The sequence below is a fragment of the Onthophagus taurus genome, chromosome 10 (genome assembly GCF_036711975.1).
Source record: "Onthophagus taurus isolate NC chromosome 10, IU_Otau_3.0, whole genome shotgun sequence".
Taxonomy (NCBI): Eukaryota; Metazoa; Arthropoda; class Insecta; order Coleoptera; family Scarabaeidae; genus Onthophagus; species Onthophagus taurus.
Genome location: NC_091975.1, coordinates 2,950,191 through 4,071,121, shown reverse-complemented (window position 1 = coordinate 4,071,121; position 1,120,931 = coordinate 2,950,191). Strand labels below are relative to the sequence as shown.

The window sequence follows — 1,120,931 nt, the reverse complement described above, 5'->3', positions numbered from 1 at the left end:
TAGAAATTCCGCCGATGTAGCTCCATTTCCGATTACCACCGAAGATGTGCTGATAGAAATGGAGTGAAAAAACATTACGGGAGGGCGAGTTAACCCCATCTCCCTCTAACTTCCTTAGTACGTGAGGCACTCCCACTGCAGCGTTTCTAACGCCGCAAACCAGCTCCTGAGACGAATATTAACCAAGTTAAAGTTTTGGACACACCAGCAGTGTATGACAGTTTTAAACTTCGTTTAGCTTCGTTTCTGCAATTACTATTGTTAAAACTCCATTAATTAGTGCCGGATTTTAGCTTGGATCGATGTGGATTTGGCTGGGAATTGAGCCGAGAGTAGCGTCCGCCCCGGGCCAATAATTTTAACCTGTCCAGGCGGAAACAGGCTCGAATTAAAATTTAATTTTCGACCGGAATATATTAGGCGTGAAATATTCGCACCGACTTCCAGCGTTTCGCAGTTATCCAGAGACTAATTGGCACCGCTTGTTAATGGTTTTAGCCAGTTCGTTTGCGCGAGTATTAGCTACAGTAAAACGACGAAAAATAAACAATTGTACATTAAAACAAAATTAAGTGCATTTTCATGTTTGTTTAGCACACGAAGAATGAATCTATAAAAAATTACGACATTAACTCATAATTTTAACGACATAATCTCGTATTAACAATAATGAATTCTTCCACCTTTGAAACAATGTTTAGATGAATATCTGAGTTCCAGCTGCAGTAAAACAAACCCAGACAAATGTATTTCAATTTGTTTCGCTGATTGTGCTTAACGACTGCCTTCGTGGGAAACTGGACCATAAATCGTAAGCAGTAGTCCTATGGGGCTTCAAAGAACGACCGGTATCCCTTATCTGCTCCCATTTCGTTCCCCCGTTTCCGTTTTTAATTAAAAGATGCATGGGTTTCTTGGTACAAAATGGACGAATATCGTTTGCGAGAATTTCGAAACCTTGTAAGTCGTTATTTGCACTCGGCAACGGTTAACCTAATCCTATCTGGTTCCTTTCTCGAGGAACCCGAACTTAGAACGACCCAATTCTTTGGGATAACGAGGAAAAATCTCTCCCCTTACGACTCAATCCGCTTCACCAACGTATATTGAGTGTGTCTTATATTTTTCAATAAAAATCTACTAAACTTTGGATAATATTGTAATCAATAAAGAAGTTGTACCAATAAAACCACATTGTTTACGGTTCATCGATTGCCGCATTGTCGTCAAGTAAAGCCGAGTTTGTCTACATTGACGAGTGTTTATCCAATAAATCATCGAGCAGCCGTCGACGAGATTAGGGCATTAACCTAATGGATTTGTGGTCCGGCCATGCATTAGAAATCTTCTAAAATCGATATTGTAAAGGAATTACTCCTACTATATTTTATACTTTGAAATTTCTCCTTTGCGGTGAAACCGATATTAAAAATACGTTGGGCCGGATATTAAACGTCCGAAACCCCTACAACGGCGTGTTGACATTCGGTGAAGTAGACACGTGGCACTTGGAAGTTAACGCAAAGGCAATTTCGAAAATTGTTGGGGCAGCGGCAGTCGGATTGAAATGAAAAACGCTTGCCTAGGCTATATCTTTTGAAAGGCTGCAAAATCGTTTACGATTTAGTTTACGTCCGATTGCGTTTAAATTATCCGAAGAGATGGCTCTTCTCTACAAAAAGAGATTTTCGACGCAAGATAACACAACATAGCGGCTTCCAAAAACTTTTCAAGCGAATGCACATTGCGGTGACCTATCCCGCCGCACTTTGGACACATTGGACATTTTAGACAAGCAGTACGTTATCTCGGACAAGTATAATTAATCACAGAAGAACAAATCCACGTTGCCACCAAAAATAAGCCGTGACAAATCGTGCGACGTATTTCAACTGAACCTGGAGGCAAAATTTAATAAGCGAAAGGTCGTGTTTATATATACTTCCCTCGTAGGAGGGTTGGTTTCGTTATCCTTTAGGGTGGAAATACGTCCATCATATCTTCTATACTAAGGTCCTGTATAACGTTTCCTTTTTATCGTTTCATTTATCTTTTTTTTTGATAACCGAAAAGAGCAACAGTTGTGCATGACTTTAGATGTTCTTCTAGACGAAAGTGGAAGGAAAAAGCTGAATTCGGAGGCGAGATAATTGCGGGTTATAATCCAGTTATCTCTTCTCTTATTTATGTTTGGGCTGGTGGGACGGTAATTCGATAAGAACGGGAAATTCGCGGGTAATCTGATTACGAAGCTCGAGGTCTTGGAATTATTTCAAAACGACGTAGGTTCTGACGTCTTCACTGTTGTTGGTTTTTTCCCATAATATTCAATGAAAAAACGAATTAATCGAATACAATTTTATTTATGACAGTAAAGGATTGAAATATCATAATGAAATAATAAACCATGTGAAGCGTAAGATTTGATTATTAACATTAGACTGTAGTTCTTTCGCTCGTACCAAACGATGAAGCGAATTGTTGTTCATTCCATTAATGGAAACCGAATTCGAAATTGTGACTAATGTATATCGGATAATCTGACATTCATTCTAGTTGTGTATAATTTATTTTAGCGGGTTCAATTATTCAGGCTGGCCGATGAGTTTATTTGTACAAAAGGGTTGCGCAAAAATAAACTTAATTAAAGGATGTCATGCAAATTCAAACCCTCCTTGAATATGGAGTGGTTGGTCGAATTTCGTTCCACTCCTCAAAGTTTATCCAGGCTTGTCCGAATTGTTTTAAATTGTTCTAGGAATTTTAAGCCACTAAAAGTTTCCGGGTAAATAGTTTACAAGTTTTAACCACTTTCAGTTTACTTAAAAATAACTTGTTAATTACAGTTTCAATGAAATAGATTAACAAGAAAATTATTTTATCACATTATCCCGGCACCTCCACCAATATTTAATCTTACCTCAAACTAAAACTTTATACCTTGAATTTGATCAGATCAAATCCATTAGTCGAAGTGGTCTACTTTAACGGACTATCGAAGTCAGGAGTTACAAGATCAGGATGCAGTGTTCAACAACCGGAAGTCAAGCTGGGAATTAGCATTTCAAATCGATCAGGCAAGGTTCCGTGTATTTACAGCTGTCGACTTTGGAAAATGGACTTGGAAATGCTTTTGCGAAGTGCCTGAAATCGCGTCATCTTGCGATTTTATTAAATTTCTAGTCTCGATAGTTCGGGATGCCGGAATAACAAGTCCGGACACTTCGACATCGACGAGGGCGGACACTCGGGGATGTAATTCTATTTTCCCTATCGATCGAACCCAAAAATATCTCGAATTTTCGTGTAGTCATTTTTAAAGTTTTAATCGATTTCGAAATTTACGTGTAATTTAATATCGTCTCCTTCTAGTGGTAAATGTTTAGTCGTTAATGAGAAATTCCTCCCCCAAACAAAGGGTTCGGTTCACTAACGGAGATGAGGTGGTTAGAATTAATGGCAAAAACAAATTATAAGACGTTGTGGAGGATTATCTTTACCCCAGGGAAACCGGAATCCTTAATGATTCTTCCTTGTAAGAACACAATATTACGAAAATGTACATCCATTTTGGGTCACTCTGAACATATATACGTATTGTTAAAGTAATTGAATCTAAAAGATGTAATAAATCCGTGAAACCGTTTAGCAATAAACTGGAAGCAATTGTCGCGTGCTATTTCGAAATTTTCAATTCCCAACAAAACTGTTTCAAGTAATAGCCCATAATATGGTGGAAAGCAAATTACTTTACTTTTTTTGTAACCTGTAAAACTCATTCATTTATCATAAATTCGATCAAAAAAGTGATGATTTTTCTTTATCTTTTAAACCTCCTTTTGTGTATTTTTTTGTTAAAACAGTTTAAAGGATGGTTGATGAAAAGCTCTTAAATACATTCACCGTTTACTACCCGCAATCTACCGTAAGCTCGCCTCACTCGTCTGAATAAATGTATGAGCGTCGATTTGTCAAAAAACGCATTAAGCTCGAAGCTTTTGGGGTTTTTCTCTTGCCGTAGTTTTCGTGGTAATTTATTTCCACTCGTTTGGTTGCAATTTTCCCCGGGCAACGACGCAACGACGTGCGAGGAGCTGCTTTTTTTAATTGAACCCATTCAATTTTCGACGCGGAAAAGCGTCCGGTTTTTTCCAAAAAACGCGCCGCGCCGCAAAGACATCTAGGTAGGCGTGGTTTGACGGTTACCCAGGCAACCGCCTCCGTGGGGTTAGAGCGAGCGACAAGTCAGTATCGCCGGAGCTTTCAACTGGAAAGCTTCCGTCTCCGGCCGCCAAAGCTACTACGCGATCCAACTCTCACAAAGCTCTTCGCTTAAAGCTCGGTAATTACAGTAGAGTGCACCCCGTTGTTCTTCCCAATAAGACCTCGAGAATTTCTCATTCATTTCAACCCGGTAAGTCTCTCGTTTCAATCTTTTCAATTGCAACACTTTTTTTCCCTTCACTCCGATCTAATTAAATTCATTACCACACGCTTAACAGGTGGCTTAGAATTATTTTTAGATATCCTTTTTTTTGTTTTCGTCGAATCGATGAGATAGAAATCGTCATCAAAAGATTCAAAACGCCAAAATAATAAACAAAAGTTGCTTTTTGAAAAAGGAACGGACGCCAGAACTACAAAAGGGCTGGTCGCTAGAAATAACTTTCCATTGATTGCGTTTTGCTGTCACATATCTCGATCGTCGTAAACAAACGGGCGGGGGCTCCATGGCGACAACAATACCAACATCTCTCTCCATTAAATTCACCACAGCAAATTACGAATAATCGTACATCCATTTATTTGCAATGACTCTGAGGTCAATGAACAAAAAGTCTATTAAATATGCATAAGTAAAGTGTTTGATTATAATTACGTTGAAACTTTAAATCAATTATGTAGATTACATTGTAGTGTAAGAGTAATTATTAATTTTTAGAATTGTATTAAAGTTTTTATCCAACTTGAACAACTGCTTATTTTTTGAACTAGCCGAATTATCTTTTATTCCCTGGAATATGATACCATGGCATCTTATATCTTTTGCCCTCAACACTGCCGTTAAACAGCTCTTTCAGGTTCTGACACTCTTGAGTCCTTGTGTGTTTTTCATCAATTTGATGAGAACCTACTTTAGAGTACCTATTTAGAGCAAAAACAGATTGATTACTATTGGTAATAATCATAAAGATTTTATGACGGCTAATTTCGCATGTTTGACAGCTTCGAAGCTAAGGTTCTTCATAGCATTGCTTCGTAGTGCTTCATGGTGTATGTTCGGAAACATGAGATGGCAGAACATGACCAGCCTAGAATAACTATTACTACTTTGGAACCAAGGTGGGTGAAGAATCTTACTTCAAGTAATAATATGTAGTTTTAAATGTGATAGGTTTAGCTTGATTTTCATAACCAACCCAACCCAAGTCTCTGGGTAACGTTTTAGACAACCCCATTACTTCGGCGTAAATGAGAATTGGTCACATCATACACGAGTAAATTTAGAGAACATTTTTGAGTGTCTCCTTGTCTCTATTATTTAGATGTTGTTTCCACATCGTTTCAGTTTGACCTAGAATATCCTCAATGACATGGTCCATCTCTATGAAATAGAGTTGTATTTAGCTTCTACAAGTTCTTGTGTTTTGGTTCTTATTGTGGTATAACTTTTGTTGGTTCTACAGCTTCAAAATTTTAAATACGCTATTCTGTGTTACATCGATATTAGTACTTCTTTGAGGTGGTGTTTCATAAATATTGATAAGGATTATGTTAATTAATAATTCAGTATATCCTCTAAATACTATCAAAAGTCACAAGATTAGTCGAAAGGTTACCTTTAAACGTTAAACATCTTTACTTGATGGTTATAATTACGTTGTAATACCCACATAATCTGTTAATCCCTGCCCATATTTTAGTATACAGACGAGTATGTTTCCACAAGATAATTTAACATAACCATTCTGTAGCTAACCGATGCTATATATACATGCGATTGTGTATTCACACATTCACAGAGTTTCCGTTGTAACAGCGGACATTACATGACTAAACCTAAACGCACGATAGATCAATAGCGATGGATATTGGACGTTCACATCATTACCCAGCTAATTCTCCCGATTGCTTTCAATGTTTGAACGGTCCATTTCTATATTTACTAAGCTTTCGACCTTTTCAAATATCCAATTTACCATCAATGTTAGTTACAATCTCGATGAAAGGATTGCGGTAACAAGGGACTACTGAGTGTTAAGTTATTGTGAGTAAAAATTGCGAGTGCACGTTGTAGGTCCGGTGGGGCGATAACTCATACTTAAATTGGTTATGGAAAGGTTGGGTAAAACCGATTTATTTCCGAGTCCCCTGTCTTCGCGTATAATGGAATTGCAATACACAACCTCGATTTGGACAGGAACTTGATTCATTTTAAGTTGAAAAATCCAAGGGTAGAAGTTTTATTTCGTATTACAACACCCAATGGTATTAACTCTAAAATTTGGGACATTTTTAAGAATCTTTTCTATTTTTTAAACAAAGTACTTTATGAGAATGAGCACATATGACATAAACCACGCAAGAATTGCGGTTAAATTTATATTCCAACTTCAGCAGACGTAGCCGTTCCAATAAATTCTATGCAAAATGCATGCCGTCAACTGATTTGCATGAAAATTGCATTCCACGTTCAGCTCGGTCCGGTTTATTGTTTATTTTTAACGGCCTGGGGTTTAATTGCGTCACCATTGTAGTTTGTGGCAATGATGCCTTGTATAGCTACCTTGTCTTTCTAAAAAGAAAGTCGTTGACACTGATGGAGAGACCGAAAGAATCGCGAAGAAATCCTCAATGGTATTGTGCTGTACCTCATTTATTTCAGGGAATGCGCCTCATTGATTTCCGTTCGTTTCCTGGCTGGAACAAAGTGGAATTCTGGAAGTAATGACTTCACATATTGTTGAAATATTTTTCAAGTACATTAATTTACTGGAAAAGAAGGATGTCAAAAAATTCTCTCTATCTTTCTTCGACACCCAATAATTTACCACAGCAATATTCTAGGTAATGGTTGTAATCTAGGTAATACCGGGATTTAACGATATCCTTCCCCGATAATAACCGCGCCCCAGAACGGCAATTATCTGGTAACGAGACCCGACATAGTAACATTTCCTTTACGGTGTTAAAAGGATAATTAACCAGAACGAAGCGAGTGTGTTACAGTTTCGAACTTTCTATATCTTCGACTTTAGATCCGAAGGACCCGAGGAAAGGTGTCCTTTGTGGATCTAGTCGTAATTCAGCCGTGAGTAATTTTACAACCCAACTCGGAGGAAACTAATTTAAAATTATCCCAACGCGGCCTCAACGTCAGCCTAACAATATATTATCCTGAATACCCTGAAACCCTCCAAGAGGTTGCGAACAAAAAAAAGGAATCAATCAATTCGTCCCGACCTCTAATTTCGCAGTTCAATTGGTCTCTTTAGTCCTCTTTCGCTCCTTTTATCTTTTCCATTTAAATGTAAATTCTCTGGTTGACGCAAGATGGAGTTATTTAAACGTAGATAAGATGATGTTTCTCCTTATTTTCAACCATCCTTTTCTTTCTCCCTAAGATGATGATAACGCAGCATTTTGAAAGGAATCTTTCAGTTTCTACGACGATCAATCATCTCAAAAAGGATATTGAGACGTCATCCTCTACCAAAAAGCTCTCGTATTTGATTTAATCTCGACTTTCGTAAGCGAAAGTGTTTTGCCAAGTTGTTGGTGACGCTGAAAAAAGAACTTAAACGGACCGCTTATCGACTCGTTGATCCTGTGGGAATCCTCCTGATGAAATTCCTGCACAAATCCCGTCGGGGTCCATCAACCGATCGACTTTATCTTACAATCTCGAAGATACTCTTTAGTTGGCCAGAAATCGGTTCGTTGCTTGCTTCCGGTCCTTTCAAATAAATTCGAATCGATTCTAACTCAATACATGCCCTTTAAGGCAAAAGCAAGGAGACTACCAGTCCCGTACAATTTACCCATCAAATTCGGGGACAAATCGATTATACTCAATCCAATTGTATCCTTCGTGGTTTGAATAGGAAACGATTTCATTCGCTTAGTTGACTAATACTGATTATTTTGATTGTGAATATTTGCGGTGGAGTTGAATAGAATTAGATTGAAATAATGTTTGGTGTTGTGTTGGTTTAACTGGTTGAAAAGAAAAGTGATTAAAACTAACAAATTATTCGAATAATATGTAAATAAGTTTATTAACTAAGTAAGAGTCTCCGTCAAGAAGAAAATATGATCTTCTAATTAGTCTTGTTAACGTCGTAGTGGAAGTTTTCACAGAAACCACTTTAGAAATACACTCAGCTCTTGCGTGATGAAATTGTAGAACTCGGCTAAGTGCCCGTACATCTTTGATCTAAAATGAACTGGATGCTTTGATACATACAATTTCGTTCCGATTTGGATTAAGTATTTTCGTTACTCTATTAGTTTTTGAGATAATCATTTTTGAATTTAACCCGAATTTTGATTACTTATTAAAGATAACAATTTTTTCGCAAAAAATCGAAATCTTAAGATATCACGATGAAATGTCGGCGATTTATAGGGAATATTCTAATATTTAACTAGGATTTGGATTTGTGGAAAGAAAATGTGTCGGAATCCCGTGGAGGGAAATCAGAAAGGATTTTGCCTAAAAGATTGATTAGGGAACGAATGCAAGGATTTTCGTTTGTTCCGGAAGGATTTCTACAAAAGGGGATTTTGTTTTTTTGGGATTATCTCACAACCAAAAACCTGATGGCGAGATTCGAAGAATCATTGGAACAATAAATCTTTTTAGTGTCGTTATTTCACCTTATGGTAGCCTCACACGTCAAACGCAGTATATGGTTCGGGATTTATGCGCGTAATTATCTTCACTCGGAAACAATTACTTCGGCCCTTTGTATATCTGGAAATGTCACTTCCATTAACACAGATTTATTGCTGTATTTGATTTGTGAATAAAATGTTCTCTCCTTCAAATTATTTCTCAATCCGTGTGATGCTAAATTAACACATTCCTAAAATGGCAATCGACCCAGACCTAGATGCTATCTCGTAGGGTAGAGTATACATTGAATTTTCCCGTTCGTAATAAAGGAGATTTTAAAATTAATCCACGAGTTAACGTGGTTCGCATATGCATGAGGTTCATTTAGCATTTGTATGCAAATTTCACGAAAGCAAACAGTACACGTAGCGCACAGCCACGTATTTTCGTGTGTGAGTGTGTCTTAACCACATTTGCATTACTTTGAATTCAACAAATTATGTAATGTATTTACCCCCGAGGGTGACAACAGAAGGTCCTTGAATTTATTAGAAAACTCGTTCTGTTTCCATTTGTGTCGTTACGACACGTGAATCTATTAATGAACCTGACCGCTTTATTAACGCTTGGATCAATTTTCTAGTTTAGAAATTTACATCAAACTTCCACGAGCTCTATGAAGTTTCGTAGAAGTTGTCGCTCGACGGAACGCGCTCTCTTTATTCTTCGAAATAATTCAACGGCAACCCAGATATTAACTGGAAATTATGTGAAAAGTTTGTTTGTTATACCTTAAGCGTTACTCCTAGTCTACGTTTAACTCGGATTTTAATTAATTTGTGATTTGAATTTGTAAATGGAATTTGTAAACCGGCGCCTCCACCATAATTTATATGCATGTTGGAAATATAAAAAATATCAACACCTATAAATTCTGATTTAAAAATAAACCCACGTCCTGATTTTTGTTTATTTATTGCTGCAGATAGAGTTACGTCACCAACTCCCTGATCACGGAATGCATGACTAGTCACAATAAGTACAAGCATGACACATAATACAATAAATATCTACTGGATACGTGGGGAGTTGATGCTATCAGAAAATTTTCTCTGCAATATTTAGGTGTACGTAATAACTCTAGTTGCTTGCGGATGTTTATTTTTATATACGAAGAGTTAATGGAAGTTCTGCGTATGGGGAGTTTAATAACTCGAGGTTGAGTTTTATATTGGATTTGACATGCAAATTGCGGTGTTTATATGAAAAATTTCAAGGAAAACATATCTTGAAATTATTTATATGAATAAAAGAATAATTTTTATAAATTACTATGATATGTACGACTATGATGGAGAGTTACCCAAAGTGGGGTATACTTTTGGATAAGATTTACTCGTTATGTTATCGAGAAAAGTAATTTTGCCTTCTTTTTTGATTACGTTATCAACAGTTTCATAGTTATCAACTTTGTCGAAGGATTGGTCGACATCCAAAAATATCACTGAGCAAACCTACTTTTTTTCTAGATGATTAACCTTTTAAGTAGTTATAAGGTCAACCAGGAGGTATTTTCGGGTTAATATTGGTCATGATTTCATTTATGAGTTCAGCTGATATTACTGTGCTTTTCTAAACAATGATATCTGGCAATGGGCCAGACTCGTTCCATAGATTAGGTTAAAGTATCTTTTCCAGATAGTTTGCAAATCTTAAAGCCTTTTGTACGTTGTTTTTGGGACAGTTTTTCCGATCAAAGGTGAATATTCGGTGCTGGAATCATTAGTAAGTCTGTTACTCTTGTTAATTTCATTTCTCAATTGAGCTATAAAATTGTTAATTGTTTTAGTAACTTTTTGGAGCCTTTTTCTTTCAGATATCAGTTATAGGATATTTTTACTGTACTTCCTGCCTCTTGGATTTCCCTTCATTTCTGAGATATCTTTCAAAATTCTTTCCAGAGATGATTGACATTTACCAACAGAGCTTTAAGTGGATAGGACCAAAGATGTTGTTTACCCATTGGCTAAAAAGAAAACGGGTGACCCAAGCTTTCATATTAAATTGCTGAGCGATAAACAAACACAGATTTTAATGTCATATCTCCTGAATAAATTGCACTAAAAAGAAATATTGCCCTATCTTTGTTAGATTTATGACCTGGAAGCGAAAATAATTTCGCTTATTAATTAGATTTAAAAATATTATTTCATGATTTATTTCCAGCTGCTGTGTTTTGCCGGAAATTCATCAGAAACCGCTGACAAAGCATTGTTATGACGACACTCGATAATACACGTTTTATAATTTATTGGAATATAAACCGCGCTTTTTATTCAGCGATATTTTATGTTTAGCTTCGATTTTCAGTGAATATTATTATGAAATTGAGTGTATTTGAGGGTTGTTGGAGATTTTTGGCATGGTTTAACCAGCTCAATTGCCCTATTAAACTAGCAATACTCGTTTTTTTTTAAGATTGTAGCCAAATACTTGCTCCACTTTAGTAAATTACGAAAATTATCGAAACATTCTTTCGATTTTTTTAAGTTAATTTAGGTTGCTTTTATATCCTGTAAGTAAACCGGCTGTAAAGGTCAAACTGAAAATATACTATAATATAGGGATTATAAAAACCCCATCCAGTTTTATTATCAATTAAACTCGAATATTGCTTTACGACGTAGTTACTTTTGATGGTTTCTGTTAAAATTTTGTTTTTTTCCGTTGTCTTCGTGCGGGTTTTATTAAACAATTCAATTTTTGAATAAAAAAAAGCGATGCGGTTTTGATTCTTATCATATCATCTCATTTCCATATTTATTATTTAAGAGAGAAACGAAAATTCTCTCGAGTAAGCAGATGTGGTTTACATACGGATCACGTAGATGAGAATGTTTTGAATTTCCGGTATATTTATTTTGTGTGATATCAATTTCGCATCATTTTCAAGGTAAACTTTAGTTAAGTCCTGACTAAATTAAACTATTTAATGGCATTCTCTCAAGGATGTGAAATGAGAAAGGAAACGTGCTGTTATGTAGGTCGATATTGATAAAGGCTCGAGAAGGTCCATGAATATGAAATGGTGAATCGCCTGTCTATCTGACGAACAGCCTTTAGATAATGGAAGACCCATGTCCAAGAATGAACCAGTGATGTGAAAAGGGAACTATATTTGAGAAATATACGCCTTCCGGTTTACCTAATATTACTCAAGAGAAACTTTGAAAAGGTCGCGAGGTTTGTTTACACTACGAAAATTGGGAAAACAACGGTTCGCGGTTGGTAAACTTCATTTCCTTTCTGAGGCTTCTCGAGAAAAACGGAAAATTGTTGCCGGAATCAAGGTTAAGCCCTCTCTTTTCTAACAAGCTGAGAGGGTCGGTCCTTAATTACGAATTCAAGGCGCTTTCTGACGGAGTTGGAAAAGCGCCTTCTTTTCATTCCCCAACCGTCCAAACGGAAAAAAAATTATTCAAAGAATGCTTTGAGATCCCTCGAATGTACTCTAATCTACCCTTATTTCCACATTTTCGGCGGAGATTATCTGTGCCCACAATCTCAAAATATTTTATAGTACCCGGCTTATTTTATAACTGCTAGGATACAAGATACAGCGAAAGCCCGGAGCATATATCCGTAAATATTGAATGATGGCATCCTCTTCCATTTCTCTGTTCGTATTTGCGTGTGTATCTCGATCTATCGAACGTATATGATACATGCCTTTGTAGCCGGAGGGATTTCATGAATATTGATATTTGTCCTATATTTATATCTCGAATCTTTTCTTTATTTCTACAAACACAATAAATTTTAAACATTTAAATTATGGCGGAGGCGCCGGATATAAATGATATCTATGATATCTATTTGAAGTATTTTTGTATAAAATTAAATTGGAATGATATTTCATCTTTACGCCTCAGTATGTTTCACAAATACCGCAATTAGCATAACTTACCCTAGTTTGGTTCTATTTAGAATTTGCATATTTCACACGTTGCAGGATTCCAAAGATAGACATGCACGTATTAACATTTAAATTTGTGTGCGCTGCAAATGTTGGTTTTAACGCAAAAAGGGCACCTTTAGAAGTCGTCGACGAAACCGATTAAGGAAAAACGTCTCTTTATGTTCCACCATCCCGAACAAACAATACTCTCCCTATGGACACTTTTCCGTGCTTTTCAGGGTGAAGAGGTCTATCCCATAAACAACAGTAGCGTGTTCGTCGGGTATAAAAAAAGCCTGCCTGTTATTAGGACTCGTGGAAGGACAGTAATAAAGTTTTATTATTACACAAACCTTAAATATAAAAGGACACACACAAGAAGTACTTCTTTATGTTAAGGAATTTATGATCTATAAGATATTTTAATGGTAACCTAACACTAAATATTTGTGTGAAATTAACTTATTTACACTCTATTTTAAATTAAACGTCGTGGGAACGCTTGGTTTGGGGGAATCTTAAACATTCTGATCTAGTACATCTCCTTTAATACAATTTCCCTACTGTAAGAAGTTATTTATTTATTAAGAAAATTAATTATTTAGAAAATATAATTATTTCTTCTAGAAAATTCTTGAAATATATCTAGATGATCTAAATATAATTTGAATGTAGAACAAGAGACTAAGTTTCAGGATATCCTGAATTGAATTGATCTATATTCTAACAGGGAAGAAGTGGAGTTATTGTCGGATTATCTCCTGATTGCATTTGATGAGATAATCCCACTTGGCAACAACTTGTTCACGCAACAGAAACAACTTTGGTAATTGCTTTAATAGGAATTTGTGAATGTTGTGAAGTCAATCTTGGAATTAAATCTGAAGAATTCGATAAAGAGTAAATGGAAAAAGCAATCCAGCAAGTTTTTTTTACAACCTTGATATTGCAATTGATTGTTGAGATATTCTGAAATAAGATGAGGTGTAATCATAATTTAATAAATGAAATATATTCGTTGCATGGTGCAGAAACCATCTTACGTATTATATTTGCTGAAACATTTTTGTGGCACAACCTACAGGGGATGGAAATAATCAGTCTTATTCTGTAAAAAAATTTAAATGACGTTCATATGACCGCTCTATAAATGCGCCACGTGTAATCTCATACGAGGAACCTCTCGGATACGAATTTAGCTCGAATTTACGATTTTGTTTTCGTTACAAAACGAAATTCGAAAAATAATCGTCCTTAAAATTTTAATAACATTAAGTTGTTTTATTGTACAAAGCTCCGAATTAGATCTTGAACATTTCGGTTCAGTACATCTCCTTTAAGAGCACATACCCATATCCCCATTTATTTAACAAGACATACGTCTTATGTGAAATGTCTCATATCGAATACATTTTTAAGGCGCACCGGTTTCAAAATGGCTTTCGTTTCACCCGTGGGATATAAATTTTAATTTTTTAGACGTGGTAAGGCGTCGTGCTGAAATTTCATAACAAAATTTCGCAAGGGGAAAGAAAAATAGACGCGCTCGTTTTTTCCTTATTTTTGTTATTGTCTTTTTTTAAAGGAAAAGAAGTGAATGAAATTGTTGCAGTGGGAACTTTCATTAAAAATTTCTTTTATATTACCAACAGCAACATTTTTCTTGAATATTTATGTTTATATCAGGTGCGTGTTATATAATTTACAACGGTGGTGGTTATTAATTTCCCAATTAACGTATTTGCGAATGAACCCTCTTTACATGACCCGCGGCGTGTTTGTACTAGTTCTGACCGCGTAATGAACACGTAGCTTTATTAGGTTAGATGGTCCCTGTACGGTTTCCATAAATTAAAAAAATGGAAAAATGCAATGAAACCCGACGTAATTAACTGATTTAACCGATTCGTTTCTTTACTAACCTTTTTTCATTTCTTTTTTATGTATTTATTTAAAATAAAAAACGTTTTTGCGTAAGTCCGTTTCGATTTTTATGAACTTGTTAGAAACAAACAAGAATTGTTACTGTAGTTTTGCGTCACCATCTTTTTTATGTGTATCAAAAGTGTGGTAAACACAACGGAATTAAAGCGTGCTCTAAATATACTTCGATCGGTTTACGTTTTCGCTTCGACTTTATAGTTTTCGTCCCGTTGTCTGGCTATTTATAGTGTACGGGAAACCACTTTGCCCGAATTATACAACTTCTAATTACGACGTAGACAACGGTTGTGCAAACTTGAGAACCGCATAGTTTAATCTAATATTGTTCTATTCATCGAACCGAATAACAAACATACTATTGTACATACATACAATTCGTTGAACCTAAAACTGTTAACGATAAAACACACCCTCGTTGTAAACAGTTTTAATATTGAGTATATCTTTTCATAAATCGTTCAATTTCAATCAAATGAGGGGCGTTACTAATAACGAACGACGTAAGAAGATTGAGTCCTAAACTAATCTTAGTTTATTGGTTTTCCTCTAAAAGCAATTGCGAACGATGTCCGTTTTATGAATCACGTACAATGTTATCTTTATAGACAATAAATTTTCAAGGATTGTTGACTATTTATAACTAAAATTACATTTGTAAATTTTGTGTTTTAGGAACTTGAGGAAAATGTTTCAAAATTATGCCAAAACGTTTTTAAATCTTCATCAAAATTACAAATAATCTATCAATATTTACGAATCTAGTCCGATTTTTTCGTTTGATCCTGATGGTTTGCGTTATGGCTACTCTACAGGAACTGATGTAAGGTAAATGGCTTTGGGCTATCGATTGTCTCATTATTCGAATGGGCGAGGTATTACACAAGATCGAAGTATGTCTGAACATACTCTGCGAGTTTCTGAAAGGTAAAATGGTTTTTTAACTTACCAATGTGGACTGCCTGATAGTCTAATCCACACCCGACGTTTTCTTTAATATCAGGTAGGCAGTAGAGTTTGTTTTGGCACTTCTTACGAATTGTTGGGTATTGCAATCTAACCCAGTCTTAGCATACACGACTATGTAATTGTCTAAATTAGTTACATTGGTAGTAACTTTAAGGCAGTACTCATTCATTGCAAACTTTTCCCTTAAGGCACATGGCAATATCTGATCCCAATATGTAGCTAACTAAGTCTTCCAAACCCCATTCCTTTCCTTAATTTAATTTTTTTTGATATTATTTGAAACTATGACAGCATTGGTAACCATTTCTTCACTTTCGATCTTTCCTCAAATCATGACCATGCTATCTCCTGTGTCTCCTTCCCCTAATGCTTTTATAATCCTTGTTTAAAGGAATTATGCGTCAAATCAAATACTAATTTAGTTATTTTTGATTTGAATACCATTGATTTATTTTCAAATTAAATTCAGTTTTATAATTGAGAAAATCAACTATAAAAAGCTTTAACTTTCTTTGAATATGCATGTTGGTAAAACCTGGCGAAAGCTTAGAGCGGAACTGTTCCGATTTAAAATTAAAATCGCCTTCAAACTTCCCAACCCGGAATACATTTCAAGATTTTCATATTCCATCATTTTTTTTCTGTTTGCAGATTAACGGTCTAATTTGCCCACTAACAGAGTCCTGCTTGAAACCCCACAGATGCGTAATCCAGATACCATGTGATCATATGGCTTCAACGGCTGCCCTAAAATGCAGGGTGCATGATGTACCCCATGCCACAAAACCAGCGGGGAAATCAGCAGGTGCAGCAAGCGCCACCTCAGGTGCAACCGTTGCAAATCTTGCAAGTTAGCCAACCGCCATTAAAACATCCTCAACCACCAATTAGAATTCAACAAATTCAACAACAAGAAAAAATACAAGTTCATCATCAACAACAACAAAACAAAAAGTTGAAACAAAGGGAGGTTAAAGAAGAATTACAAGAAACCAAGGAAGAACAAGACTGTAAGGAAAAAGAAGAGGGGGAAGATCAAGAGAACCAAAAGGCTAAGAATAGGACTTTGTTTAAGAGGTTCTATAATTACGTCAGGGAAGCTTGGACTGGCGTAAAGTCAGCATTAGGTAAAGGATTTTCAGATTTTCAGTTTCATATCGGACGTCGTTCAGTGAAGTTCGAAATCGTTTATTAAACTTAATAAATAACTTGTGTGGGATTCGTTGAGATGAAGCTGTTGGCTCTATTGAACGGTAACAAAACAAATTTTTGTGAAAACACGGTTTTCCATCATCTCGCGTTGTTAAAAATACCTCTTTGTTTAGATTTTCCGCGTTTTTCCATTGGGAATTTTTATTTCGACACCGAGGGCTGTTTACTTGACGAGGTTTTGTTGTCGGTGTCCGCCTAAAATTAATTATACTTCACGTTTGTATCTCAAAGCCGCATTTCAGCCTCTACTTCATGCGGTTTATCCATTCCAACATTTCCTGTGTTTATTTGTAATTTAACCGATCGAAATCCGTTTACCCGACCATGCGTAAACACAATTTGTATTAATTTAAAATATTAAAGTTAAACACAACGCAAATAATGGTTCATAATCTATAATGTTTTAGGTTTAATTAGGCTTTAATCGTGTTTTCGTTTTCGAAAAATAATAGTTTGTTAATTTATTTGGCAACACTTCAATGTTTATAATTTATTAATAGCTAAGACACGTTTGAAAATTATTTAAAGGAATCATTCTTAATATATACGAAACTAAAAGATGTTTCGAAAATCCGTTTTTTCATTCGAAAGCATATAATTTGTACTGCAAATGCTGGTAGTTTCATAATGATTTATTTAAATTCCAATTTATTACGGTTTTTTGAAATTGAGTGAAAATAGTTGGTGGGGAACAATTTTTTTAATTTCCTAAAAAGTTGTCATAAATTATTATTAAAGTTTATTTTCCCTCCAGCGTATAAATGTATAATAAAAAATCCAATATTATTTTTTAATTTTCCTCCCGTTCCAAAAGTTAGAATCAATAAATCAATAGATTTTTATGAATAATTTTTGGTGTACAACGTAGTTTTAGTTCAAATTGGTTCCTGTTGGTGTGTTTCCTCGTCCAGAAAAAATAAAAATTGTTATTCGTTTACTTTCCTATTTGAAAATACGCCGCCGATATAAAAAAAGCCCTAAAAAGTATAAAAAAGCAACCCCCGTTCTAAAGGTAAAAATTTCCATACGATAAAGTCGCGGGGATGCACCGAAATGGAAACTCCATTATTCCCGTTTATGTACGCGAGTGCAGATCGATAACATTCGGCCGACAATGTAATTCGATTGTCCGAACCCTATCCACGAATTACACACGACTTTTCCCATTTCAAAATACTGCCGGATTCGAAACATTTTAAATCAGCTGCAAAACAAGCATCGTAAACCTTTAAAGTTTACGTGATTCGATGTTAACGTCTCATTCTTGATTTATTATTTTTTTCTTTTATTTTTATAGATTCAGAATTAGAAGATCTGGAAACTCCGCCTAGATATAGACCAGATAGTTTAGAAGCTTTGTGTAGGGCCACGAGATTTACCCAAGCTGAAATAAAGAGGATATACAGGGGGTTCAAGGCGGAGTGTCCCACGGGAGTCGTCAAGGAAGAAACATTCAAGATGATTTACGCTCAGTTCTTTCCACAAGGTGGTAAGTCTAAATCTATTTGTTCGCTTTTATTTCATTATTTCTTACTTTTCTTTTATTAAATATTATTTGAAGCTTCTTTAATTTATTTTTTTTAAATCTACGGTGCAGTGAACCCTGAAATCGTTAAAATGAAACCCAACTCGGCGTTAATTCTCGACGTTAAATTGGTTTCGCAACTCGGATTTCAGCTAAAAAAGTAATTCACTTTTAAACAGGAAGTTTATTTCACAATCCCGACACCGAAAGCGATTATACTAACACATATTGGAGAATCTTTTTGTGTTGCTATTAAATTTTTCTATAATAACGAATAATTCTTCGATGACAACAAACTGCGAATGCAATTAAAATTTTAATCAAGTGCAATAACCGCAGATGAGAGAATTCCCAAGGAATTTAGTTTCACGCCTGGCACGTGAATGGTATAGATGTTATGCTAATTTACAGACAAGGACCTAGTTCAGTTTATTTCAGCAATAATACTGCGGAATATTTATTTAAATTAAAATTGCGAGATAACTCATAATAATTATTTATGTAGCTTAATGAAAAGAAATTTTAAAATGAGAATTTAAAAATGGGGGGGCGTTATCTATATTTTTCGGCTACAAAATGGCATTTATCAACATCGTTTCGCTGTCGGGCATTAATCTGTTGTTGTTATGACGCAAACCGAACGGCCTAATTTTCAACGAAACATTATTTTTTACGACATTCGAGAATAAAAAAAAAACGATGAAGTTTGACAAATTGCGGTGCGATATCGAAACCATAACGAATCGATTTAACTTGTAATGACAGTTTTTGGACAATATTGCGAAAATAAAACCCAATATTTCTTTCCATCCTTCAAGTTTTCCAGTTTTCCATTGAGGATTGCCATTTAAGTGCAACCATCAACTGTTAACTTTTCATAACTATACAATACAATAGAAAAGAAAACAAAGTTGTAGAAAGAAGTTTTCGGTTCCAGTTTAAAAATTGTTTTCAAACCGATATAATAGAGAAATAATTGGGTGTGTACAAAAAAATAAACAAGAAGTTTTTAATATCTTAAAAGTAGACGAAATTCTTCAATAATAAATATTGAATTGAAACTGAAACTACGATTCTACCACGTCCACTGAATTGTTGAACGACATGAAAGGGTAATGAAGGTGCCACCAGACGACATTTCCGGTCACACATGAATTTTACATTCTCGGTCCACCTCTTTTGGCGTCGTTTGAACTGTACATTTTAACATTTAACAATTCGACAAGTTGAATAAGAAATTAGAAGTAAATTTTGAAGTTTCATTCATCTTTGTGTATAAGATAGTATACGTTTCATACTTTCTATAAGATATTGGTTGATAATATCATCTATAATAATAATAATCTTTATTATCCCAACGGATTTATAGTCCAATAAAGAGATAATGTTACAATAACCAGATAATTGATTCCAACAAAAAAAAACAAACAAATAAAGTAGAAAAAAATTAAAAAAAAACTGAATTAGCTGCACGCATTGTCTGTTAATCGGGGAATTTAGACCTATATACGTGTTAGCGCAATTCGGCATAAAGCCATTACAAACACGTGCATTAATCCGTGGCACTCACACATTCAATTGTGCCAAGACCTCCGATGCAAGCAGCACTCCCGACATCACATCCTCTACAAACTCAGCAGACAGCACTCATCTTTGATTCTCAAGAGTCTGGATCACTAGCCGATGTTCTGTCGATATGTTCAATAAAGGACAAACCATCATCAAACCATACTCCAAGATCTTTCGCTATTCAGATACGTGATCCACTCCAAGCACATAATCAAAGTGTGATGTTACGTTTCTGACTGTATGTCATTACTTGGCATTTGGAGGTATTTAAGGTTAATTTGTTCTCAGAACACCACAACTAAAGTCTGTCTAAATCTAACTGGAGTAACTCACAATCCTGCTCACAAAAAATAGCCTTAAACAGTTTCAGGTCGTCTGTGTATAGGAGTGAATTTTTAACTCAACGTATTGTCATAAGATACCAGAAGTCATGTGAGAAAGTGATCACAACCATGGTCTAACTTGTGAAACTACGAATTCTTCCAATTTTTATATTTTCGAATATTTCTCTACATTGATGCATCTGCGGGCAAAAGTGTTACAGAGCAATGTAAAGGGTAAAATTTGCTACAACTTTCATTCTAAAAGTTTTTTTGTACAATATATTATATATCTAGGTTGGCTCCAGGTTGGCCTCGATTATCTTTAACAGTAGGCCAATTTGAGTCGTAACGGAGTAGTAAATCTTCTGGATATATAATAGCACCACAATCGTTTGCTCTTTTCTTTTCTGGGTAAGTTCAAATGTGTTAATAAGATTTGTTGCATCGGATAAAGCTCGTCTACATTCTCTGAATTCTTCGAATTCAAGTTGATTCTTCGGAATCTTCCTTTCTACTTTTTCTTACAGTCGTTCCGTAATCTAATTTCCGTAATCTTTTCTCAACCCGGTTAGGAGACTAATCGCATCTTCAGTGTCTTGATTCAGATGCCATCCATTCTTGCCACTTCTCTTGTTGTCGTAACTTAGCCTTATCTTTCTACAACTAATCGATTCTTTTTTTGCTACCTCCAGATAATCTCCAAATGTTTTGCAATGTATACAGCAAATAATACTCGTTATGTACTTTATATCTACTTTATAAGCATAATAATTAATTGTCTCAAATTAATTAGTAATGGTATGGTGGTGAATTGATCAAACGGTTTCTCAACATGAATCATATCCAGTTTGACAGTTGATGTACCGCTTTCATCCATCAGCAAGAATATATCTGTAATTAATCAAGATGTATAGGCCTAAGTGTCCACGGGGCAAATAACGGATCATTTCCGTTTGTTTTTGCTCGGTTTAGCGAGAAATTCGCCCCGACAGTAAGGACATTACGCTCTCAACGTCGCCGTAGTTGGAATAAAATACACGGCGCACGCTAAATGCATAATCGATAATGGCTTTTTCAATAAACTTCCCCCATTATTCATCTAGAGACGGAAATGCGCCTCTTCTTTATACCACCCGGTAATATTAATTATAATCATTTTTACATTGATCTCATAATCAATAAAACAGATTAAGTCGAATGTTTAAATTTTTTTTCGGGATACTTTTGTTCATAAAAAAAAATCGCACTTTGATTGATTGAAAAGTAATTAAACGTGCTCGAAACATTCCGGTAAACATCTCGAAGCTCGGGTCGTTTTTTATCGAGGGAATTCCTTTAAATTAGAACCGGAGTCTCATTACCGAGTGGAGAAAGAAGAACTTTCAGACGAACGCTTTGCGAAAGTTCGCCCCTAATTTCGGGGCATCAATTGCCTACCCTTAAAGTCTCGTCTCGGTTCTATCTGCCAAATTGAATTACGCTCCGCCCAGCGTCGATTAAAACTTCTACTTCCAGTTACGGGCAGGTGATCCAAACTGAGCTCGAATAATCGCCCCATCTGGCGGTAATAATTCATCGGTGTGTCGTAAATTCCGGATTTTTCCGGGTGGTGTCAACGCCACCAAGACCATAAATTAATTTATGGGTAAAAATGTTTTGAATTTTTGAATTTTCACGCGAGGATATTCCAGAAAATGATTGACAACCGACAAATTACCATTACGTTTTGTTTCGAAAAAAGTATCCATTAAAAATTGAAAGAAACCAGAATTGTTCCAAATTTAAACAAGAAAATATGAAAAGGATAGGGTTATTTTTTGCGTACCTATAAAATAGAACTGGTAATGTTAAAAATACCCTTACTGTAAATATTTGCGCCCCTAAGGTCGTTAAAGTTGGGATGCGAGCTTCAGCAAAGGCCGGTGGTAAACAAACAGCTGATGTTATACGTAAAGGAGTCTGGGACTTAATCGATTTTTCTACCGCCCAACCTATTACACCTCATTAAAGCGACATCCACTTCGTTAGTTCTCTGAAAAAGGAGGGTTGCGATGTATATCTTATAGACGCTTTTGGGATTACAGAAATGATCCCCTAGGTAATCTTCAATGTTTTTTATAACGCTGATTAGAATTCTCGTTCCTTTCTTGTGTATCGATATTTTCAAACGACCTCCGCGTTTATTTTTATCCCCCTTCTAGATGGGGATAAAGAAACGGAATCATCCATCGGGACCAATACAAGTTGCGGGATTGTTTCGAATAGAAAATAAATCAAAGAAATGTCAAAATAGATGTTTTTGATGAATGGATATTTTTTGGCAAGATTTTACTTGTATCAAGATTCTAATTTTCTCGTTCTTTATAACTGAATCTAAAACTGTAAAGCCACGTTCTCTAAGATAATCCCGAAGTTGCATCGTACCCATTTCGAAGCAAATGAGTGCGATAATCCGAACCGCGATAGTCACGTAATAAAGTGAACAGCTGGCCTGAAGGCGTTCCCGGAAACCAATTGAACATGCGATTTGAGTATAATCGTGGAAGCTTTCATCCCGAAACTCCGGCCAAGTTTTTAATTTAAAAGCTGACGGTTGCATAATCCCATGCTTATTCGGCCCTGGAAAATTGGAAGCGAAATGTAAAATCGTGAAAAAAAAGCATTTCAATTTGAGTTTATTTTACCAACGATCGTATTCTATTTTTTATTTGTTCCATCGTACCTTTAAAACGTCCACTTTATGATACTCCAAAAATAACGAAATCCTTTTATTTTCTTGTAGCCAATACCAGCCAATACGCCCACTATGTCTTCAATACTTTAGATCAGGATCACAGCGGCTTAATAAGTTTTGAGGTAATTTTATTTTTCGAGCAAAAGTACGATCAACTTTTTTTTAATCTATTTTATTTATGTCACAGGATTTCGTTCAAAACCTTTCAGTTTTATCGAGAGGGAGTTTAGACGAAAAATTAAGGTGGACATTTAATCTCTACGACATCAATGGAGATGGATACATTACAAGAGAAGAAATGACCGATATTGTATCTGCCGTTTATGATCTTATGGGAAAATTAGCTGAGCCGTGTATCGATGATGATACTGTAAAAGAAAAAGTAGAAAGGATATTTCAGGTATGTATCATAAATTATGTGATAAAATAAACTTCCTTATTTACGCTTCTTTTTTTATTTGGAACATAACAGCATTTCTCCTAGCTTAATCGAATATTCCCTAAAGGCTTCGGGTTTGCCCGATTATTTCCTGCATCTCGACCACCCCGCTGGGCATTCGTCTCGAATATCCATTCCAGACAGATATCCGTAGTCGTTCAGTTATATCCAAAGTTGGATATTGTCAGCACCGGTAATGGTCTGTCTTGTTCCGGAATGATTCTTTTTACATCACATTTATCAGGAACATATATCGTGGTCCCGGTAAACCCGGTATAATTATAATTATATAGCTGTTCCTCAAGGGAGATTCCATAAATTATCATAAGTATGCACCAAAACCACTATGAAGTACTACTACGTGTTCAGATAAAGTTCATTATTTACGCTTTTTATTTTATTTGGAACTGTTTATAAAAGTGGTACAAGTTTTTCATCACTCCCATAACAGCATTTCGCCTAGCTTAATGGAACATTCTCTAAGGGCTTCGAGTTTGCTCCGATTATTTCCTGCATCTCGACCACCCCGCTGGGCATTCGTCTCGAATATCCATTCCAGATAGATATTCGTAGTCGTTCAGTTATCTCCAATGTTGGATATTGTCAGCGCCGGTAACGATCTGTCTTGTTCTGGGATGATTCTTTCTACATCACATCTATCAAGAACATATATCGTAGTCCCGGTAAACCCGATATAATTATATAGCTGTTCCTCGAGGGAAATTCCAGTATTGATTGGAGAATATCTTATGCCTTCATCACTAATTTACAGTCACAGTAATAATAAGGATTTGAAGAAAGGATTTAAAGAACACTGGGGATGAAGGTTGTTGAAAGTTGGGGAGAATAGTCTTGCTTCGATGTTCGTGCTCTTCAACAACTGTATGATGGATGGATTCGATTTCGGATTTAGACGACTATGAATGGTGTAGATGAAATATGTTGTACTCAATGGTGTGTTCTGCTCGCTACGCTGCTAGTTGCTTCAACATCATTTTAGTTTCAGGGTATTGTTCATTTTTGCAATGTTTGGACATATTTGGACTTTCTCCAAATTCTTTTCCTCTACACTTAACTCTTGCAACTCATCTTTCGGTTGTTATCATCCTCTAGTATGTGATCCAATTTAGGACCTCATTTACTCTTTGTCAGAACGAAATACTTTCTCATGGTCATTGCTGCTCATTGCAGAAAAAGTTATGTTTATTGTTAAAATCAACAATAAAATAACCTTATCTAATATATAAATTATGTCTTATTTTTTTTGTTATAGAAAATGGATAAAAACCAAGATGGTGTTGTGTCATTTGAGGAATTCTTGGACTGTTGCCAAAAGGACCAGGACATATCCACCTCGATGACAGTGTTCGATTCGTCAATTTGACGTTCAACCGTCGATGTTCGAGTGCCCCCTATCCCATGGACTTGACCGAACGTCGACAGACTGGCTAAAATACGTGAAAGAGCCTCTACAATATAACGTTATATAACAAAAATGAAACTAAAAAAATATTATAACAAAAATCGACCAAGAACTAACTAAAAATAAATAAAATACGAGAGCAGCCCTTTTAAACGAGTGCTGCCACCCCCGTTAAACAAAAGTGATAAGAATCGACACATTTTAATTTGTTTTATTTTGATTTGTTAAAATAAAAAAATGTTTTATTTGATTTTAAGGGAGAAAATGAGATGATAATAAGGGAAATGATAAAAAGAGGAAGTTCGGAATCAGAAAACAGTTTTTTATATAATCTGTAGATAGAAAGAGATATTTATGAAATAGATATTTATATTTTAAATATATAGAGGTTATTAAAAATTATAAACGGGTGATGTGAAGTCGAATTTTAATTTTTTTTTAACGAAGTAATTTTTTTCAAACATAAAAACACAAAAACCTAAGCTGATCTTAGCAACCTTTAAAAATTTCCATTTCAAAACTAAAATTAATGAAAAATACTCTTCTCATAGCTTTATATTAAAAGACAAAAATAGACTTTGAAATTGTTCTTATAGAATTATTAAAAACAAAGCGTTATCCTTAAAAAATCTAATAGTACATTGTATATCTTCCAAAAAAAAATTCTTTAATGTTATTCCCCTTTTACAATAAAATTTCTATATCGAATAAGCATTTGTAAATACTTTCAAAATCAAATTTATAATCTACACACGAAGAAAAGACACAACACAATACACTATTAAATTTTTATGTATGTATTTATTGTTATAAAAAAATTTTGATTTATTTTTTTGGTTATTTTGGTGAAATAAAAGATTTGAAACATATCTAAAAAAAAAGAAAAAAATATGGAATTAAATGCACCAAAAAATTCTGAAATATATGAAATATAGATATATTAAATTTATATTTATTATAAAAATTTATGAGTATATGTCGAGGTAATAATGTTAAATCTGTATTTTTATAACAGTACTAGATTAAATTGTTTTGAAATTTTTCTCATTTTATTTGAGATATACAGAACGTTTTAAAACAACATTCAAAGTGAATCAAATACACTATAATGAAGTAAAAATTTAAAAAAATATGGGGATCCCGGGAATGCTCATCAAGTAAAGGAAGATATTAAGTATTAAACACTTAATCAGTCCCAAAAGGAAGTACCTAAATTATTCTGACAACCCCGTCTATATAGAATTAAGTAATTATTGTTTCAATCTGTACCAATCGCATCATGCAGCTAACATTGAATCGTAGGAAATGATGGGGCTAGATTATCTTACTGAAAGTAGTCGGATGTTATGATAAAGAGGTTGCAATAAAATTCTGCAACATATCTAGGTAAGAATCCTGTTACAGTCTAATCATTAAAAAGTATGGACCAAGTACTTGGAGATTTTCTATACCCTAATTATCAGCATGAGATCATATTGGCCATCTTGTTCGCAAAACCGTGATATTTTTTTCCCTAAACAAACTGTTTTACCCAATCTGTCACCCTCGTTCTCAAGCAGGGAAAAACTTTTTGTACTTTGGGGAATAACAACTATGCAAAGTGTTTAGTAATTCTAGTATATTAATAAAAATATCGTATTGATTTTCATTATTACAGCGACATAATAAATTATACTATTTGTACATCTTATATACGTACCTAAGGAAGTTATTTTTTATCAACTTAATCCACCACAAAAATAAAATTTTTACAAAAAAATCTATAACCTATTAAAATATTCGGTGTTGAATCGTTATAAATCTTAAGACGTTATTCGGAAACACAGAGTAATAATTAGTAGATGGTAGTTATTTGATGTTGCTTCTTCATTGACATAAAAATTTAAAATAATATCCCCTTTAAAAAAATATTTCAGAATTTTTTGTTAATTTTCTTCGTTCTAATTTCTTTTCAACCAAATAAGAAACATTTTTTCACGAGCGTCAGCATGGTGCTAATAACTTAATAAAAAAAGTAAAAAATCTTATGAATAAAACTCATAATACTCAATAATTCGAAAATCTGGTGTAGCATTTAAAAAGTGCCAAAAAAGCGTTAAATAAATAAAGAAATCTATAAAATTTTGTGAACAGCACGCTTAAGCTTTTGGAAAACGTTCGTTTTGCAGCCACTCGTTATGAAAAATATGAAGCGATAAAGATTGAAGCAAAATAGGACAGAGACAATATTTGTACCAAATAGATTGGCTACTGAGGACCCTTGTAAAGACGACCAAGAACTTTAGACGTTGATGTTTTAGAATTTTAAATAAATAAAAATAAGGAAAAAACGATTTTTGGGTGTACGATTAAATGTTAAAACAAGCAGACTATATTATGTAAATAAGTCCAAGAAAACGTTGCGTGTAAATTATTTATGTATAGGAGAAATTCTAAAAATATATTATGATGAAAAAATTTGATTTTCATTTCAACACCCAAAATAATATATACAACCCAACTTACACCACTATTTAAAAACACAACTTGATTACAATTTTTAATACAAATAAAACAAGTTAACCAAAAACTTATTTATTTAAAGAAAATAACCTAAGAATTAATTAAATATAAAAATTCATTATATTTTTGAATTTGCAATAATATTTTTTTAAAATCTACCAAACATCAATTCTATTAAACCGGTAAAGTTTAATCGATCGAATACGTCAACGTGACATTTAAACGTCAAACAAAAAATGAGTGATTCAAGTGAAGAGGAAGTTGAAACGATGAAATTCGTATTTTATCGTGATAGACCTGAATGGAAAGATGTAGAACCGATACCCCAATATGACGGGGAAGATCCCGTTGTATCAATAGCGTACTCAGAAGAGTGTAAGTTACATTTTTAAGTACATAACCTCAAAAAATTAATTCCGTCAAAAACACACCCAAAATAAATAATTTATTTTTTATTTTAATTAGTTGTTGATGTCTATAATTATTTGAGAGCGATAATGAAAATGGAAGAAAAATCAGAAAGGGCTTTAGAATTAACGGAAGACGCTGTTCGTTTGAACCCGGCTAATTACACGGTTTGGCAGTATAGAAGGGTGATTTTAAAAGCTTTAAATAAAGATTTAAAAGGGGAATTGGCATATATTGAAAGGATAATAAAAGGGAATATGAAAAATTATCAAGTATGGCATCATCGAAAGGTTTTAATTGAATGGTTAAACGATGGTTCACAAGAATTAAATTTTACAAAAAAGATTTTGGAAGAGGATGAAAAAAATTATCATGCTTGGCAACATAGACAATGGGCAATTAAGACTTTTAAGTAAGATGTTTTCATTACATTTGTAACAATAATTTTACAATTTCAATTTTAGTTTATACGAAAATGAATTGGAATATATTGATTCATTATTAGATACCGATATTAGAAATAACTCAGCTTGGAATCAACGATATTTTATTGTGAATAATACAACTGGTTTTACAGAGGATGTTTTAAAACGTGAAATTGCTTATAGTTTAAACAAAATTCGGATTGTTACTGAAAATGAAAGTGCTTGGAATTACTTAAGAGGGTAAATACGAATTTTTTTAATTAATTTTTAATAAATGTTATAACTTTTTTAGTCTTCTTCTACATGATAAAGCTGGTTTAAGTAAAAACGGCGATGTAGTCACTTTCTGCCATGATTTATATGCCTCAGGAAATCGTTCTCCATTCCTTTTAGCTTTATTAGTTGATATGTATGATGAGCAAGTCTCTAAAGAAGCAGGAGATTGTGCCGTCGCTATGGAAAAAGGAGTTAGTCTCTGTAAAGATTTGGCAGAAAAATATGACACTATTAGGTGCACGTATTGGAATTATATGGCAACAATGATTGAGAATAAATTAAAAATTAATGAAGAAACACCAGGAACCAGTGCCAATTAATAAAAATCATTTTACTTTTTATTGCTTTTTCCATTGCCTTTTAATAATCTTTAAGTATCAAAGCGCATTTAGTTTTGTGTCTGTTAGTCTTTATCACGCTGAATTTGTGATATTTATTCATTAATTAGAGATAAATATGATCTTTTTGTGTCAAATTGTGAAATTAATTAAAAATATTCAATATAATTTTGAACATTTAATTCAACATTCTACTTTTAGTTTTCCTGGTAGTTCTACTTTTATATTAATATTTATTGAAATTGTTGTTATTGCAATATCGAATGTTTATTATTACGGCAGTGAATGTGTTAAAGTACAGATTTCGTTACACAAAAAGGTTCCTATAATCTTCCTTGCCTTCCTTGCATAGATGTCGCTTAATTCCAATGAAAACTACATAGAAAAATTAAAAATATTTTATTTAACCATTAAAATCTTAATATATAAAATAATTTCGATAACGAAACGTTTAAAAACATATACAAATATCTACAATATTGTTTTTAGGTAATGGGGCAAAAATTTTTCTAAGATTGCTTTCGATGTAAATTACGAGTTAGTTGACGTAGGAATAAAACTAGCTTTAAATACATTATTCCTAAGGTCTTAATTAAGGGGAAGCGATTCGTGAAGCCACGTACATTTCCCACCATCGGCAAAATCGGCGGCGGCATGACCATCTTCTGAGGTCAGCACCCATTTGGTGGTCAAAAGACCTTCAACTCCAACGGGACCTCTAGCGTGAATTCTGGCGGTACTTATACCGACTTCAGCACCTAATCCAAATCTAAAACCATCGGCGAATCTTGATGAAGCGTTATGGAATACGCAAGCACTGTCGACTTTACGTTGGAAATCTTGAGCTCTCTCTCCTATTTAAAACAAAAAAATTATTAAGTAAAGTAATCAAAAAAATATTACAAAAATCTTACTATTTTCGGTAACAATAACTTCAGTATGACCACTTCCATAAGCATGAATATGATCAATAGCCGAATCAACATCTTTTGTTACTTCAATACAACATTCCAAAGCGCCATATTCATGTTTCATCGATTTAGCTGGTGGTGGTCCAAAAGTAAGAAGTTCGGCAAGTCTTGGCCCAGAATTAATTTTAACACCTTCCTTTTTCAACATATTACAAACTTCAGAGAAGAAATCACCTTCCATTAAGTCTTGATGAATGAGTAAAGTTTCCATAGCATTACAAGCAGCTGGATAATCACATTTAGCGTCACGGATAATTCTCAAAGCTTTTTGTAAATCGGCATCTTTGTCAATGTAGACATGGCAAATACCTTCAGCGTGTCCCATAACTGGGATATGTTGACTTTGAGATTGGATGCTTCTGACTAATTCGCTGGATCCACGTGGAATGATCAGATCAATATGTTGTTCCATGGAGAGTAAATCCCCGATTTCTTCGCGGGTTGAAATTAAAGAAATCGCGTTGTTTGCTCCAACGGTAGCTAAAGCTTCTTTTACGAGTTCCATAAGAGCTCTGTTGCTGTGAGCAGCTTCTTTACCACCTTTAAGAAGTAAACCATTACCGGAAGCAATGGCTAAAGCTGCTACTTGGGGTAAGGAATCCGGTCTGGATTCGAAAATAACCATCAAAACACCAATGGGAACTGTAATTTGTTTTAGTTCTAAACCATTAGCTAATTTGGTTTTTCTCAAAACTCTTCCTACGTTATTATGACTGTCATCTGCGATTTGTTTCAAACCAACAGCTAAATTCTTAAGTTTAGCTGGTGTTAATGAAAGTCGAGATAATAAAGGTTTAGCTAAACCTGATTTGGTGGCTTCGTTTAAGTCTTTTTGGTTTGCATCGAGAATTTCTGATTGTTTCGAGACTAATAAATCAGCTAAGGTGTGAACGCAAGAAGCTCTTTGTTCGGGCGTTAAAGTTTGAAGGACTCTTCCGCCTTTTCTTGCATTTTCAGCAACAACTTCTGTTGGAACGGTTCCTCCCAAGTTGGTTTCGGTGAAGAATGTGCCAATTTTACGTCCGCTAAGAATCGTTTTGATTGCTTTTTCTTGCATACCATTGCAGATAACCACGCTAACACCTCTATCTAAAGCCCACGTGGCCGCGTTAACCTTTGAATCCATTCCACCAGTTCCAACTTTTGATTTTTGACCAAATTGAATATTATTTCTCATATCGGATGTGAAAGTGTGGATTAATCTTGCTCCTTCTTCCCATGGTGGTTTATTATAAATACCATCGACGTCAGACATTAAAATTAAGAAATCAGCTTGAACCTCAGCAGCTAACATAGCAGCTAAACTGTCATTGTCTTTAATACTGATTCCTCTCTTTCCGCTTTTTCCTCCAATTGGTTCGTCAACTTGAGGTGGTGGAGATACAGCATCGTTGGTGTTAATAATTGGAACGATGTTTAAGCTGATCAATTCTGAAAGAGTACTAAACAAATTCCTTCTAGTTTCTTCATTATAAAAATCGGGTTTTGTAACCAAAACTTGAGCTATTTTAACACCGTATTGGGAAAACATAGCGTCGTAGAGCGACATAAGTCCAGATTGACCGACCGCCGCTGCAGCTCTTGGTTCCAACATTGTTCCGGCATCCTAGAAAGTTTTAGTAGTAATTATACGGTATTGTAACAATACAAGTGCTCGACTTGTACAATTTAATTAAGCGACAGAACTTCCTCAGATTTGTTTGACTTTAAAAATTAAATTAATTCAGCTTACCTCTCTTGTATGGTCCGTTGGCGATAAAGTTTCTCTCATCGACAAAGACATTAATAATTCTTGCGTTAATTTCTGTTTTCCGAATGCTACAGCACCACTGGTTACCATTATACATTCACGACCTTCGTTTTGACATTCAGCAACCTAATTGAATAATGAAAATAAAAATAAACCTTTATCATTAGGAGAGATAAAATTTATTAGAGTAAGGAACTCCAAATAATTAGCGCGTGACACCCGCAGAAGTTTATCATCGCGTCTTTCATCGAAAAGTGGAAGTTGGGAACATTTGATGAAAAATCTCCTTAATGCAAGATTATTATTGTAGACTTATGATGCGATTAAATCGTACACATGATGCATATTGAAAAACAATATGTACTTCTTTTGAGTACTCATTGTGAAGAAAAAGAGTTAGGTGGAAAAAGTATGATAGATGCAGAGAATAAACCGAAGTAGCAAAGATTTAAGCAAAATTCAAATGAAGCCATGTCTCTGCCAAGTATAGTGATAATTTAAGCATGGAGTCCATACGCATATTGCAACTCTATCAATTGTGTTGACAATAAAGGATACTGGTGGGTTTTGTGTAAAGTAGAAGGGGAAGAAAAAAAGTGGATGAAGGCCAAGGCGAACGTGGTATTAGATTAGAATTCAAGAAATGTGAGATGTGCATCGTATCTGGACGATAATAATTAATTAAAGTCTAAAAATTTTCTAAAAATAATAGTTAAATCAATTTTAATCAATTAATTTTCCAAAATGAAACTAATACAATGAAACAAACGTTCTTAACACGTCTCTAAAACGTGTTTTCAAACACATCACACATTACTATAAACAAGGTCAAAGGCTTATTTATTTATTCATACACGTGGAGTATAAATTATTGACATTATAAGGTAAAAATGATTAAAAATCATTAAAAGATATATTTCCACGTGTCTTTTTTTGTTAATTCCTTTTCACTTACTTGTTCAACAATTGAAGCCAATCTTCCAAGAGCAAGTCCATGTTCATCTTCCCTGGTGATAACGGCACTTCCCAATTTAACAACCAACCTTCTTGCATATTTCAATTGGCTTCGATCGGTGAAGGTCGATTGGCGTTTATCCGTGAATTGGAGCGCCCTTTTTTCGTGGTTTTCCTTTAACATAACGGTTGTCGTTGTTAGAGGAAGTTTGAATGTTTTAGTATGTTGAGCGAACATTTATTAAACGAGTTAACACATTGAATGATTGCGTCGTTCGTGGTGAAACGATTTAATATGCAATTTTTACTTGGTTAAGTGGTGGTGGAAATTGCAAGTTGTTGGTTTATAATAATGCAATCAAGTTTTTTTTTCGCGTTTCATTAGGTTGAAATGGTCATGTGTAATTAACGTTTTTTAATTCAATATCAAAGAATAATCTCCAAAATGTGAGGATGTGTTGTCACACTTAACTTGATTGTTATTAATTTTAATTGTTTGTTTATCTCATAATAATTAGTGGTATTATCAAAAAATAAATAATTGTTTGTACTAATCTGCCCTTAAATAATGTATTAATAATGGTATCTTGTTTTTCCTAATCTAACCTTTATTTTATTTATTGATTCTTCCAGTAATGTTGTGGAATAATGAATAAGATCGTAGTTTCTGCATCAATTACAGCAGGGTTAAGAAGATTGCCTGAATCTTAAGGAACATTACTGCTACTTAATGAATATACGTCCGATTGTGTAGTTCTAAGGGTGAAATCATTGACACGGAATATCTTTCTGTTTGATATTCGTTTGGGTAGGTATTCCTTTTCAGTGTTAGCATGTTCCACTACATAATCTGTCATTCTGTAGTGCGAAGCAGTTACGCCCAATGCTTTGGGCAAAAAACATCAACAAATTTTTTTTTGTAACTTCCAGATTAATTGTAGTTTTATCTTTATTGAATGCGTAACAATTGGAAACAATTAAGTTATTATTGTTATTAATAATAAATAGAATAAGTAGTAATAAAGTTTTTATAATTTGAGTGATAATTTATAATTGAGTATTTCATAATTCGTAAAAAGAAATTTTCCACTTTTTAATTAATAAAATAGGAAGGAATTTTTTTTGTTATCATATTTGAATTAGTTGAAGGTCAGATATAGTTCCATTTAAGTTATTAACTTGACCATTGACTTTATTTGAACAAAAATAAAAACAAGACAAATCACGAAAGATAAAAATCTGAATCGTTGGAAAGTTTTAATTAAGTAACCTCCTTTTATTAAGATTATTTTGATTGATTCTGGGTTTGATCATTTGAAATTTCGAGTGTTATTGTACCGTTTGAAAAAGAGAGACGATTTTAGACCATTGCAAGTGTTTGTTTCGATAAGGCTTAGATAGCAAAAACAAAAATTCCACGCGGACTTTACATCGTTTACATAACTTGGGCTGTTGTTGATTCAAAATTTGGCATCGAAAGATAAAAACGCACATTTTTTTTGGAGTTTATCCTATTTATATAATAGTCATTTCGTTAGATAACAAAGTGTTGTTTGTTTTCCTTGTAAAAGCGACCTTTAATCGACTCAATCACCTGTTTATAGCATGGACTGGATGACGCATGATCAGAAAACAATGAAGATTTAAAAATAAAATAGGGCGATGATCCGAATCAATCTTTTTTTAATGTATTTTTGATTTGAAGAAATAAAATTGGATTTAGTTTTTTTGTGGAAACAAACAAGGTTATCTTTGTTTGGGAGCACGTTTCCGATTTTTTTTAATATAAACAGACTTTACACTTTGCATCGAATCTGACATCTGACCTTCACCGTTTAAAACAAATCAGTTAAAAATTTTCTTTGTCGGTTTTAATTTTCATGTATCCAAGAAATTTATAAATACAACGATTTCTTTCTATATTACTTAGATAAAATTTTACACGTGTGAAATGAATAATAAATAAAAATTGTTGCACGTTATAGATAAGGGGCCGGATGAGTGCAGTTTATACTGCAGCTTATTTATAACATTATTGAGTAACAATTATTTTACAAAAATATATATATAAAATTTCTCTTACTTGTGTTAATTTAGGTAACCAAAGTCCTGAAGTTGTCGAAGCAGCTCTGGCAATTTCAGTAGGTCTCAAGGCAACCACTTGACCTGGAATCCTATAAAACCCGATTCCATTAAAAGCCAATAATCGGCCTGATCTTAAAATTTTCGGTCCCAACATGTTGGCTTCTTGCAGACTGGCTTCTAATCATAAACTGATTTGGTCTTTATGTATTCTTGGTGTAAACTCGATGACGACTGATTGGATGGATTTGGTTGTCGACGACTTGTACACGTGATAACAGACCGTCAATTGCTGATAAAGAGACTTGAATCGAGTTTTGTATTTCGCGTGGATATTTTATTAAGAAATGCATCTCGCTTCTGAAAACGTTGTTTTGAACCCGAGGACTTTGCGACGTGATTTATTATACCCAGGTGATACACGATGTTAAGTTGCAATCTTATCTTACGATGAATAAAGTTGTTAAAGTTTTGAAATTGGGAAATTAAAAAGAGTGGTAGTAAATTCATCATGGATCAACTCGGGAGGGAAATTTATTTTAATACTCGATGACGGCGAATTTTCGCCGGTATAAATACATTAGCACCCGAGTGTTTTAATAAAATTTATTACCCCGAAATGCAATTTAAAGCTGCATACAAAAACAGCAAGTGCAGCATTTCTGTATATATAAGTAATACATTTGTACCACGATAGATTTACAACTTAAGACCTGTTATCTCACCTCCTCCACTCGTTTAGGTTCATTTACTTTCAGATTTAACTTTTCAACGCTTAAAAATTTTCAATAAATTTCATTCTTTAATTACATTTTGAACCCGTAATAAAAATTAGAACGTCTTTTAACAATTTAAAATGCTTAAACAACGGTAATCTTAAAATAGGGGTTTTTTAGTTTTCGCTTCGTACATAAATCACCCCTTAACTCTGAACGTACCTATTTTTTTCTTGTAAATCCTCTCGTTTTTCCTACATTTAATCTTTTTTTGTGAGAACTGGTTTTCAGAAGAAATTCCCTACTTATATACTCTCAAAATCGAAATATATGAAAAATGGATGTTTTTGCATTGAAATTAGGTTATAACTCAGGAATGAATAATGATGGAACTAAATGTTTTTTATCAAAAGTGTTCTATATTACTCCGGAAAACATGTCTATTCATTGATTTCATCCTATCCATTATGTTATGTAAGTTATTTCCCGCCAAAATCGAAATATATGAAAACCGAGGTTTTTGAAAATAAATACGTTGTGACTCTTAAATAAAAAGAGATGGAGTAAAACTTTGATGCAGAAAATATTGTATAATAACCCAAAAATGAAGTGCTATAAACGATTTCATTCCATCGAGTATTTTGTCCAATTTGGATACTCTCAAAATAAAAATATATGCAAATTAATACTCTTAATTATTAAAAATTCCCCTAACGATTTAAATCCTGTGACGATTTTTAGGTTTTCATTTTTTGTACAATATAATTTTTCATTTTTATTATTCACATTTTTCATTTTTTTAACCCCTAATAAAAATAAGACCATCACGTTTATACTTCCATTCCTTTTGTCTGGTATGCGTAAATTTCGGGAGCATTCATACAAAAATAAAGGACTCTCATCTGTGCTGATTAATGGCTAGGTCCGAAAAGTTAAACTCGCGGCTTTTTTTTTGCGTTTCGGGATTACTTTGATTTATGGCCTCTGAATCGTCCGGGAATCGAGCATCAGGTTGATGTTTTAACGTTAACTTTCTTCTTTGCTTTTCCTACGTTTTTCGAAGAGTAAAGATCGACGAACGAGTCATCGTCGTCGCCAAATTCCCGGGCGATTGTTCAGGATCAAGCTGCATGCTAAATCATGGTTCTGGACCCTTTCCCCAAAGCTAAAAGCTTTAGGTAATTTCTCCAATTCAACCGGGACAGCCCTTTGGCGTGAGAACAAACGGTGACCATTTGTCTGTTGGCAAAAGGTCCTTGGACGTCATCCTTTGGGAATATGATCTTGGAATAAAACTAAATCTACAAACAAATTTGATGTTACGATCTTTACTTTAAAAGAATCTATTAATTATTTTTTTCTTTGGCCTATTTTTGACCAAATAAATTCAAAACATTGCGAATTCAACTTTTACAGTCTGTCCTGTGTCGTTACAGGTCTAATATATCAAGAAAAATAGCGCCGTTGCCTCCCTGTAGTATTAAATCATAGAAACAGCGAAATATTTCGTACTTTTCCGCCGTTTCACTCCTTTTTGAACAATTTCACGATGTTTTTCGGACGTAAATCATGCAAAACGCCTTTTAAGCTCTCAGCTTCTTAATAAAAACGGTATTAGATCCCTTGGGGATGTCGATAAAAAATAAAAAACATTTTATAAAGATTTATTTACTTCGCGGGTGGTGCGTGTAGGCATCGAAGAAAACATGCGTTAATAAACACGTCACGTTTTCGCTAGTACGCATATTGCGTGATTTATCTTTTCCCAAGACGATAATAAAATCCATAAATATTCGAAATGGATATTAAATAAAATTCGGAAAAAAAATTTTAATAAAATTTACACCATTTGTGATCTCCTCAAGATTTATTACTTTTCCTTTATCAATTTTATTTCAGTAAAAGGATATTTTACGTTATTACTTTGTGTGCATAGTTCGAAACCATCGTCAACGTGTATGTGGAAGATTCCTTCTTGGCGATTAATGAACCGAAAATGAGGTCATCTCCTCGAATTCAACTGGTCAACATCAAGTTGGAAATGAACGTGCTCAACGTAGAAACGGGAATTTGGCAATTTCGTTCCAATTCGGTTAACTCTTAACGGACCAATTTACTAAAGAAGCTTTAATAGTTTATAATAATAGTTTAGAGAACCATAAAAATCTATTTTATAATGTATTAAGATAATAATTTAGAACCAAACATTATTTCACAATTGTGGTGCTTTGAGTATTGTGGGGTTTATTTGCATATTTCCCATTGGTTTTTCTATTATTAGAATGCGGTAATTCGAGTACAACGAAAGCGGAAATAGCGGAGAATACGTTAAACTTTTAAACGAATTAATTACAAACCGGATACAAGTCAAATTAATAGCGGGATTGCACGAATTGGACTGCGCGTAGGTATGTTTCAAGTTTTGCGGTCAAAGTCTGAATAATTCGTGAGCGACAATTACAATGTCGTTGGATCCTGAACTACAAATTGTCATGTACATCCCCTGTACCGTTTGTCATTTCAAGTTACACTTTCAGTTTCAAGAGAGAACCACAGATGCTCCCATTACTCGGTATAACTAATGGACAAACTTTGTCAACTTTGATATCAATTATTAACGTATCACACCGACGCGATGATAGCGACGTTGGTAATTTGAATCCCCTTTAAATTGAAATCGGGACAAAGCCAAAGCTATTCAAGACGGTCTCTAAATTGAAAACTCGGAACCGGACAATTAACAATTCAACGACGCCAACCCCTGAACTCTGTACTCGGACGATTTACATTTATGTAAATATAAGCAACCGCGAGATCGATTTGAATTTTAAATTTGGCAACACTTAACTCCAACTTCCGCAACTTCTACACGAATAGCAGATTTCTTTTCGTGTTTTATTCCAAAATAGTTTTATGTTTATTTTTTATCTTCAATATTCTAGATACTTCATCAAATAAGTTATTTATTAAAAAAAATTTTCGTATAGATAAACGAGAAATGTATCAAGAATTTATAATAGAAATGAATAATTAGAAACATTATTATCATCTCCTCATCCACATTCACATTTATATTTCATTTATTAATCCCTTTATTGTCGACAACAAAATTGTTATTAAGGTTGAAGCTGCTCTATTCTATGATAAGAAGATAATTTAATTCCATATGATCGCAGAAGAAACACAAAATTCAATTTTAAATTGTCTAATTTAAATAATTTCTGGCTGTTAAACTCAATTAACGTTGATGAATCTTCCTTGAGTAGTTTCTCGAATACAATTTAAACAATATTGGGTTACATATCTGGCATAGATCACAACAAACGCATTTATAGCATGCAGATTACACTGCAAAGACGTGAGGTTATACCTAAATATTAATATAATGAAGGAGCGAGTTCAAATATCTTTTGTTAATACAATTTGCAAATTCTACTCTTGTAGCGTGTGGATAGTAGATGATTTGTATGCATACAACTGTCTCGTTAATTGACATAATAGACGACGTCCATGATATCAGACCTTTATTGTTTCATGCATGCGACATTTTTATATCGAATTTAACACCAAAACTGCTTGTTTATTAATTTAATTTAATAGTAACAAAATGTATGCAATAATTGAAGCATAAAATTTAACATGGAGGAAAAGATGACTTAATTAATAACTTAACATATATTATGTGTGTTAATCTGTAAGTTCTAGGTAAATAGAAATCCCAAAAAATTTAAGTATTAATGATTTTTTTTTTTTCATTAATACATCAAATCCTAATCAAATCAATACTTTGATTATTATATTTGTAGTTAGTTAAACTTGATGTTGACCTAATGGATAAATCGCGTGATGAAACCAATTTTTCCCTCCAACATGTCTCCAAACATTCAATTAAGCGTGTATATCATATGATATATAGCCTAATAATTATTGTGTTACAGTTTTTTCCACTTAATTTTATTCAATTAATAATTAGAGATTAAAACTGAATCCGTAAGGTCATAAAATGCGCTTGCGTCCCTCAACATCCCAGAGAGAGCTTTTTGAGGTTGGTTTCAGCGGAGCGCGCTTTCAGTGCTTGCTTGTTTTCAGCCGGTTTCGGTCGCGAACCGGACCTGGTTTTCAGTACTAGCCGCGATATATCGCGACTCGTAAACTCGTTCATCTTTGGCAGCGGAAAATTGAAATGGTCGGCGTCCAATCTTCAGGATTGCCCCCATGAAAAATTACTAAACTCGCACAAGATGTGAACTTGCTCCAACTTAAACTCGAAACTCACTCCGTTTAAGGTGAGTTGGGATGCTTTTCTTTTTAATTTCTTTTTTTTTGATTTTCCGAAACGTCAAATTTGAAGTTGTTTTTGAAATTGATGTATGTAGGTAATATGTTAATACATTTCGGTATTGAAATTTTAGTTTGAAATTTCAAACTAGTTTCTTAAAGTTTCTCGTTAAAGTCCGTGTTAAACAGCGCAGTTGAATTTCGTCTTCTCAAACTCGCTAACGCTCGGATTCAATTATTTCCATTCGAGTTCAGATTTGGAGTAGTTCGGAAAATTGTTTACCAGAATTTGTCTCATGTATTGTGTGTTACCTAAGAGCTTTTAACTTCATTACTTTGCTTCTAAGGTACTACTACAATAGCTTACACAGTGATATCAACTGTACAAAAGGATCTTAAGATATTTGATACGTCACACACTCGACATCTAAAGTATCATATATCGTTTATCTTATAAAATTAAATCCTCACTTAGTATCCAGTTAATAATTTGATTGGATCAATTTAAAAAAAAATGTTGTGGTCTATTTTCACGGTAAAACGAAACGAGACTTATTTCCAATTTTTCTTATCTACGTCTATATTTTCCTTGAAGTCAAGCGAAATTGGCCCAATCATTTCGACTTACGTTTGCCTTTTCCACCAAAGGTAAGCAACGTACAGAAATTTCAATTCGTAGCCTACCTCTCTTTGACCAATTTTACCGCAACAGTAAATTTAGTGAAGCCTTTAAAAGCACCAAATTGAATTTTAACCTTAAGCATTCACAATATTCATATTCTTTTGATAAAACCTAAAATTTTTATAACGAGTAACAGACGAAGAAGGAAACGTTGACTTAAAATTCCCACTTTTACGTTTTGTGACGTTTTAAAAATGCGACGTTAAACCGACCATCTTCGCCAATAATGGCTTGTCTTTTTACTAGACGAGGCATTACTAAAAATGGCTACTTTCGACGCTGAAATACGACGGTTGCATTCAACTGTCACGTATGCATTAGTTGGAGAGCGTCGCGACGTATTCAATTTTCAGTTACGCGTTCAGTGGTTCCGCAGGACCGGATCTGAGCCATTTATAAACGGACGAAGTGGATTCCATTTCAAGTTATTATAGCCCGAAATAGAGGTTATCTTGTAATAACTGCTCGTAAAGGTCGTTTTCATCGAATATGAAGCAACAGTTAGTTCGATGTTCGAGTTGAAATGGCGATATTAAGGTTATTAAGGTTTGTGTTTCATTTGGGAGAATAAATCGAAAGCACCGCCCTGTAAATTCAAGGCGCGAGCTCGAATAAATTCAGGTGGAATTAATGAGGAGTTACGTCGCTAGGAAGCGGCCCACGGTTGGACTTAAAGAGATTTATGGACGGACATTAAAGAAAAACTACAACGAGAGGAAGGAAGGAACTTGTGATGATTTCAGTTATTTATAAGAAGTTGAGTGCATGTTGTTTGGAAATTCTCTGTATGGTAATCTTTAACACATCAAGGTTAATTATTTACTTATTTTTAAAATCTTAAAATTTGGAATGCAACACTCTGCAATTAACTAACATGAGTTTTGAACTCTTTGCGCCTTTGTGTCAATAACTGAAGCTATGTGTTGTTGTAGTCGATCCGAGATTTCATCCGTTCTTCCTGTTGGTTCTCTTTGGAAAGGGACAGACGTTTCGCCAAGATCTCACCTGGGATCTCGACTCCTGTCGGCAGACTACACAACGCACTGAAGATGCTAGGTGAGATCTTGGCAAAACGTCTGTCCCTTTCCAAAGGGAACCAACAGGAAGAACGGATAAAATCTCGGATCGACCACAACAACTCATACTTCTCCATCCGTGAAGTACTACATACTACACATTACCAACTAAAGCTGTTTGTCAATTTTTGGTATTATCTAAAACCAGTGATGGAACAGATAGTGATTTTGCGAAAAGCCCGACACCGGATATTCGGCATCCCCTTCGGCCGGATAGATATACCGGTTATTTGGTAGCTATCCGTTATCCGGCCGGATTTTAAAAAATGGCCGGATACCGGACAGTTGCCGGATATCCGTTCCACAATATTTCCAGGCGGAGTCTTTTTTGCATCTAGTGACTTGTTTTAGCTTTCTATTTTATTAATTTTATTGTCCACTAACTTTATGAGGCATCTTTTGTTTGACTATACAAGCCATCTGGGGAAACAAAGAATGGGTATCAAAGTATGACAACGATTTTCGCAACGTAAAATTAATTATGTTTAATTGGCGTTAAAATAAGTTGTGTCTACCAACTTTGATGTTGATTTTATCCATTTACAAGAGGCGTATCACGACTCTCTCACTACTCTCGATGCAATTTGTTGTAGTCGTAATTTGAGCCAAAATAGGGTTTTATTTATTTTTAGAATGCAGTAAAACTTCCTGGGGCGAATTACTCGGGTTGAAAGTTGAGGCAAAAAATTATATAATATTTTCGCTTATATCTCAAATACAACAACTACGTTAAATTATGGTAAATATAAAGTTAATTAAAAAATTACTCGATTTTTTTGCATTTTACGGAGTTTGGTACGCTTGCAGTAAATAAATAAACAAATTAACGAACTGAGTAACATCCCGAGTTGTGTATACATTATTTTTCTAGGAATAACCGAATCTTTAAAAAATACAATATTATTTTGATAAGAAAATAAAATGTAATTTTGCTTTATTTAAATCTGTGGAATTCTTGGAACCATCCCAGCTTTTCCTGCTTTACATATGAATGTTTTCAATCGTTTTGATTCTCGAAATACATTTGTTTCAAGAAAAAAACTATAGATGTTTGGTCGATTTGATCAAATACATCGTAAAGTATGTTTCCATTCGGTTGGCCACGTTGTACTTCGAAACAACCGGCCGATAAATCGAGTCGAGCTTTACTGGAGTTTACACGGTTGCCAGGTCGTTTATTATGAATTTTCCAGTAGATTCGAGGTAACAGTACCCCAGTTACACATCCCCTGCTGGCAGTAAATCGTTGATCGCGCTGAAGAGAGGATTTTAAAAAACCACATAAAAATTTTCTTCTTGCATTTATGCACTTTTATACTTTACTCAAAAACTATTTTTTTTTTATCATTTCGTGCAAGTTAAACACTATGTTGTGGAATTAACTGCGCCCAGTGGATATGAGAATACGGCGAATATGTTTAAAGATAACAAGCACGAGAGAAGAAAATTGCTGCATCAGTGCCTCTTGCACACAATCGGGTGACTATAATAACTGGTGTAGATAGGATTTTGGGCACCTTCCTTAGCTTTAGTAGTAAATGTTTTGTTTCTATGTGAAAATTTCAACAATTAAAACTGAAACGTCAAGTTTCGTTTAAATCTACTAATAAAACACCTGTTTGTAGTGTAAATTGAAAAAATGAACGATTTAAATTTGTCGTCGAATGCAATGAAATCACGTACTAACTCTCGTTACTCGAAAATTTCTATTTTCCTCGTGAAATGGTAACGGGTGAATGCGTTGAAATTAATACTGGGAGTATTGGTACGATTTGGACGGAACCCGGCAATTTAGAGGTACGTGTCACAAAAAACAGCACCGAATCGGGGACTTTTTATAGTTCGTTCCGGATATCTCTATTGGACGAAACCAAAAATCCCGACGCAAGTTACCAAAAGCCGGATAAATTGAGTCGTGACTCGAAATGAATTTCGAATTGTACACTCTGGTAAATTGCCATTATCTCGGTCCAAGTGAATAATATGATCTCGCGCACGTTGAACTTTGTGGAGTTTTGTCAGGAAAGTTCTCGAAACCGTCCCAGGAATTAGTTGGGCTAACGATGTAACGCAATTTTGATGCGCCCTTTGACCTGTGGCTCGATTTGTAGCGAACCACTTGATTAAATTATTTCAACGTATTACGACTTTTAGACGACTAAAATCCTTTTATTACATTTTCTTTGATCTATATAAATTTTATATAAATATTTTAAACAACTAGTTATAACTTAAACTAATTTTACTACAATTTAACATACACTTCATGACTATGTTTCATTGTAACACACGCACAGGAGTCATTATTTACATTTTAATCGACCCGTTTCAGTTTCCAAAGTGCTTCACTCGGCAGGTTTGCGTTAATCGAAATGCAATTATTGACATTCTCGGTGAGGACGGAATTTTCCTGGATTGTGCTGCGCTTTATATTTTCAACGTATTGTACTGGAGACGTTATCTCGTCCGAATTTCCACCAAGGTATTCGAATGCCTAAACCTACAGGTTCCAGTGGCACTTAGGAAGCATCACCCTGCGGTTTCTGTGGGCATCAAAGTTTACGTCTTAGAACTGAAATTATCGATTTTTAACGCAAAGTGATTTGACATTTAGGGACTTGTTTAAATTAGTTGAATACTTAAATAAAATAATAATAATATTAAAATTTGTCAGCGGGAAAAAATACAATAACGAATAAATGAATGAGGCTGTATCTAGGGAATAAAGCAATAAGGAAAGGTTTTTTTAGAACCAATATCTCTTTAGCCGAAGCAGTGGCTCGAGTATTATAAAGTTATAAATAAAGATATCTTTTGAATATGAATTAGAACCCGAGGCAGCTTTGCTGCCGATGCAATAGCTGGGGTATTGAAAGTAATAAATTAAAGTTTCTTTTTATAACTAATATCCCATTACAAACCGATGCAGCTTTGTTGCCGAGGCTGTAGCTTGAGTGTTACAAAGTTATTAATAAAGCTTTCTTTACAGTAGTAATATATCATTAGAAGCCGAGGCTGCTTTGCTGACGAGGCAATGGCTCGAGTATAATAAAGCAATAAGTAAAGGTTTCTTTTTAGAAACCATATAGCTGCCATATAGCGAGTTCAAAAGGTATGCTGCTATTGGTGGTAAAGATTTGGCGGGATACCGCCAGTGTCACTTCTGGTTATTCTGTACCACTACTCTTACTCCTACTTAGAAGCCGAAGCTGTAATAACGGTTTTATAAAGTAATAAGTAAACGTTTAGTTTTTTAGAACCAATTTATCATTAAAAGCCAATGTAACCCTGTTACCGAGGAAGTGGCTCAAATATTACATTTCCTCTCTTAATTTATACAGTGGTTAGCGAACTCTTTATGGGGATATTTGGAATATATACTTGACCCATTTGAAGAAAAACTTTAAAACCTTTTATACTTGAAAGAGTCCTTATTAACTTTACACAATTTTATATCCGAATGATTATCTTAGAAACCAAATATAGAAATTAAAGATTATTAAGTTGAGACAATTAAACTTTTTCACTATTTTTCTAATCGTATTTTGAGTACTATTTTATTTTAACTTTAACAATGATTTTTTTTAACTTTTTTTTATTAAAACAACTACACCATCCGTCAATTGATTTTCGTGGGGACGACTTCCGAATAAATTTAATTAAAGGAGAGTTCAAACGTTTGCTTGCACGCACTTTGAATGTTAAAGAGTCTGAAAGGCTTGAAGAGGCGACGACTACAAGAACCTCTTGCGGAGACTTTGGGAGAGTCTGAAAGGTTGATTTGTGTGCAAAGCTTTCTCTTTAGATGTGGAGTCGGAACTGAAAGTTTGTTAGAATATAAAAAATACACTTCATTGTTTTACTGCTATCAAAAAGTAGTAAAAAAGATAGCTTTTTAAAATGTATGAATTTTTGATAATTATTGTTTGTGTGATGCGTTTTATAAAAAGCTAAACAGTTTTAACGTTTATAATAACTTTTTTTAGGGGTACATAACCGCAATTTCCATATAAATTACCAAGGGGAAAAGCGAAAGCCGGTTTTAATATGCAGGATAGCGCTTGAAGTGTTTCTCTGAAACATGGTGAAAAACGTGACTTGTGAACGGTCGAAAATTTTCAATTTACAACAGTTGAAATTTCTACCCTCTCTAAAAACAGATACTTGTTTAATTCTGTGCCCATAACTCTAGAAATTTTTTTAAATTAAACTTTCCTTAATCAACGGTTCAATCTTTTCATTAATATTAAATTTAATACGTCACTGCTCTTTTAAACAAATTAGTAATAGTAGTAAGGATTGAACTTAATAGCTTCGGAACTAACTCACTCCAGGAAACTTCGTTGAAACTCTTTGAAAGAGCACCAAACTTTTTGATACCAAACCTCTGCTGAAACGAGACTTCCAAAGCTTCTCTCCTTTCGTGTTAGTTTATTGACAGGATGCCGCCGGTGTGATATACACAAGATCCAAAAGTTTCATTTGAATACCATCGCTTGAATGACAAAAAGAAACTTTTCTCTTTGGTGTAATTTAATCTAAACGAATTTAAAATAATCAAATAACATCGAAATGGGTTGAAATACACTAAAACAGTAACATTGAAAACTGTTACAGTTTAAACGCGAACAATAATAATGCCGTACAGCTTTATTTGGGCATTGTTTGGCGCTTTCATTGCGTTGGTATTTTGACAACAACGCCCAATCAAAGCGAAATTGTACCAAAATCCAGCCGTTACATTTATTTTTATTACAAAACCAGCTATATCTATGTATAGATACGTCACACAGCTTTAATGGGACCAGATTTTAAGCTCTATAGAAAAACTTCATATTCAACTTTACAATACAAATTATTTCAATTTGTGGATATACAGATATATATGGATTAATTCATTGGAGCTTAATTTCAGCGAATTTTTGATAACTAGCTTTTATATATTACTCCGCCGAAATAACCAAAAAGTGCTTATACATTGATGTTAAATTGTTAATAAGCTGTCCGTGTTCGAAATGCAACTAAAATTTTTAACACTGCTAAATATGTAAAATGGAAATGTCCGATTTGGCAGGTCATGTTGAACTATAGGGCTAATTTAAATTAACATTACACGATTGTAAACAATTTCTTTTTTAATACTCACATAATCCGTTTTACTTTTTCCAGTGAGTGGTGTATAAATACTAAAGGACACCGAAATTTTTACAAATCGACCTGACAAAGTTATTTTGTATAAAAAGTCAAAACGCATAAAAAATCTACGTGTATTTCAGCGTTAGTCAATCGTATTAAAGTGAATCGATTGAATTTTATGGTCCTCTCTCGATGGTGACTTGTATGCTCTTTACCGACTCCGAACGATTTACTCTTCGAGTTAATCGTTCTCTTTGCGGCCAACGCCTCTGATCCTGTAATCCTGTTTGTGGACAAACCGCAATCGCTGTTAATCTCTTTGCAAAGGCGTTGGTACGCTAGCTTTCGCAAGCTTTGAAAAGCTTTCAAATGCTTACGTAAACGGGAGAAGGAGAAATAAACAAGAAGAAAAAATAAGTAAACATAGAGTTTAACTGAAACGTGACTTATCTTAAATTTGTATTAAATCGAGTGATTTGATTTTTTGTTAAAAAAGTCGGTTTTAGAGTGTAACTAAATTGTAATGCTTTTAAAGCTGAAAACAGAGAGAATTTACAATGAAAGATGCTTTGATGTCCGACAACGGTTGAATTTTTTTTATATATATTCACACCCAAAGCACCACTTTACATTACAACGAATTGCAAAAAATTCCACTAAGCTCCAAAGTTGCCTGTTATTGCGAGGTCGCTTTGAAGTTTAGGGTTAGGTTTTGGTGGTTAAGGTAAGAAACGTTACCCAACAACAAAACCAACCCCCGGTATTCTCTATTAGTTTCTAACAACTACACATTAGTTCTACATGTTAGCGATTTTTTCTTTTAAAACGTTTGTACGAGAAATGGAATTGGTAGTTAGGTTCTTTTAAAGTGTTTTAGGGAGAAAACAAGTGACCTATTTTAGTTTGGGACCGTGGAAATGGATCGTAACTTTAATTTATTGCTAAATTAATATTATAAACTTGCCCGTGTGAAAATTTAATTTCAACGTGGTTCTTGGGAGTTAAACATGTTTTGTTAAATTACTCGTGTGGAATAATTAGTTTCCAACGTTGATGAAGTTAAGTTGAGTACAATAGCCAAAAGGATTACATTTTAATCTTTAGTATTAACTAAACCATCTAAACGGATTATAATTTATCAAGTGGAATTAAAAATTAAACACAACTATCATATTTGGATTTTATTTATTATTCCATTTTAGTAAAAGATCCAGCTTTCCGGTAGAATTTTATCAAATCCCGACGAGTGGAGTTTCACGATTCCACCACCCAACGGATTTACCACCCCCCACGAGTCCCACGTTGTATGCAAATTCTCTGAGAGCGGGTAAACACACGGATGTGGTTAAATCGGTAAAAGAAAAATAGGAAAAATAGCGAATCGACTCGCGAATTTATGTGACCAATCGCCAAGTTCCGCCCTTCCATTGTACCAAAATGCAACGTGGCTTCTCCATTAGTGATTCAACAAGGTGCTTTTTAAATCCCCAATGTTTCAGAACCCACTATCTATCTTTCGTATTTTTTTTATATCTTTTTACTTTTACTTCTTGTTTAAAAATCTAGATGGAATCGATGAAGTTTTCTTTCAAAACCACACCTCGCAGATGATGGATAGCTTCCTCTATTAACTGACTCCCAGTTTTCCGAAAAATTAAACAAAATTTAATAACCTTAATAATCAAAAACCGGAAATAACTGAAGAAAAGATTGACGATATTCCTTTAACGCGGCATTAAGCTCATAACAGAAAATCAATAAATAAATTCCGGAAGCCAGAGGAGCACGTTGGAAATGAAAGAAAATGGGGGTGCTCGGCCCCAGTTTTTATTAAAATCTTGGACGAAGCGAGAGATTTTCCTTAAGCTTTGAACGCGTTCCTTTTCAGGGGAGCAACAAAAATCTCTCCATCCCTGATCTTGTTGCAACTCGTTTTGAAACGAATAACTGAATATTTCAAGGGGTGGGCACTGATTGAATTTGTTAGTTAATGAAAAATCTACTGCATCGAAGCAATTATTGAACGCATATGGAAAATCATATTGTAAATAATAAACGGGATAGTTTTGATTGTTTATTTTTATAACAATCCTATAGAATTGAGTAAAAATTTTATGTATAATAAAAAATATAACAACGAATTTGTTATTTTATTAATAAAAGTACTATGTCCAAATCTGATTTTTCACAAAACTACACCCTTAAAACTACAAAACATGCAATAAACAAGATACGAGTTATTATTTTTGACGCCACATGTTAATTCTCGTTCTCACTCATATATACTTCTATCATACTTCCCGAACTAACGAAAGCACTAATAATTTACACATAACATCATCGAAATCGTTGATTAAATAAACATTAATTGCTTATTTTGATAATCGCTGCAGTAGCAAATGTAATTAAAATTAGGGTCATTTATACAACAAACTCTTGTAACAGTTCTTGTATACTTTATCTTTACTTACACTTCAAATAAGTTATTTAGACATTCAAATATCTTAGTGACATCTTAGCGTGACGACAACTCCAGTTTTAAAGATGGAATGAAACTTTGAAGTTGTGATGTTATATAGAGTCGCTTTAATATTTAGTCGCTTCAAAGTTAAAACCGAAAACTTTATCATCAACGTGTCAAAAGTAACATTGTAACTTGCGAATTCTTATTCGAAGTTTATTAATAATTTTGAACCAAGAATATTAAATATTTTCACATTTCTTATTAAAATATTTCATTAATTATTTTAATTTATTGCACCTAGACTATTTTATTAATCCTTCTCAACGCAGCGCTTCCCTCCTAGTCGTAGACCATGCACTCTTTTCAGACATTTCGTCGACAGATTTGATTGTACAGATTTGCTGATTGGAGCAATTAAAACAACGTAGCTAATTCCAACATTTCTTCAGCAGGTAACAGTTTCTCCGCTTCTTATTTATTCCCTTGTTTAACACCAACCCAAATCTTTGAGAGCTTTAATTCTGTTCATCCTTCGGTTAGTCGTTCGCTCAAATATTCAAGTTTTAAGCAGTGTTCACTAATGAAATTTCTTAAACAAGTATGCAACACTAATTACTTCTAACACATTGCTTAATTACTAAAGGGAATTCCTGTTTCCAATCTTGCAAACATTCGTCCTCGGGATTTTGATGGATCTATACGTCTTTAAAGTTCTTGAATCCATTTCAACTAATCTTAGGATTACTTACTTCTTGTCTCGTGGGTTGCGGATTACTTCCCGATGTTGCCAATTAAGCGCAAGATGTAGGTTCTTAAAATCTCTAGTTTGATGAGGATTAATTATTGTTATAAATTACTTTGGTCATCGATAAATTAAATTTTATAGTACCTAAAAAGAGAATCGATATTTTGAACGTCCGCTGGCCAAAGAGTGCACACAAAGAACTTAAAAACTACAAACTTGGAGCTTTGGAGTTCTCGTTCGAGTCAAACCCCCGCAGCGCCTATCGCGTGATCGGATTGCTTTATACCCTTGGACAATGAGTTAAGGGACGTGCGGGTGAATCAGAATGCGAACCTGAAACCTCGTGTGTGTAAGGTTTTCGGACATGAAAGACGCTTTCTAATGCAGTTGCCGTGTAAGGCCGAATTTGCGCTTGGAATAACTTTCAAATGTAATAAATTCGGAAACACCCAATAGAATTATTTAGATAGAATAGATTTTGATAAAGAAGGATGTGGACTATATAGGGATGAATTTATTTAATATCGATTATAATCATACGTTTTAATCATAATTGAATCAAAAGCTAATAACGTCGCGTCGGTGATAATTAGTACTAATTTTCGCTGATTAAATTCTAATAAAGTTCAGACCACCGTGAACCGCGTGGATGATGGAGATAGCATAGTGTTTGGGGGTGGGGTGGATGTCCTCTCTGCATTTATGGAGGAGTCGATATTCTCCGTTTTAATCCCTTAGTCGTTCAGTTTCGGTTAAAGATTATGCAAATTTTTTGCACACCAAGTTCTTTAAGTATGTTCTTTTTGATCGTGGCTCGATCGTTTTTCAGCTGAATTTAATCTAAAAAGTTAACCCAGTTTTTAACACTATTAATTTACAAGTACACGATTAATAAAAGACTATGTTAAGATTTATAAAAGTACATTTAATAAATCAGTTGAGATTTTTCAAGCACAAATTTGGTGATTTTCGCAAATTGAATTTTAAAAATTTGTCTGTGACAGTTCGTATGACTTCTTTCGATCTGCAATGGTTCAATGGGAAAAAAAATAAAAAAGGCTCGAGTTCCATCCATAAACATCCGTGTAAACAATCGAAAACGTACACGACAACGTGAACGAGCTCGAAACGAATATCGACACATTCGAGTAGAAAACGAAAATTAAACAAAAAATAGCTCCGGATGTACCCAATAGTTGACATGTTTCCGACAGTTCGGTAAATAAACCGTGAATAAATAACATTTTAGATTTATCACGATTTGTTAATGATATACAACCCAAAGAATGTTACAAATATCTTTGTATCCATTTGTGAAAGGGTAAATCCGGCAAATTGGACACCAAGAATATCCCCGGAGTCCACAGTCTTGTTTGCCCAGGACGAAGTACGTGTTTCAAATGCAGATCAACCATCAGATTTTCCTATATCTATTCAGCTGAGAATTACGCAGACTGAGAGCACTCTGACGATATCTTATTAATAAATAAAAACATAAAAATATAATATTGTTAGCAAACAAACCAAGCGTTATACTTGTACCCTTTGATCCCCAAAGCCTTTTGATTGGGTTCGGTGAAACGATGTTGGAGAAAATGAAAATCGATTATTTTAGGTCGGATTGTCGGTTTCTGATCCCCGAGTTTGTAGATATTTACGATCCGGAAGATCGTGTAACGTCCACCTAAATAAACTTCAATTAACACTAAGTCTCGTTGTAAAATTATAATTTTAGTTAATTGGTGGGTCAATATTGATCGCGAGATTCGTTTGATTGCGGAGCAAGCGGCATTCTCCATTATGTTTGTTTTCCGGGCGAAGTTTGCCCGTTGCCCGGTACCCAAGTGATTAATGCGTGCCAGTGATGAACTGGTACACAGGAACAATTAACTCTTGCGTGGTGATTATAGGGAGGACTGTATAGAAGGACATCTTGAACACGTCTCACTAGAGAGAATTTAGGTCGAGATTTGTCCCCAAAACCTCATCGATTGTACGTTCAAAAATCAACCGTGATTAATGATCCGATAAACGACGTCTTCGACGTTAACTGAAATGTATAGTGCCCTTTATAACCTATGTCTTTGAATCACGTACACGATAATCTTATTTTTCAATTTTTTATTTAGAGTGTAGTACGTGTATCCGAGTAGGAAAAGACTTCGCGGCGATCTTCTGTGGCAAAATGTACGAAATGTCTGAAAATGCAATTTTCGTCGACAGATGGCCCTATGCAGCCCCCTCAGGTGTTCTTGCCTTTCAACTGGCTAGAGACGCCTTATTCCTTGGAATTCTCTTTTCTGCCTTTCAGCAATGCACGTTGAGACTTTGCTCCTACACAGAAAGGGATAGAGAAGGGATTAAACTCAAGAACAAGTCAGCAATTTGGCCGTGAATTGGTTACATAAGCGTTACAGTTCTCTATTACTTCCTTAGAGAAAAATCTTTTTGTAATATATACAGTGTCTTAATTAATTATCGTACCCGAAGTCATCATTGCAAGTATGCAACCAATATCACAAGCAATACGCAAATCCAAAGTATAATAAACTATTACTTATTAACGTATTTTTTAATATAATAGAATAAAAACGTTCAAGTATTTTCAGCTTTAATTTTACACGGTTCCGATTTCAGTGAAACCACGGCTAGTTTTAAATAAACCCTCAAAACGCTTGAAAAATTTTAAATAAACACTTACCGTGGACATTTTTTAACCGACCCCACGATTGAGTACTTGAGGAATGAGCATCTACCAGTTGGCAGTCGCCAGCGATGGATTTAATTAAGTCCGTGGCGAAGAGCTCGCGCTGTTAGTAAACGCAATTGGCGTTTTTATCTCGCTCTTCCCCTTCCCGTTTGCGTAGGTAGGTACCTTTTTGCACTCTCTTCTTCGTCCTCGACTCTACGACCCAGTGCGGCGTCATATTTCACGACCTTAATCCCGACTCTAATTAGGAAGCCTCTAGTCTACCACCTGAAGGTGACTTTTCCCTTCTCTATCAACGGTTTGAATTGGATCGGGGACCCTTTTTTCTTGTTATAATTACTTTTTTTTTGTCGACAACTGGTCTTCCCTTGTTCATTAACTTTGTTGACATCGGCGATTGAAGATGTAAAGTATTGTAAAAGTTAAATTTAATTTTGAATTACGCAAAGTTAATAAACATAAACGTAATTTAACGCTTGATTGACTCCATTATTCACCCAAACAATCATAAACTTCCTGAGTTTCGCTCTTTTATTGACAGAACACATACCCCATTAGAGATGTTAGGATCATTGATTTTGATTTATTATAGCTAGCTAGTTATAATGGTTATCCTATTATTATACACAAGATATAGATCAATATCTATATAAGAAATGATAATTTATAGGGTACAAATAAAGAAACTATGAAGATTTATAGATATCAATAGATTCCTTGAGGAATATTAGAGCAAAGGTGACACATTTGTCATTCGTTTTACTTGTTCCTTAATTACCAGAGAAAGCCACATTGAAAATGCAAAAATACTGTTCTGCAAATTTCTTGGATTCATTAAACCCATTTTATTAGTTTTTTACATCTCAAAACTAAAACCATGAAATAAAATGTTTTATGTAAGCCGATGCAGACACGAAAACGTTCCTTGAAAATTTACAACATTGTGGTGACCAACACTTACTATTTAATAAACCCTAGGAGCATTGCACAACGTATACTATATACGTGATCTCGTTTCCCCGGAAACATTTTGGGAATATTTGAAATTTCAGCAACCCGGTATCCGTTAAAATTTTGGAATTTCAACGGGTAATGAGCGAACCGCCGGGGTAATTTGCATAATAAATCGCAGGAAATTTCGAGCGTGTCATTAAGAATTTAAATTCCATTTTATCGAAACGAGGAGCGTTCCTTTCTCTTTCGTTTTCGAAGGCATCCGCCTCAAGAGGACGGCAAATAATGCATTGTTAAAGACGAACATTAGCGGACGGAGAACGCGGAGCGAACTGAAACGGGGGGAAATACTGGGGTGTAACGAAGTTCGCACACATTACCCCCCCTCCAACAGGTCTTAATACGCAATTTCCTTAAAACCCTTCGATTGAATTGCCTGAGAAAGTCTTTTTCTTAAAGAGGCAATTGGTTTGTTACGCTTTGTTTGTGTCTCTCGAAGAAATGGGAATTGTTCTCTTTCTTTTTTTTTCTCTCTAAAGGTTTAAAAAATATCCTTAAAACGTTTTCAAATGGTTTAACCTCAATTTACGATTTTTATTGATTCTCGCTTACCAGAGCATTGGAATCTAAGAATTTCCTTATTTTATTGCGTCATAAACAAGCAAAAAGATTAAAAAGCTGAAATGATACGTAAAGCTGAAGTGTTATATGTATATGTACTATATATCATTTGAAAGAGGACATCTTTTGCTTTATTTTGATATAGCTACTATGATTCAGCATCGCAAATTTATCCCAAACCGATTTTTTCAATTTTGACAAATTTTTTCTGAACTTAGGTTGTAATCTAAATTGTTATGTACAAAAATCTTTTTTTTTAACAATAGTTGAAATGATATGGTAAAGTATTGTATATAATTTGAAAGAGGACACTTTTTGCTTAACTTTGATATAAAATTTGTGACTCAACACCCCAAATTCAGCCCAACACGTTTTTTTTTTTAATTTGTCAATTCTTTTCTTAAGTTACGATTTAAATTGCAATCTACAAAATTTGAAATGATATGATGACGTGGCATATATGATTTGAAAGAGGAATCTTGTTGTTTTATTTTGATATATCTATTGTAATTCAGCATGCCAAATTCAGCATAAATCGATTTTTTTGAAATTTGACGGATCTCTTTTGTAACGTTAGTTATTATCTAAATTGCAACCTACAAAAAATGTTTTTGAAACAAAAGTTGAAGTGATATCATGAAGTGTCATATATCATTTAAAAGAGGAATCTTGTTGCTTTATTTTGTTACATCTATTGTGATTCAGGTGGTTTTTCTAATCGATTGACCTTAACGGCTCTATTCTCCTTTATTTTTGCTGTTTATATTTCAAAGTTTATTTCCAACTGTAACTCAATTTTTCTCTCGATTCGGTCCCAAACCAATCTAACTACGCAAAAAACGACACGCAGCTATACTCGCTCCAACTTGACACCGGAAAATAATTAAACTAGAACTGATTTAAAACAAAACATAAAACTATCTACTGATAATTTCCCGTAAATCTGCAAAATATTTCGGATAAAATCGTAATAAATAATGATGGTGTGTATTTAATTCCGAGTACACATCCCTGGTTTGCGACTCTAAAATTACCGATGTATTAATTAATACGCCGGTTTTATATGTTTGTTCGGCCATTAATTCGGAATTTATTGGGACAAAATTTCACGCTTCGGAAAATCCGTGAATATGTATCGATTTCGCGGTGTAGAAACGAAATGGAACTCGTTGTAGTTCGTTATGACTCTTTTCAGACAGCTAATAATTGATGTATGACTCCTATCCGCACAAAGATGCTTCAGGTATCATGTTATTTCAGAACGGTGATTGATGGATGTTGAAAAGAACTCAAATGTGTGTGTGTTATTTAAAGTACTTATTCAAACATCCTGTCGTGTTGTTATTTTTTAATATTTTTAATAAAAAAATTATTAACACGCTTTGATAATAACCGATAAAGAAAAATGTTTACTCATAATCCCCGGGTGTTAAATCTATGTTGAGTTGTTGATAAATCTTATCTAAACACCGGGGGCACTGTTTCATTCAACATGGTTTTATGATTTATTATCGGAGAATCCAAATTATAAAAAACGATGGGAATTCCACGTAGACTTATCTTCAAATAACCTCAGCTTATTTTTAGAAACGACACCTCGCGTGGAAATGCGTTCCGAAATTAGCACCTTATGAACAGAAACGGCCTAAAATTCGCTCGGTTCAGTGGCAACCGGCACGCATTGCACGAACGATCAAAAAATTACGGTCTGACATTGGGAACAAAAAGTTTTACAGTGAAAGTTTTAAAAGTTATTTTCAGTTGAATGTGTTATAAGTGGAAATTTTTTCAAGTTATGATGTAAATTTCAATAGGAGATAAGGTAATTTTATTACAGAATTAACGATTAGTAACTAAGACTTTGTTTTTGTATGAAATTAATTTATTAGTTGTCAGAAATTCATTGTAAATTTATAACAGAACATAAATCAAAGTGGATCCGAAAATATTTTGATTCTCGAAATAAATTGTTGCTATTAATTTGATTGTCGTTAAGTTTGCCTCTTAAAACTATTAAAAGAAAATAAAGTAAAGAGGTCGTTTATTTTTAATTTTTTTTTGTGGTGAACGATCCATTAAATTCTCATGGTTTTGTCGTCCTAAAATTTTCAATGGAGCCTTATATCTGGACGAACTCCACTTTGATGCGGAGATCAAAGCGCGACGGTTTCTTGAGTTTTATTTTACTGTTTATTTTGGATTGCGGACCCGATCAAATAGGGTTAAATAAATGTATATAGATACTCCCTTTACCCTTACTTTTTTTTACAAAAAATCTACTTCATTTCTTTTTTTCGGTATAAAACGCTAATTGTAAGTAAACAAATCGCAAGGATAAGAAGGATAAAAATGATTTTTAAGTGAAAATAAAAAAAGAATTCTCCTTAGTCATTTCCTCATTATTTTCGGGAGATGAGGGGAGAGTTTCCTAAAGCTTAAGTAAACACGTCAACTCGCAACGGAGGACGTTTTGAGTCAGAATCGCAATCCGGAGGGCTTATTCCCATTCCTGGGGCATAATGGGCCCGGCAGGAAGTTTAAATTGATTTCCTGCTCTCGCTCTTAGCGGAGGGCGGTTTTTGGCAGGTCTCTAATCAAACCACTCGATCCTTAACTGGTTTCCTGGAACCAACGCGGTCATTTGACGAGTTAATTTATTTACTCGTTGCAAAACCTTCGTAATTAACCAAAAAATTGCACCATATTCATCGTAATTGAAATCCTCAAACATAAATTTTAATACGTATTCATTATCTGAATAAACTTAACCTTCCGGTCTATAGAAAATATTATTTGCCCTGTGGAAAACACGAGCGTTCGATGTTTATTATAAATAGGCAGGCCCCGGCGCTCGTTTCGTAAATAAGATTTCAATATCCACTCACATTTTGGACTGGCGCCGCTTTTATATAGGGAAATCCTCTAAACTTTACGGTGCTTTCATATTAAATGGTCCCTTTATATTCCTCGCGGTATAAACACACGTGGAAACCAACTCTATTCCGGAACGCGAAACCTATTTTATGACCGCGAGTGATATTTTGAAATTTTTTTTATTAAGTTTTATAATATTTGATTTAACTAATGGAAGTTTAAATATTTCATATCACGATAAATTTTACGATGTGCACATAATAAACACGTGTTACGATTCAAAGAAAGCTAAATATATTAATTTATTGCGCTACAATTTTTTATGAACCGTTGTATTTTTTAATGGTTTATGAACAAACTTGGTAATAATCTTTTATTTTTAAATTCACTCGATAATTGTTGTATTAATATGCAAACATTCTTGTCCTATGAACAGCGTTGATTGCTCAAAGGGGGCAATTACAGTTTCCCGGTTAATATTTTGTTGTGGTTTTCATTAATTATTTAGGTTTATAAAGGGAATTAGTTAGCCGACAATTATATTGGACCCGGGTTATAATCTGATACGTTTCAGATCTCTCCCAAACTTGATTTAAGTTACAAGGGTCGAAGGTGGTTGCTTGAAAGGTAAACTTAGTGATCCGGGCCCAACTAAGTTCCTGATACATAAACATGCCTATTTACAACACAAGTTCAAATTTCCATATCGAAGCACTAATTGCTGGAAATTCTCAAGTTTTTAAAGTTATCGAAGCTATGCGGTTCCATTCCCCATTCACCGAGTAAACACAAAGAAATATCTAGATCGGTCTCGGCGATATGAATTTCAAGGAATCGCTGAGAAACCCGGAAGGATGGAAGAGATTAAAAATGAATAATGCATGTCCTGTGTACGATATCGATTAGAAGCGGATGAAATATACGTTTTTCTATTGAGTCCGACTATGGAACCAACCTCATCAATTATTAAAACCGTCTAGTAGATTCACCTATATCATTCGACCACATTCTAGTTACATTGTTATGTAAATTCCTTAACGCAGGATAATAACGTCGCGGTTTACGCAAGGACAATAAGCAATCTCAACCGATTAAAGCGAACAAGAGACAATATCGCCTTTGAGCCAACAATCGTCGTGCTCCGTGAGATTCCAAAAGCTTAGAGGTCAAAATTTAACCCGTCAAATGCACCGGATTAAGTTTTAAATCATTCTCGCATATCATAGAGCTTTTGCATGTTACGCCGTAAAGAAGATCTCGTAAATCTTCTACTTATTTCATACATTACCTACATCTCAAGATGTTTTCAATTTTTATTTTTCAGAACAAATATTCCTACTTTATACGAAAATAATAATCTTTAATTGTAAAAAAGTTTCTTAAAAGATATTTGTCAATTTAAGATATCCTGAGGTTGCAAGTGATCTCTAGGTCCAATATTGCATTGATATGGTTTCAATTGTAGCGCCTCGGTCTCTTCGAATTATAATATTATAATATTGAAACATTTGTTTCTACAGTCACTGATATTTGGTTCCACTTGATTGAAAGAATATATTAAAAGAAATATTTTGAGTTAATAAAAATATGTTTAAGAAAATATGTGAATTACACCGAATTGAAGCTTTCTAAAAATCCTATAAGTATCCAAATCGCACACAAAAAAACGAAAGTTATTTCTAGAATATAAACCGTTTAGTATTCGTTTGTTTAGAGTTCTGCACGTTCCAGCATCACATTGACGTTAATCCTGATGTAACGTCCCAATGTTTATCGTAAAAAGTCCAAGAATAATCTAATATGCGAATAAAACTTATCCTTCTAAGATTAACGTACCGGAAGGATGCACGGTACATAAACTCCTATAAACAGGGATGGTTAAATGAACCCCAAGAATACTGCAACGAGAATATTTAGTTATTACGGTCCTCTAGGCTTTATCTAAAGATTGAGGAGGATTAATTAATATTCTCAACATTTCTAAAGACTACATAGGCGTGGTTAATTAATTAAATCTTATATCTTGGAACGAAGGAAGTTCAACAACAAAACAGAGCGAAGTGAGTAAACTGACTTTGATGTTTTTTCAAAATAATCACAAGTTAAAGGAATAATGGCTTTTAAATGTAAATATTAAGAGATTTATAATACCCCTGTAATTAACTAGAACGTGTTCGTTTGAAGTTAATAATTCTTGATATGATTCACTCAATATCATTGAATCAGTCATCAATGTCAGGATGAAATGAAATATGTTCATAAATCAAACCGAGTATAAAGAGTTATCGCGCTCTTGTATTGCGAAAGGGATTTGTAGTGGTATAAATGGTTGTAACAGAAATTGTGATCGGCTTCAACAGACTATTGCCAATTATTGATGGTCGAACTTTAACTAATCATGGTGCGAACCGAACACACAAATTCCTACGATCGTAACGGGAAGTTAAACAACGCTAACTCACGCCTAGAAACTTAGTACGATCTTATCGACCTCCAGGCAAATTTACCAATTCGGCAGAAACCCCTATTCAACGCAGAACGATAATGATAATCATAACTGCAATAATGTTCTCGTATCGTTTTAGCACCGTCATCCTTTCAAAATTAATGCAAATATTACCACTCCCGATTTTAAATCGAATAAATCCCGGGGTTTTATTACTACCCCGCGAATATTTTACTTGCGATTATTTCGCACACGTTTCGGTTATAAATACGTAAACTGGCTAGTTTAATTTATGATGGAAATTCTGTTTCGTCTGCACACAGCGGGATCGTTTGAGCCGATTAATAGGTTTATTATTTATACAAATCGCATTAGTCAAAATGTAATAACGAGTTATCCCACGATGTGATAGATGGAAAAATTTAAAAAAAATTAGGGTTTGTTTATTTATAGGATTGGTTAAATCTAATTCACTTTACTTGTTGCTTCATAAAATCAAATCGAATCCTACTATTTATAATAAATTTGAATCAATTACCAAAATAAATTTGTGTTTCAAATTCTGATAGATAACTCACAAACTTCCAAATAAATCGTTGGAGTGAAATCGAGCTTATAAATAACGTTTATCCGAAAAACGTGCGAAAATTTCCATAGTAAACGCGTGGACGTGTTAAATCTTCGAAAACACCTGCGGGCGATGGAAAGGGTCCATAACATTGAGGTAAAATTTTCAAACTCGGCTAAGTTATTTTTAAAATTTCAAATTAAAATTCGATTACGCGTATAATTCGAATATAACCTTATTTTAATCCGAAATTCGTCAACGTCCAACGTGACACGGACGTGTAAATGAATAAATAAACTGAGAAACTCAATAACCGTGGCTGAAGCGTGAATATAAACAAAATCCTCAGACTTCCGTCAATTAGCCTTTACTAATTCGTGCAAATTTGATGCAAATTTATAACTGTAACACCCTGGGGCTAATTGCGACAAACTGATTCGACGTTGATTTGTCATACACTGAATATTATCGGTTTGTATTCAAAATTTTAATTGAGATAATGATTTATTGAATTAATAAAGTACTCGTTATCAACTTTAGCGTTATACTGGATTTCCGCCAAACAATATTAGCACAGTGACTAAATAGGTACAACGATAATAAAAACCAACAAACACGTTAAGCGAGCTACCTTAGTTTGATTTGTATGGTTCATATGGTTTTATAGTATAAAAATAAAAGATACGACCGGATATAGCGGTTTCTGTTTGCGTGTTCGACTCAGTTTTAACGAAGGCGATTTCGGTTACTTTATAATTTATTTTTTAATCGTGGTAGTGTAAGACTGCATTTTCTTTTTATATTATCCTTCGGTAAGTCACGTTTAATTAAATTTTCGCTCAACTTCATTTAATGGAGCAAGCTCTATAATAGAGGCTTTAATAATTACGGAATTCTATACTAATTGGAACCAGATTTTGGTATTTCAATTAAATTTTCAAAAAAGTCAGAATGAAGTAATCAAAAAAGTTATTAATTATTTTTTTTACGAAAGTTTGTTTATGTATTCACATCAACTCAGATCTGAGATATACTAACATGATATTCGTTCTCAAAATAAACAAACTTTTAGAGGATTATTAAATAAATCTTTATTAATGTGACTTTGTTAACACTTAATTGAGATAGGCAAATATCTCAAGAATGAAGGTGAATATCAAAAAATTTTATTCTTATTTATCGATTTAGAAATCATTTTTCCACATAATCAATTTATACGATTTTCTTTAATGATAATTATTAATGAGCACCATCCGCAAAAGCGAATAAATTGCAAGATTTTCAGGTTATCTTTTATTTTTCACCTCCTAATTCGTTGAGATGAATTGTTAAACACCGTTATGTAGTTTTTCTGGTGCAAAAATAAATTTAAGATCAAAAATAAAGAATAACTTTTTATCCTATCGTCTTTCGTTCTTGAGTTATTGCATTTTGAATTCATCAATATTCGCTCGAGGCAAATATCTCAAAAACGAAGATAAATATGATAAAATTTTGTTCTTCTTTTTCGATTTAGAAACCATTTTTCTATATAATCAACTTATACGATTTTCTTTAATCATGATTTTTATCTATCCACCGAGCCATCTATTGTAATCTGTTAAGACTAAAATATCACCACCATATTTTGTTCATCTATTAATTTATTATGTTCACCACCTATTAACATGTTCTCTGTTAATAGCTATAAAAAATCATCAATGTTGTGTATATCTCGGCCGTGATTAATTTTAAACGGTCTCAAGATTGAACATTTCAGCCTTAATATATAAATAACCATTACACAATCCAGGAATATATTTAGCATTTTGTGAAATTCTATTTCCACAAGTCCTATTCGAAAATTTGCTTTGTTGTTTGAATGGCCTTTGGCAATCTATCCTTAAGTAATATGAGATTGATAAAGTAACATATGTAGTATTCGTGAGTAAAGAGAAGAATAATTACCGCAACAACAAGATGTTCGACCATGTTCGGGGAATGGACCGAATTCCTCGAACTCTAAATACAGTTCTAGAAACATAAAATCAGGGCCAGGTTCAACATATCCAGTTGTCTGAAAGGTGCAGGTATTGAATCAAACTTTTGCCAACTCAAATATACTTTTCCATTGTGGTAATATTTAAAGCAGAATTTCGACTACTGAATGTAACGTGTTCGGGGTATAAATAGAATTGTAAATAAAATTCAAATTTTTGGTATCAATTTTGATAAGATAACTAAAATTGCTGTAAAGTATTTATTGAGTTGACTAGCAGTAACTAATATTGCGTATAGCGCGTGTCGCGTGTCTATTAGATCATGATAAAGCGGCCCACTTTCAGTTTTTTTGCCGTACTCATCTTTAAGTCTTTAAGTTTGATATCAGGAGTTTTATTAGATGGGTAAGCCTTATTATTAAGTTCATAATTTATTAATGTTCTAAATAATCTACTGGAAATAGTATTTCGAAATTTGTACTAGATGTTTAAAAGCAGTTTCTTAGTGTCGTTTCATCTCAATATAGTTTTATTTTGGGTTCTGTGATAAAACTGGGAATCCCATAATTTCTTCTAAATTTGTCCTCTAAGAATTGGTGGGTTATTCCAAGAGTAAAAACTTCCTAGCTGCAACTATCTCTCCAAAGACACTTACTCGTCACCTATCTAGTCATTGCTGTAGTTTTCATTATTTTGTTAATTTCCATTGTTTAACACAAACGCCTGTTTAATTTCATTAAACCAAATACCATTTTACTATCTAAATATTATATCAGGCAAGTGCTGCTACATAGTGGATGCCTTGACAGACTTCCACTATTTACTCTTTCAAGCTGCGTAGTATTTCAGTCTTTGTCCGTGAGCAAGAGAATTATTACAATATATTTTTCTAAGTAAATTTTTTTAACCAACATCCCTTTTTTTTTATTATGTTGTAAAGTATCAATATTTTTTATTCCCAAAGATAAAAAGTTGTTGGATTAAGTGATGCATTAACAAAATAAACACTTATTGGTCGAAACTAAATAACACAGTAGATAACAATTTCTTAGTAATCAATGTAAGTTATGAAATCGCCGACTTTGTATTATCATTAAAAAAACTTGACATTTTCCTTTGGTAAGTTTTGTTTAATTAAATTTTCGCTCAATTTCCATTTAAGGGGAAATAGAAGGTTCTATAATTAAATAGAGCGTTTAATAATTACGGCGAAATTCTACTAATTGGAACCAGTTTTTGCCTTCCTTTTTACTTAAAACAACCAAACAGGATCCTCGCTTTAGCTTTTATACACAAACAGAAAATATCTCCCTTTCTGTATAAATTAATCCGGCAGGATTTCAAGAGACGCTTTAAATCCGAAGTAAATAACACGGCTATAAATTGACCACGGAGTGAAATACAGTGCTAACCGAAGGTTCTTCAAATATTTATTCGAGGAAAAAGGTTTCTTTCATTTTATAAACACCATTCAATATCGAGATTTTCAATATTTTCAAAACATAACATATAAAATTATATTTTACATATACCGCAATTTGTACGAATGTTGAAAACCTATTTATTCAGGAACGTTTGGGTATTAAACGTTTTCTGATGTCGCCTATATGTCTTTTTGATGATCCTACTAAAGTTGGCAACAGCGCCAAAATCCGCATCTTGCGACCATCCTTTCGCTTGATTTATTCTGCGTTGCTTTTCCTTTTTGATCGGGATTAATGATGTTTACAAGGGAAAACTATTTTTTATCTGTCAACGTTTTATTTTGAGTAACTGATTTTTTTATTGAAAGGTAAATTGTGTTAAGTGGGATAAAAACCACTTAAATTTAGCAGAAAAGATGAGAGTTGGGCGTTACAAAGCCATGAAATTGAACGGATCTCATTATTCGGTACGATAACGATCCCCACCCATTTGCCCCTTCAATTCCATGCCAAGGTCCCATCGTTCTCCAATATAATGGCAGTTACCGGCCTCAATAACCCTTTAGAAATATGTCCTGCGCCCCGTAGAAATTGTTCGTAAAAAGATCTTCCAGAAGAGACACAAAAGGACAACAACGAAGCTGAAGTTTCCTATTTTATTCGAACTACGTGGGTTCGATATTCGCGGGACGCCTTATATTCGAAACTGCTTGGAAACAGGGGGGACATAAGACGTAAGGACCCTCGAGAATCCCCGGATATCCGGGACTTACGTGTAACTTGCAGCACATCGACGATCGCTGATGGATGGAGGCCCATTAAACAGTCGATCATATTGCAAGATAATCTGCTACGTTAAATGCACCGTGTGATTGATTGAGACTATAGTCGATATTAAATGGACGATGGAAATTCGTTTTACATGGACGGCAACAGACAAGCTATGGGACTTTGTATTCCCCGAGTATCTATCCAATTTGCGTCCGACTCCGAGACGTATATAAGACGATCCAATTTGCGTATCTACAACGCCTTCCATAGAGAATTTAAAATGAACGATGAAACTTCCTTCTTGTATACTTAATTCTCTGCAATCGATCATTTTTCGATAGACTAAATGCTAAATCAAAAATGGGGTCAAATAATGAAACTAGTTTATACGATCAAAATGTCAATTACTGAGGATTGATATCTATTCTATTAAAAGTATTGATGAATCGTAAAATCTTAATTTCATTTTTATTATCATTACAATTTTCTTCTCTACAAGTCAACTATTTTAGTAAATCTCTGAATCAATACTTAAGTGTTGACAGATATCGCCGGTATAACTCCTTTAGTTCGCCGGAAACGGTAAAATAAACTTCCTAAGAAGAGTTATTGGCTTTGCTTTCATTGTGCAAATAGAATTTAGAGTTGTTGGTTTTAAAATAGTGGGCGTTAAAAGTTCTTGCATAACTATATTCCTCTTTGTCCCTTATTTTCACTATTAATTCTACAACCAAAAATATTCTGGAAAAAATATCTAGTGCAAACAGTTACTTTACAGTTACATATCTAAACCTCTGAAAGCATTAATGCTGTGTATTATCTTTTGCAGCAGTATCTAACTTCTATCAGCAATATTTAATATTCTGCCAGCAGTATCTAACCGTCTGCAGTATCTAGTCTTGCAGTAGCAGTTTCTAGACATCTACCAGCGATATGTAATCTTCTACAGCAGCATCTTGTCTTCTGTTTGCAATATCGAGTGCTCTGTTCTGCACTAATCTAAAAACTTGATTCTGTCTGCACGTTTGATGAACACTTGGTTCATGTTTCAAGTCACATGAATTAAATCTCGACATCAGATTGTATTCGAAAATTTGTATCTCATAAACTAAGAGAGATGTTTTAAATTGGACTTGATCTTATTAATTTTTGTAAAACTCTAACAAAAGGAAAAGATGTGAATACCGTCGTAAATCTTATTAACAAAGGTCTAACCAAATAGCTTTTTTAGAAGCTTAGATCCTAAAATAAATTCGAACGTCGGGTATCAACAACTCCAGCGAAGTCGAAATCGCAATATCCTGTTCTTATCCTTCGATTTCAGCCATGGACATAAAAAAATAAAAAATGAGAGCGAGAAAACTGATTTGAAATTAAAGATTTTTTTATATTGAAATTATTTAATTTAATGAGAACGAAAATTATTACTTAAAAATAGAAATCATAAAAAGAGAAACACAATGAGTAATGATACCGAATCCTACGTATTCAACGAAAGCAATTTGTGCTGGTAATAGCGGACAGCTTGCTACCAGAGAGCATCAATCGGATTTGAACGAAACGATCTGTCAGAAAACTAGACCAAACAAGCAAGCTACCACACGAAAGAACATATCGACTTAACAATCCTCAACCGCGAATATAAACGGAACGACATCTTGTAGTATAAAGATGCTTCTAAGGTCTCTCTTTGGAAAGGCGGAATACGATGATAATAGGACCTCAATTAACGTTTCGCATTCGCGTTCTATTAGACATTTCGCGAAATTTCGTGTTCGTGCATTTGTTCGCCACACAATTGCCAATAATTGATGGCGGGAGATGGGGTTTTGCTTTTGTTTCGAACGTTCCGAGCACTCTCGGGGCATTATGCGCACTGTCCAATATAGTTAGGCGTCGATTGGAACAAGAACAATGCAGGTCGACGTTCTAAAATCAAAAAAAAAACGGACCAACAACAAAAAAAAATATTTCGATAAACTTGTAACTACCATTAATAATACAGCTATTAAATTTCTTTATGAATCCATTATTGAACGTTAACAAAACAATAAGATATTAAATATAAAGACGAAATTTATTTTCGTATTTTATGATAAAGAAAAATGAATTTGTTGATTAAAATAGCAGTTTTGTTTTACTTCATATCAAGTCTTGAAGGGGTTTTAGAGGTAAATTGTTTTTGTAACAGTCGTTTCTTAGATATCATTTTTAGGAAATAAACGACATCCAATGCGTTCCTTTCAGCACAATATATAAAACGTGTAATCGTAAATGTACATGTCCAAAAAATGGGATAAGAGCTTTTATGATTTGTAATAAAAATCAATGTACATCATCGGAAAAAATGATGGAAAAACACTTGTAAACTGGTAAATTTTGATTCAAAAACAGAAATTTTAATTATATATTTTTAGGGAACCATTAGATCAATGTTTAAATTTAGATTATAACATTGAAAATCCATCAAATTGTGAATTATGTAGCTGCAATGAAGATCAGACAGAGATGGATTGTCAAATTCGCACATGCCCAGTGAACCAAAATCCTTACAACGATATCTGAAAGGCATCTTAGATTGCATCGTGCTAGATCTAGTTTAGAATAGGTTCATTAACTCGCCCTGTTGAACAAATCCCATTTCGTTATAATTCGCTGCAACGTCGGTGTAAGATCAGGCGATGAGGAGTTAATAGGAATTCCACAAAATCCTATTAAAGACTTATCAACTACAAAAATCGATTTCATGTATTTACACAGCGTAATAAACGAAAATCATTTCCATCTGAAAGCACGCAGGGTCTTAATTCAATAGAATCCCGTTTTTTATCTTGAGGGGATAACTTGTTTTAACAAGTTCAAAAGAAATTGCATTAAAACTTGCTGAAATTTTTCGGAAGTTGGTAAAATTTCATTTTATAATTGCCAAGTTTTACTAGCTCCTTTAGTGTCCTTTAATATAAGCAATAAAATTACTTGCAACTACATAGATATAAAATAAACGAGTAATCTTTTTTTAATTTACATCATGTATAATGTGAACTATTAGGTCGATAAGCAGTGTTTAAGATATCGAAGCAAAAAATTATTCATCATGAAAGATTTGTTCACAGCTTTAAAAAATCATAACTACAATGATTATGGAAAATAAGAAATTCTTTATGATATGTTAAATCTACATTAAATTTGCTTTAAAATGTTCTTTATTTCATGTTGCTACCTCAATTCGATCTTGAGATACGATTTCTTAAATTTTATATATTAATCTATAATAATCAAACAGAGTTGGATTTAAAAAATCATAACTACGATGTTTATGGAAAATGAGAAATTATTTATGGTACATTAAATCTTCATTAAATTTGCTTTAAAATGTTCTGTATTTCATGATGGTATCTCAATTCGTTCTTGAGATACGATTTATTAAAGAGAATATGGTTGTGTCATCATTAACAAGATGTGTTCTGCTACATCATTTAGAAAAGTGTTTGTCTACAGATATTTATGACCTTAATATGATATATTATGAACTTAATTAATTTGAATGTAGTCCTCGATCTTAATATGTGACTAAATTATTTTCACTAAATCCAATATAATAATATTTTTCGCCTTTCAATTCGTTTCTTTCTAGTGGCAAAAAATGTCAGTGGGATTTTGCAAGTCGTAAAGGAAAAAGAACAAATTTATGACGCGAACTTCCTGCAATTGACCCGTTTCAGTGTCAAAGAGAGCAGTGTAGTTTGAAATCCCTCCATTTTCTGTTCGAGGTAACTTTTATGCAAAAGTTTACTAGTAGTAAGGTCGAACGAATTCTTAGTCGAATAAAGTAAAACTCTATTTCAACTTGAGCAGTTTTTTAGTTCTTGTAAATGCTAGCGTTAATTAAAAAAAATTTAGAAAAAATCTTTCGTGTTCATTCAAAACTAAACGAGCCATTGAAATGTATTGAAACCTATTGTTAATTCATGCGGTAACTGGTATAATCCCCTTTTGTACATTGAAAGTTGAACTATTTCATAAAAAAATCCGTTTGTAACTAGGAATGAAAGATTTGTCTGAAAAAATGATGATCGATCAATTAATTATCGTTAAACAGATTTTGCGCAAAGTTACTTCGTAGTGGAGTTAATTAAAGGAGTTATGAGGCGAGATAACTTCCATTAAATCTTCCAGCTTGCGTTCTCCCACAGTTTCTCAGAAACTAAGTCTTTAAGTCAAGTATGATATTGCCAAGGCTTTTGTTCACCTGCAACCCTTAATAAAGATAAATACACATTAGTAGGTTAGGCACTTCCACATCTGGCCAGTTTAACGACTCATTAAATCCTGAGATACTTAATTACTTGAGTAATGGTTTACTTGCAACAATAAAACAACTGAAAATGGGTAAAAAATTTTAAAATGTTACGAAACTAGAATATTTAAACAAAAAAAATATTTGTTTTTCTATTTTTATTTTTAGCGGAACCGATATTTTGCAAGTTTATTTTTTTTGTTTAATATTGGATCCCGATAATAAACAATACCACGAACACCTAATAGTCTACAAATACGCTTTCAAATTTCGAATCCCAAAACAACAACAACAGCTTGCAAATGCCGTCGGCAATTAAGCTCTCCTCCTTTGAACCATTCGAGTCTGGATTAGTTATGCGACTACCAGCATGGTGTTGGTGACGCTTTTATGTCGCTGTAAACAGTGTTAATCCTTCGTTGGCAGGTGCTACGTATCCAAATCCAGAGGCATGTATTTACATGAAACGCGATGGAAACGTGCTTCTAATGCGGTTTTTCCTCAAACAAATTTCACCTGGGTTCAAAATTTGTTAATACTCACAAGACGTTTAGACGTCTCTAAAGGACTCAATGCAACAAAATTGTTTCAAAACGCTTTTTAGATTGTAGTTGCAGTTAAAAATTGCAAACGATCTCAATTTATAACCCCATAAGCTCTGTATTAATGGCAAATCAATAGAGAACCGCTTCTATGTCATCCTGTGTCCACGCTTCGAAAATGATTGATGATCGAAAGAGCAAATCTAAATTGATAACTGCATCAGTTTAGTTTTCAGAACGAATCTTAAAACTTTTAGATGCAAATAATGAAAAAAGAAACTTTTTTAAATGGAATAAGAAAGAGGAAAACATTTTTCAATAGTTTTGAAACGTTCGCGTTGCAACGACATTTTAATGCCATCTAATGCAAGTTTTAAAAGTTTATCCAAGTGGATTAAAATTGAATCATTCGTTTCGAAGGCGAAATCTGAACGTTTAACTTCCGATTGCGAGAGAGAATCTAAAGAATATCTCCCCCAGACACGTTGTCGAGATGTTTCTGACTACACTACAAGTTTGTCACTGTAGAACGTGACTGGAAAGACATCATCGCGTTTGAAATAGCTAAAAAAACGAAATAAACGTGTTCAGTTGGAAGAAGAACTCTCGTACAAATTGCTTCCATTTAATGCCTATAAAGATGCTCTTTTTTATCTACAACTCGTTATTTGATTTTATTGATTTAATAATAAAATAATCAATAAGAAAATTTAAGAGCGTTAATGAGGCCTTTTTAATGTTAAAAACCCCCTATTTTCTTGTTCCATAAAATAACGAGCTCCTGTTTCGTTAAAACAAATATAAGGGCTATCAACGAAACGAACAAAAGACTCTACACGAATAAAGACGAGATCTGGTACTCTTTTTAAAGAAAAAAAGTTAAATTTACCGACGTCAAAATAACCATACAGCGAACAAAGAGGTTATTTGTTTTTCCAAAATATATTACACACTAACTAGAGGTTTCTCTCTCTTTTAAAACGGCAAATGTCCGCTTTTGAGAGAAGATAGGTCCGAAAAACGGCTTTCTAAATGCCATTAAGCCCGTTTTAATTCGCGCTAAATTGGGTAAAACGCGCGAAAACTCCGTCTATTTACCCGGCGGCGGTTTCCACACTTTAGAAACTCTAAATTTAAACGCATTTCCCGAACGTTTTAAAGGCAATTAACGCGAGAAGGATTCACCAAAATAACACCAATAGGATTGAATAGATTCAAAAACTAAATATAATTGAATTAATCCTCTCTTTCTATTTCAGGAAATGGATTCGTTCCAATCATCGAAACACTTAATCTTCAAAGGTCCAGATGTTAATTGAAACAACCCAAAACAAAATTCAAGTAAGTAGTGATTAAATTCTTTGTTAACAGTGTTCGTAAACGAAATAACAGAGTAAATTGAAGCGAGGTTGGTTAAAATTAAATAGTCTCTAAAGTTTGTTTGGGAATATGTTTCAAATTTACTCGAATTCCTGTGGACAATGCATACTGTAATAATAGGTTGACATAGTAACTGAATAAATAGGTCCTATTTGAAAAGGATATTGTTGTTTAGAGAGGATAGTAGGGTTAACAATAGGGTTTAAATAAATTCTAATTAAGTTATTTTTTTTTATCTTTCTGATGATTTAATTTTTTGTTCTAAGAAAACCTTTACTTCATTTTCCGAATAATCTTTCCTTTTTCTCTGCTGATCTTGACACAGGCTACACCCCATTTTGTCAACTCTCAGCCGATTTGGTCTACACCTGTTCTTTACCCAGAGATGAAGAAGACAGATGAGTTATTTCCCCTTTATTATAGGTGGTACAAGGTTTTTAAGGTCTTTAATGAGATGGTTTTTAAATCGGGCTTTTATGTCATAATCTCAATCCTATCCCAAGTACTATGATTTTTCTGTAAATATTGGAAAGTCTCACCACAGGTGGTCATCTTGTCTACGAAGAAGAAAAAGCTTGTGATGAATCAGACGGTGCTCAAAGTAAAGAGTACAAGTGTTTTGTCAAAAATTAAAAGTAAAGTAAAGCTTTTTGGACGACTACGTCGTTATTCAACCCGTAACAAGTTATGAATCATTTTTAGTCGAAATTTTTATTCTAAGCTATTCCAGTAAGATCCTAAGAGATAATATCTGAATTTGGGGAAATAGAATATATATAAATTGGTAAATTGGATAAAACTCATAATTGGGATCGATGTAAAAACAAATGAAATAAAAATTGCCAATTTACTTCATATTTGTTATTCTCCTTTCCAAGTTAAGTTTACTATTAATTAATTTGATGTCGATTGTTGATTAACATCATCCTACAAACGAACTTGAGTTGTTTATCCTCGAAACTATATAAACGCAAATGCAGGAGGAGATATATGGAAATGCAGAGAGAATTTGTGTTTTACACTAAACTGTCTAAAGACGCTGTGTTAGTAGCAATGTTAAACATTTAAGTAAATGAATTGCGTGGTGTAGAGGCCACAAAAACCACACATTTACAAGTTATAACAGATTCATAACACAATGTAGTTTGGCTACTCCAATTCGTGTAAATACTTCATACGTAATATTCGTAATTTCTATTTAAACACGTTCCCATTATCGTAATAAACTATTAATTCATGAGGAAATTTTAATAATTAACGGTAACATATAGTGAATTCTAGGAGTAGGATATTTGCACGAAACTAACAGGGATTATTTGCTTTCAATAGGGGTTGAATGTTAGCTGCTGAATCAGTCAGCAGAATTCGCCTATTGCAAGATCACATGCTCGTAATGCAGGATTATATGATCACGTAGTTTCGTGATAGGAAACGTGCCTCGGTAACATCAAACATACAGTTCGTATAGAAGTATTATAATTCGTGGTTGTTTGTTGTCGAACTATTCTGATTGTGTAAATTTTCTAGTACGTAATTTTGGGCGTCAATATTAACGTTTTTGCCGCAACACCGTAACCAAATTACCCAATTACGAGCGCGTAGCCGTGGAGGAAACCAACGGAATTTGCTGCGTTTAAAAGTTTATGTTTACGTGCACACTTTTGACCTGGACTCGGCTTAATTGCGAAACAAAGTTTGGTCCGGATCTGAAATCTCTGGATTTTCAACTTCGTTATCGTGGTGAATTAAGATGGGAGTTTCAACAATAACCTCACCATTTCAATTAACTCTGTTAATTAATAAAGATAATTTATTGAATTAAAGTACATAATAGAACTGAAACATAACGATTCGAGAGGAATATGAAATATAAAGGACACTGAAATGTTAAGCATGTGCAGCTATTACCATTTCACTCCCAGAAAGTTTAAATCCGTTCAGAGTTCCAAACGTTTTTGCTGTTATTGCACTATAAGTGTCGCTTCTCTCTTAAATCAACCAAAATTTACGTTACCACTAAAGCATAACACTTCCCAACAAGCGATTCTGGAAACATCTATTTATAACAGAGATTACTTTTAATTATCGTACCCGGAACCCAGTCTCGCGCAATTTTAATCGCGTTAACGTCCGAGGTGAACGATCTCGCGCTCCGTTCTAAACCGATCCCTATGAAGGAAATTGCGCCACGATGCTCATTTGTTTCCATTTAGCGTTGAGTGCATCCCAGGACTGATACTGGATCGGCAGGATCCTGGTCCGATATTGCGGTAGCCCTCGTTAATTTTAATTATGGTTCCCGAAGCCGTACACCACTTTAAAATATTCCCAGGTAATTGATATTATCCACTGAGTGCCTGCTCTACTTCACGTTGAAGGAAATTTATGTCAAAAGTACTCGCTTTAAGAACCCAACCAAGTTTCACGAACGATGTTTTCATTCTTAACTGAACTATCCAATTACAATGGAAATCTGATTAACACTATCAAGTGATAATTGAAGTTGAAACGGATAGAAATAATTGATTAATTTTATAATATCTGCCTCAATATCTTGATATAAAACACTCCAAGTTTTCATAGCAATGGATTATTCCAGTGAAGATGAAGCCAGTACACACTGTATTTCACATCCACTCCTCCTGGAAAAGTTTAAGGCGAAAATATTAATAATATTTATTTCTTTGTTACAGATATTGAAACCTGTATGTAACCATCACCCAACTCATCATCGAAAATGAACAAATCGAATGGAAGTTACGAGACATCACTCGGTGTATTAGCAGTACCAGAATGGGAAGCAATAATAACAATACTAACTCTTTCCCTAATAATAATCTTAACGATAGTTGGAAATATCTTGGTGATACTCAGCGTTTTTACTCATCCACCGTTACGAATAGTTCAAAATTTCTTTATCGTTTCCTTAGCGGTGGCAGATTTAACCGTAGCCCTTTTAGTGATGCCCTTGAACGTCGCTTACTTCATAATAGGTAATTGGATTTTCGATATTCATGTGTGCAAGATGTGGTTGACCGCTGACATCATGTGTTGTACCGCTTCGATATTGAATCTATGCGGTATAGCTCTGGACAGATTCTGGGCGATTACGGATCCGATTAATTACGCTCAAAAGAGAACTTTGAAGAGGGTTTTGTGGATGATTTTCGGCATATGGGTTTTGTCGTTGTTAATTAGTTCTCCGCCATTAATGGGATGGAACGATTGGGATCCGAAAGATTTTGAAGTAAAGAAAATTTGCAAATTAACGGAGGAGTGTGGTTACGTGGTTTATTCTTCATTGGGATCGTTTTTTATCCCACTTTTTATTATGACAATTGTTTATGTTGAGATTTATATTGCAACGAAAAGAAGGTTAAGGGAAAGAGCGAGGGCTAGTAAATTAAATGCTTTGGTGACGAAGAACCCAGCACCGAATTATAATAAAAATCATGATAGGGAGTCTGTTAGTAGTGAGACTAATTATGAAGAGGGAGGTGAAGAGAAGCCTGTTAATGGGAAATTTAAGGAAAAGAGGAAGAAAAGTAAGAAGAAAAAGAAGGAAAAGGACGTTGAAAAAGGTAATTATTTGAAACCGGTGTTGGTTCATGAAGATTCTTTTACTGATAATGCCGAAAATACTTCTGGGTCACAAAGGAAAAATTCGATTCCTTCAACTTCTGATTGTAAAGAAGCTCTCTATATTAATAATCAAAATAAACAGCCCACTGCTCCTCCTCCAGTTAAAAAGCCAGGTATGGTTTATCAATTCATCGAAGAAAAACAAAGAATATCACTTTCAAAAGAAAGAAGGGCGGCGAGAACCCTTGGTATCATAATGGGAGTATTTGTTATATGTTGGTTACCATTTTTCTTAATGTATGTTATAGTGGCATTTTGTCAAAAATGCGAACCATCTCCTAGACTATCTCAATTCATAACATGGTTAGGTTATATTAATTCTACATTAAATCCAATAATTTATACGATATTTAATTTGGACTTTAGAAAAGCTTTCAAAAAGTTGCTTAAATTAAGCTAAAATCTAAAATGTAATAAATTAAAAAAAGTCGATTCGTTTACATTCTAGTAATAAAGAGTTTGTAAATAAACCTTTGTACATTCCAATTTTTGAGCTTTCGCCACGATTTCCTAGAGCCCAGGAAGTCGTCGCAAGCTGTGAAAGTGTAAGTATTTCGTCGTGATGTCACAAAACTATTAAAAATAAAAATACCTATTTAATTATATAATAAAAATACCTCTAGGATTTAAAAGAAATATGCTCATTGTGAAACGCTTCAAGAACAAAAATATATATCATACACTGTGATTAAAAATAAATAACATTTTTTTTAATACTTAATAAATTTCGCGTGTTAATTTATTTTTTAGGATTAAAAACTTTCTGAACGAAATCGATGTAAGATTTATGTGAAAATCTACTCTTAAACTAGTTTTAAAAAAATAAAGACTTCCAAACTAAAAATGTACATAAACTGAGTTATGGAACTAAATAAAGTAAACACGTTCGAATCTAAAATAAATGTGTTTTGTTGTTTTCTCTTTTCATACTTTTTACTTGGTGAGAAAATAGAAATATACGAGGGTTATGAAAAGAAAAATAGGGTAGAAAAATAATAGTCGCCCTGAAAGGTAATTTTTCAGCGGGAATTTTCTGAATAAATTATCCTCCTAGATAAATATACAGTGCCCACCTTCACGAGTACTCCTCGTATATCCCCTTAATATACGAGATATTTACACGTTATTTTTCATGCGCTCACAGACTTTTGATGAAGATACGTCATAGAGATTAACGTAAAAATATTCCCCAACTTTCGCAAGAAAAAAAAAACAAAAACATCTATCATTCCTTTTACAAAGATTTATGATTCGAATGGAAAATGGAAATTTAGGTCAACCCTTAAAGCCAGAAATTTCCCATCAAACCTAGCAATTTCCTTGTGATCCCAGAGAAAACTTGAAGCGCAAAATACATATTGAATAAAATATGCGGGTATGTAAGGATACATCGCGTTTAAGGGAATGACGTTCCTTGAGATCCTTCGGGACTGTTTCCCTATCTCCTAGCCTTTGGCTGTATACAGACAGATTGAATTTTACCCAAAGGTCAGATACTTTCGTTCTTATGAAAATGATATGAAAAAAAATGACCATAAAGATATTTTAAAGAATACTCCAAAGGTATAAAGAAAAAATAAAATAAATGTAGTTATTCAATTTATTGTAAGATTATGACTATTAAAATATTAGTTATCGCTTTAATATTAACAAAGCTTTATAACCATTAGGCATCGGAACTGAATTTAGACACAGAACACGAAATACATTTTCCGTGCACATAGTTTTCAATTTTCCTTAATTACGAGCATTAATTAACACGGGTCTTTAATTTACCACCGGAGTATCAATGGCAATTGGAGGTATCGATGATTCTTGTATTTTAACGCATGATCAGCATGGAAAAAGTAATTACTCTATTAATTAACTTACCTTAATAACTTCAATGTTCTTCATCTATTTTGATACAATTCTAACATTTTGATCTGCTTTACATTTTTCTCTGCCCTTGAATCTACATCATAAAAGAAATAACAGAATGTTTTAAAGTATTGATTTTAATGACATATATCGAACGGTGATTTGGGTTGTCTATATGATGTTTGGGACTAAAATAATATAACGAAGTTACTCTTAAAATTATTCACACCCAAAACCCTACCCAACCCAACAATCAATCCAAATTTAATCATGGAGGAGAATCTCATGTGATCGTAGGTGCTTACGTAAAAGGATTTTGCGACAATTAGACATTTAATTTCTTTCCCGCTGATATCCGTTTCTGCCACTGAGAGGTTGATCCCAATGGTACGGCCACTGGTCAAAAGCACGACTTGGATTTATCCACTGGCATAGACCACATCAATGCTTGTGAAAAGAGACCGATCTTCCATCATGGTCTTATCATGGTCTGGTAGCGTATTTAATAACTTCTGAACCATTGCTAATTATAGAAGCTGAAACATAAATGGTAACAAAGGTTGCATCAACATCTGTAACAGATATATCATGAAAATCTGCAGTACATTAAGAGCAAAATATAGCCTTAATATTTTAAATTAAAAAAAAATTGTAAAAATGTTCAAAGATAAAAATGACAGCAGCTAACCAAATAATTTAAGAGCAAACGAAGTTAAAATGGTCTAATGTTTGACCTTTTGAAAAAAGGTCACGAAGCTTTCCGCCCCTTTTGAATTTTAATGAAGTTCAGCTGTCGTGATATTTAATACAAGCTTCCCCATTTCCGTCTTAATTATTTTATTTCAAGCTTTTTCGCCTTTTTCTCTTGCCTGGGTATATAAAAAAAAACCTGAAAATAGTAAAATGTAACATGGGTATTTTCAAATTCAATATCGAACGCTGTCGCTTAAAACGTTGACATCAATTTTGAATTCTAGCTAAGCGATAGACGTTTAGCGGAATTTTTAATAAACCCCGCGGCTTTTCAACGTTCCGATCGAACGGAATTTGCTATTTAATACCGAACATATTCGTTGTTTTCGGTTAACGCAACCGCGTTTCCACACACTTTAGTGAATCGTTTCCCCTTTGAGTTGCTTTCCTTTCGCTTAACGTCGAGTGCAGGGTTGTTGCGTTTCCTGAAAAACTTAAAAGCCTCGGACCAATTCTACGCCACTGTTTGCCACGCAATTTTAATTAAAAGTTTCATTTGTCTCGCTCCAGGTGGGTGGAGCAGTTTCGTACAAATTAAAAAATGTTGCACAAGTTTTGTGTTACACTAACAAATATTCACACTTTTCTGCGACTTTATTACCTCCTTTGCGACCCAATTATGTTTCAAAACAATCTATTATCACCGCTTCCAGCAAAAGACACTATGTGTAATGGAAAAACGGGGCAAAAGTAATTTTATTAAAAGCCCAAGTAAAAGTAAGATCACCTCGGGATATAAATATTTTCTGATTACATTTTTTTCTGTAATTTGCTAAATTAAGCTAAAAAATAATTATTTAGAAATTTCTGGGCAAATATATTTTCCCTTCTCCTTTAACAACCCTTATTTAATTATTTATACCAAACGTATCCAGAAGAGAATTCCTCTAAATTATTTACCCAAAACATTAACGAGAGGATACTGAATTTTGTATATTTCCCTCCTTTCCACCTAATTCCCCGATCATTCTCTAGATGCTATCTTCTAAGCAAATCTGTGACAGTGCATTCTCTATTGTATTACTCCAGAACACAACATACTGCAACCCCATAATTGGCTAATTAAATAACCCGAAACCGAGGCATATTAATGGCGAATTAGTACCGAGGAAATTACATGTTGCAATTCCCCAGTTTGGGGACTTGGACCTTTAAACAAATTAAAAATTAAACAAATTTAGCATATTTGAATACACCATGAAGGTAATAACAACGAAATATAAAGTTTTCGAGTTCGTCTCTTTACAGTTCAAGACACCACCTGAAAGTTGAACCACCAGAGGATACGAACTTTAAAGCTTCTGCTCGAAATTAGAACCTCGAAGGTGCAATCTTGCATAATACATGCGGATCTCTCAAGCATAGACTAGTTCATCAATGAACAAAACGAAAACGCTGGCAACTAGTAGTTGTCTAACGCATTTTTAACGAGTTTCTATTCGACCTACTTCAACGACACTCAAGAGAAAATCTAATATTTCCCCGGAAGGAAGCGCGTGTTTATTATATTCTGAGAAATTGTCAGTCAAGCGTATAGAAGTGTCTTGAGATTCTATCAGGGTACGTATTCCTTTCATTTGATAACAAAGGAATAAAAGTCCTTTTTCGATTGAGTAATTTAAACACTAAAACATATTAAAATTAGATTTAATATTATTAAAATAAAGATGACGATCGATTTATGTTCTCTTCATGATTAACCTTCACTTCCCAAAATCTTTTTAATACCAACGTACTCTTCGCGATTGCGTCTCACCTCAAGGATTACGTCAATTTTAAATTACATCATCCAAAAGAAAAAAGAACGGGCGTCTAATTCTTTTTTTGGCAACTCAGCAAAATTTAAATGATATACAAACAGAACGACAAAAGGTAAAGGTAATAAGACCTTTGTCGTGTTAATTAGTATTTTAAATCAATCTTCAAGATTCATTAAAATTAATGAAAGGTTACACTTTCGTATTTGTTTAAATGATAATTTTGATGGGGTAAAAGAAATAAAAAGTGCAAATGATATAATTTCATTTTATAACATTTACTATTCTCTTTATTTCTTGTCCATTTTTTGTTCCAAGTATGATCCAAGGATGAATTTAGAATCATCGGTGTTACGAAGATAAGAATTTAGATCGAATAGTTCGAAGACGGCCGTGATTAGTTTTGCTCATGATTTTGCATTCTGAATCATACTGGCATCGATGAAAATGAAATGGCATGTGAGCAAGTACAAAAGTGTTTGTAGCTAGCTGTACAAATTATTACGATAAATAATGTAAAGGATGTAAACCAAAAACGAACATAACATCTAAACCTAATCCTAATCTAAAACTTAGTATACTAACTGGTGTAAATGAACTTGCAGAAACTAATCATACATAATAATCACTTTATTGCAAGTTTCTAGGAGTATATTTACAATACTTCATATACTGCTCTCTGGTGAGTTGTTTTATTAGACTTTGGTGGGGTCCAAATCTCGTTTAAACTTTAATATATTTATTAGATGTCCACTTACAGCGGCGTAAATCCCATCTGAGCCACCTGGTTGTAGGGAAATTCGAAATTAACGTCATAAATCCTGGTGTGGTCCTGTTCCGGCCGCCTCCCGTGCATAAAACTGCACTGTGTTAAAACACCACCACGACCTGGTGACTTATGTCTATAAAGTATTTTTTCGTGGATAACTCTAAAATTCAACGGTAATTTCCGTTTGTGTGTACTTACATGTAACGTAATCGTTTTATAAATAGAATTTTCTATATCCTCGATCGCGCGGTTATATCAATTAGCAGTAAGGTTTCTCTCAATGTCCGTTTTATGTACCTTCTCCAGCGAGAAAATTGATCGAGAACGAGAAGCACGAATTTCGTCCGCGACGGAGACTGATTTATTGAAATGAACTTCGACTGGGTAGATTGGTTCATTAATATCGCGGAGTAATTTATGTGGTTCGATACAGAATATATTTCAATCAAAACTGGGGTTGGGTTCGCAAATAACGTCCATTAATTCGGCACGCTTTCAGTATGAATTTAGTTATTATAGAATATGATTTAGATGACTGTTTAGATAAAAAAATATAAAATAGAGAACATAAAACAATTTCAATTTAAATTTAACATCCTCATTTTTTCTAAAACAAATTGAAGGCGCTTGCAAAATGAAGTGGAAATTAACCCCTCTTGCTCGCTAATGTATAATTTGCCTTTGAACTAGTTCAGTAGCCTCTCGACTATAAAGCCCGGCTGATTACCAGCTTTCAAATTCATGAAAAGACACCACTTAGTTTCTAAATGATTTCATTAACAACACACATTTCCAACTCAAATAGATATATTTTTTTTCAATTATCATTTTCAAACAGTAAATTATTTCAATTAAAACCGTCATCGGCAGAACAATAATTATAGTAAATCCGCGTGCATATGAGTTTTATTGCATATAAAAAATGTTAAATTGATCTCGTAACAGCATTTACATCATACCGTTGAACAGAAAATTCAATCTAACGAAACGAACAAATTGAATCGTTTCCCTCCAGGTCGAAATCAATCGGAGTAATTAAACCTGTCGAGTTAGAAAAAAAAATGTGAGGCCGCAATTCGAAGCCTCCATCGGTAATTCCATACTATTAATTTTATAATGGTGCCTTTTTCCCGGTAAGGTCTCGATCACCAGAAAAACGATTTGAGTCTTTTTTACGCCCGGATCCTGGTTTTTATAACCTTGGAGTCGAGTATGTTAGGAATCACATCATCGGCTTTTCAACGTTTACTATAAAAACAAGTTGATGTACTCTAAACTTTATTACTTTAACATCAACTGCCAAACAATGATTGTGGTAAGTTATTTTAATTATTCGAAGAAATTATTTTATTTTGATAATTTACTTTTTTGTTTTAGTTCGGATTTGTATTCATATTTACTTTGGCTTCGGCAGCAAGATTAGATCGTCAATATCTTCCACCTCCCGGTGCTTCTTCTGCTGGAGGATCAGGAAACATTTTACAATCACCAATTGGATCAACAAGTTCAACATCTCAATCGTCATCGTTTCCATCAACTTCTCGACCATTTTCTTCTTCGGGTCAATTTCCTTCTCCTAGTTATCAAAGACCAGGTTTGCAAAATCAATTCCAGTATCAACAACCTCAACGTTTTCCACAAAGTAGGCCACAATTTAGACCACAAAGTTTTGGACAAACAGGATCTCAAGAGTATCCGCAAGTTGCTCCACAAAATGTACCACAAAGTGTTCCGCAAGGAGTACCTCAACAATATGGTCAAATCGCTCCTCAAGGATTTGGTCAAATAGGATCAGCTTTTCCACAAAGTAGACCACAAAATTATCCACAAGGAGATTCTCAAGATTACGATTCAGGTAGACCAGGAGGATTTAGAATACCATCTCAAGAATATGGTCCAAGCCCACAAAGTATTCCTCAAAGTAGACCACAAGGATATGGGCAAAGTGCAAGACCTCAATACCAACCACAAGATGTTCCTCAACGATTCCCAATAGGAGTACCACAAGTACAACAACAACAACCATTTGGAAATGGTCCAGGTTTATTCTCTTCCCCACAAAGACCTTCACAATCTGGACCAAATCGCGGTTATTTGCCACCCGGAAAATAAATTTTAATTTAATTTATTTTACTTAATTCATGTATATTAAAATTAACCACTTGAATAAAAAAATATTGCAGAAATAAAATGTAATCCTTTGAACTCATCCCGCTTTAAAAAGTTTTATTCGTCAAACCCTGGTAAATTGGCCACCTCGTTACGAAGTTTCTACATACTTCATCCAACCCGGAGAAGTAGCTACACCTTAAAAATCCTCTTTAATGTTACACTTACAACGAGGTTCATAACCCTTTTGCGCGTCACCCCTCCTTTCCAATTCCCAAGTTTAAATTAGTTCCTTATTTACACCACGCCGCAAACCCCATAAATGTCGTGAACTGAGAAACGTGTTTCGACACGTCTTCAATTCGATAACTGATGGTTTGTTTTCGAAATTATCGAGAACCTCGGCTACTGAACAGCAACACAATAACCTATTGTCCACCATCGACCCGATGATGTACTGTTAATGGAGGATATAAATTATTATGTTGTTGGAAATTCGTAGTTCTCACAAGGGAATGTTACTTCTGAATCAATAATAAATTCACTTAAATGTTTGAATTTATTAAAATATTTTTATTTATATTTTTTTATACATTTTGCATACCAAAAATATTAATTTCTATAAAGGATATTTTAAATTACTTAGTATCTATACCCTCCATTGTTGGTTCCTTGATTGTAGGTTTGTCCATTAAATTGGTTAGTTCCAGAATATCCTTGATAACTCTTGTAAGCTTGTTGAGAGTTATAATTGTATCCTTTTCCTTCAGTAATGGCACTCTTAGCAGCATCAGAAGCAGTCATTGAAATAGCTTGATTAATGTGTTCCCCGATAGGTTGGAATCCGTTTTCATCAGCAATATAGTTAACTGTGTAAACTTTGCCATCATCCCCAGCGTAAGAATAACTTCCTTGAACAACGGTAGCTTCACCTTCAGTGACTTGTTTTAATTGGCCTTGCTCATTTTGGCTGATTTTGTTCTCAGTTTCATACTCGAAATGATAATTTCCAGATCCGTCATTAGAGTTGTCAGCTCGGATGATGTTGGCCCTAGCTTCTGGGTTGTTAGATCTAAAGTCAGCTGGACCATATACAGGGGATGGGGCAGAATGTGCTGGAGTCCCATAAGAAGTTACGGGAGATTGATGGAAAGCTGGTCTTCTAGCTTGGATAATTGGAGATCCATATTGAGTGGATGGTTGGAAAGATTGAGATGGTTGGAAATGCGATGATTGAGTTGGCCCATTAAAGGGTGTAGCTAAAAATTGTGCACCACCAGCTGTTTTTGAGCTTCCCGGAGGAAGATAAGTATTTTCCAATCTTCCTGCATAAGCTAATCCTGCTAAAAGTACTACGGCAAACTAAAACAAATAAAATTTATTAAAAAAAAACAAGTTTAATTAAATCCCCATCTTACCACTTTCATGATTATTTGTCGTTGTGATGTTGTTCTTGTATAAGACACTGAACGATTGATGACTGTAAATCAATTGGATCGCTTTATATACCATCCGAAACTGGGTGATCGTCTAATTAAGAGATGATACCAGACGCGTTTTTCTTCTCGGTCGCCGTCTTCAAGGTAACACGCGTCGGCGTATGTACCCGAAATAAAAAATGAAAGTATTGAGATCGACTCCAATCCAGATTACCTACTCGCATTTACTCTATTCGATGCATGCCTAAAGATCTGACGCAATCCGATAAAGATAAATGGCGAACGAAAGGCTAATTAGAGAAGAAATTGAAAGATGAACCTTGATGAGGTGAGAAATCAAGTTTATGTAACGAGGTTTCTTTAGATTTTTGAACGTATATAAAAGCACTAAAAAATTTTAGGTTGTCAGTTCAAAAAACATCCTCAAATACAACAACACCTAATAAACTAGATCAAAAAAAATCATGAAAACCATTTCGTGTTTAGCACTCTGTTTCATCTCTACAGTGATTTGTGGAAAATTAGATAAAACTTATTTACCACCAAACTCAGCTGGGGGATCCGGAGGAAATGAAAATATTCTCAACACTCCAATTAATCCGGATGAGTCTAAATACACCATAGCTTCACCTTCACCTGTTTATGGGCCAGCTCACCACGATGAAAGACAAAGCAACATCCAAAGATCCAATAACCCAGAAGCTCGCGCTAACTTAATCAAATTCGACAACAACAATGATGGAAGTGGTAATTACCACTTTGATTTTGAAACTGAAAATAGAATTCGCCACGAAGAACACGGCCAAATCAAACAAGATGGTGAAGCTGTGGTTGTTCAAGGAAGTTATTCTTATGTTGGAGATGATGGAAAAACGTATACTGTAACGTACATCGCCGATGAAAATGGATTTCAACCAGCCGGAGAACATATCAACGAGGCTATAACCAAAACGGCTTCCGATGCGGCGAGATTGAGTGTTAATGATGTTCATAGCGGATCTAATGGATACGCTAGTAATAATTATGAAGGTGTTAATGCGAAAAGTGAAAATGTAAATGGTGGATATCAATATTAAATTCTTTGATGTAAATTTTAAAATGACCGAGTTAATTTATTACTTAATGGAAATAAATAATTTAAAATTTAAATTTGTTTTAATTATTTTAAAATTTCCAGAAAATAAACACATTTAGCAAGCAAATAATAGAATTGAAAATAAACATCCGGGAGTTTTATTACTACCCATTTGATGCTTTCAATTTTATTGTTTAAACTATTTTTATTTGAATTTTTCGTTATAAAATTTACTCGCAACATCGAATCTACAAGGCGATGCATTCAGTAATTGTGTTTTCACGTACTAAAGGATTCCGTTTGGTAAATTATTCACTTCAGAATGTAGTTTCGAGTCGTGACTATAAGTTCAGTAACCAAGGGAATTCCATACCAAACCATTCCTTTGAATCGAAAACATAACTTCCGCCGCGTTTCGCCAAGATATAATAAAAGATTCAAAACTAAAACCCGAGTTCTTATGGTTTTCTTTCAATACTAAAAAAAAATGATGCCCCGAAATCCATTTCAAATTACGAAACAAGAACACTTTAAGGTCGATCGTTATTTTCGATTTTCGATGGTATTTTAATTACCAATTTACCATCGTATATGATGTGGTGAGATGTTCGAAGCCGCGGGCAATTCTTACGAAATAAGAACGTATTTTCGTACGTTAAATGTGGGTTAATTTTCTTTTACTATTGCAAATCATTTATTCTTTAAATTTTAACTAATACCTCCCAATAGGATTTAAAGTGTATAACAACTAATAAATCTCGATAAACGACAATTTGACGATACGTTTATTGCAAAATATTTTACACGAACGTACATTTCGGTTTTGTAAATGCGTCGATAATTTAAAAGTTATAAGCAATAAATTACTCGAACGTTCGTTTCGAAAATGTATTATCGTTGTAGTAATAGTTGTTGTTGTTGTTGTTGGTAGTGGTTTTGGTGGTGAAACAGTAACTCTTTCATAGAATAATTATTACTATCGCGTAGAAACTAACGTGTTTCCGTGAAGTTTCCACGTAGTCGAGACCAAAGTGACTCCTAATGGTGGTACGCTTTTAAGCTTATAACCGAAAGAGCTTCTGTTAAGGACATAAAGAATAAAAAGACCTTATATTTGCCGAACGATGCGACACCGGTTAAACCGCTAAGGAGCAAAACCTGCGCAAATGCAATACACTTTAAACTTTTGTCTCTCTTATGGTTGTCGACTGGGAATTAAACTCTACCGCCAGCGGGAACTACTTCAATTAATTAGTCGCGAGCTGTTCTTGTCGTGTTTTCAAACCAACGACAACGGTGGCTTCCGTTCTAATTTCCAGCCGAACCACCATGGAATAGGAATCCTTGTTGTGTCCCAAAATGCTTCTGGTAGGTACGTGTTTTCTGGAAAAACACAACAAAATTAATTCCGGTTAGGCACCTCAATTCAAATTGTTTGTTGTTGTGTATGTAATAAAGGAGATCTGAATGGAAATCCAAAATGGACTATACTCTGGTCAATCAAGTAATAAAAGGTCAATCTGGTGACAAATTTAAAATACTCCTCCTGGTTTAAAAACAGAGAATTGCCAAAGAAAACTTCACGGTATAATTAATGTTTGTAAACAAAACTAACCTTACCTCACATTCCTTCACGCTATAATCGACATTACAAAAGAAAACTTCACGCTATAATTGCCATTACAAATTGCCAAAGAATACTTCATGGTATAATTAATGTTTGTAAACAAAACTAACCTTACCGAACATTCCTTCACGCTATAATTGACATTACAAAAGAAAACTTCACGCTATAATTGCCATTACAAATTGCCAAAGAATCTTCATGGTATAATTAATGTTTGTAAACAAAACTAACCTTACCGAACATTCCTTCACGCTATAATTGACATTACAAAAGAAAACTTCACGCTATAATTGCCATTACTAATTGCCAAAGAAAACTTCATGGTATAATTAATGTTTGTAAACAAAACTAACCTTACCTAACATTCAGCGTCTGAAGACACAGGGCTAAACCCGAAACTTAAAAATATACAACTTAGCGCTGAATAACAATTAAAACTAGAACTAACACTTGCACTAGAACTATACTCTGTTTTTAAACCAGGAGGAGTAAACGCGAAAGTCAGATTTACACTGGGAAAAATCACCAGAAAATATCACTAGATATTTTGGCGGTAAATTTAAATTAATAATTATTGTTTATTTATTTACTTATTATTGTATTTATTTTCGTTTGTTATCTTGTTATTTTCGTTTAGTAACATTTTCAGTAACTAAATAGTTGAGGTTAAAATACTAATAACTTTTTAGATAAATACGATTTTAACGAGGTACATATTTATTGTAAAAACGTGCTACAAAGTAATTAAATACAACAAAACACCTTTTCTAGGTAAATAAATGGCAAATAAACACTCCACAACATTTTTTGTGCACTTTTTCTTTTTGAATAACGAAAGCTCAAACGTCAGTGTGACATATCTATTTTAAAACATGATAAAACAAAACTCTCTGTTAATTTTGCCAACTTTACAACAATTTGACAGGTATTATAGAAAAAAAATGAACTATACAAATTAACATTGAAGTTATGAGTGTATTTATTTCAAAATATAATAAAAAAGGGTTTAAGAACACAAAATATACAATAATAACACGAAACTGTCGAATTATCAATTACCTAACCTTCAAATTCAAAATCAAAATTCAAAATTGCCTGTGTGTGAACCTTCCTCGCATTCAACCAATCACGTGCAAGGTCAATCTGGTGACAAATTTAAAATACTCCTCCTGGTTTAAAAACAGAGTATACGAATGATGCTAGTATTAGACTAGTATTGCCCAAATGCGATGAATGCAAAGGCAGTATAGAAAAGACACCAGGATTGTGATTCAATTGCAGATTTCTTAATAACATCATTAAAAAAAATCAATTGCTTATTAAATTTCAAAATTACCGCGGTTTTAAAACTAATTTTCCTGAATTGTCCTAAAATAATAAAAAAAACTCGAATATCATTAAGTATTACTAATTTTAATCGTGTTGTTGCAAATTTATTTTTAAAAAATTAATTAAAAAAACAGTTTTTGACAATAAAAATTAATTAATTCAAACTTTATACCAACCTGATATGAAGAAAAAACAAAAATCCCCAAGATAAACGTCAAATGTCAAAACAATGTTTTCCTCATAACATTTCCGAATTTTCCTCGTCGTTCGTTTTAACTTCGATCTTATACAATTCAATTTACCGCATTCAATACCTAATAAATAATGTTAATCTAACATTTAACTTCAACACCTCTTTAAAACAGAGTGAGTAAAATTTGTACTTAACCTCAAAAAGTTTCAATATTTTCATTTTAGAAACAGATCTGTACTTTTAAATATATAAATAAATCAAGAAATGTCCTCGAATTGCTGTTCAAACACCTTCCAATGGTTGCACCCACACAATCAAGACAAAAATGTGATCTGTGCTATAGTTCACATGATAACGATTACACTCGTTGCAATGTCTATGGTTAAACTGGATTGGTTTGTTATTTCCGGGGGTGTTTGTACCCCCAGCTTATCTCTAAGCTTATTTTTTAGCTTTGGATATACTTATCAAAAGTATCCTAATAACGGTACGTCGATTTTAAATGTAGGTGTTAAATTAATTTAAGGTATGTGGTTTTTAGAGTACAATTGTATAAATGAAACTATCGTAAATATGATGAGGGTTATTATCTTACTATGTTTTATGGCTATTATATTTTCTTTGTGCGGATATTTTCTTCACATAGTTGGACCAAAGAGTAGTATTTATAATTTTATGCGAAAATACGCTATGGCAAGTACATGTACTGTTCTGTGGGTACTTGCAATTATAAGTACTTGTTATTACGTTGCTATGCTACTTGATGATTCATTAGCTGATCTTTATCCATCTGTGGAAACAGTTGTTTCTTATGGATATGGGTTTTATTTAATAACAGCAGCAGGTAAGAAAATAAAATTGTTTTTAAAAGACTTTTAATGGTTATTTTATAGGTGCCGTATCTGTTGTTGGAACATTCTGTATCTTAACATTAATGAACACTCCAACGCCGATATACAGGGCGGATGATACGTGCCTAATAGACGATTTTAATGAAAATAATATGGATACTTTTAACTCACAAACACCACCACCTCCTTATAGCGCACCGCCCCCACCTTACACTCCATAAAAATTCCATTAAAATTTACCTTAAACTTTTCATTATAAATTCGCTTTAAATTTGAATTTGACTTATTGTTGTTAGAGTTATTGTTAAGTTGTTTTTAAATTAGACTAAGATAAGAAAAAAAGTTTTAAATAAGAAGAACTTTTATCGTTAAGGCTTCGATGTGAAACCGAATTTGAAACGAAAGCAAAGATGTGTTTTGTCGTTTATTATAAATATGTATTGTGATATCAGAATGTTTCTAGTCCGAGTCAGAAAGCGGCGAGAGCTGTAGCTGTCACGCACCAAAGATTTCGACCTCCTAAAGATTATTAACAAAAAAATTGAATAAAAATATAGAAATGATGGTTAATACAAAAACATTAAATAAAATAATAATAATAGGACTTTGTACGTCTACGTGCTGTCTTTCAACGTACTTTAAGGAAAAAATTGAATCATCATCAATATTTATGTATTTACCAAAATATAAATTATATGTCAGTCTATTTAAAAGAAAAGAAAATACATATTTTACTGGTTAATTAATCTTTTATTACTTTTTATTTATCCGTGATCACTGAAACAAAGATTAGCAAACCATGTACTGCAACCTCTTTTACGCAAAACAAAAAACAACAAGTGTAATATCCGATAATCTTGGTTGCTTATGTTTTTCGCGCGAGTCTGCCATGCTCCATCCTGTGTAGATGCCCCAGTTATCCTCGCCTGTCTTCCTCCTGGATAGGGCAGAAAATCTTACGGAGTATCTTCCCCTGAAATCCTCTGGTCTTTTTGCGTCATCGACCACGTTTCAGCAGCACAAGTCTTATTTGCGTTTTATAGTCTAAAATCTATAGACTATAGTATATTATTATGTCATACTGCAAAAAAGTTAACGGAAGTTATTTTGACGTAGAAGGCTTCATAAAATCTAATAATGTCTGACGAGTTAAATTTTTTTTTCTTCTTGCGCAAAATTTCCTCGTAGCACGCTAATAAATTTTTTATTCCCCGTTTTGTAGTAGAAATACGCATCTCGTTGGAATCTAATTTTTCAATTAAACTGAGGCCTTTTGTCAAGTTTGCAACCGTCATTAGATCTTCTGATTGAACCGGGTCTAAAGAATTAGATTGTTCAATGTCTTGATTAATAGCTCCTGATTGTGTGAATCCAGCAATTCTTGAACGTCATCACCATCCACCTCTAAATTTAAGTATCGGGCAAGATCGACCACTTATTCAATCACATTGTTAATTTGGTCAGGATCTGGCGTTGATTCAAAATAATTGCGATTCAACATCATTCGAATGGGATTTAGAAAACTATCTGCCTTTATCTATGATAGTTCAAATGCAAAGGTGTGCCAATGAAATGAACATAACACAAGAAAATCTTGGAAATTATGTTCGAATCGACAATATTGCATTAACAGAAGATGAGTTTTAACATTGATGATGTGAAAACATGACTGAACATAATCCTGCACCAGTAGGAAAAGAAGATCTGGAGTGTGACACTGTTGAAAGCAGCAACACAATTACTACATATAATGAGGCTTTCCTTTACTTTTCCTATCTTGGTATCATCACTTCCTGTTGGGAAAAAAATCAGTAAAAACTGATTTTTACTTGATGAGGAGGAAAGGTTGAATGTGAATGAGGATTGAATTAGATGACTTACATGGTCCTATAAAGCTAAACATGTCAAGGATATCCATAATAGAGAATGACTGGACTTTGTGTGGAGAAGTAAGGCGTATTCTGCATAAAGTTATTAAATTGGATTGCAAAAACACCAGTTAATAAAACATTCCTTTTTACTTAAATATACCTTTTATTATAGCAACTGAAAAAAATAATATAAAAATTTAACCCTTTGCAGATTAATTTAATAATCATCCCAGAAAACCCAAGAACTTCAATTACTTTTAATTACAATTTCAAATTTAATTTATTAATCTGCATCATTGAGTTGAGGATACAAAGTAATTCTACAGAACAACTATTTGGATGCTTTAATAAAGGGCGTTAAAATAGTAATCTTTTTAAAACAACCTACAAATTATAAATAAAAGTAAATTACAATTCTTTTAACTATACACACATATATCACAGTGCGAAATTTTTTTTAATCCACTTTAGATAGTCATTATTACGCAATTTTTTTATATACACATATTTTTATTAAATTAAAGACACACTCCAACATGAAAAAAGGCTGTACATAATTATTGAAAAAATTTATGTACAATGCCATTCAAAAAGCTTGATTTAAACAAATTCTTGTTTAAATCTAATTAATTTTATGAGTACTTTTAATGATACTAGCAAAATCAAAACTGGGCATTTCTAAGGGAGCTAAAGCAGCAACCACCGACGAAGTATCTTGAACTTCGGGGCTCAGTTCACTACATGGTGATACAATAAATGGGGAAGTACCCCCAGATGAGTCTGTTATTACTTTTAAATTATTCGATGGATTGTTATTTTGAGCTACAAAAAAACAATCGTAATCTCTTCAAATCATTTTTTAAAACTCTTTTTACCTTTAACATTTTCCAATTGCTTCACTCGATCTCTCAATAAAGAAACTTCTTGTTTACTAGCATCTAATTGAGTAACGAGTTTATAAACCAAAGTATGTAATTGTTCATTTAATGTACGTAATTCCTCGATGACTTCTGTTTCATCTTTGGGTCTTTTTGATCCGATTACATCAACATCATTTGCAACATCACTATCACTGCTCGTTCCACGATTATCTAATAATGTTCCCAATAAAGAATCGGCCATATCCATATTTTTATAAATCGCTACTTGTAAAGTAGTACTTTCATTTTCATGAGCATTTTCAAACTCATTTGAAGTGTTACTGTCTCTCTTCCTATTAGCTAAAGCTTTTTTGTAATTTTCAAATTGCTCCTCTTTAATTGCTACAATTTGCACTTGTCTTAAAAAATGTTCACGTTGTTGTTTTAATGAATCTAATAACTTCTCATTTGTTGTTAAATTTAAAGCTTCAACCATATGTTCCGCAGCTTTTTTATAACATTCAATTGAGTCTTGGTATCGCCGAGCTTTTAAGTGAGCTTCAGCTCGCCTTTGAAGTGTGTGGGCCTTGATTTTTTAAAGGAAAATTTTTTTTAATATCGTTTGAAAAAACGTTGAAAATTATGTAATTAATGAAGTTTTGAGTTACCTGGACTAAAACTGACGTTTCCATTTTATTATTTTCGGTCGGTTTATGTGATTTTTTTCAACAAAGAAATTAGATAGCGAATCATTTTTTTTATAAATCTAAAATCTGGCACACATCGTGCAAAAACTAACAATGAGTCTTTAGGGAAAAACTTTAAGAAATGAAAATCACTATTTGACTTTGACAACGTTTTATTTTCATTATTCGCTACGAGATGGCCATAAAGAAAGTGATCTTGTTTAAGTTACTCAAAACTGTGCTATTAATATCCAATAGATGGCGTTGCCACTAAAAACATCGAAAAATTGTAAAAAGTTTCATTTTTTAGATCAAAAAGTACTTCAATATTTCGACATGCAGAGTTTAAGACTTAATGATCTGATAATTCAACTGGGTATCTAATAAACTCTGATAAACCCAACTATGAACGATGTGATTTAATCATCCCACCTTTAGCTTGTAAATCAGCGTCATAAAAGAAAACACCAGAAATCCTTTTGTACACAAACTTTTAATATCATAGGCTATGCTAACTGCATTAAGTCCATCGGCTAAATTTGACACCTTTTTTATGCCTATATTTATCGTTTCACTTTAGCCTTAGACTTTAAAGACAAAAACGGAAAAATTAAATATTCCAAACCCAAATATATTTCGTTCCCTCAGAATGGTGTTGTCGAACGTTTGCTCGAATTAGTCTTCCATTGGCATGGGGGTTCCACAGGGTTCAATTTTGGGGCCTTTGCTATTCATACTTTTTATTAATGACCTACCCGGCTTCCTTGAGGATTCTCATTTGGTTATGTACGCTGATGACTCATCTATTACAATTGCAGATGCGAATCCAGATCGGTTGAATATGAAGTAGGGAAGCTTTCAGGACTCATTCGATACTCACCTTGCCATATATTTATTTATTGAAGGCTTTGGTTTATGTAAAGACTAATATAAGCCGTTTTGTAATTTTTACTCACAAATATGATACCCGTGATGGAGACCTCCACATGTGAAAGAAGTCCCTTTTATGACTTTCCAAGACTTTCTAATAAATTACCCTGGTCGATCCCAAAAAATTGGAACAACTTGTAAAACGGTACCTCTTAGACTCTGTGTTCTATTCAAGCCAGGAATTTTTAAATATTAGAGGAGGATAATTAGGTTAATTAAATATTAGGAGGAATATTAGAGGATATAGAGAGATAGCGAAGGTTAGGTATGGTAAAGGAAAGAGGAGGGAATATTACAAAAGGACGGATTATTCGTAGGCAGAGATAAACAACAGAAGAAGGGAGGTAAGCGACAGGGACGACAAAGAACGCAGATAAGAGAGGGAAGGTACAATGAAAAATATGGGAACATAATGACGGAAGGGCTTCCAAAATACTTGGTGAAGGAGGGAAGTGAGAAAAGGAAGAGGTTGGTGGCCAGATTTCGGTGTGGTAATAAGGAGAGAGCGAACAGGTACGGGGCGAATAATGTGGAGAAGTGGTGTCGGCTGTGTGGAGAGGATTGGAACAACGCTAGAACATATGTTGAGGGGATGTAGTGAGCTGAGATAAGAAGAAAAGAACCGCTGGCAAATTCTGGAAGAAGGGGAGAACCTCTTTTTGGCCAAAATCAGAACAGAACAGGACCACAGGAATACAAGTACGAAGCGAGGGATTGTGTTATGCAAGAAGAGAGAGTATTTCAAGAATCAAGGGAATTCAGTGTCTGCGGGAAGGGAAAAACTACTTCACCGAATGTTTGCTGTTTCTATGTTTGTCCTTCTTGTCTTTAACAACTCTCGACATTGTCCTACTCTTAGTATAGTTCCTAACATATTTTGTAGCCTCTCTCAGCACCATACTTGACATCTTAAACATCGTTCTCTACCTGTTCTCAACATAATCCTTGACATCTCTCAACTCCATCGCTAATTTCTGTCAATGTCATCTCTATTTTTTTCACTTTAAATTTGTTTGCTTCATTTCCTAAAAGTTTTTCTCGGTGAATAAAAATAGAATGTAGTAAAGACGTTTTGATGAGATCATGTTGTATATAGATGGATATTTTCTGGATGTTAAATTCATGACTCAGACATCACTTCTTTCGTCAAAGGGCAGGAATGCAAGTACGAAGCGAGAGATTGCGCAAGAAGAGAGAGCATTTCAAAAATCATGGGAATTCAGTGTAAGAGGGAAGGGAAAACTACTTCAATGAACGTTTGCTGTTTCTATGTTTATCCTTCTTGTCTTTAACAGCTCTCGACATTGTCCTACTCTTAGTATGGTTCCTAACATATACTGTAGCCTCTCTTAATAACATACTTGACATCTCAAACATCGTTCTCTAACTATTCTCAACATAGTTCTTGACATCTCTCAACTCCATTACTAATTTCTGTCAATGTCATCTCCTTTTTTTAACTTTCAATTTTTTTGTTTCATTTCCTAAAAGTTTTTCTCGGTGAATAAAAATAAAATGTAGAATGATGAGATCATTTTGTATATGTATAGATGGATATTTTGTGGATATAAAATTTGTTGAAACGTAAATCTTTTGTTGTCCTAGATAATAATATCTTGATTGGAAGGAATTATGGTAATAACTGAAAGCGGTTAGCATATTCTATTACCGCTAACAACTTGGACAATATAGTCGATCGTAAAGCGGTTTCAAAAGTATACGATCCGGTGAGGTCCACGAAGTTACATATATGGGCGTTTATTGTTTCTGGCGGGCCGTAAGGTAATTTGGGGAGTAAAACGGCCGCGCGGGCCCCGGTAATTGACCAATTATGGCTTGTAAGCGATGTCGGCAATAATGGGAATTTATTTATGATCCCCGGCAGTTTGAAAACAAACATCGGCTTTCTTATTTCGTTTTATTGCGTTTTCACGCGTCACGCCATCAAAGAAAAAACTTTTACTGCAGTATACTTTTATACGAAATCGCGTTAAAATAGTTTTCTCTTTACATTTCAAGATGTTTAATGACAATTAGGATAACGGGACCGGATGTCTTACCCGTGGTAATTGAATGATAACACTTTAAACAGAACCAAGCGCGGAATTTAATTAGAACTTGTTTCCTCATTTCGTCTGGCGAGACAATGAATAAGACAATTTAACTTTGGTTTATCAAAAAAACTACGTCTAATTCTTAAATTTTTTTAAATGATTTCGTTGTCAGCCATATTTGCAAAAAGATTTTCTCGTTATAGATTCAAAAAGTCGTTCCCTCTCAGTCGCCTATGACGCAATCTTGGTGATTGTTGTTATTGGCCTTTCTTCTTTGGTCGGGGACCAGTAGAAATGATTGTTCGTAGGTGTTCAGCCAGCCTCTTGCTCCCATATATAAACCAAGACGGCGTAACAACTTTTGCCTGTTGCCTTTTTTTTCAACCAATCGACTTCCCCTTCCCCAAAAACAGATCTTACGATGTAATTAATACCGCCTTATTTGGCAACGATCGATCGCAATCAGATCCGCGCATCGATTAGGGATACTTCTCTTTTTGGCAAACGAACCAACCGTCTCCTCTTAATATAAAATCATCTCATCTCAATCTCTTCGAAACGGGAGGTTGTTTTTTCAATTGCAAGAGACGTCGTAATAATAGAAATCTGCTTATGATTCACCAGAGTAACCGTATTTGGGCCTTTGAACGGCGTGTTTACGTGCGAGTGCGGGCGAAGAACTGTTATTAGTTAACGGAGGGGCAGGGAAATTGTAACAGCCCGCCCGAAGAAACTGGCCATTAAGGCCATGAGAGACGTGCATACGCGATAGAGCCCTCGGGCCTCGCCTTTATTAGCTCGGATGGGAAAGTTCGTGCCCGGGAAAATTAACTCTGCGTTTCAAAAAAATTAAGAAAAATTATCCCCTCGTCGAGAGGTGCCCTATCACGTATAAATTTGCTTCTAGGATTAACGGTTCTTTAACCAATTAACTAAAATTTTCAACGCTACATAAACAACTCTATTAACTTTTTCTTCTTAATCATCATCGAAGCTATAATCCTACTTTTATAACCCTATAAAATCCCATTTTTTTACTCTAAGTGTTTTTAAGATTGGATATTTTTAGAATAAAGTGGACAAAAAGTTTGAAGAACCAATCAATGTACTTTGAAGATATAACCACCAAAAAGTAGTACATCATGATTTTTGAGGAAACATGATTAAATTTATTTTTAAGTAGGGAAAATATTCAGCATTTTCCCGGAAGAGGTTTTGTACAAGTTTCGACACCCAAACCACGTTGGTTAACTTCTTTTCGGCAGAAGTAGCTCGATCTCCATTCGATGAAATTATAGTCCTATATACAAGCATCTAGTGATGTCCCACTCAAAACTTGTAGAAACTAAAACAAGCCACCATGCCGGTCGTAGCTAAAGCAATAACTTATATTCCAGGTGGGAGCCCTGTATAGAGCGATACCATCCGGGCCAGGTACTCTTAGTTTGCTGCCATCAACCTAGGCTCCTGTGAGAATCCCAACCCAATCCTTTCTTGTTGACATGGTAAAATCCTTAAAAAACGACGACAGCCAAGCTTTCATCGAGCTGTAGTGTGGGCTTTACCCATCAAAAAAACTAAAGAACCACTCTCTCAGGTTTTGACGTTAACTTCAACATCACAAGCTATGGATGTACCTCCGCTCTCTATAATTTTGTGCTGGGTTTTTCGAGCTAATCTACGACGAATTGTGAATGATCCGTGGTGTACTATTTAAAGCCATAGTCCAAATTTAAACACATAGAGCAATTTGATTTGTAAAAGAACAAATTGTATAAGATGTTATCCAATGCTACCAGCGATTTAAGCCTCGTTCCAATACCTACAATATGGGTCTTGTTTATTGAGCTTCTACCATGTCAAATCCATACAACCACTATATTTAACATCCTTTATATGCTTATGACATATTTCGAATGATTTACAGGAATTTTTCAGGCCATACAATAAAATTGCTTTTGCCATAATGTATTTATGGTTTGATTTTCCTTGCTGACCATTGTGTTGTAATTTGGAATAAAGATATACTAATGTGCACTTAAACAATGGACTTTATTTATTACTAATTGCGCCTTCCCGTTCAAGAGCATCCATAATTAGAACTTCGTTTCTGGATCCATATTGAATGTTTGCCAGTTTTCCTACAAAACTTTCAAACATTGTTTCTCAACACTATTTCTAATATGTTGGCCCAATTGACGATGATCAGACAGAATCTAAACCAACTTCGTACTCATTTCGTACTAGCTTTCTTTTTCTATGACTTTCTTGAGCAATTTCTGAGTGGTGTTGTTAGTTAATCTTATAGGATGCAGATCATCTTAAAGCCGATGTTAGCTTGCAGTGTATTATGACAAATTTTCCCTTCAACTATCGGGCCACACTTCGTGGCCTCCCATCGGAAGTGATTGGTGTAACTTTAATCTGTATCAAGTACAGTTGTTGAAATTTAATTAATATTGTTTCGATGCAACTTAGAATACAACTAATTATTATCATGCTCGTTGAAAAAGAGAAAAGAGATGAGAAAGAGATTGAGGCGTGAATTACGAATTGCGAATTGTTGCGGTTGCATGAATGGAGTGTGTCGCCCAAGTCGAGGCAAACGCGGTTATTAAATTCTGAATGATGCTTGCGTTAGCAACTCATTTGAATACTGAAAGTGGTACACAACGAGACCATATGGTCCGAGTGGGTTGGTAAAAAAATCACCTCGGTCAATGAATTTCATTCAAGAAAATAACCATCTACTAGAATAAAATTTAAAGATCACAATCTCATTGTTAGATTCTTAATCACTAAGAAGCAGTATTAAATTACCCAGAAATACAAGACGACTCATGGCACGTGTCTGGAATGAAATCGAATAAAAATAATTATTTGCGGTTTCCGGTGAATGTCTGTTTTATTGAACAAATGAGGAATCGTTTTATCATTTTATAAAAATAGTTTCTTACTTGAATAAAAGAAAACGACATTACATCGTCTGAGACGTCAATTTGTCAGTGAGAGCTCAAATCTTGCTACTAGATTTGAAGCGAAGTCGTTTGAAGCAAAAGCGGCTAGAAATTATTAATGATACCATCACGAAGGGATCATTTTTCGCCGTTGAAAAGATGAGTTGTGCACTTACCTTTTCAGATGCAATTAATCATCTTGTCCGTTTTCCTCATTCGGTCATTATAATCGAATCTAGACAACGGAAAAATCGAATCGTTTTATAAAATAAATTCTTTCTTTCGAAATACAAAAATTGTCACCTTCATTGTCATAAATGGTGTCGAAGTAGACGTAATTAAAATTTTAAATCGCTTAACCACCTGGCGCCAGAAGTTGATATTCTGGTCCTTATTAAGTAGTCGAAGTAGGGGGTTTCGCAACACCATCAATGGTGTCAGGTGCGGAGAAAGACGGAAAAATCCATTCATAAGCGGATAAGTTCGACGCCGTTCGCTGCGGCAGGCGTTCGGCACGTGCACAGGTAAAAGTTACGGAAAATAAGGTTGGCGTGTGGGTTTTGTGAATGAACGGGCCCCAAGAGTGGAGAGGGCCCTCGTAGGCGTTTACTAGACGGGCCTTAGAATATAGTGAACCGAAGGTCAGCGGACGTTTAGCGTGGGCCACACGAAAATATTAGCTTTAGACCTGTTGCAAAACCAACTATCATGAAATAAAACTTTTGTAACATCCGTATGTTTCGTTGGATTTGAATAAAGTCGAAAGAGAGTTGCAACAAAAAATCTTGTGTTAGATTTTTCTTTCTTTTGGTTTCCTCGGGAAGATTTATGATGATGAGATTGATGTTTCAAGACATGAAACACAGTAAGTGGACTGACTTGTATAAGCCACCAGATGGACTCGCGCTTTTCTCGCGGTCTGCTCCCGGGACATGTGTAGAAGATGAAATCTGTGTTAGGTATTGACAACGTTCCTCCGGGCCATTCTTCAGCGCCCACGTGAGCCTCGGGGCTCGACAGCGCCACGCCCAGAACCGGCCCTGATCATACGTTGTGCCGGGCACGAGCCGGCTTACTTTATCATTCATTCATGACCATGTGTTCATTCATCAGTCGACGCGGCTTGCGCAAGTGCGCATTTGCATTTGAATCGAACAGATCCGGACTGATATCCAAATAACTAAAGACTTCCCTTTAAAATTTACCCGAAACAAACAAGATTTTTGCCAAAATTGAAGAAGAGAGTTAAAAACAATTATTTATTATAGAAATTTGTTTTTAATAAAGCTGTTACGGATCTGCGTTGGGTCGCCAGGTTATTTCCTGAACCGCACCTTAACAGTTCCTCTTATAGTAATCCCTAATCAAGAAAGCGCGGGCGGACGGCGTCGCGACGTCCCCCCAACCGAGGATGATTTTTTATTAATGAACCCGATCGCACCTGAAGATGAATCATCATTGCGTGGGCGTCGCGACGCTAAAAACGAGGATAGTCTATTCGTCCGTGAGCGACGAGCCCGCAGGACAAAGGAAGAACTAACGATGCAATTAGTGTGTAGCTCTCATGGTGAAATGAGCGCGTATATACATTTTTTACGTCTCAAATCCACCCACTAAACGAGATGTTGAGATATAAGAACCATTTTCAACTTGAAAAATTTGATTTTGATAGGATGTTTAAAATTAATAGTGCCATAAATAAGAAAGAATCCAATTTAATGTAATCTTTTTTTATCAATTTGATATGATATTTTACTCTAATGCATCTTGCAATTGGATATTAAGATGGGTTGTTTATTAGGATGGGTTATTCGGGGTAAGGTTGGGCCTTTATTTATTTTATTACTTTTCTCAAACAACATCTTGCAACTTCTTTTTTTTTTCAACAATTAGAAAGAATGGAATTTAAAGTGGATATTCAACATTCGATTTCGCAGGTCTTGGTAATGAATATTTTAGTGTTGCTAAGTAACGACCCGACGGAATGTGAAAGTTGTGAACACTCAGTATATAAACACTGCAGGGGACGTTTCTAGTCGTCGGCTGGAAGCGTTTCGTAGCAATTTGCAGACGGCGGCCACGTGCTGGCTCTCTGTCAGACCAATAAAAAGACAATCCGGCGTCGATGGCACACCAGGCCAGATAAGGCAACGCCGGACAAGACACAAGGGAGGCGCAAAAACGGTCCCGCGGAATCTGGTCTGGGTTAGGTCCGACACGCCGTCGACGGCCAATTATTCCTTTGCTCTCTCCACCACGGCCCCGAACCCATTCGTACACGCCTTTCTTCGATCTATGTTTCCGCTCTACCATCGTCAGATAACTCCAGATAGGAATAAAAGTTATAAAACAATCCTTTAGAGTTAATAGTTTACTAAGAAATACAAAAGTATGTATATCTTCATCTATACTCTTAACTCCATACTTCTTTAGATATGAAAATAGAGCGTCAATATACTAAAAAGTATGTTAAGATCTATAATTACAACCAATAAGTGTCTTGGTTTTCTATACATGTAGTAATGCTTAATTCTGCTCAGTGGAAGGGTTTGTTAGAGCTTCATCAATTGGGTTATTTTGAAATTTTAGACCATTTGGATTGGTAATACTGAATGATGGATTTACATAGTGTATGGTATAAATTTTTGAGTTAATTTAGAATATCTTTTATCTGAAAAATTTTCTTCAATCGTTTTTGATTTTTGAGTTATAATCGATTTTAATACCGAAAATGTTAAAATTGCGCATTTTGTCTTTTTTATCTCTTAGGTTGGTAATACTGAAAAATAATTGAATATTATTGTTTTTCGGCTAAACTAAGACATTTTCTGTATGAAAGATTTCTTTTAATCTTTGATATTTTTTGAGTTATAATCGATTTTGTTACCGAATCGTCAAAATTAGATATATTGTAATTTAGATCATTTGGGTTGGTAATAATAAATGTTGGGTTAAAATGTCTAATGGTATTAATTATCTAGAATCTAGATAATTAGAATATTTGTTATCTGAAAAGTTTCTTTCAATCGTTTTTTATTTTTGATTTATAATCGATTTTAACATCGAAAATGTTAAAATTGGGCATTTTGTTTTTTTTGTCTCTTAGGTTGGTAATACCGAAAAATAAGTGAATATTATTGTTTTTCGGCTAAACTAAGACGTTTTCTGTATGAAAGATTTCTTTTAATCTTTGATATTTTTTCAGTTATAATCGATTTTGTTACCGAATCGTCAAAATTAGATATATTATAATTTAGATCATTTGGGTTGGTAATAATAAATATTGGGTTAAAATGTCTAATGGTATTAATTATCTAGAATCTAGATAATTAGAATATTTGTTATCTAAAAAGTTTCTTTCAATCGTTTTTTATTTTTGATTTATAATCGATTTTAACATCGAAAATGTCAAATTTAGGTATTTTGCCTAAAATTTTCGATCTCTTAGGCTAATTTAGACTTTGAATTAGATTCTTGTCAACAGATGGTAGTTATTATAAAATATTTTTCAGAGTTTTCTAAGAAGCAGCTAAAGGAAGTGACTCTTCAACCATATTCTTCTCTACTCGTTACTTCCACAAGAAGATGTCATCAAAAAGATAATCTAGAGGTCGAAGGTCGCTCACCACATCCGTAATCCAATCCAGTCTCCATCTGGTACGTGAATCGCATACAAAAGCGTGTTGCTCTTATAATAACCTAGAATGATGTTTTATTAAACGATATAATTTCTTAATCTTCATTGAAGGAATATCCTATAATCACGAGGAGAACGATCGCACCTTCTTTCTAAAGCACCCAAACATCGCTGCGGTCATCAAGCAATTTGCGATTACAGGCAGAAAACCGCTCCCGAGTTGCAACGGATAATGATGAGGTATTTGCGAGCTCCTTCACCGCTAGCGACGTAATTAAGTCATTTCTGGTTGTTCGCAGCGTAATTGTTTGGAATTATAGATCGAGTATCATGGCAACTTCGTCATCAATTAGGTTTCACCGATCGTGTTATTAACTCTAAACCACGATTACTACTAAACCAAAAAAAAAATGTAAACCTATAGATTCAGTTTGTAATCGAAGGATTGAAAATAAAAATAAGAAAAATGAAATAAAATTAGAAAGGGTAGAGCTGATGGTTGCGTGCTTATCACAATGATTTTCTGATGAATTATGGGGTATAATCTCAGGGAGATGTTATCTTCTGTCCCCCCGGCTTCGGGTATCTCTTAAAACTATTAACAGGCCTCCAAAATTACTAAACGAAGCGATATATCAACCAGACGATCGACCGAGCATTATTCGGACCAGAGTCCTTCACCTGACGTCGAAGCGGCTCGTTTCGAAATGATGTACGACGTATAAACACTGGCTTTGACCGTGCCCGAGGATTACCCAAAGACTTTTTACCCAATTAACGCCACTTTTAACGCGTAAAATCGATTTTTACCTCAAGCTCGCTACCTTTCTGATATACTTACGCTGTACATTTTTTTAATAATTCATTCGATGTTTTTTTCATAAAAAATGAATAAAATTGAAATATTGGAATTTGAAGTATTTCAACTATTAAGTTAAGATTGACAGTTTCCGAAAGCAAATTACCCAGAAAATAAGCCACCATATCCCAAGTACCCTCGGGACAATTTGCAGCCAAGCACGCGCTCGTACAATTACTAACATTTCTTAACGTTTAGAATGTCGAAACGAAATTTACACCCCCATTTTCGACTGAATTATTAACCGTCCTTAGCGTTCTCGCTTAAACACCTAAGTTAATTAGCATAAATCGCCTTTCTAAACGTCGGTTGTACATGTTTGACGGTCTTGTCGTTAAAGTACGAATACCGCTCGTATTTGTTACCTACTTTATTTATAACATAGGGGGTTAACAGGCCCATTATGGCCCATAATCGTCGATTAATGGGACCGAACGGGCGGGAAGCGCATTGTTTAATTTTAAATAATTCACCGCACCGCGGGAGGCCCTCGACCGAAAGGGACGATACAAATGAGTGTCTGAGAAGAACCGCGGGATGAATAATGAACCGGAGCGTTAATGAGTTTTTACTAATGTCTTCATATCTATTACGATACACGGGGCTCTTGACGCAGGAAACGATCGCCCCCCTTCTTATCTCGCGATCTGCCGAGATATGAGCTCTTCGGCTCGTTATTAATAACGTCGACTCGCGTTATTAATTCGAACGGACGTTCGGTGTACGCTTTAACATGTAACGTTATCAATAAGAAGCCTGCTGCTTTTTAGAAGAAAAAATAAAAACTCCTTTGCGAGCTTGTACTTCAACTGTACACCATCATTTACCTTTAAACTTAAGAAAAATCGTTTTTCTTCTTGTATATGTTGAGTAAAGTGGAATAACGAACGTGATGTGGCACTCTTCCTGTTTGCTGTTTGATTAAACCAGCTAAGTAATAGATTTGCCTTGTTGCAATCACGTTCGCTTCCTTATAGAGTTCCACCGAAGAGATATGTTTTACGTTATTTCGATATGTCATCGTTATGTCACGTTGTCTACTTTGACTATTAAAATTTATTGTTGGAAGAGAAAATTTTGTTTGCAAAATAAAAAATCAAATCTGTTTTGATTTAATATGAAAAGAGAATCACCACGTTGTATAATAAATTTATGAACTTTTGTTGAAACTAACAGAATCGTTCATTTCTTTGTCAGTGTCAATGTCAGATTTGATCCAATGAAATCGCTTTCGACAGGACAAGAAATGGAGTTGGGAAATGAAATATTCATTAAAGAGGTTCGGTCACGTGGTGGTCGACCATCGTAGCTGTCAACGAAGAAGGCGTACCAGAAAACGCGACTCCGCATATCGATTATGCTATAAATACGTAGCGAAATAGTGAAGCGGTTGTAACGTAAAACGTGACGATGGCAAGGTCTTTCCATTCATTACCCTATTTCGAGATCGATTGAGAAAATTTAAATCTCGCGCAAAATTAGTAGTCTAAACTTCCGCCTCCGTTTTTTGTCTTAACGAAGGAAAAATCGAGAGTATTTCGTCGAGAACCTCGTTATTTCCATCAGATGGACCGTTACTAACGATGAAAAACAAAAGATTTAGCGACACAAAAGGACGTACATCCTCTTCACCCGCGTTTTAGGAATTTTCTGATACTCGTGGGTCGATGTCAATAGATTTCCCGCTTTAACCTGTTGCTGTGAAGCTGATTCGGTCCTTCACAAAGGTCAAAGTTCGCCTGCGGCGTCCCGGTCCAAACTTGGACTCGACCGGCTGTAACCCTCGCGAGATCTCCCTGCCAGGGAAAATTTCCCAGATTTTCCATCAAATATCAACCGCGATAGGTGTTTAAAAGTTAACCGATTGTGAGTTTAGTGTTTATTAAACAACATCGGATGTTAAATTTTATGTTTTACGTTCTTGGCGGTTAAGGTTAAAGGTTAAAGGTGGCAATTAAATTATCCAGGAAAAAATTGTTGTAATGGAAGTTGTTATATGTATAGCGTTTGAAATAAAAGGGGAAATTGAGCAAACCACCCACTTTAAGTAAATCCTACAGGACAAAACACGTGTTTTTGGCGATTACCCGATTCTAAGCGGACTTGTACGAACACGACGGCCACCCACGCTTCTTTTACCATCGACAGTATATATAAACATGTCCATAAGGAGCCCTTCAAATACAATTCTAAGGGTGTTCTGAAGTATTTTGTGTATTAAAATTAATTTGTGCAAACCTAATTAATATAGAAAGTGATTTTAAAAATTATGTCTTACAATTTAATAAGGGTGAGTTAATTGTTAAAATTAAAATTATGATGGGTTTTAAGATAGAGAGCTTCTTTTGTATTACGCTTTCTCCCCCTATGTTATTTATGCTCGTACAGTTACGACAAGTCTAGCACGTTATAAATTTCCCGAAGCCCTTCTCGCTAGTTGGAATTAATCCCAATTAAAGCGGAGAAGTGCCCGAAGGGCCCGCGCTAACTCGTGTTCTGCAAGAACGCTGGCGCTGTCCGCATGCATAATTTATTTCGTCGACCGAGGTCCATTACAATGCAATTATTATCTATAAGGTACCCGCGTACACTCAATAAATCACCTTCTTTCGCGTTTCTTCGCCCCCTCTTTACCCTCTCTTCGCATTGAAACATTTTCTTTCGGCCAACGGTCGACAACGACGATGTCGTCGTTGTAATGGTAATAAAATCGTTCGCGGACGACCTAATGCGCCCTAATGCGGTAATCGCGGCGGAATTACACGATAAATCCAAGTGAATGGAGAAGACTAATCGCCCATTGTCCGGAATTATTTATAAAGGCTAAATTGTACCTGTCTTCGGGCGTTTGACGGTCGAACAATGGTTTTGTAGTTTTTAAACGCCGGATGTAAGATTCAAGCCTTCCTTGGTCGTCTTCTGATTGAAACCGTTTTGCAGGTGGATAAAATTGATGTATTTTCTTTAAAATATAACTCAATTGGATAGTTAAATTTAAATAACTGTTTCAAAATTTATAATAAAAGGAATGCTCATAAACAAGCCCTACCCAATTAAGGTTTTCGTTCAGAAGCTAAACTTAGGCACCAAAATAAAACCATGATAAAATCAAAAAAATGAGAAGAAAAACTACTGGACGATCAAAAAATTAATGGGCGCGAACGAAGACGCCGATTCGAAGCTGTCAGCGTAGCGGACGATTTATGCGCGAGTCCGTCGATTTTCAAGAAACGACCGCAGCGTTAAATATCGGCCGATTAGCGCCCCCAACGGCGCTTCGCCCTCAGGGGCGTTTCGGTAATTTCCCGGGCGGTCATTGTTTGTAGCCCCCCCGTCGTTGCAAGACGTAATCGTCGTTAATCTGAAGATACCGTCGCATCGCATTGCCTTTTTCAAAACCGAATGAGTAATTCAAAAATTACTTGATATACAGTGAAATTTCCCTAACTAGAATCGCTAAGGGAGCGGAAGAAAACTTCGAGTTAGAGAAAAATTAATTGAATTTCAATTCTAAAGAAAACTTTTCTAATACGCATTTTTAACTTTTCAACTACTTCAATAAAAATATACAACAATATAGCGTTGAATAACAATTAATACTAGAAATAGCACTAGACCTAGAACTAGGAACGTTCGGGTTTAACAGTGTTAAGAGACGCAGGGCTAAACCCGAAGGTTTCTAGTTCTAGGTCTGCTACAATTTTTATTCAGCGCTAGTTTAAATCATAAAATCACTGGAATAAAAAAAAAATTGCCTTACAAAATGAATTCAAATAGTTTATTCTCTGGAAAATTCAACATATAGAAGTTAAAAGTGAAATAATTCCACAGTAATGCAGTTCGAGTTACAAAAAAATAGGAACACATTTGAAACCTGGTAAAAACGCTTGAGCTTAGGAAAATTATTCGACTTGGGATAATTCGAAATACTTAAAAAATTATTAAACTTCGTGGTTGGGTGTATCATAATCCTCGAGGCCTTCATGGATATTTCATATTGTCTAATTATTAATTATCGCCCACCTTTAAACTCTAACTGTGCGAATATGAAAGTAATTAAAGTTCTCCTATTGGCACTGCTATGGTCAGTTGATGGATAACATAGGGTCGTACCACGGCCCGGAGCGAGTTGATGATTGACACTCACCCACCCGCTGGTCCAACTCGCATTAATTCTGGTAATCGTGGCCTGGAAATCTCCGGCTCATCCAAGTGGTACTAAGATTTCGTTCTACACATAGACATCCATATAAGGAGGCATCACCCACGATTTTTTCCGGAACATTTGCATTTATATTACGAGGAATAATACGAGAAGTCTGGTTCGAGGAATCGTGGCCCGCGGAGCTCAGGCTAACTGTATGTTGGGTATTAATTAGCGCAATTTACCACTAACGACCCCAGGCAAAAAGGCCCGAGTGGATATGTAAATTCTGCGAAATCTGCTAGACGAGGTTATAAATAGGTGCTGCCGAGTAGCTCTTCGGAGACGTCGAATACAAAAATAACTTGGAACTGGTTCAAAGATATACTTTGCCATAGTTTTAATAGGTACTTCTTGTGTTCTTTGTGAATAAACATAACTTCATATTATAAGAAGATCCTGAAGTACGCATCAAAAACGCCTGAAGAAGTAGGTTTCCCCTTCATTAACGAATATAACCAGTAGCTGATTAACGAGACGAAATATATCACCGCTCCTTGGACCACAGGAATGCGCTCCCAGCGCCACGCTTATATCGAAGATCAATTATACGACTGCGCCGCATACATATTTATGCTTCGTAATTTTACCCCGGGTGCAATGTGTTCTATAAATAAAATAATCGCGGCCCTATACGAAACCGGCGATTAAAGGCATTAATCGATGTGATCCACGACCGAAAACTTATCGCCTTTCTTGTAACAACAGCTCAGATTGAGATAAATCGATTCGCGACTTGCTCACGTTCTAACAACGATTGTAAATTATTATACCCATATGAAATTTAAAACCTTACAAGTTTATTTTGGTGTTTCTATAAAAGGTAATAAGGAAATTGAGTTTTGACATACATAATCATTAATTCCAATACATATTTTAACATTCCACTTTTAATTTATCATTTATAACAACTGACAAATTAATGGAATGCATCCACCCGGTTCAACCCTTTTAGCACTTTATAATCAAAAATCGTTCAGCCCCCAAACGTTAATAACCGACGAAAACACGTGGTCAACGAAGCTCCAAAAACGGTTACCGCCTGATCAACTGTGCGGGGATAATTGCTGGTTACTTCTAATTGGTAATTTGCCGTGTAAAGCTTCTCGGCTACCGGCAGATAATAACAAGTTCGGTCGACTACCGGCCGGTTAATTTCCATCGTACACGATTTATCCGCGCCCTTCGACGCCCGTTTACGGAATTATAACGTCCAGCAGGTAGCTAAAGAGAGATCCCGGCGAAGAACTCAACACTTCTGGGGACCGTAAGACGGGGGGGCTGTAAGTCAACCGATGGCGAGATAACGCTTCTTCTTCTCTTGGACTGTGGCACTCGGTGCCTGTAGTTCTTGAATCAGATAGGAACGTTGGTTGGCAGTAAAGCCGTCAAGTGGTGATAGTGGACATCCGAAGGACCTCGGGGGTGGTAACTTGCGACCACAGCTTAAGACAACTTGCGACTTAAGACAAGCAAATGGTGACCAGATGGCCGCCACCGCTATTAAAGGAAACGCAACGTAATCGATGAAACGAATGTTGAAAGTACTAAGAATAAAAGGCTGAAGGATGGTGTTCAAGGGTCGTTTTCTTATTCTCGTCTTATGTTCGGGACGAGCGAATGTGCGTGCAACGCTCTTCTTGTAAGTTATGGCCGGTATTTTATCGGCCGCTGCGCGTCGGGCGTATAAGGGCCATAAAGACAATTTGCCATTTTTTATGAGCGACTAAGGTTTCAATTCGGGCCGCTGTCCCCCCGAAATTTGTCGCCGTTCATCAATTTAATTGGTTCGTTTGCCTGGCCGTATACAACACTCCAAGCTACGACAAGATACCGACCAAGAACCTTTTCTCTTCATTTACCACACCAAACCAATTTACATACCAGTTTTTCCAAAAATGGTTTTATTTTATTATTCCATTTGTATTTTCTATTAACGAGATAAATTATATAATTTAAATATTATTAATTAAGTTAAATTTTGCTTAAAAGAAAATTCAAAGTACTTCATTTTTACCTTATAGTTAAATAAGCAATAAAATAATCTTGTGTTATTAATTTATCGTTCGAGTTGAGTTAAAAGAGCTTAAAGATTGACTTACGCAGGCTTAACAGTCTTGAGAGACTTCTTAACTTGAATTCTTTCGATCCTCTGAGGACAATTCACGACCGTCTCGATTACAAACGGGGCCTTAAACTCGTAAATAAAGCTCTCGGTAAAGGCGTTTCAATCCAAAAACCAGTCTACGCTCCTTCTTTCTCGAATAAAGCTCCGGGACGTCCAAATTTGGACGCGCCACCAACGTCCGTCCATTGGCCGTTAGGTGGAACGCGGATTTATCTTATCGACACGCAGCTGCGCAATCGACATCCTTATGAATTATTAATACGATACAGTTTCTTTACGACCGCGGTTCCCGGACCACTGACCAAATGCTACCGCGTTTCAAGTCTCAAATATGTTTTAGCAAATATTTATACAGAAATAAACTGAAAAAAGGTAATAAAGAGAGTGTATAAAACGGGGAACCTGGTTAAATAAAAAGACGAACGTAAATTGTAAATTTCTCTTTTTAAAATCGTTGATATTAAAGAAGTATTTTGACTGCATTCGTGCAATTAAGACGAACGCGCCCGAGGAAAAACTGCAAACCGATTATTAAATAATTAAGCCGGATCGTAATTACGACAAACCGACGACGGCTCCTCGCCAACGTGCCCCTTTTTTAACACTGAATATTTTAACTTCGAGTAGGGTAATTTATCATGATCAAAAGTTTCAATAAAAACAGGTTAATCCGCCGGAACGAGATATATCTCGTTTATATTATTATTATTATACGTTAACTATAAATCTTAAATTATTTTGTATCGAATTATAAATTATACTATACAATTAAACTATAACGTGAAATTGAAAGTGATTAGGTATTGCTAGGAAGCGGGAATGTGCGGCCATGAGCTTGTCAATGAAGCAGCAATAAAGGTAATTGTGAAGGAAGTGTTCCAAACACACGATAATCTTCTACTTGTTTCATGGAAACAAAACAATTTCCTTGACATTTTCCAAAGCTTATTCTCTCACACATAAATTGCATTGTAAATTGTACGATTAATTTTATGAAAATGGATTAAATTTTTAGCATAGATAGTATTTAGATAAACGGAGTTGTAATTACAATCGATTTCTTAAAAATATTCATTTTTTTCTTAAAATTATAAATATAATTCATCTTAAGTCATTGAAAATGATAAAAATGATCCTGTATATTATGTAGGTGAAATTAACACGTCGAATCGGCGCTGAAATAATAATTGATTCAAATTGTTACTTTCATCGTGGGATGAAGAATTAAGGGTCGGGTATGGTACGGATCGGCGGAAACACGATAATCAACGTCTATAACTCGACGGAGATGGGCGATAATCGGTCGAAAGCGTCCGGGGTAATAACACCCCCATTTTTCACGGATTTCGTGCCCTCGAAAGTCCTTATGGTCGAGGTGACGCTGAAAGTGGAATAACCGATGGTTTGCGCGCGTTTAGAGTACCATAAATCCGACCGGCAAACACTGACGATAAATTACATTTGAATAATACGCACGGTCTTATCGGCCGGACCATTAAATCTATAAATAATAACCAGCCAGACGTGGTTTACTCTTGAGAAAACTTTCTCACCTTATACTTTTTTTTTTAAATACCGAACCATTTCGTTTTATTAATTTAAAAAGCTTCTTATAATGTTGATTAAATTTTCTTTTCTAACCACAAACACGGTTTTTTCTTTTTAACTTTTTAACACAACAGTATAAAACACGTACTCGTGTCTCGTCGGTCGTCGATATGTCCTGCGATCGGCGAGCAGCAGGATTTACGATCGGAGCTCGGCCGGACAATGGGCCCTTCGTGTCAGGACAAAACGAGAACCTCGGCTCGGAACCCAATAAAATCAGTCACGTCCGCGAAGTGTGGCCGGGTTTATCTTACAAATTATGTGAAAGCTACCATATTACGCCGAACGGCGTCGCAGCGCCAGTTTAAGCAAATATGCAACGCCAGATCCCTTATCTTCCAGCAGGATGTCGAGGATGTATTGATGTTGAGGGCGGTCGTCGCCGCGTCGGGAGCTACCCATCTCCCTCAGTAAATCCTGCTGGAAGCGCGTTTATCTACATCTCTGGGACGTCCGGGAGTACCTGGAAGTCGCCACATGTGTCACGATCTCTTAGAATTCTCGATCGAATTCACTCCCTTGGTTATTTAAAAGGAAAAAAGAAAATGTTTACCGTTAAAGAATTTTCTTTTTCGTTACAAGTTCGATGAGAATTTCAAGATATCCATTTTCGTTGTCGAGTTATGATTTTTTCAAAGTCTTAAATATCTTGAAAGGATGGACGCAGAAACGTAACTCATCCGAGTACCAAAAATGGAAGAAAGCTTCGAGTGGATTGGTGTGGTGAGGTGATGAAGTGTCCCTGGTATCAGATCGAACCGTCCATGTACAGGACGGCCGAAAATCGCTACCTGCTGGTTCTAATATGTACGGAGTTCATCGCGCAGCGGGAATCGGTTATTGTTTGGGCATATATCACCTTTTCTCCTACGAGAGGCCGAAGATGAAAACGTTGTACGTCAACGGGACACACGATACCCGGGCTCGATTTATGTGAGTCAGCAATTTGGGCGGGTTTACTCTCGTCCTTTTTCGGGGCCGTAATTATTATAATTAAGCCGCTTTTATCTTGATCAAGGACTCGTGTACTTTGTAATGGGTACTCTTACAAGGCGCCTCCGATAAATAATCTATTAACTCTAAAATATTCTTAATAACTTTTTATATAAACCTTGTATTTTCTTGTTTTATTCGTAGGTGGATGAGATTACAAATAGAAACGTCCCACACAATTCTTTAAAACATCAATTAATCTCCGCGGTAGGTATTATTATAGAAAGTAATAATTTAACAAATGTTGTTATTGTACGTTTATTGCGTTTGACAATATTTTTCGATTCAAACAGTTCGAGTTTATCCAATAGATAATTTACTTATGCTTTACTACGGCACAACGTTCATTGTAATTTATTCGCGGCGTTTCGAGACAACGGGAATTTATTTGCGTTTACACGAAATTTAATTGCCTGTCCCGCTTAATGGCTATATATCGTGGTCGATGAGTTATGGTGTAAAATACGCCTTTACTCGACCGTCCCTGTATACCGTTAATTAGTACTTTGATCATTAAAAAAACGCCTAGAATAATGCTATGAGATAATTTCGTAATAACACATTTAATGTGTAATAATTCCTAATAACAACTTCTTTCTCTATAAGAAATTCTTGACAATTTACAATATAAAATTTTATATTATATGGTTTTTATGTAGATAATAATCATATTTAAAATTGTGATTACTTTTTCATTACTTGCATATTACATTATTTGTAATATTGCTATCTAATATTTCCAACCAATTCATTCTTCTAGTAACAAATACGTGAGGAAAAGAATTAGTAATAATATTTTTTACATTTAATTACAAAATAAAATTTACGATACTAATAAATTACAATTTTATAATTAATCTGCTTAGCTCGCGGTTATTACAGGAGCGTCTAATTAGGGCGATTCCACGATCTACTGATCTAATACAAATTACGGGCTCTATGTTGGTCTCGGTTCGGCTTCTACAGAGGCAATTACCGCTAGTCGGTCCATAAATAATCGGTCCTCGATTCCCCGAGCAATCGTAAAGAAGCTCCTTTTTAATTGATACCGAATCCCGGCGTTTCGGATCGAAACGAGCCCAACGAGGTCGATTTAGACGCCTGGTTCCAGGCGCTTTGCGAAACGGGACTGATAAAACGGATTTATGCCGTTTTCCAGACCCGCACCGGCCACGCAACAACAACAAGTAAAAGAGATGGGGCACTTCGGGCTTAACACCTGCACGAATTTCTTTAGCCCAAGGCAACCCAAGCACTTCCCTAGCAATCAGTATTAAATAATATGATAAGATCTTCTGGTCAGATGAGAATAATCACTGCGTATTACCAATACTTACAATTAGACAAGCTTGAAATTTCTTCTATTATTACTGAATGAAACAAAAATGATGATAAAATATTGTAAATAAGTGATAACCAAAAACGGTTTCGATGTGCGATCTAAATCTTTCACGGTGTTCGTAGATGTCGCTTAAAATTCCAACGGGGCAGCAGGATCTCGATTCCTGCGGGTCTCTTTTTATTGAAAACAAGCCCCATCGTTCTGATCGGAGATACGGCGTCGATGGGCGATAAAATTTCGCGAAACTGCGCGCGTAAATCGACGTTCGCACGCGACGTTTATGAAAGCACTATACCCGTATAGTATACATATATACATACAGAGGTGTACAAAAGTTTTAAATTTATCGTTAAAAAAATAGTTAAAAGCTTGATTTTCCGATGCAAACGATTTTGATGGGAATTCTTGTTCAAATAGTGTACATACATAGTCGGAGTTGTGATAGGCAAATGAAAACGAGAAGAACTGGGCGGGCGTTATGTAAATCAATGGAATATCTGCTACGTTTGTCGGTGATTGATTTAGTGGTCACGACGTTATGGAGGTCCCGAGGGCGCAAAACCGGGCATAGGAATGCGTCCGGTGGCATTCCAGGTATTCTTGGACACAGATTCCTATCGGCGCTGTCCACGCCGCGGTAGTCTTCAAAAAGAAAAATAACCAAGCCTAAGTATTTATTACAGGTGTTATAAAACTTACAAAAAATTTTAAATTCGATTTAAATGTTTTCATTTTTACTTACTTTTTACTTCCTCTATGTGAAAATAATGTTTAATATTTGGGATATCACACGTCAAAAGAGAAGAAAGAAGCTTTATCTATTTCTTCATCTAAAAAGACGAAATTTTTTTCAACAAAGCGACTCACAGCAAAACTGGACGACTACCAACCAGTGGCACAGGCTGGCAAATAAATAATCCGAACACTTATCGAAAAGACAACAGAATACAACATCCCAATACACCTAGCATTCATAGACTATCATAAAAGATAAATCTGAATAAAAGGGTTGAGACAAACGGACCTCCAAACTCTTCAACACAGCCATAGAGAAAGTTTTTAAGCAACTAAACTGACGTAGTTCTAATAACTACCGACATTGAGGAGCTCAAAACCATGATAAAAGAACTAAACAACCTCTCCAAACAAGTAGGGCTAAAAATGAATCTACATAAAACAAAAATTATAAACAACAGTCAGCAGGAAATGTCTGGGCATACAATTAAGTTGTGGAAAGAAAACCTAAAACGCAAGATCTATGACAGGTGCGTTCTTCCCAGGAATACCCAGCATGCAGTTCAGAAACAATGGCAATGCTAGGAATTACTTCAAGAGAAAAGATGAGATTCAAAGATATTCTGAAGGACTAAAGAATCTATTTAGTAAAAGCTGATATATCAGATAGTAGCTATAAAGCATAACAAATCCATTTGTTACAATTAAACTGAAATAATTATTTATCTTATTTTTGATTTCGAGGAAACCTTATCTATCTAAAGAATTAAAGGGTTGTAGAAAACACAATACTTATAAATCGCACAAACAAGAACAGCCCTAAATTGCGCCAACGTATATGGTGAAACCAATTTGTTTCGAGCTATTCCAAGTCGGCCTGCAGCCGTTGTTTATAATCCGAGGCAACGTTTATAAGTAACTACCAGTAAGTGGCTTGTCTACGATCCTCTTCCAAACTCCATTTATTTCTTTATTTCACTCTTATTATCCCTACCCGCTTATGCTTAGTATAATGACTATTACAGTTTCATCATTTACAACTTTTTGTTTTTTTTTTGTAAATATGAGTAGCGATTATGTAACAAGTAACAACTTGTGTTGAGTTGATATAATCAGATTCCACTCACCGTTCACTTTCGTGCACTAATTGCGCAATAATGGGTTGGTAACGAAGCGCGAAAATCGTTTTGGCCTTTGCGTCTTTACAAAGTACCACTTCAACTTGAAGAGTTCACGCATCTTTAATCGACAATTATTACACAATCGATAAGATTAATAAAAACGAAGTTAAAAAAATTAATTTACGAGCAGGTAATATCGATATTAGTAATCTGAAACCTGATATTTACAACCCCGGTTTGTATCGGCGTCTTTCTTTTTGTTATTATTATTTATTTTTTTATGTTTCTTTTTAAGTCGGTCGCCGCGATTGTTTGCAATTCATTTGAATAAAAGCCCCTAGGGCGGATACGTCGCGAAACAATTTACCGCTGGCCCCCGGAACATTATGGGCGCTAATTATAGCGTGCGCTCGTTAGATTTATTCAAATAATCAATCGACCCGATCGCCATCTCTCTCGCATTTAGCGATAGCTTCGCTGTCCGCTGTCAATGCAAAACCCATCATTAAACACAACCACAAACCCTGCGATTCCATTGATATCACTTGGTTTATAGCCCATATCGATTCTGAATCGATATCAAAACTTTTAGATTATTATTACGATTATTATTTGTAATTTTAATTATAGCTTATACTCTATTTTTTAATTCGGAGGAGTAAATCTTAGTTACGAATTTAATTACTTATTTGTTTAAACATAATAAAAACCAGGGCGTCTTTGTCCCACATAAAATGCAACATGTCAATATAATTTGTCATTACACTAAATCCTCAATATAACGGATTAATACGAGGAAGGCAGTGTCAATACAAGTACAAGTCAGTGTAATTTTTGCTTAAAACTGACCAATAGCAACCCTTCTTTTTGGCGTTTCAATTTGAAACCAATCCTCCGAATTAAAAAATAGAGTATAGTAAATAAGTTTAACACAAGTTTATCTTATCAAATAAAAAAACGGATTGTTGGTAAATTTATAAGTTTATATAGGTGGATTTGAAAACATGGGGAATAAATGACATCGTTTTATTCAAATCTGAGGACCGATTACAGAAGGACTACCGGTGTTATCTGGAGGTCCGAAACGCGAATGGAACCCTACAAATTAGATATAATGAATCACGCGCCGTTGGACGTGGCCGGTTAATGCGGCTTCTATCGCAAGCATCCGTCTTTGTCCGACTGACGCGTTTCTTTCCGTATGAATGGCCCGTGCTCGGTATCAGGTTAACCCACGCACTGCGTCCCTCGAGGACTGTCCCGGACTCACCGGAAACGCGTGTCCGACGGTTTTTTCCGGACATATCGTCCCGATCGTCTTAAACTTTACACCCATCAATAGATTACGGTGTCATCTAATGATTGAGAAAGTTTGGCGCGATTTCGTTGAAAAATTGGCTGGAAAATGAGCCTCGAAGGCAGCAGATGGCGAGGAGATTTTTGATAGATACGTTTTAGAGGCAGTATAATTTAAAGTTTAAGACCATCGGAATTAAATCCTTATCCAAATAGTCGACGGCCGCGTCATTAACGGTAAACGTGGATTTATATCGGCTGTGGCGTTAAAATGCCGTATTGGGTTTCTCTACGCGTCGAAGAACGAGAGACGTTTTCTCGCTGCGCCCCAACACTCTTAAATTGCCTGATTGATGCGACATCAACCTGTCATCGACAATGTCTAACCCCAATTGTATCCACTATTTAAGTGTTCCTAATTCGACCTAAACAACGGATAATCACCAACGAAATTAGATGGTTTTAATTGAAATTAATCACTAATCGACAATGTTTTTAACAAGAACAAGGTTAATTGATTTTGATTGTAAAAAAGTGAATTTGTATTACAAGTTTTAAGTTATAATAAGGAAAAGTGAAGAAGACGCCGTCGGCGCGTCACCGCATAATTACCAGCTTGATAAACCTTAATTTGCTTTTGTTCCTCTCCTATTCCACGAAAACCACAACAATGCCCATTGATTACACGCGCCGGCGCGGAGAGGTTCTATGCTGGTGGTCTGAAAAAACTCGAGTATCGCGTTGAGCTCTCGTGGTGAATTCTTTTTTTATCATTTTTCGGCTCGATAAAACCCTATAATTATTTACAAGCACTTCATTTATCCTCTTTAACTAATGTTAAAAAATTATCCTCATACACTATTATTAGTATATTTACTATTATAACCACTCATCTCAACGTTCTTCAATATAGTTGAGAGTTACTTGACGCAGCTACAGTTAAAGGGTTGTTGTCAAATTAAAATTATGACTCGGATGTTTTTCCAAAGAAAACCTGACATTGAAGTTAAAAGAATATTAAAAATGAGTTGTCTGGTACTGTGAGTGCAATATCCTTTCGGGAAACGTAATTATATTTCTGGCCTCGCTCTGGAGCTTTCGTCTTTTTAACCTCGCCGTCCGGCTATTAGCCCGTAGGGCGTCTCAAGTGAATAAATTAAAATCCCTCCTATAAATCGTACCCTCTCCGCAATCGTCCCGCGGTCCTTTTTCTTTGAAAACGGAGTCAGGTGCCGGTTGGCCATTAGGTCAGCGCTATTACCGAACCTAATCATGACCATGTCACCCTCGGCGTTTCACTCTGATACCCTTTACGTTTAGCAGGAGGATCCTCTTTCCTAACGCCCTCCGAAGAAGGAAAAAAGAATTATGCGCCGCGCCCTCTATACGCGGACCTGGTACGCAATAGGGCCGCGCCCAACCCAAGCACGGATCATTGTTGGTTATTCAGCTCTAAATCATCACGACGCTTGTGGCGTTTCTCGCACGTTATGTATTATTCCATTATGCAATGTTCTCGGTAATTCCTGGTGGAACCATCCATCCCCAAGTACCTAGAATTTAATTTATCTCTTTAAATCAACAGGACAATCAAAAATAAAAAAACAAACATTCAAGATCATAATACAAAAATTTTGAAGCTTCTGGTTACTTTACAATAATCGAGAAAGGAGAATTGGTGTTCTCGGTTGGTTGAGCACACTTCCCACCAGTACCAAGAGAGAACAGATTAGGCGATTACAAGCGACGACCTTTGACCCGAGAATCAATCAGGAGGGCAGCTCCCGTACGCGAGGCGAACTTATCTTAATTGCACGTTGCAGCTGCTCGGCGGCCGTCCTCCGAGGCCGCGGGGTCTTTATTAGCGCCGGAGACGGTCGAATTTGTTTAATTAATATCCAAGTTAATTGAATCTGGCGCTTCCTGTAACGTTAACGTAATAATTATCGTTTAATTAGTAAAAACCGGGAATTAAACGTAACATATGGTCGCGGGAGGATTCAATAAAAAAATAAAAACTTGAAAGGACGTAAATAGAGGAAGGAGTGTCCCGTGCAGGACCAGTTTGCTGAGGCCGTATATGGAGCAGGAGAATGATTTACGCGGGGAGATATTCGGAGCTTGTAAAGGGCCCCGTACACCGGTTCGCTCTATATCTTATCTCTCTGTCCGACGCGTCTCGGTGACATACCGGCCACGGACCGGGACGGTACAACTCCGGACGTCTCTATTTCGGTCCTTGTCCATTTGAGAAGGGTTCGTGTTATTGAAAAATGCTAATTTACGACGCCGCCCGGTAAATAACCTCCGACGGCCGTAAATTCTTCCTTCGGCGACGAAGACCTGGCAGGCACAATGTTGTCGGACAACGTCTTTCGATTTCTTTTCTTATAACTTTTGTTCCACTTGCAAAAATTCTCAACACATCTTGTAACTGCTTGGAGGTCCTAATCAACTTTTATTATACATATACCGGGAATTTCATTACTCTCGCAATATATGAATGCAGTAACCATAGTTTAATGGCACAGACATTAGGTAGTTTTGCAAAGGAAAAGTTTTGCTTGCAAAAAGTTACGTGCTTATGATAACTCTGAGTTTCCATCTTAAAAGACGCACGGCTAAACCCGAATGTTTCTGGTTCTAGGTCTAGAGTTAGTTCTAGTTTTGCACTAGCACTGCTACTATATAGAACTAACACTATATTTAGAACTAGAATCATTTGAATTTGCAAAAATATAAAGAGTGTTCCATTAAAAAAAAAAATCATTTTTATGTCAATAACTACAAAAATATTGCTTTTAGGGAAAGCTAACTTATTCCATCAAATTCTACATAAAAAATTGCTTCGGAAATGTTTTCACAGAAAGAAAGATTTATCAATAAGAAAAAAGTTATGACGACTTTTCGAAAATGCACTTTTTTGAAGGGAAGAGATATCGATATGCGGTTCCCGCCATTAAGTTTCTTATAAAAATCGAGCCTCAAACACTGATATCATTTTTCCTCTATCTCTTATAGAAAGAGGAGTTTCCCTTTAAAAGTGTCCAATTTGGCCCACCTGTACATATTAAAAAAATTATTTTAGCCTTAGCGAAGACTGTATATGTATATATATTTGGTTTAAAGTTGATGATGTTTACATTTGACTATGAGTAGAGATGATTCATATCTTGGTGGATAACCGTACCAAATTGTGTCTCGTTAGGTACAAACGGCCGCGTGCGGCTTAATAACGGCCGGGGTCTCGAATTCCGAGACCGCGATAAGTGGCGTATAGTTGACGTTGTCCGGGATGTCGTGAATAAAATTCGCATTACGTTCGCGGTCGGTCGGAGAGAACGGCGCCGTTGTTGCCAGATCTCGATTAGATCACGTGACGCGACCACAGTCCAGGTCTCCGTTTTATTTACAACAATAAGAGTCCCTAAATCACATCGCATGAGAGCGTTCTGCCCGCGGCCACCGTAAATAAAACCGGCCCGTAAACATGCCCCGTGCACGTCGAAACGCACACGCGGGGAAAACGACGAAGACTCCGCTGTGCCGCTCTACGTTTGTTGATCGAACGTCCAGAAAATGCGGTACGTCTCTTTTGACGTCTCTTTGGCGGTGTCCGCCCCCGCGCCGCGTCAAGAAAATTATTTAAGACACGGCCTGTATTCGCCGCTCTGCCCTCAAGCGAAGAGGTAACAATTGTTAGACAGGATGACTGGTGTACTCAAGAACAATACCGCCGCGGACTTCCGACGGCTAATTTTGATTTAGACATAATTGACCGACACTCGCTTCCTTCTAATTCATTTTTTATTGGATTTATCTCTTTCGGAACTATACATTTCCGTCTTTTACTTATAAAACACTTAAGATACTTAAACTACGTAATTGATGGTTAAATTATTTTATGAGAACCTAAAATTACTTATATCAAGTTATATCAAGTATTTTTACTTTTATTATGTTATGAACCTTAAGATAAACTTTGTGAAATTGCTTAGAAATGCATCTAATCAGCTTTTCAACTCCACTGGAGTATCTCTTCATTGAGAGATACCATGTATATATGTAGTTTCACGTGGGGGTGAGTTATTCACAGCACTTAGGCCCCAGCGGACCCTTTGTACGTCCCCACAATTTACTGTTCATTCAAGGGTCAGAAAACCAGCCCAATCTTTTCATGAACGTTAATATAGAACAGAAAGGTATGTTCCTTATATCCGAAATTTGGAGCCATGGTACTCCGAAAATAGATTCCCTTAAGTACACAAGGTTTGGACAGTCACAAACAATATGACTTACCGTCTCGTCTTCCATTTCACACCCTCTACAGAGGGGTGTATTCGCCAGCTTCATGTAAAACATGTGCTTACGTAACCTGCAGTGTCCGGTCAGGAATTGGGTGAGAAGCCTCAAGTCACTTTTCGAATTTCCCAGAAACTGAGTGGATGTCTGAGTGGACTATGTTAAACGTGCTGCCCCTAGATATTTTTATCAGGGAGGTGGCCGTGATGGCATTGCTTCGGTTGCGATCAGTAAATAAAAAGCAGAGATACCATGTAATAACAGTAACATTAGGTAATAACAGGAACGAAAACGAAAATTCTCTGGTTCAGGCAGATATTTGCATGTTATATCTGGATCCCAGGTCACTCTGGGGTTGCTGGTACTGAAGCGATAGATGAGCTAGCACGAGAGGGCGGCGCTAAAGCGTTTATGGGGCCAGAGCCAACAGTTGGTATATCATTTGCGATGACCAAATATAGGATTGAACTGTGGGCTGAAGAGAGACTTCGCCTACTGTGGATCAATTCTCCTGGAATGAGACACGCTAAGTTATTTATTAACATTGCCACTGTCAAACCCGGAAATATTTTGGAACTTACTCGTGGCAGCATTAAAATTCTAATGGGTGTTTTTACTTGGTACTGCCGATTAATGGCACTGCTCCACTTATTGGGCCTAGCCGACGTTTGAGCATGTTTTTTACCACTACCCTGCTGTTAATCATATCAGATTCTCGATATTTGAAATTTGATAATGTTATCTATAATATTATGTAATCTATGTAATATAATGTAGACGAATACGTAAAAGGTTGTTGATTACAAAAAAAGATCCAAATGGGCAAGTGGTAATAGATTTAGTGAAGATTTATAGTATTAAGAGAAGCGTTTAAATTTAAACTTTAATTTGAGTAACAAAAGTAATCTCGGAATTCAAGAATATCTACATCTGGAAGAATCGTAAATTGAAACTGACCAGAACGATTCTTTTTAACCCGTTTTACGAGTCGGTTTGAAAATTTACGCGCGGCAGCGCCCCTGGCAAACGCACTGGCAAACCGCGCGCTTGGGCCGTCGGTCGCATTCCTGCGGCTCAATAAAACTCCATCGTCGTTTCCTTCCATTCTGTCCACCTCCGGCGGTGGCGGCCGCCAGATTGAATTACAACGCGAACGGCGCTTTATTCGCCACGGTTTCCATTTAACGGGTGAACGAGGGTGAAGGGAATGACAGACGTGTTTTAGTTATTTCTTTTTTTCTCAACCATCAGGTAGCTCACGTCCTCTCCAGTAGCCGGCGCCGGATGATTGAGCTTCACGATCATCGACTCTGATTGTAACTTATCGCCGTCGAGCGATTCACTATAGATCAAAGTCGGGCGGCATGTTAGTAGCTTTTGAGCACGCGTGCGCCCACCTACGATAACGCATGCGCAATACAATCAATCACAAGAATTTTTTGCCATTTCAAATCTATTCAGTATTAATCCTAAGAAAACGATTTTTTTTGTTAACGGACGTTGCGTGAGCGTTTTGTTACGTCGGATTTTATCGGGAAGCCGATCCTCCTTGGCTGGTTGTCACGTTGCCCCCCAATTACCAGCCAAGACGTAACTTAGCGCCATCTCTTATCTCGGCGTTGCGAGATGGCTATCGGACTCGCGCGGCTCGCTTAATTGCCCTAATGAAGAAACGCGAAAGGGCGCTCCGAGACCCTCTTCTATCAGCAAATCTCTTAGCTCTCTCAAATTAATTAATTGCCCCGACAACTTAAATTTCCTTTAAACAAATCAAAAAGCGAAATTTTTTGGTCAAGATAAATTACGAGTGAAATAAAATGATTAAACGGTCGTATTATGTTGTTAGTGTTCTTTATCGGATGAACGGAGGCCCGGGGCATTCCCGAAAAAAATTTACATGCGGTCCACAATGGATGCTCGTAAATAACGCCCCGCCTCGGCGGTTTTTATTGCGCCCGAATTTATATTCAATTACCGAAAACGGAGTCGTACGGTGGCGCGGGCTCCGCCCCAGGAGTTTGTTTATGTAATCGCCCCACGTGACGCCCGTCTCAAATTTATCGACAATAAATTAAAACGACAACTTTTCATGGTGGACAATCGCCTAGACCCTAGACAAACCATAATAGAATAATTTAATTTATTCTATAATGATATAAATTTCTCTTTATAACGGAATTATTTTTTGATTTTATTTCCAAGATATACTATGTATAATACAAAGTACAAACCAATTTCTATCGCACCCAAACGCAATTTACATATTTCCCATTAAGATCGCGGATTTATATTGACAGTGAACCAGACTGCAACGCGATAACTTCACTCCATTACCAAGACTATTCAGTTCTTCCTTATCCCGTTACCAGAGGGTATAGGCAAAAAGTGAAAAAAAATGTTTGAAGCGTCCCGTCTCTTTCAGAGATCCTCTTTCACGAGTAATATTCAATTATAGAGATTTCATTTCAGATGTTCTTGTGCAGGAAAGGTATGGAGAGTTCGATGAAAGATATAGACGGGAACGCGACGAAATCCTGCTTCGTCGAGAGTCGATTGCGTGCGGCGTACCACCTTTAATAAACATAAAACACCGGCTGTAATGAGAGAGGCATAGAGCACGTGAACGGATGTGGTCTACTTGCTGCAGGCGCCAGCAGACGAACAACAAGACGAAGAGGCGTTGTTTCGAGAGACGAAGAAAGAGTACTCCCCCGCTTCAAGATCTGTGTAGTTCGGACTGCTATTCTTCTTCTTGAAGGGAATGGACTGGGCGCACCTTCGACCTGACTCAACCCCGGCTAAGAGCAACTCTCGCTTTGTTACCGAGAGCTATACACAAAGTTTCGATTTATTAAGTATAAAAACAATCTCGGATATTTTTTCACTTAAACTTGATTTCATCTGGATGAATTACCATATTAAAATTAGTCGCCGCAGCAATCTCTCAACACGTCCAAATACGGAGATAGCAGGAAAACACACCATACATAATCCAGCCATTAATTGAATTAATATGCGACTCGAACGCTCGCAGTTCGTTAGAAGGCACTATCGGTTGCATAACGATGTCGCCTGGGGCTGCCGAAGACAGATGGCACTTCCCTCTTTTACAAGGCAACAAAAAAAAACATTCACAATTATCGAGCAATTACTGTGAAGATTTAATTGGCTCGACACCACTTAACCTCTCTATACCATCGGATCGCGATGACCTAACCTCTAATAGAAGCGCTAACCCTGTGATGGCAACGTCGTCGTTGGCGACGAAGGCAAAAAAGACAAAGTTAATAATAGCCGACGGTACAATCGATGGTCGGCCACGCCCACTATTGTTTTAGGACCGCTGTTGATTGTCTTCAGGTCCGCGCGCCGTTGAATAATTGCAGAGGGCTATCTGGGGCCGCATCTATCGGAGATTTATCTGCTTGGTCCCGGCATCAACGGCCCCATCCGATGGATTCAAAAACAACCCGGCCATTGTGTTCACGTCGACATCTCGAGCCCTAACAACTTTTTCAGTCTCTACACCGTTTTTAAATTTCGTACAAATTTACTTTAAACTTATTTATTTTAGGAAAAAGGTTAACATTATAAATTAATTGTCGAAACGTACCGAATAAATACGATAATAAAAGCAAGTTATTGCCTTGACTGGGCAGCAGAAACAATACAAACAAGAGGACTTGGCGTTAATTAATTATTTCTGCCGTCGTTGGCGCTGTGGGGCGACTCGATTTAAAAGCTCGAAGCTTTATTACGATCTGGAGAGCATTAATTAGCGATCCCGGTCTAAACGCATGTGGGAATTGGGTTTCCGTGTAGGGCTTTCTGCTTGATTTTAGTGTTCTTCGCGAGATCTTTGACCCCGCCACAGGCGTTTCCAACTCGATTACGAGCGAATTCACACCTTTTGCGACTCGTTTGCCGGACGGATTTATTGTTTATTGTCGGCTGCCGCGCACAATCGCTGATAATTCAAGCGGCCCGCGCCATCTGGCGGCCGACACGCTCGGTCCAATTTGTACGGCCCATTCATTTGTACACTGTAGATCATGTCGCATCGGGCCCTGATTGGCTCCTAATTTATCCATCCGCGGCCGCCGGTCATAAATTTCAATTATGATAGCCGCGGAGATCTATAAATAAGCCCGGAAAAACGAGTTTAGGTCGCGCATTTTAATAAACCAGAAACCAGCGCACCAAAAAGACACCAAAGAAACTACTCCACAACAAGAACCAACTAGTCACAACCGTCGGAGATCCTTCCACTTCATGTTCGCCGTATGGCGGTACTTTTCCAACACATAAACTTGTAAAATTATGATGTGTCTCAAAACAATCCCGAGCCGGAGTACCTAAAGTGTATATTCTACTTTGATTGCGGTTTCCATTAGGTCCGTAATTACAAAGAATATTACAAGCATTGGTACTAGTTGCTCTATCAAAATAGTTCGTTAAAGCACATCCAACACTAATCGTTCTACCCCAAATCATTTGTGTAAATCGTCCGACCATTTCCGTATCACAATTAAATGTTATGATGGCACTTCTTCCTTGTGTCATCAAATCGATTTCATTATACCACATTTCTACCGTATCTTCTAATGTTGAACTGTCACAATCGTTTCCATCAAACCACACAAATTGATTTTGGCCGGAACTTTCAAACTTTGGCGTTCGCCTACAAACATCAGGTTCATCATTACATTTATGACTATAACACCAAGCCAAATATTCGAGATCTGTATCATATTCCAGCATCATCATATCAGTTGCACCAACATTACCAAGTCTCGTTTCCTCACCTGAAGCGATACCTTCCCTGTATTTATTGTGCAAATCCACAACAATATTCATCAATGTTTCATTCGAACTTAATTTTGTTACTATAGGCGAACCTCCACATCTTTTTTCATTCTCAGCAGGACACTGACAGGCAGTGTTTGGAAACACACGGCTACGCACCTGGCATTGCAACTCTTTTTTGCAATAATCTACATGTGATGCGTTAAAACTTTGAAGTAAACTATGATGTAGATTTAAGATCAAAACGTAAAAAAATAAATTTTGATACAGTGTTTTGACAGTTATAATGCATGACATTGTCAAGTTTGAAGTTGAAAACAAACAAATTAATTAACACTTTTGAGTTAAGTTTAATATATAATTAAGATAATTCCAAAGAAAAGAAAACGTTGTAATTTAATAATCGTTGCTCCCGCCTCATGATTCCCTGATATGGGTAAATCCCCAATACATAAACTGCTATATTCGGGATGAGTTTGTTTGCAATCACGTGCGGATCTACCCAAGGTGTATACCCTGCTTCCTTGCCAATTTCCTGCTGGTCCATAATTGCAAAAGATGTTACACGTAATCGTTCGGGTTCTAGCGTGCAAGTACTTAGAGAAAGCGCATCCAACATGAGTAGTACTTGCCCAAACAAGTTGTGTCCAATGTCCAACGCCGTGTAAGTCGCAATCAAAGTTTTTAATACATTTTCTACCTCTTTTGTTTATGCTGATTTCTTCGTACCATTTATCCACGGCGTCTTCCATCGTCGATTCATCGCAAGGTTGATTATCGAACCACATATATTGATTTTGGCCGGCAGTATCAAACTCTGGAGTAATCCTGCATTGGTCATGATCATCAAGACAATTATGACTCCAACACCAAGCAGTATATTCAAGGCCCAGATCATATTCTAGAGCCATCATATCAGTTGCGCCAATATTACCACCTCTTCTATCATCCCCCGATGCTAATTTATCTCTATAAATATTATGTAATTTTACCATATATATAGGATGCTTGGGATTCTCACTGAATTTTATCATCCTATAATCACTACCACATCTATTTTTATCCAACTTAGGACAATCGCAAGATGAATTCGGGAACTCTTCACTACCAAATTTACAGTTGAGGTTACAAAAATTCACCTTAGAATAATCTTTCGCAGCTAATACCTTACCATTCTTGTTAATTAAAACATACACCATGAAAATTGCTTTAATTATTTTTGACATTTTTATTTTAGACACCTTAGTTACAAACATAACAACAGGATTCAAATTTATTCGATATTTTCGAATTTGGATTCGACCACCATGGTTGTTGTATATTGATAAAAACGTGCATTTCAAAGTGGAATACCTCATTTAGCACATTCTATACGGCCCTAACGTCGACGTCCGCACGAAAACGGTTCCCGGAGACCAGAAAACAGCCAATTACCATTCATATACTGTTATATACGTCCTCCATTACCATTTAATATCCAATAATCTCGAAGTGAGCCCGTCGCCGGAATAAATAAATATTAAGTAGCGATTAATAACCGTTCGAAATTATCGAACCGGGTCGTGAAATAAAAAAACAATAAATAAATAAAAAATAAATAAAAAACGGGTGGTGAATGAAGTTTGAATTCTATTGTAAAAATAGATATTTATAATATAACATTTACTCATCGTGGAAGAATTCGATGAATATTAATTGAAGGGACTTAAAGGCGCGCAACTCGTAATAGGAATTTATCGACTTGTTTATAAATTCGTTTTGGGTGTGCGTAACAATAATGGCGATCGGCGTCCAGAGAATACCACGGCATAATAGACAATAAATTCCGTACCCATAAAATCCGGTCTTACCGCGTCTATACACAGAGAGATGGTTATTCTATGCTAAACCGGAATAAGGCACCAGCGCGAGAATAAAATACTAAAGTTACGACGTTACCCCCATGTTTACGCGGACCACGATTGTTCACACCTTCCATACTCACCTTATGGTCACTCTCACCATAACTTTATTTTTATTCCTTCTTAAAACCGCAATCACTTGAAATTGTACTACTCTATTGGAAAAAAGGCAACATCACGTCGACGGATTTAATCGAGCAAATTGGCGTCAATCAGCATTCTTCAATCTTAGTAGTGGATCAACTGGTGCTCCGGGTCGCAAATTTTCTCGTTACAGTCGGCGCGCTATAGTCACAAAAAGAGCTGCCCACGCGCCAAGCTAAACGGACACGAGCTGCTCCGTCAAATTATCTCATGCTCTCCGGCGGCAATTCTGATTTGTGTAACGAGATAAACATTTTATAAGGTGACCGCACGCATCCCGTTGTTGACGGCGATCATTGTGATTTATGGCGCCGGGCTTCCTGCTAATTTCCGAACGAAATCATCCATTTTTGTATTATCAGAACTACTTTGCCATTTTTTATTAAAAATTCAATTGTACCATTAAATTAAATCATAATTTATGCTAATTTTGAGTAATAATGTTCGTAATAGCGAAGCAATTTTGTACCTAACATACCAAAAAACTTTACTGATTTAATAAGTAACTAACTGATAACTAGATATTACTGTAATATAGGGGCAGATATCAATCTCAAGATATACCTCAGAATGTAAGGTACGACATGAAGTATGTTAATAAGATAATAAACACTTAATTTAAGGTAGATTAATTTAAGTTGTTAGAGAGAGAGAAACCTAGGTCCCTTGCAGCTGAGCTGCTTCAAACGTTAGTGTCAAAGGTTTTGTTTCTTTTCTTCAATAGCATCACCGTACCAGTATCTAGGTTTAGATCTCAACATTATCTCAGTAAGACTAACTTAGATCTTTTATTCCTATTAAAGCAATATACTATATGAATTCCAGACTTTTAAAGTACACCTCACGTTTTCCGGGTAGACACTAGAATTGAAGGATTGGCCATCTTCCGTAATATACGAAACTTACTGAGTGACGGAGACTTTGGTATCATTCAAACAGGATGTTTTCAAATTCTCTCTTATTAAGGTGAAATAATGAGATTCCGTGGTCATAGATTACAGTCATAGACTACAACCAACTTAATCTTATAAAACCAAAGACCCAGCCCAATCCAAAACATTTTTGATATGGTAGACAAGTTACGGAGCCAAACACCATGAATAATGCACTCATCATCCAGAATTATCCAAAGGTGATTTAAGGTCGTTCTCAGGTTACCTGACTGCCCATACGTCCCTACACTACCATCTCTTCAACATTGGACAAGTTGAGGATCAAACATGTGGACTTTGCAACGACAAGAGGTCGCCTAAGACACAAAATTTTCGGAATGATTTGCCTTATACCTACTGACGTAAAGAAAGAAGACTTTGGAGCAATAGTAAGGTTCATCAGATCATTCAAAATTTAAATTCATGTCAAACAAAATAGAACAGCATTATCCTAGCATTATCAGAAAACATTCCATTATGCCTATCTTTAGTGTATCGAAAGTCTGATGCATATAAGGAGCGAAATTAGCATTCAAAATTACTTAACACAATTTCTTATAATATTAACCGAACAGTAGAATTAAATTCTTAGTATTTAAATGAAATTATCAATATATTTCAATTTTCGTTTAAAAATTGATTATAAACAAGCAAAATGATTAAGATATTCCATTTATCCGTCTCGTAAATTCCCAATAAAAGCTCTTGGTGCGGAATCTTAATTAAATCCCATTTGTCGCAGCGTGAACTCAGCATCGATTCGCAAACACACGCATATCAACACGTGTGCGAATTCATGCGACCAAACCCCAACCAAATAAGCGTAAAGTTTATTGCTAGCGGTATATTATGAGTACCGCTGGATGCCGTATTAGCTCGTGTTTTGATCGCTCTTACACATAATCCTTTAATTAGTCTCTGATTAATTTACAGGTGTGAAGAGAACAGCGGGACGCCAACGAAGACTGAGAGAGAAGTACGTTATATGGACGACGACGATTCCGCGTCCTTTGACCTTGAGGAGGAAAGACGTGTGCGTATAAGTATTTACACGGTTCATAAAATTTTCTATAGAAATTTAAGTTGAAATAACTTAGAAATTGTATAACGCATATATTTTTAACGTTAACATGACGTAATGGTTGTAATTTTTAATTACAACTACAATTACGCGTTAATTAACACAAAAGATTTCCGATTCATTTCACTTTGTTGGTAATAAAGTTTGATGAAAAAAGAAGAAGCCAAGTTACGGTGCGTAATATTCAATCGAAACAATAAGAGGTTTTTATTTCGAATCGTTTATGTATTGTTCTGTGTACTTGACGCGTGGATTTATTCTATAAAATTAAACGCGACTAATTGACAATGCCGAACGAGATGGTTAGATTTGATGCGGTCATGTTTTATGATCCGAAAATCTTTCGGTCGGATTTTAAAATCTATTAAATCAGATTTAGCCTCGACTGCCTTAGAAAGCTATGAGTTATGACCATAAGTGGTTTAGCATAACCGAAGGAACGACGCGAGACTGGTTGTTTTGAGTGAAAATTTATCAAAAAAACCTAAAGCTCATAATCCCGAAACGGAGATTTTAAGCGAGGAGGAATCAATTTAACGATTTTAATGTTTATATTTGCACGACAAACCGCCCACAATTTGCGTTTGTGGTTTTCATCCCACAAGAATCACCTTAAATGCGTTAAGGTCGATCAACTTTGCGCGTTTTTACCAACTTTATATTCGGATTACGTAATAGTCGATAAATTTAACGGCCCAAACAATGCGTCAAAATTTACCCTGAAGATCGTCGAGTAAAAGCAGTAAAAAGCCGCGGGCGTCCCTTCGGATAGTAGCAGCTGTCTTTTCCAATATTTAATATACGCCGTATGTAAATGTAACACCACAATGGCCAGGGCATACTAAGGCCTATTAAGGCATAAAAGCTGCGCCTGAACGGGTATTGTTTGCGCCGAGTCGGCCGGCCATAAATTAGCCCATTTTTCCGATCCGAAGCCCGAACGGGGTCTCTCGGAAAAATAAACCAGAACCGCTAAAAGCGAGGGGCCTTTATCAGATCAAACTCGCATACCAGAGCTCTTGGCGTACAGGGACACAATATGGTAATAATGTACAGGGCAACACCGCCTCGTTCAGATGATTATCTCTACCATCGGGTATTATACCATAACAGGACCAGGGCGCGATTGTTTTTCAGCTTTTAATTGCTCTGCCCCGTTCGTGATTCGAGATTCTCTTTCAATTTTACTAAAACGGCGAGAAAACCATTTAGAAGGACTTCGCAAACAAACTTACTTAGTTCAAAAAATGTGTCTCTAAAGAATGAAGACTTTCTATAAAACCAATATTACTTGTCCTTTTAGTTATTTCACATCCATTAATTGATGAAGCATTGCCTATCGCGCCCAGTTTCTAAGATAATCGCATGCGAACGTTATGTAAAACGAGTAATTTCACGCATAAGTTTAAAACGAGATTCCTTTGGCTTGAAACTAGCGGATGCTAAGCCAGTTTTTCGACAACATCCAAATAAGTCTTGCATAGAATTTAGTTTTATCCTAGGTGTGTGCTAATGGAATACACTTTTCTCAGATAGAAACCCATCGCGAAAAATTACTATTCATCCTATCTTTTTATGTATTTATGTATACGTTACGTGAGTATTTTACATCGTTTTATATAAATGTTTAGAACGTTAGCAAGTAATTGTTTTTGATTCGATCTTTCTTTTATTTGTATTTATATGAAACTTGCTAAATGTTAAATTAACAACCTCCGTTGTAACCGACAATTTGTATCAGTATGCAACAACGAGGGAATGGCTGCGGGATACCGAACACTGAATTGCAGATAATTAAGATAAACGCTACTCGAGAGTCGAACCTCGAGTAATAATGAGCATTACATGTAACGTGTCTTGCGTCATTTAATAAGATTGAGTGATGAAAATAACAGTTGTACACTATTTTAAAATAATATGTTTATACGGATTATTTAATATCCCTTTTGCTCTTAAAGAGTTTAATAACAAGTTTATAACTCTTTCAATTGTAATTAATTACTGTATGATGATGGAATACACCTCTATTATGAAAAAGGCCAACACAGATTAATGTTTTGACTGAACATGAAATTTATCTTTATTTCCAATATACATCAGATCACCTCGGCGACTTCATGTATGTTGTATCATAAGAATGAAGACAGGTCGAAAAGTATTTGCCACCTGATGTATGATAATCACAAAAGAAATTAGGTTTAAATGGTTTATTAGAGAGTCATGTATTCTTCTAATTGCTTCTATTACATATTCCACGGTTTATTCAAATGAACCTCTATTATACTGCACCTAACAAATGCATACTGGATTAATCTATTAGATACTGGAGTCGTCCACTAATGTTGAAGACATCTCCTGGGTACTCAGATACAAACACTGAAATCATCCATTAGATTCTGAAAACAACTACACTGGAATTAAACACTAGACTTCGGTCTTAATTGCTATGAAAATTGTATCCAACTTCTGGATACTACAACAAATCAGTATAAATACATCATTCATCAACCCAACATTGGAATCATCCACTAGTTACTGAAATCTGCTACTAAATACTGGAATGATCCATTATGATGTTTTTTTTTTTCATCTATTTATCCTATTCCGCCTTGCGCAGCCCTTCCTCCGTAATATTTTAATATCATTTCTTTCCTCTTTGAATATCACCCCTTACATTTCTCAACCTTGTCCCCGACCTCACTCAGCAAAGTTTATAAAAGCATTCAATAACATTCCTAGCCATTCTCAACATAGTCCATCACATCAGTTCACAACCCAACACGAATATTATATTTCTCAATATCATTACGAATTTGTGCATGCCTATTTAAGAAGATGCCAAGAAACATTTTACACTCATTGTGTAAAAAGTCGAAGTGTAAACCATGAATCTCCTCAGAATATATGTTGATTCTGCAAAATGGCATCGTTTTTGTGTTTTTGAAGTCCCAAAACTCCAATAAAACGTCCAATAAAAATTATCCCATGCAATAATAATGAATCGTGTTAATAGCTAGTTTCTTCAAAAATATCTCTTAGTCCTATCATTTTAGAAACTTAATATCCATGTTTACGGAACACGTTTACTTCTTTTTACACACAACACCTGTATAAAACTTACTTTTAACATTGGTCACAAGAAAAGGATAAAAAGCCGAGATAAGCCATACATGATACGTCAACGTCTTATTGCTATGCCTATAATCCTACGACGTCCTATTGTTGTCTAAAAAAGATTTCGACCTCCTATTAAATCAAAACGCGACCATCAATCCGGCATGGCTCGGATTTAGATACCACGGTAATTTATATCCCGCGGTGTACGTTTTGATATCTCCCAACAGCCAGCCGGGGACAATCAAATATGGTAATGCCTCCCGATCGCGAACAATCGATATACGGTAGACGCGGATTGCGTCAATCAAAACCACAGATGAATATCCAAGCATGAGATAAAATCTTTACAAAGTAAATATGACGTGCGCTGCTACTGTGACAGTAACTTCGTTTCATTCCTTTTCAATTTGGATTTTTGAAACTCATTTCTTACCTTAATAAAGACGAGTGTTTTGATGCATTGTTCTAATTTGTTGTTTCTCTTTCAAATTACTTGTTCTTCTTATTTTCGTTTGTTGTTAATAATAATAATAATAATAATAATAGATATTTATTAACCCCATTATATGCAAAATGAATTACAAAAAAGAACCTACAAAATAAAAAACAACAATAAAAAAGTAACGTAATCGAACAAAATATCAATTAAACTAAATTTGGAGCTAAAAAGGACCAAGTCAGTTAAATAATAAGAGTTATCGTTGTGTAGCGGTTGAAATTCGAGGGAAGAGATGGATCCCGTTGATACGGAGCCCCGCGGCGCAATTTGCCGGGGCCGGGGCTACCTAAAAATGCACGACGTGCACCGACGACGACCACCACAGTCCAAGAGATGCTGGGACTCTGCGATTCAGTTCGTGTCCGGTGTGGAAAGAGGCTGCTGCAGATGCTGCGGGACCTCTCTTCTCGGGCTTTAGTGGTTCTCGTTACGCTGTAAAACCGAACGGAAGAAAACCAAATCGAGATGACCCAAGGAAAAACCCAACCAAAGGAGAAATGAGAGAATATTTCCGATTTGATTTAAACCAAGAGGTAATCTTATTTGAAATCTCTTCGCAAAATGACTACTTTAAGAGTACTTAAATAAGTATCGTTGAAGATTTTTTGATTCTCCTCGCCTTGTCTAGCATTGAAAGTCTGATTCATAAATGTATATCAAATAGATGATCTTTTACAAATTAAAATTCTTTTTGGTTTCGGTTAAGCTCTATATTTATTCTCTTCGGACGACGCGTCTTTTGACAGATGCGTCCTTTTTCGGTTGATTTACTCCGTTCGTGAAGCAATAACTTATCCTCCCGCTAATTGGTGGCGCGGGGCGACGTGGTGAGGTCAGAACGATCCTGAACGCGGTTTAATGGAGACGCGTTCCTGCACGACGCCCACGCGGCCTCGCGGACACGTGTTCGACGCCCGACGACTTTCCGAGGCGCCATGAAGTGTTTTGTCGAATTTCTTCATATGTACAAATAATGTACATAAACAAATAGAACTTAAAATTTATTATTATTAATACAGCGGATTAAGAAAAAATGTGGTAATTATTTAATTTGGTGTTTTAGTACTACATTTTAAACATCTCATTCTTGTATATTCATTGCGTTCGTCACTAACAGGATAATTAACGCTTGCTGTCAGTGAAAGACTAATGATACCATCGCGTCCAAATATCAGCCAATTAAGCCGTTGCCGGTGTGTCCTAATGGTTTTGGTAAACGGATGGGAGGGCGACCGATCTGTCCGTCACCGTCTGCCCATATTCGGAGGGTCATCTTTCTGGACGACTGGTGCTACTTACTATACTAAATGACGGGTCGGCGGGAGGCCACGATTAGCGCCGAATTTCTTAGCACATTATGCAAATCCGAGAAAGAGATGAGGTCCCTCTAAATCAACGTGCCGAGAAAAAGCTTATCGCGGTTAATTAACGTGGAGCCGTCATAGATATGCCGCCGTCGCCGTTGCCGTTGGTATAGTATAGATCGCTATCGCGGACGCGCTTAATCGATTAACAATAAAGCTCCCAAGACGTCGCAAACCACGGAGTTTCTAATTGGCGTCTCGTAAACCTACATTTCGTGATGCGGCAATTACCTAATAAGGTCGGTTAAGTCTACTCCGGGAAAAGACATTATCAGTAAATCGGAGTCCGTTTTACATCTCGTTGGGAAATTAATCCAATTTGCGTGCAAACTGAAACCACGACTTTTAAAAATCTTAAACCATCTGGTGTCTTTAAGTAACAAATAGGTACTTTCATTCATTTAGGTATAAATTAAATATAAAATACTTGAAAGTTTTTCTTTCTTCGTTTGGACTGTTTGGAGTTTCTCTCAAGGACGATGAGAAGGACCGTAGTCGTCGTCCGGTTCGGGCACGGCTTAATTAAAAATAACTCACTCCGGGTCCGGGGGCTTATCACCGTTTCTTCGGACCGAACGAAACAATGGCGTTCGTTTCGAATGGGGCTGCTTTATTGTCATCGCGGGTCCGAGTGCTATAAGTGTCAGCCGAGAGATAAGTCAATTAGGCGGCAGCCGTTTTGTTTTGCGCCTCGCGTCCGCCTCAATTGATTGCGCTTCTCGGTAATCGTATGCGAGGAGCCGGTTTTACTCTCGGACAACCAGCAGCACCACCAACGGCAGCGCAAACGGCCGCAAATTTTCCTGTTTATTTGGCGTTTTTATTGGCGGGGGCAGCAACACCACAAAGCTTACCTTTATCATCTTTTATTGACATTATAATGTAGTGTCTTTACAAAAATATACGAAATGAAGGTTATTCCAGAATTAAGTTGTTACTAATATTAGATACCACCAAGGAGTGGTCCAACCATTTTTGACTTACAAACCAAACGATTTGATCATATTGGATTTTAGGTTGAGTTCGAAATAAGTTAACAACCCATATTTCAAAGGAAAACAATCCTTGGTTGTCTTGCCACATTACAAGTTAGCACACCGATTCGGAATTAAAATAAACTTCAAAGTCCTAAACCATCAATGCACTAGAAACATAATATCTGAATCTTTATAATGATTATAAAGGTGTCACTTTGTATGAAGAAAATTGGATGCTTTCAAAATTTTGTATAATCATTTCTAAAAAATTGTATAAATTTAGATATTTATAGAGTAAAGTATGAACTTTTTGATGAACCAAATCGTATTTGCAAATCTCTATTAGTTTTTGAGATAATAATTATTAAATCCAATCTGAATTCTTACAACTTTATCCATTCAAAATTTATACAATCCTTTTGAAAAATTTGTGTAAAATTGAATTCTTGAGATATTTTGATGAATTTTTCAAGAACCAAAACCTTACTTAAAAATCTCTATTCGTTTTTGAGATAATAATTATTGAACTCAACCTAAATTCTAAGGAAAATGCAAAATCCAAAATTGTGGGCTTATTTCTGGGATCTAAGAAATAAGTTTTATGTTAAAGTAAAGGTCAATCTTTCTAGTTTAAGGTAGCATATAATCTAAGAAAAAATTATTGTGTGTTTATTTATAAGATCTCCTTAATTTTGATGAGCTATCTTATACAGGAGCTACGAATGTCTTCTTTAAGAAATGGTTTGACTTACTATCTTTGCATCAGGCTGCGAGCAGTTATATCTTGAGCTGTCAAGATATCTTAACAATATCGTGACTTTCAACTTCTTAAACAATCTTGCCTTATACATCAGATAAAAGATTTTGTACTGAGTGTATAATTTACGTGAAATTTGCGCGAAACTTATTATAATTAAAGATCTAGTGGATGTAAAAATTAATTATGATCGACAGTTGAGAATAAAATGGGAGTGTATCAACCTCCTTCGATTCCTTCCGTTCTCATTTTAAAACCACGTGCCAAGACATAACATGATCCGCTGTTCAGCATACAATAGTAACAGAGACACCTCCGCGTACGTATGTATGGACACGTGCACTTGTATTGTGTACCATTATGCGTAGATACAAGAAAAAAAAAACTCATTTCACACTCGACGTCCACAAACACCCAATTCAACACACCGTTGCAAGATGTTGCGTACCAACTGACGATTTCACATGTAGTAATTGATTAAAGTCAATACGTGCGCGTCCATTACGAACAACGTCCTTACAAATTCAAAATAATAGTTTCCGATAACCAAATCAATCAACTGACAACTTAAGAATAATTAATTTGTTTTCAGATTGAGTATGACGACACTGCACAAGAATCCTCTGACGTACAAACCGAAGAAACCAGCTTCGCAACCCCTTGAGAATTACTATTTGTTGAGCGTGAGTATTTTTGCAAAAAAAAATAAATGAATAAATAATCAAGTCGAAAAAAAGAACAATATAATACGAGTTATTTATAAACACCGAGGCCTAACACGGTTTTTAACGCGCAATCTCTCTTCCCGGAACTTTATTTCCATAACTGATAGAGTATCGCGCCCTTCCAGTACGTATGTTTCTCTCGTTCGTTGTATCGTTCTTCGTCTGGTACTCAATTTATCTGGAACGTCGATCTCTTTCTCTCGCGCTGAGCTCGTATTTTTTATTTTTCGACCGTTTGCCGACGTGGCGGGCGAATTGCAGCCGATAGCGATCTGAAATGAATGACTGGTCATAATTTGTAATGGAGATGATAAAGGCACAATCTCTTTGGACCGGCTGCTGTGCTACGCTATCGTTCGTTCTGTGTGTTTGTTGAGAAAACGACCGCAGCTTTAGGACAACGTGTGATAACTTTGAACGCGATGGAATGTTAAAAAATTATTACATACACTTATATAAATAATATTTTAATAGTCCATAAATGTCATAAACATGCAATTACTTCTCGAAGATTATTTTGAAACTGGTCCAAAACGACACGAATTATTAAATAGTTGACAGGTGCGTTTCCACAAATCCCCAATCTCTAAAATTGTTCTCGGTTATTTTTAAAAACACAAAGCGATTTCGATTACATAAATTCAACCCGAAAATAATGAAATTTTCATAGCAACAACGATTTACGATTGACGATCGATCTTATTTACGACCATCCAATGATGTTCGCAAACATTAATTCAAAACACTCCCTTATGCAAAATCTTTCAGAATACAAACGACTGGCATAAAATTATCAATTCAACGTCGACGCGAGCGTAAAACTTTGATTAATCGAATCGTGTTAGCATACATAATTTTTTCCCAAGTGTAGGCATTTAAGGCTGGACGACGATTCGAACCAACCGCAAGTTTCTTTTTCGTTTCCAAATTGGATTTAGAACGGAGATTAGTGCAATTATCAATTTTTCGAACAAAATTTCCTCATAGACACAACCAACCATATTTGGTCGCCGGAGACAATACGATCTCTAATGGCCGTCTGAAATGATTCATTTGACATTTAGCAGCAGCAGTCTACCCACTGTATCTTTTCCTTCTGCCTTCTGGCTCACTGTTGCTCTGAGGTTTCTACTGGACCATTTTAGGATTTTTCTTCAACGGAGCGGTTACGTAACCGAAATGGTTCGAGTAATAAACGGTCTATTATCTGTGACGACACCGCAGCGTACCCAGAACGTAATAACTCAGTTTTATAGTCGTTTACCGTAAAACTAAATCAACCTTGTAGATTATCAAATTTTTTTTTTATAATAATCATCACTCATAAATAATTAAATAGAATAAACTTACATAATAATTATTGATTACTCCAAATTTATTTCATCCATCGATTTTGAATGTACATTTTGGCAAGCACCTATAATAATCGAAACAATACGTGAGATAGGAAGATAGGAATGGCCACTTAGCAGAAATCTTTGTTCGTAGATATCTTTAGAAACTAGGTAAATGAGCAACATTAAAATAATCTTATTCTTATTTTGCCCAGCACAGTTATCACTTCATATGTATAACCAGTTTTTTTCTTTTAGGAAAATTTTGATGGGAGAAAACTTTCAGCAGACAAGATGCTATTTCATTTCCACCCCTCCCAGTAATAGACTCATCCCATATGCACATCTGTATCAGACAAATGAACCCTGAAGTTAAAACAGGATCAACAGCCGATTTTAAAACATATCCGAATGAGTCAAAGTAGGAATGAATCTTCACTATCAATATTTTCTGAGTTTGCGATATCGGTATTCATTGTGGATTTTGCCTTTTCCACCTTACGACGGTGCAGTTCCAATTTTTGCGCCTGTTATTTCCTTTCTGGGTTGGTCAACGGAATAGATTTGATCTTATTTTGATAAACACTTTGAACATGTATCTGACCTAGGGCGTCCGAATTTGAGATTTGGTAAGTCTTTTTTGACCACTAGTGATTAATACTTATAAGTAACTACTGAATTTGGATTTTTTCCTTGTACGCCAAAAACGTGCAATTGAGATTTAACGATGTGTGCCGGCTGTAGTGATTTTGCTTTGGATATGATCCCTAACTTGCTGCCGGATTTCTGGCAAATACTTTTTACTTTGGTTCTTTTACCACGTTTATCTGTGTAAGTAGTTGCTCCTGATTTCTTTTTTCCCACAAGTACTGTAACTACTTGTGGCTTAGCGCAAATATATTAGAAAAGGTTTTTTGCAAACCTGTACATGCTCTCTACTACCCCTCTGGTGTATCATACGTACCATGTCTCCTACGACTTATGTTTATAATTTGAATCAACCCCAAAAGAAAAGTACTCTGCTTATCGTGATTTGTAGCTTCATAATATTGTTGAAATAATGGTTCTATACAGATAAGAAATGGAAAAGATTGTCCAAATAGTCATTCAAACCCAACCAGCCGAGGTTACAAAGAGGCTATTTAAGAGATAGGGTTGGGTTAAACAACACGAAGAATCTCCCTAACATCTCGAGTATCCTGGTTTATAAAATACTTAGGCCAAATGATGTTAGGGTTTAAAATGAATCAAAATCGTTTAATTCCAAAAAGCTTATGACATAACGAGTTACGAATCATAGATTGGCTCCAATCCATTATGACCACTAGTTTATTGTTTTTTCCAAAACGGTCTTAGCCCAGCTAAATAAAGAGAACGTTAATAGTAAGCGTCAACGTTAGTCAACTGTTGTTTTTATGTCCGTTTTCGTGTAAATCGATTCTACAACTCGCGATCGGTCGACTACGTGGTTATTTATAGACCGACAGCAGCGTCGTGACGCTCGCTAACGTCACGTTACGGCCCGTTTCGACACCGTCTCGCACACCAAAAATGGTCAATTTTCGAAACGTCAAAACCAAACTTTTTTTTACTCGGAAATTAACTCCTACCATATTTAGAACTGTCGCCTTTTTCACCTTCGTTAAGGTGTTTATTTATAAGAAAAATCCTGATTGAAAATTGTTTTAATTCATTACCTAAGTCATTCAGGTGTCTTTAAAAGAACCCACGCTATTAGCCAAGTTCATTTCGGGTAACCGTCACTTTAAGGTCCTTGCGTAGGGAGAAATTTGCGCAATTTTGACGTATTAATTTGATAATAATATTGATTTTAGTAAATCGATTAGATTAGAATCTATGTCGCCAAAGAGATCGCAATTAAGTTGTGTCGACGGCTCGTCGTCGACGTTTCGCAAGCGGCGGTTTCATTCACGCCGAGGAAAGGTTAGAGGTTGCCAGTCAATGGACGAAGCGGGATTCATTCATTATCGGCGAAGGTTTTAACTTTGAAGGGAAAAATGTGTTTTAATAGATTTCGATGATTAAGTTTACTTTGGATTATTTTGTTTTGTTTGATGACAAAACAAAAATAACAATAATAGTATACAGGTGGGATGTTAAAACCCACAACATGATTTTCAGTTCACGTTTTTGAAGTTTGAACCCTTACGCAATGTTTATTTGGATCTGGTTTTTGAGTTGGGTTCAAACACACACATATATCGAGAACCACCCCCGTACGTCGACGACCGTCGAACGAGCGGACGGTTGCGGAGATATCTTTGTTGTGGGCAGTACAAGTAGTAGTAGCGTTCGGGTTTTCGAAGTACTCGCGACGTTTCGCGCTCTATTTTTAGTTGGACTCCTCGCGAAAACCTTCTCAAACTTAAATAGCCTTTACGGGAGCCGAAGGTTTCGGTGACGTCGCCGTCGGAAGGTTAGTCACCGTCGATCCTCGGCACCGGGTGACGTTTCGCGTGACGTCACGAGGGCGTTTCGGGCGAGAAGGCGGAGGCGTCGTCGTCGTCGTCGTCGTCGTTGTTGCCGCACGTTGGCGTTACCTGATGCGGGGCACCGCGTGTCCGCCGCTCATTCACATCCAGATTACCGTAAGATCGGGACGGGCGGTGCGCGTCGCCTCCTCAATCGGGACGTTATGGCACCTCGGCTGCTCGTCGGAGACGCGCGCGTTCTGCAAAATGCTCACACTGGCTATGCGGAGGGAGCACGAGGATCGGGCCGCAAGGGCTGGTGACGCTTACGGACGCCATCAGGGGGTTCATTCTGGTGGTAACGGGGTAGACGGTATTTCCGGAAATTCAGGTGTTGTCGGTGTTAGTGGTGGTGGTTTCGGATTTGGTAGTGGTGGTGCGGTGAGTGGTGACGAATTCGTAGACATCCTGCAAGTGCAACAATTATTACTCGACGGGGGTTCCCGTGGGAGATCGGGAATCGGAGGAGTTAGGGAGCCGGTGACGGCGCCGGACGCTGTTTCACCCTCCCCTGCTCCTTCCAGACTGTTGGACGCCGTCCCGGCGCCCTCCTATTATTACGGAGGATACGGCCAACACGGACCTCCGACCACCAGCGTTGATGACTTGGTAGCATTGTGGTTTGCTGGACCTTCCGCTCCAGGTTCGTTTAATTAATACATTAAAAAAATGTTGATGTTTTGATAAAAACTTACGTCCAAGATACCGTCAGAGTATGACTCAGTACAAAATACGTAAAGTACTCGTATATACAGAGGAAGCGATATCACTTTTTTTTTGTAAAGGTCGTATATCACCACGCGTTAATTCAAACATAACTAGTACAGATCGATACGCTTTTGTAAACATTGCGTACCTACGCAATATGAACCTACGTCAGGTTGTATTTGGATTTAAAAATACACTACAATTGCTAAAAGCGTTTTCCGTTTCTGAAGGATGCATCATTTAGAAATACCAAGTCTAGAAATAGAAATCGATTGAAAGCTTTTGTTGCTATTTCCGTACGGTTACCCATCAAATATTTACCGAACGTCGATATTTTCGGACCAGAAATGCTTCACTTCTAAATTTTGATTTTTTAATCTTAATTTTTTTGATAAACAAAAGAACGAAACATAAAATAAATTTATCGTCAGTAGTAAAACGGCCGGCTTCGGGCACTTCGGGCGCCGTTGTCCAGGTATTTTTATAGCGACATATTTGTTAGCGTTTGACATTTAAGACGTCGAGAGAATTTATAGAAGAGACCGTTGTACACCCGAGGTATGGAAATTCGGCGAGTTTTCGGCGTTAAATTCGACCAACAATAACAATAAAACAAGTTACCTCCACAAAACTTCAACCTTAACCATTGTTATTTAAATTTATCAGTTTTGACCTTTAAAGAATACACCGATAAAGAATTCTTTATTATTTTTCATTTAGAGATTTTTAAAGAAATAAAAAGTTTAAATCGCCATTCAACCTAAAACTAGGGGGTGGGATTTAAAATCATGAATGAATTGACGTCACGAAGAGGGGTTGTGCGCAAAACCCCCACTACTCAACTACTCCCCTTACACTACACTATCAAGGGCACCTGTGGAAAGTCAATATTACCCTTAGGAGGGGTCATCGAGTTCATTCAACAAATTTTCACATTAAATATATAAATTAAATAATGTTTTTTAAATAATTTTCGAATAACTAAGTACTTCAAGTTTCATAGTTGGCGCCACATCTATTTTATTTTCCACGATTTTATTACGTCTGTCGAAATCGTCGAAATGGGACGTTATTTCAGCGACGACAACGGGGTCAGTTAATTCTGGAATCACTTCGGGTATCTTTCCGATTGCGCTTTCCCCCGCTTCCGAGAGAGGGAGATCCGTCTCTTATTTTTCAACGTAACGTTATTGTTTGCCAAACCAAACAGCTGCGTTATCAAGCGTTTTCGTAGTGGTCGTCGCCTTTGATGTTGGCGAACACTTCTTATTTTAGAGACGCATAAATCGCGTCGTCGCGGACAAAAATCGCCCTCCACGTTTATTATTTTCGATATCTGATGACGACGCTTGAGGAACCGCGACGGTCCCATGTCTTCCGTCGCTGAGATATGGCCACACCGAGGCCATAAATTGCGCGAACCTAATTTACGGTCGCATTGGTTGAAAGAAAACCAAGAAGGGATACAGTCAATTTCAAAAGTCTTCGTACACTTTAGTTTAAAAAATTATTTACTAAATTATTGTGTCAAAAGTAAGTTTTGCAAAATACTAAAATTATTTTCTTCTGAATACTAGCAGTTACATTATGGAATATCAAAAAAATTCATTTCTAAATACAAAATTTTTGTTTTATGTTTTCAATTCCCTCTGAACAGTAGCAGTGCAACTCAATGCAACTCAATGCAACTCAATGCAACTCAATGCAACTCATTGCAACTCAATACAACTCTTTGCAACTCGATGCAATTCATTGCAACTGAAATATACAACAATATACAATCAATACAAATTATGGCATAAAAAAATACAATGAAATTCTAAATTATTTCTGTACAAATCTGAAGTTACATTAACACAAGAACCTCTCTAAATTCATATTTTTGCATTTCCTGGTAATTTAAGATACACTTTACTAGTAACAAATTTGTTGTGTGAAAATGAAATGGTTCTTAGATGAAGATTTGCAAGCGTCGCGACGTTAAGGTCTAAGTTTAGCGTTCGATGTGCCCACGTAAAGCTACGTTTGCTAATTATAGTCGTCGGCGGAAACACCGAGTGAGTTCCTGCGGAATGGTGTCACCCCGCTATTCGGCGTCGTTATGTAACGGACCACGAGGTGTCGACGTCACGACGCGCGGCGTCGGTCGCCGGTCTGACTCAAACCGTCGGATCTCTCTGCCAGCTGATGTTCAATAAGTATTTTGGGCCATGACCCGCACGTTCTCTGTTTAAACATATGACTCTGTCCATCGCAAAAATTAAGTTGCTACAAAGTATCGTCAAAAATAAGTAATTTGATTAATTTCATCAATAAGGAGTTTTTGATGCATTTGATGATGGTTAATTAAGTCGAAATCAGTTGCAATTGGAATGAAGGTAAATATGATTATTGGTTGATTTGGGTTGGGTTAAACTATAAAGAGTGACTGGTGAGAAAGAAAGAGAGTGGGCTTGTCTTGGTATACATATACATACGCCCCTTGAGAAGTGAAAATAAAAATCAAAAACATGAACGAAAATAAAGCCCGTTTCGCACAAATCTAATTTGGCCCAAAAATTTCCATTGAAACGATTTAAAACTTATATCAAACGATAGTTAACGCCGTAACAAATCTTTTTGTTGTTTTTTTTGTTGATAAATCGTAGGGGTTGATGGTATACAGGGTGGTTTTGAGAACATGTGGGCCTAACTATAATTTACGATAGCGGTGAGCAGCGGAGACCTTCGGCGATCGAAGACGCGGTTGGCGCGAGCCGCGTCGTTACGTCACCGCGACGTCACGCGACGTCCAGGTGGGGGTTGTGGTGGGGGCGACGCGGTTTCTGATTGGTTGAACGGCGTCTCGGCGGCCAAATATGGCATAGCCGGTTCATTCATAAAGTAAAATCGACCGCGCTCGGCTCAGTCCCGTTCAGAGAGAACTCGCGGTGTCGCCGTCCAACATTACGGAACTAGCGCTAGCATCGCGACCAAAAACAAATATAGTACATATATACAAATGTGTCCTCGCGGGTGTTTAATAACAATAACATAAAAATCTTTATATAGAAGTGAATTAATTTAAAATAAGTTAATCATTTTTGGGGGTTGTTTCGTTTATTGTTGGTTGTTTCAATCTTATAACAGGCGTTCCACAAGGGACAGCCCTACAAAACACCCCGTCCACCATGACCATGGACGCATTGGACACGCTGCCAGCCCAGCACCATCACCACCATCATCATCACTCCACGTTCTTGCTGACGGAGGCGGCTGCGGCCGCCCACCACTTCAACGTGCTCAGTTTTGAACCCTGTTTGTATCGGGGAGCTGGTTCTAGCATAGAAAGCGGCGGAAGTCCCGTTCCGGCGGCCACGGGGGTGGCCCCCGAAGACCCGCAGCCGTCGGAACCACAACCAGGAGATTTAAACACCCCCGTAACCACCTCCGGGGATATCCCTACGTTCTTCGGTCCCACCACCGTCGTGGAACCACCACCCATCACAGGTGAGTGATCCCAATGAATTTTTCGAGTTTGCGCCCTTTCAACAATACGAACTTATGAATGGAACTCGCGTATACAGCTGACCAGAAAAATCGATACAAAACATTGTCTTATTTTAACATCACTTCAAAATAATATGATTCATCACTTTTAAGAATAAAACACAAACTCATATTTCCAGTTAAAAATATATTTAACAAAAAACTTAAACACGAACAATAAGATTCAATAATTTTATGACCGTATTTTATTACTTCAGTTCAATTTAATGGTTTATTAAATGAGATTTTCTTTTGATAGATTTTTTTATTCTTATCGATATAGTCAATAAAGTGAACGTCTTGGGAAAACATTAGAAATTCGCCATATCACCAAGATAAACCAGGGCGATTTATCAAAACAATCCACTTTCTAGAATATCACTTTCTAAATAGAATAAGCCTACAGCTTTAAGATTAATAGTAGTCAACATAAATCATAAATATTTCAAGTTACGTGACTTATATCGAGATGATGATAATAATAAACTGGAAGTACAAATTCATGGTTAAAACAGGTGGAGTTCAACACCTCCTCGTATAAATATAAACTTGAACACGTTACGTCATGCCACCGAAACATGTTATGTCTATACGATCGATGGCAGCTGGTCAAAAATAAGCGCCGCTCGATACAGCGGCGTCGCGTCCTTGACGTCCGCAACAAGTGGCTCCCTCTGCTGTACCGATCGATATCAACTCATTCAAGACTTCACACTATACTATTTATTTTAAATTTTTGATCACAACCCCTTTTTCTCTCCTAAATTCTAGGTTCCCTAGAAGGCGAAGAACTCTCTTTAGAGCAACAACAACAACAACAAAGTCCTAGACAGTCGCCGGCGAACAGTCAAATTGGCGAACGTGGTACACCCCAAGAACCCGCGATAAGTCCCGGCTTAAGAGAAGAGGATTGTAGCAATTCTCTCAGCATGTACCCATCAGGAGTTCCAACCAGTTCTAATAATAACAATGTTCAAAAAATGAGATCGGTTTATTCGACATCATCGAGTCCTATGTCTTCGGGGATCCAACAGCAGCTTCAAACGAACAGTCCTTTGAATGTGTCCCAATCAATGTCGCATTCGCCCCCTTGGATTTTAACGAATCCCGATAAACCTTTATACCCCATGTTTATGATGGGAAACCAAAGCCAGTCACCACAACAGTACCATTCTGCTACGCCGAGTCCAGCGGGAACCCAATACGATGATCGATCTCAAACGGAACATTTAATGTTAAACATCGAATCTAATATTACCATGAAACAACCTCCGTCTTACCCGAGTTGCACATCTGCAAGTCTACAATTGGAGATGCCGCAACAAGATTTAGTGTATTCGCGAGTTACCCAACCGTTGGTTTCGAACGCTAAATACCAATGGGACTCTGATTACCAAGGATCCAGCGGCCTAATCGTGGCGGGACCTTCAAGTTTAGTGCCAAAACAAGAACCTTCGTACAGTGGTGCGTGTTCGAGTGAGGGAGGCTCGCAATCTTACGGGGTACAATTAGCCGAATATAATCCCTCGACGAGTAAAGGACATGAAATTCTTTCGCAAGTGTACCAACAATCCCCGGTGCCCTTAAAACTCGTCCCCGTTAAACCAAGAAAATACCCAAATAGACCCAGTAAAACCCCAGTCCATGAAAGACCTTACGCGTGTCCCGTCGAAAATTGCGATCGAAGATTTTCAAGATCCGACGAATTAACCCGACACATAAGAATCCATACCGGACAAAAACCTTTTCAATGCCGAATTTGTATGAGATCATTTTCAAGGTCAGATCACCTAACAACGCACATAAGAACCCACACCGGAGAAAAACCGTTTTCCTGCGACGTTTGCGGGAGAAAATTCGCGAGAAGCGACGAAAAGAAACGACACGCCAAGGTCCATTTAAAACAACGAATGAAAAAAGAGAACAAAATGAGTTCGGCGTCTTCTTCGTCACAATCCGCTTCGCAACAAAGCCAACAACAAAGTCACCATCATCATCACATGCATCCACATCATTTACATCAACCGCACACGGTGACCAGCGAAGATCCGTTATCACTTCCGGTGGTTACGACGACACTGTGAGAATTGCCCATAGCCGAATTGGCACCCGGCGAATGTGTGCTCTTCATACGTGAAGATTGTGACTTGAATGCGGCCGATGCAGAATTGATTTATGTACGCATTGAGTAGCGTGAAAAAGTCTGATGATGGACGAAACCTGTACTCAGCTACCTGACCATGATCTCTAGAAGCCCACGTCTTGTGCGCAGCGTGCCATGTTTCTCTTCAGTTTTGGTGTAAATATATAATAGAAGAGAAGGAGTTGTTGCTGTACAGAGTGTACAGAGTATACAGAGTGAGAGTGAAAAATATGAACTGTTAATACCCTTTTTCTACTACCGTACTTCTACCGCTATTACTGTTAAATAGTAATTAGGGAGAAAAATGTTTCGAAATTTTTATACTGCTCTTTCTTTTTTTGAAAGATTAAAAAGAAATTGCCCTGTTAATAATTGTGTATTATAGTTTTATTGATAGTTTTTTCTCATTTTTTTGTTATCGTTGGGAAAGCTCAATCACGTCTTTTTTTTCACTTAAATCTCCAAATTGTTTCTTTTTTTGATTAAATTAAGGCTTAAATCATGCTCAAATTAAAATTAAAAAAAGATGTGCTTGATCAAACCATCGACTCAATAAATAAATTTAAAAGAAAAATATTTTTTTATAACTTAACATGAAAGCTTTAATCTATTAATACTGTTTTTATTTTTTAATTTTCTGTTTTTACCCTAAAAAAAATAATTAATTAATCGAAATTTATTCGAATAATTTGGCCTAAAATTTACGCATTAAATTGAATCTTCTAACTTTATTTACTCTCTAAGAAAAATTACTAAAAAAAAATGAAACACATTCCGTACCGCAACGTATAAATAAGATTTAAATCCGTGTTTGTTCTGTTAATATTTTTTTATAAACATTTGTAGAGAACCGGTCTTGTTAAAAAGAGTCAATAATAATTAAATTAAAAATAAATAAAAGAGAACGCAACGAGTATTTTGCGTTTACGTTTCCGGGGAGTTCGAAATCTGCCTTAAAAGAAGTGTCTTGTCCAAATCAAAAAAAAAAAATTAAATAAAAATAAAACGGAGGAAGTTATTGGTGCAAATAGTTACCCAAAGCAAAAAAATTCTAATGTTGTTATCACTGACAAGGTATATTTTTCTACGGCAGGAAATCAGGATTAAAAAATTAAAAAGCATCATCTAGGACAATCTTGGTTGATTTATGGATAAATTAATAAAAAAATAATAGGCCTAAATTCTTGTAAATAAATGTATATACAATAAAAAAAGATTGCAGCACAAAAAAGAAAAGAATGTTTTTCTTAAACCCACCTCAAGCACAATCGATTCTAATTCTATTTTTGTAACTTAAAAATCATTTATAAATGTTACCCATTTATCCAAAATAAAAAAAAAATGCTAGGAGGTGGTAAAAAAAAATCTGGAGACGGTAAACGACTCATGAGGCTGTTGTATCGTTGATTGTGATATATTCGAAGATATAAACGGAACTTATGTGAGAAGTTATAGAAAGAGTATTTATTTGTACATGTTCTCAGAGGCCGATTTCGCGTAATTTAAGCCTTAATTAACTGTTATTGTCACCGTAATACGAAGGAATACCGTTCGAGTCGATGTAATATATTCGTTTCTAAGTGGTTGTGCCCTTCGAAAAAAAATCTATGGAAAGTCTCAGACAAAATAAAAATGCTGATTAAATTTATTTTTTGCGTTTTCTTTTCCCCCTTTTCTACTTACTTAATTCTAATTAAATCTTATCCACACCAAAATTTTAGTTTAAAACTAAATATGAGTTGAAACCACAGCAGAAGAACTCTCACTACAGACTGAACCAAACAGTCTCGCATTCCCAAAGAATATCACCCACAAAATAACTTTTTATTGCAATCCTACGACGATATCCTACATAATATTGTAGGAGAGAAACGTTGCGCCTACGATTTTATCAACCTCCACGACTTTCAATTTATTTAAAATTTAAAACAATTTAAATTAAATGTGTCATTTGAAAATATGGGATGATTGTTATTTAAAAGAGGACCACTTAATGGTACTAAAAGTATCAACAAAGCGAAAAAGAACAACCCACGCACCCTTTCTCGTTTAGGAAAAGTATTCCAAGCTTCTATGACGTCATTTCAATTTAAAAATCTAAACTTAAAAAGAAATTTTTATTATAACGTCTTTTAACAATTAATTGTTATTATCAATTTGAATAATGCTTCATACAACTTTCATTATAATGTTGATATCTTGTGGTTTTGGATACAAGGTCGAATAACCTTGTACATTATTATAAAATTAATGTCACTTAATAACACTTTCATGTCTAACTTAAAAATAAATTATGATACTTGAATCTTTTCAATCTATTAACTAAGAAGCACAAAGTAACAACTTGGAAAGGTTAAGTAATTTTCATTATAAAAATCAAACATAACTCAAAAACTATAAGCGGTGGGGAAAAATGTCTTGCAGGTAAATTGTTCATAATGGACCCACAAGACTTAATCTATAACCAGATGCACCTCAGTTATAACCATATTGTAGCTAGTAAGTGGAAAACTTAAAAATAACAAAATTAGGAATATTCGTTAATAAAGTCAATCGTAACTCAGAAATCATCACTGTTGGAGAAAAATGTCTCGGATATAAATTGTTTATAATGGACCAAAAAAACTTAATCTATAACTAGATGCACTTTATTTATAACCACATTTTAGTTAGAAAATGGAAATACTCAAAATATCAGTCAGTAATTTTTCGTTATTATAATTAATCATAATTCAAAAGGTATAAACGGTGCAGTTGGAATTTTGATGTTGATGTCATGATATTCCCACCAACACTTACACCTTGTCTTGAAAAATTGTCCAGATTTTTTCCCAATAGAAAATATAAAAGGGTTTAAATGTGCACGTTCAAAATTCCAACAAAGTTGTAATGACTTTACAAATACCTCAAAAAGTTCACGTGAGAAAGATTTTTTCATCTTGAAAAAACTAATTACAACATGGTGAAGCAAGTAGAATATATTATAGCATGTGGAGATGACATTGATTAGCCTGTTCCATTTATCACACTAATTGTAGATAAAAACTTAAATTCATACATTAAATTAAATAAGCTTAGTTATTAATTCGTTTGTGATTAAGTTGTTTCTTTTCGAATACAAGAGTCATCAATGTGTTTGAAATAATAAATTTGAACAAATCGTTTTATACTAAAACGGCTATTTGCGACCAGATGGTTCAACTCAAGTCCCCAGCTCCCGATTAATACGTCGCGTATCTGCACTGCGAGAAAGTCAGGCACAGGACGAGCGTGACTGCATAATATGTTTGCTCAATAGAGGGACAGTCCGATGCGGGCGCGATAAGAACGCCGTATTTGTTATTCGGCGACGGACCGTTTATCATTTTGCACCAGGCAACGAAGAAGAAGCGGTCTCCAGAAGAGCACCAACCATATATTATGGGTGTCGGTAAGAAGATATTGGGGTGGTGGTGGTCCAAGTTGCATTTCCACTTTTCGCGTCTCCGGTTTATTTATCTTGAGCAATCTTGGGACTATTTAAACAAATATCTTCGCCCACTTGACCCACTCGGACACGGCGCCACTCCATTGGGAGTGTCCGTCACCTGTTGCTCTCGAATGGGGAAGACTCTGTGGTGAAGACGTGGGAAGTAAAAGAGTTGCTTAACGAGGCGCCTCCGGCTGATTTTCAGACAAACAAGTTTAGGAAAGGAACAATTAGCCGCAAAGGGCCGAAACGCGCTTTATTTCTGGAACGAATCCCGTAAACACCGTGGAAATATCGCCGCTCGCGGACGTGCCAAAAACAAATATATCTTCGTTAATTCTCCCATTCGAATTGCGACACTTTATATTTAGCCGAACGTTCTATTTCTCTATAAATATACGACTGAAGATCGCGCTCGGAGACGTTTTTATTTGAAATCCAACAAGTTTTAAAACTGCGCAATCGAAATGTTCGATTTGAAACCCGACAAGTTTAAAATTTTAAAACTCCTCCAACGTGATCCTTAACAAGTCATTCCTTCACCTCCAAAGAAGGTACCCCTTGGTCTCTATAGTTCCAGTGAGGCCTCGCCCACAAAGACACGCATATTTCGAGTCGGACGGACGGCTCTTCAGGCCGCGGGGCTTGTTGAAGGTGCGGTTGCGAGCTCGAGATAACCAGTTCCTAATCGACGTCCAAGAGGTCGGCCGCATAATGCGACATCTATCGACCGCACGGCCCCACACACCGATTCCCTTCTTCTTCTTCTTCGCATCTGAATGCAAATCCTCGACGGCTCAGCACTCAATTAGGGGCGAAGAGGGAAGCGGTTAATTGCTACAGCGCCTTCGAAGGCGACAAAGTGGACGAAGAAAAGGATATCGAAGAGAAACTAAAGAAAAAGGGGGAGGCGAAATTGGAGGCGAGAAACTGTCGAGATGTCGTTTCGCAAGTTCGCGCTTGTCGCGCCCCAGGCTCCGAACTATGTCCGTTATAAATCATCAACGCCACGCGGCTGCGTTGTTGCACAATTCGATTCGCTGTGGATTGGAGTGCACCTATAAATCAACTCTTAACCTGGACCAATGTCCAAATGATCCAAGTAACAGACGTATGTTTTACGCCATCATTTCTGCTACCTATCATAACATACATTTCTTCTAAAACTCCATCTTTTACAATTATTACATTATTGTCGCATAATGATTTAAACAGACTGAAAAAAAAATTCTGTTTAAGTAATTATTAAACAGCTGCGGTATGTTACTTCAACGTCGCTTCCTCTCGAAGCAGCGGCAATGGTAAGCCACGCGAAGAAGTAGGTCAGAAACGTTTTCTGCATCAGTTGGCGTCGGAAATGTGTTGCCCTCTACCGACCGTTCTTGAGCAAATAGCTCAGCGAGCAATAACTTGTCTATAACGTGAATTATGAAAGTCGCCGTGTATCGATGAAGTCATGACGACGTTCTTCTGTGGTCGCAAAACCGCAAAAACTTCAATTTGAACGAGCCATATAGATATAAAAGTTTTAAAACAAATCCAATTTTAGCGTATTTCAATATAAAGAAGGCGAAGAGTGGGTGGCAAAGATAAGATTATTTCCCACGGAAAATTACACAATCAACAATTCATAATAAGAATTAAGACCGTTTTGTATTCCCTTTCTTTTTAATGTGGTAAATGTTCATAATAAATTTCGGATCATTAAATTCATCCTTGTACTTTTTTACATGATAATAACGAAATTAATCGTTACATGTAAGGACCAAATGACATCATTACTTATTTCTAAAAGAAATAATGTAAGAAATTGTAATCCAGAAATAGTAATCAAATTGCCTTAGAATTGAAGCCTTAGATTCTTCTGGGACTAAAACATCGAGTGTCTAGATTAAGCGAGTCATTTTGATGATTATTTTGAGTCTTTCGTAATGCAATGAGTTTACGAATCCCATGCATAAAACGTGGCGAAAAAATATGCATCAGGAAACACAAGTTTTATGAAGAACAATTTTTATCAATATCTCTGCTAGATTTTCAAGGTTATTTTACTAATTGTAGTTCGTATTAAGAAATGTTTTAAATAATATTTATTTCAAATTGGATGGATAACAATTTTTCTTAATAGAATTTTTCAAATTCTCCAGTAGATATCGCTGTATACTCGTATACCAAACAAGTTTTGCAAGGTTATGTTATTAATTATAGTTTGTATTAAAAAATGTTTTCAATAATATTTATTCCAAATTAGATGGGCAACAATTTTTCTTAATAGAATTTTTCAAAATCTCCTTCAGATAACTTTGTATACTAGTATACAAAACCAGTATATCAATAATAACACTTTATATCAAAGAATCATTTAAAGGGTGGTCGGTTGCAGAGATTACATTTTGAGATAGCTTTATCTGTTCCAAGAAGTATTTAAGGCTGTCGATTCTGTTTGGCGATTCCTCGCTAAATGTTTGATGCAACAAACACGATAAGGTTAATTCGTATTACTCAACATTTAAAAAAAGTCATTTTATTATTAAAATAGATTTATATATTAAACTTTTCGTTGTCAGATACTTATAAACGTGTATAATTATTATCATAAGGAAATTGACGTTGGGTATCAAAGAACATTCTGAAATTGACAACAAAGAAAAAAAAGGAATCAACTTTCACATTGTAAATGATTCGTAATAAATATATCAGGTTGGTTCGACGGGTTCTATTCTAAATCGGACATCGCCGTTTAATTATTCATGCGAGAGGCTGTAAGGAAAGAAATCATTTTGTCACGTTGTGGCCGCGCAGCAATTACGACTTTTTGTCTTCTTGGCCCGTGTGTTCCCGTTGGAGGCGTTCCTTTCGGATTTTTTTTAAGGCACAGCCGCGTTTCGCCGACACAATGACAAGAATTCTATTGTTGTGACAGCTGAGATTAATGTAATTTGAGTCCCGAGCACGGGTCCCGGTTAAAAATTCTCCGCGAGGACAATTAACATATGCCATCGAAACAATAGCTGGAATGCCACGCGAGGAAAAATTATCGACTCGTAAGTTTTAATAACACTCCTTCTATGATCTTTCGGCGATCATTAAAAATTACATCAAGAAAAATAAAGACTAATAGTTACAGAAAAAGAAAATAGATTTTTCTTTCAGGATGGTAACCTTTAAACTTTTTCGTTATACAAAACGCTAACCATTAATCCTGCGACTCCCTCCTCTTCTATCTGGATTGCTAAAGCTATAACCAGACGCACTGCAGTGACATTTTCCAGGAAGCCGTACTACTACCCACGCTTGTATCCTGCCGCTGCAGTAATTTCCCTCTCCACAACCACCATAAAGGGTTCCATTCATGATTTTAAACAAGAAACCGATCGAATGAACGCTGCATCGTAGAGACAGGATTATAGCCGAGCAAATGGGCGATCAAGCGCGATTTAGGGGTTGTTTTTGACCTAAATCCTAAAGTTCAAAGTTCACAGTGGGATTCTGCCTCCCTGAGACGAAACCGCATCGAATAAACCTGATTGTTTACCGAGACTCCTTCATATACGTTTGCCATATTAAACGTCGTATTTACCGTTCACACGCCCGCGTGTTTACCCAAACTATTACTGCCAGTTCTCAAAATGTTCCGGGCTCATCTTTAAACTATTAAACGTTTTTAAATTTCCATTTAAAACCTGTTAAAGACTTATGACACAAAAATTTAAATTAAATTTAAAAATTATAATGAGATTTTTATGAATGAACGGTTATTCTAAGAACTTCATTCATTCTAAAAAATTATATGTATCTTTTCCTAAAAATCTTCCATCGTTGCAGGCGTCGCGACGCTGCATGCAACAGGTAAATCGGTCGCTATGGTTACGTTTTCCGCCCTGGTCGATGAGTGCAACCCTGACTTTACACGGTCAAGGTCATTAGGATGTCTAGGATTATAAAATTAATATTGAATAAAGTATTTAATAAAAATCTAAAATACGAATTGGATTAAGAACTTTTCAAAGATATTACAATGTATTTATTAACAACGTGTGAAGTTTCTGAATGAACAACCCACGCTGTATGGCGAATAAGGTTCGCTGAAATGTCAGGAGAAACTGAATAATAATACGGCTAATTGTTGATTTCATAACGAATAGACAAAGATGGAAAGATTTGAAACAGAAAAAGAAAAAGTTTTTAAGATTTAACCTTCTGGTTTGTATTCGTCGACGGTGTCCGAGAGGTAGACGAAGATTAATACAGGTTTAATTGTTCGTAAGAAAGGTTTTAACAGCGATTTAATCGACTGCGTTCTTAAGACGGCGGATAATTAAGGAATGATCATTAAGAATTGCAATAAAAAAAAAACCAGACACAATGCAAGTTATGTTTATGGGCTCGCATGTTAATAAAAAATAAAGTTTGTTTTTTTAAATAATTCTCTTCACGGTTTCAGCTACCGAGTTACGCGCGAGGCAAAATTATCGCTGACACAAACGCGTAAACGCGACAAAAGTGAACGGTACAAAAGGCTAACTGGCCGTTAATTAATTTTATAATGAAATAAAAAAAGGCGGTTTTTTATGAGTCGATACTGTGTCAACGCTATTTCGAAAGCAGAGACAACTGGCAGGAAATCATAAACAGCTAAAGAACGCGTGTTAGGTGTATTTTTCGCAGTGACCCGTGACTCATCTTCAATGTTTGAGCCGGTGATGTTACGCTGCTATGCTAATTGACCCTATGTATTTGTCCATCGTCTGAAAATGAATTTACACTGAAAACAACAGGGATATTGTCTTTATTTTGTCGCAAGCAAATGTTGAAATGCAAGTTGTAATTTTCAAAAAGACGCTATTTTTAGAAATGATACCTACATTAAGTTTAAGCTGAAAATATATTTTTCTTTTATTCTTTATAATAAATTATTTGTTGAGGCCAAACTCTTCCTGTTGTAATGTTGTTCACCATTGGATGAAAGTATATTTAGTTTTCTCCAAGTACAAACTCAATACGGACTCCTTAGACCTGAAGCACGGCTACTCCACATTGAATTCATACCATCAGTGATAAGATAGAGATGACGAATTGAAACATCGCAAAATATATCAACCCAAAACTAATCAACACAATGCAGCGATTCGGCCGTAAGCCACCTCGGCTAAACTTGCGACCGAGGTATTGTAGTAAATATCATATCAACCCAAAACTAGTCAACGCATTGCAGTGCCTCGACCGTAACCGACCTTGACTAGACTTAGAGTGTAGTATCATATCAACCCAAAACTGGTTAACACAATGCAGTGTATTGCAAATTTCAGAAAAAATACATTATATAAAAGTTGAATTGAAATTCTATTGGGCAAGAGGAACAGATTGATAAATAATCCCATAATGCAACATTAACCAAGAAGATAAGAACACAAACTGTTTAAATACCTGAGTGTCCTATAGAAGGAAAAAAGGTTCTACTGTTTCAGATCAGTTTCCTATTTATTTACCTTCCTATGTTGTGTGTAGTCATCATGAAACTTTTATTACTTTTAACGCTACATCATATCCTGAAAACAACATAATATTGCCAATACAATATTGAATATATTTGTAGTCTCCACTTGGTTCTGATTATTATAGGGATTAATATTGAGCTTAAGGACTTGTAACAAGTATATGCTTATACAGACATTTATGTATTGTTATGATAATTCGTTAGAATATCTTAAAATCAATAATGAAAGTTGTAAAGTTAAATTAAAATTAAATAAAAACAAATATTTCAAGTAGGAATAAAGAAATAACTATAAAAAAGGTAATACTTGTTGTTCAATATCTTGTGTGTTGGCAAAAACTGACCATCAACAAGCTTAAAAGACCACGCCTCGTACTCTATGCCCAACCCATTTCCATTTCCATACGGCGTCCTACTATGTTAATCTTTTAGAGAATACGCGGACATATAATTTGTCAGCCAGATGTTGAGCTGAGATCGAAGCGTAGGTGACCGGTCCGAGAGATCGAGACTTGTGGTGGTGCCCTTTTACTGCTATTTTTAGACGGTCACCATCGTCGCCGACACCCGTCGCCGTCCAGCACCTTTGGTGCATAATCGAACCTGATGCCTTCACTAGACTAACCCACTCATCCTCCCGTCTCTCTGCTATTTCTGGCACCTGAGGCGCCTGAACCCGCTCACCGTGTTTACAAACAATATCTTTACCAATCATTTTCCTCATTTTATTCGTTACTTTCAACTTCACTAATTTCAAATTGTCTTAGTTCAAAGGTCTTTTTACATGATGACTCCACCTGACCCAACCAATTGCATCCAGTTAACCAGCGCGAGCTTAAGGTCAAGGTTGAACATAGAACGGAACGGACAAGAGTGCCGAGTGCCGCAACCGCGCCTTCCTTCCTCATCCCCATCGCGCTATTCCATGAATTCTATCCCAAAGGACTCTCGGTGGATGGTTTCGTGACGTCCGCGCTGCTTACGTCAGCACAATCGATCCCCGTGACGTACTCGCGTTTATTACCATGGCAACTCCAGAACTTATGAATGAATTCGGCGGTGGGGATTTGGATGATCGCGGGGATGCGGGATGAAGGGAAAGCACTTAACCTAGACATTGCCACCACCTCGGGGCTTTCCAAGGAAAGTGAAAATTTTATACTCTCATTGTCGATCGATGAAGCTATCTCGCTATCTGGTGTTTATTGTTAACCTACGTGTGTTCACTTTTTTTTTGGTGTTATCTTTTTTTTGTGTGATGATGTCAGAGTAATTATTACGTGGATAAACGTTTTTTGAATGTGCTGATTATCTATGGATATGTATAAATTATATATTTATAAGTAATTTTAAGATATGTTTTTTTTTCGTTTGGAAAATATGTTGCAACATTTTGTGTCTAATGAGCTGTAGCAGAATTAATAGAAATCGAATAAAATCATGGATATTTTTTTTAAATAGTTTTAACACTGTTTTTTTTTCCTCTACAAACTAATACATTAATTACTTAAATGATTCACTATGTTAATAAATAGAATTTATTCAACTATTTAATTAGATTCAAAATGTTTTCCATAAAACCAAATTCCTACGTGTATAGACAACCAATTTTACTTTTAGTGTTATTTATTTTTAATCGTTTAACACTTAACCAACTGAATATGGTTTTCTTTGCTGTTTATTTTTGGCATGACAAACACAAAATAATCTATTAGTATAATAATTTAATTTAAAATATTTTAATTAATAATTTTACGCAAGTACAAAATCGTTGAAATAGGCAACTAATTTAGCATGAATGTAAATAATGTCAACATGTAAATAATTAAAATATTAATTAATTTATACAGGTTGTTATTATAAGTCGTGGCTTGATTTTAATCACAAATACTAGAGTTAAAATGATGATGATTCGTATAAAAATTTTTGGTTTAAACCCATAAATGGCTAATTTTTAAACATACTCTGTATAACTTCAATGCAATTCTATTTCTTATGGTTTAATTCAAAATCAATAATTAAAGTATGAAAATATATTTTATTAGAAAGTAGCTTCAAACTTCATAAGAATTATTACACATTACTCAATAATTTGACAATTAAAAACAATCCTTTATACGTACAAAAAAATACATACATACAAATTATTTCTCGCGTAAATAAACAACTGCCTACAAATAAACTAATACAAATAACTATAGGTACACACAAATTTGTGTTTAATTGAAATATAAACTCGCGATAAATTATTTATTTTTGTTGAGCGACAATACATATACGTATTTCATTTGTTACATTTATTTTTTGTTTATTGCGCAACGAACGAAATCAATTGATAATCAAAATTATTATTGCGATGTACGATTATCTAAAGATGGTCTTAATGATAAACAACCTTCTACCCAGAAATTTGGCCTCTCCAACATGTTTTTCCATAAAGATATTTCTTTTCCTGTTGCATCCATCCAATCAACAGTTTTACCGTAATGTTTACCTGTAAAAAAGTCACAACTTTAGTTGAATAAAAATTTTGAAATTTAATCCAAACCTGTTCCTAATGAAAATCGAACCCCGCCTAAAAATTCATTGCTAGCCAATCGATCATGATCCCAAACAGTCAATTCCAAACATCTCTCCGCGAGTTCTTGTAATGTGACGTCATCGTAAACGAACGTGTGGTTCCAGGTTGGATTTACTGTTTTCTTAATCACAGACGTTTTTTGCTTTGAGCTTCTTCCTTTATCGGGTAAAAGGTAACTAAAAAATTAAAAAGAAAATAGTTTTGATCGCGTCTAAGTGGTGAATTAGTATAAACCTTTTGCAAAATGGATCAGATGTTCCGTTAGCTTTTATAGCTGTAAGACTTTTCGCCTCTTTAACTAAAACGTGTAAAGCTCCCCTTGATCGCTTTCCTTTTTTAACAATGGTCATGTCGGGTGGTACAAATTTTAGACCAACTAAAATGTCACCCTTGAATGAGAGCATATCATCGAAAGGTTCAGTCTAAAAAAAAATAACACCATAAAACATATCTATTTAGCAATAATAATAAAGACTAAGAAAGACCTAACAAAAACGTTAAATTCTGTACATCAGCTTAAAGAGGAATGTTTCAGCTTTAATTTGATACCAAAATTGTTTCATAATTTTCATAAATAACTTCTCCAGGATTTTTTTTTAAGTTGAGTTGATATTTTGAGATTAATTTGAAAACATATGTAACAAAAACCTAACTTTATCAAATAACTTTTATGATGTAATGTTACATTACATCATCATCTTAAAGACAATGTTTCAGCTTTAATTTGATACCAAAATCGTTTTACAACTTCCATAAATAACACCTCCAGTTTTATTTCAAATTTCAATTGACATTTAGAGATTAGGTTCAAAAACGTAACTTTATCTAAAATTTTCATAATATAATTTAATATGTTTCATACATCATCTTAAAGAGGAATGTTTCAGCTTTAATTTGATACCAAAATCGTTTCATAATTTTCATAAATAACTCTTCCAGGATTTTTTAAAGTTGAGTTGACATTTTGAGATTAAGTTAAAAACAGGTAACAAAAATATCATTATATCTAAAAATTTTTTAAATCTAACATAGAATGTTTAATACACCATCTTAAAGAGGAATGTTTCAGCTTTAATTTGATACCAAATTGGTTTCATAATTTTCATAAATAGCTCTTCCAGGATTTTTTAAAATTGAGTTAACATTTTGAGATTAATTTGGAAACATATATAACAAAAACCTAACTTTATCTAATAACTTTTATAATGTAACGTAACATGTTTCATACATCATCCTAAAGAGGAATGTTTGAGCTTTAATTTGATACCAAAATTGTTTTATAACTGCCATAAATAACAACATCAGTTTTATTTTAAGTTTCAATTGCCATTTTCAGATTAGGTTCAAAAATTTAATATTATCTAACAATTTTTATAATGTCACCTAACATGTTTCACACATCATCTTAAAGAGGAATGTTTCAGCTTTAATTTGATACCAAAATCGTTTTATAATTTGCATGAATAATAAAAAAAAAATAGATTTCAAATAAACGTATTCTTTTTGATTAAAAATCGTTTAAAAGTATTTTAAAATTATAAAATATTTTTACCCTTTCTTGTAAATTATACCACTTCGGTGTAGGATCATCAAAAACTTTATTTTCTAAAGCCATCATGACCTCCCCCAGAAAATCATTTCTACCAAACATATCAGAATGCCAAACGGTCAGCCATAAAGTTCTCGTTTCCAAACCATTCAATGTGATGTGGAATTTTAAACACTCATCGAAAACGGGGTTCAAAGTGTGTTTTTTCACTTTCGTTTTTCTTTTACCACTTTTTGATTTATCAGGTAACAGATAAACTTTCACGTACGGATCCGAACGGTTTCTTTTCATATCGATAGCCGCTAAATCTCTACATTGTTTCACCATGATTTCTAAGGCGCTCGTCTTGTAATTGTATTGCAAACCAAATTCGACTTGACCTTTTACAGCTACGGTTCCATATCGACCTTCTCCGGCTCCAGAATAAACACTCGCCATCGAATCAGATCTCAACTAAAAAAAAATGTTATCAAAAAAAGTTTCGCTTTGTTAATCAAATTTCAAACTAACACTTACTCCTAGACTAGATAAACTACTTCTATTGTGATGCACAGTTACTAATTTATCAATATCATCCTCGTTACTTCTCCATTCTTGGCTTGAAACCGATCCGGTTGTTCTTCGTGAACTGGGAGCTATCGGACTTTGAGATGCACTTTTGATTCCACCCCTAGAAGCCAACATTGGCGAAGAATGTGCTTCAGAAATACTTGAATCATCTAAAAAAATAAAAATAAATTGAGATTAAATATTAAAAATAATCAGAATGAATTATACTGTTCAATTTCACTTGAATGTAGCCAAGTGTTAAAAACATATTAAAATTTATCTGTTCACTTAAAATATCACCCATTTTTAGTTAATAGTTTTTAAAACTTTCTGGTTGTTGAACTGTTTCTTTGGATCCGGTTCCGCACTACTTAGAGTTTGAAAAGAGACTTAACGGATGCCTAACAGAACAAATAAGTGGATCACTAGAACTTATTACGTAATAATGGACTTTAACGACTGCTTAATTGCAAACGAGCGGTTATTAGAATGAAGATCAATTAATAACATTTTAATTGGTTACCGGGTTTTATCATTATTTCGTTTTCCTTTTATACTTTTTTTGTGCATCATTATATTTTTAATTAGAATTCTATTCCATGATTTGATTGTGTAAGACTTCGATGAAATAAATTTTAAAAGGGCAGTAAAGGTCTAAACAAACTTGTTGGCAGATAAATCTCAAGTGAGTTGACTGATAAAGTGGCTGGATAATAAATAAGTGATTGTATTTCACAAAGTATTACAAAGTGTGTTTAGCAGCAGCAAACGGAGATTGTGTATAAGGTCAGGTATCGTTCCGTTTTCCTAAGCGCGAATAGTTCATAAAGTTCCCAGGGCTTTTGAACCCATTGTGTTTGTCGATGTGGCGCGATGCTAAACCGTAACGACAAAGAAATAGCGCGTGTATTTGAAAGTTACCAACTTTCTCTTTTATTCCACCTTTAAATGTTTATTAACAAAAATAAAAAGTAAACTACAATCTTAAATTATGCTGGAACATGTAAGAAGAAACTTTAAAAAATCATCCTGACTTTGCTTTTAGGATTTAAGCGATCATTTATGTCTTAAATTGAAGCAAAAAGATTCTTTTTTATGATAACTTTTAAGATACATGGGGTTTTATAACAAAAATTAACAGAAAAAAATTTTAATGAAAAAATAGGCAGAGGAGGTTATTTTCGCAACTAAAACTTTAAAAACTCATTACAGCTGTGTTTTAAAGTGCAATGCAATGATTTATGTTTTAAATTAAAGCAGAAATATCCTATTTTGCGGTTGGATTAAAACATCTACTATTTTTTCTACGACTTTTTAGGAAGAAAGTTATACATTACATAATTTTTTTATATAATACCTTGTGAACTTTCGTATTGAAATGAATCATCATTTATGTAAATTTGCACCCGTGTTTTACCACATAAGGATTCAACTTCCGGTTCCACTGTCTGGTATTGGTTACATTCTTCCTCTTTCATAGCCACACTTAAATTACCAACACTTAAACGTTTGCCATCCTCTAATTTATGAACGTTTAATAATAATACTTCTTTTTGTTCATCCTCTAAAGTCTTTTAAGAAATAGAAAGTAATCGAAGTGAGATTTTGAAATAATATTATTTATTACCTCGATGTATTTAAACAATTCCGCATCGATATCTTCATCATAATCTGATTTATTATCTTCACAACAACAATTTGAGCAGCAAATATTATTGAAAACGTTTGATTTTCGCGATTTAGATTGATTTCCTGTTGTGAAAGTGTTATATTTTGTTTTAAAATTAATTAACCGAGCCATTATGCATAAATATTTTATGCTTTCACTACTGGAACGATTAACAAAATAAACTCAACTATTTTAACATGCAGGAAGTTGTACTGGATTCCTGCTTCCCTTTTTGCGATAACGATTTTTTTTAACGAAACCAATTAAAATAAATTATTTATTTTTAGAAAATTAAAATTCAAATAATCCGATTTAAAAATTGAAACAAATCGATAAAATGATTTGTTTAATCTTGATTAGATAAAAGTAAATATAAACTGTTAATTGAATTTAAAATATAACAACGTTTGTATAACTTCCACGATAATTAAAACAAGTTACGCCCACTATTCAATAACAAAATAACAATAACAAAAACCTCTGGATGTTATTATTTTGTTCGCGTAATGGTTATCAATTATTAAAACGCGATAGAAATATTCAACACAAAGCTATTCAAAAAAAATCCAATTTAATTTTGTTTTAAAAACAAATAAAAGAAAAAAGTGACTAATTGAAATTGTTATTGCGTTACTCATTGATGTACTTAGTCAATTTACAGTGTAATTTATTAATAAAGTTCAGGTTCTCTATCGATAATAATCAAAATTGTGCGAAACAACCGGTTTCAGTTAAGAAATAGAGAGGTATTATTAAATAAAAAAAAAGTGAAAATACATTGAGAGTTAATGTTCTAACAGTTACGCAGCTAAAATAAAGGTCTTTTTTATTGTTGTCGACAAAGAAACAAAGAACTTAAAAAGGTTAAAGTTTTAAAACATTTCTATGTAATACTTTATTTATAATGCTTCTAAAAAAGTGCTATATTCTTTAGTTCAATTTGCAACAATGATGACTCAATTTCTATTTATAAAACAAAAAAGGTAAAAAAGCAAAACATAAGAAGAAGATTGAAGAGGAATCGTGCCAATCGCGTGACCTTGACCCGGATTTCAGCATTACATTCGCGCTAGTTTTCGCGTTTTATAATCCGTGTTACAAGTCTGTTAGTCTACTTTCACTATGATCAATGCAGACAACTATTTAGATCTCGTCCGGAATTAAGAAGATGGCAGAATAATGGTGCAAAGAGAAAAGCTCTCTTTTTAGAGAAACTATCCCACATCCTAGATTATATTATTATTGAAATGGTTTCATTTGCACAACTGAAAGAATGTGTTATAAAATTTAGCAAAGATTAGAAACAAAAGATTAATTAAGTATTTACTATTTATCAAGTAGTAGACACTAACAAGTTCAAGGCACAAGACCCTATCTGAGAAGTGATAATAACTAAACTGAAAAGCAGCTATCTAAGTGAATCTAGATCAGCAATGATTAAAAAACTCATCCCACAATTGCCCTAAGATTAAGACTTGCATTAAATGCAACAATGTAATAAATTTGATGGGATATCCAAACCTGATTCTACAACATCATGGCAAAATCGCATTTCATTCCATACAGGTTGTCATGTGACATTCTCATTTTGAGGCATCGATAAAAGTATGGGAGGAAAAAAAATATGATGAAATGCGAATTTGATGAAAAATTGTGCCTAATTTATCACCCTTCAGCATTATGTCTTAATGATGTCTACTATATCTTATGATGATACCAATAAGAACTTCTTAATAAAACAAATCCTAATAAAGTCAATTAAAACAACCCAAAAATTAATTAACAACTTAACAAACTCCAATTGACATTTTACGATGAATCTCGTGACAAACTCGTAATAACCGTGAGTATATAAAGATCACAAAGAGAGTCGTGGGCGTGTACAAACAGTTTTTCCCAACCGATTATCTCATTATAGAGAGTTCGTTTATTACCACAATAACCTTTACGTTACCCTCGTTCCATTCTTTGAATTTATTTCGATTACATCTTGTATTTAATGCTTTCCTCGGCGTAGTTTCGTTCTCTTGATCTTTTGAGTTTCTTTGCCTTTGAGAGTTCGCGTTCCGGTTTCTACGGTCCGCAGAAGATCGAATACGCTTTCATTTTGCAGTTCAACGATTTTTGATTTATTTAAAATAAGTTATTTTTAGATCTTATTTTTTATGGTATTACTTTGAATGAAAATCATAAATATATAATGATGCTAAGTGGGTATTAAATTTGAATAGCAACTTTCACGGTTTCTACTTAAATAATAATTAGATTTCGATCATAAACGAATTACGCGAATGGTGATTAAACATTATAATATAAGAAGAAAAATTTATGTTAAACTTTAAAATAATAAATATAATTTAAAAAAATACAAGTCTAATTAAGACTCGCGTGGGTCCGGAATACATTCTGGCCACACCTCTTGGTTCAATTTAATTAACTCACCTAACAGTTCTTTGTGGATATAGTTCCATTACACTAATTAATTTGTACCATCATTTTTAATCAATTTTGTTTACTCACCAGTATTAACAACAGCTTGTTGAAATCTTCTTCCCCTTCGTTGTTGTTGAGTAAGTTGTAAACCAGGTGCAGAAACAGCTCTTTTAGGAACAGTAATCCTGTTAAAACCCGGTGGACGATATCGCGCACTTTTAACATTATGTTGTAAGAAATGATACATATGTCCTTTAGGCACCGTTAAGCTATTAGTTGTTGTATTATTAGTTGGAAGACGCGGTAAAGAATTCGTTGTGGCAGGCCCATTTTGTAAACTTCGAGGTAAAGTGGATCTATTCTCTAATTGATCCTCTTCGTCTTCGTTATCTTCTTCGTCGCCGGAATCGCCACTTCCGCAAGTTGTATCCGGAACGCTCGATCTTCGTTTCGAAGAACTTGAAGGTTTGGTGACCCAAAGTTTGTCTTCGCTATTTCCACCTCCGATTGAACCGCAAGATCGAACGCGATCGAGTTGTTCCCGACTCAGACTTTTGTGTGAGAATAAAAGATCTCCAGCTGAACGTCTTTTCGCTGCAATCGCTAAAGCTGAAGCTGAGTTTGAGTGTTCACCAATTGACGAGAGTTTGTTACGAGAGTCGGTAGCTAAAAGAGCCGATTCAAAACTTCCTCTCCAACTAAATCTTTCGCAATCACTCGTTTCTCGTTCTTCGGTGATGTCAGAAACGCCACTATTTGATTGATGCATTCTACTTTCGCTTAGAAGTAAATCGTGAGATCTACTTCTGGGTAAAAGATTGTTGTGATAACTTACTTCTTCTAATGTTGATAATTTATCGATGTTGCTATCGGATGTTGAGTCATCATCTTCAGAGGAGTGTAATTTATTGATGTTATTGATTCGTTTATGATACCTAGTTTTTGGGCTAACACCACTACAATGACTCTCACCACTACTAACTTCATGCATTAAAGCAACCAATCTCTTGCCGATGTGATGCATAACTTTCGCGATTAATGGTGGGGAATTATGAGGGTTGCTCGTTTTTTCGTTAATATCATCCCCAGCGGCGATTTTCTCGATCGATGCAACAAGTTTTTGATAAACAAAAGCGGTCTCTTTACTTAAACCTTGATTATCAATTCCTCCATCGCCTTCATCTCCTTCTTCATCTTCAGTGCTTTTATCGAATTTATTAATTATTTCTTGGCAGCTATCGGAAATTTGTTGTTGGAGTGCCGATTTAGATGATCCTTCTAAATCAGAACTTGTATAATCTGAAGAATCGTAAGAATCGCTCCATGTGTCTTCGCTACTTAAATATTCAACAATTTCTCGGACTTGATCATCACGAATACCAGGAACGGTTTTCATCAACCTGGTTAATTCGTTTTCGAAGTAAACTAATTGGGGTGGTTTGGATTTTTTCATTCTTGGACTATTTCCAACGATTTTTGGTGAATTAATTGGGGTGGTTGGTTTTGAGTTTTGATTCACCATCGTTTTGAAAAATTGTCTCATCTTGCACATCATCAAATTGGTTTCTTCATCAGAACTCCAATTGTTAAAGCTGTCTTTTCGTGTCAAGTTCGTTACCGGAGGCCTTGAAAATTCAAATTTGGGTTTTTCTTGTTTATGAATATTTTCTTTGTTGTTAGATTCGGTGTTGGGGTCTTTGATAAGATCGTCGAAACTACCCACAAAACCGCTATCTCTTTGTTGTTGTTGGAGACGAGCTCGTCGATCGTCGTTTTCTTCTTGGGGTTCTGTATCTAGGGGTTCCTCGATGATTTCTTCGGGTTTTGTGGATTTGTTATCTTCGGTTTTTAACTTTTTCTTTTTTCTTTTAACCGTATCGAATTGCCCATCGGATTTTTCGAAGCTGTTTTCGTCGTAAGTATCGGAATCGGAATCTTCGGAGTTTTCGCTTTCTTTTTGGGGTTGTTCATTTCCGGATTCTGGGTTTACTAATAAATTATCTAAAGAAGAGGAATGTGATCTTCCGGTTCCGCGGGCTCGCACCAAACGTTTTCTTCGTTGTTCCGGGCTGGGTTTACCCTCACTATCACTACCCACACTTCCATCGGAATCACGTCGTTCCTTAAAAGTCATGAACCCGCTGAGAAAATATTGTTCAAGTCGGGATGATGCTAAATCAACTGGGTCGTTGATTTCGTTCGGAGGTGTTTTATCGTGTTCTTTAAATCCCATCAATCCACTAAGAAAATATTTTTCGAGTCTCGATGAAACTAAATCGGCGGGGTCTGTTTCATTTGAGGTGGCTTTACCAACCCCGCTAGTGGTTGATTCAGGACTTTCACTACAAATACTACTTGTTTCTGAGAAAGCATCTTCAGCTTGATGGCGATTTATGTTACCATTTCCAAGTCCGTAATAAAAGTACTTTTCTAAATCGGTGGCGGAAATTGGTCGTTTCTTTGGGGTTTGTTCAACATCGCTTTCTTCACAACTCTCCTCAACGATCGTGTGGAGGGTAAAATTAATCGCAGTTCGACGATAACCTCTCAAAACGTCTTCTTGATCGGTACACATGTTGGTTTCTTCGCTCGATGAGGACTCGTCGAAGTCTTCATCGTGCGATAAATTTTCCACCCACGAGTCATCGTCTGCGAGGCCTTCTTCTAAACAAACAACAGCTGAGAGAGTATCCGCACCCGTTATAACCGTAACGTTCTCATTATTTAAACACTGAACGGAGTTAAAAAAGTCATCTTCGCGGGGTAACTGCGAATTTGTATGTTGAACAATTACCTCATCGGATTCGTTGACGATTTTCGTCGTATCTGAAGTAACAACACTAACTTGGGGGTAAACAGATGGCTCTTGCGTGATCATAACGAGAGACGTATACCGCGCCGCATGTTTTCCTTCACTGAGAGTCTCACCTGACCACTCACTCGATTGTTGCGTCTCATTCCCCACCACTTCGAGTTCATCGGTGCGTTCAGTGTTGTCACAGTCTTTATCATCGTCTCCGTCTGAGGAGGAGGAGAAAGAAGATTCCGCGCTAACGTCTGATAAACGCGGGGAATTATATTCGCGAAGAGATTCACGACTTTCCGATAGTTTTTTAACCGTTTTTAAAATAATCCCATCACTATCATCATTATTGTCTTCATTGTCGTAATCATTATTATCCTCATCGTCACTATCATTTTTATTTGCATCGTCTTCGTTATCTTCTTGATTCACAACGTATACACACGAAAACTTTGTTTTACGATCAGCTACGGTTCCGGTATCATCACTATCGGTTTCGGAAGAACTTCCTGAACTTGATGGTTCTTTAGAACTATCACTAACTTCACTGCTGGGTAAAGCATCATCATCGGATGATTTATAATCGTCACTTATGGTCACATTATAACTTTTTACAACTGGTTTATCGTCGTCGGAATCGTCTGATGAACTGACGAAATTACACTCTGATAATAAGTAGCCGAAATTTTCGGGATTCATTTCTTCTTCATTTTTTTCTTCGTTTGGTGTTGTTTCGTTGTTAACACTCGGACGTTCACTGGTACACTCAACGTGCTCGTTACGTTCTGTTGGTTCACCTGTACTATTCGACGTTGGTGTTTCGCTCGCTTGGTTCGCAAACTCAGTTTGTAGTAAGGCTGATAACAACTGGGTGTTATCTACATCGTTAATCAACGGCCAGATAAGCGCGGCTTGGTTGAATATGGGTAATATAGAACGCGGACACCTCATTCGCGATTTTAGAAGGTTGTCGTAATTTTCTTTAAAGAAAACTAACGATTCTTGTGGAAATAATGTCGGTATTGGTACCGGAATTGGAACTGGAACCGGAAATGGAACAAATTGGGTTTGCGTACAACCACAACTCTTACAAGAATTTATACATTGTAACGAAGAAACATCACCCATTACACTCATTTCTTCTTCAGTCTCGATTTTTTCATTTTTATAGTCACTCGAAGGACTTTCACTATCGATTCTTCTCTCATCGTCTGTTGTCGTAGCGGAACTCCTTCTGCAAACCAATGGGGACTCAATGGGTGATTCCAAATCTCTTCTATAAACACTTGGTGAACCGAACGGCGAATTCCAACTTAAAACTCTTGATGTGCTTACACCGGGTTCGAAATAATCCCAATCGCAATCGTCTATAGGAAAACTGGATGCCGATGAAGAATCATTATCGTCGACGTCTTCTTCTTTTGACGAACTGTCTGAACTGATGAAGACTAATTTGTAATCGTCACCCTCGGGAAGTAAAATGTCCAGGAGATCCGCATCCGGACGTCGCCAACCTGAGAAACACACTGAAGGTGAAGTCGAGGTGCCAATTTCTTGGACTCGAACCCACGCGATTGTTACGAACCACCTCCGCACCAAAAGCAGAAACCGTTTCAGTACAGAAAATCATACAAAAAATTATACAAGCGTTGTTAGTCAAGTATATTATTAATTGGTATTATTAGTAAGAGAGATAGATTAAAACGGGATAAATTATTGAATGGGCATTGTTCCTGAATGGATAAAATATACGATTGAGTCTATATATAGAACAATTTTTTCTTTAAAAAAAGAAATGAGGTAAACCGAGCCAATACATTATGTATGTGGCCTTTGTCGATTTCCGTCGATTTACTTGAAGCAATAACAATAACAACACCAAGTTTATTAAACGAATTTATAAACTTTCAAAAAAACAACTTCATTTCACTTTTTAAATCGTGATAATGAAACGACGTGTTAAATTACAAAATTAAAAAAAATTATGGAAATTTGTGGGTGCTCAGGTAGTTTTTATGTTCCGAGAAAATACAACAAGTCCCACCAAATAAACACGTGACTCATAGAGTTTAGCCTGTGGCTCTTCTGGCAAGGTTAGTAACCCGGATTTAACTTTCCGCGTCTGCGAGCACTACTTCGTTTCGCGTCGTTTCACTTTTACCTGTTCGCTTTGTTTCGTTCCTTTTTTTAAAGTTTACTACTATGGAGTTTAGACGATCATTTTGTTGTTCTATAGGCAACCAAATATACTTCATAAAAGCTTATAAGTTAACTTTTATCAAAATAAATACTTCTCTGATTGATTTTTGATTGACCTATCTTTATGTATCACACTTAGTATCTATGAAGTGAAGAACCCAATAATAATACAGAAGAAATAAGCCCAGACTGGACTTAGAGAACGCGTTTAATAAGATTAAAGACTAAACCAGAGAAGGCTTGAGCAGTTATGAGTCTGTTCCTTTTTATGGTGATAATGGATGATATAATGAGGGAATGTAACAAAAGAACAAGCAATGGTCTAAGGTCTAAGGTTGGGTTATAAAAATTTGGTTGGGAGACGCACATTGTGGCAATTACAGGGAATAAAGTGGAATTCAAAGAGAGATTTGAGAATCGAAATTAAGAACAAAGTGTTAGAGTAGCTTGAACACTACAACTATTTGAAACAGGAGAAGAATGTAAACGAAAGAATAGAGAAGACTATTAAAACATACTTTGCACCAACGAAAAGATTTATTGGGAAAAAAGACGTTAAGGGAAGTACAGTGGAAGACTTCATCATTGCAAGTATGCAACCAATATCACAGTATATGCGATTTGTATATTGCAATACTAATACTGTGATATTGGTTGCATACTTGCAATGATGGCGTCGGGTACGATAATTAATTAACACACTGTACTAAAACTAATGTATGGAAGCGAGTCGTGGATATTTACAGAGAGGAACAAACCCAGATCCATGCAATGGATATGAAATTTCTAAGAATTAAAAAAGGTTAGAGAAGAAGTGGAGGATGGAAAACATTTTGAACTACATCTATAGTAAACAACTGGAGATATAATTAGGCTAAAAGGAACAGCAAGTACAACAAGTTTGGCAGATACAGATACAGGTGAGGAGAGGAAGAATGATGGATAGAAGCTAAAGAAGTGGTGATGGATAAAGGATAAATAGTAAAAAACTAAATAATCTTTTTTATAACAGAACAAGTTTTTCAAAACTTCCCTATATGATTGAATAAGTTCACCTATATGCAAAAAAGTTTATTTTACAGGTATTGTACGCGGTATAACCGCAACTTTCCATCCACTTCAAGCAAAATATGCCCTGAGGTAATTTAAAGTTTGAAATTGTGCTCTATAACATGCATGGAGTTTGTAAAGAGGTTGTTCACACAAAGGTTAAATTATAGTTAGTTAAGTTAGCGTTTAGTAAGCAAATTATTATACACCAATTGATAATAAAAGTCTAAATTTAAAAATTTCTTACCGTTATCAATAGCTTGCATCTTTCTCATATCTTGTCGTCGCCTTCTCACAGTAACTTTTCGAAAAACGGTTCCACTTAAAGGTTCTATATCGCATAATTCAACAGGAACAGCTTCGTCTTTATTTTCTTTATTAGAATTAGCATCCAAATCGTTATCTTCGGGAATATTTAGATTATTTTTATCGTTAACTGTTTTCTCCTTATTTTCTAATAATTTTCTTTGAAAGTGGTCATCGAAACTAACTCGTTTTTCGTTTACATTTTTCTCTATTAATTCTCGTTGATTCGCAATGATATTGTTCTCGTTCGGTATTTTTTCGTTTTTCGTTTCTTTATTTATTTCGTTTTGTTCAACATTTTCACCACTTATTATTTCATCGTCCTTTTTATCCGTTTGAATTTTCAAAAATTTCTTTTTTGTTAACTTTTCGCTTTGTCTTCGCTCAGCAAATTTAATCAACGGGTTTACTCTCACCGGAGGCGATTCAATTTTACTTTCTTTTACGTCGTCGATAACATTTCGATCGGAATAAACATCTTCACTATGGGATCTTTTAGCTGGGGAATGTTTCTTTGAATCGTCCTGATTTGAATCTTGATTTGAATTTTCCGTTTTTTGATGAGCTATTAACGATGGATAACTTGATATATCCTGACCTCGGGGTAAACTGCTGTAGGGGCGCATTTCTGGCGCTTCTCTTAGATTATTCCAGCGCGGGGTTGGATCTACAGAAACGAATTTAGTTTTAAGAACATAGGTAGAAAATAATGTTATATTTACTCGATATGGTCCAAGATCTTCTTAAGGTTCTGATAATGATGTCAGCTGCAGGAACGTAAACTCGATTGTCGCGACGTCGACTTGGACGACGAACGAATTCGTTCATCCATTCCCCCGAGGCTGCTTGAATTTCCCTGAAAGATATAAAATGGTTGAGAGGAAAGATTGAATTATAAAGGGGTAATAAATTTTACTTTGTGGTGGACGTGAAAAATTAACTAAAGCGTTCGCGGTTTAAAATGTCCCTCCTTAAAACGTAAATGACAAAAATCTTTAGCATTAATGAAAAGATATACATATACAAGAGGTAAATTGAACTCGATGTACATATGCAATTTTAATCAGCTTTACGGGGAAGGTTCCATTTAATGCGGTTTTAGTTCGAAACACCTGCGCTAAAATCGATTTTATTGAGAGGTACTTACTGGTTAAAAATATCTTTGTCTTTTTTCATTAAAATCGTTGTTTATTTTAATAAATACAAGTATCTCTTTGTAATTTTAACTGATAACTTAAAAGTCATTTAAATTATCTTACTTTAATATCTCTAATATCTACTACAAACAACATTTCTCTTAATTAAAATTCCTTGTCCGATTCTTTCATTCCATCTAGATTTTCAACATCACCTCCTTTAATTAGTTTGTCCTCTTTGGAGAGTACTCCAGGGAAATAAACGAGAATAATACAAACCTGATAAGATCCGAAAATGAGAGAAAAAGGAAAAGGGAGAAAAATGTAAAAATTTCGCGACTCAACCAAACAGATTTTAATCGATATTATTAACTAATTTAAACGCGAAAATAAGTACTCCAAGATATCTTTTAATTTAATCTCGTTACATCTATCTCGAGTATTCTTTTTTTAAATAACATTCTAATAATGAAATGTTTTCAAGAGCGAGCTGATAACACAACGGGTATATTAAGGAGAGCACCAAATCGAAGGTAGTTGTAAAAAAGACGAAAATGTTGATGAAAGCTTTAGTTTTTGTCGCAACGACGTTCGTTGTTGCTAATTGCGTTGAATTCCGAATTCGCAATAACGAAATTGGGGCAATTTGGGTTGGTATTCTTGGAAACGCTAATAAAGCTCCACTGGCCAACGGAGGATTTGTATTGGAAGCTAATAGCGAGGTAATATTATTTCATAGAAATTCATAATTACGCTCACAACATTATTTTTGTCACGACAGAATTTAAAATAGTTGGTAAATTAAATCGTATCTCAAAATCCAATTGAGATGTCATTATGAAGTAAAAAGCAATTTAAAGCAAATTTAATTAGTATTTAGTGTGTTGAAGATCATTTCTTCAAATCTTCAAATTTCGGAGTTATGATTTTTTGAATACTACTCTACATAAGAATAATTATACATATTATATTAAAAAACCGTATCTCATAGAGAAAAATTTTTCTACAAAAGCGGGTTTCTAAAAAACACTTAATCATCGATTGGTTACCGAAGGTTTGAAGCTAACATGACGCAAATCGAGTTTTATAAAATTGAGGTGATCTCAATTAAGGTGATTAAATCGATGAATGTTCTATTAAAATTTTACAAAACTCGTTTTTGATTTATTACCACAACAACTCAGAGTTAACTCTCGATTAATGTTAAGTTAAGTGTTGATTAATATTCGATATATAAATTTAATAACCATTTTAGACAAGTATTCAAGCTCCGGATGATTGGGCTGGCAGATTCTGGGCAAGAACTTGGTGTAATTACGACACTCAATATTGTGAAACAGGAGATTGCGGTTCTAAATTAGAATGCAATGGAAACGGTGGTGCTCCCCCAGTTTCTTTGGCAGAAATCACTCTTAGAGGATGGGGTGGTCTCGATTATTACGACATCTCATTAGTTGATGGATATAATTTAAAAGTCTCGGTATGTATTTTATATGATTAACTGTTATTGATAGAATTAAAATTAATGAAATTAATTTTAAATATAGATGGAACCAATAAATGGTGGTGGTGTTGATGGTGACTATGGTTGTAAAAAAGCTTACTGCGATTATTACATAAATAACGATTGTCCAAGTGAATTACAATTGATTGGAAGTGCTGGATATGCTATTGGTTGTAAATCAGCTTGTTTGGCTTTCAACACTGATCAATATTGTTGTCGCGGAGCACATGGAACGCCTGAAACTTGCAGATCAAGTGATTGGCCAGTAAATTATCCCCAATTTTTCAAACAGAGATGTCCTGGGGCTTATAGTTATGCTTATGATGATACTACAAGTACTTACACTTGTATTGCAAATGGTTATTACATCGTTTTTGGTTAAATAATAATGATGTGAGGAAATACAAATAAAATTTCATACTTACATGTGTTTATGACAAACTGTGCACACCCAATCGGTTGTTCTAAGCGAATATTCCCTACATCCTTTGCAAACTTTTAATCTGCAAGCTCGGCAATAAGCTCCCCTGTTTATAACTCGTCCTAATTCCACCCTGCATCTCCCACAAGATCTATCTGGATCAGGTACTGTGCTATCAAAATCGGTTGAAGTTGCTTTTATGGCACCTTTTCTTCGTAAACTTTGCAACTCCGCTTTTAATCTCCTAAAAAATAAAAAATTAAACTAAATCTTTTTATATAGGCAAAAACAAGTTTTTATAAGGTGAACGTTTTTAACCAAAAATCGATGTGTACGTGATTCTTAAAGTTTTCCAATTGTACCTTTTATGGGGTCTTATCGGTTTTCACATTTCTATTATAGATTTTTATCCGTTTACGTCTTTTTAAGAAAGTATCGGTCTTAACAGTGCGCATTTAAACCGTGGTAAACGGTTTGATAGATTGAAAATTGGATAAAAAATTAATTGGAATGTACTACCTAATATTTACAATAAATCTCAATTTAACCAATAGTGAAAACAGAAGAACCGGGAACTTCCGCCTTCGACCAAAAACCGTTATCGTTTCCTTTGTTAAAACGAGGATTGCGTGTAAATTTCAAAAAAAGTGTTTTCCCATAAGAGTTATAGAATTAAAATTGCCGGAGGTAATTTAAAAAGAAAAATCTGAAAAAGAATTAAAATTAACATCCGGGGTTGATGTTCTTTAAGATTTCTATAAAACGTGATTTTCATTTTCTTTAGAATCTTTTGTCAACTAAATTATGCTGTAAAGATTAAAGAAATTGTATTACTCATCTCATCACTTTAAACCGACTGTTATTGTTATTCTTTGTTTAACAGAGCATTGCAAAAAAGTCAAGGTTAACGCCAATTATGTAATAAGCGAAATCGTTTTATTTTAACACGATTTCTAAACATATTTCCACGTGAATAAATGACAAACAATAACAATTCGTAAAAAAAAATCATACTACCTCAACCTACGCTGTCATAGCTAAATTTCCTTTGATGTCCAGAAGTTGAATGGACATCAAAGGGTCTGTCGAGATATCAAGGACCAAACGGTGTGTATAACCCCGTAACCAACAGAAACACATTGCTTAGAATCCGCATCATAACACACATGGTGATTTTATTAACATTTCGCAGAATGTTTACATAAGTACGACACATCATTAAGTCACGTGGTTCATAAAATTTTCAAGGATACCAGCACCAATCGATTTAATTATATTCGCCATTTACGGTTAATTATAGACGGTGGCTTGAGATAGGTGATATTTTTACGTATATCCTATTCGAGGAATAAAGATAATATATTGATACATAATAATGAAAGAAAAATGATATTGTATATTAAAGTTAACACGATGCAAACAACGTGATTATTTTGATATTGGTATATTTTGTGTTATCGTGTTCAATTTTATAAAGTGGTTTTATAAAATCGTCTTCAGTAATCAATCATAAAGTTTACATGAATTACCAATTTAAATGTTTATAACATTCAAATTAGAAAGTAAATTTGTAACAAGTTGATGTTGATGGATCACATCTGATAAGAATATATTATAATAATTTGTGAATATATTAAAGTTTAAAGTTATAGCAATTTTTATTAAAATATCTCGAAGAAATGAGATTATTTTCAATTTTATCAATAAATATAAGAAATAGAAAAAAAAAGTTAGCATAAAAGATGCTGTATTTAATAAGAAATCTTTTTTATTAAACTCATTTTTTTCCATATCTTTTAGTTTTTGAGTTATAATCAAACATAGTCAACAATCAAAATTGAAAATAGTGTACAATACTATTTGATTAACATCACATTTTCATAACCGAAAGCTAATATAATGCGCAAATCAGAAAGCCAGAATACACGATTAATGTAATGTTATAATGCGTTAGTAGCTACCTACGTGCAATACAATAATAATACAAAACATGAATTGCTTGAAGCTTGAATCGAGCTAACCGCGATAGGATTTAATAATGCTTTCTCACTCAACCCTCCGCAAAAGGTTTTGGAAACCCATCCCTAATTATGATTTAATTGAGGATAACCAGAAATGCATGTTTGATTTCCGGATAGGATTTAAAATCTTTTTTTTTATTATCGATATATTAGATATTTAACTCTAAACTTATAAAGTAAATAAACGAAATGTGTAATATAACTGCGCTCTATAAGGGATTGTTTAGTCGTTCAAGATCAACAACTTGGATATTTCAGTTAGCTTTCAATAAATAAATACAAATAAGAAATCTCCGTGATATACTGGGTTTGTAGGAAACTAAATATCCTCGTTGAGAAATACCTTCAAAGTTTTGACAAAGAGTTTTAAATGTTTCATTGAGAATGTGGGCAGTTTCAGACATGTTGATAAATATCAAATCATAGAAACTGTTTCAAACTATTAATACATTACGGCATATATTCAATAGGTCTTTCACACGATTTGATTTTTGATAATGATTCGCACATTTCTCATTGATTCGCATATTTATAGTGTAATGGACATAGCAGTCAGAAATTCTGCATCTGCAATGGGACCAAACACATTTTTATATATTCTTAAAGGTTGGTGCCTTGATAAGAAATCGATAATGGATATGAATTTCGTAGTTCATTTAGAGAGATTAAAGAGTTTAATGGAGATAGCAGTCAGAAATTCTGCATCTTCAATGGGACCAAACACATTTACATATTCTTAAAGGTTGGTGCCTTGATAAGAAATTGTTAATGGATTTGAATTTCGTAGTTCATTTAGAGAGATTTGAGTATACCAAATTTGGAAAAATTTTGGGATTTCAACTCTGTTAATTTGAGATTTAAAATATTATTTTAAGATTTTGTATTTTTTTTATAACTCACCCAGTATCTTCGGTAGGAAGGAATGCTGTCACAGCCGCCATAATAACAAAACCAGATAGAAATTATGACATTCTCCACAATAACTATATCCTGGGGTACGAAGAAACGAGAAGTATAATAAGAAAACTGCCCACAGAGATCACGTTGACATACTTTCCCCGTGCGAACACACGGACACACACAGTCACTCACGGAGACACTGTGTAGTTGTTGGGTACCTTTCTATGCGAAAAGAAACCCTGTTACGCAATTGTTACACTTAAACCGTGCCTTTTGTCTCTCGGAATCGAACGTGTTTATAGACTTGATAGGCGCCAGGTTCGAAAGGTCAGAATCGGAACCAGAAGACTTTCTTAAAAACTAAAAAAAACCATCGCCGGAATAAGAGGGTTATAGTAGGATACTATGTTGTTGCGTTTAAACAGTTTGACAACAACACGGGTCTTCTCTTCGGTGTTTCCCACTTGCAGTGCCCATCGACTCGCTATTTCCACTTAGTACACCATTGGGGTTATTGAACTTGGCTCGGTTGTAAATCTCTATAAAGACTTGTGTTTAAGTTGCCACTCTCCGCAGATTTTCCCTTTTTTAAACTTCCTTCATTTTTAATAATGTCTTTATCAAAGAAAACAGTTTGTTGGAACTTGCCAAAAGAACTTGTAATAGAATTCGAAGACTTTTTCTTCTTATTTCACTTGGAGAGCTCAACGGTAGGTTGAAACGTAAACACGATTGCGTAAAATTTAAGTCACCACATCAAAATCGTCCATAAAATTCACTGAATTCACATAGAAACAAAGGGGAGATTCCGTAGTGTGTTCACTTTTCCTTCTTTCGCTCGTAGATGGGATAATAACAATGGTCGTTTGTCGGGTTTCAGAAGAACAACACTGGCGTTAAAAAGGAGATTGTGCGCGGCCGCTAAGGCGATCTCAAGGCGCACTGAACGACGCATGCGTCTTAATGGAACAGTTATATTCAAGTGCCCACGAGAAAGGTTTACAACAAACCAATCTGACAGGTGGTTGGCGGATGTTAAGTTGGCGTTAAATATCTTTGGCGACTTTAAGAAACATTAATGGTCGATTATGATACTATTTTCTTTATGTCATAAATTATTAGTACTCAGTACTGTTAGGTTTCTTTAGTTCCAAAAACAATTACCTAAATAGAATTACATCTTTTAATCTTGATGATGATATTTAATGATTTGAATTGGCTAATTTACAAGTGATGTATATTACCAAATGAATAAGAAAGAAAAGACTGAGAAGGGAAGTAATAAAGGTAATTAGGGATGGGAGTTGGAGAAAGAAGCATTGGAATGGAGAAAGTACTACAATGTTATAGGTTTGGGGTCAATGATATTGAAGAAGTTATGAGGGATATTTAAGAGTGAATCGAGAGGGGTGAATGAGTGCTGCTTGAAGGAGGGTGTTTATCCGAGGTTTGAATGTTGGAAAGAGCTGTCAAAACTGATTGGTTTCGATAGTTCGCAAGATTTTAAACAATGGAATGGAAGTGCAGAAGGATGTGTAATTTTTCCTTGGAGTGATTGTGGATCCAGCTATGTAAAGTGTATCTCAAAAATATTACAAACAATATCAATTAAAAATATTTTGTTATTTCTGTTATTTAGTGTTATTTGTATAGCAGCGTCCCGAAGTTTTATCTTCAAAAGCAAATGTCAGATCTTGCTAATAATATGTCTCTGAACAGATGTTAATGTTTCCAAACGATGACCAATAATCGATATCCATTACCTCAAGGTTAATTTTTAGGTTGACCTTTGCAGAAAACTTCACCTTTTTTATTCGCCTTCTTCGAAACACCAAAAATTATTTCTCAAGGAATATTGTTCATGTTATTTCGAAATATTTATTATACCTAGAAGATATTTCTTAATTAACGCTTCAATCAAAGCATTTTACAAAGAATTCAAGAAACTTTAACCGTTTCAATTAATTTTTCATCCTCATTATTAAGTAGACCGGTATTAATTCTTGTAAAATTTTATTGTTGCAATAATTTGTTTAGTATAAATAACAAAATGTTTTATTATTTAACGAATATCTTTAAAATACAAACACAACGAGAACAAAAAAAGAAATAGTAGTCGTCGTAAAAACGTGGTCCAGGGGATTAGAGCTGGAAATTTAAGTAGTGGAAAATGGCCTCAGTAAAAAAACGGCTTGAATATTGTATGGCTGTATCGAAGCTTTCATTATGGGAAAAATCAACGAATAAATTTTGTTCTTTATCGCTTAAAAGACTAGATTTAACTTTATTTTGGTGTACAATACGTTTCATTAAATTCATAAATAAAATCAGGCGATTTTTAAAATTTAATCTTTTAATTGAATCATTGAATTTATTATTTAATCACATTCTGTTTCCAGCTTAAGAAAATACTCTGGTTTTACATTTTAACAACTTAATTAAGCAAATTTATGCACAAAACATTGTCTACAAATACCAAATTTTCCACTGAAAACCCACCTCCGGTGACAATTTATCTTTTAGTTTAACCACTTCTCTCTATCTCTTTTATGACATTGGATACTCACTGCAACCACAGTTCTGTATTACAACGAGAATGAGCAAAACGTGGAACACGCCTACACCAAGTGTTGGTCGACCACACACATACTGCGTCTCTGTGTTTGTCCGTCAAAGGAAAGTTTTCATCATCTGTTTAAACTCTTTTGAAATCTCATTGTTTCATGACTAATACCGCGGGACTTATTTAGTCAATTCAAGTACGACGCGGTAATTAATTCATTTCAATAGAGAAATTAATAACAAGAGGTTAAATCATGTGTTAAAATCGAATTAGCCAACTAAATTGTTTAACGCAAATTTGTGATATATACAGAAATGTTTTAAATAAAATTAAATATACTTACAAAACGCGTTGTTGTTGCTCCCTTTGGATTTGTTCATTTCTTCTTAACACTCCTAAAATAATCTGTCGCTCTTTGTCCGTTAATTTAGCAGCTTCTTGATGAGCGGCGGCGACAATCGCATGCGAACAAGCCGGATCGAGACAACACTTGTTCATACTTGACAGAAGATAAAACGTAGAATCGATTCAATTTAGCTTTAAAATAGAACAATGACGAACGCGAGGTTTATAATGGTAGTGGTAAGATTATTATTTCAACTTGACAACTCGACCTAAATTCCAATTTTGAACGTTGAAAAAGCATTGTTTTGTCATTTACCAATTCTTCGCGTGTCTTGAAGGGTGCGAAATCCGGCGAACGTTATCGGTTTATGTCAAGTTCAATTCTGCTCCCGCTGGTTATGGAATAGTACTTCCTGAGTTGTTTGACAAAGTTTACGTTTCGATTAGATCGCATCTGAAACCGTATTCAAATACGAAATTCTGCTGTATTATTCTTGACGGTGTATGAAATGATATGGATTGGGTTGAAACTACATGCTAGTTTTAGTTATATATTTGTTAAAAAATAAAACAAAAAAAATTTGATAAATTAGCGAAATTAGGTTGCATTGTATTCCAAATATTAAAATATATTCTTTTCGTGGACAACCTCGAGGAGTAAAAAGCATCACATTAAACTTGAGAAAGTGGGAAGTTGGAGAAAAGTGTTGGTGAGATCGATGAGGTTGGTAAAGTGTAAATGTAAAGTTTTCAAGATAAATAAAACTTTTCTTCTGGAAACAAAAGAAAACTTGTACTAACTATTATGTAAATATTTAGTTATAAATTTCCAACACAATTATAAAGGGTCACCATTAGTTCGAAGATGCGATCGATAACATGTGGTTTTCCCCACGTGTTCTGTGACCACTGCAATACAATTCGGGTTTTGATCGCTTAGTGGTTATCTCATCATTGCCGGTTTCTATTTCCTTAAAACTCAGAATATCTCAAATTAACGCTACTTTAAAGCTTAAAAAGGTTAATTACATATCCAGCATCTCTATATATACCACAAGCGACCTCGGCTAAGTGAGAAAAACAATTTCTCATTCAAGTGTTGTATGTTAGGCTAAACAACGCTAAACCTAATACTTTATCGCAGCTTTATGTTAATAAGGTTACATACCTCGGCGGAATGTTTACAAACGATTTCTCATTCAAGTGTTGTACCTTTTCACGACATCAAATGAGCGATATCATCTAACTCCGCCGAGGTGGCTTGCGGGCGACGCGCTAGAACTAAGTTTATACCAGCTTTAGGTTGATATAACTACATATCCAACGTCTCGAAGTGATTATAAACGATTTCTCATTCAAGAGTTGTACCTTGAGTTCACTTTCGAAGACATCAAATGAACCAACTTACGTTCATATAATTAAATTTTACGATTTAATATATAAATCGTTTATTAACGATTCGTGAGACCCACGAGAGATTAAAGCGAATTGTTTCAGCTTTTCTATGTCCGCAATGCAGATTGTTACTACAATTTTTAATTTTTTTGCTAAACGATGAGCGTAATCGAAATAAAAGGGCATTTAAAAAAAAACTACGTTCAAAATTCACATTCGATTGACTTTGTTATTCGCGAAACTATGTAACAAAATAACATAACAGAATGAAATTTTTTTTGTGCGAATTGAGGAAGAAGTGAAAATACTTGCGCGATGAGTTTACGGTTAGGAAACAAGTTGAATCTGATATCTTACTTTTTCCCCTAGGGATGGATATCATCGTTAAAGATGGGATAATTAGAAAGAAGAATCAGTTGTATTTTGAATTGAAAAGTTTTGAATGCAATCTAATTTCCCCAATCTTTTAATTAAGCTAATCTTTTAATGCAAGTTAAATTAAGTTCTTGTGTATTAAGTATAATTTAAAACTAAATTCCACATACAATTGTTTTTCGACATTTTATAGTTCCAATTTCCACTTAATCACCTTTCCAAAAACCTTAATTAATTCAATGAAACAATACAAAACTATGTATTTCTCTTTTCGAATCGAGAATGCGTGCTTATTTTCGCCGCGAGGCGTTGTTTAAACTTCGACCGCCAGCCAAGTACTAACTAAAACGTACCCTCTCAATTTTCCACCCTTCTTCATGTTGGCGCATCCATTTCCATGGCGACACGAGGGAGGAAAACCTCATTCTGACGTCATGGTATTGTCCGCACAACAGGTGTGTTTCCCCCACTCCAAAACAGTTTGTCTTTTAAATTTTTTTAAATGAAATATGAGGGTTTTTAAAAACGATTAATTTCTTTATGGTTTCATCTATATTTTTTAATTATAATCAACAACTCTAAGTACAATTTGCATTCCATTTTTAATTATATCTTACACGATAATTATGTACATATAAAGTGCTGACTAAATGTTTTGTAAAAAAAAATTGGAATGTTTAGTTCTTGTAAATGATATACACTCTATACGTTACGCGGAACAAAAATATACAAAAAAGAATAACTTATGTTTTTGAAAACCTTACATTTAATTGTTTAGTTTTAGTACCATAACATGCTAATGTAAAAAAAAATTCGTTTAGATACTTACAAAATAATATTAATAATTAAATTCTCTCACAACTTTTCGTGTTATTTTATACGATTTATATTTTTGTAAATAGCTACCACATAAATGGAAAATTAAGAGCTAACAATTAGTACCTTGGAATAGACCGTTCTTTTCTTCAAATTTTATATTCTTAGATTAATAATACTTTTTAAATATTGGTTATTCTAAATAATATAAGACATGTGACGTTATTTTCTGCAATATTTCAATACAATTTAACACGAATTTAATCCGGTTAATCATTTCTTAATTTTTGTTATCAATATTATACTTTAAATAATTCAAATTTTCATCTTTATAACAGAGATAATTTATAATTAATAGGTTTTGGCTATAAAAATACATTCTCATTCATTTCGGGATTTTAGCGTTTTTAGTTTATATATATTATATTATTTAATATAATATGGTTTTATATATTTTCACATCTATACGCACTTTACTTTTAATACTAATGAGCGTTTCTTTAATACATAAAAAAGACATTTAAAAAGAGTTATTGTAGTAAGTGAATCATAATGATTGTGTAAAAATTATTTGGAATAATAAATATAAACAATTTAAAATAACCAACAACAACTGATATAATAACTTGTCTTTGTTATTATTTGAATACATGAGACTAGTTTCGGTCAAATGTAGCCATCTGCAGCGAAATAATCGAATGTATAAAACACCTATGCGGCTATTCGGCACCTTTGAGAGGAAAATACTGCGCCATATATACAGGGAAGTGTTGGAAATAAAATGTGGCACAGAAAATTAAAAAACAGTTTAATTATATAATAAAAATTAATAAGATAAATTAAACAGATGATTAAAAAAATAATAACAGAACCAAAATGCAGTACTTGCTTTAAAAATTGATAACCAAAACAAAAAAAGATCTAAATGGTCCAATTGAGTAGGGCAATAACAAATACAGTGATTTAATTCATAACAGAACATTTCCAAGATTCAAATTCAATGTATCAAAAATTTACAGTAAATCTATACCCTTTAATTTTAAACATTATCGATTTTTATTAGCTTATATTACCGATATTAATACTCCAAATAATTTAATTACACATTCTGATTCACTCTAAACATTAAAAAAAAAAGAGGAATAATTAATCACATTTCGGTTACATAGAAGCCTTTTTAATCGCTTTTTAAAATCATGAGATGCGAGTAGATTTGTATGGTTTTATAAGATAGATATTATTATCAGGTAACAGGATTATTATTTAAAATAATTAATCATAACGCATAATTAATAAAAAAGTTTTCGAAAAACTTTCGGTATTTCCATTAAATATTTGTTTATTAAATTGATATTTAGCGCTTAATATGTGTGAGAAAAAGATAAAATAGCTGTAATATTTAGTGTTTCATCATCAACCTTCCAAAATCACATAGCTTGTTTAATTAATAATTAATCAATTTTAAGCACTTCAGTATTTTAATTTAATGAATAAAAAAGTGATATATAAATATATAAAAATATTTACCTGAAATATACAAAAAGTAATAAAAAATTGCGGATTTTTACAAATTCCATTTTAAATATTTAAATGTTCCCGCGTTAAAGTAATCTTTTCAAATTCGCCCTCAAGAATCAACCTTTTTTTAATTTCCGCAGACAATTTAACTCGCAATTCTTCGATTTGCGTTTGATGCATTAAATGATGTTGGGCGATCATTTCATTTTGTTTTTCCACTAATCGTTCTAAAACCTCAACTTTTTGGGCTAACTCGATGTATTGTGTGAAACTTATCGTCGTCTCTCCATTATTCGCAACATTATTTGGTGGTAATTCCGTTAACTTACCGATTACTTCCGATTTCTTATAATTTACGTTATGATTTAAATTGTTACTTAAATTAGAATCTGTGTGGGAAGATGCCTCATTTGATTTTAGTCTTGGGATCGATGGTTTTATTGCGTGATGATGGTGATGATGATGATCTTTTTGATGATGATCAGATTTTTCAATTTCTATTTTTTCTAATGGCGATTTTATTCTTTTTGAACTCAATGCGGGCATTGATTTCGACATATCTTGAGGACTTTCTCTTTCTGGTACCACTTTAACGTCCTCCATTTCAATGTTTTTTCTAATTTCTGGTCCGGGAGAAGTAGATGATCTTTTCGCTTGGTTTATCTTCATTTCTTCTAACCACGGCGCTTTGTGTCGCTCCCATTCCCTCACTTGAGGTTTAATTTCGTGTGTTTCATGGGGGATATCATCATCATTCAAAATTTCCTTGTTTTCCTCCTCTTTATTTGTGTTCGTTGGAGGTCGTCTCGATGGTGGTTTCGCCCTTCCAGCTCGAACATCTTTTAAAAGAGAATTCCTTTCAACTTGATCAAACGCATTTTGATTCTCATCCTCCCGTTTTGCTTTGTTACTATTTTTACTCATCTCCAATTTATTTTTGCTGCCAACCCCACCATCTACAACATCTTTTTTATTATCGATTCCTTCCAATGTTTTTCTAAGGGCTTGAAATATATTTCCACCTCCAGAACTTGGACTTTTCTTAATGGGAACATTGGGTTTCTTAGCTGGAACTGGGGGATGTTTATTGGAAATATCACCCGCTTTTGAATCTATTGAAGATCTTTGGGATATTGGTTTTGTAGAATCTGGCGAAATCCATGGCTTTGAGATGACTTCTTTCTCTTTTTCATCTGATGGCATTGTTGAAGTTGTCGACGTTGTTGGGATAATAACCACGAAATTATCGGGGAAAACACCAACTCGGCCATTTAGCTCGCCTCTCCACCAACCAGCATCAACACCATCTTTTGAAATTAACGTGATCAAGTCTCCTTCTTTTAACGTTAATTCGTCATCGTTTTGAGCTTTATAGGTGTATTTGACTTCGCATAGTGTTTTCACTGCAATTAAACCATTTTTTATTAATCTTATTATTTCTCTTAATTGGAACCAAAACATAAGAGTTTTGGTTTGTTATTTTAAAGTATTCATAAGGAAATCATAAAAAAGTTCAACATTTCCAAAATTCATAGGAATAGTTCTTACTCAATTATGTCATAACAAAGTATTGCACTCAACTGATCGATTATCACCGAATTGTTAAATTACATACAGTGTGTTATTTAATTATCCTACCCGACGTCATCATTGCAAGTATGCAACCAATATCACAGTATTGCTATTACAAAGATATAATAAGATAATTAATTAACACAGTGTACTTGAGGTTTGTGAGTCTAGGGCTCATTTATGAACCTCCTAGGTTTAGAATTAAATTGTTTTAAAACTCCAAGCAATGTCTATTAGATGAGATAATAATACATTGATAAGAAGGTACTTAAGATTGGGGAAGAAAGATGTAGGGGAAATTAAGATGGAGGAATTGTTGAAGATGCTGATATGGTTGAAAAGGGGAAAGCCAGCAGGGAAGACGGCCTTTTTTTTTGGTTTACAAAAAAAAAACTCGTGGGGACAGAAAAGACACAAGATGATGGAGGAGAATATTGAAGGTGTTTTGGGGTTAAGCAAGGAGACACCAGGATATAGATAGTGAGAGTTGAAGCTGGAGAAGATGAGAGTGGAAATAAGTAGAGGGTGATAAAGTATAAGGATAAGTTGGAGCGGAAGAGCAGTTTGAAGGGAATATTATTGGGGAGAGTATGAACAACAAGAAAGAAGGGAATATTATATCTGAGCAAGATACTCAATAGAGGATATACAAAAAATGAGGAGGGAAGGGTCAATATTGTGGGAAGAGTTGGACAGTAGATATAAATATGTGGAAAAACAAGAACAGCGTGTTTAGGTTGAAGAGGTATGATTGCGCGATTTCGATGCAGGAATGAAGAGAAGGCGAATAAGTATTGGGTGTGTAAATGGGAGAGCATAGATGGTGGAGGTGACGAGGGAGAGGAGGAAGAGGGGGCATTAGTGTGTAAGTTGTATATTATGTACTGTATACTGAATGGGACAATAAAGGATAGTTTATAATCAATACTTAATTAGGTCAAGCTGTAAACTTAGTTTCGAACGCAGTTTTAACATGTCGTACAACGACATTATGTTGTATATTTTCGACGTCCTCTTCGAAACACAACCATGAAATGTATTATACATTAATTAGTAGCCATATGAATCATACAATGAGGAAGTAGTAGATAAATTCATAATAAATGTTTTATTACAGAAGTAGAAGCTACTCCCTTCCAAATTCTTACGGTCATTAGTTGTTGTGTGTCTTCCCATTGTTTTGATAACCTTCCTCTTGGTCTCTTGCTTTGCATTCAAATAATACATTAATTTAAAGAATACAAATTGTCAAAGAGTATAACTTAAATATGATCTGACAGATATGTGCTGGCGAAACAATGTTGAACTTGAGAATGGAGCTTGATTAGAAACTAAAGGAATTTGGTGGGACTTCTAAATAAAATAAATATTAGTTCCATGGGTTGGGTTGCTCCGTCTTTAAAGATTCATTTGTCTGGATAAGCTCGGGCAAAGAATATAAAGTATATTTGGAAAATTTCCTTAATAATCAAATGATGGTATTTTGGGTAGTGCTAAAATTATTTTAACCACAAAATAAATCTAAAAATTAATTAAAACATCAGTTACAAAAGAATTAAACAATTCAAATTAAATAAAATAATTTCTTAAAAATTTAATTTATAAACTATCTATTTATTTATTTTTAATAGAGATGAGTTTTGTTAACATTAATATTAACAAAACACACTTTATTCTCTCTATCTTTTTTTATCTTATCTCAAACAAATATTAATTCCTAAACTTATAATCCAAAATATCAACAAATTTATATATTCTTATGGTTGACTCACCTGGTTTGGGAGGTAACGAAGGAGATTTAGCCTCTACTTCTCCGGCGGTTGATCCAATATTTTTTTCTGGATTACCCATCGTAGGTATTTTGATTGGTTGTGATATCTCTTCGACGAAATTTGAGGGAAACACACCCTCTTTTCCATATAGAACTCCTCTCCACCAACCCTCTTCTTCCTCGCCCAAAACATCAATTACATCTCCCACTTTTAAATTTAACTCGTCCTCATGATCTTGGCTGTAACTAAAGACAACTCGACATTGCCGACTGCCAGATTCTTTTTTGTGATGACGTAAAATAACGTTGTCTTTTGAATCTTTTAATGTGGACACACAACTTTTTGGGAAAAGACCGTTTTTGTTGTTTATAGTACCTTTATACCATTCCGGGGACCATTGTATCACATCTTTAACTATATCCCCTTTTTTTAAGGTTAACTCGTTAGGTAGTTGACCTATATAGTCATTTTCAACAAGCATTTCACCTACAATAATTGATTAACATTTAAAATCGTGTAGAATTTAGTTACAAATATATTTCTTACCCATTTTTTATCTTATTGTATTCTTCTTCCCGAATTTTAATTAAAAAAAATATGTAAAGATTATTTTTATTGTTTGATTAAGACGATTCTTTTTTGACCATTATTAACATAAAAAGGGGAAATTTTCTTTGTTAATAAAAGAAAAGTTACGGTGATTTTTATCGTGGAAAAACCTTAAACATTTCACAGCGAAATAAACCAACCTTTATTACTACGTACACCTATTACCAACTGAACGTCTCTGAAATGATAAAAATCACTAGGTTTGTTGACATTTCGCTTTTTACCGGATGACGTAACCTGTCATCATAATAACGGTTTCTTGGAAACGTTCTGCGACGAGTTTATGGGTTTGTTAATCGATGTGAGTCATTTTATAAAATCATCTTTTAGTTTCAGCAAATAATTGAAGAATCGAATTGCGGCTTTATTCTCTTTCGTTATTGTTTGTTTAAGAGAGGAGATATCAAAGCTTTCCTTCATATAGTTTATGTTTACTTTCAGATAAAAATTACATTTTGAACAGTTTATTACGCGATTTGTTATATTTAAAAGGAGTGTTTATCAACAAACTGAGATATAAATTGAAGGATATTATACATTTTTCTAATCACAATAAATACACTGAATTTATAATTTCGCATTAGCGCCATCTTTTGATGGTTACCTGTTTCAAATGACAATATTTAAAAGAATACAAACTTGTTTATAGATACACATATTTAGGTTGTTGTTGACAGACAATAATAAGAATTCTATTAAATATTAATATTTGTGAAATGCTGTATACACAATACAGATAACTAAAAGCCTGTTTAACTGTACGACGAAATCCAAAACTTTGTAGATCTAGTCTAGTGCAGTTTTAGTTCAATATAATACATTAATAACAATAAAAGTACAATATTTTATGATATTATAAAGTTTAATTCTTAAATCATTAAAATAATTATTCAGATCATATTTTCCAGATACACTTTAACTTGCAAAGTTTAAAACCTAAAGATCATTATTTGATATGAAACGATTTCCTTCGGAATGTTTCCCTGTGTATTTATATTTACATTTACTGTACATTCCTTTATGGTCGTTTGGACTTCTAATGGTTCTGGGCAAAGGTGTATAATTAGAAATAATCGGGCTCAAATTGTCTCCACCCAATTCGTTTTGTTTCGGTTTAACAATTTTCATAAACTTTCCCCTTCTCGAAGCTTCGATTCGCTCCGAATCATCTACTTTGCTTGAATCTAAAAACTTTAATTTTGGTAGATGATACAGAACGTGATATCTAAAAAGATGAATAAAAAATTGAAATTTTTATGATTCATTTATTAATTGACCTGTATCTTTGATAATCCTCTTCATCGTTCGATATATCCGAAAGCTGGTTTGGGCAAGCTTTATTTCCTAAAAGGCTCAAATAATTTATTGCAGGAAGATTGTGTCTTATTTTAATTAATAATCCTTCGATATCAGTGATCTACATCAAAAAAGTAAAACTTATTACGAATTAATATTTGTTTTTATAATAATTACTTTATTTTTATTGATGGAAAGAGTTTGTAAATACGGCATATACGGTAAAATTATGTTGTCGGTTAGTTGATTATTATCCAGAATCAACTCTCTAAGGAGAGGAAATCCTTCCAAACCACGCAATGTTACTAATTCGTTGAAACTTAGGTCCAATGTGTACACTTTTGCTCCGTACAACTTCACCAAAGTTTCTGGAATTTTATGACATTTTTGACCACTGTAACATAACTAAAAACATGAAAATTAAAAACTTAAATAATTAAATCTAAAAATAAATTATTTTTGTTCCAAACGAGAGATTTATACAGAAATATATTTAGTCCATTATCGAAGACAATGTCGATCTTGGATATGTACCCCAACATAGAAGAAGGTCAGATACATCCTGAATTCGAAGGATCAGACACACTGTTTCTAATCGAGTCTTAACAGAAGAAGGATAGAGAAGAATAGCGATCGAAATGCAGGAAGAAAATGTATTTGAGACATCGAAATTATTTTGGGCAAATTGAATTGTGCCAACAACTTCCTTGATATTATTCGTATGTAATAGTATTAGTATCATGCCTCAAAGCCGAGGTCGCTTGCGGCCGAGGTAGTATTCGTTTAATCAATATTTGGTTGCGATTACAACCTGAAAAATTGTGTATATACATATCTATGATATCATTCGTGTCAAATAAGCTGAAATCTCATGCCGCGAGGTATCACTCCCTATTTCAAAGCCGAGGTTGCTTCCGGCTGAGGCAGTATTTATATTCAATATTTGTTTTCAATAATACGCACAATATTTGAACGCACGAATAATTGTACAGCATATAGATTTAAGAATATAATTTTACATTCTTAATGTTATAGATAAGAATATTTAAAACTCAATAATCTTTACCCTTTCCTCGGAATTTCCATTCGTTACCTCCATTTTATAACTTAACAAACTTTGTTGTCTACGTAAAATTGAATTATTATCACCAACTTCACTCACGACATTTATCGAATAACTCCTTCGCAGGAGAACTGTCTGTCTTCGATGACCCGACATTTTAAAAAAATTGATAACGATTAATTAGTATCAGAAACGGGATTTTATATTTCAAAAAAAAATTTATATCTCAAAGACGTTTATTGAAATTTATCCTTGGATTAATTAGAAGAATTGTAATAACTCGTTGATAATTTTGATATCGTTCAAGATTAATAACAATAACAACTTCACTTGGTAACAAGGTTTTTATTGTAAATAAATTTTTTTTTGTGAATTATTTTTCTTTACGACTTTATGAAGAAGTTCACCGAACGACACTGACCCTTTACATTGCATTCAGTGCTGGTATTGACTTTACTCGTCTTTATAATCTAATTAAAAGAATTCTACAATTTTTATCTTTTGTTATTTAGTCATAGAAAATTTTATTTTCCAATATTATTTCCTTTAGTTGTTTTATATGCACTTACCCTTGTATCCAAATAATTAATTCCTTCACGTATCATCGTAGCGTCAACAATTTCCTTCACATTGTAGAAATTCACTTTATATTTACTCCGTCTATATCACTACTGCTATTATTACTATAAATTTGTAATAGATATGATGAAATCGATCTGTATTGAAAAAAAAGTTGTTATTAAATTTCAAAATAAAACAAAAAAGTTTTAATGGAGTTTTAAACAAAAACGGAAATGATGGATTGGATCGTTTTTAGTTAATGAAACTAATGAAAGGCGTTTAAGTAATTTAATAACATTTCTTCGTAAATCTTCCTATCCGATAAATATTATCAGTAAACGGGTATGAATAAACATTGTTCTAATTTGAGTTAAGATAAACACAAGGTTTATTTTTACAGTTTGTTAAGTAATAACATCGTTACTTGGTACGTATGGTTCATAATTATTGAGTCAATTAATTACTATAATTAATAATTTAAACTAACAGGATTGCTTATAACGAAACGGCTAAGGAATGGTAACCTCTACAGAAGAGTAAACATTCACAAAAACATGGATCTCCCCAGGTAGAGTAGCCACCTATCAGATCGATCACATCCTGCTCGATAAAAGTATAATGGATGTGAGGAGCAGGAGGGAGATGTCATGCGTATCAAGCCATCTCTTGGTACAGATCAAGTTTAGATGCAGAATTAACACACAAAAATTAGAAAAAAGGAAAATGTCAAACAAAACTAAATTTGGAAAGATTAAAGGAGCCCGAGATACCAGAGATCAACGAAAATGAAGTAGAAGAACACTGGAACAAAATAAAATTACATGCTACATAGAAAATATGTGCACCAAAAAACAAGAGAAAGGAAAGAAGAATTCGAAGAGGCGAGGAAAAAGCTAATAAGATATGTAGAAGAAAGAAACGACAATATTTGAACCATCAGGTAGAAGAGATGGAAAGAAATTTTAAAAAACCCCACATCACATTGATGAGAGACAAAACTGGAAGTATAATCGTAGATATGGAAAACACCAAACAAGCATGGCAAGAATATTTCCAACAACTTCTCGGAAACCCAGATAACCCAGAAGAAATTCCCCACCAACAAGAACAAGAGCAACAACAACCAGAACAACAGCAACAACAGGCGAACCGTCCTCTGATAGAACTACCTACATTATAGGAAGTCGAGCCAGTCCAAAAGAACAATAAATCATCTGGATTTGATGGAATAGCTATAGAACTATATAAAACAGCCTATATAGAACTCTTAGCATCTTAATATGTAGTTAACATATGGAACGAAGAAAAGATCCCCAGGACCGAAAAACGAGTGTTATCATCTCAGTTCACAAAAAATGAGACAAACTAACATGCAAAAACTATCGCGGAATCTCCCTAGTGTGTACACGAATACAGATATACACGGAGGACATCATTGGTGATTATCAAGCAGGTTTCAGGTGAGGCAGATCCACTATTGACCAGCTATTTATCGTCGTCATGGGCATTCGGCAAACCTATGACTCCATAAAAAGAGATAGGATATATGACATTATAAACCAAAACCCGGTATCTTAATTCTTTCAACAATTATGAGGGGTTAACTACCAAATGGGAAAATAAAATGTTTTCATGTCTTTTTGCTCAGAGTCCGCTACGTGTGACTGTATAAGCGCGAGTAGTGGAAGGTTAAAAATATATTTTAAACTTAGCGGCGTCATCTGTTTTTCAACGGCACAATCATAATTAGTTACGTTTTGTTTGCAAGATTAAAATTAATTTCATCAAATCCACTAGATGGCGATATACAATGTTGGTGCTTTATTTTGTTTTTTTAAAAATAATTTTTTAGGGAAACAATTTTTTAATCTTTTTAGTAAATTATTATTTTCATTCTAAAACCTATATCATTACTAAATCAAGTTGTGTGGTCTCCAAAGACGACAGACACACGTTCGATTTAGGCCGGCGACAAAAAAAATCCACAAAAAAAATCGCACTATAATGAAATGTCTATTTCCGGTGTGCCATTTCGTCATTGGAACCGCAGGCCAAAATAACACGAATTTTCTTCTTCACATCGCGTTCGTGTTCCTCTTCGTTTTAATCTTCTCCTGCGTTGTCTCGTCGTTTTCTTGGATGGAGAGGATCCCTCAATCAAAAACTCATTTTAGGGGCGGTATGGCACGAGATTGTAAGTTTTCGTGTAACCGCAGATGCGAAAATAATCGCGCTCGGCTACCGAATGGAAAAGTCAAACAAAAAATTTAATAAAAATTTATTATTACAATAATTTTTAAATTCGATAACAATTTTTTTTAAATGCTCTTCTTTTTTTTATAATTTTATTGTTTTGGTTTAAAAAGTCGTGGTTTTTTGATCCAACTTCCCGATCGTGAAGTTGAAGGTGATGTATCCCCCGAAGATGATCCTCTTGAATCGTTCGGAACTGTTAAACTATCTTTTCTTAATTGACCAGCGGCTTCTTCGGCAGTTAAAGTTTCTTGACTACCCAAACTTGGATTGATATCAACGACTAAACTTTGTCGGCATAAAGTTGAAATTGTATTCATTTTATTTCCTTTGGTATCTTTGGTTCTTCTCATTTTTACTTTTCTAAATTTTGATGCTAAATTTGACATGAGACCTTCTTTTCTTTTTTTTGTATCTCTTGGTAAAGAAACATAACCCCCACCGTGAATTTCAGGATTAATTTGGCGATAAGTTTCCGGATCAACACTAATCATTCCAACGGAAGCTGATTTAATTAATAATCCTTCGATTACTTCTGAACTTGATTCACTTTCAACACTAATTTGACTTAATCGATTTCTTTCGGGATATTTTATTTCTTGTTCCGGGTTATCTTGAAGTACAGGAGCCGACATTGGACATAAGGGGGCATTAAAAAAGTCTTCTTTCGCTTTTTGCAATTTATAACTTCGACTATCTTTAGAAATTATTTGATTGCTTTTAGTTGTATCTAAATTTAATTTTAATAAATTCGGTTTATTATCGTTTGGAGATAAAGCGCACGCGCTTACTGATTTTAAAATGTTTTTTGTTGTATCTTTTGATTGAAGATCTCTTTGGATATTAAAAACGCTAACACTCGCTGATTTTTGTACAAAATCGCCTTTATTTTTTATTAAAGGCGATGATAGTCGTATTAATTCTTGTTGATAACGTTCAGTTTGATTTTTAACTCTTCTCTCTGTAACTGGTGATCTCCAAATTGGTGATGACGATCCACTGCTTAAAGATTTTGTTAAATTTGATGATTCGTGTTCGTGAATTTTTTGATTATATCTCGCTAACATTAATTTAATATTTGGTGAAATTTCTTTGCTGATTTTTCTTTGGGTTGTCGGTGATGGTAAAATTGGAGGTTTTGAAGAAATTTGAGACTCATCTATTTTTTCTTGCACACTTTGGGGGCTCACATTTTCCCCAGCGAATGAACTAGTCACTAAAGGTGTAAATAGTTTGCGTGTTGTTTTAACAAAAACTTGAACCGGAGTTGTTGAACCTTTTTCTTTCTCGTCATTTTGATCACTCTCAACATTTACGTAATTTGTGTGTGTTGGAACGGCAACTTTTTGAATTACGTCCAAATCTAATTTAATGCCATCAATTTCGCGATTTTTTTTATTATTTCTTTTTTGTTCAATCACTTCATCATCACTTCCATCAAGAGTTTTCGTTGAATAACCACGCTGTTTGTACCTATAACGTTTCTTAATAGCGCCTTGAGCTATTTGTGCGCTTAAATCTTGATCGCTGTCATCAACAGTTTCTTTTAATAATTTTTTATCTTTTAATGATAATTTACGTAAAAAACCTTTTGAACTTCTTTGAAACTTTTTCTTTCTTCCTGGAGCTGTAGAATCTAAAATAAAGTGAAAGAAAAATAAAAAAACACAGACAAATATTTACCTGAAGCTGCACATAAATAACTTAAAACTCGTCTAAGTTCCAAAATTTTTCCATTCGAACTTTTCAACATTAAAAGAATATTGGGATAATTTTTATTTGAATCGGTTGGGTCATAAACAGCGTTTCTGTTCATAAAATCTGTGTGTAAATTTTCCGCTAAATGTAACACGTCAACCGAAAGATCTTGTACGGAATCTAAAGTTTCGTTCATTTGATGTCCTTGAGATAAATCACCGTCTTGCGTTGTTGACGATGATATACTCGAGGTCACCTTGTTGTTGGCTTCTTGTAATCTTACGAGTTTTTCAATCAATCTTCCGGAAGTTTCTGATTGAAGAACGTAAAGACTTTTTAATGTTTCGATTTGTAGGGGATCGTCTGATTCTAACTCAAGTTGATTTTCACGAAATCTAAAAATAATTTATTAATAACATTTCAAATTGAGATGTTATATTACTAAAATAAGACCTTATGTCATCCTCGTTTTCACTTAAGAGTTTTAACAGATCGATTGCGTCTTCGATTAAATTATAATTATTTTGGGCTCTAGTTGATTCACTTCTTCGTACTTTTGGTGCTATTTTGGATGCTCCTTCACTAAATAAAATTACAGAATTTATTATAATTCATAACCTAGAAAAGGAAAGTTACTTTAATTTTTTATTTTTAAAACATACCACATCAAAGGTTTTTCTTGATGTTGATAAACCGGGATTTGCTTCTTATCCATAAAAAATTCCAACGGGCTGGCAGTTTCTTCGATAATATCCTCAACTTCAACGATAACAGCCCCCGGTTCGTCCGTTTCATCCAAATGATTCAATCTTATATCAGGTACTGATGAGACGTTATTTAGAAGACATTCTTTTTCTAAATTTTCAACGTCGTTTAAAGATAAACTCGAAGGTTGTTGACTTAGAAGTGGATGAGTTAAATTTAATTCAGAGTTCATTACGCTGTCCGCCGATTTGCATTTAATTAAACGAGGTGGTGGTGCATCTGCATTGGAAAAAGATTATTAAAAGGAATATATATTATTTGAAATATTTTTTACGTTTATTAGATAAATTAATTGTTGGTACGTATGCGTTACTTAATAACGCAAATGTTGAAGCTTCCGGTCCAATTCCTTGGGCTTTCTCCCATTCGTAAAGTTTTTGGGTAAATTTTCTCGAAATTCCTTCAAATCGATAAAAACCACACGGAGTTTGAACCAGAATATTTTGTTTATTATTAGGTCCCATAACAGATCGACGAAGTTTACTTAATCTTTCTTCACGTTCCCAAAATTTTTGTCGTTCTCTTTCCAATCTTTGTTGTTCCCGTTCAATTTTAGTTAACTCCTTTTCAACCCATTGTAAACCTTTGTCAGTTTGTTCTTTAATCTTTTTACTTTGCCGTCCAGATCCTCCATCTTTCCTCATTAATTTAGGACTGGGTGTTTTATTTTCTTTCAAATCATCTTCGTTTGAATAACTATTTGATTTTATTTGTTTCCAGGTTTCTAATTTTTTCATAAAATCTTCCGAGAGATGTTGTGTTTCGAGTGGACCAAGTTCTGGCGGTCTTTGACCACTCACTGATTTCCATTTTGGCCAGTCTCCAAGTTTTTTCTTTGGACTACCAGAAATGACTGAAGAAGTATCACCTTTTTTAATTTTTTGCCATTCTTGTAATTTTTTTCGAAATTCCAACGGGAGATGTTCTTCACTTTGCAATTGAATACCGCTATGTTTTGATTGCCCTTTAATTTTTTCCCATTCCTCCATTTTTTTCTTAAAAGCTTGTTCCTTTTGTTCTTCTAACGATAACGTGGCTGAAGTGTTATTTGGTGAATTCGAACAACTTTGTTGTTGCTGATGCTGATGTTGTTTTGATTTTTCCCATTCGTTCATTTTATCCTGGAATTCCAAACTTAGTTTTGTTTGTAATTCCCGATAATTGTTTTGGATTTCCTCTTGGATTTTGCTTAAATTTTCAAGTTTTGGAGTCGTTTGCTCTGGAAACAAATTTTTTTTGAAACGTTTATTTTTTTAATGATATTTTTAGCGGGTTGTTTTACTTTTAGAAGGTCACATAGGACATATTTTTAGACGGTTACAATAAAATCTATACTTATTTTTACCTACATAACAACTTAATCCGAGATATTTGTCTGCATGTATTAGCAGGATTAAATAACTAGGTCAAGATTTTGAGTAAATGTATTTCAGGGAGATAATTAAATAATAAAAATTATTTACCAATTTGATGTTGATCATCGTGAGTTTGAACTTCAACGAAAGGAAAATGTTCGACTTCAAAACCTGGGGTGTTTAACGATTTGGGACTTGGAAGTGGACTTTTTGAATCTTTTGATTCAAACACATCTTCGTCGCTAAGCATCGCATCTTCTAATCTGGAATCGTCGCTTTTAACGCTTAGACGTTTTCTTTTTTTCAAGCTATTTCTTGGTTGGATGATGTCTTTCATTCTGGCCCACGTCGTTCGGTGAAGATTTTTTCCGGGTGTTGGAGACTTGGATTGGTCGTCCTAATGAGGACGAAAAAAATTAAGTAGTAAACGAATCTAGAAGTGGAGTTAAGTTTTCAGTTTTTGAAAGGGAAACAGTGAGCGTTCTATTTTTAGTTTGTTGGGTCCAGAAATAAAGTGGCATTCATAATATATGCGTTTACGTCTTCCGTTACTAGGCTAAGTAACACATGGATATTTTAAACATTCTTTTCGTTTTTATATTCGTTGATTAAAATAATTACCTTTAAATTTGGAATGTAATCTAACGTAAAAGATTGGTCATCATCTGAAGTATCATCTCTTGGATCGCGACGCCCTAAAACGAAAACAAATGTTTAGCAAGATTTTTTTGAGTTTTAAAATTTGTGATAGGTAACAAGAAGAGTGGTGCGGGTGTATTTTTAAAGTCCATCGTATTCCCGCTAAAATTAGCACCGGGCCAGCGGCAACTAGCTGTCTCAAATGCTTTCCTGCTGAGGTTCCTGCTTGGCACCGAAGAATGAACCGATTCGGGCGCTGATTTAACGTCCAGGAAGCTCTATTTCTATTCCAAATGGAATTCGCCAAAACGTACAAACATCTCACTCTCTTGGTGACCCATAAAGAGTTTCAATTTAAATTTGGTAATGGACCTTTGATAATGAACTAAAAATTCCAAACTAAAAATTACTTTAAATAAATTATTATGCATACTCTTTTACATAGTAATACTTTTTAATTTTAATTTTGAATAACACACTAAACGTGCCTTTTGTAATCGCACTTGGAAAATTATTAATAACCTCAACCGTTTTCGTTCCGCGATTTTATACGATAATTATAGACGTGTTTTCGTCTTTGAAGCTAGTATCTGGAATTCGACAGCAGCACGTTTAAAACGCAATTAAACCTTTTCTACATTTAAAATTAACCTCTATTTATAACTGTACTTTATTATTCATCTACACTTTGTTATTCTTTTTTGGGCATAATGCATAACTAAGTGTAATAGATTAGAGTTGAAAAATAAATAAGTGAAAAGTAAACATCATCAACTAAACAGTATGTTTGAGAATTAGTCTTGCGTTTATTACACTGTACTTAGATTTAGAGTGAGATTAAGGCTACAATTTCTCTGTCAGTCATCGAATCTAATATTCAGGAAGTAGTGAAGTATAGTTAATGTGATATGGTTATGTCATGGATCGGCTAACGAATCAAATCATAGAAAACTATATAAATCGTGACGTTGACGTTTATTACCTAGACATTGTTTGTCTAGCTCAGGCATAAAATTGGAGGTAATGTACTAATTGCCAAAATTAATTTTATTATGTATGGCAATGTTGAAGGAACATGAAGGATGTTGATAGATGATGGGGAAGGTGTTGAGGCCAGGACAGAATTAATAGACCTAAAAAAGACAACATTCCAAAATCCCAATCTAATTCTTTCAAGATTTTGCAAAGCATATGCTCACTAATTAGTTAATGTAACTTAATTTCTGACCAAGCAACACGCTTTCATTACGTCTATGCTATATTCCTCAATTTCTCCGAGAATCGAGATCAACCTCATCATACTCCTACAATTACATTCAAAAATAGTAATAATTGTGTAAATAATATTGATAATAATGTCCATTCATATCTGAGGTTAATATAATTGCAATATTTAATGAAATACAGTGTCATAAATAAATTTTACCCGGACAAAAAACATCTTCTGTAGAAGATGCCGAAGATATAGTTCCCGGTGTTGAAATTTCCGCAGCTCCCGAATCACACGGACTAATTCCCGGATCTTCAGATGTTGACGGTACCCTTAAATACCTGGTAACCTCAAAATTAACAGGTTGCATCCCTCCGATCCCGCTATCCTGCGATTTCACATCGCTAACCGTTTGGCTGGCTTTTTCCCACTTGAAAGCGGCTTTGACCCTGGTCCATTTCGAAATTTTCTTATCCGGTCCACTTAAAGCTGAGGATCTTCTATAAGAAGCCCTCAATCGATCCATATCGATGTTTTTCTCCAAAGTAACCGAGTTACTTCGGTTTCTCTGACGACGCAATAAGGATTGTCTAAATCGAAATTGGTTTTGATGGTGGTGGGATTTTGGCAGTTTCGGATCTCTTTTGGTATCGCTTAAGATTGTGTCTAAAAGGTTTTCTGCGAAAGCCGTATCGACTTCGTTAAATTCGTTTTCTTCCAGGTATTTCTGCATGTTTTGAAGGTTTCTTAAATGTTCTAAATCGCGCACTCTCCGGTAAAGTTTTGCATTTTGATCTCTTAACAATATCATTTGTTCCATTAATTTATATAACTTTTCTAGGTGATCGAAAGCGTCTTCGGTTGCAATCGCTGGAGTAAAAATCGAATTCACCCTCATCAAGTTTTGCGCGTTCGGATTAATCTTTTGCAACGTTTCTAAATATTCCAAAACATCTTGACTTTTCTTGTAATCCCCTTCGTGTTCTTGATGTGGATCGGGTGGTGGCGTTGGTAATTTGATTTTGCTGTATTTTCGCTTTGATTTTTTGTGGTGGTGTTGACCCACGTGTTCCATGGATGAAGATTTACTCATGGAGCATGAGGGCGTGGTGGACGTTTCTGGATTTTTACTCATTTTTTTGAAGTGCTTACTTTTTCACATTTTCTACACAAACTTTATCAAGTTCACCAACATTTCCTTTATTTACAATTATTTTTGATGTATTTCTTAAACATAAATCGCCACGTAACCGATCTTAACAGTTCTTTTGAGACACCAGCAACTTGGATGCTGCGGTGGGAGGCGTCGGGACGCTACTGGCATCGCGATGCTCACCAACGTCTCGATCGTACCGATATAGAAACGACGAGTAGTACTCAACATTTTTGCAGAAATACTACTACGCTACTACTAAAGGATAATATAATACTTCGTCTAAACAATTAACGTTGTATTCGAACACCTTGCTATTCTTCGCCTTTTTTATCTAAAGCCCTATCTCCTCCCTTCTCGGTTGCAGTTTCAAAAATGCGTTAGAACTCTTCGCTTTTTGTTCTCGCCCTTGTTATCAAGATAGACAAGCGGTAATTACAATAGCCTGTCAATTGGATTGAAAGGAGTTGGACGTTTAGAACGCGAATCAAGCGATATCCGTTTTGGTTCTCCATTTATTTTTTTACTAATAACAGTGATCCTTAGTCCAGGTTAAAGCCTCTTTAAGTAATTGATAGCTCCTCTCAGGTGGGCGGAGATCGCATTTTTAAGCGACCCTTTTTCTTGTCTCTTTTAGACCTCTTGAGAAATATGAAATTTGATTTTTGAAGAATTTTTTTATTAGAAGTAAGAATTTGTTACAGGAACTTAGATAAATTGGTCGAATTAAAACCTCAAAAGATCTCGAATCTTTTTAGAAAATGAAAACAATACACCCCGGTCGCGTTTCTTTTATTGTCGATTCGCCACAATTTTTGGCACTTAGCATGAGGTCTTTGAAATTTAACATCGAGATCTTCGAGGGTGGTTCACCACAAGCGGTCAAAAAAACTAATTCATAATCACTCAGGAAGTCAATAATAACACTCCAATAATCAAAATCAATTATATTCTTTAAATTGGTGCTATATGATGCTTTATGATATTTAATTGATTTTTTTGGTAGCAGAAACGGTAGCAGCTTCGAACATCGCGTGTGGTCTATTTTTTTCCTATTTAATTCCGATTTCAAAGAAATGGTGTAGAAGTTTGATAGAAATTAATTTAAAAAAAAATCATTTTTGAATACGATGATTGATTTCGCCGTTTAACTTTTTAACCCTAAAAGGGTAAAACTCATTTGTTTTAGTCGACGTTTAAAATTAACCACTAAACTCGCCCATCCGGGGGTTCATTAGTCCATAGCTACCGATGTTGTTCCAAGCACCCTTAATCAATCAAAAACAAGAAATCTCTTCGATGACCAAAAAAAAACTCAAATCCAACCCCTTTTTATACATTATTCATGTAAAAAGCAAGGTTAGACAACTTCATTTTCAATTATTTTTTGCGAAACTGTGTTATTATCTTAATGTATTTTAAAGTCTTGTTTTCTGATAATGAGTTTAAGAATATTGATTATTTTTGACTTATTTCAAAAAAATGACAATGACGCATTTTGTATCAAACTTTTATCTTAATAATTTTTGTTCAATCAAAATTTAAAAACATGACATAATTTATTTTTAAAAATGAACTCTGTTCAAGTTGTTCCACGCGATATCAATAACATAGAAAAAGCAATCCATAAAACTGGTAAAACAAACATAAATATAATATTTACAAATATTAATTAATTTTTTTTTCAGGATTTGGTCTTTATTCAAAATTCGCAATAATTTTAACTGGATTATGTAGTTTTTCAGAATCTCTAATCTTAACCACGTTTTTTCTTTCGATACCATTAATGGCTTGCGATTTACCTCTCTCTGAAAATATGATGATTTCAATTGGGGTTGTTTACTCGATCGGAGAATCAGTTGGGAGTTTTGTTTTTTTATCAGTAAGTGATATCTTCGGGAAGAAACCTTTAATTCCAGTTCTTTGCGCTTTAATTTTTGCTAGTACATTAGCAAGTAGTTTTGTTCATAGTTATTTATTCCTAAGTTTTTTTACGTTATTTTTGGGATCATCTCTATCAACGAATACAATCGTAATGAGAGTAAATCTTGCTGAATCATTATCAAAAAGGCGAAGAGGAGTTGTTTTAACGTTATTAGATTTGTGGTGGTCATGTGGTTATATAGTCTCAGTTGGTAAAATAATCTTACAATTTTATTTATTTTTTAATCAGTTTTATTATTTAATAGTTGGTGTTTGGTCTTTTACGCCGCTAGCAATAAAATTTTATTCAAAAGACGCAAGATTTTTTACTTGGAGAATAATGATAGCAATTTCGAGTGTTTTAAGTATCATCATAGGATGCATTTCGGGTTTGCTGAAACCAAGCGTTCGATATTTATTGTATTGCAAAAAGAACAGGGACGCTTTAAGTGTTTTAAAAGAGATATACGCAATTAATACTTCGAAAAATTCCGAGGATTTCGATATAAATGAAATTAACCTTAATCAACAAATTACCGATTATGGAATTTATAGGAATATGCCTATGAGGATTTATATGGAACATGCTTGTGCTTTAATGAAAACTGTTTATAGAGGTTTAGAAATTTTAGTTGGAAAACAATTTATTTTTCGACTTTTAACTCTTTCTTATATGAAAACGGTTACTTTTGGAGGGTGAGTTAACGCGAATTTATAAATCTGTATACACTAAGTAGTATTCGAAATTCTAAAATTAAAATCTATCAATCTATACGATCAACACTGTACGTCAGCAAAATCGGTTTATTTGGATTAGCAGCCCTCATCGGGAGGGGACTTCACCGTGCGAGACCTACATTTCGCGCGTGTACGTGCACGTTCCGTGTTTACGTGTTTGCGTTTCGAACAACTTGCGCAAACAAATCGACGATCCCGGAAAAGATAAGTGGTTGTTTTCGAATTGAAAGCGAACGCGCGTGTTTCTTTTTTTCAGCATCTTCATCACGCACTTGTGGATATACAAGGTGATCTCGCAAACCCATGGTTGTCAATTGACTAAAACCGATATGATTTCTTTGGAAAACTTTACTGCAACGGGAGATTGTAATGTTAATTTGAAAAGTGCTGTCTTCAGAGATTTTCTTTTATTGATTCCGAATATTATTTTGGGACAAATATTTGCCATATTTTTAATTGACAGGATTAAAAGAAAATATTTAATTGGTAAAAAGTTTTATTTATATATATTTTCATGGACAAGAAGCTATTACGTATAAATAAACCAAAATGAAGCATGTGGAGCTGCATTCAGGCACTTCAAGATCCGCGCCGATCCTCAGATTAGTCATCTGTGAGTTTCTGACTTTTACTCTTGGATGCAGAAACCTGGTGACGTTGTAATAGTAGTATTTTGGTCCCTGACATACGTGATAGCTCCATGTGCATGAAATATTTTTTGTGGTTTAGATTTTAATCAGAAAACATTACTAAGATTCTTGCCAAAATAACACAATGATGAATAGCAAAATGGACAAATGCACAAAGCAAACCTGGTGATGACTAATGCACAAGTCTGCGCTATGTTTTTTATATATATTCAGCAAACAAATTATGGGTTATGTTCATTAATTCTTTAGCCACCATAAAATCCTATCCGGTTAGCAACTGCTGCCTTATGGAGTTTAACCAAGACTTCCTTGTCGACCTGGTGTGATCGCCACCATCTGCGACGACATAAAGAGTAGCGTCCCTTTGGTGTTAAATGGGCTAAGTTAAAAAATGCTCTCACTTGCTTCAGTCCAAAGAGTGTTTGGAAGATTGGTGTTAAATCGTTGTCAATTGTACGACTTTTTGATATAGAGGTATAAACAGTTCGTGGTGGTTGGATATTTGGCTAAAATATCTCTCTAAAGTCGATGTTTTATCCAAATGATGGTCACTTGTCAGAGTTCCAGTCAGCACCTTTGTAGGTTTTTACATTTATGATACTGTAGGCTCCTCTTTTGTTTACAAGAACATGGTCAATAAAATGTGAAAGTTTTTTGTTTGAAATCTGAACCATCCTAGATATATATATATTGACATATTTATTTTGTTATATTTTTAGCTGTTTCTTATATAATATCTGGATCATGTAATCTTGCAATTGGTTTTACAAATAATCATTTATTTATTAAAATTGGTTTGGGTTCAATTTATTTAATTTCATCAAGTTTTGGAGACTCAATAATAAATGTAGCTATTATTGAAATGTTTCCGACGGCTTTAAGGTAATCTTAAATTTTTTTTATTAATACCTCTTTTTGATTTATTATAAATAATAGAGGAACTGCAATGGGCGAAATACAATTTATAACAAAAATCGTATTGGCTTTTATAAAGCGATATTTGGACCTACCTTGTAACACATTTATGATTATGGCCGGTGTTTTTATGGAAGGTTAGTAAAATTAGTAAACCTCTGGTTTTATATTAAATTAAAATTGTAAGGCCACGAGGCTGTTGGGCTATCAAAATTTGTGATGTGTATAAAATTCTGGCATAGTAACGGCTCCGGACGCTATTTTTGGCCCAAAACCAAACAGACGCTATATATTATACACTAAAACGTATATGCACGAAAAATAACATTCCCTTGTTTATATACTCAAAAATTTTAAGCGTCCCGATCGGGTCTTACTTGATATAATATTGTTTAATTTTCACAACTTTCTTGTTAAATCTATAAAACATCGATTGTATTTTTGAACGCAATCGACTGTTTTCAATCAAACTTTCAACATATTACGGTCATAAAAACAACAACAACAACCGTCTCATTTTGAACATGTTTTTCAGTTGCAGCAGTATTAGCGTTTTTCCTGCCGGAGTTCAAAGGGAAACCGATGATGGAATGACATCTGAAATGCATCTTAATCGACGAGGGAAAAACGCGAAAATATCCAATCCAGAAAGACGAAAATAATTTTCATCATGTTTTTCAGTCGACGACCTAGTTTTATTTATAAAAAATGTATTCGTAAACGATTTCTTTTCCTGGTGTAAAAAAAACGAATTCTATTTAAAAAATTATGTTTTATTATTTTAATAAATTAAGAAATATTTTAACAAAGAAATTAATTTAATTTTCTTAAAAATAAATTATAATTAATTTTTTTTATGATCTAGTAATTCATATAAAGCGTTAATGTAACTTTGGGCCATCTGAAGGGTTTCATATTTTGAAAGTTGCTTATCTTGTCCTAATTGCGGTAGAAAAGTTCTTAATCGGTCGAAAGCTTTATTTAAATTCTGCATTCTTCTTCGTTCCCTAGCGTTAGCTGCCAATCTTCTTTTTCTTAAAACCACCGGAGAAACTTTATTATTTTTCGCCCCCAATTCGGTAGAATCGTTTAAATTATCTTCCAAACTATCGTAACTTTTCACACTTGAATTTTCAAATCCTTCCAATGAACTGTTGTTCCAATCCAGAGTGTTGGCTTCAACGTACATGTAATTATAACAACTATAAACTTCTTGTTGATAATCCATTTTTAAAAATTTAGTTTATGTTTCAAACTAAGGAATGAGTAAAAATCTACCCCGAATTTGATTTTATACAAGATTTTCTCCCCCACTATTTTAAATTGGGTTGATTTTCTGGTGGAGTTGCGCACGAGACCTCCAATGGCACACAAAATGGCATATGGTCGGCCCTCCTCCGTATCATAAGGGCGTCGTCTGTGTTGTCCTTAATCAAAATTTCACTACTTGACAGATGACCAAGAGGACTACGGTGGTAATAAAATGGTGTGTCCGAACCGCAACTTCCGATTCTTGTTTGCCGAGCGAAGAAATCTCCAGGTCAATTAACCTCAAACCCTGTCACTGGACTGATGACCGTCGCAAACTATCAAAATCTTCAAAGGACACCGTCTTCTCTTTTACAGGTACTTTTGTGTGGTTCCAACATTGGCGACACGGTGATGACAAGGCACATTATGCTTCTAAACTAAGAAAATTAACAAATTACCCACTTTGTTTGCGACCCCCACAATTTAAAAAATAATATTTCCGGAAATTGGTAATAAGGTTATTATCTAACTATTTGCTTGAAACAACCATAATAACAACAAATAACAAAATAAAGTTTAAATTTTTAGATAGATTCCTATGACAGAAGGCGCGCGCACTTCATGACCCAAATCCGGCATCAATTGCTGCTCGAGGGTTGGTCGCGGGGTGGTGCTCGTCTGCCACCTGTGACTCTAACTCCCTCTAGAAAACGGCACGTGCCGCGCAGGTGACGTCGCGCCATAACATGTGCGCTAACTACCGACGAAGAAACCTAATTGGCGAACGATGTACGCGAATCGAAAATTAGTTCAACAAGTTTTAAATAAATTCCGACAAAAACACCAAAAATGTTAAACGAAAATCTAAGTTGAAAAAGAAGAGGGCTTTGATCGATAATTTGGGGAAAGCACGCGAAAAGACTGAAAGCTGCCCATCGTAACGAAATGATAACCGAGAATTAGGCGATCGGTTTTTGGCCGACTTTCTTAATTGCACTCCCACGCGATCTCAATAATTATATATTCAGGAGCAAAACCACCGGTTACAAAACCCGACGAAAAGGAGTAATAAAAAGTAAGAGATCGTGCGATACTGTTTAAATTTAAAGTTATTTAAGATTTATTTATGCATATTTAATACCGTCTTAACCTAGAACTAGAAGCATTCGGGTTTAGCCGATTCTAGTTCTAGGTCTAGTGTTAGTTCTAGTTTTAGTTCAATAAAAATATGCAATATAGTGATATTTTCTGCTAACTATTCTTTGTAGTTGTAGGTTGTCTTAGAAATACTTTTCGTTTTCAGTGTTACATTGCTGCCTAAGTGCACTCTGCCCAACACGATATCTCCGTCTCTTACTCTGGTTTCGATGTTTTCAAAACTTTGGATGGACTTGTTCATCAAAGTTGCGTTTGGATGGATTCCTGTTCTTCTCATAACATATTTGAGTGAGGTGTTGAAGAGTATAACGATATCATCAAACTTAGGTTGATTAACCACCCTCTAAGTTATATCTACGAAGAAAATTTTTGATGTGGCATAATAAATTTGAAACCTAAAACTCTCAAAAATATTCTCTTTATACTCTTTTTATTTTCACAATAGAATTTTTTTCCTCATAAAAATTACCCTAATCTATTACACCTTAAATAGGTAAAACGATTTCCGGCGTTTTATCTATTTTTTCCCTTTTATTTTTTGTCCAAACCAACGTCGTCGATTAATATAATCCTTATATTATGCATCTCGACTGGTTTTACAGCATATTAAACGTCGGCGCGAGGTCATCTCGGCTCGGTTCGGTCCGCATATGGCCTGCGAGGGTGGTTCTTCTTCTCTGAACAACCCCCTTCCGGACGACATAAAAGCTCCTTTTTATGAAGTTCCGACTCTCGTCTTAGCTTTTTTTTCCTTAAAGATTTTTTCTCACGTTAAAACACACCAAAAACTTTCACACTTTAAATATTGAAGGGTTGAAAAAAAATCTATAAGTTTTTCTTCATCGTCATCAAACTCACATTTTGTTTAACAAAAAAGATTATATTTTATAACGTCATTTTCGAATGTTTTCGAATCTTTTCGAATCCCAAATTCGTGACGCAATCAATCACCCTTTATTAGAAGGGTCAGTTACACAAAAGAGGGACGGACTTGGTTTCGTTTTTTTATTCATTTTGAAAGGGCTCCCTACCACACTTTGTTTATTACGTCGTGCGTGTAATTTCAACAATACCCTCGACCACTCGATAACCTCTCGCTAATAAATGTCACGTGTTTGTTTATGAGCGGACATTATTGTAATGGAGAGAGATTTAAGTGCAAACCCAAAGGAGTTCTTAAAACCGTTTCGAAAGCTCTCGAGTCTGCAGTAATGTATTATTAAAAATGCTGGGGATTAAGTATGAGATGTATATCAAAATAAATTCACACGGATCCTTTTTTTTCAATTTATGTAATGTGAAAATTTTAAAGACACCTTAAAAATTGATCATAATAAGTTAGTACATAATAATAATCAATATAGCGTGATACTGTAACAATAGTTTTGTATCGATCTAAACTGGGTGTTTTTTAAGTGAGATCCCGGGGTTTAATTTTCTTGTTGTTGGATAAGTTAGCGGTCTGTGGGGGTTTTTGTGTTGTTGAGGTTCTCTTTTATGTGAACAAGTGGCCGTGTGAACCGACCGGATATTGGTAAATTTTGAATCGTGATCTTTCACCGAAGCAAAAAGACCGCGGCAAGAACATACGTGGGCGATGAGAAAAAACACACAGAAGGCCATAGGAAGCGCTCAGGATACCGCCCAATCCATCATTTTCACAAGATCTTCGTACCTGTTACAACTTTTTTTTATATTTTTTTTCTTTAGAGTTTACCCTGTGTTAATTTACGTTAAGCTTTTTTGATGATTAACCCGATAATGTGTGTTTAAACCAGTGGGAAACAAAATCGTTTATTTTTCAATTGCAAACCATTTTAGAGATAAGTTTTATAACCTTCAATCTGGTTTCATTTATAAATTTCAATCCATTCCAGAGGAAATAATTATCATTAAAATTATAAAATATTTATAAAAAAAACTGTTCATCCCGGAAACTTAAAACTTAATTGTTGTTTACACACAAAGTTAATCCTAAAAATAGCCGAAATGGATGGACACATCAAAATCAAGGTCAAAAACTTTCCTTAATTAATAACAATTACCGACAGTAATGGGTAATCATATACGAATTATTTGTGAGTAAACGAAACGAAACGTCTCGTAACGGTTTATTCTAAAATTTGCATACGACGAGTTAGCTGTCAACTCTGACCATGCCACACAATCAGATAGGATCTTCAGGATGAAACGACGATGGATTTATGGGATGGAGTGCGTGGGCAGGTGGGAAAGATCCAGAAGTGTGTGCACCTTTCGATGAAATAAGCAAATTTTTTTACAATGCCATTCCTTAAAATATCCAAATAATAGTTATTTACGTATCCAGTTATGAAAAGACTAATTTTGTGTGACGAACGTAATATTCGTGAGAAATTACGTGAGTTAAACAATTTGTAATTAAAATTAATATTAATTTGTAATTAATAAATGCCAATTTGTAGCTAGGTAATGGAATTCATTACATCACTAGTGATGTAATGAAATCATTACATTACTAGTTATAAAAAAAGTGACGTTACATAACGTTAGAAAAACATGTAAAATTTAATTTTCATAATGGAATTTTTTGTGATAATGTCGAAAGTATCCCATTTATTTGTAAAAAGAGAAAAATGTTAACATATCTTGACATTTTGACCCAAAAATGGTGGGAAGATTGTATAATTTATAAGAAACGACATTTTAATAGATGTCAACCGTCTACTACGACCCTTTTTTGTAGTTCTAAAAGATACATGGCTTTATTAACATGCAGATCCCTTTCATCGCGACAAAAAAAAACGAGTGAAAGGATATGGTAAAAAAAGTTTTACGCAATTTAAATTACAGGGTTAATAAATATAAAGTTGAATAGAAGTCTTTTATGTAACGTATTGTTAAATTGGTTTGTGGTTGCGTAATCAAATGAAAAAAAAATGTATAGTGACGATATATCATCTTTTAAAAAAGCATTTAATAATTGATATGCTCCGAATAATGATGGTATCTCTATTTTTTTTTTGTAAGAAACGATATCATCTTTTATTTATGAATCTCGGCTTTGTGAATCATATTTACATTTGAAACCGCCGCCTACCAAAAACGACCGAAGGCGAAGAGGAGGCGAGGATTTATTTCATTTTAATAACAAGTTAAATGTTACCTGGCGTCAGAGTTCGCTTCCCCTTTGACGACTTTATCATCATCGACCCTTGTTTAGTAATTTGTAATGTATATATTCAATGTTTTTAAAATGGGATTAAAAAAGGTTCTATGAATTATTTACTATTTGTTTTTATAAAAAGATTTTAATCGGATTAAGTCATTACGATGCTTGGTAATTTATTTAATATAAAATCGCCGAAATTACAAGGCTGCTAATTCGATAATTTTTTAAGGTGATCTATTTTTTGTCTTATATAAAAAAAGTTTCCGAAACGTTTAGAGGTAGGGTTTGTTTACTTTAAAAATTATAATTGCTTTTCGGAACTACCATTTAGCTAAACCTAACCATAGGTCCTGGGCCGTTTAATGACCCGGATTAGTGATTGAACTATTATCGGTCGATCGGCGCCTCCTACAGGCACCTTTTTCGTTAAATCTCGCGCAGAAAGCGACGCAGAAAACCGACGAAATTATGTAATTTGGAACCATAGAGAAAATTGCACATTCTAAGATCCTATCTTCAGAAAATTGGCCCCTTCCTTTTTCAATAAAAAAAACATTCCGAATTTCTAAAGAAACTTGTTTTAGAAATCGAAAGGTAACTTTTTAGCTTGTTAGCGTTATAAAAGATTTTACTTGCCCTTTGAAACGTCCCCTCAAGTCAAGAATTATCTAATTTAATCGAATAATCAGTGGTCGGTTTCGGATAAAAGGGAAAATCGTGCATATTTATATATTTAACCTTGCTCTTTTGGGTGGTTTAAAATTTAAAAGGTGTTGTGACGTTTATAATTTATAAGAATCACGCAAAACTAAAGAATAGAAATAAAGACGAAGAAAAAAACTTACTAAATCACCCACCCAAGTCGTTTTAAAGTAACCCAATCCCATCATGGGTGTTACATACGATGGGTAATTCCAAAACGAGGAGTGATCGTCAATTTTAAGGCCTGGACGCAGCAACGCGTACTAAAAACGTTCCAGACGGTTCTCACTTTACCGAATATAAACACCGAGCATGTTTTTTAACCACATAAAACCCCTTTTAACCCAGTACCATACATTCACTCTAATTCGCTAAATGACGCGTAAAACGAGCGCGTTTAGCAGTTGCTAAACCAGTTGCTCGACACGCGACTCAATTTTAATAATTTTTTTTAAATAACATTTAAAATAGACCACCCAAAAAGGATTCATTTAGAACCGAAAACCATCGGTTTTAATTAACAACGATTTTGGTTCGTTAAAAATTCAAATCGTAAATGTATTTTTTAAGATATATTTATTACATAAATATTTAATTAATTTTTGTGTGATAAATTAACAGCTATAAAAGATAATTTAAAGTAAAATTAGTTAAAATAAAATAAAAACTGGGCTTAACCCGGGGCGTTTCTAGCTCTCCATGATAGATAGTAGAAGTTCGTGGGTGATTTAAAGGGGCGCCCTTTAAACGTTGCAAAATGAGCAAAGGCCGCGAGCGAAAAATTAGCGCCCTATAATCAAAGAACTCCTCAAAATTTTCGAGTCAATCCCCACATCGTAAAGTAGTCTCGGCATTTCAATTTTTCACCGAAATTTATAACTTATTCGGTAGGTCTGGGCGGATCCTGAGGCTACATCTTCGTCACGGTTAATTTATTCGGTGAACTATCCGGGTTTTTAAAACTTTTACGGAATCCTCCACCCACCCTATCTCTTTACCTGACTCAAGATAATTAAATTCATGTAAACAGAATTGATTAACATCGACGTTGGAGACTGTGCATTCAACGTATCACATTTCACCCTTTATTTCCTTTTAAGATTTAATGTTAAACCTTCATTAATGACTATAAAGAGTTATAAATTTTCAAACTTTAACTGTGGGACCTATACGAAGTTAGCTCCCACGAAAATAACACAAAAATGACCTTTTTTAGATGGTCATAACTCGTAAACGATATACTCGATTATCAAGATCTATATTTCATTCGATTCGCCATAGTTTCTTTTATCAAAATCACCCCCCAATCCCCTTATCCTTGTATAGGTCTCAAAACGACACCGTATTCGGTTCGTTGTTTATACAGTGTGTTGTACGTATTGTAATACCAATACTGTGATATTGGTTGCATACTTGCAATGATGACGTCGGGTATGATAATTAATTAACACACTGTACATCAATTTAGGTAATTGAAGTACGGGATTCGGAATGTTTTTAAAAAGAGTTTTAAAATAAAAATTGTACAAAATTTAATTCTTAACAATATATTCTATCTAATTGGGGCTGGAAAATCGAGGACTAACTTCGTATAGGTAACTGTGGGAAGGTTATATTTTTTTTTTGAATAATGATTTTGTTATCGAATTCCAATCGAATCGTCTTCAATACCTTCAACGTCAAAACATTTTTCTTTCGTTGGTTTATTTTCTTTTTATTAAACACCGATTGTCACGTAATTATAATAATCAGGAGTTTGTATTGTGATCGAAAAGAAAAAAAAGGTAAGAAGTTGATTCCGATCATCTCTGGGATAAGAAGCCACCGTGTCTTCGCATTTGAAGAGCGGTTCAATGTTTATACAGGTACAAGTGAACAATGAGTCCTTCAGAAAAAGGTCCCAGGAGCCGCAAAGGTAGTGATTACGACCTTTTTTCTCATTCTCCTTTTAGAAAGATTCTAGAAAACGTAAATTAACGCAAAAAATATTTTTCTTTTTGATGTTTCTTAATTACGTATGCAATTCTTTTTTCGGCGGTGCTCCAGAAAAGTTATCTTGTTTTCAGATCTCCCCAGAATGTCACCGAATCCTCAATTTATTATTCCCTTTCAATATAAAGGGCAGGTGAATTTAGGTTCATCTACATACATAAAACATGTTTTACATTTTACAAACAGAAACTTCTGTTTGTCTGCCTATTTTAAATAAAAAAAACCTTTAAGGGATTATTTTTAGATTCAAAAATTAATGTTTTTCTTTTTGCCACGTGCACCAATTATTAAAATATAGTTTTGGGTGTAGGCCGCGTGCCGTTATCCCCCCCAACCTTTATGAAACCCACATGAATTATTGAAGAACAATAAACGAGGGCATATAGGGAACATATTTGTGTAACTGATTTGTTTGCTGAATCACAAAAGAACCTCGGTTCATCCCATATCGATTCTTATTGTTTACGCAAACGTTTGTCCCACCACACGGAACGTTTAATAGATCCAATTATATTCGTAGAATGCACAGTTCAGTTGATTTGTTGACTTTCACAAATCGAATTGAATTTAATCTTTTAGGTCTTTACAAATTGTTTTTGTGTGATTTTTTTCTAATCAAAAAATATTCATTAATATCGTAATATATTACTTTTAGTTAACATTAAAATCAAGCCGTTTCTCCTGATGATGATCCGAAAACGTAGAAACCGGTGGAGAAGCAACAATCAAAGTTAACCATAACAGAATAGTCTGGAACACTGTTACTCGTTGAACCCAAAAAGGAGATATCAAAATGGAGAAATCAACATGGAATAAAATGTTAGTATGGTTGTTGCAAAGTACTATTTGCTGCTGTCTCATTATTGGCGCGTGATTTAAAGTTATTAAGACGTTTTATACTGCTTCTTATTTGTGAAAGTTACACGGATGTATGACAGGTGAAATATAACTTTAAAAAGCGTATCAGAAATGTTACACGTGCCGAAGAGTTTTACTTCCGCGAAGCACCCTTTAGGTTGGTAATCGCGTCTTCTGTCGGCAGACGTCACAGAACACGAGCCACCTACGATTACACGGTCGAAATTCGCCGGCAGACTTCCACGACGACGACGAAACCCCAACCATCTGTTCAACTAACTCCATATGTGCCCCCTTCAATAACAGCAGTTCCTTTCTCAGTTCAAGAGTTTTCTCTTACTTCCAAAACGTAATCAACAATTTAATGTAATCAGAAGAAATAAAAATTCTTTCAAATAAAATTTATGAAATGAGGTTGAAGTAAAACATATATAATTTGTGGATCATTTTAATCCTTTTTTAAAGGTAATTGTGAAAAGAAGCAACTGTTGTGTCGTTGAAAAGGAATACAAAAGATTACAAGAAAGGGTTGCTATTTTAATGATTTCGCAAGTTAATTTTCTTTGGTAATTTTTATTCTCGTGTTCGTTTCTTGCGGTATCCTTGACCAGGTCAATTGCGGTGATGCCAGAAGGTTGGGAAACGAAGAAGAATCCATCAGACAGATCTCCGTTCGGCCCTTTTACTAAAAACCGACGATCAACCCCAAAGGCACTTCTTACCTGGGGTTTTCACCTTAGTTTTTAGTGAAGAGGGAAAGGGGTAGAAGTAGTCGTTATTAGAAGGATAATTTCTTACGGTCATTTTCTGTTGAAATCACACGGAGGACAACTTTTAGATTTGCCGAAAGCGATAAAGAAACCAAATTTAAAAGATATCTTAAAAAGGTTAATTTAGAAATTGCTATTTTGATTAGGGTCGCGTGGCACTATGAAAGAAGCACTTCCGCGCGAACCCCTAAGAGTCAGTTGGCAAGCGTGGACCGGAACCTTGGCAGATTTAAACTTCCGACGGCTGTCCACTCCAAAGAAACTTTCGCACACCAAACACACTTTAAAAACTAACCGGCCAAAAATAAAAAAGCAAAAAAGTAAACGACTTTTTGGTTCCGTCGAGTCACCCAATAACGAGCTAATCGCATTATACAAGGTGTTAAGTCAATAAAGAGCCGTAAACAAGCGGCCGAAACAAAAAAGCCTCCACCACCGAAACAAAAGCTATTGGAAAAAAAAATCTAACGAAACAACAAAAGGTTGCGGCCATTGTTAAAGTATTTAAGCGTGGAGAGTGGGCAGTGAAGAGGCGCCAGCGGAATCAATTATCGGCGATATCGTTGGCTCATCGTTTTTTTTATCTCAGACTTCTAGTTATCAGATAGGTGCCAAAGTAAATCTCGGTCTTCGGCACCTTCAACATCATTTCTCGCCAAACTCGTAAATAAGTTTGGGTCGACTTATTTATGACTTTTAAAACACTTTTAGTTTTATTTCTGTTTATAATTTGTGATGATGTAGTGTCTCGTCCAGAAACGACCTTGACTTAATTAGGCATGATATCGATACTAACTGGAATACTTCTCAAGGATGTATAACTTTATAAAATCGAGGTTGCTTGCAAGCGAGGCGCTACATCAATACATATACTAAAAAACTTGAGATTCTTGCACATTGTTGAGAGGGGTCGATATCTGGTTATCAGATAGGTGCCAAAGTAAGTCTTCGGCACCTTCAGCATTATTTCTTGCCAAACTCGTAAATAAGTTAGAGGACGACTTATTTACGACTTTTAAACCTGAACTACATTTCAGTAGTTCATCCTGCAAATGAGCCGCCTTTTTGTCGATATAATCGATTGGTGTTGTTTATGGTCCAAGTTTTTAGCGAAAAATTATTGTTTGGAACTATTTTACGACCCCAACTAAAAGTTTTAATGGCTTTAACAAGAAACAATTAACTAATTTGAAAAGTTCTTTATCTTAGCATTTAATTTTGAGATTTTTTATTACAAATTCTTCAAAAACAAACATTGGCGACAGGATGATTTGTTGGGCGTGACGTAATTTACTTCCAAACCAGGTTTCGAACCGTGCTTCTGTAAAATGACATTTCTTCTTTTTCGATTTCCAATACATCAATGTCATCGGGGATTTCGATGGGCGGAGAAGTTTTGTCTCTTTGTAAAAATTCTCTGTTTAGTCTGTTTAATAATCTAAAGGGAGGCAGTTTCCAAGAATTTACCCGTTTACGCATTCTTGGAATCTTTAAACCATACTTTGTTCATAAGCAAAAAAAATCTGGTGTATTGAAAACCCTTTCGTTAATTGTAGGGTTATTTTGCGAGATACATAATTTAGTCAGATAATAAGTACTTAATATTTTTAAAACCTTTTAATTTAACAAAATTCCTCTTTTTTAACGAAAAACATCTCATCTTTCTTCGATGAAGAAAAAAGGGCGAACTAACAAGAAAATAACAAACTCTTTTATAATTACAACTTCTTTTCTGGTTTTTGGTGGGATTTTGATTTTGATATTTTTTGTACTCATTAGTTCCTCTAAACGCGAAACATCTCATAAAAGAAGAGACTAAGTGGAATCGAATGACATACCACAACGACGTCTTGTTATCATCCCCAAATTCGGTTGAAGTCGTCAAAAAAGGGCTGGGACCGTTTCGTTTTTTCTTTACAACCTCCTGATCACTAATATTACGGGTTTTCTTTGACAAGAAACGCGCCCGCCGAGTTACGTCACAAAACACAAAGTCCCTTTAGCGATTGAGCAACACGACGACAAGTTTTCTTTTCTTCAATATTCCAAGAACGTCAATTTCAATTTTTTTTTCTTTTATTCCAAATTATATTTAAAGGAAATCACGAAGAAAAAAAACGTAAAAATTAAAAGGATTCGAACATAATTTAGGTTTGTCTATGATTGGCGATGCATTATCCAGAGGTGTCCAATTCGTTTTAGTCGAAAGAGGTGACCCTTTTTGAGTCATTTTGAGAAATTGTTTTTGGGTCGACTCCGGGTTGCCCGGAGCAAAACGCAGTTTAAAATCCGAACATCTCGGAATTCTTCGAATCTCGTTGCTGTTACCATTTGAATCTCCGGGCAAAACTGTGCGTGTCGTCTCTCTTTGAATTTGCACGACTACAATTATATATATATATATTCTTTTTTCTATATTTCTGAAAATTTGTTATCTTTTTATTTTCAATCTTTTTGGCTCATTTACCATAACAAATAAAGTTACTAATCAGACTAGAGTTATGCCAATGTGTATAACATTATTTATATTTAAAGCGCCGAGGTCGCTTGTCGCCGAGACGCTACAATTGAGATGGTGTTGACACAAATCTAGTCAGCACTGTAATAAAACATCAAATCGCCAAGGTCGCTTGGAAGTTTTTACGGCCAGTGATATTAGAAATAAAACTAAAACTACAAACTTCCGGGCAAATGCTTGTTTCATTTCATACATTCTTGGGCAATAAGAACCATATACTTATTCTATATTTATTTATTTACTTTCGTTTTAAAGAGACTACAATATATCTTTCAACACCTCAACTTTTTTTTAACTTTACAAATAGTCATTTAACCCTTGAACAAAATAATTACTACCTGTATCTGAAGAACGTCCCGTTTCTAATAAACACGAGTCACTTAAATTAACACCTCAATCCGTCACATTTCTTGTTGTTGTCAATGGTATAAATTATCGTATCCGTGGTACTGGGAATGCAGTAACGGTACTCCTCCGGACCCTCTTTGCCTGTTGCCTCCTAAATTATAAGGTCCCGAGACTGGTCCTCTACCACTATAAGAGCTGTCGTATCCGCCGTAACTGTTCAGATAACTGCCTGCGTTGTAATCTCCCGGAAAATAATATCTTCCATTATAATTATATCCGGTATTTGGATTATTATAAAATTGTCTTATAGGTCTAGGTGTTGTATAATAAGAACTTTGTTGATAATAAGGATACGGCGTTGATTGTTGATATTGGTACAACGAAGAAATACTTTGGGCAGGTTGATTTACAGTTTGTACAACTGGATGAAATCCTGTACTATCAGCTGTATATTTAACTAATCTGGTTGATCCATCGGGTTGCAAAACGGAATAAGCCCCAGAAACGACTCCGTTTTCACGTTTTTCCCAATGGGATTTTTGATCACCGGTGTTATGGTCAGATACGCCATAAGAAAAGGCATAATTTGATTCGGATTTATCCTAAAATATTAATAATGTCAACAAATTATTTTGAATCATGCAAACTCAAGGAATAAACAACTCAAGGATAAGTTCAATGTGTCATCAATTAACTTGAAATTGGTGGAAATTAAATAAAATTGATTTAGAAACCGTTAGAAACTAATGGATTAATTAAACTTTATCGCGTATTTTAGAAATTTCAACACATTTTATTTTTAACTTAAAAGTTGAGAAAAATTTAAAAACTTACCTGATCTTTATTTAATGCTTCGAGTTGATTTTCAGTTGTACTAATTCCATTATTATTATTCACTTTTAAAGTTACCCCAAAAACAAAAATTGGTAATAATAACAAAGTAGAAAAAAAAGTGATCATGTGTTCATTTCGGTGAAGATCCATTTCGTCTTATTTAAATTTTATTTTCTTTTTATTCAATTAAAAAAAAATTTGTGAATATTGATGCAAACTTTATCGAATGTAAACGCAAAATGTACAAATTCAATGTAATTGACTTCTATTTATCGTAGTTTTCAAAGTCCTTCAACGTAATTAAAACTATAAAAACACCGTTAGGAAATTCACAAATTTCGAGAACACAAAAGTGAATCATTTTCTTAAAAAAATCAAATTACAGTACTAAATTTGCATATAATGGGAAATAATTGTTTAAAAAAAACTCTTTACTAAAAGGAATATTAATTAATTAATTATAAGAAATAAAAGAGCTAAATGTTGAAGATTTTTTATTTTATTAATAATAAAAAAGTAAACATTTGGCACGATATAATTAATTCACAGCATAAATTAACTTAAACGTTTTACAATAATTTTAGATTTATGTTAATAATACTGATAGACGGTAAAGACTAAAAATTAATCAACGATATTTACAACACCTTAATCGTTATTTTATACAAAAAAACTTATTCCTTAAATTCGACTTTGGTTTCTGCGATCCTACTTCAAAATTAATAACATTAAAAATTAACATCTAAGGACGTTGTTCTAACAAATCATAAAGAGCAGCGATATAAGTTTGAGCCATTTGAAGAGTTTCATACTTAGATAATTGTCGATCTTGTCCCAATTGTGGCAGAAAAGTCCTTAATCGGTCGAAGGCTTGATTTAAATTTTGCATCCTTCTTCTTTCCCTTGCATTCGCAGCTAATCTTCGTTTTCTTAAAATTAGGGGAGTTACCCTTGATTTTCTTCCGTCAACGTCAGGACTTCCGCCAACATAATCTTCTGTACTATCGTAACTAGCTGTTGAGCAAGACCCCCAATCTGTTGGTGATCTTTGCGGAGTTGTCATCATGTAGACATATCCATATTCTTGGGAGTCCATGATGAAACACTTACGACTTTTTTAAGTAAAAGTTAAGGAAACTTCTGGAGTAGGAACGATGAACTTGAAAGTTGGATTATATCTGAGGGTTTAGCTACCTGTTGGCCCTTTTATAGGGCTCAAAACCCTCTGGGAGAACCGCAGCGCGTGCCATTCGTCCAATGGTAGCCGATGGAAGCCCACCGATCGAAAAAAAGGACCGGCAACCGGCCACCAATAATCATACCGAGGGGGTTTTGAACATATGTTACCCCATCGACAACTACTTCTTTCTTTTTATTTAGTTTTTTGCTTTAATTTTTGATACTAACATGTGTTTAACAACAATTAACTTTAAAAGTAATAAAATTTTAAATTATTAATTAACGACTGCTTGGATAAGTCATCATTCCACACTCATTTGAGGTGATTTGAGTTACATAATGAAGTTCATTACCGCACTGACTTAATTTATTGAAATGAGCAACAATACAAAAGAAAACCTGCTACCTATTTAAAAAAAAGCAATACTATTTATTATAAACATTAATTGTTATGTTTTTACATTTCGAAACACTTATTCCAGATGAGTAAACATGTTATTGAAACAACATTAATTCAAAATTGTCAACAATGATTTCAAAATATTTTTATAAATATCAATATAAATTGATTTTTAAGTAATTTTTAGCAGTCGTAGATAAAAGTTGTATATCACATGTATGCTATAGCATAATTACAGTACTAGTGTGATTATGTTTCTAGCGCACTTGTAATATAAATAACCATTTTATTCTTTTCTTTGTTAATTTACATAAAATACAAATATTTCCCCGAGGCTAAAGAGCTAAAATAATAGCGGCTTTTCGGTTGTTGGTAAAAAACAAAACGACAGTTACGTCGAAAGAAGGGAAATTGTACGCCCGAAGCTGATGCGGTCGTCTCTCCTCTAAACAATTACCCGAAAAAACTCAAACCATTTGCCATGTAAGTGCCCCGGGGTGGTGATGCCCCAGCAATTCGCTAAAATATGCTAAAAGCAACCCGAAAAATTACCAATTTCTGTTCGAACAAATTTCTTGAACTTGTAATGAACGATGGCAAATATAATATTAAATGAATAAATAAAATAAGTTAAACTTTGTTAAATAAGGAAGAGAGAGACCTTCTAATTTCACTGTGAACTTCCCGTTTCCCTTTAAAATCATATGCGAGCTTCCGCTTTTTAGAAATTTTAAACACGAAGGAGAAACCCAATCCTTTGGAAGTGGAACATAAAAACCTTCTCATTTACCTGATGGCTCTTTGACACTCGCTAGGAATTCTCTTTGCCCATACTCCCGTCGGGAATCCCAATCGAACGGGGTCTAATCGAGATTTTTTCGGTCTGTCTAATCAATTCCCATTCTATGATCGACTAAGGTGGTCCAAAACCGTGTCCTTCTGTTGGCAATAATTGCGCCCCGCCGAGCGATATATGGTGCCATTATTCCCATCACCGGGTTAACTTTTTCTAACCATTAATTTGCTCTTTCTTGCTTTCTTATTCTTTTTTTGTTTCTTTTAAATTTGAACATCCGGAAATGATTTTCAAAAAAAGAGGTGTCATCAAATAAATCGAAATAAAAAAAAGAAAGAAAATAAATAAAAAAGGTGTTGTATTAAAGAAATATAATCGGAGGTAATTTTTGCTATAAGGATATCTTAATTTCAACCTTGGGATAAGTTAAGGGTTTTTAAATTACTCCCCGTTGTGTGGGATTCGAATAAAGGGTGCCAAAAAGACTATTAGCGATTTCTTACACCTTTAAGTTATTGCAAAACCACCCAAAGCGTTTTATTCTTTTTGATTAATTTTATAGTAAGATTTTTTAGAATTTTTTAACAAAAAAAAACACATGTTATTATTATCTTTCTCAACAAGATTCTAAAATTGAATTAAATCACCGCTTATAATTGAGTATTATTATAACGGATCAAATTATAACGGAAATTCAAACCATAAAATGAAACGTGGATGTCCCCGGGGGTGGGTTTTTGGAATGACACTAATGAAGTAAAGGATTTTGTCCTAGACGTCATTAAAAAGGGATGAAATAAAATGACCGGCGAGAATCGAAACGAAACGGTTTCCTGTTTCTTGTATCATCTAATTATTTCTTTTTGATTCTTTTTATTTTATTTTTTCGAAAACTACATGCGATATACCGGTTCCAACTCTTTAGCGAAGGCACCGTGTTATTTTGGCCTGTTCTTAGGATGAAAATAAAGAACGGGTTGCAACAATAGCTCACGGTTGGGTATTCGCGTGTTGGGCATCACCTCGACGAAAGAAAATATCATCTTTAAAATAATTTATGGTCTACCGGTACCGAATTTTTCGACAAAAGCCGCTTTTGTATTATGTAAGTTTTTCAGGAAATGAATTGCACCATTTCGGTTAACTTTATTATTAAAAAGATGCACGGTTTTTTTGATTACAATTATTTTCTACAAAGTGTTTTAAGTGGAAAATTTGCTACCTTTTTTGGACGTTAAAAAAGAACTTGTTTTTAACAAAACGACAAGTGGGGAAGCTTTTTGTTTAAAATTTTTCTGGGGGCGAAATCATCATTTCGAAACGAAATTACTCCATCCACAAATACGAATTTAATCAGCGTTTTCTTCTTTAACTTTTGTATTGTCTTTTTACTGTAATTTACATATGTAAACAGCGTTTTGCATCTTTAACTTTCAAGATATCTCGAAAAGACGTGATCATTTTTACTTTTTTTTTACTAATATAACATTTTGTGTACAAAATTGAACTTAATTGAATTATCATAAAGTGTTTGTCGATGGATGACGTTGCAAAAAAGTATAACCAAAAAGGATGAATTGGTTAAACGGTTCTTAATTGATGCTTTGAAAACTTAATCGTTTCCTTAAAAATCTGTGTGAGGTCTAAACGTTTTTTTTTGTGCGAAATCATGATTTCTTTTTTAACACTTAATTAAATTAATCGAAAATCGCAATGATTTTGTTCTATTTAGTAGTTTTTAGTAACATAATCTCCTTTTTAATCGGTCCATTACCCCAGTAAATACGGTTTTACGGTAAACTGAACATCAACCTTTTTATTCTCCCTATTTTTTTCTCTCTCGTAAGGTGAGATCTTCTCACCATTCTTGTTCTCGTGTGGTTTAAGTATCGGATTTTAAAAGGTGTACTGTAACCGATTAGCGCCAACAGAGGACAATTTGGGTGTCCTCGGAACTCACAATGAAAGTTAATCGAATAGGACGTATGCAAATTCTTTTAGGAAGAAGATCAAATTTTAAATTGAAAGAAAATCGAAAAAAAATTTTTTTAGGTGGATTTTTTTACAGAAGCCTATCGACTCTAATGAGCCGTTTGATAATTCCATCAATCAACTTTTGGGGACAGTTTGTGTGGGCGGATCGCATGCGGAACTAAACGTAGCCCACACAAGAAGAATTTGATTGCTGAAGAAACCGCAACAGTTTTTCGAATCCTTTACGGTTTCGGCAATTAACTCGAATTTTTTCCTAAAAAATTTTTGCTTTCAAGATTAATGAATCCAGATCTTTCCCAAAGATTTCCCATATTAAGATATCATTTCTTAATCGGTAGCTTTAAACTATTAATCTCCATTAGATTTGGAACATTTCAAAAAATATTTCTATAATTCTTTTCATTTGAATTTTTTCTTACGTCATCAAGCGATGTTTGGTTAATCGATTATAACATATTTTTCTCTTTTTAGCGGGATGTAATCGCCCCCGTTGAGTCAATTAAGGAATCAAAAGCCGAAAAGTCGATTCGAGACTGATTGAATAATTGACACGCGGGAGTTGAAAAAATTCGATTTACAAAAGATCGACCAGTAGGGGTTGATTTATTCATTAACCCCGTCTACCGTTGTCTGGAAAAGAACCGGATTCGGTTGAATGGAGAATAGAAATCAACGAAAGAATCAGCTCAATAAAAAGAATTTACAGTTACTAATTTAAAAAAAATTAAACAGTTTTGAAACTTTAATAAAAAAACATACTCAACAAAGATGTACAACAATAATGATAATACAGGGTGTTTCTGTAAGTCGTGGCATAATTTTAATCACGATCGAAGGAGTGTTCTCTTCTTTCCCGGTCTCGTGGATGTCCGTGGTCGTCCAGAACGTTTCTTGTTGACGTTCTGGACGGTTCCATATGCTTCAAATTTGTCCCTGATGCGTTGGTGGTGGTTTTGCGAATTCTCTTTTGAGTCATCTTTGCACTTCAATGACGTTTTCGGTCTTCCAATAACATTTCAGGACAAACTTCCTCTCTTCCAAACTAACAATAAGTTGATTTTCTGCCATGTTGTGATTAATTAATTACACCTGCAATACTAAAAAAGCAATATGTTAGCGATAGTTAAAGTGTGAGTACATTTTTTTGAGACATAAAGCTGCAGGGGAATGTAAAGAACAGCTAAATAACAAGCACAAAGTTTCTTGTAAAGTATTACACATAAACAATATTGACAACATTTCTCAACAAGAGTATTTTTATAAGCTGGAATGATTGGCTTATTGCAACTCTAAAGATAAATTTTGATTTCCGACAAAATTATATAGAACTTTTTTTTCTGTTGATTTTGATAACTTTATAAGAAAAACATTTAGGAGCACATAAAATTGATTTATTGTGTTAAAATAGAATGTTGAAAATGGGGTTTGAATTTTTTCACCTTCCGGTTCGGACTATGATTAAAGTAAACGGAGGGCACAATTTATGGTCTTTGGGATGGTAAAATTGCAACCCTCTCTTGAATAGTACCTGTACAAAATTTGAGTCATTAAGACGATTTAAACCCTTAAAACCTAAACAAACTCATATCACCGGAAAAAAAATTTAAAATTTTCTTTCATAAAACTGACAAACTTTGTGACAATCCTAAATTAACCGGAAACAAATTTCTGACCTAAATCTTCGATTCTGAAAGGAAAAAAAATGTAGTTCAAAATTAGATTGCGTGTTGGTGAATTGGAGAAATAACAAACGGAATTAATGAATGAAAGAAAATGATTGGGAAAAATAAGGTAATAACCGACCGCACAATAAAGCCCTTTTTTGTCTATAATCAAATTAATTGTGATTGGTTGGGACCTTTTGGAAGTATTTGAAGAGTCATCGAGTTCTTCCAATAACGCGGCTTGTTTGTTTTGCCACTAAACTAACGAGGTGATTTCAGTTGAGGACTTCGAAATTTTTTTGCCATTGATAAAATTGACATCAGTAAAAACTTGAAATAAAAATACAGAAAAAAAGAGAAAAAATTTATTGAAAAAACAGTTAATTTAAATTTTATTATTTTCCAAGTATAATTTTTCTTGAAGCACCAAAGTTTTGTCCAGCTTGACTAGCACCTTTATTTGTACCAGCTTGAAGTCCAATAATAGCTTCCCCAGCTCTTAATTGTTGTTCAGAAAATTCTCTTTTATTTTCTTCTGAAGGTCTTGGTCCCAAAAATGGCCCTTTCCACTCAGGATGCTTATAAGCTGTTCTCCCAATTGCAAAAATCGTCGTCGTCACCAAAGCAATATTTTTATTATCCCACAAATCCGTGGTTTGAAACAAATCAACATCTGCAACTCCATACTTTGTACAAGCTTTTTGAAACCTAAAAAAGAATTTAATAAATATCACATTTCTGTTATGCTCTCCTGGTTAAGTTGAGGTATATTGTTGACTGTTTTGACGAAGAAAGGAAGGGGTAGTACGAAAACGATAAAATCTGCTCTACATAAATCATCCAGTATGAACGTCTTGTAACAGGACAACAGAAGTTTGAGAGACGTATTCAGAAATTTATTTGAAGAATGTATCTAACATACACGAATGAAAAAAGGAATTGTGCCAAGAATTAAATCGATTAACAAGTACAGGTGTACTTCGAACAAAAGAATGAAAGAAGTTTGGGATCATCAAGTAGTGCAATTGCCTGGAATTTTATTAGGAGAATATGTCTTTAAGGAGGTTAAAACAATCCGATTTAAATCGATTAATTTTAATTTAAGTAGGCAACCAAATTTGCAAGTGTGTAAAATCGGTTGCCTATGTTGATAATTAAATATTTATTTTAATAAAATGATAATTTTGATATATTAATTTATTAAAATAGTAATTAACTTAATTAGCTTAAAAGAAAGTTGTTTTGGTTAAATTTTGTTAATTATTAATTTCATTGTTAGTTTATTGAACCATTTATAATCAAGAGACATAAATAATTAAAATTATTCATATCTAAAGATAATAATCCATTTAATCCCGTCAATAAAACATTCCAGAAATAGCTTGATCTCGATTCGAATATATTTCATCATTTGGCAGCAAACGAACTCGTCACCGCCTAAAATAATCTCCCGGATTATTTCACTGTTTACGTATCCGATTATGATATTTGGCGAAAAGCCAGGGTAAACTGAATCCGACTTGTTCTATCTACATCATCTTTCGTTTAAACATTAAATAAAATTTTTCTTTTGTAACGATTTCCGTTGCAAACAAAGCGGGATTTCGAGGGAGAGAGCTTGCTATTCTGAAGTTCGGGATATCTCCAGATATTCATGTTATCCTGGTCATATGTGAGATGTCATGTAACCCTTCCTTTCCATATCAACTTAATATATATGTGGGGATATTTTATTTTACATTAAAATAAGTTAATTTTTAACTTACTGGCTAAGATTGTCCATTAATTTATAATCTCCTCCTGATGTATTGATTTTGGTGATAATTCCTGGTTGTAAACGGTTCATTAATTGACAAAGAATAATACCGTCGCGCAAAACGTCTTCGTATGGAACTCCTGGAGGAAATTTCATACCGGTTACGGATTCTATCCAAGCTTGAGCTTCTTTTTCTTGTTCAGGATCACGTTTTCCAGCAACCTAATACAAAAAAAAGAGAAATAATTTTTTTTTGTCATCTTAATACCGATAGGATTTCAGAAAGGAAATTTTTGGGGGTGAAAAGGAACGTTTTATTATGATATACCAAATTTTAAGTTTAAGATATACCAATTTACCACAACGTGTTTCATAAATTTTCCAAACATCTTGGTTTATTTTAAAAGCGAGTTAAAATTTATTTTTGGATTATAATTTATTACTACTTTATACATAGAAATATATTTATCAATTATTTTTTATAAAAATTTCCATTTAAATGACTTAAACAAAGAGTTATTCTTAAATTGCAAAGAAAATAGTCGAACAGACTTTCTGTTTCTTTCCAATAAAAATCAAGCATTAAAAAGGAGTAGTTTTTAGTATAAATTTGAAAAAAAAATTGATGAACCGATAGGCTTATGATGTCAGCCAACAAGTGTTCAACGCCTCCACACAGAACGTTTTCATAAAGTCGAACGCGTCTGGCACAAACGCTTCAGTGTATCGAAAGCTTTTCAGCCTTCAGTAACTCTCTAAATTTCACCCCAGGAAAAAAATTAATTCAAACAATGTCGGTAAGTTAAACAATTGATAAAAATAAATGATTTGAAATTATTTTTTATAAGCCGATTTCTAAATTTGCTAATTATATCTAAGCTAAAAATAGTTTTTGAGATGCAACGTTCGCGTTAGTGATAGTTTTAAAATTAGAAATGACAGCAAAAAGTTTTTTTCCTTCAACTTTAATATTTTTCAGAAACGGAATAAGGATTTAGAATCTGAAGTTTTAAATTGGATTTTTGCGTGTTTGGGGGAACCAGTTCCAGCTGGCGAATTTGAAGATATCCTCAAAGACGGAGTTGTTCTTTGCAATTTAATCAATAAACTTCAACCTGGATCCGTTAAAAGGATTCAAAAAAAAGGTACCAATTTTCAACTTATGGAAAATATCCAAGCTTTTCAAGCCGCTGTGAAAAAATATGGAGTTCCTCAAGAAGAAATCTTTCAAACAGCCGATTTATTTGAAAGGCGTAATGTAGCTCAAGTAATTATTTTAATTGTTTTCTTTTTGATCTTTTGTAACTATTTAATTAATTTTTTAAGGTTGCTCTTTCATTATTTGCTTTGGGAAGATTAACTCAAAAGCATCCTGAATGGAATGGACCAACTTTGGGACCAAAAATGGCTGAGAAGAATGAAAGAGCATTCACTGAAGAACAATTAAGAGCTCACGAAGGTGAATTGAACCTTCAAATGGGTTATAATAAAGGCGCCAGCCAATCTGGACATGGTGGATTTGGAAATACAAGACATATGTAAAAGAATGAATAAGATTTTCATAAAGTATTTATATTTTTTTAGATAAAACCTAACTTTTTAACTTATTTCTTAACTTATTTTTGAACTTATTTTTTAACACCATTCATTTTTATTCTATTTTTATCTATATTTTAATTTGTAACTCTCTCATTTTATGATGACTCTTCTTAAGATGATAAATAAAAAATATCGCTGTTAGAAGAAAAAAATTGTTTTTATTATTATTTTTGACTTGGGTTCGTGTGAAAAACGTTTTCGTCAGATTTACATCACACAAAACTTGACAAAATCGGCCTCGTCGAGTGCACACCAATTCTATTTTAGCCGGACTTTGTGAAAACATATGGGGGTTCCAAAAATAAAATTAGAAACGTGTTTGTAAACGTCGTCGTGTATTTTGGACGAAGTTCTCTAACTCTAAGAAACTATTCCTAAAGATGAAACGGTCTATTTTTATTTTATTTTTTCGTTTCTTCCTACTTTCTCGCATATATCTTACAATTTACTTCGCTTCTAAGATGAATTTTTATCTCAAAACTTTTTAGAATAAATATATCGTTTATTATATATCATTTTAAAGGTCGAGATCTCAGCTTTAATTTGGTATATAAATCATTCCTCCAATATCATAATCATAGTAAGTGTGTTGATTTAAATTTAAAGTTACATTTGACTGATTTTGTAATTTTCATTTTAAAGTTAAAAAATAGAGTTTTACTTTTTATTTTTTATATCAAAACTTTTTATATCAAACATATCACTTATTATATATCATTTTAAAGACCGAGATCTCAGCTTTAATTTGGTATATAAATCGTTGCTTCAATATCATAATCATAGTAAGTGTGTTGATTTAAATTTAAAGTTACATTTGACTAATTTTGTAATTTTCATTTTAAAGTTAAAAAATAGAGTTTTACTTTTTATTTTTTATGTCAAAACTTTTTATATCAAACATATCACTTATTATATATCATTTTAAAGACCGAGATCTCAGCTTTAATTTGGTATATAAATCGTTGCTTCAATATCATAATCATAGTAAGTGTGTTGATTTAAATTTAAAGTTACATTTGACTAATTTTGTAATTTTCATTTTAAAGTTAAAAAATAGAGTTTTACTTTTTATTTTTTATGTCAAAACTTTTTATATCAAACATATCACTTATTATATATCATTTTAAAGACCGAGATGTCAGCTTTAATTTGGTATATAAATCGTTGCTTCAATATCATAATCATAGTAAGTGTGTTGATTTAAATTTAAAGTTACATTTGACTGATTTTGTAATTTTCATTTTAAAGTTAAAAAATAGAGTTTTACTTTTTATTTTTTATATCAAAACTTTTTATATCAAACATATCACTTATTATATATCATTTTAAAGACCGAGATCTCAGCTTTAATTTGGTATATAAATCGTTGCTTCAATATCGTAATCTTATTAAGTGGGTTGATTACAATTAAATTACAATGAAGAAATGTTTAAGATTAAAAGAAAACTAAGTTATTTAATTTTTTTCTATATTACTGAATGAAAACTGGCCTTTAGTCAATCGACACAGTTCTTTAAGACCGCGACGAAGAGAATTGCGTAATTTTGGGCACCGTACCGGTCGAATGGATGTAGTGAAAGTGTACCCCAAATGGACCCACCAAGAAACGATCAGAAATGTTAACCAAAACAGACCGAGACGGTCAGTTCGCAAAGAGGAGTGTTGAGAAAACGTTAAAAAATAAAAATGTTGAATCAATCATCAATCACTTTGTTGTTTTTTTGTGTAGCTTTCATAACGAGTTTTTCACTTTCAAATTCAGTGTCAATTATAACTGAAAAGCGTGAGTGATGATTATTATAAGATTTTTGATGAGACAAAAAATCTGTTTTAGCTCATTATGTAAATACGTGTAAAATTAAAGAAGAAAATTTTATTAATTGTTCAACTAATGCTGTTCAAAAACTTTTTGATGAAATTCCTAATGGTATATCTGACATTGGGTTAGAACCGTTGGATCCATTAAAAGTTCCAGTTATAAAGGTAATGTTTTTCAAAGATTTATAAAAAAAATAATTTCAACATTTCCTCGTGTGAAGACATAAAATAAAAAGTTACGCAACATTAGTAAAAGTAGGCGATCTTATAGAAGTTGTTGTGCTCAACAGATAATCAGTCTTGTGTAATGATGTTGTATGGAAATTTAATTGAGTAAATGAGGAAAGAGTTATTTTGTAGTAGAATCGTATTTTTCAATTTATTTTTTGCCTTTAGTAGTAGGTAGTGTTTATTACCCACCTTATTTTTGGCTAAGAACCATGTTTTTGAGCCAAAAATAAATTTTATAACTTCACGTTCGACATTAAGCAAGTTTTTTTTTGTTGTTCGTCTACGATTTTCTGGCAAAAGCTTTTTGGCATAAATTTTCTACATAAAATGTGTTTAATATTTAACAAAAGGAAACATAATCATAAAAAACTTTTTCATTCATATTTCAGATTTTACAAGGAACCGGCCCAGTAAACGTAAATGCATCTTTAACAAACGTCACAGTTTTGGGATTTGGAAATACTCATATTAAATTAAATAACGTTGATCCTAAAACTCACGATTTTTACACTGAATTACATTTACCAAGATTAAGAATTGATGGGAATTATAAATTATTGGGTCGAATTTTGTTGATTCCTTTAAGGGGAGCTGGAACTTGTTGGTTTGATGCTAGTAAGTTTAATTAATTAATTAGTTTTATGGTAATTTTAATTTTTTTAAGAAAATTTGGATATCGTTGTGAAAAATTTTGTTGAATTAATAAAACACGATGGTTTTCATTTCTTTAAAATAACGGGGATTCAAGTTAAATTTACAATAGGTGGACTTAATTTGTACATGGGAAATCTTTTTGATGGAATTAAAGCTTTAGGTAAGTAATAATTTTATTTATATTTATTATTTATATATTTTTAATTTCAGAGGAATCAACGAATCGCTACTTAAACGAAAACTGGCAAGTATTAGCAGATTCTTTAAATCCAATATTGACCAGGACGATTGAAAACATAATGTTTGATATTTTGCGTAAAGTTTTCGATAACATTCCAGCGGATTTCTTCATAAGTGATTTGGCCTCATAAAATAAACCTATTTTATAAGTAATTATAATTTGAAAGTTTCTTAGTTAATTTTTTTCTAATTTACAAATCGATTTTATTAATTAACTTATTAGAAGAACAAATTAAAATGTGTTAAAAAAACATTGCGTTTAAAAATAACCCGAATCTGACACATTTTCTTTACACTCAAAAATGTAAACACTCCCGAAATAATCCCCCTTGAATGACTCACTTTACACGAAATTATAAAAAGCGTTCTCCTATTTTGGTAACGCTAATTAATTTTTAATACAAATTAATTATATTAGTCGAAAGGTAATTCGTTTTCAAAATAGAATTTGTGTTAGCCAAAAATGACGACGTGGATTAATGGTGATAAATTACTGGTTTATAATAAGTAAATTACATACCTGCCATAAAGGTCTGCTAGGTCCAGGCATTTTCAATTTTTTTTATTTACACAGAAAAATGTCTTTGCAAAAAATTGTGAATTAAAAGTGACGCGAGTAACTCGTTGCTCTCCACTGGTTTTTAAATACAAATGTGCTAGCGTATGGCAACGCTTTCTTATATCGTGGCGCAAGATGACCTACAACGCTTTTCACGGGGTCATCTGAAAACAGCCCACACCGTTTTTTTTTCTCAGGGTGACTAACATCCCAAAAATGCTTTATTTACGCACTTTATTTTCAAAATGTATCATTTTGGCAAAGAAAATTCATTTGAATCAACATGTACATGAAGTTATTGTTAATTTTGAACAACTTTTTGAAACAATTTTGATTAATCTTTTATTATAATTATAATAATTTTACAACAATATTTCCAATTTAATAATTCCAACTTATTTTTGAAGAAGATTGCAAAATAGAAGATTTGGATTAACTTGATAAGACATTTTGCAAGAAAACTCAATTATATAGATCAAAACGAAACGAATTTATTAATACAAATTAATACAAAAATAATAATAAAACCAATTATTTTTAATTTTTTATGGATTTATTATATTATAAAGGTGGTGAATGATTTTCTTGTTGAATTCTCGTCGTTTGCATATCATCGTAAGCAATCGTAAATATACTTTTCTTCTGTGTAGCAGCCGGTCTTGTTAAAACAATACCTGAATCAACATCATCTTCCATCCTTTTAGGATAAACCATTTCAAATCGATTCTTTGAGTGTTGTATCAACGGGTGATCTGGCCCATTTGACGATAATCCTTTCTTATCAACGCCGTTTCTATTCGATTTAAACATCGTTTCAGAAACAGGAATTTTTTTAGTAACTTTCGTTGTTACACTACTCCTTTCAGATCCAGTATCTTTATCTTTTTTCTCAGCTTTACCTTTTTTGTACCATTCCATGTATCGAGAATTAGAACCTCTTCTTTCTTTCAGTTTATCGCGTCGATTTTTTTCGTTAACGTAAACATCTTTTTTACTCAAGTCTAAGTTACTTTGAGATCGTAATTTTTCATTTTTTCTTTTTATATTACTAAGATCAATTTGTGATTGATATTTTATTGGTTTCATTTCAACTTCTTCTTCTTCTAAGGAATCATCTGAAAATGTTTGTAAATCACTTTCAGTTCCTATTTCACTTTGTAATAAAGACGCTGAAATTTCTTTTAATACTTCTCTTCTTAAAGCCGATCTTGATATTTTATTTGATCTTGAATCACTTTTTGTTTCATTTCTTAATTCATTTTTTAATTCATTTCTTGATTCATTTTTCACTTCCATTTTTGATTCATTTTTAGATTTTTGTTTTTGTAAATCTTGATTTTGCGATTTAACCGATTGTTTTTTCCTTAATAAACTAGTTCTTGTGTGTCCAAAACTTAATTTCCTCGCATCGTTAATCGAATTTTTTTCGTTATTATCTAAGTTATTTTCAGATTCTTCTTGAATTGGGGTGTTTATTTTTCTTCTTAACGGTATCTTTCTTTTCCTTCGATTTTTTGTTCTTTCCTCGTCTTCAGAAACGTCGCTAAATTCATTATCGGATCGCGTTTTTCTTTTTGGTGGTCTTAAAAACAATGGTTCCGTTTGCGTTTCAACGTCATGATCGGTTTGTGTACCCGCTGGTAAAGATTGCGTTTCTAAACGAATTTCTCGTTCTCTTTCGGCTAAGAATTGTCGTAATAAAGCGTTTTGTGTTCTTAAACTTTGTTCTAAAACTTCGTTTTCCGATTGTAATTTAGCCGCGATGTTCAAGTTTGATCGATTTATTTCTACGTTTTGTTGTTGATCAATAAATCGTTTTAATAAGATATCTTTTCCGTTATCAATTATGTATGGTTGTTCTTGTATTAAAGTGATTGGTCTTTGTTGCTCGTTTCCCCTTGTAATTAATCTTAAGATATCAGCGTTTCCTTCGCGAATATATAATTGATCTCTTGGTATTTCTAAATTGTTATCGATTACCTTTTGCTGTTTACGGTGCCTTTCGACGTGATCAGATCCTCGATCAGCTTCGTGCCTCCTAATTGATTCTGTATCCACTAATTCCGGGCTCCAAGCTTCGCGGCGTCCAAACCATTCGGCGACTTGTACTGATTTATTTTCGGTTTGGCCAGAATTTTCAGTGATTAACTGTGTTTTACGTTTCTTTGTATTCACATATAATGGGCATCCTTCACAAATGCAACAAAGCAAAGCAATAACTAAAATGATTAAAAGAAGAATTAGGATTACCCAAAAAATCCACCATAAATTTAAACTTGATTTCACAATCTTTTCATCTTCATTAATCGTGCGTTTATCTAATATTTTTTGCACTTCCTTGATATCGATGATTGACGATTCATTCGGTACCGTTACAAATATAACGCTTCGATCTTGATTATCTTTGTAAGGGCGAATATCTTCGATATTAACTTTTTGGCCTACGATTGTGCTTAAAGTCTTTTCAAGTTCATTTCGATTTGGGTTTCGGCCGGAAACGACAAACATCATTTTTCTGAATTTATTTTCCGGTGGATAAATTCTTATTTCAACCGTGTCGGATCGTCTTGGTATCCCACCATCATAAGCACGACCGTGTAAAGTTACCAAAGTATTAAAATTCCATTTTTCAACAATTTCTAATTCACCATTATCTTGATTCAAAAATAACCCATCAATCGATTCTATTAATTCATATTTAACAAGATTATTAGGCGATGTACTGTCAAAATCAACTGCTTTTATTATCGCTTTAACCGTAAATTTTTTTCGATCATCATCAACGATAAATTCGTAAGGATTTCTTTCAAATCGAGGTGAATGGTCGTTAACGTCGATTATTTTGAATTTTATTTTTGCGGTTGAAGACTTATTCGATGCTTTCGAAGTAACTTTAACCGTTAAATTAATTGAATCATCAATTTCTGAATGAATCATATCCGGTTTTATTAATGTTATCACCCCGGTGGTTTTATCTAAAGAAAAAGCGTCGCTGTTTTTACCTGATAACCCGCTGTATTCAACACCATCTTTATTAAAAGCCTCAATTTTTAAAATTGACGTCCCAAAAATTGCGTCTTCAGCTAAATCAGCTTTCCACTCATCCATTCTAAACCTGGGTTGATCATCATCAACATCTATAATCCTTATTTTAACACGAGCTAAACTTGAAGATTCTTTAGAATCAAATTTTCTTAAAGAAACTTCAAATTCAATCGACGTCTTTAACTCATAATCTAATAAAGAATTATTTTTTACTTTAATTTCAAAAGACGAAGATTCGGTGATAACATTCGGAGAAATTTCGAATGTTCCATTTTCTTTGAGTATCTCCAAAATGAAGGCGCTTCCTTTTGGAATCGTTATAAAAGGGGATGATTTTAAAGATAAAATAGTTCCCGGTGGTGAATTTTCTTCTATTGTGGCAGTGTATTCGGGTTGGTTAAATTTAGGAGGAGTATCCTTTAATGGATTCGGAGGTAGAAGAGCTAATTGGACGTCTGTCGATTGAGATGGAGCATCGTTTTGGTTTCTGCGAAGTTCTTTTGCTCGAATTGTTAATAACAAAGGTTTAGAAGGAGAAATCGTTGATAAAAGATCTTCAATTGGATGAATTAATTTTAATTCACCTAAAAAAATATTAATTTTATTTTAGTTTTGAAGTCATATAAAGAAAAACTCTCCAAGTTTTCGTAGAATCATGTGCAACGCCACATATTGCACAACAACACATCGTTTAGATGTGTGTACGTCAACAAAGTATGAAACTAGAAGAGTTTTTCTTTTATTTGGTAAAAATTTGACATGTCTATCTTGCTTTATTGCTTTCCTGTGATCGGTCAAAAGTGCACCATGACTTTTTGGACACTGTATATTGAAAATTTCGATTCTAGATTGCTCTAGATTAATTTTTTTCTGCTGTGCATGGATCTGCATCCAGTCTATCACCATCAATATGATTAAAATATTTATGAATATGATAGTGACTATGATTTTCTGCTTAACATTTTTGAAAAAGTTATCATACGAGCTAAGAAACAATGAATATTAACTTAACTTGAAAAAACTGCTCTAACAACTGCATTGTGACCATCAACGAAAATCATAAATGATTAATTTGTTGTCATCGTACATAAATCCATAAAAACTTATTGATTTCCAACTTTTCTATTTTTATTTTATTACTCACCGGTTAATTCCTCGATTTCAAAGAAACCATTTATAGAAGAATTTTGATGGTCAACCAAAAAATAGCGTAAATCCCTGGGATTTCCTTTATCACCATCTTCAGCTTTTACCGTTAATATTGTATCGCCAATTTTCAAATTTGGATCTAAATCGGTAGTCGGTGGCGCTAAAGTAAAAATTGGTGGCGAATCTTGTTCGTCTAAAACCGAAACGAATAACGGCCAAGTTGCAATGTTTCTTGTATCCGTTGATCGATCAGTCCAAGGATCCTAAAAGAATTTAATGTCAAAAAAAATGTGTTTGTGAAGGTCGAAATTAACTTAAAATGGAACGTGAAGACATGCAAATGGGTAACGTTCATGATGTCATATGCAAATATGAGATGTTTTTGAAAATTATGTTAATCATGATCGATCAAAATGCATCATCACGCAAACGGAAATATTATACCGTTGATGTCCTCAAAAAGAAATTTTTTTCTTGGACACATTGCGTGTTAATTTCCAATTAAAAAGAAATAACGGCGAATAAGAAATAAGGTTAAAGACCTTTTCCTCTAAATTTCCATTTAATTAACTTAATTCTTACATTTGCATAAACAAGAAGATGATGTGACGGTGATTTCTCATAATCCAACCGCGATACAAGCACAATTGTTCCTTCAACATCCCGTCCATTCACGATTCTTTGCCGCAATCCGAATTCCGGGGGTGCAAAAAGTTCCAAAAGAACTTTCTTTTTACCCCACGTATTTCCTTGAGCTCTCAAAGTAACCACATCTGAATTTCTATGCGATAATTCGCTAATCGAAACCAAAGAAGGTGCCCCTAAAATGTTTTAAATTTATATTGCCGAAATTATTATTATTATTATTACCCGGAAAAATTTTTTCAATAGGTGTCGTAGCATTTGTTGCTTTAAACGAACATTCCATCGTTTCAACATCACCTTTACCATTTTCAACAATAACCGTAAAATCATAAAACCTTTCAGGAACAAGTTTACTTTTTAAAACAACATTAGCTTGGCAAATTGAATTAAATTTCGTACAATTCAACGTTTCCAACTCAACCACATTGTTAACAGTCGCTAATTTAAACACCAAAGGATAATCAAAACCCGTATCGTACGCTTTCAACCTGTAGATAACCGATTTAACCGCCGCATCAGCCGGTACAAACACATTTCTCATCAAAGCTGTGCTATCAAATTTCGGAACCCCCAAAATTATTTCAAAAAATAACCCCAAATACAGCCAACAAACGAATTCCTTCATGGTGTTATCTCAAATTTTTAATGAACTCTACAAAATCTCGGTCTTTTATTAAGACGCGTTTAAGATTTTTCAATTCGAACACGTTCGCGAACATCGCACGGTGGAAAACTGAACGTGTTACGGAGAAAGAGGCGAGGAAGGCGGTGAAAGTGGAAACTTGTACCCTAGGAGTATATGGTAATGATGTCACGGTGGTCAGTTAACCCCCGGAGTGGTCGCTTGGAAACCGAAAAGGAAAACATACACGTGAGAAATCGATTTGGGTAAAGGGGCCCACTTTAGAAAGGTGGCGGAGTGCTTGACCACACATTTTCTTTTTGAATGAAGCGGGGGCAATTTTAAGAATGAAAAACAGGGATTTCGAAGAATTTATGATTTCTTCATATTAATTTTAATAAATTCATTTCATTGATTTAAAATAAATGAAATAAATGGATGTTATTGAAGAGAACTGGATGATATAGATGTGTACTTTAGCAAATTCTTAAGATCTTGTTCTCAAAATTTGTTCGTTTATAAAGAAAAGCATTCTCTTTTAAGTGGTGAAATCTAATTTGGAAAATACCTTGTAGTTTTGAAGATATCAATTTTTAAACATGATCAAAATTTTAGTACTCGTTCGTTTCTTGGATAACTTTAAAAATTTCTAAAAAATCGGTTCCTTAAGAGCTTAACAACGTCTTCAAAACACTATTCTTCGCGGACGATCAAATAATTTTTGCTACTTGCTCAATAGCATAAGTAGAGATTACAACTGCGAAATCCCTAAGACAAAAACAAAAACAATGGCATTCATAGCAAATGAACCAATAAGAACTAAGATATATGAACACGATAAGGAGATACATCACAAATGGGCAATCTTCACAAGAATGGAACTATTAGAGAAACTTTGGGTAATAAATGTAGGAAGGATACCCAAATGGAATTTTATAAGACAATGGCAATACCGACCCTGATGTATGGCAGCGAAGCATAGGTGATAAGGAAAAAGGACTTAAGCAAGATAGAGTCCAAGGAAAGGAAGTTTCTAAGAGCGACCAAAGGCTATAACAGATGGGATCATATTAGTAACGAAGATATTAGAAGGGAACTGGAAATATTCGCAGTTAACGATAAAATCAAAGAATACAAAGAGAAATGGATGGACCACGTGCAGAGAATACAGGATGACAGATTTAATAAACTGTTTCATGGATAACTTAGTAAATTTCTAATCGTCGGTAGCGTGGCCGAGCGGTCTAAGGCGCTGGTTTAAGGCACCAGTCTCTTCGGAGGCGTGGGTTCGAATCCCACCGCTGCCAAAATCTCTTTTATTGTTATTTTTTGTCATTTTACACCATAATAATTAAAAACTTTCAAGCAATCATAATACATTTTGATATGAAAAGTTGTGTATTAAAATTAACAAATTTCTTGTACATTTTCAATGGTTTTATTGATCCAAGTAAAAAATTTCTCTCTCTCCATGCCTCTTTAGTTGAACGTGGCGCCTCCAATAACCCGCGTTTAACCAGGAGAACAGGAACCCTGAGGAGATATCGAGAAACCTGCTCCGTTCTTTTTGTATGTAGCGAAGTGAAAGGAGAATACAAATACAAAATACTCGAGTTCGCTCTGAGAATTAATAAAATACCGGATGACGTGGTAATGTTCTGCTTGATTCTTGGCGGAGTCGCCAAAAATGAATAAGAGACACATACAACAAATTTTCGCAAATTTTCGATTGGAACTAGTGGAATATGACTTATAATCAGAAGGGTATCGACCACCTATCGGGGCCGATTGGTTACCTTCCGGGTTATTCTGAACTCCTGGTATTCCAGATCGGGAATTCGAAGCGTCCTGATAGATTTCCGAAGTCAATTGAACTTCCAGGTTCGATTTTCGGTATAAACTTTTAAAATAATGCGTTTCTACTTTACAGCAAAACTTAAGATTGCTATTTCAGATTCAAAACGCTTCTAGAATAGTTTAAATTGCGTGTACAACCTCAAGATATTTCTTATGTTTTCATAAATTATTCATTCTCTTTAAATACCTTAACTTTAAACAAAAATATTTTATTTTTCAAGAATAAATTTATTGAAAAAAAATTAACTATTTACATACAAATCACATCTTAACAACAACATACGAAAATATATCACAATGTTTTTATGATAAAAAATGTTTTAAACAACAAAAAATAATAAAAAAGTAGTTATAATCTCTCAACGAATTTCATTCGAACAGATCCTGAAGGAGCCATTAAAAACTGACATTCCATATTAAAATTAGGATCTGATTCGATTATAAATCGACGTAAAATCTCGTCTAAAATAACTGGTAAAGATTGTTCGATAAATCTTTTACCTGGGCAGGTTCTTTTACCATAACCAAATGGTAATACTAAAAAATTTGAATTTTGTAAAGTTTTTTGTCTTTTTTCTTCATGAATCCACCGATCTGGTTGGAAACTTAACGGTTTCTCGAAATTTTCTTCATCCAAACAAGCCACTCTTGTATGGCAAACAACCACGCTCCCCGCTGGAACATCAAAACCGGATAAAACTAAATTTTTAGCGGTTATTCTAGCCAAACAATGAGCTGTGGGATATAACCGAAATGATTCGTTAATACAAGCTCGAATTAAATTAAATCTCTCAGTATTTTCTAATGAATTTATACGTTCTTGTAAATGTTTATCACTTCCAATCAATTGTAAAACAAATATTAATGTATTTCCTAACGTATGAATACCAGAAGCTACAAAATCAACAATTGCAGCCGTTTTTTCCCTTGTATCTAAATCAGCTTTTAAAATCGATTGAAAAACAGCACTATTTTTTGTAGAATCATCAGCCGTTTCAACTAATTTTAAAGCAATATTATAAATATCTTCTTCACTTTCTTCAAGAAGTTTATAAGCTTCAGTTCTAAATAATTTCCAAAACGGTAAACCATAATAAGTATCTCTGCAAGCGATGAAATGTTTTTGTACAGCTTGGGCCATTTTTGTTGAGATTTTATTCGTTACTTCTGGTACAAGAAATCCCATTCTTCGTGCTAAAACCAACGCACACATTGATTCCAAACCCAAACGTTTCGTTAACGTTTCAACACTGAAAATATTTCCTGAAGAATCTTTCGAAAATTTGATTAATTCACAAAAATCTTGAGCCATTTCTTTACATTCAGATAAATATTCTGAGATTGTGTGAGGACTTGTTAAGGTTGATGTTAAATTATTTCTTAAATGATGCCAAGTTTCACCTAAAACATAAATTATATTAAAATTTTAGATTAATAATTTAATAAACATAAAAATAATTTAAATTTAATAAAAATTTCCGGTATTATATATTTATTTATATATATATATCTATATTTATTTAATAATTCTTTTTACCTTGTTCATTAATAATTCCCATACTTGAATATCTATCGGGTCGACTTTTTCTGTAATAAGCAATAACTTCCGTTGGTGGTCTCATCGGATATTTTCCACTACACTTCAATACTTTTTCAATATCTTCCTTTTTAACAACATTAATAATCGGTATATTCCATAAAGCTTCCTCTTTAGCGATGCTGCCGTACTTTCTAAACATATCTTCGTAAAATTCGTGTACTTTTTCCATTTTGTAACCACCCAGTTTCGAGAAGACCCATCTTGTGCCCAAAACGGGTAACGAAAAGGGACCCGGAATCGTCCGCGAAGAATTCTTTTTTAATTTGTTTAGTTTTTTCGAATAGTTTACCCAAAATAATATTAAAAGTATTAAAAAAATTGTGGGAGTTAATGAAATTGTTGTTAAAAATGTCGCTGCGTAATGTCGCATCTGAAAATAATAAAAATTTTTATTTAATATTTTTAACCGATTTAAACTGGTTTAAATAAATCGTGCAAAAAGAATATTGTTTAGTATTTGGTTTTTTTATTACTTTAACTTTTTAATTATCTGTTGGCCTCCTTCAGTTTATTAAATCACATCAGGGTTCACTGCACTTGACTCGCATTAAGTGATACTTGTAAATAAATAAAACTTACGTTGTATTTTATTTCATTTATACTTGTTTAACGACCGGACGATGATTATAAAATTACAACTTTAAAATTAATTAAAAAAAATACAATAAAAAATTTCGTTATAGTCATGTTGGAGACGATGAATCGACTAAATTTTTATGTTTTTCACTTTAATGACTATTTTTTTTAATCTGCTATATTATGTTTACTGATTTTGATAAGAATGTTTGAATAACTTGGAATTTAATATGTTTACGAACATTTTTATCAAACATAGAGTTATTAAAAAAATGTAATGTCATTCATCAAATCCAGTTATGTTATTCTTATAAGGATAAATTTCTATGGTTTCTATCGAAAGTTATTTTGTGATATCGTTCGATGTAGTAATATTGTTTTTCTCTGGTTTTCGTAGCCGTAACTTTGGTTCCCAAAGAGTGGTCTTTAAGGTTGCTTCTTCTCCCTTGGGGTAGCCATAGTCATATTGCTAATAAGTCGCAAGAACTATAAATTTAGTAACCTATACACACAAATTTGTGTTCAAATTGATCAAGTCGTTAAAAAGATTTCTTCATGTTTTCATACTTTACACGCGCATGTATAATAAGTTCTTATTTTATTATTGTCAGATTGTTTAATTTTTTAAATATAAAAAATTGATTAAAAATATCACTCGGCGCGGATTCGTTGAGTTAGAAGTTATAAATAACCAAATGTTTTCTCTTTTTATCGTAGGTTTATTTTAAGCCATTTTTCTTCAAGGATCGTTTATAATTTCTTAATCTCATATTTCAATTTAAAAATAACTCCATTTTATGAAAGATTCATAAAAACCTTATTTTACTTAACAATATTTTTTAATTCACCGACAAATGAGTAATAAGTGCGTATTGTTTGTTTAAAGCGAAAAAGGCAACCAATAATAACAACAATCAAATTTGTATGTTTATTTTTTATGTTGAAATCAAAGCAAAATACAAATCAAGGTAATTTATGAATAGTTAGTGTTAATCGGAACTCGTTAAGTGAAAGACAATGAATTTTTTTTAGTTAAATAAGAAAGTTGTAAAGATACTTTCTACAAGTCGATTTTGATTTGATTAAAATAAGTGAAAGGTTTTTGAAAACGCGAGTGATATTAGAAAAGAATGGTAGGGAAAACTGAAAAACTTACCTCGCGAACAGCATCGCCTGCGCCACCAACGGAAGCATTCATCGCGGAACGACTCCGAATCAGCTCGAAACAACTTCGCGTTATAAATACAACGATATCTTCGTGTTTGTTTTTGTTTCTTTCATTTTTTGTTTTTACGTTGCAACAATAATTGTTTTCACTTTAAACATCCAAAATTTGTTTTAAATTTACACTTGTCCTCTTTATTAAACAAATCTTTTATTTTGAAAACTCAAATTTGGCGACACTAAACTTGTTTGATATTTCGAAAATTTATTTCTTCGAAAATTTTCTTTTATGATACAATGGGTTTTAAGTTGTTCTTCTTCGGTGTTCGTAACGGTTTGAAAATCATGTATTAGATGCGCGATAAACACGGTATGAAGCCAGTTTTATCTAATGGTTCGCTGACCTCCGCGTTGTACTACGTACGAACTAACTATATACGCGGATATCGGCGAGGATTCAGGTTTAAATAGTTCATTGGCTTGATTTTTTTATTCGCAAAAATTCGAGAAGAAAAGCTTTTGATTGCGCGACGTTTTAATATGGAATCTTGTTGAAAATTAAAAGTGGTCTAAAAGGAAATTAAAGAACTACTGGCGACAAAATATTCAACACATTCGATGGCTCGTTTTTCGCTTAAGCAAGCAAGGCCGACGTGAACCCGGCGGCGTGCTCAAAATATCGTGCTAATAACTTGTAACACCTTCCCATCTTCTGGTTCACCTCGAACAGAAATTTGCGGAAGAACAAGGTTAATACAAAAAAATGATATATAAATCTCCTTTTATTTTAGTCAATTATAAATTATTTTAATTAATTACAACAATTCTTCTTCAGCTCGAATATATTCGCCAGTATCTGCTTGATGGAAACAAATAGAAGACATAGGATCGGCATGTTTACATTCGGCTGTGCTTTTAGCAGCTACCCCAAATCCTAGGGGTAAATCAGACATACTATATACAAGAACTCCACTGTATTTCATAACATTTTCGCTTATTCTCCCTAATCCTGCTTTTGTTATATGATTTCCATACAAAAATTGTTGTTCGGCGGAAGGTTTTAGCCAAATTTTACATTGAGCGTAAGGTGCGAGATAGTTTAATGCTGTTATATGCATTCTAAATTTATTAGATTTTGTGAATTTTCCAAAACAAGTCCCCGCACTAATTAGTTGTCCAGGTGGGAACGTTTCCGCTAGTTTTAAAATCTTTTCTGATAAATAATAAACTCGATCTTTTTGCTCTCGGAAGCAGTAGAGTCCATCCGGTCGTTCAATAAGTAATTTTACATTATTTCCAATGCTAAATTAATATAAAACATAAAATTAATTTAATCAGATAAAAATTACCGCCATCTATTAGCAACCAATATGTATTACTAATTAATTATGATTATTTCCATTTAATAATAATAATAACTTACTAATTGGCGAGTTTTTCAAATAAAATCTTGGTACGTTCTTCCGATAATCGCTTCATAGTTTAATTATTACCAAAACTAAACGAAATTATCAATAAACAATACACGTTTTTTAATGTGTTGCTTTAGGTTATGTTGTTCAACCATCAATTCATTAAAGCGCCATCTAGTTTTATTATAATTTCTTAAATTCTAAATGTTTAAAAAGATATTTTTAAAACCTTCAAATAAAAAAAATAATTATAAACCACCAAATTATAGTATTTATTTATTTATACTATAAAAATAAATAAATAAACAAATTTTTATTTTGTTTGTATTTAATTTTCAAGCACCATCTCTTAACTTATTCGAAAACTTGAAATGTCAACTTGATGTATACACACCACATGTTCCATAACATAACCTCAATCTTTTTTAAATCTCAATTTTAAAAGTTTTGTGAGTATTAATAAAGAAAAATGACTCCAAACGAAACTAATACTGACTTAAAACGTCTATTATGTCGTTTAAAATCGGATACGGGCGAAACTGTCGGAGATATAATGGATTTACCCACAAATGTAACTGTGGAACAGCTTTCCTTAATTTGCAACAAACTTTTAGAGCAAGAAGAAAACGTGCCTTATTTATTCTTTGTTGATGAAAAAGAGATTAAAACAGATTTATCAAGTGTGATAGATTTGCAAACGTTAAACACAGAAATTGTTTTGGATATTGTTTATCAGCAACAAGCTGTATTTAGAGTTCGTCCAGTAACGAGATGTACAAGTTCTATACCTGGGCATGCCGAAGCTGTTATTTCAGTGAGTTTTAGTCCTAATGGAAGACATTTAGCAAGTGGTTCAGGTGATACTACTGTGAGATTTTGGGATATCAATACACAAAGTCCTTTATATACTTGTAAAGGTCATAATAATTGGGTTTTATGTATTGCTTGGTCTCCAAATAGTAAAAAGTTAGCTTCCGCTTGTAAAAGTGGTAAATTAATAATTTGGGATCCAGAAAATGGACAACAAATTGGAAAAGCAATGACTGGGCATAAACAGTGGATAACATGTTTAAGTTGGGAGCCCTATCATTCAAACACAGAATGTAGATTTATTGCAACTTCATCAAAAGATTGTGATGTTAGAATTTGGGATACCACTTTAGGTATAACCGTACGTACTTTAGCTGGGCATTTGAAAAGTGTAACCGTAGTAAAATGGGGTGGATCAGGATTAATTTACACTGCATCTCAGGATCGAACGGTTAAAGTTTGGAGAGCTAAAGATGGGATATTGTGTCGCACATTAGAAGGACATGCTCATTGGGTAAATACTTTAGCATTAAACACGGATTATATACTTCGAATTGGACCTTTTGATCCTGTCAAAGACCCCAATGATACAAAACAAAACGATGGTGTTGAAAAATTGAAAGAATTTGCTTATACAAGATTTAAAAGTATAGTTCAAGTTTGTGGGGAAAGATTAGTTTCGGGTTCAGATGATTTCACATTATTTTTATGGGACCCTGAAAAAGAAAAGAAACCTTTAGCCCGATTAACGGGACACCAACAACTCGTAAATGACGTTAAATTTTCTCCAGATGGTAGACTCTTAGCTTCAGCCTCATTCGATAAAAGTATAAAATTATGGTCTGCAAAGAATGGAAAATTTTTAAAAACTTTACATGGGCATGTTCAAGCGGTTTATATGGTCGCTTTCTCGGCAGATTCTAGACTTTTAGTTAGTGGCAGTGCTGATTCGACATTAAAACTGTGGAATTTAACAAGTTATAAATTGGAAAGGGATCTTCCGGGACATGCCGATGAAGTTTACGCTGTTGATTGGTCGACAGATGGATCTAAAGTTGCGTCTGGGGGAAAGGATAAAGTTTTAAAATTGTGGCAAAATTAATTTAAATATATACAATATTGTATAAGAAAAATTAATCTTTTATTTTTAACCTAAAATGTTTAGGCTATTAAGGTTATGTCAACCTAAGTTGTTGATTTAATTATTTATACTATTTGTATCGATTTTTTAATTATTCTTTATGGATTGAGACTGAATTAAAATTAGAACTGTTATTCTTTTTTAATAATTTAATTAAAATATAAAATTATTGCAACTTTTGTATATCAACGTTATTTGGGTTGCCTAGTTAATTTAAATATGTCAAATATAAACTCTGGTGAAAGGTTATGTTTACCAACAACGTTCTTTCTGTTATAATTATCACTTCTTTAACAATAACCTCATAGAATTTATACTAAATAATGTCTATACCATTATTATCCACAACTAGATTGTAAGTGCAAAAATAAATCTACACAAAATTTAATTATTTTAATCCTCAGATTTATCGTGAAAAATGCCATTTATTACCGTTCAAAATTCGTTTATACTCGCAATATTAAAGTAAGATATTCTACAGAAGCCACTAGTCAACAAGAAGATGGTAAGGTTTTGAATAATAAAGAAGTTAATGTATTAAAGTTGTTTGATGAGTAGGTTGGACTAAATGGAAAGCAAGTTTGAAGGGATTTGTCCCAATTGGGCTTTGTTTAGTAGCTGTTATGCAATGGAGATATTATCGAAAACGGATGTCAGATCGAACAGCAAATGATTTTGAAGTAAATTGTTATTGCGTGTTACCTTTAAGGATGGTTAGTCGATGGTGGGGTTGGCTCGCAGGTGGATTATGATAATATAAAGCTTTAAAAAGATTAAAAACTACATATTTTTTGTTTTAAGATAAACATATGCCAGAATTTGTTCGTCCCTACATTTATGGTTTATACGCAAACACATTTGGTGTTAATTTATCAGAAGCTGCTAACGATGATTTAAAATCATACAAAACTTTATCAGATTTCTTTTCAAGACCTTTAAAAGACGGTGTTCGTACGATAGATAAAAATTCGTTTTTAGTTTCACCATGTGATGGAACCGTTTTACATTTAGGAACTGTTCATACAAATCATGTTGAACAGGTAAAAGGAGTTACATATTCTTTAGAAAATTTCTTGGGGGAAAACACCTGGAATAAAAACAACAAAAAGGAAGATTATCGCGCATCACTTTTACATAAACAGGAAGAAAATCACACTTTGTATCAATGTGTTATTTATTTAGCACCAGGAGATTATCATAGGTTATTTTAAGAGTTTGTTTTTAAATTGTTAATTAATTTTGAATTAATTAGATTTCATTCCCCAACTGATTGGAAGCCATCACATCGAAGACATTTCCATGGAGAACTTTTATCAGTAAATCCCTTAATAGCACAATGGCTACCGGGGTTATTTTGTTTAAATGAGCGAGCTGTTTATCTTGGGGAATCACAACATGGTTTTTTTTCTTTTACAGCAGTGGGTAATAAAATTCATTCTTTATGTAATTATTAATCTTAATTAAAGAAAAAATTTATTTATTAAAATTTAGGGGCTACAAATGTTGGAAGTATAAAAGTAAACTTTGATAAATCTTTACAAACAAACAGGCCTAAATCAACCCAATTAACGAAAGATAAATTTTTGGGGAGCAATTTATCATTGAAAAAGGGCGACCCCGTTGGAGAATTTAGAATGGGATCAACGATCGTTTTGGTTTTTGAGGCACCACCTAATTTTAAATTTAATATTAAGTGTGGACAAAAAGTTAAAATGGGACAAGGAATTGGAATCGTTGGTCAGCAAACTTTTACTGAGAGAGTACAACAACGTGAAGGAAATATTTCTAAAAATGTTTTGTAGGATTTATTTGTTAAAATAAGATTTTTGCACATTGTGATAAAATTTATTAATAAATTCTATTAATTATTCTTAATTTATATTGCATTAGCAAGATATTATTAAACTTAAAATTTATTATCCGAATTTTATTATTTACTTTCTTTTACTAAATTGCACAAATTGACAGTAAGTAATGGATTTTTTTGGAAACAGTTTGTGAAAATGGAAGTTTAATGGAAACATGGGATAAATAAGCTGAAGGATCATATATGTAGGCTGGTGGAACTAATCTAGAATCACTTAGAACTCTCAAAAGACTAGGAACATAGGTATAATAGTGCCTACACATAAGAAAGGAGACCAAACCTTATGTAACACCTACTAATTACTCTCCTCAATGTGGCATATAAAGTGCGAACCATTACTAATAGAAGCTTACAGATACTAGCATACGCCGACGACATACAGTGAGTTAATTAATTATCGTACCCGACGTCATCATTGTAAGTATGCAACCAAATACGCAAATCGCGTATTGCAATACGCATACTGTGATATTGGTTGCATACTTGCAGTGATGACGTCGGGTACGATAATTAATTAACACACTGTACATATAATAGCTAGAACAAAAAGGGACCTCACAGAGGCCTTCAAGGCATTGGAAGGTACATGAGGGAGACAAGGACTACAGGTAAAAACTGGAAGGCCAAGGCAGAAGACAAGAGAGTGAAAGCTGATCCTAGAACAGGCTAAGAGATGAATGGATTTTTTTTGTGTTGGGGCAATTAAAGATTTAAACAGAATTGATGTGAATTGTATTTTTTTGATAATGTTTTTACATGTCATAACGGTTCCCATATCAAAATAATTTGTACATAATATCATTAGATTCGTTTTTATTTACTTATATATTAGACATTAATTTTGTAATCAAAAGAAAATAATATAAAGAAAAACATAAAAGTCGCTCAGCCTTTATAGATAAAGAAAAAATTGTTAACAAATTTAAATCATGCAACATGATCGTTTATTGATTATAAACGAAAAGAAATTATTTACAACTTTTTATAAAGTATTTAATTAATAATAATTAACAAACTCTGAGTAAAAATTATTCAAAAAAAAGGCACGGTTTTTTTTCCAATATTTTTAATACCATTTATATATTTTTTCACAAGTATAAAACTACCAAAGACTAGATTTACTTCTTTAGTTAAACAAGACCTTGTTGATAATCAAAATCAAAAAAAATTGGAATGGTTTTAATGAACTTTGAAGCTTAATCACCAACAAGAATCTTGCTTTTTAACTAAAAACCCATCTTTATTAACGTTCTTTATTTCCCATAAGAATTAAGAGATTTTGTAAGACAAAAAGCAAAGAAAATACATAACAACTGAGCGACACCTAACCCTATTCCTACCCCAATAACAACATTAATATGTGCTAAAATCCAATCAAGAAGAACATCATAACAACCTTTTAAGAAATAAGAATTTGATTCGGTTGGATTTGAAGTGCACGATGGGTCCATTGGCTTAAAAAGGGATTTATCACCTTCCAAAACGCAACAAGAAATCGGGATCTTCTTATCACTATTCGTTGTATTAAAATCTTTGTAGTTATCAACCCCACAACATTTTAATTGAGCCTGAAAATGGTTCCACATTAAAGTGATCGCATTCGATTCTTCCGACGCAGCGGTGTATTTTTCGATGGAATACTTCTTTATTGTCGTTTTTAAGAAGTTTCTCGTTTCAATTTCAGCCTAAAAATAATTAAATAACAAATAAATTAAGAATCAAAATCAATATTTACCTTTCCTCTGTAAGCAGCCGCTAATCCCCCGGCTGTTATTTCAAGTATTAGAATGAGTAATAAACAAATTCCGTACTAAAAAGAAAAACAAATAAAAATTGTTACTGTGTGTTGAAATTATTAAAATTAAAACTAAAATTGTGTTAATAAAACACGTGTAGTAAAAACAAAATTAGTTTAAACAAAAAATTATTGTTAAAATCTACTTGTTACAAAAGGAGTGTTAAAGAGTCTAAATTGCAATTAATTTAAGGTTCAATCAACTCTCTTTATACGCACAATTAACTCCCACTTAAATTTAAAGTACAACTTACCGTTGTTAACAAACATCTAGATTCTCTTAAAGCGCCACAATACCCCAGGAAACTGACCAAAAACATAAAAGCTCCAGCTACTATTAAGATGTAAGAAGCTTGTTCGATTACTGCAGGTTGTGTAAATTGCTAAAAAACAAAACAATCATTTGAATCAAATAGATAGTAATTTTTAGTGAAACCCGGTTGTTTTGTGACTTCGATACGGGTAAAGAAACGATAAAAAGAGTGTAATTTCGCTTACAAAAGAAGCATTGGACCGTGTCATGGGCAAATCGAAAGTTTTACCCTACGGGTTACTCGATAATTTCACATTGGGGTTGTTGACCCAACGATTCTTACATTATTTTCCTTACAATTTCTTATCTTTTATTTTCCGCGTTGGGTAAAAAAATTTAAATCAATCAAGGCTTAAAGTAAATGGATTTATTTTTAGCGAAAAGTTATTTTTAACAAAATCGTAGACGTTCAATGAAACCAAACCTTGCTTCTCAAGATACACGCGTAAGAAAATACTCGGGAGGAAGCATTGGTTACAAATTAATGATTTGAAGAGGAAAATTATAATCGTAATAATAATAAATTATATCAAATTATTATAAAGTTGGTAACATCAACAGGGAATTCTATAATACGCTATCACGTTTGAACTTTCAACAATCAAAAAGAAACTTTAATTTTCAATTTTATAATTACACTTAAATAATTGAAATTTGATATGTAAAAATGAATGTATTCGTTTTTTAGCCTCAATTATGTATGTACTACATACTACATAGTTAACGAAACAGAAAATGACATAAATGTTATAGGAACCCCCAAGAAATCATAAAAATTTAATTTGACAGAAAATTTTAAAACAAATATTTTTAATATGAAAACGAACGATTGTTTTAACCTTGTTAAATCTATATTTGTTTTAAATTGCGTCAGAAAAGGTCGCGACTTGCATTTTAAAAGATGATACGTTTTTAAATTGTTTTATAAATAATGCAAATGACAAGTAAACAATTGTGTCATTGCTTAATTTAAATTAGAACATTCTAAATCTCAATTAAAGCAAGTTTAATATCTGTATACACTCATAAATAAATGCATTATTTATAACATTCCTTTTAAAATAATAAAATAATAGATACACACAGTTTGTAACGCATTTCCTTGAATGCATGTAATTACTTCGGAATTTCCTTCAGGTTAGTTAATAAATTAAAATCCAACTTTAAAAGGGCACGCTCTATCTTTTTTTATCACCACGTTTTTCTTTATGAAGTGATTACGACATACTTATCAAAGAGAAATACAGTTGATTCACAATTTTTTTAGTCGATTATCGAAAATTTGCATACGTAAGTACCCAGACATGTAACTCGAGGTTAACGGATCAAAAACTGGGTCTCTACGGTGAATTATTTAAGCGGGATGTCAACGACCACATCTCATACATTTTTAATAAAGAAACCGAAATCCATTGATTTCATTAATTCACTATTCCACGAATCATATTGAACCATGATTTATTTAGTTACTTTTTGTGATCCAATTACTTAGAAAAAGTAGGCGTGGTATTATTGTTTTTCGATTCTTAATTTGGGTTAATCCGGCAATAATTTATGTATACGGCCAACATCTTTCTTTAGAACCTTTCGCTTCTAGTTTTAATATTTCGTTATGTAATTATTCTTAACTATTAAACAGATTTTTTTTTTGGGGTAGACGGTGAATTAAATTAGGTTAAATAAATTGGGGTCAAGTGGATCCATCGATGCTAATATTAACTTCATTGCTCATTGCCATTTTGAAACTGCCGTATGGCAAGTTTTAAATTGCACTTACGGTTATTTTAGAAACTTAAGTTTTAACATTAATTGATGACTGGTGTAATGTATGTAAAAATATAATTAAAAATTAAAACTTATTTGTGATAATAGAAAATTAAATTTCTCCGCAACAAAAAGCAATGAAATTTAAGTTTATCAATGGATTAATTAATTATTTGAATTAAATTAAATCGTTGCACGATGCAAAAATACGTACAAAAACAAGATAATTTATTTAGGTTGGTATTACTTAAAGAGCCATAAATGACATTGACAAGTCAAAAAAATTTTGTTGTAATTATTTGACAACTTTAAAATAAACCAAGTCAACAAATGTACCTACATGAAACATGATTATAAAATGTAGGACATAGTACAGTTTCGTAGTTAAACTTGACAAACAGTCTTTTTATCACATCGTTAAAACGTTAAAGGGAAGTGTGTTAATGATATATTGTTGGGTTTAAAGAAAAAGTAAAAATGAGGTTATATCTTATGAACAATTTTCTTTTTGATATATTTAATATTCAAATGAAATTAATTTAATTTTCACGTCACGTTTCGTTTCTTTGAGTTTTTGATTTCAAAATCAACAAATCGCTTTCACGATTGTCAACCTAAAAATAAAATGGGACTTTCTTTCGAGAACGGAATGCATAATAAATTTTCATTCGTTCAACAGGTGCGCGCAAATATAGAGAACGATCTCTTTATAAAAGTGCAACTCTATAGAAGAACTTTCACTCGAACAGATTGGGAGTTTGTAATCTTTAAACAACTATTTCCACTTTGTTAGTAGAGATTTATGCAGTTTTTGTGGTTCGGTTACGTAAAATAGATTAAAAGGATTTGTAATAAATTTGTTAAGGTGATTTTTTGTTTCAATTACTTACCGGTAAATGTTCGTTCGGGACAGCCTTAAGTAGTCCAATAAAAGAACTTTTATCCACAGCGAGCCAAACTCCAACGGATAAAACTACAGATCCCGCGATCTAAAATTAAAACAACATTTTAAACTTTTTAACTTCGATTTTTGTTGGGTTTTAAAATAGGTTGTAGAACAAGAGGAAAATTTAGATTGTGGTAGTAAACAGATTTCAAGTAAAAATAGATTTTGCTGGATGCAATTTATATAAATAAGCTTTAAACTCTCTTATACTTATGTATATCGATTATTAATTGGACCTTAAATAATAAATATGATAGCGTGCTATAAATTCGGAGTTAAAATATCGCATGTCTACTTAATAGAACATATCCTGCTTAAATCCCAATGGTTGATGCGAACTATCATTACTCCAATTGTTTATATCATCATCCCGCAGCTTTGATGGTTATTAAAGGACGATTTCTAATTAGTTTCATAAAATTTTTAAACTGAGAAATACTACTTTTAAATTACAACAAGTTTATAACCAAAATTTCTTAACCGGAAATGTTATAAGACGGTTTATGTAAGAATTTTACAACAAGAATCAACGCAAAAGAGTTCGTTTACGGTCGAAAGAACCTGGGGCTAACGATAAAATTGAAGGTGTATTATTTTAAGTGAAAGTAAAAAAATAAAGACAACTTGAAATCCTTTCTATTTGAAATAAATATTTTAAAGAATTATAATCGAAGTGATATTTTTATACTTACGAAAAATGCAAAGTTGAATAAACATAGGATATACTTTGCTAAACACGATCCGCAATCGTAAACCATTGTGTAAAAATGACTTTTTCTCCTGAAATTAAAATAAAAAACATATTAGCGCCATCTTTTGTTGGGTAGCTATTGCAAATGACAATATTTAAATTAATACAAACATTCAATATCGTTGACATGCAATAAATAATAACAATTCTAATAAATATTTATATTTGTGAAATGAAATTCTTGCTTTAGTTGTTATTCAGCGCTGGCTAACCCCGAATGTTTCAAGTTCTAGGTATAGTGTTAGTTCCAGTGCTGGTGTTAGTTAAAGAAAAAGATTTTGCAATTTTCTTAAAAGAAACTTTCTATATAACTATATAACTCAAAACTCGTTGATTCTAAATTACATTGTCCTTGACTTACTGAACCTGCTCAACTAAACGTTTTACACTTAAAAATTACTTTTAACCATTAACTTTTACATCGTTAAAATTTCTTTCAATCTTTTTGCGATAAAGAAAGCATGTTTCTAACTAGGTATTATTTACCTTTGCATATTGTAAGATCTGTTATTAGATTGTTCCATAAACGGCATAAACCTATATCTTTCCATTTTTACTAAAAAATTTTTTTTGACTTTTTTAAGCCGTCACAGTGATTTTTTAAGATTAAAAAATAAAATAAGTTACTTGATTTAAAACACGATATCCTGCCTACCTTTAAAAGGATGAACAGGAAGTAATTAAATTGTGTAATCGTTTAAAACTGTACCTTTCTCTTTGAAGACAAATAGCAACAAAATAGTACAATAACATACATATAAACACAAAGGATTATCCAATTTCAATTTCACTAAAATCCTTTACATTTCTTTCTTTGTAGATTTTTTACAAAAACGAGAATTTAACGTATAATACTAAAAACGTAGTTGAGGTTAAAAAATTTTAAATTTAAGGTTATAAATAAAAAAATTAAAAATTGTGAAGTTGGCGCAAGCAAAAATTTTACTTAAATGGAATTAAATCTAATCAATAATTGTTTTTTTAATGTTAGAATACTAACGTGATAGATTATATAGTAATAAAAATATAATATAAAATTTAGTTAATAAAATTACCAAAAAATTAAATATTTTTAAACATAAATTTTTAGTTGGTACTAATGACATTTTAGACATTGACATTTAAATTTCAACATTGACAATTCAAACAAAAATTATAAGATTACAAGTACGAAATTTAACAGCAAGTTAGATTCAGCATTACAAACTTTATAATTAATTCCGTGTTTTAGGGATTCAATATCAATATAGAAATTGGTTGGGAGGCCGAAGAGACGATTTGTGGATGATGTGAAGAAGGGCCTAAGAAGGCCTTCCTTAGAAAAAATTTATAAACTAATATCGAGTTTTGAATTCGAAATTTGTCGTGTGTTCGACCACAGGTATGTGCCCTTCCCTCAGCATGTTGCATAACAAATTCGTTTCTCCAAAACATGTTTAAAAAATTTTATAAAACAGCTATTAATATGAATCATAAGAAAACAGTAAATCTAGATGAGATAAATAGTTATAATCTTTATAATACGTTATGTTTGTTTATATGTTGGGTACTTATTTGCTTTGTAAACCTAGGAATCAAATCTTATTGAAAAGGGGGAACTCGTTTTAGAAGTATTTAGAGGGGGTTATTATGAAACACCTGCATAAAACCTGTTGTTGGTTATAAAGATTAAATCGTTGGAAAAGGGTTGGTTCGTATATCATGAAACCTTAAGTTTTTAATAAAAATGTCGTTTATTACAAAAAAGTGAGTTGGTGTTTCCTAGAATTTAATAATTAAATGTGTAGTTTATGAAACATTTCAACAACACTACATTAATTTATTATTACCAAGTTAAATATTAATTGTGTCAATAGTTGTATTATTTTGAAATCGTTAATGTAAAAATTGAGTTATAAAATTTCGTAAGATTTATATCGAACAGTTTGTTTTAATTTTTTACTTAAAAAAATTACAAAGAACGAGATTGATAATGGTACTTTTAAAGCACAACGCGTAACCTTGTCTGACCCTAAAACACCTGCTGCCTGGGGACCAGAAGAGAAAAGAAAAGAATTCCTCAGCAATTTTTTCTACTTCGTTTTAGATAACCATCACATCATTTTTTATTTAATTTTATTTAAGAATTTTAATGTTCCAATCCAAACAACAACATTAATATTCAAGCAGTTAAAACGGCAACAAAAAATGATTAAATAAAAAAAATCTTACCTTTTTATAATTGGGATAATCTCTTATTTAAAAAAAATATCAACGTTTTTACGACTAATTCTTAAACACAGCCGTTTAAACGATAAGAAACTTTGTACGTAAATTGCACGTGAACGCAAACAAGTTTACTGCGCGACGTATAAAAGCGAACTGAGACCTCAAACGAAAAGAGCCTTTAACAAGTGCATTGGACGTCTCGTTAACGTCGCGTTTGTTGGGATGGGGGACAATTCACAAGGATCCGCATCTCTCGTTCTTATTTTATCCCAACTACATTTTTGAAATTGAAAATTCACATTATTAATTAATTTTTATTTCCTTTAAAACCAACAATACACAAATTTTCCAACGAAACATTTGGACTTACATAATAATGCAATTTACAATTAAAACCTAATTTGTCCATATAACTCATTCGTCCATAATTTAAAATAATTTTACATTTTTTCCCGATAATTTCTTTTTCGTGTCTACTTAAACCCAACTCTTTATCTCTTTCACCAACAGTTTCCAAGCTTGTCATGTAAAATTCATTGTTAACCTCGCGATTTTTAACGCGGCTAAACCCAGTGCCACAAGTACTCCAACTCACCATTCCTCTCATAATATCAAAATCGGTTTCATTTAAATCGTGTTCCTATTAGAAAGAAAATGTAATGATTTTAAATATTAAATTAGTTTATTTACTTTAAAAAATTCTTTTCCGGTATAAGGGGTCCAACTACATCTGTGATGACAACAAAAGGCCATACATAATCCCAATGTTATTTTACCATCATCCTGATATTTCTTTAAACATCGTAAAGCTAAATCTGTGGCATCCCCACATAAATGTTTTGTAATTCCAACGACTTGTTTTGAGTTATTTAATGCATCAACTTTACTTAGAACTAAATCGGCGATATCAGCTCTTATTCGATAAGTAACACCAGTTGATTTATCAAATTTATTATCCATTTTGTGTCTCGGTGAAGCTCTTTCCACCAATAAAACTTTTGTATTTGGAACTTTCTCTAAAGCATTAGCCAACCAAAAGCTTAATTTACCTTTTCCAGCTCCAAATTCAATAAAAGCTGTATCAGGTTGGATTAAATTAAATTCTTTTAAGTACCCCAAAATTGAAGAGGTTTGATGAAGATGTTTTTTAGTTTTATCACCGTACTCTGGTTTAGATATTTCTTCTTCTAGTAATGGGTGTGTTAAGAATTTATCGGTTATTGATAGTTTTAAGTCATCTAAACAAATAAAATTTATTATATTATATGGGATTTAATAAGACTTACTCTCATATAAATTAATGATTTTGTTTATTGTTCCTTTAATTTCTTCAATTGTGTAATTATCTAAAGATTGTTGTTTAATAATTGATGTGTTATTTAAATCTGGAATTAATTCTCCCGCGTTAACCCCTTTTAAAATATACTTTTCGTTATATTCCTTCCGAGCGTTACATATCTTTAAATGTTTGGCCAACTTGCTGGCATAGCATGTACTAAAATAAACATATTACACCCACAATAAATTAATTATTATAATACAGAACTGTTTCGGATCTAACGGACATGTAACTCTTAATGCATCCTCGTCTTTGTTATTTTCTAAAACTTGGGGCATATGTTCCCCACAATACTCATTTCCCGCTTTTACCGTCATTTTACAAAATCTTTTTTTTCGCACTACAAAGTGTTTACACTGTGGAATATCAGATTCTAACTTTTCAAATTTCTTATCCATTTTAATCTTAGAAATTAAATCAATTTGAAAGTGAGGTTAGCAAATGACATTTAGAGTTGTCATTTCTCACATTTCATAACCTATAAAAAAAATTCCGGTAAACGTTTTTAATTGCGGTCTCTTTTGGATAAACTTATAAAAAATGGCATTATTTAGAGCTAAACGATCTGAAATGCCTGCTGATGCTGTATTATTAAGTGAGGAGGATGCCTTAAAGTATCAAGTTAATATTATGCATAAATGGAAAAATAAGAGTGAAACGTAAGAAGGGATGAAGGTTGATTAATTTTGATTTGATTATTATTTTTTAAGGTTTTGTTATCGTAAAGGAGTTCTACTTCTTACAACTTTTGGGGGATTAGCTGGGATTTATATTAATAATTATTACAGAAATAAATTTCGATTACGTAGAATAGGAGCTGCTACAACTTATATACCTATTGTTGCATTACCTGCAACTTTATCCTTTCTTTTTCATGCTCAGGTATAATTCTTTAATCCTTTTACTATAATTTAATTATTTTCCTTTTTAAGTTTGTTTTACCTGATGTTACATTACAAAAATCTTGTGCTATTTGTACTGAATTAAGAGCAAGTGCTTTCCAAGCTTTCAGTGGTTCATTATTACCAACAATTTTAGCTCCTTTATCAGCATTATCCGTAAGATTTTCTTTTTTTTTAATTAATTTGGATTAATTAAGTTTCTATTTAAGCTTGCAGTTCAATATAACACCTATGATGTTCCCTACATCACAAAAGAACCACTAAAAGTTTTAAAAATTATTCAAAAATTAACCAGGCCAGCTGCAAATACATTATTTGGAATTTTTGTGGGTCAAGCTCTTTTAGCTTCAATTGTAACTTTTTACGAGTCAAAAGATGTCTTTAAAGTATCTGAAAAATTGGCAAAATTGGAGTTCGAACTGGAACATGGAGTGCACCCACCCTCAGTAAATTAAATGAATATATTTATTTGTTTAAACGTAGAAAGAAATTGTGTACTAATAAAAACAATTTACAATAATCTTTTTTATTAAACCTGCAAACCCGACTACATACATTTTTTACACTAGGTTAACTATTCAAAAAGAAAAAATTAAAGAAATCAATGCAAAGTGCTCCGGTTTTAGAGGGTCTGATGCTGGGAACGATCTTCCAGGCCTTTATAGGCACGTGTTCTTACTGTATTTAATTACAGTTTACACTATTAACCCAATTTTTTTTTAATAAACAATTTAGAACGAATAATGTTTGAAGGTCTGGTGGATTTCGTTCCCTTCTACAGCCCATAATTTCTTTTTTAAATTTTTTTATACCTGAGAGAGACACTGATAGTAGTCTATTAATTTATAGTTAAATAACCGAATTTATTCCAATCATTTAAATAAATTTTAATCCTTTTCTTTTACGCCGTTATAACTTAAGTTGGCGAATGTTTTTTGTCGCGTGGTGTACCGTTCGATCACAGTCTTAACAGAAAGAGATAAAACTAAGGTTTTTTCACCCTATTTTAATAAATCTATTTGATAATCATAAAATTAGATCTGATGTTTTAACGGCACCCCAACGAAACAAAGAGATCAAGGAATATTAATGTTTTTTTTTTAACATTGGAGTTCGTTTTGAGCGTCGTCGTCGCAACGAATGATTGTATATAATATACTCGAGATGACGAAAAAATGGCAGTGATGTCGTAAGTTCCCGGCTGTGTACTTCATACAGCTACTACACTTCTTTCCTGCCACGGTCTATTCTTCTAAATAGAAGAGAAAACCGGAAGCTATCTCTTATATAACAAAATTTATAACGTTTATAATAACAAAAATCAACTTGTTTTTGTCAAACTTTTTGTCCGGGTATAAAACTAAAATCTCTTTGAGATGTTTCTCACCGAATATTTACTCTCATATATTTAAATATATTTATATATTTGCTATATTAAACTTCTTTTTAATTGTTATTGACAATGCACCTTGATAATAATAACGTAATAGAGTTATTAAATACAAAGAAACATAACCATTTCAAAATTAATTCACGTTATACAAAAAAAAATTTCTTAATAAACTTAAATTGAGGTTAGAAATGGAAAAAAAATGAAATTAATAAATTCTAAATACAATCATTGTAAAAATAATAAAACAATTATACTTAAAACGCTAAAAAACAATGCTATCCTGTGTCAAGTGCTTGGATGTTTAGGCACGAGTGTGTAGCTATGAGAATGTTTTTTATTATCCACGGAACCCATCCGCTGAGGAAACGCTCGTCACTTCCGTTTGCGAAATGGTGGCGGTGGCGATTGGTAACCATTTGCGACGTCTCGATCGTGGAGGGGTGGTGGAAGTGCAGGAAATTCGCGCTGATAGGATGGGCCTGCGTAAGGTCTCTCGAACCATACAGGACCGGGTGTTGTGGGGCGCAAAAATCCGACACCGCCGTATGGTACGACTACTAGTGGCGGCGGTTGATAAGGTGGTGGCAGTTGTGTTGACAGTGGGGACGCTCCGACGACGGCGGTGCGCCCCCACGCTAGCTGCTAGCACCGTTGACCATTCCAATGATTCATATAGTCTTGATAAGAAATGGTTATCTTTTCACTTTGGTAACGTGTTAATTTAATACCTTTACGAACTTCATTTGAGATCGATGCCTTATAACCTCCTTTGCGTAACAATGAATCTATTGTTTGAATTTGGGTCCAACCTAAAAATTAATAAAAAGTTTTAAAAAAATGGAAAAATTCAAGAATCATCATGAGCCTTAAAAATCGACGATTTTTTTTTAGTCAATGTGAAATGACCCAAAAAAACACGTTAAAAATAAAAAGAAAGTGCGGAAAAGTGGGGAACATACCGAAAAATCACATTAAAGTTTTGATGTGACGTCACGTTCTGTGTGGCACGGCTAAACCCGAATGATTCTTGTGTGTAAGTGATAGTGTAAAACTGGACCTAACGAATGAAACAACCGTATTTTACCCGAAAATATGCATTTTAACCAAATTTGCTAACAAAATGGTATATGGTTAGCATAGTCGATGACGTCACAAAAAGTGACGTCACATCGAAACTTTAAAGTGATTTTTCAGTATATTTTACACTTTTCCACACTTTTTTTTTAATTTGTAACAACTTACTTGAATGATTACCTGTGGATTAAAAAAAAAATTGTTGATTTTGAAACGAAATGAAGATTCTTGAATTATACCAAAAAAATTATTAGCTAACTTCATAGTGATTAAATAAACGTCATATTCAAGTCAAATTAAAGGAGTAAGTTTCAAAAACATTAATACCCTGTTCTGGTGCCACCTCAGGTAAATAAGTAGCGGTCCGTTTGTTTCCTTTTTCATTAACAAATTCTATTCTGATACCGTGAATGCCAATTTCCCAATCTAAATAATCATTCCCATCTTCAAAGTGACGTAAAATAGAAACGGAGACGCTAAGTTTGGGAAATTCGTCCCTGGAGATCGGATTGAATCTGGAGTCTTTAAAAGCGCTGGTTATAGCATATTCCCTTAATCCCGATTGAAGATTCATGGCATTGAACGTCCCAATACAGCCTCGTAGTCGTTTGTCTTTTCCGATTTTCCATGTTACAAAAAGCGGACTAAAATATATAAATTTTTATTTAATAAAAATTAAAGAGTTGGATATAAGAATTTGAAAATAATTTTAATTTTAATAATAGAATTCCAAAAATAATTATTTTTTTTAGTTGGCAGACCTGGAAACGAAGGTAAGAAGAATAAAGAAACAGAACAAAGAAAAAAACAGAAGCGAAAAGATCCAGTTGAATGAACTCAAACAAACAGGAGTGAATAAAGCAATCGGTAATCAAATTAACTGAATCGATTACTGCTAATTAATTTGAATGTTATAGAAGCTAATTGATTTTAGTGGGATTTTTCAGATTACTTACTAGGCGTCGTTACTGAACGATGGCGTTTTCGGCGGATCGAGGTTATAGAGGTGACAGTACAGAACATCAAAGCAAAAGAAACACATCTCCGGTAACGCTACCATCGAATTCGAGACACCGTTGGACAACATCGGGCCTCCGTTACACGACGGTACCCCCGTCGAATTATTTAGCTTTTGCTTTTTCGTCCCGCAACAGCCAGCGGCCATCCTACGTTTATTCAAAACGCACAGCTGACTGAGCCAGATGGCAACGGAAACGGTGCTTTTCCGCGCATGCGCTCCTTCACCTGCCGCAACGCGTGACGTCATCTTCGGGGGGCCGATGGATGGTGGGGTCGCCCACACGCACCCGAACTCCTCCACATTTCATGGACAGGTCAATTTTTTTAACATTTTATTATTTTTTAGTTTAGTTTTCTTCAAATTTAAATAATTTGATTTTTCATTCATTGATTTTTTCTCATACTATTTTAAATTTAATGTGGGTTAGGCAACCAAATATACACATCATTTCAAAACGTCTCATCAACATGTTCATCAATTTTTGATGTAATAATATCTTGATTATAATTCTATTTTAATTATTTTGACTGAAGTCCGATTAATTCATATTTAAATTTTTATGATTGAATCGATTTTTATTAATTCCAATTAATTTTTAGTGTTATTGATGTATAGGCAACCAAATATGCTCAATTCTCAATGTGCATTCAAATTATTAACTTATTTTCTATTAAATCTTTTTAATACGCAATTAACACAAAATTAATGAATTAAATAAAGAAAAATGTATTCAAGAATTTATTATAAATTGAGTTGATATTGATATTTTGGTACCAAATACAGTTCTAAGCATCTAAAACATGATTGTGTTAAAAGTGTTTGTAATAAAATATTGATGTACAGCGCAGAATCGTCTCAATCGACCGCGAAAATGGGAAGTTGCATAAACCGTGATTACCTCATAACCGTTATAGTTCGGCCCTTTCACATCTCCCCCGAGATTTCTTCTAATTTCGTTTTTATGCTACTTTTTTTGTCTGTATTTTTCTTTTTTTCATTATTTCCAGACGTTTTAATCAGACTTATTACTAAAGTGATATTGATGGGAAATTCATTATAAACTTACCGCGTCGGGTTTTAGTAGTGCGAGAATTCTCCTTTTTTGAGTAACTGTACCTGCACAAGTTGCACTTACAGGACTCGTTTTGCAATAACAAGGAAGTTATGCATGGTATATCGAGCATGCAAAGTAAAAAATAAATCCGACGTTAACAGAAAAAATAAAGAGAAGAAAAAGATAGAGAACCCGCATAAATTCCCGACCAATTAAAGCCGTAATTTTTTATGTTTACGGAGCGCAACGTCGTGGACGTAATCCTTTTATTAGTTTTATTGCCTCATACGGAAATGAAATAGCAATGTTTAATTATAGGTTAAGTTAAAAATGTCTTTATATGTTAATTAGTTATTCATTCATACCGCCAATGAATAATTTCCTTTATTGGATCAAGAACCAGAGAATGCAGAGCAACATTTCTTTAAACACTCAATAATATTGATGTAACAGTAAACGAAGTTAAATCTCCAGTGCCTCGGTCACAAGCGACCTCGGCTAACATTGGAACGGAGCTCTACCATTAATATATCAACCCAATACTGGTCAACATATTTTAATGTCTCGGCCGCAAGCGACCTCGGCTAAACTTAAGGAAGAGAATCTGACAGTCTCGATATACACTGCACACTTTTCTAATGTGCATTCGCATTATCTATATATTTACATATAATTATTACTTTATATATATTTTTTTGTGATCTATAACATTATAAAAATAGGTGGTATTCTTAGATTTTAGAAAATAGAAATTCTTGTTAAAAGCGTAACAAAAGCAGTGTGGCCGTATTACTCCGCTGCATTAGCATATTTAATCAGACCACGTTTCCATTAACGGACCTGAATTTAGAATGTCAACGTACGAACATTTCCCGTTTATCATAGAAACGCACGTAATAACACCTGATATTACTTTATTTATATTAAAACAATTTGTGGAATTATCGTAATTACTAATGTTATTTAAAGTTGTGTCGATTTAAACCAGACTTACGGGAATTCAAATGAAAGAAATAAGTCGAAAAAGTTGACTACTTCAATATTTAGGTGAGAACGTGTCTTTGAAATCTTATTGAATAAATTATAATTAACGTAGTTACCATCTCCCACCAGGAGTAGACGCCTGCATTGTGGAATCTCTAGCAGCAGGTTCGTCCACGTGCGAGTAACCAGAATGTGTTTAGTGTTCTGCGCGCGTACGGAAGAGGTATTCGCGGTGTTTCTTTTTTGGTTCGCGTTGTTGCGGTTACAGTCGACACAGTTGAGGTTTTACTGGTTCTTTGTGCCTCGTTCTCATAACTATGAACTTGGATGAAATGAAGAAGCTATGATAGATGAGCACAGTAAGAATTTAAAATGTATTTAAAATTTCTGTTTTAACTTCAAACTGGTGACCATAAAGAACGTTGCCGGGAGATTTTATATCCACTTTGGGCATAAATGCAGATTTATATAGGAGGGTTCTTAAACTGCGATTTTAATTTCGATTTTATGCCGCGTCGCGACGAAACCCGTTTGTAAGTCTTTTTTGGCGAGAATTTTTAGTACCTTTATAAAAAGATCGGTGGGTTTTAATCGTTTCTTTTACGGTTCGTTATAAAAGAACCCTTTTTTACTCACTCACGTTTATTTATTTTTTTTATAAAAAAATAACATTAAATAACATTAACTTTACTCACAGGATAATCGATTAACGGTCGTAATAAAATTAATGAAACGTATCTAATGAAACGTCATTAATCAAGGTTCTCTTGAACAATTTCACCTACTCTAAATAATTCTGAAGCAATTATAGATTAAATTTATTAATTCAGAGATTATCTTATGTCTATTTCCGGAGTGATGTGAGCTTCGGATACATTTCTCAAGTAATTGAATGTTGCAATTACAAAAAATGACGAAAATTTTGGTTCGCATCCGTAGAGAAACCGCAGTTACGTTATATTTTTTTACAATTAAGTCTAGTGAGGTAACCGTTAATCGTACCTACGTTAATTATCTCGTTATAATCGAGTGAAAGTCGTTGAATTTACTAATCAAGTGCATACGGATTATTCCTATAAAGGAATTATGCAATGTTGTGTTATTGATATGAAGTGTATTGATGAATTATCGATAAACACAATGTGAAGTGGAAACTAATTTATAAGGAAATGTGACACCTAAATCGATTTATCATTAAAACTTTGTACGGCGGCGAGGCTTATTAAACTTATTAAACAAACGTTAACCCTAAATTTCGAACCTGGGTAGGTTATGTGTTTCAATTTCGTAGTGTTACCTTATTCAAATAAATGGTTTATCGATGCGTAAATCTCAAATCTAAAGTTTACATTGTTTAAGTGGAATTGTTTGATGCCCTGCTTGATTTGGCTCTTTTTGCAGGTGTTTGTTCCAACATATTTGTTGTTGTAGATTTTCAATTTTAACTCTGTCATGTAGTGATATTTTCAATACTTCGCATTGTTTGCTCTGTCTTGGAGATTGAGAAGCATGGGACAAACTGTAAAGAAGTAAACTCCAACAACATTATGATAAGAAATTGACAGAAGACCACAGTTCCTAACAAAATCAGCAACACATAGAGAAGAAAAGCGATAAAAACAGTGAAAAATAACAAGTGGTCTAAACTCAGTGCTGGAAAGGCTGACAGTCGTCTTTCCATACTTTGTGAATCCATAAAAAAGGCAATAAGAAAAACTGTCACTACGGATGTCTAACAATCCCAAATTCACTAAGTAGACTATATGGCAGAATATTGTGTTCACAGATCTTCTGGACATCTTCTATTTGTTAATCGAACCAAGACATCATCCCTCAAAAAGAAACTTGGCAAGTTCTGTTGCAAAAATCAATAAATGACATATTAATTAAGACAGCACAAGAATTATGCAGAGTATATAGCTTTAGTAAAGCTAAGCAACCAAATATCATAAAGCATCAGCATCACAAAAGGACAAAACACAGCTTTAGATGAAGGAAAGAAGCTTTCAAGTGGTGTAAAAACCAGGGTAAAAATTTATTTCTGTCACAGCATGAGGTTGAGTGTCTAAGTTTTAGATTAAAATTATCAAATTACTGTTTTTAGAACTACGTATGCATATAATAAAACAAATCGAAACAACCTGCATGTTATAATATGCAAGATAATTATTAATTATTAAAATATGATTTAATAAAATACTGAAACATCTGTTAACCCAAATTTTCGATTATGTGGTTTTAATTTTATATTGCCAATAAACACAAATTTAATGCTTTATCGAAAAAACTTTAATATGCCACTTCGAAATTTGTTACAAAACCTACGAATATTATTGGGGAAATAAATTATTTAATAATTTACTCAAAAAGAGTATATTTTTAAGATATAAATGTATAAACCTGAACCTGGATATATTGCGACCTTAGAATTCTGTATACTGTTACATCGCACTTTGCGTTCTAAAAATACACGTCACGATTTTTAATACCGACTCGACAAGTAATAGGTGTTGAATCATAAATGAGTAATTTTTTTTTCAAACCGTGGGATACCCGTATAAACAAACGCTTAATTTTATAATAATAACTTTTCTATACTTTGACAATAAATCATATTTAATAAAAAAGAGGGTTTTTCAAATAGATTTCGTAACAACCCCTGAAAATAACGGGAAAATTCTCAACGCCACACACGTTTCTCGTGAGTTCGCGCCTCCTGAAACGAAGGAAAGTTGGAGAGAACAATTATTTCCGTCCCTTCAAGGACCATTAGCGTCCGTCCCGGTCGAAACAGGCGAGTGAGTCCCGTGAGGAAAAGTAATTGTCCGTTTACAGGGAAAAGTCGGACTTCACTAGAAAATATTATAACAACGGAAATTCGATATCCTCGGGGAAAACTCGATAATCGCCCTTAGGTTTTTTAAACTCGTTTCAACCCTCAATTAAAATTTCATCGAGATCCCCGATTATCCTTTTTTCTCGTTGGGGTCTTCGTTTGCGATTCAGATCCTTCAACCCTCCCCACACCCCTTCAAAATTAAATTGAACCGCGTATATACGATATTCCGAATTTTTATCTCCACAAAAAAAAAATAAAAGGAGATGTAAAATTTAAAAGACTTTGAGAGAAAAGTTTATCTTTATTCTCTTAAGTGCTTTTAGTCTTTTCGTTATACAAATCTCTTAATTTGTTCTAGCATCTCTCTAACAAGCATTGAGTGATACAGAGGATTCAAAACGACGCTACAAAAGTTAAGTGTGCTGTAGACCAAGGCAAAATACAGATTTCTAATTGAATCATTATTAGAAAAAGCTACCGTGGATCTCATAATAAATCCTAACAGATATGGGGCGGTAATTGGGTATAACAGCACAGTCCCCACCAAGCTCGCTTGGACAATGAAGAAAAGACACCCATTATCAATGAAATAGTTAAAAAAAGAAACAGAGAGTATGAACATTTTTTGATTAAAATTGATGGAATAGCATCAGTACCAATACTAATTAACCCTGATGTCCAAATTGCCCAAACATGCCCAAACATCTGACCCAAAGGAAGGGTATCCGTTTCCACACAATTTACACTCTGCTGGATTGGAGAAGGATCAACAAAAATCAAAGAAAAGAAATCAGCGAACAATAAGCAAACCCCGACAACAGCTCCACTCCATCACATCGTAGAAGGATCCCTTCTTAGAGTTAATAAAAGCGCAAAACACCTTTGGGTTAGATTGGATATTGCTTTCAGCTGTTCTAACATACTCCATATAATTATGATGGATTAGATGCACGACCCCTTAGAATTGAAAAAGTGAGGAAATCAAGTCGGTTAGTAAAACGTTTCCATTTACAGTGCGCCTTTCTTCCTTTCAGTTGTAGTTGTAATAGTTACTCAGCGCTAGATCGTTGTATATTTTTATTGAACTAAAAGATACAACAAACACTACACCTAAAACAAAAATTTGAGATTATTTATAATACAAATGGATTAAACATAAAAAATCTCTTTCTATTGATTCGCTCAGTTAATTTGCATTTGTATCTTGGAATTAGAACGAAGCCATTTCAACTAAACAAGACAACACTAACAACATTGTGGTTACAACTACAGAAATAACTAATTTGGGGTGAAGTTGTCGTACTTATAGTGCATGTATTTGGAATTGAAGTGAAAATTTATTTTCGTCTTTGAAAATGGATGAGGAGATATTTTTGTTTTTCTTGTTTGATTTAGTTGATCCTTGTCAATTCGACCAGATAAATGGAATTACGTATTATTTCCGAGCGAAACGTGTCGTTCAAACTTGTTCTCTAACTGAAATCGGATTGAAACGGTCAATTCGGCTTCGCGGAGGGTATAAATTGAATGATTGGACGTTCAAATTTATTTTTACAGTGAAAAATATCTTAAAAATTTATGTTAATCGATAAACAAAGTAATTGGCGTTGAGGTAGTGGTAACAAAAAGGGGACTTCTTTGGTGGGTGGTGGTTAAAACGGATAACCTCGGGGGTATTGTATAATTCCAGATCGAGTAATTTTCTAGAGCATCCTCTTCCAGATAATGGCACGGCATCGATCGCGCGGTTCCAGACGACGACGGGAGCGCTTATCTTTCGGGAAACAAACCCGAACGTTACAAACAGCGGTGTTGATGCGAATTTTCGATTACAAAGCCATATTTAGGAATCCTCCACCCAACACCACGTCAACTTAACACGTTGACAGACAGCTCTTTTGTGTCTTCATAATGTTCTTAGTATTCGATACCTTTGTTGATAACATCCTTGTTTTAAAATTAAACATTTTGATTTTATTTTCATACTGATTGTGAGATAAATTTAAAAAGAATTTATTTTTGGGAAGGGTTGAAACGGTTTTAGGAGAGTGAAAATTTTTGGTCGACCTCTAGCGGTGGAAATCGGCATTACAGATGGTGGGGATGCCAGTTCCTAGGCTGCAGCCAGACAGAGTGGCTTTAGTACGACAGCGACGTTCGTGTTCACGACGTGCAACAATAGTAAAACTATAACAATTTCGGTTTAATTTTTTGTTTTAATTAAATAATAAAATAAAAGGGAGAAAATAATGGTTGGGATGAATGATGACGGTCTCGCTATTAAAATTGATGCTTCATATAAATTATATACCGGGTTTCCGGCGCGTCCTGGTGATTAAATTAGTTGACGAAGCTGCCGAAAGTTTACAACCATGTTAGGTAACAAAAAACAAAGCGGATAAGTTCGAAGAAGTGCTTGATTTTTGCAATACTTCATTAATTCATTTCGGAAGGTGGACAAGGTAAGAAAATCAAGAAATTTATACCGATATTGAGATCACAAACTTCACAGGCTATTACCGAAGCGTCAAGAAGATATTCATTATTAAGTGAACATTTCACGGTTTCAATCTCCCAATGGAATTGGTGAACTAAAGTTAAATTTGATGTTTCAAATGCAAATTATTCATGAAAACTTTTATTATTTCCTACATCTCAAATTGTTTTTGAAACAGTTTAATTAAACACTATTTTTATTTATCATTTTCACATTCGCATCTGGGGGTTGAAATAACATAAACAGCTTTTAACAAGTTTGTTCTAGTTAATTAATTACCTTTTATAATGCGATTTGTTTTAGGTGTAATATTTACATTAAATTAAATTTTATCTAAAATTGTTGTGATAAAACCCGGCGCCTCCGCCAATTTCATTTGTGATAAATTTATAAAAAAACAAATTAAATTGAAACTTAAAGGTTTCTTTTTAAATAATATATTATAGTGAATTTCACTTAAGATGCAATATACAAAAATATATTTTCATAGAAACCAGGGCATAGCTACATACTTACTTTGTCCCACATAAAATGCAACATGTCAATATAATTTGACATTACAGTAAAACCTCGATATAACGGATTAATACTGGGAAGGCAGTGTCTGTTATAGTTCAATAAAAATATACAATAATGTATAGTGCTGAATTACAAATAAAACTAGACTAATACTAGAATACTAAAATTGCGGGTTTAGCCGTGCGTGAAGACGTTTTACACTGTATGTAGAACTAATACTATACCTAGAACTGGAGTCGTACGTCTCTAAAGACGGCTAAACCCGAATGATTCTAGTTCTATGTATAGTGTTAGTTCTAGTTTTGCATTAGTACTATCACTAGGACTAATACAAGACCTAAAACTAGAATCATTCGGGTTTAGCCGTCTAGAGAGACGTGCGGCTAAATCCGAATGTTTCTAGTTCTAGGTCTAGTGTTAGTTCTAGTTTTGCATCACTAAAACAAAATGTTTCTGCCTTTTTGGGCCCAATCTCCAGGACTGTGATGAACAATAAAGTTCACCACCAAATAAGTTTGGTATATCAAGAAAATATATTATTCAAGAAAATCCAAAAAGCAAAAAACATTTTTATTGGCATAATTCGAGTATTTTCCATGAAAATATAGCTTGTGGGGTATTAAATTAAAGCATTTTCTTTCAATTTTACGATTTCCAAATTATCGATTAAGCACTACCTTTAATTTTGAATTGAGCATGTAAAGTTAATTTTTAAACATACACATTAATCACAAAAAGTGACCGCGTCGCGATTAATTTTAATTATAATACCGTGGAACGGGCTCGCCTGGAATTCGATCCGGGGAAGTCCCGTCTCCACGGCCGAAACATAATACACCGCGAAACAATGCTCCATTATGCACGAGTTTGAAAATACTATTTTCGGGGTAGACGCGCACGCGCGGGCGAATTTGTGCACGATCACGTGACGTGCGATGGTTTCGTAAAAATACCATTATCAAAGTTGCATTGTTCTCTCTTCGAATCCACCGAAAAGCCCATTTTACATGCGTCTCATTCGAAAAACTTTAATGGAATAATACAGCGGTGGTAGCGCGAACTAATTGTGGAATGCAAACAAATTTAGATGTAAAGTGTGTTTCGCGTATATTATGTAATCGAATTTCGTAACAACCATTTTTATTTTCCTATTATTCCTTATCTTAATGGATTGGTTAAAAGGAAATCAAAGTGACTGATTTTCGTTAATTCTTCGTTAAATCGATTCTCCATTGCCCTTTTTACCATTCCCATCGAGTACAGAGGTTGTTGTTCATTCACCAACACAACAACAGCAACAACTTATCGTGGCTGACGCGTTTTCCCTAGCTACATAGAAACCTACTTATCCTATCCCGGACGATTCTCCAGAGTCTTTTCTTTGTCTATTATCACAAATAGTACGCCAACCAGCCGCGCTCGTCTTTCGTTTCTTTACGTTTCCTTTGTCAACTTGCCAACTAACCAGTTTGAACTCGCACGTTTTCACGTTGAATACGATTTACAGCTTTTTCCTACAGTTTTTGAACTAGATTTTTATTGTTATTAGTCGTGTAATCGCAATTAATTAACCGGCTCCGCCACCAAAATTTTAACAACACGTTTTACCTTAATTAATATTGTTCTTATAGGTGTAATACTTAATTAAACTTGAAAGCAAATTTGATATTTTTCGATTTCACACAAGTTTTAAGATCTTATTACAAATTTCCACGGCCGGGTTTTAATTAACTGTTGCAATTAAAAGTTTTAGTTGCAAAACGGAATTGGGTTGTAAAATAACGCCTTAATTACATTCTGTACAGCTAACAAACCAAAGTATTGAGAAGCAGATATCGTAAAACGAAGAAGACATTGAAATTTAAAAAAATTTTATGGAAACCAAAACAAACCTATATCCTTTAGGTTGGAATAATTACTGGAAGATGGCATAGCGTCAGAAAAAGGTTACAAGATGAATATGATTGATACAAGATGGTGCTCAGGTATACAAATTGTTGGGTCAGCTCATGGATGGTGTAAACAAAGACGTAAAAGCACAAAGAATAGCATGGTTGGGACATCTAGAAAGGATGTATGAAGACAGAAGTGTGGAAAGAATTGTAGAGTGGACACCACAGCGACAGAGAGCTAGTGGAAGGCCAAAAAAAGCAATGAATCCTAATATCCTCCATCATCATTGTTAAATACAGTTGTAGATCTAATATTATCTCAACCTGAAGCTGGTTATCATATTACAGTGTTAGATTGTATATTTTTACTGAATTATTCGGGGAGATTCTTAAGAGACATACGGCTAAACCCAAATCTTTCTAGTTCTAGCTAGTTTCTAGCTCTAATGTTAGTTCTAGTGACAGTACAAGTGTAAAACTAGAACTAACACTATACCTAAACTAGAATCATTCGGATTTAGCCGTCTTTAAAGACGTGCGGCTAAACCCAAATGATTCTAGTTCTAGGTATAGTGTTAGTTCTACATAGTAACAGTGCTAGTGTAAAGTTAGAACTAACACTAGACCTAAAACTAGAAAGTTTCGGGTTTAACTTGAAATGTGAAATTTTTTTTATTAGCTAACTTTGTAATTGTGATACTTATCGGGAGATAATCTGATAAGGAGTTTTCTACTTGTGGACCTGGTAGATTTTATATTTTTTTACGACTGAGTCTCAGTGGGGTCGTCGTACTCCCGCGTACTACATAAGATATCGATTTTACGTTGAGAATTTTCGGCTCTGAGCCAACCTAATTGGACCTTCTTCTGCGTCGACAGAAAATCATCACCCAGTTTATAATATTCTTTATCTTGAAGTTTTATTAGCTAACAAAAAAAAATTAAAGGAGATAAAAACGTCCAAAATCTTTAATTTAAAATTTGACGGGATGAAAATAAAGGGTTTATAATAGGGTTGTCGTTAATAGAGAGAAACGTTTCGATCGTAATTTTAATCGCACCCCGAACTGATGCGTGTTTTATGGAAGACACGCTTTCCCCATTAAACGGTACTCGGATCGTTACAAGTTTAAAATTGATAACGCAAAACGGTAACACTTTTTTTTTTAATCAAATGTTATCACGGTGAAAGTTACTACTAGACTTTTTGAAGTGAATTTAGGTCGCTTGTTTGTTTGTTGTGTTAAAAAAGCATTAAAAATTCAAGTTATTTATTTTATTTATTCAGATAATTTTTTTTATTTTTTGTTGTGGAAATTTCTAAGTGAGGAGGAAATGTTTCAAGTCAAAAGTTTGCACGATATCTCCGAGGCAAATATTGATCGATTTCACGAACTTTCCAGTGTGTAGTGGTACAAATTTCGTTTGACAGAGACGACTTTAGCCCTTGTCTTATGTAGTTTCGGTTTAAATTTGAAAATTTAACATGCGATATTATTTAATCATGTATCGGAAAATTGAACATGGCGTATTTGATGTTGTTTATTTTATTTTTTTTGTGGGGTGGTTCTTTCAAAAAACACCTAAAAAACGTCATCCAGGGAAAATACGGAAGATTGAACGAGCAATCTACGTGACAGCTGCTACCGTCACGACTCTAATTTCGTAAATTTGTCACCCTCTAGTTCCATAGTTTCGAAAACTAGGTAGCCTAGCTATATGTATACGTACGTTTTTATTGCCGTCTCCGAAAGGTTTTAGCTTTAATTTCGAAGCTTGTTTAAAATATCGCTTTTCTGTATCGATTTCCTGTACTGTCGAGTTTTCGTTATTTGCAAAACGGAATACGTCAGAGATGTAATTTGTTTGGGGTTTAAATTGATTTCTTCATTCGAATCTAAGGTTTCTGACTTTCCTCTTTGTCCCTTACTTTGATGCGGAAATTGACTTTCTAAGGAAACGACTACCTTTGTGTTGATCCTTAGAGATGTTTAAATCTAATTTTGTAGTTAACGTTAATTTTGGTGGTGTACATAATGGTTCCATTGAGCGTATTGACTCGACTAATGAGATAATTATATCAGCAATTGTTAACGGGTTACATAGCACGGTATATGAAATGATCAATCGCTTTAGTCTATCGGGACCTGCTATTAACACGTTTACATACTATTGTTATGATTATATTACAAGATGTTATATATAGATTAATATATAAACAAAATTGGGATATAGAAAAATTTAATTCTTACCAATTTAACTCTATACAAAACAAAATTGGATCAAATTCCACAGCTTTCAAGACTACGTATCAATGTAGCACCGAAATTAACTCTTGATTCACGTCAGTACATGCCGATAAAGCCACATAAATGAGGTATGAAGCTATTTGTATAATGCGATTATAGATTGCCTTATTATTTGGAGTACCAACTACGCCTAAGATTCAAATTTAATTAATGGTTCATTTAAGCGCTCTAGGAATGTATTCACACTAAGAGTGTTAGATGCCTTAATTGGTAGATATTATCATAATCAAAACAAAGTATGTTTGTATTCAAGTATTTTACCACTCTCGCGGTAGTGCTCTAACTTTCTGATTTCTAAGCTACAGTCGACGCCCAGGGTGGTCAAACAAAAAATGTAATTGGTAGATGCCAACATCAGAAAAATAAATTTACTCTTAGTGCAACTAGAAAGCTCAACTTTCTACGCCTAAAGAAGTAGCAGATGCGATAAAAACTTGAATCCAAAGAAAATCCTAAAAAATCTTAGAGCACCTGCCTAGAAAATTTATAGTCATGCTGACCAACGCAGCTATTAAATTGAAAAATATATCTGCATGCTGGAAAATTGTAGAGGTTATCATGTTACAAGAGTCTTTCCTTCACATCTCTCATACCTGTATCAAGTTTGTATTTGCAAGTTTGTAGTTGAGACAACTTTGTAAAAGTCTATATCATCTTTGTATCAATTTTTCGCCACCTCTAGCATCCAGCAAGTCTGAAATAGCTCTGTACATAATTGAATCTTCATCAGACTGCATCATATCTATGCTCTCTTGCATCAACTTTAGTGTACCCTTTAGCGGAGAATTTTATGAACTTATTAGTCTTGAATAAAAATGAAATAAATAAAACCCGGATATGTTACAATATACATTCATATCGGCAAAAAAAACCAAAGGGATCCTGATGACCTAAAAAAAAGGGACGAAGAAGAACCTAAGATCTCCATTTATTATAGAACCAATATTCGAATATATTTCCCAGTAGAAATACACCGAAATTTGTCGAGAATCCCGGAGATTTTTGACCGAAAAAAAAAATAAAATAAAATAAAAATCGACCATTACAGACATTTTTGATTATTTTATTTCGCCGCGAATGCTTTTATGTGACGCGTCGTTATTTTCAATTTGCGATTGACGCTTTAAAATTTATGAAGACGGATTATGATCGGAAATGGCTTGTATAAAAAAATTAATGTGATGAAAAGTTAAAAAAAATACAAATTTTCAGTTGTTTCCCCATAAATATATGGAAAAAAGAAAAAGTTGTTGAATTTAAACATGAAAAAATCGCAAGTTATCGAACGTCTACATCTAACAACGGTTTTATTATCCGAGTAATAAAACAGTTTACGGTTTCGAGCTGTACGTTATGGGAGACGTGTTGATCCCTACCAAAAAATAACTATACCAACGTTCGCTTTACGATGGAACCGTTAAAACCAAACCGAATTAAACGATCCCCTAAGGTTTTCCCATCTGAATCGAAGTCGTTCATTTTTTTCCGAAATTTTAACGATAGAGTTCTTGCAATCACAAACTTTATTTCACCCCCTTTTGTTATGTTTCAATATCGACGTAGATTGCAGTTTATACCTTCTGTTTGTGATTGGTGATATTATTCGTAATAATTTGATTGACGTTTTATTTTTGATTTTAACATAATTCTGTTAATATAATGGTTTTATATGAGACGGTTTTGTTTAGCATGTAAACAAGCTTTCGTAATTCGTTTCCAGCTTATTGGGCTTTGGGTACCCGGCGCCTGTGTCTTAGATTTAACAGACGAATGGCTCAATAAACCGTGGATATTGGATCGGGTAAGAAATTACAGGTTCGGGACATTGTAGTTTTATTGTCGTGGTAGTACGCTTAACAAGACAATTTTATAGTTTTCTATAACTGAGAAATAATAAAACAAAAGGAAAATATTAATCAAAAAGAAATTGAAATGAATACCTATTGTTCGAAATAACCATCAAACAACCATGAACATCACGTTGCTTTATGAAACGAGTGGCCATCAATCATCCTTGATAATGTCCATATCTCTTCGTATCACACTCACCGCACACGCACAGATTTTATTACGAAAGTGCCCCAATCGTGATTTGCAAAGCAAAATGAAAAGGGTGTATTTGCATAATGATGGAATTTTGGACGCGTAAATTCACATTTATCCATCAATTTCTATGTGCCAATGGTGTAGTTTCCAATTCAAAATTTTATGTATTTAGGGTCTAAATTGACGTTTGTTGGAAATGAGGTTAAAAAAGTGAGGTGTGTTCTCCAAAATACAGACACACTTTCATCGAAAGCTCAGATAATTGCGGAACAACTAAAACTAGAGCTAAGTCTAACACCACTAAACCTAGAACTTGAACCATTCGGGTTGGCCCGAATGTTAAACCCGAATAATAAACGTTTTATTGTTTATAACTTACAATTTATAATATTTCTCCAGTACTCGGCTCCTCGCCCCAATCACCTCCCTCATCCATCTTTTGCTCCTACCCCCTCTCCAAAATCTGCTTCCAGTCTATCGCCTCCTACTTTAATTCACTACACTCTCTCAGCATATGTTCCTTCCGTCTCTCCTCATTGCCACAGCGGAATTTGCCCACCAATGGCAGTTCCTCTGCCACTATGTCCCCATATCTTACATTATAATTTCCATAACTGTCTCTGCAATCTTATCCTGCGTCTGTATGTCCCTGTCCCTATCTCACAGTTCTCTCCACTCTTCTGTCAATATTGTGATTTCTAAATAGTGTCAGTTGAAACAGCTAGCCAACAAGAGATGGCGCTAGTGTGAAATAAATAATTTCTTATTTTCCGTAAACGTCGTAGTTATACTTGAATAAACTCACCTCGAAATTTATTCACTGTTTACTACTTAAAGAACTCAACTTCCTACGTCGATGTGAAAAAGTAAAAACCAAACTTTGAATCGATTATATTATCATAAGCTATATTCGCGACCAAAAAGTTTCAAAAACCTTTTAGACCTAAAATTTTTCTATATATCTTTGGATGGTGGGCTTAAAATTTGCTATTTTACATAAATTTACCAATCGATTCGAACCCAACTCGGCGGAGATTTCGGTTTAGCCGGAAGCAGTGTGTGAGAACGACTCGATTTACGAGTCGATACGAAATCAGCTTTCAAAGCATTTTTATCATTTTGCATTTCCAACTGCACCAACCAACGTTTACGTTTATTTTTTGCAACGGAAATCCAGTCGAAACCGAAACGAAATTTTAAATTTAAAATTGTCAAAACAAAATAATTTGTGATTTTGATTTTAAAAAGTTAATTTTGTTGGGAATAATTTATGTTGCGTTTTAACACTTTAAACCTTGACCTCGTTTCTTGGGATTTATTTACCGTACATACTCCGTAATAGTGACAGATAAGCGTGGTACAGTACAAGATTGCCAATTTAAAAGTTTTATCGTCAACCGAGAAAATCCTAGCGGTAAATCGACCACGTTTATTTCAACTACTAGATAAGCATAAAAATAACGTATTAAATCTACATTACATAAACCTCTTTACAGTTGAGCTCTTATTAATTACTAAAAATTAATTAATTACCGTGTTAAGTCTCATAATAACGTTGAAACAATTTTGATATTTTAACGAGTTAAAATGAAAATTTAATTGAATTACCCGCGCCTCCACCAAAAGTGGTCAGGCGAACCGTTTCTAAAAGCGAATCAAATTGAACGACATGGAAACAAACAAATTGAATTCCATGGAAAACTCATTATCGCGAAAAGGAACCCTTTCTCTAATTACGCCCGTATTGTCTTCAAGTAAAAAGAGATCGATTCAAAGATAAGGTATAAATCTGTCTTCATCAGAATTGTTTCGTTAATTGATAACAAACAAAAAAGTTTATACCGAATACAACAATGTTTACTTTAAGGTCCCCCAAGGAATTCTAATTACGTAAATTCCAAGAAGAGGTAAATTAATAATCTCGACATTTAATATTTCGAAAGCATAACTGCCAGTTTCAGCTTTAGCTTCTCGTAATGATCCCATATTATCTGTTTAAATCTTTACCCAAAGGAGCAATTTAATTTAATTAGACATCATCTCAAACTAATAAATGTCTCGTTGTTAATAATTTCCTAGATGAGTCGACTAAATCATTAATAAGATGGAAATCGAGGGTTTAAAACGAAACGGGAAAGAAAAGATTCTCGTTTCCTTTAAAACTTTTAAAAGGGATCTTTCAATTTTCCAACTAAGTTCGCCTTGATTTAAACGAACCGTGAATTCTTTTTGGAAAAATCAATTTTATTAAGAGTATGGATAGGATATACAAGTTTGACCTAAATCCAAAACGGGTTTATTTGAAACCAGAAAGGCTTATTGCGTGTCCTGAAGCAGTATGGCACTCGGAGAACCGAAGGAAACCAAGCTAATATTTAGTTTACATCAGCAGTTCGGTCGGATATTCGCTATGCATACACGTGACCGACTGATTCTGACGTTTATCTAGTGTTATACGACCTGTGAGAGTACGTGTATTAACTCGATGAAAACTCACTTAGTGTCCAAGACACACAAAATTTGGGGTTAAAAACAAATTTACTCAAAAAATTACGCAAAAAAATACGCTCACGTATCTAAATGTAAAGGCAATGCTTAGATTAAAAAAGCACCACCATAAATTGTGTAGCAAAACTCATTGCAGATATCATCGCACAAGTTTCAGATTATAAGTCATGTATATGATAGTCATCTAGGATCGTCGAGTATATGTCAAATACGTTTAATTAATACTATCTCACCGTCCTCAACACAAAAAATTATAATCCGAAAAGATAACCTTTTAAGAACCTTAACAAAATCGTTTCTACATAAAATAAGTTAATGTACTTTTGAAGGAAATTAACGGATTTGTTGAGTTTAAAATCACATCATCCAGATTATCTCGAGCTTTTGTAGATTCTATGTGGTTGTTAGGATAGATGCGCCATGAATAAACATCCTACGACACTAGCAGAGGGTTTCTAGGGGCGACTTCAAAGTTCTTGATTACACTTACCCCATCGTAAATGTGTTTAGTTTAAGTTTGCGGTGCATTTGCAAATTCGCTCGTTAGATCTAGGCAAAGCAGCTGCTTCTTTAACAAATTTCATGTTTTAAATTTCATTTTAATACTATTTTAAACTAGCGATTTTTCCAATTTGTGATCTGTCAGATTTGTTTTTCGTACATATGTTCGTCGGTTTAATCTGTTTTATTTATTTAATTTAATTTTTTTTTGTTCGTTCTGGAATTTTAAATACAAAAGAGGATTTTCGCTTTCGAGCTTTTAAATAAAATATCCCGGCAACTTTCCGGGGGTCTAAACGGGCAAAACATTGTTGGTGGAGACAAAGGGGTGGGTAAAGGTTTTGATTAAATCCTGAAGATGGAAGAACGTGAAAACGGTCAACGGATAGGAATATTTGTGAATATTACGTATTTAAACAATAGGATAGTATGTTGTATGTGGAGTAAAGATCGTTTCGACCCAAATCGACGTTTAAATGTTTAAACCCGGGGCGCATCTGAACGTAATTTACATCGCGGGCGGGACACAAACCGCGACCTAATTTATATCCTATCTCATAGGAGTCATAAACTCGCCCCAGTTTGGATCTAATCCAACCCTGTAAACACTTACACTCGATAACGATAATCAAATAATCATAATTGAGTTATCATGTCAAATTAACTAAGTTTTCACATTCCTGTGATATGTCATCGGGAGTAACAAAGAGTATTCAATTACTTAGCATATTTCGATGACAAAATGTTAATACGGCCTCGTCCTAGAGTACTTAAGGTTGGTTATATAACCCCTGAAAAGAGGACCATATCGATTTTCCTCTTCGTCGTTTATAAAATATGCACGCCTCGAGTGCATTTTGGGCCTGATAAAAACTTCAGGCGCGTCCATGACCGTGTATATCCGATAAAAATTAAAGCGTAACTAACCAAATAAAAGCAACCGACACGAAATCCAACGAGAATAGATAAGATGCGTTCTCCTCTTTCGATGTTAACATCAACGTTAAAACTTGTAAAATACGAGCGGATGTCGCCGTCGCATAGAAGTACTTTTACCGTTGCTTTTTCACGTCGTCAAAGTTTGCACTTAAAATTCAGCCAGCAAAGTTGGCGAAGGTACGATAACTGGAAGAACTCTTAGAAAAGAAGTCAAAGAACAAATAGAATCTCACTTTTATATAGTAATATGATACTTCCTTTCCATAGTTATAATCCAGATGAGGCTGACGAAGAGAGAAGAAAAAATTAAATCAACTTTCGTATACGATACCCTTTTAGGTATACACAAAAGCTCGGCATATCGAAATCAAACAGTTTATAAAGATAGCAACCGTCCGTATAAAATAATGCGTCGAAACGAGTTTCAACACGTCGAGAACCGGGTCGATACCAGACCGAAACCACACCACCACGCAGTGCCTCCCCAACAGCGAAAATCCGAGTCCGCTTCACGAATCCAACAAATAATTCTACCGTCCGTTGAATTCCAATGCGAACGAACAGATCCAATCCGTGCGCATAAAGTCTCCTTTAAAATGTCTAAAACACAAGGATAGGTCGTTTAAAAACAAACGCTTTCACGAAGTCTTTCGAACCAGTTGCGCGCGTCTTTTAAGATGAACTGGTGAAAACAAGTGGTGTGGAGGCGGGTTTCTTTTTGTGCAGTCGATTTTGGTCAAAGCAAAGTTGAAAGTGCTTTGTATAACCCACTTCGAGGTTGACGAACTTTGCACCCGGCACAATACTCGGACCACTTGGAATTACACCAGCTGTAACCCAACAATTTTTAAATTCAAAGAGATAAAACCCCCGGGTGATGTTTTTTAACTTAATAAATGTTGAATACAAAAATAGTAACAAAATTACATGAATTGTGAGAGGTAAAAAATAATTAATAAATTTTGGCGGAGGCGCCTCACAGTCTAATTAATATATCTACACACCGAATAACTATAAAATGCTGTCAAATAATATGCCCATTAAAGCATACTGATTATTAGAACAAACTTTTTTGATACTTCATTGATTACACCCAATAAATTTTTCCTTTTAGTAAGAAATTCATTTTGTCGATTCAATTCACACCTCAAAAGCTGTTATCAAGCCGAACCAGACGGCCAAAGTAAAGATATTTCCCCTGGGATACGATTCAAGGGTCACATAGGAGGGATTGAGGCTTATTTGATAACCTGCTCTTCAAGAAACTAGTTCACCCCAATTAATTGATTAACTTAGGCGCTCGGGTAGACGCATGCAAATTGGACCTTTTAAATTCGAGCGGCCAATTGACGGTATAAATCGTTTAAGCTCGAAGCTTGAGGGGAAAACGGAAAATTTGTATGCAGTATGTCTCGATCCTGTCGTGGGAAATTAACTGTACTTCGTCATGCAGAAATCAATAGCGAAGCTTGGGTTTTATTAAATGACGTTTCGATTTCCTAAGCCTTTCACCAGAATCCTATTTACCATCAATTCGTTTACGGAAAATTTAACATGATGAAATAAACTTAATCTTAAAGGTTTTTTGAATTTCTTTTTCTTTTAGGTCAGAATAATGACTGAAGATCCAGAACCGGATAAACCTGCTATAAGGGCAGGTTTTCACTGACATATCTTGATTCTCGGCTTTCGGGTGTAAGAAAATGAGTAGAGACGAGGTCCACGTGCGAGATCGATTGCTGATGTTGGCCGAATCAACGGGATCGCATAAACCGTTCAACGTGAAAAGGAAACCGGCAACGTTGAAGGTCGCTTCGAAGAACGGCCCGAAGCTGAGCGTGCAAGATTTCGTGCGTATGGATCCGGGTTATACACCGGATATCGAACATTTGGTGTTTCCTGCGAGAAAACGGAATCCCCAGCAGGTGGCACCACTAAATCCACCGACCGGAACCAGCAGTCAACAAGGAAAAACTAGATCTAGATTGGCGGAAATGTTCGCATTAAGTAGACACCTTCAGCAAAGATCAGTTGATAGAGATTCGAAACCAAGAAGTAACGTTGTAAATGTAAGTTTTTTTTAAATTTTAATTTAACAAACACATTTACAAAATTAACATGTCAATAGCAAAATTGGGTAAAATTGAATTTGCTGCTTGACCGAAATTGTTTTTATTATTTTAGGACAGAATGCGTTTTCAAATAATAATTGTCATTATGTTCAACCCGGTGGCTACAAATTTAATCGATTAACCTGCGATATTTCATTGAAGCGAAACGCGTTGTAAATTTTCCGATTTTATTACGACTTAAACGAGGTCCGAATACGTCGTAACTTCCGTTCGAACGCGGTTAAGTTCGAGGCGGAATTCCGACGAAAAATATGCAAATTTAATTACGAGTTGCCGATCTCATGCATACCTAATCGCGTGGTGATGGCACGGATTTCGAGCTTTCCACATAACGTTATTTATTTCTTTCTAAAAGAAGTTAATATTTAGAAAGAAAATCATTCCATTTAATTTAATGGACACAGTCCAAAGACACGCTTTGATGCTATTAATGCAATTAAAACCTTACCTGGAGCTACAATCGCTTCCGTTTGAACGTTTGTAAAGTAAATAATCGGATGTTTCAGGTGGAGAAAGCCCTCAATCTAATCGATGGTAGGTAATTAACTTCTCCGCTTCGATACTCGTAGTGATCTTAAAAGATATTTCTTTATTATTGTACGATTAATGTATATTTTGAGTCTTTTTGTACCCTTTTAGGATTTTAGGATAAGTAAACATTGAGTTAACAACCCCTAGCGAGCTTCCTCCCCCAATTTACTTACTTCCTAACTTAAACACACGTAAAATCCGATTTTCTACCCATTCTTTTCTTCATTCCATCCAATTTAAAGGGAATTTCAACGAAGTGTAAAATTTACTGTAGACAAATCAAATTCAAAATTGTACAAACTACTTCATGACAGATTTTTTAACTTAATCCTATCAATAAAAAAAATCATTCAAAAATAAGATTCAAATAACATATTTTACCAATTCAACAATGGTGGATGCGCATACAAATAGTCTAGTAAAGTGCACCATACAGTGAAAATCTGAAGATTATGCAATCAGAGTTGCAGACAATGAGCTTTATAATATCTTCATAATGCATTATAAAGTATACTTTATATTTCCAAAAAATTTTTTTTCCATATTTAATCCATATAAATTACAATGACAAATATCGACTTAAACTTTACGAGAGAATTCTCTTATCCTATTTAAAAAATCGCGCTCAGCTTAAAGGCTCCTGGTTCACTCTAATGAAGACGTATAAGACGTAGACGACGTTGCGCCGCTGGCATCGTCCGAGTAAAAAGCAACCGGAAGTGAGGGGCAAAATCGTCGTCGTCGTAAGCTTAACCAAGTCATCCGTCGTAATATATCCGGACAGTTTTATTTGTGGTGTTCTTTAAGCGTCCTTTCTATAATTCTACACCAAGAATACCGATTGTGGTATTCTTTGATTCTTTGACACAAGTTTACTTTTCTGAAAACAATTCCAATCAACTTGACGATTTCCTCTAATTAACTAGATTGCTTACGAAGAGGAATGAAGTTGAGATAGAAATGGTTGTGCTTGTTATATCAAAAGATGACTTATATCTTATATTCTGTAATAAAGGTAAAAATAAATATGAAATACGACGAAGACACCGCTTGGATATCGCTAGGTAATATTCGCTAGACAATAAGCGAGGAAATGTAAAAGCCGACGGTGTCAAACTCTCATAAATATTTTACGAGAGAATCGTGATGTGAGTAAGAAGTTTCTTTAATGTAGTAGGCAGATAAATTCTAAATTATATCGTTCTTAGCGCATCTCGCTACTTAATTACGTAACAAACACCAAACTATTTCCTTGCGTTCTTCGCATAATTGCGGACGAAATTATTCAACTACGGTCTACATCAAAGAGTAACATTAAAATTAATCATGTGCGGGAACACAACACGCTGAGTTTTAGAATGTAATTGCCCGAAACGTTCATTTCTGCGATCCCACGGTCATCTAATGCACTTCCTAGTATACAGGGTGAAGTGAAGTTCTGAACGTTCGAGTATATTGCAAAGTCTTGTTATGATTTTTTTTTCAGCGGAGCGTGGACAGTGTTCTGGAACCACCGAGGTTGCAGGCGCCAAGAACCAATCCGGACTCCTCCCAGAGGTGGATTGTGGAGGAACCGGTTCGACAAAACTCTTCAACTAGCAGAGTCAGTCCGGCGAAAGACGTGGACATGGCTGCAACCAGGTGAGTGGTTTTATTTTTAAACAGCCTTTTAAATGTCTATGTTTAGATTTACTTTTACTTTGGTAAGCATTCGCCGTTTGACCTTAAACATTTTTTTTTGTAATTAATTGTGCAGGAAACTATCTTGGGTTCAATTTCTAATGCGTAATTGAAGAAATTTACTTTCATTTTCTAAAACCATATATTCAAGCCTGATTCAATTTATTAACAATTAAATCAAATCTTGTTTTTTGAAATATAATTTCGAGTTAATCAATTTAACATTTATATTAACAAATTTTACTGCGTAGAAAACTCAGGAGAGATAATTCAAACCCACACGAGTTCAATGTCCAGCTTATGCAGAGTTGGATCAAAGCCTCAAATTTTTATTTAAATTTAAATTTTATTTAAATTTCATAAATAGTGGGACGAAAAAAAATTGCGAATAATTAAATCGATGTGGGCAACAAGTGTTTTATAACACATTTAAGATAACTGTTGGTATTTCCTTCACGTACGCACAACAAACGCAAGGTTCTTGTACTCGGGTCCTCCGAGGTCGAGATCCAAATATGGCAACCAGACGCTCGTAACCACTCCTTTTTTATTATTTCAGGGGCCCCAATGTGTCGGTGCTGCACCTACGCGGTCCCTCTGAATGGGATACCAGCCCCACAACGGTTTTTGCCGCAACCACCACAACGGGAAATTCAAGAAGTTATAATAGGAACAGTACCAGCTGTGCCCCTTTAACGAAACATCAATCTTTAGGGGGTTATAACCAATATAAATATGGCCAACAAAGTTTTCATTCATCCGGAAATGATAGTAGCTCTGAAATTTATCTGGGAAGTAGTTGTCATAGAGAATTATCGCCTGTGAGATGGTGTGATAAAGAAGTCGATGGGGTTTATTTGGGAAGATCAGGTTGGGTACAGGTTCAGCAAAGATCTTTAGACGATAGAAGGACATCTTATGCCACATCAGATTCCTTGCAATCGTCAAGAAGAATCGGGATTAAGTTAGCTGATTATCACTGCAAAAGTGAGCCGGGAAAATGCCCAGAAAAACCAAATAGTAAAGTCGAAGCGCAAAGACCGGCTTATCTTCCTTTACGAACAAGGGATTACGAGATTATTCAACCATCAAAAACCCCTTCTCCGAGAAGCGTCCCAGAAAGCTTTTCTCCTCCTTCAATAACACCCATTATATCACCTCCCCCTGCTTTCCAAGATCGAAACCAAAAAGGGAAGTCGAGAACGTTTTTCGGAAAACCCCCATTTCTTCCAAGATCTAACGCAATCGTCGACAGCGATGTTAGCCCCCCACCATCACCGCAAGTAACATCAACTTGGAACCCCCCTCAACGAAAATCAAAGAACGCCGATTTAAGATCTTATCCAAGAATCCCTCAAACGAAATCCCTTGAAGATACCACCGCAAATAGACGAACCCAATTCGTTCAAAAATACGGAGAATCCTCATCTTCGAGCTCATCATCAATGGGATTTAGAAGCTTAGACAGCTACGTTCCTAGAGTAGCAATGCCAAGATTGTCCGAAAACACGGACTCTTCAATCGATGTTTACGAAGACGCCGATGATGAAGACAATAACTCCTCTTCAGTTATGAGTGTGGTGAATGTCGAAGTTCATCGTCCGAAAGAAAAAGCATCACCTTCAAGTCGCCCACAAAGAAGCACTTATAGAAGTCAAACCAGAAAATCACCAGCTGGATCTGACTCAAATAGACATAGTGGGTGTCCATCTCCAACATCTTCAACTAGTTCTAGCGGCGAATTTCCATCGGGGACGATGCAACAATTAAGAAGATCAGCTCCAGCAAGGCAATATCAAATTCAAGAAGATCCATCTTTAAGGGTGAGAAGATCGAGAAGTTTACAACTTCCAGATAAAAAAAATAATTATAGAAATCCTGTTAAAATTTCACCACAACAATTACAACAACAACAAATTCAACAACAACAAATACAACAACAACAAATTCAACAACAACAAATACAACAACAACAGATTCAACATACAGAAAGTCATCGTGTTGTGGTTAAAATTCCTGAAAGAAATAAAAGAAGTAAAGAAGAAGTAAGTGAAGAGATGATAAGAGAAGCTGAGGTGGTAACTGGATTTATTTATGGAAGTAGAAGTCGCGCAGCTGCTCAAGCTTTATTAATGCAAAGATACAATAATGCGAGAGATGAGAAAACCAAAGAACCAATTAAACCCAACAACGGATATAACATTTATATCGTTGGTAATAAAGATAAAAAAGTTTTGCAAAGAGGTTCAACAACCCCTAATCTAACCAAAGTTAAATCAACAACAACAGAAGTAAAAAAACCTTGTACTTCAGATACATGTGATTTTTGGCCCCATTGCGCACATAGAGATTCATTAACTAACCAATCAATGATGAGAATATCTCATAGTTATCCGACTCATCAACGATCCCTTGAAAAAAGTAGCCCGGAATCAACGAAACCGCAACCGAAAAGGTTATCTAGGGCGGATACGGACGTCCGTTATCAAAGAAGACCAACCCAGCAATTTGAGACGAAAAGATTGAGTCCCATTAAATCTAGTGTTGTTCAAAACGACAGGAAGTGTTCGCCTGTGAATGTAAATGTACGCGGGGTGTCGCCAGTGTCGCGTAATCCGAGTAGTTCTTCAACAAGTAGTGATTTATATTTAACCACTTCTGATAGGGCTTCATCTAGGAGTCCAAAAAATGCTAAAAGTTCCGGTGCGTCAACTCCTTTAGAGGATGTGCCGAAAAAAGATGAACCTATCCGCGAAATGGTCCTCACCAGACCTGGAAGTGCGCCAAATGAGGAAAAGAAAAGCGTTGGTTTTGAAGATGCTCAACAAAGATCGTTGTCACTCCCTAAATCTTTCTTATCAGGAACTTACCAACAACAAGAGTAAGTAATTTTAATTTGTTACCATTATTAATTATTATAAATACATAATCCAATTTATTCAGCATGAAGGATTTGCTTGATTTACTTCAGATTTAAAATTAATTTTAATTAATTTAAACTATGCCCGTTATCATAATTTCACACCAACGTTATACTAAAAGCATTAAAATTTAAACCCACCATCCCTTAATAACATCTCTAAGGATGCTCCCGACCTGTCTCATCCGGAACGTTGTGACATCCAAAACTCGTAATTAATAATGATGAATCGTAGTTTGTTCTCCAGGGAAATTGTGTTCTCTCAAAATGTTATTAACGCTATTATTGGAAGTTCGCTTAAATTCTACGACTTATCGACCGAGAAGAAGGTCGTAAAACCCCCCGTGAAGAGGAGAGGAGAGTCATAACAGACGTCGCGCGTCCCTACTTTGCCCAACAGGTATGTTCCATCCTAAAATGGAACATCTGCCGTTTGCAGCATCCTCCAGGAAACAGCTGCCCTTCACTTCTAATTAGAAGTGTCTGGTTTGCCTTCCTTTTTCTACGAAATCCGGAGGGGAAAGGATAGAGGAAATGGGTTTTGTCAAGAAAAGAGCACGTGTTACATAAAAACCGTCCAAATTTTGATACAGTTTTAAATTACATAAATCTAGTAAAAGTATTTAATACCCTTTTATGTAATCTTCATTTCGTGATGTGAAAGTGTACAACTTCCTTCCAGGTTATTCTGACAATGAGTGAGCCATTTACGCGTTTTATAAACTTATCTTAAAAATAACTGAGAAACGGATAAAAAGAGATTCATGGTGTAGCGTTGGAACGACTTGGTGCGACGACGCCGGCAAGGTTACCGACCATATGGTGCCATATGATGCCATAAACGGATTCTACCTTTCGAAAGAATTAAAAAAAGTTTTACGCGGTCAACGCGCATATTTTACATTCCCAATAAATTATTTCGCAATCGAGTGAAAATAAATCTTAATCCTTACCTAGTTTTATAAAACAACTTTCAATTTCTTTGATAATATTACAGTAGAAAAGTAGAAGTGCGACCTTGAATCTACGAGATCAGGAATGGCACGATTTTCACATTCCTTCGTCGCCCATCTCGTCAGGTAAACATTCTGGATTACCGGGTACAAGATATTCGACCTTCACATTTCAATATTAACACGGATTTTTTTTATTTTCATTTTCTATACGGTGAATTGGAAATCGTAATTCATATTGATTCTCTAATGAAGTAGTAAGTCGTGTACTTGATAAGGAAACATGGTCGGGACTTGGATAAGATCTTCGGCGATGTACCCTAGCAGGAAACTAATTTATCGTCCAACCAGAAGAGGCGGAACTCCTTTTACCTAGTGATTAATGATGGTTTTAACTTGGACGTCGCGGTGACGCCATTTCATTAGTTAAAGTTACAAGAAATGTATTGTCAGCGGTTTTATATGCATACAAAAAGGTGTGAATGCACCAGCTTTCATGTTTTTAGTGGTGCTGCTTTACCAGTAGGTACTATTTACGATATCATTTGACAGTTCTATAAGATATCAGAATATTTTGATTTTCGGCTACTAAAACTGTTTATGATGTACTATCATCTGCAGCTAATGAAAGAAATATTAAAAGGGGTGAAATTTACTAACAACAAAATCGTATAAATACCATTTTAAATTATTTGAAATCCTAATATATTGATTCAAAACGAAGAATAACTTAACCTCACTTATAAACGTCAATTTGACTTCTAGAAAGTAATGAAATTACTCTGTCACGGTTACCAACAGCTAATATAAAACATTCCTACGTCCTAACCATTTTTGAGAAAATTATTTTTTATAACTCAAATTTTAAGATAACTTTTGTTTCACCGTATATATACATTTTCAATCTCAGAAAATTACACGTACAAAGAATGTAATTCAAAAAATTAATAATGTATTGAGTTCACACTAAACCAATGTCGTTTTTGTGGTTAACAAAACGTTTAAATGTTTGATGTTATTCGAAAATGTCCCAGCACGCAATTTCCTCTCTAAAATTGCACGAAAATTAATCGACGTTCAATAAATTAACGAGAAACCACACTACAAAGCGGTTTTCACCGAAAATTTATCCACTCTCGTATATAAACAAAAACGACCAATCAACTATATAGTTACATGGTTAGTAATAAACTTGATAGTTAAACGAACTTAAACATCAAGTTTAAGCATCAATTTACTTACGCCCACTCCTGTACACACCTCGTGGTATTTCGCCCCCCTTCTATTGACGTCGAAATAACCCGAATGGATCCGATTCAAACGACAACGTACGCGTCATGTTGCACGAGACCAGCTCTTATATACTCAGACAATAAGGTCGATTTCCACGTTTCAATCGGTTTTTCTTTAGTATGTGGTGAGACTGTAGTGGTCTGTAGGTGCAGTTTTCTGGTAGCAGCCAGACGGTTTTAATCGAGAACGTTATCGGAATTTAAAAAAAATGTGTTCGTTAAAACGCACCACGCGACACAGTTGGCATTTTTCAAGCGTTGATTGTCTCATAACTGGATTTTGTACACCCAATAAATCATGGGATACTTCACTGACTGACGACGATGCAAGAAAACCCATACGAAGAGCTACTTTGTAAGTTCTTTTTGATCAATTTTAAAGTTTGAATTTGTTACCTTCTTCTAAAATTGAAATCCATCCAGGAGGTCCATTTGAGTTGTTGAAGCTTTAAAATGTTTAGTAGCGGAACGTGACCTTTACGAGGTCGACTGTATATTATCGATTTTGTGTTATTTGCGCAATGTGAAACAGCTGTATACATTTTTTTTTTTGGAAATTAGATGTAGTAATAAAGAAGGAATGTTCTCAATCTCTTAAGTTGTGGCCTTTTCCTGTTAGCGACCATCGAACCGTTGCACTCAGAGTTCCACTTCACCTGTCAGAAGGTCTTTGAACTTTTTTCGAATCTTCCCAGACGAAGAAGAACGCCAATGACGATCTTGAAATAATTTTCATTTACCCTTTTTTTATTATTTAATGAGGTTTTAGAACAGACGGAATTCATCTTTTTTTCTACTTTTGCGGTTGCATTCTTTCTTTGCAATATCGTTATTCATCCGACAAATGAGAACTGACGGGTAATTTGTCCTCATTCTTTTGAATAACGACCCTAATTGGATGCACCGTGCTACAATAACACAATTAAGTCAAGTTCAGTCGGACGTAAATTTAAAATTGGGTTTCAGTTGGGTTAATTGTTCTTGGGGGCCCTAGCTAATTGGATAGAATTTAATAACGAAAGAAATAAAATAATAAATCAACCAGGGTAGAGGATTTTTGTTATTGTTTTTGTTTTGTATTGGGTTTCACCTAAAAACAGGGTTTAGTTGTTGTCGTTTCATCACAGTTTTGTTGTTTTAGATAACAAGAATGTGTTTGAGTAAAATTGTAAACAAGATCACGTTAAAAAGTAACCTCTATGGAAATTAAAAAAGAACATAAAAAACGTTTCCCAAAAAAGTTTATAAAACCTTCAAAAGCTCATATTTATCAAACGGAAACTTCCGGTAGACGGGAAACTGTTAATTATTGCGTTCGCGAGGCGAAACTTGTCCTGAAAACTTTTAATTGACTTAAACTGTCTACTGAATTTTGCAAAATACCTTCCTCAAAAACTACGGGATCCTTAAATATTCATCCCCACATCCACGACATTTTTTTGTATAACCAACGAAATCAATAAAGCCCAAAGAGACAAGAGGATGAAGAGATAAGTCCAGGGTCTTATAATTTGAGGTCCACGAGGGCTTTAAAAGGGGATTTCTGTGGGGACCCAAATCTCCATCACGTGATGCAAAGTCGTCAGGAACATGCCTTCGGGTTTATCGGTGCTTTAAACTAAGAAAAAAAATCGGATAAAAAATATACAATTTAGAGATGTTTCAACAAATTGTAGTTTCAAGGATTTTTAAATCTTTCAAGTCACGGAGTTACCAATGGTTGGACAATTGCCGAGGACTGCAGATAAACTCCACCCCCCTAAAAGAAACCCGAAAGTAATTCCAGGGGATTTTCACGGAAATGGAACAAAGCATTAACGCTTAACGAACCGTTGAAATGACACGTTTACTCTATTGTCTATCTAAAATCAATAACCCACACTTCTTGTAATTGTTATAAACTTAAACCCGTCAAAAATTTATTAAAACGGAATTTCATTGTAAATTGTTTTAAATCACATTTTTACCAACTCAACCTCGAAAGTATGTATATAAGATGAAATTTGCTATAAAATGGTTTTTATTTCATATTGATATCTCGATTATCAATATTTTTTCTTTTAGTTTTCTTGTGCAGAAATCCTTCTAATACTGGATACAGCATTTTCATCAATTCTTCTCAAAACTGTTTTTAAAGTCGTAAATATAAAATTGTCGATTTTTAGACGATTCTACTATTCTTGAATAATATCACTGCTTCTTTTAATTCCACCAACCTTGTGTAATGTTTCTCCGTGGAATGGCTGTGGATTACGCTTCCTGTTTCTTTTAATCTGAAAAATAGTCTGCTAAAGGTGTGACTATTAGGCAATCGTCTGTTCAGAAATCTTTGCCTTGAAATCCTTTATAACAAAAATATTCAATAATGAGATATTTATTTCTCTTTCTCTCAAACAATTTTTTTTTCTTCAAATATTCCTTCCCTTTTAATAAGGACACGTCTTGAATTAAATCCCCAAGTACCAAGTTTATAAAAACTTTGATAAAAAAAAATAAAATATAAAGAAAGAAAACAAACTCTCAGGCCCCCTCAAAAAGCATATTTGACTAATTCCAAAGAGATTTACGTCGCAATAAATAATCCTCGAGAGGGAAAACGAGCCCCGTCTGGGCACAAGTTCTACTATTTCTACAATACTCTACTCATATACACACTCACACACACTAAACCGTTTGTGTGTATAGTTTTTTGATATTTCCGTAAGAGATAAGCTTCGTTGGCGCAGATGCAGCTTCCGCCGACATTCGCCGTAGCGGCGGCAGCTGCGATAAGGTTCTTGTTGGGAGCCGGGTCTTTGTGCCACCAGATTGCGCCCATTGATCTCTTTGACTACGTTTTGCCGCACCAGGTGCTTTTTTTTTTGGTAAACGTCCGAGAATGGATGACGAATCACCTGCTTAGACTATAACAAAATATAATTTTTTAAAATTTTATTTTTCAAATGTTTATTTAAAAAATATTTTGAAAGGTTAGAAGTTCCCAATCTAAACGACAATCTACCCTCAGCTCTTCAAGGCCTTTTATGCGAAGAGGGAAATATCAATAACCGCGACGCTATGATTGACAGGATAATCGAAGTCCAGGTCCAAAAGGAAATTCTAATCCCATTCTCCTCACTTCCCACCATCTCCTGTTTCTTTTTAGGACCATTTTAGCTTCCGAGTTTCTCTCCCTCCATCGGATTCCTTTGTTCGATACAGAGTGAAGAATCATTCTCAATAAAGAATTCTCCGAAAAAGGTCGGGACGTCCAAGAAGATTTTTGATATCTCGCCCAAAGTTTAATGGTCCCAGACGATAAAATACGAGGGACCTTAAAACTCGGAAACGATACACCTTAACGACCTTTTATTGTCGGTTGTTTAATCTAAAGCTTCTTAGGTACGACATCAATTTAAAGACTCTCTACATTAAAGTTATTTCGTATCGAAAATGACGGTAATAAATTTTCGTTTTGAGTTGAACTTTCGCATCCAGAATATTTCATCCTCCAGGGAAAACGTTTAAATTAGAATCGAGGAAAATTGTATGTACGAACGAAGATTCTGCTATCTTCTCATACGAAAATCTCATCGGAGTTAATATTAAGTAGGATGAAACTTAAGCTTTTATTTTCAATAGTGAAAACGTCTCTCGTTACGTTAAATTGCAATCTCGACTTGGAAATATCGTGGCATTTCACGACTTCGCGAAGAATCTTTAGAGAAAGGATATCATTTTGATTAAAAATTGTTGGATTCACACTTTTTATTATCGCCTTAAAAATATGATTGTGCGTATTTCAAAAAATATGTGGGGGAAAACCTTTAGACCGAGTTTCTTTTCATTTCCACGACGAAAAGCACGACCAACTTGACAAATAGCTAAGAGGTGGGTGAAATAAAAATCCATTTAGAAAAGCTACACTTAAAGTTGTACTTAGTAAAGCGCATTCTGGCGTGAATGTAATCCGTTGATTAGTGATGTGAAGATTTCATTGACCCATTAGTTAACCTTTGCCCTAAACTGCAACACCGAGAGCGCTAACTATACTTTGAGCTAGTTTACGTCCTAATTGAATAATTTCTCTGCCTCTATTGTTCTTAATTTGATTCTCATTTTCAATCTTCGCCCAGTTAACAAGATTTAAACTAAAACTTAAAATTAAAGGATTAAACAAATCGTTTCAGTGTAAATCATTTAAAATTATGAATCATAAAATAACCTAAATAGTTCCAAAGAAAAAGTAATTTAATAATAATTTATACTTAAATCGTTTGTAATTTCTCTAACTTATTTTTATAGATGTCAAATTCCTTGGAGAAAGAAAGGGGCTGAAAGTTTGACAACATCGCCAGGATTAAATCGCAGAACCCAACCGCCGACGAATAAAGCCCAAACAGCTCCTGTAACGGTAAGTGAAATCCTAATTAATCCTGTTATTTACTGATTACTATTACTCAATTATCTTGAATTATCGATCCGAATAGCGCAACTCGAGTTAATTCGAGAAACTCGGCATAGATGTGAAAACGAGACGGGCTGGGATCATCTGCCAATCGTCAGTTGCGTATACAGTATGCACAATAGACTGGAGTTGTGTATTTTTGTTTATCCGATCGTTATACAACAATCCGAGCGCGAATTGGATATTTTAAATATAGATGAATTAAATATAGGATGGTGATAAATTTAGATTTTCTACCTTCATGTGTTCGTTGACCTTTGAAAATCGATTTGTACATGTAGTTTTTTCTCTCAAACGTTATATTTCATGTTAATGAATACATTCTGCAAGGATATTGGGTTTCTAAAAGCCAAAGGGGGTTCCCATCGTTGAATAGTAGTAATGTTAACAACATGGTACATCAATTACAGTTAGACGAGACACGTTAGATGATCAACCGGTTGTCGTCATAGGTAGTCGTCGTCATTGGTAGTCGTCACCGGCAGATGTCCTGAGACCATACCAGTAGCAATTTCTGTCGAGATTTACGATCGTTGCAACCGACAACGGGAGCAACGTTTACAGTAATTATCCGGTTACGCGAACCCTACTAGTAAGCACGCAGTAAAACGATCGATCGGAGTCTCTCAAAGCCGGAAACGAGCGGGGCATTTTATTTGGAAGTGAAGAGAAATCAGGGCTAGAAAAATGATTGTTTTCGATTAACATGAAGTGCTCTTTGCTTTGCTTGTCACGTACAACACTCATCCACTTACCCAGTTGTACAAAGTAAGAATTTAGCTTCGACTCAGTTCGTCTTTAAATCCTGTTGAGAACACACCAATAACTAAGTTATTTTGAAATGGTCTTATATTTTAGTGTAAGTATCCATATTTCATAATTATGGGATTCTCATAATAATTAAATACCGTGATTGTGGAACGCATTTCTCGTTTTCAACCTTCTCTCTCTTCCTCGTTAGTTCTCTTGAGTTTCCCCGGCTTTGTGCGAATCCGGACGAAATTCCGGGTAACTAACCGGACGGATATTTAATATTCTCCCATCACATTCACGTCGTAATATTCAAGCAGGATGTAGACAATGGGTTTTTTATGCTAAATTTGTACTTCGGTAAGCTTTTGTATTGTTAAATTTGTGATGTGAAAGTCCTATTTCGAATTAAAATATTTATTTTTGGATGATTTTTACTTGCATTTGCTGTAGTTTTAGATCAGTATTGTCTTCCTGAGATCTCTTGGAGTCTTTGGTATTATTCATCTTGTAACTGCCTATCTCTCTGTATGCAAAGATATCATAAAAACTTTTTCATTCATTGTCAAATCCAAATAAATGATCCTGTTATGATCGTGATATAACCTAATCCTCAATCGTTTTTTTTCTCATAGCCTTTACATGATGGTAACAGACGTCGTTCACCGATAGGAGGTGCCAGCAGGAAAGCGAAAGCCACATCTACTCCGCAGCTGTTAGATCCTGCGGATGTTGAGAATAGGTAAGAAATGTTTATAGTCTTCGATAATAATTAAAAAGATCCTTATTTTTCTATTAATTTGTTTTTAAAGGAAGTGGGATGAGAAACAAGATGTTTTAATTGAAAATAGATTAAATCCAAAGGAGTATTCAACAAGAAGACACACAGCGACCGGTGAGTTTCTCCTTTTGTTATAGCAAGGCGCAATTTCTTTAATTGATTATTGTTCCCAAAGGTCAAACTACAGAAAGTGTATTACAAAAATTTCGAAAAACCTTTTCGCTACGTTTTCAAAAGAAAGGTAGCAAAGAAAGTTGCAGCACGGATTTTGGGGAGAATCTTCAAGAAGTTCAAGATCAAGAAGAGGAAACCATCCAACAGCGGTCTCATTCGGTATCACCGTCGGGGAGCCAATTAGTCGAAGTAAAGGATGAACACCCCGAACAGAAATACAAGTAATTATCTTTTTGAAAGCAATTTAAAATTTATTTTTACTATTTATTTTGGTTGTGTCAGGTTCGGTCCTTTGGTTTGGCGGACGAGTAAAGAAAGAAAAAAGCTAAACAAAGCCGCACGAAACGCGAAGTGCAACAGTGGCGACAGCGGCATCCAAATTGAGGTAATTTTATTTTTAATCTCGTTGTTTCACCCCGTTTTTAATTTTTATTTATTTTTTTTTGTTGAGGAAATTTGTTTCATCGCGATTTTTTTTTAATTATAAATTCAAAAACATAACTCAACATGTCTTAATAACAGTGCCACTAATTATCTATGAAATTTTTAATAGGCTGCGAATAGACTAGTTTGGTAAGATATTTGTTTTAATAATTCTTGAGTAAACCCTTTTTTCTTGTTGCTACTTAACCACACTCTTCTTCTATTATTAATTTATTAAATGCTCATTTGTGAACAGTCCACAACCATTTATAAATTGAGATAATTCCAATTCCGTTCCCATTCGGAATCGGAAATTATTTAAATTAATAATAATTTCCGAGATCTAAATAGGTACGAAATTTGAAATAATCTTTTGTAAGTAGAAAACGCTTATCCATTTTTTTTTAATTTGTTTGAAAGGAATTTTGTTGTGTATATAAAAACGTAAACTACCTGTAGAATTAATTTGATTTGAACCAACTTCATCTGGATGATAACAAAACCCATTTGGGAGGTGAACCACAAAAAATAAAACACAAAACCAGGTTACCTGGAGCTGTATAATATAATTTATAGCAACCCTCCCGTTTTCAACGAGCGGTTTCGAATACCACCAATCCCAAAAGTAAATTTATCGTCCATTTCGTGTCGTGTACAAACGGTTATTGCGTTTTGAACCCCGTAATGGATCTCTGCAATACTCCACACTTTTCCACGCGTGATTTCGTCGCAATGATTTATTATTGTTGGTAAGATCCCCCATTTCGATTACATCTTTACATTTATTTATTTTTTTTTATACTATTTTTAGGAGAATTTTTGATTTGATTTCAGATGGTGCCTGCGTGCGGAGGCACAGGAGGCGATAGTTCCGAGTCCCATGATACCGATCAGCCCTGCGACGACCTCGACAGCCCACCAACGGTGCGTCGCAGGGCTCCAAATCGAGCAGGAAACGGTAGAAGCGCCAGACCACACTCTGACCTCATCAACCAAATTCTTATTGATAGGTTCAAGGTAATTAATACGTATTTAAAACCAATTTAAGCAATGGCATAATAACGCATTCCAACCACGTATATTTTAATAAACTCACGAAGGAGTTTTTTAAATACAAAGAAAGAGTTGGTTTAAATTTGGATATCAACAATTTTTTATCAAAAAAAGAAATCGATTTTAGCCCAAACAAATTTCTCAAAGGGGGTTATTTAGTTACAGACAACGCCTTCAAATCCTATTGTTTATTATGAAAAGGGGAGGTGTTTCCGGTCATTTTCGAAATAGCACCTGTGTTCCAGTCGTCTTTGTGGTTTCAAAACGAACAGGTGCGTTGTATCGAAAAAAAATCGTGTTCCAGGAAATTCTTTTTTTGATAAGCGCGACCCGTTTAATCGGCGCTTGCGCGAAATTCTTCTAGTCGCACAGCATCGACTATTCCACCCAGTAAAGATTCAACCGAAACCCAGACTACTTCCTTGTTTTCAGTTTCTTTCATAATTTCGTGTTATTAAATCGTTTTTAATCGACGAAATGACGTCAATTCGTTAAAAAAATTTTTCGTTGCATTCCAAACAGTGTTGTTTATTGATTTAACTTGAAGTGTTATAAAGTATGAATCACGAAAACGTAATCTACAACGTAGAGAAGGGTGTTGAAGTAAAAAAGGGGTGGATCGCTGGGTCCTTCTTTTTAGTGACGTGTTGAATTTTTCTTGTTTATGTTTCATAATCATTGCATCTTCCTGTTTTAACTCTTTTTGCGAGTGCTTGCTATTTCCTGTGTTGTAATTCTGTGATAATTATGTGGTTTAAGAACGTCAATCGTATTATTGAATAAAATAATATTTAAATGAAAATTTAGCAATTATTAAAATATTAATAAGCGGTGAGTAATAATATATTAATTAAAATAATTGAAACCATTCAAAATCAATAACATATTTGTATGGTTATTATCAATGCTTTTTCTTGCTGATTATAAATTTTAAAGTTTATCGACACCAAAAACACAAACCTGCATAAAACACAGACGACTTAAGATGAAGAAAAAAACAGGAAGAGTACCAAAGTTAATGGATAACCTAATTACATTGGAATAACAAGGGAATAGACAAGATTGGAACATATACCTGAAATGGTAAAAGGTAAAATAAACTAAAACTGTTAATTATCAGAAACTAACAAGATGGTAGAACGACGCAGTAAAAGACAAGGTACAGGAGAAGAAATGAGCATGGATTAGATACAACCAATGTAGAACGCAACAAACTAAACAGGAATATCACAGAAAACGAAATGACACAAAAGAAATTATAAAGCAAGCAAGATTCCTGGGAAAGATTTGCTAAAAAGTTCGAAGATGATTACAAAGGTAATCAGAAATAAATCTGGAATATGATCAAGATTGCAATAAACTTTATTCTTAACAATGTTGCTCTTTAACACTTTTTCTGTCAGATGCATAAATATCAATAAATAGACCTAATGGACAAAATTAGATGAAATCGTGGTTTTACATCATTTTGTTGGCAGAGGATAAATTTCAAAACGTTTTAGAAAAAAAGTTGCAGAAAACTTTATTTCTAACAATATTGCTCCTTAACACTTTTTCTCTTCTTCATTGTTTGTAAAGAATACAAACGCTACATGGAAGCGAAGCGGGAGAAGAAGATGAGGGAGCTAAAGACAATCAGAAATGGAAAGGCGGGGGGAATGGAAAAATAATATGATCCTAATACATAAGAAGCCACATATATACAATGAGAACATTAATAGATAAAACAATGGAAATGGCTAAGGACATATACCTAGCATTTGTGAACCTAACAGCAGTCTTTGATACAGTACCAAAAGAAGATATATGGAAAGCCTTACGAGCGTTATATATAAACAAAAAAGTACAAAGAACAATTGAAAGTGTATATAGTAAGGTAAAAGAGTGCGTCAGGCTAAATTGAGAAATGTTCGAAAACTTTAATATGGAGAAGCCCACTACTATTTGTGATTTTTATGGATCAAATAATTAAGAAGTGTAAAACAAGAACAAGACCTTTCACAATAGGTTGTTACAAATTAACACCAATGGAGAGCTTTGATCTAGTGTATGCAGACTATATAATGCTGATAGCAAGTACTAAAACAACTACAAAGAAAAATTGCCACCTAGAAAACTTGTTTGGAAGAAAGGGGAATGCAAATAAATGTAGGAAAACCAAGATTATGCATATAACTAAAGGGGAAAAGGATAAAAACATAATGATAAATGGGGAGGGACTGGAAATTGTGGATAAATTTGAATATTTGGCCACCATTATTACTAAAAATGGAACAATAGACAGAAAAATACAAAATAGAATACAAAAAACAAGTAATGTATATCAACAAGTATGTTAGAACAAATACAAAATACCGCTGGTAATTGAAATAGAAAACAGCTGAGCTGGTATGGACACCTAGTCAGAATGCCAGAAGAGAGAATTCCTAGAAGAGTAATGGAAATGGGAATAGTTGGAAAACAAAGGAGATAGTACGCAAAAGAAGTCTGCAGTTTTAGAAGATTGATAGAAGATCCCAACACTGCGATCCAGGGAAAATGATAAAAAAATTTATTGTATGATTTAACTTATTTTGAATGACAACCTAAATAAGCGGTTTTCGCAAACGATTAAAAATAACAAACGAATTGTTTAAACAGTGTATCGAGATCAATAATTTTTATTTTATTTATAGGCTGAATTAAAATCAAGATCACATCGACGACCGTACGTAAGAAGAACTCATTCCGATCTTGGTGGTCAACGTATTCTTCACTGGGAGACGAGATCTTCGCATCGTCGCCTCATGACTTCGCCGATAACCGTCAAGGGACGACCTCAAAGTCCCAGAAAACGACCACCAGATCTACCGGGGGCCGTACAACTTCGCGGCGGTCCGCAATATAGGCGCGGACAACTTCGTCGATCTCTAAGCCAACCTTTAGACATCGACAAACTATCACCTTTAATGAGACTGAAAACAACAAGTAATAAAAAATTAATTTAAGAAATTAATTTATTAATTAGAAACAAATTTTGTTGTAGGTTTCCGTAATGGTGGTGGTAGTAGTGTTGTTAGTGAAGACGAACACGATCGTGGAACATCTGATGATGATATGATGTCGGATTCGGAATCTTCGGTGGCTTCGTTATCAGAAAACCGAAAAAAATCCTTAGATTTAGCGATGGATTTGGAAGAGATGGTCGTTTTAGCTGAGGCTGTTTTCGATCATGTAGCAATCGAAGCTGAGGAATTAGCATTTCGAGCCGGGGATGTTATCGAAGTGCAAACGACGTCAAATAAAGATTGGTGGTGGGGTGCTTGTGATGGAAAAACCGGGTGGTTTCCGGCCGCGTTCGTGCGTTTAAGGGTTAGCCAAGAGGACACCGTTGAAGATTGTCTTGCTGCGATGGCAAATGGAAGATCGGTTAGTGGCCAAATTAGGCGCAGAACTAGTATTTCTTTGTTATCGAATGATCAGGTTCGGACTAGTGTAGTGCGGGAATTGGTGCATACCGAAAGGGATTTTGTTAAAGTTTTACATGACGTTGCCGAAGGATATGTTGCCGAGTGTCGAAAACGAACTGAAATGTTTACAGAAGAACAAATTGCGAGTATTTTTATTAATTTGGAGGATATTTTAAGGTTTCAAAGTGGATTTCTTAAAGATTTAGGTATAATAAATAATATTTTTTTAAATATTAATTAATTTTTTGCATTTTTTAGAATCTTCAATCGACTGGGAGGCACCCCATAAAAGTTGTGTGGGTACCTGTTTTATAAAACACAAAGAAGGTTTTACCATGTACTCGGATTATTGCAATAGTCATCCAATTGCGACAGCAACACTTCAAGAACTTTACCAGTTTAATAGTTATAGTAAGTTTTTTGAAGCGTGTCGATTAATGCGGGGATTGATTGAGATTCCTCTTGATGGTTATTTGCTCACACCAGTCCAAAGAATATGTAAATATCCATTACAATTGGCTGAATTGCTCAAATATACAAAAACGGACCATGAGGATTACGAACATATTAAAGAAGCTCTCGCTGCGATGAGAGGTGTCGCTATGTTGATTAACGAGCGAAAACGAAGAATGGAAAGTTTAGAAAAATTGGCCGCTTGGCAGCAAAGAGTTGAAGGATGGGAGGGCGAAGATTTAATTGAAAAAAGTACCCAATTAATTCACCAAGGCGAAATTATTAGAGTTACAACGGGTGTTTGGACGTCAAGTTTAACGTTATTTTTGTTTGATCATCAATTAATTTATTGCAAGAAAGATATTTTAAAAAGAAATACCTACGTTTATAAAGGAAGGATACATTTAGATACTACGGAAGTTATTGATGTTCCTGATGGTAAAGATACGCATATTGGAGTTTCCGTTCGACATGCGATTCGTTTATATAGCGTAATCAGAGATAAATGGCTTTTATTTTGCTGTCGATCAGCTTCTGATAAACAACACTGGTTAGAAGCTTTCTTGGAAGAACGTCGACTTGTCGCGAAAGATAAATTAGATGGAACCGAATTCCCTAACGCCGCTAAACAACTTGCTCGAATGGCTGCGAAATGTCAAAGAAGACCACCAAGAAAACCAGGTAATACAAATTAATATACAAGCTGTCTCAGCAAGACCAGTCATTAGACGTTTCTGGAGTTCTGGCCAAAATAAAAATTTGAGAATTCAGATTTAAGTATTATATCTAATGACCGTTCTCGCTGAGACACCTGTATAACAATAAAAACTACTAATTTTTTTAATTTTAGGTGGTAAACACTACAAAAATGACTCAATTTATGTAGGCTCAATGCTTCAATTAAACTCGCAAAATTCAAATTCTTTGGGTCGCAAAGTGGGCACTTGGTTTACATTTGGTGGTAATAAAAAGGCTCGACATCATAATAGGGACGTTTCCTGAGATAAAACGACGTTACTGTAGCAGTAACGTGATGTGACTAAACTAATTTGGTATCTCACCAAATTTAAGAATGAAAATGAACACGCGGTCTAAATCTTGTCAATTCAACGCGCTTTTTAAAAACATTCGGATGCTCTTTGCACAGGGTCAAATATTTTCGATGAAAGAAAGAGGTTGTTGTCGACGCGCGATTATTCATCCTATTATTTCTGTTTTGTGATAGAACCAGTTTTATTTTATGTGTTTTTAGATCAAAATAAAAATGGATTGAGGAAATTTTATTTGTTGTAAAAAAATGTTAAAAAAATAAATAAGAATCGATAAATTAATGGTGTATTTAACCATTCCGCTTTGATCTCGATGTAGCTCTCTAAAAATCACTAATTAAAAATGAATAATTAAAAAATGATAACTAAAAAGAAAGAAACATATCTTTTTTTAGTTCTTAAGCTTGTTTGTTTTCTAATTTTTTTGAATTTTTAAATGGTGAAAAACATCGAATAATGTCACTAAAGTAGTTCCGAAAACAATTTTGTATATCGACTTTTATATAACCATTTTTTATCTATACACATAAAGAAAAGTAAAATAGTAAAGGAAATCAAGTATTAAAAATAAACTTAGAAATGTTCCCTAATTACACAAACTAAAGAAAATAGTTTTAGAAGAAAAAAACCAACAGTGATAATATTTATTAATTTTTTTAATATGGACCAATGCGCACACTTCTTACACAACTACTTAATTATTAATATTCCTCTTTTTTAATTAAATTATTGAAATCGTTTTAACTAATTTATAAACAATTATTATTTTTGTACCTTCTTCAAGTAGAAACGTGAATATAAATAAAATTATTATAGGACAGATTGTTTTATTGTAAGTTCGGATTTACTATATCTTACATCGTTACCTTTCTTTTTAATTGTTTCAAACAGTATTTTTGTATGTATATCTCTCTTATGTACGCGCCCCCTCCTTGCTTATCGTTTTGTATAGTAAATTCGATAGAGAAAACCCCCCAATCTTGTATATAGCACTACTCTTGATTAGTGCATTTGTTAAATATGTTGTAGCCCGTTTTAAAACTAACGGAGTGTTAACAATTGTTAATTATTAAAAAAAAAATGATATCGTGTATGTTCTAATTGATGTATTAATAAATATTTTGTAAAAGTTAAATCTTTTAATTTATTTAAATATATCGCTAAAATAACTATCTTAATTATATTTGTATTTAACTATAGATAGCATTTTTGTATGCTATTAATATACTTTCGACCCATTAGTCTTTCAGCTTTTCTTTTAAAGACACTTGAAAGACTGTGATCATTACATTAGAAAAAATGTACTTAAAGCGTTTCTTTTGCATCAGCATGCTTACATCAAAGGTAAATCTGTGGATGTGGCCCTACACATTCCAAGGAGTTTATATTGGGAGCTTTCCTTGACATAGAGAGAGCGTTTGACAAAACCACCTTTAGAAGTATTAATCTGGCACTGGAATCTCAAAGACATCGCGAGCTGGATAAAAGCAATGCTGGCAAGCAGAGTTGTTCAAGCTAAGGCGAAAGGTCACAGTGCAGAGAGCTGTGGTTAGAGGCTACCCCTACAAAGTGGAGTGTTCTCACCGCTTTTGTGGTGCTTAACAGTTCATGATCTCTTTTGTGAATTAAATAATAAATATCTCTTCATAGTGAAGAAAAATGTATCAAAAAAATATAAATTAATAAGAAGTTATGGAGGGAACTACTATGAGCAACATCTCAGAATTATCTTTCATATTGAAGGTAAGTGAATTGTTAACTAAATTAACAGGAATAGATTAAAGAAAATAATAACACTTAGCTTAGTCTGTTGGTTGCAGGATAAGGAATCAGGAACAGGAACCAAATTGATGTTTCTTCACCAGGGTTGTAGCCTAAAGAAGTCCACGGTACGGGATTCTGGGATTATCAGGATATTATTTCTTTTCTTTTATATTTTTTCTTTGATTCGGAGAAATTCTGCAAATTTTTTTTTTTTTGGTGCTATGTCAAATTTATCTCTTTACATAACCTGCAACATTGCTTATAATGTTCGACGAGACAAGATTTGCGTGTACTCTCTCTCAAGTTCAAAATCACACTACTCAAATTTTTAATTTTCCTTTGTTTTATGTTGAAATTCAAAAATAGTGTCTCCTGATTGGTCAATTCCATTAACTTGAAATTCGTTTTTTAAAATTTCCTGATATTACCAACTTTAACATTTGAAATGTCACTAATTTAATTTGATTAAATATTATTTCAATTTTTATAATAACTATATTTATGTACGAAATCTTGTAGTTTTAATGCTTCTTTAAATTGCATTTCAGATATCTGATCATTTTCTTCTATATTCAACGGCACAATTACCAGAATGCTCAAATCTTGAGATTATGAATTTTCATCTAATATTTCATTAATTCCCGCAACGGACGGCTGTTTTCCATTCTTACTATGCTAAGATTATCATTTTCAATAGTTTCAACCGGATAAAGAAGAATTTGAATAAGAAATTGAGAAAAAATAAAATTGAGGTTATCTATCTGTCAGGGGGTCTTAAAAATTACTTCGTATCGACTTTACATGGATTATATCGGAGTTATATACAATAGAAAATCATCAACGGCCTATAACACATAACGGAATTCATCAGTAAGTAATACTTTATATTACAAAAATAAATATTCTCTTACGTTCAATAAAATAAATCTTAAAATCCTCAAAATTACATTATTACATAATATTGTTTGTGACTGTTCTAACATCGCGTACATTAAAACCTTGGGTTGGTTTTCTGACGCCTGAGTGAACTGTAAATTCTGGGGATGTACAAAGGATTCACTGGGGCCAAGTGTGGTGAAGGAATTCACCCCCACATGAAACTACAAGATACATTACCTTAAAGATGGACATTTTATGCTTTAATTTACCTTGTTTATTAACTCCCAGAAATAAACCTGAAAAAATTTCGTTAAAAATGATTAATCAAATTGGTTCTGACTTTTTACAACCTTCTTATTAAACATTTTTCTCATTGATAGACATTTAGAAATGTTGCTGGACTGATAATAGAAGCAGTTTGATGTATATAAAGCAGTTTAAATAAATATATATTATTGAAATTGAATTTTAAAAAAAATACTTATGAAGTAGAGTTCTATTAACCCCTTCCACTTTTGAATAATAGATGTCGCTTAGAAATATTTCAAATTTATTTTTAAAAGAATGATAATTTTGTGTTTACTTTGATAAATCCGTTAAATTATCTTAAAGAAATAATCACTAATAAAATAATTTATTAAAAATGAAGAAACCTTGGGGAAATAGATTATTTAAGAAACGCCAAATGGTGTAAGAACGGAATTTTCCGTTGTCCGTTCAAGGTCGACAAGGTTGTGTTATATTTTACATGTACAAGATAAGAATAGCAATGCTGATTATCGTATCTCTTTATAAATAAAAAAGTACAACACCCAAATGGAATTTTATAATCAGATTACTCAATATGACTCAACAAGAAAGCAAAACAATCATTTTTAAAAGGATCCAAAATGTGATCAATCTTAATCTAAAATGTATCAAAATAACTAATTAGGTGTTTTATAGAGGGTTAAATAAATAAAAAGAATATTGAATTTGTCGCTCATGATTTATTAATTTTTCTTTTTAAACCCAACCTGTTATACACGACCAGTTTATAAACATCACAACTGTTATTTAAAGGATTCTTACGTTGCTTATTTTTAATTTTTTTTGTCGACACTATATACCTAGATAAATGTTTTACAAGTAAATGGCAGGAGAAAAACGCCAAAGAACGCTGCTGATCATCACAAATCTACTAAGAGAACGTTGTTTCATTTTCCAAATTTATCTTAAAATACAAAACTGGGAATGAAATAAAAATCAAATGCATTCTTAGAATTCTATTACAATAATTATTTATTAAACGTATCAAAAAGAAAAAGAAAACGAGATAAATGAATCAAAAAAAAATCTAAATATTTTTGTAGCCTTTTAAATCTTGAAAGAAAGACTAAATAAGTGCAGAAATTCTTTTGTTTAAAAAACGTTACATCTTTTACATTTAAAACTCATTTATTTTATTAAAGGAGTGGAACGAACTCTTTGTAATGTAAATTTTTGTTTTCATAATCGGTTTTACAATTGGCCACAATCGGCAACGACAATTTTTTTGGTTGTTTTTCCTGATTGAGAACCCATAGACTCAATATTTTTCACAACATCCATTCCTTCGACGACTTGTCCGAAGACAACATGTCTATTATCCAGCCACGATGTCTTAACGGTGGTAATAAAAAATTGGGATCCATTTGTATTAGGACCAGCATTCGCCATCGACATAATACCAGGTCCGGTATGTTTCAATGTAAAGTTTTCATCCTCGAATTTCGTTCCGTAAATTGATTTTCCACCAGTGCCATTGTGATTGGTAAAATCACCACCTTGGCACATGAAGTTTGGAATCACTCGATGGAAGGTGGAACCTTTATAACCGAAGCCCTTCTCCCCGGTACATAAAGAGCGGAAGTTTTCACTCGTTTTTGGGGTTACATCCGAACGGAGCTATTAAAAAAAATAATTCATCACATTAAAATTGTATACAGAGAGAAGCGCCATCTATTACGAACCGAGTAAATTACGATTAATTTTAAACTTTATTGATTTATCGTCTAAATGAAAATTGAATACATATTTCATTAAAATCGACTTTTCCTTTAATTAAACACCAATTAACTTCAAAAACCACAAAATAATTTAACTTTTCATTAATAAATAAAAAAATAATACCAACTCAAAAAAAGAAATTCACTATTAAAATGATTAGAGACGCCATTACACACGCCTTAAAACCTACAATTTTTTAGCAGCAAAATCGATACTCAAACCCACACAAAGCAACCTAAAAACGTTTAATCGAACCTTTATTCATAATAAAACGGGTTAAACGCCCATAAATCTAATTAAATAAGGTCAAAAAATGTAAATGCCGGTAGCCGGCATTTTGACTCCCAATGTTCCGGGTTAAAAAAAGAAGAAAAGAACACGTGTAAAAACGACTTACCTCCATAACGATCCTGCCGAGGGGCTGGCCGTCCGAAGCCATATCAAAGTAAACACGTGGGAGACCCATTTTCTTGGCAAAAGAGCGAATGGAACCAAAGGACCACAGTGAACACGACGAAAGTCGATTCGAGAATGCGCACTGGCGGTAAATCGCGAAGATAGCCATGACGAAAAAAGTAGTCAAATCAGTTTTGCAAATACGTAAATTCTTATTAAATTGACCTAAATTCTGATGGAATTAGTTTTAAAGTTTATTTTAATTTCGTTAGGCAATTTTAGTACGAAGGGATTTAGAGAAAATAGAGCGATTGATGCGGGAGAGGATTATTATGTAATGATTTTAACTGACAACCGCAGTACTTCGGGTGCGTTCTAGAACATTCCGATTTATTTCTTTTTTGAAATAACCTTTTAATAAATCAAATAAATCAACAAATTTTTATAAAATCATTACATAAATCGTTTATAATTAAATCCAAAATTTTAATTAAAAATTTATTTAAAAAAAATACTTTGAGTGCCATCTATATTTGACGTTTGAAAATCAAAAATCCCGCGAATAATATAAATATATAAAAACCATTTTTAAGAAACATACAGTTTTATTCACTTATATTTACAAAACGTATATACGACTATAAAATATATGTATATACGAACTAATTCGTTTGTAAGTCTTGTATAATTATCTGAAAATCGATAGTCGCAAAATCGATACTTTGCCGTGTATCAGATACAACGTTTCTAACCATAGTGGTGAAAAATTGGGTGTGTTTAGGCTTTTCAGAGTATCTCTCGTATTGATCTAATGAATCCTGCAATTTTAAAGTTAAACTATCGTAATTTTTCCTAACAACCTCCAAGATTTGATCTTCTGAGGGTGTAGATAAATTCTGTGCTGTCAACCATTGTTCGATTTTCGGTGAAAAATGTTTTATGATCGCACGAATATTGATTAGGCAATTATTTAATTTTTGAGCATTATCCTTGAACTCGGAATCACCGCTTGCGTATCTTAATCCCATTGTATAAACATTATCAAAAACTTGATGCATTCTAATCAATTCATAATATAATTCATCGTAACTTCCGGGCGTTGGCAAAAAAGTATCTCCATAAGTAATAAAAAGATTTAAAATATTAACGACTTGTATTAACAGATCGAAAATATTCATTTTTTTCGTTAATTGCGACTCATTTTGAACGAGGAATCTCAATAATGTTATTAAAGCCGTCCAAAGTTCCTTCCATTGATAATTAATCCTCACTCTACAGCGTTTTTGATAACAAAGAATTCTATGAATCACCCCAATACATAACGTGTAGAGTTCCATAGGAAATTTTTTCATCATATGACTCATTATGAACTCAACCAGTAAATCTATTTTTAAAAATTACATCAATTACTCATTTTTATAATATTTTTTCGACGTAACTTACCTAATAAAGTTGAAGCCAGCGGTTGTGATGCCGCGATTTTATCAATCGACACTTTTCTATGTCTCATTGGCATCCTATGTAAATGAACTTTAAAAGTTAAGCTAATATCATGCATTAAAGAATTTGCATATTGATCTTCCGCAATACAACTTAAAATCAAAAAACATAATTTTACTGTATTCCCACCGCTTTCCGATTTCGTGTCTTGCATTATAATTGAACTAAAAAAATTCTTTTTTAACTTTTTATTAGTTTTATTTCTCATTGTATTATTAATCAACATATTTTTAACATAATCTATTTTTTGTTACTCATAAATACTCACCAATACTGAAAGAAAGTTACTAATAAATTTGATGGTTGTGCAATGATATCAACAACCGGAAGATTAGTTAAATTAGGAGCCGATTGTCCAGCATTTAAAGTATTACTTGGTGAAGGGGGTAAACTTGTATCGGTTTGCGTTTGTGATAAAGTAGTAATAAAGTTTCGATTTAAATGAATCGCCTCGTACAAAGCAACTAAAAGCGCATTATTTGCTCTGATTTGTTGTGTACGAATAGCTCCTTCCTCAGAAATAAACATATTCCCTACCATATTTGTTAAAGATGATAACCAGGATGCGTTTTGCATTTCTGATTGTTGTAATGTAAATTGTCTACAAAATTCCGTTAAAGACGAAGTAATCACTTGTCCATATCCATTTAATGCTAACTCATCATCAAGAATTGACAATTTAACAACGTAAGGATTTGCAGTTTCATGTTTTCGATAATTAACTAATAGTGTTAATAAGAGTACAACATCATGACCATGCAGCTGTCTTTTTGGGGCGTCGCATAATAATTGCATTAAACATTCAAACATTGATGTTATCATTATGTACTCAACTAAAGTGTTCTGGCTCACATTTTCTGTTCCTGTTACAAATACCAATAATAATTTTAAACACAAACCTTTTAACGAGTCGGGGTATTCGCCTGTTAGAAAATTATGACAATGATCTAAGATCTTTTGCATCTTTTTCTCTGCATCTTCAAATCCAATCAATAAGTTTATTATATCTAATCCACTTTCGGCGGTAATTCTCTTATAAACGGCATGTACAAGAGCACATAATGTTTGCATAGCACAAATAATACGAATATACTGCTCCTTGCTTGCTTGGGGACCATTTTCGTGCGTTAATGTCTCAATACATTGACTAAATAGCTCGTTTATGTTATCTTTAACTGTTGTTGAAAGCTGTTCCTGAGTGATCTTTTGTATCTCATTTTCTAAGTGAGTTACTTTAGGTTTTAATAGGAAAAATTCATCCCAAAACGTTGCATTCGTTTTGTAGGTTTCATCCCCTTTGAAAAACGACTCGTAAATCTGAACAACCTTCTCTTTTAGCTGCCTTTTTGATCCCGAACCGCTCCTCTTTCGTGTTGTCATTTTTTGACAATCAAAAGATAGGTTAGAATTGTTTAACACCGGTATAAATTACTATTTTGAGTTAAAAACTTCCAGCGAATCGATATATTTATGTATGAAACGTTTATGATGAATTGGTTACCATATTCTTTTAGTTTTACTTGTAAAAACTTGTAAAAGTACGATTTATTTATCACTTTTAGATTAGATGTTACAGGAAGCTGAGTTACCGACTTTTCTTATTGACGTGACAAAGATAGGTTAGTTTTTAATAATAATTATTTAATTTAATTCGAAGCTTTATTATCTTTTATGTAAATATATGAATCTTTAAATTAATTTGATTTTAATTTTTATTAAATTGTTTCAAAAATCTTTGACGTTTCAAAATAATCCCTTGTTTATCGACCTTAAATCACTATATGCTTGTTTATAATCATCAAAATAACATTTAATGTGTTAAAGTCTTACGAAAATCTTCTATAAAACCTATAATGAACAAGAAGAAGCAGCGGAAACGGGATGAAAGCTCCTCCTCAGAAGACAGCTCATCTTCTAGCTCCAGTTCTAGTTCCTCCTCAAACTCATCTGAAGACGAAAAAAGGCAATCAAAGAAAAAGTCGAACACCAAAAACGTTAAAATAGTAAAAGAAGCTTCTAATGAAATCATAAAGAAGCAAATAAAACGTTCGAGGAGCTCATCACAAAGTGGGGTTAGATCAAAAGCCGAACACTCAAAGTGGGACAGTCCTGATGAAAAATCAAGAAAGGAGACGTAAGATTTCAACAATTTTATTAAAAATGAATAATTAATTTGTTTTTTGATGTAGTAACAAGATTGAAAGACCGCCATTAAAACATTCCAAGCACTCGGAATCAAATTACGAACAACAAAATTATGATAATAACCGAGATAGATATAAATCAGAAAATAGGTATCCAAAACGACCATCAAGGGAACGACAATATGGGGAACCATCTAATCCATGGAATTCAAAACGTAGAGATGGCGAAGAAAGGGAATTTAGACATCAAGGGAATCGACATGAAGCGCCAAGAAATCGCAGAAATGATTATAGAGATCAAAAGGAAAGAGATTATAGGAGGAATGATTATGAATTCAGGAGAAATGATTATGATACAAGAAGAAATGAGTATGATTCAAAAAGAAATGAGTATGATTCAAGAAGAAATGATTATGACTCAAAAAGAAATGATTATGACTCAAAACGAAATGATTATGATTCAAAAAGGAATGATTATGGCTCAAAAAGAAATGATTATGATCAAAAAAGAAATGATTATGATCAAAAAAGGATTGATTATGATTTAAAAAGAAATGATTATGATTCAAGACGAAATGATTATGAATCAAGAAGAAATCATTATGATTCGAGGAAAAATGATTTTAACAGGCGAAGACGTCGAAGTAGAAGTGATGATTTTAATCACAAAGATGCAAAATGGGGAAAAGACGGCGACGATGAAAAACCCTCAACAAAACCGGATCAAAAAGAAAAAGAAAAACCGAATTTTGCACTCTCTGGAAAGTTAACAGAGGAAACAAATACTTATAGAGGGGTGGTAATTAAGTATAGTGAACCCCCAGAAGCTCGAAAACCAAAAAGGCGTTGGAGATTGTATCCGTTTAAAGGGGATAAAGCACTTCAAACTCTTTATATTCATAGGGAAAGTGCTTATTTAATTGGGCGTGAGCGTAAAGTGGTCGATTTAGCTATTGATCATCCATCATGTTCAAAACAACACGCTGTATTACAATATCGTTTGGTTCCATTTACCAGGGATGATGGTTCAACAGGGAAAAAAGTCAGGCCGTATTTAATTGATTTGGAGTCCGCAAATGGGACTTTGATTAATAATAAAAAAATTGAGCCTAAGAGATATGTGGAGTTGCTTGAGAAGGATGTAATTAAATTTGGATTTAGTTCAAGGGAATACGTTCTATTACATGAAAATAGTAAGGATGAAGGCGATGACGACGATGTTAAAGACGAGGAGGTTGTCGAAAATGTTAAAAAGGAAAAAGAGTAATTTTTTTTAGGTTGTAAATTAAATCTAAGAATAAAATAAGTTTTACTTAATTAAAAGGATATTGTAATTTGAGTGAATTAATAAAAAGTAATTAATTAAACAAATAATCATGTTTTAACGCTAAGTACTAGCCTTATATCTTTTAATAGTATATTATTATACGAGCGTAGCGAGTGACATAATTAACCTGAGTGAATAATAGTTCATTATATGTGAGTAGAATAGTATACTTTATCCACGACTACGATTGAAATTGATTCCATAAATTTATTTTTTTATAAAAGTGTTTGAATCTTTGATTAAATATAATATGGATTGAGCTAACTGAATATATCTACTAACAAAAATGTGGCTCAAGGTGAATAGACGCAGATGGAAAGCGATAATGTGAAAGTGTAACAAAGATAGACATAAAACGGTACTAAACAGACGGGCGCATGCGCACAAAAGTGTCAAACCTCTTCCATTTGACGTTTATCGTTTTGTTGTGTCACAGCCAGTCACACCGTTATGTTTAAAAATGTATTGTTTCGTGTGCAAAGTTCGCGATAATACAGTTTCACATCACCTGTAAGTATTATAAATAATAAGGAAATTTTATTTTATTTTATGTTTTTTTTCTTTTTTCATTTATTAATTTTGTTTTAAATTTATCGCTAAAATTAACGCACGCCCATTATATGTCAGTACGCTTCTATGTTTATCTCGGTTCGATCACCTTGCGCAAGCTATCTCTCTCGTTGGCTCAATCCATATTATATATAATCAAAGGTTTGAATAAAGTTTAAACGTCAATGTGACACAAATTCAATGTTACCAACTGTAAACAACTTCACAACAATTTGTCAAAATTAAATGTCAATTTTTTGAAACGTCATGTTTTTTTACGAAAATTAATTTATGCTTAAATCATACGAAAAAAGGTAAACAAATTTGTTTACGTTTTTTTAATGTCAAACCTATAGAAAGTCCTAAAAAAATTAAATTAAATTGACATTTTTTAAAATTTTATTAATAATTATTATAGTCTGTCAAGTTGATTACCCGTGAATAATGATTAATGATTATCTGTGAAAAATGACTACCCTTTTGTTAGAAAACTATATAGAAAACTCATTTATACATTAGTTATAGAGTTTGAAGTTGAATCATATAAAATAGCCAGATGTAAAAAGGCTCACACCATTAGTGAAGACCTTATTCTGCTAGCTGCGATGAAAATTGTAGAAACTATGTTTGAAAATAACTTTGCCAAACAATTGCAATCCATATCTCTTTCAAATGATACTGTTGCCCGCCGAATTGGTGATATAGCCGAAGATGTACAGCATCAACTTCTTGAAAAGTTGCGTGAAAAATTGTTTTCGATTCAGCTTGACGAGGCAACAGATAGCAATAAAGACGCTCATTTAAATTAAGAAAATTGTTTATTGTATGTAAAATCGCAAAGTCAAACACCCCACCATAGTATAAGTGTAACTTGAAAACACGATAGTACTTGAGGGTTAACTTTATTAAAATTAAATTTTAATTACATTTTCTGATACAGATACAAAACAACCTTTTCATGTTTTATTATAAACTACATAAATTATAAAACAACATTATTATGACTTAATAACTTAAAAACATTATAATAAAATTTAAAAATTAACAGCTACCGATAAATTTTTTCTTCGGACGGATAAGCTATAAAATAAGGTTGAACCGTTTGATGATATGGAACTCCTCGTCCCATTGTTGAATAGGTCGTCCGAATGGGTGACCCAGAAAGTTGTACTTTATGGGGTAAAGTAGCTGAATAGCCAGCTGTATAATTTGGAGGAACCGCATAAATCGGAGCTCCTTTAACACTGCAAGCGCAACTACTTCCCGGAATTGGAGGTAAAACCGGCGAATTATTATAGGAATTCGTCATTTTTAATCGAACAATACAAATAATAATTACTAAAATAGCAATAAACGCTACAACGCCCCCAACAATTCCAATTATTAAAGTATCATCATTATTTACAGTTGATGGCGAGGTTTGTATTTTATTATTATTATTATTAACATTTTTATTTGTTGTTTTTGCTTTTTCAGTAGCCATTGACCAAATTATATCAGGTTCCGTTGTTTTTTGAACACTTTTCGTGACACTTTTTAGATTAACCGAAGAAGTTGAAATGGTTGTTAATTTTTTAGGATCACAAATTAACTCGTTTTCATCAACATCAATCAATAACATATCTCTCAACCTCTCTGGATTACCACATTTCACATCAAACCCACTCGGAAGCCAACGTTTTAAAGCCTTCGAATTACAATCACAAAGAATAGGATTCGTATCTAACCCAAAAATCATCAAAGCTCGATCATCTAAAGTATTCAAAAGATTTAAATTTAACGTTGTTAATTGACTTCCCGTTAAATCCAAAGAAATATGCGATGATCTTGGAACAGGAAAGAATAAAGTTTGAGGTAAAGTACTTATTGACGTATTTTTTAATCGAATCGTAATCTCTGAAGCTTTCAAACCGGAGAAAGTTCCCGAACTTAACGTTTTTAATCGAGGACCGAACAGACCTAATTCGTTTAAACGTGAGTTTAAGATATTTTGAAGTTGTTCTCCGGTTATTCCCGAATCTTTCGTTTCAATATTAACTTTTTCTAATGAAGGTAGGTTTAAAAGGAGTCCTTGAAGATCAAGATAACCTAACTTTGGGTAATTAAATGCGTCTAAATGAATTAGATTTGGCGTCGATTTGAATGAATTTTTTTCTAAACGTGTTAATTCGGGTAAATTTGATATTTTTAATGTTTTTAAGTTTTCCAATCCTTGAAAATCTTGATGGGAAATTGTTTCAATTGGGTTATCGGAGATGTTTAAGGATTGCAAATTTAACAAATTTTCCCAAAGTTTAGGGAAATGAGAGGTTTCTTTGATTTGGTTGTTGGATAAATCTAGTTTTTCGAGTAAAGTTGCTCTCTCAAAAACTTTTATTGGGATTTCTGAGATGTTATTAAACGACAAATTAAGCGAGGTTAGGAACGGTGTTTCTAATTGTGATAATTTTTTTATGTTAGTTCCGGCTAAATTTAAGTGACGAATTGTTTTCGGTTCACTTAAAACATTGCTTATTGCGTCTTCTGATAACGGGTTAAAACTTAAGTCTAAATTTTTTATGTTAACCATGATCGAGTTATCTCCGGGGATATCAACAATTTTATTCCTGGATAAATCCACTTTAGTTAAGAAAAAGAATTGTTTTTGCAACGATCGTAATGGGGCTATTTCAAATAAGTTTTTTGCTAAATTTATATTTTCGAGCATTTGTAATCTAGCCCGTTCAAAAGCAAATTCGGGCAAATCGTTCAAAAAATTACCTTCTAAGTTTAACGATTCTAAACGAATTAATCCTTCGAAAGTGCGCTCGCCGAATCTTTCTAATTTGTTATAACTTAAATCTACGACTTGTAATTGAGATGAATTGTGAAAAGACATCTCGTTGATGTTTTCGATTTGATTGTTGTTTAAAATTAAACTTCGGAGTCTTGGGAGACGCGCAAAATCTAATTCATCGATGGCTTTTAAATAATTTTTTGATAAATCAATAAATTCTAAAAATTGGAGTTCCATAATTAATTCGGCCGGGAAAAAATTAAATTTATTATTATTCGCTTTTAATGTTTTTAATCTGGGGTGGATGCGAAAACTTGACGGATATAGATAGCTTAATTGATTATTTGAGATATCGATTAGTTCCAAACTTGTTCCGGTATTGAAAAATTCACCTTTAAAGCTACTTAATTGATTATGTTTTAATATTAATTCCTTTATATTCATTAAATTAACAAACGCGGACTGACGGATGTTCTGAATTTTATTTATCGATAAATCCAAAATCGTTAAATTAATCATATTTTCAAAGCTTCGTTCTGATATCTCAATCAATTCATTATCCTTTAAATAAATTTCTTTTAATTTTACGTTTTTATTAAAAAAATCAGATGATAAACTTTTCATTTTAACCCGGCTCAAATCGATAATCTCCAAATTTAATAACGGGTGTAAAATTGTTATTGGGAAACTTCTTAAATTTACATTCCCGCTTAAATCTAACCTCCTTAAATTCGCCAATTCTTTAAAATAATCACTGGAAATATTTGTAATTAGATTTTCACTTAAATCCAATTTCTCCAGTCGATTCAAACTTAAATTTTCATTTAAATTCGTTATTTTATTTTGAGAAAGGACTAAATTTACAAGAGTTGTTTCTAGCCCGTTGAACGTCTCCGAGTTTAGAGATGTTAATAAGTTTCGGGTTAAATCTAAATTTTCTAATTGCTCGAAATATTGAAATGTGGATGAAGGAAGTTCTCTAACAACGTTTCTTGATATAATTAAAGTTGTTACTTTTTCTGCTATTGAACGAAGAATTTCGCCCGATAAAGCAGCTATTCGATTATAATCTAATTGCAGAATCGATAAGCGTGGTAATCTTCCTAAAGCGGATGCTGGGATTAATAAAATGTTGTTGTCTTTTAAGTTTAGGTATTCTAAATTATCCAATCCTTCAAAAGAATCATCTTCAATCTAAAAAAAAATAAATACACAAATTGAGGTATTGAAATAATATTAATTTTTATGATTTACTTACAGTTCTTAATGAATTCACACTAATATCCAATTTTCTTAATTGTTTTAACCCCAAAAAGGTTCCAGGGACGATATTTCCAATATTATTCCTGCTTAAATCCAGAAAATATAAATTTACAAACGTTGCCAAATCATTATTATCCAAATTTTGAATCGAATTCGATGATAAATTTAAATATAATAAATTAACGAGTGGTTTTAACGCAACCGATGGGAATTCAGCGATGAAATTTTCACTTAAATCTAAGTGTCGTGCATTTTCAGCACCTTGAAATACATCGCTATTAAATTTTGATAACCTATTATGACCTAAACGGAGTTGTTGAAGCTTTTCTAAACCGAAAAATGCACCACCTTCGATATTTGAGATTAAATTCCGATTAAAATCGATGATTTCTAAGTCCTTTTGCGCTCTGAATGTGTTTGATTTGATGAATGCTAAAAAATTAAGATAAATTAAGTAATTAATGATGATTTAGTTTCTTACATATTCGGTTATCTTTTAATGATAAAATTTTTAAGCTTTTTGGTCCGTTTAAAGATCCTCCGGGAGTTAACGAAAAACTATTTCTGTCTAAATAAATTTCTTGCAAATTTTGGCAACCTTCAAAAATTCCTTCTTCGATTGCTTTAATCCCATTTCCACTAAAATCAATTATTTGCAGATGTTTTAAAGTGTGGAATTCGCTTGTTGAAAAAATCGGGTTTAATGTATCTCCCAGAAGATTATCGGCTAATCTCAACTCAACCAAAGAATTTTGCAACTTCAATAATAATTTTTCAGTTACTCTTCTTAAAGAATTCCCGGAGAAATCGATCGAGCGCAACGGAAGTCCAGATAAAGCTAATAACTTGAATGAGGAGATTAAATAATTATTTGTTTAACAAAAAAAATAATTTACATTTGTTGGTAATGATTGATAACCAGCGTATCTTTGTTGAAATGATACAATCGGGGCCCCATAGGGAATCGCATTCGTTGAATCCGTTGAAAAAACAACTCGATCACAATCCATTGAAATAGCTGGGTTCCCTTCTAGGGCTGATTCAATTGGTCCTAAAGAACATCGACACGGAAAACGGAGTTCTCGTGAAATTTCCGAACATGGTCTAAAATTATCTTCAGCCAATGTTGTTACTGATAGAAGTAAAATTGACGCAAATTTAAAAAACATATCTGAAAATAAAGAAAAATTATCTTTCTCTTATAAATTCTAATTGAAATTTATAATAACTAGAAAGTGGTTGTAACTATTTCCTCGGTGAAATTTATTGTGAAATTGAAATCAACAAAATAATAAACTTAACCACTTAATTCAAACGCCAAATTTCTAATTTCCATTTAGCGCCATCATTTGTTGGCTAGCTAAATGACAATATTTAAATGAATACAAACTTTCGATATTAATTATAATAATTCTAATAAATATTAAAAAAATAAAAGATAAATAAAAGCCTGTTTGAATCAGGAAACGAACGACGAAACCCGAATGTTTCTAATTCTCGGTTTAGTTATGATATCAATTCTGAGCCTGTGATGCAAATGGGTTAAGTTGTATTGATTTAATTTGGAAATAGTTTTAAATCGAAATGTGACACGTTCGATTCTGAGTATTTTGCGATTTCCTCGTTCCTTCTAACTGTACAAAAGACGTTCGCGCATGGCGAGATTGGCAGAAAGACATCGAAGAAACACATTCTTGGTATTCCAAGAACCAGTTCGATGCCGTTTTACAGTAAATTATGGGTTCCTATTTGCAATAAGGAAGAAAAAAAGAGTTGTGTTAAAATAAATAATCTCTACAGAGTGATTTCTTCAATAATTACGTCCAAATAAGAGTTGATAAGAAAATACAAAGAAAAGAAATTTAGAAATTGAAGAAATTCATTCGAAGAAGTTTTCTTCGATTTTATTTTCGAAAACTTGTTTATAACTAGTATAAAAGATGTTTTAAAAAGAAACATTATGTTAAAATGTCAAAGATCTATTGAATAATAAATTTAGAAACGAAGGTCAAACCTTTTCAACGTAAACAATAGTAAAATCTCCTAAATGTATGTATGTACATTTTCTCTTCTTTGCTTAACGGTTATCGATAAAAAAACAGTTTGGAGAAAATTAATCTTTATACACACAACGTAATGTTTTAGTCTCTACGCGATTTCAAACAAACCTGTTAGATGGATTGGGATTTAAAAGGATTGTTTGACCTCCTTTTCAAACGAGGAATACAGTCGAAGAGTTTTTTTACCGACTCTTTACACATTACAGATAAATTATATTAAAAAAAAAATAAATTTTTCAGTCTAAAATGTCATTGGAAATTTTAACTCAAAGTTTTTTGAATCAGATTGTACTTTAAACCTTTACAAATAAATGATATCCATAATTTTATTATCAATAAATGCTTCTAATTTAACTTTACTCAATTTGACAGTTAATATTAAAACTGACCAAGATGGCCGATTTTCAAACCCGCCAACCTGAAATAAATTGAAATTACTATTAATAAAAAATAATTTGATTTCAAGATTTTCCTGAAACAAATTAAAATTAATTACGGAACAAATTACAAAAAGAAACAACAAAAAAGTTAAATATTTTCTTTTTAATTACATCGTTTAAAATTATTTATGCCGATAAAGTAGAAAATGTTTCTACTCCGATTTATATTGTCAAATGTCAAAATACCAAAACGTCAATTTATAGGTAATTTTTTTAACTTTCTCTTTCTTTCCGTCCGTAAATTATTTTTGAAGTAATAATACCATAATTGAGTTTTTGTGGTCGCTTTCCACTCTTAAAACCGCAATCGGATCGAATAACTACTTAATTTTAAGTTTTATTTTCTTTTTAGATGTTTTTTTTTATGTACCTACGTTTTGAGAACGTTAACATAAATATCTGTATCTAAAATGGACGGGATGTCGTTAAATTTGCATAAAACCACACTACGTTTTGTAACTGTTCATTGGACACATATTTATTTTGCTAACTTTAGTTATTTTGTAACTAGGTTATGTTTAAATTATTTTAAATATTTAAATCAATCGATTTTTCGTTTAAATTGTAAGTTAAATAACGTTTTTTTTCGTGATTTTATCGCGTGTAGAATAAACTGTAGATATAGTTAAGTACAGTTAATTCTCGTTCATCGTACCATTGAAACCAGCCAATTGAAATGATAATTTATTTAAAAAAATAATTCGAACCTAGAAAATAAATAATTTTATTTGTAATTTATCTGATACATTTTGAGGTCGATTTTTTTCTTAATCGTTTAAAAGAGGTTCTTCTCGTGAAGAAACTGAAGGGGGGCCGAGAAGCACGCCCCGGTGCCCCAGTAATTTCGATTAGCGGTTCTTGAACCCCGAGGCGTTGTTTTTTCTTCATCTTAGCGAAGATACGTGAACCTCTTATTCGTTTTATTGACTTTTTTCTTGTTTTTGCCGTCCCGTTTTAATTTATTATGAAGTAATTGGGAATAAAAAAATGATTTATGGATAGTCGTTGAAATTTTCGCAGTTTTGAGGTTATCTTATTGCGTCAAATTGACAATAATTAATAATGTCGATAAAGTAGAAAGAAAATTGTGAAATATCAAAATTTTTACAAACTTTGTAATGATGTAATAATAGTTATTTGTATTTTATATCTCGAATGGAATACCGAGAATACCCTTGGCATTTCTCGCTTCTTCTGTATTGAATAATTTCTGAAAGTTACCGAGAGGTCCACACCCAATGTGGTATTCTCTTTTATAAGGTTACCGATCTTTAGTAAAGATTGTTATAAGATTTATTTAAACTAATTTAAATTTTCACTTTATTGATTTTGTAACGAACAAATGCTTTCGCCTTTAACATCATTTTAAAAGCATCTCCTTATGAAACGAAAGATTCAATTTAGTTTTGTATTTCATTTCCTTCACACTTTCTTCTCATCGGTTCATCTAATCACCTCATCACTTTGCTCATAGACCATAAAGAACACCTGTTTTTAAGTATCTTTGAGTATTATTTCATTTTCGTTGCGTTAAAATAACGAATGAAGATAATTAAATTTGTAATTGACATAAAAAGATTTTTAAATTTAAATTTCCTATATCCTTGTATTTATCCACTTTCTATTCAAATGTAATTACAATATTTAAATTTTTCTTAAGATTCTTATATCACAAAGAACCACTTTTGTATTTACTTAATTAATTTAGTCCTGTATAAAAAATTTAATGAATTTTTTTTCTAATTATATAATCGATTATTTAAAAAATTATTTGAAAATAGTAAAGGTCGCGGTGAAAGGAAAATTCGTTACTAGTCTCTCTCCCCAATGATCTCATTTCTTTTTTAATACCAGTTTTTATTTTTGAAGGTCGAAAGATTACAAAAAAATCAATTTGATCGTTGACATCCTGCATTCTTTAAATTACCTTAAGAAATTTTAAAATATCGTTCCCATTTAAGAACACACCTTCGTAAATTATTAAAAATCATTAAAAATCAAAACTTACTTTTTTTCTTTCCAACAAATAAACAAAAAACAATATCACTTCCTCACCAATTTTAATTTTTATTTAATTAAATAAGTTTCTATTACGTATTTTCATAGATTCGCATTTTAAACTCAATTTTTAAACTCTAAAGTTCTTTTTTGATTTTGAGAACACTTGATAAATTTTTTAGTCGATCACACGCGATGTGGAGGTAGTAACAAGAATGTGTTACCCGTCGTCTACCTCGAGGTGTTCAGTTGTGTACAAGAGAAGTTACCTTTCTCTTGTCCACTGTTGGAATACCTTCTCACCATAGAAATATTTACCGTAACCCAATATTACAGGTGTAGGAATCGTTGGAGAATCAGTGACGACCCAAAACTTGTTTTTTTTCTTAATGAAAAATGTTCTATAACTATTTCATAACTTAATTAGAAAAGATAACACTTTAAGAATAAAAAAATTATAATCATTTAAAAATTTTAAGTTAGCCATACAATTTTTTAAATTAAGTTATGCAACCAATCTAACAGTTTGGTTTTTTTTTGTCTGAAGACAGGACAAAATCCGAATGTTTCTAGTTCTAGGTCTTAATCTAGAATTATCTGAATCTTCTAGAATTAAGCAACTCCTCTAAATTATAAATAGCATAATTCATCATTTCTGGTTGTTACAAGAAGTTATTATTAGTTTGTTAACTTACAACAAATACAGCCACTCAATTCAAGTTCCTCTACAAAACATGGACCAACAATGAAAATTTTTTTTAATTTATATTTACTTTATACAATTCAGGATGTAACTTAAATAAAATCATATAAAATCATCTAATTTCTTAAATAATTTCAAAATAAATAAAATGATAACTAATTAATTAAAGAGTATTAATTAAGTAAATACTTTGTATGGGATCCTTTAACTAATAAAGTTCCGCTTGGTTTATCTTTAATTTCAACTGATAAAAATGCCAAATTTTTGCCAACCTTTAAAGTTTTTGAATCTATTAAGATGGTATCACCAACTTTAGCCCCTTTAAGAAAACTGAAACTCAAAAAATAAGCAACTTTTATTTCATTTTTGAAACTCTCCAACTTACTCTATGCTTAAATTGACTGAAACATGTCCACATTCGCCTTTTTCGTGCGTTAATAAAGCACAACTTGATAAAACGTCAACTAATGTTGTTGCAAATCCTCCATGCAATCCGTGAAAAATGTTGGTTTGTTCTGGGAGGATTTTAATTTCACTTATACAATTTCCATTCCCAGCAGATATGATCTTAACCTATAAATTAAACAAATTAAAAAAATCTTTAATTATAATTATTATAAAACTTACATTGTGCATGACTTTTTCAAATCCATGACATTTATTTAAAAAGTTTAAAATTTTTGTTACACCTGAAGAAGCCATAACCTCAAATAAAATCGATTTTTTTCTTTTAGAGTATTTTACGTTAATATTAAATATTTATTTAAACCGCGTTCAATTCTATTATGATCGGTATGAGTATATATTAACAATACATTAGTATTTAAAGCCTCCTAAACGCAAAAATTGAGTAAACTAAGACCTTTGTACTTTATAATGTACCTAATATTTGTAGGATGTGATGATGTAACAATAGTAAAAATGCGAGTAATTATAGTAAATCTAAAAAATTAGATTTTTTTTAAATTTTTTGTTAGATAAAATAAACCAGTTTTAAAAATAGCCTCTATTAATTTTACCTGATAAGATTTAACATAACCTCAAATTAATAAAAACTTTTTTGGACATTTACACCTTATTTATTGATTTTAATTAATATTAATTAATATATTAATTAATTGGTAATTTACTATCATTTTTATCAATAAACAATAATATATTTATTTATTTTGACATTTGATAGGTTAGTTTTATGTCAAACTTGACATTTCTAAATGTTTATATTCAACTAAAGGGTTTTCTTGGAATAATCGGAAAGAATCATCAAAAATGTCTGCTATGTTAACAGCAGATTGGTTTTTATTAGGAAGAGATCTTTATTACAGGTATTTCAATTAAATAAATTATAAATAAAAACATAACCTATTTCCTTGAAGGAAATTTGATGTGTATTCAATGGGATGGCAGCAAGAAGTGAGTATGGAAAATGTAGTTTCCGCAGTTGCTCCATACGGTGGTCCCATAGCTTTAATGCGAGATAAAACAAAGCCTGTTAAAGTTCAGGGTTCCGTTCAAAGCATCATCCCAATTTTTTCACCTTCCGGCAAGAAATTAGCAGCAGTAAAGGCAAGTTTTTATGATATAAAAAGTAACATATTCAAATTGTGAATGTTTAGAGTGGTGGAATCCCAATTATAAAAATAGGATGGTCAAATCAAGAAGAACTTATTACTATTCAAGATAACAGCTCTGTTTCTTTATACACAATGTATGGGGATTTTATTAGAACTTTTGATATAAGCCAAGAAGCTAAAGATACTAAAATAATTGATGCACTTATATTTACAAATTCTTCAAATTTAACTGGAATTGCCATTTTAAGTACTACATTTAAAGTGTTTTTTGTCAATAATATTTATGATCCAAAAATGAGGGTTATGAGTGAATTACCAAGTAAGCAAATATTTAATTTTTCAATTTTAAAAATTGATTTGATTTATTTTTAGGATCTCCAATAAGACCTGTTTGGGCTGTTATACCGAAAGAACGAGATATGGAAGTGTTAGCTGCAAGAGGTAGAGAAATTTATAGGTTAACAGAAGATAGAAATGTTACTGCTATGGTTAATATTAACTTTTATTAGTTTTGAGTTTATTGATACAGTAATTTTTAGCTAGAAGTCGATATAACTCATCAACATCACCAAATTTTAGCAATTTCTGTGTCATTTAATACAAAACATGTTGCTTTTTTTACTGATGCAGGTTATTTATGGTTAGGTTCTGTTGATTTAACAAAAAAATATTGTGAGGTTAATACTGATATAATAACAACGCTGCATCAATTAGTTTGGTACTTTTTTTATTTATTAATTGTGAAGATTTACAAGATTTCAAATTTCAGGTGTGGAAATGAAGCTGTTGTTGCATTTTGGGGGAGTAATGATAAAACGTTAATGATTGTTGGTAAATATGGGGAAAAAATTACTTATTGTTACGATGGTTCTGTGCATTTAATGCCGGAGATTGATGGAGTTCGTGTTATTTCATCGTGTCAACATGAATTGATTCAGAAAGTGCCCGATGTGGTACAAAAGATTTTTAGAATTAATAGTACCGAGCCGGGGAGTTTTTTATTGGAAGCTTCGAAACAGTTTCAGGTAAAAAAATGTATTTTTAAAGGGTTTTTAAAAGGATACTTTTAATAATCAGAAAAGAAGTCATAGAGCTGATGAATACATTTCTTTGGTACGGAACAATTTATTAGAAGCTGTTGAACAATGCATTGAAGCTGCTGGATATGAATTTGATTCCCAAGTACAGAAGATGTTAATAAGAGTAAAAAACTAATTGAAATAAAAATGTTAATTGATTAAAGATGATTTTAGGCCGCACAATTTGGGAAATGTTTCGTTGCGAATATCGATCCCGATCATTATGTGAAGATGTGTCGAGTTTTAAGGGTTTTAAACGCGGTTAGAGATCGAAAAATCGGAATTCCACTTACATATACTGAGTAAAATTAAATTGTAACAAATTTATATCTAATTTAAAGAATTAATTCATTTAAGATTGTTATATCAAGGTCACAAGTCTTTATTGGATCGTTTAGTTAAAAGACATCATTATTATTTAGCAATTGAAATTGCTAAGTACTTAAAAATGCCAGAAAAAGATGGTAGTAGCCGTATTCTTGTTCATTGGGCAAAATATAAGGTAAAAATTGTTAAAGTTTCATCATGTTGACATCCAAAAAGGCAAAAATTAATTTTTTAGGTTAGAAAACAAGGTATTGATGATGAAATTTTATCAAGGCAAATAGCTGAAAAATTAAATTTAGCTGCTGGAGTATCCTTTAGCGAAATAGCAAATGCTGCAGATTCAGCTGGGAGAAAAAATCTTGCCATTAAAGTACTTCACAAAAACATAACCTCTAAGAGAAAGTTTACCTTCTTCTTTAGCTTTTAGAATATGAAACGAAATCAAGCGAACAAGTTGGATTATTATTGAAATTAGAGGAGTATAAACAAGCTTTATTAAAAGCTTTGGAAAGTGGTGATACAGATTTAACTTACAAAGTCATTTTAAAATCGCATAATAAGTTGTCGAGCTTAGAATTTAAAGGGATTATACAAGAATTTCCGGTTGCTTTATCTTTATATGTTAAGTATTGTAGGGAACATAATTCGATTGGATTAAGAGATATTTTGAAACTATCTGATGATCATAACGCTTTGGGGCAACTATCCGTTATTGAAAGTATTGATGATAAAGTAAATAATGATTTACTTTACAATAATAAAAATTATTCTAATAAATTGTTTTTAGAAAAAGTTGGATCAAAATTCATTACTTTGGTCGGCAATTGAATCTTATAAAGCTGCAAGGAACGATTTATGCGCAAATTTATGCGAAGATCAATCAAAATTAATTAAAAAACAAAAAAGTTATGAAGAAAAGTATCATAAAGATTTTAATGGAAAGTCAATTCACGATACTTGTAAGCTTTTATTGGATATGAACGAATTAAAAGAAGCCGAAAAGTTTAAAAATGAATATAAAATTCCTGATAAACGATTTTGGTGGTTAAAAATACAGAGTTTAGCCGATAATGAATGTTGGGATGATTTAGATTTATTGGCTAGATCGAAAAAATCACCGATTGGATATGCTCCGTTTGTTGATGTTTCTTTGGAAAAAATGGGCTCTTCTAGGAATACAGACCAAATTAAAAGATTAGTTAATGGATTTTTAGCAAAAGTTTCTGATGATATTAAAGTGAAATATTACGTGAAAGCTGGGTAAGATAGATTAAAAATAATTATTTTTTAAATATTTTTGAATTTTTTTAAGGTTATTAGAAGAAGCTGCGAAAATAGCATTTGAACAACGCGACATACAGAGTTTACTTTACGTTCAAAGTAAATATCCGAGTCAATCACCACTTTCTGAACAAATAAATGGATTCATTGCACAACTTGGTACAAGGAAAAGCACTCATAGTTCAATTCCTATTTTTAGTTAGAAATGTAGTTATTATTTAATAAAATGTTTTGATAATTCAAAATAATAAAGTCATAAATACGCTTGAATAATTCATAAAACAATTACTACGCCTATTTATCGAATGTTATTGCAAAAATTGTTGCTGGTATTATTATCCAACAACAACCTTGAAATGCTTTTTACTCGACGTTAAGAATTTTACAAAATTTAAAAAATTGAGGTTATGTTTAAAGTTTTTGACAATGACAGTACCACGTTCAAAATAAGCCGATGTTGTTTTGACAAAAAAAATTGAAAATTAATATTTATTTACGATTTTTAAATACATTTTTACATTAGATCCAAAATTTCCATTAAATCCAACATTAAATCATCATATGAAACAAAATTAAAAAGAAATCGTTCTAAAATTACCAAAAAACGTTTCCATACCGGCATCGATTTATTTTAGGTATCCTATACATTCATTCTGACTCATTGCTCCTAAACCTTTTTGTGTTTCTGCTACGTGGGTTTAACGGAAATAAAAATCCGAAAAAAGAAGTATTCAATCTAAGAGTCCTCCTCAAATGACAAAGACAGTTAAAAACTAAATTGGAATGGCAGATCCACGTATAAGGACATTAAAAATTAAAACTGGCATTGTGAGAAGATTAGCGAAAGAAAAGGTAACGTACGAACAAGAAGCTGATGGTCAAAGGGAACGTATTGAGCGAATGAGACGTGATGGAAAAGACGAATACGATGTTAAAAAGCAAGAGGAAGTTTTACAAGAGAGTTTAATGATGGTTCCTGACTGTCAACGTCGCCTTGTCAAAGCTTATGATGAATTAAAAAATATTCTGAGTGCTGAGCAAGATTTAAAAGACAAAGAAGAGTATTTAAATGCAATGAGAGTGTTAGAAGAAGCCAGGTTACAGTTACCAAAACCCGGTGAGGTCTTACACATGTGCTAAAAAGTGAGGTTAAAAACATTAAAAATAATGTCGAATTATTACGATTTTGTTAACCCAACGGCGAATACATTCCATTCGCTCGATCCGCGTTTAAATTATAATTTAAATAATCAAACTAATAAGGACTCGCTTCTACATTTTGCCGAAAGTCAAAATTTTGATTTAACCTTACCATTAAAAGAAATCGTTGATCAAAAAACCGACGATGAATTATTCATCGAAACTTGGCTATCGAAAATAGGAAAAATCCAAATCAATTTAGATTCAACAATAAACATCACACAAACGCAACCAAAAAAAGTATCACAACCTCTTATTAAATCTCCCATTAAAATAAGCTCAGCAAAGCAATCGTTAAAGAAGTGTTTGGAGATCATCGCAAAGCTTGAAGAAACCCAACTTGAATTAAAATCAAATGTTGAAACAATGTCGACGAACGATTGGAAACGAAAAACTGTTGAAATTGGAAACTTAAAGCACGAATTTACCACATTAATGGCACAATTTGAAACTCATTCTTTAAAGCAATTAAAACGGATTGTTTCTAAACGCTCTAAAAAACGTTTAACACAAAAATCACGAAAAGCTAATAAAAAATTGGAAAGAAATTTGAGGTTAGAAAACCACCGGAAAGCTCATAAAGAGATTGACGATTGGTTGGAAAACATGAAAGACACAGTCGAACGTGCTAAAGCTGAAGAAAACATGAAAAAGGATGCAGATTGTGTTTTAGCTGAAGTGACTAAAAAGAAATCGGATGCTCGAAAACAACTATCATTAATTTCCGCTTTGATTAAATTAAGAATGGTTCGTGAAAATATTTGTACACAACGCGGTGAGAAAACTTCCCTTGAAGATAAATCTGCTTTTAATATTACAACGGAACGCTTAACGAATATGTGGGAGGACATGTCGAAGGTTTACGCAAAAGAAGAACAAGGATTGAAGGTTATGTTAGAAAAAAATGCTTCTGGTGATCAATTAAATGGTCTAAAACGGAGTGATCAGTTAATTCGCGATTGGGAACGATGCATTTTTGGACCAAAATTTGTTCCAAATCAAGCTTATTATGGATTAACTTCAGCCGAAAAGAACATGGAAACGTTTATTGCTATACGAAAAAGTTGGGACACTTTTCTTGATAGAGGTAGTGAGGGTGCAAAAATTCCAATCGGTTGGGTTTTACCAAACGAAAACGCTCTGGATGGATGGACCAAATATTTGTGTGAAGGAATTTAACTTTTTTTGACATTTTTTTATAACTGTTTGCTTTAGTTTTAAATATATGTTACTCATCTATTATTAATGCGCATTCATCAATAAAATATTAAATACAATTTCTAAATTTATTAAAAAACACAGTTAAGTTGGCAATTAATCTAGTAATCTCTTTAAAATTCCCTAAAGTTATTTAACATAACCTCAAATTTACCATAACCTAAGATTTTAGTAAAAATTAATGATTTATCCCGATATTTAGTCATTATAAAAACGAAATGAATAATTTTGCAGAAAAACTAACGTATTTCTTTCGAAAAAAGTCTGTTCGTTACGCAATTCCATTTTTAACGTTAGTTGTCGGTGGTTCTTTTGGTTTAAAGGAATTTTCACGACTCAGGTTAATTATTATTAAGTTGTATTTTATTTATATTATTTAATTATAAACAACTTTTAACTAGGTATGATTTCTCTCGCGTAAATCCAGTGAGAGAAGAAGCCCAGAAAGTAGGTATAGAAATGAAGAAACCTTCTGAAATAACTATAGAAAAGGAATACGAACGATTAAAAGAGCTCGATATAGATAATTGGGAACAAATAAGGGGGCCTAGACCATGGGAGGAAAATTTTGATGAAGGTGAAGAAAATTAAAAATATATAAAACAAAAAATCTGTGATAATTTTGTTTAAAAAAATATTGAAAATTCTTTAGTATTAATAAATAAAGTATGTAGCATTAATAAAAATGAAAAAATTCATTTGACAGTTTTGAGTTAATTGACAGCTACATAACCTTAAAGTCCACATAAACATAACCTAACATTTTTATAAAATAAAGTAAATTATTTAAAATGTTAATCAACGATGAATTAAAATCGAAACAATTATCATCAAAACAATCAGCAACGAGTTCAAATAACGCAAAGAAACGTAAAAAACGTGATTCGGCTTCAAGTGATGAAGAACGATGGTTAACAGCGATAGAATCGGGGAAATTAGAAGACGTAGACGACGAATTGAAAAAGATCAAACCAAAGGATCCCGCTTTGATGACAGCTCGACAAAGGGCGATGTACGATAGAGGATTAGAAACGTCTTCCGGAGGTACTCCCACGTTAATGTCTCTACCAACAGGTTATAAAGAAAAAGTTATGACTGCTGAAGCTATTCAAAAAGCCGCTATAAAATCACAAAAACGGAAACAAATGGCAGATGAAAAGCGAGAAAAAGACAAAAAGAAAACTATGGAACGGCTGTTAAAAAAGCAAGAATCGAAAGTTGCTAAATCCGTTAAAGCGAAAACAAGTAAAACTAGCGCTCCAGTTGTTATTTATAGGCAAAATGTATTTGGGAGAACCTTAACATTTCCAGAAAATATGGATTTTCCTTTAAAAGACTGTAGAATTAAGGAACCACCCAAACCCGTACTTTGCTCAATGAACTGTGGTGGGTTAAAAAGGTATAGTTGTTCAAAAACGGGCGTTCCTCTATGTAGTTTTGAGTGTTATAAATCAAATTTGAAGAAAAGCTCATTTTAATGCGAGTTGAATTAAAGATAAAATTAATAAATTAAGCGCCATCTATAGGGACTAACCTTAACCGTAAAGTTTAAAAGAATTTATTGATTCCGTATTATTTTTAGTTTTTTATCTTCTACTTTTAATTTAATCATTTTTTAAACATTTTTGTCTGGATATGTAGTTTTATTAATTTTATTGTTAATTAAAGATGTTAATTTAAATTTGGCGGTTATTTTATTGACTCGTAAAGCGCCATCTATTATGAACAACCTTAATTGAAGCTATTATCGAGCGGGAAGCAGCTGCGTCATTACGCCATTTTGTGTAGAGATTATTTTTAATTAATTTCAATAATTAATTTTTAATTCTTCATATTACGCCTTCTACGCGCGGTTTAATCGATGTTTATCAATAAAAAACAATAAACAAGAAAAATTTGCGATTAATTTTTTCCATTTTTTTCCGGTATAATTAACCGTATACCACGGAAGCGACACCTACAGTCACAAGGAAACAATATATGTTCAATATGTTTATGCGTCCTCGGTCTGTAGAGATGGAGCTATAATTTTAATCCCGGCAAAAAGGTGAGTAGATTTGAAACTAAAAACAAATATTCACCGTTCTAAAGTTATGTTCTTCGTAAACGTGGGTCCCCAAACGGTCGATTTGCAGACCACGCACGGATGTAGACTCTTAACCCCGACAAAAAACCCGCCCCCACGTCTCCTCACACGTTGTTTACCTTTTCGTTTTACTTCACCAACGTTCTCTGTAACTGTGAATAAATTCGATAACAATCAACAATAACAAGAATAACAGTTATGATACATAACCTCTAATTTATAAACTTTCTTTTGTTGAATAAGATAATAAATAAACCAACAATGGGTGATTCTAATAAACAAGTAAGGGTGGACAATTGGGGAGTATTTTTCCTTCAACGGTTGCAAGTTTTCTTTAATAAAACGGATTATTGTGATCTAACACTACAGTTTGAAGGAAATGTTCAATTGAAAGTTCATCGTTTAGTGATGAGTGCTTGTACGGAGTATTTTAACATCTTAGAACATACTTGTGAGATGATTGATGGTAACACAATCGTTATGCCTGATGATTTACAAGCTGATGTAATCCTTCCGATTGTGAACTTCATGTATACGGGAATGTTGGAGTTTCCAATGCCAATTTTTGATAAACTTTATAGAACAGCCGAATTAATGAACATCCCGATTTTAATAAAATTATTAGATGCTCAACGAAAACCAATAAAAAACAGTTTAAGACGACAGCAACAAACGGCGTGGCAAAATTTAAAGAAAATTAAACCAGACCCAGAAACTCCAGCAAGAAAACTACCCGTTTGGAAACGAAAACACAATAAACCACCTTCACGGACGTCTTCTCCTCAATTATTTTCAACAGAAACAACAACATCTTCAACATTATCACAAAAACGGAATTCCGCAGCAGATCCTTTAGCACTGTACGATAATGCCCCAAAACCAACACGTTTCGAATGGCCTGAAGATGATTTAAACAACACTTTTAACCTCATCGACAGCTCGTTCGATGACATATCTTATACAAGCAAGCCGTTATTAACCCAAGACGATGAATTAAGAGCTAGCACTTCATTCGATGCGGTTAAATTCTCAGCGAATGTGAATCCACCGAAGAAAAACAAAGATTATCCCTCAAATATCGATTTAAATGATGTTCGGGAATACGTTAAGGAGCAAAAAATTAGAACCGAAATGGAATTTGAAGAGGAGGATGAAGACGATCCAGATAATTATTTAGTTGAGAGCCATAATAAACGTAAATTAGGTAAAGAAGGTTCTCCAATGCACTCTAAAAAGGTTCGATTTACTGTTAGTGAAAAGGAGAATAAGGAAACAACGATTAGTGTTACTCCAAAAACCGCTGGGGAAATGGATCATACTAAAATTATATCTGAGGTGAGCTTTTTTTTTGCTATAATTCAAGAATCATCATGTCGCTTAAAAATCGACAATTTTTTTTTTATCGGCGAGAAATTACTCAAGTAAGCCGTTACAAATAAAAAAAATGTGGAAAAGTGTAAAACTTACCGAAAAATCACTTTAAAGTTTCGACGCGACGTGCTAACCATATATTTTCGCAGCACATTTGGTTGAAACGCATATTTTCGGGTAAAATACGGTTGTTTCTTAGGTTTGCGACGCACAACGACTAAAATGTCGTTATTTGCCATCTATAAACTAAAGATAGCCTAAAATCTATACTAATCTATCAGTATGTTGCATTTTTTTATTGCAGTAAAACTGGAACTAGAAACATTCAGGTTTAGCCGTCTTAAGAGACGCATGGCTAAACCCGATACTTTCTAGTTCTAGATCTAGTGTTAGTTCTAGTTAGACACTAGCACTATCACTAGAACTAACACAGAACCTAGAACTAGAATCATTCGGGTTTAGCCGTCTTGCGAGACGTGGGGCTAAATCCAAATGTTTCTAGTTCTAGTATTAGTTCTAGTGACAGTGGTAGGTACCGCTAGTTAACAGAAGATATTACTATGTTGCATATTTTTATTGCACTAAAACTACCCGACCTAAAACTAAAAAGTATCAGGTCTAGTGTTAGTTCTAGTTTTACACTATCACTAGAACTAACACAAGACCTATAACTGAAATCATTCGGGTTTAGCCGTCTTAAAAGACGTGCGATTAAATCCGAATGTTTCTAGTTTTCAGTCTACTGTTAGTTCTAGTATTAACACAGAGTCTATTGACACACAGCCTATCTAACGACAGGTAGTCAGTCGTTATGCATCGAAAGCCTAAGAAAAACAAAGGTGTTTCATCCATAAATATACATTGTAATCTAGGTGAGATTACAATTTAGGGAAATAACTTCACGTTTAAGTTTCTAAAATTGATTTTGTGCATGCACTGTTAACATTGCTTGTGACGTCATAAAACACACAACATGATGATTCTTGAATTTTTCCGCTTTTTTTTTTTTTGTTTTACCTAATCTATAAATACTTTTTTTTTAATTTGAAAGGTTTTAAAACGTTACCCGCACCTTGTAAAGAAGAATAAAAACATTAAATTAAAAATAATGGCAAAATCCCCAACAAAAGAAACTACAAAAACGCCATCAATAATCAAAGCACCAACTACAACAACCACAAAAATAAAACTTGTCGAAGCAAAAGCCCAAATAAAAGCGGTAACAACAAAAATTGTAAAACCTCAACCTGATGAAGGACCGTGGGTTTGCAAAAAATGTTCGTTTAATTCCACCGAACCAGTTGAATTTGTGCTTTATTATTTGTACCGGAAACATATGACGGATGTCCATCACGAAAAATTCGATGCAAAGATGTGTAAACATTGCGGTCATCAAAGCTCTAAACATAACCTATTAATGTATCATCAATACACAAAGCATGGTGTTAAACCACCACCGGCTTATAACTTCCCAAAGTGTCCTCGGTGTCCTTTCATTGCTTTAACCGAAAATTTATTACAAAAACATTTAGAAAGTGCTCACTCAAAATATGATTCGCAATGTGTTGAGTGCAAAGTCGCCTTTAATAGTCAATCGTCGTTATTGGCACATATCCAGATAACGGGGCACTCTAATCCAAATCGATGCAATTTCGATTGTCAATATTGCACGAAAAGATTTAATTCAGTCACCGATTTATTTAGTCACATTCGGTCGGCTCATCGCGATGAAGCTCGAAGAGATGGAATGGTTAGTATCGATGAAACCGATATGGACGAGGAAGAGGAGGAGGAGGAAGAAGTTGAAGATGAGGAATATGTCCCAGAAGTGCCCCGAAAGAAAAAGAAAGTCGAGTTGGTTGGAAATGTGAAGGAAAATAAGCACAATGAAATTATTAATGAAATTGAAAATAGCCAGGGAATTGTTGATATCGTTGTTTTGGATGATAATCAACAGTATATTCTTCATAATGAGCAACAGTTAACTGAGGAAAGTTTGGTAAATCATCCTGAATATATTATTCCGGAATTAACTAATGAATATAATGATCAACCAGCAACTCAAGGTACAATTTATTGTGTGTAGGCAACCAACTTTGCGCCAAAACAATGTTGGTTGCCTATATCATAATTTTGTTTTAAATATAAATTTTTTTTAGAATTTAATGATCCTCGTACAACTCAAGCTAACGTAATTACCCAAAGCATGTTAAACATCGCAAATAACTCAGAAATCGCATCAACGGATGAATTAGTGATGGTTCTAACTGACCATGATTACAACGATGCAAATAACGGAATTTTAACGAATGAAAATTCGAATATTGTTGTTTTATACAGTCATCCAGTCGACGGCCAACAAAGCGAATTTATCACATCCGAAGGGAAATTAATTTTAAACCCGCAAACCGGTCTTTTAGAATTAAGAAACGATAACGTGGATAATAATTCACAAGATGCTCAAATTGAATCGATAGAGTTAATACAACGTGAAATTAATAATGGGTTGATTCAACAAGCCGATGTTGAGGATGACAAATCCGGTGTTTTAGACCAAAAAGAAACGATCGAAATGGTTCAAAATAATATTAAATGTGAAAATGAAACGGTTATTAATGAAGGGAATGTTCCAGTTGAGATTGAAAATAATCGAGAAGAAGAAATAGTATCGGAAATCCAAGAAGAGTCTGAAAATATTGAGACTAACATTCAAAGAAATGAAGAAGAAGAAAATTTAGGTTTTACGAATCAATTTGAACTTTCAGAAAATCAAAGAATTGACCCAGATGTTAATTTTGTTTTAACCGATGAAAGTCAAGAAATTATTCCAGAAGAAACAAACCAAGAAATTGTAGAAAATGAAAGTGTTATCGAAAAGAACGTTTCCGAAGAAAGCCCACCAATAATCAATTTCGATTTAAACATGGAAGAACAACCAACCCAAGAAAAAGAAGCTGAAAACATTGAAAATCAAGAAATATTTCAAGTCGAAAAAATCCAAAATCAAGAAGAATATCTTGAACCTCCAAACGAAACTCCCAATGATAACACTCAAATAAATTCAAATGAAAATAACGTAAAAACTGAAATAGAAACTCCTCAATTGGACATCGAAAATGTTGCAGACGAAATTCAACCGGATCAAGAAATTAATGAATTAGAGAAAGATCATGTGGAAACCCCCAACAATGAACCCGAAATAAACAACACACAAGAAGAAGAAATTATTACCAATCTTCCAGAAGTTATCAATGAGGAAGAAAAAATTAATAAAGAAAATGTTGAAAATGAACCAATAATAACACCAGAACCTAACCTTAACGAAAATGAGTCAATTGAAAAGAATTCCGAAATAGAAAATAATGAAATAATCTCTTCACCCCCTACAGAAAACAAAGAAAACACAGAAATAATTCCCGATTCCCAACCTAAAGAACCCACAATTAATGAATCAGAAGAACTCATTAATAAAGATCCAATTGATACTGAACCAACAGATATTCTTGAAGAAACCACCCCGGTTTTAGAAGAATCAGCGATTCCACTTCCAAACATGGAAGAAGTTGAATCAGTTGAAGAAATAACTGAAATGGTACAAGTAGAAAATTTACCGGAAGACACTCAAGCTTACGATGATGTAAACGTTTTGTTACAAGAAACAATGGATATGGAAACGGTGGATGAAAATTCGCAACAAAGTCAAGATTCTCAAAATTCAACATCGCAATCTTCGAAAGAAATTGTTGTAGCTGGATCTGGTAATGTTGGTGCTGGCGGTGTTCCCAATGAAGCGACCAAAATTTCTATATTAAACGATTGGGAGGATACTGAGGATTCGCAACAAAGTGATTATCCGGGGAAAACAGGAATGGAGAATGCTGTTAATAAAATTATTAATGATTGGGATGATGATGACGATGAGGGTAGGTAGAAAGAATTTATTTTAATTTGTTATTATTATATTTATTTTTTAGCACAAGTTATGAACACATGAAGATCTACTTTTTATTTGTAATGACTAAATATAGTTTTTTAAGTTTGTGGTATCACAATTTTGATACCAATGTTGTAAATAAGTTCTTTCTTTTTTCCTTTCATTTAAAGTCATATCTTTTTAAATAGATTTACAATTAAGTATATTACATAGAATTAAGTATAGATTATATAATTATAACATAGCGTACTATGTAAATATTTCTAACCAATTAAAAAATTATTGTATGTATTACATTTTTTTATTACAAAATCATAACCTCAATTGTTTGATTTGGAAAAAGCAATTTTAAACAAACTCTTTCTCAAATTAAATTTATTTCAATTTTTTTATATACAAAAATAACCTTAAACAGTTTATTTTTCAATAAAATTCAAAAACATCTCCGCTCTTTCATTAACATCTTTAATATCATCTAATTTTAATCCTTCAAAATCTATTTCTGGCTTCTCTTTTTTAACTTTTGAAATTCTTTTGCCTTTACCTAAATATGGCGCATCATCTTCTTCGACTATTTCAAAGAAATTTCCTCTTTTAAATGCCATTCCTTTATCGCTTAAAATACTTTCTGGCATCTCTGAGACATCGGGAACATCATCAGATTCACAAAAATCGTAACCAAGCCTACGTTCTAATTGTTCCTTCTCCGCTATAAACATGTTTAAATTACCCCGTTCACCTGTTAATTGTTCTTCTAGGTATTCAATAGTTTGATCTTTTGTTAACGTAGCTTGATAATCAGGGCTGTAAGTTACGTTGTATTCTCCAGTATGATTTACGAATGCTTCGATGTAAGCTAAAGAACATATTTTTATATAACTTTTATGTCGGGGGTGTTTTGCGAGTTCCTTTATGTTATTTATTGTTGTTTCGTAAGTAGAACATTTTTCTTGAATTGCTTTTATCGATGATTCAACAGTTTCTATATTCTAAAAATTAACACAATTATTATGTAAAGTAAGCAAGGAGGTTTTAGTATACTTTTTGAGTTAATTCGCGAAATTTTTCAAATTCTTCATTTTTACCTTTATATGAATTTAAAATTTTATCGTTTAAGGTTATGTTTATATCCTCCATTTTCTCTTTTTAATAACGCGAACTGCGCTAAGGTAATAAATAAATAATTAATATTTTAAGCTATATTAATGATTTTTTTTAGGTTTCTAATAAAAATGTGGATCAATTGGGTGTTTTTGTGTGTCCCCAGTGAATAGTGGTGAATAGTTATAGGGGTCTCAGCAAATTTGGTAAGATTTTTTTTTACTTTTTTCTTTTTGTGAGGATTTAACACAATTAAGTAATGTAAAATTTGATATGATGAGGTATGATCGCTTTTTAACTAATTATTTAATAATTCGTGTAAAAAGTTTGAAAATATAATTCGTATGAATTTCGGGTTTGTATCAGTAGATGGCGGTAAATAATTGACATTTTCTACTGAAAAGTTTTATTAAGTTCAATAAACATTTTTTTTTATAAAATATTTAACAGTTATTAAAGCTTTTTAATTAAAACACGTTAATTAATTTAGTTGTTGATAAATCTAACCTATAAATTAATGGTAACTTCCGATATTGACTTCTTTTTAGTGTTTAAATCTTCTATTCATCCATAAATATTTTACTATCGCCACTGAAAACTTCTCTCTCGTCGTTTCCAACAATAGTCTCAACAACTGTATTAATTGAATTTTTAATCAAAGATTCTCGATTTTCATTATCAACATTTTTAACCAAAACTTCCCGATCATCATTCATATCATTGGTGTCGTCGTCTTCATCGTCTGAATTGCATTCTTTATCCTCAGTTTCAACGCGATCAGTTTCCGAATACTCTTCCGACTCCTCCTCTGAGTCATCTGAACTCTCATTGCTTCGCTTCTCTTTAATTTTTCGTTTAATTGCAACCATACATTTTAATGTTTGCAGCAACATGCTTCTACTTTTTGGTTTTCTTAACGCTATTAATCTAGCTTCGCGTTCCTTAATTGCTCGCCGAATTAATTGCATATTATAAGCCTCATCATCCCGAGTTTGAAATAATGCGCATTCTAAAGCTGTCCCAGGACAAATATTATCTTTATTGGTTACAGATGAATTATGATCCAACCAATGACGAATTAATTTATAAAGAGGCTAAAACATTAAATTAATACAAAAAAATTTAGTCATTTAAAAATGTTAATTTATAATTATTACATTGTTTATGATTTCACAAAATAACCAAAGCCATAAAATTACGTTGAAGGTTATAATCGAACTACTTTGTGATTCCCATAAAAAACTGTACATCAATGGGAATAAAAAAAATAATGGTATTATAAAGAGATGGGTTAATATGCTAAAATTTAAGAGGTTATGTAAGTTAGGTGAAGTAAAAATATATCTTACAATAATAAAATAGCTAATCCCAAGGTTGTTTTTAAAATAAAACTCGATATAACTCCATTCGATTTTAATAAAGTATGGCAACATCGCGCCATTTCAACCCCAAATTGAGTAAAACTTACAATCGTTAACAAAGACAATGACAACTCAACTTTTCTTGAAAAATAAGTTGTTAAAATAAAAACAACGAGGAGGCTATAACTAACTAAAGACATGCTAAATCCTTTTTTTAAACCTTCCCAAATGATCGAATGCGCATAAAAGGTGCATAATAAAACGAATCCCAGGATTAAATAGCCTGGAACCATTTCATTGTCGATTGTAAGTAATTTGCGATGGCTAAAAATATCGATGTTGTTACTGTATAAAGTGCCCAAACAGTAAGCAAAGCAGACCGTGTAGAATCCAAGGTACCAAATTGAATGTTTTAATCGAACTCGAACATATTCTTTAATTTTCATTTGCTTTAAAAGTAACTGTAATATTATTGGAAATAAGGTTACAGTTTTGTTTGTCTAAATAACTTACGTTAATTGATTCCTCAAACAAAAAATGGATAATGTGCCACATAAAAAACACCCAAGTAGCCCCATTACTAATTTTTGTGGAATAATATTTACCCATGTATTTATCTAAAAATTGAGGTAAACACGAAAATTCAGCCGCTAAGAAAGCTTCAATTATATGAACCATTTTTAAATCAGCTTATTTAGACTAGAATTTTTTGAAAATTTAGATCTTTTCGATCGAGTTACGTCTAGTTAATGCTAAATGGTTCCAAAAATAGCCTAAAAATGACCTTTATGTTTATTGAGGTTATGTTATATTATGTCACGAAAGCATAGTTCGATTAATCAAAGTTTTTACCAAAATCCAAACATGGTAACAATTGAATAATAGGATTAATAAAATGTATTAAAAAATATTAATTTATAATTACTTAATTACTAATAAATTATAAAAATAAACTAAATCAACAAAAATAAAAAAAGCGTCAATCGAAACCTTCTATTATAACTTTTTACTTAACTGTCAAACGTCAGAATAAAAATTGATAACGATTTTAACCTCAACGATTTCATTTAATAAAATGAGTCAAATCGAACAAAACGGTGAAGAATCTCAATTAACAATGGGGCAACCGCTCAGCGATTTCCTATTACAACTGGAAGATTATAATCCGACGATTCCGGACGGTGTAACGGCCCATTATTTGCGTTCGTCCGGATTGGAACCGAAAGATCCGCGTTTGCTACGCCTAATTTCAATCGCAGCTCAAAAATTCATTTCGGATATTGCAAATGATGCTTTGCAACATTGTAAAATGCGCACCAGTAATTCATCGTCCAGTAGCAGTTCGGGGAATAATTCGAAAAATGCGAAAGGTACTAAAGATAGAAGGTATTGCTTGACGATGGAAGATTTAACACCAGCGTTATCCGAGTTTGGCATTAGTGTTAAAAAACCACATTATTACGTTTAAAGTTTATTAATTTAGAAGGAAATTTGATATTTAAGTTTCAATACTTGATTTGTATTAATAATTTTTGATTTAATAAAAAAAATAATACATTAAAACTTAAATTTAATTCTTCCGATGTGGACCAATACTACTTCGATTTAAAAAAACGTATTCTTGTGTTGGGGAGGTATACATTTCGATGTGTTGAGGAACATGACGAGGGGTTTCATATGCAAGAAAATAACTGGCTTCTCGAGCATGCCTTGGTATTTCATCTTCGCGGGCAAGGTTTTGATAATTAGCTAAAAAATAGATTTAATTAAATTATCATAAAAAAATAGTTTACCTTACATGGTACTGTATCAGGAATAGTTTCATAATCGGGTTCCTCCCTTTCATAGGTATTGCTATTTGCCGATAGATAATTATCTGGACTTGGTAGAGTTGGTAGGGACATCTTTGGCGCTGTTAGATTTACCATACCATAAGATCTATCTTTATTTTTATATTTAAGGCAAATTATAATCGTAAAAATCATTATTAGTGCCAATATAGAAGTACTTCCAATAGCACAATACAAAATAATTGAATGATATGAATCTTCTTCATACAGGTTTATACATTGATTTGTTGTATTGTTGTAAAGGCTTACTGGACAATCTAAAATGAATCTTAATAAAATACATCTCATAATACATTTTTTATCATCATCATTTCATTACAATCTGAACATGTTTTTCCTTTAAAACCATCCTGGCATTTGCAATAACCGTCGGTGGCTCTACAATTAATACATCCGCATATATTTTCACAATTTTTACCATAATTTGTTATCGAGCAACGCTCCTGGCACCATTTCCCGTAATACCCAACATCGCAATCACATTTATCTGAAAATTATTAATAATAATTAATTTTAAATGTTTTTAAAAACAACCTAAAAATATCATGATTGATATTTAATTCAAATTTTTTTTCTAAAGGTTGTCAACCTTACTGTCTATGCCTTACTGTTGCTAGGAGACACAACAAAACATAAAAACTAACCTAAAAAATAATTCTTACAAAAAATATGTTACAAATAACATACCTTTTAAACATGAACCATTAATACATTTACAAGTACCGCAATTTGTTCCGTTGTAAAGTGAACTACAAATATCTCCTTGAACTGGATCACATACATAATTATCTAAAATCAAATTGGGATTAATTTAAATAATTTTCAGCGTTCAAAATTCACCTAATCCAGTATAAAAGCAAATCTTGGTACAATTACTTCCATAATAACCAGGTTCACATTTAGAATCGCAATGTTCTCCTGAAAAACCATCTTTACATCTACATAACCCGTTAATGCATTGAAGCGTATTATTCCAATTGCAAGTACACTCTTTTTCACAGTTATAACCATAAAAACCAGCCGGGCAAGGTTCGTTACATGTGGGTCCAATCCAACCTGGTTTACATTCGCATTTTCCCGAAATTTGGTTACATCTATAAAGTGTGATTATAATTTGCATAAACTGATAAAAAGATGGTTACTTTTCTGTGTTGTCTTTATTGCAATTACAACTTTCAGAACAGCTTGTTCCATACATCATCGGTGGGCAATCGCATGTACAATTTTGAGGTGAACATATTCCGTTTGAACAGGAACATATTTGGGAACATTCAAACCCGCAAAAACCTGGTTCACAAGGTTTTGTACACTAAAAAAATTAAATTTATAATTTATAAATAATTTTTAAGTTTACCTGTTGTCCGGTAAATCCATTTTCACAAAAACAATTCCCACTTTTTGTATCGCAAATATCCATTTCACTGCATAAACAAATTTCGCTACAATTAGGGCCCCAAAAACCTTTAGAGCAAGGTTTTTCACAAAATTCACCTTGAAACCCCGGTTTACATTCGCATGATCCATTTATTCCGTTACAAATCGCATCGTTTTCGCATTTACAAGTTTCTGTGCAGTTTGAACCGTATTTATCTTGGGGGCATTCCATTGAACAACTTTTAAAAAACAATTTAAATTAACTTTAAATATAAAAAACAAGGATTTCTTACTTTTTTCCTGTAAATCCAGGATAACAACTACAACTTCCGGTAACTCCATCGCAAATTCCGTTTACACAATCGCACAATTCACTGCAATTAAGTCCATAATGTGTTTTAACGCAAGGGATGTTACAATGTTCTCCGGTAAATCCAGCTTGACAAGTACATATTCCTTCTGATGCAGTACAATTAGAACCGTTACATTCGCATTTTCTGTCGCAATCACTGCCCCAATATTCGTCAGCGCAAAACATTTCGAATACTTCACAATATTCTCCTTTGTAACCTGACAAACATTCACATTGATTGGGTTTAATACAAGTTCCAAAAATGCATTCGGGGTCACAAATGGGGCTGCATTTGAGAGGGTTGTCGGAAATGTTTGCGTAACCATCGCAGCAAGACTCTTTTGGAATATTTCGAGGTCGTGTAATTATTTGATTAGGAGCAATAGGTATATACTGTAATTCTCTAATCAAAGAAAATGTGTTACAATTTGTTAAATAAGAACACAATTTATTATTTTTTTTACCTAGTTTCATTGACACAAATCCCATCATTGGAAGTACCCAATGCTGATAACGGAGCTATAAAAACAAATATAATTAAAGCAATCATTGGTTATAAATATTTTAAATCATTTTCTCATATTTTATAGGATTATAGTTAATTTAAAATAATATTTCGAAAAACTATACTTTCAAAGATTGTTTATATAAGAAAAGTACAAAATTACCTTTCAGTCTAGTTTTATCAGTTATCTTATCAGATTGATAACATGTATTTATTATATGATATCATCTATTTATACATTAGTTATTGTATATTTGTGACATTACTTTTAAAGATGATTAAAAAGTATTTTTGTCAAATCAAATTAAAAAAAAATTTGAAAAGTAGTGATTTAAGTTGCACAGCTTGACGGCCCGTTCATAACGTCACTCTTGGGTAGGCAACTACTATTTCACATTTTGAATTAGCAAAAGTTTAATTTATTCTATTCGAGTTTAGCCGTGCGCCTCTTAAGCGTCTGTGGGTAATGATTAATACTTGTTTTATAATACGCCACATGAATAATTAAAAAACAACAAAAGCTTTATTAACTCCAACTTTAATTGTATTTGGCATTGATCGGAACAGTACATGGTATCTCATATCCCCGATAATATTTAGGATCCGAAATGTGCTTAGCTAAAATCAAGATTATTATTTTTAATAAATAAGGAAATCATAATTATAACTAATTTACTGACGTAATGGTGCGTATTGAATCGATTCGTAATCGTGATCACTAATATTTTCAAAACTACCAGGATTAGGTGCTGGTAAAGCCATTTTCGCTGCATATAAATTTACCATTCCATAAGATTTTCTTTTCAAACATTGGAAATAAATTACAATTATAATTGCGCTTAACAAAACTATTCCGAGGATGCAATATGAAATAATTGGATTAATAAATATATTGTTATTTTCATCTGGACTTGAAGTATATCTAAACGCAAATTTATTTAAAAATAATACGGCAAAAATATTAGATGTACTTACATTTTTATGGTTGTTGTGCTTTCGGGAATTTTTATCGAACAACTTAAAAAGAAACAAATTAAAATGATTTTAAATTAAAATAAGATTTTTAGGTTAGGTATAATTTGACAGCTAATTCATAGCGCCATCTATTAACGAATTAATAAGTTTTACTTACTTTTTCCCCATATATCCGAAATAGCAAGTACAACTTCCGGTGATTTTATTGCAAACACCATTAACACAATCACAAATACTGGTGCAATTAAATCCAAAGGTATTTTTACCGCAATCACTTTCGCAGTGTTCTCCCATAAATCCATCTCCACACATACATTTTCCATTCATTTGACGACAATTAAATCCGTTGCAATCACATTCTTTGGTGCAATTAGCGCCCCAAAAACCGTCATTGCAATCTGTGCTTTCCTTTTCGCAGAGTTTTCCGTAATATTCCCGGAAACATTGACATTCGTTCGGTGATACGCAAGTTCCAAATCGACAATTTGGTTCACAAATCGGTTCACATTTGTTGGATACGTTGTTGTAACGGTTGTAACCTTTACAGCATTCTTCTACTAGGATCCAAACTTCTTTTTCAATGGTTTTTCCGGAAGATAAAGTAATAATTTCTTTTTCTCTAGAAATAGCAGGAAAAGTACGCTTATTTTTGAAATTATTGAAAAATTTTATTGATGTGGTTTTTTTTACCTCTTTGTTGTTACACAGATTCCGTCGTTTGAAAGGACGGAATATATAGGAGATATAAGAAAACATACAAGAATATATAGATGAAACAACGTAATCATTGTTATATAGTTTCATGGAGAACTTTAAATAATCAAAGTTTTATCAACCATTATCTTGCCTATAATTTTTAATTTAAATACATCACAACTGATACGTTGGTTAAAAAATTAAAATTGAAGGTTATTATAATTATTTATAATTAATTATTTTTTAAATCAAATATTTGAGTATTTATATATGTTATTAAAAACATCGTAATATTTATTTAAACAATTTAGTAACTTTTGATTTTATAACTATACAACTGTCATTCCAATCAGTTGTCAGTTCAAAATTATACCGGTTAAATTTCTTTGAGGTTATGTTGGTATGACAATCGCAAAAATCCTTAAAAAATTAGTTTAATCACCTTTTCAACACTTTTTAGTGAGAAATAACTTTCATTATTATGGATCCTAACCTACAAATCAAATCCAATGTGGGATGTAAAGATCTTTTATTAAAAAAGCTTTCTTACGCAGTCATTAGCACCGTTTGCACACAAATCTTGTTGTTAATCACCGTTATTGTGTTCTCAAATTGGAGTTTGTTGAATCCGACGCAATGGCCGATGGAATTGTTTACAACATTACGCTCATTTTGGACATGGTTTTACCTTTTACCATACCTCGGTTTGATTTTTATCCAAAGTTTGATTTGCGCGAAAGATTATGTTATGAAAAAAAATTGTTCATCAACGAGAATCGGAGATTTTTTGAGTATGTTTACGATACACAAGGGGATATTGTTAACACTTAATGTGCTTGGAGGAGGATTTTTCTTTTGGGTTTATTTACAATTAATAAAATCAAACTTATCAGAGGATGATCAAAAAGGAAGTGAAGTGGATGAGAATTATTTTTTTATGGTGATGTTTGGAGTTTGGATTGGAATTTGGAATTTTTTTCTATTTTATGGGAATAAAAATCAAATTATTTTTCCGGTTGTTCAACAAAGAAAATGGATTATTTTCCTGAGTAAACTCACTTTTAATTTAAAAGCAAGCTTAAAGGATGTATTTGTGCCAATTTTTCTTTATGGGATAATTTACTTGTTTTATGGAAAAGAAGTTCAAGAATATTTTTTAATGAATCCTGATACAACATCATCATTTAATAAAAAAACGATAATTTACACAATATTTCTTGGAGCCTTATACATTTTAAACACAAGGTTGATGCGATTCTTTTTCGAAGTCTTTTTAACAGAACACTACCAGTTTTTGATTCACTCCGGAAGCGAATTTTCTCTCAATAATTACAAAGATTTTACATTAAAAGATGGGATTTTAACCGACTCTATACCAATTGTGCAACATTTAGCTTGTTTGGATTTATTTTTGCTTTCTAATTCGCCATTGAAATATCGAAGAGAATCATTATATACTCTTTCTCAACCGGGTAATCACCCCCACACTTGGAATTCTTTAATTGAAGCTATTTTAAACCTTCTAAATGAGTACACGAAGAATTTAAATGTTGCAATTGCAAACTTACTTGGAAATGAACGTAAGAAGTTAGATGAGGAAGTTTTTAATCGAAACGAAAAACATTTTAATTATGGAAATATAAGGAATATGACTTTAAAATGTTATGAAGATCCGATTGAATTTGTTACAATTAATAAAAGAAAAGTTGAATTTGATGAAAATACTAAAAATTTATATGGAAATATCCGAGAAAAAATTAATGTTTTTATTGGAACTGTGAAAAAAAGGAGTGGATTTGAATATTTATTTGAAAAATTACCTGAAAGTTCAGTTCAATACCTTTTATTTAACGGCCAAGTTATAATTTGGACTGTTCAAGGATTAGCTTCATTGATTGTTGCTTCATTAACCGAAGACAAATTTGGAGTCATGCAAAAAGATTTACCGATCATCTTGGCAACATTGGTCGAGTTAAAAACGATTTTGGAGAAATTAAATCGAATTTCCATCAAGAAGTATGATAAACTGGATGATTTTAGTAACAAAATGAGAGTTAATATTAATTCGGCTATTAAACGGAGTTTGTATCAAATTTCTAATACTTTTTCGCCATATATTAATGATTTAGCGTTAAATAATGATGTTTTACATGTTCTTAATGTTTATAATCATAATTGAAGTAGAGTTTAATAAGATTTTTCTAAAAATATATTTTTTTAAATAAACTTTCTCATTAATTTAAAATACCGATAAAAAAGAAATTTTCAAAACGACCTACTTCGAATAGATAAATAATTTGTCGCTAGATGTCGCGATAATCGCTTTTCTTCCACCTTATTGATACGCTTTCAGCGTTTCAGTTTTCAGTCGGCGAAAAGCCTTTCGCAGGTGGTGAAATTGTAATTTCTAATAATTCGAGTGTTTTATTGAAATTTTGATTTGGGGTAAGTTAAGTTCTAATTTTCATTTTATAACCCCAATTTAATAATAAATTAATTCTTATTTTTTCGGGGTAAAATTGATTTTGTTATTTATTTTATTGTTTTCCATATGGTTATGATTACGCAGTTAAGAAAAAAATCGATTTTTGGAATATAAAAGTTTATTTTTTTTTAAGTTAACCAACCTTAAATTTTGAATCGTTGCTATGGAGATACGGTTTGTAATAAATAAATACAAATATTAAACTGACAGTTTTATTAACCTCGAAAAATAATTATTTAACGAAAATTTAAAACCATATTAATAATAACGAGAATCAAAATTTAATGGAATAAGAAATAAATTTAGGTATGTAAATTAGACGATTATATAAATATTAAATGGGGAACTCTCGAGTTTTACCCCCTGATGAATATTTGACACGCAATACCTCACGAGGAGATGTTATCGTCAACGTGGGGATACCGAAAGGTCAACCACACAAAGCTTACTTACTAACCCCCATTTTTTTACAGAAATGTTGAGATTAATCGCGATTTTAGGATTACTATTCGCGTTGCTAAATGGAAATTACAGGAGTTTTGTAGCTAAGGCAGCTTCCGTTCCGAAAGATCAAGGTAAAAACGTTTTTGCAAACTTTTCGAATTTCATATATTTGCTAATAAATAGCCGCTTTATTCCGATTGTAAAAGTTTTAAACTTGTTTGAAAGCGTCACAATAAATCTTTCAACATTTTTTTCTCTTTTTTTTTAATATAGGATCATCGGAAAATTCCGCGCAGGATATTCCTCGTTATATGGTAAGATTTTTTTATCTCCTCTTTTTTGATACAACTCGATTGAAAGGGGATTTTATAACGATCAATTAAGCGTTTTTCACTTTAGTCACGTTCCACAGAGGGACATTTGAAAAATATCCCAGCTAAAATCAATTAAATAAAAATGTACAGTATGCAAAATCCGTATTCGAATACCCTCTGAAATATCAGAAAATCTTTTTGAACCCGAAGTTGCATAGTTTTGTTAAAACAGGTTGTTGAAGTTGTTCTTTAGTTATTAAACTGTTTTTCAACTAAAACTTGCTGTTTATATTAAAATTGAAAGTAAAACCTAACAACAGATAAATCTATTTGTTGCCAACATAACAAGAGGATGTTTGTAAAAGTGGCCCTAAATTCATTTTCTTTTTCAGGATGACGCTGTTAAAGAATTAGAAAATTTAAAAAACACTGTTGGTATGTTTCCATTTAGAAAGAAAATTTCTTTTTAAATTATTCATTTTCTTTTATAGGATCGACATTAGAAATGATGAAATCTCACTCAGAAATGTATTCTAATTATAACGGACAAGAAAAGGGACATTCAGTAACCAAAGAACAATGTATGCACAATCATGATAATTAGTGGTGGAACGGACATCCCGACATCCTATCATTAATGATAATCAAAGCTAATTTTGTGAATATATAAATATTTTTATTTTTAGTAAATGAAGATGGAAAAATGATAGCAAGTATTGATCAAGATGTAGATCAAGCTTCACCTGGTGAAGGAAAAGAACCTCAAGGAAAAGTAAGGACGAAAATTGATATTCCCTCGAAAGGTATTCACAAAACATTGATTCAACATTTAAATAAAAACAATGAGGTTCATGAACATAAAAACACTAAGGAGAAAGATAAAGACGACGACGAGGACGAACGCCCAATTGGTGTAGTTAAAGGCATTGGCGATGATACTAACGAAATGACAAGAAGATCGTCTCAAAACGATAACATTGAAATTGATAATAATAATAATAACGTAAGTTTTAATTGTAATTTATTTTCTAATTTTATTTTTGTTGAGTTTTAGATTCCTTTAGTATCCGGTTTCCTTTTTCCTAAATCACAATACATCGATCCAATACAAGATGAACCCCAAAATGAAATAATTTTTAATAAATAAATTTGAATAAATTTTTTATTTACATTTATAACTAAAACTAGTTATTTTTATTATAAATTAATTAATTAATTTAAAAAATTGTTTTATATGATAGGAAAAACCAATTACTCAATACGGTATAAACCAATACTCGCCAGTTGATATGGCGGAATATGTTTTTTGGACTGGAGATGAAAAGAGAGTCACATTAGCCATTGAAGAATATTTACAAGAAGGACTGGTAAATACTTTATTTAACTCGATTATAAAATAATTTTAATATTATTTTAAGATGACCAGAGAAGAAGCAATCACATTTTTAGAAGACATCAAATTTAATCTCGATTATTTACAAAATTATTACAACCGATTGGGGTTGAAATCCAAAGAAATCTTAGAAAAACCCTTAACTCATCCTAACCCTTATTTAAAACAGCTTCAAACTAAACCAAATATAATTGATAAGAAAAAAAATTTTGAACCAGTCATTGTAAAGAGTCAAATTTTGGTTCCGTCATCAGAAGAAGATGAATACAGTCAGCTTTTAGAACGTCTTCGAGTAGCTGATTTTTTATACACAGAATATTCCCTTGAAGAAGTTATCTATCAATTAGCTAAAGTGATGTTTACACAATCTTTGACACGGGGAAGTTCCGAAGCTCAACGAGCTTTAGAAAAATTTACGCTGTTTTTAGAAACTGAGGCAAATCAAGGACGAATTAGTCGAGGGTTAGAGAAAAAAGTTTTGGATGTTTTAATCGCATCATTAACGGATACTTTAAATGAACACCCGGAATTACAAATGGGGGAAGATCTTGAGGATGAACAAAAAAGAAATCAAAACGTTATGAATGAATTATTAAAGTATAATGCAAAACGGGGGGTTAACAATAAAATTTAGGTTAATAAAGGAAATTATAAAAAAAATTAAAGAGATAGATTACGTTTCATGTTAAATCGTTGATTAAGAATTGTCTTGATTAAATTATTAAAATGGCAACTTAAGATTGGTGAACTGTACAACATTAAAAATAACTAATTTTTTTCTGACAATCAATTTTCTTTTAATTAAGATAATTGAATTCCATTTTAATTATACAAAAAGCCACTTTCCCGTTTTTTTTATTTCTCACCATATTTTCTTCGGATTCTTTGGGGGAAAGTTGCTTAAAAAAATCACGGAAGAGACTGAACGAGGATGATAAAAAGTAAAATAAATGGTTTTAAATCGATGTTTAAAAAGATACATACGTAAGCACTTCTTAATAGGTGATATAATTATTAATAAAATTATAAAAAATATATTATTACAACAAAATATCCTTCGCAAATTTTTGCGATCAAGGAATTTGCTCGTGTTGAATTTTTAAATCAAATAAATCGACCTATATGTTCGTTCCAACCATATCTGTTATTGTTATGTTTACTATCAAACCGTAAACAGTATAAGCTCGATAATCCGGCGTTTGAATAAATATGTAAAAATATGCATATCTTTATTTCATTTATCTATTACCCTTGTTTAACATTTATATATCTATAAACAAGGCTATTACGTTTTGTTAGATTTCTAATTAGAGCTACTTTAGTTCATTATTGTGCAAAAATTTAGTAAATGGCAGGGTTGGTTATAAACCGTGCCTACAAATTTCAATCCGTTCCAACAGCGTTGACGAATGCGCAAAAGAACATCCGGTTGGAACAAACCTATAAGATTAATAATGAACCTAAAGATCCAAATGTAACAGCTCTTAAGAAAAATGAGGTACAAAATACTCATTGTAAATAAACCAAAATACTAATAAAGCTTATAAAATTAATTTTAAATTTGTTTAATTCAGTAACTTTAAACTTTTTAAAGTTTTCGTTTCTTATTTTTAATTTTGTAACCCATCTTTGCCCAGACCATTTTTGTAGGTTAATTATCAACATTTTTGGATTAATATTTTTTGAAATTTTAGAAAAGAACCCACTAATTTACACATCAAATTTACTTCATCGATTAGAAGGGATACTACTGAAACTAGTTTTTATCATACAACAAGTAAATTATTTCCTCCAACACTTTTTGATGACTATGGTAAATTATTTTTTAACATTTTCTTTAATTATTATAATATTCATTCTTTTTAGAACCTTTTGAAGCACCACATTACTATGTCACTAAAATGGTGAAATATGATACCAAACTAATTTAAGTTAATTTGAAATATTTTAGTTAAATAAGCGTTAAGTTTTTGTTTAAAATCATTTTGTTACGATTAATTTTTAAGTTTATAAATTGAATAAAACTTTATTTGATAAAATTATCTCTAAAGTAAAAATAACCTTTAAACTAGAAGATATCTTTAAACACCACAAAGATACAGATTTTCTATCCTTGCAAGAGTTTGGTTTGGGGGAAAAACATCGATAGCTTATGACCTGCGCGCACTATTCAAGCCACGTTCGACCCCACCAAAACACCTCCAGGACTCCAACACATTCTCCCAGAAGTGGTTTTCGTGTAGATGCACGTTTCTACTCGATCATACCTTTAAATACATTAAAGCACTTGGTTTAAAAAAGCATAAAAACTAATTTTTGGTGAGTTGTTTGTTCCTAAATTCCTATCTTTTAATCTATTAGCAATAATAAAACACGTCATTCAAACGTATTTATCTCGGTTTACAAAAAAAAATTATTTGTTTACTTTTCGCGCGGATTGTTGCTTAATATTTGTTATAAATGACGAATTTTGTATTATAGTGTATAAGGGGGTAAATAAAACTTAATTTAAATGATGAAAATCGATGAAACAATACCAAAAATTGACGTTTTAATCGAAGAAAATAACATTTTTGACGGCGCAAAGGAAATTTTGGAAAAAATCCGACCAAACTGGCCCGTAGAAAAAATTAAATACAAGGTGAGTTATTTAGAATGTTTTCTTTGGAAATTAATCGTGTGTATGTAGCTGTAATGAATTAACCGTTGAAAGAAAATTACTACGACTCATGTATTGCATGTGCATTTAATTCTCGAACAAACAAGTTTCAGAATCGTTTTAAGCCGATTTTAAAACGTTTCAACCTTGAATTTTTTTAATAATTTATGGTTTATAACAAATTACTTACATTTTTCTCTAAAAATATATTGTTTTGGTTAAAACTCGATAAATGTTTTCTATTGTGACACTTAAATTTTTAAAACGTCAATTTTGACAGTTGCCGGACAATTAAGTAACTAAAATAAATAAAAAAACGCGGGAAATTCAACATAAAATCAATTTTGTAATCAAATCTCTTTTAATTTGAATATTTAACTAAAGTTGTTGACAGATGGAATTACAAATAAACTTATTGGATGTAACGTAGAAGGTGAAAATGAAGAGGAAACGGTTTTGGTGAGAATTTACGGCAATAAAACCGATTTATTGATTGATCGAAAAGCGGAAACTAGGTATTTAAATCATTTTTTAACTTTAAACTAACGTTTTTTAATGTATTTATTTTTAATTTTTAGAAATATTTTATTATTAAACAAACTATCTTTAGCACCACAATTATACGCAACATTCCATAACGGTTTAGCGTACCAATTCGTACCAGGAACCACGTTATCCTCAAAAACGGTTATCAAACCGGAAATTTATAAATTAGTAGCAAGGAGAATGGCAAGAATGCATAAAGTAAAAAATGGTATTAATCAAAAAAACTGTACGCCGAGTCTTTGGAATAAAATGCAAAGGTTTTTGGATTTGGTTCCGCATGATTTTACAGATCCACGAAAACAGAAACGCTTTCTAGAACTTAATCTCCCCAAAAAAGGTGATTTGCAGAAAGAAAAGGAGTTTTTAAAACACCATTTGAGTCAGAATGAATCATTAGTTGTTTTTGCACATAACGATTTGCTTCTGGGTAATGTTATTTACACGGAAAAATCGAATAACGTCACCTTTATCGACTTTGAATACGCTGGATTTAATTATCAAGCTTACGATATCGGAAATCATTTTGCTGAATTCGCTGGTGAGTTATTTAACTTTAACACTTTTAATAAGCAAAAAATTAATAAATATTTTCTTTTAATAGGCGTTGACGACGTTGATTATTCTTATTATCCAAATAAACAACTTCAATGTGATTGGTTAAAAACATACCTAGAAGAATTTAGTGATAAAATAGTTACAGAATGTGATATTGAAGAGTTATACGTAATGGTTAATAAATACGCTTTGGCCGCTCATTTATTTTGGGGAATTTGGTGTTTAATACAAGCCGAACATTCCTACATTGATTTCGACTTTTTAAAGTAATTATCTTCATTTATTTACATTAATAAACTATTTTTATTGTTTTTAGATATGCTCAACAACGTCTCGGGGAATATTTCACCAAAAAACCAGAATATCTTGCTTTAGGTTTACAAGAACACCCAAATAAACTTTAATTACTTTAATTTATAATATATGTAAAGATATTTTAATAATAAATTTTACTGATTTATTATTATCCTTAGTAGTGTTACCAACTCATTTTGATTTATTTTAACATCCGCAACCAACTTCACGCATGTTAATCATCCAGCTCAGATTTAAAACTGAACGGACGGGTGTTGTCCTTAAAAGATAACAATTTAAAAAGATATGTTATCAAATTGCAACTAAAACTTCCTCACCGCAACTAAAAATCCTTAAAAGACCGAATAAAAATAATATCTCTAAAAAACGATATCATAACCTTACAAAAAATGTGGAAAGCAGCAGCGGGAAAAAATATAAACATTAATACTCAACCGGATGAAGATGATGATTGGGAAACGGACCCCGATTTTGTTAACGATGTCACCGAACAAGAGCAACGATGGGGTTCGAACACCGTTAAAGGTTCCGGAAGGACAGCAGGAGCAATTGAGTGAGTACGATAATTCTTCATTGATTTTTGAGGTAACTTTGAGTATTTTTATTACAAGTATGGAGAAATTAAGACGCGAAACCGAAGAAGCTGATGCCATAAAAAAGAAGAAAGATTTAAGTGAAGGTCCTAATTCTTCATATGGATATGGAGGTAAATTTGGCGTTGAAAAGGATCGCATGGATAATTCCGCTGTTGGGCACGATTACGTGGGGAAAGTTGAGAAACATGTTTCCCAAAAAGATTATTCTACCGGTTTTGGTGGGAAATTTGGAGTTCAAACGGACAGAGTTGACAAAGTAGGTTAAAAAATTGTTTCTAAAACTTCATTACAAATCATATTTTTTTATTATTAGAGTGCTTTAAGTTGGGATCATAAAGAAAAACTTCAAAAACACACCTCGCAAAAAGATTATGTCTCAGGTTTTGGTGGTAAATTTGGTGTACAAACAGATCGTCAAGATAAATCAGCCGTCGGTTGGGATCATATCGAAAAAGTTGAAAAACACGAATCCCAAAAAGATTATACACGCGGATTTGGTGGCAAATTTGGGGTGCAATCAGATCGTCAAGACAAATCCGCCGTTGGTTGGGATCACCATGAAGCCCCCCAAAAACATGAAAGTCAAACCGATCATAAAATTGGTTTTGGCGGAAAATTTGGGGTGCAAACCGATCGAATGGATAAATCAGCCGCAACTTTCGATGAAGATTCAGGAAAAATTGGCACTAATTATTCCAAAATTAAACCGGACGTTAGCGGTGCTAAACCGGGCGATTTAAAAGCTAAATTTGAAAGAATGGCCTCCGAAGAATCTAAATTAACCTCAAATATTAATAATTCCCCTGTACATAGAGGATCAATTCAATCAAGAGCCGCTATGTTTACCGAAAAGAAAGAAGAAACCGTTATAATGACCACCCAAGAAAAAGTAACAAAATTAGATCAATCAAAAATGGCGTTTTTATCATCTCAATCTGAATCATCTTCGATGTCTTCCGAAAGATCAGTTCCTGGACAATTGAATAAAAGTAAAATGGAACAATTTACATCAAATGTGACCCAAGAAAACATTGTTCATAAATCAAGTGAAATTACTAAAGAATTAGAACAGTTAAAACAGTCTCAATCGATTCAACAAGAAGAACAAAATATAGAAAAAGAACAAGATAAAACATTAGAATCAAAAAAAATAATATCTCAAGAAATTCAGCAGGAAATTTCAACTAAAATGACACCTCAAGTGAAAGAAGAAGTAAAGGAAGAAGTGGAGGATGTCGAATATCATGAAGAATATCAAGAAGAAGATATTATTGATACCGGGTTAACAGCAATAGCTCAATATGATTATCAAGCTGCCGCTGAAGATGAGATATCTTTTGATCCTGAAGATGTTATAACACACGTTCAAACTGTTAGTATAATTAAATAATTAATTCGATTTTATTTTAATTTGATTTGTGTGTTTAGATTGACGAAGGATGGTGGAGAGGACTTTGTAAAGGCAAATACGGTTTGTTTCCTGCAAATTATGTGCAATTACAACAGTAAGGTAACAAAAACTAATTATATTAATATTTCCTTTTTGTAACTAAATGATAAGGACAAAAAAATATGGATATGGTACTTAATGTATGTCTTTAAGATTTATTTTTGATGTGTAACAATTTATATTAGTATTTTACTTTTATTTTATGGTGGTATTTTGAATAATAAAATCATTTTATATATATTATTCCATCAATTTTAATCAAGGAATGTTTACACTCTCTGTCCTTTATACTCAATTTTTTAATTCGGAAGACTAAAATGAAAAGTCACGTTTACACAACGTAATTTTTCAAAGCTATTTTTTGGCAGGTATTTTAAAACCAGAGAGGATTTTAAGTAAACTATGTAGTTACGAATTTAATTACTTATTTGTTTAAACATAATAAAAACCACCGCGTACCTACTTACTTTGTCCCACATAAAATGCAACATGTCAATATAATTTGAAATTACACTAAAACCTCGAAATAACGGTTTAATACCTGTAATTTAAATCAAATTTAAATAAATTAATATAAAAAAAATTATTTTTAACTTAATGTTTTATTAAAAGTCGGTAGAGTTGGCAACACCGAACATAACCTAAAAACTTTTGAGAACCACTATTTTAAGACGTTATTTCTTAAATTCATCGCTGAGTGTCGCTCGCGTCGCTTGTTATTCTATACCCGAGCGAATTGCGTTCAGTTTGTGCAAGCAATTCGTCGTGTACGGTAGATCGTATCATTCTCGTTTCTAAGTTTATTCTGTACAGGGTCCGGTTCGACCGGCCATGTTGTTATTGAGAAAATCGGTGTGCACCGAGCGTTTCCGTTTTGATCGGAAGTTTTAAACGAAAACAGTACCCCTAAGAAAGTGGTGGACTCGGCTCTGGGGCCGCGTTCGGATTTGGTGTTTAATGCCCGGACTCATCATCGCCGGAGCAAGAAGATGGATTCGCAAGTAGAGGCCAATTGGGGTACTGACCTGTGGGTAAGTAAAAAAAGTATTTTTCTGCATTGTTTTTATCACGGTCGTTACTACGGCAACGATTATAATGATTTAATCTTATCTTTTGATTAACCGCGAAAATTTGAAAATTATTTCTAAATACGACAGGTGTTTTTAAGATTTTTTTCGTCTTGTTTTATTTTTCTTTTAGGTACGTGTGTAACCTGTTTCGTGATTTGCATATGACCATTTTGTGGTTAGGGATCAGGTTTTTGTTACTAAGGTGCAGGTGGGAGATAAAAATAAGAATTTAAACCAAAAAGAATTATCGATATATTAACCGGTTTAAACGTGACTTATCTTATTATAAAATTAAAAAGAAAAGATATTTTTTTGTTAAGAAGGGGGTTGTTAAAATAAGGGTGTGTGTGTGATCGGCGCAAGTCTATGACTCACTTCGCGGATATCGTTCCCAAAATGTCGAAAACAGGTGGTTTAGAACATTTAAATGACCAACTGGTTAACCTGATTTTTCCACGATGATGTTAATTGGTCACTTATTACTCTTATTAGTAATAGCCCGATAAAAGTAGCCTCGATACGAATTATTACTTCAAATTAAAAAGGTGCTTTTCTTTTTAAAAATTTCCTTTTTCAAATTGGTTGGGTAATCATTTACGAATAATTCGTGATTTGAGTCATGAAAAAATGAATATTATTCATTTCTATGTTGAGTAATAATTAAATTAAATTAATTATCATCGATTCAACTCTTTAAACATTTATTCGAAATTCAAAAAATAAAATTGAGGTTAAATTGTTGCCATAGTTACGGTTAATTTTTTTGACATTACAAACAAAAACGTTTTTATTAAATCAAATTAAAAACTCTCCCTTTCGTTCATCCTGTACCGAAAATATCATCAATTAATTTGTTTGTTCCTGAAACTTAATGATGCCATGAAATCACTGCGTATGAGTCAACATCACTTCGTGGAAACGTGGAGATTTATATCAACCATAAATTTAAATTAAACTTAATCTGAAACTTACAAAACACGCGCGTGGACTGTCAATTTAAATGTCTAATTTGGCGTTAGCGCCATCTATTGATGGCTAGTTGTTTCAAATCAACATAAAAATATACAACAATTTAAATCGGAATAACAATTAGAACTAACACTAATGTTATCACTACAATTAATCCTAGAACTAGAATCATTCGTTTTTAGTTCTAGTACTAGTGTTAGTTCTAGTGATTTCTGCAAATATCTGAGGTTATGATGCAAATAGATTAAGTTAGAGTCTATATACAAATTTAACCACATACTGATGAAAATGATGACGATTCATGTAAAGAAAATTAGGAAAAGTCCTCAAATTACAAAGATACAGTCCATCAAAGTTAGGAAATTTGAATACATTTTGCTAAATATCTTAAACACTATTAAGCGTTGAAATTTGGTACAATATAAATCAATGTCACATAAAATCGTTAGGCAATTCATAAGCTGGATCGGTCTGCAGGAACAATGCTATATAGGCTGTTCCTAAAATTTGTTTATTCAGAACTTCTTTATTCTGCTTACTGTAGGAAGCTGCAGCAATTTCTCCTAGATCGCTCAGAAATTCTGTTCAAGCTTTTCATGATTGGTTGGACCAGTGCCTTGCAATTATTGCTTTTTTTAAAATGTAGAAGCAAGATTTATATGTAAATCATTAATAGAACGCGCGTGGCCAATTAAAGAACCTCGCACATTCTTAACGCGGACGTGTGAAAGCGTTGTTCAACGTCTGGTTTACTCTGGTGGTAACTATTTATGTTACAGGAAGTGTACAGAAAAGGAACACCCATTTTGAATAATACGCCTTATAAATAACTTCATCGATATGCTCTTAATAAGGCTTGAAAATTAATGATTAATAATTAAATCCGCCTCCTTTTTTGTATTCTCCAAGAATTTAAACTTTTTGAATTAGAGGTGGCTTTAAACTTTTAAAGAAAAAGGAAGTTTTTTTCATTGAAACAGTTACTAAACGACGTTCGTGTGCGGTTTTAGAAGAAAACCAATCGAGTCCCACATACGGTTTATCTCCAAGATTTGTTGAAACGAATCGATAATAATTGCTGGCTATAAAAGAAATCGGGGACAAGAAAATCGAAAATAAGAAAAATTGGAACAAAATTAAGTATTCCTCAAAAATAGTTCATCTTTATGGTACAAGTCTAAATGCTAAATTGTGACCCAAAGATCGAGAATCTAAAAATTTCTTCAAATGTCTTCTGCAGCCCATTGGTAGGACATGTCGAAACAGATCTTTTTCTTTCAACTGAGGAAGTTAGTCTTTTGCTGGCGACACCGGGTTCCATAGTTTACTAACAATCTCTTCTCTTACTACATAAGAATATTTATTATAAAATAACTTAATAATAAACTGCCGCCATCTAGTGGAGAGTAGATGGTAAAGTTCGTTATGGTAGATAACGAGAATGCTCAACGTTATAATAAATTTAAATTACTTTTATTTGATTTATATTATTAGAAAAAGAATTTAAATTAAAAATAAAACACAACATCAAAATATTACAACAATAAATATTCTCTTCCTCTTCATTTCTTCTTTTTAGCAGCGGCCGCTTTTTTAGCAGCCTCCTCTTTCTTTTCTTTTTCTGGAATAACAGGACCGGCGCCAACCTGTTCACTCGCCAAATACGTAGTTATAAATTGTCCAACGACCGTTTTTAAATTTTCTTCAAGATCGGGAGCGAGTATAGCCTTTTCAGCGATTTCATGCAACAACTGTTGATGATGTTGTTTCATAAAATGAATGAACCTAGATTCGAAATGAGTTATTTTCGTCGGATCGACTTTATCTAAAAACCCACGGACGCCGCAAAAAATGATCACGACCTGTTCTTCAATCGGAATCGGCACGTATTGACCTTGCTTTAATAATTCCGTTAGGCGAACGCCTCTGTTTAATAAATGTTGAGTGGCCGCGTCTAAATCCGAACCGAATTGTGCGAAAGCTGCTACTTCGCGATATTGGGCCAGATCCAATTTCATTGATCCGGCTACTTGTTTCATCGCTTTCGTTTGGGCAGCTGAACCAACTCTAGAAACTGATAAACCTACGTTAATAGCCGGTCGAATTCCTTTATAAAATAATTCTGTTTCTAAAAAAATTTGACCGTCGGTTATTGAAATAACGTTAGTTGGAATATAAGCGGAAACATCTCCAGCTTGAGTTTCAATAATTGGTAAAGCTGTTAGTGAACCACCGCCGTGTTTTTCCGACATTTTTGCAGAGCGCTCTAAAAGTCTTGAATGCAAATAAAAAACATCTCCGGGATAAGCTTCTCTTCCAGGAGGTCTTCGCAACAAAAGAGACATTTGTCGATAAGCTACAGCTTGTTTTGTTAAATCATCGTAGATAATTAAGGCGTGTTTTGCGTTATCTCGAAAAAACTCTCCCATAGCACATCCAGAGTAAGGTGCTAAATATTGTAAAGGTGCCGCATCGGAAGCTGTAGCTGAAACGATAATTGTATACTTTAAAGCTCCGGTGGTGTTGAGTCTTTTTAAAATTTGTGCTACTGTTGAACGTTTTTGACCGATTGCGACATAAATGCAATATAATTTTTTCTTTTCGTCATTTCCTTCGTTAAATCTTTTTTGATTTAATATTGCATCGATTGCTAAAGAGGTTTTTCCAGTTTGTCGGTCACCGATAATTAATTCTCGCTGTCCTCTTCCGATTGGGACTAAAGAGTCCACCGCTTTTATTCCAGTTTGCATTGGTTCTTTAACAGACATCCTTGGAATAATTCCCGGTGCTTTAATTCCAATCCGATATCTTTGACTGGAAGTAATCGGTCCTTGCCCATCAATCGGAGTACCTAGCGCATCTACAACTCTTCCAAGTAATTCAGCTCCAACCGGAACATCAACGATCGCTCCGGTTCTTTTAACAACATCACCTTCCTTTATTAACTTATCGTTACCAAAAACGACGACGCCAACATTATCCGGTTCTAAATTTAAAGCCATTCCTTTTAAACCGACGGAAAATTCAACCATTTCCTCGGCTTGTATATGTCTTAATCCGAAAACTCTTGCTATACCATCTCCTATACTTAATACTCTTCCCGTTTCTTCCATATCCGAACTTGATGGAGATCCGATAACTCGTGTTTCGAGGACTTGACTGATTTCCGTAGAATAATTTTTTGAATTCGAAACATTTTTTGGGATATAACGACATAGTTTAGTGTAAAACCTTTGCATTTTTTTTGGATTTATTATTTGACGTAAATGAATGACGTTTTATTGAGTAGCGATGTCTAAGATGTCTCATTTTTCTCATTTTAATTAATTTGTTATCCCAAGTTTGGGAAGTTAAAAAAAAACACCTCTTCAAAACCGTTTTTTCTCTCGAACGTGGTCTGTTTTATATCAAACTCCTCCTAAAAGGATCGATGTAAACCGTGGCGTAGGCAGCGTCTTTTTTAAGGTCACAAGGTTATTAATAAAACGTTACCTCATGACCTTGGAATGTGAAATTTGCCAAAACGAGAAAACTTTTAATCCGTGCAAAAGTGTTACGTTAATTTTTAATTAATTTTATTAATGTCAGGGGATTTTTCTTTGTTTGCGTAGAAAAACACAGGTGTTCCGGTGAAACGAACAGACAACAACAACACTCTAACGATATTTTTACAAAAACGCTGGGCTCTTTGTCCGTTGAACCCGTACGGAAATGAACGGGGCGTGGGCCTGCACCGCTGCACGTCAACAAACGGCTCATATTTACGCAGAGGAAGCTGATATCTCTCGGTTGGTTGGAAACCGAGGACTTTTAACAGCTCGGTCATCTTTAAACTTTGCTTTTCCTCGAATTATTGATAACAAACGTTTGGTGTTATTGAAACATAATTTTTCTTTTCTTTGAAATTAAATCTTACACCTACATAATTGAATCTGAAATGTTAAGATAGTGCTTTGTTCATTAAATATCTATTATACCTAGATTATACTTTATTTTATAATGAGAGTTTAAGATCTATTGTAACTTACACCATCCAATGGTTTAGGGCAGATCTGGGTCCTTGATCAACCTTGATAGTGCTCAAAAGTCTTGTTCCTTTATGTGAGTAGATGTCAGTGAATCGTTTCCAAAAGGTTTCCAAAAGTCCATCCAATCCAATCATTCAGAATATAACTCACTGCAACTTGTCGTTGCAAAATCAACAAGTTTGAACCTCAGCTTATCCAATGTTGAAGAGATGGTAGTTTAGAGAAACCTTTTAAGTCTCCTTTGTTGAGGCATAAAACTTCTTTGGTTTTCTTTTGCGATCAAGTTGAATCTGAGACTACCTATTATCAGGTGGAACTGGAACTTAAAAGACCAACTACTGATTTTGGGTTGTAGCGTTGAGGGTTATGTCGTTTAAATTACACAATTTTGTTTGTAGTAGATATTATAGTTGTTTTTACATTGTTGGAAATTGCAGAAAACAAAATCTAAAAAAATGGTCTTTAATAGTAATAGATTTTAATAGATGTCGCTAAATATTCCTATTTCATTTTCTTGAAATTCCTCCTAAAATTTCCACAACTCTTTAAAACTCAACAAGAATTATTAATAATAGACATTTTACACCTGTTACCTTGTTGTCCATGACCTGTGACCTCAAACATGCATATCTTATGATATTTCCTTTGACCCCACCGAGTGGGTCAAAGAAATATCATTATCACATCGTCCGTCTGTGTGAATTCTTTCCAAAGTAGTCAACTGGGCTTTGTTCGGTGGTCACGCATAACGAAATTCTCTCACGGCTCGCGTCCGGCATAAATTAGAGTCGTGTTGCACTCTCTTCTTCGGAAGTCTTCTATTATTGACATGTAAGTCAGTGCACCGCGTAAAAGAAGAAACTTGACGCCAAGCCTCTATCTTATCGTTTTATGTGTTTGTTTTCGACATAACCGCATCGATACGTCCCAAGCCCGCGGGTTTTTTATTGCTGTTGTCTTTTCTTGGCAGTCTTTTGAGATGATGTGGAGTTGCTGACCCAGAGGCGTTCAGATTCGGAGATTTTTTTTTACTTTCTAAACGGGATTTTTGCCGTTTCTCGCCATATGGTACACAGAAAAACGATAATAATTTACTTGATAATATTTTAAATATTTAAAAGGTCTTTAAAAAACAATGAAGTAACTGACAAAATTTTTTAGTTTATTACGCATAAAATATGATGACCTAGTTGAAAAAAAATTTGATACTAAAAATCCGGTTGTGTTTCATAAAGTTCACTGAACGATTTCAAAAGTTTACAGACGATTAGTCAGAGTCTTTAAAATATAAATTTAACGGCCCAAAAAAGTAAATCGATAACAAAATGCTACAACTCATTTCCATTAGTTTTCCAATTAACGTTTTTGTTAACAATCATTAACAATCCTATTAGATTACATCAACAACCAGACAACTTCAGTTTTGTTACAACAAAGGCTCGCTTCATATCGCTATTTTCACCATCTCAATACAAACTGTGGAGAGGCAAGTTTTGCAACGCGCATTTTTTTATGTTTCCACCAAATCAGATCCAAGGTTATTTAGTTTTGCTCTCCGTTCTTGAGGGATATTTGCTATGACGTAATCTTAAATAGGAGATTAGGTCGCCGTTTGAAGCTGTTAATAAATCGAACAAGTCGCGTTTTCCGTTTTTCCAAACGAGTGAGCAACTTCAGAATGTACCATTTAACGATTTCTTCATCATTTTTTTGGTTTATGTATTTTTGAGTTTCCTGTCCTCAATTTCTTTTATAACCCAGTTGTTATCAATTAATGTGACATCAAACAAAATTAAAGAAATATTTCAAATTCTCTTTTTTTTTACAACAAATACTTTATTGTTCAATTTTTACAAGTTGATGTAGTAATGAGTCTCGACGAAACGCGTTCTGACCTTCACTTCTCTTAAGTAAGACCGCGGTCGCTTTGTGTTAAACTCAGTTTTAAATAGGTGCTGTGCTGCAATTCTACGAAAAACGACTTTCCGAGTACGACTGCAACGTTTTGTTGTAAACGTACTTGAAAGAGAGCGAGAGAAAAAAATAATAAAAATCTCGATTCGTAGTTACCATTGAAACAAACGGACGTCGTCGTGATTCATTTGTTCCACATTGGCTTACTTTGTTTCAGCAGCCGTCTGAAGGTCATCCGAATCGTACTTCTCCACTGCAGCATCTAAATACTCCGCTGCAAGTTAACTTTAGCTGAGATCTTTTGCAATAATAGATCTTGACGTTTCAGAAACTTTGATAAGGAATTGGGTCAAATTCTTTCAACAGAATCTTAAAATCTTTGTTTTAATAGAATATGTTATGATAAACACAATTTCATTTATAAAAATGAGCCGGTCGAGAGGATCCTAGTTTGACCACGTAAAATGAATGGGGCAGGTGAGGAAATCACGGATTTACATGGAGGCTAGAGTACAAGACAAGCAACCTATAGGCAGACCGAACATGAGAGGAGACTATGTAGTATATCCATAATAAGGATATACTTTTGTATATCGCATTTGTATGCGAAGTTGTATATATGCAAGTTTATCTACATTCCAAGATATAGAACCTGTTAAGAATTTTTTTTAACGCTAATTTTTTATATTACCGACTTTAAAATATAGCGGTTTAACTGTTCGATAATTAGGTTGACCAAAAAGCTCTTTTTTCTCGTTATTTTAAAATAGAATTTAGAGAGCCAAGTTTAGAGGTTGCAAAGTAAATATTTAAGGTTTTTGGAGCGTGTAAATATTTAAAAGGCGACCCCCAAAAATATTTTAAGGTCGAACCTGATACATAGAGGTAGATCAAGGAAGAGACTTCGCTTCTCCGTCTCTTTCATTCGTTATTTTTTTTATATGGAAGCGTCGTCCGCGGAAGAACTTTCATTTAAAAGAAAGTTTTGGGAAATTTCCCGGTTTTTGCACGTAGATAAACAATGACTGGAAGGAAGCGTGTTTTCAATTATAATAATCATTAATTAACTAGACAATTCTTATTTTGTTTTCAGGATCAATTTGATAGTTTAGCGGGGCATACTTTACGCGGGATTGATTTTTTGGAACGATATGGCGCTTTCGTTAAAGACAGGGCTTTGATCGAAGTTGATTATGCTGCAAAATTGAGGTAATCATTTATTTATTTGATTTATAAATAAAATTATCAATTATTTTTGTGTTTTAATACTTATTAATACTTTATCTTATCTGAATTAACTTTGAATTCCACAAAGGTGACATATAAACAAATGTAAAAATTAAATGTTGTTTTTCTCCGAGTAAGTTTATGTACTTAACATATCTAAATGCTAGCTTCTAAAAGATTTTGTTGGAATACTCTAAAATAACATCAGATAAGAACAATGATTCATGCATTGACTAAGAGAGTCTCTATTAACAATATTTATTTTATGTTTTATTTTTAGAAAATTAGCCAAAACGTATAATCCTAAGAAAAAAGAGGACGAAGATCAACAGTGAGTACAATCATTATTTATTTATAATAAATTCATTCTTGTCCATAAAGTCTTTTTAAAACGACTAATTATGAATAACGTTACTCCCTTTTAAGTGTTCATCAACCGAATTAACCGTTCTTAAGTTCACTGACTCAGAATGTACACTCGCTTATTCACGGGAATTGAGTGTCGTAGTTTTCTTTATTCATTCATAAAGAATTTTCAATTAAAGATGAATAAAGACACAATAAAAACTAGACATCTCATGAATGAATCTAAAACAAAAAAAATTAACTTGAGTTATTTTAGACACCTCAAATTATGGGTAAAGAGGCATAAAGACAAAAGATTCGAATTCTTGTTCGTTTCAAGGATTCCTTTCACTAACTAGTAACGTTAACGTTTAAAATACGCGATGTGTGTATGTGTGCTTATGGTTTGTCATGAAAAAATTTTTCTCTTCGGGCTATACAACCGCAATTATGAATCTATAAACGAGTAATAATCGAAAAATCCTTGGGTTTGTATATGAATCTAATGAGTTAACGAATGTTTTACTTCATACATTTTACTTGATATTATTTACGTTTCATTTTCTCGGTTTGTTAATAGTTGTAGTTGAGAGAGTGTCTTGGTAATCGTTTTCATTCTCGCGTTATAAATATTTAACAAGTCGACTCTAGTTATTCTAGATTCAATAGCCGTGCGAAGAAATTATGCAACGTTACTCAATTTCTCCGGCAACGGTAGCGCAAAGTTACTAAAATTCACAACGACAACCTACACAGAAAACAGAAACTTGCATAGAGAATCCAGTTTTATTTACTAACTTCTGGTTTGACTTTCACAAGGTTTTTTTAATAACCTACTTTTGAAAATGATTCACATTTGTTAAGTTAATTTTTGTTAAGGACTTTGTGATATGACAGGAAGGATAAATATTTTTAGAATTATTCATTTATTATGATTTTCAAGAATTTGCGATTTTAGTTTTAGAAATTTACCCAAAATATATTGTTTTAAAGAGAGTTATGTTAGTGGTTACAACGGTTTTGATGTGGTTATGATAAAATTCACGATTCTTTGCGTCACGTCATTGTTGCCTTATCAACATTTCTCAACAATTTCATTTTCTAAATCATTTCTTAAAGTACACGCGTGTTTATACTTATAGTAATCTCAATAAAATGAGCAATAATAATATCAATATTTATACAAAAATAACAACATATTTGTGCAACAACATTTTATTATATTATATTCGACTAATTCTTACACACTCTGTAGGATTTTATCAGAGTTCTGATTCAATCTTTACATTGTATAAAATATACGCGTTTACAATTGACATCACCTCTACAAACGACTAAACCTACATAGTCAACATTTTTTAAAATTAAATTTCTTATATTTGTTTATTATTTTAGATTTACAACATGCAAGTCATTCAAGATGTTATTAAACGAAGTAAACGATTTAGCTGGACAACACGAAGTGATAGCAGAAAATTTTCAAGCAAACGTAATCAAAGAATTATCAGTTTTAGTAAAAGATTTAAGAGAGGACCGTAAAAAAAGCTTAGTGGAGGGTGGTAAACTCCAAACGAACTTGGCGAATCAAATCGAAACGTTACACAAATCGAAACGGGCTTACGATAAAGCGTACAAAGAATCGGAAAAGGCAACGGAAAACTTCCACAAAGCGGACGCGGATTTGAATTTATCTCGCGCCGAAGTTGAAAAGCAAAAATTTAATATGGGTACGAAATCGCAGATGTGCGATTCCGCGAAAAATGATTACGCGGATCAATTGCAAAGGACCAACGATCTTCAGCGACAACATTACAGGTCCGGGATGCCGGACGTTTTCCGGCAGTTACAAGATTTGGAAGAAAAGCGAATCAAAAGTATGCGAAGCTTCATTCATTGTTGCGTCGATATCGAACGAAAAGTTTTCCCGATTATAAATAAGTGTTTGGACGGCATCGAAAGGGCGGCGGATGTTATTAATGAAAAAGAAGATGCGGCCATTGTGGTGGAGAAATTTAAATCCGGGTTTTTACCCCCTGAAGATATTCCGTTTGAGGAGTTACCAAAGAATGGTAGCGATAATGGTAGTTCGAATAATATCAATTATATTCAAGTCGGACCAAAAATGAAAGACGGCGGATTGACTGTGAAAGGAACGATTTCAGGGAAAGGGATGAAAAAACGAACGGGACTTTTTAATATTTTTGGAAGTAGAGGGGTGAGTTTATTTGATGATCATTTTGTTTTATTTTTTTCTTGGAATGAATAAGAATAAAAATAAATTTTGATAAATTCGTATTTTTTCTTCTCTCTTTTATGGTGATGGTCGCTACGCTGTGGTGTTTTTTATACAATCGTTTCTTGCTACTTTGTAAGTAAATTGTAAATATTGTTCATTTCATTTTCGAGAAATTCCTTTTAATCGATACAAACTTTTTTTCACCTTAATTTGATATATTCTCAGCATGGCTTCTTTATAAAAATAAAATAGATCCCAAATAATTCTTGATTAACATTTTTGTAATCCCCCCGCTTTGTTGTTTCTTTATAATTCCATGCTTACTGAAGAAGCTTACTGACGTCTGTATGGCTATTAAGGTACGATAGTTTCGTATGTAGATAATTAATTAATTTATCCTTAGCTTTGTTTTTGCTAATTCCTATTTTAATAAATTCAATGATTTATCGTTTATAATTAAACATTAATCGTAATTTTTAGAATGCAACTGTAACCGATGGAAAGGACGACTTTAGCGATTTAGCGCCGAATCAACGATTAAAAAAGCTTCGACAACGCGTTCGAGAGCTTCAAACGAAAATTCAACAGGAAACGTTCGCCCGCGATGGTCTTTTAAAAATGAAAAGTGTGTACGAAGCGAACCCAGCGCTGGGAAATCCGATGACAGTTGAAGGTCAATTGAATGAAAGCAGTCATAAATTAGAAAAACTCCAGCAGGATCTGAAGAGGTATATGGACTACTTGGATGAAGCGCAAAGAAATTCGACTCAAATCCAGAACTCGCACTCGCAAACGAACTCCCCTCGATTGGTGAACGGACGAAATCATCGGAATTCAGGGGGAAGTGCTGCGGAAGAGGAATCTTTAAGCAGGTCTGCTAGCGATAGCAGCGTTACTAATCCTACTACGAATCATAATAAACGATCAGCACCTGGTACTCCACAGCTTAACCATGGGTTGGTATTTGGTTGCTTAAAATGCTTAAAAAATTTGTTTGTGTGCGTTTTTTATTAATTTGTGTTAATTTGCTTTGCTATTTTTTTTAAATTATTTGTTAAAATTTATTTAAAAGGAAGTATGGTAAAACCTTGATATAATAACGGGCCTCATTAGAAGGGACAAAATATTTTTAAGATATTATTTTAAGGCCCACTTTTTCCATCCTCCTGATAAACTATCTAGAGGATAGTTGCCATGGTTACGGCGGTTTTAAGCGCTCTCATTGGCTAAGAACTGGATTTGTCTATCGGATAAATTTATCAGGTGGTGGTAAAAGTGGGCCTAAATACATCAGTATATTTAAATATACATGTTACCGCTCATAGATTGAATTCAATTCGGGTTAATATTGAAATGATTTTAATAAGAATCAAAAATGCTTTCATTTGATACCAAACATGATATATTTGGGTTAAAAAATGAAGAAGTTATTGATGTTGTGTGTTTAGAAAAAATACTTTTTATTGATGACCATTAATTGACATATTACCATTGAGCTCTAATCCGTTATATCGAGGTTTTACTGTATTAGTTATTAGTAGTAGTGTAGGCTGACCCTAACGCTTCTTTTATTCGTTCCCCGTTAACGCAGTTGTTCCAACAGCCCGGAAAGTGGATTGGGAAGATCGCATACTTCATTACCCGGAGCAGATTTCGATCAAGATCAATACGATGGGCATCACCACCATCAAAATGATACAGAAAAAGATTATTACGATAATATTTATGAATCGGAGGCGTTACCACCTTTAGGCGTTTGCAAAGCTCTCTATCCATTTGATGGTAATGCAAAAATTGTAATTAAATTTGTATTACGATTAAATTAATTTTATTTTAGTGACAAGTGAAGGAAGTATACCGATGATAGAGAACGAAGAATTACATTTGATAGAATTAGATCAAGGTGATGGATGGACGAGGGTGAGGAGATTAGCTGGGGATTCTGAGGAAGGATTTGTGCCGACGTCTTATATTGAAATTACGCTCTACAATACATAAAATTAAACATAAAAAAAGGTGCCGGCCGCTTTTTTAAAATAAAAAGCAAAGAACAAAGTTGAACAAATATATTGAGGTGTATTATGTATAAATAATGCGAACAAAAATTTTCAAAGTGTACATACAATGCTCACCATAGGAACTTTTTCTTTTTTAATTTTAATTAAATTAATGTTATGTAGCAATGCTAGGCTAAGATTGTCTATACATACAATTTTTTTTTTCTATAAGTTTTTATGTTTCGTCTTTTTTTTTAGTTTAAGCAAAAATATATACAGTGGTGGACAAAAGTCTAGATACAGCATTGATATGAGGTTTTTCTCTAACGATAAGATAACAGAAAATTAATATTACAGTGTGATTAGAGATACAGCTAAATATTAAAAATTCAAGAAATAAGACAAAAATTTACATACACAGCAGTTTTTAACTAAAAATAAATTATTAGGTCCATGTAACGACAGTTTTAAAACTCAATATTACGTTGACCCTCCATGAGCTCTTCTGCTGTTATTTCAGCCCAAGATTCAACTAACACAGACTTCAGTGTTTTCGCATCTGTGATTTTGCGCTGCCGAATCTTACGTTCCCCCCCCAAACATGCCGACCGTCACTTCCAAAAAGGTTGTACTTCGACCCGTCAGTAAACAAAACCCTGTACCAGAAATCCATTACCTTGTTGATATTATCACATAGAACCCTTTCTTTAACTCAAGTGTCCTATTAGTTTTTGCATTGTTTGTTGAATTTTAGTTATTGACCGATTTTTTTTTGTGAATAAGTATTTCTAATCAAGTAATACTAATTTTCTATTATCTTTTTACGTTTTACAAAAACCTCATAATTAAATGCTGTATGTAAATTTTTGTCTGTCACTGTATAAACAAAATATAAGGATGGAAATAATAATTGAATCATAAAATTTGTAAACGGAAATTATTGTCTCGATTAAAACTGCATTTTGAAATAATATTATTATGGTAATAATCGAACAAACAAATTATATTAAAAAAAGCATTTACACAAAAACTTATTTATTATTCTAAGCCTTCAATGTCGCATCTTTTATGTTGTACTCTCTGTGAATGAAGTTTGATATAATTCGCGCTACGAATATAAAAAAAATATATATATGTATATGACTGATTTATCTTATTAATTAAAGCTATAAACAAAGTAAATTAACAATTTAATTTTGATTTAACCTTTTCAATTTAATTCTTTCGCTCGTTAATAGATGGCGCTCATTCAGTGACTATATTCAGTTTGCTGAACGGTTGATGTCAAATACCTGTCAAGTTGACACATTTGTTTATTAGAATCAAACGTAATATTTTATTCCTTAATATCTTAATGAAAAAAAATCAATAGATTAAATTATAAGAAATGGCCGAATTAGATAATTGGATTGAAATCGCAAAGCAATGTAAATACCTCCCGGAAAATGATCTCAAAAAACTTTGCGATATAGTTAGTGAAATTCTTTTGGAAGAATCTAATGTTCAACCGGTGTCCACGCCGGTTACAGTTTGTGGGGATATTCACGGACAGGTAAGGTGTGATGAGATTAATTAAAAGAAAATTTTTAATGAAAATTGTTTTAGTTCTACGATTTAGAGGAGTTGTTTCGTAATGGAGGCCATGTTCCGGATACAAATTATATTTTTCTCGGTGATTTTGTAGATCGTGGTTATTACAGTTTAGAAACATTCACAAGATTGTTAACTTTAAAAGCTAAGTATCCTGAAAAAATTACGTTACTTCGTGGTAACCACGAAAGTAGACAAATCACCCAAGTTTATGGATTTTACGATGAATGCTTAACTAAATATGGAAATGTTAATGCTTGGAAATATTGTTGTAGTGTTTTTGATTTATTAACAATAGCCGCAGTAAGTTATATAATTAAAATAAGTTATTTTTTTTAGTAAATTTATTTTAAGTTAATTGATGAAAAAGTATTATGCGTCCACGGTGGTTTAAGCCCGGAAATAATCACAATCGATCAAATACGATGTTTAGAAAGAAATCAAGAAATTCCACATAAAGGTGCTTTTTGTGATTTAGTTTGGTCGGATCCCGACGATGTGGATACTTGGTCGACTAGTCCCAGAGGAGCTGGTTATTTATTTGGAGCTAAAGTGACTCACGATTTTATGAAAATTAATAATTTATCGTTGATTTGTCGCGCTCATCAATTAGTGCATGAAGGATTTAAATACATGTTCGATGATAAATTAATAACGATTTGGTCAGCTCCTAATTATTGTTATCGATGTGGGAATATAGCCAGTATACTTGAATTTGAAACCAGCGAGAATATGTCTGCTAAATTATTTAAAGCTGTACCAGATAACGAACGTGTTATTCCATGTAGAAATGTTACGCCTTACTTTTTATAAAATGTGATGTAAACAATTATATGAACATTTTTTTTCTAAATTTAAATAAACCGAACTTTTTATTTATTTTGACTTTTTTTATGCTAATATTTATTTATCAAGTGGGTATAGAAACAGGTCAAAGATGTACAGCTAACATGAATCACGTCGTGTCATTGTGAGCCATAAAAAATGTGTTCAAAATCTCTATAACTTTTACAATCCTACGTTAAACCGCTACTTTTTATAGGAACATAAGCTTATGAAGCATTGTAATTTGCAACCTGAAGATTCAGATTTGGTTAAGGAATTGAAAAAGCAAACATCAGCTGCATTGCAAAAACGATTTCAATCTCAACTGTTGCATTATATAGCTTTGTTTTTGGATCCTAACTTTAAATCCCTTAAGTTTTTAGTTCACGAGAACAAACGCGTATTGAATCGCGAAACTCGATTAATATGATTATAATTGGAGAATTATAAAGTGAAATAATTCGATTTTAAGATTTTTTTTTGTTTATTACAAACCTTAAGTTATTACTTAAAAGTATATATCACTTATTAATTAGATTGATTTTTTTAAGTACATAATTATTTTTGATTTGTTTCGAACTGGACGGATTTAAAAATATTAGTTCGAGGCACTTTTTACGTATTTTGTCAATTTAATTGTTACTTAAGTATGATTATAAAACGCTTAATTATTTAAAATTGCATGATTAAGACTTATTAAGAGACGCTTAAAAATATATGTACAACTTTGGTTTTGTATAAAAAGGACTTAATCTAAACGAAACAATTTTTTTATATATATGTACAGTTCAAGAATATCATCAAGTATCACACTTTGATCTTTTTTGGGTTTCCTTTTAGAGATTTTTTTTAATTAACCGGATCTTTACCTACATACGTCAGTCGTTTCTTCAAAGAGGTACAAAAAGGCCTTTCGGAATGTTTCAAATAAATTAAAATTGTAATTAAAACTACTATATAAGTCTTTCTTCTGGAGGTGGTTTTAAAACGTGGTCTAATTCAACTCGGGGGTTACAAAATTCTTGGGCACTCGGGCTATAAGTACCTCTTGTAGCTCGTTTACTCCTTGCTATGTTCACGAGAACAACCAAACCAATTCCTAAACCAACAACAATTACCACCACAACGGGAATTACTATGAATAAAATGTTGACACCTGAATCTTCCTCTGCTTTCAAAGCCTATTAAAAAAAACATTAAAATTAACAAATTAATAAAGAATAAGGAATAAAATTTACCTGGACATCACTACAATTTTTTCCAGTCCAATCTGGTGGACATTTACATAAATAATCCGTTGAATTGGTACACATTGCTTCACAAGATCCGTGCGCACACGGATTATTCAAACAAGGATCGTCCAAGTTACAATATAACCCGCATTTTTGATTCTCGCACGTGCACCGATAACTTCCTGGGGTGTTTGTACATTTTCCTTGTCCGCAAGGATTCCATTGCGCATCGCACTCGTTAATATCAACTTCACAATTTAATCCAGTGTAACCTTTAAAAGCAAACAAAGACAAATGAATTATTTTTATAAAATAAACCGCAATGATCTAATCGGTCTAAATTCTTAAAGTTAAATCGTTATCTTATCGTTAAAGTATGCGTTAAAACTTTATTTTGAAATTAGTAACGTTATCTTTGTTTCGATATCATTTTAGCAATGCAATTTTTAATGTTGTTTGATGTGAGTTGTGTCATTCGTTTTGTATTAGGAAATCAAACGTGTGCTGCATATTGAAATAAATACATACCAGTTCTATCACATCCACATATATATTCGTTAACCAAATCCTTACACTCGCCATTATTTTGGCATGGAAAACTCGCACACTCATCGATGTTATATTCGCAATAATCTCCATCGTACCCCAACTCGCATTCGCATCGGGGCTGTAAACCGTTTACGTTGCAAAATCCGTTATTTTCGCACTTCTTCGCTTTGCAATAAGGCATATCGCACCGATCTCCTATTATCCCCGGCGGGCATAAACACGTAAAGTTATTACCCTTTTTGTTTTCATTTTTACAAGTTGCCCCGTCCGCGCAAGGGTGATCCAAGCAAGTTATCACTTTTTGTCGTTCGCAATTAATGCCGGTGAATTCATCCGTACATTCGCAGGAATAATTTCCGATTAGGTCGGTACAACTACCTCCGTGTAGGCATGGAGAAGATTCGCATTCGTCGATTTCGTTTTCACAACTAGAAAAGAATTAATTTAATTTTTTAACTGACAGTTTTTTAAATTTAAATGTCTAATTTCGTACTAGTGCCATCTTTTGTTGAGTAGTTGTGTCAAATAATATGTCAAAGAATACAACCATTCGAATTTGACAAATATTAATTTTAATTTATTATTTTATTAACTTATTATTTTAAGTTAATTCTAGATTTAGTTGTTCAACGTTAGATTGTTGTATATCGTTTTCTAAGCCGTCTTAAGGGATGTTCGGCCAAAAAATCGTTGTATTTAATTTTCACATTTGACAGTTTCTAACCTAACTTTTATTTTCATACTATCTCAGCTTAATGTAAAACCTTTTTATTTATTAACCTTTTTGTCATAAACCTGTTTTCACAGCCATGAAAGACGTATTTGTTTCTTAAAAAGGATCAATTCAGAATTTTTGTTTAATTATAAAGTTAAAAATGGCGATTATTTGACATTGGTTTGACAAGGTTATAAACTGTCATAACCTTTTTTATTTAAAAAAAATAAAAATATGTGCTATTCGGTATCAAATTAAAGCACTTTTGATTCTTATTAAGATCATTTCAATGTTCATCAAAAAACCGTTATATTTAATTTTGACATTTGACAGTTTCTAACCTAACTTTTTTACTTTTTAACCTAAATATGTGATATTCGGTATCAAATTAAAGCATTTATGATTACTTATTAAGACCATTTCAATATTTATCAAAAAATCGTTATATTTCTGCTAAACCTAAAATTAATAATAAATTCTAAAATACTTACTATAATCCATCATATCCATTCAAACAAACACAAGAATATTTTCCAATTTCATCTTTACAAGTAGCGTTATTTTTACATTGATTATCTTCGCATTCGTTGATATCAACGGAGCAATCATCTTCGGTGAAGCCCAACGGGCAATTACATTTATACAAAGTGAAAGGATCCGCGCAAGTTCCTCTGTTACAATCTTTATTGAAACATAATTTGCATCCAACGGAAGGGATTTGATTCGATGTTAAATTGAAATTTTTTACCGTTATATTCGGGAGGATTTCGTTGGGAAAAAAGGGTAAAAGATAATTGTTAATTCTGATTTCGCTCAGGCACCCTTTAAAGTAATCGTTGAGTTTATTTTTTGATATTCGAAATCCCCCATTTAATGTATCCAATTTGTTATCGTCGAGTTCGTCGCTTCCGTTATTGTTTTGGATTAAATTGGTGTAATCAAACAATTTAACATCACCAGTTCCTCCAATGTATAATTCACCTTTCACGAAAATTTCTGTGAAATTCCCCGCGTCGAAGTCGCTGAATGTAAAGTTGGGTGTGTCATCGGTAACTGATTCTTTAAATCCTCCTTTTAATGTTAAATCGTGTATCGTGAATAATAAGGTGATCCATTGCCCATCGTAGTGATCTTTTTTGAATTTATTGTGAGCTCGGCGACCCAACATCATACATTCAACCAAAATCTCGCCATTGTTCGTAAAAATTAAGAAATGATTCATTTCGTAATGAGCATAAAGGATTGTTCCCCAAGATCTTGACCGAAACGATAACTCAATGGTTTCAATCCAGCTTATATTTGTTAAAGTGTAGCCGTATTTTAACGGAGGTGTATCCCCAGCAAATGTTATATTTGTGATACATTCTAATCCTTCATCCAAATTTTTGCACTCAGAATCAAGAGGACATTGTTCTAATTTACAAAATTCGCGTTCTTTACAATCTTTTCCTTTAAATCCTCGCGGGCAAATACATTGATAATCGTTCCAAGTATTCAAACATTTTCCATCACCGCAAGGATTTAATAAACATTTATTATCGGATAAAACTCCAGGTAAAACTAACGATTCATCAAAAGAAACATTCCCAAACGACATTGGAATGTATAAATCTTGAACTTTTAATGGAAAGAATTCAACAACCATTATCTTTGAGCCGTTACTAATTTGCACATCTTGAATGATCCCTTTAAAATGAATCTCATTATGAGCTGTAATTGCAGCTGGTCCTGATGGTAAAATTTCGCTTTTTGCATTTGGATCGGTTGCTTGACGAACTGATCTTAAATTTGGTTGTTGACCACCTAAAAAATATAATTAAATTAATTTTTATTCCAAGTGCAAAATATTTCAGAAGAACAATTAAGAAGTGAATTGAAAGATTTAAAATTAGGGGAGGCTACAGGATGAAATTCTACTAGAAATAAATTTGGGCTAATGAATATTGAAATGATCTTTAATAATTTGATACCAAACATGTTATATTTGGGTTAAAAATAAAAAAGTTAGGTTAGAAACTGTCAAATGTCAAAATTAAATGTAACTATTTTTTGATAAATATTAAAATGATCTTAATAAGAATCAAAAATGTTTTCATTTGATACCAAACACGATATGTTTACGTTAAAAAATAAAAAAGTTAAGTTTTTAAAATTTTATCTTTAATGTTAAGAAAAAAAAAACAGCAAAAATGAAATATTTAAGGTAGCCCGTTTTACATTAAGCCGCGATACTATGGGCATATGGTGACGATGAAGACAATAGACAGATGAAAAGAATTTGACAATCCAAGATGGAAAAAGGGAGAAGGAAAGATTGGAAAAATGTTATTTCAACCAATCACAGTTAAACAGTACTAATAAAAAAGATTGAGCGATTTAATTTTTTAATAACCACTTACCTAAATATAAAATTTCAGCATCTAAATGACCAGTAGCTGAAATAGTTTTTCTAAAATACTCAGTTCCATTTAATTTTACTTGAACCAAAGTAACATTTCTTATAACTTCAATTAAGTGGTTATATCCGTTATCTAATTTAACCCCACCAACAATATAAGATTCGGCATTTCCATGAATTTCAATCCTAACCAATAACTCCCCGTTCTCTAATTCAGCGGCGATATAAGTTTCGCTTTGATCTCGTTTTTCGGAGCCGAGATAAAAAATTTGCCCGCTCGATTCCCTCGTTCTTATAAACATGCTTATGTCAACTATTGATCTAACGGCTCTTTTAGCATCTTTATCAACTTTAACTGTGACCAAAGAATTGGTTATATTTTCGTGACAAAAAGTTGCAGCCGTGTAATTATATTGGCAAATATGTCCCAAGTGAGGTCTTTCGCAAGTACAACTAAAATTTCTCCAATTATCGGTACATTGCCCTCCGGAATGACAAGGATTTGGTTTACATTGTGGCTCACGATGGCACCCAACATCAACATCGTGTAAAGTTATATTTGCTGTTTGTGACGTTGGAAGAACCCAAGCCGTGTTAACAATCACATCTTCAACACAACCAACTAAAGGTGGCTTATGAGTTAACGTTCTAAGTTCACTGGTGGTTCCCCCTATATAAGTCGAAGGAAAACTAGTTGCTGAAGCGTTATAATCGTTATAAGTAATCGGATAAATCGTTTGTTCGTCATTAGCGGATAAAATAATATGAGTCGTATTTATTGCAACAAACACTCTTTGCCAATTACTATTATTTAATCCAGATCCAATAAAAACCCCTTCCCATTTATTCAACAAACTCGAATGCAAATTCAATCTTCCTTTATTTAATTCCAAAATATAGTAAGTTTGGCCAATTCCAACCGCTAACAACCCATCGCTTAAAGTCGTTTTAAATCGAAATGAAATATCATAACCTTCATCTTTCGATGTATTCACAGTAATTAAAGTAGTTCCTGATAAAGACATGGTTGTTGTTGTTTCACAAGTGTCTCCATAAAACCCGGATTGACACGAACAATTAAAATGATGATCCATTTCGTTAATAACATATGGACGACAAGTACCTTTGTAATTACAAGAATCCTTTTTGCATCCAAGTAATAACACCGAACAATTTTTACCTCCGTAATCTGGGTTACAATCACAATAATAAGTGGCGCGTCCATCACGGCAAGTGCCGTGAACGCAAGGTTGATATTTATCACATTCATTTATATCAATATCACAATGTTTCCCTTCAAAACCATCGTTACATTCGCAAGTATAAAACCCAACTTGATCAATACATTTCCCGTAATGACATGGATTACTTTCACATTCATTTACATTTGTTTCGCATTTTAAACCGATAGTACCATTAACACACAAACAATCAAATCCAAAGGCTGATTGATAACTGAAAGGTTGTTGATAATTCGGAGGTAAACGTTCGTTGTAAGGAGATTGATATAAAGTTTGATTTGATCTTTCGATACATTCCCCACCGTTTTGGCATGGTTGGGATGCGCATTCATTAATATCGCTTTCACAATCTTTTCCTGTGTAACCCTCTCTACATTGACACGAATAATCTTTTATTAAATCGATACAAACGCCTTCGTTTACGCAAGGATTTGTTTTACAATCGTCGATGTTGTTTTCGCAGTGTTCGCCTTCGTACCCTGTATCAGTACAGTTACATTCGTATCTGTTTAAATGATCCACGCAAATCCCATCGTTTTGACAAGGTTGGGGCTAAAAAAAATTTAAATTACAAGAAATATAATATGATTGAAGAAATATGTATAAGCAAATGTAATTAAAAATTAAAATAGGATTCCACTACCAATTAGGGCATTAATAGTAAAAGTGAACATCAGAACTTTTTGGGAAAGAATTTTCGGGGGAATTTCTATTTTAAAGGATGTAATAAGTGTATTGGTAATATTTCTCACTGCTACCTCAATTTTTTTGGAAATTATCGTTTCCAGGATTGATGGATAAACTTCACAGTTATTTTTGGAGATCTATAACTGTGTTGTCGCTTTTCATTGTAATGAATTGATCTGAAGTAATCTGAGCACAAAGGGTATGGAAATTTCTTTCACAACCGTTCTTGCTCAATCGCCTTGTTGCGATCTTTAATATTTCTTATAACTAATTAAGGCACAATAATAATTATTACTAGTATGATTGAACTTACTTGACAATCGTCAATATCAGTTTCACATCGATGTCCAGTTCGACCGTCCTCACATTGACACTTAAAATCATTTATTAAATCGCTACACTTTGAATTGTACATACAAGGGTTCGGATCACATTCGTTTATATCAATTTCACAATTTTTACCTGTTAAATCAAATTGAAATCGTTTCTTTATTCCCTAACAAAAAGTTTGTAAAAAAAAAAAATACCTGTATATCCAGGAAGACAAACACAATCATAATTATTCACCCTATCGCGACAAGTTGCTGAATTTTTACACGGACTTGATAAACACTCATTTATGTCAAGGTTACATTTTTCACCACTATATCCAGGTTTACAATAACATTCAAATCCTCCTGGAATGTTTTTACAAATACCTTGTTCGCATGGTTGTCCCGTTTTACATTCGTCAATATCAATACAATTAGGCCCTAAAAAAATTTTTGTAATAAATCTTCATAATATTTTCGTGGTACAATTACCTGAGTACCCTTCAAGACATTCACAAGTATACCCTGAATACCCATGTTCCGTATTTGGCACACATTTCGCGTTTTCCTGACAATGACACGAATCATTTCTTTCAGTGTAACAATTTGGTTCATTACAGTCCTCGTCGTACTCTTCGCAAAAAGTTCCTTTAAAACCGGATTGGCAGTCGCAGAAACTTTCTCGTGTGCTACTATACATTTTACAAGTCCCGTTGTTCTTGCAATTGTTGTTCTCACAGTAAACGTATTGTTGTTCGCAAAAACGACCCATCCAAAACTCCGGGCATTCGCAAATATATCCCCCAAAAACCGAGTGGTTACACTTACCTCGATTTAAACATGGTGTCGTTGTACAATCTTCAATTCTTTTTTCGCAATAATCACCTAAAAATTTATTTATTAATTTATTTTTAAATTTCGTTTTAAAAAGTGTGAAAGATATTTTTTAGTAAAAGTAGATGGGTTATAATTAAGCGAAAAAGTGTGTTTAAAAAGAACCTTGATACCTGAGTGTTTTAGGTGATTAAAAGTTTTTTTTTGTGTCTTCGTTTACCTGTTGTCCCGGGTAAACAATAACATTTAAAGAGCGGTGCGTGATCTATGCAGACACCATCATTTAAACAGGGATAAACAAGGCACTCGTTGATGTTCACGTCGCAATTAATCCCTGTCCAGCCCCTGTTGCATGTGCAGTAGTAACCCGCAAGCTGTGAATTAATTGCTTTTAGAAAAAAAAATAAGGGGGCCCTCATTGGACACCAAAAAATGACATCAAAATTGACAACAAACATTCTTCAAGCGAAACATCATCGTTTAATTCTCTTTTTTCTTTGTTAATCATTTTTTAATTTCGTTTTACTCACAAAATCAATGCATTCCTTGTGATGTAAACAAGGTTGATCGCTACATCTCTTGCGACGTTCGCAATTGGGTCCAGTAAAACCTTCCGGACATTGACAATATGTTTTGTAGCAATAACTACATTTACCTTGTTTTTGTATTTATTTGGGTTTTAGAAGAATTGCGAAGAGTTAGAAACGTGTTAGTTGCGAAAAAGCGAAAAGAAAAAGCTCACGTTAGACATGCAAAACATGCATTATAAAAATAAATATTAAAACGAATTTACCTTCGAAATTTATGGGGCAGGAACAATTTACTGAAGTCGATGTCGTCCAACAAGTTCCTCCATTCTTACATATATTAACTGTACAATGTGGTTTACAATTTGGATATTCACCTAGTGCGAAATTAAATAAAATTAGTAAATTTCTATATATATTGTTATTAGTAAACAATCTTTTTAGCCCAAATCTAAAATAATAAACAAAAATTGAGGTTACGTTTGATTTAGACACAATCCGTTATTTAAATGTTTACGCTAAAAATAGAATGATAAAAGAAGATTATCGAAGAAAAACAACGTGAAAAAATTGCAGCCATTGTACGAGGATTTCCATTTTTTTTTGTTTGACAAAAAACATTACCTTAACCTTACTTTTTTATTGCCAACCTAAATTTACGCAATGATACCAATACACTTAACAGATTACACTTTAGGCTGTTGAAGATGCACCATCTGCACCAAAGACGTCATGCGTAACAACTTAAACTCTCCTACAGTTTATTAGTCATTTAAAATTTGGGCTAAAGAAAAAAATTAATAAAAATTACCTGTATATTCCGGTCTACAAATACAACGTCCATCATCAACACATAACCCAAATGGTTCACATCCGCATTGTAATTGTGCTTGTCTAAGACTAATTTCGCATTGCGTCCCTGTAAACCCCGATGGACACACACAAATATACCCATTTTCTTGATCGTTACAAACGCCTTGATTAAAACACGGCGATGAATCGCATTCGGAGATTCGTTGATCGCAATTTTTCCCATAATAACCCGAGGTGCACTGACAAAAATAGTCCCCGTAATTATCAAAACACTTTCCCCCATTCAAACAGGGCGCTTCTAAACACTCGTTAATATTTTTCTCGCAAAACTGCCCTTGATATCCAGTATTGGTACAATTACAAGTGAAACTATCAATGCCATCGTTACAAACTCCGTTATTTTTGCAAGGATTTTGTTGGCAATCATCCAAATTTACGCTACAATCTGCACCGGAAAAACCATCCAAACAAATACAACGCGTTGTGGTTCCATCGTTTTGACAAGTTCCGCCGTTTTTACACGGATTCGAACTACAAACCGGATCTAAACTGATTGGTGTTTCGCAGTATTTTCCGGTGAATTTAGGCGGACATTCACAATGGAAGTTAACCTTATCGTCGTTGTCGATGCAAGTTCCGCCGTTTAAACATGCGTGTGTCTCGCAGGGTTTTAGAACCCTTTCGCAATTTGTTCCGACGTAACCCGAATTACATATACATTTGTACGAGTTGTTTACTTCGATACATTGACCATGATCCATACAGGGTGCTAATAAACAAGCAGCTTTTGTTTCGTGAATACCACCTACAAGAAATCAATAATGTAAACAAGAATATAAAAGCTAGTAAAATCTTACAATCATCATTAATAGGACATAGTCCGAATCTAACTTCATGTGATTGAATGAAACTTTTATTAAACACAATCGAAGGTCCTTCCATTATACATCCATCATAGTGTTTACCGATGATTAAAACAGCACCGTCGTTATACAAACCGGGACTGTTTAAAAGTTCCGTTCGAAAAGTACTATTCGCTAATAATCTGTATTGATCGTCAATGTTTAAGGTTAAGTTACCCAAAACATAAAAAATATGGACATGGTGCCATTTATTATCCGAAAAATTTCCTTGCACTCTCTCAGTGAACTGTTTCCCCAAAGTTTTACCAGAAAATTTCAACCATCCCGTTGATGGTTCCAAAGATAATTCAATTACGTTGTCTTTATGGGTTTGAGAAAATAATTCACCACCTAACAAAAAACGTTGTTTTTAAAGTCCACTTAAAACCACTTCAAAAGTCTCGACTTACCCTCGCATGTTTTAAAACTGAGCCCTGTTTGTTTCTTCAAAGAAACGGTCGTTTGCAGTCTTATGTAAGTGGAGCCGTTGAAGTACGCTTCCGGTTGATTGGATGGCCCAATTATTTGTCCTAACGTTAAACTTGCCGTGAGAAACACGTAAAATAATACTGAAAAGAAAATGAAAAGCAAAAATTAGTTTCAAAAAATAATTCTCCATCTATTGATTTTAACTTCTACTAAAATTCGTTATTGAAGTTAGAAACGATTAATTAATTAGAATTATTACTTTAATTTTGAATTTATTGATATAATATTTTATACAGCTAAAATAACGTTTTTAAATTGAATTTTATATATTTAAAAATAAATAAAATTAAAAATTTTTATTGTCGTTATTAACTAACTTCACTTTATTTCGGATGTTGTCAAAAACGAAAATGTGAAAAAAAATTTAATGAAAATTTTAATAATTACATTAAATTTCTGCTAAATAACTTGGTAATTATTAAATAAAGTATGAAGAGAAATTTTTTAAACTTCGAAGCCCGGAAATTAAAAAAAGAAAAAGGTTTGTATGAAAGTATTAAATATTTTTTGTAGATATAACCTCAAAAATAACATTTTTTAATGTTAAAATAGAAGAAATGATTTCACTTTCTTCTTAGTTGTTTCTCACGTTATATATGTTTAGGAATGAAGACAACAACGGTTTCTTTAATTCCACGGCAGGTGAACGCGAATGAATGTAAGGTAATTGTGAACCGGAAGAATGCGTTTTAATGCAGGAAAAAGGAACAAAAAGAAGTTTGTGGGAGTCCAAGATTTTAAACTTATAATTTATACTAAAATCAAAATGAAGAAATTGTTTACCGTGTATCATAGTTGTCAGCAAAAAACAATTAACTATAAAAACACTGTTAACTTCTTGATGGTTCAATGAAAAATTGGGTTGCATCTAAAATAACAAACACCTGTTCAATTAAATTAGTGGTAACGAGATTAAGGTCTTTATGTAACCCTGAAATCGATGTTATTGTGAAACTAAACTTTTTTTTCAGATTGAGTTTTTGCATTTGAATTGATGTGGATTGAGGATTTTCAACGTCCTGATCTTGACCTAAATTGGCAGTACTTTAACTATGTTGTGCAAATTATGGTAGAGATCGTAACGGTGCAGCTTTGAATGCGCATAGCGGGATATTTTACACTTTTTAGACCAATTTTTTTTAATTTTCAATTTTCTTTAACTAATCCTTTTGGTTCATTCATATGTTTATTCATTCAACCGCAAAAAAACGATGACTAATACTACCTGAAAGACCAGTTTCTTAGGCAATAAGAGATTTATTCAAATTTTCCAAGCACAAAACCCATTTGGTATAAGAGGAGTTATTCGTTTCCAAGAAGGTCATAGGTCTTAGGTATTAGTCATCAACATCCCGGGATTAAACAAAACTTTCTAACGGTTTTCTTGTTGATGAGGACAAAGATTCCGGTTTACGATAACAAACACCCGGTGCCACTAAATTTAATAATCTACGAATTCCTCTTATACAACTTTTATAATATAAAAATCGCACGTAGGAAAGTTGAGGCCGAACACGAGTTTTCTCTTTTGATATGAATACTAATCAATCACGCGAATTGTTTCGTACGTATAGAATCGATTAGTTTCAAATGTATTTGTTTGAAGAAGACAATAAAACGTTAATTTATCTCTCCGCTTACCTGTTTGTGGTATCAATTTGAACAGGTGGGTTTTAAAACGATTCATTGTTAACACTTATACAAATAAAAACTAACTTAAGACACAAAATTGTACACTAACACGATATATTCGGACGCCACAAACACAATACGAACATTTTATTGTAAAATCAACATGTTTTTTTAACGTTACAAGATCAGCACCTCAACTGAAACTGACATATTTACTTCTTCTTTTGGCAGGAGTAAACTGTTTGTTGCGCCATCTAAAAAATAATAGCGGAACTAAAAAATTTAATTTTTTTTGAAAATCTATATTTTTAATATAAAAAATATTTAAGGATCTTCATAATCCAAATCATAACTTAAATCATTAAATTGTTTTAAATTTCCTTTTGATTTCACCATCATTTTAGTTTTTTGCAATGAATAATTCCCCAACCAATATTCCCAAATTATGCCTTTATAATATTCGTTTGTTATCGGGGTTTTATAATAAATCCCATTTAAATTTGCTTCGAAACAGCTATTAAACCACCATCCACTTCCGTAAGATAAAGCGCAAGGGCAACAAATAGGAGCATCGTCATTCTTCATATCGAACGTACTAAACTTTGAGTTATTATGAGAAGAAAATGAGTCGGAAGCAGTTCCGTTATAACCAGAAATGATCAATCGGTAGTTATCATCTTCATTTGCAACTTTAAAGGTGTCATATTCAGCCCAAACTAGAATCCCGTTAAAATTTATTAATTCAATTCGTAATGTTAGGTTATTTAGGTGTGATAATTGGTGAAGAAAGTCATTGCCAATCCAAAATTCCGCGATTTCGTTGCCGAAACCATGTTTGTAATCGTCCCAAGATCGGTTAAAATTTTCTTGGTGAATAGTTGAAAATCTTTTTTGAATTACCAACCAACCTTGTTCGCACAATCTTTTTTCTTTAATTAAATCTGTTAAGTTTGTTGAGAATGAAATTATAGCGGAAATATTTTTAACTGCTCCACAAAGTGTATAATCAAAGTTTTCGGGGTTTAATACAGATTTTTCTTCTGGTTCTTCGTTAAACAATGTTATGTTTTCTTTGTTTCTTTCTAATGAGCAATTTCTAATAATAATACTTTTTATGATTTCAGTATTATTTTCAATGCTGTTTAAAACATTTTCAAAAATCCCTTTTTTAAACGTAGCTTCCGAGTCTTCCGGAACCAAATCATCCTTTTCACTGAATTTATCAAAAATAACATCAACCTTCGATGAAATATCTCTTAAAATATCATCATCCTTTAATTTATTGCACGTGTCGTTTCTTCGAAAACTATTTAGATGTATTTTATCGATCTTTTTATCAACTTGTTTTACCGTTGTTAAAATTCCTCGTGCTGCGAATTCTTCAAATAGTGATTTATCTTCTCTTTTATCTTTTAAATTCTTATTTAACTCGTTTATTGATTCTTCAATTCCGTTGATTTTTGAGGAAATTTCATCGATTTTAAATGGAATCGGATTTAAAAGATTGTTTAATTTTAAATCTAAATCATCTATTTTTTCTTGTGCCCTAAAAAAAATAATCTGCTATCAGCGTTTATAATATAAGGGATATTAAATTTTGTTTAAATTAAATTATTGAATTTTTTTTTATAAAATTAATAAATAAGTAATAAAAGTTGTTTAAATAAATTCTCGAATATTACTTGCTTATAATATCTAATTTTCTATCAACAGTAGATAATTGGTCATTCCAGGCTGAAACATGCAATTGAAAAGTGTCCCAAACGTGTGCTCTTTCTTGTAAATTTTTGATGTTCGTATCAATCGATGTAAGAAGTGTATGTAGTGAAATAAATGAATATTCATCAAATACTTTGGTTTTATCATCTAAAACAGCACATAACATATTAATAAAATACATTATTGTTATTTTAATACTTACTTAATTGAAAAACAGCTTTTTTAATTTCACGAATATCTCTCATTAAAGAATCTGTTGGTGTTGGAGGAACACAAAAGCATTTTTCAGTAATAACACCAAAAAATAATGCGATAAAATAAATCATGTTCATCACACAGCTTTTAAATGGTAAATGAAGGAAAACGATACAGAAAGCAGCAAGGAGCGAGGCTAAAATTAGAACTTAAAGGAGACATCTGTTTTTATTCATTATGAAGAAGATAAAAAAGTATTAAAGGTATGTACAGAGCGAGATGTAATATAAATAAATGTCAAGGTCCTAAAAATGCTCAAAATTTGTTTTTATTTCCGATATAATGTAATAAATTTATTATAAAATAATTATTTCCAAACAATATCAACAATCCAAGGATTAAAATAATCAACTTTCGTATAAACTCCAGGAATATTTTCCAACCCACATCCTTTTCCAAACGATGTAACACCAATAATTTCATATAGTTTCGGGCTGTCATTTATCTCAACCTGTAAAGGACCCCCAGAATCACCTTGGCAAGTATCTTTTTGTTCCCCTTCGCCACCCCCAGCACATAATTGCGAATTTACATCAACACCTCTTTCAAGTTTTCTTTGCGGCCCAAAGGTTATGTTGCACTTATCGTAAGAATACATGACTAAATCAACTTTTTGAAGAACATCACTAGCTGTTCCACCAAATTCTGTATTTCCCCATCCGGTTGCAATAAAATTGGAATTAGAATTTTCTTTAGATTGAATACATGCTGGCCGAACGTATTTTGTGAAAGAAACGGGGTGTTCTAATTCGATTAAACCAATATCGTTGTAATGGGATTCATCGGAATTGTAATCTGGGTGAAAGTATCTTTGAATAATTTTAATTTGTTGAGATTTAGCATCATCCGATGTTGATTTTATGTTCAAATCTCCTAATCTTGCAAAGGTTACATCTCCGCTTAAATAGAAATTTAATGTAAATTAGTTAAAAATTGAATTTAAAACTTACAGTGATGGTGTGTATAAACAATGAGCAGCTGTTAACACGAATTTATCACTAATTAAACTCCCCCCGCATTTCCATTCAATGTTTTCTTCAGTTCCAAATCCGAGAAGTGACTTTAAAAATTATAAAATTATAAATAATAATTTAGAATTAAGTTTTATTACCATGTGGGGAAATTCTTTATTCAAAGAAGGAGTTCCCCCGATTAAAAACGTTTGAATAAGTCGGGGTGTTGCTGTTTCAACTTGATTCTCAACCTCAACAGCGATTTTTTTGTATTCTTCGCATTCTAAAAATTGATTATTAATCGAAGCGAAAATAAAATTAATTAATTCCAATTTTGAAATACTTTCAAAAATAATTTTATCTAAATCTTCATTAATTTCGGATTCATTTCTAATTTCCGTTTCAATTTCAGTTTTGTTATCGGATTTTGGACAACAAACCAAATTATTTTCAAATTTATGTCTCGGACCACAAAATCCTCCGCATCGTTTCCGATAAATATTAAATGGAACTTCCGGGCATAGATGAAAAGGCAAACAAACTCCAATGTCACCACTTGGTAAAGGACATTGCTGATTAATTCTAGATGAATGACCTTTTTAAAAAAAGATTTTTTACAATGTGTTAATTGCTAATGTAAATAAATTTGGTTAAGAAAAATTACCTCGATGGTGATGGTGATGGTGTTGCGGTTCCGTGAAATCCAACAGAGCAAAAAATAACACGGCAAAAAACGTTAGAAGCTGATTCATGGTCGCAAGGTCCACTTTTGTTAGCCGAAAATTCGAATGAATCGAGTTTCGGTGAGAGAGGTCATTTTATAACCACCTCAATTTGTACTTCCACCCATTTTTTTCAAATCCTGCCTCTTCAATATATCTGCTTCTCTTTCCATTCTACGGATGATACTTTTACTTTCTCACTTCGTGTTTCTATTCTCAAAATTCATTTTGAAAGCAGCTTGTCCAGATTCATCGAAAGGAATGTTGATGAGAGCCGAAGGTCATGAAATTGAACCACATGATTATGGACCTCATTGTAAATGAAAAGGATCATGCCCTTATAGCCACAGTAATTACTTTGCAAGATGGAACTGGAATCGAAATGAAGCATATGTTACAAATGAGACAATGTTACAATGAGCATGATGACACTACTAGGGATAATAATAAATCAGTAAAATTTATTATATATTTATTATTAAAATATTTTTACATATTATATAATAAATTAAAGTTTATTTGGGTGTTCTTGTAAACCTAAAGCAAGATATTCTGGTTTTTTAGTGAAATATTCCCCAAGACGTTGTTGAGCGTACCTAAAAACGATAAAAACAGTTTATTAATGTAAATAAATCAAGATAATTACTTTAAAAAGTCGAAATCAATGTAGGAATGTTCGGCTTGTATTAAACACCAAATTCCCCAAAATAAATGAGCGGCCAAAGCGAATTTATTAACTAGTATGTATAACTCTTCAATATCACATTCTGTAACTATTTTATCATTAAATTCTTCTAGGTATGTTTTTAACCAATCATATTGAAGTTGTTTATTTGGATAATAAGAATAATCAACGTTGTCAACGCCTATTAAAAGAAAATATTTATGAATTTTTTGCTTATTAAAGGTGTTAAAGTTAAATAATTCACCAGCGAATTCCGCAAAATGATTTCCGATATCGTAAGCTTGATAATTAAATCCTGCGTATTCAAAGTCGATAAAGGTGACGTTATTTGATTTTTCCGTGTAAATAACATTACCCAGAAGCAAATCGTTATGTGCAAAAACAACTAATGGTTCATTTTGACTCAAGTAGTGTTTTAAAAACTCCTTTTCTTTCTGCAAATCAACCTTTTTGGGGAGATTAAGTTCTAGAAAGCGTTTCTGTTTTCTTGGATCCGTAAAATCATGCGGAACCAAATCCAAAAACCTTTGCATTTTATTCCAAAGACACGGCGTACACTTTTTTGGATTAATATCATTTTTTACTTTATGCATTCTGGCCATTCTCCTTGCTACTAATTTATAAATTTCCGGTTTGATAACCGTTTTTGAGGATAACGTGATTCCTGGTACGAATTGGTAGGCTAAACCGTTATGGAATGTTGCGTATAATTGTGGTGCTAAAGATAGTTTGTTTAACAATAAAATATTTCTAAAAATTAAAAATAAATACATTAAAAAACGTTAAAGTTAAAAAATGATTTAAATACCTAGTTTCCGCTTTTCGATCAATCAACAAATCGGTTTTATTGCCGTAAATCCTCACCAAAACGGTTTCTTCTTCATTTTCACCTTCTACGTTACATCCAATAAGTTTATTTGTAATTCCATCTGTCAACAACTTTAGTTAAATATTCAAATTAAAAGAGATTTGATTACAAAATTGATTTTATGTTGAATTTCCCGCGTTTTTTTATTTTAGTTACTTAATTGTCCGCCAACTGTCAAAATTGACGTTTTATAAATTTAAGTGTCACAATAGAAAACATTTATCGAATTTTAACCAAAACAGTATATTTTTAGAGGAAAATGTAAGTAATTTGTTGTAAACCATAAATTATTAAAAAAATTCAAGGTTGAAACGTTTTAAAATCGGCTTAAAACGATTCTGAAACTTCTTTGTTCGAGAATTAAATGCACATGCAATACACGAGTCGTAGTAATTTTCTTTCAACGGTTAATTCGTTACAGCTACATACGCACGATTTATTTCCAAAAAAAACATTCTAAATAACTCACCTTGTATTTAATTTTTTCTACGGGCCAGTTTGGTCGGATTTTTTCCAAAATTTCCTTTACGCCGTCAAAGATGTTATTTTCTTCGATTAATGCACTCCAATAATATACAACCAATCAGAGTAACGATCGTTTAAAATTTCGACCAATAACGTGAATTTCTAAGTGGATAAAAGTTACCTAGGTTTTTCAACTGAATAAATCACACGTGATATTTTATAACTGATTAAAACGCGACTACCATATATATACTTTTGCTTACGTCACATTTTTGACAACTATAATTAAGTCAAAAATAGTTAATAAATAATTAAAAATTGTTGATAAATTGTGCAATTGTCGTGTATTAATCTCCCTAAAATACGCTCGAGCTTGATTTTAAATCAGGATAATTTTATTTTTAATTCACTCAAGTTTTGTTACCCTTTGGAAATAACTCTCAATCAAAATCAAAAGATAAAATCGCTCCAGCTAAAGCTGTCGCGATTTTATCATGCTTTTGATTTCGAGTTATTTCCATGGTAACAAAACTTTCGTGTAAAAATAAAATTATCCGATTAAAAGTCAAGCTCTTGTGTATTTACCCCCGATTAAAACGTCGATTTTTGGTATTGTTTCATCGACTTTCATCATTTAAATTAAGTTTTATTTATCCCCTTTTACACTATAATACAAAATTCGTCATTTATAACAAATATTAAGCAAGAATCCACGCGAAAAGTAAACAAATAATTTTTTTTTTGTAAACCGAGATAAATACGTTTAAATGACGTGTTTTATTATTGCAAAATAGATTAAAAGATAGGAATTTAGGAACAAAGAACTCACCAAAAAATGGTTTTTATGCTTTTTTAACCACGTGTTTTAATGTATTTAAAGGTATGATCGACTTGAAACGCGTATCTACACGAAAACGACGAAAACCATTTCTGGGAGAATGTGTTGGAGTCCTGGAGGTGTTTTGGTGGGGTCGACCGTGTCTTATAGTGCGCGCAGGTCATAAGCTATCGATGTTTTTCCCCCAAACCAAACTCTTACAATGTTAGAAAATCCGTATATTTGTGGTGTTTAAAGATATCTTCTAGTTTAAAGGTTATTTTTACTTTGTAGATTATTTTATCAAATAAACTTTTATTCAATTTATAAACTTAAACATTAATCGTAACAAAATGATTTTAACCAAAATTAAAAATGATGTTAAACAAAAACTTAACGCTTATTTAACTAAAATATTTCAATTTAAATTAAATTAGTTTGGTATCATATTTCACCATTTTAGTGACGTAGTAGTGTGGTGCTTCAAAAGGTTCTAAAAAGAATGAATATTAAATAATTAAAGAAAATGTTAAAAAATAATTTACCGTAGTCATCAAAAAGTGTTGGAGGAAATAATTTACTACTTGTATGATAAAAAGTAGTTTCAGTAGTATCTTTTCTAATCGATGAAGTAAATTTGATGTGTAAATTAGTGGGTTCTTTTCTAAAATTTCAAAAAATATTAATCCAAAAATGTTGATAATTAACCTACAAAAATGGTCTGGGCAAAGATGGGTTACAAAATTAAAAATACATACATGTATTTAAGAAAATTCTTGTCCAAGCTACATCCTATCTCAAATAGAGGGTTATTTGAGGTAACCTTAATTTCCTGCTTTAATAATTTATGTTTGATATTTGCATTTAAACTTGATAAACTAGAAAATTTTAAACTCAAAGCTAACACATCACAGGCCACATGCATCGACATTAATGCTTGGTATTTTTTTAAAGCATCAACAAATGGCAGAAAGGTCTCATCTAAATTACATTCAATGTTGGAGTTCGTGTTGAGTTTCATGACAGCAAATCTCGAAGTTAATTTTGAATCTTTACTATTCATATCTTTTATGGAATTTTCCCATAATTGTTTAATCTCGTATTCTCTTAAACAATTAGAACGTATTAAAACGCAAGAATAATCCCTTTTCAATTTTTCAAATCCACAATCAATTAATAACTTTAATGATAGAATCGGAGTTAAAGTTGGCATTCCTAATTTCCCCTTTGATGATATTTCACTTAGGATTTTTTTAATCATACTCGATTCTAAATCTGAAAACTAAATTAACAACGTTTTTAAAACGATTAAAGGTGTTTTTTATATAATTATTAAAACTTACATGAAATGGACAAGCCCTATAAATTGCAGAGACAAAACCTTCTAATAAACTTTGAAATGTGAGTTGTAACTCTTCCACAGTTTCACATTGAATAAAAAGATTCCATACAATATCCGTTATGTAAGTTTCGTTATTACGTAAATTTTCAAAATTTAAATTGTCTTCTGATTTAGTTATGGGACACGATTTTGAAAAAATTGTTCCAAAATCATGAAGTATCTCGGCATGGGGTTTCGATGATTCATTTAATGTAACACTAAGAATATCAGAATTAAATTTTGTTATTAGATTAATTAAAAATTTTAGGTGGTTCAACTCTTTAAAGTATTGATTTAGCACCGATCCTTCATGACCAATAACTGTTTTAATTGTCTAATAATAAAGAAATAAATTTTAAATTAAAATAAATAATTGATTTTAAAGTTTTATATGTACCAAGTTAATTGAATCAACCCAGTCTGGAATATCATAATGAAAAGATGACCACTCAACGTTACAAGTGATTGATGCAGAACAACGTGATTTTAATGACAATGATTTTGCGGAGCCATACAAATTATGAGTACTTTTAATTAAAACCGATGTTTTTAACTAAAAAAACGAATTTAATCTATAATATATTAAATAAAAAAATGGAGAAACAAACCTGCGAATCAACCGATGGGCTAAATTCTTTTAAATGTTCATTTTGTAAATACATCATCCTCTCATTTCCTTCACTCATCCCACAACAATCCAAAATAAATACTTGCGATCTAATGAAATTAGTTTTGGTTTGCTTTGCTCCTTGTAGAACAATTTTTTTCTTATTTTTTCCATCACATAATGCATAAATGTTCAAATTGAATTCGCCTCGCATTAATTCAGAATTTACGCTACCTCTAAATAATAAAAAAAAAATTAGTAAGAATATTCATTATGTACAATTAAGTAATCTTACAAAATTGTAGCCCTATCTAAACCTCCGAAAGAGAGTTCTTCTGGTAGCCACGTATCTTCATAATCAATTGAGGATATATTCAAGCTAGCATCGCCAGCACTTAAATCCACTTCTAGTGGATTTCCTGTTAAGTCTAAAGAATTATCATCCTCTTCATTTCGTGGTGAACCACATGGTTCCATCTGCGGATCAATTTTTTTATAAATTAACAGAACGTCACCTTCTTCTAAAGTTAATTCTCTTAAGTAGCTAGGTTGTGATAGCTTAGATTTTTCATATTTTTCATTAGAAGTTGCAAACATTTTTATACGTAAAGCTAACGACTTTAAAAACTTTTTTATGATAAAGGAAGTAAGAAACCGGTCTAGAGTTTGAAATTATTTTAACGGTGACAGTTTGGGGAGAAACGAAAACCTTAAAAAGTTTAAAGTTACTGAATTAAACAAATTTAAAATTAATTTTATAAGCTTTATTAATATTTCGATTTATTTACAATGAGTATTTTTGTATCGAGTAATGAGTTATTACAAATGACCAAAAAAGTTAGAAATATTTTTAAATGACGAAAGAAAATAAGAAGATAGTTGGCGCTGCTTCTCTATATATATCTGTTGTGTGGTTGTCAAGGTAGATGGCAGCATCTTTTCCGATTTTTATTTATGTCGTAAATGATTATTAAATAATTATTAAATTAATTAAATAAACAGTGTTAACACAATTAAAATTAAATTATGATGAGTTATGAATAAATTTAAAAAATATAAATTTTCTTTTTATATATTTACGGTTGGTATCCCTAGACGTCATAATTTTATAATTAATCCCGGTCGGATTTCCTTATATAGAAAATTGAAGAAGAAATTGCATTTTTCTTAAAGAAAAGTTAATAAAATGGCACAAATTTCGGCAACCGAAGCTCCAAACATGCAACAAATCGATTTAATGTCACTTTCTATCCAACAATTGCAAACGTTAAAGTCTCAATTGGATGCGGTAATTTCCTAACCTAAAAATTCGATTTTATATTTTCTATTTTTATTTTTTAGGAAATTAACTTCTTCACGGAATCAGTCGGACAGTTAAAAACAACCTTGAACAAATTTCACACATCAAAAGAATGTTTGGATACAATAAACCCAAATATGAATGATCGAAATGTTTTAGTGCCGTTAACTAGTTCGTTATATGTACCGGGGAAGTTAGTTAATTGTGACGAAGTTATGATTGATATTGGAACGAGATATTATGTTAAAATGGTGAGGGTATAAACATTTTGATTTATTCTTATCATTGTATTTATTTTGTTGTTTTTTTTTAGGCTAGTGGCCAAGCCACGGATTATTTCGTTAGAAAAATAGATTTCGTTACTAAGCAAAACGGCAAAATTCAACAACTTTCGAAAGAAAAACAAGCTATAAGACAAGCTATTTTGGAAGTTATAGAGATTAAACTTCAACAAGCACAAAGACAATCTTAATTTAAGTTTAAATTAAACTTCATCTTGAACATGTTAAAATTAATCATTAAAACGAGTAATTTGGTTGTATAAGAAATTATTTTATTGCGCTTTTTATTTACAAATTTGTCTTAAAATCTCACATTATATCTTATAATAATAATAATAACACCGATTTTGAATTTTTGTTTGATTCTTGAATTAAACTATGCATTTATTTAAAATTGTTTTTGGTGTGTTATTTTCATAAATCGAGTTTGATATGTACAGAGAAAATATTAAGTTATTTTTTGATTACATTATTTTTGGTATACCTCTCCAATTTCTAACTAAATATTTACATCAATCACAATCAGTTAATATTTATTAATTTACTTTTAAATATATTTAGAATATCCTTAACCAACAGCCAAATTTATTTATTTCTTTATGTTTAAAGAGGTTTACTAAAAAAGTTATCCAGGTAAAATTTTCATAAAAATACCATTCCCAAACGGACGATATACACCAAGTTAATGAATAATTGTATTTTTTTGGCGCTTCCTTTAGAAGCGTAAGCTGGTTTTAATGTGCGTTTGTCTGCTTCAACGTCGAATCGGTATGTTGCATTAAATCCGGTTGCATCTAAACGGTCATTTGACTGGAAAGTCACGCGAAAGAAATTCCGATCCGATTTTACATCGAATTCCTGCAAATTTCCGCAATGTCTCGGGTATAAACGATCCCGCGTTATGAAGTTGGAAAATTCCACGTAATCTGAAGCAGAAATTGCTTCACAACTAAAATAAAAAAAAATATTATCAATTACATCATAATAAAATGAAACTCACGGTAAAACCCCTTCCACATCAAAATAATTAAAATGCAAAAAAACTTTTTCTTGCGGAGTTCCCCCAAATAAATAATGACACTCTGTGTTTCGAGGATAAGGTCCTGGATAATTCGGACTATGAAAATATCCCGATTTTGATTTACTGCTGTTAAACATGAAAGCGCAATCGTATTTTTCATGAAGATATTGTTCCCCCGTTTTTATTCCGAAATCTATAATTTGTAACAAAAAAATTCTTTTTAAATCAAAAAAGTTTTTATATCAACTCACTTACTTTCCGTAAAACTATACATAGCTTTAAACCCTTTAGCATGCCTGTTAGAGCTTTGAAATCCACGCAATTCTAATTTCATTTTCGGCCCATTTGACATGATCGGTTTAGGAATTTTATTTCCACAAAAATGATCAATTTGTTCCATTTTACCGTCGCTTTGAACGAAAGCCACTAAAGAATCTTGATTATCACAGCTTAAAAAGATTTTAAAATTTTCATTTAATTACATTCTTTAAGCATTTCCTTACTCTTTGAGTTCCTCCATTGTCTGATACAAACTAAAATCTTGAAAGATCACTTGAATCCTTTCCCTACCTTTCCCGACGAACTCGTATTTGCAGTTCGCTTTTGAGGGGTACGGGCCGGGGTAAGAAGGGCTGGAAAACGTGCCCGCCTTTGTAATGTCGCTCGTGAAGATCGCGTCACAGTTTGAAGCTGCAAAACACATACAAAGTCGCGATATTAACAGCACAGGTTTGAAGGGAAAGTTTTCAACAAAAGCTCGTCCCTATTGAAAAAGAAGAAATACAAACAAGGGAGAAAAACTTTTCTTTTATTTTCGGTACATCAAGCTTATGAATGAAACCTAACGCTTCAGGCGTTTAGATAATAAAGAGAAGTAAAAAAAAGTTCTGAAAGCTTAACAAGGAGGTGATTTTTTTAGTGTTTTAGTATTAATAATTAGGTTATAAAGAACAATATATTTATTATTGATTAATAGATTAGTGTCTCTTATAATGGCTAAACCTGAATGTTGTTAAACATATGCTGTTTACAAAATTATGTACAATTACAAAAGTGAATGGAAAAAAATTACTTTTAATACGATTTTCGTTATAAAACTATATTACAACTTCCTAATATTCAAGTTGAAGTAGCAGAAAGGTTATAGGACTGTTTTGGTTCAAGACTTCTGCAGTTCGGAACTTTCAGCTTAAAAACGACGAAAAATGTTGTAGGCGTTTAATGAATTTACATTTCTTTTTTAAAAAGGAGTTGTGTAGAAGATATTTTCATAGTTTTTATATTTTTTATCTATTTAAAAATAATAATAAAAAAAGATGGTTTTATATCTTGGCAAACGACACATTGGTGGTTTGAATTTTCGTGTTTTGGGTTAGGTACATCGTGCCAAAGAACGTTAACCGGATAGGTTTTATGGTTGAGACGCGGCTGAAATTTCCGGAAACACGGAAAGAGTTATGGCACGCACACGTGGGGCATCCGTAGCCCTTCAGCTCGCTCTACTCGTCCTCGTTGCGACACGACGCAATCAGATTATCTAGAATTCTCTTTTGTACTCGAAAGTTGAAAAGCTCCCAGTGTTGGAAAGCTCAAAACGATTACAATTGCTTGCATCTCTTTGTACGCGAATTTAAAATAACCCTTTTATTCTTTGACACGGTTTATTAGATCAACTTTAACGGTAGTGGCGGTAGAAATTGAGCGTTTACTTTAAAAATTGAATCAAAAACCTGTTTGGAAGCAATTTTCTGAACGGAAGCGTTAATTTCCACTTTTCGATCGAAATTCTCTTCGATTTCCTCGACCATCTCTTGCCGAGGTAAGTAAATTTTTATTAAAAAAAGGATTAAAAAAACTTGATTGTTTGATGAAATACACAGTTTCACGACAACAAAGAGAAAATTTCCTTTTTGAACTTAATTTATCGATTGTTTAACCGGAAACTTTCGTTTCTCGTTTTATTCGTTTTAAAATACATTCTTTATAATAAACGACCCCAAATCGATGGAATCATTAAATTCAATTCATTGTAAAAAAATGGAATAAGTTTGATTGTGGTTTCGATGTCGTTAACATTGGCCGCGTATTCTGTGATTTATACCAAAAAGGGTGGGTTTTTGGGGAGGTCGAGGGGTCACACGTTGTTGTTATGCAAAACGCGTTCGATGGCAGTTTGAATATTTCGATGACGATACGAAATTGGGGAAAGGGATGGCCAATTACAACTTACGGGGTGAATATCGGGTCCCCGATCGCGTAAATTTTCTATATTACGATCGGGAACTGAGGGTGGAGACGCTCAACTTTCGCAATTTGAACTCGAGATGACTCGTGGAGAGAGAGGGCGAGGTGTGTGTGCGAGTGCGTGAAAAATGCAGGAGCAATTCAAAGTTGTATCTCCGAGGAGTGATACATTCCTAGAGTGGAAATGGAAAATGTCTAAGGAAAAATGTAAATCTTGGTTTTAACGAGAATGTTGTATCATACAAATTAATTATGATTTAGAATTATGATTTGGAATTATAATTTCCGGCGCATCCACCAAAATAAAAAAAATTGACTCAAACATACCACATAAACTTAAATGTTTTATTTACCCCACTAAAGCACTAAATTCAACGAAATTGTTGCTTTACGGCATCCACCGACAGTTTCTCGAGATGTACTGTCTAGAGAAATTAAGCACGCGACCTTAACGCGTCTCTGCGGGATCCCCAAAGATATATTTTAATTATACAACCACCCACGGTTAAAACGAACCACCCCCGAAGAAGAACACGGAAACCGTTTTAAACCGACGTCATATTTTAATTTTAAACCTTCACATCGTTTAGTTGTGACGTCGCGTTAAAACTTTAACCAACTTTCTAAATCCACCTTAAAAGTGTTTAAAAACAAAATTGTTATTAATTTAGTTATTTTTTACCTTTTCCACCGCGTTCCCTTATATCCAAAGCATCTCTTGCGAAAACTTCACAAAATAACAGCAACGCGCAAATAAATATTAACATTTTTCGTTTTTTTTTGTAAAAAAAAATACTTTTTTACGTTTGATTAATTTGATTTCAAAAATGGCTAAATCGAATAAAACTCGATAAAACACAACAACAACAAAACTCGGAAGCTTGTTAGCGCAGCTTCCTCAACTCTTAGGATGAAATGTGTGGGACGAACGTTTGGTTCGTTTCTGGGGTGTTCAACGGGAGGAAGGAAAGGGAAGGGGGTTCATGCGCTTAGAGGCGCCCTCGACTCCTGGGAGTTCGTTTTGAAACGGCGTTAGCGGCCGTAACGTTTTGTTTTTGCTGTGTTTTGGAGGCGTTAGGATTATGCTTTGGTCGGGGGCTGTGATGTTTTGTTGGCCAAAAGTTACCGGTAACCGTTTCGTTGAGGGCGGTTTGTAACTTAATCCCCCGACTTTACTCCTTCTAACGTTTAATATACACCCAAGATATTTAGCAATGTTAGTAGAAGGAATAATAGGAATTACGAATTAGGTTGGGTTAGGTTCAGATTGTGTTTATATATAATTAAGAGATTTGTAGAAATTTCAAAACCAATTAATCTTGGTGTTGAATCAGAGATATAAAGCTGACCAACAGGAAGGGATAGCACCCTCTGTAGGGTGGTGTAAACTTGCTTTGCTTAGAAATTTTTTCTTTATCATTCCTTCTAAGTGCCGCCACGTTGGGGTGTTGTTGGAATAATCTACCAATCTTCTCTAATTGGTTGTTCTTAATTTCTTAAATTGGAAAAAGACAAAATTTGTCTTTAATAAATTCTTTTCTATAATAAATAAGTTCTTTACAGTGCAAAAAAGACGGTAAAAATGCCGAAACAACACAGTTTTTTTTTAAATTTATTTGTGTCTAGGTCCGAATTGAAACAATTTTAAAAACAAACTTGGCTCGGTTCCGAATTCGCCTCTAATTAGATCGCGACTGGACAACTTGTACAGTTTCAAGGGGGCGGGTTTTCCCCTAAACTCGAAGTAACCGTACACCCCTTTTCAACGCTGCCCAACCGTTTCGTGTTGCTTTTATTACTCGAAGAGGACTAATTTAATTACTTACTCTACATGGTTTCCAACCCCCTTACATTCTTCCCATAATAGAAATATAATACCATTTTATATTTAAGAACCCCTTTAATTAATTTTTTTAATAAATGTTTAGGTATTTTAATATTTGATCGGTTAATTTCGAAAGTTAAACCGAAAAAAAAAGTTTTTTTTGTTTGTTTATTATTTTGGTAGTCAATTTTGGTGGTAACATGTTTTATTCCAGTAATGCGATGTAACGTGGAGTCCCGGAGTTGAGGGCGTGTAAATCAAGTTTGCATATTTTAACAGTTTTGAGAGGTTAGTACATAATTGAGCGGTGCCCGGGGGGCGACGTGAACCGGCTCGTTCGCAATTTTCACAAACCTCACACTCGCGAAAGAGAGGAGGATAGAGGATCTCCCTTTCGGATTAGCTGCGATAAGGTCCTTTACGTGATAATTTAAGGTTTTCGGGTGACCCGAAATCTAGTCGAGTGGGCATAATTTACCTGCGAAGTGTCCAAAACGACGTTGTTACGTTCCAGCCACACGAGAACGATATGTTACACTTAAATGTCGATTTTTAGGTTTAAAAATCGATTGTGATGTAACGATTCATTTTTTTTTAATTCTTACCTTCATCATTTCTCGGCGAAAGAAAATTCCATCACCGCCCGAAATAGAGTTGAAATTTCATTAGGGTTCATTCGATAGCCCTTCTCTCTCATGTTATCCATGTTTTTCATTTTAAACTTTTCAACGCAGAGGTAATTCCTATTTAAAACACACAATAAATGTTTATATTTCCACAAAAATGTTTTTGAAAATTTCATTTCAACAATAGACCATTGTTTACTGAGGACCCGCATCGGATACCGGAAACGATGGCCAAAACGACGCCCCGTTGCGTCGTTTCTATGCGGACGTTGCAAATCAAAGGATTATTTATTCATAAAATTGTGCGGAAAAGGTGTATCTCTTTGTATGTCTCTTTGGAATAATCTTGTTAGTTATTTTAACGTTTTTTTCCTGTGGTTTAATAAGAGCTAAATGAAAATTTAAAAACATCCGTTGTAAAAATAAGGTTTTAATTAAAATTTATTTTTGCATGAAATATTAAAGATTGCTTCAATATGTATTATATACATGGAAGGAAAATAGATGTCTAAAAGTTTATTTTAAATATTAAAAGTTTCAATCAATAAATAACTTTGAAGGTTGGTTTATTTAACACCATCTTTCGGGGAGTTGTTGAAGCTTTTATTGATTTTAAAAACTTGGAGTAGGTTTCTGTTTTAAATTAGAATATTTTGATGATAAGTTAGAAACCTTTAAATTATAATTTAAAAATGCCTCATTTATTAAATATGTTCTTTAAATAAATTAAAAGAAATTCTTTCTGCTTTATTTTTGTCTTCTTTAAAATCTTCTTACCACCTTAAAACTGAATTTTATAACCAAAATACAACCTGGAATCGCAATGAAATTAAACATGTTTATCTCTTTTCTAACAGTTTTAGAATTACTTTAGCTAGGTCATGTGACGAACATAATTTAGGTATATTTTCACCTAAATATTCTTATTAATCACGGTTAATTATAAAAAATGTATTGTCTTAAAATTAATTTGATGTAAAAATCATCCCAATTACAATTACCCCAAATTTTCTCAATTTCCACAATACTTTATACTAATAGTGAGGTTATGTTGAAAAATAATATTTAATTTTTTTTACTTTCTAATTCTACTTCCTTTTAAATACATATTTATCTTTTAATAAAGTTCAGTAATTTAGTTTAAGTAATTTTTTTAATCAACAAACTTTCGAATTAACACCTCTTTGACTTAAACTGTAAACATTTAAAAAAAGAACAAATTTTTATTTGTAGAAAGTTATCTGAACTATTTTTATTTCGTCCTTATTTTCTTTATCTTAAAAAATATTGAAAGATCCTGAAATAACCGGTTCGTCCCGAAATAAAAACCACAAATATCAACATTTATTTAATTTCAGTGCCAATGGGGCCATCAAAATATTTTGAGCAATTTTAATTTAAACAATAAACATTTTCAACGAATTATAAATAATTCCATTCAATTCCATTGACCCATTTGCATTAAATGTCGTCATTTCTTACCGTTTTAAGACGAGGCAAGGTTAAAGAACCCCATAAAAGTGCATTTAGAATCTTAAGTAGCTGATTTTCAAATAAATTTCAAATTTAAAATATCCCCGCGTTAAATTTATAACCTTATTGGTCAATTAAATTCGTTACCATGACAACGAAAGGTGTATTCTTAAATGATTTTTTTTAGGATTATTTTTAGGGAATTTTAAGTTTTCACTTGCAATTACAACCTCAAAATGCACTGCAATGCACCTTACTTAAATAACCTTAGTTTTAATGCAACCACGTGTGTAATGACATTTAAATTTCCTCATCGCTTGAAGAACGTGCAAAATTATTTTTGAATTGGTTTAGGGAGAAATTAAGGAATTAACCCCGGTTTTATTAAGGTTAACCTATCCGGGGGGGTGATGTAATAAACGTGTGCACTTTCAAAGCTTTGTCAGTGTTTGCTTGAACGCGGAACAGTTCGCTTTAAAAATATTAATAAACTCGTGGAAAATGAGCGGTAACACGACAACAGTTTCCTCACCAACGGAAAATAAATTAATAACAATCCCTCTAGAAAATATTGAAGATGAAAATAAAGATGAGGTTAAGTTAAAAAAGGAATTGGGGTTACTTGAAGGTGTTGCAATCATTTTAGGGATTATTTTCGGTTCTGGTATGTTTATAAAATGATTTAATTAATAACATTATAACTTTTTTTAATTTTATTTAGGTATATTTATTTCTCCGAAAGGTGTAATAAAAGAAGTTGATTCAATCGGTTTCTCGTTAGTAGTATGGGTGATGTGTGGATTTTTGTCAATGATAGGAGCATTATGTTATGCTGAACTAGGAACTATGATACCAAAATCAGGTGGTGATTACGCCTATATTTACGATTCTTTTGGTCCATTACCGGCGTTTCTGTATCTTTGGGCTGCAAACGTCATCTTTGTGTATGTATTTTTAAGCTTTTTAGGATTCCAGACAAAGTTTAAATGTTAAAAATAAATTCTTTGTTTTCACAATGTAAATTAAAACCAGAAATAACAAGAAACGGTGACTAATCGAAAAACAATTCTTTTGAATTAATTTATCAACCCAATTGTTTCTTAATCAGTTAAATTTCTTTTTTGTTAATCTAAAAATATCTTTTAATTATATTTTAGTCCAACAACAAACGCAATTATGGGATTAACTTTTGCCAAATATGTTATCCAACCATTTTTTGGGCCATGTGATTTACCCGATACAAGCGCAACTTTAATAGCTGCCGTAACGATATGTAAGGAGATAATTTTTATTAATTAATGTTTAAAAAAAGGGAATTCTTTAAGGCTTTTTGACGTTTTTAAATGGTTACAATGTAAAAGTGACGACTAAAATGCAGAATGTGTTCATGTTCTCAAAAGTGGGTGCCTTAGTCTTGGTGATTTTGATGGGCGTTGTTTGGATGAGTATGGGGAATGTGGAAAACTTTGAAAATGCTTTCGAAGGAACGACCACAAACCCCGGAAAAATTGCGACGGCGTTTTACTCAGGAATCTTTTCGTACTCAGGGTGGAATTATTTAAACTTTATGACTGAAGAATTAAAAAATCCTTTTGTGTAAATATTTTTTAATTCATTTCGTTAAATTGATTTTATATTAAATTTTTTAGGAATCTTCCTCGTGCCATTTACATTTCAATTCCTTTAGTTACCTTGATTTATGTTTTGGCGAATATGGCTTATTTATCAGTTTTAACGCCAATTCAAATGATGTCGTCTGATGCAATTGCTGTGGTTTGTAATCAATACAATTATTATTAATTTTATTGCTTATTTGATAAGTAATTTTAACATAACCTCAATTTTCAAATAAATATTTAAGAGTATGCAACCCAAATAACACGAGTTTAAATTTTGTTGCTTTATTATAGACTTTTGGTGATAAAATAATGGGTAATTTCGCTTGGATAATCCCTGTTTTAGTCGCAATTTCCGCATTTGGTGGTTTAAGCGTTCACGTTATGGCGTCTTCACGCATGTTATTCGTTGGAGCTAGAAACGGACATTTTCCGGCGTTGTTATCGCACATAAACGTTAAAAATTTCACTCCGTTACCATCGTTAATATTTTTAGTAAGTACTTAATTAACTTTTTTTAATTTTTAATTATTTAATTTTGTTTTAGAACATCTTATCATTATTTATGTTGGTAAGCAGTGATATTCACGCTTTAATCACTTACTGCACAATCGTTGAATCATTCTTTGTGATGTTATCTGTTGCTGGACTTCTTTATTTGAGATGGAAACGACCAGAACTTTCACGACCAATTCGCGTAAACATCATCATTCCCATTGTTTTCGTTTTAATTTGTTTGTTTTTGATTGTTTTACCATGTGTTGAAGCTCCAAAAGAGGTAGGAATGGGAGTGCTACTAACATTATCTGGGATACCGTTTTATTATTTCGGTGTAAAATGGACTGAGAAACCTGAGTGGTTTCAAAATTGTTTAGGGAAAATTACGATTGTGTCTCAAAAAGTATTTTTGGCTGCTCATGAGGATTAACTAAACGTTAAAATTGATAAAAGAGGTTGTTTTTGTTTGGATCAGTATTAAAGATAAGATTTTTTTTTAAGTTTAAGGATTTATGATTTATTTTTGGTTGGTTATTATGAAAATTGTACTTAAATTTAATTTATTTAAATGGGATTAGTTACCAAATTATGAAAATATCAACTCAGATATATTGTTTAACTAAAAATATGTTTAACAAGAATCTATATAAATGATTTTGACTATATTTTAGCCGTCAAAGTACAAAATAAGTAATTAAATCGAATAATACTTGTTCTCGAATAGTTACCAATTTAATTTTTCTTTTTTTTGTGATTTTGAATCTATACCTTACATTTCTTGTAATATCGGTGGTGAACTCTGTGATTCAAATACACTGTTTTGTTTTTTATGGAATAAAGTTTGCTAAATACAATTTAAATGTTCGTATTTATTTAACCAATTTATATTATAATACAATCTACAATAATCGAACAAATTTAATACTCATGAAGCATGTTATTACCACAAAAATCAAAGGAATGTACAACTACATAATTAATCCATCCAACCACCTAAGTATACATAAAAATTCCATACTTATCGGGTAAAATCATCAGGGTTGAACATTCCCTTTGCTCTGCGTAAAATGGAATCTTTACTAGCATCATAAGGATGATCTTTTGATGGGATTTCCAAAACAGCGGGAATAGGCTGAGTATGACTGTCAATAACATGTCTAATCATCTCAGCGATGTTCTGATTAATCAAAATGATGTCGATATCATCACGTTTAATAAAACGCTTAAAGCAATCTTCAATTTCACTAACAGCGGTATCTAAAAATAATATCAATTAAATCGATAAATTAGCACCGTTTTAAAAACTTACTTTTATCCACAACCATAAAATTGGAATGCCTATTCTTGTTTATTTCTCCAACACCGCCCAAAAGGAACCCAACGCAAGTATCCTACAAATTAATGATTACATTAAATTAAAAACAAATCAGAAATGTTGTATTTTACCTCATCTCCGATAACAGAAAGTAATTTTCCTTTAATAGCCGAATGCAAAGCCATTTTAACGAGTACTTTTTGGGCGAATTTAGAAATTGGAATCACCTGACACTTGGTAACCTAAAAAGCAGCTGACTCCCAAAACTACCAACTAAAAAACATAAAAAATCACTAAACTGTATTAACGTTGTCTGTCAAATCAAAACTCAAATTTGTTAAATTCATCAAAAATTAAAGTAAATAAATAATTTTTGAGTTATTAGTATTAAATTTGATTTTGTTGTAGAATGCCGAATACACAGATAACCGAAGCAAGGGAGACGTATTTAACACTCTTAGAAATGAGTCAATTGTTAAATACAGGATTAGATCCGGAAACTTTAACGATTTGTGTTCGTTTATTGGAAAGTGAAGCAAATCCCGAGGCTTTAGCTTCGGTTATTCGAGAATTGAGAAAACAAAAGATGGAATTAAACGATAATTTAAAAAGTAACGAAGAAACTCAACACTCTTAAATTTAATTAATTTTTATTTGGAAAAAGGAATGAAAATATAATCTTTTTTTATAACTCGTCTTTTTTATCTGAGAATTTTCCGTGATAAACTTTACTTTCTATAGTAACGCTTTCACATTTCTCCTGGTCTACTAAATAGTTTTTTGCTTCCCAAGCTTGCGCACCATCTTTAAAAAGAAAAATTGCCCGATTATCATCAACTAAGTACCTTTCAGCTTGAATATGATTATTCCAAAGACTTGTTTGCCACAATTTGGTTAACTCCTCAGTTTCATCTTTCGTCGGATTCCCCGAAACGCTTACGAAAGTCATTAAAGTTCTCCCTTTTTTGGTCATTTGTAATAACTCTTCAGGATTTTCCATGTTTAATTTAGACATATCTATTTGTGGGGCTGGACGTAAGTGTTCGGGTAATTCATCATCTTCAAGCGGTTCTTCATCCTCCTAATATTGAAATAAATTAAAACTTTTCTTCGGCAACATAACCTCACTTACCTCCCATTGATCAAATAATCTCTCCATATCAGCATCCGAGAAGTCCCTAATATCCTTTTTAGCCCATTCCGGTTTATCTTTCGACTTTTTACCGTTAGATATATTAATATATGTAATAATTAAAAGAAAAAATAAAAAACTTGTTCCTCTCATTTTTAACCTAACCTATATTCAAGTTGAAATAACCTCACTTTTTGATTTAAAATAAAATAAATATTAAAGTGGGAAATAATATTTAATTAATTGAAATTATTTCAAATTATTAATTATGACATTAATTAAATGTCAAAATTGACGTTTAATTGTCAAATTTGACGTTTCATAATATAGGTTAATTATAATTCAGTTTTCTAAAATATTATGCAATTTCAAACAATTCGTTTAATATTGTTGGTTTTCCAACATGTTTGGTTTGGTTCATTCTTCCAATAATCTAAAAAAATAACAATTTTATCTTCCTTTTAAAGATTTAATTAATTTACCAATAATAATTAATTGAAAAGTATTCAACAAATTTAATTTGCTTTTGGTGCCAAACTAAACCGTATGACCAAATAAGAAATAAAATCAATTATTATTAAATAATTGTTTTTAAAGGTTCAATCTTAAAAATATGGTAAATAAACATAGATAATTTGGCAACGACACTCGCTTCGTTTCTCTCTTCACTTTTTAGAGAAGCGAAGCAAGCGACGATGCCAGATTGTGAGTAAAACTTTTTCTAGGGAGATTTAATTTTTATTTTTTTTTAACATTAAATCATTGTATAACTGTACACCGAAATATTTACAATCTTTTTAATATTTGAGTTTCCAAATACTCAATGTTACTATAAATCCTAAAGGTCCACATGACATTTATTTTAACATGAAGATATATCAGTTCTTGTTATCTTTTATGAATGTTTCTATAGATAGATATCCCACACACCCAGATTTTCATCCCCACGGGACACCTGTACAACATTATTAGTTATACTTATGTGCTGCGTTAATCAGAAAATATTGATTCATTTTTATTTATTAATACAACATCGAAAAATAAACTTAGAAAGTGAATATTTTGAGACATCTTTTAGAATGTATGCTTTTTTTATAATAATCACTTAATTCACTTGTAGGTTATATATATTTTTGTCTTTAGAATAACAACGAGATGTAATTACGGATTGTCTATACATTTACGATATATTACTGGTCCAAACATTTCAATTTATTTTTCTTTAAATGATTATTTACAATTCAAATAGATTTGTTAACTAAAAAAAAATTATTTTTAAGTTGGTAATATTCCTAACCTAAAAATTTTGAATTTGATGAAATTTGGTAACAATTTTTTTTGAGTTAACAATTTATTTACGACTAATTTCGTCCAGCGAAATTAATCCAATGAAAATATTATTTAAATATCAGTTCTAGAATAAAAATATTTGATTTTTCTTTCTATAAACTACATTGTGAATAAAATACACTGAGAAACATTATTTTGGTTGGTTGATATTTTCCATTCACATTCAAATGGAATTAATACAGTCAATTGAATATTCAAACAGTGTTTAAATGTAACTTTTTATTAAATTCGGTTCAATTTATTGTCGATATAACAAAAATTAACCCAAAATATGCACTCGACATAATGTACATTTAAACACAGTTCACCATTTCTTTTAATAATTTTAAGACACATCAAATCTACTAGATATTAGTATTTCAACATTAATTGTTTTCTTGAACATTAATTAATTGTATTATATATTTTCCGTTTTAATTCAGTGGACTTTACTTATTTCTTTTAGTTAGACAGCTCACCATACACTCTTGTTTATTGGCTCGTCTATTAAAAAGAAATTGTCAAAAATAATTTTTATTTTACGTAGTCAAAACGACCAGCATTTTGGCTTAAAATTCCCGTATTGATCCTTTTTAATTTAATTATCTCTATTTAAATAAAATTAAAAAAAAATAAATTAAGTTAATTTACATTTTTTGAGGTTAAATTGGTTTGTAACGGTCTTCGCAAATTAAGAAGAGGTCAAGACTATGATGGATGGTAGAATCTAAAAGGATTACTAAATACTTTGTTCTTTTGTAATTCAAAATTTTGTTGTTGTATTTTTTGTGTTTTTACAAACTTTACCATAAACCTTTCAATTTCTAATTTTGCGCTAGCGCCATCTTTTGTTGACTAGCTGTTTCAAATGACATAAAACTTGACTGGTGCTAGTTCTAGTGACAATGCTAGATTTAATCTAACTCTAGTCTCAACATTACAAAAGCAGTTCTCTTAGATTCTACCGTTCTTAGATAAAGAGAGATTTTTAACAACTAATACTGATAATAAATATGAAATAATAGTTTTTAGTGTTGAAATATTTTGATAATCAACAATTAGTAATCAAAAAATTGATTTATCAGCTATTTCACAAATAAATCTTTTAAAGTCGAGCATAGAGATGAATCGGAAGTTTCGTTTGAATTGTTTTCATCTCCAGGTTTATTTGAAAACCAGCCGCTTTTAGATTTCGATTGAGATGAAGAAGAAGTTGATGGACCATCTCCTTTTCCGAAATCGTTTTTTTCCGGACTCGATTTTTTTAAAAAATCTTGTATCGCAGTTCCTAAAAGTTGGGCGTCCACCAGTGACCCACTACGCTCGTCCCATAAAACTTTATTGTTTGAATCTTTTGCTTTTAATGATTTTTTTTCGTCCGCAAATGAAATAGAAGTTAATTGGTCTGATTTTCCAATAAAATTTTTTGTTGAAATCGGTTGATGACGTTTAATGAACCAATTACTTGGTGTTTCAATTTCATTACTTGGTAATGTTGAAACATCAAAACTATTACTTCTACTTGTTTTCAGTCTACTTCTTCTTGTCTTCTTGTTTTCTTCCATTGATGTTGCATCTGCCGCCCCCATTGGTGTTGTTGATTCGGATACTTCACACTGTTGATGATTAATTTCCATAGCGGAAGAAGATAAAATAGAAATAAGATCAGTATTTGTGCATATAATTCCAGAGCTAGTTATCTTACATGCTGTGGAAGATGTCGAAGAAGTTCTTGGAGGTAAACTTGGAGGCGGCAGTTCCGATGCTCTTCTTCTAGTCGCACTTGGAATTGGGGCCAAAGTTGTTCCAACAAAATCTGAATATCTCCTCGAACTCGCGTACCTTTGTATTCCACCAGATGCTGATCCGCCACCACCTGGAGTTCCTCCAAAATGTTCGTCATCCAACGGTTGGACCTCACAAACTTTTTCGTTACTACTTGTATTCCACAATTTCATTCTAACCTTTCTAGCTTGGACGATATCATCCATAATATCCAATTGAAGGTTATGAACACTTCCTCTAGGTTCCGTAGAAGGTGGCCCCCCAGTCACAGACTCCCTTCGACTTGGTAAAATCCGTCCCGCAACAGATTCCCGTCGATTTCTCCCAAAAAATGCACTTGGAACTTTTGAGATCGTTACTACAGAATGTCTTCGTCCACCTGGTGATGGAGCTGGAGCCGAAGAAAGCGTCGCTAAAAATTCAGTTTGTCTAGGTCCAGGGGCACCTTCACCACGTTCGGAAAGACGGCGAACTTGACTGGCGGTTATCCCGGAACATTGAGGAGTTGGTAATGAATGTTTACGAGTTTCTCGAGACCAGGGTGACAGTAAATAAGGATTCATCATTGGTGATTCATCTTCGGAAGTATGTTCCGAAGATGATCTAGTTTTCAGTTCAGGTTCTTGTATGCATCCAGGTTCTTCAACAACGATTAACGGTTCGGAAGTTTGCGTTTGCAGACTTCCTTTCCTCATTTTTCAAGTTTTTATCTGTAAAAACAAAAAAAAAAGAATATTAAAGTAAAATGCACTGAGAAACATCGCATTTTAATATTAAATAAATTAAACTGAGCCGATTATCTAAAACGAGAACACCTGTAGCTATGTATAGGCATATTAAATCGATAAATACAGGACGAGGTACATAAAATCTAATCAGATGTGAGCGCAAACCTATTTTCTGGAAATATAGCAGTTCCTCGCATAACTCACTTACTCGCGTAATATAGTTATGATCAGTGATGATCATATTTCGAAAAATCGATAATTAAAGTGTCATTTCAAATTCATTTTGACAAGTAAATATTTATGTCGATAAAGTAGAATACTTATTTTAATTATGTCAAATTGATTTATTTATGACTTTTAAAGTTGTTTTTTGATGAAATAAAATAATTAATTTTTTTAGTTAATCTGCCACTTAATGCGTTATATGAGGCGGATTGTGAGTCTGCAATCAGCAATACAAACGACGATGGGCAAAAGATGGCGCTGGTTATTTAATTTAAAATTTATTGTTCAAATTTTATTAACTTACAATATTTCATAAATAAAAAGTTAAATTTGTATTAAAAATATGTAATTGATTAAATAATTATTGTGGGAGCTGTCAAATTGATAAATTACTAAGTTCACGACGGTCTAGATAATTATGACCTTAATGGGGCCCCATCCACAACTAACCGAGTTTGGTTTAACTCAAATTATCTTATACGATACGAAATCGCAACAGCATCTAATTTATTACGTGTTAATTGAGGGATTAAGGATTAAAAACTTTGAGGAACACTTAAAAAATCAAAAATGCATTTATTTTTTTGATGTTTTTTAACATTCTCCTAATTTGACTAAAGTGTATCCTTTATGTGGTTCGTTACACGTTTTTGATCTCAATTCGCAAGGATTTGCAAACGTATGGGTTTCTCCGGAGACGTCTTTAACGCATAATGGGTTATATTCCATAGTGCAGACTTGTGGACATTCATCAGCTAAAGTTGATTGCATTTGGGAAATACCTGATATGGAAAAATTTAAGGAAAATCTTGTAAAATTAAATAGAAATAATAAACATAAACATACCCAAAATGCAAACGAAGAGAAGAACTAAGTATTTCATTTTAAACTTTTTATTATAGACTCTGTAAGTAAGTAATCAGCGATCCTATATGACTTTTCCTTTTTATATGAACGATATCAAAATGTTGTTTTTAGGAGATTAGATAAATTTATGAGAGAGCCTGTTTTTTATTTTGGTTTCTAATCATTATTTTTCCTAATTAAGATAAAAAGAATTAGGGCAACAACAAGATATTAAAATTAAAAAAAATCTCAAAACTATCGATTGGTACCCAGAAGACCCCTCAGGTATAGTTAATTAGGAAATGAGTTCGATGATCGGCAACTCTACGATTGGCAGTTTAAAATTAAATCTGCAGATGAATATTTCAATTAACCGAGGAGAACTGCTTCAAGCAATTATTGGAGCTCCACTTTGAATAGATTACCCGGAATCTGAGAGGATTCGATAATATTCTTGTTGGGTTGGTGATGAGAAACCGACCCATCCATCTGAGAGATTTCATTGTCATTTTGAATGATTTCGAAAGACCGAAAATAAATAATTATTAATGAAAATTGATAAAAATAATGGATACATAGCAACCACATTTAAACCAACATTGGAAATCAATAGAACGTGCTTTGAGCGTATGATGTTTAACCACAACACCGACAATTAACAATACAAGAGTATTTGTGGTTAATATTAATTTTTTAATTCTGCAACCAAATGTAAGTTAAAGTTATTATCGTTTTATTATCCTGTTAAGAAGCGCATAGAATACTTTTTTCTTTTTGTATTATTTCAAGCCTGTAAAACCGAGATTTCCCAGCATTTCTATCTCCCCATCTTTGTTCCGCGTTCATGGAAAATCAATAAACTCCCGATGCGTTCCGATTTAAAACGTATTTACACCGTCAATTCGTGTTGATATCAGTTCAAATTAAAATTAAACTCGTTAAAACTGTAATCAGTCTTAAATAGTTGGGATAAAATGAACATTTACGATGTTTTTTTATAGATATTTAAAAATCTATGTAGAATGTGGCTGTAAATTACAAAGAGTACTCCAGGGATTTTACTGGTTTTCCTGCCTTTCATCCTGTTAGTCAAACTGACCTCTTTGGAAACAAGTGTGAGACTCTGTTGTAAACGGAACAGATCAATACAGAGTGATGAGAGAGCTACATATTGTTGTTCTCTTTTATGCCCTAACACATCCTTTAAATAAAAAAATCGTTATTTATTAATGATTTCGTATTTGCATTACACTAAAATAACTATGAAACATTTCATTTATGGTAAACTATTAAAATTGCATTCGTTTTTCATTTACAAGTAAATGTCTTAACATAAAAAATTAAAAATCTTGAAGATTTTTTTAATAACAAAAAGAAATTTGTTACAGAACCGTAATTCTATATCGAAAAGTTTTCGAACAAAGTTTGGTTTCGAGACACGACTCTTGGAAAGTATCCGGAAATTGGAAGTAACTTTTAAATCTAACTCGGGAGCCGATTCAATTAAAACACTAAAATTGACTTTCTCGCTCGAAAACTACCGGATATGAAAAACTAGGAAGGTAAAAATAAAATTTCTTCAAAATTACATAAATTAAATTGCTGTTTAAGTTTTCGTGCAAGTTAAGACGAGGTAAATGAGATTCTAAGTACAACAGAAGACATTTTGGTTAAAATAAACCACGAATTTTCTCAAATTATTAATTGTTTGAATGAGGATTTTTTCAAAAAACCAGAACAATACGAGTTTCAGGAACGTTTTGAATACGAATGCATTTGTGTAGGCATTATCATTTGTGAACACCCCCATCATTTTGTTGTTTGCGTCTATTTTAACATTTACATTCAAAATGCTTCCTTTATTATTTATTTATACATGCAAGTAGCGACAGTTACTTCCTACATCTAGTTTAAGAAAAAACAAAACTAAACATATAAAGATTCGGAAAGACGGTCTTATCAAGAAATGAAAAAAGAAAATCAGTATACTCTAACAGATTGGTCTCAACAGAACGTCCAGGGTGGAAACCGTGTTGTTCCATACCAATAACTTAATTAACAACTTAATTTGAAAAAATAGTCTATTTTAGAGATTAATTCTAAATAAATTGAATTCAACCTTTCCCCCTTTATATTTCCCTTTTTTAGGTAAAGTACATTTTACATTTTCTTTTCGATAAAATATAAAACCCTACCCGCTGGGTTTGATATAAGTGAGTTATCAAATCGAAATCCATCCACTCTCCGGTGATATCGTTTTAAGTCTGAAACCGATATTGCTTTCGCAAAAAGACGGAGACAAAGAGTTCCTTTCAGTTTTCCGGCGGAACATGACAAAAAAATTTATTTTATTTGCGTAAAAGATAATAAAAAAAGTTAATGTAGGCAACCAGTTTTACTTTGAATCTTTTTGTCACACATAAAATGCAACATGTAATATGATTTGACATTACAGTGAAACCTCGATATAACGGATCAATACGGGAAACGCAGTGTTCGTTATAGCTCAATAAAAATTTAGCGCTGAATAACAAATAAAACTAGAATAACACTAGAACTAGCAACATTTCGTTTAGCCGTACCTCTCTTAAGATGGCCGGTAGGTAGCACTAGTTAGCATAAAAGATAATTAATAAAGAACTAAAACTAGAACTACCACAAGACCTAGAATTAGAATCATTCGGCTTTAGTCGTCTGAAGAGACCTACGGCTAAATCCGAATGTTTCCAGTTCTAAGTCTAGTGTTAGTTTTACACTAGCACTATCACTATTAGGGTTATCATAAGAACGTCACTCTTTTTCAAACAAAACTTTTCCTTTGCAAAATTACACAATACCTATAATATTAAGCTATGTTAATTTTATGTTGGACAGTGCAAGTGCATAGTAGTTTTGTAACTATGGTTCCTGCATTCATATATTGCGAATTATATGAAATTTCCATTATAACATTAGTATTAAAACTTTATTTATAGAAATTAAGTTAAAAAAATTGTTTCCTTTGAAACAATGCTTCATAATAATAAATAGAAATTATTAAATTCTCGAAATTTGAGTCGAACTTTTGGAGATTTTGAATGATTTATCTAGAAATATTATAAAATAAAATCGATAAGCTGGTTTTAAGCTTATCGAAAACATGAATTATGCGATTTCATTATCGCGAATTGTCGAAAACACGTTCGTTAAACTAAACAAACATGAATACCAACACTTTGCCCAGCTAAAATATTCAACAGATGAGGAGTTACGACTATTGATTTTACATTTAAATTACTACACCTCACTGATTTCAACTGAAAATTGAATTTCGAAACATATTTTTAACAACCATTTTTGTGAAGAATAAAAAATTGAATTAAATCGAAAAAAATTATTGAAATTAAAAAAATAATTAAATGTTTACCAAGACTTTTGTTAATTACTAAAAACTTACCTTTAATTTTAAAAGTAAATTTATGTTGATTTCAAAAAGTCTTTGATCACTTCGCTTCCTCAAAAAAAAAAAAAGGATTTTGTTTTAATTATTGCTCCTTTTAAATCCGAATTTTTAACATTAAAAAAATAAAGTCGTTATTTTCTCCTACTTCTTTATATAGATTAAAATTGTGCGAAAACTGCGCGAGTTTGGGAACCGTTCGAGATATACTGGGGCTTCTGCTATGTGGAGTTCTCGCGAATCGGGCAGCTTCCAAGCTCTGGACCGGCGCTTCAGAATCTCCTGCTCATCCCAACTTCCGGAAAATTCTTTCTCTTTTTTGGAGGATGAAAGGAAGACGTTTTTAACTGAGAAAAACTAACTTTAATTGCGTCCTTAATTTTACTTCATCGAAAAATAAAAAAAAAATAAGGAAGATATTAATTGTTAATATAAATTATATTATTATTTGATATCAATTTATTGATTTTAATATAAACCGTTAATTTTGAAAGTAATATTTAGTCAATAAATTGTTTATTAATTTTAATAAATAAAGTTATACGGCTAAACCGGAATATTTCTAGTTCTAGGTCTAGTTTTAGTTCTAGTTTTACACTAGCACTGTTACTATGTAGAATTAACACTATACCTAGAACTAGAAACATTCGGGTTTAGCTGTGCGTGTTATAAGGCAGCTAAAGCCGAATGATTCTAGTTCTTGGTTTAGTGTTAGTTCTACTTTTAGTCCCTTCTCTTTGTTTTCAATGCCATACAGGCATTTATCTGAATTTGACATTTTCGGCTCTGCGGTTTTCTTTTTATCGTAAGCTAAATGAAAAAAGTACCCGTTTTTTGACTGTGCGACTGACGAAATGATATATGTTTTTTAATTTCTATTTATAAAACAATAAAGACTTTTTTGTTTCTCCAACTTTTTTTGAATATAAAAACTTATTTGAAAGCTTTTCTAATTGCGTTATTTATCGTTGTTTTACTTGTCTAATGGATTTTTTATTCAAATTCAAGGTTTCTAAGTAACAAATGAATTCAATTATTGCTTTTAAAACTATTTAAGAATTCAACATTTGATTTTTGCACGTTTTAGGTAATCCTTCAGTAAAAATGAATACCTTTACGGTTATTTTAGCCATTTCTTACGCAATAGCAAACGTAAGTAAACTTCAAATTAATCTTAATTATAATTGATCTCTCTAACAATAATTGATTCATTTTTTAAGAAAATCTTACAATGCTCCGGATTAGAAGATTATTTAAAATCAAATAACAAAACTAAAACATTTTCAAAATCAATTTTGGTTGTTTTAGTTTTGATTATAATGGGGTTTGTTGTCGTTTTGATTACAATTCCATTTGGAATTTTTAAATTTTTTCTTTCAATTTATTTAAAAATCGTCCACAAAGAAGATTTCGGCGGTTTTTTAAACGGAATTGGAGCCTCTTTCGCAATGCAAAATGAGCAAACCTATATAATAACCGTTTTAATAGTGGATTACGATGATGACATTGAAGGTTTTTATAAAGAATTAAAGAAGATTGTTGAAATAACCGTCCAAGATTTCGATCAGTTAAACTCAATCGTACAGAAATCATATGGCTATTATTATTTATTAAAGAATCAAATTACATTCGATAAGATTTTGTCGCGAATAACTTTAAATCAACAAGATAATGAGAAAAATATTTTATCGTTCGATACTATTTTAAATTACGTAGATAGTATTCGAAGTTATGATTACAAAGATCAACTATTTCAAGTTGTTCTATTTAACCACCCCGTTTGGTTTAGTAATAAAAGGAATTATGCCATTTTCTTAAAAACTAATCATTGTATTTTGGATGGAATGGGTTTTCTAAGTGTTATAACTAAACATTTAAGCAAACCGAATAAAGATGTTGTCGTTAAAAAATTGGATTTAGTGGAAAAGTACAAAAAATTAAATATCGATTACAATAAGTGTTATTTAACCAAAAATTCATTTGGGTTTACCACAAAAAACGATCTAAACGAAAATTATAAACAATTTTCTGCTTATATTATGGAAGATTCGCCCGATTTAAAAGAAAAAATAAAATTTATATCTCAAAAATTAAGTGTGCGATTCAATCAGGTTGTTTTAGCTGGATTAATTTATTCGATTTCTAAGATATTAGATAAGGTAAGCATTTTTATTTGGTGGAACTTTTTTAAAATTGAATTTTTTTAAAGAAAAATATTAAATCTGGGCCGTTTAATATATCTATAACAGCTTCATCGGATATAAAGCAAATTGAAAATGTCATGAATGGGGACAGTGACTCCATAAAAAACGTGAAGAATGCTTTCTTTGTGTCCCAAGTTACAGTTATGAAATGTCGAAATCGATCAAAGAGAGAATTTTTGATTGAAACTGGGCGAGAAGTTGAGGAAATTAAGCAATCTGTTAATCCATTGTTAAACATGATGTTTTTTAATTACTTATCTTCTTTTATGCCTTCTATCTTATGGCGAGCATTCTTAATGGAACAAAATAGGCGAACACACATAGTTTTAACGAACATATTGGATCATCCCACAGAAAGAATTGTTTGCGGAAGAAAAATGTACGCTATTTTTACGATTGTTGGTAATACTGGTAATAAATGTAAGCTGAAATTTGTTATTTACATCCATGTAAGTTATAAGTTAAAATTTTTAGGTATATTTTTTATGCATGGATCTTATGCCAACCGATTTGGAATATGTATGAGTGGAAGATATGAGTTTATAAAAAGTCGAGATGACGTTCAATTTATATTAGATGAAACGAGAAAATTTATGGAAGACGTTTTTAACGAATTAAACCAAGAAAAAAAATAAAAAGCATTTTTATGCAACCAAACTAACACGATAGATGTGTTGGTTGCATACTCACCCCTATTTTTTAAAATTCAATTCTATTTTTTAATTATATCTACCGGGAATTTCATATAACTCGCAATATATTAATGCATCATAGCCATAGTTACGAAACTACAATGCACTTGCACAATGCAAAGTAACGTCCTTATCATAACCCTGAGTTTTCGGCTGTCTTAAGAAACGCACGGCTAAACCCGAATGTTTCTAGAGACCAGGGCTTCTATGGAAATATATTTTTGTAAAAAGAAAATCTAAACGAAATTCTAATTTACCATAACAATTGTTTTTAATCTTAATATAGGAGTTATATTTAAAATTATTTTTCTTTTCACCCCCACAGATTACTTATTAAATTATAATTCTAAATTGGAATATTTTCTAAGATTCAGGGAGTGTCCTCATATTTACATATTCACAGCTCAAAGCCCCCGTACAAAGAACGCAACAGAAACAGAATTAAAAGATTTTCTGATAATTCCGACATTTTTTACTGAAAAAATAGAGGTAATTTCACCATTATGAAGAAGAAGAAGTTGGAACCCCGCAAAATAAATATTAACTTTCGTCATATCGACCAAAACGAACTATCTCAACAGCGAGTTGAGCTCGTTGAGCTTATCGAACGCTTTCGCAACGCCTGCGTCCTTATCAACTCCAGTAAAGACCAAAATGTAGGTCTGAAAACCACACAAAGCATTCACATCTTCCAAATTTCTTAAAATTCTAACAAAATGTGAACGCCCTTTTTATTTGGCGTTTAAGAAATGATGAAAAATGAATAAAAATGTGAAAATTTTAATCATTTCTACTTTATTATCATGTAAGTAAATTGTAGGTTATGTTAAAGTCTTAAATATTTTTTTAAAGGTTTATTTACATTTGTAAATCTCGAACACAGTACGAAACAATCGAAAGAAAGACAAATCGATTTGTATTGTTATCTTTGCGATACGATGGAAGATGGAATGAATTGTCAAGATTTAAAAGATAACACGACGTTTCACACGAAATGCCCGAACGATCAACGTTTGTGCAAAGTGAAGAGTATTTTGATGTCGGCGAGTACAGAGGATGTGACAGGAAAGCCGAAATTGTGGTTGCTACAAAGAAACTGTACTAAAACATGCGAACCGGGTTGCATTGTGATCGGGGAAAGGACGAAATTGCATTCTTGCACGACCTGTTGTGAATATAATCTTTGCAATATCGGCTCGAAATCAAATAACGCTAAATTGGATGTGATTTTAAAAACAGTTGTCGTATTTTCGATATTATTTCAGTTTATAATGTAGATAAAATAGAAATTGTTTTGTATATTTGTGCTTTTTTTTAATGATTAATTAATTAATTAATAAAAATTTGATGGGATTTTAAGTTTTATTATCAATATTATAATAGATAATTATAATTAGAATCCATTTTACCAGTTGATTAATGTGTGAAAATGTAATTAAATTTAATTTTCTCAGTATTGTACTTTTGAAACTGGTTTTATTAATTAATTAAGTCTTACTAGTTTCGGTCCATGGCCATCCTCAGAGACTAATTTTACAAGAGCTCACAAAAAGGTCATATAGCAAAGTATTAAGTTCATAAATGTAATTATTTAAATAAAATTCCTTTAAGTTTAAGACTAAAAGAAAAAAAGTTAAAAAAAATGGTATCTTGTGGAATCTCATCCTCGGCTTGTTGTTGATGACGATGAAGTTCCTGCAAGGTGTTTGCTGCTTGTGGTAAACGCTTTATATAGCGACCCATCATATCCCACACATACTCGATCGGGTTTAAATCCGGAGAGCGAGCAGGCCAGGGGAGAATTTCTACTCTTTCTTTGTGTAGGAAGTTCTGACAGACGTGGGATGTTCCTGTTGGAACATGGTGTTAGAGCGTTCGTTTAGCCTGGGTGTTACAATAGGCTGTAATACCTCGTGGATGTATCGGAGTGCATTTAAATTGCCAAAGATGCCAATTAGAGGTGATACGATATTATGGTATCCCATACCATAATACCAGGTGTTTGGGTGCCGTGACATAAAAGCACAAAATCTAAATCTTCGCGCCACTCGCCACGAAATCTAGTACACACCACCAGATGACTGATAGTTATTTATTAAGCTATCAATACTAATTGTTACTCAACTGATATTCGCACTCCACTACAAGATATAATTGCTGTACTCTCTCCATAACACTTTCTAATGTAAAGTTATTGATCTTCTTACGTCACTAGATATAAATAAATAGAGTAGCAAATACCGTTTTTATCCTATTATCAATATTGCATTAAATATTGCTTGAATATAAGTAGGTTATACCAAACAGCAAATGAGGCGTGACAATAACAAAAACACATGAATACACTTGACCGTTCACAGCATTTTAGAAAATTTACTTTACTCGTCGACTTAACTCGCAATATTAACTATTACTCGAGTAATTGGTTATGAATGTACCGTAGAATGAAAATATTTACTTGAAAGAACAGGAGAAGAGAGATAATTTGACAGTTTGATTCTCTAAAATCGGCAAGATGTAAATTGTTGTCGTTTGATTTTAAAGAAAAATTTTCTAAATTTAATTTAATGTAAAACACGGTTCCTTAATGTTTTTTTAAATTTTATGTTTCTTTAAATAAATCAGTTTTAATTCCTAAATTTAAAACATTTAGTTTCCTCGAAAACGAACGAAACAGAGTTGTGTTGCGTTCAATAAAACGCATATGTGTCAAGTGTTATGCGTTCACTCGCAACTATATTTAGTTTCAGTCTCCTTTAATCCGGAGAAATACAATATCCCAATTGACCCTATTAAAAAAAATAAAAGATCATGTAGAAGCATATAAACGCGATCTTTTAAACCAAAGACTCAGTATAATTCAAACACTTTTGGTGATATTATTTCGGGTTTTAATTAATTGTTAACAATGACCGCATTCAATCGTGTTAATCTGATATGTTTCCTTATAAAAGTGGTTTATTTAATTATAGTGTTTGGTGATGAGAATTTCGATCAATATCGAATCGTTTATCCAAAAATTTTTGAGAAAATTAAAAAATTTAAGCAGGATGTATCATCCAGTTTTTATTACGAAGAAAATAAAACAATAAAGTATTTTTTTGCATTATTTACTTATTATTTTTATTTAATTAATTTTTTTTGTGGAAAAGGGTTGTTAGAATTGAGGAATTAATTTTAAATTTGGATTCGCCCGGTTTAAATTTTGCCCCAAATTTTTTTCAACAGAACACATCGCCCTGCAATTATTTTAAAGGATCGATTTCCGGCTTCGAATCAATTTCGATTGTTGCACTATCACTTTGTGGCCAGTTTTTAACGGGATTTATTAAAAAAGGAAGTGAAATGTACTTTTTAGAACCCTCGAAAGATAATGAAGGTAAATGGTAAGCTAAAATTTTATTAAATTAACAAATAAATAATTTTAGGTGCTCATTATTTTTATGATGCTTTCAAAAAACGCCTAAAAAGATCTTTATTTTTAAATAAGTCCAAAAAATGGGAATACTTCAATTTAACTGGTGATGTTATTGATATTGATATCGATATCGACGACAGCCATACTCAAGATAATAATCACGATTTGTTGTTCACCGATTTTAACAACAATGTTACTTTGATTAAATTGGATACGAAATTATCTAATAATGACGATGAATTGGGGTATTTCGTTGATGCCGCTTGGGAAACGCGAATAATAAGTGAGCTAAATCCATTTTTTATTTATTTAAATTAAAACATCTTTTTCCATCAGCAAGAAACAACCTCAACATCAACACAACATCATCCCCAATTTGGTTAGAAGTGGCAATAGCGGTAGATCACACCGTTATCGATTTTCACGGAAAAGATCGCGTCCAACAGTACGTTTTATCCCTAATGAACATTGTTAACGCAATTTATCAAGACCCCACGTTAAACGCGAACATTCAGCTGGTGATAACAAAGTTGTTTTTATTCGAAGAAAAGAAAACCGCCATCATCCGACTTGGAGACGCTGTTAAATCATTGCAAAATGTCAACGCTTGGAATCGTAAACTACACGGTACCTTAAAACCAGAAGATCCACGACATGATGTCGCCGTTTGGTTAACGAGGGCGAATATTGGAGGTCCTTCCGGTTACGCACCCGTTTCTGGTGCTTGTGATCCAAAACGGAGTTGTACTTTAAATAGGGATGAAGGGTTAACGAGTGCTTTTATTATTGCGCACGAAGTTGCTCACATGTAAGAGTTAAAAATAATAATACAGTAAAACCTCGATATTACAGACTTAGAAGAGACACACGACTAGACCCGATCAAGAACTTTATTTTATATTAAAAACCTTAAGCCTCAAACTAACAACATTACAAAACTCGAATAGTATAAATTAAACATTGACTAATTCAAAGTGTGAAATCGTAGTTGCCCACCTATGTGTGACGTCACGAACGGGCCTTCAAGCTGTGTAATTTCTTTTTTTTTAATTTAAGTCTTGGGTTATCTCATGATGGAGCCCAAAAAGATGGAAATACTTGCGGGGATGACTCTTATTACGGAAGCATAATGGCACCGATGGTTTCCTCTACCTTTCATAAATTTATGTGGTCGGAATGTTCAAAAAAAGAATTCCACGAGAAAATTAAATCGTTTCAATGTTTAATGAACAAACCAATCTCGACGGGAAACGAAATCCCGCTTAATGGAAGCTTGCAATTCGCTTTTACCATGGATGAACAATGCAGAGTCGAATTCGGAGACGGGTTTATTTAAAATTTAATAAAATTTTTTTTTAATAATTAAGTTCTTTTAGGTATTCTTTGTGTCGTTCTTTTGATATAGTTGAAGTTTGTTCGCATCTTTGGTGTGCTAAAGACGATTCACCTTCTTCGTGTCGAACGAAAAGGGCCCCACCTTTAGAAGGAACCGATTGCGGATTTAATAAGGTTATATTTTAATAATTTCCAATTTTGTTTTCGCATCTTATCTTTTTAGTGGTGCATTAATGGTTACTGCGAAACGATCGATTTAAAACGATTCGGCCGAAACCCTTTACATCATAACCCCCAGAATGGACGTTGGAGTTCTTGGTCGTCTTGGGGACCTTGTTCGAGAACTTGCGGAATAGGAGCTGAGTTTAGAAGCAGAAAATGTGATAACCCACCGTAAAATAATTATGAAAATAATAATTTCTTTTTCTTTTTTAATTAATGATGTTTTAGCCCGATGTACGGCGGAAATAATTGTTTTGGTCTCCCTGAAGAATGGCGTTTATGCAATTTGGGACCATGTTCAGAACCGATTCAAGATTTACGAACCCAACAATGTTCGAATTTACCGAAATATATGGACTTTGAAGATGATCCCAAAAAAAATTTAACTTGGTTGGCTTTTGAAAGCGATGAACATAACTCAAAGTGTAAATTGATTTGTATTAGTAAAGAAACTAGGGAATTATTTATTACTGAAGAGAATTTAATTGATGGAACTTTATGTTCTTATGAAAGTAGCACGGAAATTTGTATCCAAGTAAAAAATCATTCTTAAAATTACTTAATATATTTATAAATAATTTTTAAAGGGAATTTGTCATCATGTTGGTTGCGATGGAAAATTATTTTCAAATTTAAGACCGGATTCTTGCGGAATATGCGGCGGGAACAACACTGAGTGTAAAAATATTAAACACATTAATAGGAAAAGATTAAGAAGAGGTAATTATGTTCTTTAACAAATAAATTTAAAAAAAAAATTTTTTTAAGAACTTCAAAGAATGGTGATTATCCCACGAATGGCGCGCAATTTAAAATTGGAAGCAAACATAACCACAACGGATTTTATTAATCCCAATGTCGCTTTTATGTTAAAAGATCGTACTAAACAAAGTTATTCAGTTACAATTCCAAATACCGGACTTTATCATGGTGAAATCGTAGCCGGAACAAAGTTTCATTACAAAAAGTATTCAAATAGACATTTTATTTCTGCAAATGGGCCGTTATTGTCAGAAATTGTAATTTATGTAAGTAATTTTGAATTGAATCTTTCTCCTAATTATTTATGTGATGCTTTATATCTGATTAACCTTCCATTAATGGAATGGTTAATTATAACAAAAACATATATAACATATTAGTCACTTACCATTTATTTAAGACATCCATCTTCAACGACTTTTCATTTCATTCACTGTAAAGAGAAAATATATGATTAGAACAGAATTTTAGCTATCCCTATCATTCAAATCATTGTTTATAAAAGTTAATTAGAATCTAACACACAAATGTTGGAAGTCTAAGTAGACACTTGTCTTATTAATTTTAATAATTGTAACCTAACTTAATAACTAAATAATATAATTTAATCGAATTACCTTAATTTTATCTTTTTAATTCCAGATTTTTTCCCCAAAATCATTAATCGATCGTGGAATTAAATTGCATTTAAAAGTCGACTACTTTATCCATAAAGATTATTTAAACAAACCATCTCGTTACGTGTGGATTTTAGGAGGATGGGGATCTTGTAGTAAATCTTGCGGCGGCGGTTTTAGGCAAAAAACGACCGCTTGTTTCGATGGGCAAAACGGAAAAATCGTACCTAGAAAAGAATGTTCGTTATTAACAAAACCGCATTTACCAATAGAAAAATGCAACAATTACAGGTAAATTTGCAAATTGAAACCATAGAATTATCTTTGTATGAAAAATTTCATTGTGTTGACAACTTCTTCACAACTTTGTATGAATTACGGTTGTTATAGCAACCGATTGTATATTTGGTTGCATATTTTTTCTTTTAGTTGTAATTTTCATTGGATAACTAGTGAATGGGAATCTTGTTCAAAAACGTGCGGCTCTCACGGAATTCAACATCGAGAGCTTTATTGTCTACCTCAAAATGTAATGAACGAAACAAAATCGTTAAATTCAATAGATTTTCCTTGGAAATTTATGGTGAGTCCGAATAAATGCGGTGAAAATCCACCTCCATCAATAAGACATTGCAATAGAATCCCATGCCTATCGTTTTGGGAATTTGGAAATTGGTCTGAGGTAATAGAAATGATAAAAATATTTTTTTTATTAAATTATTTCTTTTAGTGCTCTACTTCATGTGGATCTGGAGTTTCAATTCGTCAATCTCATTGTCCTCCACCGGATGGTGAACTTTTTTATACTTGTGGTCCTTCCCCGCCACAAGAAAAACGAATTTGCCATAATAATAATCGAGCTGATCCAATCTGCAAATCGAGTAGAAAGAGATTTTTATGCAAAGCGGATCAATCGATATATTGTGAATTAGCACAACTTCATAAATATTGTAATTTAGGATTTTTTAGGAAATATTGTTGTAAATCTTGCATGAAACATAAATTATTAAGAATTTCATCGTAATTTGATTGATCTAGATGAGATTTTTACGTACTTGGTTGCATAATATTAAGTTTAGATGTCAATAAATTTTCTTTTCTTAGAATTTCTTACTCAATAACACAAACATAGCTTATTACTTAGACGTTTCAAAATTAAATGTGAATTAAAAAAATATATAATCTTTAATTTATTGTAGAAATATCGATTAACCAGCGGATATATTTTATAATAATACAATCTTATCGAGAGATAAAGGCGAATAGCACATATACATTGTCTTAGCTAGATTCGATAAAAATCTTATTTTCAAGTATTATATTTCCAGTTTTACAACAAACCTGGCACACGATGCCTTTCGAATTAAACAAAATCGGGGTGTTCGTTATTTTATATTTTACGAGCGGAATTTGTTCCCAATCGGTTGTAAGTTTAATTTGAAATGGTGAAAAAATTAAAAAAAGTTTAAAAGTTTTCTTTTTTGTTAGCTAGATGATAGAGAAATTAATAAACTTTTTAAAAATAATAAAGCTTTTCGAAGAGATGAATCAGAAAATGTAAGTACATCTTTTATAACCAAACAAAAATTATGTTTAATCTTACTTTATTATATTTTTAAATAAATCAATAAGAATCTTTCGTGTTAACAAGAAAATTTCTCTTAAACCGTTATTTTTAATTGACCTTTGCGATAATAATTGTACTTATTTCGTTGTTATTTGTTATCTAGTGCATGTACGCACTTGAATTAATCATCAATTTTTTTCACTTCGATCGAAATTTATAGATAATTTCCTCTTACATTTTAATAAATAAAACTTCAACCGGATATTCATCAATTGTTCTATATAGTCACAGTTTACAAGGTATTTAATACTTAACGATAACCAATCGCACTTTTAATCAATTATCAACAATTATAATAATTTTTTTATTATAAATATTTTTACAGATTTCTTCGAAGTACCAATGTCGGTATAGAGATAGCGAGGCACTTTATCCAAAAGATTATTGGGGTTACGCAGTTGCAGGATATTGTTATAAATATACCCTGCCAAGCAGAAGGAATGGGTGTCTCTCGTTTGGAGAAACACGCGTTTCTGCAACTGAAAATTTTTTAGTTCCTTTTATAAATGTAAGACAAAAAATAAAATCATTTTAGAAGAAATCTTTATTATTAACTTTTATATTCAGTTAACTGCCACACCTTCAATCGATATGGAAGGACTTACATTATTCGAATACCAAAATGACACTTTTGTAAACGAGATCATAGCCCCATTTTTTAAAACACAACTTTTCGTAGATCAATGGTTGGAATGTATTGATAATGGAATTGAATGTTGCGAAACTTTTAATGACGAAGATTATAATGTTAATCCAAGTAAAATAATAAACTTAATTTATTTACTTTTTTTACACAATAATTTTTTTAGCTTTAGAATATCCATGCCCGGCGTTATGGGATGGTTGGCAATGTTGGAAATCTGCCAAAGCAAATACATATTCCTCCTTGGAATGTCCAATTTACGCAATTACAGGAGGTCAAAAAATTTGTAATCGTAAGTTTTGATTTTAATTTAATCTTTCAATATACCCGAATGTTCCTAGTTTTTGGTTTAGCGTTAGTTCATATGCTAATTCTAGTAATAGTTGCTTCGCAAAAAACTATGTCTTCGATATTTTTTTTAGTGTATAGTCAACGAGAATGTGATTCAAATGGTGAATGGAACCACACAACTGATACATCTGGCTGTGCACTTGCCTCGATTTACAGAAGACGTCACAATTTTCACATAATAGTACTTTCTATATCGATCGTTTTAATAATGCCGGCGATAATTATATTTCTGGCTTTTTCAAAATTACGAGTTGCTAAAGATTGGGAAACTTTTAATTTACCTTTGTATCGCAACCTGTTGATTTGTATCGTCGTAAAAAATATTCTCACGATTATATCGAAAGATGCCGTCATCTTGGACTCGTTAGTTACCAATTCTACGGAAACCTCGCAGACGATTTTAGAAGGTAACGGGGTTTGGTGTCGAATATTAGCTTTCTTTGAAAATCTATCGAAAAATTTAGTTTTTACTTGTATGGTTGTTATCGCGTATTTTTTACATAAATCGATAGCGAGATTTTTTACGAATGGTTCTAATTTGAAGATGTATTGGCTGTATTTAGGGGTTTTAGGTAAGAAAGTAAATTTAAAAAAGTTATATTTAAGTAAGTATTTTTACTGTTTTAAAGGTGTTTCCTTAATCCCTTCATTATGCTGGGCAATAGTTTCCTCAATTTTTAATAATCAAACTTGTTGGATGGTCGATGAAAACGGTTATCAATGGATTACTGATGGATTTAAATATTTTATATTAGCGATTAATTTGTTGCTTCTTTTGGATATTATTCGCGTACTTTTAACTGGAAGAGTTCAAACAGATCGACAAACTTTAAAGTAAGTACTTAAAAATAATTTTCTTCAGATAGGTAAAATAAAAATTATTTTTTAGATCAGCCGCTAAAGCAATATTATTTTTAATCCCCCTTTTCGGAGTTCCTTTAATTTTAACGAGTCAACGAAGTTTATTTGACAATGAGTCTTGTTCGAATGGTTATTTTTATTTAACTTATTCAATAGAAGCAATTCAAGGTGTTATAATAGCTATCTTATTTTGTTATTTAAGTAAAAAGGTAAGCACATTTAAACTTTATCTTACCGTGCATTTAATTTTAAAAATTGCTTTTAGGTTCATAATGAAATTAAAAAAAGTTATCGAAATTTTGCAATAAATATCGAACAAAGATACAACATTCGCCTGTGGAGGCCCGCTCAAGAACCAAGAAAAACAGCAACAACAAACGTAAGATTTTCAACGTCTGTGAATAATAATAACATTCCTAGACCATCAAATTGTTGGGAAACGTTTACTTAACTTTGTTTTAAGTTAATTATTATTTCTATTTTTATAATTATTTCATTGCAATCTCAGAAAATAAAAATTAAGTGTAATTAAATTTCGTAATTATTCCAGGCGAAACCGGCAGCTTTAGTACCGTTAAATTCTAGAAGATAGGATATAAACAATTTTTTTTTGTTATAGTTGAATCCATGATAAATTTAGTTGTAATTTAGTAATAAACTTTATTTGCTTTCGTGAAAATGGTTATCTGTTATTAGTCATTGATTACATTAATCTGATAAAATTGTTTTAAATTGAATTGTAATTTGATCAATTATTGCAACATATACCCTTAAAATTGGTTTAAAACAAAATACAGCGGTATTCTCTTAATTTGATATGTATCTATATGATTAACGAAGCTGGAGTGATATACCTAATGATATTAAATACCATTATCTTGATACCATACCGGTTGTTTATATGCTAAAGCATTGAAAATGTGTTATGAGCCGAGGTTGCTTGCAGCCGAGGCTCTAGATTTGTAAAAAGAACAGTTTAATGAACTCTATATTATCCCTAATGATATTAAATATCATTATCTTGCGATCGTATTTATTGCTTATATGCTAAAGCATTGGTATTTTGTGATATACTTGATGATATAAGAAGCAATTTTAAATCTAAATGATTATATTATAATTAATCAATACAAATGTTTTAAAAAAATATATATTAATTTTGTTTTTGATCAATTATATTTTTCTTAATTTTTGATTATTTCCTAGCGACAAAATCATTTTAATTTTTTTTAATTTCAAATCATAAATTGTTACCTCTTTATCTAAAAAGAACCTTCAATAGAACAAAATATAAAGATTTTCAAAATATAAAGACCTCTTAAAACAACAAGGCAAACCAGTTTAATTTTATTTTACAATAAGATCTCAATTGATTCTTCGTTTTAAAATTCGAAATAACTTCAACTAAACACGTCATGAATTAAAGATATAACCTTAACACTAGTCAACAACAACAATTTCATTTAAAATGCATCTCTGAACCCATCAACAATAATTAAAAATATTTTCTTGGGAGACAACAGTTCTTAACAAACCTGTTTAAATTGTTTCCAAGTGTTTTATAAAGTAGTTTAGTGAGTTGTTTATGTAAAAAGTGACGAATCCTTGAATTATCAACAAGGAGCTCTAAAAATCGGTTTTCAGTGAATTACTAGGTTTTAAGAAGGTATGAAGAAAATTGGAAAAACATCAAGGTAAACAGGGTAATTTATCCATTCCAATGTTTTATCAAATATAATACAAATTAAACAATTAAAGTCTGTATAAAAAAGTATAAAACATTCATGCTTTAATTGAGTTAATTTATTTATGTTTTAGAACTTGACATTAAAAAGCAATACATCCATAATAATAATGAGGAGTTCAATTTTAAAATTCTCCTTAATTGGATTTATTTTTAAAGAGACATTTTGCCAAAACCCAACATTTTTAGATACAATCCTTTTAGAACCTTTTCATCAATTACGGCGTTCGGTAATGAACTTGGAAATAAGAGACGAAAATAAACATGTAAGTAAAAAAAATGTTTAAAATTATTTTTTTATTAATTTTTTGATTCATTTAGAGATATCAAAGACAAATTTTAGAACCATTTCCGTGTTCACTTAAAAATGCTCGTAGTAAACACATTCCGAAAAGTGTTCATAAATTAAGACCGGGTGATATCGACATAATTGGAGCATTAGGAGATAGTATAACGGCAGGTTTTGGGATAACGGCAACAAATTTATTAAATTTAGTTGCTGAAAATCGTGGAATGGTTTACTCGATTGGTGGTCAAGAAAATTGGAGAAAAATTTTAACCTTACCTAATATTTTAAAATTATACAACCCGAATTTATTCGGGTATTCTTTGGGGCCCTCGTTGAGTATTGATCGGGCTTCTCAATTTAATCCAGCTGAGAATGGTGCAGTTTCCGATAATTTACCTTATATGGCTAAAGTATTAATCAAGAGAATTAAAAAGGATCCAAGAACTGACTTACAAAATCATTGGAAGGTTAGAAAATTTTTTTTAGGTTAGAAATTTTAATGAAAATAATTAGTATAAACCAAAATATGTTGAAATCTAAAAGGGTGAAGATAATTTAAGTAAAGAAGGGATTTTTTTACCTTAGTATCGTTGAAATTCATTAAAATTAATTATTTTAATTAATAATTAAAAAGTGATGTTTGACAACAAAACATGTCAAAACAGGGTGTCGATAAAGTAGGGAATTTAATGATTTATTTAATGATTTATTGAATTATTATTGAAGTAATTAGATGAATTATTTATTATTAAAATTATGGATTAATTTATAATTTATTTTTACTTTTAATTGAATTAAGAAGCAAGGAATAAATGTGATGGTTGATGTTAAAAATAATTTAAAAAATTTGCTTGTTGGGTTGCCTAATTTCAACATAATTATCAACATTACTTTTTTTAGTTTATTTCAATAATGATTGGAGCAAACGATTTCTGTTCATCGATTTGTTTTTATAAAAACCCAGAAAATGCGGTTCAAAAACATCAGGAGGATTTATTAATAAGTTTAAGACTTCTTCGAGATAATTTACCAAAAACTTTTGTTAGCGTAATTACACCACCAGGTAAAACATGATTAAAAATTATTTTAATTTCATTAACGATTTAATTTTAAGACGTCTCACAATTAGCTAATTTCACAAATTCACCGTCTCAATGCGAATTAACCCAACGAATCTTTTGTCCGTGCTTCGTTGGTGTGCGATTTAAAAATAGAAAGGATGAGTTCCAAAAATTGATTAAAAAATTTCAAAAAATTGGGGAAAAATTAGCGGGATACGATGAATTTAATCGTGACGATTTCACGGTTGTTGTTCAACCTTTATTTGAAGAGTCTAAGATACCAATTGGATCTGATGGGTTTACTGATAGAGATTATTTTTCGGTTGACTGTTTTCATTTTAGCCAAATAACTCATTCTGAAGGTAAAAATTTTAATTAATTTTTGATTAATAAGATTTAAATTCATTTTTTTAGCTGCGAAAGCTTTGTGGAATAATATTTTAGAACCGATTAATAAAAAAAATCCTAATTTTCTTGCGAGGAGTTTAAGATGTCCAACAGAAGAGCACCCATTTTTAGCAACATCAAGAAATAGTTGATAAAAAAATAAATTATTTTGCGTATATCTTGTTTTCTTTATTTCTAATTTCGTTTAAGTGAAAGTCCATCCTTTTTATCGATTCCATTCGTGTCATCATTTAAATGGTAAGTAAAGACTTCGAAATTTGGCGTCCATACCGATTTAAATGAAGTCGTCAGTTAGTGAACGATCGTTGAATTAAAACACAATGCTCGCTTTCGTTTTTATAGTACTCGTGAATTTTCATCTTTGTTCATCACATTTATCGATAGAGTTATTTCAATCCGCCCTTACAAGTGCGAAAAAAGTAAGTAAAAATCGTTTAATTCAGTACTCTAAACATAATCAAAATAATTTCAGCTACAAATAACCAATTATTGATCGTAATGATAACATATTAACCACAAATTCCTAATAAACATCCATTTTTAACACAAACACCTTTTTTAATTACCCAACTCAAGTAATTAGACGATTTCAATTAAAATTAATTGAGGCTAATTTAAAGTTTTTTAGAATCAATTTAAGTTATAAAAAATATCAAAATAAAAGTTACTCTTTTTATAAACAACTTTTTAAAAACTATTTTTAATTTTAACTACATGGGTCGTTTTTGACGTCACAAGCGGTCGAAGACCTCACCCCAATTTAAGATTAAAAATTTTTGTTGTAATCTCATTTATTCTTTTTGTCTTCTTTAATCTTAAAGGAAGTTGGTGGAAATTTTGTCATTAAATACCCCAACGGAGCAAGTTTATCAAAAATACAAGAAACGTATCCAAATTCCATGCCTTTTCCATGCGAAAACATTACAAAAAATCATTTCGGAAGATCACCAATTAAACCAGTTAGTGTTCATCGATTAAAACCGGGTGATATCGATGTTATTGGAGCGATGGGTGATTCTTTAATCGCAGGAAATGGGGCAATGGAAGATTACGCTTTAGGAACGATGATTGAGAATAGAGGAATTTCTTGGTGTGCTGGTAAATTCCGTTAATTAGAAAAAATAAAAATTCTTATATTTTTATTTATTTTTAAGGTGGTCAAAGCAATTGGAGGCAATTTCTAACACTCCCAAACATTTTGAAAGAATTTAACCCAAATTTAACTGGCTATTCAACGGGAACTGGAGAGTTTTTATCGGCGAACGCTCAAATGAACGTTGCTTACCCTGTTTCAGCGGATGAAGACGCTTTGAGACAAGCAAGGATTTTAGTTAAGAAAATTAAAAATGATCCAAAAATTGATTTTCAAAACGATTGGAAAATGATAACGGTATTTTTTGGGGCGAACGATCTTTGTTCCGCTCAATGTTACGATAAGGAAAAAGCATCTCCATTAAATCATGGATTAAAATTAATGAAAGCTTTAGATTATTTACAAGAAAATTTACCCAGGACGTTTGTTAATTTAATTCCAGTTCTTGGTAAATAATTAAAAATTAAGTCAAAAAGATTGTTTTAGTTATTATTTAGCGTTAGATTATTCTTTTTTCATTTAAATTACAATAATTAATTCTCATTGAAGTTATGGCATAGAGTTATGGCGAGCCCATATCAGTTTTGTTGAGGTTATGTTAATTCTTTTTACATTCAAAACAACCGATTTGAAGTAATTGCTTTAATGATCTCAGTAATGCCAACCTAATTTTAAGCTATACAAAATAACATTATTGAAGGTAATTTCTTTAAATTGTTTTTCTAGATGTTTCAGCAAGTGTAAGAATAAAAAGATCAATGATTTGCAAAATAATGCACCGTTTATTTTGCGCTTGTTTCCACCAAAACGGTAACGAAATGGAATTGATAACAAAAATGGTTAGAGATTACCAAGAAGCCGAAAAGATTTTGATTGATTCTGGGAGATATGACACAAAAGATGATTTTACAGTTGTTATCCAACCTTTCATGAAATTTTTTAACACCCCAGCGAATTTTAATGAAGCCCGAGACGAAGTAATCGATAATTCTTATATTACACACGATTGTTTTCATTTTTCGCAAAAAGGCCACGCTTTAGGTGAGGTTCATACCAAATGTTGTTTGGATTATCTTCTATTTATTTATTTTACTATTAAAGGTGCAAATTTATTATGGAATAACTTATTGGAACCCGTCGGAAGAAAAAGTGTACGAAAAATGGTTTTAATGGAGGAATTTAAGTGCCCTTCGATTGAAGCCCCTTTTTTATTTACTAAAATTAACTCTCAAAACTTTTTAGTTGCAGGTATACAATAAAATATGTACATACATATGTAATGTATTAAAATCGTAAATAATAAATCGTGTTATAAAACCTGTTTTCATTTTATTTTGGTGTGATAAATACGTAATTCACGTTTAGAGAATTGATTGGTAATTATTATTGATTATTAACAGTTATTAGTTTTTTATAAACATTGACGTAAATCGGCGATAATCCATTCAGTGACAAATTGGTTTGACAATGACAGATTTACAACATAACCTCAAATATAATTGTTTAATTTTATATACATAATTACATTTTTTTTAATTTATGCATTCAGCACTAATTTTATTACCTCTTCTTCAACACGTGCATTATATCAGGTAAAAAAATAAAGTCATCATTAACTTTCAAAAACTCAAAAACCTGTCGAAGAATCCGTTGACGTAGTTGAAAGAAAAAAATCATCATATTATGAAATTCGATTTAAAAAATTGATAAAAATAAATTAAATTAATAAATTTCCGGTTTTCTGACTCACAAAGAACACCAAACCGGTTCCTTTAATCTTAATTTAAAGTCGTAATCTTTATAACAACTTTTTTTGTGAAATTACGTTTTGTTTACGTCTTAAAAGCGGAATATCCGTTCATTAACGAAAATTTACGAAAATATGTTGCGTTGCGTTTTCATAACTGGTTTTGTACATTTATTTTTCTAAATTTAGAAAAGTAATTTGGAAGTTGTTTGATAATCTTCGTGGTTCTGGCGCTTTTGCGATGATCGTAAACACAAAGCACGATTTGTTAGTTTTTCTTGAAAATTAACTTGAAATTTTCTAACGGCTCATTAATTTTTAAATTATTTGTGTATTTTACAGAAAATAAACAATGTTATTAGATTCTAAAATACTTAAAAGTGACGTTTATAAATGTCAAAAAAAATTGTTACCAACTTAAATCATAACAAAAAAATTTAATTTATAAATAATTTTTATCGTCGAAAAATGTAAAAGGAAGGAATAATTTATTGCTGCATCAGAGAAAAAAATATGAACAAAAAATTTTCCTTTAAAAACAAATCCTTGTAAATATTTTTTCCTAAACTAATAGTTTATAATTGATATTGTTTAAATCGAGGTAATGGAAAAAAGGTAAAGTCTTTTACGTCAAACGGTATTTACACGAAACCAAAACATTACACAGATCAATTTTAATGATCGTTTACGAGGAAATATCAACAGGATGAGAAACGAGTAATGCTAAAAAAACATTCGGGTATCAATTATTAATCACTTTTAAAATATCATAAAGTTTTTCTAACATTTTTTATTTTTTGAACATTTGACCCAATTTCACTCGTATGGGTATTATTAATTCAAGTTAATAATGACATTTTACGTTAACCTCAAAAAAGTAATTTGACGTTTTAATCGTTTACGAGGAAATTTCAACAAAAAGAATGTAATGCTAAAAAACATTCGCGTATCAACATTGTAGCATACATTATTAATTACAGTTTTTATTATTATAAATTTTTTTATAACGAATTTTTTTTATTTTTTGACGTTAACGTTTAACCCAACTTCACGCGAATGTGTATTATTAATTCAAGTCAATAATGACATTTTACGTTAACCTCAAAACAAGTAATTTGACGTTTTCACTTAACCTAAAAAAATTGGCGTCCTATTTAATATTGACTTAAAATTACAATAAATAAACTAAGTATAATTTATTTAGTTTTCTTTTTTGCAAAAAAAAAGAAAAAAAAACCTATAAACACTTCTAAAATGTAAATAATTAATTTCGCTTCGGAGAAGAAGAAATTCGGGTTCCACATGCTTTTTTCTCTATTAACTTTTATGTTTGACGTCACAAAGTCTCCTCTTCCTCCTCCACGTATCCGCGGATGACATTGGCCTTCAATCGACGTCGTTTAACGTTTTGTTGGTCTAAAATGCGGATTCCCCGCGGCTCAAAAACGCGGTATAAAAGCAACTCGTTCCGAACCAACTTCTTCATAACCGATTCGTAAATTAAACGAAAAAGAGTGCGCTAACAAATTTTTTTTGTGTGAATAACAAATTTAAAGAAGAACATGTATACCAATCCATTTAATAGAAAACATTCGACGATTCGTCAAGTTATCGACAAATTTTTGCATCGTGAATTAACCAAAAATAATAACAACAAGAAAAATGTAAATAGTGCGAAAAATTGTTCGAATACGAACAATTTTGGGGGAAAATCGAAAATAAACCAAGTGAAATTAGTTTATGCTGGAAGATGAAAACAAGAAAACGATGAAAAATTTATCATTATGAAGAAATAAGTTTTTATTCGATCCAAATCGACAATCATCAAGGTGTTAAATCGAAATTAAATCGAAAACGACAAACCAAAAACGAAAAGAAGAAAACGAGTGCCATTTATTTATTTTAATTTATTTACATTAATTTATTATATGTAATTATAAAAAATTAAAAAATCTTTAAATTAAGTATATACGAACGCGATGAATTTATCTTTAAAAGCAGATAACCAAAAATTCAAACCGGAACTTAAAGGAAATTCGACGTAAATGATCGTGTATGGACTCGTTTAAAACGATTTTTAAATAAAAATCGAGTTTATAGCTTTAATTGATAAAAATAAATAAAAAGTTTTAAAAAGATTTGCTGATTTTTAATAAAGTCCTCGAAATCGTATCGATTCTTGTTGTCCTTTTGTTAAGGTCAATGTCCAAAACTAATAATCTTGTTGATTCTAGAGAAATTTTTGTTAATTTCCTGTTTCTCTTTTTTGGAAAATCGTGATTATTTAATTAAAATTCAGGTCATAATATTAATTTATTTTATTATTGCATTTTTAGAAAATTAAAAACCTTCACAACCAATTTATTGATTGACGTTGATTGAAATCTCGTAATTTTCGTATCAATTAGCGTCACTATACAACTCGCGTTGATTCTTTATGCGACTTTAAAGTTTAATCCCATCAAATATTACTATTAATAAAGCAAAAATTTGAATTAAGAAATTTGTTTATTAAAATTACCTCAACTTATATTAAGATTTTCTTTAAAAAAAAAGTTTTGATAGATAAGAGGGAAGGAGAGTTTATCCCTGACCCTACTTATCATTAAGGTCGAGAATAATTTTAAATAACGTACATACAAAAAAGCTTTACAAAAAACCATGTGGGTTATCTAAAAGTTAATGAACGACGCGAATAGATTTTAAAATTAGGACTGATAATTTTCATTGATTAAATATTGTTTGCTATTAAATCAACTTGTTTAAAGATAAAAACACCAAAAAAAAATCATATTTAAAAAATTAAAATATTAATTTTTAATTAGGCAACCAACATCACGTACGTGTTATTTTGGTTCTATAACCACGAAGCACATAAATTATTTATGTATAATAATTACAAATTTATTTGAGAGAATCAAAAATCGATTATCATCGAATTAAATAATTCAAAAAGAATTAAGTAACACGTTTTAATACAAAAATTACTCTAATAAATAAATAATTTTCTAAAAATTACACCTCCAAAACCACTACTTTACAATTTCTTTTATTCAAAATCGTTTTAGAACATGAAATATTCAAGAAATATTATCGATATAAAAGAATTTCATTTGAAATTGAAAATTCAGTTTAAATTTGCGTTCCAAATTAAACATTACGATGTATCCAGAGAAATTCATCAAAATTCAAAGTAAAATAGCTCAATTGAAATAATAATTGAATAAAACGATGATAATTTTAGCGGAGAAAATGCCGGGATCGCGAAGATTCGCAAAGATACATGGCGGATATGGAATACAACGCAAATTGTGGATATTTTTCTTCATTCTCAAAGTCGTATTATCTTATTGTCAAGGAAAATACGCCATTGATAATTTACACAATTTCAGTTTATTTTCGGCGGCTGCAGCAACCTTTTTCATACCACTTTTAGTAAGAAAGAAAATTACTCAAAATTATTATTTATATACAACAATAAGTTAAGCTTTCAAGATTAACCTTTCAATACACGCGTAAAAAAGATGACCAAACCCGAAACTTTCTAGTTCTAGAGTTAGTTATAGTTATAAAGTAGCACTAGATAGCGCGAGGTAGTAGTATATTTTTATTGGCCTAAAGGTACGATGTATGTTAGTGTTAGTTCAAGTTTCTATTGGCAATTGTGTACTGGAAGGTTAACGTTTACGTTATTAATGATGTGTATTAACTTCTTTTGAGTTAACAGTTTATAGTTGATTATTAACTAACTTTTCTATTTTAAGGGTATGAGTAAACTAATTTCTCGTTTAATTTACAACAACAAAATTAATAAAATGTTCGATACTATTGACAACGATTTCTGGGATACATCCATCATAGATAAAGCCGTAGACGATAGAATATCAAGACAAAGTTCAATTATAAGCAAAATGTTTTCAAATCACATGTATATTTCGTTTGTGCTTACTACGTTATTGGGCTTTTTTCCTTTGGCTGTATTTCCCGATGGAAGGAAACAATTACCTGCGGTGCTTTGGTTACCATTTGATATTGACTGGTTTCCTATGTATGAGTTAACTTTTCTTGCACTGCTAATCGGGCAGATTTTGATCATATTATCGCACGCAAATTACGATCACATTTTCGTTTATTTCTCGCAAAACGTTTCCGTACAATATTGTATATTAAAAGAATGTCTTAAATGTATTACTCAAGTTCCATCGATTAGTGATGGCGAGAAAAATAATTCGAAAGAATATCAAGTTATTATAAATGCAAGATTGAAACATTGTATTACTCATCATATTAAAATAACTAAGTAAGTTTCTAAAAGTATTCATTTAACTTTTAAAATGTCAAACTTTCTATTTACGTTGTAACCTTCTTAAAAATATACAATTTTATTTGTTTTTTAGCTTTTTTATGGATATCCAAGACATTTTTTCATTCGGCTTAGGAATTCAAGTTATTTTAAGTATACTTACTTTAGTTTTTATCGGATACGTATTAGAAACTGTAAGTATAACCTAAAATATAACTAAATCATATTTGAAAATTTAAATAAAATAAATAAAAATCTATTGCAGGAAGATAACGACATACCAAAAACAATAAAACTGTGCCTTTACATTTCGGTCCTCTCAATTCAAGCTGCTATATATGGAGTATACGGAAGCGTATTGGAACATAATGTAGTGTTTAATTTTAAGCACATTTTCGTTGTTACATTTTAATCATTATTTTAGTACGAAACCGTTGCTGAAGCAATTTACGATAGCGAATGGTACTTTGGTGATAAAAGTTTTCAACAAGGGATGCAATTTATTCTTAGAATGGCACAAAAACCGGCTAAACTAACCGCTATGGGGTTAACGGACATTAACAATACAAGTATTATTATGGTAAGCTCTTTTGAGTTCTCTTATAATTGATAGTTTTAAATTGTTTCTTTGTAGATTTATAAAACAATTTTTTCAATTTTAACCTTAATAAAGCAATTAGTTAATACTGACAATTAACCTTTTAATACATGCGGGAAATTTAAATTGTTAATTTCGCACTAGCAGCATATTTCGTTAGCTAGCTGATTCACAGTTAATATGTGTACCGAGAATTTCCCACATAAAATAGAACATAGCCTAATAGTACAGGCATTGAGTAGTTCTGCAAAGGAAAATTTTTGCTTGGAAAAGCTAACGTCCTTATGATAACTCTGAGTTTCCGTCTTAAGAGACGCACGGCTAAAATCGAAACTTTCTAGTTCTAGGTCTAGTGTTAGTCTAGTTTTGTTATTCAGCGCTAGATTATTGTATATTTTTATTGAAATTCACTGTATAGACAACATTAAAGGTTATGGTGTAAAATTGGTTGCCTATTTGATGTTTCTTTAATTAATTAAGTCTTAAATAAAAATAGATAATAACTATTAAGTTGATTTATAAGTATTATCGAAGCAATAAAGTAATAAATATTGTTTTTAATCCAATTTTAAACAAATTTTAACGTTTCAAACCACTAAATCCAACAAGAACTTAACGTTACCCAAAACTCATTCAGCGTAATTCCTTTTCCTGTTTAAGAACCGCTTTAACTTTTAATTCTTTTAGCTTTAACAAATACCAATAATAATTTTAAGATAAAAACAATAAATCTTGTTGTTTCTTTGAAATTTTAACAATATAATTGCTATTTTAGCCCTGAAATTGTCGATGACGTTCTCTTTTAATGTTAGAGAACCAAATAATCGTTCTCCCGCCGTCTCAAACGTGCTGGTTTCGATTGGACGATGCCGGGTCACGTGGAAATCCCTCCGGTTCTCTACTCCGGGTTTCAGTTAATTTTTTTTTCTCTTTCACCGTAAGTTAGTTACCGAGACTCAAGACCAAACAGATAGGTGCTAGCTGGCGTTTTAAATACCGCAAGATTTCAAATCGCGAGATCCCATCATTAAAAAAAATCTTATCAAAAAAAAATTAATCAAAATCAACGATAAGATTACGAAATAATTGAATCAGTTTGAAGTTTTCAGTGTGTTTTCCGTGTTTGTGATTCTTCTTAAAATAATCGTTCCCTTCTAGTGGTGATTTAAAAATGTGTTGAAAGAACGTGTGTTGAGGAAGAAATATCTGTGTTACCTTCTTTCTTCTTCTTCTTGTTACTTCTTTGGATGGCGTCGTCTTCGAAAAACCGTTCTTTGACCGAGTGAATGACTCTTAGGTTGTTGGTGTTGTTGTGTGTGTGTTGTTGGTGATGAGATGGAAGATTTAGCGTTGAGCGAATGGCCAGGACAACCTGTGGATTTAAACGGAAGTAATCCGTGGTTGCCCGCTTATGGATTTCAACAACCCATGACACTTTTAGACAAAGAAGATTTCTTAGGACATCCAGGTTTGTTAAAAAATCTATATAAAATTCGAAGGTTTTTGTGGTTGGTGTTATTGTTTGCGCGCAAAAATTATTATTGTCTGCGAGTTTATTCAAGGACAAGCGATTAATAATGCAAATTTTAATTTAATTATTATCGAACGACCTATACCTGTATTAAATTCATTAAAAATCTTTTTAAACGCGATTTATTTTCTTTAAAAATCCCCAAAAACCGATTTCGGATATAGCGAACTAACGTTATATCAGTAATCGCATCTTGTTTACTTTTTTTATGATAAATCGTGTTTTATATCAAATTTTAATTAAAAAAATTATTAAATTAACAAAATAAAGCTTAATTTTAAGCTTGATTTTTTATTATTTCATAAATGTTGAACCTCCGGTTTCGAAACTGTTCATTTTTCGAATTCTCAACGATTGTCTGGCGTCGTCGAGTGAAGGTGTGTGCGGTTACCAACATTCTGTACCGGTTACACACCCAGAAACTCTCGTATTAAACGACATCAACTGCATTTCAACTAACGCAGTAGATAACGTCATATGAAAATCAATCCAGATTAACGGGATTTACCACGGTTAGAATTTATAAAATTAATAAGAATGACATGCGATAACATATATAATAGATAATAAAATAATAAAAGCTTCATATCAAAAAAAGAAATATTTTTCAGATTAAAATTGGTTCTATTAAAAGGAACAAAAACTATACCAAGAGGAATTTAAGAGTTGTTTTAGTGTTGAAGAGGTGGAGGAATTCAAGGACTCCCTCTCTTTTATTAGATATATGTCCAGACTGCAGACATTCCTGGAAATAACCACCTCGTTTATTTTTTAATTTTTTTAACTTTTATTTCTTTTTTGCTTACGTTCGAGTTAAATACTAAAAATATATTATCCGGCGTTTCTCGTTGTTCACGTGCAGCTGTTGCACGTGTACTCCGCACTATTCAGCGACACTCATTCATCTTATGATCTTTTCAAGTTCTCATTTCCAGTCTAAATATTGACTAAGCAATTATCACTAATATTTTCATTCAAATTTATGACCAATTTAAACACATTTTTTTTTCATTCTAATTCTTATTGAGAACTGAATAAGTCTTTAAAAATTGATAGAAATAAAAGGAAGTATTTTGAAGCATGTAATCGAATCGTTTCTTGAACGAATTCCCGATGAGGATAGAAAGTTGTTGCCGATGAGGAGGTAATTTGAGGTGTATAAAGTAATTTGAATCGCAATTACAGCGAATTTCACATTTTACCATTTCACAATCACTTATTCAAAAAATTATAAATCAAACGTCAAAAGTCGAAGAATTTGAGGTTATGTTTTAAGTATAAGTAAAATTAAAACTTTTCCACTTACCTTTTTTCTTTGATAAATTAACGTCCCTAAAAAAGATTTAAAAGGTATTTATATTTCAAGTAGACGTTTTTAATGAAATACTTACGATTAAAAATTGGGATTTAACGAAATTAAAACTGACAGCACAATCATAACAAACCGAACCATAATGAAGTTAGGTTATTGTTATTACATTATAAAACATTAAAATTTATTTAATTTATTTTTAATTATAAAAATAATTTTTGAAGCATTATTTTTTAAATAAATGAATCAAATTTGCGCAGTTTGCAAATTAATTCATGTTATTTAACCAAAAATTGAATCATTTAATTTATTGAAATTAAAATCGATAGATGGCAGCATATTTTTATGTTAATAATTAATTAGTATTCTTAAAATCTTAATTTATTTATAAATATACAAATAACTATCTAAAATAGTTATTTTAATCATCACTAAATCAATTTCGCTGAACTTGATAAATAAATTAATGTAAAATTATTTCCGTTCCGTTTTCTTAGAACGAACGAAGAATACCAAATTAAACAAGAACTAATGCGAAAAAAAAGCGGAGGGAAAAAGAAAATGCAGAAACAGCATTGTATGTTAATTTAACTAACGTTTCTCTATTTCGTACTTTTATTACACAATTCCTTTTCTTTTTCCTCTTTAATAATATTTCTCTAAGAACAAAAAACCGGTTTTAAAGCTCATTCAACTCTATAACACGTTTCCAAACGATTCCAAATTAACTTGAAACGAGAGTTTCAAAAGAGCAATTTCAAAACCTCTTTAAGACATCTATTCAAAGACTCCTTTTCTTTATCGTTAAATGCTTTACCATATGGTTTATAAGGTTTGTAAGCATCGATAAGAGTAAGAAACGCAGTTATTTGCGAAATCAATTTCTATTTTCATTAATGAAATTCTTCTTGGTTCGGAAACCTTTTAATATTTTAAATAAACGAAGAATATTCTCGATTCTAACGTTTTAAATGTCACCAAGAAAGGTCAAATGGTGTTCGCTTTTTACTTCTTCCCGTGACTCAGTGGCGTACCCTAATAGATTTGAAACAAAAAGAGTAAAAGAAAACAGTTTTGGCATCAATGAGGTCGCTGAAAACCGTGAATAATAAACGAATTGTTTTTTCATTTTGAATTTTGAGTGGGTTTAAATCTACCGTTAGTCGTTCTACATAAAAAAATACAAAATACTGATTGTTCTTATGGTTGGTAATGAAATAATAAAGAAATAATGAAGAAAAGATGAAAGAGGAGAGTGAACTCAGGTTCAAGCAAGGTCAGAGTAAGAATTTAAATGATCACCACCAAGAGGAAGGTAGAAAGACGACCACAAACAGAGAAAGAGACAAGATTGCCACGGTAAACCGGAGTAGAAGAATCCGGAGGACAGAATCCTTCATTGTTCTTTCTTTCTTACTATCTAACTAAATAATAATTGTTGTAGATCGTGAGCGACCTTCCATTAAATCGGTTGTGTAACGAATATCACGCACCGGCTTCCGATTTCGTCACTAAGACCACTTACAATCAAGGTTTTTGCAATTTTTCAATCAACCTTTTAAAAATCCATGTCAATTTTGAAATAATTAAACATAATTATTAATAAAGATTAAAAATACCGCCATCTATCGTATTTAGTTGCAATTCCAATCCAAAAATTATATTATTATTTTTTCGATGATACTGACTTTAGTTATCCTTGTACCGGTGGTCCATTTTATTTGATTAACTTTATTTAATTATACATAATGCATAAAAAAGTCTAATAACTTCATAACCTCAAAGTGTGTTTTAACGTTTGACGTTTCTCTTAACCTAAAAAAGTGACATTTTCAAATCTATTAAAACCTTTAATTTTGTATAAAAAATCATCAAAAAAGTTTTATGTTATTTCCATACTTTTCGAAAAGAAGAAATCGACTCCTTTCTCTGCTCAACATTTCGAGACGTCCTTTCACACATCATCTATCGTTGACGCTCTATTTACTGTTTAAAGTGCGTTTTCCTGTTGATTAAATTAACGTAGTTTTTCGAATTCCGGTTAGAAAAGACGTGTAAAATGTGTTTACTACGTTAAAAATTCGATTTTTTTATGAATGAACGAAAAATAACACGTAAAACGTGATAACAGGATTTTATAATCGGCTGAGTAAACGAATTTGAGTGTTTATTTGCACTGAGTAAACTAAAAATGAAAATAAAAACATAAAAAGTGGTAATTTTTGTAGTTAATTGAAAGAAAAATTAATAAATCGAAGGACAAAGAATTTTAATTTAACGATAACATTTTTTTAAACAATTATTCACGGTTACGCTACGTTTAAAATACTAATTGCTACGGGGTTTATGGTTTGTTGGTTACATTTCACGTCCAACACATCTATGTACATGCACGTATTTTAGTTCTTTGGTTTTGGTACACGTAATTCCGAAAGTGAAACCAAACCAATTTTTTCCAGTTCTAATTAAAAAGAATTTAACGGTGGGGGAAACATGTTATGTAAACTAAATTAAGGTTAAAATTTATTTCAGATGCAGACTTATTCTTACAAGGAAACGCGAGTCAACATTATGCTTATCTCGAAACGATTCAAGAAGAAACTTCAGATGACTTACGATCGGATAGCGATCTTTCAGAATCCAGAGATTCCCCGGTTGGTTGGCTCGCAACCGATTCCGAATCTGGATCCGTAATCAGAATCCATACTTTAGGTAAGATTCAAGTTTCATTGAACCCGAGAAACCATAAAAAAGCTTCCTTCCTGGTAATAAATACTTTTACTGGGCGTTATATAATAATTTTTAAAATGATTTAAATATAGTAATATTTAGTGGTAGAAAAGAAATTTTAATTTAAATACGTTGTAACAATGGGTATGCTTTTCCTATTTTTCTTTAGAGAATTCTTTTTAAATACGTTTTCCTCATTCTTTGTTGACCGATTGTAATTTACACGCACAATAGTAGAAAAGAAAACTTTCTCTTAATCCTCTTAATCAATTTATTCTAAAAATTTAAAGAAAAGAAAAAAAAATCGGTTGTTATGCAACCTAAAATACAGATGCGTATATTAAGTTGCCTATATTAAATCATTTAAAATGTTAATAAATACTAATTCTTAATTAATTAAAATGGTTTATTACAACATTATTAATTAACTAACATAGATAGCGACATTCTAAACTAAGTTATGTAGTTTCAGGGCATCATTTCTGCTCTCGTTATCTTAGAAAATAGAAATACAGCCGTAACGCGGTTGTAATAGTTTCCTGTCCTTTCGAATTTATTAATGATCAACGACGGCAAAAACCGATTATATCGTTGTTGGCAAACGGGATACTGTTTACTGCTTCAATGTGGAAGAAGCATTATTCAATTTAAGTTTAAATTGGACGGTGTCACTTTTAGATGGATATCAAAAGTTATTTATATAGAAAAATAAGTATTAAGATCATCTTTTTTTCTTAAATCATCCATACCAACTTAATTTTTATTTTTATAATAAATGTTCCAAGAAAAATAAATAAAAAATCCTTTTGTTATATCTATTTTAGTCTCATTGTGAAACCCCTGCTCTAAATTCTGAATAGTTAAAGTACCTGAGATACCTGTTGACATTTCCGGAACAAAATACTCCTTTAGAAACCGTCCAGTACACAGAAAGTTTCATCTTTTTAACAAGAAAAAAGTGTTCTATTTATTTTTATTTCAAAACACTTTTACATCGTTATTCTTTATTGTTTTAGGTCAAATTGAATCCAGTTCGGAGCGAGAATTAGCATGTCCATCAAAACGGCGTCGTCAAGATTTATCATCAACATTAAGCGATGATGATTCAATACATGAATCATTAAGTAGATCGAGCAGTTTAATACAATTCGAGAGTTTAGAAAAACAATGTCAAGATATCTCAAGTAGTTCACCCAGTATTTTTAATAATTTTTTTGAATCCGAACGACAAATAAGAAAATCAAATCCAGAGCTAACAAAAAATGAGCATAATCAAGAACAACCAGAATCTGATTATTTTAAGACTATCTTAAAGATCGATGGAAATAAAAATAAAGCAAGTAGAGATTCGTTATTTTATAATGGAAGCGTTGAAGATTCGAATTCAGGCAGTGACTCAACAGAAAGTGAAGAAACTTTTTCGAAAAGCATGAAAACATGGAGAAGCTTCGATGGTTTAAAAAATAAAATATCGTTTGAGAATTTAAGTGAAGATAGTGGTTATAGTGATCATATTTTCCAAAATAATAACAAAAATAAATCCAATAGTAATCCGAACATTAATAAAAATATTAAAAAATTTAAAGCTTACGATTTTGAAATGTTTCAAAACCGCTTTTCCGGTAACTTCGGAGTTAGCTATCAAGATTTAACAATTTTAGATAAATATGAAAAGGTTAACAAACATTCCATAAGAGTCGGAGACCATTTTAAAACTCAACCTGCGGCGGCGGCTTTAAATTTAGAACAGGAATTTATTCGTCCACAATCTAAATATACAAGCGAACCAAACCTTTTCACACTCAGTATACCCACAAGTTCCTCAGCATTAACTTCAAGTGTACCTAAAGATTTAAATTTAACAGAAAAACAATTTTGGGAAAACCAACAATCGATTGCAACAAAGAATTTCGATTTAATCAATCTTAACATCAAAAAAACGATGGAAACGAAAAAGAAATTTAAGAAAAAAGATAAAAATAATGACTTACATTATAAAAGGGAAGGTTCTTATTTAGAAGCGATGAAAAATACGATTGATTTTAGTGATAACGAAGAGAATCAACAACAAAATTATAAGTACATCAAAGAATTTGATAAAAAAATTTTAAAAGCTATATCAGAACAAAGTTTTAACGAGATAATATTAATTTCATCACTAACAAACGAAAATAACCAAAAAAGAAACGTTAAAAGCACTCCCAACCTCACCGTCGATTTCAAAAATGATTACGATGATGAAAAATTAAAAAGGAATTCATTCGGTGGTGAACAACCGAGAAAAAGTTCTTTAGCTAATAAAAGCACAACAAGTACAAGCTCTGATAACGATGAATCAAAAAACTTAAGCTTTACAAGATCATTCAGTGGTTCGACATCATCAAAAGGTGTCCATTTTTGTCCGATTGTATCCGAAGTTAATTGGAGGGACGATAGTTTATCAACGGAAAGAGAAGATTCGAGTAGTTTATCTTCAAACGTAACGTTTAAAGATGATAAAATTAATCGTGATGATGATGTGACTCCGATTAATGAAATTGTCGATGATAATGAAATAAAATTAATTAAGCCGGAACCTATTCGACCAAATTTTAATCGCTTTTATTCAAGTTCGAGTCAACCGGAATTATTATCGGATATGGTTCAAGTTGGAAATGCTGAAACAATTAATTTAAGAGATAAGGAATATACTTTTGTCCCCTTAAGACCTAGGCACTCGATTAGTCAACCAAACGTATCAAGAAGAAATAGCAAGGTGAGTTTAATTATAAAAAAATTATAATAAATAAACTATTTGGTAATTAGATAACTGTTTGATGCTGCCATCTATCGGTTATAATTGCGACCTTTTTTTGTATTAATTTTTGATCGATTTTGCATTAATTTATTAGATATAACGAATAAATTTTAATGATTTATGAATAAAATAAGAATTTTAAATAAAACTTTGTATATTTAAGAAGAAATTAAAATAATAAAACTGATTGTGCAAACTTCAGTTCGGTTTTGGTTTATTATGTCATTGTCAATTTGATTGAAAGAATTTTAATTTTAAAGTTTTAATCGTAAATATTTCGTTTAATAAGTAATAATTGTTGCCTTTAGGTAAATTAGAAGAATCAAAACTAATTTTTATAGTTTATCAGTTTATATTTTAGTTTATAATTTCATTTTTTTAACATTTTAAAGAATTGTCATGCTGGTGCGGAAATTGAAAGAACATATACGGACGGTGATGGTGTTCAATATAAACATACCGTACTCTCAACTCACTCAACCCACTCAACATCACCGAGTGTTTACAACAATAACACCGCCGCTCCCACCACTAAAAGTACCACCAGTCACGTGGCGATTTCAAACGGCAAAGAAGTGGAAGAACCAACAGCGACCAGTGCAATGGAACCCATCGTCGCGCATAGAAGTTCAAAGAAAGCCACCAAATTGGGCGGTTTCTTCTCGCGTCTCGCAAGTTTTCGTTTTTCATCACGAAATAAAAATGAAAAACAACACAAAAAAAAAATTCCAATCAAAACGAACCCAGAAGAAAGCGAAAATCAAAATTTATTTGCAACAAAACCAGATTACATTTATATCCCATTAAAAGATCCTATTGAGAATGATCAAAAACCTGAAGAAATTGTAGTTGATGAGAAGAAATTGATATCAAAACCGCCGCTTCCGAAATGTGGACCAAGGGTTGTAGGAGCATGCGTTAAAAGAAGGCCGGATATGGTGGTGGGTGCGCCTGCGACGATGTTGACAGGGGGGCGGCACACCGAAAGGGACGAGGGTATTGATTCTTCGGGTGGTGGACCTATGGAGCAGCCCATGGGGTTGATCGAGACGGACCTTGACACGGAGGTGACGGTTATCACCAGTGGGGCTCATGTGAAAACGCGAAGTCTAATGAATTTGGGGGCCGAGGCTCCATCTTCCGGTCTCAAAGCCCCACAACACACAGGAAGACCACATAAATCCATGGAATTTCTACTGGATAAACAGAATCTTAAGGTTGTTGAGGTAAGTTAATTTCTTTTTCTCAATTAATTATTTTTTTAACATTTTTGGGTTGGTATTAAAAGTAATTTTTTGAAAAATTTTGATTATTCAAAATCTAACCTCACTTTTCGTACAAATTAAATTATTTTGATGTTAAAACATTCTTATCGCAAAACGAAAAAAATTCTTATCAAAAAACCAATTTAAACGATAAAATGCAAACATGCATAATTTATCATTCACTGGATGTTTATCTTTGATTATTTAAATACTCCCAGAAGCAATACCGGCACGTTATAAGTCGTAACGAAACCAAATGTGGAATAAATTGTGCAACTTCCGGGACACGTGTCGTTTTTAAAAACAAACGGGACTTAAAGCTCCGTAAAGCTTCCAAATGGGGGTGTTAAAAACCGTTTTTATAATATACATTTTGATCTCAAATTTCGTTTTTTTTATAAATAATTTTAGCTCGAATTTTCTGAACGTGGAATTTTCGGAAAATAAATAAACACCAACCGCTCTCTAAACTTATTTATAAACCCGTGCCCTATATTTAAAACTGTTTTAAGGCCGGTTTTAAAAACAAAATTGACCTTTTCTCCTCAGTCGGGGAATGAAAATCCCCGACCTCTATTTAATGTGATTTAACTTAACGGGATTTTCAAAAAAAACGTGAAAGAATTTCTTTCGAACAAAACAAATTTTCAAAGCCTCTTTTACAAACGAATCGAACGGAAATAAAACAATGATTTTGCCGTTTTGATATATTTTAACTTCGAAAGTTTTCAATTGAAATTGGTTCATTGGTTCTGCAACTCAATGGTTTTGTACGATTAGATTCGGTTCTTTTTTGATTATTTACTGTTGCAAGTTTCGAAAAAACCGTCAATTTTTAATTAAAAAGTTATACAATCATAATAATGGGAATTAATAATATTTCATTCAAAATATGTTTGTGTGTTTCGCAAAATACAGAGAACGCAAAGTTATTCTGGACTCCATACCTTATCAAAGCCACAATTAAAAAGAATGTGTCGATCTGGAAACACTCACAACGACAACTAGATGGTGCTAATTTGTACTGTTGCCATACCTATTGTCCTGGAAGTCGTAGACCCTCGGATTTTTGCTCTTCTTACCACCGACATGTGGCCAAGCCATCTAAGCCTGGCCTTCCTTACTTCAGTTGTGCGGATCTGTCTCAAATCATCATCCCGAATGGGGCCATAATTCGTCTGACACATAATCACTGGACTCAAGAATGTTCTATAAATGAATTTCTATGGAGTTTCTATGTTCTGTTTCCACATTTGATTCTATGCTGCCAATTCGTATTGTACCTAGGAAACTTTTCTTTCAAGGTCACTTTCTAGATACTTCTTAATTGGTTAGATGGGTGTGGCTTACTATTTTTTCACACAAAGTTTAATAATCAAATTTTCAATTATTATATTACTTGCATTAAATTGTTTCCTTCTTTTGAGATAACTAACTTAGCAATTTTGAGCTTTGAAACTTGAAACGATCTTGTATTTTTTGTGCTTCTCCTCGTAGAGAAAAGAACAACGTCAACAACAACCGGCTGCAAATAGCCGAGAGCTCTTTCATTCTTTGACCTATTTACGAACCGCCCGTAACCCGCAAAAACGACCTCCAAGGATTCTAACCGTTTTAAATCCGCACCTTCAATGCTAATAAGAGATAATAAATTAAACAACAATAAATTAAACACATTTTATTTAGAATTTTAAATAAAAAGAAAAAACTTTCTATTTTGATTCTATAATTATCTACTTCCTAGATACAGTTAAAATAGAAAAAAAGAATAGGTATGCTCTCAAGGAATTATTACGTCAGAGAGTGTTTTAGTTGCCAAGGGAAAACACTAAGAATAATTTTAGATAACCCGACCATTTTCCCGAGGTCAATTACACCGTGAAAGCAAGGTTCTGTTTATCTGCCAAGATTTAATTTGGCGAAAAAATACAAAATCAACGCCCATTCTCATTTTCAAATACATCTGGCTGATCATATGACTCATCGCTTCCAATTATAAAAATTAAATAATAAATAAAAAACAAAGAGTCCCTTTTGAGTGGTTTATTCATTGAGGAGGGTCTCTTCAAGTGAGAGACTCTTCGCGCGAAGAAAACGAGCGTACGAATAATGGATTGAGTGTGTATATCTCGATGTCAGTGACCCTCGTCTCTTTATGGTGTCGTTATGGTTCAATAAAGAGTTAAACGAAAAATTATGATTTTTTTTTATTAAAACCATTCGGTTTTATTTTATTTACTACAAACGTGGCAATTTTAGCGCGAATTTGAGATATTAATCATTTTTTCGCATTAATCATGAATTATAACGATATTTTGGTTTAATATTTTTTTTGATTAATTAAAAGGTCGATGAGAAACGTTTTAAAACCGCACGCCGCATTAATTATAAACACTTTCGCGACTGTCTCGGGTTTCTGAATAGTAAATTGATTTGGGTTAATGTTGCGGAAGGGATTGTAAATTGCAAACAGATGGATTTTCTAATTTTGTTTGAAAGCGCAATACTATAAAAGTAGATAATTCTATAAAAAAAAGTTTACAGATAATTTAGGTTATGTTAATGATATCAAAACACAATTGAAATTATCAACAAAGTGAACATAGTACATTTTTAATTATTTTTACATAACCTCAGTTTTTGACATTTCAATTTTGATTCGAATAATCAGCTTTGACATTCCACTGAGGACGATCCAGTATGATCGGTTTAATTTAGACCAAGACCATTGTGTACGTACGTAGAATAACAAATGCCACAAGGCACCCGAGAGGCCAACTTCCGGCTGCCAGAGTTACACCATCTGCGGTTACGTTTACAGGGCCCTCAGCTTGATTATTATTACTGTCGTAATCGTTTATTCGTTTACCATACGAGGCGTTGATAAGTTTAAATCCATTTTTTTCCTGCCTTGTAATCAATAAATCAACTTTATAAATTTTTGAGATAATTTTTGCGGCAAAATTCTAAGAAATTTCTTAACACCTTATGAATATTTAACACCTCCTCTCGACTCTGGGCGTAATTCTTTAACATAATAGGCGTAAAGTTTTAAGAATTTTAAGTCTCTTGACGCTTTTTACTGTAAAACTAGGTCGAATGACGTGTCAACTAATTAGGTGGTGTCAAATTTGATAGAACTTAATTTAACTGAAATTAGCAACGAAATGAAATAAGACATAATTATTAAATAAAATTTAATTTTAAAGTAAAATAATAATCAAATTTTTATTTTTATAGTATTTTATTTAGAAAAAAGCTTCCGAATTCTTCTAACTCCAGATTCCCGAATTAAATAATTATAAAGTAAAGGTAAGAGTTGTTGAATTGAGTGTTTAGCTTTTTAATTAAAATCAAAATTTATTTATTAATTATTATTGTTTTGGTTGCTGTGTTTTGATCCATTTTTTAAAACAAATTATTAATTAAATCAATACTTTATAAAATGTTTATAGAAATCTACTTTACCGGCTTATATTATAAGTCTGTGAAAATGACGTTATTTTTGAGTCATTCGTATGCAAATGAAGTTTTACTTATACAGTTTTCATTTTGAACTTAATGTTTAAAGAATTTTAATCGCTGCTTACACGACCGTTTTGCCCTCGATAAGGTTAACACGTTTCTTCAACGCGTAGTGAATATGAAAATACAAATTGATTTAGAAATATATTTAAAATTTAATTTATCAAATTAGATTTTACGATGTGTTTGTGGGGCCTTTAACGGTACCTTAACAACAAGAAATGTTATCTTTCGTGATCGTTTCTTGAAATGGTCACGTTCACTAACAAAAATCGAAAGAGAAATGTGACTCCCGAGTCTCCAAACAAATTGAATCGACGATCCCTACAACCATATACGACCAAAGCTTATTACATATCGGTATTTTAACACGTCACGCTATAATCACTAGGTTTAATCTTATAAATTGTTTGAAAATATTTACTTAATAAAAATTAGTTTTTTTTAATGTTAATTTATTGCATAAAACTTAATTTGTTTCAGTTTTAAACATAATTAACAGTTTTATCATGATGATTTTGGTGAAGTTGCTGAATCTTGTCCAATTTTGACATACTTCAATATTTCTTTCCCTGCTTGTAAGTAATTTTCGTTTTGTATCAAACGAACCATTTTATAATCAGGGGTTACTTTCGTTCGGTCCTCACCGAAAAATTCGCCAATATAGTTCAGATAACTTCTGAAGAAATTCACCATGATGATTTTGAAATTTTTAATTTTACTACAAATTTCTTTTCACTCATACATCACTATGGTTCAAACTAAATAAACAACTCCATCTAGATTTTAATTAATAAATAAATATAACTCCATCTGTTGATATACATATAATCACTGAATGATTCTAGTTCAATAAAAATATATAATAACCTGGTAGTATCCAGCACTGTCATTAGAACTAGCACCAGACCTAGAACTAGAAACATTCGGGTTTAGCCGTGCGTCTTCAGACTAGGGTGCGACATGACAAGAAATCTTGTCTTGAAGGAAACTTTTTGTCTTGTCTTATAGAAAACGTCAAGAAATAGTGTGAAGACGCACAGTTAAATCCGAAACTTTCTAATTCTAGATTTTGGTGTTAGTTCTAGTTGTTATTGATCTCCAGGTTGTTATATATTTTTATTAATTAACGCTATCCAACAAAAGATGGCGTTAGTGACTAACTAAAAATTTATATTTCGCGCGTAAATTAAAAGGTTAACGATTATTGGAGTTAATTAAAACTCCTACATTAATTTCATGTAATTGGTTAATGAACAATCTTTTTTAGTCTAAAAGTGTTATTTGTCGAGAAAAGTGATGTCTTTTCGATTTGAATTGCCGGGTTTTTTACCTGAAGATTTTTATAAAAGTGAATGGGTCAAATTACAAGATATTTTTAAGGTTAGTTTGAATACAATTAACCATGACCTTATAAGAAACAAAAACAACAATAACACATGCGAAACAATCCACGCAATATCCTTTGTAACATAATAGAATTGCAGGAGAACTTTTTTTGTCGTCGTATTTTATTTTGCATTTCAAAATGCGACGTCTCTTATGACTCTTAGTTTTACATAACCATGTTTAATGATGTAAGAAGACAAAAATATACTTGATTCAATAATCTTTTTTTAAAGATATTTATTTGCTTTAATGTTTAGTTTACAATTTTTAATATAAATAATGTGGGTAGTTAACTTATCTTATAAAATTACGTGGGTTCGATCATGATTTACCGCAATTAAGACTACGTGGGATTAAATTTCCATGCAAGAAATTCCATCTCGCGTGGGGCCTCGTTCTTCAACTAAGAATCAGTGCTTTATTTCACTTCAAATTTTTAATTATTTTTTGTCATGTATTTTGACATTTGACACATTATCTCGTACCAACCGAGAAAGATTAAAAAACCCTAATTTTACGAAAATTATTTAAAAAAATCAAAATGTAAAAGATGAAATCGATTTTTTAGAAATCCATTTTTAAGAAACGAACTCAATTTCCTGTTTTTCCGTTTTAAATTTAGGCTTTTCGGGTTGTTTGCCAAATCGTTGCACTCGTTACAGTCATTACAGTTGACGTTTGACGTGAAGGTTTTTTAGGTTAATTATAATTTTCCATCAAATCGTAAAAAAATTAAACCCAAATGATTAATTTTAATTTTGATAATTTAAAAGAAATTGTCCGTCTTTTGGAGTCGATTCAAAATAATTTAAACGACGCCTTTTCGAAAAATAACGATCATTTCAATCGGATAAAAATAATTTTGAATCAAAATTTGGTAATTGATTGATAGATGGCGGTAATTTTTTAAATTTTATTAATTTTTTTCAGCCTCCTGAAAATGAACTTCAAAAAGGTGAGCGTGTGATGTCCGAACATCAACTTCGAGTACAACGTTCGTTACAAAAATTAACTGTACCTGATTGGTATAAACAAGCGGAGGTTCCTCGTGAAGGTTTTCTCCTGAAAAAATCGCCTTGTAGAGAAACAAGATGGACGGGAACTAACAGCAAAACAACTTCGTTAAGCAGTTTAGGTTCAAACACACAATCCCCAGTCATTTTGAGCCCAACACCACAAAATCAACCATTCGTACGATGGTCAACATCCAAATTAAATTCAACGGCTTCTTCACCATGCGCTTCCACGAGAAGCAGTTTTAACGCTAGGGGGCATCAACCAAACGGTTCAATCAGCCCGAGTTCGAGTTTAAGAAATAGTTTTAGTTACAGACAACCATATTTAGGTTGGAGATCACAAGAGCGTTTAAATAGACCAAGAACGCCAGCCGAAAGATTAGCTAGTTCAATTTTAAATCACTCTCAAGGTCACAATTTAAATTTAAATTTGAGTAATGAAGGGGAAAGTCCCGAAATACAAACTTCAATTAAAGAGGTTACCTCGGCTATCGTTCACTACGTAAGCGGCTTAAAACCGGACGAAGAAAAAGAAATCAATGAAATTGGTAACGATCAACATCAAAGGAGTCGTTCCGTTAGTCCGAGGGGTAGTCAAAAATTATGTTGGTTGGAAAGTTCGTTCGTTGGAACGAGACCGTTGGATTCACCTCGAACGCCAATCACATTATCCGAAAGTCAATCTTCAACTCCAATCCCACCTTCTTCGTTAAGATTGGAATTACATACGCATAATGGTGAGTCTGTACACGCTTAATTTAAAAGATTTTGAGATTAAAAAAAAAATTGGTTATTGGAATTAAAGGTAATAACTTGCAATAAGTAAAAAATAAAAAAAAGTTAGGTTAGAAATTTTTTTGACAGTCACAAAAACCACAGCAGCTGATTGAGAGTGACACATATTGTGACGTATGTAGTTCTTTTAGATTCTTGACTTTGACAAGTAAAAAATGTTTGATTGGTTGCCTAACTTTAAGTTATTATCCAATAACTAATAATTTTTTTGTTGTAAATATATTTTTAAAAATTGTATATCATTTAGTTTGTAAAAAAATGTATTTTTTCTTTTACCTATCACCTTACTATTTACAAAATTAAGTAAATTGTGAAGGTTATGATAACTTTTACTTAAATTTACTTTTTTTGATAAAAAAAGGAAAATTGGATTTAAAGCTTTAATTAAAATTAAATCAATACTATAAATTAAAAGAAAATGTTTTGTTTAGAAGAAGACGAAGATTTATTGAACCTTGCCTTATTAAATCGAGTACCTAATTAATAATGAGCGATGAGAACGTGAAATTTATTATTTGAATTTTTTATTATTATCTATTATTATTAATTAATTATTAATATGTTTTTTTGTGTAAATATTTGTTACAAAACTTATATTTAATCTTTTTATTATATTATACAACTTGTATTATTATTATTAATTAATTGATTAAAACGAAAAAAAAATAATAATAATAAAATAACGGTTTTTGTAAGGTTTTTCTGATTTAAGTTGTGTTTATATTGAAAATATTAGAGCGTGATTCTTATTTATTTAACAATTTTAATTTTTTCTACATCTTATTTTTGCGGTGCTTTTTTATAACTTTTTATACTTATCAAGGTGCTTATTACTCTCTTTGAATACCAAAAAAGATTTTTTATCAACTTATTTATTTGTCCCCCTCCATTTTATATTATTATTATTTTATTGTTTATTTTATTAATTATAACTTCGAATTAGTATTTAAGTTATGCATGTACAGTTTTACAATAAATTGTTTTATTTTTGTCATTATTTACGTTGTTTTATTTCATTTTACATTTTCAAACCATCAATTTATTTTTTAAACAAAAAAAATGTTTAATCAGATTTCTCAGCCCTTCTTAATCAAGAAACGACGGTTCGGCCATCTCCGGGTTCAACAACGCTCGAAGACGTCTTAGATTCGCTTTTAGGCCTTCCATCGTCTACGAGAGCTCCAAGTCCCAGTCTCCAAGGTAGGAGACATGTGTAAGTTTCGTTTAAAAAAATTTAGAAAGAACAGAAACGATTATTAATAAATCTTACTTTATAAATAGTTTTAGAAATTATTTCTGACCGTTTCCAAGATGAATAATGACCGTGACTGCGGAAACGCTTTACGACTTAAACTTAAGCTTAACTTGAAATCTAAAACCGTCACAAAGCGAATTTTACTATTTTTGGAGATAAATTTAAACTGCTTAGACACATTTCCGCATATTTCTCCACAACAAATCTTGAGTAGATAAAGTTGAAAACTATTTTTAATTTTTTTTAAAACTATTAGGTTCGAATAAATGTTTGATAGATGTTTTGAGTAAGGTTAGGATTGTTTCATCAATGATTTAATTAATTATTTTTTTTAGTAACGGCGTCAGCTAATACCAGCCCAACACGTGAAGAAGGCGAAAGTCGCTTATCAGATCATTTTAGAAGATGCAGCGAAGGAAACGAACCGGTTTCAAGACCATCATCAGCATCGCGCCGAGTAAGTTTCGATTCATCACCGGTTCTTCGCTGCAGATATTCGCGATGCGGAAAAATGGCCATGGCATCAACAGCCGAAGGCCAAGCTTTCAAGAATTGTCACAATTGTACCTACACGTATTGTTCACGTTCTTGTCGGAGAGCGCATTGGGAAAAGCACCGAAAAACATGTTTATTTTCACGAGTTGGATCTCTTTGTCGCCAAGCGATTGCTGCCGCCAAAGAAAAACCGGAAACTTTACGGCATTTATCAATTATTGCACGACGTGGATTTTTATCGCAAGGCTCAGGAGCTGTAAAGTGTTTTTTTCCAACCCCCGAGGTGGTTGAAAAGTTTTTAAAAGACGGCGGCTTAGAAAATTTAGGTGAATTAACTTACATCTCTTGGAAAGATCTTTTACCATCAGAAATGGGAACACAACTTTACACCGAATTAGTAAGAATGTGTAAAAATTATAATCCCGATTCGAAATTAGTTCTTTACGTCTCCGTTTGCGTGATATCCGAAGCACCCGCAGCCGGAGCTGTAAAATGGGAACGACAATTAGTCTCAAGATGCGCAAAAATGCGATTAAGCAAGGAAATTCAGGTTAATATTCCGGAAAAAGACTCCGAAACCCTCCCGGAAACTTTAATTTTAACATCGCAACCCATGATTAACAAAAATATTTCAACTTCGCAAAGAAATCGAGAGATTAGCTTCGGAAACATTCAAAAACATTTGAGGCAACGAGGTGTTTCGTTAAGAAAACATTATCCAGAAGTATTTCAACAATTACAAACGTACGTTGATGGCCAATTGGAAAAATTTAAAGCGGTTACAGTTTATCCAAAAGATTTAATCACTGGGAAAACTTTTATGTGCATTATTATGCCGGAATCGGACCCAGAAAATGTTGAAAAATTAGTTAAAGCAGGAGTCAGAGTTCGTACAGTGGACATTCTTGAAGACTGATAACTAAGATAACTAAAATAACTAAAAAAAACTAAAAAATAAAAAAAATAGAGATAATTATTTAAATATTAAATTAAATGAATATAAAAGACGTTCTTTAAAAAAAGGAATTGTCCCCTTCCTGTGATCTATTACTTAGCTTGTTGTTGAATATCCGCTAAAAAAATATTGCTCATTTTAATTAAAATTAATACACGATTATTAAAAAAGCATTTTTAATAATCTTTTAAAACTTAGGTTAAGATTTTTGATGATTTTTGACAGAATCATTTAGGCAACCCAATATACATAACATAATTGTTGATAAAATATTTTTTAATAATCGTGAATTTTTGCAGTTGACTCAAAATAAAATAAACACATAAAATAAAATGAGAAAACGGTAATATTGGGGTAAAAAAAATTTTTTAACACCAATTCTTTGTGCGTTTTCGTCTCTTGTGTGGTTGTAAAATTTCTATATTGTAAAAAAAATTAGTTTGATTGATAAAAAGAAATTTAAAGGAATGATGCAATAAAAACTTCAATAAAAAGCAATTATTAATCGTTTGTTTATTAATTTAATTTATTGAAATTGAAAAAAAAAAAAAGTAGGAAACCCAATAAGCATATTTTAATAATAAAAATTTTAAATTTTACATAATCCAACAACTTTAGAATTAATAAAAATTTCACTTTCTTTATTATAATCTTCTCGTTTCAAATAAATTCCGAATGATATTTTTCCGTCAAATTCTTTTGACAACGTTCTTAAAACATTGACGTTTTTTTCCCCAGTTTTTTGATTAATACAAATCATTTGGCATCTCCTACAATTTCCTACATTACTAAAAATAAATTTACCTATAAAAATCTTTTCAATATGATTTTCTACAAAAGGTTCTTTAAAATCTACGACAAAATTTGGCCGAAACCTTTCGATTAAATCCTCAACTGTATCATTAAAATGATCTTTTTCGATCCTCTCCAGCAACCATTCAACACTTTTACGATTAATTAAAAGAAATTGAGCTTCATTCACTAACGATAATTGGCCATTTTTTAATTCTTTTCCCCTTTTTAGATTTGAATTGTTTTGAAATTGTAGCAATTTTAATTCTTCAATTCCTAAAGTGTCGGATAAGAAATTTGAAATTTCTTTTCCACAATCGAAAAGTTGGATTGAATCCCCGCAAACTTTGCTTTCACATTTATCGAATTTATTTAAATTTTGATGATTTTTTAAGGAGATACCTTCCGATGAATCATTTTCGTAAGAAATTCGTAAAGTTTTCTCGGTTAAATTCAAAATTGGTTGTATTTTACACAAATTTGTGTTGTTTTTTTGTGTTAAAGAAACTCCTCGATGATCGGCAATCATAAATTCGCGATCGTATTTTAATCCGTGTTGAATTAACGGCCATGATTTGGAAACGGAGTGGGATCTGCATGATTTTATCGGATATAAATAAATTGATTCTAAAACTCCTTCGTAACTTGAGTTATCATTTTTTTCGCTTGAAATGTGTTTATTAAGTAAATTTTTGTGTGTTTTGTCGATAAAACTTTGAATCATCGTTATAAATTTATCCATATCTTTTTTTGTTGACATATACCCGAAAGAAATACGAATTGATCCAGTTGGGGTTCCATCAATTAAATCTTTTTGGTCCCCACACACATGACCTTGCTAAAAAATCTAATTAAAACTCAATTTTAAAAAATTAAAAATACTTAACCTCAAAATGATAGAAAACGTCACTTTTGGTTAATTTCAAATTTTTTTGGCAAGCTCCTGGATTGCAAAAGCACCCAGTTCTTAATTGAACTCCAAATAAATTCGAAACATAATTAACTTCCGCGAATCCGATAACATCCCCATCACTCTTTAATAAATTAAAATTAATTATTCCACCTTGATTTACAACATCATCGAAGCAACATCTATCATCATGATAAAAAGTGACTAAATTGTTCCCATTCGGATGCTTTAAACCCCTCAATTTAAAAAATGCGTATTTTCCCAACATAAATGTGTGTTTAGATATTAAATCCATGTTTAAATTTAATTTTTCCAACTGTTTAAAGCCCGATTTTAATGATAAAATCGATAAAAACGGTAAAGTTCCATCTTCGAATTTACTGTGAACGATGTTTCTTCGAAAAACAACATTTTCAGTGCTCATCGTCATCAAAACGGTTCCACCCCCGTAAAATTTTCGTCGACCTAAAACGTTTTCGCTACCATTTTTCACCAAAAGTGCTCCTAATCCAGTTGGGTACCCAAATATTTTATAAAAAGACACCGATACAAAATCAGGTTCATATAAAGATAAATCTAAAAAACTCGTTGATACAAACGCGGCTGCATCAAGCATGCAAAACCAATTTGATCGGTTATTTCGTTCGTTTAAAACCCCGTTTTGAATGTTTTTAATCCAAGTTAAAGGATATTTTTTTCCATTAAAATTACTTTGCGCTGGATAAACAAATAAAGAATTATTTTGCGTCATCAAATTTTCCTCTGTGAATCGGGACGATTTATTTAGTAAAAAATCAGCTTCATCACATAAAATAACCTTGGTTTTTTCAGCAAAATCCCTCATCCCCAATACAGAAGTATGATTATCTTCTAAGTAAACGAAAGATCCTTCATTATAATCGAACGATTCTCCAATTATTTTTAAAGATTCCGTTGCTCCGGAAGTAAAAATTATTGAGTATTTATCTGGGGTTGTATTAAAATGCTTTAAACATTTTAATCGAATAATATCAATAGCATCATTAGTTGATTTACTCGTTGAATTCACTGAATGCGGATTACCATACAAATTTTCTTTTAAATCCTTTAAAATCTCTCCAATTTGAGTTTCTCCGTACAATGTGGCTCCCGCATGATCCAAATAACACACTCCTAATTAACATTTTAATTCAATATCATCAAAATTGATTACACAATCAAACCTTCGCATCGCTTAAACTCCAAATCTATTAACTTTTCTTGTTCATCACTATAAACTCGATTAAACTCCTCAAATACATTCATTTCAGATTAAAATCAACGCATTACTGTTATTTATTACTTTCTAAAGTAAAACGCATTCCTTAGCAGTGGGGATAAAGGCGATAACATTTACGTTACGAAATTTTATTATTTTAATTAATTTCTTCAAAAATAAAAACATAACCTTAAAAAATGCAATTTGGGATGCCTAATTTAAATCTAACCTCAACAAATAAATTTAAATGAATTTTTGGATAACTCATTACTGTTATTTATTACTTTCTAAAGTAAAACGAATTCTTTAACAGTGAGTGAATTTTATGATATTAATGATTTTGTAAAAAAATAAAAACATAACCTTAAAAAATGTAATTTGGGTTGCCTAATTTAAATCTAACCTCAACAAACAAATTTAAAATTAGTCAATTTCTTTTTAAACGTCAATTTATACCAGTTTATACTTTAAAAGCATGGATGAAGAAACTAATGAAATCAGCCAAAACATAGAAGATGACCAACAAGATGATATAAAAAAATATGGTACCCCCTCGAAAAAAACCGATCCAAATCTTTTTACGATTCGAAATGATAAAGCTACAAAAAGAATAATTGCACCGTATGTAAACATTGTAAGACGGGGTAAAAGGGCGGCTTTAAGTGAGAAAGATCGGGAACTCGAATTCTTCTTCGAGGGAAAACCAAGTATTATTGGTCGAAATATAAATGAATTTTTGGATGATACCGTTGACTTACCCACCGTTTTATTGGAGTCCGTCGCCACATTAAAATCGATTACTAAATCGGCTGGATCGCGATTGTATATGGTCAATGAAGATCTTCAAGAGTATTATTGTTGTCCGAGGAATAATCCAAATCCGGAACGAAAAATCGGTTGGGCCGTCCAAGAAGGAAGCACAGTTGCGGGTTACGTCGCAGCTCGAAAAGAATACGTTATGATTGGAGATGTTTTAACCGACGCAAGATTTCCAGAAGGAGTTCCTTTTACTGGTTAATATTTTTTTGTTAAAGTGAGGTTATGTTGACATATTGATGTTAATTTGGTTGCCTATATATTCTTCAAATTATTAAAAATTATTTATGATTATTATAACTTTTTAGATCCAACTGTAAAAGCAGTTCTTGCAGTTCCCGTGGTAACACCAACAAACGAATGTTTAGCCGTAATTGAGTTGTATCGAGACGTTCTTCAACCAAATTATGATCGAAATGATTTAAAAATTGCTGTTGTTATTGCTGGATGGATAGGAACATCGATACATTTAAACAAAGAACGAATGACTATGCAAAGAAATCAGAAATTGAATGAGTGCTTAATGAATTTAACGAAATGTTATTTTGCCGGCACTATTACATTGGGAAGGATGATTAATGAAGTGGCGGTAAACATCTCATTTAATTTAACTTTAGTATTTTTCGTATTTCATGTTTATTTTCTTTCAGAGCTTTGCCAAGCAAGTGATCGATGCAGAAAAAGCAACATTTTACATTTTAAATCGGGAAGATATGACAGCTGATATTTACGACGAAGCCCTAACAGGAAATTCTATGTTAAGGCGCCAATTAAAAGCAAATTTTAATAAAGAACAAAGCATCGCCAGTAACGTGGCTAAAACAGGCCACACTATAAACATTCAAAACTCGTTTAAAGATTATAGATCCCGTAGAGATTTAAATTCAAAAACAGCGTTTATCGAACGATCAGTTTTAGCAATGCCAATAATGGGCGTTGAAGGTGTTTTGGGAGTTGTTGAAGCTGTTAATAAAATTGGGGAGGAATGTTTTACGAGAACCGATGAGGAAGTTTTTAGAACGTTTACTTTATACTGTGCTTTAGCGCTGTATTATTCAAAAATAGTTGATGCTAGACAAAGAGCGGTAATTAAAAAATTCTTTTTTGAATTAAAATATAAAAATATGTTTTAGGATACTTTTTCTGATGTGATCATGTCTTTATTAAAACGTCATCTAGAACCTTGCGAACACGATATTAATGATATGAAAGAAAACCTGGAGTTTGATGAGCCCCTTTCAAACGTTAATGAGTTATTTTATTCATTTTTTGTGAAATTTTGGATTAATTTATTTTTGTTTAAAGTTTTGGTTGGTATATAACTCCGGAGAGAGTAAATGAGCTTCCACAAATCGTTTATTACATGATGACTCATGTTGGAGAACCAGAGTTTTTTGACAGCGAAGAACTAATGAAATTCATCTTATCAGTTAGAATTTTTTATAGAAAAAATCCTTATCACAATTTCGAGCATGCTTTTTCTGTATGTCATTGTATGTATAACATTTTAAAACGAAACATTGAGTTGTACACAGTAAACGAGGTTTTAAATAAGATTTTTGGTGGATCAGGCAACCAAATAAACACCAAATCATTTTTAGAGGAATTCTTTGCTACTCGCCGCTTTATGTCATGATATCGATCACGGTGGAATAACAAATAGCTTTTTACATTTGAACAATGACCCCTTATCTCGATTATATGCGGATGCACCATGGGAAAATCATCATTTTTGTGTGACTATGTTACTTCTTGGGGTAATCGGAACAATAATAATTAAATAAATATTAATCAGATTATTTTAGGAAATTCACATTTATCAAAATATATCTAAATCCGACCACAAATCAATTCAACAAATAATCAGTAACGCTATCTTAGCAACTGATTTATCAGTTTATTTCAGAACTAGAGCTAAAATAGCTCCAATCGTAGAAGATGATACCTTCGATTGGAACAATCCACAACATAGAACTATGTTAATTGATATTTCAATGACAACTTGCGATTTATCCGGAAATTGTAAACCGTTCCCGGTTGCGAAAAAAATCGCTGATAACCTTTATGAAGAGTTTTACAAGCAAGGTGATATCGAACGTAGCATGGGATACACACCATTATCAACCATGGATAGATTAAAACAATACAACATACCTGAAGATCAAGTCGAATTTTTAAGTGTTTTGGTCATTCCAGCTTGTGATCTTTTAAGGAAATGTTTTCCAAACACTTCACCACTTTATGATGAAGCTTGGTAATAAAAATTTAATGATACGGGTCTGTACTAGGGACTGGAAACATTCAAGTTTAGCCGTGAGTCTCTTTAGACGGCTAAACCCGAATGTTTCTAGTTCTAATGTTAGTTCAATAAAAATAGACAACAACCTGGAGCTGAATAACGAGTAAAACTAGAACTAACACTACACCTAAAACTAGTTGTAGGGTTAGTTCTAATTTTAATTGTTATTCAACATTTGATTGTTGTATATTTTTATTGTAGCTGTTAACCCATTCCTGTAATGTAGCAATCCTCTTAGATTCCTGATTCTTATATTTTCTCTTTTTTTTAAGTAATTTAAGAGATGATTGGTGGGAAGTAATAAGAATAAGAAACGAACGTTGTTGGAACGTAGAGGAAGTTCTAGGAACTGATATTTTAATGGCTCAACCAAGGATATAAATTTAAAAAAATGCCTGCTAATGAGAAAAATATGTTTAATACATCTAGAAATATAATAATTAATTATTATGAGAGAAATTAATAATCAAATTTCAAATAAAACGATTAAAACTTCAATTATATATGGAAAGCTACCGAAATAATTATTTTAAAATTACAAATTGAATAGTTTATGAGCAAAAACCGGGACGTAATAAGTTTTTATGATTATGATTAATTACTAAAGATGTAATGGGGCTCCTTAGCAAGTTATTACTATATTTTTATATTATTATTCTTATTGTTCGCTTGTAGCAACAATCTTAAATTTACGAGTTTTTTATCAAACAGTGTTTTCAGTTCATTTTAAAATTTACATATGTATAATATATTAATATTTTTACTTACATCATTTTTTTTTTACATTTTAACCCTTCACCACACCTCAATGTAACTTTTTATTACATCAAAGTGCGATGAAACATTAAGAAATATAAGAAACAAACTTTTAATCACAATTATTTTCTTTTCCTATTTTATTTTTGTAATATACTAATTTATAACAAAAAAAATAGATAAAATAAAGAGCTTCTTTGAGATGAATAAGGTTGATTAAAAAAAATTAGGATATATTTTACTTAAAAAGTGGCAACAGGATGGATACAATCGCAACACCACCGATATTATTTCATTTTGTTCTTTTTATGTATTACGTATTTTACCAGGAATGTAATTTTTGTCGATTGTGGGTTCTTGTAGAAACATATGCAAGCAACGTTCGTTTTGTGCCAGAGGATGTCCAGCGATTCTATATAAATAATAACACCACTCAATAAAACCCCTTACTCGTTTAATAAACTTACTTATTAATAAAAATTTCTAATCCTTTCCTTCTTTCCTCAATAAAATCTTCTTCGTAAATTCCATCATCCCCTCGGAAAGGTAATTGCCTTTTCCAAGCTTTCCCTGGTAATGCCGGAACAACAATTTTACTATCACGTTCCAATTCGTTTCTTAACCACTCGAAATCGCTGTATCTACGTCTAACGCTGGACTCTTTTACTTTAAATACAGGCAAATTTGTCTAAAAATTAACCTCAAATTATTTGACATAAACTGTCAAATTTTGACATTGATAGGTTATGACTAAAATTTACCCTCATTTTTACTTCATAATCCGTGTATCGTTTCTTACCAACCCCAATTGTTGTAACGGGGTTAACGACGTCTATCTCGAGAAAATTAGCGGGGGCCGCGTAAGCATCGTCCAGGGTTTGTTTTTTCACGTTCAACCTCCGGGTTGCTTCAACGGTCGTGTCCGATTCGGCCATCATTTTTATATAGTTTATTTATGAAATAGGGTACCGAGTTTTAATTTAACGCTTTTTTAAGTTTATTATTTTCCTGTTAAACGTTAAATTGATCGTTCTTATCGTTCACTATCGGGAGGCGGCTACCACCAAAACGACAACTGTCAAAATTGTTTTTTTTTGACACAATGTAGTGATATTAGATACAAATTAAATCATCTTTAGAAAAAAAATAATATAATTTATTCATTTTCTTTGTTATAATTGTGTGTTTTTAAGGAAATTTAATTATAAATATAAATAATTTATTTTAAAAAGTAATTTAATAAAATAAAAATATTTGTTAATTCAAATTCGTGAATGCGTCAAAATTATGTCAAATTTATAACCTAACTTTCTCTTTAATCTTTATATCAATAATTCCTATGATTATTTTATTAAATTTTAGATTTTTATCTTATCAGAAAAGAAAATCTTACAATGTTAAAACAACCCAAAATAGTGATAATAGGTGCCGGAATATCTGGAATATCAGCTGCAAAAAAACTAATTCAAAATGGATATTTAAATACGGTAATATTAGAAGGTGAGGATCGTGTTGGAGGTAGAATAAATACGGTCCAATTTGGAGGTAAAACCATTGAATTAGGCGCACAATGGTGTCATGGAGAAGATAAAAACATCGTTTATGACATGGTTAAAGACTTGAATGTTTTAGAAGGTTCAAAAAATACTTATACTGATTTAATTTTTTATACAACAACAGGAGAAATAATTGATAAGTCTTTAACAGACCGTTTAATGGAAATTTTTTATGAAATAAGTTACAATGATGATGAAATGAAAAAAGAAACCGGATCTTTTGAGGAGTATTTCTTAAAAAGTTATCATGAATATATTAAGAATGAAAAATTATCCCATAATGATTCAAAAATTAGTGAAAAAATGATTAATTTTTTTAAAGGTTTAACATTATGTTACGACGGAGGTAAAAATTGGGATGAAATTTCCGCGTCCGGATTAACCCATTATGAATTGTGTGGAGGAAATCCACTTTTACATTGGAAACATTACGGATACAAATTAATTTTCGATCTATTGATGATGAACGATGAGAAAAAAGCAATTCCGATTTTAGATAAGGTAAAATTTAATCACCATGTTGAAGAAATTAATTGGACGAAAAAAAACATTGTAATCACATGTACAAATGGAAAAAGCTTTTATGCAGATCATGTAATTGTAACAACTTCTTTGGGTGTTTTAAAAAATGATCATCATAAAATGTTTAATCCAAAATTACCGATAAATAAACAAATTGCGATTGAAAGTTTAGGTTTTGGAGTAGTTAATAAAATCTTTTTGAAATTTTCCCGAAAATGGTGGCCAGAAAATTGTCCGGGGTTCAGTTTTATTTGGGATGAGAAGTTCAGTGTTGACTATGATTGGATTGATTCAATTTTTGGTTTTTACATCATCGATAGTGACCCTAGTACATTAATGGGGTGGTGTGTAGGTGAGAAAGCTGAAAGAATTGAAACATTAAGCAAAAATGAAATGATCAATGGGTGTTTATTCGTTTTAAATACATTTTTAAGCAAAACAGGATTTGACATTCCAACTCCAATTGAGGTTATGTGGTCTAAATGGGGTTCTAATTCCCATTTTAGAGGTTCATATTCTTTCCGAAGTACAAAATCTGATTTAAATAACACCTCAGCTTATGAATTATCACTTCCTGTTGAAAACGATTCGAAGAAACCTGTTATTTTATTTGGAGGGGAAGCAACACATCCCAACTTTTACTCAACAGTTCATGGAGCTTTAGAAAGTGGGTACCGAGAAGCTGATCGGATTATTAATTTTTATAAAGAAAATGAAATAATAGAAACTAAAGTGGTTATTGTTGGAGCTGGAATGGGGGGATTAGGGGCGGCTAAAACGTTTATTAATTCCGGTTTTGATGATTTTGTAATACTCGAAGCTACTGATGTAATCGGTGGGAGGATAAATACATTGGAATTAAATGAAAGTTTTATTGAATTGGGCGCACAATGGTTACACGACACAAATAATTACTTATATAAATTAGCAAAAGAAAACGATTTGATTTCCCAGGAACTTTCCCAAGAAGGATTAGGAATTTACGTTCGAGATGATGGGTTCATTTTCGACGAGTTCTTTGTGAAAAAAATCGATTTTATCGTTGGGGAAATCCTCGAGGATTGCGAAAAATTTGTAAACAAAAACGATTTTTATCCGAAATCAGTTCAAGATTTTCTTGTTGAACGTTTTTATAATTACATCGAGAACGATCAATCGAAAGATTTAGCGTTAGAACTGTTCGATTGGCACATTCGGTTCCAAATAATCGATAATTCTTGTTTACATTTAAACCAAGTTTCCGCAAAAGATTGGGGAAGATATGTAAGTAATCAAAAACATATTAATATTAAAAATGGTTATAAATCATTAATAAATTTATTGATTCAAAATATACCAAAAGAAAAAATTAAACTTTTACACCCCGTCATTGAAATAAACTACAATAAAAACCAAATTGTTACCAAATGTCAATTTGACAGGACTATAATAAGCGATAAAATTGTTTTAACGCCATCTATCGGATTTTTGAAGCAAAATTTAATCAAATTTGAACCTAGCTTACCAAAAAATTTTGAAAAAGCTTTCAATGCTTACGGTTTTCACGGAATAGGAAAAATCTTTTTGATTTTTAAAAAGCGTTGGTGGGACGTTGATGGTTTCCAATTAATTTGGCGGAAAAACACTGATTTCCCCCCCGAGAAAACTTGGTTAAAATCCATCACCGGTTTTGATAACGTTTCATTTCAAAAAAACGTTTTACTCGGTTGGATTGGAGGAGAAGGAGTCGAAAAAATGGAAGAAATCGACGAGGAAATCGTTGGAAAAGAATGCGTCGATTTATTAAAAAGATTTCTTAAAAAAGATGATATTCCATATCCGGAAAAAACGTTTAGAACTACTTGGACTTCAAATCCGTACATAAAAGGCGGTTATAGTCACACAACGCCCCTTTGTGATCTTTGGGGTGTTAAATCGGAACTAATTTCACATCCATTAGAAGTAAATGGGACACCAAAAATCTATTTCGCGGGTGAGGCAACGCACGAAAATCAATTTTCAACAACACACGGCGCTTTTGAATCTGGAGAAAAAACCGCCGAGAAAATTTTAGATGAATTATTCAAACATAAATTATAATAAAAAAATAAAATTCATAATTTTATATTTATTAACAATTGAATCTTTCGAATAAAGATTGTATTAATTTTAATGTTTAATCTTCTTTTTTCCACATTCATCAATACGAACACAAATTCCCCATTCATCTCTTGCAAATCCTTCGTTACAGAAACATCTTTTAACCGGGGCAAACGTTTGAATAGGACATCCCTTGTTTAAATTAGAACAGACGTTGTCACATACAGTTCCGGAACCATAATGTTCATTTAAACCTCCGCATTCACAAGTATCTTAAAGAAAAATTTTAGAACCAAATTAATTTGCATTAAAAATCTTACCATTTGTCGATATAAAGACAAAGAGAGTTAAAAAAATAACTAAACACGTAATAATCTTCATTTCGTAAAGTGTTAAACACGAATGGAATCAAGAATTTGGTATTTATAGGTTGTTGATGGGGATTTACAAGGTTTTTTTGCGATATGTTGTAATGCGATGAAAAATGTCTTTAGCCTTGAAGATTTTAAACATATAGTGAATTGCCAGACACGCGATATCGCGCGATGCGAGTTAGATGTTGTATATTTTTATTGAACACAAGGATGTCACCTTTTTCAAGCAAAACTTTTCCTTTGCAAAACTACCCAATGCCTGTACTATTAAGCTATGTTGCATTTTATGTGGGATAGTGCAAATGCATACTAGAATTTATACTTTTATAACTTTCAAGTATAAATTTTATGACGTTTCATAAAATTGACAAATTGGGAAGTTGGTGACATTGAATTTGTCACATTGACGTTTAAACTTTATTCAAAAGTTATAAACATAAATATGTACATGGAATCAATTTCAACAGTCGTCATGGAGAAAGTATAGTATTCTACTCATATAATATAGCTATTATTCTTTCAGGTTAATTATGCCCTCATTATATACTCCTATAATATACTATTTTTCTTGTAAACGAAAAAAAAAAACATTAATTTATATAAAGATAACAAATTTATTTATTCTTTTGAGGCACTTTATACAAAAATAAACAACTTCATTCTAATAACAAATAAATATCATCATTCCAAAATAAAAAATTAATTCTCTTTATAACATAACCTAAACATTACTGCGAATCCAAAATCAATTTTAATTGCATCTTATAATTCTCAACTTCCGCTTCCTTTTTTCTCAATTTCACTTTGTACATTTCAATCGTTCTTAAAGCATCCGCTAATTGTTTCTTAACACGTTCCAAATCCGATCCGGAATCAACTTTTCCTAACGAATTCATGGGAAACACTTTACTCTTCTTCATAACCACCCTTTTCACATTATTATTTTTTGATATTTGAACCAAATTTGTTTGTTTTGATACATTATTTAATTGTCCGGTGTTTGTCATCGCTAAAAATTCAGCGGGAGTTATCGTAATCACTTTTTTCACTTTAATCGGAGTTAACGAGTTTTCTTTCGTTGGTTTTTCTTGTTGCTTTTTTGTTATTATAACCGGAGGCTCTTCTTTTATTGAATTTAAAACTTGTTTACCCACATCCGTTAATACTACCGAGTGCCCCGTTTCCATTACAGCCGATAAAATGTTTGTATCATCGTTTGGGAGCATGGTTATACCATGTTCTTGAAGATACTTCATTGATTCTGTTAGAGGATCTTGATTGATTGGTGTAGCTTCTTCAGGTAATTTTATTTCAGGATCTAGTGAATTTTCACTATCCACTTCTTCTAATAATACAGTTTCAGCTAAAAATTGATCTTGTTTAAACATTGACATTGTCAAATACAATTCATAAATAATTCATCCAAAAGATGGCGCTATTCTAAAATTAAAGTCCCTAGATTATCGGCGGCTTGCCGCCATTTTGGCCCGAAAAATCAAGCGGGAAACTTAAAACCATGTCGTTCTGTTAATAAAATTACGCCAAATTTCGTTTCTTTTTTTTCTCGTAACACTCTGAAGAGTTGAAAGTCCTTCTTACTACTATTTTTGCAACTCTAAAGGCAACAAGACGGCATTATTTTTGTAAATAATCGGTAACATGCACTGACAAGCTGTCAAATCGCCATTTTGGCTCAAATATTTCGAATACACAGGCTTCAAGAACCGCGATACTTTGATAATCTAGGGACTTTATTAATAACTTACGAATTGGTATTTCGATATCTTGCCCTGTTAAATCAACAGTTTCATTACTATCGGTCATTTCTAATTGTAAATGTTGAGTAGCTATTAATGGATCACGAATTGCAATTTGAATTATATTGACGATATCTTGCCGATTAATTTGTCCAGCTAAATCTATAGGTGTTAATTCAAATTTATTAGTTAAATTGGTTGATGCTCCGTATCTAATTAACATAGCAGCTATTTCGGCATGACCGTTTTGTGCTGCCCAATGTAATGGGGTGTTTTGAAGCTATAAATTTGAAAATTAAAGATTTAATTTAAAAATCTTTTTTAATTTACCATATCACGACTATCACAATCTGCGCCACTTTTTAAGAGACAATCAACGATGTCTATATGGCCCTCATATGCTGCGATGTGTAAAGGAGTTCGATCGACTTTGGTGCGAGCATCTCTAGAAATTCCTGCTTTTAAAAGAACTTCACATACTTCAAGGTGATTGTTTTGTGCTGCTAAATGTAAAGGGCTTGTTCCTAACTTTATAAATAAAGATTTTATTATGTATTTTGATCAATAATTTCTATAAAAGTACCCAATCGGCTGTGAATGGTGCGCCTTTCGACATAAGCATTTGAATTTGTTCAAGATCTCCATCTCCAGAGGCTTTTAATAACTGTTTACCTAATTCATTTACGGAAGTTGCGGTAATTAATCCTCTTGGGGCGAATTCAATCTTTAAAATAATAACAAACAAAAAATTTTGAGGTTATGACAACAACATAACCTAAAAAACGATTTTTATTTTTAATTCATTACTTACCGGTAAGATATCGGTATCTTCTAACGCGATACCTTCAGATAATAAAAAATTGCTGTCTCCATCGGTGATTTTTATCATATTCTAAAAAGAACGGGATCATTTTATATATTTTAAAACGTCTCAATAACAGGAACATCTCCATCTTGAAATCTTGGAGAGGTTTCCTGTTCCTGTTCGCGTAAACGGAAATGGTACCGGGACGTGGCCATTTCGATCGATATTTTCGAAATGATTTCGCGATTTTCGATGATACTCACGTATTTGGGGCACCGGATTAACGGTTTTCCGTCTTTTTAGCGTTTTTCGCACAACAACAAATACACGGCGGAGAGCGTCAGCATTTAGTTTAGTCAACTTTTCAAGCGCCATCTCTTAACGATCGCTTGTAACGAGGTTGTATACCAAAACGTGGCGGTAAATTATTTGAAATTTATTATTATTAATTAAAATTAGTGTCTAGGTAACTTAATTATTTTATTTATTTCAAGTTGAACGTCAAATTTCGATTTGAATAGTTGATTTATTGGGTCGGGTTCATTTTTGGGGCGAATTTCAAAGAAATAAAGCGAAGAAAGAATGTCGCTGCTTATATTGTGCAATTTGGTGTATTTGTTGATATTTTTATGTCTTGATTTAAACGATTGAGGTTTTAAAGAAGAAAATAAGGTATTATCGTTAGTTAAATAAGTTATTTTTAGTTAATAATATTTCTATGGGTTTTTTTATATATTTATATTATATTTATTTATATATTTTTAGGTTATATGGGGACAATTACAAATCCGTAGAGATATAAACATAAAAAATAAATTAAATATATATTTTTTAGTTTATACAATATAAATGGATTAAAATAAAGATGTTTATAACGAAAATGTGTTTTATCTTTTCAAAACCGCAACTTTTTGGGCAGCGTCCAACTATTTACAAGAATATTGCTTTCTCGCCAAGTTGATCAGGAAAGTGTCTGTATATGGAAATTGATTATCATTTCCTAAAAGAAATCGTTTGATATCTTTCTATAGTCATTGTGAAATCCACCCAATGATGAAAGAGATTCTCCCCTTTCAAGGGAATTGTCTTTGGATGATTTCAGAACCAAATGGAGAGGAAAACGGCCTAAATCGATAAATGGAGTGCCATCGGTGGATCTCATGGTTTACTACCCTTTAGAGGCGCGTTGTCTTTGATCGCATTGTATTTCAAACTAGGTCAAAAAAGGATATGTATCACCGATTCTATATTAATTAAAACATTTCAACCCCCTTATTTAGGTACTTAAATCACTTTGTATTTGAGTCAAGATCCTAAAAGTATAACTTGAGTAAAGGTCACTCCATCAATCAAATCCCCCTACAACTTACAACTTGTTACAACTTCTTGTAACAATATCCTTAGATACTTATTTTTTTACCTCTTAAAACAGGGTGGAATCAACTTCAGGACGTGTCATGCGCGTACAGAGGGCGTCGTCTTCCGTTTTCAGCACCGATGGGGTTTTCCAGCAACCTTATTCAGACGTTCCGGACGCGCGAACGAAACCGGATGCGAACGGTGGTGGTAGCGGCGTCGCGAAGACCACACGTGACCGCAAAAGCCCCACGAAACGAGAAAACGCCCGCTGTTTGGTGCTGTTGTTGTTGTTGTTCCACCGAGTTCTTTAAGTAACTTGAAACAGGAAGGTAATAGAGAGAGTCTTTCGTTTTATGTAAGTTTTTTTATTGTATTAATGTGTTACGTTTGCGTTATTACGTAATAATATCGAGGAGGTAAAAAAATTATAGTCATTTTTTGTTTGACATTTTTTGTTTTGTTAATTTTTAGGTTACGTTGGATAATAATGAGGTTTTGCTTTACATTTTTTGGGCCTTGCGGAAAAGACAAAGAAATCCTTTATTGTTTTGTGTATTTTTAATAATTCTGTGTAAACATTAATTTTGGACATTTCTTAAAATTTGACGTTTCTCAAAAAGCTGTCATTTGGAAAAGTTGTCACAAACTTGGATGCGTATTCTGCGATGGATTGGTTTCTTAATTTATATTAAGCTCGTTACGATACTCGAGAGGACTCGAGTTGTGCGAGGTATTCTTACCAATACGTTTAGTTCGATATGTTTAAAACTTTTTGGAGCACTTTAATTAACCCATTCATTTGTGGAGTAATTCGATGGAGACTCATTGTTTTGTTAATAACGCAGTAATTGAAATTAATTTCAACTAAGAATAATGTAGAGCCAAGTTTACTGTTGAACATAATTTTGCATTTTTTTGTATATTTGAAGTTGGTCTAAGCAAACAGGCAATTGCAAAATGAGATGTGTGGTGAACGAAATTTGATGAGAGGATTTGTAAAGATCAAAAGACTTAAGTGAGACGTGGTACGAACGGATAAAAGAAAGGTTCCTGTAACAGTAATTGGCCACAAACCGACCATGTCTTCCTCATGATAAAGACATCTTCCATCTTCTTCTCATGATGAGGAGGGACATCATCCAATCATATTTCCTTATCACATCTTGTCATTCCTAAATCATTTACGCTGACCTTATCTCTTCTGCCAGTTTGAAACATTACAAACACATCGTAGTCATAACTAAGGTGTTCTCTTTATCCCTCCGTGCATCAAATACAACATTACATCTTGACAGATTGTTTTTCTACTATTCCCATATTAGTATTTATCATTCTTATTGACTTAATATACAATTCTTGTTCCTTGTTATTCTGACCCCCAACTACTTCAACTCTCAAATCCTAATTCTCACTACTTTATCTATTTCCTTCATTTCTTCTCCACATTTTTTTGCCGTTTCAGTCTATTAGTTCTCCCAGTCTACTTGATTGGATAGAAAACGAGGAATTTGTACCATATTGATAAGGTATAATTTTCGAGGTATTTTTTAATTATAATTTTTGAATGAAATCGAAAAAAAAAGAATTCCCTATGCAAAACGGCAGAATTTTTCCGTTGTCACATCCGTCATTGTTACGTTTTACAAGTCCCCGAGGACGTGTAGGTTCTAAGAAAAAGTTTCTGGCCGTAAAAAAAGTGCTCCGGGGAGGCCCTTGTCACGGGAACTGCGGAAAAGCCGTCCTTTCCACGACGAGTTACGACTTCCCGTCTAAATTCGGGCAAATATATATTTTTTTGTCATTTCCGGTTTATGAACTCGTACAATACGTGACTGAAACTACGTTAAACACGTTATGTCGTTATCTGCATCGAAAACTTTAACCTCGAATGAACGGAGTTGAGTTGGTTATATTTTATTAAAATTATTTTTATTCAACGTTTGAGTTGAGTTAAATGTTTGTGAAATGTTTTTTTTTTACTTGTTGCTTTTAAGTTTCATTTTAAAACCCAACCTTTCGATTTCCCCAACGATTCTCTATTTTACTTTATTTATTTTCCCCTTTAGGGGTATGTCCCAGTAGGAAATTCTTTGGCCGGTTCCTCAATGTGATGTGCTCGGGGGCTCGTAAAAGCACACTGAGTGCACTTTGCGGTCGAACCGTAAGAGAAACGAGATGTTCGAGTATTCTCTGTATTCATCGTTTTTTATTGCTGAATTGAGAGAAAATAAAAAAACCATGACTTTAAACAGTACCTATCGTAAATGCCTCATCGTAAATAAACCCTTTCACAGTTTTTAATGTTTTTTTGGTGGAGAGAAGAGTCACAGAGGTGTCTATGTGGCCATCAATCGCAAGGCACTTTTATTTTCATGTTTGAATTTGGTGCCAAGAAAAATTTTTCGGACAAATCTCTGCACTGCAGAAAATTCAACCATTCTTTTTTTTGTTAACTTCATTTTTATTAATTTCGATAAAGGAAACAATAATTTTAAGTATTTGACTTTGACGTGAATTTATTCCGACGGAAACTTTACTAGACAGACGGAAAGTTCCGGTTTGTTATACACGGTTAACCTCAAATAAAGTGTAACTTTCAAGAACTTTAAACGGAGATTTATCTGCGTCAACGTTTTTAAATTACAATCGCGCGAATTACGTTTTCGATAAAGTACGTATGTTCGGAAAATGTATGTTCCAACATTAATTTTAGCTCTTTTTTGACCATCGTCCAGTATTTCGAGTAATCCTCTTAGCGCAAAGCTGACATCCACGTTTCCAGAATAACCCCCAAAATGCAGTTAACGGCTCGGGTGATTTACTTACTTCCCGAATTTTAAGGTTATCATCGTTTTAAAAGAGAAAGAAAAATTTTAAACTGAACCACTTGGAAAAGTATAAATTACCGTGGAGATTGTTAAAGCCGCCTTCTCGTGAAATTGAAATCATTTCCTTCCTGAGTACCCTCGAATCCATTTCGTATTCAAAATTTGTAACGCCCTTCGATTACAATCAGTATGATTCGTTAGATTTTTAGAATTATTTGTTCACGGCGGCTTTCAACACGGTTTTCAACATTTAATCACTGCCACTAAAAGAAAGGTTGGTCAACTTAATAGTTTTGAAAATAAAATGTACATAACGCCTCTGTATCTGGATATCATGCTGCAAAAACACCATTACAAGATTAAATTAACTCAAGAAGCTTAAGATGAATCTCTTTCATCGTTATTTGGGATGCCTAAAGAGGTATGATTCAACTTCGCATTGATTTTCTCTTCAATATCTGTATCTTGCTCTCGCATTATCGAACTAGATTTCCAAATGAACCCATTAATTCAGATTTCCCGGTATCTTTGAAAATATATTCATCTGCTGGACTTTTAAATGGCATTTTAAATTCTCTAAAGCTTCTACAGCTTCTACATAACTTGGTTTATTATTATAGGTTATTGTCAATCTGACATTGATGTTCTTCCAGAGATTTCGTCGATTCAAATTATGTTTTGATATTCAATCTCTTGCATATATAATTTCCGTTTCATGATCTCTAAGTAGTAGTCCTCTTCAGCTGTGTTCCTCTGAGTCTGCTATTTAACATCCTCATACTGGACTTAGCTTATTTAGCATTAAAATCGCTCTATAAAATTAATCTATTAACAAGAATTAATTGATTTTTTTAACGAAAAAAAAGAAAGGTCGAATGTCGTGTTGATTTTTATCGAAACCCGTTGGACATCTCAGCACAAAAGAACGCCATCATTGTGTCATTGTGCTTTTATAGAACTGTAGAAATGTCGATAAATGTCCCCTTCTAGGTAGTAAAGGCGGGGGTGTAAAACCCTACATAGTAGATGAAATAGAACCTAAAAAGGTGCCAGAAAATGGGAACGATGTGACAAAAACGCAACTTTTTATATCTTTTTTTTTACTGTAGGATATAAAGATAATAACACGTAATAACGAATTTTTGTTTCAAAACGGAGCATCATTCGGGGGAGGTGTCCCATCTTTAATTCAATTAATGTGATCTTTTTCCGGATGAGTTTTCCGTGAGTTTTCGCACTTTCCCATTGTCGACGACTCCCTGCATCGATTGGCACTTCTACCATCGCTCTCACCGTTGCTAAGAGACCGAGCAACTCTCTCCCTCTCCTTTTACTCTCAATATCTTTTATTATCCTTTTTTTTTGTTAATATCTTTGTTAAATTTATAATTTAGTTAACATAAAGCTGTTTGAGTTAAGCTTATAACTCCCAATTATTAAATGTTAGGGTACGAATTAAATTTGATTATTTGGTGTGCATCAGGTGGAGAATCTCTAGTGAGTGTCTCTTAGATTATTTAATTATCGTGGAATTAATCGTATAAATTTGGGTTAAACAAATCATATCTTTGTTGAGAATTTTAACTAAAATTATCTTTACATCAAGTTGATGAATAGTTCCTCCAATTATTGTAGCTTTTAACCTAGTTGAAGTCAAACGTGCAAGATCCTTTCTTTAGGGGTCATTAAAGATAACAATGCAGAAGCTTTACCTCTCTCTTCTCCTTACGTTCAAGTTTCCAAGGCAATTATAACGCGTAACTACCCCTTTCTAAATATCTCTTTCACGGTCTTTCTCTTTCATATACACTAATTTGAATTTAAACTAAAATTTATGTATTCTTATCCTATATTTAAGTATCAACAACTTTTGCCCGGTCTACGTATCTCTGCTGTAAACTTAAAATGAGTTTTTCGTTCCGAAATCCACTTCAATACAACTCCACCTGAGCACATCCTTTCCACCGTTTCGAAAACGTTTTATCCCAAGGGAGGATAACAACGAAATACATCCCAAATGAATGTAAGGGTAGAAAAAAATTAAAAAAGTCATAATAAAAAGGCGTGTTAACTGGGGATGGTCCAGTTTATCGAAAACGATCGATTGATGATGATTACAAATTGTTCGGGGTTTGGATGATGTATGAGGTTCTCCCTTTCCCGGGGGTTGCATCAATCTACGTCCCTTTGGGGGCTTTTAAAAATTTATTTGCGGCCACCAATTGGCTTAGAAGTTTCGGAATCGACGAGGAACAAAGGGGCGAAAAAAATTGATTGATTAGATTTCCAATATTGTAAAAGTGAATTCTTCTTTTCTATTAAAAATCAAAAACAATAAACGAACTGATAAAAATCAATTTGTGGTTACGCTGGAAAGGTTGGGGAAATAAAACGTCGAAAGCGGATTTATATTCAAATTGTGTACACCGAGGAGAAACTTGGTACTGGATACGTTTTAATCGATTTATTGCAGTGAGGCAAAAATTTGAATAAAAATCAAAAATTTTAAAATTAAAGTACCAGCCTGTATATGTAATAATTAAAATTCCACTCTCTCGAACGAATAGATGGTAAAAGGACGTTTTAGACGACAATCTCTCTAGAGAGCTAAGAGGGGAGAGGGGTTGAAAGTCGGGGATCTTCGGGGGGGGGTTGAAACTGTCAAGGCCGGGGCGATCTTCGCGACCTGTCAGGGTGTAACAACGCGAGAGGACCTGACCCAGATAGAAAAGTGGAAATTTGCACCAGTGTTTACCGAATCTAACCCCCAGCTGCTTTCACCCCTCCCTCACCGCTAAAGAAAATGATAAATTGCCCGTTACCCCTATGGGACTCCACCCAGACTTTCTTTTTTTTTTGTAATTCGTTCGATTGTTTACAACGCCGGAAGTATTTCTCCGTGATCTATGTACAAATTTTCTTCTTCCAATAAAAAGCATTTATTTTTATTTTTTCTTAATTTCCTCGATGCCATCTTATCAAAAACAAAAATATCTTTAATAGGAGCACACGACGATGTTATCTCAAAAAAAATTCACGAAACAAAACGTCTTTGTACTCATTTTAAAAGATATTCTCATAATAACGTTTTGGAAGGGTTAAAGAAAATTATAGGTTCAAGTAAAAAAATATAAGGAGTTGATTTAGCGAGGTCGTGATTCTTACACCTGGGCGTTCGAGTAAATTATAAGGTCGTAAATAACGTTTTAAAGTCAAAAACAAATCGATGGCAGCACGTAAACCCCCTGAGTAGGTGGCTCTAGGATCGTTTGAACGGCTTCGTTTTCACGAATGAAATCTATTAAAAGAGCCGCCAATTCCGAAAAACCGAAAAGGCTTCTTTAACGGTTCTTTTTTTTGGTTCCGTCGGTTCCACTCTAAAAGTGCGCAATAAATCGAACTGGTTTTAACGAGAGGACGGCGTTTTCAATTGAAGTGGTCGTAAAGATTTTAACGAAAAGATACAAAAAATATAAATCCTAAAAGATCTTATTTAAATAGATATATTTAAAGAACTCAAGAATATAACATATTGAATGATCTTTTATTTATCTTTTAATTATATCTGTTTATCAGCTTGTTGTGGTACCACCCGTTTACGTAGTGCTGCTCACGTAGTATCTATCTTTATAATAATAGGAATATAATAAGTTTATAATATAATAATGTAGGTATCAAAAGTAATGATTCTGTAACTAAAAACCAAATAACCACCAGAGACATGTGTGAATAATAAATATATCAGGGGACGGAACCAGATGGGAACAACCCCAAATTCTCCTTGTCTCTGCGTATATCAAGAACCAGATGGAAACATACTTAGTTATATGATATTTTGCGTGGGAAGCACTGCTGTAAAAACAGAGTTCACTAGGAACAGGGGGGTTAAGCCGAAAAGGCACTTCACTAAGAGCAGTCGAAAAGTCAAGTCACATTAAGTTAGTCGTCTCTATTAGATCGAGTAGATCAGTTAGTTTTAGAACAAATTGTTACCGTTCGTCATCGTCGTCTCTTAAATAAAATTTAACTAAAATTAAGAACAGAAGAAAGTTGTTTAATTTAATAAATTGCCCTTCACAACGAAGAAATAAATATATTCGTTAATATCGACGTTACATCGTAAGAATATACAACATCGGTGGCGGCGGTACACAACAATATATGTAAGTTTTTATCTGGCAAAATTACACCGTTTAAATCGCGAATTTTTCCGATATGTTTTGGTCAATTAATAAAATTGAAAACGACTTACCGAATGGATGTTGCTTCCCTTGGATTTTACTTCGAAGCTCAGCTGGAAAGAAAAGATAAATTAATTTATTGTGACAAAAAAAATGAATTAATACGATACCTTTTAACATCCATAAAATAGCAATCCGATGATCTCAACTATATCACATCACTAATATCACTTAACACTTAGCACAAATATAACACGTATTTATCGCTTAATTCAAGTAATAAGTTTTATTTTTCTAAACTGCTTTATCACCCTTAAATGCCCGCACATTAACTAAAACTCGTTATTAGCGATCAACATCCAAACATCCCCTCCTTAATTTATTGTTGGAAGAAGGAATACTGGAGTTGAATAAACAAAAAATGTAAAGACGTCGGGGCGAAGCGGTTTTAAATCGTTTTTTGGTTTTAAAACTCAACCTTCCAATAAAAAAATTACTTGTTTTCTGGAAACATTTCAAATAAAACTTACATTTTATTAAAATAAAACGCACTAATCGAATTTCAATGTTTAACACTTCCTGCAAAAGAAAGTCTAGCCCCCAATATAAAAAAATTAATTTAAACTAAATCGACTATAATTAGAGAACGGTTTGACGGATTTTAATGTTTTATATCTCAATCGAAAGTTTGTGACTGGCTGAATGCGGTTGTCGAAATGCCCGATTCTAAATATTAAATATTATATAAATATTCTAAATATTATAGAACTTTTTATCAAGCAAAATTACACCGTTCAAATCGCGAATAATCCCGATATGTTTTGGTAAACTAATAAAATTGAAAACGACTCACCGAATAGATGTTGCTTCCCTTGGATTTTACTTCGAAGCTCAGCTGGAAAGAAAAGATAAATTAATTTATTGTGACAAAAAAAATGAATTAATACGATACCTTTTAACATCCATAAAATAGCAATTCGATGATCTCAACTATATCACATCACTAATATCACTTAACACTTAGCACAAATATAACACGTATTTATCGCTTAATTCAAGTAATAAGTTTTATTTTTCTAAACTGCTTTATCACCCTTAAATGCCCGCACATTAACTAAAACTCGTTATTAGCGATCAACATCCAAACATCCCCTCCTTAATTTATTGTTGGAAGAAGGAATACTGGAGTTGAATAAACAAAAAATGTAAAGACGTCGGGGCGAAGCGGTTTTAAATCGTTTTTTGGTTTTAAAACTCAACCTTCCAATAAAAAAATTACTTGTTTTCTCGAAACATTTCAAATAAAACTTACATTTTATTAAAATAAAACGCACTAATCGAATTTCAATGTTTAACACTTCCTGCAAAAGAAAGTCTAGCCCCCAATATAAAAAAAATAATTTTAACTAAATCGACTATAATTAGAGAACGGTTTGACGGATTTTAATGTTTTATATCTCAATCGAAAGTTTGTGACTGGCTGAATGCGGTTGTCGAAATGCCCGATTCTAAATATTAAATATTATATAAATATTCTAAATATTATATAAGTTTTTATCTGGCAAAATTACACTGTTCAAATCGCGAATAATCCCGATGTGTTTTGGTAAACTAATAAAATTGAAAACGACTCACCGAATGGATGTTGCTTCCCTTGGATTTTACTTCGAAGCTCAGCTGGAAAGAAAAGATGAATGACAGTGAATACACCTCTTGTTTTAAGATTTATACAACTAACAACCAGCAATACTTGGTTATTTGCAGTTCCCCGTACAGAAACTTTAACGATTTCATGCACAAACAATAAAAAACCAGTAGATGTAACATTAAGGGATTGCGGTAGTGTCACGCTTGCAAGACAGTGCAAAGCTTACGGGTCGTCAATTATGTTATTACCACACGGCAATGTCCTGGAATTTGAAATGTACAGCGATTTTATTCCACCCTTTAACATAAGTGATGACTGTTGCGAAAAAATAAGAACACACGAAATAAATGTATCGACAGTACTAATAAACGAAAACTATAGAAAAGTAGGAAAGCACATTCCTGAATTGAATATCGCCAGTCATAAACTGGACGACATAGAAAAGTTAGCTACAGATATTCATAAAAAAAATTCTATTTCGTATTATGTCACCCCAACATCATTAGTAGCATACTTATTGGCCGCCGTTTTGGTGTTTTACGTAGGGTATAAGCTATATCAGAAATGTTTTTGTAATAAAAATAAAAAGCATTGTTGCGGCATGATACCGAACGTGTGCGTTAGAGTCAACCAAACCATCGAACCATCCTCTACTCCCAGCAACAGAGTTGTTTCGCGATATGTTAGACGAAGTAGTGTAACTAGTCACGCAGACTCTGCTAACAATGACTCTGAGGAAGAAAGAGTAACAATCGAATACCTATTCTCCTTGTCTCTGCGTATATCAAGAACCAGATGGAAACATACTTAGTTATATGATATTTTGCGTGGGAAGCACTGCTGTAAAAACAGAGTTCACTAGGAACAGGGGGGTTAAGCCGAAAAGGCACTTCACTAAGAGCAGTCGAAAAGTCAAGTCACATTAAGTTAGTCGTCTCTATTAGATCGAGTTGATCAGTTAGTTTTAGAACAAATTGTTACCGGTCGTCATCGTCGTCTCTTAAATAAAATTTAACTAAAATTAAGAACAGAAGAAAGTTGTTTAATTTAATAAATTGCCCTTCACAACGAAGAAATAAATATATTTGTAAATATCGACGTTACATCGTAAGAATATACAACATCGGTGGCGGCGGTACACAACAAGCTATCGATCACATAAAGGTGATATAATTAATAGATCTGGATGAAAATTATACAAAAAAAGTTCAAATTGAAAACGTCATAATATTTTAATTGTTCTCCTTTAATAGTGATTTATTCAACTCGCCGCAAAGTTGGAAGTTAGGAGTTTAATGAGCCAACTTCCCCCCTCAATTGCTAAATTTCTCCAAACACAAACTTATCGTCCGGTTTATCAACTTTGGGAAGAGTTATAAAGCCATAATTACCATTTCGCAGATTTTCTTCTATTACAAAGTTTATTACTTGTTTTTGTGTATACGAAAAAGACCTAATTAATTCTTTTCTTCCGTTTCAGATGCTGTACGTCGACGTCATCGTAATGACATGAGCGAAAAATGTGCTCAGAATGAAGAGCCTCGTCGGTATTATGTGGATAGTCCTCGTATTAATATCAGGTACGATATATTTCATTTTTTATTTTTAAACTATCTAAACGAGGCAAGGGGGGCGGCTTTAGCTATTTCACTTAATGGGGAAAATCCTCGGCGAATTCAGGTTAACAACGGGGAGATCGCGACCCGCAAAATGAAAAATTAAATCGTCATAGTTCTTCCTAGGTTAAAGGATGCGAAACGTTGTATTGTTCTCGAAAAGAAAGATCAATATTTTTTTCTTTGTAATTTGAAAAAATAAAATATCAGATATCAAATTAGATACCTCAACCGGAAATTGTATGTTTAAATTTTCGTTTTTTTTTGAGTTTAATCACGATGCGGAACTGCAGTCGAGTTTTCCAACGTTTTCCATGTCAGGGGGGGCCAATGCTAACGCCCTCTTAAGTGCAATGGTAATTTACATACGGCGGCGGTACGCGAATTAAAACGGGCTCAATAATAATTTTAGTGTTGGACGTAAAACGCGAACTGCTGCTTTGCGTTTTAAACCCTCTTTTATACCCCACCTCCCCTACACGAACAGAATCATGCTACCTTCCCTATTCTGTTATTTCCGTTTCATTCCGTACGTTAAAGAACATTGTACTAAACGCTATTTAGTTCTACTCACGCAGATCTTCTTTAAAACTAAATTTTAATAACCCAAAGAAAAATTGAAATTGTTTCAAAGTCTTTGAATTCCGTCGCGAAATTACTCCTATAAACTTGAACACCGGGAAGTTAATAAACCGTGGTTCATTAAGGGTTTCTTCTTTAACAACAATTCTTGTTATTTTAAACAAGTAAATTAACGCCATCTCGTGAACACTTCACGTAAACTCTTCGAGTGAGGTCCCATTTCGTGACTGGAACCGTTGGGGAGTCGTAAAATTAAATTATCTCACGCACTCGACAAAGTACTCGTGACCGAAACCCAATTACCGACCACCCTGTTGGGATCACTAACCCATTAAAGCAGATAATAAGCGTTGTAATCATTTAAGTTTGTAACTTACCCAACAATTTTTGCAAAATAATCCAAAGGATCTGCAAAGAAAAAAAATATATTACAATATTAAAATTAAAGATGTAATTAATTTTCAATTATCATTAAGTGTGTATCTGGTATAGGAAAATGATAGGGTGAAAGACGTTCATCTCTAGATAGTCCGTTAACGACCAAACTGACGAAGGGGGGACCTTTAAGAGGAGGAAATGGGTGGGTTTGGCGACGTTGCCATAGCTAAGGAGATTAAACTTCCTGCTTGCGGCAGGATAACGGTAACTCGGTCGGTTTATCCAGGAAGAAACCGGATATCTGCGTCCTGAAATTACCGATATCGGTTACTTACTTCAAGTATTTTTCGAAAATATTTTTCAGTTACTACGAAAAATTTCGAAACTTTCCCACTGAGAAAGGAGTTTCGAGGTGGAAATTTACAGTTTCTGTGATGCTCACAACGCCGCGAGGACGACTTAATGGACAAAATGCCGAGAAAGGGGCGAACAATTCAGATAAATTATGGACGCGTTCGCGGAGTCTTCGTTGAAAGTTTTCCGGTTAAATTACTTATGCTCCGGTTATTTACTAGCTTGTCTCAATTGACTTTATGGTTAAGTTTAGTTTTAAAAATTTATGAAACTTATTTGAGTTCTATTCAACTTCAAAATAAAAAATAAAAAACATTTCATTAATACTTTAATTTTTTTTTGTAGGATGTTCAGGAAACCCAGACGCGAAACGTCTTTACGACGACCTTCTTTCAAATTACAACAAACTGGTGAGGCCCGTGGTCAACGTTACAGATGCTTTAACCGTCAAAATAAAACTAAAACTCTCCCAGCTCATCGACGTCGTAAGTACCTCGTTCTTTTTTACTTCTTTCTTTGAAGTAAGGATAGACTTTAATGGAAAAACTTTGATTTACGACGAAGCCCTTTATGAAAAATGACCTCCACACTGCAATCTTCCTGGAAAACTTTGTGCAAAAATTTCTTTGGAAAATTTCAAAAATCAATTAATGCTTTAGCGCGTTTACGCCGTTGATGAGAAGTTTATGATGGTTTGATTTAATTAAAGGGATGGTGAGCACGCGATGTGAAACTTGCACAGTTTGATGGTTAACTCAATTTATAGTTCCCGAGTGAAGTTTAAAGGAAAATGTTTTGAAGCGAAACTAAGCTCATTAAATCAAAAATCAATGCTATTAAATTGTCGATAACATCTAAAATAAAATATTTTAGTTAATTTTGACTTCATCTTTTTTTAAAACATTACAAACAAGGAAACAATGAGGTTGAAACTCTAAGCTAAGGGGTTGTTTCTGTTAGAAATAACAAAAGGGGGTTTATAAATGTTTTGGTAATGTAAAGTTAACAAAGGAATAAAAGGGACTTAAACTGAAACCAAGGGTTTCAAATTATTTGGTGAAAACAAGATATTGACTCAAGTTAATATAAAAATTCTTTCTGAAAAGATTATTTCATGAAATAAATGTACATAACTGAAATATTTCGGTAGACAACCGGAAAGAGACACTAATACTACCTAATAAAGATGCCAGTGAAGCTTTCCCGAGCTTTCCAAGCGTGGAACGGTGGTCGGGGCGGGTTTATCGTGAACAAAAACCGCAAAAGGTATGTAAATGCGAGAGTGTGGTTGCGCTCGGAGCGACATACATAGATATACGTAGAGAAATGTATGGGATTTAAACAAATTTGATAATAAATAAAATAATGTCTTGTTGATTTGTAATGTTATTGAGAACGTAACATCAAAATCGATTCATTGAAAAGGTGGAAAACCTGGCCTAAAAAGGGTTTTTGTGGATGGGGAGCTATATAAATTTTCGATTTACTAGGGAAATGGTGCCGATCGGTTTATCGCCGTTTGGCACGCTTCCCCGGACGTTAATTTGCAAATCGGGGGGCCACCGAGCACCTCTCGAAACACCTGTGAACTCGTTTTGGTGCCACGGTTGTCTTCACGATGCACGTAAATTTATTCCGGATAACGATTTTACTAGATTTTACCGATTTGAATACATATACTATTCCGTTGTCGCGCTTTTTACAGTTATTTCAATTCAATTTGATATGAATCGATGAAATAAATTAAATAACCCCAAGGGAGTTAATTTAAACTATTTAATACATCCGCGTCTGCCAATTTATCGATTAAAAAGTTTTTGCCTGAGATACTCTCGTGCTAATCATGAATAATGAGGGGCCGCACCAAATTCCACTTCAGAATTCGATTATCCAACATTCATTAAATTGGGTAGTTTCATCAATGTCTCACAAAATTTTCCTTGATCAAAACCTTCTTTAAAGAGGCGTTGCATCAAGTACTACATTTTGTATGGATTCTATACCGGGCTAAAACAAGAACAAGTTATTAGGTCTTATTCTATATCTCTCATTTCTTCAAAATAAGACCTTTTAGACAATAGAATCTTTTACCTGCATCAATTTAATAAAGAGAAATTCACTTGGGGCATTAATTATCACGTTTCGAAGGATTCCCAAAGGATTCTGCGGTAATGGAATTGAATCGATGCGTGAGGATTGCACAAAATGGGTCATCGGAGCGCACCCCCGTCTCTATTCATCACAATTGTTGCGTGTGACAAACATATGGGGTGATAAATATAACCGAAGGGGTCAAACTTGGATTTATAGATGGTGCAGGGATGTAAATTAGGCAGCTTGGGTCTCTGTCTAAGTGATTATTCACCCCAAATTACCCACTTGATCTAGCTATGAAGTACCAGTTTTAGTTTAGAGATAGAATCTGATGTAATAGGTTGCTCAAAGTATAAGTTTGGCGCTTTAGTAGTTTTTGTAAAGATACAGACAAGTTCAACTATTTCTTCTATTCTACATCTAACTTCAGTTCGTTACACATTTTGTATATTAAATCGATTTAATTTCAATCATAAAATAAAGATAAAGTAATTTATTGTCCATTTGTGGACACAAAAGCGATGGGTAACGAGGGGAATGAGCCGAAAACTACGTTATGTTGCTGCGGGGCATTAATATTTCGTCAAATTACCGTCACCGCTGGGGGTTGGTGTTGATATCATGGCACGTTCTCGCGCTAAACCGTCGCTTTTTTAATAAAACATGTCGCATGGGGGAGGTCTTCAAATGGTCGTATCGCTCCCGGAACGACCATCACGTCTTTTATGAGAAAAATCTCAAGATCCTACAATTGGTCGCTCGTAGAGAATACTTTTATGGATTTATCAAAATAAAAAATAATACCGTTAAATAAATTAATTCACTTTCATTTCATCAATTTGGTTAACTTCTAATTATGCCGATTTAGTTAAACGTTTGCTCAACAACTTATCAATCTTGTTAACACAACCAACACACAACAGCTGTCGGCACGATTAATTTTAATTAATTAGATTCCAGCACCTCATTTATCATTTTGTACAAATTAAAATTGATTACTTAGGTAAAATCGAATTTCATGCTTTAATTAAAATTAAGATTGACAATATTAAAAAACGCAAAAAAATCTTTGTATTCGCCTCAATGTCGTTACAACTCAGTTGTTGTATTGTTGAATATTCATGGTGTTTGTGATTTCCGTATTTCCGAATTCGAGGAGATCACTAGTAACCGGAAGTGAATTATGTCGTCTCTCTTTCGGTCTGGCGCAAATTTGCATTTATACCATTTATACTTCTCGGTTGAACGCCAACTGTCGTCTCCGTTTCAAATACGTTTAATATCGAGAGAGTTACAACTCAATTGCATTCTGAATTTTAAGCGAAAAATCGTTAAAAAAGATTTTTGTTTGTTTCAGAACTTGAAAAATCAAATTATGACTACGAATCTTTGGGTGGAACAGGTAAATAATTTTATTTCAAATTATTATTATTTAAAATTATTTTTAATGATTTTTCGGTAGTCTTGGTACGATTACAAACTCAAATGGGATCCGAAAGAATACGGGGGAGTCGAGATGCTTCATGTGCCATCCGATCACATTTGGAGACCGGATATCGTCCTTTACAACAAGTGAAAAAATAACTTTTTTTGAAATACAGTAAAACCTCGATATAACGGATTAATACGGTGAAGGGAGTGTCCATTATAGCCAAAAGTCGGTTATATCAAAAATTTTGCAGACTAACAACTAAAACTAGAGTTAATACTAGCACTAGAACTAGAAAATATATCTTAGGAATCTTAATAAGAATCAAAAATGCTTTCATTTGATACCAAACACGATATATTTGGAATTAAAAATAAAAAAGTTAGGTTAGAAACTATCAATTGTCAAAATTAAATATAACGATTTTTTGATAAATATTGAAATGATCTTAATAACAATCAAAAATGCTTTAATTTGATATCAAAAATGACATATTTGGGTTAAAAAATAAAAAAAGTTAGGTTAGAAACTGTCAAATGTCAAATAATCGCCATTTTCTTTGCTAAAAATTAAGATATTTCGATAACGGTTGGAGATAAATATGTCGAGTTTGATGTCATTTTAAAGGATTTTTATTGTTCTATCCATTAATGTTAAAAAAAGAACAGCTTTATAATTTTTAAAAAAATCTGAATTGATCCTTATTAAGAAACAAATACGACGAATTAGATTAAATATATAATATTAATATATCCAAAGTCAGTTCTAACGAGGTTCGTTATATCGAGGTTTTACTGTATAATGATAACTTTTTATTTTTAGTGCTGATGGTAATTTTGAAGTAACTTTAGCCACGAAGGCAACTTTAAATTATACGGGAAGGGTTGAATGGAAACCGCCCGCGATCTACAAGTCTTCCTGCGAAATTGACGTCGAATATTTTCCATTCGACGAGCAAACCTGCGTTATGAAATTCGGATCGTGGACTTACGATGGATTTCAGGTAAAAAAATCAAAATGAAAAATTAATAGGAACTAAATTTAAAAAATAGATGTGTCCTTAAAAAAAAAATAAACAAAATAAATTTTGTAACATTTCATAAATGAATAAACACCGAATAAACCTAGTTGAAATCGTTTGCACCCAAATGGATTTATCCGACTCGGTTGTTTATTGATGCAAGTTACCTCTAGTCCATTACCAAAATTAACTTTGAAAGTCCATTACGACAAAACAGTATCGAACTGTCCCGTTGTCAATTTAACTGAACTACTTTAACGAATTTTTTCTACACTACAATAATTTATAATGATTCAAAAATATTCTTTTTTCTCATTTTATTAGGTAGATCTGAGACACGTCGATGAGGTGAAAGGTACGAACGTGGTGGATATCGGCGTCGATCTCTCGGCATTCTACACGTCCGTGGAATGGGACATCCTCGAGGTACCGGCCGTTAGGTAATAACATGCGATGCGCAGGAATTTAATAATCGCGCGGTCGTCAATCAAGAATCCTTTTCGGAATTTTTCATAATCTCAATCTTAACGTTTTTTCCCCGCTAGGAATGAAAAATATTATACATGTTGCGACGAACCCTACTTGGACATCACGTTCAACATCACAATGAGGCGGAAAACACTATTTTACACCGTCAACCTGATCATACCTTGTATGGGCATCTCGTTCCTCACCGTACTTGTGTTCTATTTACCTTCAGACAGTGGAGAAAAAGTAAGACAAAAATTTTATTTAAAAAAAAAACATAAATAAAAAAACTTGGCAGCGGTGGGATTCGAACCCACGCCTCCGAAGAGACTGGTGCCTTAAACCAGCGCCTTAGACCGCTCGGCCACGCTACCTTGCCTAAAGCTATCAATTCCACCCACTTATTTTTTTTTATATATCATATAAACATTTCATTTTAATAATTTACCCTTCAATACGAGTTCATGTATATAACACCTAAGATACCTCAACCAACCCGACACAATAAAAACTAAACAGCTACTTAATAGTTATTTAACCAACAAGTGTATTAATGAAGGCGATTAATGAAAAGCGTTTTTTTACACTTGTTGGTTAAATAACTATTAACCCTATCTACTTACTTTTTCATATATGTAATTAGAGGGTTTTCAAAAGCTAATGTATTTGACTAGTTAGAATTATTAAGTATTTAGAACTTAAGTTACACAGTTATATAATGTATAACACCAAAATTCCTATTTGTACTAAAAGCCAAGTTGAGACATTAATTTATTATTCTATTAAACGAAACAATTCGTGATTTTTGACCCTAACTCTGAGGAACTTAAGGAATTTCCCCATTTTATTGGAACCTGGAAATACGTTCGCAATCGTCGAATCGATTCTGAATACCTTGGGGAACATAAATTCTACTTAAAATACAAGTTAAAAATTCCTATTATCATATCTTTATTATATGTATAAACGTTTTAGGTAAGTTTATCAATCTCCATTCTGCTGTCGCTCACAGTGTTCTTCCTATTATTGGCCGAAATCATCCCGCCTACGTCACTGGTGGTGCCACTTTTAGGAAAATTTGTATTGTTTACCATGATTTTAGACACATTTAGGTAAAAAACTCAATAAAAATTTCTAACTTAATAAAATTATAAAAACGATTTTCCCTTTAGCATATGCGTTACCGTCGTTGTATTAAATGTCCATTTCCGGTCACCACAAACTCATACAATGGCACCGTGGGTGCGACGCGTCTTCATTCATATTCTGCCGCGACTCCTAGTAATGCGAAGGCCTCACTATCAACTTGATAGGAGAAGTCATCGAGTAATGGTGCGAACTTGTAACGGTTTGGAGTTGAGAGATCATCTTTATCCCGATCCGAACGAAATGATTCTCGGTGATGATCCGTCGGGGTTATTTCCAAGCGCTAGTTCTAGAGATGAATTAACACCGAGAGAATTGGAGCCAGGCGCTTTAAGTGGTTGTAGAATCCATGGAACACCACCTCCAGGTGTTACCCTTGGACATTTAAACGAAGTTTTAGGAGAAGATTTAGGAAGTGAATTAGCTGGGAATATAAATAATGGGGATATATCTGGGAATTTCTCAGGGAATTCTGGAACTATAGATGGTGATGGTTGCAAAGGGGATCATCCATGGCATCATTGTCCGGAAGTTCATAAAGCTATTGATGGTGTTAGATTCATTGCTGATCATACTAGGAGGGAAGAAGACTCTACAAGGGTAAATTTTAATTACCACTTTTATAATAAACTTAATTTAATAATTTAATTTCTTTCAATTAGGTGAAAGAAGATTGGAAATATGTAGCGATGGTTTTAGATCGTTTATTTCTTTGGATATTTACCTTAGCAGTTCTTGTTGGGACAGCGGGGATAATTCTTCAAGCTCCAACGTTGTACGATGACAGGGTTCCAATAGATGTTCACCTTTCGGAGATTGCTTCGACTGCAAAACCCCATTTGGCACCACAAAATAACCTATAAAAAATAAGTCTTCCTGTTTAGTTTGTTTTGGAGTTTGAAAAAACGTAAAAATGTAAAACGAAGAAGTAATAACAAATAAAATCTGCCATATAAATATTTATATAGAATAAATTTTAAAAAATTAACTAATTAATAATGCGGCAAAACAAAACGTTTTTAACCAACCGAAAAAGGAATTGATCTGTAATTATGTATACTTACATTAAATGAAGGAAAAGTATTCTTTTGATCGTTTTTATTGTTGAAAACGATTATTGATTATTGTAAAGATTTTAAACATTTTAAAGGTTATGTTTTGATCGCTACATCACAATACGTCATATTTTCAAAATTGGCATTAAAAAATTATTAATTAATTAATTAATTTGCAATTTTTTAATATATTATTTAAATGATTGCTTAAAAACTAAATATATGCGTTAAATAATTATTTAAAAAGAAATTAATTTTTATTAATGGTATAGATTTTATATAATAGATGGCGCTAATTAATTTAAAATTCAATTTATAACTAATTTATATTTAACGTACATTAAATGAAGGAAAAGTATTCTTTTAATCGTTTTTATTGTTGAAAACGATTATTATTGATTATTATACGGATTTTAAACATTTTTAAAACATCCCACACAATAGGTCATATTTTCAAAATTGACACATTAAACAATTATTCATAGTTAATTAATTAATTAATTTTTAATATATTATTTAATTGATTACTTGAAAACTAAATATATTCGTTAAATAATTTTTTAAAAAGAGGAAATTAATTTTTTTAATGTTATTGATTTTAAATAATAGATGGCGCTAATTAATTTAAAATTAAATTTATAATCAATTTGTTAATTGTTAATTTTTGTTTGAATATAGCGATCAAACGAATGAAAAAAAAAATAGATTTTATTAAGAAATTGGAAAAAAATTTGCTTATATTGCAACAAAATAAAATAAAGCTCAATTTTCTAAAATAACAAAAAAAAATGTATGTAAATTGTTAAGTTTCAGCACTAAAAATATAATATTTACGTAAATAAATAAAATAAATTAACGCGAATTTATTTTGCGTTTTATAAAAACATTCTTGTTAAAATAACATATCAATTTTTTTCTTCATTTTTCATTTTTCAATAAACGCAACTTGAAATTCGCGTTAAAAATTCGACGTTGCTCACAGATTTTAGGGTATTACTTAAAATACTAATAAAAGAAAATATGTGTCGTGTAGATAGCTGATAAATAGAGAGAAAAATATCGAAACCAAAATTTTTTTTGATAATAAAAAATGTTTAGGACCAAGGAACTATTTTTTTCGTGATTTATTTTTAAACGAAATCCTCTTAAAATCGATGTGAAAAATGTTTATTAGCGAACAAATTAATAAAAAATTGAATTGTTTTTGTTAAATCATTTTATTTACCATTTAAGACTAAATAAACTTAAAGAACGCTGTTGTACGAGTGAGAATATAAGTTAAGCTATGAAAATATCCTGTAAATTAATAAATAAACAATTTTTTAAAAAAATACATCATAATCTTTTTAGACAACAAAAGAGAATCCTCCTTTTTGAGAAAATCTTCCTTTGACATATCGAAAAGGTGTCAATCGTTTATTACACAAGAACCGTTCGTGGTTTATGGAGTTTTCTGCGAAGTTATGAGTACTAAGTGCTTTTAATAAATGACTTTTCTTTACTTAACTTTCTAAGCGAGACGGTTGTGTCATAATGAACATTTTGTTTTATGAGTCTACCTCTAATAAAAATCGCTTTGGTAGTTAATATTTGAAGACGAGGACAAACTTAATTACTTACCTCAGCAGTTTCTTCCTCTAGCTTTAAACACAATCATTCAACAAGAAATTCTCGTTTGGTCGGTTTAAAAGTTTTTGTTATCAATTCGTTATAAACCATTTAAAATAAAATTAAAATTTATCAAAGTGTTTGTAATGCATAAAAGGACTTTTCTTTTTAGTAAGTTAAAAAAAATGTTTGGTAAACACCACATTTTAAGTTTTAAGTTTCAACAACAACTCAAATATTTCAACATAATCTTTTTGGGATTGTTACATTTAATTGCAATTTATGGAATTATCACTTTTCCTTGGATAAAAAGTTGGAAAATCGTTTTATTTAGTAAGTACAAAGTTTTCATAAACAAAAAATATTTAACTTTTTAAATATTTATATTTAAGGTTTTTTTTATGGCACATTAGCCGGATTTGGAGTAACAGCTGGGGCACATCGCTGTTTTACGCATCGCTCGTTTAAACCAAGATTTCCATTGAAAATATTTTTATTAATTTGTTACGCCGCCGCTGGACATGTAATTATTTGAAGTTTTAATCATTTCAAATTAAGATTCTTTTAAAATCTCTTAGAATAAGCTTTTTGAGTGGGTGCGAGATCATCGCGTTCATCATAAATATTCAGAAACCGATGCAGATCCTCATAACTCTAATCGGGGCTTTTTTTTTGCCCACATTGGATGGCTAATGATGAAAAAGCACCCCGACGTAATCAAAAAAGGAGTTAGTGTTGATATGAGTGATATAAAAAATGATCCAATTTTGGTTTGGTACGACAAAAATTTCATTTATCTCCAATTAATTTTCTGTTTTATCATTCCAATTGGAATAATTCGATTTTATTTCGATAAATCTTGGTTTTATCCTACTTTAAGCCAAATTGGGAGGTACATGATTGTCTTAAATTCTACTTGGTTGGTGAATAGTGCTGCGCATTTATATGGAAATAAACCTTATGATAAGTATGTTAGAGTATGCAACCAAATATACATAAACATTTTAATTTGTAATTTTAGAACAATAAATCCAGGAGAAAATTTTTGGGTAAGCATAGCTGCTGTTGGTGAAGGTTGGCACAACTACCATCACACATTTCCATGGGATTATAAAGCTTCTGAATATGGAAAACTAAACGTAACGACTTTTTGGTTGGACATTTTCGCCAAATTAGGATTAGCTTATGATTTAAAATCGCCATCCGAAGAATTAATAAAAAGAACAGCCGATAAACTAGGAGATGGAAGTTATACGCATTATGTTAAAGAAAACGGTGAAGTTGTAATCACAAAAACTTTGTAAATTAAAATAAAACCGCCATTAAATCAATTTTATTACTTTTCAGTGAGTGTAGGGGGTAGGTAGCGCTAGTTAGCATAAAATAACACTATGTTACATACTTTTCTTGAACTAAAACTAGAACTAGCACTAGACCTAGAACTAGAAAGTTTCGGGTTTAGCTGTGCGTCTTCAGACCGCCTTAGCCGTCTTGAGAGATGTACGGCTAAACCCAAATGTTTCTAGTTCTAGGTATAGTGTTAGTTCTACATAGTAACAGTGCTAGTGTAAAACTAGAACTAACACTCTACACTATATCTAGATCTAGAACTAGAAACATTCGGGTTTAGCCGTTTAGCCGACGGCAAAACCCAAATGACGCTTAAACCCGAAACTTTACTACCGTATGACCGTACTATTAAACTATGTTTCATTTTATGTGGGATAGTGCAAGTGCATAGTAGTTTCGTAGTATATACTGCATTCATATATTGCGATATGAAATTCACAGTATTTTTAAAAGTACATGCAATCTATCGTAATGAAACGAATTTTGAACAAATAATTGAGTTTTGAATAAATTAAATAAAAAAAAAACCATTGTTCTTCGTATCCGAATCCTTAATGAAGTTTTGTATGTTAAATTTGGATTGTTTTCTAACTTCCGGTTACAAGAATCATATAATAAGTAGCACCCGAAAACGCGCTGTTTAAGTAGAACAGTTTAAAGTGTAAAATGACCCCAAACGTAGTTACACCAATTGTTGAAAACAAAAACTTCATCAAGTTCTCATCGAAAGTTGAAGAAAAACACGAAAAGTTGTTTGGAAAATACAACTTTTTATGGTTTCGATTCGACCACGAACTTAAATACTTTAATATTTGGTATTTAGCATTTTTTCATCTCGGAGCTTTATTCGGTTTACTCACTTTTCCGTACATTCAAAAATGGAAGTTAGTCATTTTCACGATTAGTTATGGAAGTATGGCTGGATTTGGGGTTACAGGTGGTGTTCATAGATATTTCACACATAAATCGTACAAAGCAACGAAATTAATGAAAATTATTTTATTAATTTGTTATGCAGCGGCTGGTCACGTAATTAAATCAATCAATTTTTAAACAAGATTAATCTTTTTTGTTTATATTTTTAGAATCGAATTTTCGAATGGGTTCGAGATCACCGTGTTCATCACAAATTTAGCGAAACCGATGCTGATCCACATAATTCAAATAGAGGTTTTTTCTTTTCTCATATTGGATGGTTAATGATGAAAAAACATCCGGATGTTATTAAAAAAGGTGCTACCGTCGATATGAGTGATATAAAAAATGATCCTATCGTTGTTTGGTACGACAAGTGAGTATTTTATTTATTATAGTCTACAAAAAATCCTTTCACATGAATATCAGAAATTAGAATTTAGAGTTAACGTTGAGATCACGATGAAATCACGCGAGTGTCTTTACCACCACGTTGGGATCACTTCGGGGTCACCAAAATATGTTGCAAGATTACCACATATTAGTAAATTTTAAAAATACATTTAATTGATGATAACAATATGTAGTAATACTTTTAATTCTGAATTAATATTTCCTGCTGAAGTATGCTAAAATGGTTCGAATTATTAAAAATTCCTTTCTATAACTGCTAATTTTTTTTACTTCCAAATAAATCCAACAATTTATCAACAGGTCAAAGAACAATTTATAAGTAATAATCGAGGATGACGCACCAAGAAAACTTCCAATTTTTGAGTAATAGCTAAATCAATCGTTTGGGGAATCCAGACTTTGAGGTATTCGAAGCATGTTGAACTTCGAGTTTGTTTACCGTGGAATCAAATCGAATGTTGTGTCCAATATTTTCCGTTATTTATTATACATAGACAGGAGTCTAGAGTTATAAATATTATGAACATAAAGAAATTCTTTTCTAACAGTAAAAAATGAAGGAATGGAATTAGCGGGAGCTTACGTTCCTTTCTTTAATTTAGGGGATATAATCAAAAAATCTTCTCTCATCGTCTTGCACTTTGTACAGTTGAGCTGAGTTTTGCTTTATCACTATAAATTACTATTTCTTCACCTTTATGTACATGCAGATTAGATATAATCTTATGCAACACTCGTTTGGCAATTAATGCCTCTTGTTTCAAGGTACATAAATCCCGGATTTCAAATTTCAGATAAAATTAACGCCATTATGAACAAATTAATTTATGTAAAGTTTAAAAAAATAATAATATATTATAATTAATGATAATTAATTTATGATAAATAATTATTTATCAATTTCTTTTTCAGAAATTTTAGCCGAATCCAATTCTTTTTCTGCTTTTTACTTCCAACACTTTTAGTTCGATTTTGGATGGGCGAATCTTGGTATTGGGCTATTTTAACGCAAGTTTTCGCCAGATATGTGATTGCTATTAACGGGACTTGGCTAGTAAACAGTGCTGCACATTTGTTTGGGCGAAAACCGTACGATAAGTAATGCTTTAATTTCGACGTTTATTTAATTATCTTATTATTATTATTTTTTTTTTAAAGATCGATTCAACCTCGCGAAAATCTTTTCGTTAGTTTCATGTCTGTCGGCGAAGGTTGGCACAATTACCATCACACGTTTCCGTGGGATTACAAAGCGTCCGAGTATGGACGATTGAATGTGACTACATTTTGGTTGGATTTATTCGCCAAATTTGGTTTGGTTTACGATAGAAGATCGCCGTCGGAGGAATTGGTTAAAAAAGTAACCGCGAAATGCGGGGATGGTACTCATAAAGAGTATGCAACTTATGTTACAGAAGAAGGTGAAATACGAATGATTAATTAATTTTATTTTATTATTCTTTGATAAATTCGGTGTAATGATAAATAAATGATTTATTTAAAAGAATTTTTATTAACATATCTTTTAATTCCTCTCAAATCAAATCAAATTGATAATAAATCGATAATAATTTAATATTGCGACAATCTGTCGCAATAATAAATCTGAAAAATTATTTCAAGTTCTCAAAGATAACACTATCTTCGCGTTTTAATGATGTTGCAAAAAAACAAAAATTAATTCGTTTTTTTTGTGATTTTTTTTTATTCAAATTATAACCGTATTCTAAAGAAATTTCATAATAGGATAGATTATTGCTTACTTAAGTATGTTTATTGAGGCAATTATGAGTAATCGATTTAGATTTTGACCTCTAATCAAATCCGTTTAAGGCGAAATAAAAGCATTTTTAACATAATTAAATAGCAAAGTAATTTTCCATTCTACACAAACATTTTTATTTCGATAAAAGGGGTGTTCAAAATTGATTGTCACGTAGTATCACATTTTTGTGTTATCTAGGAATATTCCAATAGATAAGTTTGACAATTACAATCATAATTGTCGTATAATAAAAATTAAATTTAATTAAAAAAGTCGTTTAAATAAAATAAATCTTATGTCACAATATTATTATTAGCAAATTACATAAATGAATACAATAAAAGCCCGTACCATTTTGATTTTAATTTCTTATCGTGATCCGATTAAAAAAGCAGATGTCTCGAAAGTGGCCAATTGAGAACCCATCAAAAAAGAATACGCCGTATTTATATTTTTAGCAAAAAAGGACATAAAGATAAGGGACAACCTTTGATATTGATACAAAGTTCGCGATATGTGTTAGTTATCGATTTATTAGATTTTGGGCGATTGTTCTAACATAACTACGTTTCTCCAGTTTCCGAGATTGAACAAAAAACCTGATGTGGTAGGTGGTGTCACGGATTTTTCACGAATCCACGTCGTATTGTTCGATTCTAATCAATTGTAATCAATTTTTTGTTACGTCTTAACAATTGCAATATCGATATCTCCCACGTTTTTTACTATAACAAAAAAATCTTGTAATACAAAAATGAATTTATAATTGCTTAGCTATCTTTTCGCCAACAATGTGTTTATCTTTAAGAATGTAATCGATATGAAGGTCAAAAAGACTTTTTTCTTAAACATTTTTAGATTAATACTGTGTGCTACTATTTACCATGAAACACGATGTTTTAACATTAATTTGATACATAAACTCAAATTTATTATCAAAATAAATCACATTTTGACAGGTTTGCTAAAAATTATTCGGTACAAATCACCGAAGTCCAATCACGTACTTTAGTAACAAACACACAAGAAATCATCGAAACACAACAATAAAACCTTATAAAACTTACCAAAAAACCCTTTTTAAATCGCATTTTGACAGGTTATAACAAATCATAACCTCATTCTTGGTACTTGTCAAATACGAGGCGATAATGAGCGGTAACTATAAGGAATCAATAAAATATCAATAAAATGAAGAAATTACGGAGATGTGAAATACTCACCGATATTAATAAACATTTTAAACAAGACAAAATTAATTTTCTTTTCCACACAAATTACACCACCAAGCTCGTAATGTAAAGCGCCATCTCCACGGAACAAAAAATAATATGAAATATCAAATTTAAATTTGAATAATTATTAAGGAATAATGAATACATATTATTTTTTTATTTTATTATAAATAATAAAACCACATAATTTATTATGTATTTTTTAATACACTTTAAAATTAGTAAAAACATTTTATTTTCAAAACGTTGGTATTTCCACAATTTAAAGTATTTAAACTGCCATTTTAATTATTAGACATAACCTAAACCCCGATTCAAACCGGAATCAGCAACGCAAAAAAAGCGTTGCTAATTCAGATGAACCATTCAAAAAATTTACATACAAAGGGTTCGAGAGTTCGTTTCAATTTCCCACCAAAAACCTCTTAACCTTTAATATCATTTGGAATAAGTCGCATAGATTAATGATAATATTCATGATAACGGCGGGCTCTATAAATTCGCATTCGGGTCATATGCTAGCCAGTTGCAATCCAGTTGTTCTTGAATTGAAATCGTGAAATAAATATTCAAGTTAAACTTAGTGATTCGTTCCAAAGAAAGAGGATAAATTTTCGAGAAAATGCCACCTAACGCTTTGAGTGAAACCGGGGTCTTATTCGAGACCGAAAATGAAATCGCCGTTCAAGAATTACCCGGAAACGTGCAAAAACCGGATAATAGGAAATTGGAGTTAGTATGGAGAAACATTATTCTTATGGGATATCTTCATATTGCTGGGGTTTATGGTGCTTATCTTATGGCTACTTCTGCTATGTGGAAAACTGTTTTCTTTTGTAAGTTTTTAATTTTTCAATTAAAAAATTAACTAATAAATTATTTAATTTGTTAGCCATTGCCATGTATCAAATGGGAGGTTTGGGAATTACAGCCGGTGCTCATCGTTTATGGGCTCATAAATCCTACAAAGCTAAATGGCCATTAACTCTTTTATTAACAATTTTCAACACAATTGCTTTCCAGGTAAGAAATCAAAAATAAAAAAAAAATTTTAAAGTAAAAATTTAAATTTGATTCTTTAAGGACGCTGTTGTTGATTGGGCTCGCGACCATCGAGTTCACCACAAATACAGCGAAACTGATGCTGATCCCCACAACGCCAAACGTGGATTTTTCTTCGCTCACGTCGGTTGGTTGCTTTGCCGTAAACATCCAGAAGTTAAAGCTAAAGGAAAAGGAATCGACATGTCCGATTTATACGCAGATCCAATTCTTAAGTTCCAAAAAGATTACTACTTAATCGTAATGCCTTTAATCTGCTTCGTTATTCCAACTATAATTCCGATGTACTTTTGGGATGAAACCTTCCAAAATGCTTTCTTCCTTAATCTCTTCAGATACGTTTGGACTTTGAATATAACTTGGTTGGTTAACTCTGCTGCTCATATGTTTGGAGATAAACCATACGATAAATACATCAACCCGGCTGAAAATAAAACTGTTGCCGTTTTGGCTTTAGGTGAAGGATGGCACAACTATCATCACACTTTCCCATGGGATTACAAAACCTCTGAATTAGGAAAATACAGCGTAAATTTATCATGTTTGTTTATCGATTTTATGGCAAAACTTGGATTGGCTTATGATATGAAAACGGTTTCTGTTGACATGATCAAAAAGAGGGTTGAAAGAACTGGAGATGGTACCCATGAATTGTGGGGATGGGGCGATAAAGATCAACCGGCCGAAGAACGTAACGAAGCCATCATTCTTAACAGAAAATTACAATAAATGATGATTTATTTTTCTTTGGAGATATGACATTCGTTGAATTATAATTATTAATTTATGCATTGCAAGACTTAATTTATTTATTTAAACAATCATTTTTACTTAAAATAAACAAACATATTTTCATAAATTTGTATCAATTCCTTTCGACCTTGAAAAACAAAGGATTAATTGTTATAAAATATGTAGACTTTCTGAATAAATTTACATAAATATTAAAGTTTAAACAACGATTGTTTGAACATAATTATTGAATCATTTATTTTTCTCATTAGAAAAATATTGAATTATTTATTCTAACACTAGTCTGTCATATTTATTTTTACATAAGACACATGAACACGAAATGATTTATTTATAAAAAATTAAGGATCAGCTGTTGTCTTATAAGATCAACCTTTAATCTCTTCACTAAACTATGTCAATAATAATATTATGATTGCATTAAAATAAAAAGTAGCTTTTAATAAATAAATAAAATATTTATTAATCCCGTAAGCGTGGTAAGCGGGTCAAGCGTGAGAGCCGGAAATTTCCGGATTGTAGAATTTCCTTATTTTCAACGGATAGTGAGTGTAAATGCAAGTTATGAGTGATGAGTCAGCAAGATAGGAAGAGGTTATAATGATGCCTATCGATCGACCTAACAATCCGGTACGGCGTCAAACTTAAAGGAACATTTGATTTTGAATCCTTACTTCGTTACACACCGCGGCGGACTCTCTAAGGGCGTAATTATAATTACTTAAAGGTATCCGGATTATACCAGAGTGTTGGAACAAAGTAGTAACGTTATCGGGAAAAATGAATGACAGGATTGGGAAAGATGAAGAATTTTTGTGACTTCAAGTAATTTGAACGTACCACACACATTTTTGACACCTTTTATGTCATTAAGAAACATTTTGACATCCATTAGTTTCCCAGTGATAGGGGAAAGTGTTGTACCTTGGGACGGTTATACCTAGGAACATTGGCGATAATATATAAGGTGTTAAGGAAGTAGGAAGTGTTACATCCGGTGAAAGAGGAATTAACATTACTATGATTATTGCGATTAATGCCATTGGTAATCATGTTGATTTATCCCATAGTACATTTCAAGTGCCACATGCTGATTGGTGCTCCAAAAGGATTCATTGATACCTTTTAACACACTTTGACGTTTTAGATAGTTTTCTAATTATAGCTTCAATCTATTTTTATCTATACCTGTCAAGATCAAATAGGGTTGTTGTTGGTGTTACTGTTTGTTTTATTGAACGTCAATGTGACAAGATGATTTCAAAACATGATATAACAAAATTTCCTGTTAATCTTTATTTATTAACTTTTCTGTTGAGTCTATTGTTTTGAAATAAATTCTTTAAGTCTGTGCTAATTTTAAAGAATTTTTAAGGAAAATTACAAATGTTTCACATTTTTCTTTAAAATGGGTATCAATATCAACTGGAACGTCGATTCTTATAATCTTTATAAAAAATCGTTTAAAATAAATCCAAACACGATAGGGTTACATTAAAAAATAACCGAGATAAGAACATTTTTTAATATGTTATGTGTGATTTTCTCTCACAAAGCTACTTGTTTTCGTATGTTATGATTGATCTAGTGACCAATGACGGGTTAATTTAGATTTAGTAATTAATTATTATACATTGACGTTTTTTATTTGACGTTGACAACCAGACTCTGACATTTAATTTCGTAAATTTCTTAAACTAAAAAGTTGATTTTATAATTAAGTTGAAACAACTTCCTTTTAAAATGATATAAACAGCACATAATCATTTTTTTTATAATACGGATTGTTTTTGCGGAAACCGTTCTATTTTGAGTAAATCTAATCCATTTGTATGCACATACATATTTTTCGTTTTGTCGATTATTATACTGTCGTTAAGTGATACTAAAGATGCTTTTAATTTACACATACATAGATATATATAAACTATTTGTAAAAAATTAATGCTTTAATTGTTGATTATTTTCCGATGATTCTCGAACTATTAAACCGAATTACCTTTTCTTGCCATAACAACGTTTTGTTGAATCATTTAAAGGTTTTCAATGTCACGATATGTTAATGGATTTCTTTAATTCTTTATTATTCCATTAAAATTTAATTATAGTTAATGATTTTTGTTTTAATTAATAAACGGCGTTATCCAAAAAAAGCTGATTTTTTTTAACGATTTCGTTTCGGTTAACGATTTTCGCGTATTTCTGCCAACAACGAAAGAGAACGTGGTCTCTAGGAAACAGTAAAATAGAGAAGGTGGGGGGGCAGAAGTACGATCACGCCACGATTGCGCCGCCAAATCGTAGGGCTCCGCTTCTGTCGTCCGACTCGGGCCCCCTTTTAACGACCTTTGGACTCCATTCGACCACCAAGTTCAGTTTGCCGGTTCTTTTTTAACTTGTGCGGATCATTTCCGAGCATTCTGCATTAAACTGTCGTTTAGTGTGGATCAAAAATTTTATTTTAATACATTTATTTTTGTAAAGTGGAGAATAAATAAGTTTTGGATAAAAAAAGTTTTTTTTGGTAAGAAATAACTTAAAAATAAAAATTTTATTGATTTTTTGATAAAGTTTATAACCATCTTATCTCATTTTTTTAAAAATATTTTTAGCAAACATATTTATTTATGTTTAATTTATTAAAAAGAAACACCCTCATCACCTGTTTCTTGAATCTGCTTTCTCATTGGCTTAGAAGTTCATGGTCTGATCAGTTTGATCCAAAGCTTTAAATTAATAATTCCTTATATTTAAGTCTTTTTATTTAAAAAAATTTAACTTGTAAATTAAAATAAAATTAATTCCTTTTCTTAATCAATAAGATTAAACAATTTTTTTTTAATAAAAATCTCCGTTCAACGTGGAGTATTGATTTTCCCGATTAAGAAAAAGCTTTTCCAGCTGACATTTTGAAGGTCATCATCAAGGCTTTATAAAAAACCTTTGCAATTCATTTAACATTTAAATCAATACTTGTTTACATTTTAATTTTATTGATTAATTTGCTACGTGATTAAAAACACTAATTTATTATCAATCTGATTAAATATAAATAATAATAATAATAATTAAAACAAATTAATTTAAACATGCACATTTATTATTGACATATTTTTGACGTTTAATGTTAAACTGACGTTTAAAAACGTCAACAAAACAATAAATTTAATTAAATAAAATCATTTTATGTTTATTTTTGGTAATTAAAAAACGATTTCTTTAATTAAATAAATCTTAACATTTCTTTTTTAAAATAATCATTAATATCTTAAAGGTTTTAAAAAATTAATTTAAATGACAAACGTCAAATTGACATTTAACATTTACATAAGTTCATAACTATTAATTTAATTTTTTAAATTTAATAAAATAGTTGTTTTTCTTCGTTTCAAATTGTTTTTGAACATGCTAAAAGAACTTTTAACCGACATCCAATTTAAAAAAATTAGTCAATTTAACAATTTAATGATAGCCCAGAAATCGCCGACTTCCTTTTCACAAAAACCAAGCAATAAATTTAAAATTGCAATACCTTATTTTTCCTTTTTCTTTGAAGATTTTCGGCGTTAAAAGAAATTTTCGAAGCGATGGCACCTAATCTGTCGAGCCAAACTGGTATTCTCTTCGAAGGCGAAGAGTTAATATCAGAATTTTCCGGTGGAAATCAAAAGCCCGATAACAGGAAATTAAAACCCGTATGGAGGAACATCATTTTAATGGGTTATCTACATTTAGCTGCTATTTACGGTTGTTATTTAGCGTTTACTTCCGCTAAATTAGCAACAACAATTTTTGGTAAGAAAAATTAATTGAAAAGATTAAAATTATCATATCATATTTATGAGTCAGAATATTAATTAAAGTCCAAAATACCACTTTAACATTTATATAATATAAATACAATAATTTTTGAAATGTAATGTCATCAGTTAAGTTAGTCACAAACTCTTCATGTTGATTCGAATAATTAATAATAATTTCTTTTTTAGCTTTTATAATGTATCAACTAAGTGGATTGGGAATAACTGCTGGTGCTCATCGATTATGGGCTCATAAATCTTATAAAGCAAAATGGCCTTTAAGATTAATGTTAACAATTTTTAATACAATCGCTTTCCAAGTACGAAAGAAAAAAAATAGCCTAATTAAAATATATTTCATTATTTTTATTTTAGGATGCTGTTGTTGATTGGGCTCGTGATCATCGTGTTCACCACAAATTTAGTGAAACCGATGCTGATCCACATAATGCAAAGCGAGGCTTTTTCTTTTCCCATGTTGGTTGGTTATTGTGTCGTAAACACCCGGAAGTCAAACAAAAAGGAAAAGGAATTGATATGTCCGATTTATATGCAGATCCGATTCTTAAATTCCAAAAAGATTACTATTTAATGGTGATGCCAATTTTTTGTTTTCTCATTCCGACTTGGGTTCCGATGTACTTCTGGGGTGAAACTTTCAAAAACGCTTTCTTTATGAATCTCCTTCGATACGCCTGGGCTTTAAATGTAACTTGGTTGGTGAACTCGGCTGCCCATATGTTTGGAGACAAGCCTTACGATAAATATATTAATCCCGCTGAAAATTTATCGGTAGCCCTTTTGGCTTTGGGCGAAGGGTGGCACAACTATCATCACACTTTCCCATGGGATTATAAAACCGCTGAATTAGGAAAGTACAGCGTTAATTTAACGTGCTTGTTTATTGATTTAATGGCGAAAATCGGTTGGGCTTACGATTTAAAAACGGTTTCTGAAGATATGGTTAGAAAGAGGGTTGAACGAACGGGAGATGGATCTCATGAATTGTGGGGATGGGGCGATAAGGATCAAAGTGAAGAAGAAAGAACAGGTGCTCTCATTTTAAATAAACAAGATTAATATTAAAAATCAAAACAAAGTTATGGATCTACTCAAAGACCAATTTTATCACTTGGTGATTTGTAGATTTTTACTATTACAAACAAAAATTGAAATATCATGTGATATAACTATTAGATAATAAGTTTTTTGCACTGTTTAAATAAGGCGATCATTTAATTTATTAAAGTGTATTGAAAAAAGCAGAGGTGGTTTTATTTCAATTTTATCTCCTTGTAATTTTATCTCCATTTTATTAAACATTGTTAATTAAAAACAGTTTGTTTTTGAAACTTTAAAATTTAAAAAATGTTTAACGATACAAATAATAATGCAACCGGCGTTTTAGAAGAATCGGATTTAATCGAACAAAATGCGACAGAATCAATTATTGAAACCGATTGGAAATTAAAATTAGTGTGGAGAAATATTATCTTTATGATATACATACACATTTCGTTTATATACAGTTGGTATGTTCTCTTTACGTCAGCATTGGGAAAAACAATTCTTTATGGTGAGACATAAAGCCATAAAGCAAGCTTTATATTTACCACTTTAAATTTATCTTTTTTTTAGCAATATTAATGATGATTTTCACCGGTTTTGGATTAACAGCCGGTGCTCATCGCCTTTGGACTCATAAAGCTTACAAAGCAACAAAGAAATTAAAAGTTTTTCTCGTTATTTTAAATTCTATGGCTTTTCAGGCAAGAAAATGAAAATTATAAGTATTTAAATTAATTCCTTTTCGGTTTAAAGGGTTCAATTATAGATTGGGCAAGAGATCATCGATCGCATCATAAATATAGTGAAACCGATGCTGACCCTCATAACCCAAAACGAGGCCTTTTCTTCTCGCACATTGGATGTTTAATGTCTCGAAAACACCCAGCGGTATTTGAAAAAAGCAAAAATATCGACTTCAATGATCTCCTAAGCGAACCGATTTTGATTTTTCAAAAGAAATATTATCCCATCATAATGCCTATAATGACCTTTATAATTCCAACTTTAATTCCGATTTATTTTTGGAACGAAACGTTTTATTCCTCGTATTTTATGAATATATGGAGATATACGATTACATTAAACGGAACTTTATCGATTAATTCGATTACTCATCACGTAGGAAATAGACCTTATGATAAGTAAATTATTTAAATTCCTTTCGTTTTAATTATTAATTTTCTTCTTTTAGAAATATGTATGGAACTGAAGTTTCTTATATAAGCGTTTTAAGTTTAGGAGAAGGATCTCATAATTATCATCACGTATTTCCTTGGGATTACAAATGTTCAGAATTTGGTAATTACTCCTTAAATTTAACGTGCATCTTTTTGGACTTAATGGCGAAAATTGGTTGGGCTCACGATTTGAAAACGGTTTCTAAAGAAACTATTAAAAATCGTGTTTTAAGAACGGGAGATGGTACACATCCCGTTTGGGGATGGGGCGATAAAGATCAACGTTTAGAAGATAAAGAAAATGTTAAAATAATCTATAAGAGAATATAATTTGTATTAATAATGTTTATACTTTAAATGTTATAAATTTAAATAAATTTTTTGTATTATAGAAACCTGTAAAATAGTTAACCTTACTTAATCATAACATAACCTTAAAAAATGTATATCTTACGGAAATTATCAAAATTAATAATTGTTTCCCATACTAAACGATATTTTTGTACAGATTTAAGTAAATTTAAGCCTCCTTATAAAGTATTATTCTTCGGTACGGATCAATTTTCATTAGAAAGCCTAAAAGCTCTAACTATTGAATGGTAAGCAAATCCATTCAAATCACTTAATTTTGTATTAAGAAAATGATTTTAGTAGAAAAAAAGTAATTATAGATCGTTTAGAAGTTGTAACCACATTTAAAAGCAAACCAAATAAGATTTATTCATTTAGTGCTCAAGAAAATATAATACTTCATCAATGGCCTTTAACGAACGAAATTAATGGTTTCGATTTGGGTTTGGTGGTTTCCTTTGGATATTTAATACCGGAAAAAATTATAAATTCATTTCCATTGTAAGCTAAAAGAATAATAAATAAGTGTATCTATGAATCTATAATTTTTTAGAGGAATGTTAAATGTTCATGCAAGTTTATTACCACGTTGGAGAGGAGCGGCCCCTATTATTTACGCTTTAGCAAATGGTGACGCAAAAACAGGAGTTTCAATTATGAAGGTAAAACCAAAACATTTCGATATTGGGGAGATTTTAAATCAAGCTGAAATTGAAATTTCTAGTGACACAACTCAAGTTAATTTGTATAAAAATCTATCTGAACTAGGAGCTAAAACTTTAATTGAAACATTGTATAATTTACATAAGTTAAAGGCTCAAAAACAAAGTGAAATAGGGGTGACAAATGCTCCAAAAATAAAAAGTAATTTCGCCAATGTTATCTTTAACAAAATGATTGCAATCGATGTTTATAATTTAAGCCGTGCTTTAGATGGTTTATATCCTTTAAATACGAAATGTGGAAATTTACCAATTAAGCTTTATAATGTAAAGTTGTGTTCATATAAAAATAATTCAATAGTACCCGGTGGAGTGGTTTATGATAAAAAAGATAAAACTCTCAAAATAATGTGTTCCGATCATAACTTTATTAGTGTTAAATCGTTGGGAATTGTTAACAAAAAGATAATGAATGCCGAAGAGTTTAATAATGGGTATTTAAGAAAAATCCCAAATAAACTGTTTTGTTAATTAAATTATAAAATTTTTTAAAAATTGATTTATGTCAAATATGTTGAACAATAAAAATATAGATGGCGCTCCAAAAATTTTATTTTGTGATAATTAAGGTATTTAACAAAAGTCGATTAATATTTTTAATGATTTATAATTCTGTTTCTGGTTCTTCTGGTGGTAAAGACATTTTAACCCTAAAAAATTAGAAAAATTAATGAAGATAAGTTGAACTTTTTAAAAATAGATGGCGGTAAATAAAAAAAATGTTTAAATCTCAAACATTCAAATATGATACTTACTTTAAACAAATAAGAAACAAAGCGTATTTGGGTTGTTTATTGCCTTAAATTTTTTAATTGACACAATGAACAAGGTTAAATTAATTAGCACATTAATAAACACGAGTTAATTACATTTAATTATTGAAATATTATGTACATTGTGGTTATTACTTAAATTACCATGCAAAAAAGTAAAAAAATTGATAAAGTAGAAAAAAGAGAAAGTTTTATGGCACAAACACATTTTTTGTTCTTCATTGTTCACAGTTTAGACTGATAGTGTTTAGTCTCCCTGGAAAGTAAAAAAAGCGTTCGTTTAAATTTAAATATATGTATAAAATAAAAAAGCCAATTTCTTGATTTTTGTAATATATTTTCCACTTATTTACAAATACGTGTAAAAAATGTAAAAAAATATAATCTGTTTTAATGATGACATAAAAAAGACCAAGCACATAAAAAACACTTAATAATTGTAAATAAATGGTTAAAAGAAAGGTTTTTGGGATGACTCGGGTTACACAAAGGAAATATTTTTCGGGATAAACCTGAAATTTAACATAAATTCAACAAATTTAACAAATCCAACAAATGACAATCACATTTTCTTAAAATTAGTTAAAAACACATTTTTATCTTACTTTATTATATATTTTTTACAAAAAAAAAAAAATTGAGGTTATATTTAAATTTTTATAGTTAATTCTGTTTATTAATTTTTTTTTTTGTAAAAAAAAAATCTCGTTTCTCGTTCTGAAAAGGTAAATTTAAAACCAACATGAAGAAAAATTTGTAAACATAAAAATTTAAAAAATCCCAACAATAATTGCACGAATAGGATTTCCAATTCTAACCTTACTTTTGATGATCAATACTTACATATGCTCGGGATGATTTCTAATACAATCAATCATACCTTCCGGAGGAATATCGCCGTTACAAATCTTATGAATAGCAGTAAAAAGCGGAAATCTAAAAAAAGATTTTGTTGTAATCAAGAAAAAAGAAAACTTTAATTCTTACTTATCCTCCATCTCCTTCTTTTTCAACATAAAATTGACTTCTTCAGCCGTAATCGGACCTTGTAATTTTTGCCCATTTAACATCGAATCTTCAAGTTCTTTAATTGTTTTCCGTGTTCTTACAAACGCCTCGCACACTTTCCGATTACGTCCCCCATAACATGTTGTAATTAAATCAGCGACACCGCAACTTTCAAAAAATGTTGAAAGTTTACTACCAGGATAAAAAACATCAACGAATTTAATCATTTCCATCAAACCCAAACGAATTACTGCCGCTTTTGTGTTATCTCCAAGATCGAGACCGTCCACAAAACCAGCTCCGCAAGCTACAATATTCTTTAATGCTCCGCAAATTTCGACAGCATCTTCATCATCAACCACAACAACTCTGAAGTAACTCGTTTGGATGATGTCTCTTAAATAAGGGGCAACTCGGCTGTCTCGACATCCAATTGTAGTTTCGCAGAATTTTTCATCAGCAACTTCGGGTGCTAAATTAGCTCCCATTAAGACAGCACATTGTATTCTTAAATGGCGGGTGATTATATGGGAAATTAATTCAATTCCACCACCAGCAGCTTGGTCAAAACCCTATTTAAAAATTGTAATTATTTATCCTTATATCCCTCTAGTAATGAAAAGTCAAAACTTACTTTAATTAATGATAAACCAATAGCGGTAGGTTTAATTTTTTCAAATAAAGTGGAACATATAGTTCTAATAAATTGATGAGGAAGCACAAAAATTAATATATCAGCATCTTTGGCGGCATCAACAACATCAGGAATCGCAACCTATCAAAAAAATAAAATAAAATAAGATTATTTTTATTTAATTATCAGATTGTAATTTGTACTTTAAGATAAGAGTGTAAAGTTTAAAGATGTTTATTTACATACCACATTTTCTGGTAATTTATGCCCTGGTAAATACTTGACATTTTCATGAGTTTCATTAATAATATCTGTAAGGTTTTTCCCATTAATAACCTCTTCATAGACATACATTGTAACAGTATTATCAAAATGAGGTAAATTCAAGACATTAGTCCCCACGATTTTTGCAATAACAGAACCCCTAAAAATAATTTTGAAAAATTAAATGTCAAAAATGACGTTTTAAAAAGTTAGTTAGGTTAAATAATGAATTTAACGATTTTATAAATAAAATTTAACTGAAACCATACAAATACTTACCAATTTCCGCTACCCACGATGCATACTTTCTTTAATTTCTTCGACATCACTTAAATTTAGCCCCGAAGGTCAAAAAAAAACCAAAAGTATCAAAAATGATCAAGAACCAGACACTACTGGTTGACAAATAGTAAATGATTACGAGTTCTTTATACGACTTGGCTTCAAAATTGAGATAACACCGTGTGTGGGGCACATGAGTGGGGACGCAGACGGTTTTAAGGTCATCTCACTGTAGAGACTGTTTTGTGGGACATAGAATATATTTAACGATCTGGAGATAAAATTTTATTCTCCCCATCGTTTCAAATCTACTTCATTCAATTGTAATTTATAGAAATAAGTTTATATCAAAGATTTAAGTTATATTTAATTAAATTTACGTTGCAATTTTATTGATTTCGAAAGAAATAAAATTTAATGGTTGGATTTATTAATACCCCCACCACTATTTATACACTCTCCAGATATTTAAATATCGTTTTAGAGAATGTTTTGACCCTTATAACCTTGTAAAGTCTCACAAATACATCTATGTCTACTTTTAGTGATATTTCGATAAAGAAAAATGCATTTTAGATAATAGAAGCTTACAAATAATCTTTATTGAAGTTATCTAAATTATAGGTTATGTAATTAATAATTTTTGACGTTTTATCTGTCAATTTAACATTTAAATGTTTTAAAATTTCCATTGTTGTTTTAAATTTTTCATTGTTATCAATTACTACCAATAAATAATAATTTATAATAATTGCTGTGCTTAAAATTTTCCAATGGAATTTGAGACGATAATTTTAAAATTTCAAACAAGGTATTTTTAAAAGCATTGTCAAATAGTTTTTCAATCGACCTTTTTGTTTATTATTTTTAAACCCAACTGCATCGCTTGCGAAACATGAAACTGTGGTTAATCTATCTATTTATTGCTATTTATTATCGTTATTAAACGGATTACGAATTAAAAATCATTTCTACTTTCAAAGCATAATTTTCAAGGTCTGAAAGTTATTACGTAAAGATTTTTTTTTAATCTAACACAAATTCTTTAACTTTCACTTACTCGTATTATTTTTTATGTATAATTTAATTTGATGATTATTTATTTACAACTATTAATTAATAAATTTAAATAATTTTAATAATTTATTGTCGCCATCTATAATTTGAAATTATAAATATTTTTAGGTTATTACAGAAAACTTTACAAAGTAGTTAATAAATATATTTATTAATGTTTTGATTTTAAAGAACAAATAAAACGGTTAAAATGACTCCAAGTAATGATAAATTAATAGTGATAGCAACTGCTGAATTATATTTAGCATTTAACCAATCATCGAGTTCTTTCTGGGCCCAATTTATATTAGCCGCTGCGTTTGTTAAAGAACTTTGAACCTGTTGGTAACCTTCTTTTAATAATTCTTTGTTGGCTTCAGCAAATTCGGAGAAGTTGTCGATTTGTTCTTGAGTTGTAAATCTATCAGTCATGCTACTTATAATGTTTGTTAAATCATTCATTCCACTATAACTAAAAAATTAAATAAAATTAGGAAAATTAATAAGTTATGCAACCCAACTTACTATGAGCTCAAATCCTCTAGATTAGCTGTGAAAAACTCATAAGCAACATTAACACCATTTAAATTTCCGGTTAAAACAGCGGTGAAAACTGATCTGGCGTCTTGTTTACGAATTGGTGAACCAACGGTGATTGATTTTTTTAAATAGTCGTTTAAAATATCTTGATCAGTTGTACAACCCAAAGCACTTAAAATCGTTACTTGTTCAGTAGCTAACGAAGTTGATGTGAATTTCTCCCAAAGGAAATTCCAATCACTTTCAATATCATCCGAATTACGCAATGCAGTACAATAAACCGTACTCCTCAAATTTGGATCAATTCTACAAATAAAAAATAAATTAAACGTAAATAATAAATTAATACAAATAATTACTTGATTCCATTTTCTTTATAATCCTTAAATAATTCTTTAGCTTTACTAACACAACTCTCAACACCCAAATTACAACTCCAATCTAAAGCTAAAGCCGTTTTTAAAATGGTTATAAAATCATCGTTATTTGAAATATCAAAAGAAACGCTATCATATAATTTTCCCATTAATTCTCGGATATGTGACTCGAGATATTCACTTTCACCACGTCTTCTCCTCAAATAAGAAAATGCACTTAAAGCTGAATACCAAGGAAAATACTCGGTTTCTTCAGATAAATATGAAGTAACGTCTAAAGCTCTTTCGTAAGATACAATTCCAGCTCTAGCTAAATTAAAGACGTCATCGACGACTTGTGCGCGATTAATAACTTTAATTCCATCGAAATTTTCTTTTTTTAATCCAATTTCTAGTTGATCCCATAAAATGTCGTCGTAATTTACTCGATAATAACCATTTTCGTTTATATTAACCAAAACCCATCCAGTTCCTCCATGAAGAATATTTGTGATTGTGTAATTATTATCGGGGGTCATCCACATGATCTCGTTATCTTCAAACACTTTTTCGTGACTTGTTGTATATGTTATTGGAATATACCATTTGGTGTTTTCATCATTTTCGGTTTTTCCATACAAGAATCGTTCCTAAAAGTTTATTAAAAATGATAAATAAAGAATTTTTTGATTTTCCTTTTTCATTACTTGGGTTAAAACGGCATCATTTCGTTCTAAAGTTACTGTAACCACTGGAAATCCAGATTTTTCGGTCCAATTTTCCATTACTTGTTCTAAAGTTTTTCCCGTTGGTAAATTTGCAGCGTGTAGTTGGAGTTTATCCCATAAATTTTTTGGTACCGTGTTTGAGTATTCGCTAAAAATTGAAACATCATTAAATTAGAATTTAAATGTCACGTTTAGTGTTAATTTGGGCAAATTAGAGATGGCGCCATTTCACTTTACTTTAAATTTTTTGATACTGTGTTTGAGTGTTTGCTATAAACTGAAAAATTTGACGTTTTATGTTAATTGGGGTGAATCATAGATGGGCGCCACTTAAATTAACTTACTTGGTTTTTAAGTAATCTTGAATGCCTTTTTTAAAGTTTTCTTCCCCCATAAAATGATTCATCATTCTGATGATTGATCCTCCCTTACTATAAGAAATCGATCCGAACTTTGCGCTCACTTCATTTGGGGTGTAAGCTTCGGAATTTAAAGCGAATGCGTTTGAAATGGCATCCGAAACGAAAATCACTTGTTGTTGCTCAATAACAAATAATTTTTCTAATTCCCATGTAGTTTCAACCTCTTTTGTGATATAATATTGTAAATATCTTGCAAAACCTTCATTTAACCAAGTGTATTGCCACCATTGTAACGTAACCAAATCACCAAACCACATATGAGCAAATTCGTGTGCAATTACAGTGGCAACTCTTGATTTGTAACTTGTTGTTGATTCTTCAGGATCCCATAAAAGAGCAGTTTCACGATAAGTGACTAATCCCCAATTTTCCATAGCACCAGCGGAAAAATCAGGAATAGCAACTTGATGCATTTTATCTGTATTTTCCATTGAATAATATTTAAAATTTGTGTAATCATTTAAAACGTCTAAAATTTGTGGACCAATGTAATAAGCGTATTTTGCAGTTGGTAACGCATCTTCGCGGCAAAACACATCGTAAATTAAATTATCACTTCCGGTTACAGTTTGGCCGTAGCCTTTAAATTTAGATACGATAAAAGCAATGAGATAAGTTGACATTTTTGGTGTGGTTTGAAAAACATCTTTTTCAAGATCAGTTGCAATTGAAATAGTGTCAATCTTTTTCGTGTTAAAGAGTGCCATAAAATTCTTGGATCTTGTTATGGTAAAATCAAAAGAAGCTTTGTATTTAGGTTCATCAAAACATGGGAAAACTTTTCTTGCGTGAGTCGGTTGAAATTGAGTGGTTGCAACAAATTCCTCTGTTTTCTGTTCATCATCTAAAGTGTATGAGCTCAAATAAAATCCGTACATATCTTCAGTTCTTAATTTGCCTTTAAATTTTAAATCTTTAATAACAAATTCGTCTGTTACGTCAATTTCATTATTAAAAGTTAACGTTATCATGTCATAATTATTAAGATATTGAATTTCATAACCAGTCTCTGTTGGGGTGTTCTCACTAAAATCTAATTCTTCCGCGTGTAAAGTGATAATGTTTGTTTTTTCAAGAATTTTTACTCTGATTTCAGCAATTCCAGTAAAAGATTTTGTATCGGCAAAGTCATCGTTTACCACTAAATCGATTTTATAATTAATTGGTTCCGCCTTTGTGGGCAAAAAATATTCAGGTCCAGCTCTTGTGTTTAAGGTCGTTTTTGTCAAATTGGAGTTTGTTGGTAAACAGTTACCCTTTTGGATTAAAAGCGCGAAAATTGTTAATAAAAGCGAATTAAATAATGCACCCATTTTCTAAAAATAAAAAAAAATTAATAAGAAAACTTCAAATAAATAAAAACTAAGTAAGATTTTATCAAAAGTCTGGATCTTATTGCCTTTATTCATCCATCACAGAACTTTGAGTGTTTTTTGATTAGATAAGAAGATTTAGGAGCACAATAAAGTTATAAAAGATGTTTGTTATAAATTAAGAAACAAATTTTAAAACTTATATAACTTAAAATTTTTTTTTCTTCTTACTATAAACTTCAACTTCAAAAACTTTTTTGAAGTTAATAATTAATTATTAATAAATAATTAATCTTATACAACATAAAATATTTCTAAATCATTGACTTACCTTAGAGATTAACCGATAAACACCGAAGATTAAAACTGAGCTAAAATCAAATTTTTTCCCCCCATTTATAACGAATCCGCGCTAAATTAATCTAATCTCAAATTATCCCGCTTTTGTTTTTTTCATATATAAGAATGCAAGGGTATTATTTTCTATTTTGTATTGATCATTCAGAGATTAACTTGTCAAGGTCTTAAAAAGTAAAAACAGATTTGATATCAATAAATTTATGTTCTAAATCTCTAATAATCGTCCCTTTTCATTATTTATCTATTGCTGGGTTCTTCATGAATAATTCTATTCCAACATTTATTTTTAACTGCTTTTTATCTAGTTATGTCATCTCAATCAGTTCTTGAGATATGATTTTATAAAGATCCATTAACGAGATTTATGGAATCGAAGAAATGATATAAAGCACCTTAAAACTAGATTAAATTTGCTTCAAAATGGTTTTTATCTCACTTTGATATGTTTGTTACTTTATGAGTTATGATGTTCTCAATTTCCATAGTTTTTCATAAAAATTTAGAGGTATGATGCTATTCGAATCTTATTGGAGTGTGTCAAAATGCTACTAATCGACTAAAAACACCACTAGAATACTCACCGAGGATGAAAAACTTAAAAAAATATACTTTGATCTTTTTTGGCAGTGTTTCAAAAATGTCAGGAAGCAGGAAAACCTTGATCGTGTGCGCCAAAATTATTCTAATTGACTGGAAACACCTTGAGATTGTATAATAAAGGTAAAACAAGTTTATTACATTAATGGGGATGTTTTGCAGAAAATTAAAAAATTATAAATTATGGGAAAAGTTGATAGCCGTGAATCAAAATGATTCTAAACGATTAAATACATCCAGAGGAGATTTAAAGTATAAGATAATTAAAAAAAAAAGATTTTGATGTTTATTCATAGGGTTTCAAAGATGTCAGTAATGAGAAAAAACTTGTTGGTGTGTGTCTAAATGGTAAAAATCTTGAGATTATTTAAAAAAGGTTAATTGGTGTGAGTTAAAATTAATCGAGTTCCAATTAATTCGAAACAACTTGATGTTATTCAACAAAACCAGTAGAAGTTTTTTAAAATAAGATAGTAGATAATTTATTAATAATTACGAATATAATCTACAATCTATTAAAATCTAATCATCTGTTTAAAATACATTCAACACTACCAACATACTTAACAATAAAGTAAAACTAACAGTTACAAAACCAGCACTTCCATAAGTATCGCCCAACCAGGTTTGTACATCTCCTAAATTATTTGTTGCCCATTCATTATTAGTTGTTATAGTTTTAATAGCTTCTTCTAAGACGGATTTGAAATCAGCATCTTCAATTTTTTCTAAAATATCAGCATGTTCTTTTAACGATGTCCTCGTAGCGATTCCTCCAATGATCGATTTCACAACAGTATCTTTAAAAGTAGTTTTGACATCTGCAAAATTATCAGCGACAAAATTTAAGGCTGTTTTAAGTCCAATTTCACTTGAAGAGTAAACAGCTGAAAAAGCTGTTTGTTTATCAACATCATGGAGAACGAAATCTTTGTATTCATCCGGATTTTTTCCAATTGCAAACTTCAATAAATGTGTTAAATACTCTTCATTTAACGAACATCCAAGTCCTGATACAATTCGTGCCCTTTCCAAATATTCAACTGATTCGTTTTCATAACGTTCCAATAAATATTCAAATTTCGTTTTAATGTCATCCGCTTTCCTCATTCCACCGCAATAATAAGGATTTTGAAGATCCGGTAAAGCTGATTCGGTTTTAGATTGAAGTTCTAATAATTTTTCGTGGACATCATTCGTGCAATTTTCTTCTTCAAATCTACACATCCAACTGATTAGTTGAGCACGATTTAATTTCTCAACGTGATTCGTTGAATCAGCGATTTTAAGCGTTTCGTAGGCAGTTTTTAAAGATTCAATAACGAATGGTTTAAAATTATCGTAATGTTCAGTTGAAATTAAATAATTGTTGAGGAAACTAGCTGATTTTAAGAACGTTGCTAATGGAATATATTCGGTTTCTCGAGTTAAATACCGTGATAATCTTAATGGGATATCGTAATTTATTCTTTTAGCACGAGCTAAATTGAAAGAATCGTCGATTAATTGGGCACGATTTAAAACGGGGATTTTGTTGAAATCGTCTGAATCTAAATAATTTATGATTAAATCCCAATTGGTGGCGTCGTAATTTACGCGATAAAATCCGGTTTGTTGTTTGTTTAAGATGAACCAGTTTTCAAGGGGGATTTTTAGCTCGGTTTCTGCTTTATCCGCTTCCAACCAAAAGTCAGTTTTGGTTGATGTAAAATCTATTTCGTCACCTCGAGCAAAATTAATAGGAATAGCCCAAACTGTGGATTCACCAGATGGTGATTTTGAATATAAAAATCGATCTTGACTCAAACTGATTAAGCCTTCATCATTTCTTTCTGCGTAAACGACTGGATAACCCACATTTCCATTCCAAGTTTCCATTATATCAGCTACTTTTCTTGTGTCTAAACCATACTCTTTCTTTTTATCTTCACTTAATGTGTCAACGGCTGATTGGATTCCGGCCCATAAATTAGTTGGTACAACACTACCACTTTCTGTCATAGCTTCCAAATAATTTTTAAGTCCAAGTTTAAAAATATCTGTTGTGACGATATGTTCCATCATTCTAATAACTGCACCAGATTTTTGATAAGCAATTCGATCGAAAAAGTTTGAAATATCCTTTTGGGTGTAAACCTTGGCGTTCATGGCTCTTGTATCATCGGCTGCATCTGATTCTAACGCGAGTTGATTAGTTAAGGTTATAAATTGATCCGCCATTTTCATGGAGGGATCGACTAATTCCGTTGCGTAATGTTCGAAATATGTTGCAAAACCTTCGCTTAGCCACAATGAATCCCACCATTTTGGAGTGACGAGATTTCCAAACCATTGATGAGCAAATTCGTGGGCAATAATCGAGAGGATGTTTTGTTTTTCAGATGCAGTTGTGACGCCATCCTTTTGTAATAAGTATTTTTGTCTGAAAATGAAAAGTATTTTATTTAAATAAAATTTTAAATTGATTTTATTACTTGTAAGTGACTAATCCCCAATTTTCCATAGCCCCAGCACTGAAATATTCATCTGGAATAGCGACTTGGTCTAATTTATTCAAAGAGTATTTCACTTGAACAAATTCTTCCATTTTTTTGATGATTTCCTTTCCACTATCAACGCCATATTTTCCCCTACCATCATCAATAAGATGTGGAACACCATAAACCTTGTATGCATCGTCTCCCGTTGTAGCTTTTAACTCAGAAACAACAAAAGCAATCAAATAAGTCGGCATCCTTACAGTAGTTTCCTCAAATTCATCAATTTCACGGTCTTCTCCGCTAAAAATAAGATTTCCAGTTTAAAAAATCTCCAAATAATACCTTTTTGTTTAATTACTCTGCTGTTGGTGTTCCTTTTAATTTCATATTTGATGCAGAATTGTATCCTTTCGGCCTATTAATTCTAATCGTGAATAAAGCCTTCATATCTGGTTGATCAAAACATGGAAAAGCATCTCTTGCGCTTGTTGATTCAAATTGAGTGGTTCCAAATAACTTTTCTCTGCAAATACAATTAATTAATTAGTTTTTGTATATCTAAATCTGTATCTTTTTTAAGATTGCGCAATGAGTTTGATGAATCATATCTTGTTGACGTGTACACGTAAAAGCTTTAATTATATTGCATGCCAATCAATGAGATCAATTCGTTTAATGGACATCGATTTTTTACGCTCATCTTTGATAATGTTCGATAAGAGAACACGGGATTTAACGTTAGACAAGTTTTTTCTGATAAAATAATTAATTGGTTGTAAAGAAAGAAATGAAATTATTTAATTTGAGTCAATTTTAAGAATCCCATGATCGAACCGAGAAAAAGCGATGAAATACAAACATATCTTAAGAACGAATTGAGATATAACGATGAAATAACAAACATTTTGAAGCAAATTTAATCAAGATTAAATGTACCAAAAATAATTTCTTATTTTCTATAAACATCGTTGTTATGATTTTTTAAACCCAACTCTGCTCATGCAGTTGGTTTAATTTTAAAACATTGAAATTGAGATTCATCGATGAAATAAAAAGCAAATTAAAGCAAATTTATTCCAGATTAAACGTGCCAAAAATAATTTCTTATTTTCCATATACATCGTTGTTATGATTTTTTAAATCCAACTCTGCACGATTGACTTTATTTAAAATAATAAATAATTAAGAAATACTTTTGACATTAAACGACAGATAATTTTAAGATAACGTGTAACAACGTGATTAATTAGTTTCTGTTTACTCAAAATATTTTATTAATCATCGATAAAAATCAATTTTCGCAAAATGAAATCGAACGATTAAATAATCGATTTTGTTCATCTTTTTTAATAAATTTTATGTAACAAAAATTAATTCACTTTATTTTTTTTTACAATTATTGATAGTATCCTATTTATCGAAACGCGACCAATAATACAAACTGATTACGTCCGTTGTAATATATTACTTTTCTGTATTATCTGTTAAAGCTTCCGTATCTAATAAATGAGATACAACAAAGGCTTGGTAATAAAACTAAATGAATTTTCCCTATCTAGACCTGTTGAAGTAGACGTTATATTTACAATTACTTTTATCAACAACATTATGACAAAAAGCTTTCATCAAAGCGAGATAAAAATAAAATAAATTAAAAATGAGAAATAATGAAAAAGTAAATTGTGAAAATTTACAAAAACTTACTTTCCAGTTTCGTCAGTATATTTTGCCAAATAAAATCCTGCAGTACCTTCTAAAATTTTACCAGTATATTTTATTTCAAGTTTCGCTTCTCCAACTGTTAAATCTTTATCCAAAGTTATAGTACAAAAATTGTTTTCTGATTTGTAATCCACTTTTGTAACCGCAATTTGATCTGTTCCTTCTTGAGTGATTTTAACATCAGCTTCTTCAAATGTAATTTTATCGCCTCTATGCAAAACGATTTCTTTCGTTCCTTGTTTAACATCAATTGTAATTTCAACATTTCCATCGATGTCCAATTTCTCGAAATCAGGTTTTATAAGAATATTATACTTTGTTGGAACAACTATTTCATCCGATAAGATATAATCTTCAGGGTTTACATCAGCTCTTGAGTGACCAATATTGTCATTATCAATTGGGAAATTAGCTCCAAAACTAACCGTGGCGATTGTAAGAATCAAAGCGATCAAATTCAACGTGATCGCCATGGTTGTAATTTTCTTTTATGACTTTTTTTGTGTAACAATAATAAATAATCACAATGAAAAATTTAGCACTACAATGGTCCAAAGTTGGTTCCGATCGACCTATTTATTGCTTCTTCGATTATCTCTAAATATTACTACACACGTAATGTGATAAATCATTTTTTAGGTATTTTTCTCTTTTTAGTGGGGATAAATCTGATAATGTCTCATATTTTTTTGTGCGTTATCGATTTATTCGATCTACGTCCATTAGTGGACGATACTACTTTTGTTTAACGAAAATAATTTAGTACAATAATACTTTTTTGGAAAAAAAATTGTATTTTCTAGTTTGACAATAAGTTTAATAACTTTTTTTATAAGTTTTTTTTAATGAAAATTCTACATAGAATCGTGAACAATTTCAAGCGGATTCAAACATGCCAAAAATTTTCGATTTATTATTAGAAATAAAGATGAATTATGATATTTTTGACAGTTTCACTTCATTCGAACAAATTGGCAATTTATAGACTAAAATTGCTTATGAATTATGACGTATTGGTTCATTATGATCAATTTTCATGCATAACATTATAAGCAACGATTTTGTTTTAGAAAATATGATGAATTTTGTTATAAAAGCCATCCACTTTGAAATTTTTAACAGTTTCATTTCATTCCTGAAAATTGGCAATGCTAGGCTAAAATTGCTTACGAATTATACATATTTTTGATTTATTACTATTTAAAAATGAAAGTATCAAATTTTGATTGGAGTTGTATCAATTTTGAGATTAATAATTAAATCATCACAAATAATTTGAAATACACATTTCAAAATTAAATCCTCATAAAATTTTTAAATTTCCCGCTAATTTGAAATACTTCAATTTGACATTTCCAACTATCAGCTTGACGTTTATTTAATTTTAGTATTAAATTAATTGAATGATTAGTTTATTTTTGTCCCAATCAATAATTCGTGACATATAAAATATTACTCAGAAGTACTTAATCTGTATAAAATTATCGATAAATTATTAAATTTCATAAACACTTTAAATTTATACAATCCATAATTGTGCGTCTTTTATGATTCATTTCTTTTATATTTTTGTAATTGGAGCATTATCTTTTCTTTCATTATTTTTTGTATATTTTTGATGCACGGTATCTAATCTGTAAGGTCTAATTGCGACAATATGAATCATTTTTATAGCAAATATCGGACGAAACAATTCCACTTTAACTCTTGCTTTATGGTTTTTTATTAATTCAGGTTCTAATTCAAATAAATTGAAATAAATTTACCTCATCGCTATGCTTTCTTTTATTTTCTTATCTTTCTTATAAATAACTTTGTTTCTCTACTTAACATTTCAGTTATTGTTAAATGTTTTAGAAGACAAAATGGTTAAAATCTGTTTAATTTTGTTGGTTTTTATACAAATATCTTATGGGGAAGTGTTCAAAATGAAAGAAAAAATTATTAATGGGAATCAAGAAAATATTTTGAACGTTCCTTATCAAGTTTCTATTCAATATAAGTCATTTCATGTTTGTGGAGGATCAATAATAAGCAACCAATTTGTTTTAACAGCTGCACATTGCGTTTATTTGTAAGTTTTTTTAATAAATTTGATTCGTTAAATTGATTACATTTTGCAGACGTTCAATATCGGAATTATCAATAAGCTTAGGATCATCTTATCATTATTTACCCAATAAAATTATAAAAATCCATAAATTTAAAGTACATGATTCATATAACTCATCTACTTACGATAACGATTTAGCTATTTTACTGGTAAGTTGTCGGATTATCTTATCTTAAATTTGAAATCATCGTAAACGCATTTTTATTTTAGCTTGTGTCAAAAATAAATTTCGGTCCAAACATTCTCCCAATTTCTTTGCCATTTCAAAACGAAACTTTACCATCTGGAGCTCTCGGAACCGTTTCCGGTTGGGGACAAACCTTGGAAACAATGAAACGCCTCCCGGAAAAACTAAGAAGCATTCAAATACCAACGATTTCAAATGAACGTTGCGCTATTTTAAACGCACCAAATTTAGTTACAAATAATATGATTTGTGCAAAAGATTTAAGTGGAGGAAGAAGAGATACGTGTCAAGGTGATTCCGGGTCTGGATTTGTTGTTAATGGAAAGTTATTTGGTGTTACTTCGTGGGGAATTGGATGCGGGAGATTAAATAAAGCTGGGGTTTATACAAGGATTTCATTGTATCGAGATTGGATTAAGTTATATACCAACATTTGAAAGAAATTGTATGATAAAAATCTTTAATTAAACTTTAAGATAAGATAAAATAGTCGTCATTATGACACAAAGATTTGTGGAACATCGTAATTTCAAGGAATTAAAATTAAAAACGTTTTATTTTATAAATTTTTTGATTCAAAAAAAGTAGAATTTAAATTCCAACAACGTTGGTGATGTATGAACGAAGATTTGGAACGCTGGCGTAAACTCCTGGATAAGAAGGACGAGCACATCCATAACCCCAAGAAACAATACCGTGAAGTTTGCCATTAACAACCAATGGGCCACCACTATCACCCTAAAAATAAAAAAAAATAAACATTTTCTAATAAAACTTTTATATTTCTTACTTGGCAAGCATCTTTTCCTCCGGAGGATTCTCCAGCGCACATCATACGATCGGTGATGCTATTTCTACCATAAGCTTCACCACAAGCAGCATTACTAACAACAGTTACACGAACAGCTTGAAGTTGAGATGGAGAACTTCCCCCTTCAGTTAAAGTTCCCCAACCGCTAACAACGGCTAGTTCACCAACTGGGTTTGATTCACCCACAGATGGCAAACCAACGACATTAACTCCTGATCCAAAAGTTAAATCTGAGGCCAATTCCAAAATGGAAATGTCATAATCGATTAGAGAAGAATCATATTGTGGGTTTTGATGGATCACTCTAACGTTAACAACTTGACCTCCTGATCCACGGATTGAAGAACCAGCGCGAACGCTCAACATGGAAGCTGAAGAACCATCGGTGCAATGAGCAGCTGTTACGGCCCATTTTGTTGAAACAATGGACGCTCCACAAATGTGGCTTCCATAGTAAAGGAGGGAAAGTTGGTATGGGTAATCTTCGATTTCGACATCTTCGCCACCAACAATTCTACCATCAAGTATTGGAAGATCGCTGAAGGCTACAAAGATTTAAATAATAAGATATTTAAGTAATATAAAGATATTTACCTAAAGCCGAAGCTAAGAAGCAAGAAAGTACTACAAAACGGAACATCTTGAATGTACTGTGTCTTTACGATCAATTCCGCTTGGTTTATATACTGTTCCATTTTCCACTTGATTTTTTAAAACTTTTTTTCTTTAAATACTTAAACTCTTCGAAGATAACGAAGTTAGCTAAATAAACTTTGAAATTAGATTGAAAGAAATTTTTTTAAGCAACCGTAAACAAACCTCTCTGGTTGTTATCTAGGTGTTTATAAAAGTGTAAATAGTGAGGTTGATTTTCTTTAAATTTGAATGAAATCAATCAATTTAAACAATTTTGCAACGTTATAAAGAGTTTCAACTCATTGTCACAAAAGTTTAACGTTCTAGCATAATTAATTGCAACCAATAAATAAAATAAAATTTTTTAAAATCGGCTTATTTATTGCTCATAAATTTTTACGTTTTGAAATTATCGTAAGATCAATAAATCACTCCACTTTTCTTTTTTTGGTTTTCAAAGCCATTTGGAAAACGAAGTAAACAAATTTTATCTTTCTTAATCTTAATTTATTTAAACTACAAGGAAACTACAAATAATTTTATAATCATTTTGTTTTTACGCTACGGAAACTAAAGCAATCAACCCGAAAAATAAGGGTAAACTTAAAGCGATGTAATTTGCTCCTCCCTCCTCTGGGCATTCCTTCTCCGGGCAATCCGGGCAAGTTTCTTCTGGACATTCCAAGCATTCTTTGCATTCTGGACATTCCAGGCATTCTTTGCATTCTGGACATTCCGGACAAGTTTCTGGACATACATCTGGACATTCTGGACAAGTTTCTTCAGGAATCTCTTCAAAATGCTCAACCAAAAAGTCACTAATTATTGACATGTGACTTTCGAGATATGCAATGTTACTTTCAATCGTGCTTATCGCCCGGTTAAAAGTACCTCCGTAAATATTTTGTATATCCTGATTTTGAGCTGCGATAAATGATTTAAGCTGAAAACAAAATTAATTTATTTAAGTTTACAAAAGTTATAAGTCCTTACCCTTTCTAATTTTACGTTTGATGATACCCTACTTGCGATTCCATTAAATAACGAATTTATTTGACTCGTGGTTAGCCTAAAATAGTATATTATTATACGAGCATATAATAGCTCATTATATGTGAGTAGAATACTATACTTTGTCTACGACTACTATTGAAATTGATTCTATAAATTTATTTTTTTAAATACAGTTTAAACGTCAATGTGACACAAATTCAATGTTACCAACTGTAACCAACTTCACAACAATTTGTCAAAATTAAATGTTAATTTTATGAAACGTCATGTTTTTTTACGAAAAATAATTAATTTATGCTTAAATCATACGAAACAAGAAATTTGACCACCTTTTGTTTTAGAAACTTCATTTATAAGGTATATAAAGGTGGTCGTGGACAAAAATTATTAATGTATGTTTGGTTGCCAACTTGGTTTTTAATTTTGATTTGTTAAAATTACTTACTTTTGCTTGATTAAATTGAAATCTAATATGACAAAATCAAATGCTTCGTCTAACCCCACATCGCTTGATTGATAAACGGCCGAGAATGCACTCATAACATCTCCCGATCTTAATGTATAATCCGTGGTATAATCTACAGCCATATATAAGACTCTTAATAAATAATTTTTATCCATAGAACATCCCAAAGCTGTTAACCAACGACTTTTTTCTGCGGACTCTTCGCTTTCGTGGTATTTTTCATAAGCATAATTCCATTTCTGTTCTAGATCCTCGTTTGATCTTAATCCACTGCAATAAGCTGCCGCTTTTAAATCAGGTTCAACTGGTTGATATTCAATAAATTTATCGTGCATTAATTTTAAACAGGCTTCGTCTTCAAATTTACATAACCAATTAATTAAATTTAAACGATTTCTAATTTCCAAATGTGTTAAAACTTCTTTATTTGCGATAAATTCTAAAGCACCTCTTAACGCTGTTGTAACATACTTCTTAAACAACGGATAAATTTCCTCTGAACCACTTAAATAAGTGTTTAAATTTGAAACGATTGTTATAAAACTGTAAATTGGAACATATTCGGTTTCCCTCGAAAGATATAAACCAAGTTTAAATGGAATTTCATAAGATAATCGTCCCGATCTGGCTAAATTAAATGAATCATCGATTAATTGGGCACGATTTAAAACATGGATTTTATCAAAATCATCAGAATTTAAATAATCAATTAATAAATTCCAATTATCGGTATCATAATTAACACGATAATACCCAGTTTCTTGTTTATTCAAAATAATCCAATCTTTATTGTTTACGTTAATTCCAGTATTTTCGATCTTATTTTTTAACCAATACGTTGGAGTCGTTGTTTCAAAATCTAAATTTGATTTCGTTGCATAATTTATCGGAATTATCCACAAGTTATTGTAATCGTGAGTTGCTTTGTTGATTAAAAATCGGTCTTGGATTAAATAAACCGATCCAGCGTAATCTCTCATTACGGTTACAACTGGAAAACCGGGTTGTGTACTCCAATTTTCCATGATTTCTGAAATTGTTTGACCTTGGAGGTAATTTGATGATGATGCATCTAAAGCGATTTGTAAATTTCTCCATAAATCGAACGATTGGGCTGAATCGTATTCCCTTAAATTTAAAAATTAAAACGACTTTAGCTGTCACTGTCAACGGCAATCATAAATAATTGCTACCAACTTAAATAAATTCTTATTTTAAATGACTTATTCGTTTATTTTTAATTTAAATTAAATTAAATCGAACATTTAATGATTTAAATTTATCTTATTAATTAATTTAGTGTATTTGTTTGCTAAAAGCTTAATCTTTATGTAAATATATATATCCTGCTGCCATCTATTATCACAAAGTTGATCTAATTTTTGACACATTGAAATGACATTTTAATATGATAAATTATTTTTGAAAAAGCAATAAAAACTTACATATCTCTTAAATAATTTGTTAATCCTTGTTTATATACAGGTGTTGTCAAAAAATGTTCCATCATCCTAAGTACAGATCCAGCTACAACAAATCTCCAATAAACCAAAAAAAAAACTTTATACAACAATTTTTACATTTATCATAAGCAACCCTATCGAATAAACTTTCAACTTCCCGCGCACTTTGTGCATCAACAGTCATAGCCCTTGTCGTTTCTAACGCATCACTTTGAAAAGCATATTGAACCGTATTAACAACATATTGTTCCATCATTCTGATCGAAGGATCAACGAGATCGACAGCGTATGAACCGAAATAAGTAGCAAAACCTTCATTTAACCAAAGATAACTCCACCAAAATGGACTGACCAAGTTTCCAAACCATTGATGAGCGTATTCGTGGGCGATTATTGATAAAATTGATTGTTTTTCAGCTGAAGTTGTTACTCCATCTTTGTACATTAAACGAGATTCTCTAAAAATGAATGTTTGTTTTAATATTATCGAATTAAAATTAAAAATGAATCACCTATAAGTAACTAAACCCCAATTTTCCATAGCCCCCGCTGAAAAATAACCATCAGGAATCGCAACTTGAAACATTTTATCCAAAGCGTAATCAACTTCGGTGTAATCTTCTAAAGCCTTTAATATATCAATACTCGCTTCAACGGAGAAAACACCTCTTCCATCATCAATTAAATATTTCGGTGCATAAACAGCGTGGTTATTTATAGTTTCAGCGGTCATTTCAGAAACAATAAAAGCAACCAAATACGTTGACATTAAAACCGATTTTTTAAAAGTATCCTTGTAACGATTTGTACCAATTAAACTCGATGATTCCAAACCCATATTAGATATAGAATTATAATTTTCAGGTCTTATTAAATGTATTGTAAATGTAGCTTTTAAAGCTGGTTCATCAAAGCAAGGAAAAGCTCTCCGAGCACTATTAGCTTCGAATTGAGTGGTAGCAAACCATTTAGTTTCGCCGTTTTCTTCATATTTAGCGCGATAAAAACCATCATTATTAGCTGCGAGTATTCCAGTATAATTAATTTCAATTGTAATAGTTGTTAAAGCTCTTAAACTTTCTTGCAACTCAATATGATACAACTCTGTTACATCATCGCGATTAAAACTTTTTATTACAAATGGATTTACTGCATTTTCTTCTTTAATTTGAACGTTAGCTTCGGTGAAAACTAAGTCTCTACCATGAAAAACGACAAATTCGGTGTCTGCTAGTACCTGAACGGTGATTATAACGTGACCTTCAAACGTAAAATCGGGGTCAAAAAATGGTTCTAACGTTAATTCGTAATGTAAAGGTTTTAAATTTGTTGGTAATCGATAGTCTATCGATGTATCTCTTTCGATTACGAAAGTTGACGCTCTTCGTTCGATGGGGAATCCCCCAAAAATCGAAGGAATTAACAGAACCACCCCGAATAAGCGTAAAAGTAACATTTTTGAAACGAAGGTGTATTTATAAATTTATTTTATCAAAAGATTGATTTTTGATAATCCGAAAAGCCGGGAATTTGGACAATAATAAAATATGTAATTATATGGTATGATTTTATTGATTTATTGAGGTGTTATTATAGAATTTTTTTACAACCAATGATGTTTAAATTAGAACGATTAGATTAAAACAGACTTATTTTTGAAAACTATAAATAATTTTTGTGCCAAATAATAAAGCTATTTAACAAAAAAATTTTTAAATAATAATGTTAGGTTATAAAATTTTCTGTTTTCACAGATGATTAAGGTTAATCATTTATCAAGGTCATTTTTTGGTTTTGTTATAAAATTTATGTTATTTTCTGGTTTCAACTAACATTTTCAGTAACTCCCAATAAGTTGAGCTTTTTTTTGCGTTTACTTCATTTAATTTATTTACATATAAATTTAACTAAATACTTTATTAAAAATTGTACTCTTTTTGTATTAAAACGTCACCGTGACAAATCGAATTCAAAACATGATGTAACAAAATTCCCTATTAATGTTACCAACTTAAAATTTTTCAAGGCCGAAAACGAGTTTATTCCTGTTTATTCGTTTATACGGTTATATTCTAACGTAATTAAAAATTACGATTTGTGACATAGATAAATATTGAATTTTAATCTCGCGATAAAATCGTCGGTTTGTTTCAAAATCATAAAGCGAATTTTTGACGTATTTATTATTATTTAAGGATTAATAAACATTGAGTAATTTTTTTATTATTGGATTTGCTTCTTTGATCAAATAAATAACAAACAAATAAATAAACCAAAATAATAACGAATATGCACTTAATTTGTAATAATCAAACAGATAATGATCCACTTTTAATTTTAATTGTGAAATTATGATAAAGTTGATTAAAATTATGATAAAAACAATGTTCTTCCCATTTCTTTCCCTTTAAAATATTATAAATAAGATAAAAGTTTTGGTATAAATACAAATTGAATTGTTTTTCGACAATCATTAAAGATGCTCCAATTTATTTTGATCTCTCTTTTTGCGTTATCTGGTGTTTTAGGTAAAATAATTTTTGTATTTAATTTCTTTTTAATTAAATTATTTTTTTTAGGTGGCCCTCACCACTTAAAATTCCCAAAATTCGATGGGCGAATCGTTGGTGGACAACCAGTCGATATAAAAAACTATCCGTATCAAATCCAACTTTTAGGAAATGATGATCACATTTGTGGTGGTTCAATCATCTCGGAATTCTACATTTTAACAGCCGCACATTGCACGGAATACTTTAAAGCTCCAGAATTAAAGATCCGAACGGGATCTTCATACCAATCATCCGGAGGAACAATAATTCAAGTTGAAACAATCCATGAACACCCAAATTACATCCATGAAACCACCGATTACGATATTTCCATTTTAAAATTAACGGAGGCGTTAATTTTTTCGGATGTTACTGCTCCTATTTCTCTTGCCCAAGAAAATGAAGAAATTCCTGTTGGAAAAATGGCCGTGGTAACCGGATGGGGGCGCCTCGAATCCGAAGGTTCACTCTCAGAGCAACTCCAAATGGTTCAAGTACCCATAATTGCTTTTGAAAAATGTGCCGAAAAATATTCGGCCGTTAATAAAACCCTTAGCGAAAGAATGATGTGTGCTGGATACGAATCCGGCGAAAAAGATGCGTGCCAAGGCGATAGTGGTGGTCCATTAGTCGTTGAAGGGGTCCAATTTGGAATTGTTTCTTGGGGGGAAGGTTGTGCTGATCCAAGATATCCCGGAGTTTACTCAAACATCCCAATCTTAAGATCGTTTATAACCGAAAAAACTGGATTGTAAAGTTTAAATTATTTATTTAAGTTATTAATATGTTACAATAAATAAAATTGTGTTTTCAACCCCATCTAAAGTGAGTTCCCCTTTACTAAAACGCACACTTCAATCAGCTCCCTTCGTCAAAATCCACAGAGATACCTTCCCCAGTAAAAAGCGCACGCGTCATGACCCTCCCTTCAACACGGTTTCGACCTGAAGCGACGAAAGGGGATGATAAAGCGAAATATTGTCAATAAAACGGCGAAGGAGCCGGAAGACTTCCTCTCTTTAAAAACCGAATAAATTCATTTAAATCGTTGTTGTTTAAGTATTTAAATTAATCAATAAAAAAGTTTTGAAAGTGAGAAAAGAAGCTTTGAGATTTTTGGCAAAATCTTTAAAATTTATTTGTTGCTTTAATTTTTGGAATCGTTTCAAGAAATGAACGGGGATGTAAATAATAAATAATAAAAAGGAAATCGGGTGAATATTGAAACCGAATTTTAACGAAGAAAGAGTTGTTGGACGATGTTGGCTGATGAAGGCGCCGAAGAAGAGGGCAAAAGTTGCCGTCTCCGAGGATGCGATCTTTAGCTTTAATCGCGTGTCTTTGGGCGCTTTTTGTCGTTTCGTTGCCTACGGTTGGACAGCGACTTGTTAATCCAAAGAAATATCACAACGGTGAAGAGGAGGATTTGTCCGGATACGAAGACTATGAAGATGACGCAAATAGTACCGGTATAAATTTTTAATTCGTAATAACAAAATAAATTTAAAATAAATCTTAAGATTAAGATAAAAAAACAATTTATAAGATATAAATTAATCGTAAATTTATAACACCCTATTTTTTTTGGTTATTTTTAGAAAAAGGGACTTTTGTTGGTGCCCCATGTGACGAAACGTGTTATTCGAAACTTCAACATGTTTTTTGCAATCAAATCACGAAATTGTGTGAATGCGAAAAAAAATATCCGGTTAAACTCAATCCTTACACCGGATGTAGTAAACGTAAGTTAAAAAAAATTAAACCGCATTAACCATCGATGTCTACTTCAAAAGGAAAGTTTTGTAAGTTTTTAACTTTGACCTAGTTAATTTTTTTTTCTAGCTACGAAACTGGGCGAACAATGCTATTACAAGGAATCTTGCAGGTTTGCCGACCAATATTCTTCCTGTGTACAAGTTCATCACAACGCAATCTGTCAGTGTCGAAATGGATATCATTCTGTTTCAATACAGAAACCGTCGAAAAGAGTTTTTTGCGCCGAAGGTATGGGTTAAAATTACTTGTATAATTTTAAAATCGATTATCTAAAAAATTTAAGCTAACCTAGAAACACAATTCTTTGTGTCATAAACTAATACACCTTTTTTAAATACATTTTAGCGTTTTAAGAAATGAAACTTTTTGAGGTTATAAAATAAGAATTAATCTTTATTTTGTTGAAAATTTGAAGATTCTACAACTTTTCATTTTGTAGATATGAATTTTCTAATTTAAGCTAATCTCAAAGCTGTCAATTTTTTACGTGATTAAAAAATTATTTCTGAATAAAGTTATTGAATTTAAGAAATGAAACTTTTTGAGATTATAAAATAAGAATTAATCTTTATTTATTTGAAAATTCTATGTGTTTTAGTTTCGTTGATATAGCCTCTTAAAGCTGACTGAATGTAAAAGCGTTTAATTTTTTAGATTAAAAAAGATTTGTATAATACTTTTAGATGCAGTGGTCATGACGACGAATTTTTCAACATTTGCTGGCGTTTTATCGGGAATCGCCTTACTTTCTGGTCTGATTTGTTTCGTATTGAAACTTTTTAATCAGAATTTGTACACCGGAAGACATCGGTATGGAAACGCCAATTTACCACCACCGATTCTCTTTTCAAGCGAAGCAGGTGAGATATCAAATAGATTCACACCAACCAAAATAAATATTACTTAAAACAATCAAAACCGTTAAAAAGTATTGTCGTTGTCTGTTTGTGGTACGTAAGAAAATCCCTATAAAAAACGGAAAAATTTCATTTTGAATTATGACTCGATGTTTTGGCTTGTTGTCTATGTTTTAATTTATTTTTTTCAATCATTTATCATCATTGTAGAGATTGGTTCTTTCGATTTGTGTGTGTTAAATGTGTTTTAGGATTACTACCAATGGCCCTGATCGATCGACAAATGACCTCGAGCATTTCGAGCCAACGCACGTTCGGCTCGACTAGTGTTCAAAGTCGAAGGGCCAGCTCGGCCTTACAGAACAGAGGGGCCCCGATAATGGCCTCATCAACCATCGCCCCTTCAAGAACAGGTGCGATTGAAATTGCACCAAAAAAATATTAATTATTAACCAAAAATCTAATAATCAGGCCATTACTCGGTTGCAAATTCCATTTATTTTAAGTTAATGAACAAAATTTCCAATCATATTATGCCTGTCAGCTTTTTGATACTGCTTCAATTAAAGTTTTAGTTCACAAGCATGGAAATTTTACGATTCTAAGAGTTATAAGCATGAAAACATTCAAAAAACCATACTTACGGGCATGCTTTTACACATTTTTACACATTATTTGTTCATCTCTTTTCTTTTCCTAAGTAATATTTCCTTTTAGGCTCAAGAAGGCCAAGTATAGCTTCGGTACATAGCACGAATTCAATTCGAAGTTACAGCATGAGACGTTACGAAAAGGAGCGAGAACAAAAAGAGGAACGTGAAATGCAAAAAAGATTGGCTAGGATGCAATCGTTGACGAATTCCACTTCGAGGATTCCACCGACGCCAAGTCCGCATTCAACGGACGATTTGTTGCCAACTTTAGAAGAAGATAAACAGGTTGTTTCAGATTAATATAGTTCATTTTTCCAAGATTTTGTTTTTTAAAGGTTCCTTTAGCCATATCAGAGGAGAGCTCAAATAGTTTCCAAGAGGACATTCCGTCTACTTCAAAACAATACCCTTAGATAGCTCGAATGTACAATAACAAGCTTTTTTTCAATTTGTTAGGTTATTAAGAGGCCTAAAAACAATCCTTGTTAACAAATCGAAATTTGTAACGATTTTTTTTTATTTAAAACGAAAAAATGATCCAATATCAATATCCCCTTAAAAAGTGTAAACATTCATAGGTTTTTAAGTCGATGTAATAACAATTTTTATTATTGTTGTTGAAAAATGTATATAATATACAAGAAAAAATAACTTATAATTAGAAAATAAACGTATACATATATGTTAAAAAATTTCGTTTTATTAATAATTTTTGTAAAATAAAGCTTCCAAAACAGGTTTTACCTGAGAGAAAAACATAACCTCAATTCAGTTAAAAGTTAATTTTTAGGTGGTCATAATTCTGTTAAAATCCTTTCTAAACTATCCAAAACGGGAAGATCAGGATCAGCTAGTTCCAATTTATTAGATTCTGGAAGATTTTGACCTTGAAAATTGGATATAAAATTTATTAAATTCAAACTTCTTTTGTGGTTGGAGAATCTTAAACCTCCAATGGACAACTGAAATAGAAGAATATATGCATCAAATACGAAGTTTCATCCAGATTAGTAAAGAATTAAAGAAGATATGAATAAAATAAGTTTTGGAATTTTGAGTAGTGCGAAAGAAATCCGCTAGATGGCGTTTTCGATATTTAGAAAAATTCGAAATTATTTTAAGGGAAGAAATGGCGCGAAATAGCCGTTAAACCCAAAACTCAATTAATATTAATTAAACGATAATTTGTTTTAAATATTTTTATTATTTTAAAATCACATCAAAAACACAACAACTCATTTTAGTGTATTAATTAAATTAAATCAACGGACTTTCGGATTCTATTGTGTAACTTTTAACTCTTGAAAACCACAATGGAGGAAATCGATTTCCAATTAAGTCAAATGTATAATTACTTTCAACGCCGGTTTTATTTTTCGTAAATATTGAATATCTCGTCCAAATTAATTGGACGTGTCTCCTTTTGTGATGATTTTGTATTTTTAATTCCAAATGAAACGTTTGTTCAGACGATTGATTTTCTCTGTCATCTTTTCGGCGAGATCTCTTAAACGTTTTCGTTTCTTGACGATTCACGTAAATAGCTACAGTGTCGTCTTTTAATCGATAATGCCCAGTTAAAACTGAGCTTGTACCAGATTTTGGTTGTCGATTTTTTAATAAGGTGACACATGCAGATGGTTCATCTGGGGTTGTTAACATTAATACAATTCCTTCAGGGAAAAAACGTAAATATCGATAATAAGCAACTAAATGCCAGGGTCGATAGAATTGATCTTGAAAACTACTTTCACCATGTCGTATGTAAGTAGTTTTACTAATATAACAACCGTTGAAATGTAATTTTGGTCGTTCGAGAAACATTTGTCTCCATGACAAATACGTTTTAGATAAATTACCGCAATTTAAACCCCAAGTTCTTTCACAAGCTGATTTCCATATTTCGGAATCTCGAGCACATACATAAAAGCCACGACAAACTTGAGAGAAAATCTCCAAAGAACGAATATCCAAATCAGAGCTGATTACCCAACGGAGAATGTATAAAATTATCTCTGGAGGTAAATAAGAAATATGGGTTTCTGTCGAATTAAATTTTGGAATACAAAGATAATTCGTTTTGTTTAATTTCTTTTGAATCGTTTGAAGTAAATCTCCTTTTACATTCGAATCGATTGAGTCATCATCACTTTCCGATTCGCTCAAATTACTTTCGGATTCATTTAAATCAGTAACGGGGAGTTGTTCTTTGGGTTTACGTTTCAATTCTTCTAAACGAAATTCAATGTCAGGTACTAATTGTACTGCTCTTCGATAAAATTGAATTGCTTCATATAATTTCCCTGATTTTTCAAGATCAACACCTTTTAAAAATAGATTTTTTGCCTAAAAAAAATAAAAAATTAAAAAATTTCACTTTAAATGTTTTTCTTTATTCGCTTTCTATATAAAATTGAAATTAAATAAGTGTTTTATCAAACTCTTTAAACATAACCTCAACTGTCATAAAACATAACCTCAACTGTCATTAAACATAACCTCAATTGTAACTAAACATAAAATCTTACTGTTAATTCTTGATCTTCTTCTTTACTTGTACTTTCAAATTTATTTTTATTTACAAAATTCTTTTTATTAGATATTTTTAGTTCATTTTTCCATTTCAATCTGAAATTTTCCAAAACCTCTTCATAATGATCTTTCGAGGAAGAAGGTTCGTCTTGTTCATCAGATGATTCGGAACTATCCAAACCGTTTCCTTGTACTAATCCAGATCCTGAACCTGAGTTCTTATTAAAAAATTATAATTAGAATTGCGTCGCAATAATATACGAAACATATGTAGATCGAATTAACGTGATATACCGTTTTAATTTTACTTAATTTTTATCGCAATACATACCATGCTTATAAAAACGGTCGTAAATAGTTAAGTTCACGGTCTGTGTAGCGTATAACGATACGAATTTGAGTGGATTTTGTGGAAAGGTCGGGGCAACCGTCCATGTTTTGCTAACGCGTACACGAAACGCTGAAAATCCTGTCAAATTTAAATTCTTCCATTTCACTCCAACTTATTATTTTAACGTATTTTTCATTTCTATTGTGTAATAAAAGTATTTTCGAGTTATTTCACAATTTATAATGAAAATTACAATTTAAATATTTATCACATTTCAAAATTTAAGTTGGTATTAACATGAAATAACAAATTATTTTGATTTTAATGGATTTTTTCGAAAATTTTTTAATATTTCAATAATATTAATCTTGTTTATAAACAAAGATATTAATAAACATTAAATTTATAAATTGTTTAAAATCGTACATTGTTCACACATATTATTAATTTGAACTGTCAATGTCAATGAACTGTCATGCTAAAATTATTATTAAATGAAAAACATTTTAAACATCAAATATATTTTAAACATTAAAGAACACTACATTTTCGTTTTGAGTTTATTTTAACAATTTCTTTTTAATTATTAAAAGTCATCCCGTAAGAAAGTTGCTCCATTAACGGTTTTATTTCATTTCGGAAGAGTTTGCTTTGAATGCCGTGGGTGATTTTTAAAATGTTGAAAGCTTTTCTTAAGAAATCAATCGCTGTTAAATCTTCGTTTAGTAAAGCACAAATCTTTGCTAGTTTCATGTATAACAGGCCAAGTAATGGGTTTAAATCGTCATAATAAAATCTAAAAAAACATGAATTAATAGAGTCAAAATTGGATTAAAAAAAACTTACAAATAACCATCCAGTAATTCAGTTCCAAGTTCTTTCGCTTCCTCCCAATGACAAAAGTCAATAGAACTTTCAAACGTTAAATCCAACACCTTTATGTGTAAAGTATTTAATTTATGAAGAATTTTATCTTGGCGTTTTAAACAAACTTTGCATAAATCATAATCTTAAAAAGAAATGTTAAGGGTTTCTTTATAAAAGATAATTTTAACCTAACCTAATTCCTTAACTGCTTTATTAAGGATACAAGCTACATTTTTCATTTTATCGATACAATCTTTACTATAATCGGTAACTTCTTTATATTCATCAACAAAGCTTTGCTCCGGAACTGTATGGCACTTATTGCATGTAAAACCTTCCTTGTAATTATACATATCGATGCAACCATCACAACTTTTTCGTTGACAAGCAGCTCCGTACATAAAATTTAAGTTCGTTTTATCTTCTATACATTTTGTACATCTACATAAAAAGTAATATTGTCGTTCTAATTCATTGCAACGATCTTGCGGAGTGTTTAAAACATCTATATAACTAATAAAAACCTAAAAAAATGTAATTTCAAAAAAAATAAATAAAATATAAATATATTTTTACTTTTGTCCAATCAACAACTTTTAAATCAACTAATGTACGTATAAATAAAGTGGTTCCTTCAAAAGTAGCCACTGCATTCGGTTTACATGAATGATCAATTACTGAAGCGCCTAAATACACTCCAACGCCAATTGATTTCAGTTCGGAATCACAAATATTAAAACTATTAATAACCATCTTAAAAAAAATAAATATTTAAATTAATTACAAATTGTTTACACTTTATTTTAATACCCTTCCGTAAATACCAATTAATTCAGCTGAATTTGGTAAGGATGTATCTTGTATAAATTCAAATAAAATAGCACATAATGTGGTGAAATGTTCCAATCGACGGTGGTCTAACTTCAAATCCGAATAATCTTTAAAATCATAATTATCAATTTCTACTAAAATATTAAAATCAAATATTTACGAGACATGAGATCCTTAAAAGTTCTAAATCTATCTCTAGTATAATATGATCGTACACCTTCACCCCCCTTATTAATTTTGTGAATAATCTTTGCAATAAGCCTTATAGCATCGGGAACAATCCTCGGAATAATCCGTTTTAATTTATCACATTCCATTTTATGTATACTCCAACTTTCTCTTTGACATCCTTTGCCACAATAATGTACATATTGGCATCCAGAACACTTCAACAATTGGCCCCTTTAAATAGAAATATGATATAAATAGTATCTGAGGATATTAATATTATGCTTTTATTCTAAATTTATAAATAAACTTACTTGGCAAAACAATGATCGCAGTGTTCAGTGCGATATTTCCCGCTTAGGACGTAAACGAACGGTTGCTCTTTTAAGAGGATTTCGCCGGCTTTTACATTCGTTGTTGGGAACATTGTTAATTTTGTGTGGGCGTTAATGCGCAAATGAACCGAATGAGACCGTTTTAACAAGATATGTTACGTAAAAGAAACTCAATTCAAATAGTTGCCAACAAATTAGCTTCGAAATAACGTATAATTATTTAATTTATTTTTAAATTTGTTTATACTATACAGCTGATTTAACCTAAAAACATCATGCGTCACCTGTCAAATTAGGATAATCAAACTTTTTTTTAAATTTTAAATTAATTATTATTTATTGTTTAATGTTAAAGCGTTAAAAAAGACTGAAATTTATCAAAAAATAAGTGTTGTATGTTAATCAATATTTTAATTATTAATAATTGTATAATAAAGATTCAAACATTAGATATTGTAAGGTTGGTAGTACTGATTATTAATTTTATTTTACTTATTTTCCTTTATAACATTTAATTCGTTCTTTTTTATTAATGTTCGTATGCATAATGTTTTGTTTAGACACAATGATTCTAATATTCAAAAAAAGAGATAAGAAAGAACCAAACAACCAAAGAGGCATAAACCTACTTAACACCATGCTCAAACTATTAACCAAGATTATCACAACCAAAGTTAATTCCATTACAACAATCTTCTCTAGGTGCTTCATTATTTCTGGTCTTCCTTACAGCAAATTCAATATCTTCTAGCAAAATATCTGAATTTCACCAGATTCTTGGATTGTAATGCCCATTTCCATTGACAATGGGGTAATAATCATAACTTCATACTCTTATATCGCCGACTTTACTTGATTCGTTTTTCTTATTAATTTTATAAATAAAAACGTTGTAATAAATAAAATGGTCATTAAAACAACGTTTTAACAAAATTGTTATTTATATATTCATCAGTGCAAAGTACTTACAACAAATTTAATGATTTTTATTTAAATACATAATATTTTGAAGTAATAATTTATAAATAAATGGATATAATAATTAAATTTTATTATATATTGATTTAAATACCACTCCTAAATAATAATAAAATTAATGTGGTTAAGACTAGAGCGTACTAGAACAAGATTATTTCAAAGACATATGTTTTTAAATCACACAGTAACTTACATAAAAGAATCTTATGACAAAAAAAAACAAAAATCCAAATATTGGATAGAATTGAAGAAATCGTCAACTTTAATTCTATTTCTTTAAATGCTGTAATTAAATCAATCAGTGACGATAATAAATGATGGCCTCGGGGTGTTTGGAACGGAAGGTGGATAATCGCTCGAAAAAAATCCTCGGAAATTTTGAGAACAGCTTTAAAAATAAAAATGTGATGTTTACAAAAATTATAAAAAATAATATTTAATAAGCTGTGATATTGTTACGTGAGGAAACTTTTTATTGCGCCGTTTCTAAACAATAATGATGATAAGGCTACATAAAAAATTGGTTAGTTAAAAAAAAATAATAATTATTATTATTACAATGAGTATAACGAGTTTTTAGCGTTATTTTTTTGAAAAAAGAAAAAAATTGCATTTGAAAATCAATAAATCAATAAAAACTAAAAAGGTTTAATAAAAAAATCAAAAATAAATTACTACATCTAACTCCTAAATGGATATCACATCAGTATCGAATTCATTTCATTTATTTTCATGGTTTATTTAACTATCATTAGTTAGATTCGTTAAATTAAATTCAGTCTTTTAGTTGAAAAAAAAAAAAAAATCATTTCAAATGCAAATTTTAATCGATTTTCGTTTAATCTCAATTTTTGCGTTGTATTTAATCCACCGATGAAGCATCAACAGAGAGAAGCCAGTTAGTTTAAAAATGATACGCTGTTACTCAAAAACACGTAGTTCTCCACTAACCGTGCGTAAAGTTCCCTTCTCACTTTCGCCGTAAACTTGTTTACAAGGCACAAAGTCGCAGCACCCGCAAACACTAAATTGTATAGAAGTACTATTTTAAAATTTCCCAACCATTCTATGCTACCGAAATCACCCAACAAATCGAAATTTGTTATACCTAAAATTAAAATAATTATTTTTACTTCAAATTGATTAATTAATTAACGTATTACCTAAAATTTTAGCAAGTAACGGCAAAGCTGAACTTAAAATCAGCACCAAACTGCAATTAGCTATAATTAAACTGAAGGGAGTGCTTCCTTTTCTGGGTCGAATCTTGGACATTGGCGGGGATGAATACAAACCTATTGATGACGTTAAGATTAAATATAAAATTAAAATGATTTCTAAAGCAGCTCCTAAAGGTCCAAGCATCGATAACGAACTTATTCCTAAAGTAAATTGCTACAAAAAAAATTATATTAACACCCCATCCATTTTTTATTTTTATTCCTTACTCTCGAGCTTAATGGTAAAGCTTTAATCCCAATTAATAATTCAACGCTATTTTGAAGTACAATCAAAACGGTGATTCCGGTTAATCCGAGTAACAATAACATCGCAACCGGATAAACCACGTTTCTACGTAACGAAGAAGTTTGTCGTTGTTTATCTAAGATTTTTCGTTTTGTCTCAACTTCCGTTAGGCGAACGCTTAATCCCGATTGAAGCTCGCCGTTTCTCAGTCTTAATAAAGTGTTGGGGAGATTGTATTCGTCCTGAACTGGCGGTTGAAAACCCAAAGACATTGGTGATGGGCTAACGTACGATTTCCCTGTATATTGAGCGTGTTTTAATCGGCGGCGTAATGATTCCTCTTCTAAAGCGCACGCAAAATATTCTTCGTTGATGTCCCGAAGAAATTTTGGTTTTATTAAAAATTTACCGACTATATCAAATAAACGGACAAATCCTAATGGTGTACAAACTATTAATAAAAATAAATAATTAATTGTGTGATAAAGGTTATCTTTTTCCTTACCTAATAACATTAACACACCAATGAATGATATGCAAGAATATAAAAATGGTAGGTGATAGCTCCATAAATCTACAAAAAAAATTATTTGAAACTATTAATATTAATTAATGTTAATTACCTAGTAAAGTTTGAATGCTTGATTTGTCTTTGTCGATAATCGAAGAGATCACAAAGGTCAGTCCAAAAATGGCTAGGGCGAATAGAACCAGGACAACGAACGTCTCGTAAACCCTGGCTATCAAACGTTTTCGATGTCCAAAAAATCCTTCGGACTCGGTAAATAGATAAGCGAATGGTAAAAGGGCGAAAAGTGATATGAATGAAAATAGGAACACATAATTCCACAGTCCTATTAGAATGAAAAAAAAAATTATTATTGTATTGAATTAAAACTAGAATTAACTTTAAAATAGAATTTTTCTCTCTCAGACGAAAGTGAGGTTATATTTTCAAAATCTTTTGACTAATTTGAAGCAATAAAATGATCTTAAATCATTATAAATAAACAGTTTAAACAACAATTCAAAATTTAAATAAGCTTTTTTATGTTAAATCTTTAAATTCGTAAGATAATGTAAAATTAAATAAATACGATTTAATATGGTGGAGAACCACTAGATGGGGTGAATAACTTAAAAAAAACGGATTTAAGATTAAAAAAGAAAATTACAATATTTACTATTTTCTTTAAAAAGTATAATTAATACATTAAATAATTTAATTTATAAGATTTTTTAAAATAATAAAACGATTTTTTTACTTATATAAAACCACAATTTAAGTTGGTAGCAACGACATATGAAGGTTGATAACAACTGTTGATTTATAATTGAAACGCAAAATAACAGTGGAAATTTCTCGTTTTAATTACTTTTAACATAACTTTTCTTTGTACTTTATTAAGTCCGATTACTCTTTATTGTTATTACTTATTACACTTCATAAAGGTGATGTGTTAATCCAAATTATAACCTCAAAAATTCAACACTTTGACATATGTATACGTCAAAAATGTTAACAAATAGTATATTATTTTGTAGAATATTATCTAAATAAAATCAATAAGGATCTGATTAAAGCACAGTTATAGGTGCTCTCGGTTTACCTTTTCGAGAAATTTTATCAAGAATTTGTTTCGCAATAACTGTAAAAATCATTTTTATGTTCTTTTAATAACAATCTTTAAAGTGACTGTTTTAGGTTGGTGTAATGTTCCTCTCTATCTGTCTCTATCTCACTAATTACGGACCTTGAACGTCATCAAAATGAAGCTAAGATGCGCACTTCGTCGCAAGTTTTTGGAAAACACGTAAGTTATTAGAAATGCAACTTCTGTAGCTACCAAGTCATCGATGCATGCAATGTTTTAACCCGTCAACTGCCTGTCTGAATATGAGTTACTAGAAAACACTAAAGCATAATTGATAAGATTCTGACTCACAGCGACAGTTCCAATTCTAATAGATCGGGATAGTTAATTAAATCAATTAAAATGAATTGAGGTTATGAAGAGCTTATAGAATAATCCCTTTTGCTTCTTACAATGAAAATTCAAATAAAAATAATTAATATTGCACAAATACGAAATATAATCTTATCTTTTTATTTTACTTTATTAGTATATGATACTCGTGGAGATTCTATCAGATTACACATTGCATCATTATTTCGACCTGAATAAATTTTATCTCACATTTGTAAAGAAAATAAACGTCTTTTCGAGAAAATCGAAAGTTGTACACATCTAACAACAATTTTGAAACGAAACCGTATTATTAGAGAGAAGTTTCCTATCTAAGTATCTAGTTTTAGCTTTCTCCTTCGGTCACGTTTCCGTGCGATAAATTCTTCACCGTTAAAATACATCTCTATTAAATTCATTTCCGGGAAAACGACGTTTTCGGCGCAACCCTAAAATTAAACAACCCACAAAATCTCTCTATTTCTATTTTCTTTGTGTGTAGTTACTCGAACTCTCAAAATATCCGTTTTGTAACAGTACGCGTACATAAATGAACGGGGAGGTCAGTAAACTCGAAATAAACGTGCATGGTCATTTAACTTTCGTGACAATAAAAATCAACAAACGCTATTATAAACAATTACGATTCAGGTGTTATTAATCCGGATAAAAAAACATTTTGTGTGTTATTAAAACAGCAATGAACCATCCCATCCTGTTGTAAATTTAAACCTAAATCGTTTTTATAATAAACCCACGCGTAGTAACAATCGTTTGTTTATGCGATATCGTCGCTTAAAGATAACGTTCCCTTTGTTTATGAAATGAAGTTGACTTTATTTAAATAATATTCGAAATCTACAAAATAACGTTTTTTTTGGTTAATAAATTTGACATATATGTCAAAGTCAAATTTGAAGTTATAATTTGGATTAAAACATTACTACCTTTATAAAGTGTAATAACAATAAAGAGTAATCGGACTTAATAAAGTACAAAGAAAAGTTATGTTAAAAGTAATTAAAACGAGAAATTTCCACTTTTATTTTGCGTTTCAATTATAAATCAGCAGTTGTTATCAACCTTCATATGTCATTTTTACCAACTTAAATTGTGGGTTTATATAAGTAAAAAAATCGTTTTATTAATTTAAAAAATCCTTATTAATTAAATTATTTAACGTGTTAATTTAATAACACTTCTAAAAAAATAGTAAAAGTTGTAATTTTCTTCTTTAATATTAAAAAAATCCTTTTTTTTTTAATTTACCCCATCTAGTGGTTCTCCACCATATTAAATCGTATTCACTTAATTTTACATTTTAAGAATTTAGAGATTTAACAGAAAAAAAAAAAAAAGCTTAATTAAGTTTTTATTTGTTGTTTAAGCTATTTATTTATAATGATTGATTTTATAGCTTCAAATTAATCAAAAGATTTTGACAGAAATTATAACCTTACTTTTTTTTAATAATAACCTCACTTTTTATTTTTTTGATTTTTAATAATTGTGAAATGTTGAAGAAAAACATTCATTTCATTAAAGAATAAACTCACACTCTTAATGCACAAGTATTTTTAGAATCAAGGTCGGAGAGTGCTTAACCTGTGATTTATTGATAATCTAATTTCTACGATTTCTAATTTTTACTAAACACGAAAAATTTATTTAATTTTATCATTTGATTGTATTAATCTTTTCACTAACCTTGTACAAGTGAAATATTGAGCCACTTGACGTAATAACTGTTCGGGTAAATGAGTAGTACCTCATTTGAGATGATTGAAAAGGGCAAAAGTAGAACGGCCCCGATCGAAACAGCTAGGGAGAACGTGCACAACCAAGTGCTTATCCTATAAACCATCACCTCGTCCTCGTCCGTGCTGTAATAGTCTTCACGACCTCTTCTCTTGAACTTGCCCAGCAACGCAAAACTGGACAAGTATAAGAGAATGAATAACAGTAAAAATATCTGAAATAAAAAAAAAAAATTTAATTAATTCATTAATTATAAAAAGTTTCATAAAAAAGATAACATTTAAGTAATTAATTTTTTGTTAATAGAATAGTTTCTTAATATTTTGGAATTTATAATGGTGTAAGGTGATATATTTATATTAAGATTCAACAATGTGTTAAATCTTCACAATGCATTAATCACAAGTACTTTTTCTTTGACCTTGTTGAGGCTATTTCTTAACATGTTTATAAATTAAAATCAGTATTTACAACGGAAATCTCTCGTAACTGCGTATTATGAAGTTTAATCAAGTGAAAGAATTTTAACTATAGGCTTTCCACTTCATCTAAAACAAAAATCTAATAGACAATAGAAACGTTGGACTTTGACTTTGACCCAAATAGACCAACATTATTTTTATTTCGATTTAAATTTAGATTGAGATTAAACATTTTCATCCCAGGATTCGTTTTGTTTATTTCAAGCTTAAACACTTAATGTGGGGTATTTAAAATCGATAAAATCTTCTCTTCGCTGAAGCGTACTTCCTTTACGGACAATTTTATTGTTGCTGAAGGTTGAAATCGATGATGTAATTTCAATTTAAGACGTAAAATAACGTCTTGGCATTGTTTGGATGAAATTTATCTCGTGTCTGGCCTTCGTAGAGTGTTTTGGTGGCTCTAAAATTTACTAAGACGTCATTCATGAGATGAGAATGTGCCAACAAGATTACATTTTAATTTGATTAAAATTTCTTTGTATAATAGCTATTATAATTATGATTAAAGTTAATGATTTTAAAATTACGTGGCCTTATCCAAATGGTAATTTTTTTGAGTTGAATCATATCTTTATGATAAACGTCACTTTAATGTTTCAATGTTTTAAAATTTTTTTTTTAATAACTTACAATTTGTTCCCGAACATTATTATGGAATATCTGTTCCCTTATATCCGTCTCATCTTCAATTTCTTCCATCGTCCAACTTAACCGTCCCGTTGTAAGAGACAATTTGGGGCTTCGGAGGGCATTTTTGCAATAATTTAACGGCGCGCGCTCGCATTTTTCATTTTGACCCCCGTTCTTTTAACCGTTTTCACACAATAACGGACGCTTGCACTAAATAATTCAAAAAAGCGTCACAGTTAACCAACTACGCACCGTGAACTGACTACGACTAATTTGACTTTGACATAACGATATAGGAACATAACCAAACTTTTTTATTGTATTTATAGGCGTGAATGTAGTTGCGGAACAAAATTCAGCAACCAACATCGCAGTATAATTATGTTGGTTGTATTAATTTAAAATTTGTATCAAAATAAATAATAATCAGAAAATTTTTAAAAATTATTTTAATTAGTTTTTCCATCAATTAGTAGATGGCGTTTAAAAGAAATTTATGAATTAATTAAAATTAAAAGTTTGGATAATTAATATTAAGGTGATGAATAGAATTGAAAAAGAAATAAAAAGAAAACACCTAAAAAGTTTAATATAAACATTCTCTTATTCAAACCTATTCTTACATAATATACATAGTACAAAAAATTAATTATTTCCCCAATTAATGGGAAAAGAAAAGGAAACGTATTAAAATACTCTGTACAAAAACTATGCTACTGTACAATGATTGCTGTAAAAGCAAAATAAATAATGTTCTTACATCATTGAAACAATATACAATATATGACAAGGAAATTAACGCTTATAGTCATTGAAATGAATCGAGAAAAATGTACATGATAAAAGTGAAGGTAGAGAAAGAAAGGAATTTTTGGTGTGGACATGGGAAAGTCACGATTAAATCTAAAAGAGTACAATTAATAATTTCGCGTCGTTGTAAATACAAAGTCGAGATCATCTGATAAATAATCAATATTACAAATTGGCACTTTGAATGAAATAGCACTTTTTTTATAGAAAGTTTTCCTTCTCAGTTATTATTTTGTTGTGTTGCCGAAAGAACAATTAATTATTATCTTATATTTATATATATAATTTATATTTATATAAATTTTATTCGTATTGGACATTTCTTGCTGATTATTTGATAAACCCACGAAAAGAATACTGAATAGCGATTTTTGTCATTATTTTACAAAAATAACCACTGAGATTTCAGGGGGCTCAGATACACCGAGTTCAACAAGTCGAGTAGAATAGCTAATTACAACGTGCGGCCTCCAGCGGCCGCCCGTCACTACTAACAGGAAGGTTAAACCGTGCATATTCAGCATTTCGTTCAACTAAAAAACAAAACAAAAAAATAATTAAATCAATGTACAATTATGTACACGAACAGCGCCTAACGTGCTCTTTTCAAAAAAAAATTTCCGATCTCAATATTTTTTTTAATTAATTAATCACAATCACACGATAGAGAAAAAAAATTGTCCTTAGCTTTAATAATCCGTTTATTATTTTTTAACTATTAAACGTTTAAATCTTTTTTATTTTAATTAATAACTTTTTTCCATTAATAATTAATTTTACACGAGAGTCTACTATCACAAGTTTTAAACCTGCTCGCCATGCGAGTCCGTGGATTTTCCCGAATGTTCATCCGCGCACACACTATTTCCACCACTTCCATTACTCCTTTCCGTTTCCTTTTCCGTTTTGACTGTATTCGCGTGGTCATTAAGCACAGATGTTAAAACTGAAAGAGCATCTTTCACCGCATGATAAATAATATTCTTGATTTGTAATTTATCTTCATGGTTTGTGTGTGTATCAGATAAATCACGAAACTCTTGGGTCAAGTGAAAACATTGTGAAACATTTTCCGGAGACACAAAGTCTTCAGCCACTTTAATACAGTTATGAAGATTGCGTACTTGATGTGGAGCTCCCGCTGGAATAAAAACAGCATCACCCAAACATTGCACTATTGCATATCCTTCAACGCCATATTCCTTGTAAAGACGTTCACGTAACGGACCATCTAAATAGCAACTTTGATCGTGTATGGGGTCATGATTTGGTTCTAGACAACCGCCTTTTTCAACGACAACTTTATTTAAAAGATCCCGTATTTTATCGGCATCTCTCGCGTTATAAATATGCCACAAAGCACCGGGAAGTTCACCTTTATCTCTAACTCTTCTTCTTGTTAATATATCACACCCAGCTTCATCTATTGCTCGAAAAGCTTCTTTTATATGCTCATCACAATCGCCGTCTTTTGGAATACCAACATAAACCATCACATTGACAGCGTCTGAAATATCCAAATGAAGATTTGTCGTCCCTTTCGAAGGATGCAAAGCACTTCCGTAAGCGTTGTACATTTTCGGACCTAAATCCGGTCGTACAAAACACTCCGGTAAACGACCGGCTAAATTTAATCTTCCATTTCTGTGTGTGTACTCGGATAATGGCAAAACTTTCATTAAATCGGTGAATCGGCTAGGAAGCATATCTGAAAAATCTTCACCAGGAGGCCAATCTTTTAATTTTAATAACATCGGATTTCCCTTATCATCTTTTAATCGCCGAGTTAAATGTTCGAAACCTTCCCAAAACTTTCGCATCGGTTGATTCAAAACCAAGTTTCCCGTCAAACAATTAATCAAATCATTTTTGTCTTCGCCAAAGTCGCGAATAAAAGCTTCCGGTGTCCATAAATCTTTACTTAAATGTTTTGTTACATCAGAAACTAAAACTGGTTGACCTCGTTTCCATTGATCCTAAAATTAAATTAATTAATTTATTAATTAAAACAATTTTTTTTTATTTACCTGGAAAATTTTAGTATTTCCTTGATGTGTAGTATCATTTAATCTCAGCAACTTTCCATCACAAAGCCAACTATGCGGAATATCAGGATAAAGAAGTTTACTTTCGGTTAAAGTCATAATTCTTATAGGCAACATTCCGCGTATCCTGGCTAAGTAGTTGTCCTTCCTAACAAAGTGCTTCAATTCGATCTTAGTTTCTGGCGAAATAGTTTCCTCCTTCAATTTCGGAACACCATCTTCAACAACAGTCGAAATGATCTCCTCGAGAGTCGCATCGAATCGTCCAGTTTTCTTTAAAGTTTTCGCAGCCGAAACCGGGGACCCAGCTCGACTGCCATTGTGTTTATGAGAAGGCCGAATTAGAAGCTCCCGTAACGTTGAAAAACTACCGTCTTCCGAGTCGCTGGTGTCCTCGTTTTTCTTGTCTTCATTAGAAAGCGCTACATCTGCTAACCAACTTAACGAGTTCTTTTCATCTTTGACACTTGTTGTGTTTGCACCGTTTGCGAGTGGTTTAACATCCGATTCTTCTTTAATTTCTTTTTTGATGCCATTCTCGCCGGATAGAATACACTTAATCAGTTCTTTACGGGTACCGTTCGTTTTTGGATTAATTTCTTTACTTAACGGACATTCGCAGTGTTGTTCAACGTTCCAAAGTTCGCGCATTTCGTGAACTAAACGGCCTAACTTTGTGAGTGAATCCCCGGCTATTATTTGTGTTAACATTAATTTTTCTTGTTCGTGAGGTTGACGATTCGTACATAACAACCATGAGTAATCATCGCGATCTTTACCGGGTTCTCCCCAAATTTTAATCGTCTTGTTTTTTCTTCCCTAAACACACAAATTAACAATAAGATAATGATAAAATAAAAATATAATTTAATTTACCTTGTAACAATCTAAACAAACTACGAAACCACATTTTCCACACGTCCAATGAATGTTAAAGAGTGTCGTTTCGCAAACATCGCACATTTCTCTTACTCCTTGAACAACTCTTTTCCAAGCGATTGTTTTTTCTAATAAAAAAAATTGATTTAATGAGTTCTATTTTATTTTATGGGATTAAATTACCTTCAGACATATGTTCACCATGCGCATCCTTTTCTTGAGTTAACAAATTACAAAAATGATCTCCGACTTGCTTTAAAATAAATCTGGATGTTTCAAGATCTAAATCGGTGGGTGGTTTATCAGCCGATGGGAGCCATAATTTTAAATCATCCTAATTAAAAATAAAATATATTTGAGATTCTTAATTCATTTTATTTAATATTGTTTATTATTTACCTCTGAAGCATCTTTATGGGGATCCGAGAAGCCCGCGATAGCCAATTGTCCATTTTTAGTATATCGAAGTCGTCGGAAAGCATAAAATCGACAAAAAATATTTGGCATGTTTTTCGATCGTTGATTTGGCGTCCAACGACATTCTCGACATTTGGCTAATTTAGGCGCAACTTCGAAGCATGGTCCGTCCTGAAGAAAACTCTCCCCGGTTTTCTTCAGTTGCCCCACTGGTGGTTTGCGAAAGGGGTCGCGCTGGGGCAAAGCTTCCTCTTTGGATTTCTTCGTGCGCGGCTCCTCGCTCTTATCGTTTTTTGAAGTCTTGGGTCTTCTACCACGTTTTCGCGGTTCTTTGTCTTTAACGGCGGGTCCGGGAGTCTTTTTTGCGACCGGAGCAACGGTGGTGCTAGCTCCGGAATCGGAATCTTTTTCGCTACCACTCTCCTTCTCGCTGTCGCTACCGCTTTCGCTTTGAATCGGCGGATTACTAGTGCTGGTTGTGACTTTCCTTTTTTTATGTTCCTCGACTTTTTTCGCTGCCGTTCCGCCTTTTTTTCGTTTTACTTTTGGTGGTTTTCGTTTCGGCGGATCTTTCCTATTACGTTCCTGATCTGAACTGGAAGAATCGTCCGCTTTAGCGGCGTCTCCGTTCAATGAATTATCTTTATGCGATTTTCGGTTGTTGGTTTTCGCACCAAAGTGTTTCGTTTTATTTATACTATTTACAGCCATCGATCCAATGCTATGTAATGACGTTACCGTTGTTGGTTCTTTTGGGACATTATTAGTAATGTTTATGGGTAATGTAACGCAACTTCCCGTTCCGGTTATTCCAGTTCGGTCGACAACATCTTCGCCCGTATGCCTTTGTAGCCACGCTTTCTTTAAGTGTCTAATTGGATGCGAACTGGTTGAAGTGCTCAAACTGGTTGTCGTAGTTACCGTGCTGGTGGTCGTACTACCAGTTGACGATACCGCTTTATTCGGACCGGGACTATTAGACTTCTCGGAGTCGGGGTTCACTATCTCCACAACTTTAATGGGGGTCGCACAACTGTTCAAAGCCACGTCAACGGGTGTAGTCGAGGGCGGAGGGGTAATGTTTTGCACAACTGTGGGACTAACCACCACTTCACAAGCATCCCGTGCCCCGGGAGATTTCTCACTAACAATTGAGATCACACTCACATCCGACGGAAGAGATTCCATGGGTACCGGTTGCCCTTGCATCATCGATGTAGGCGTCGTCCTTAGGGCAGCCGCGTTCACCACCGTCGTAATTGTCGTTGCCGCGTTCGCTATTAAAGAGCTCGGTTCCGACACTCGCGCTAGTTGAGGTTGTTGCGTTGATTGGTTAGCGTAGGGATGAGGGGGAGTCTCCACTCGACGCTTTTTCTCCAGACACATAGGTGCCGAAGCTGAACTCACCGGCGTTGCTTTTCTTTTAGGAGACGTTGCCGAATCGTATTTAGGTGTAACGCAAAAATCTAAGGGTTGTGTTTGAACTGAAGGAATTGATGGGATGTTTTGTGATGGATAAGTCACACCTAAGTAAAAAAATATATATTAGAATTATAATTAATTTTACTTAATTCAATCATAATTAATTAATTAATTACCTGGCATACTATACTGTTGATGACTTCGCGCTATTGGAGACGGAGCTGAAGCAGCGGTTGGAGGTGACGTACCATGTTGTATGCTTGGTTTAACCGCTAAACCGCCAGGTACGATTCCACCTGGATACATCCGATCGTACGTTGTAGGCAACCTCGAACTGTGAGCAGGTGGTGGTAGGACGTTCGTAGGTGGCGTATTTTGCGGAATCGGTGGATGGTATTGCGAAACTTGTTGGTACGGAGATGAAACGCTCGATGAAAGCGGTTTCGATGTTAATGGAAGCGGATTTACCACTCCAACCATTGGTTCACTATTTGGTCTGCTAACCGGCATTGATGTTTCAATCCCGGCGGAAGGTTTTCCGTAAATATGGTGAGGCGCGGGACTGCTAACTTTAGGCTTCATATTTGTAAGACTTGTTCCAGCGGCAATTGTATAATGTGAAATAGTAGTGGCCGGAGGGACGTAGGTGTAACTAACAGAATTGAGGGTTCCTTTGGTGATGGATTTTGAATTATAAAGAGACGAAATGTGGTTATCGTTTCGATACCTTAGTTCTGGAGAAGGATGTTGTTGGGAATGGGGATGATGAGGAGAGGGTTGTTGGGAACTTGTTCTACTATGATGAGTTTTTCCTAAGTTTTGGGCTTCGTGGTGATGTGGGCTAGGTGCGTGGGGATGCTGGACGTGGTGAGGGCTTTGCGTGGGACTTCTATAATCTTGAAGAGTGTACATACTAGGTTTATGTTGACTTGAACTCATATAATGGCTCATCAAGTCCGTTCGTAACTGCGGACTCTTCGAATGCGCTTGAGACATCCTGGATGTCACGTCGAGATGGTGCGGATTCTTTTCGTGTTTAACAATCACAGAATTCTTAGCTTCAATATGAATAGAAGGATTTTGTAGCAATTCCCGTTCTCGTTCCATGGATTTAATCATTACTTGCCCACCTGGTTGTCCACCTTTATGATGATCTTTTAACTTGGAAGGATCTTGAGGAAAAAAAGGCGGTTGATACGCGGGATACCCAAAAGCGTTTACTTCGGGGTTTAAATTATGCATCAACTTTTCGTTACTTTTGCTCCCGCTACCTAATCTTTCCCTGCTATGAGCAGGTGGAGGATAATCGGTTTTACTAGGAACACTCGAAGGTCTTTGAACCGTGTTGGTGTAATAGGTAGTCTTATCTCTACTGTCAGGTCGAGAGGCTGCCATTGCGCGTCTCTGTTGCTCCCGTTGATGGTGCTCTTGTTCGGCTCGTTTACGCTCCTCATCCGCGCTGGTCCCTCTCGGAGGTGGTAAACTGAACCCCGTCCAAGCGTTGGCAGCGTGTGGTTGCTTTTGCATCCTCCGAAGTGACTCTTCAAAGTGCTTCTGAACAGCTGCCTGCGCCTGTTGCTGTTCCTTCTCCTGTTTCTCGCGTTCCATCTTCTCCATCCGCTCTCTCTCTTGTCTTTCGCGCTCTCTTTGCTCCCTTTCCTTCTCTTTTTGCTTTTCAATCTCTTGACTTTGTCTGTAACAAAAACGTACTGCGTGTCTACGTTTCGGAACTAAAATAATTAATGACCAATTAATTCTATTTGTTCGTATTTATCAAGAACTCCATGATTGATTTTTGTACTAGTTCTATTACATCCGCAACAATCTTATCTGTCATAACAACAGGATTTATTACTCTTTTTGATAAGCGGAGAAAACACAGTCGTTATCTCGCCGTCGTGACATTTCTTAGAAATCACATGAGGCGACTGATTTCGTAATAAAATGTAAAAAAAAAACCAACAACCAAAAAAGACATTATCGAATTATTATTAAGCGGTGGTTGAGTAATGCGTATAAATTCATTAATGATTTAATTTATTGAATTTATTTAATTTACGATCAATATTTGTTTAAAAATAGTAACGAACACAATTGATCGTAAACAATGAAAACCGCGAACTTAATTATTAAACGATACGCTTTGTTACCTTGATTATTGATGGGAATTTCGCAGCGTCGACGTTAATGATATACACACGTCTCTCCTTGCGTAATAACTAATGTGTAACGCAATTAAAATTCTCAGATCGTATCATTGAATAGTTCGCCGCTTTTTCATTGTCTTTGCAACTATGTTCATGCAATATTCATGAACGTAGTTCCGTTTGTGGTAAATACCCATGCATTGTTTAAAAATGTAATAACATAATAATAAATGTAATAATATAAAATGTTTAACAACGTACCTCTGCCGTTCTTGTCTTTCTTGTCGATCTCTATCCTGTGCCAAGACCCTATCCCTCTCAAGTAATTCTTCGGCTGCGGACGACGTCTGCGGTGGCACCTGCGGTAATGGCAGGTGTCCAGGGATGTATTGTTTGCCCCAAAGAGCCGGTACCATTTCCGGGCGGAGGGTATAAAGAGCGGGCGGCGGTAAATGCGGATGGTGCGAGAGGTGCGGCGACATGAGGGCTGAGGGCGGGGGCGGTGGTACTGGTGGATAGAGCGTTGGGTGCGCCGCTGGCTGCGCTTGCTGGCCTGGCGGCTGTTGCTGGGACGGGTGCGACATGAGCAGCGTGTGGTGCTGGACGCTGTGTATGTGGCGGACGTGCGGCTCGGACTCCAACAGCAGGTTGGGGTCGCGCCACACACGTACCGCCGCGTCGATAGCCGCCGCGGACTGTGGGGCGGCGGCTCCGGGTCCTGGTCCTGGGCCCGGTGTGGAGGCGGTGACGCTTCCGCTGCCGCCGCCGACTACGACGCTGTACGGCGCGGGCGGCGTGTTGGTGCTCGACGGTACGAAGAGCGGCGAGCGCGTCTGCAGTGGTCGGACGCCAAGCGTCGCGACGCTCGCCGACTGTGGTCCGGCAACTAACTGTTGCTGCTGGTGCGAAGGCGGCGGCGGCGGTTCGTCTGACGAGCTCAGGGCGCTGGAACGTGACCCTGACCTCTCATCTCCACTGCCTGAACGTAATGAACTTACACCTAAAATCAAAAAAAGAAACAATTAACAAAAATAAATTAATGATAAAAAGCAATAAAACAATTTAAAGCAATTCTCAGCATAAAACTGACGAGATAAAGTATTATTACAGTCTAAACAAAAATATTTGGATATATGTATATATTGCGTACTACTCATTCTTTTGATAACCTTTTTACTATAAATAGAACTATTTGTTCATACTATAAACCATTGTAAATATAATCCAACTTTTTATTACACATACATTATACCAAGTAACTCACCGAATTTAAACAAATTAACAAAAAACATCCACACAACCTGAATAAACAAACTTTGAAACCTATTTAGCATAAATAACACGTCCGAAAAATAAATATCATTTCAAGGTCAACCCCAACCACATGTTTACACACCAAAGCAAACATAATAAGTTATTCATACGTCAAATCGTAATCTCGTCACATCTCGACAATTTTGTAACAAACTGGCTTTTAAAATTCATTGGCGAGATGCACGCGAGAGCGTTCGCCATTCCCGTAGAAGTAGGCCACGTCTACGCTCGAATTTACAGACTTTTTACGATTCGCGTTAACGTTTACGACCTACGTGACACGGCACGCACGTCAGCGATAAATCGAGCCTTAATAGCCGCTAAAATATAAACGCGAGCCATTAAAATAAAAGGTTATTATAACATCTGATCTGGACGGTAAAAAAATTGCATACAATAGAGTGAAGACGACGTTATTGATTCATTGATTCAGTTTAAAATGTCAAGGTAAATGAATTCCATTTGTATTTTAATTTAATTTTAATCGGGTTGAGGCAGGTCGAGAAGATAAGAACATGTTTAAAAAAGTCTTGCAATAATGTAGTTTACCTGAGTCTGATCGATCATCGGGGAACCGTAGTAGCTGTCCATGGGCAGAGTCTGCGAGTTCCATCCTGCTGGTATTGAACGGCGAGGACGAGGAGAGAGGTCCCTCATCGTCACCGCGGAGGGGGCACTCGTCGATGATCTTCGGCGTGGCCGTAACTATCACGCAGTCGTCCTCCTCGCTGACCACTTCTGCAACTACCGTCTCTGATGGAGGCCTTTCACCACCGCCTCCTCTCGCTGACACCCGTTGTTCTTCGACACCGTTACCACCCTCCACATTGCACGTACCACTCACCACGACAACCACTTTTCGCACATCGCCGTCGTCATCATCGTCAGCGTCGTAATACTCTCCTTTGGGCGTCGGTTTTTTCGCCTCGTTCACTACTACTAATTCACCGACACCACTGCTAACGTCCTCTTCTTCAACAGTCGGCTCCTCCTCGTCGTCGTCTTCCTCTTCTTCCTCGGCCTGTTGCTCGCCGGCACTCTCCTCCTCTTCTAGAGACCGCCTGCAGACGGCCGAGAGTGCGCCATCGTTGAGGGCAGCGTTCTGCAGGCAGTCCTCGACCCGAACCTGAACCACCCGAAGTTTACTATTGGTCGCCTCCTCCAAAACCTTTTTCTTCGCGTTACCGCGATGATTCACCACGTTCCTTTTCCTCCCTTGTTTATTCTCTAAATCCTCCTTAACGTTCAGATAACCCGCGTGACGTTGTTTCGATGTCGACTCGTTTTCGCTGCTTTTTCTTTTTCGACCCGCTTTTGCGCTGGAGGAACCTGGAAAGATATTAAAAGATTTAGTTGGGTGAGTTTTCGTACGCGGAATCGATGTCATTGTTCGGGGAACTGGGCCGCAATTAACGACATCGCTTGCATAATGAACGAGGAACGCACACACTCGGAGGTCGATGGCCTCAGCACGTTAGGCTCCGCTACACGAACGAAGCGTTCTTTGTATAGCAAGAGAAACGATAGTTTATAACGTCTGTCTATGTTTGGCCTAGATCTCAAGGAATTACACTGACCGGAGTATTCAATATTTAATCGTTTCGATTTTAAAATTTGGATAACCAAAGAAAGTTGAATTTTTTGTGTGAGGAATTCAGGTAGAAACTTGAACAATGCTTTGTAGAGCATCACCTGCTTTTAAGGATCTAAATCTAACTACCTGAGTGGGGTGGTTTAAGTTGATTCAGGTTCAAATATTTTAATTTTACAATTTCCACGAACCGCAATGATAATGATATGAATCGAATGATCCAACCAATAATAATTACACGTCCGATTCAAATGATTGCACTTAATCCGGTCGATCCAATTAGAGCAGAGCGCTTTTCCTGGGACAATCGCGTCACCGCAGACGCAATTATCTCTTATGCCGTTAACCGCGTTTCTTTTTATTTCTATTCCTCCGCTTTTCCCATCATTTCCCACGGATTACGGCGCTCCTTTGAGCTTCCGTTCTTCGGCGACCAATCGGCCCAATTAGATAAGCTACAAGCAAGCTTCAACGTCATCTGGCCGCGCGTTTACCGTAAACCCGATCAGAGTAAACGGTGCGAATAAAACCGTCAATCCCATAACTAAAACTTATTGCCGATCAATAATGCGATCGAGCGAACGAACACAGTACACAAACGCGATGCGATTTATGACGGGATATTGCACTTTGAACGGAAATTGGGTCGACGCTAAATATAACAAAAAAGAGGCAACGAGCCAAGTGAAACACAGGAAGCAAGTTTTCCTCGTAAAATTCGACTGTTTAACTATCCGAAATTAGCGTAGGTGCTCAATTACATTATTGTCATAGGACTAATCAAATTAGGTAAAAGTGAATCATCAAAAGTTGATTCATATTATTTCAAAAGAAATTTTTAAACAATTCTAATATCAAAACATTTTTTTATGCAATTATACCGTGGGTAGTCACGAAATGTGACAACACCCATTGTTCACAACGAGAGGAACGTGGGACCGAATCGCGCGAGTTTCAAGGTGCCTATCCTTTCTTTATCCTTGATTCCTAACGGAGTAAAAGAGAGGAAAGCAAAAAAAAGAGTCTCCATGCAATTACCGGCTTTAGAAAGCAACGGGGCGACTTTCACCGTTGCGCAACCGGTTGTGAACCCGGGGAAAGAAAGAGAGAGAAAGACGAAGGGGCACCCAGAAAGCCTGTAAATCATCGATCGGCGGAGAACCGCGGTGCGCGGTGCAGTGCAGGAAGCTCTATTTATAGAGGGACGTTAAGTGGTCACGCGAACTGGAAACACTCAACGTGTTTTCCCCGTTCGTTTGCGCCTCATCTCTTTGTGTGCGAGTGTTGTCTTTTTCCCCCTTGCGTCTCTATTTACGTCGTCGTCGTTTGCTTTAACGTGTGGGCAAAATTAAATGTCAGAAATAATCCATCGCGTTACCCAACAGTTTGGGTAACGGACTTTGTCACGTCGCAGACGTTGCTAAATAACCAGTTTCTATTTCTTTTGTGTAAAAATAACTTTAACAACAAGAAGCAAAAGAAACATCCTTTTTTAATGTCCTTTAAAATGGAATCGATTTTCTTGCCGTCAGAATAACGACAAAGAAACTTTTGAAGGAAAGCTAGGGGGAGAGAGAGAGTTGGGGAAGCGTCCGCAAACTTTTCGAATTTAAACTTGAAGGCGCAGTGGAAAACTGAAGTTTAAAGGAGGGGTTTGAAATAAAACAACTTTTTTAATTAGAAAAATTACAGAGATTATGCAACGAGTTTTATAAAGTGAGTCACGATAACGAAGAAGAAAACGTCTCCATCTCAAGGTCATTCTTTTACATCGTTTTAGAATTGCATACGTTGCGGAACCGTAAAAGAAAGATTTGCTGTAGTAACAAGATCTATTTGCTGACGTTGGCAAAAACTGATTCAGCAAATAATAACCCCTGCCGTCGACGCTGTAGAATTATGTTTCCCCCTCCCCCCAATTAAACGGATCTCAGAAAACAGCTGACCATTTTTTCCCCCTTTTTCTACCTGCTACTTCACCATGGGGGACGACTCCTACGTGTTTTCTTTGGTCATTGTTCGAACTGAATTACGACGAACTAGGGACGCGAGGGGGATTTGGGACGAGAGAGGAATCGAGGGACGAAAGAGACCACAATGGGCCTTTGTTCAAACATTTTGAACGATTTAAACCAACGTGACGATCTTAATATCGTCCTCGAATTCAATTTACGAGTGTAGAACGAAATAAGATGTAGAGGTCAAATAGAGGTCAGATAATTAATCGAATGGATATGTTTTGCACGCACATCGAATCAATGTAAATAAAACAATTTCCAGACGAGGAATCCAAAGGCCGATCGATAAAGCAACTATTTTCGTTCTCCCTTCAACGATGCAATTCCTATCGTGTTGCTATCTGAGTTCGATAACGAAGCTTGTTTACACTTTAGATTATTATTTTTGGTTTGCTTTCAAAAGGGGGAAATTAAAATACATCTATATATTTTTATAAAACTATTTTGATAACTTTAATTCAAATTATAATTTGTGATATTGAAAATATAATTTCTTGTTTTAGTTCTGTAACAATATCTCAAGAAAGAAGATCAAGCAGATTTGGAGACATTTATTATCGTCTGTTCCTCTTTGATGCCCGTAATAGGAAAGCTGTTGGGTACGGTTTCAAAGAAAATCCATACCAACCAATTTGATTTTTTGGCCTCAATATGGTACGTAAATACCAACGAGAGCAAATTCCTGATGTTTTCCAAGTACCCCACCATGAAGCACGCTTCCACCAGAAGCGTCATAGTATGGGGGTCATCGAAACGACTCCCTTCGTCCCTATTCCGGCCAAAATGGACAGCCATGCGTACAAGGGCATTCTAAGAATTACAAGTTTTCATGGTCACGCAAAAACATGGGTAGATGAAAAACTGTCATCGACAGCAAAGGATATCCCACTAAGTATTAAGTTGGTGTTCACATAAAATTGTTACTCAGTACTCAACTAAATAGTGCAACTTGGTACACTTCCCAAGGTTACATTTTAGTCTACTGCCATAAAATTGTAAGTTTAGATGATCGCCACCAGCTTTGCAGAAAAATGATGCGTGTGGAACCTTTTCGACTCGGAAGAATTTCATGATTTTAATTCTGTTCCGCAAACCACGTAATCCTGAGAAATCCTGAGAAATTGGCGGCTCTATAAAATCGGTACACATCCGCTTGCTTTAGAGATGAACAACTATCCAATTTTCAATCGACGTTAGTACTTTCACGGCAAAAATTCTAGTTGAGTCATGGTTCATTCAATAAGTTGCATTACAAGGGATGATTGACATTGAAGAAATTAAACTCAAAAATATTGTCTTTCAAAACAATCGAACTTCTTACAAATCATATCAAGAATTAAAACTCTGTATGCCGTTTTATCTTTGTGATATCTAATTTCATTATGGTTTAGATAAGACAAGAATCCAGAAAGAGTCTATGTAATATCTTAAAGCAGTCTTTCCATCGATCTGGCCCCGTTTCGAAAGCGAGTTTTAACGGGGAATGTTAATTACTCCATAGTGAAAACGTCTCGCAACGAGCCGCACGCCAGATGTGTTCGCTTTGTCGACGAATCTCCCGGTGTATTTATTCCCGTGTGGATTTCACGTCGGTTTTATTACGTCAAACATGAATTCCAAATTCTCAGAAATCCCCAGCGTCGGATGAATCTATTTCGGTTAAATATAGATACATGCCCTGTACCGCTTCCAAATAAATTAAACATCTGTTCTCTACACTATTTATTTATATTTACGCCGCAACGAATATTTATATTTAGCATCGACGTGCCAGCAAGAGGCCAGGAAAAAATATAGTAATAAGAAAAAAATGTTCTGAAAACAAACGATATCTGTCAATGACGAAAAACCGGTTTAAGTTGACTCAAGTCTGCGTAAATATTTAAAGCATTTTAAAGGAAGTAACCAGGAAATATCAGCTTTCTTTTTATTGATGTAACTTGTTATTGTAGAGTAAACAAAACGAGAATCGTTAACGCAACCAGGTCACGTGTTGACGGTTGTAGTTGGACAGTGGGCGCGGTTTTAACACCAATTCAAGGACGACCAGGATTTGTTGTCTTTTATTGATCCCCATCATCAAGAAATTCCAATGTAATTTATTTATTTATTGCCTTTTATTTATTTATGGTACGTGGTCGGTGAAAGCTTGGGTAATTGCTGTAGCGATTGTCTGGAGCCCATTAGCACATAAATGCGATTGCATCTCGGATAAATCGCTACGTGTTAAATTAATGGATTATTGTGTGCGCGAGCACAAGACTATTATGAATCACTTTGAGAACTCGATTCTATTCAACTAAAAGATAAGAAAGTTTTTTTAATGAAATCGAAATCATAAAAATATATATAAGAAAATTAGATTAATTTTTTTTCCTCATCTGTTCACCGAACCGTAAGTTTTAACGGCAACGTTCCGAGGAAAGTTGGCGAACGAACGTAACTGTAATGGGAGTTTTATTGAGAGAGGTCCATGAAGTTGCTACGACGCCCGACAGATGGCGCCAGCGGTGCTGGCGTCGCCATCCGTGCCGCATTGCAATGAAAGAGTACGAGAAAGAGAGAGGTTTCACAATTAGCGTTTAAATGGCGATTCAAGTCGACAAAAGTGGGTCGGAATGAAGAGGAATAACTCCGGGAATACCCCGGAAATACGAAAAAGGGACGCATCCTAGTATTCTCTGGTACGTTCGAACGCGTCCGGTCACGTTCCCGGCGCGAGAAGTGAAGGGATCGCCTCGGCGCAGTCAGTGACCTCTACCGGTCGTAGTAGTTGTCGTCGTCGTTGCTATTACGGCCGATTGCGTGATCGCGAAAATCAAGGGGATTAATCCGTTTTTAATTGGAGAGAAAGAAATTTAAAAACACCATTATATTTACACAAAAGAAATAACATTGCGTTCGCCACGTCACTTACCGCTTAACGCAAAAAGTGATCCTTTCTACTCATAAACACTAATAGTACAAGTAATAGATAATCCTTCCTTGTGGGCGTTTTCGTACCACACCACAATGTATAAAATAAAATCACTATATTTCACACCGGTTTAAATGAGATACGATGATTGTGCTTGTTAAAATGCGATCCGCGTCGAACCAATTTCAAACTGAACAATTGGCCTTGAGGCGTATATACGAACGGTGCAATCTCGCATCCGCACGGATCGGGTTAACACAAAAGACTGAAACTGCTGGGCACGAACGCGAAACCGGTTGCCGATCGTACTCGGGCTCGACCGATCGACGCCGAACTCTGTCTCGCACCAGCAACAAGTGAAGCGATCGGGGCGGCTCTATAAAATCGGTACACATCCGCTTGCTTTAGAGATCAGGGAATGTGAACCTGTTTTTCACCAAAGCCCCACCCGATCATTATTAACTCTCATGTCAAATTAACTAATACAATATTACACACACAGTTGCTCACAAAATTGAGGATACAGGGGAATCGAAGATAGATATAATTGTTAATATTTTTACAGTTTTTTTTAGATTAAAATTAATCTTTGGGGTTGACGGAAGGCAAATAGTTTGGTGAAAACGAAATTGTGAACTCAAAAACAAAATTTGGTGGACACAGTTAAACATTGGTAGTTCAGTAATGCTATGGGAATCAACGGCAGCCAGCGACTTTGCAACTATGCTCTCAAAAACTCAACTTTCCGACTGTGTTCTAGTTCCAACAAGATAATGATCCTAAACATACATCATACCTTGTGAAGGAATGGTTATTATTCAGGGTGATTTATTAGCTCACCATCAAACTTTGACATATGATAGCTAATGCAATTACCAAAAAAAAGGTATACATATGACTCTTGAAGAATACATATGTATTTTGTATAACGTCTGTCCAAAAACTTTTTTTCGGCAAATAAACATTGACATTGACAATTTCGTAAATAATTAATTGAAATAGGACATTTTCAATTAATTATTTTATATCATAATTAATTGCAACATTTTTTTTAAAACACAAATATTACAAATATTCAAAATAGCCTCCTTCTGCTAGAATACATGCTTGGTAATTGGATTAGCAATCAGTTTGATTGTGAGCTAATAAATCACCCTGTATAATACTTCAAAACAGCTAAAAACACCGCCACAATCTGCAGATATGAATTCTATTGAACATTTATGGGGAGAAGTTAAGTTTCAGTTAAAATAATAGCAAGTGCCGAAACAAAAGCGAATTGAAAGTCCACCAAAAAGTTAGTGGACTCCATGTCACGACGAATGCAGATGATAATTGACACCAATGGAGGACTTGCAGCGTATTAAAACATAACACCAACCTAAACCTTCTCCTGAATACTCAATTTTGTGAGCAACTGTATATAAATGACGAAATAAATGATAATCAATTTATACTAGAAGAGGAAGTGTTTTAGTTTATCATAGGAATTTTCTGGTGTTTACAACACGAGTTGACGCATTAATATCGTCGAGTGAAACATGATAATTTCTTGTTGTTTACTGGAATGCTCGTGCGTCACAATCTCGCGCGAACCGGTTCGATAACTGAATGGATATTAATAGAAATCCACGAAATACTTATTAATTTATGGAATAAAACCTCTTAATCGTTCATGTGTTGTTGTTATGACCCAAATCGTTCGACGTGCGAAAAAAAATTTGTTATAATACTTTGATAATAAACACTTTCGAGATAATCATGTTTTGATAGTGATCGTTTTTATCTTATCTACTTTACCTTTGAGTTCAAATTTAAATTGGTAAATTATAATACTATTAAAGATCATCATTCTTCCGAGAGAAACCTTGAAATGTAAATATTTTTTTAAATATTTTTCCTTTTAAATACTTGTTGATTTAAAATATTTAATTTTAAATAAAAATTTTTTTTTCCAACAATCTGGTGATGTAATTGTTTGCTTTTTATACTATGAATACAAAGTACCAAGAATTTATTCGAACCATTCCGATTTAATTACCACATTTTCAAGGTTTATGGATATCTTGACCTCAGAAACCGTCATCATGTATGTACCTATATTGCGTTGCATTAACATTGCTTTAAAATAAAAATTGATTTAAAAAAAATATTTCCTCGACAATAACACTTACAATAATTGTGTCATAGATAACAAACGGCTTATCTAACTCGCATAGACATTCTTGACGCTAATTAAAGTACTTAATCCACTTGAAAAACATTTACTATTAGCTAAGTTCAATCGACATTGAAACGACCTTAAAAAAAAGAGAGCTCTCCGTTTGCTTTAGAAGAGACAGGAGTAATTTGACAGGTCAACGACCACGTGGCATCTACCGAAACAATGGGAGAGTGGCGCAGCCATCTGGCAGACAACCTTCGGCTACAATAACAGCAACCCTTCGTTTCCGAGGGTGAAGAGGTGAGAGAGAAAGAGGGGACGAGAACGTCCCCGATTTTCGTGGGCGAATTCCCGGAACCCTTCTCTATTCCGATCCCTTTGCTCTCCGTCTCCCTTTTTTCTTTCAACTTCGCCACTTGGCATTCTACCAAAACTCGAAGAGACGCCGCCGCAGCCGACACTCTCCTCTTCTTTACGACCGTAAATAAACGGTGGCGCGTCGGAATTTTTGGCATCCGTTTCGTCCCGATAAACGCAATTAGTCGGAATCGTTACACGAGCCGAGAATTGGTCATCTTAAATAAACATTGTGACATTCGATTTTGGTTATCTTATCAATCCCCGCTGGTTATTACACAATATTTGTTAATTTTATTTATTGAATTTATTTGTTGCGATTAGAAGTCTTATGAACTAAAGTGTTGTTTACTAAAACGGATTGTACAATGAAGCCAAAAAAAAAGTAGTACAACATTTACTAAAATGGGAGTTTTTAATAGAAAGAGTAAAAGCATTTCCTGTCAGGTCACGTCCTTTCACTGGCAACGAACTACTCGTCCACCGATTTACCACACGAGCTAATCGCGGACCGTTAAATTGATCCCGTCGCGGGCGCTTGGCGGCGCTGGCGCATGGGCCCCTTTCGAGGTCACATCCATTATATTGATTGCGCCGCCGCTGCTGCTCCTGCTGCAGATGCAATCCACGAACCAGATGCTCTCATCCACTCGATACCAAAAAGAAACTTTTCATTTCCCCTTCTCTTTTATTTGTTTACCATTCAGTTATCCAATCAAAAAGAAATAATTCTAGACTTTTATCACAAATTAAATTAGTTATATTAACTTATTCAAGTCTGCATAAGATATATGAATACTTATTGCGGGCGAGGCGCTACATTTGATATATGAATACGAAAATCATCATCTTTGAAGGATTCTAGCGCCTCGCCCGCAAGCGACCTCGGCGATTTGAAGGTATACTAAGTCTTGTTATCCGAGACTTAGTATCTCTACGAAGATATATAAGGAACTATTTCGTCTCAATCAAATCTCAAGCTAGAATTGATACATACACACAAAACTACTAATTTTGAAAGGATCTAGCGCCTCGTCCGCAAGCAACCTCGGCGGTTTGAAGGTAAATGTCTTCTTGTTAATAAATTTGTATCTTTACAAAGGTATATAAAGAACGATTTCGCCTCAAATCGCCGAGATCACTTGTTGGTGAGGCGCTGAATTTGATATAAACATCATATTCAAAAATGATCTAGAAACGGTTAAAATAATAAACGAAATAGTTGTGCCCAACACAGTTTTACTTCAAGGTCATTTTAGAAACTGCTTCGAAATTGATTAAGTTTGCAAAGTATTTAATAAAAATATAATGTTGACGCTGTCTAGCCAAAACGACATAAACTTCTAAAGAAAGACTAAAAAAGGAAAGTCTGCTTTTCTTTCTAAGAAAGATTTACTTCTTGCTGCCTCAAACCTAGGGTGTTTAAGTCTTACAGCTTGAAATGTCATATCATGGTAGTACAGTATATGAAGTGGATTTTGTCAGAGTGTGCTGACACATAGAACCGCAATCCCACTAAAAATAAACAAAGAACATCGGCTTGCAAAAACATTTGTGATGATATTTGCTTAAATGACCTATTGCTTTTTGTGCCAAAGAAAACTCTAACAAAAGAACTCGTATTGTATGGCATAAAGTTCAAAAAACACAATAACTACTTCTTCAAGATTTTAGAATACGCCATTAGCGCCATTCCATATCCACGATGATTAAAGTGCGCATATTTTGTGCATTTTTCGGTATTTTGCTGACATCTTTAAGATTGCTTTTTTTCTTATTTCAAAACAATAATTTCCTATAAACTTGAAAAGGTCTTATAAAAATTACAAGAAAACTTTCAGAAAAAAGAAACCTGATGGAAGCAGCTGTCGTTCTCGTTGCAGTTGTTGCCATCGACAGATGGTTGGATTCGAATTAGAGTTGCGGCGGCGGCGTGGAAGCTTCGAGGTTACTTAAGAAAGGTAATATAAGCAACAGCGTGTAAGATAGAAGGAGAGAGAAAGATCGCCGCCGCCGCCAGGTGTTTTGGCTTTAATTTCTTCATTTGCATCGTGCGGGGATTTATTTACGACCTGACGGGGCTCGGCGAGCACCGCGAAAGGCGATCGAGACGTGGGCCCCCCGATTGCCTTTTACGGTGGTGGTTCCGGTTATACGGCCCCGAGAATTGCTTTTACGGCGGTGGCGGCCCAAGTCATAACCTGGCCGATCCAATATGTGTATACTGTGTATGTGTGTGAGGTAATTCGATTAAATATAACCTGTTATGGAGGTTCGCGGCTACGATCTACTTCGATATCGAAGTTTGCGGTTCTTCTTCTATCTCATGTACAGAAAGATAAATTAAGAAAAGTAATCATGTGGTTTTTAGAACTTCTAATAATGATCGGATTTAATTTAATTTCTCCCTTTTTTAATTAATTTCATTAAAAAAACTATGACAAAATCATCGTAAATATGATACATAGATATGAGGAAGTCGATTGTTAAAATTACGATGAATCAAATTATTATTATGTAGTTGGCACCTGATCGTGAATCACCTACGTTTATCGTTTCTTTATCTTTCCATAGAGTATTTTTTTGAGATTTAATCTCGATACATCTGTATTTAGTAAGCACTAAATGGTTGTTATCGCCGAGAATAAACTTTGCTAAGTAATTACAAAATATAGTAAATTTATTTTCGGAGAGATAAATTAAATTGGGCAATAACTCGAAAAGTGTTTGCAATATTGCGTTTTCTTCAACATATTCTAATTAATAATGTTTCACTTTATGAAATTTAATTTAAATTTTATTTTTCATAAAACCTCGATAATCCGGGCAAACATTCCCATCCGGGCATCGAAAAACACAAGATTATTACAGCTTTAATTACGAATCCTGTTCAACTGATGGATTATTTATCAATGTTTGTCAATTAAAACCGTTTCAAAACGGCATTGTTGTGTATCGGATTTTCTTTTAACAACAAAAACAATTTTAATTACATGTTTTTTCGAAATTGATTAATATTGTATTCTAAAATCACACCTATACAAGTACATATTGCATAATATGAACAAGATAACTCATAAATAAACAATAAACGAGCCCGAGTGAATCACCGACGTACGTCGTCGTTGTATCCTTTTGCGTCGCCGGTCGTAAATCGCCGTCTGGATGCCGTTGGGGCATAATTGAATGACTCACGCGATGGAATGAAAATGGTGGGGAGGAAATAACGTCGACACACACAGGTCTCGTGAAGAGTCATCCATCCGAAGAGGGAGAAGAGAAGAGCATGAAACCTACAAACGATGGAGAGGATAGAAGAAAAGCTATAGGTGAAGGATAAAGAAGTAGCTCTGCGATGTGCGCGAGTGAGTTGGAATGAAAATCGAGGTCAGTGTACACTGATTCTGCGTCCCGCAGGTTTCCCTTTGTATGCTAATGGGAACCCTTATCGTCCATGCAGCCGACTCCCGGGACTTGCAAAGGATCGTCTGGGAAGTAGGAAGAGAATTTGCGCAGGATTACGTTGCAGAATCCAGAATATATAGCTATATATATATTGTATTTAGCGAGAAAGAGTGAGGAATATATAGTTTGGTATTTGAGAGAAATGGTCGCTTTGGGATTAATTCGATTTAACTACGAGTTTAAAACAGGATTACAGAAACACGTAATGTTTTTATCCGACGATGTTTAAATTTCTTGGAAATATTTAATGCTGTTTATTTTACTGCATTTGCATCAGAAATGTTTATTATTTCATCACCAATATGAATGAACTGAACCAAAACAGTGTTAATCAGCGGATTTTTAGAAAATGCTATTTTTGCAAAAATTAGCAATAAGGCAACGGGAAATGCAAAATGCTTATTTGGCCAAATTTTGTTACATTTCATTGTTCTCTGCGTGTGTGTGTGTGTGTGTGTGTGTGTGTGTGTAGGAGAGAAAGGCTAGATCGTAAACTTTCCTGACTACGCATTCGAAATGCAACTTTACGGACCATTATTACATGAGACACGGTTATTTTAACACCGTCTTATATGCGTTAAAACAAATCTGTGTATTTTCAATGACATTTGAAGGTCGATCTAAATAAAAGTTTTCTCTAGAGATTATCAATATAATTTCTTTGCTGGATAAAATTGGGATCATAGAAAACATTCACAAAGATTACCTCGGCTCGAGAAAATAAAACATTCTCGTTGTTCTTGTAGGATAAAGCACCATTGAGGTTATGCCTCGGCCACAAGCGACATCGGCATACGAAGATGAAACATAGCGACTATGTTATAAAAATATCTACCTTGTCATCAAAATATCTACGTGATTTAAGACAGCAAATATGCATTATCACTAGTAGTTGAGAAAGAACATAGTGGAAGTAGCACAAACGAGGCCTTTAAACATAAAATATGATTGAGACAGTGTGTCGGTTGCAAACCACGTCGGATATATTTTAAAAGATAATAGTCGAGGTCGCTTGCATTAGTCGAGACTATCAACGAGCTTAGTTTTATCATATCGACCAGTGAACATGATAATAACACTGTGTGACTTTGTTACAAAAATAATCATGATATATTAGATGAACGAAGATATATTTTAATTTAGGGAAAAAATATAGCACATAATCCCCTAGGTTAATAGAATCACTGGAAATGAAACGTTACGACCTTGAAATTTTTCTGTCCGAGAAAGATTATCGTCAAGGTCGTTTGCGGGCGAGCCGCTACAATCAAAAATATTTAACTATTTAATTTAGTTAATTCTTTTATTTTTCAAGATAATTCTGTTGGCTCTCATAAAATACAAAATTTTGACAAAGTAGACCTTAGATAAGATTATTCTTTAAGAATAATTTTACAATAATACTCAATGATATTGTTGTTTCTATACAAAAAACTATTTTAAATTCTTAACACTTGTTGGGTAAACATACATAACTTTGAGGAGGTGAATATCTATAATTAGAAATTTTCTTAGAAAGGGTCCGACTTCTTAAATTAGAATTTAATTATGTAAAGACCTGTTTGATGAGTGATACCTTAAATTATACGTTTTCGTTCCGTTTTAAATGGAAACCCCGATTTTTATTCGTTTTAATTCGAAATGCCTAATGCAATTTCCGGTTTAGATGATTTGTTAAATTATTTGTACGGCTTGGCTCTAATTGGGAACGGTCTCTGTAAAATGCGAACGTAATTACGAGGTATTTCGTGTTCAGTTTCTAAATTGTTTGCGTGTCGAATGATTAACTACGGTTATATGTGAAATATCGAAAGCTCTCCGCCGTGCGCTATTGACATACGAAATTAATCGGCCCTATGCGGATTCGTTGCAGCATTAATTAATAATTTTGATGGTGTTACAGTTAGTGGATTTTCCAAAGTTTGTTTAGTACTAATGATACAACTTAAACAAAAAATAATTCTGTCCATAAATTATATAAAATGATTGCAAGAAAAAATTACATTGGAAAGTTTTAGAATCCAAGTTAACCAGTCTGGAAAGTTTCTAACCAAAAAGTTTTAAATTATTGAAACTCAACTTTTTTTTTTAAGATGAGGTTAGGTTTCACCACATTGCATATGTATCACGTGACAGGAAATGTCGCATACAAAGAAAGAGGGGAACAGTTATGCATTCGATTTTTTAACGACCCCATGGGGCGTTGTCCAAACTTGTTCGTACAACAAAAAATCAAAAGAGGGAATCAAACAAAAACGAACACTTAGGTAGATATAAAATAAAGAGAAAATGAATGTATCCAAACGAAGTGGGGTCCCCCATCATGGAAACGGGGAACGCCCACACCAAGTAGTTGCGTGGGTGTAGTTATAACGGCTATAGGCAGGCGTCGTCGCCGGGAGCGTCCGGGTTACTGACACAGCTGCGTCGCGACGATGACGACAAGAAATTCGTATCTATCCGCTTTAAAATTGGTGTTCGGTACATTTAATAGTTGGTTCGGCTTTAAAAGCTTCGGGGACCGAGAAAGGTTCACCTTTTCGTACACACACTATGAAATGCTCTCAGAGCGCTCTGGAAGGCGGCCAAACCGGTATAAATAGGGGACGAGCCAAGAACGAATGGTTATGCTGCTGTGTTGCTAGTGCCGGATGCCGGACAAAGCGACCTGAACAAACCGTTGGATACAAAAGATAAATGATAAATGGGCCGAAACACACCCATTTAGTCTTTTTTGGGCATTTCAATGGGGATCTTTTAAGAAAAAGATAAGGAAGAAGATCAGAATTAATTTCATTGTCCTTGAACGCAATTTAATTGAATTGAGTTAATCTAGAAAATTAAAACCTTTGACATCACATCGTTACGGTTAATTATAAAACCAAATCGAATGCGACTACGACCGTTACGGCCGAGTTAATTTATTTTGCGGTTTCTATGAATCGACAAAAAATGTTATAAAAATAACGTACAAAGAAAATTAGAAAAATATTTAATATAAGATCTTGGTAAACACAAGGTTAAAACTCGCAACGACCTTGGAGTGACCTCTAACGCGGAAAACATCCAGAATTATTTATTTCTTCTTAAAACCTTGTTATGTATCCAAATTGATCTGCAAAACTAAACAACAAAAGCGATATTTTTTTAACTTAAAATAGAGTAACTCGGCCGTTAAAAACCGATTAATATTCAAGCGGGGGAATTAATTAAAACGGGGGCTCATTTGCATTCGGGGCCTACGCAGCGCACGACCGTAACAAAAAATAAATAAATAAACACCGGCGTTCCATCCTATTTTTGCAGACCGTTCCAATTTATTTATACCGAGCGCCCGTGTAATTTCGTATTTATAGCCGAGACTCGAAAATAGCCGATCCGCGATTTAAGGGGGCCATTTGTACCAGCCAGTTTGTTATGACAGACGAAAGACTTTGCCAAGTTTTCCGCTACTACATGTACTAAATGTTCCAAAAAATAGCCTAACAAAAAAAAACTGAAAAAGAATTTTTTTTTTATGAGATAATTAGTTTTCCCATCTTTTCATGTATATCTCATTCCATTCCACAATTCAGTCTACTTTCCAAAATGTAATTACATCGGCGGCCGTTAGGTAAACATTTAAGCGGAAAGGGCGGCGGTTGTCGACGGGGGGTAGTAGCACGGTTGCTGGGGAAACCGCCTCCGGGGCGGGGGCGCGTTTCCATAGTTACAAGGGGCAGCCGCGTGAGTGCACCTAAACTGCCCCTCTACACTATACAATATTTGATAACTTTGATGGATTTAACAAATACATACTTTTCTTGCAACTTTTAAATTGGTGCAAAATAACTTTGCGTTGGATAATGCAGATAAAATTAGAATAAACGTTAGGTGATGATCTAAGATCAAAATAATTTAAGTTGGGAAACTCGCCAGGGAATTTAGCAATGTCATTCAAAGAGACTGTTTCTACAAATTCCCTCGAGCTATCTCTCCCCCTTTTACCATCTCCTTCACTAGGTCGATTAAATTTCAACTAAACCAAATCATTGCAAACTAATTTAATTACATTTCTAAAACGAAATAATTTAATAACAATTCGATAAAATCGTGCAACCTTCAAATGACTTTGAAATCGTAGGCTCGATTTAAAACGTTAAAGTTCGCGCAAAAATGAAAAAAATAAACAGAAGAATTCATTTCTTAAAGTAATTTTTAACTATTAACTTAAAAAATCTCCATTTCTTCCATTCCCTTTGAAGGTGATTTGAAGGTCATAATGAGAAAAATTGCATAACACCACGCCACCTGTCGACAAAGTAAAATTTAATGGGGACCGACATTCCTTGGCGAGAACATTCCCCTTTTCCCTTCGAAACCGGATCCCGACGTCACCTGCCCCTTCGACCAGCAGGCTCCGTGACCTTTTACGTACACTCTGAATGGCCCTCTTTGGTCGACATCTGCTTCCGCGCGCGCGCCCTCTGACGACGGCCCCAGTGGACCAAAAGAATCTTATACAAACACACTATACCTTCGAGTCTTTCATATTAAAGAAGGTCGATTGCGTCGCCCCCTTTTATTTGATCGTAGCGTGTTGAAAGTCTCAAAAAGATAAAAGGAACGATTGTTATTGTTATTCGAACGATTTCAACATGAAAAAAAAATTTAAGTACTTTTATGTTAATTTTGAAATAAAAACGTCTCCGGAAAGGCTACCGCAATTTTGATTAAGCGTGACGTCAACTGAAACCGCGATAGGAATATATTATATGATATATCTTTGTTAGCCAAAGTTGTTCCCTCTTTCTAATTTGTTCTTAAACGAGAACGGAGAGAGAGCTAGAGCTGCTGACATTTACTTTCCGTCGAAATGCCAGCTTATTAATATTAATGCAGTCCGTCGTCGGAGTTGGGTGATGTAAACAAATGGCCGGGACGTCCTAAATAGATCCGACGCCCACATCGACGCCGACGACAACGACGATGTCTAATCCATAGTTAAAAATTTTATTATTATAAATATTTATTTACAACTCCTGAAAGCTATAAGTAGTTGAATAGAGATGGTATCTAATTATCTATCCCATCGTTATTTTCGATTCTCATCTGGTTAACTGTCAGAGGAGTCGATACCCATTAGCGGCTCGTCAAATCTCGACTCGTCCACCATCTGGTGGTTTTCTAAAGACTCTCAAACCGTTACGATTGTGACCCTAATCGTCGTTTCTCACTTTTGTCCGTTTCAGTACCGTATCATCTCAAGAATTTTATAACCGGTTTAAAAGAAAAATTAAATAAACTATAACACATCAATATCCAAAAATAATCGTTTCGAAGAAGGACAAAGTTTGCAGGTAGCGGAACAGGTAGAGTAACACGAGAAGAGATAGTTTCTGTATTTAACGAAACGATCCACTTTAAGTTGCCTCAAGGTCGAAGAGTGGTTTATTAAAATTATAATATTTGAGTGAGAGAATTTAGTTGAATGGGAAATGATTCGAGCTGGCAAGTCATCCAATTATTAATAATGAGAGGAGAATTTACGTCGTTATCGTTTGTTGGAGAACGCGGAATGCGAAATGAAGGCCGCCAGATGTCGCCGTATTTTCATTAAAATAAAAATACACGATCGATATCTTGTTTTATCGGTTTTACCACACACACGATGAGTTATTTTTGTTTTGTACTAATGATTTTCGAGATTCTATTCCTGTTTGGCGTCGAATTACGCACCAGTCACCGTCGGTATAGAAAGAGCAATGTCGAAAAGTAGACAGACCTTGAGGTGTCTGTTACACCTGGTTTCGAATTGCTAACCAGCGTTCAGCCTGTAAACAAGGTTTCACTTTTTTACGTTTTTAATTTTTTTTTGTATTCTTTTCCATACTTTTTATAGTTTTAACAGATTGTTTTCAACCAGTTTGTTTTGCGGTCCGATTTATTTTTTTTTAGCTGGGAAAAGTACTAACAACTTTAACTAACCTTCATTTAACCTTCAAGAGAAAATATCAGCTTATTCGTTTCTAAGATTACAATATAATTTTTAAATTAGTTATATTGTTAGATATGGATACTTGCATAGCGCCACCTGTTGAAATATATTACCACTAATAACATCCAGAATTCGGTTAAGCACAAAGTATCAAAATAAGCTATTTTTCTAATAAATAAGATCTGTTAAAATCTATTACAACCACAATAAATCCACGATATAGCGAGCATATAGGATGGAGAGTAAACGGCGACTATCAGCGTTAATTGAAATTACTCCAGGTTGATTAAGAAGGCTGACATTTAGGAAGAAGGATTGAGAAGTAGGAGTATCGCACCGGTAAGTGTCAAAGAGCCCAGTCCTTCGTGAACCAGGGCAAATACTTCAATACACGTCATACGATCCAAATTGCAAAGCAAGCAAATGTAGATGTTGTTGTACCTTGAAGTCAATTGGCAAAAAAAGTGTAGCTTCTTCTTATATTCTGCTTGATAAAACTTTGGTTATGTTTAAAAGATATTTAGTTTGTGAATTTTAAATAATCGAATTTGTACCAATTTAACCTTCATTTAACCTTGAAATAAATAAAAGCACCTTTCTCGTTCAGATACGGTGAGTGTGAATTGATTCTAAAGTAGCAGTTTAATTTAATTCACACTTTATTTACTTATCCTAAATGCACAAATGTTTACAGATAAAATCTAATTCGTTTAAATAAATTTTGAAGTTATCTTCACAAACACGACCGCGGAGAGCGAGTTGTTGCCCAACGCGCGTATGTTTACTCTCTCGATCCGGAATGCTGATAGCGCCGCTATTAGGGCAATCTGTTTGGACTTTCATTTAGACCGGTCCGCAGTAAAACGAGTAAACAATCCCGATAAGATTCGTGGCATCTGACATCTTGCCAAATCCGGCTATTTATTAATTATTATCGGCGATTTATTATTCCTTCTCATTAAATTTCATAATTACTTTCATTTAATTTTATACAAATTAAGGATTATTTATTCAAATTAAATCGTTGAAATTCCTTTTTGGCCGTCGGCCAAGTTAAAGAAGTAGTATCCTTCGCAAACAACCACGCCACGAATAAAAAAAGGAAAGAAAAAGAACTCAACCTCGTCTAGAAATATCCGCAAAACGATCTCGCGTTCGCAGTCATTGAACCTTGTTTCTAGTATCTAGTTAGTCGAGTGATCCAGCCACCGATTCCTGTTTACATTTATAACCAACATAGATGTCGTCCCCATTCCATTTTGGAATCAATCCAAGTTATCAAAGTAAATTCTCAATAACTCCATTTATCGTGTAAATAAACATTTTTTATTCTAAACTTATCTAATAATGCTTAATGGAGTGACAAATGTCCTATTTAAATTGTGGTGTCCTTCAATTATCTCCCCCTCCTTCCAGTCTAGTTCCATGAATTGTAGTCTATATAGAGATTGGAGTGGGGTTTACCGTCCATTGCCGCATTCTGTTAAATCAATAGCGCAATTCGGGGTGAGTAACGGCGCTTTCGGGGGAGCGTCGAAGTCAAGGGGGCGTAGGTTTAATTAAAGACCAGCCGCCAGGGTGCGATCGATATTTCAAAAGCAAAACCTTCGTCCTGGGAATCCACCAACCGACCTCGTGACCCTTAATCTTTAACCCTTCAGATAGATAATAGTGATTTCATCCAAATTTAATTCAATAAAAAAATCTTTCAAACAAAATCTCGGAAAAATCTTTTAAAAACAAGCTTAAAACCTTAATTAAAGTTTACAGTTGATAAAGTAGGCAATTGGAAAAAGTCTTGGGGTTGAGATCCTATTAGAGAGTCCCGAAACAAATTTCAACTTCATTAAGAAGTTTCAAAGTTCGCAGAAGTCGTGCTAGGAGCTTGCTTTCGAAACTTTAAGACGCTTCAAGTTAGCCCCGATTCAATCGCAAACAAGAAGGAGAAACCGGATCGATTTGTGAACGTGTGCCAAGTTCGAAATGTAAACAGAAAACAAAAAACACAAACTTTCTTGTAGATCAAGAATAAATTATAAAAACACTTCAATGAAACAATTACCATCATCATTTTGACCTTAACACAATTTGATTTCATTGTTATTGTTAGATCACGAAGTCTTTTAATTTCCATTTTTTTATTTCGAATATAAACGAGGAGAGTTATTTCAGCAGCGGAAGGTCAATTGTTGCGGGGCGTGGCAATTTCAAGTTTCAAATGGAAAATTTCGCTCGTTCCAACTTCGAAACAAGCCACCGTACGATGCGAGGTGGAATTGCGACCCCACAGCAACCCCTCGTTTTATGCAAATATGCCGAGTTAGCAGGAACTACCGTCGCGTATATAAATTAAACGACATCGTTGTTTCTCTCTACTCTCTCCCCATTGTTTCAAACCCTAAACAATATAATAGCGTAATAACGTCAACTAAATGGAAGCTTTTATGTTCCATAAAATACAAAGGGAATTATTATTATTATTAATAAAAATAAAAAAATTTAGTAAGGTTTTGTTAGTTTGTCCTTGAAATGACCTCTGAATCTAAACCGGCTTTTAGAAACATCAAACAAAATGATTGATGACCCCCTTAAGGAATGTCTGTCTGAAACTCTGAAGGGTAGTTTCGCAAAAAAAATCGTGCTAGGGGAGGATTATAAGGGAAAAATCCGTACAACCCCATTAAAACTTTCCGAATAAAATCCTTTCTCTCGGCGTACAATCGAAACGCGTCCGAATAAACGAAATTCCAACAGACAACGCGCCGGAGAATTGGGGGCGCAGGGAAAAGGGGGCGGTAGAATGACGGCCGGCCGCCCAAACTTTGTAAGCTTTCCGAGCTTTAAGGGAGGGGCGGCAAATGCGGAAAGCTCGTCGCCATGGCGATTCTCCCACCACCGTCGACGTAATTCCAAGCCAAACACTACTGAAACTCTTCGGTTTGCCGTGTGAATGGGGCGAGTGGGCGGTACGGGGGTATAAAGAGGGGCAGCAGCACGTCGGGGGCGGAATGCATACCGAATCAATTTCTGGGGAAATTTGATGACGCTGCCCCGTTTTTGTCGACACGATCGGCAGTGCAGGGGTAGGATTTATACAATGTTCTAACCTCTATTTGACCTCTATTTAAAACAAAGTGATTTTCTAGAAATTCAATGATTTAACGAATCCAACTTGAATTAATTTTTACTTTTGACATCTAAATAACCTCTATTTCAAAATAATTCAAGATAAATTGGTTTTCTAAAAAATCATTTCATACAAAATCTTACCTTTATCTTCTGATGGACTCGATTTAGGTTTTCTCGTAGTAACAGTTGTTGAGGCAGTATTTGTAGGTGTTGCAAGTGATATACCACGAATTACTCTACCCTGAAACAATATAAAAATTTTACTATAAAAAAAAATTGCATATTTTTAAATATTTAGTTTATCTTAAAAAAATGAACTTATGGAAATATAGGCCAGCAAGTATGAGTCACCACCAACACTCACACAGAAATACGCCACAAGCACAGCATAAGCAAAGCGTCGATCGTAAATCGGACGTTTTACAAGAACGGGTCACGCACGGTCCGAAACCGGTTCGAACATGCGATTAATGGCCCTCTTCTGCCCCCTTGCCCTGGACCCCCCTGCGGGAACTGCAGCCGTAAAGGAATACATTATGGTGAGGCAGCACAAGAAACCGGTCTGTGCTTTCTATCTCAAGCGTTCGTCTCTGCGCTTTTAAGGTCAAAACGACTAGACTTAGAGGAACGTAGATGTACGTTGTTTGCAAATTGATTAATAATATTACTTCTCGTATTGGACAGATGGTGGTTGGTATTTATGGAATTGGATGATTGATGATCACGATGATTTCAGTTGATTTCGATTTTGCAATACGCAGTCACAATAAATAAACGATGTAACTAGATTTGGGTTCATTAGTTTCGAGTTAGGCTCCTGGCATATGATGTTAAGTTATTATGTAATCAGTTGGTGTAGTTTAAACCGGGACGTCCTAGTTTTTCTTTAATCGGGCATTAGAAAACGTTATTACTGGCTCCCACTTTCACATGTTAACACTCTCTTTATTCTTTTGTGTTCTTTTAATTAATTGATTAATCAATTGTGGTTTTGATTGAATAAAAACATTTTTGGAAATAATAAAGATGACCTTCAAAATCTTGAACATCCCAAATCGGGATTCACTCATCCACCTGGACAAAATTATCGATCCACTTCTTGACGTCACTCCTCCTCTCATTCCAAGAAAAAAAGCCTCGAAATACTTACCAAAATCACTTAGGATCATCCACAAATTCCTTTTACACACAAAGAATCTCTTTTTTCTTTACCCAAGAAAAAAAAAGAGATGGAAAAGAAAAGGCGTGAATCACCACAATCACTCGTCCCGGATACAAAGAATCTTTATTATTATTTAAAACCCGGAACCGAATTTACCCGGATATTCCACTGTTTATTTCTTTCTTAATCCTTTTTTTTTAGTGGGGAAATCGCCACCTCGAGTTCCTTCGGGATACACACGGGACGATAACGTGCGAACACTGCGCGGAACCGTGATGACGCGTCGTCTTGGTCGTCTTCCTGCGTTAGCAAGCCGTTGCTTCTGGATCGAGTTGCGCGATGGCGTTGCCATCGGGGCTAGCAGGGGGGCGTCCCGGTTCACAGTCTCTTTCGACGCAGGCGCGTAGTGCTTTTGCACGACGATTTTTCTCTTCGGGACCCCGTTTCCTACCATGTATCGATTTTACTCAACCCCGCGAAAGCACTTCTTCGGATTTCCACGATTTGCTAGATAACCAAGTTTTTATATGTTTTCGTTTCTTTCCTATATTTACTTATTTGAGATTCCTTGTAAAAGAATTTTATTAAGACTTTCTTTCCAAATCCATTTTAAAATATAAAAAATGTAACATCTAAATTAAATTGATTTAAAGTTGATGACCTTTATTTGACCTCAAAGTGTAACAACAAGTTAACACTCTGTTTTGTGCTGGTAGGAAATAACAGGACGTAAATTAGTTCTGTCCTCGTCGTACGCTAACGTCGCGGGTTCTGGTTCGTCCCGGGTATTATTTTTAAGTTCAAGGATTTTCGTTCTCGTTTCTTTAAAGCTGTTAAAGAGTGGCTGCTGTTTCTAGTCGAGTGAGTCACCGGGAAGTGCTATCAGGTTACAAATCTTATTTGCACTTTATTTATTAAAAAAAATTAAATTGTCATTCTTAAATAAATCTTGCTATTCTTAGAAATATATCTCCAGACTTGATTACAACCCAAAATATTTTAAGAATTAAGATAAGATAAAAAGAATAATTATTGCAATAATAATAATTTTTGTCGTACCGTTTGTTGTTGATGATAATATTGAGCTTGAAGAACGGTTGATCTGGATCTTCTTGGCGTAATCCCTACATTTTCACCACGCATGATAGATTCAACAACTGCAAGGAAAAAAAATAAAAAATAATAGAAATGAATAAAAAAATAGAACAAATTGAAACGTGATAAAAACCGTGGATATACGGTTATAAACAATATTCTGTTGGTATTCAAAGGATTCTCGGTACAGTTGCAATTTAATTGGAAACGCGAACGTACGGGAAAAAATTCAATTATTTATATTGTCGAGCGGGGACTACGCGTTATAAATATACGCGCTCCGCAGCAGGGAATTTTGCATTTATTTTTGTTTTTATTGCGTTTAATTGCACACAGAGCGAGTTCCCGACCGCACCACACAAAACACATCGACGCGAAAACGATAAAGTTTCAAATTAAAATTACCGTTTCTATGTATGCATACGTTCGAAATATTTTAAAATTTTTAAATTGTTTTTAGAGATTTTTAAACATTTTTAAATATTTTAAACGGCGGGAGGTAGATAAATCCCGGGCCAACAATTTACACCTGCAAACAACAATCCTTGGGGTTTCATTCACAACCGAAGCGTGGGAGACGGAATGTTTTGGCAAACATTCAACGTCGCTTCTATTTTCAATTCCGTTGATGTTATAAATGTTAAGCGATTTGCGTAATGTAATTTTGCATGCGGACTTTTATCGATAACGAAGCGGTATGCATAGTTTATGTAGCCATTTTTAAATGCTTACTAGCAAGGTCAACAATTTGTTAAGATATGGGCACGAACGCCACAACAGCGGCCTTGACAATTACGTTCCGAGTGGAATAACAATGAAAACATATTTTTCGATACAGATTACAGATATCAATTTTTTTAAATTACACATTTTATTTTGTTTTATTTTATTAATTGAAGTTGTTTTCAACGAACATCATCTGACCTTTATCTTTTTCGAGGAAAAGGACGATGTAAGTAGGTCACAGAATCCCTCTTAAAAATTTATCCTCGTCTCCTAACCTCTTCCCCGGTTACGTAGGGTTTTCCTCGAGTTTCCATCGACTTTCCCGTTTACGTTGTTTGCACCCGGGAGGATTGAATTTTGCTCCCGTTTCTATACTATCAGTCCCCGAACGATTTACCAATTTTATAACTCGACAAAACGACGATGTCCTTCGGGTCTTTTCGATTATCATTTTCTTTTTCAACTTATTATTTTTTACCTACCTCCATCTCCTATCAGTCTCATCTGAACTAAAGCGGGATCTTCGTTGTGTTCCTCTAGGACGGTATCGTCCGTTACTGTCAGGTCCTAAAATAAAAAGAAAAATCAAATAAATTCAAAAGGAATTTTAAATGAGGAGACGAGCAAAATCGATGATGGCGTAACTCGGTTGAAACACAAACCAGTTCGACGTGTAATTGCCCCGCGGGTTTTGCAATAATTTACCGGCGAGTTAGAGAAAGACAGAAAAGGGAAAATTAACGTGGGAAAATTTCGTTTGATAATTTCCTCAAAAATCATGATCTCAATAAACCGAACGAAGCGTAAACTTCAATTAATTTCACGGTGGTGCACGTGCATTGATAACAAAATTCTACAATTATTATAAAATTCAAAGAATAAATTCTTTACTAATACTAATACTTTAATTATTTCCCTCGGAAAGATATTTTGTGAAATGAGGGATGAACAAGACAATGCCGAAAGATATTTTTGAGTTGGTGTGAAGATAACAGGGATATCCAGCACGATGTAGAAATGTGCGGAGGATCATGTTAAGGAAGTTTGGTACATTCTTTAGTGTTGTGAGGGACAATGTTGAGTGTTACCCAAGACGATGTTGAGGTGGAATAGGACGATACGGAGTTGTCATCATGTTTTATACAATGTGATGGTAAGATTATTATAAGAGGCAACAGAGAACGGTCTGAGAGGTATCAGAGATGATATTGAGAGATATCCGAAACGATGATATGCTGTCTCATGGATGATAGAAAGGGGTGTCCAGGATAATGTTGAGATGAACCAGCTATAATATTGAGTGTTGTCTAAGATAATATTGTAGCCGACCTCGAGATGGCTTTGAAGGATATCTAAAACGATGTTGAGGATGATCTTGACCGTTGTTAGAGACAATACTGAGTGATGGAAGATGAAGAGAAACTTAAAGAAGTCAATAATAAATAAATTTTTATCCTATCATAAAAATAAATTAAAGGTGAAAGTTATAAAATATCTTCTTCAATTAACGTTTAGAAGACGTTATAACTAAATAAATCGAATGTTCTTCATCGGATAGGTCACGGACATTTTCCCGTGCCGATTTCACTTTTCCAAACGAACAGGAAACGGCATGAAACGCCGCAATAACTATGCTAATATCGTTTCGCGTCGTCTCGCTCACACCCGGGGCATTAATTTCTTAATAGTTCCTAACCCCGTTCTATCTCTCTTTCTCTCCAATTCTAAACCTTTCCTCTACTTGTACACCGTGTTTTGTACAGTTATTGCGCTCTACAGTTACTTATGAGCCCGCATTTACATACATACATAAGAACGACCGTATGTGGAACGGGCGAGGTCTCATTTGCATTCGTGGTACATACGTGCGTGTTTCGATTGAATGTCAAACGAAAGACTTGAAATTAAAATCGAATTTACATTAAAAAAAATTTGTTGTTATGTCAATATTGTATCATTAAAATGGATTGTATTTAATTAATGTGGGTCAACAACATGTAGAACGTTATTTGTCCAGTTTAGATTGGTTTAAATTGTGCTTAACAAAGAGAAATTGTCTTTGTAGTCGTTTGAGTCAATTAAATGTTACTGTTCTGTTTCTTACCCTAGTAGCTTCGTTGTATCCAACTATAACAGCTGTATACCATTGAGTGGTCCCTTCCGCCCTGTAAACTTCAACCCTGTATCCGACAAGAACACTAGGAGTTGCCAAAAGGATTCTTTGGCCGTCTTGTTGCTCAGCCCATCGTTTAACCGAAGCTTTTAATTCAGGATATTCTCTAACACCGGAAAGTGACGAATCCCATTCCTATAAAAACGAAAAGACATGAAAATAGGAAGTTACGTTTACGTAATTTATATTTGAATATTGATTATTTTAATAATAACATTGTAAATAACGGAATTTATCTGTGTATAAGATATTTCGGGAAGCGATCATAATATTTACGCATTGATGAAAGGACCGAAACACAAAGGGGGCGCGTAAACGAACGCCAGACGTCAGTTAATCCAAACAAAAACAAAACCGGAGTTGTAGTAAATGTGTTTTCGGATGGAATCTTTAACATTTAAATTACACGATTTTAAATTCTCCAACGGTGAATTTTAAATCAATTAGAAGTGATGATGTACATTTTAATTTAATTAAATTGATACTATTTGTAACAATACCATAGATACTAAAGTTCTTCGACCTCGTGTTGTACTGTAAAACATTATAACTGGATTATGCGCATAAAATTGAGGTTGATATACTGCGCGTTATATATCGGACGTGTTGCGACACGTCGGTGAATGATCGAAGGCCGAAAGGCTATATAGCGGCAGCGATTGCGTTTCGATGGCGATAACGCGAAATGTCCGCCGCGTGTTGGTGAATGAAAAAGCGTGGTGAGCGTGGTTGTGGTAGAGGAGAGCATTTGCGGTTCGACGACCTCCTACAACACGAAGAGGTTGAGAAAACGAGGCGACGTCTGCCGCGCGGACACTGAAGAGAACCGCGGACTCAGAATGGCCGCTCTGGAACCAGTTCTTGGGATAATGGTCGTCGGATACGGCCCGATACGGCGCTGTCACGTTCCGAGGTACGGTTTCTCGGATTCACGACAAGAAGAGAAAGAACAGGTTCAAGTCTTCGGTTCTTCTTCTCTAACGTATTTACTTCACATCATCAACCTCTCTTCTTCCTCTCCTCTAACCTCGTCTTGGTTCTGGTCTCGGCGTCTTTCCTTTCTCGGTTCCGAGAAGATTTACAGAGAACGCGAATTGACCTTCCAGAGGTATTCATTAGCGATGGCCTTTTTTTATAAGGCTCTCTTTCTTCGGGTCGTTATCTTGGCGTTTATCATTAACCGGTCGTGTGGGATTGAATTATTCATGTTCGAGCACGAATTGGGTTTCGGGTTTGTTGGGAAAACGCGAAACCAAACCACCAATTACCGAGGATTGTTCTATTTTACTTTCTTGTTCCGGCCCGGTGAGCCCTTTCGCTGTTGCTACCACCGCCGACATTCGGCTTCCGTCTTGGTCCAGTTGATAGCTAATTGCTAACCGCGTCGATTTAAACCAAGGTAAAGAAATAAACTTCATACTTTCAAATAGTGGTTATATCTCTATGTTTGTTTCTCCATCTCATTATGCAAAATAAATAAGTACCCGTAATATAAAGAGATTGGAAATTCTGAATTACTAACATTATAAATTCTGAATTACCAACAGTTTTAATCATGACCCAATTTTACTTTGTTACATCTTTTATACTAAGGTAATTATTTTATTATTCCGTTTATTATACTTATGAGTTAATGTTTACTATATTTCTTTTATTTACTCAGGGATTGTGGGAAAGTGGGATAGAATGTGTTTTCCCACTGAAATGTAATAGAAAAAATTAAAATGTTCTATCGACAACATAACCCCAATATTTTTAACGTGATTTTTTTATAAAATAATAATATCTCGAAGATATATGTATGTATGTATGTACCTGTTATTGATGTTCTCCTTGATCACAATTCCACTATTATTATTATTGTTATTATTATTACTATTTTTATCTATAAAAAAGTTTAACGTAATTCAACGTAATTGAAGTTGACAAATTTAATTCGTTACCAACTGTAAAAATTAAAAATTTAAAAAATCAAATTAAATATTTTATTGCAATAATAAATCTAATTCTACTAAACTTACCAATAACTTTTTTTAAAAATCTTTTCAAACCCCTTTGGAAATACATAATTTAAATAAAATTCATAAAGTATTCCCATTTTGATCATCAACGAATATGAAACATAACCTAAATTTTTTTATTTATTATTAATAATATTATTAATACTTGTTATTAACGTTCATATTATTGATAATTCACTATAATTATTACTATTACTACTTTTATCTATAAAAAGTTGTAATTGAGGCTGTAATTGAGATTAAAAGTTTAATTGTCACCAACTGTAAAAACTAAAAATTCCAATTAAAATACCATACAATACATACATAATAAAATTTCTAATAACTTTTTTAAACATGTTTAACAACTCTTTGAAATTGCATAATTTAAATAAAGTTCGTATTTCCATTTGGATAAGAACGGACATCAAGGACTACGAAAAGACGGAATACAAACTTGGTTACGAGCGGAGGATTGTAGCATTAACCAACTTTTAAAAGACCCCCGACTGAAAGTTTCCTCGTTACGAGTTTCCCCATCTTCCTACCTTTTTATTTTTGTTTTTGCTATTTCTATTTCATCGCAACCACTTAATTTGCGAAGGGGAATGTTCCCAGGAGGTACATACCAAAGTAAGGAAAACGAAAGAAAAAAAGTAAACAACCCAAGAGAAGCTAGACACGCAATGGTTTGAATGTGTGTATACGCTGGTGAGGGCAGTCGAGAGGTGTCGCGGGGAGGGCCGTTAAAGTGGGCGTCGTCGTCGTCGTCGCTGCAGCAACAGCAGCAACGGCTACGTTCATGGCCCCGTTTCCAGTCGTCAATAGCGCCATAATGGCAGGCTGTTGCGATCCGGGCTGCATTCCTCTGGACCGGTCCTCTGGCAATTAATCGAGTTCCCTTATTCAGACCGCGTCCGATGTCCATAAAACGTGATCTACGCTCACCAAGCTCGATGTGGAACAATAAACCCAACCAACAACAGTTTTCCCTAACCCCTCTCCCCCGAAGCCAGCTTTTCCGGATACTATCATTGTCGTTTTATCAAGGAAAATTTATTAATTTATTTTTTCCAAATTCTTCCATTCCCATCATTCGTAACTTTGTAAACACATCAACAACGTTCCACGAATTGCAATTAATCAGTGGACAAACACGGTTTCTATCCTCTTTCCCCTCATCGTTAGCCGTTGATTCCAACGAAAGATCTTTTTTCTTCAATCTTTTTTTTTTTGATGGCTTTCTTTCTTTCTCGCCATCTCTAACACGGACGCGGTGGTTCACTTCGAGACCGGTTCTACTCCCGCGGACAATGTACACACGGTGGGCGACGTTGCAGAGAGATAAATTGCGAACGCATTATGAATACATTAAGTGCGCGCCGGAGTCAGGGTCAGCAGCTTCTCTACGTGATCGATGTGCTTATTTGCCCCGCGGAGGCGGCGAAAATAGAATGGATGGACGGTTATCGTCCCGTGTACGATGCCGCGCCTTTGTCGTCACCACGTTCATTCAAAACAGATTGAAACTTTTTTCTTTACATTCGATCAGGAGAGATAATATATCTCTAATAAGATTTTCTTTTTGAAATTTCACATTAATCTGTACCAGGAAGTAAATAAATTTATGGTATTCACAGTGTTTAAGGTTTTATATATTTCAATTGGGTTGGAAAATTAGATACTGCTAATAGAAAACGTGCTTGCAAAAGACTAGATATTGCTAATGGGGAATAGATAGTGTTGGCAGATGAGTAGATATCGCAAGTAAAAGACTATATACTGATTGCAGAGACTACATATTGCTAGCAAAAGATTAAATACTGCTTTCAAAGACTAAATAATGCTTATAGAAGACTAGATACTGCTTGCAGAGACTAGATACTCCTCGCAGAAAACTAAATACTGCTTGCAAAGACTAGATATTGCTAATAAATGATTAGATACTGCTTAGAGAGACTAAATACTGTTGCAGAACATTAGATACTGCTTGCAAAAGAGTAGATACTGCTTGCAGGGACTATATATTTTTAGTAAAAGATGAAATACTGCTTTCAGAGACTAGATATCGCTTGCAGAACACTAGAGACTGCTTGCAGAGACTAGATACCGCTTGCAGAACACTAGGGATGGCTTGCAGAAGACTAAATACTGCTTGCAGAAGACTAGATACTGCAGACAGAAGAGCAGAATCTACCAACGGAAGCCTAAATCCTTCTTATACAAGATTAGACATGACTGCTCATCAAAACACGTTTTCCGCTGTCTTTAATTAATACCTCATCAAGGTAAAACAGCTGTAATAAGATAGTTTCAATTTCAATCTTTACTATGCCTGCATTAATTTTGCATTAAGATAACTCTGTGTAAAAATAATATTGTTGCTTAAGTTGCCGTGTACTAAGGAAGCGAACCGGTGATATAAAGTGTTATGAGATTGAAAAAGACCTATTTTTTTTTTTTATTAGAAAATTCAATTGGAAATTTATAGCTGTTATAGTAGAGTAGTTAATAGTCTGCTTTATCGGTTCGTGGGATAAAGTTTGAAGCGAAACTCGAAGGAAAACAATTTACATCCCATTTCGCAACGAAAACACTGGCACAACCACCCGAGCGGCAGGAATTTCGAACAACTCTCGGAGTTTCGTAGTTTCGCGGCGGGGTGGAGAGAGCTGTCGGTCGCCCCCGGGGTCCTCGCGATGTTTCATTTAAGCCGAGGACCGCATAATTCGCTGTGCAGCAGGAAACTGGATGGGTTCGCCGGAAATTGCGCTCGCCAGCTTCTTCTTCGGTAAAGTTAACCCCTCGACATGCTCGCTAGTTATCGATCCGGACTAAATTTTGAATGGAAAATACCTTTCTATCATTAAAAAAAGAAATAAATTATGGGTTAAACTATTTGATTATTTATCAGATTTGGATTACTTAACGGATTTCTGTGACCGTTAAGTAATTATCGATGCAGTTATCTACAGACGCCTGTTAAATGTAAATTTGTGAAGGAAACGTTTTCCTGTTTCTAGTTTAATAAAAACGAAAATGATCGTAGTAGGTGTAATTAATAATAATGTTATAATAATTGAAGTGTTTTGTTTAGTTCTTTTGTGTTTCATGGACGTAGAAAGTACCGTTATGTAGCCGATAACGATTGTTGTTGATTAATTCCGGTCGAACAGCAGTGGGAGCGGTTTGAGAATGTTGGCGCATTGGTCTTGAGAATTGGCAGGAGGAGAAAGCGAAAGATCGGTAAACTGGTCGAGAAATGGCGTCGTTCCGAAGGCCCCCCGGTACGCGATTGCCTCATAATACGGTAGTTACACGGTTACGTAAATATGACATTCTCCCATTCGCCCGTTTAAAACCATTCATTCACGGAATTCTTAGAATTATCGATTGTGTCATTGTTTATTACAAACTCAATCATATTTTAATATTACTCATAATTAATTAATCAAACGGAACTTTCTTTTTTGGTTAAAATCCAATTATACATCAAGGTGTCGTCTCGGTTATCGACCAATCAAACTTTGTTCGTATTATCGTCGTTGTCTGGATAACTTTTCGAAACTTTGAAAAGTGAGTTCCGTTTAATCCCGCGGGTTCGGGCAAAACAATTCCGGTCCAGCACAAGTTCTCGGTCCCATTACGCGCCCTGACTTGTGAAACTTTGGAAATTCCGTTGAAACTCACTTCTTCTTCTTCTTTAGACTACCTTGCCAAGAAAACTTTTCGTTCGAGTTATATGAATAATGGTGGCTTTTAACAAACTACTTCCAACAAAATTTATCAAAATTACTTAATAATAAACCAAGTATATAAATATATAAATAACGTCGGAAATACGGCTGGTAAGTCTTCATTATTATGATTACGGTCGTTATCCTCTCAGCGAGAACGAAGACTACGAAAGGCCAATGGATTTACGATAATAACCAATGAACTTTATACGATATTGTATTTATTTTATTTTAACCATTCAAATAGTACTTAAAACAATCGTCGGAATCATAAATAACTTCCTTTCCTAAGAAATTCTCTTTCGCACAGCATTTGTACACAAACTATTTTCGTAACTAAATCAGATCGGATTACAAAGAAGGTGCGATTACTAATTGATGAAAAGAGAAATCTTCCTCTTCTTTTCCCATTAAGTTTTCCGGCGCATTTGTCGCGAATGTGTCGCGGGGAGCTCGTTTTACGATTCCGCACGGCGTCCTTGACTACGCATTTGCATAACAAAACGGCGTGAATTCCGCGGAATCCGTCGCGTAAATATGTGTGCTGTGGCAAACGAGAAGGAAAAATATTCTAAGCACGTACCTTTTTCTATTCTTTGAACGCAGAATGAGTAAATAAAGAGTTAAGTATCCAGATGTTATTTTTTTTTGTTTTTCATTTCATTTTTATTTTATTAATTAATTGAACCGGACTACAATAAACTTACGAGTTTATATGTATATATATTTATAAGTTATTTATAGAAGACTAAATAGTGCTAGCGAAGACTATATACCGGTGGCAGAAGACTAGATTGAGCTGGTGAAGGTTAGATACTGCTTTCAGAGACTAAATATTGCTTGCAGAATACTGCTTTCAGAGACTAGATACTGCCTGTAGAAGACTAAATATTGCTTACAGAACATTAGATATTGCTAGCAAAAGACTAGATGCTGCGTTTAGAGAGTAAATACTGCCTGCAGAAGTCTAGATATTATTGCCCGAAAACTAGATACTGCAGACAAAAGAGTAGGTACTTTTGGCAGAGGAGAAAATACTACCAATAACGAAGGTTATGATGCTTTATCAAATAGAGTTAAAATCTTAAAAAAGTCTTTCAAATCTTTCGATTAAGCTAAGGGTTAAATTAGACAGATTGCAAAATTTCTTTATTCTATAGATTGCAAGAAAGTAAAAAAAGATTTTGTATTCTTATAACTATGACCTTTGTTGGTCTTTCAAATTTTTTTCTTTTCTTATTACTTTTTTTGTTTAGTCTCAATTGAGCGTGCGGGGCGTTACGCAACTCGAGATCAAAAACGGAGCCGACGAGACAAAAAAGAAGGGAAACAGGTTGTTGCTTCGCATTTTTCCGTCTGGGAGACCCAGTCATTTATTATTATTTTTTTTTTTTAACTTTTTCTTACCTGAAATGGCTTCAGCTGCTTGTAATCCGTGAAGGCCAACTCGTGGTCCAACAAGAACTCGACCGGTTGCGTGTGCTGTGGGATTTCTACGGTGGATACCAATGAAAGAAACGTCTGCAAACCAGAAAAGAAGATATCGATAAGGTTTAAAATAAAAAATGATGGGTAATTATTGATAATTTCTTGGTAATAAGTGTGACTCAGAAAGATCGATTGTATGGTATTGCAAGTACTAAAAGTTTCCGCGTTATAAATCACCGTGTAGATCTGGGTCAGAACGAAAACAGTTCGCAGAGCGTGGCAGAGGAAAACATGCTCGGATGCGTCTTTAAACCAAACGAACCGTGTAGTATTCGAACAAATATTTATTGGACAAGAACGGACTTTGATTCCACCAAGCATATAAAAAAAATATATTTTCATTTTCACCTTTTTAAAAATAGACATATTTAAATTATTCTAACGGTTAGTGGTCGTTTAAAATGTCGTAATTTTCGAGTTGTTACGAGTTGTTAAGAGTCAAAGTAGCGAGGCCCCATTGTTTACGACACGATTGACCTTAGGAATTTTTGCCCGCATACTTCTACCGGATCGCGGCTTTGGAGTTATGCAACAACGCGAGACAACCCGTTGCCTGCCTGCCAACGAACTTTTCCAACCGAGTCCGCTTTCTTTTTTATCTCCTACGTTCGTACAAACCACGGGACGTTAATTAATCTCTTAAGTTATGCAAAAACAACCAATTTGAATTTTCTACAAGAAAAATAAATAATTAAAACTTTGCAAAAGTGATCCATGACACGTCCGTTTATACAGGAAGTTGTCGACTTAATTTTTAGGTGAATACTAAAGAATGTAGTTACTAGATTATTCTCGTTGAGGAGAAGTTTAATAAGAAACCGGTTTAATAAGTCACTTTCGTACGTTCCGCAGCGGTATAATTATTCACGGCAGCCCGTTTCCGACATCGCGACCATAAATATTGCATATCACGACCTCTCCCGCCGCCGTCGCAACCGCCTCCAACACCGCCTCGCCCTCTTCGTACCTCTGTCATCCTCCTACATTGAATTATTCATGCAGCACGTAAACGCCAGTCGCATATCTGGCCAATTATCGTTCAAATGGACAACAATAGTTAGAAGTTAACACAAGTATAGTTAAAAACATAACCTTAAAAATAAAAATTAGTACCAACACGCACCTCCAAAATAACTTCAAGTGATTTTTTATTAAATAAATCATTTTGGCATGAATTATAATTTAATTGGTTAAAAAAACCAAAGTGAAATGGTTTATAAAGAGATTTTAGGTTAAATTTAATTTAAATAAGTAATTAAGTTATTTTTAAGTCGACTAGTTTTAGTTGTCTTAAGTTGGCAGTATAATTTTACCGCATATTTTAATTATTTGTAAGTTGGCAGCACGATTTTACCGCGATGACAAGAGAAATGTCAATAAATCCGAATTTTAGTTTCTATTGTGGGATTGTGAATTAAATAGGAAATTGGCGAAATAGATGAACAAATCAAGGCATAATTTTCACCCCGACAAGAAGAAATTTGAGGATTTTCGTTTAGATAAGAATAAATTAATTTTTCTGTTCACTAAACTGAAACAATAATAATCTTTTTAAAAATAATTAAAAGTAAGTTTTAAGAAAATAGTTAAACACTAAATCTGGTTGAGGTTGAGAGGAAGAAATATATACAATGGAACTGTGAAAAGAGAAGAAGAACAATAGGTTGGAGGCCGAGGCTATTGTATTCCCCGGGGTGATTTCGTCGAAAGGGAGCTCGACGAGAGCCGCTTGGAAAACTATGCGAAAACCGACGGCGAGTTCGCGCCGACCTCCAGGACAATGGAAATCCATTATTAAAGCGGTCCGCCAGCGTAACGGTTACGTTATTTACATTCCGTGCGAGCGAGCGCTCGTTCGTTTCGCTCAACCATTGGACGCCTTCTTCATTCTTTTTCTTTTATTCCTCCTTTTTTAACTATTTCTTTCTTTCTCTTCTTTTGCTTTTACTTCCTACTTACTCGGGAACCTTTTAAAACTTGTTTACTCAACAAGAACTACAAACGTTCTACTTTGTAATTGTTATGTTCTTCTATTACATACATTATTTATGGAATTACTTTTACAATTCTTTTAAACGTATTCGTTGAATATTAATTATTTAATAATTAAAACGTTTATAATTAAACGATAATTAGATTTTGGATTCTTCCATTTTGAAATTGGCTCGATTAACCGTCATTCGCTGGGTAAATAATGGCCAGGGCATGCATAATTCAGGTCCGGCCGTTTACGCAACGCGAAGCCCGAGCTACCACAATATAAATGTTAAATGGACGCCTCGTTTCGCAACAACCGCCGCCGCTTGTCGTGATTTATGCGCACATACACCATCGTTCGGGGTCCAGAAAGGAACGCTTTTATCTGTATACGTTTTAAAATAACACGACCGTCGTTGTTTCGAATATCGTTGTAATAAGGTCGTGTTATGACCCCGTAAATTCGTTCCAAAACCGGTAATGATAAATAAACCGTTTTCGGGGATTTGTTTCATCTTCAGGAATTGTTTGAAATGACTTGAATAGCTCGTTTTCGTTTGAGAATTCAAGGTTTTCAATTTTATCAGAAAGACATTCTCAATTACACCCAACCCACACGTGTACAACGCATAACATATACATTCGATACGAAAAAAGGTAAATATTACAAGGTGAACAGGTGCGCGACCGTTCTCGTTAAACATTTTTTTAAACCCTAATAAATCTTACGTCATTCGGAACGTGTTTTTTATAGTTATTTATTTATTTTTGCTCTCTCGCACCGACTGGTTCAAGGAGGCGCCGATTTTTTTGCGTCCATAACAGGTGCCGAGAAAAGAATCGACCAACTGTCAAGGTTCGGTTGAGAAACTCTCGTCTCTTGGACGAAAAATCAACGAAAGAAAGAGAAGGGCAACGCCGCGAAAGAAAGACGACCGCAATCTCTTGCGCAATTCTTTGCGGTCGTGAGTCACCGAAGACGAGACTTCTCTTCTTCGGTCGAGATTCTTAAAAGCAGCACACACACATAAAATAAATAAAATAAAATAATCGTCGTGGACCGCTTTACTGCTCCATTGTTTGCCGCTTACTCTTCATTGTTCGATCGAACAACATACAATGGATGGTAAAAGGCCGTCGTCACCATTAGAGTAGGCGTCCTTTCTACGTAAACAATTGCCGGTTTTAATTAAGCCGTGTAATGAAAACGACGTTCCATAATTTTAATTACCTTTCAAATTGTCTTAAGTATTTTTTTTTAGTTCGAATTAGACAAAGAAAAGCATGAATGATAATGAATTTGTGATGAATCCTATGATGCGATGACCTTGACAGTATCTTCCAGGAACCAAGTCCGCCTCTGGCCGAACAAATTAGGTATTCGAGACAGAACTCGGCGTGAGAACAGGCAGCGAGTTGCTCGACGATCAGGTCGCGATATGAATAATAATGGGGCCGCCTTCCCCCGAGTATAACAGAACGCGGAGGAGAAATCCGATGACGACATTGTGTTCGGTCGAGGCTCGTTGCACACCGTAATTGCATCGGTAAGGAAGAATAGAAGAAGAAAAAGAAAAACGAACAAGCAGATTTGTTCAAGTTCATCCACAATTTCACATAGCAAATTCTTAAAAAATAAAAAATTATTCAAGGTTAAATAAAAACTATAATCGTTGCCAACATGATGTTTTAAAAGGCTATTTTAGTTGATGACTGTTTTTCATGGCTTGTAAATACGGAACAAATATAACAGGCTCGAAGCCATCCAAAAACGATTCCGTTATGAAACAAACGCAATTAGCATTCGTTCGAAGGTCATACATCCATATAAAATAAAAAAAGTGGGCGAATTATGCGTTCATTCAGCCGCTAAAAATAACTTGGGTCAATTTAAGTCAACTAATTAACACTTATTTTTTTAAATTAAAATAAAATACTTACAAGTGCGGGCCAAATAACTTTTCCGTGGCTATTAGCGTAAGGATCTCTTCTTTCTGCCCAACAAAGTCCTTGTTCCACCATAAACAATCGAAAAAGACTATCTTTGTAAATGCTGATCCATTCGCGTCTGTGCCATTCAACGTCATCGTATTCAACTAAAACCTGAAACAATAATAACAACAAATACGATCAGATAAATTGTGCTTTTTTATGGTTTTTTTGCTGAATAAAAAATCGCAAAAAAAAAATGGGTTCCTTTCACCGGAAAGCTATATATAGTTTTAAAGCGGTGCAATTGTATCCGCCGGGTCAAATGTGACCCAAGTAATTTATTACCATCGTGTTTTGCCAGCGTCGGGACGTCGTTAATCTTCCGGGAATCGGTACCGTTCGATTGTTTCGGGATTAATGGTTTTGCAATTTTGGTGCCCAAAAAGTTTACGCGTAATACAGACTTTATGTAAACTTTTAAAACAACATCCCAAAAATCTCTTCTTGAACTAAAGTTGTAACGATAAATTCAACTACATACTACAGATATAATAGATATAATCTAATTGAGCCGAAATTGCTGGTGGCCGAGGCGCTACACCGAATCAAAAAGTAATTAGTTTTCAAGGAAAGTGAATGATATATGTAGTTGGAGTAAACCGAGATCGCTTGCGGCCGAGGCATTACATTAGTACCATATTGATACAAGAAAAATGTACAATATGATCTAATTAAGTTAATTACTCTAATTAAGTATCAACACAAAAAGTAATTAGTTTTCAAGATGTAGTCGGATTAAGCCGAGGTCGCTGCGGCCGAGGCATTACATTGATACAGAAATGTACAAGATAAATACACGATATAAACTAATTAAGCCGAGATGGCATGCAGCCGAGGCGCTACATCGACACAAAAACTAATTAGTTTTAAAGAAAAGTGTATGATGTAGTCGGATTATCAGTCGCTTGCGGGAAAGGCATTACATCGATACCATATTGATATAAAAACAAATTTTTAACGAAAAAAAAAAAATAATAAAAAACTGTAAGGTGTATAATAAATAACATTTCACCTTGATATTAAAAGAGTTTGTTTTGAATATTTATCGCATAAACCAGTCTTTATTACATATAAATTAGCTTCAAAAACGCGATTCACTCAATTAACGGATTAAATTCCAACACCTGCTTCCTCCTTTAACAAACCAGTATCTTGTGCTCCGATTAAACTCGAAGTGATGAGAACTCAACTGGATAATTGGGAGTCAAGGACGGATCGTTTAACAGCTGGGATTCCATTCCAAATAGTTTGTCGTTGCTTATGTATAAATATAATACTATTAATTACACGGGAATTAATACCGAAAACAATGCGTCGTTTAACCTTCACGTTACAATGAATAAATTCCAACAATTAAGTTTTGTATTTTAGGTAAGCACAATGAAAACAAAAAGAAGCGATTCGACTCCCCTTCCATTCGTTTTAGAAAAACAAAAAGGGTCTGGATTGGGGTGGGTTTCAATTCGATCGAACCGTTTTCCCCTCCTCACACACCTTGCCAAAACAAAAGCTATCGCATTCCTGAACAACCTAAGTTTATCTCTCTCCCCTCACAACACCCAAACCATTCTCCACTATGACTCGACCTTTCCTTGATCATTAACTGAGAGGATAATGATCCCCTTCGTCTGGTTCGTTTTATTTTTTTCTTCTTGGTTTACTTTAAGTTAATTTATTCGCTTTCGTCCCGGGCTAACGACGTCGAGAGAGATGTTTATCGAGTCATTGGTTACGCAACTGACAGCCGATCTAAATTATCACGCATGTAGGTCAACATTATTTCCCCATTCTAAAACATTTTCTTTTTAAATTTTTGGATTTCAACAAAAATAATATCAATAAAATTGAAACATAGTAATATTGTGAAGATACTTTGTAATTCCAATAGATTTCGCAGAGATGTCGCCACTGCGCAGTGATCACATCTATGACGTCAACATCAAAGATGGCCGTTACTTAGCTCCGCCTTCGTGATTTTAGAATCAAATTTAAACCCAACCCACTTCGTCACGTGACCAAGCCCCTCCCATTCGCCAACACTGCGCCGCCATTTTGATACCGAGTGTTGAACTTCATTCTCTCAATAGACCTACGTTCGAACGCACACCTAACCAAGAATTTTCGCGTTTGTAATCGTTTTCGTTTGTTTTTGTGTACGATTTTTGTTCATCGCAAGAACAAAAAAGATTTAAAAAGTGTTTTGTTGTTGTTAAACAATCGATCTACAACACGTGTGTTTCCCCTCCACTAAGTTGTTTGTGTGTAGTGTAGACTCGTGCTGACCTCTAACGGCTAGTTATCAAAGCTAACGTGTTCGATAAATACAGAAATCTGTAAAGGGAATTTGAAGTTGTTTACAGATACCTGTATTTTAGTTTAATTAATTTGAAGTTATGTTGAAGTTTCTTTGGTTTTATGGACCCTTAAAATTAATGTGGACCTGACAAACTGACTACCTTCGGTTTATTGGTATAAAAAATAATTTGAAATGATGTACTTTTTTGTTTCAAATAAATTAATAAGAATTTTGTAGATATTTTTTGGAAGATGATTTTTTTTAAATATTTTATGTATTCACTCAAAAAACGAATAATCTTATATTTATATTTCCCACTGAACAGTAGTGCTTTTCAATGCAATTCTAAACGATTTTTTCATCTCCATATTAATTTCTCACTAAACAGCTTACTGTTCAGTGATTTTCAGTGCAACTTCACTGATTCATAATTTTTTTGTAGCAATTCGAAGTTATCCTAAAATAATTTTCCGTCTTTATAGATTAAGTTCCTATTTTATTTTTAGAATATCTTTTTATTTTGGTAACATAGAAGTTTTGGGGTGATCGTCCGGGGAAGGGTCGCGGGTACGCACGAGGGCCATGAGGTCCGGACGAACAGGTTCTTGTTTTTGCCGACATCGAGCTACGGGATGTCGACCCCGATCGCGGCTCGAAGAACCAGTTCGCGGCGGTGGCGGCGGCGGCGGAGGAGGTCCCTCATTCTTTTTCATTTCTTTTTTCTTTTTGTTCACGATTTTTGGGGGATCCTTTCGAAAACGCCCGTTCTTTTCAACAATGTCTCCAACGTTTTCAGCAAGCCAACTATTATAACGGAATCCTCTCTCAAGAGGAACCCCCGAGACGGTCGTTAAGGGATTCCGGGGTTTGGTGGTGGCGAAACAATTCCCGGGACTCCACCCCTTCTCTTCCTTCATGTTTCGCCACCGCCAAACATCGGATCGATCCCACAAAAATATTTTTACGTCCCCTTTAAGAAATTTTTAAAGAGATAAATTCATTTTTATTTTAATAAGAGTAAAAAGGTGAAATTTATGAATGCACACGCCGGAAGTTAAAGGTGATAAATTTTTGGCAAAACGAAAGACGGAAACCGCATATATTACGTTGGTATCTCGTTTTTTTCGACCCCGGAAAGCAATAAATATCATCTTTTCGCGAGCGGAAAAAACGCGCGTTTTACATCCGGGGGGCTCGACCCATTTCGAAGAACGCGTTCAAACCTGCTGCGGGAGGCGTGTTACAGGTCCGAGTTCCTCATTGTTGTATATTGCGAGGTCGTATTTAGAGCGATCCATATTTTCAAGCGGAGCAATCGGAACGGTCCTCGACATCCGGTCGTTCCCCTTTAAACCGCTACTTCTATCGACTCTCCTATACAACCGGGCGTTGTCAACTTAAATTTTATTACATAAATGCTATACTATTAGATGTTGTAGATAACATCTATTTTATATAAAATTAATTTTAACACCCTGTATATTTTTTATACCAGTATATAGAGTTAAATATGGGAGATACCAAAAAAATTTATTAACAAAAATTATTTTAAATCAAATTTTAATCAAATATTATTTGAAAAAAATTTTGATTCAACTGATAATTATTGACATAACCTCAAAAATGTCATTTTACGTATATACAGGGTGAGTTATTAGTATCCTGGCGGTCGATAGTTACTAAACCGTTTGAAAAACAAATATTTTATTACACATTATTCTTTAAATTGTAAATATCAGGAAAAGTACTAAAGTTAGATATATGACATACTTATCATTAATTAAATTTAACTTGATGAGCAATTCAACCAGCACACAATATACAGGTTGTTCCATTTTGTTGTTTGTTTAGTAACTATCGACCGCCTAATATATCACACATAGAGGAAATTTCAATCTTTAGAAAATTTATTGATACGTATTCCTGATTCAATTATAAACAAATATTGTTTAAAACATTTTTGATTTTATTAGTTGATTAACGGTTGAAATATACAGGGTGATTTTTAATTGAATGAGATGATTTTCTTTAAAAGTGGATGTAAATAGATCTTGCGAGAAATATTTATGTTGCAAAATTGGGGACAGCTGGGACCGATAAATACCGGCGAGGTTGTGGTGTAGCTGAATTTCGGGAATGCCATTAAAACTCCAGCACCTGTTACGTCGCGATGCGTACGAACGTAAATCAGTCGGTAACCCTATCAACAACGAAAAAGTATACATATTCAAACCAAATTAATTTCGTTTTTAATTTAAGAAAGTGTGCAAGATTAAGGTTTTAAGTTACCATGACGATAATCTCTTTTAGTTGGAATTCGTTATGGAAGTGACAAGTGGGGTGGAAATCAGCCTTTGGCCTTTCCCCCTGCTCTTGGTAATAAATAAGAGGCGAAGCATGTTTCGGGGGGTGTCGGCGCTGACCTAGTTTCGGAAATAGCTTTTGGCTTAGAATTTTTTCCGGGGAAGTCGTTTTACGAAATTCCAAGCCAGGAAATTTAATTTGAATTAAAATTTTTAAAAAAATTTAATGCCCGGCGCATCCACCATTTTCCGTTATGTCTTAAAACTTTATTATTTTATTATTAACATTGGTTTTAACACCTTGATACAAAAAAGATCTTATTTCATTTTAAAACATCAAAGAAAATTGCGACATCAATAGGATAACGGTGTATATGCTTCGTAGTAATGGTATAAACGTTGGTGTTGTATGGAGGGGGGAAAGGATTGGAGTTGACGACGACGGCGACGGTTACGGAGAGAGGAGGCACCACGCTCTCGGATCGCGGAGTACGATGGTGAAAGTGTAGTGCGACCAATTGCCTATTGTGTAACGGGAAAACTTGCGGTCGCGGCTACGACGGCTCCAGGTCAAGGTTATTCGACGATTGTTTTCGAATTTCAACCGTTTCTACCACCGCCAACCTATTCTTTTAACACTCCGAATCGGGCTCTACTCGCTTCATCGTCGTCGTCGCTATTTTCGTCCGTACCAATAAGAATTGCTAAATTAAAACCGTAATAAACCACCGTCGATCCTACTTCATGTGTAAAGTTTTCTATATGAGCGTCTATACAGGCGTTGGTTTATTTGTTAAAAACAAAAATTACGTCATTAAAAGATTTTATAGACTTTAGATGGAGCTCAAGTGGAATTGAGTAACATTTTGCTCCTTGTTCAACGTCAATCATGTGTTGTAATATTTGTAATATGGAAGTGAAGGTGTTGGGATCGAGAGTTTTAAGGTGGAACTAACACACCTAAAATTATTAATCAGCTATAAAAAGTTGTCCACACAAACATAAAGTAGGTACACTCAAAACTCCCACTGAACAGTATGACACATCATGACATATTACGGCATATCAAGGTAACCAAGTTCGAAAATTTAAATTTACAAAGGTGTAAAACTCATTTCAACTTGGCCAATTTTGAGTTCTACGCCAGCACCCGTAGAAGATCCAATTGACCTAGGAGCTTAAAGTTAATGACAATTATTTGAACAGTGGACATCTCGAACTCATGCTTAATCCGTTGTTACCAAGTGAGCTTTTCGGCAAGTTTACAGGTTACTGCATTTAGTCTTTATGGTCTAAATCTTGCACAATCTGCTAGAATCTTGCAAAAGGACGATTTTGTGTTGAGTGAAGAATAAACGATTTCTATTGCAAATGTTGTGCGCCCGGTTTACTGTCCAAGATATGAAATGAACAATATGGGTGAGGCGCTAGAATCTGCCAAACTTGACAATTTCGTGTTAATATATTAATCCAAGCGCCTCTGATATATAGAGTATTGGGTCTTCAATTAGAATTGAAGTGTTGGTATACTTCAATGATATTATTGATATATAATAAATATTTTAGGGTTTGGACACTGAAAAAGTTGAAAACACAATAACCATTAACGTAGGACACGATAGAACTATAAAGATTTCTATAAAGAGAGGCTTTTTGTGGTCTTTTTATGGTGTTGGATAAATTAATGGATTTTTTGATAAGTGGAATGTTCTTGTTTAGAACGAGATGATAAAGATTAACTAAGTTATCGAAAGCTTGGAGAGAGTGTGATTTGCAGAAAACTGATATGAAAGGCAAGATAGTAAAGGCTACGATACCTACATTCATGTGGACGTTAAAGGGAGTGTGTTCATATTCGCATAACATCCTGAGCATAATCCTCTTATTGCATTGGTTATTGAAGGTATGTCGGTGTTTTTCAGGCGAATGATGCTGCATCTGCTCTTCAAGTAATGAAAATATCTTCCATTTGTCAGGTAATATGCCAAAAGAACCGTCATTCTATGAGCTCCGGATAGATTATAGTTAAAAACACGCTTCGCTAATTAGGTTAATGCTAAGTAAATAAGAAAAAGCCATAAAGATCATTGCAGTGGTCTTGGATAATGTCAAATTGTGGTACGTAATAATGACATTATCGTAGCGGTCGCCGAAGGTAAAAGGATGAAGGTTCCGCAATTTCAAACTGCGCGATTGTCCCGCGTAACCTTTCAAGTTTTTCTTTCTCCATTGGCAATAAACCGTAGCGAATACGGTTTTGCAACGTATAATAAAAGAATGAATGCAAACAAACTAAAATAATTTAAAAAAGAAAAAAAGAGATAACTCCCTTTCAAAATGCTTTATCTAAAATGTAAATGTAAAGCGTTTATTATTACCTGGAGGACAAAATAAAAAGGAAATGACCGAAATTAATTGAGAATACAGGTTGCTTCGTGACCTGAAGAAGGCAAGACACACCACACCGTCCGTTTTCTAAATTATGCGGCCATACAAACTATAACATCTGTTGGAGAAAGTTCAATCGACGTTCGTTGAACCTAAAGCTCTCTTCGGCGCCGGACACACTACACAAGTGCGCCACTTGCAAGATTCAACTTAATTAATTTGAAAAATGACACATCATCGTCTAAAAATAAAATTTCCGACTTTAAAGAAATGCGAAAAAGAGAAACAGCGGAAGTATTACACGCAAAACAAACTCGTAAATTCGACAAATACCAAGAAATTTACGACCAAAGTCGTAAATTTACGTTATATAATTATTTGTCCGTACATAATTTATAGTTATCCCCATAACATGATACAACCATTGTGTACATATCCGACTATCGACACAATGTAAATATCAAAACGTGACAAATCGTTTGTTATACGATTTGTTATACGGTATGTTTTAGTTTTTGGAGCATAAAAAAATTGGACAACAAAAATAAAAAGGAAAACGGTGGAACAATAATTCCCGAAATTGGGGTCGTAGTAAATTTGGGATTCGATCGCATCTACGACATGGAATGTGCATTTGCCCGGGACAAGTTACGAGCATGAAGTGAAAGGGTAAAGTCCGAAATGGTGTACGCTGTCCGTTAATCGAACTTGATAGGATATGGTTTACTCTTTATTATGCTAGTAAAAATATTTTTTATTAAAAAGAAATAATTTGATCATTTTTAAATTACATTTAAAGGGGTCTAATTTTCACGTCAAGGAGAGATGTGCCAACAACGTATCATCAAACCAACCCAACCCCCTTACTTATTCTTTTCTCGTCGAAGAAGAAGACGTTGATATGGTGTTTCCGAGCAAACAAGCGGTCAGTCGTGAGAATCGTTTCGACCTTGGTATTTCTACTCAAAGATTTTACCCCGCGGATCATTATTGGACCATTAAATCGCTTGCTTCATAATATATTTTGAATAGTATAATAAGTCAAAAAAAAATGTAATAATGAAGGAGAAAAGTTTTATGAATGTTATGTATAGGCCCTTTTTTCTTTTACTTTTAGGATCTTTTTTTCTATTTCCACTGGGTCGTCTCTAATTAGAGCCGTGGTTAAAAATGGTAAAAAAAAGTGGAAAAAATGCGAACGAGGAATGGTCCAGAGGCTTCCAATTAAAGTTTCTCTCAAACGAAAAATCGATAAATAGCGAGGATAAAAAGGAAGGCGTTCGACGTCGCTTCATCGTCGTCGTCGTCGCCCCCGGAGTTCCATTTGTATTTTATGATTGTTGTTATTACGGTACTGGACGAACCTGTACACTCGGGATTTCTTGTTGGTGGAGAAATCCAAAAAAATGTTTGTGTACTGTTGGTGTCAATGAACTTCTTCTCATCTTGTAGGTTGATAAAAATTTGTAATTATTAAAAAAAATAACTAAAAAGACTTTCAATAAAAATCGATAAAATATTTATCTTATCTTATCTTTTTCAACAATATTTTTGTTTTTGATGGATGCTTCGTAATATATTTTTCACGTGGGAATATAATAAATTAATTTTGATGGTTAAGGTAAAGAACTAAGATCCTAAAATCTTGTAAATAAACTTTAATGAAGACGAGGAACTGTGATGGAAAAAGAGTTTTTCTAAGCTCGCTTTGAGAAAGAAATAGCTCCTTCTATCTTTAAAGACATCTTGAATGATCAGAAATACCAGTGTGTCTTAGGATAAAGACTAAGAATGGATTAAGTCGGACTCACAACATAGCTGGGAGAACTCCGGCATATCCTATTCTATTCAGCTGAAGTTAAGGATTGGGCGCTGGGCCAACAACCCGTCCCAATTAAAAATAATCTGTTACGGAACTTAATGCATTGCCTCAAAATTGTCTCTGCAAACGGAAAATGGATTACTCTTTCAGAACCCAGAATGTGCGATTCTTGGGGCTCCCAAATCATTCATAAAACAGGTTGAAAACTTCAACATTAATCTAAGCACACCAGGAAACTGAAACAGGCAACGAGGTAGCAACAAAGTTTGGCATCAATGAAGCATTAAAATAGCAGATTACAAATTTCAAATCCATTAACGAAAGAATACGCGCACTTTGTATAAAGGCAATTTGATGAAGCAATTTTTGACTCATTGCCCTCAAAAGGATACTTAGACACATAGAAGTTTTCAAAGCTGCGAATTTACAAGACTATATCTTAATCAGACTCGCGCTCTGCTATGACAATGAATCGTGAACCTTGTCACAGACGTTAAGAAAAATCATTAATGCAATGTAGAGCGAATACGATACAAACAGAAATTATATCTTTGTGTTGTAGGCTAGTCATGCGTCAGGTGTTTCACATATTTTGTGACATCATTTTGTCAAAAGTCATCATTGCAGTACTGATCCATTCCTTGGGCTCTTCTAATGTATTTGGTAATGACAGCACATGAACAACTTGTCAGGGTTATCAGGTTGCCTTGAATGCCAGAAACGATCAGAATGCAATCTTTGAATTGCATAATAAAAACTTGATGAGAAAATGAATTAATTAACAAGTTTCTCTATAATGAAAAAAATTTAGTGTCAATATAGCTACTTTTGTAACAGCTGATCAATTGGAATATAGCTATATTCCTACGTCACGAGAGTCAAGGTCAAATAACTGTATATTATTTATAATCAAACCATATATAAATTAATGAGAAATTAAGATAATTTTGTTATTCCTTAATAATAACGTTTTAATTCTTATAGTAAAAAAGGATTATAAAAGAAACATTTTCTTGTTTGAACCTTGTTCGATGGTCATCGACTCCTCGCTAACTTTGTGTCCGTGTATTTCTCGATGTGTGTGCGCGTGTTGTGTGAGTTAGCGGCGGCGTCTCCGCAGGCCTACTTTTGGCCCCCTGAAGTAACGGTTTTCGCCGTACATATGGCTTTACTACGAGAAGCCACGAGGCTCACGTGGCGCATTCGAGATGGTGTCGTGTGTGTGGGCTATTTTCGTTGGGCGGGCGGATTATTTTTGAATCGAGCCGGTCCTGTGGTAAAAAAGTACCGTAAATAAATCCCGAAATGTGTACGATGCGAGACTTTAAAGAACGTTCACAAAAGACAAAAAAAACCTAATTAAAAAAAGAAATTTTTTATAGGAGATAAAATGAGTTGTTGTTTTATGTTTTACTACTTAATAAACACTCGATAATAATTCTCGACAAGATATACTTCCGTATGTTAATTAAATTCGTCTTCATCGATTATTATTACGTGTGTTGGATAAAGATAAATTAAATTTACGCTGCTTAACTGTAAACAAGCGGATTTAACGCTACCAAGTCCTTGATTTACGTAAAAATTTTTTTTTATTTTGTACCTCTTTAATTAACCCTTAATTCTCAAAATTAAACTCTTTGCATTAATTTTTTTTTAATTTATTGCGCTGAAATTGAGTTGCCTTGGAAACCGTAAAATAGCCAAAGGCATTATTTCTGAGAGGGCGAAGAAGCATTGTCTACGGTTTCCTTGGATTTGAGGAGTTTTTAATGGGTGCAGCCCCCGGATTGCCACGGAGGTTAAGAGCTCCGGGGGGCGGAGGCCGCTAATGGTTGCCCCATTTTCTGGTTAATTGCTCCCCGGGTTGAACGACGACGGCAACTTGCCGCCAAAGTGCTTTAAACGCATTCAAGAACTAGTAGCTCTTATGAAACGATTTCAAAAATTTATCTCAAACCTAATAAAATCATTATTTAACTAGTAATATAATAGGCATTAATGAATCAATATCAATTTTTATTTTATACATTTTAATATCAGCTTTTTTGATGTTTCGAAGAAATATCACTCACTAATTTTCCCAATCCTTAAAATTACTCAATTAATTATTCAACGATTCGTGTCTCTTGTCATCCATTGCATTGTCTTCGCCGATCGATTTAAAACTACAATCGATGGAACACAAAGGGTTTTACTTAAAATCTCGTCTAATTTTTTTTTGTAATTTGGTTTGAATAGGTGATTTTGTTTAAAATAGTAATGTTACACAATACATCAACTTTTGTTGTTTATCTCCCTGAGCGAATTTAGGTTATCTCTGGACAAACAAAATATAGGCGGATCGGGGCCGAAATTCGATTTAGCGAGACTTGCGCTGGCACGCGCGTGCACGTGCGTCTGGGTTCTATATTCTCGCAGCGGGAATGAGGTCAAAGGTGTATTATTATGGTTTCTACTGTATAATTAAACCGGCTCCGAACCGAAGTTGGTTTAATGCAAAAACTCACTTGCTGTACATTCTAAGTAGTATAACAAATAAATAAGCATTTAGACGAAAATTTACATACCGGGATGAATCAGTAATATTTTTTACATCTTCGTACACCAAATTAAGATACACCAAACAGTTTTTAAGGATCGTCCTCTCAATTTAACAACCATATCCTTGTTGGATATTTATACAATGTTGTACAGGTAATACGAGTTGATTAAATACGACTTTGCTTATCAAAACACTTTTTCTAGTAATGCAATCATTCATCTATATGTATAGTGAATACCATATCATAGTATCACATAATATTGATTGCAACAGTTCGGCAGTATGCCACCTCGGCTAAACTAATCAACTCAAACTAACGTGCGGCTAAACCGAATGTTTCTAGTTTTAGGTCTAGTGTTGGTTAACTAGTCGGTGATTTTGTTAAATTAACCGTTTACTCAAACGTTACACCAAAGGGTATTGAAAAACCCCGAATAAATGAGTATGAAAAGACACAAAATCTAAACAGCACGAGCGCGCTGCTTAGGACCTTCCCTTTCTTATAAGACGATGGAAAATCCTCGAATTGTTCGTAGTACCAGACATCAAACACGCTTTGGATTTAATATCAATTTTCGTCGTCACACTTTACAATGTGAGAAGAGTTGGAGGCTGAGAACAAGGTTGTGGATGATTGTTGAAAAACTTTCTTCCCTATCTACCGCATTGACTAGAATTATAGTAGAAAGATCAACTATATTTGAGTCACGTAATCAAACTTCATTGTTGCCATGGTCATAATAGCAAGGTACAGTTTGAGAATAGAGCTTATTATAGTATTAGCATACACCAGGATATATTTAAGTTCTAACCTCCATTGCTGAACTAATGGAGAAAGATTTAGTTATGGTGTAATAATATAAAACTCAACCTTGGTCATTAAGCTCAGACAATATTTTCGATCATCCTCTAGCTCTTCCCGGTACAATTCTTGCATCAAGTTCATTTGATAAATCAATACTTTATAAATAATTTAGCTTAATTTCGAACTCTTCCATTTTTTATTACTCCATTGTCGTAAGCATTCCGAAGAAGTATAGATATAGCAGATTGCGCTAAATAGACTTTAGAGATGCGCTCATTTCTAATAGGTCTCGAAAGATATATTAATCTATTAGGTTTCTCTTTCACTTCCAATTTAGGCTAAATTACATATATTTTTGTTCGCGAGGCGTTATTTGCTGCATTTTCTGTACTTCACTTCTGCTAAGATGCTGAGTGAGAAAATTTCTTCCATAATACCATAACAGGCAACCAACTGAAAGTGTGCAAAATGTAAAATAATTAGATAGCATAATTACTAACAAACTAGACAAATCCAGATTCTTTTAAGTTAACCATAATAAAAAAATAAAACGATAAGATACACCCAAAATTTAATTTTAAACATTACATAACATTTTATATCAAAATATCCGCCCATCATGTAATTTTTTATTAATTTACACTTATTATATTAACTATAGAAATTTCTTAAAATCACTTTAAAATCTTACGGAGGGAACACAGAGAAACACGCAACGGACATTATCGTGCTTACGGTCGCCGTTAAAATAGATTCGAAAGGCAAAAGACCTTGTGGATAGAAGCGAAGAAAACGAAATGCGTACAAAGAGGTGTTACACACAAGTACGTATAGTGATTAACGTCTTAAAAAATGAATGTGTACCTAGGAAGATAAAGATTGAGAATTCATTGAATATTTTGTTGAGAACCTCTTTCTCATCACCGTTGTGGCTGTGGTATTTCGAATAATTTTTGGACGGTGTCCAACGTAAAGAGAAACCAGGTTATTTTCGAAAAATTTAATCTCTTAAGATGTCTTTCTCTTTTTAAAGTTGAACGACACCAAAGTTTATTAAAAAATATATAGGTTAAAATTTTTTGACATTTAAAACGTCATATTTTTAATATGTCAAAATTATCGTGTTTTTTAAATCTTAGGGGTCAATAACCTTAAGATAGTCAGTCGATAATTATAAATAAATCAACAATAAGTACATTATATTTTTTCTTAAAATATTTTTTTTTAATTCACCTGTAGTTCCTTATTGGTGTTATCCTTATGTGTAGCAGCCCTCACAACACCTGATCTCCATCCCCACTCACTGCATCTTCCCAATTTTAACTTTGTAAATCCACTCACTGACAAAAACCGTTTCCCCACAATTTCTTCCCTGTACTTATAAGCCATTATAATAAATTAACTCCTCAAAAACTAATAAAAAAAAAAGTAACCCTTTTATTTCTTTTCGTTTTTCACTTAATCTTCATCTTTCTGATCACTATTTTATTTTAATAAACTTTTTAACACCAACAAAAGTAACAGGGAAAAATTCTGTTAATAGCCGATTTTGGAAAAAAAAATAATAACAATAATTGTGGTGCGTAAAAAAGTAACTTATTCGCGTTTTCCTTTTCACCTTTCGCGTATTATCGTGAAAGGAGCGCTTCAAACGGTATACATTTGCCCGCGACGAGGTCTAACATCTTTCTGAAGTGAAGTTTTGCCCCGTTTAGTTTATCAATAACTCGTTGGTAGCGCCACTTCGCAAAATAACACGAAAAGAGCGGCATCTTACGGGTAATAGCTAAACTTATATAATTGTTTATTTAAATTAATTTTTATTAAATAAATTAAGATTTATTTCATTTTATTACGATTGCAAAAGGTACGATTTTAAAGTATTGCACGTAAAGAAGTGTAAAACACAAAATATACAGGAATCGGTTCTAACCTAACCTATAAATTGAAAGCGATATTAAAAATGAAGAAAAAGGCTTTCGATTAATAATGAAAATTTTCTATTTATATACGAAGTTAAATATATAAGTAAGTCTATGAATTTTATATAATAAATAAATTTATATTTGAATACATTTTATAGGAAACTGTAAAAGGTTGGTAAGATTGATTGATTGACATTTAAAGCTAACTTCGCGTAGTGGGGGAAATAAAAAAAAATGGATAGACGTCTGATTCCTCTCGCAGTAATCGAAACAGAATACGTGTGTTTTGACGGTTGTTTGTGTGATTTTGAACTTGTACAGTGATAGAAGACGAATTAGTTACCCTCCAAGATGATTTCCTCGATCATATCTAGGCTAGTTATGTAAGTTTTTATTTATATTTTTACAAGTCAATCTAATTGCCATTGTCTAAACTCTAAAGACTCTAAATGAGATCTAAAAACTCTTTGTCCACGCGTTGTTTACGCCAATTTAAAAATTAAAACGTTCATTACGCTAGAAATGGGATTTAACTTTGCGAGTTGAAAGTTTGAGCTCCTTTTTTGGAAATATCCTTTTATTTCACCTTGAGTTACTTAAAAAATAACCTCATAATCTGTACACAATCAATAGAGTTTATTAAAACTGAGTAATTCGTTATCAATAGTATAAACATTGGATATAAATAATTTTATTTTGATTTTTAGCCATGTAATTTGGATCAATTAAAAAAACAATGAAAATTATTAGAGCGTAAATGAAATAAAAAGGCTCACTACGATTTCCGTAAATTTGGCAACGAATTTACGAAATCAAAACAAAAACATGTCGAAAGATAGTGCAATTCGTAAAATGTTGCCATTCCGCGTCGCGGTTTATAAATAAAGTATGGAAATCGTTGCCAAAAGGGCTTAACTTTAAATTTGTGCAACTTGTAATTCGACACTGAACGTGTTGGTAAACGTTTTTATTAAGTACCGTTAGTAACAGTGCCCTAAAATGGTCACTTCGAAACGGGTACTCCAAGTTAACAACGCTAAAAATAACCTGCATGCAGATGTGAATCTTCTTTGTCACGATGAAGAAAAAAAGAATGATAAAATGTATTTGTCTTTTAAATAAACAGTTCGAAATGTTGCGAGTCAACTTTATATTTAATATTTTGACAATAAATATGAAGAGGATACATATTTGACAACTAATAAACAGTGAATTTCACTTAAAATGCAATATACAGTAATATATTTCCATAGAAACCTACTTACTTTATCCCACATAAAATGCAACATGTCTGAATGTTTCTAGTTCTAGGTCGAATGTTAGTTCTAATAATAGTGGTAGGTAGTATTAGTTAACATAAGATATCACTATGTCGCATATTTTTATTGAACTGAAACTAGAACTAAGACTAGACCTAGAACTAAAAACGTTTGGGCTAAGCCATGCGTCTCTTAAGACGGCTAAACCCGGACAGTGCTAGGTAGCGCTAGATATCGCTAGGTTGTTGTATATTTTTATTGAATAAAACTAGAACTAACACTAGACCTAGAACTAGAACGTTTCGGATTAGCCGTGCGTCTTCAGATTGCAAATGCTACTAGTTCTAGGTTGAGTGTTAGTTCAATAAAAGATATACAACAACCTGGTGCTGAATAACAGATAAAACTAGAACTAACAATAGACCTAGAACTAGAATCATTCGGGTTTAGCCGTTTAAGGTTGGTAAGATTGATTGATTGACATTTAAAGCTAACTTCGCGTAGTGGGGGAAATAAAAAAAATGGATAGACGTCTGATTCCTCTCGTAGTACTCGAAACAGAATACACGTGTTTTGACGGTTGTTTGTGTGATTTTAAACTTGTACAGTGATAGAAGACGAATTAGTTACCCTCCAAGATGATTTTCCCGATCATAGCTAGGCTAATCATGTAAGTTTTTATTTATATTTTTACAAGTCAATCTAATTGCCATTGTCTAGACTCTAAATGAGATCTAAAAATCCTTTGTCCACGCGTTGTTTACGTAATTTTTTAAAATTAAAACGTTCATTACGCTAGAAATGAGATTTAACTTTGCGAGTTGAAAGTTTATGCTCCTTTTTTGGAAATATCCTTTTATTTCACCTTGAGTTACTTAAAAAATAACCTGATAATTTGTACACAATCAATAAAGAGAGTTTATTAAAACTGAAATAATTCGACACTGAACGTGTTGGCAAACGTTTTTATTAAATACCGTTAGTAACAGTGCCCTAAAATGGTCAGTTCGAAACGGGTACTCCAAGTTAACAACGCTAAAAATAACCTGCATGCAGATGTGAATCTTCTTTGTCACGATAAAGAAAAAAAGAAGGATAAATACGTGTTTGTCTTTCAAATAACCAGCTAGCAATGTTGCGAGTTAACTTTAATTTAATATTTTGACAATAAATATGAAGAGGATACATATTTGATAACTAATAAACAGTGAATTTCACTTAAAATGCAATATACAATAATATATTTCCATAGAAACCTACTTAATTTAACCCACATAAAATGCAACATGTCTGAATGTTTCTAGTTCTAGGTCGAATGTTAGTTCTTACATTATTTCTTGGAATATGAGTATGAAAATTTCCCAAAATCTTAATAGAAGTTTCCTCTTTCCAATGAACCAACACGATTTGAAAAATAACTTTTAGTTTTTGGAGAAAACAGTATTTGAAGTTTTGAAAAAATTTTCGATGTTGCAATTTTCATCGATAGCTTTCAAAATTCGCTATAAAATTCATTTCTTGAAGGATCCTTGTGGAAATATCGTCAACTATCAATTCAAGTGTCTTCTTTTTAGAGTTGCTTCGTTAGTTAAATCAGCATCAAGAAATTTCTTTTTGTATCTTGGATCCAAATAAGTTGACATATTAAGTATCAGCTTTCTTATTAATTTCATTTTTATTCAAATGTCGCAATAATGTGGCAATGTAGAGGGGTATCATTTCAGAAATGCACCAGAAATTATAACCATAATGGATATCCGACCGAAGGGGATTCCGAATATCCGGATTTTCGCAAAATCACTATCCGTTCCATCATTAATGTCAATACTCTTCGTAACCTCTTTGGAGAAGAATGACTTCTTGTTATTAATATTATTTTCAAATTCTTTCTCAAAAATTCTCTAAAGTGCATTAACTGTTTCTCCATCTGTCCTCGGCCCCTAAAATTAGAACTAAACAAGCGTTTAAACCGACGGAAACGTCCCCTCTATAAATACCGCGCGGCGTCGCGACGACTACGTTTCACGTTTTTACTTCTAAGCTCAGTCCGTTACGAATTTCACGGTTTTACTCTTCGATTCTCTGGTTGTTTAAGAAACACTCTCGTCTAACATTCAAATTTTAAATCATTTTAACATCTGTTTTAAATGTCTCAAAGAGAAAAGCCTCAAATTCGCATCACCATTTATTGGAATGGTCAAACTATAGTTCTTTATCTTTAATTTCGATGTAAATATGATTAAAAAAATAAGCGGGAAGGAAATTGGTAAGATTTGGCTTCTGGTAGTTCTTTTAGTTTAGTTTGAAATGTATTTTGCTTTTATAAAGTTACACGTGCGTAACTTAATTGTCGTTTGGCTTATTGAAGCGTAGGTAGATTTAAAAATACATTTTGTTCTTTTAGTTAGAACTCAACAACTATATCAAATATAAATAAAATAAGGAAAACAACGAATATTACGCTCTAAATGCATTTTAATTTCGTAATCTTGAAAAAGAATTGGAGTGGAAAGCGCGTTGCAAAATTTAATTTTCTTTCTCGCCTTGCCGTTCGTGTGTCGTGTTTAAAGGCCATTTTGACATAAAAGGAGGTTAAAAAATTGTTTCTGTTTTGTTGTAACAATATATTTATAAATTAATTGAATGTTCTTTTTACTGTTTTTACATATTTCAAAATGTTTTATCTATATAGGCTGTTTTTTAAAATTCTTCCGGCACTAATTTTGGTGTCTTGAATGTTTTGTAAACAACAAGAACTTAGAAAAATGCGATTAATGTGTATCAAAATGACTCAAATCAATAGAAAATGACTTCAGCTTACTTGATAAAGATTAAATAAATTAGAAAAGTGAATCGGGATGCTTTCCAGAAATTTTAAAGAATTTAGAAAAGTGGGGAAAGCTCCATCAAAATGATTTTAATCGCTTACTGATATCTCTAGGATACTTTACAAGTATAATTGTATAACAAAAAATGGTTTTGGTGTTTTTTAAACATGTTGAAAATACACCAGAAGATAGAAAGATGCGATTAGTGTGTGTCAAAATGGCACCAATCAATCACTACTCTCTCCAAATCTTCTAAATCCAATTTCTAGCCAATCTTTTCAAGTCATCCTAATTCCAGTTTTCTGCCCAAGATCATATCCTGGTTTGTAACATGGTGAGTTTAAAAGATATCGTGATAAAACAGAAAAGCAGTGAATATCGAAACCATTTTGAAAAGAAAGAAAAATAATGTTCGAGTAATTTATAAATTTCCATTGTATTCATATTTATAACTTTTAAACAATGCATTTATGATTTAATTAAAAAATTGTCATTCTATTTCTTTTAAAAATCGATTTTTTAATTTCGGTTCTTTTTAAAAATGTGTTTATCTAACTCAAAAAAAAATCATTTACGCCGCAAAAAGAAACCTTTTTTCCAAATAAACCTATTTCTCATCTTCGTCCGTTTCCTTCAATCCACTCTCTATGTATTCTTTCCAACATCTCCAGGTTTGAATCTTGAGGAATCCAAGAAGGCGCCTGAATTTTCCCCACCATTCCCAACATTTCCCGGTGGCCCGACCGAATTCCTTCGGGATCCAGAAGACGCTATGCGTCCGAAACGAACAAAACGCGAACTCGATTCGTTAAATTCATTTCACGAAGTGTTGTATTTAAACATCGGTGTTGCATTACAAGTTTTTAATAGGAACCTAAAATTGTTTATAAAAAGTTTTTGGTTTTTTTTTGTTGTTGTCGCGGTTGTTTGTTGGGGGAGAATTGCAAAAATGATGTTGTATCCTCTTTTCAGAATGGTGTTTGGGACCCTTTTCCCGGCTTATTCATCTTACAAGGCTGTGAAGACGAAAAATGTTAAAGAATACGTAAGTTAATTAATTTTTGTTGATAAATATTAATTTGTTTTTGAATTAGGTGAAATGGATGATGTACTGGATAGTTTTCGCTTTATTCACGTGTATCGAAACCGTAACCGATGTGTTCCTCAGCTGGTAAGTGGGCAAAGAGGAATTTTTGGACTCTCGTTTGAATGAGAACGAAAGTCAACGAACTTAGTTTATAATTAAACCTTAAATATGCGTTTGTTTTTTTTAGGTTCCCGTTTTATTATGAAATAAAAATAATTCTCGTTATTTGGCTGTTGTCACCTGCAACTAAAGGGAGTAGTATTTTATACCGGAAGTTCGTCCATCCTATGTTAAGTAGTCGCGAACAGGTTAATTAATTAATTAACTAATTTAAAAATAAATTTTTAATTCAAAATTTAATACAGGAAATCGATGATTATATTAGCAAAGCAAAGGAGCAAAGTTACAAACAAGTTTTGGAGATTGGCTCAAAAGGGATGAGTGCTTTAATGCAAACAGCCCTAAAAGTACGTTTTTTAACTCCAATTTTTTATTTTGCATGATTAATTTTGCATCCTTAACGCTTTTATTTAATTTTTTTTTAATCGAACACAGAACCTAAATCCCACGTCCTTCTTACAAGGTGCACCCTCTGATAGTAATTTAGCCCTGGATAGTAATCGAATTAGGGATGAAATCGATAATAAAACATCGGCGTCGGAAGAAATAACCGAAATGGAGTATGATCGTAGTGACGATGACGACCTTTTCGTCGAGTTACCGAGAGATAACGAGGGAAAAAGCTCAAAAACAAAAAATTCTAAAACTAAAAACGATAAGAAAGAGAGGAAGAAAGCGCCAAATCCGGTGAGGAGGAGTACAAGGAAAATTACCAAGTCTGAGTACAACGACTACAGCGAATAACAACGTTACGAGGTTTATTTTTATTAAAGATAATAAGAGAAGGAATTTTATCCATACAAAAATTTAAACAAAAAAAGAAACAAAAATTTTAAAATATGGTAAAATCGAAAAAAAATGAAACGGTGCGTCGTATTTTATAATTATTATTTTTAATCTGTTGTTCCCTAAGTTTCGTTTAGATTCTACAATTTCAAATTTACTTAAACAAAGAAATATGGTTCGAAAACTTGCAATAATCCTAAATCTTAGTTTCCCCATGTATCTTTTTTATTTATTTATTGAAGTTTGAACAGATATTTGTGCATTTTTATTTTATGGCGTGTTCGTTGAATCTCCACATTTATTTAATATTCATTTTGATTTGGAGATGTTGTGATAACCATGGACGGTAGATTCTAAGAAGACAGGTGCAGCTACTATTTCACACTTTCAATTATTCGGCTAAACCCGAATGTTTCTAGTTCTAGGTTTAGTGTTACACTACCTAGCACTGTCACTAGAACTAACACTACACCTAGAAGGCCTCTAGGTTTAGTGTTAGTTTTAGTGATACAGTGTTAGTATTAGTTCTACTTTTAGTTGTATTGACTAACATTATACCTAGAACTGGTAACAAGTAAAACTAGAACCAACACTAGACCTACAACTGGAAAGTTCCAGATTTATTTTAGATAGGTTTTTATTTACCTGTTTTGTATATAGAACATGAATGTAGCAATCCTTTTAGATTCTACCGTCCTTAGTGATAACTAGTTTTATTTAAAACATATTTTAGTATGTAATTCCGTCAATTCAAAGGTTATGAATACATTTCTTAATTTAATTTTCTTTTAATTTAATTTTAATTAATCAAAAAATTCCTATCCTAGCACTAAAATCTAATTAACTATTTTTTTTTCTTATTTCGTAATTCACACAGCAATTTTATTTTTTATTTTAACACCTAACAAGGTAAGTTTAAATCATAAATCTTTTTTATTAACCAAACCATATTTTTTTGTTATTCTGATTTAGGGCGGTGGCGGTTTGGTTAATCAAATTCGAAAAAGCTACAGTTTGAGCGATTTAAGCGAACAGCGCCACGATCTCCGCGATTACGAAAGCACCGAAGAAACGGATTCTTTGGTTGAGGCGCGTGTGATTCGTCGCCAAAAGCATTCTCCGCGCAGAAATAGCCCGCGAAGACACACAACAACATCGGCGATTTATTTCTCCGAGATTGATGTCCGACATGATGCTTTAGCAACGATACAATCGGTTGAAGATATTAGTTCTGGGTATTCTAGTGGGGAAGTTCTTCATCCCGGACAACCGCCGAAACTTCATGTTCGTGAGGGATTAGTTCGGACTGCTTCTATTGGAGGTGGAACTAAACCTAGACCTACTAGAGTTACTAGGTCAAGTTTAACTACAAAAAAATCTGAGGTAATATAAAATTTTTTTGTTATTAATTTAATATTACTCATTTTTAAGAAGGTATAAAATAATTTGCGATTCTTGATGATATCCCTTTTATTTTGATGAGGTTGTATCCAGAATTCTCGTTTTTAGTCATTGATCTACAACATCGTTCAAAGTCATCTTTCACCTACCTCAATCAGTTAACTTTGGTATCACTATGAATGTAATTGAATGTAATTAGTGTTAATGTTATTATATCTTGCTAGATTAACTATTGCCTCAATCAAAATTGTCCTCGGTAACTTTTAAAATCAATCCTTACATTTCATTTTTTATTAGACCTGTCAACGTCAAATTTTTAAAGTTTCTCTTAATATGTTATCAATTTCACAGTAATTTGACTACTCTCGATATTGTAATGCTTAACATTCGGGGTTCCATTAATTGCCTGAATCAAAATTGTCTTCAGTAATTTTTAAAATCGATCCTTACATCTTATATCATTTTTTATTATATCTGTCAATGTCAAATTTTTAAAAGTTTTTTTGATATGTTACCAACTTCACAGTAATTTGACTACTTTGGATATCGTCTTGATTAACGTTCATGGTTCTAATTGTTGGCTATTTTCATATTAATAATTTATTATTGTATTATTTCTCGCTTCAAAATTGTTTAAAATTATCTGTTATTAAAATCCTGTTGACATTTAGCGCTGTCATTTTGTTACGTTAGATTTCTTCCCAATATTATTTTATAGGTTAATAATTATTCATTTATACTATATTTTGTTATTATTTTTTTTTGTGGTAAAGTACTTGTTTTAATAAATTATCTTTTAAGCGTTTGTTATAAATAAATAAAGCGTCATTTCTTCATCCATACTAACTGTCAGTTGATGAGAGGTGCCAACCTAAAAAATTTTTTTGCCTATGTTTTGACAGAAATGTTATCAACAAATGCAAATTGTTTTATTTATAATTTTGTTGTGCATTAATTTGTTAAAAAGAAAGACTGTTTCAGTCTGACGAAGAAGAAGAAGTTCCTTTGGTATATTTAAACGATAAGGCTCGTTTCCTGCGAGATTTGCAAAAAACATCATCATCATTTTCAACGGAAGAATTGTCTTCATCATCTTCATCGGGGGAAGAATTTCGCGATTGCTTTGATTCGGATGGTAATGTCACTAGTAAATCCGAAAATAATTTAAATAATAATACTCCCATCCCGATTCAATCATTAAAAAACGAAATAATTAAAAATCGCAGCGGGAAATATCATAAAAAAGTAGCTCCTTCTCCCCCCGTCTCAAAAAGTACAACTTGTGCAGAATTAAACGAAACTTTAAACCCAACCATAAAAGCAACGTTGGTTTTGAAGCCGGGGGTTGTTAAATCTTTGGGTAATGAAGAAACTAAAAACGAGGTGTTTTTAAATTCACCGAAAATGCGAAGAAGAAATTCGAATAGCTCTTCGCCGACTACATCGAAATCGAAGTTGGACGCTTCGATATTGAAGTGGAAGAAAAAAATTCATTTTTGGCAGAAAGATGATTCCGATGAGGTTTCCAGATCGTTTTGGTACGATAAAGAACAACAAAAATCAAGAAGCGAAGAAGATTTTACGAAAATTAAGTTCCGAAAAAAGCTTTTGGAGAAGATTAAGCTTTTAAAGGAAGATTAAACTTATAAAAGAAGACTAAGTTTATTAAAGAAGAATTAAAAAATTACAGGCATGGAGATGTTGTGTTTTTGCAAAAAAAAAAGCCTAAAAAATAATTAAATAAGCCAAAATTAACTTAATTTTATTGGTTTTAATCTTTTTCTCATATTTTTGTTTAAACTAACCTTTAATATTGCTTAAAAACTTTGTGTGTTTAAAAATGATTGTTTCAAATAATTGTTTGTTGGTGTTTTGATTTTTTCAGGACTCAACCAGCGCTACTTTACCACGGGCTAAGAAAACGAAGAAAAAAACTGTTTAAGATGTGATTAAAAGAAAAGGAGCAAAATAAAACGCGCAATTTGTGTAAAATTCGTTCTTTTTTGTATTGTTTTTTTAGTATTGAGAGAAAATTTAAAGAAATAGGTAAATAAGTATAATGAGAAGAATTAGATGGTTTTTTCGTATAAGTGTTGATTGACATGCATATTTAATTTATTTCTGAGATTTTAAGACTACTGTTGATCGTAGATTATTATTAAAAAAAATGTATTGCATGTATTTTAGTCATTTGTTACCTCCTATTATTATTATTATTAAAGTATTGTAAATTATTAAATTATTATTACTTGAAATTAGACGTAAAATGTCTATAAATATGCCAGTTTTAATGTAAATGAATTCCTAAAATATAAATAAATTCCTTAATAAAATCAACGACTAATTCTGATTTATTTACAATTTGTATTTATACACTTTATTTTGTAGAAACCACGAAATATTAAATAAAAAACTGGGTGGACTCAAAACATGATCTTGATTCATATACTTCTCAACTTCTTGCACAGTCATCTCGACAACTTCTATAATTTCATCTTCGACTCCACCACCCTGTGTCACTTTCATATCATCCGTAACTTCGCAATAATAAGAAGTTTGAATACTTCCTGATGTTCCTACTCCCGATCGATAAGAAGCAACTTTTTTCATGGAATTCGCTTCGACTTTATATCCACATTCTTCTAAAACTTCCTCCGCAGCAATTTCTTCCAATGTCATATTTTTATCCACAATTCCAGCACATAATTCTAAAGTAATCCCTGTTTCCGGGGGATATTTTGTTGTATCGATTGTGTTCGTTCGTTCTTTTTCCGGTATTCCACCCAGATAAACGGCTGGTCGAAATTGCTTAACGAAAATTAACACGTTCCTTGTTACGTTGTATAATATTATCGCTACACTATCATGCACGGTTAATAAATCCCAAGTTTTTTCTTTTCCATTTTGTGTGTAATACATCGTGAATGGTTTTAAATAGATAGATTTTTGTAGAGGTTTTAATAACACTTCCGTTACCTTATTCATCTTTTCTGAGTATTATTATATACGAAATTTTGAGATTTTACAGTGGAATGTTTTTAGTTACTTTTGACGTTATTTTTGTAAAGCAGTGCTCTCTAGCGTCAATTAATTGCAACACGAGTAATCAAGTTTGACAGTTCTATTAGAATGTTCATAACCTTACTTTGTTATACAGCGTGGTCATAAAACTAAGTTATAAATCTAAGTAATTCCCCTAGAAAATGTTTTTAATTTGATTAAAAAAAAAAAACGTAATAGGATTAACGAGTTTTTAATAACGAGTTAATTAAGAAACATACTTTATTGAATAATACAAATTAAGGTAGTAATAAATCTAACGCAACAAAAAAACTTCCTCGAGAGCAAATTAACTTAAAAAGTGACTACATCGAGCGGTAATAATATTAATTTAAATGAAACCAAACAATCCAGTATTCCAACTAAGTATTTTTCTTTATATTTGTAAGAATATAAGCATTATTTGAAACAATTTTCAATTTTTTTTAATAATTACAGCCTTTATTTATTTCTTATGTTATTTTAACCTCGAAAAAAACCGAATATTGTTTAAAATTTTTAATGGGTATTACATTCTTTTTAGAAGGTCGTGTATAAAGTGTTCGGGCTGTGTTATATCATCTAACAGTCCTGGAATGAATAAAACGAAATGAATTAAAATTATTTTACTTAAAATTCATTATTTCTTACCTGCTACATCACAAAATTCTACAAAAGATGCACAAGGAAGCAATTCATCCATATAAATACCCAATAACCGTTCGGAGGCCTTGAGTAGATGTTCATCGTTATGTCGAATATAATCAGCCAAATTACTAGGCCATTGCTCATCCGTTCCGGAAACATTTTTGAAAAAATTCTTGTATACGCCATCAACAAGACCAAACAACACCAAGTAAGGTTTATACACCAAATAGTCTTCCTCACTTTTATTTGAAACTGTTTTTACCGGCCCGGAAGGATGACAGTGTCTTGCATGAGCCAAAACGATCAAACGCATTAAATGCGTTAATTTATAACGATTCCACGTCGTTGGTGTGTGAACCAAAAACGACATTGTTAACCAATAAAGCGGCCCTTCAGCATCGTACGAAGATTCAACCCAAGCCTCATCATCAATCGATGACAAATACGACATCAAACTCCCTTCTTCTTTCTTACTTACCCTCGTGGTATTAATTACATAGAGAGCCATATGGATTAAATAAGGTACCATGTGCATGTTACTTTGAGGACCACCACCTCCCGTATCTTCATGAAACGGTTTTTCAAATGCAAATCGAAGCAGCAATAATTTTAAATCGTGTATTGTTGAACTATGGCCGATATCGCGGTAACTCGTACTTTCTTGAAGATAAGAATTGTGTCTAGCTAGGCAACTTGCGAACGCTGATTCGGGAACTTGAGGACCCCACAGAGGGAGGAGACCGTTACATTTTGTATTGGCGTTTTGTAAAGCAGCCGATTCCCATTCATCACGAGTTCTAGCTAATCTATAAAATTAATTAAAATCAAAATAAATTCAAATTAAAATAATTGTAAATAACTAACCTAACAGCACTTGTGTGACAATCAATGTGTACAATATTAAAATGAGTAACCGTATTATACCCAATAGTTTTTCTTGGTTTTGCTTCAAATTCTTCGACGTTACAGCGTTTAGTAAACGTGTAAATTCCCAAAACTTTTGTTGGTTGGTATTTATAACCTTCACGGCAAATACAACAAACCAATCCGGTTTCTTCACCCAATTCTTCCATTTGTTGTAGAATTGTCGATTTTGCTGTTACCTATTAATCAAATTTAAATTTTTTAATCAACTATCTTTACAACAAATTCATTCATTCTTTAACGTGTACTATACTATATTTTTTAATATGGAGGACTATTTTCAAATTGAAGCGCCAAAAAGTAAGTTTTTTTATGTGGGCCCTGGTTTTTATTATGTTTAAACAAATAAGTAATTAAATTCGTAACCACAGTTTACTTAAAAACCTCTCTGGTATTAAAAATCCCGCCAAAAAATTACACTGTATAAACGTGACTTTTCATTTTACTCCTCCGAATTAGAAAATAGAGTATTAATTAAAATAAACTTATTTATACTAACCTGCCCTTTATCGTTAGTTCTCATACCAAGTTGTCCTAATTGTTTTTCTCTCATAGCCATAGCAAGTCTTTTCTTTTCCGCTCTAGTAAATTCCCTAGCTTCTTCAATACAAGTGGCTACAGTTGCGTTGGTACACAATGCCTCCAATAAATTTTCAGCCAACGATCCAACATGTTCATCAGAAGAAACCTGCTCTAATCTATGTATAATCGGTATCGTATTGGCTGTCGCAACCGCCATTTGAGTGTTTTGATGACAATTCGCCATTCCAGTTAAAATTCTTAATATATATTTTAATGCCGGTTTCGAAATGAACTCTTTCAATTCGTCGCTATCCGTTCGTAAAAGAGTGGGTTTAACGCAAGGCGCGTGCATCGTAATGTACTCCAACGCGTCATTAATGACCCCCATTGAGATGATGTAATCTTTGAGTGTATTTCCGATTTCGCGACGATCGATTCCGTTTGTTAACACGCAAAACATTTCGAGTTTTTGTTGATCGTCGGCGGTGTGCTCGATGTCGTATTTGTTAAAATTCAAAATTGGAGTGAAGTGTTCCATAAGAACGCGCATACGATCCGCGTTTCCATAAACTAGAGACGCTAAAACGTGCATTAAGTGCTCTTGAACCGATTGATTGTTTTTTATACTCGGCTGATTTGTATATTTTAATATCGATTGAACGTATTCTGGACCACCAAATGTTTCTGAGAATTTTTCAAATTTATCTAACGATTGACTAGTTGCTTTTGATAGCACAGTTTCCATTATCTAAAAAAATTATTTAATTAAACCACTAAAAACGTATTAACCAGCAATTACTTACATCTAATAATTGTTCAGTTATGGCAAATTGAGTAGAATCACCTTCAGTATCAAGACACAATTGTAAAGTCTTTAAAAAGACGGCCATCGCTCCGAGTTCAGGTTGTGTTAAAACTTCTTGTACACGTACGACCTTAACACTAACTCTAAATAATTTTAATAAAACCTGAAGTAAAGGTTTGGCTCTAACGACGTTTTGTATGGCCCCTAATCGTTTCACCATAATTTGTAAACCTCCGCATTCCGCTAAAATATTAGCCATTTTGTAAACTTCCTCGTTATTAACGGCTGCTTGTGATTTATTGTTTAGAGTTTCGACGAATTCTTCCGTGGCATCTCCAAGAAGGCCTCGCATTCTGTACACGACTCGCATTGATTCGTGCTCGCCCCCTTCGGCGATCCAAACTTTTTTATACACGTCTCTAACCGGTAAATCTAAGCTCATTATTTTGTTGTTGACTAATAATTCCATACCGTTATCGTCTTCTAATAAAGCTACCAATTCGCAATCTTGACATATTTTATTTTTTACATCGCGCATTAAAGGACCTAAACCGGCCTCGAGACTAGAATAAGGATTTCCTAACATACGACCTTGCAAAAAGTCTTCTTGTTGTGGATCTTTTTCTAATGTAAGGAAAAATTCGCCGATATCATTTTCTTCTGGATAAATTATCGAACAAAGACGTTCGAAAATAAATACTGGAGTTAAAATATCTTGTAAACTGTATTTTTCGACGGTTTCCATACAAACGATCATAAACGCTTTGGTTTCTTCTTCTGTACCCGTTGTCATTTCTTCGAGAAGTTCTAATAATTTTTCTTGAGTGTCATCAATTAATCGAGTTCGTTGAACTACTAATCGCCTCAAAGATAAATAACCATTTAAAACTGCCCCAACTAATTTTCCTTTATATTGTCTTCGTATCGCTGAATCATCAAGGAACGAAGATAATAATTCTGTGAGTTGATTTAAAGCGTAACCTTGGGTTAAATCAGAAGTTAATGTTGTTTCTTCTAAATAATGTAATTGTTCGATTTCTTGAGTAATTAAATCGGCTAATGTTAATAAAACGCCGTGTACGGTTAAATATTGTTTCCAAGGTACTTCTTGAATTAAATTTTGATACAATGTTAAAAATTCTGAGGAACTTTCTCCGGCTCCGCTTAACTCTTCCAAAAATTGAGTTAACAATAATAGGACTTTTTCTTTCCTTGAAAAACTACTACAGCAATACTCGAGGATGTTAGAAGTAACTTGTCTAGCTAATCTAGAACTTGGATTAAATAACACAGCTTTTACCCAAGATAAAACGTTAAAGTCGCTAATAGGAGGGGCTTTTCCCGAAACTTTTTCTTTCCATCGCTTGCCATATTTTTCAATTAAATAAAATTCACGAGCTTGTGCTTTTTCTTTTGGAACGGAAATCGCTTCGGTTTTTTCAGGTTTATAACGTTTCCATTTTTTATACGAATTATTTCCATCCTTTTCCAACCATTTAAAAACGTTTATTCCTACTTGAACGGTATCTACTCTTATAACACTAACCGAAACGTTAGCTTTTTCTTTAGCCTTTTTACTTGTTGTGTTATCGGGTGGTTTAATAATATTGTACCAAATTTTAAGACACGGTAAAATAATTGATTCAATAACAACCGGACTTTGAGTATCTTCGCAAGCTCTCAGGAATAATTCCACCAACAATCTAAATCGCATTTCCCAACAGTTATCTTTTAAATTTAATAATGATGCTAATAAAGCCATTTCGTGACAAATGCTAGAAGCTAAATCCGTTGTGCCTATGTAACTATTCAAACTTAAAGTAATTCGTTCCATGATTAATGAACAAAGTTCTTCGGTTGCTTTTTCATTGTCTTTTGAAAGTACACATAGGAGTTGGCGTACGTCTTCTTGTAATTGGGTACTTCCTTTTCTTAGATTATTCCATAATAAATCTTGAATTAATCCTTTCGAACATAATAACTCCCTTGTTTTTGGGTTTAGAGCTAAAGCTCTTAAAAGTGTTAAACAATGTTCGGTGGCGGCTGAAGAACAACCGTAACATCTACTGCTCGATCTACTAATAACCGATAACGGTTGAGTTGTTATATCACTAGGACCGGGTTCTTCAGTTGTTGTGGTTTCTAGTATCGCTTCGCTATCTTTATGTCTTCGATCGTAAGCGATTAATTCTTTCCGGGAAACCAAAACACGTTGAATTATTTTGCTTAATTCTTCAAAAGACATTTTACACTCGCTACAATATTGTTGGGCTAACATTTGAATCGTTTTATTTACTTTAATATGAACCAACGATGCTTGAACTGAATTAACAGTTGAGTTGGTATTAACTGAGCTAGAAGATGGTTCATCAAGTTTTCTATCCGATCTTTGTTCGGTTATTTTAACAACTAAAGCTTCTAGATTCGGTTTATTTGCCATTAATTGTTTATAAACTCGATCGGCCTTTTCTAACAACGAGTTTATATTCGAGACCATTTTTTTCCGATCTTCATCCGTTTCTATTGGTTCAACGGCACAACACGGTCTCGCTTGCAATGTAAAATCAAATTTGGCGTATTTACAAAATCCACAGGCGTGGCACAAAAATGGGTCCTTTTCGTCGTAATTAATCGCGCGACATTTATGACATTGGAAAACATTTTCACCACAATTCGAACACACGCCCGGATTTGCAGGAACGGCAGCGCTACATCTTGGACATTGTAAAGTTTCACTAGAAGCTTGTAAATTTTCGTAGAAATCCGCGTATTCAATCATTAAATTACACGCAACTATTGGTAAAGGAAATTCGATTTTTACTTCCGTTTGAGCTGACTGCAAAGAAACTTTTTTTGCTTTGTGCCACAAAGCCGGTTTATTTTTTAGTTCCACCACCGCTTGTACACTTCGGTTATTGTAGTAAATATTAATCGTTCTCACCATTTTGGTGCGCTTTAAATCCGCGATGCGAACGGTAATTTTACTTATTGTGTGACTACTTAAAAGTTTTACTATTTGGGTTGTTGTCGTGAATTTTGAATCTACTTTTACGGAGCTAAGTTTTATCGTTGAAAGGGGCACTTCAGGGTTGTTACATACAAGGCAAGGTTCTGATTCTAAATAATAACCTTCTAACTCGACGTATTGCGACATGTGAGTGTAAAGACTCGCGTTTGGGTGATGCGCTAATAGTTGATTTTGGACTCGTAATACATCTACAGCTTTTTCGACGTATTCAGAGATCTAAAAATTAAAAATAAATAAATTTCGATGTTTATGATTGTTATTTTGTTAATACCTGTTGTGGAGATTCGCTGGATTCGCTAAACTTCAAAGAAAAGTAGCCTAATAAGTCCACAAATTGGGCTGCTTTTCTTCCGTAAGCGGGTAAACAAGGCCATAAACTCCACAATAAATCTAACAAAGTTGATTGTTCGGGACTTTTTGAATTTCTAAAAATTAAATTTAATGACTACACTTAAAAAAACTTTCTAATAATTAATTACTTGTATATAGCGACTATTAATGAATGTGCTTGCCACCTCACGAGGGTCGAGTTCGTTTCGAGAACAAAAGTTTTTATAAATCGGCGTAAAATGTCGCGGGATACTTGTTTATTAATCTGTTCAACCAAAGCGATACAATTCGATTCTTCAAATAAAGCCTCCGTTGCGGAATCGTCCGATTTTTCTCTTTCCTTCCTGGATGAAGTGCTCGGTTTCGCTGAAGCATCGTTCTTTTTATTGGTATTTGCGGAAGCATTAACAACAATCGCGCAGTTTAAAAGATGGAGGATCGTTGGGGCGACACCTAAACATTAACAAAAATAATTAAAAAATATAAGCTATTATAGCTCATTATATGTGAGTAGACGACTACTATTGAAATTGATTCCATAAATTTATTTTTTAAAAGAAATTTTTGAATAAACTTTAAACGTCAATGTGACACAAATTCAATGTTACCAACCGTAACCAACTTCACAACTTGTCAAAATTAAATGTCACTTTTATGAAACGTCGTTTTTGTTACAAAAATTAATTAATTTATGCTTAAATAATACGAAAAAAAGAATTTGTTTAGGATTTTTTAATGTAAAACCTTTAGAAAGTGCTAAAAAATAAATTAAATTGACGTTTCTTGAAATTTTGACGTTTCAAATAATTATTGTAAATATTATATTACCAACTGTAACCAACTTCACAACTTGTCAAAATTAAATGTCACTTTTATGAAAGGTCTTATTGATTTAAACATAAATTAATTAATTTATGCTTAAATCATACCAAAAAAGGAATTTGTTTAGGTTTTTTTAATGTCGTTTCAAATAATTATTTCTAGTCTCTCAAGTTTTCACTCCTTGAAAAATGACTACCCTTTTGTTTTAGAAAACTCATTTATAAGGTATATATTATAAGTTATAAGGTAGTCGTGGACGAACATAATTATTTGATCCGGCCCTGATTAAAGTTGATAAATACTAAACCATGGAAGATTGAATATTTGGTATCTACATGGAATTAATTATGTTCTCGAGATAAAAACGATTTTAATAAAGATGATCAAGCGTTTTTAAAGAAAATGTCATAAATTCAACTCTAACTAACGCTTCTTAAAAAAGTTAGTAAACTAAAATAAACAATGGGAGAAAAAAATTGCACTCTCTAAAGCGTAATATGTACCTTCGTAAGTGGTAGATACATTTATATCACCTATAAAATTATAATTACATTAAAAATAAAACTGAAATAGAAACCTAAAAAATACCTTCATCTAATAAACAGCTAACTTGAAATAAGAATGGGATCATTTTTTCGTGATGAATACAAAAACTTTGCCAATTTCCGGTTCGATTTAACGCAATTTCGAGGCACATTTTCAGATGTTCGACCAGCTCAACCAATGCATCGTAGGTTAAAGATAAACTATGTTGCATTTCTATCGATGAATTGTATCCGCCTTTTGCACAACACTTTTTAACAGCCTACAAAAATGTATTAATTAATATTTTTTTATTATTAAACCAATCTTCTCATTCTTACCTTCATGTGAGTATTAAGGGCGTGTACATCTCTTAACTGGCGATATTTCTCTTTGTTCCCGCAAATGAACAACAACAATTTCCTAACTTGTCTTCGCAAAAACGGGGTTTGCGACGTCATCATGTACTCGCAAAGATATCTATACCAAGATGGATCAAAAGCTGATGTAACCGGTTCAGAAACCTCCGAATGTTTATGAACTTGATACGGTAGTCTTAAAGCCATCTCGGTGAGTAATTGGGGATATGTTTGGAATATATCCGACGCGTGTCCTTTAACAAATTGTCTAAGGAAAAACGGCGTCATATCAGGCGGTGAATGCGGTAAATGTTCTTTCAATAAATTATTTCCAGCTTGTGTTGTTGTTGTATCATCCGAAACCTTTTTCCAATACTCCAAAAGGGATTGAAGTAATTTTAAACAATAATTTATAATATCAGCTTTATGAAGCATAGTCGCCGTTACTTGTGAAATATAAGTAGAATTATCTGTAGGGGCTGGTTTGGTTGTACTTGAACCAGACGTTTTACATCGCGACATTAAAACACCTTAAAAAAAAAAAAATTTTAAATTGAACAATTAAAAATAAAATACATTACGCACTTAATAATCTCATAATAACCAATTGAAGCTCACGTTGACTTGTTCGAACGCGCACATTCACCGTTGAAACCATATTTATTTCTAATTCTTGAATAATCGCAGTTAAAAGTGAGTTGAGACAATTTTTATCCCGATCAGAATGAGCATCAAGATCGGTAGTTAATTGCAAAACAACCTTGATTATTAAAAAAATATTCATGTAACATGATTATTTCAAAAAACCACATCATACCTGTAAAAATGGAATAATCCTCACACCATCAACATCATGTAACTTCGGAAGATATTCGATTAATCGTTCAAGAAGTTGAAGACGAAGTACATGAAGTCGTGAACTATTCTCCGGATCGGTTTCGTGATCGACCTCTTGGTTCATTTGATCTGCTTCGGCGATCTGAGAAATACAACAAGGAAAAAAGAATGCGTTAAAATAGTCCGCCGGTTGGACTTTGGGGGAAGCACGTCGCGGCCGCGGCCCTCATACCTGATAGTTGGCAGTAGCTAGTGAGCTTGTGTCTGATCGTGAAACTGTGTTAATCACTTCTGGCACATTGTCACCGTAAGCTGAGCTACGACCAGACACATTATGTTCGCCGGTAATGCTCTCTACACCGCTACCACCACTTTCAGAGCCAGCGCTACCACCCTGCAATACCACAAGATGTAAATAACACAAACAAAAAAACGGCACAACAACTATTGCCCTTTTTTTAATACTCCTTTATTATTGGATGCTTCATTTCAATTTATAAAGAAGTAACAAAAAAAAGTTAACTTCTTGTTTTGCAGGTACGGTTTTTAACTATTTTTTTAAATCTTTCTTTTACTTATCAAAGAAATTACAAACCTGTTCCGCTGGTGATGTTCGTAATGTAGATCCATCTGTAGCTGCTGTACTTCCTTCATCATCTGAACCAGCAGCGGAAGCGGTTGTGTCACTAAAATGACCCGCTTCTTGAGCGGGTTGACCTTGTATAGGTTGTAAAGCTGGATTTCCTAACACCTACACAAAAAAGTTAAATAAATAAAAAGTAGTTCAACATTGTCAATGTCGAACATAAAAATTAAGTAAGTATTTATTAATAATTTGTGTATACAAATAAAAGTATGATTTAATTAATTTTTTCAAAATATAAACTTATATACCTGTAATCCATGTTGTCCTTGTTCAGCACTTAACCCATGTTCTTGCAAAGACAAAGCAATAGCTAACTCAACCATCGTTTCATCGTCAGTATCAGGAGGTATATAGAGTACCGGTGGATATCCAGGTCCTCCAGACCCCACCAAAGCTTCTAAATTAGCATTGTGTGCATCAACGGCCGGTTGTAACAAAGCAATAGCTTCAACAGTGTCAAGATCAAAACGAGGGTCCCGTGGAAGTGGTAGTGATTGAGGGGTAGGTCTCGGTTTATCTTCTTCGACTTCTGTTTCTAATTACAACATTTAATAAAATGTTAATTTTTATTTAAATAAACTTACTTGTAGTAGATGGAGATGTACAACGTGGTGGACTCGGAATATAAACTCTTCTCCTTTTGTATTTCGGTTTGAGAACTCTGCAAATCGCTTGTTTCGCGCTAAACGCGATTAACGGATCTTCGCACAATAATAATTGTAAGTAAACCGCAATTGTAATGTTACTATATGTGTCGCAACTATTAAACGCGTGGACAATTTCGACCAAAGCATGAACAACTTGTTCGGTGTGTTTTAATCCGGGGACAACGACGGGTACTAACGATGGATTTTCTGGATTTAATGAATGAAGTAGCCATAAAACGTCCATTAATTGTAAGAGTAAATGTTGATTTTTTCCGGATTTTGAAGTACGAGGTTTACTTTTTAATGGATCGTCGAGAACTACATCTTGAATCGAAGTGTGAGAATCGGCGAACTTTACCAAATTTTGTGGCCGCGAAACGGCGATTCCTCGGACAATTAAAATTAAGCGGAAGTAACTTTCCGCGTCGATATCCGTTTCAATTTTAGCAGGATTTGTATCTAACATGGACGTTAATGTTTGCAAAACGTGTTGTAGTAAAGCTAAATCTTTGTAACTGTGATATAATTGTTTCGTTTGGTGCAATGAGGCGAGAAGTGACTTTGAATAAAGTTGTATACAAATCGGTGTTGGTAAGGTAAGCAAATCGGTGGCTATTTTAATACAACTACTCTTATAATTCATCAAATTTTCTTCGTTTGGAAATAGAGCAAAGGTCCCATCTAAAACTTCCAAGATATTCGTTACCAAACGTTCTAATTTGGTTAACGGTAAAGAATTGGTGTTGTTAGTTTGATCCGTTTCATTCGCAACGTTTGTTGTGGTTGTTGGAGGTGTTGAATTATTTGCGGTGACTGTTTCCTCATTCTCTTCTGGCCAACCAAACATATCCTTAGTTTTTCCGTAAACTTTGATACTATCTATCATGGTTACAGTTTCAACATCTTGCGATGGACCAAATGTAATGGTAATCTTTTTATCTGCTTGTAAACTTTCTTCGCGCGAAAATGGGACATCATACCATCTACTACGGTGAACGGAAATAGTAGTAATTCGCCCAAATACTTCAATAAACGATGGTGCTCTTGTTGGATCTTGACTGCCCACTAAAACTCTAACACCAGTCATAACCATGTTATTATCAGCATTGGTAATTTCGACGGTAAAGCCTAAAGGTTTTGTACAAACAACGTATAATCCGGTTGTGTTTAAACGATGTTTTAGTTGCGAAACATTATATACTTGTAAAAGATCGTTACCACCAATTTCAACGTCGTTCATTGGTTGGCTGTGTTCAAAGAAATCCACCGGAAATGTAACAGAACTCGGCGTTTTCCCGGTTTTAACCACCTTTTTCTTTTTCGGTTTCACTGCGCTATTTCCAATCGCTGGTTGAATAGTTGGAGACATCCAAAATCCGGTTTGGTCCATATTAGCCATATAAATTTTCAAACTTCCATCTTCGCACATTAAAATCAACGTGGTTCTTTGTTCGTTAACCGAATTGTGTCTTATAGCAACCATATCCATTATTTTTGATTTTGAAGGTACCACTTTTATTTCATGGATAGCTATCGAGTCAGGGCGCATCATTAAAACCACCGGGGTGTTTGTCGATTGCATTGCGCAGCAAATCAAACCGGGATGATTCGGAATTTCTGTCCACTGACACAAAGGTTGAGGCGTTGGATTTTTACTGCCATTACTCTTTGAAGTCGCAACCGTCGAAAACGGAATTGTTATTGGAAAAATGACGGTTAAGCAGTTATTTTTAGGTGTTATAGGCGACACAAAACTTTTTCCTTGCGCGTAACTATAGAATAATAACCCTAAAGTATGGGAATAATAAATGCTCACACCTCCACCAGCTACTTGTCCATTCACATCCGTCACATCTAAATGGAAAACTTCCAAAGTATTTGTTACATAAAACGCTCCGTGAGTAGCCAGGCTTTCCTCATTTAAAGCTTCGTAATAAATATGGCCGGGAGATGACATCAATAAGATATTGTATTCTTTATCTTCATACATAAAAGTGCAATCGCGTATTTTGCCACTTGGTACCAAGAAATAATATTTCGGGCATAAATCGTCTTGTGCCAAATCATAAACCTTTACGAAATCGGCGGTAACTAACGCGAGTTGCGTTTGAGAACCTGGCAACCAAATCGCTTTTATTATAAAATTTCCCGTTTCAAGTTGTGGGTGTAACACCAAATGATCAGAAACGGAACCGTTCGAATTAAAAGTGAGGATGTGACAATCTTTCAGTCCGCATACCGCAAGATAATCTTCGTTACATAAATTACTAGAGAGAGATAGTACCGTAAATGGTATTGGAGCGGAGGCTAAACGAGTTAGCGTTAATTTTCTCATTGAGGAATCCGCTTGTTTTAATAAAGCAGATAGCTGTAAAACGGTTATCTTTCCTTTTTCGTGTGAAACAGCTAAATGCTGACGTTTACCATGCGCAGAATACATGCAGCACATTGCCACTCGCCTTACTATATGAGCCGAGAGAAGTTGTCGGATCGTTTGACCTTGTTCGCCAGCATAACTCATTCTAACATTCTCAAATGCACCTTCTTGCGATCCCAAAGTCGGAACCATCAATTGTTCGTTATAAACGTATTTCTTTTCAACTGAATGCAGTTGTTGTAAAGCTTTCAAAGCTCTTGCATGACAACCAACGGCAGAATTTCGATTACAAAAAGCTTCCACTGAAGGTGTGAACGATTGCACTAAATTCAGTAAAGTTTTAGGCATATTAGAACTTCCAAACGTGGTCATTAAAAATTCTCTCGATCCTTCTATTTGTTTTACCACCGGCGGTGTTTTTCTTTCTTTTTTCAAAACCATTTTATCAATTGGTACCGGGGAGGAAGCTCTTCGTCTTAAAGAACTTGTTAACATGTGTTCTGATGCAAATCCTGTTGTAGCTGCATTATTTGAAGTGGAAGGGCCTTCGTTTGATTGAGGCGATCTTTTCACTAAAGCCTGGCAAGAACCGTCTTCTTTAGCGCCGCAATCGCAAAAGAAATTTCCAAACTTTGCGTAACTTAAATCGTGCCCCTTGTGACAAACTCTCGCGCAAACCGAACATACTCCAACACCATCTAACATTCGACACGTGTGACAATGATACCAGTGCTGATTCATAAATTCTTTTTGCGTGATCGTAAACGTACACAATTTATTACACAAAGAATCTTCATCGGAATCATCTCCGCTATCTTCATCATCGTTTCCTTCTTCCGGCCAATCAACGTCATGTTCCAAAGGGGTTTCCCCCTCCCAAGGTGGACTTACAGCTCGAAATGATGGCGCACCTTGATTCGAAGATAAAGCGTTCACAATATCACTTAAGTATTCAAGAAGACAACACGCTGCTTCTAACATGACTGAGTTCTTTTCCGTTCCTACATCAGCCCCTAAATTATCTACAACTTCTTTTTGAGTTAAACTCTCACAGCATAATTCCAACCAATCGGAAGTAACTGCAACTAAAGTGGCGTGTCCTTTTCCTATTCCCGCATCAGCTAAGGTGGTCATAACAACCATTAAATCTGTAAATCCTGCTCCTTCGATTGTTGGTGAAAGAATAATTGATCCTAATGGAATTAAAGCATTTAAAATTGTAATTGGGACATCTTCGGATAATCCGGTTTGTTTTACGATGAAATTGGTTAATGCTTGTAATAATTGGCTGTTTTCTTGTATTAAAGATTTTTGATCTTCGCTAGGACATGGAGACGCGTTTGAATCTGTTCTTATTACAAAACTTGTGTTATTTTCGGTACTTTTCCCGTTTTCGGTTGCGGTTTCGTTTTTGTTTGTTGGAGCAGCTGTGGCTGTAGGTGTTTGTATATTGGAAGAAGATTCGCTAACGGTCATCGAATTTGTACCGATTATTAAATGTCTTAACCATGTTTGTAAAGTATCGGGTTTCACGTCAGCTAGTTTACTCATACTACCACATAAATAATTCAAACTAGGATCTGTAGAACTTTTTTCAGCTGCTTGATAAAGTTTGTTGAAGAAATGGAGAACTCTTGTACTGTATTGTTGGGACATTTGAGGACTGGACACCGACATTAAAACTTTTACCAAATCTTTATCGCCGGTAAAAAATAATTCCAAAGCTTGTCTACCGGATGATTTCTCAATAATTTTCTCGTAAAACTTCAAATAGTTGTGTAATAATTTCTCGTTGATTAAATCGTTATAATTATTGGTAAAATTCGTTATTAATTTATAAGTGTTTTCTAAAACGTATAAATAAACCCTCTTTTGATGTTCGTCAGTTTCTAGATCACCAATCATTTTATCTAAAGTTTTTGAAACTGTATCATATAAAAACTCGGTTCTTATATCCATAGTAACCAACACCAATAATTCAATAGCTTTATTTTTTGTATCGGTGTTTTCAATTTTTGGAGCGTGCTGACACAAAAATTTCACCAAACATTGTAAAAGTCTCTTCAAAGATAAATTTATACTAAATGGATTGCTTAATGAAAGCGTTGAAATATGCGTGTCTATGATCTTTAAGATGTAACTTTCAGCTGGAATTGTATCGTTAATAAACGGAGTTGACGTACAATCTTCTAAGGTTACCGCATTCCAACTTTGTAAGACTTTTACAACAGATGATGGTAGTAATGTGTTAAAATCGCTGGTAAGAGTGGATGTTAATGTGTTTTTTGTAGATGCTATCGCTAAAATTTCTTGAATCGATTCATAATCTTGTAAAGTGTACTTCCCTGGTGGATCAGTTTGTTCCACCATATTATTTAATAACGACCATTTCGTAATATACAATATTGACTGGGTTAACCTTAAGACGTGAGGGATCAATTCTTGAACACACGCTCGATTTGCAGCGGTCATCTCGGAAGATTCAGATTCATCTGATAACGCAACTTGTACTTTAGCCAACACAGCATCTAAGATGAATAAGTGCCAAAGCGGTGGTAAAGCATCTTTTGTTAAAGAACCTTTTTTGGTATCCGGAATCAACGTGATAATACAATTTTTAGCCATTGTTACATCATATTTTAACGTCGTAACAGTATCGTGACACGTTTTTAATAATTTATCTGTATGTTGAGTGTAAATACCTTGCTTTACCAAACAATCTTTTAACCAACGACTAAACACTTTATGATTCGTACGCGGTCCCCAAATCAATGAGTGAAGAAGTAAAGGTCCTGCCACTATTGGTTCTCCTAAAGACAATCTTTCGATGTATGGAGTTGATGGTGGTAAAATTTGAAGCAACCTGAATCGCAATTAAAAATATTAATCGTTATAGTTTGTTATTAAAGATCGAAATGTACCTCCAACATATCGTATAACAGTATTGAGTGGCACACATTCCTAGAAATGACATCTTAACAGCAGGTGCTCCTGATGTTACGTGAGTTACATTTAAAATTTCAATTAACCCATCGAGAAGAAGTGGATACCTAATTTTATCAGGCGTTCCCAAAATAAAATTACAAGCCAAACCATCCAATTTCGGCGGATCTTGGTTACGAACTTCAAGACTAGTAACAACATAAAACCGAGGTTTCATTGAAAATTCTTCACTCAAAGCAAATTTACGATGATTTTCTTCTATTTCTTTCCAATGTGTGTACATTCGAGACATATTATTTTCTTTATCTTTATCTGTATTTAAATTCGTAGCATAAAATAAATTCCATTGAATCTAATCAAAACAAATAAAAATTAATAATTCTCAACAATTATCTTTTTAAATAAACCAACCTGTTCTAAAAGCGTAGCTGGTGCATCATACAAATGTTTCATTATATAATCAAAAAGTAACAACAATCTAGATATGTGCAAAAGTTGTGTATCCCTTAATATATTTTGGGCTACCTCTGAACATCTCAAAATGGCACTAGCTAATAGCAAAAGTACCGATTTCTTTTGCATCAAATTCAATAAATGGAAAAGGTATAATAAAACCTGGGCGTGCTCGACGTTTAAATCTTCATTATCATTATCAACCACAGTTGGAGGATTCATCACACTCTCAATTAATGTATTTACCAATCTATGCCAGATACTTATCACTGAGGCTTCTTTTTCGTTTTGAGGTCTTAATAACAACACCTAAAATAATAAATACAAATACAGTGTAAGTCGGTTATAACGCACCCGGTTATAACGAACGAACGTAATAATGCCGAAAATGTCTCTATTTAACATAATCTTAATAAATTTGTTTATAACGAACTGAGCAAAATACCTGCAATCAACATGATATTTTTCTCACCTAATTACAAAAGATACTGGATTCTGGCTTGTACGCTACTTCGAAACAATTCTATGGTTAACTTGTGTTATCAGTGTATTGACTGTTTAATAAAATGATCTTCTACAAGCGTGCGAAAAAAATGTAATCACGATGATGTAGATAAAGCTTTGTTAAAATGGTTTACGCAGAAACGACCAAAATGAAAGTCAGTTCGAAAATTTTAAGCTTAAAAGCAACGGAATTTGGTCAAAAGTTACAAGATGACTTCGAATGTACTGAAAGTTAGATAGAACGATGTAAATCACGTCTTAACGTTTGTAGCGGCACAATAGTTGGGGAATCAGCAGCAGTAAATCCAAAAATCGTCGACAACTGGATATCCACAATTTTATTTATCAACAAATAGGAGTAAGATTTTTAATAGTGATGAGACAGGTTTATTTTATAAACTCCTAATAAAACTTTAAAGTTTCAACAAATAATTTCAACAAATCCTCAAATTCAAACCAAAATTACTGACTTTTTTGAATAACTTGTTACCATTACTTTGTGTTTATTGTTGAAATAAATGTGCATGCTTACAGATTTCCTTTAATTTCCCTTCTTACTTTCCAAATTGTTTAATTTCATTCATTTTAATATTACAAGATTGTAATAAAAAATTGTAATTAAAATAAATTTAATTCATGATTTTTTTAAATTATTGCCCCTTGAAGGTTCATTATATCCAGAGTACATAGTATATATATAATATTTTTAGTTAAATTAAAAAATAAATTATTACTTGCGATAACACAGCCAAAGTTCTTGGGTAAACTTGTAAAGGCCAAGCATGTGGAACATCGGTATTCCATGGTGAAACACCTAAATGATTTAATAAGCTTACTTGAAGCCCTTGTAAACCAGAATGAGTCACTAAATTGTGAGTAAACCTTGTGAGAGCTCCAGAAAATTCGCAATATAATTGGCCTAGGGCAACACCAAAATAACTTGGAATTGTTCCTACAAATAATAATTAATTGTAATAAAAATAATTAATTAGAAAAAAAATGATTTACCAATCTCTGTTCTTGAAGTTTCTCTATCGAGATCACGAATAATTAACGCCAGAATCGATATTTGATGTTCACCCAAACCAGTTTTAACGTATCTGGTAACATACGAACTTTTCGATCGTAAAAAATGTCTATTCATAAACACAAAAATGTTCGTAGCTAATGTAATAAATCCGCTGGCTTCGCCAGTTTCGGGAACTATGGTGTGAAGTCTTTCTTGGTTAGGTTTAACTTGACCTGTGTTGATTACATTTGTAGTTTTCGGTTCAGGGTTTTCAGGCGGCGCTAATGTTTCTTCGAACCACAATCCCAAAATCGGTTCGCTATCATCATCTTCGTCTGTTGAATTTTCATCAGAACACATAATCATATCTTCATAATAAGTCGTTGAATCACTTTGACTAAAAATATCTCCTTCGGGTGGATGTACTCTTTTTAAGGTACAAGCTTTTCGATAACTGATCAAGGCTATATAAAAAAGTAACTGATTTAGTGGAGCAGCGCCTAATAACCGAGCTATTCTTTGTAACGCTGAGAATTGACCCATTATTGAAATTGGTGCTGGATCGACTTGCACTACATTTCCAGATGTTCCACACACTTCCAAATTTAAGTCTTCAAACAGTTTTGATAGTAATGATAAGGCTCGTCCAGCCAACGCAACTGAAAGTACACTAAAAGCCTGTTGAAATTTCATATAGCTATAACGGCCGCTTGTACCAGTTTCTCTTAGTGATTTACTTGGACTGCGACCTTTATCATCTCGAAGGTGTGATAACTTTTCAGTTGTAGTTGACGAAACGTGGCTTTGTAAACCGGCTATTAACACCCAAGCTCCTGATAATAAATGATTTTGATATACATGTCCTCCTGCCCTGGTTGAATTTTTAATAGTAGTTCCTATATAAGCGAACATATTTAGTGCTTCTTCAACTAAAGTAATTGTTCCGCTATCCTCGTCATCTTTAAATAAAGATTGCGATTGTCCGCTTGGACATTTTGGTGAAACTGCTGAGCACATCGCCAAGACGGAACTAGCACACGATTGGTTTAATGCGCAATATAAAACAGCCATGCCTAAGTTACATAATTTATCTAGTTTACTTGGAGTGAGTGGTTCAAGAACGGGCAGATTAATTGCTGATGATGCTAAATTAATATCTGCTAAAGTTGCTGATAAACTATAATAATAAAAATATATGAAAACAAACACTTTCTTTTGTAAATATTAGAGTATCAAACCTATTTCTTATAGATGTAGCTTCAGTGTGAGTCGTTGGAAGAGAAAATGGTTTTCCGGCTAATGTTTCATCAATTTTCACCTTTGCCTTTTTAATACTAGGTAGATTTAAGCACAAATCAGCTAAAGTGTCACCAGCACGTAACGATTGCAACGTTTCACTATTTGCTTTCAACAAAAGCTTCTAAACATAAACAAGAAAAATGTTATCAAAAACTAAAAAAATTATTTGTTTTTTTAATCATACTGTAATTTCCGTAATTGGATCATTCGTGTTGATTTGATCTCCGCCGGTACTTTGACCACTGCTACTTTGTTCTGAACCATTACTAGTCCCTTCGCGCAAGGGCATCGTTAGCTGCTCAAAAATTGTTATTGATAGATCTGTTCGAGGTTTGGAAGTTTCTTGCTTATTGCTAGCATCTTTTTCGCCTATAGAAAATATGAAAAGTGGTTTAAAATTGTTTTAGGGTTTATTCATCACCAATCTTCATAATAATGACTCATTCAGCTTGGTTTATTTGAACCAAGTTTTTAAACAAGATAAATTTTTTTAGGTTATGTAATTTTTATTTGTACTTACCTGCAGGGGCTGTATTTGTTGGTAAAGTTTCACCTTTCATACTGATTACTAACGTAGATATTTCCGTAGGACTAAAAAAATCTTGTCCAAGACATAAAATTCTTATAGCCTTCAAATATTTTTCAACTAACACATTGTTGTAGTTGCTCTCTGTATTGTTAGTTTGTAGGGCCCCAATCAAGTACTTAAGAAGTACTTGACAGGCAGAGTGGACAACCTCCAATTGACTGGATGAGACTAAAAGTTTCAGTGGCAAGATGACAATCAGATTTTGGTGTTGAAAAAAAAATGATTGCGGAAAACTTACGATTCCGGGCGTTATTAGTAATATAATCGGCGGCGAGGACCGCGAACCAATTGTAAAAGCCCCGTCCCTTGTATCGAAGTATGTCCGATTCGCTGTTAAAGAAAAAAAAAGGCAAGATTTGTCACGTGTGAAAAGTACAATTTTCGTTGTAAAAACGTTAACGGCGGCACGAAACGGTTCCTCAGTTACCTTTTAACAATCGCGAGGCACAGATCCAGCAATTCTAACTTGTCGGAAGCATCGTTATGAGATCCCGAAAACAACTTAATAATCGCCGACCACTGTATACCACCGCTGCTGGCGGCCATTGCATCTGCCATTTGTATTTTTGAGACTACAATGACAGATGATGGTGGAAATTGTTTTTGTTGTGTTGGCATATGATTGGATCTTTTTATTTTGAAAATACTATTTCTCGTTCAAACGCTTTTAAAATTAAAATATTCGCGTCGATTTTTAAGTTACACCGAATTTTGAATGAATTCATTGAATTATTTTATGATAGTAAAAACAGATAAATACACTTCGAACTTCTAGTGGACACACGAAACTGTCAAAATGCACAAGGTAACGACGTCAAAAATTTTTGTTTTGTTTTATTACTTAAAAATTACTCAAAATAATAAAATTAAAAAAGCAATTTTATATTATAATTATAAAACAATAACATAATAATAAATTTAAGGATCCACACTCAAATTTCATATATTTATCACTACTATGCTGACAAGATTAAAAAAACGCCCACCATCTATGAACAAAAAATTGAACTAAACAAAAAGTCAAAATTATAAAAAAAAAAACGGTTAATTATTTATTAATAATTATAATTATATAACTTCAAATATTTACAAGTATTCATTTGTACATTTTACTTTAAGATCAATAATAAGGTCTTCTTGGGTTATTCAGTGGATTTGGTCGAAATCGGTAAGCTAACATCATCCGTTTCCTATATGACTCGTATTCATCATCGTTATTATCAACTTGATCAGGTTGTTCTAATCCTAATCCTTGATTTTGATCCCTCATAACACCTCTTCAAATGTAATTAAAATAAATTTAATTGAATGGTGTCATAAAAAAAAATCTTACTTATTTACTGGCTCGACAATTCCAGCTCCACTAGATCCTAAACCTTGCCCTTCTGACCAACCCAGTTTTTGTAACATTTTAAACCCAATGTTATCCTCTTTTAATTTGAACTCTTTATAATCGGATAAACTTGGTTGTCGACCTTCTTTAACCGCAGTGGATTTTTCCATAAATTTTTTCAGCTCTTCAGGGGGAAGAAAATCTCCTATATGATGTTTTCCTTCAGCTTGACGAGTTAGTTCGTTAGCCCATTGTTGAGTGGCCACCATTTCCTAAAATATTATGAAAGAATTTTAATCAAAGTTATTGAAAAATTTGATTTATAACCTTTTCACGTAATCTATGTTCCCAAGTTCCACCTTCAATTTCTTCATCGGAATCATATTCGTATTTATTTTTCCCAGCCATTTTCAACCGTTCAACTTCCTGTCTTTTCTTGATCATCTCCTGGTACAAAATGTTAATTTTATAGTGATCTTCAACTTTCCTCCAATCGTCTTCACTTAAATTCGTCGATCCATAAGTAGTCATAGCATATTGGATCAAAGCGGGATCGCTCCTTGTTATTTTTGAAATCAAAACATTTCCAGGACTACTTGTAACAATGGTAGGTGGTGGAATCGACATGTCTTTATCGCCCCATCTACTTTTTCTCTTCCTTTTCGGTCTATCTCCATTTTTATTTCCGCGTTTCTCATCATCATCATCGATTCCATCTTGTTCATAGGTGTCTTCCGGCTGATAGCTGTTCTCCTCTCGTGCCTCCAACTCCATTTTGAACTGTTCGACGAGTTGTTGGTACTGACGATATGCAGCGGACTCTTTATGGAACAGAAACCTACAACACACGCGTAATGAGACAAGTAAACCGTAGCAGGCACGGGGCGGCCGCGTCGCTCCGGGAGACCACGAGCCCTGCATACCACAGACTGGGGTCTTGTGTTTTACGTTGGCGCACCACGTCCTCTATTCCGGGGCCGCACTGTGCTACCATGCGCCCTAGGGACGCCATCGCTTCATAATCAGCTGTACCTGCGGGAAATACTGCACAAAACCGTCACTAGACAACCCCCGGAATTTAAATTTTAAAGAAAATTAAACAGAATTGGCTTGATATTATAAGATTGATTATAAGAGTTTAAAAAAAATTAATTTTGTAAATAATCAAAACAGTTCTGTTAAGAATAATGATTTTAGTAGATTTTGATATAATCAAGTATGGATTTAATTAAAAATTGGATTTATTTTTATCATCCCTACTTGTATATAGCCTACAAAATCTTTTATGAATTCAATCACCCCATAAGATTATTAACTTTTTAATATATTTGATCCAACCGCATCATCTAAAGGGAAATCCTGTAATAAAAATCCAAAAAGAAAAAATCGTTTTAGTTACCTGCGGTCATATCTCGAAAAGGCATTCCACCAACGATCGTTGTGGCTGGAACCAATGGAATTGCTGTAGGGGGTGGTATATTCATAGGGGGCATCTGTCCGGTCATGGGCGGTGGCGGCTGATTAACAAACGTCGGTGGTGGTGGTGCTTGAATAATAGGACAAGCGGTCGTCGTCAACAACGGTGGTGGACAATTTATGTTTATGTTATTAATTGGTGGAGCGATTCCCATTCCAGGTGGTGGAAGCACAGGTTGCGCCATCAACGAGGGAATATTATTAGTTACAGGAGGGGGAGGGGGAACCCCTACAGGAACTTGATTTTGTATCGGCACCGTAACAATATTTTGTATGAGAGTTTGATTTTGTGGAGGAGGTGGAGGTGGAGGAGGCGGCGGAAGTGTTTGTACACTAATTTGATTGGCAATCTGATTAGTAATCTGATTAGTAATTTGATTTGAAATCTGGTTCGAAATTTGATTTGTAATCTGGTTCGAAATTTGATTTGTAATCTGGTTCGAAATTTGATTTGTAATCTGATTCGAAATTTGATTTGTAATCTGACCTGTAATTTGACTTATTTGTGGTGGGATTGTTTGAACCAAAATATTTTGAGGAGGAGGAATAGTAGTGGGTGGAATTACATTCGGTGGTGGTAAACATGTTGGAATGGGAGGAACCTCTGAAGTGGGCGGTGGGACTGTAATATTTAAGCTGATTTCTAAATTAGGTGGTGGAACAGATTTATTTGGAGGTGGAACATTTTTAATAAAATCAGGATCTGAAATGTTCTTCTCTAAACAATCACTTGGTGTTGGGATGTTAACGATATCAAGAGGTTTAGGATTTGGTATTTCATTTAATTGTATTGGAGAAGGCGGCGGGATATTTTGAACTTGAATAGGTGCTGGAGGTGGAATTGTTAAGGCATTTAAAGGATCCGGCTGTGGAATATTATGAACTTGAATTGGATTTGGTGGTGGTATTGATGTTAATTCAATTGGAGGTGGTACGTTAATTACACTTGTTGTTGTAACCGTTTCTTGAATAACAGCTTGATTTGGTGCGGGTGGTGGTAAAGTAACTGTTGTTAAAACGGTTGTTGGTGTAATAATATTAGCTACATTATTAGCTAAAATATCATTTGCTGTTGGAACAACAATTGATGATATTGTGTTCTGCACAATTTGAGGTGGTGGCATATTTAATAAAACAGGTGGTGCTGTTATAACCGTTTCCGTTCCGGAATTAGTATAAATACTAGGTGGAGGCACTAAATTCTTTAACAAAGGTTGTCCAATTGCATTCTGTGCAGTTAAATTTTCAAAAGTTGCCTGAGATAATAAATTACTATAAGTTGTTGTTATGTTTATTTTTGGTTCATATGTAGGTTTATCAGAAAACCGTGTTATTCTAGGTTTAACTCTTTCTTTTGGTGATTGTGATCCTCTCGTTTGTGACCATCTACTCGATTTATTCCTATCGTCAAAGTTTTTTTCTAAACCATCTTTTGATTTATACAGTTTAGTTTTCTCTGTCACTTTCTTATCTTTCAATTGTTTGTACTGATCCAAAAAACTTCCATCATTTGAAAAAACATTAAATCCGTGTTTCTTATCGTGTGATTTCAACAAACTAAACAAAAACAATGATTAATGAATCATTATTTTAGAATGTTATAGAAACCTTTTAGATGATTTTACGGGTGGTGTGGTGGTGGTTGATGCTTTAGGTTCTGTACTAGAACTAACTTGTCCTTTCTGTTTTTGCTCTAGCCTAGCTTGAATTTCTTTCTTCTTCTCTTCAATCACCTTTTCCTGGTGGGACATCTGCGCAAAACGGTCGTTGCGGGTTATTTTACTTTGAAAAACTTCTGTGGCCCCTTTCTTAGACATTTTTTTATCAATAAATTTTAGAAAATTTATCAATTTTATTTTCACTCAGCGTTTATTTGGCTTTACAACTGTCATTTTTTTGACATATAGGGTTAAATTTTCAAATAACCTAATTTACAAGAACGACAAGAACATTTAACCTAATAAATTAGATATATTGTAAAATTTGCTTTATTTCAATATTGCATCTTTATTTATTTCTTGAGGATTAAATAAACATGAAAATTAATTTTTTTATAACAATAATTCATTATTCTTTTATTAATAATTTAGATGGCGCTAGTAGGTGTCTCATAAAATTAGACAGGTTTGTTTGGTGAGGTTATGTCAATCATTTTAAGTGCAACATATTTTTGCAAGTTAAACAATTTTAAAAGCATAAAAAAGTGATTTTGTACCTAAAGAATGGCTCCAACCTGTACTCCCGATAAGAAAAATGGTAAGATTTTAACCTAAAAGGTTAAAACAGAATAAAAACTATAATGACAGATGATCAATCATTTTTTGTAATAATAAATGTTTTTTTATTTATATTAAATAATTTTTTTTAGACTATGAAAATGAACGATTAGGTTCGAATGAATTGTATTTCACCACAACAGACTTTAACGGTCTTAGTGCTAACAACAGCGCAACGGAATTAAATAATGAATCTTTACAAATGAGTAAATTACATGAACAATTTCCGGAATTAGGAGAACATTTTAATTTAATTAAAAAAGTTGGTCACGGAACCTTTAGCACTGTTTATTTAGCTACTGTAAAAACGAATAAAGACAAACAATATGCAATAAAACATGTTGTTCCAACTTGTCACCCCGATCGAATACGTTTTGAATTACAATGCTTAAAAGATATTGGGTAAATCTTAAAATAATAATTATATATGAAATAAAATAGTTTAAATAAACTTTTAGAGGCGCTGAGAATATAGTTGGGGTTGATTTATGTTTTCGTAATTTAAATAATGTTATTTTTGTGATGCCTTTTCAACAACACGATTTTTTTGGGGTAAGTTATAATTTAATTAAAAAAACGTGCTTAATAATTTTTTTAATAGGATTACGTAACTGAAATGGACACTGAAGAAATTGCATTATACATGAAAAACTTATTAAAAGCAATCGCTAGAGTTCACAGTTTTAACATTGTTCATAGAGATATTAAACCAAGCAATTTTTTATATGATCGAAAAAACAGAAAATATCTTTTAGTTGATTTTGGTTTAGCACATACAGTAACTGACCCAATAAAACCGATAGAAACGATTAAAAAACGAAAACGCGAAGATTCCCCACCTGTATGTCTTATAAATTTTTTAATTTAAGTTTTTTTAATTAACTTTATTTTAGACGTCAAATGTGTCAAAAAAGCCAAACTTATCTAAATTACCTAAGAAAGGTAGTAGCCAAAAAGAAAACGATGTAAATTTAAAATTAAAAACTGTTACAAGACAATTATCTTTTATGAATAGTTCAAATTCAGTTCAGTATGTTTCAAATGGAGCTGCTGCTGGTTCTAGTGTATTTTCTAAGTCTCCCCCGATGAAATCAAGCTTAGAAACTAACCAGCTAAATCAATGCGGTTGTTATGGAAAAGCAAGAACTTGCGCTAAATGTTTAGCTAAGAAAAATTTGAGAGCTTTAAGAGCTGGAACGCCTGGTTTTCGCCCACCAGAGGTTTTATTAAAATCTTTACAACAAGATACAGGTAAAAGTAAAGTCTAAAAAAATAAAACCCTCAAAATAACATTATTAAATTTTGTTTGAATTGCAGGTATTGATATTTGGGCAACTGGAATTATTTTATTATCCATTTTAAGCGGATCTTGTAATTTTTTTGCAAGTCCCGATGATGTAACAGCTCTCTCTGAAATAATAACCGTTTTCGGATTTAATGCTATTAAAAAAGTTGCTTCTCAATGTGGCCGGCATTTAATTTGTAGTGAAAAATGTCCACCTTTAGATTTAAGAAAGATTTGTCGTATATTAAAAATGAGAGATAAATTGATGAACTATTTAGAAACCGAAGAAATGTGTTTGAAGTGTAACCAATTAGAGGTGTTTTGTATTTGCATAGGAACCACTTTGTGTAAGGTAGTTATTTTTAATTTAATTTTTTTTAAATCATTAACTCCATATTAAAAATTACATTTTTTTTTAGAAAATTTGTGATAAATATCCAGATCAAGCATATGATCTCTTGTATAAATTGTTAGATGTTAATCCTAATACTAGAATATCTGCAGTGGAGGCATTGAATCATCCATTTTTTAGTAAAGTTTAATGTATTAGACAGTTCTTATTTGAAATAAGAAATTGAAATTATAGGACATACATAGTAAGTGTGTGATTTGTAATTAAAGTAGTGAATGTGTAAATTACAATAAATCACTTTCAAAAAATTTTATTATATTAAATGATTTCAAAAATTACATTTTCCTTAGAGCCTTGATGGTTCATTGGAATAAGCAACTTTTCTGGACAGGGTAACATTGTTACAACAGCATCATATTCCTTTTTTAATTCATTTTCATTTCCTTTGTTAAACAAATCAAAGATTTAAATTATCCATTAATAATAAACATTTTTTTGGAACATATGCAGTTCTGGGTCAGTTCTGTTAGATGGCGCTACGTTTAATCGAACGCAACGTTTAAATCGAATCAATTTCATATATTTTTCTTATATACTTTATATATTACTCAATTTATATAATGACAAATCGGATAATTTTGGCATCATTGTAGCTCGCCGTTGACAGCGCTATCAACAATTAAAAAAATCATCTGTGTAAAACAACTTCGCCTTCAATCAATCAAAACTACATATATTTAATTAACTATTTTATTGTTATAGAAATGCACAAATTCTAGAATCGTGATCTTTCTTATAACCTTGGTGAACAAGTAAATTTTATTTCAAAAAGATGGCGCTAGTTACTACGTTTTAGATAAATTAATTGCAATAAATACCAAAAACTTATTTCTAAAGTATATATAACGTTAATAAAAAGTTAAATGATTTTTAACAATATATAAAATGGCTTTAATACTTTATTTTAAAATAATTTTGTTTAAATATGTATTTAAAAGGAATTGAGAAATTTTTACCTAACGTACATTTATCCTAATTAGAACACCTCATCTTTATAACGTTTAAAAACAATAATTAAACAGTAATGATGTCTTAAAGAACCTAAGAAAGAATGCTGTAATTATTTTTTAATGTATTTTTTACTATTTACCTGTAGTAATTATTTTAGTACAAAAGGATCGTAATGTTTTGCCTGTGTAAATCGGAGATTTAAATGTCCAAGTAAAAGTGGTGGGGTAAATGTCGGTTGCGTTTCAGACATTTAACTAATTTGAAGTCACTCTGCTAAATGACTTTTAACGACTAAAACAGCACATTTAATCGTCTGCGGGTGCGTCAACGGGGCATAATAGTTTTTCAGCTTGTCTAGAAACGTAAATACTCGTCCCCGGTTTTAAAATAGACAAAACTTGGGTGATATTCAGTTTTCAATTACGCGTGGGGTTGTGTAAAACATCTATCTAAAATGTTCGATCAAGGAATTAATGTGCTTCAACCGAAAAAGTTACATGTGCAAAGGAACTTATTCAAAACGCCACGATTTGGTGATAGGGGTATCGTTGAAAATTTTGATCGCTATATACCGAGGAGGGCCGGAAATAACTGGGAGACTACTTTTGGAACGATACAGGAAGTTTCTCAAGGAGGTTCCTCAGGGAAAAAATCAAGGGATAATGGGGAGGCTTCGCGAGATAGTTCCGTTTATAATTGTTTGTTAAAAAATGAACTGTTGGGGGAGAGTATTGAAAATATTAAGATGCAATGTGATGAGAGGCAAACCATGACTCCAATTAAAACAAGAAAATTGTTTCAGTATGGTACACCAAAGGTAAGATTCATAATTAATAGTATTTTTATGTTTCATTTCACAACCTTAAAAAAGTCGTGTATTAAGTCCAAAAAGTCGATGATCTTTCACAGAACATTCGATTCAATTGCAAATGACGGTGAAAAACGATGACATCCTATTGTCTGCTTGCTCAGGAATAACAGTTTTTGCAAAATTAACAATAACCTTCAAAGGTTTTGAAACGCATCATTTTTTTTTTGTCGATTGATGAACTTTGAATTCGAAATACGAATTTGTTTGTGTCAAAAACTGGCTAAATTTACGCAATATCAAAGTCAAAATACTCTAAAAATAAATAAATACACTTAAATGCAGTCGTTATCAGTAATTTATACGAAGCGTGAATGTTTGTTGGTTCGTTTGCCCTAATTTCGTTCTGAAACGCATTGGTTATTAATATTATACAGTACTGGGTACATTACCATATGCTTTGGTTCTTAAATATTCATGGAAAACGAAAAAAAGAAAAAAAATAGGTTCTAACAATAGTGTAAAGAAAGTATTTTATTTTTTTTGTCTTTCTTCATCAATTTACACTCGAATTTTCACAATTAACGTGTATTTAGAACAGTAGTGTGTTGTACTAAATTATACTTTGTTCAGGTCAAAACGGGATGTCTAATTTTAAGTAGAAACGTTTTATGAGTTTATCAACTGTGTACCTTTCTTTTTTGGGGGACGATAATTACATTTACAGGGCTAGCTTTGGATACATCTAGTTAAAAATAAGACACGAATAATTAAAGTTTATGTTTTTATTGGTTTGTTGTTTTAAAAGTAGAGTGCGCAATAACAAAATCGACATAAGATTAAATTTAAAATTAACACTCAAGTCAAAAAAATTATTATTTAATGACGTTCAAAGATTATTTTCTTTATAGAAATAGTTGAGGTTTCACTTCGTTTTTAGAGTTTTCTTGGGACTCCATCAATAAATAAATACTAATAAATTAGTAGCAACCATAACCAACAACTTTATATAACTAAACAACCTAGAAGGAGGATTTAGCCCTTTATTGGTAATGCCTAGTCATCTGTTAATGGTGTCAAGATTTCTGTTAACACTGTCTATTCTTCTGCCAACTATATTCTGCAAGCAGTATTTAGTCTTCTACCAGCTGTAACTAGTCTTTTATTGAAAATATACACTTCTAGGAGTGGTATCTAGTATTTTGCCTTTGCTATTCGCCTTCTTTCAGAGTCTTTTTGACACATTTAACGTTTCTGGCTCCTTCACCTACATTGATTTCAACTCTCTCATTTTATTGATTCTAAATTCGTTTTTCTCATCTTTCTAGTTTTTCTGTCATTATTTCTGGTTTTAATAATAATAATTTGAGTTGATGTAAAAATAAATTTACCATGATATTTTAAATTGGGGGCTACCATTAGAAACCCATGTTAAAATAGAAAGATTAATTACGTGTCATGTTAGTTGTGGCTTATTTCTGGCGATATCTAATTAAAAATAGGACAGAGGGGTCCATATTTAATTCACTTTATATTTTAATACAGTAATGCACGGGTACCTTTTTTAACCCTAATATGTTTTTTTCTTAATAAAGTTCATGCTTAATGAATTCCTCTAATCTTTTCTGCCGGTGTCCTTTAATTAACCCAAAAATAGATTTAATTCTATTTTAATAGAATTCTTTTCATTAAATATAATGAAATGAAAAAAAAATTTTATTTCTTTATAATCTATATCATCATTTTGCAACCGTTTTATGGAATTTTTTTATTGACAAATTACCTCAACGTTTATTTATTTAATACTTAAGAAAATGTTTCATTTTATTTTATCATGTAAACAGATAAAATATCTTAGTTTACACGTAATTTGATCCGAGATAACGCAAGATGAAAATTATTTAACTAGGAATATCACGTGTATTAATTTCAAAAAATTCTTTGGACAGGAATCACTCCACAAAACGGTAGTTAACCGATTTATTACGTTTTATTACTTGGGGTCATAACCGCCCGCTTACATTTGTATTGTTATATAACCCACTCATTTAATAATAATAAGTGTGGGTCATTGGAAAATACAATTTTACAGTATGCACACGGTAATATTTTCAATAAATTGCAATAACCTTGTTGGTAAAATAGAAAAAAAAATGATGTTTGCGTTTTTTCACGGAATGCAACGTGCCGCTATTTTTAGAATTTCCATTGTAATCGACTAATAGAAAAGATAGAAAATTTCTTTTTTGAGGTTATTTCAAGGAATGCGACGAGAGATTGAAATTAGATGGGAAAAAAATTATTTTTTTTTCGGTTTAAATCGTTTGATTGAAACGGTTCCGTTCAAAAACTGGAGCAACCGCGGAGACAAGTGCCTTCACAAATATTGCGACACTATAATGATAAAGAGATAAAGAAGGAGAGTACAATCTGAAAGAGACAGGTGGAGAGGGATTAAGCCGAAATTTTTCTGTCGATAAGAAAAACGATTATTCTGTTGAATTTCATGGGAGAGGTTTTTGTGGTACGATTTTGGTAGGCTTAGGCCGTTAGGTATGCTTTGTTTCTTCGACGCCTTTTCCTTTTTTCTGCGTGGCGCTTGGTCCGATTAATTAAAATGTACTTTTCAATTTATAAAAAAGAGAAATGTACAAAACTGTAAAAGAGCTTTTTTTGTAATTCTTATTTCAAGAAGAAAGTAAAAAAAAGTATGATTTCTTTTCTATTGTTGAAGTTTTGAAACTTATTACTACAACTTTTATGGTTTATTTTCATTTTAACAAAATTTCAATTTTAACGAAATTTCAAAATGTAAGGTTATGTGACCAAAATTAGTGGTAGTAGTCTACACTCAACTTTCTCTAGTTCTATTAGGTATAAATAATATTTTTTTTAATTTGTCTGAGTCGTGTGATAATAAGAAACCAATACTTTATGAACCATGAAGATTTCGATTCTTCTTTCTGATATGTAATTGATTCATTAAATGTAACTTAATAATTAATAATAATTTGATCTTATGAGTATCCCTGAAAATGTTGAGAGAGTGATAATATCAGTCCAGCTATGATATTAATTGTACTGCCTTGGCCTCGGCTAATCTTACCACCTCAGCTGTGGTATTTAGCCTTCCTAAGCCGAGGTCGCTTGCGGCCGAGGCAGTGCAGTATATATGAACCAATTTTGTACTACTGTAACATTAATATACGGTCTCGGTCAGAAGCAACCTCGGCTTGAGAAGGTTAATTACCACACCTGACGCTGTAAGGTAAGCACTACAATGTATATGAACCAGTTTTGTACTGCTTTGGTGTTAATTGTACTGCCTCGGCCTCAAACGACCTCAGCTTAAGAAGGCTAAATACCACAATTGACGTTATAAGCTTAGCAGAGGCAGTACAATATATATATATGAATCAATCTTATACTGCTGTGGTATTAATTGTACTGTAATGTCAAAAGTTGCTCACAACATTAAATTTTTTAAAAAGTTTTTGAGGTTTTTGTTGGTATTGCTTAAAGGTCCATATAAAATTAAATAATTAAGTATTTTCGATAACTAAATAATTGAATTTAAAACGTAATAAAAATAAACAATTAAGCATCAAATTTCAATTATTTAATTATAATTATAAAATCGAAAAGTGAATTATCTTTTTGAATGTAAAAAGTTTAAACGTCAATGTGACATAAATTTCTTCTCAATGATACCAACTGTTTAACTAACTTCATAACAATCAAAATTTTTTTTACGAAATTTTAGTTTGAAGTTTCCCATAACGGACTGAGATGGTGTTAATAACTTGTTTAAATAAAAAAGAAATGTTTGTTTAGTTTGCGTAAAAACGAAGTAGTGATAGATTAAATTGAAAGAGAAACCCAAATAGAAAATTTCTCTCGAACCCGTAAGAAAAAGGAGTTAATGAATAAAACAAATGCGTTAGTGTGGTTCGGGTTAATAATTCTTTCGCAAAACGATTATTTCATTTTAGTATTATTATTTTTTTGGGCAACTTACGCACTACGATTTACGAAATGACCGAGCATTTATTAAATTAGCTCGAGCGGCGCGTCAATTAAAAGATTTACGCGGAAGTTGCGTTTTTTTTTTACTTAACTTGCTGTCAAATTTTGATTTACGGCCTTTCTAAAAGCAAGTTTCGACAATAAAAAAATGCTAATTTCTGAAATATGAATTAAATTATAGTGTAATCATCAAACCGTTTAAATATGTACGATTTAAAATTGATTTCGTTATTCAATATGCGATTTTAAACCTTCGAAGTAGACAAACAATTTAAATTCAATGACGTCGCATTAGAACTGCAACTATATGCATTAGAATTACAATAACGAACGAGTGCATACGTTAAATGGAATATGACATACATTTCATGCTCGTAAAAGGACACAGGGTTATCGAGAGACCTAAATTTTTGAAATAATACATAAAACATTTTGTTATTTTAATTTTTTTTGTATTTCAGAATGAAAATACACCTCAAAAACATCCAACAAGTCCTTATTCAGTATCCCCGTTAAGTCAAAGTAGTCAAAGACTTCTTCGGTCACCCCACAAAGCAACAAGAAAAATTTCCCGGATTCCATTCAAAGTACTTGATGCTCCGGAACTTCAAGATGATTTTTATTTAAATTTGGTGGACTGGTCGGTCCAAAATGTGCTTAGCGTAGGGTTGGGAAGTTGCGTTTACTTATGGTCGGCATGCACTAGTCAAGTAACGAGACTTTGCGATTTATCAGGGGATAATAATGCGGTTACTTCGGTGGCGTGGAGCGAAAGGGGTCATTTAGTCGCCGTTGGTACTCACTTAGGATATGTAACGGTTTGGGACGTTGCCGTTAATAAACAAGTTAATAAATTGATGGGGCATTCGGCGAGGGTGGGCGCTTTAGCATGGAATGGGGATGTTTTAAGTTCCGGAAGTAGAGATCGATTTATCTTACAAAGAGACACAAGAACACCACGTACGTATAAAATTTGATATCAACTAAAGATTGAGTCATTAATTTATGTTTACACTATTTTAATATTGACTCATGGTGTGGTTTAAACTGCAAAAAACACTATGTTGATTTTACGTTATCTATTTTAACAAACTATAGATATAGTTTATACATATACAGTTAATTTCACTTAAGATGCAATATACAAAAATATATTTTCATAGAAACCAGGGCGTATCTACTTACTTTGTCCTACATAAAATGCAAAATATATATATAATTTGACATTACAGTCAAAATATATAACATGCCTGTGCTATTAAGATATGTTGCATTTTATGTGGGACAGTGCAAGTGCATAGTAGTTTCGTAATTATGGTTCGTTCATTCATATATTACATTTCAACATTATTTCTTATATTTTTATCAGCGAAATACATAAATTTAACAATACAAAACAATATAATTGCACATTTTCTTGTGTTTAAAAGTTATTTTAAAAACGTTTCGCCGATAACAAAAATAATCAGTCGAGACCTTTTGTATTTTTCGACATTCCAACCAAATCTTGTCGTTAACCATACATTAGAGGTAAACAATAGATAAAGGAGCGGTTGATAACTACTTATTGTTTTTGCGTTTAAACAAATTTGATAATTTTTTTTAGCTTCTATTATTGAAAGAAAACTGGTTGGACATCGCCAAGAAGTTTGCGGTTTAAAATGGTCACCAGATAAGCAATATTTAGCGTCTGGAGGGAACGATAATCGACTGCACGTTTGGAATATGCAGTCATTAAGCTCAGTACAAACATATACAGACCATTTAGCCGCTGTTAAAGCCATCGCTTGGTCACCCCATCACCACGGATTATTAGCTTCCGGCGGAGGGACTGCCGATAGATGTATTCGATTTTGGAACACTTTAACGGGACAACCGATGCAATGTGTCGATACGGGTTGGTTAAAATGAATTTCATTCGATTAAGATATTAATTAATTCCTTTTAGGTTCTCAAGTATGCAATTTAGCTTGGTCAAAACACAGTTCGGAATTAGTCTCGACGCATGGTTACTCGCAAAATCAAATTTTAGTGTGGAAATATCCAAGTTTAACTCAAGTTGCGAAATTAACCGGGCATTCGTATAGGGTGCTTTATTTGGCTTTATCACCGGATGGCGAGGCGATAGTGACAGGGGCTGGAGATGAAACGTTAAGATTTTGGAACGTTTTTAGTAAAGCGCAGTCACAAAAAGAAACGCGTAGCGTATTAAGTTTATATACTGGGATACGCTAATTAAAATTAATTAATTAAAGATTTATTTAATGACTGAGAACAAATTTAGGTAATTTTTGATTTAATATTGTATATTTATAATTGATTTATTATAGAAAAGTAAAAGTCGTTTATAACTTTATTATATAAATATATTAATTTAAAGAGTTATAATTATTAATTTAGAATTTATTTCTTAAATTTTTTTTTATTTTTTTGTGATATTAATTTACATCTATATTAGTTATTATGCTTCATATTGCTGTAAAATCTTTTTATTTTGTTATAGTACAAATAAAAATTAATTTTTTTCATTAAGAGCTAGTCAATTTCATTTTTTTCTTAGTATTTAATTAATTTTGTATAAAATTGTTGTAATAAAGAACATCTTGGGGATACTCACCTTTTTTTAGACCTTAACAAATAAAATCCACTAAAATTTTTTTAATTATTTTATTTATAAGAGAGTCTAATAAGATAATTTCGGTTTATTTTAATTAATTTTTTTAATTACTTCGACTAAACTAAATCGCTATACCTATATCGATAAAAAGGCAAATGATTCTCTTATATTTATTTTATTAATTAGTAAAATATTGAGAAAGTTTGACGAAAGATTAAGTAGTCTTTGAAAAATTCCATACTGGATACCTTATTCAAGATTGATTTGGTGCAAAAATTTCGCTCAAATTTTAGTTAATAAAAATAATTTGTTGGAAGACGAAAAATAAATTCAATTAATCCATCCACAATAATAATAATGTTGAGACAAAATTTTTGCATTAAATCGGAAAATATAAACTGGTTAATACAGTAAGTATTAAAAGTTTTAAAAGTCTAGCTTTCGAATTGCAAATTATCCTTTATAAATCGTCGCAAATAAAATAATTTTAAAAAAATATATCATTTTAGCTTATTTTTATTAATTAAAGCTGTACTTTTATGCTTTGTGACTTGTAAAAAGCTAGATGAAAAAAATTTAATACTTCAATATTAATAATTATATATAGAAGCTTATAATATCCTTATTTTGTTGTTGATATTACTTTTTTATAATACCACAGAAAAATCAGATTTATTTATTTTTTACACACACAATTTCTTTTTTATGTTATTTATATTACTTTAGAATTCACGTAGTTGTCAATCATTATTATTACTAAATTTCCTCTTCAATTTCATCTTTATTTGGAAGCAAAGCTATTTTTTATTTTTTTATTTTCAGTATGGAAGATAAAAATAAATGGGTTTATTATATTTATTATTAAACTGTTTTCTCCATCCATTTCTTTTTTCGTATTCTTTCAAATACAATAACGAGTTAGACAGTATCGATAGAAAATAGTTTTTGTTTTGTTATTTTGTGTGGAGACCAGATATGGTTTTATAAAATCGAGCAACGTAATTTCAAACCGTGCCTACTACCGATCATGGGGATTTTCGGCTTACTTGTCCCTTTTTTTTTGTCATCACGTATTTCCCTTACTAAGGTATAGAAAGCATCGTCCACACCCATACGTGTTTTCGCTGATGTTTCCACAAACGGAATTCCATATTGTTTTGCAATCTAAAAAAGAATTTTTTAATTAAATTTTAATAAACCTTAATCGTTCTTTAATAATACCTCTCTCGCTTGATTCATATCAACAGCCCATGCGGATAAATCACATTTATTTCCAACTAAAACCATAGGCACTTCTTCGGCATCCTTAACCCTTTTAATCTGTTCTCTATAAGTGCTGATATCTTCGAAACTTTTCGCTGAATTAACAGCAAAAACCAATAAAAACCCTTCGCCGGTTCTCATGTACTGATCCCTCATTGCGCTGTACTCTTCTTGTCCGGCTGTATCCAAAATATCCAAAAGACACGTTTCGCTATCTATCACGACTTGTTTACGGTATGAATCCTCGATTGTGGGATCATATTCGTCGACGAAATGATTTTGTATCAATTGAATTGTCAGCGCGGATTTCCCAACACCTCCCGCACCGACAACCACTAGTTTGTATTCGGTCATTTTGTTTGAGACCGTAAAGCACCACACTATTGCGTATTTTAAGGGAGAACTCGAGGGAAACGTACGATTCCGTTAAAATAACGAAGAAAAAATAAGGAATTATTTCGTGATGTTTGGGTGTCGGTGAAAAAGGAGCTCGGATTTCTACTTTATTTTAAAATTTATTTCCTAATTCGCTATCCTCTCATAGTACGATCCGGGTGCACCTCACACTGCGTTCCGCGGACAATTAAGACCATTTATAAGCGTTAAAGACGTCGTTTTTAATTAATGAGAATCACCCAAAGAAAATGTTAATAACGCACTTAGAAAGAAATCTGACCGCATACTGTCAAAATGACAATCGTACCAATATTAAAAACAAAAAGAAATTAAACTGAATTGTCTTATAAATATGATAAATAAATTAAATTGGGTTTAATTTTTATCAAATAATACCAAAAATTGATAATGTTGCATAAATTTATAATAAATTTATTTATATAAATAAATAAGTTTAAATTTCCCTCCTAAAAGAATTTAGTTCTCCTATTATAGCGCTAGTTGTCTTGCATAAAGAGGTTAACTGAAAATTAAATGGGCCGAGTGCGGCTTAATTCTTTTTAAAGGAAAAATTAATAACTCTTTTCAGGACATGGCATTAAATTTCCGCACTCTAGGTAATAAGTTTACGCCTTTAGGCTCGTTTATCACCGCTAGAAATAACATAATTAACGTAGAGAAGATCGCCAAAGATATTCCAACATCATCTGATAGGTTAGGTCAGGTAAATAAATTTTTTTTATTATTATATAACTATTTTTTCCATATACGACTCAAGTAAACAAATTACAAAATTTAACTAAACGTTATTCGTTATTTATTTATTAAATAAATTTTTAATTAATTATTTCATCACATGTCATCAACTTAACCTCAAAAAAATTAATTTAATTTTTAGGTTGGATTTAGAACACTTTCAAATTATGTATTGAATAGCAGCAATTATGTAGATAAACATTCAACCTCTCTTATAAATGCAAATGCAGATGAACAAATGCTTTATAGCACCAATCCTGAATCAATACGAAATTGTATTGTTGCTAAAGCTAACCCTTCAAATGAAAAGCCCAACCCAGAGAAACTTGAGAATATCTATAACGTTCTTAGCGAGTCATTACCTAAATTATTTATTCAACCAATGGATTATAGCATCTATTCCCCGGAACTTATTTTTGAAAATAATATTAGAGGAACTCGCACTGTGGGTTTGTACAATTACGTCAAACAAATTGCTTTGTTGCGTACTGTTGGTCATCTGAGGTACGCTTACGTTAAGTTTGAGGTGCTTAAAATAACCCAAAACCCAGAAGACTCTTCCGTGAAGGTTCGATGGAGGATTAGAGGTATTTCTGGGTTACGAGTAATGGTGTTATTTTGGAAGTATCGTTTATGGAATGTAAGAGAATTATTTGAGAAGACAGATTCGTAAGTATTCCAATTAACTGGTTATCAAGAAAAGATAATTTTTATATTTAAGATGGTATGATGGTTTTTCAACATTTTACGTCAACAGCGATGGGGTTATTTATAAACATGTCGCAGATAAAGTAACATAAAAATTTATTAATTATATTTTTTTGATTAATTTATTTTTTTTTAATTTAGATGATGCCCGATTCTGAAAATGAGGTGTTAAAACAACAAAGTCCAATAGATACAGCTAAATTGGCGCTTATGGTTGGAACTACTTTACCAAGATTTTCCAATTTGAACACTGTAACGTAATTGCATTTTTTTATAGAAGGTTGTTTCCTGTCCCCACTATCCTTTTTTTTTATTAGTTAGTTTTAATTTATTATTATTTTCGAGTACATATAAGTATTACATGCTATTTGAGAATGATTTTACTTAGGCTCGTGAGAGAATTGTAACTGTAATTACATGTTGATGATGAAAATGGTTATGTTAGATGGGTATTTTGTTTCAAAATACACTTTATTTGAACAAAAATTAATGTTTTAGTTTTTTTATTTCTTTTTAACTTTTAACAAATTTTATTTTTTTCTTTCATATTTCCACACATAAACCGGAGCAGATTCTTTATCCCCCTTCCTTAATTTTTTTGGTGGTAAAACATTTTTCTTTGCATCAACACATCGTTTCATTTCCAATTTTCTTTGTACAATGCTTAATTCTCTTTCTCTATGAATTCGTTTTGCCAATTCCTTGTAAACCCCTTTACGATTTTTAACAGCTTCCCCTAACACTTCTAAATTCACATCCGGTAACTCAACTTCACCCAACAACTTCAACTTATCCTCTTTATTATAACTCTCGTCTAAATTTTCTTTGAAGTATTTATGGTTATTCTTAATTTCATGATCAACGTTACATAAATGTAATCGTGATTGCAACTTTTCGATTTTTTTCAATTCTTGAGTTCTTTTCGTTACAACGTATTTTAAATCTTGAGTTGACATTAATTGGATTTGTTCTGGAGTGTCCTCATCGCGAGTTTCTTTTTCAAAATGAATTCCATTTTCTATCTTAGAATTTATCATGTGGTGATAAAATTCATCCGGATTTTTATTTAACGCTCGTTTTCTTAGTAATTTTAAGGTTGCGTCTTTTTCATTATGATCAACTGCTCTCTGTTTATAATCCTTTTTCTTCTCGAGTAATCCCAAGTGGCTCCTACTTTCCGGTTGATGACGTTCTCGGTAAGTTTTTCTATTTGCTTTTGATGCTTTTTTCCACACAGACATTTTTGCCTTTTATTGTGCAAACTATTAACTTACTTTTGTAATTAGTAAGCATGGAAAATTGAGGTTATGTTTACAACGGTTTATATTGACAGTTTTAAAGTTTGAAATAAGATAATAGGTGGCGCTGTATTACACATTTATTAAAAAATTAAATTACGACATTATTAAGACACATTTCGATATCTTTTGTTTTTGAAAGTGTTTGTGTTGTGATCGGTGTTTTTCCGGAAAATTTCAGGTAAATTTATGAAGAAAGTGATAAAGAAATTTCTTTTTCTTACATCAGTTGATGTAATATTTATTTTTGTTAAAAACTTACACATTTAAACAAAAATAAAATAAACATGTTAGGTTAAAATGCAACTAAAATAATACGAATAATTTTTTTTTAGTGGAAATGTGGAATTTAATAATTGAAAATGAAATGTCCTTAATTAATTGTGCTAAGATTAATTATGGATTATTTGGAGAAATAATCAATATATTTTTAATTAATTTATTAAGTAAGCAATAAAATAAATTTTATTGTTGTTCAACAGATGGCGCTACAACCCATTGCAGTCCTAAATGTCACATAATTTTATTTTTGGAGGTTATCTTGAAATTTTTTATATTCTTTAAGTCTTAAAGCTTGAATATTAATAAACCCTGTTGCATCTTGCGGTACAAAATCTGAATGTTTATCCATAGAAACTAAATCTTCGTTGTAAGTGGAGAATTTAGATTTTCTTGATAAAACGGACACTAAAAAGAAACTCATTAATGGATTATAAACAATTTTAAAATTTTCTCACCATTTCCTTTGTAAAGTTGTAATTTTACGCTTCCTGTTACATTTTCATTAGCAATTTCGATACATTTCCTTGTATAATTTCCTTCTGGAGAGAACCAAAATCCGTTGTACACAAAATCGGATAAACGCGTTTTTAAAAGCTCTTTTAATCGAAAAACTTCTTTATCTAAACAAAAAACTTCCAAGTCTAAATGAGCCGTGTATAAAATAAAACCGGCGGGGGTTTCATAAATTCCTCTCGATTTTAACCCAATAAAACGGTTTTCAACGATGTCAATCCTTCCAATTCCGTGTAATCCACCGAGTTCGTTCAATTTATTAAACATTTTTAGATTTCCTTCGATATTTTCGCCATTCGCCCAAATTAAGCTCGATGGTAAGCCGTTTTTAAAATAAATTTCGATTTCACTTGGTACATTTGGTCCGCTTAAAGGATCTTTGGTCATCAAGTAAAGATTTTTTGGTGCTGAATTCAATGGATTTTCTAAAATTCCAGATTCGTAACTTATATGCATTAAATTAGCGTCCATACTCCACGGTTCTTTGGGTGTAACTGAAACGGGAATCGAATTTTCTTTTGCGTATTTCAATAAATCTTGTCTTCCTTCGAATTTTTCGCAAAATTCTTTTATTCTCCACGGTGCGATCACCTTGACCTCTGGCCACAAATAATAACAGGATAATTCAAATCGAACTTGATCGTTTCCTTTTCCGGTGGCTCCATGCGAAATGTATTTTGCACCAATTTTTTTGGCACATTTTATAATACCCAATGAAATACACGGTCGTGCCAAAGACGTTCCAAGTAAATAACGATTCTCGTAAATTAATCCTGCTTGAATTGATGGCCAAACAAAATCGTTTAGAAATGATTCTTGAACGTTTTCAATTATTACCTATAAAGAAAAAGAATTTTATTCGGTTAATTTTGATCAAACTTTTATTTATTACGTCTTTAGCTCCGATTTTTAATGCTTTTTGTTTGGCAGCTTCGAAATCTTCGTCTTGTCCAATATTGGCCATATAACAAACGACTTCGTAACCTTGTTCCAATAACCACTTTAAAATGCAGCTTGTATCTAAACCACCTGAGTAAGCAAGCACTACTTTTTCTGCCATTTTTCGTTCGATTAATTCGCTGGTCGATTGAAAACTGGTTAATATATCTTTTATGTTCTTTAAATAGAGTTTGATAAGTTTTAAAAGTTCAAGTAAAGGTGAAATCGGATTTAATTTGATAAAATAAATTGGATAAGAAAACATCATTTCTTCATTCAAATAAAATTATTATTGAAACATTTTGAAATTAAAATTAGACATTTTGATTTAAACGTTGGATTTTTAGCTGCGATTTTAAAAATATTTAGGGAGTTAGTTAATGTTCGAGTATTCTCAGTTTCTAATTGATAAACTATTACTTTTGCGGTTTCTTAAATTAATAGTTTTACTTTAAGAACTCAATTTATTAAAGTTTACCATGTTAATCAAGGCTTCTAACGATCTTAATCAAGCAATTAGAATATTTCGGTAACTTAACGTCGTGACGAAGTCGCAACTTGATTTTATAAAGTTTATTGAAGTAAATGAATATTTAACTTGACGCTTTTTGCTTTGTGATATCTTAATTTTTGCTTTGGACACATTAACTGACGTATTTAGAGTTAATCAAGGTTTAACATGGCGTTAACGCATCATTAAATCGAGGTTGAGGTCGGATTTAATAAACGTTTTTGGAGTTAATCAAAGTTTAACATGACGTTGATCACTCATTTTCATTTTTTATTGTCTAAGTTATCGTAATTATCAATTAATGTGACACTAATCAAGCCTAATCATGCCTACGACCCAATATTATATTAATGAAGTGTAAAAGAAAAGAAGTAAATAAAACACAGAACAACTTTATTTGCACAACTGTATTAACAAAGCGTACATCACATATAATATTTATTTTTTTGCATATTCTTAACCTAATTTAACACATACAAAAAATAACTTTAATATTTTATGTTAAATATTCCGAATATTGATCCGAATTATATTGTTTATTAAGTGTATTTGTGGATGTTTGTGTATTAATCGTTTTAAAAAATTCTTATTGTTCCCTTTTTTTTACGAAAAAACCTCACATCCTTAATGTTCGAATAAATTCTTTTCATTTATTTTTTTTATTAATTAATAGTTAATTTATTCAATAAATTCGGCTGGTTATTAGAATCACGTTAATAAAATAAATCTAATCGTCTCCAAAGTGTATAATACATAGAAAGATTTTCATTTTGGTTTCTTTAAGAAATTGGCCACAGTTTCTGATGAGACCCTGTTCACGTTTAAAATCGACCATAATTTTAAGTTTTTCCCCATATAATTTTTTTACGTTGCTTTTTTTTATTTGTTTACAATTAAGTTTTTGTACATTCATTTTTTTTAACTACGACAGATATGAGTACACAGGATATATTTTCCACAGATTTTCTAACCTACATATTTAAGTAACTTGGAGAAATTTTTTAGAAAAGGGAGAAATTTTAAAGAAAATTTTAGGGAAGTTCACGTTGAAAGCTTGGTATAGTTTTTTAAGTACGATATGCTCACAGATATACGTTTTTAATTCTTTTTTTTATATTTTAACGTCTATTTTTTTTAAACCCCACTTAATACTTTTTAGTTACATTAATACTGTTAATGTTATTTATTATGTTTCTCCTTTCTTTCATGGCAGTGTACTATTTAACTTACCTCTTTTCAACAACTGCTTATAAAAGGATTCATTTATCATGTAGAAAATCCAATTACATTTTTAAATCCATTTCTCGTATTTGCTTTTTATTCCCTTTGTTGTTTCTTTTTGTTGTATCTTTTTATTGTGATGAGTTTAACGTGATTAATCAGATTTCTTTGGCGACGGAGAAGGGATCTACGTAAACGACCTGGGCTATGCATCCACTTCGTGACAAACCTCCATGTAAGCGGGATGCAACAATATATCTTTTATCATATCTTTTAGCATTGTATAACGTGGAAACATCGGATATAATTTCGATGTCATATATTCAGACTAAAAAGATACCAATTAATTTTATTTCATTAATAATTTTATTATTACTTTTAATTCTCTGATTAAATTTCTTAATCCTGAATATTTTTTAAGTAACCTATAAAGGTCGTTTGTCATTTGAGTGTTTTCCGCGTCAATTTGAGAAGTTGTCATATCTAAAAAAAATATTTTATTATGTCTTCATCAATGGAATCAACTTACTTTCTAATCGTTCAACTCTTTCCCGTTTATCTTGAGCTTCTTCAGCCAATTTTGCTGAAGTTTTCACTCCTTCCCCGGATTTTTGAGTCTTCTCCATAATGGAACAGGCTCTCAGTACGAAAGCGGGTACGGTTTCTTGTTTCTCTTGTTTTGGAATGTCGACTAAAGCCCAATATTGAGTTTCGAGTCTTATAACTTCCTGTTTTAACATTTAAAAAATTGGTTTTTTAGATTAGGAAATTTAGACTCCTTTTTAGACTTCTTTTTAGATTGGTTTACTGTCTCACGTAGCTGGTTTCTATTGGGGCAACAAATCACTGGGGTGCATGACTGTGTTGCAAATGGGGCTTTTGGGTCGTTTCTTGAACGTGACAACTTTATTTTCTAACAAATTGTTCAAGATATTTAAACTTTTACAAAAATTACAAATTGACATTTCAAAACCCAACCCAATTTGTTTTAAATCATCACCAATCCTTATTTATTTTTTTTTAAGTGAAAGGATTTGAATTTAAAATAAATTAATCCTACCTTAATCATAGCCTTCAACAAGTTGTATCTTTGGAAAATATTATGGACGCTTTTGCTATCATTATACTTGGTCATTAACGATACCAAAGCTTTTTTAGCTGTATCGTAAGATTCGTCGAGGCGAACTCGAACCGCTCGCAATCTTTCGTTAGTCTCGATGACCTCTTCTTTGGTTTGTCCACTCGCGCTGCCCTCATCTTTTACGTCTTGAACAATCCTTCGAACGCTTTGTGTAAATTTCCCAACCAAATTCGTCGATCCTGAATAAAAAGAAATTAAGAAAAAAATTAAATTTTAACCTTTCCCTTTTTAACCGATTTTTGCTTTTTGATACCACTTTGTTTTGTTTAATCGAGACATTGTTGGACTAATATGAAAGAAAAAATATAAACAAAGCGATTTATTTATAGCTTTGTAATTAGATTGGAATTTGATTAATGAGTTATTGGAGATGTTTAATTCATTCTGGGGCTTGGTTTTGATTTGATTTAGAGTAGATGGTCCAAGGTTGGACGTTTACAGAATTTTAAAAGAATAAAATAATACAAACGGATTTAACAACAGTTGGAAAATTGATTTGTCATCGATGAGGTTTGAGAAAGGGATTCTTTTCTTAGAAATGGGAATGCGAAGAACATTGAATCAGCATTGAATCAAAGCTGTCCTTTTAGTATTAAAATTAAAATGACATCATCTTGGTCTTTAACGCACCTTATCCGATCACCATCTACACAAGTTTTTGTTCCCTTGTCGTGCCTATTCTTTTTCTTTTATTTTATTGCTTAATGGAAAAATCAAGGATTTACAACGCGGATATCCCACTTTAAATAAGAAACTCATTATGAAATTTCTTATTTAAATTTGTTGATTGGATTTCTTTTAATTTGGAAATTAATTTTCGGGTGACTAGAAAACTTACTTTTCGCTGGAGACATACTTAAAAAATTCGATTTTTAGATTCCATTCGATCTTGACACTGAAACCACACAAAAATAGTATATTATTCGAACGTATAATAAATAATCAGCAAATATTAGCCATTATAATTATACGTTACTCGAATACTATATCATTTAGTTAACCTAAAAGTTGTTTCTTAGATTTCATAATTAACAACCTTGTTGTTACATTATAAATATACTTATATATGTTTTTTTCAGCAACAAAAAGTGACATCATCTTTATAAGTTTATGCAATCAAGAATCATCACCCAAAATTATTAAAGGTATTGATGTGGTGAGAAGACAAATCAATACACTTATGGTAAGTTGTGGTAAAATATATTTTATATGCATAAAGTCTTTGGCTACTTTTTGTCTTTTGGTCGTTACCTACCATAAACTTAAAGAGTTCAAAATTGTTGAAAGCATATGATTGTCCTGAAGGTAATTATTTAATATAATTACTTTTTTTATGATTGATTTTTTATGAATACCATAAAGTTGGATTACTCCACTTAAATAACTTTTTAATTTGAATATATTAATGCACAGCATCATTTTCCGGAAAAATATTAATTCAATACATATAATTCTGTTGATTCTGATATAAAATAATTTTGTAACAAAATTATCTTTTATATGTCATCAAAACAACCGACATAAATGCGACATTCCGCATTTCAGCTTTAACTTGATGTAAAAGTCTTAAGAATTACCTCCGGGAGATCATGAACGAGAAGGCAATTACTCCAAGTCGTCGAGGTCAGATACTCTTCATCTCATATAAGACGAAAAACCTTCTCGTAATTTTGTCGTCTATAATCAAAAGTAGTATCTGAACCAATTGCTCCCGCTGCGGTTAATAAAGTTAGAGGTTAATTTAGGTTATCGTCATATTCCCCTTACAAGTTAGATAACCATTCGAACAGCGTTTTTAAACTCAACAATTTTTATTACAATGTAAACAATTTCAAGTACACCATAATTTTTTAATATATCTTTCAACATTTTTTTTTTTTTCAATCAATAAAGTTAGTATGGGAAATTTTGTGCATTCGTTATATAATCTCATCGTAGTTGTTTTTTGTATATCTAAGGGGACAAAATGCCAAGGACTTAGGACAAAAAAGAGCACTGACTTTAATAATTACGTAAATAATTAAAAGGAACGCGTTGCGATCTTTGCATGTATTAAGCTAATTAATAATGTAACTGATGCTAAGTAGGATTGCGATTAAAAAGTTGCACGGGGGTGTTTATTATTGGTATGTTATTTACGCTTTTAATTAACAAGCCAAATGGTTTGAATGCGTAATTTCTTTCTTAATGTATAGATTTCGAAATGAGAACACATCCAAATCCTTTTGTGATATAACTTTTTTTTTAAATCTTTATGGGAGTTGACCCAAATTTTATATTATACGTTGTAAAAAAATCTAATCAAAATGAATTAGTTAAATCAATAGAACAATCACGTTTATTTACAATTCACGTTTATTTGCAATTACTTCATCTAATTCTAGGTAATTATATTTTTTTTCTAACCCATTAATGTTTAAATTACACATTCATTCATCATTTTCATTGTTTTTTAATTCATTTTTTTTTATTTTTATTAAAGCTAATTTAACCGTTTTTAACGATTTATTTTTTTATACTTTAATATAAGTTGTTGTAAATATGCCATAAATGAAAAATGTAACGAATAAAAAATTTTTTTAGTGTCTAAAGAAGATATTCTACATTCTACTTCTTCTTCTGGCCGTGGAATAACTGGGTACAAAAGGTTGCGGCAAGAAGTTGGATGTCGCAGTATTGAGCCGACATTAAACAGCGGCGAACGGTTCATGTGGTTTTTTATATGGGATTTTAGTACCGCTTTGAAATCGTTACACATCATTTTATGATAGAATAAACGGACGTGATTTATTTTATTCATAAGGTCAGTAACATTTATTTAATAATGACTCAGTTTTATCTATCCGCTAAAAATTATTATAAATCATCAATGTTGAGATAAATAGTAAGGACAAATGGTTATTATTAGTCTATTGGACTTTCCATGAATAAATAAAAACCGGTTCGATACAATATCAACCTACATAATAATATTACTAAAAAACATTTAGTAACTGATTTTATTATATCGATAAAAAATTTATTTTTATTACGTTGTTTTTAACATTTTTTATACAATTTTCATTGTCAATCGATTTTCATTAAAGTTGTTTATTAAACTTTAAAAAACAACCTGCGCAAAAACCGGAACTAACTAATCCCTTCGTTAACTCATTTTTCATTAAAAATTAATCCCGCTATAGTCATGAAAACGAGAAAAATAATGGAGGTTTTTAAACGATTTTTCAACAACGGAAGCACCTTTGTCTCACCCGTTACGATAATTATATAAAAAATTATACGAAATTATTAAAAAATTAAATTATTCAAGAATGAAAGGTTTTAAGGAAAGATGTCACACCCGTTACGGTGACGAACATGTCAATATTATATTATTATTTCATTATTTACAGCAAAAATTACCTTTTTACTACATTTTGTTTACAATTTTTTGTTAACAAATTATTAAACATTATATTTTTTAGTATTAAAGTCACACCTGTTACGATGACAGCAGGTTGATAGATATTATTGAGCATCTTTTTAAAGTCCTCTAGTATTATCACATATCGCTTGATATGATTAGGCTGTGTTGTCGATTTGGAGACTCAGGTACCTGAGGTTAAGCTAGATCTTAATGATCTGTTTAAGTTGCTTGGGAAAACTATTGAAGTACAATTAAGGCGTTCGTTACCTATCAAAATACACACAGAATGATACCAAGTTGATTGAAGATTGCCATAGAAAGACGAGAATGAAAACTCATCTCCACGTTGGCGCTTAGTGTTTTGTTTGTTTTATTGCAATCGTATTATATGAAGATATGGATACTAATAATAATGCATTACTTAAATACTCCGGAAAGTGGATGAAAGAGAAAAATATTTAGAAGAAAGTGATGGCAATAAAGAAGAGAAATTAGAGGACCAGGAATACAAACATTTATCAAACGTTACCAATATAGGGTATCACTTCAGAAATGTACCAGAAATTATAATCATAATGGCCGGATAGTGATCCGTTCCATCACTAGTTATTACATATTTTTAAATCATTTAATTATTCATGTTTAGAAGCTCAGGAAATACTAGAAACAACATTGTCGGAATTTTTATGTTATTGTACCGGTTTCTTGTTACTAAACTACCATTATCAGGCAAATCTATAAACAAAAAAGAAAATATTTGATGAAATTATAATTAATTTAATTTTAAACGTAAAATTTTAAACATAATAGTTTGTTCATTATTGCTTCATTAAGCATCATTTCTAAGATTTCTTATCGTAGTCGTTATTTTTTGCTTACAAAGTTTTATATTCTGTATTTCTCCGACCTTCTTTTATGCGACTATAGTAAACATCAGCATTGAAGCTGAGCGCGCGACCTCAGCACTCCAAGTTCACGGTTTTCACTCCGTGATGTCATCGTCGAAGCGTTTTCTCACCAAAAGTCAACGAGGTCATCTTAAAAGTAAATTTGGCGCGATTCCGGCCAACACACAAAATACGCAAAACATAAAAATAAATAAATAAATAAAAATTGGTGGATTAGAAATGGAGGAAAAAGACTTGTAGGAGTTGAATTACGTAGTTTTTTTTTCTGAAATTGATTGCACGGGTGTCCCAATTAAGTAGTAGGAGAGAAAGGGTTTTATTTAAAGTGCCGGAGCGGTAATTAAATTCCAAACAGGGCCGACCATGTTGGTAAATTGCAAAGCGGCGACCCTTCCAGTTCGATATTTTACCAATTACCGGTTGGAACCTAAACTAATTTCATAAACCTAAACTAATTTTAACCGCTAAAATCATCGTGATGCTCCTAACTAACTCATCATTATATCGAGTGAATCAACGTAATTATCACATTTATTAGAGGTCCAATTCATTTCTTTTTTTCTAATTTCCAAAAAATTTATAATAATGTAAATTAACCACAATAGAATTAATTAAATGAATTGTCTACACAGATTCTACAAAAGAAAATGTGTAATCTTAAAAAATTCCCAAGAGAAATTCTCATCCTTTCACTTAAAACATTGATTTGCTGTTGTAGATTTTAAGTAAAAAAAAATTTGAGATATTTCGAGATTGAGATTGCAAATATAGAGTCGGGGAGCACTCAAAATGACGGAAAAGCGTTTAGTCGAAGACCCTCGAACACCCAACGAATACGCTATTAGGTCTTTCTCGCAGTTGAAATTGAATTGTAGGACCACTCGACCCCGGAAAATGCTCCGTTGACCCGAATCCGAGTCCAGTCGTTTCGAGGCAAAAACGAAATTTCTCGGTTAATCAATCGCTACTCGGTTTTCATATCTTAAATTCTCATTAACTAATTTTTAATAAATTCCAATTTATTTATTTTTTTAGTTTATCTCATCTACTTCACATTTTTGTATTCTTAATAAAACTAGATGTCTTAACGTTTAATTCTACTTAAGAGGAAAACTTATTATTTCTTGGATAAGAGGAGACGAGATGGGGAAAAGAGATGACGAGAAAAAAAGGGAAACCTGTTGCCACCGGGTTGAAATATGAGTTCACCCGACGGCGAAAGAAAATTCCGACACTTGACCCTCTTTATGTGTATGAGTAAAACGTTTTCTCTTGTATAACGGGAAAAAATCTATTCAAAAGAGGCGAGATAGATAGTAGTGAATAAGAGGATGAGTTATTTTAAGGATTCGCTTATAATTTTTCATCAAAAACTTTTTAAAAACAACTTTTTTCTTTAACAGAAAGAAATCTTCTTAAATATTTTCCATTATGGAAGCCTCGTTTAGGTATTTCTGAAATTTTTAATGTCGATTCAAGTATCTACATTCGCAGACAAATAAACATCCCATTTTTATGGGATTGAGAGAAGTTTGGACCTTGCCGGTCCAGACTAATAAAGAAAACAGGTTTAATGCTTCTATTTTCTTCTCCCCAAGTCGGGATATAGTCGAAATTCTCTTAACATTATCGTTAACATATTTTAAGAGTCATGACATTTTTTTTATATCTTCACGTTCTAGAATCTAGATATTCTCGTCATATCTCGTCTATAATCATCTATGATATGTTTCAATATCGTTCTTGATCCCTAACTCCTCTCTATTTTGATTCTATTCATCCTTGGTAATGCAATAGGTTTGGCACAAAATAGGCTATCTTTATTTTTTAACATAACAGTTTGACTCTATATCTTTAGACTACTATTCTTAAAAGAGATAACCCTGTAAACTTACGAAACATTCTAATTATCATATTACGAAGAATCTTTCTTTGCTCATAATAATGCTAATAGACATTGTAGTAATTGATTGTGTGGTGCTCACTATTTGTTATTAAGTGTTTTTCAATGACACTATGATATAAGTGGTGAACATTTCTTAGGATTTTCCAAGTATTTATTTACGTAAATAAAAGTATTTATTCACTTTTATTAAAGTGAATAAATACTTAAGGTATTAAGGAGGTATTAAATCAAGAATGAGAATACCAAAATGTCTAAGTTATTTATTTATTTTTTAAAATGATTCATTTTAATGCAATAATAAAACTGAAGAAACCAGAATGCTGTTACAGAATTTCTATAAATCAATTCGAACTCCAGGAAACAAGGTGTCTACATTAAACCGCACGTAATTTGGGGATTTTCCCCTTTTTTTCTGCCATCATTTTTTCGGATTAATGTCGCGTCGAAAAGCATTTTTAGTGAACAAAAATACAATGTAAATACAGATTTATGCTCCAGACTCGCCAAAAAAAAGTACGGTCAAAACCGTGTTTTGTCACGAATTCCATACGAAGCACGTTTTTAACGTTCTTTTAACGCTGCCTTTTTTAACAATTTTTTTTACATCATCATCATAACTCTCAAATTATACAAAAAAATTACATTACAATAGAGAAATAATTTGTTTACAATTTTCGAGCGGATGTACATCATAACAACAATAATAATGTTTCATTTCTTTGTAAAAAGAAAAAAATGTTGGTTACAAAGTCTAAAGTTCTCGTATTGATTTTAAACCACAAATGAATTTGTGTCAATGGACACACCTCCAGAAAATCCGATATTATTCGTTCATTTCTTGGTAAGTTACTCTACTATACTCTAAATCCTTAAGAATACCACCATATTTGCTTATCAATAAGGTTTTAAATCCAAACCAAACATATGACGACTTTATGTTTCATTGAATAGATGACGCGATTATGATGACGTTAGGCGCCTGGTTGGAAATTTTCGACCAAACGTGATAAATATTGACTCTTGGGCACGACGCGATTCATGAAACAGACTCTAAAGGAGACTGTTGAAAAAACCGTTTAAAAGCCTTTCATTCGACCCGTTTAAACTCAGTTCCTAATTAGATGTCGTCGAAGTAACATCAACTTAAAAACAATTTTGTAATTGCACAGTGTAAATAGTTAGTTGTAAAAGTCGTCCTCGAAGAAGTGTTTTTTAAAAACTATAATAAATAACCTCTAGGTACGTTTACGTTTTCAAATTAGTCATTCCTTGAAATGTCTTTAAAAACACGTTTTATGCTAATAGTTTAGCTCTTTTAATGGGAATAATTAAGAAATCGTGTTCTTAAATCATTTTTTATGTAATGCCTTTGTTTTATTAATTTATACCTTTCTTTTTAGGATGTTTAAGTTAATAATCTTGATTTGCATCAGCTGCTTATGGCAGGGCCGATACTCTATAGCAGTTCCAACTCCAAGTGCAGATCCAATAGAAAAAAATACTGAATCAGAACTTCAAATAGGATGTGAAGAAGGTTACTCGAACGAAACTCCCGAAACGAACGTGGTAAATCCAACGCAGGAAAAAGCGAGAAAGGCTCGCAGTTATTATTATCGAATAGAAACTCCATCTTCTTTAATTTCCGTTTGGAAGCCGGCGTATTATCGTATTCAACGGCCTTATTACATCCCTGTTTATGGCGGGGAAGGACAAATACCAATCTTTTTTCCACCACAACCGGTTTTTATAAACGCAGGTTTTCCGGTGGATAATCCTCCTCCTCGCGGCGGGAATTTAACGCCAAATCAAGGTTATTTACCTCCAAGAATTGATACGTCAACTGAGAAGGATATGTTCGATAATCGATTTGGTGAAGATTACCCCGTTTGGGATACATCTCCAAGTCGAACCACTCCAAGACCACCCGCAATTATTCCAACACGACGTCCAAAACCAGCAAGAATCACAACAGTTCCTCCATTAATCCATAATGAACCTACAATACCCCCACCTTCCAATGGTGGTGAATTAGGAAGTCGAACCGATATCGAAGGATCTGGTAGTGGAAGTAGTCCAACGACTCCAAGACCTTCCCAATGCGTTTGGGCAATCATCAACTGTTGCGCAGCGGGGTCGCAATCTGTGAGCAACAGTTGCTTTGAAAGATTCGCTTGTCCCGGTCCGTTTTGGGATAGAAGTCCTTGTGAGAGCGATTTTGCCAGACTTGCCATTCAATCAGCTTTAGATTATTACGCAAATAAATAAAGCGAAATTAGTTTTAAAATCGATTCTTTCGATCAATAATTATTTGAAATGCTGGTGTTGATGACGCTTGCACAATTTAAATTATATTTTATTGATTGGAAGGAAAATATTTTCGATCGATGTTCGATCGAATTAAATTAATTTAAAAATGTATTTATTTTATATGTTTAATAAAGAAATAATCGAAAAACGCAATTATTAATTAAGTTAAGTTTAGTTTTAATAGATTTCGTTAGATACTTTCCATCTTAAAATTTTAATTCATCTTTGTACGGTTTTAATAAAATTTTAAAAAAGATAAAGAGTAATTGAAAATGTCGACGACATCTAATTAAGTATAACGACTCGCAGGACTGGATCCTTTGTCGTTTTTCAAGGCGTCACCTCGCCATGGAGCCCTTGCATAATAATTTAGAAGGTGGCAGCTCCAGCCTTGAGCAGTAATTTTTCCTCGTTTTTTGCCCTCAATTATTAGCGGACGAAAAGTAATAAGAATGCTAAGAGGAAAGAATAATTGGTAGTTTTCAAATTCTTCAGTTTTAATCACCGAAAAAGGTCGTTATCCAATAAAAATAAAAACCATCTTCGCGAAGCAAGTCTTAAAATGAGAGTAAAAGAGGCGCAAAAGTTGTTCAGTATCATTTTATACGGATCGTAAAAGTCGGTTTCAAAATACTAAAAGGGGTTTTCGCTTGGGTCCATTTATGAGTCATTTTCCTTTTTTTTTGTTTCGTGGAGAAATAAAATGGACAATAGGAATAAAATAAGGGATTAAACAATTTTTACATCACAATTTTTGGAGTAGTGCCCAACGACCATCATCACAAGATATAATTTTGGTTACATAACTTTATAGTTATTATATTGGCCAAAGTCCAATTTGCTTAACCCTTAAAGATCGGATCGTTTAATAGGAAGCAATTTGCGGTCCATTAGACGTTATTTTCCAGCACGTAAATTTTCCGTCGATAATAAAAGTTTTTGGGGAGGAAACTTTTTAAAAGACTTTCTCGTTCGAACGTTTTAGAGACGCGAAAAACTACTCCCTTTTTATCTCTAGTTGCAGTTCGATGGTCACGTTTCCGAGACAACGATCAAATGAAATGCAATTGACGAGTATTGGAAATTAACATCAGGACGACGACAAAAAAACGATAATACAAAAAAGAAACCTCAGACCGAGGAAACCAGAAAAAAAAAAATAAAATACGTCGCTTACCGGAGTCGGAACGTTGGGAACCCCGCTTATCTCCTTTACCCATGGCTGCCAACTTGTGAGCGGCAATTTTTCTCTTGACCCGGGACCTGGAAGTAATTCAATCGGTTTGGTTATTTATTTACAGGCTACAATTCGAAAATTCGGTAATAAAACTGTTGCTTTCAAATAAGATATGAAATAGATTTATGTATGTGTATAATTAATATTATACATGTAATTAATTAGTGTTTTAATACTTTTAAAATGTAAATGTCACTTTTTTTATACTTGTCAAATTTTTAGGGTTTTTGTTGGTATTATCTAGGGTTTTCACAAAACTATAAATTAAGTTAGAGACGTTTCTTTTGAGGTTGACAGTTCTATTCGAATTCACATAACCTCAAATATTATTTTAAAAAATCTGTCACTGAAAATGATTTAAAACCGAATAGACTGCACGTATTCAGCTTTTAACACATAATTTTACCATTAGGTGGCTTCATTTCCAATATAAAATATCTAATCAATCAATTTAGAAAGTTTAAAAACAGCCAAACACATCCAAAATTCAATATTAATCCAGTTTTATAAAACCACAAATAATATTGGATTTGTCATAATAATTTGAGGTAGGTAAATAATTACGCATATCAAATTAGCGTTATTTTTTGTTGAATTAAAATAAGCGAACCGAATAATTTCCTAAAAAGCAATTAGTCGACGTACACGTCACGCTGGTTGCAATGTGTAGCAAGTTTTAACGCGATTTTCGTGCTTCGATAATTGAAAACTATGCTCGGGGATTACACGTTTCGCGTACTGTAATATTTACAGTATTCCTTGTTCTCTTAATTTGTTTATTCGCGTTCCATATTTACACTAAAACGTGTCACCCATTTATGCAAAAGGTAAATATGTAAACAGCAAAAAAACCAGACGATTTTTTAAATTTTTAATTTCATCGCCAATAAATTATAATGAGCTCTTGCAGCAACAAGATCTCCTATCCTTTAAAGAAAAGGAGAGAAATCCCAATATTGAAGCTGCGGATACCGATGGAAATGAGAAAAGTATTCCTTGGAGGCATACAAGCTAAATGAACGCGATTTTCCGTGTAGCAATAAGAGAGGTGATACAGAAAATTGGAAAACATAAAAAAACTCTTAAAAACTTTGAGTTAACCTTAGATTACTGCAAGAATCTTAAACCTGGTTACAAACTAAATTACCTATTTCAGCTTAATCCTATTTTTTTTTTATTTATAAAAGGTTAACTAGTAATTTCTATTACCATCTTTGCGTAAGCAATTTTTATTACCACACCAACAATGGGAGGATGGTAATTCACCTTTCGCGCTTTATTTCTTATTCGATTTCAGCAAACGATGACGAAAGATCATTTCGCTACTGCGACTATGACATTTCGCGAACATTCAAGACTTATTCAACACCAGAAAATTAATAAAACAAAGTGTTAAGGTTCTTTCTAATTGCTAATCTCACCTTGCAAACGAATCAAAAAAATTACGTCGTACAAAAGCTGCGTTTGTAGACACAACACCGAAGGAAACGGGGAGATGCTTCTAGTTTTCCTTTCAGGACGACACTGAACCCCCAAACTACCCCCTGAAACCAGGGGAATGTCATCTTTTCAAAACCCTGTTGCATTAGGGATGCTGAAAATTCAGATTTTTAGCGACATCTATTGGGGAGGAGGGATGGTTGCTTTAAATGTTTCATAGATGGCACTTTAAATATTTAAAGAATTATTTTTAGATAAAAATCAATAAAACGTACTATTTAAATAATAATACAACAATTAAACAAACAAAAAGAATTAAAAAAACATCAAATTAATGATAAATAAATTTTAACGGGAAATAAAAAACCCAACATGATAAGAAATAACGATGAGAAATCATCAGTTACAAATAAAGCCTCACATAAAATAAAATTATTCAAAAATAATTTTGAATTATATATGAATTAAATTAATGTTAGGAATTCTTTATTAACTCAAAACTTAAATTAAAATTAATTTTGAAATTATCATATTTAATTTCAAAATTGACATGAAGATAGTTTGATACGGTTAAGTTAGAAACCAACTTCACACAGCTTCTCCAGACATCAATTTACATCAAAATAAGAGAACTCGGAGCGATTTCAAAGTGCTATTAAATTAATCGAAAGAATCGCATAAACCCCAGGTGTGTTTATAAAACGAAGCCTGACGACAGCTTTAAAAAACAGCCTTAAAACCAATTAAGAAGTTTACAAAAGAAAACGGCGAATTGATTGTTTTACCACATAATCATCGGGTATGTTTAGATTTTGAAATTTTCCTGGAACGAATTGCTCATAAACAAAACGGCTCAAAATATCACTTAAACGAAATGGCTCAGTAAATTTACGGCAAACCGTCCTGTTATTGTAAAAAAATGGCAACTGCTTGTGTAAGTAACGATGAATTTTGGAAAGAATGTACGGATTGGTTGATAAGATGGGGTATTTTACGTCCCGATCATCAAGCTAATCTTCCCGATGCTAATATTGGCGATTTAGCAAATACCTTAAGGGATGGAGTTATTCTTTGTAAATTACTTAATAAAATTGATCCACAATGTATCGATATGAAATTAGTTAATTTAAAACCTGCATTTGCAAGGGTATGTACATGTTTAAACATAAACTAAGTTTTTTTAATTGTATTAATTTTTAGTTTTTGTGTTTGAGAAACATTGGACTATTTTTAAATGCTTGCAAAAACAGTTTTCTCATTTCCGATCATGATTTATTCGAAGATACCATGTTATTCGATTTATATAATTTCCATAAAGTTTTATGTACTTTATCAAAATTATCTTTATCACATAAAGTCTCAAAAACAATTGTGTAAGTATTTTAAGTTATCTGAAAAATGTTTTTTTTTTTAATTTTTTTGTTATTGCAGAGGATTTCATGCGAAAAACAGTAAATCACGGGAGGAAGAAGAGATCTATCAATGTCTACAATCCAAGTAAGTTTTTTAGTTTAATAAATTTCCTTAAAAAAACATTTGTAATTAAAAAAAATACGGTTTTTGAAGAATTAGCGAAATTAGATCTCCTAATGTAAACGTATTGGGTCCAAGTTGGCTACAATTTCAAATTCGTTGCCCCCAAATGGGAGATAGAGATGAAGAGGTTTACGATGATTTATGTTACGTGACATTTACGCGTTTAAGTGATGAGGTTTGCACCAAAAAACCTTTTTGAATGTTACTTTTTGTTATATCTGCGTTTTTTCTTAGATCCTCAAGTAAAAAAATCTAATTTTTATTATTAATTTTGTGCTAATACAATCTAATTTTATGCAACGTTTGCTTTATTATGCATTAATTTTCATCGGCTAATATGACTAAAAACAATATGTGTACTTGGTGTCCCGATGAGAGTATGGAACAGTTGTATCTCAATAATGGTAAGACCAAGAGAAATACAGTTTAGTGGTAGATGTGCTTAGCAGTTATCCAAAGTAAGGATGGCTTTTTTAAAATTGATTTCATCAAAACATCATCTCCTGGATCATTCAACCAATTTAAATATTTTTGGTCTTGTTTGAAACAGCTCGATATACAGCCACTCTGTACTCTTATTGAGACACCTGGCACAACATTAATGTTATAGATCAAAACGTTGAATGCAAAAATCGATCCATTAAAAAGTGTAGCACAAAATTATAAAATAATAAAAATTCTATTTTATTAATTTACCTTAGAGAAACATTGCACTATATTTATAAATCAATTTTTATTTTATTTTTATTTCTTTTTGTTACCATTAGAGAACCGCCTAAATATGATGCACTTAATGATATATACAGTCCAATTATAGAACAAGACTTTGAAAATACTTATCAATCTTTTGTGCATGATAAATTACCAAAAGCTGTAAGTTCTTTCTTTATGTTATTATTTTGCTTGCATTTTTAAAATAACATTAAATAATAACACTTAAATTAACCAATTTTTTTTTTGAAGCAATCAATTGATGAACCTTGTGAAAAACGTGATCACGTCATCAAAGAACTAATAGACACCGAAAGAAATTACGTTGAAGTTTTAACAAAACTCTACAAAAATTTTTATTTAAAACTTCGAAACACAATGACTCCGGATGTTTTAGAAACAATTTTTTATAAAATACGCGTAAGAATCATTTAATTAGAATACGAATTAATCAATTAATTTATTTATTTATTTTTAGGAACTTTGCGAAACCCACGAAATGTTTTTAGATCAACTCGGAAAATTAGGTTCGGTTAAATTAAGCCACATATTCATAAATATGCGAGAATCGTTCTTAGTTTATGGTGAATATTGCGCAAATTTATCAAATGCTTACGCAGTACTTCAGGATCAATGCGAAAAACACCCAGAAATTGGGGTGAAAGTTGAAGAATTAGAGAAGCAAGTTAATAATGGTCGTTTTAAATTGAGGGACGTCCTTTCAGTACCAATGCAACGAGTTTTAAAATATCACCTTTTACTAGAAAAATTAGTAGAATACACCGATCCAAAACACGAAGAATACAAGGACTTAAAAAGTGCGAGAGAGTGTATGATCGATGTAAATGGCTACATAAACGAATATTCGCGCGATACTGAATTAAAAAGTGTTATAAGACAAATTAGAGAGAATATAACGAATTGGGATGCACCGATTGGTTTAGAACAATGCGGGAAATTGGTTAAAGACGGGGAATTAAAGATAAAACCGCACGATGATGGGAAAATAAGAACGAGATATGTATTTATTTTCCAAAAATACGTAATTTTATGTAAAGCGCAAAAAGATGGGAAATTTACCTATCGCGATATTATGTCTTTAAACGAAATGGAGATACAAGAGTGTAACAATCGTGCCATTTTGAATCAAAATGCTCGATGGGGTTACCAATGGATTTTATTTAAAAACATTTATTCGACTGCTTATACTTGTAGCGTTCGAACAATTCAATTAAAAGAACAAATGGTTAAAGCTTTAAGGGAATGTATGTAAGTAATATTAATAAATTGGGACAAAATATAGTAAAACCTCAATATAATGGATGAGAAAACTAACTTTGCGTCTTTTAAGACTGCTAAACCCGAATGTTTCTAGTTCTAGAGTTAGTTCTAATGCTAGTGTTAATTCCCTCATCCGTTATATCGAGGTTTTACTATATTTTAATGGATTCATATTAATTTCTAATATTTAATTTTTTAGAGATAACTTAAAATTGCCTGAATTCGCAAATAAAACTCACAAATTTGAAATGTATACGTTTGATAAACCGACACTTTGCTGGGTTTGCGCAAAATACTTAAAAGGTCTCCTCTTCCAAGGTTATTTTTGTAAAGAGTGTGGCTCGGCCGTTCATCGCGATTGTATTCGAACCGTTGGAAAATGTGGAACTCCACCTCCATTAACCGCCGCTCGACCCGCTTTAACCCCAACCGTACCAAACATTAACGACCCTAACGAAAAATTGAAAGAGAAATTGTGGTTTGTTGGTGAAATGGATCGTCAAACTGCTTCTGCGAGACTCCAAGCTAGAGCTAATGGTACATTTTTGGTTAGGCTACGTTCAGAAAGTGACGATAATGTTAAATATGCGTTAAGTTTAAAAACTGATAACACAGTTAAACATATGAAAATATGTGCAACGGTGGATAATGTTTGCCCTAAATATTTTCTATCAAGCGCTAAATATTTTAATTCCTTAGAAGAATTAATTGGGAATTATCAATTACACAGTTTAAAAGAAAGCTTTGAAAGGTTACAAGAAAGTACTAAATTAGAATATGCTTTTAAAAATATGCGAGCGGTTGCTTTGAGAGATTATGAAGCGAGGGATGAGAAACAAATGTCTTTGAGAGCTGGCCAAGAAGTGATTGTTTATAGACAAGAAGGTTATAGGGATGGTTGGTGGATGGGGAGTTCACATACAAATGGAAGAACTAAAGTAAGTTGTTTTATTTTTTTTTTTTTAATAAAATTTGATGAATTTTTTTTCAGAATGGATTTTTTCCAGTCGACTGCGTTCAAATCTTAGAATTATTACATGCTCAATAAAAATATAATTAAAAAAATATATGGAGTGCCATTCGCGAAAATAAATTTATTAAATACCACATTCCCTGCCGATTTCAGTATTTGCAGTGCCAAGAACTAAGTTTACATCTGGTTAATTCCAAAAAAGAATTAAATTAAATTTTATCAGATGTACTCATGGCCTTATTTTGAATCATATCAGGCAGAGTGGAGTTTATTTTATTAATTTCTCATCGCACAAAAAGATACGTAACATATTTCTTTTTAAAACGGCTTTTTTAAATCGTCCATTTCGGCAACGAAGCGTTAACATAATTTTTTTATGAAAAATGCAAGATATAGGCCTAAAACAAAAAAATATAAATAAATAAATTACAGTTTTAACGTTTTTAAAAAGGAAATAATTATATAAATTATACTATATAAAAAAAAATTTATTCTGCACGCGTTTTAAGTGCTCAAAAATTTCTGATATAGAGAGCTCAACGTCTCCGGATTTTTAACGTAAATAAAAGCGATGTTGTATTTTACTTATTTTATTATGTATTTGTAGATATTTATATGTGTATCGTTTAATGCAAATGTATTTTATGTTATTTAAATTTTTTAATTCATTTAAATCCTTCATAAAAAATTATTGCATGAACAATATGATTTACATACAACTATTTAAATATATACAAAATAATAAAAAAAAAAACTAATACAGGATGGGTTGCAAAGCAAAGTAAGATGTGCTTTGTTTTGCTTATCTTATATTTAATCTATGAAAAAAACGTGAATTTTTGAAGAAGTGAATTTATATCTAAGAAGCCGCCAAACTCTGCAAGGAAAGCGAGAACATTTAAATAGGAAATGTAAAATGTTCAACAAGTTGCGCGATAAAGATGATACCTGACGAAGAACTGCAAACGTGACAACCCCTGAAAATTTAACGATGCGACTTTTCTATATAAAGAAAATTTTCGAAATCACTTGTGGGTGAGATACAAGTTGATGAAGAACCTGGTACCAACCATGAAGAAGACTGATTTTCTTCGATGTTAGCAGATAAGATAACACCTTTACTGACATTAACATTCCATCTTATAAACTCCTTGTAGTTCCAGGCTACTCCTATAGTATTATCCTAGATCTCCCGGAATATCCAGGGCTTCTCAATTAATTTTGCATTTCCCAAGGTAAGTAAATAAAAAAACTAGGAAAATGGATTATACAGGGTGTGTCAAATGTCTGGAATATAGCCAATAACTTCGCCATATGAGGTTTTAAAGAAAAATATTTGAGATAAAAATGTTTTGATTAATTGTGGCGCATTTTTTGGCGATATTTGGTTGTTTACATTGTTTTTTGATTCGTTGCTATGGCAACCAACATTGTTATTTTAAATGGGATGCATGTTTTTTTTAAAGAGGATTTAGCGAATTTATTATATTCGGGACATTTGACACATCCTGTATGTTATTAGATTTTCGAACTTATTTCTTTGTACTTTAAACGTCGGTTCTAATGCTTAGGTTATGAACATAACATCAGAAATAAGTTCTTCCATAGATGACGAGGGATTTTATTCAAAACGACCTGGTGTTAACAATCAATGTGGAGGAAAAAGTACCGCAAAATGTAAGTAATATAAAAATTAAACAAGTTCTATTATAAACATTCATTTATTACGTAACTAAAGAAACAAAAAGTTCATTCAAATCCAATTGAATAATACAAATACAAACTATAAACAACACTGAAAGAAAATTTTTATTATCAGTCGGTAATCAATCGCGGGGCACTGTGTTTGACGAAACAAAAAATATTGAATAAACATATCAATCAGTTCATCATGCACCTTCCGAACAAAGAAAAAACTAATAAAAAATAGTACAAAAAGGTGGCCACATTTTATGCACTGCTTTTATTATTAGCTACCCCACCATACCACCTTTCATTTCCACAGTGGTACACTTTTAATAAAAACCCGTACCTACAGATCCACAAGGCGACAACGTCCATCACAATTCGAACTTTATTTATAAAAAAAAATTATTTAATTTGGTTATTTTTATACAAACGAAACGGAACTCTAATTTTTCTCTTCTTTTTTAGCCTTTTGGTCTTCTGCACTTTGTTGCTCTGTTGAACTTTGTTGTTGTTGTCCGCTGGCGCCTTCTCTTTCAGAAGCCATCTATATAACAAAAAAAAATTAATGAAAAATATTAAAAATTTATGTTTTTCGTTACCTTTTTATAAGCCATTTCAAATAATTTAAGTGATTGTTGTTGAAGGGCGCTAGTTGTCTTACGAATTTCTTCCGGATCGACATCATCTTTTTTAGCTAATAGTTCTCTTACTTTTGCAGTTTCTTCTTTCAATTTATCACACTAAAAAAATAAAATAATTACAAAAAAACGAAGATGTGTATAAAATTATAAATTTACCTCTTCTTTAGGTAACTGATCTTTAAACTCTTCCATTTTCGTTTCGGTATCATGCACAATTCCCTCTGCTTGATTAATAGCTTCAACTCTATCTCTTTTAACTTTATCAGCCTTTGCATATTGTTCGGCATTTTTAACCATATTTTCAATTTCATCTTTGCTAAGTCCTCCAGATGATTGAATAACAATTTGTTGTTCCTTCCCAGTTCCCTTATCTCTTGCGGAAACGTGTACGATACCATTAGCGTCGATATCGAAGGTAACCTCAATTTGAGGGACACCACGTGGTGCTGGAGGAATTCCAACAAGGGTGAATTGTCCCAAAAGTTTATTATCGCCTGCCATTTCACGTTCACCTTGATGGACTTTAATTTCAACTTGAGTTTGTCCATCGGCTGCTGTTGAGAAAACTTGGCTCTTTTTAGTTGGAATTGTTGTGTTTCGAGAGATTAATCGTGTAAATACTCCGCCAAGGGTTTCAATGCCAAGAGAAAGTGGGGTTACATCAAGTAATAGAACATCGGTAACATCTCCAGCTAGAACACCGCCTTGAACGGCAGCTCCAACGGCTACAGCTTCGTCTGGATTAACCGCACGACTTGGTTGTTTTCCAAAAATATCTTGAACGGTACTTTGTACTTTTGGCATTCTGGTCATTCCACCGACCAATAATACTTCACCAACCTCGGACTTTGAAATTTCAGCATCTTTAATTGCTTTTTGACATGGTTGAATTGTCTTTTTGATCAAATCACCTACTAAACTCTCAAATTTCGAACGAGTCAATTTTAAATTCATGTGTTTAGGCCCGGAGGCATCCATTGTTAAATATGGCAAGTTAATATCAGTTTGAAGTGATGAAGAAAGTTCAATTTTTGCTTTTTCTGATGCTTCCTTCAAACGTTGCATCGCCATGGGGTCTTTAGTGATATCAATACCTTGTTCGCGTTTAAATTCGGAAACTAAATGATTGACCAAAACGTTATCAAAGTCTTCACCACCTAAGAAAGTGTCGCCGTTGGTTGATTTTACTTCAAAAACACCCTTTTGTATTTCCAAGACGGAGATATCAAAAGTTCCACCACCCAAATCATAAACAGCAATAATTTTATCTTCTGTTTTGTCCATCCCGTAAGCTAAAGCAGCAGCTGTAGGTTCATTAATGACTCTTAAAACGTTTAAGCCGGCAATTTGACCGGCGTCTTTTGTGGCTTGACGTTGGGAATCGTTGAAGTAGGCCGGAACAGTGACAACAGCATTTTTAACTTTTGTGTTTAAATATTGTTCGGCGGTTTCTTTCATTTTAATTAACACAAAAGCCCCGATTTGACTTGGAGAGTACATTTTACCATCGGATCCTTGAACCCAAGCGTCCCCATTTGAGGCACGTACGATTTTATATGAGACGTTATTCCTGTTATTAAAAAAAGAAATAAAAGAAAAATTCAAGAATCATCATGTAGCTTAAAAATCGACGATTTTTTTTAATCAATGTGAAGTGACACAAAAAACACGTTAAAAATAGAAAGAAAATGCGGAAAAGTGTAGAACATACCAAAAAAACACATTAAAGTTTCGATATGACGTCGCGTTTTGTGACGTTCTGTGTTTTGGCAGCAGTATATAGTATTCTGGATCTAGTCTTTCCAACAATATTTAGCATTCTGAAACTAGTTAATTGTTTGTTGGAAACAGTATCTTGTCTTTCCAAGCAGATAATATAGCCTCTCCCAGCAGTATTTAGTCTTCTCCAAGCAGGTCATAATCTTCTCAAGTAGTATATAGCGCTCTAAAAGCAGTAAGTAAAAGCAGTTGTTTGTTAGCACTATCTAGCCTTCTCCAAGCAGATTGTAATCTTTTGCACCATTATCTTGCATTTTGGAAGCAGTAGGTAGCTTTTTTGCAGGCATATCTCTTCTTTCCAAGCAGTTATTAGTCTTTTCCAGCAGTATCTAACTTTCTGGAAGCAGTAGGTAGCTTTTTGGAAAGCATATCTCTTTTCCAAACAATTATTAAAGTCTTTGAAAGCTATAAGTAGTCTTAGAAGCACTATTCTGCCTGTTCAAGTAGGTCAAAACCTTTAACAGCAGTACCTAATCTTTTCCAAGTAAGTTGTGGTCTTTTTCTGCAGTATCTAGCATTTTAGAAAGAGTAGGTAACTTTTTGAAATAGTATTTTCTCTTTCCAAGCAGTTTATAGTCTTTTACTAGCAGTATTTAATCTTCTAATAGCAATAATTAGTCTTTTACCAACAGTATCTAGCATTCAGGAACCAATAAGCTAAAGAGGAGTACAACATCACGTAAGATTTTAGGTTATCTTTAGTTTATAGATGGTAAACAACGACATTTTAGTCGTTGTGCGTCGAAAACCTAAGAAACAACCGTATTTAACTCAAAAATATGCATTTTAACCAAATGTGCTGCGATAATGTATGGTTAGCACAATCGTTGAAGTCACATCGAAACTTTAAAGTGATTTTTCAGTAAGTTTTATACTTTTCCGCACTTTTTTTTCATTTGTAATGGCTTACTTGAGTAATTTCTAATTAACTAATTACATACATGTCTTTTTTAACTTCTGGATCTTCAAATCGGCGACCAATTAAACGTTTAGTTGCGTAAAAAGTGTTGGAAGAGTTAGTTACAGCTTGTCTTTTCGCGGGCATACCAACTAATCGTTCTGAATCTTTCGTAAATGCTACGATGGAAGGTGTAGTGCGGGATCCTTCGGAATTTTCGATTACTTTGGCTTGTTTGCCTTCCATAACAGCTACACATGAGTTGGTAGTGCCCAAATCAATCCCGATAACGGCCCCTTTAACCCCTTCGGATCTAAACAAAGTATAAAATAAATTTTTGGGTAATTTCGGAAAAGTTAGGTTATGTCAACTTACTTGTTCCGTAATTGATCGTAACGCGGATAAAATACTGCTGCGTTGGCCTGAAACGGAAAAATTTAACGCATTTTAACGTAATCATATCGAAAAGGAACCGAAACGGCTCGAAATGAGAGTGTAAATTCTAGAATTACGCAAGAAACGAGCCGCTAAGAAAATGTGACAACTTACATTTTTCAAAATGTGCGAATAATTTCGGCGTTGATGCGCTTCCGCACCCAATTTCGCACAGTCGATAGCTCTGCGGCCCAATACTCTTGCTGCGGTCAACATTTTCGTTAGGTTTTTCTTGGAGTTTATCGTTGAAAAAACTCGGTTTTCACGTGCTCGATACCGACTGCCGGATCTTTCAGAAATGAAAAGGACGGACTTCTCGAATTGGTTGTTGCGCACAACCTCACGACCAATCACAGCGGGTTATTTTGACGCGGGATATTTAAATGTAATTCTAGAAAATTCCTATTAAGGCTATTACCGTATTATCTCAAAAGATAAATTTAAATTTATTATTTCGAATTGGTTTATTTATTCGTATTGTTTGTGATAATTACGCAATATTAAATAATTTATTTTGATGAAACAAGTTTTATGATGAAGTTAATTTTTTTTTAATTAAAAGGAATATATATTATTTAAGTTTTTATATATTATAACCCAAGATAATGTTAGACTAATTTTAATATTTATTTTACATTAATTTTTTTTATTTAAAACTTAACAATTAATAATTTATGGCGCCATCTTTAGGCGTTTTAATTAGAAAGGTATTAATTCAATTTAAATTACAATTTTTGATAACACTTCTTTTTATTAAATTATAAAACGATTTTAAACAATCGTTTGAAACATTTTGCATTAACTATATAAGAAAAATTATTTATATCAATTACGTTTATTGAATAAACAAATTTTTAGGTTGGCAACAAAATCAAAAAAAAAAGTTAGGTTATGTTGTAAAGTGAATGCCAATTTCTGCAAAAGTTACTAAGAAAAATGGAATTAACATCAGATTTAATAACGGTGCAAGGGCTTTTATTGAGTTCGGTGAAAGCCGCAGGGAGCTTTCTTAAAATTCTCTACAAAGGAGGTAAATTTTTAATTTATTATCTATCGAAATAATCACACATTTTTTTATAGGTAACGAGATGAAAATAGCAAATATTGTTAAAGAACTTGAAGAATTTCTCGAATGTAAAAACTACATAAATAAGCGTAAGATCGTTAAAACTTCTTTAAAAGAATTAGAATCCATCACATTTTTCTTAATCGTAAATTCGCAATTTACGAAAAATCAAATTGAATTAATTCCAAAAGAATACTCAAATTTAGTTAACATAACTCCCACGTTATCTCAATGCTTATTAGTAAATATAATAATTGATTTGGGATTAGTTGAACCTTATTGCGGAGCTCTACATTTAATTCCAATAGAACTTTGGGGACATTTACTTAATGAAATGATAATGTACCTTAAAAAATGTTCCCCAGAATTATCAATCGAATACAGTTACATTGTTATTAAAAATATAATCATAAAAATTGGTTGTTTGGATAACGAAATAAAACAACAAAGTCTAATAATAAATTCATTAGAAGATAACACAAAACAATTATTACTAAATTGTTCTCTGAGTAACATCCAAGCAACTCCAGGTTTGATTAAACATCGAAAACACAAATTAATGGGTGCTGCTTTTTTATCGATTTTGAAATTATTAAAATTGTGCCAAATTGAGAATAAATCATTGTTTATTACAATCGAAAATCTAGTAAACACCGCTTCTAGTTTAATGACCGTGGTTACAATAGATGTTTTTTGTACTTGGGCTGAAATTAAGCAAGGTGATTCACCATTACAACTAATAATAAGTGAAGAAGCGTATCAAATAATTGAAAAATATCAAAAATTTAAACCAGCAAAAGAATTTATACAAATGTTAGGTTCCGTTGCAAAGAAACCTCGCACAATTAGCGATCAAATCCGAACTGCAAATGTTGATACGATAATTCGTAAAGTTTCCGAAGATTCTGAAAATCGTACAAAGTGGTTTCGAGCTTTTCTATTAACGGATGTGTTTGCTAACTCAGCAGCAATTGAGTGTTTAAAGGAGAATTATCAATTATGTACATACCAAGACATAATTTACTTATTAAAAAAGTTAATTTATGTTAAAACATCCGAAAATATCGATTTATTTATTCAATGTACTTTGAATTTAAATAATACTGATTTAAAATCTTTATTAATGCGGCATTATTATGATAATGGATTAAAAAATAATTTGGGGGGTGACCAAAATCTAATTGAACAACAATTAATTTTTATCTTAAATAAATTGGATTCGAATAAAAACAATTTATTTCGAGAAATAATTTTGCTGCTTCTACGTGAACCAAAAATGGTGCTAAAACATCTTTATAAAGATTGTGTTAAAAGCGGGTTAGTTCTTGATTATTTAACAGAAACATTTCATGAATTGGAAGATTTTATTGAAGTGGAAGATTTATTTTTGGTGATTTTAAAAGAAATTTTAACCGAAATTAAATTGGAGAGTGGAAATTTAGATAATTACAAGCGATTATTTTCGGTTATTTCAATAAAACCATCGAGTTGTAAAAAATTAATTAACGAAATCTTAAAACCGAATTGTTTTAAATATTTTCAAGATAAAAACGATGAAGATTTAAAGTTATTATTGATCATATATTTGGAGTTGATTAATTTTGTTCCTTCTGAAAATGAAGAAGTGATTATTGAGGTGTTAAATTTTTGTGGGAGCGTTTTAGTAAATCGTCGTTGGTTAATTTACGATTTTTCTTACGTTAAAGTTGAGTTGTGTACATTATGTAGGGATTTTTTACTCGCACATAAGAATTCGCCAATATTTCCTACGTTTCAAACTCCAATTCATCCACTTAATGGATATTGTTTATCAAAAATTGATCAAGAAGAGTTTTTTGACAAACTTGTACCAACAATTTTTAATAGAGACCAACAAGTACCTTGGGTTTTAAAAGTAAATTCATCTTCATTAATTATTTCTTTATAACAATTTTTATTTCTTAGGTTTTACCGCTTTGTTTACCCGACGAATTAACAAAGATAGCGCAACGTTTAATTGAAAAATTAAATGAAATAGAAACTATCAGCCGCTTCGTCGTCGCTTTAGTATTAATTTCTGAGTTGGTCCAAACGCAACCTCAAGAAGGACCGGACAACATGAAGAACGGTTTAAAGTATTGTTTACATAATTTTGGGTATATTTTAAAAAATCTAATTATTCCTTTAAATCGGGATGAAATCAACGTTGTGATGGCGAGAAAACTTGGGGTGTTATTGAATCATTTGCCAGCGGATTTCGAAGATATTGAAGGGTTCTCATTAGCTGGATTAATTCCTGATCAGACTTTAAAAGATTTATCAAGAAATAAGAATTTTTTGGATGCTATAAAAGATATGAAATATCGAAAAGTTGCTATTAGTTTTGTTAAAAGAATGTTAAAATAATTTTTTTTTCAACTTAAAAGGTATCAGTAAATAATTTGACCATCATTCAAATACCATAGAATTTAAAATGAGAATTTTTCTCATCTTTTTGGTGAGTGTAATTGATATTTTCAGCTGTCATTAAAATAAATTATTTCATTATGTCAATCCACCTAATTTACAAAATCACTAAAATCGTAGTATTTCAACGCTGTCAATGTCAAACGTCAAATTTAAAATTGTGTCACAAAAATTAATTCAATTTGATATCAAACCAAAACAGTCGACATTAAAACTCAGTTGTCGTTTCGAATAAAACTAACACTAGACCTAGAATCATTCGGGTTTAGCATTAGGGATATAATGTAAGTATATTTACAATAAAGACACAAAATACAACAGCTAACGGAGGGTGACACGTGGTGTGACGTATTGGTCCTTTTAGATTCTACCGACCTTGTCTTCAATAAATAAAAATGTTGTAAGCGAGATCTTACCAAACAAATTTAATTTACACAACAAAACGAACGTTGAATTTTAATTCTTTTGAGTTCAAAAAGTTCGTTTTTGATTTTTGGGTTAAAATTTATTTGTTATATAACCCCAAATAAAAGAAAAAAAAGTTTGATTTCGATTTCGTTTTAACCTGTATTTAGTGGTTGGGGTAGGAAAACGAAAAGAAACTCGTTAGAAAGCCGAAATTGAATTTAAAATAGTTGTTGAATCTATTGGAGCGCGTTTTGCAATATATCTCTGTCACGTATCCCGCTTTGCACATATCAACGTTCATTATTTTTGACCTGGGTTAATAACACGTCTTTTGAATAACGAATTAGATTGTTTGTGGTTGTGTGTATAAAAGGACAGATTGTGTGGGTGTTAAATCAGAACGATTCCTTTATTTGAAGAAAACGGATTAACTCTAAAAAAAAATAAAAATGAACATACTTGTAAGTACTAAAATTTAAATCAAAGTCGATAAAGTAGTTACCATTATTCTTTCAGGTTATTTTCGGATTAATTTTAATTTCAACAAAAACTCAAGGAGTTGAAATTCTCACTCAACATTTTCCATTTATAGTAAATTACGCAACATCGATAAATTCCCATGTTATTAACCATAACGTTCAAGCTCCAATAATTCCAGCTCGTTTAGTTCAGCCAAATCAACTAATCCAACCTCAAAAAATTACATTTTCAACATTCCCAATTCAAGAAAACCCCAACAAATTTATAAATTTCAACGTTGATTCTCAGCGGGGGAACGAAAATTATCAACCAAACGATGAAAGAAATGAATCAATCGAAGTTGAAGCCGCTGGTTTAAATGAGAAGTCATCGAAGTTACAAAAACCGCAAGATTTTAACGAAAAAAGTCGGGTTTTGATGAAAAATAACCTTCCAAGTGGGTTTGTTTTTCATTCGAGAGTTGTATCCGATGAAAATTTAGCCAAACAAGATCAAATCGGAGCTTTTAGAATTGGTAAAGTTAAGCAAGACTTTAAAAATGAAGAATTGCAAAATAATCGGCAAGATAATAATGAAAGGAATCAAAGTAAAAGAAAAGAGCAGCCACAAGAAATTCGTTTAAATCAGTTTGGGAGGATAATAACTTTTTAATCAAGTTTTTTATTGATAATCTTGTACAATAAAATTTATTTTTAAGTTTATATAGTTACAATTAACCTTGGTATTTTTTTATTGTTACAATGGACATAAGAGTATATTTGAATAACATTGCCAAATTTTGTTGTTAATGATAGCGATATAAGCGACATCTAACAGTAGAAAGGAGAAACTATTACACTGTTAAGTTAGATACAAGACGAAATAAATTAACTTGTCAACTTGGTAAAAACGTATCGTTGTATGTTTTATAAAAATAAGTTGTAATAAAACGTTTTTAACAAAACGGTTCAGTGAAGCAGTAGTTTCTTGTGTATTTGAGAACCATAAAAGAATCCCAGAATAACATTTAGGAGATGAATCATGAACTTAGCCAAACTAAATTGTCGAAAATCTGTGTGATATAGTCAAGGTTTTAAATAAAATCGGTTTCGTTAACAATATTAAAGATAATTGATAATTTAGATTAGATAAAATGCTTGAAATAATTTGTTTTGCAGTAACTTTTTTATTTTCAATCATGATTGACTCAATTTTAAATTTCCATTTTTATTTTTTAAACTATATTTTTCCGACGATTGTATTTATAGTTTCCATTATAATAATTTACTTTAACTGGTCGTACAATTATTGGAAACACCACCATTTACCATTTAACCCACCAATTTTTCCTTATGGTAATATAAAAGAAATCATTAATGAAGAAAAAACGTTTGGGCAAGCTGTTGGAGACGTTTACAAAAAATTTAAATCAAAAGGACACATGCACGCGGGTTATTTTCTTCTACACCAACCGATTTATGTTCCAATTGATTTAAATGTGATTAAGCACATCCTTCAAATCGATTTTAATCATTTTATGGACCACGGAACTTATTACAACGAAAAACAAGATCCATTAAGCGCACATTTGTTCTCGATTGAAGGTGAAAAATGGAAAAATCTTCGAGTTAAACTCACGCCAACTTTTACCTCGGGTAAAATGAAAATGATGTTTCCCATTATGGTAGATATTTCAGAAAAATTAATTCAATCTGTTCAAAATGGGGGTTTAAATAAAGTCGAGGTTAAATCGTTAGCGGTACGATTCACAACTGATATTATCGGTTGTTGTGCTTTTGGGATTGATTGTAACAGTTTGGAAGATCCAAACGCGGAATTTTGCGTTCAAGGAAAACGAGTTTTCACAATGACTCGACTTGAATGGTTAAGATCATTTGTTTGTTTTATTTGTCCGAATTTTTCGAGATTTATCGGATTAAGATTTTTACCGAAAGGACCAACAAGTTTCTTTTGGAACATTATTAAAAACAATGCCGAACTTCGAGAAGAAAGTGAAATTAGAAGAAACGATTTTTTCCAGCTATTATTAGATTTGAAGAATGGTGATGAAAAGTTGAGTTTTCAAGAACTCGCCGCCCAAGCTTTTTTATTCTTCGCCGCTGGTTACGAGACATCTTCACTAACGCTTTCTTTAGCTTTGTATGAACTGAGTAAAAATGAGGAGGTCCAAAATAAATTAAGGGAAGATGTTTTAAATGTTATTAAAAAATATGATGGGGTGGTAACTTACGAAGGATTAAATGAAATGGAATATTTAGATAAAGTCGTTAAAGGTGAGTTTAAACGATTTTAGGATTTTGGTGTTAATTTTATTTTTTTTAGAAACTTTACGTAAATATCCTCCTCTTCCTTTACTTAATCGAATTTGTACTCAAGATTACCACATCCCCAATTCACAATTTCTCTTAAAAAAAGGTTTAAAAATCTTTGTCCCCATCGAAAAGATTCATTATGATCCCGAATTTTATCCAAATCCCGATATATTTGATCCCGATAGATTTACAGAAGAAAACGTTAATAAAAGACCTCATTTCTCTTATTTACCATTCGGAGAAGGACCAAGAATTTGTATTGGGATGAGATTTGGAATGATGCAAACAAAAATTGGTTTGGTAGGATTAATTAAAAATTTTAAAATGAGGACTAATCCGGATACTGAAAGTATTCAAATGAATACAAGGCATATATTAAATATTCCACTTAAACCTATATGGGTTGATTTTGAAACTGTTTAATTCTGTAATATTTTGAATTTAATAAACATATTTTAATTGTAAATTATACTCTGTTTTTAAACCACGAGGAGTAAACGCGAAAGTCAGATTTACACTAGGAAAAATCACCAGAAAATATCACTAGATATTTTGACGGTAAATTTAAATTAATAATTATTATTATTTATTTATTTACTTATTATTGTATTTATTTTCGTTTGTTATCGTCAACACTAAACATACAAATCTTTGATTATATATAATATGGATTGAGCTAACTGAATATATCTACTAACAAAAATGTGGCTCAAGGTGAATAGACGCAGATGGAAAGCGAAATGTGAAAGTGTAACAAAGATAGACATACGGTACTAAACAGACGGGCGCATGCGCACAAAAGTGTCAAGCCTCTTCCATTTGACGTTTATCGTTTTGTTGTGTCACAGCCAGTCACACCGTTATGTTTAAAAATGTATTGTTTCGTGTGCAAAGTTCGCGATAATACAGTTTCACATCACCTGTAAGTATTATAAATGTTACTTCTAATTGATAGTTTTTTATCTTATAAATTAACGCACGCCCATTATATGTCAGTACGCTTCTATGTCTATCTCGGTTCGATCACCTTGCGCAAGCTATCTCTCTCGTTGGCTCAATCCATAATACAAATTAACATTGAAGTTATGAGTGTATTTATTTCAAAATATAATAAAGAAGGGTTTAAGAACACAAAATTTACAATAATGACACGAAACTGTCGAATTGTCAACAACCTAACCTTCAAATTCAAAATCAAAATTGCCTGTGTGTGAACCTTCCTCGCATTCAACCAATCACGTGCAAGGTCAATCTGGTGACAAATTTAAAATACTCCTCCTGGTTTAAAAACAGAGTATAATTTCAAAGAAAACTTCAAGGTATAATTAATGTTTGTAAACAAAACTAACCTTACCTAACATTCCTTTACGCTATAATTGACATTACAAAAGAAAACTTCACGCTATAATTGCCATTACTAATTGCCAAAGAAAACTTCATGGTATAATTAATGTTTGTAAACAAAACTAACCTTACCGAACATTCCTTCACGCTATAATTGACATTACAAAAGAAAACTTCACGCTATAATTGCCATTACTAATTGCCAAAGAATACTTCATGGTATAATTAATGTTTGTAAACAAAACTAACCTTACCTCACATTCCTTCACGCTATAATTGACATTACAAAAGAAAACTTCACGCTATAATTGCCATTACTAATTGCAAAAGAAAACTTCATGGTATAATTAATGTTTGTAAACAAAACTAACCTTACGTCACATTCCTTCACGCTATAATTGACATTACAAAAGAAAACTTCACGCTATAATTGCCATTACTAATTGCCAAAGAATACTTCATGGTATAATTAATGTTTGTAAACAAAACTAACCTTACCTCACATTCCTTCACGCTATAATTGACATTACAAAAGAAAACTTCACGCTATAATTGCCATTACTAATTGCCAAAGAATACTTCATGGTATAATTAATGTTTGTAAATAAAACTAACCTTACCTAACATTCAGCGTCTGAAGACACAGGGCTAAACCCGAAACTTAAAAATATACAAATATAGACAAATTTAAAATACTCCTCCTGGTTTAAAAACAGAGTATAGTATTGAGTATAAGTTTGGTATTGAGTATATTATTATATGTATAGAGATTATGTGTCCTACGTGCGCAATACTAGGATATTGCGAAAGTTCCGGTTATTTATTACGAGCAATGGCTTCCAGAAAAGAAAAGTTAGGTTAGTTTTGTTTACAAATGTCAATCGTCCATCATCCCGGAAAAGAATGTTAGGTTAGGTCAGATTTGTTTACTGCTCTCATGCCCCGAAATCTTGAGTTGTTATAAATAATTTTGAACGTCTATTTGACAGAATTGTTTGAAAAACATGATATAATAAAACTCCCTGTTAATCTTATCAACTACATACATGATTTACCAAGATTATGACAGGGTTTTAGAGGAATTATTAAATATCTCAAATTTAATTTATTATCATTTTTTTTTTATTATTACGAATGATGAACTAACAATAACACATTATTATCTTGGGCGTAAAGACCTCCAATTGATATGTTCTTATTTTGTTGAAGAGATTCATTTAAAAACAAGCTAAATCAAAAAATTAATTAGAAAAATGTATAAACTTAAAAAATAATGTTACCTGCAAATTTTAGTTGGTTGGGAAATAATTTTAATATAATAATTTTTTACACCTTCTTTTCTTTCATTCTAAAAATAAATAATTTTTAATTAATGTTACTAAGTAAAAGCCCATACTACGGTAAATCTTAGATTTAACTAATAAATCCTCACATTTACTAACATGAGTTGATCACAGAACATTTCAGATTTTTACTATTCAGAGTTGGTAAATGTTAGGTTTCACTGGAAAATTTTAGTATTTACCATAGTTCGAGCTTTTACAGTAACATATATTTGGTTGCAGTGTTATTTACCTCAACTTGCTTTAAAATGACGTTAGTATGTGTAACATTTTGCGTTGCTCCCGTTAAATGCCGGTAATAAGAGCCCCAAAAATGCATCTCGTGTTTTCCATCGATCGCCAAAAGAAACGATAATCCACACGCGATAAATCTCACATCCGGTAAATTAACCAATCTCGGGCAAATTTCCGATTTTTTAAGCTCAACCTGTCGATCAAAATACAAACCGATTACGATGATATCCCCGTTAGCAGTTAACATAACCGTGTGGTTTTTATCAATACAAATATCTTTGATTTTAATACTAATTTCGGCGACCATTGTAAATTTGCGAACCGGATTTATTTTTGTGATACCCAATTTATTATAAGCATTGTTTCCGGTGGCCAAAATGTTCCCATTCGCTGCAATTAAAATCGTCGCATCTTCTCCTGCGAAAACATTCCTGATTTGGACGTTTGTTAAAAGTACTTGAGTTGGAATACAACTTTAAAAATGCATTAATTAATATAGTTACAAAAAATGTTTATAAATTTACCAATATTTAACGTTATCAAGCCCTAATTGACCATCTTTAGATGATCCCCAAGCGTATAAAGCTCCTTTTGTATCTAAGGCAACGACGTGTTTAGTTCCACATTTAACAATTTTAACATTTCTTGATACCAATGATTCTAAAATAAAACGTTTAAAATATTCTTAAAAATTCTTAATTATTTTACCAATTAACTTTGGTTTAGTAATACTATTCCAATTTCCGTGTCCTAAACAACCATATTTACCATCACCACAACTATAAAGTAATCCATTACAATCCAAGAATATACTAAAAGCTTCCCCAGCGGTACAACTAAAAACAACACATGAAATGTGTTGAAATTCCCGGTATAAATTTAACCTTCATACCTTAATATACTTTTTTCCCGGAAATAATCGATACAAATTGGATACTTTCGATAACTAGGCGTCTCTCCATGTCCCAATTGACCGAATTGGTCTTCACCCCACGTGTAAACCGAGTGATCTGAAGCGACGGCGATAAAATGAGTTTTACTAACGCTTAAAGAAACGATTTTTTTTCTGGGTAATTCAATCGGTGTGATATCGAAAAATTTATTTAAATTTAAAGCGAAAAGCATTGAATATTCTTTCGGTCCGTTTTTGAAATGGGGGGCGAAAAATAATTTTTTCGGCGTATTTTTTAAATTTTTTAATAAGTTAGGAACAATGGTTTCATAGATGTACTTCGCCGATGGACGTTGTTCGTAATTTTCTTTTAATAATTCATTAATTGTGTTTGAAAAAGTTTTTGAATAAAGTTCAGGAAGTGGTTTTGGTTTACATTTTAAAACCAATTCGATTAATTCCATAAAATTCTCGCATTCAAAGGGTTTTTGAAACGTAGCTAATTCGTATAAAATACATCCGATTGCCCAAACGTCAGATTTTTCGTTGTATTCTTTACCGAGGCACTAAAAATAAAGATTAATTATAATTAATTTAATCTTTTAAATTAATCTTACCACTTCCGGATTTAAATAATGTGGAATTGGTTGTGAAGAGAACATCATTTTCGAAACGATTCCAACTTTTATTGTTCCATTACTGTTTAAAAAAACTTTATGTGGAGCTAAATATCTAAAATTTTAATAATTAAAACATTGAATTAATTAATTCATTTAATTTACCGATGTAAAACACCTTTAGTGTGCATATAGGTTATGGCGTTCGAAATTTGCGAAAATATGATTATTATGTGTTTCTCAGAAACTGGTTCGCAAATACTTTTTCTGTACTCTAATAAATTGTCGATACTTCTTGCGTTTGCGTGTTCCATTAGGATTATAATCGACTCCTCTTTCTTGTATTGACCTAAATATCTACAATTTTCAACCATTTTCTTGATTTATCTTTTTCAATCTTTTCATTATTTAAGCCAGTAATTTCTAAAAGTGCAAAGTGCTTTTGTGCTGTACAAAACTAATTAATTTGTTTTACCCATAATATAAACTTTGTGATTATTGAAAAATCCACTCGTTAATTCACTGCTTAAAATTTTAAATGACATTGACAACAACTAAAAATGTCGATAAAGTAGAAAACAAATTTAATTCATCTTCTTTTTCTTCTTTCATTCGAACCAGATGACCATACCAACTTAGTTGTTTTCCCTCTATCTCCTGTACCAGAGGGTTTAAGATTAGTTCTTGTTCCTCTTCTGGTTTTCCACAATATCTTGCGTAGGTACTTCATCTCTGCTGCTATTTTCGATTTGTTTCATAATTAAGTGTGGGTATATAGATGGTTTTATATAATTGTATTTTTCCTTTAGTGTTCAGTTCCGTGCTTTTGCTGTTCTGTTGCGTATTTGCTTCATCTTTCCAGCCTTACTTATGCCCCTCTATTCTGACATCAATTTATTTATTCATTCATTACTCATTAGTCATTTTATTTTTCTTTAATTTAAAATGATTTATTTTTAATTAAAAGGATTTAAAAGTGGATTTTACAATAATTATGGATAAAATGATTTGTTATGTGTCTTACAGTGAATTTATTCATAAAAACGTTTTTACCTGACTATATTTGGATGATTCAAAGCCGCCAATTTACTCAATTCTCCAAAAGAAACGTGTTTTTTTGGATTTGATGAAAAAATCTCTTTCATTATAACTAACTTCTTATTTGGGTTGTTTTTACAAAGCGCCGACATATTTTGAACCGATTTTATGACACCAATTCAATTCAGTCGATGTAATCGGTTCGGCGTTTGAATTGAATTTGCACGTGGTTTCCTCCAACCAAGAAACTACTTAGGCTAACTTAGGTCAAATCGATATTTTTATTGTGGATATACTTGGTAGGTTTCCATGGAAGTACCATTAATAAATTAATAGTCTTTTGACCTCTTATTGAAGGTTCATCAACCTGTACTATTTTGTTTTGATTTCCAAAGAAAGATTTTTATTTAGAATTAATTAAATTAAAGTAACTATTAATAAATTATAAGTAGAAAGTCCAAATTTAGGTATTAGATACTTTAATCTTGAATCAATTCACCGTAATTGCACAACGATGTTTACGGTCGGTTAAATATTTGTTGTGGAGATCGTAAAGTTCTTTTTGCTGTTTGAATGTTGGCGGTTTATCGGAGTCGACGCACAACGTGAGATTTCCCAACCCCCAAAGAAAAGAGGGGGCGGTTGAAAATCAATTTTTCGGAATCCAAACAACGAAATTTCCACATCGTGAAATATGGCGTTAGATTTCGCCTCCACGTACAAAGTACTCGTTTTAGGCGATTCAAACGTTGGTAAAACCTGTATCGTTCATCGTTTCTGCGACGAGCGTTATTACGACACTTACATTTCAACAATAGGTAATTATTGCTTCCCCCTTTTTTATGAACTAATACATTTCGTCTCGTTTCTATTTGATGCAGGCATAGATTTCAAACAAAAAATAATTAATTTGGATGGGGTTCCTATTAAGTTACAAATATGGGATACTGCTGGCCAAGAAAGATTTCGTACATTAACAACGGCTTATTATCGTGGGGCGATGGGGATTTTATTGATGTATGATGTGACTAATTTAGAATCATTCAATCACATCACTTATTGGCTACAAAATATCGAAGAAAACGCCTCCCCCCACGTTGTAACCGTTTTAGCGGGGAATAAATGCGAATCTTCCGATAGAGTCGTCGACTCGGATAGTGGACAAAAGGTAAAAGAATCCTGATTCAATAAAAATTATAAAAATTCTTTTTGTAGATGGCTGAAAATTTTGAATTACCTTTCTTTGAAGTTTCTTGCAAAAACAACATAAACATCGAAGATGCTTTTATAACGCTAGCAAGGAAAATACGGGAATTACGCGAAAATAAAGTAATCCTATTTAATTTAAATTTGCAAAAAATTTAATTTAATTTTTTTAGGGCGATCCTTTCCAAGAATTACCACGAAACGATTCAAAGCTTTTAAAACCAAAACCAGATCAAATACGCAATTGTTCTTCATGTTAGATCGAAACAACTTAGTCAAATTAACTATTATTAATGTATATATAAACAATACTTTATGCGGGCACGAAATACGTCTCAATGATCACCAATAAAATATAAAAACTTAAAACAAAATACAGTAAAATCTTGATCTTGCGTTCTGCCTATGGGGCTTTACACTGGGAATTTCATATAACTCGCAATATATATATATATACCATAGTTACGAAATTACTATGCACTTGCACTGTCCCACATAAAATGCAACATAGCTTAATAGTACAGTCATCGGGTAGTTTTGCTTGGAAAAAGGTGACGTCCTTATGATAACCACGAGTTTTCGACCGTCTTAAGAGACGCATAGCTAAACCCGAATGTTTCCGAATACATTCCACAATCTAATGCTGAGTAACAATTAAAACTAGAACTAACACTAGACTTAACTAGAAGCACTCGGGTTTAGCCGCACGTCTCTCAAGACGGCTAAACCCGAATGTTTCTGGTTCTAGGTCTAATGTTAGTTCTAGTTTTAGTCCAATAAAAATATGCAACAATCAAGATATCAACGGAATGATATCTTATACTAACTAGCGCTACCTACCACTGTCACTAGAACTAACACTAGACTAAGAACTAGAAACATTCAGACATGTTGTATTTTAGGTGGACAAAGTAAGTAGGTACGCCCTGGTTTCTATGGAAATATATTTTTGTATACTGCATTTTAAGTGAAATTCACTGTATTTATACTTTGGGTATAACCAAGTTCAAGGCTTTACTGTATTAAAAAAAAATTATGTCCAGACTGAAAAATTAAAAATCTCTTTCCCCCTTTTAAAATAACACTCGAAATCATAAATACTATTTTCAATTAGTTTGTGTGCCTATTTATATATTTATATACAGGGTGTTACTTAGAAAGACTGCTTATCTAATTTCATTTAATCAATTTTTTTCCCGCCCATAAATGATCATAATTAAAGACTCAAATCTTACGGAGGCTGTGCTTTTTCAATTTAAATCGCATCATTACAATATTTCAAACATCAATTAATATTTTTTTTTTATAAACTTTGTTGCTAAAAACCTCTTAATGCGGACATTAAATTGTGATAGATGATCGTTGTTTCGGTAGTAGTTGAATATAAAAGAAATCGAGCATCCTTTTCCTGTGTGAAGATTGAAACTTTATGGATATTTATTAGTTGAGACTCATGAACACAGCTTTAAATATTATATGGAGTATATAATGTAAAAATAAATAAATTAAAGACTACTTTGATGGTTTTAATTCGAAATTATTATAATGATACAATTTTAATTGTGATTAACCTAATCCGGATGGTTTAACATCGCTTGTTGTTGCAGGTTGTTGAGTCGTTTTCTCAGTAAGATTTTTACTGAACCAATTTGGTCTGGGTTTTTTCATTTCGATTATTCGTTTACCTTCGAAAAATTCGCTTGGTTTGTAATCTTTTTCGCCATCATATAAAACAACAACTTCCTTTTCAACAGGTTCTAATTTTAATTCTTCTTGTATCTTATCTTGCATCGCTTTAGTTTCTTCGATTACTTTTTTATAACATGTTGCTAAAAATTATTTTATCATTAATTTTATAAAAACACATCACTACATTATATTACGGCATAAAACCCCAACTTCGTGATCATCACCACATGTGTTACAAGTTCGGAGCGTATTCTTTGGTAACAAAATTTTTAAGTTATAGTCAGGACTTCCATATTTTCTTTTTAATCGCTTCTCAATCGATCTCCTACTTTTGGGTACTGCCCACAACCAACCATCTCCAATCAATTCTTTCAAACTCCAAGAATTCGACCTTTCCGGGTTATGAGTTGAGGTTATGTCTCCAACAACACAATAACCCTCTATTAAGAGATAGAATCAAGTTGAAATCGATTAATATTAAAAAGTTATATCATATAAATACCTGATGGTGGAAATCTTCGAAATATTAATGTGAAAATAGCATTCTCAACTTTTCTTAACCCTAAATCCAATAATCTAAGAACCATGTCGGTTATAAAAACGGGAAAAGCACAAAATTGATGATGAAATCTTTGTAAAAGAACTTATTTATTATTCTCTTTATTTTATTAGAAATTATAAATAAATCATCAAATAAACTTCACTTTGACAATTAAAAAAAAATGTGAGGTTATGTAGTACCAAACATCTGTCAAATTTGTAGGTTATATTTAAAGGTTAATAAAAATAAAAACGTGTAAGTTACGTAAGTTAATACCCAATTGTGGTGATAAAATTTTGTTTAAATAACGTTCGTGCTTTTAGAACAATTTAAGAGATACGACAACCACGGTTTGATAACACCACAATCTGTTTAATCGGTTACGGTACAAAAACTTCGGTAGTGGGATGAACGAACGACAGGTGAAGTAGGGTCTTGACGGTGTGGTGAGCTAGTGGAAGGTGTCTTTCGTTTGTGGTGTTCACAACGGTCCGAACTATGGCCTGTGTAGTAGGTTCCGGAAGGCTCTGTGCCCGGGTACAAGAGAAACTGTGTCAGTGGGGACAATTACAACTCGCCACCAGCAGAAGGAAAGCGACTTACGCGCGGGATAAAATTGGACAACAACCATTTACGAGGAGTATTTTAACGCAATGTCAGGTCAGGGAAAATTATTTTATTGGTTAATTAATTAAGAAAATTTTTTTGCTTTTTAATTTATTAAGATATATTTTTAATTGGGAGTTAATCAAGACAAATAATAATGAACAAGCATTGTTGCAAATTGAAATTGGCGAAAACTTTCCCGCGACGAGTTCTATCTTCGTCCAAACGACGCGACGACTTTCTTTTATAACATAAAAGTCGCGCTCGTTCTCAACTTGAATTATAAGTGCTTATCGCCGAACGTTGGGCTCATATTGGCTTTCAAAATCCACACTTTCATTTTCCGATTCTGACCGATTCCGCAACAGGCGCTCACAGAATATCTATAATACCGTTGTTAAATTTTTCAACTTTTCTTTTTTTTTTATTATTTTACTTTCTGGTTCGCCTCTGGGTAACCAGAATCTAATTGGCACCGATTTTAGATTTTAATTTTACTTTCAAAATATTCCATTTACATGTTTATCTTGGAGGTTCAATTCCAATTTAATCTCAACTTAGAACTCAAAATCTTATCGAAAAAGATTATAACCATATTTGTTTTTTTGAATGTAATCGAGGAATGTTAACGATCACGGAGACGATTGTTGGTACGTTGGCTTTTCGTATAGGTGAGAGTGGCCTTGCTACTTTAAGTAGGTCAGATGTTACTTTCTTCTTCGTCTTCTTCTCAATCGAAAACACTACAATAAAAAATTCTCTCAAATAATTTTAATTAATCAAGTAAAAATTGAGTTCAGTAAAAGTTTACCTGGAAACGTTTTATCTCTTTTATGTATTGGCTAAATTTGGAACACAAATTTGTGGTAAATACTTATTTAACATAGTTGTTATCTAATTCTTTCATTTCCTGAAAACTTCTTGTACAACATTCATCTGGTGTTAATAAATTTGTCAATTAACCGTTGAGTAAGACTTATACAACTTTGGTATTTTGTTTACGAGAGAGAAACACACACATTTGGTGCTGAATACGCACTAAATCATATAATAGGGTATTATTTAACGAAGAAGAATCAAAATTAACCTCACTCAGAAACTCAAAGACGTTTAAAGACGTTTTGTGTTTATCAACTAACTTCATTGATATTTAGAATTTTTGACAGTTACATTTGAATTGAAATTAACTTGAATAATTTCGAAAATTTGTTTTTTCAATTAAATTAATTGGATTAAATAGATCTTAACTTATTTTTAATTTTTGACTTTTTAAAAATTTAAAATAAGTTTTAAGGGAATGTTTTAATAACTAGTATTTACTAACTTCATAGATTTGGGTTGATTGACAGTTATAATAAATTTTCAATTTGAAATAAATTTAATCATTTGTGAACATTATTTTATTATTCATTTCAATTAATTGGATTGATGAATCTAACTCACAAATAAAAGATTAAAAAAACTAATTAGGTATTTTTTTATATGTCGATTACTATTTTTTACTAACGTCATAGTTATTAGGCGACATAACCTCAATTAAAATAAGTTTTCTCTATTTCCTATATTTGCATTTCGGTTTAATAGCATTAAATTTATGAGAAGTTGAATTCGCTTCGATTTGACCAGAAACATTTATATTTAATGAAGACACACTTCCTGTATCTATGGTTGAAGATGATCTACATAGAAAGAGTACGGTAAAGTATGTGGATGTGCAAACTAATAATAAAGTTTAATGTAGTAGTTAAAAAGAAATACGTGAACATTAAGTTTTTAGTATTCGAAGTTAACCGAAGATAAACCTTGATGAAATCTCAGGTGAATATGAATTGGTATTAAAAAAAGGAAATAAAGAAAGAGTGGAATACCCAACAGATTGGGTCAATTAAATAATCGTTGTAGAGAAACTTAACGGCAAGCTACGATTATTATATTCTTATATCTACATAGTTAATAGCAACTATCTATTAATACAGATATTGAATATGGAGTAATTGAAGACATAATAAAGCCATGTACTTCAACGATTATTTTAGTACTTCAATTGATAATGAAATTTGTTGTGAAAAGTAATATTTTATTTATATTATAAACACAGTTATAAAAAATTTCTTTCGTACGTATGGTAGAAAAAGAAAACGGGCGCAAGTGAAAATAACTTTCACGGTCATCCTTTAAGAAGTTGAAAAGTTGATTTGTTTCGCTTTAACAACCTGTGTGCAAGAAGAAGTTTAATTGATCGTATTTAAAACAAAAAATTAATTTTGTTATAACTAAAGTTAATACAAATAACCTTTAAAGTCCGAGTTGAAAATCAACTCTTAAAATCCATTCGAAAATTGCACAATGTCGGTTATGATGTAAGTATTTAATGAAAAAACCCGAAAATAAAAATAAAACAGAATTTAAAGTTTTAAATTTAGTTAATATTCCATGAGGATATCGAGTCTCGTTTAGATCCTGATATAATTTCCATTCCGTTAGATGGGTTTCACATTCCAAACTAAAACGTCGTCGGTCCGATAATGGAACCAGGAAATTTTCATTCATCGGACAGCCAAGGCTAAGTCAACGTTATACATATTTTATGAACGCGCGGTTTATTTTTCTTTCTTCTTTCGATGTGATAAATCTCTAAATTCCAAGGGAAGATGTAAATAAGAAAAATAATTGAAATCTTATGAATATTTGAGAAGATATTTAGATGACTACTATGGTGTTAAGTAAATTACGTAAGTTAGAAAATGGAAACATCGAATAGAAGAGGTAGGATTCGAGAAAATCGGTCGCCTTTTCGTTGCTCAATATTGCAAATAAACGCGTATTGTTGGAAAGTTGTTTGAAGAGAAAAGGAATTTAAAACTTCTTTTTTTTGTTAGGGGAGCGGCTTTGTTTCTTCTTCGTTTCTTATCGTAGATTTGGAAGAATTCGCTTCTATTTGAGAAGAAACATCAATATTTAATTAAAGGAAGTGTATCTAGTTGGAGATGATTTACATAGATACAACAATTTAGCCCTGAAGAACAGTTAAAACTAGAACTAACACTAAACCTAAAACTAGAATGATTTAATGTGCAAATTAAACATTTTTCATATTGAAGTTTTACTGTAATATAAATATAAGAAGTTGAAAAAGAGTTATATGGCCACACCTTTCAGCTTTCTATATTAATCAACTTTAAAAAAGTATAAAATTTATACCAATCGAAAACACGAAAAAAAAGGACGACCCAAAGAAGACAATTTCACAATGACGTAACTCGTACTGGATTTTTTTTTATTTAAAATTGTCGTTGCACTTGTATACGCGTCTCCTTTGTGTACGCCGCTTATTTTGCAACATCCTCGCGTATTATATGTGTATCGCTTAAGGACGTGTGACGAAATATCGACGACGATGATGATGATGGGTCGAAGCCCCATTGTTCTTGTGTGTGCTGATTAGGATATGAACGAGGTAAAGAAAGAAAAAAAGTAATTGGAATTAAAACGATTTAATTATTTCCTGCGATTAATTTGGCGACATATTTTTCTTTGTTTCATTTTAGGATTTTGAAAGAAGTTGAATTTTGTAGAAAAAAATGAAATTGTTTATTTATTAAATCGATAAGTCCTTCGATTCTAAAGATATTGGGTCGAGAAATTGTTGACAATTAACTATATATTGCGTTAGTTAGCTAGTTTATGCTAATTGCCTCTTGGCACACTCCATACACCTTGAACCTAACAAATACAAACGTTTATTAAACGTTTATTATCTATTCATTCGATTATTTAAATACATCTTTAGAGACTTCTTTATCTATATTATAATTTAGTTTATATCTTACTTATTCATTATACATAATTATATATTTTTTTCTTTACTAATAACTCATTCTCGTTATGCGTAATCATAATCTTGAGTCGTTTAAATGATGGGTTTTCAAGTGGATATGGAAAAAAATTTCTTAGGGGTCAGTGACGATAAATTATCATCGTTACGACATTATAATTGCATAAACTACCTTACGATTTACCTCTAGTGCAGATAGTTTAAATATTCGAAAGAGACGGAGACATTGACACGGTCTTCGTTGGTCAATTTTCGTGTTCGTAAAAGATTGAAGTTTTATTGCGAAAAAGTCTCCGATTAAATTAACACCATCATTGTGTTTCGTAATAAGCTACTTGACATACTAAAAGAAACTTCTCTATAAATTTAAAAAAGTCTATATTGCATTAATTTGTTATTGAAGATTCTGTTTTACTTTCTTACATAACTGAATTAACCGCCTCTTCCTCCTCGTACAAAGAAGGAATCGGCTACGAGAAGTCTGCGATTTAACGAGATATCGTACGCACATTCGTTGAGTCCGGTTTTGATCGTCTAACCCAGATTTTCAGAGCCGGACAAGAGGAATGTGAAAGTGAAAGAGAATCGTACACACGGTGTCTGACCCCCTCTTTAACAGAAAAGCACCCAAAACGACGACTCGCGGAGAGTAACGCATCACCTGTTATTTTCTACCTACTAAAGAAAAGATAACAGGTGTTAAATGAAAACGAATTACATTCGAAATTCGAACTCGAAAGAAATTTTAATCTTTAAAGATTAAATACTAAGTGCGTATTAGTATAAATAAGGAAAATGTTATTTAGGTTATGTCTATATATGGTTAAGAAATAAGAAAAATGTTTTTTATCATTAATTTGTCATCATTGACTTCTTAATGGAATAAAGTTGTATGTTGATTTTTTGTTACGTCAATTATACTAATTTGACTTTATTCTACCATAAACTATTTACAAATGAAAATAAAAATAAATTGAAATTGTAAAGAAAAATAAGAAATTAATAGATCATAACAAATTAATTTTTACTTTTTTTATACTCGCTTTCTGACTCCGAAAGAAGAGAAGAGAAAACGTACTTTATTATTACAATCGATTTATATTTCACTACGAAACCTGTTACTACATGTTATACAACGTCGTATTGTTACATTATTTTTAAGGCAATTTTCTTATTGTAAACGCAAAGAAATTCTGGGATGAATTTACGTAAACTTTATTCTTCGCGTTTGCCGATTGCAAAACTAAATTATTATGTAAAAAAATCTAACAATTCTAAACGGATTACATCTTGTAAGGTTCACTTTCACGAATCGTTCGTCTTCTTCTGTGGAAAGTTGACCTCGTGGAATACACACGAAGTTGAAATTTCCAATTTTCTATCATATCCCGTTTATCGATTACCCAATCATTTTGATATTTAACGATTTTACGAAACTTTATTTTAGTTTTATTTCAATAAATTATTTTTACATTCTCAATAGGTTTCTTTTTGTCATCAAAGAAGAAAATCAAAATGTTTCTATGTGATGCATGAATTGAATTAGACAATGAAACCACCAATGAAATACGCAGAGTTTGAAACATTTGAAAATACCTCTAATGAGCATTTATTTATGGAAAAAAATTACAATGTATTTATTTTATTGCATTTTTTAGGTTGCAAATCAAAGCAATTTACCCATTTCGAGTTCGAATACAACCGAGACGACGGCGAATTGTTGGCATCCTTGTCGAAGACCAGACTCGGCTTCAACAGCAAGAACTTTCGCTACGATGCGAACGCAACAGCCGGGATCTTTACCTGAGTATCAAGTCGATCCGTATTTACTTTTAGAAGACGATCTTAAAGATGTTTACACTCACATCAGACAGGTAAAAAGGACTTTGTTATTTAGGTTTAATTTAATTAAAACCAATTTTTATAGAGTTTGCGAAAAAATACCTATCAGGAAGAATTATACGAGATAGCGACGTATTATTTTGATGGACAAGGAAAAGCTATTCGTCCGATGGTCGCTTTATTAATGGCAAGAGCTATTAATTATCACATGTATAAAAAGAATAGGTGGGTTTTATGAAACATTTCTTTTTTTTTCTTTGCGGGTTCATGCACCGGAACAATAGCGTGGTTTATGAACTCGTGACCCAGAAAGACCTAGACCTTGCGTTATGGAAAACTGCAAGCTAGGTCATTTCATTCTCATAATTTTTTCTATTTCCTTCAATTTAATTCTAAATCACAAAATCCTAAACATCAAACTCAAACTTAAGTGAAAGTAGTTAAGTAATTAAGTTTCTAAGACATGTGCAGGCACAAAAAGAAATTATTTCTTTTTTTTTTTTTTTAGTTTATTATCTTCGCAAAGAGAAGTCTCGATGATATCGGAAATGATCCACACAGCATCACTAGTCCACGATGACGTTATCGACCAGTCAGACTTTAGAAGAGGAAAACCCAGCGTTAACGTCGTTTGGAATCATAAAAAGGTACGTGAATAGAAGATTTTATTAAAATTGCCGCGGTATGAAGAGAATGTAAAGTTGGTGATTTCATTATAAAATAAAATTCAAAAAGAAATATTAAATTATAAATTACATGCACCAAGAATTGCATAGAATGTGTCATTTTAAAAGAAAACTAGTCTCGAAACGTTGCATGTATGTCGAAATTTAACAGGTTTTCGACCTTCTCCAAGACGGATTGTGTAAAATTATATTTAGATTGGGTGTTACGTAAATTTATTTCGACGAGAACGGTGACGAACTCTAACGAACGCTTAAAAAATCTTTTTTCATACACAAATAAATTATCGATTGTACGCTAATTTTTTTATTTATTTTATTTTTATTGAACTTTGTTAAAAAAAAGCTTTATTTAATATTAATTAACGTGCGACCTTCTTCTTTATGTATTATTGATGGTGTGGTTTGAAAAGATTTCGATTTCGATATAAGGAAGTGTTTAATTGATAAATTACGCGATCATCAACTAACACCTTGAGGTCGTCTTAAAAACAAATTGAAGGTTTTAATGGAACTTTCGCATTTTCTCACGTTTTCTAAGATAAATACGACCTCAACTTATTCATACCTAAATGATCCTGACATTTTATAAAAGAGATATTACCTTCATTTTATGCACTTCTCTCTTTTTTGTCGATATAATAAATTCCAGAATAAAAGCTCGGAAGTGGTATTTTATTTATACAATTTGTGGGTTTTACTATGCGTGAAAGTGAAATATAAAGCACTTCTAAGATGGTCTAGGTTTAATTAAAACTATTCCTTTGTTGGTTTAATTTAGATCTTAAGTTCTTACCTTGGCTAGAATAATTTGAAGAAATCTTATCATCGTACTTATTCGGGGCAGAAAAGTTAAGAAAAACAGGCAGTTATGCCTAAATATAGAAGGAGGAAGAAGAACTTGATTGAATTGTTATATCTGAATCAATTGTAAGAATTTCTCTCAATATGAAATGCTACTCTATAAAAAAGTGTCACGGAAGAAGTAAAAATGCGTTTTTTGTGCAATGTTAGTAGTTGCGTTACTTAACTTGTAAACAAATCTCAAAAATGAAATATTTGCAAGATAATGCTGCGCAATTATGTGTAACTGTAAAAGTTTTACATTTTTAAACGTTTTCTCAAGATATTCCTATAAAATTATTCTTTTTTGATAAAAATTAGAGTTTTTAAGTTTTGAAAGATTACCAACCTGGCGTTGCCGTGGAGATTTTGTTGAATATCAAAATTTTAATTTTCGAGGTTATAAATTGATTAAATAAACAAATTGTACGAAATCTTGAAATATACAATTTTAAATTAACCCTGACTTAATAAATCTCCATTATAAATTAAATCAAGATAAATCGTTTAAATTTTTCTAATTTTTTCATGAATTTGAGGTTAGGTGAGCTGTCAAAATGATTGTCATCAAGAGAAGAAAAAAAAATATGGTAATACTTTTATGTGTGGGTTATTTTGAATTATTAATCCTCTTGTAAAGAATGGTTTGTTACATATGTAAAAAGAACGATGACTATCTTTTGAAAAGAAATACAACCTGATTTCAAATTCGTTTCATTTTCAATTAGTTTAACGATTTTAACAAATTGACAGGTTGACCATTTTTATTAAAATAAATATTAATAAATTATCTATACAATAGAAAGGTGTAACACAGTTTCGAAAGAAAATCATTAATTTCAATCGTTCGAATCGAGGCGAGCACTCATAGTGTAGTAATTAATTAAACCTTAACTACTAGTAACTTTTTAAATAGTATACTTTTTTACGCTTTCTTCAAGCACGAATTCTTTTCCCATGTTGATATTCCAATCACGATCGGGCGTTTAGTGTCGTAAATGAAAGAAAATAAATAAAACTTCCTGATCCACATTTGATCGACTCGTAAAGACAACGACAATTTTATTTAACTAGACGTATACGTTTCCAAACAAATACGAACGTTGTTTAATAATTCATTTTATTCGCTTTCTAACTGACTAATGCTTTCGCAAAGAACTCAAATTCCTACGCGTTTATATTTTAATCAATTTCATTTTCTTTAATTATGTATGTAAAACATTGACGCTATTGTATCGAAAAATAACGAGGATTTTCAAAAATGATATTGTAATTGTTCAAATGCAACTAATTGTAAGTTAAAGTAAATAGAAAGCGACCTTCTATAACAATCAAGTTTAAAGCACGCAACACTTTTTTCATGTGCTAATTAAATGATCAATTATTGATCATAAAAACTAATAATAAACCTTGTATAATTGATTACAAACGATTTCATTCCATATTTAGTAATCTATTGATTTATTTCATTGATAGGTTGCAATGGCTGGTGATTTCATTTTATCCGTGGCTTCGATGCACATCGCCCGATTAAAGAACGACGACGTCAGCTTGGTTTTAAGCCAAGTGGTAACCGATCTAGTCCAAGGCGAATTCATGCAGCTCGGCTCGAAGGAAACCGAAAACGAACGATTTGCACATTATTTAACGAAAACTTATAGGAAAACTGCTTCACTTAAAGCAAACGCTATGAAAGCTGTAAGCTAAATATTAGAATCGTAAATTAATCATCTTATCATTACAAATTTAGGTTGCGATGTTAGCCGGTGCCGATGAGGAATTATCGGAATTAGCTTACCAATATGGACGAAATTTAGGCTTAGGTTTCCAACTCGTTGATGATCTTTTAGATTTTATTTCTTCAACTGAAACTATGGGTAAACCAACAGCTGCCGATCTTAAATTAGGGTTAGCTACAGCCCCAGTTCTTTTTGCATGTGAAAAGGTAATTAAATTTAAATAAAATAAATAATTAAAAACTTACCGAAAATTCACAATAACCACAAATCGTTAAAATGTCAGTTGTTAGGTTATGTTGTGATAACTTAATTGCTTGCCTAAAAGATGGCGCTAAAAATCAAACAAGTGTGAAGTTCGGTAATAAACATAACCTAACAATAAAATATTTCTAAGAAAATTATTTTTTTTTGTAAATAAAATTTTAGTATCCTGAATTAAATCCAATGATAATGAGAAGATTCCAAAATCCTGGTGATGTAGAAAAAGCATTCGAATTAGTGCATAAATCAAAAGGATTAGAACAAACCCGATTTTTAGCGAAACAACATTGTACGGAAGCGATGAAATTAGCGAATCATTTGAGCGAAAGTCCGTATCAAAAAGGATTGGTGGTGGCGGCGGATTATGTTTTAAATCGTATGAAATAACATTAAGAGGTTTAAGGAAAACAAAAAAAAGTATAACGTTAAAAAATTTAACAATTTTCTATTTTCATTTTGAAGTTGTAGATGAATATTTATTGTTACTTCCCAAAATAAACAAAGAACAATAGGTAACATAACACCTTAAACAAGTTTAATATAGAATTTATTTATTACTCTTTATTGTAAATATTAAAAGCATTGTAATGGTTGAATGTGTGGTTTTTTGTATGAATGGGTGATAAAAAAAGGAATTAAATGTTCGATTTAGTCAATATTTAAACAAATAGAAAATAAGTGTATTAATCAAAATTAATTTAGCGATCATAAACGATTGAAAATAATCTTGTCATTTAGTTATCAAATTATTTTTTTGCATCAATCGTTTATGAACACAACACTGTACATTGCAATATGTAAAAAATATATTTTCTTATTCACCGCTCTCCTAGTAAGGTTAATAATATTCTAGTTATTATCATTACTTATTATTGTTATTAAGAAATAATAAAATGGTAAATATGTTTTGTATATAAAACGCAATGGACAATTTTAGTATCTAATTTAACACCTTAAATCTATTCAAAATGTGTAATGTATATATAGTCACATAAAAAATGAAAAATGTATTAATAAATGGTGGTATTGCATTTTTTTCTATTTACTTTGTTGTTGGACGTTTCAAAAACTTTGGTATGTATTGTTTAACCTTTTTAGCTTGTTTATCATCTACCGGGTCACTAAAATCAAAAACCATTTAAAAAAATACAATAAAATCATTTAATAAGTTACGCTTTTCTTTTTTCAAGCTTCATCCCATACGTGCTTTTAAGATCATCAACAACAGGTTGATATGAAAAAATACCACACATTCCCGAATTTGACGATTCACCAATAAATTCCTCTTTATCAAATTTAACGGTTTTTAAAAAATCTATAATCACATTCCTTAAAAAACTTTAATTTCATGATATTTAAATAGTTAACCTCTAGATATCTCTCCATATTCACGTACATATTCACACTTTTCTTTATCTTTTTTCATAAGTAAAGAAAACAACTCATCCTGTCTCTTTTCTAAAGTTATCACACTTGATATTAAGTTCAAAGTTATTTCTTTAAAAAACATATCATTTGATTTCTTATTTAATTCCCATTTAAATCTTAATGGATAAACATCATCAACAGCTTCAACATCAACCAACATTCGATTTTCAACATGTTGGATTTTTACAGTACTTGAAGAAATAGCATTGGAAAGAAACTTAAGATCATATTGAACACTTCGAGAATTTATTAAAGGGTTTAATTCCTGTAATTAAAGAAAGTGGTAAAAGTAAAAGTTGCATAATTTTAGTTATAACATTAAATCGGCGATGCATTTCATCCGTTTCCACTTCTTCTGACCACAATTCTTTTAAATCGCTTAATAAAAACGTATGAACGGGATCCCGTTTCCAGTTTATTAAGTACAGGCTGTTATTAATTTGAACGGTTTTCCACATTTTTTATGATTTAATTAGGATAACCTAAAAAATATAAGGATGACGTTTAAATGTCAAGTTGACGTTTTATTTGATTTATTAATAACATGGTGGACTAATCCGCCCTACAATCCAAGGTGAAGAAATTTCTTCCTCAAAGGAAGTCTCATGGAATGGATATGTGCAGGTAGTTTTACACAACACTAGATTATCCTTGTGAACTTGTCGTAATCTTTGTGGAATAAATTGGGGTCTTACCCCTGAAAGACTGTACTGGCTCTACATATGTGACTGTGGTTAGACCTATAATCACATACGAAGTGGCAGCCTGGTATAGGAAAGCCCGACAGATTTCAGCTATCAGTCAAGTTTCAAGAATTCAACGAGTAGCTGAATTGGCAATCTGTGATGCGATAAGCACAACGCCAACTGTAGCAATGGACGTTCTATTTAGCCTATCTTCTTTGTATTTGCATATAGAGAAAGCGGCTAGAACTACCATTTATAGGATTAAGCAATATGCTTAAAACTGCTCCGACATGTCCTACCAATGGGCTGCAGAAGATACTATAAGCATTGATATTGTGTTATCAATGCCGTCAAATTTGACCAGTGATTAACGCTCGATATCAGATTGTACTGCCTGAACAGCAGTCCTGGATCGAAAACGAAAATTCTCTGGTTCAGGCAGATATTTGCATGTTCATAGATAGATCAAAAACGCCAGAAGAGGTCGGGACAGGAGAATAATGCCAGATATTTTGGATTAAGCAAGCTTACAGCCTGGGTACGTACTGTACTGTATTCCAGGCGAAAGGATTTGCTATTGACATAGGTGCTAAAATCCTTTTTGAGAGTGGGGTAAAGAACATGGCAGTACGGTTTTTCGCAGACAGTCAAGCCACTCTCAGGGCGCTGCAGGCCGTGAAAATGGTGCCAGCTCTGGTTAATGACTGTAAAAAAACGTTAAACACACCGAGTTGTGATAACAGAGTTGCTCTGATCTAGGTCCCAGGACCCTCTGGGGTTGCTGGCAATGAAGTAGCAGATGAGCTAGCACGGGAGGGCAGCGCTAAAGCGTTTGTGGGGCCAGAACCAGCGGTTGGTATGTCATTTGCGATGGCCAAACATAGGATTGGACTGTGGGCAGAAGAGAGACTTCGCCTACTATGGACCAGTTCTCCTGGAATTACACGCTAAGTTGTTTATTGACATCGCCACTGTCAAACTTGGGAATATTTTAGGACTTGCTCGTAGCAGCATTAAAGTTCTGCAATTTATGTAATGTAATGTACTATAACTATGATAGGTACGTACAAATAGAACAATTCAAGATTTTTTAAAGTCTTTGATTTGACAAGTATCAGAGACACAACAACACTCCTTTCTACAAAAATAAAGCGTTCACACCGTTCACACTGAAGTTCGTTTAGTGCCAACCTACTAACAATAACAATTCCCAACATCTATAAATAATAGTATTTATTATTAATCTTTCGTTTAAAATGATACAACATTTATTATTATTACGAACAATGCTTAGTAATTTTAATTTTTATCGATTTATACACCAAACAACAATAACAAAATAAAAATGTTATGATTCATTTATTGTTACAAGTCAATTTGCAAAACATAAAAGCTTTCTTATCTCGTCTTTAAATGCGATGTGCTTCTTATCGTAGTTGCGATTCTTTATATTTGTTTATCTTTTTTTCCGGGGAGACATATTTATCCACGTGCCAAGTGAAAGTCCTCACAAATCGAGGCTATTGTGTTCAAAAATCGATAAACATATTTACAACGATTATGTTATAGTCCTATAAGCATACAGGGTGTCTAATTATAATCGGCTTTGGCATCCAGACGTTTGAGAAAAGTCTTTCTTTTTATTTTTATTTGTACCGACATCGACCTTTGCCGCTTTGGTCCTTGACCCTCCTTTTGTCTCCAGACGGATATTTTGGCACATTGACGCCGTAAGTCGCCGTATTTCCTTTTATTTTTGAACGTAAAAAACAGCAAGATAATGAACTTTGAAGGAGATTTTAAATCTATTATTATTAAGATAAAATAAATATTTTTGAGGAACTCTTTTAATTTAAAATTAATATCCAACGAAACCATTACCTACCTCCATAAAGAATGTTATCGGTTTGATTAGGATCAACAATTAAATTTATATAGACTTAAATCAAAATAATTTTAAGCATGTAGTTTCATAAAATAAAACTTTCACGCGTGTGTAAACTTGTACACGTGCCATAAATTAGGAAATACCTAGCTTAGACTTTAGCCAGTTTAAATCGACTTTTGAGTACCGCTGTATTAGTGACGTGTGTCCTTTGTGGCACAGGCGCAAGTGTCCCCGACTTTTTCGCATGTAGTCCTGATTGGCGGTGGCCCCAGCGCCTGGCTGCCATGTTTTATTAAAAATTGCGGGGTGTGTTTGTGATTTTAAGACACTACAACAACATCCCCAAAGACAGGTAAGTTTATATTCCTTCCAAAATTAACAACAATTACAACTTCATATTAAAATTACCTCCCCGTTAAGTTTTCGGTCTATTTCAAACGAAATTTCAATCGAATGTTGTGCAATGTAATGGCGTATTAACGTTTTCGATCGTCTAAGTACTGTTCTTTTTAAATAATTGATTCGGAAATGTGGCAAATCGAGGTTAGATCACAAAATTTTGACGTTTATTATTTTGAGGTTAAATATTGAAAATTAAATTTAGTATAAAATTAGGCTTTTGACGCAGTTTGGTTTGGTGTTAAATAAATAGTTTGAGTATGACGTTTTTCTAAATAATCTATTTTTTTTAGATATAAGTATTTTTAATTTAATAAATAATTTTAATTTTAACAAGATGAAGTTAGTTCATGAAATTTGACGTTTATTTTTTTTTTTTGAGGTTAAATTTTGATGTCAAAAGAAATTGTAATTGCAACATTTTAAACATAAAATTGACCGTGAAAATAGTTCGAGGATGACGTTATTGTTAAAGTGTCACGTGCTGTAACTGCCGCCCCCTTAAATTTAAATATAATTTTTGGCCGGTGACTCCCAGCGTTGGGTTTGGGAAATGGCGGGAACGTTAACGTGACGCATCGGCTTTGTGCATTCCTGTTCAAGGTCGTTGATCAGTAGTCGTCCTCGTCTCGTTGGAGAGAATCGCTCGTCGTTTTTAAAGATCATTTATCAACGTTGGTTGCAGGTCTACAATGGGGGTCTGCCGCAAAACTATTACGACGGACCGGTGTAGCGAATTCTAAGAAGAAACCAATACGAACGACCCAAGACATTTCTAAAAACAACTATAACCTAACTAAATCAAAATCAATTTCTCTCTACCTACTTTTTGGTTTTTTGTGATGCATTCAGCTACTCGTTATAATGTACCATTGTAAACGAGTCGTCCTGACGGAATCGAGCAAGCGAGTGGCCCCCGGAAACAAGAAACTACGCAACGCACCCCATTACAGCCTCAACTAATTGAAGTAAGTTGTAAAAATTTTATTTTAATATCCGATAACTTTTTGGACATCCCATTAGAATATTATGAAGTACCCACAACTTCTTTCCATGCCCACGGCCGTATCTGACTGGCTTGAAGAACAGCTTGAAGCACGCGGCATTGATGCTGTCGTCTATACCAGATATGTGCTTAGCATTTTGTACAGAGATCCCGTTGATGTTATATGTTCCGAGCGAGAACTTCAATTTTCCCCTCAACCCAATAACAAGGTAAATAATTATCCGATCTTAGTTTTAACACAAACCTAACCTTTTTTTTATAATTTTTATAAATTAATTCGATTTTTATTTAGGAAGTGAGACGTTCCAGCAGTGGTAGAAAACGTTTTCGTCGTTCTTCAGGCTGGTACACTCTCAATCTGTCGGATGCTGAAAAATTGAAACGTTCCGCAGCCGTTCAATGTCTTATGTCCGCTTCTGACCAGGTAAATAAAAAGTGAGGTTGGATCAGGATTGACAGGTTAAAAAATTTGTTTAAAAATCACTCAATTTTAATAATATGTTGCATATAGGCATAGGGTTCAAGTAAAACAGTTTAGACAACGTTTATATATAAAAGTGATATAATTAAAAGGAAATAAAACATTACAGTTTAAGTAATTTCTTAGCGCCATCCAGTGGCGAATAGATCTAACTAATAGAGAAATTAACAGTAATCTACAATTCGAGTTGAAAATGCTACTTTGATTTTATTAACACTAATTATTATATTATTTTTGTAATAAAATCGTGAGATTGGGTTGGATTATTTTTTATTTTAATGTTCATTAATTTTGTTTTAAAGGAATGTGGATTTGAATCATTGGTGGATGAATTATGCGAAAAATTGAAACAAGTTAATCGCGGAATATCCCCGGAATCGCCGACAAAAGAATTGGAAAAAAATCAAAGTGTTGATCGAACATCATCGCCGGCGGATTTGGTTAAACGTTACTATGCTGCGTTTCCGGCACTTTCAAACGATTCCCCAGGCATAATAAACCTGATTCCAAAGTGGTTGGGTTCGCCGAAGAAGCGCCACAACGTCAGAAAACAACAAACTGTAAAACCTGATACTGAAATGAAGAAACCGGCGACGTCGCGATTACAAAAATTCAAACAATTCAAGAAGCACTTCAATCAATATAATTTCAAGTACGCCAAGAAGATTGAGGAGAAAGATTTTTGGGATTTTTATAATTGCGAGAACAATAAAAATTTAATGATGGACGAGATTGAGAATAACAATAAAGTAGCCGATGATGATTGGAGATGTTCTGATGATAACCTAACAATGTACGACGATATGATACAAGATAACATAAGAAACTTATTAGATTCGCCAGTTGATAATAATAGAAATGAGGACGAAGTTGCAGTCGAAATGATGAACATGGCCAATATGAAACAAGAAGGAAATAAACATATCGAACATCACTCGATGTTTTTCGATGAAACAATTTGGTCATGCAGCAAATTCGAAGACACAGAAGACTTTCTTCAAAACAAATTAAAAGCAATTTCGATTGATGCAAAACCAATTCAATGTTGTTCGGTAGAAAATGAAAAAAACACTATCTTTGAGAACCAACAAAGTTTCTTTTCGATTTGGCCGATTGAAAAGTGGTCAGAACATGATGAAAAAACTACCACTGAAGACATTCACGATCAAATGCGTAGCTTATCTGTTATTAATCACTCCGAAACGAGCCTATTTAAAAAAGTTATCCACAAACCGCACGAAAATCACGCGGCACATCACGTCGCGACTCCACCTCCAAGAAAAATAACAAAAATCGACGAAAACTACGTTGATTTATGGGATTCCCATCAATGCCGTTTTAAACCAATCGGCGAAACAATTGTTCCTGGTATGAATCAGTATGAAGATGGGATGACGTTTCGTGTAAATAGCGATTTTGAAAAAATCGACTGGCGTAAAACATCGGCTGGATTTTTTTACGTCAACGACGACCCGTTACAAAGGAAATACCTTGAATTTAATCGCGAACCGAAAAAACTCGATGGAGACGGATTTGTACCAAAATATTTGGTAAAACAAGATGACGAACGTCTTCAAACGGAATCTTCTAGTCCAAAAGCGCGACGGAAACTATGTTTTTCCAGTGAAAGCGAGGACGACGAATTAAACGGGTATTTAAGTCCAGCTGTTGATGATGAAAATGAAGAAGACGAAAAAAATGAATCGGAGGATGATGATGCAGTTGATGATGATGGTGATGAATCGGAAACTGTTATTAAGAACTCGTGCTCTTGTAGCAAAATCGGTTGGGATGTTTATTGGAACAATATGGAAAATAAAATGTTGGATAAAGATGTTATTAAGAATATTTGGAAAAGTGGAGAGAGTTGTTTGGATTGTGAGAAAAGACAAAAGGAAGAAAAACTTACTATGGAGGGGATCCAATCAAAATTAAGGGAGGAATGTATTCTTGATGGGGAACAGCTTCTTTTAGATTTAAACTCGGTAGGTTTGATTCATTTAATCATTACAATTATATATATATAACTTTTTTTAGGTTCAAAATAAATTTTTAGAAGAGCTACCTGCAATAGAAGATTCGTTCAACATTTCCGAATTGTTAAATGGCATAAAAGAACGTAAGAGGCGCCACTCGTCGATAAACGGCGACGGAGTGGCGCCCGATTTTTTTACGACGCGCCTCCAGGAGGATTGCCTAATTAAAATTGGTCGACTCCCGGTGCTGCGCTCGATGACGCTAGGACGCGTTGGTTAAAAACCACTCTCTCCCCCCTTTCATTGAGGATAGCAAAGAAGAGAATACGAAGGAATAAAGCGAAGGTAAAAAATATAGATAAAAATGTTAGATGTAGCTGTGGCACCGGAAAATCTCTCACTACAGTTTAAATTTAAAAAAAACGTGGTAGAAAAGCTATTTAAAAAATTCTTTTAAAACTATTTTTAAAAAAAAAAATACAAAAACAGTTTTAGAAAGATATAGGGGAGAGGGAAAAAGTATATAAGTAAATAAACGAAAAGTAATTAATAAGTAATGAATTATTAATGAAACGAAATGAATTAACACGCACGGTCGCACCAGGTAAGATACGTTTTTTTTTTTTGGTTTGATGATAAAAAAAGAAAAAAAAAACGTCTCTCTCAAAACTGCCATATTAATTTCAGTGCAGATTGTTGTTTGATGAACACAAATAAAAAATGGGGGGGACCCTCTCAATTTTGTTGTTCATTTAACATTTTTTTTTTATTATTTTTTTTTTTGTTCGAGTGTCGTCTCCGATGCGATAGTGTGTGCATAAAAAAAACTAGGTATTAAATGTTAATGTTTTTCTTTTTTGTCGTCTAAACGAAAACGAAATAGGTATGATAAAATTATTTTTAAACATTCAACGTACTAAGAAAAGTTATAAACAAAATTAAAGTTGCTTTCGTGTTGTTTGGGTTGCATACGCAATATCAAAAGTATTTATAAATTTAAATTTTTGTATTATAATTTTTTTAAATTATAATGGGATTATTAATGTTTAGAGTTTACTAATGAGTTTTGATTAATTTATTGCCAGAAAAGAATTATTTTTAATTTTTTAAATGTGAATCTATTTATGGGTAGGCAACCAACATTACTTGTTTTGGTTTTTGTGTTGAAGCTACATCTTATAATAATTCTGAAGAATATTTAATGAATTAGTGTGTAAAAGAAAATATAATATCAAGTTTATCCAAAGGATTTGAAAAGTGACCGATTATTAAAGAAGATTTGAGGTAAAGTATTAAAAAAGTTATTGGTTATCATAACCTCACTTTTAGTAATTTAATAAATCGTATTAAAGAAACGATTTCAACTCAGATATTAATTATTAAATCGATTTTTTAAAAAATATACCCTTGAGTACATCAAAAATGATTTGAAATGGATTATTAAAGAAAATTCGAAATTTCGTTTTATTTTATGAAAATTAAATATTTTTTATCCTCATCTTTATGAATAATATTTGATAAAAACTCCTAACAACTAAGTTGAACCAATAATCTAGTCGTGTTTGTACTTGTTTTAAAAGATATAACATTTATATTCTATAATCAAATATAACAAAAATTATTTGAAAGAAAATTTTTGAAGTTGGCAACCAATATTACACGAAACTCTATTTGAAACCATTTTCTTTGTACGTTAAAGTGTTGAAATAATTTAAAGGCGAATATTATTAATATTAACCCCCGAATTATTATTATTTGGTTTTGTTATTTTCTCGGTGACTTCAAACCTTTAATTATATTTTTGAAACTACAGTGAAATTCCCCTCACTCGAATCACTAAGGGAGCAGAAGAAAACTTCGAGTTAAATTACTTCAATAAAAGTATACAACAATCTAGCGCTGAATAACGATTAAAACTAGAACTAACACTACACCTAGAACTAGAATCAATCGGGTTTAGCCATCTTTAAAGACGTGCGGCTAAACCCGAATATTTCTAGTTCCAGGTATAGTGTTAGTAACAGTGCCTTAAAGAATGAATTCAAATGGTTTATTCTTTGGAAAATTTGACATATACAAGTTAAAGGTGAAGTAATTCCATAGTAGATCAGTTCGAGTTACAAAACATTCGACATAGAGAGATAAAAAGCACATTTGAAACGTGATAAAACGCTTTAGGTTACGAAAATTATTCGAATTAAAGAATAATTTGAAATATTAATGTTCGAATTAGGAGAATTTCATTGTATGTAGTAGGTTTCTATGTAAACATGTCGACGTATTTTACTTTTTAATTTTCTTGTCGCAGGTTTAGAGAAGTATATAAAAGATAAAAAAATAAAAAAGCTAAAAAGTGTTATTAGCGAATCGTTTTTTTTATGTTATTGTTATGTGTGTGTACAAAAAGGTAATTAAAAAAAAAAGTTAGTTTCATTATTTTTTGATCGGTTTATAAAAATTTATTGAATAATCGTTTTGTTTATTGTTGATTTGTTTTCTTTTTTTTTTGAAGTTAAAAAACGATTCAAAAGATTTTTTTTGATTTATTATGTTCTTATTTGAGTGAATATTGAAATATTAATAAAAACTAATAACCACCACGTCTATTTTTCTAGTAGCTTAAACGTAATATGCGAATTTTTAAGTTATTTTTCTATTTCAAAAGGGAAAGTCATCGTATAAAAAGTAAATTGTTTGCATAATCTAATCCCCCATCATATTGTAATGTAAATATGAATTTATTTGTTCTAAATGTATTTTTTTCTTTGTCTAATCGATAAAGTTTTTTTTATTAATAACACCATTAATATTTTTAATAAAAAAAAAATTGGTGGATAACATATTTATGTAAATAAAATATTAATGTATAAATATTTTTCATCTAGCGTAATAATTCTTATTTTATTTCCGTTTTATTTAAACAAAATTTTTTGTTAACGCGAAGATCTGTTTATTTTTGGTTTTGTTTAAAAAAAATGTTTTTTTTTTGGTGAAGATCTTCAACGGTTTTCTTGAAAATTAAATAAATATACATATTTAGTAAAAAAAGGTATATCTAATGTAATAATTAACAAGAAAAAAGCAAAAAACAAAAATATAGGGCATTTTTTTTCATTAATTTAAAAATAGGAATAGCTCTTTAAATATTTCCATCTCTATAAATAAATTTAATGCGAAAAAAGCGAATTAAAAAAAAATTTTTAATTTAATTTGTGTACTCATTAAGTAATTAAAAAAAGATAATATTATTGGAAATGGGTACAAAGTGTACTGGTTAGAGTTTTTCCTTTTTCTTCTTTTAGTTTAACCAGGAAAAATAATGAGGTTATAGAGTGGTTAAAAAAAAATTATTAAACAATACAAGGTGGTGTTTTTGCACCAAATTAATTTAATACATTTTAATAGTCAACGAAACCAAAGTTTTTAGGTTACATTAACTACGTCTCTCAATTCAATATAAAAAGTCCGCTCTATAATCTATATTAAATTATCGCCCCAACTTTAAAAATGGGGCCATATCAAAGTTAAAAAATACAAAAAAAAGTAACTAAGTAGTTTTAGGATTGTGTTTCTTTTTCCAATTTATAGTAAAATGTTATTAGTTTATTTTTTGCGACATTAAAACTCAAAATGTTTTTAATAATTTAATAAAATAAGATAATTTTTGGGGTTTTAATGACGCAAAGAAAACGATCGTAGAAGAATGTGTGAACGAATCAATTTTATTTTAAGAAAAAACTAAATTTGCAAAAATTTTTTTGAAAAAATGATGATTATTTTAATATGAAAAAGTATGAAATGATTTAATGAAAGGGGAATTGAATAAAAGGGTGATTGAAAATCAAACAAAATTTTGAAAAAAAGAAAAGAAATTTTTTGCGGTGCTTTATGCATACAAAAAATAATTCTTTTAGGCAAAAAATTGCCTTAAAAAAATCAACAAAAAAAACTTTGTTTTTGTGCCTAATTACTAATTTTAACTTTTGCCTTAACTTGTCCTTATAATATTGAAAAAAAGAAAAAAAATCAAAGAAAAAGGTAAAAAATAAATTAGTTGTCCAAAATATCTTAACAAAAATCACAAAAACAAAAAATCCACTTTGTGTAATAAATAAAAATTTATATACAACTTGCAGTTTGATGCTTATAAAATAAAATAAACATAAGTAGTGAACATAGAATGAAATAAAAAATGAATAAATAAAAAAAAATTAAAGCTACAATATTTAATTATAGAAAAAGCGAAAATTTGATGAAATGTGTTTTCCGTTGCCCCAGATTTCTTTTTAAATAATTCCTATTACTTTGTGAACTTTAAATATTAATTTATATATTAAAAACAAAAAAAAACACCATGTTATTAAAAATAAACATTGTATATTAAAAGAAAAAAAAATATAATGTGTAACGAAACGTACTTGTGTCGATACTTTTTTAAAAGAAAACCGCTTCAAATATTGAATGTCGAAATTATAGTCTCTAATATACTATTTATTGTTTTCATTTACAGAAAAGAAACAAAATGTTACCAAAATTTCAAAAGAAAAAATTTAATAAAAACAAGTACTCAACCCAATTTTATTTGTTTTTTTATACCTGTGTTATTTAATTTGTTTAGTACTTTTAGGAATGGTAGAGGACTCAAATTAATTCAAATATAAATATTACCCAATGTTTCGTATACTATTCTGCCTAAAATGAAAAAGTGAGACCCCAAAGTGGATAGAAGATTTCCTAAATGAAGTGAGGACAGCCGTTGTATAAGTAAAAACTCTTCTATGTGATGCTGCCACAGAATTCATTAATCAAGTTATCAAGGAAGTGCTGTCAAAACTCCTCAGCAGAACACTGAACGAGAAAATCGCACCGGAATTTTCAGTACTAAGCAGGTTGGGTACGAAGACGAACGGTCGTTACGATTTGGTTAGATCGTGGAATGTCAAACTCATAGATAACTACAAACTGGGACCAGACATAATTAGGGAAGAAGTGGTTCATGCACTGAACACATTAAAGAAGAGAAATGCTTCAGCTAAGGTTAGTTAAGTGTATCAATTAAAAATTATTGATGTTATGGGAATAAAAACTGGCCAACAAGAAGAGTTGTAAACACACAGCCGCAATGTGATGATACTTGTATGTCAAAGTTCAAATTCAAATCTACCAGCTCAATTGTGCTCAAACTTTGTACACATGTTAATCACATCCATAGTTTTGTTCTGAACTAGAATCAAGTGTAAATATTCATTTTTGTTAATTCTAAAGCCCTTTAAGTAGAAAATATCGTAAATAAACGAAATGCAATCTTCAAATTGTCCCCATTTTGTTTCTATTGACGGTTTTTTGATTGTTCTAGTTCAGACGATGATAGCCTGAGATGTATATTTTAAGAATCTCTTAATGAAAATAAAATGATCCTAAAGAAGTTAACTTGAATATGGATGAAGGTAGCAACAAAGAAATCATACAAATTTTATTAATACTTTATTTATTAATATGTACAATCTCCTAATTCTACAACAACAGGAGCATCATCTTCATCTTCAGATTCTAAATGACTAAAATCCCAATCGTAATTCTTCGATAACATTTTGATGAGCCTATCGACTTTATTTTTTAATTTTTGTGAAACACGCGGCATTATTATGTATCCAAATAGTTGTCTTAATTTTACATAAACGAAATTATTATTAGAACATATATCAGCAAGAAATTCTTCGGGAATTTCCTTTACATGCATTTCTAGAATGGAAAGAAATTCCTCGTACATACTTTGATATTTTACAATTATGTCTTCACATGAACATACTAAACAAATAATTTGTTTCCATTGTTGGAAAGCTTCCATGCTGTGACCAACTAAAAAACAAATGTACGAAAATTGCATTTCACCCAATAGATCCATATCGGTTATAGAATCTTCTAAGAGTACATCTAAAATGTATGATTGATCCATACAGTGTTTAGTTATTTCTGATGGTGAAGATCCATCAGGGTATCGTTTAGAAGGTATTGGAGTAAATCTTATTTCTGTTCCTGCTATTGGTTTCATATCTGGTAGTAAGTTATCCAGTAGTTCATCGCAATCTATTCTAGTTGATCGTCTTTTACTTGTTGATGGACCATCCTCGATTATTTTATTTCCTTTTGGTCTATCACAATCTTTGCATGAAACTAATTCTAAAGCTGATCTAATTTTTCCAGATAAAGGCATTAAATTATACAATAGATTCTCTGTATCAAAAAAGAAAAAAATTATTGAGACAAAATTAAAAAGCCACTCTTACCATTTAAATGTGACGTTAACTGTTTCCATCTTTGTAATATTTCAAAAGGATATGGCCCCAAAAATTGATCTAACATTCTAATATTATCCATTAAAACTGATATTTCGCTTTGCGGAACAACGTCCATACTCATATCTTCATTAATTTTATCCCATTTTCTTGCTAGCACTTCCCCAGATTTAAAATTATGAAAAAATCCTACTCTGGGTGCTGTATCTCCGGTGCTACTAACACTATTATAAAAGACGTAGTGAATTCCAGGTGGTATCATTTTAACCCCTCTAAATTTTTCTCCGGTGTTCCATGATTTCAAATCAATCCCGAACTCTGTGCCTTCCGGTACGTCCAAGAACAGAAATATTGCACCATGTTTTAATAATTTTTTTGCCGTTGGCTGATCCATTTATTTATATTCGTCGCTATTTTAAAATTTAACTGTTAGGTTATCTTTTTGACTTTGACAGATGACATTAACCTGACAGGTTTGAAATTGATTATTTATTATTATTTAAAGTTGTTTATAATTATTTATTAGTAATGTAGATTAGTTGTTATTATAATAAATAATCATTGTTTATTTACGTACCATAAAATTATAAAAACGGGGAGATCATTTTTGTGGTGGAAATTTCTAGAACAGCAGTGTTGCCAAATTAAATATTTTATTTTAAAGTTTATTGTTAATTGTAGATGTGTATTTAAAAGATTTGTTTCTAAAACAGTTTATATTGATAATAAAAATGATTTTATTGTGTTTTAAATAATATTTGATGTTTATTTAATAAAAATTACCACATGGCAACTGGCAACATTTCTTCCTTCCTTTTCTGTCATTAACCTGTCACTGTCACTAAGGAAACTTCTAGAGCCCCAGCAGTTGATTCTTAGCACACGTTTAACGATTAGTTTCCATCAGTTTCGTGAGAGCCAGTGCTCGAAGAATTTATAAGAAAACTGCTCGACTCGATATTACATATACCAACTTCAAAAATCATTATGTAAGTTTTGATCAACCTTAATTTAAGTTTTAAAGCATCTCTATCGATTTCGATTGAAAATGATGAAGCATTTTTGATTTACTGTAATCAAAGTTTAATCAATAGCATTGCTTAGTCATTTTATGCATAAAATTATAATATGTAATAAAATTTTCTTTTCAATAGTGTTTCTTAAAAAAATGGTGAAAGAAACCAAGTTTTACGACATCCTGGGCGTAAAACCCGGTTGTAGTCAAGATGATCTGAAAAAAGCGTATCGCAAACTCGCTCTTAAATATCATCCCGATAAAAATCCAAATGAAGGCGATAAATTTAAACAAATCTCACAAGCTTACGAGGTCCTTTCGGATCCGGAAAAGAAGCGAATTTATGATCAAGGGGGTGAACAAGCCTTGAAAGAGGGAGGAATGGGTGGTGGATTCTCCAGTCCCATGGACCTCTTTGATATGTTCTTTAACGGTCCATTTGGAGGTAGAGGAAGCCGGAGGAGAGAACGTCGAGGTAAAGATGTCGTTCATCAACTCAGTGTGACCTTGGAGGAACTTTATAAGGGTACCGTTCGTAAGTTGGCATTGCAGAAAAGCGTTATTTGTGATAAATGTGAGGGTCGTGGAGGAAAAAAGGGAGCTACAGAACAATGTCCAACTTGTAGAGGGACTGGAATGCAAGTACAAATTCAACAATTAGCCCCAGGTAAAAATTAAACCAAAATGAAAATTAAATAAATTAATTTCATTATTTAAAATAGGTATGATTCAACAAATTCAATCGATGTGCTCTGATTGTCGCGGTCAAGGCGAAAGAATTAGCCCTAAGGATCGTTGCAAACAATGTCAGGGTAAAAAAGTGATTCGAGATCGTAAGATTTTAGAGGTTCATGTTGATAAAGGTATGACGGATGGTCAAAAAATTATCTTCAACGGTGAAGGTGATCAAGAACCTGAATTAGAACCAGGTGATATTATAATTGTCTTAGATGAAAAAGAACACCCGACTTATCGACGATCAGGAAATGATTTAATCATAAGACAAGAAATTCAATTAGTTGAGGCTCTTTGTGGTTTTCAAAAAATCATTAAAACTCTCGATGATCGTGATCTGGTTATAACAGCTATACCAGGTGAAGTGACGAAACACGGCGATGTAAAGTGCGTTTTGAACGAAGGTATGCCCCAGTATAAGAATCCGTTTGAAAAAGGACGTTTGATTGTACAATTTTTGGTTGCCTTTCCAACTGAAATTAACACGGAAATTATTCCGCAATTGGAATCTTGTTTACCGCCAAGAATTGAAATTATGATTCCCGATCAAGCAGAGGAATGCACTTTGATTCCGTTTGATCCCGAAGAGGAAGCCAGGCGGCGTCAACAAAAGAACGCTTATGATGAGGATGATGATCATGGTCATGGACAAAAAGTACAATGTGCAACTAACTAAGAACTTCCTTTAGGTTCTTTGGAGGGTATATTAAAATAGAAATTTAATAGATGTATTTTCTTCATAGTGTAATTTTCATTTGCTATTAAATACGTCGATGTCATCTTACTTTTTTTTTCTTTTGGGATTTTCGTGGTGTTTTTTTAATTATAATTTAATAGTTGAATTATACTTTATTTATTTTGATTTAAATTCCTTTTGTTGATGATGTACTCGTTTTCTTTTTTTGAGTGTATATTTTTTATATTTAGTTTTTTATGAAAAAAACGATTTATAATATGTGCGACTACGTCTTATATCATTTTCAAATAATAAAGAAACAATTTCACGTAAATATTGTACCATTGAACTCAGTATTATCTGCTAAATAAAGTACTATATCCACAAGATTTATAATTTTTTTGAATGTTCTAATTGGACCGCGTTATACATCACTTGACTAAGCGATATTTTATCGTTTTTAGAGATTTTGTCTGGTAGGTAAATATGTAACTTATCTTAGAAAAAATGCAGAATACCGAAAGACCTAAAATACTATTTGTTTTAAAGGATAAAGCTAAGCGCCAATCACGTTATACGATTTCAAGTCTGATTTGCATCATACGTCTAAAAACCGACTTAGATACATCAAGAAATTCTACAATAGAAAAAATAGATGAACCTATAATTTCGGGCCAGTGTCGTACAATTAATCCATATAACTTATGTATTTAATAATAATCCATCCTAACTCTTGTTAACCTCAAGTCATCTATATTCCAGATGAAGGGGAATCCTTTATAAGCTGTCTATCTACATTTTAAGACAGCAATAACGTTTGTATTTGTAAAAAAAGTTATCAAAGCATCATAATATTCCAATTTACAAAATTAAATTTAAGTAGAGCTCTGTAATATCGCTAACTAGTTAAAAAATAATTGAATAGATGTCGTAAGAATCGTAAGGTATTTGAACGCAGTGTATGATGGGAAAAGGAGAGCGGCGATTGGCGCAATGCATTCTGGGAGCCCGAGATGGGCACCATATTTTTCAGTGCCTATTTTAACGCGAGTGAAATCAAACAGAGTGTGGAGGGAAAGTGATCGTAACGAAGTGTGTTGGTGGTTTTTCCGTAAGAAAACGTGCGCGTCCGTTCGGAAAATGAGTAACGGGAACCGTCCGTGTCCGCGTTCCGTCTAAATTGGGCGCGCAGGTGTGTTGGAAAAAAGGGGTTAACCAACGACGTCCCGAAAACGAATTTTTATGATAACCGAAAAAAGTGTGAAACCGTCGCCGTTGTCGACGATACGCGAGTGTAATGCTAGTTTTTCAACGGGGTTCCACCAAACGAGCAAGTAATACGAGATGCAGGTAAGAGATCGGTTTGTTTATTGTCCTAAAGTGAGGTTGGGAAACCTTTAAATTTTTATTGCCGTAACAAATTTGGCACGACTTTCACTTAACGTACTTGGTTTTTCGTTAATTTATGACCCCAATTGCGTTTTGTTTCGTAATTTACAAGGTGAATTTTAAATTAATTTATATTTGATTACGTTGTGATTGTCCTGAAGATGTTTTTTTGCATAAAACCTGTAATAATGATTGTTTGCAATTTTTGTTTTAGAAGTGTTGGACAGTGTTAATTGTCGGCTCGTCCAGAGAGCTGATACTATGCTTACACGATGGCCTCAAAGCCTGAATTGCCGACGCAGGGAATCCAAAATGTAGTCGTTTACGTCTCGAATGACAATTTTGCCCAAGCGTACACGGTAAGCGGCCAACATGTACCCCAGGGCTCGCACGCGGTTGTCCAGAACGGGGCCTACCCTACGCATTCCGTGGCCCCCGTGGCGGGCACTAAATGTTTCTCCACCGTCGACAAACTCAAGCCAACGGATTACAACGGGTTCTACTCGACTACTAGCAATGCTGTGATATCGCAGAACGGGTTCCCCGTCGTCGACTACCACCAGAACGTGAACGTTCTGAGCCAAATCAAAAGCGGCCCCGATCCGCAACCGCCCTCCGATTCGGGTCCCGGCCGACCCGATAAGTCTCGCGACGATTGCTGCGAGTACCTGGAGGCGGCAAATTGCGTCGTACGCTGTGACTCCGTACGTTCCGAAACCGCCGAATCCAGCTGTAGCAGTCTTAGTTCAGCGGACGAGGGGGGGCTCGTCGTCGTTCCTCAACCCCAGGAAATGGTCGTGTTTGACGGCGGTGGTGTTAGTGTAAGACACGGGGGGGTTGTGTTGGCCGTTACCCCCGATCAACAATCTAGTGCTTCGGTTGTTACCGTTTCTCAGCCTCAGACACCTTTCGTTAATGTGCCATTCGGGTGGAAGAGGCTTCTTACCAACGGAACTATCATTTATATCAGGTAAGAAATCGATCTAAACGTTTAGTTAAAAGGAAAAAAATGTTTCAGGTACTTTTTAAAATGCAACGAATATATCGTTGTTCCCACCGCGTACACTAATAACCGTAATCGATTCTGTTGTCACAGAAACATAACCCACGCCGGCACCGAAAGCCGGAAGTGCAAACAGCCCGTTATTAAGCGAATCAGGAGCGCAGACAGGCGCTTGAAAAAGGGGAAACAGCCGTTGACGGACGGGTTAAACCACGTCACTATGATTGTTTCTTTCGACGTAAATGCGAAATTCAACAATATACTCTCTCTCTAAACTAATTAGACGCAATCCTAACTATGTACCGTTAATCTAAAGCGATCCCCTCGAATAGGCTCTCGAATTGTTCCGTAATAGAAGCACGGAGCGTGCTGCCGCCGTGAGTCGATTACGTTCGAGCCAATTCAATTTGCCGAATTAGCACGATCCCATTGTAGGGAAGGTAATGGGTAGTGTTCGATAACGTAGCTAAATATTGGGTCGACAAGTTTCAAGACTATTCGATACGAATCGAGAGAGAGAGAGAGAAAGGGAGAAAGAGACAAGGAAAGGGGGAAAAGTTCCCACACGATAAATCACCATGTCGATGCAAAAGGTCAACACAATAGGTACTGTACAACGCGGTTGTCCTCACGATTCGCGGACCGAGAACGGTAACAATTTTCGAAAGACGCCGTTTGCAATCAATTGCTCTCTCGCGCGCCACTCCGTTATTGATTTATGACCACGCTGCGCCCATGTAAACTGCGGGAAATCGTTCTTGTATGAAAAATATTTCTTTCAAAATTTAAATTCAACATTATCACATTTTTATTTGTTAATAATAAAACGATGTGTGTAATGAGACTTACTAAGAAAATACACAAAGTAATTAACATGTTTTTGATTTCCGAGAAATGGTTGATGTTTTAATCAAACACCCGGGTCCATAAAGCAAACGGTACCGCCGCCGTCGTTCTACTTTCGCTCTAATGGATTTCTGGCGAACCGTAAAGTCCATCATCAAAGCTGCGTTCCAGTTTCGACTGCCGATCGCAATCTGCCACGTAATTGCGGGCACGAACCGTTTCCTCTCTTGGTCGATGCATTTGCATCTTTAATGCGATTCCGCGTGCTGGTTACGATCATTTCGAAGACCTAAGGAATTAAGAATTAATACATCGGAGTCGATATAACTAATGATAGGTGCACATTTAATAAACTGGATTAAAATCAGTTTGCATCGCAAACAGCCCAACCTCGTCAAATACAAATAGGTTTATTTAATTTATTAACCGTGACGGTCCATTACTGGGCGACGGCACTCATCAAAATTACATATTTTAAACGGGTTAAACAGCGAGCGAGTTCCAATCCATTACGAGGAATGGCGTCGTCCATCGAAACATTTTCTGCGCATTTGTCGACGTTATCGTTCGCCGAAAATAAATCGGAAGCGAAAACGTTAAAATGTAAATACGGTCTGCGGAAACGTGTTTGCTCGTTCGGGCCGGCGACCGTATTCGCTCCGGGTCGGTAATGGCCCTAAAAACGGGTCGTTATCTCGGGATCCACTACGCTCCACTCGCAACGCTCGCAAACCGTCGCGTATTCAACGGTTGATAACAGCACCGCGATAATTTATAACCGCTTCGTGTGTGTGTTTGTATACTGGTTTTAACGCGCCGCTTACGTTTTAACGCTTAGATCGTAAACAATCATGTACTAATTATAATAATAACAAAACGAGGATGGCGATAATTTAATTAACTAGACACTATCTTATTATAATCATTTTGTTAATTTGAACTCACAGGGATTAAATGACGATTAAATGTAGATTAAGTGTGGATTATGTATGGATTAAATTAAGTGTGTTGAAAAACTACTTTATCGACTTTGTGTTCGTAAGTGTGGTTGCATAATTAATTCTGTTTGATTTTTGATTATATTGTTTTTAGTTTCCAAGAATTTTTCGGATTATTCTGAGAAGTTAGACGCGTGGGCTTCGGATTACTACGTTGCGCAACCCCAACTTTATTTTTCTTTTTGGTAGAAGAATTATGACCGAAGCAGGTAGAGAAGGGTCTTTGCGGTTTTTCTGTCGTTCTGGATAAACTTCTCGGTTACAATTACTTAATGAGGGCGCCATATTCCATGATTCATCAAGCGACGACAAACGGCTTCATAAAGAACAGGGACGGTCATCATAATATTATTCAGGTCTCTTCATTAATGTGCGCAGTCGTACGCGACTGGTTCTCTTCGCTTTGTTGTTGGTATACAAGAGGCATTATGCACGCATCTCGAGGCGGTTAACGACGCCGGCCGCCGTCTTTATATAAAAGTATCCGGTAAACAGGCTCTTCGAGGTACTCGATTCATTACCAACCAGTTTCTGTCCGGCCGCCAGGACCGGATCTCGGAGATTCCATAAGGAGTGGCCTTCTCTCGACCCCAGCTACAGACTCCAACGTTTCTAACGTCACACAAACAGCTGCTTAATCAAGAACGTTTTAGGATCTTGATCTTGTTTTATTTCTTCCCCGTTTCTTTTTTTTTTGTTGTGATTCACTGTTACATGACTACTATCGCTAAATATGCACACACCCTTACTTTTAACATCACGCACCGTGGACGTTATCTTCAGGTGACCAATGGTCGAGTGTACGATATCTACCCCTATTATCTCAAAGTACTTGCACACGAATATATAAGACTACGAGATCCGTGGGGGATAAGTCTTGGTAAAATGAATAGTGGATATTAAAGATATTTATTATTTCAAAACGAAAAAAACGAACTTCTTTCTTTCTTTTTTTACTTTTTTTTTGACTTAAAGAGGTTGGTGGAACGTTACTAATCCGGGTTTCCGGGGTGGTAAATTCGGGTGTTGACCTGCCTTCTCAGCTGGCAGAAGTGGAATCAATGGTTAGGGACCGCCATAAATCTGTCTCAGTGCCAAAAAGTCGGTTTCGGCTCGCTACCGGCATACAACATAACAGAAGACCATGATCGCTCTCTGACCATAGTCAACGTCATTGTCTACTAAACAATGAGGTTGTCGCCGAAACGAACGACCTAAAGAAAGAAGAAGAAAATGGGGTTCTTTTCTGATCTTCCGCGTGTCTTCGATTCTTTTTGTCTTTTTTCTATAAAGGATTTTAAACCTTCTTTGCCACGATTATTCTTTGAATGTTAGAATTCTCCGACATTCCGCCGTAATAAAACCAATAAATGCGTCGTTGAGACTCCGTCGTCAGAATGTGAAATCGCGAGTTAAACGGACGAGGACGACGGTTCGTGCGCTCACATCGCGCACAAACCATCTGTTAAACGAATTAAATTAGAATGGAGAATAACATCGCCCAATGTCACATTGCGGTCGTTGTATTATTTTTTGTTCGTCGTTCTCAGAAAAGGAACGCCGCGATTATGAGTCATCGTTTAGTGGTCGTTTGCAACTGTTTACTTCGTTTTCCTTTGTAATCTGCGCATTAAATCTGGCGCCCGAAAACGAAAATTGACGGCCGACTATCTGTCATCGCTCGAATAATAAATCTGTTATGACTCGACCGCACCTGCCGTTTAATTTTCAAGTTTACACACACCACACACTTTAAAAAAACATTGTGTGTAACCATCTGGCTTGCAGAGATCGTCTACCAGTGAGAGCGGAGGGTGACGATCTTGGGAACGAACGTCCCGGAGGAAAAGGATCTCTCGGATTAAATTAAATTAACCTCGCCTGCTGGCGAGAGAAGAAGGATTCGCATCGAAAGGAGTTTTCGTTTTCTTCTTTGCACTGAGAGCTGTGTTCCCTATTAAGGCATGTCGAGACGCCGACAGGATTCCGTACGCGCCCGAAGAATAGCTACAAACGAGGGGCATTACCATGAGTGGCCATCGGGCTCTTCGACTATCCCAAGAATGCCATAAGCCGTGGATCGCTGGCTACGCACCGCAGGTGTCGCGCGTTCGTCGATGGAAAAACCTGTCGAGATTTGCAACTGATGGCTAAATCAAATCCCTTCAATTTAATTTACTTTTTTAAGTTATTCTAAGACATCTCATTTTGTATATAGCTTCTTTGCCGTTCTATTAGTTAAGCTTAGATAAGCTTATTGTTAAGAAGACGTTAATGAATTTGCCCAGAAAACAAAGATGGCGGCTATAAGTCAATTTGTTGCATGAAACACTTTAAAACGATAAAGAGGAAAGAAGAAGTTATCTGGGGGTAAGCTGCTTTGAAATCGTGTGCCGCAGCATCGCGAGCGACGGGTATCGATCTCTTTTGTAAGAAGGTTCTCGACGCGTTTGCGCCGCGCCATCTGGAAGTGTGGTGGCGGGTCCCGCGCGCAATTTACGGACGGCCCCTTTGTTGGGGACGATGAGGCCCGTCCGCCGACTGCTTGATTACTTAATCGCCGCGCGTCATTAGCGCGTCCACTATCGATCAGCCGTCGCGTTTCGATCCAATTTATTAGTGGCGCAGCTTTCAAAGAACCCCACCAACGTCATCCAGAAACACTGAAAATGGCGTGTCAAGGTCCACTTAATTATAATCGATTCGTTAAACGTATACATTTCTAATTAATTTATTATCAATTTTTTATTTAAGTTTATTTCGATCATGCGTCGTGAGCAGGGTGAAGACGAAACGGCCCGAAGTCGGATCTAAGAATAGGACGAAACCCAGAAATAGAATGGGAAATAGTCGAAAGGCGATTTCGTGCGGGACAAAAGACGCCCGCTTCAAGGACTTATTCGAAACAAAGTAAACCCATTGTAACGTCGATTTTTGATTGATTTATTGTTGTGTTAGTTTGAAATGGAGTGTAAAACTCAAATGACGTGGAGTCTCCCAAGAACACATATTACACTGTGATACCAAATCTTTAAACATTAATATGTTATGCAAAGATTTTAAGTACAGCAAAAAAAGCTGAGTTTAACACTCCATATGTAGACTAACATTTTATGACGAAACCCAGAGGTGACTAAACAGGAAGTGTAATGAGATACCATAGGGATTATCGAGGGAGAGATTTACACGCACGCAGCTAAAAGATAGATTCAGAGTTCCCGATCGAATGAAGAGGAAGGCTGATGTTTTTTTTTTTTTAAATTTTTTATTCGGGCGCCGCGGCAGCTGCTGCGCCGACTGGTTTTATTTATTGGGGCCGTCCGGCCGAATATGGAAAGACCAGCAAACCTGGTGTGGTGCCGCTGGCGTTGAAGCGAATTCCAAGACGCGCGACAACCGCCCGCCGAAGCCCCGCGAGATGTTTTCATATCGCGTAGTAGTAATAGTGGTAGCCGACGAGGGAAATCGGCGAAAACAATGCCAAAACGGCCTTGGCGATTTCGCAATTACTCTGCCGCATAATTAACGGTCGTTAAATGAGCGCTCTCTTGCAAAAACTATACTCACACAACCATGTTATTAGGTCGTTAAGTTATTGTTGTGTAATTTTATTTATTCGCAGTTTTATTTGAAATGTAAGTAGAGATAACTGGCGGAAATACCGGAACGTCCGTTTGATCCCCATCGGTATTCGGAGCGAAGTCGGGTTCCCAAATCAAGTTTAAATCGAAGCATAATAGAGGGCTCCGGAGATGGGGGTGTTCACCCTCGGCACCGCGTCGATTCGGGCGCTGCCGGCGGTATGTTGAACTTTCTGACGAACAGGCTGCGGCTCGGCACAAGTGCCCGGCAAATCAATAACATCTCGGAGCAAGACCGCCACACCTCGACGCCTAATTGGTCTCTCTCCGTCCCTCAATTTCTCTCTTTTCATCCATTTCGAGTTCACAACCCCTTTCTTTTAATACCAAAACATAAAACTTAATAATAAGTTATAACGATGAAATTTACGCCATCTACTAAAATCTATTAACACTAATCTAATGATGTAATCCAATATGACATCAACTTAATCTAACCACAACAACACCTTAAAATTGTATCATCCCCATAATTATAAATTTCTCCAAAAGCCATGAATAATGTATAAATATCGAATATTTAAACGACGATTTACGATTACGATTAAGATTAACTCGCGCGGTTCGCGGCAGATACATCTATTTATAAAACGTTTCAAGGTCTTCTCGGCGCGTCATATCTCGCTTCGACGTCTCTCGCATTATATCTTTAACTGAATTCATATCGCGATTCCAATTGGAGATCGTTACGTGTCGATTTTTTTTTATTTGGCTTAAAACAACGAAGCCCGTTGTGTTTAATCCACGCAAAATCGGTTGAAATTTTTTTATGGTTAACGGTAACCTTGGTTTTTGAATCGATTGTCGTAAAATTTATCGAACGTATATTTCTACTGCGTCTCAGAGTCGAAAGTTAACCTTGTCGCGACCTCGCGCGACGCCCGGCAATTGAATAAAATAAAAAAATATAGAGGACGCGAAAAAAAAAAACATTTGCGAGGATTATCGAAGCGCGATCTGTTGACGGCATTTTTAGAGCTAGGTCATAACGTTATCGGGCGGAAGAACGCATTTCCTTCGCAATATTATGACCTATTTAGATAAAAATCGTAAACCATCTAACATTACATAAAATATAGTCATAGTAAAGTAGCATATATTGTGAAATAACGATTTTTTTTGTTATTTGAATTGAAACTTTTTACTTCAAGTTCTACTTTCTTTCGTTCCAATTCCGCGTATAAATAGTCAGATGTTAAAAATAGGGTCTGATCGGAACTTTTTCAACTAATTAACGGGCGTCACGCGAGACCCCTTTTGAATGAGAAAAAAATCGTCAATAACCGACCGACGAAGCGGTAACAAAAGCGGATGGTGTTCCATTAAAGGGCGAACGATTCCCTTTCTATCGCCGTAATCTAATAACGACTAAAAGGTTTGCCAACCTAACGAGATCGCGACAACGCACGCTGAATACAAATGGCGATTTAACGGACGACGTTTTCTCGAATCAAATCTCGTGGCAAATATCGCCGTAAGATCCTCATCTCTCGAGAGATTGTACCTCGTCTTTGTGATATTCGTTGTGAAAAATAAATTTTATTTTTATTGAATTATGCAACCAAATATACATATATTAAGTCGGGAAAGTTTTCACAATATTAGTGAAATGTTAATGAAAATTGCAGTTTTTGTAGTTATCATAGTTGTAGTTTAGGCATACACAGTTGATACAGCAATTTTAAAGTTTATAAACTTCTTCAATATGGAGGCAGCGTTACAACATCATGATCCAATCACGAGACGCTTTCTAGTCCTGCACTCTATTGTTGAATAGACAAACTAAATTTTAGTAAATAGTAATAAGAAAGATATAAAAAAAAATTCATTGTTTTACTCAAGTTACCATACGGAGTATTCTTTAAGAAGTCTTTAAGGTACCACCATAAATCCGAATTAAACCGTGCTTAACTCGCTAATAAACGATAATCGCCCTGTAAAAATGTCGCCCGCAAGTCAGTTTAATTATCGCGCTTAATTGGTTGTGCGGCGAGCCGGGTAAACGCCGTAAAACAAATTTAATTAATTGAGAACGTGTCTGGGAGGAGGTATTTCGGCATACTACCACACTCCATCGTTTTCTCCTCTCCGTCCGTCGGTGCGCTTTGGAATCCCGACCCCGTAAGCGTAACCCGTGAATTACCGCGGATGGCATCTCAACGACCGACAATCATGGGTAATAAAATAGCCGAAAGAAGATAAGTCCGCAAGACGTGAAGAGAACCGCGTCGAAAATGTTGAGATTTCACGACTGAATTAGGTCGTGTATGATTCGTTTGGTTACGTGTCATGGTCGTTAGACGACTCTTTAATACGATCTCCGACCGAGAATGGCATCGATAAATTGCAAATGAGCCATAAACGATCCTCGAAGAGAGACGTATAAATTATTTATGAGACTTGTTTTTGTGGAAATTATTTTACAATAAATTTTCAATAAATAGCCTTTAACAACTATAGAGAAAGATGAGAACATAGTCTCTAGCAGGAATCTAATTATCCTGCTCTGTTAATCTTCCGGGAGCAACCCTCCAAGCATGGTGAAACGAGCCGCTAATGAATTAATTTTGGGCCGTGTCGCGCGAGGCTATTTGGGGCCAAAGCACTCCCTTTATCTCCAAACTAATTGTCTTTAAGATTTACCGACGATTAATTTAATTAACGATTTGTTAATAACAACGCTCGTGTACCTAAATATTATTTCATATTTTTTTCCTTGAAACGAAAAATAATTGTTAGTTCCGGTTTTGATTAAAAGTGCGAGCTTTTTTGTTCGTTTCGTCGAAAAAAAAAATGAACAAAATAGCGCTGCACGGTAGTAGTCGCGTTTCATTCCGGACGGTCGCATTGTCACGCGGCGTATCCGGTGTAAATTAAATCGCGAGTGAATAACGTCGGGCGAAAGCGGCACGAAATTAATTCCCGTAATTCAATCCGGGACGCGCGCGTATATCGACCGATCTCATTCGTTACGCTTCTGCATCGTCCTTTCTCTGCATACCGACGAAACTAGGAAACCTTTTTGAAAAAATCATTACAACGGTCTTTTGATATATCCCCAATGCAATCGTTTATAACTACAATGAAATATGCGCCCATTTTGGATTACCACCCAAACAATGTTTATTTGGAAAAAGATTTAATGCAAACTTCAAAGGATTCTTATAAAAACAAATAAGTACTTTAGTGAGATTTTTGCATCTTTGGTACACACTTGATTCTTCAAACTTGACTCTATGGAGACTTAATGGCAAGTTGATGCATGTATGATAAATGTTCAAAGTGGAATAAGGACTAAGATAAAATCGATAAAGATATCATGCAGTCTTAATGCACTCTGAATAAGACTTTAGACATACTTGCGCTGATGGAAACAAGGAGAACATTGCAGCAGAGATGATGTAGACTTTATATGAAATTACTTGCTTGATGAAAACTTGATCCAGACATCATGGAGTACTTCATAAAGTCTACGTCCTAGCAATCTTGAAGGAGTTGTCATGCACTCATAGATGCAGTTTTGATAGAATCTTGATTCTGTACTTCCGTTATGATTCTGAGTATGAAGAATTTCAAGCTTTACTTATAATGGAATTCTACTAAATTAATTTTTTTCTGTATCATTCCGAATTTCTATAACCAAATAATATAATCATTTATCGTGTATAATTAGAGTGTAATAAATCAGGTTTGCGTCGGTAATTCTTTAATTAAATTCATCTCTCGAGGTCGTGGTTCTGTTCTCTCTGGATCGTTGTCGATTAATCACCGAGAGGCCGTCGGGGGCTATGACGGTTTTTAATGCCCCGTCAAGTGTAAATAAAGCGAAGAGACGACCGTGACCACCGTAGAGAGATGAGGAGGCCTTCTTCGTCCCGTATCTATTTCTCTCGGGCGGTCGAACAGTTTTTGCGCGGATCCTTCATCGAAACGGAGTGGGGGGGACTATTAATTACTTTTGTTAGGGGGGCTCCAAAACGATGTCTCATTCACTTGCGAAAGGGCGTAGCCCCCCAAAGAATTCCAGTCCCCCTTTTGCGAGCAGATAATTGATTCTCTGTCCCACCTTTTTAACTCTTTCCCTTTGCGAAGAAGATGAAACAAAACTGTTACACACTACTCTTCGGAGTCTACAGTCTTCTCTGTATTCAATGGTTCATCTTCTTTTACGTTGGAACATCTGCCGAGCGACGCGACCGGTTTCCTCTTCTTCTTGTTCGTCGTCGTCTTCTCATGCGTCGTTGTCGGGTTAAAAGGGGTTACCGACGCGGCAAGTTTTTACAAGTTCAGTTCGGCGCGAGTATGCAAAGGTAACGATTAAACCACCACGAGTGGGCGCTTCGATTGTGTTCTTCTGTTCCTCTGTTCGACGATTGTCTCGCTTTGAAACAATGCAAGGACGAGTGGATTCCCCCCATTTAGCCTCTCTCTCTCTCTCTCTCTCTCGATTACTTAGTACATGTGTTGTAGCCTTGAAGTATCCTCATCAAACATGCGACCGCCGGATTGCTTCGGTATACACTCTCTCTCGGGGTTAATGCGACCTCAGGCATAATATTTACATCGTTAGTGGCGACCCTGTCCTGTTAATTATTGACCGCAAAACCCTTGATAGTATGGCGAAGGGATCACATCAAATTTAATCGCATAAATTAATAATTAACAAAGAGATGGAATCGACGTGAATGAATTGTTAAAGTTAACGTCGCAGTCAAAGGAACGATGATGACACTGGGGATTTAATTACGAATTCGCAGCGGGAAATCAAAGGGGATAGTCGTATCGGTTCGGTGCACTTTGTGTTGGTAATTGTAGGTGATTTCCAAGAATATTAACCGAAAAAAATGAAATAAAAAAGTGGAAATTTAAATATTTGCGTATCATCATGTAACCCTGTGTTTACTCAACCTTTTCCGAAGGGGGAATTTTCAATATTACCTCCTCACCACATCCTTTGAAAGGTTTACCCCAAATCCAGAGTAAAACTTTCGTTAAATCCCTTTAGTATATACTAGGTGGCGTGCCTGGTTATAAATGATTATCGCAACAGTTTAATTTGAATACGGTGTTTAATTAATGCAGTTTTGGTAAACGGATCAATTCATTAAAATGATTCGTTTGGATCTAATTACTCTGTAAATCGGGTTGGTTCTATTATAACGTTATAAAGCCTAATTAAATTGTTTTGATATGAAAAAAATTAATGTATCATTTCATTTTCAGTCCGAGCAACACGGCCCTCAGCTCATTGGAGCAAGTAAAAGAGTACCTGTTAACGCCCGGGACGTGCAAGTGCGGTCTGGAGTGCCCTCTGAAGTCGGACTCGGTTTTCAACTTCGATCCAAAGGTGAGAGGTCTTAACTTTGTTATCCGAAAAGTTTAGCGGAGGTAATTCGATTTCGAATCGTTAAACGCTAATTGATCCGCCCCCCGTTTCGAATCGAATTATCATCCCGCCCGAAAAACATTCCGTTCGAATCATGTCCACTTCGGGCTCGATCGGTCGAAAAGCTATCGTGACCCTTTTTCAACCCCCCTTCGAAAATAAAGTCTGATCCCTTTACTTGGTGATCTCCACCACTTTGTCTTCGTTGAACCTGGAAAAAAGGTAAAAGCCGCGTCGCCCGAAGTTTGTAAAACACGACGCCTTCGAGACGGTAAACTATTGGATCCGATCTCCGGGGGCTGTCGCATCTTGAGGGAAAATGGGTTTTCCTAAGTGACGTGAAGTGGAACTTACTTCACTCACCCCGACTAAGAATCAATAAAAGAACACTTACGTGTTTGTTCACTTTATAGTTAGAAATCTCAAATATCTTTAATTTAATACGTCAAAGAGAAAAGTAGTACTCGGCGTAGGAATTCAATTTGACGTCAACTTAATCGAAAATGCTAATACAAGACTCATGTATTCATTGATTTCGAGGTTTTTTGTAATGATATATATTTTTGACGTTTTGATGGAACTCTAGAGCTGGTTAAAACGTTCCCAACCTTTTATGATCGATATTCAATATCGCGATTTAACCAACAGGTGCACCCTCAACCACCCTTTTGTTTCAAACCTAAAAAAAAAATAAATAAAAAAAACCGGTGGCAACATTAAATATGCATCAAACACCCCGCTTGGCGTGAACTACTACAAATCTTCCCCTGAGGGTCACCTCGACCCCCTTTTACGAAAAAGGGCGGGTTTGGGCATGTATTATTCAACGATCTGATCTGCTGAAATATTTAAAGGGCCGATTGAATCGTTACAAGCGTGTCTTGGATTCAAACGCGCCTCGTTTATATTAAAACCAAGGTGAGAAGAATGTGTTAAACGCCCGGAGCATAATAATTGGTTATTAGCCGATGAATCGAGATTAAAATCAGGAATAATTCGAGCAAATTGCCGGCCGTCGTTAAGCGGCACTAACAAAGAAAACTAGTAAATTGGCAACGCAGAAGTGCTGATGTAATTAATATCGGAGCTACGATCGCGAACTCGCCAGTTTAATTGGCCGAAAAGAAAAACGATAACCAACGTTGAATCATCATCGTCATCAACGTGTTTATAACCAATAATTTCTAGTTGAATCAAGAAATGATTTTATAAACTAAGTGGTTATGTTGTCGAGGTAGGTATAATTATAATGAGTCTATTTACATAATTTTTAATATTAGTTCCCATTCACCATTTATCAAATTATTATGACGCAGGGTAATGTCTTCATGTATAGTGGAGTCAAAGTGATTTCTTTAGTGAAGTCAGAACTGTACTCATTTCAATATTTTCGCTGGCATGGCAGCTTGCGGACGTTTGATTGAAGGCAAAACAGCAGAAAAACCTCGCAAATTCTTCATGCGCTCCAACTTCTAGGACATCCGAAACAATTTGTAAATTTGTAATTGAACTAAAAGTAGAACTAATACTATGAATATATACAACGAATGTTTCTAGTTCTAGGTTTAGTGTTAGTTCTAATGCTAGTACTAGTTCTAGTTTTAATTATTAGTTTTATTAATTATTTTAATATTTTTATTGGACTTAAAGTAGAACTAACACTAGACCTAGAATTAGAATTATTTGGGTTTAGCCGTCTTAAGAGACGTATGGCTAACCTGAATATTTTTAGTTCTAGTGTTAGTGTTAGCCGTACTTTTAGTTTTATCTGCATTTTATCGATCATTAATAATTAATTCGTTATAAATTTTTTTTGGTTCCTATCACCACCGTATTTAATTCGATTCAGTTTTCAGATAAAAGCTCGAATTATCTGCACGAGTTGAATCGCGTGTCTGGAATCCATCGGGCGTCCATTGTGTTAGCACACGAAAGAGTGAATATAATACCAAGCGCGCGTTATCCGGTAACTTTATTATCCAAGATAACGACCGAATTGGCGAGCAATTCCCGTCCAATTTCCTTCGGCAATGAAGACGAGCTGTCGTCGTAATTTTCACGTTTCCGTCATCAATTCGATGTATCTCTGATTACGATTTATTGCTACCATTATAATTCGTAAAGATACATTCAGTTAGACTTGAATTGAATTATAATATTCGACTTATCTATTATGTGTAATTTGGATGATAATAATGAGTCATGAATTGTGTTTTAATTAACGACAATGCATAAACGTTTACGTGACGGACACAAAAAGCGTCCGTTTCGTTGTCGCTTTGAAAGCGTGCCGTTTCGTTGCGATAATCCAAAAACAAGCGCGCCACTCGGAATAATTAGTTCTGGTCGCATAAAAACCCAATTAATGCGCCGTAGGCACGCAACCATATTTACATAACGAACCCGGCGATTTTGACGCTAATTAAGGCGACAACTCGCCTGAAAAACGGCCGCGTTTCAACAACCCCTCTCACTCTCACCCCATCCACTCCTCTTTTTCGAGTTTCCACCAAAGTCCTCTGCTGTTTTTAATTATTTTTTTTTATTCATTCTGAAATCCCAGACTCGTTTCGATTCCGCTTTTTTTGAACTCGTCCCGAACATCTGTTCAACAGTCAGGGAATCCGGAAAACGAAACGGGATGAAAAATTTTACCACAAAAAAAAGATAATTTGACAACTTTGTGAACGAGATCAGATTGGAATGAAGGAAATTTGAAGAAAAGGAAAATTTATTGCCTCATCTTTTATTAATTGGAGTTCTTTGGAGGTAGCGTCGCGACGGCGGCGTCGATTAGGGTTGCATTTGTAGTGTGTAAAGAGCCCTTTTAGGTGCACACGCACCGCCCGCTCCATTAAGATCCCTATCAAAAGCCTAAATAATCACTTTTAATGGGGGATATCTCGTATCAATATTAATGTATGCACGGGGGAAATCGATCGTAGCGCTAGGTGGTTGGTTTTTTTTTCTTCGCATATGCATGAGAAGTGAGTGAAAGAGTGGACGTAAAACGTCTGTTTCGTGACGATCACGTGACCAGGCGTCGAATAATGAGCGATGCGTGCGTGACTGTTAATTTCAAGGTGGTAAGACAGTTAGTCGATGATTATTAACGGAAAAGGTGGGGTTTTTGAAATGAATTGGAGGTAAATTTTGAGATGGGGGAGAAAGCAAAACACAAAATTGTTTGTAGTACGAGGAAAAGGGTGAGCCGTTTCGCGAATTGCAATTTCGCTCAGTTTTATTGTTCCCGACAGGCGGATGAATTTTTTATGGGGACCGAGTCGCCGTCGAGCGCAACTCTCGCAATTCAATTTCTCCTTTGTTACCGATATAAATGGTCCCGGATATTAGGGGCCGAGATCTCCGGCGCTTCCGACGGAAATAAAATTCGGCTTTCCGACGGATTTCTTATTAGAATTTATAAATGAAACGAATTTCAACCCATCGATTTAAGTTTTTTTTTTCTTTCGGTTCCAATAAATATCATTTTTGGGAAATCCAACATGAATTGAGATGATCATGCAAACTTTGTAGCACGTTATAGAATATAATTACTCATATCATGGCTTCAATTTGGATTAATACAAATTTGGACAGCCGTTATGTCCAGTCTACAAGTACGTGGCCTTATATTTATACCAAGGATGGTACAATTTGAGAAGATTGCTACATACCGGGAATAAGTGCACAACTAGAAGACCCGTCCGTGACGTCAGCGCTGAATAACAATTAAAACTAGAACTAACACTAGACCTAGAACTAAAAAGTTTCGGGTTTAGCCGTGCGTCTCCAGACAAAAAAAGCGATGTTTCATTCCGTATATTAATAATTGTTCAATAACAGGACATAAATCTCCCCTTATTAGTTTCAACATCTCATTACATAAAGATCTAAGTATTATTTTGGAGAAGAATAACAAAAATATATGCAGAAAGATTCACGTTATTTCATTTATTTTTTGGACATTATTAATTTAAAACCAATATAATAAATAAATTGAATCAGCTTATAAAGATTTCTTATTAAAAAACACTAAAAAACTATCTTGTCCAACAAGTTTAAGATTGAAGACTTCATTAAGGACCCTTTACCACACATTAATTGACGTCTTGCGAGGAAAATGTCGTTGACGTTTTGTTACCCTAGGTTGTTTTCGCGGTCGCAATTATTGTTGCCCGATTTATGGTCGGACGCATAAAAGGCACTCGAATGAAGAGTTAACGGCTCGGGATATTAATGTTCCGCGACCTGACGAGTCAATAAAACGCAAAGAAAAGGTTTCGTTGTATTTATTTCATTTTTTATTGCCATACCTCATATATCCCAACTGAACAGGTGGTATTTTAGTAACATATCTCTGACGTCCTTCTTAAAAGTTAAATCTTCGTCTTTCGGTAATTCCCAGTTATAATCCAAGTTAAATGGGAGTTTTGATAAGATTCTTAGTTCGCATTTAATTTGTACCCAACCCGGACTTCTAATGAACGACCAATTATGATACCAATTTTGTATGATTTCCTCGCATGAACAAAAAATTTCAAACCATAAATGTAAAACTTGTTCGTTTAATCCTAAACAAATTAGCGATCTAAATTTAACGTCTTCGTTTACTTTTGCGTGTGTTAATTCGATTAGATGGATTGATCGAAATAAAATTTCTTCTGGGGTTAATATTTTTCCGTTGTCTTCTAATTTATATGTTTTACATAAAATTAATCGGCTGTAGATTGCTTCGTAATTGGAGTCGGAAATGTTTTTAACAATGGTTTTTATGAAGTACCAAGGATGTTTTTGGTTAAAAAAGCGATGTTTCATTCCGTATATTAATAATTGTTCAATAACAGGACATAAATCTCCCCTTATTAATGGCGAGATTATTTTTGAAATGTTATCATCGCCGGCACAGCTGTAAGATTTCGTTCTTTCGTCGAGAATTTCAACAAATTTTGCCGGAAACCAACCGATTTTTCCGTTAAGTTCTCCAACCCAACAATGTTCATCTTTGCAATTAAGTAATGTTATGATGTTATTTTTCATAAATCCAAGTTCGTGGTCTTCGTATTTTATAAAATCAAATAATGCTTTAGCCCTTAATTTTTTTCCAAAATCGATTAAGTTCTCGTAACATTCTTTGTCTTCTTCGTGACCATTCGCTGAATAATCCACTTGAGTTACCGATAAAAAACTTTCGATGATTTGCGGATCAGCGTTAAAGAAATAGTTTACAATTTTTGATATTACTTCTTCAACGCGACGTAAAATCTCATCTCCGCTTAAATTTTTTAATTTTGACGATTTTTGAGGTTTCAATTTCAAAAATCCAATCGATGAAGATAAACTTTTGGAGAAATCCGATAATTTTGATATAGTTTCTTCTCCCACAACGATATCATATACGAGGCTAACCGTATTTGTTAGAGCAGAATTAATATAATGCACTGTGTTCATTTTAAATAAATTAATGTTCCACTGACATTCTCGGAGACAGATTTGATGGATTTCCCGAAACGTCATTAAATTTAACAAACAGTTTTGTTAAAGAAAACAAAGCGAGAAAGAGTTAAGAACTAAGTGAGAGAGTTAGAGCTCGTTAAGGATTCATTTATGTAAATGTCCATGTTGGAATATGCTAATCGAATTTGTAGCCGTGTGTAATCGGCGTATTTTATCTGATTAGCCCGGTTGTTTTGCAATCGATCGCAGCCCGACTAGGACGTAATTCGTGCCGTGCGCGTATTTGTCGTGCTGGGAATGTTTATGTTTTACTCACGGAATCCAAATTGACCATTTGATACTGCGTTAAAAGTTATTTTTAATATTTACCCGTTATGTAACTCGCTTTATTTGAATAACTTAACCTTGAAACGACACGATAAAATCATAATAAATTATGATTTCTTTTTAAACCCAGATCATTTACCTGTCATTGGTGACACCTTGCTCTTTTTATATACAGTGGCGAACAAAAATCTACCTACATCATTGAATTGAGGTTTTTGTGCAACGTAATAAGATAACAGAAAATTAGTATTACAGTGTGATTAGAAATACATTTTCAACATTTAAAGTACCTATCATCCATAATATAACAACGAAATAATAACAATAATAAAATATTTTTCCAGTACTGTATGTTTTGGCGCATACTGTATGTACTTTTGTCGTGTTAGTTTTTGCATTGTTTGCTGAATTTTTATTATGTAGCTATTGAGCGATTTGTTTTTTGTTTTTTTTTGTGAATAAGTATCTCTAATCACACTGTTATACTAATTTTTTATTATCTTCTTATGTATGATTATTATATTATATCTTACTTTTATCCATCACCGTATATTTTTTTCCACTTATTTATTTCAGTTGAAAAAAGTGGTTTATGTCACCTCTTTGAGTACGGTTATAAAGTGTCGAGAGAAACGGTGTGAAATTCGTTGTTGATGCGATGGAATTTGCGGTTATAACTTGTAACGACCGTTTACCGTTTGAGATTGTGGGTCGAAGGTCGAAGCAAATGGAACTCAACCATTTATCGACTCGATCGTGTTCATCTGTTCTTTAAAATACATCAATAAAAATACTATTTTAACAACATAATCTAATCATTAACAGTGGCAAAGAAGGGATACTCTGAATTGAACATATATGTTCAAGTTAATTATTTTTGATTGATAACAAATTTAACTAGGCAAATACACGTGGTGATGATTTGAGTAGTAGCTCGGAAACTGGCTCACATAGGTTTAATAATTGAGATCGCGTTCCCGAGCTTTCATACCTCACGTATACCTTCGAGGGTGAATCCTTATTATAGCTCACGTTATTTGATTTCAGGTTCCCGGCAAACCATGGACCCTGTCACCGGATACGAACCAGGGCGACCTAACCAAATTGTGCAACCACAAGAGGAAATTACCGTCTATGGCTTCTTCCCTCGGGTGTAAATCGCCCGACCCTGGCAAGCTTCCTAAAGGTAATTAAATACACTTGAAATAATTTATAACTTATACGTTAATTATTCGTTAAGTGATTTTATAAATGTTTTAGGTTTAATTTTATTCGAGTTATAAATTTAGAAGAATTAAATGGGGGGAGGTTGATCCCCGATGATTCTCGTTATTCAGCAAAACCCTCCTGCTACTACGCTTCGTGAATAAGTAGGACATAAATACGGGCACGGTTCCGTCCGTGTGAAAGTTAATTTATCCTCTGGAATAAACGCCGCCTGGCCCCCCCGCAAGAGCTTATAAATCCGGCTCCACGGGGCGATTGATTTATACCTGCGGGAGGCGAGGGAAACGATAAAGTGGCCGTGTAGAGTAGCAGGGTGGATTTACCGCGACTCGGGGCGAACGCCGACGCCGTGAAATACATTTAAATTAATACGCTTGGTATACGGTTTTTGACGCTTATTGCTTTTCTGGGCTTTAATAATGGTAAAACGTTTTGGAGGGGGATGTCAATCATGTTGGCGAAGCTAAACAACGAGAATTTTACGAGTTTTTATTGGTGGATGCGCCGGGAATAACACAAACATATTGAAATTTATTAAATCGATTCGTCACCCGATATTAAATTTAACAGTTATGGTCGTATATAAAGATCGTTAAGGGTTTGCATAAAGAGATTTACAAACAAAGCGTCGTACAAGTCCGGGATAAGGATCGAAAAATTTGTTTCGCAGTTACCGGACCGTGAAACGCCCGCATTGTTTCTTTGAACGCACCAAAGAAGGCCTTCAAGGAGGCTGCATTCAAGGCCCTTTAAATTTTTAACCTCGTTTTATTGAAACGGAAGCAGTAAATAAAAGTTTTTATAACCAAATTGAAACCGATAGTAGTCGTAAAGTTACAACAATGCGCGCGAGCTCTCGCCATAAGAGATCGCTTTAAAACCAGGAAGATGTCCGAGATAACTTGTTCTTTTTATTCCTCTTTTGAACGGGTGGAACAGAGAAAGAGAAAGAGTCTCCGGCGCACCTCAGATTCCACGGTCGTTCACCGTTGACCCCTGCGCGCACGGCCCGCGTTCAGAGCACAAACGCGCGAGATCTGTGTATCCTTACACAAATTCACGAGCTCTCCTCCTATTCTCCCTTCTTCGGATTGCGCAACGTTCGTTCTCTCCTTCGGTGTCATTGCCACGATACCGATCATCATCAACATCATCCAATCCGAACAAGAATTCAAACGAGATATTCAGATAAGAAGACCAAAATAGAAAGAGCAGGGTATTTTTAATTTAAAAATTTAACATAATGAACCCTCTTTGACAAGACCTCACGCGGCGTTAACGCAAACAATGACGGGTTAAAGTGTCCCGTTGTGGACATTAACGCTTTTCAAGCTTGACGTATGTATAAGTAATCAACCAGTTCGGCGATGGGTGTGCCCTTTGTAAATGAGATTCAAAACGGCGCTATTATTATGTCCACACAGTGCAACATCAATCTTGATCGATGATAATTTGATATAGTAATATTTTATATAGTTACATATTAATAAAAATGAGAAATACGTTGTAAAAAGGCGCACGCGATTGAAAGAAAGGTCAATAAACCGTCGAAACTTTCTAATTACCGATGAAACGCATTCAATCTTAAACGAACGGGTCGTAAACTCGAAGAGAAAACATCCAATCGTGTTTCGTTGAAAATTAATTGGGATTAGAAAACGCGCTCGTGGTCCAAACTTCTCCTTCTCCCGTCGAATCAATAATCGGATTCTTAATTAGATATTTTCCAGTAAACGACCGTCTCGGTTTTGTTCCACGCAGCAAATGATGTAATTTCCTTTGACCGGATTTAATTAGAAATTCTCTCAGAGACGAAGAAATTGACGTGCTAAACTCGTTGAATTAGACTTATTTTTTTAAGGAGAGTTAAAAAACAAAGCGACCAGTGGCGTGGCGGCGAAGCTTTAGTCCGTGACGATATAGGGAGAGCCCTCCCCATTGTTCTCGCGCGCGATTGTCGTTTTTACCGGCGCCGCGTCGCATTATTAAGAAAACGAGGCAGCTGTCCCAAAATTTAACGAACCGGTTGTTTTCCTCCCCTTTCGTTTCACCATACCTTTTCAGCTGCTGTCTCCCTTTGACACGAGAACCGACATAATTAAATCGAGGTAATGCTAATTAGTTATTATCTCATTTTTTATTCATCTTAATATTATTTATTTATTATTATTAATAGACATCATAATCTTGTTTAATGTTCCAATTATTGTGTGATTGCAATTAAAATCTTCCGAATACGGTCGTAGCTACAAACAATGACGTTGTAGGAAACAAAAGATCTTAGTTTAGGGGGCGTTAAGTCACCCCTTTTGTAACGCGAATGAGTAATACCACTTCCGACAGGTGTAAATTATTGCATGTGTCATGTTTTATTACTCACTCCATTATTTAGGGGGTGACTTAAATAGTAAAAATTGTTACTATTTAGCAAGTGAGAAAGATCTGTTATTATACTGTCTTAAAATAGTCTCCATAAAACTTTTTTATGGATGTATCTCTTGCAATTAAAAGGGGCCCATCTTCTCTGCATTTCCACATACAGTGAATTTCAATTAAAATGCAATATATTAAAATATATTTCCATTGATGTTTTTATTGAACTAAAACTAGAACTGAAAGACTGTGATATTATACTGAGTATTATACTTAGGAAGTCTTATTTTAAAGTTCCGTATCTTAAGTGCTTTGTTTGGAAATGAAACAAATTGGCTTTAATGTTGTTTTGGATTTTGGCATCCTTTTTGACAACCTCCTTCATTAATTTTCTTTCTTCCACGATTTCGGCTAGTGTTGGCCAGAACAAAATTTTTAATATTTAAAGGGATATATCTTTATGTATTTTTTTGTTGAAATTCTAAAATTAAATGTGTAGAGTGATTTTATTGAGTCAGTGTGCATCAAAAAGATGAACTCGATCTTTGGATATTTAAACAATTCTCGATCGGATGCCCTCAGGAGGCAGCATTCATCTGTCCGCGCCGGCACCCAATGAATAATTCAACGAGGAATAAATTTGCTGCCGTGATCTCCTGCCAGCCAAAGAGAAAGAGACACTACTCCGCGGTACCTGTTTGCGCGCATTCGTCGCCTTCAGGACATGTTTTCCCCCGGGGATAAATGCAAATTAAAATCTGGGATCCGGGCAAATAATAAAGCACCGTAAAAAGTCGATCTCGTTCCGTGTGGAACCGTCGAGAACCTCTTGAGGGAGCGAGCTCTTCGAAAACATCAAAGTGAATATAGTCGATGCGAAAGAGAACCGAGGGATGTTTTTCTTGCTTGAATCGCTTTTCCTGCCAAATCAAAAACATCTCTTCACGTGATATTGTTACGTTTATTTGAAATTGAAAACGATTTAAATAAAATAAATATATATAGGTGTTAATGTAGTTGTGGTAACGTGGTTACATGTTATATCATCGCTGTTAATTGATGTTTGTTTGTTTGATGATCGATTACGAGTAATTTACATTAGCAGACTGCTGAATTGCGCAACTATAAATTATTTACATGCGAATTATTGTGGAAAAATCGACCGATACACACACACACACACATACATACACGTAACAGACAAACAATGAACGTCGGCGTGTCATTATCCAATTTTCGGTTATTTATGTAACGCCTGTTGCAGCAGCATTTACAATTGCCCCGTTATTCAACGACCATAATTGGATTATTGCGCTGCAAGTGAAAGCCGCAGTTTCGCTTTTGTGCAATTCGATAGCCGATATAATATCGTGAAATCAGATCGGGTCGTTTATCCTTTTTAAAAGAAAGCGTGCGAGTATTTTTCGTTCGATTCGTGGCTCATTCTTGGTTGTTTGCAGTAGCCGAAAGGCGGCGGTTCATTAATTCGGCCGGGTGTTTTACGATTACCGTCGAAATTTAATAGAATTCGACGGGGTAAATAAAAAGTAACGACTGGGCCAAGTCGAAGGAAGATCTTCGGCCGGCGATACGAGAAAACTGGCTCGTAACGACAGTGTCGCCCTCCTCCTTCCCTCTGCCGGCTACTAAGGGGCTCGTAAAATTTTATTGCGCCGCGTATTGTTCTCACCAATATTTTATGCTATATCTATATCTGGCTCGTCCGCGTTTCTTTCTCTATCTCTCTCATTTTTTTTGCGACAAAGAAGAAGGGCTCGTTCAGAATCGGCCGTCGTTCGCACGTCGATTACCGTGCGCGAATCCGGCCTTGCATAAAACATGCGCGCCGAGCAGCGGCCTCTTTGTTTCGACGATCGTAAACATGTCATAATAAAGTTACGCGGCCGCGGTTAATGGCGTTCGGTCGAGTTGACGTGATGTTGTAAAAAAACCAAAGACCAAGTAGTACCTACAACTCGTCGTTTGTTTCTTGACCGAAGCGGCGTTCGTGGGAAATCGTTCGCGTTTTTCGTATGCCAGGAAAGCAAAATCGATAACGCGACGAGAAACGACTCCCGTCGCCAAGCGTACTAATTATAGAGAGACCCGTAGGGCAAAAACTGGTTCAATGTAGTAGAGCTGACTCGATACCACCTCGCCTGCGCAATCGGCAAAAATCCGCGTGTTTTGCTGACGCGACCCAATTCACGGAAATAATACTCTCGACCTATTTTCAAACTAATTGGATCTCTTCACAAAGATCCTTGATACTAACTGTACTACATACTGCTTAGTTACAACAATCATAGATACAATATCATATGACTTTTTTTGATATAGATGAACTTGCAACTCTAAAAACAAATAATTGGTTTAATCCTTCATCGATTATAAAACCTTGGTCTTCAAATGCTAATAATAGAAAGTAATTAAGGAAACAACTTCGAAACGGTAACTAATGGAGTCAAGATACGAAGCATTAAAATGTGTGGCACATTATCAAGCACCATGAAGAGCGATATGGCAATGAAATCTTTATTTTAGCATGATGGTAGACTTTCAACTCTGATTCCTCAACGCTGGTAGTCAACCCGGGAAAGTTATTTATGAAGGATTTGTGAGCACACTAAATTTCCGTGGGGTCCTTGGGCATCCCTCAACTTATTCTGGTCATATTAAATAGTACAGGACTTTCCTCAAAAAGTTCTTATTACAAGTTGTGTTTTACTGTCCGTTGTCTCGTAAGCTTAACAAAGAGAGGAATCAAAGGAGACTTGCAACTACGCGAGGAAAGAACTTTAGAAACTTCTTTGCAAAACCATCATTGTAGGTATCTCAGGGTTTTCCTCGTGGGACATTTATACAAACCATTGTATGGTTCTTTAGTTATAAGATAAATTATAAATATACATTATGTTTAATCAGAATTAACAATAACTAACGTTAGAGTCGAGTTTTAACGCGAAATGACGATGGTCAAACATAGATAGCGTTTCGAATTTATCGAGGCATTACGTCGAGTGCATAAAACCGGTGCGATAAAAACGGTCATCAATGCCGGCCGGATACGGTCCTGCGTTGTTGCATTGGCCGTGCGTGCCGTCGGCTATAACACGGCTAATTGAAGAAATACATCACCGGCGGTAACTGCGAGATTAGTATCGCGTTGGGGCGATAGCCGCCGCACCGTGTTTGAATACGTAGTATGTAGATGTCGCGTTCTGTTTGCGCAACGGAGGCGTCCCCGTCGTGTAAATATTTTAAATTAATCTCTCTAAATAAATAGTTAAAACGTTTCGCTAGCTTGCATCTTTCGTTCCGTTCATTTATTCGTTCGTTCGAACGGTTAATCCTGTTGGAGCGGGGCCGGTTATCGTCGAAACGATCGAGACTCCCGCGCGCGGGGACTCCTGGTGAACCGTATCAAAGCGAATTTCGCCGGCAGCTAATTTCTATGCAACAACGTTCACGTTCGCCTCGGCGTGTCTGTACGGGAGGATTATGCACGCCTATTTTGCGCTTTTACCAACGAGCCGACACGATTATATCGTTTACCCGCGAGCAATCGACGCCGTTTAAAAAGAAAATAACCAATTATAGAAGAAAAAGAAATTGCGAGTTAGACAACAAATCAAACTCTCTTTAAATATAATTTAAGTAATAAATTTGAAGTAACAACCTTACAAAGAGGGGCGAGTTGTTGAGGTAAATTCAAAGAGAGAAGTCGAGTCGTCGTTTCGGCCCCGTCTGTAATTACCGTAATTATTAATTCCATTCCGAGGCCTTATCGAGGCGCAGCGCAACGGCAGAAACGTATAATAACGTTTATCTGACTCTCGCCTGTTCGCCGTTCGTTCATTCGAGCCTTTTGTAAACTCGAACAGGCCCGTTACCAACGCGCCACCTAAAACAATTTGCATAGGAATCGCACGAACGTGGAAACTAGGAAAATCTACACTCCGACGAATGCACTCCGTCTACAAACCCCTGTAAAATAGGTGTAAAAGGGGGATGGTTAAAGAACAGGTGACCATAATTGCGTCTGGGTAAAAGTGAGCGATAAGGGATCGCGCAACCGACTGACTCTTTTCGATTCCGATCTTATTTTTAGGCTGGCGGACGTCCGGTCCTATTTACATCTTAATTAAGCACTGCGGTTGATTCCTATCTTCCTTTACTCCCTGCTGTGAACGCAAAGTTTGCGCGTCGTCGTAGAATGGGGACTACATTAAGTTGTTAATGTTGGCCTTGCTACGTGGTTTAACTTGTGCTATTTTCAATGAGGGGAAAACGTGCCAAACAGTTTTAACGATAATAAATAGATGTTAACCAAAGAGAAATCCTGCACGTAACTCATTTTATGACCGTTACCCGTAACAGCTGACGATCACCGCTTGTGCTGCGGCATAGAACACCGAATAGAGTTAAGGCACAGTTAAGAAGCAATTTCTCTTATGTTTTATTAACGACAGTCTCAATTGACAGCCTTTCAAATGCCGTTATTAGAACGACAACGCGACGCTTTCTCTAAATATACAACGGCTTGTCATTCAACTTAAACGTGCTCACGCGATCTAAGAACTATTTGGACCACGAAACTATCAAATAATACCTACAGAATTATAATAATAGCGTGGGAGTTGATGTATGTGCACACTATGCTCCTACTTGAATGGAGTGAATAAAAAACTCATTTATTTGTTTCTTTTGTTGGGTGGCAAGTCCACTGAAGGTCGAAATTAAAATATGAAACGAGCAATGATTGATGGCGACACAATTTATTTACGGTCTTTTTTCATTTTAATTTCAGATTTTAATGCAGTTAAAAAGAAAAAACGGAAAATTGGGGGACCTTATTCTGGAGTATCGGTTTCTCAAATTCTAGCCCAAAGAGAAAAAATGGGATTAGTGCAGCAACAGTATCCAAAAGAAATTCAAAATCAAATCCAACCTCAGGTAATATTTCTTTAATTATTTAAAACATTTTTATTAATGTAGAGTTTATTTTAGTTATGGCCGCAATCTCCGGTGAATATGAACCATCCACAACAACCCCAACAACCACGCCTCCAACACACTTACCAACCGGATAACCAGCAGTTTTTGCGGTACCAAAATCACGAGAACCAAGATGGGCAAATTAACAGGGTAATGAGCGACTCACCGGTGGTTCTTAGTGAGCAAATTATGGTACGACAACCGCAAAACATATCAAATCAGCAACAACAACAGCATTCCATGCAATCTCATCCACAAAATAGCAACCCGAACGTCCATATACATCAGCAACAGTTCGTCGCCCCAAATGGGCAAGTGATAAGCATTCAGGGCAGCGTGCCACCAGGGCAAGTTAGTCAAATGCTACAGAACAATGTTGTCGTTCAGCAGGGGTCTCCACAACAGAGGATATATATTAATGGTCAGCCAAGTGAACCAAGCGGTCCGGGCAGGCCTGGAATTCAAATGGTTCCTATTAGCATATCATCTAATCGATCTATACCTCAACAATATTATCAATCTTCGCCACAACAACATCAACAGCAACAACAACAATATCCAGTTTTAGGGACAAGACCTCCTTTTCAACCTCAAAGTAATTATACGAATTGCGGAACGATGCACCATCAACAACAACAACAACCTAAAGTGTGGCAAAATCGTTTGCAAGTTCCTCAACAACCTCCATCGATTATTAATCAAAATCATCACCATCATCAACTTCATCATCATCTTCAAGATCAAAGAGTACCACCTTTGCATCAACATACTCCGCCACCAAATGTTTGGCAGGATGATGTCAATAGAAAAAAAATTAGTAAAGTCAATAAAATCGTGAAAAAACGACCGTGTATTGTTGACCAACAAAATGGAAGAATCATAGAACACCCGTGTACTAATATTGATGTGAGGCAATTACAACAAAATGATCATGGAAGGATGGTTGGACAGTTGCAGCAACAAGGGAACTCTAGTCCATCTTTTATGGAAGATCCTAGTGCTTATTTAGCTCAGCAAACTGCGTTATTGAATAACACTATTAATAGACAAACAGGTATAAATTAACATCATTAATAATTATTAAATTTAATTAATTTAATTTTAATAGGTGCAAATCCAACGTTTAGTTGTAACAGTCCTGTTCAACCAACTCAGACACCATCACCTCATAGTATGTCACCAATGAACCAGCCCAGTGGAGTGCCTTTACCGAGTAATATGCCACCATCGATATCATCAACGCAACAGCCCAAACCCACCAATTTTCGACAGAACCAAAATAGTAATGTGATTCACATTATAAAGCCACAAAACATTCCTTCCGGTGGTGGTCAATTACAACAACAGCAACAACAACAACAAAGTGCTTATAATCAATCTCCAACAATCGCTGTTTTACCTCAAGAAATGGCTGATAGCAGTGATTGTGGTTGTAGCACTGATGGACGATCAACGTACGATCAACATCAACAATATGGTATTCAGCAACAACATGGCATTAAAATAATACAAAATAGACCAGATAGTCAACCGGGTACTCCAAGCAGTTCGGGTACGAATGATGATCCAGTTACTTCTTCGTCGACTTATAATAGCGAACGATCACCGGATTCGAGACCTATTCAAGGTGGTACGGTAAGTACAAGTAACGTATCACCTCAAGATGGATCTCCGAGTCCGCATACGCCGACGCCAGGAGGGAGTAGAGAGGGTATGGTTCAGCATCAGTTTGTTTTTGGAACTCACAATCAACAAAGAGAAGCGACGCAAAAAATGGTCGAGAATTATTACGATTTACAACTACCAAAAATGGTTGTGACGACGATGGCCAGCGGGAGAACGGTTGGTAGTAACACCATCACGTCAGTTCTTGCAGGAAAAGCTAATACTGCAACCGTATCAATCAATACTCCTTCCACAATAATTTCGGGTACTTTACCAACAATGACCACTAAATCACCGTTAGAGATGGTGCAGAGTGTAGTGAGTAGTATTCAAGTACCTCATTCTGGACAACAACAACACCAACAACAACCAAAGCCACCACAAACTTTCCCCGCGGGAAGTCAAATTTTAGTTTCTTCAGGCGGGCAACTTATTATGGCGAATACGAACCAACCTGGAGTGATGGCCCCCCCACCTCCTAAAGTTGTTACTTCAATGCCTCCTATTTCCGTATCACCCATGGTGACTAATGTAACAGCCGCTGTAACTCAAGTGATTCCAGCGGTAGCCCAACAAGTATTAGGTCAACAAACGGTCTTGGTGAATGCGCTTCCGGGACCGTTTGTTTTACAACCGGGAGTAACAATGACCATGGATGGTATGACGGTGGGGCAAAACGCCGTTCAAATACCGCAGTTACTAACCGGAAATGTGATTCCCAGCGGACCGGCGTTATTATCACCCGAAACTAAACGAAAAGGGAAGAAACGGAAAATTCCTTCGCAAACGGTCGCATCAATGTTGCATATCGCGGCCGCCCAACAAAATCAAGGAATGGTCGTGTCGCCGCAGAGCTTTCCTCAGCAAATACAAATGGCGCATAGTCCACAGAATACTACACCAGTCATGCAAGCGCTTACAATCGTTCCTGGAAAAGCTGGCGGTCCTCCGCAAATTGTTATGAATGGAAATGGAATTGGCACGCAACAGTTAATTACCAACTCGCAACCACAACAAATCAACCTGTTGCAACCCGTCAATTTATTGAATGGTGGGATGGTTCAGAACTTTCCCACTATTCAACAATTTATCGTGCCGAATTTGGGCGGGATGGTAATGAATGCGGACGGAACAGCAACGATATTACAAGATACTTCAAATATCGGGATGCAACTTCAATTGCAGAACGTTAACGGACAGAATGTTTTGACTCCCGTACAAAATAGTAATGTTTTTAATGGAGGGCAGAGTATTTTACCCGCAGGTATGGTTATAAGAACACCGAGTACTTCACAAGGAAAAATTATACAACAACAACATAGTCCTGGAGCGGCTCAGTTCTTATCACCGAATGGAGGACAATTTGTTGTAAACGGCCAATTTAGCGGACAATTAAGTCCTTTGGTTGCCAATCAACAGGTTACATTTAACACAGCTCCTCAAATTCGACCAGCAACTAATAACATTCAACAAGGACAACAAGAATTTATTCAATGCGGTCAAATGGGACAAACTTTAATGGTTCCGTGTACACCTGCGGCTAACATAGCTGTTTCTTCGTCAAATCAGAATACTACTTTTGTACAACAAAACACCACGATCGTCCAACAACAAACAACAATGGTCTCAAATAATCAACAATTACAAAATTTTCAACCGACCAATTCTAATAACCAACAACAAAATTTACGCACAACATTAAACGTTGATCATCAAAACTTTATTATTACCAACGATAAACAACAACCAGTTCAAACGTTGTTATTCCAAAGACAAAGTCCGCAAAATTCAATAAATTATCGGCAAAGCGTTTCAACACAAACAGCGGTTAACCAAAATCTTCATTCTGTAACTACAACAGCTAGTAGCCCACCAGATACAACTACTCATAGTCCAATGGCTTCCGGTGGGCAAAGTCCACCAACGGCAGATACCACAACACATACTGGAAGTACAGATGATGGTTTATCTCCGGCACCCTCAAATTCTTCGGGATCTTGTGGAGATATTGTTACTTTACAACAAAATAGACATCAAAATTGTTCAATGGTGAGATTTATTAACTCAAATCTTAAACTTATAATTATTTTTGATAATTTTTAGGCTATGGTTCATTGTATATCAAGTAGCGAACCAGATTCAGCAGATATTAATCAATCAACAGAAAATGAATGGAGAAATCACGTGCATTGTAGTACACAAAAACTTGAATTTACCGATATTTCAAGTATAGGCCAATTAAACCATAGCAAAAAAACAAACCCCATCCACATGGCTTTTGCGGAATCATCAACGATAGCTACTGGTATCCACGTGGTGCCTGAAGAGTTAAAATCTCAAGAAACGACTGTGTACAGCTCAAGAAATTTCGAAAAGTTTGTGCATAGACGAAAACATAGTGACACTTTGGTTGTAATGGAAACTAGACATCCTCTTTTCGACGAAGGAGATGATGGTAAGACGAATTTTAATTATACGGATTTGGTAAAAGGTGCTTAGTAAATCTTGTGTGTATTAATTGAAAGAACAAAATAATTGCATGGCTTTTATCATTATTAAATTTAGCTCTGCTTTATAGGCTTTTATGGTGTCGTAGTAAAAAGTATTTATTCCGCATGGTTTTGAGGTATTTTTATTTTTAACTAGCGCCATCAATTTAAAAAAGGAAGATTATTAAAAAAAATGATTAAACAGGACGGTGTAATAGCTAATTTTAACAAAAAAATGTATATAATCCACAAAAATCATCGCTGCTGGCACTACCCCACTACTAATGGTACCACAACATCTTCATTTCATCATCATTACAAAAACAAAACAAATAAAAACGGCTTGGCGAAAATATTTTGAATGTATCGTTTTAAAATGTGGACGTTTTCGTTGTTTAGTAGAGAAAAACGAAACCGTACAAGAACAACGGCAGAGTTTTTCGGTTGGAGATCTTGTTTGGGGGGCCACTAAAGGCTGCCAATCGTGGCCGGGGAAAGTGGAGAAGTTATCGTCCGATGGCAAAAAAGTACATGTACGTTGGTTTGGAGGGGGTCGATCCTCCACGGAAGTCGAATCGAATGACTTACAAACGTTGAGTGAAGGTTTGGAGGCTCATCATAGTGTTAGAAAAAAATCACGGACGTGAGTTGTGTTTGACTTTTATTAAAAAAATTCGAATTAAATCGGTAATTTGCATTAAATTTCGTATTAGCATGTGTAAGTAATTTTTGTCCTTTTAAACTTGCATTTTGGGTAATTTAGTGTTGATTGTAAATTCATAGAATCGCTTAATTATTATTATTAAAGTTTGTTTCCCTAGTTTTAATATAATTAAGTTGTTTGTTGTGATTAATTTACGTTTTTTGGTTGTAGAAGTAGAAAATTAAATGCGCAGTTGGAGAATGCGATTCAAGAAGCGATGGTTGAGTTGGATAAGGATCAAGAAGAAAAGAAAACGACGACGAAAAAATCGAAATCTGCAGGGGGCCGGTTGCGAAGCAGTCACTAATTAAACTTAGAAAAAAAAACTAAATAAATAAAAAATAAAAACGGACCAACATCGAAAAGAATTTAATAACGAGTATGATAAAATGTAGGAATGAGATTTCTATTGATATATTATATAAACTAGTTTTGAGCGAATTTTAAACTAAATAACAAAAAAAAAACGCTTCTGAATGTGTAGAACCCCGTGTTTTAAACATTATATTACTAGATAAAAAAGAAAAATAATGATAATTATAAAAAAATAACTGGTAATGATTCCTAGAACATAATTGTGAAAGAAAAAAGTTTTAAGGTTCACATATTTTTCAAACGCCTTTTTAAAGAAAAAAAAACTAGCCAAGTAAGTTTTTTTGGGCACTTTTAAAAGGACGTAAGCCTAAAAAAAATATAAAAATTAAATAAAAGTGGCACCTCTCGCGAGATGGGGGTGCTTTATTTGTACTACTACATATTAACGTTGTATATGTAAAATAAAAAAAAAATAAACGAAACAAAAAAATTAATTAATACAAGTGGAAACGTAAATTGGGCTTTCAAAAAAAAACGAGTCGTCTATTAATTAGAGTCGTAATTTAATAACACTTAGATTGTAGGTATATCCAATATTTATAGCGGGTTAATTAGATAAAAAAGAATGAAAAAAAAATAACAAAGCAAAGATTATAGAGAGTGATGAGGACGTTTGAACCATACCCGTTCTTTTAGTTTCTTCAAATTTTTTTTTTGAATTTCTAGTCACCGCGACAAAGGTTCTCGTTTTTATAATATCGACAATAATACCTACTTTTTGATTTCGACTTTTCGGTACTGTGATAAATGTGCAGAAGAATTGCGAACCAACCCAAAAAAACCCACAAACCAACCAACCATCAAACCGTACGAATACACAGTGAAAAAAAGGAAATAATTAAAAATAACACAAGTTAATTAATTAAAATAAAATTAAAATAAAATAATAGAGTCCGTTCTATAAATACGCGATACGCATAAATACCTCATTTCATTATTTTATTAATAATATCATGGATGATAGAATATTTTTCCATCTTTTAATACTAATAACGGAGAATATACCAACAGTATACAAAAAAAACGTAACTAACATTAAAAATAATCTTAAATAATCATACTAAGCATTTCTTTTTGTTTTGTTACAGAATATATTAAAATCTTTGTTATTAATTTCTTTATTTAACTTGTTCTAGTGTAAAATGTAAATTGTTACAAAAGAAATATCTTTTTCTTTGTTAGTAACTTAATCTCAATTTATAATGAAACAAAAATGTTAAATCCTAAATTATTTTCTTTGGGTTTATGTATTATTTCTATTTGATTCTATATTTCTTGTACTACAGAGAAGTTATTAAGAGAATCATAGCATTAATGAGGAACAATCATTTTTTCTTGAGTTTAAGCTTAATAATATCGGTAACAAGCCTTCAGGAAAGACGGATTTAATAAATTTTAAGTTTAAGTAACCTGAAACATTCCTTACGTCAAATCTCATTTCACATTTTTTTGGTCCTTGTTGCATTGAAGTTCTTGAAGTTGACAAAGTCCGGTTATACCTCAGTATACTCTCACTTTCGCGAGTAAATCCCATAACTTTTCCATTAGATACTACTTCAACTGCTTTTCTTTTTCAATTTTAACAAATTAATGCATGGTTTATGCAAAACAAATGTTACTTTAACTTATAATATAATCTGAATAAACTAAAAATGTCTCATAATACTTTCGAAATCGAATCTCTATCAATTTCATTGTTATAATCAGAATGAATTGATTTGTGGTTCTAAGATGAGTAGCTGATTTTCTTTCACTTTCTGCCATTTTCAAAATCGCACCTTCCAATATTGTTTCATCTCAAATTTACCATCTCTTCTTCAATAACTTTTTCCAAAACTACTTTGAGTCTATTTTTTTTTAAACTAAGGTATTTTGTGCCTCAAAATTGTTCTTGGAACATCATAGAACCCATTTTTAGTAACAACATTTGTAATTGATAAAAAATTGACATTTCTTTTCGATATTTTGGGATTATCAAAAAAAAGGTTTTCTTTTGTAACAAACCAAAGTATTTTGTTTCTTGAATTATAGTATTTCATTTCCTTACGTATTCATTTTATTAAAATCGAGTTGAGATCAAATTACTACTAATAAAATATCTACATCGTTGAATAAGGAAAAAGAATCGAATCAAATTAAGTGTGTTGCGCGATTTAGAGTCACGAGCATCACACGGTGATATCTTAAGTTCGATTTTTTTTTGATTTTGAAAAATTCTTTTTAACTCAAAAAATCTGTTTTCCCGTCGGCGCGGATCATAATCAAACAATTTTACAACACTACATTTTTAGCCGATGAATGTAAGACAAAAAGAAAGGAAAAATAATAGTCGCTGTTGTATAAAAAAAAAATATTATCGATTTACCACGCATTTTTGAAACGTGGATGAAGAGAAAAGAAATAGAAGAACATTGTTTATTTTTATAATTGTATTTATTGTTTATATAAATGCAGTTGCCTTTTTTATTAGTTTTAAGATTTATTTTTTGCTTATTTATTTCTACGATTAGTTTACTTAAAAAAGAAAATAATTTTTTCCCATTCTATAGCCTAGGAGAAAATCGTAAACCTCTCTTTGGATCTCTTACGAGCTCACGTAACGAAGATAAAAATATTTCTATTAAAAAAAAATATATAAATTAATATTGATTTCGCTATTTGTTTAATTTGCGTGTATATATTTTTTAGAGGTACCTGTTTCTATGTTTAAAACGATGACGACGTGTAGTTCTGGTGTAGTATTTTTTCTGTCTGCAAGAGTGTGGTAGACAGAAGCTCGTAATCCAGTGTTATGGTTGCGTGTCGCGGGCGTTGAAGGTTCGCGCTGCAACCCTCCAAAAAAAATAATAATATTTAAAAATAAAACATGTCTGTTTTTATGTAAATATAAATGAAAAAAAGAAGAAAGAAGAAACATTGTATTAATAACGTTTTTATTTTTTCTTTATTTTTTGCCAGCCCAATAAATAAATACTGGATTATTAATTTATTTTGTTTCATTAAACAAATTTCCCATTAAAATCTATTCTTGATTGAAATACGAATGCAAAAAACTCCTCCAACTAAGAGATTTGTATTGCAAATTAAAAAAGGAAATTCTTTAATTTTTATAACTACTTTTATAAATAAAACCATTTTTTTGTTCTAGATAGTAGATAATAAAACAGCTTCGATAGGGGTTCCTCTTCATGAAAAATTCAACAATTCCACAAATAAAACTAAACTTGGAAAGGATTTTGCAAATACATACCAATTTAAAGTCTAATTTACTCGATGATTATACTCGACCCGAGTCTCATTAACGAGATGGACAAACATTGGGGATTTGACTGCAAAAGGCCACATAAGCATCGTATTATCCGGGAAATTCGGTCCTCATCATATTGATTTTGCGAAAATGGGGTTGGTGTAGTTGTTAATATCGACGTTGCTGTAGGTGTTTAATTATGCAGCAGTTTGACAATGTTTACTGGAATAATCGCGTAATCAGATATTTTTGTTATAAATTGAAATTTGTATTTAGTTCAAAAATTAATAATATTTCTATTAAAAACTTTATTTATTATCTCTTTTAGGATTTTTTTTAATTTTTAGGTCATAACTACCTTCATCTTTGTGAATATGGTAAGAATATTAAATTTGATTTTTACTATAATTTAATTTTTGTGACAATTGCATTTATACATTTTTATTTTATGCACGTTTTAGGATGAATCAACTGCTTTAAATTGGAATTTGGATTTCTATATGAAAAATTGAGGATTTCATTGACAGATGGCGCCGATTAATTTATAATTAATTACGCCACTTTTGTAACCACCCATCAGATAAGGGTGGTTACAAAAGGCTGCTTTAAAGGTACTCACTCCCTATTTTTCTACAATTTCCTTTGGTTTTTTTTAAATTTTTTTTTTAGAAATGGTTCTGATTGGGCAACATTTTGATTTCTAGTTTTCAGAAACCATTCGGAACAGAATTTGTCGATTTTTGAACCCTCACTACTCAAAAAGTTATTCTTCGCTTTCTGTTCTTCGTCAATTTCTTGAAAAATCATTTCTTAGAGTCCATGTTCACTATAAATAAATAGTTTGAGAGCCCAAAAGCATATTTTGAAAGGGATTTTTACTCAATTAAACTTATTTTTTCACAAAATTTAATAATTTTAGCAAGAAACGTAATCGTAAGGTTTAAACGTCAAAACTGACTTAATATGGATGGTTGTCGCTAGATGGGGTGAGCAACTATTTAGAAGAGAAGGATTTTTTTAAGGTAAAAAAATAGTCATAAAAGTTTTAAATCTTTAGCTGAATGTAGATTAATTTTTCCTTATTTTCCTAAAAAGATCGTATATTAATGAGGTTTTTTCTAAAAAATTAATTAAATCCTCAAAAATAGATAAGATAAGATTTGGGGTTGATTCCAAGATTTTTGTCCGCTTATTAAAGCTGTCCAAGAAGAGCTTTAACAGTATCAACAATTTTTAATGATTAAAATCAAATTTAAAGCTTCTAATACTATTTTTAAAGATATCTTTTTCAGTAAGTGAAGTTGGTAGCTTAGAAAAAATTAAATCAAACTTTGACAGATAAGAAAAAAAATTACAATAATTAAATCATACATCAAATTTAAGAGTACAAAAACATTAAACGGAATAAAAAAGAACGCGACAACGACGTCTCTTCAATAATATGTAAGGTTATTGACAGGCGAGAACCGGAAAATGGGATTTCGTATTCCACCGCCTCTGCACGGCGCAATGTCGATCGTTTTGTTTGTGACAGAAATTTAATAAATACGAAAAATATTCGAAAAACCCATCGCGATCCAGTTCTGTTCGCCCCTTTTCTTCTTGCTTCTCATTTCTCTTGAACCGCCCTCGTACATCGTGCTCTCTATAAGTGTTTGTGACGGCGAACGTCTTTTATCAAACGAAAAATAACGAGATTAAGTTTATGTCATATTGAAAAAGACAAGAAATTGAAATAATTACTTTAAAACTTTTGATAAACATTATAATCTATCTATATAATCTTAATTTTTTTCCTAGGGGGGGCAATTAGAATGTTAAGTGGCCGTTGTACCGTATCCAAAATGAGCCGGTTAGCTTTCGTGGGGGTGCGCAATAATGTAGCGAGGTCCCGAAATCCCTTGTAATGAGTTTTAGTGCGCGATGTTCAGCCCAACCCAAGCCGCTTTCGTTCGTTATTGCAATCCGCCCCTCCCCGAAATAATCCCTCTAGACACTTCCAAAAACGTACAGCCTCCTTTCACTTAATAAGAACTTCTAAAAAAATTAAAATTAATAAGTATTCACAAACAAAATCACTCCATTTAATCTCACCGTATCTTCTATAAGGATAATAAGCAGCTTCGAGAACATCTACGTCATCATCCACATCAATCATAAATAATTCATAAAAATAATAAATAGCCATTCCGCAAACGATCGCTTCGCAAATAGCTGAACCGCAATGGACGAGTAAATACATTGAAAACGACGTTCCTGTATCGTAAACATCTTGATTTTGTACATTTTTTAATGCGTTATAATAAATCAACCAAAATATATGTAAACTAATATCGACAATTGCCGCTACGATAAACGGCCCCAACAGGGGGTACAATCTTAATTGTAATCCGGCGAAAAATGGGGCGAAAACGCATATCATCGCTATCGTTGTGCCCATATTAATTACGCTTCCTCGTTTTGGTTCTTGTTTAACCAAACTAGCGTAAAATATCAAACGTAAAATAATCACCATAAGCAAAAGAAAAGCAAGGATTACTAATAATCTTCTTATGTTGGTGACGATTCTATACACATTTCGAGTGTTTAATTTTCGAAAGAAAACTCTTGAACGTGGAGTTGATGTTATTCTTTCTGTGATAATCATCACTAAAAATTAATGTAACTTGACACTTTATTTGTCTTATTAAACGCAACCCTACATTTTACATATTTAAATGTCAGAATGTATGATTAAAAAAAAACTATTTAGCTATACTACTTTTTATTCGCCCGACTTGAGTCCTTGTGACTTTTTCCTCTTCCCAAGATTGAAAAATCATCTCAAAGGAACTAGTATCGAAGTTCCAGCACCGCTATGTGGATTGGAAGAACTGTTTCCAGCGCTGTGTGGCTTCAGAAGGAAGTTATTTTGAGGGAAACAATTACTTAATTTCACATCTCGTATTGTGATTTTATTATGTACTCTTTGAAATCGTATATCTGAAGGAATTCATAGAAAGAAAAGCAGGCGCCAATTACTCGAAGAGAGTCCTGGAATTAACCCGTCGGCTTACGGGTGTAATTAAAATTTATCGCACAGTAAACTTGGAGCCGGGGTTCGGGTAGGGTTTCGTTTTAAAACGAAACGATTTTCCGCCTAGCATCGAGGCCCTGTTGTAGCAGCGTCTTAATTGACACTGTAGCAATCCGGATGCTGAGCGCCCAAAATTAACAGTCCCATACCGTCCGATCCGAATCTCAACAACGATTTGCACTTCCGCTTAATTATCTCCGCACGTTTTCCAAATAAACCTAAACGGTCCAAGAAAAACATTCCAATAACTTAATCTTTATCTAGTATCATTTTCGCAATTCGTTGAAATTAGTTGTAATTTTGAAGCGGCCGATAATAAATTAAGTTAGGAAAAGAGAAAAAAATAATGGGAAAGGAAGTAGTTCCGTAAAAACGATTAATCGACTCGATTTCGAGAGCCAGCAACAGTTGAAGCTATTGAAGTTTCAAGTAAAAACTTATCTAAGATTCACCAATCCTTAATCGAGTTCTTTTTTGCTTGAATCTGATCGGAACGCAAATTGCACAAATTTAATATTCTACAGCTATGAGAAGAACGAATTTATGTTGTCGTTTTGTTTACCCAACCTCCGCCTATGTAGTATATTGAAAGGAGATACCGTCGCATCGAAGGAAGCAAATACAATACACGCCAAAATTCAATTTCGGCCGGAAGAGACTGTTGTTTGTGTCGTCTTCGAGAGGCTCTCCGTTTTCATTCTAAAAACAATTCAACGTAATATATAAAAGAAACTCAAACAGTAAGGAAAAAAGTTATAAATTTAAATTATTAGAGAATTGTCCATCTCAAAAGATAAATTAACATTGCGGTTCGTGCTCGAAGATTGATGATGTTAATTTGGGAGTTTAATTCGGACGCATAATTATTGGAAACGTTATTCGTTGCTGTCGAAACGATAAATTTGGGTAGTTTATAACCTCACTCACAAGCAACGGAAGATAGGAGAATATCTCTTGATTGAAGAGGACATAGTGGGGTAACTGTTCTGATAACAAGAACCCTATGTGCAACAGGGGGCGTGAATTCGAGAGGGTCACCCTCTCGGACATAGTCCAAACGTTCAATACAACCCTCGTCTTGTTTCCACGACATCTTTCAACAAAAAAAAACATCCCCAATAATGTCTTAATCTTAGATAGTATTTACTGCATACTTAAATATGTTGATGATGCTATTTAATGTGCAGTTGGTTTATTTTTGGGGGGTTTGGAAAAGTCATTTCCTTAATGGAGTCGTTTCGAAGTCAAACGATGGTACGTGATTTTCCTATTTCGGGGGCTATCGGACCTATTTCGTATCTCGAATAGGCCGCGTAAGAAAACCTCCCATCCACAAGAATTCGTCTTCCTTTCGTCGTCGTGAACGAATAACACGATTTGCATAATGCAGTCCAAGGAGGTTGAAACCCCGGAACCCGGAAGAATCTGATAAGTTCGGAACCCCACGGCAAATCTGTTGCCTCAGCGGGCTAATAAAATACCGGCTCCCGGTGCCTATAAACGAGACGGGGGCCTTGGCTTTTATGGGATAACCTCAAAGGAACAGAACAAAATCTTGTTATTTGGAATTATCATAGTTTATCTTTAGATAACACCAAGAAAAAAGACTTGTGGTGATTTAATTTTAAAATTGATATAACTATGAATGGATTCGAATTCGGTATTCCCTCTATCTTTAATTAGCTTAATGTGATTGAACTGGGCAGGGCTATTTATTCGATTGGGATGCTGTTGCGCTGGGCTGTTGGATGTGGTTCGAAGCCGCGCGAGCATAAAAGTTGCAAATAACGGGATCCTGTCGACCGAAAACCAATCATAAATTACGAATGGATTGGATCGAACTACGCGACAACGTCCGCTATTTTACACGGCTTCCATAAATCCAAACCGGGTTCGTGTTTAAATTACCCCAACATACATAGCAGTTCAACATCCGTAATTAGTATCCAATTTTATATACAAAATCCGGTCGCCAAAAGCCTTCTGAACGTTTTAATATCATACGCCCGATTATGTTGATTGATGTTACATCCGAATTGTTGAACCTGATCATTGTAATGAAAGATTTATTATAGTATAATTTGAACGTGAAGTATTTTTAATTTTCGAATATTACTGGAATCATATAACGATGTTTCTGTATCTTCGTATTTCGGGAAAAATCACTTCTTAGAGTCCATGATCACTATAAATAAATAGTTTGAGAGCCCAAAAACGTATTTTGATAGGGATTCTGGCGCAATTAAACTTATTTTTGCACAAAATTTAATAATTTTAGCAAGAAACGTAATCGTAGGGTTTAAATGTCAAAACTGATTTAATATGGATGGTTGTCGCTAGATGGGGAGAGCAACTATTTAGAAGAGAAGGAATTTTTTAAGATAAAAAAAATAATCATCTTATAGACTGCCAATTTGTTGGCTGCATGAACTACTTCATCTGGAAGAATGTAACTTTCTTTATAGACTGCCGACTTGTTGGCAGCATGAGCTACTTCATCTATATAGAAACTTGTAACATTTCTTATAGGCACGGCTAAATTAAAATGTTTCTACTTTTAGGTCTAGTGTCTGCTGGCGATGATCAAATTAGAGAATTAAAAAAGAACCAAGATGCTCTCAAAACCATGAAATGCTTTTAACAACATATGGTGGTCCGCAGTCTGCAAAAACATAAAAAAGATGAATAAAACAAAATTAGTTACTTTATTAATTGATTTCAGATCGTAACAATATGTCTTAAATAAAGCTTTATTTAGTTACTTTATTGTTAACCAATTCACTTTACACCCGGTTCATTTCTCATTTCGTTCCATTTTATACGATCGTTATCGCGATAGTAAAGTAGCCAACCCGAGTTTAATTGAATTGTAAAAAATACATAGACTGAAACGTTTACTATAGGGATACGAGACCAATTTGAAGCGAAATACTTGTTTTGAAATGAACGTAGTAAACTTTATGTTTTCTCGTCCTTAAAGTTTTCCTGGTCAATGTACCGTTTTGTTTTTTATATTCGTGGAAGTTTTTATGTCCGATTACCTTTTTCAAATCATCCTATATTTCGAAAACAATAACGAAAGAAAAACAAAAAAAAAAGACAAATCTCCGGAGGCGATTCGCGCCGGAGGCCCGATTTCCGAAAGATACTTTAGCGGAAATTATTGTTTTCCCAAGTCGTGGAGCGTGAAGCCCCACTGCAACACAATTTCCAAGATGAACCTAGGATCGAAAAACCATCACTTTGAGTGACTTCTTTCAATCTACTTTTCGAAAGTCGTTTTCGTATCAAAATCAATATGTCAAAAGTATTTTACTTAGAGTCTTATTTTAAATTTGATGTGATTGATTTGAATAATCGATATATTTAGTGGTGAACATTTTGTTTTTTGATTTACGACCTCGACGCCTGCGGTGCCACAGTGACCCATCAAATATGCAAACCGTACCCGAGGGTTACAACCGAGGGTCAGGTTGTGGTTTGTTTTGTAGGCAGCCGCCAGATCTCGTCCTGGGATGGACGTAATGGAAAGGTCGAAGGACCACAGTCCGAACACCAGAGAACAAATCATTAAATCGACGAAAAAGCGACGTCGTTCGGGAAGGTCCGAAAAAAGGGCGTGCCCTTTAAAGTCGGTAACTAAATAACGAACGGGTGGGGTATAACGCCGGAAACAAAGAAACGGTTCTGGGCAAAAAGAGGAAAGGCTCATTAAAAGCGAGGCGAAAGTGGCGCAAAAAGAGGGAGCCCCTTTGACGTAACGAGGCCTCTGCGCTATGCGCTTAACGGGTCGTCGCTTTTTTTGCCTCGGTTTCCTGTCGGAATTTTGTTGTTTTTACGACCGGACCTTTTCGCAATGTCCCATAAAAGTCAGAATGTAGGGAATCGTGGTTTGGATTTTTTTTAACCACAATAAAGTTCGTGTTTGTACTTATACTGAGCATTCCTAAATGTTTAAACTTTAAAACCAATTTAATACTACAAAAATCAGTACTTTTAAAATTTTGAAAATTTTGGTGTCGATTTCAATTCGAAAAGTTTTTATCAATTTAGTATCTGGCTGAACTTTAAAGCCCCGATTCTCGGGCTTAACTCATCATTTATTTAGTTCGAAGCTAGCGTTACTTTTAAGTTTAGCGCGCGTGGCACTTTAACTGACATTAAGTAATTTCTTAGAAAAGTGGGAACTTTTCGTGGTATCGGCGAAAAGTTTCGCCCTGAAAACCGGACCGGACCAATTAAGCCGCACCGTGCATAGATCGGGCACCCAAGTCCACAGTAAGAATTTAATTAAATTCTTCTTTACCATTCGGTCGCGGACACTCGAACGTTTATTCCCGGAATTTTCTCGAGGCGCAAGCCCTCGGAGATTAACGTAATCATCTTATTTCCTAGATATTAAGTTCCGTCTGCGGTTGGGGGTCGAGGAGGGGTTTTTGGAGTAAAATAAACTCCCGGTAATTCCCTTTCGACCCTTCCCGACTTACCCGAACGAACAATGCCTTCATTATGACGCACGGCTTTGTCAAGATTAATTCTCCCGTTGACGTCGTCGCTTTAATTATCAACCAAAATAACTAACGATACGTTAATATTAGTTTCAATTTAAAAGAATACAATTAAAGTTAAGATTTTTATATTTACTTATATTTACGTCGTGTACAAAAGAGAGATACAGTTTCCATAGTGATTAGAACTTAAATTTAGTGATCAATTTCAGTATCCAGTAATTAGTGGCAATATCTATAGTGCTTCGTTACAGCGCCCAGAACTTAGAAAGAGCAGTCATAGTGATTAGAAGCACAATTTAGTGATTGATTCCAGTATCTAGTGTAATTTTGGTGATGGTTTTAGTGTCTAGTGGATGATTCTAGTATCTACCAGATAACCCCAGTGTGTAGTGGATGATTTCATTATTTACAAGATATTTCGAGTATCCAGTTGTTAGAAGCAATATATATATAGTGCTTTTTTTCAGTGCTCAGAAGTTAGGCACAGTGTTTATAGCGACTAAAACCTAAATTTAGTGATTATTGCAGTATCTAGTGGATGTTTCCAGTATCCAGTTGTTAGAAGCAATATATCTAGTGCTTTTTTTCGGTGTCCAGAAGTTAGGCACAATTTCTATACCGGCTAGAACATGAATTTAGCGATGATTTTAGTATGTAGTAGATGAATCCAGTATATAATAATTAATTTGAGTATCTACAGCGATTGATTGCAGGGTACAGAAGTGAGATAAACTAGATCCAAAGATTACCAATTTTGGGGTGGTGCAACATAAATAAAAAGTTTGCTTTTTGCCTGATTTCACCTTACCCTAAAAGATTGAGTATAATTGTATAATTTAGTAGTATTTGTTTTAATGCAAATAAAGACTTTTGTAATACTATTGGTGTCTTTTTGTAGTCAATTTTCCTGAATGCTGTCCTGTTGTTGCACTTGAACTAGCATAGAGGGGAGGACAATGGCACCTTCAAAGGAGTCAGGCGCACACCGGGATTACTGCCCGCTCGCTTGTAAAATTACAGGATAAAGCTGGGTTGGCAGAAAGGGACCCCGACGATAGCGTAAACATTACTTCGTCGTGATTCCTCCTTCCAACTTCTCCTTTAATTGAACGGATAACGTCCGAATACGAGTTACCTTGTAGTTGGGGCTTTCTTAAGCCGTCACTAAGCAAACATAGGGTTTGAAAATACAAACAAGATTTAGCAAAAAAAAAGAAATAAGGAAATTTTCTTTTACGAGAATAAGGGAAATTGTCTTGTCTGCGGAAGTGCAGAAGAAGGATCCGGAAATTAAATAGGACTTTACTTGTCGCTCAATTTACGGATTAACTCAAAAGAGCGAACAGCGAAATTGAAAATTCTAATATAGTGTGTGGGAAAAGGGATGAAAGTTGTTTGGTTCGGAGTCGAAATGGTTGTCCCGAAAAGTATATCTTTATACTCGAGTCAGGCAAAATTCTTGGGAATAATCCCAGTCGGTTTAATTAAAAAACAACAAACCGCAAAGTTCTATTCCCGCCCTAGCAGAAGCAATTACAGCACGCAGTTAGCTCTCCATTCGCGACCACGGTCGGCGAACGAAACGAAACAATCCGTTTTCCAGGATCGGGGTCCTTTTTCCCCACGCAATTAATACGAGAGAAGCGGTACTTGGTTTAAAAAAGAATTATTGCCGCGACGAATGAGGAAAAATAAACACCATTAAAAACAGAACCGTACTGATTACGGCAAACCCTAATTATTCCCCAACGAATTAAACTTTTTACCGCAAATTAGGATCGATTACGAGATGCTAATATACTCTAAAACCAACTCGAATTTTTTTTTTAATGATTTTTTTCTTTTCAATTTTCTAGTAGACGCCAACCGAATGACTAATACTTTTGTTCGTGTCGTAGAGACTCCGCATCCAATCGGGTGGTTGCTTTTGTCGTTTCCTGATGGAGTGTCGCGTCCAAAAAAGAAGAAGGAGGGAAGGGGAGCTTGAAAAGCGAACAGAACAAGAGGAAGTCAAAAGCTGGGCCCGAACTTTATATTTATCCTCGAAGGCTGAAGGAGGGAGGTGACTTCCTAGTTTAAGAATCGGATTTAAAATCTCGTGGAGCACAATGCCCCGGGATGGAGTTATTTAACTTTTCTTGGGGGGTGGTGAAATTATATCGATTGTTCGTGGGGCTCGCTACTCGCCGAGTCCATTAGACGCGGTTTTTCAGGTTAACCGCAAGTCGAGTACTTTCCCATAATAACGATTTTCATCCTTTAAGCGGAGAAATTACGACGTTCCACCGTTGATACACGTTTTAATTCCGTTTGTTTCGTGAATCAACCGAGAGGAATTATTCTTCACGAGGCGGAATAATTAAGATGCAAATTCCTTCCATTTCAAAATCATCTCTTCTTGTTGTTTTAACAACGTTTAAAAACCAAAAAAAAATTATTTACTTGCAAGAAATAGAAAGAGGCGTAAATGGCTTTCTTTGGAAAACTGCGTTCGGATAATTTCCCAAGAGGAGACGTCGCTAGATGTCATCCAAAAGCTTCTACGTTAGACAGAGACATACAACGTTTACTTTTCTTTCCGGCGAGAACCCTGAGGATGGTGTTGCATTATCGGCTGAAATTTCACAGGCGTCAATATTTAATATCTTCCTACCAGAGACAACAGTAAAACTTTAACGTCACACAACAAAATATAATCTACTTAGTTTTTAATAATTCATCTTGGTCAATTCGTTTGACTTTGTAATTTCGCGTAATAAGACGTCTTGCCAAGGGGGTAATTATTCCACATTACCTACTTCTCAGACTTGTACATAATTAACTTCTTACTGAATATTGTATTCGATGACGTTTCCACAACTCAGGACATCTCCACGACGCGCACTAAACACTGACTCAGTGGTCAGAATACATCGAAAACGAACACCCAATCAATATTTTAAGTGGTTTTATTCGAATAAAGCTGTTCAATCACTAATAATTAAATGCAAGATGATATACTACGGTGTTATTATTATGTGTATTGAATTAATTTCTTTTGTGTCGACAGGACCTATTTCTTGCACGTTATCGTAAGTACAGTAAAAAATTGATATGCATGATTTACTTCATCTATGTCTATCCATCTAGGTCTAGTGTTAGTTCTAGTTTTAGTTCCATAAAAATATACAACAAGGTAAGACTACTAAACAATTAAAACTAGAACTAATACTAACATTAAAACTAAAACTAGACTTAGAACTAGAATCATTCGAGTTTAGCCGTTTTAAGAGACGTTCGGCTAAACCCAAATGTTTTTAGTTCTAGATCTGGCTTGAAAATGTTAGTGCGGTATATCGAGGTTTTACTGTATTAAGAAATGTCTTAAATCCAGAAGATATTTGCAAAGATATTAATTAATGTCTTAATGTAGTGTAAAGTTTTAATATATTTTTAGATGCCAACCTGGACCTAATTGTAAAAAACCTACATGTTCTTGCCCAAATGGTTACTTAAAGCACCCAGTTTTATTAAGACTTTGCAATCCAATCTGCTCACAACCCTGCATAAATGGATCTTGTATTAAACCAGAAACATGCGGTTGTAAAAGAAATTTTATTCTAAACCCATCCAACAAATACGAGTGTATATCAAAATGCGCAACTTTCTGTTCGAACGGAACTTGTTCGCCGCAAAATATTTGCGTTTGTAATGACGGCTTTAAATTGGATAAATTTGATAAATTTAAATGCAATCCGCAATGTTTCAACGAATGCATCAATGGATTTTGTTCCGCGCCAAATATATGCACTTGCAATGAAGGATTCCTCTTCGATCATCAATTTCAATGTTTACCTGATTGCAGGAAAATTTGTAAAAACGGTAAATGTAAATTTAACGGAAAATGTACGTGTGGGGAAGGATACAGTTTAGATGAGTTTAATCCATATAAATGCGTACCTAATTTTAAACCCGAATTTAAAATTAATTATCACGAAAATTTCGAAATAATCACAAATAACAAATACGAAGAAGAATTTATCGAACAAAGCGTAATTAATGAAACTCAGGTTACATTTTCAACTGAAAATGATTTTGAAACAAACCTCAATGATAATAATGAAGAAAAATTGATTCAAAACTTTACCACTGCAATGTATGAAACTGAAAATAATTTTGAAACAAACCTCAATGATAATAATGAAGAAGAATTGATTCAAAACTTTACCACTGCAATGTATGAAACTGAAAATAATTTTGAAACAAACCTCAATGATAATAATGAAGAAAAATTGATTCAAAACTTTACCACTGCAATGTATGAAACTGAAAATAATTTTGAAACAAACCTTAATGATAATAATGAAGAAAAATTGATTCAAAACTTTACCACTGCAATGTATGAAACTGAAAATAATTTTGAAACAAACCTCAATGATAATAATGAAGAAAAATTGATTCAAAACTTTACCACTGCAATGTATGAAACTGAATTGTATGAAACAACTTTAATAATGAAAAATGAAATGATCGAGATAACCACAGAAACTAATGATAATGATATTTTCGAAAATAATATAATTTTACCTCGAAATCTTTGTGATATTGGTTACATTTTAAAATCAAACAACTGTGTACCACATTGTGAAACACCTTGTATAAATTCATATTGTTCAGGTCCAAATATATGCACATGTAAAGAAAATTTTATACCGGATGCAAAGTTAGAAAATAAATGCGTTCCAAAATGCGAAATGGAATGTGTTGAGAACGCAAAATGTATCGATGGAAAAATGTGCGTTTGCCTGGAAGGATACGAGCAAACGACGAATCCTTTCCGATGCAATAAACCTGAAAAATTGGCTTCGTGTACGCGAAAATGTGCGAACGGGGTGTGCGTCGAAGCGAACACTTGCCAATGTAACCCTGGATACGTAAAAGATCCGAAAGATGATTCATCTTGTTTACCTTCTTCGTGCGATGTGGATTGTATCAATGGAAAATGCGTTTGTCGATGCGATAAAAACTTTGAGTTTAATATTACAACGAAAAGTTGCGAAAAATCGAGTGGAAAAATAATGATTTATAACATTTATTTAATAGTTATAAAAATCATTCTTGTTTATTTATAATTACTTGATTTGTTAGAAGAAAAATAAATGTAAAGTTTACCTTTCATTAAATAAAAGAATGCTTTTTGCGAAAGTTTACTTTTATTCGTTTGTGGATGCAAAAAATGAAAAACGAAAATGAGGCCATTAATTTAAATTAGAACCGGCAACGGACATCGATCTCAAGCGCTAATTGGTAGCCGAAGAAATTTACAACGTTCGCTCCTGTCTTTTCTACCTGGGAAAGCGGCTTCTCAAATTTATTTATCGCCCGAGGGATCTAATTGAAAGTCTTATAACCGTTTCCGGTATAAAAAATAATATGTGCTACAGCGTTTTTACCCGTTTTAATACCCAACAATTTAACCTACTTCGAGTTGAATTCGGGAGAGTTATTAAATATAATTCAGTATAAATTCTGAGTTCGTGCTCGGAATGTTGGTAGCAGGTGCGTTTTCGGTTTCCTTTTTTTTTATTTCGTTGTTTTTTCTTTCCGAGCGAAGGGGTAAAATACTTTTTAAGTGGTCGTTTGATTTTAATGCTTAACTTTGTCAGCAGATTTACTAATGCGAAAATGCACCTGCAATGCGACCAATATTTTTCATCAGCACACAGGAAAAACGCACTGAATGATAAACGCTTTTGGACAGCGCAGCACTTTTAAAGAGATAACGCCTACTTTATTGCATGGTAACGGCGGTTTTCGTCGGAACGAAATTGCATCTCTACAGTAATTGCGTATCTAAAAAAGTTTTGTTACCATTAAACTTTTCATATTTCCATTTCGAATGACATCTTGTAGATAAATTCTAGTTAAAAACTATCGTAATGGCATCGTGATTTCAATTTATTTTTGTTGGTTAACATTTAAACCAAACAAATTGAAGTTAAAATGAGATGTGTCATTATGAAATGTCATTATTACGATTTAAAACGGGTATTCGATACTATAATTTTGTTGAAATATCTTACGAATTACCTTAATCTTGCTTCTTTATCGTATACTTTTATTGAACTAAAAAGTAGAACTAACACGACCTAGAAGTAGAAAGTTTTGGGTTTAGCCGTGCGTCTGAAGAAGCGACTTACATTTTATTTGCACCTAATAACTTAGAATAGTTGGACTTAACTCATTTTTATGATTCATGGACACAATTGGAAGACTATCAACTATTTTATCTAGAGATGGTAAAAGTGAGTCTCCATTAGGATTATTTTTTTTAATTTTTTCTTTAAAAACATACATATAGTGAAAGTATATGAAAGCTTCTTGGTAAAGCTTATACGGTAGGGTGGTTTTCAATTCGAAGGGGGTGAAATGTTCCCGTTTTGATCAGATACCGTCGTCGTCGTCGTCAAGTGTTCTCTTTGAGTTTAGACGAAAGGGAACGGTGTCATGGCGTATAATAACGCCGGAAGCGGCGGTAATTGGCCGCCCTTTCCGTTAATTATGTAATTATATAGTGCGTTAAATCTCGAATGAAAATTTCGACTAATTTTCTGCCTATTAGGCGACTTAACGAACTATGATGGGTAAAGCCCAAGAATTATATTGATGGATTTCCAAAAGAAACGAAAATAAAGGGAGTAAAGAATGTAAAGCGATTAGGATGTGTATAAAAAAAGAAAGAAACAGTGGGGTCATCGTAAGAAAACGGTAAACGAGCGCGTGGGATGCAGTTGCACGTCTTAAAAACAATAGGGAAAGAGTCTTGAAAACATCTCGAGACGAAACGGTCGCGTAAAGCACCGTTTCATACCCCGCTTTCCCGGAGATAAGGGTAATTTATTTCTCCGGATCTCAGAGACTACTTAAACTTTACAGACTGAGCCCAATTGCAAACCGTTTTTTCTCAGTAACCTTAATTTCCTTATTTATTTTAAAGGTAAAATTTTCATGATTTGTAAGAAAGTTTTAATTCGAATGCAACTTCTTGGAAAATTAACAAGCGCCTAACTAGGAGAGGAGGAGGGAGAAAAATGTAAATCGTTTCGTTATCATAATTTATTTCGAAAGGCGTTTTAATTAAATAGCTACGTCAAGAACGAAAACAAGGGTTTCCCGAGGGAAGTTTCGAGCGAAGGGAAGAATAGTAGCAAAATTAATGTCGGGGAAGACACAATGACACGTGAAATTCGCGGGGAAATTGGAAATTTTATAAGACAGAGAAAAACATCTCCATTTTCACCGCTGCAGAAGGCCCGATTTCGATACACAATTGATTGGTACTGAAAAAGCGTACTGCAACCGTACAATATCCGGTTTGTTTCCGACTATAAATCAACGGTTAAACAACGCACGGGCAACCCTCTAGTTTTGGTCGATCGTAAATCAAATACTTCACGTTCAAAAACTGGCAGTTATTAATTATTTATCAAAGGAATCAATTTCCTATCGCATTGTCAACAGTGTAAAACAATAATTTATAGCACTTTTCAATATAAATACTAAATCGATTTTTAATTGACCTCCGCTTTGTTGAAATTTAATTAAAAACGAAAATCATTGTATCAATTAAAAATTGATTAAAATAACTGTGGTTTTTGTAAATTATTCCAAATATAAATGATACACTACCAAATTTCGTTCCAAGTGAATGTTTTAAATAATACTTTCAACGACAGTCAATTTTGAACAGAGTTTACATTTAATAATAACCGATCGTGTTCGAATAAATTAACAATTTTAAATAAATATGTTGCTCTCTCGCCGTAAATGGTAAAACTCAATTAATTAATGAAAATATGTTACGATTTCATTTTCGGGTAATTGTACGGTTCATTTGATTATTTATTTCTTTTCGGATTCTATTTTTTTATTTCGATTACAAACGCGTAAAAGTGGCGAAAAAATTTTTGCACGAAAACATTAATCAAAGCTGCTTTTTTGTCACGAGCTTTTTATCGGTACAACACCTTCCAAAAACTGAAAAGCACGCAATTTATTACAACCGTGGATTTATTGTGGCTGTATTGATGATGGGTTATCTTTTATTCCATTTTTTTTTTAACTCTTTAAAAACGATGATTTGAACAACAATGATTTACGATGAAATGAAGCAAATTTTGATTATTATAAATATCTATCGTTTCGACGAACCTTCTTTGGTTGAGTTAAACATTCATAGCCGATTCCGTAGTCAATTTTATGCAAAACGGCCACGAATCGAATCGAATAACGTTCGAGAGTTCGATCCACTCACCTGCTACATTTCATTTTTGCCAACTATAGGAGGGTACATAAAAATCTCGAGGGATTGCTGAAGCAGAACTGTATTTACAGCAGTCGTATAAATTTTATACCGAATAGGTATAGGTAGGGAAGAAGGCGTCGGGAATTCAGGTTAAATAACTACCCACCACAGAGATTCAATTCATTCAATTCAGTTTCACCCCGCTTTTCCCCGTTCTAAAACGTAGAAAGACAGGGGATGGTTTGTGTACCATATCTTGAAATGCAGGCGTGAAATTCAATGGGTTCTACAATACAATATCTTCTCTGACCACGCCATCAGATATCTAAGACAATTATTGTCCTAACAATGCATCCCCGAGAATTTTGACGATTTCATTGTGCCATACAAATGCAAATAATGGTTGTGTTGTAACTAGTCAAGGTATTGTTTCATTCCGACCTAAACAGATCTTTTAATATGAATATATTTACATTATTTATTTCTATGAGTTGCCATCTTGCGATTGTGACGTTTAAACTGTATTCCTTGCATGTTTTGATAAATTTTCCAATATGAGGAAAACTACAATAAATAGATATAGGAATGTTTATAGATAATTTGTAAAGAATTAAATTCCCTTTCTGATAGGTTAAAAAAATATGGGGCGTTCCATTTATAATTTTCGACTTTCTGACCATTGAATATGGAGTAATTAAATTTTTGACCATTCTGTATAAGAGACTCTGTTATAACCAGAGCCCGGACAGTTTAGGAAAAGTGCGCCCCTCCACACGAAACGAATTCCATGACAATGACATAAGTACGTTGTTGTCGCTTTTGACATCTTTTGATCACTAAGCACGGTGTGTTAACTCAATACGTATAAAAAAAGACAGATATTTAATGGGTACCACGGACGGCTAGATGGCACTGTAAGCACAAATTGCTTAAAGTCCCTAGATTTACAAAGTACCGCGGTTTGCCGCCATTTTGAAAGTCAAGCGGGAACTTTAAAACTATGTCGTTCTATTGATGACATTACGCCAAAATTCCTTTCATTTTTTCTCGTTGTACTCTGAAGAGTCGAAAGTGCATGCGTTTTGTTGCAGACAAAACGAAGTGAAAACAAAATTCAAATTTTCACCAGTCAACATGAAAATGATACCTTTACTGTTATCATTTTCATGTTGACTGGTGGAAGTTGAAATCAATAATTAATACCATTACTTAACTGAATAAAAATACTTTTAAATTTCGCGCTTTATTAAAAGTAGTAGGTACCACAGACCACTAGAGGCGTTGAAATCAATTTGACCGAAAAAATAGTGGGGAGTAATGCTTCTATATATATATATTTATATTATTTTTCTATGTCACTAAGTTACTCTTCAAAATTGAATTTCGAAGAGCGATGAGCGTACCTTAGCGAAGAACTTGCTGTGCAACATTAATTAATGAATTAATAAAAATAATATAAAAATACGCACTGAATTAATCATTTTTGGTTTTATTAAATTTATAATTTATTTCGTGACATAAGGTATGACGTATCCGACAGCTTCGCACGCTTCGATTGAATTTTTGAGACTGGAGTGGGAGGCGTTTTAGGATAACTTTCCTAAACTGTCCGGGCTCTGGTTATAACAAATGATAATCTATTTGACAGTATCTAAAGAGTAATCGTGCCAATTTAGAGCTTTTTTGAATGAACGTTGGCTGAGATATGGTGAATTTTCCAAAAAAAAACTGAAAACTAAAATAACTCGAAAACGAAAAACGCTAGGTATCAATAACTTTTATCAAAGTCAACATATTTTTTTAAGTACAATTATAAGGTACAGTAAATCTAGTTCTAGGTGAGGTGTATTATTATTTCAATTTTTTTTTAGATTCAATCATAAAAAGCATTTTTTAATTTAGCCTTTTTCAAAATATTTCCCAAAACAATAAATAACTCGCGAACGAAACCGGTCGGAGAGAAACGACTTTTTGAGCAGTAATTAAACAGCGACGGAGTGATTTATACCTCGACCTGTCACCTCTCCAAATTTCGCATCGCCACATTTCGTAATACACAGTTATGTAATTTTGAGCTCGCGAAACTTGGAACCGTTCATCATTACCAACTTTTAATTGATGCGCCTTGCACGTCAAACGTAATTGAACTTTCCGGTTATTGTCGATAACGATAACTTCGGTTTCAGTAACTGGAAAGTTTTTTTCTCAGAACAATGTATTTAAAGGATTTTCCACTCGTCACGGTTTTAATTAAAAGGCGGCTGCTAATGGTAAAAACTGCGCTTTGCCGCGAATATCCGGTGCAATTAGAGACCTAGTTGAAACGTCAACGTTTATCTTTCGTAATCCGTGCTTTGAGCGGGAATATCAGCACAGTTTAAATAATGGCCGAGGGAGGATGTGTTTTAGCGACGAATATTTACATTAATCTGTGTATAGTGAGAGTGAAATTGTTAAAAATATAATAATTTAAGTAAAATGACACACCATCCAATTTATCTTTTCCCCCCCTTTCAGTTTGAGTTTATACAATTTTGTATTTTTTCTTCGCTTAAAATACGATGCTCGTTACGCGAAGCGAATTCACAAAACTTCGTCCCGAAATTGCGGTCGTTCTTTGAGCGAACTCCGAGGCGTCGGAATCGCGGGTATTTGCATGCGAAATTAAAGCTATAAATGTGGGGTGGTCGCCCACCCTAATGCGCAACATAAGTAGCCCAGAACAGATGTTAATTTGCCCGTGGAACTTTGCCGCGTACACCCCACAACCAGGAGGAATTAAACGAAAATTAAATTGCAACCAAACATGCACTATCTGCGCCTGTTGTCTCGGATTGGAGCTTTCCTAACGCTTGGATAATATGCAAACCAGATTGACACTGTTCCAAAACAATACAGAAACTCCTGTTTTGTAATTATATAATATAGTCGAATTATTGTAGTTGTATTGTTAGATAGTGTTTCCATAAAGTGCTTTGCTTTTAAACGTGTATCAAATTTTCTTATTAAGATCTTATTACCTACTTTTGGGGCGTTGCTTTTAAGTATTCTCTTTTTTATTTTGAAATTTTATAAAGCATTGTTGGCAAAGTTTTCCGCAAAACCTCTCTCATTACTTTTTACGATCCCAGAGCATGATTACATAAGCTAATATAGCATTACAGTTGGCTCAGTCGTTCAATATGTATACGACCGGGGATGCGAAGCTCAGAGATATGAGATAGTTTGGCATTGTTACCCTACCAACTGCTTTCCCCCAGACTCGTATAACTTTCGGTTATGGCCACGATGCGGCATCTCCAGCTTTTAATATCAACCGTAAATCCTCACCATCAATAATAAAACGTTAATGAGAAACGTCTGTTTAAACCGTTTCTAATTGATTTAAACTAAGTAAATTCTGAAACGTGATTGTAGTTCGTGAAAGGAATTCAACATTTCCATTACGTATGAATTATACTGGGGGAATATGCATGAATGCGAATAATATAGTCGGCGGAACTGAAATATTCAGCAATAGAGAGATATCCGGATCTCTCGGTTCGCTGCTGATATCAATTTCAGAGCGAAACAACTCGCAGCGTGATGAGCAACAAGAAACAAAAAAAAAATGAAAGGGGAACGTGATTTACAACATCGTCTCCGCAGGGAAAAGAAAAATAGCGTAGCTTTTCGATCTCTGCTCGGATGATCTTACGATATACAACGCCTAGTTTTGATTTAAAGCTTTTCGAAGAAAACTCTTCGATAACCCAGCAGGAAATAAATATTGAGTAAACGATTTCGAATTACAAATATACCAGAGTTTATTGAAATTGAAAGAAATCGCTTTAGAGGGGAAGCATGTCTGGATTAATTTGAATGAGAATACACGTCGGATATTACTCCAATAAATCTCTCGAGATGGTGCAGTCATCGTTATAATCGTAGACGTCGACAAGGCTAAATTTCTCACCGTGCAAACTGACGTTATCCTTGAAATCTGCCAACCGTTAACTCGGTAGATAAACGACTATAAGCACTCCATAACGGGGCCGTATGCGTTGTAAAAGATAGACGTGAACCCCGGAGACCCCACCGAAGTCCTTTATGACAGACCGTAATCCAAGTCCCAAACTCAAAACTTTTATCCCGCGGACTTTTACGAGGACCGAATAATAATAATATAGGATTACAATAAATAATCGCGAAACTTCACCTGCCGCATTACATATTTATGCGAGGTTTCAAAACTTTTCGAAATAAAAAAAATTTGAAAGTTTTTTTTTTAAAAGAACTTTTAATTATCCCCGGAATTTGTCGGTTCCTTCAACGCCGGACAAAGAAAATATATAATCGCATTAACATAAATTGATTTTCACGGATATGAGAAAATTCCTATTGACGCCCGCCTTTCCCCGCTTTCCCCACAGTTCGCGATTTTCCCGTTTTGGAGCGAGTTCCAGAGCGTTCGAGAACTCAACGCTAGATTATATTCTGAAGTGCCGTTTTACTTACTCCTTCTTCGTCTTTGTATGTGTGTGTTATTTTTATAGTACAATAGTGGAATTTAATGGAATATTTCAAATTCAAAAGATTTCTTTCATTTTAGTTTTCTTAATAGTTAATTTAACAACAGTATTTTGAATAGCTACATAATATATCCAATATCCCACCAAATTTTTATGGAGATCACAAATGCTCAAAATCATCAAAGCCATACAGGCAATAAATGACTCAAACTGCAATTAGCTGCAAGCTCTCTTCATTAACATATCAGATGCAAAATCACACTTTTACAGAATTTTCAAAAATGTTCAAATGAATTTGTAATTTCAATATATCATTTTAAAGAGCATAATCTTATCTTTATTTTGATGTGGTAATCATTTCTTGGTTCCTACAAACAATACTAGTACGACTCTTTAAAGATAAGGTATTTTTTGTAATTCATTAATTTAACACAGTCACACTTAAAAGATTTCTCAAAAATTTTCTGATTGATTTCTAATTTGAATATATCATTTTATATCATCTTAATATCTTCGTTTGTATAAACAATATCTGTACAACACTTTAAAAGTCACATTTTTCCAGTTTTGTCAAAAATTTTCTCAGTGGATTTTTAATTTGAAAACATGATCTTAAAGCTCAAAAGCTCTAATTTAGTAAAATTTAGTAGTAAATAAATAAAAGTTCTCATATTGAAATATGCTGTAAGTATTAATTTTTTTCAACAAATTAGGGATTATTAATAAATCCACAAAAAGCGGCAAATATCTCCTACAAAAAATTCAAATAAAAAAAATTAAAAATGGTGTATCGTATTAAATCCGATGTGAACGAGCCATATGAGTTATCGATCCGGGCCATCTATACACCTCGAGGATGTTTGCGGGCGTAAATGTGGTAATCCGCAGACACTGTGTGATATTTCACGTATACCTACATATACAGCTTCAAGCCGCCCTGAGGCAAAACCCAAAATACACACACATTTGCCCTTACAAGAACCAACCATACTCTGGATCCTCTCGTTGACTCTCCTCCACACCTACACATTTGCAATTCAAATCAACCGTACTGACTTTGTGTAACATCCCGTATTTTTCCGATCGTTTCGTAAACATGGGATTTATTCGCTTCACATTTCATTTAGTACATAATAGATTTGTCGTAATTTAAAGAATTTTTTTTAGTTGACGTTTGCTTTCATCGGCAATGAGAAAGATATCCAGATACACGGGCGATTTTTCACCCGATTTGTTTCAGTTGCGAAAGCTCGCGTACAACGAATAGGCTGATCAAACTCCAATTTATGCGCCCATCAGTATGCTAAATGCAATTACGAGGGGCGATCGAAAGCAACTTGATTTGTCGCGTCAACGAGCGCGCCACACGGGATTCGACGAAGCATAAACAACATTTAATATTGATAAAGAAATGTTCGACAATAACACTTTTCTCTGTTTCTACCGATTTCGGTGTTCATCATCCTCAGGATATTATTTATTCAATTTTTTTCCTTGAACTAGTATTTAACAATCCGTTAGGAAAATTTAATAACCATAAAATCCGTTTTTAAATTTCATACACGGGAAAACTACGTTGGACCATATTTCCGGTTATATTTGACAGGCACTTACGCCGCGGCGCACTAGATCCCTTTTGTGCGCTGAAGGCAAAGTAATTTTATTACAGCGGTAAATTTTATTAATCGCTTGTTTTGCCTGCTCATCGTCGTAGATTATTTATAAAAGGTTTGCGTAAATTTGTCGATCGATGAGAACAAGAGTTGCTACGATACCACCATCATGGGGAAGTTATATAGTTATACGGGTTGGTGGATTCCTTGTGCACCTCCGGCGACGGCTTCCGGTAATATTGGGTAAACGTGAGACGCATTCTCGACATCGATGAAGAGTACTGAAGTCGAAGGGGAAACCCCGTCCTGCATTATTTACGCAAATTCTCTTCGATCTTGAGGGGTTACCGTCCGTCACTTGCTGCCTCCGGCTTTATTTGACACATTCCGTTTATGGGGTATAAATTTTACATCGTAAATTCACGTTGTGTTGTATTAAATTAAAATTGTTTCTATAGATAAAACATCAGGTACCTAGTAGGTACGATTTATGAAATGGTGGCTATAGTGTTTCTGGATCAATGGCCCCGTCAGCTGCAGGAGATTGTCCTGCTCATCCGGACCGACTGACGGCTGGCGATAAGCGAAGGGAGAGGGAGAGAATCGTACCGGTTGACTTGTATAAACTCGCTTCTCGTCCGGGCTTCGATTATCTATTGTCGGACGCAAAATTGCAAACGAGAACTTAATTAAATTCAAGATGACAGAATTAACCATATCGGCAGATTTTTTTTACTCTTTTACACAAAACGTTAGGGGCGGATGAGTTTCGGTAATTGCATCGATTTCCACTTCCAATCTTATTACAGCCCTTTAGAGTTCGAGGTTAGCAACGCCTTTTTTATGCGAATATTCCATTGGAATTTTGGTGCGCGTAAAAGAATTTCAATTCGTCGTACGATTATGAGACGCTTTCGCATCCCCATTTCGTGAACTCCTCTTGTAAAGATCCTGCGAAAAGATCGAACGAGAGCCCTTCTCTCTGTGCCCAACCGATTTGTTCCGATGAGGAGAAATCGTTAACGTAATTGTTCTTCCCCTATTACTTCGACAACCCCCTTTTTGAACGTGTTTAAAACTTTTAAGGTCGTCATTTTCGATAGCCTACGTAATAAGGTTAGGTCGCTATTAAGCGTTAAGACCGTGTTCTCGTGATATTGATTGACAGTTGTCGAGCAAACATCGTTAGATGGTTTTCCCGAAGGAATGGGACCATAAATAATCGAATTTACAGCAGAATAACAAGACTACTATATCCCGGGAATTGGTGCATAGCTCGATGGCCCGTTCGTGACGTCACGCATGGGTAGACAACCACTATTTCACACTTTGAATTAGTAAATGCTTAACATAATTTCCTATCTACTTTCTTAGCTGACATCTTCATTATTATTAGAGATAGCGAAAAACTAAATTCAAAACTAAATTCACACGTTTTAGCCACTTTTAAACTTTGTTCAGATCGATAACGCGGAATCAAATTCTCTGAACTGAAATTTATTTTAACACAAAGACTCTTATGTTTAGATCATTTTTTCTTTTTATGTCAAAAGGATTTGGGTTGGTTTTCGGTATTTTTCAGTTAAATAATAAAATTTGTTTGATGTCGAGTCAGCAGAACTTAATTAACTTTTTCGCTGGTGGTAAAAATTGAATAATTGTCTTTGGGGATTGTTTTCCGACGTAAATATTTCTTCGCGTCTCGGCGAGTTTTTACGGATCAATCTTCGCCAGACGTTGGAGGTGGCGGTAGACGTTGTAATTGGATTCTCGTGTCCACCCCGTGTTTAGCAGTAAATTGCCGCGTGAGCTTCTAAGGGCAGACCACACTACAGCGGGGCCCCGTATTAATCGCTCCCTGTCAACATCAATTATTTAGATTTAATGGGCGTCGCAACGGCGCCGCGGCACCACCCGGATTTGAATCACTGTTATGTGCCATTACCGTTCATTAGCGTCGTTTATCAGTCGCTAATCACAATATACGGGTGACCAATTGAAATATTCCTCGTTATTATTTATTAGCGTGGTGGAATTCAAACGAAATTAATAATTATGTTAAATTTGTATCATTATTATTATAAAATTTTCATTATATAAAGAATTCTCTAATTCCCCGCAAACTTTAAATTAGGTCGGCATAATCCGATCCTAAAATCCCACGGATTTCGAAACTGTTAAGTTAAACACGACGGAGTCATACGTTTTCGGCAAACTTTCGCCTCCGGTCTCTTTGCTTTTAGAGAATTCCGAGGATTTCCGATTCCTACTTCCTTCCTGCAGATCTAATCGTACCGTCGGGGATCCTTTTCATTTTCGCGCGGGGGTGGCGACATAAATCAAATTCCGAATCGACGTAGGGGCCCTCGTTTACATTAGTAATTAGAGCCAAGCCCGTAATTACGCTCTGAACCGGCGGCGCAATAGCGAAGAAGCCTTCAGCAGCTGACGCTGCGACATCGTCTCCTCTCGTACGTTTTCCTGCTATGCGAGAAGTGTGAGACGTGCCGATTTACTTTGTGCTTCACCTCCGTCAGCATCTCAAATTATCAAATATTTAATTACCTGCGGAAATTGGAATAAAAAAAAATAATTAATTAGCTTACAACCTTTCTAAAAAAAAAGAAAACAAACAAACGGCGAGTTTTATCGTGAAACAGGGTGTGGATGGAGAACAGTAAAACGTGGGTCGTTATCTGGGGTTTGGAGTAAATGGCCAAAGGTATATTGCAATGTTCGCACTCAGCATGCATAAATTTCAGTCGTGTTTGCCTGAAATTACATTGCTAATTATTGAACGTGTTATAATTTAATAAAATCTGTTCGAATTCGAATTTATAGTCTCCAACCGTTATAAAAAAGAACATTTTTTTTATGCGATGTGTCCATAAAAGTCAGCGAATTATGAAAATTACACCTCGTGAAATTTACGATTGGAAAAGTGCAAAGTGGATAATCGTAACGCCCGAAATATAAATATCACGTGTGCGGGATATAGCCGAGATTTGAAACCCCATAAAAAAAAATCTTGATCCCCTCGTGAAATATAACGATATTTACTCCTTACCCTTTTTTTGCCCAGCCAAAATTTCCTAATATCTTAGTTTAAGATGTAGGTCAACCCTTCGATTAGATTTTCTTTTCCCTACATTGTGACATTTTGAATAATGATTGCGGTTATGTGACGAACATCCGTTTGGACACCGTCATAAATCTATCCCAAAAATCCTCCATTCCATTAGAGATTTCTTATTTTTACGACTTAAGTTGTGTTGTCTACAAAGCTAAAACTTGAAGTCGATTCAAATCGACTTCATTCGAAGCTTTCGATATTGTCACGTCTGCAAAAGTACATTTTCAGAACGCGTGTGTCGCGGACATTTACCCTCCTCTCTCGACCCTTTTCGCAATTTGCACAGGTTTATTGGGCGCGAAATCGAAAAAGATAAACAGTTTTATGGTGTTCCCATGGGGGTTCAAATCAAATTTTAAAGACACAGAGTTCGTTTCAATACGTTATATAAGTTTTGTACGGTTCGTATTGGTACTCTATAAATTAAAAGCGATAAGTACTTAGGAAGCATTAGCCTAAAACTAGAGTGAAACTTTTGGTAGCGCTCGTTTCGTTTTAGAAGGATACTGGAAACTTTGAAACGAATTTCCACTAAGAATTTAAAAACAACTTTTCGACTAAAGTTTCGAGGTAACGGATGGAGACTTAAAGCACCCGGTATATAGTGATTATTAACAAACTAAATTAAATTGTGCTCCTTAGTAAACTAATTATCATTAAACTAGCTTTATTAGCTACTGAAATATATCATAAATGTTAAATCTGGCATCATAAAACTATTCCAATAAAACCAAAAATGTTAAGCACATTCCAAGACACATTTTATTTTCCACAGCAACATATTTCTAGTACTCATATCTGGTTGATATAATACAAAACTTTTAAAATCGAATCAATTTCCTTTTGTAAATTTGCCAACCTCGAAGTTCATTTCCTTCGACGGATATTATTCATTTGCAAGATTGCTTACTTCACCTGTCGATATTCCTAATTTTCTCGCCTAGAAGGCCACTCAGAAGGAATTTGCGGAAGCCTTAATTTCCATTTTAGGGGATTTTCAATTTGGGGTCGCACCAAAATGTCACCATCATCTCCTTCTTACCCCCAATTTCAACACCTTAGAAAAAAATAATCAAAAGTATAAAAAAGAAATTTTCTTACAAAACAACCCATTACAGTCCTGCCTATTTTATTCTTCAACATATTTCGGTAGTTTACGAAGAAACACGAACTTTTCCCGCCTTTTTATTTGGTTATGTTGTGTGGTGTATCGTAACCTCAAAACGGTGTTAATCCTGTGTAATTGTAAATTAAAGAAAGATTAACGATGTCTTCGTTAATTTCTGCGGAATTAGCAGCAACTTGTAGTGCTTTGGGTTATTTCGATCAAAAAACCAATAAATATTATGCTGATGGAAATACATTGGAAACAACCAAAGATTTAATACGTTATTTACGAAGAGATGATGATTCCTTCGATATAAGAAGACAATTAGGTGAAACGAAAGTACTTCAAACCGATTTATTACCGTTAATAAAGTTTCATGCGGAAGAAATCGAATTATTTGATGTTATTCTTAGGTTAGATTTTTGTTGTTGTTAAAGTAGGCAACCCAAATTGCACCTTTTTAATTTATTTGTATTTTCTTTTTACTTTAAGATTATTAGTTAATTTAACAACACCGGCTTTAATGTTATGGCAAGAAGAGGTTCCCATTGAACTTACACAAAGAAATCATTACCTTCAAATTGAGGATCATTTGCATAATTATAAACAATCATTCGCTGATATTGAAGTATGGGCTGTTTTAAGTAAAAGGATGAGTAAAATACTTGAAGTGGTGAGTGAATTAAAAAAAGATTATGATCGTTTTTATATAGAAAAAGTAATCGCGCGTTCATTTTGTTGTTTGTAAAGTTATATTTGTGTAATTTTAGATTACCAGTCTTTTATTTACTTTGATAAACTTTGAAAACTGTTTATAAACAGTTACAACTTAGATGCGATATCCGATAGTTTGGTTTTGAATATCTTTGCTCAACCCAGTTCCCCCTTTTGTTTACATTGGAAACATGGGGGTACTTTAAATTGGCCCAATGTGTTATTAATTTTGTTAGAGTAATACAACTTTGTTTGTATAAACTACTAATTTTTTTATGAAAGATGAAGTTATCTTAGAAATTACTCTGCAATATTACGCCATTAATTTACAAGTAACGTTTTCCTTTCCCCTCATACACTTCTGCTAACTGTTCCATCAATCTACGGGACACCAGAAATCCTCCGTAAATTCTGCTTCTGCGGCGAGAAGACAATAATTTCTCGCGACTCCTTACAATTCGCCCCGGAGCGTGTCCCGGTTATGGTATCGGACGGCCCCGGAAACTAGGGCCCTCTGCACCTATCGCAGCGTAGCCGTGCTACCGTTTCAGTAACTAATTGCTCGGAACTTCCGTCGTATTTCAACGCGGCCCGTTTAAATTAACAGTCCCTCTCTGCTCTTTCCTTCTTTTCCAACGAAAGAAAATAAAATTATTCGCTAGGAATTGGGTCAAAATTTAGTACTACTAATTTTTACACTTACTATTGAGTTTAGAAATTCATTAATTAGTTGGTTTCAATGGTACCTTCACCAATCCGAATTAGTATTGTTATAGACGACTTAGAACCCAATCCCTTTGTGGTTAACGTATTACGGGGTTGCATCTAATCAGGGGTAATGGTTCTTGGTCAATGCATCCCCAAAGCGTATTTCGCCGACGGAAAGCAATTAAATTAATTTATTTCTCTCTGTTAGGATTTCTCAGAACGCGGCGATGAAAACAGTTTAATAATCGAGCGAATTTTGATTCTCGTAAGAAACGTTTTGTACGTTCCTTCAAATCCAGACGCGGAGAGAAGACCAGATAACGATGCGAGTATTCACGACCAGGTTAGATCTTTTACATAATTTTTACAATTTCCACAAAATGTACCAATTTAAAAAAATTGCTCGTCTCACTCGACTTCAGGTGTTATGGGCATTGCACCAGTCCGCTATGCTAGATATAATTCTGTACATAAGCAGTTCAATTACTGAGCAGGCATACTACATGCACATCCTAGAAATTCTGTCGTTCATGCTCCGGGAACAGTCTGCGTCGGAATTGGCCAGCGCTGCTCTCCAACGAAGTCAGACCGAGAAATTACGTGACCAGGCCGAGTTAGTTGCAATCAGGCAAAGGGAAAACGTACAAAAACAACAAAAATCGAGAGTTTTTACCGGTACTAGGTAAATAAAATAAATTTCCATATAAAATTTTTTTGATAATTTCAACTTTAATTAGACATTCTCGTTTTGGTGGAACTTACGTCGTCGAATCAATGAAAAGCATAAGCGACAACTCATTAATTTATCATAAACCTCTAAGTCGATTGGATGATTTAAATTTCGATGCGGATAAACAAAAAGCGAAAACTCCAAGAAATCGAGTACCACTTCAAAGTGTTTCAACGGAAAGGCGATCAGCGTTTAGTATAAGATTGTTTTTAAAAGAGTTTTGCGTTGAATTCTTAAACGCTTCTTATAACACGTTAATGCACGAAGCAAAAAGGGCTTTGCTACGTCAAAAAGCTCAAAAACACGACGAAAGTTTTTATCTTTGGGCGATGCGATTCTTTATGGAGTTCAATAGACATTATAAAAAGTTTCAAATGAAATTGGTCAGCGAGACCATGTCCGTACAAAGTTTTCATTTTGTTCAGCAACAATCCGAAACTTATTTCGATATGATTCAAACAGATAAGAAAAAAATTAAATTGTGGTCGAGAAGATTACATTTATCGTTGTTGGCGTACAGGGAATTACTTATGACTCTTTGTTTTATGGATAAATCCGAGGATGAAGGCGTGAGGCGATCATCACAAGTAATTAAAAGCAATATTTTTTATGTTTTGGAATACCGAGAACTCATTTTAACCCTTCTTTTAACCTATGATGAGTTAAAAATGTCTGATGCTTATTTAAACGATCTCATGGAAACCCAACACGTCTTTTTTAAAATGCTTCAGAATTATTGCACCAGCGGTGATTTAGTTGTTCAAACTAAAGGAAAAAATAAAAGAAAGGGGAATAAAAAATCCAAATCAAGTAAGTTTTTTTTAATTTTAATTATATTTAAGTTATTATATTAACTCAAAATATTGTGCTGTTTATCGATTGATGTAAATTATGTCATGGTATGGGGAAATTCTGTCATACCGCATTCTGTTCAGAATCCTATTTTATACACAATGCGCACAAGCCTACGACTATCTGTGTCATTGCAAATATGAGGTTGACACCCAGATCTATACTTCATAATGAATGTCATATTACAACTAATAACGATATCTTAATACTGTATCCAGTTTAAATTTGTTTGAAATAATATGTTTTATTTATTAGTCATGAAAAGATTAAGTTTTAATTGACTGCTCTAATTGAAGCCATAAGTTCTTGTAATGTTAATGTGAGTTCGATGACGTAGAGAACGTATTAATGTGTTGTATTGAACCATATAACTTCCATCAATAATGAATGACTGAGTGCCAGTGAAGCCATGGAGACTTCCATGGAAAATCAAACAATAGCTGGTACTATCAAATAACTTTCGACTACATCAAAGCGTTTTTATGGGTTTACTAAAGGGAGTTTGTTTAAGTAAGTTAATTACAGCGAGTAAATTACAATGGAATTCATGAAGCAAAAAAAATAGCGAAGGTTATGCTTTTAAGTCGTCGATCGAAACCGAATTTAAATCGATTGATGCGACTGCCTTAATTAGCTTCATCTAGTAGCAGAATTGGTAATTGGCACTTGGTTTAGGGCGTACGTCTATTACAGAGGAGTGCGCATCGCAAAGCTTGACACAATAAACAGGAAGCAGCTCTAAATCGTGTTAATTACGAGTTGTGTTCATTTCACGCGTAATTTTTGAATCGAAAAAAATTTTTCACATTTCGAAATCGACCGAAATTGATGACAAATTTGTTGAACAGCGCTTTTCTTCCTGGCAAAATATACAAAAATGACTGGTTTCGTATTTATACACCTGATATTTGCAGATGACTAGATACTGCTGGCAGAAAACTACATACTGCTTGCAGATGACTAAATATTGTTGGTAGAAGGTTAAGTACTGCTGACAGGGGACTAAATTCTCTGCTAATGCTTCCATTAACTAGATACTGATAAGAGGACACTTGTGAGTGCTTGCAGAATACAGCAGGAAAGTCTGGAATTATATTGACCCAAGTCCTCTACCAGCGAATTTATTATATTATATTTTTATTATATTGTGTGTGCTTATTGTAATCACATCAGGTACTTGTCTACCATGTGAGGGCGTTAGGGAATTCACATAATTCATAATGGCCTTTGTTTAATTTCAACAATCAGTTGCGAGTTTTTACCTGTTTGCGAACACGCGTGCATTGTGTATTAATCTATTCGCTCTAGTATTGTTTAATATATTAAAAATGAGTGCCCACTCTCTAAATATTGTTTTGTACTCGCAAAATATTGTATTTAATATTCATCAATGTTGTGGGATTTTCTCCACATTTTCGCTACGTTCAACAAATAATATAAAATTACTATTATCAATTACCTAACCTATTGCAGTTAAGGGATTGATTTTATTTTTTTAAATTTTATTATATTAAATTTTATCTCCCGTTTTATCTACAAACAAACCCATACATTACTCATGCAAATGGATTCTTTATTATGTATGACCACGAAGGTAAAGCCCCGAAGGCCATTCATAGATAATTAAAACATCCTCACGATCGATGAATACGCACGAACTCCTACGTAAACAACAAAAAAAATAAGCTTATTGAGAGATCTTCTAATAATTAATATTTGATAGAATCGGGTATGTCGGAGGGGAATCTTCCGGTTAAACCAGACTTAAACGCATTATGGGATGAAGCTTCGCCGCAGCTTTCCGTGGTCCTGGAGGGTGGTCTAGGTATCCCCAAGGACATCGTTCCTTTTGACGCCGCCTCCGACGCGCCTATTGACGAGCAAAAGTGAGTAATCCATCCATCTATGCCCTTTTGATGCTAACCCCTGTGATGAGAGGGAACTCGCTTTCCGTTTGACTTGACCTGTCATTTACATGCATAATCAAAGAGTTCATTACGGAGGTTCATTATCTTTTGTGTGATTGCAGATCGGAAACAATCAAGAATATACAGAGGAAATTGAAGGATGGGGAATTTGAGGAAGCCGTCGGGTTATTGAGAGCTGCAAGGTAAGAAAATAAAAATTCTTTTAGATTTTAATTTTTTTTTCTTGTTCTTAACATAATCCACACTCTTCCATCAGCTTTTAAATCGTAACAATTTGCGCTAACGTTGATGCGTTCTTTTGAGCAAGGTGTTAAATGGAATTTTGCTAATAAATGAAAAATAAAAATTTTTATTTGTAATAGAGCAATTTTTGCGCCTACGCAACTTCTCGGGCCTACTCCAAATGGGAGATAAGTGTTTGGTTGTATTTTTATCTTGTTTTCTTCGCTAAATCTTTCTGGAATGAAAGCGTTCGGTCGTGGAAAATACTTTGGATCATTTTGAATCCCCGCAATTGATATTCCAACCAAGTCGCCTGGGTTTAACTCGATTCTACATTCCGTACGTTTACTTGGTTGGATAATGTAAGGTTTTGTACAAACTCTATCACCTCCAACACAAGGTGGCCATTTTCTTAAACCTTCTATAATCAAATAAAAAAAGAAAAGTTATATTTTAATATATACTTAAATTACCTGAAACGACTTGATCGAGATAAATCATTTTCATTAAATCGTTGTAACTAATTTTTCCGAGATTCATTTTTAAAGTTTCATCAATTTCCTTGTGTAATTTCGCTTGGATTTTTGTGTTAATCGATAATTCGTAAACCAAGAAAACCAACGAAGTAGAAACCGTATCAAAACCGAAATAAAAGAAGGTAAAAGCTTGAGCTGCGATATCCACGCTTTCGTCCCGCGATTGCCTTTGTTCTTCCTCTAGAAATGACAGGATATCCTGCCTTCGTCGACGACCCCCTTCGTTCAACGCTCGTCTCTCGGCTAAGTTTTCATCCAAAACGTCCTTGAAGTAGTTGATTGTTTCGGTATTCAATACGCTCAAACCCAACTTTTTACACAAACTCGGGCAGATACAATACGCTAACCCAACGAGATTCTGTTTAAAGGTAAACGTCGATAAAGATTTACTCATTTGATAAAATTCGTTATCTCTAAAATTAATTGAATCCATCTGCGAAACTCCAAACGCGATCGAAGCGATTACATCATTCGAAAATCTTATAAAAGTATCTTTTAATTCCAATTTCATCGGTCTACGTTTCTTTAAATGATCCACGTAAAGTTCCGCGCATTCAGCGATTAACGTAAACGTTTCTTCCAGATTTTTCGTATTAAAACACGAAGACAAAAATCTTTTCGTTTTCGACCATTCCTCTCCGGTTAAAGCGGCAAGATTTTTCGTCCAAACCGTATCGTCAGCTTCCGGCATCGCGTCTCTTCGATCCGCAAAGTAATCGAAAGCTTCAAAGTATATTTGGTGGATAAGTTCAGGATCTCTGATAAGAAGGATAGGTTTTGTCATTTCATAGATTCCAATATATCTATTGTACAAAAAAATAAAAATTAAAATTTCTGTAAATAAAAGGAATCAATGGAAAAGTAAAGCTAGAAATTTATGAATGAAATGGAACGGTTAAAATTGAGTTAGACTTAATTGGAGTTAAAACTCATTGAAATAAAGTTATAATGTGTTAAAAGTGAAGTAGTTGAAAGATTATTTATTTTGTTTTATTTTTTAAATTACCTTTCATCCGGAAATGAATTATAAAGACGTTGAAGTGTTGAATAAGTCGATTCATATCTAAAAAACGCTTTTGTTGTATCGCCAAAAAGAAAAGTAGGATCATTTTGATTTACACCACGTTGTAACCAATATCTATGACTATTACTAATTTTAAAATACAAAATTGTAATTATTAATATCACAATTAACAAAAACACCATTGTTTTTACACGTTTTAAATCTAAACGAGGATTGAATAAGAAAGTTGTTACTTATTGTGACTTTTTTCGTGTTATTTGTACGATAATGAGTGTAAATAAGTTTAAAAGAAATTAGCGTGTTGTTGTGAATTAGTTTTGAAATGTACGTATCCAAAAACAAGACAAGGTGAAACGAATTAGTGCAAAATGAATTAGAGTTGGAATGAATGTTACGTGCGAACTGAACTTCTGGAAAAGATTAGAGGCCTCTTAGCTTGAACCGAGAAGCCGCTGGGTGTTGGAAGATTTACGCGTGCTCTGGGGTTTCACCTTAACTCCAACGGGCATAACTCAGCCACAGCGCGGTTCGGTCCCGGCTTTGTTGTTCCCATTAACCCCAGGTCCTCCACGAAGGTGGGTAATTCCCGTGTAAGTTTGTCCAAGTGCGGTGGTTTGTTTACCACCGAATCGGTCGTAATGAACCTTGTTACCTCTACGACGTTGTATACCTTTGCATTCTATTTACTACTTATGATTGTTACAGTTTCAATTTCGATAGGAAATCAATAATTAATTTTGAGGCTTAAGCAATAATTTCATATTTACGGGTTGAAAGGAAAGTTGGGTTGAGTAAACGAGTGTTTCCTTTATGCTTAATAGAGGAGAGGATTAAGCGGGAAATATTAAGCGCGTTATTAAGGCAATAATGAGAAACTTTTCGTAAAGGGGTTAGTTCGCCTGAATTGTCCAACTTCGAACAAAATAGGGACCGTTTATTATCGTATTCCCTGGTACTGATTTCAATGGGTATTAATTCAATATTGTTCAATAGTTATGCAACTAAATATACAAAAATTTAGTTGATACATTTTTTTTTCTTTACTACACCCAAAGGACAAAACGAGTCTTGAATACCTAATTCTGTGTAGATTTAACTATACCTATAAAATTCGTAGTTGTCTGACATCTCCTTTATTTCTTTTCCTTTTCGCATTTTCAGAGAGGTGTGGCCTGAAAACGATAGCTTCGGGAGTAATAATATGGCACCGGAGGAGGAGTTTTTGGCCCTTAAGGATGTCTTCTTCGCAGATCTCGGTGGTAAGTATAAAAAAATAAAATTCTATTTACATTTTAATTTTGATCCGTCATTTTATTCGTTTTATTATTATGGGGTTTATGGTTTTCCATCTGAGGTTGATTAATAGTCTCGAAACTGATAAGAACGGCCGGTAGTCAATCGGAAAAACGACAATCAACCGTGGGACAGTGATGTAGTGAGATCGTAGCCCGGGCGACAGTAACGAAGGGTCTGATTTACGAGAAAATAATGAATATCCGAGTCAATGTAGCGACTCATTTAAAGGCAAAGCAAAAAAATTTCAATTCCCCGAACGATAATTCACCCATAACGGATCTAATTAAGTTTTCGAGTACGATCTTTTAAAACGTTTTTTTCCAAACTTTCCTCGTCGCACCCCCTAATCTGGACTTTGCGATGAAGTGCTGAATAAATCATGAACCCCCGGCTAGAAAATTTTATTTCACGCTGATTGATTGTATCCAACACGATTGGCGGAGGAGCCGGGACGCAGTCCTGCAACTTCTCCTTGGGATTGTAGTAGGTACGTGTGTTGTGGGTCTCTTACAGAGGTTATTTATTATGTCTGCAAGAAGGACGGCGTTATCCGGATTGCTTTCAATGCGTGGCAACTTTAGATTTATTACTTTGCGTCGTTTTCGAATAAAAAATATAAAATAAGGGAAATGTATTATTTTTTTTTCTTTTATTTTAAAATTCGCCCCTAATTTTTATGTAAGAATCGACTCGTTGGTTGAAAATCGTTCGTAATTACCACCCGGGGCTTCACATCTATTGATGTCGTTTCTGTATTTGCACACTGGGGAGGAAATCGATTGGCGGTCTACCTTCTCAGTCTCACATTCCTGTCGCGTTCATTAGTTCCCTGTGACAAGGCACGCCTTTAATTAAATACGTGACGATATAAATGCCCCATTTTTTTATTTAATTTTTTTTTTTCGAAATGAAAATTTGGTTATCTTTGTATTAAGTAAAGATATAAAACTGGGAAAACACAATAAGAGGAACAGGAGGCGTGTGACAATAAAGATTGTGTCTAGCCATGTGTTAGCTCTTGGATTTACGACACGACTGCCGAAATTAAATTTTAAACTGTCGTTGCAGGTAGCACTAAAAGGGGATGCGCGGGATCGTGACGTTGGCGTCGACGGTGGTGAACACGTTTTATGCCTTTTGCGGCATTTATTAAATTTACAACATTTCAACGTGTAGCCGAAACATTCATTAGTATAACTGTTGTAATTCATCCAAGCGCTTTTTTACATTTTTGACAGGTTAAAAATTTGCAACTTTTTGCGATAAAATTTCATTATTAAATTCCGGTTCGTTTAAAATCATTCAGCATCCATTTGAAATATATCAACTTTTTCTGCTTAAGGAATTCTCATACCATTATAAATTTAAAATCAATTGATATTGATTGATATTGAAGGAAGTCCGAATCAAGTGGACGATGTAAACATAGTAAGAGGCAATATTGAGATAATGGGTAATATTGGAAGATGTTGGAACGTTACAAAAATGATATTAAGAGATGTCTAGAACGATTTTGAAGGTTCCTCCAGTCTGGTATTTGCAGCTTTTAAAGTAAATTTTAAGTACACCGCATGAGAAATTTTAAAAGCCCGTATATGACATTAAGATCGCAAGTTCCTAACCAATGGTATTATACTGTTTCATGCTGCAATCATGTTAACTTTGCTGCTATTCGCATAGCTGATGGGAAAACTAATTATTTAATTTTGTGCGCCACGTAGACATCGGACGTATAACATATCAAAAGAAAGGACAATAAAATTATGATAGCAGCTTTTTAGAAGCTTTTAAAGTAAATTTTAAGTACGCCGCATGAGAAATTTAAAAAGCCCGTGTATGACATTAAGATCGCAAGTTCTCCACCAATGGTATTATACTGCTTCATGCTGTAATCATGTTAACTTAGCTGCTATTCGCGTATGTGACAGACAAACTAATTATTTAATTTTGTGTGTCCATGTAGAGATCGGACGTATGACGGATGTAGATGGAAGTCAATGATGGTGTTGTAAATTATTGTCAGAAACACATTTGACAAATACACAATATTATTGAGAACCGTATTTGGTGACGATGTTCAGAGATGTTACGAGACGATATCAACCCTCCTTGTATTTTATTGCTTTATAACACTACAAAAACATTTTTTTTACTAATTAATTTTGAAGAAATTAAAATTTTCAATATCATTTTAGTTAATATGAGAAAAAATAAAAAGAAATATCGATTTCATGCTAATTTAACAAATTAGGCTTTAATTAAATTGATGATGCAAATAGCACCAATGTGTTCGGTTGAGTTGTTCAATTATACATAACACACGTACCTATTTTACGCACTACAGCTTCCCCTTTTATTTTGTTTAATTAATTAAAGTCATAGTTAAAACTAACTCGTTTATTATATTACCACGAACTGCGTTAATTAATTAAGGTAAATTACATTCTTGCTTTTTGCACTTTACGTTTCTAAAGCGATCGTGGTAATTGAAAATTAAACTCGGAGGGATCGAGTTTTTCCTTTCGATTTACTCGGGAATTCGTATTAATGGCGGTTTCGATTAAAAATGATCGTTTTTATCAATTTCCTCATTTAAAATGTAAAATATAAATTGGAAATTTATCTTTTTGGGTTTATGATTAAAAACGAAAACAGTTTATGTATTTATTTATGATGAATAAATGATGGTTAAAGTCGGGGTTATAAATGTCAAAAAACAATTACGTTTGGCTGACTCTCCCCCTATTTTCATTCTCATGGGGATCCCAAAATTCAATCTCCGCCCTTCACGATATTTGCAAAAATGACCCGGCTAATTTCCCTAGGTCCCTCGCGCTTTCAAATTACAGGAGTTCAAGGGTTGTTTTGATATTTAACTGCACCGAGTGGAGTTGTTCTACAACGGGGTGCATTAATTGCTTATTTTGTATTCAATTATGGGCGGTGTGTAGCGTTTTAACAAAGTGGTTTAATTATTAATTAAATAAGAAGAAAGAAAAGGTGTTATTTTAAGTATATTTCTATATTTTTGTTTAAATTCTTACTTCTATCACAATACATAGAACAATTTCGCCAAGTAAATACAAATATTTGACAATTTATGTACAAATTCATAGCAAAAAACTTACATCAAAACCTTTTGATAGATTCAAAATCTATCATCGTAAACTACGTTACTTTACACGCACGCATTTTTTTTTTTTTTAATTTTTTTTCTTACATTTTGATAGTAAAAAATATTTCTATACAATTTATCGAGTGTTACTCGTTTTTTATTTTTATTTCAGTAGAAAAAAATCATGTGTACAAAAATTTCTCATTCACATATATCACAAGCACATGTTTTTATTAATTTCTTTTATTTTCCATTTTGATACAACTAGAATTTTTTTTTTTAGATTTTTCCGTGGATTTTTATGCGATGGTGTCGTAGAGAACCATCGTTTCTTCTTCATCTTGCAAGTTCCTTAAGTGTCACCATAGCTCGGTAACCCCGGGCAAATTACCTACTTCCATATCCATCATTGTCGCCGTTTGTCTCCTTCTTTTCTTACTAAGCTGCGTTGTTAATACAGTTAGAATTGCCGTTGTTAATAAAACCCCTAAAATCAGGATTAACATGCCGGGATGATGTAAAGAAGATATTTTTTCGCTGTAGTAATGATGTGAGGTTGCCATCATTGTTCCATTATTTCCGATGACTTCGTAAAATTCTATATTCATCGTGTTATTGTCGTAAATTGTTGTTGCTTCTGTAACATTTATTGAGTGTTGATATTCGGAAGTGGTTGTTATTGTTGTTTCGGTGTAGGTTGTTGTAGTTACTTTTGTGTCTAATCCTTGCAGATCAATGAGGGGAACACCCCATATATCCCCAGGATAAACACAAGTCACCTCCCTATTCTCATATTCCCCTTGTCTTCTCATCCACATAGCGAGCCATTGCAAATCAGTACAGTTTAATGGATTCCCTTTCAAGTGCAATGTTCGCAGCTGGGGAAGGTAATGCAGCAGGTCGGATCTGATGTATTCTAATCCCGCGACCGATAAATCCAGCTCTTGAAGTTGTCTAGATGCTGCCAATGCAGCTGTATCTGCCAAAAGCTGATGAGCTAATCCGGGACTATACGATAAATCTAAGATAATCAAGTACTCGGGGGTTGTTAGTGGAAATGTGACTTCTTTAGCTGGTAATAAAGAAGGAATTCCGCTTAGTCTTAAAGACTGTAATTTTCCCGGAATGGTTAAAAGTCCGGGTGGGATGTACAAAGGATTCCGGGAAAGATCTAAAGATGAAAGCGATAACAGGTGGTTGAAACTGTTTTCTTCAATTTTAGTTATATTATTGTCGCTAAGATTTAACAATTCCAATTGTTTTAATCCCAAGAAATCGCCAAATCGTATCGTTCCGATATAATTCTTATCCAAGTGGAGAATTTCTAATCTCTCTGGTAAACTTCCGGGAACGTTAACCATCCAATTTTCGCTCAAATATACGATCGTTAACGATTCTAATCGCCCCAAAGCGTCGTCTTCGATCGTTTTTAATTTATTAGAAGTAAAGTCGAGAACTTGAAGCAACGGGTAATAATCGAGTTCACCACAGCTGATGGTGATTATTGAGTTTTTAGATAATTTTAGTGCTCGAATCGAATGGGTTAATGCAGAAGGAACGTTTTCTAATCCCGTGTTGGATGCATCAACCGTTTGTAGGCGAGAACCCATTCCAATTAATAAAGTGGGGGGTTTTGATATACCTAAATTAGGATTTTCCGCTAAAAATAATCTCATTAAATTTGGAAATTCTAAATTTCCCGGAATGACTTTTTCTAATTGGTTTTGAGACACATCGAGTTGTTGAAGATGAATTAAATTTCCGAACCATTCTTCGTTAAGAATTTTTAATCGATTCTTGCTTATGTTGAGGTATTGGAGATTGGTGAGAGGTAGAAAGATTTTGTCACTAAGTTGTTTTATTTGGTTATCGGAGATATCGAGAGATTTTAAATTATTTAAACCATAAAAAGATTTTTCGGTTAATACTAAATGATTGGCACTGAGATTGAGCACTTGTAGGTTAACTAAAAACGTAAAAGAATTTTTCACCGATGTAAGTTTGTTTTGAGATAAATCCAACGTTAATAATTCCGTTAAATTGAAACATAACGATTCGGTTAGGTTGCTATTTGAGATTTGTAACGATTTCAGTCTTTCGAGGTTAAAACTCACGTTTTCAACACTTTTTATTTTACATTTATTAAATTCCACTCGTGTTAAATTCGGTAAAGCGTTCCAAAATTCTTTATTTTCAGTAAACAGTTCAAGATCAACGTTCGTACCTTCAAAAATAATTTCCCTCGTGTCGTTGGGGACTAAAAGGGATTCGTTAATGTTAAGTGTAGAACACTTCACCGTGGAGAAAATTAATAGTTCTCCGTTTTCTGGATAAATTGGAACGTGGAAACAGGAACACTTAAGAGGGCACTGGGATTTCGCGAAAGAAAACGCCGCTACTAAGATTAATGTTTGATATAACATCATCATCACGACAGTACATAATTTCAAGACGAACACATTTCCGTCACGTTTTTAAATGGTGTTGGTACGCGCGTCGTGTAGCCTACTCTCAGTGTGGAACTACTGACTGGTGTACGAATTGGAGGATGGTGTTGAACCTTCCCAGCGACGTCCGGCGTCGTGCGCGCGCCTCTTCCTACGCTCGATGATTTTTCCAACGAGATCCAGGCCTTTTCTACGCATTAATAACCCGTCCGGGATATTCATTAAAGTCCGAGCTTTGTAAGTTTGTATATCTCTATTGCAAACTTTGAGTTTTGGCTTGAAAATTGTTTTTCAAAGTTAATAAAAGTGGAAAATGAGTTATGCTGTGGCTCTTAATAAACTTTAGGGTAACATAAAGCTTTTATGTGAAGAGTAAATCAATCCACAGGTATTTTACGGTATACTTGATGGCAAAACCACAACCCTTCAAACTTTCTTCTTTATTGGTTTCCCTTTGATGTTGTTAAGTTATTTATTGTCTTGCATCAATTTTAAACGCTCCCCTTTCAAATTTCGGTCTACATTTAATTTAACCGGATAACTTAATTTCATCTATTTGTCTTCAAGTATTTCAGGATGCAATAAGTTGCTTTAAAATAAATACGCAAATGAAACTTTCCGGAAATAATTAAACGCCGTTTGCGCGACGTTTATTTCACGTTTCCTATTCTGACCCCAAATGAAATTGCAACCGGCAAACCGTTGCGGCTTCGTTTAATTATTCACTTTATAATCTTCCACCGCCCCCATTGTGTATCCCTTTCGTTTAATTTCCAAATTGATGGCAGCAAAAAATATCCTCTTCCGTCTTTGTCAACTAAATTTCCTTTATAACCCTCGCGCGAAACCTCACATTAGATATGCATATAAAAAATTACTTTTAGATTACCACAAAAAAATTACTTACTCCACTTCAATCCCTCAATGTCTTTGTTGATACTCATTTTAACGGGGTTTGATTCTTTTATCCAAGTTTTTTTTAAGTTCGGTTGCATTTGATGTTTTAGGGGTTCACAAAAAACGTTTTAAAATGTTTCAAAAGCTGTGTGTTTTTTGTTCCGCAAGAAATACGATTACATTTGCAAAAAACCCTCAAAAAAAATGTTAATTTTTTTTATCGGAACTAACTTGGTTATATTTTGATGGAAGCACAGAAGGGTATTATTAGATTTTTCCAGGTGGGGCAACGCACGTGCAAACATTTATATTCACTTAACGGAGGCCTCTTTCGTTGAAATGCCGGTCGCGATCGAAACCCCACGAAGTAAATGTCACCATAGATTTGATTCGAAACGTGTGACGTGGTTATGATTGACGAATATAGGTTGATATGAAAAATTGGATTGAACCCATTTATTTTTAGAAAAATCTTCCTTAACACAGACATTTTTTACGCAATATTAATATGAGCATCGTTTGAGGCTAATTTCGTGTGTGACCCGAACCCAACCTTTAAGCTGAACCCTCCGATTCGCAAATTAATCGCCAACAGAGCGTGATAATCTGATATTGAGTTTCACAACGTGGGAGACGTGAACACGCTTAGTTCCACCACATCGGACCCTCAATCGACCGAATTTCTTTTTCATTTTGTTATTTAATCTCATCTGACGGTGGTAAAATTGTGTGGTAGAACAATTTTAGTAGTTGACGCAACAAGAAATCGCTGTCAGTGTTATTTTTCAATGACATTCCGCGCGATACTTCCCATATTTTCCATAACTCTTTATGTTTTATTTTCCTCGTCCAACGTCATACTACTATCTAAATATTATTTACGACCTTTTGCGACGATTTATGCGCTTCTCTGTTGGTCATAAATACACTCAGGACGTTCGCATATTTCATTACTAGGAGAAAAACCTACCTCAAGAATTCAAACGTTTTCTGAGGTTATAAACTAAATCTAAAACCACCACAAAAATTTATTTAGTATTTATCACATCAACAAGTTTATACAAGAATTTCCAAAATAATTCAAAAATACTTCAAGTTAAATAAACTTCAAATATAAATTTATATTAACCCAATAACTTTCTGATCAAGTATTTTGGCTGTTTAGTTTGCTTCTTTATAGTTCTTTAACAGGTAGTGAATGTAGTGAGTTTAATTACCAAGGTTTGGCATCAATCTTAAAATGAGGAGAAATGATGGGGTGGTTTTAGGGTTAGGATAACTTGTTTCAATCTCATTTTGTTGTCAGTTCCGAAAATGTATTCAATGGATTCGTTTCAACACCTCAATTAAGAAATGCACCTTGATTAATACTACCGTCCATTAGGGCTTTGCAGAAGCTACGATGATGGTCCGAACTTCTAGCCCTGTATCAATTGATTAACGCGATTAGAACTGAGACCTACAACGTGTACCTACGGTCAGCGATAACGCAGTATCGATCCACGGCAATACGGTACACGAAATGGATGAATGGACTCGTTAGGAGAAGTTAAATTAAGGGAACGATATCGTATCGATCTTGCGGGTGGCGGCTTGGATGTCCGTGTATGTATCGTCCCCGGCGATTTATAACTTTAATTCGCTTTCCGGACTTCGACTCCTCCTCGTCTCCATAATGGACGGTAATGGACAGCTTCGAGTCGGTAAAACGTTCGTTGCGCTACCATGTTCTGACGACGATTGATTAAATTTCCGTATTGTACTTGCTCCAAGCCGAATCGATATATGTATCCCTTTTACTATCTAGAATGATGAGAGTCTACAGGATCGAGTTAAGTGCTGCCATAAAACCGAAACCGTGACGGTTTTAAAAGTTCTTTTTAAGATGATCATTTATCTTCGAAAGCTTATTCATCACTATTTATTTATTGTCACTATTTATTAACTAAATCATGGTATATTCGATATCATGGTGTTTTGATGATAATAAAGCGTTTTAATTTAAAGCAGACCCTTTCATATCGCACATCCAGGTCCCCTTATTTCCATCAATCCATTCAATGTCCTGTATAATACCCCAGCCGGTGTTAATTGCGTTCCGAAGGTCCTCGAGGCACGGGGAATTAAAGGGGACAAATTTAGAGGGCCGCATTTAGTGATTTACAGAGAGGGGCCAATTTGATTGAACGGTGCCATCGGGGATCGATATGAATGCGTTCATTTCGTCGCCGATTGTACCCAAAAACCAGAGTGCAAAAGTTTTACGACCGCTCCGACGTTTCGTTTCAGTTAAATACCTTCGAAGTTCCCCAAGGTATTTCTGAAGCCCACCCTGGGATAGATAAGGGGGTAATGAAGCTGAACAATGGCGGCTCGCGTCCATCGTGCGACGACCATTTAATCTACTAATCTGCATCGAGGCGCGTTGTTGCATGGGAAGGGCAGTTTGCCGTACATTCAAAACACCCCTTTCGGGGGATATCCCCTTCCCATAGGCAAACCCGCGGGCTAATCAACGCGGGAGTTGGGAATTAACCCGGTTTGTGGCGGTCACCAGTGTCACGGTTCAACAAACTTGAACGACGGCGTCACTGTTACCCCAACCCCTCAACTTGTTCAGGGCTGATAAACTTACAATGCTGTGTTAAAGGGGTAGTCAAAGATGGTTTTGAATTAACATTTTGGTGCGAAAAAACGAATGCCGCAATCAATCACCACCGCGCGATTCGTCTGTCGCCGCCACATTCACATATTTATGGTTAATTTGATTGTCAAAACGCGCCCTCGGAAATTGAATTTCGAGTCCTTCCTATTTCCATTCGAATTTTTTTTCCGTACCCGTCATGAGCAATATCTGACTATGACTGCCGGCACCTCCACCATTTATTTCCTTGGGGTTAATAAAATTTTATAATTAAAAATTTTACGATACGGTCGTTTTAATTGCTATGATGGTTACAGACGGTTGATAATAATTGCAATTAATTTTCCCCTAGCCATCATTTCGGCACAGATTCACGGTCGGCACAATAGGGGGTAATTACTCGTCGTAATTGTCGGCCATTGCACGTGCCGCACACGTGCATTTGTCACGGCTCTTTCCGCTTGCTTATTCAGCGGACACAGAACGCGCGAAATAGCAGATAATAAAACCGGCTGCCATAAACCGTACCTCCCCACACCACTCTGCCCCAATTTATCAATACTATCGCCACAGGGTGTAGCGACGAGCAATGCATAGATAACGCCATTAAAAGTTTACAATCGCCACCGTAGGCCGTTACTCTAAATTTTTACTACGACCGGCTCAACATAAACTGGGTTAACGAGGAGTTATTACTGTCGTCACAATTCACATGCACTTGAAAGGAACGAGCGTCGATTCGTGAGGTGCATCTATTCGCGACGAATTCGTTTGAAAGAAGACGAAGAAGGTGCCCGAGACAAAAGTCTAGACAAAACAGGTGGAGAATTCGTCAAGGATTCTGGGCTACAAAGTGAGAGAGCCTTTGAGAAAAAGATAAGGGCTCGTTGGCTTTTGTAACAGTCACACTCTTTACTACGGTAGAGAAGTGTCATGTCACAGAAGAAAACTTTAAAAGAGGATGAGAATGTATATTTATGCGCAGGACTTCAGGATATGATAGCTTGTCCAAAAATTTGAAAAAAAGGTTCTATCAACTTACCCTCTAAAATCCACCATTTTCGAGATACAGGGAGTTGAAATTTAATAAAAAAAAATCAATAAATAAAGAAAATTAAGTTAAAATTAAATTATATTACATTAAAATATCAATAAAAGTAGATTTTTCTCGAAAACCGTTAACTTTAGAGCTCATCACCTCAGTACCTTTTTTTGTGTAGAAAACATTGGCGGTTCAAATGGGCGTCTGAAAACCGTACTGTTTCCAGTGGGGTAGAAGTTGGAACAGAGAGAACACCCTGTATCTCGAAAATGGTGCATTTTAGAGGCTAAGTTGATAGAAAGTTTTTTTCAATTTTTTGGACAAGCTATCACATACTGAAGACCTGCTCATATATTATGAAACACCTGTACGATATGTTAAGTAATTTCCTATTGATATTTTTTTCTGTACAAGCAATTTTTGCTGCATGTTGGTTGCCTAATTGGTCCTAATTATATCAACATATTTTACTACTTGGGGCGTAGGTTTTTCTTCTAACAATAAGACAACTTTGAAATAAGGTTTTTTATTACACAATGTAGACATTTTCGTCCCCCTCAAAATGAACAAATCTTTTCATCCATCTGTCAGTGGAAGACGGTGCAACTCGCCATTACATGGCAACATCTGCTCATAATCTTTCGCTAACGTCATTTATCTTACTCTCCTTGAAATCTTTTTACCTAACCGATAAAATAGAACATATATAAAGAGATTAAAATTGATTTTCCCTTCCAATGTCTGTTGATTAAACGCGATATCATTCACGAGAACGCTATGATTGATACCGAGTTCTAGTTGAAACAAGGCTATCAGCACAACCGGAATCTCGAGTTACTCGACGACAGCCTCTTAATCACTCTCCGTTTTCTAAGTTTGATGGACGGATTGGCGTCGTGACGACACTCTTAATGATGGACGCGATATATCACATCACGTCGTCAATCACTTCCGTCACCATTCTCTCCTAAATACATGTATTGGGGGAGATTATTTTTTTCTTTTGTTTAGTAATAAATAATAAGATTAATCCTTTAATAATAAATACATTAGACCGACACAGTGGAGAATTGTACATGCAAAATTAGGTTGAACATTACATTTCGATGACAATGCGTTTGTGATGATACGATCTAATGTCATCCATACGGAGGCTTAATGACCATACCTAGCAGTAATTACTGTGGGACCGTATGCGTCCTAATCTATAGTAATAACGCCGACCATTATCGAGGACAAGTTATTATTATCGCTGCCGTAACGATCTCTTGCTACCCTCCGCACAGATTCGAACCCTCCGGAAAATGCATTTTGTCCACAGGAAAATGTCACTTGACACGTTGATAAAAAGAGATTCGGAAAAAAAGTTCGATTAACGATCGTTTGAAACAACAATAACAAAACTGAAAGCTTGTGTCTATAATCTATATTCATAATCGTTGTTTGGGTATAAACGAGGCCGCGTTTTGTGATTACGCAGCAATAATCAATAAATGGAGCGTTGAAATCCAATTAAAATGTTGCACACGGTGCGGCGCTAACGTTACTCGCGACACTTTTGTTTTATGTAGCTTGTATTTGGGGCCGCTTCGCTGCTATGGTTCAAGCTGATACCCCCCAATAAAAGGGGTTTTAGTGAAAATCCGGCGAGGATAAAAAAAATGAAACTGGATATTAATATTCGACATTGAACCGCATACTGCATTTTGCTTCTCTCATGGTTTAACTTTTAGCAATAAATTTAAACAACATTTAATTTTTTTTTTAATTTTGAATGGTACATTTTACGTATTTTTTTAATTTTAAGAGTTGATTTATGAGTTCAAATAGGGGTCTATAAACAGTTTTCGGGAGTCGTCCATACAAACTTTTACGTTTGTTCGAATGGGGAAGTAAATCGAAAGCTGGTCATCACCGATAAGAAAGTACGGTAATTCGAACTTTTCCTCGTACCATTCACAACTTCACCAAAAAGTTTCTATTCCATCCGGAGGAGCAGTTATTTACACTATTAATTGAATAGAGAAATCGGTTTCAACGTTGTATATTTATTATTCGTTCCTTTTATTCGAGTAGAAAATGGAATACAGCTTTAACGTCAAACTTTACCTTCCGGCGGTGGCAATGTCCAAACGTGAACGTAACCATATCTTTTAACATAGAATGGACTACCTCGCTATAGTCGAGATAAAGTCCCTTGGTTCGAAACTCAAATGTTAACCTACGGTTAGTTCACCAACCCTTTGTGCGATACGGTGGTAATCTCTTAAAAGCACCACCGTCCCGTTTTGCATAAGAAAACCGATTCGTAGCTGAAAGGTAATCGAAATTGAGGGGGTCGAGAACCTTACTATATTGGTTCAATTGTCGTGGTTTCTAGGGCTTTCACACCGTCACAAAAAAGAATAAAATGAAATTTTAACGGCGTACATTTTTATAGTTTAATTTTTTATTCCTCTTTCAGTTGCTGAAACCGAACAAACTGAAACGACCGCTCATCCAGAAGGTAATCCATTCCGGGCCAAATTAATGATTTAACTGAAAGCTGCTTTTTCAATTTCAAAAAGCCTTGATTAATGCACCCTCTTTTTTCATGCAGACGATGAAAACGACGAAGACGACGAAGAAGAAGAGGTCGAACGAAGTATGCAAATATCCGAAGGCGATTTTAGGTTTGAGGACTTCGCCAAGAGGTGCCAAAATCGAATAAACTAAGTAAGCGATTAATCATTTTTTTCAATATTTACAGATTGGCGCATCCGAAGATTTTAAGAGGTTGTGGTTTGGCTTTAAAAAAATTTGAGAAAAATTCAACTCTAACCAATCATTGCGTTATTAAATTAATGCATCGAATCGCTTGGGATTGTAAAATGCCCGGCATGGTTTTCCAAGCTTCCATATTTAGAACATTTCAAAAAATTTATAACTTAAAAGATGTAAAAGCTTACAAAGAATTAGCCAAATTTGCCGATTATATAATTCGAGAGTTTATCAAAGTCGCCAAAATAAATAGTAAAGTTTATATTGAAGCGTTATTTTGGAAAAACAGCAAAGATGCTTATGATATAGAAAATGGTTATGGAGCAACTAAAGAACAGTAATAATAAATATCTATGAAACATATAAACCCTTAATCTGCTTATTTTTAGATCTCAAGCATCAGCCAAAGCTTGGTCTGAACTGGAAGAAGAGGAATTACGGCGGTTATTCATAGAACATCGAGAGAAAGAAATTGATGAGGACCCGGTTGATTGGATCGTGGGCAATTTGATCGATAATACCCGAACAAGAAGGGGCGTCTTGAAGAAGTTAAAGGAAATGTACCTATTGACTGACTATAAGGGGCCTCGCAAGTCGGGAATTAGCGCGGGTAAAGCGCGTATTCCCAAACAATGGTCAGAAGAGGAAGAGATCCAACTTAGAGAACTTTTCCAAGAATTTAAGGATACCGATGGTGAATTTTAATCGATGAAAAAGTTTTTTTGTTTGTTTAATTTAATTATTTCGATTATTTAGACCCCGTGGATTCTATTGTGGAAGGATTGGATGTTAAAAGATCGAAACCTAAGGTTATTGAGAAGATTTTGGAATTGGGGTTGGTTCAAGATAGAAAAGAATTGAGGAAAAAACGGAAAGGGAAGAAATCGGGATTTAAAAGTGGTAAATTTTGGTTTTTGTGTACTATGGTATTAAATTTCGCACTTAATTTATTTACGGTTATAAAATCGTATATTAAAGAATTCATTGTTCATATACTAGGTCGATTTATCATCCCAGTCTAATATAGTATACGAATGTTTTCCGGCGCCGATGTAAAATTGAAAATCCCAGACGCATAATCTCCTGGTTACCCAACGAGATGACGATGTTGAGCGTCGTTCTCAAAATGCACTGCACGGAAAAGATTAAATTTTAAGGTTATGCAGCAGTATCGCCGTTCGTCCAGGCAGTTACTCGAACGATCAATCTTACCCTCGATTGCCTTTTAAGAAAGCTTAGAAGGAGCACGTCAAGTTCTCCGCCATGATTATACATGTAACGGTAAATTTTATACTCGAATGCGTACCGAAATGGTTATTTAATAATATGGTTATAATTACTGAGAATAAGCGTGCTGTTCAAAGAGACGAAAGGTAATGAAAAACTTTTTAGTCTTCTTGAGGGGTGAGCAAGGAAGCCGTAATAAAAGTTTAATTGAGAAAAAAAGAACCACGCTCGTCTCTTTTCCCGGTTAATAATTGTTACGTAAAACTGTAATTGCGCTTCGAATTTGCTTCTCCTTTCAGTAGCGAGAAAACGTTCTTTTCGAAACTAACTTTATTATTCCCAAGGAGACAAGATTTTTTTATGCCATTATAATCGATTGATTATCCTTATTTAAAACGTTCTAAAATTTCCTCAATAATGCTAGTTTATTCAGTGTCTGTTTAAAGTTTCAGGGGAGTGCGGTGAGCTCCAAACCTGAATTTTTAAAAACTACAGCTTTACGAGGTGTGCACCGAGACGATCCGGATCGCGATTATAGTGTAAACGAGCTTTTCTCTCTTTTTATTTTGCACCATTTTCGAGAGATTTTTGTAGTTGAGGAAGTTCAAAAAAACAAGGAAATAATCAACGTAAAAGCATTTCGTGTGGTACATTTGTATTAATTTAACACTATCTAGGGTGGATTTCCACTAACGATCCGGCAACGTCATCCGACGTTTCAACTAGGGTCGACGAAAAATGATATTGTTGACTTTCACAGAGAAAGAGGGGGTGGTTGATTAAAAATGTAACTCTACCGTCCAAGCAGGACCAAAAAAGAACCTTAATAGATTGGCATATCGTTACAAACAGGCCCGTATCGACCATAAAGTTTCATTTAGAAAATGTGTTCGAAACTTTTTACTTTTCCCTAACAATTTTTTCTCCCTTCTCGTATAATATTCCCCTTCTCGCATACAATCGATGAATTATTAAAGTACTTGTGACTTGTTTCTTTTTCACCCTCTTCATACATCGCTACCTATCGCGTGGCCTCGAAGATTTACAGCGAGAATAACAACGAAAAATCTAATAAATAGTTTCAAGATATTTAATTCAACGTTTCTTATCATTGTGGGGACCCTCGCTTAATGTGTCTCGACTGGTAATCAACACCCCGACTCGTGTACGCGATAAGGTTAAAGGGAACCGAACCTCGCCGCCGTTTTAAACGACGAGATGTCACGCAATAGTTATAATAATAATAATTATTATTATTACGATGATTATGAGTCATGGGACTAAATCCGATCCTGGTTTTGACTCAGGGGTGTCATTAGGTTCCCCCGAAGGTCGTCACGTCGCAACGAAACGAAAAACATCGAAGCTGGCAAATACATAACCAGAAGAAGCAAAAAAACAGCGATGTTATCCGGTATCTACTGCGTGTCACAAGAGGGGTGCGAACCCTATTCCCGTTGTTGGGGTTGTTTATTTGTTCGAAAAGGGAGACACGTCTGACCAGCGGGGTTATAAATACGGGCGTAGGGGGATACAAAAAGTATACACTAAAAAAGAAAGATCGGGTGACATATAAACGATACCAAAAGAGTATTAAGTTAAAATGTAAGATGATGTTTCAAAACTATGAAAACTAGAATAATATTATAGACTATAATAAGCTAGAAAAGTAATAAAATAGTAGTAATAAATCGACAAAAAAGAAGATAAAATTAGGGTCGTTGGAAATAATTAACTCCGACATGTCCGAAGCGTATAATGTTTTTATTGAATCCCAGGGGACAATAATATAAAAATTGGGGTTGCACAAAGGATGGTGTTATTATTGAATTAGCATACCTTTCAAACTTGCAGCTCGCTTTTACAGGTAAAAATTCGTTGAATTTATTTCGTTAAAATCCGGGGATGTTGTTGTTTTACTTTTAATGTGATTAAATAAAAATGTTCTATTTTATCCAAAGTTAAAAAAAGTTAAAAATTTAAAACTAAATATTTTGGTAATGCAACAAAACCTTGATATAACGGACTTCGGATATAACGGACAAAATATACATATTTAAGTCACACTATTAATACTATCTATTTAATACATTAGTATATTTAAATGTAAATGTTAGGTTTTAAGAAATGAACCTTTTTGAGGTTATAACCTTTATATACCTTTGAGGTTGGGTTCTACCAAATTTTGACTTTCCAGGACAAACTATTACCACGGCTAAATCCAAATATTTCCAGGTCTAGTGTTATTTCTAATTTTAATGGTTATTTTAAAGTGCAATTTAAAAATACTTCATATAACGAACACTCTCATCCTTATATTAGTCCATTATATGGAGGTTTTATTGTAATATAATTCAGATAAAGACAGGGAAAGTTAAGTTATGGCGTAAAATTAGGTTGCAACTAGAGTTGCAATTAAGTTAACAGGACCATAGGATATAGAGGGCACCGTCTTTGTCGCCAATTTGGTCAAAATCGAGTTTCGTAGCCGCCTCCCATTGACAACCAATCCCAAAACGGGTAGCGCATCGCGATTCCACTCGAACCTCAACACAGTTTACTCGGTCCATTATACCGGGCGGCGAAACTATTAATTGGCATAGTTTGAATAGAAAAGCGGGACACCCAACCACCAATTTGAATTTTCCAGGGAAAGGTCTCTCCGAAACGGAAATCTCGGATGGCGATGAAGAAAGAGACGTCGATAGTGATTCAGATCGCGTAGACGCCGTTGTCAAAAGGTCCGTTAAGAAACCCCTAAAGACGAAACGGAGAGCGAAAACTTCTAACCAACCTTCAGCACCTCCAGTTTCGTACAACCACGTACTGAAACTCGTAGCGGACGTTGAAAGCTCAGGTAACGTGGGGAAATAATGAACTACACCAACGTTCGTGACTACATTTTTTTTACATTTCGTTATTTTAGGAATGTCGGATGCTGTCCAATGGTTACGTGAAAGTTTTGAGGATGTCGCTGAAGACGTCGAAGATGATAATTTAGATGATGGCGATATAGGTATCCCTATAGTCCCTATTTTAGATTGCGCCATTTCCGCGATGGAAAATCTAAAATTTTTGGAGTTATTAAAAGGATTTGGAGTTAAAGAACCGTTTGATGAACAAGTATTGTATTATTTATTATTAATTAAATTTTGCGTATTTATTAAAATCATTTTAGGAACAATTTTGGCGAATTCCAAGCCAATTAAATGAAAACATTCGAAAGTTTTTAAATAACGAGGAAATAAATGAATTAACTAACATAAATAATAAAAGTGATGATGATGATGATAATGAAATAATTGTTGTAAATAAAAAGGAAGATATTCATGAAAAAATAAGACAAATATTCGATAGTGATAACAGCGATGTTGAAAATAATGATGAAATTAATAAGGAAATAACCCATAAGAGGCCAAGAATTTTTTCATCCGACTCTGACTCTGATATTCCGAAAAAAAAAAAGACTCGAGTTTTGGAGAGCGACGAGGATAGCGAATAAAAAGCGCCATTATTCTTACAAAGCTCGCGAACGCTATTAACTCTAACTCCTATGGCAAAACGTCGAGTCATAAAACATCTTATATGGTCCTATTTATAATGCGTTAGTTTTGGTGTGAGACATTTTGTTGTCTAATTTAAAGTAAGAATTTTTTTTATTTATATTGTTACTATTTTCTTACTTTGTCGAAATAGGCCAATAGATTTTGTGTTAAGAAAACTTTATTGTTTTTATAGGAATCGTTTTAAAGCGCCACCTTTTATTATATAGCTAAACTAACTCTATCAGAATGACTTTTAAATGGAAACGATGTTGAGAGTGTTGGTTTCTAACTCGTTTAATCATTTTCTTTTTCAAAGGTTTTACTAGAAATTTCCTTCTTTACTAAATATCATTAATTCATCCACTAAATCAAAGATAGAGGGCTTAGTAATAATCAAAAGGATTTTATAAAAATATTTTATTATATAATTTAACTTACAAGATAAAATGTTTTTGGTATAATTAATAATGATGTAGGGTGTACATCATACACGATGAAGAATATGGTTAAAAGTATGTGGGTTTTGATTAGGTGGATACTCTAGAAATACATTCATTAAACAAAATTAAATTAATTTAAAATTATTTACCACATAATCCTTTCCAAGTTTTTGAAAAATTAAGCTTATAATTATGACACGATGGATATGAAACTTCATATGGGGTTCTTAACAAGATATTACCTCTAAAAAAATTTTTTTTTAATTATTTATACATTTTAATTTTAATTTTTCTTACCCAGGACCATAATTGCAAACATAATTCTTTGTATATCCTTGACTCGGATTAAAATACAAAGCATATCCGCAACCGATTAAATAAGTTTTACCCCAAATCATCTATAAAATATGTTATTATTATCTAAATTATTTTTATTGTATGTATTAAAACCTGGGTATAATGCCCATTTCTTGGATTACTAAAAATCTGTCCATATTTATACGATCGCACCTCAGAGAACCATCCATTTATCACTTTATCGAAGTCTGGTTGCAGATCTCGTAGGGTTTCCGGTTTCTGAGATGTCCAATACGTGGCGATATTCTGTCCAACGAGGAACCTCACTGAGGAGAGAACCAAAACGGGAAACTCGTTATCAAATCAATTCGGTTGAATTAGCGAACCTAATCAACATCAGGCGCGCGAACTAATCGCGAAATTATATTAATTCCGGTTCTACACCCCACGTGTATAGTTACTATACGTGTTAGTATATAGGTGTCGGGGCCAATCGCAATAATTCAACAAGTTCTGGAGTTCTAAAACAGTAACGGCTGTTGCGCTTCATACCCAAGTTAACATCGACGCATCCGAGCTTTGAGACTTTGATTAAAGTGGGGCAACAGTCGACTTCTACTTACTCGTCTTTCGTTGTGGGTCGTGATCCTCGGATGTACACGAAGATGCCCATCTTTGTGCTCGAACTGCTAACTCCTCATCCCATTTCTAAACGAATGATTACTTTAGTTTTTTTTTTGTTTACTTTTAGATTCTTTTTTATACAATTTCTAACATATCTCCGGCTGGTGGTTGACCAATAACTTGTCCATAAGCAATCGATTGTCTTTTGGAATTATGTAAATCTAAGATTCTTTGTTTTAGTTCGGGTGTGATTTTTTGGGTACCTATTTAATATGTAAAGTGTTATCTAAATATCAAAGAAGATTTTGACGAAGGAATTTTTGCACAATTACTTACTTAATACAGCTCGTTGACATGATTCCAAAGATGAAATTAAAATGTTGATTGTAAATGTAAGAATTAATGATCGCATTTTACTGGAAAAGAAAAAAAAAACCTAAAATAAGATAGATTTGACTGTGGGGTAAAAGCTCAGGTAAATGGAAATAAAAAGGGACAGAGACCTTCTGGTGAACGTATCTTTAAATTCTGCAGTAGTACCGAATGATTTTCAATTAACCTCGCACGTGTTCCAACGAAATTTCTTTTCTGCCGTCATCCAGATGTCGTCGACCGATGTTTCCATTCGCCGTACAAAAGAAGAACACGTTTATATAATCCCGTAAAAATTAAATCTAAACTATTCTCGAATAGCGATGGATTTTTTCATCAAAATCTTTTGAGAATACATCCAAATACATTCGGGTGGGAGCGTTGACGACTATCTCGGGCAGTCGTGCTGCTACAAAAGTCAATATTCCAGACACGATTCTCTCTCTTAACCATATTACGTTGCGAAAATTGAATCTAGTAACGATAGCGGCGGTCTCGTTCCGGCGATGGCCGTCGCAACGTCGACGAATACGGCAAACTAAGCAGCATCAGAAGACCCAAGACAGAGATAAATAATTTACAAACGTCAAAGAGTAGTTGATATGAGAGGAACAAGGCTTACTTAGAATTGATCAAATTCAATAATAAACTGATTGGTTAAAAGGATTTTAAAAAATTCAATATTTTTTGTTCTGGTGAAATGTTAATGTGTAGTTTTGACTACCAGATTATCACAACGTTTCCATCTACAGCGATAATTAACCGGTCATGCAAATCGACTATGAAATGAGGTGATTTAAATTACAATGGGGAGGAAGATATTTCATTGGTGGTAGTAAATTTTACGAGAAAATAAAAAGATTAACTTTTTTTTTATTTTTACGAATTAATGTTTATAAATTAAAACTTACCTTCTTTTCTATTCCATATGAATTAAGTAAATTTGCATAAGAGAACGTTGTCGTCGTTTTGTCTGCGAAGATAAACTTAATAGAAAATCGGAGTTAATTCCCACTTTATATATCAAGTCGACCGGTGTCAAGGCCAAGGAGATTCTCAGATTCTAGTGTGTCACATCTACCACCAAAGATAATAATGACTTTTTATTGATCAAAGTTAAATACATCATCTCCGGTTTAGATCGTTGTTGTGTAAATAGTAAATATTAACAAAAAATATTTTTATTTGTTGTTCGTGTGGGTAAATGTTGACAAAAATTTTCTAAGAAAATATTATCTCAATCGATTAAGGTGTCGTTGCTGTCCAATGCAGTATATATGGTTTCCTTCCATAAATGACTAAATCGTTGACATTGTAAACCCACCGTTAGAAGCGGAGTCGGTTTCTCAACCTTTCCTATTAAAAATTCAAGATGCAGCCTCTCTTTCTGCTTAACTCACAATGCACACTTCAAATAATATTCAATTTGAGATGAATACCAAGTTTTTAACCTCGATCGTTTATTCCATTGTATTTATTTTTTTTTATAAGAAATTGAAAATGATATTTGTGAATATCCTTAAATTATCCACTTTTAAGATTAATTTGGTATATACATCATCGTTTAACTCCTTTAAATACGGGACAAATTTTTAAAGTGTTACTATTTTATCGAAATTTCGAAGAAATTAACCTTTAGATTTTCAATATTTTCTCAAAAACCATCATATTAACATGAGGATATTTTTCCATATTGTTAAATTATGTACTTTTAGGATTAATTTGATACAAGAGTCATCGCTTTATTCCTATAAATAAGGTTGGAACAATTTTTTGAAGTTTTAATATTTTACGACACTTTCATTTTACCCAAAAAGTTATCTTCGCTATTTTCAATATTTTCTCAAAAATCATCATATTAACATAGAGATATTTTTCAATATTCTTAAATTATGCACTTTTATAATTAATTTGATATAAGAGTTATCTCTTTATTCCTCTTATTAAGGTTGGGACAATTTTTTGAAATTTTAATATTTTATGGTACTTGCAATTTTTTGGGACTTTGTATAAGTGGATAGAGATTCTACAATTTAAATAAAAGTGCAAGAATTATTTCTTGTAATCCTAAAAAAGGAAAGAATTCTGGAAAAAATTAAAAACGGGTACGTAGTCGAGAGGTATCTTAAACAAGTTTTAAAGCTTTACATAACCGTATTTCCGTTCAAACGTCTAACAGGTCTTTACAAAGAATTTAACCTGAAACGAGATCCGAAACAAGATGTTAAACTGTCTCTTTACCAGACACAAACGAAACCTGTAAATATTTGCGATACTCGTCTACAAAAGGGATGGTGTTTTTCAAAAGGACCAAAGCAGCTCGTTAGAGACTTGTGCAGAAACCCGGAAACAAATTGCCACTTGTGACGAGGTGTGTGTATTTCTTTTTTTGTAACATTTTAAAACAATTTTTCATTCTTATTTTATGAAATAAAATTACAAAAGTTTTAAAATTGAACGAAACCAAAAAAGTTGTATTTACACGTTTTGTTTCTTTTTGCAATCGGGATCGCGTCTTCGAGCTTTGAGTTAAGTCGAGCTTTCACGTTTCGTTCTGTTCATAATTTCACACCTTCGTGTTACTTGCGTCGTTTCGATGCCAGTCACGATTTCATTTTTCCCACTACCCGCTCTTCCGGTGCAAAAGCGCTTTTTGTTAACGTGTAGCGTGTGTGTGTGTGTGTGTAACTTGTGCAGTATAAAGTTATAAAGTTATTTTTTTATTTAATTTTTTTGTGCCTCAAAAAAAAAAATAAATAAATAAAGTTAACATATTCGGAAAGAATCGCGTGACGCGTTTCAACGAAACCAGATTACAACTTTTATATGCATAATACTAATCGTTTAAACACGACCACCAGTCAGATGACGTAATGAAACCTTTAACCGTATAATAATTACATGTATACGTTGATGCTGAAATTACTGTTTGCGAAACGTGATTAATTTTGAGTTAGGAGTAGGTTATATTTCCTGCAAATGGGGGAATTGACCCTTTATGGTACCCGAACAAATCCATATTATGGAAGTTTGAGGTTACTAACGGGGTTAAATAATTATTTTGTGGGTTTCCTTTAATCAACATAAACAATTATTTTACCCAATATGAACTAAACTAACAAAATTATAAAATCGATCATTGTTTATAATTAACCACCACCAATTCATTATAGTGCGTATTGATTTTATTTATAGCTATAATTTCCAATGGAAAATGTTGAAAGGAAGACTTTAGAGAAACAGAAAGTCTGTCAGAGACATTTGAATTGTTAATAGAAACGGATTTAGTGAAATATCGATCTCCATTTACAGCGACGATTGAATTACGGTGGCTTACCGGGCGCGCATTTGGAAGTAAAATAGAGCAGGTCCTCATTAAGGGGACCCTCAGGTGTCCACGCTATATCGACTTTATATTCCAAAATCCAGTTTTAGATTAATCAATTCCTTAATTATTAATTATTAAATTCTTTAAATTTTGTATTTACTTTTATAACCTAGTTTGGTTAGTTTGGTTTCTACTCAACTTGAAATTAAAGGGCTAATTTGAAGCTAATACTTCAAATTACAAAGGAAGGTTGGATTATTTAACCCGATCTTCGACGTAGTTTCAAGTTAAACTTCGTCAACCACCTACCAAGAGTTTAGAAAACTTCCTCCACTACTAATAAATAGAGAGAGAGAAAGAAATCGTTAAAATATCAAGGTTTACATCGACCATTTTATTATCATCATTTACATTTTGCGCATCTCCATTTAATTTATTATTTTTCGATGTAATTACAACGTTAAAACACTCCTTATTGACCTTAACTAATAAGGTTTTTAACATTTTATTTTTTTTTGTATTAACTTCTCAATGTTAGAAGAATTTTATTTCATCAGACATCATATGTGATTTAATTACTGCATGGTTTAGGAATTAAACAGAAGTTCCGCGGGGCGATCCCCAAGGAGTATTTTCGAACTTCCTCTCCCTGAAAGATAACGGTACTTTTCTAAAAACTTTCGTCGAGAAATCGAACGCGGCTAAGTATTGATTGATACGAAAACGTATAGTATTTCAAAACGTGTCCTCACAACGAACTACAAGAAAAAAGAAAAAACCTTGAACTTTTTAAAATTAATTAATCGACCGTTTGAGTGAATACGCTTTTTGGCGTTCGGGAAAAAAAGAGAAATAAGTGTTGTGGGCGTGTGTAATGGCTATAAATTTCGGGGTCGGTAACGTTTCTGCATCATCAATGAACGACGATGTGAAATTGTATCGTTGTAAATCATGCCGGATGTACATTCGTATCCACTGCATGTTTGTATTTTTAGATAGGCGGAGAGTGAGCGAAATTATGTATCGATTGAAGTTGGAAAAGTTAAAATAGTATTTATCTTTCATGTCACGAATTTACACACAGCTCGAAAACCCCTGTTAACTAAAAATATAACCTCTATTATTGTAGCAAAATGTAACAAAATTGTTTTGAAGAATTTTGACTGCATTAAAGATTATAAGTACCATCATAAAACCATCATATCAACATACTGATATTTTTCAATATTCTTAAATTATATACTTTTAGGATTAATTTGGTATAAAAGTTATCGCTTTATTCCTATAAATAAGGTTGGAACAATTTTCCAACCTTATTTGGAAAATAAGTAGTGTTTGGACCTATAGCTTCTCAATAGTGTTTAGATCTAGGCTTGAACTTTGCAACATGACAGCTCTATTCCATAACGTAGAAAGCACATTGTTATCTGTAATTGTAATCTCAATGCTCCCAATCCATACAAAGAAAAACAACTTTACTGTTGGCACAATGCTCAGTTCAGCTTAGTAATCAAAGATATATTAGTGGTATTCAAATAGTACTCCCGAATGTCTAATGAAACTATATATGTGGTTCATCTGTTGGGTTAGGCAACATTCACCGGACTCTCTCTTCCAGTTTTGTGGGTCTGCCGACTCAGAATTCTGACGGAAATCTGGACCGCAGATGGTGGCATTTGCATGAGTGTCTAAATACTCATTGGTAGAGAGTGCATTTCAATACCATGAAATGGGCAATTGAGGCTTAATTATTTATATTTACCATTATTTTAAAAGAAAAGTCTTTAGATACAGGAATATACAACTTTATTTCAGATATAGAATAGAACAAAAAAAAACAATAACAAGTATTTATGTAATAACAGAGAGTTTTTAATACATAACTAAAGCAAAACGGGAAAAGTTTTCAATGGAAATTTTATTTATAATAAAAAAGAATATTTTTTATATTAATTTTTTACTCGCATTTTTTAATCTTCGTTTTTTTTTTAAATATAATTTTTTCTCGGTATTTTTTTTTCGGTGTGTGTGTATAAGATAGGCCTACGTATAACGTTACATCTTCATTTATTTAAGCTACATATATGCTTTTCGCAGCTAGTAAATTTATTTATAACCGCTATAGTATCGTCCCGTAATACTAATTAGTATTGACTTCATAGAGTGGGTAATCGAAACGATAAGCCCAAAAAAAAGAAAAGTTTTCGAACCGGGAGCGCGCGTTCTCCTCCCGATTCATATTTTTTTTTATCCCGGTGTCAACAGCCATTTTACAGTTATGTTTTACATATATAGTTTTTTTTCATCATCATTATATATTTATCATATTATCATTATTATTTAATAATAATTATACACTTTTTTGTCGTACCTAACTATACAATATCTAAGGCTTACGGTCTAAGTGCACACCTGCACGTCTACGTACCTAATATATATCACATCGAAATGCAAACATATTTAAGCGGCAACACTTAGGTCACAGTGCGTTCAGAATGGAATAACAGAATATTTTTTATATAAAAAAAAGATAAAATAGTTCCTACATATTTTTTTACATAAATTTGGGTGTAGTTTTAATGTTATTGATTTAAATATTTTTTTGGTAACTATTTGAATAAAATACACCCAACTTCATGTTTGTAATATTTAATATATCTCTCTTTAAATAATAAATAAATGTTTCTTATAGAATCTAATACAACTGTTTTCTCGTATGATATGTCTTCTTTTAATGTATATTTTTAGAAAATACATTTTAAGAATATTTTTTATAATAATAATATATATCAAACACGTCAATTCATAATAGTAATAATAATAATTTATAATGATCGTAATAATTTCGTTTACACATTATTTTAACGTTATCTCTTTTTTCTCATTATTTATTTATAGTTATTGGACAGGACAGCTCAAGTTTTTATTCATCATCTCACGTGTATATATTTATATGTGCAGATATGTGTGTATATATATAATAGTATATGTTTCATTTTTTTTTTTGAATATATTGATTGTAATAACATTTCCCTTTTTTATGTACACGTTATAAGCTCGAAGAGATATGCATTTGATCTAATGTTAAGTCAAAAAAATTTATTGTATTTACCTTTTCCCTCAAAAACGATATTTCTTCGTACCTACTTTACTATTATTATTATACCGGGTGAATTCTGAGAGTTAAAAGGTTTTAAATTGATCAAAAATTTAATTGGAATTAGGAGAATATCAACAGTAGCGCCTCAGTCGTACGTGACCTTCAAGAATCGGCCATCTAATGACTTAAAACAGCAGACTACTTTACATAGTCAGTAAATTGGCGTTAAGGTATCTTAATAAGAATCAAAAATGCTTTAATTTGATACCAAACATGATATATTTGGGTTAAAAAATAAAAAAGCTAGAAACTGTCAAAATGAAATATAACGATTTTTTGGTAAATATTGAAATGACCTTAATAAGAATCAAAAATGCTTTAATTTGACTCCAAACATGATATATTTGCGTTAAAAAATAAAAAAATTAGGTTATAAACTGTCAAATGTCAAATAATCGCAATTTTTTTTGTTAAAAATGAGATATCTCGATAACGGTTGGAGATTAATAAGTCGAGTTTAGGTTCACTTTAAAGGATTTTTAATTTTCTGTCCATTAATGTTAAAAAAAGAACAGCTTTATAACTAAAAAATTTTCTGAATTGATTCTTATTAAGAAACAGATATCACTTCATCACTATACAGGCAGCCTAATGATATATTTCGCTTCCTATAACGTACAAACTTTACGGAAAATTTTGTTTAATGACTTAGTAAATTTGATTGAATCAATAATACTTCAAGGTTAAACACTATTGTCGACATTTAAGGTTCTTTAATAATAACAGAAGAAGTAGAGTAAATTAATAATTTAGTAATAGTTTAGTACAAGTTCCCCCCAATCAACTTAAAAACGTTTTATTCTCATAAATCACCCTGCACTTAATCCTTTTTTTTCTTTTCGCGTTCTTTTTAATCAGGCCTTATAAACTACTTGCTCAGACATCATTTTATCGTTAACGTCCAATTTTGAAGAAACGGAAAGCTACGATTTTTACGCAGATCGTTTTCACTTTTTAAACGGAATTGCACAGAAGTATCATCATCATCATTCCCTTATTCAATTTTAAACATGTACAAGTCTCTATATAAAGGTATAAAGTAGTGTATATTGTATAGGCACTAAACTAATTTTAGGCAATATAGATGGGGGGGTGGTAAAGCTCTACCACTGATTTGTTTATTTTAATTTTAATTTTTTTTTTAATTTTTTCTTTATTTTTTGAAATTTATTTTTTTACTTTCTTTTTGTGTAAGTCTCGTATTTTTTGTGTGTATGGCTCCTCGCGTTACGCCACCGAAAAAAGAAATAATACAACAGAAGCGCCTGCGTTGTCAGCGAAAGTATTCATCAGGCGAGAAGCTTTTTTTTTTAGTTTTATTATTTTTTTTTTTTTAGAATTTATTGTACCTTTACAATTGACAAGCGAACGGTGTTGGACAGATATACACGTTAAGTTCTACACCTACCAAGAACTAGTTTTATTTTTATTCTTGTTCTTTTTCACGCAGCACATCAGACACGCAGCGCCCATTAATTGTTAATATTAATATCATAAAGGTTATACAAGGTGATGCTTCTTTTACTATACGCTAATTTGATATGTATACACGGTTGTTTACTTTTTTGCACTGTTACAACTCTCGTATAATAAGGTAATAATAATTGTACGATTTCAAAAAAATATTTTCCCTTCAATTAGTTGTTGTTTTCATTTGGCACTTCGATTTTTTAAAAGAACACATTTTAGTATTTCTTTATTTATCATTAAAGAGATCTCTTTTTTTTAATTTTTAAAGTGAATTCTATAAAAATGCAACATCCAAAAAGGTTCTTTTAAAGAAAAAAGTGCCGAATAAAACGGAAAAAAGGAAAAAGCTATACTCAATATCATTTTTTATATACATATATATATTTTTTAATTTTTACTTTGGTTGTGAAAATCATTCTTTGGTTTTAAAAATGATATGTTTCTCAATATCACGTTTTCGCATTGATATGTGTTATATTTCGTACGCTTTAAAGATTAAAAAGGTAAACATCGACACAAATACCTTCTTTTCTGCTTCTTACTTTCTCTCATTTTTTTTTAATTTCCCTGCCACAGCCTACAGACTAACATAAGAACTGTTTGTTTCCTCATTTTTTTTAATATCGTCGTTATGATCGTATTCTGATGATTGTCGTCGACAGTGTATCAAAAGGGCATTTTAATACAGTGTCCGGAATCCATTCTAACAATTTTTTAAATCCATTTTTACATTATCATCGGGATTGAGGTCCATCTATAGCGTTTTGCTTAATTTTATTTTTATTAAATTTTCTTTGAGCTTTCCGGTACAGCTTAATACCGCTCAAATCTGGTTTCCGGTATAAATAGCCCTACGTACTACAAGCTAAATCGTGTTATTTTTTCGTCGCCACTGTTATCGGCTTACGAAATGCTTAAAGCTGGTATTAAGGCTAAGAGGGTTACGCAGAGTTTACCGTACGTGATTGAAACACTTCCCGAAGATGACGCCACTGCCCCTACAACACTTGCTTCACAAGGCGTTTCTCCAGAACCTATAACAAAAAAAATAATAACAACCCTAGAAAAATAAACAACCAAGTTTTCGTAATTTCAACAAACTTGAAAGACGATCACCGAGTTTATGTGTCTTTGTCAAAGAACTTTGCCGACTCGATTGTTCTAACTTTGCAGTTTCAACCATCATAAATTACCTACCTAGTATTATAACGTCATGGTGGTAGAGACGTCTTTGTAACTTAAAGTGTACCTTTAAGTAAAGTAACGTAGAAGATTGAAACCAGATCGAGATTAATTTATTTCCTGTGAGGCCGATAATGGATTTAGATCGAATTAAAAAGTTGTTATCTCGCGCTCGGTAATGAGTTTCGCCTCAGCGAGAACTTCCGCAATTAGTTTTCTACATCCAATCGTGTCGCATCCACGTCATCATCTTCGCCGTCACCGTCGTTGCGATAACTTCAATTATTCGCGTCATAATTACGATTTAGGGAGTTACGAGAGAATAGATTGCTTGTTGGGTTGCATCAAAACAGTATGATAATAAAGGAAACTGCAGTGGCGTTGAGGTTGGAATGGAATATTAACATATTTTATTTGCCATTTAATTATTTATGGTACAAATTTAGAGTTGAGTCGTCTTTCCACGACTTGCTTCAACATGATCCTTATAAGCATACTACTCAGGTTGCGTAATAGTTGCTCCAAATTTTTTTTGTTCAGAATTTTAGGAGCTGATAAAACATTAATCTAGAACTCTTTGTTCTCATCACTTCTATTTATCTCTTTATCTTGGAGAACTTGGGGTTAGGTTATTCATGGCGTGATTTCTACAGCTTTTCAAGTGTATAAGTTAATCACGATCTTCCCCATCTCTTTCTGTTCCACAGTTTCTTGTTTCTGATCGTCATCTAATTCTCAACTGAAAGTAAAAAGTTGGTGACCTTATTTTTTGTATTGCCAGTTCTTGATAATTTCGGCATTCTCCTTCCTTATTGTGGTTTTGTATTGTGTATTCTTCGTTATCCTGTAACTGGTCACTCAAACTCTTTTCCTTGCAGTCTAAGACTTGGAGAACTCGCATTCGATCACGTGTTTATGGCAATGTCCATTTTTTTTTTATTTATATAGTATTAACACCTTCTGCATTTGTAAACAATCCTACATGGACGTTCGATTCTAAGCTCTTCCCCAGTGTTTAGAACCCAAAAGCTTGAGTCGCTTTTGTAGTTTTTGAGATGAGGAATATTTATATCTTGTTTGTGAATAACGAATTGAATGTCGAAACGATTTCTTTTCATATTCAGTTTATAAAATAAAAACGTTTGAGTACTTTTTATAAACGATGAAACGCAACGACTTACATATATCCATGGGAGGGGGGCACGTGTGTATGTCTTCCTGTAGATCGATGAAGGCCCCATCGCTCCCTTGGGAACCCGTTTCCCTTCTGACTTGCGAAACGTGCTCGGCATCGCGCCATCGCCGTGAACTATTCAAAAGGCCGCTTTTCAACTGGTGCCGTAGACTCAACACTTCTCTCTCGAAAATTTCTTTTCTTACCCTTGCTTTTTTCGTTAATGTTCTTTTCATTATTTTGATTATTATTTCTTTAAAATATTTTTATTAGTAATTTAATGTTTGTTTTTATGAGGATAGAAAAAGTTTTAATAGGTGAACTGTGAAGTTGGTGCTGAAGGTTTGTCGATAGAATCTTTTTCTTTTGCGAAGAAGTAGGATAAAGTATAAAGAAGGGTATAAATAAAACGCAACGAGAGAAGAATATTTATGGGTTCGGTGTGGGAGTCGTCTCAAGTTTTCCCAAATACAACCGTGCCGTTTTATTTGAATATTCCCAAGCGATTTCAAGTGCCCGTGTTCGATCTGTCCCCGGGGGTTATCGAAACAGATCGAGGTTTACCCGCAGGCGGCATTTTCGATCGAATTAATTTCGATTGTACGTACCTTGTCCATCACGGAGTTTCGGCAAGAAGTCGTTCCAGAAAGCGCAGGCTGTCGCCCGCGGTCCCTTTCCAATCCCACTTTTGTCCGCGTTCAAGATGAAATATTGCGGATGGTCTTTGGTGTACAGGGGCCAATTGACGTCATCTGTCACCGGTTTTCTGAAACAATAACGCGAACATCGTTATCCGGAAAGGTTTTATTAGATTTAGGGTTCCGGGTCCGAGCAGTTTGATTCCTCAAATACAATCGTAGAGATTTTATGAAATAAAAACCGAAAAATTCTTCTTCCCCCCTTTCGGAACTGAACGGAGTAATAACAGGGTAATAGGACTGTCCAAATGGGTTACCGCCTCCGAGCCTAGGGGTGAAATTAGCTCCCGTCACGTGACGCTACGTGGAATACGTAATTAGGTTTGTTAATCCGGATTATATCGCAAGAATACCGGGCTAAAGCCCTTTACTCGCGGAATAAACAGCCGGGATTATTCGTTTAGCCAGCACGCTCTACCCCCGAAGCGAATTGTTTTCGTCTTTTTCCAATCGAGTTTTTGCACGCTTCCCCACCTAAATGAAGTACGTACGGATTAAATAGACTTCCACGATTAAAACGTTTATATATCAAAAAAGGTCTCGTTAAGTTGATCTGTAAACATACCCACTTTACGAGGAATACTTTCAGATTGTTGTTGTAAACATCTCCGGCCTTTGTACTAATGCACCTCTTTCTGTAACGGCAAAAAGAATGTGCGCATTTAAAATTTTTTGTCATTACCCTAATTAGTACGACGTGTTAATACGACGTGATAATTCACAATGACGGGCATAAAGTTTCGTTGTTAGTGCAGAGTTTGCTGGAGAGACCGCAACACCGAATCCGTCGACTGCGACGTCGTTGTCGACGACATCCGTGCCCTCAAGCTTTAGTACAATCGTGAGCGCAAACGCCACAATAATAAATAGATCGCGAAATCCGCCCATTATAAGTTGCATCGCCGCCGTCTCCACCGTCACCGCGCCGTTCTAAACTAGTTAAATATATAATTTCATAAATCAACATGTCGCAAGCGTCGAACTTTAATTGCAACGTAAGTCCGCCCACAACGTGCATCGATCCACGAATTCTACCACTTACGTCTCGACATTATTTTGATGTTTTATTTAAATAAAATATTCAATATAATGATACTGCAGCGATTGGCAGAATGATATTGAAGGAAACCAATGGAAAACAGAATGTTGCGTTATGACCAATGTAGCTTCAGATCTAATCATACCAACTTCAATGTTACCACTAGAAATAGTAAAAAAATCAAGGAGTATTTGCACCATCACCATGGAGTATGAGTGACCACCAAGACAATAAAGGAGGGTATCAATTTAATTGAAAGCTCCAGTTTTAACAAACACTCCCTATGTTTATGTAATGTCGAAATCCAGAAGACGATTACAAATACGAAACCGTAATTTATTGAATGAAAATGTCAATCATTGAGAGAAAAGCGGGGTCTGAGAAACTTCAAAAGACAGTACACAAGAACTTACACGGGTGTCTGTGTAGTAGATTTCCTAATGTCTCCTATAAAAAAAAATGGGTTGAATTGAGTAAGGTTGGGTTGTGTTCGAATAGAGGAATAATCCTTCCGAATAACAGAGAAGATAAAATGATCTTAAAAGCAAGCCAGAAACTGTGAGTCATGAATGGCAGGACATCAAATTCATTTTTGAGAGTGGAATTATTTATATCTATACAGATTGATCTAAAAAACTGTCGGGCGAGTGCCGTTGTGCTCTGAATTCGTTTGCATCGATATTTTATGCAGAATTGTATGCCACATTTCAATCTCTATTTTATTTACATGAATGGACGCAATCAATAATAGACCTTTGTTATCATCTCCGATTCTATTGGTGTCATCGAATCACCAAACACAATTAAGGAATTGATATACAACCCGGCAAGCATATTGCATGTGTGTGGCTTCCCAACAACATCAGTATAGAACCCAATTATCTCGTGTTGTTATTGATGAAAGAATAAAGCCTGGGTTACCCTACGAGGTGTTCCTTTTTTAAATGTAATTTAGTGAGTTGCAACATTATTTAACAATATGCCGAAACTTAATTGAAACACAACAATACAAGATTAACACACTTAATTATTAAATATTGGTCGATGTTATCGGAAGTTGAACAATGCGTTCAGTTAGCAACTGCAACAGGTAGTGAATATTTATGTCCGGTCCCGTCGTTAGGTCATTCCGGGGGAGGGTGTTGGAAATCCGGGGGGGTTCAACCCGCATAATCACCAGCCGGACAATGCAACATATTTCGCCACTCGGCAGATGGCGGCGACACGACGCACCGCCAAATTTGCATATGAACGTGTGCGAGCCCGTGCAGTCCATTATGCAAACGGCCGTTCGCCGCGAATTGTCCGAAAGCTTTAATTTAGAGTCCCCGTAAAACCTAATTATCAACGGTTATATCGCCTAATCCCCACCCCATTCGCAACGCTATAACTCACCCGTTCGTTGCGAAACGTGTGAAGACTTGCATCATCTTCAAGCTGAGCTCGCGTTCCCTCGAGTTGTACTGCAGGGACATATTCAGTGGATGTCCGAACACGTACTCTATCTCGTCGCCGTGCATCACTCCCATCCATTCCCCCCATAAGGACGTGCTTGTGCGCTGTAAAATTAAAGAAAAAACTTTTTAAATAATGTAACAATAACAAGTAACAAAATGTGCAGAATTGGGTTGAAAAAATCATAACAATCAAGTTTATGGAAAGCAAGAAATTATTTATAGCACACTAAATCTTAAATTTGCTTTAAAATGTTGTCTATTTTATCATTATATCTCAATTCATTCTTGAGATACAAAAACGAAATAAGTAAAATAAGTAAAAATGAGTTCATTGTTTGGTGCATTCAACTCAACCGTATTCGTATTCTAAAAAGAGCTGTTAAACGATATCGACCGTAACAAACCACCACATTGCTAGAAACCACGAACACATTTTCTTGGTTTAGTTTTGAAGAGTCGACGAATCCATATTGATTCGTGGTTGCCCGTAAATCATTTAGGTGCAATAAAATCGGCGATATTTCAACTTACGGGTACCGCCCAAGTTATCGACAGACCGTATATCAGCCGTCAATGTTTAAGTAGCTTAAAGTTTTCGAGACAGTTTTATACCGAAACGTCCGGTTTAACGGGAGGAAAAACGACGTCAGTAATGTATCAATTTCTCGATGCGATACGTCTAGGGTAAATATTTAATTTCACATAAAAAAAGTAAAATTGTTTTGATTAAAATCGTTTCGATTCATTTCTACTTGTGTATTTTGAAATACGTCCTGTAAAAGCTCGGCATGAAATCGATAAGTGCATATCAAAACCCACGCGGCGCTGAAAGGTCATCATCTGAACTCTCGACTTTGATACATTCGTAATGGCACTTATAAACCAAGTTTTTAACTTCGACTTTTAAAAATAACAAATGTATAAATAAATAAAATTTTCTTACGTGGGTAAAGTAGTAGTAAAAGACCTTCATCCCTCTTTCGGCTGCGACTTGGGCAAATAAATTCGTAGGACATATGAAGAAGTAATCTCCGACGACATCTCCAATCATTCTTTGATTTAAATATCCATCGTTTACGTGTTCCCAATCAGTATACTGAAATATAACGAAAAGAAATTAAAATTGGTTAGATTACTAAGAATATCTGAAAATATTGGAATATGCTAATATAAAAAAAATAAAAGAATATAAACCGCTCGGTATATCTAGAATATTTTATCTCCAGACGATATTATCGTTTCTATTGATTGACACATACCTGAAATACTATTGCGTCTCGTTCCAAAGCCGTCATATTTCTGAAGATCGTGTTGATTATTTCGTGATATTTCTCCCGTTGAAGATAACTTGGCCCGTCTTTTTCGAAATACTCGATGAAATCGTATAGGATGAAATATGTTCCTGAAAATAATTAAAAAGAAATCGTACAATTTTAAATTTAATTATTAGAGATGTTTTTTAATTATCAATTAAAATATCTTCTTTTTGATGAACAAACTTAATTTGAAAAATAACGTTTTGGTTTCGAGATAAAAATTTTCTCCCCTTGAAATGACCATGAATCTTAAAAAAATTCGGAAAAAATCGATTTCTTGGAAAATATTTATAAAGTTATCACCATTTAGTAACAAATATGTGTTCTTTTCAATAAACTAACACGCTTTGCAATATCACGTTTAGTTTTTGAGATATCAACTTTTAAAATTGAAGGAAAATTTGCGTCTCCACACCAATTCTTTGAAACTTAAAAAATTCGGGAAAAATCGATTTCTTGGAAAATATTTATAAAGTTATCACCATTTAGTAACAAATATGTGTTCTTTTCAATAATCTAATCCGTTTTGCAATAGCACTTTTAGTTTATAAGATATAAACTTTTAAAGTTGAAGGAAAATTTGCATATCTTTTTGATGATAATAAGAATATTGAATACACGTTTTAATACAAATCGATTTTAAGACGCGTAATGTTTGACCTTTAAAGACATGTTTGGGTCGCTTTATACGAATCAATACCCGGTTTATTTTTAATCCACGCTTCTCTGTTGTCTTTATTCGCTGTAACTAGCCGCGGGGTGTTAGCTTTGCTTCCGGTGTAGTTCCTTTCACGCCCCAACAAAGAGAACAAAAACAAGATATAAACCAACGCCGTCGTTTACTGTATATAGTGATAGTAGACGTTTAAATTTATCGTTGTTTATTTGATGTTAATAACGTTTTCAAGCGGTGCAGCGACGCCGACGTTAGCACCGACTGAAAATGGGGATTCCCCGTTTAATTTTGCGTTTAGTGGCGTCGTTTATCATCAAGACCCCTTCTTTCCTGAGCTCGATTTAAGCCCCATCCTCATTTATTCACATTTAAGTAATCTCGGTTTCAAAGACATCTACTTATACGTAGAATAAAAGCATTTTATGAATTTTTTATGCTTTTATTTTACATTGGTAAATTAGTTTTTTTTGTGAAAATATTTAAGTTTAAGATACTTGTAGTTTCTGATCACGTATATATATGGTTGTGGACCGCATAAAACTTAATTGGGGTAATGTAGTGGACGACAGGCAATCAAAGGGGCTTCCCGACCATTAGCTTCAAGCCCACGAACATGGTAGGAGCGGGTTAGGTTCTTATTGAAATCGATATGAGACGCCGCCTCGCTGCCTTTCTCGGTTTTCGGGATTCCGTCCACGACACAGCAGACTCAAACCAAACCTAAATCAATCGCGCAAACAGTTAATCCCTCGGCCGATTCGGACAGGAACGAAACCGAGTACTACTACGACTTGATTAATTGTAAATATCCGGCGTTGGATCGCGGCTGATTTACATCGAATGTTACCCTCAGGTTGGTTATCCGGTTACTACACCGGAAGTCGACCTTGACCTTTTAACCGCACACTAACTTACTAATCGGATAACAATTATGGTCGATCTATTATTGAAGATTAAAATGATGCAACGGTTTTAGTAACATAGAACTGTTAAAAGCAAAATGGATTAGAAACGCATCACGGTTTTAATGGTTACAGGATTTGCTTTAAAAAAGAGGGAAAAAATAATCCCGGCGCCTTCACCATTTTTACACGATCGACCATTCCGTCGTAATTTGATTCGCAAATAGGGGGAAAGAGCGTTGCATCGGACGCTCGGCCTTGCTGTAATTTGTTTTTTAATTACCACAGCGGTGGATCGATACAAGTATTAATCGAACGAGCTTAGCTCAACAGTTTTTATATAAATATCACATTTCGTCGTATATATAACTAAATTGTTTTTGCATTTTTCTAATACCAAAGATGACAATAACATACGAGTGGGGTACATATAAAGGTTCTTCTAGAAAAGCAAATTTAATATTCAAACTAAGTAAATATCACGCATTTCTCTGTTAACAAAGGACTGGAGATATGCATCCTTTCTAGTTATATTGTTGACCTTTTTGTAGTCTACGTAAAATCTCATAAAGCGAGATTTTTAAATAATCATCTCAAAAAAACATGACAAAAATGAATTGATTTTAAAAACATATTTAAAAAAAATCGTATTAAATTTGCTTTAAAATGTTGTCTACTTTATCATTATATCTCAATTCGTTCTTGAGATACGAATTTGTTAGTTTGCTATCTTTCATCTACAATAACAAAATGTGCAGAGTTGGGTTTAAAAAATCATAGCAACGAAGTTTATGGAAAATAAGAAATTATTTATGGCACACTAAATCTTTATTAATTTTTCATTAAAATGTTGTATATTTTATCATTATATCTTAATTCGTTCTTAAGATACGAGTTTTTAAGTTTGCTTTTTGAAGTTTACAATAACAAAATGTGCAGAGTTGGGTTTAAAAAATCATAACAACGAAATTTATGAAAAGCAAGAAATTATTTATTGGACACTAAATCTTTATTAAATTTGCTTTCAAATATTGTCTGTTTTATCATTATGTCTCAATTCGTTCTTGAGATATGATTTTCTTAAATTGTTTATAAAACCATTTACCGTTATTAACATTATTATTAGGTTGGCGAAGATCTACATGAGAAATACTTAGGTTATTGTTATATACCATCTTAAAGAGTACATTTTAAGCATTTCTTCAAATTCATAAATAAAGTCAAGACTAATTTTTAAAAATGTATCATTTTTTGTTATAAATTGGGGAGGTTAGAATCTGTAATTTGCAGTTTGTATGTTTTTCAAGAAAAAGTAATTAAATTATTTTATCTACGACTGCTTGGATAAGTCATCATTACCGCACTCATTTGAGGTGATTTGAGTTACGTAATGAAGTTCATTACCGCACTGGTTTCATTACGTAACGCATTTTTAGCCTTATCAGAACAGACTTAATTTATTGAAACGAGCAACAATACAAAAGAAAAAGTGCTATCTACTTACAGAGAAACAATACTATTTATTATAAACATTAATTGTTATGTTTTTACATTTCAAAACACTTATTCCAGATGAGTAAACATGTTGTTGAAACTGACAATTCAAAATTGTCAACAATCATTTCAAAATATTTTTATAAATGTCAAATAGACTTTTTTAAAGAAAGTGATTTTTTAGTAATTTTTAGCAGTCGTAGATAAAATGCTGTATATCACACGTGGGCTAGAGCATAATTACAGTACTCGTGTGATTACACGACTCGGTCTACGACCTCGTCGTGCAATAAAATTCTCCACACTCGTACTGTAATTATATTTCTAGCCCACTTGTAATATAAATAACTAATATACCATCTTAAAGAGCACATTCTAAGGTTTTGTTTGATACATAACTTATTTCTTCATTTTCATAAATAAAGCTTAGAGAAGACAATTTCTTCGCCGTTTAGCTATTCCACTCTTCCTGTTTAATGATTGTGGTCTGATCGTTTCAAACAGAATCGTATGGTTATTCGCGGTACGGTGGCGACCCAGTTGATCCCAACAAGCCTGTTGAATCCTTGCTTTTGCGGTACCTCTCTTTATATACTTCATATATATGGGAAAGTAAAAATCATATCGTTTTATAGAAAGGTGTATGAAAAATGATATTTTATGAGTACGCGAAATAAATACTCCGATTTGTTTAAAATAAATCTTTTTCGCTATTCTTCTAAAATGTATTTATAAAGAAGTTAGAAAAAGTAATTTAACGTATTCAGATGTAAACAGAAACTGATGGTGGGTACAGTAAAAGTTTCTCTTTGTCGTTGGGTCGTACAAAACTTGGGTAAACTCGGTTAGCACGTGCGGAGGGGGGCACACGTGTCTGTGTGTGAGTGTACGGAACTTGAACGTCATTCGACGGGGGTTCGTGTGTCCCGTATGGCGAAATCTCTTGGGTAAAAATGTTATTTTACGCGAAATAGAATTCCACGTCAAATCCGTACGGGGGTCCGACTCTCGTATACAACTCACGGCATGAATACGAAAAATATAAATAGAAGAAAAAAGATTTCTAGTCCAAAAGAAGGTTCTTGAAATAGTTCTATATAAAAATACCTTTTTTTTGATATATTTTTATTCATTTTAAATAATTTTAGGTTTTGTTAATTTTCGAGTCATTGACGTGGTGGTGGTCGGCGGGGTTCATTAAAAATTCTCTGTTAGCAGAGTGAATTTCCCGTTGTACCCGGCGCCCTGTTAAATGTTAAACAAGGTTATTAGGGGAGGGACGCCGCCCCCCGTTAATAAAACATGCCCTCACGTGCGCCGGAATTATAACCATTACGAAAACGGACAATTTCCGGCGCCGTTTTCGCTTCGTCGCTTTTATAAAGTAAAATGTCATAACACGATATAAATATCTACTTCTATTGGTATTCTTATATGTAATATAAGAATTTTATTTAAAGGAAGTTTTGGGATCGATTAACAGAACACGTCGAAATAAAAATTTTGCATCTCTCGTGACGTAAGAAAATTACGGCGTCGTGGCCTATAAACGCGGTCACATTACAGCGTCGCGACGTCCGTTCGCTGTCGAGTACTATACTACTACGTTTTGAACGTTGACGGCGCCGGCGCGTCAAAAGCTTGGGCCAAGGCTACCGCGTCCGGGGGCCTAGGTTCCAAGGTCGCCGAGGTACAGGTGGCGGGCCGAAATAAACGACAAGCCGGAATCTTGATATTGATTCGAGGCCGGGGCGAAAGTCCCGGATTTCGACCGGCAAACCTTCCTTCGTTTAACTCGTAATAAGCTACGTGGAAAGCACTTGGTCCCTCAACAAACCGCCCCTTTTCTCGCCTATTCCCCCGAAAAAGAAACTTTCAAAAATTTCTCAACGCTGAATTTTTAAGGCCACCCCGTGTCCTTCGAAACTTTTCTATGGTACGGTTAGAAAATTCTCTAAATCATGAATCAACCTTCACGTTTTTTTTATGTCGGAAAAATTTATTATAACGTGTGAAATTTAATTGAAGCGTGTCGATACATGCTTTGACAGCACGACAAACACAAATAAAAACAATCACGTCGAAGCTAAACATTATCCTATCGGCGTCTGATTCAATTGAATTCCACCGCTTTCCCATCGACAGCTTGACGTTTTTCACAAACAATTTTTCGCAATATAATCAAACGATCCGTGAAAGGGTCTCGATGACGACCGATCGCGTCCGATCCTGCCTCGATTGTATCCGTGGATAAAACGATTTGCATAATCGAGTGCGAAGTTGGGATTTCCTCCTATTTTCTCCACAATACCAATTTATAAACGATATCATTTTTTTATAGAAATAAGTTATTTGAAATAATGATCCCAATCGATTCGAACCAGTAGAACCCCGTAGACTTAAAATTTGGCACAAAACCTTAAACGATCCGTTGTAACCTCAAAAAATTTCATTTCTTACTTCTGATACGATAACGAGAAAAAAATGTCTTTAATACGGACCTGTTATCATAAAATTTATGACACGCGCCTGATCATCTTTTGGAGTGGAATCTCGATATCCTCTCGAATCTTGGTTCATTCCAGTTTTGTGGGTCTTCCCCTGCATTTAGTTGGAAGATCAATTCTAGGTGTTTCATCTGCCTTTCTAATTGGTGGGTTTTGGAGGGTAGGTCATTTTAGACATTTGGTGGCTTTCCACAAAGAGTAATTAGTTAATGTATGTATTTAATTCTCTTTAATTGTTGGGTAGCATTGTTCATGGCTGTTTTATCCACTATTTGATGCCACTTTCTTCTTAATTTCCTTTTTTTGGTTACCAATTCCCTAATTTCTTTGGGATAATTATTCCCCTTGACTCTAGCTTTGATCCTAGGAGTATTTTCCCATGCTGCTTGCTGGATGATCGTAACAAACAGCTCTACTTCTATATCTAACTATTCTTCAGTCCTTATTGGTGTGGAAAGGTCTCAAATTTAATTTCAAAAATTTGGTATAACTTAACTTCTAACATTCCTTAATATCAAGAAAAGTTTCATTTAAAAAATCAAGTATTTACCATATACAATTAATATAACCCTTATATTAAGTTCTACAACAACCCTTAATATGGCGAAATGGAGTGAGATAACGAATAGATGCATGTATCAAAGCCACTTTAATACTCTTAGTTTCCATAAAGCAAATTCCATTCATTCCGTATTCCATTGATGTGAATATAGCAATATAGTTGGATCCATTAGTAATTATTGGAAATAATACATAGACTTGAATTTAGTTGACAGGCATTGAAATTATTTATAAATATCGATTACAAAATGTTGTAAAGAAGATTTTTTTGAAATATTTATAGTTCTCGATATAATTTGTAGGTAATTGTAGAGGAAACCCGATCTGGTTTGCAATGCCAGTTATTCGGATTCAATTTGCCGTTAAATTTCAATTTCAGCACCGCGAGCACAACCACCTGCCAATACCGGTCTCTCCATAATTAACGCAAATTGCGCACATGGAAGCTTAGTATAATTTTAATCATGCAGCCCTTTGTAACGTGACCCTAAACGTAAAACCAAAACGTAAATTCGAATGACGGGATTTTCACATTACGAACACGCCCTCGGCATAAATCTCGTCACCCAAAAACCTACACACACCAAGCAATAAGTCACAGATTTACATAACTGTCATCGTGAAAGAAAAAAAAATAAAAGGAGACGAAGAGTAAGAAATCTTGGAAAAGACGGCGGCCGGATTTAGTAGTCCTTGAATCCGAAGCTGGGCTGCCGTCTGTTACCAAGTCTAAGGAAGGCTTCTACTCCTTCTGTCCGAACCGACTCATCCCTGTTAGCCTTGAATCCTGGTGTTGAATAATTCAAGATCGTCTTCCGCTCAACTCCCTTATCTCTTTAACTCTGACCCCATTTCTTTCTTTCGCATATTAATGATGCTTTATTAATTATATACACAACTTTAAAGTAAATAAAAAATGTTTATAAAATATCGGTAAATATTTTATTTAATTTAAATCCTCCCAACCCAACCCTATACATTCCCCACAAACACAATTTACGCTTTAAACGGGGTCGGTTTGAAGTTTGGGGTCGAGATTGTGTATTTTCCATCAACCGGGATAAACATCATCGAACCACGCCGCGTACTCGCCCAATATTTTCGGTACCCCTAAAAATCATTCACCACAAACATTTTTTTAATAATAATTACGCTTTTAACTTAATTACGATTTAAAGGTTTTATACCGAAATATCTCGAGATACATCTTCACAATCTCGAAAATGGGTGGTTTATTAATTTAAATGATTGCCGCGTGGAATTTTAATCGCTTATCGCCGCAACATCTCAGACAGTCTAAATTTGTAATCACGTTCATTATCCCGAGACTGCAATTACGGTGGCCCGCTATCGCCTCCCAGAATCGAGCCACCCCCTCGAATATACCCCTTTCTCCGCGTTCTACGAACGTGATACCCCGATGGGGGGATGGATACCGGGTTATTTACTTCAATTTGCGGGTGATAGCTCAAAGGCCTCCTGTACAAGCCCGAGCTTATTATTCACGCTCGAAACGTATTGGACATTTGCATTTTCGATTGGTCGTTCTATGTTAACTATTCGAATATTAAACTGATTATATCTATGTATGTATGTGGAAAACAGAATAATAATGATAACTATAAAATCTAATTTTAATTATTTTTATTTGTTATTGAAATAATAAAAATAAAGAGTTGATAAAAATTAAAATTGAATGGTTTTGTTTCAGGTAAAGTTCCTGTCACAACTTGTATGTCAATTTGGTAATAATCGTTACTGACGTTCCCAGCTATGGGAATGGCCACACAAAACGGTTCGTCAACGTGCTTTGTCCTTAATTATAGATACATTCGAGTCGCAGTGACGAGAGCTGTTCAAATTCAGCGCGCTGAATTGGGCAAACTCGAGTGACATAGCCCCTTAAGAGCACCGGGTTGAGTGTCTGTAGGTACTGGAACACAGTGTTCCCAAAGCTCGAACCGTTTTATTCTTTGATTTTTCGATGTTGTGACGAAATTCGTTGGATTTTTTTACGATAACTTATTCTCTCTCGCCAATTTAAATTATTTACGTATTCAAAAGGAGGCAATCAGGGCGAGAATTTTAAAGAAAAAAAAAGAATTTGCATGTCATCAGGGAACCCCCGATTTTTCTTAAAGTAGATTTTTAAGAATCGAACGAATTTAATTACAATTATAATACAGATTTTGAATAATTCTCTTTTGCGCAATTAATACGGGTAGTAAGTAATTTCTTGGAGGTTGAGAGACAATTAGGGTTTACGAAACGTCCTTTAGAAGTTCATTAGGGAGGCAAGGTTTGTTCTGCGCCGTTTCTGAAATGGATTTACACGGGATGCGGGAAGGAAAAGTGCGCCCAAATTATCCAGTTTTGACCCCTGGGGGCGGTAACCGAGCCGGTTAATTGCGCCCCTCCGTTCTCGGTTCATTAGTGGCTCTCTACTTGGCTCAACGTTACGTGTAGTTGAGCTGTCAACGACACCGCCAATTTCACGTTGAAATTACGCTTTAGAGTTACTCTAATATCGTCAAGACCGGAAGCAACTAGCAACTAAGTTGTGTGTAAACTATATGTATACGGTTTCGTAATGAGTTTCTTTTATAAAATCATTCTAACTATTACAGTATTAACAATAATATATACACTGTGTTAATTAATTATAACTATCGCATCCGACGTCATCATTTCAAGTATGCAATCAATATCACAGTATTGGTATTGGTACATACTTGCAATGATGACGTCGGATACGATAATTAATTCACACTGTATATTTATCTACAAAAAGTGTCAAACAGGAATCTCCCACAATATTCAAGATCCACTCAACCCTAAAACATTGGAAAAGGAAATGCAACCCGATGGGAATATGAGTAGGACACAGCGGAACACCAAATAGTTTTTGGAGAAGACGAAGAGGATATGATGTATATGTTAATTAGGCATATATTTCATGCTGCAAATACTCGCCAAATAGAATAAAATATATATTTATTATTGTTCACTTTCAAAAATCGTCATATTAAATAAGTAATTTTTAAAAATACATAAAAAATGCATTATTAACTCTGGATGCTTGAAATTTGGTGTAATCTAACTTAAAACGTTGCTTTATAACCACAAAAAGTTTCATTTCTTTAATCTTAACCGTTTAGGAGAAAAATGCTTTTTAACCTCACTTTTAAAAAACATCAAATTAAGTATGTAATTGATTTTTAAAAATGGATAAGAAATGAATTATTAACTCTGGAAGCTTGAAATTTGGTGTAATCTAACTTCAAAGATTCTTCTATAACCTCAACTAGTTTCATTTCTTCAATCTTTTCCGTTTCAAAGAAAAAAATTTTCTTTGATGACACTTCCAACAAACGTCAGATTAACATTAATTTTGGTTTCTTGTTAACAATAATAAACGAATATAAAGCGATATTTTGAAACATGAAATTTGCTCGAATCGTTACAAATGTAACATGAAAGGTAACATGATTTATTTTCAACAACAAAAATTCCAATAACTTGTTTACAATTTCAGTTTTCAATAAATTTTCCTTTCGATCCAATTTCAAGTCAGGTTTTCATGTTTTGTTTAAAAATCAAATAACAATCGGTTGAAATGTAGTGGCACTCGTTGACTACATTAACGTTATTAAAACGCGTTACCCTGAAAAGCTAAATACAATAAATTCCAACATTGTTGACCGGAATACGTTATAGGCTTTATCAAAATACAACGTTTCGGGTTCGAAAATGTACCACATTGTTATCGGATTAAGTTCGATCGAATGGAGTAATGATTGGTAACCAGCCTGGGTTATGATTCATACCAAAATAAATCCCAATTTGCCACATTAAATATTGTCCTCGTTAATAAGTTGAGTTTAGTTAATTAACCGATATTGATTTATACATTTCAAATATGAAAATGTAAAACGTGTGCACAATATTAGATTTTTTAAAATGTAATCAAGAAATGGAAATGTCGCAGAGCGTGATGGGATGGAAAAACTTGGAATGAAACAGAAAAGAAGAGTGACGTGCGTTAATTGAGAAACGACCGAGAAAACCAAATTAAAAGTTTCGCTCCCCAAAACCAACCCGATGGCCAATCGTGGAAAAGTTTATCATTTAACCGGACGATGATGTAAGGAATTCTTAACGATCGGATTCAGAAAAATAAACTAGGTCGTTACCCCCCACGAGGAAAAATCTCCTAAGAAATCCAGGAAGAAAAACTCATTTTTCTCATTATCCTTCATTTCCTTCACAAATTTTTTTCTCCTTTTTCATTTTAATTCCACCACCCATTATATTCAAACCTTCCATTGGGGGAAATAAGAATCTAATTTAATTGCGGGAGAGGTATTAAGGAGCGTCGTGGCTTCGAGATTGCGGCTCTTTCAACGAAAATACTAAGGAAAGCAGCGTGGCAAAATCCACTAATAGAGTTTGTTGGCAACTTCAAACGTTTTCCAACGGAAAGGGTGGTTGGTGACGATCAAAAGTGTGTCGGAATCTAAAATTACTTCTTCCCTTCTTGCTAATTAAAATAGTCAGTTGAAAGAACTGTACTTTTAAAACAAAAAAGATAGAAACAATCACAATCCTTTTTGTTTTTATGATGCTCTTTCATTATATATATAATATAGAGAAAAAGAGAGAGATGAGGTTAGTAGATGATTATTGACGATAAAACTTTTAGTGGTAGTTTAATCACAGTATTCAAAGCACTCTCCGCGTTTAAAATGCAGGATAGCGACAGAGAGAGCTTCATAAAATATGGATACAGAAGGTGGGTGAAGAGAAATTGCAGACAGGCGAACGAGCGGCGTCGGAGCCACCTTTATTGATAGGCCTCTTACGTATTTTTTCGGGTGTATTTTTCAATTTCAAAGGGGGGATCCCCCATCTTCGAGGCCCGATATTCAGATGGCGCCGAGCGCGCGCGTATCGGTAAATAATGCATTTCTAGGCGAAGAATCCGCCGGCCGATTTATAGCGGCCGGAAATGAATAAAATATACTTTCATTTCGTCGCCGGTCGCGTATCTATCTCCCACTACATTTCCCATTCTTGTTTTACTAAATTCTCTATACACTTATGTTATTTAAATACAGTTTAATCTATGGTATCTTTCCATTATACCAATTTATTATTCATTTAAAAACTGTCATCTTTAACTTGAGACTGATTTAGTTGGGAACTGATTTATGCACAGTTATTGTAATTAATTGTAATAGCAATTGTATTGGTGCCAAAAACATCAAAGACAGATCTGATTAATTAAGACAGATCAAACATTATAAAGCAAAAAAGAGGTTTTGGCTGAATTGCAAACTGCAAGGTAAGATTTCTAATTGCACTTATATGATTCTAGACTCCCATTACACTGGCACACTCTAGATTTTAAGAAAATTTCTGAAAACTTTCTGCCATATTTCAAACCGAAGTCTGGAATTACTCTAATAATGCTCCAGACTTTAAAAGCAAGTCTGGAATTACAACTATCAAATACCCAGTAATTTCAGGCATAAGTCTCCAGAGTACTCCAGAGTTCAAAAACAAGTCTGCCCAAGTCATTGGCTAACCAGAAGTGGTGTCAAAACTCCCTTGAGAGACATTCCAGCATTGCAAGAATACCTGAGGTGGTAAATGTGACCAGTTTAATAAATAAATTATGATAAGAATCTTTTTTAAAGTGATACAATAAAATATTCATACTAATTATTGAATAAATGATGATTCTCGTTATTCATTTCGATGTTAGGTTACGATAAGGTTTGCTAATTATTACAAATTGGGCGGTTGCGATTATGCGAAATCGCGCGTGTATACGCTAGATCCGGTAGGTCGATAAGCCTCCCTCGTACACACGTACCGATGATAATTGTGTTGCATGTGTGTAATAACCACGTTGCATGCTCGAGCGAATTTATTCACAGCGACCTGGCGTGATGAACACGCAGCAAACTCGATAATTGCCGTTGTCTTCTTTCCAATATTCGAACTAACACACCGTTAAATGCACCATTATATATAGATTTATATATAAAAAAATTATTGATGAATTGATTTTAAATAATTAATTATTGTTGTGTTCAAAGATGTTTTTTTATTTGGCTTAAAAGAATTTGATATTAATGTTGAATGATTACCTTGTATTGTTCGGTTGGCAACCGAGCCATTATTTTTCATGTTAATCGACCGCCTTTACGAAAGCTATTAGAAAACCGAAGGCAATTTCCCACGACAGACGATGACAAATGTCGAAGATTTACCAGTCTGCACACGGAAACGTCCAAAATTAACCACCGTCACGGACTGTGTTCGGGTGTTTTATTAATACATTATATTTTGCCCCAGTTTGAAAATTTAGTTTCCTTTTTAATCTTTTATCACCCCCATTCACGTATTATTAATTAATAAAGATGACCTTGATCTTTACCGATTTTTTTTTAAATTTCGCCTTATGACACCTTAATGTTCTCTACTCGACCTAAAGACACGATGGATAATTAAGAAGTCGCGCGTCGATTAACGATTAACGAAACGACGTTGTCCTTTAAAGTGAAAATGAAAAAATAAAATTAGGTCGATACATAAATCATTTTTTCTGAGTACCCTTGTATTAAAAAGACATACATCACGCGTTCGCTTATATTCACAATTTGACCTTTCCACACAGAATCGATGCCCAATTGCCGATGTCACCGTACCGATCTATAGTCCAACCCATCACCCAGAACAGAAATAGCCAATCGATGGCAACATTACTAAATTATTTCTTTATTACAGGAAGTATCGTTTAGAAACAAAGCAATTCGAAGCTTAAAAGTAAAATCAAATAAATGTACTACATATTTGGATCACCCTCAAAGCACGTCAATGTATAATACAAGGCTGACGCTGATCGAAAACGTCATAAAATTAATATTCTGTATGATGCATGTCGATAAAATTTAATAAAATATTTACATATGTGATGATGTCAGTTGCTATATATTGATTCTATGAATGGTGAATTAGTTTTGATTCCAAATATAGATACTCCTAGATTATATTCAGAAAAAAAACTTTTAAGATACTTTTAAAAATTTGATACAGAAATCATTATTAATATCTATAAATAAATGGATCTTGTGTCTTTGATTTTACAGTTTTGATCGAATTAGTAACGATAATCAACAACTTTAACATTTTGGTGATTTATAATTTCTAAAAAACAGTTATAATTAAGCTAAACATGGTTATGTCTTCTGGGTCCATAATAAACAATTTTTCGTACAAAATATTTTTTTCTATCGCTTTTAGTTTTTGAGTTATGATCTACTCTAATAACGAGAATATTCAACTTCCATATTTTGTGGATTTAAAGTTTCTAACTAAAAAATTGTTACAATTAAGCTAAATCTGATTATGGATTATGTCTTCTGGATCCATAATAAACATTTTTTGTGCAAACTATGTGTTTCTATCACTTTTAGTTTTTGAGTTATGATCTACTCTAATAACGAGAATATTCAACTTTCATATTTTGTGGATTTAAAGTTTCTAACTAAAAAATTGTTACAATTAAGCTAAATCTGATTATGGATTATGTCTTTTGGATCCATAATAAACATTTTTTGTGCAAACTATGTGTTTCTATCACTTTTAGTTTTTGAGTTATGATCTACTCTAATAACGAGAATATTCAACTTTCATATTTTGTGGATTTAAAGTTTCTAACTAAAAAATTGTTACAATTAAGCTAAATCTGATTATGGATTATGTCTTCTGGATCCATAATAAACATTTTTTGTGCAAACTATGTGTTTCTATCACTTTTAGTTTTTGAGTTATGATCTACTCTAATAACGAGAATATTGAACTTTCATATTTTGTGGATTTAAAGTTTCTAACTAAAAATATGTTACAATTAAGCTAAATGTAGTTATGGGTTGTGTCTCCTGGATCCATAATAAACAGTATTTATACAAAATATTTTTTTCTATCGCTTTTAGTTTTTGAGTTATAACCTACTCTAATAACGGGAATATTCAACTTTCATATTTTGGTGATTTTCACTTTTTAACCATTATGAATTACATATATTTGCGTATTCAATATGAATTATATATGTATATTGCCAGTTTAACTATACATATTTTAATGCGGTTAATAATCATTAAAAATTTGTTGATCATAAGTAAAAGATGACGTTATTGGATACATAAACATCGTTGTAATACAATAACATACAAGATAAAATATTCTCGGGGTGATTAATGTTTGGGCATAAACAGGTTAAAGTTCCCGCGAGGTTATTGTTAAAGGGCATTACATCGTAGGGCATTGTAAAGCAACACATTAAGCGAACCATTAACGATCCACTAATTTGACCTCCACCTTATACTCTCCCGTTTATGAGTTCATTGTCTAAACCCATCCGAACGAAGATTGAATTATATTCGGCTGCGGGTTCGACGCGAACGTCTTGTCAAGTTGTTACCTTTCCATGGGTCGATATGTCGAAGGGGGTGTCCTTTTATTTCCGTCGAGGACGTACGTTTGTTCCATAAATCGATTTGCCGCGAACACAGAGTTCTCTCTGAACACACAGTTTTAGGTCTGTGTGTGAGCACGTTGTGACAATATAAACTCAAACCGCGCCGTAACCTCTTTCCTAACGGACAATATCTTGCGTTTTATACGACCTTAACGCTTTTAGGGTCGCACGTAAACCAACCTGTTTTACCGGCGAGTTTAACCAATTTTATATCAACCCCAGTTACTTTACGTTTTACATTTTATAATGTAAGGGTAGTATGTAAAAAAATAAATTATATGGGATTTTTTTAAAGGGCGGAGTATAAAAGGGCAGTTTATTTTTGCGAGCTATTCTTTATTTTTATGATCTATTTTGGTTGGAGAAATAATTGGAAGGGTACCATAAAGCGGCGCGTATTTGTATAAACGCGCGTATAAACGAAAGCGCCAGCTGTAATAAAGTCAGAGGGACACGCGATCCTCGTTCACCAAGAAAAAAAATGTACGATTGTTACCGCAGAGGATGATTTATAATAATTAGAAACGGTCACGGAAGGTTATATCAATTTTAAAACCATAAAAGCTGATTTTGAAGGAAATCAAGTGTCAAGGACATCATTCAAAAACACATTTCTTTTGAAACTGCAGCATTTTACGTCAACCCAAAATTAAAGCGTGCGGGTTAAAATTGGCAAAGCAAAGGTTTTTTAGGAACCTCAATATGATTATATCTCGCCGCACGTTTGTTGGTATAAAAAAAGTTTACACCGAGTTATTACTGATTCAACAGGTATGTTTAAAAGTTTTAGTCTTTCGGAGTACACATTTATTCCGTCTTACTTAAATTCTTCTTAATGGTTTATTGTAGGTCATTTTATCTTGAGTTGTAAGCAGGATGCGCTTAAATTGATTCCAAGGTTAAAACGTCTAATAATTACATTCACCGAGCTACTTTATGGTTCCAAACTCAATTGTGAAGTTGAGCGTGAAGAATATTTTTATTAAATTTTTTTGTTTCTTACCTTCATCCTGATTACTTCCAACCATAATCTCCAAGTCTTCATATTCCCCTTCTTTCAACATATCCATCGGATGTTTCGTAAGAAAATTTCCATCGATTGTAGGTGTTGATGGAAAGCCCAAAATCCCCGAATAAGAATTCCATTGTTGTACCGAAATGGTTTTAGCATCAACCGCTCTCATACAATCCATGACTTTATGAGGTTTACTGCTGAGTAACGTGATGTTACACCCGCAATCTTGAACCAAGATTTGGCCGATTTGTTGAGCTCTTTCCCCGGACATATAACTCCACGGTGCGTTCATCGTCCCCGATTGTAAAATTCCTCTTTTAGCTAGTCCTTTCGTAACGGGACTTAGAAGATGGATGCTGACCGATCCTCCCCCGGCAGATTCTCCGAATAAAGTTATTAGGTTTGGATCGCCACCGAAAGCGGCAGCGTTATCTTTAATCCATCGTATTGCTAACGCTTGGTCCCAAAGACCCATGTTTCCCGGAGCTTCTTCACTTCCTGGTCCAAAATGTTTGTTTAAATAGAGAAAACCGAATGCACCAACTCTATATTGCATGGAAGCAACTATGACGTCACTGCTTGCGGCAACGATGTCAGCGTCGTATATATCCAAAGTTGATGTACCACTCATGTATCCGCCACCATAAATCCAGACTAAAATCGGTACTTTTTGGCGTTCGTGAGTTGGTTTCTCAGCGTGGTGTCTTATTCGTAATTTTTGCGGAACCCAGATGTTTAGATACAAACAATCTTCAGAAATGTTTGTGTTGGGATTCCACATTTCCTCGCCATCGAATCCCGGGAAATATTCGTACCTTTCTTGGTAACAAGAATTAGGCAATTTTGTGGCATCGAGTATCCCATGCCATGGATCGATTGGAACCGGTCTTCTAAATCTTAATTGTTCAATAGGCGGTTTCGCGAACGGTATTCCGGTAAAAACGTGTACTTCCCTACTAAGAACCGTTTTGGCAAAACCGCGTACTAAACCGCTGGTCGTTTCGACAACAAGAGGATCAAAATGAAGATCTTTAGGAGACTGCTGAGGTCTCGCGGTGGTCTCCTCGCTGGGCCACGAATACCCGTTCACGGTTCCACAAACGGCGATCACGAAAAGCATCGCTGGCACCATTTTTTTGGCGGGAATTCTCACAGTTGATTTTGTTTATTTTTTTATTATTATTATGTTGTATAGATTGTACGTTTATAAAAACCCTATAGTTCCATATCGGCGGAAACGGCGCCAAAAACACTCGCGCGTCGCGACATCCGCCAGATAGAGCAGCGAGGTCGCGCGCAGCGGTCGCAGGCGGCGGCGAACTGTGAAGGACTGTGCCATGGCCGACACGATAAAGCTCGCGCAAGCTCACTGTCTAGCGATTTCGAGTGATTCGGCACGGACCGATGACGAGACCGTACACGCCGTTACCTTTTTTTTCGATTTCTTACTCTACTTCTGCTCTACAATAATCGACTGCAAACGAACAAGAAAAGAAACGAGATATTTTCAAACGTTTTATTTGTTCAAACGTGTTAAGAAATTAATTTTCTTGGCAACTGAAAAATTCGGAATTAAATTCTTTCAACTTTTCATTTCGACAACCTGATTTTAGTACGATTTATATTATACACTTTGGCAGAGTATCAACAACTATCTATAAAGATTACTGAAAATCTTGCTTTCTCTCTTTTCGATATTGAAAACAACAGTATTGTATGGTTGAAGTTAGATTGAAATTCCAAAATGCATTAATTTTAGATTCGTAAAGTTATGATCAGATAAGTAGTTAAAAAACAAAAAGATGTCAATAAGCCCCAAAGTTCTACAGTTTCTAGTTCTTATATAGGAAATCTAGAGATATCAATAGGCAGGAAGGGTCACAAACGGTCTACAGAAGTTATCTAGTGTAGTATCAAAGTGCTGCAGTTTCTGGGTTTTGAGGAAATATATTCTATTGTATTCTACTAAAAATAAGGTATACTCAAAAATTCACCACACTGCTCCTATGGCAAAACTGGATTTGCAAACAGGCAGAAAAGGATCTAAATAATTTACCATAATTATCTAGAGTAGTGTCAAAGTGTCTACTAAAAACGAGGTATATTTAAAAATTCACCCCTCAGCTCATATAGGAAATCTAGATATGTCAATATGCAGGATGAGTCATAAACGGTCTACAACAATTATTTAGAGTAGTCTCAACGTACTGCAAATTCTGATTCTTGAGGAAATAGATTCTAAGTTTACTACTAAAAACGAAGTATATTTAAAAATTCACCTCTCAGCTCATATAGTAAATCTAGAGATATCAATAGGCAGAAAACGTTCTAAATACAAGAGTAGTCTCAAAGGGCTGCAGTTTCTGGTTCTTAAGAAAATAAATTCACCCCACTGCACCTATGGCAAAACTGGATTAGCAAACAGACAGAGAAGGTTCTACATAATTTACTACAATTATCTAGAGTAGTATCAAAGTGCTGCAGCTTCTTCTATATTCAAAAATTCATCCTACTGCTTCTATGAGAAAATTGAGAGCTTATAAAACCTGTTATGACATGGGCCCGTAAAAGAAGATGGAAATGGAGAGAGCATAATGAACGTATGAAAACCTCAAGAAACAAGACAGATGTCTGAAGGTAAGATGAAGAAGATTCATCCCTAGTTTTTATTTTTATTAATTATATAGACTACAAATTTCTTTAGAAGTACTTATAAAGGAAGATTTTGTACTTATATTTCTTTTTGTAATGAGTATTTGTATATATAGATAATTATGTGATAGAAATGCATGTTTAAAGAGGAATACGATAGGATGGACTAATAGCCTCGGGCTTTTCATTCCCCGAACGAGTCGGTGGTTGGTTTCAAGGGGATCTTTTATACATTGCGACGTTCTAATCCAGTTTGTGGGCGCGGGGGTGCGCGCGCTCCAGTCGCTATTCATAAGAATTCAGGCGGCGTCGGCCTGTTCGGCCCTCGCTAACTCGATTTATCATTCCGGTGTCCCGTATTAAGCTATTAGAAATGATATATACGCGAGGCGGCGTCCGTCCCTTGAAATTTTTATAAAACTGCCGTCCCTGAATCGTCGATGTGTGGAAAATAGATTTCGGACGAGCGATTTTCTTTAGACCGTTCGTTTATCGCATTTATTTTTAATCGGTATAATTTATTCTTGTCTTTAACTAATTGATGTAACGTTTCAATTTCGGGCGGAAAGGCTCGGATGTAGGTCATGGCCTAAAAATATTTGCCCCCTTACAATCCAATCCGTTGAGAATCGATTGGCGTGGGGGCTCGGCGAGTAATTTTAAATGCAAACGGACGAACCGGGAAAATATTTACGTTGCCCGGTGCTAATTTGCTAACCGAAAACACTTCTCAATTTAGTACTTTAACAATTCCAACGGTGAGCCATCATCTTTAACGTACGTTTACTTATGCATCGTTGTTCATGGACGCGTATTCCCAAAGGGACAAAACGACCATAATTCCAACCGAAATTGGATTCACGTATTTATGAAACTGCCTGCACAAACGCGAGATACTCCAAGACATCGTCGCCGATGACAAAGGGATGGTTCTTTTGAGGGTAAATCGGTGAGATTTCACGATTGCTGCGGCTCGTAACGCGATTTTACTAGATCGTTACCTCCACAGGCAAAAGTGTAATAACCAAGTGAAACGCGAACCTTTTCTTCGTTATGCAAAAGGCTTTGCTGTTTTACGACGTGATTTTTCTAGTACCTCATTAAACGGTTCGTTATGAACCAACTTTTACCTTGCTTTATTAAAAGTTAATTATTTACGCAAAAAATGAACTACTATTGTTAGTTTTATTTCTTTTTTTAGCCGAACAAGATCTACTTTAATTACGCGAAAAACAGTTTCTTTCATTTTAAAAAGAGTACAATCTAATTAGCAAACCCAGTTTTCGCGAAATGAAATTTCACACAAGAGAATGGCGGAATGCAACGATTTCAACAGTTCCACACAAACGATCCTCTTTAAAAAGTGCAAAAAAAGGGAAAAGCATCCGACAGTGTGTGTGCAAAGCGCACTCGCAATATAGCTATGAGCCAACAAACGATACCGGAGTTGATTGCCGCAGTTGGGTGCGCGCTTAATGATTCGAGTTAAGCATCTATCCTTTTCTCGTATTTGATATACCTACTAGCTAACAGAACCGACAGAGATTCTCGTGTGGACGTTGCAACCACAGTGTGACAAAGGCTCAACGAGATAATGCGCACCAATTGCGTCAATTGATTCTTCCTGTTTTCTTTTTTTCATCATCAGTTAGTAAATTGAGAGTGCGTTGACGTTGATGTATGGACTAATGTTAAAATAAAGAAATATAAAATAAGAAAGACTGGAGAAAGTTGTTAATTTTTCGTCCAGGGGAGCATAACAATAACAGCGCGTTTGAGCCGATTAAAGCAAAACGCTCTTTACCGGGGTACTGTAGAAACGATGTTTGGAAGTTCGCGAAGTAACTCGACGGCCGACTTGGGAAATTTTAATAATGCAAATTGAAACGGCCCGGAACTCGGTCTGCGTGCAAAAAGCGGAAACGGTTTATTGTGTCCCTTAAAGCGCCGCGTTGTTTTTCCCCTTCGTTCGCTTAAATCCCGTCGCTCTTCATTGTCAACGTTTCGTTTAATGCCCGCGGCCCAACGCCAACTTCTTCTTCCCCTCCTCTATTTCGACCACTTGTGGCACTCGAACCTCATTCCCTGACCGTTTCATCGACTTTATCTCACACGGAATTAAACGGAAAGATGAAAGATCATTTGCCACTAGCGAAGAAACCATCTATCCACGTCACCCCATTTACCTTTTTAAGTTATCGTCTCCGATGTATATAATCGACCTCGATGATTATGGACTTGATTTATAAGGCAATCAACGCCACGCTCCGAATTTTGTGTCATTATCATCCTTATAAATTCTCTTTCAGGTTCTCGTTTACACTTTTTATTGAGATTTATAGTCAACTTGATCATAGTTCAAATATTTATATCACATATTCTTAATAGTTATCATCTTGACAATTTTAAAACATCAACTAAATTTTTAAATTCAAAAAATAATTCATTTCGTTTTATCAAAATATAACACAATTATCAAAAAAGGGGTAAATATTAAACTACGACTGACTTATTTACTGCTTTGGCTTCTCCTCATCGAAACTAGTTTTTGGTGCCGTTAAGTCCCAACTAACTCATTTTTGTGAGCTTAAAACCGATATTTAGAGATCAGCAAAAGCATCAATGTCTCGAAACTTCGTGATCACAATATGTATTTAGATTATTACTCTTTCACACTTTTGAAGACGTAGTTCAAAAATATGACCTTCTGTGAATAAAATATGTCCCTCATCACCTATGTACTTGGAACGCTGTAACGAATTTTATATTATCTTACAGCACTGTCTAATCGTATACCTTTCCTTCTTCATTCCTTGCTTTGAAATCACCTCCAATTTCCGTTTTCCTTCATGTATTATGTAATCTACAACTATCACAGTTAAAGCATTGCGATGCATGTACTTGAAAGGATGTAATGAAATGACGTAGGTGCGATGAAAGTGAAGTCTCTTATAACACAAGTCATTTCTTAATACACAGTTTTTGAAGTTAAACGGGAGTTGAGAGAATGATACATTTTTATGCAGAATTGTATTTTGAACAACGAGACGAAAGGTAAAAATAAAAATTGGGTTCTACTCGATATACACATTTCGATTCGGCTTTTATGTACATTGTACAACCCTCGACAATAGCCAACATAGCGTCGACAATACATCAATTCGCAGTCGCATGCCAGTGGATTAATGGATGAAAATGCGAAATCAATATCTCGCCTTACAATTACAGTGTACAAGGACGAACTGGTGTGCACTCGGTTCGGTCGAAAATCGACCAGTTTTCGCTACGATTTTTACTATTTCAACGATTCTAGTCTCTTCTTTAATTTAATTTTAATTTTAATCGTCCTAGTATTTTAATTGTTCTAAAATTTCAATTATCACTCCATTTTAATTATCACGTTGTCCCTCTTTACTCGTAAAGGTTAATACGAGCGATTTAACATTTCAAATAAACAAGTTTCAACTGATTGCGTTGGGGAGGTAAAGGAAGCCGCGGTATTTTTCAAAGACAAACTTTCCGGGTAAAATTTATGCCAGTAAAAGACCGAAGCTCGCACGAAGCAACAGTTAAACTCCAAGAATTACGGAAGTTGGCAATAAAATAAACTCCAACGGAGATGGAAAATACTAAACGCGTAAGTCTATTTACCGGAAAATGGTCGGTACCGTTAAATTAATTAATCATTTCTCAATTTTTTTTTTCGTTTCACTTTTCGAGTTCCATTTTCTGTTTCCATAGTGTACATTTTAAAACTACCTCTGGGTAGTGTCAAAGGGGGTTTACCAGGAGGCGTTGGAGTCGCGCAGCGCCTTTCGACGCGTCACGTTCCCGTCTCGTCAGCAGCTCACATCAAAGGCGTTGGAGAAGACGTGATCCGAGAACGAGTTCGTACAGCTCTCGCTCCAAGCGAGAGACAAGTTGCCACAGGCACAGGTGAGAGGCCTCTTTATTGATTTTCTGCCTGTCCGCTGGTAGAGGTACAGTAGGCTGAGCTGCTGGTAACCGCTGCCCAGGACGCGGCGGCGCTGCAAGCGTAAACTGAAAAGAGCGAAAAGGATAGGAATAGAGAAAGAACAAATTAGAATAAGTATCAAAAGTCATTTTAAAATAAGTACATGAATTAAATAGTTAACATCAAAATAACATGAAATAACATCCCAAATAGTTCCAAAATCATATATCTCCATATATTGTTTGAGACTCGTTCTAAAAATGTTTAAAGTATAACCTTTATAAAAATAATGACCCGTTTTAGGGTTTGTTCGTAACAGGATGCGATAAAATCGGGTAATTTAGTGGGCGGGTAACCGGATTTTTTTTACCAACATGGTGAGGCTGCGGCGTTCTTTTTAAAAGCCGTCCCAGCCACTAGTTGCTGGGTTTATTAAATTGCCGCACACGACGCGGCGTGTATTATTTCTCGAGGGCATCGAGAGTGCCTGATTACACTTTATGCGCCCAAAGCTAAAAGGTATGCTAATACAAACTATGTATATTGCATCGCGACGAAACGCGTGCTTTATGAAATTAAGATGCCCCATTCTCGATTGCTCATTTACCGGATGGGGTCATCCCACCCTTTTGAGTTATTATGCTCGTCTCATTCATCGTCGTTAAAAATTTAATTTTTTTAGTTTATAGAAAAAAAGTACATGAAAAGGTTCATTTAAGAAGTCGTTGTAACCCATAACCATTTCTAGCGGGCCGTACATCAGCCACTTGGCGTGATGTTTCACTTTCTGCAAAACGAGATGAGAGTAATGAAACGGAACGGAGCTGGTGGTTCCGAGGAAGCGCACAGGGGTTGAAGTGCCGAGTCGCTCGCAAACTCCATCTCTCGGTAAACGCCGCGTTTCATATTTTATAAGAGGATATAAATTCGGGGTGAGCTAAGGGGTCGACGAACAATGCGGCAACAAAGATCTAGTCCGAGGAGTTCGTCGAACTTGAGCCACTTGGCAATTATTCACATTTCCACGATGCGAGATTCGAGAGGTTCGTTCATAATTTAAGATCGGGTTAAGACAAACGTTGGAGCAGGAACGGGGCGAGGAAGAGATTATTAAAAGGTGGATTATATAAATTGAAAGAAGGTTTTAATACGGTAACGAGGGATGAACGGAAGAAGATAAGATTGTTCTATACGCGGTTGTTGTTGTCCCTTTACAGGTGGCTTAAACCGAAATAATCCGGAGATTTGTTCGAGCATGTTCCGCATTGTAAGGGTAAGGTAAATATTGGAGTTCTCCGCTTGTTTCGTCGTTGCTCAAAAAGCGGTTCGTTTCGGTTGGATTTGGAAGTACGTCAATTGAATGTATTATTTGGCCAATTTATGCATTTCCTTCTATAAGTATATTTTTTGTTATTTCTTGATAATTACCTTGTCGATACCAGCTGGAATCCAGTGGTATAATTGAGGCGCGGCGATGAGCCGAGGATCCAGTTTGACTACCTATAATGAATGCAATGAATACTAATAACGTAGTAGATCAATATTTCATCCGGAAACTGAAACCCGACCGCCGCTAGTGGCGGCGCCCCCGTTTCAGCAACGAGTTGTGGAAGGGGGCGATTAGTCGAAATGAAGTAGCGCCGAGGCACTACCGGAGCGTCCTCAAGACCTGCTGTTGCTGGACCAGTTTCACAGCAACAAGTTCCTACTGCCAGTAAATACGAATTACCGCCAATTTAGGACCTGAAACGAAATTCTTTGCCGCTCCTATTCAATTCCAAGTCAGGGTATTTACTGAGAATACTCTCGACCTATTAATTTTCAGCCTATTTCTTTAAAACAAGTACCTCTTACGAGGAGAAAACAAATACCTTAAGATAAAAGAAATTGAGATTAACGTTCACATCTAATGATTGCTTCTGCAATAATCTTTCTTTGTTTAATCTAAGACATGACTATTAAGACAACACGGTTAAAAACAGTTTCTCACTCAATATTAGTGATGGAACGGATAGTAACTCATATTCCAAGGAGTGGATTTTATACGAATTTTTAAAACTTTTTTCAAAATGGCTTTTTGCATTAAGAAGAGAATACTTTAATTAATAATCGAAAGTGATAACAGCGACAGTTCTCTTAGTAATGAATGTGATGATGAGTTACAAGCGAAGAGAAGGAAACTAGACGAAACTGCAACAAGAGATTTTATATATCGTATTGGGATTGTTACAATGAGGTTGCTAAAGACAAACCTGATATAAATAAAGTTGTATTCAATGAAAAAAGTCCTATTGGGGTTGAACTTGATTATTATCTGCAGTGTCCAACACCTAAAAGAGATACTAATTCCTATGAATGGTGGAGTACTAAGTAATAGGTTTTTAATATCCGGCCAAAGCCGAATATCTGAATAAAAAATGGCCGGATATCTGTTCCATCACTACTCAATACCTATTACAAGCAAGTGTTAAAACTGGTAGACCTGGTAAGAACCCTGTTAGTGTAGAAGCTTTATTTTATTGTCGTTGCGTTGAAACTAACAAAATTGATCATTCTTGATGTTTCACAATTTTTCAAGAAAATATAACCAAAAGAAATTCTAATGAAGCAATTTATATTCAAGATATAAAAATAAATCGTCACAATGACTTTGATTCTTTTTTGTGACTTAAATTTACATAGAGTAAGCGTCAACGAGTGCTCTTATTATTGTTATTAAGGGTGACACTCGTCGAGCAATCACGTTTAATTCGCGTAGACGTGAAGCTTAATTACCAAGTTAATGTCGTAATTACTGTTCAGAAGTCGTAATCCGATTGTCTGGGCACGTATTTTACTGACTTTGACTTGCGATTTAAAGAAAATTAAATCTATATTAATGAATCGCAATTTTGATGGGATCCTTTTTTTGTTAGATACGAAAAAACTCTATGGTTCATGTATTATATCGATCGGAGCCCTTCAGAAATGTTGGGGATTTGATGATGTCGCCGTCGTAGTTGGAAATTTACATATACTGTTTTCGGTAGTGTTTACCTACCTCAAATATCAAGGGAACGAGAATGTTTTTAATCAACGAAAATTTCGTTGTTGAGTGGTAGGTGCATTAAATTAATTGAATCCGCGCGCGCAACTAATTATATGTCATCATCATCATTAAAAAAAAATTAAAAGTAATATTGAGAACCCGATAAATGGACCTTTTTATAGTTGGATGATAAAAAATTCCTTGGCAGACGCCGTAATTAAAATTCGCGGCCACGAGGAGTATTTCGAAGTGGAACGTGCAGCGCGATTCGTGTTCTTTGGGGTTTCACCAACAAAACGCAACGTTGCTCGGTAACACTAATTAGTTTTCCGCTGTGGAATGGAAATTTCGGGACGAAGATGTGGAAAAAACTCAACAACCATCCGAACATGACCTTGTATCATTAAAAATCCTAAATTGTTTTTTAAATTAATTAAAATATAGTTTTAAGAGTAACTTTTGATTGAGTATCTTCATCTATCAATTTCACAATTAGTTTTGCAAGAAGTTCTTTTTCCTTAGTGTGTATATCGCGTGTTTCTGATAAAAGATTATAGCTGGAAATAAATTGTTGAAGGTTGCGTATTCAAAACAACGGAAAATTTGTGTAAAGGGGAATAATTTCCTCTTTGAATATATCATATTGCTGAAAATAAAATAAATTAAATTATTAAAGTATAATAAATAAATAAAATTAAATTAAATAATAAAAAAATTTTTGGATCAATTAAAAAGCTGTTACCAAGCCAATAAACTTGAACGTTTCTCGCGCCTCTTTTCGTGAAAATGGCCTCATGGCGTGTTACATAGAACGACGGGCGCATTTTAAGGGATAATTGCTAATTTAATAGCCATTCGCTTAATCCCGAAAAAAACTTCACCCGTTTTCTTTTTTGATTGTTGAAATTTTTTTTATTTTGTACACATCTACATCTAAGAAGTACATTATGTAGCATAGTTTCTGCTGCGTTTCTTCTACGATTTAATACAATTAATGTTAAGAAGGTGTACGTTTAAAGACTTTAACACACACACATATTTTTATTTTATAATTCTTTTTGTAAATGGGATGTGCACCTCATAATACTGTTTGTATTTGGACACCGGAAGTATCCATGAATATAATCTAAAATTAAAAAAGTAATTACAATAATTAATTTAAACTAATAAATTATTTTTTACCTATGCCACCATAGATTAAACCTCAATTTTTGGACAATTAAAAGTTGCTTGGTCACCACTGGATACTATTTTCATTGTGATGATGACGGAATTGTCGAAAGCTCCACTGGACACTAACCGCACGACCGTATAGTCGCAATTGATGACTTCTGTATGTCTACCTGAAAATAAATGGATTTGAAAATGAATGGTAAAAACTTGGGTTGAGTTTAAACCGTGCCGACACGGCTTGGAACAACTATAAATCGAAATAAAAAATGAAGAAAATCCGTTTCGCCAGGTTGGAACGTAATGAAATTACCGGTTTGTTGGCGTGCTACGAACGGTAAATAGGTAGCAGTACTACTTTGCATGTCGAGAAAACATCTGATTAGGAGGAACAGAAATCATTTTGATTATCGAAAAAGAAAATATCAATAAATAAACCGAAAATTAAGTTCTCACAAGCTTTTCTTATAGATTAATCTAAATTTTTAAGTTATTGACTCAAATTATTTTACTAATTTCTTAGTTAAAATTATTTTTAATCGATTTAAAATTAAATTCCGAGTTATTTAAGTCCAAACACGATTAGTTTATATTAAAAACTTACAAAGATTCATGAAATTAATACAAATTAAAATTAAAGATTACATTATTTGTCAAAATTACATTATTTTAACTAAAATATAGGTTATCAAATTACAAGATTTTTAATAAATTTTTAAGTTATCGATTTAAATCAATTTTTTAATTTTCTAAAATTTGGAGTTTACTTCATAAAAAGGAAATAAAGTTAAATTTGGATATATAAAATATAAACTGCAACGTTTTTGTGTGTTTAAATGTAAAAGCTTTAATCCGAGCTTTACAATTTACAAGGTTTTTATCAGAGTCTTGATATATAACCTTATGACATTCATGGGATGTGTTTTTTCCGTGATTTTTATTATTCCAAATAACAAAATGACCCGGAAACGATATCATTTGTTTTGCGCCCGAAATAAACAGGTTTTATTGGTCAAATTCGGCCACGAGTTTTAAATATTTACGCAAAAACATTACGGATGCATACATCCCATCTATAAAATATACATTTTACGACTATTTCGTCAACTCTATTGCTTAAACACAGTTTTGAATTTAAAGGTTATTTATTTAAACGGCATCAATTGAATTGTAGTTTTCGGTATCGATAGATTAAAGTGCAATTTAATGAAGGAAACTAAACGGGATATACAAAAACCGATCGATTCTCCTCGTGCCGATGTCCGATTAAAACCCAATAATAATAATTGTAGGGACCCTAACAGAAACAGGTGCGGCACCTGAATTCAACGTTCGCCTGCTTTCGTTTCTGTTCAGGTCAAGGATAAAACGGAAAAGCGAGGAGAAAGATGGAAAATGTCGTACCTAGACGAGGCATCGCCAATTATTTATAAACACTAATTTTCGAAATATTTTTCAGAACCCCGGCGCCTCCACCGTAAAAATCAATAAAAAATATACGTTAAAATTTAAAGTTTAACTTACTGGCTTTTGAATCCATACCGCAAACGGCATCTGTTAAAAGTAATTGAGAAGTATCGAGTGATGTGGAACCTCCAATTTGTAGAAAATCATCCAGACCTCTTTTATTGCACTGCAAGAAAAGAGAAATGTTAAATTTTACCGTTTAACCCTAGGTGGTGTTCGTTGCGATGTGATATTGATTTTAAAAGCGCTCTCTATCATCGAAATTCTTAAACGTTTATTATAAAGAATCCTTATTCTAAAAATTAAATTAATTTTATAGATTTAATAAGGTAGATATTTTAATTTTCTTTTCTTGTAGATCCACTTTCAAGCAAACTCTAATTCCAAACCCAAAACTTGTACGAAACTTCTTAGTTAGTACCTACAATTCCACATTGAAAGTTTCAAATGAGCAAAGTTTAAAACTTCCAACACAATTACATTACCGTTATGTTTGTCGTGTTATAACGAAAATTAAATCATCGCTTCGATTTTCACACGTTTGATCTTTTAAACTTTTAAACCTACATTATCTCGTTTAAATGTTAATCAACTTGCACGAATAAATTTAAATAACCTACAGCTTTTGTCATGCATCACCTGTAACCGCACCTTGTGAACGGTGCCAGTTTCAAGCTCGATCCCTTTGCCCATCGTTGAAACAACACCAACGCTTAAACTTAAAACACGAACTTCAGCCGGAAATAAACTGACAATTGTACAATTCGATCTTGAAGCGTAGTTACGGAGTGTTAATGTTGCTTCGAAATCTTGTAGCAATACATTACAAGCTGAAAAATGATAATAAATATAATTATTGAGATATATAGGATTGATAAGCTTGATCGATTCAAATTAGTTATCGAAAGTTTTGAAACTTGTACTCTAAGACAACTTCTCCGGTTCACTAACTAGAACGTTTCAAACGTTTCAATTTCAGTTTTGAACCAACACTCGTGTTATCTTACAAGTTTCAAAATATCCGCGGAGACATTGAATGACGTTTTAACTAAAAACTTTCTGTTGGAACCTAAATCCTTTCGAAATATTATCTGGGGGTATATTGAATTGCGATTTCAGAGGATTTTTAACTCTTAAAGGAGGGCTTAAATATTGAATTGGACGCCGGACGGTAGAAAGACGTTCAATATTGCAGGACTAAGAAAAAGATCGCTTGAAAATATTGCGTTTTTCTTTTTTAGTTGAATACTTACGTCTTGGATTTTTCAAGAACCTTATTGAAAAACGAAACCCGCTGTTCCTGCGAGGCATCCTATATAAAATCATGGCCGCGTTTTGCGTGGTCCTGAAACCATCTTTGATTTTTCTACGCCCGCAAACTTCTAAAACTCGACTATTTGGATTTGGATGATCAAACTCGTTTGGGAATATCTCCCCATTCATCTCCCACCCGTCTAAAAGCTACAATAAATCTCATTTGGACTGCAACAAACGAAAAAGAAAACTTACGCTAATCGCTCCATCGTTTTCACATGGTACATCCAAATAGGACACTTTCAACTCGATTTTTTCATCTGGTGCTGTAAATATGTAAATCCCACACGTGTTGTTCACGTGGCTCGCCGTGTGATAAAACACGCCTTCTTCCGTTATCATTTCCATGCATTCTAAAAAGAAAAATGTTGGAATTTCAAAAATTGCATAAAAAGTAAATTGGAAATAATAAAGTTTTCTTTAAAAAGAACTTCCTCGTATCTCTTTGACTTGGAAAGGTAGTCAAAAGGGAATGCAGGATGCATTATTTATTTCGATGAAAAATTTGAAATGTAAGTAAGTGCACGAATAGATTACAGAAATTCGTCGTCGTCTTTCGACTCAAACCTAAATTTTATCAAAAAATATAATAATTATCGAGTCAAAAATGGAATTTTACGCTCACTAAACTGCACAATTTTGATTGTACGTACATCGTTGCTAATTAACAATGTCACAAAAGAGATTCTTTTTTATCCCAAAAATTTTTTTTAATTAAATATAATTAACGACCGCCCATTTTTTGTTAGGGTTCCGAATGTTTCTATTTCTAGGTCTAGTGTTAGTTCTAATTTTAGTTTAATGAAAAATATGTAACAATTTAATGCTGAATAACAACTAGAATAGCCTAAGAGACGTTCGGCTAAACCCGAATATTTCTAGTCCTAGTTTTAGAGTTAGTTTTACCTGTAGTACAATAAAAATATATAAAAATTTAGCGTTAAATAAAAATTAAAACTAGAACTAACGCTAGACCTAGAATTAGAAAGCTTCTGGTTTAGCCGTGCGTCTTCAGACTGCCTCAATATTTCTAGCCTACTTGATCTTTGTTGTAGTAGTCTCAATTTAAAAGCCTCATCCGGTATATAGGGTTAAATTCGTTATCGGATAAATTTTCTCTTTAATTAAAAAAGATCTATAAAAAAATAGGATTTTACGCTCATTAAACTGCATAATTTCGATCGTAGGTACACCGTGCCTAATTAAAAATGTTACAAAAGAGAACCTTTTTAACGAGGGATTAACCCAAGAAAAGGATTTTCTATTTTTTGTGTTATTAATACTGTTAATATTTTAAAATATTTTTTAATATATTAAAAATATAATCTTGAAGTTTTTGTAGTTTTTACGTTTTAAATAGAGATTGATAGATAAATCGTGTCAAAACCACAATTTATCCGCTTTAATAGCTACGCGATAAAAATTGGTTACATCGCGATAAAAAAAACTAATTTTAAAAGCGATTTTGTTTCATAGTCATTTTTATATCCACAAAATTTTTTAAATTTTAAACTTTTCCCGGCGCCTCCGCCAAAATATCGAAACACATCATTGGATCATTAATTTAACAAAAGTAAATTTCCTGTTCATTAAGTACTAAAACGTCAATGCATGGTTGATGTAGTAATTTCCATGGTATTTGATGTGGTGTATGTCGTTTACCTATTATGGCTGTCTCACTTGATCGCCTACGTCTACTTGAAACACCCTCTGGTTTATCGATGGATTGAAATCTATGCCTTAAGAACTCCAATCCATGCTTGTTACTCAACTGTAATAAAACAAATTAATATAAAAAAAGTATTAAGTAGCGTTATAAAAGATGGAAGGCAAATTAACTTAGTTTAGGAGATTACCATCTCGTAAAGAAGAACGATCTCTCGTTATTAATTTTCAACACTTTGTTACTTTTCCAAGAACATGGTGCATTAATTATGGCGTAAAGTAACTATTTTTTCTTTGTTTTATATCTTGAAAGTTTTACCTAATTATAACTAAATTCGATATATAATAAAGAAAATCCATTTTTGTGTAGTGTTGTACACAAAAAGAAGTGTTTACAAAGGATTATTTTTATTGAGAAATCAAACCAAGACGATTTGACATCGACTGACAAATTCCTTAAGAATCATCTTGACACATGTATCGTCTTTTTAATAATCCAATCTCGCATTAATCTTGTAACCGAATTGTAATTGAAGAGAGGTTTGCGGCTTTAAAACCACACATAAACTCGAACGGTGAACAAACTATTTTCTATGTTACTGACAACATTGTTAACTTTGTTCTTTTTTTAACTTTAAGTGCAAAATAATGAGGTAAATAATCTGTAGCATCGAGTATCGAATCTCTTTTATGAATATTCATGAGAATAAAATTATTCCGACAAATTCTGAGACTTTTATACCTGGATATTTATGTGAAAGCCCGTATTAATTTAATGAACCCATAATATTCCAACCTCGAACGAATTGATACTATCGTCAATAATATACTATACGAATTTCTGGAAAAAAAAGGTAAAAAGAAATGGAGGTAAAAAATACGTCAGTATTTTTCTGCGAATTCGACCGGCTTCAACTTAAATACACTTTTATTTAACGCGGAAAGGAAATGAGGCGTATTTCAAGTATTCCGGTTAAATAAAAAGAAGTGATTTCTATATTTAAATACGGGATAAGTTAGAACAAAAAATGTTGGGTATTAACCCGAGGAGCTACAACTGATACTATTTAGATTAACACATAGTGTGATTAGACGATTTTATGTGATTAAGCCGAGGTCACTTATGGCCGAGGCAATATAACTGTTGCAACATTGGATAAGAACTTGGTAAGGCCTCGAAATATGTGTGGTCCAATATTAAATCGATGATGAGAAAAATGATAAATCAAGACGTATTAAGATTTTCAAGTTTAGGATATACTCTGAGAATTGAGACTGTTCTTCAAGAATTACTAAGTTAAACCGACGGAATTTTAAAAATAAACGTAAAATGTAGCTAATTAAATGAAGTTTTATATAAAGCGACAGTGTTTTATGTCAATCTAATTTTTATTTATAGGCAATTTCTGGCGTTAGCAAACAATCTAAGTTATAAACTATTAGCTAAAGTACCTGTTAGTTACGTGTCATCATCAAATTACTTTCGCGTTTATTTAAGCTTACCCGAAAGTACGAAAGCTTTTTTGATAAAGCTTATCAATGACATATTTATTTGCTACGTGTCTCCTCTAAATGGCCTAATTAATTTGTGACGTTAACTTAATCGCGATGTACCATAAAATTCGAAAAAGTCTTTTTTATAACAGTAAAGTACGTTTTGTTTTTTTTTTCTGTTTTCGCGGAGAGTTGCCCAAGGATAACACACCACAGGGAGTTGTCTACAGAATGTCTAGTCACTGCACCCTATGGAGCAATGATTAATGGATAGCATCGTTTGTAAAGACTTAATTCAATCTTTTCAAATAAAGCAAAAAAAAATCGGAATTTTGGTAATGATTTAGTTGGAGTTTAGTTGCAACCGAACGTGTTTCCTGTGGGATACAGACTTTGCTACAACAACACTGTTTCGGCAACAAAGCAATTAATTTCCATCTGTCTAACTTTACACTATATAACTTTACTGTTACACACAGAACGTGTTTGATTAATAAAATATTAGTGAAAAGTTAGTTTAGAATTTAAAAATTAAAAACTTACCTTAGATTGGGTTATTAAAGGTGTTGATAAACACTCTTCGGCAAAGAAGACACAACAGCAGGACAAAACGGTTACGGTCCAGAGGATCATGATGAAGATGATCGAAGGGAACACGTAGACCTAAAGGTGGAGGAAAGCAGCGCCCGTTTGTAAGCGTTTTCGACCGGGCGTCGGGTTTAAATACGCGCGATGCCGGCGGCGTCGCGACGCTCCGCGATGCGCCGTGGTTCGGACGCCTCCTCCATAATACGCCCGCCACCGTCCATCTACTTCCTCTTCACAGAAAAAGACTGATGAGTGTTGAAGGTCAATTTCCGAATCGAATTAAAAAGGATCAAGATGCAGTTATGAATGAAATCTCGTGGTATACTTTTTGGTGTAGGTCAAGCAATTTTATTTATTTTTCTTCTTTATATCTAAAAGAAACAATTAACGATAAAAAATAATAATAAATGAGAATAGATGGGTTTTAGCGAGTTTTGTTTTGATGCTTTTTAGGGGAGCATTGAAATATGGAATATTGTGAGAGAAAAGCTTTTAGATTAACCGTGAACTACTAACCCAGACATGAGAAGGTCGTTTCGTGCTTTTAACAAAAAGTTAAAAAAAAATAGTAAAGCGAATAAATTTAATTAAAAAATTATTCTTAAAAAAAGTTTTTGTGAGTATTTTGGGATAAATTATCAACGAACTTTTGGAATGCCCTAAATTTAGAGATTTTACTGCGGATGTAGTGTACAAACACGTTTTTACCGGCGTCGTTAACACCTTTTTATTTGTTACCTGTGGAGGAGGGAAATTGAGTGCATAGCTGAGATTTTTTCGATGTAATTTCGAGGGGAAGCGTAAATATTTTCAAGTTCCCCGTTTCATTGATAACGGCGAAGGTCATTTATATTTTAAAACTTTTTCGATACAATTCTTGCATTACGAAAAATCAATTTCAATTTAAATTTCAATTCTATTTTCGTAAATAAAACGATGAGAATAGATATTGAATTCGAGCGAATTAATATTGTAAAAGTTATGTTAATTAATTTCGCCCTTTGTAACTTAATATTTGAACCGTGCATATTCACTATTTGTGTAAATTTTATGCCAGTTAAGTTTCGTGCAAACAAAGCTAACGTTTCTACCTGCACGTTCATTGTAGAAATTAATAATGGAACTTGTTTGGTAGATTGTCGTAATAATTAGTTCTGCTTCGATGAAATCGCCAAGATAACGAGGGGAAATCTTAAAGTTATTAGTTTAATCAAGCGAATGAGGATAAAAAGGGGGAAAATAATTAATTTTAAACAAAAATTAAGAGCGGTATAATTAAATATAATTAATTATATTTATGGATGGTGTTAATATATTGTTGTGATAAAAACTCGGATTGTACATATTAGATATTTGCTAATATTTGATAATCATAAAAAGGTTTTATTGTTATAGTTTTATTCTATGTGTAATAACACCGAGTTATTATTAAAAATTAATTTATTAATTTTGTATTAAACTTACCCCGAAAATGTAATAAAACTCCTCTTAGCCGTATTTATATAACTAAAGGTAAATTTCCTTTTTATGAAAATGAACCTAAAACTTCTTACTTTAATACATACAATAACAAAGTATAACTCATACTTACTTTTCTTTCTTAAATTCCCCAATTACGTTATAATATATTTTGTAATTACAAAAACTATACAATAAAAACTATCTAAATTATGAGCAAAATCTTATTTCGTTGTCTTCCTTTTGTAGCGGAGACGTCGAACTCACAGACCCTTTTCTCAGATAGCCGCTATCTCTTTTATCTTTAAAAACTGTGTACACCCGCGTTTACGTCACCTGTATTTTTTCTTCTAGATACGAGATGCACAATAGGCGTTTTTTAAATAACACTAAATACGATTATTAAAAAATATATATATATACACTCAACAATAAAATAAATCTAAAAATCCCCTAATTTCTTAAATTATTTCATTAAAATCATTAAGAAGAGTCATATCCGGATGTGCTCCTCGGCGATAAAGGATGAAAAAGATCAACAACCGAATCAGGTTGTTGTTGATAACTTTGTAAATGATTGAAATCTCCGCCTAATTCATATTGTAATCGCCGATCATACGCAGACCCTAAAATACAAATTTTCTAAAAAGAAACAACTAAAAGTATTATTATTATCCTTACAAGGATTATGATGTTGTTGAGGAACTTGGTAAAGTCCATAATTAATACTGCTGGTGGCGATCTTTTTTAATCCTTGAATCGAAGTTAAAATTAATGCAAGTTTCGCGAGAAGTAAAGCTTTCCCCCCGAGAACAGCGAGAAATTGGAAACCTAACGGAATCGCAATCATACTTATCGCTAAAATACTGAAGATAAGAATCGGTAAAAGATCTTTATAATGATGTCTCCTTCTCGGCGAAAAAGAAAAGAAATAATTTGGTTTTATGGGAAATTTCAACAAGTGACTCTTAAATAAACCATCGATTTTTTCGATTATGTTATCAAACCATGATTTTGAAGATAAATTTCTTTCCCTAAAAATAAAGAAAAATATAATCTAATTTAATATAAATACAAACAAACCTATTTATAAATGTCAAATTTCTATTTTTAACCAATTCAATTTCGCCAATCCGTAAACGATCCATCGTCCTCACCCTATCCAAAGCGATTAGTACTCTTCTTTTCAAACATTCAATCACACTAACCGCAACATTATATACGGTTTCGGTTTGGATTGCTTCCCGTAAGCAATTTGCCAATAATATTCGTATCCCGGGGAGCGAGGAGCCCAGCAGGTCGTCTTCCTCTTTCATTTCGGCTCGAATCGTGGGCGTTGTAAATGATGGAAATAACGTCAGGAACGCTAACGTTAACCAAACGAAGTAGAAGCCTCGCGAAGTCATCCTGAAAAGAAAAGGACCAAGAAATAGAAAGGTTTTCTTTTTGAAGGGTGTGAAATTTTAATGCTTTAGGATTGAAGAAGGTGTTGGGTTTTTATTTGGGGGCTCGAATTGGATGATTTATATTGAAGGGTGAAATAAACAATAAAATAATAAAAAAAAAAATAAAAATATATAATTTCAATATCATGGAATATTGTAGTATGTATATTTTTGTTCCAAATTAGGACAGCAAGATTTTGGGGAAGTTTTTGTAAAATTGTGGATGTTTCGGATTATGTGGGCGTGAAGATATCTTTTAATACTACTTTAAAATAAAGTCTTTATAACAAATGTAGTACTTAATAGATTAATCTTGCAGCTTCTGCTTTCGTAATCCTTATCATTAAACTGCAATTTGATTAAAATGCCTTTAAAGCATAATCTCTATATCGTGAATCCTGTATAATAAAATTTTTATAAAAATGCGATAAAATAAATAAAACGAGAACGAATAAAAAAAGAAAGAAAGTGAAAAAAGTAAATTTTTAACGACTTTTACGTCAAGGTTCTCTCCGCTAATGGATCCCCATTAATAATTACCGGTATTGAAAAAGAATAAAACCTGGTGAAGCGATATGAAACATTAATCAACACTTAACACTTATTTCTTTATCCCGTCGCGACGAAGTTAAACCGCATTTAATCACTGAAATTGGATAATCCATTCATAGCTTTACCTTGGAAACAATACCCAGGCATCGGTAAACCACAGTCGCGGTAACGAATCATTTGCAGAGACTAAATTCGTCGCGAACTGTCCAGGCCAGATTTATATGTTAGTTCGACGACGACAAGAGGCGTGTTCTCTTGACCGTACCGCATGAAATTTCATTGCCGACGACGTGAAACGGTCTTGAATTAAAGCTAATAGCCCATACCGTGACCTACGACTACAATGTGGATTCCGCCCGATTTCAATTTTCCGGAAAAGATTTCCGATAACCGATTACACTTTATAGCTATTTAAAGAGAGAAATGAGTTGTAATAATATAAAAATGTCTTTACGAAGTAGTTTAGTTGAAAATTGGAAATTCAAAGTATACGAAAACAAAGCCGTAAACGTTACTTGGATTTAACGAGCGGTCTTTGTAGCCTATTATTTGATCGTTATGGCATGCAAGTTAAGTAAAGTGTAACTTAACCCACTGTCTTTATTTATGCGTCCTAATAAATTCAATGTGATGCTTTAAAAGATCACACTCCATTTACCATATTCTTTTTTAACGAAAATTGGAAATTACTTGTGGATACTTTGAAGACTCTTGTTTATTTTGAGTTCTCATAGGAATATATTGGATGTTAACAAGGTATATAAAACCATGTTTACATACACACAATTACTTTAATTTTCATTCAGGTATAAGTATAAATAAAAAATAATAAAAAAGAGAAAAGAAAAATGAGAAACCACACCAAGTACAAGACATCGTCACCTATTCACTAATTTATACCTGGTATCGTACAATATCACATTTTTATGAACAAACTTACAATTTTAGAAAGAAAAAAGAACTTTTCTGGTTTTTTAATAAATCCCGATTAATACTAAACGATCCAAAATACTTCAAAACATCGCCATTAGTTCGCCACGAAACCATCTCATAAATCATCATAAATTTTTATATACATCCATAAAAAAAATAATCGAAATTCTTCGAAATAAAATAATTAGTTACATCGTTCTTGGCACGTGCACTTGGTCTTTGTAAGGGCGAAACAGCTGAGCATATTGGTGACGAGACTGCAACAGCGGCGTTGTTCGTTTATTTCTCCAACCGGTAAAGCTACCCATTTCTCTTGACCACCGCCGAATCACCTAACTTCCGATTCTGCGCCACCCGAACAGTCTTCGGGCTTCACTATTTGATAAGTTACAAAGTATTCTGGATAAGCTTGTTCACCACGGTACACCACATATTCCGGGAAATTCAATCCTCCAGCAGATGGTCGTCCAGCTACCGAATGATGACCAGGTGGAGCGTGAGCCATTTTCATAGCGCTAAATTGTAGAAATGATTTACCTAATGTTACCCTGCATAAAAGTAAATGCCTAAAAAAAAAAATTTGAATCACATAGTTACTTATAATTTTTTTTATTAAGTTTACCTGTGGCAAATATAACAGGAACGATCTTTATGGACGGGGCAACCAGTTCCACCACCAATTCCATAAACGTATTGGTTACTTTTAGAGGAATGTTCGGCGAAATAAATCCCCGCCCCAAACATTCCCCCAATATAAGCATGGCGTTCATCAAAACCTTTTTGAACGATCGCGTTTATAAACGGCGATCCATGGAATAACATTCTTTCGTTGTTTTGATTACTATTTTCTTCTGCTACTTCTTGCCTACGATGAGTGTATCTCTCCCATAATTTCCTATTCTGAACTTTTTGTATCTAAACATAAATAACTACTTAATAATCAAAACACAACATTTCATTAAGTTACTTACCCTAACAATATTATATCTTGCAAAAATTCCACCGGCATGTCCATTATCCCTATGTTCTCTAATACTATTTTGCATCTCCTCTTCAACAGCAATGAACTCCTTATCATCAGCTAATAAATCAACCAATAAAGTTCCCGGATTCGAAGGAGTTGACCACAACCCCCCACAACTAACCATCAACCTCTCCATCCCTTTAATCAACTTATGTCTAAATCCATACGCCGTAATTCCAACTTGTTTCAAATCTTCATGTCCCATTTCCGCTAAAATATCCAAAGTGATTTGTTCGCGATCGAAAATTTCAAACAAATGTTCCAAATTTAAATTGGCTAAAAATGTGGCTACGTTCATCCCGACGCTGCTTCCTACACCGGTTACCGCTGTTATTTCCGCTTTAGATCCCGCGCAACATCCCCCTTCCGTACCAGGAATTGCCAAACTGTTACGACTCGAAACCGGAACTGATAACGTCATGGACGCTCCAGACGGCATTATTACAGTTTCCGAGTTAAGAGGTAACATTGTCGGAGATGGGGATTGAGCCAAAACGATGGACGGGGGTCTCGATGATGGTGCGGCTGTTGTTGGTACTACTTGTTGTGAGGCCATTGCATCTTGAAGGAGACATCTAACGTCATCTGCGGACGCTAAATCCATCGGTACTTGCCCTTCTTGATTTTTTAAGAAAGGATCGGCACCGTGGGCGAGTAATAAAGCGCATAACTGAGTTCTACCTTTTTGCGCAGCCTCATGTAATGGAGTAAAACCCCATTTATCAGTCGCATTTACCACAGTATTAAACTTTATTAATAGCGCTGCTATATCCAAATGCCCATAACTCGATGCGTTATGCAAAGGAATTAAACCACCCTTATCTTGAGCGTTTACATCCGCTCCATGGTCTAAAAGAAATTCTGCGACTTCCACATTGTTATATCCAGCTAAAAAATGAGTATGAGAAATTTATTAAAAAAAAAGTAAACTATGTTTTACCTGCGAGATGTAAAGGTGTGGAATTTCTACCTTGGGCATCTCTACAATTTATATTATCGGACGTAACTAATCGTTGCACCCGCAATAAATTCCCCTTTTTAGCGGCATCTAAAAGTGCCGCATTACCCCGAAGAAGGTCCGCAACATCTTGATCCCCATCTCTAACAAGATCCAAAGGAGTTGCCCCATCACGATTTTTCTTGCTAGGATCAGCCCCATGCTAACAATAAAAATAACCTCAAATACACCAAAATCATCTCCAAAAACACACACCTTCAATAATAACTTAACAATTTCGTATTTGCCTTTAGCAGCAGCTTCATGTAACGGAGTAAATTTCCACAAATCAGCCACATTAACACTCGCACCATGTTTTACGAGTAATTCCGTAACTTCATAGTGTCCATACGAGCAAGCATTGTGTAAAGGAACCAAACCGCTGTAATGATAAAAAATAGAAATAGGAGCAAAAAAAGATTTTATTTTACCCTTTATCTTTAGCATGAACATCTGCACCCAATTGTAAAAGATATTCTACAACGGGTACTCGATTATAACCGGACGCAAAATGTAATGGTGTCGAATGTCTTCCGTCTAAATCGCGACAATTGACGATGTGAGGATATGAACCTAAAAGTCTTTGAACTTGATCTAAGTCTCCCGATTTTGCAGCTTCAAGTAATTGAGCTTCGACGTCCGCGTTCTCAGGAGGTGGATCTAATAATTTAAAATTACAAAATTAATTATAAAGGATTTGTAATTTGTATAGAGAGGTGGAAGTGCACAACTTTCTGCTAAACAATAATTACCGACGCATATAGCATGCGTTTAACGCTGTACATTGTAACCACTCATCTAATATCATTTTTATAGAGTTGATTGTTGTGCCTCGGATGTAAGCGACCTTAGATTCAGTCTTTTTTACACTAAATTGTAACGACTCGATTAATATCTTATTAATGGCCACCATCTCTTTAATATTGTATAATGTAATCAAGAGTATTAAAGATAAAATACAGTAGAATCCCGATTATCCAGGCTGCGAATTATACGTGCCATAAACGTCGTAGACGATATTCTTTTACAGGTTTTAAAATGACAACTAATCAAAGCGGTAAACTAAATGTTTTAACGATTATTATGCAAAAAATAATTTTTTTTTTGATTATCTGTGTCCCTTCCGGTCCTGTGGAGCACGGATAATCGGGGTTCAACTGTACCATCCAAGTAACATTTCGACCTCAAATGATCTTGATACCATTTTGCCAGACGATGATGAAAAAACATCCCTGTTATATAAAATACCATTTATACGCACTTCCACTGCCTTTATACATACCCTTTAATAAAATCACAATTATAATTACCTTGCAATATCTTTAAAACATTTTCTGAAGCCACCTGAGCAGCTGTATAGCCTTGTAATGAAACAATACTTGTATCAATATTATAAGATAATAAAATTCTGCAAGCTTGAACGTTATCATCTCGAGCACAACGATGTAGGGCGGTTTGTCCCAATGATTCTAAAGCGTTCACTTTTGATCCATGTCTCAATAAAACGTCCATTAAATCATAATGAGAATTATCGGCAGCGATGTGTAACGGCGTTAAAAAATCTTTATTTTTTTCGTTAATATGAACCCCTTTCCTAATTAACGTTTCTAATACTTGTTTTCGTTTGGGGTATAATGAACTGACGACGGCGTGAAGGGCAGTGTCCCCTGTATAGGGGTGTTTAAAGTTTATTATGTCAGCTGAAAGGTACTTTTTGATTTTTGTTGTGTCCGCTTGACGAGATGCTTCAAGTAAACAATGACCTTTGTATTCATCTAAAAAGAAATGTTTTTTTAATGAATTTGGAGCATTTCATTTTTGGGAATTAACTCACAAGCTAATCTTTCTTGTAGTTCTCTAGTGGGGGCCACATCTATAGCTGATTTTGAATGACAGTTTAAAAGTGTAGGATCAGCCCCTTCGCTTAAAAGCAAAGAACAAACTTCTATGCGAGATTTTGAAGCCGCTTCGTGTAAAGGAGTAAAAGCCCATAAATCGTTAGCATTAACATTAGCACCGTGTTTTATTAACATTTCCGTTACTTCAAAATGACCATAAGAACATGCGTTATGTAAAGGAACTAATCCTCTATATAAAAGAATTAAATATTAAAATATTTATTACTTGATGTGTTAAATAATCTAACCCTTTATCTTTAGCATGAACATCAGCTCCATGTTGTAATAATAATTGTACAACTCGACCACGATTATAACCTGCTGCTAAATGTAAAGGGGTTGAACGCCTCCCGTCGCTAGCATGGCAGTTAACGTTTAAAGGATTGAGCAAGGCGAGTAACCGTTCTTCCGACCCAGATCGAGCTGCTTCCAAAAGTTCATCCTTACGATACTCTCCAGTGAGAACTGGACGTGTTGAAGAGTCGGCCAATTCTAAGGCAGTCTTACCTTCGGTGTTTCTTATATTTACATCAGCTCCATGTTGTAATAAAGCTGGTTAAAATTAATATAAATAAATAACAAAAATGATTACTGTTTCAATTTTTTTAATACCTATACAAACATCGATTTTTCCTTTAATAGCCGCTTCATGTAAAGGGGTATAATTCCAATTATCTCTTGTATTAGGATTTGCACTCGCCTCTAATAATAATCTAACAACATCGGCATGCCCAAAAGAGCATGCATTGTGTAAAGGATGCAATCCACCATCATCTCTTGCTTGAATTGAAGCCCCAGCAGATAAAAGAAACTCAACGATATCTCTTCTACCATAACCTAATAATTTTTACATTTTTTTATCAACAAATTGTTTAATAAATTTATCTTACCCGCTGCGAAATGTAAAGGTGTTGATTTTCTTCCGGCAGTATCCCTAGCATTAACAGTTTGTGGAGTAATTAATTTTCTTACTTTGGCAATGTCCCCAATTTTACACGCTTCAAATAATTCTCTAAGTGGATCATTTGCTCCAGGTAAAGGTTCCATAGTTGCGGTTAAAAGGGCTCTTCTATTTGCCATTGCTCGGTCTTTGCAGGGTTTTTTTCTCACAATCCTCTCACTTAAGAGCCAGATGTGCCCACCTCCCTTGACCTACAGCGAACATAGCTGTGTTTCTTGAAGCGCCGTCGTCGTTCAACCGTTGTACGAGTTTTAACACGCCGAATTAACGCACGACGTATTAATTTTAATGGTTAACGGCACCTAATTAAGTCAGGAATATTTCATAACTGCTCTCTCTTCTATATTTGTCAATCGCGATGCAAATTTTCAGAACCATTACAAAGAGCGGTTTACGCGTAACCCAAAAACACACCTTGTTTTAATTAATTTAATTAAGTTATTCACGTAATATAATAATCTGAAATGATGAGGCCTGCCAATTAATTCATAAATTTTGAATTTCGTATTATATCTATAAAGAAATACTTGAGGAACACTTAAATAGAGCGGGTTATGTTTTGAAATTGATATGGTGTAAACTGGACTTAGTCACTTTGATGTCGCTGTGAAGTTGGATAAAAATAATTACCAACATTAAGAAAAGAACAACTATTTTTCTTGTAAAGATTAATAAAGGATAATTTTTAAATAAATAATCGTTTTTTTTTATTTTTTATCAATTTATTCTTAAAAAACATAATTTGATTTTGTGTAGTTTTATAATCAAAATAAAATCATGAGTATTATTTGTTTGGATGTCAAAAATGTCAAAATGACAGACTTTTTAAACTAACCTAACTTTTTTAAATGATCAATTTCTGATTTATTATAAAAGTATTAAGAAATATAATCATGGAAGAAGATTATGAATCGGCGAAAAAGCTGTTAGAGGAGTTAAGAAAAAAATATTGTCCTGATACTTCTAAAGGTGTCATAACATAATTATAAATATATATGTATTTTTAAACATTATTATTTTAGAAGATAAAAAGAAGAAAGAAAAAGATGAATCAGATAAAAATGCGCAACTTTATAGTGATCTTAAAGAAAAATATTCTTTTGGCCCATTAACTTCCTCTACAACTCAAAAAGGAGAACAAAAAAGTAATAAAATTAAAAGCAAATCAAAGTTAAAACAATCTAGTTCAAAAAGTAACGAAGGTGATATTAGAAAGATATCAATAACTATAGACAGTAATGTTATAAATAAATTTGGCCAAGATATCTTGGGGAAACTACAAGACGCAGAAATATTTTCTAAAATTACAACACAAGATCAACTATTTCCTGGATTAATCACCTGGGAATATTCTCCAGCATTAATAGATGATGACAAAGACATAAACGATGTAATATTAATTCTGAATTGGGATGAACTATTATCTCACATAAAATCATCTAATTTACTTAACTACATTAGTTCTATACAAGATATTTTAACAAATAAAACTATATATTTAGGATTATTAGGGATTGATGATTACTTTAAATATTGGAAATCCCAAAAAGCTGCTCAAAGAACAGTTTCTGAATACCAAGATAGCATTCAAGTAACCCGAAACGAACTCGAAATGGCTTTAACTGAACTCCAATTAGCAAATAATTGCTGTTATCGCAATCTAAATTCATCACAAGACCTAATTGATTTAGTTTTACAATACACCAAATCGATAGTTCAACTTCCGGAGAAGTTAGAGAAAAGTAATAAATACAAAGATTATGATTTCAACATATTAAAAGTGAAAAAAGATTCGGTTTCTGTGGATAAAGATGGAAACGGCCTACAAAGACTTTGGCAACATCAACTAACAATGTTCGAAATGGCCCGATTAGAAACTGCAGAAGCTATAGTTGGGAAATTTCCGACCCCATCAGCTTTATACGAGGTACTTTTATTTGTTTTTGATGCTTTTGATGAAAGAAATTCGTTTTAGGCTTGTAAAGATTTATCGAAAGATGAGGGACATAAATTAATTGAAGAAATTCCAATTCGACGTGCAGCTGGACCACATATTTCAACAAAGAAAGTTGGACCTAAATTAAGCAGTAAAGTTTATACGTTTTTTAATTCAATTAATGGTGACGATGTATTATAAAAATGATGATTTAATTTTGAAATAAATTTAATTAGTCGCGCCATCTATTATCAATTGGTTAAAAAAAATAGATTACTACTTTTTAAAATCCTACAATAAATTTTATTATTAAACTTATATTAATTTAGTGATATCCTTTTTATTTATAATGATAATTGATATCTCGAAACAGTGAGTTACACTTTAAATTAAATTTGAAAACAACCTTTGCTTGTGGTCTAACCTCTAAATATTTAGTTCCTCAGAAAAAAATTAATAAAAAAGGTGCGTAATTGGCATAGAAGTGTGATAGATCGACGACGTTATCTTAAATATGGTTTGACACGACGTTTTCGAATACTTTTTGATGTATCGATTGATTTAATTCAATTGATTTTTAATAAATAATAATTTTTACGAAACGTCGATTTATATCTGATTGCTAAAGCATTTCAGTATTTTAATCAAGAAATCGATCAAATTTTTAATAACTAAGTAAATCAAAACTAAAAACTACTTACTTTTCTTAAATAACTAATTAATGAATAACAATTTTGATTTTGAAGGTTTTATGTCAAATGTCAAACTAAACATAACCTAAAAATTCAATTTTGACGTAAATCTTATTAATTCTAACCTACAAGTTTCCGAATAATTCATATCGATTATTTTTACCTAATAAATTGTATAGAAAGAGATTATCTAGAAAACGGTATAAATTTACGGATCATTTGACGTTTTAACGTTCTTTATTTCACTTTGCTAAAGTGAACTTTGCCATTAAGGTGGAAAAGTGGGAAGTGGATTTAAAAATCAGAAAAGATTTTCGCTAGTTTTAGTAGCTTTCAATTTAAATAATAATTTTGTGTTTTCCCATTGATAATAAAAAAGTTTAATCTAAGATTTTTTTATTAAAAATGACCCCTATTTATGTTTTCAGACCGCCATAAAGCTATAAAAAACGGGAAATATGTTCATAAAAGTATCCTCTGTACTTAATAGGATTATCTTTTGTGATGGAATTCTTTGTTATAGCTAAATTAACGAGTTTATAAAAGCAAATTTAAATCTAAATTGTTAAAAAAATATACAAAGTTATTTTTATACAGGGGAGTGTTCTACCTCGGGACATTTTTGACATATAACTTTTTTTCTCAAAACACAATGTTACTTTAAAATTTCCAAATATACTAACAGGTTGCAATATGGTCAAAGCTGTTCTAACATGTCCTACCAATGGGCTGCGGAAGACATTATAAGCACTCATATTGTGCTATCAGTGCCATAATATAAATATTTTTTTTTAAATTTGCGCTGAAATTCAATTAAAAATTATATTTAGGTTAATCCGACCCTGTTAATTCACGTTCTAAACGTAATCATGTAAAATTCATGTCTTGAATAAATACTCAAATCGAATACAAATTGTTACATAACGCTTTATGGTCATTTTCTTGAATTGCAACAGTTAAAAAAGTCAATAATCCTTCAGAATCTAATCGTTTAATTAACCTTAAGTCATCAACCGAATGAACCGCGTGAAACTACAAAACAAAAATTACAAACGATGACATTGACCACTTTCGAAGTCAACAACAAGGTTGGTGGGATTAATCTGAAGCCACCGTTTTGTGTGCTAGTTATTTTAACGCGGCCAACATAACTCTTCTGTGCATCAACAATACACCAAACACTATCTGTGTGTTATTGAGTTATAGTCGATATGTATATCAAAGTGATTGGTCGCGTGAATCTTGAATAAAGAAATTGTTATCTATTTTGTATAATTTTTTTGATAAGGAAGATGCGCCTCTATAAATATCGGTTCCTGAAACGTTTCGAATCAGTTTCGTTTAAAGTGCACTGTAGTGGTTTTTATTGGAATTGTGTCTACGGAATTTGGTAAACATTTAATTAATTAATTAGATGACAAGAAAGTAAAATAAGTAATACAAATTAAAATAAAGATTTATTTTTTTTTAAATTCATTAAAATAAATAAGAAATTACAAATTTATTATTACAATTGCAAAAATTACATGTGATTTTTATCTTTTCAAGTTGATCAAGTGGTAACAAGGTGTAAAGCACTCCAAGTTTAAGTGAGATTGATTGATCTCCTTTTAGATTTTTATCTGAATCTGATTCTTGTTTAAATGAAAAACATTTCCATCGATCATTTTGCCAAAACACATAAATATGATTGACATTAATGTTACTATTTTTTAAAAATTTTTTTTGGTAACTTTATAATCATTTAAACATAAAAGAATAAATCGACCTTGATTTAAAAATATATACCAAACTTTTACTCATTACATAAAACGTATTAAAACTTCAAAACTTTCCTTTTAATTTAAAGAGTTAATCCAGTTTTTAACATTTTCTTTTATTTAACAATAATTAACTTTAATTGCATTTATTTCAAACCATATTTATGCGAATTTAAAACTAAATTATTATTTTTTAGATACTAAAATGTGGAAGAACAGTTTCAAACTGCTCTCCATAACATTATTGTTATCATCAATAATTGCTTCAATCAGTGGATATCAAATTGGTGTTGGTATTGCTGATTGTACAGGACCAGCTGCAGGTGTAAACTTTGTAAGTTAAAATCGTAAAATTAATTTTTTTTTAATTAATTTAATTTTTAATTAAGATGGGTTATGCTCAATTGGCACAAAAAGGTGCTGGAATTCATTTAAGACAATTCGCTCGAGCTTTTATTATTGGAGATGGGACAAAAAGAGTGGCTTTCGTCAGCGTTGACGTTGGAATGATCGGTTACGGATTAAGAGAGGCCGTAAGTAACATGATACTTAATATAAAAGTGATACCACCCCAATTATATCCTTCTTTATGGCGAATAATGTGGAAAAAGTAGGAAAAAAACGCGGAGAAATCCTTAAAATGATTTGGTTCCTTTCCGTACAAAAACAGATTTCGAGATTTCCCAACGGGGATACTCTCGTTTTCAACACTTTTTTTAACTTTGATTTATTACAACAAAAAAGTGTTACTAAAAAATAATAAAATTTATTACTTATTTACTTATTTTTAAATTAGGTTATTGAAAATTTGTCAAAAGTTTATGGGGACACTTACAACATTCAAAACGTGATTATTAGTGGAACTCACACTCACGGAACACCTGGAGGATTTATGCAACACTTTATGTTTGACGTCACCGTTCTTGGATTTGTTAAACAAACCTATGATGGTTACGTTGAAGGAATTACCAGAGCTATTACTAAGGCACACGAAAATATTGTTAATGGAAAAGTTATTCTTAATAATGGAATTCTTTTGGATAGTAACATCAATAGGAGTCCGGCTTCTTATTTACAAAATCCCGAATCAGAAAGATCACAGTAAGAATTTTTTTTTAACTTATTATTATTACCCATTATCAACTTGTGAAACTACGAATACTTCTATCTATTTTTGTATTTCTCTCGACATTTATACATCTCAGAGCAAAAGTGAAACAGAGCAATGTGTTAAGAATAAAATTTGCTACAACTTTTGTTCAAAAAGTTTTTTTCTAATATGCTTAGATCAACATCAACATCTTGAAAAAACAACAAATTCATCCAATTTTCTATAGTTTCGTATTTCTCTCTATATCTATGAATCTAAGAGCAAAAGTATAAGAAAGCAATATTGTTAAAAATAAAATTTGCTACAACTTTTGTTCTAAAAGGTTTTCTGTAACATGCTCCGAATCCCGAGTTTTGCCATTAACAACTTGTGAAACTACGAATTAAGTTAAAGCATAAGTATGACAGCAGAAGTACAATATCGCTTAATTGAGCCGAGGTCGCTTGCAGCCGAGGTAGTAGAGTGTTGTTCGAAATTGTAATTGTACTGCTTAAGCCTCAAGCAACCTCGGCTTTATTAAGCGTCATCGCACTTTCTCTGCTATGGTTAAACCAAGGTCGGTTGCGGCCGAGTCTTTACAGTATGTGTTGTCACGAATGAAAAGTGTATATTGGTTGCAAAATCCTTATATGACTAATTTTAAATTGATATCTGCTATCATTCTTTATCTTGAAAAATTTAGAGGCATATAAAGTTTCAACTAGTATAGTTATCCTATATTTACTTTTTTATACAATATTAAGAAAACCCTTTGAGATATTTTAGAAAAGGGTCTCGGACGTAATTATTCACGGCCGCCAAAAATATATTTTCGTGACTATATAATAATATATAATAAGTTCAGGCTCAGAGCACGATTTTTAATCAAACTTTTTTCTTTCTTTGCAATAAGGACAAAAAGATGCTTTTTGAATTTTGTTACTTTCTTATTGATTTCTGCCTTATTGGTTTCCTTCATCTTCTTTTCAATATTTCCTATAAATTACAGCTCTCTAATATAAACCAGAAAGAAGTAAATATTTTTTATTTATTTTTATAAAAGTTCAATTCATCATATAATTTTGGTAATTAAAAAATTAAACTTAATTTCTTAATTTTAGATATGATTACAACGTTGATAAAGACATGTATCAATTAAAATTCGTCGATAACTCCGACAACATACTCGGCCTTATTAATTGGTTCCCGGTGCACCCAGTGTCCATGAATAACACCAACCACTTAATCACCTCGGATAACGTCGGTTACGCAGCCCTTTTAATGGAAAAACACTTAAATAATAACGCATTCCCAGGAGAGGTAGAGAAATTAAAAAAAATTGAAAAACATTTTTATTTATTATTGTTTTAATTTTAGGGCAAAATTGTTTCCGCTTTCGCGTCAACAAATCTTGGTGACGTTTCACCAAACACGAAAGGCCCAATTTGTATTGATACTGGTCTTCCATGCGATGAAGTAGCAAGTTCTTGTGGTGGAACTGTAACTAATTGCATTGCCTCAGGTCCTGGTGAAGATATGTTCGAAAGCACTGAAATTATTGCCACGAATATGTACACGAAGGCTTTAGAATTAATGTCTGGGGCAAATGCGCGCGAAGTAACCGGATCAGTTAATGTTATTCATCAATTTGTTGATATGCCGTCGCAAACCGCTCAATACACGCTTGGAGATGGTTCCACGATTACCGGTAAGGGTTGTAATTCAGCTATGGGTTACAGTTTCGCTGCAGGAACAACAGATGGACCTGGAGAATTCGATTTTGTACAAGGTAAAAAATTAAATTGTTATTATATTAATTAATTCTATTAATTTTTGATTTTTTTGCCTTAAGGTATGACTGGTGAAGGAACTTCTTTATGGAATATGGTGAGATCAATCTTAGCGAAACCTTCACAAGAAGATATTGATTGTCACGCTCCCAAACCAATTTTATTGGCGACGGGTCAAATGAAAGATCCTTATGAGTGGCAACCTAAAATCGTTTCGACGCAATTGGCAATGATCGGAAATGTTGCAATCGCAGCCGTTCCCGGTGAATTTACTACGATGGCCGGCAGGCGATTAAAGAACGTTATTAAGAATGTAATGACAACGAATGGTGCTGGAGCGGAATCTACTGTTATCCTTGCCGGATTGTCGAATCATTACACCGATTATATTACTACTTACGAAGAATATCAAGTTAGTTTCTAGTTAATTCCCCTGTATATTTGAGTTGCGAGTTTCGAGAAAAATAAGTATTATTTGAACGATTTAATCAACAAATCCTCATCCAATTGAAACAACTTCTTTTATTTTTACACTGAACGTTTCGTTACAAACTACGACAGTATTGCTTAATATTTAGTTTATGCTTTTTGTTTTAGTTGCAACGTTATGAAGGTGCATCAACAGTTTATGGTCCACATACACACGGAATTTATCTTTCGCAATATCAAAAATTGGCTACCGCTTTGTTGAACGGTGGAAGTTTAGATAGCGGCCCAACCCCACATTCTTTCGACACATCGAAGCTTTTAAGTTTAGTTGCGCCAGTTCTTTTGGATACACCTGATTTGGATAATGATTTTGGTACTTGCAAGACACAGCCAGCTAAAACTGCGAGTATTGGAGATACAGTTTCGGCTGTTTTTGTAAGTTACTTTTGGTTTAATTAAGATGGATTTTAATTTATTGACTTTTTAGGTTGCTGGTCATCCAAGAAATGATTTAAAACACGGTAGCACTTTCTTAACGGTTGAAAGACAAGACGGTGATTATTGGACGGTTGTTGCTAATGATGCTATGTGGGAAACAAAGTTCAAGTGGGAACGTACTTATTTGGCGACCCAAGAAGTAACCATCGAATGGACTATTCCAGAAGGAACATCGCCCGGAACTTACAGGATTCGTCACTTTGGAAAATCTAAGTCTTTGTTCGCAGCCCCGGTTGAATACATCGGGGTTTCAAACACTTTTCAAGTTGCTTAATTAAGAGTTTATTTTAGTTTTCTTATAACTTCTTTTATTACGACGATTTCAATTCTTGCCTTTTCTTTGTAAATAAATGTAAAAAAAAATAGAGAATATCAAATAAAAAATTGCAATTAAATAAAACGCCGCCTTTTTTCATTTAATCAGGTTGAACCTACTACAAGAAATGGGAGGAATAAAAACGTATAAAAAAGTTAGGGGATGTAAAATGAAACAGCCATTTATGAAACAGATTACTAAATTCTTTGTGAAAAAGCATAATGCAATTTTAAATTGTAAGCAAGAGGAATTTCGTATATTCAGAATGCATCAATGAAAATCGATTACGAATTTTTACAATGAAATACTGTGCACATTCCTAAATAAAGCGAAAAATAAAATTTTCCTTCTCCAGATATACAATAGACGTGAAGTGAATTGTGTTACTGTACAATATTTATCGGGATATATTCTATATCGTACAAGCTAAAACTTTATTACTTAAATAATACTCCATTATTATTTAACAACAATATTATTACTACACCTTGTTTACATTATACATAGATAGATTCTTGTTGAATCTCCTACACGCTATTTATAATTCTATGCATTTTAACGACATATCACTGACTCAATATAAACTCGAAACATCAGCCTTTGTAATAGACAATAAAAAATACAATGAATAAAATAAAAAACAATAAAAAAAGATATTGGAGTACATTCTAAATTTTTAACATGTAATTTTTTTGTATTTGATTTTCATCGCTTTTTGCGATGGTTAAAAAAAATAAAAAAGGGCTCGTAAAATCCTGTTGCTTATCCATTTGCTGTTTACAAATTTAATTTAAACACTAAAAACTTTAAATTTTCGAAATGACTTCATTCTGTGTCCAATAACTTCTACGCCTCTGGGTATAATTATAAGATCGATTATATTTTTGAATTCCCTAATTAATTCTTAGCAAAAAAAGTACTCTTATTAAGTACTCTAGTAAAAAAGTATTAAAGTTATTGATATGTTGGGTTCAATGCCAACAGTGACACTTCAGTCAAGAGATTCGATGTTTTTGAAAAGTGGGAACACGCTGTTATAGTCAAGCCCACTTTTCCATTTGGCTGCGTTCGGTTTTCAACATTGGGTTGGGAGAAGCACCCAATTATAGACTGGAATGGCCTGAAGAACACTAATAGATTATCGAGGGATGTATTTCCCTCCGGGCTTTCATCGATGTATGATATACCTACACAACGCAACGAGCAGTTAATAATAGTCAACAACAAATGAAGAGAATGCGTCCATGGGCATAAGTGTGTCATTCAAGTGCGTTCAAGCATAATACTTGCTTAATAATTTTTGTTTGTTTGTGTACTTGAGCTACAAAAAGAAATAAAACTTTTTTCCCCGGGGAAATAAAGAGGTGATAAAAGAAAAATTTGTCGAAGTAAAAGATGAAATGGACAAAAGGGAACTGCGAAACCGAAAATGACAACTTTATTTGTAATTAGAAGTGAGGAAGTAAATATATAGTTAAGTTTGTTCTAACGAAGGGCTTGATTAATATCGCTTCACCTAAAACATGATTTGAATTGAATTTCAGATGAATTAAATGCAATCTTACCATGAATTGTAATCTTGAATGAATTCATCAAAATAGCTTGTTTAGTTTCTAACAATCACAATAATCAATACAAAATGTACAAAAAAAAGAGTATGAATTTATAAATATGAAATTTACATTTTTGTTGAGTTGTGTCAGTGTGCATATCACATTCTATAGTTTTACAAGCGTTCCTTTAAAATTCATATTAATGGGGTAATACAAAACGTCAGGAAATTTTTATCAAAGGGAAATGTAAATATCGAACGTCGTAAGAGAATTGCGAAGACATTTCATTTCAGTTACTGTGGAAAACTGTATTTACTTATTAAATAAAAGATCTTGCTATAAATTGGCTAAACATGAAATAGTTATACGAAAAGTTTGAATAACTTCCGTAATTGTTGACTTTATATTTATTAGAGATAATTTATTTCAGAACTATTAGAAACAAATAAGCTGATGATAAATCATTTAAACGGGGCTAAATACACAACACCAAGGATGTTCAGAGAAAACAATCATAAAGTATGAATGTAATGACAACCTGGCAAAGAACTTTAACGTTCAAGAGAAGAAGTGGTGATGTTTCCATGTTGGTACCGAAATTTTGGAACAAGGTGTTCGGGGTTAGGTTGGATTGGGATGAAAATGAAGGAAATTTATGTAATGTGTACTAAAGACTAGGTTGAGAGTGTTTGTACCGGGGAAGTTGTACATGAAGGTTGAAGAAGCGAAGCTTACAGTGCACTCCAATTGCTAAATATTGTAGTGTTTCATATATAGGAAAAAAGTGAATCAATCTCTTTTTTAGGGCAAATCTAAATTGAAATTAAATAGCAATAATGTAGATAAAACGAAAACAAATGTTTAAATCATATTTTTAAATTTAATAATTTAAGAACATAAATTTCAATTTATTTCAATCTTTTTAAAATACTTTTAATTGTTTACAAGTTGTGTACCACATAGTTTTTACTAAGAATCGAAATCGCTTCTAAAGCGCATGCTTTCGTTCCGTATAGATGAGAAGTTTCATTCAGGTTTGCGAGTTTCGTACGAGCGCCAGTTTCAAATTGGCTGAGCATCGCGATGGAGAACTTTACGAACGAATCTCTTTACGTCCTGGTGGACTACGGCCCAAAACGCGATAGTTTATACATAGTTATACCCATAACGGTCTTATACGCGATTATTTTCATATCGGGATTAACCGGCAACATAAGTACGTGTATAGTGATAGCAAAAAATAAAACGATGCACACTGCAACAAATTACTATTTATTTAGTCTATCAATTTCGGATTTGTTACTTTTAGTTTCGGGATTACCACAGGAGATGTATCAAATTTGGTCGCGTTATCCTTACGTTTTCGGTTACACTTTTTGTTTGCTTCGGGGATTTTTTTCGGAGACTTCAGCGAACGCAACCGTTTTAACGATTACAGCTTTTACCGTTGAACGGTATGTTGCGATTTGCCACCCGTTTTTATCGCATACAATGGCTAAATTGTCGCGTATCACAAAAATGATTGTATTTATTTGGTTGGTTGCGATTGGTTTTGCAATTCCCCAAGCTTTGCAATTGGGAGTGCAAGAACAAATATACGGCGATCCAGAAACGATTCAGTGTTTGACGGTGTATCCCATCATCGAGCATTCTTTTGAAGTCTCAACCTTCCTATTTTTTTGTGCCCCAATGACTTTAATCACTGTACTTTATATTTTAATCGCGATTAAATTAAAAAATTCAACCAATATGTTAAACAGAGATAGTTCAGACTCGAGAAGGTCAGGTGGAAATATTTATATTTGTCCAAATCGCAAGCATCATAACAATCAATCATCGAGGAGGGTTTTAAAAATGCTTGGTAAGTAAAAAAATTTTATTTATAATTTGCATACTAATTTTTGTAACTGGTTAAAAATGCAAAATCATTTAATTCCTTCTAAAATTTTTTATCTCTTCGCGTTTTTACACGACTAATTAAATCTCACCCATTTTAAGTGTTTTAATTCTAGATTTTTTATTCTACTAAAACGTTACTTAGATTAACTAAAATTTTTAAATAACCGGAAATGTAGAAATAATAAATTTTCCACTAAGCCCATAAATCATTTTAAATAGAATCTGTCATTTTAAAGCTTGAAAATCATTTAAATTCAAGTTAAATCACACAAAGAAAACGAGAATCAAAATTTACTGCTGATTACATCGCAGTTCCTGATTACGATGTAAAATATCTACAGGAATCGTGACAATTGGCAATTTTCAAGACAACTAAGGTGCAATTTCGATTCGGGAGATGTTGCGGGAAATTGTTCCATCGAGACCGATTGAATACTTAAACACGAGATTCATTTCATTTACATCTTTTATTTTTTCGTTGGGAGTAAATAATTTAGGAGATAACGCGAATTATTTCGTGCTATTTATTTGGCCATGTTGCGAGGTATTTTCGGTGTGAATAACTCTCGGGAAGTTGTTAACTGTTGTTAATTACGAAGATAAGCTCCATTTATATTTCCTTTCCACGCATTGCGGGCTTAAATTATTATCTCACATTATCATAAAAGTTGACATAAAAAAAAATTTGCACATACTTCAACTCAATTTGCATTTGAAAAAGAAAAAAGGGGGCTAATGACAAAGTTTTGTTAGGTTTGGATTGGATGCTTTCATCTCGTTAATTTACGCGCTTGATACTTTTCATTAATTATTCCGTTTAATTGAAGTTTGAAAATGTTTAATTCAAATGATTTTGATATGAATTAAAAAAATAATACACCAAGTCATAAATTACAGAAATAAGAAAATGATTTTCAACACACTAAATATTAATTTAATTTTATAATTAATTTACCTCAATAATCGCGAGGTTGAATTAAAAAAATTCTATCTTCAAAATCTATAGAATCGAAAGAATTATTTTTTGTGTGTCAAAACTAGATTAAATTTGCTATAAAACGGACTTTAAACCATCTTGATATCTCAATTAGTTTTTGAAATATGAATGGATATGTAAAATATTAATCATAACTTATGCGAGCGGTATGAGAGAATATCATTTAATCATTAATTGGCCATTAATCATTAATTTTGGAGGTCTAACACATTTCCTTGAACTTCCTGTACATGAAGGTTTCCTCATAAACAGACATCGAGAAAAATATTTTTGTGTTGGCGCATGGAGAATTTATTACGATATTGGCTTACTCACAGTTAGTGCTTCCTAAATACACGCTCATGTAGAAAGTAAGACACAATTAAATCTAGCCCATACAATTTTACAAGCACATATTGCTACATTTCATATTGTACAACGTTTCAAAATCTTTAATCAAATAATAACAGTCAAAAGTTTATTAATATTAAATATATATTAATTATACTAACCAGTTTAAGTCTTGCCTTTTATTCAATATTAGTAAAAATTTAATATCAACCTTATTATATCCAAGTTAATAAACTTTCTGTTATAACACAAAACTAAATTAATTTTTGATTACTTGTTTAAATTTGTTTTTCTTTAAATTAAACAATTTCTATTCAAATCAAAACCATGAATTTCTTTAGAATTCCCAGAAAAAGTTTCAAGGAGATTGTTTGAAGTTTTGCGCATCATGAAAAAGTTTTATTGAAGCAATAAACGATTCAAACTCGATCGTTTTCAAGCCATTTAATTTTTTTTCTTTGCTTAAGCACAAACATATTTACTACAATAGTACAACTTACAAACACGCAAGTTTTAGATTAGTTTTTAAAAGTCGTTTTACACAAAAGAACTTAATCATAATAAAAAGCACAGCATTTACTTTTAATAATTCTTACTCAAACAACACGTAAGTTAAAAAGATTAATACTTTAATAGCATGTACATATTTTAAGTACGTATTTTCGTGGTGAACTTACAATATAAATCAACTTTTCAGCGAAGAATATTAACGGTGTTATTATTAATTAAGTGGAAAACTTCATGCAAATTAGTGTATAATGAGAAAAGTAGCTTATTACAATTAAATTGAATCGAGACCGCTATTAAATCGTGTGGAGTGACTAGAACAAAGTTAAACACATTAAATACTCATGTAATTCATTAAAATATTCAACTCAATATTAAGTTCTAAACAACTTTGCAACAAATTTTAATTATAATTTTAAACAGTGTAGTTCTACAACGAACCAAAAGTTACAAATTAGATTTGATAATTGAATTGAATTCCTCAAAACCACAAAATGCAATAAAGACCATCCGGAAAATCATAACTCACGTAACATGTGTACGAAATGGGTAGTATTATTTGTTTTAAAAATTCGAATTTATATTTATTAAACTCTGTTTGTCTGTTGTTTTTTGTCTCCTTTAGTTCTTTTACGTTATTTCTTACAGTATATACAACTTTTTAATTAGAACTGTATAAAGTAAGTTGGATGCTACTTGAATGTGAGTAATTCCAGAAGAAAACTACTCGTATCTCAAGAACGAATTAAGATATTATTATAAAATAAAAACCGGTTTGAAGTAAATTTCATTAATATTTAATGTGTTGAAAACCATTTCTTTATTTCTGCAAATTTTGACTTCACTATTTTTTTAATCTATCTCTGCATAACCACTTATGACAGGTTAAGATTAAAAAAAATCATATCTCAAAAACTAATTGAGATATCAAGACGATTTAAAAAGCGTTTTATAGCAAATTTAATCTAGTTTTAAGACACAAAAATAATTACTTCGTTCTTATACGTTGCTGTGATATAATGTTTTTAATTCAACTGTGTGCTTATTAAAGTTAAGTAAATAAAAAGAAAATTCGAAGTTGTATCTCAAGATGATTTATTATGTCATCTATAAGTATATATATATTATAGGAGATGCCTGGAATTGACGTCATCATCTGATAATAGTTGTTGCAAACAAAATTGCAATGAAATTAAATCAATAGGACCTTTGTAAACGCAACCAGTAACTAATACACTCCCAGATGATGTTTGTTTTCAGCAATTTGCTCACGTAGCTGGAAACCCGAGTACTTTCAAACATTGATTTGAAACTTTATATTAAAAATCTTTGCGCCATCGTTTGTTCGTTTGTGTACCAAGCAAATTAAAAGGTCAAGTAGAGTTAGTTTATTGATTAAAAAAAATGCAATCTGTTTTTGATCGTAATGTTAAATTAACGGGGTCCATCGTTTAGTTTTGAATTACAGAGGGCGTTTCGAACTGAAATTACAAACAATGCAGATCATAGATCATACTTCAGTCCTGCGTCGAATTAAAAAGTTCATCACATAAACTTGTTGGGGCTAACTTGTACTGGTATCGATGAAATAATAAAAACTAAAATAAAAAAATTTAATAACAGCCATAATAAGAGATTAAGGACTAGTTTTTTTTAATAAAGAATTTAATGGTTTTGTAGTGTTTTGGTTGTCAACCCGTTGACCTTGCTCTGACCTAGCTGTTTTTTAACGTGGTTGTTTGTAATAATTTTTCCACATTCTACCCGGTATTTTATTTTCTCAAATTTGTCCGTAATAATTTTTCCCAATTAAAGCTATTCTAATCTGCAATTACCTCCTGAAAACAATTTTTTTCTAATAATATAATTAAAAAGAAATTCTAAAATTTAATTAACTTCGTTTATTCAATTTTAATTTTAATTATAACTTAACGTTGTATCGATGCAACCATTATTTATTCACTTAACAAACTTCCCTTAATAATAACATCCCTTAATTACATGAGTTATGACTGCTTTTAGCAGAAGCCATTATAAATCATATCGTATATTAAATTTATATTCGGCTTATTTTGTTGTTTTGAATTACTCACCTTTCATTTAGTTTAAAATAAATGGTATAATTTAATAATAGGATAAAATGAGAACATTCATGTTATTTATATTATTTCCTTTTTGTTCCAAGTTTAAAATCAGTTTGATGCCAAATAGCATTTGTCATTAAGTTCAACTCGATTTAATTTAATTCTTTTTCAGGCAACGATTCAAACAAACCGTTATAACGTATTATTTTTTTTAACAATTTTACTAGACAACAAAAATATTTCCTAAATTACTCATAATTACGCTTTTAACAAGGCTTTTAAGGAATTTACAAGTAAATAGTTACAACATTTATGCACTTAAAGTAGTTGATAAAGTTTTCTTAGAATGTTCGTTGAGTTGATAATGAAAATCTATTATTAAAATTGTTTTTCAAATGTAATGAAATATTAACCGGTGAATAAAAAAACAACGATTTTCCATTTCTCTTCCGCAGATCGTGTGGAGCTCATAACCAAACATCATTTCTCATCAATCAATAATTTACACTGGTATAAAGTGTAATTGTACTGTCCTAAATACCAAATTATCTCCCACATTCAATCCCACTCAACAAAATCGAAAAGATGATTTAGCACTCGTAATATGAGTAGAGATTAATATAAAAATATTATAAACAAAATGTGAAAAAACATTAAAATTAACAAAAAGTTGTTACTTTGCTTTCATTTGGACTTTTCACTTTTCTGTTTGGGTTGCATTTGAATTAGCTCATGCTAATCAATCTAATCTGCTATCAGATACAGTTGGCTTGCTTTTGACATCGATTACTTTGTTATTTAACTTACTTTAGGGTTGGGTTGGGCCACATTACTGTTTCTGCTTCAGTGGCTTTTGGATAGACATTTTTCGCTTTAGAGTTAGCATGCTTTTCGGTATGGATATTTTGCGTTTCAGTTACTCTAGGATTGGATAGCTTTTAAGTAGGATTGATTATATCCGTGCTTGCAAATGAGAAAACTTTCAGTTTTTGAGAAAGCACTATTAAATTTAAAGCTTTGATAAAATTTTCGATGTTGCAATTTTCATCTATAACTTTCAAAATTCGCTATAAAATTCATATCTTGAAGGATCCTTGTGAAAATATCGCTAATTATTAATTATAGTATCCTCTTTTTAGAGTTGCTTCGTTAGTTAAATCAGCATCAAAAAAGTTTATTTTGTATCTTGGATCCAATTAAGTTGATATATCTTATCAGCTTTCTTATTAATTTTATCGCAATAATGTAGCAATGTAGGGTATCACTTCAGAAATGTACCAGAAATTATAACCATAATGGCCGGATAGATATGCCGGATAATCGGATATCCGGCCGAAGGGGATGTCGAATATTCGATATCCGGCTTTTGGGCTGTTGACTTGTTCTGATGTAAGTTGAGTTACTTACTAATTGAGCTGCTTTATTGTTGAATTATCTTGCTTAAAGCACATCACTGAAAAATATTCGTATTTTCACACATTACAAGAGAATATAAAAATCATCCATTCTAAAGATGCATAAAAAAACAATTAGTGACAAATATTATTGTTAAACAGCAATTCCAATTAAAACCACTTAGAATAATTAGTGCCTCTTTAACGTTTTTATTTATCGCTAAAACTCTTTTTTTGTTTTTCATTATTTTAAGTGTATTTCAACGACCTCCACGCTTATTTAAAGTATTATTCGAATTTCATGAAATCGATAAAAAATTTTATTTTATAATTGATCATATAATAATACTAATTTGTGCGTTTCCTTGACCCCATCTCCACATAAAGAATATTTTTCATCATTATTCATAGCATTAAGTAAATTGGACATAATTTTTATTTATTTTTTAATAACAGTGACATTTTAAAAATGTGCTAAATGGAATGTTTTGTGGAATTTTTTAATGTTTTCGTGGAAGAAAAAAATTATATCTTAGAAATGTGATTATTTATTCAAATTTAACGGTTGTTTTTTAAAAAGGAATTATTAAATATCCGGTCCTCCTTCAAAACTTGTCTCAATTAAATAAAGTTTTATAACCTAACAAGGAAAGTTTTATTAAGACGGATTCAGGAAATCGTGCTTCTTAATCCGATTTAATTTAAAAATGCTGACTCGGATTAAATTGATTTCAGTTTACTCTAAAACTACATTAACATAAAAATATAAATTTCTATTTCCATTTCTCGTTATTTCAAAACAATGAAAAACGTTTGCAGTTGACGTTTTATTGATTGATATATTTTCAATTGCATCTCATTTCCAAATTATATCTCTATGTCTGCTTGTGAGAGATTTCTAAAGTTGAAATGTTATTTTATATTTTGTTAACCACCCACACAGGATTTATTTATTATAATAAATCTCAAACGAATCCTTTTAATTAACAAAAATCGATACTTCCGAAAAATGTTAATTGCTGTTGTGAAACGGAGTAAATGAAGCAGATTAATTAAATTGAAACGCTTCATTAATGACGCTACCATAACGATACGCTAAAACAATTCATTTAAAATCACAATAACTTTTCTCAACACTATCATTTTTAGGTACTTCGATTTGAACCCAATTTAAAACTTTTTTTAGGAAATCTCATTAAACTTGAAACTATGAACCACATATTATTTTAAAGAGGAAAGTTTAAGCTTTAAATTGATATAAAACTCATTTTATAATTCTCAAAAATAAGCCATGTACGATTTTTTTAATTTTATCATTTTTTTTGAAGATTTAGTTAAAACCTCAAAAACCCGACATTACTTAAAAATTTAATATATAAAATATATAAAACTTTTATATATCCTAAAAGATAAAGATTTAAGCTTTATTTTGGTACAAAAATTATACCTTAGCTTTCATAAATATGGACTCGGCGATTTTTTTAATTTAAACGTTTTCACGAAACCCATCATAATATGTACCCTTTTATAAAGCATTATTTTCATAGAAACAAAAGTTGAAGTAAAAAGAAAACCATCTGTTCCCGTTGTAATTTATGATGTCAGCTTTGTTTCAAAGAGGAAAAGTGCCGGAAAATCGAGATTGAACGAAAGGATTAAATGAAGTAGAATAAAAGCATGATTGCAAATCCGTTATAAAATATCAAATTTTATTTGAATTTATAACGTTGTGTATATCATAAATTGCTTTCATAGTACATCAAAATATAATGAAATTGAATTTTAAATGCGTGTATTGTGAAGGTGATGTGTTTTAGAAAAATTTGGTTTACAAAATACGTTATTTTTAGGATGCGGAATTTAGAAAGTAAACTACAAAGGGAATTAGCGACCAATGTATATTTAGGATACGAAATGTAACTTTAAAAAAGTAATCTTATTAATTAAATTAAAAAGTTTAATAAAAAATTTTACAACCTTTTTAAGTATTTAATAAAGCTTGGGAAAAAAACGTGAACCATAAATCGACCTTGTACTCATAAATTCCCCAAAATACTTGAATAATTCATAAAGTTCATTGAGTTCAATGCCTGAAAAAATTTTCAAGTTACAATAAATGCTTTGTTTATTTAAATTTCTTTAATTTTTCCATTTGGAAAAACACCCATCATCACTACATTCCATATTATGACTTACAAACATTTTTTTTTGTATATTTCCGCAATAAATTTGCTACAAATTTGATGATAGATGAGATGAGATTAATAAGCTTAATTATTAATATAAATTTTAAAAACACATCAAGGTTTTTTTTACAATAAATATCTAACCAAGGTTAATCAGATGTAAACAAAATATACCAGGTAAAAACTTACACATTTAATTGATTGTTACAAGTTTTTTTTTGTACGAATTAAAATTAATTTTTTGTGATAATTTTTTAAACCCAATTTAAGTTATAAAATTTCCATAAAATCTATCGCGGGAAATTCACATGAAAGGAAGTAGAAATGTAAATCATCTCACGGAGACATACGAAAAGTGGAAAGAGTAATCCAAGCTAAACCCAAATGTAGGATTGTACTCAATCAACCTAAAAGTTTTTTTTTAGAAAATTTTATGCAAAAAATCATTTATTTTATTCAAAAGAATATAAAAATAACCATATGAGACTGTTAACTTTTAACTTGCACTTCAAACAGTAAACTTTTAAGGCTAAAATACGATCACACGAAAAGTTTTTCTTTAACACGGTATAACACAGAGTAACTTTAAAAGTGAACCACCAAAGAGAACCTGAAAATCGATTGAAAATATTAAGGAAAAATCAACTGTAGATTTGCATTTTAAATCGCATTTCGAGCGAATATTGTAGATGATTTACTTTGTAGTAGCAAAAATTATTTTTAAAGCTTAAAATTTTAAAAAATCGTTTGGTCTGCATTTATAAGTTACAAATATAATTTTTATGTCAATTTAAAGCTTAAAGCATACTCTTTAAACCAATTTTGAATTAGACTTCGAAATCGTTTTGAATAAACTTTTAATTAAAATGAAAATATCTATAAATTGTTATTGAAATCACTCAATTTTAAAATGTCGTCTGAACTGTATTTTTTAAGTTACATTTTAATTAATAATAATATTATAAAAATCGTTCCATTTGAATACATTTACATTTATATATTTATTTATTATAAGTTACACAGATTCACGATAGACGTTATGAAAACATAAAAAATCTGAATTTAAAAGTTTTCCCTGAAACACAAAGTAAAAAGGAAATGAAAAAATGAACAAAGGCTGTTTATAAGGTTATTTCTGCATCCATTCAAGTGATTTTACCAACCTGCTTTTCGGAACTACTCGCTCATAATACAGAAAATAACAATTCCAATTCTCATATTTACGACAAGCAATTACATTTACATATTTAAAAGAAATTTCAACTGTGGAATTTTTTACACAAATTTAAGTTAAGCTTCTAGTTTAATAATCGAATAAGATTATCAAGGGTCGATGTAGACCATAAAAAAGGTCAAATGGGATTTATTTCGTTCGTTTTACGACTTATTTCTTTACTCCTTGAAACCGATCCCAAATTGCACCTTATCTAAAGCAATTTGTGTGTCCTTTCGAGGAAATTTACCCGCTAACATTTTCAGTGACTTATCCTTGAATTGAATCAAATCAAAGCGATCGATTTCGTCGTTTTTTTTCTCTACGATTCGATCTTACCACTAGAAAACAAAATTGTTTGAAAATGATTCGGAGAAAAAACTAAAATAACTATTTTCGTAGCGTAACCAATACTTAGATCATGATTAAATTAATTAGCGTGTTTTAACACGTGGAAATCAAGTGATTTTATTTTAGATTAAATTGCATGTTTACATTTGCGCCGTAAAAAAAAACCCATGAATTTTTGTGTTCGAATTTTAAACGAGTCCTTTTTTTCTAGGTTCCAAATAACCCGGATTGCCTTTAATTTATTTAAAAGTCGTGATTAAAGACGACGTTGATAAAGGGTCTAAAGGTTTATTTAATCACCATTTAAATTAAGGACTTTTTCGTGTTTTTTCAATCACTTCAGTTAAATCGAGCTTTTATGTAATAAAAGAACGCCACACGTTGTTGGGAAATTGAGTATCTTTAAAAATACAAAGTTTTTATATATTTCAAGATGTTTTAGTTATAATCTGAAAGATTAACGATTTAGCAATTTCAAAGGATTCTCTTTAAAGCTTAAAGCATATTCTTTAAAACGGTGACAAATCACCAGAATAAATTTTTAATTGAAGTGAAAAAAACTACAAACTATTATAAAAATCACTAAACTTTAAAACAACGTCTCAACTTTAATTTTTTAGTTACAGATATAATTTTTATATCAAATTAAAGCTTCTTTGAAACTGTGTATAACAATCTTGAAATATATTTTAAAATCGTTCTGAATAAATTTATAATTGAAGTGAAAAAATCTACAAATAATATTTAAAATTAATATTTTAAATATTTAATTTTATTAAATTTTAGATATAAATAAATGTAAAATAAACGTTAATCGTTGTGGGGGTGTTTAATTGCGGCCGAAAGTACGACCAATCGTGACAATTTAATGATTCAGAGTTTATTTAAATTTATGGACCATTTTAATTGATTTTTAATGTCTTTGAATTATTCGCGACCGCTTCAAACAGTTTTATTTCAATGAAACCAAATTCACTCTTTCAATATTTAATTATATTATTAATTAATTTCGCGTTTTAATCTGTTTCAGTGGCTGTTGTGGTGGCCTTTTTTATTTGCTGGGCTCCATTCCACGCTCAACGTTTATTCGCTATTTATGTGACTCCACCAAGCGACAGTATCGATAAAAGGAGGATTTATTTGAAAATATACGAAATTATGACCTATATAAGTGGAGTTTTGTATTATGTTTCAACAACCATCAACCCGGTGTTATATAACATCATGTCCAACAAATTTCGGGAAGCTTTCAAAGTAAACACCAAATTACTACATTATTTTTAATTCAAATTATTAATTATTTGATATAATACATGTTAATTAACGATAGTATTACATACAACCAATTATTTTATTAGAATCTATTGCACACGAAAATTAGTTCCCCTATTATCTAAACGTTTAATTAAACAAGGTAGTTACTGAACTAGATATTCACCAATATTAGGTTGTGTTGTTAAAACACAATTTCGAAATACAATTTTAGTCCTTTACAATTAAGGTAAGATTCCTTTGACGTAGATTATGTAAATCAATTTCGTTGCAGGGATGATTTTATCTCTGCCAATTTATTTTTATCAAATCTATTTGATCTAGTATTTTGTTAGTGTATAAGATTAATAAAGTTTTATGAAACGATTTTAAAGTTGTGTAGTCATTCTTTTTCAGGAAACCTTCTCGCAATGGTGTTGCTGGAAATGTTGCGATGAGACACTTGAAATCGGACAACAAAGATCTTACGCGGTTGTTTCAAAATCGGCGAACCGAATCGGTAAGGAATCGACCGATTCAGGACGCGAAGACGGTAGCGTCCACACCAACACGACACTCGTCCATAAGAATTCTGTAGGGAGTAGCACGAGGTACGTAAAAAATATTAAAAAGGATTCGTTAATCATCCATGACATTTTTTGACTCGTTACATTTGATTACATTGGGCAAAGAGGATTGGCTTTGCACTTTTTTTTTAAAATAACGTTCCGAAAATACACGTTATATTCATACATACCATGCATATTCGTTATTAAAACATGTTCTCCATTTTCAATAACTCAAATGGGTTTTTATTTAGCGTAAATAACGAGCTATTGTTTATATCAAGCAAATTCGAGTATTTGTATTAAATGCTTTCTATAAAATTTGTTTACAACACATTGGAAAAACAAAGAAAAAGTGATTTCACATATCAATCGTACAAAAACATAAAGATTAAAGATTAAACTTTACTAGCCTTGTATATCCTCGATCCGTTGATATAACTCAAGTGTTTAAACCTCGTCGACAGCAAAACTTGTCGTGCTAGCTGATATATAGCTTTGTAAATGGAATGGAAACAGAACCCAACTTTCAAATGGAAAAGAAATTTATGTATTGGTAATAAGAAATGGTTTTAATTTTTTTTTCTCAAAATTTTTCCAATCCAATCCAACAATTATTATACATCATTTTAAAGAGAAAGCTTTGAGCTTTAATTTAGAACAAGTCTTATTCCTTAATTTCAATAAACACGGCTTCCACGAATTTTTAAATTAGCACCTTTTTTGACACTTTTAAGTTATACAAAAATATAAGTTTTATTTCAACATTTTTTTTCTCAATATTTTTCCAATCCAACCCAACAATTATTATACATCATTTTAAAAAGAAAGCTTTGAGCTTTAATTTCAAATAAATTTCAATAAACACGGCTTCCAGGAATTTTTGAATTAGCATCTTTTTTGACACTAAGATTATACGAAAGTGTTAGTTTTTGCTCAATATGTTTTTTCTCAATATTCTATCAGATCTTCGTCGTTCTGTAGTCCACGAAAATGTCGTAGCGCAAGTTCAAAAGAAAGAGGAAGTTGTGAAAATTGTTCTGCCAAAGCTAGACCCCACTCAAAATGTACTGCGTGCAGTGTTTATTTATGTTGTAATGAAAGAAAGAACTGTTTTTCTGAATATCATGATGTGATTTAGCTAAAGCAAGTGTTACTTATTTTCTAACGTAATAAAAAATGTATTATTTTTATATTAGCAATAAAAGTTTTTATATGCAACATCTATTTTAATGATGTTATTAAAATCATTAAAAGTAGGGATGATTTACCTTCTTTTTCTTCATAAAATAAACTTTCCATCGGTAGTTGTTCTCTCCGTGCTTTCCTAGCTTCTATGGACTGCGATCCGTTACGTCGCTGTTCTGAATAATTCGGTTTTTATCCATTTTATCGACGTATATTAAATTGTTAAACTTTTACGACGAAATTTCTAAACAAAACTAACCTTACCTAACATTCCTTTTTCTTCTTTTTCATAAGATGAACTTTCCATCGGCAGCTGTTATTTGAAAAGTTACCTTGCAAAAACTTTCTTTTACGGTATAATTGACATTTCAAAAGAAAACTCATCGTGCTCAATACCATCCCAAGGATGTGTAAGTTTCTTCCACTTCATTAGCTTTAAATCTTACCGATCACATCCAAGTTATTCTGTTAATATCAGTGGCAGAAATGTACAAGACATTGTTTCATAAGCATTGATCGGACCCTCACACCACAATCCCACGTACACACGTGAGTTGGTTAACATTTCTCCTTGTAGTTTAACGATTACCCGATTGTAGCACGTGCTTGTTATATGAAACTCGTGACTTTGAGCTAATTAATAATATAATTTATCCTTCATGATATTTGATTCTTGAACGATGACGTCAATTAAAATTAATTGTTTTATTAAGCAAACAATATTTTAACATAGAATTTTTCCAGTAAATCTCGAAAAAGATCATATGAATCATCGCACGATGACGACGATCAGAACGTGGTATCAATGTCTTGGACAAAAAGTAGATCGAACGTTAAACTAACGGTAGCGCCAAAAACCGATTACGAAAATGTTCAACCGAATACGAAGTTAGTTTCGGTACAGATATTGAACCCTGTACCGCAAAGACCGCTTACAAAGTTCGTTCGTCTGTTTCATTGCTTAGCCAAAATGACATGGGACGAGGAAAAACGGACTCAACAAGGAGCGACGACGGCGATAACCACATCAATTGGAAATTTGAAAAAGGGAAACGTCGGCGTCGTCGACGACGGATTTTGTCCGGAGGAATTGAGCTCGTTAGCTTCAGGGGAAATCAGCAACAGCAGCCTGAAGAACATCGACGGGGGGTCGTTTAAAGATGAAGTCGTTTATGTATTAGCTTCTAGGTAAGATCATTTAAAAGTTTAATCGAAACAAAGCTAACAAAGATGAGTTGAAGGCTGTTTCGCAATGACATCTATGGTTAAGTAAAAATTATTATTAAAAAGAATTAAAATTTGAATATGTCTAGTACCACAAAAAAACTTAATCTTACAATTAGTTTCAAGGTGGTAAACAAGATTAAAATAGTCTGTATACATAGGAAATGATTATTTTTGTCGGTGAATTACAACAAATTAACTATGAGTAATTTAAATAATTGGTTATGATTTAAGCTATTGAATAATTAAATTTATTTTTATATATTTATTATTTTCTAATATATTAACTTATATTAGAACACCATTGAAAAGTCAACGGTTATTTATTTCGTTAAAACATTGCTTTTAACGATGTTTAATCCACCAAATGTCAGTGGTGAAATGTTCCTAATTCCCCATTTAATCGAAATTCCTAGTAATGATCGATTTAATCCGGAATTTCGTCCTCAAATTCGCTTTGATAATGTTCCATTAACGTCAAATAATCCGTACATCTCCTTTAACATTTCTATTTTATTACTTATTTGTGTAAGTTTAATAAAGCATATTTAGTAACAAATACATGTTGAATTTTAGGGTTTTTATAAAACACCTAAAATCTCGTATATGGCTGTAAATACGTTAGATTATCACTTAAGTAGATGAATTAATTGTAAATCAACTAGTCGTTTATAAATAAATGTATCTTTTGCTGTATGCTATTACATTAAAACAGGGTAAATTAAAAATAATGCAACTAATAGCATATCTGTTCCTCAATATTGTTAATAATTCCGTAATTTTTTTTCCAAGACACTTTATAAGACATTTATTTTTAACACTGTTAATTAAAAAAATTAATTGTTCACTTAAAATGTTGTTAAAGAAATCTAAATGTAATAATAAATGTGATACGATGTGATAAGTTGTGTAAAATTTAATGTGAAAATAAATTATTTTCTTTCCGTTAATTTTGCGTTTTTATTAACAATTATTTTTATTTATAAATTTATTAACTTTTTTTTTCCGCCATCTATCGTCTATTTTCTCAATTAATTCCAACATAGAAATATCTACTTGAATTTTATTCAAATCAAAAATGTTACCTTCAATTCAAAAGTAATTAAATAATATTAAACTAATTGTATATAATTATTTTTCTTTTTAATTTTTAATTAAATCGCCAAAAATAAAGATTAACTAAATTATTTCACAATTAATTATTACAACCATAAAGAGATGGCGCTATAAACGTTTCGAAATCAATTATATTTTATTTTTAAATTGTTAATATTAACTAAAATTAAAACATATACTATATTGTTACCAATTTTTTTAACTATTAATAATTTATATCAACAAAATTAAAAATTGATTCAATTTTTTTTAGAATAATTAATTAATTGTCACGGACATAAAGAGATGGAGCTGTAAACGTTTTATAAGTTGAAAATGACAGATTAGCCGATTAGCACAAAGTATCAAAATTAAATAAAATAGAAGTGATTTGTATGTTACAACCCAGTTTTCAAAGGAATATTTTAAAAGTTCGAGGTGAATTTCTGAAAAATTAGTGCAACTCGAGGAAAACGAAATAATTTTTAAAGATACAACTTGGATACAACAATCAATCAATTTTTTATAATTGCCATAAAAGCGATTATAAGCTTAATAAGCGAAGTGAAGGTAAGTCGATTTTTATTAAATATACCCATTTTAAGTCGTAATTCAAATAAGTAATCTAATTTCATCTAATTCAAGAAAAAATTGAGGTTAAGAAAGTTTACATCAATTTATTTCATGTTATTACGTAAAGATGGCGGTAATTAATTATTGATTAAAAAAACGATTCTATTTTTTTATTATAAATTAATTGTATCAATTAAATTGATTGTATTCGTAATTAATTAAATTAATAATTTATTTAAATAAATAAAATGGTAATAAAAAAATTGTTATACAAAATTTGAACATATATAGTTAAAGTGCAAGAGGATAGATGGCCGTAATCAACACTTTTATGTATTTTATGGTTTCAAAATTTAAGAGTTTACGGTTATTTTGCGTGTACAAAGATGAAAATAACCTTGCATAAAAGTCATAAAGATGACTAAAACAGATTGTAACGTAGCTAGTTTGCAATTTAATAGCCATATAAAAACCAATAAACACAGTAAAGAATAATAAAACCATGAGGGTGTAAACTTATCGCATATAAAATTTGCATCCCCAACAAAGCACGCTAAAATCAAAGTTTTTTTATTATTTATTGATTCCATTCAACAACAAACATTCATAGTTTAATGTACAACCTTAATATAACCGCTAACAATTTGTTTACATACAAAAATACATCGAATTACATCTAAACGAATCATCAGTCTTTTTTAACATACAAAAAAATTTGTTTACGGAACTTGAATAATAATCCCATCATTTCTTGAGTTTCTATCGTTTTCTTTAACAAACTCCAATTGGGAACAACTTCCACTACGATCAACTTCACATTTACCATTAAATTCATTCCATCGATTAGAAACGCACAAATTTTCGCCATAAATTATTTGTGGCATCGTGCAAGATTTCGTCATCGAACCACCTTCTTCGTTGTTAAAAGATCTGTTAAAAACCAAATTTAAACCATCCTTTTTCTTCAAGATTTTCATTTGTCCTTCTTGGAAAATCTCAATGTCCTCAATCCGCGAGGAACAACAAACGTGTTTCGGCTCCAATTGAACTTGATTTTCATCGTCGAAAAGTGAATTTCGAAAATAAACGTTGTCGTTTGATGTCGGTGGTAATTTTAAGTTGTCAAGTGCTTCTTGGAGATCAACATCGAAAAATACTTGCTTAGAGTTGGTCCTTTTGGAGGAATGAGTTGGTCGTTTTCGTTTAAATGAAACGACTAATGGGCGTTTTGAATTTTTTAAACGTCCACTGATGTCCGAATCGAGGTATCTTAAAGAACTTTGTCGGCTGCAGGAGTCCGTGTTACTGTGACTGTTAATTTGGGATGATCTACCTGATAGCGTAGTGTAACATCTAGTGCTTCCTTTTGGGCGTCTCTTTCTACGAAAAAAACGATTAAATGTATCCTAAAAAAGAAAAAAAAATGTATAAGAATTATGGTTTGGTTTAATTAGGAAAGAAAATAAAATAAAAAATATTTAAGAGTGTACTCTTCTCACTCCCTCCCACAAACGTAGAGAATGTGAAATTAGAATGACTACATGGACAAAATAGTTAGAAGGAAGACATCATTGTATAGATCACCCGCTCAACAACACATTAAGAAATTCCTCGAGTTTCGCAATACCTCCTCCTGCAAGAACAGAAAATGTTTCCTACTGTAGTTGATTCAGCTTAGGCACAGTGCAGTTAACTCAGCTAAGATGTCCAAAATGTTGATTGTATTATAGACCAGACAACCCATAACAAAGTCGCTGACAAACATATTAAGTTCAACCACGTTATTAATAAACATAACGTGTCCCACACGTTGTTATGAAAGATGAGGTCCATTAATGAAGACCAATGAAACACGGTTGAGTAGAAGCAATCATGGGCAAAATCAATATTTTACTCGAAGTTAATCGTAATACATCAAAAACTAACACTTTCCCCACAAAGCCATTGTAGAAAGCTCGATTCCAAGGAATTAAAACCAACGCAAGCTGAGAATGGGGTGCAATACTTTGACGTGACAGCTTATCATCTCGTGACCTATAATTATAACTACGCTGAACAACACGATTTTATTTTTTACTTTTATGATATGGTTAATTATAACAGTATTAGAAGGGCACAAATTCCAACAAAGATTAGGAACGAAATAAAATATGGGAAAACCAACATAAAGAGTAAATATTCGACTGATAATAATATGAAAGTAAAGTTTTCTTTGCCATGCATGTCTCAGAGAGAAGGATAAGATCATGTTTATCTTGGGATATAAATATTTGATGCTTTTTTGTTTAAATTTGAAATTAAAATAAACCGTAAGCAAATTTTTCCATTTTCTTTGGCACCTTTTTATCCGAAAAACTTTATTATTCAACCATTCAACCGGACTGTTTGTAATATTTAGGACGCATAAAAATGTATTAACCATACCCAACCGTGCTGAGTTTATCGTTTCCCAAACGTATTTTACAACCCTTCATCCAAAAATAGAACGGAACGCGTACATAAATTTCCCTAAAAAATAAAGAAGCCCTCCATCAAATTTTCTAAAAAGCTTCCGGATTAATTATTATATAAAAATAATCATAAATTTCATAATTTTTGTATTTATTACTAAGATGACTGAACGTTATTTATATTATTTACTATACTTACTTTAAAAGCTTCTCGGAATCGATGTGACATAATGTGATAGAGCAATGGGTTGATTGTAGTTGATAAAAAGTAGAGGATACCGCTGGCGTAAGTCAACACCCGAAATGCGGTTATCATGTCTGAAGTTCTCGGGTCTCCGTAAATAGCCAGAAGTCGTTGAGCATGAAACGGAGCCCAACAGATGAAGAAAGCAACTACAACTGCAACTATAAAACAAGAATTGTTTGTTTATTTACATTAAAACTAGCATACAAGCGTTTTGGGTTTAGCCGGGCGTCTCTTAAGACGGCTAAATCCGTATGTTTCTAGTTCTAAGTCTAGTGTTATTTCTAGTTTTGTAAATTTCTTATTAACAAAAATTACAGACTCACCAAGCATTTTTACAACATGTTTCGTAGCTTGAGCATTTCTGGAAAAATTTTTCCTCCCCTCCTCTTCTTGTCTTTCGACGTCATTTTCTCCGTTTACAATAAGCACCGCCTGTGGTATACTGCTCGAATAAGCAACGGTTGGTTTACATATTCGATGTTTCAATTTCACACTATTCGATCTTATCGAAGGTCTAACAGTTGTCGATCGGTATAATTGTAAACCAATCAAAACATACAAAGCCGTTATGACACTCATTGGAAACACGAAGAAAACGAATGTTGATATTTCAAAGGCATGGGGAACGATGATCCTTTTAACACTGCATACGTAATGATCTTCCCGTCGCCGCTGAAACGAATCTTCCTCGTAAACGATTCCGAACGAGATTGCTTGTGGTATTGCTAAAAACATAGCTATAAACCAAATTCCCATGACGAATTTTATTGCTCGTGATAATTTGGACATGGTGTGTGATAAAAAAGGATGACAAATTGCAACGTAACGTTCAACTGTGAACGCCGTAATCGTTAAAACTGTTGCGTTCGCCGATGTTTCAGCTGCAAATCCTTGTAAAACACAAAAAGCTTCGCCGAAAATGTATGGATATTTTGACCAAACTGAATAAATTTCAGGTGGTAACCCAGAAATTAATAACAAAAGATCAGATATTGCTAAACTAAATAAATAATAATTCGTCGCGGTGTGCATACATTTATTTCTTGCTATTACGATGCACGTGCTTATGTTTCCGATGACACCAACAAAGAATATTATCGTGTAGATGATCGTAATTGGAATTACGATGTAAAGGGGATCGCGTTTTGGTCCCCAATCTCTTAAATTGTTTTGCGATCGTTGTATCGAAGATAAATTTAAGATTGTTGCGGTAGAAATCGATGCGTTTATCTCTGTCGATGTCCATTTTAAAGCCGGGATTTCACTCAGAGAATGGGAGTTGTCGAGAATCGATTGAAACATGATTGGATGATTTTTTACATTATCTGTAAAGAAAAAGTTTAATTCATTAAATTTTTAATTATTTTTTTATTTTATACAATCAACACAACCTTTAATTTTATTTTATTGCTTACAGCGAACTTTGGGGCTTATTAAAATTCGCTTATTATGTATTTTCGGGTTTACTTAGGTTTATTTACAATTTTTATACGTACGAAAAACATTTTAAATTGATGTTAAATTGGAAGTTCACAAAGATTGGCTTTTAGCAAGTTTCATTTTGTGCTTTCTACAAAATTTATAGGGTCCCTGGCGGGTCAAAGGATTATTGGAAAGTACTACCTAGAAAAATAGGATTTTCTACGAAAAATGGGACGAACCTTAATATACATACGAGGATCCCTTTTTTATAAAAGACTTGTCTATTCAAAAAAGACACAATTTATCTGGAAGGATTTTAAAATATTGCGAATATTACGGATACACAATGAGATGTGGAGATTGAAGAAAATCTCCATAACGTAACGGACGTGACGCAATCTCGGAAGTTCTCTATTTTGATAAGTTTGAATTGATTTTTAGATGGATTTCGTCAATGTCAACGAAGAAAAAAACTCCTTATCGTATTTTCCACTTGTCTGAATCAATTCTTTTTGGTTAAATCAATTCGAAAAGAACTTTTTTCATATTCACCTTATTTTTAAGAAAAAAAAAATTAATTTAATCAATTTAAATTTAATTTCGCAATATTTCAACGTTCAACTTTAAATTTTAAATTAAATCAAAACCTGTTGCGTACAAAACTTTTTTTGCGCCCTCGAAAAACACAAAGTACACACTAAATTAATTAAGAACACATTATGTCGAATTTAGCATATAGATTGGTTCTCTTCTCCCCGGCATAGCGACACCCAACAAATTTATTTATTCCCCCTTAATCTTTCTTCTATTTCACGTTTTTCTACCACCTATTTTTCTTTTTTATTTGCTTTTTTAACGAAGGCATAATTAAATTTCTTCCCCGCATTTTTCGTTGTTTAATTTTCATTCCAACGGCACTCGTTTGATCTAAAAGAGAAATGAGATATATATTTACAAAATAATATTACATCTTTTGGTATCAATGTGAAAACTAAAAGTAGAATTCCTCCCTTTTGCGCGTAATTAAACTTGAAGCTATTTAACGGACGGAACTTCCTGTGGCGGTTTTATTTTGTTCCCGATGAAAACGATCGTCAGTGCACTGAAGGATCGTATTTATCGTCGGAAAATAAAGCCCAGATGGTTCAACCAGTAAGGGTTCCTGTTCATATACGCCAGAAATTTTCGACTTTATCCCGGTCATCCTAACATACCCCGAGGGAAAATGATCCGGTCTAAATAAAGACGGAAATGTCTCTAGTACGTGTTTTCTATATTTCAACGAACGAGGTTTGCTATAATTGTTCTTCCACCATAATAAAAAACAAAACCAAAGGTTTCACCAATAAAGAAAAAACCCATGGAAGAGATGAAGTGTCGTAATGGATTTTCTAAGTATGTCGTTAAATTTACGATCTATTATAATCCCTTTTTTCGTTTTCTTTCTTTTTTTTTATTTCCTTTTCCTGTTTATTCTATTACTTACCATAAACTTGTTTTATGATATAGAGAAACTTAAAAGAAAATTAAATGTTTTTGTACAAATTCTCTCTGAATCGTCTGAAGATGCACGGATAACCCGAAACTTTCTAATTCTAGGTCTAGTGTTAGTTCTAGTTTTAGTTCAATAGAAAAAATACAATAATCTAACCCTGAATAACAACTAAAACTAGAACTAACACTAGCATTAGAACCAACACTACATCTAGAACTACTTCCGTGATATCCAGATTTTACTGTATTAAACGATTGAAAAGCGCATTTCCCGGAGTGCTTCTATCGTATCCCTTTTTACATCCATTCAGCGTTAAAAGTTCCTTAATAGCTCGGTAAATTTGCATCACTTCCGGTGTTGAAAACGTATCTGTTACACGAGTGATTTACCGGAAAGCTAGTTTCTATACATTATGCATTCGAATACTTTAGTTGTAAATTTCGAAAAAAACTTTTTTGTTTCCAATAGAAACACGTAATTTGAAATGCTTTTAAATTCTGAATGGCAATCGACTATATTCGAGTAGAATTAAACACATTCTCGCAACAATTAATTAGTTACTATTAGTTATTGGAGTCCATTCCTATTGTTAAAATAGCCGGTTCCGTAATGGATTGTTTCAAAATCTAATTATTGATTTCACAAATTGTATTGGACACTTTAGAGAGACCGAATTTATCGGGGTGGAAAATCATCGCGTGCGTAATAAACTTTAAAACCTCGTCGACTTTGCAAGCTTTGTTGATATCTACGTTGCAAGTAAAGAAATCGCTAGCGTTAGGAATTGCAGTTGTACTTTTCAGTTTTACGAGTTCTATTTTAGAGGAACAAGGACGCTAAATCGTGTGTGTAATTTTTAAAAGAATTCCACATAAAATCTTATTAAGCGATACCTTATAAGCTGACTATTAACTTCCACCTAAATGTTTCCCGTATACAATTATTTACCAATGGATCGATAATGCATCGAGTTAGGACTACATTGTTGTTAATCCAATTACAGCCAAGAAAGGAAATGATCCGTTTGAAATGATTTGACACTCAAAATCAAGTGATTAGTAAATTAAGTCATGGTTGGGGAGATGTTAAGGATAGAATATTACAAGACAAAGATTTATAAAGCTTTAATTGAGCCTATACTTACCTATGGCATTGAAAGCTAGGCTGCAAATAGAAATGACATCGATTGGGGTAATTAGGTCCAAATGAAATACTTCCGCAGACTTGCAGGAAGACACGACAGGACAGAGTTTTTCAGAAAATCCCAGTATAAACGTTTTTAAATGTTAAGTTACAAGTTCATGATTTTATTCATCAAAACGAGGGATAATACAACCAGGATAATACTAAAGTATGACTGTTATTGTTTCCTAAGCAGTATGGTAAGTGAAATTAAAGATGATAATACACTAACAACCTCGGGTTGGGTCTAAACACCGCGACAGAACAAACACCTGTCCTTCTGTGCATTGTTTTGATATAAATTAGGACAGCAGCTATTAAATTTTGCTTTAAATTAGAATAAATAACAAATTATTCACAGTGGCGCAAAAAAATTTCATGAAAAGAGTAAAGGTGTTAATGGGATGTAGTCATTAATCTGTTGGTTACAAGCTGTATTAGCAAATTATAATTTTTAAGAACAATTAATCAGATTTGGTTTCACATTTGCATGATTTCTTGTACTCGTATTTCATCATAGATTTATCTTGCGGTCGACGGGGATAAATTCGATATTCGCCAGAAGGTTAATTGGGTATTTGTCTTTACGAGGACACTTAAGGTGAAGTTACAGCTGGAATTTCGGACGAAATTGTCCATTACATTGAAACGATCCCTCTCAAAGATAATAACCCGTCTTTAAATTTAAACCGTATTTATTAGTGTGTAGATTTGAACTGGATTTCTTGGAACAATTTCACCCCGAGTCTTCGGTATTTTTATGCAAATCAACTCAAAAGGGGTTATGTTAGGTTGTAATTTTAGTAATTAACGCGTAATTAAGACTTATTATGATTGCTTTCTTACTAGGATGGCAACAAAGTGGATTGAAGAGATGTTGTTTAATACCCGTCATAAAGTTAGTTTATTGCGAGGCGGTTTTATGTTTATTTTTAGGTTTTTATGGTAAACATTAAAAATGTAAATTAATAATTATTAAAAAATAAATTTAGATTGAGTAATAGATCTCAAAAGATTTATTATATACTAAATTTTCAAGTTAAATTGAATACAATAAAACACCGATATTAGAAAAAGAAGCTGTAACTAAAATCTAACTTGATTTATTTTATGTTTTATTTTACGATGAATCGATTTCTTTGTATTACCATAGAATATTACATCCTTTTTTTAGTAGCTTCCTGAGGGAGCTTTATTCTGTAGTTCGAAGCTTGAATCCTGACCTGATTTTTCGATTTCTTTGTTTGGAAATGTTAGCGCGTCTCTATTATTATATCTTTTAAGCTCAATAATAAAATGTAAGGTAAAAGAAAAAAGCTAGGTTTTAAGCGTTTATAATTCTGTGGAGGGATTAAAAATTTTTCGTTAAAACGCGACAAAAAAGATCTTTAGGGAGGAAAATTTTCATATGAATGACGTCCACGATGGAAAATCCGCAAGATAAAAAGTTACAGAAGTAAAAACGTTTTCACTTAAATTGGCTACTTTGATGTGTTTTGGTACTAACGAGTTTCTTTGATAAAAAAATTTATACGTATTTACAAAAAAAAACTAATTCATTAGCGTTGTATTAAAAAGGTTTAAATTGTTTATCTTAAATCATTAAATTTATTTTTAAATTTGTTTTGAAACCATAACGTTCGTATTCTATATACACTTTTAACAGCAAGAACCAAGAAAGGTTTCCTTTGTGTACTTTTCGAACTAAAAAAGAAAAGTTAAAAACGAAACTAAATTTTGTTTTCCTCCTTTTATGCTTTATTCCCAAGAAATTTTATTTTCCTTGGAGGGTTCGTTTATTATTATTACTTCGTCAATCGGTGACACGAAATACCATTACTCAAACATTATTGATTATAAGTTGACGCTGAGTTATTTAAGGTAAATTTAGAAAGCTTTTTAGTCGTTAATGGTTAATAAATGAAAAGGTATTAGCATAAAGATCAAATTTCTATTAAAAAAAATAAAATCATAATATCTCATAATTAATGAGATACGATTTAAGGTTTACGTAATCCATCATCGATTACCACTTATTAGTAACCCTTCATTTGTAAACGCACATGCATGCTTTGCTCCATTAATCTTGGTATTTCAGGCAAAGGCTGCATAACTTTGATAAGCTTTGACCGAACATTCCAGAAATTCGAGTTGTTATCTTAATGAAAAATAAATCAAAACATATTGTTTAAACTTTTATTTAAACACAAACATATCGAACCTAACCTAAATCAACCCGTAAATCCCTTTTAACAGCTCTGCCACTTTATCACACCTGTAACAATTCCATAAACTTAATCTCTCGCTACTTAAAGATGCTTTACGATCAAGGGAAATGTTTCATTTTGGAACGTTTCCCAAAAGGTGAAGCATCCGGGGGCAGTTTCGTTTACCCAAAAAGGGTTCGTTCGTGACCCAAAAGGGTACCCACTATCCATTTAAACGGAAATGTTTACGTGACGAAATTTTAATTTAAATCTACCTAACATGTTAACTAATTAAAGTATTATTAAAACTTCAATTTCAAATTTATTTCTGCTTAAAGTAATGTTGAAAATATGATTTTTACTTTCGTAAATTTCGATTAAAACTTTTATCGTATCACTCAAAGTTTTCTCCGTAAAATTTCCTCGATTTCTCTCTCTCATTGGCCGTTTTTCTCTCCGTCTTTCAAAAGGGGAAAAATCATTTTCTTTTTTTGCTTTCCCTCATATTTTGCAGGGCTGCATCGAACGTCTCTCCCTTTTCTTTTGTACGCGTCGTTTTCGCGCCCGTTATATTTTTCCACCTTTTACCACCAGACCGAATATCCGTTGAAACCAATTTATTTATTATATAAAAGTTTCCTTCAATTCAATTCAATTAAGCTCATCTTTCGGACCGAGACGATAGATTAAGAAAATACCCCCGATTTTTCGATTACAACCGAACGGAATTGGATACAAATCGAAGTTGTAATCGTAACAGATAAGAAAATAAAGAATAATAAGTTCTTATTTTTAGCTTTTTTGGCCTTTTTACTTAATTAGTATTCATTTAGAAAGAGAGAAGTAAAATTTTATAACACAATTTCAAAATGTATAAGATCTAATTAGAATTCAGCTTCTTCTCAGAGGATTGTGTTAAAACGAAATTTCTAAGATCCGAAAATATAATTAAGCCCGAACTTATCACCATTTAATTATCATTTTCATGACCGACCTCGTCTGCCAGTCGCCTTTTTATTCTCAAAATGTCATCCTGGTTGGCAGTTAACGTTGGTTAGCGTGTTAATAGGGCCGTTTGAAAATTTACGTTTCAACGAGTTGACGCGAAGACGTAAGGTAATGTAACACGCGAGAATACGTTTACAATTTCGATTTCGCAAAATCAGACAACGTACTTCATTAGTTCCGGTTCTACTCAAATTACTTGGATTTTCAAGCTGAAATACGATTACTTGGCAATCATTAAGTGATAATTTAACGCGAAATAACACAATTTGTTGTGAACTTATTTGTAATAATTTCATTATGACATAAAACTTATTTATTCATGTTTATACTAAAATAAGAACTATTTCAAATATTTTTGATTAATCAACTAAAGAAAACTGTGTTGAGTTCTCAAAATCGATTACCAGTCTCCCTTATTGAGTTCCTGTGGCAACATCACTTTAAAACGATGCATTTATGTGTGAGTAGATGAGGTGTTCATAGAATCCCAAATTTTAAATTTAATAGATCATCTAAGCGCCTTTCTTCACTTATTGTTAGAGATAATCTGCCAATTAATGTTTGTTTCAGAAAATGATACATGTCATTTTCATCTCAGTACCTGCGGTGGCTACTGAAAACGGTATTGTTCAATATTGTCGGTATTGTAACACCTTAAATTACAAATTGAAATAAAATCTTATTAAAACAGATACAAATGGAGAGTGAACTTTGAAAGTGAAAATACTTTGTTAGGGAGACGAATAAGTTAACACGCTTTAATCGATATTTTCTCCTTCGGGAACGGTGTTCCCTGTTTATAAATAAAGCAGGTTTGAGATTATTAATTTTCTCGACGCTAATGGCGTCGGCGAGAAAAGGTGGTAGTAGATTAGACGTGCTTTGTGTTAACGTTTCGGATTATTATTAAAGTCGCGAATAACTTTGATGTTTTCTTGAGATGAAAATTTCGACTTTGCCATTTCATCGTCATGATTATTTTCTCGATCACAAATGAATTCAATGATCCTTTTTGTTGCTTACATTTTGACAGTTTGTGTGAGATTCTTTCTAAACATTCACCAAATGGAACATGAATCGATTTTTCGTTGCTTTACAGCCAAAGTGTCAGATACAGATGAAAGGTTTAAAAGCTACATCAACGATTGAGTACAAAGAATTTTTCGAAACTAGAAAAAAACACGTTTGAAAACATTAAGCAAATTGGAGTTGAAGATTGTGAAATAAATTCACTCGTTCTAGTTCTCTAATTAGATTTTGTATGCAAATTGGTACAAGTGAGCTTCTCGGGTTTTCGCCTGCTTTGCTTCTTTAAAAGATATACATAGAGTAATGTGAATAAATTATGTACCTGTTATAAAAGAAAAAACTTTTATTTATATTCGATTGAATTAATTTGAAGCTTTTTACATAAAAATCGAAATGATTTTTTTTCGACATGAAACACATCGTAATCTTCGAAGGGGTGTTGGTAAATTCAGTGGAAACGATAGAATGGAGAACACGCCGACGAAAACCAATTAAAATTTCAATTCCAAAAACCACGTTTTGATGTTTGCGCATTTACATCTTTCAAGCGGTTTTCAATTTCCAAATTTCAACGAATCCCCCTTTTTTTCTCTTATTCATCGAAGAAAATCCCCACAGACACAAAAAAAGCAGCCAATTTTTTACATTTTTATTATTTTTTAACGTTTAATTACAATTATTTCGCGTTATTCAAGTTATTAAAACGAACAATACTTCGTTATCATCCTTTATAATTTGATGAATTCGCTTCCCCTTTGAAAGCAACTCCTTCATAATTTGCGTTATTAGAAACACGTGGGAAGGATAATTGTTAAAATAATTTTTAGAAGACTCTCTTTTTACGTAAGGTGAAAATTTTAGGATCGACTTTTCTTTTGTGGTTAGATAAAAAGTTTTTCGTCAACACCCTCGAATCCTTAAAGCTTTCAACGTTCAAAGTTGGGAACTTTCGATAGCAATTAATTTAAAGTCGCAATTGTAACAATAGAAGTAAAAAAGAAGGAGACGTATTTCGCTCGATATCAACACAAAAAAGGATCTATAAATAATTCATCCCCCAAGATTTTCTTATTGAGTTTATTGTTGTGTTGGAAATTTTTTAAAAACATTTTCTATTAATAATTGAGAGATGGGATATTTTATGTAACACCCTTTTCAAAAGGGATTATGTTGTCTTTCTGAACGCAAGCTAAGGGTTGACATTGTTAAAGGGCTTATCTCATACCCAAGTTTTAAATGATTTCAAATTGGTGTAATCTATAGTGCAAGAGGCATCTTTATGTCTTTATTTCAGATAATTTGAATTTGCATTAGCAATATCAAATCCATCTAATCTGCCCGGAGCATTATGTATCTACGATACTACATCTACAATGCAAAATCCAGTCGATAATATTTTTTATTCATCAGATTCACTTCTATCAGGTAGAAGATTCTCCCATATTTGCTGGTTATTTAATTCGAGGGAGACTCCAGGGTATGTAGTGAGGGAGGAGGTTAAGGTGGATGCAGTAAGGGTGGAGGCTAGGAGAAGAGCAGTGAACGAGGAAAGGATAGAAGGAACACCGCATTGCAGAATCCTGGGAGAGTACTGGAAATGTCGATTGAAGACATTTTTTATATTTTGACATAATAGGTGACAAATCTTGACAGATTTATAACATCATCGTGCATAATATCGTAAAAGAAGCTTTATACAAAAAGCTTTTATGTATAGTAAGTTTTATGAACTCACTGTAACTTAAAATAAATTACAATTCTTCAACAAGATTTAAGAACAATTAATAAAGTTGGTGGAGCTAAATACACGAAAGTTCTGTAAGAAGTTACAATTAAAAGAATATTTTAGAAAAAAATGTTGTTATTTTCGTAACAGATTATGTAAAATATTTCGACTACTTCGTTCGTGCGTTCGATTTGAACGAGCTTACTAGAACTTGATCCAGGATTTGCGAAAACGTTACCGGTGAAACTAACTTCGAAACTGATCCTATACTTGAAATCCGGGCGATTTCCTTTAAACTCCCTTTAAGATATTGTTATCTTACAATAACTTAATTGTTTAATAGTTGTACTATGTTGTAAGATACCGTAGGGGAAATTATATTGATTATTAAAGTTGTGCCAGAAATAGCGCATTCAAGCTCATTTGACATTTTATCAATCAAATGGTGGATTAAAGAGCCTGGATTGAACAGATTATTTTGTCAAGCTATCGATTTGGTTAAGCCGGTTATATTTCATCTATTTAACACGATTTTGCTCATTTCTTAATTATTAAACCTTGTCTTTGAAGAGATCCAGCTGCATTTGACACTTAATTTATCTTAAACACTCTTCTAGGAATAATAGCAAACATTTTTTTTAAAGGATACAAACAACTTTTAATTAACTTTAATTAATTTAATTATAACGAAGGGTTAGCCTAACGTTTCAACAGACAGGAGGAATTTTAGTAGCGATTAGTTTGGGCTTTAGGGTATGTTTAAGGATTCCTTTCTATTTTTAGATAATATTTTTAAGATATATTTTCTTGGAAATAAATCGATCTTTTTACGTATTCATACAATTTCAATGCAAAGAAACTATGTACTAGACGAGCAAATCCAAGCAATTTGCATATGAAACCGTCTCGTTTGAGTTTGATGGTGGTAAATTAAGAGAAACTGGGGCGGAACAATTTATTTTAGACAATGTGGGTGTTTGGAGGAAAAATTTACCGCTGATTTACATTCAATCTTTATAAAATCGAATTTAGACTATTCCAGCTTATTTTTTTAAATATGACGAGTTGGAGTTGTGTCGAGAGATATTAAATTTCCATTTCTAAAAGAATATTGAATTTAAAATTTACCTTTTTTCAATCGCTTTTCATTGATAGAATGACTCTCATAGAATTTTTTTGATAAAAAGTACTGATTTTAAAGTGAAATATTGCGTTTCAAACGTGTTGCTTGGAATTTAATAAAAATTTTTTACTGTCACATTGCAACAAAACGTTTATAAATAAAAAATTACATTTTACGTTTATCTAGTTAAACCAAAAACTTCAACTATGTGATTAAACTTTCAATTTAAATTTAAGGATTTTCGTCACGTAACATACTAGAAAACGTGACTTAAAGATCTCTAGATATTTTGACCATTGTAATCATGAAGATTAAGGATTTCGTTTTCAACACGTGTCCCAATGGAAAAAATGTGTAAAAAAAAAGTTTCGTCGTTAACAAGACCGTTTCAATCAACAAGATAAATAGCCCATCAACTGTCAGTGTCTATACTAACAATTCCGGTTTCCGGTTCGTTCTCTCATTCGAGTGATTCTCTTCTCAAACAAAAACCTTTTTTGTATTGTCTCGTTTTAAAACATAAAAAATATTTTTTTCAAGTTTTTTTTTATTTCTGTTAATTTTAGGGGGTTAAATCGGCTGGAAAGCTCCTCGTGTAAAACATGACACGTAAATACAAAAAAAATTTAAGAAAATCGAAAAATAAGGGAAAAAAGAAAGTGTTTCAAATGAAGGTTGTTTTCGATTCAATCTATCAACGTGTCCAACACCTGCGGATGAAATAGAGTTTTTAAAAAGTACAAAAAAGTAAACTCAAGGAAATATGAAGTTTTGAAAGAGTTAATTGGAAATTTGTTCCGAGAGACTTCATTTCATCGATTGTTTGGGTTCGTTATAAACGGATTATCGAAGTGTTTTCGTTATTCTCCGAAATTAATTCAAAAAGGCTTTTCAGGAAATATAATTTAATCTCTTCGGATTAATTCTATCAAGTTTTAATACTTAACAATAATAATACCTTCGAAAATTTATCATCAAACGAATTAGTTCAAGAATTTTTTTAATCTAGATCTAAAAAAATATTTAAGTTGAGCGTTTCCGTTAAAATAAATACCAATAATAGATGTTTGTGGTTGAGTTGAACTTTAGGAGTCCGGGGACAAATAGTCCGGGAACGCCCGCAGGACAATGTACGCCATTTCGTCGTTGTAATTGAAATAGCTGTCAGTTGCTCTCTCAAATATACGCAGTTCTATTTTCAACCTACTATCCACACTTTTCATACAAAGCATTATTATACATTGAAAAAATTAATTTTTCTTGAAGTATTTGAAATTGAAACAAAAACATACTGCCATCTATCGATTTTAATTACAACTTATATTCGACCACTTAATTTCATAATTAAATATATTTTCAACAATAGATAACTATAATCAATTTACAATTAAAATAACAATTATAAAATAAATCGTATGCGTTAATGCGTAAATAATAATAAAATAAAACTTTATTGTCTTATTTTAGTTAGTATCTAACTTCGCTTCATTTACGTTTTGTTGTGATTCAGTAATTGACAGTTTTAAAATCGCTGAGAATTTTAAGTTTTAATTATAAATATTTCTTTAAGGATTCTTTCCGGAAACCCAAGTTCGTTTTAATTCGTTCCCGGGGATGCCAAAGTAAGTATTATCACATTTTTTAAATATCAAGGTGAAAAAATGAGTTGAGTTTTAAATTTTTGGTGAACATAACCTTAAAATATTTTTTAAATTTAATATCGCATTAGAAAAGCGTAATTTCAATAATGCTCTCGTTAATTTACTAATAAGCACCACCACATTTCACAATTATTTTTATAATAACATATGCTATAACAGTATTCCAATTACTAGTTTCGTATCAAATTACAACGTGGAAATTCCAAAATTAATTCTATTCGCTACATGATAAATCAAAATACTCTACATTATTCTAAATTATAACCGTAAGAGTATAATAATTTTGCATGTGTCCACTTACATTCCGAAACTTCTCATTAAAATAATTGTGGATGAACGAGCGGATGTGAAATTAAATCAGATCCGTAATTGATTGGTCTTCATTAAAGTGGAATCATTAATCTGATTAAAACCGCACTTAGAAATATTATCTTTAAACTAATACCAAACAGAAATTAATTTTTGTTTATAACAGAAGAAATATTTTCATTTTTTTTAACAACAATAGATAAAAAAGATGCTATAACTCATTTAAATTGCATTTAAAGTCGTACTTCTCTTTCAAGATGTACTTAAAAGTTCCACATTGTTAACTGAAATTATTGCGCAATCTGCGTCGAGACTTCCAATCTTATTCGAGAAAATCACCCGAAAACAAAAAGTTTTCTACTTAAGTAACGAAGTTAAAATGAATAGTTTCGGTTGTTAAATTGTTGATTATATCGTAAAATTAATAAGATTTAATTACTAAATCTTTTTTTCATTATCAACTAAAATTACCCTAATGAAACCCTAGTGAAACACATAAAGAACAAACGGCCTCTTTGTATCTGCCTCCTCTAAATTGCAATTAACCCTCCTAGTTTAAGGGAGGAAAAGATCTTTAAGTGAAACATATCCAAACGAGAGTACTTAAGTATCAATCTTTTAAGTTCTATTATCAACGAGTGGTATGAGGTGTGCGAGAGATCTGGGAGGGAGGGGAATGCTACAAGAGCGAAAATGATATAGATACAGAGAGATACTAGAGCAAACAGGGAGGAATAAAAAAGAAAGAAGAATAACCGGCAAGCTTGTGAGACGCAAGAGAAGGGAGATAATGAGGAGAAAGATCCAAGAAAAGACTAATTTTATAAAACCGATAAATGTAAGCGATTAAAACTAAATAAATAACTCTAAACTTCGGTTAAATAAATAATACAATTAGATATGTTCAGCTTGTGTAGTACATAAATATAGCTTTAACCTGTAAATACACAACTTACGCAATTTTCGACTTACGTGATCCTATGCGGTTCTATTATGTAAATTCGAAGTATTGGTGTTTATAAATGTTTATAAATTTAAAATAATTTATTAAAATTCAATATTGAACAATAGCAGGAATTGAAGTCAAAAACATTTATAAACGTAAATTTAATCACTTCGTCCACCGGATTGCATAGAAATGAGAAATTTCAACCTGACAATACATAAATCGATGCGTTTATTATGTATTAATTAGATTTAATAACGAGAAAACAATTACTAACAAATAACTTTAATGATTTAATTTGATTTGAGAACAATCAATCATTTTTAAAATGGAAAAATTGCAAATAGAAAATTAAAGTTGGAAACTTACGTATTACCCCTAAAAAATCTTCTTGAAAATTTTCTTTGGAAACTTGTAAATACTTTTCAAGTCACGTCGTGGGCAGGTTTGTAGCCACCAAAGTGGTCCATCTGAACTTGTTGAAAGTTGACATCAAACTGTCGAGCGCTTTTGATTGCGTCGGGGAATATTGCGCAACTGCGCCAAAAGCTCGGCAAACATTTGCTCGCCCAAATCGAGCTTTCGTAAATTTCGTTTTAAAAATTGACAAATAATCCGACAAAGAAAAATTCAAAATGTTTCTAATTGGACAATTAACGTTATAATTCCACGTGACGAACCCTCGTCAAATCAGGCTAATTTCAACTTTTACTTGTCAACCCCTTTTTTCAGCTCGTCGCTTTTTATTGGGCTTTTTCGTGCAAATTATTCGAGAGTCGTTGAACTCGCCAAACTTTATTTCGCGCTTTAAATTTATAATTGGAAATGAGAAAAAAATTTTTAGTGTTGTGATTAAAAAAGATATGGAAAAAAGTTTTTCCGGCGCATCCGCCATTATAATTTTTGGCGAATTTAGGAGAATAAATAAAAAGGAGTTTAGACAACCAACATAATTTTATTGTATTTAGGGTTGCTTTATTTTTAGGATTTAAAATAGGTTTCTATCAGCTTTTCGGTTAAAGAAATTTTAAATAAACTCGTTTAACGAAATCTTAGCTATTGAAATGAAGATGTCGCGTAGCCAGAATTGGTTTATAACTTAACTAAATTTTATTTCTTGTATTGAAAAACAGATGCCCACTTTTTTTGAATTTTATGCACTATCATACTAAAATTTAATTAATTGATTTTTCGAATGGAGGGTTAATTAACTTTTGTTGCCAATATTTTTACGTTAATAATCTTCTTTTGTCCGTAAACAGACTGTATAATATGTATAAAAAAAGTTAATTTATTTTTGGGTATATTAAATTCTATTTTATTTATCTTTATTATTTTAAAAACATACAATACAGTTATAATTAGATGTATATAGGTAGGTGTTATACATTAATAAGGGTAATGGTTGTTTTCTTTTTAAATAAGATGGGTTTAAGTTTGTGTTTCCGTTTTCTTTTTATTTTCATTAGAAAGCATACCCAAAAAAAAGTGAAATCAAATTTACAGTCAATAACGTCCACTATATACACATTATCTAATTACGTCATCAGCATTGATTAAAGACTACTGACCCATAAAAATAAACACAAAACGAAAATTTTAACCCAAAATAAATCACATTAAACAATTTTTTCATTTCTTTTTGTTGCTAAATCTATTCAACTTTTAGATTGCACTATTAGATCTTTTAAGTAAAAAAGAAAAAAACTTAAATACTACATTAACAATTAATAATTAGAACAAAATATGTACATGATTTCTTAAAAAAATATTTTTATATTCTTATTAGTAATAGTAATAATAATACAAAAAAGGGATAAAAAAAAACATAAAAAACAAAGATCAACATGATGTTATACAATAAAATAATTATTAACCTCTATTATTACAATAATAATAATAATTCCTTTTTTTAACTTTTTGATCGTTTTCCTTATTATTTTTTTTAATAATAATAGTTATTTAAAAGCCGTTTATTAGAGGAATGTTACACACTCAGTACGACGCTAAAAAGCTTTTTTCGTCGGTTTTAATCTCGCATTCGTACACGCTACTCTTACATTTTCTTTTTTTTTGTAATTTAAATATATCGAGACGATGAGAAATCGACGACAACAAAAAACCAAGCGAGAAAAACCGAGAATCTTTCGAAAAAATGGACAGTTTTTCTTAATCATTTCAATTAGATCTTAAATTTTTAATAATTTAATAATTATCGGGATGATCCGCGCTCCCTTCTATATCTTGATCAACATCATCCCCATCTTCATCATCATTCGTTTCTGAATTTTTATTATTATTTTTCTTACCACTGTTTGGTTGTAAATCATCAGCTTTATTTACCAAATTTTCACAATTTGGTTTTGAATGTGTACGAGTATTTGCGAATTCAACGCCGTGTTTATCAACACACCAACACATTCCTATCGCACCGTGGCATTGTGTTGGTTTATAATAACCTTGTTGGTCACATTCGGGAATGTACGCACCTAAAAAATATAAATAAATCATTTTAATCCAAAAGAAAAAAAATCTTACCTAATAAATCCGGGGTAATTTTGCGTTTAACAGCAGCACACGGTCGTTCAGTTCGTTGAAAACATCGACACCATTCGTTCGGTGTCACGTTAAAATCCCTGTTGACATCACATTGTTGTAAAAACGGTTTCAAACATACCTCGTTCTGATCGTGTTCTAAATCGTATAATTCTTGTAAATTCAACCGGCCGTCACCGTTTAAATCTAAATGTTGAAACATCCACCGCACTTCGCCCTTACAAACCGGGGGGAAATAAATCGCGATTCCCTTTTTCGATTTATTTCTATTTCTCCGTCTTTTCGACGAATCGGCCATTATCACGGAGAACCAATCGAGTAATCGATTCCCCATCGATTGTAAAGCGGAAACGGAACATTCTTTGGCTGGGGGTGTAGCGGGGATCATATTTAAATTGTTATTAAATAATTTATTATCAATTACTTCATTATAAATTTTATCTTTATCATCAGAAGAAGAAGAATATAAATAACCGTTATTATCTTTATTGAATTTCGTGTATTTTATATATTTATAATGTTTATTTTCGTATTTAAAATCTTGTGGAGTAAATGTATAAACCGAATCTGATTTTGATGATGGCGCTGGTTTCCCTACGGTTATCGAACCGGAATTTGTTCCGCTTTTATCTAAAGTCGCTTTGTATTTATTCATAAATGAGTTTAGACGTTCTTGCTGACGTTGTTTTTTGCGTAAATGAACGTCTGTCGTCTCAGTTTTACACGGGCAAAAACCTTTACATCCCACCCGTATATTTGTATGATGAATACAGTTGTGATAATCCAATCGGCATAAAGATGAATATGTTCGATTATCGGAACCGCAAAGAAACGTTGGTTTCACTACTGGACATGGTTTACACCTAAAAAAGAAAAAAAATAACTTAAAAAATGAATTTGAAAGGCTTCATCTTCATAACAATAATTGGATTTACTTAAACGAAACGTTTTGTCCAATTCTCTAACAAAACGAAAAATTTGTACTATAACATATCAGCGTTTTGCTCATCTTAAATTCAGGATGTGTTCCAAAAATTTAAATTTCACGCCAATTTTCCGCAGAAGCCATTCATTCGCACATATATCGAGATATAAAAGATGGAAGAAAGGAGAGATTGTAAAAGGGGGAAAATCGAATTTTATACTATTGTATACGGGCCACGAGCCAATCTGTTTTTCAACCCCATCTTCATCTCTTTCCATTTTTCCCCTTTCATTTTTTTTCTCGTTTTTACACGGAAATTTCTAGCCGCCATCGAATAATTTATCATGGCACGCAAAAAAGAAAAGGGGCGCGATGATATCGGTTCGAGCAAGAAAAATGGCTTATAAAAAAAAAAAACCGTAAAGTGGGATGATTAATTATGTGCTTTTAGGAGAAAGAAAGTAATTTTTTTGTGGGTGATAGAGAAGAAATTGTAATAAATATATATTTTTTTTGGAAAGGAAATAATTTTATTTTACTATCAAAATTATAGTGTTATAAATGTATCGTTTTATTCACTCAAGTTTTCTTATATTTTAGGTTTTGGGATTGAAACGAAATTTTCAATTTTTCCTGCCATCAGTTCGTGGAGAATCTATTTGTGGGATTTGGGTAACTACATACTTTGAAAGGTAAGTTAACAACTTAATTTGGGCTAAACCAAATATCTGGTTTAGAAATCCAAAAGGGAAATAACTTAATGAAAAATAATGATAAGATATTCGACTTCAACGAGAGTGATTAAGCTTTAATACAACATGATCGACTCTCGTACCATCATCTCGCAGAATTCTATACCCTGTCTAAATTAGTGGTTGTAATTATTAAAGCATGTCTATGGTACTAATGATTAGACTTGTATTTGGAATGTTGTGTTCACCCCATTGATGATACGTAATAGTTGTATATGCGTAACACTTTGTTCTTAGAAGGTAAAGAGTGTTTCATCATCATCAAGAAGGCATAGTTATACTTACCAAGGCAATAATCTGTAAATAATGTTTGATAAGAATAAGGACGTTGCGCAATGCAAGGAAGACTGAGAAAGGTCTGCTTTGTTTACTGCGGTTAATGACCACCATGCAAAAATATTGGGTAAGGTCATAAACACTGTGCAATGCCAGGTTGGTTAGGAAAAATCAGTTCTGTTCACTGAGATTAATGACCTCCATGCAAAAAATGTTGGAAAATGTAAAAATTACAGGTGACAATTAATTGTATAAAAATACTTTTAAACACTTTTAATTAAATTTTTTGAAGAAGATTTTTGAAAACGAAAAGTTTCCTTTAATTAGATGTTGACGAGTTTTTCGGGAGAACGGAGTAAAAAAGAAAGAAGCGAAAGATTTAATTCGTTCCCCAACTTCTAGTGGCTCTTACGGTCGCTAATTCGCCCCTTTTCCTCTCCTCGATCCTGTCTTTTCCTTTTCCTAAAAGTTAGTAAAACGAAAAAAAGGTAATAAGAAGAAACCCGTCTTTTTTACTTCTCAAGAATTCCGTCAGAAATAAAATCATTTGCATTTTGATGGGGGGTAGGTAGAAAAGTAGTCCCCTCGACGGTAGCAAATTTTACCCAGATTGCCTCGTATTTTATTATTAGGTCAGAAGAGTAGAAATATAGGTGGAAATTTTTAAAAACAAATACTTCATTATTATTATTACTCACGTTATTGAATCGCTTAGATCCTCTTCGGTTTCATCATCGTCTGAATCATCTTCAGTATCGTAAAAGACATCGTCATCCGTTTCTTCACCACCTCCATTTCGGGTTTCTAATCGTTTTCTATCTTCAATTTGAGCCATTGATTTCGGTATTACAACGTCACTAATAATAATTTTATTAAAAACAATGAGAAATTGTTGAAATTAAGAATAAGTACCCGTTTTTTTGTAATTCCTTCTTGGAAACGCAAACCGCCGTAAAAGCATCTTCAAGTAAACACATTTCTTTTTTCTTGCAATTTAACGGTCTACAAAGATCGCCTGGAAAAGAAAAAATAATCGATCGGTATTTATAATAAATATATAAATCTAAAACTTCCGGTTTATACCGACATAAGAAAATGCTTAAAAGAAGAGATCAAAATGGATGAAAATAAGGATGTCTTGTTTTTATTTTTTGGCATGCGGATAAGATTTACGATCCAAATGGGATAATAAATCTCCTTCCCACCTAATTTATACAGAGACGTATTTATAGCTTTTTCAACGATTCACTCGAAGACAATTGTATCCGTTTCCCGTTTCGTTCCTTTTCCCCTTTTTTTAGTTATTTTATTCGTTAACAACTCCATTTTCGTGCCGGATTTGACCGTAGAAGCAATTTCGATTTCAAACTTATCCGATTTTGGGATTTAAATGGTTTCGAAATCGGATTCTAGCGAGCTTCATTAGTTATCCTGAGTTTGACAGGTCAGGATTGACAATGAAGCTATTTGCAAACCCATTGATTGCGCGCCTCCTGCAAACTTCATAATGAATCGTCGTCGATTTGCGACAAGGGGGGAAAGGGGAAGTGGGAGTGAAACCGGAAGTGACCTCTTTAACTATTAATTGAATTTCTTAAGAGGGCGGGTTCTCTCAACTCTCCGTTTCTTAAAGCATAAATCTTTTTTGGTATTAAATTTAACTCTAAAATTGCGATGTTTCAATTAAAAGATAATTTTAATCCATTTTTTATTTTGTTTAAGCTAGAGAAAAAGATTTGTTTGTTTTCAATTTATAGATAACCCCCTTTTCTTTTTCTTGTATTCTCTTTGTTTTGCTTCTGTTTGGTTTTAAACCACTCTTTTGTCCGCGCTATTTATCTTGTGCTCTTCTCCTCAAAAACATTTTCAATTTCTACCACATTTAAACAACACAAAGAGATGAAGGGAAGCGGATTATTCCATTTTCTCTTGCCCACAGTTAACAATCAACCCCATTGTTACAACAACGTTTTATTGTTTCTTTTTGAACATCTAAACGAAGGAGTTTTATGTTTTCTTTTACTTAAACTAATAATAATTGCAAATTAATGATTTTGTACTTACTTGTTGGATCATGAATCCATCGTTTCTTTTCTCCCGATGATTTTGTTGATTTAACATCATCCTGCAATAACAAAAAAAAAGTCAAAAACGTGATTTCTTTAAAAAACTTTTTTAAACCACATTAAAACAAAAAAAAACGGAAAACTTCAAGAAGAATCCGTCTCATTCTATGAACTACGGGAGTAAACGAAGCGAGAAGAAGTCTTCTACAAAGACCACCATCAACTGTAGAGGGTCAGTTAATTAAAGTAAACTATTTGAAGTGGTGCTGTTGAAACTTGTTCTTTTTCCTCTTCGTTTCTCTTGCTCGGCGAAAAGCAAAGTTCCTTTTCTACGGTAAAAAGGGCTCAAGAAACGAGTTTGAAAGAAACGAATGAAAACAATTTTATTATTTCTTTTTTTCAAAAACCGCAAAGAACAAAAGTTTTACGAAACAGAAAGAAAAACTTTGTTAATCCATAAAATCAAAAAGTCGGATACGAAAAGTCCTATTTTTCTTTCCGCATTTCCAATGATTATTGTTGGAATAAAATCTTGACTTGGATCCAAATGGAGCCCCATCGAAATGAATGTATAGGGGGGGTTAAAAGGAGCGATAGTTGGGGGGATGTAGACGCATCTATCCTCGAGGACATTAAATGGAGACGTTTTCCCGGAAAATTCCTGCCAACAAATCCAAATATCGCATCGATTCGCGGAAAATTTTCAATTTAATACTACAACAAAACGTATTGTTGTTACGCTTGGATTGGCAAAAGACTGAAACTACAACATCCTATCTCGCGGATTACGTTGGTATTAGAACTTTTCTAGGCTTCACGTTGTGCAATCTACAAAGACTCCCTTCTACTCTCTGCTCTAGAGACTTCATCTTCCGTCTCTCTTCGTTCTCCTCAACTAAAATCGATAATTCAACGACTTATGTATATACACTACTGCAGTGGATTTACTACATTTGGTAAGGTCTAAATTTATTTCATTTAAATAACTATTGTAAATAGAACAATTATCACTTTTTTTTACATCAATTTTTATTATTATCAATAATTTCAAGAAAATTTATGATTTCTGTAATTGATGGAGATAATGGTTAGGTTTGAACAGAAGAAAAGCAGTAGAAGAGAAAAACTGATAAGTGCAGGATGTAAATATTTATATATATAGGCGTTATAGAAGAATGATCAAGGAAAAAAAGTGAAGGAAATAAATGTTTTTCCGCATGTAAAATTAGGTCTTAGAAGAGGAACAAGGGGGACAATAGATAATATATTTGTATTGAAACTAGTAATGTATGTAGATATTCTACTTGTAGATTTGACACCTTCATTTGGTGCAGTAACTAGCAAGAGCTAAGGAGAAGGAGTAAAGCTGGAAAAATGCGCAAGATGAGGGACGCCCATTGGCGTATTGAAATCATCTGGTGATGTTGTTAAGAGTGGTTACAAAGTTTGAGATGGATGATGAGATTTATGGAAAGAAATAATGTGTGAAATAATAGTCATAGTGAGTCTTTGAGTCATTTCATTAACGACATACGCGTATACGTGTCGTTATTATCATAGTTCCACAATTATACCATTTAATTGGCCCAACACTTAACCCAACTGCAACAAAATAGAAGCAGTTGTATCTCAAGGCAACTTAGTATCAACCCATATCATACACTAATAGTAATTTTAAATAGTGAGTATACTCAGCAATACTTTCACTGGCAACAATCAATACATCATCGAGGCAAAGGATAATATTCTAATAAGGAATAGCATCGAAATCCGAACAGCCGCTACATCCTACATAATCCACAAAATTAATAACTAGGATGCAGGTAATTGCAAAATCGTATTTACCGTCGTACTACAACTAAGAGATGAGCTAACAACTAATAATATCGATAAGTACTAGATTTGGTATCAGATACCTGATTTAACCAAATTTACACAAAGATGATTGAAAGTTTTCATTTATTTTTCATATAAACGGGATTATAGTGCAAAAAAGTATGAGTTAATAAAGGGAAATGAGATAATACCCGTGTTTATCCCATCCCGTGTGAGATAACACCATAATAGAAACGCAATTAGCGTTAATTTAAACGATGTCAGTGTTACGCCGGTTAATGTTATAACGTTGAAAACTTTTCCGGAATTCTTTTATAAAAGAGAGAAACTGGGAGAATAAAACAGGCGGTGGTTTAGCATGAAAAGCTGATAAAAATCCGTACCAAAAAAAAATAATATCGAAAAGAGGCGAGAGATACTTTATATCCAAACCCGTGGAAAACTTTTCGACGCGGTATCGTAAAAGTTAGACGAGCAAAAAGGAAGTAAGTCGGTAATCCGAAGAAAGTTGCCAAAACTTTTCAAGGAATAAATAATGATTGAAAAGAATACATATTTAATATCACAAAAATAACAGTATAATACCATAATTTCATTTGGATTAATAAAGTTAATACCCCCGAAAAAGTGATATCCGGTGGTGGATAAAATCAATATTAAAATGAACCGAAAAGCTCTCGCACGTAAATCAACCGTTTAATTCGGGAATTATGCGCCATCCGGTGAAAGAAAAAAGTGGATTTTAATTCCGGGGTAATGAATCGACAAATTGCGGCGCGAAATCGTACCGGAATTCCATCGGAAACTACTCACACCCGATTTTCCCCCAGCTGCTATTGTAGTATACACAACTTTTTTTAATTATTTACCGAGTGAACTAACATAATTACGACCGAAGCAGAACTTTATCATCTCGAATCGATGCATATTTTAGAACTAAATAGATTTTAGGGAAAAAGTTTCGCCGCGAAATTCTCTGAGGAAAAAGATTTAAATATAAAAGGTCACAAGAGAGATAAAAACGTAAAGTCAGGTGCGAATACAGTGAAGTAACTGCAATTGTATAAGCCCCCGAATCCCAAGAAGCGAGTGAGCCTGCAGTAGTTGCGGTGGGGCCGTAACGGCAACGAAGGTGCATTCCAACAACACTTTCGATTGTTTAAAAATAACTCGCTCTCGCTCGTCCAAACAAAACCTACGGCACGAATCATTTTTCATTTTGAAAGAAACCCCTATTTAAATTTTTTTAAATGGTTCTTTTGATTTTACGACGGAAATTTCCTCGGTCGATGCGTCGACCTGATTTTCAACACAATAAGAACTATATAAAGTGATACAAAGTAATACAAAGCGAAGTAGAGGGAGTGATCAAATTGGACAACCTTAACCTAATATTGCAACGGAATTCCGGTCGCTGGTTATTTACCACAATTGCACCCAGGGGATATTTCCTCGTTTAATGCGTTTAACTTACATAATAAATATAAAAGATAATATTAATCTTAACGGGGATTGAACTGAAATTATTGTTTCTTTGCGATTATTAAAACAATTTTGAATCCGGTTCGTACAAGTTGAAACCTAAACTGCCTTCCCCGCAGTTCCACTTCGATCGATACTATATGTGGAAAGTAGTTTTGGTGGGGCCTTTTTTATTATTCTTCGCCAATTTCACTTTTAACAATTAATAAAAATTACTAAATGATTAACTGTTATAATTAAGTTATTAACATTATTTCAAATTGTATCAGAAGAGCTTTTGAGATATTAAATTTAAAAGATGCCAGGTAAAAATGCCTTAAAAATCTACCTGGTTCGAATACAAATAAAAATATGGGTCAAACTCTTTTTTTCAAGGTGTGCCATCTATCCTTAATAGATGGTTAAAACAGAAAAATGATTTGACGGCATGCAATTACAATTCCATTATTATCATTACATGCACTACACATGTATTATAATTATCGATGATTCCGCACCTTTTTTGCACCGTCCAACCCAAGAATTGAAAAATAATAATGACTCATGAGGCCTTAATAGGAGATTTTATAGATTTGCTCTTTCTATGTGACCTAAACCGCGACGTTTTATGACGGTCTTATTTACTGTAAGTTAATTCAAAAGAAAGCATTATCATTATCGGCTCGGGTTGTCCGAGAAGAGCTAAATACTAAGTGATCCGTATTAAATTACACTTCATCAGTATTTTCTAAATAACAGATTTCGTGGTTACAAGAGGATGTGCGATAATTTTTTATCAACACCGCAAGTTTCCTCTTAATTTTTTTTTTTAATTTTTGACCTCAATTGCAAATTTAATAAAAACCTTTTAAGTTGACATTTTGAAATTTGACAGATAGATATACTAAGTTATGTTTGAACTGTCATTTCGCATTTTAGGTTAGAGTTAATAGATTTATGTAATGTAATGTCATATTCTTCAACGAAATCTTCTTTTGTGTTAAACTATTTCCAGATTATATCCGTTGTTAGGTCAGGCGATAACATTGTTAGAAACGTCAATGTTTATAAATAATAGGTAGAATATAGACCATATTTAATATACAGGGTGATTAACAATGCTTGAAAAAAATCCTGCAAAATACAACATCAATTATATTAATTCTTTTCTGCTTCAAAATTTTACCAATTTAAAGAGGTATTAAATAAACATAAAATCAAAAAAGGAAAAAACATTTTTATTTCTTTTTTGAAATTCTTCAGGTAAAGTATCGAAAAGATGTCAAAGATACCGAAGAAGAAAAGAATCTGTAGCGACCGCGTCCTCCAAACGAAGAAAACCTGCTCGACAGGTACACGGGTTGGTTTGGTTCTACAGTTCTAAAAGAGGAGTCGCCGCCGCCGCCGCCGCTGCTGCCACCGTAACCACAGAGTGGTACATAGAACTGATCGAAAACGAAAAGAAGAAAGAACTAAAAGGCAACACGCACCTCTTCGGCGAACTCGAAGTCTCCGTCAAACTTCCTCTTGCGTTTGCCCTCGGCGCTTCCGACCGCCAAGACGACGGACGCGACCAACACCACCGCGGCGAACCGCATCTCTTCAACTGAGTTTTTCCTTTGAATCGACTTAATCGACGTCGATAAAAGACGTTTTATTCACACGGGTTCGTTTAATACGTTCTTCGAGAAGTGTATTTTTTTTAATAAAAAAAAAAGAAACCCCGGGTCGTTCTGTGCACACTACGCGAGGCGCGACTCCGCTCTGCCAGTTTTGCGCCGAAGTAGTCGATTCGGGCAGGGACGGCGACCGCGCGGGCCCCCTCCTAACGGGTCGCGGCGACGATACCCGTTGGATGACAAAGAGCGCGCGCGCGTTTGCCGCGCCGCTCTAAAACATTTTCGATCCGAGGAGGACGCCCCTGGAAAAAAGAATCGATAACTCTGTATACATAGAAACTACCGAAAGGGGGTTGTTCGTTACGTAAGAAACGGAATGGATGGCTTTTGGGTATTGATGTAGACGAGAAGACGTCTCTTGATTACATTATTTATTTATTCTCATCTCTTTACTTAATCTTATTTTCTCTAGGTCTTGTGTTAGTTCTAGTGACAGTGCTAGTGTAAAACTAGAACTAATACTAGACCAAGAACTAGAAACATTCGGGTTTAGCCGCACTTCTCTCAAGACGGCTAAACCCGAATGATCCTAGTTCTAGGTCTAGTGTTAGTTAAGTTTTATTTGTTGTTCAGCGATAGATTGTTGTATATTTTTATTGAGCTATAACAATCCCCGTATTGATCCGTTATGTCGAGGTTTTACTGTAATGTCAAAATATATTGACATGTTGCATATATTGCGCAGTTACTTTATGCGCGTGAAAGTTCCTCAGTAATTGCCCAAGCGAATTGACATTAATGCCTATACCAAAGAACTAATATACTGGAACTCTTCTACTTCACCTATTACTTCAGTCGTCATTCCGTTCTAACTCTAAAGCTTGGGAACTTGATTCTGCCATTTCTGACGGAGCTTCAGTGTTGCGTTATTCAACTCATTTATTAAAGGAGTTGTTTCGGACTTTGCAGATGTTTATCAGATTTCAGAAGTTGTAGGAACCTCGCAGGTTTCTGCTTTATTTAATGATTGAGGATACTTCTGAATTTTAAGGGTTTTCGGGGTTTTGAACTTAAAGGATTTTGTTCTACTCCAATCATTTGAGGATGAATCCAATCGAACGTTGGATTTGTTCATAGGAAACATGATTTAGAGGAAGAACAACTATCCAGATAAATTATACCCAAACTTAGCATCTTGGCCAAGTTAATTAAACACATTTAGATGTATATCCTTAAACATTAAGAATCTGTGAAATGGGTAAATGGAAATAATTGAGAGAAAGGAAAATATAAAATCTTAGAGAACGCTAAGAATTTACTTGCACAAAAATGTTCATATAAAACTTTGAAGTTCATGGAATGTAATTAATAATTATACCAACCCACCTTTACGACACAGTTGTAATAAAACTTACTTATTAAATATGACAGTTTCTAATGTGTACATTAAAAGCTCCTTGTTGAATAAAACCTTTTCCGCAAACATTGCAATGAAATCTCTTCTGCCCAGTGTGAGTCATAATGTGGGTTTTTAACGTTTTCGATTCTGTAAACGATTTACAACAAATATTGCATTGAAATTTTCGCAAACCTGTATGAGTTTTCATATGAACCTAAAATTTATGAAATTTAAAAAAAAAATAAAAAACATTATTATTCATTTACCCGTAAATGACTTGCTGCGATATACTTTTTCGGACAAAAAGAGCAGGCATACGGTCTATCCCCAGTGTGATATCTCACGTGGGTATCTCGGGTATCTTTTTGTCGAAAAGCTTTCCCACAATGCCAACATTTATAAGGAAGTTCACCCGTGTGTCTTAAATTGTGCTTTTTTAATTGACCTTGAGCTAAAAATGAAAAATATTGTAATTTAATTATATAATACTCTATTTTTTAATTCGGAGGAGTGTTTTCAAATTGGAGCGGCAAAAAGAAGGGTAGCTATTGGCAAGCTAGATAAGCTAGATAACTGTCCTAGTTTGCTGCCCTCTCTTGGAAGATGCTAGAGCTGTTTACATGATATCAGTAATTTTAAGTCAGCCAAGCCAGTACGATTGCAGACGGTTGACGGTACAACACGTCCGTGATACTAGCTTGGATACCAGCTTCCTCGGCCACACGAAGCTAAACCCAAGCCAGGACAGCAAAATTAGCGGTGGCGGAAGCTTACTAGCTTTAAAAATAGAACAGCAAGCTATTAAACTAGCCTGGAATAAGGCTAGTTTTGTATACACGAAGATAGATGCACTAGCTTGCTATCCTAGCTTACAAAACTAGGCTCGTGTATGCCAGGCATTATATCGAGGTTTTACTGTAATGTCAAATTATATTGACATGTTGCATTTTATGTGGGTCAAAGTAAAGTCCCTAGATTATCAAAGTACGCCGGTTCATGAAGCCCGTGTAACTTTGTCAGTGCACGTCACCACTTATTTCCAAAAAGTACATGTGTAATAATGCCGTCTTGTTGCTTTTGGAGTTGCAAAAATTGCAGTAAGAAGGGCTTTAGACTCTTTAGAGTACCACGAGAAAAAAAAAAGAAAGGAAATTTGGTGTAATTTTATCAACAGAACGACAGTTTTAAATTTCCCGCTTAATTTTCGAGCCAAAATGGTGACAAACCGCAGTACTTTGATAATCTAGGGACTTTAGGACAAAGTAAGTAGGTACGCCCTGGCTTTTATTATGTTTAAACAAATAAGTAATTAAATTCGTAACTACAGTTTACTTAAAATATTCTCTGGTTTTAAAACTACCGCCAAAAAATAGCTTTGAAAAATTACATTGTGTAAACGTGACTTTTTATTTTAGTCCTTCGAATTAAAAAATAGAGTATAGAAAAGTTAAAAAACTTACTGGTAAAAGCACAATCACATTTTAAACATTGATAAGGTTTTAATCCAGTATGAGAGCGCAAATGAATCTCTAAATGAACATTTGTAGAACATCTTTTATCACATATATTACAAACGAAGGGTTTCTCTCCTGTATGAGTACGAATATGTGCGTTTAAGTTAGAATTTTGATGAAAAGATTTTCCACATAAATTACATTTGTGCTTTTTAATTTCGTTATGGATTAATTTGTGCTTGTGTAATGAACTGGGCAATGAAAAGCTTTTACCGCAAATGTCACAGTTAAGTGGTCGTTCACCAGTGTGTGATCTCATATGGATAATTAGCAGTTTATTTTGTTTATAACGTTTTCCACAAATACTGCAAACGTATTTTCGTTCTAATAAATTATTTTCTTCAGTGTGCTCATCTCTATAATGTCTCTTTAATGTTTTAACATCAGGAAATTCTTTACCACATAACTAAAATTATTTCAGGCAAATAAATATGATTTATGTTTTAATTTAAATTTTCTTACATTACATGTATAACTTATTTTCTTTTTTTCAACAACCCGATCAATACTTCTATCTAATGTATGAACATGTAAATGATTTTCTAATGCTGAAGGGGTGTTACATTCTTTACCACACATTTCACAATAATATTTAGCTTGACCTGTATGAACTTTTATGTGTTCACCTAAACTCCATTCATCTTTAAATATTTCCTCACAAAATTGGCACTTATATAATTGTTCTAAATTAAAACCATCGCATGTCGTGGTTACATTTTCTGTTGATAAATTTTGTTCATTTTCCCAAGTTGCCGGTAAACATTGTTCAGCAATTGTACGTAAACTTTGCATTGTTTCCGCAAGATCTATCATTAAAAATAATTTATTTGAAATAAATTAATTTAAATTTCTATTTACCTGAATTTTGCGAAGTGAAGTTATCGACTAAAGAATGCGTTTCGGCATCATCAAAAATATCGTTAAAAATCGAACTTTGTTGTAAAACTTCAGTGGAACTAAATATGTGGTCGTTTTTATCGTCGGATATAATACTTTGAGTGGTTTCCAAAGGGATAATATTGATGTATTGTCGTAGAATACCATCGGATTTTTCGCATTGAGTTTTAAATGTGTAGGAACGATTTACAGTTTGTAAGCATTGAGTGCATATTTGATGGGGTAAACCATCTCCTTCGATAACCTAGATTTTTATTAAAATTTAATTAATTTGATTTGAACATTAAAAATTAATACCTGAATAGCAGCACAACTCATTAACATGTTTGGAATACATGCATTAAAAATCGGTTTTAGAGCAGTTTTTTCTATTAAACACACCCTACAGATTTTATCGAATTTCATTTTAACAAAATTAATTTTAATTTAAGTTATAGTTAAAGTTTTATTTAAATTTATTTTTATTTTAAGGTTATGTTAACTCTTATAACCTCAAAAAAATGACATAAATCAAATTTTACAGATTCCTTTAAAATGTCAAAATGGTTGCCTAACCACCTCATTTTTTTAAACAATTTTGATTTAATTACAAAATTAAATATGAACTAATAATCACTTTTTGTCTTCTTTCTTACGATAACTACTTTTTTTAGCATGAACAACAGCTTTTAAAGCGGCCTGTTCAAAACTATCGGTGCTATCGATAGGAAAATGTGCGCTTTTAATGATTTCTCTTGCTTCATCTGCATGGGTTCCTTCTAAGCGTACTACCAAAGGGACTTTAATAATTTCCGTTGCTTTAACTATTCCTTTAGCAATCATTGCGCAATCAACAATTCCACCGAAAATGTTCACCAAAATTACTTTAACCTGTCTTGATTTTCCCAAAATTTTAAATGCGTTATAAATTCCGGATTCTGTTACGCCACCGGAGACGTCTAAGAAATTAGCTGGCTCGCCACCATGAGTTTTAATAAGATCCATTGTAGCCATTGCTAAACCAGCCCCATTTACCATACATCCGATGTTTCCATCTAACTGGATATAATGCATACCAAACTGCACTGCTTCTAATTCGTTTGGATGTGTTTCCGGATCCGGTTTAAATAAATCTTTATGTCTAAATTCGGCGTTATTATCGATTGTAAATTTAGCGTCTAAAATTTGTATTTTATTATCGTTAGTTTCGGCCAAAGGATTTATTTCTAGTTGCATCATATCGTACTTTTTAAAAAGACGCCATAATTTTTGCATGACATCAATTAATTGGGGGTAATTCATTCTTTTGAATCGGAAAAAATCGGCATATTCACCCGCTTGTTCATAACTAAACCCTTTGCAAATATCAACCGGAATTTTTCTCATCAACGAAGGATTTTGTTTCGTTATCGTTTCAACATCGACTCCTCCAGCCGGGCATATCATCATAATCGGATCTTTAAATTGAGGATTCAAAACGTAACTAAAATAAGCTTCTTTAGAAACAGTCGCCGCTTGCTCAACCATAACCGTTCTCACTCTAAGCCCATTTTTAGACGTTTGTTTCGTAATCAAATTGTGCCCCAACATTTGTTTTATAAAATCCCTCGCCTGATCTTTATTCGTTGTCACTTGAACGCCGCCCTTCAATCCATCTTTAAAATAACCCAAACCACGTCCTCCGGCCGCCACTTGAGCCTTCACAACATAACGCTCAGACAAAAAGTTCTCAAAGTCTTTATAACCCTTAACTTGATCGATCGTTATAAACTCGCTCATCTTTAATCCTTCACCTTTTAAAATTTGTTTACTTTGGTATTCCATCAAGCTTAAATTTCGAACCGATTTTTGAAACGTTTGATGAATATTTGTGGCGAAATTAAGTTTTATGAGGGGATAAAACATTTTTTTTTTCGTATATGACAAAGTGAAATAAAGAAAAATAATAAATTTTATGATTTTGAAATTTTATGTCAAATTTTGTGAATGTGTGCTAAATTTCATTTGATCTAAACTTTGATATATTATTATGGGGTCACCCAATTAATACAAAAAGCTCTACTATTTACACCTGCTGCAGATAAACCCAAACAAAGTAGAAATAGTCTCACTCGGAAAAGAAAGCTACGACAGCCATAAGGTTATGTTTAGAAGCAGGGATGATTTGATGAAGGATGAGCCTCAACTCAAAAGAGAAGTCCTAGTTTGGTACTGATTCTTCAAAGATAGTTGAATCCGGAGTTGGGATCAGAGGACCAAAAAACTGTATTAAGATGCTCTTAAGCTCCGTGATAACCATTCTTTAGGTTGAAGTTCTTGCCATAAACTTCTGCATCATTTTGAACACAAAAGGGGAGTTATGGTTGCTCTCTGGTTTCCTGAGACGTCCCTAAATTAGCAGCTCTTCAACATTGGACGTCTCAAACACAAAATTTTCGGAAAGGTTCACCCATTGACATAAAGGAACAAAACTTTGGAATAATACTAAGGTTCATCAAGGGCCTAGATCTGTCCTAAGCCTTTGGAGGGCGTCATAATAAAGTCATATCAGTTCCTTCGTATTTTGTACCTTGAAAAAATACTTTTGTCCACGACTACCTTATAATATATACCTTATAAATGAGTTTTCTCAAACAAAAGGGTAGTCATTTTTCACAGAGTGAATCATTATTCACGGGTAATCAATTTGACAGACTATAATAATTATTTGAAACGCCAAAATTTAAAAAAAACGTCAATTTAATTTAATTTTTTTAGGACTTTCTAAAGGTTTGACATTAAAAAAGACATGATGTTTCATAAAATTGACATTTAATATTGACAAATAGTTGTGAAGTTGGTTACAGTTAGCAACATTGAATTTGTGTCATATTGATATTTAAACATTATCAAAAATTTATTTAAAAAAATAAATTTATGGTATCAATTTCAATAGTAGTGGACAAAGTATAGTATTCTACTCACATATAATGAGCTATTATTCACTCAGGTGAAATGTGTTGCTTTATCGTTAGTTCGATAGTTGTACACAGTTTACAGATTTCTGTTTTATTTCTACAATTAAAATTAAAAAACTTTTTTAACTAATTGTTAAAATAAATCATTTTAATCGTAATATTAATTTTTAATACAATTAATTACTTTTAGAATCATATATATAAATAATTTTCAAAATAAGTCGAGATTATGTAACTGCAATTTTTATTAAATATATCAACATAACCTCAAAGATAACCTAAAAAAATGGTAATAATAAAAAATCTTAAATTTGTTGGGGTAATGTGTGGTTTAATAGGAGGTATAGCAATAGCAATTTATCCGATTGTAATCTATCCTATGATGAATATTGATGAATACAGTAAGTATTAAGAAACAGTCTTAAAAAATATGTCAATTTCTTCGTGTTTAGAAAAGATTCAAAAAGAAACACGGAAAGGTATTCGACAGGAAGATATCCAACCAGGAAGTAAATATTAATGTTAAAAATATTCAAAATTTAGTTTTATAATTGTTAATTTTTAGATATGAAAGTATGGACGGATCCTTTTGATCGTAAATAAGAATAGGAACATTAAGGGACTACTAAAAAGTTGATTTAGCTTGATTTAGTTGACTTTTATTCATAAATAAGACCTGTTTATTTATAAGGATGATTTAAAATAAATTAAGAATACTAATTATTTTCATATCTGATAACAAATCTAATCACACTTTTTATTCAAAGTAATAGCATCTTGAATATCTTCTTTTGGCATATCTTTATCAGTCCATCCCCAAAGATTGTGGGTACCATCTCCGGTCCTTTTAACCCTTTTTTTAATCATATCTTCTGAGACTGTTTTTAAATCGTAAGCCCAACCAATTTTTGCCATAAAATCGATGAATAATGTAGACATATTGGTGCTGTATTTTCCTAATTCTGACGTTTTATAATCCCATGGGAAGGTGTGATGATAATTATGCCAACCTTCGCCCAAAGCCAAAAGAGCAACACTAAAGTTTTCACCCGGATTAATAAACCTATAATTTACACATCAATATTATTTATACCACAAAAATTAGATATTATTATCTTACTTGTCGTATGGTTTATCCCCAAACATATGGGCAACTGAATTAACCAACCATGTAATATTAAGACCTAAACAATAACGTAATAAATTCAAAACCCAAGCGTTTACAAATCCTTCATTCCATAAATACATGGGGAGAACAGTTGGAAGGACAAAACTGGTAAAAATCATTAATGGAACATAATGTTTTTGTTGGAATCTTAAAATTGGATCCGATGTTAAATCGGAAATATCAACGCCTTTCCCCTTTTCTTTTACATCGGGATGACGACGAGTTAAAAGCCAACCAACGTGCGAAAAGAAGAAGCCACGTGTTGCATTGTGTGGATCTGCATCTGTTTCACTAAATTTATGGTGAACGCGATGATCACGAGCCCATTCAATAGCAGAATTCTAAAATTTTAATTAAATAGAAAACAAGATATTTTTTATAGTGTCCAATATTTGTGGTGGTTTTTATGATATAATAGCAGTCACATAACGAACACCCATGGAGTTGTAAACAGGTAGTTTACGAACCCCAAACTCTGGCGTGAGTTGTTCAGGTCCGCATTAACGGAAATTACAAAAACTTAAAATAAATAAAGAAGTGTGTCCCTGGACCTAGTTCGCTATCATAAAGTAATAAAGGAGGGCCTATCATAAATCACGTCCAGGTACTACTACTACTGTTTCTGAGGGTCGTAAAAACCACCAGAAATATGGGAAAATATACCTGAAAAGCTAAAGTTTGCATGATGACTAAAAGAATTTTCAAGGGAGTTTTAGCTTTGTACGATTTGTGAGACCAAAGACGATGTGCGCCGCAAGTTATTCCCAAATTTCCCATGTTTAGAAGAATAAATCCTAAATTAAAAAACAGTTTGGTAAAAATTTAACTAATTATTTTTTATTTACCTAAAATAATAGTTAAAAATTTGGCCGAAGTAAACAAAACATAAACCCCATAAAAAGAGACAACGTGAAGGTAAATATATAAGATAATGTTCCTCCAAACGTATTTGTACTCTCTTGGTTTCGTCTCATGATTATTAATATTAACATTTTGAGTATCAACTATATCAGTTTCGTGTAAAACTCCTGTTTCATTCGGTGGCATTTTGATATATTTTCTTCAAAGCTTCTAGAATCAAGTTAAATTAAATAAAAAAAATATAGACGTGACATTAAAAACGTAATGCGAACGTTATTTAATTGTACTTTTAGTTTATTTTTAGACTTAGTTTAACACAAAAGCCAAGTTATGCAAACAACAAAATTACTTAATTAAATATAAATCAGAATAAACAACAAATTTATTGGTGATTTAAAATTCTTTCTTTTAATTTTAGATTTCACTTACGCAATAAGTATTTACCCCAGAAAAAATTATACTTACAATTGGTGATTTAAAATCGACTACAAAAATCTACAACAAATTAAGATTTTTTAATGCTTAGTTTAATTTACGACGTGTTATTGCTAAAGAAGTCTAAAACGTAAATGGATTGACTCCTTCAACTGTACACGTAGCCGCACTAACCACGTGGATTAAAAAAGACCGGCAATTGGCAACGTTTTTATTTGACCAGTCCGCAATCACCTGATCGTCGACTAAAATTGGACTAAAATGGTTTACAGCGTTTACAGTTATGTCTCGGCGGACAATTTTGGAGCCATCTAACGCCATGTTACGAAGACTGATATAAAAACGTCGCTAGACTTGGAAATGAATTCTGCAGCGTCTGCGAATTTTTGGTTCTTATCTGATATAAATGCATAAATGTTTGTGTAATCTGTTAAATTTCGAATGAAAGTTGACCTTCGGAAACAACTCATCGATGATTCAACATCGGTTTTTCTAAAAAAAAACGGCTTTTAATAAAATTATGGAATTATTATCAGATTTAACTATAATCAAATGGAATTAGAAGTTATCTAGAAAACTAAATTGTCTGGATGTTGAAAACATCCTAAAATATCCTAAATACATCCTAAATACATAAAAAACGTTAAGTTTTGAGGATTTGGGTCTTATAAGTATCTTGCCTTTCTAAGGTATTGGAGCATTACTTAGAACTAGGAACATCCGTCGCTTTTAGTTCTTGAGTTATAACCGGATTTGATGTCAAAATCGCAATGTTTGATTATTTTGGAATTCTATCTGTTCTAAGTTGCGAATAATCCATGTTGGGTTAATTCGCTTTATGGATTATAATTTTTGGATTAATTGGCAATGTTTTTTGGTAATAACTAATTGTTCCATAATTATTACTTTTTGAGTTATGTTCTATTTTGTTGTTAAAATCGTTCAAATTTTGGAATTTAGAGCTTTCTATGCCTTTTGAGTTGGTAATAATCAATCCTGTTTTATATATCTTCATGATCGTGTTTTACAAGATCATTTAACATGTTTTTTTGATTATAACAAATCATTCCTACTTCTTGTGTGATAACCGGATTTAATGTCAAAAACGCAATATTTAAGTATTTTGGAATTCTGTCTTCTTCAATTCTGAAATTGCTAAATTTGGCAATTTAGAGCTTTCTATGCTTTTTAAAGTTTGCTGTCGTCATTAGGATTTAAAATTTGTAGTAAAAGAAGAAACGTCCATGTAACAATTAATTACACAATAAAAACAAGGATTAATGTTAAAAAAGGGGCGATCTTGATAATAAAAATACAATAGAAAATAAGTTTTTAATTGGATTTAGAATCATCTGTGAATGAGGACGCGGTTACTTTCGAAAGAACTTTGCTTGTAGTACATTAGATAATATTTAAGATATCTGTAAACTAATTTCTAATTAATTTTACTCTAAACGACTATTTAAAGTCAATTAACTGCGATTGCTTTCGTGAAGGTGGTGCGTTTAAAGAGAAATTGAGCTTTCTTTTTTTTGTATTTAGTTAAACATATCGCAACATTAATTTAATACGAATTCTTTGGATTAGTTTAAAGGTCCTTAACATTGAATTACGATAACGGATTTTTGTTCAATTATTCATTCAATACACGTACGCAATCATTAGCATTCAATAAAAGGATGCATCAATAATTTACCGTTTAAAAAAACTTCACGTTAAAATATTGCTTAGAAAATGTTAAAGTTCATGGTCTAGAGTCTTTTTTATTTAAATTCTTAGCAAAGATGTTCAAGGATTAGTTTAGATCTTGAACTTTTTTTTTTCTTAATTAACAATTTAAAAAAAAATATAAAATTATTTTAATCAATCAGAACGTGCAAACTAATAGCCTTGAAAATTGCAGAAATTTTATGTTCGGATTCACTCGTTGTTAATTAAATGTTTTAAATACTTGGGTAGTTTCGTTTTAAATGTGATTTCGAGTGGAAATTATACTTTCGAGTCGATTCTGAAACCCAACAGGAGAGGACATACGTTGGTCCCCTCCTATAGGTTAAGTATTTAATAAAAAGGAAAAGAAACGTTCTGTAGTCGTTCAGTTCAAGACAGGAAGAGGTGTGTTCAACAGTTTGTGCGTTAACTTGAAAAAATATTAATTAATTTTTATTAAATTAAAAAAACTTTTTCTTGTGTAATCAAACAAAATGAAACATTTTGGGTTAATAATCCTTTTAAGTTTATTAGGTGAGTATTTTTATATTTAAAGAAATATCTTCATTTCTAAAAATTCAAAGATCATCTTTAAAGATATTTAGAAGTTATATAAACACGAACAAGGTCAAATTCCTTTTACCCTTTATTCTGGTTTCTGATTCAAAATTGAATGGAGATTATTTTTTCCATAAAATATCACCAAAACCAGTTAGAGTAACTCTCAACGCTACAAATTGATTAATTCATAGAAAGTTAAAGTGAAAGTACTTCTTGGAACTCTCTCGTCTCGAGTTCCACAACGAGAAGATAGCGAAATCTCGCTAAGTATGCATCTTTTTTAAGCTTGAATAATCTTACATAACCAAAGAGATCGAGTTTATTACGTTAAATTAACTTAAATTATTCAAATAAATATGATTTCTAATTATCTAATATTTATTTCTCCGTTTAGACGTTTTATTTGTTAGAGAAAGTGTGAAAAAGATTTCCTATTATTTTCTTTTTTTATTCATTTTGGTATTTTTTACCACCTCGATGTAACTATTCGGTTACGTAAATTTAATCGCTCCCACGATAGTTCTTTCGTTCTTATATGGGAAACTGGCGTTGTTTTCTCAAGGATACGAAAAAAGTCTACAAAAAGGATGTGGGAAGGAATCTCGAGTCGCTCTCATGGACCTGATGGTCACGATTGATACGTATTATAAATTGTGTGGTCAGTGAAGGTAAAAGGTCTCTTGGGTCAGGTTCATGTCTCATAAATAAATGAAAATCAACTAAATAATTAATTAAAATCCCTTTGGCGGAAAGCCAAAAGGATAATTTTATAAAAACACAAAAGAATTGCTTGTTAAGTTTGTTAGGTCATGGATTTTAACACTAATTGCTCAAAAACAGGAAGGATAAAAGATTTAAATTTGCATCCTGTACGTAATCGTTATGTAATAAACATTTTAATTAAGTTATTGTGTTTCAAAATCTTATAAAACCACCGTTAAAGATTTTACACAGGAAGTGAAAGTATTTAAAGGGTTTTTACAAAAACACTAACTAATACATAGGAATTTTAGAACAGCTTTGTTTTTTGGCCTCTTTTTACAACGTTTATCATTTTGATTCAAGACTTCTTCTGGGCATACATATTGCATACTGTATGTATGCGCAGAAATGTCCAGAACTGTTTGCAACTTCACAACTCTTGAACGAAAATAGGCTTAGTCTCCCATTTTTTTTTCAAGGTATTATATCTAGCCAACAACAAGAAGATGCGTGTAAAGCAAAATCACGTGTAGTTCCTGATTTAACATATTGTGACCGATATTGGGAATGTGTAAACGGTCAACCAGAACTTTATGATTGCCCGAATGGTTTAGTATATGCAGGAAAGAATCGCGGTGTTACTGAAGGATGTGATTATCCATGGAGAGCAAATTATTGCGATGGAAAACAACAAGCCAGTAAGTTCAAATAACAAATCTAATACAAAATTTAATCACCCCAATGAAATATAGATCCTCCAATCGGCACGGATCATTGTGATTGGTTATACGGAATTTTCGGACACGAAACTTCTTGTACGCGATATTGGACTTGTTGGAATGGTACCGCAACTGAACAACTTTGCATCGGTGGGCTTCTATATAACGAAAAGACGCATTCTTGCGATTGGCCTGAGAATGTTGATGGTTGCCAAAAACATCGTATGAAAAGTTACTCACTTACCTCAATTTTTGTTAATTTTCTTATTATTTCAGCACTTTGTAATGATGATGCAAATGGAAATGTGCCATTAGGAAAATCTTGTAATAGATATTGGCAGTGTCAAGGTGGTTATCCTCGCCTTCAAAGATGTCCTGCCATGTTAGTTTTTGATCGTCGTTCGTTAAGATGTGTTGTACCCCCAACGGAAGATTGCGATGTCCCTACAACACCTGCAGCGCCCCTAGAAGAAGATGGAGAACAAAATTTACCGCAAGGAGTGAAGCCAGAATTTAATTTACCACCCGGTGCTTTACCCATACCATCCAGACCGAATAAAAATCGAAATTAAAAAGAAAACACAATAAAAACTATAGTAAAGTTAAAAAATTTACTTTACGCTAATTCTTTTTGTTTTTAATTGTAAATATATCATTTCAAAGGTTGTAATATTCACAAATTCGGTCTAAAAAAAATTTGTGAATGTTTAACATCCTAAATATAATGTTTGTTATTATTATTAGTTTTTATTATTAATAACTTAGATTAATTAATAAGATATGTTTTTTTTTGTAGTAGATGTAAATAAATTTTTTTTTAATTTAAATAATCCCGCTTTATTTACCTTTTTAGTGGCTCCATCTATCTATTACGCAACACACCTTTCTTCTAACCTAGAAATTAAATTAACGCAAAATTAAACATCAATTTTTAACAAAATGTTCAGGTAAATAAAGAAACAAAACCAAAGCAACCTTTTTCGGCATCAACCTGACGTTTGTAAGGGCTTTTTGTTAAAAATCATGAAATTTCTTCATAATACCTTATTAAAACTCCCGTATCAATAAAATTAGTTATAAGTTAGAAAAATATTAATTTATTGATTTGTAGGTTCGCTATTAAGTGTGGATTAGCGGGGGCAGCTGTATATTACGTTTCCGATCAAGGTGTGTGGAAAGAAAGCAAGGAAACCACCAAGTTGTACAACAAAATCAACGATTTCTTATGCCCCTACATGAAACAAGCCCAAGCTCAACTTCCTATTGAAATTCCCGAGCTTCCAAGTACTGGAAGAATATCGTACTTAATGAAACAATATTGGAACCATGGTGTCACAGCTACTTTTATTTATATAGGAGATTTACCCCAAAACGTTACCAAATTAACGAAATCGGGTATTGATGCTATTAAGGGTAACGAAGAGATGAAAAAACTTATGGATGGGTTTAGTGGAACTCCTGAAATAGAAAAAAAATAATTATGTTAATATAGATTTGTTTGTGAATAATAAATGAAGTAAATAAATCAAGTTGAAGAAAAATTTAGGTTAAGTTTCAATTGTCATTTTTTTTAAATTAATTAAAGTATGAATCGATTTGCAATAATAAAGAGTTACAATAATTATTACCATAAATAAATATACATAATTTAAAATAAAATAGTAAGAAATCTAGGGATATTTCGTTTTAAAACCACATAACCGCGTCGTGTCTTTTTAGGTTACCAAAATCTGTCACGTGATCACAACGTTGTTGCAATGGCGGAGGACAAAGATGTGATTGAGAAGACCATCGCCGAAGACTTGGTCGTAACCAAGTATAAAATGGCTGGGGAGATCGTTAACAGTGAGTTTTATAACCCTTACGTTAGTTAATGTCGCCGAATTAAAATTAAACGTCTCCGAAAAACCATATGGTCTTAACCCGGTTTTACGAGAAACCATGTGGTTATCTAGTTCCAAGTACATGCGTGTTTTCATTATATGAACAAATCACATTTGCAGGGGTCCTCAAGCAGGTTATTGACAAGTGCGTCGTGGGGGCTTCCGTTCGCGAAATATGCGAATTTGGCGATCGTCTCCTTCTGGATGAAACCAGCAAGGTTTTTAAGAAGGAAAAGGACCTCAAAAAGGGAATTGCTTTTCCCACGTGTATCTCTGTTAATAATTGCATTTGTCATTTTTCGCCTGTACCAAGCGAACCTGACTATACATTAAAAGATGAAGATTTATGTAAAGTGTAAGTATTAAAAAAAATGAGCTGTCAAAGGGGTAGTTGACATTTTAGGTTAAGTTGTCATAACCTAAAAAAATTAAAATTTTTATGATGATTTTTTAACTCCAATTGATCCAACTGAATAAAAACATTGAAGAAATGACAATCTGAATATAATTAATTTTATTATTTTCAAAATTTTGATAAGATAATTTTGATTATAAAATTTTTTTTGTTTTTAATCCAGTGATTTAGGTGCTCACATCGACGGTTTCATTGCCGTAGTAGCACATACAATAGTTTTGGGTGCCTCAACAGATAATAAAGTCACGGGAAGAAAAGCTGATTGTATCACAGCTGCACATTACGCCTCTCAGGCCGCATTACGACTCTTAAAACCCGGCCATGATTCATACGCAGTCACCGATGTCATTCAAACTGTCGCAGAATCGTTTAAATGTAAACCAATTGAAGGTATGTTAAGTCATCAACTGAAACAGTTCAAAATCAACGGTGAAAAGACGATTATTCAAAATCCGAGCGATGCTCAAAGGAAAGAACACGAAGAGTTTGAATTCGATAAACACGAAGTTTATGCGATGGATGTTTTGGTTAGTACTGGAGAAGGGGTCGGAAAAGAAGCTGACGCGAGAGTTTCAATTTATAAAAAAACCGACGAAGTTTATCAATTAAAATTGAAAGCATCGAGGATGTTTTATTCGGCCGTTAGGACGAAGCACGGAAATATGCCGTTCAATTTGAGAAGTTTCGAGGAAGAAACTAAGGCGAAATTGGGCGTTGTCGAATGTGTTAATCATAAATTGATCGAACCGTTTCAAGTGCTTTATGAAAAAACGGGTAAATATAAAATTAAATTAAATATACAGGTGTTTCTGTCCGTTGTGGCATAATTTTAATCGCAAATACTAGAATTAAAACGATGGCGATTCGTGTAATGGCCCATAAATGCCAAAGTTTAAAAATTATTAAACATTTTCTTAAATATTTTCAACATGGTTTGTCTTAGAAAGATAAAATTTGGCAAACAATGCAATGTTATCATGAGAAATCGTTTAAGATCACTTTACAGTGTCCACAAAGGTTATTTCCTTAGAACTTTTTTATAATGTTGTAAACCCTTAAAATTTCCAACTGATTCTAAAAGCCTATTTCATTCTAAAATGATTTTCACTCTTAGAAATTTTTGATTACACGTATCGTTTTAGAGTTATTCATCATATTATTATACAACCTTGTCCTGAAATACTACTGCACAATTACTATTAAAATTGATCCCATAAATTTATTTTTTTAAACAAATTTTTGAATAAAGTTTAAACGTCAATGTGACACAAATTCAATGTTACCAACTGTAACTAACTTCACAATAATTATAATGCCAAAGAAATCTTCAAGGTATATAGTTCATTTTTTTTCTATAATACCTGCCAAATTGTTGTAAAGTTGGCAAAACTAACAGGGAGTTTTGTTTTATCATGTTTTGAAATAAATATGTCACACTGACGTTTTAGCTTTCGTTATTCAAAAAAAAGGTGCTTAAAAAATGTTGTGGGGCGTTTATTTGCCATTTATTTACCTAGAAAAGGTGTTTTGTTCTATTTAATTCTAATTAATTTTACTTTGTTAAATCGTATTTATCTAAAAATTTATTAGTATTTTAACCTCAACTATTTACTTACTGAAAATGTTACTAAAACTCAGGAAAACAATATAAATTTTATAAGGGTCTTAGGTAATACCAACAGAAACCCTAAAAAATTTACATTGACAAGTATTATAGAAAAAAAAACGAACTATAATTAATGTTTGTAAACAAAACTAACCTTACCTAACATTCCTTCACGCTATAATTGACATTACAAAAGAAAACTTCACGCTATAATTGCCATTACTAATTGCCAAAGAAAACATCATGGTATAATTAATGTTTGTAAACAAAACTAACCTTACCTCACATTCCTTCACGCTATAATTGACATTACAAAAGAAAACTTCACACTATAATTGCCATTACTAATTGCCAAAGAAAACTTCATGGTATAATTAATGTTTGTAAACAAAACTAACCTTACCGAACATTCCTTCACGCTGTAATTGACATTACAAAAGAAAACTTCACGCTATAATTGCCATTACAAATTGCCAAAGAATACTTCATGGTATAATTAATGTTTGTAAACAAAACTAACCTTACCTAACATTCAGCGTCTGAAGACACAGGGCTAAACACGAAACTTAAAAATATACAACTTAGCGCTGAATAACAATTAAAACTAGAATTAACACTTGCACTAGAACTATACTCTGTTTTTAAACCAGGAGGAGTAAACGCGAAAGTCAGATTTACACTGGAAAAAATCACCAGAAAATATCACTAGATATTTTGGCGGTAAATTTAAATTAATAATTATTATTTATTTACTTATTGTATTTATTTTCGTTTGTTATCGTCAGCACTATACATACAAATTAACATTGAAGTTATGAGTGTATTTATTTCAAAATATAATAAAAAAGGGTTTAAGAACACAAAATATACAATAATGACACGAAACTGTCGAATTATCAATTACCTAACCTTCAAATTCAAAATTGCCTGTGTGTGAACCTTCCTCGCATTCAACCAATCACGTGCAAGGTCAATCTGCTGACAAATTTAAAATACTCCTCCTGGTTTAAAAACAAAAAATTAAATGTCAATTTAATGAAACGTCATGTTTTTTTTTGTGAAAATTAATTAATAAAGAATTTTTTATTTGAAATATTTTTCTTTACAATCATGGCGAAGTTATTGGCTATATTCCAGACATTTGACACACCTCTTGTATATATATATACACGTGCATTTTCGATCGATTTATATTTAACATTAAACTTGCCTGTTAAAGTCTCTGAGACTCCACATCAGCATCAGTGGTTAAGGGTTAACTCTAGTATTTGTGATTGAAATGATGCCATGACTTACAGGAACACCTGTATTTTAAATCAAAATTATGAATATGACAATAATTTATTGTTTTGAAATAGGTGAATTGGTCGCTCAATTTAAATTTACGGTTTTGTTAATGCCGAACGGTCCTCATAAGATAACAGGTTTGCCGTTTGAGCCCGAACTGTGTCAATCCGAGTATTCGATTACGGACCAAGATGTTAAATCGTTATTGAACAGCTCGGCGAATCCGAAGGCGGCGAAAAAGAAAAAAAAGAAGGGTGAAGCAGTAACGGAGCCACAACCGATGGAAGTTGAAGCGGCTGCTTAATGCTATAAATATTTTTTATCGTGTTAAGCTGAAATTGGATGGTTTTATAAAAACGGACAATTTTCTGTAAAACATTATTTTTGGATTCATTTCGTTTTATTTAAAAAAGAATTGATTAGGATAAAATAAACATAATTAATAAATTTTTTGTTAACAATTAGAAAATAAAATTAATTAATTTTTATAAACGTCAGGTTGTAGAATTTATCTTTATTTTGTTATACAGGGTGATTCACATAAGAACCGACACAGAGCATGTAGAGGACAAGTAAATTAAGATGATTTAACGCAACTTACCTCTATACTAAGTTGTACACCTGAGGAGTTATAAGCCTTCAAAGTTGGCTCTTAAATTTTTAAAAAGTTCAATATCTTTGTAATACATTAAGCTAGAAAAACCATATTTGTGTACCAAGGGTATTAATTGGTAGCAAATTGAACTCAATTGAGGCATTTCAAAGGGATTTTCTTAATCTTTTGGCGGATTTAATACATTATTACTTCATTTCATGTGGAATTTAATTCTAAAACTTTTCTTACTCTTATTATTTTTTAAAAAACTTTGTCGTTTTCATAAAAAACTTAAATAACTAAAGCTTCGTATTTCGAAAAGTTACTTAAAATAAGCGAAAATTCAGTAGTTGGCTATGAAATTGTACGTCAAACTTGACAAATAGGTTAATAACTTTATAACCTACAAATGAGGTAATAATGTATTAAATCCACCAAAAGGTTAAAAAATCTGTCAAAATTTAGGGGACCGTCACCCTTAATCAACCCTTTGAAATGCCTCAATTGGTCTCAACTTGCTACCAATTAATACCCTCGGTGCACTCATAACGTATACCAAATTTGGTTTTTCTAGCTTAATGTATTATGAAGATATTGAATGTTTTAAAAATTTAAGACCCAACTTTGAAGGTCTATAACTCCTCAGGGGTACAACTTAGTACAGAGATAAGTTGCGTTAAATCATCTTAATTTATTGTCTTCTCCATGTCCCTGCTCTGTGTCGGTTCTTATGTGAATCACTCTGTATGTTGTAACAAATTAATTAGACCGTCTATAAGCATTTTCAGTTCTTTAAATAGTTTAATCACCATTGAATTATAATAACAGATATAAAAATAAAACGATTGGTATTTTCTATGAAATATTTTTATTATTCCCCATTCGATAAAGCAAGAGTGAAGTTTTTTCTAATGAGATCGCCTAAATTGTGAATGTTTAACATCAATGAATTGCGAATCCATTAAACACTCGGCGACTGGTTTATTGGTTTCTTTGGCGATTTGTAAAGCTTGACCGATGGTTTTTCGGTCTAATGTTTTTAAACCTTCTGCTAAACCGAAATTCTCACAAAGCCTAATACATTTCGAAAAAATATCGTTTCCATAATAACCAAATTCGCCACTTTGGTAATCCCAAGGTGCTAAATAGTGATATGTAGCCCATTTATGATTCTCAATAATGTTTAATAACGCTTTATCATTATTCCTGGAAACAAAAAAACTTTTAATGTAGAGCTAAATTAACAAAGTGATCAATTTTACTTTTCAATAGGTTCACAAATATTTAATTTAGCGCTAGTTTCGATGAACGAACTCAAATGGCAACCAATTAAGTATCTAATAACCCCAATAATAATAAAGCTATTTATTAATCCTTCCCCCCAATACTCAGCCGGCGCATTAACCGGCAATAAAAGCACCAAAATCGGATACATAATCCAATAATATTTTTTTTGGAACATAACGACGCAATCGTTGTCTAAATCTTCAGTTTCAACTTCAGATTTAATCGTTTCATAACCACCCGCCGGTTTTAAAGTTCGCGTAACAGTTTGAAGATGTAAAAAACTTTTAGTGTTATTAAAAGGATCTAAATGGGTGTTGAAATATTTGTGGTGAAGGCGATGTTGTAAAACCCAGTTATAAATGGTTCCTTGTCCACTTATTGTGTGACAAATCATGAGGAAAATTTTTAATTTTTTGTTTGCAACGAACGTTTTATGAGCCCATAATCTGTGGGCGCCTACAGTTGTGCCTAGTAATCCTAAAAACGTTAATAAGGCCCCTAAAAAAAAATTATTGAATCATAATTAGCGAAATCAAAGAAATGACTTACCGAAAAGATAAGTAGAAATCATCGCTTCATCTAATAAAAAGGGACAAAGAACGATTGAAAAATGCAAATATAAATATAACAAAACAACGGGCCAATCACTTTCTTTTCTTAAAAATTTTTTATCTTCCATTTTTTTTTTTAAATTTGATGCGTAGGTTGACGTTGCACGAATCAGAATGATATTAAAATATCCTGTGTAGCAAATACTTCTAGGGCAAAAATTTCTATTCAATGGAAATACGAAAAGTTAAAGGTCAAAAACAAAAGGAGAAAAAGAATTTAATTAAAACGTTCAACAATTTATTTCACATTCACAAATAAATACATTTCTCTTTAATAATCACTTACAAAAAGCTTCAGCGTATTATATCAAAAATACAAAGTAAATACTGTTATTATTAATTAGTTTAATTACACTTTAGGCACGTGATGCAACAATTAAAAAGTATGTACCATCTCAATAATACGACGTTTTTAATCCAAATGATTATTATTCATCATTTCTAATTCCTCCAAATCTTCTTTGGCGATATCGCCATCGCCGTATCCCCAAATAAAACTCCCGTCGCCCGATTTTGCCGCCCTTCTATAAATCATTTCGGGGGAGACACTTTTTAAATCGTATGCCCATCCCAACCGAGCAAAAAAATTAATGAAATACGTCGATGGGTTATATTTAACACCCAGTTCACCCGTTTTGTAATCCCATGGAAATACGTGATGGTAATTATGCCAGCCTTCACCTAAAGCTGCTATTGAAACAGCCAAATTTTCAACTGGACTTATATTTCTAAAATATTATGAAATATTAATTTTTTTTTGTATACAAAAAATTACTGTTAATGTATTTGTTGTCTACAAATCAAATCATTAAGTTCTAAGACTTGTACTTACTTATCATAAGGTTTTTGTCCCCACATATGAGCCACACTATTCACAAAAAAAGCTATGTTTAACGTAATACAAAAACGCAAGTTAAAATTGATCCAAAACGAATTCCATAACGTTTCATTCCAACAATAAATTGGTAAACCAACTGGTAAAGCAATGGTGAAGATAAAAAATAAGATTGGATAATACCTAAGATTCCAAACAATAAAGTATCAATAAATAAATGTTTAAGAAGGTCTATAGTATTTACTTTTTCTGCCACATAACTATTGAGTCTTCTTCGAGATCGCTCATATCGACGACTTTTCTTTTCGCAACAACATCCGGGTGAGGAGTTAAAACTAACCATCCGACGTGCGAAAATAAAAACCCTCTTTTCGCATTATGAGGATCGGCGTCCGTTTCGCTGTATTTGTGGTGAACGCGATGATCTAAAGCCCAGATATAAACGTGTCTCTAAAAAAATCGTAAAATTAATATTTTAGACAAAAAAGAAATTTAATTTAATTCTTACTTGACCAGTTATTGTAAATAAAAGGACTAGCAATAAACGAAGGGGCCATTTAGCTTTGTAAGCCCTATGTGACCATAACCTATGAACTCCGGCTGTTATACCAAAACCGGATGTATAAATTGTGCAAATAGCTACAAAAAAAAAAACAAAAAAGACTTAAAGGAAATTGCCTTTCCCATGATTATGATAAAACATCCTTTTTTAAGATGAGAAAAAGAGAAGGAACGTTTCTAAAGGATATTTAGGTCGCTGTCAGTAAATATTTGCGACGTCTATATCGTTGGATAAGCTAAAATTCCTTCATGGAAACGGTTCGATAACGTAATGAAAAAGCGATCGATGCGTGCGTGCACTTTTTACGACCCCTTTTACGTTTTAATGGACAACATAACGAAAATTACTCGCTGACTCTTAAAGACAAAAAAAAGAAAAGTGGAAAATTGGTTTACTATTAGTTAACTAAAACTAGAAGTAACATTAAACCTAACACTAGAAATATTCAGGTCTAGGTAAATCTAGTGTTAATTCTAGTGCAAATGTTAGTTCTAGGTTTAGTTTAAAGGAGTGTTAGTTCTAGTTTTAGTTCTAATTTTAGTTTAATAGTTTAAAGGACTTGTTTTTGCACATGATAAAGCAAAAGATATTCCCATATCTCGGCTCAGATTTCTGAGGGAATTTTGAGGTTGTTCTTGAACACTCTCAAAATTGGTTACATAGCACGGTTGGTTACCAAACTAAGAACAATACAAGCACACAAATATAGCCAGATTATCCGCCATAGTTAACCAGGAAACTTTTATTTGAAACATTTTTCATTTAAATCACAAATGGCGTATTTACTAGCTATATTCTATACTTTTGCAGAACTAGAAACATTCAAGTTTAGACGTCTTAAGAGACGTAGTAATGTTCATAAATAGAACGTAATTAGTTATATTGGTCAATCTACATTAATCAATAATACAGGGTGGTCAATCAATCACATTCATATGTTATTAGTCTAGCTTAAAGATTCTAGTTTATGATATAAGATAATATTATTGAAATGCCCAGGACAAAATTATTAAAGAAGAAATTGTCAAATTTATAAATCAAAAATGATATGAAATTTTCAAAAAATCAAATGATATGATATGACTACTTCCAGTGAAGTTGAAGTGGTGACCAGGATAGTGTAAGTTTTAGTTGTTATTCAGCATTAAAATGTTTTTAATTGTAGTTAATGAAAAAAAAACGATCGATGTATGCGTGCACTTTTTACGACCCCGTTTACGTTTTAATGAACAACATAACAAAAACCACTCGGTGTGTATTAAGGACGTACAAAAAAAGAAGAAGTGGAAAATTGTGTCGGAATATTGATTTTGACGAGGGGTTGGATGAAATGTGGGTGATAATAAGTTTTCTGTTTGTAAATACTTTCGTTAATGAACCCTTTTAAAGAAATGAAAATATCCGTTTAATAATTGTCGTGGTATTAATTAAGGAAATTTCTAGAAACAATTTTCCGTTGTGTTTCGTATCATTAGTGCTTTTGAATAAATAATTTTAATTAGTACACGTTGCGTGACTTGTTTTTCTTCCATTTTCCAATCGTGATTTATATTTATTTGATGAATATGGGGAGGGGTTTAAAAACTTACCGAACATCACAGTATAAAATCTAGCGGCTACAATACACAAATACAATCCATACAAACACCCAACATGGATAAAAATTTGAACTAGCAAATCAGGCCATCTAATTCTTGACACAAATTCATTGTTACAAGTATTTCCATAACATTCATTTTCTTTTTTATATTTAATCATTTTAATGTCTTCATCCTCGGTCATTTTTACTTCTTATAATAGACTTTCTATAAAATCAAAAATATTAATTATTATATGAACTTACGTTTAAATATAAATTCTTATCAACAGGTTCGGAATTTCAAAAAACTATTGGTGTAAAGAAACCTTGTTAAAAATGACGATTGTTTTTAATGACTCACTACGTTGTAATAATAATACGCGTTCTTTTTACACAACAACCCATGACCTAAGCGACCACAGTTGAGTTAGTTACATCATTTCTGGCGCGACAATAATCATACCTGGAAATGGGTATTTATTTTTGCATAATTTATATTTTTTGATTAAATTTTTAAAAAATATTTCTTCCAACAACCATCTAATATCGTCAAATTGGAACCACTTAATCGTGACCGGAGCAAAGTACTCTTAATTAACCGTATCATCGCTTATTTAGGGCCAAGATCGAAACAATTAGGAGTTTTACATTAATATTTATTATTTTATTTGATTGATTTGATTTAAAGGAAGCTAAGTAGTATCATGTTCCATTTAGTTTTTGTTACGTAAAAGTATGCAATGCATCCGTTGGCAGGAAAAGTGAAACCTGCACATTTTATTTTAAGAGAGTTCAAGGCTTCATCTCGACATCTATTACTCTCCGGGCTATCTAGGCGAAAAATTTTCTTATTTAATTAAAGATTTAATTTTAAAGGAAATCAAGGCGAAAAGATCATTAACTAACAAATTGTTTTCACATCAATAATTCAAATTATAATCACGTACGATAACGCGAAATTACGATCGATTGTGTTCCTAATTTCAAAACGAAAAAAATATAATCAAAATTGTTTAATAATAAAGTTGTTTTAATTATTTGAATTAATTTGCAATTAAAAAAAATTTAAATGTAGTACCTGAAACTTGTTTCTTTTTAATTTTGATGCACTGTAAAAATTAATGTTATTACAAAAATATCCTTTTATGAAATTATAAATTAAAGTTTTTCGATTTCTAATAAAAAATAATTAAAATCCGGTTGACTTTTAATATCGGATTTGAGTAAAATAGTTTTAAAAGGACAATTTTCGCGACCACCACGCGCAAGTATCGCAGAAAAGGTACTGGAGAGCTTCGTTTCGGTGGAAAACTCCGACCGTTGCGTTTCGTTGGTGCCTTGGAAAAGTTAACCGAATTAAAACGAACACAATAAATGTTTAATTATCGCTAAAATTAACAATTAATAGAAAAACGAATTTAAAATGGTATATTAGATGTTTTTTTAAATTAAAAAAAATATTTTTTAAACATTTTTATAAAAAATTGTTGATCTTTAGTTGAGAATTAAACCAAAACAATTGAAGAAGAACGCTGTAAAACAAACATTAAAAATTATTAATGTTTAACTATTTCATTTATAGATGGCGTAACTGAGTTTTTATAAAATTTTGCATACAGTAAATTTCATTTCATTAAGATCGCAAGTTCTCCACCAATGGTATTATACTGTTTCATGCTGTAATATTCACTTTGCTGCTATTCGCATAGGTGATGGGAAAACTATAGCCCACTTTGGGAGAGACTGCTTTACAGTAACATGAAAGTTTTTTGCTCAGCCAAAATCACGTTTTGTTGAATGTCCCCTGAAACATTTTTGCCCATGCTTTTTAAATTTAGTCACAGCTAGGCTCACCATACTTTGGCTAATGAGTTAGCGATCAGAATATGTTGCATTAAAGAGGTTAATTACTTACTAAATCAGTTTTTGATACTTACGAAACTGTTTCAAATAATTGGTTACCATAGCAACTCATGGCTACTGCTATTTTTATCATGTCAAGCAAATTTGAAGTAGTTACACTTTTAAGTAATTTCTCTCGAAAATTTTCTTATGTAACCAATATTAACATTGAATATACTACATTAAGAAAAAAGTGTATATCTTTAGACCCGTTTCAGAGATTTTTCCATAAACTGTGTATATTGATTTTATCGTCTATATCCGCTACTTTACGGATGCACTGTATTTATTTAAAAGTTAACGTTGCTATAGTGATAATACATTCGAATACATACTGAAAATAAATCCCTAACATTTTTAGGTCTGTATCTAGACGAGGAATTCAAATGGTACACCCATATATGTAGATAATACTGCCAAGAAGCTAAATGGCAATTTACTGTGTACAGAGAATGAGAATTATCAGTACCATAGAAGCGGCTAAACTCACATATTATGCTAGTTTCCACAGCGTAGCAACGTATGGCATTCTGTTCTGGGGCATGTCTTCAGCAGCAGAGTGAATTTTTCTATTACAAAAGAGGGCAATTCAAGCACTTCTCAATCTAAAGAGTAGAGATAGTTGCAGAGAACATTTTGCAATACACAAAATTCTCACTATACCGTCTGTGTACATATTTAGCTGCATTAAAGCAACTAAGAAGAAGTTGATCAAGCTCACGAAAAATTCAGATATCCACAATTAGTCGACGAATTTCTTTTTTCTTGTTTTTGTTTTGCATGTCAATACCACATTCTAATTAGGTGACATTATGACATGTTGTAATTTCTTATGTATGTGCATCGAATAGAGATTATTATTATTATTATTTTTACTTAATTTTTCATAATTTTCGAAATTCATTATCAGTTTTGTTATACTTTGCCGTTTCGTACTTTGAAACAATTTAACAACGACCTAAGCCTACTACCCAAAAATGTAATGACTTAAGAATATTAGTTTGTATCATAGTATGGTTATCACCATAGCAACGTTAAGTTTTAAATACATACAATCGTTTTAGACAGTTCTAGCTGTTTTAAGTTTTCAACATTAGAAGTTTCTCGAAAAACGAGATCATGACTGTAAGTAACTTTTTTCTATCTCTATTAGCTTCGGAGATAGCTAACACTGTTTAATAAAATGAAGTAATTACTTGCGGTCAAAGTATTCATATAACATCTGACATACTTTACTTTGTTGTCATATTTGAATAGGTTGCATTTCGAAATTTAAATTCCAAATTTCCGTATAGTTTCGATTGTTATCGTTGTCAAAGACAATTCTCCCAACTCAACATTTGTTTATTTACTTAATACTTCGTACCTTCGATCGGGTGTTTAGTGCATTTGGCACGAACACAATTCAATTCGACTGTCGATTAACTTCCCTGCGAAGTTTATAGTTTGTTGACGATGGTAAGTTGGATTTGTGGTCTCTTATATTATCCAATTTCGAAAGTTTTTCCCCTTAAATGTAGTATACGAAATAATTTTATTGGATGTTAGTATTGACAAAAACAAGTATTCGAAATTGTAAAATACCATAAAGTTTTTATTAGGAGATGCTGTGTTTGGCATATTTCGCTGGGGATTTGTATTAGGATTTCGGGTACACTCCAACTGTAATTTAACAGAGAGAACTTACCTGGAAAATTACATAATTCCAGGATTCAGGTTGTTATTCGTCTCATCCCCAAAGGAGATTTACAACCGAACCTCCAACATTCCTTTTGATTGCGATACGTTAATACGATTAAAGCAATTAATTCGTTTCAAATATACAAGATTATGTTTTAATGTTAAATGTTATATATTGTATAAATGAGGAAGCTTAACATTGATTGTCTTGTTTATTGTTTACTGTAATGAAGTACTTTGGATCTTAATGGGTTTGCTCTTAAACCAAAGCAATTGAATTTGATGCACCTTGTAATTGTTTAATACAAGGTGCATTAAATAATAATAAAATGCTCGTGTATGTAGTAAATAAAAACATCAATTCGACATTGAAATCGTTGGAACGTACACAGCACGATTTTGAATTGATATTAAATAGAAATTAATGGCGAAATAATATTCTCTGCGTGATTTAGTTTGATTGGTGTTGATATTACATCGATATCAATTAACGAATGATAATTGTATCGGAATAATTATAAGAATTAAATAAAAAAAATGGTTGTTTTTTTGTTAAGTTTTTATATTGAGAGAAATTCGAAACGTCGAAATACTACACGATTCAATCATCAACAAACAACCTCTGTCCACTTGCGCGGGCGTTAAGTTAAAGGGCAAACTAAATGGTGTAATCGAATTCCCATAAACTGAATCTTGAGTTCAATTTACTTTCATTTTCGGAAATTTTAGTCAATTAACGAAACAGTCATAACGTTGGGATACAATAGATTTCGTTTAATCAATAATTCTTTATCCATTCAATCAATCCTTCATAAAAGTATTCTTTTTTGATAACTTTTTTTGTTATTAATTAATGGCAAGCTTTTATGCAAATGGAACGGTTAAATTACGAACAAGAAACACGTTTCTTCTCTTCATCATTCATTTACTTTTGTTCAATTTTCGTTCCAACCCCATTCACGGGGGTTTAAGTTCGAGGGCAGACGTCAACAGATGTGGTCTGCAGTCGGAAAGAGGGAATTAATAAAAAAGGGAATACAAGATTCCAGTTCCAGTTTTCGAGAGTCGTTTTTCTCTGAGGGTCTGGAAAGAGTATTGACGTTTTGTTATACTAAAAAGAGAAGGGTCGTCGTGGTATCATTAAAACCTAAGAGGATACTTTTTAAATGTAAAATTCGAATTTGTTGATGCATTAAATGTTTCTATTACAGTAAAATCTCGATATAACGGACTAATACGAGAAAGTAAGTTCTAGATTTAGTGTCGATGAATCACAATTAAAACTAGAACTAAAGCGAAAGCTAGAGAAAAGCGATGAGATAAGCAAAGCAAAAGAAGCGAAGGTTACGAAAAGAGGTGGAAAGCCATCGGTGAAACAACATACGCCATCTGAACAGATAAAAAAGGATGAAGAAAAGAAAGAAATCGCAAACAAAACAAAAGAAAGAATTCGACAAAATTGAAATTTCAAATTTCATCAAATTTTCGAATATCGCCAATTATTAGTTAAAGTATCCTCTTTTTAGAGTTGCTTCGTTAGTTAAATCAGTATCAAAAAAGTTCATTTTGTATCTTGGATCCAAATAAGTTGACATATCTTATCAGCTTTCTTATTAATTTCATTTTTATTCAAATATCGCAATAATGAGGCAATGTAGGGTATCACTTCAGAAATGTACCAGAAATTATAACCATAATGGCCGGATAGATATGCCATATATCCGGCCGAAGGGGATGCCGAATATTCGGTATTCGGTATTTTGCAAAATCACTATCCGTTCCATCACTAAAAGGCAGTGACAATTTAAAGACATTGTTGCTTTTACGTACTACACTTTAATGAATACTCGTTTTCTTGTTCTTTTACAAAACATGTTGCGCTTCACGCGCCTGTGCTATTCTTAACCTAAATAATGTCTATTACAAAACACTACACATCTCCGCCCTTAATTATAAGAAAAAAAAACTAAAATAAAAATTCATTCGTAAATTAAACGTTTCGGCGGCACGGAACCCAACGCTAACTCAACGATAACCCAACCCAACCCAACCCAACCCGCTCCGCTCCCTAAAAAAACCTGCAAATGATCAATTGAAAGATCACATACGTTCCGGAGAAGTTTTGGAAGATGTTTACAAAAAGAAATGGAAACTTGGAAATCCAATTAGAAAAGGAGGATTCGGACTCATTTATCTAGCTCAAGAGTTAGACGAATCTAAAAACAACACCGAATTTCCTCATGTTCTAAAAATTGAACCACACAGAAATAGTCCATTATTTGTGGAAATGAATTTCTTGATGAGAAACGCTAAACAAGATGATATATCTGCGTTCATGAAGGAGAATAAATTAAAATCTTTGGGTATGCCGCGCTACATTAGTTCAGGGTCTCACACAATTAACAAGGAAAAGTATCGTTTCCTCGTGCTGGAACGGTTTGGAGACGACATTTCCAAGTTATTTTTATATTGTAAGAACGAATTTCCTGTTGTTACTGCTTTTAAAGTTGCATTACAAATTGTGGATGTCTTGGAATATATACACAGTAGAGGTTATATGGGTTAACCGGCCGTTACTTTACTGGAACAAAATTTAAGAGAGATCCGAAAAAACCTCATGATGGTACTCTTGAGTATGTAAGTCGTGATGGTCATGATGGCGTACAAACTCGCAGAGGAGATATAGAAGTTTTAGGATATAATATAATACAATGGCTTGGTTGTACTTTACCATGGGAAAAAGTTAAAAATCCAGCAGCCGTTCAAACATCGAAGTCAAACTATATGGATGATATCCCCAATTTGATGGAAACATGTTTTAAAAATAAAGACCCACCCAAGGGTGTTGTAGAATATCTTGTTTACGTAATCATCTGGAAAAAAAAAACAAAATTACCAAGACGAAAACTCAATGTAGATGATAGTAATGATGAAGAGGAAGAACAAGAAGGGAAACCTCATAATACAAGAGTAAAGGATGGAAGAAATGCAATTCAAAATGAGGATATAGAAAAGAACGGAAATGAAAAGGTAAAACCTGTACTACAACTTTAATGAATACCAGTTTTCTTGTTCTTTTACAAAACATGTTGCGCTACACGTGCCTACGCTATTCTTAACCCAAAATAATATTTATTATAAAACACTACAGATTCTAATGCTGTATAAGCATAAATTTTGGTTATGTATATGAGAGAAATCATTTACCTTAAAAGAATCTTCAATAACTTTTGTTGTTCTTTAAATTTGTATTGCTTTTTCCACATTTTCAAACATTTTCCACCAGAATTTGATTTTTTTAGAAAGATAGAAATTTTTTTCTTCCAAATAACAAATCGAAGACACACAAAACGTTTTTTCGAACTTATCCTTAGGTGGTCCACTCAAAGTTACATTTCTCTCATATTCAAAGCCCGGACAGTTTAAGAAACGTGCACCCTCCACACCCACACTAAACGAATGCCTTGATAAGCGTACGACGATTTAATTCATTGAATATTGAGACTGGAGTGGGAGCCGTTTTAGGATCACTTTCCTAAACTGTCTCATATTAATAATATGATTTAAAAATATTTTGTCCGTAAATCCCTAACGAAGCTCATTATGTTAAGGTTTTACAATACAGTAATTATTAATCCTTTTGTTTAAATAGAAATATCGGAAATAATTCGTTGATTTGGTTTAATTAAAATGAAATTGTTGGTTTTAATACATAATAAATAATGATGTAATTAAAACAAAATATGTAATGTAATTATCATAAATATAATTTTTTTTCGAAAACTTCTTTAGATCTATTTCTGAATTTATAACTACGTAGATAAATAAACCTTAATTCTTTCAAAACCCTTTCAAATAAACGTTAATTAATTTCCTCTGCTAAATTCGTATCGCAGCGAAACCCTTTTTATCAAAAAAAAAATTCCAAATCTTTTTAAATCCGTGCATTTATACACCCGGTACATCTCGAATACGTTTCAGTTTTTGGCGCTTAATTTGCAACCGTTTTGATTTATAACAGTTGTGACAGCCGTATTTTCTACGCAAATGTATTACGCGACCCGGTATTAAATTGGATGTGGTAAAGTGTAACTGCAAAATAAATACAATTTGTAATCATCAACTTCAAAGTAAAGTTCATTGGATTTCATTAATAAATTAACAATAAATACTCATTGCAAATTATTTTTTCAATTTAATTCAATTATGGTAATGGAAAACTAAGGAAATTTATAGGCCATCAGTTTGATTTTCAAATAAATTTGCTTTCTAAATAGGTCCATATGATTCAATTATGGCAGGCAAGAAGCTGAAGGTAGATGTTTCTTTATAGAGTCAGTTTTCACGAAAGAAAGCTTTAAATCAATGCAGTTAAAATAGAGAAAAATGTTTTATAAAACGATATCACCTAATTTAAGTAAAAAATCGTTGATTTAAAAGCGTTTTTAATTAATTTTTAACACATTGTATTTATTTTTGTAAAAGGTGGGGATTCCAGTAAAACAGTTTCGGCGGCGCAGTCGAGTTTCAGTGTACCTCGTGCTTTCACACTGTTCAAATCGACCGGTTAAGATACGAACTTGTCTTTTCGTCATGTGTGTGAAGTGAAATAAATTAAAAACTACCAATAAAAATGAATGAATCTGAAGTTTTTGATGATTTAACCCCTCGTAATGACTCTTCTTTTACGAACAATATGTATCCCATGGAATGGGCAATACCGATAACGGTGGTTTACGCGATAATTTTTATTGCCGGCTTATTAGGAAATATAAGTACGTGTATAGTGATCTCTAGAAATAAATCAATGCACACAGCTACGAATTATTATTTATTTAGTTTAGCAATATCCGATTTGCTATTACTAATATCCGGACTTCCCCCGGAAATGTATCGAATTTGGTCACCGAACGAATACATTTTTGGGCAAGCTTTTTGTGTTATACAAGGATTTGCCGCCGAAACTTCAGCAAACGCAACCGTTCTAACCATAACAGCTTTTACCGTTGAAAGATACGTCGCCATATGTCATCCATTTTTATCGCAGACCATAGCAAAGTTATCAAGAATCATCAAATTTATCGTCGCAATTTGGCTAGTTGCTTTATCATTAGCCATTCCTCAAGCAATGCAATTCGGAGTTCAATATGAATCTGATGGAACGAGTGGATGTTCTGTCGTGCAAGAAGGTTTGTTTCAACATTCATTTGAAATATCAGCTTTTGTCTTCTTCATGGGCCCGATGACTTTAATCACCGTACTTTATGTATTAATAGCTATTAAATTACGTAAATCACGATTATTATTATCTACACAACATTCAACAAGTGATGGACATAATCACCGAAGAATTACAAGAAGTAATAAAAGTTCAGCCGGACAAAAGAAAGTTATCAAAATGTTAGGTAAGTTAAGTTTAATTTCGTTGATCAATTGGACCGCGTTATACATCACTTGACTAAGCGACATTTTATCGTTTTTAGAGATTTTCATGCTGTCTGGTAGGTAAAGGTGTAACTTATCTTAGAAAAAATGCAGAATACCGAAAGACCTAAAATACTATTTGTTTTAAAGGATAAAACTAAGCGCCAATCACGTTATACGACGATAAAACCGACTTAGATACACCAAGAACTACAATTTCGGGCCAGTGTTGTTTTCTGGATGTTAGTATAAAATTAAAAGTTTGTCTTTTATTTTATATAGAATTTAAGTCTATATAAAATTTGATGGCCAAGGGCCGAAACTGGTTAGACTTAAATTCTATATAAAATAAAAACCAGTTTAAAAGTACAAAATCAAACTCTAGATTATTTTCTTCAAAAATTTTTACACGAATCGTCATCATTTTGTCTCTAGTTTTAGTGATTAAATTTATTGAAACACCCTGTATAATCGTAAAACGTAACGAGTGACCAAGCGGCTTCTGTGCTTGTGATAGCAGTCATCAGTGTTCTGTGATAAAACGCGGTCCAATTCCAATATATAGAAATGTATTTATTGAAATACATAAATGTATAACTAATAATATAATTTGAATACTAAATTTCTAGAATATTCATTTAACTTTCTAACTAAAGCTAATTCAAGTTTTCCATCTTGGCAGTAAGAAGATTACGTTCTATGACTTTAGTGTTAAAATTGTTCGCAATGGTATTACGTTGCAGAGAAGTAGGTACAAGTCTTACAAATGGGTTTAAAATTGATCTTTTGGTATTAAGGATCTTATTATAAAGTCGAAACAAAGTTATATTAAAAAGTCCGAGCAAACCGGGATAGATGACATTCGGTGATAATAATTTTTATTCGAGAAATGAGATTTATAACGGCCAGTACTTTTAAATCGAAGTTTGGTCGTCTCCGATATACAAAACTTACAGTTTACAAAATAAATACTTTAATATTCTTATTTTAGAAGGTTCCATGAACGTAGTGTCATTGTTATTTATGGGAGTTCTGTCAACGAGGAGATATATGAAGACTTATTACTATAATATTATATAGTAAATTGCGTCTCGAAAGGACCTAGTTGCTTACGAAATAATAATCTTTACTTCAATTTCTTATTTTTAATTCAGGTTGTTGTTTTGCTATAGCTTCCTTTTCAGTCGCCTATTTACTTTATTGTATGCGTTCGTGAAACAGAGATGTCATTGAAGTAATAATGACGAAGAATTAGAAATGTACCACTCAGAGTTTGCTGTTATGAGTAATATATTGTTTTGTAAAACCTGAATTTGCTTTAGATTCTGAGCATCTAGTACTGCCTTGTAGTACTCCAGCGAAAATATTTTTTGTTACTGAGCGACACTACAATTATGCTACATCAACCCAAAACTACTTAATATATTGCTGGGGCTAGAATTGAATAGAAAAATAAAAACTCGGTGAGAAAAATCGAAAAAACAGGTTTTTGGCTATCCCTCCATTTTTGGAAAAATCAGATTTTCTTTGTTGTTCTGGTTATTGTTCTAGAAAACCAAAATTATAGGATACAGCATTACGAAGGTATAACTAAAAATAGGTTTGGCAGCCAAAATGTCTAGTGTGACCATAGTTTTTCTATTTTCAATTCCATATTACAAATTTGTAACTTCCCGCACTCAAGCTTGATGCCTCTTCTTTATAACGATGTATACCAATCGATACTTGTTTGGACAAGTTAGATGGAATGAGCCAAAATACAAAACTGTGAGGTTGGTGTTATTTCGGTATTAGTAAAAGATGGTTCAATTTCAAAAAATCACCGAAGCTTTAATTATCAAAACTAAGAGATGTGTATATGCTTAAATGAAAGCTTAAAGTCTCTTCTTTATAACGATGAATATCAATTGACACTTGGATAGGTTAGATGGAATGGGTCAAAATTGAAAAGTCTGGTGCTTATGTTATTTTGCTATTAGTAAAAAATTGTCAAATTCAAAAAATCGCTGAAACTTTATTTATAAAAGCCAACTTAAATGAAAGTTTGAAATTTCTTCTTTATAACAAGGTATATCAATCGACACTTATTTGAGCCAATTAGATTTAATAAGCCAAAATACAAAACTCTGATGTTATAGAAACAAATTAAGGAAGCTATTATTATAAGTAAAATTAAAGATGTTTACATTGAGTAAAAATGGTACATAGTGTAGTACCTTTAAATTTACCTTAAAGTCTTTAAGCGAATAGCTCCTTCCTTATTAGTATCGCAAATTGGCTACCTCGACATGAAAATTGTCGTTTAACGTAGACTTGAACTTCATTACGTTAGACTTGGAGATGTAATGTAAAGTGGGTACCTATACCAGATGTTTCTTTATATTAAAAAAGGGTTGATTGATAAGATATAATTTATATTAAAGAAAGCTGCAACAAAAATACACTTTTTAAAAAGATCTTTAATAAGTTGTAAAAAAGTATTATTAACGTTTTAACGTCTAAACCGACGATTAGTATTTTTAACAGTTTTCGATAGAATGATAATTGTGAAGTTCGAGAAAATGATTTTCCCATTAATTGCAATGATACAAAAAAAAATATAGCGACAAAAAAATTGTTCACACTTATTTAGTAAAATTAACCGGAAATAACGCTTGATAATTTCACGGTATTTTATACAATTTAAAATATTAAAAATTTTATTTATTAGTTAATTGCTAACAAAGTTCATAAAATCATAAACAAAAAAATTTAATATCTATTTTTTGCCTATTTTTTCATTTCGAGATGACACAGAAGGTAATATAAAAATGAGTTTACGAGGCGTTTATAGTTTATATGATAATATCAACCTTCTATTTTAAAAATATTTACGAAAAGTTATTTAAAATTATTTTAAAAATAAAAAAATCGTGTTTATTTTGGGTTCATTCTGTTAGTTTTCTTTAAAATTCAATCTTTCACGGAATGTGTACCAGAAGATTTTCGAAACAATTTACAACGCATTCTCAAGGTAAACTAATCTAAAATTGTCTCGATAGAAAACACTTCGGTGAGTGTACAAGATTTTCGATTCAATTGAAACGATATTGCACTGGGACCGTTTCTTTGTCCATACGCTCAAGAGTACTATTCTTTAAAATGATTGTTGCAATTATTATTAGAGCACAAGTTTTATTCGATATTTAATTTGATTTAAATTAATTAACCAAACAATCTCAATACTGATATATTCAGAGAAATTTACTTGCATGATAGCACTATAAGACTGTTCAAATAAAACTTCTATATAACACGATACAGTATTAAATCGCGCAGCTCTTTTACAGCTTCAAAAGGAGGAATACATTAAATAATCCTCCTGTACACTACTGGGATGAAATTGCAGAGATTTGCTTTTCAAACTATATTTTCCACTCAATTCATATAGAATATTCTATTTTAAGCTTCTTTTTTTTGTGATATCAATGTCGAAAGTTTCCTGGAAATATGTTTTAAACGTAATAATCTCAACGCGTCTTCTTCAAAACACCGGAATACCGCTTAACAGATGACTGAAAACGCGAAAATTTGAATTTTCGATGAATTTATTTGAATTCGTTGCGAAAGTATAGGAAGCTCTTGTTCATAACTTCTTTCGTGTCCAATCGAACTCTCTTTTCGTTTCTTCCGCAGAGACTAAGTGCATTATTCAAATTCTAAGGATAATTCAGAACACTTAATAGAAACGTAATGGATAAAGCCTCTTTTACTATGTAGGTCGTAAGTTAATATTTTTTGAATTGATTGTCAAATTTTTCAAAATTTTATTTTAATTTTAGAATCAAAATCATTTTAATCTGTTTATGAAAAATGATATTTTTCTAGTATAAAATGGTTCAAAAAAAATTAAAAATCACTTTATAGTCGAGTTTGGTAATGTCACAGCATATCGTTGGAAGTTTTTATAATAATTTTTAGTTTGTAAGCGTCAAGATATTTTCTCTGTCTAGTTATCCTAGAAGTTTCATCACTTGCTGAAAGTTTTTCAACTTTAATTACCACATTTTTACAGATAAAAAACTTTGTACAGCGACATAAAGTTTTTTAAAGACAGTTCAATCTTTCATTTAAGTATTAAATCCTGTCATAATGTTAATTTGAGCTAACATTAAACAGTTGCGTCCGTTTCGAATTCTAATCCTAAAGCTCTGTCAAAACTTTATGAGTTGCATTTATGCAAATAAACTTAGCTTGATACTAATTTGAAATTCATCATTGAGAGATTATCTTAGTTTATGTTTACGATTATGTATACTTAGTTACTGGAGAAAAATATCTTTCGCTTTTATAATTAAGCAAAAAGAGCTATTTTTATTTTTTAATTAGTTTCGGTTTTAACTTTTTTTACTTCCGGGGGTAGTGGTAACGTTACTAGATAATTGCGCGCTTTAGGCGAATACTTAATAAAACTATTCCAACTTTATCAATTTCCTCCTAGAAAATAAAAATTCAAAAAGCAACATATTTAAGAATTCAAATTTAATTGAATCAAAATATTTATGCGTTGAAAATGCGAAGTTGTAATGATAATAAACCTATTGTTGTCTAAACGGAAAATTTCTTGCTAGTTCGTGCAAATATCTATTTTTTATTGAAATATACATAATTTTCATTGAATTTCCTTTTCTACCGTAGTTACAGTTGCTCATGGAATTCTTTTTCTTGATTCCACATTTCTATTTAATTTTGTTTATGTTTTCTCGTATAGAATTTTTGTTTGCATTCAAACCCAGTAATCCGGCACATTAGCTAATCCGGCAGTGTTAAAAGTTTTATGGTGCCGGATTATCGGATTATAATTACCTTTTCGCTATGTAATTCTCTACAACTTAATTAAAACCGTCCCTATATCTATTTGTGGCTGCTTTCAATATAATACCAAATTTATCAAAATCATAGGTAAAGTATCAAAAATTGGTTATTTTTGTTATGAGTTATGAGGCTCAGTAATTAATATTATATTAACCCGAAACTTGTCATCATATTGTGGCGCCTTGGCTATATCAGAGGAAATTGTAGATCTTTTGACTAATTAAGGCGAGGTCACTGGCAATCGAGGCGCATTAATTATCATTATATCGACCTGAACTTAGTCATCTATTACAAATTTGATCAAGTTAAAATTGCAATAAATAAAAAATTTATATATAAAAAATCAATTTCAATTTGATTCGATAACAAAATAAAATATGTTTGCCAAAACAAAACGATCTTGTTGTTATCACATTTTCTTTGATTAGACCCTTATATTTGAGAATTTGTGGCCAACCCAAAAGTGGTTTCGAGATGGTCGATAGCCAAGGGACTAACGAAGTAGCTTCGTTTCAAGAAAACGCTTCGTCTGGTAAATTGAGCCAAGTCCGGAACTAACTCGAAAGCGTCTGATTATTTGAATACTTTTCCTGTGCGGAAACGCGGCGTTATTATTGCGTTATTATTACGTTATTTTTCATTATTTTCTTGTCATATCTTACTCAACGAACCGGCAATTAATTTAACATCCAAGTTTTAAATTAAAGCCGTACGTGAAAAAGATCGTTTCCACGAAATCATAACGAGATTCAGTTTACTAGGTGCAGTTAATAATAACCGGTTAATGAGAATATTTGTCTCCACTTCCGGTTGCATTGACTTGTACATATATTTTTTATTAAAAAAAACACTTGTTTTTTAATTATCTCTTTTTAATCTTGTTTTCTATTTCTGGTATTTATTTTCGGATTCAAATTGATTTCAAACTATTCAAACAAAATCAATAAAACAGTTGAAACGAACGAATGATTATTTTTGTATAAATAAATTTATACGTCCCACGTGTTTCGGTTTTTACCTAATTAAGTATGCTACATCGAACCTGATCGACCTTTAATTAATGCACGATTACGTGATAGAACACGAAATTTTACGTTGGATTTGTGTGGGAGAAAGATTTAAAGACGAATAATAGAATATTTTAAGTACAGTATATTGTTAGTTAATTGTTTAATTAATAAAAAAAGTTTAGTCTTCTATTAGTCTTCATTACAAGGTTGCAACAAATTATTTTTTATTGTTATTATTTCACTCGTTTTTGTTGTCCTAGTGTAACTAATATACCGGAATTAAACGTAATTGATATATAAATAATATTTAAGTTCTTTTCCATTGGAAAATATGAATTTATTACTTGTTTTTACAAAATGTATGTTCTGGCCTCGAAATCAAAACCGTTAACCTATATCATCATATAAGATATTAATTCAAAACATTTTATTTTTATTTAAATATAAAGCAGTTAACGATCCGTAATAACTCGTCAGTAATTAATTAATGTTTAGTAATGAATAATTGATTGGTAGACGTTTAGCAAATGCCCTGATTAAAATGAACGGACTATAATGCAGTTCGATCCTAATATTAAATATCTATCTACATGCGCTGCATGATATTTGATATATGTGGGTGGAAATTTCTGTTGATATTTGCGTTTCAATGAAATCATTGAATTAATGGTTTATTTTACGTTTTCAAAGAAATTTTAAACCATTTTCAAGAAATCTTTTTTAGAAATTGCCTCGTTTGATCCATCAAGATCGAAAGGAAAAGATTTCTGATGGAAAAACGTTCATTACAATGATACTCGTTCCTGGTGAAGTTCGTTTTAAAATAGATTCTGTGAGACGATTTAAAATTGGACTTTGACCGATTACGAGGACACTGAAATTGGCACCGTTATCCGGATCGATTCGCGACCTTAAAAAAAAGAAATGAAAAGAGATTTTTTACCAGACACCTGTATATTCTGTATAATTCTTAAACAAAAAGATCGTTCAAAAAGCTGAAAGCCATTATTGTGTTGATAGTATTTTATTTTTGATCAAATTAAATAGATGTTCGGTTAAGTTTGGATAGAATTAAAATTTTAACGATACCAATTATACCAGAGATAAAGTTAATTATCGGACTTGGAATAGCGTGCAATCACAATTACCAGGACGAAACTGTTAGGCGTAATACGTTATGTACAACGATAATAATTAACTACTCGAAACATTTTTATACAATTAAAGCGAATAAAGTTTTTTTCTTAATGTAAATACACGTTATAAAGCTTTACACAAAGCTTCATACATTAATCTGATCATATTAAATTTAATTATTAATTATAATGCGCAAATTCAACTAAATCAAACCAAATTCATTCCTTTAAAGTCGAGTAAAACCCCGCTTGCTACAGCTTTGAGGCAGATTAACTTTGCTCTCTAACTAATTATTATATAAAGCGAACCCCTTTCTATCGGAATTTGTATCGTATAGTTGCAACCAAACTGCCATTGAATACAAAACTTTTAAACACAACACAAACAGATGCGAGTGATATATTAAAAATTTAAAAATAAAAGCTCTAACGAAGTTCGTACTCGAAATCACGTAAAACTAAATTCATTAGACGTCTAACAAGAACGAATCCTTAACAGAATACCGATGTTCAATTTTAGTTCAAATACATTTTATAGCTTATTTTTATTTCCTTTTTAATAAACCACAAACTAAGTCTAGTCGTTAAAGTTTTACAGCCACCGATCTGAAATAATTCGAAAGCTTTATCAGCAAAACCTTCCAACAAACGTAAACGCAATTCCGAACTCAAACCAAAAAAAAAAGGAAAACCTAAAAAAAAATTAAAAAGAAGCTTAACCGATCCACCACGCTTTCACAAAAAAAGACTAGCATAAGCGAACAATTACGAGCCCCTCCATAACACAAGCTCAAAAATTCAAATAGACTTTACTACTGGAAACCATCGTTCAATTAACTTCTTTTATGTATTTTCAAATCACGCAACTAAAATATAAAAAGTAAATGTTAATTAACTTTTTGCACCATTTTATTTGTTTTTAAAACGGTATACAGGGTGGTCCATTTAACGTGAGACAAGCGATTATCTCGAAAATATCGGCAAAAAATCTTCTTCAGAAATAATTAACTAACGTTTATAATCTAGCAAGAACAAATAAGATTTATGAATTTTAAACATTTTCCTACTCGCTTCGATACATTGTCTTTAGTTCTTAATTCTTAGAATACTATTTAAGAAGGCTCAACAAAAAAAATCCAGAAGAGGTACATCGGGTGACCTGGTTCGTGGAAATACCTTTGGAAAGAGGTCTAAAAGGTTCCGACATTTCTCCGCCTTTGTCGATTTGATAATAGAATAACGCATAAAGACAAGAGTTCCTGGAACTGCTTATGTCGACATTTTCAGAATATCGCTTTCAAAGACTTCATTGGTTGAATTGTTTTAAAATGTAACAGGTAAAACTAAATTTGCATAAAAATTGCTTGGCAACAAATTCTGAATTCATTCCATCGTTTTACATTAAGGCAAAGTGTTTAAACTAGGTCATTAAATCACTGCAGCTATAATCCTTCTCTGAGTTCTTCAAATGTGTTTGCTAGTAGAGGCACGAAACAGGATACTTAATTCGTTCCTAAAAAAAGAAATCGCAGTACGTTAAGTCAGGGCGTGACATCCAGTATCTGCGAACTTGCATACTCGAATGATTGCACTGAAATTTTCATTTTGCGATGTTTTATGTATTTGGATGCAAAATTGCAAGCAACAAACGGCGTTAAGTGTTACAGAATTTCCATACAGTACGGTTTGAAAAAAGTGAAGTCGTAAAAACTTCCATAGCGTTTGCTGTGGTATTCCTAGCTTGAGTGGTCTTAAATTGCCGATACAATCGCAAAATGCTGTGTTCCGTCATATTCTCTCGCATATATCTTATACTGACAGATAGTGATCTCAAGTTGTCATCAGAGCCAAACAATAAAAACTTGGAGGCTGGGAGTCTTTATACCATCTGCTGGTGAAGTGTGATTAGTTGAGAATGGAATATTGGAGTATTGATATTACTATTACTGTTGTTTATGCATTGTAATTCTCTGGAGACAATAAATTATTATTAGTAAAAAATTTTTACTAATAATAATAATCGATTTTGCTATTATTTTGTTATATCGTTCATGTCTATAGGTATAATAGTTTTTAAATATATAGCGTTTTAAACAATACGTATAACATGACTAACAATACGTAACTAATTAATATCAGGCAATAAACTTTTTGCACATGCCATTATCATTAGTACTTTGAAACACACTAAATAGATATTTACCAATAATTGATATTGAGTACTAGTGTTGAGTTTCATGTTAGACAATTCAAAAATGAATAAGAACAATCTTTATTAACTCGATTTAATTTTTTGTTTCAGTTGCAGTAGTGACGGCGTTTTTTGTGTGTTGGGCACCATTTCACGCTCAACGTTTATTTGCAATTTACTTGGCAAATGCAACACCTGAGCAACAAGAAATAGCTTTCAACGCCTACGTCGCTTTAATCCATATTTCCGGGGTCCTTTATTTTTTATCGACGACGGTCAACCCACTGCTCTACAATATTATGTCGAATAAATTCCGCGACGCTTTCAAGGTAAGGTTCTTTTCCGAGAATAATAATGCAATTGTAGCCTGTCTGTAAAAAGCTTGCTGCCGGAAGGCTTTGAAGCTCGTTTTACAATCGGTCTTGCGGCAACAAGTTCGCATTTTCGCAAAGAGTTATTAAAGTGCTCTCCACCAAGAAAACGATAAAAGGAATCGAAATGGATATGTCATCAACAGATATAATTAAAAAAGAAAAATGGTGGATTTGTAAAGTTTCCAAGTCATTCCAAGTCACAGAACGAATTACATTTTGTGGAGGATTATAAACTCCACATTTGAAGGTGATCTGCGTGTACGTAGGTAAATTAATGAACTTCCCGTGTACACGATGAAGCTATTTCACCTAAACTTTTACCCGCCCGTAATTAACCTATGTTTTCCTCAGTTATTTTCCACGAACAATCAATAAATTTAAATCTCATTCCGTTCAATGACACAATAATCTACGTTTTTAACAAAAAGGACGTAAAAACGAAGCTATAAACAACAAAGTTTAAGTTTTTTAGACATTAATCAAAAATGAGAAACTCATCCAAATAGATACTTTACACGTGTGCGAATTACGAATTGAACTAATTCAATTTTATTAACGAGATCATGACCAATTAAGATGATAAAATGGCAATTATGTAAATGAAGAGGTTAAAAGAACGAGAAAAAAAAATAACAATACTTGATTAAAAGTTAAATTATACGATTCAGTATTAAAATTCCAATATTGAGTTGTAACTATTCTTTTCATTAAAACTCGATTTCAATTCGAAATCGAAAAACTTTACCAACTGTTACGTTATATTCAATTTCATGTACCGTTAAAAAAAATATAATAGAGGGATTTTTCCATTTACCGCTTTGCAATGCATCGAATTTTAATTGTCTGATGTTCTCACTAAACCGATTTTACATACCTAGAATTCATGAACAATAAGTGATTTGTGGGAGAGAGATAGAGTTGAAAGAGACGGTTCTATTGAAACTCCATCGATCATCTCTATTCCCGAAATATAAACTTGAACATTGTTCGAACAAAGTAAGTTCAATTACTGTAAGGTAATTTATTGGCGTGGTTATGCTTTGATGTTGGGATGTTATTAAAAAATGAGCTGATGTTATCGTCGTTTTCCGCCGATAGTTAACGATAAGTGTCAACAACGTGGTAATTAAACAAGCAATCGATGCAAGTTTATGTATATTTTGAATGTTGTAATAACTTTTTTTATTGATCGCATTTTTTATCGGGATGTTGATGATAAAGTGATTACAGAAAAAAAAATCTTGACAACACATTAATAAAAATTGTATCATAAATTTCGTTTTAAGTAAAGAATTGGCATATTTTCACACACATCCCTTGTAGTTGTTCCTAGTAAAAAGCATAAATGACAAAATAAATCTTTTTTAAGTAATTATAAAAGTTTTTGCGAGTTCAAAATCAATTAAAAGTAATTTCAGCATTCGCACAATTAAAGCGGACTAAAATTGCACAAATAAAGCAAAATTAAAAAATATTAGAAAATTAAATTGAAATTGCATTGACATAGAGATACAAAAATCTGTTATAAAAAACTGTCTAATTAACCACAACTTTGAATATCTCGCCCACACGTTTTTTTGCTAATAACACTATTAGTTTGAAAACAGTACTGTTTGTGTAAAACCTGGAATAACGAGACAGTTTCTATAAATAGATACGAGCTTGTTATTTAAATTACAATCGAAATGTCAATCACAAAACCGTAATTTGTCCCCTGTTCTAGACTGATTTAAAGCAAATTTAGATTTAAAAATAAATTTAAATTAAAGGGTTAACAAAAATCATTTAAAAGTTTTTATTACAACTGACACACGTAAAAGGGAAAATATTGAATTTCATTTAAATTAAACGTTTAATTTAAAAAAAAAAAATGGAAAATTGTTACAATATGTGTCAATGAGAGATTGACGTCAAATCACACTTCATTTTAGGACGCATGAAAAACACGGTTCATAAACATTTATGAACACGTTTTTTTTTTAATTCGATGGAATATTTCGATTATTAAAGTCTCGGGGAGTTTTAGAGTAAAGTGGAAAAAATTTTATGTTGTAGCCATCCAAAATGACCCATTTTCATAATAAGTCATAGATTCGCCACTCTATGTTTGATCGAAGCTGGTTACGCTTTCATAATATTCAGAAATTTAGCAGCCGCTGCTTGCTAAATCATTCAAAATAATCCATTACAACAATAATCGAATAAAGTCATAGATACTCCGCTCTAAGATTAGCCGAGGCTACTTACACCAGAAGAGTTGCAGAATGTTGTGCACTTTTGGGTCAATATGGCTTTAATTATAGAGCCTCGGCCGTAAACGATCTCGGCTTAATCAGACAAAATGATTCATTTCTACAATAACCAGACGAGTTAGCTGCCTGCAACCAATGCTTTGCACTATCTTTTACAAAATTTGTAATTGATCACCATTGAAAAGAAGTGGAAGAAATCACAAAAAACAACCTTTTCCCCGTGAAAATTGGTTGTACATTCCTAGTTGAGTGTTCGGAGTCGACTCGGGAGTGCTTGAACACATGATATATGTCCAGGTGGAAAGATACATTGATGAGGATAAAATAATCATAGTCTTTCTTAATTTATACATTCGTTTTTGAATGTTGTACGATATTATAAGTTACATTTTATTACAAATTCTTAAAATCATTATAATCAAATATAACGCGTGGTATAAACGATTTATACAAATGTCGTAATAACGCAACAACAAGCAAAGTAATATCAGCGAAATTGAGAGAGAAATAACATCTGTTCGCATTCCAAACATATGAATTTTCTGAAATACCTACCAACGTTCAACGAAATATTATATTTCCATTTCCTTTTGTAAATTATCTCGACAATAAATAACTTTTAAATGAATACAAATGCATTTTGCAGAAAATTAAGTGACACACAAACAAAATGAAACAGAAAATCGGATTATTTTAAAAACGTTCCCCAGATTTATTTAGAGAGGGAATATTTAAGCCCCGTTTTTAACGTTGCTCTACAGGGATTTTGCTCATAAAATCCGACAACCAACCTAGTCCCCATCACAACGTAACGAGTAAAGTAATGACAAATATGTAATTATATTAAAATAAGATAAGTACATTTTTAATACAAGTAAAGTGTAAGTGAGAGTAATGTTATAAACGCGCCCATCGGGACATTTCAAACCGGAAATTGTATTACACGACCGCTCCTCTTCCCACTATAATATAACTTCGTCACGGACCGATCTCGAATCGTCGTTTAGTACCATAATTGGACCCTCTTGTTCATCACAATGTTCTTGCAATTCGCTACTCGCGTGATTAGAATCATAATCAATTAAAAAACGATTTATATTATATTAACTATCAATCTTTTACCAATTAATTAAAACGTATTGTTAATCGTAACATATTTAAAAAAGAAATCAATTCACATTTCAACAAAACAACAAAGAAAGGATTTTTCCTTTAAAAGCCAATTCAAGACTAAAATAAAGAAAATATGTTTTGATTGAAAATCAATATGAGTATTTGAAAAATAGGAACTTAGAAAACAATGACGAAGTGGAATCGAAATTGCATTGAATTCTCACTAAGGTCACATAAACTCGATTGTAAAGCATATTTTCATATCCACTTAATATCAGTGGCGGTTATTGGAACCTGTTGCAATGACAAAATGACCAATTCAAATCTCCACCGCGAATGCAATTTGAATCTAACCGCAATTAAGTCGGGTAGATTGTTAACAAACTCATATTGAATTGTTTCATCTAATATAGTTTAGTAGTAATCGAAATTAACCAAAAGGAGAGTTTTTAATAATTTATAGTACCTATAGGTGTTATTAATGAGTACCTCGTTATATCATATCACAGAGACGATTCCTAGTATAAGTACACTTTAGTAGTCAAACTAATTAAATCAAAACCTCACGTATATCCTCCCCTAAAGATAAAGGAGATGTTGTGTATTCAATCTAGATTCAAACTGCGAGAGTAATAGTGAATTTTCGGGTCGCATACGTTACTAACAGAAATCGGGACTAGAGAGTTGAATGTATAAACGATGAGGATAATCAAAAGACCCTTTGTTTTAACACATGGAACAATTTCGTACTCATTATAATAGAACATATAAATAAAATTATAAAATTGTTAAAACTATTAGAACAAGATTAGGTAAAAAACGATTTGCATTTTTGTAAGAATAAATAAAATAATTATAAAACCAAGTAGATGAATAATTTATAAAGGTTAAAAAAGAAACCGTTCCGAATTATCTATTTTAAAACGAAGACGGCTCGCATTATAATCGAGTTATAATTTATAAAGTCCTAGACGAACTAAAAAAGTGTAAAGAGGCCAAGTTTTTAACCCACGAAGTGTCGTCTCGAGTCTTTTAGCTTCCTTCTTTTATGGTAACGTCGACTTTTCGTTAAAAATTTACATTTCCAAGCTCTTTTAAATACTAGAATAACTCTGTAAGGCAAGCCAGAAAACGTTCGAAGCAATAAAAAGTTTTTGTTGGGATTTTCCTATAACCTAAAATAAAAGATTTATGGATTTATTAATAAATTTAAAATATCTTTTTCTTATTCTTTTTCCAGACAACCTTAGCCCAACTTTGCAAAACAAGACGTGAACGTGAATTAAATAGAAGTTATTCGGTTTTATCCAAATATCATCCTTCGAGGAATTATCAACGTTCGGTATCTGATGGTGCTGCAAGCACAGCCACAACAGAAATACGAATAGATAAAATCGGATCAAAATCGAAAAGCGCACCGAATTCAAGACAACATTCAACAACAAATTTTCGTCCCCGGCTTCTTACTCCAACGAATCAAACGACCGTATTCACCAATTTGATCAAATCCGATACGAAAACTACCGTTGAAAACGCTTTGTTACCGGTACCGAAGCTTCGACAAAATTGTCAAAAGAAAATGAGACAAAGGAAAATCGAAAAGATGAATTTCTGGAGAAGGTGTACCGCTCTATTTAAAGGTACAAGAAAAAGTGATACTTTTAAGATTGATAATAATAGCCCGGATATGGGAAACACTATAAGTAATTCAAGTTTGCAAGATATGGACGAAATGGAATTCAGCAGTTCCGATTTGGTGAAATACATGGAGGAAGTTAATGAGGATATCACATAGCCACAGTGGATTTCCATGGGGAATATTACGACTGGAAATGAATTGGAAACGATTTATGAGATTTAAATTTCAAATTTCATAAAAAAAAAGAAAAAGACAAGGTGCACTGATTCTTGAAAGAAAAAAAACTGATATAATGTAAGATGTACTTATAAATTAAAAAAAATCAATGTGATTCTACTTATTAAGTTAAATTAAATGACGTACAGAGTAACGTCCAAAGTATTTACGTATATGTCTAAATTGTATATTTATGTAAAGATTAAATGTTTTATGTAAATAAATGTATACCCAAAATTATTTTGTTTCAAAAATAAAGTGAAATTTCTGGATTTAACACCTATACTATTCAAATATCCAAATATAATTCATTTATGTTACACATATAAACCAAATTATTTATAACTGTAATAATAAATTAAGATGTGTATATATTATAGAAGTAAATTTCTAATTTACACTTTAAAAATAGACTCTTATACAAGACCTTTATCAATAACAATAATAGGGGACGTCACTTATATATAACAATCGTCTGAATAGGTTGACTAATAAATTACCTCTAAGATGAAGTGTAATAAGTAGAGAACAAATTTTAACCTTTTCACAAGAACGGTGCTTGTTTAATTGTCAAACAAATGCAAGTAAAAATGCTTTTTGTAAGTTACAACTTTTCTTTTATTAAAATTTATTAGTTTTTCATTTATCATCATTAACGTTTCCGTCCATAAGATCCGTAGTACTATCCCGTTTTCGTTCAGATGAAATCCACGACGATGGAGCTTTTTTCTGATAAGTAAAAATTTTCCACCAAATTGAACTGAATTCAAGATCGTCCATGAAGCATCAAAAATTACTATGTCAGGAGAAAGAGGAGGGCCATTAATAACAATAGTTTTGGCAATAATTTCATTTGGTCACCAACATCAGTATTTTGAAATTAAAACATTTAAACCTTTTATGACAATTGTATTGCAGTTGCTTATCCTTCTGCAATATCCTTCCAATCATTGAAAGATGCCACAATAAAAAAACGATTCCCAGAAAAAATTTCTCCAAAATTAATGAATTGGTGTTTAGGAATTTTGTAGTTCATGACATCATCAAAATTCTACTAAAGGGGTGGCTGTGTCACAACAACACCTTCCTCATTAGGAGTTTATTTCTGAACTTTAGTCTTACTTGGATGTAGTATGAAGCTGGCGTCATCAATGTTATAAATTTGTTGAGATTGTGCATGGTTAAGTGTTTCTCCCAAGATATTAAAATGTTCTTCATTTGCTTTCTTTCTAGCGTACTTGAAGATAGATTTCTTTAAAGATAGATTAAAACCCAAACTTCCCCTAGAATACAGTCCTTGAATGGCGTCTTTATTTTGCTCAGTCCCCATCTCTCCATAGTTGTAATTGCATTGGCTATAATTTTTTCATTAATCACAAATATTGCGATAGTCTTTCCTTGAGAATTACTTTTTGAGCCTCTATTTCATAAATTCCTTCAAAGGGTTAAGAATGGAATATTGGACTTCACTAAAGCACATCAAATACTTCATAGTCTATATTTTTGAATGACTCTCTTAGCACTATAAGAAGTAATAACTTTTTAACTTGGATATGTGTATAAAAATCGGCCGAAGTTATTACAAAATAACATATTTATGAAGTATATGAATAATAAGACCATCTATTTCATTTAACTTACCTTTACAATAAAAAGAATTCACGTGGAATTAAATTTTAAAAATCAAAAACAATATTTTCTAAAACTTTATTGATACGTAGTTTAAAAAAAAAATCTCATTTTAACAGAAACATTCTTTTATTGTTGACTTCCATAGTTAAAGTAAAACAGTACATGCGGCACCTCTTTCTAAGAAAAAAATACCCAAAAGTCACTGGATACCAGATTTTTTGAGAAATTGGGGAAACAAAAGGAATCGCGAAGCCCCCTCGACACGCGCCCCCTGTTTTGTGAACCCAATCAACAAAAAAAAAAAGAAATAATAAAGACGACGCCCAATTTAGAACAATTAATAAAGGATTTATTTCCGTTCTGTTGCTGCAGACGTTAGGATAGAAACAAAAAGAAAATTATCATTATTAAAATTAAGAATTTACTAGATGGTGATCACCGATGCTGATGTTGGTTTTTTTGTAATTCTCGGATGTTCGATCTTATGGTATTTTTATGTATATTATAATAAATGTTATTGACGAAGCCCCCGGCAGTGAGCGTATTTAGAAAGCGAATAACAGCAAGAACGCCATCATAAGACAGAACAGACCCATGGCTTCAGACAAGGCGAAACCTAAGATGGCATACGAGAAAAGTTGTTGTTTTAACGATGGATTCCTGGCATAACCAATGATTAAGGAGCCGAACACTGTTCCAATACCAGCACCTAAAATATATATAATAAATAACTCAAGCCGAGTTAATAATTAAATATATTAAAAGGATGTTGGGAAACATAGGAATTAGATGCGCCATTTTAAAATATAATTTATAATAAAATACATAAATTAGAAATTAATAAAAAATCACTACAGTACCTTATTTACTTAGTTCTTATATACAGGTATCAATACAGTCTTTAAATAACCTTAAGGAAAAATCAGTTCACTTTTAATAGCTTCAGGATTAAAGGGCAAACAGCATAAGGAAGGCAATCATCAAACAAAATAGTCCCATCGCTTCGGAAAGGGCGAAACCAAGGATAGCATAGGAGAATAATTGTTGTTTTAAGGAAGGGTTTCTAGCATATCCAATTATTAAACATCCAAAAACAAGACCAATACCAATACCTAATATTTTCATAAAAAAATACTTTAAAATTAATTGTGCGTGCTCAGACATCCAAGGAAGATAAAGAAATCATAAAAATTTCATTGATTTATTAAAAATGTCATCATTACGCACTAAAGAAATGACGCGAAAAAGGATTAGGAAGGAAAATATTACTTTGAAATAAAGCATACCAGATCCGGCAACTCCTACGGTAGCAGCACCCGCACCAATAAATTTAGCAGCAGAATCAATGTCCCTGCTAACTTGTGAAGTTTGGAATCCGCGTATCGCAGGTAACAAAGCTGGTTTTGTCTGGTGTTGTTGTACAATTGGGCTCTGAACTAAAGATTGACTTTGGGCAACCACACTGCTCAACGGCCTCAAATATTGTTTAGTGTTCGAGATCAGCTAGAAAAAAATTAAATCAAAATCAAATTAATCGTCAATTACAAAAAAGAATTAAAAAATACTTCAAAAATTAAAAAGAATTCCAAGATTAGGATTACATTTCGATGTTATGTAATCGCCTAGGAGTGCAAAAAAAAATGAAGTAACCTTTAAAACTATGAAATGGACTTGACTTGGTTAGATAATAAGAACGGTGAAAATTAATTTTTGTTTATGGAAAGGTTTTAAAAAGAAACTTACGGCGCTTCTGACGGCAGCAGGGGCGATCAATCTGGCAGCAAACATTTTCGTAAAGTTTTTAGTATTTAGCTGGAGGCCTCAAATAAACCTAAAAGAAAAATTGATTTATTTAAAACCGACGTAACACTATAAATCGCACGAATCTTGACAATACAATTTGACGCGAACGACAACGGGGGAGAAATAGATCGCGAATCAGTTACGTAACCCTAAAAATCTATCCAAACTCCACTGAGAATCGCCCAAAAACGTTATAATCCCGTCGTTAAATCTATCAAAAACCTTCGAATCTTCAATTTTCTTTCAAGAAAACGACGTTTTTACAACCAGTTCCAGTTAAAACTTTGACGTTTTCAACGGACTCAAGTCAACCTTGTAATGGCCGAAACCTACTGGGATCATCGAATGAAGATTCGAAGGTTTTCTGATAAAAGTACGATGGAGTTTCGAAAAATCCACCTTTAAAATAATCAAATGGGACGCCCGGACGATTTTTACGCGCACTTCTACCCCCGATGAGTCGTAATTTTCGCGATATCAACTGATTTTCTTATACCGGGAACAAAACGACCGACTTACCAAGTGAACAGTGTCGGGAATAGGCGACCGAAACCTGCGGAATGTGCGACTTACTGCAAACGACTGCCACGAAACTCCACTTTTGTCTATGCGCACCGTTATATGGCGCTACTGGCGTTTCGTGCTGCGCCGTCCACACCTTCGAGCCATCGAGATCACCAAAATCAATTGGAACGTGGTTTGAAACTAAACTAAGTCAAATTTTGTATTATGTAATGAACTTAAATATATTTATAAATAAATTATCAATTATATCGATTAGAAAATGTAAATCGATACGAATCGTATATTAATTTATTAATCGCATTCAAATTTAAAAACTTTTAATCATTTTAACGAAATTATTTAGCGACATCTTTTGGTAATTGCATTTGGTAAACGTGCAAAATTTAAAAATTGTGTTGATAGATTCACTTTTGATTATTATATTATTAAAATGATAAAACTAATTTTGATATCCTTGCAAAAACGTCAGTTTAGAGCAGAATAGTCATACAAGATGTATTTTACTATTTCATCAACTTGCAAATAAGAAAGAAAGAAATTAGCTGTTAATACAAGCAGCATTGCATAACTAAGATATAATTATCTTTAAAATATGTATCTAAAATCCAAATTTCTCAAAAATGTTTCTAATAAAAGATTGTTATTTACAACACTATTATGTAATTTTTAAAGAAGCGCTGTTTAAATACCTCTTCAACAGTGATTTTGTTCAACTCCTTGGGACTCGAACAGTTAATAACATTTAAGGTTAATAATTAACGCCAAAAATATCATTTGAATTGGTGTTTTGAAAAAAGTACCATTATCTACATTAAGGGTTTCTAACAAAAAAAAACTAATCACAATTAAAACAACATTTTCTTAAATACCAAACATTTTTTATTGTGTACAATAAATTGTACAAACATCTTATCGTTTTCTACGTAATTGGAGCGAATTTCTTCTTAGCCAAGCGGCCCTTTGAGAACCACCCTTTGTCTGAGAGTACCTATGACCCTTTCCGAGTCCTCTTGAAGATTTACCAGCGGATGTCTTGCCACGGAGCTCTCTGTGTTTATGTACAGAATTTACGATCCAATTGATTTTAGGGTCCCGACGAATGGCCTACAAAAAAAAAATAGAAAATAACAATAAACATCTTTTAAATCACGAATCATAATTAAGTTGAATTAATAAAGATCAGAATTAAATTACGGGATAGATTTCAGCAAAAACTCTTAAGAGTGGTGCATGCCCAATCATCATTAATATCTTATAACGTTTAAAATAATTGCTTTTACTTACATTATGAGATGGATCAACTAAGATAACTTCATAATATTTATAAGATGCATCTTGACCAACCCAATAAGAGTTTAAGACTCTTAAACCACCACATCGTCTTCCAACACGTTCCTTAAAAAAAAAATCATTTTAAATAATTATAAATAAAAATTAAAATCTAGATGTATTATTAAACTGTTGTTCAGACATCCAAGGAAGATAAACAATCATTAGTTTCAATGTGTTATAAATAAATCATCATAATTTAAATCAACATAACCTCACTTTTTCATATTATTGATTTTGTATTAAAAAATAATTACTTACTTCAGCAATTGCTTGTAAATTCCTAACAGGTTTAAGTTGGTTAACTCCATGACTTTTAGGTTTACCGTAAGTAGCACCTTTTGGTACTGGACGTTTACGACCACCACGACGAACGCGAATACGGAAGATAACGTAACCTAAAAAAGACTTAATTAACTTTAACAAGTAAATAAACATTAAATAATTACCTTGTTTGGCTCTATAACCTAACCTCCTAGCTTTATCTGGTCTAGATGGTCTGGGAGCTCGGTGCAACTTTGTTAATTGACGGTATTGCCAAACTCTTATCCGGAGTAAAAACTTAAGGACATCGCTTTGTTTTTTTCGATAAAGTTCTTGAATGTACTTGTAGGCCCCCATGTTGATGGACCTATAACATGGTCGTGCAAAAAAAGTAAGGTTATAATTTGTGTTTTCGAAGTTTTATGAGAAAACCGGAACGAGATACTAACAAAGATGCTTAGAGAAATGGTTGATTTATCTTTTAAAAATGTTTGTAGAAGATTTGTTATTAAGATGGTTAAGATATTTTAGAAATAAATTAATGGTATTCTCAGAGATACGTACCTACTGACACCAGTGTAGAACGGAAGAGGAAGCGTAAACAAACTGAACGATATGTCAAGATTGTCAAACAGGTTGGTCACTTAACAAAATTAAATTCCCTATTAAAAATCTAAACCAACTAGTTACCTTAATATTTCCATCAAATAATTGTTGGTATCACCTCTCTTTAATGTACGCATTAATATATTGCCCTTAAAATGAATTTATTACATTAATAAGTAATAATCTGAGAAAATATGTTATTATTTTTATGTTGGTACTAATCAAATTTGGCAACTCCAAGTGGCATATGTGTCTCTTTAGTTGGTCGTACTGCGCCTCGAAAGACCCTTCATCATGGCTTCTTCAGGTTAGTACTACCACAAATTTGTCACGTGAACCTTTTTTAACCATTTTCAAGACTCAGTTTCCATCGATCCACCCTAAAAACCATTCACTATATGCTAAACTTCAATCCCATTTCATTTGCTATTTCAAATCGGTTTTCAATACCTCGTATTTTCCGTTAAAATATCGACCTCGCATATGGTCTTCAGAAAACCGCGTGGTGGCCGACATACTTTTATCTTTCCTAAGATTTTAATTGTTTATTCTCATCCTTTATAGGGAAAAAAGGCAAGAAGAAGGGAATTACCCTTGCGCTTAACGATTTCTTACAAGAAACACCCGGCAGTGCTCCTGCTTTACCTATAAGAAAATCTACATTGAATTGGGCTGATGAAGTTGAAGATGCTTACGGTAAGTGAATTTTACAATTATTAATTAATTAATACGAAATGTATTTAAGTCTTTAAAATTAAAAAAGTCTTTTTTAATTTAAGATAACAACGATCTTAGTAGAGCAAAACCTAATGTTGTCTTACCAACGGCCCCGAAAGCAGCGAGAGGTCTTGAAGACTTCAGCGATAAAGTACCTCAAAATCCTCCCTATGTAGCGTATTTAATGAACCTCCCTTATGATGTTGATGAATTAGAAATAGCGAATTTTTTCGGTAATTTAAAAATTTCTAATATGAGAATCCCAAAAGATGATAGGGCGGGCGTTGAGACACCACGCCTAAAAGGTTATGGTTACGTTGAATTCTCAGATAGAGAAAGTTTAATAAAAGCCCTCTCGATATCAGATTGTACATTAAAAAATCGACGGATAAGAATAGATGTTTCAAGCGGTTCTGATAATGAAAGAAGACGAGGCGGTCGAATGGACATGGGAAGGGACAGAAACAGTGATAGACCTGATATTCCTACTGGCGATTGGAGGTCTGGTCCACGAAGCGATCCAGTTGAGGGCGAAAGACGAGGGGAAAGACCCATGAGAGATAGAGGAGAGAGAGACAGAGACAGAGATGTTTCGTCTTCCTCTTGGCGAGATGGCGGCGAAAGAGGAGGGGGAGGTGGAGGTTTCAGAGAAGATAGAGATAAAGGAAGATTTGAGAGAGATCGAGAAGGGGGTGAACGCCGATTTGAACGTAGAGGTTATGAATCTAGAAATGGAGGTAGCGGTGGCGGTGGTGCTGGAGCTGCTGGTGGTGGTTTCTATCGAGGGGCTGGTAGTAAAGACGATCCTAAAGAAGAGATGAGAACACGTCCTAAACTAAGAATCTTACCGCGTTCTATACCGCTTCAAGAAGAACCAACCCAACAACCTCAAGAGGAACCACCACAGCAAAAACCTCCCGTTAGTCAAGTTCCAGCTGCTTCAATTTTCGGCAACGCAAAACCAGTTGATACGAGCGCTAGGGAGCGACAAATTGAAGAAAGATTAGCCAAGGAAAGCACAAACGTTGTTGCTGAAGATCGTACGGAAAGGAGGCGAGAAGAAAAATTCTCTAGAAGATCTCCAGATAGAAGGAGATCGCCTGAAAGGAGGAGAACCCCAGAAAGGAGAAGAACGCCAGAAAGACGGAGAACACCCGATAGACGTAGAACGCCAGAAAGGAGGAGATCCCCGGATAGAAGAAGATCTCCAGATAAGAAAAGGTCTCCAGAGAGGAGGAGGTCGCCCGATAGAAGGAGAACTCCGGAAAGAAGGCGAACACCTGAAAGGCGAAGAAGTCCTGATAGGAGGAGAAGTCCCGATAGAAGGCGAAGTGTTGAAAAAAGGAGGACACCTGAAAGGAAAAGATCTCCAGATAAAAGGAGGTCACCAGATAGGAAAAGATTATCACCTGATCATAAAAGATCACCTGATAGGTAAAAATATATTAAAACTAGAACCACCTTGATTTATATATCCTATATACAACTCTGGGAATGCCCCAACTTTATCTATCAACATGGAATAGAGCAACTTGGGGAATAACCCGAGTTGGATTCCATCTATGAGTGTTAACATTTATATTTAACAATATACTGATGTGTTAAATAGATAATATTAATAGTATGGCTTATACCTGTATTTTTAATGTATACATATCCTGCATGTATACATTAATGATGTTTAAGGATGTTTCACTTAAAAGTTCTTAGGCCAAGAGATTCAAGTATTTCAGGAATGGGTTGAGATCTTGTAAGAAGTTGTTGCTAGAGTTTTTAAATGACTTCAGTTCTTAAGTATTATTATCTTTCATTGTACAAATATAAAGATGGCGCTGCAGTCAAAAGAAACTTTCCCTTCAACATAAACTTTTATTAGGTGTAAGTGATAGAACATCAAAAACTGTGCAACTTTCGTTATCAAAGTTGTATCTGAATACATAGATAAATATTATTGAACACTTTAAGTGCGTTTTCTATCTCCGTACTCATACAACATTAATATTTGGATTCTTTGTCGTTCGCTTAATCGCGCCATATTTGTTTAAACTGTCAATTACTTACAAAATATGCAAAAAAAAAACATATTATGCATCCCATTTAAAATAACAATGTTGGTTGAGATCGCATTGAAACAAGAAATAATGTAAACAAACAAATATCGCCAAAAAATGCGACACAATTAATAAAGAATCTTTTATTTGAAACATTTTTCTTTAAAACCACAAATCGCGAAGTTATTGGCTATGTTCCAGACATTTGACACATCCTGTATATCATTATTACTATTTTTGCAAAGGCGTTCCCCTGATGGAGGATCATCACCAGAATATCGTCGATCGTACTCCCCCGAAAGAGGGCGTTCGCCACCAGAGCCAGAATCAACCTCTCCAGAACGTCGCAGAAGATCATCATCACCAGTATTGCGTCGTAGACGTTCCCCAACACCGGAGCGGAAACGCCGTTCACCAACACCAGAGCGGAAACGACGTTCACCAACACCCGAGCGAAAACGACGGTCTCCTAACCGCCGGAAATCTCCCGAACGTTCGGCACCAATTCGTCGTGGTAAGTTTTTTCTTACTCACCTCTCACCAAATAACGGCAATCTTGCGCTTGGGGCTTACATACAGAGTACTCGGTTACTATTTATCTAGCCCCGGGAAGGTCTGAGATTAAACCAATTATAACGCTCTAGGAGGGCGCTCGTATTACACGGGGCGGAAGTACCAGAAAATGTGCGCAGTTACTTCGAGCCGAGGAGGATTTCTTAATAATTTCTTGTTAAGAAATAAGAGGTGTTGATGTTGATTGCGTTGAAAGCTTCCGTGGTTCGCTGTTTTAGTACAATGCGCGAGCTAATTCTTTTTTTTATTTTATAAGAAAAAAGAGTTAGAACTCAATTCAGACTAATTTGTTGTTATCTTGGAATGGGGGTGATCTTTGTGTTTTATTTTGTTTTAGAGGATAGAGTAGGAGAAAAAGGGGATAAACCACAACAGCCTGTTAAAGAAAAAACAAGAAGGTAAAATTTGTGTTTTTAATTCCTAATTTATAGCTAAACATTTTTTTTTTTAATATGTTTTATGTAGAGAGAAAGAAATGCCGAAAATGAAAGAACCAGAGCCACCAAATTTCGTAGGATCAAATAAGTACGCTTTTTTGCCGACGGATGAAGAAGAGGATTAGGAAGAAGAAAGTGTGTGGGGTTGATTGAACTTTTTATTTAGTTGCGTTCGATTTTGCATCTAGTCTAGCTTTAAGCTCGACTAGTTTCTATTACGTTGCGTTTAATAACAATAAAAAAAGCCCAATTTGAACTTTTATTGATAATATCGCTGTACACAGTGCCAATGCGAGAAAATTATTAATATATTCTTCGCATTAACGGGAAAAAATATTTTTTGAGGATATAAACTATATATATATACATATATTATTATTATTGAAAAGAAGAATAACAATTTGTAGGTAGAATATTTGCTAATCGGACTGACTTTTCCAAGTGAATATCGCATTTTCTTCGTATTTTAATATTTTTGAAGAAAGAATTGTTTTGTTCTTTTCTGTATAAGATTTGTTGTTGTATTATACGCGTAAGTGCTTTTGTTTTAACACAATAGATTTCTTTTCTAATTCATTAGGAAGTGTGTTTAAGTTAAAGACTATTCATTGAATCAACTCATTAAAATTAATAACGAAATAAATAGGGAGAAGTCGATCCGCATTGCCAAATTTGAGAATTTTTTTTGTACGCCGCTTAGCGGAATATAGTGTGTTCCATTTAAGATTTTTGTATGAATGTGGCACCTTATAATGGGAATAAATGGTTTAAAATCACTTGTATTTTCAGTTTTATTGTACACTCAACAAAAAAAAAAGAAAGAAAAATTGTACTAATATATTAACACCTTTTATTTCTTTACTGTATTGTTCTTTTGCAATCAGAAACTATTTCAAAGGTTGAAATGGCCTTTTATCTGTAAAGAAATTCTTTAAAATAAACACCTGCCCAAGTCCAATAAGCAAAATGGCCAAAGTTTCAACAATAGACCACAACAAAACTCGTTCATTAAGATCTTCTGCTCGTTTCCTTCCTTGAGCCTCCCTTAACCTATGATGTGTTTGAAAATCAACAATTGTATTTAGCGATTTGTGAACTTCCTGAGCTGAAGACTCCATCTAAAAATAACCAAATTTAATAAAAATTCTTTTTATGTTTGTTTCATTACTTGAGTCATAACAGTGACATGCTCTCCAATACCAGGTAAAGGGGCTTCTTCTCCAACTTGAAAATCCATATAAACTAACTTATGCGAAAACGTTGAAAATTCATTGCTGAAACACACCGTGTAAATTCCTGTGGACTCCGCTGTGAACGTGTGTGAATCAAATTGGGTTTTTACTTGATTATAAATAATTTTTTTCTTTGGATCTTGAAGTGAAACATCTACATCGTACTGACCACCAGTTACTACCTAAAAATTGATTAAATTAATTATCTAACTCTAATCTTAATAGGACTTTATTTAATTTACTCTTATTTACCTGGAATTCTAACGTAGCTGTTGTATTTTTCTCAATATCTTCAAAAAAGCACTCTTTCGCGCTATCCGGCAACTCGAAGGTTAGTTCGGTCGCTAACGTTCTGCACACGTTCACAATCACCAACAGAACAAGCCATAGGCACAGTTTTTCACTCATTATCACACCTACATTCATTTAAAACCAACTAAACTAACGTTAAAACCACGAATCCCCTTTTTTTTAAACGTCACCCGAAATTGTAACTCATGTCATAACAAAACTTACGTGGCCATAGTGACACAAACGCCATCTCTGTGTCAATTTACACTTCTTTTTCCTCACATTAATTATTTTTATCTTTTTTAATTGTTTAAATAATCTGTGTTAAGATGTTGTATCAACTTTGTTTAATAATAATAAATATATAAATAGAAGTTATCTTTTTAATGTCAAATTGCTAGTGTGTATTTTGGGTTGCCTATCATAACGGATTTTCTTTAATATATTTAAAAAAATTAATGAAAGAACCATAACATTATTTAAATAATTAATAGTTTTGTAATAGAAGATAAGAAAGCAATCTCTGCTTTAAGCTTCCTTCAATTATTAGACCAATCGATCATAATCGATGATTTTATATTTCTCAGTCAGCAGAAGCAGTTGTTGTCATTTTACTAGATAAATTAATTGTTATTTAACGTTAGATTGTTGTACATCTTTATTGGAACTTTGTCCCACATAATATGTTTGAAGACAGATATGTCTAATATTGCACTAAAACTACAACAAGACCTAGAACTAGAAACATTCGGGTCTAGCCCTCTTGAGAGTTTTTCTAGGTCTAGCATTAATTCTAGTAATAGTATTAGTGTTAGTTGTAGTTTTAGTTAAATACAATTTTATTAATATATATGATCCGCTCATGTTTGAGGTTATAACGCAAATAGGTTAATAAACCCACGTTTTCACATCAACTATACATTTGAGGTCTTTCTTATCCTTTCAAACAAACATGTCGGGTTTTACAATAAATAAGTCGTCACACGGGGGATGTAAAGACCGAGACAGGGCGAAAAGAGTGTAGGAAAGAGTCAGAAAAGAAAAGAAAATAATAAGAAAAGGAAAAAAAGGGAGCGATTCAGGGCGTCGTTTCCGCGCTTAGCTGCCATCGTCGTCGACGTCTACGTCGCTTTCCTTCGGTGTTTGTCACAGTCTGAGTGGCACGGTTTTTAGTTGGCAAGCTGCGGGCCCCGTTCTCCGATCCATCATGTGTTGTCAGGGTACGGCTACTCGTGCTTTTCCAACAACCCTCCAAACCTCCACCATCGAATCGAACTCCCAAAAACATAGAAAAACAGAAAAATATTTATTGTTATTAAGAAAATCTTGTACCGTTTAAATTAAAAGAGAACAAAGGATTTTTCAATTGATTTTTGTTATTGAAACTGTTTGAATTGTTAGAAAAGAAAGAGTCGGAATTGGAATGAGATTTCAAATCGAAAGTTATTAAGTGAACAATTAATCAAGTTTAGTAGTGGACAGGCGGACGTGACCTGCAGGTTTCTGGACGGCGTCGCCGTCGGAAAGCAAAGGGCAAAGAGTAAAGACTAAGGACAGATTGACACTTCTCGGTCGGGCAAACAATCCGCTTGATCACCGTTTCTTTTAGTTCATACCAATCCAGTCATTTCTTTTCTCCCATCCTAATTTTATTTTTAATTCCAATAGCGTTCATACAAAAAAAGTTCTTAACATATCTAAAATTGTGTACATAATTGAGTAAAGATATTTTTAAAGTTATTTTTTTGGGGGGTGTTGAAACGCAAACAGAAAAGGAAAGATGAGTAAGTCACGTTTTTCGATTTGTAAAAGATTCGTATAAGAATTTGCAACCTTTTGAAAAAATTTCGCTTTCAAAAGAGAGACGTTTCGGATCGAAAAAAGGGAGTTTTTAGGGGGCGCGTCGGACATTTCCATTTTACTGATTACGCTCATTGAGAATTCGACAGGCCAATGACGGAGTGGCTCGCCTTTTTCAGAAGCCGGGAATGGACCTTGCCAAGGGGTGCATTGTTAAGTTGATCCGGATTCGATCATCAAAAGCTCGGAAATCCTCCCTTTTCTACACTACCCCTAAAAAAAGTACCAGACAAACAAAAAAAAAGAATTTTTTACTTTTACCTAAATAATGTGTTAGATCTAAATTTATTATTTTTAATAATAATATATAATGGGGGATTAAGAAGTAACAGTAACAATACCAGCAGAAGCAAACCAACATACACACACACAATAATATTCTATCTGGATGGTGTCCTACGGACGTATATACAATGTGTTTGCTCTGGGGTTCCCACCGATCCATCAACCGGGATGTCACTACCCATTAGCTTGCTCCCGTTCTCTCCTTCTGGTCGACCGTCACCTCCCCTTTCACCCCCATAACCCCCTATAGATCCCTTCACCATCCACCAGATACTCTTCTATCTCAACCTAACCAAGAAATTAGATTTATTCACGTTATTAAAATCAAAAATTATTATATTATATTATTTTTTATACAAAATATTATTTAAGAAAGTCGATTGTAGACCTTTCCAGATTATTATAGTATCAAATAACAAAAGTGCAAAAGAGCATGTATTGAGTTGAGAAGAAAGGAAAAGGATAGTACGAACAAAAGAGATCCAATTAGTTGAGACGAAGGTAATCAATATTCACACCTTCGAGGTGCTCGGAATAATATTAAAAATAAAATGAGAGTGAGGTTGGTGTTGGTGTTTCTTGGTGGTAACACGAAGAGCGTGGCTAATCAATTAAATCGAATTAACGCAACGGCACCACCTCGACGGGTTCTTTCGCAAACCCTCCTTGCGTCTCCAATTTGTCGTCGTCATCGCTGAAAGGGGGACCTATTTAAAAAATTACCACGCTGGGTTGTGTACGCGATGTATCAACGTCAACGGTTCTTCTTCTGTAAATTTTCTTAAGGAAAAATCTATTTTTTTGTTTTTCTTTAAGGATAAAGTAATTATGTTTTTAGAGTAAAGTCGCATTTTAAAATATTTGGTTTAAATTGTTAACTTTAATGGTTAAGATCATTCTAAATTATATCCAAATTTTAAACCAACCTTCTAAATGTAAAAATGGGAATAAATTTATGGATGCTATGGGAAAGATGGGCAAATATTAGGATTTTCTGAAAATGAGTGAAAATAGTTGCTAAACCCGAAAAATAATATACATATCTTATGTTTAATAATTAATATCTCAAAAACTAAAACATATTTTGAAAATCCGTTTATTTCATTGAAATTTAATTTGCATTATAAGTGCTGATAATTTCATGATGATTTATAGAAATCCCGATTTATTATGATCTTTTGTAAATGCGTGAAAAATTGTTGTTTATACCGAAAAATGAGAAAACGTTGTGTTACGTTTAAAAATTAATATCTTGAAAACTAAAAGGTATTTTAAAAATTCGTTTTGTTCATTGGAAAGCTTATAATTTGTATAACAAATGTTGAGAAATTTATTGAAATGCTGATTTATTATGATTTTTTGAAAATGACTAAAAATAATTGTGAAAATCGCGTTTAAACTTCTTAATAACAAAAACTGATTATTTTGTATTTCCAATGAGTTATGGACTAATCTACAATTCTAGGATGATACAATAAAGCATATAATGAACTTTCCATCTCTAACTTTTCTTAGAGTGCTTTCCAAGCTTCACTAGAAAGACTCCTTACGTTGCTTCGTTGCTTTGAATGATTGAAAGCCTGGGTGGCAAAAAGAAAGAGATTGTCACCAAGAAGACCACACCAGACATTTAAGGAAAAAGTATATTGGTAATAAGTAGAAGCAGTCGTACAAGTTGTAAATTTTAAGAATTTTTTTGAATTTTTTGCAATTTTCAAACATTAATTTACAACCACTTTTTTAAGTAAATAACTTAAAAAGGACGATAATAATTGTGTTAATTAACACTCGTATTTGTTCCCCCCTTCATGTGTTTGTGCGTTATTCGCCGCTGTATGTACAAATTCATTTATACACATTAATATGACAGATGTTACTCAATGCAGATATGAAAGATAGTTATTATTAGTAAGTATTACCTTTTCCTAATAAATCCAGCAAATAATAATTCTCCAAAAGCAACCATGTGAAAGAATCGAAAAAATTAACCAAAAAAAACATTCAATAATTTCCTTATCTTCTTATCTTTATTTTAAGATAACTCAAAATGAAAAATAAAATTAAAAAGAAATCTTATCAAAACTAATTTTGGTTGGCTATTTCTTGTTATCAGCATTAAAAAAATATTTTTTTAATATCTTTAATTACATTGTAGCGTAATTTTTGCGTTTTATTGTATATTTTAATATAAAAGGGGATGATGAGTATGTTAAGTGGAGATTTATGTTCTGATTTATATACGGTAGAGTTTAAAGTACGGGGGCGTGTTCGTAAATCGTTAATCGCTTGTATATACAAAGGTTTAACCAGCGTTTCACTTTTCGCTCTTCTCGCATCGAGATTTTGATGGGTTAATCAGTCAACTGTGTTAAAGGCGGATTTAATTACACCTAATCAGTCAACGGGTTACAACCACCCGACGGCGGCAACAGTTGAAAGTGATAGAACCCCATGTCGTTTACTTTACATTAAGACTTTGATTTACAAACAAACAAGGAGAACAAATTTGATGATGACGACAGCTTAATTTTGATTCATTTTGAAATGTTTCAATAAAATCTTGCTGGTTAAATTTAAATTTCTTTAATGAGTTCCAATTGGAAGATAAAGAAAACGTTCAAGATTTCGAGAGCTTGTTAACGTCAAGAACTTTTCTTTGGTGATATGTTAATCGGCCGTATAAGAATTCTTACTTCATTAATAACGGACGTGTTAATGTAGAAAAAGAGATAAAGCCAGCGCATTGACACTTACAAAAGTCTTTATAGATTTATCCTTATTAAAAAAAATTAAACAGTTTTCCAAAAGAAATCGAATGAAAGAACTGGAAAGTGTAACGCGTCGTTCATATATTATTTATAAGCCTTTCGTCACACTCTAAAAGCAAGAAAAAAATATAGGAGAGCAAAAATATCTATTCAATTTGAAACAATAAATTTATTTTCGATTTTGAACAATATTGGGGATTAAATTAATCTCAAATAGGTTAAAAGCAGCGGTTCCTTTGAAGATGTGAAATAAAAAAGTTTGATTGATGATTTAGGTGAAAACTAAAAACCGTCATTGCAAAACTTACAAAAATCAAGATAAAACATGTCAAATAGTAATACTTAAAACATCTTCTTTAAAACGATATAATTAATGATACTTTATATCAAACACATTTAAAAATTTGTTATAACTTAAAATAATCCTTTCATAATCTTCTAAGAACCGTATCTTAAAATATAATAACCATATAATAAACAAAGATAAATACCACAACTAGTTCTCAAACAAACAAAAATAAAAGTTCTTTTGAAATTTTTAACTTCTTTCTAAACGGACCGTAAACAGACAGTTGTATTCAAAGATTTCTTCTCTACGGGAGACCGAGACGACTGTAAACACCGAGCTTTTTAAAATACAAGAACGTATCACGATCCTCGGACAGCTCTTCAGTATCTTCTCGTCAAGAAATATCAAATACAACAACAGCAGCAAACAACAATAAAAAAGAAAAAGTTAAAACTACTCTTTTTTGAAGGTAACCAAAAATGTTTTAAGAAATTCCGAAACTGAATTTAATAAAAAAGATATATGTAATAAAAAACGTTTATTAAAAGTATCATAATTGTGTGATAAAAAAATCATAAAAGGCCCCATAAAAATTCCTAATAAACCATAAAAATATATAGGTAACTGAAAATCATAAGATTATGTAATACGTTTTTTGATATTTATCACTGAAATCGGCCCCTGGATAATTTTTCATTTTCTGATACCTTTATTGTCTGCGGCGAGTAATGAAGTTTGGCAGAACGTTCAATATTTGTCTTTGGGATTAACGCGTCAGTCCGGCCGCATACACATTTGATAATAAAAACAGAGTTTCGAGAGGGTGTTTGGTAAAAACGATAACGTTATACAGAGTTAAAACTTGATACCATCATCTTTTCACATTTTAGATTAGGTTACAAAGTTTATTTTTTATCTTGCCACGAAAAAAAATAATATTAAACGCGTTAATTTCACAAAAATCATATCTAAGAGTTCGAAGAAATTCTTTTTCTTGGTGATAAAGGGGTGACATATGACAAGGAAAAACTTGTGTTACCCGCGTGTTTCTGTTCGTCCAAGGTATATCTGTCAAGACCTCGAAAAAGGAATCTCCCATGGGGTTTCAGAAAAAGTTAGAGTAACCCCGAAGCGACTTGTAACATAAAAATCCACGAATTCCATCACAAAAACTATAACCAAAAATCTCAATTCATTTTCGAGTCATTTTAATTGAATTTTCTATAATCTCCTTCAATTTGTTAATATCATAAAAAACGTAGTAAACAATCCTTAAAAAAATTGTTTACCACATCATTATTTAGCAAACAAATAGAATTTTTAAACAATATTTTCATTAACCTAAAAAGAATTTTTAAGATGAAGACTTGTTTCCAACAGTAACGTCTTTTTCTCTAGATCTAGATGAACCTTAGAATGCCTAGAATAGATGATTTGGCTCTTACATTTTATGAAAATTTTGCAGCAATATGATGATTAGTTTAGGGTTGATATATTAATTGTAGAGTCTCGGTCGCAAGCAACCCTTTAGCAAAAGTTTAGAGAATTAGGGATGCACTGTTAGGCTGCTCTATTGATACGAATGAGATAAAAGCTGGCTGCGGGTGTCTCCGGTTTTCTGTCAAGCGAGCGGGATCACCAAGGTGGCGGGGTATCGTATTTGAAAATCTCTGAAATACTCCAAAATAAGATATGATGCCCTTTCCTTTGGATTCGATTGAAACTTGCACATAATCTTTTTGGTATCTTGAACTTCTGTGCCACAAACATCCGATTCAATTCAGTTGGAGCACCTCATACCAATATGTTATAAGAAATAAAAGCGAAGTAACGTAATACATATTTAGTAGTGAATTTACATCTAAATTTGTTTTAGATTCAGGATGGCATAATAAGCTGAGTTCATTTTCTTGTACCCCGAGTCTTTGTTATTTCCAAATGATAGCCTGTAATTTAAGACCATACCAAAATTCATTTCAGTAGGCAATGCTCGACGCTTATAAAAATTGTTACAAACTGTTTTACCAACAGATGAGTTAAAGTGGTCCCAAAAAGGTACCTCAAAACATCCTTTGACTTAATCATTTCCATAGAAGATATCGACCAAAAAAAAGCAAAAAGACCAAAAAGAGATGTTACCCTGTCGAAAAATAGTCACAATATTCGGTTTAGATCAGAAATTTCATCTCCATTAACATTCAACATTATTACTCTTGCAGCATTAAATCTTCCTAAATGTATATTTAAGCCGCCATAAACATCGAGTTGTATTGGAAGCTTTAGAAAATCGATTAGCAATAAAAAATCATTTTGCATTGTCAATCAGTAATTAGATTTCATTTTGTTATATTTTTCACGTTGATGTGGAAAGCCATTTCTAATCAAGCAATACATGTTTGTTCGATCATCACTCCTGATGTAGTGTAACTGTCACTTCTAACACTCACAGTGCTTTGGTGTACTTTCGGACAGCATAAATCAAAACAATAAGCAAACATACTGACAATATTTATATTTGATAGTAGAAAACAAATGAAAGCTGATGTGAGACATAAATAAATGTCTTACAAATTTTCTTCCAGATGAAGACTTTTCCAACATCCTTTAGGTTACATCTAAGTCTAATCTTCTAAGTCTAATCTTCCACTCTATTAATTGTAGAGTCTCGGTCGCAAGCAACCCTTTAGCAAAAGTTTAGAGAATTAGGGATGCACTGTTAGGCTGCTCTATTGATACGAATGAGATAAAAGCTGGCTGCGGGTGTCTCCGGTTTTCTGTCAAGCGAGCGGGATCACCAAGGTGGCGGGGTATCGTATTTGAAAATCTCTGAAATACTCCAAAATAAGATATGATGCCCTTTCCTTTGGATTTGATTGAAACTTGCACATAATCTTTTTGGTATCTTGAACTTCTGTGCCACAAACATCCGATTCAATTCAGTTGGAGCACCTCATACCAATATGTTATAAGAAATAAAAGCGAAGTAACGTAATACATATTTAGTAGTGAATTTACATCTAAATTTGTTTTAGATTCAAGATGGCATAATAAGCTGAGTTCATTTTCTTGTACCCCGAGTCTTTGTTATTTCCAAATGATAGCCTGTAATTTAAGACCATACCAAAATTTATTCAAATTCAGTAGGCAATGCTCGACGCTTAAAAAAATTGTTACAAACCGTTCTACCAACAGATGAGTTAAAATGGTCCCAAAAAGGTACTTCAAAACATCCTTTGACTTAATCATTTCCATAGAAGATATCGGCCAAAAAAGAACCAAAAAGACCAAAAACAGATGTTAGCCTGTCGAAAAATAGTCACAATATTCGGTTTAGATCAGATATTTCATCTCCTTTAACATTCAAGATTATTACTCTTGCAGCATTAAATCTTCCTAAATGTATATTTAAGCCGCCATAAACATCGAGTTGTATTGGAAGCTTTAGAAAATCGATTAGCAATAAAAGATCGTTTTGCATTGTCAATCAGTAATTAGATTTCATTTTGTTATATTTTTCACGTTGATGAGGAAAGCCATTTCTAATCAAACAATACATGTTTGTTCGATCATCACTCCTGATGTAGTGTAACTGCCACTTCTAACACTCACAGTGCTTTGGTGTACTTTCGGCCAGCATAAATCAAAACAATAAGCAAACATACTGACAATATTTATATTTGATAGTAGAAAACAAATGAAAGCTGATGTGAGACATACATAAATGTCTCACAAATTTTCTTCCAGATGAAGACTTTTCCAACATCCTTTAGGTTACATCTTTCTGCCTCAATTTCCCCTACTTCTGCTTTGAGTACATTGTTTTTTAGAATGGTTATCTATCTGACATACGCAGCAGCGTTGTTTCCCCTTGCAGTTTAAACCTCAATTTCGATTCATAACACCTAAATAATTATTTATAACATTATTCGTTTACTTACAACAAACACAACTCACTGTGACTGAACTAGAAACAATAAGCGATAACCAAAACAGTTCAAGAGAATGTTCTGAACATTTCTGCTAATATGCAATATGTTCTGGTTCAAGAGATATGTAGTTCCGAATAGTTCTGAACCTTTCTGCACCTTATTATATGTATATGCAGAAATTTTCAGAACTACATAAATCTTGAACCAAAACATTACAGCCTTTAAGCAATGCTAAAATTGCAACTATCTGCTCGTCTAAAGCCACACGATGTTATCCGTGCAAAATTGTTGTATTTTTATTGTATAAAAACAACAAATAAAAAGGTAATAAATTACAATTAATGTTATCACATCATATATTAAAGAAAGAACATAAAAGGTGCCATATATATTACTTTTATAAACAAATCTCATAATCACCTTTTAATTTGACAATGAAACCATAAAATTTATTGCCTCCAATCCATCAATGAATTTATTTTTTTGTATATACATATAACACATACTTCCTTTTTCAAAGCTTCTTTCCAAGAATAATTCAAAATGTTGGAAATTCTTTTAAATTTAATCCTAAACGTGATCTTTAAAATTAAAATGTCCACGTGACAAAGAAAACAGCAGGTAAAAAGTAACTTGGTAGTAAACGTTGGGAGAACAATGATGGCTGGGTCCCAAACCAATCCCTTTTCGCAGCATCTGGTTGTCGAGGAAAGTGATTGGATGGTGAAACTGTTCGCGCGGGCACGTGCGACTACGGCCACGCCTATATTTCGCCCCACGTCCTTGCGCAGCACCTCTACGACTACGTTCTGTTCAAAAAAACATCGCGGTAGTCGCGATCTGAAAGTTTCTCTGATGTGAACGCGTCCTCACTTTTAGTGTAACAAAACAATTTGCAATGTGAGTGATTTTTTTGTGAGTTTCTTGAAAAAATTCTAAAATCATTTTTTTTTAATTATTATTTATCTTAAAAGTAAAATGATGATGATGGACATGTACGGACACGGTGGTCATACTAATTATCCATCGAGTGATAACACGTTTTATTATACGAATGAAACATCGCCAACCTCAGTTCATAACCAATTAAATCAGTACTCTGGTTATCATTACGAAGAAACTCCATATGTATTTTCGTCAACAACAACGGAAAATGTTGAGACTCCACCTTCGCCCCAAGATATTTATAATTACCAACAAACAACAACTTCTCATCAAGTTCCAGAAACGAATCCGATCATTAATAACACCGAAACCGGATTGAGTTACACCAATTTAGATTATAACACTTACCAACAAATTCAACACCATCAAAATAATGTTTATAACGATGGTTATCATCAACCGATGAAGACATCCCAGCACCTTCATCAGGAAGTGCAAAATGTTCATCACCATCAAGGTGGTGGTTATTTGGAAAATAAATACGTTCCAAGTCATCATCAGCATCATCAGATTGATGGTGATGATTTTCATTTATTGACTGCTTCTTCTTCGTGCATGGAATACCAACATCATCATCGGTATAAAGAGGAGGGAGGTGTAGTTCAAGATCATGACAGGATTCGACAACATCAGCAACATATTGCGCATAATATGAATAACATACAACAGACTCAACCCGTTATCCCAACTTATAAATGGATGCAAGTTAAAAGAAATGTACCAAAACCAAGCAGTAAGTTTTTCAAATTTCATTCAATTTATTTAAAAGGTAAATTTAACCTTTTTAATTATTTTGATCCCTAAAGTCAAATATTTATTTTTCTCCCCTACAAAAATGATTATGTAGAGTTTTTGTTTAAAGAGGATAGGATAAAATTTTCCCCTACTTTTTAATCTTTTGTGCCGGATCAGTTTTAACATGATTTTAACGATTTTTGCGTCTTATTAAATTTTTTTTTTTATCTAACAATAATACTTTAAGAACTTTTTTATGGCAACTTTTTGATTGAATAGCTACAACGTTCTTCAGAAACAAGCTTAAATCTGAACTTTTTCCAACTCAAATATAGCTCTCAAAACATTCCAATATCTCTCATTGACTCAAAATAGCTTCCAGCATTTCTGCCAATAGCTAGCAATGACTCACAATTACTTCCAATGCCTTTTGCTTTTACTGATTTCGTGTTGCTCTCAATATCTTTTACTTTTAAGACCACTCAATTTTGCTTTTGTTATTTTTTGACACTTCTGGTGCTGAATCTTTCAGTCGTTGGTTGCCTTTAATCAGTATCAAAATTATGAAGTTACATAAATTAAAAATCTAAATTGTCAAAATCTGTCAATTTTATAGAATCGCGATGAGCTTAAATATGGAGATAAAAAAACAACTTTTATATCAAATTAAAGCTAAAAGAATCTTCTTTAAAATTGTACATAATACCATATGAATTTCTTTTAAGGTTTCTCAAAAACAATTTTTTTGTGAATGTTTTAGTGTTAATTAAATCCATATTAGATGAAAAACCTGATAACTTTAAAGAATCGTGCTGGGCTTAGATATGATGATAAAAAGACTTTTATACCAAATGAAAGCTGAAAGGATCTTCTTTAAAATGGTATATAACACCACATGAAATTCTTTAAAATTTCCTTCAAAACAATCTTTTTTGATAATGTTGTAATTTTGATAATAACCTAAATTAAGTGAAAAAGTCTGTTAATTTTAAAAAATCGCTCTGTTCTTAGATTTGAAGATAAAAACTTCACTTCTATACCAAAAGAAAGCTGGAAGGATCTTCTTTAAAATGGTATATAACACCATAACTAGTTTTTTAAAATCTCTTTCAAGATATATTTTGTTGAGAGCGTTGTAGTTTTGGTTATAAACTAAATTAACTGAAAAAAATCTGTTAATTTTAAAAAATTCTGTTGATCTTAGATTTGAAGATAGAAGCTTGAGTTTTATATCAAATGAAAGCTGAGAGGATCTTCTTTAAAATGGTATATAACACCATATCTATTTCTTTTAAATTTCGTTCAAAATAATTTTTTTAAAGAACGTTGTAATTTTGGTTAATTGAAAAATGTATCAATTTTAAAATAATCGTACTGAGCGTAAATATTAAGATAAAAAATTCACTTTTATACCAAATGAAAGCTGGAAGGATCTTCTTTAAGATGGTATATATCATCAAATGAATTTCTTTTAAATTTCTTTCAAAACTTTTTTTTTTATTTAATTTTACTTTTACTGGCCAATATATCATCAATTTTTAGTTTTTATTGATTTGTCTGTCTAAATATTTTCCGGATTTAATTTTTTTAGATTATGATTTAAAATTAAACCTAAAAAAACACAATTTAACTTTAATGATGATTTGTTATAAGACCTTAATCGAAAATTCTTGGAAACCGGAGAAGTCTCATCCATTTTTGATCACACATTTTTTTTTCGATAATATTGATGACTCGTATTAGGATTTAGATAAAATAACTAAATTATTTCATCTCGGTATTTTCAACTTTACCAAAAATACTAAGAAGTTAATCGAAATTACTGAATCACATTCTTTGTTTTATATCCTTTTTTGTTCGATTTCTTAGAAATTGGCTGATATCAAATTTCTGGTGTAATGTGAAAAAAGTTATTTAACGTGAGTTTGATATGGTTCAGTTTTGTTGGAAGGGTCAGCAGTAAAATAACGTTCGTGATGTGTGGTATCAATCTTTTCGATCAACCACTGACCGCCATACGGTGGTGGTGAGGCAGGTAATCGATTTTACTAAACGGGTTATAAAGAATCAACTATTTTAAATGGCTTAATTTAAAAATATAATAAATTTATTTAACATCAAAGCGACGGGACTTTAAAAATTCTAAATGATGCAGTTATGCTCTCATAAACAACGAAAAAAACCGTGAAGAAAAAGAGTTACCGTTTCGCATTTTAATCTTTGGTTAACAGTAAAAATAAATAAATAAAATTAAAAACTGCAATTAATTAAAAATAAATTGAGCTTAACGGAGATTGTTTATATGGAACATTTACATTTTTAGTTATTATTATTCGAATTCGAATTCGAATGGAATAGAAATTTTAAAATGAAAGCTCTCTTTTCTAGGATAATATTAGAAATTTTTTAAAACCCAATTTATTTTTATCGAGTCATCTTCGTCAATTAATTTCTTTTTTTTAAGATATCTACAAATATTATTGTTTTTAATGGGAAAGTCGTGTTCATCTCGAAGAAATTATTGACGGTTCACCGACGAAACGGGCCAGGTATAAAATTTGTGGTCGTATTCGTGGTATATCAGATGACAACTTGCAAAGTGAACCAAAGAAACGTCTCTTTCTTTTCCCTTTCGAATCTTTTAACTTTTTCCCGTCTTGTTATCTCAGCACCTTTCAAAAAAAAAAACATAATACGTATGTATCCAACAATAAATTAAGTCAAGTCAAAAAAGTATTTTAGAAATTGAGGTATTACAATAAGAATTTAAAGAGATGTGTAAATAATAAATAATAAATACAGCTGATGCAGCTCCTTTAAAAGTATTTTCGAGGGGTTAAAAACGTTAGGGGATATTGTGTTGACATAATTTTCGCTTTTAGTATTTATTTTACGCAATATGAGTCAATTTTAAGGATATCCGATTTCATTTCTGTACTAAAAAAAATAAAAATTTAATTTAAACCGCAAAGAGAAACGAAAGTTCTGGTTATAACTGCAAAAAGAAGTTCGCTTCTTTTAAATTTAAAACAAAAAAAATTTTTTTTCTCTTTTATATTAATATTTATCGCGAAATGAGATTAAAAGCGTCAACGTCACAACGCCTGCGGTTATAATAATGTGGATTGCACGACACGAATCATTTCATGCGTAACGTAAAGGGGTTAGTACGTGTTATTTATTTTTTTTTTCTTATTTCTTCGTACTCTTTCATTTTACATTTTGCACTGTAACGATATCGTCATACGGTGAGTTTCAATCATGTAACCTTGCAAAATATTTTTACTACAAATATCGTCTAATATCTGCAGTGTTCAATTGCAGCCGGTAAAAAATTGCCCTGGACCAATACTTAGAAATTCCTGGCTTGTTTGTTCTTGGAAACTCCTCTGGTACTTGAACTTGTACTCTGAAAAGAGATGGAATAAAATGTCTGGTACATAAAATATTCCTTATTGATCCATGAAACTATTCTAATAACCTGTTTTATTTGAACGATTTATTTTGAAAACTTAGCCACTCTAAAATCAAAAAGTGTCTCTAAATTTGTCATTTTCAAAAGTTAAAAACAATGTGATTCAAAAATGATAGGAGATGGAATAAAATGTTTGGTATATAAAATATTCCTTGTTGATCCATAAAACATATCCAAGATGTTTCTAATTTCATCAAAAGTTTCGTTCATTAAATCCGAATAGGTAGATTCTTATTAATATTTGATTGTATTGTTGCTGTTTAAGGTTACTTTCGCCCATTACATTCTTCCAAAATGAACTTAGAAAGAACATTTTATTATAACTGAACTAAACTGACTTGCGTTGCATGAATTGCCAGAGTTTATTGGTAAATACTCCCAAATTAGCTACACCTATGTTCTTGATAAACAGTTTAGGAATCATTGTACGTGGTAATTGTACATCTAGTTTCAAATTTCACCCGCAAAGTTATATGTGATAACGGATTATACGTTTCAGCGATGACATATATGTATATGAATAACGTTTAAGCTGAAAAAACTTAGTTGGGTCAATTTGACTCAAAAATATAACTAAAATATAATTTATTTAATGGAATGACTGAAGATTTAAAAAAAAACCATAGGGGCACTTTGGAAGAGTCTCGATCCGAAAGTCGACTTCGCTTTGAGTTTTATAAAAAAGATCCACGCGAAGCGATACCGAAAAAAGTTCCCCCTAAAAGCTTCGCGAACTCGCGAGGGCGGCTTATTAATGCACGCTATACGAGTTCGTCGTCGTCATTTTACGTGACAAAGTTTTTCTCAACGATTACTTGGCATTACTGTGTGTTTTTTTCAACCTCATTTTTACCTTTTCCCCAAAAATAATGATTTTTCATAAAAATCTCACAATTAATTAACTATTTAATCTTGAGTAGGATACAATATCTTTGCACGTCCGGGTTTATAATGAAATGTGGATTAATAAAAAAAAATAAATAAATAAATAACACAAAAAATTGCGATAACGGATTAACAGAGATTAACACCGATTTGGATCGGTGTAAAAATTGACGCCAATGACAGGCAAAACTCTCATCATCAACTCTCTTGATATACCTGGAGTGGTTCGATTCGATTCGATTGGTATCAAAATTTCCAGAAATACGATCTTGTTTACCGTTAATAAATAAGAGAATTTAGATCTTAGACGATATTAAATATTTCGAGTGGATTTTTTTAATCCAATCAGATCTTTAAAACCAAGAGATAATTATACATTCACACTTTATTATTGCTTTATTTAATTTTTTTCTTTTTTAAATAAACGTCTATCTCATCAGCGATACACTTTAAGAAGGGATTAGCAATTTTTTGATTTTACGATATCAAACATTGACAAAATATAGAACTTATCGTTTAGGTTGTATCAGTTAGTGGTCGGATTAATGTCCCGAAAACGGATCGTCACCGATAAGATAGATGTACTACCGAAAAAAAGGGGATTAGTTGGGCATTAAAAATACGATCACGTCTTTGGCTACTGGTTGTTGTCGTTTTTTCTCTTCAATCGTTCTTTTTCTAAATAAACATCAACTGCCCGGGAAGTTTATGGTTGCGTCGAAGACACCTTTTCCGGGGTTGCTTCCTCTTCTTCTTCTTTGAGATCCGTCAAATTTGTTTGGGGACTTATCGTGTATATACACACGTTTCTCGTTGTTGATTATGTATGATGTGTGACTTGATAACCGCGACCGCCCCTGTACAAATAATGTAAAACCGACGCCAAACGATAACGTTTCTGTTGTGTTACACGAAACGGAAACATGTTTTCATTGTCAATAAATAAGAATCGAAAATTTTAAATAAATTACATAAAAAAATAATTGCTTAAATAATTAGGTTATTTATGAAGTATCCTTGTTTTGGGAGCACTACAAAAAGTGTTAGCATCAATATCGAAAGCTCATTACACAACAATTACAAGTCAATTACGTTGGATATCTGTGACATCCCTGAGTACAGCCAGTACGTGAAGATTAGATAGTCATATACCTGACTAACTCCCTGTTATTTTTTTTATTATTACTATCTCGTTATTTTTATTTAGATATAACATTGCGAGTAAAACTATTTTAGATACTACTAACATAAAATAAACAAAAATAGAATTTATCTTAAAAAAAATTAATAAATTATTTTATGAAAAGAATTAAAAGTTAGATCTTTATCTATTCCGTACTTAAAAAGCTCTCAAACTCATTAACATTTATTGCATACGTGTTTCTAGCACGACAAAAGACCGTGACATTTCAAGCCTTTATGACTTGCATCGTGTCACATAGATTGATAAAACGATAAAGTAACGTTAACAATTATTTATTCAATGTAATTTGATCAACTAATTATAAGAAATATTTTTATTTAAATCCTGTGTTATGTGACACGCCATTAAATGAAAACTTTTCGAGGGCATCCTATCAAGTAGGAAAGTGGTCAAGCACGCAAGAACTAAAATACACCAAGTTAAGATCACGCACTTTATTTTAACACGAAAACCAATTCTTTTTTCTAATTTTCTTATTTTCGTTTTTTTTTATTCATTAAAACCAAGAAGAGTTATCGAGAAAAACCGAAACCTAATTAAGCTCGATAACTTGGTATTGAGTGAGATAGAGATAGAAAATGAGTGGGTAGTGGAGAAAAAAAATTCTGTCAACCTGTCCTCCAGGTGTATTTGCTTTCATTAATTAAAAACTTCGAAACGGGGCGAAATAAAATATTAATGGGGGCTCGGAAAGGCAACGCGATGTGTCCGATTCGAGACTCGAAACGAAGAGAAAACGAGTGATATAACTAATAAGGGGGATCGAGAGCTAACGAAGAGGAAGAGAGAGAGATGATGAGAAAATTTCGTAGGCTCCATGGGACGCATTCATTAATCTGTTGTGACAGCTCGGTGTTAACTACACGCTACACCGGTAATTATGGATGACGGACTTTGGAAAACCAGAGCACCTCTTCTTTTTATCCATAATAGGGAATTTAATGAAAATAATTAAATAAATTAATGAAAATTTTTAATAAAATTACAAATAATTCGAAACATAGACAATCAAAGAGTTGGGTAACAAGACAACAACTCCATAACGAAACGGAAATTCATCAAAATAAAATCAGCTCTCTCAAATCATATTAGAAGAAAAATGCAAGAAGAGAAATGCTTTAAAAACTGCTTGCATATACAAGAACACTATTTATTATGCAAAGATATTTGAGACAGGGATGTTCATTAAGCCCGAGTTTATTTGCGATGTATATAGAAGATTTGGATAAGACATTAAAGAGGTGTTAGAACGGGGACATATGCAGATGATCTGGTGGTGGTGGCAATGGAGGCTAAAGAGTTGAAAGATCGATGGAGACATACTTTAAGGGGAAGGATTTGGAGGTGTATGTTGAAAAGACAAAGATTATAAAATTCTCCCAGGGCGGGAGACGGAAAATAATGTTTGATGGACTGATGGGGAGTGTAGTAATATATGCAGCCGAAATATGCGGATGGATGGAATACAAGATAGCGGAGGAGATCCAGAAGAGACATTCCAGCAGTAGAGAAAATTACCCTTATGTCACCATCAGCAAACGTCAACTATCTCTATAAAATATTGCTATCTTTCAGCTAGCTTTCAAAACAAAATTATAGGAGCCGTCGTCGACATTGTGGTACATCAATTCAGCTTACAGTATGAGTAGAGTGTTTATGCACCTTAATTTTTTCGTTAAACAACTTAATGAGCGTGTCAAAAAAAAACCGATCACTGAAACGTCTGCTTCTGTTCGATCTAGTTCTAGGGGAAAAATAAATCTAGATACTAAATTTGTATAAGATCTGAATTTGAAAGAAATCACACATATATAATGTTGGACAACTTAATTGTCGTTGGGGTATGTAAGAATTAGATCTAATTCTATTTTTATTTAGGTTGAGATAATCTGATATTCAATATAGATAATAATAGAATTTTTCTGCATAAAAATCAGTTTTATAAATTTAAAAATTACAAAGATTTGTGATGATACAATTTTAACCCCTTTACTATATTAGTACAAAAAGGATCAAAAGGGGGTTGATTTCGTTTAGATTGAACAGCTGGTCAAGCACAAACTGGACATTACTCGATATTGCTTTATATAACTTGACATCAACGGGGATTTTCCCAAAGTGAAACTATTCTCACCCTTATTATATTAAATTGCGAGGAGACGAGAAAGAATAAAACGAACCGGGTCATAGTCACGTTAAGTTGACGGGTTAGATTGATTACCACGGTTTTATTAGGATGCTTTAATTATTAGAGAAGGCAAAATTTATCTTTATTCGAAGAAATCCACCGCTGTGTGTAATTTTTTGCACCTTTTTTCTATTAAATCGATTTTTATCTACAGAGTGACGTATTAACTGACATTCCGAGTGTTTCCGGCGTGCGTAGATGGCAATCAACCCTTTGGAATACTAATGAATAATTTATTTCGCAAGCTTAATCACATAGACACTACATAGAAATAATACTTTTTTTTTTACTTTTTACTTAAGACTCAATATACAAAAATATATCGTATACGTCTTCAGACGCACGTATTAGTTCTAGTGATAGTGCTAATGTAAAACTAGAACTAACACTAGACCTAGAACTAGAATCATCCGGGTTGAAAGACGTGTATATTTTAATTAAAAGAAAAGTAGAATATTCATAAACTAAATAATATTAAATTGTTCCAAATAGTTTAAATTATAGATTAAATCGATTGAGATAACTAGTTTTATACTTTTTTTACGTCACATTAAGTAAATATTACACGAATATCGTTTTCGGTTTTCGTTTCGAGTAATCTAAGGGATTATTTTGAGGATTGATGAGCGCCGGCGGTATGACACAATGAAATAATTGGAGGTAATCCCTTTCTTTGAGGGATTTTAACACGCCAGGTACTAAATCAAGTCTCTGACAAGACATGAAATGAAAACAATTACCTAATCTTATAATTTTATTAATTCTAACGACCATAATTTTTAAACTTAAATTTTAAGTGAAAAATTAAGTTATATTATTAACTAATTTATACAAGTTGTGAAAAAGAAATTAAAATAACATTTTCTTCAAGAATAAGACGAATGAGTTTGTTAAATTAAACTCAACGCTTGCTAATAAGAGGAAACGATCTATCTTCCCGCTTCCCTTTCATTCATTTTACTTAACTTGATTTTCGTAAAATTGTATCTATTTATATCTTTTCTTTTTTCAGCTCCGAAAATGCCACAACAAATTCCCGATTATCCAGCATCGGTCGTCGGTTTAGACACAACAAATCCGGCAAATCGGGGTTCTTGTATTGGCCCAAATCCGAATTTGAACGCGGGAATGTTAGGATTGAGTTGTTTGAACACGGGTAGAACGAATTTTACCAACAAGCAACTCACCGAATTGGAGAAAGAGTTCCATTTTAATAAGTATTTAACGAGAGCTCGTAGAATTGAAATCGCGTCTGCTTTACAATTGAACGAGACCCAAGTGAAGATTTGGTTTCAAAATCGTAGGATGAAACAGAAGAAACGGATGAAGGAGGGATTGATTCCTGTTGAAACATCGACCGGAAGTGGAAGTTCTAACGGCGGGGGAAATTCCGGGGGTGGTGGTGAAAATTTACCGGGGAGTAGTGAAAATAGTCGGGAAAGTAATTGAGACTTTACTTTTTTTGAGAAAATTAAATAAAAAGTTAAACGCCAAAGACTATTTATAATAGTTGTTTTATATAAATTAACTCTTTAATGTTTTTTCTTTTTGAAAATGTGATTTATCACAGCGTTCAGCATAAAAAATCTGGACATATGAAGATAAATTTCGACGTTAAAGAGTTAATTATTGATTAGGAGGAAAGCAAAAAATTATAGGAGATTTTTTTTTAATTATTTAGAAATGTAGTTAGATTTAGGTCCGATTTTCTGCGTTTCAAATTTTACCAGATAATAACAAATTTTTTTGATTATATTACATATTATTTAACTGAAATTTATCATTCGTTTTCTATTATCAGATCAGGAATTGCTTCCACAATACTATATTAGCGCAAATTATATCAAAATCTGATTTTATGACGAAGTTTTTGGTTCAAAATCAAATACATTTGCATTATTTAAAAATCGGGTCTTTTAAATATATTTATTTCTTATATACTCATTTTCAAAATCTTCTTCCATTAAAAAGTATTTTTTTAATAATTGTAATTTAATTTTTTTTAAATAAAACCACTTAAATAGAAGGAATTATGTTATATAAAGCTGTTGTTACATATATAATAACATTTTAATGTTAAATTACAATTTTTTTCGACTTATTTTTATTTGACTCCGTTTTTCTTACTTATTTCTAGTTCCGAATGTAATGATTAGATTAAATAAGCTTTAATTTTGTAAAATATGTACATAAGTGTGTCTGTTAGCTTGCTCAGGGAGGTATGTAAGCGATATGTGTTAACCAAATATAACAAGAAATGACCTTAAAAAAATTAATAAATTATTGTATTGTACCTAACAACTTCTTATTTTTTCATATTAAATAATTTGTGTAATAACAATCGATACAGCAAGATATATAAATACAGCTTGAGCAGTGTTCGATTTACTCCAACCACATTCAAGTTCCGTTTTCAACACTTCTATCAAACTGGAATTCTTCTTATTCGTACACAAAGAACTCCTTATATTGTCATGAACGTGCATACAAGATGGATCTTTTTCGTTATTGTTACTTTCGCAGAGATATTGACGACGTTTTCGATCCCACGTTTCGATCCAACTAAAACAAATTATTCATTCGTTTTCAACCAATTTTTCTTATTACATTCATCAAACCCCAAAGAGCAGTCGCAAATATACGATGATCCTGAAAGGTCCAAATCGATTAAAAATGGTTTATTTGAATCCCCAGGTCGGTCCGTTGAAAATGGCGAAGGAACGCTTTTTAATTTTAAATTGTCTTTTAAAGTTAAAGATATGTTGCGAATTATGGGGATGAAATTGAACGTGTCTTCGGGAATATGATCGACGCTGGTGTTTTTGAGCCCAAAATGAACTTGAGGATTTTTGACTCCCTAAAACATATTAGTTTAAACAATAATTTTCATAAAATTAATTTTTTTACGTCTAATATATCATCATCAATGCTGGTAACACCTAATCCAATCAATGTGATACTCTTTAATTTTTCCGGATAAATCCCTTTGATCATCCCCACAAAATTGTTGACTTCTTTTTCAACGAAAATCTCCAACTTCTTTAATCCATTACTCGATTGTAATAATCTAGGAATGTTATAATTTTTAATCGAATCATAAACTCCAATCTTTAACGTCCTTAACGCAAACAATTTATTTAAAACCCCCGTTTCTAACGAATTCAATTCAAATCCCGTTATATCCAAATGCTGCAATTGATCCGCCACGCCCAATAAACTATTATTAGTTAAAGTTGTAATCGGATTTGAGGCTAAAGACAATTCTCGTAACTCCGGTAAAGAATGTGTCACAACTGGAATTGAAGTTAGATCATTCCCGTTTAAATCCAAATTAAGCAGCGACGATAAATTTGAAGCCATTTCCGGGGGAATTACAGGTAACATATTTTTACCTAAAGACAACGAAAGCAAATTGGGCAAAGACAAATCAGGAACTGAAGTTAACGAAACATTGTTTAAATTTAAATGGAGCAACGTATCCTCGATTCCTTCAAAAGTTCTTCCAGTTTCCAAGACAATTTGTGTGTTATGACTTAAATCGAGTGTTGATAATTTTGGGAGTGTACTAAAAACGGCATCGTCGATTTGAACGAGACGATTATGAGATAAATCTAAAAAGTTTAGAGTCTGAAATTTAAAAAAAAGTTACTACTATATAAATAAAAATTATTATTATGAAGATTTAGACCTTAAATTTCGTAAAAATTTCTGCGTGTGAAACGGAAGCGATGTTGTTGTATGATAAATCAAGTTCGCAAAGTGTCGAAGCTGCCAAAACGTTCATACTCGATAAATGGAGCCTGTTTAACAAATTATGTGAAAAATCCAGTCGTTCTAAACCGGATTCTTTGAATAAATTATCCGGAACGCCTTTTAATTTATTATGTGAGAAATCGACCAGGCGCAAATTCTCCATTGATTTAAATAAATCGTTTGATATTTCGATTAAGTTGTTATAAGAAACTGATAACACCTGTAAACAACAATTGTTATATTTTTATCTTAAATTACTACTACAAGATAATTTCTAATCAGTCATCACATAACTATAATCAACACTTTATTAAACCAATTCAAAAAGATTTCATGTCTTCAATGTTCAACATGTCTTCTAGCAGAACTTGTAATAATTTCATTATTCCACTTCCGATTCTCGATGTAGATCACTATTTTTGGAGTACCAGGACGCAGCCACCATATTTCTTTCGGGCTATGTTTTTTGCAATGAGGAGTTTCAATGCCTTTTCGAGGTCTATGAAACAAAGATATGCTGGCTTATTGTAATCCAGTGCTTTTTCAGCGATTTGATGAATTGACTTTTTCTTCTGACTGTGGTTCTTTCCCAAGTTATTTGATTATTGTGTTGCTTTTATATTCATCAATATCGAGAAAAACACAAAAATTTAATGAATTTGTTGTTACCATCAACATCGGAGAATCTAAGCATATCACAAAAAAACATTTTGAACGAAAGTTGTAGCAAATTTTATTCTTAACAATATTTCTCTCTTGCACTTTTGCTCTTAGATGTGTCAGTCTCAAGAAAAATACGAAAATAAGAAACTTTGATGAATTTATTGCTGTTTGGTATATTCTTTTTCAGAAATTTGCGATAATTATCAGCACATTTATTTGAATACATGTATACGTGTAGCTTTCCAAAGTGTTTTACACTATCTAATATTACTAAATAATTATTTATTAAAAATATATTTCCTTACCTGAATTTTCTTAGTGTTTTGAAAAGTATCAAAATCAATCTCCGATAAATTATTATGACTCAAATTTAACAATTCCAAATGTGGCATATTACCAAAAATTTCCTTTTTAGCCACATTAATATAATTATGTCCCAAGTATAAATGCGTTAAAGACAACACAACCGGTTGAAAATATTGTTTAGAGATGGTCGTGATGTTATTAAAAGATAAATCCAAAATTTTGATGTTGGAGTGGAACCCCAAAGAACCTGAACAATAAGCACAAGCTTTTTTGAAACCACAAAATTAATTTTCTTTATAACTTATCGTAATATAATTTTTTGTGCGATTGACTCAAAATGTAACAAAAAAAAATTGTACTTACCACTTTCGTAACTAAACGAAAAGCTCATATTAAAATTTAATTCCTCGATGAAATTATGGCTTGCGTTGACTTTAAACATCGATAAAGTTCCGACTTGATCAAACATTGAAAATTCAAAGCGTTTAATTGAGTTATAAGATAAATCTAAATCTTCTAATTCTGGTAAATTTTGGAAAGCTTCGTAACTAATTGTTGAAATCTTATTTCCTTTTAAACTTAATAAAGCTAAATTTTTCAAATTCATAAAAGCTCTTCTTTCAATATTATCAATTTTATTATCATCCAAATGTAATTCTTTTAATTCGCCTAATTCAACAAAACTATGTTGTTGAATCGTTTTAATCGAATTAAACGATAAATAAATGATTTCTAAATTAGTGTGAATATCGCCTTGAAACGTTCCCTTTAAAACGTTTTCAATAACATTATCTTGCAATTCAAGCCTTTTTAGTTTCTTCATTGAATAAAAAGCCGTTTCTGGGATTATTTTTAATTTATTATTACTCAAATTTAAATCTTCGATGTTAATTAATATTTTAAAAGCTTTCGGAATTTCACTTAATGATTTCGAAAAAGCGTGAGCGAAATTTACGTAAATTAATGAATAAGAAACATCTTCAAAACCATTCTGCTCGATTGTTGTAATCGAATTTTCGGATAAATCTAATTTCCTCAATCCGCGTAAATGTTGGAAAGCGTTATTTTTGATCGATTTTAAATCGGCTAAATTGATGTTTAATTCGAAAACATCTCTGCCGAAATTTTTAAATAATTCGCTTGTTAAATCTTTTTCTTTCGTGTTCGTTAACGATGCGCTACGAAGTCTTTTGAAATTGCTTAAATTTGAGATTGAAATTTTTCCGTTTGATGAACCGCTAAAATCGAATTCTAATAATGAATCTTCTTGCCCGTCAAATTCTTCTATTTTAATCTCATTGATTAGATTATCTCTCAAAATTAATGATTTAATCGAAACGAACTTTTGAAATTGATTACCATCAAATTCGGTGATGTTATTCCCGGATAAATCTAAAATTTGCAAAGAATTTTCTAAGCCGGAAAATGCTAAAGGCGAAATTACATCTAATCCGCATCTTCTTATGTATAATTCACGAATTTTTGCTTTTAAAAACGCGTTTTCTTCTAAATTATCAATCGGATTTCCATCTAAGTAAGTTTTATTGACCACTTCAAAATATTGAAACCCGTTACTTTCAATAACCGGGATTTGGTTATAATCTAAATCCAAAACGTCTAAATTTAAATTATAATTAAACGTTTGTGTTGTTAAAGATGAAAGCGGATCGATTGGCGGTTGCATCTTATTTATTCGATTAAAACTTAAATCTAAATACTTTAAATGTTTTAACGTTTGCACCGCTTGATAAGGAATCGATGTTAATTGATTATCGCCCAATAAAACTTTCGATAACTTCCCCATCCCATCTCGAAATACGTTCGCGTCAATTTCTCTTAAATTATTTCCGGTTAAATCGATTGTGTCTAAAAGTGGCAATCCAGAAAAGGCATCCGCTGGAAGATAATTAATATCATTATCTGCTAATATTAAAACTTCCAAGGAGTGTTCAAGTCCTCTCCAATCATCTGCAACGATTTCAATAATTTCGTTTCCTGTTAAATCGAGATGACGCAGTTTTTGTAGGTAACGAATCGCTTTATTCGGTACTGTTGTTAATTCGTCGTAACTTAAATCCAATTCCCACAACGATCTTTCTAAACCTAAGAACGCCTCATCCGTTATTATATAAAGAGGATTTTCGCGAATCGATAATTTGTATAAACCTAAAAAATTTACTTTAATATGACCAAATTAATTTATATTAATTAATTAAAACCTGTTGCTTGTAAAAAATAAGGCTCGATATGTCTTAATCCGTTATTTTCTAAATTTAACATAAAAACTTTAGATTTATTAACAGCTTGCGGGATTCGAGGCATATGAACATTTTTGCAATGAACAATTCCCAAATCTGGAATCGATTTTGAACAACTACACAACGGATTAAAATAACAAGGTGGATAAGTGGCACCGTCGATTTCCATTCCTTCGATATAAGATATCCATATCATTAAAATAAAAGATGAAACTACTACGATGTAACCAAATTTAATTAAAAATAATAATTCCTTCAAAAACATAAATAAACAAATGGTTTAAATGAAAATTAAATTTACGTTACCATTTTTGTCGATGAGAAACGTTTAAAGAGTTGATGAACATACTTTAACTAGCAAAGTTTTGACTGTTACTGATAGAATTTCAAGAGACCTTAGTAATCTGAAAGACTTTAAGGGCTTCCGTAATGGAATTAAATCGACGTTCTTTACCTATATTACGGATAAATAGCTTGTAATCCTTTCCTTGATACTGTTCGGAATGAATAATTTAATTTAAACGGATTTTGTCTTGTTAAAAGACAATGAACTATATTTATAAAAAAATTTAAAGCTTTTTATTTATTTAAATTATAAAAAGAAAAAAACGATTCTTAAAAACTGTTAAATTAAACCTTAATATAAAATAAATAAAGTATCTACTCTTTAATAAAGCTAACTCCCAACAATACCGAACTACATATTGATTTTAAATCAACTCGAATGATAAAATAAATAGGAAGAGAAGAAATCTTTTATATTTAGCGCCATCTCATATTCAAGTTTGAAACCTTCCAAGCTTAAAAAGAGAGGTTTCTGGTAATCAAAGGCCGTAAAGCGTATTGTACCAGGGTGGCCAGAGATAGCAGAACGCGTTTTGAAGGAAAAGACGTCACGAGTTACGAAGCAGTGGCAGCTATTGAAACGAAGTAATTTCTCTCAAATATACTGCTTTTTCTAATTAAACACTCTGATTATGAAAGTTATGTATTTTTCTTTTTTTATTATTTAATTAGGTAATTTAATAGAATACTTTTCGTCCATCGTTAGATTATATCGTAATACTTGCTACTCCGCAATAACCACTTTATATTAACTTCAACTCTGGATAAAAATGACATGTAAAGTTAACACTTATTTTGTATATCAATTTCCAAAAACATTTGATTAATATTGAGAAACGATTGTAAACATATTAAAAGTTGTACCCTTATGAAATTTCACTATAATTTTATACTGTATATGTTCTTGTAGCGACATGATGATTCTTGAATTATACCATTTATTTAATCCTTGCCTTTCATAACTTCATTTGCTCCGTCCATCGAAGATGGACGGAGCTTATACTCCAAACAATTTCGTTGCTAACCACAGTTGCTATACGATAAATCGCCAAAAAATGTCATTTGAAATGTCATCACTTACAATTAGTTTATTTTAACACTATAATAATTGCCAAAGAAAACTTCAAGGTATAATTAATGTTTGTAAACAAAACTAACCTTACCTAACATTCCTTCACGCTATAATTGACATTACAAAAGAAAACTTCACGCTATAATTGCCATTACTAATTGCCAAAGAAAACTTCATGGTATAATTAATGTTTGTAAACAAAACTAACCTTACCTAACATTCCTTCACGCTATAATTGACATTACAAAAGAAAACTTCACGCTATAATTGCCATTACTAATGGCCAAAGAAAACTTCATGGTATAATTAATGTTTGTAAACAAAACTAACCTTACCGAACATTCCTTCACGCTATAATTGACATTACAAAAGAAAACTTCACGCTATAATTGCCATTACTAATTGCCAAAGAAAACTTCATGGTATAATTAATGTTTGTAAACAAAACTAACCTTACCTAACATTCAGCGTCTGAAGACACAGGGCTAAACCCGAAACTTAAAAATATACAACTTAGCGCTGACTAACAATTAAAACTAGAACTAACACTTGCACTAGAACTATACTCTGTTTTTAAACCAGGAGGAGTAAACACAAATTTAAAATACTCCTCCTGGTTTAAAAACAGAGTATAGTAATTAGTATAATAGTAATAATATTAAGATATAATTTACAGATTTTTATTTCGAAATTAAATTTAAAATTAAATTCTTTTTTAAATATTTACGCCATCTAGTGGTCATTAACCACATTAATCGTATTTTTGACATTTTGCAATTTTCTTCATATCTTAAGATTCTTTCAAAATTTTTCGAAGATAAAAGTTTAATTGAATCGAAAAACAATCAAAGTGTTTGTTTAAATACTCGAAGTAGTTATTTGTAGTGATTTAAAATTCAATGAAGTGTTTTTAATGGCCAAATTAATTAGGAAAGTTTTGACAGGTAATATAACCTCACTTTTTAACTTTTTTTTAACTTTTATGGATATTGAAGAATTGGGGCGATTTATTTAAGAAAAACAGAGTAATTCGAAAAAATGTATAAAGTTGTTTTTTAATAAGCTTTAATAAGTGTCGTGTAAGCAGCCTGCGATTTTCCTGACTTGTTGGCATAGGTGCTTCCTCTTCAATATTACCGTTACTTGATAGTTCAACTCTCAAGTGCTCTATTATGTTCTAGTTCACTTCTAGCTTACATCGAAGTGGCTCTTTCGCTGTTGTTGATTTTTTTAATTCAAAATTAATAATAAATACAATGTTATACTCTGTTTTTAAACCAGGAGGAGTAAACGCGAAAGTCAGATTTACACTGGAAAAAATCACTAGATATTTTGGCGGTAAATTTAAATTAATAATTATTATTTATTTATTTACTTATTATTGTATTTATTTTCGTTTGTTATCGTCAACACTATACATACAAATTACCATTGAAGTTATGAGTGTATTTATTTCAAAATATAATAAAAAAGGGTTTAAGAACACAAAATATACAATAATGACACGAAACTGTTGAATTATCAATTACCTAACCTTCAAATTCAAAATTGCCTGTGTGTGAACCTTCCTCGCATTCAACCAATCACGTGCAAGGTCAATCTGGTGACAAATTTAAAATACTCCTCCTGGTTTAAAAACTGAGTATAATTGAAAAATTGCATATGGGGATTTATCGTTAGCAACGAAGATGTTTGGATTCGCTATAAGTTCCGCCCATCTCAATGACGTATAACTCCAATGAAGTTATAAAGGGCTTAGGTTGGTATCGACATAAAGTTTAAAAAATTGTCATTATTTTTAGGTTAAGAAAAAAATTAAATTTTCGATATCAATAATGTAATTATTTAAACACACAAAATTCCTTAATTTAGAGCAATCCTTGTCGTTTAAGATCCTCATACGTTTTTCGATTCACCACATTTCCTTGTGAATCTTCGTATTCCTCCTCCGTTTCTGGTTGCCATCGCTCACCTTGTTTTTGCACCTTCAATTTTTCCCAAACTACACAAAAACAAGTATTTCAATAAAAATTAATTAATTAATAAAAAATAAAGCTAATTACGTGCTAAAGCGTCCTCTATTTGAGTAACATTAGCGAAATGAGCGGTATTTGGTATTCCAAGACATCTCATGCCATGCGCGTGTCTCCATTCGGCGAAATGTCGTTGAAACGCTTTCGGACCCTTATAAATGTAATTCCCACAAATTTCGCAGTTATAACTTATGTTTAATCCGTGTAATTTATACAACCAATAAGGAATTGGCTAAAAATTAGTTTAATTTTTTAAAAGTTAGGTTATTTCAATTAAATTTTACCTTTCCATCCCAACCAAGTGGTAAATTTTTGGGGTTATAAGGAACATCATCAGCATCATCTTCAATCTCCTCCTCTTCGCTTTCCTCATTCTCACTATCATCGCGTTCACCATCAGTGCGAGCCTGTTTCCGTTGAACATTTTCTTTCGTCGCCGCCCTTTGTAACGAAACCAATTCCGCTAATTTAAAAATTTGCGATTCCAAACATGCCAATTCACGTTGTCTCGCCGTTTCTTTATCTTTGCTCGCTTTCCCGGCTTTTTTCGCTAAAAGCGATGGATCTAAAGAGGTCAAACCTTTCGTTGAAAACAATCTTTGGGCGCGCTCTTCCAAAGTCCCCCCGCATTTTAATCCCAACGCCATTAAAGCCGATTTTAAACGATCCAAACCTAAAGAAGCTAATTCTTCCCAACTTGAAAAGGCTGAAAGTTCTAAATGAGCTCCGACGTTCGTTAACGCCGAACCAGCTTCTTTCTAAAAATTTTAAAATAAATTCATTTCTTAAAATGTGGGTTAAAAGTAACTTACAGGCCAACCCGGAACGGTTCCCGAATCCCAATTTAGCTCAACAGAATCAATTCCGGATAATGTAACTGTTTCTACGTCAAGTAAAGGTTTGATTCTTTGAACGAACCATGATAAATACTCAATTAACATAATGAGATATTTTCTGTATTCCCCAGTTTTACGTTCTTTGGGGATATCGTAAAGTTGGTCGAACATTCCTAAATAAGTTATGTAATCAACTTTCTCAATTCCTTTTAAATTAATGTACTTTTCGTAACATTCGTGTAAATCAAGGTATTTTCCGTAACCTTCCTCATCGGAAAATTCAACCAAATCTATATATAAAAATTAATAAATTAATTCAAAATACAGTGTAAGTCGGTTATAACGCACCCGGTTATAACGAACGAACGTAATAGTCCCGAAAATGACTCTATTTAACATCATTTTAATAAATTTGCTTATAACAAATGAGGTTGTAACGAACTTTCGGTTATAATAAACTAATTATTATTGAATTGGTTCCGGTTATAACGAACTGAGCAAGATACCTACGATCAACATGATATTTGTCTTACCTACCAGGGAATCATAAAAAGATGACGATGGAAAGCACGTAATAACGTTTATAGCGGCACAATAGTCGAGGAATCAGCAGCAGTAACAACAATTAGGAGTAAGTTTAAAGATAATGACATTTTTTATGGTGATGAGATAGATATATTTTATAAACTTACTCCTAATAAAAATTTAAACTTTAAAAGAGAAAAGTACAAAGGGGGGAAAGTTGTCAAACGACAGAATCACGGTGTTGATTTGCGCCAATATGTCTAACACTGAGAAACGTAAATAGTGGTCATAGGCAAATTGAAAAATCGTGATATGGAATTAACCAAGCAATACGTTAAATAGCCTTGTTGATTGATAAATGCCCTGCTCACCCAAACATCTTTAATTTAAATTCCATCTAGTTGATCTTTATGCCACCAAATAACTTCAGCCAATGGACCATGGGATAATTCATTCTCTCATTCGAAAAAGCCGGATTCTATGTCAATAAAGAAACAGAAATGTTTGATGAAGAAGACGACATGCCATTTACACAGTTTATTTTTAAAAGTTATATTGGTAACGCCGAAATGAATCTTACGCAAAACTACGTAAATTGTGATGAAAACTGCCGCTACAGTTTTGTATAGAGAGATTTGCGAACGAGATGATGAAGAGGAAATTGAAACGTTGTCGAATTGTTCTGCATTACAAAAATTGTATGAAATTTGGCGGTGTTTACAATCGCTAGCATTACCGGAAAATATTTCAAATAATTGCAACAAATCCTCAAATTCAAACCAAAATTCCTGAGTTTTTTAAATAACTTGTTACCATTACTTTGTGCTTATTGTTGAAATAAATGTATGTTTTTACTGAATTTTTTCCCAAATTGTTTAATTTCATTCAATTTAATAAGGATTATTGTCAATTGTAATTTAAATAAATTTAATTCATGATTTTTTTAAATTATTGCCTATAACGAACCGATTTTCAGGTCCCTTAAGGGTTTCTTTATATCCGGAGTACACTGTATTTACTTACTAGCCATTTCCTCAGTAGGATTTTCCCTAGCTTTAGCTAATTCATCGAACTCCACAGACATCGGGACGCTAATCTGCATCAATTTAAATCAATGTTAACAAAAATTTTATAATTTACGAATTTATTATAATCACCTCATTCGGATGTTTCCTATAAAAGTCCTTAATCTGTTTTAATCGATTATAAAATTCTTGAAACTCATTCGGTCCGGTTAAAGCTGCAACTTCGGCTTTCCGTTGTCCATCTTTATCCTCGTAAAGCTCAACGAGGCGTTCCGTGCTGGTTAAATACTTATCCAAGAGATATTTTAAGCGGTGATCAGAATTAATCGCTTCTCTATACTAGAAATGACCATATTTATCGATTGCTTTTAATAAAAACCAAATTTTTTAAACATAACCTATAAATTATTTACTTACGCTGGTTTTTTTATGAAGCATTTCTTTCACCATTGTATCGACGAGTCGCTCTCGTTCTTCATGATATCGGCGTTGTTGTTCTAAGATAGTTTCCATATTATTATTATTTAATAATATAAAAAAATTGTATCCGCAACAAATAGGTTAGTTTGTTCAATGATTTTTCGTACATGTACAAAACGTCAAAATTTTTTTTGATTTCATCATTAAAATAATTTGTTACACTTTCACATTTTGCTTTATTTCATGTTAGAAAACTCAATAATAATGAAATAATGGATAATTAATAAATATTTTAATGAAATACGTTGATAATTAATTATTTTTTTATGTAACTTTTCGATGTTTTAAAAGTCTATGAAAACGTCACATCAAGTGTCAAAGAAAATAAATGACAGTTTAATTTGGTTTAATTCAGGTAACAATCTAACAAGAACTTTTTTTAATTATAATTTAGTTTTCTGATGGATAAACCCATCGAACTTATAAACATGGAACCTGGGAATTACCAAAACAAAGATTTCAACATTCAATTTTTAAATACATTTATTTAAATTTTTAAAATACATCTCAATACAAATTAACCCAAATCTTCATCTATTAAGTCTTCACGATTTCCTTCAATGTCAAGTTGTTCATCCCTTCCCTCATCATACACCACCACATTTATCAGTTCTTCACCTTCTCTTCCCACACACTCTTTATCAATAATTTCTTCATTTTCAATTACCTTTGCATTATTGGCCTTTTTAACTTTTTTAACACTTTGATTATGCGCAAACTTGTGATGCAACTTCAATATTTTAGGGTTCATAAACCCTTTGGTACAAATATTGCATTTAGACTGTCCGCTATGCGTTAAAAAATGTACATTCATGTTTTCTTTTTTCGTAAACTTTTTGTGACAAACGTGACATTCAAACGGTTTCTCCCCGGTATGAACACGTTCATGGCTTTTAACTTCGGTTGTTGAAGCAAACGCTTTATTACAAAATTCGCAATTGTATGGTTTTGCGCCGGTATGAACGCGTAAATGACGTGTTAATCCCCAGGACATACTGAAAACTTTTGGGCAATAAGTACATCGATAACGTTTTTCGCCAGTATGCATACGCATATGATAAATTAACGCGCTTAGGTAATTAAAATTATTGCCACAAACTGTGCATAGAAATCGTCTTTCGTTGTTATGAACAGCTTTATGTTGTTCGAGAGTGTGTTTCCAAACAAAAGCTTTATTACAAATATTACAAACATGACGGCGCTCATTTATAGTATGTTTCGAGTGTATGTGATATCTTAATTGTTGATTTTTTGTGGCTAGAAAGCCACATATTTGACATAGTAACTGTGGAGATTTATCTTTGTTGCGTTTTATTGTTTTGGGATTTTCTTTATTTTTATTTGACTTATATAAAGGTTTTGATTTAGTTTCGGATGTATCATTGTTGATAAATTTTATTATTTCAATGGAAGGTTCTTCTATTTGAATTTGTGTGTCAGAATCAGAATCATCGTATTTAGCTGATATAACGGTTCCTAAATTGTTTAAAAACCCATCATAACTATTCAAATTATCTGTATTTATTTCATCTTCATTTCCTTCTATATCATCTACAGCATCATCACTTTCACCTTCACATTTAATTTGAGTTATTTCCTCTTTAGCATCAACATTTTCTTGTAATCGATTAAAGAACTTATTTAACTCTTTTTGTGTTAACTTCATTTGTAACCTTATTTTTAAAGAAACCTTTACTAAATTTAAGCAATTTGAACAAATACATGATGGATATCGAGGGTCTTTTGTAAGCTAGAATATAGATAATTAAAATCACTTTTAAACAAATAAATTTCACATAAATACCTCAGTATTGGAATATTGTTGTAATTCGTCGAATATAATAGTTGTTTCTTGCTCGAAAACGTTTATGCTTTCATAAATTGATACATTATCATCGCATTTATCCAAACATAACCTACACAAACCACTGACATCGCTTAATTGGGATATATCAGTTGAATAAACGTCGTATTCCAAAAAATTACGGAAATTTGAAGTCATTTTGGTTGTTTCATTAAAAAATCGAAGAGATTTCTTTTTAAATATTTAAAAATTGATGTTGATTTTTGACAGTAAACGTCAAAATGACATAAAAGATATTTGCAACTAACTTCAGAACCTTGATTCAATCATGTTTTCATTGTCAAATGAAGTTAACCTCACTTTTAGATAAATTGAGTAATTTAACAAGTTTAATTTTAAATGAAACTAAAATGTTGAAACCTTACGATGTATATGGTATGATTGAGTTAAATAGAGAGAAATTCACAAGAAAAATACAAATACCGAAAGTTTATATTGAAGGAGTTAAAATTTCCGATGTGTTAATATATTTTAAGCCTTATTTGTTAAAGTTACAACACTTTAAAGCCGTACAAAGCAAAGAAAGTAGTACTATATTGTTCTTAGATCCCTTAAGAATTAAAAGATGGGATGATATAGAGCTTAGAGTACAAAACGATTTAAAAAAATTTTCAATCAACGAATCTAACCTCAAAATGGAAGATTTTGAATTAAAATACGATTATTTCACCGCTGAGGATATTTTAAGGGCGGTTTTACCTTCAGATAAAGAAGGTATGGCTAGTTTCACTCAAATTGGCCATATAATTCACGTAAATTTAAGAGAACACTTATTGCCTTTTAAGAAATTAATCGGAGAGGTGTTATTGGATAAAATAAGTGGTTGCGAAACAGTTGTTAATAAAATAAACAACATTGATAATACTTACCGGAACTTTTCAATGGAAGTACTTTGTGGAAAAAATGAAACAAAAACGAGTTTAAAAGAAAATAATTGTATATTTGAATTTGATTTTGCTACCGTTTATTGGAATTCAAGGCTAAGTACTGAACATGAAAGAATCGTTAAGATTATTCAACAAGAAAATGTTCTTTTTGATGTTTTTGCCGGTGTTGGTCCATTTTCAATTCCATGTGCAAAGAAAAAATGTGAAGTTTATGCAAACGATTTAAACCCAGAGTCTTATTTTTGGTTAAACCATAATGTTAAGAAAAATAAGGTTAATTTAAAAAGTTATAATCTCGATGGACACGATTTTATTGAAAATGTTATTAAAAAAGAATTATTACAGCATATTAATAACAAAAAGCAAGTTTATATTGTTATGAATTTACCTGCTTTAGCTGTAGAGTTTTTACATCATTTTAAAGGAATGTACAATGATGGGGAGATTAAGGAAATGGTTAATCCACCTGTTATTTTTGTTTATTGCTTCGCTAAAGGTGAAAATTTTGAAGAAATCACCAAAGAGATGATAAAGAAAAACTTAGGGGTGGATCTTGGGGATAAACTGAGTTTGTTTAGAGTGAGAACGGTGAGTTCTTTCAAAGAGATGATGAGGGTTAGTTTTAAATTAGACGAAGAGTTGTTGGTTAATTATAAAAAAGGAGAAAAAAGAAGTTTAGAAGAGGACTAAGAAAATAATTTTATAACAATTTAATAATAAATTTTCGTAAATATTTATAAATTGATATTGATTTTTGACAGTAAATGTCAAAATGACATAAAAGATATTTGCAACTAACTTCAGGTTTAAATCATGTTTTAATTGTCAAATGAAGTTAACCTCACTTTTACATAAATTGAGTAATTTAAATAATATTGTTTTTATGAAATATTTGTTAGATTATCCTAAAAGAACACAAGATTCTGTTCCTGGATATTCAGGTAAATTCAAACCATATTTTTCTTGTAATTTAAAAGGAACAAATCTTCCACCTAAATAATGTTTCCCTTTAAAACTTTTTGCACATAATTTTGGTGCTGTTAAAGAAATTAAAAGTTCCGGTTTAATTCCTCCTTGTTCAGGTTCACCGTTTTCAACATGCCAACCACTTGGAATATCAATGCTAAAATGGAAAAAGAAAAATTTATAATATTCACCCAAATTTTTTTTACCTTGCGATTGGAATATTCCCATTTTTCATCAACTCAATCACCTCAACGAATTCCTGTCTAACCGGAGGTTTAAAACTAAAACCAAATAAAGCATCAATTAATAAACCGTAAGAATTAATTTGTGTTTTATCTGGTAATTCATCCAATACTGGGATGTTCATTGAAATGCATTGATGAGTTAAATTTTTATATAAATCTTTATCAGTTCGCTTTGGATAATAAACAACCGTGTTGTATCCAAACAATTTTAAATGTCTCGCACAAACTAAACCATCTCCACCATTATTTCCAGGACCACAACACACCAAAATTTGTGAGTTTTGAAATTGATTTGTTGAATAAACCTTTGCTATTGCCGTCGCACAACTTAAACCAGCCAATTCCATTAATTGATCAACGCTGAATTTGTATTCATTAAAAAGTTCAATATCTATATTCGTCGCTTCAGTTTGTGTTAAATATTTTACCATTTTTATGTTGGTGTTTGCACGAATTTGAGTTGAATTAATAAGCGTTGATTTCGAATTCTTTGCTATTCTTGTTATTTGAGTAAATAATGTTGAGGTTTTTGTTATCATTTGGTTTTTGCGTTTTATTACAACATAACCACAAAAATTTTATTTGACAAGTTTGGATACGTTCTGTTATGTTTATACAAGGCGTGCTTTAAAAGTATATTTACATACAATGTGCGTACAAAAAGTTATTTTCTTATAAATTTCTAAAATCATGTACTAAATGATTAATAAAACATTTATGTTTCGCTGATAATATACGATAGTTACGTATCATTTCTTCTTCTTCTTATCGGAGATCCGCCGATCTGTTAATTATAATTATCTGACTATGCCATTGTCTTTTTCGCTGTCTTCCCCATCTCATTATGTCTAGAACGTTGCATTGATTCCATTTTGTCCATTTTGTTTTTCCTGCAATTGATCTTAGTGTCTTCATCTCAACCACTCGTAGCATGCTCTTGGTTTTGCTTGTTTCTACCCTTACTTTTATTCCGTATGTCATTATCGATCGTATACGCGGCTTGTACATATATCCGTATTTTGCTGTCTATTCTCATACAGATCATTTGGTTCCTCAAGTCTTTCACTAGATCATGATTGCTAAATATGTGTACGCGTAAATAGTGAATTTGCATGACTTGTTCTATTGAGTTATCAATATCATCATTTATACGTCAATAAACGGTGCGAGATCGATTAAAGTGTAATTTTTAGGGGCAGTCGCGTATTGAATTCGCAATGCTAATTCGGTCGGGCGATAAATTACGGATCTCTCCCCGGCGAACAGCACGTTTTGGCCGCAAAATTCGCGCAACCGGTTACATTTGCATTAATGCGAACGTTGCGTCGAGGCGCACGTTTCATTTTGAATTTAGCGCTCCCCAGATCCCCCCGGAACGCTGACGTATAATAATAAACACCCCGCGTTGTTTCGACTGCTCGTAATTAGTTGTTTGGTAAATACGAGGATTGTGATGTGTTATTCTTGCTTAAATCGATTAAATGAAAAGATTTTTGTAATAAAACGGAAATTGCGTACACGCAGAGCGGGATCGTTCAATTTCGGTCGGTGGTTTGGTGTTGAAAAATTTCAAAATTGGAAGCGTCGGTTTCAACGGGCTCCACGTCATTCATTAGATTTAGTCTTGCAAACGGGCAGCTACGTTTTGACTGATTTATTGTTCGGCGCAATATCCGGGTTGAAATCTATGACGCTCGGCGCCGCGACGCCGCCGCCACCACCGCCGAATTATTAATACCCAATAAATTATTTTTTTTTCGCCCGTCCCATTTCAATATTGAATTTTTTATGTCATGTTCCGGAGCGAATTGGGGATTTCGTCGACTACGTGCTTTCAAACAAAAAAATTCTATGCCGGTTGGTCTCATATTTTTTGACTGTTCATTAATGCTGAAAAAAATTTAATAACGAACCGTTAAATGCTTTATGAAAAATTTTTTTCAGTATGTGCAAGCATAAATTTATTTAGACATGGTAAATGTTAAAGGTAATCAACTCAATATATTAAGTTTCTTTTATGTTTTGTCTTATTTATATCAGACAGGCAAAAGAAAGCAAAATTTTCTTGACATAACTTATCCTATAATATTTTTTAGAGACCATCAAAAATCTTTGAAGTTAATAAAGCCAGAAATAATGACAGTTATTTAAGAAGATGTTCAAGACCCCATCAGCTCAGGTCCTCGATGTTATCACCGCAGCGCCGATCAAACTATCACATTGAAATGATGACAAGATTGAATAAGATGCAATTAAAATCAGTAGTAGTGCATTAAAGAAGAATGGGCACAATGAGTTATCCGAGGTAATTAGGTACGCGTCTTAAGTTCCGGCGGTTGTAATGTGCAAAACTTTGGAATTAGACGAGAAGTTTAAATTACCTGCATTAGGGCGACTTTTGCTACCTAAAACGTCTCGAATTCGGGCCGATTCAAACCTCGGTGCTCGTCTGGTAAATTTCCTTTTCGTGTACCGGTTACGTCAATTTGGTGTAGTTGAGAAAGTTGCTTCTCAAACTCTGTGGATACACTTAACGTAGACTTTAACTTCATTTCCGTCTTTGCTACCCATATCTTCCGAAAACGTCTAATTCCCAAAACTCAAACAAGAAAAATTGGTGCAATAATTTCCAGGCCGCATTAATATTCCATATGACGTTGAAACATGCGTCGGACGGGATCAATAAACACGTAATATCCCTTGGGATATGGTTTTAAACCCCGAAATGGAACCAGAACAGCACGCACCGACGGTTTTAAACCCATCACGGTCCCGCGTAATAAAGCCGCACTCTGAATTTACTTTTATAAAGCCAAACTGTGTCTACGGCATAATAACAATTTATGAATGTAACGTTTCGAATGTAATACTTTCGTTATTACCTCTCTTCATAGAATTGTTGCAGGGAGATATGAATCAAACTGTGGAGCGGAAACTGATCTCTAGTGACGACGTCGAAAAAATCTCGAGTTCATACCTCTTCTTGTGAAGGGAACGTTATTAAAAACTTGCAACTTCTATTCCCCGCAAATTTTAATTTAAAACGCATTCATTTTGAATCCACTAAATCCACCCGTTATTACTAGTTACTTAATATATCATCTACTTTTAGATACCTATTTTCCGAGTCGAATCGACTCGATTCACAGAAAATTGAACCGGTTATCGTTCCGTAAATGTACTCCAAAAACGAACCTGAGGAAACAAAGAGGCCGAAGGTGGCACCGGAAACAGCCCTAGAAACCGTTCGGAAATGGACAGATTGTCACTGAAAGTACGATTAGATGGTTCCCGAAGGGATGGTGCAGATGTAAACCGAGTTGAAGCCGAGATATGGAAATCGAGGCAAAAAAGTTGCGATCCGATCCGCTTGGAATCGACGATAATAAAATAAAGCTTCGGGGCGGAACGAAGACGACGACAACGATACAACATTCTCAATATAAAATCCAAGATAAAAAGTACAGTAAAACCTCGATATAACGGACTAATACGGGAAAGGTAGTGTCCGTTATAGCCAAAACTCGGTTTTATGGCTTTATATTTCTACCAAGGACGGTAGAATCTAAGAGGACACTACATCCCGGGAACAGGTACGTAGCTCGAAGGCCCGTTCGTGACGTCACACATAACTACTATTTACACTTTGAATTAGCAAATGCTTAATTTATTCTTTTCCTGTTTCGTAATATCGAGCTTCTACTGTATTTAAAAAGTGCGATAAAAATATTTAATAGAAAATGTATCAAATAGATGGTTCAATTTTTAACGTCCGATACACGCTTTGTTTGAATTTTCGATAAGTTAAGATTAATCGTAAACTGTCGTGGAAACATCTTCAAAGAGGGAGAAGGAGAAGGGAGATAGACCCAGGTGGTCCGGACGTTATATTAAAATCGAATCGATTGAAAAACCGTTCAATTTACCATATACTTCGAATTGACAACCGTCTTTTGAAACTACACATAACTCAAGATTAAAAACTTCACTATAGATGTTTCCAATCTGTTAGAGTGCTTTTTGTTTTAGGAGCTTTATTAAAGACTTTTATTTCCGGTGGGATGTCACCTACAAAAAATCTACGTTGATTTTCAGTGGAGGTCAAGCTTAAATGGACATCGATTTTCCATGGATGTCGACTTTCTTAGGATGTCGACATTCTTAGAGTGTTGACTTTCTTAGGGTGTCGACTTTCCATGGAATTCGTCTATCCATGAACATCAACTTTCAACAGACATCGCCTTCGTTGCGACGCCCGTGAAATTGCATTAGCAATCCGTCTTTTCAAAACCACGTCGTCTTTTCAAAGTGCACGTGGCCGGATGAAGCCGCGAAGGTAGGTTTCTGAATCCCCCCCTTTTTCTTATAACATTTCCCACAGAAGATGGAACGTGTAGGGCTCATTGAGGATAGAACGAGGCGTTCAATCGGGATAAATCTAAATCGGGCTTGTGATCAAAAGGGTATGAATTGAATTAATGTCGTCTTTAAAGGGATAATCTAAAAGAAAATCTTTAACAATTTCTTGAGTAAATAAATCATTAAATATTATGGATTTTTTGATGTATTAGGGGTGTAACTTCCAGCATTAAGAGACGCCTGATCTTAACGACTATCGGGGGGAGGATGAGAGTTGGGCCATTTATGCACTGCCCGGCGAGAACTACAACCCCATAAAGCTAACCTGCGCTTGCAGTTTTGAGAATTTTATGTTTTGGAGGAGCGCGCTAACCGACTTTTAACGAGTTTTAAATTTTTAAAAGTTAATTTCGCGGCCCCGTAAAACTGCGCTCTAAGAAGCGGGGATTAAACTGGAAAAACTCGATTACACCCTCAGTGGAGGATCGTTCGGTCACTATAAGGGAGGATTATTTTTCGATTTAAAACCATTCCTTTATTAAATTAATTCTTTTTTGTGTTTCACTTTTTATGTGTTTGTATCTTGTATATCTTTGATGATGCTGAGACGTTAAAAATTTCAATCGTAGTGTACATTCAAAGAAAATCGAAGTTCTTTCCTCGGGTGGGGCTTCAATCAATGTACAGCTTTACCACGCTCCAGTTGAACAACCTTGCAATCACGATCGGAATTGACTTGACAAGATTTTCAAGCCTTAACTTGGCAAACTCCCAAATGCTCTGAAGAGTTATAATCTGGGGTTTGCTTTTTCTGCCGTTTACGGTCGATAAATTTCGGCGACAATCGTTTTAATCCTTGAAATAAAAAGTAAATCTAATTATACAATTATAAATTTGATTTTGGTTAAATTAGATTGCCGTTTTGTAAGCTAATCGACTAATCGTGCGGTGAGGTCGGGTTTAGAGACAGGGGAATAGGGTTGGGTATTTTGGAGGATTAGTTCTAATTATATATCTCCAGTTTCCACTCGCGGGGTCAGCTTCTCTACTTGAAATAATTTAATCTCGTTATATATCCGAGTCGAGATGAAAAGGACACTAGGGAAAAATTGCTTTTCCGCTTGGTGGAAAAAGAACAACGGCTTAATAAATTATCCTTTCACCCACAGTTGCACAGTTATACCACACAGAAGGTTGAAGGCGGTAGTGGATTCCATGATCCGTCCTTATCGGTCGGAAGCGGAGTGTTTGTCGCAGAAAATTAAGGCCCTATTAATTTCCGTTGAAGACGCCCCAGAGGCGGCGGCACTTCTTAATTGTTTCTGGGTCATATATTCGAATTAGAAGCGTCGAGTTAGGATGTTGTAGGGCGTGTTGACAAACTCCCTAACTACCACATTACGCTACCCGACCACGTTAATTTCAATTTACGACAAAGGTACACTTCATTTGAAAATACTCCTTTTTATTATCGCGGTACGTAAAGTCAAACTTCGCCGAGGCGCGAGCTTTAAGTGTTCAGTTCTGGTTTTCCATTATTAGCCACTTTGCATCTAAATGGAAAGTTCCTCCTCTATCTGCGAGTGGAGTGTGCCCCGTTCGTGGAAAAAGCTGAAACAGGAATTAAAGCAATCTACTGAAACGGTCCACTCCTGACAATGTGCTAACTAGATTATACCCGTTATCTCCTTTGCCTCATTCCACGAAGATTGTAGAAACTTTTCTAACGATATCTTCACAATTGTACTTTTTTAAGGGTTGTATTAAAATCATGATGTTGATTTCAAAATAACTCTTAGAAAAAATTTATTCTGCTCTTAAAGTTAAATGATACAAACCTTTAAACGGAAAGTGACAAACATTAAAACTAAAACTCGTAAACGCTAGATTTTACCATACAATGTTCAAAGTTTAGTTTTAATTTTCCTCTTGAGACTCAAACAACACAACCTAAACTAACTAAATTTAAAAACAAACTGTATAAAATGGAATTTTAACTTTTCTTTCGTCGTAGCGAGCATATATTCCGTTAAAATCCCTTGTGGTCTGAGGGCCGGACATCTTGAAATACTGAAGTGGTCAATTAACCTAGATAGCGATCCGGGCCCAGGACAATTATTCTTAAAGGGAAAGCCGAATAAACATGACTCGAAGGCCGCAGATGGTGTCCCAAGGAATTATCTCGTGCATTCGAAATTCGCCTTCACCCAAGGGAAACACTCCAACGTTCGTAATGAGTTGTTAGGAATCCCTTCTGGGGACGGGTTTAGGCCTAGTCAACGACCCTTGACCCGTCATTAATTATTCATTGCTCTTGGGCTGTTGCCTCCGACAGTTCGTAACCACAAATTTAGTTTTAGTTAAATTAAACTAATTCGTAGAGATTAAAAAAAAAATGGAATTGTTAGTTCTATCTAGAGCGAGATGAATTATTTATGGCGTATCTCGTGTAGTGTAGGTGAAGCCTGAAGGGGGTTTAGCAAAAAAAGTACAAAATGTGGTGAGGGGTCACGGCGAGCTGTAGCAACTCGGGCATTGTTAAATTGATAGATGACTCGCCTCCAGTGTAATCCGCCTTTTTATGCTGACCATGCCCCAAAAGAAACAGATACATCGGACTCTGTTTCGAGGTCGTTAGACCAAATCGAATCATTTCAAATGTCCCTCACAAAATGGATCTACGTTGATATTTATTTCAAGCAACTTTTTTATTCTAATTGTAATTTTAACGTTCGTATACATCACTTGATACCAAAAACGACCGGGAAACGTCTGCCCACGCGTAGAGAAGCATTAGTTGTTCCAGATAGCGAATAATTTATTGTTATAATTTATCTATGCTTCCGCGCCCGGAAACGAGCTTCGTTTCGCCCTCCGAAAATTGAATACGTTGTAAATAGTTTTTGCTCGGTAACCATTTTTCTACTACAACTTTTAAAAATCGTTAAAAAAGATATATTTGAAATTTAACATGCGTAAACATACCGAGGAATAGCGAATCCTCCTTTAGTCATAGAACAATCCGAAGCATCCGCAATTACAACACACAAATAGGATCCCTCCTACACGCGAAAGGGGTTCTCCCCAAATACCGACTTGTGCTTAAGTGTTCCAACCCCGTAGAAATTAATTCGAACGCCGCCCTGCCTTATAAATTTCTTCTAATAATTGCGTCGGGACGATAGAATCTCTTAACGAGGCCGTGCGCTTACCCCTTAGGGATAACCCAGGCATTCCAGGACTTTAGCAAACTCCCAAGAAATTGAGACGTCGTGCGCTGCTGCCCGCCAAGCAGAAAGCTGGAAGGGCAAAATGGAGGAGTTAAGAAAGAGAAGGTAAAGCGGGGGGTAAGTTCCAACCGCAAAGACAATCCTGCAATGAAAGCTTCGTCCGACCACTAATGGACCTTTGTCAGAACTTAGAAGGCGGATTTTCGAATGTTATCATTTCGAAACGGTTAAGGAGGTAGTTTAGAGTATTCCCCATTTGGATTAAGAAGATGCAACCGCTAAGTACAGAAACGATTTTAGGATTTATTTTTTATTATTTTATGGAATGGAAATTATTTATATTTTTTTTAAATTTAATCCCAAACTTTAATCCATTTATTTTTTGTACTGAAAAATCTTTGAGATTTTATTTTATACTTATTTGTTTTTTAAATAACAAATTATTTTGTATAATCCCGCGAAAATTTAAATTCGCGAAATCTCAGCAACCCTCGTAAACTCACTAATTTCGGTTAGTATCTAAATTACGAAGGAAATAACGTCCCATTATCACCCTTTCTCTGCTTAAAAAGGGCGGTAAGAAGTTAAAACTGGGGGGCGGTGATATTTTTAAAGGGGCGAAGAAATAAACTTAGCCCCGGGATGGGATAACAAAGAACGACGAAATATACCCGCCCTTTTTTCGGTTGGGTTTTTGTAGATTTTTTTTATGAGGGTTAACAAATGATACAGAATTCACGTGATTTCGTTGTTTTTACGTTTCGCCTGAGTAAGTCCCAGAATATACCCTTTCTCTGCATTGCAAGGAGGGGGTTTAATTAGGTTTTTTCCTTTCTGTGTTGTGGTCCGAATTAATGAAAAAAGGATTTTTTTAACTCCCTGTGAAATAAAGAATATCTTGCTTTGAGATCAAGAGATGAATGAACGTCAATAAAACTTTGAATACATGAAGAAGTTTCTTTTGGTAACAAAAGGAACAGAGAAAAGATATATCCAAGTTAAAATTAGATATCGTAAACATTATCTGCGAGAACTCGCGCTTATAACTCTAGAGTTTTCTTAGTTTTCTACTAACGGTTATTTATGAATGTTGGGGGGCCCATCTCAGGATGGGGAAATTCGCCACTTTTGCGCAGTTAGAGGTACATAAAATAAGGGTACGAAACCCCCTTATTCTCCGGTGTTGTACGAGCTCTAAACAAAATTGAAAAAGGTCCCCTTTCCTGTGTTAAACTTTTCTTCAACTTTCGTTTCATAAAAAATTATAACCGAAGTTGGCAAATTGGGTAAAGTGTTAAAATTATTAACAAACAAAACGGGTTTTAAACTGTTCATGTGAAAACGAATAATTAGTTAGAAACCGTGTAAACACATAGAGTAGTGGTAATTGTTAAGATTAGCTTGTGCAACGAACTAACCAGCGCGAATGAAAATTATTTGGTATTAAATTAGGTCTGGGTGTGTATGTGGATACAACTCGGACCTGGAAACACCGGGAAATTGCATTTTTGCCAAACGAAGCGTGTGATATATGAAATAACCTTATTTTTATAACAAACTTTCTGCATTACCCGCCTCGTTATTGTCGTTTTATTTTTAATGATATAAAATCTAATTTTGAGTTTATTTTATAAATTTCTACGATGTTTTGCGATAAAGTTTTAATTAGCTTTTTTATAGTTATATTAAAACCGCAAGTACCGTAAGAATGTTCTTCTATGGGCGAGTTTCGATGCAAAAGGGGCAGTTTTCATTAAACTTACGGTATTTAATCTGAAAATACGTATACGCCAATAAGGAATTCTTACACATACTCTAAACATCAAAGTTGACCTCGTTCCTAAAATGCAACGAGTTTCCATCCGAGCTTTAGTAAAGAACCAGATTTGTATTTTCTTTGTTAATATTACACAGGATATTTTATAAACCTACCAACGTCTGCTAAAACTTTTAATTACGAAAAGTTATTAGAAAAATCATTATTTTTTTTACAACTTGCGCTGTATGAATACAAATTGTATATAATGATGGAGTTGTTACATAAAATAAAAAAAAGCTGCCGGATGATTTCAAATATCCAACCAAATTAAACCATATCCATTTTGAATATTTCATGAAATTTATACAGTTTTGAAACATTAAATACCCATTGTCATGAATAATACAATCGATAAATATTAACCAACAAATACGTTTGTGTTGATGTTACACCATTTGTATACTTCTCCACTGATGATTAATTTTTAATTAAAACGCCCCTCGTATCAGCGAAATAGCTTAACCAATACAACTCCATACTATTAAACTTGATAGTTTTAATTCCCCTTTCCATTTAGCCCTTATCATTGCGGAATTCCTTTCTTGCCTCTCTTCAATTTATTTGTAACACTTACGAGGGAGGTCGTCATCACATAAACGCTTCAATTTCCGCACTTGGTTCCATAATGCCCGTGTGCACATTACAGGTCCGTAATTACATCGCGTGTCCCTCCCCATACGCAGGAGAAACGATGAAACCGTTTACTATAATAACTCGTCGAGCAAATTGCTCTTTAATTGTTGACTAGTTCGGTGTAATGTGTTTAGTTTAGACGTTGTCGTCGCCGTGTTATGGATCGTGGGTCCAGTCGCGTCTTTAATTCCTACTTGGAATCGGACGCCCAACGTAGTTATTGTCGTCGGAATTTAGTAGGAAGTTCAGGTGTCCTGGGGCCATTTCGGATCGCGTCGTGTTCACCCATTAGTCAGGTGGGAGTTGGAGCGAGTTTTCGAGTTACTAAATTGGCACGTAAATTGAGCGGAGAGGTATGTTAATGGAAAAGACTCCTAAAATGTACAGATTTAAGTATCCAGTAAATCTATTTTGAATGCCCCAAAAAACATTCCTTCTATAAACGGTCTTTATTCTTTGTTCGGTGCACCTTTTGTCGCAAAGTTCCTTTATATGCTTTAAAAGCTCTCCTCGCAACACATTTGCGTGAATGGATGAGATTTCTTCTACCTCACAATTAAATTTGTATTTCTTTGCTATGGAGTTTACTTGATCCAAGTTTTGTGGACAAAACAGTGTTATCAAGCAGCACAAATGTTCTAGGATACAACTTGTGCTAAAACTGCGGTTATAACAAGGGTATACAAATAAAATTCGAACTGCACAAGTTGAAAGCAGCGGTTTGCGTATTCGCAGGTTGCGACCTCTGGCTGGGGGCTCCGTTTTCTAGTTAGCGAGTTGAAACCGGACGGAGCGTCGCGAGTAACTTGCAAGCACGTGCCCTAATTCGGATTAAATAACGGCAATTTAGTTTCCGTTCTTCGCCGTTTGGGGTTCCTATATCCGGGACCGCTAATTGCAATTTCGGATTTCCTGGTTACTTGGTGACCAATCCCGATTATTGCTGGTAATTCGACTTGGCATCATCCATGCGTGTAACCGGTAATGTAGGTACGAGTTTCCGGCTAATCCTACTACCATCCCGAGAAATTTTCGTAAAATAACGAGCAATCTCAAGAGATAATTTTACAAGCGCGATTCTTGCTACTTTAATATCGAAGTAGAAAGCTTTCACTAAAACCAGGCCCACCACAGTTTGCATAACAGCCCTCAACACTGCACTTCACACCACCGCGGATCCTTTAATTGTTCCCCGACCATTGTGGGAGTTGGTGGTGCTTTGAGTTGGGGGAGGGTTTGGTTACAACCCTATCGGACTCGACGCATATAATGGTCGTGAAAGCTTCGGTTGCACAAACAACGGGATTTCACCACCGCGTTTCTCTGGTTGCACAGTCGGGAATGACTCCAACGGGTGCGAAAGGGGAGACCGAATAAATGATACCCGGTTACCGAGAGACGTGAAGAGAAAACCCTCGGGGTTTCGACGCGGCAAATGGGGGGATTATACAAGCTCGCACTTATCAGAATTACGTTTGTCCGAAAACACAAAAACGAGGGGTGGATATATTAAAATTCATAGAGGTTTCTTATATTGACCTCTATACAAAAAAATCCTGTTGCTATAAAACACTCGCATAGCATATTTCATTTCATTTGGAACAGAACTCATACTGATATAAATCGTAACATGTCCCATACGGTTTATACTTTAACGTAACTTGTATGGAACAACAAGTGCGTGGGTGGCACGCAATTACTTTATCAACATTCTACTGTATTTACTTGATCAATTTTGTTAATCAAAATAATTACAATAATAATATAACTAATGTTAACTTTCAACATCATCCAAATATTCATCTAACTTTCGAAACTTTTTTTCCATTTTTATTATCAAAACAGATAAAATCCACACACGTCTGTTTTTATCCTCATACAATTCAACTTTAGAAGTTAAACAAACTTCCCAGCAAAGCTATCCCATCAAATACCTTGACGTCTTCTTCCAAGTCGCTATCCCCCCTTTTTTCCCGCATCCATTTGATGTATTATATACACGCACAATACATGGTTGTGGTGACCTTTGACCCGAGACGCTTACTACGAACCGTATTTTTTATACGACACAAAGGATGTCTTTATCGAAAGAAGAAGAAACGCGACTTCGACGCGGCAATATCCAAATGGAAACCCATAAATTTTCACGCGCCTAGAGGGTGCTCTCGAAGTCTGCTCGCGATCGATTACACAGGCATTCTCTATTGCGTATATTCCCTCTAAATTTATCGAGTTTACGCTTAAGGGCGTGAATTCCCTTTTGTACCCTTTCGTGTATTTGTAACCGTATCTTGTAACCATGTCTTGTAACCATTTCTTGTTACCGTGTTTTTTGATTTGGTACGTTTAACAGAAATTGTATAGATTTTGTTTTTTTAATAATAAAATGATTAAAATAAATTAGGGTACTAATTAAAAATTAAAAAAATCTCCTTTTTAGTAATGATAAGGTAGATTCATTTATATCATAGCATACTCACGTAAAAACTAGGTTAATTAGGTTGAGTTTAAAGTGGAGCTCCGAGTGGTGATATTAAGCGTTGAAACTTCCTTTGCCGCAGGATCATTTCAAAAAATTTCCCGGAGCTTTTTTCCACCCATCTCACCTAATTTGATACCTAAGTTGATTTATTTTCTACTGTTAGAACTTTTCTCTCTCACACCGATATTTTTTTTTGCTCTTGATTGATCGTATCAATAACGGGTAAACAAAAAAAGTTTTGGGTTAAATGATTTATCGCAAAGTCTCGGAAAGATTTAATTGATGATCTAAGTGAGTTAATATCTTAATTGGATTTATTCCGAAATGTGACATATAAATGTATTTTTTTAAATGTTTCGTTACTTTGCGAAGAAACAACTTCATTCTAACATCCAACCGGTTTACTTCTTAACATTTTCTTTCTTTTAGTTATTCATACCTGGAGGCGGGAGACAAAAGTTCGTGAGTGGGATATGGAAACGCTTTCAGACACATTCCATTATTAATGCATCTTTCGATGCACCATCACTTACAGGTGCAAAACTTGCCCAGAAGTCCCACGGTTGAACATGGGTAACCTCTCCAATTTCGCTCTCCTGAGAACAGAAGCCGGAGTCCTCTTCTTCGGTTAATTAATAATTCAGCGTTTGGGCACTTGAACAGAGGCTAACTGAAATTTTCAAGCAATTACGACTCCTCTGTAATTATCCGTTTCTGCCGAATCACTTTGGTAATGGTGAGAGGATTAAATTAGAAACGGCAATCGATACAGGGGAGGATTTAATTAAGGTTCCATCGGGTGACAGGAAAAAAAGGGTTTTAATGAGTGCGAGAATCTCGTTGTATCCTTTTTAATTTCGTGAACAAAAAAGTTTAAACTTTTTTTTTTATTGAGTGCTATTTAAGGTTGATAATTTCTTTGAACTGAACACTTACAAATTTGGTCAATTTAACTGACTGAACAAAACGCACCTTTTTCAACTTATTATCCCAGTTGAATGATGGTTCAGTGAGGGGCTCCCGGGACAATTGAAGCATCTTGGAGAAATTAAGTAAACGACAGACATTTATAACGGAAGCCACCCCCATCCCCAACTCCAATTGCTCTATTATTCGATGCCGGAGATTAATACCGGGACCTGAGGGGGCGGCTTTTATGCCACTCGAGAGCCCCTTCTGGAAACTTTACGATTACCGCTATAAATTCCGGTAAATATTTTCCTTAGCATATTTCTCGTTGGGTGGAAATTTATGTAAAGCTCATCCCGAGTAGAATGGAAAGCGGATTAGAAACCCGTGCGAACAGCCGATAGACTATGAATCAAAGGACGAATGAAGGGTGAAATTACGTTTGGCCAAAAAGATTTTCAAGACGGTAATGTAAAAATGCTTTACGTCGTTTCTAACCCAATCTCAACCCGACAGTAATTTTCCGGAAAATTAATTAAGATAAGCTAACTTCCAAGTACAAACTTTTCGCAGGGGTGCTGGTATTTCGTAACACCTTTAAAAAAAGACGTAACGCGGATGATTAATAGGGCATTTAAGAGATAATTAAACAACAACGCGAGAATGGTATGAAAAAGAAGAAAAGATAAGAAAAGGATACCTTTAAAAAGTTAAGTTACACCAACGAAAACGGACGCTCTTCAGTTTAATTTAAGTTTTTAAACTAACAGATAGCGTTTAATTTAATTTCCCATTTTCTTAAAAATTTCTTTACACTTCCTGAACCTTATTTTCAGGACAAAACCATAATGAGCTTTTTAAATTGAGTTATAAAAGATTGTATTATCACACTTTTATTAAAAACTAAATTAACGTAAATGCAAAATCAACATCAAATGGGATCGATCTGTTTGATGCTTTGATTTAATCAACTCGATCAGATTAACATGCGATCAGTTAAACATCCAATGTTGAAACAGTTTTAGATCGAAACGATATAAGCTAACATTTACTTACTTAGATATATATTAACTAACAGATTTTACCACACCCTTATTATCTTTGGTAATGTTAACTTTCATAGTCTTCCCTCATCTAAGTGATAAACACCAACCCCATTTCGATACGCACACACAAAGAAATCCATCAAGTAATTCCTCTTGATCCAACAAAACGGAAATCGCTTTCAGAAAGTAAATAAGTTCGGGGGAAAATGACGAAAAAAAAAGAGATAGGTGGCTGGAAGAAAAGAGCCGACAATGGATCTGAGGTGAAGCAATTTTTCATTTCCGCTAATTTGGAAAGCACAGTCCCTCGAGAGGGTAGTTTGTCGCCGGTTTCGAAGTCTTTGTGCCCGGGGAGGCTCATTTGTCCGCAGGTAGCGGAAAAAAATTGTGTCCGGCGGTTACCTGCTCGAAAAAAAAGTGCCTATAAAAATGATCGATGACTTTGGGGACGTTTTATTGCTCGTATATATTTTTTTACCTCATATCTTATCTAGAATGTTCATTTTTATGTTTCAAATACATTGAATTCGATATTTACATGAAAAAATAGAATTTGCGGAAATTTATAGTGGAAGTTATTAAATATGGAAACAGGACAAACGGGGGTGTACCGTCAAAATAACGGTGCGAAATTTCCCGGAGGCAGTCGCCCGTGAACTTATCCATAAATTACACAAAAGCCAAACTCGGTCGGCGAACGAGCACTTTAAAATTAAACATTGAACGACAAACCCGTGCCCTCGACCAGTTAAATATTTAACTCCGTTCTGGCGATAACTTTACCGTCGTACCTTAATTATGAGCGATGTTCACCTCGCGATTTTCGCCAACTCCTCAGCAATAAATACCAAGAAGCTAACCGAAAACCTAACGTAGAGAAGTGGAAAACCCGCGTGGTGCCGGTGACTTCGAGCTTTTCAATTTGCATAATAAGAAGAAACAGGAAGCGCTGTCGTTCGCATAGAACGGTGGCTTCGTGCTAACTTTTGCAATATAACTTTGTTAAGAAGTGCCGTATCAATTCCCGAAGAACACCGCCTTAGAGAGAATGCTAAATGGAGTGTTACTTCTATTTGTTACATATTAAAATAAAACATCATAATTTTAAATTCGAAATTAGTATAAATTGTATTGTTGGCTTTTCATATTTTATTTAAAGTAACCTCTAGGTGAATTTTCTGGCGGTGTCTATTGAACGTTTGGTTCCGGTTTAAGTCACACTCGACTGGATATTTGATAAGAACGTGCTTTTGGCGAACGTTCGCGACTTACCGTGCATAATCGATACGGTTAGCTGTGCAAACAACCGTTCAAATTCGCTCGGTTTACCACCAGAAATTTCAAAATCACAAATTCTTAACGTTAATAACCCTATATACTCTTCTTCCGCACAATTTGAACCGCTTAAACGGTCAAATAAAAAAGGTAAATCTTTTAAGTAGTTATGTTAGTGGCATTTATACATACAAGGTATATTACTTTAATGTTTTTTAATGTATTTTCAGTAAAAGAGTACCTTTGGGATAAGAGAATTTACCTAAAACTTTCCAGGACCATTTGCATCCTAATGGCCCCTTCGTTTTATTATTAATGCGGGCCGATAAATTCCAACGAAAGTTTCGCCCGAAATAAAACGTCTACTCAATAAGAAGAGTAATCCCAAAGGTATTATTCCCAAAGGTTTTTGGGATTCGTTACCAAGCAGAGGGTTCATTATCATATTGATTTTCTAACTTGCTTTCAAAATCACTTCTTTGGGATTAACCCAACCTTTAATCTTCGACGGTAAAGAAATAATTTAAATTGTTACTTTAAATTAAGCAATTATGCTCTTTATGTATTTATAACGTAGAGAACATCCGGTTTAAATGGATGGGTGGTTCAGGAACGCAGACAGTTTCTAACTTGTAGATCAATTATTTGAGTTGTATTAAACGTCACGACTCGGTTTCTAAGCTATTTCGTATATTTACACGAGACATATACACATTCCAATGAGCTATTTGTAAACCCTCATGAAACATGGATCCAAGGTATGATAATTAATCTCAACAAACTTTAAAATAATGAATTTCGAAAATGATTAATATTTATTTATTAATTTGAAGTTTCTAAACATTTATACTGGATGTTTGATTTGCTTGAGTTTTTTGTTGCACGGTGGAAATATTGATATTAACAAAAACGGAATTTTCTTTATAAGTTATAAAGGAACTTTTTGAGGAATTTTAAGTTTCCTGGATAAACCATTTATTTATCACGGTTAGATTGAAATGTTTGAGGTAACTTTAGTTGAGAGTTTCCAAACATTTTTGCTTGATGATGATAATTAGTTTTTTTCTGGACGGTGATGGTTCAATTAATTTAAATGAAATATTCGCGTTTTTAATCTGAGGCAGTAAAGGCGCGACGGTTATGCAAATTTTTATGACCAGCCGATGGAAGAACTTGATTCAGGTGGCGTAACGAGCTACGCGGTTCCTCCAAATTAGGTCGTCCTTTTTAATTGGAGAACATGAAAACTTTTACGGGGTCCCGAACGAATACCCAGCTATTATTGTCCCTCACAATTTCGAAATCCTTGTTAGTGTACCCTAACGAACTGTTTTTCAGTGTTTCACATTCAAAAACAAATCCAGTGAAATTACAATTATCAACTTTCCTTATTTAGGATCAAATGGAAATCAAACACAAAGCTCTAGTACTATTTTAATATCGAAAACAGTTCTACTTTTATTATTAAGATAACAGAATGCAGTTATACATTAATATATTCATTCCGTTTTGATCTCTCTTTAGAAAGGGAAAATTAAAAAAATTATTAACTTTCTCTTCATGTTCGTATTTATTAGAATTACAAAATAATCTAAAAGAAATAAAATATTATTTCTTGACTGCAGGTCGACGACTTGCGAACTTTGTTCTTCACGGAACTCCGGCTGTATCCACCTTGTATTAAAGGCAAGAAAGAGACCTCTGTTAGTGTAGAGTTTGAAATACCACCTCTACTCTCAAATAGTCTGAGTCGTTGATCCCCACTCAACATTATTCTCCGTTTCTTTTGCTCAACAGTCTTCCCGCATGTTTTTAGTGTCGTTCGTTCGTTCAACGGTAGTGATCATGCGGGTAATCGTACGGTTTGTTCGAAATTATCGTTTATAAATAAACAGTTATTCGATTTGTTTATAATAAAAAACTTATTCTTTGTGTTTCAAGTTTAGTTAGTTTTTTGTGTGAAATATTTTGTTGAGTTGCACCAAGTTATTAAGTTACCAAGTGGATTACTTATCATCATTTTAGTGAATAAAAGGAAACATTTTGGCGAACGACACTTTTTTGGGTTAGTTGAAAGTATTTAAAAAATTCTAGTCTACTTTAAAACTTATCTTCCTACGTTAGAATGAATTTTATAAAACAACATTCCAAGTTTGTCCTTGTCTCTTTCACTCAAACGAACCGGTTGGTTTCCTCGTCTTGCTAAGGCCGAGACTTTTTCGCATATTTGACCTTTCTTAAGGCGAGCCGAAGAGCTACAAGCTACCGAGAACGTGACTTATCCTCGGCTAAAATTTCGTCGAAAAAATTCTTTATTGCAATTCCTAAAAGAAACAAAAATGTGTTTTATCAAAAGACTTTTACTTTGTAATTTCAATTTAATTTTATCGATTACTTTACCTGTGATGTAAGCCTTCAAGGAATTTTGTGTTAACGACACAATGTTTATTAAGTTAGAAACTTCCGTACGTGTTCTTGAGTTGTACCGGTACCTATTTTATTTTATTGCCGTTACACGGATGTTACCAGTTAGTAAGCAATTGATTATGTTAATTTATAAATAAAATGATAGCAAATTTAAAGTTAGAAGGAAAGTTCTTTTTAAATCATGAATTTGTAGGTAATTGAAAAGTTTTGGACAAGAAAACGAACCCATACCATATTAAAGAAAAAAAATGTTTGTTCCAAAACGGTTAAGATTTAAAAAACGAATCTTTTTGACGTTATAAAGGAACCTTTGAGGTTGCGTTGTACCAAATTTTAAGTTTCCAGGACTAACCATTTATTTTATATACATTTTAAAAAACCGACGAATAAATTGACGTTTATTAAAACTGATCTTAAAGAAAACATTGTTTTTTTCAAAACGGTTAGGATTTAAGAAACGAATTTTTTTGAGGTCATTAAGGAACCTTTGAGGGTGAGTTGTACCAAATTTTAAGTTTCCAGGTCTTGTAGTTTATTTTATAAAAATTTATAATATTCATCATAATCACTCTTTTTTTGGAGATTTTGGCAATTTTTGCTTTTTACCTCAGAAATGATTATTGTTAGGGTTGAGGTGATTATACATTATGTTACTTAAACTCATTATGAGGAATATTCATACATAACATGTTTCTTTATCAGCTTTAATTTCCGAGTTGTGATATTAAAAGTCGATAATTCTGAAGCTATTCAGGCAAATGTAAAGGTATTGCAACAGAACATGAGTATCATATGCATAATTCAATGTTTTAATTACCCTTATAGGTAATTATTTTCAAAGATAACTTCCATGTCATAATAAAACATAATATTCATGTGTTGATAACTTTTCAAGTCTAAAACTTTATGTGCTTTGTAGACTAGCGATAACTCGATGCGTTCTTAACCCAAAGGTACCTGGTTCTATTCACGGTTTTTTCAAGAGTGTTTATTCTATATATAACCCCCCCAGCAATATATCCCATGCATGTTATCTATAAATTTCGAGTAGAGACATGCGCAAACTTGCTGGAAGATTAATTTATCTGTATATCCTACCAGTGCCCTTGAGTACAGCTGTGGGCTACTGGTCTGGAAACGCAGATAACAATATACACACCCTAACCACTTTTTTGACCAAGTTAATTGTTCGGCGATTAGATTTCACCGTGTGCTCGAGGGATAAAGTTTAAATGAATTTCATGGGATCCGTTGGGTTGGGTTTTGTAATTAAAAGTTTCGCGTTTATAATGTAATTAATCCACTGGGTGAAGTTTAAGAGGAATCACCACCGTCCAGTTTTCGAGGAATTTACGCATACTTGAGTTGTTGAACAGGGTTTAGGTTTATCTGAGAATTTCTGATTGAAAATAGAAGAAACTTGTTACACTTGAAACAGAAAATTAAAACCCATTCAATTTTAATCACCACCTTGAAGTTAAATTAAAAAATAAAAAGGCGAACGAAGTATTTTTAGTCCCATTTTCGAGATGAACTCTTAACACGATTCCTCCATTTACAAAATCAACACATCTCTGGTGTCGTTTTAGCTATCGGGGAGTACGAATTCTTCTCCTTCTTTTTTAAATTTTGAGTTTCACCAACCGGATGTTTATATCTTCAACGTGCGTAAAAATAAATAAGAAAGCGCGCTTCAGTATAAGATTCAATTCTCGTAAACTTTATATCCTTCCTTTATTTACTTACACCGCTCCGAAAGTTAGTATCATTAAAAAGTATATATGCCAAGGGATGAGAAGGATTTTAGAGTGAAGTGACGTAGTTTTCGTATAAAATTTTCGGAGAGAAAAGGGAACACAACTTTACCGTCTACGTCGTTAAATTTAATGAGTGCTTTGTAAGTTTTTACTCTAAGTTACGAAAAGCACGAAAGGTACAGGAAGAAAGGTTCACTGCACCTGTACATTGTTAATACCCGAGCTTTGATGCAATTAAATTAAGTTCTATAAGGGAATTGTTTGTAACAAACTTTCTATTACTCTCGAATGACCAGGTAATACTAAAAAGGTAATGATTTTTTATTTCGAAATTTAAACTTTCACAACTAACAAAAATCCATCAATAAATTAAACTAAAGCTTTAAAAAATTTGATGGACGCTTTAGAGTAGTTTTTTATGTATATTTTTTTTTGTAAAAAAGTTTTTTTAGTAATTTATGCTTTGAATTTGTAATTGTACAATTAACAGAAGTTCTATGCGCCGTTAGACCCAATTAAAACAATTAGTGATAATTATCTGGACGTTGGACTGTCGAAATTCACTTAAGCTCGTTGTATCAACCCCAAAAGGGAAAAGGTCACGTAGATAATTTGCAGAATTTCCGGGAAAAGAGAAATAGGGCTGAATTCGCGAAACCTAATTCACAACGAAGAAATTTATTGCAGGACTTTTTTATTTTTACTTTCAATTCAAATTTTATTTAATCTTAATTAACAATACTTCAAAACTGAATCTTATCGCTTAATATAATTTCCATATTAAATAAAACGACTTATTGTTTTATTCAATTTTCTTATACTTTCACTTTAATTGGTATTATATATACATAAACTTTTCAGTTTCATTAATAAAAGGAAAAGTTGGTTATTATAGAGAATGATAAAAGTAAAGATATAGAGTTGAGTTTAAAAAATCAAAGTAGCGAGGTTTATGGAAACTAAGAAATTATTTACGGCACATTAAATCTTAATTAAAATTTGCTTTAAAATGTTTCTTATTTCATTACGATATCTCAATTCTTTCCTGTGATACGACTTTTTAAATTTCGATTTTTATAAAATTTATATAAAGGTACAAAGTTGGGTTTAAAAAGTCATAGCGACGTCGTTTATGGAAACTAAGAAATTATTTACTACACATTAAATCTTAATTAAATTTGCTTTAAAATGTTTCTTATTTCATTACGATATCTTAATTTGTTTTTGAGATACGACTTTTTTCAATTTCGATTTTTATAAAATTGAGTTATTTTCTTAAGATACAAATTAATCAATAACTATTTTATGGAATTAAGTTCTGTTTCGGCGAATTTAAGCGATAAAAATTGTACTTTTGTTGAAATGTAAAAGTTTTTGTATTCATGACGTGACCAACGTTACCAATATAGTAAATCAACGCGCGCCGTTCGGGAAACTCGGAATAATTTAGGCGTTTTCTTTACTGTAATGGCCGCACTATTTCCAACCGACCGCCAGATTTCCATCGTAATCTATTCTGGCATTCAATTTCACACGTTGTGTACACGATCTTCCCTCTTGCAGGAATACTAAATCGCGTTTCACGAAGAAGGAGCATTCGAAAATCTGCTATTTGCACGCTCACTTTAATGCATACAAATTTTTATTGCCTTTCATAACTTTTATTTTGAAAAATTCGATTTGTTTATATTTAAATTTCGATCAATTATTGGGGTTTGGTGAAAAATTTCAAAAATACAATTTCGCTGTTTTATTTATTATTTTTTTTTGTTGGACATAAAAGCAAATTACTTTTTTTTGTGCAGTTGATGTTTTATTTATGTATACGTTATTTAATAAACAATGACAACAGATCGATGTGCATTAAACTGTCGAGCTTTGGACAAACATGGTCAATAAACCATTAGCTTTCCTACCTACACGTAGATTTTTTTTTAATTTCAGTTTTTTGATTTTTTAATTAATCATGATTGATGTTATTTTATGAAAAACTCAACTGGTTCCGTTTTTTAAGCATTTATTGTTCGAGAGAAATTCACTTTTACGTAACTAAAGCATTTTTCCTCGCCAACTCTCACCTACTACCTACATATCTCGTAATCTTAGATGTAATGCAATGTGTAACCCAAATGGAAAGTGAGATTTCTAAATATGTAGTTTTTTTGCTTGGTGTTTGCGTGTTTTATGACACACCCAGTATCGTCCTACTTCCATGGTTGTTCTTTACGGTATTTTTATGTTTAGCTGTAGTATTTAGGATTTTATCCTTACTAAATTGAACCGGTTTCTCCGGACGCTGATGTCGTAAAATAGTGCGAGATTTGCAGTTCCGTACACGTTTAATTCGGGAATAATTACGGGAACATCCGCGGATCCGTAGACTTTTAGGTACTAAAAGCTTGGGTCTACGCTTTTAGTACCAACTCCATAAACGTGGATTAAACAATTCCACGAATTATCTTCTTGCTTTATGAGCAATAGTTAAGCTGTGGTGCGTCAATTCAAGTTTTGTAATTAAAACTTAAACTAAACCAACTCTCAAGTTACTCACTTACTTTATAATAAAATTTGTTAATAAATTTAAAACATTAATAAACAAAGGAAATTAAATATATCACCTTTAAAAGTATCTATATTGTGCATGGAAAAAATCAAAAAATCGCGACATCAACATTTATTCGAATTAAAAAATAAAACTTGACTTGCTAAAATTTTTTTAATTTGACAATTTAACCGTAAAACTTGTGTGGTGCATGAGGGACTTAAAAAATCGTGACATCAAGAATTATGGGAATTAAAAAAATAATACCTACTTGGTGTGTTAATTCTAGATTAAATTTGCTTTAAAATGCTTCTTATTTCATAACGATATCTCGATTAGTTCTTGAGATACTAATTTTTAAATGTGATAGTTTAATATCGATTAAAATTTTGTAATTAAAATTTAAACTAAACCAATTCTCAAGTTACTTATTTACTTTATAATAAAATTTATGAATAAATTTAAAATATTAATAAACAAAGTAAATTGAATTATTTAAATATCAATTAAATTGTTTAAATAAAATAGTAGAAATTAAAACGTTGGTATTAAATATTTGAAATTGTTTTTGGATCGTTAATAAAATCGGGCCGATATTAATGGGAAATGCGAACCGGATCATAATTCACATTGAACTTTTAATTTTAATGTAATTCGGTAATAAAGTACGTGTTACGTAAAAATGAGCGTGGAATTTTCGGGAACGGGAACCACGTTTCATTCGCAAAATGCGGTAATACATCCATTTTCAATGTAGGACGCGCGCTTTTACATGTGTATTGCAAACGAACCGCATCGGATGAATCTAGAGGCTTCGCACTAATGTCATTGGTGATTTTAATTTTAAATTCTGCTACTGTGTGTACACGAGATAAAACGAATGGCCTTTTTGTCGGTTTATACGGAATTGAATGGTTTTCATGTTTACCGAATTTCGTTCATTCCAATATATTTACACAAAAAAAGAGTTTAATAAATTAAAAATCAAAGTGACGTTATTGTATTTTCATTATGTTTTTTTGCCATTTTCAGATTATTTCACATTTTCATTGTGTATTTGGAGAAATCATTTCTGTGTTTCAACCCATTTTCTCTTTCTCAGTCTTGTTTTTCATCCTTTTGTGTGCGACCAGAATCCGTGAAATTCACTTCAAAGAAAAACGTCTTCACATTTACTTTATCATTTCAGTTCATGTTGAATTAAGAAAAAAATACACGTGTGTTTTATCATTTTTTTTGCTCAAAATCCGTTATTTCGTTTGATATACAAATTGAAGTGGCTTTTGTGTCAATCGATACTTGATTACTACGTTGCGTGGTCCGTTATTTTCTGTCCCCGTAATTGAATTAATCCTGCCATTTGTCGATTATCGGTCATGTAATAATACCTTGCCCGCGTTGATTTACGGTTTAAGGCGATTTTTATCGAATTTTCTCTTTTTCCCCCTCCTGTCTTTCGTGGATTTCTCGCGCGCACGATTTTTTTTCCTTCCCTGCCAGGGCCGAAATTTGAATTTCAAATTACGGTTAGAAAACAAGAACGAGCGAGAATAAAAAATAAAAGTAAAGTAAAGAAAATGAGTTAATAAAAGTTTCATTTTGGTTTTCTGGAACATACGTATGCATATATGGATTATCATTTAAACTCTTTACATTGGTATAAATTATAGAATTTCAATTTGAAATCTCTTGGGACAGCCAAATTGACATCATTATCTCTAAAATCTAGCAATAATATCATTTCGGACACTTTTAATTCTGCTACATCGTCCGAAATATTTTTCAAATCGTTTATCTTAATATGGCAAATATCGTCATAATCCCTGGTAAACCTTAACATCATGTTAATATCCTTTTGATATCTTTGAAATCCCGCAATATAATTATAAATATTTGTTAACTCGTGTCTGGCATCATTTTACATCGTCTGCGATCTTCAAGGCACATTCAAGACCTTATCAAGAGTTGAAACAAGAAAATCAGTAATGGCTAATCCTTTGGATAGTCATATGCTTTAGCCGGATATTAAAAACCTATTACTTAGTACTTCACCATTTACAGGAATTAGTATCTCTTTTAGGTGTTGGACACTGCAGGTAATAATCAAGTTCAACCCAATAGGAATAACCTTAATATTAAAAAGAAATGCACGTCTTTCTACATAGATAACATAGCAAAGAACTCTTTTTGTTTGAACGCTTGCATTTACGTGGAAACGTTCTCGCTGAAAAGGCAGATGTAGGAACTGAGTTGTACTCGTTGCATTCGAATCGCTTTCATCTTCCATCGTATTTCTAGACATATCCGGTCATATGGTAGTTCATTTCAAATTTTATTTGATTATACGTAGAAATATAGAGAGTAGAAGTACGACCAAAGTTTATTTGACATTCTTGAAATAGAAAATTTTATGTAAATGTCTTTAAAGTTGACATTAAAACGCTTGCATAAAGAATTCGACTCAAAAAATGATGGTGAATGCATCAATGATTATTTCGGTTAATCTCATTAAAGTAAATTGCTGGTAATGGTATGAAATTGCAATTTAATCAAATTTTTTTGGTTTGTAACATACTGTTCTAGATACGACGTCGGAAATTCTTATAATTGAAGATTTTAAGTTTCGATTTAGGTTTCGAATCTCGTATCGGACGCGGTGTCGATTTATTTCCGCTTTGGAAACGGGGATTAATTGCGTTTTGAGTGGACAAAAGGGGGCTACAAAGCCGGATGGCACGGTCAAACCCCACCGACGCAACGCAACGAGCCGAACCATTTAAATAATTAGTTTTGTCGTTTTAGTTTAACAGCTCGTATCGTGAATGTAATCAACTTTGACTCGATGAGTGATCCATCCCGATTATTTATCGACTTTCAAAGTATCTTTAATGTTACTGATAGGTACTCGATATTGTTTTATTTAATGTTTTTGTGCTTTAGGTACATTTAGTCTTTTAAGAATCATCATTGCTCATTGAATTGAAAGGAAAAGAAACGATAAGGGATGGAGAGTGGTCCTTTAAGTCTCGTGAAAGCGCGGATAAAGTAAATATTCCGTCCGAGATTGCACGGTCTCTTAACCTGGGTGAGATACCGGGTGAAGAAGGGGGCGTTATTTGCATCCTTTGCACCGAGGACACTCTCCTTAATCAATCCGTGGAGGCGGAAAACCAGGGGACCATCCCCGCAACTACGAATATTTAAAAATCAATTTCCATTCTGATATCGAATTCAGGATTTTCCAACGAGATTTATTGAAACGAAGTTTCATCGGATGCGCCATGTTGAAAGCCGCACCGTTTAACTATTCGTAATTCCCTTTTCTCATTTCAACTTTCCTTTATTGATCTCCACCTTCACGAAAATAAATAATAAAAAAATTTCTTTCTATCCCTTTTTACAACGGGTAATATTTTGTTGGTTCAGATTTTCCGCATGGTTCGTATATCTTTTGGCTCTTTTTTAGTTTCTTTTCCCATAAACACGTCCTAGAACCGCGGTAAACGATCGCCGAAACGAGAAATGAACAGCTCGGTGTAAAGCGCACGTCGGAAGCTATTGAATATAACCGTTAAATTTTACGATGGGGACGTTTGCATGCGTTTTTGGATTGGCGGCGAACGTAAAATATGAATATTTACGATTAGGTTTCACGTCGACATCGTCGTAAAACGATCCAAAACGTTCATTTCTAGACACAAATACCTCTAGGACTAAAAGAAATTAAAGATTAAACGCATTATTGTTTCATCTAAATTTAATTTTCTAACTAAAACTGAATTGCACGACTCGACTCGACTCGTTAAGGCGTTCTTTGAAGTTCCATTAAGAAAATTTAGAGCGATACACGTAAAATTCGCTTCCAGGTAATTTTCGCTCCCCCAAAAGGATTCGTTCTGTCCCCCCTAATTGAACAATTTCTAACAAATTTCTTACATCCACTCGAGGAAATACTCGAAAGATTACTCACTTGGAAAACCGTTTCTACAACGAGCAAAAAAGAACATTTGTATAAATAAGAAGTAAAAGGTTAAAGATTAACGTGTTTATTTCAAGGTCGATTAACTTACAAAGTAGCTTTTAATTGAAACGATTAAAATTGCGATTTGAAATTCCTCTCAACTTGAAACGTAATACGTATCGATTGCGTCATAAGAATATGTAGGTATGTGAGAATTGGTTGGAATGTCCTTCTCAAGAAGTCGACGAAGTTGGGTTTTTGTTGACCTACATTCAAGACATGCTAATGAAAGTCTTCTTGAGAAGTAACGGTGCGTAACGGTGGAAAATCTTTTGTTGCACCATTTATTTTAATTTTTATCTATTTTTCTTTTCCCATCAATCTAAATCAAAATTTATCATCACTATTAATTTATAGTCGAATTAATTTATCAATATTGTAGTGTCATCCGGGCCATCAAATCTATACCCGAAATATCCCGGAGCTTTTCAAACGCCATAATTCAATGCACGTTGTTCCCATAATGTAGCTGGATAATATTTACAACCGCCGAGTATTATATTCGGGTGCATTTCATCGATATTGATGAATTAATGGAAACGAACAACGGGTCCTGGTAACTGAGTGCCTCTTTTACATTGAATCATTATGTTTTATGGATTCCAGTTATTGCTATTTTGGATCTAATATTAAACCCGATGTGGTAATTATTTTGTGAAATGTTGTATTGTTAATGTAATTAAAAAAGATTAATAACAATCGTATATTGTCAGAAAAATCATAAAAAATCGATTTTAAATGCAATCATTCTGAAAATTGGATTATTATTTAAGAAAAGTTTCACCTTTTTAATGGTAAAATCCGTTTTTGAAAATAACTTTTAGTTTTTGAGTTATAATGTTTTAAAATTGAGAATCAACGACAACAATTATTTTTCGATAACATTAAAAAATTCTCATTTTTCTGGAATATTGTGATAATTTCGAGTTATATAAAGAAAATTATTTATTTTATCATGGTGAAATCCGATTTTAAAAAATTCGTTTAATTTTTGAGATAAAAATTCTTAAACAGAATCGTACATTATGAGATACATTTTGTGGAACGTTACTAAAAAAATCATAAAAAATCGATTCTAAATGCAATCATTCTGAAAGTTGGATTATTTATTAATAAAAGCGCCACCTTTTTAACGGTACACTCCATTTTTGAAAATACCTTTTAATTTTTGAGTTATAATTTTTTAATTAAATAAAAAATCTATTATTCTCAAGATTATTATTTTCTATTTTAAAATGATTACAAGAGTTCATGTGAAAGGATCCTTTTGTTTAGTTTTCCGGTTTCATTTTCGTTGCGAAACAATGAATAAGTTGGAATATATTCGAAATAATTTATATCTCTCCGAGGCATTTAAATAGACTAATTGTTATGATTACTGTGAAAACAAATAAATCGGGCAAGTATATATGAGTTAGCAGTCGCTATCAATCAGATCGATACAAGTTTCCCAATTAATTAACTATAACGATAATTAATGACTTTTGTTAGATATTTAGACCATAGAATCCAATTAATATTAATTGGGTTTGTAATAACCGCATATAAACGGGTGGAATATGGCGCTTAATCATAATTTCCGGGATATTTCTTTCTTTTGTAATAAAATGTACGGTTGATAAACTTCTGGATTATGTTCCGTGTGGTGGTGACAAGAAAAGATGCCCTTTTAACAAACCCCCCACTTATTAAAGGCCATAATTTCGCTCCGATTTTTTGTTCCTTTTCCCCCTCGGACAAATTAATTTAAAAGATTTTTGAAAGAAACCGAAACTTCGTCGAACTCTCCCCAAGGATTTTCTCGCCCCAATTTTCCTCGGGATATTTTCCCTTTATTCCAGGCGGACCAAAGGGGTTGGTTTTCTTTAAGAATTACGCCACCCTCGCGCGCAACTTTGCAGTCCGGAGATGACGTCCTCCGACTACGACGCTTTCTGGGTCGTTCTCTTTACTCTCTTTCTCTTTCTCGCTTAATTCTCTAATATTTCATCCCCCGTTTATCGACGTTATTATTGTCAACCGGGAGCGGGTGTTCCCAATGATTTTAGGACAGCATTTGGCGGCGTACTAACCTAAAGCTCTCGCCCATATTACATTATATCCAACATTTCCACCCAACCCTATTGGATTTTCTTTAATACCAACGTAACATAACTTTTTCGTTATGACCATCATTTGTCGACACATTTCTACAAATTACTTTTAGTTTGAATTTAAAATAAAATCGGGATGAGGTAATATTAAAAGAAGAAAAATTTATAGGATTTCCTGTTAGTTAAACAATCCATCAACAGTTCATGGTCGACAACCGAACAATGCCAAGTCGATAATTCAAATTAGTCGACAGCTCCGCAGCTCCGATGCCCATTTGAGAGATGCGCTTTGCTGTTACAAACGACGTCCATTTGTTAGTCGACGAGAAGTTCGACGTTTCGTTATTTGCTTTCATTTTATCAACTTATTTCCATCAACTGTTGAAGAAAATCCAAATTTTTGTTGCAAACTCATCACCATCACCGAATCGTTTAAGTTACTAATCGGCTCACCAAAATTGATACTTGAAACTCGAGAGATGCCGACTCTAAACTCGACCATTTATCACGGTAATCTTCGTAAGTGCGTAATGGTTAACTGAAACCGGAAACTTCACCTATAAATCAGTAATTAATAGGCGTTCCCGTTGGATATCCTCCGTACACGCACCGAGAACTCAAAGGGATCGGATTATCCCAATAAACGGTTTGCCCGGATTAATTATCGTCGGAAGACCTTAAAGCTATGAGTAAACTAGTCTCTAAGTACTTGGTTTATTTACTCGTATTACCTGTTAAACTATGTTATATATTTAAATTAATTATAATTTATGAGAATAATTTTTCTTTTTTGTTTCAGCTTTCCGTTCTAAAAGTTTAAAACAACCCCTGCAGCCATTATTTCCGGTAAGTACATCATCTGTCAAAATACGCTTCTCGTTTACCGCAACATTCTCTTCCCCGTAATTCTCCGACCAAAAGATATTAAGATTACGAAAATTTCGTTCTCGCTTCCGGTCCTGAAGCGTTTTCAGTCACGTCGCGGGTTTCGGTCGAATGTCTTCTTGAAGACATTTTGAAGATATTTTGATGCCGGCTCTCAGCTGTCGCTAGATTTATCTCGACGCCCAGCACCGAGACGCCCTTCTTGTAAAAGTAATGGTAGGGAAAATGTCGCGTTTGGGCAATTCAACTGCGCTAAAAGTTCGACCTTTCGTTCCATCCAATGCGAATTCTCGTTCTTTACCTTCATAACACGTAGAGACATTTTTCATATTTATTTTGAAATACGCGGTGTGTAAATTAAGTAATGACATTGGCAACGTAGCATTCGATCTGGCAACACTTGGGACGCAGGACTTGGAGAAGCGGCAGGTGAACATGTCAGTACGAGATTGAACTAGCTAAAGTCATTTGGTGCAAGGCAATTTTCAAGAACCGATGAAAATGTCCAGAATCCGGGATCTTGTGAATTCAGTTCGTCGGTTGACAGTTAGAATGATCGGGGAAGAATTAAATTTGACTCACACCACCGTTCATCAAATTTTGACCAATGAATTGGGGATGAGAAAAATTTGCGCAAAAGTGGTTCCAAAAAACCTTTCGCAAGACCAAAAGGACATCAGAAGAGACTTCTTGGAATCGATTGAAAATGATCCCCATTTTCTGGAACGTGTCAATACTGGAGATGAGTCTTAGATGTTTGAGTACGAGCCGGAGACCAATCGCCAAAGCATGGAAGAATGAGCAAGTCGATCAAAAGCATGCTGATTTGTTTTTTCGGTGAAAAAAATCAGTATCATTACTTAATTTACACACCTCGTATTCTAAATTTTTTTTTAAATTTTCATTTAAGTACCCTAATAAAGTTGTCAGTACTAAATAAAAGATCCTGTTCGTTAGCGAGAGTAAATTTCGTGTAAAGATCCAGCTCGAAAATCCCTTAATCCTGGGGAACAATCTCGACACTCCGGCCGTAACCCCGTTATAAAAAACGGATTACGTACGGCGTCGCTAATCAAGGTTAACGGTCAGAGGGGAGACACCGCCCCCGCGAGCTTCTCGACTCTCTAAAACTTTGGAATTTACGAGGACCCCCCCGCCGACTCGGACTTAAGAGAAGTCGCTCCGGGGCTGCCGTAAGTAACATTCCGGAAAGTTTCGGGACTTGTCACGTCACTCCTAGACAATAACCAACTTTCCCAATTTCCCCCACCGATGACGTCGCGTGAACAGCGGACCAAGCTTTACTTTGCAACCCTTTCGATTGAAACCGAAGGGTTTTAGTGAACAAAAACTTGACGACAAGAGACTTTTAGAACTCTCTCAACTTTACTGTTAACTCAATCTTTTAATGGTAAATATTATTATAGAATACTTTATATTAATCACTTTAATCTTATTTAATCTAATTAAATAAAAACAATGCTATGTTTCGTCACAGATTAATTCCTTTTTCCCTGATTCACCGATTTTCCCGTCAGTTTTCATCAAAACCGGGATTACACGTCCATAGAGAATGACTGTGTGGTAACCTAGTTAATTATTTACCAAGCCAAAACACCGGGTTCGGGTCACCGTGTGTCATTGTTTGTCCTCGGTAACAATCATTTATTGGTTTATCGATAATGATAAATCTGAATTTCGATTCGACGTTGAATAATTAAACCGCAATATTAAGCTTTTAATCTACATCAGACGTTCTTATATCAGGGTGATGCTACACATAGATTCATAATTAAATTAGTTGTTTACGCAAGTTTGTTTGTTGAGATGTGGTTTTTATTTATTTTTAATCTTGTTAACGTAATTCATTAATAAATTCGAGTTTTGTTATGGATCAATGTTTAAATTTTGCTGAAAACTCAATATATTTGGACACAACTATTACAATCGGTGTAACGAGGTGCTATCTATTTCCTTCTTTTCTTTTCTTAGCAGTTTCTTTTGTGCGTTCCACCTCCCAGAGTAAGTATAGAAATCAGTATTAACGTCAACAGTAACTTTCTGTCAGTAAATCTCAGAAAGGCAAGATTTTACCTGGTTCTTTTACTTCATATATAAGTATTGGCCAACTATTTGCTTCAGTGTCTCCATCTGGGTGCCACATTATAAGCGCAAAAGTGGTTTGCATTTTCAAAGTTGTAATCTGCTTTCGCATACTTAGGAACATATAATGTCAAAGTCAATTCCTCTCCATCTCGAGTTCATGTTTTATGTGCTTGCCTGCACAGAAGCTAAGCTTCTGACAAAAATTGCGAATTCAGCTTTAATAACAACGCATAACTCCTGATCAAATTTCCTGGAAGGCCAACTTGGTGGCCATAACTCGCCATAAGCTCGCTAGATCAAAGAACATCCCATTTGGTGAAATAGCACCTTTAGCCACAACAACACCATGAATTAAAAGTTAGTCCAAGCAAATTTGTTTTTGGACACACAATTTAATAAATTGATCTTAAGAGATAAATTTTTCTTTTGCTATAGATTTAGATATCTTTACGTCCATTAAAACCAGACACAATCTAAAGGTTCTTTTATTCTATCTTTTTGCGGTGGAAAGAAATAGAAAAGCATTTTCTCTTCTGTTGGTCGTTTACAATGGGCGCATCTCGCCTGCAATCGCGAAAGAGAATTTTCCCGGAGAATAGAATCACGTTTCTTCGAACATAATAACCCAATACGGCGTTTAACCAGTTCAAATAGAGCGTGGAAATTAGAGAGGATGGCCTCGCCGTAGAACTACCCCTTGGGGGTGAGGATGTAGTTACAGAGAGCGTCCACTCCTCGTTAGGACGATAATTCCATGTTTGCACGACAATTCAATTCTTATTCCTCGTGGAGAATGTTAATGGAGAATTAGATTTCGTGTTTAAATAATCATTAATAATTCAGTCAAAAATCTTACCGGAATCATTTTAGTCAAATGAAAGAGTTCATGTTACTTGGCGAGTGTAAAAGAAAGAAAAGTCTTTCGATTCGAAGTTTCTACCGGAAGTCTGGGTGTAATTTAATTACTCTATCCCGGTAGTAAAGTGGGGTGGCTTTTAGTAGCAGTAACGTTCCGACGGCGACGACGACGACGGCGTTTGCTAGTTTTGTTCGTTTTTACGTATCGGACACGACTTTACCGGGGCTGACCGTCCGTCCAAATCCTGTTTCAAGCAGCCGTACACGGATTATTCCCTGCACGGCACCCGGGATGCCCGGAAGCGGATGTAAACCCGACTCTCTTTCAGTCGACACGATTGGGGACGAACTTTATACGACAAAAAAAAACGAAACCCAGCTTTGCTATGACTACAACTGCTCAACAATTTTCAACTATTTTTTTTTTATTTTTTAATAAAAATCTATTTTTTTTTGTTTGTTTTCTTGGATTGATGTTACAATATACGCCCGAGGCTAAGCCGTATTTGAATAGGTGATTGGGATGCTATTCACGTCGCGGCGTCGTCGTCGCGACGCCACCTACATAATAAGACCTTCGAAAACCGACCTGTATTGTATCAAACGGAAAACGTCGATGTGTGTGCCCTAAAAGGTCGAAGAAGAATCGAAAAACGAATTGACACCGAACTGCCAAACCGTGTCGATTTATTCCGACTTATAAACTTCTTTCGCCTGTCTAGTGTTTATTTTTCTTGGAACGCGGCGAGAAGTTTTAATAAAATAATCCGATCCGGTCTGAAACTTTATCGTCGCTAATCCCAATGGAGGTCCTTTGGGTCTCGTAAAAATTTAATCTATCGACACGCACAGAGAGTTCCCCACCTGCCAGTCGAGAATTAACTTAATGGAACCCCCATTATGGCACTAATTAATTTTCAACTCCCTCGACGGTTAAGCTTGCTCGACCTGGTCATATTCTCTCGATGGAATTAAGTTATGTTTTAGCTATATATAGGTTATTGCTCAAAATACCCATCTATACGATGCATAATTAATTTAATCAATATAAACTTTAACGATTTCCCATAAAATCTTCTTAAACTGTAAATGCACTTAATTACATCGAAATCGATTCAACGAACAAACCCCCCCATCAACTACGAACAGAACAACAACGAAGAGTTAAAGAAGTAGGCTAGGTAAGCAAGATAGGGTTTGGAAATTCAATTTTATAGCTCGTCAACAACAGCGGGCTGTTGTAATTGTAGCTGAAGCTTCGAGGTTCGTGTTTCGCTCGTCGAGCATATCGCGTTGATGAAGTACAATATCCGGATTGCCGCTAAATATTAGCCTGTCACGCAACCTGTCGGTGGATCCCCCCAGATTATGTGCTGCTGAAGAAATTCTTATGAGGGAGGGATGATTTATTGAAGCGAATTCTGACGGGCAATTCGTTAGATATAAGATGGGGGTAACTAATGTTTACATTTTCCGGGTAATATCAGTATGTTCTAAGTAATTAGCTATTAATATCTCATATGGTTTAATACTAATAAATTAAATTTTAATTTTCTACAATTATAAAAACTCAACTTTTTTATATATAAGAATTATATATGAGCGAAATGTGCAGAAAGTTGATAAAAGAGGATTAAATTCTACACTGACCAAGTTGAGCATACAAACTCTGTATAATACCGTAATATTACTGTCTTCATCACGAACTTCAAAACATGCTAAAAAACATCTTCAAAGAATGAGGAACACCCCACCGGGTGTTGACACCTTGCGGTTGCTGCCCAATTTCCAGTATTGGTTAAGCGAGAAAGATCCCGCTTAAATGCTTCTGGATTTCAAAATAAATCTGGCTGAAATAATTTTTACTTTTTAGCAGTCCTTATGAGTACTAGAAAGTAAGCTGGACTCCTTAGTTCTTCGCCCTTGTCTTCAACAAGTAAGATTTTTGCAATGTACCACATGAATCATGATTTTTCCAAAATAATAATAAACAGACCAAAAAATACACTTCAGGTATATTGTACAATTACGTAAGCTATAACTTGAGGTGTTTTATGTACGGATGGAGTCATAAAACTTGACGAAATTGTCGAAATTCTTTTATTGAGATGTTTCATTTTACGATTATGGAATTTCCCTTGGTAGAGAGACCTTATTATGGTACGTGCCTCCCTAACAATGTAACATAAACCTTTTTATTGTTCCGAATTTTCGGTTGAGAGATAATTTTTTTTAAGATTACGAGAACCTAAACTAAACGATTCCATTTAAAGTACTCCTTCGCAAACAAATCATATCAAAATATTTTTCTTTTTTCTAAATTTGTTCGTGATCTTTTTAAAACTCTCGACTAAAACATAAATTTTCTTCCCCAAAGAACATAAATTACGAACCTGACCCAGCGAACTGGCTATTTATCTAGAACGTAACCTTCCTCCCCAAATTAATATTTAATGCGTATTTTCGGGGGAAATTCACGGACTTTAATTTACTAGTTGCGGTGGTTTGCATTAATCAACCCCCTGTGATTTTACCCCTCTTTCAAATGACGCGAATCTCTTTTGCGCTGTTTTCAACTCAACCCTCATTTTATATTTCATTGATCATTCGTTCGTACGAACCATGTCGTTGTTCGCTTCATAGCCTTTACTACTGACTAATTAGCAGCGCAAATTGCGCTTATTACGTTTTACACGTACTCCGAAACAGAACTTTTATTCCCTATTTTTGGTGTCACTCCATTTCATATTCTCTGGTTAAAAAAAAACGTAAAAAACAATTTTTATTTGTGCCCTTTTGATTTTTGAGGTAGAAATTATTTCAATCACATTTGTGGAATGTTATTGAACAATTCATGCAATATTAAATAAGAGCGTTTCAATGTTTAGAGCTAATACCTCGATTCTGTTTAAATCAAAACAAAGCTTTATAATAATAATAAAACAATTTGGAATTTATAAAATAAAATTAAACGAATATACATATATTTCCCACAAGATCACAATTTATTAAAACTACCTTTTGTTAGATATAATTTGGTTTGAAACGCCGTATTTCATCTCATAGTATTTGTCAATAATATTATCAAAAGGAATCCGTTTTGCCAAATTCATTTTATGTTTATGTTTTTTATCCAAATGGAATCTTTTCGATAATTTATCCCGAACGTTTTGAGTTTTCTTGAAACCACTATTATAGTGTTTTATTTTCAACTTGTCAAAAGATTTATTGGAACGACCAACAACATCGGCTTGATACATCGGAACTCTTCTTTTAAACTTGTGACCTATCTCAACGACACCAATTCCCGTAGCTAAAATACTTAGAACGACATTGATAACGCTCAGTAATTTAATAAATTGTCCCAGAGTGAGGAGAGGCATGATTCAAAATTACAAGAACGAATACTTTGAGATGATGGGACCACAAGTTTTCACCAGGTTATTATCGACTTGGTCATCGGGACATTCTTGAGCATGTTCGGGTATAAACCTTTGTTGTTGTTTACCGGAAAAGTCAATGTCTTCTGCCAACTTTACCAAGTGTCGTTGTTCAACACCCAAGAATGCACCAATTAGCAGTATTGGTATACTCGGACGCCACTTGGCTGGCATATCACCTCACTTATGATTTTTTTATGTCCGGAAAAAAATATTATCTTAAAACGATTTTGATTATAATAAATTGACGATGACTTGTGACATAAATTTTTTTACTAATTTATTACAATCAAAGCTTACTGAAATATTTATTTTTTAATTTGATGTAATTTGAATCACTCTTTAAGATTGTTTATTTTTGTTATAGTACACGTGATATACACCTCTTTTTTTTTAGATTTTTTGATTGTTCATTAGTTATACTGCCGTCGAGAGCGACACAGAATGGGTGAGTTTTCGCTTGTTCATCACGTCAAGCTTTCGCGGCGTCGGCTATCGTTCGTTATCGATGATCGCCTGTGGCCGATAGCTTCACCGTAGGTACGATAGAATAAATGTACGGCCCCCGGGCTGATTAGTCGTCGATCTGAGCCATCGTACGGGTTTTGGTCTGAACCGAGAGCGAGCAGTTCGTTATTAACCCCGGCGATTTATTCGAATTGGAACAGGGGCCGAAGGGCTCGTTTTCAGGATGTTTCTTTTTATTATGGCCGTTTCTCCATCAGCCACATCACGATCCACGATAGACAATCGTTTGTAATCAATCTCGACGTTTTTACGCTTTATAACAAAATTAATTAATAATATTTGGAATATTCCAACTAATTAGTAATTAGTTACCGATTGTTTCCAGCATCCGGCAAGAACAACTGGCATATAGATGTCGGCGTCAATGTCATCCTCTGGTGACGGACTCTCCATCGGTTACGATCGATGTGGGGGGATGGTCGTCCGTCGCCAACGGGGGGGTTAACTTGCAATCGGGATTAATTTATGCGACATCCAACCCTCACAGATTTGCATACCGGACGGGAATGCCCGCGGTATTTAGGCAAGTTGCCCGACGACCCGTCCACCACCGACATCGCTGATGGAATAATAAGCAGATTTCGTCCAGACACACCTAATTTTCGAAAGATAAATCCACCCAAACGATAAGAAAAATCGATCAATGATCTCGTTCCATACGGGAAATAGAGATCCATTAATGTAACGTTCGCTACGCAATGAACAGGAAATTGAAAGATTTGTGACGGTGCGTTGGAATTATATGGGGAGAAAGGTCACTGTGGTGGCTATTTCGAAGGGCCCAAAAACTTTTTAATCGTAGGTATATAAAAACTGTAAACCCCTTTTTATTATAAACGACGTCGGTTTAAAGTGAATCCAGTCGGTTTTCTATCTCGTAAAGTTCAGAAACTTTCATTCTAAAAAGTTCAATTAAATTTCTTGCCTTACTCCTTTTTATAGTCAAATAGAAGTTGTAAAATTAAGTGGAGCAATAATCCTTTTCAAGAAGCGTATTCGATTTAAAATGAAGCTTGACTCCATTTTGGATGGAAACGTTTCGCCTTAATTCTATACATTCAGACAAGTTTTAAAATAATTTCTGCTTATAAAGGAGAAATCACACCAAATAAATAATCATTGATTTTAATAACTTTTATAATATTCATGCATTAACTTAGCACTAAAAACAATCTCAAATTTATACATTTATTTTCAGCAACAAATTCTCGCACTCTAATCTGGACGATGTGTGAATGCAAAATAAACTGAAATTCACACTCTACAACATTTTACGTTGCCACTTTTCGCGTCGTAAAGAGACCTGTTTTTTTACATCTTTTTGTTGAACCTTTAATCCATAAATAATCCATATGGGAATCCAAACATGGTTTTTAAATTTAGATTTATGGTAAATTTATGTGCATCGTTTTAAAGTGTTTTAGTATGTATGTAGTTTTCAATCATTGTGAGATTTTACATCGATTATGGCGATTGATTTATGTAATATTTCGAAACTCCATAAATACTTAAAAAATTATAAGTAATGAAGTTATAGGAACTAAGAAACATACATCAAATTAAAAAGGAAGGTTTAAGCTTTAATTTAATTTTAAAGTCGTTTCTTAATTCCCATAAATACGGTCGGAATGAATTTTTAAAGATAGACTTAAATTTTGACATTTCCTATTAGAGTTCAATGTTAACTTAATATTTAAAAAATCATAATTAATGAATTTATAGGAATTAAGAAACGACTTTTAAATCAATTCAAAAGGAAATTTTAAGCTTTAATTTAATATTAAAGTCGTTTCTTAATTCCCATAAATATGATCGGAATGAATTTTTCAAAATAGAGTTAGATTTTGACAAAAATTATTTCCATTTTAAAATATTTCTCTATATATTTTCCATCAATATCTGCATAAATAAGTCTTCTTTAAAAATCAATCACGACCGCTCGTATGCATTCGGTTGTGGAAAAAAATAACCACTCACTCACCCTAGTTCGACAAAAGGAAATGGGGGTGGTTTTGGATACAATTCCCCCCGGAAGTCTACTCTTTTCAGTTCATACGAGGCAACCGTACAAAATTCCATCTTGTTACGCGGTTTTCTAAAGAAACGCGACCGACGGTCGTGTATTTTGTTTGGCGTCGTTCGCGTATGCATAGAATAAGGTACCTTCAGCCCTCACCCCTTTGACATTTCTTACCCCTTTTTCCATTCCTACTCAAAAACCTACCTTTAACTTTTTTTCCTTTAACTTCTACTTTTTTTTCCTTTCGAATATTTCAACCTGAGACATATTGAATGAAAAAAAAGTTTAAATAGGATTAAAAATCTAAGTTAGATTCGAATTTAATGGTAGTCTTATCGTTAATACCTTGAGAGGAATGTCTTAAAAGCGCCTCTCTCTCTCTCTCTCTCGCTTTTTCTCAAGGGAATTTTTAAGAGTTTTCGTTAAAATTATCATTGGGGGTTCTTGCAAAAGTTTGTTTGGAATGGGATCAAATTGAATGGAGGTCGAATGTGAGTAAGTTGAAGTACGGTTTGTTTACTTGGGTAATTGAAAAAGTGTTGGTCCGGAAATGAACTGAAAACAGAAAATCGAACTGCAAACTGAACTAAAATTTGTTAGACGATGGCGACTCCATCATATCCAAAAATATTTTACTTAAATTAATCGACTCTTTTAAGTGAAGATAAAATAAATTTGAAGCTCTTTAAAATGGGAGATAAATTAAATATTCTCTTCCAAGGCCGATTTCTGTTCGATGTGACACGTTAAATCCATTACGTTGTTTACTTCAAACGTCTCGAACGACGACGACACATCCGCAAACGCGAAGCTTTTATATATTATGCTTTACCATCAGCAAAAGGATCTCCAGTTACAGGGGGAGTATAAACATGTTTACTTAGACTAGGCGAAATGTACTCAAAAGGTTTTAATGGAATAAATTTTACTAAACTAACTATTAAGAATTAAGTTAACTTAAAAAGTTGATGGTTCAATTTAAAAAATGGATTCTAGCATATGACAGTAATGTCCGTGAGATTAATTTAGAGAACGATTCTTGGAGGGACTCCAATTTTGAGAGGGAGGGACGGCAAATGAAAGCGCGCAGCCGGCACTATTATAAATTACTTACTTTGTACTTCATCTAAAACGCTTCGGGGCCAATTTCGGTAACAGAAAATAGTACAAAGGCGGCACTTCGCGGGAAGATTTATTATTATTCCGTTAACCGCATCACAATTTACGTTGGACCTTTTGATCTATTTTCTATATCAAGTCGAAACTCATCTCCACCGGGATTATATTCGTTATAAGTTAACTCAAATCGAATCGAAAAAGTTGGTGTCTTTATGAGGCTTTTGTTCCAATATATGAAATATAGCCAATATCGTAAGAAATTTGTTATATATTTTAAATTTACGATTTAATCTAGGGACGCCGTTGGTTGTGGACGTAATAAAGATGTAGGGTATAGCCGTAAAACCAAACAAGGAACTGCCTTCTCAATAAAAACGTTTTTATTAAAGACCCTAACGTTTTTAGTATCAGAAGCCTTTTTTTCTTTAGTGAAAGGTTAAGTTAAATGTTGCTTTATTGATTGATTGAAAAATATTTTTTTTTGTGGGGGGAAATAAATGATATAAACAAAAACAATAATTTAGTTGAAAATTATCCTATCAAGCCTAAACGTAGTCAATTTCCCCGGGTAATGTTCGCCATAAAAATTGAATTAATGTTATTGCCCCTTGTGTGCCACAGCCGGGGCTTTCACGGAGCCGTTTCGATCGGGACGGTATGTGTGCGTGAGTTTATCCACGGGGTTTTAAGCAGTAAAAACACCTCGAGGGGTGCACGATAATGGCATGTCTCGAACACACTCGGAATAATTTATACTTTTACCTACAAAAATCGACCATAAATCCTCGTTTATATTTTTCTTTTTAAACTAAATCAATTTAATAATAGTTCCAATTAATAATCTTCTCGACTTCTCAGCGAACCGTTCGTTCGTATTTGCATGATAATCTGACAATCTTACGACCTGTGCGGCTTCCGTGTGCGAACGTATCGATTTTCCTTTCTCTGAGGGCAGTAAAATATGATGCCATGATCCGCGATATCAAATATGCCGGGAGTAATTGAAATACTCTATTACTGGCTCTGTTCCAACTACGTTTATTTATGAAAATCCTCCATGTTTATTTCAAACCTTTTTCCCTAGTTTAAGATTTCAATTTATTTCATTATATATTTTTATTCGTGAAATTAAAGTCAGCCTTGAATAGAAGGAAATTTATATTGATTTAGAGTACATAAGGTATAAAGTTTAGGCGACACGTTTCACGCATTTAGTACAAAAGTAGTAGCAAATTTTATTCTTAACAATATTGTTCTCTTGCACTTTTGCTCTCAGATACATAGATATCGAGAAAAATACGAAATCATGAAAATTTGATGAATTTCGTTGTTTGACTAGTTGTTAATTAGTAACAATTTGGAATAAAAGCATGTTACAAAAAAAATTTTAGAACAATAATTGTAGCAAATCTTATTCTTAACAATGTTGCTGTCTTGCACTTTTGCTCTCAGATGCGCAAAAAAACAAGAAAAATACGAAATTATGAAAATTGGATGAATTTACTAAATTCATTTAATAATTGGTTCTTTTCACAGAATTTCTCAAAATCCTTTGTCGCAATATTAGGTGTGTCTATTAACGACCGCAAACAATATCGATCGGTTTTTCTTAATCGTTTTTTTTATTAATCCAAAAACACTTGTTTCGTGTTGACCTTATCACCTTTAAATCTGGGCTAAGTGAGGTATAATTGACCATCTTATCGACCTTAATAGATGAAGTCACGCAACCATAATACTTTAATCATTACCTATGTAAAACTTTTTTTTTTAATTTTTTGATTTAATAAAAAAGAAGCTATAAACGTGGATTGTAACGATTTTTCTTCAGCGTGAGTACGAGCTGTGACCAACGCTGTTGCAGATAAAGGCTTTATGGTCCGTAATCCTGTTTCAAGGAATTAATGTCCTGCGAGGATACTTTAAAACCCTGATTTACTGCACGGCGGCTTTCCGGTGACGGTGTTTGTCGAGGATAAATTAAAAGATTGTTAATTGCTATGTAGAAAATCACTGGATAAAAATAAATTGTAAAGTGTAAGAAAGGTAAAAGTGGAAATATAAAAATGTCTGGAAATAAAGTGGTCGTATATGTTGGTGTTAGAAAAAGGTACATTTTATGTTTCCCAGTTCGGACTCCGATATCAAAAGTTAGAGCGTTGCAACTCTCAAAAGATACGCCGTAAAACGAGCTTGTTATTGCCTCCGTTCCATTTTCTGGATATACGCGGATCGGTTTTCTCTAGAAAACTTTCAAAACTAACTCAATATTTTCAAAATATATATTTTTTTATTTAATTATAAAGTTAAATCTCGAAATTCCTTCTATAACAATAACTCGTTGTTTATAGTTTCCATATTTACACGAAACTTGTTAGTGTAGTTTAATAACGAGCCAAGTTCCGCATTCTTCACTTCGACTTGGACTACGAGTTCAAAGTAAGTGTTAACAGACAATTATAACTCATAATTAGTGTTTGATTTTAATGATTTAAACTTTTTAAAAAGTAATTGTTATATATAACAAAAAGTGTTTTGCATAATTAAGATTTAAATTGCGAAATTAAAACAAGTTTCCCGGAAATAGGAAGGAAAATTAGTATTCCTTATTTACATTTTTACGAAGGTTTATTTTTCGCTCCTTTTTCGTATTCTCTTAAAAAGTTTTTAGATGGAGCTTGGTTTAAATTTTTATTTTATATATATATTTTTTTAACATTTCTATTCATTTTATATCACGGATTTTATGTGAAGTTTTTGCTTACTGCATCGAAACGAACTGAATCGTTTACAACAATATTGTGTTGTAAAAATAATATCCGCTTTTAATTTATGATCCCGGGGGCTTGTATATGTATATTTTTTTGTTTTCCTCTCTGACGCACTGCAATATTCTGAAATGTAGGTACTGAAATAATGAAATTTTCTATTCCGGCTCAATATAAAAATGTAATCCGCTTTCACTTCAAAACAGAAAAAAACCATCAATTATTTGCGGTCAACTGAAACGACTTGTAAATAAAAATATTTGGGATTAAAAAACCAATTCCATTAATAATGATTGACAGTTCAAAATAAAACTAACTTTGCCCAACATTTCTCCAATGTTTATTACCAACCTGAGAGATTTAAAAACACCAATATTTCAAATTCGACCTGCAACAACATAACGAACGGTAACTCAATAATTTAAAACTTGAGATATGAATGATATTAATAAAAATTGCTCATAATTAATCACAAAAGCGTAATCCATAAACGGCGGCGTCTTCCTAAATATTTTTTATGTTTAGTTATAAAACATAAAATCCCCAAATCTTGAAATTGATGTTTTTAGATAAAATATCTTTTTGTAATTCGAAAACGAAAAATGGTACGACGAAGTGTTGTGGATAAAAATTGTTTATAATGAGTAAATAAAGCATTATGACCGAACGGTTATAACCCAAATATCTTTATTACCAACCTAATCGATTTAAAAACCCAAATATTTCAAATTCGACCTATAACAATATAATAAATGGTATTTCAATAATTAAAAACTTTAGGTGAGAATGATATTAATAAAAATTGCTCGTTATAAATCACAAAAACATAATCCATAAACGGCATCTTTCTAAATATTTTGTATTTTTAGTTATAAACCATAAAATCCTAAAATCTCTAAATTAACGTTTTTGTGCAGGTTTTTATAATAACTCGAAAATTAATAATGCCAAAAAAAATGTTTTGTATGAAAATTGTTTTTAACGAGTAAATACAACGTTATCTGCAGCGATTATTACTCAACTATCAGCATTACCAACATAGTCGACTTAAAATCCAAAACATTTCAGATTTTAGCGTATTTAGCGATGAAATATTTTTTACTCAAAAATTAAAGTCTGAACGAGGTACCGATAAAAATTGTTTTAATCACAAAAAAATAACCCATAAATTACTTTATTTCCAGCTGTTTCGTATTTTTATTTGTAAACGATAAAATCCCCAAATCTCTAATCAAGTTAACAATAATATACATATACCAATAAATATTTATTTATTTTCGGAGTTATACTAAAAAGTTTCAGCTTACTGATAAATGGGTATTGTTACAAAATTTGTTTAATAATAAATAAAGTTATAAACAACAACATTCTCGTAACCTCATCAATTTGTTCTCAAACCACGATCATTTTTAAGTTATTTAAGAATTTGTTTGAAAGACAGAGCTTTGGTAAAAAATTTTACAACGACACAGGTTCCAAGTTCAAAGAAAATTAGGGCATAGAGGTGTTGGAAAAGTTTCCCGTAGTTCGTCGACGGTGGCGGAGAAGGCAGCGGGGGCGGACACCCTTTCGAATCCGTCGACGAAGGGGTGTTCAGTTCGCGTTCGTCCGTCGTGCCAGTCACCCTAAACCTTCCGCGACGATCGGATGCGCGAATCGGTGTTATAAATACGCGTTATAATGAATAATCATTTGAATTTTCATTTATTTACAAAGTGAAATTTATTTTTTTTTAATTAAACATTCAGTACGAGTGCTTGGTGAATTTATACTATTATTTTTTGTATTTGTTTTTAGTTAAATCAATGTAAGGAGGAAGAATATTTGTATTAAATTGATGAAGGATATTTCGACTATTATATTTAAATGATGTATGTACAATTTTAAATTTATATTTTCTTTAAATCATCTAATTTTCTGGTTAGATGGGTTAGACTATTATGACGTCATTACTGGGTTACGGTCCATTTGTCAAGAGCACCCGTAAATAAGGTTCGCTAACGGGCGGTGAAATTGCACCCACAACCACCAACTAACCAACCACCCCCAACTATCTATAGATATTTAGATTTATGTTGAATGGAAAATTCGCGTTTAAGATTGCAATCATTCATCCAACGCGACAGTTTCGAATTTTTATGACTCTTTGAGTATTGTTCGAACCTTCTTTCGTGTTACCCACGAGATTTCTGTTTTCAGTTGGAACGAAATTGGATGGATTTATTTGTTATATTCGTTCTAAAGAAGAAAACGTTTTCGATTTATCTCTTTTTAAATTCTTTAATTTTTTTTTAAAGAATTTTCTTTTATTCTTCAGTCACAAACAGTCCACTCAGAGGTCGAGGGATTAGATTGCCGATTTACATGACAATTCCAAGAGTTTCCCTGAGAGCATATTCTCTAGAAAATTGGATTCGTGAGCGCCTGGCGTAGAAATTACTTGGGTAAGGGGGCGAAACAATGGAGTTCGTTGGTTTATGCGAATATAATTTTATAAAAATTTTTGAGGCTAAAATCCTTATTGTCAGTATAAATTTCAAATTGCGTACTATCAGCACCTGTTGGCATGGCCATAATCTCGTTAAAGTGCGACCCGATTTTGTGTAATTGCGGCAAAAACACGCTCATCCGGCCTCACCGAGTCTGTTTGCTTTTCATTCGAACCAAACCGGGCACCATCTGTCGTCATTACACTTTACAAATTTTCAGCTACAAAATTTTTAGTGAAAAAACCCCCAAATACATCATCAAAAGAAATATTTTTTTAAAGTGGGATTTGCATTAAAACCAGTATTTCCAATCCTTAAATTATACAGCGAACTTTTCGCCCGTAATACAAAAGACAATGGAAGAGGATTAAAGGTGGAAATTTGAGGATGTTTGTCTTTGCGACCTCGCTGTTTACGGGTTTCCTTGGGGAAAATAGAATGAGGGAAAGGCCCCAGGTAACTTAGAGACAACTCAGGGAAACTTGATGAAGCTGGATTAAAAGTTAAACAATTAGGTGTATTAGCTAATAAATTTTTATTAAAAATTAATCCTAAATGAGTATGATTTAAGGATATTGAGAAATATCTATATGTTAGGATGATGGTTTTTGAGAAAATGTTGATAATGAAATTGCAATAAAATGGTAAAATTTTAAAAAATTCTCATGATTTTATTTATGGGAGATAAATGATGATTTTTATACCAAATTAATCCTAAAAGTGCATAATTTAAGGATATTGAAAAATATTTATATGTTAATATGGTGGTTTTTGAGAAAATGTTGAAAATCGAAGAGGTACATTTTGTATTAAAACGAAATAGCAAAAAAATAGTAAAGTTTTAAAAAATTCTCCTGATATTATTTATGGGAGATAAATGATGATTTTTATACCAAATTAATCCTAAAAGTGTATAATTTAAGGATATTGAAAAACATTTATATGTTAATATGGTGGTTTTTGAGAAAATGTTGAAAATCGAAGAGGTACATTTTGTTTTAAAACGAAATAGCAAAAAAATAGTAAAATTTTAAAAAATTCTCCTGATTTTATTTATGGGAGATAAATGATGATTTTTATACCAAATTAATCCTAAAAGTGTATAATTTAAGGATATTGAAAAATATTTATATGTTAATACGGTGGTTTTTGAGAAAATGTTGAAAATCGAAGAGGTACATTTTGTATTAAAACGAAATAGCAAAAAAATAGTAAAGTTTTAAAAAATTCTCCTGATATTATTTATGGGAGTGAAATGATGATTTTTATAGCAAATTAATTGGAAATTAGACCTGATTAGTATTTTGGCTAAAATTTCACCTTCTCTTTCATCACCCTCCTCCTGTTCTACTCTGTATACATTTTTTGCCGTATCCCTTGGCATCTCGAACTCCTTTACTTTAGAAAAAAATAATTTAATTCCCTAAAATACAAACCAATTTTAGTTGAGATAAATAAAATTAAAAACATTATTAAAGTTTGTAATGAAGAGAACAAACAGTAGCTCCCCCACATAATATGCGGTTCGAATTTAATACCACTCCCATTATTCCGGTCTAATGACTAGATCTACACGGGAATTTGGCATCAAAGGAGCATTAAGGTGCAACATAACGCAGTGCATTAGATCGTGTATATAAACAACTTCACATTAACCAATAAATAACATTAATGCAATACTAGAAGAATAATATTAATCTAAATTTAATTTGATTTGATGTAGAATTTAATTAAACCAGCATACACCCTAATAATTTCACCAACAATCGAATTATAAAAAATAATAATAATACACACCATCTACAATACAATTTAGATTCATAATATAATAGAATTCGTGTGGAATTTTAATTAAATGTTTTAGCGTGCGGTTTCAAAAGCGAAATACCTATACAAAGCACCACATACCCCGGTGCCGTTCCAAAGCTTAATTAATACGTAATATTTTATTTTGAAAGGTTCAGTTTGTTGTTTGCCGATTCCTCGCCGTGTTTTTGGTTTATATCGACGCTTTAAGGGTGGCGAATTTTAATTGAAAATTAGACACCCGGACACGAAGGGTGGCTAATAAAATTCGTCGGACGTTCATCTCCCCTTGTGATAAGGGTGCGACCCGCGTCAAAATTTCTACTTCGTTAGAACGATGGATAAATTGGCTCGGTTTTCCTCCACCCACACCTTTTTATTCCTTATTGATAGAGTCAATTCCAAGATTTTTATTATCCCTCAATCGATTTTTACAAAAATAATAAATCGATGATGTTGGTTCTTGAGAAATAAATATCCAACTCAAATCAAGGGAAAAAAATGGGAACAAAAGGAAGTAGGTATCGGTTTTTAGCGTTGCACAACGAAAACATAAAAGAAAGAAAATGTACGTTTCGACGTTGATTTAAGACTGCGAATGATAAAAACGGAGTTGCATAAATCCCGGTATTGTTTCCTTTTAAATCGAACCAAAAAAGATGGAACTGTAACTAGAATATAAAAAGAGAATTATAGCGCATGGTTTTGATTTGAATGTATATTTAAATAAAAACTTTAAAAAATTGTCCTGTGTGTGGTAGCGGAACACACAGCTGAAACTGTAGACATGTAGCCAGATGAGTGGAAAACGAGTATTATAACTCGATTACAATCATTTTAGGGGAATATCTCTACTCAGTACAGCTTATAAAACCTTCACCGCCATACTACGGAATAAACTGCAACCGAGAACAGAAAAGATAATAGGCGAATACCAGCTTTTCGTGGTCAAACAAGTCTTGGAAAAATGTTGAGAGTTTGACATAGATGTATACCCGCTGTTTGTGGACTTTAAACAGGCTTATGATAGTATCCACAGAGAAAAGCTTCTCAGTATCATGCAGCACTTCAATATTCCACCAAAACTGGTGAGATTAACGTGTCTAACTATGAATGAATCCGAAGGCAAGGTTAAAATACAAGGAAGACTAACTGAAGCTTTCAAGATAATCCAGGATCTGAAACAAAGAGATGGATTAGCACCACTGCTATTCAACCTGACGCTGGAACATGCAGGAAGTAAAACAACAGTCAATGTTAACTCATCACTATTACATAAGTCGAAGCAACTAGTAGGATATGTAGGATATGCGGACGACATTAACATAAAGGGAAAAAATGTGAATGCCATAAGGGAAACCTTCACAGAGTTGGAGATATAGACAAAAGATATAGGAGATATAGAATATTAAAGCTTCAAAAAATTGTTCCAACCTTATTTGTAGGAATAAAGGGATAACTGTTATACCAAATTAATCCTAAAAGCACATAATTTAAAAATATTGAAAAATATCCCTATTTTAATCTAATGGTTTTTGAGAAAATATTGAAAATCAAAAGATTAACTTCTTCAAAATTTCGATAAAATAGTAACACTTTAAAAAATTGTCCTGTTTTTATTTAATGGAGTTAAACGATGGTTTTTATACCAAACTAAGCCTAAAAGTACATAATTTAAGACTATTAAAAAATATCTATATGCTAATACGATGGTTTTTGAGATAATCTGGTTCTTGGGATAATCGATGGGTTTTTGCCATTCATTTTATGGCAGGTTTAACTTGTCGATGACTTGTCAAAGTGGGTTGGTTAATCTGTCCGTTGCAAAATTAGGGATCGTCTAGAGTTGCTAAGGCATCGTAATTTTCTGTACAGTAGATACAACAGTAATCAAGGTTCGTCTTTATTTAGCAACAATAATTTATTTCGCTTCAGGCAGTTTCGTAAGGATCTTCTGTGTTAAATTACAAAAATCCAAATGTGCTTATTGATTGAAGCCGGTTTTATATTGATCCAGCTAAATATGAAATAACTAGCATAATATAGAGAGAGAATTATATTATAGCTGAGGGGTTTAATTTAATTCTGCGTACGGTTTTGGAAATTGTCCTATTTGCCTCTGTGTAAACAGGGAGTTAGATTTGGTAGCACCATCTGGTGTCTTGGCGTAACTAATTCGCTGCAAACTATCCCGTGACGAACGTGTATCAACAATGTTGTATAATAACTTATTTGAGATGCATGAGAAATTTACTCGTGTAAATTAAAAATTCATCGCAAAATAAATTACTTATTTAATTGAATTTGATTTTTTTACGAAAAAAAGGAAAAATAAGATGAATTTCTTTGGAAATTTTCTCATAAAGGGGATAATTTGTCGTTGCTGTCTCGGTGTCCTTCAAATCCACTACTTCCGTCTGTTCTTGGCTCTGTAATCTCAGCTGAAAATAAATTTTTCTCACCGCAACTCGGCAGTTAGTAGTTGTAGCTTCTAGTCGGAGGAAATTGATTTTCCAATTGCCTCGAGACTTTTACAGTTTTTCTTCTATTTTTATTTGTCGTTCATTTAAATTACGTTACATTTTATTTTTTTATTCACAACATAAACGGATTTAATTGTATTCCATTTCGATTACTTTAAATCGAAATTGAAAAGAATTTTTAATCAATTAAAAATACACTAAAATTAGTATTATCTAGGATTATAACGCTTTTCATTCATAAATTATCCACACGAACAGTTTTTAATTTAATTATTATCCGTATCCGAGATGGTAGTTGAAAATCCGTCCCCGATTTCGATGTTCCGATTGTGAAATACCCATCAATTATTTCCGCTTCCGTTGCATCAATATTTGCATTGTGATTAAAATCAATTTTATCCCCTATAAATTTCTTCCGCGGATAAAAAGCCGTCAAACCGTATCAAAACTTGATCCAAATAAGTTTAAATTCTAACATTAATTATTCGAATATTAATTTTGAAGTTTCATTAAAACTTAAAATCTTATGAAACTTAAATTTTATACGGTAATAAATTATAGTTTCATCAAGCAACACAATTTCCCCATTATTAATAATTTACATTTTATAATCGAAGTAACAAAACTTTAGTAAATGTTCGGTTTTGAGACAACTCAATTAAATTCTTGGAAGTAAAAAACGAAAATTTATCCAACTTCCTTCAGTCGCTTATTTTTGATTAGTTTTCTCGGTTCGATTCCAGGTAATCTGGGCGGTATGAGCTAAAATCCGTCCGACGGATCTGAAGAGTGGAAGGAAGAGAGAGCTGTCCTCGCCTGAAGCAATCCATCATCGGTTGCTGCTCCTACTGGCGTCCCAGAACCACACCAATCAAGGTAATTTACGAGCCAATTTCTTAATACACCCCGCGCACTCCACATTTTCACGCCAAAACTCACCCTTTACGTTTGAATTTGAGGGGGATGAGGATCATATTTCATCTTATCCGACGCCAAATGTGATCGATTGCGATAATAAAATTTTATGAGCGACAATATGGTCCGAAATGACCAAGAAAAAGATGTGACATAAAGAATTATAGTTTTATTCCATTAAATTTAAAGCCCGGCTCCTCCGCCATTTCTTTGCGGGTAGATTTTTCTTCTTTGATGAAGGGATTAAAAGAAAAACTATTTTTTATAGTACCCTATTTAATTTAATAGTATTTCTTTTTCAAAGTGAAATCTCTTTGATCACCATAGCGGTCAAAGCGGGACGATCGCAACGATCTTTCTTTTCACAGGTCGACGAATCCATTTAGACGATGAATATTTTACTGGGACGGAAGTGGCCATTTCCCCGTTCGTGTGAAAGGGAACAGGGAAAGCGGGGTGGTTACGAGAGATGAAACGCCCCGGAAACGCACGGGGCAGGACATCGTCACGGTGCTTGACGTCCGGATGATTTAACACGAACACTAAATCACCGAGTTCCGAAACGCTGTAGTTCATTAACGTAATTTATACTGAAATTTTCTTTACATTCTAAAATCAAATTATTTATTATTATGATTCTTACATTTTATCAACAATTTCCACAATACCCAAAGCCATAAAAATTCAATGACACACAGAACCTTTTTAACCTATACGAACTTTCTGCTTTTGTTGCCCTTGGTTTCTTATTTTTCCCCTTTTTTTCTTCGTACGGTTACTTTCGGCAGTAGGGAAAATGGAGAAAAACGATAAAACCTTGCCGGATAAAACGGGTTCTCGATCCGTGTCGGCAATTTCTCGCCCACGGGATCTCTGCCAAAGCCTCCATCGGGCTCCGGGACTCAGAGGGTGATAGGCATCGATGGGTATCGAGCGTCACTCAAGATCCAGAGGTTAGTTTTATTGCCTTCTGTTTACGGTCGGGCTAAAGAATAAGGCAAAAAAGGATAAGACGTGTAGGGAAAAGAGTACAGGGAAGAGATCGTAGGATTTTGCTTTCTAAGAACGACTTCTCCGGGCCGCCTCCCTAGCCGTTATGAAAACGTCCGTTAGTAATTGAAATATGGCTTCGAGAAACCGACGCCGCAGAATCCCATAACTTGTCGACGGTATTTTTAAATTTTCGAACGTATGGAGATATATGGAAGTATACGTGGGGAGAATAAGGAAATTTTTCCTAAATGTTCTTTTGCAAAGATTTAAGATTTCTAAGATTTTTATTTCAGGAAATGGGATGATAATTTAAGAATTGTTGTTGCTAACTATGTAAAAAATATTCTAATACCAACCTTTAATACACCATGTGATTTGAACGTGCAGAAATCGGAAATGATCTGAGAGAACTAGAGCAATTGCAAAAAACATTTCTGCCTTATTTATAAACTTTTTTAAATAATTCAGATCTTTTCAGATGATGTATAACACTAAAATATTTTATATGAAAAGGTTTCGAGATAAAATGTATCACTTTTTACTCAACCTAATTTTGTTATCAAATTATTAAGTTTTAAAAAATCATTTCTGGTTTATTCATAAACATTTTTAAATAATATATGTCTCAAACTAAAGCTGAAATCGTCTTCTTTCAGATGGTATATAAAACATTCATATTTTATATGAAAAAATGTCGAGATAATAATCATAATTAAATGTGTCACTTTTGACTTAATCTAATTGTGTTATAAAATTACTAAACTTCAAAAAATCATGTCTGTCTTATTTATGAATATTTTTAAATAATTTATGAATCAAATTAAAGCCGAAACCTTCTTCTTTCAGATGATATATAAAACATTAATATTTTATATGAAAAATTTTCGAGATAATAATCATAATTAAATGTGTCACTTTTGACTTAATCTAATTGTGTTATAAAATTACTAAACTTCAAAAAATCATATCTGTCTTATTTATGAATATTTTTAAATAATTTATGAATCAAATTAAAGCTGAAGCCTTCTTCTTTCAGCTGATATATAAAACATGAATATTTTATATGCAAAAGTAATAAAAAATCATAAATCAATATTTCATAATTATATATTTCCCTAGAAATAAAATTAATAAATAATTTAATTTTAACGTTAATCTATTCGATATGATATTTAATATTATCAAATTTTGTAATATCGAGTAAACCGTGTGGACAGCTTCCATGATTTATTATAATAAAAGGCGTAAATTGGGAGTGGGTTGGTTAAAAAGGTCCATTTAAAATGAGCTTTTACGTTCTCGTTGAATGGATTTGTTAATTATTATTATTTATTGAAAGTGGCCAAGCAGTACATAATTTTCCAGTCGATTTCGGTGACGATGACAAATTTTCCAATGCAACCAAATTATTCGTTAATATGAGTAATGAGGTTGAAAATTATAATCCATTTATTATTTCCTTAATTACACGAGCAATAATAGCAAAATATTGATGTTATAGATTTTCGTATTCATTTTATACAAGTTCAGGTTTTGCAAGTACAGCATTAATTAACACTGAGCGTTCCTCGCCTTAATTGAATACACAAGAGGAACAAAACATCAATAGCAAACGGCATACACATTACAATGGGGCCCGTTCAACTATCGGTGCATAATTATTCCCATTGAAATTCTCTCTCGTCCCCCGAACACTTGTTTTCGAAGCCGCCGTGATTAATGGCGTCGACCTGCAAAAGCTTCAAGCCACGGTTTCAAGATCCCTCAGGCGAGGCTCTCGACGAATCTTTACGTGTCATTAGCATGGGGATAAAGCGTCCATTGTCCACCGGGTGACTCCAATTTCCCCCTTGAGATGATAAACAGTGGCCTTTCCGGTATTTCCCCGCCCTGTCTCCGGTGGCGGCGGTCCCTTTTCTCCACATGGAACATCACCGTCCCCACTTCGAATCATCCCCTTTTGTTCCACCTGAATCGACCATTTTACCACCACCCCACGTCGGTCTTTACATATCATTTGAACCAACCCAACCTAGTGAAAAATATAACGTAATGGTTGTAGTTTGTAGAACGTTTGTAAAATGTTATGTTCGTGGAGAACCGTAGCCCAAGCGCAAACTACTTTCGAGGGAGCTTATCTCGTCAATTTAGTTCTTGTGGTTGGGTACGTGTTCCCGTTTTGAATCGGAGCAATAGCGGAAATAGCGGTACATTTAGGTCTTGGGGATACCACAACTAAATATGTGTGGTGGTTTTTGTTTACTAAAATTTACGAGATGTAGTGGGAAAAACGAATCTAACAATTTAAATTATTTTTTTAACATCAAATAATTTCAAAAAATTATATCTGGTTTATTTATAAACATTTTTAAATAATTTATGTGTCAAAATAAAGCTGAAACCTTTTCCTTTCAGATACTATACAAAACATAAATACTTTGTATGAAAAAAATTCGAGATAAATAATCATAATTAAATGTATCACTTTTTACTTAACCTAATTTTGTTATCAAATTATTAAGTTTCAAAAAATCATTTCTAACGTATTTATAAACATTTTTAAATTCTTTTTGTGTCAAATTAAAGCTGAACCCCTTTTCTTTTCGGTGGTGTATAATATATAAAAATTTTATATGAAAAAATATCGAGATAAATAGTCATAATTAAATGTATCACTTTTTGACTTAACCTTATTTTATTAAAAAAATTATTAAATATCAAAAAATCATTTTTAGCTTATTTATAAACAATTTTATCTTTAAGATAGTATATAATACAAAAATGTTTTGTATGAAAAAGTTTCGAGATAAAAAATCATAATTAAATGTATCTCTTTTTAGGATAACCTAAATTTGTTAAAAAATTCAAAATATCATCTCTAACCTACATGAATATAGAGCAACGTCCTTCGAAAAGGCTTTCGTCGTCTCGTGATGGATGCGTTATGGAATACTTAGTGTCCTCGGATCGTCGATGCGGAAACTGGGGCGTTTTCCCTTCAAGAATTACTTTGTCGCCCATCCCATCCGATCTCCATCCACCCATGTCTCTCGAACCGTTGACTTCGCCCTTTTATTCAGACACGTGAAGACAGGTATTTAACCGACAACGTCAGCTTCAATAATGTGTCTTTTCTTTCTTCAAAAATCATTTTTAACTTATGTCTATGGGGAAGTTATTAGAGTGGGGAGTCCATAATTTCCGGCATCCCCATTTGAACCCCAAAAACTACATATTTTCACAACGAAAACTCCATTTCCCGTTCGGTACGGGTGAAATTTCATAAAACGCGATAACGGTGTCCGGTGTATTGGATGGGGGCAATTCCGCGTAAATGGTCCGAAATTCGATGATGTTTGGGAATCGAGTGTTTGGAAATACCAACATTGAACAATCCAAACTGGAAATCCTAAAAAATAAGATAATTATCGTGAAATAAAACGCTTATTTTGTATAATTACCGTTTAAGTGTGGTTAAAAGAGTAAATCAAACGAGTTATACTCTAGAGAAATACTGTAGAGTTTATTTTCGGTGAGGTTTATTTTGCATCACGCGAAACTCTTCGTAATTTAGAATTTATGGAGTTACACGCTGGAATGGCTACCCAAATATGATTAAAATTAATTCTTGATGTAAAATAACAAACAAACAGTTTATCTTTCTCCAAATATACTTTTATTTCTAGTTCTACTTGAGAAGCGTTTACGGTAGCAAAGATTTAAGGGCTCACATATCACCGACTTGAAATCCCTTCTTTCCCCCTCGCCCTCAGGAAACCCCCATCTTAAATTACCTCCGATCGGAAACCGAGAAATACGTCTCAACCTGGCGTTTTAATTTAAAGATAACACATCGTGGTTTCCTTTGCGTGCGAACCCTTATTTCTCAATAGCAGAAAATGGGTATGCATAAATTCGAAGAGAAAAGGAATTTTGCGACGTAGGTGAGGAGAATTAACGAAAATGCACATTAAGAAGCTTAAATTACGGTTCTCAATTTCGCTCTTGTAATGTCGTCCTCGGAGACTCGTTAACCTTTCCGTCGAGGTTATCGGTCCGACGACGACGTCGTTTTACCTCCCCATATCCAACATGGTTAAATGCCGACTTCCTTAAATCTAATTTAAGCATCCCATAATAATAGTAAATCTTGTAATTATGTGATGCTTACTCTTTGGGGATGTTCTATCCCGTTACGGATAGATTGGGATAAATAAATCTTTCTTGAAGATAAATTACTTTCCAAAGGGATGAAGAAGAAAATTACGATCAATCAACGAATAAAATAAATTTGTAGGGAGTTTCAGTAAAAATGGTGGAGGAGCCGGTAATAAATCTATCTTAATTTACGAACCTTTAGAGAGAAAAAATACTTTTCCGAGTAAATAAAATCAATAAATTTATTTGGGGGAGCCACATTTCCATTTTTACTAAATTAAAATCGTCGAAAACAATCCCCAAGGTTTTTTTAAAATTTTATTTTTCAACGGGAAAATTTATTACCACTTTATAAACCGATTACTATACCCAGGCATCTGTCGATGATGTACTGCTTCCGGTTGGACGTAAAAAAGCACTGCAAAAAAGACCAAGTCCGAAAAGGCATGCGAAACGAACGATGAAAGAAAGGAACCTCGAGCACGAACCGATCCTTTTGAACAAATCGGGACAAAGACTGGCGGTCACGCGCCGTTTTTTACCCTTCTTAATGAAAAATGATCGTTCGGAAATAAATGATTTTTTATATAGACGTCATGAAACGTACGTTAAAATCGTGCACGCGAAACGGCTCGTGACAGTTGTAGTTTACATCAATCATAGGTGGGCTTTTTGCTTTTTGCCTCATGCGTGGATAAAATTATGAACAGTTGACGTTTAAATGTTTTTTGTGTCCTTTTTTTTAATGACACGGTCAAAACTAAAAAATTTTATTTTTTTTATATAAAAATATTGATCACACAGATCTAAAATGTACTCAACTCCACAAGAAACTCGAGATAGAAAGCTGGAATTAATTCATTACCCCCGTTTTCAGCGCTATCTAGAACCCCTTTTAGTTGCTTTTGAAAGCGACGGTAACTTCCGCTTTGCTGCAACTGCATTGTCGCTGTAGTAATTTTAAATTAGAGGTGGTCTTTATAAAATCTTTATCAAAGAGATGTATAAATTTTCAAAAATAAAAGAAAGTTATTAAAAATAAATCGAAATTTCATCATGTGATAAAAATAAAGTAATAACTAATGTTTTTATCGAAATTGAGATATTTTTCTTAGTAGTTTGTAAATATTTTATTAACATTTTCTAAGAAATCAATTTTTCATACATTTTTAAAATTAATGAGTTTAAGGTAAATGTTTTGTGCGGTCTAATAACTGTATACTTTATTGGCCTCAACTTAAAAGTTCGTGGTAACTTAAATTTCCTTGGAAATAATTCATAGCAGTTGTTGCATGATTTAGCAGTGACTATAAAGATAATGTGTTATTTATTCATGACGTAGCAGGAGAATTTTCACATTTGTTGAAAATATATCAAAAATGTTTCTTGGTTAACTTTGTTGGGGTAAGCTCAAAGCAGTTCGGCATACGGTTGTCATGGCTAAGGAGCATAGTTCCATAATGAAGGCAATAGTGCAGAAAAATGTCTAGATTGGCAGAAAAGCCAGACACTCTCAAGTAGTCTCAGCAACTATCCGGTATTCGGCCATTTTTTAAAATACGCCAGGAAATCGCCGAAATAACGCCCGAAACACTCGCAAAAGTGACGAAAAACGTCGAAAAAAGGCCCGATTTTGTAGTGACAGCTTGGGGAGGCCACCTACCGGATATCACATTCAGAAAGTGTCTAAACAAATTGTACAAGTCTAAATTTCAATAAAATGATCGAATCCAAACAGAATATTGAGTTGTTTTCAAGTTATTCAAAATGGTACACTTTGTACTTTATGTATATTAGTTAAAATTACATCTACATACGAATATATATTGTAAGTAAAATTCTTCGAATTGAAATTTCTCTCCCCTACCTTGACTCATAAATTTGCATAAATTCATTTCCCTTCGCAAACAACCACTCGCCGCCTCAACATCTAATTAACGTTTTCCCGGGGAATGGATTATCGGGCGTAATAACCTCTCTGGAGCCGCCTCTGCCGCTGCTGTGCTGCTGCTGCGTGTTGCTCAGTACAGGAAGAGCACTGGAGAGGGCTCAGCCTATTGAGCGGTGCTTTACCTCGATGCTACTGCTGCTGCTGACTAACAATGTGTTACCTAAACTGGCGACCCAACGAGATTAAGCCCTGCAGGATATTATATAGAAACGACACATTGTTTACAGCATCGCAGACGTCGATGACTTAATTAACGAACCCTACGTGCTGTGTGAAAAGGGGATGAGTGATGGAAGGGGATGAAATCTCGTTTAACCTACAAATTTCTTGCATAAAGTGATCAACAATAATAATCCTATTAAAATTTTTAATTAATTTTTGGGAAATGCACCATGAAATTAAATTAGGAATTTTTCAATAAATACTTCGTGTGAAGCAAACTCCATCCAAGCGTAGAATAAACGTGACACGCCAACTACTAGAACGTGTACATCGTTTCGGTGTGCTGTTCCTGAGTACAAAGTCCAAGGAATTTTTAAATTGCCCCCCAGCATACGTGATTCGCCTCGGCAACGTCAACTTACCCGCGTTCACGTTGTATGTTGTACCCCCTTTACCTCTTGCAACAAAGGTCCCGGCTGTCACGGGCAGGTCCCGCAGGATGACGTACTCCCTAGCAAACTGTTCCTGAGAGTGTCCGGTGGAGCCCGCGTTAGAGGTGAAAGGGGTTGGATAGCGAGTGGACCCGCATATTCAAGCGGAAGTCGAAGGACGTCACGTGCAACACGATGACGGGGCGGAAGCCGGGGACGGTCTTTTGTGAAAGGACCCACCTAAACTAATTTACTAGGACGTACCTAATTTGGTGGAGGATAGCGGTTCACGACAACGACGACGACACTTCGTTCCGGAAATTGATTTTCAAAAACAACGTGTTAACTTTGCGTAATTTGAAACTAAAGCCACTTTGTTCCCGCAATCCGAAGCATCACGTTTAGGGCGCGATAACATTGTCTTTCGGGTCCCTAAACGGGACGGTTTTATGTAAACGGGGCCGTTTTCGGATCTTGGGGAAGTTTCTTCGAAACCACCCCTGTGATTTATAACTTTTACGATTACATTTTTAAATATTTTAAATTTGAATAAATCCAATCCCGCGGTTAAATACAATTCACATCGACGGTAATACTAACCATTTTCAATTTAAAAACATCACAAACGTCATGCGTACATAATCGATTACATCTCCATTATGGAGTTACGTTCATTATCCATACTTCCCTGCGTTTGGATACATCTCTTTTGCGCTGATTTAATTTAATTTCTAGCTCACTTTGATGTGTACAAAGATCAATAACCGTACTTAATTATTATTCCATTTCGAATATTAATTTTTAATTAAAATTTGATTTAAAAAATGTATTTCTTTAAAAGCTTTGAAATGATCCCCTTTAAAAAATAATCGGAATCAAGATTCAAGGCGGAAAAACGTAATCCACTCAGACTTTTTTTTAGTTTAATAAATATTAAATGAAAGCTTCGTATTTCGCGTTCGTCCTGAAAATCTTGAAACTGGTTTAGGTTTTAGTTTTTAGTTTTCAATTTTAAGTTTTTAGCCATCGATCGGTTTGCCTTTCTTCGGTTTACTATATCCCCATCCAGTTGGTTCATCCCTTTTCGGTTTACATCCGGTTTAATTACATCGTCCTTTCAGGATTATCGCAAGTGACACTCGCCCCGGAAACTGAATATACAACAAATCAAATAAACGGTAACCCACCAAATCCCGTGGAAATGCGATGTGAAAACTAACTCTCCCTCAATATAATTGGTTTAATATCCGCAATAATAATTCGATACGACTCGCATCATAAACAGTTTATACTATAATACTCAAACAAATGTACGAAATGTTAAATTGTACAAAAATAAAAAAAATATTAAGCTAATTTATTCATCAAGCGTGAAATTATTTTAGTTAAAATGTCCAAGTTGCGTCTCTGGTTTCTCTTTGGCTTATTCTCTTTATGTGTACGATGGCGTTGGTTGGTCGGTTTTTGGAGGGATTAAACCGCCTGCGGAGATTAACTCTGAATCCTGCGGCACTTGGAGAATGGCCAAAAGAGAACGCCTGCACGTGTTTATCTGGACAGTATTTTAGCCGATTAGTAAAGAGAACGAATGCAACAACGTCTCTTTTTGTTAACTTTAACCGGTTCAACAAATACTTTTAGCTTCTTTTCGTTCTAACAATACCTTTTTAAATTTAAAATTTTTAAGTTCATTATCGTTCGAAAAAACTCTTCAAAGGGATTTTTCAATTAATGTCTGCGTATGATAATCGTATGATATGATATGATATAAAATCTATAAGATAATATTATTAAAATTTCCAGGAAAACATTATTAAAGAAGAAACTGTTAAATTTATCAATCATTAATAATACGAAATTTTCAAACAATCATATCGTCTGTATTTTTAATAATTATGATATGATATGTATGTTAAATTGTAGCTTAAAGATTCTAGTTTATCATGTGATATAAAAACTATAAGATAATGTTATTACGTCTCTTTTTGATAACTTTAACCGGTTCAACAAATACTTTTAGCTTCTTTTCGTTCTAACAATACCTTTTTAAATTTAAAATATTGAAGTTCATTATCGTTCGAAAAAAACTCATCAAAAGGATTTTTTAATTAACGTCTGTAAAACTTCTCTTCGACAAAGGGAATTATCCAGAAACCCTTTGATACGAAACCTTTATAAATGGCAATCAATGATTTCCTAGATCTTTTTTTGCGAATATTTTTTTCCGGATTTGTTCTGCTACATTTTTGATGTATTAAAAACCTTTATTAGGGCGTGATGTAGATGTTATTGGACCGTTGTTAATTTGCTAATTGTCTGATAGAACAATGGGGCGAATTTCCTAATCCGTTTCTATACGGTCTAATACGAACGAGTTCCCGATTCCTTTATAACCAAACAATACCGGCTACAAGTGCTTGCAACCAAGTTGAGGTATTAAGTGTAATTTAGAATTTCGTCTGGTTCTCCGATACACCGAGAGAGAAGGGTAGAGTTTGACGTGAAACTTCATATATAGAGTTTCTATTAACGAGTTTCTATCAGCTCGTTGAAACTACCACGAATGCTAAGTGAAACAATCCCTTTTCTATAGGCAACTTTACCAATTTGGTAATGTTACAACATTCCGATTGGGAACTGGGATGTGTTTTGTAAACTGTGTTAAACAATAAATTGTATGCATCTTGCTATATTACCTTTATAAGTTTATTTCCAAACTTTTAACTAAAGTTTTGCCAAAAGTATCTGCACGAAATTTAGAGGAACACGATGTCACAACATGGAGTTATGATATAATGATCTGGCAGAAAGTTATGATACACATAGACTAGAAAAGAGTCATAATCAAATAAAGCTAGAATGAAAGAAACCAGAAAGACAGAAATAAAGCAATATTTAAGTCTGTAAGCAGAAGAAAAAAGTTAGAAACAACCTGGAAGAGTCTCCACGCTTAGGTTAGCTTGTTAAAGTCCAAAGTGATATAGAAGGATGCCAAAAGATGTCAGAAATAAGCTAAAAACGCAAAAACAAAGCAAACTCTAAAAGAATGTCAGAAATTCATGATACGGTTTATATTTTGCTAAATGTATTCTTACTAACAATAGCTTTAAGCTGTTTCTGGAAATACTAAATAGGAATCAACTCCGTTTTTAAAGTTATAACATTGTAAAAGTATTAATTTAATTAAAAACATACATTCCTAAAAATCGCCTTTTTGAAGGTAGAAAAACCTTTTTTGTGTGTTTTATAACCCAACAACTTCACAAATAGGCAACGTAACATTTCAAACTCGTTTTTTAACATTTTTCCCTCTTCTCCTGTAAATAAAAATGCATTTCACATGTTGTTTATCGACGAAAAAAAGGCTAAAAAGGGATTCTCTCTACTCCACGAATGTTCGGACGTGTTTACTAGCGATCTTCCACAAAACCGAAATCCTACGTGTGTGCATCATCTGGTCATGTTTGGATAACCGCGCATTGGAACGGATTTCGTATGTAGAGTACTTTCGATTTTCCAAACCAAGAAGGAATAAAGCTGAGATTTATTCCGGGGATTTTCTGAAATCACGATTTTTATCTGAACGAATGAATTTAACAGTTTTTACAAATGTCATGGATTTATTTTGTGGAAATGATGATACGTTTATTTGGACTTAAAACTACGCCGATGGGATCGGTTCAAACAAAAAAAAGGGTTCGGGAAGAAAAGAAATTTGCATCGCAACTAAGTCGGCGAGGAATGAAAATGCCTCTCCGAGGCTATTTTAAATATGAATACGGTCCACTCTTTCCTTCCGCTTCGTTTTAATGAAATTTTAACGAAATATATACGAAACGGCGTATTTGTTATTCAAATCGGTGTACTCGAGCAATAAGAAAACGAAACCCTTAAGTTTAAAGTAGCACTTAGTTAACGAAATTTTTTCTTTTTTTACAAATAAATCTTATATCATCTATGTGATAAGTTTAATTCGCACTAACAAGTGTACAATTAAACTTTGCAAACTAATTAAATTTCCGCTGTCAGAAATTCTAGGTGTACTAAAAGTTTAAGTAAATTAAAGATTTTAATGCCTAAAAGTTACTTAAACTTACACGTTTGAAATTAAAATTTTTTAAACATAAAACATTTTGGAGATAAATTGTGTTACAATGAAAAGAGGGCTTAAAATTTATGAAATCATGGACCGGAAATTTGTGATTTAAACGTAAAAGCTCTGGTAGCTTAATAGACTACAAATTGCGATGTATTCGTATTATTAATATACCAAATTTTCAAAAAATCATATCAACTCTATTTTTAAGAGTCACGATTTGATATATATGTTAAATTGTAGCTTAAAGATTCTAGTTTATGATATGATATAAAAACTATAAGATAATATCATTAAAATTTCCAGAAAAAAAGTGTTAACAAAGCAACTGTCAAATTTATAAATCATTAATAATACGAAATTTTCAAAAAATCATATCAACTGTAATCTTAAGAATCATGATATTCCTATATTAAATTGTAGAAAAAAATAACCCCTCAAAGCCATAACATCAGTTTCATTATTAATTTAGAATTTTATTGGAAAGATACAAATACATTTGGTGATAAATCACCGTCCTATTTCGATTTAATCTCAATTCCAGTAAATTACTATTGTACAATCAGAGTTACGAATTAATTGATGTTTAAATTGTAGTTAGATTATTGGATTAGTAGTGAGTTGAAGTTTATAAAATAAAAATACGGTTCAATGTGTTTTATTCTGTTTTCAGTAAAAATAATAAATGTGACATCTTTTCGTAAAAGTTTTGTGGGGCGAGACTTTATCTTATCTTTCCCGCGGATAAACTAGGATTACAATAAAATATACCCAATTTTACCTCCTTACTTAGAATTACGTTCGGCTCTCTTCCACCCTAAAGGTATGTTCCGTGTCATCCCGGTTTAACCCGGTTCCTACTCGGGAATATCTATCCAGTGCTGCGGGGCTAGTTTATGTAGACATATGCTGCAGTTGGAAGGGATTTTAGGGATCTGTTTCTCCGCCTAGGGTTACGTCACGAATTGTTTACTACCACCGCGTATACATACAACGTTGTACACCTTCAAGAGATTACCCGATATGTACACAAACTATGTGGTTTGTAAATGTTCACGATTTACATTGGTTTCAATTACCCTATTTATCTTATTTACTATTTAACAATTATAATGTTTATTCGAATTTCCTTAAAAGAAATATTTTTAGAAAGAAAGAACCACACGTTTCCTTTTATCTCCTTCCAATTCATCAAGCAATAAGTCCGCACGATCGTGCACGGAACCGAAACTGAGAAAGGGGAATGAAGGAAGAAAAATGCGAGTTAGTTAGCGACGATTGATTCCTCCCCGTTACTTTTTGTGCCTCATCCGATTGCCTTCGTAAGAATTCCTCCAAGAAAAAAAAAACGAGATAGAGAACATCTTCATTGTTTATTTTAGTACTCGAAACAGATCAAATCTTTTCCAACTCCGAACCTATGAGTCCTCTTGAGTTCTCCCTTCCTAGAATCATTAGATTTATTTGTCATAAATCATAAAAATATTAAGAATTTAAGCCGATTTCGTTTCAAATTGTCATTGGATGGAAGAATTTTTGTTGTTGAAAAATATATACTGATAAAAAAGCTGGTAAAAAATAAAGCCTCGGTTGCAGTGATTTGTTTATGTTTACAAATACAAAAAACGCAGGGAAGCGAAAAATATTTGGTAAAGCAAACGGTTTGAACGCATATATTTTAGCCATATAAACGGACCGGTAAACCCCCGTTTTTATGCTATTTATTTGGTGATTAATTTACGTGTAAACGACGCTTTTTATTACCGATTTTGCGAGTTCGAAAACCGTATTTATAAATATATACATAAACCGAGTAATATTAGTGATAAAACAAAAATATTAAAAATATAGAGTATATGTAGCATTTGTGCTATATTGCTTCTACTTTATTTATTTCTGTTTTAATAAATTTTCAAAATGTTATTTTTGAAAATAACTGTTTACCCCTAATAATGAGAAAGTGTCTTATTATGTTTAAAGTTTAATATCTTAAAAACCAAAAGATATTTTGAAGATCCGTTTCTTTCATTGAAAAGCTGATAATTTCCATTATAAGTGCTGATAATTTCATAATGATTTTGTGAAATCCCGATTTGTTATGATTTTTTGAAAATAACTGTTTATCCCTAATAATGAGAAAGTGTCTTATTATGTTTAAAGTTTAATATCTTAAAAACCAAAATATATTTTGAAGATCCGTTTCTTTCATTGAAAAGCTGATAATTTGTATTATAAATGCTGATCATTTCATAATGATTTAGTTAAATCCCAATTTGTTATGATTTTTTGAATATGACCGAAAATAATTGTTAACCCCAAAAAATGAGAAAGTGACTTACTATGTTTAAAAAGTAATATCTCAAAAAGCAAATGATATTTTGAAAATCTGTTTCTTTCATTGAAAAGCTAATAATTTCCATTATAAGTGCTGATAATTTCATAATGATTTTGTGAAATCCCGATTTGTTATGATTTTTTGAAAATAACTGTTTATCCCTAATAATGAGAAAGTGTCTTATGATGTTTAAAGTTTAATATCTTAAAAACCAAAAGATATTTTGAAGATCCGTTTCTTTCATTGAAAAGCTGACAATTTGTATTATAAATGCTGATCATTTCATAATGATTTAGTTAAATCCCAATTTGTTATGATTTTTTGAATATGACCGAAAATAATTGTTAATCCCAAAAAATGAGAAAGTGACTTACTATGTTTAAAAAGTAATATCTCATAAACCAAATGATATTTTGAAAATCCATTTCTTTCATTGAAAAGCTGATAGTTTGTATTGTAAGTGCTGATAATTTCATAAAGATTTAGTGAAATCCCGATTAATTATGATTTTTTGAAAATGATTTTAAATACAGTATATCCCGTAAAATGAGAAAGTGTACCTTGTCAACATATTCAGCCACCTATTGCCTTCTCCCCGAATAAATTTTGTGAATATATTAATAACGGCTTTAATTTAATATAGTCGACAGAGTAGATGTAGATTTATTAAACCTTGGAAGTTCAGCTTATTGATCAACCAAACCATTCCGAGAAACAATTCCGAGACTTTAATAGATATTTCTGCACGTTCCTGTAAGGAATTTATTCCGGTAGCTTTCCCACATTTCCCGAAATCTCATCCTAGGCTTACACTGTCATTTGAGGTATGCTAATGTTCATATTATCTCCACATTTCGAACAAAGAGAAATTTAATCTTGTTAGAATTAATTTTTGATGTCAAAACTTTTAAAATCAAACATAAATCTTTTCATAACTCTCATAAACACCTCTCGAAATGAATTTCATTTTAAAACCTACAATTTATGCAAATTTATGGTATTGAAGTGAAGAAGAGTTGATTTTCAATGGAAACGTTCTCCAAGTTTGGAATGAAACGTTCCATTCCCCTCTAAATTTCTAAGTGGAGAATACGCGAAATTTTGTATATGAACCGCCGGAAAATCCGCACATAATTGCGGAGTCTTTGTTTGCTGGACACTTTATATAAAACCATGGGTTCTCTCCTAATTTTGTTTGATTTTTTTCGTTTTATTTTCGGGCGAGCTGCGCCATAAATCCACCTAAGTGGTTTATAAAAGTCAAGAGCTTAATTCTACCCACTTCGCTACCGTATAATGTTTAGTTAGCTCTTATTTTATCGAGACTAAAAAATAAATATATTAAAAGTACACTTAATTTTTTTTTATTTCAGGAACATGAGATCTAATAAAGAATGCATCATCCTCCTCCTATTTTTGTCGATACAAAAAGGTGAGTTTTAACATTTACTTCCCATAAAACCATTATTTAATCTATATATTGATTTATTTCTTTTGTAGTGTGTTTAATTAAATAAAATTCTAAAATTCCAGTATCACTTTAAAAGTGATTTCGCGTTCGACGGGATTTAATACTTTTTGTTCTATTTCTATTATTTGTTTTTTGTGTTGAACGTTCTGGATTTAAATCCGTTGAAACGTTGAAAATTACTCGGCATTGTACAGGATTGCAGGGGCGCAACACCTGAAATTACTTAGGGACTATTGTTGAATAATGGGCGAATGCAGCGGTAAATGTCGTCGGTATCGAGACAAAGAACGCCGTAAATTGGTTTTGCGTCTGTGGTCTCGCTTACAAAAGACCCTCTTCCCTATTTCTCTTTTTATAAAATCCTTTCTGTTTTTTTTATCTTTAAATGCCTAAAAAAACTTTAAACCGCCTTAACCATTTTTTGTTTTATATCTAAATATTCAAAATCATTGAAATGAATGCATTAAATTGATGCGTTCGTGTTGAGAACGGCGGGGTTTTGAACAACTTTGTTTTCTTAAGCTTCAGGATCCAAGTTAAAGTCTACACTGTAGCCGTACAAATTCCCATAAAATCCCCCGGGGCTCTGTTTTACTTAAAAAGTTCATTACTTTCAACCAGAAAAGAGAGTCAGTGTAAGAGAAAGAGGGGGTTGTGGAAGAGAGGGCGCGTAATAAAATGGTCTCTGGGTTTCTGCTCGCCTTAGCTAACACGACACTTGACTTTACATGCCACTTTGTCTTCTCTTTAATCGAATACAATACATTCTGCTTAGTTTTTCACCCACCGCAACTTAATTGAGATGTTGAAAACATCATTTATTATAAAATGTCGATTCATTTTTTTGTATATTAACTTATGTGAGCTTTAAATATGTCATTGGTCAAATAATTTATAGTTGGAAAAGTTGCCAAAGTTTGTGCAAGGTTGGATATGTATATGTGTGTGCGGTAAGATTAAAGTAGCATTCTGCAAACGCATACAAAAATCCCAATTTATGGCCGTAGAGATTTATTCTTAGTCTGTAGTAGTACTGGCATCCAATCTCCTTCGGTTCCTTACGGTCGGCATCTCCCCAGTTGGAAACCGTACGATATTAGTCTTCGAGGGATAATATCTTATCGATATCTTTTGTTTTCAATATGTGCAAATAATCAAAAAAATTATTATTTTTCTTTCACAACTTTTATTGTTATCGTTATTGTTATTAGTTCGTAAAATAAATACAACGTTATAGAACATTTTATGGATAATTTTCAGCCTTATTTACATTATGCATCTGTTGCCTTCCATACAACTAAACGATAATCAAGTTTTATCCAGCTTCTAAACTATGTTCTAGGTTAGTTATAATTGTCAAGCAAAAACTTTCCTTTTATGAGTTTTCCTTTTATTTAGTGAAAATTTCATATTACTTTATTGCTTTGTTGTTTTCCTGTGACCGATTATATGTCCGCCTATTCCATGAAGGTTTTATTGTGAATCTAGTTCTACTTCTTAAGAAGTAGAATATTAACAAAAGTATCACTAAGTGTTAGATGCATTGGCAGAACCAGACCAGCTCTAATAAAACAGTCAGCATATCCGTGATTGGATTGCGCAGAAGATGATCTTTGAGCATATTGTACCTACAAATTTATAGATATCTCTTTACCTCTACACACTTTCCTCCTATCTTTTGTGAGATAGTGTTTTTAGTCCGTCTTAGTTAATGTCTTAATGCTTCGTTATTATGATTCGATAGGTTATTAAATATGGAGGCTGAAGAATTGTGATCATTTCTTCGGAGAATAATGAATTGAAATTCCAAAATGTTAGAATATTTATTTAATTTTTTTTAAGGATTGTTTATTCCTTTAAAGTACCTGTATCTTCTCAACTGACGAATCAATATCCCCCTCAAAGGTGCCACACCCTATTTCCCTTATCCGTGGATCGAGTAAGAGATGAGATTTCATTACTATTGGTCGCGGTCAAGAAAAGTGGCGAACACGGATAAAAATAAAACTAAGAAAACATCCGGGATTAACGCTACATTAATCCGAAACGGTGGCGGCGGAAATGCGTTTCTTCGGGTTGGGTCTTAATTTATTCGATTTGCTTTCGTTCCTGCTTGGAAGGGTGGTTGGGTTGGATTTCGTTGAGTTTGAGTCGATGTAATTCAACCCCCGGGTCGTTCTGTCACGGTGAAGGATTTTCAGAGCGCTCGCTTTCGCGTTATTTCTTCCTTTTTTGATTTTTTCTTTTCGTTTCTTTTTTCCTTCCGCCGATTCCGCCGCGGCCGATTACCAGCGTCGTCGGTTATGAATTTTTAAGCGACGTCACCCGTTTTGTTATGCCGATTTCGACGACGTCGACTTTCATCGTCATCGCAAATTGCCAACGTTATTTGAATACATTTTTCAAAAGCGGAAAAGTTTTCCCTTTCAACTACACAACGTAATTTTTTTTTTCGGTTGTTTATTATTTCTTTTTTTATTGAGAGTAAAGAGTCAAAATCGATTAAATTTGAAAGTCGGAGTCTTTTGTAATGGTTTAGGATTCGTCATGAATTAAAGATGCGAACTAAAGAAGGCCTAAAGCAGTGACCTTCTTTACATTCAGGGTTTCATCGGTAAAAGTCGAGGATTCCTTTTTCGCCTTTCGTGCGTAATCAAGATTGAAAAGAAAAAAATCCCGTAAAGTTCCGATATGCAAATTTTTTTTTGATATGCAATTCTTCTTTGTTACTATTGAAATGAAAAATGTTAAATCACAAATGAAATATTGAAATTACGTAATTGTAAATCTAAAACAATTTTATTACTCATTGTTACCAGATAGTGTGTAATTTGGTGGGAAATAAGTGGGGCATAAACAAGTTTTATCATCCATAATACAAAACAATGCGCGTGCTTTCGAGTTTATGGCTCGTTTTAATGAATTAATATTCACATTTTAGATCGTTAATAATTTATTTTGGTTTCGTTGATAAATTGGTTCTTGAGTTTGGGTTAAAGTTATAACTTGAACGTTAAATAATTCACAGGGCATCGGTAAACGTCACTTTGTGTAACGGTGGTTCACAAAGAGAAGCTCCATTACGGGTAAATACAGTTTGGGAATTTGGTCACAACATTTCTAATACATTTCCAACCTGCTTCGTATAGGAGACCCTCACATACTGTACAGCAGTTTAACCAACTCCCTTGCGACACATCAAAGCTATTTATTATTCATAAATTTCCTTTCAGGAAAACTCCCAAACGTTATTATGTTTTAAAGACCACGTCAATGTACCTTATAAATTGAAGTTGTTAACAATTTTGTTTTTAAATCAATTTTTCAACTTCAATTCGAACAAATCACAAATCGATAATAATTACAAGGCGTTTTGTTACTTTCCTCGATTTTTTTTTGCGAAGGAACAGTGATTGATTGCTCTTTCTTTCTGTAACCATCTGGGGATTTAATAAAAATTTTCCTGAACACTCTTCGAGAACAGAAACATCATTTCCTTTTTATTTCGGAACTGGGAGCAAAAAATAAAGAATGTCGGGAAAGGAGCGAGATGATTAATGATCAAAAATCTCGCTACACTCTGTCACGGAGCCTGTTAAGTGTATTAAAACACTTAAAACAAATTACCAGACTTTTATCATTATTAAAAGAAAAATGTCCTGTGTTACCAGCATTGTTCTTCTTTTAAATTTTTCTTAACTTGAATAGAGAATGGAAGGGTGGTAAAGGTGTGACTAGGCCAAGGGTTTTGGCATTGTGATGAAAAATCAATCATTCACCAAACACCTCTTCAAACCTCCATGAAAATTTCAGCATCTCACGAATATTATAAGCCACATTGTTTACGGTGAAGCCCTTTACAATTATTTCGATATTCTATATTTTAGATATTTTCCGGGAAACACAAGCCCAATTAATTCCAGGCAATAAATTAACATGGTGGGTAGTCAAACAACCCTAACAAATTATTTTTGTTCCAGTCTCGAACAAATAAAATGCAACCAATGAAACCATCATTTCGAAAATTGCAATTGAGAGACAAGCATTAATTTTATTTCGTGTTCGCCGATACGTATTATTCCTCATTTATTTCAAATTAAATTAATTCAAAGAACTTTTACAACCGAAAACTCAATTAACACCACTCCGATAACAATTTGCATAATAACCACACTCTAATCAAGTATTCAAGAACCATATTCGCACGTTGGGTAGCATGTGTGCGTGTCTAGGATTCATTTGGTAGCGGGTTTAGAAGATATTCCGGCGATCGGGCGTTAAATTTCGCACACTTCCCGTTTCCGGGTTACGTTCCTAACAGATCAAGGGGTTCCCAGAACGCCTCTAATTAAACATAGTTGTCCCGAGCACACAAATGCATTAATTGATGTCACCCGTTCACCACGTGACGACAATGTCCTAGAAATGGACTTATCTCAAGTGTTATTGTTCACTACCAAATAAATTGTTACTCTGCAATTAGATCACTAACAATTATGTTAAGTTGAAGAGTTACTATTTTAATTAATAGATTATATTAATTAACATGATTATAGTACAATATTATACAAGATGTAAAATCACGATTTCATCTAATTTTTAGTTATTCGAATTTTTCCGGATATTTATGCATCTTACAGCAAAAATGTAAAAGAGCAATATTGTTAAAAATAAAGCATGATTAAACTTTCGAATGAGATATTGTTCATCGAAATCTACCTACAAATAAAAATAATTTCAAAATAGTTTTTTACGCATCAAAACTGGTGGAGGCGCCGGGTATTTTTATTTAATTATTATTTTTAAAGTAAAACCGTCCTAAAAAAAGCTCATCACCTTTAACTTTACTACGTTTTGTAGTCAAACGAGTCCGTTTACATCGTTCGCGAGCGTCGCGACGCCTCCATCTAGACATCTACTTCCTTTTCCTTCATACCGTTCTTTCCTTCTCGTGCTCGTTTATTTACGCCTTGAGGCGTCTGGTATTGGGTAATATAATCCGGGTAGAGTATAGTACGGCCGCTTTTCGCTTGTAAAAGCCGATCTGGTATCGACGCCACCAACCCTCCCCATCTAAAGCCGAACCGACTCTTATCTTATCCTGGACTTACCGTCCAACCTAATCATCGACGGAAGTCGCCGGCTATCTAAAGCCAAAACTACCATCGGATGTCTCCAAGTGTAATAGAATTAGATAGTAAAGTTTGGACCATTTATTTCAATTTTTAATATATTTTTTTCTTCTCTTTTCAGATTGTGCGGCAACCAATTTAGCACCATCTTTTTCATTAGACATGAACAATTTCGTTTTACCAGAAAATACAAATGTAGGTGAAGTCGTTTATCGTTTGGAAGGTTCTGATCCGGAAAATAGTCCGGTTCATTTCAGTCTCTTTGGAACTGACCTACTCGAAGTAGATTCTGATAATGGTCAAGTTAAATTGGTCAAACCTTTAGATCGTGAAATTAATGATACGTTAAATTTCTTCGTCAGTATAAGAGATGAAGTCAAAGATGCTCCCGTTGGCGGTGATAACGTCGTAACAATTCCCGTTACGATTATAGTTTTAGACGTAAACGATAATGCACCAATCTTTCAAAATGTGCCATATAACATTGAAGTTAAAGAAGATACCCCAATTAACACAACGATTTTTAATGAAATCATCGTAACCGATGTGGATACAGTTGGAGAAACTTTAGAGGTTGAATGTGTTGAGCTCCCAGAATACTTAAATGCTTGCGAATCGTTTAAAATAAAAACGATCGAATCAGATCAAAATAAATATTTAGGGGAGATTGTTCTTAAAGATATTTTGGATTATTCCATTCAGAGTGGTTACGCTTTTTTATTAAAAGCAAGCGATAGCGAATTGGAAAATACGACTTTAGTTAATATTACGATTAGAGATGTTCAAAATACTCCGCCAAAGTTTTATGGGTCATTAGAAGCTGAAGTTTATGAAGATGTTCCGATTAATACTTTAGTTATGACTGTTCATGCTGAAGATGGGGATAGACAAATGCCAAGAAAGATTATGTATGAATTAGTTAATAGTAAGTTTTAATTTGTTTAAATTTATTAAAAAAACTAATTAATGTTTTTTTGTTTTAGACCCGATGAATTATTTTTTATTAGACGCCGTAACCGGAGAATTAAGAACCGCAAAACCGTTAGATCGCGAAGCTTTAGACAACCGAAGTGGGGTTTTAAAATTTAATATAAGGGCAAGAGAATTAGTCGATGGTAATAAAATCGAAGATCCTTCAATAATGACAACGGTAGAAGCAACAGTTACTATAAAAGATGTTAATGATGAACCACCAAGTTTTAATCAAAGAGAATATTCAGTTGAAATTTCTGAAGATATCGCGGAAGGTTCACCACTTCCCGGACTTAATATGATTGTAAAAGATCCCGATTTGGGCAACAACTCAATTTTTTCGTTAACCCTTCAAGACATCTCCGGTGTATTTTCCGTCGAACCAAAAACGGCGAAATCCTCAACAAACGTTTCCATAATCGTAACAAACAGTTCCTTAGACTACGAAGATCCAAATCAACGACAATTCATAATTTTAGTAATCGCCAAAGAAATCCAAACCGATTTGTTATTATCATCAACGGCCACCGTTAAAGTTACGGTCACAGACGCGAACGATAACGCACCTACTTTTGACCAAGATGCCGGTTACACGGCTGTTATTTCAGAAATGGCCACCGGAAGCACGTTGGTTACGACGATTGTTGCGAGAGATAGAGATTCCGGGCGATTTGGCGAAGGCGGAATCGTTTATCAATTAGTTGGAAATGGAGCCGAAAAGTTTATTGTTAATGAACGAACCGGTGCTGTTACTGTAAAAGAATGTGAAACTCCCGGAAGGGAACCTTGTTTAGATTTTGAAATTAAACCGGAATATTTTTTGCAATTTAAGGTAAGAATAAAAATAAGTCAAAAGAAAGTTAATTTCCTACATTCGTCTTTACACAATCGTATAAAATCGATTAGTTAAAAAATCGTTCTGAAAATTACACAACTTGTAAAGTAATTTGTGATCTTTCTAATGGAATAAATCGTTTTTGAAAATATCATTTAGTTTTTGAAATAACATTTTTTTTAAATCATCATTTTGAAGTTGTTTCAATTCTCGATTTTTATCTTAATTCTTTATCATAAAATAAAAATAATTTAATCATAAACTCATTTTATTTTTATAATTTTTAGGCAACAGATGATGATGGTAAAGGCCAAACATCTTTAGTGCCTCTAAAAATAACATTAATGGATCAAAATGATAACCCACCGATGTTCACCCAACCAGTTTACAGAGTTTTCATTAACGAAGGCGCTTCAAAATTCGATCCCGAGGTAGCAATAACAGCTAGAGACATGGATAAAACATCGAAATTAATTTATTCGATAATCGCCGGAAACGATAACGATTTATTTAAAATAGACTCGAACACAGGAAAATTAAAAGTATCAAATAACAAAGGTTTGGATTTAACGAACGATTCAAAAACGAACGATAATATAGTTTTAACAATCGAAGCTAATGATGGAAAATTCACAACGACAACAATGGTTAATATAACAATTAAAGATGTCAATAATAACAACCCGATTTTTGAAAAGGAGAATTATTTACTCGACGTTGCCGAGGATGTATTAATCAATACAAGCGTTTTAAAAATTAAAGCTCACGATGCTGACGTTGGTTTAAACGCCGAAATTCGGTATAAATTCCAAAAAGGGAGTTTCGAAGATTTTTCGATTAATAATGAAAGTGGTGTTGTGACTGTTTCGTCGAAATTAGATTACGATAGGAGGAAAACTTATCACATTGAGGTTGTTGCAACTGATTTAGGAGAACCATCTTTAACGGGAACAACAACGTTAATTGTAAATATTATTAACACTAATGATAAATTACCTTATTTTGTGCCAACGACTCAAAAAACTGAAGTAATGGAAAATGCCCCAATTGGAAGTGTTATTTATACTTTAATTGCGTTAGATCAAGACGTAAATACGTCGGAATCGTTAAATTTTGCTGCTACGGAACCGATAACAGCGCTGGATAAATTTGGGAAACAAATTTTAGATAATGAGATTTACAAGGAATTCTTCTCCGTTGATAAAAACACGGGGAAAGTGATTGTAATGAAAGAATTAGATAGAGATGTAGCCGCCGTTATAAGAATTACCATTTTAGTAACTGACATAACAGCTCCTACTTTACAACAAGGTGAAGGTATTTTAATTATAACAGTGAGCGACGTAAACGATTCACCCCCATTTTTTGTTCCACCTTGGAGGCCTGATTTACCATTTTACCATTTAGATTTAAAAGAAGAATTGCGAATAGGCACAATTGTTGCTACATACATAGCACATGATGAAGATTCCGATATCGCCGGATACGTAATCGATCCACCGAGTGAATATTTCGAAATAAATTACGGAACCGGAATCGTCCAAATTAAAAAAGAAATTGATTACGAAAAAATAAAATCGTTAAATTTTACTGTTATCGCATCAGATACTGGGGTTCCTCAATTGAATTCTTCGGCCACTGTTATTGTTAGCGTTAAAAATATTAATGATAATGACCCGATTTTTTCGCAAAACGAATATAATGTTTCAATCAATGAAAATTCGCCGGTTGGAACTCCGATTTTAACCGTGAAAGCCACCGATTTAGATGCTGATGAATTTGGGGTGATTACTTACAATCTAATTGGAGAGCACAGCGAAAATTTCGTGATTAACCCAAGAAGTGGGTTGGTCACCGTTGGAAATAAAGAATTTTTAGACCACGAAATCATTAATGAAACGACGATTCAAGTCGTCGCAGTTGATGGAGCCCCCGGAAATTTAAAACGCTCATCTTCAGTTCCTATTCATATTCAAATAATTGACATAAACGATAACGCCCCGAAATTTAATCAATCACACTATAACGCCAAAGTGATTGAAAACGTTCGATTAAACCCACCAACTCCTATTTTACAAGTTCACGCAATCGATAACGATGTTCACAGCCATATTCGTTACAAAATAGTCGAAGGAAACAAAGACAATTTATTCCTTTTAAGTGATGAAACTGGAGTTTTGTACCCCCACAAATCTTTAATTGGAAACACAAATGAATTTAATTTAATAATAGAAGCTTCGGATGGGGAAGGTTCCGATTCTTTATCCGATAAAGCCACCGTTAATATTAAAGTAATGAACGTCAACGAACACAAACCGAAATTTATTTTACCAGCTTTACAAAATTCGACTTTAGAGATAACCGAAAATTCGGCTACAACCAATTATTTAGTGTTAACAGTTAAAGCGTTCGATAAAGACATCGGCGAAAACGGAAGATTAACTTATCATTTACGCGTCAACGACGAAAACGTACAAGAAACCGAAGAATTTTCAATCGATGAAGAAACCGGGGAATTAAGAAGCAAAAAATATTTAGATCGGGAAGTAAAAGGTCGCTATGAATTAATTTTGGTCGCTAAAGATCACGGTAATCCTTTGTGGTACGAAACTTTAGCACATTTAACCATATTTTTGGTCGATATGAATGATAATCGCCCCGAATTTCCCGACTCGCAAACAACAAATCCTTACGTATTTTATGTAATCGAGAACGGCGATAAAAACGAAAAAATCGGGCAGGTTAAAGCTTTAGATCGAGATGAAGGCCAACACGCTAAAGTTTATTACTATTTATTATGGAACGAAAACGATAATAAAGCCTTTTATATCGATAAAAACGATGGCGGGATTTACACGAATAAATCTTTCGATCGCGAAACCAAAGACGAGTATGACTTGTATATTTTCGCGACAAACGATGATGAATTTTATTTAATAAAAGAAGATAAAAACGATATCATTGAAAACGAAATAATCGCCCACAACAGTAGCATAGCTAAAGTTAAAATAATAATCAAAGATTTAAACGATAACATCCCCAAATTCGAACAAAACGTTTATTACACAGCTGTTAACGCAATGGCTAACATAAACGATTTTATAACAAACGTAACAGCAATCGATAATGACGAAGGTTTAAATGGAACCTTAAAGTATTTCATTAAAGCATCTAATTTGTATAAATACGGTTCAAGTACAAGTTCTGGTTCGATTATCCCATCACCTTTCAATATAACTCAAAACGGTCAATTAAACACAGCAACTTATTTAGCTGAAAACAACCAGCATAGATTTATAGTTGATGTGATTGCGCGAGAAGTAGCCTTCCCCGAACGAGAAGCAACAACAAAAGTACACGTATGGATTTTCGAACCAAACCAATTAATAAGAATCATCTTATCAAAACCCGTTGAAGAAGTTTTAAGAGAAAAAAATGAAATTTTAGCCGAATTAAGTAACGCAACCCAAAGTCGAGTTATCATGGTTGATATACGCTTTAACACCGACGATATGGGCCACAAAAACGAAGAATGGTCTGATATGTACATCTTAGTGGTTGATCCATCAACTCATACAATTCTTCCAGTTCCCGATGTACTTAAAGTTGTCGATGCAAAATACGATTTTTTGAAAGATTACTATTCGGGATTTGCAATCGAAAACGTCTTGCCGGCGTTAATCGTCGAAAAAGAAGACGTTTTCGATCCAGCTTTAGCAGCGCTTATCGCCCTTTTAATAGTTTTATTCGTTGGAGTAATTACTTTTATCGTCGTTTGTTGTTGTCTACGACATTGGGCTATTTCACCAAATAATCTTAAGAAAAAGGACGCTTTAATTAAAAAGGCCATAATCGACGATTTAAATACAACCGAAAATCCACTTTGGATAGAACAAAAATTAAAAATTTACGAAGAACAAGAATTAACAATGCAAGTTTTTAACGAACCCGAAAACGGTTTGAATCGAAGAGATAGCGATGACTTAGTTCCGGACGATAACACTTACGCTACTATTCAACATCCGAATCGAAGGGGATCATCACATGTAGCTACTTTATCCATGGGTCATGATGATATGGCTGATTATGCAACGTTATCTGGGGTGCCACATCATTCCATAAGTGCCAATAGTTCTTTGAGAGGTGCACCAAATGTAAGTTCTTTTAAAATTTTTTTATTGTATAGTAGAACCCCGATTAACCGTGGTTTTGGGTCAAAAATTATAAATGAAATTATATTGCCTCTGAAATATCAGCTGATTATGGTAACTCAAAACTAGTACTTTTGATTAAATAGACCACTATATGCCAACAGAAGACTAGATAATGCTAGGAAACCTCTAAATATTGCTGGCAGAAGATTATATTAAGCTGGCATCAAGTCATCAAGTATAGGTTTTTCCAATTCTGTTACATTTAAGCAACTCAGGCAGAATGATTAATAAGACTTGGATGGTTTTCTTGTATAGTTATTTACATGATGAGGTCACAATACAGACCTCGATCGCGCTTTATCTTTAATTGTCTAGATTACAACTCAGTTATTTCTTTTTTGTTAATCTTATCAGGGATATTTATTGGTAGATAAGGACCAACCCAGATAATCGTGGTTCTACTGTATTTAATTTTCCTTATTTTCATTTTTGGAACCGGATGAGAATTTGATCAGATTATTTTAATCAAAGTGCTCAAGATAAGTGCCCCAACAAAATTTCGCATCCATTTTTTCAAATAATTTTTTAATTGATCATTCATTCAATTTTGTGTATTTAGTTTTATGAAGCAGCAATGGGCTTCCAAGGATCAACATTTCAAGTTCCAGAACATGCGGGAAGTACCAGCGATTCTTTCGACGATTTTCGGACGAGATTTAAAGGGTCTGGATTGACGATAAATAACGATGGTCAACCGGAATTCGTAGCCGAATTGATATAACACGACTTTTGTTTAAAAAAAAAATTAAAAGATGAATGTGAATGTGGTGATAAGACAATATTTGAAAGAAAATTAATTAAAGCGAAATGAATGGATAATCGAGACATTCCATAAAACCTTTGTGTTTCTATACATCTCATTTTTTGTAATAAAAAAAACTGTCAGGGAAGTGATACAACTTATTTATTGTACGAGTTATGTTCCACAAGTTTTATTTAATCGATTAGTGTAAACTTGTGATTTTTTTAGATACTCTTTTTAATCTTACTAAATTTTTTTTAGTCATTCCGTAAATTTTTAAGTTTTTATACTTCTCCAATTAGCCATATCATAATAACTATAAAATACTCAACTTAATTTATTATTTTTACTATTTTTTTTTTAGTTAAGGATAAAAAAAGCGTATGAAAATGAGTCAAGATGTAGAAAGTTATATACATTTGTACATAATAAAAATTAAAAAAAAATAAATATGTTTGTGTATAAAAAAAAATATTTAAATATCCCTGTTTTTTATTTTTAATCAAAACATTTTTAAAAAACATTAAAAACACATAAAAATAAAGTTTTCTATCCTAAAAAAGATTAATATATTTTTAATAAACTCGATACACTTTCATTAAAAAGAAAATCCCTCCTTATTAATTAAATATATTCATAAATAAAGATGATTTTAAGATGCAGCCACAGTTTCAACACCATTAGCAACCTGCCTATTATGAGTAGCTTTAAAACTTTTTGGTGAAACAGGTGGTTGTAAAGTTTCAAATTGTTGTCGAATTTCGTATGTTTTATTCGTCGTGGTGTTTGTAACGGTTGTTTGCGGGATAATTTTACTTTGTGGTTGATTTTGAACCGATTTTTCTGTTTCTTTAGTTTTAACTTGTTGTGCCAAAACAACCGCTAATTGTTCCAAGACGTCAGTAACAACAGTATTAAGTTGTTTTAAAATTTCCGTAAAACTACGCGCTCTTAAAACAGCTCGATCAAAAACTGCCAAGCCAACTCCTTCTAAATGAACCGTTTTTAATAAAGAATTAACAACTTCGATGCATTTCTTTGTAACGCTTCTTATATATCTTGTGCCTTGTCTTGGAAGTTTACTAACACCAGCGCTTGTGAAATTAACGAAATGAACGATTCTTCGAGCTGATTCTCTCGTTAACATTACGATTAGTTGTTCTAACGTTTCTGGTCGTGCTTGATTTTCGGGTTCATCTTTGCTTAATGTAGCCCAAAGTTCTTTTCCTTTTTGTATCGCCAATTTTGGATCTGTGTAAACTAATTCAGCTACGTAAGCTAAAACGTGAATTGCCTCGGCGCTTTGTTCTTTTAAAGCTCGCGCTTCCGCCAAAGTTCTACTTGTTAATCGACGTCGAAGTTTTCTTGAAAATCTTGCCGTATGAACAATCGTTTGAATTGCTTTATTAGTTGGGCCATCGGGATATTTTTTAGATGAGGCATCTTTAAAAATAAAATAATTTAATTATTAGTTAGATTATTATCAAATTTTTTACCGTCATTTAATTGTCCATCTGTTGTATCAGCAGGAAGGTATTTATCCACATATTTATCAGCAACGTTGAGAGCCCCATCTAATTTATCAGCGGCAAATGCGGTGTATTTACTGGATAAAACGGCGTTTCCAATTTGTTTAACTGAATTGGTACGTTTTAAGACTGGCTTTACAATTCTTCCACTCACATCGGTTACATAACGTTTGGTGTTGTAATAAATCTAGAAAAAAATTAAAAGAATTAATATTTTTTTTGTAATTTTTAAAAAATAAGAAATCATTTTAAATAATAAAGAAAAAATGGTTATTAAAATGTTAATAGGTTATCTCGTTTATTTTTTCTTATAAACATTCATTGTTTTGGATGTAATAATCTATGTTTTTGCGTACGTTTTAATCTGTTCACTTTTTTTAATCATTTTATGATTTCCTATACATATCCAAAATATTCTGATTAAAATTTAAATTAATTTTTTTATAAATCCAACGATTTTGATTTGTTACAATAATACCGCAAAAATATCTAATTCAATACAAAAGGAAAGCTTTTAGATGTGTTGTACCACCAAGTGTGGTGGGACTAAATATACACTTCCAAACAAAGTAACAAAGTAAAGTAGTAGATTTTAGATACTTATCCACCGGGACTGCCTTGCTACTCAAATTTGTGCTGCGTAAGATTTGTAAGTTTAAACAGACAAGTTTTGCTGCTTTAAATGTTACATTGCGTTCTGAGGACTACTTGAACACCGCCAAAAAAACGATTGTCAAGTTTGTCAGATTGCAATACCTCTATGCAAAAAAAACTTGTTATTTGTTGAAACTGGTATTTGGGTTGCGGTGCGTTAGGCGCCGATTGTGAGATACCTCTTAATCTGATAAAAAAATATTATAAAATTGACTTGTTTTCTACTATCTCCTCTTTTTATAATTCGTGACGAACACCGAACATCTTCGTTAAAGATGAGGGCGTTACCTTTACCTTCGCTTACGTTGGAGAGGAATGATTCATCAAACGCAGATAAATATTTTTAATCCTACCGTGACTATCAATAATGTGTTGGAAAACATATCGAATCAATAACAATAATGGGCAAAATTTATGATTTTTTATCTTATTTGTGATAAGCGTTTCAAATATCGTTGTAGTAGCTGAAATAACTATTTTGGATAAATTTGATGGACCATACCAACGCCTTCTATCACCAAAGATTTATCCACACCTTTTAAATCTGGGAAATAACCCGAAAAAATGGTGAGATTACTGTTTCCGCTATAATATTTAATATTAAACCGGATGTTGATAAGGTTATACTTTAATCCATATACCATAAAATATTGTAACAAAAACAAATTATATTTTTAATTCTTACCAGTTGTGGTGGAAGATTTATCGATGGTACTCTTTGTTCGACGATATCCAAGCTTTTACAAAGGACTTTGTCAACAGTTGATAAAGGTCCCTCAATAAAAAAAACCGCAGGAGAAGCTGAGTCTATAAATCCATAAATGGAATTCTCGGCCGTGTCGAGAGTCCATTGGAACAAATTGTTAGAATTCTAAAAATTATTTAGTTAAATAAAAATTTAAAATTAAGAAAAAATTATTACCTTAATTCTTTTATAAATATTTTCGGCGTATTTCCAGCCAGATTCAACGATTGGGAACTGGGTTATTCTTTCCACGGATTCTAATCGTGGTAGATGAACATCTTTTTTTTTCACCGCCACTAAAAATTAAGTTAAATAAAATAAAATTAAATAAATAAGAATTATTCAAAACAATATTATTCCATTGTTTATGTTTTAATAACAAAATCTAAATATAATTTTGTTGACAACGGAATTTAGAAGGAATTCGAATTGGAAATAATATTGATTGAAAGTTCAGAATAAAATTACAATATAATAAATTATTGAATAATTAAAAATAATAACGTTTACTTTTAATACATTAATTCACGTTAAATCATTTAATTCCATTACTTTTGTTTCGTAAACTATTTTTTTTAGAACGCGGAATCTTGCAGACATCCAAAGTACAAAACTTAAATAGACAAATGCGATAATTGACTCATCCTGTCTCGGGTCGTTAGATTCTTAATTATCAAAGAACTCAATCTGACCGTTGGACGGACGGTTTCTTAATCAGAAGATCCTTGTTTACTTAATCGTGTTAAAAAATAGTGTTTAAGAAAAATAAAAATCCTAATTAATTATATCAAAAGCTGATCGATTAAGTGAATTTTTTAAATTTTCAGTTTTACTCCTTATTGTTAGTAATATTTGAAAGACTATAATAATCAATAAAGATTAATTTTAAGTGGTTTTACGTCCGATGCGATAAGATTTCTAATCTAAAGTATTTATTTTAAGAAAATTTATGATTATTATTTAAGATTAAATATAATAATGAAAAAGAGAAACAATAAAGATAAAAGGTATTTAAAAGCGACTTACTTTTTTGGAAGATTTCTTCTGTCTGTGATGTTACAAACTCAACTACTGAACGAAGTTTGCCAAGATCCTTCTGTAATGAGAGCGCCTCACGTATAGAGTGCGACTGATGCCCTATGACCTAAGATATGGATGCCCTGCCCCAAACACTGATAAACAACACGGATTTCACCGGCAAATCATATTTATTTTTCAATTAATTACTTCAAATAATATTTCTTTTTGTATTTGAAAAGATCATCATTTATTATGATATCTCAACCAACAAAAAATCTTTTACAATAGTTTCATTGAGCGTGGAGTTAAGCTCTATCATATGACAATGTTTCATATAAAAATCTTGATTTATTTCATAGTGAATTATTGTTGTTCATCCTTGTCAAGTAATAAGATGATGTAACTCATAGATATAAACTATTTTGACATGCACCAATAAGATTTCCAAAAGACATCCAAATCATTTATTAAATAAAATCAGCATCGTTAAGTGTTCTCGAGTTGTTTGTAATTGAGTAGAGTAATCTAAATCCTTTAAATATTCTGATAAACATCCATTTTAATTCTTTTGACTTGTTTTGTCATTATAATATAATTATGTTTCGAATCGATTTAAACCATTTTGACAAACATCAAGAAACTCTTTATTTTTTTTGAATCAGAAAATAATTGATACTTAAATTGTAGAAATAATTTTTTTAATAAATCAATGTACGACGTATTCAATCGTTTTAGGTGTTGTTGGAATGTATTGTCAATTTTCTAGGTGTAAAAAAGCACTCATATCCGCAATTGAGAGATAAATAACAGCTCTATAATTTAATGAATCGTTAGAAAAACTTGAATTTATCGCTTCAATTTAAGGACAAGGTTATTTCGAAATTATTTAAAAGGCCGTTTCAGATGACATTAATAATCACTTAATATTAAATACTTTGGTAGTAATTTGGAGATTTAATAACAGTAAATTGGCCCCTTTATAACCTCAAAAGGTTTTATTTCTTAATCCCTAACCGTTTTAGAGAAAATAATTTTTTTTATTAACCTCACTATATACTTGCATCCCAACCGGCAGCGGTGCTCATCATTCCAATCATTTTCACCCAGTCCTCTACACTTCATCTCCACATTGATATCCTGGACTAATGATGGAACGGATAGTGATATCCGGTATATCTATCCGGCCATTATGGTTATAATTTCTGGTACACTTCTGAAGTGATACCCCACATTATTGCGATATTTGAATAAAAATGAAATTAATAAGAAACCGGCCGGATTATAAAAAATGGCCGTATACCGGATAGTTGCCGGATATCCGTTCCACCATCTCGGACCATTGTCTATTATTGAGTTTTGTGCCATCATTCTTTTTCTTATTTCATTTTCAACTCGGTCCAGCATAGTTATGTCGCAGCCCCTTCTCCAAAACATCATCTCTACTGCTAGCAGTCTTCGAGTTGTGTCTTTGTCTCTCACCCATACGTCATTAATGGTCCATTCGATTAATTCTCTGTCTCTTATTGATTTATTACTTGATTTAAAACATATTTTGGGAAGATTATCAAAAACAAATTCGTAAATCCTTAAAAATCTTTATATTTCGATAAGAATTGTGTATGTAATCTTGTATTGAATTAATCTCAATTACGAAAATTAGATTATTTTGGGATGATGGTGTAATAAAGACGATTACTAAAGATTTTATTATTATTGCGATATCCCGGATTAGTCATCGTAACTTTGACTTCAATTATAATATATTGTAATTCAAATATTTCATTGTAATTTTTAATAAAATTTTAACTACAATCTTATCGAATAAAATATTAATCGAGATAAAAACAATTTTTTAACAATAACATATTTGAAACCAAAGCGCTAATAATTTTTTATTTCATCTGATGCATTTATCGATACCTGAGAGATAACGGCCTATCAAAGGTTTTAGCCATTATTATATGATGAAAAACACAATTAAATCTCCAGTGTGATTTTAACATTGTCATAGTGAATGTGAATGTGTGAGCTTAATTACGAGAATTTGTTCAATACCATTTTAAAATGACTAAATCATTTTGGATTTTCGGGACAATTTGTTTACTCGTTTTAAAAGTTTCAATAATCGATGCTAAACTGGAATTGATAGGACCCGATGATCCGAATATCGATTTTGTTGATTCGGCAAGTACTGTTACTATCTCGATGGACGAGGAAAACCAAGGAGATGTTATTATCGCCCATATTATTCAGGATCAAGGAACGAATACTCCGGAAATTCAATTCATTCCTGCATCAGATTTAGAAGTTACCGGGATGAAAATTATTGAAAGTGGGGAAGAGAAAAAATTTAATCTTGTAGTCACGAAAAGGCAAGATTTCGAATCCGAACACAAATCGTTTGTTTTTGATATTTGGGATAACGTTGATGAGTTACAGAAACAGGTTAACTTGAAAATCAGAAATATTGACGATAACGTCCCGTTTTTAACATCCAATGATCTACAATGTTCTATTAAAGTATGTTTAGAATGAATACGATTTTTATTAAGAATTAATTAATTTTTTTAAATTACAATAGGAAGCTGAATGTTGTGACACTGGATGTGAGTATTTAATAACCGATGATGACAGGGAGATGGGTCAAATCTCGTGGTTAATTAACGGTGAACTAACAGACGTAAGTCACTAAATCATTAATTTAATTTAAAATTAATCTTTGTTATTGAAGGAACGTTTCGAATTCGAGGAAATTTCTAAAGATAATTTAAAAGATAACGAAATGGCTATAACACTAAAATTAAGAAAAAAATTAGTTTACGGAGATGGTTCTTTTTACATAATAAATCTATCAATAAAAGATACGGTACACACAACAGATCCTACAAGAATCGCTGTTACTGTCACTGATGTTCCCAATTTACCTCCGGTTTGGGTTAAAATCTTTCAATCGAAAACATTTGAGGAAGAGTTAGAACAAGTAAAAAAATGGAAATTAATAAATTAAATTTAATAAATTCATTTAATTATTGTTTAGGAATTTCAAGTAGAAGCAAAAGATGGTGATATAGGAATCGATACTAAAATCTATTATCAACTCAATTTTGACCAAATCGAAGATTGGAATAGTAAAGTTTCTATACATCGCGATGACGGAAAAATCAGTGTTGCGAAATTAGATCGAGATGAGGAAAACCGCGATATTTACACTTTTAAGGTAAAAGCGTGCGAAGAAGATAGTGACGAGTCTGAAGAAACTTGTATTGAACAAGAAATCATATTCATTTTAAGCGATATAAACGATAATCGGCCGATTTTTACAATCGATCCACCAAGTGATATAACCGAAGAAAATATTATTTATCTCGAACTTTTAGAAACAACCGCAAGCACAATTTCAACGAAAATTAATCTTAACGATATAGATACGGTATTAAATTTCGATTCGAGTTAAACTTAAATTAATTTATTTATTTATTTAGGGTATAAACGCAAGATATTCATTAAAATTATCAGGATATGACAACGAAGTCGATCACAAAAGCGCGTTTTCAGTAGCCCCTGAGAGTGGTTACCAAGAAACTTCCGTCGACTTTCTTATCATTAATTATTTAAAATTAGATTATGAAAAGGAAAGCTGGCGAACATTTTCGCTGACGGTAATTATACTACAGTAAAACCTCGATATAACGGATTAATACGGGGAAGGACGTGCTTCAGACGCGTTCTTCTGAAGACGCATGCCTAACATGCGTGTCTAGTTTTAGTTCAATGAAAAATATATAATAAACTAACGCTGAATAACAACTAAAACTAGAAGTACCGTCCTTGATGATAGGGTTTATCCGAGTTTATCTATGAACATGGAATTAAATAGATAATATTAATAGCATGACTTAAAAATATTTTGTCCGTTATATCAGGGTTTTACCATAATTATACATTAATTATTATTTTTTTTATTTAAAATATTTATATACTTTAGTTGACAGCTACTGAATCTGCCGATCCAATTAATGACGAAATTCATAAACCAATTACGTTTCATATAACTCTTTTAAATAGAAATGATGAATTACCCAATTTCATAAAATGTAACGAAGATCACGAAACTAAACCAGATGACTGTGTTATACGAATCGAAGAAACTTACAATGACACGGAACAACGTTTGATTCAAATGCAAGCTGAAGATTTAGATGTAGATGGAACTTTAACGTAATAATCAACGAAAAATTTGCATCAATTTTATTTAATACTTTTTGCTTTACAGCTACGCAATCTTAGGCACTTACGCAAATCAAATTTTAAAAATAGACGACACCACAGGAGAAATTTACTTGAACGAAGCATATGGACGACGTCCCTTTGACTACGAATCCCAAGAAGAAGTAATCGTTCAAGTACAAGTAAAAGATGGCTTAGAAACAGATAAAGATACAACAAACATTGCACTCAGTCAACTTACAATAAAATTAAAAGACGTAAACGATGAGACTCCGAGAATTTCAGTTGAAGCAAGTGGTGATGGAGTCCCTGAAAACTGTGGAACCCAATGCGACATTGGTATTACAATAACTGCAACCGACGAAGATTCCGATTCCAAGTTAGAAATAACAATCAAGTGGGACGAATCTTCAGCCATCAAAAACGGCAGAAAAGTAACCGACTCCGAAGAATTCGCAAAATATAAGGAATGCGTCAAATTGGTTGTTGATCCTACATCGTTTCGATCCAGACTCATAGCTACATTACAGTTTATAGAAACCGAAGAAACGATGGGTAACACGCCGGATTTTGAAATTTTCGATACTTTGGATTTAAAAATCGTCGCCACAGATATAAATCAGATCGATTCGGAAACGCCAAATTACGGTAATAATCTTCAATAATTTTAAAATTTATCTTGAAAAATATTATTTTCAGTTTCCACCAACGTTCAAATTTACATAAACGACATCAATGATAACGAACCAATCTTCCCTGAAGATGTTTCAAAGCCTTACAAATTTAGAGCAACCGAAAAAACCGAAACTAATACATTAATTGGTTATATAACGGCCACCGATGCTGATGTTGATGCTAAATTATCCTATTCTATTAAGTAAAAAAATATTATTGGTTATCTCAGAATCGTGTATCAATATCAATAGTTGGAAAAATTATGGAAAGAATTTTTTTACAAAAGCTACTTCTTTTTCATTTGGAATATTTAAAAAATTTGCTATGAAAATGTCGTTACAAGACATACCACCACTATATCCACGAGTCACAAGCAATCTATGGGATGTAATGCTCTGATCATAATGAAACAACACACACATTTGTGATGTTAAGACTGCTTGCATTAAAGAATACTCTGCAGATCTAATCCTAGGTTATTAGTTTAATAAAGCACACAGAACATACCAGAACAGACACTCCCCTTCGTTCTTAGATATTATTTCTTTCAAAAAATTGATGTCTTATAGACTATTCTGAGATAACCAAGAAATAAAATAAAATTCAACATTTATTATAATATTTTTTTTTAAGGCCAAAAGATGATAATCCCAATTTAGATGGTCTTGTTAAAATAGACGAAAAGGATGGAAAATTGACAACAACAGACAAAAAAATTGATGCTGATACAGAAAAGATTTTTAAATTATATTATACAGTAACTGTTTCCGATGAGGTCCATATTGCAAATGCTGAGGTAACAGAAACAAAATCACAAAAAAATCGTTAAAATTAATTATTTCTTTAGGTTGAAATTGACATTGAAGATATAAACGATCAAGACCCCATATTTGAAGTTGATGAAACTATAGATGATGTACCAATTGCAGAACAATCAGAAGCAGGTACACCTGTGGCACAATTTCTTGCATTCGATGGGGATCGAGATGAGGTAAACAACAAAATAACATACTCGTTTAGTAGCAATATGGATAAAGAACTAAGAAATTACTTTAAAATCGATGAAGAAACTGGAGAAATTACGGTTGCCTATACGGATGATGATCAAAAATTAGATAGAGATAATGATATTCCGAAAGCACCAATAATTATCCACATAGATGCTAGGGATCCAGGAAATCGTGTCGATTCAATAAGCTTTAGAGTTATACTTACAGATATTAATAATAACGAGCCAGTTTTATTAACGAAAGGGCCGTTTTCAATCGGTGAAGATAGTTCAGCTAAACAATTTATTACCGAACTTAAAGCAAGTGATGCTGATGAGGGGGATAACAGCAAAGTATCGTTTGAGATAGTTGGGGATATAATAGGAGATGAAAATTTATGTAACAAAGAAGATAAAATCGAATTTAGTTTAACCGAACCAAACGAAACAGAACGAACTGTTAAGTTACTAACCGGCGTAAAATTAGTAGGATTTTTAAATGATTATAAAGTGACGGTAAAAATGACTGATCATGGAAACCCTGCGCAATCATCAGAGGCTACTTTTACGGTTAACATTAATAAATACAATTTTAATTCTCCCGTTATCACATCCCCACAAGAAGGGGCAACAATCCACTTGGCTTTAAATCAAAGTCCGGGTAATCCCATTCAATTACTCGACGAAGGAAAAACTTTAAGTTTAGAAGCGCACGATGATCAATGTGGAAAATATCGACCAACATTCTCAGTGCAAGATGACAAAAATTTATTCACGGTTACCTCGTCTGGTTATCTAACCATTCAAAACAACGTAGAGTACGACGAAAACGTACCTTATCAAGCAACCATAATCGCCACAACAGTGGGTGAACCATCCGACAAGTCATCCCAAATAACCGTAACATTTTTCTTCGTCAATTATAACATTAACCCTGTATTTGACGATGAAAACCGAGAAGCTGAGACAAATGGGTTCCATGAAAACAAAATAGGTGAAGAGTTCGAGTTTCCAAAAGCAAAATACGAAGTCGAAATTGCTGAAGATTTAGGATTACCAATTTACTATATTATCATAGAGGGACAATCATTGTTTTCTATTCCTAATAATCAAAAACCCATTATTCGGTTGGATAATGAAGTTGATTATGAAACAACCCCGGTTATTACCGTTGTTGTTCAAGCTTCCAATAGGGAAAGTGGTGAAATTGGAGGTTCAGATAGAGCTAAAATAACTATTACTGTTAATGTACAAGACATAAACGATAACCCCCCGGAATTTGAAAGAGAAATTTATTATACAACATTAAAATACGACGATAAGAAAGATGACACCCTCATACAGGTTAAAGTAATTTTGAATAACAATTTGATATAAACATAAATTAAGAAAGAAATTTTTTTAGGCAACTGATCCGGACGTAACCGATGTGATTAGCTACGTTATAGAAGAAAACGATGATTACCCATCTAATTATCCTAAATTATATATCGATAATAATGGAGCATTAAAATTAATTAGTGATTCTAATAGCGCAGCTACAGGTTATACAACTGTTACAATTTGGGCAAGGGATTGCGTTGAAAGCGGATCATTATGTGATGGTAAAACAATTTTAAATTCGTTATTTTTATGTTTAATCAAAATATTTTTTGTTAGGTCACAAAGTAAGTGCAAACGTTGAGATTTACGTAGTCAACGAAGATAAACACATTGTAAAATTCAAATTCAAAAATGTGATTATTGATGTTGAAAATAAAAAGGATGAAATCGCTGATGTACTTTCCGAAACGTTTAAAAATGACAAAGGAACACCTTACCAAGCGAATATAAAACGTGCGATTGAAGATGATTCCGATGAATCATCTAAACGAGCTGATGATGATGAATCGGAAACTTCTACCATCACAACTTGCGAAATTTATTTCATTGATACTGATAGTCACGAACCGGTAGAGAAATCAGTGATTGAATCGTTCGCCAGCGATGTAAAAACATACGATAAATTACAACAGGATTTCACACAATACGGATTAATTTTGATTAGTTTCTCTTCGACCTCAGCCGACGTTGATAACACCGTCGAAGTTTTAAGGGCTTGGTTAATTGGTGTAGCGGTTATTTTAGGAGTTTTATGCATTCTACTTATTGTTGCTTTTGTATTAAAAACAAGAAGGTAAAAGTTCGCATATCTTTTCATTTTTAATTTTTAAAATTGTTTTTGTAGCCTAACAAAACGTTTAAATAAATTATCTGTAACGAAATTTGCATCACAAGAATCGGGATTAAATAGAAAAGTTGTACCGAATACGAATAGGCATGCTTTGGAAGGTTCCAACCCAGTTTTTAGTTCTGAAAAAGAGCTTCCAGAAGAAGCAGATCGACAAAGGTAAATTAATAGAGTTATTCTATAAACAAACTTAAATAATTTGTTTTAGCATTAGCAGCGGTGATTCTGATCTTATAGGAGTAGAAAATAATCCTGATTTTGAACGAAAAATTCAGGTAATAAATCATTAATTGATCCAAAAATAAATTTATCCACACTTTTTGTTTTTTAGAGTAATGGCGTGGAAAGATATTAAAAGATAGATATGGATAAATGATTTTAGATATGTATATATTAAGTATTTATAGTATTGTTAGGTATATTTAATATAATTGGAATCATTTACCTAGAGTGAATTTTAAGTCTTAAAATATATAATTTTCACAGTACAATCAATAATTTAATAGCTATTGTCTACCAAAACAACCTTAACAATCCTTAAGTTTATTAAAAATGATGTATGTGTTAAATAAAAGTAACGAGGCTCATTAAAAGATGGAGAATTGATGTAATCGAGGAACAATAATAAAGAAAAGATTCACAGCAAAGTTAAGTGAATTACAATGATCTAAATGGTTGTAAAAGCAAAAATCCCATATAAACAACTCAGTTTATGTCTATGAGCAAGTCTGAGGAGCTTAACATAATGGAGTTATTGACGTATAATCATTGAATATCCACTTCCAAATGCCAAAAGAAAATCTAAAATAAAAAATTAACATCAAGTAATGTTGACTGTATACATTAAAATTAATTAATTAAATAATACTTACACCCAGTAATATTTAACCGATTTGGAAAGTCTATCTGCCATTGATGGTTTCTGAAGGATTTCTCTTAGAATTCCTCATAAATTTCTTCTTGTATATTCTAGCCCTTATTGCATCCCAAAGTGTTACTTTACTGCACGAAAAATACCTTAAATGAGAAATAAAAGTACTATATTATAACTATTAAACAATAAGCAAGGTTATGTATGTATACTACTAAAGAAGCTAAAGAATAACCAAAAAAATTAGCTATAACTAAGAGAACTGAGTAAGAACTTAGAAAAATTAAAAAAATAATGATATATTAGCAAGAATAGTCAATATTAAGCTTAAATAAACAAAAAAATTACTTCTAATAAACCACATAAAATTTAATATTGTTATTCCCGCCATCTATCGGATTATTTTCAAGGTACATATCTGTTTTTATTTTAGAAATTTTTTGGGATAATATAAATGTAGACCTTTGTAGACTTTCTTTGTATCTCAAAATATAAAAAAAATACGTCCAAAAAGAGAGAAACGATAAATCGTTTGGAAAGTGGACGAATTTTTCGACTTGGTTTCGTTTGTCATCTCAGAGATGGCTCCACTGTTTTGTACAAATTATTTTTATGTAATTTTATAATTAATTTAGATTTACTTAATATAATATGTAAATGTTTTATTTGTCTACAAGCAAGAATGAAATTGAAAGAAAAAGATGCGATAAGGAGAAAAATAAAATCTTTTAGAAATGAGCGCCATCCATCGTCGACGTTAATAATCACTTATAGAAATCTTTATTGAAGGGGTAATCACCAATTTTTAATTAAAATATGCTACAAAAAAATAACAGGAAGAATACGTAGACGTTTGTAGGTAATAAAATTTTTGGAGATGAAGAAGGTTTAAAATTATCTTGCTTTGCAGAAACAACAAAAATAAGATCAAAAATTGAGAGAAAACTTCCTGTAGGTAGCTTATAGAACCTTCTTCAAACTGTCTTTTAATCAAAAATAGAATTGGATACTGTTTAAAATACATAATCCCAACTCTGTCGAACCATGAATCCATTTAATTCATTCAAACTCATCTCTACACTCAATTACAACATGCGACATCCGTTAAAGAGAAAAAGCATAGTTAAAAAGGGGGAAAGAACGTCATGGACGTCTCTTTCACGTCGGTGCTCCCCTCGAGATACAATCGGAGGAAATTAGTTTCGGCGTTGGCGCGGGTCTCCTTTCATCATCCGCGGCTTCTCGGACTGCCATATCACGTCAGGTAATTGACCATTGTGTCAGCGGACGGCGAACGCGCCTCGGAAAGGAAGTCGACAATGAGCGCGTCCATTATACGTCGTCCTTTCTGGTTGCTGCCGTCATCGCAGCCGCCACTACTGGCAATGCTGCCAGGGGAGAACCCCCATTCGTGACAGTTTGACAGTATAATTAAGAAGAGATGAAATGTAAAATGATAAAATACAAGATTATTTTATAAAATAAAATGTATAACATAATTTAAAGCATAAAATAATTAAGTATTAACAAGGTAAAATCCATCATGTAATACGTTCTTTGGTTGGCTTAAGTAGTGCAAGCATCATCATAATTTATAATCCCGTTCGTTCGAGAAATCGTTTGGAACATTTGACGTGTTATTAATAACGCGTATGCAATTACCTTTCAGACAAATGAAGGTCTTTCGGAGAGAAAATTACGACCATCCTTCTCTTTACCCTTCGTCAGTAGAAGTTACGGGTAATTTCCAATCTCACCCTCCTCCGCTTCTGCCGTTCCCTCAAACGAGTTCAAATGCACGTCACCGAAATTAAAGAGGGGAAAGCCGGCGACGTTCCTTTTCGACATCACGACAAAAATATCACATCACGTTCCATCGCGTCATTAATTATGTTTCGGGTCATTAATCAAAATCCGGATAAAATGGTAAAATCGTTTTTTGTCGGGGGCGACTTTCACTTTTAGCCACCCTGTAAATTAAAATGTTATTATACTTTTATTTTCTGTCGAGAGCGAGAGAGATTAAAATTGGTTGTCCGATCGCGTTAATTCCGCCAGTTTGCGGGTTAATAACTGACGTGATTTATGTAGCCGGCGCCGTCGATTTACGGCTACTTTCCAATAATTACGGATTGGCGAACGCCGGGTAACGCTAAAATGGAACTGGCACAACAGGAAGTTAGTCGTAAATCAAAGCGAACTGTACATCATACCTTGATAACGTTCACGTTTATTACGCGCTATTACCTGGCGGACGGCAGCGGGAGAGAAAGGCATTAATTAAAATGTAACAAGCACGCCGTGTTTAATTACCACAAGTTTCCGCGCGCGCTAATTAACACATTTAATTATCGTGAATTATGCCGTAATGGCGAATGTGGGAGCTGCTTCGTAACTTTCGGCCCCAAACTGCACAGAAGGTTCACTTCAATGGCGGTACTTCATACCTATCTAGCACTTACTTTACAAGAAAGTTTAATGTGAAACTCGAAAATTTATTATATTAAATTATAGTCGTCAATTGATGGTTCATTAATCTTAATTACATCGCAAATACAAATTTCGCCAAAATTATCGCCCTTCATCAAGTACCATTTCAAAAAGGTCGAATAGTAATCGAAGTGGGAACATCTCGAATTTAAAACGAACTTCCATGATTTGTTCCTAACGACCAGATGAATCGGAAAATACACCGCCCCCAACGTACGTCACTACTGTTAAATTCAATCGGCTCTGCCTCCGGACTTGATTAAACGCAACGCGTTAGAACCAGCACTAGAAGAGAAAGAGGCAGTTCGGCCCGCCCATATTTCTTCTGTTCTTTTAATAAAGGCGTCCGTGCGCCAACGGAGAAGTAATGAGTCGAACGGGACTGCGGACCCTATCGATCACGGCGGAGTTCTTAATTACCGACCCCAAGTCCTCTCTTACTCGATGGTCCGTCTCCGAAATAGGGGAAAGTCGAGAAGACTGCGAAAATGTAGTACTTGAACACGTTCGTCGAGTCTACTCAAAATTGGGATGGCCCCTCAAGTGTTATGATGGATTTTCCTCGACTTGAATTAATTGAAAATTTTAAAATAAGTTATTATTAAATTAATTTAGTTTAAATTTTTCTTTCAAGTTTGCAATCGTCATTTGATCTTCTGATTTAACTTACGCATTTCTAGAATGTCTGTATACTGCGTTCAAAGAATATTTGAAACCATGAAGAAGTTGGTTTTGCATGGCAACTTTTTTTCACAATAGAAGTCAATTCATTTATGTTTTCACTGATTGTCTGTTTTAGCTTCGAGATAATTGGCTGTGTAGATACCATCGCAATGGCGTATATTTCGGTTGCATAATACATACTGATTAATTTCATTATTTATTAAATTAAGTTGTTCTCTTGCAAACATCTTCGGTGGTAATAAATGAAACAGTGTAACTACTTAGCAAAATAGGCTGTCGATGATAACTTGAGTTTAGAATTGGATGTTGAATTCATATATATTTAAAAGGAAATATCTAAAAGAAAAGATTGATAATGATTGAAAAAAGTTGCTTATTCGTTTTTGTTTCACCACCACACGTAATTAATTAATTAATGGTGTAGTTATTTATGCCTAAGTTTTTTTTTGCTTCGACTTGTTTAGGTGAGGACATTGTTGATGATGCGGAGTAATCAATGTCCAGCTGTGACCACAGAGTTACCGACAGGATGGGGTCTCGGTGCGTCGTTCGTTTGTCACTCGCGTCGGCTGTCAATTGTTGCAACCGCTCTGCCCTCTGTGTTGTCCGCACCAACGCTTCCCCAACGCACCAGGACATGTCCTAATTATTGTAACGCTACGTTGTCGATGGGGGAACGAAAATATACAACGTGCTAGTGACAGGTAGATCCACATCTATCTATAGTACATGTCATTCAAAATAAAACTTTTCAGTACCGATAGATATATTGAATACGATAACTAAATAAAGATGATTGGGGGTAGACAACGTTAATGAGGTTTTATGGAAATAACTCGTTCCATATTTGCCGTAACCGTTGGGCATTAATCATAATTAAGCGTTCGGTAACGATGGAGCTCGCGTGGAAATGGCTCGGTTAGGGAGCTGAAGATCGTATTGCCGCCTCTGAGATAAGGTGAAAATTGCATTCCTTATCCTGAATGGTGGATCCACGAACGCTGGTTCGTATAGAACCCCGTTTCTGGTGCCATTGCTAATAATTGACATGTACGAAAGTGTCGTTACAGGGAACACGGACGGCGTTCGTAATTACGTGCTACAGCGTACACCGCTCTTTGTCTCATACATTATTTACGTCGACCGACAATTTACCAGCGCATATGCAAATAAAAGGTCAACGCTGTATAAACACCGCTAATTATGGATGCAAATCCAGCATCGCACACGAATCGATCCCCAGCAATGTGGACGCGCACGGCAACTACACGTGTTTTATGCCATTGTTAATCGCACCTTTCGACGTTGAAAGTATGTTGGTTCGAACGTTCTAATCTTCTCGGTAATTTAACGAATATTTATTGATCATTTTATTACAATTTACATATTCAATGTGTACTTAACGCTTTTTATTCATACCTTATGAGAGTAATATTTTATGAAATAACAAAAATGATTTTGGAGAAAATGATTTATGAGCAACATAAGAGACATATCGTATTTCTTCCTTTAGACATTTATTAATTGCACGAACTGACAGAAGTAATAATCTATCCCAAAGGACGATCATTAGCGTCCCATTTCAGTGTTGGTCACGGCCATAGTATGACCTCTAATGAATCGGCGAGACGATCGTTTCATAATGTCCCAAGCGCCGACCGCGCCGTATTAGTAAGACATCTGTAATCTCATTAAATTGCTAATGAATTCGCGCCGGACATTAGTACGGATGGCTTGTAGTACCAACTACGGTAATCCTCGGCATAAAATTGCCCAAGCGAAATTTCCACGCTAATGGACTGCAATTACTTGACCGTCCGACCCGCCCACATTCTCCGATGTTCGAAGAGCGCTAGGGTCACTCGTAATCGCGTATTATCCTTCTACGTAATAATAATGGTAATTCGGGTCGTATGTGTACATTTGGCGCGTTTGAAATTGGATTTTGATTGGTAGGATGCGGCTCTCGCGGCGACGGGAAATTCAATCTAAATTAAGATATAACCGTTGATTGCTAATGTGGAAATATCGATTATGGTTCGATAAATTGCTTATGAGTTTCGTATCCTTGGATTAATTGGTCAATTTATTACAAGTTTTCGTAGCCCAAGAAAAGGCGTTTGTTGCCGTATATGTTTATGACAGGCTGGGGAGAGAATGTTTCTGAAGACATCAATTAAGAGCTGTTGATATTGTCATAAATATGGATTATGCTAATGGTTAACCGTTTCGAATTAACATAAATGTGTTTCCACGCACGACCAAACTAAGAATCCGTTCGGGTGTTTTCAAAATGTCCTCAACATGTTTTTCTTTTAAAGCGATTTAAATATTTATGGGTAAACCTACGGAGAGAAATTATCGACGTCGTTCCCATGAACATCGACTTTTAATAGATATCATTTCAGATTTGATGATAATTTATTTAGATCCTTTTATGGATTTCATCTAAAGCTAGTGTGACGTTTATATTTCATGTTTACGAGTAGATGCTAATCTAAATTATAAATTAAATCGTTTTGTGAATACATTTTCATAAATCTAATTGCGCAATCTATCGTTAGATAAGAAATCTTTTTTGCCAGTTGTTGATGGTTCCGGTTGGTGGCGCCCATATTGCCATTGTCGTATCAATAAGGTGCCGTCTCGAGATTTATGCCGAGCAATTTGATCGGGTTCGGGTTCTCCGGTCCCTCGGGAGCCCGTAAATCTTGTCCGGGAGGCGTCCGGGCGGGGCGCCTCCACGACAAGCTCGTTCCGACGGCCAGAAATGTCCGGGCCCGTGTCGCCTTAATTACCGGCTTGTCGACTTGGACTCGACCAACCACACTGTCCGCACCTACATCGGACCTCCCTAATTAAATATCTTGTCGACACCGTCAAATAAAGTCGTAAATTTCGCTAATCACCGTCGACAGGAACACCGGGGACGACTTGCGCCTCTATTTTTCTTTTCTTCTCGGGCGCCGCCGTCGCGACCAAGCCAATGAGCTTAATTAAACGCCCGTGGGTTGAATATTTAATCGAGCTTAACCGTGTCTGTAAGATCTCTAAAAAGAATATATTTACGAGTTAACTCACAGAGTGGGGTCAACGTCTACGAGAAACTAAGATTTCTATACAACAAAATGTATACACTTAGTATTTAGGAATATTCAACATTGAAGCACCGCGTAAAAACAGAAAATACGCCTCAGCGAATCCAATAATTTTTGTCCTTCATGTTCATTGAAGTCAAAACTTCCCAGAATACATTCATTTAACGTCGATTTTCCAAGAACCATCTAAATTTAAACAATTTTTTATCTTAATTATATTATGAAATTTGATGAATACCAAAATAATATCTTAACAGTATCTTAAAAATAACGATTTCATGATATTTTTAAATAGAGATATTTCCAAGATTATTAAAGTTTGACATCATTTCATTATTTTCCACTTTTGAAACGTTTTGCTATACTAATCATCCATATTTTAACTGATCTCCTTAAAGTACATGCTTTTACCTTTAATTTAACGATTTTATGATCTTTCCAAATAAAGCAGATATGATTTTTTGAATTTTCCTAAGATGGTCAATTTTTTACATAATTTTAGTATTTGGCAATTTTGAAAAGTTTTGCTATAATAAACATCCATATTATAACTGATCTCCTTAAATCACATGCTTTTAGCTTTAATTTAACATGAAAATGATCTCATGATCTTAACAAACAAAGCAGATATCAGTTTTTGAATTTTACAATTTTGGCATAACCTTATTATTTGACAATTTGGAAAATTGTTCTAAGATGGTCAAAGTTTGACATCATTGCATAGAGTCATCACAGGTGCAATTTTTTTACTTTAAAATTAATGATGGTTATATTTGGTTAAAGCTTGATAATGTTTTCAATTACTACTATAACATTAACATACCCGAAAGTAGTTTAAATCCATTAGTGGTGCTTATAAAAGCAGATTAAACAATATAAATTAATTTCTTTGGCAGAGCGATGGTGGTCTAGAAACCATCATTGATGAAGCCTCGAAGGCTCTCGTAGTCACCGGGCTAATGTTAATTTAATGTAAACATAAAGACCGCATTCGTATTAATAATGCCGTCACCGACGCCGAAGGAACATTTCAAAGGTAACGACGTTTTGGCGTGTCTCGTTCTCATTAGTTCTCGTATCGTATGCGTAGAGAGAACGCCTGAGGACCGCCGCGCCGGGTTCTTTTTGTGGCATCGGTCCCGTTCGGTTTGTGGGCCCTGGGGCCTCCCGAAAAGCAATAAATTCACGTGGACGCGGTAGTTGATAAATGTACACGATAATATTTTCACGCAACGACGTCCGCGCCGCTGCGGGCTCCTTAAAATATACGTGCGTCGTCGTTATTAACGTATGAATTATGCTCAACCGACGCGACGGTACCCGAACAATTTTAATTAATGTAAATGTCGCTGTGAAGAAGAAATGCGCACTCCCATCGTGGAGTAAATAATGTCGTTACACACGTGTGTAACGCTTATAAGCGACCGTCGCCGCCAGATGATTATTTATCATTTTTAATTAGGGATCCTTTTGCGTAACGAAAACGATTGCGACGTCGACGTGAAATTCGCGGAGTTCTCAGAAAATTTAAATAAATTTAATATATTTACGTTAAACACGCCAAGGCGCGTCGTTATATGTAAATGGAATGTCAGAGTCATTAAAATGATATAATAACGATTTCAAAATAAATTTGTGTTACTATAAATTCATCTCTCTTCATCGTCTAGTTCCATCAAAATCATTTCCCCCATATATCATATTAGTCCATTTTTTTCCCATCACATCCTCATCCTCGATTGATTTATAATTCGAAGCTCGGTTTTAAAAATTAACGCCGAAGCTGAAAAAAAAATAAACAAGGAATAAAAAATAAACGGGCGAACAATAGGGTGTAAAAAATTTTAAAAATAAAAAATATAAAGCGGTTGGCGTATTGAATTTCCCGCCACCGCACGAACAGGGCGGTAGAGGGCGCGGCCCCGGCAGCGTTGAATGCAAATTGTGTGGGTGCATTTGACAAGTTATTACGTCGGGCCGACGCCCGCGGAAACGAAAACGGACCGAAACGTGGCGCCCCCGGCTCGCTCAACTTATGTACGCGTTACTCCACCATCTAGATTATTCGTTTAATCACAACTTGTCATGCTCAATGACTGAATTAAAATCGCAACCGAAATGCGAATTCAACGTGTAAGGGACATGTAATTTCTACCCACGTTCCACATATGTACACAACAGTATTATTATGTGTGTTCAGTGTTCCAGTGCTGCGTGACATTTAGAAAATATACAAGTTGTTTAAAACATCTGATAAAAAACAAATGAATTTAAAAAATTGACCATGATTATGACATAACTGTCATGACATAAAATAGTCAAGTAGTATAGGTCCCTTTTGGAAACTTTCCAAAGATAGAGAAGTAGACTCATTTTATTATTAAATCCTCATATCAGAAGCCATAACTGTGGAAACCTTAGATTTCGATTCCACACCACCATCTTAGCCGTCATCAGTAAGCATTACCTCCTCCTCAGCACCAACCAAGAGACTCGTGTTGCGTTATGTTGGGTTGGATTGAGTTCTGGAAAGATCAAGTCACTCCAGTTCAAGTAACAACAACGAATATTTCATTATCTTGGAAGTCGGATTTACAGATTTTGACATAACTCCATACACTATCTCTCCACGTCATCGGTAGGCTTCGTCACCAGTAAGCATTTTCTCCGTTTAAGCTCCAAACAAGTGGGTCGTATTGCGTGTTCTACCAACAAACTGATGTAAAATCATGATTTCATCTAATTTTCACCCAAAACGAATTTTCTTTGATATTTATGCATCTGAGAGCAAAAGTGTAAAAGAGCAATATTGTTAAGAATAAAGTTATGCACAACTTTTATACTAAAACTTTTTTTTTAATCCTTTTGAATGCCGTGTTCTACCAACAACAAGATGTCAAACCACAATTTCATCTAATTTTTACCTAATCTTTTATACTCTAGCAATAAGTAACAGAAATCCGTTTTGTACATCAAAACATCGACTTAGTGACCATTATTATGTGTGGCTTTAGACAAATTTTATTTTTTGATTTTAAACAAGGTGTGTTTCTGAAGTTTAACCATGAATTATTTGTCTTAATAATTTGTCTAGTTTGGGTTGTATAAACTTTTCATTCATTCTGGTTGGTGTGTTGGTGACGTTTCATGATGGTATAAAGGATGTGACTAGAAAACGTGAGAAGGAAGATGGGTACGTTGGCAAGAAGAGTGCTCGATTTAGTACGACCGGGTCCGAACATTCGTTACTTTCGGACACGTGACGTATACAGTGCACAGTTATGCAGATTAATGTTAGCGGTTCATCCATTACGTTTATCCTTCATCTGGCGCACGCGGGCACAGATAAATCAAGGAGGCAGGGCGCTGGCAGGTTGCAATAAACTACGCGAGAGCGCCGCCACACGGCGCAAACTCAGATTTACGAGCCACTCTCGCGGAAAGTGTTAAAGAATTATGCCCGGCCGTAAATGAGATGTGTCTGGAGAGTCGTACGTATACATGTCACTGTTGGAGGGGGCACAGAAAAAGAACTGCTCGGGCTAAGAGGGCGACTTGCCCGGTTATTTTTCGGTGTCGTCGTCTGGGTGGAAAGAAGGAGGATAACTTATGGCCTCATCACTTTCGTGTTCACGCCGTGCGATTTTTCCACTTTGTGCTACATATCTTGATGTCCGCGCTGATTTAAGAGATGGAGACGAATGGGGAGTGATGGTATGGGGAAATGGGGTCGTTTCAAACACACCTTCTTACGTGTAGGTTTTCTTATAGTACCATTCGTTTTCTTATTTTGTGAAATTTCTCCGAATTAATTTAGCATCCACGCCCAATGTATTTTAATTGGCCATGGGGGGTTTACGAATACCACGACGGTAAAAGAACGCCCAGTTAATAAAAGCGTAATATAATATTTTACGCTCGTCCCGGCTGTTCCTTTTAATGCGGCCGTAATGAAATTATTATTTGCATAACAGGGTCCCGGCCCGACCCCCCGTCACTTTACGGGGGGCCCGAGGTCTGCGAGCGTCCCGTAAATCACCGTGATTTATTCCCAGGTTCGCGGCGCCGTACCTCCGTTTATAATCACGACAATACACACCCCGGGGTGTCTCCAAGGATTTTCGTGGGTTCTATAATAAAATTCGCAAAATTCTGTGGATATTTAAAATCGTACGTCGATTTAAACGATTTTAAACTGTATCTGAGTGATAGATTTATACGTTGCTTATTCAGCGGCATAATATTTTGGCTACACAAGATGTTTTACGATACGTCGAGTATAAAACGAAAGAACGTTGAGCACGCAGGAGGCTCTCGCTCTCCACGCGTTTTATAGCACCGTTTCGAGAGAAATTAATCGCTGCGAGAATAACAATAAATAACTGAGATAACGAATCTGAATTGAATCAGAAACAGCCACACTCGGGTGAAAACACGCATGGATCATTATAGGCGGATTTGCATAATTATTCATTTCGTCTTTTTTCAATTAAGATAGCACTAAAGCGAAATGTGTCGACACTGTATGTTAATTAAGTCGATTCGAGATGTAGCAAAATTGAATTTGGTTAAATATAGAATATGTTGGTAATTTGGAAATTAATGTAAAGTTTACGTTGGTATTCAACCCTGTTGTAGAGTGTAATATCTAAAAGGGTCGTAAACCTTGATCGTAAATCGACGATTTCAACGCAACACCAGTAGCAGCAGGTTGAAACACATCACGGACAGACACGGTAAATAGCGTAGGAGAGTAAACAGGCGTACCAGAGAGAGGAGTGAGGTTCGACATTTCGCTTGTTTCCATAAAGTTTAACAACTGTTTTATTGGCGTCGCGGCGCTCGATCGGTTGCAGAAGACGATCAATCAAACGGCATTTAAACGGACGGTGGCCGGGCTGAGCCTGATAAAAATAAGTTTTACGAGCGGGGCGAATAATTACGAGTTCGGACGGGCAAACGCGCAACGTGATGAAACCGAAATAAATTATGATTTTAGGTGTCGTAAAGTCGGCGGGAAGCGAGCGTGACGTTTAGAACCGGTAAACAACTAATCAACGACGGCCCGGTAATTATTTGTACAGCATAAAATACAGCCGCCGCCGGGCACCCCGGTATATTTAGAAAAGTTTTACTACCGACCGGCTATAAATAAACAATTTGATAGGCGGCGGTAATAAAATCTTGCGCGCCGCCCGCGCTTGATTTACCTCGCCCGCTAATGTATCGCCGCGTTAAAATTAATTTATGGCGACAGTGAGGAAATGCAGCACCTATACCTACTTTTTTATGGCCCAGCTACTGTTATACGACCGTTTTGTTAAAACAAAAATACCGCAACTTTACCCACTTTAAGAAACATAAAAATAATCTTAAAAGCTTTCCAAATAAATCCTCCCCATTACACTCCCACTTTATTGATGCGACAACGGCAAGTTGGTCGTCGCGTTGTCTACTTCGGCGAAATCTAATAACCTCGAGGATCCGAGAACAGCGCTTCGCCGGTGGTCGTCGTGAAGGCGTCCTGCGAACCCGAAGATATATATCTCAGTGTCTCCGGGACGGATAAATCACCGCAAACGATCCACTCCCGACCGACCACTTTATCGGCGAAAAGAAATTTGCTCTTATACCCGCCACCCGTGACACCATCTCTTCTTTCGTTCCCGTAGAATCTCTTCGTCCACCAGACCATTCCTCCTCCTCAAAATACGAGGGTGGGACCAGACGTTAGCACAGACCAGATAAAGGAATGATACATGTCTACTACACTTGGGGATTCTACAAGTCTGATCGATGACTGGCAAATGGTGTTTGTCGTTAAAGACATTTGTTAGTATTCAAGTTGAAATAACAATTTGCAATAAATATATATATAATTTGAAATATTATATAATTGGATCACCAAGTGAAAGTGAGAATAACGATGATCCACAGATTGCATATGAGAAAGTGACTCAAATTAGTAGCTGAAAAGACCCCATTGAAAATATTATTTCTAATGCAGATGCAGAAGAATCCAAATCAATACAGTTTTAAATAAGTAAACACACAACTATTTATAAATGAAATGATTTCGACTACATCTAACAATAAGTTAAATTTAGCATATGTTGACGTAAAACGCAGTTTTGATATGGTGCAGAAACATGTGACAAATTCTGGCACATATCTGATAGATCCTAACATGTCTGATACTATTTTGACACTGTTTTAAGTCATAGCTGATGTAGTCCAAATTGTGTACTGTTGTTGGATATTGTTTTGATACATCGCCTTAAATTTTGACATATATCTCAAATAATACTAACATAATTAATAATATTTCAATAAATGTATAAGTAACATGATTTTGATTTTGATTCATATTACTAATATTTGCTTTGACTTTGTCACACAATTCTTTTCTATTGCATCTACTTTTTTGTAATTTGAAAATCTTTTCTATTGCAGTTAAAAGAGATGAATTGAAACATGCAAAACAAATTCTTTTCAGTGTTAACACCGTAAACGTTCACATTTAGATTGTTGTTATAAATATAAATGCAAATCCATGAGGTCGGGTCGTCGAAGCTTTTCTTCCGGTTCGGAAGTAGAAACAGCATTCGGATTTGACGCTTCGCACTTCGGCAAATCCCTATTTGCAGTTTATTTAAATTACCGGACGACCATATCGGGCGGTTCAATCTGCGGGAAATCGCTCTCGGCGAAATCCAAATTGATAGATTTTCGATCGGAAGAATGTGGGGGACATAAAGAGAGCGTAAAATCGTCTGTAGTGCGACTTGGAAGCTTATATGCCCTTCGCGCCCTCCGCCGACAGTATTTCATAATCGATTTCGGTGCGGGGCAGTTCCGCTAGCAGTCTGAAGGGGGAATTGCCACATTTATCTTTTTTTATGTGGGACGTGAACAAATGGACCGCGTGATCCTGAAATTGATTGTTTCCGATGTAATGCGCCGGGAAGAAAGGCAATATATTACCCCAGACCGACGCGGCACTGGGGTCTGCCATCCATAAAGTAATGGCTCCGTTGTAAGTGCTCATTGTCCCGCTTTCAATGGCGTCAAGCGGATGCTCTTTGACGGCAGTGGAAATCGTTTCGTGTATGTATCGTTCTGGCAACAAAGAAAAGATCTTCCAAAGTGATGTTTTTACCCTAAAATACTAAAAGATTCTTTTTGCGATACAACTTGAACAAAATTCCTAATAAGAGACACAATCATTGATCAGATAGGGATTTAAATTCGCCTCAACACCTTTTCCTTCTTCAGACACATTCGCAGACCATCGATATTATGCGAGTTCTTTTTTCTTTTGTGTTCATTGCGACATGGTAGCCGGTCGGGTGCGCATTATCATTTTTATGGACACACCGTTGCCGTAAATAACGCGACGCGGTGATTTAGTGCGTTTCCGTAGGCTCCGAACGCATTAAGCACTGTGCACGGAGATTAAGCGAAACAAATAGCGTAGGAATTTAAAATATTCCGCGCATTTTCGGCTTGCGCGTTCCTCTCAACTGGCCTAATCTGGTTGCTGTTGCTCTGCCAGTGAGATTTACGGCTCTCGCTAAACCGCCGCCGCCGTCGCAGCAGTTAACGGGGCGACGTAAACAACGCAAACCTTTTCGACCGGCCGTTTAACGCGAAAAACGCCAAGATGAATAGCACCGATTTATGCGAATCGCGCACCCAAGCGGTAACTTTTCGTATACGTTATGTTTCATCCTGTTTAAATGCGACTATGTAAATAAATAATTTGTTTTCTGCGATAAAAGAATAATGTCTATTCGTAGGTGAAGTTGAACGAAGGGGAAA

The 1,120,931-nt window shown here is 33.3% G+C and overlaps 159 protein-coding genes, 8 long non-coding RNA genes, 2 other non-coding genes and 1 pseudogene across 255 annotated transcripts in view; 84 read left to right on the top strand and 86 right to left on the bottom strand.

The window, feature by feature from the left end:
- The window catches only part of LOC111428479 (A-type potassium channel modulatory protein KCNIP1), a 33,170-nt gene extending 7,448 nt beyond the window's left edge, over positions 1–25,722 (top strand). The window contains exons 1-7 of one of the 6 annotated variants that reach the window (XM_071199264.1): positions 4,268–4,414; positions 15,414–15,566; positions 16,359–16,834; positions 18,217–18,408; positions 23,119–23,192; positions 23,258–23,470; positions 24,783–25,722. In XM_071199264.1, coding sequence (XP_071055365.1) covers positions 16,471–16,834; positions 18,217–18,408; positions 23,119–23,192; positions 23,258–23,470; positions 24,783–24,893 — 954 coding nt within the window. In that variant the 5' untranslated portion in view covers positions 4,268–4,414; positions 15,414–15,566; positions 16,359–16,470 and the 3' untranslated portion in view covers positions 24,894–25,722. The other 5 variants (XM_071199265.1, XM_023064010.2, XM_023064013.2 and 2 more) reach the window with 5 other exon arrangements.
- A 1,911-nt stretch (positions 25,723–27,633) lies between these two features.
- Positions 27,634–29,049, top strand: LOC111428475 (farnesyl transferase alpha). The gene is made up of 4 exons (XM_023064008.2): positions 27,634–27,809; positions 27,900–28,254; positions 28,307–28,507; positions 28,560–29,049. Exons 1-4 carry the CDS (start codon positions 27,671–27,673, stop codon positions 28,861–28,863), a joined length of 999 nt encoding a protein of 332 aa, XP_022919776.1. The 5' UTR covers positions 27,634–27,670; the 3' UTR covers positions 28,864–29,049.
- Positions 29,050–29,265: 216 nt separating this feature from the next.
- On the bottom strand, positions 29,266–34,877 carry LOC111428466 (Delta[1]-pyrroline-5-carboxylate synthase). Its single transcript, XM_023063990.2, has 5 exons — positions 34,640–34,877; positions 32,558–32,731; positions 31,585–31,728; positions 29,796–31,458; positions 29,266–29,735 (listed from the first exon to the last, which is right to left on the bottom strand). Exons 1-5 carry the CDS (start codon positions 34,793–34,795, stop codon positions 29,470–29,472), a joined length of 2,403 nt encoding a protein of 800 aa, XP_022919758.1. The 5' UTR covers positions 34,796–34,877; the 3' UTR covers positions 29,266–29,469.
- Positions 34,878–39,447: 4,570 nt separating this feature from the next.
- On the top strand, positions 39,448–74,839 carry LOC111428473 (Octopamine-Tyramine receptor). Of its 5 annotated transcripts, none has more exons than XM_023064003.2 (3): positions 39,448–39,640; positions 70,181–70,262; positions 72,995–74,839. In XM_023064003.2, exon 3 carries the CDS (start codon positions 73,039–73,041, stop codon positions 74,341–74,343), a length of 1,305 nt encoding a protein of 434 aa, XP_022919771.1. In that variant the 5' UTR covers positions 39,448–39,640; positions 70,181–70,262; positions 72,995–73,038; the 3' UTR covers positions 74,344–74,839. The 5 variants fall into 5 exon arrangements, with proteins under 5 accessions (XP_022919771.1, XP_022919770.1, XP_022919773.1 ...); XM_023064002.2 differs by lacking the exon at positions 39,448–39,640 and adding an exon at positions 55,680–55,842; XM_023064005.2 differs by lacking the exon at positions 39,448–39,640 and adding an exon at positions 60,590–60,720.
- Positions 74,840–80,294: 5,455 nt separating this feature from the next.
- On the top strand, positions 80,295–81,291 carry LOC111428483 (uncharacterized). Its single transcript, XM_023064021.2, has 2 exons — positions 80,295–80,397; positions 80,460–81,291. Exons 1-2 carry the CDS (start codon positions 80,347–80,349, stop codon positions 81,192–81,194), a joined length of 786 nt encoding a protein of 261 aa, XP_022919789.2. The 5' UTR covers positions 80,295–80,346; the 3' UTR covers positions 81,195–81,291.
- A 452-nt stretch (positions 81,292–81,743) lies between these two features.
- Positions 81,744–82,708, bottom strand: LOC111428486 (cuticle protein 2-like). The gene is made up of 2 exons (XM_023064023.2): positions 82,610–82,708; positions 81,744–82,553 (listed from the first exon to the last, which is right to left on the bottom strand). Exons 1-2 carry the CDS (start codon positions 82,616–82,618, stop codon positions 81,834–81,836), a joined length of 729 nt encoding a protein of 242 aa, XP_022919791.2. The 5' UTR covers positions 82,619–82,708; the 3' UTR covers positions 81,744–81,833.
- A 334-nt stretch (positions 82,709–83,042) lies between these two features.
- LOC111428488 (pupal cuticle protein 27-like) lies at positions 83,043–83,779 on the top strand. Its single transcript, XM_023064026.2, has one exon. It carries the CDS (start codon positions 83,095–83,097, stop codon positions 83,704–83,706), a length of 612 nt encoding a protein of 203 aa, XP_022919794.1. The 5' UTR covers positions 83,043–83,094; the 3' UTR covers positions 83,707–83,779.
- Positions 83,780–86,859: 3,080 nt separating this feature from the next.
- Positions 86,860–88,447, top strand: LOC111428487 (transmembrane protein 127-like). The gene is made up of 4 exons (XM_023064024.2): positions 86,860–87,027; positions 87,079–87,341; positions 87,396–87,698; positions 87,748–88,447. The coding sequence occupies exons 2-4, from the start codon at positions 87,119–87,121 to the stop codon at positions 87,924–87,926; spliced, it is 705 nt and encodes a 234-aa protein (XP_022919792.1). The 5' UTR covers positions 86,860–87,027; positions 87,079–87,118; the 3' UTR covers positions 87,927–88,447.
- A 1,463-nt stretch (positions 88,448–89,910) lies between these two features.
- On the bottom strand, positions 89,911–91,255 carry LOC111428482 (nuclear receptor-binding factor 2-like). The gene is made up of 3 exons (XM_023064020.2): positions 91,105–91,255; positions 90,452–91,022; positions 89,911–90,398 (listed from the first exon to the last, which is right to left on the bottom strand). The coding sequence occupies exons 1-3, from the start codon at positions 91,126–91,128 to the stop codon at positions 90,199–90,201; spliced, it is 795 nt and encodes a 264-aa protein (XP_022919788.1). The 5' UTR covers positions 91,129–91,255; the 3' UTR covers positions 89,911–90,198.
- Positions 91,256–123,464: 32,209 nt separating this feature from the next.
- Positions 123,465–125,089, bottom strand: LOC111428229 (venom allergen-1-like). Its single transcript, XM_023063669.2, has 2 exons — positions 124,692–125,089; positions 123,465–124,314 (listed from the first exon to the last, which is right to left on the bottom strand). Exons 1-2 carry the CDS (start codon positions 125,087–125,089, stop codon positions 123,465–123,467), a joined length of 1,248 nt encoding a protein of 415 aa, XP_022919437.2.
- Positions 125,090–132,130: 7,041 nt separating this feature from the next.
- Positions 132,131–147,444, top strand: LOC111428356 (zinc finger domain-containg protein striped). Its single transcript, XM_023063843.2, has 5 exons — positions 132,131–132,301; positions 135,459–135,549; positions 137,184–140,060; positions 143,255–143,614; positions 144,425–147,444. Exons 3-5 carry the CDS (start codon positions 139,490–139,492, stop codon positions 145,735–145,737), a joined length of 2,244 nt encoding a protein of 747 aa, XP_022919611.2. The 5' UTR covers positions 132,131–132,301; positions 135,459–135,549; positions 137,184–139,489; the 3' UTR covers positions 145,738–147,444.
- Positions 147,445–156,780: 9,336 nt separating this feature from the next.
- Positions 156,781–178,959, bottom strand: LOC111428197 (uncharacterized). 4 transcript variants are annotated; one of them, XM_023063633.2, is made up of 10 exons: positions 178,790–178,959; positions 172,967–173,206; positions 170,624–170,757; positions 169,843–170,568; positions 163,631–167,860; positions 159,403–159,611; positions 158,896–159,345; positions 157,578–157,765; positions 157,311–157,519; positions 156,781–157,256 (listed from the first exon to the last, which is right to left on the bottom strand). In XM_023063633.2, exons 1-10 carry the CDS (start codon positions 178,942–178,944, stop codon positions 157,111–157,113), a joined length of 6,687 nt encoding a protein of 2,228 aa, XP_022919401.2. In that variant the 5' UTR covers positions 178,945–178,959; the 3' UTR covers positions 156,781–157,110. The 4 variants fall into 4 exon arrangements, with proteins under 4 accessions (XP_022919401.2, XP_022919402.2, XP_022919403.2 ...); XM_023063634.2 differs by having other exon boundaries at positions 159,409–159,611; XM_023063635.2 differs by lacking the exon at positions 178,790–178,959 and adding an exon at positions 175,884–176,866.
- Positions 167,922–172,965, top strand: LOC111428203 (uncharacterized). The gene is made up of 4 exons (XM_023063645.2): positions 167,922–168,439; positions 171,522–171,759; positions 172,293–172,517; positions 172,585–172,965. The coding sequence occupies exons 2-4, from the start codon at positions 171,592–171,594 to the stop codon at positions 172,921–172,923; spliced, it is 732 nt and encodes a 243-aa protein (XP_022919413.1). The 5' UTR covers positions 167,922–168,439; positions 171,522–171,591; the 3' UTR covers positions 172,924–172,965.
- A 2,135-nt stretch (positions 178,960–181,094) lies between the features above and the next one.
- On the bottom strand, positions 181,095–187,275 carry LOC111428200 (CIN85 and CD2AP related). The gene is made up of 3 exons (XM_023063638.2): positions 186,786–187,275; positions 186,240–186,725; positions 181,095–184,298 (listed from the first exon to the last, which is right to left on the bottom strand). Exons 1-3 carry the CDS (start codon positions 186,787–186,789, stop codon positions 182,956–182,958), a joined length of 1,833 nt encoding a protein of 610 aa, XP_022919406.2. The 5' UTR covers positions 186,790–187,275; the 3' UTR covers positions 181,095–182,955.
- Positions 187,276–187,691: 416 nt separating this feature from the next.
- LOC111428202 (leucine-rich melanocyte differentiation-associated protein-like) lies at positions 187,692–190,042 on the bottom strand. 3 transcript variants are annotated; one of them, XM_023063643.2, is made up of 4 exons: positions 189,777–190,042; positions 188,322–188,549; positions 188,126–188,265; positions 187,692–188,073 (listed from the first exon to the last, which is right to left on the bottom strand). In XM_023063643.2, the coding sequence occupies exons 1-4, from the start codon at positions 189,810–189,812 to the stop codon at positions 187,785–187,787; spliced, it is 693 nt and encodes a 230-aa protein (XP_022919411.1). In that variant the 5' UTR covers positions 189,813–190,042; the 3' UTR covers positions 187,692–187,784. The 3 variants fall into 3 exon arrangements, with proteins under 3 accessions (XP_022919411.1, XP_022919410.1, XP_022919412.1); XM_023063642.2 differs by lacking the exon at positions 189,777–190,042 and adding an exon at positions 189,211–189,422; XM_023063644.2 differs by lacking the exon at positions 189,777–190,042 and adding an exon at positions 189,211–189,320 and having other exon boundaries at positions 188,322–188,538.
- Positions 190,043–192,029: 1,987 nt separating this feature from the next.
- LOC111428198 (kinesin-related protein 4) lies at positions 192,030–199,382 on the bottom strand. Of its 2 annotated transcripts, none has more exons than XM_023063636.2 (8): positions 197,905–199,382; positions 196,461–196,534; positions 195,948–196,236; positions 194,759–195,703; positions 194,382–194,703; positions 194,173–194,301; positions 193,705–194,114; positions 192,030–193,657 (listed from the first exon to the last, which is right to left on the bottom strand). In XM_023063636.2, the coding sequence occupies exons 1-8, from the start codon at positions 198,821–198,823 to the stop codon at positions 192,114–192,116; spliced, it is 4,632 nt and encodes a 1,543-aa protein (XP_022919404.2). In that variant the 5' UTR covers positions 198,824–199,382; the 3' UTR covers positions 192,030–192,113. The 2 variants fall into 2 exon arrangements, with proteins under 2 accessions (XP_022919404.2, XP_022919405.2); XM_023063637.2 differs by having other exon boundaries at positions 192,030–193,648.
- On the top strand, positions 199,381–203,867 carry LOC111428201 (synaptic vesicle glycoprotein 2B-like). 2 transcript variants are annotated; one of them, XM_023063639.2, is made up of 7 exons: positions 199,381–200,476; positions 200,530–200,976; positions 201,031–201,460; positions 201,759–201,988; positions 202,872–203,034; positions 203,089–203,204; positions 203,603–203,864. In XM_023063639.2, exons 1-7 carry the CDS (start codon positions 200,413–200,415, stop codon positions 203,659–203,661), a joined length of 1,509 nt encoding a protein of 502 aa, XP_022919407.2. In that variant the 5' UTR covers positions 199,381–200,412; the 3' UTR covers positions 203,662–203,864. The 2 variants fall into 2 exon arrangements, with proteins under 2 accessions (XP_022919407.2, XP_022919408.2); XM_023063640.2 differs by lacking the exon at positions 203,089–203,204 and having other exon boundaries at positions 203,603–203,867.
- LOC111428227 (protein atonal-like) lies at positions 203,820–204,296 on the bottom strand. Its single transcript, XM_023063666.2, has one exon. The coding sequence runs from the start codon at positions 204,293–204,295 to the stop codon at positions 203,912–203,914; it is 384 nt and encodes a 127-aa protein (XP_022919434.2). The 5' UTR covers position 204,296; the 3' UTR covers positions 203,820–203,911.
- An 11,389-nt stretch (positions 204,297–215,685) lies between these two features.
- On the bottom strand, positions 215,686–216,892 carry LOC111428546 (uncharacterized). The gene is made up of 2 exons (XM_023064113.2): positions 216,650–216,892; positions 215,686–216,417 (listed from the first exon to the last, which is right to left on the bottom strand). Exons 1-2 carry the CDS (start codon positions 216,797–216,799, stop codon positions 215,887–215,889), a joined length of 681 nt encoding a protein of 226 aa, XP_022919881.2. The 5' UTR covers positions 216,800–216,892; the 3' UTR covers positions 215,686–215,886.
- Positions 216,893–217,130: 238 nt separating this feature from the next.
- LOC111428451 (protein atonal-like) lies at positions 217,131–217,803 on the bottom strand. Its single transcript, XM_023063962.2, has one exon. It carries the CDS (start codon positions 217,743–217,745, stop codon positions 217,392–217,394), a length of 354 nt encoding a protein of 117 aa, XP_022919730.1. The 5' UTR covers positions 217,746–217,803; the 3' UTR covers positions 217,131–217,391.
- A 5,231-nt stretch (positions 217,804–223,034) lies between these two features.
- Positions 223,035–229,630, bottom strand: LOC111428461 (muscle-specific protein 20-like). The gene is made up of 3 exons (XM_023063977.2): positions 229,502–229,630; positions 224,450–224,661; positions 223,035–223,391 (listed from the first exon to the last, which is right to left on the bottom strand). Exons 1-3 carry the CDS (start codon positions 229,529–229,531, stop codon positions 223,079–223,081), a joined length of 555 nt encoding a protein of 184 aa, XP_022919745.1. The 5' UTR covers positions 229,532–229,630; the 3' UTR covers positions 223,035–223,078.
- Positions 225,139–226,046, top strand: LOC111428462 (myophilin). The gene is made up of 3 exons (XM_023063978.2): positions 225,139–225,236; positions 225,419–225,706; positions 225,766–226,046. The coding sequence occupies exons 1-3, from the start codon at positions 225,231–225,233 to the stop codon at positions 225,979–225,981; spliced, it is 510 nt and encodes a 169-aa protein (XP_022919746.1). The 5' UTR covers positions 225,139–225,230; the 3' UTR covers positions 225,982–226,046.
- Positions 227,674–229,194, top strand: LOC111428460 (protein takeout-like). The gene is made up of 5 exons (XM_023063976.2): positions 227,674–227,821; positions 227,873–228,021; positions 228,477–228,702; positions 228,752–228,901; positions 228,952–229,194. The coding sequence occupies exons 1-5, from the start codon at positions 227,725–227,727 to the stop codon at positions 229,110–229,112; spliced, it is 783 nt and encodes a 260-aa protein (XP_022919744.2). The 5' UTR covers positions 227,674–227,724; the 3' UTR covers positions 229,113–229,194.
- Positions 229,631–230,015: 385 nt separating the features above from the next.
- On the bottom strand, positions 230,016–235,087 carry LOC111428511 (cadherin-86C). The gene is made up of 4 exons (XM_023064057.2): positions 234,605–235,087; positions 234,317–234,555; positions 233,730–233,997; positions 230,016–233,169 (listed from the first exon to the last, which is right to left on the bottom strand). The coding sequence occupies exons 1-4, from the start codon at positions 235,002–235,004 to the stop codon at positions 230,102–230,104; spliced, it is 3,975 nt and encodes a 1,324-aa protein (XP_022919825.2). The 5' UTR covers positions 235,005–235,087; the 3' UTR covers positions 230,016–230,101.
- A 1,139-nt stretch (positions 235,088–236,226) lies between these two features.
- TRNAL-AAG (transfer RNA leucine (anticodon AAG)) lies at positions 236,227–236,308 on the top strand. The gene has a single exon. It is a non-coding gene; the product is annotated as a tRNA-Leu (tRNA).
- A 757-nt stretch (positions 236,309–237,065) lies between these two features.
- LOC111428502 (cytochrome P450 family 24 subfamily A member shade) lies at positions 237,066–240,631 on the bottom strand. Its single transcript, XM_023064046.2, has 3 exons — positions 240,191–240,631; positions 238,396–238,828; positions 237,066–238,259 (listed from the first exon to the last, which is right to left on the bottom strand). Exons 1-3 carry the CDS (start codon positions 240,230–240,232, stop codon positions 237,208–237,210), a joined length of 1,527 nt encoding a protein of 508 aa, XP_022919814.1. The 5' UTR covers positions 240,233–240,631; the 3' UTR covers positions 237,066–237,207.
- A 331-nt stretch (positions 240,632–240,962) lies between these two features.
- Positions 240,963–241,789, bottom strand: LOC111428509 (60S ribosome subunit biogenesis protein NIP7 homolog). Its single transcript, XM_023064054.2, has 2 exons — positions 241,622–241,789; positions 240,963–241,500 (listed from the first exon to the last, which is right to left on the bottom strand). Exons 1-2 carry the CDS (start codon positions 241,675–241,677, stop codon positions 241,014–241,016), a joined length of 543 nt encoding a protein of 180 aa, XP_022919822.1. The 5' UTR covers positions 241,678–241,789; the 3' UTR covers positions 240,963–241,013.
- A 199-nt stretch (positions 241,790–241,988) lies between these two features.
- On the top strand, positions 241,989–243,553 carry LOC111428503 (notchless protein homolog 1). Its single transcript, XM_023064049.2, has one exon. It carries the CDS (start codon positions 242,080–242,082, stop codon positions 243,520–243,522), a length of 1,443 nt encoding a protein of 480 aa, XP_022919817.2. The 5' UTR covers positions 241,989–242,079; the 3' UTR covers positions 243,523–243,553.
- Positions 243,554–243,785: 232 nt separating this feature from the next.
- On the top strand, positions 243,786–245,436 carry LOC111428505 (phosphatidylserine decarboxylase). The gene is made up of 6 exons (XM_023064051.2): positions 243,786–243,916; positions 243,966–244,066; positions 244,120–244,302; positions 244,363–244,762; positions 244,814–244,983; positions 245,053–245,436. The coding sequence occupies exons 1-6, from the start codon at positions 243,885–243,887 to the stop codon at positions 245,361–245,363; spliced, it is 1,197 nt and encodes a 398-aa protein (XP_022919819.2). The 5' UTR covers positions 243,786–243,884; the 3' UTR covers positions 245,364–245,436.
- Positions 245,437–245,477: 41 nt separating this feature from the next.
- Positions 245,478–246,148, top strand: LOC139431462 (uncharacterized). Its single transcript, XR_011641591.1, has 2 exons — positions 245,478–245,809; positions 245,966–246,148. It is a non-coding gene; the product is annotated as an uncharacterized lncRNA (long non-coding RNA).
- On the bottom strand, positions 246,144–253,355 carry LOC111428507 (Tetraspanin 66E). 3 transcript variants are annotated; one of them, XM_023064052.2, is made up of 6 exons: positions 253,209–253,355; positions 250,939–251,026; positions 250,191–250,289; positions 247,478–247,606; positions 247,164–247,238; positions 246,144–247,113 (listed from the first exon to the last, which is right to left on the bottom strand). In XM_023064052.2, exons 2-6 carry the CDS (start codon positions 251,002–251,004, stop codon positions 246,682–246,684), a joined length of 801 nt encoding a protein of 266 aa, XP_022919820.1. In that variant the 5' UTR covers positions 251,005–251,026; positions 253,209–253,355; the 3' UTR covers positions 246,144–246,681. The 3 variants fall into 3 exon arrangements, with proteins under 3 accessions (XP_022919820.1, XP_071055358.1, XP_071055357.1); XM_071199257.1 differs by lacking the exon at positions 253,209–253,355 and adding an exon at positions 251,707–251,789; XM_071199256.1 differs by lacking the exon at positions 253,209–253,355 and adding an exon at positions 251,484–251,600.
- Positions 253,208–254,943, bottom strand: LOC111428504 (tRNA:m(4)X modification enzyme TRM13 homolog). Its single transcript, XM_023064050.2, has 4 exons — positions 254,752–254,943; positions 254,492–254,700; positions 253,896–254,443; positions 253,208–253,845 (listed from the first exon to the last, which is right to left on the bottom strand). Exons 1-4 carry the CDS (start codon positions 254,940–254,942, stop codon positions 253,513–253,515), a joined length of 1,281 nt encoding a protein of 426 aa, XP_022919818.2. The 5' UTR covers position 254,943; the 3' UTR covers positions 253,208–253,512.
- Positions 254,944–255,084: 141 nt separating this feature from the next.
- On the top strand, positions 255,085–255,966 carry LOC111428508 (uncharacterized). Its single transcript, XM_023064053.2, has 4 exons — positions 255,085–255,203; positions 255,255–255,426; positions 255,477–255,602; positions 255,656–255,966. Exons 1-4 carry the CDS (start codon positions 255,085–255,087, stop codon positions 255,899–255,901), a joined length of 663 nt encoding a protein of 220 aa, XP_022919821.2. The 3' UTR covers positions 255,902–255,966.
- LOC111428501 (AMMECR1-like protein) lies at positions 255,957–259,118 on the bottom strand. Its single transcript, XM_023064045.2, has 3 exons — positions 258,870–259,118; positions 258,241–258,557; positions 255,957–257,648 (listed from the first exon to the last, which is right to left on the bottom strand). The coding sequence occupies exons 1-3, from the start codon at positions 259,076–259,078 to the stop codon at positions 257,482–257,484; spliced, it is 693 nt and encodes a 230-aa protein (XP_022919813.2). The 5' UTR covers positions 259,079–259,118; the 3' UTR covers positions 255,957–257,481.
- A 4-nt stretch (positions 259,119–259,122) lies between these two features.
- On the top strand, positions 259,123–300,244 carry LOC111428500 (Rho guanine nucleotide exchange factor 3). Of its 4 annotated transcripts, none has more exons than XM_023064044.2 (14): positions 259,123–259,247; positions 278,629–279,091; positions 281,172–281,326; positions 281,925–284,246; positions 290,815–290,923; positions 292,363–292,469; positions 292,540–292,622; positions 292,684–292,903; positions 292,965–293,067; positions 293,940–294,122; positions 296,834–297,125; positions 297,184–297,813; positions 297,866–298,741; positions 298,911–300,244. In XM_023064044.2, the coding sequence occupies exons 2-14, from the start codon at positions 278,726–278,728 to the stop codon at positions 299,060–299,062; spliced, it is 5,598 nt and encodes a 1,865-aa protein (XP_022919812.2). In that variant the 5' UTR covers positions 259,123–259,247; positions 278,629–278,725; the 3' UTR covers positions 299,063–300,244. The 4 variants fall into 4 exon arrangements, with proteins under 4 accessions (XP_022919812.2, XP_022919809.2, XP_022919810.2 ...); XM_023064041.2 differs by lacking the exon at positions 259,123–259,247 and adding an exon at positions 260,728–261,331; XM_023064042.2 differs by lacking the exon at positions 259,123–259,247 and adding an exon at positions 264,508–264,800.
- On the bottom strand, positions 296,803–302,232 carry LOC139431461 (uncharacterized). The gene is made up of 4 exons (XR_011641590.1): positions 302,103–302,232; positions 302,022–302,048; positions 301,785–301,973; positions 296,803–301,718 (listed from the first exon to the last, which is right to left on the bottom strand). It is a non-coding gene; the product is annotated as an uncharacterized lncRNA (long non-coding RNA).
- Positions 302,233–302,721: 489 nt separating this feature from the next.
- LOC111428358 (peptidyl-prolyl cis-trans isomerase) lies at positions 302,722–304,542 on the bottom strand. Its single transcript, XM_023063844.2, has 2 exons — positions 304,178–304,542; positions 302,722–303,678 (listed from the first exon to the last, which is right to left on the bottom strand). Exons 1-2 carry the CDS (start codon positions 304,343–304,345, stop codon positions 303,253–303,255), a joined length of 594 nt encoding a protein of 197 aa, XP_022919612.1. The 5' UTR covers positions 304,346–304,542; the 3' UTR covers positions 302,722–303,252.
- A 219-nt stretch (positions 304,543–304,761) lies between these two features.
- Positions 304,762–307,270, bottom strand: LOC111428310 (armadillo-like helical domain-containing protein 3). Its single transcript, XM_023063785.2, has 3 exons — positions 305,945–307,270; positions 305,620–305,840; positions 304,762–305,560 (listed from the first exon to the last, which is right to left on the bottom strand). Exons 1-3 carry the CDS (start codon positions 307,054–307,056, stop codon positions 304,839–304,841), a joined length of 2,055 nt encoding a protein of 684 aa, XP_022919553.1. The 5' UTR covers positions 307,057–307,270; the 3' UTR covers positions 304,762–304,838.
- A 143-nt stretch (positions 307,271–307,413) lies between these two features.
- On the top strand, positions 307,414–309,194 carry LOC111423242 (uncharacterized). Its single transcript, XM_023056484.2, has 2 exons — positions 307,414–307,810; positions 307,866–309,194. The coding sequence occupies exons 1-2, from the start codon at positions 307,530–307,532 to the stop codon at positions 309,085–309,087; spliced, it is 1,503 nt and encodes a 500-aa protein (XP_022912252.2). The 5' UTR covers positions 307,414–307,529; the 3' UTR covers positions 309,088–309,194.
- Positions 309,195–310,582: 1,388 nt separating this feature from the next.
- LOC111428434 (chaoptin) lies at positions 310,583–318,590 on the bottom strand. The gene is made up of 5 exons (XM_023063937.2): positions 318,244–318,590; positions 314,632–314,906; positions 314,217–314,580; positions 313,731–314,167; positions 310,583–313,666 (listed from the first exon to the last, which is right to left on the bottom strand). The coding sequence occupies exons 2-5, from the start codon at positions 314,902–314,904 to the stop codon at positions 310,745–310,747; spliced, it is 3,996 nt and encodes a 1,331-aa protein (XP_022919705.2). The 5' UTR covers positions 314,905–314,906; positions 318,244–318,590; the 3' UTR covers positions 310,583–310,744.
- A 384-nt stretch (positions 318,591–318,974) lies between these two features.
- LOC111428392 (acyl-coenzyme A thioesterase 13-like) lies at positions 318,975–319,920 on the bottom strand. The gene is made up of 3 exons (XM_023063891.2): positions 319,564–319,920; positions 319,322–319,509; positions 318,975–319,266 (listed from the first exon to the last, which is right to left on the bottom strand). The coding sequence occupies exons 1-3, from the start codon at positions 319,636–319,638 to the stop codon at positions 319,110–319,112; spliced, it is 420 nt and encodes a 139-aa protein (XP_022919659.2). The 5' UTR covers positions 319,639–319,920; the 3' UTR covers positions 318,975–319,109.
- Positions 319,921–320,126: 206 nt separating this feature from the next.
- Positions 320,127–323,482, top strand: LOC111428355 (vacuolar protein sorting 16). Its single transcript, XM_023063842.2, has 13 exons — positions 320,127–320,261; positions 320,313–320,502; positions 320,553–320,829; positions 320,883–320,998; positions 321,050–321,228; positions 321,280–321,535; positions 321,588–321,713; positions 321,764–321,891; positions 321,947–322,091; positions 322,152–322,286; positions 322,337–322,648; positions 322,704–323,176; positions 323,229–323,482. Exons 1-13 carry the CDS (start codon positions 320,206–320,208, stop codon positions 323,398–323,400), a joined length of 2,565 nt encoding a protein of 854 aa, XP_022919610.2. The 5' UTR covers positions 320,127–320,205; the 3' UTR covers positions 323,401–323,482.
- Positions 323,483–323,980: 498 nt separating this feature from the next.
- On the top strand, positions 323,981–324,637 carry LOC111428565 (Tubulin binding cofactor A). The gene has a single exon (XM_071199299.1). The coding sequence runs from the start codon at positions 323,981–323,983 to the stop codon at positions 324,335–324,337; it is 357 nt and encodes a 118-aa protein (XP_071055400.1). The 3' UTR covers positions 324,338–324,637.
- On the top strand, positions 324,365–325,674 carry LOC111428226 (programmed cell death protein 7). The gene has a single exon (XM_023063665.2). It carries the CDS (start codon positions 324,365–324,367, stop codon positions 325,574–325,576), a length of 1,212 nt encoding a protein of 403 aa, XP_022919433.2. The 3' UTR covers positions 325,577–325,674.
- Positions 325,675–325,744: 70 nt separating this feature from the next.
- Positions 325,745–326,313, top strand: LOC111428566 (cytochrome c oxidase assembly protein COX16 homolog l(3)neo43). The gene is made up of 2 exons (XM_023064140.2): positions 325,745–325,955; positions 326,017–326,313. The coding sequence occupies exons 1-2, from the start codon at positions 325,834–325,836 to the stop codon at positions 326,204–326,206; spliced, it is 312 nt and encodes a 103-aa protein (XP_022919908.2). The 5' UTR covers positions 325,745–325,833; the 3' UTR covers positions 326,207–326,313.
- Positions 326,314–326,330: 17 nt separating this feature from the next.
- Positions 326,331–327,296, top strand: LOC111428562 (INO80 complex subunit B). The gene has a single exon (XM_023064136.2). It carries the CDS (start codon positions 326,407–326,409, stop codon positions 327,091–327,093), a length of 687 nt encoding a protein of 228 aa, XP_022919904.1. The 5' UTR covers positions 326,331–326,406; the 3' UTR covers positions 327,094–327,296.
- Positions 327,297–327,381: 85 nt separating this feature from the next.
- Positions 327,382–333,297, top strand: LOC111428555 (centrosome-associated zinc finger protein CP190). Its single transcript, XM_023064125.2, has 5 exons — positions 327,382–327,662; positions 327,945–329,036; positions 330,124–331,138; positions 331,232–332,995; positions 333,047–333,297. Exons 2-5 carry the CDS (start codon positions 327,963–327,965, stop codon positions 333,064–333,066), a joined length of 3,873 nt encoding a protein of 1,290 aa, XP_022919893.2. The 5' UTR covers positions 327,382–327,662; positions 327,945–327,962; the 3' UTR covers positions 333,067–333,297.
- A 69-nt stretch (positions 333,298–333,366) lies between these two features.
- On the bottom strand, positions 333,367–334,230 carry LOC111428563 (uncharacterized). The gene is made up of 2 exons (XM_023064137.2): positions 334,048–334,230; positions 333,367–333,995 (listed from the first exon to the last, which is right to left on the bottom strand). The coding sequence occupies exons 1-2, from the start codon at positions 334,141–334,143 to the stop codon at positions 333,423–333,425; spliced, it is 669 nt and encodes a 222-aa protein (XP_022919905.2). The 5' UTR covers positions 334,144–334,230; the 3' UTR covers positions 333,367–333,422.
- Positions 334,226–347,080, top strand: LOC111428557 (uncharacterized). 3 transcript variants are annotated; one of them, XM_023064128.2, is made up of 8 exons: positions 334,226–334,313; positions 344,179–344,280; positions 344,423–344,463; positions 344,856–344,898; positions 344,955–345,044; positions 345,150–345,466; positions 345,705–345,830; positions 345,882–347,080. In XM_023064128.2, exons 2-8 carry the CDS (start codon positions 344,181–344,183, stop codon positions 346,488–346,490), a joined length of 1,326 nt encoding a protein of 441 aa, XP_022919896.1. In that variant the 5' UTR covers positions 334,226–334,313; positions 344,179–344,180; the 3' UTR covers positions 346,491–347,080. The 3 variants fall into 3 exon arrangements, with proteins under 3 accessions (XP_022919896.1, XP_022919895.1, XP_022919898.1); XM_023064127.2 differs by lacking the exon at positions 334,226–334,313 and adding an exon at positions 343,502–343,665; XM_023064130.2 differs by lacking the exon at positions 334,226–334,313 and adding an exon at positions 343,680–344,011.
- Positions 334,497–336,276, bottom strand: LOC111428560 (uncharacterized). Of its 2 annotated transcripts, XM_071199298.1 has the most exons (5): positions 336,144–336,276; positions 335,982–336,085; positions 335,457–335,929; positions 335,265–335,406; positions 334,497–335,201 (listed from the first exon to the last, which is right to left on the bottom strand). In XM_071199298.1, the coding sequence occupies exons 2-5, from the start codon at positions 336,075–336,077 to the stop codon at positions 334,668–334,670; spliced, it is 1,245 nt and encodes a 414-aa protein (XP_071055399.1). In that variant the 5' UTR covers positions 336,078–336,085; positions 336,144–336,276; the 3' UTR covers positions 334,497–334,667. The 2 variants fall into 2 exon arrangements, with proteins under 2 accessions (XP_071055399.1, XP_022919899.2); XM_023064131.2 differs by having other exon boundaries at positions 335,982–336,276.
- LOC111428564 (transcription initiation factor TFIID subunit 10-like) lies at positions 336,477–337,031 on the top strand. Its single transcript, XM_023064138.2, has one exon. It carries the CDS (start codon positions 336,544–336,546, stop codon positions 336,934–336,936), a length of 393 nt encoding a protein of 130 aa, XP_022919906.1. The 5' UTR covers positions 336,477–336,543; the 3' UTR covers positions 336,937–337,031.
- On the bottom strand, positions 336,924–341,304 carry LOC111428224 (multiple epidermal growth factor-like domains protein 11). The gene is made up of 13 exons (XM_071199365.1): positions 340,682–341,304; positions 340,525–340,566; positions 340,230–340,471; positions 340,090–340,167; positions 339,509–339,596; positions 338,986–339,447; positions 338,673–338,931; positions 338,461–338,627; positions 338,159–338,412; positions 338,006–338,107; positions 337,638–337,805; positions 337,267–337,575; positions 336,924–337,217 (listed from the first exon to the last, which is right to left on the bottom strand). The coding sequence occupies exons 1-13, from the start codon at positions 341,278–341,280 to the stop codon at positions 337,039–337,041; spliced, it is 2,949 nt and encodes a 982-aa protein (XP_071055466.1). The 5' UTR covers positions 341,281–341,304; the 3' UTR covers positions 336,924–337,038.
- Positions 341,551–343,446, top strand: LOC111428556 (Nuclear division cycle 1). The gene is made up of 2 exons (XM_023064126.2): positions 341,551–341,620; positions 341,681–343,446. The coding sequence occupies exon 2, from the start codon at positions 341,702–341,704 to the stop codon at positions 343,397–343,399; it is 1,698 nt and encodes a 565-aa protein (XP_022919894.2). The 5' UTR covers positions 341,551–341,620; positions 341,681–341,701; the 3' UTR covers positions 343,400–343,446.
- Positions 344,178–349,869, bottom strand: LOC139431477 (uncharacterized). Its single transcript, XR_011641606.1, has 3 exons — positions 349,785–349,869; positions 348,706–349,730; positions 344,178–348,123 (listed from the first exon to the last, which is right to left on the bottom strand). It is a non-coding gene; the product is annotated as an uncharacterized lncRNA (long non-coding RNA).
- Positions 348,049–350,064, top strand: LOC111428315 (ethanolamine kinase-like). Its single transcript, XM_023063790.2, has 6 exons — positions 348,049–348,175; positions 348,338–348,497; positions 348,900–349,030; positions 349,094–349,599; positions 349,663–349,882; positions 349,933–350,064. The coding sequence occupies exons 2-6, from the start codon at positions 348,369–348,371 to the stop codon at positions 350,018–350,020; spliced, it is 1,074 nt and encodes a 357-aa protein (XP_022919558.2). The 5' UTR covers positions 348,049–348,175; positions 348,338–348,368; the 3' UTR covers positions 350,021–350,064.
- Positions 350,065–350,125: 61 nt separating this feature from the next.
- Positions 350,126–352,220, top strand: LOC111428314 (cortactin). The gene is made up of 4 exons (XM_023063788.2): positions 350,126–350,484; positions 350,543–350,783; positions 350,841–351,899; positions 351,956–352,220. The coding sequence occupies exons 1-4, from the start codon at positions 350,321–350,323 to the stop codon at positions 352,034–352,036; spliced, it is 1,545 nt and encodes a 514-aa protein (XP_022919556.2). The 5' UTR covers positions 350,126–350,320; the 3' UTR covers positions 352,037–352,220.
- Positions 352,221–352,718: 498 nt separating this feature from the next.
- Positions 352,719–366,945, top strand: LOC111428541 (formin-binding protein 1-like Cip4). 7 transcript variants are annotated; one of them, XM_023064107.2, is made up of 8 exons: positions 352,719–353,008; positions 361,052–361,167; positions 361,466–361,516; positions 362,926–363,745; positions 364,099–364,125; positions 364,247–364,638; positions 365,370–365,548; positions 365,604–366,945. In XM_023064107.2, the coding sequence occupies exons 1-8, from the start codon at positions 352,967–352,969 to the stop codon at positions 365,762–365,764; spliced, it is 1,788 nt and encodes a 595-aa protein (XP_022919875.1). In that variant the 5' UTR covers positions 352,719–352,966; the 3' UTR covers positions 365,765–366,945. The 7 variants fall into 7 exon arrangements, with proteins under 7 accessions (XP_022919875.1, XP_022919874.1, XP_022919869.1 ...); XM_023064106.2 differs by having other exon boundaries at positions 365,358–365,548; XM_023064101.2 differs by having other exon boundaries at positions 364,247–364,722.
- On the bottom strand, positions 355,450–357,965 carry LOC111428542 (ATP synthase subunit alpha, mitochondrial-like). The gene has a single exon (XM_023064109.2). The coding sequence runs from the start codon at positions 357,253–357,255 to the stop codon at positions 355,579–355,581; it is 1,677 nt and encodes a 558-aa protein (XP_022919877.2). The 5' UTR covers positions 357,256–357,965; the 3' UTR covers positions 355,450–355,578.
- Positions 366,946–367,037: 92 nt separating the features above from the next.
- Positions 367,038–368,232, top strand: LOC111428544 (Protein phosphatase V). Its single transcript, XM_023064111.2, has 3 exons — positions 367,038–367,315; positions 367,369–367,656; positions 367,708–368,232. Exons 1-3 carry the CDS (start codon positions 367,151–367,153, stop codon positions 368,164–368,166), a joined length of 912 nt encoding a protein of 303 aa, XP_022919879.1. The 5' UTR covers positions 367,038–367,150; the 3' UTR covers positions 368,167–368,232.
- A 406-nt stretch (positions 368,233–368,638) lies between these two features.
- LOC111428539 (cell polarity complex component crumbs) lies at positions 368,639–380,730 on the bottom strand. Of its 3 annotated transcripts, none has more exons than XM_071199296.1 (13): positions 380,653–380,730; positions 378,798–378,956; positions 378,343–378,738; positions 377,484–378,290; positions 376,939–377,049; positions 375,804–376,196; positions 375,528–375,752; positions 375,314–375,462; positions 373,074–374,865; positions 371,166–372,477; positions 369,939–370,387; positions 369,417–369,682; positions 368,639–369,359 (listed from the first exon to the last, which is right to left on the bottom strand). In XM_071199296.1, the coding sequence occupies exons 3-13, from the start codon at positions 378,425–378,427 to the stop codon at positions 369,132–369,134; spliced, it is 5,817 nt and encodes a 1,938-aa protein (XP_071055397.1). In that variant the 5' UTR covers positions 378,428–378,738; positions 378,798–378,956; positions 380,653–380,730; the 3' UTR covers positions 368,639–369,131. The 3 variants fall into 3 exon arrangements, with proteins under 3 accessions (XP_071055397.1, XP_022919867.2, XP_022919866.2); XM_023064099.2 differs by having other exon boundaries at positions 380,518–380,708; XM_023064098.2 differs by lacking the exon at positions 380,653–380,730 and adding an exon at positions 379,660–380,511.
- Positions 380,606–382,681, bottom strand: LOC111428543 (fibroleukin-like). Its single transcript, XM_023064110.2, has 3 exons — positions 382,430–382,681; positions 382,191–382,374; positions 380,606–382,054 (listed from the first exon to the last, which is right to left on the bottom strand). The coding sequence occupies exons 1-3, from the start codon at positions 382,557–382,559 to the stop codon at positions 380,833–380,835; spliced, it is 1,536 nt and encodes a 511-aa protein (XP_022919878.2). The 5' UTR covers positions 382,560–382,681; the 3' UTR covers positions 380,606–380,832.
- Positions 382,682–382,732: 51 nt separating this feature from the next.
- On the bottom strand, positions 382,733–384,539 carry LOC111428289 (venom protease-like). The gene is made up of 5 exons (XM_023063752.2): positions 384,100–384,539; positions 383,779–384,030; positions 383,594–383,718; positions 383,433–383,542; positions 382,733–383,381 (listed from the first exon to the last, which is right to left on the bottom strand). The coding sequence occupies exons 1-5, from the start codon at positions 384,185–384,187 to the stop codon at positions 382,790–382,792; spliced, it is 1,167 nt and encodes a 388-aa protein (XP_022919520.1). The 5' UTR covers positions 384,188–384,539; the 3' UTR covers positions 382,733–382,789.
- Positions 384,540–384,612: 73 nt separating this feature from the next.
- LOC111428290 (ethanolamine kinase-like) lies at positions 384,613–386,806 on the bottom strand. The gene is made up of 7 exons (XM_071199364.1): positions 386,761–386,806; positions 386,357–386,369; positions 386,180–386,273; positions 385,651–385,781; positions 385,087–385,592; positions 384,804–385,023; positions 384,613–384,753 (listed from the first exon to the last, which is right to left on the bottom strand). The coding sequence occupies exons 1-7, from the start codon at positions 386,804–386,806 to the stop codon at positions 384,666–384,668; spliced, it is 1,098 nt and encodes a 365-aa protein (XP_071055465.1). The 3' UTR covers positions 384,613–384,665.
- Positions 386,764–389,664, bottom strand: LOC111428288 (zwilch kinetochore protein). Its single transcript, XM_023063751.2, has 8 exons — positions 389,276–389,664; positions 388,982–389,216; positions 388,771–388,926; positions 388,336–388,707; positions 387,751–388,274; positions 387,538–387,656; positions 387,005–387,485; positions 386,764–386,840 (listed from the first exon to the last, which is right to left on the bottom strand). The coding sequence occupies exons 1-7, from the start codon at positions 389,575–389,577 to the stop codon at positions 387,421–387,423; spliced, it is 1,773 nt and encodes a 590-aa protein (XP_022919519.2). The 5' UTR covers positions 389,578–389,664; the 3' UTR covers positions 386,764–386,840; positions 387,005–387,420.
- A 410-nt stretch (positions 389,665–390,074) lies between these two features.
- On the top strand, positions 390,075–390,913 carry LOC111428293 (prefoldin 5). The gene is made up of 3 exons (XM_023063755.2): positions 390,075–390,268; positions 390,322–390,531; positions 390,594–390,913. The coding sequence occupies exons 1-3, from the start codon at positions 390,167–390,169 to the stop codon at positions 390,750–390,752; spliced, it is 471 nt and encodes a 156-aa protein (XP_022919523.1). The 5' UTR covers positions 390,075–390,166; the 3' UTR covers positions 390,753–390,913.
- On the bottom strand, positions 390,812–395,069 carry LOC111428292 (suppressor of lurcher protein 1-like). Its single transcript, XM_023063754.2, has 5 exons — positions 394,509–395,069; positions 392,086–392,272; positions 391,838–392,031; positions 391,562–391,775; positions 390,812–391,510 (listed from the first exon to the last, which is right to left on the bottom strand). The coding sequence occupies exons 1-5, from the start codon at positions 394,591–394,593 to the stop codon at positions 391,204–391,206; spliced, it is 987 nt and encodes a 328-aa protein (XP_022919522.1). The 5' UTR covers positions 394,594–395,069; the 3' UTR covers positions 390,812–391,203.
- A 2,917-nt stretch (positions 395,070–397,986) lies between these two features.
- LOC111428440 (solute carrier family 7 member genderblind) lies at positions 397,987–400,724 on the top strand. The gene is made up of 7 exons (XM_023063948.2): positions 397,987–398,414; positions 398,472–398,694; positions 398,908–399,023; positions 399,076–399,346; positions 399,400–399,523; positions 399,661–399,861; positions 399,914–400,724. The coding sequence occupies exons 1-7, from the start codon at positions 398,252–398,254 to the stop codon at positions 400,292–400,294; spliced, it is 1,479 nt and encodes a 492-aa protein (XP_022919716.2). The 5' UTR covers positions 397,987–398,251; the 3' UTR covers positions 400,295–400,724.
- LOC111428390 (V-type proton ATPase subunit Vha14-1) lies at positions 400,714–401,445 on the bottom strand. The gene is made up of 3 exons (XM_023063890.2): positions 401,311–401,445; positions 401,174–401,255; positions 400,714–401,121 (listed from the first exon to the last, which is right to left on the bottom strand). The coding sequence occupies exons 1-3, from the start codon at positions 401,362–401,364 to the stop codon at positions 400,883–400,885; spliced, it is 375 nt and encodes a 124-aa protein (XP_022919658.1). The 5' UTR covers positions 401,365–401,445; the 3' UTR covers positions 400,714–400,882.
- Positions 401,446–401,812: 367 nt separating this feature from the next.
- LOC111428389 (LDLR chaperone boca) lies at positions 401,813–402,545 on the bottom strand. The gene is made up of 2 exons (XM_023063888.2): positions 402,312–402,545; positions 401,813–402,260 (listed from the first exon to the last, which is right to left on the bottom strand). Exons 1-2 carry the CDS (start codon positions 402,462–402,464, stop codon positions 401,865–401,867), a joined length of 549 nt encoding a protein of 182 aa, XP_022919656.1. The 5' UTR covers positions 402,465–402,545; the 3' UTR covers positions 401,813–401,864.
- A 2,114-nt stretch (positions 402,546–404,659) lies between these two features.
- LOC111428114 (kairos) lies at positions 404,660–419,996 on the bottom strand. Of its 4 annotated transcripts, XM_023063514.2 has the most exons (3): positions 419,914–419,996; positions 419,685–419,729; positions 404,660–406,135 (listed from the first exon to the last, which is right to left on the bottom strand). In XM_023063514.2, the coding sequence occupies exon 3, from the start codon at positions 406,118–406,120 to the stop codon at positions 404,726–404,728; it is 1,395 nt and encodes a 464-aa protein (XP_022919282.1). In that variant the 5' UTR covers positions 406,121–406,135; positions 419,685–419,729; positions 419,914–419,996; the 3' UTR covers positions 404,660–404,725. The 4 variants fall into 4 exon arrangements, with proteins under 4 accessions (XP_022919282.1, XP_022919284.1, XP_022919283.1 ...); XM_023063516.2 differs by lacking the exons at positions 419,685–419,729; positions 419,914–419,996 and adding an exon at positions 410,661–410,864; XM_023063515.2 differs by lacking the exons at positions 419,685–419,729; positions 419,914–419,996 and adding an exon at positions 406,319–406,441.
- Positions 406,809–413,860, top strand: LOC111428113 (uncharacterized). The gene is made up of 7 exons (XM_023063512.2): positions 406,809–407,289; positions 407,357–407,935; positions 408,613–408,786; positions 411,751–411,815; positions 411,884–412,822; positions 412,873–413,287; positions 413,342–413,860. The coding sequence occupies exons 4-7, from the start codon at positions 411,768–411,770 to the stop codon at positions 413,500–413,502; spliced, it is 1,563 nt and encodes a 520-aa protein (XP_022919280.2). The 5' UTR covers positions 406,809–407,289; positions 407,357–407,935; positions 408,613–408,786; positions 411,751–411,767; the 3' UTR covers positions 413,503–413,860.
- On the top strand, positions 416,278–421,019 carry LOC111428109 (A disintegrin and metalloproteinase with thrombospondin motifs 1-like). The gene is made up of 13 exons (XM_023063506.2): positions 416,278–416,652; positions 416,712–416,938; positions 416,988–417,260; positions 417,314–417,785; positions 418,034–418,303; positions 418,354–418,486; positions 418,536–418,705; positions 418,763–419,069; positions 419,122–419,254; positions 419,303–419,562; positions 419,939–420,204; positions 420,343–420,595; positions 420,644–421,019. The coding sequence occupies exons 1-13, from the start codon at positions 416,468–416,470 to the stop codon at positions 420,935–420,937; spliced, it is 3,243 nt and encodes a 1,080-aa protein (XP_022919274.2). The 5' UTR covers positions 416,278–416,467; the 3' UTR covers positions 420,938–421,019.
- A 234-nt stretch (positions 421,020–421,253) lies between these two features.
- Positions 421,254–424,132, top strand: LOC111428112 (calcitonin gene-related peptide type 1 receptor-like). 2 transcript variants are annotated; one of them, XM_023063511.2, is made up of 10 exons: positions 421,254–421,339; positions 421,402–421,470; positions 421,866–422,048; positions 422,108–422,297; positions 422,350–422,475; positions 422,606–423,106; positions 423,164–423,368; positions 423,424–423,604; positions 423,661–423,774; positions 423,946–424,132. In XM_023063511.2, the coding sequence occupies exons 1-10, from the start codon at positions 421,265–421,267 to the stop codon at positions 423,985–423,987; spliced, it is 1,686 nt and encodes a 561-aa protein (XP_022919279.2). In that variant the 5' UTR covers positions 421,254–421,264; the 3' UTR covers positions 423,988–424,132. The 2 variants fall into 2 exon arrangements, with proteins under 2 accessions (XP_022919279.2, XP_022919278.2); XM_023063510.2 differs by lacking the exon at positions 423,946–424,132 and having other exon boundaries at positions 423,661–423,927.
- A 655-nt stretch (positions 424,133–424,787) lies between these two features.
- Positions 424,788–427,052, top strand: LOC111428116 (phospholipase B1, membrane-associated-like). Of its 3 annotated transcripts, none has more exons than XM_023063521.2 (6): positions 424,788–425,089; positions 425,214–425,405; positions 425,461–425,895; positions 426,329–426,491; positions 426,543–426,851; positions 426,904–427,052. In XM_023063521.2, exons 2-6 carry the CDS (start codon positions 425,250–425,252, stop codon positions 427,026–427,028), a joined length of 1,188 nt encoding a protein of 395 aa, XP_022919289.1. In that variant the 5' UTR covers positions 424,788–425,089; positions 425,214–425,249; the 3' UTR covers positions 427,029–427,052. The 3 variants fall into 3 exon arrangements, with proteins under 3 accessions (XP_022919289.1, XP_022919288.1, XP_022919290.1); XM_023063520.2 differs by having other exon boundaries at positions 424,788–425,098; XM_023063522.2 differs by having other exon boundaries at positions 424,788–425,152.
- Positions 427,053–427,122: 70 nt separating this feature from the next.
- Positions 427,123–429,307, top strand: LOC111428115 (phospholipase B1, membrane-associated-like). The gene is made up of 5 exons (XM_023063519.2): positions 427,123–427,316; positions 427,719–427,995; positions 428,052–428,438; positions 428,717–429,031; positions 429,092–429,307. The coding sequence occupies exons 1-5, from the start codon at positions 427,218–427,220 to the stop codon at positions 429,247–429,249; spliced, it is 1,236 nt and encodes a 411-aa protein (XP_022919287.1). The 5' UTR covers positions 427,123–427,217; the 3' UTR covers positions 429,250–429,307.
- Positions 429,308–434,111: 4,804 nt separating this feature from the next.
- Positions 434,112–435,165, top strand: LOC111428117 (putative odorant receptor 85d). The gene is made up of 4 exons (XM_023063523.2): positions 434,112–434,234; positions 434,306–434,410; positions 434,465–434,620; positions 434,675–435,165. The coding sequence occupies exons 1-4, from the start codon at positions 434,142–434,144 to the stop codon at positions 434,735–434,737; spliced, it is 417 nt and encodes a 138-aa protein (XP_022919291.1). The 5' UTR covers positions 434,112–434,141; the 3' UTR covers positions 434,738–435,165.
- Positions 435,166–435,576: 411 nt separating this feature from the next.
- On the top strand, positions 435,577–454,201 carry LOC111428107 (serine-rich adhesin for platelets). Its single transcript, XM_023063505.2, has 7 exons — positions 435,577–436,106; positions 440,014–440,193; positions 441,228–442,966; positions 443,401–444,234; positions 450,118–450,940; positions 452,070–452,198; positions 452,589–454,201. The coding sequence occupies exons 1-7, from the start codon at positions 435,974–435,976 to the stop codon at positions 453,662–453,664; spliced, it is 4,914 nt and encodes a 1,637-aa protein (XP_022919273.1). The 5' UTR covers positions 435,577–435,973; the 3' UTR covers positions 453,665–454,201.
- Positions 446,871–447,520, bottom strand: LOC111428119 (uncharacterized). The gene is made up of 2 exons (XR_002708036.2): positions 447,259–447,520; positions 446,871–447,183 (listed from the first exon to the last, which is right to left on the bottom strand). It is a non-coding gene; the product is annotated as an uncharacterized lncRNA (long non-coding RNA).
- Positions 454,202–454,260: 59 nt separating the features above from the next.
- Positions 454,261–457,053, bottom strand: LOC111428111 (molybdenum cofactor sulfurase). Its single transcript, XM_023063508.2, has 3 exons — positions 456,608–457,053; positions 455,383–456,557; positions 454,261–455,333 (listed from the first exon to the last, which is right to left on the bottom strand). The coding sequence occupies exons 1-3, from the start codon at positions 456,687–456,689 to the stop codon at positions 454,293–454,295; spliced, it is 2,298 nt and encodes a 765-aa protein (XP_022919276.2). The 5' UTR covers positions 456,690–457,053; the 3' UTR covers positions 454,261–454,292.
- Positions 457,054–460,524, top strand: LOC111428110 (cAMP and cAMP-inhibited cGMP 3',5'-cyclic phosphodiesterase 10A-like). Its single transcript, XM_023063507.2, has 8 exons — positions 457,054–457,655; positions 457,767–458,047; positions 458,109–458,543; positions 458,592–458,710; positions 458,764–459,001; positions 459,060–459,215; positions 459,264–459,712; positions 460,030–460,524. Exons 1-8 carry the CDS (start codon positions 457,118–457,120, stop codon positions 460,136–460,138), a joined length of 2,325 nt encoding a protein of 774 aa, XP_022919275.1. The 5' UTR covers positions 457,054–457,117; the 3' UTR covers positions 460,139–460,524.
- LOC111428106 (sorting nexin 3) lies at positions 460,157–461,598 on the bottom strand. Its single transcript, XM_023063504.2, has 3 exons — positions 461,275–461,598; positions 460,981–461,201; positions 460,157–460,925 (listed from the first exon to the last, which is right to left on the bottom strand). The coding sequence occupies exons 1-3, from the start codon at positions 461,449–461,451 to the stop codon at positions 460,820–460,822; spliced, it is 504 nt and encodes a 167-aa protein (XP_022919272.1). The 5' UTR covers positions 461,452–461,598; the 3' UTR covers positions 460,157–460,819.
- Positions 461,599–461,789: 191 nt separating this feature from the next.
- LOC139431644 (uncharacterized) lies at positions 461,790–464,743 on the top strand. The gene has a single exon (XM_071199661.1). It carries the CDS (start codon positions 461,908–461,910, stop codon positions 464,668–464,670), a length of 2,763 nt encoding a protein of 920 aa, XP_071055762.1. The 5' UTR covers positions 461,790–461,907; the 3' UTR covers positions 464,671–464,743.
- Positions 464,744–465,638: 895 nt separating this feature from the next.
- On the bottom strand, positions 465,639–487,516 carry LOC111428098 (Ada2a-containing complex component 3). 3 transcript variants are annotated; one of them, XM_071199664.1, is made up of 7 exons: positions 487,435–487,516; positions 480,198–480,228; positions 467,613–467,693; positions 467,385–467,525; positions 467,132–467,329; positions 466,811–467,081; positions 465,639–466,407 (listed from the first exon to the last, which is right to left on the bottom strand). In XM_071199664.1, the coding sequence occupies exons 3-7, from the start codon at positions 467,688–467,690 to the stop codon at positions 465,773–465,775; spliced, it is 1,323 nt and encodes a 440-aa protein (XP_071055765.1). In that variant the 5' UTR covers positions 467,691–467,693; positions 480,198–480,228; positions 487,435–487,516; the 3' UTR covers positions 465,639–465,772. The 3 variants fall into 3 exon arrangements, with proteins under 3 accessions (XP_071055765.1, XP_071055764.1, XP_022919264.1); XM_071199663.1 differs by lacking the exon at positions 487,435–487,516 and adding an exon at positions 486,533–486,610; XM_023063496.2 differs by lacking the exons at positions 480,198–480,228; positions 487,435–487,516 and adding an exon at positions 467,870–467,959.
- On the top strand, positions 467,935–468,487 carry LOC139431646 (uncharacterized). Its single transcript, XR_011641701.1, has 3 exons — positions 467,935–468,026; positions 468,101–468,278; positions 468,372–468,487. It is a non-coding gene; the product is annotated as an uncharacterized lncRNA (long non-coding RNA).
- LOC111428097 (acetylcholine receptor subunit alpha-like) lies at positions 469,141–488,968 on the top strand. The gene is made up of 11 exons (XM_023063495.2): positions 469,141–469,320; positions 479,103–479,202; positions 480,898–481,037; positions 484,004–484,048; positions 484,109–484,218; positions 484,898–485,078; positions 485,421–485,536; positions 485,642–485,810; positions 486,540–486,676; positions 486,737–487,310; positions 487,373–488,968. The coding sequence occupies exons 2-11, from the start codon at positions 479,154–479,156 to the stop codon at positions 487,571–487,573; spliced, it is 1,722 nt and encodes a 573-aa protein (XP_022919263.1). The 5' UTR covers positions 469,141–469,320; positions 479,103–479,153; the 3' UTR covers positions 487,574–488,968.
- On the bottom strand, positions 485,857–485,938 carry TRNAL-AAG (transfer RNA leucine (anticodon AAG)). The gene has a single exon. It is a non-coding gene; the product is annotated as a tRNA-Leu (tRNA).
- A 457-nt stretch (positions 488,969–489,425) lies between the features above and the next one.
- Positions 489,426–490,749, top strand: LOC111428223 (acyl-CoA Delta-9 desaturase-like). Its single transcript, XM_023063663.2, has 4 exons — positions 489,426–489,706; positions 489,766–489,896; positions 489,952–490,340; positions 490,395–490,749. The coding sequence occupies exons 1-4, from the start codon at positions 489,520–489,522 to the stop codon at positions 490,675–490,677; spliced, it is 990 nt and encodes a 329-aa protein (XP_022919431.1). The 5' UTR covers positions 489,426–489,519; the 3' UTR covers positions 490,678–490,749.
- Positions 490,750–491,286: 537 nt separating this feature from the next.
- LOC111428222 (acyl-CoA desaturase 1-like) lies at positions 491,287–493,532 on the top strand. The gene is made up of 4 exons (XM_023063662.2): positions 491,287–491,752; positions 491,809–492,014; positions 492,965–493,150; positions 493,211–493,532. The coding sequence occupies exons 1-4, from the start codon at positions 491,390–491,392 to the stop codon at positions 493,494–493,496; spliced, it is 1,041 nt and encodes a 346-aa protein (XP_022919430.2). The 5' UTR covers positions 491,287–491,389; the 3' UTR covers positions 493,497–493,532.
- Positions 493,533–495,577: 2,045 nt separating this feature from the next.
- On the top strand, positions 495,578–496,911 carry LOC111428099 (acyl-CoA Delta-9 desaturase-like). Its single transcript, XM_023063497.2, has 3 exons — positions 495,578–495,888; positions 495,945–496,075; positions 496,136–496,911. The coding sequence occupies exons 1-3, from the start codon at positions 495,675–495,677 to the stop codon at positions 496,841–496,843; spliced, it is 1,053 nt and encodes a 350-aa protein (XP_022919265.1). The 5' UTR covers positions 495,578–495,674; the 3' UTR covers positions 496,844–496,911.
- Positions 496,912–499,115: 2,204 nt separating this feature from the next.
- LOC111428423 (acyl-CoA Delta-9 desaturase-like) lies at positions 499,116–501,932 on the top strand. Its single transcript, XM_023063925.2, has 4 exons — positions 499,116–499,391; positions 500,424–500,662; positions 500,857–500,987; positions 501,043–501,932. Exons 2-4 carry the CDS (start codon positions 500,455–500,457, stop codon positions 501,745–501,747), a joined length of 1,044 nt encoding a protein of 347 aa, XP_022919693.1. The 5' UTR covers positions 499,116–499,391; positions 500,424–500,454; the 3' UTR covers positions 501,748–501,932.
- Positions 501,933–502,012: 80 nt separating this feature from the next.
- Positions 502,013–503,285, top strand: LOC111428221 (acyl-CoA Delta-9 desaturase-like). Its single transcript, XM_071199438.1, has 4 exons — positions 502,013–502,243; positions 502,306–502,436; positions 502,489–502,877; positions 502,928–503,285. Exons 1-4 carry the CDS (start codon positions 502,036–502,038, stop codon positions 503,241–503,243), a joined length of 1,044 nt encoding a protein of 347 aa, XP_071055539.1. The 5' UTR covers positions 502,013–502,035; the 3' UTR covers positions 503,244–503,285.
- Positions 503,286–503,325: 40 nt separating this feature from the next.
- Positions 503,326–504,525, top strand: LOC111428272 (methionyl-tRNA formyltransferase, mitochondrial). The gene is made up of 3 exons (XM_023063726.2): positions 503,326–503,512; positions 503,565–503,765; positions 503,818–504,525. The coding sequence occupies exons 1-3, from the start codon at positions 503,355–503,357 to the stop codon at positions 504,455–504,457; spliced, it is 999 nt and encodes a 332-aa protein (XP_022919494.1). The 5' UTR covers positions 503,326–503,354; the 3' UTR covers positions 504,458–504,525.
- Positions 504,521–507,170, bottom strand: LOC111428271 (Glycerol-3-phosphate dehydrogenase 1). Of its 3 annotated transcripts, none has more exons than XM_023063724.2 (6): positions 506,945–507,170; positions 506,648–506,825; positions 506,402–506,542; positions 505,747–506,339; positions 505,603–505,695; positions 504,521–504,636 (listed from the first exon to the last, which is right to left on the bottom strand). In XM_023063724.2, exons 1-6 carry the CDS (start codon positions 506,989–506,991, stop codon positions 504,591–504,593), a joined length of 1,098 nt encoding a protein of 365 aa, XP_022919492.1. In that variant the 5' UTR covers positions 506,992–507,170; the 3' UTR covers positions 504,521–504,590. The 3 variants fall into 3 exon arrangements, with proteins under 3 accessions (XP_022919492.1, XP_022919493.1, XP_071055538.1); XM_023063725.2 differs by lacking the exon at positions 504,521–504,636 and adding an exon at positions 504,842–505,015 and having other exon boundaries at positions 506,945–507,169; XM_071199437.1 differs by lacking the exon at positions 504,521–504,636 and adding an exon at positions 505,076–505,271.
- A 986-nt stretch (positions 507,171–508,156) lies between these two features.
- LOC111428220 (uncharacterized) lies at positions 508,157–522,884 on the bottom strand (the record flags this gene model as incomplete). The annotated part of the gene is made up of 13 exons (XM_071199363.1): positions 508,157–508,475; positions 508,529–508,849; positions 508,903–509,549; positions 509,607–509,775; positions 509,972–511,365; positions 511,694–511,774; positions 512,860–514,741; positions 514,794–515,099; positions 515,158–515,322; positions 516,504–517,006; positions 520,834–521,211; positions 521,262–521,337; positions 521,728–522,884. Coding segments are annotated over 13 exons (7,365 nt in total), but the record flags the coding sequence as incomplete, so codon positions are not given.
- On the top strand, positions 518,347–520,416 carry LOC111428219 (trypsin-1-like). The gene is made up of 3 exons (XM_071199439.1): positions 518,347–518,595; positions 518,645–518,783; positions 518,845–520,416. The coding sequence occupies exons 1-3, from the start codon at positions 518,387–518,389 to the stop codon at positions 519,256–519,258; spliced, it is 762 nt and encodes a 253-aa protein (XP_071055540.1). The 5' UTR covers positions 518,347–518,386; the 3' UTR covers positions 519,259–520,416.
- LOC111428274 (trypsin-7-like) lies at positions 519,265–520,321 on the bottom strand. Its single transcript, XM_023063729.2, has 3 exons — positions 520,227–520,321; positions 519,612–520,177; positions 519,265–519,559 (listed from the first exon to the last, which is right to left on the bottom strand). Exons 1-3 carry the CDS (start codon positions 520,270–520,272, stop codon positions 519,413–519,415), a joined length of 759 nt encoding a protein of 252 aa, XP_022919497.1. The 5' UTR covers positions 520,273–520,321; the 3' UTR covers positions 519,265–519,412.
- Positions 522,885–523,166: 282 nt separating the features above from the next.
- On the bottom strand, positions 523,167–524,667 carry LOC139431495 (aminopeptidase N-like). The gene is given in 3 exon segments (XM_071199362.1): positions 523,167–523,322; positions 523,325–523,669; positions 523,724–524,667. Coding segments are annotated over 3 exon segments (1,422 nt in total). The 3' UTR covers positions 523,167–523,189.
- Positions 524,668–525,662: 995 nt separating this feature from the next.
- On the top strand, positions 525,663–526,582 carry LOC111428273 (trypsin-3-like). The gene is made up of 2 exons (XM_023063727.2): positions 525,663–525,739; positions 525,791–526,582. The coding sequence occupies exons 1-2, from the start codon at positions 525,691–525,693 to the stop codon at positions 526,516–526,518; spliced, it is 777 nt and encodes a 258-aa protein (XP_022919495.1). The 5' UTR covers positions 525,663–525,690; the 3' UTR covers positions 526,519–526,582.
- Positions 526,583–526,719: 137 nt separating this feature from the next.
- On the top strand, positions 526,720–529,735 carry LOC111428497 (uncharacterized). 2 transcript variants are annotated; one of them, XM_071199436.1, is made up of 8 exons: positions 526,724–526,855; positions 526,934–527,232; positions 527,362–527,505; positions 527,606–527,767; positions 528,223–528,399; positions 528,648–528,809; positions 529,114–529,334; positions 529,385–529,735. In XM_071199436.1, exons 2-8 carry the CDS (start codon positions 527,076–527,078, stop codon positions 529,460–529,462), a joined length of 1,101 nt encoding a protein of 366 aa, XP_071055537.1. In that variant the 5' UTR covers positions 526,724–526,855; positions 526,934–527,075; the 3' UTR covers positions 529,463–529,735. The 2 variants fall into 2 exon arrangements, with proteins under 2 accessions (XP_022919806.1, XP_071055537.1); XM_023064038.2 differs by lacking the exon at positions 528,648–528,809 and having other exon boundaries at positions 526,720–527,232.
- A 498-nt stretch (positions 529,736–530,233) lies between these two features.
- Positions 530,234–532,057, bottom strand: LOC111428421 (F-box only protein 9). The gene is made up of 3 exons (XM_023063923.2): positions 531,913–532,057; positions 531,578–531,799; positions 530,234–531,395 (listed from the first exon to the last, which is right to left on the bottom strand). The coding sequence occupies exons 1-3, from the start codon at positions 531,913–531,915 to the stop codon at positions 530,307–530,309; spliced, it is 1,314 nt and encodes a 437-aa protein (XP_022919691.2). The 5' UTR covers positions 531,916–532,057; the 3' UTR covers positions 530,234–530,306.
- A 355-nt stretch (positions 532,058–532,412) lies between these two features.
- Positions 532,413–534,395, bottom strand: LOC111428452 (SET and MYND domain containing, class 3). Of its 2 annotated transcripts, none has more exons than XM_023063963.2 (7): positions 534,093–534,395; positions 533,771–534,012; positions 533,590–533,717; positions 533,356–533,532; positions 532,973–533,303; positions 532,759–532,921; positions 532,413–532,708 (listed from the first exon to the last, which is right to left on the bottom strand). In XM_023063963.2, exons 1-7 carry the CDS (start codon positions 534,203–534,205, stop codon positions 532,492–532,494), a joined length of 1,371 nt encoding a protein of 456 aa, XP_022919731.1. In that variant the 5' UTR covers positions 534,206–534,395; the 3' UTR covers positions 532,413–532,491. The 2 variants fall into 2 exon arrangements, with proteins under 2 accessions (XP_022919731.1, XP_022919732.1); XM_023063964.2 differs by having other exon boundaries at positions 533,003–533,303.
- A 640-nt stretch (positions 534,396–535,035) lies between these two features.
- LOC111428342 (LMBR1-like protein) lies at positions 535,036–541,682 on the bottom strand. The gene is made up of 8 exons (XM_023063825.2): positions 541,399–541,682; positions 540,233–540,497; positions 537,182–537,412; positions 537,064–537,132; positions 536,540–537,009; positions 536,255–536,486; positions 536,043–536,199; positions 535,036–535,479 (listed from the first exon to the last, which is right to left on the bottom strand). Exons 1-8 carry the CDS (start codon positions 541,465–541,467, stop codon positions 535,386–535,388), a joined length of 1,587 nt encoding a protein of 528 aa, XP_022919593.1. The 5' UTR covers positions 541,468–541,682; the 3' UTR covers positions 535,036–535,385.
- Positions 541,683–541,983: 301 nt separating this feature from the next.
- On the bottom strand, positions 541,984–602,255 carry LOC111428176 (Lysine demethylase 3). 2 transcript variants are annotated; one of them, XM_023063595.2, is made up of 15 exons: positions 601,793–602,255; positions 588,350–588,511; positions 584,351–584,464; positions 577,138–577,341; positions 575,516–575,600; positions 574,272–574,369; positions 572,192–572,291; positions 550,982–551,761; positions 549,380–550,118; positions 547,148–548,664; positions 545,532–547,075; positions 545,316–545,466; positions 545,130–545,260; positions 544,236–545,072; positions 541,984–544,184 (listed from the first exon to the last, which is right to left on the bottom strand). In XM_023063595.2, exons 1-15 carry the CDS (start codon positions 601,946–601,948, stop codon positions 543,012–543,014), a joined length of 7,791 nt encoding a protein of 2,596 aa, XP_022919363.2. In that variant the 5' UTR covers positions 601,949–602,255; the 3' UTR covers positions 541,984–543,011. The 2 variants fall into 2 exon arrangements, with proteins under 2 accessions (XP_022919363.2, XP_071055323.1); XM_071199222.1 differs by lacking the exons at positions 584,351–584,464; positions 588,350–588,511; positions 601,793–602,255 and adding an exon at positions 577,707–577,766.
- LOC139431454 (uncharacterized) lies at positions 590,294–596,908 on the top strand. The gene is made up of 2 exons (XR_011641579.1): positions 590,294–596,128; positions 596,187–596,908. It is a non-coding gene; the product is annotated as an uncharacterized lncRNA (long non-coding RNA).
- A 441-nt stretch (positions 602,256–602,696) lies between the features above and the next one.
- Positions 602,697–611,959, top strand: LOC111428606 (Receptor expression enhancing protein A). 4 transcript variants are annotated; one of them, XM_023064204.2, is made up of 8 exons: positions 602,697–602,867; positions 607,544–607,616; positions 607,666–607,742; positions 607,846–607,966; positions 608,024–608,125; positions 609,537–609,947; positions 610,947–611,655; positions 611,851–611,959. In XM_023064204.2, exons 1-7 carry the CDS (start codon positions 602,836–602,838, stop codon positions 611,604–611,606), a joined length of 1,476 nt encoding a protein of 491 aa, XP_022919972.2. In that variant the 5' UTR covers positions 602,697–602,835; the 3' UTR covers positions 611,607–611,655; positions 611,851–611,959. The 4 variants fall into 4 exon arrangements, with proteins under 4 accessions (XP_022919972.2, XP_022919973.2, XP_022919974.2 ...); XM_023064205.2 differs by lacking the exon at positions 602,697–602,867 and adding an exon at positions 604,244–604,413; XM_023064206.2 differs by lacking the exon at positions 602,697–602,867 and adding an exon at positions 605,761–606,009.
- A 334-nt stretch (positions 611,960–612,293) lies between these two features.
- Positions 612,294–613,063, bottom strand: LOC111428607 (uridine diphosphate glucose pyrophosphatase NUDT14-like). The gene has a single exon (XM_023064210.2). The coding sequence runs from the start codon at positions 612,948–612,950 to the stop codon at positions 612,321–612,323; it is 630 nt and encodes a 209-aa protein (XP_022919978.1). The 5' UTR covers positions 612,951–613,063; the 3' UTR covers positions 612,294–612,320.
- A 166-nt stretch (positions 613,064–613,229) lies between these two features.
- On the bottom strand, positions 613,230–632,949 carry LOC111428568 (E3 ubiquitin-protein ligase-like protein poe). Of its 3 annotated transcripts, XM_071199153.1 has the most exons (25): positions 632,696–632,949; positions 632,507–632,598; positions 632,200–632,436; positions 631,864–632,048; positions 631,619–631,800; positions 630,380–631,557; positions 630,106–630,323; positions 628,826–629,176; positions 628,393–628,766; positions 623,032–628,334; positions 622,696–622,982; positions 622,397–622,552; positions 622,034–622,195; positions 621,782–621,943; positions 621,550–621,724; positions 620,947–621,494; positions 620,672–620,888; positions 620,587–620,616; positions 619,411–619,714; positions 619,203–619,356; positions 615,902–619,147; positions 615,076–615,846; positions 614,517–614,755; positions 613,656–614,458; positions 613,230–613,595 (listed from the first exon to the last, which is right to left on the bottom strand). In XM_071199153.1, exons 1-25 carry the CDS (start codon positions 632,884–632,886, stop codon positions 613,534–613,536), a joined length of 15,627 nt encoding a protein of 5,208 aa, XP_071055254.1. In that variant the 5' UTR covers positions 632,887–632,949; the 3' UTR covers positions 613,230–613,533. The 3 variants fall into 3 exon arrangements, with proteins under 3 accessions (XP_071055254.1, XP_022919909.2, XP_071055255.1); XM_023064141.2 differs by lacking the exon at positions 620,587–620,616; XM_071199154.1 differs by lacking the exon at positions 622,034–622,195.
- A 358-nt stretch (positions 632,950–633,307) lies between these two features.
- On the bottom strand, positions 633,308–636,969 carry LOC111428298 (uncharacterized). Of its 2 annotated transcripts, none has more exons than XM_023063759.2 (6): positions 636,686–636,969; positions 635,001–636,634; positions 634,525–634,645; positions 633,929–634,439; positions 633,602–633,873; positions 633,308–633,545 (listed from the first exon to the last, which is right to left on the bottom strand). In XM_023063759.2, the coding sequence occupies exons 1-6, from the start codon at positions 636,892–636,894 to the stop codon at positions 633,389–633,391; spliced, it is 2,904 nt and encodes a 967-aa protein (XP_022919527.2). In that variant the 5' UTR covers positions 636,895–636,969; the 3' UTR covers positions 633,308–633,388. The 2 variants fall into 2 exon arrangements, with proteins under 2 accessions (XP_022919527.2, XP_022919528.2); XM_023063760.2 differs by having other exon boundaries at positions 633,610–633,873.
- Positions 636,970–637,169: 200 nt separating this feature from the next.
- Positions 637,170–639,303, top strand: LOC111428464 (cell division cycle 7-related protein kinase-like). 2 transcript variants are annotated; one of them, XM_023063983.2, is made up of 7 exons: positions 637,170–637,333; positions 637,446–637,755; positions 637,812–637,905; positions 637,955–638,194; positions 638,247–638,604; positions 638,671–638,990; positions 639,058–639,303. In XM_023063983.2, exons 1-7 carry the CDS (start codon positions 637,300–637,302, stop codon positions 639,178–639,180), a joined length of 1,479 nt encoding a protein of 492 aa, XP_022919751.1. In that variant the 5' UTR covers positions 637,170–637,299; the 3' UTR covers positions 639,181–639,303. The 2 variants fall into 2 exon arrangements, with proteins under 2 accessions (XP_022919751.1, XP_022919750.1); XM_023063982.2 differs by having other exon boundaries at positions 638,247–638,610.
- A 911-nt stretch (positions 639,304–640,214) lies between these two features.
- On the top strand, positions 640,215–647,445 carry LOC111428276 (fizzy-related protein homolog). The gene is made up of 4 exons (XM_023063734.2): positions 640,215–640,818; positions 645,297–645,795; positions 646,442–646,732; positions 646,784–647,445. Exons 1-4 carry the CDS (start codon positions 640,456–640,458, stop codon positions 647,068–647,070), a joined length of 1,440 nt encoding a protein of 479 aa, XP_022919502.1. The 5' UTR covers positions 640,215–640,455; the 3' UTR covers positions 647,071–647,445.
- A 166-nt stretch (positions 647,446–647,611) lies between these two features.
- Positions 647,612–649,414, bottom strand: LOC111428277 (ras-like protein 1). Its single transcript, XM_023063735.2, has 2 exons — positions 648,674–649,414; positions 647,612–648,616 (listed from the first exon to the last, which is right to left on the bottom strand). Exons 1-2 carry the CDS (start codon positions 649,067–649,069, stop codon positions 648,434–648,436), a joined length of 579 nt encoding a protein of 192 aa, XP_022919503.1. The 5' UTR covers positions 649,070–649,414; the 3' UTR covers positions 647,612–648,433.
- Positions 649,415–649,620: 206 nt separating this feature from the next.
- On the top strand, positions 649,621–651,065 carry LOC111428419 (uncharacterized protein C6orf136). The gene is made up of 4 exons (XM_023063920.2): positions 649,621–649,835; positions 650,010–650,536; positions 650,589–650,658; positions 650,717–651,065. Exons 1-4 carry the CDS (start codon positions 649,704–649,706, stop codon positions 650,834–650,836), a joined length of 849 nt encoding a protein of 282 aa, XP_022919688.2. The 5' UTR covers positions 649,621–649,703; the 3' UTR covers positions 650,837–651,065.
- On the bottom strand, positions 651,062–651,907 carry LOC111428420 (probable U3 small nucleolar RNA-associated protein 11). Its single transcript, XM_023063922.2, has one exon. The coding sequence runs from the start codon at positions 651,814–651,816 to the stop codon at positions 651,106–651,108; it is 711 nt and encodes a 236-aa protein (XP_022919690.2). The 5' UTR covers positions 651,817–651,907; the 3' UTR covers positions 651,062–651,105.
- A 391-nt stretch (positions 651,908–652,298) lies between these two features.
- LOC111428285 (argininosuccinate synthase) lies at positions 652,299–653,895 on the bottom strand. The gene is made up of 3 exons (XM_023063744.2): positions 653,561–653,895; positions 652,611–653,505; positions 652,299–652,560 (listed from the first exon to the last, which is right to left on the bottom strand). Exons 1-3 carry the CDS (start codon positions 653,873–653,875, stop codon positions 652,397–652,399), a joined length of 1,374 nt encoding a protein of 457 aa, XP_022919512.2. The 5' UTR covers positions 653,876–653,895; the 3' UTR covers positions 652,299–652,396.
- A 599-nt stretch (positions 653,896–654,494) lies between these two features.
- On the bottom strand, positions 654,495–667,763 carry LOC111428287 (uncharacterized). 3 transcript variants are annotated; one of them, XM_023063749.2, is made up of 6 exons: positions 667,666–667,763; positions 666,185–666,270; positions 656,400–656,659; positions 655,869–656,067; positions 655,716–655,822; positions 654,495–655,667 (listed from the first exon to the last, which is right to left on the bottom strand). In XM_023063749.2, the coding sequence occupies exons 2-6, from the start codon at positions 666,225–666,227 to the stop codon at positions 655,545–655,547; spliced, it is 732 nt and encodes a 243-aa protein (XP_022919517.1). In that variant the 5' UTR covers positions 666,228–666,270; positions 667,666–667,763; the 3' UTR covers positions 654,495–655,544. The 3 variants fall into 3 exon arrangements, with proteins under 3 accessions (XP_022919517.1, XP_022919518.1, XP_022919516.1); XM_023063750.2 differs by lacking the exon at positions 667,666–667,763 and adding an exon at positions 657,319–657,375 and having other exon boundaries at positions 666,185–666,261; XM_023063748.2 differs by lacking the exons at positions 666,185–666,270; positions 667,666–667,763 and adding an exon at positions 656,714–656,823.
- LOC111428286 (hadley) lies at positions 659,100–665,160 on the top strand. Of its 2 annotated transcripts, none has more exons than XM_023063746.2 (2): positions 659,100–659,283; positions 664,101–665,160. In XM_023063746.2, the coding sequence occupies exon 2, from the start codon at positions 664,102–664,104 to the stop codon at positions 664,963–664,965; it is 864 nt and encodes a 287-aa protein (XP_022919514.2). In that variant the 5' UTR covers positions 659,100–659,283; position 664,101; the 3' UTR covers positions 664,966–665,160. The 2 variants fall into 2 exon arrangements, with proteins under 2 accessions (XP_022919514.2, XP_022919515.2); XM_023063747.2 differs by lacking the exon at positions 659,100–659,283 and adding an exon at positions 663,828–663,939.
- A 41-nt stretch (positions 667,764–667,804) lies between the features above and the next one.
- On the top strand, positions 667,805–672,841 carry LOC111428537 (Vav guanine nucleotide exchange factor). Of its 2 annotated transcripts, none has more exons than XM_023064096.2 (8): positions 667,805–668,831; positions 668,885–669,057; positions 669,116–669,181; positions 669,988–670,093; positions 670,184–670,351; positions 670,410–671,200; positions 671,412–672,150; positions 672,204–672,841. In XM_023064096.2, the coding sequence occupies exons 1-8, from the start codon at positions 668,604–668,606 to the stop codon at positions 672,258–672,260; spliced, it is 2,328 nt and encodes a 775-aa protein (XP_022919864.2). In that variant the 5' UTR covers positions 667,805–668,603; the 3' UTR covers positions 672,261–672,841. The 2 variants fall into 2 exon arrangements, with proteins under 2 accessions (XP_022919864.2, XP_022919863.2); XM_023064095.2 differs by lacking the exon at positions 669,988–670,093 and adding an exon at positions 669,251–669,395.
- A 1,046-nt stretch (positions 672,842–673,887) lies between these two features.
- LOC111428538 (Heat shock protein 70 cognate 5) lies at positions 673,888–677,940 on the bottom strand. The gene is made up of 6 exons (XM_023064097.2): positions 677,742–677,940; positions 677,568–677,614; positions 677,236–677,505; positions 674,672–676,085; positions 674,474–674,614; positions 673,888–674,418 (listed from the first exon to the last, which is right to left on the bottom strand). The coding sequence occupies exons 1-6, from the start codon at positions 677,841–677,843 to the stop codon at positions 674,317–674,319; spliced, it is 2,076 nt and encodes a 691-aa protein (XP_022919865.1). The 5' UTR covers positions 677,844–677,940; the 3' UTR covers positions 673,888–674,316.
- Positions 677,941–678,499: 559 nt separating this feature from the next.
- On the top strand, positions 678,500–682,727 carry LOC111428382 (uncharacterized). Its single transcript, XM_023063875.2, has 3 exons — positions 678,500–678,657; positions 678,708–680,587; positions 680,638–682,727. Exons 1-3 carry the CDS (start codon positions 678,564–678,566, stop codon positions 681,076–681,078), a joined length of 2,415 nt encoding a protein of 804 aa, XP_022919643.2. The 5' UTR covers positions 678,500–678,563; the 3' UTR covers positions 681,079–682,727.
- On the top strand, positions 681,933–682,727 carry LOC139431641 (uncharacterized). Its single transcript, XM_071199649.1, has 2 exons — positions 681,933–682,007; positions 682,063–682,727. Exons 1-2 carry the CDS (start codon positions 681,996–681,998, stop codon positions 682,675–682,677), a joined length of 627 nt encoding a protein of 208 aa, XP_071055750.1. The 5' UTR covers positions 681,933–681,995; the 3' UTR covers positions 682,678–682,727.
- Positions 682,728–683,158: 431 nt separating this feature from the next.
- Positions 683,159–684,804, top strand: LOC111428388 (probable cytochrome P450 6a17). The gene is made up of 2 exons (XM_023063887.2): positions 683,159–684,299; positions 684,349–684,804. The coding sequence occupies exons 1-2, from the start codon at positions 683,159–683,161 to the stop codon at positions 684,759–684,761; spliced, it is 1,554 nt and encodes a 517-aa protein (XP_022919655.2). The 3' UTR covers positions 684,762–684,804.
- A 1,977-nt stretch (positions 684,805–686,781) lies between these two features.
- LOC111428518 (serine/threonine-protein kinase Nek8) lies at positions 686,782–690,139 on the bottom strand. 2 transcript variants are annotated; one of them, XM_071199643.1, is made up of 9 exons: positions 689,822–690,139; positions 688,934–689,125; positions 688,769–688,883; positions 688,152–688,717; positions 687,968–688,095; positions 687,784–687,919; positions 687,258–687,732; positions 686,963–687,030; positions 686,782–686,910 (listed from the first exon to the last, which is right to left on the bottom strand). In XM_071199643.1, the coding sequence occupies exons 1-9, from the start codon at positions 689,956–689,958 to the stop codon at positions 686,811–686,813; spliced, it is 1,917 nt and encodes a 638-aa protein (XP_071055744.1). In that variant the 5' UTR covers positions 689,959–690,139; the 3' UTR covers positions 686,782–686,810. The 2 variants fall into 2 exon arrangements, with proteins under 2 accessions (XP_071055744.1, XP_022919836.1); XM_023064068.2 differs by lacking the exon at positions 689,822–690,139 and adding an exon at positions 689,244–689,342 and having other exon boundaries at positions 688,934–689,191.
- A 159-nt stretch (positions 690,140–690,298) lies between these two features.
- LOC111428521 (RAS oncogene family member RabX4) lies at positions 690,299–692,527 on the top strand. The gene is made up of 4 exons (XM_023064076.2): positions 690,299–690,624; positions 690,688–690,974; positions 691,022–691,135; positions 691,186–692,527. Exons 1-4 carry the CDS (start codon positions 690,501–690,503, stop codon positions 691,270–691,272), a joined length of 612 nt encoding a protein of 203 aa, XP_022919844.1. The 5' UTR covers positions 690,299–690,500; the 3' UTR covers positions 691,273–692,527.
- On the bottom strand, positions 692,525–693,290 carry LOC111428523 (mitochondrial ribosomal protein L32). The gene is made up of 3 exons (XM_023064077.2): positions 693,204–693,290; positions 692,896–693,141; positions 692,525–692,841 (listed from the first exon to the last, which is right to left on the bottom strand). The coding sequence occupies exons 1-3, from the start codon at positions 693,286–693,288 to the stop codon at positions 692,579–692,581; spliced, it is 594 nt and encodes a 197-aa protein (XP_022919845.2). The 5' UTR covers positions 693,289–693,290; the 3' UTR covers positions 692,525–692,578.
- Positions 693,291–693,740: 450 nt separating this feature from the next.
- On the top strand, positions 693,741–704,082 carry LOC111428519 (decaprenyl diphosphate synthase subunit 1 qless). Of its 3 annotated transcripts, none has more exons than XM_023064074.2 (8): positions 695,413–695,550; positions 695,626–697,305; positions 699,342–699,557; positions 699,611–699,750; positions 700,034–700,172; positions 702,528–702,749; positions 702,802–702,996; positions 703,217–704,082. In XM_023064074.2, the coding sequence occupies exons 2-8, from the start codon at positions 697,297–697,299 to the stop codon at positions 703,436–703,438; spliced, it is 1,143 nt and encodes a 380-aa protein (XP_022919842.1). In that variant the 5' UTR covers positions 695,413–695,550; positions 695,626–697,296; the 3' UTR covers positions 703,439–704,082. The 3 variants fall into 3 exon arrangements, with proteins under 3 accessions (XP_022919837.1, XP_022919842.1, XP_022919841.1); XM_023064073.2 differs by having other exon boundaries at positions 695,413–696,208; positions 696,260–697,305; XM_023064069.2 differs by lacking the exons at positions 695,413–695,550; positions 695,626–697,305 and adding an exon at positions 693,741–693,902.
- LOC111428520 (non-homologous end-joining factor 1-like) lies at positions 703,978–706,348 on the bottom strand. Of its 3 annotated transcripts, none has more exons than XM_023064075.2 (5): positions 706,234–706,348; positions 704,797–704,961; positions 704,420–704,744; positions 704,225–704,366; positions 703,978–704,172 (listed from the first exon to the last, which is right to left on the bottom strand). In XM_023064075.2, the coding sequence occupies exons 2-5, from the start codon at positions 704,935–704,937 to the stop codon at positions 704,094–704,096; spliced, it is 687 nt and encodes a 228-aa protein (XP_022919843.2). In that variant the 5' UTR covers positions 704,938–704,961; positions 706,234–706,348; the 3' UTR covers positions 703,978–704,093. The 3 variants fall into 3 exon arrangements, with proteins under 3 accessions (XP_022919843.2, XP_071055748.1, XP_071055749.1); XM_071199647.1 differs by lacking the exon at positions 706,234–706,348 and adding an exon at positions 705,024–706,227; XM_071199648.1 differs by lacking the exon at positions 706,234–706,348 and adding an exon at positions 705,234–706,227.
- Positions 706,349–707,270: 922 nt separating this feature from the next.
- LOC111428135 (uncharacterized) lies at positions 707,271–715,491 on the top strand. 3 transcript variants are annotated; one of them, XM_023063545.2, is made up of 6 exons: positions 707,271–707,405; positions 708,138–708,420; positions 708,476–708,667; positions 708,751–708,882; positions 709,242–710,924; positions 710,977–715,491. In XM_023063545.2, exons 3-6 carry the CDS (start codon positions 708,482–708,484, stop codon positions 711,193–711,195), a joined length of 2,220 nt encoding a protein of 739 aa, XP_022919313.1. In that variant the 5' UTR covers positions 707,271–707,405; positions 708,138–708,420; positions 708,476–708,481; the 3' UTR covers positions 711,196–715,491. The 3 variants fall into 3 exon arrangements, with proteins under 3 accessions (XP_022919313.1, XP_071055743.1, XP_022919314.1); XM_071199642.1 differs by having other exon boundaries at positions 710,996–711,115; XM_023063546.2 differs by lacking the exon at positions 708,476–708,667 and having other exon boundaries at positions 707,291–707,405.
- An 891-nt stretch (positions 715,492–716,382) lies between these two features.
- LOC111428279 (protein AAR2 homolog) lies at positions 716,383–718,084 on the bottom strand. 4 transcript variants are annotated; one of them, XM_023063737.2, is made up of 4 exons: positions 717,995–718,084; positions 717,789–717,833; positions 717,203–717,677; positions 716,383–717,149 (listed from the first exon to the last, which is right to left on the bottom strand). In XM_023063737.2, the coding sequence occupies exons 3-4, from the start codon at positions 717,603–717,605 to the stop codon at positions 716,407–716,409; spliced, it is 1,146 nt and encodes a 381-aa protein (XP_022919505.1). In that variant the 5' UTR covers positions 717,606–717,677; positions 717,789–717,833; positions 717,995–718,084; the 3' UTR covers positions 716,383–716,406. The 4 variants fall into 4 exon arrangements, with proteins under 4 accessions (XP_022919505.1, XP_071055747.1, XP_071055745.1 ...); XM_071199646.1 differs by having other exon boundaries at positions 717,203–717,621; XM_071199644.1 differs by having other exon boundaries at positions 717,789–717,915; positions 717,995–718,074.
- Positions 718,085–718,108: 24 nt separating this feature from the next.
- On the top strand, positions 718,109–720,026 carry LOC111428278 (DnaJ heat shock protein family (Hsp40) member A4-like). Its single transcript, XM_023063736.2, has 3 exons — positions 718,109–718,200; positions 718,366–718,893; positions 718,949–720,026. The coding sequence occupies exons 2-3, from the start codon at positions 718,380–718,382 to the stop codon at positions 719,635–719,637; spliced, it is 1,203 nt and encodes a 400-aa protein (XP_022919504.1). The 5' UTR covers positions 718,109–718,200; positions 718,366–718,379; the 3' UTR covers positions 719,638–720,026.
- A 609-nt stretch (positions 720,027–720,635) lies between these two features.
- Positions 720,636–755,499, top strand: LOC111428300 (methyl-CpG-binding domain protein 5/6 homolog sba-like). 4 transcript variants are annotated; one of them, XM_023063761.2, is made up of 10 exons: positions 720,636–720,987; positions 721,241–721,996; positions 732,738–732,861; positions 739,732–739,870; positions 747,095–747,240; positions 747,295–748,336; positions 748,391–750,996; positions 751,051–751,402; positions 751,836–752,079; positions 752,311–755,499. In XM_023063761.2, the coding sequence occupies exons 2-10, from the start codon at positions 721,299–721,301 to the stop codon at positions 752,444–752,446; spliced, it is 5,487 nt and encodes a 1,828-aa protein (XP_022919529.2). In that variant the 5' UTR covers positions 720,636–720,987; positions 721,241–721,298; the 3' UTR covers positions 752,447–755,499. The 4 variants fall into 4 exon arrangements, with proteins under 4 accessions (XP_022919529.2, XP_022919530.2, XP_022919532.2 ...); XM_023063762.2 differs by lacking the exon at positions 751,836–752,079; XM_023063764.2 differs by lacking the exons at positions 720,636–720,987; positions 721,241–721,996 and adding an exon at positions 726,457–726,783.
- Positions 755,500–757,460: 1,961 nt separating this feature from the next.
- On the bottom strand, positions 757,461–759,032 carry LOC139431472 (uncharacterized). The gene is made up of 2 exons (XM_071199286.1): positions 757,856–759,032; positions 757,461–757,798 (listed from the first exon to the last, which is right to left on the bottom strand). Exons 1-2 carry the CDS (start codon positions 758,406–758,408, stop codon positions 757,782–757,784), a joined length of 570 nt encoding a protein of 189 aa, XP_071055387.1. The 5' UTR covers positions 758,409–759,032; the 3' UTR covers positions 757,461–757,781.
- LOC111428217 (fibrillin-1-like) lies at positions 758,970–768,532 on the top strand. Its single transcript, XM_023063656.2, has 2 exons — positions 758,970–766,419; positions 766,785–768,532. The coding sequence occupies exons 1-2, from the start codon at positions 766,193–766,195 to the stop codon at positions 768,457–768,459; spliced, it is 1,902 nt and encodes a 633-aa protein (XP_022919424.2). The 5' UTR covers positions 758,970–766,192; the 3' UTR covers positions 768,460–768,532.
- Positions 768,533–781,628: 13,096 nt separating this feature from the next.
- LOC111428283 (uncharacterized) lies at positions 781,629–782,063 on the bottom strand. The gene is made up of 2 exons (XR_002708045.2): positions 782,006–782,063; positions 781,629–781,946 (listed from the first exon to the last, which is right to left on the bottom strand). It is a non-coding gene; the product is annotated as an uncharacterized lncRNA (long non-coding RNA).
- A 15-nt stretch (positions 782,064–782,078) lies between these two features.
- Positions 782,079–807,860, top strand: LOC111428280 (circadian regulator timeout). Its single transcript, XM_023063739.2, has 16 exons — positions 782,079–782,410; positions 782,490–782,670; positions 783,628–783,762; positions 783,842–784,101; positions 784,157–784,959; positions 786,725–786,887; positions 787,031–787,111; positions 789,873–789,970; positions 802,617–802,658; positions 802,752–802,845; positions 802,902–803,249; positions 803,302–803,606; positions 803,669–803,812; positions 806,790–806,996; positions 807,066–807,262; positions 807,318–807,860. Exons 1-16 carry the CDS (start codon positions 782,157–782,159, stop codon positions 807,639–807,641), a joined length of 3,636 nt encoding a protein of 1,211 aa, XP_022919507.2. The 5' UTR covers positions 782,079–782,156; the 3' UTR covers positions 807,642–807,860.
- On the bottom strand, positions 787,109–788,928 carry LOC139431449 (cytochrome P450 9e2-like). 2 transcript variants are annotated; one of them, XM_071199193.1, is made up of 3 exons: positions 788,694–788,928; positions 787,625–788,490; positions 787,109–787,572 (listed from the first exon to the last, which is right to left on the bottom strand). In XM_071199193.1, the coding sequence occupies exons 1-3, from the start codon at positions 788,891–788,893 to the stop codon at positions 787,139–787,141; spliced, it is 1,500 nt and encodes a 499-aa protein (XP_071055294.1). In that variant the 5' UTR covers positions 788,894–788,928; the 3' UTR covers positions 787,109–787,138. The 2 variants fall into 2 exon arrangements, with proteins under 2 accessions (XP_071055294.1, XP_071055295.1); XM_071199194.1 differs by having other exon boundaries at positions 787,109–787,569.
- LOC111428281 (leucine-rich repeat-containing protein 2mit) lies at positions 793,011–795,652 on the bottom strand. Its single transcript, XM_023063740.2, has one exon. It carries the CDS (start codon positions 795,549–795,551, stop codon positions 793,482–793,484), a length of 2,070 nt encoding a protein of 689 aa, XP_022919508.2. The 5' UTR covers positions 795,552–795,652; the 3' UTR covers positions 793,011–793,481.
- Positions 807,861–808,084: 224 nt separating the features above from the next.
- LOC111428282 (salivary antigen-5-like) lies at positions 808,085–810,428 on the bottom strand. 3 transcript variants are annotated; one of them, XM_023063741.2, is made up of 8 exons: positions 810,329–810,428; positions 809,382–809,461; positions 809,187–809,308; positions 809,045–809,129; positions 808,575–808,747; positions 808,422–808,522; positions 808,274–808,368; positions 808,085–808,224 (listed from the first exon to the last, which is right to left on the bottom strand). In XM_023063741.2, exons 2-8 carry the CDS (start codon positions 809,455–809,457, stop codon positions 808,169–808,171), a joined length of 708 nt encoding a protein of 235 aa, XP_022919509.1. In that variant the 5' UTR covers positions 809,458–809,461; positions 810,329–810,428; the 3' UTR covers positions 808,085–808,168. The 3 variants fall into 3 exon arrangements, with proteins under 3 accessions (XP_022919509.1, XP_022919510.1, XP_071055296.1); XM_023063742.2 differs by having other exon boundaries at positions 808,277–808,368; XM_071199195.1 differs by lacking the exon at positions 810,329–810,428 and adding an exon at positions 809,549–810,261.
- A 7,768-nt stretch (positions 810,429–818,196) lies between these two features.
- LOC111428372 (Acetylcholine esterase) lies at positions 818,197–841,171 on the bottom strand. Its single transcript, XM_023063864.2, has 6 exons — positions 839,933–841,171; positions 824,185–824,327; positions 823,869–824,021; positions 822,864–823,027; positions 820,340–820,497; positions 818,197–818,409 (listed from the first exon to the last, which is right to left on the bottom strand). Exons 1-6 carry the CDS (start codon positions 841,074–841,076, stop codon positions 818,279–818,281), a joined length of 1,893 nt encoding a protein of 630 aa, XP_022919632.1. The 5' UTR covers positions 841,077–841,171; the 3' UTR covers positions 818,197–818,278.
- A 9,145-nt stretch (positions 841,172–850,316) lies between these two features.
- On the bottom strand, positions 850,317–859,059 carry LOC111428104 (corticotropin-releasing factor-binding protein). Of its 2 annotated transcripts, none has more exons than XM_023063500.2 (10): positions 858,869–859,059; positions 858,742–858,816; positions 857,233–857,648; positions 855,193–855,301; positions 853,726–853,883; positions 853,470–853,677; positions 852,856–853,046; positions 852,274–852,382; positions 850,762–850,922; positions 850,317–850,705 (listed from the first exon to the last, which is right to left on the bottom strand). In XM_023063500.2, the coding sequence occupies exons 3-9, from the start codon at positions 857,320–857,322 to the stop codon at positions 850,777–850,779; spliced, it is 1,011 nt and encodes a 336-aa protein (XP_022919268.1). In that variant the 5' UTR covers positions 857,323–857,648; positions 858,742–858,816; positions 858,869–859,059; the 3' UTR covers positions 850,317–850,705; positions 850,762–850,776. The 2 variants fall into 2 exon arrangements, with proteins under 2 accessions (XP_022919268.1, XP_022919269.1); XM_023063501.2 differs by having other exon boundaries at positions 850,318–850,705; positions 852,868–853,046.
- A 73-nt stretch (positions 859,060–859,132) lies between these two features.
- LOC111428105 (DUF1676 domain-containing protein Osi23) lies at positions 859,133–861,026 on the bottom strand. Of its 2 annotated transcripts, none has more exons than XM_023063502.2 (4): positions 860,721–861,026; positions 859,819–860,142; positions 859,417–859,769; positions 859,133–859,361 (listed from the first exon to the last, which is right to left on the bottom strand). In XM_023063502.2, exons 1-4 carry the CDS (start codon positions 860,762–860,764, stop codon positions 859,219–859,221), a joined length of 864 nt encoding a protein of 287 aa, XP_022919270.1. In that variant the 5' UTR covers positions 860,765–861,026; the 3' UTR covers positions 859,133–859,218. The 2 variants fall into 2 exon arrangements, with proteins under 2 accessions (XP_022919270.1, XP_022919271.1); XM_023063503.2 differs by having other exon boundaries at positions 860,858–861,024.
- A 477-nt stretch (positions 861,027–861,503) lies between these two features.
- On the bottom strand, positions 861,504–867,082 carry LOC111428103 (tankyrase). The gene is made up of 11 exons (XM_023063499.2): positions 866,475–867,082; positions 866,197–866,421; positions 865,833–866,136; positions 865,521–865,774; positions 864,997–865,461; positions 864,118–864,346; positions 863,903–864,068; positions 863,630–863,849; positions 862,637–863,577; positions 862,288–862,580; positions 861,504–862,231 (listed from the first exon to the last, which is right to left on the bottom strand). Exons 1-11 carry the CDS (start codon positions 866,662–866,664, stop codon positions 861,994–861,996), a joined length of 3,525 nt encoding a protein of 1,174 aa, XP_022919267.1. The 5' UTR covers positions 866,665–867,082; the 3' UTR covers positions 861,504–861,993.
- Positions 867,083–867,357: 275 nt separating this feature from the next.
- Positions 867,358–868,727, top strand: LOC111428346 (Methyl methanesulfonate sensitivity 4). Of its 2 annotated transcripts, none has more exons than XM_071199345.1 (3): positions 867,358–867,514; positions 867,571–868,472; positions 868,521–868,727. In XM_071199345.1, the coding sequence occupies exons 1-3, from the start codon at positions 867,439–867,441 to the stop codon at positions 868,680–868,682; spliced, it is 1,140 nt and encodes a 379-aa protein (XP_071055446.1). In that variant the 5' UTR covers positions 867,358–867,438; the 3' UTR covers positions 868,683–868,727. The 2 variants fall into 2 exon arrangements, with proteins under 2 accessions (XP_071055446.1, XP_022919599.1); XM_023063831.2 differs by having other exon boundaries at positions 867,568–868,472.
- A 1,595-nt stretch (positions 868,728–870,322) lies between these two features.
- On the top strand, positions 870,323–875,140 carry LOC111428319 (neutral ceramidase). Its single transcript, XM_023063795.2, has 9 exons — positions 870,323–870,563; positions 871,131–871,267; positions 871,323–871,466; positions 871,730–872,034; positions 873,145–873,343; positions 873,401–873,812; positions 873,876–874,225; positions 874,411–874,677; positions 874,730–875,140. The coding sequence occupies exons 2-9, from the start codon at positions 871,139–871,141 to the stop codon at positions 875,012–875,014; spliced, it is 2,091 nt and encodes a 696-aa protein (XP_022919563.1). The 5' UTR covers positions 870,323–870,563; positions 871,131–871,138; the 3' UTR covers positions 875,015–875,140.
- Positions 875,141–877,670: 2,530 nt separating this feature from the next.
- LOC111428426 (pyrokinin-1 receptor-like) lies at positions 877,671–892,749 on the top strand. Its single transcript, XM_023063927.2, has 4 exons — positions 877,671–878,470; positions 888,601–888,824; positions 889,239–889,432; positions 891,320–892,749. Exons 1-4 carry the CDS (start codon positions 877,693–877,695, stop codon positions 891,765–891,767), a joined length of 1,644 nt encoding a protein of 547 aa, XP_022919695.2. The 5' UTR covers positions 877,671–877,692; the 3' UTR covers positions 891,768–892,749.
- A 510-nt stretch (positions 892,750–893,259) lies between these two features.
- On the top strand, positions 893,260–923,239 carry LOC139431557 (uncharacterized). Of its 2 annotated transcripts, XR_011641639.1 has the most exons (4): positions 893,260–893,464; positions 908,927–908,978; positions 914,354–914,445; positions 921,408–923,239. It is a non-coding gene; the product is annotated as an uncharacterized lncRNA (long non-coding RNA). The 2 variants fall into 2 exon arrangements; XR_011641640.1 differs by lacking the exons at positions 914,354–914,445; positions 921,408–923,239 and adding an exon at positions 909,950–910,169.
- Positions 894,027–910,738, bottom strand: LOC111428425 (pyrokinin-1 receptor-like). Its single transcript, XM_023063926.2, has 4 exons — positions 910,642–910,738; positions 896,488–897,489; positions 896,117–896,322; positions 894,027–894,873 (listed from the first exon to the last, which is right to left on the bottom strand). Exons 2-4 carry the CDS (start codon positions 897,464–897,466, stop codon positions 894,187–894,189), a joined length of 1,872 nt encoding a protein of 623 aa, XP_022919694.2. The 5' UTR covers positions 897,467–897,489; positions 910,642–910,738; the 3' UTR covers positions 894,027–894,186.
- On the bottom strand, positions 911,563–921,742 carry LOC111428156 (Proteoglycan Cow). The gene is made up of 6 exons (XM_023063568.2): positions 921,635–921,742; positions 916,846–916,906; positions 915,694–915,796; positions 915,480–915,638; positions 912,811–913,691; positions 911,563–912,761 (listed from the first exon to the last, which is right to left on the bottom strand). Exons 1-6 carry the CDS (start codon positions 921,740–921,742, stop codon positions 912,478–912,480), a joined length of 1,596 nt encoding a protein of 531 aa, XP_022919336.1. The 3' UTR covers positions 911,563–912,477.
- On the bottom strand, positions 916,846–926,078 carry LOC111428157 (zinc finger protein 260-like). Of its 2 annotated transcripts, none has more exons than XM_023063569.2 (7): positions 925,871–926,078; positions 925,535–925,817; positions 925,139–925,482; positions 924,623–925,082; positions 923,429–923,613; positions 923,179–923,376; positions 916,846–916,906 (listed from the first exon to the last, which is right to left on the bottom strand). In XM_023063569.2, the coding sequence occupies exons 1-6, from the start codon at positions 925,976–925,978 to the stop codon at positions 923,182–923,184; spliced, it is 1,575 nt and encodes a 524-aa protein (XP_022919337.1). In that variant the 5' UTR covers positions 925,979–926,078; the 3' UTR covers positions 916,846–916,906; positions 923,179–923,181. The 2 variants fall into 2 exon arrangements, with proteins under 2 accessions (XP_022919337.1, XP_022919338.1); XM_023063570.2 differs by lacking the exon at positions 916,846–916,906 and adding an exon at positions 921,999–922,065.
- A 107-nt stretch (positions 926,079–926,185) lies between these two features.
- Positions 926,186–927,457, bottom strand: LOC111428216 (succinate--CoA ligase [GDP-forming] subunit beta, mitochondrial-like). The gene has a single exon (XM_023063655.2). The coding sequence runs from the start codon at positions 927,455–927,457 to the stop codon at positions 926,186–926,188; it is 1,272 nt and encodes a 423-aa protein (XP_022919423.2).
- Positions 927,458–928,686: 1,229 nt separating this feature from the next.
- On the top strand, positions 928,687–929,232 carry LOC139431556 (small integral membrane protein 20). The gene is made up of 3 exons (XM_071199463.1): positions 928,687–928,910; positions 928,962–929,018; positions 929,075–929,232. The coding sequence occupies exons 1-3, from the start codon at positions 928,796–928,798 to the stop codon at positions 929,110–929,112; spliced, it is 210 nt and encodes a 69-aa protein (XP_071055564.1). The 5' UTR covers positions 928,687–928,795; the 3' UTR covers positions 929,113–929,232.
- LOC111428165 (acyl-CoA Delta-9 desaturase-like) lies at positions 929,147–931,345 on the bottom strand. Of its 3 annotated transcripts, none has more exons than XM_023063577.2 (6): positions 931,148–931,345; positions 931,004–931,033; positions 930,523–930,748; positions 930,341–930,471; positions 929,630–930,018; positions 929,147–929,572 (listed from the first exon to the last, which is right to left on the bottom strand). In XM_023063577.2, the coding sequence occupies exons 3-6, from the start codon at positions 930,722–930,724 to the stop codon at positions 929,254–929,256; spliced, it is 1,041 nt and encodes a 346-aa protein (XP_022919345.2). In that variant the 5' UTR covers positions 930,725–930,748; positions 931,004–931,033; positions 931,148–931,345; the 3' UTR covers positions 929,147–929,253. The 3 variants fall into 3 exon arrangements, with proteins under 3 accessions (XP_022919345.2, XP_022919348.2, XP_022919344.2); XM_023063580.2 differs by having other exon boundaries at positions 930,523–930,745; positions 931,148–931,333; XM_023063576.2 differs by lacking the exon at positions 931,148–931,345 and having other exon boundaries at positions 931,004–931,141.
- A 1,719-nt stretch (positions 931,346–933,064) lies between these two features.
- On the top strand, positions 933,065–935,840 carry LOC111428170 (protein obstructor-E-like). The gene is made up of 5 exons (XM_023063586.2): positions 933,065–933,217; positions 934,426–934,644; positions 934,699–934,887; positions 934,942–935,665; positions 935,777–935,840. The coding sequence occupies exons 1-4, from the start codon at positions 933,178–933,180 to the stop codon at positions 935,235–935,237; spliced, it is 744 nt and encodes a 247-aa protein (XP_022919354.1). The 5' UTR covers positions 933,065–933,177; the 3' UTR covers positions 935,238–935,665; positions 935,777–935,840.
- Positions 935,605–936,143, top strand: LOC111428175 (MICOS complex subunit MIC13 homolog QIL1). The gene is made up of 2 exons (XM_023063594.2): positions 935,605–935,612; positions 935,777–936,143. Exons 1-2 carry the CDS (start codon positions 935,605–935,607, stop codon positions 936,141–936,143), a joined length of 375 nt encoding a protein of 124 aa, XP_022919362.1.
- Positions 936,144–936,387: 244 nt separating this feature from the next.
- LOC111428167 (proliferation-associated protein 2G4) lies at positions 936,388–941,314 on the top strand. Its single transcript, XM_071199461.1, has 4 exons — positions 936,388–936,510; positions 936,669–936,903; positions 937,127–937,737; positions 939,928–941,314. Exons 1-4 carry the CDS (start codon positions 936,423–936,425, stop codon positions 940,158–940,160), a joined length of 1,167 nt encoding a protein of 388 aa, XP_071055562.1. The 5' UTR covers positions 936,388–936,422; the 3' UTR covers positions 940,161–941,314.
- On the bottom strand, positions 940,926–942,476 carry LOC111428168 (acyl-CoA Delta-9 desaturase). Its single transcript, XM_023063584.2, has 3 exons — positions 942,288–942,476; positions 941,714–942,236; positions 940,926–941,657 (listed from the first exon to the last, which is right to left on the bottom strand). Exons 1-3 carry the CDS (start codon positions 942,415–942,417, stop codon positions 941,360–941,362), a joined length of 951 nt encoding a protein of 316 aa, XP_022919352.2. The 5' UTR covers positions 942,418–942,476; the 3' UTR covers positions 940,926–941,359.
- An 89-nt stretch (positions 942,477–942,565) lies between these two features.
- Positions 942,566–951,797, bottom strand: LOC111428166 (acyl-CoA Delta-9 desaturase). Of its 3 annotated transcripts, none has more exons than XM_023063581.2 (6): positions 951,639–951,797; positions 945,336–945,551; positions 943,693–943,823; positions 943,429–943,634; positions 943,182–943,367; positions 942,566–943,077 (listed from the first exon to the last, which is right to left on the bottom strand). In XM_023063581.2, exons 2-6 carry the CDS (start codon positions 945,526–945,528, stop codon positions 942,762–942,764), a joined length of 1,032 nt encoding a protein of 343 aa, XP_022919349.2. In that variant the 5' UTR covers positions 945,529–945,551; positions 951,639–951,797; the 3' UTR covers positions 942,566–942,761. The 3 variants fall into 3 exon arrangements, with proteins under 3 accessions (XP_022919349.2, XP_022919350.2, XP_071055563.1); XM_023063582.2 differs by lacking the exon at positions 951,639–951,797 and adding an exon at positions 946,404–946,649; XM_071199462.1 differs by lacking the exon at positions 951,639–951,797 and adding an exon at positions 945,614–946,353.
- LOC111428215 (serine/threonine-protein kinase VRK1 pseudogene) lies at positions 948,347–951,961 on the top strand (annotated as a pseudogene).
- A 1,490-nt stretch (positions 951,962–953,451) lies between these two features.
- On the top strand, positions 953,452–969,388 carry LOC111428158 (pyrokinin-1 receptor-like). The gene is made up of 3 exons (XM_023063571.2): positions 953,452–954,312; positions 963,634–963,851; positions 968,502–969,388. Exons 1-3 carry the CDS (start codon positions 953,541–953,543, stop codon positions 969,054–969,056), a joined length of 1,545 nt encoding a protein of 514 aa, XP_022919339.2. The 5' UTR covers positions 953,452–953,540; the 3' UTR covers positions 969,057–969,388.
- A 1,467-nt stretch (positions 969,389–970,855) lies between these two features.
- LOC111428174 (ATP synthase, subunit C) lies at positions 970,856–973,268 on the bottom strand. Of its 2 annotated transcripts, none has more exons than XM_023063591.2 (4): positions 973,071–973,268; positions 972,492–972,579; positions 972,035–972,251; positions 970,856–971,457 (listed from the first exon to the last, which is right to left on the bottom strand). In XM_023063591.2, the coding sequence occupies exons 2-4, from the start codon at positions 972,534–972,536 to the stop codon at positions 971,294–971,296; spliced, it is 426 nt and encodes a 141-aa protein (XP_022919359.1). In that variant the 5' UTR covers positions 972,537–972,579; positions 973,071–973,268; the 3' UTR covers positions 970,856–971,293. The 2 variants fall into 2 exon arrangements, with proteins under 2 accessions (XP_022919359.1, XP_022919360.1); XM_023063592.2 differs by lacking the exon at positions 973,071–973,268 and adding an exon at positions 972,951–973,017.
- Positions 973,269–973,932: 664 nt separating this feature from the next.
- Positions 973,933–975,302, bottom strand: LOC111428173 (ribosomal protein L15). Of its 2 annotated transcripts, none has more exons than XM_023063588.2 (5): positions 975,234–975,302; positions 974,855–975,036; positions 974,667–974,803; positions 974,361–974,471; positions 973,933–974,180 (listed from the first exon to the last, which is right to left on the bottom strand). In XM_023063588.2, exons 2-5 carry the CDS (start codon positions 975,024–975,026, stop codon positions 973,986–973,988), a joined length of 615 nt encoding a protein of 204 aa, XP_022919356.1. In that variant the 5' UTR covers positions 975,027–975,036; positions 975,234–975,302; the 3' UTR covers positions 973,933–973,985. The 2 variants fall into 2 exon arrangements, with proteins under 2 accessions (XP_022919356.1, XP_022919357.1); XM_023063589.2 differs by having other exon boundaries at positions 975,119–975,244.
- Positions 975,303–975,481: 179 nt separating this feature from the next.
- On the top strand, positions 975,482–979,315 carry LOC111428155 (eukaryotic translation initiation factor 4B). The gene is made up of 6 exons (XM_023063567.2): positions 975,482–975,582; positions 975,840–975,971; positions 976,055–977,426; positions 978,289–978,557; positions 978,954–979,014; positions 979,082–979,315. The coding sequence occupies exons 1-6, from the start codon at positions 975,570–975,572 to the stop codon at positions 979,176–979,178; spliced, it is 1,944 nt and encodes a 647-aa protein (XP_022919335.1). The 5' UTR covers positions 975,482–975,569; the 3' UTR covers positions 979,179–979,315.
- Positions 979,316–979,886: 571 nt separating this feature from the next.
- On the bottom strand, positions 979,887–980,827 carry LOC111428172 (transmembrane emp24 domain-containing protein). The gene is made up of 3 exons (XM_023063587.2): positions 980,538–980,827; positions 980,222–980,467; positions 979,887–980,171 (listed from the first exon to the last, which is right to left on the bottom strand). Exons 1-3 carry the CDS (start codon positions 980,709–980,711, stop codon positions 979,941–979,943), a joined length of 651 nt encoding a protein of 216 aa, XP_022919355.1. The 5' UTR covers positions 980,712–980,827; the 3' UTR covers positions 979,887–979,940.
- Positions 980,828–990,547: 9,720 nt separating this feature from the next.
- Positions 990,548–1,001,432, top strand: LOC111428164 (homeobox protein Hox-A1-like). Of its 2 annotated transcripts, XM_071199288.1 has the most exons (3): positions 990,548–990,607; positions 990,682–991,385; positions 1,000,152–1,001,432. In XM_071199288.1, the coding sequence occupies exons 2-3, from the start codon at positions 990,686–990,688 to the stop codon at positions 1,000,586–1,000,588; spliced, it is 1,137 nt and encodes a 378-aa protein (XP_071055389.1). In that variant the 5' UTR covers positions 990,548–990,607; positions 990,682–990,685; the 3' UTR covers positions 1,000,589–1,001,432. The 2 variants fall into 2 exon arrangements, with proteins under 2 accessions (XP_071055389.1, XP_071055388.1); XM_071199287.1 differs by having other exon boundaries at positions 990,557–991,385.
- Positions 1,001,161–1,006,571, bottom strand: LOC111428154 (leucine rich repeat containing G protein-coupled receptor chaoptin). 2 transcript variants are annotated; one of them, XM_023063564.2, is made up of 8 exons: positions 1,006,426–1,006,571; positions 1,006,081–1,006,372; positions 1,004,225–1,006,027; positions 1,003,861–1,004,126; positions 1,002,828–1,003,112; positions 1,002,047–1,002,766; positions 1,001,758–1,001,996; positions 1,001,161–1,001,701 (listed from the first exon to the last, which is right to left on the bottom strand). In XM_023063564.2, the coding sequence occupies exons 1-8, from the start codon at positions 1,006,426–1,006,428 to the stop codon at positions 1,001,458–1,001,460; spliced, it is 3,852 nt and encodes a 1,283-aa protein (XP_022919332.2). In that variant the 5' UTR covers positions 1,006,429–1,006,571; the 3' UTR covers positions 1,001,161–1,001,457. The 2 variants fall into 2 exon arrangements, with proteins under 2 accessions (XP_022919332.2, XP_022919333.2); XM_023063565.2 differs by having other exon boundaries at positions 1,003,861–1,004,108; positions 1,006,426–1,006,570.
- Positions 1,006,572–1,009,356: 2,785 nt separating this feature from the next.
- Positions 1,009,357–1,012,548, bottom strand: LOC111428159 (splicing factor 3a subunit 3 noi). The gene is made up of 7 exons (XM_023063572.2): positions 1,012,373–1,012,548; positions 1,012,088–1,012,294; positions 1,011,954–1,012,026; positions 1,010,382–1,010,695; positions 1,009,854–1,010,327; positions 1,009,600–1,009,801; positions 1,009,357–1,009,538 (listed from the first exon to the last, which is right to left on the bottom strand). The coding sequence occupies exons 1-7, from the start codon at positions 1,012,466–1,012,468 to the stop codon at positions 1,009,405–1,009,407; spliced, it is 1,500 nt and encodes a 499-aa protein (XP_022919340.1). The 5' UTR covers positions 1,012,469–1,012,548; the 3' UTR covers positions 1,009,357–1,009,404.
- A 352-nt stretch (positions 1,012,549–1,012,900) lies between these two features.
- On the bottom strand, positions 1,012,901–1,014,541 carry LOC111428160 (uncharacterized). Its single transcript, XM_023063573.2, has 2 exons — positions 1,014,240–1,014,541; positions 1,012,901–1,014,185 (listed from the first exon to the last, which is right to left on the bottom strand). The coding sequence occupies exons 1-2, from the start codon at positions 1,014,435–1,014,437 to the stop codon at positions 1,012,953–1,012,955; spliced, it is 1,431 nt and encodes a 476-aa protein (XP_022919341.2). The 5' UTR covers positions 1,014,438–1,014,541; the 3' UTR covers positions 1,012,901–1,012,952.
- A 16-nt stretch (positions 1,014,542–1,014,557) lies between these two features.
- LOC111428163 (tRNA (guanine(37)-N(1))-methyltransferase) lies at positions 1,014,558–1,015,876 on the top strand. The gene has a single exon (XM_023063574.2). It carries the CDS (start codon positions 1,014,584–1,014,586, stop codon positions 1,015,874–1,015,876), a length of 1,293 nt encoding a protein of 430 aa, XP_022919342.2. The 5' UTR covers positions 1,014,558–1,014,583.
- Positions 1,015,877–1,015,985: 109 nt separating this feature from the next.
- On the bottom strand, positions 1,015,986–1,016,936 carry LOC111428169 (NAD(P)HX epimerase). Its single transcript, XM_023063585.2, has 2 exons — positions 1,016,359–1,016,936; positions 1,015,986–1,016,309 (listed from the first exon to the last, which is right to left on the bottom strand). Exons 1-2 carry the CDS (start codon positions 1,016,934–1,016,936, stop codon positions 1,016,087–1,016,089), a joined length of 801 nt encoding a protein of 266 aa, XP_022919353.2. The 3' UTR covers positions 1,015,986–1,016,086.
- A 17,034-nt stretch (positions 1,016,937–1,033,970) lies between these two features.
- LOC111428213 (cadherin 87A) lies at positions 1,033,971–1,106,465 on the top strand. Its single transcript, XM_071199360.1, has 24 exons — positions 1,033,971–1,034,215; positions 1,045,790–1,045,836; positions 1,066,236–1,066,368; positions 1,081,907–1,081,965; positions 1,087,258–1,088,061; positions 1,088,120–1,088,940; positions 1,089,231–1,093,097; positions 1,093,717–1,093,876; positions 1,095,372–1,095,544; positions 1,099,882–1,100,367; positions 1,100,429–1,100,527; positions 1,100,579–1,100,827; positions 1,100,885–1,101,277; positions 1,101,330–1,101,506; positions 1,101,833–1,102,065; positions 1,102,121–1,102,722; positions 1,102,774–1,102,951; positions 1,103,383–1,103,545; positions 1,103,597–1,105,087; positions 1,105,143–1,105,341; positions 1,105,397–1,105,913; positions 1,105,965–1,106,126; positions 1,106,176–1,106,242; positions 1,106,299–1,106,465. The coding sequence occupies exons 4-24, from the start codon at positions 1,081,911–1,081,913 to the stop codon at positions 1,106,320–1,106,322; spliced, it is 10,920 nt and encodes a 3,639-aa protein (XP_071055461.1). The 5' UTR covers positions 1,033,971–1,034,215; positions 1,045,790–1,045,836; positions 1,066,236–1,066,368; positions 1,081,907–1,081,910; the 3' UTR covers positions 1,106,323–1,106,465.
- LOC111428295 (lipid storage droplets surface-binding protein 1-like) lies at positions 1,094,374–1,099,625 on the bottom strand. 2 transcript variants are annotated; one of them, XM_023063757.2, is made up of 5 exons: positions 1,097,854–1,099,625; positions 1,097,005–1,097,123; positions 1,096,768–1,096,953; positions 1,095,396–1,095,615; positions 1,094,374–1,095,342 (listed from the first exon to the last, which is right to left on the bottom strand). In XM_023063757.2, coding segments are annotated over exons 1-5 (1,317 nt in total). In that variant the 5' UTR covers positions 1,097,855–1,099,625; the 3' UTR covers positions 1,094,374–1,094,551. The 2 variants fall into 2 exon arrangements, with proteins under 2 accessions (XP_022919525.2, XP_022919526.2); XM_023063758.2 differs by lacking the exon at positions 1,097,854–1,099,625 and adding an exon at positions 1,097,338–1,097,497.
- Positions 1,106,466–1,120,931: the final 14,466 nt, after the last annotated feature.

Excerpts from the sequence above, each read along its gene's own strand:
- LOC111428555 (XM_023064125.2), top strand. The coding sequence starts at position 327,963 with ATGGGTGATTCTAATAAACAAGTAAGGGTGGACAATTGGGGAGTATTT. Across the intron at positions 329,037-330,123 it reads ATACTAAAATTATATCTGAG|GTTTTAAAACGTTACCCGCA; the intron begins GTGAGCTTTTTT and ends TTAATTTGAAAG. Across the intron at positions 331,139-331,231 it reads TGATCAACCAGCAACTCAAG|AATTTAATGATCCTCGTACA; the intron begins GTACAATTTATT and ends AATTTTTTTTAG.
- LOC111428521 (XM_023064076.2), top strand. The coding sequence starts at position 690,501 with ATGGCGTTAGATTTCGCCTCCACGTACAAAGTACTCGTTTTAGGCGAT. Across the intron at positions 690,625-690,687 it reads CACTTACATTTCAACAATAG|GCATAGATTTCAAACAAAAA; the intron begins GTAATTATTGCT and ends TATTTGATGCAG. Across the intron at positions 690,975-691,021 it reads ACTCGGATAGTGGACAAAAG|ATGGCTGAAAATTTTGAATT; the intron begins GTAAAAGAATCC and ends TTCTTTTTGTAG.
- LOC111428440 (XM_023063948.2), top strand. The coding sequence starts at position 398,252 with ATGAGCGGTAACACGACAACAGTTTCCTCACCAACGGAAAATAAATTA. Across the intron at positions 398,415-398,471 it reads AGGGATTATTTTCGGTTCTG|GTATATTTATTTCTCCGAAA; the intron begins GTATGTTTATAA and ends AATTTTATTTAG. Across the intron at positions 399,024-399,075 it reads AATAGCTGCCGTAACGATAT|GCTTTTTGACGTTTTTAAAT; the intron begins GTAAGGAGATAA and ends GAATTCTTTAAG.
- LOC111428389 (XM_023063888.2), bottom strand. The coding sequence starts at position 402,464 with ATGAGAGGAACAAGTTTTTTATTTTTTCTTTTAATTATTACATATATT. Across the intron at positions 402,261-402,311 it reads GATTATTTGATCAATGGGAG|GAGGATGAAGAACCGCTTGA; the intron begins GTAAGTGAGGTT and ends TTTCAATATTAG.
- LOC111428226 (XM_023063665.2), top strand. The coding sequence starts at position 324,365 with ATGTCGAATTATTACGATTTTGTTAACCCAACGGCGAATACATTCCAT.
- LOC111428114 (XM_023063514.2), bottom strand. The coding sequence starts at position 406,120 with ATGAGGAAAGGAAGTCTGCAAACGCAAACTTCCGAACCGTTAATCGTT.
- LOC111428227 (XM_023063666.2), bottom strand. The coding sequence starts at position 204,295 with ATGGATTATCAACAAGAAGTTTATAGTTGTTATAATTACATGTACGTT.
- LOC111428543 (XM_023064110.2), bottom strand. The coding sequence starts at position 382,559 with ATGAACATGATTTATTTTATCGCATTATTTTTTGGTGTTATTACTGAA. Across the intron at positions 382,375-382,429 it reads AAAAGCTGTTTTTCAATTAA|ATGATAAAACCAAAGTATTT; the intron begins GTAAGTATTAAA and ends GTGCTGTTTTAG. Across the intron at positions 382,055-382,190 it reads AAATTAGATATTATAAGCAA|GGCACAAGAAAAAATAGATG; the intron begins GTAATATTCGAG and ends TATTTTTTTTAG.
- LOC111428423 (XM_023063925.2), top strand. The coding sequence starts at position 500,455 with ATGGCACCTAATCTGTCGAGCCAAACTGGTATTCTCTTCGAAGGCGAA. Across the intron at positions 500,663-500,856 it reads ATTAGCAACAACAATTTTTG|CTTTTATAATGTATCAACTA; the intron begins GTAAGAAAAATT and ends TTTCTTTTTTAG. Across the intron at positions 500,988-501,042 it reads TTAATACAATCGCTTTCCAA|GATGCTGTTGTTGATTGGGC; the intron begins GTACGAAAGAAA and ends TTTTTATTTTAG.
- LOC111428451 (XM_023063962.2), bottom strand. The coding sequence starts at position 217,745 with ATGGACTCCCAAGAATATGGATATGTCTACATGATGACAACTCCGCAA.
- LOC111428112 (XM_023063510.2), top strand. The coding sequence starts at position 421,265 with ATGCCTTTCGAATTAAACAAAATCGGGGTGTTCGTTATTTTATATTTT. Across the intron at positions 421,340-421,401 it reads GAATTTGTTCCCAATCGGTT|CTAGATGATAGAGAAATTAA; the intron begins GTAAGTTTAATT and ends CTTTTTTGTTAG. Across the intron at positions 422,049-422,107 it reads TTTTAGTTCCTTTTATAAAT|TTAACTGCCACACCTTCAAT; the intron begins GTAAGACAAAAA and ends TTTTATATTCAG.
- LOC111428606 (XM_071199155.1), top strand. The coding sequence starts at position 607,344 with ATGCGTCCGAAACGAACAAAACGCGAACTCGATTCGTTAAATTCATTT. Across the intron at positions 607,743-607,845 it reads ACCGATGTGTTCCTCAGCTG|GTTCCCGTTTTATTATGAAA; the intron begins GTAAGTGGGCAA and ends TGTTTTTTTTAG. Across the intron at positions 607,967-608,023 it reads TGTTAAGTAGTCGCGAACAG|GAAATCGATGATTATATTAG; the intron begins GTTAATTAATTA and ends AATTTAATACAG.
- LOC111428293 (XM_023063755.2), top strand. The coding sequence starts at position 390,167 with ATGGCACAAATTTCGGCAACCGAAGCTCCAAACATGCAACAAATCGAT. Across the intron at positions 390,269-390,321 it reads TAAAGTCTCAATTGGATGCG|GAAATTAACTTCTTCACGGA; the intron begins GTAATTTCCTAA and ends TTTATTTTTTAG. Across the intron at positions 390,532-390,593 it reads CGAGATATTATGTTAAAATG|GCTAGTGGCCAAGCCACGGA; the intron begins GTGAGGGTATAA and ends GTTTTTTTTTAG.
- LOC111428158 (XM_023063571.2), top strand. The coding sequence starts at position 953,541 with ATGAATGAATCTGAAGTTTTTGATGATTTAACCCCTCGTAATGACTCT. Across the intron at positions 954,313-963,633 it reads GAAAGTTATCAAAATGTTAG|TTGCAGTAGTGACGGCGTTT; the intron begins GTAAGTTAAGTT and ends TTTTTGTTTCAG. Across the intron at positions 963,852-968,501 it reads AATTCCGCGACGCTTTCAAG|ACAACCTTAGCCCAACTTTG; the intron begins GTAAGGTTCTTT and ends TTCTTTTTCCAG.
- LOC111428224 (XM_071199365.1), bottom strand. The coding sequence starts at position 341,280 with ATGTTTTCTTATATCTCCTATATATTCCGTCCTTTCAAACGACGGAAT. Across the intron at positions 340,168-340,229 it reads GATTCAATACGCACCATTAC|CTAAGCACATTTCGGATCCT; the intron begins GTCAGTAAATTA and ends TCTTGATTTTAG. Across the intron at positions 338,413-338,460 it reads AATAAAGACAACACAGAAAA|ATGTAACCAAATTTCGGGAA; the intron begins GTAACCATCTTT and ends CACACTTTATAG.
- LOC111428523 (XM_023064077.2), bottom strand. The coding sequence starts at position 693,288 with ATGGTTCTTAGATTATTGGATTTAGGGTTAAGAAAAGTTGAGAATGCT. Across the intron at positions 693,142-693,203 it reads TCGAAGATTTCCACCATCAG|AGGGTTATTGTGTTGTTGGA; the intron begins GTATTTATATGA and ends ATCTCTTAATAG. Across the intron at positions 692,842-692,895 it reads CGAAGTTGGGGTTTTATGCC|CAACATGTTATAAAAAAGTA; the intron begins GTAATATAATGT and ends AATAATTTTTAG.
- LOC111428473 (XM_023064003.2), top strand. The coding sequence starts at position 73,039 with ATGAACAAATCGAATGGAAGTTACGAGACATCACTCGGTGTATTAGCA.
- LOC111428110 (XM_023063507.2), top strand. The coding sequence starts at position 457,118 with ATGGATGAAGAAACTAATGAAATCAGCCAAAACATAGAAGATGACCAA. Across the intron at positions 458,544-458,591 it reads TTGATGCTAGACAAAGAGCG|GATACTTTTTCTGATGTGAT; the intron begins GTAATTAAAAAA and ends AATATGTTTTAG. Across the intron at positions 459,002-459,059 it reads AGTTGTACACAGTAAACGAG|AGGAATTCTTTGCTACTCGC; the intron begins GTTTTAAATAAG and ends AATCATTTTTAG.
- LOC111428170 (XM_023063586.2), top strand. The coding sequence starts at position 933,178 with ATGAAACATTTTGGGTTAATAATCCTTTTAAGTTTATTAG. Across the intron at positions 933,218-934,425 it reads AATCCTTTTAAGTTTATTAG|GTATTATATCTAGCCAACAA; the intron begins GTGAGTATTTTT and ends TTTTTTTTCAAG. Across the intron at positions 934,645-934,698 it reads CGATGGAAAACAACAAGCCA|ATCCTCCAATCGGCACGGAT; the intron begins GTAAGTTCAAAT and ends AATGAAATATAG.
- LOC111428276 (XM_023063734.2), top strand. The coding sequence starts at position 640,456 with ATGTTCGATCAAGGAATTAATGTGCTTCAACCGAAAAAGTTACATGTG. Across the intron at positions 645,796-646,441 it reads AAGAGACACAAGAACACCAC|CTTCTATTATTGAAAGAAAA; the intron begins GTACGTATAAAA and ends AATTTTTTTTAG. Across the intron at positions 646,733-646,783 it reads GATGCAATGTGTCGATACGG|GTTCTCAAGTATGCAATTTA; the intron begins GTTGGTTAAAAT and ends AATTCCTTTTAG.
- LOC111428221 (XM_071199438.1), top strand. The coding sequence starts at position 502,036 with ATGTTTAACGATACAAATAATAATGCAACCGGCGTTTTAGAAGAATCG. Across the intron at positions 502,244-502,305 it reads GGGAAAAACAATTCTTTATG|CAATATTAATGATGATTTTC; the intron begins GTGAGACATAAA and ends TCTTTTTTTTAG. Across the intron at positions 502,437-502,488 it reads TAAATTCTATGGCTTTTCAG|GGTTCAATTATAGATTGGGC; the intron begins GCAAGAAAATGA and ends TTCGGTTTAAAG.
- LOC111428538 (XM_023064097.2), bottom strand. The coding sequence starts at position 677,843 with ATGTTGACCGCAGCAAGAGTATTGGGCCGCAGAGCTATCGACTGTGCG. Across the intron at positions 674,615-674,671 it reads ATCAGTTACCTAAAGAAGAG|TGTGATAAATTGAAAGAAGA; the intron begins GTAAATTTATAA and ends TTATTTTTTTAG. Across the intron at positions 674,419-674,473 it reads TTGAAATGGCTTATAAAAAG|ATGGCTTCTGAAAGAGAAGG; the intron begins GTAACGAAAAAC and ends TTTGTTATATAG.
- LOC111428502 (XM_023064046.2), bottom strand. The coding sequence starts at position 240,232 with ATGAATGCTTCCGTTGGTGGCGCAGGCGATGCTGTTCGCGAG. Across the intron at positions 238,829-240,190 it reads CAGGCGATGCTGTTCGCGAG|ATGCGACATTACGCAGCGAC; the intron begins GTAAGTTTTTCA and ends TATTATTTTCAG. Across the intron at positions 238,260-238,395 it reads GGGAATTATTAATGAACAAG|GTGAAACTTGGCATCATTTA; the intron begins GTAAAAAGAATT and ends TTTATGTTTTAG.
- LOC111428562 (XM_023064136.2), top strand. The coding sequence starts at position 326,407 with ATGTTAATCAACGATGAATTAAAATCGAAACAATTATCATCAAAACAA.
- LOC111428503 (XM_023064049.2), top strand. The coding sequence starts at position 242,080 with ATGACTCCAAACGAAACTAATACTGACTTAAAACGTCTATTATGTCGT.
- LOC111428519 (XM_023064069.2), top strand. The coding sequence starts at position 693,741 with ATGGCCTGTGTAGTAGGTTCCGGAAGGCTCTGTGCCCGGGTACAAGAG. Across the intron at positions 693,903-699,341 it reads GTATTTTAACGCAATGTCAG|GTTGCAAATCAAAGCAATTT; the intron begins GTCAGGGAAAAT and ends TGCATTTTTTAG. Across the intron at positions 699,558-699,610 it reads TTTACACTCACATCAGACAG|AGTTTGCGAAAAAATACCTA; the intron begins GTAAAAAGGACT and ends CAATTTTTATAG.
- LOC111428173 (XM_023063588.2), bottom strand. The coding sequence starts at position 975,026 with ATGGGGGCCTACAAGTACATTCAAGAACTTTATCGAAAAAAACAAAGC. Across the intron at positions 974,804-974,854 it reads AGGTTATAGAGCCAAACAAG|GTTACGTTATCTTCCGTATT; the intron begins GTAATTATTTAA and ends AGTCTTTTTTAG. Across the intron at positions 974,181-974,360 it reads TAGTTGATCCATCTCATAAT|GCCATTCGTCGGGACCCTAA; the intron begins GTAAGTAAAAGC and ends TTTTTTTTGTAG.
- LOC111428115 (XM_023063519.2), top strand. The coding sequence starts at position 427,218 with ATGCTCGCTTTCGTTTTTATAGTACTCGTGAATTTTCATCTTTGTTCA. Across the intron at positions 427,317-427,718 it reads CCCTTACAAGTGCGAAAAAA|GAAGTTGGTGGAAATTTTGT; the intron begins GTAAGTAAAAAT and ends TTAATCTTAAAG. Across the intron at positions 427,996-428,051 it reads AGGAATTTCTTGGTGTGCTG|GTGGTCAAAGCAATTGGAGG; the intron begins GTAAATTCCGTT and ends TTTATTTTTAAG.
- LOC111428107 (XM_023063505.2), top strand. The coding sequence starts at position 435,974 with ATGGAAGATTTAGCGTTGAGCGAATGGCCAGGACAACCTGTGGATTTA. Across the intron at positions 440,194-441,227 it reads AATCAGAATCCATACTTTAG|GTCAAATTGAATCCAGTTCG; the intron begins GTAAGATTCAAG and ends TTATTGTTTTAG. Across the intron at positions 442,967-443,400 it reads TATCAAGAAGAAATAGCAAG|AATTGTCATGCTGGTGCGGA; the intron begins GTGAGTTTAATT and ends AACATTTTAAAG.
- LOC111428105 (XM_023063502.2), bottom strand. The coding sequence starts at position 860,764 with ATGTTTCATATCGCTTCACCAGGTTTTATTCTTTTTCAATACCG. Across the intron at positions 860,143-860,720 it reads TTTATTCTTTTTCAATACCG|GATGACTTCGCGAGGCTTCT; the intron begins GTAATTATTAAT and ends TTTTCTTTTCAG. Across the intron at positions 859,770-859,818 it reads AATTTGACATTTATAAATAG|GGAAAGAAATTTATCTTCAA; the intron begins GTTTGTTTGTAT and ends CTTTATTTTTAG.
- LOC139431644 (XM_071199661.1), top strand. The coding sequence starts at position 461,908 with ATGTTAAAACAACCCAAAATAGTGATAATAGGTGCCGGAATATCTGGA.
- LOC111428539 (XM_023064098.2), bottom strand. The coding sequence starts at position 379,744 with ATGCAACCCAATTTTTCATTGAACCATCAAGAAGTTAACAGTGTTTTT. Across the intron at positions 376,197-376,938 it reads CTGCCCCATAAATTTCGAAG|GTGATTATTGCGAAAAAAGA; the intron begins GTAAATTCGTTT and ends ATAAATTTTTAG. Across the intron at positions 375,753-375,803 it reads ATGTCTTGAAGGGTACTCAG|GGCCTAATTGTATTGATATT; the intron begins GTAATTGTACCA and ends AAATTTTTTTAG.
- LOC111428135 (XM_023063545.2), top strand. The coding sequence starts at position 708,482 with ATGAAGTACCCACAACTTCTTTCCATGCCCACGGCCGTATCTGACTGG. Across the intron at positions 708,668-708,750 it reads CCCCTCAACCCAATAACAAG|GAAGTGAGACGTTCCAGCAG; the intron begins GTAAATAATTAT and ends ATTTTTATTTAG. Across the intron at positions 710,925-710,976 it reads TTCTTTTAGATTTAAACTCG|GTTCAAAATAAATTTTTAGA; the intron begins GTAGGTTTGATT and ends AACTTTTTTTAG.
- LOC111428546 (XM_023064113.2), bottom strand. The coding sequence starts at position 216,799 with ATGGATCTTCACCGAAATGAACACATGATCACTTTTTTTTCTACTTTG. Across the intron at positions 216,418-216,649 it reads AAGCATTAAATAAAGATCAG|GATAAATCCGAATCAAATTA; the intron begins GTAAGTTTTTAA and ends TTAATATTTTAG.
- LOC111428286 (XM_023063746.2), top strand. The coding sequence starts at position 664,102 with ATGTTTAAGTTAATAATCTTGATTTGCATCAGCTGCTTATGGCAGGGC.
- LOC111428099 (XM_023063497.2), top strand. The coding sequence starts at position 495,675 with ATGCCACCTAACGCTTTGAGTGAAACCGGGGTCTTATTCGAGACCGAA. Across the intron at positions 495,889-495,944 it reads GTGGAAAACTGTTTTCTTTT|CCATTGCCATGTATCAAATG; the intron begins GTAAGTTTTTAA and ends TTAATTTGTTAG. Across the intron at positions 496,076-496,135 it reads TCAACACAATTGCTTTCCAG|GACGCTGTTGTTGATTGGGC; the intron begins GTAAGAAATCAA and ends TGATTCTTTAAG.
- LOC111428509 (XM_023064054.2), bottom strand. The coding sequence starts at position 241,677 with ATGAAGCGATTATCGGAAGAACGTACCAAGATTTTATTTGAAAAACTC. Across the intron at positions 241,501-241,621 it reads TTTGAAAAACTCGCCAATTA|CATTGGAAATAATGTAAAAT; the intron begins GTAAGTTATTAT and ends ATATTAATTTAG.
- LOC111428166 (XM_023063581.2), bottom strand. The coding sequence starts at position 945,528 with ATGACCGAGGATGAAGACATTAAAATGATTAAATATAAAAAAGAAAAT. Across the intron at positions 943,635-943,692 it reads TATTTACAATAACTGGTCAA|AGACACGTTTATATCTGGGC; the intron begins GTAAGAATTAAA and ends CGATTTTTTTAG. Across the intron at positions 943,368-943,428 it reads ATAGTTATGTGGCAGAAAAA|GTATTATCCAATCTTATTTT; the intron begins GTAAATACTATA and ends TTGGAATCTTAG.
- LOC111428174 (XM_023063591.2), bottom strand. The coding sequence starts at position 972,536 with ATGTTTGCTGCCAGATTGATCGCCCCTGCTGCCGTCAGAAGCGCC. Across the intron at positions 972,252-972,491 it reads CTGCTGCCGTCAGAAGCGCC|CTGATCTCGAACACTAAACA; the intron begins GTAAGTTTCTTT and ends ATTTTTTTCTAG. Across the intron at positions 971,458-972,034 it reads CGTAGGAGTTGCCGGATCTG|GTGCTGGTATTGGAACAGTG; the intron begins GTATGCTTTATT and ends TATATATTTTAG.
- LOC111428564 (XM_023064138.2), top strand. The coding sequence starts at position 336,544 with ATGAGTCAAATCGAACAAAACGGTGAAGAATCTCAATTAACAATGGGG.
- LOC111428201 (XM_023063639.2), top strand. The coding sequence starts at position 200,413 with ATGAACTCTGTTCAAGTTGTTCCACGCGATATCAATAACATAGAAAAA. Across the intron at positions 200,477-200,529 it reads AAAAGCAATCCATAAAACTG|GATTTGGTCTTTATTCAAAA; the intron begins GTAAAACAAACA and ends TTTTTTTTTCAG. Across the intron at positions 203,035-203,088 it reads ATGTTTCCGACGGCTTTAAG|AGGAACTGCAATGGGCGAAA; the intron begins GTAATCTTAAAT and ends TATAAATAATAG.
- LOC111428566 (XM_023064140.2), top strand. The coding sequence starts at position 325,834 with ATGAATAATTTTGCAGAAAAACTAACGTATTTCTTTCGAAAAAAGTCT. Across the intron at positions 325,956-326,016 it reads AAGGAATTTTCACGACTCAG|GTATGATTTCTCTCGCGTAA; the intron begins GTTAATTATTAT and ends ACTTTTAACTAG.
- LOC111428216 (XM_023063655.2), bottom strand. The coding sequence starts at position 927,457 with ATGTTTTATCCCCTCATAAAACTTAATTTCGCCACAAATATTCATCAA.
- LOC111428565 (XM_071199299.1), top strand. The coding sequence starts at position 323,981 with ATGGCAGATCCACGTATAAGGACATTAAAAATTAAAACTGGCATTGTG.
- LOC111428426 (XM_023063927.2), top strand. The coding sequence starts at position 877,693 with ATGGAGAACTTTACGAACGAATCTCTTTACGTCCTGGTGGACTACGGC. Across the intron at positions 878,471-888,600 it reads GAGGGTTTTAAAAATGCTTG|TGGCTGTTGTGGTGGCCTTT; the intron begins GTAAGTAAAAAA and ends AATCTGTTTCAG. Across the intron at positions 889,433-891,319 it reads TCTGTAGGGAGTAGCACGAG|TAAATCTCGAAAAAGATCAT; the intron begins GTACGTAAAAAA and ends GAATTTTTCCAG.
- LOC111428319 (XM_023063795.2), top strand. The coding sequence starts at position 871,139 with ATGTGGAAGAACAGTTTCAAACTGCTCTCCATAACATTATTGTTATCA. Across the intron at positions 872,035-873,144 it reads CCCGAATCAGAAAGATCACA|ATATGATTACAACGTTGATA; the intron begins GTAAGAATTTTT and ends TCTTAATTTTAG. Across the intron at positions 874,678-874,729 it reads ATACAGTTTCGGCTGTTTTT|GTTGCTGGTCATCCAAGAAA; the intron begins GTAAGTTACTTT and ends TTGACTTTTTAG.
- LOC111428278 (XM_023063736.2), top strand. The coding sequence starts at position 718,380 with ATGGTGAAAGAAACCAAGTTTTACGACATCCTGGGCGTAAAACCCGGT. Across the intron at positions 718,894-718,948 it reads AATTCAACAATTAGCCCCAG|GTATGATTCAACAAATTCAA; the intron begins GTAAAAATTAAA and ends TATTTAAAATAG.
- LOC111428356 (XM_023063843.2), top strand. The coding sequence starts at position 139,490 with ATGCGGGGCACCGCGTGTCCGCCGCTCATTCACATCCAGATTACCGTA. Across the intron at positions 140,061-143,254 it reads TGCTGGACCTTCCGCTCCAG|GCGTTCCACAAGGGACAGCC; the intron begins GTTCGTTTAATT and ends ATCTTATAACAG. Across the intron at positions 143,615-144,424 it reads GGAACCACCACCCATCACAG|GTTCCCTAGAAGGCGAAGAA; the intron begins GTGAGTGATCCC and ends CCTAAATTCTAG.
- LOC111428466 (XM_023063990.2), bottom strand. The coding sequence starts at position 34,795 with ATGTTGGGACCGAAAATTTTAAGATCAGGCCGATTATTGGCTTTTAAT. Across the intron at positions 32,732-34,639 it reads GGTTACCTAAATTAACACAA|GAAAACCACGAAAAAAGGGC; the intron begins GTAAGAGAAATT and ends GTTATGTTAAAG. Across the intron at positions 29,736-29,795 it reads AGTTATTGTTACCGAAAATA|GAGAGAGAGCTCAAGATTTC; the intron begins GTAAGATTTTTG and ends TGTTTTAAATAG.
- LOC111428419 (XM_023063920.2), top strand. The coding sequence starts at position 649,704 with ATGGCATTAAATTTCCGCACTCTAGGTAATAAGTTTACGCCTTTAGGC. Across the intron at positions 649,836-650,009 it reads CATCTGATAGGTTAGGTCAG|GTTGGATTTAGAACACTTTC; the intron begins GTAAATAAATTT and ends TTTAATTTTTAG. Across the intron at positions 650,537-650,588 it reads TTATTTGAGAAGACAGATTC|ATGGTATGATGGTTTTTCAA; the intron begins GTAAGTATTCCA and ends TTTATATTTAAG.
- LOC111428159 (XM_023063572.2), bottom strand. The coding sequence starts at position 1,012,468 with ATGGAAACTATCTTAGAACAACAACGCCGATATCATGAAGAACGAGAG. Across the intron at positions 1,012,295-1,012,372 it reads TGCTTCATAAAAAAACCAGC|TATAGAGAAGCGATTAATTC; the intron begins GTAAGTAAATAA and ends GGTCATTTCTAG. Across the intron at positions 1,009,802-1,009,853 it reads CACTTGGTTGGGATGGAAAG|CCAATTCCTTATTGGTTGTA; the intron begins GTAAAATTTAAT and ends ACTAATTTTTAG.
- LOC111428483 (XM_023064021.2), top strand. The coding sequence starts at position 80,347 with ATGTACTCTAAACTTTATTACTTTAACATCAACTGCCAAACAATGATT. Across the intron at positions 80,398-80,459 it reads ACTGCCAAACAATGATTGTG|TTCGGATTTGTATTCATATT; the intron begins GTAAGTTATTTT and ends TTTTTGTTTTAG.
- LOC111428202 (XM_023063642.2), bottom strand. The coding sequence starts at position 189,363 with ATGTCGGGTCATCGAAGACAGACAGTTCTCCTGCGAAGGAGTTATTCG. Across the intron at positions 188,550-189,210 it reads ATGGAAATTCCGAGGAAAGG|TTATGTTACAGTGGTCAAAA; the intron begins GTAAAGATTATT and ends TCATGTTTTTAG. Across the intron at positions 188,074-188,125 it reads GAGGATTATCAAAGATACAG|ATATCACGTTCTGTATCATC; the intron begins GTCAATTAATAA and ends TCATCTTTTTAG.
- LOC111428273 (XM_023063727.2), top strand. The coding sequence starts at position 525,691 with ATGCTCCAATTTATTTTGATCTCTCTTTTTGCGTTATCTGGTGTTTTA. Across the intron at positions 525,740-525,790 it reads TGCGTTATCTGGTGTTTTAG|GTGGCCCTCACCACTTAAAA; the intron begins GTAAAATAATTT and ends TATTTTTTTTAG.
- LOC111428219 (XM_071199439.1), top strand. The coding sequence starts at position 518,387 with ATGGTTAAAATCTGTTTAATTTTGTTGGTTTTTATACAAATATCTTAT. Across the intron at positions 518,596-518,644 it reads GCTGCACATTGCGTTTATTT|ACGTTCAATATCGGAATTAT; the intron begins GTAAGTTTTTTT and ends TACATTTTGCAG. Across the intron at positions 518,784-518,844 it reads ACGATTTAGCTATTTTACTG|CTTGTGTCAAAAATAAATTT; the intron begins GTAAGTTGTCGG and ends TTTTTATTTTAG.
- LOC111428500 (XM_023064044.2), top strand. The coding sequence starts at position 278,726 with ATGAGTAGAGACGAGGTCCACGTGCGAGATCGATTGCTGATGTTGGCC. Across the intron at positions 281,327-281,924 it reads GTGGACATGGCTGCAACCAG|GGGCCCCAATGTGTCGGTGC; the intron begins GTGAGTGGTTTT and ends TTATTATTTCAG. Across the intron at positions 297,814-297,865 it reads TGGATTTCTTAAAGATTTAG|AATCTTCAATCGACTGGGAG; the intron begins GTATAATAAATA and ends TGCATTTTTTAG.
- LOC111428388 (XM_023063887.2), top strand. The coding sequence starts at position 683,159 with ATGCTTGAAATAATTTGTTTTGCAGTAACTTTTTTATTTTCAATCATG. Across the intron at positions 684,300-684,348 it reads TTTAGATAAAGTCGTTAAAG|AAACTTTACGTAAATATCCT; the intron begins GTGAGTTTAAAC and ends TATTTTTTTTAG.
- LOC111428425 (XM_023063926.2), bottom strand. The coding sequence starts at position 897,466 with ATGTTTCAATCGATTCTCGACAACTCCCATTCTCTGAGTGAAATCCCG. Across the intron at positions 896,323-896,487 it reads ACATGTTGTAAAAATGCTTG|TTGCAGTTGTAGTTGCTTTC; the intron begins GTGAGTCTGTAA and ends CTTGTTTTATAG. Across the intron at positions 894,874-896,116 it reads GATTCCGAGAAGCTTTTAAA|GATACATTTAATCGTTTTTT; the intron begins GTAAGTATAGTA and ends TTTCTTTTTTAG.
- LOC139431449 (XM_071199193.1), bottom strand. The coding sequence starts at position 788,893 with ATGGTGTTTTTGTTAATTGTGATATTAATAATTACAATTTTGTATTTT. Across the intron at positions 788,491-788,693 it reads AATTCATTTCCGGATGAAAG|ATATATTGGAATCTATGAAA; the intron begins GTAATTTAAAAA and ends TTTGTACAATAG. Across the intron at positions 787,573-787,624 it reads TCTCGATCAAGTCGTTTCAG|AAGGTTTAAGAAAATGGCCA; the intron begins GTAATTTAAGTA and ends ATTTGATTATAG.
- LOC111423242 (XM_023056484.2), top strand. The coding sequence starts at position 307,530 with ATGAACAAGAAGAAGCAGCGGAAACGGGATGAAAGCTCCTCCTCAGAA. Across the intron at positions 307,811-307,865 it reads GAAAAATCAAGAAAGGAGAC|TAACAAGATTGAAAGACCGC; the intron begins GTAAGATTTCAA and ends TTTTTGATGTAG.
- LOC111428169 (XM_023063585.2), bottom strand. The coding sequence starts at position 1,016,936 with ATGATAACAAAAACCTCAACATTATTTACTCAAATAACAAGAATAGCA. Across the intron at positions 1,016,310-1,016,358 it reads GGGAATATTCCAATCGCAAG|CATTGATATTCCAAGTGGTT; the intron begins GTAAAAAAAATT and ends TTTCCATTTTAG.
- LOC111428103 (XM_023063499.2), bottom strand. The coding sequence starts at position 866,664 with ATGGCAAATAGAAGAGCCCTTTTAACCGCAACTATGGAACCTTTACCT. Across the intron at positions 862,581-862,636 it reads CAAGATATAATATTGTTAGG|ATACAAAAAGTTCAGAATAG; the intron begins GTAAGTAACTTA and ends ATTTATGTTTAG. Across the intron at positions 862,232-862,287 it reads TCCTGTTATATTTGCCACAG|GCATTTACTTTTATGCAGGG; the intron begins GTAAACTTAATA and ends TTTTTTTTTTAG.
- LOC111428280 (XM_023063739.2), top strand. The coding sequence starts at position 782,157 with ATGTCTTCGTTAATTTCTGCGGAATTAGCAGCAACTTGTAGTGCTTTG. Across the intron at positions 784,960-786,724 it reads GAATAAAAAATCCAAATCAA|AATCGGGTATGTCGGAGGGG; the intron begins GTAAGTTTTTTT and ends AATATTTGATAG. Across the intron at positions 787,112-789,872 it reads GGGTTATTGAGAGCTGCAAG|AGAGGTGTGGCCTGAAAACG; the intron begins GTAAGAAAATAA and ends TCGCATTTTCAG.
- LOC111428487 (XM_023064024.2), top strand. The coding sequence starts at position 87,119 with ATGTCCTCGAATTGCTGTTCAAACACCTTCCAATGGTTGCACCCACAC. Across the intron at positions 87,342-87,395 it reads TCAAAAGTATCCTAATAACG|AGTACAATTGTATAAATGAA; the intron begins GTACGTCGATTT and ends TGTGGTTTTTAG. Across the intron at positions 87,699-87,747 it reads TTATTTAATAACAGCAGCAG|GTGCCGTATCTGTTGTTGGA; the intron begins GTAAGAAAATAA and ends GTTATTTTATAG.
- LOC111428288 (XM_023063751.2), bottom strand. The coding sequence starts at position 389,577 with ATGTTTGCAACTTCTAATGAAAAATATGAAAAATCTAAGCTATCACAA. Across the intron at positions 388,927-388,981 it reads GCCCATCGGTTGATTCGCAG|TTAAAAACATCGGTTTTAAT; the intron begins GTTTGTTTCTCC and ends TCGTTTTTTTAG. Across the intron at positions 387,657-387,750 it reads AAGAATTTTCTTAAATACAT|AAAAGAACCCACTAATTTAC; the intron begins GTATGTATTTTT and ends TTGAAATTTTAG.
- LOC111428421 (XM_023063923.2), bottom strand. Across the intron at positions 531,396-531,577 it reads AAGAAGATCAAGAATTAACA|GCAAAAAATCTATTTTTAAA; the intron begins GTAAGATTTTAT and ends TATTTTTTTTAG.
- LOC139431556 (XM_071199463.1), top strand. The coding sequence starts at position 928,796 with ATGGTAATAATAAAAAATCTTAAATTTGTTGGGGTAATGTGTGGTTTA. Across the intron at positions 928,911-928,961 it reads GATGAATATTGATGAATACA|AAAAGATTCAAAAAGAAACA; the intron begins GTAAGTATTAAG and ends CTTCGTGTTTAG. Across the intron at positions 929,019-929,074 it reads GGAAGATATCCAACCAGGAA|ATATGAAAGTATGGACGGAT; the intron begins GTAAATATTAAT and ends GTTAATTTTTAG.
- LOC111428198 (XM_023063636.2), bottom strand. The coding sequence starts at position 198,823 with ATGAGTAAAAATCCAGAAACGTCCACCACGCCCTCATGCTCCATGAGT. Across the intron at positions 196,535-197,904 it reads AGAAGATGTTTTTTGTCCGG|GGCGTCGCGATCCAAGAGAT; the intron begins GTAAAATTTATT and ends TTTTCGTTTTAG. Across the intron at positions 195,704-195,947 it reads CGATGATCAACATCAAATTG|AGCAAACGACTCCAAAACTT; the intron begins GTAAATAATTTT and ends ATTTGTTTCCAG.
- LOC111428274 (XM_023063729.2), bottom strand. The coding sequence starts at position 520,272 with ATGTTCCGTTTTGTAGTACTTTCTTGCTTCTTAGCTTCGGCTTTAG. Across the intron at positions 520,178-520,226 it reads CTTCTTAGCTTCGGCTTTAG|CCTTCAGCGATCTTCCAATA; the intron begins GTAAATATCTTT and ends AAATCTTTGTAG. Across the intron at positions 519,560-519,611 it reads GAGGAAAAGATGCTTGCCAA|GGTGATAGTGGTGGCCCATT; the intron begins GTAAGAAATATA and ends TTTTATTTTTAG.
- LOC111428358 (XM_023063844.2), bottom strand. The coding sequence starts at position 304,345 with ATGGCTATCTTCGCGATTTACCGCCAGTGCGCATTCTCGAATCGACTT. Across the intron at positions 303,679-304,177 it reads TCGGCAGGATCGTTATGGAG|CTCCGTTCGGATGTAACCCC; the intron begins GTAAGTCGTTTT and ends TTTTTTTAATAG.
- LOC111428452 (XM_023063963.2), bottom strand. The coding sequence starts at position 534,205 with ATGTTCCCAACAACGAATGTAAAAGCCGGCGAAATCCTCTTAAAAGAG. Across the intron at positions 533,304-533,355 it reads AAGTTGTTGATTGGACAAAA|GTTTTTATTAGTTATATAGA; the intron begins GTAAAAATATAT and ends ACATTTTTTTAG. Across the intron at positions 532,709-532,758 it reads GAATTACTGGATGGTTATTT|ATTTTATTATGACGATTTAA; the intron begins GTAAGTTTTTTT and ends ATGTTTTTTTAG.
- LOC111428460 (XM_023063976.2), top strand. The coding sequence starts at position 227,725 with ATGTTGAATCAATCATCAATCACTTTGTTGTTTTTTTGTGTAGCTTTC. Across the intron at positions 227,822-227,872 it reads GTCAATTATAACTGAAAAGC|CTCATTATGTAAATACGTGT; the intron begins GTGAGTGATGAT and ends AATCTGTTTTAG. Across the intron at positions 228,022-228,476 it reads TAAAAGTTCCAGTTATAAAG|ATTTTACAAGGAACCGGCCC; the intron begins GTAATGTTTTTC and ends TTCATATTTCAG.
- LOC111428497 (XM_071199436.1), top strand. The coding sequence starts at position 527,076 with ATGCGATCTTTAGCTTTAATCGCGTGTCTTTGGGCGCTTTTTGTCGTT. Across the intron at positions 527,768-528,222 it reads AAGAGTTTTTTGCGCCGAAG|ATGCAGTGGTCATGACGACG; the intron begins GTATGGGTTAAA and ends TAATACTTTTAG. Across the intron at positions 528,400-528,647 it reads TCTCTTTTCAAGCGAAGCAG|GATTACTACCAATGGCCCTG; the intron begins GTGAGATATCAA and ends AATGTGTTTTAG.
- LOC111428298 (XM_023063759.2), bottom strand. The coding sequence starts at position 636,894 with ATGTCTAAGAAAGGGGCCACAGAAGTTTTTCAAAGTAAAATAACCCGC. Across the intron at positions 633,874-633,928 it reads AACATAGATTACGTGAAAAG|GAAATGGTGGCCACTCAACA; the intron begins GTTATAAATCAA and ends ATAATATTTTAG. Across the intron at positions 633,546-633,601 it reads ATTGTCGAGCCAGTAAATAA|AGGTGTTATGAGGGATCAAA; the intron begins GTAAGATTTTTT and ends TTACATTTGAAG.
- LOC111428501 (XM_023064045.2), bottom strand. The coding sequence starts at position 259,078 with ATGGCCGCTGGCTGTTGCGGGACGAAAAAGCAAAAGCTAAATAATTCG. Across the intron at positions 258,558-258,869 it reads TCGTTCAGTAACGACGCCTA|TCCGCTTTTTGTAACATGGA; the intron begins GTAAGTAATCTG and ends TATATATTTTAG. Across the intron at positions 257,649-258,240 it reads TGAGGTGGCACCAGAACAGG|GTTGGACCCAAATTCAAACA; the intron begins GTATTAATGTTT and ends ATTAATTTTTAG.
- LOC111428113 (XM_023063512.2), top strand. The coding sequence starts at position 411,768 with ATGAATACCTTTACGGTTATTTTAGCCATTTCTTACGCAATAGCAAAC. Across the intron at positions 412,823-412,872 it reads TTTCTAAGATATTAGATAAG|AAAAATATTAAATCTGGGCC; the intron begins GTAAGCATTTTT and ends ATTTTTTTAAAG. Across the intron at positions 413,288-413,341 it reads TGGTAATACTGGTAATAAAT|GTATATTTTTTATGCATGGA; the intron begins GTAAGCTGAAAT and ends TAAAATTTTTAG.
- LOC111428557 (XM_023064128.2), top strand. The coding sequence starts at position 344,181 with ATGTTGAGATTAATCGCGATTTTAGGATTACTATTCGCGTTGCTAAAT. Across the intron at positions 344,464-344,855 it reads AGGATATTCCTCGTTATATG|GATGACGCTGTTAAAGAATT; the intron begins GTAAGATTTTTT and ends TTTCTTTTTCAG. Across the intron at positions 345,045-345,149 it reads TTCAGTAACCAAAGAACAAT|TAAATGAAGATGGAAAAATG; the intron begins GTATGCACAATC and ends TTTTATTTTTAG.
- LOC111428106 (XM_023063504.2), bottom strand. The coding sequence starts at position 461,451 with ATGATGGCCGAATCGGACACGACCGTTGAAGCAACCCGGAGGTTGAAC. Across the intron at positions 461,202-461,274 it reads ATTATGAAGTAAAAATGAGG|ACAAATTTGCCTGTATTTAA; the intron begins GTAAATTTTAGT and ends GTTAATTTTTAG. Across the intron at positions 460,926-460,980 it reads TTAGAAATTTTTATTAATAA|AATCGCTGGACATCCTCTGG; the intron begins GTAAGTTTATTA and ends TTATTTATATAG.
- LOC111428560 (XM_023064131.2), bottom strand. The coding sequence starts at position 336,146 with ATGGTTCATATAATTGAAGCTTTCTTAGCGGCTGAATTTTCGTGTTTA. Across the intron at positions 335,930-335,981 it reads TGTTTGAGGAATCAATTAAC|TTACTTTTAAAGCAAATGAA; the intron begins GTAAGTTATTTA and ends ATAATATTACAG. Across the intron at positions 335,407-335,456 it reads GGATTAGCTATTTTATTATT|CATATTAACCCATCTCTTTA; the intron begins GTAAGATATATT and ends CTTAAATTTTAG.
- LOC111428282 (XM_023063741.2), bottom strand. The coding sequence starts at position 809,457 with ATGCGATCATTAATTCTTACATTTACAATCAACATTTTAATTTCATCT. Across the intron at positions 808,748-809,044 it reads CGACCCACAACGAAAGACGA|TGAGGTTCCTCGTTGGACAG; the intron begins GTAAGTAGAAGT and ends TTCTCTCCTCAG. Across the intron at positions 808,523-808,574 it reads GAAATGGGCATTATACCCAG|ATGATTTGGGGTAAAACTTA; the intron begins GTTTTAATACAT and ends CATATTTTATAG.
- LOC111428607 (XM_023064210.2), bottom strand. The coding sequence starts at position 612,950 with ATGAATAAGGTAACGGAAGTGTTATTAAAACCTCTACAAAAATCTATC.
- LOC111428314 (XM_023063788.2), top strand. The coding sequence starts at position 350,321 with ATGTGGAAAGCAGCAGCGGGAAAAAATATAAACATTAATACTCAACCG. Across the intron at positions 350,485-350,542 it reads AGGACAGCAGGAGCAATTGA|TATGGAGAAATTAAGACGCG; the intron begins GTGAGTACGATA and ends TTTTATTACAAG. Across the intron at positions 351,900-351,955 it reads TTATAACACACGTTCAAACT|ATTGACGAAGGATGGTGGAG; the intron begins GTTAGTATAATT and ends TTGTGTGTTTAG.
- LOC111428392 (XM_023063891.2), bottom strand. The coding sequence starts at position 319,638 with ATGGCTTCTTCAGGTGTAACAAAAATTTTAAACTTTTTAAATAAATGT. Across the intron at positions 319,510-319,563 it reads TTGAAAAAGTCATGCACAAT|GTTAAGATCATATCTGCTGG; the intron begins GTAAGTTTTATA and ends TTTAATTTATAG. Across the intron at positions 319,267-319,321 it reads TCAGTCAATTTAAGCATAGA|TTTTCTTAAAGGGGCTAAAG; the intron begins GTAAGTTGGAGA and ends TTTGAGTTTCAG.
- LOC111428164 (XM_071199288.1), top strand. The coding sequence starts at position 990,686 with ATGATGATGATGGACATGTACGGACACGGTGGTCATACTAATTATCCA. Across the intron at positions 991,386-1,000,151 it reads AAATGTACCAAAACCAAGCA|CTCCGAAAATGCCACAACAA; the intron begins GTAAGTTTTTCA and ends TTCTTTTTTCAG.
- LOC111428290 (XM_071199364.1), bottom strand. The coding sequence starts at position 386,806 with ATGAAAGTCGATGAAACAATACCAAAAATCGACGTTTTAATCGGGG. Across the intron at positions 385,024-385,086 it reads TCATTTTGCGGAATTCGCTG|GCGTTGACAACGTTGATTAT; the intron begins GTGAATTATTTA and ends TTCTTTTAATAG. Across the intron at positions 384,754-384,803 it reads ATTGATTTCGACTTTTTAAA|GTACGCTCAACAACGTCTTG; the intron begins GTAATTATCTTG and ends TATCGTTTTTAG.
- LOC111428372 (XM_023063864.2), bottom strand. The coding sequence starts at position 841,076 with ATGGTGCCAGCGATGCTTTTCGTGATCGCCGTTTGTGGAACCGTGAAC. Across the intron at positions 823,028-823,868 it reads TTTACTACTACTTTACCCAC|CGCACAAGCACGTCCTTATG; the intron begins GTAAGAAAATTT and ends TTAATTTTACAG. Across the intron at positions 820,498-822,863 it reads ACACGTTTCGCAACGAACGG|AAAACCGGTGACAGATGACG; the intron begins GTGAGTTATAGC and ends TTATTGTTTCAG.
- LOC111428109 (XM_023063506.2), top strand. The coding sequence starts at position 416,468 with ATGACCGCATTCAATCGTGTTAATCTGATATGTTTCCTTATAAAAGTG. Across the intron at positions 419,255-419,302 it reads TAGGAAAAGATTAAGAAGAG|AACTTCAAAGAATGGTGATT; the intron begins GTAATTATGTTC and ends AATTTTTTTAAG. Across the intron at positions 420,596-420,643 it reads AATTTGGAAATTGGTCTGAG|TGCTCTACTTCATGTGGATC; the intron begins GTAATAGAAATG and ends TATTTCTTTTAG.
- LOC111428287 (XM_023063748.2), bottom strand. The coding sequence starts at position 656,759 with ATGTCTCGATTAAACAAAACAAAGTGGTATCAAAAAGCAAAAATCG. Across the intron at positions 655,823-655,868 it reads AAGAGTTGAACGATTAGAAA|ATATGACAACTTCTCAAATT; the intron begins GTAAGTTGATTC and ends TATTTTTTTTAG. Across the intron at positions 655,668-655,715 it reads ATTTAATCAGAGAATTAAAA|TCTGAATATATGACATCGAA; the intron begins GTAATAATAAAA and ends GTATCTTTTTAG.
- LOC111428315 (XM_023063790.2), top strand. The coding sequence starts at position 348,369 with ATGATGAAAATCGATGAAACAATACCAAAAATTGACGTTTTAATCGAA. Across the intron at positions 348,498-348,899 it reads TAGAAAAAATTAAATACAAG|TTGTTGACAGATGGAATTAC; the intron begins GTGAGTTATTTA and ends ATTTAACTAAAG. Across the intron at positions 349,883-349,932 it reads ATTGATTTCGACTTTTTAAA|ATATGCTCAACAACGTCTCG; the intron begins GTAATTATCTTC and ends TATTGTTTTTAG.
- LOC111428542 (XM_023064109.2), bottom strand. The coding sequence starts at position 357,255 with ATGCAAAGGTTTTACACTAAACTATGTCGTTATATCCCAAAAAATGTT.
- LOC111428563 (XM_023064137.2), bottom strand. The coding sequence starts at position 334,143 with ATGGAGGATATAAACATAACCTTAAACGATAAAATTTTAAATTCATAT. Across the intron at positions 333,996-334,047 it reads TTCGCGAATTAACTCAAAAA|AATATAGAAACTGTTGAATC; the intron begins GTATACTAAAAC and ends GTTAATTTTTAG.
- LOC111428217 (XM_023063656.2), top strand. The coding sequence starts at position 766,193 with ATGACGTTTCCACAACTCAGGACATCTCCACGACGCGCACTAAACACT. Across the intron at positions 766,420-766,784 it reads CCTATTTCTTGCACGTTATC|ATGCCAACCTGGACCTAATT; the intron begins GTAAGTACAGTA and ends ATATATTTTTAG.
- LOC111428342 (XM_023063825.2), bottom strand. The coding sequence starts at position 541,467 with ATGGAAGAAATTGAAGATGAGACGGATATAAGGGAACAGATATTCCAT. Across the intron at positions 537,133-537,181 it reads AAGCATTCAAACTTTACTAG|ATTTATGGAGCTATCACCTA; the intron begins GTAATTAACATT and ends TTTTTTTTGTAG. Across the intron at positions 535,480-536,042 it reads AGAAGGGAACTTTACGCACG|CTGTTCTCAAAATTTCCGAG; the intron begins GTTAGTGGAGAA and ends TTATTTTTAAAG.
- LOC111428203 (XM_023063645.2), top strand. The coding sequence starts at position 171,592 with ATGTTGATGAAAGCTTTAGTTTTTGTCGCAACGACGTTCGTTGTTGCT. Across the intron at positions 171,760-172,292 it reads TATTGGAAGCTAATAGCGAG|ACAAGTATTCAAGCTCCGGA; the intron begins GTAATATTATTT and ends TAACCATTTTAG. Across the intron at positions 172,518-172,584 it reads GATATAATTTAAAAGTCTCG|ATGGAACCAATAAATGGTGG; the intron begins GTATGTATTTTA and ends TTTTAAATATAG.
- LOC111428292 (XM_023063754.2), bottom strand. The coding sequence starts at position 394,593 with ATGTTAATATTTATTTGCGCGTTGCTGTTATTTTGTGAAGTTTTCGCA. Across the intron at positions 392,032-392,085 it reads ACAATGGAGGAACTCAAAGA|CTGTGATAATCAAGATTCTT; the intron begins GTAAGGAAATGC and ends AATCTTTTTAAG. Across the intron at positions 391,511-391,561 it reads GATGTGGAAGGGGTTTTACC|TTGTGAAGCAATTTCTGCTT; the intron begins GTGAGTTTCATT and ends TTTTTATTTTAG.
- LOC111428390 (XM_023063890.2), bottom strand. The coding sequence starts at position 401,364 with ATGGCTTTGCATTCGGCTATTAAAGGAAAATTACTTTCTGTTATCGGA. Across the intron at positions 401,256-401,310 it reads TTTCTGTTATCGGAGATGAG|GATACTTGCGTTGGGTTCCT; the intron begins GTAAAATACAAC and ends ATTAATTTGTAG. Across the intron at positions 401,122-401,173 it reads TTTTATGGTTGTGGATAAAA|ATACCGCTGTTAGTGAAATT; the intron begins GTAAGTTTTTAA and ends TATTATTTTTAG.
- LOC111428461 (XM_023063977.2), bottom strand. The coding sequence starts at position 229,531 with ATGCCTGGACCTAGCAGACCTTTATGGCAG. Across the intron at positions 224,662-229,501 it reads CTAGCAGACCTTTATGGCAG|GTTGCTGGAAAACGTGATCC; the intron begins GTATGTAATTTA and ends TTTTTGTATTAG. Across the intron at positions 223,392-224,449 it reads TTAATGGACAATCTTAGCCA|GTTTCAAAAAGCTTGTACAA; the intron begins GTAAGTTAAAAA and ends ATTCTTTTTTAG.
- LOC111428155 (XM_023063567.2), top strand. Across the intron at positions 977,427-978,288 it reads CATAAAAGATCACCTGATAG|GCGTTCCCCTGATGGAGGAT; the intron begins GTAAAAATATAT and ends ATTTTTGCAAAG. Across the intron at positions 978,558-978,953 it reads TTCGGCACCAATTCGTCGTG|AGGATAGAGTAGGAGAAAAA; the intron begins GTAAGTTTTTTC and ends ATTTTGTTTTAG.
- LOC111428544 (XM_023064111.2), top strand. The coding sequence starts at position 367,151 with ATGGCCGAATTAGATAATTGGATTGAAATCGCAAAGCAATGTAAATAC. Across the intron at positions 367,316-367,368 it reads GTGGGGATATTCACGGACAG|TTCTACGATTTAGAGGAGTT; the intron begins GTAAGGTGTGAT and ends AAATTGTTTTAG. Across the intron at positions 367,657-367,707 it reads ATTTATTAACAATAGCCGCA|TTAATTGATGAAAAAGTATT; the intron begins GTAAGTTATATA and ends ATTTATTTTAAG.
- LOC111428157 (XM_023063569.2), bottom strand. The coding sequence starts at position 925,978 with ATGAAATTCGATAAAATCTGTAGGGTGTGTTTAATAGAAAAAACTGCT. Across the intron at positions 925,483-925,534 it reads CTTCACTTCGCAAAATTCAG|ATCTTGCGGAAACAATGCAA; the intron begins GTAAATAGAAAT and ends TTTTAATGATAG. Across the intron at positions 923,377-923,428 it reads TCGCAGCAAGTCATTTACGG|GTTCATATGAAAACTCATAC; the intron begins GTAAATGAATAA and ends CATAAATTTTAG.
- LOC111428475 (XM_023064008.2), top strand. The coding sequence starts at position 27,671 with ATGAGTGATTCAAGTGAAGAGGAAGTTGAAACGATGAAATTCGTATTT. Across the intron at positions 27,810-27,899 it reads AATAGCGTACTCAGAAGAGT|TTGTTGATGTCTATAATTAT; the intron begins GTAAGTTACATT and ends TATTTTAATTAG. Across the intron at positions 28,255-28,306 it reads TGGGCAATTAAGACTTTTAA|TTTATACGAAAATGAATTGG; the intron begins GTAAGATGTTTT and ends TTTCAATTTTAG.
- LOC111428163 (XM_023063574.2), top strand. The coding sequence starts at position 1,014,584 with ATGAAGTTAACCTCACTTTTAGATAAATTGAGTAATTTAACAAGTTTA.
- LOC111428382 (XM_023063875.2), top strand. The coding sequence starts at position 678,564 with ATGGAATTAACATCAGATTTAATAACGGTGCAAGGGCTTTTATTGAGT. Across the intron at positions 678,658-678,707 it reads TAAAATTCTCTACAAAGGAG|GTAACGAGATGAAAATAGCA; the intron begins GTAAATTTTTAA and ends ATTTTTTTATAG. Across the intron at positions 680,588-680,637 it reads AAGTACCTTGGGTTTTAAAA|GTTTTACCGCTTTGTTTACC; the intron begins GTAAATTCATCT and ends TTTATTTCTTAG.
- LOC111428213 (XM_071199360.1), top strand. The coding sequence starts at position 1,081,911 with ATGAGATCTAATAAAGAATGCATCATCCTCCTCCTATTTTTGTCGATA. Across the intron at positions 1,088,062-1,088,119 it reads TATGTATGAATTAGTTAATA|ACCCGATGAATTATTTTTTA; the intron begins GTAAGTTTTAAT and ends TTTTTGTTTTAG. Across the intron at positions 1,088,941-1,089,230 it reads AATATTTTTTGCAATTTAAG|GCAACAGATGATGATGGTAA; the intron begins GTAAGAATAAAA and ends TATAATTTTTAG.
- LOC111428295 (XM_023063757.2), bottom strand. Across the intron at positions 1,095,616-1,096,767 it reads TAAATCTTCCACCACAACTG|ATTTATTACAACACCAAACG; the intron begins GTAAGAATTAAA and ends ATTTTTTTCTAG. Across the intron at positions 1,095,343-1,095,395 it reads AGATGGACAATTAAATGACG|ATGCCTCATCTAAAAAATAT; the intron begins GTAAAAAATTTG and ends TTATTTTTAAAG.
- LOC111428176 (XM_023063595.2), bottom strand. The coding sequence starts at position 601,948 with ATGGCTTATAAGTACAGGGAAGAAATTGTGGGGAAACGGTTTTTGTCA. Across the intron at positions 575,601-577,137 it reads GATACAACGAAGCTACTAGG|GACCTGACAGTAACGGACGA; the intron begins GTAAGAAACAGA and ends TTTTTATTTTAG. Across the intron at positions 574,370-575,515 it reads GAGACTGATAGGAGATGGAG|TTGTTGAATCTATCATGCGT; the intron begins GTAGGTAAAAAA and ends TTTTCCTTGCAG.
- LOC111428167 (XM_071199461.1), top strand. The coding sequence starts at position 936,423 with ATGGCGGAGGACAAAGATGTGATTGAGAAGACCATCGCCGAAGACTTG. Across the intron at positions 936,511-936,668 it reads GGCTGGGGAGATCGTTAACA|GGGTCCTCAAGCAGGTTATT; the intron begins GTGAGTTTTATA and ends TCACATTTGCAG. Across the intron at positions 936,904-937,126 it reads GATGAAGATTTATGTAAAGT|TGATTTAGGTGCTCACATCG; the intron begins GTAAGTATTAAA and ends TTTTTAATCCAG.
- LOC111428537 (XM_023064095.2), top strand. The coding sequence starts at position 668,604 with ATGGCAACTGCTTGTGTAAGTAACGATGAATTTTGGAAAGAATGTACG. Across the intron at positions 669,182-669,250 it reads TATCAATGTCTACAATCCAA|AATTAGCGAAATTAGATCTC; the intron begins GTAAGTTTTTTA and ends CGGTTTTTGAAG. Across the intron at positions 672,151-672,203 it reads ATACAAATGGAAGAACTAAA|AATGGATTTTTTCCAGTCGA; the intron begins GTAAGTTGTTTT and ends ATTTTTTTTCAG.
- LOC111428285 (XM_023063744.2), bottom strand. The coding sequence starts at position 653,875 with ATGATGTTTTCTTATCCAATTTATTTTATCAAATTAAATCCGATTTCA. Across the intron at positions 653,506-653,560 it reads TAAAAATCGGAGCTAAAGAC|GTAATAATTGAAAACGTTCA; the intron begins GTAATAAATAAA and ends TTTTCTTTATAG. Across the intron at positions 652,561-652,610 it reads ACAACTTTACAAAGGAAATG|TGTCCGTTTTATCAAGAAAA; the intron begins GTGAGAAAATTT and ends GTTTCTTTTTAG.
- LOC111428168 (XM_023063584.2), bottom strand. The coding sequence starts at position 942,417 with ATGGAAGATAAAAAATTTTTAAGAAAAGAAAGTGATTGGCCCGTTGTT. Across the intron at positions 942,237-942,287 it reads GATTTCTACTTATCTTTTCG|GGGCCTTATTAACGTTTTTA; the intron begins GTAAGTCATTTC and ends ATTTTTTTTTAG. Across the intron at positions 941,658-941,713 it reads ATTTGTGAACCTATTGAAAA|GAATAATGATAAAGCGTTAT; the intron begins GTAAAATTGATC and ends TTTTGTTTCCAG.
- LOC111428420 (XM_023063922.2), bottom strand. The coding sequence starts at position 651,816 with ATGTCTGTGTGGAAAAAAGCATCAAAAGCAAATAGAAAAACTTACCGA.
- LOC111428507 (XM_071199256.1), bottom strand. The coding sequence starts at position 251,548 with ATGGAAAGATATAGGTTTATGCCGTTTATGGAACAATCTAATAACAGA. Across the intron at positions 251,027-251,483 it reads AGATCTTACAATATGCAAAG|GAGAAAAAGTCATTTTTACA; the intron begins GTAAATAATACC and ends TTTTAATTTCAG. Across the intron at positions 247,239-247,477 it reads CTAGATGTTTGTTAACAACG|TACGGAATTTGTTTATTACT; the intron begins GTAAGTTGTACT and ends TTTTCTTTTTAG.
- LOC111428229 (XM_023063669.2), bottom strand. The coding sequence starts at position 125,089 with ATGGTAAAATTACATAATATTTATAGAGATAAATTAGCATCGGGGGAT. Across the intron at positions 124,315-124,691 it reads GTTGGATGCGCTTTCTCTAA|TTTACTTCAAAGTTTTAACG; the intron begins GTACTTGCACGC and ends TCTACATCATAG.
- LOC111428116 (XM_023063521.2), top strand. The coding sequence starts at position 425,250 with ATGAGGAGTTCAATTTTAAAATTCTCCTTAATTGGATTTATTTTTAAA. Across the intron at positions 425,406-425,460 it reads TAAGAGACGAAAATAAACAT|AGATATCAAAGACAAATTTT; the intron begins GTAAGTAAAAAA and ends TGATTCATTTAG. Across the intron at positions 426,852-426,903 it reads CCAAATAACTCATTCTGAAG|CTGCGAAAGCTTTGTGGAAT; the intron begins GTAAAAATTTTA and ends TCATTTTTTTAG.
- LOC111428346 (XM_023063831.2), top strand. The coding sequence starts at position 867,439 with ATGGAAGAAGATTATGAATCGGCGAAAAAGCTGTTAGAGGAGTTAAGA. Across the intron at positions 867,515-867,567 it reads TTGTCCTGATACTTCTAAAG|AAGATAAAAAGAAGAAAGAA; the intron begins GTGTCATAACAT and ends TTATTATTTTAG. Across the intron at positions 868,473-868,520 it reads CCCCATCAGCTTTATACGAG|GCTTGTAAAGATTTATCGAA; the intron begins GTACTTTTATTT and ends AATTCGTTTTAG.
- LOC111428505 (XM_023064051.2), top strand. The coding sequence starts at position 243,885 with ATGTCTATACCATTATTATCCACAACTAGATT. Across the intron at positions 243,917-243,965 it reads TTATTATCCACAACTAGATT|ATTTATCGTGAAAAATGCCA; the intron begins GTAAGTGCAAAA and ends TTTAATCCTCAG. Across the intron at positions 244,067-244,119 it reads CACTAGTCAACAAGAAGATG|GTTGGACTAAATGGAAAGCA; the intron begins GTAAGGTTTTGA and ends TTTGATGAGTAG.
- LOC111428117 (XM_023063523.2), top strand. The coding sequence starts at position 434,142 with ATGGATATCCAAGACATTTTTTCATTCGGCTTAGGAATTCAAGTTATT. Across the intron at positions 434,411-434,464 it reads GAAGCGTATTGGAACATAAT|TACGAAACCGTTGCTGAAGC; the intron begins GTAGTGTTTAAT and ends TCATTATTTTAG. Across the intron at positions 434,621-434,674 it reads ACAATACAAGTATTATTATG|ATTTATAAAACAATTTTTTC; the intron begins GTAAGCTCTTTT and ends GTTTCTTTGTAG.
- LOC111428556 (XM_023064126.2), top strand. The coding sequence starts at position 341,702 with ATGGATCCTAACCTACAAATCAAATCCAATGTGGGATGTAAAGATCTT.
- LOC111428223 (XM_023063663.2), top strand. The coding sequence starts at position 489,520 with ATGCATAAAAGGACTTTTCTTTTTAGTAAGTTAAAAAAAATGTTTGGT. Across the intron at positions 489,897-489,951 it reads GTTACGCCGCCGCTGGACAT|AATAAGCTTTTTGAGTGGGT; the intron begins GTAATTATTTGA and ends AAAATCTCTTAG. Across the intron at positions 490,341-490,394 it reads GGAAATAAACCTTATGATAA|AACAATAAATCCAGGAGAAA; the intron begins GTATGTTAGAGT and ends TTGTAATTTTAG.
- LOC111428464 (XM_023063982.2), top strand. The coding sequence starts at position 637,300 with ATGGCTCCAACCTGTACTCCCGATAAGAAAAATG. Across the intron at positions 637,906-637,954 it reads AACAACACGATTTTTTTGGG|GATTACGTAACTGAAATGGA; the intron begins GTAAGTTATAAT and ends TTTTTTTAATAG. Across the intron at positions 638,195-638,246 it reads AACGCGAAGATTCCCCACCT|ACGTCAAATGTGTCAAAAAA; the intron begins GTATGTCTTATA and ends ACTTTATTTTAG.
- LOC111428277 (XM_023063735.2), bottom strand. The coding sequence starts at position 649,069 with ATGACCGAATACAAACTAGTGGTTGTCGGTGCGGGAGGTGTTGGGAAA. Across the intron at positions 648,617-648,673 it reads ATATGAATCAAGCGAGAGAG|ATTGCAAAACAATATGGAAT; the intron begins GTATTATTAAAG and ends ATTCTTTTTTAG.
- LOC111428504 (XM_023064050.2), bottom strand. The coding sequence starts at position 254,942 with ATGGATAAGAAATTTGAAAAGTTAGAATCTGATATTCCACAGTGTAAA. Across the intron at positions 254,701-254,751 it reads TGTCCGTTAGATCCGAAACA|TACATGCTATGCCAGCAAGT; the intron begins GTTCTGTATTAT and ends TGTTTATTTTAG. Across the intron at positions 253,846-253,895 it reads CCGGAAAAGAATTTTTTAAA|GAACACGATTTAAATGAAAC; the intron begins GTAAATAAACTA and ends TCTTTCTAATAG.
- LOC111428172 (XM_023063587.2), bottom strand. The coding sequence starts at position 980,711 with ATGAATGTAGGTGTGATAATGAGTGAAAAACTGTGCCTATGGCTTGTT. Across the intron at positions 980,468-980,537 it reads CAGCTACGTTAGAATTCCAG|GTAGTAACTGGTGGTCAGTA; the intron begins GTAAATAAGAGT and ends ATCAATTTTTAG. Across the intron at positions 980,172-980,221 it reads ATGTCACTGTTATGACTCAA|ATGGAGTCTTCAGCTCAGGA; the intron begins GTAATGAAACAA and ends GGTTATTTTTAG.
- LOC111428520 (XM_023064075.2), bottom strand. The coding sequence starts at position 704,937 with ATGTGGAAAACCGTTCAAATTAATAACAGCCTGTACTTAATAAACTGG. Across the intron at positions 704,745-704,796 it reads AAATGCATCGCCGATTTAAT|GAATTAAACCCTTTAATAAA; the intron begins GTTATAACTAAA and ends CTTTAATTACAG. Across the intron at positions 704,367-704,419 it reads ATATGGAGAGATATCTAGAG|ATTTTTTAAAAACCGTTAAA; the intron begins GTTAACTATTTA and ends ATGTGATTATAG.
- LOC111428160 (XM_023063573.2), bottom strand. The coding sequence starts at position 1,014,437 with ATGACTTCAAATTTCCGTAATTTTTTGGAATACGACGTTTATTCAACT. Across the intron at positions 1,014,186-1,014,239 it reads AACAATATTCCAATACTGAG|CTTACAAAAGACCCTCGATA; the intron begins GTATTTATGTGA and ends TCTATATTCTAG.
- LOC111428200 (XM_023063638.2), bottom strand. Across the intron at positions 184,299-186,239 it reads TTCGTTACCTCCCAAACCAG|TGAAAACACTATGCGAAGTC; the intron begins GTGAGTCAACCA and ends GTTTAATTGCAG.
- LOC111428434 (XM_023063937.2), bottom strand. The coding sequence starts at position 314,904 with ATGTTTTTTAAATTTGCGTCAATTTTACTTCTATCAGTAACAACATTG. Across the intron at positions 314,581-314,631 it reads ATCAATCATTACCAACAAAT|TTATTAGCTTTATCTGGACT; the intron begins GTAAATTATTTT and ends TCCTCATTCAAG. Across the intron at positions 314,168-314,216 it reads ATTAAAAGATAACCGAATAT|CATTCATCAAATCAAACACA; the intron begins GTAAGAAACTAA and ends TTAATTTTTTAG.
- LOC111428271 (XM_023063724.2), bottom strand. The coding sequence starts at position 506,991 with ATGTCGAAGAAATTAAAGAAAGTATGCATCGTGGGTAGCGGAAATTG. Across the intron at positions 506,543-506,647 it reads ATAAATTACCAGAAAATGTG|GTTGCGATTCCTGATGTTGT; the intron begins GTATGTAAATAA and ends TTTTTTTGATAG. Across the intron at positions 506,340-506,401 it reads TTGGTTTATCATTAATTAAA|GGTTTTGACCAAGCTGCTGG; the intron begins GTAAGTTTTGAC and ends ATTTTTAAATAG.
- LOC111428279 (XM_023063737.2), bottom strand. The coding sequence starts at position 717,605 with ATGGATCAGCCAACGGCAAAAAAATTATTAAAACATGGTGCAATATTT. Across the intron at positions 717,150-717,202 it reads GTTAACGTCACATTTAAATG|AGAATCTATTGTATAATTTA; the intron begins GTAAGAGTGGCT and ends TTTTTGATACAG.
- LOC111428197 (XM_023063633.2), bottom strand. The coding sequence starts at position 178,944 with ATGAACAAGTGTTGTCTCGATCCGGCTTGTTCGCATGCGATTGTCGCC. Across the intron at positions 173,207-178,789 it reads GAGCAACAACAACGCGTTTT|GAGATTAAAAGCGGAGTTGC; the intron begins GTAAGTATATTT and ends TTTATTTTTTAG. Across the intron at positions 170,569-170,623 it reads AAGATCTTGGACCATATCGA|ATCCAACCCCGCGCTGGAAT; the intron begins GTAAATATAACA and ends TCGTTTCTGTAG.
- LOC111428462 (XM_023063978.2), top strand. Across the intron at positions 225,707-225,765 it reads AAAGGCGTAATGTAGCTCAA|GTTGCTCTTTCATTATTTGC; the intron begins GTAATTATTTTA and ends TAATTTTTTAAG.
- LOC111428541 (XM_023064100.2), top strand. The coding sequence starts at position 352,967 with ATGGATTCGCAAGTAGAGGCCAATTGGGGTACTGACCTGTGG. Across the intron at positions 361,168-361,465 it reads GATTATGCTGCAAAATTGAG|AAAATTAGCCAAAACGTATA; the intron begins GTAATCATTTAT and ends TTTTATTTTTAG. Across the intron at positions 364,723-365,357 it reads ACTCCACAGCTTAACCATGG|TTGTTCCAACAGCCCGGAAA; the intron begins GTTGGTATTTGG and ends CCGTTAACGCAG.
- LOC111428097 (XM_023063495.2), top strand. The coding sequence starts at position 479,154 with ATGAAGAGCCTCGTCGGTATTATGTGGATAGTCCTCGTATTAATATCA. Across the intron at positions 484,049-484,108 it reads CGAATCTTTGGGTGGAACAG|TCTTGGTACGATTACAAACT; the intron begins GTAAATAATTTT and ends ATTTTTCGGTAG. Across the intron at positions 485,079-485,420 it reads GGACTTACGATGGATTTCAG|GTAGATCTGAGACACGTCGA; the intron begins GTAAAAAAATCA and ends TCATTTTATTAG.
- LOC111428289 (XM_023063752.2), bottom strand. The coding sequence starts at position 384,187 with ATGAATCAGCTTCTAACGTTTTTTGCCGTGTTATTTTTTGCTCTGTTG. Across the intron at positions 383,543-383,593 it reads ATAAAGAATTTCCCCACATG|TCACTTCTCGGATTTGGAAC; the intron begins GTAATAAAACTT and ends TAATTTTTAAAG. Across the intron at positions 383,382-383,432 it reads TGTTTATACACACCATCACT|CGGAGATGTAACCTTTGCAA; the intron begins GTAAGTTTTAAA and ends TTTCTATTTAAG.
- LOC111428511 (XM_023064057.2), bottom strand. The coding sequence starts at position 235,004 with ATGAAGGAATTCGTTTGTTGGCTGTATTTGGGGTTATTTTTTGAAATA. Across the intron at positions 234,556-234,604 it reads TATTGAAAAAATTTTTCCGG|GGGCACCTTCTTTGGTTTCG; the intron begins GTAATAATAATA and ends AAAACATTTTAG. Across the intron at positions 233,998-234,316 it reads ATCTTCTTGTTTATGCAAAT|GATCCTTGGACTGATCGATC; the intron begins GTAAGAATTAAG and ends AAATTCTTTTAG.
- LOC111428568 (XM_071199153.1), bottom strand. The coding sequence starts at position 632,886 with ATGCCAACACAACAAAAACAATTTCCACCATCATCTGTCATTGTAGTC. Across the intron at positions 631,558-631,618 it reads GCTACATCTATAAGAAATAG|TTTATCAGCAACTTTAGCAG; the intron begins GTTTGATACTCT and ends TTATTATTATAG. Across the intron at positions 620,889-620,946 it reads CCCTTAATACTCACATGAAG|GCTGTTAAAAAGTGTTGTGC; the intron begins GTAAGAATGAGA and ends ACATTTTTGTAG.
- LOC111428355 (XM_023063842.2), top strand. The coding sequence starts at position 320,206 with ATGTCTGCTATGTTAACAGCAGATTGGTTTTTATTAGGAAGAGATCTT. Across the intron at positions 320,262-320,312 it reads GGAAGAGATCTTTATTACAG|GAAATTTGATGTGTATTCAA; the intron begins GTATTTCAATTA and ends ATTTCCTTGAAG. Across the intron at positions 321,714-321,763 it reads TACAGAAGATGTTAATAAGA|GCCGCACAATTTGGGAAATG; the intron begins GTAAAAAACTAA and ends AGATGATTTTAG.
- LOC139431472 (XM_071199286.1), bottom strand. The coding sequence starts at position 758,408 with ATGATTATCACAGAAAGAATAACATCAACTCCACGTTCAAGAGTTTTC.
- LOC111428310 (XM_023063785.2), bottom strand. The coding sequence starts at position 307,056 with ATGACAACACGAAAGAGGAGCGGTTCGGGATCAAAAAGGCAGCTAAAA. Across the intron at positions 305,841-305,944 it reads GTAACTTTCTTTCAGTATTG|TTCAATTATAATGCAAGACA; the intron begins GTGAGTATTTAT and ends GAATTTTTTTAG. Across the intron at positions 305,561-305,619 it reads GCTGGCTTCAACTTTATTAG|ATTTACTGGTTGAGTTCATA; the intron begins GTAAGTTACGTC and ends TTTTAAAAATAG.
- LOC111428272 (XM_023063726.2), top strand. The coding sequence starts at position 503,355 with ATGTATATCTTACGGAAATTATCAAAATTAATAATTGTTTCCCATACT. Across the intron at positions 503,513-503,564 it reads AAAGCTCTAACTATTGAATG|TAGAAAAAAAGTAATTATAG; the intron begins GTAAGCAAATCC and ends AAATGATTTTAG. Across the intron at positions 503,766-503,817 it reads ATTATAAATTCATTTCCATT|AGGAATGTTAAATGTTCATG; the intron begins GTAAGCTAAAAG and ends ATAATTTTTTAG.
- LOC111428281 (XM_023063740.2), bottom strand. The coding sequence starts at position 795,551 with ATGATGATGTTATATCAAACATTAATCTTAGTAGCGGCGTTTTCTTTC.
- LOC111428104 (XM_023063500.2), bottom strand. The coding sequence starts at position 857,322 with ATGATCCTCTGGACCGTAACCGTTTTGTCCTGCTGTTGTGTCTTCTTT. Across the intron at positions 853,884-855,192 it reads AAGTGAGACAGCCATAATAG|AATGCATGGAAATGATAACG; the intron begins GTAAACGACATA and ends TTTTCTTTTTAG. Across the intron at positions 850,923-852,273 it reads CGGTATGGATTCAAAAGCCA|GTAGACATACAGAAGTCATC; the intron begins GTAAGTTAAACT and ends ATTTATTTTCAG.
- LOC111428111 (XM_023063508.2), bottom strand. The coding sequence starts at position 456,689 with ATGAATGTATTTGAGGAGTTTAATCGAGTTTATAGTGATGAACAAGAA. Across the intron at positions 456,558-456,607 it reads GGAGTTTAAGCGATGCGAAG|GAGTGTGTTATTTGGATCAT; the intron begins GTTTGATTGTGT and ends AATGTTAATTAG. Across the intron at positions 455,334-455,382 it reads ACGTTTTCTATCATTTTGAG|CAAGGTCATGTGTGTGGGGA; the intron begins GTTAAGTATTTT and ends TAGATTTTTTAG.
- LOC111428488 (XM_023064026.2), top strand. The coding sequence starts at position 83,095 with ATGAAAACCATTTCGTGTTTAGCACTCTGTTTCATCTCTACAGTGATT.
- LOC111428518 (XM_071199643.1), bottom strand. The coding sequence starts at position 689,958 with ATGTCGGCGCTTTGTAAAAACAACCCAAATAAGAAGTTAGTTATAATG. Across the intron at positions 688,096-688,151 it reads CGGGAAAAAAGTATATTAAG|TTGTACCGCTGGGGAAGCTT; the intron begins GTATGAAGGTTA and ends TGTTGTTTTTAG. Across the intron at positions 687,920-687,967 it reads TACTAAACCAAAGTTAATTG|AATCATTGGTATCAAGAAAT; the intron begins GTAAAATAATTA and ends GTTTTATTTTAG.
- LOC111428165 (XM_023063577.2), bottom strand. The coding sequence starts at position 930,724 with ATGCCACCGAATGAAACAGGAGTTTTACACGAAACTGATATAGTTGAT. Across the intron at positions 930,019-930,340 it reads TGCAAACTTTAGCTTTTCAG|AATTCTGCTATTGAATGGGC; the intron begins GTATATTTTCCC and ends TTAAAATTTTAG. Across the intron at positions 929,573-929,629 it reads GGGGATAAACCATACGACAA|GTTTATTAATCCGGGTGAAA; the intron begins GTAAGATAATAA and ends TGTAAATTATAG.
- LOC111428508 (XM_023064053.2), top strand. The coding sequence starts at position 255,085 with ATGGCATTATTTAGAGCTAAACGATCTGAAATGCCTGCTGATGCTGTA. Across the intron at positions 255,427-255,476 it reads CCTTTCTTTTTCATGCTCAG|TTTGTTTTACCTGATGTTAC; the intron begins GTATAATTCTTT and ends TTCCTTTTTAAG. Across the intron at positions 255,603-255,655 it reads CTCCTTTATCAGCATTATCC|CTTGCAGTTCAATATAACAC; the intron begins GTAAGATTTTCT and ends TTTCTATTTAAG.
- LOC111428482 (XM_023064020.2), bottom strand. The coding sequence starts at position 91,128 with ATGGAAACGTCAGTTTTAGTCCAG. Across the intron at positions 91,023-91,104 it reads AAACGTCAGTTTTAGTCCAG|GCCCACACACTTCAAAGGCG; the intron begins GTAACTCAAAAC and ends TAAAAAATCAAG. Across the intron at positions 90,399-90,451 it reads GCAATTGGAAAATGTTAAAG|CTCAAAATAACAATCCATCG; the intron begins GTAAAAAGAGTT and ends GTTTTTTTGTAG.
- LOC111428098 (XM_071199664.1), bottom strand. The coding sequence starts at position 467,690 with ATGATAAAAATCACCGATGGAGACAGCAATTTTTTATTATCTGAAGGT. Across the intron at positions 467,330-467,384 it reads CACCATTCACAGCCGATTGG|TTAGGAACAAGCCCTTTACA; the intron begins GTACTTTTATAG and ends TTATTTATAAAG. Across the intron at positions 467,082-467,131 it reads ATTGTGATAGTCGTGATATG|CTTCAAAACACCCCATTACA; the intron begins GTAAATTAAAAA and ends TCAAATTTATAG.
- LOC111428300 (XM_023063761.2), top strand. The coding sequence starts at position 721,299 with ATGGCCTCAAAGCCTGAATTGCCGACGCAGGGAATCCAAAATGTAGTC. Across the intron at positions 748,337-748,390 it reads CACTATTAATAGACAAACAG|GTGCAAATCCAACGTTTAGT; the intron begins GTATAAATTAAC and ends TAATTTTAATAG. Across the intron at positions 752,080-752,310 it reads GTTAGAAAAAAATCACGGAC|AAGTAGAAAATTAAATGCGC; the intron begins GTGAGTTGTGTT and ends TTTTGGTTGTAG.
- LOC111428222 (XM_023063662.2), top strand. The coding sequence starts at position 491,390 with ATGACCCCAAACGTAGTTACACCAATTGTTGAAAACAAAAACTTCATC. Across the intron at positions 492,015-492,964 it reads ATCGTTGTTTGGTACGACAA|AAATTTTAGCCGAATCCAAT; the intron begins GTGAGTATTTTA and ends TTTCTTTTTCAG. Across the intron at positions 493,151-493,210 it reads GGGCGAAAACCGTACGATAA|ATCGATTCAACCTCGCGAAA; the intron begins GTAATGCTTTAA and ends TTTTTTTTAAAG.
- LOC111428154 (XM_023063564.2), bottom strand. Across the intron at positions 1,004,127-1,004,224 it reads TTCGTTTAGTTACGAAAGTG|CTTGTGCTTATTGTTCAGGT; the intron begins GTAAGTACAATT and ends GTTTCAAAAAAG. Across the intron at positions 1,002,767-1,002,827 it reads AAATTTTTACGAAATTTAAG|ACTCTAAACTTTTTAGATTT; the intron begins GTCTAAATCTTC and ends TTTAAATTTCAG.
- LOC111428156 (XM_023063568.2), bottom strand. The coding sequence starts at position 921,742 with ATGCGGTTCGCCGCGGTGGTGTTGGTCGCGTCCGTCGTCTTGGCGGTC. Across the intron at positions 916,907-921,634 it reads ACTTCGAGTTCGCCGAAGAG|GATGATGTTAAATCAACAAA; the intron begins GTGCGTGTTGCC and ends TTGTTATTGCAG. Across the intron at positions 913,692-915,479 it reads GATCTAAGCGATTCAATAAC|GTGTAAACCATGTCCAGTAG; the intron begins GTGAGTAATAAT and ends TTTCTTTTTTAG.